Source organism: Pristis pectinata, chromosome 1 (genome assembly GCF_009764475.1).
Source record: "Pristis pectinata isolate sPriPec2 chromosome 1, sPriPec2.1.pri, whole genome shotgun sequence".
Lineage (NCBI taxonomy): Eukaryota > Metazoa > Chordata > Chondrichthyes > Rhinopristiformes > Pristidae > Pristis > Pristis pectinata.
Genome location: NC_067405.1, coordinates 72,579,194 through 73,672,093, shown reverse-complemented (window position 1 = coordinate 73,672,093; position 1,092,900 = coordinate 72,579,194). Strand labels below are relative to the sequence as shown.

Here is a 1,092,900-nt window from a genome sequence, read left to right as displayed (position 1 = left end):
CCCCTCATGGCCTCGATTCATGTGAACAAAGGGATACTTTAAATGAGCAAAGTTTTGGAATCTTTCCTTCCCTGCTCCCAATTCCATGATTGTTTCTGAATCTTAAGTCGAATGTTAATGGCATTTAGGGTGGCCCAGTGGCGCAGCTGGTAGAGCTGCTGCCTCAGAGTGCCAGAGACCCTGGTTCGAATCTGACCTCAGGCCCTGTCTGTGTGGAGTTTGCATGTTCTCCCTGCGACCACGCTGGTTTCCCCCCCCGGTGCTCCGGTTTCTTCCCACATCCCAAAGACGTGAGGGCGGTAGGCTAATTGGTAAATTAAATTGCCCCTAGTGCATAGCTAAGTGGGTGAATCTGGGGGGAATTGATGGGAATGTGGGGATAATGAAATGGGGTTAGTATAAACAGATGCTTGTTGGTCAGTGCGGTCTTGCTGAGCTGAAGGACCTGTTTCTGTGCTGTATGACTCTCTGACTCTGATGAGAAGCTAGCGGAAGGGATGACGGAAATTGCTGGCCTTAAATGGTAGCAAAGATGAGCACAGGGAACATGAATTTGAAATAAGACTCACATGTCCAGCAGCGAGAAGCAGGCTCGGATACCCAGTGGAACCTTCGAGGGACCCACAAAGGAAATCAAAAGGTATCCTTTATCTCATAACAGGAAATCAAAGATTACATGCAGCTTATTAATCTTCATACTGTAATGTGAGTATTTCAAAGAAAGGCTAACTATTAAGTGGCACGGTGAAGCGGCTGGTAGAGCCGCTGCCTCACTGCTCCCGAGATCCTGGTTCGATCCTGACCTCTGGTGCTGTCAGTGTGGAGTTTGCACGTTCTCCCCATAATTGGGTGGGTTTTACCCCCGGTGCTCCGATTTTCTCCCACACCCCAGAGCCATAAGGGTTGATAGGGTAATTGGCAAATTAAATTGCCCCTAGTGTGTGGGTGCGTGGGAGAATCTGGGGGGAATCGTTGAGTGCGTGGATTAGTGTAAATGGGTAGTTAATGGTGGTCGGCATGGACTCAGTGGGCCAAAGGGCCTGTGTCCAAGCTCTATGACTCTAGGACTATCTTGACATTTTTTTGTTTCACTGTAATCTGTTTTTCAAAACCGAGGCTTGGTGAAAGACATGGAGATGCTGCCGTTTCCCAGGTGAAAATTGTTCCTTGTGTTGGCTTGTTCTTCTCAGGAATCATGATGAAGGCTTGTCCCAGTGGACTATTGATAGCGAACAGCTCTATTATAGCAACACGGGCGCAGGACTGGGCTGTAACCAACTCACTGTTAAAGTAGCTGGCAGATGCTGTGACCAGGGTAATGTACCAGCATACTAACTATTCCCATGATCTGCTTGGCATACTAAGTACTATGATTTTTTAATAAAAGAAAACTGCTCCAGTTTTGCTTTGATTGAACCAGAATGTTAAATATCATAGTAACTGCTCCGAATTTTTTTTCTTCCCTTCTGCAGATATAGGTGCCAACATTAAACAGCACCTTTGAAACCTGCAACCTTCATCAGCTCAGCTGAGACAGCAGCCCAACTGTGAGAGGGTGAGCTACCTGCTTCAACCTCCCCAGAGAGTGGAGTCATTGCCAAGGCTGAGAGAGAGAGTCTTTAGCAGAATCGAGGGTTATGGGGACCAGGTAGGCCAGCTGCGGCTGAGGTCAAGGTCACATAAGCCGTGTTGTGGACGAACTCCAGGGACTTTACGGGCAAGTCCTTCTCCTGTTTCTTTTGTTTTATTCCAGTTTGTTTGCTGTACTACACCCATTCCAGGGTGTTGCCTAAAGAGAGTTCCAGGATTTAGATCCAGCAGCATTGAAGGAGCGGCAATGTGCAAGGGCAACCTGGAGTTGGTGGTGTTCCCACACGCCTGACTTCCTCAGCAGTTGACTCATGGTTTTTGGAACATGCTGCAAAGAAGTCTTGTGGGGTGGCACACACTGTGGCGCTGAGGTGGCAGAGGGAGGGAAAGTTTAGAAGGGGCATTGGAGTGGGCTGATTTGTACTTGGGGTCCAACTTCCTGAGTGCAGCTGGAACTGCACACAGACCTGCACTTGGCTTTGAATCCATTAAGGTGTCAGTGGAAAGGAAAATCAGGATGGGTTATGCAGTGGGGATGGGAATCCATTCTGTGCTCATGCCAAAGTTAAATTCAACCCTGCTCCTCTTTGTGCCGTTCACCAAAGGACCAGCTGATGTTAAAATTAAATGGAGTCATAGTGAGATACAGCAGGGAAACAGGCCCTTCGGCCCACTGAGTCCATACTGACTATCACTCACCCACTTACATTCATTCTAGGCTAATCCCACCTTTTATATTCTCATCACAGTCAACTCCTCCCAGATTCTACCACTCACCTATGTTATGTTCAACTGACTTACAGACACCCATACATACAAACCAGCGCCCATAATATTATTAAATACAAAAGTCCGACATATGTACATTCCTATGAATGGCAGAACTAGTTTCCTCTCTCTCCGTTTTTAGTAATTGTTCTTTCTTGTCAGTCTTATGCGTTTTTGATGCCATTCATTAAAATGCTGTGGAGTTATGGTTATATCGAGTGATTTTTGTGCATTTTTCGATTTACGGACCAAATTGTCTGTAAGTATCATCCTAAGTGTGGTGTTGAACAGTGGCTGAATTATTATCATAGAAGCTTATGACAGAGACGGAGTCCTCAAGGTCCATTGGCTCTTTAAATGCACGGTCCAGTTGTCATGTCACAGTGCAGGAGAGAAGACGTGTCACCCATTGGGTTCATGGAGGCTCATTCAGAGAGCAATCCAGAGAGTGCCACACCCACTCTTTCTTTGTATCCCTGCAATCTTTTCTCCTTCAAGTAATGATCCAATTCCATAAGGCAGACTGCTGTTGGACCTGTGTCCACCGTTCTCGAGGCAGATGGAATTAAGTGTGGACTCAGTGGGCCAAAAGACCTGTTTCTCTGTTGTTTGACCAACTCAGCAAGCATAACAACTGGGCTATTTACACAAGCTTCAATTTAACTATGTGCCATCTCCAATCACATTAAATCTCTTGTTAGCAAGGCCTTGGAAATACTTGCTCTACCAAAACATTTCGGTGATCTTAAAGGCTTCCAGAAAATATCCTAGGGATACTTGCGGATCTATGGAGAACAATATCAGCTTCAAAGGTCTATACACGTAACAGTAATTCCTCATCCCTGGAGCCGTTCTCGTGAATCTCCTCTGTACCTTTTGCCAAATTCTTCACATCCTCCCTGTAGTCTGCTGCCTGGAACTAATACTCTATAAAGGTTCAACATTACTTACAGACTTTAAGTCATAGGGTTACACAGCCCAGCTCTTCCATGCTGACCAAGTTGCCTGCCTGAGCCCTTCCTGGACGTCAGGCCTCTTTTTAAAATGTCCAAGAAACCCAAACACTTTACTATCCTGTTCTGCTACCTTCAATGATTTTCATATGCAGCCCACCCTTACGGTCATCTCATTTAGAAGTTATTGTTTCTGCTCTTTCTTCCTGTTGAAATTTGCCACCACATCATTTTTCTGACTGAATTTCATCTGCCAACTGATCACCCAGTCCCTCAGTCATCTATCTGAAAATCTTCCCTTGCTGTGTGAAACATTGCTTTGATTATTTATATGTAATCACACTAAAACTTACCCTCAAGATTATATGGATATTTAACATTTGTGGGGAAAGTTCTTTTAATATCATAATTTGCATATCTGTAAGCAGTGCATTTGCTCAATGTTCTAACGAATATCCACAAAATATATTTAGAAAATTCAGTATGATATTAGATCCATTATACTAGAAATCAAACAATGGAGCCAAGGGTCAGGAAGAAGCCATTCAGCCCACTAGTTGCCATTGCCAATATCTTTACCACTGGGAATTTTCCCACAAGAAACACTATTCTCCCCATTGCCCCAGCTCACACCAGATCCCCCCACTACCCCTTCCCTCAACTCAATGGCTGGACTTGAGAGCTCTGATTGGCTTTATTCTTGATGGGTCTATCACACAACCCCTCACCTTCAACTACCTTCCCAAGCAAACCACTTTCTCCAACCAATGAATTGAAGACTCCCAAATGAAGAAAACAAGATTTTTTCACTCCCTCCATACCTTTTCTTTACAGCAATGTTGAGAAAATTTACCATTGTTTAGCACCTCTAACCCATCCCCCTATCTCTAGCACCCTGCTTCACCTTCTCTACCTACACACACATTTTTAATCCCAGCCTATATTCCTTTCCCCATAATTTTTTTTTGTTAACTTGTCTTTTCGCTTGGATCACTTTTTGTAGTAATACGTTCCACTTCCTAGGAAGCCTGTAGCAACACTTCTAACGTTCCCTTCTGTTGATAGTGTTAATCCTCAAAGAGCACTTCTCCCTTGTTGTGGACTGATTAATGCTTCAAGTTAATATTAGTTAACCCTTCAAGTTCCTTATTAAATTTGCACACTTCCCTGAACATCCCGAGTTTCTCAAGTCTTTTATTGCATCCACCTCCAATATTTTGGGCACATTTCCTATGAATCAAATATTATGGTTCCTGTGACCTCTCTAAAATGAGATGCCCAACATTACTCACAGTCCTCCGAATACAATCCATCAGTTTTCACAGATTCATGTCCTTGCTTTTATAAGCACTGCCCTGAGACATAAACTCCAGAACCCTTTACCACCCGGATTTAAGAATCACTATCTTGCTTTCATGTATCTTCAGCTGCACTCTTCCTGAAACCTTCAAGGCTTTTAACCACAAAAGCCAACAGCCAGAGGAGTGTTTAAGATTAAGAAAAGGTTTGGTAGAAGAGTATGGAACAATCAATGCAAATTTGCTACAGCAACTCATCTGACTAATTGATTGAAAAATACAATGATGCTGGAGGAACTCAGCAGGCCAGGCAGCCACCGTGGAGAAAAGCAGGTGGTCAATGTTTCTGGTCAGGACCCTTCTTCAGGACTGAAGATAGGAAAAGGGGAAGCCCAATATATATAGAAGGGAAAAGCAGAGCAGTGATAGGTGGACAAAAGAGGGGAGGTGAGGTGGGCATAGGGTGGTGATAGGTAGATGCAGGTAAGAAATAGTGATAGGCAGGTGCGGGGAGGAGAGGAGATCAGATAAGATTTCTTTATTAATCACGTGTACATCAAAACACACAGTGAAATGCATCTTTTGTGTAGAGTGTTCTGGGGGCAGCCCGCAAGTGTCACCACGCTTCCAACGACAACATAGCATGCCCACAACTTCCTAACCTGTACGTCTTTGGAATGTGGGAGGAAACCGGAGCACCCCGAGGAAACCCATGCAGACACGGGGAGAACGTACAAACTCCTTACAGACAGCGGTCGGAATTGAACCCGGGTCGCTGGCGCTGTAATAGCGTTACGCTAACTGCTACGGATCCACCGGGGGATGGGTCAAAGATAAGGAGAGAGAGGGAAAAAAGGTAGAAAAAAAGAGGCTAGGAATGGAAAAAAGAGAAGAAGCATGGTGGGGGAGGTGGGAAGGGGTGTGGGGATTACCTAAGTGGGAGAATTCAATATTCATGCCGTTAGGTGTTCTGCGAAACTGTCACCTAGTCTGTGTTTGGTCTCGCCAACGTAGAGAAAGCCACACTTGGAGCACTGAATGCAGTAGATGATATTAAGGGAGGTGCAGGTGAATCTCTCTCTCACCTGAAAGGACTGTTTGGGTCCCTGGATGGAAGTAATGGAGGTGATATAGGGGCAGGTGTTGCACCTATGGCGGGGGCAGTGGAAAGTTCCCGGAGTGGGAGCTAATTGATTATTTATTGATGGAAAAACAGAGAGTGTTGATGAGTGTGATGTGGTTGATGTTGTGTATAGGGACTTCCAGAAGACATTTGCTGATGCTCAACACATTAGGGGTTAGCTAAACTCAAGGTCATGGGAGAAAACGAAAGTGGTTGCAGGGATAGAAAGCAGGCTAGGGAATACAGGCTAGGGGATACAGGCTAGGGGATACAGGCTAGGGAAAACAGGCTAGGGAATAGCAATGGATGAGTATTTGCTTCTCAGACAAGGGAAGTATACAATGGAATTTGATGTATTATTGACCTTGATTTGGGGGCAATGCATGAAATCCTAGTTCACAACTTTTGCAAAACTCAGAGTGAGATAATAACAGGCTTCTTGGAGACATGGAAAAAGACAGGCAGATACATCACAGATGCAGGCCAACGGAGAAGTGTGAGATGATGTATGATGACAGGAAGAAGAAGAGACAATAATTGAACTGTTTGGTGCAATTGTTAAAAGGATGTTGGAGTTACACACACCTTTATCATTGGCAGGGCAAGTTGAGAAGGATGTTGAAGTGGAGGGAATCAGTGACATGTCTCCCAATAGTCTAGGTGGTACTGTGTGAGTGCTGCAGTGTTGGGAGGGCCATCCTTCCGGTGGTGTTAACCTGAGACCTTGTCCGCTCTCTTAGAATCACAGAATGGTTACAACACAGAAGGACTATCACATCCATATTAATCCCTCTCCCCCACTCTCTCTGTAAGCCCCTACAAATTCTTTCCTTTCAGATACATATCCAGCTGCCTTTTGAATGCCCCAGTTGGACCTGCCTCAACTACCACCCACGGCAGTGGATTCTAGACAACTTGCTACATTAAAAAGTGCTTTTCTTCTTGTTAGTTTTGCCAATCGCCTTCATTCTGGCTCCCCGAGTGTTTGACTCCCCTGCCAATGGGAACAGTTTGTCCCCACCTCCTCTCTCAATACCTGTCACAATTTGAAATTTCTTATTCAGATCCCCCTGAAGTATTGTATTTTGAAGAGGTTCACTCCAGATTCTGCAGTCTATAAATGTAACTAAAGCCCCTCGTCTCTGGAATCAATTCAGGCCTTCACATCTGTTGTAGAGTGCAGAGCCCAGTACTGGTCACCAACCACCAGTGGGTAGTGGTATTGGTATTGGTTTATTATTGGTATTGGTATTGGTTTATTATTGTCACTTATACCGAGGTACAGTGAAAAGCTTGTCTTACAAACCGATCGTACAGGTCAATTCATTATACAGTGCAGTTACATTGAGTTAGTACAGAGTGCATTGATGTAGTACAGGTAAAAACAATAACAGTACAGAGTAAAGTGTCACAGCTACAGAGAAAGTGCAGTGCAATAAGGTGCAAGTTCACAACAAGGTAGATTGTGAGGTCAGAGTCCATCTCATTGTATAAGGGAACCGTTCAATAGTCTTATCACAGTGGGGTAGAAGCTGTCCTTAAGTCTGGTGGTCCGTGCCCTCAGGCTCCTGTATCTTCTACCTGATGGAAGAGGAGAGAAGAGAGAATGTCCTGGGTGGGTGGGGGCTTTGATTATGCTGGCTGCGACACCAAGACAACGAGAGGTAAAGACAGAGTCCAAGGAGGGGAGGCTGGTGTACGTGATGTGCTGGGCTGTGTCCACAACTCTCTGCAGCTTCTTGCGGTCTTGGGCAGAGCAGTTGCCGTACCAAGCCGTGATACATCCAGATAGGATGCCTTCTATGGTGCATCAGTAAAATTTGGTGAGAGTCAAAGGGGACAAACCAAATTTCTTTAGCCTCCTGAGGAAGTAAAGGTGCTGGTGAGCTTTCTTGGCCGTGGCATCTACGTGATTTGACCAGGATGGGCTGTTGGTGATGTTCACTCCCAGGAACTTGAAGTTCTCAACCCTCTCGACCTCAGCACCATTGATATAGACAGGTGCATGTACACCGCCCCCTTTCCTGAAGTCACCGACCAGCTCTTTAGTTTTGTTGACATTGAAGGAAAGGTTGTTTTCATGACACCATTCCACCAAGCTCTCTATCTCCTTCCTGTACTCTGACTCATTGCTGTTTGAGATATGGCCTACAGTGGTGGTATCATCTGCAAACTTGTAGATGGAGTTAGAGCAGAATCTGGCTGCACAGTCGTGAGTGTATAGGGAGTAGAGTAGAGGGCTGAGGACCCAGCCTTGTGGGGCGCCAGTGTTGAGAATAATCATGCCAGAGGTATTGCTGCCTATCCTCACTGATTGCGGTCTGTTTGTTAGAAAGTCAAGGATCCAGTTACAGAGGGAGGTGTTGAGTCCTAGGTCTCGTAGTTTGGTGACAAGCTTGCTTGGAATTATTGTATTGAAGGCAGAGCTGTAGTCAATAAACAATAGTCTAACGTAGGTGTCTTTACTGTCCAGATGCTCCAGAGCTGAGTGTAGGGCCAGGGAGATGGCATCTGCTGTAGACCTGTTTCGCCGATAGGTGAATTGCAGTGGGTCCAGGTTGTCTGGTAGGCTGGAGGTGATGCGTACCATGACCAACCTTTCAAAGCACTACGTGATGGTGGATGTCAGAGCCACTGGTCGGTAGTCATTGATCAGGTGCATTGGAGGCTGTCAGGGTGGGTGGTGACATATCAATCCCCTTCTGTTCAAAACGTGTGTAGGATGCGTTAAGCTCATCGGGAAGGGATGCGCTGTGTCAGCGATGCTGCCCGACTTTGTTTTATAGCCCATTATAGCATGTAAGCCCTGCCACAACTGATGGCTGGTCTGGGACTCAATTTTGGACTGGTATTGTCTCTTGGCATCGGGGGAAACCCATGTGGTCACAGGGAGAATGTGTAAACTCCACGCAGACAGCATCAGAGGTCAGAATTGAACCCGGGTCTCGGGCGCTGTGAAGCAGCGGCTCTACCTGCTGCACCACCATTGCTGCCCCAATTCTGTGAACCATACTTAAGAAAGGATGTTAACCTGTGCCAGGAGAATATGTCGTTTACTGGAATGATCCCAGGAATGAAGGATTCAGTAACATGGAGAAACTGGAGTTGTTTTCCTCAGACCATTGAACATTATCAGGTGATTTTACAGAAGTGTTCAAATTCGCTAACAGACCCAAAGCTGGAAGGGTTGGAATCAAAAGACGATTGAGGCAATTGAGTGTCAAGGCAACAGGAAGCACTTGTTTCATGCAGCGAGTTGCGATCTGACTGCAAGGTTGGTGGAAGCAGACTCAGTAATTAGTTTGCATTGAAGAGTACACATAGTAAAATTGTGGTGATAGTTGGTGGGGACATGAAGGGAAGAAGATTCCTCAGGGTTTCCACTGGAATTCCATATTATTGGATAGGATCCATCCTTGAAACTCAACCAGTTAAGAAACAAAAACAAGAAGGTTTTCTGATGGGAAGCGGCTGGTGCGGAAAATTACTGAACTGCCCCCTACCATCTGTGTTTCAATCCAACCCACACCCACGGGACATAGGTTTCTTGTCTCAGTGCCGACACTGACTGTGGAACAATCTCGGTCCAGGTACTTGTGGTGCCGCACACAGCTCGGAGTTTGGCAGTGATTACAGCCAAATTGGTTGCAGTGTTCAGGGAGGCCGCAGGAGCTGGTTGATGTGGGAAAGGGAAATGCAGTGGGGATCCTGCCGGGAAGACTTGTGCACAGCTTGGATACATTGCTGCCCTTGATGGTTTATCCTGTGTTTAACCAATGATGTGTCTGGCCAAGACATGCTGAGCTGAGCTTTGGAATTCAAACCAAAAAGCACTCGTACTGAGAGGGGAGAGCACATACGTGCCCAACCACAGCACAGGCCTGTCAATCATACAGTTCTCCTCCATCTAGCAATGTACTAACATCGAAACAGAGTTGGCACAGTGGTGCAGCTAGTAGAGCCACTGCCTCACGGCACCGAGTCCCCAGTTCAATCTGAGTAGAGTTTGCATGTTCTCCGTGACTGCATGGCTTTTCTCCCAGTGCTCCGGTGTCCTGCCACATCTCAAAGACGTGTGGGTTGGTTGGTTATTTGGCTGCTGTAAATTAACTGGATTGAACCACTTTTCAGACAGAGCCGAGGTTACACATACTTTAAGAAGGAATTTAAAAAAGTTGGATAGAAACGGAATAAAAGTAGTGTATTTAGGGTAGCAGGCAAAGTGGAGAGGATGTGTGGGGGTGAATGGTGGAATCTGGGGGCGAGTTGATGGGAATGTGGGGAGAATAAAATGGGATTAGTGTAAATGGGTGGGTGATGCTGATATGGACTCGATGGGCCAAAGGGCCTGTTTCTGTGCTGTATCTCTGTATTACTCTCTGACTGAGATGGCCACTCAATCCCTCCAGCCTGTGCTGCCTTTCAATCTTGGCCATTATTAGATTGGCGACCTCACCTCCTCCATCCCTCCGCAGCCCATCCCCCACCCCCCCCCCCCAGCCCAGGATCCATGCAATTATCCTGGAAAAATCAAGCTCATTTCTAAGTTATCAGTCGGCCCCTAGCTTTTTTGCAAATGAGTTTTGGGTTTCCACTCCCCTTTACGCAAAGAAGAACTTCTAGATATCACACTGAACAGCCCAGCTCGAGTATTGAATCCTTTGTGCTGGGCTCTTGGTGTCTCTCCATCTACTGCATACCAACCAGGCTCAGCTTCCTCTCCACTTTGCCTGCTACTCTAAATACACTACTTTTATTCTGTTCCTATCCAACTTTTTTTTATTCCTTCTTAAAATACATGTAACCTCAGCTCTGTCTGAAAAGTGGTTCAATCCAGTTGCAGACTTACCTCCAGGTTCTCTGCCAATGTCCACCATTCTGTTTTGGAATCTTATCATCCTTTCCTCCATCATCTCTGGGTCAAAGTGCTGGAACACTGCACCAGGCTGCACCTCCTTCACACAAAATGTTATCAGCTCAAGAAGGCAGCAGTTCACACCCCACCTTCTCAAGGGCCAACAGGTACAGTAAGGCTTATAGCCAAAGGATTTTTGTTTAGGTTTTTAATGGCTGAATTCAACTGTTACTTCATGTACTGTGTCTCTTCTGGAGTTTGCCCTTGAAGTGGGAGACAAGGACTAATGAGTGAAATACCTGGCACAACAGGTGGACTGGCTGACACTTTCCCTCTCTGACGCCCCCCAGTTGACTCAAACCGTTGAGTTAAAACATTGGCATCTTCACAATGACCACGGTGTGTCTTTAATGAGTGTGAAATGGAATAATTCTGAAGCCTGCTCAGTCTGACCACTTGGCTTTGATACATGCATTCAGCTTGTTAATGATCTGGCAAATGACAGCCTTCTGGGACAGTCCTGAATTGATTTCTTCAGTGGTGCAGTGCGGGGGCGTTTCAATTAGACTAAGGACACTGACCTTGTTTATGAATAGAGGGAAGATTGGCTTCGAGATTCATCCCTCCTACACGCTGAATCAAACCTTCCTAATGTATTTTTCCACTACACCTGATTCTGCTCATTTCCAGCCACAAGATTATCTTTATCAGCTTCTTTTGCCTCACTAGACCCTACCCCTCCATACCAGAACATCTTGAGTTGTGACTGCACACAGATCAAGTGTGTTCCTCCCCCTCCAGAATGAGTCACCTTGTCATAACCCATTCCAGGATGGATCACTGCAGGTCTTCCCAAACTCCCTTCCCATTTTGTGAATGCGCTAGCTTTACACTGTTCTCGACAATAACTTGCATTCACTTAGCACCTCTGCATATGGTTAACCATCCTAAGGTGCTTCATGGAAGAAATCTGATCCCGAGCTGCATTAGGATATACTCGGATTAGTGACGTGGGCTTTGGTTGAAAAGGGTGAATTTTAAGGACTATCCTAGAGGGCCAGAGGCAGCGGGGTGTAAGGTAGGAGGGAGGGGAGGGGGAAAGAATTCCAAGTCCATAGCTGCACAGGTTGGTAGGGTGGCAGAGAAGGTGCATGGCATGCTTGCTTTTATTAGTCGAGGTACTGAGTTCAAGTGTCAGGAAGTTTATGTTGCAGCTTCATAAAACTCTGGTTAGACGGCATCTGGAGTATTGCATTCAATTCTGGTCACCCCCATTATAGGAAGGATGTGGAGCTTTGGAGAGGGTGCAGAAGAAGTTTACCAGGATGCTGTCTGGATTAGAGAGCTTATGCTTTGAGGAGAGGTTGGACAAACTTGGGTTGTTTTCTCTGGAGTGACGGAGGCTGAAGGGAGACCTGATAGAAGTTTATAAGATTATGAGGGGCATAGATGGAGTAGACAGCTGGTGTATTTTTTCCGGGGTCGAAATGTCTAATACCAGAGGGCATGCATTTAAGGTGAGGGGAAAAGTTCAAAGGAGATGTATGGGGCAAGTTTTTTTACACAGTAAGTGATGGGTACTGCCAGGGATGGTGGCGGAGGTAAATACAAAGGAGGCGTTTAAGAGGCTCTTGGATAGGCACATGAATGTGCAGAGAATGGAGGGAGATGGACGTTGTGTAGGCAGAAGGGATTAGTTTAAGTAGGCATTTCATCACTAGTTTAATTAGCTTGGCCTGTTTCTGTGCTGTACTGTTCTACGTTCTATGTAGAAGTCGGGGCCTCAGCAGTTGAAGGTACAGTTGCTGTACCGGTGCAAGATACAGGGGGCCAGAATTGGAAGAAAACTTGGTAGAAAGCCAGTCAGTCACCTCTTCCTGGTCTCTGCAGCTTAGTTCTATCTCTTCCACCTTGCTCATCAACGTTCTTGCACTTCCTTTTCTTCCCTCCTGCCCTCCTACCCCACACCCTCTGCCCATTGCCACTTTCAAGGTGGTTGGAGAACTGCTCCTTATCGGGTTTATATCCAGTTCCATATTCTGTTGAGGTGGAGTTTCCAATGGAATGTGGTAAACATGCCAGCCAGATGTGAAATTCAAACTCCCCAAAGCCTCTCCACCATCTACAAGGCCCAAGTCAGGAGAGTGATGGAATACTCTCCACTTGCTTGGATGAGTGCAGCTTCAACAACACTCAGGAAGCTCGACACTATACAGAACATAGCAGCCTGCTTGATAGGCACCCCATCCACAACCATTCACTCCCTCCATTGCACAGTAGAAGCAGTTTGTGCCATCTCCTCTCCTCTCCTCCCCTCCTCCATCCTTTATTCCATGGTCCACTGCCCTCTTCTACCGGATTCCTCCTCCTTCAGCCCTTTGCCTCTTCTACCCATCACCTCTCAGCTTCTTACATCTCCCCCCTCCCCCACCCACCTACCTTCCCCCTCTCACCTGGACTCGCCTATCACCTGAACTCACCTATCACCTACCTGCGTGTGCTCCTCCCCCTCCTCCACCTTCTTATTCTGGCTTCTGCCCTCTTCCTTTCCAGTCCTGTTGAAGGGTCTCGGCCTGAAACGTCGACTGTTTATTTCCCTCCATGGATGCTGCCTGACCTGCTGAGTTCCTCCAGCACTTTTTGTGTGTTACTCCAGATTCCAGCATCTGCAGAATTTCTTGGGTCTCCATCTACAGGATGCACTGCAGTAACTCACCAAGACTCCTTAGGCAGCACCTTCCAAACCCACCACCTCTACCAGCTAGGACAAGGACAGCAAAAGTATGGTGAACACCACCAGCGGGAAGTTGCCCTCCAAGCCTCACTCCATCCTGACTTGGAAATATATCGCTGTTCCTTCACCGTCGCTGGGTCAAAGTCTTGGAAATCCCTCCCTTACAGCATTGTGGGTACACCCGCACCTGAAGGACTGCAGTGGTTCAGGAAGGCAGCTCACCACCACCTTCTCAAGGGCAACTAGGGATGGGCAATTAAATGCTGGCTCAGCCTGCAAAGCCCACATCCTTTAAATGGATTAAAATAAAACTTCCTCAGTGTGATTGAGACCAGATAGTTTGTTTTAGAAATGTTGGTTAATTCAGTAATATACCCCTGGACACCAGGACTAACTCTTCTTGAAAATGGTGGAATGAGAGCAGAAGGCTCCTTTGTTTAATGCCTCCTCAGACAGTCAGTGCCTTCAAAAAGGCAGCACTCCCTCAGTACCACACCTGGCTTGGGTCTGTGTACCAGTCTCCAGCGTGGGGGGCTTGAATCCTCCATTTTTTACTCAGAGTCAAGAGTGGTTCAAGACCGACACTTTGAGTTACACAAAGGCTGACGTGTGTACGTGTAATGGGATGTGAAGACTGGCATTAACCCAAATTACTAATTTTTCATGCAATAACATTCTGGATGTAAAAAAAAACACTTGAATGTGCAAATCTTCTCATTTCTACATCTTTATGATGACTTTTTTTTATTGAGGCATTTATCATATGGAAATATCTCTTCAGTAATGTATTCAGCTTGTGGAGTAGCTGTTCCATTACAATGACTTTATTAAGACAGTATTTCAAATCTACAAGGCAAACAGTCATTTACGTCGTCATGGGAGACTAGGTGACATGAGTACCTCCAGCATTGATCTCCAGTCATCACTGTCCTTCCCCACCAGTCGGCACTGGAACTCAGAGAAGACCAGCTAAATGCAAATCCCTTGCCAAGGTCAAAACTCCTCTCCTGCAGGGTAGGAGCCAGCTGTGATGAGCCACCCAAAAATACAGGCACGAACCCTGATCCCACCCCCACCTCTTTCTGTACACTGTACATTGGACTGCTGGGAAAGCACTAAGTGCCCAGCCATGCGGACCCAAATACGTTACCTCAAACATACCTATGCATGTACGCGCATTCACATACACGCACGAACACACACATGTGCATACTCATACACACACGCAAATATGCACAGACACACACACATACACATGGATGTGTGCGCACACACACACACAGATGTGTGTACACACAGGCACAGGTGTGCACAGACTCACATGTACACATACACACACATATACTTGCACACGCACGCTCACACAGACACGCACACACCTACATGCACGCACACACACAACCACACACTACTGCCAGGCAGCTACGATTTACATGTGGGTGTACAGTCCAGCTTGAATGTAAAATGGCATCATAAAAAATATACACACACAGTGGCACACTAGAAATGGTAGAAATACGTAGCACTTACAGCACAACAACAGTCAATGTGGCCCAACAGGTCTGTGCCATTGTTGATAGTCCAATTGAGCTTCCACCTTATGTCATCTTATCCAATCCACATATCCCTATCCCTTTGTCCCTCATGAACATCTAACATTCCCTAAAAGGCATTTTGGCTCTCCAGTTCACCCATTTGCTGTCGGAGGATTGAGTGAGCACTCAGGACTTCCCGCTTGTTAAGCAACGAGATGCCACGTCGACGACTGCATTTTGCACAGTCGCTCACTCCGATCAGGTTACGTGGAGCAGGCCTCAAGGTTCAGTGAGGTTACATAAATCAAACCCCAGGTGGGAAGGAGCACCATACAGTCTGCACCGCCAGATGTGATGCGGCGGTCATGTTCATGAGTAATGGACAATAGGTATGAAAGCACACTTCAGCTATAAATTGTGCACTGTGGGATTGTCAGGGACATAACACTGTACACGTTCTTATAAATGAGCCTGTGCAAGATGTACACGATATAAAACAAAGTGTATTCCAGAGAAAGCAGTGGTGTACCTCATCCACCTGACCTTGCTTATGATGTCTGTGGACTTTAAAAGGTTTGGCCAAGAATATCCTCAGAGTGGCTTCTCCTCCGACGCTGTAACTTTCTCTGAATCCCCATGTAAGGAGGAGACTGGATCTTTAAATGCACCGTACTGTGGCAATAAACCATTGAATTGGGAGGGGGGAGGTGAGGTCTGGGTGGCCGTTTGTCTCTGAGAATTGTGTTCCAATCTACTTCCCTCTGATGCGAGGAATGGCAACTTTACAAAGGGTTTGGCACTCTACATACATTTCCCAACAGGCTGTTTTTACTCCTTGGCCTGGTACTTACTGTAAAGCTCCCTGGTTGACCACACTGTGCCAGATTGTCCGGAGAGGTGTACTGGGAATATCTCCCCACAACCAGCTAGAATGACAAAGGCACCAGCTTCAAGTTCCTCTCTAGTACATGCATCAGCCTGACTTGGAAATAAATCATTGTTCATTCATCCTCACTGGTCAAAGGTCCCAAACCTTCCGACCTCTCAGCCCAGTGGGAGCACCTCCATAACTTGGGCCCAAAACTGAAGGCAGCTCGTCACCCTCTTGTCAAGGGGAAGTGGGGATGGGCAATAAATGCTGGCCGCATTATCAATGCTCCTATTTCCGGAGTGTGCGTAACAGCATTGAGCTTGGCTTCCATACTCATTGACTGACCTTCTAATGGTTGTCACAGATTAGGGTGGTGCCTTGGCCCCAGGTACCCAAGGAGGATCCAGTGTCTGTGGGCCTTGTTCAGGAGACCAAGGCTAGAGAATAGGGCAAGTGGCAGGTTTCTGATGAACTCAAGTGTGAAGAGATGGCCAGCATTGTACCCAAGTGAAATACAAATAAAACTTTGTAACAACAGGCTGCTGGATCATTTGATGCTATTGCAACCAAAAAACCTTTGCAAGCTCCCATAAGCCTCAATTGAACTACAGCCTTGTAACACTATGCCAGAACCAGTCTTACAGGAGCCAGCAGTTCTTCTCACTTTTCTTTAATTGTCTCACTGGCTATCTGGGTCTGAGGCCATTCTCTGGTAGTGAATGGGGTGACATGGCCCACTTCATGAAGAAGGCCAGTGAATTCTGACATTCAGCTCTGACCAGAGCCTTTCAGAATCTCCAAACTTGCCTCAAAATAAAGCCTCCGTTGTCCAAACCTTTCTTTCCACCACTCATCCATATGAACCAGCCCAAAAAAAGATTTGCACCAACAACTGCCCCCCCCCCCCCAACACAACCCCTACCAACCTCCCCTCCCAAGGCAGACAAAAACCCTGTCTGGAATGTCAATGCACTGTATATTAAATAATAATAGATAAAAACCTCTGACCAGGCACTACATACACCTCAAGGCAGTGCCCAATAAAACACTCTTCTGTCACAGACAGGAGGGATGTCAAAACTATTTTGCCAAAGCTAATAGATCATACTTGTCTAAAGGCACTCTGCATATAGTCCACAATTTCTCTTAAGCTGCTTAAATGGTTGAAGATGCTTCACACCGACGACCCTCAGAGTCGCAGACCCCCAGTGTACATTCTGGCCTGCTGGGCCCCAACGGTAAACCTGAGGTGATGGCCGTCTTGAATTCTCTTCGGGTTAGGACCCTCACCAAGGCGCTGTAGGCATCAGCTGTTGGGTCGGGAACTCTGAAGCACGGAAACTAAACATGAGAAAGCTACATGGCATGGTAGGCCAACCTCGCGGCCAGTGTGAAAGAAATGAGACTTCCCTTTGCAGCACAGAACGGAATTCATCTTGCCATTGTCTCTGCAACAGGTCCACCCTTACATCATCCCAAAGGTCACAGTCAAGGCAGTAACGATGGCTCATATCCGTGGGAAAATAGTCAAGTTAAGGCTCTTTAGTGCTGACCAAGTGGTAATTAAATAGACCCCATATTCGACGGGGAGGGAGGGGGGAATGTAGCTGGTTCTGGGCACATCAGAATGTAAATGGTTACGATTCAAAGGCAGGTCTTTACACACTGCACCCTCTTGTTCGTAGGTTCCAAGTTACTGATAATAAAAAAGGCCTTATGTTACCATGGTGATCAAGCCTCCGAGCAGCACTTCTGCTGGTTCATCTTCACCTTGTGCTTGATCCCGTCATACAGTTCGAAGTTGTAGTTTTCCAGGGTGGTCGAACTCCGGCTGGAAAGACCAGCGTAGGAGCAGGTGCAGTACAGCAAGAGCCCAGCGCAGACCGCCCCCAGGAGGACCCCCACTGAGCTCATGACGATGATGGTGACCAGGATTGGGTCCAGAGAGTAGAGCCAGTTCTTGTCCCTTCCAGATGTTGGGGTGACCGACATCCCATTGGAGGGCAACATCGTACTTGAGTCTCCGACAGGCCCATCTGTAACGCAGCAGAAGTAACCATTATCTTTTTATAGAGAGAATATTAAGAACTAGAGTCATGTAAATTAGGAGCAGGAGTAGTCTATTCTGCTCTTCCAATCCTGGCTGATCATCCAAATTCACCATCCTGTCCTTGCTTTCTTTCCCATCCTTTGATCTCTTTATCCATTAGAACTCCCTTCTGAGGTAGAAAATTCCACTGGTTCACCATTCTGTGGATGAAAGAATTTCTCCTCGTTTCAGTCCCAAACCATCTGCTCCGTATCCTTAGGCTTTGGCGCCTGCCTTTGGACTTTGCCACCATCCCACACCTGGTTTGTCCAGTCCCAATGAGGTCCCCTCTCATTCTTCTAAATTCTAAATATAAACCCATCTCAGTCTCTCTACATACACCATTTTTGCCATCATTCTGGTGAACCTTCACTGCACTCCCTCCATGGCAAGAACATCCTTCCTCAGAAAGGGAGAGCAAAATAGTCAAGGGTGCTGTACGACTGCAGTGAGACATCACTGCTCCAGTGTTCAATTCCTCTTGCTACAAAGGCCAACATATGATTTTCATGTCTTCCCTACCATTCAATAAGATCAGTGCCACTGTACTAACTCCATATCTCTCAATTCCCTTTGTATCTAGAAACCCTCTTCAATATGTCTCCACAGCCATCTCCACCCTGTCTAATATTTGCATTATAGATGCAGCCCAGTGAGCGACCTGCTCCATCACAGCTTCTATTTTTATTCTTTTGAAGGCGCTTGCAAATGGATTGTACGACCACCACTTGGAACAGTTAAAGCAGTGTCTCAAGATGGGTTTACCTTTTCTGTAAATACTGGAGTCAGCTTCCTCACTGGGTTCAAACCGAGTCCCTTCGCCATCCACAGATATCATTTCTTTTGCTGTAACACAAAGAGGGAGGTGGAATATTACATCAGGGTCAGGTTGGGTCATACAAACACCTCCAGGCAGGTAACATCCAGTGTGGCATTTATTTCACATCAATAGGCACAGAAGATTTTTAAAAGCTGTTAAATTTCACTGACCAACATTGTAAAACACAGCTCACTCAAATCAAATGAGAAAACCTGCGTACATTTATTGAGTCAGACTGCGACTTTAATGCAGTCCTTTGCTCAAGTTCATAATCTCCACTCAGACCGTTGAACCTCTCTCACCAACCTAATGGGTTATAGCTTTCATTTCACCTATCCACTTTGTTCACTTTGATTCCACAGATCTCAATAGCCTTCTGACCACAAGAAGGACAATTCATTCCCTTAGAATTCCCAAGGTTAACTCCTGGAATCCTCAGTGTTACTCTTTTCGATCCTAATTGTCCAATATATTAAGATATATTGGAAAAACATTATAGAATTGTAGTTAATGTGCCAGAATAATATACTCCTGTTTACAGGCAAACGTACTTGAGGATAATCACGAGATCGGGGATCGAAATGGGCGATAGTGGCTTCAGATTGACAGAATCTTTCATTGTCCCATCAACATTTCCACACCCTTCCTTATCCATCTTCAGGCTTTGCTAGCGGACCTTTTTTCTCCTCTACCTCCATTAATACATGTTTCTCCATGCATCGCTTCTTAATCCATTTGATTGGTTGGCCCCAATCTCCTGGAGTTAATCTCCACAATTAACATTTGGGCTCATATGTAGTTTGGTTTCACTGGCCAATGGAATAAAGGTCGTTCTCCTCCCACCAACTTACAAACACCTGACTTATCTATAGCCCGTACATACGATCGAGTGTTTGGGGGACCAGCAGGATGGATTTGCCAGCTGCTGTGGGGCTGCAGGCATCTTCTGCCGTGTGGGAACCCTGTCAGCAGCCACTTTTCCGACTTGCAAACTGTTTGGGTTACGAACAGTTCTCGGGAACGGATCCCTGCGCTAACCTGGGAAGGACACATAGGTGTTATTACAAGCTCTTCTCAGAGTGAAAACAGGTCTCTGGATGATCAGTGCTCTACATCTCTTGGTGACTGCCATTAACTGGTTCAGATTTGGGATACTGGGACTTGTGTGTTGACGTTCATTGGAACAGGCAGGTTTAGTGGGGGCTCTTGAGAGGGTGGGCCCAAGTAATCATCAGTTTACAGCACATCAAACAGACTTATACACTCGTACAGGGGAACATAATCCCACCGTGGCCTAGATCAGGTGAGCTTGCATGATTTTTCTCAGCCCATTCACTCCTCCCCAAAAGCTCCAGGGATTGTTTAGCTGCAGGCTCGTTCAATGTGATCTTCTGGTCCGAGGTTCCAATAATACCACTGGAAGGTAAAACTCGTCCGAGAGCTCCCATGGGTAAAGACATTGGAAGGAAATTTTCAGGCTGTGCATCGATGTGGTTTTATGATCATGAATGCCGAGGACACAGGATGCTTCAGGAGGGAAGCAAATGAAAGGAAAGCTGGAATATTTAACTTTGTAAAGCTTCAGATGGGGTACTGAACCCTGGGTGCAACACTTTAGGGAGATGCCAAAGCCTTGGAGGGGGTATGAGGAAGATTCACACAAGGTATCAGGATGCAAGGCTTCTCTCACACGGGGAGACTCAGAGGAATTAGGGTTGTTCTCCTTCAAGCAGGGATGGACAAGGAGAGATTTAATTATAGTGGCCAACCCTGATTGTACAAGGAGGAACTGTTCCCAGTGTAGGTGCCTCAGTAACCAGAGGAAACAGTTCAACCAAGAGAAAGTTCTTTAAAGTCTACCCATATATTTTCTGCTTTAAATAATAAAAGCACAAACACCATCCCTTCGAGATTCTTAATAAGAATGCAAAATAATATGGCTGCTGTGGTTAGTAGAGTCATAATAATTGAAACAAGAGCTCCTCTGAGGCTTAGACACGCCAACTGTGAGTGTGCAGTTCCGGGACTGAGGGACAATGAGGATCCTTGAGTGGATCTGGCAGGAGGCAGGGATGGCTTGGCAGGAACAGGACACTGGGGCTTCCTGTGCCTGAGATGTCACTCCAGGTGGATCCTGTTTCTCTGAGGCTTGACTGCATTGATTGGGGTGAGGAAACATATTTCTGGAAGGACATGACAAAGGGAAGCACATGTGGGTGCATTAAAAAGTGCTTGGTTTACCGAAAGAATCCAGACTGAGGTCAGGATTTCCGTGGGAATGATGCTCGCACACTCTGTACCTGAGCTGGGATTTTGCAAGATGCAAAATGGGAATTGTACATCGGACATATAGATGGGAAATTCCATGTTTAAGTCAAGACTGTGGAACAATGCAACTGATGGAAATCCATAGATGGACGGAATGAACACAATGTTGAGCAGGTCTCACTCACAAGGCAACTGAGTTGGATTGGTGCACCAAAACCTTGCAGCCCATGTTGACCAGTGGGAAAGGGGTGTGGACAAAGTTCATTGCCCAGGCCCGTAACTTTAAAGAGATCTGAGACAGCACATTGTTTGTATAAAAAAATAGCATCTTTATTCCATTCCACAGAGTACATCTCCAGGGCAGCCAACTTACATTCAAAAAACGCAAAAGAACAAGAGCAGACCCGCCCATTGAGTGAGTACATCATGAGGCACAGGCACTGTACACACCATCCCACTGTAACATTCACATTCACAAGCACGGAACAGTCAAACTGCGGGAGCCCAAGGTACCGAAAAGGATGCAGGAGAGGTGGGAAGGCAAGACAGATGCAGCATTGGGGAGGAGTCGGCATGCTGACTGATTGGGAGCGAAGTCAGAATCCCGAATGACCAAGAACCACGTTAAAAGAGGCACAGTGCATCCCAGTTTATATAAGGCTCTCCCACTCTAAGCTCCCCCTTACACGGGACAACACTTTTCCTAACGCAGCTTTGCAAAGTTGTCTCCTTCATGCAGTTAAACAGGCCCACCCGTCAGGCTGTCAGAAAGAAGGGGGTCGGGGCAAGTCCCACTCTTGCAGTACTGAGGGAGCACCATGTTGCTGGAGGTGTTGTCTCTGATGAGAGAAGAGGCCTCCCATTTCTTGGGTTTGAAAGATCCCGTGGTGCTACTTCAGAGCGGAAGGGTTTTGCCCTGTTGCCCCTGATCCACATCCCCCAACCAACAGCCCAGTGCAGCACATCATCTCTCTGCTCTTGGTAACAGTTTGCTTTGTACAAACTGGCTGCTGGGTTCTGATATCATCACTTCAGAGAAGTATTTCACTAGCTAGAAAGTCCTTTGAAACATAGTGGAAGGCACAATATAACTGTGAGCTTTTCTTTTACCTTTAGCCTTTGTGTCATCCCGTTGTTGGGTAGGAAACCACTCGAGCACCCTTGCAACTTCAGTACCCAGAGAGCCATCCTCTCAAAGGAGTTGCACAGGCAAGGAGGTAACGTTCCCCCTGTGTTTCCCACCGCCACCCCGTTATTTGCAAAGTGATCATCAGAGGACAGAGGGGGGAGCAAGACTATTAACCAGGGGTAACTAGCCATGGACAATCTGGGGTAATTGACTGGATGATTGGCAGGTCCAGTGACAAGTCGTTATCTGAAGGTCTCGCATGTAAACTCTTTGCTCATCAGACAACAACATGGTAGAGGGAAATCTCTGATTAAATAACAGGCAAGAAGCTCTTAAATCTTTAAATGTCACCAAAACAAAAACTGTTACTCAATAAAAAAGGTTTCAAGTGACTACTACCAATTTCAAAGGGACACAACCGACATGATGAAAAATATTTTGCACTACAATTTGCAACCAAACGATTATGGTATAACAACTGGACTCACATTATACAGCGTTATATTCTCACAGAGAAAGGCCCACTAGTGGCTGCCAGGAATGATCCAAAACAACACAATGGAACAGGAACAGGCCAGTTAGTCCTGCAGGCCTGTTCTTCCATTTAGTTACACATGACTGACCTCAGTCTGCCTTGGTTGGACGCCCCCTTCATTCAACAAAAATGTACCAATCTCTCTTGTGAAAGCTTCAACTGATCCCAGCCTCAGGAGCTTCAGAGAGAATTAGAAAGATACAGCACAGAAACAGGTCCTGCCGCTGAGTCCATGCCAACCATCAACCACCCACCCACACTAATCCTGCATTATTCCCATTTTTTATTCTCCCCACATTCCCATCAACTCCTCCAGGTTCTCCCACTCACCCACACACTAGGGGCGTTTCACAGCAGCCAATCAACCTACCAACCTGCACATCTTTGGGATGTGGGAGGAAACCCACGTGGTCACAGGAGAGAACGTGCAAACTCCAGACAGGCAGCGCCTGAGGTCAGGATCGAACCCGGGTCTCCGGTGTTGTGAGGCAGCGGTTCTACCAGCTGTACCACTGTGCTGCCACATGGCTCCATAGGGGAGGGAGAGCCAACCTTTCACCTCAGCTGGTGTAAGCTGAGTTTCCTCACATCATCTTTGCGTGATCTAGCTCTAATTTTGAGGCTGTGCCCCTTGTTCTGACATCTCCCCCCTCCACCTCCACCCCCCCCCCCCCCCCCCCCCCCCCCCCCCCCCCCCCCCCCCCCCCCGCCGCCCCAGAGGAAGTAGTTTCTACTTACCATATCAACTCCTTTCAACTACTTAAACACATCAATTAGATCACCTCTTAGTCTCTGGACTCAAGGGAAAATAAGACTGGTCATTGCAATCAGCTCTTGTAATGTCATCCTCCCGGCCTTGAGGGAACAGTCAGTTCAAGGTGAGAATTGAGTGTAAGGTTAAGAGTCTAAAAATTACTGTTTTGACAAAGTGCTTTGCACATTCTTACAACATTCTTCCATCTGCTCCTTTAAGCAGAAGTTAACTAAAGGGCTTAAAAGCCGAGTTTAAAAAAAAGGAGGGATGTCGCATAAATGCATTGAACATCATCCGCAGGGAATGTCAAGAGTAAATTCCAGGCAACTGTAAATGATCGAGCAGCTCTTATGTTGGAATTAGGGGTCACAGAATTAATGAGAGTGTCAGCTCTCCTGTGGTGTTTTAATCAGCTCTCTTTCTCCATCCCAACGTAAGCTGCTTCCAGATCGAATGCTGCAGTCTGACATTTGAATCTAAAGCTTTAATTAACTCTGCTCTGCCATTCTGGCATAAAACCTGCTGTTAAAAAAAAATCACGCTGCATACTTTCATCCCTCTAGCTCCATCTCAGCTGTGGTCCAATTCAGCTGTACATAACAAGCATTTGCCAACTGATTCTCAATCCTGGTTAGGTAGAAGCCTGTAGGGCAAAATGTGCCCATTCTGGAATGTGGAACATGGTCAGTTATGGAGCATTAGTGGTGCTGTCCTTCAGATGATGGTACTGTGGTTAAGGTACTGGACGAGCAGCCAGAGTTCTGGACCAATTATCCAGACACGAGTTCAAATCCCATCACGGTAGCTGTGCACACAAAATAATTAAACCAATCCAGGATTAAAGCGAATCTCCAGAATGCTGACCATGAAACTACTGGATTGTTGCAAAACCCATGCGGTTCACTAATGAGGAAGGTAATCTGCCTCCTTCTGAGATCTGGCCTATGTGGAACTTGAGACCTACCAATGTGGGGGACTCCTAACTGTTTCCTGAGTTCAGGTGCAATTAAACAAGGCCAATAAATGCTGACATTCCCAGCAATGTCCAATCTACTAATCAAATAAATATATAAAATAATGGCTTCCTCTCTCAGCAAGACATGTTAAGAAGACGTGAAGAAGAGCAGCCTGTTCCTCATGCACATTCCTTAGCTAACCCGACATCACCATAGAATGGGCAACCTGATGTTTGTAGCACCCTGACGTGTACAAGTTGGTTGTATGTGTTACAACAATGACCATACTTTTCAAAGCAGATGGGACGTCCTGAGATCACAGAAGGCACCAAATAAATGCAAACTGTTCCCTTCCATCCTCTACCCATCTCACTGGCTTCATGCAACAGACCTGGCCCCACCTCCACTCTGTATACTCATCCAGAGGAATATGTAAGGTCCAAGGTTAGGGACACCTGGGCAGACATCCACTCCATGATGTGTTCTCCTGCACCCCTCAAAGTCCAGCAAAGCAGGGTGGCTTCACGGTCTCTTATCTCCCGTACTCCTCCTGGTGACCCTGCACAGTGGGGTTGTGCCACTGAAAGGGATCTTGTGATCCAGTGTTGAGGTGTGTTCTTCAGGGACTTTTTCCACTAGTCCGTGTTTTCCCACCAACCTTTCATCAACACTATTTACCAAGGAAAAGCATGTCTAGAAAAGGCTCTGAAGAGCATATAAGTGTTCCCTGAAAACTAAGGTGTAATGTTCACTGTTTTTGTTTAATTGCAACAGGTTTCCATATTATGACATAGGTGGCCATTCAGCCCATTGAGTCTATGCCAGCCCACAGGGCAATTCCATTCCCTACTAATTTTCTCTGTAACCTATTCTCTCCACATTCCCATCAACTCTCCCCAGATTCCACCACTCACCTACACACTGGGGGCAACATACAGCGGCCAATTAACCTGCCAACCCACACGTCCTTGGGATGTGGGAAGAAACTGGAGCACCCAAGGGAAACCCATGTGATCACAGCATACAAAGGTCGGGATTGAACCCAGGTCCCTGGTGTTGTGAGGCAGTGGCTTCATTAACTGTGCACCTATGATGTCAATTTGAAATATCAGAAAATAATAATTTTCAGGATTTCTCAAGGCCACAGCTACTGCCTAGAAATGTGTCGAGCCTGACTCCCACAGATGGGATGTGCTTTTGGTTTCAATGGTGGAAAACATCTTGAAGATAGACTTGGGGAGGGAACCGGAAACTCCCAACATGTCTCAGCCCAAATGCTCCATGTAACCCGCCCATTCCCGCACCTCATCTTTCTGCACCACATTCAAAGATGTGGGAAATAACTGGGTGCTTGGACAACACCTGCCCACTCTGACTTGGGAGCCCTAGGATTGGGCCTTGACGTGGAGGATGATTCCATAAGCCAAGTTTGGTGGATAGTTGGCAACTGGTGGTTATGCAAGATATATAAAAGTATACAAAGAAAGGCATTCGGTGTGAACATTATCATATCCCAACAGAATGCAATAAAAGTGATATTTGCAGGGGTTGCGTATCGTATAGTAGAAACTCTTTGGAAAGGCTGCAACAAATTTGAAGTAATTTGTCACTATAAAGCTGCCTTGCTCATTCCAAAAGTATCAAATAACTGAAAATGCTTGCTAGATTAGAGATCGGAAATTGGAGATCTTCATTGCATATTAAAGGGGTCTGTGCATCTGAAGGGATTGGGTTATGCAAGGTGTTCCAACTTGTTGGAATTATTAGAAGCAGAGGACTAAATACGGTCAAACGTTGCTGACTGGCACGTTCCAAGCAACTTAGTACAAAAAGTTTTTGAAACTTAGTACAAAAGCTCCATGGGGGAAGACCGTAGCATAAGGCCCTCCAGCCACTGCACACTGAATGTCTAGAGCCCAATTTAAAGCCTCCTGGACTTACAGCTCATGCAATGTATGTGAAAGATAACTCAATATCATGCTGATGTTGTGTAAGTCTAATTAGCAAATGGAATGCTACCTCAAGAAGACAACATATATCATCAAAGACCCCCGTCATCTGGGCCATACTATCTCCTCGCAGCTGCCATTGGGCAGGAGATACAGAAGCCTGAAGTCCCACACCACCAGGGTCAAGAACAGCTACTTCCCTTCAACCATTCAGTTCTTGAACCAACCTGCACCACCCTAATCACTACCTCAGTATAGCAACGCTGTGACCACTTTGACCAAAATGGACTTTGTTATTTTTTGTTCTAATTGTGTTCTTTGTACAATTTTTGGAGTATTTGTTTAATTTGTTTCTCTTGTGAATGTTGTGTATCTGATGCTGCTGCAAGAGAGCTTTTCATTGCACCTGTGCAGATATGTGTAGAGGACAATAAACTTGACTTTGACTTTGAGGTAGAGTGAATGCCATCCATTGTAAATTTGATGAATAAGGTATAGTTTTGGAGAGCCACAAAGATTGGATGTAGACGACTGGACCTGGAGGGGTGAGGTGGAGGATGGGGCAGTGTAAGTGGTCTAAGATTCCCCTGGATACTCTGGTATAGTGTTGGGTGTAAACCTATCCCCATGCCTTTAACATAATTGGAACATATTGTTGTTATAGAACTGCTGGTCCAAGCTTCATAGAGAGACAGGGGTGGAGCTGGTATTAATCCATTCAAATGCACATTGGATAGACTTGTTCCTGGACACATTATCTGAGATATGATGCTTGGTAAGACTAGCAGGCTCTGAGAGGAGCAGGTGACTTCCACAGAGGCACAGAAAGCTATCATGTTCATTTGGACCTTTGTATTTATGACGGAAAAATTGATCATTCCTATTTCCCAGGACTTGGGACAATTACAGCACATCAAGTGCTGTTCATTGCTTTGAACCATTGATCCCTGAAGGTTTTCCCCCACTCTGGATCTCCTTTGCACTGTAAACTAATTGGTGGAGATGGGTTGCTCTGATTAGTGAATGACTCTTGTCATTGTCACAAACAGCAATCAAAGGTGAAAAGGAAAATGAGGTGGAAGGTTGTATTTTTTCCACCTAGCTTGCGTGTGCAGAAGGTCAATGAGGTACAATTAAGAAGTGATGCCTGGGATTCTCCCAGCTGGAGTGGGAACATTGTTGGATGTAAATCTCTGGCATTTGATGGAACAGATCATTTTGAATAGCTGATCCAGCTGAGAGCCCACCGTTCCTCCAGTGATGTCACTAGAGTGCTCTGGCATTACATGAGCACTATGTCATCTTTGATGTCACAGGATCATTGTGATATCACAGTCACTCATTGTGATATCACAGTACCACTGCAGTGTCACTATGAATGGGGCATTGACACAGAATGGCAGTCTTTTCATGCAGGGTTTTTAAAGGGACACCGTCCTTGTAAAACATGCCTGGGGACACATTACTTCGGGCGATTGTTTAACTCCCAGGAGACTTAATATGCCATGCAACTGCAAGGGCCAGTGCAGGAAAACACAGCAGGTGCCCCTCTCATAAGCAGCAGCATCTGTTAAAACACAGATCAGATTTTAAATCCCTTAAAGGAGAATGAACCACAATAACGATCTCTTAAAGCAAGGATGTCCAAAGCTCACCATAATTTTTGTGACTTCTGAATCGTTGTACACAGCACCAATTTAGTGAATTAAACATGCCTCAAGTCCAGCTTCCAGGCAAATGGTCTCAACAGAAAGTAAAATGGGTCAGGGTGTTAGAAGATGAAAGTACTTGTATTTTGATAGTAGCTGTCTCAACCTCAGAACATCCCAAATCACCTTATAAACAATTAAAACATTTTAAAATATAGTCATGGCCAAAATATAGGACCTCAGTGCACAGCAGGACGCCACGAGCCTCAGTCCACCCTGGTTCGGTGATGTCAGTTGAGGGCTGAATGCTGTTCAGGACATAGATTCATAGTTATATAGCACAGAAGCAGACCCTTCGGCCCAACTCATCCATGCCAACCAAGATGCCTATCTAAGCTAGTCCCATTTGCCTGTATTTGGCCCATATTCCTCCAAACCTTGGGATTTGGGAAGAACTCCAGCAAGATTTTCTGGTGGGAAATCTTTCACACCCACCCAAGACGGCAGACATTATTTTAGTGTTAATATTTCACTCAAAGTGCGTCACTGCCCGGACACCCCTGCACTTCCCCAGCAGAACACCTGGGAGCATCAGACTACGGTTTACTCTGAAGTCTCACAGGGCAAGGATCAAACCCAGAACCTCCTGATTCAGTAAAGAGTGCTGCCACACAGCAACCTCTATCAGGTGGGTTAGGTTGAATTTTGCAGAAATATCTCCCTTATCTAATGCTGATGATTATGTGGCAATCACATGATGAGTTAAAGCGCAGAGAATATGAATAAATGTGACATTTGGATTAAGACTGCTTTAGAAAGCACATTTGAGAGTGAAGGATCATCCACTTACTGTGAGCAGTGATTGATTGCTGTGCAGAATCATTAACGGCCTTTTGTCAATGGATGGCAATGTCACACTGCTCGCTGCAGACTCAAATTACACCCCAAACGAGGAGCTGTAAGCGTTTTAAATTCTTTGCTTTTTCCTCTCCCTTGGAGTATATGATTACCATTAGCACAGAGCAAACTCCTCTTCTGGTTAATCGCTGGCAAAGTCCTGTTTCAATCAAATCTTTCCAAAGACCATCTTCATGTTGACATTTATTTCTTGTCAAAACTGACAATCAGAGTGACATCATCATCTGGTGACAAAAGGTTGGAGGGCTGTATTGCCAAAGCTCTGAATGGGTGCACTTAGCAAGTGGAGAAAAGAACTACCTGAAGTGAATAAGTGAGAGTGTGTGTGTGTGTGTGTGTGTGTGTGTGTGTGTGTGTGTGTGTGTGTGTGTGTGTGTGTGTGTGTGTGTGTGTGGGGATATCCATGTATCTGTGTATCTATGGTATAGTAATTATGTCTGTGTGTATATATCTGTGCATCTGTGTGGGTGTGTGTCAATAGTGTGTCTGTGACATAGTTGTGGTGTGTCTGTATGAGTCTCTGTGTATGTGTGTATCTGTCTATGTAGGGGTACATCCGTGTCTGTGTGTGTCAGTGGTGTGTCTGTGGTATAGAATGTTTCTTTGTGCATGTGTATCTGTTTATGTATGTTTACCTCTGTGTGTCAGTGGTGCCTCTGTGTGTGTGTGTGTGTGTGTGTGTGTGTTTGTGTGTGTGTGTGTCTTTGTTCAGATACATGATTATGTGCCTGCACATATTCATGTATGTGTACACGTGCGCTTGTCTTTCTGTATCATACTGTCTGTCCAGCCTGAATGTTATTGCTGGAGAATGGCAACATCCTACCCCTGGGTCAGCTACAGGCCCTATCAGATTCAGGTTTCCTTTGCTCTGGCCGAAACCTAACTTGCTCAGGAACATAAGAAGAGAGGAGGCCATTCTGCCCCTCCATTCAATAGGTTCCACCAATCTGGGTCTCGACTTCATTGACTCGACACAACCCCACGTTGCTTAATTTCCTCACCCAATAAAAGTCTACATTTTGAAACTTCCAGCTGACACAGCCTGACGAGCTGTGGGGGAAAGGTCCCAGATTTCACTAATCTTTCTGTAAGGAGCGCTCCTGACATCAGCCCTCAATAGCTTGACTCTAATGTTGTCCTTCCCCCCCTCAACCCTTATCCCTGACACCTCCAATACTCCTCGCTTTCTATCCTTCCAACTCTTGGGTTCCTCGATTAGATCACTTCAATACTGCTGGAAATAAAAGGTGATCTACTCAACTGGTCCTTAGAATTTAGTCCTTGTTCGGGCATCAGCCTGATGAACTTTTGCTGCAATCTCTCCAAAGCTATTATACCCTAATTCTAACCCAGAACTGAACCCACGACCTCAGAATAGGTGTTAACCAGAGCTCTTTACTAACATAGCACAACGCCAACCCTTTTGTACCTCCACCTCACCTCCAAATGTGTCGCACTTCCTGCACTGGTGCCTGGCAGGGGGTTTTGAGGGAGAATGTCAGTTTGCCAATTAGCGTACTGTGCTGTGTGCAGCGAGCCCTGCAGAAAATGGCTTGGCCTAAGGCAAGAATAACTCATTCCCCTTTTCAAATACAGTTGGGAGGGGGGCGGGGGGGGGGGTGGGGGGGTTCTGCAGGGAGCTGCCCCTGACCCACCAGCGTGGGTTGGATTCAAACAACCTCTCGCCGGTGTCAAATCCATCTGCTGACCCAACCTGTCCTATTTTTCATGATGCCAAGGAGTTAAATAAATATCTTTCCTCTGTCTGTCAAACTCCAGATTGTTGCAAATCCCCAGTTCCCTTTGCCTGTTAGCTGTGGGACTTTCGGGAAATTTTCTCCCTGAATCTACCCCACTTCTTTGACCAAGATTCTCATCAAACTGTCGAAGCATCTGTCCGTCACAGTTTCTTCAATAATACCCCTGTGAAGCTCTCACATTTTTCCCTGTCAAAGGCACATCATAAGTGCAAGTGTATGTTTATTAACACATGAAGGCAGCACTTAATACCCATTCACTAATGGCCCCTGAGGAAGGTGCTGGTTCTAATAGGAAATCAGGCAAAAACATTCACAGAAGCCTTGAAAGAGACATTGGTTTGTTAATCTGGTTTGTTAGTGGTGTTGGATTGGAGTCCAAACTGGAGCTGTGAGGCAGCAGCCAGCAGAGCCGCCGCCTCACAGCTCCAGAGACCTGGGTTCAATTCTGACCTCGGATGGTGTCTGCGTGGAGTTTGCACCTTCCCCTGTGCCCTGTGTGGGTTTCCTCTGGGTGCTCCAGTTCCCTTCTGCATCCCAAAGACGTGCAGGTTGGTAGGTTAACTGGCTGCTGTGAAGTGTCCCTAGTGTGAAGGTTAGTGGTAGAATCTGGAGGAAGTTGATGGGAATGTGGGGAGAATACAATGGGATTGGTGTAAATGGGTGGTTGCTGGTCAGTACAGACACAGTGGGCAAAGAAATCCAATGGTAGGGCAGGCATGGTCTCTGAGGGAAAGGGCTTGTCTTGTTCCAATGAGAGAAGCCTGTGTTGTCCTTCCAAGTGACTGGGCAAACATATGGCAAATGGAGTTTAATGTGGGGAAGTGTGACGTCATGCACTTCAGTAAGAGGAATCAAAAGGAAGATTATTATATAAATGGACAACAAGTGCAAATGAGTGAAGTCCAGTAAGATCTAGGTCTTCTACTCTCACTGGAATGTAGGCAGTTAATGGGTGACTTGAGAGGTCTACTAAATTATGAGGGGCATGGATAGAATAGATGGTCAGAATCTTTTTTCACAGGGCGGGGGGGTCTAAAACGAAAGTGTATAAGTTTAGGGTGAGAGGGGAAAGATTTAAAGGGGGATCTGAGGGGCTAGTTCTTCACACAGAAAGTGCTGTTATCTGGAATGAGCTGCCAGAGGGGGTGGTGGCAGACACAAATACAATTACAGCTTTTAAAAGACATTTGGACAGGTATTTGGATAGGAAGTATTTAATGGGATTAATGTCGCTTAGCATCATGGTCAGCAAGGACAAGTTGGGTCAAAGGACCTGCTTCCGAGCTATACAGCTCCATGGCTCCATAACTCCTGGGCCACACAATAACTTGTACTTTCCTACATTTGGAACTGGGTTTTTTAATCTGTTGAAAATATACCACATGTGGTTTTCAGTGCCCCCTACAAAAACTAACACAGGAAACTGTCATCCTTCCTGTTTTGAGAATGCCGGGGTACATTAGGCAGATGTGTTCATTTGCCTTCTCAAGGCTACACAAGTCTGCCCAATGGTGTCTTTCAAAGACGCAGTTTTCAAAACAATAAAGCGCATGATAGATCTGTTTTCAAAAGTAAAGTATGCTTTTGCACATTCACAACAATTAAACGTGAATTACTGCCCCCCTCACACAAAATTCAAGTCTATTTGCCATGTTAATCATACTCCCTCAGGCGGAGATAGGAACTTATCCAACACCTGCCAGCCAGGAGCTGGAGGCTTTCTACTTTCCTACAACATAGAAGGTACCATTCAGCCCATCGGGTCTATGCTAGCTTTCCCATCAGTCCCACTACCCTGCTTATTTCCCTGTAAACGAGTCTCTCTCTCATGTCCATCAACTCCCCACTTGATTCTCCCACCACCCACCTAGTCGGGGCATTTTACAGTAGGCAATTAACCTACCAATATATCTTTGAGATGTGGGAGGGAACTATAGCATCCAGGGAATCTCAGGACGTCACAGGGAGAACATGCTAACTCCATACAAACAGCATCAGAGGCAAGAATCATTTTAGTCTTCTGCGTCATCTGTCTGCTGCCCTTCAATTCTTAAACAAACGTTTCACGGATAAGCTGGGATTGTTCTCACTGCAGCGCAGAAGGCTGAGGGGTGATCTTATCGAGGTTTATAAAATTAAGAGAGGCACAGATAGGGTAGATAGTCACAGTCTTTTTCCAAGTGTAGGGGAGTCCAAAACTAGAGGACACAGCTTTAAGGTGAGAGGGGGAAAAAAACTAAAGGGGACCCGAGGGTGGTGGGTATATGGAACGAGCTGCCAGAGGAGGTGGTAGAGGCAGGTACAATCACAAGTGTTTAATAAGCATTGGGAAAGGTACATGGATAAGAAGGGAATAGAGGGATATGGGTCAAATGCAGGAAAATGGAGTTAGCATAAATAGGCACCTCGGCCGGCATGGACGAGTCAGGTCAAAGGGCCTGTTTCTGTGCTGTACGACTTGAATAGCACTGCGTCCCTTTACCAAATTGCAAGGTGGGTTAGGTCAAGTGTTTGAAGACCTGAAATGGCCACCCTGCAATTAACATGTTTGCCTAGCCTGGATTCAACATAAAGCAGCTCAAAACTAGACAATTTTATTCAGTTCCTTCGAACACAAAGACCATCAGAGGTAAAGTTGTGCAGGTATTCAGGGGAGCTGAACAGGTCAAAGGACATTATTTCCACTAGGGAAGAGAGTCTATTCAGAGCATTGTCCTGTTAGAAAGTACTTGGATGCCCAAGTTTGCATTCGACATATTTTTGTTACCTACAGGTATTAAAGGATACGGGGCTTCGATCAGCCATGATCACAGTGAGTGGCAGAATGGGTCTCTTGTTTCCATGTCCCAATCTGCATCGTATCCCTCACTCCCTGTAAAATCGTCGGGAATTGTTCTGGAGTCTAGGTGAAGTCGATCCCACAGATATCATCGGGATGCCTGACTACTTGCCCAGCTATGGGTGGTGTTGGATGAGGGGGTGGAGGGAACCAAGGATCACAACAGATAAAAAGATCTTTCTCAACTCCTAATGTTAGAAAGTTGGAAGAGGTAGTTTATAAAGGCTTGAGAAAAATTAAGACAGCTTGAGATAATGAATATCGACAATCATGGAAGCCAGCATGTATTGCCTAGAATTACCCCGCATTAAAGCAACCACTTTGCTCCATCATCATTAAATTAAATTCCAGTCTGTTCCTAAACAAAAATGACCTCATAGGGAACTGTGATGCACTTCCTTGCTTTCTTAAAAAATACTTTTCATAGATTATGATGGCCGATTTTTTTCCACCCAAGTTAACACAAGGTATCAGCAAGAAAAGTCTTCACAAAGCCATTCCTTCCCAGAGAAACGCAGAAGGGTTGTCCTTACAGTCTGCCTTGTATACTACTGTGTGGAGATCTTGCACAACCAATTCTCTCAGAAGAAGGGGGAAAGGTACACGATATTTGAGATCGTCACTTTCTTTTTTTTCTATTTATAATCCACAGGTGCGATGTTGAGTAGAGAGAGAAAAAAGTAGCAGGCGTTCCCATGGCGATTGCAGTGGAGAGTGCAAGTAGAGCTGGCGATATGATTAACCTTTCTCGGTTTGTTTTGTTTTATTTTATGGGCACTCCTAGCAGTGTGTTCTCTCAGTTTGAACTGTAATCTTCCTTCCCCATTTTTATAGTGAGCCCAGGCTCCACACCAGTAACACAGCCGTTGGGGAAATGGACGTTTACCGAGTGAAGGCTCTTCTTGGCTGCAAATCCGTAGCGTTGGCGATACAGCACCATGCTCAGAGAGACACAGAGCAGCACTATCAGAGCGCCTCCTCCTGCCATAATGTAATACCAGAAATTGGGCATGGGTTGCGCTGACACGGACTCCACTGTGGGTTCACTCCCCGCAGGGCGCTCCCCTGATGGAGAGACACAAAATAGCGCTGGGAACCAATCTCAATGATTGACAAGAGCATGCTCAGCGGGCCCGGTGCATCATGGGAGTATGCCGTCACCATCCACTGGATCCCTGCCACGGGGCAAAGGTAAGGATGGAGATTTGGAAGGAGAGGTCTTCACTCGTTGGTGGCCACCCCACACTGGAAAGCAGCAGGTCACGTCTGCTGGGGTAGCGGACGGCGGCAGGTGCTGCCCAGCTCATCCGAGCATTCAAAATGGCTACCCTTCAGCTGGGCAGCTTTCCGTGGCGATGGGCCTGGGAGTCTCCCAGAATCCACCACAGCCACAGCAGGAAGTGAGGCCAAGCAAGATCCCATGATGCACAATGGCTTTGCTTCTTTTGTAACTGCGCAAAGTGGTCAATGACATTATAAAAGCACATCCTCAATCACAACAGCAAACAATACAGCAATCAGAAGACACTCTTAAAAGAGATTAAGTTAACCCTGATAGGCCAATCGATCAGAGTCTAAAGTACTAAAACTATGTTGTGCCATAGTGAGTGTACAAACACTTGGCGTAGTTTGCTGAATCTCCCCTCTGCTACTTTTCAGAGGGAGATAACCTGTTTAAAATAAATAGATTAACTCCTCTGTAAAAATGGAGGAAGGAGGAAAATTTCAGACAAATTCATCAAGTGCTCATCCCACGGAGTAATTTGAGAGCATTCCTATTTTGTCAGTTCCAGATTACTTTTCACTCTTTCAATATTGTAGCAAGCCTAATCAGGCCCTGTGAGGGCCTTCGGAGATGGAGACATGCCCCTTACATTCACCCATGCACTTCCGTATGGTTAAGTACCTCCAAATGGCCATTTGTCTGATAGTTACTAGCAACCTCAGTAATGGTATAGCACACTCACCTGTTGGTGTCTCACTAGTGTGGATCCCAGGAAAGGCACTGATGGGCTCTGTGAATAAAATATAACAAGAGTTAATCCTCTGGATAGCCAGCAATACTTTTCCAGAGAACTATGAGGACAAATGACCAAGAGTTTGATCACACGGGTAGGAGACAAGTTCATGCGGTTGGGAATAAACTTATGTGGGGTATCATAGTGGCATAGCTGGTTAGAGCCACTGCCTCACAGCACCAGAGACTTGGGTTCAATCCTGACCTTGGAAACTATCTGTGTGGAGTTTGCATATTCTCTCTGTGACCACATGGCATTCCCCTGGGTGTTTCGGTTTCCTCCCAGATCAAAATTGAAGAGAATGTGGGGAAAATAAAATGGGATTAATGTAGAATTAGTGTAAATGGGTGGCTGATGTTCAGTACGGACTCAATGAGCTGACGGTCCTGTTTCCGTGCTGTATCTCTCTATGACATCTGTGTCATCACTATTGTGCTGCCTTTGTGATTATTACAAAAGTGGGAAAAGCCAAGAATAATATTTTGGCTGACACTGCAAGTGGGGTACTGCGGGAGTGCCACACTGTCTTGCCATGGAGACATTAAAACAAAGCACTGTCTGCACTCAGACAAGCATAAAAGATCAGGGGAGTTCTCTGCAATGCTTCACACTAATTTTAGTCTCTCAGCCAACATCATTTAAAAACAGACTATCAGGTCTTAAATTCATGGCCATCCATGTGATCATGACATGTACAAGCAGGTTGCCATGTTTCAGATGTTAACGTGCTCATTAACACTAAAGCTGTTTGAAATCATCTTACGTGAGCTCCCTGCTCTGTCATTCACAAGACAGTTCCCATGACCACCCAAATGTCTTGCTAGTGACATGTCTCTGTACCCTGTCCTCTTCTCCGCAAGCACCACACTCTCCTTATCCTGTGCCAGTGCAGAGTATTATGGCTACAGACTGCAGCCTGCCAGACTTCCTTGGTTACAGCAGTAATGATTTCGCTCATGATCATACTGTGGGGGTGAAGGGAGCTAAGGTAGGCTGCATCACATGAGAACTCAGAAGAGAAGTAGTGATGAGGCTGAGGCAGGGGGTGTGACAGTTGTACAAGTCCTAGTTTATGCATTAATGTGACGAAGATTTTCTGTTTTCTCATATTTCCTTATTATGTAGAAGGAGGCCATTCATTCCATCAAGTGTGGATTCCCATCCATCCCATTTCTCACCCTTTATTCCCCTGTGACCTATTCTCTCTTACATTCCCACCATCTCCATCCACCTATACTGGAGGTAATTTACAGTGGCTAATTAACCTACCAATCAGCCCAGCTTTGGGACGCGGGAGGAAACCAGAGCAACCACGCTGTCACAGGGAGAACTCCATGCAAACAGCACCCGAGGTCAGGATCGAACCCGGGATGCCAGATCTGTGAGGCGACACTACTACCTACTGAGCTGCAGTACTGCCCTTGATGAATCAGCTCACAGAACTTACTAATCCTATCATATTTTCACCGATTCCCCTTGCTCACTCTTTCCCTACCGGCCCAGATAATCTGCAGTTGATGGAGAGGCTCGGGTACTTACGAATGCATTGATCAAGCGATACGTGCGATGCTATGGCAATGTCATCAATGGCCATCTCTCCACTAGCACCTTTGCCAACGATGCCTTCAATGATGACCTGGGAAGAGAAGGGAAGTAAGATAATGGGATATGAAGAACTTCATCAAACTAGAAAAAGGCTGGTAGTGTACTGAAATTGTAACTGAGGTGGCAAGTTACCTGGTAGTCACTGTTATATCCTGGTAGGATGATCCTTCCCTCTTTCCACTTGTCACCCTGATCTCCTCTCAGTGACCAGAGCATCACGTCACCTGTTCTCTTCCTCAGCAGCACCCGGAGCGTACCAACTCTGGTGCCATGCATCTGGTACCAGAACACCATGCAACGGTGGCTGTTAAGGGGTGGCACCATGGGACTAAGTAACCTGGCACGCTGCCCTTCCAGCAACTTAGAGGTTTCTATGTGCAAGTAATTCCACTTATCTGAAAAAGAAGGGAGACATATGAAAGGTTCCACGAGGCAAAGACTTTTTTATAACCAGTTCAAGAGAAATTCGAGATTTAAGGGATGTCAAAGGAAGAGGAATGGAGTGGTTTATGGCAGGTTTGGCCCTAGGATAAAGATCAGTGATGTGCAAGGGCCCAGAACTGAAGTAGTGTAAAGATCCCAGAGGACTGTAGGGTCAGAGGAGGTTACAGAGTAATAGAGGGACAAGGCCATGGAAGGACTTGAATACAGCCTGTGGTCTAAAATTAGGCTCAGGAGGAGGAAATTTAGATCACTTTGTTACCAGTCTCTTTCCAGCCAGGCTGGTGTAAGATGATGGAAGGCAGGACAAGAGTGTGATTGTCTGAGCATCAGTGTATTAATGGCAGAGACGAACACTTCAAGAAGGTATAGGATGAGAGGGTAAAGCACAAACCAGGCTGCTGCCCAACTGCAAATGTAAAACCAGACAACAAGTTAAGATTAAGATATCTTTATTAGACACACATACATCGAAACACACAGTGAAATGCATCTTTTGCGTAGAGTGTTCTGAAGGCAGACCACAAGTGTTGCCACGCTTCCGGCGCCAAAAGTGGGAGATAACGACACTCCCAGTGAAGGTACTCTTGCCTTTAGCTTGACTTACCTGTATTGTGGTTGTGGTTCAGTCCCAGATCTTCTGTCCTCAGACTCCCAGAGTGGACGGCCCACTTGGACAGAGCTGAAGAGTCATGTGACCAGCCACAAAGCTCACTGTCTTGCCAGTCCCCGAAACTACAGTTGAAGCCCTCGATGCTGGAGTTGATCTCTGCAGAGTGGGAAGTCAATTCCTCATCAGGACACGTATTCATTCGCTTTCCTGCTACAATCTACAACTCCCACCCCCCACTGCACCACCGAATGAGGGAAGTTGTACTGTTGGTGATTAAGGTATCAATGCCCCACCACTGCTTCTCAACCATATTAAGCTCCTCTTCCTACCTTCCTAAGGGAACAAGGTAGATTAAACAACAACAGATCTACAGGGAGAGGAGTGTCATAGGTGCAGTGAAGGGTAAGCTGGATGTATTTGTGAGGGAGGAAGGAACTGGGTCAGAGAAATAAGGTGAGGCAATGCTCGGTGGACCATCAACACAATTTCTGTGCTGTTAACTTGTACATAGTTAGAACATAGAACAGTACAGCACAGGAACAGGCCCTTCAGCCCACAGTGTGCCAAACTAATGAAACTAGTACGTAAATGCCTAACTAAACCAATCCCTTCTGCCTACCACCTCCTACATCTACCACCACCCCTGGCAGCACATTCCAGGCACCCATCACTCTCTGTGTAAAAAGACTTGCCCCGCACATCTCCTTTGAATTTACCCCCTCTCACCTTATATGCATGCCCTCCAGTATTGTTCTATGTAGCTGGAACACTTTTCCTACTCTCTCTACACAAAGCACTTGGCAGGTCAGGAGGAAATAAAGCTCCCTCTTCCCTACTCCAATGATGCACAGCAGCCCACCCTCGGAACAGGCAACCTCCCAGCCGGCCTTCCTTATAATCTCATTTTCAGTGTGTATGCCAGCCTTTCCTCAAGGAACTGGCTCAATGAGGCCCCCAGTAAATTAAAACAACACCCTTCCAATTAACAGAGACAGAAAATCCCAAGCAGATCACAAAGCACTAAAGAGGAGCTCATAAACCATCCCATTCATCATTTGTTTTAGCAATCATTGAGAAATAAACGGAAAAAATGAAACCACCACCCTACAAAGAGTTCTGTAGCTCACATCTCTGCTGCTAGGAAAATGCCTTACGGTCAAACCTTTAAGCAGAGAGTTTCCCCTTGAGGACTGTCTAACATGACACCTTGAAAGGGGAACATGATCATTAAGAGTCCTTAATGGTAGGGCTACCTCTTCGACATAGTTCCTCAGGGAGTGTGTCTATGCAGACAACCCCTCTGCTTCTTAATGTGACTTACTTTCTTTGATTGCAAATCCCTTTGCAGCTATCTTTTAAGGTTTGACCTTAAATATGCAGGAAAGTGATCAAGCAATTATTACCAGAAGTCTTGCAAACAGGCCTAACTAAAACAAACGGGGTGCATGCTTATGTGCGTAGATCAATACAATAGTTCTCAGTGGTGAATGAGAGAGAAAAGGTGGGGGGGGGGGGGGTGGTAGTGCAAGGAGATGGACAGAAAGGTGTGAAGTTGAGAGCTGGAGAAGTAATACTCACGGAATGTGTGAGAGAGAGAGAGAGAGCAAGAGAGAGCAACCGTGTCAAAGTTCAAATTCTCCTGCTATCACCATGGAAACAGGGGCAAGGAAGGCAAATGTGGACGAAAAAGGTGCGGAACCTGAGAGATCTTGAGCTGGGGAGTCATCAATGAGAGATGGAGTTAGTACAGTGGGAAATAGGGGAGAGACAAAGCACTGACCTCCCTATCCCACCTTCCAGTGCCTGATGGAGGGACACTGGGTCAGAGGGATGGCCACACCAAGACTTGCCCCAAATGGGGCTGGGCCACCTCACAAGCACAACAGTCCCCATTGTGTGTTTTCCTTTATAACTAAGTCACTTGCCCAGCCTGCCTTCAGCCCTGTGCTGTTTGCCATCACTGACAGAGCCGATTCATTCTTGGTGATGTCCACTCAGGATTCAGAGAGGCACCAGGCAGACAGTGAGGTGGTTTGGCCCAGACACTGATGGGGAGAGAGGAATGGGGAGCTGGAGCATGGATCTGTGCTGGAGAGGGTGTGGGGAAGGAGGGGCCAGGGAGATCCCAGGAATGCAGCGATTACGGTGGACTTGATGATAACAAGGAGGGAAGCCAAGGAGAATTTGCAGGCGGGAAGCTTCAGTGGGGATTCTGAAGATGACAGGTTATTGCTTTTCTGACACTGTTTGTGGTTAGGAGCATCACTGGTGTTACCCCCATCCTCCTCACTCACTCTTGCCATCCAGACCCTCTTCAATCTATGGTCCCTCCTGCCTCCTTTCAGCCACAGGGATTCCCAAGGCCCACGGTTAACACTGAAGCGGACAACCCATTTCCTTCAGCATGTTGGTCTTCCAACCCTTCACCTGCCACAGTTAAGGTCAGAAGTGGCAGGTTAGGATCCTGTACACAACTTTTGCATTGTAATCTCAGACGTGTCCCCAACTCACTCGTTTATAGGGGTTAGATTCAGCCCATTGTGTTGGTGTTTCCCTGACTGACAGAATTATTGGCTAGAGTTTCTCTGAACTTTTTCTCTAGCCTGGTGGATATTGAAGTTGGCTGTGTCTTTGGACCACTGAATATGCTGAATGACTGGCCCAGCATCTGTCTGCAGTTGCTAGGTTCTTGGACCTGCTTTTCTTGGTTTGTTTGGAATACTGGCCTGGGCTCTTAGTTTGTTGTTCCCCTGGGCTATTGCCCAGTGTTACTGTGAATGACTGGCCCAACGCTACTGTGAAGGATTGGCCTTGTTTCTCTGGTTTATGAGTAAACATTTCTCTGGATTATTGGCCTGTGTAGATTATTGGCTCGGTGTTTCTCTAGTATACAGGCCAATATTTTACCAGACTTTAGGCCCTGTGTTTGTCAGGATGCCTGGCTCATTGCTTCTTAAAGACCTGATCTGCTAGTCTCCAGCTGGCACTATATATACAAACCAGAAGGAGCTACTTCATCGTCCCTTTATTTCCTGCCACCTTCTGCAAATAGATGAAACTAATAAATTTGTAGCTAAGGCATCAATGAGTTTTTTTGTTGTGATACTGAAATGTAATATCACTCACCAACAACGTGAGAGCCGATCATACACGCGGGGTCAGCTTCATCCACGCAAGGAGCCTCGGTAGCATTCTCCACACCCCACTGTGTGGACACAACCGTGGCAGCGGACGTGGTGGTTGCTGGAAAGACAGAGCATTCTTGGTGAGCTCGTTGTCAACTTAACATTGTATTTCTTCACAGTACTCAAAACGTTTGCATGTTCTCCCTGCGTTTGCACACAGGTTTCCTCCGGGTGCTCCAGTTTCCTCCCACATCCCAAATATGTGCAGGTTGGGAGGTTAACTGGCTGCTGCAAATTGCCCCCAGTGTGTAGGTGAGGGTTAGAATCTGGGCGGTGTTACGTAGAACACAGAACAGTATAGCACAGGAACAGGCCCTTCAGCCCACCATGTCTGCATTAACCATGATACCAATCCAAACTAATCCCACCTGCCTGCACAATACCTGTATCCCTCTATTCTCTGTCTGTTCATGTATCTGTCTAAGTGCCTCTTAAATGCTGCTATTATATCTGCTTCTATCACCTCTCCTGGCAGCGCATTCCAGGCACCTACCACCCTCTGTATGAAGATCTTGCCCCGCACATCTCCTTTAAAGTTTCCCCCTCTCACCTTAAACCTATGCCCTCTAGTATTTGACACTTCCACCCTGGGAAAAAGACTCTGATTATCTACCCTATCCATGTCTCTCACAATTTTATAGACTTCCTTCAGGTTTCCCCTCAGCCTCCGACACTCCAGAGAAAACAATCCAAGTTTGTCCAGCCTCTCCTTGTAGGTAATACTCTCTAATCCAGGCAACATCCTGGTAAGCCTTTTCTGCACTCTCTCCAAACCCTCCACATCCTTCCAAAGAAAACAATCCAAGTTTAAAGAGAAAGTGGGGAGAATAAAACAAAAGGAATTAATGTAGGATTAATGTAAAAGGGTGCTTAATGCTTGGCATGGACTCAGTGGACCCATGTTGTATCCCTCTATGACCACATGGCTCAGAGATACCTTGTCAAGAGGACGTGCTATGGTAAGTGGAAGGTTCAAAGGTTTCACCACAATGAACACAAGGAGGAGAAGGGAGGAGAGAGGTAGGGAGGTTGAGAGGTTTATGAATTCCAGAGGGTGTGGCCTAAACATGGCAGCCAATGTTGGACAAAAAAAAACTGGGAGATGTTTACACAGCTAGAATTGAAGGAACACAGAGATCCCAGAGGATAGGAGGAGGTTACGTCAATGAAAGAATATGTACTTCAATCCATCATTGTTTGCCAACTCCCAGCATTAGGATTTCTCATTTTGATTAACCTTTCTGAAAAAGCATTTTATATAAACCCAGCTTGGATCTTATACTTAATTATATTATAATAGCACCCCGACAAATTGATAAATGATCGCCACTTTGTAACAGAGTGAAACTCTTGCAAATCTGCTCGACGTGAAGTTGAGTTACATAAATGCAAGTGTTGTTAGGAGACAGTTATTACACACAAAACAAAATCTGTGACTAATTTAAAAAACAATGAACTCTGTAAAACATCTGAATTTATATTTAAGATTATTGTGCCTGGTCTGTGTCTGAACTTCAAGACATGAAGGGTGGAAGGAATTAAAAGATCAGTTAGTTTTCTGGATAATGTTTACTGTTTCACATTAGAACAAGGTTATTATAAATATGAATGAATCTCTTTATTTCAGGGTCCAACTTGGCGTACATTCAAAAATTGTCTGCACCAAATAATTTCTTGATCACAATAGCTTTTTAAAATGCCTCAGTAGCCTTACATTAAATCACTGCTAAAAGCCAACTCCTGCCAGTTTCCCAGAATATCTGATCTGAGTTCAGTAACAGAGGTTACACATCCTCATGAAGCAGTCAAAAAGGAAATACAGAAGACCGTACTGACGGACTAAAGGACCAAAAAGCCCAGGCTGACACTTCAGTGCCAGACTGAGAACTCCATTTTCACAGTTATTGTCTTTTAGATGAAAGATTTTCATATTTTCTTATGACTTAGGAGGAGGCCATTGCGCCCATGAAATCTATGCAATCCCATCCCCCCCACATTTCCCTGTAACCTACTCCCTCTGGCATGCCCTTGAACTCTCCACCCAGCTGTACCAGAGATAATTGACAGTGACCACTGAGCCTGCCACACGTTTTGTGTGTGGACCTCAGCAATATTATCGGACAAGTCCCCAAGCTGTTGTCCATAGAAGGATGGAGGCCTTCCTTTCCAAGGAGCAGCCAGTGAGAAGCAACGGATCGAGCGTTTTACTGGGCAGAGTTGAGAGAAGTCCAGTGGGGCCCAGGCAAGTCCTTCAGCTGGTGGGAATTAGGGTTTGCAGGGCTGGTCAGAGCTTCTGTTGGGAGTGTGGTGTCGGGTGATTTCCACCTCTGTGGAGCATTGGACATTTCAGGATTGCCAGGGAGGGGTGGGATTGGAGCTTGGGAAATGAGGCTGGAGTCTATCAATGGATCCGTAGCTAGGGATAGGTTGTGGGGAGCAATGGGTAAATGTAAATCTTAAGGCAGAGAACCCTTGCGCTGGACACATCATCCACTGCCAGGTAAAGCTGGGTGCTTTCAGCAGCATCTGACCCGTGTGTGTCCATACCTGTGTGTGTGTCCACACCTCTGTGTGTGTCCACACACCTCTGTGAGTGTCCATACCCGTATGTGTGTCCACACCTCCATACACAAATATATCATATGTACAGCAGCCACAGAACAAAGCTTATCACCTTTTTGACCTGCACCCAATAGGTTTAGATTAAATTCCTTTGAATAGGGCACAGATCTCTTATCATAAGTGAATTCCAGAGGGAATTTTTCAGCCATTCAACCCAAGAGGTCTAACCTAAATTTCTGCTTCACACAAACACTTCCTAGCTCTCATTTAACCTCAAAACTGAGACAAATTTGTATCTCTTCCTCCCTCATGGACTTATCTCAACTCCCTAAATGCTATTCCCTTCCACCACTATGGACACCATCGTGTTTCATTTTATCACCACACTCTGAGCTTCTCCTGAAATCCTTGGTGGGTTTATCAGTGACTATCTTATGCTGGTGATTCCTAGTTTGAGCTCTCACCTGCAGATATGCTTATCCCATCAAATTCCTTATAATTGTAAAGATCTTCTCTCAACTTCACTGGGAATTAGTTCGAATCAGCTCAATCTTTGCTGTGTCCTGGAATCATCCTTGTGAATCTGCCTCCTAACTGCTCTGGAGATAATATATGGAGGAGAAGGCGCTGCGAGTTTGGTACAGCCCTCACACTTTGCACTTTAATTGGGTGGTTGGCTGACAGCTCATGGCATTAGCGCAGGGCAGAGACCTTTATAAAGGGCAGCAGGCGGTGCAGCTGCCTCACAGCTCCAGTGACGCGGGTTCAATGCCGACCTCGGGTGCTGTATGTGGGCAGTTGGCATGTTCTCCCTGTGATCTCTTGGATATCCCCGAGATGCTCCAGTTTCCTCTCACATTTCAAAGATGTGGTGGTTGGCAGGTTAATTGGTTACTGCAAATTACCTCTCCTGTAGGTGGGTGGTAGGAGAACCAGGGTGGAGTTGGGGAGACTGCAACTGGGATTGATTATAGAGCTGGGCTGAATTGCCTTGCTCCATGTTGTAAGAAAATATGGGAGACATTCATACTGATGGGGGTCAGAGGGTTGGGAACTGAGGGAAGGGAATGCAAGAAAAATGCAACTCAGGTTGGCCCAGGTCATCGCTTGCTCAACGTTATCCCAGAGCACGGATCCAAAGCAATGTGGATCCATGTTCAGGGTTTTAGCCGGGCTGTGAAGTGATCAGGTCCTGCCCTTTAACCGCAACTGAAAAGAAACAGAATTATTGAGCGGGGGGGAAGGAAGGGGATTCAGAAGCAAGAAGTGGGCGCAGAGGCATAAAAGAGAAGAGGAGGCAACAGAATGTAGACTAATGAGAGAGAATAAAAATAACTAAAGAGAGAGGGAAGAGGATGAGGGTGCGGGTGGGGATTACTCCGGGATCTGAGGAGCTACTATTGAAGTCTCACAATTGAGCACAGTGCTGTTGTCCAGAGTAATCAGCAGCAGATGGCGGGGAGTTATCGCTAAAGGCTAATTGAATGAAACCACAAGGCAGCGCCGCGTTGCGTGTGGTGCTGCTTTCATAACAGAATGCAGGAACAAACAGACTGCCCTCACAGATGCCCCAGCTGCAACCTGTCACAGTTCAATAGCCCACTTGCTGGCTGTGGAAGAAGTGGCCTGAGGGGAGGAGGGAACAGTGACTGGTATATCAGGGGTGACAACAGGGCTGGAGAGCTTGTTCGTGGAGTGCCTAACCACCTCCCTGTGCCTGATTAGGAACAGACCCTTTCTCATGATGACTTCCTGTACTGGGAACCTAGAGCCAAGTATTTGAGATGTAGTTTTCGTAAGTACTTCCCCACACCCAAACATCTGGTGAGCAGCCCTGGGGCTTAAACTTCACTGCCTTTTTTCTTCCAAGAAAAATGTCAATTGCCAATTCATAACTCAGCTCGCTGAACTTCAGAGTAAGTCATCCAGGGTAGAAAGTTGCTTTATTTTGCTTTTGCTAAATGTGCAATGTAGTAGCAGCTGCACATTTTTCTCATTTCCAGTACTCCGTTCCAAAGAAGTCCATGGAACCAAATTTTGGGAGCAAAGCAAAACGCACCCACTACTATTTTGCATGTTTAGCAGAAGCAGCCAAAAACAACTTCTGAGTCCACCTCCACCATTCTTTTTAAACCGTTGGGAGATTCATTTCACACACAATTTCTTTGAAAAGTCTTTGCATTAATCAAAATGTAGAATCACGGAATCAGTGTGGTGTAGGAGGAGGCTCTTCGGCTCATTGAGACCATACGGGTTCTTTTCAGTTCTATTCTCCTGCTCTTTCTACGCGCCCCTATGAATTACTTCCTCTCATTAACCTATTAAATCGTGAAACTCCTGGTTGACTCTGAATTACCACTTATTACCACCAACTCAGCAACTCTGTTTCTAAAGATCATTTTGGAAGTATTTTTCACAAGATTACTTGGAGTGAGAATGCCACATTATTGTGTGTGTGGAGACATAGGAGGCCGCCATAAGTAAACAGTCCACAGCCGATTTTCTCTCTCTCTTTCTCTCTTGCTGTAGTGTGACAAGAAAAATGACGTGTAAGTATAATGAGAGTGACTGTTTAAGTTTATCCAATATACTGAGTCAGATTTATGCTGAGTAAGGTTACGTGTAAGTATGACTTGAGAGTGCGAGTGCTGAAGTGTGTGAGGTGGTGTGTGTTTTGAGTGCATGTGAGAGTTCGGCAGTGAGTATTGTCGGGAGAGAGTACAGCGGGTGAGTTGGGTTTACGATGCAGTGAGATTATTTAAGTGTGTGAAGCGCTGGGAGTGAGATCGTGTCTGAGTACCATGTGTAGGATTGTTTTCAGGTGTGTGTACTACCGTGAGTGACTAGTGTTGTGCACCAAGAAGTGCGAGATTGTATCCCAGGTAATTACATCGCGTTTGACGAAAACTGAGCTGTGTGAGTGATCCTGAGTGTGCAGGAGACTACAAGGAGCTAGAGTACTTGTCGGTGAGATTCTGTAAATATGTGACTGTTATCGATCAAGATTCTCGTCATTTCGCACAGATGGAATATGTCAAAGTTGTAAAATGTTATTTGTGGCTTAACCTGGGGCCACTTGTTAGTGCTACTTTGCCAGGCAGTTGCAACCACCAAGCGCTGTTCCCTGGGTTAAAAACATGTACACATTGTGCATGCATGCTGGCAAGCATACACACACACACACACACACACACACACACACACACACACACACACACACACACACAAGCATGTGCACAAACATGTACACATGTAAACACACATGGGTGAACACACACATATATGTGTGCACAGACACACACACACACACATGTAAATGCAATTGTACACATACACACATTCCAACACGTGCTTATACATACTCATATCAATGCACATCTGCAGAAGCAGGCATATGAACATACACATTACAAACAAGTACAAAAATATGCAATTAAGTGCAAGCAAACACATGCACAAATGTAAATGCACACATGTAAACATGCTTGCATAAACACATGCAAGCACATGTACATGTGCAAGCACACAAACACATACGCACACACTCACACACGTGTTATTCAAACAGCAGTGTTCGCCACATTTCTCAGGACATTTCCCTGATGCACCTACCCAGTAAATCACAGCCCTGCAATTCGAAACGCATCCCAATTCCAGCAGGAGACCACCTCTCCGGATACACTCGGACAAACCGCGCAGGCACAGGATCAAACCGTCGGATCTCGGGAGTGTCGTAGTTCATGTTCCCTTCAAACATCTAAGGAGGAGGAAGAGAAGCAGATTAAGGAAAAGTAACCAAAGCACCACCATGAGACTTTGTGAAATAACTGAATCTCCTGTTGAATGACGCAGTGTAATAGGTAGCACCTGGGCTGTAAAGAAAGACCAGACCTGCTTTTGTACAACACCTTTCATTAGTTCAGGACATCCCAAACACTCTACAACCAATGAAGCAATTTTTTTTGGAACGTAGTCATGGATACAATGGAGGAAGTGGCAACTAATTTAACCAATTTGCAATGGAATAAATGACCAGATAATTAATTGGCTGGGGATGGAGGGGTTGAATATTAGTACCCAGGGCACTAGGTGAACCCTCATCACTTCTGCAAAGAAGGTGGCTGGGTATATTTGGTTTGTGCCGGGGGGGGGCAGAGGAGGTTTGGTTGAACATCTGAAACACCCCCTTGGTGTGGCCCTGGAGTGCCGGCTTGGACCAAGTCCCCAGGGCAGAAAGGTCCCTCCAGTTTTCAGGCTGATGTTTATCCACGGCGAATAGCCAACATCACCGAAGGAGAAAGATCTAGTGATAATCCGATTGCTTTATGTGGAGCCATCGCAGCAGAGACTGCACAATGAAAAGGCTTTCATTGCTTGGAAAGCACTCTGCCGCATCCTGGGGACACAGAGGTCGCCAGAGGCATGCAAGTCTTTCCTTGCTGTCCATCACTGTTCCAGGTGGAGGGTTTGCAAACATTATCAACCGCTCTGGATATTAGACTTGCCACAAGTTGGAAGTTAAATCAATAAGCTGGAGGTTGAATGAAAACAAATTTTATAAATGATTCATTAGCAAAAGCCAGGCAGTCACAAGGTTTATTCCTCTCCTCTGGTAACAAAAAGCCTTTCTTTTTAATTGCGAAGGGCACTTTGCTGCTTCCTATTTGAATTCCTCCTTTCAATTCTCTCAGCGACCATGTCCCCCAGTCAGAATAACACAACGTAGCAGTCCATTCACCCCTTTAGGACTTACTGGAGTCATGAAGGTCTTTTAGGAGAGCGATCCTATTAATCCCACCCCCTTGCATCTTCTCCTGCAAATTTTTCCCCCTAACACTACACTTAATTCCATTTTATGAGTTTTTCTTGATGCTTCTCTTCCACTCTTTAAAGGGCACCTTCTGTTTAATCTCTTTATATCTCACCTGAGGAGAACAACCCCAGTTTCTCCAACCTCTCGACAGAACTGAAATCCCTTAGCCCGGGTTCAGCCCCGGTCAGTCTCCCTTGCACCCTCTCCAAAGTCTTCACCTTGTGCAGGCCAGGTCTCTGCACTTCCCAGCACATTGTGAAAACACACTCCCTCAATTCCCAAAAACAGCTGTATCTGCCCCATATCGTTGCACGTCGATTTTAAAACCCAACATATTATTTTAATTATTATAAAGAGGTAACATCACTCAGGTTAAGATTCCAAGTTGCCTCTTCACTTAATGCTCAAATTACTTGAAATTAATTTAATTATGAAGTGCTTTGATAGAGTAATTAAGGAGAATCTGCTTCCACTTGTAACAGGGTTGGTAACCAGATGACATAGATTTAAGATAATTGGCAGATGAAGCAAAGGAGATTTTTTTTTTGATCTGGAATGTGTTGCCTGAAAGAATGGTGGAAGTGAATTCAATACTCCCGAGGCACCAGAGTCAGATATGGGATCCAGAGACTACCTCTCCACTGGGAACCAGTTAATTCAGCCATGATGAGAGATGGACCATAGCACTGTCCTTGCATTATCCCACTAAGAATCGCCAGTGAGTTGCAGGGAGGTCAGAACTGGCTGCAGTTCATTTTCCAGCAAATGCTGTCTATTTAAACAGAATTGCTATACAATCTACTTGGTGAGCAAGCTAAGTCTATTTTAGAACAGTGAGTTTATTCAAAGAGTTTCTATGAAGGACCACAAATAGAACTAATACTGAATTCACAGCAGAGTCTTCTGATAAACATGGGATCATTTTTTCAGCAAAATGCAGTGAGTGGAAGATAAAGTTTAATAATTCAAATTAAGTCACTCACAGCAGGCCTCCAGATGTGATTGGCAAGACATAGGTCCCAATCATTCCCTCTATAAATTATCATGTCATTGTGTGTCTTTACTGGATGGGCATGCATGCACATGCACATGTATACACACACGCACACAAACACACACACAGGTACACACATAGTCACACAGAAGCACACATATAACCACACGAACATACACATGCATACACATCCACAAGTGCACAGAGACACATGCACATGCATAAACACACAGACATAAATGCACACAAACACACACACACACACACACACACACACACAGAGGCACCACTGACAGACACACAGATGTACACATGTACACATACATAAACAGATACACAAACACGGACACACAAAGAAACACTCTATACCACAGACACACACACAGATGTACCCCTACGTAGACAGATACACACATACACAGACACTCATACAGACACCCCAACTATGTCAAAGACACTACTGACACACGCCCACACAGATGCACAGATATACACACACAGACACATCACTGCTATACCATAGATGCACAGATACATGGATATCCACACACACACACACACACACACACACAGCTGGAAGAGGATGGGGATGTGCTGTACCTTGTGCCTCTGCCCTCCGGATTCCTTGACAAAGGTCCAGTTGACTCCGTTCATGCTGTAAGCCAATTTAAACTTGCGCACAAAAGCCTTGTTCTCCCCGCTCATCCCGCCGTCCACTGACGATGCTCCTCGTGCCCCCTGGATAATGATGGCACTGACCGTCTTTGGGATGGGCAGAGCCACCTGGATCCACTCGGTACCGGGCAAGGGGTGTGGCTGCCGCGGGTACCAGCCAGAGCGGCTGGCAACAAGCCGGGCATTGCCCGACGACCAATGATAGTCCCGTGTGGAGGAGGCGGTGATCTGTGAGTCAAGGATGAGCCCGGAGACCATTCCCAGCATATCGGAGCAAGGTGCATCTGTTAGAAGAGAGGAAATCTGTTGGATCCTGTGGAATTTCTGCAGCCTCCATTGGCACAACCCTCCTCAACCCATTTACATCTCTAAGTCATGGCTAATTATGTCTTCCTTATCTCCATTACCATCTCCGTCCCTGCATTTCTCCAGGAATTCTGCTTCCCTCCAGCTGCAGCGTCTTGTGTATCCCTAATTTTCCTCGGGTCCACCACTGGTTAGCTGAAGTTGCAGCCACAAGGCCACAAAACTTTGTACATTACTCCTTCCCTGAAGCTCTCCGCCTCTCTACATTCCTTAAATTGCGCTGTCAAATCCATCTCGTTACCAGGTTCTTTGGCCACCCCCTTGTGTGACTCTGTTGTCTGATTTACGCTTTCGTGAGGCACCTCAAAATTGTTCACCGTTAAGCGCACTGGAGAAATGCAGTCTTGGTTTAAGTCGGGGCCCTCACTGAGAAGATACGTCTGGGAATCCAAACTGAGCTTAACTTTTGAGCTTTTCGCAGCTCGTGGGCTGCCTAGCCTTAGGCGAGTGACAGCCTCTGGAAGAGATACAATACTGTAACTCTCCCAGAGGGGCTGACAAAATGAGGACAGGAGATCCTGTCCATTCAAGAATCCCCACATCATTTTGTGACGCATTTGCTTTGAGTTAACTCAGAAAGAAAATCTGGAATTTATGATCTTGGGAGATTGCAAAGTGATTTACAGCAAGGAAGTGCCTTCGAAGTTCAATGCTGAAATATCTGCCTTAGTGATGTTGGCTACATGGGATAAACATTGGAGGGAACACCAGTGCTCTCCTGGTTGAAAGATCACTCAGGGTTAGGAGGGTGGGGGGGAGCACTGGGAGCGTGGGGGTACTGGGAGGTGGATAGACAAGCGTCTGGAGGGGGCAACCTACTTGTAATCTGGCAGCCATAGACTTCAAAACGCATGGAGATGCCGTTCGTCCAGACCTGGGGCCTAATGCGAACGAAGCGAGCCACGACGGGCGGCGTCAGTGTGTTCAGCACCACCTCATTACCATCCGTGTTGGCTGCAAATAACTAGGAGAAGAAGTGAATTGCGTTAGTGCATGTTAACGGGTGCAAAGTCCCCTTTTCCTTGACCAGCTCTAAATGCAGTGAGTCACGGAGTCATGCAGCACAGAAACAGGCCCTTCAGCCTACTGAATCCGTGCTGATCCATTTACACCAATCTCATTTTATTCTCCCCACATTCCCATCAACTCCCTCCCAGATTCCACCACTCACCTACACACTAGGGGGCCATTTAACAGCAGCCATTTAACCCACCAACCCACATGTCATTGGGATGTGGGAGGAAACCAGAGCACCCATGGGAAACCCACGAGATCACAGGGAGAAGGTGCAAACTCCACACAGACAGTGCCCAAGGTTGGGATCGAACCCAGGCGAGGTTCCACTGCTGTGCCGCTCTCTGAGAGAAATAAAGATAAAGCTGGACTTTCATCTTAGAAGCAATGCAGTGATGAAAGTCCAGCTGACTTTTCCCACCCTTTCTGAAGAGACATTCCCAAGGAGATAGTCCAGGCAGGGCGTGTTCAATCAAGCGCCAATAACTTGTCGCTTGCAAACTCGGCTCCCTCAGGTCCAGTTTGCTTCTTGTTGAAAAGGTGGAACAAGGAGTCAGGAATAATGGGTGCGTCTCGTGTACAAAGAAAGCTTCAGCAGACGTCATGGCAAGGATTTTGTCTTGACGACAATGGTGAGGCGGCCAGCACTCCCCATTATTATTGGAGTTAAAGAAACAGTGCGCTCCAGAGGACGCACACACAGAGCTCTGGCTGCCCCTCCTAAGGTTGGTGGGTTGGTGGAGATGGGGGTGGGGGTGGGGAGTTTAGGGCAGATGTTAGGAAAGTCGCATGACTGGTGGGAGTGGGATGGTACAGATTGATGGCCTGAGCTGGGGAAATGCAGGAGATATCTTCAAATATTGGTCTTTCTGTGCATCTCCTATTCACTGGTAGTGGATGAGGGTCCCAATCACTTGGGACAGGAGGTTCCCCAATCACTAGAGCACTCCTGATTGTGGAATCCATTGCGTGGAGGAGATCCCTCGATTGTGGTGGAGGGCGGAGGGGGTGGGGAATAAGTGACGGGGAAATGTGACGGGGGGTGTCCAATGGTGGTTGGAGAACTGGCAGTGATTGAGCTGAGTGGGTAGTGGTCAGGACGGATTAGATGGTGTGGGTGGGGGGGAGGGGTCAGGTTATAAAGTGGGGGGGAAGCGGGGGAGGGTTCAGAGGTTCCAGTGGTTAGTGGAGGAAGTGGCGAAGGGTTGGAGGCTAGATGCTAACCAGCTTTTTGGGTCTGGAAAAGTAATCCTTTCCTTCCCCGTCCACTGACCCACCAGCAGAAGAGTAAAACCACCAACAGAGATTGTTGGATTTCTTAATATATAAAGGGAAGGGTTATGGGGATAGATCAGGAAAGCTGAGCTTGGATAGAAGATCGGCCATGATCTTGAGGAATGTGTATAATTTATGCTTAGCTTATGTTTCACTTGTAAATGCTTCAGCCTCCAACCCCTCACCACTTCCTCCACTCACCACCAGAACCTCTGAAGCCCCCTTTATAACCTTCTGAACCCTCCTCCCCAACCACACTATCAAATCCGTCCTGACCCCTACCCACTCAGCTCAATCACCGCCAATTCTCCAATCAACATAGGACACCTCCACTCACTTATTCTGTTCCCCCCCCCCCATATGATGCTTTGTGCATGCGATGCTGCTGCAAGTAAGTTTTTCATTGCATCTGTGCATACATGGACTTGTGCATATGACAATAAACCTGACATTGCCTTTGGCAGAACCAGCTCAAAGGCCCCATATCCTACCCCTGCTCCCATTTCTTATGTTATAAGGTAAGATAGATAAGATTTCTTTATTAGTCACATGTACATCGAAACACACAGTGAAGTGCATCTTTTGCGTAGAGTGTTCTGGGGGCAGCCCGCAAGTGTCGCCACACTTCTAGCGCCATCATAGCGGCGCCAACTTCCTAACCCGTACGTCTTTGGAATGTGGGAGGAAACCAGAGCACCGGGAGGAAACCCACGCAGGCACGGGGAGAACGTACAAACTCTTCACAGACAGTGACCGGAATTGAACCTGGGTCGCTGGCGCTGTAAGAACGTTACGCTGACCGCTACACTACCGCACCTGCCCTACAAAATACAAAACTTGTTATATTCTTAACAGTAAGAATCCTTTCCTCTATCACCAGGGGATGGAAAGTTTCCCAGTTCACGAGAGGTTACCATCCTTAATTTTACTGGGTAGGCACAAGCAATGGGTGACCACAGGAGTGATGGGAGAGTCAGGGCAGCAGAGGGGGGATCAGCGTAAGTTGAAGTGGTTGAAATGGGCTGTCCAGCAGGGAGTTGCAATTTTAACTGTTCACCCACTCTGCCCCGGTTGTAATCCCATCTGCTCCTACCAATTCACCCCCCCGCCTAATAACCCGGCAGTCGCGGCTTGAACAAAACAGGCGAGTTGAAAACCCATCGCTTAATCTTCAAAACACCACCAAATACAAGACGGATTTCCCAACAGAGGATCAGAGCACAAGTGGCTTCCAGAATGCGCGGCACACGTCGTGTTTTGGCTGCTGTCACCGATGATTATGGGGGCGAGTTAAAGAATTACAGCCAGCGGTCCCAGTAAGAGAACGAACCTCGCCTCTGCTTTGAAGGAGCAGTTATTCAGGCTTGGTCCTAGCAGGCAGGGTGAATATAAATGGACTAATTATGCATTTGAATGCTGCTGGAACTGATGAATTTAACTTACAACTCTAACCTTTCCAGCATAGTACCTCTGGGGATGAAAGGAATTCAAGGAAATCTGGTGGAACATTAGTCTTATTCAAGTGAACAGGGCTGAGGTTAGCCAGCAGTGAGATTTACTGACTTTTCCTTTTGTTTAAACTATAACTAGAATGTGGTGCACAGGAATTTTCCATTAGAGGCTGCAGCCCAGCCCCCACTGTACCTGTTCGCCCTGTACTGGGCAATCTTCCTCTGGTTCCATTTTATGTCTTTGGCTGTTGTTTTAACCTCCCTGACACCTAGGATGCATTCGATATTTGCCATGTGTGTGTCGAGTGACTGGTCTCTGGTGTTACGCTGATCTAAGCTTTGGAAGGATCACAGGGCTCGAGTGACGTGCAATCAAATACTCTTCTTCTCCTTCTTAAGCAGTCCCTTCGGATCAAGGATGGCTTGCATCCCCTCTAATTCTGTGGGCTCTGAGGGTGGCTGATGAGGTCAATGTGAGACCACAATAAGGATGGGAATGCTTGACTAGCGGGTGGGCGGTTTGTGAGGTGGCGTGCTCCTTCTGCCACTTATACTGGGCTTTGGTGTTCTTTTGGTGAAAGGACTCGAGATTCTCAATGCTTCTTCTCTGCTTTATGAGTCAAGGGTTCCTCACGATACTGATGCAAGGGATTCCTCATGGAAACAAATGTTCAAATGCAGTAGGGTGGAGGTAGGGGGTCTGTTTAAGAGTAGGGGCTTGCCAATGGCAGCCCTTCCTAGATAACAAGAGGAAACTTTTAAAAAAGGAAGTCTCACCATCAGGACCTCAATTTAAAGAGGTAGTCTTTCTTCCTTGACTACCCATTTAAAGGACTGAGTCCCCTTCCATTTAAAGGGGAGTTCTCCCCTTCCTGACCTCCATTTAAAGGGGTGATCTCTCCTCTCTGACACCCCCTCCATTTAAAGGGGCATTCTCCCCTTCCTGACCCCCATTTAAAGGGGTGATCTCACCACTGTGGCTCAGATTAAATGGGTGATCTCCCCTTCCTGCCCCCCCCCCCCAATTTAAAGGGCTGACCTCACCTTCCAGAATGTAAGAGTTGAAGGCATCACCCGGACCTTGAATTGAAAGGGGTCTTCACCATTCATACACCCATTTAGTGGCAGCCTCCCCAGGCCATTCCCTCAATATAGGCGTTGGTCTGCACATCTGAACTCTAATCAATTGAATTAAACATGACGATATTTTAGTAGCCCATTTTACTGAACAGAGGAGAACGGGGTGGGAATGGGGTTACCTTTTTTTTTGTCTGGATTCCTGAGTATTTACCTTTTCACTTGTTTTCAAGTGATGATTCGGCAATACCTACAATATTTTACAGGGCATGCTCCCAGAACACTTTAGTGGCTCATGTGCTCGTCTAGCCTAAATATAACGCACGTAATTAATTCAGCTCCATGGGATTGGGAGATGGTGTTTTCCACCAGGACCTATTTTTCACAAGCACCTGCTACAGTAAAGGGGTGTCGATGAAAAGTGTGTCCTGAATGAAACCTTGCTGCCTCATGTACAGATGTCCCTCGTGACCCAAGGTATTTCCATAAAACATCACAACATATGCACCAGAAAGCTTTGGCATCTGGCCTGATCCTTCCTTTAGGGTCTTGTTTGAGGTCATGTTTCAATGGTCTGTGCTCTGATTCCACAGCCACCCCCAACCCCACCCTCCCTAACTCACAGATGTCTCAATCCAATTTAGTTCAAATGATTTCCTTCCAAGTCTCTAGGTCTCTCTTCTAATTCCACACCATGTTACAGTCAGGGTTACAGACTACTAAACATAACCTGGCCTCTTTAAATTGGGATTGAGAAATGTTAGCAATTTTGAAAGAAGTGACACCAACCCAAAATTGCAACAGAAACACAAGGAAACAATTTCAATATATATATTTACCATTTTATCAATTCTCTCTTAACTAACTCAAGTCCAGTAAATGTCTTTATGGATGGTTGTTATGTAGGGAAACACGGCAGATAATTTGCAATGGCTCGATATAATTAGTGGGCTACCCTGGAATCTGCAGGACAGTGATGAGAGTAAAGAAGAATAAAGAGAAAAAGAAACTGTCTGCAGCATACTCTCCTGCCTACCCTCACTCCCCTCCTAACCCCTCCCAATGCCCACCAGCATTCTGGGTCCCAGAGCTGCATTTCAAGGTCCCTTAGGTCTCCCCACTGCAAGGGAAAACTTTAAGTAAGGAGCAGCAGAGATGGGAAGGATTCCCAGAGGTTTTCCCAGTGCAATCATCCTTCGAAAGCTGATTACACTTCAGGTCTATCTGTTTCCCCAGAGCATGGAGTTAATCTCCAGGATGTTACTGCAACAAAAACCCAGGAGAAGAAACAAATCCAGGGGAAGAATATTCGGATAATTCTTCGCTTCATTTCCTTGAACCCTTTTATTTGTGATGATTGAGGATCAGGGTGGTTTGAGGAGTTGAACAGGCTGTTTGACTAATAGTCAAAATTACCAGAGTGCCTTGACCCTTTCCTGTTGACTGTCGGTAGGTAGTGCTCCTGAGGACAAGGCAATGGCAAGAACATTGGGTCAAAGTGGGTGACGATGGAATGAAAGATGCCAAACTTGTCTTTGCAGGTTTGCATGGCATTAGCTGCATCAGACTGTCTGACAGGACAGAGCCCTCCCATGGCTGAGACTTAGGTGGCTGGACTGGGCTGTGGGTTCTCACAACCAAACACAATGGGAGTCTTTTAATGAGAATGAGGAAGGGGAGCCACGAAGAACAACCATCAGTTTCAGAAGCCATCGATCCATCATGATTATGAGTGAGTTTAACCAGTGACTGGCTGCAGGGAGCTGGAGCAAGTGATAATGGTTCTTGCATAGCATTCCTCTTCAATGGCATTCCCACTGCCTCCCATCACATGTTAAATTAACTCCCAATGGGTAAAGCGCATTAACACATCCACTTCAATCTTTCCCTTTTTGCACATGAAATGCATCAAAGGCTGTCACACAATGAACCACACTGGCCGATGCCACATTGCAAATGCACTAACAGTCGTTAACAGCGAAGAGGTGAGTGGCCCATCTCTGACCATGGTTGAGAAAGCAGTATCTGAATTCTGCCATTAAGTAGAAAGTAAAAGTTGAATCTCCGTCTTTTCTCTGCCCCCTTCCCCCAGCCCACTCCCCCACACACTGTCAAGGAGCTGTCTCCAACACTCAGTCAGGACATGGAGACACAAGAGATTGCAGATGCTGGGATCTGGAGCATAAAAACAGCCAATCAAACACAGTAAATCAAAGAAGCCAATCAGGACGTGCTGTGAGGGGCTGATTGTGCAAAATTACTTGTTGATTTTACCAGTGATTGGCTGCAAGGAGGTCCCTTGTGTGAGGTGATTGCTCCCCCATCCACTATCGCTGACGGAGATTATCAGGTCATTATCACATTGCTGCTCATGGGAGCTTGCTATGTACAAATTGCACATCTCGTCTCCCTCATCATAACAGGGACTATTCTTCTCCAAGAATCCTAACACCTCGACACATTGTAAAAACTTTCATAGAAATTCAGGATTTATTTTCCCTTCCACCCCTAGTCAGTGATTGATGTTTTGCTCCTCCGAGGTCTCGAAAGTCACCAGGTTGTGGTGCCGCTACCTCAGCTGACAACAACACATTAACAATGAGGCAGGCTTCCCATGGGACCCAATGAGAGTACAGCTCTAAGTAATAGTCCAGCTGCCACCATCTTATCAGGGACCATTATTGCCTCCGTCTCCTCCGCCCTCTCACCCGGCCCCCAAGGCTCACTGAGAACCACAGGTCAACATCTACCCCTCAATAGTCCTGGGCTCTCCGCAATTAATGGCAGCAGAGGCAGGATTAACGCCTTAATTGGGAATGTGAGAGAAACAGCAGGTGACATTCTAAATTTCACATTCCTCAAACTACTTACTGAGCTACATTTCTCAAAGAAATCCACCTTGTCTAGACGAAAGATCAGCAGCGCAAGTTTATAATTCCTGCTGTGTTTTGATGCTCGTAATATTATCTGGGACCTTTCAGATCCAAGGAAAAGTCTCATCATCGTTATATGTCTCAAAAAGCAAACAGCTAGAAGAGAATTCAAACAAACTTCTCACTTCTCATTCCTTATTCCCTCTTAAGTCAAAAAGAATGATTTTTGTTTTGGTGACTGCAGGGATTGATTTATTGTTCTTGAGCTAAGAAAGCGGACTAACATCAGTAGAAAAACAGTCCGTAATTGAGTGCTGCTGGGGAGACAGTGTGCAAGGGAACTAATTTTAGAGAGGTGGAGGGTTGTGGATTGTATTACACCTTTAATGTAAAGCCCATGGAGTCACAGAGTCGTACAACACAGAAACAGTCCCTTCAACCCACCATGTCCATGCTATCCATTGTGGCCATCTGTATTAGTCTTATTTACCTGTATTAGCCTTCTATGCCCTGGTGGTTCAAGTACTTGTCTGGATGCCTCTGAAATGAGAGTTTCTGCCTCCACCACCTCCTCAGGCAGTGCGTTCCAGATTCCAAACACCCTCTGGGTGAAAAAACTCCTCCTCAGATGTCTTCTAAACCTCCGACCTTTCACCTTGTACCAATGCCCTCCTGTTTTGGACACCCCATCAACATTCTGACAATCTACCCTATCTATCCCCCTCATAATTTTGTGCACCTCCATCAGGTTACCCCCCCCCCCCTCAGTCTCCTCCGCTCCATGGAAGAAACGGAGCCTGTCCAGTCCCTCCTCATAACTGAAATGCTCCAATCCAGGCAACATAAGAACACAGGAAACTAGGAGCAGGAGTAGGCCACTTGGCCCCTCAAGCCTGCCCCGCCATTCCGTATGATCAGAGCTGATCTATGCTGGCCTCAACTCCTCTTCTGTGACAGTTCCCATGGCCCTCAATTCCTCGATCTTTCAAATTTATCTATCTCCACCTTAAGGATATCTAATGCTTTGTCCTCCACCATCCTCTGGGACAGAGAATTCCCGAGGTTCACTGCCCTCTGAGGGAAGAAATTTCTACACACCTCGGTTTTAAATGACCGGGCCCTTGTTTTGTGACGACATCCTGGTGAATCTCCTCTGCACCCTCTCCAACGCAATCGCAACCACCCTATAGTGTGGAGACTGCACTAGTGCCGTTGTTCCAATACTGTGCATGGCCCCTGTGCCATAACATTCAGTTACACCAGAGCCCAAGGCTCACAGAGGAAACCATTGATTAGGGGTGAGAGGTGGGATGGGTGAGGGTGGGGGTGGATGGTGGAATGATATCCAGAGGTGTCGGTCAGGGAAGAGAAAGAATCAGGCAGGAGACAAAGTTCTGATTGGGGAGGCCATGGACACAGCAAGGCTGGGATGGCATGTTAAGAGGAAAGGGAGGTGGGGGAGAGAGGGTGTTGGAAGGTGATTGTGGAGGGTGGGCATTGGGGCAACAATCAGGGAGGTGGCAGAGGCTTGGGTAGTTGTTATAGAGTCATTGAGTAATACAGCACAGAAACAGGCCCAAACTCATTCATGCCAACCATTGTGCCCAGCAAGCTGCTCCCATTTGCCTGCATTTGGCCCATATCCCTCTGAACCCCTCCCATCCATGTACTTATCCAAATGTCTTTTGAATGTTGTTGCTGGACCTGACTCAACCACTTTCTCTGGCAGCTCATTCCATACACGTACCACCCTCTGTGTGAAGTAGTTGCCACTCTGGTCCCTTTCACCTCTCACCTTAAACCTATGCCCTCTAGTTTTTAGTTCCCCTTCCCTGGGCAAAAGACTGTGTGCGTTCACCCTATCTCTGCCCCTCATGATTTTATACAGCTCTATAAGGACACCACTCAATCTCCGATGTTCCAATGAATTAAGTCCAAGCTTGCCCAAGCTCTCCCTGTAACTCAGGCCCTCGAGACCTGGCAACATCCTTGTAAATCTACTCTGCACTCTTTCCAGTTTAATGACGTCTTTCTTATAGCAGGGTGACCAAAACTGAACACAATACTCCAAAGTGTGGCCTCACCAACATCTTGTACAACTGCAACATAACATCCCAACTTCTATACTCTGACTGATGGTGAAGATTGCATGAAAGTAGCTCATAATATCCTGCCATGACTCCCTCTCACTATTGCCAGGGCCCCAAAGTTGAATGAAGAAGTTACCCCCGATATTAGCCTTCTGCTGAGATATGAAGGAGCACAGCTTCCACCCTATTTTGAGCATCTTTTTAAAACTGTGGTATGGGTAGGGTGTGGGGGTTGGATTAGGGGATCTTCCATCCCCAAATCAAGAGAGCACGTTCAGGAAAAGGTCCCTGGGCCAACCTGGGGATTACTCCTTCTGCCTGAGAGACCTGAGCAACCCTGATTTCCAAAGCACTTGGGGGAGACTGGTATCAGTGACAGGACACTGGGAAGGGGAGGGGGTTACTGAGTGACAATGTGAGGGAGCTTGAATGTCATCTGCTGCAACATCATTGGGAAAGTCCAGGGAAAAGTACAAAATGTTCCATTCCCCTCTCACCAAGCACCACCACCGCAAGACAAAATGGTGGGGCTGGACAGGTAGGAATAGAAGGGCAGTCACCCCTTCAAGCATCTGCACGTCAACTCCAGGATATCAGATCCCATTACAGCCTTGCCCAACAAACGAGCTGGCCTTACCTTGTGGTTCTTCCCTTGTCGGTAAGTCATCCAGTCCTCGCCGTTGGAGCTCACCTCCAGCTTGTAGCTGCTAACAAAGTACGTCTTGGACGTATCCACTGAGATTGCCCCCTGAGTGGCAATGCCAGTCAGGATCTTCAGAATCCCCAGGTCCACCTGCAGCAAGAAGAAGAACAAAGTCAATGGTGCTAAGGCAGAGAGGGTTGAGAGCTTCAAGCTCCTAGCTGTAAACATCACCAATAGCCTGTCCTGGTCCAACCACGTAGACGCCATGGCCAAGGAAGCTCACCAGCACCTCTACTTCCTCAAAAGGCGAAGGAAATTCAGCATGGCCCCACTGACCCTCACCAATTTTTATAGATGCACCAATAGAAAGCATCCTATCCAGATACATCATGGCTTGGTGTGGTAACTGCTCTGCCTGGGACCGCAAGAAACTGCAGAGAATTGTGGACACAGCCCAGTGTCATGAAAACCAACCTCCCCTTCATGGACTCCGTCTATACTCCTCGTTGCCTCGGGACAGCAGCAGCATAATCAAAGACCCCACCCACCCCAGACATTCTCTCTTCCACCCCACTCCCATTGGGCAGAAGATACAAAAGCTTGAAAACACCCACCACCAAGCTCAAGGACAGCTTCTATCCCACTGTTATAACGTACGTTAAAGATGAACTCCTGACCTCACAATCTACCTCGTCATGGCCCCTGCACCTTATTGTCTGCCTGCACTGCACTTTCTCTGGAACTGTAACACTATATTCTGCATTCTGTTATTGCTTTTCCCTTGTACTACCTCAATGTACTTACGTTTTGAAATGATCTGTATCGATCGATTGCAAAACTAACTTTCCACTGTATCTCAGTACATGTGACAATAATAAACTAATTCCAATTCCAATTCTAAAATCCCACACTACAAACAATAAAAACACATATCCTTCTAAAATTCTGGCAAGTTCTTAGAAAACAGTTAAGAACCCAAGCTGCTATGGCAGAGTTTGGGAGAGGAAGAGGTGTTATTGATCTCCACTAATTTTATCTGAATTTCTTATTCTCCTGTTCCCCTTGATTAAACAAAACAATTGCCACTCAGATCTTCAAAGTAATTTCTTCAAAAGAGAAATCTCAAACTCTCAGGTTTGCCTAATTAATCGGGGGCGAGGTGCCAGAGGCACAAATGGATGCAGTCTGGGTCTCCCCCAGTGCTTAGGGAACCAGGGCTGGTCAGGATTCTCAAAGAGGCAGAAGGAATAATCCCCAGAGTGATTGAGGACCTTGTCCTCAACGTTGTCTCTTGACTTGGGGATGGATGGAAGGTCCCCTAAACCAACCCCCATGCCCTACCCATACCACAGCTTTAAAAAGATGATCAAAATAGATAGAGCCCGTTGGAACTATGCTCCTCCATATCTCAGCCGAAGGCTAACATCAGAGGTACCTTCATCATCCAACTGTGGGGCCTTGGCAATAGTGAAAGGGAGTCTGGGCGGGATGTTGTTAGCTATTTCCGTGCAGTCTTCACCAGCACTGAAGATAGACCTTCCATACCTGACAGTGGGCAGTGAATGAGGTTCAGTGCTGGCTGACAACTGACCTTGGCCACCGGAGGAAGGACGGTAGGAAGTGAGAACATAATGAGTCCATCAGTGGCTAAAATGGTTACACAAACGATCATTAGTGAACTACTTTGGAAGGAACACTTGAGAAAGCCATGACCCGAGGCAGTACCAAAATTGAAACAATTTATCAACAGCTTCTTCTGTGCGACTCAAACATAACTTTGTCTTAAAATGTTGGTGGGTGGGGGGAGGGGTGAGAAGAAGCTGGTCTCCTCACACCTCAATGGGTAGCACAACTGGCAGAGCAGCTGCCTCACAACTCCAGTAACCTGGGTTCAGTCCTGACCTCGGACACTGTCTGGGTATGGAGCTTGCACATTCTTCCTGTGACCGCATGGGTTTCCTCTGAGTGCTCCGGTTTCCTCCCAGAGACATACAAGTCAGTAGGTTCATTGGCCACTAGTTAAAGATAAGTGGTAGAGTAGGTGGGGAGAATAAAATGGGATTCATACAGATGTGTGGTTGATGGTCAGCATGGACTCGATGGGCTGAAGGGCCTGTCTTTGTGTTGCATCTTTCCCTCCCTAAGACTCTCTATGACTCTTTGATAACACAGCTCCTCTCTCTGCTGTCGTTCACCCTCCAGTGACCTATAGTTAACAATGGGGTGTAATCCGTGCAAGATGTGTGTTAAAGAAAGCATTCCCAGGGGGAATCAGTGACCCGCAGTTCCCCGAGCTCTACAACATCGGGAGATGTCTTCACCTCTGGCGTGGGTCTGCTGATGACTAATTGATAAGAGATCAGTTGCTACAACCAGTTGACAACTTCATCACTGGTCTGACCATCAGGGTGGCGAAGAGCGAACCAGAGAGACCCAGTCCTGTTCATTTAGTAACTCTTGCATTGCTATTCATTCCTGACGAGCAGGATAAATCACTCCACTGGAATTGTGGTCAAACAGAGAAAGATTAAGCAGCCTCTGGACGGGATTAACACACAAGAACACAGACCACTTGGTCCAACAAGTCTAAGTTGCAACATGTGCTCCACCCTCGCCTCCTCACTGTGGCTTTTTTCCACCCAGTCAATATGTTCGGTTCCTCCCTCCCTCCCTCATGCATGTATCCAGAATCCTTTCAAAAGCATCTGCCCTGGCTATACTACAGTCTGGAATGAATGTTGTGTCCCTACGTTCTCTGGGTAAAGAAGTGTTTTCTGTATTGCTTTATTATATTTATTTGTCATGATTTATTAGTGACCACTAATCTCTGTACTCTCCTCCAAATGAAAACATCTTTTCCATGTTTACTCTATCAAAATCTTTCATAAGCTTTAAGGCTCTCCCTCAGGTCACCTCTTTTCTCTATTATTTCCAACAATTAAAGCTCCTGAGTACCTTATTCCAAACATGCATTATTAAAGTCAACTCACAGCTTTTTAAACTGTGGGCCAAGAGGTATAGATGTTGCTGGCATTGTCCATACCTCTCTGCCCTTGAGAAAGTGGTGGTGAGCTGTTGCAGAAAATAATGGTTCTGGTGAAAGTGCTGTCGGGGAGAGAGTTTTGGGATTTAGATGCAAAGCTGGTAATGGTTTCCAAATCTCGGCACTGACTAACTTGGAATGGAAGCGGAGGTGAGGCACCTGCTGACTCTGCCCTTCAGAGTGGTGGAGGTTGTGGGTTTGGCAGGAGCTCTCAAAGAAGACTTGCCAAGTCGTGCACTGTGTCCAAAAACTAATCCACACTGCAGGTACAACGCAGAATGGTGGAGGGGAAGGATGTTCAAGGAGAAGTGGCAGCTGATGTTTGAGGTGATGGGGAGCGGGAGGGGTGTTTGAGGTGATGGAGAGGGGTGTTGGAGGTGATGGAGAGGGGTGTTTGAGGTGAGGAGAGGGGTGTTTGAGGTGATGGAGAGGGGTGTTGGAGGTGAGGAGAGGGGTGTTTGAGGTGAGGAGAGGGGTGTTTGAGGTGATGGGGAGGGCTGAGTAAGGTGATGGGAGAGGTGATTGAGGTAATGAGAGGGGTGTTTGAGGTGAGGAGAGGGGTGTTGGAGGTGAGGAGAGGGGTAATTGAGGTGAAGGGAGGGGTGATTGAGGTAATGAGAGAGGTGTTTGAGGTGATGAGAGGGGTGTTTGAGGTGATGAAGTGCTTGAGGTGGCATAGGAAGTGGGTTGGGGGGATGTTCTTTGAGTTTAGAGCGGTGAGGGAGGTGTATTTAAGGACCAAACATATCTCAAGGCTTTGTGGAAGCAGAGATCCCCTGCCACCATTTATATTCTACACACAACCAATCTCATGGGCCATTTCTCATCAACCCTGGGTGCCCCCTGCGGCCAGTTTCAGGTCCTTTGGCACAGGGACACAGAGTAGACCACACCACGACTGTGCCAGGGGCAGTGGGTGGCTGGGTGGAATGGTGAGCAGACATTTCCAACCGGAAATAAGACCGGATGCTTCATCACACAACCTTCTCCCTCCAGCCGCGCCCACATGTCCACCTTCAGCTGCCCAACATGACCATCCTCTCTAAGTACCACCTTCCCGAAGCTGATTGGTGAAAAAGCAGTCTCTTCCTATCCTGATTGGTTGTATCTTGACTGTCATTCAAAGAGACATTTTTCCCCATCTCCTCTATATTTTTAACCAATAAACAACATTATTCAACTACGTTTTTAATCCTGGAGATTAGCCATTAATTCCTGGAGACTCCAGGGTGATCCAGGAGAGTCGGTAACTCTAAATTGGGGGCAGGAATGGAGAGAATTCGGATGTGTTCAGACTACCTGTCGCAATGACTTACACTGCCTGAGAAGGCAGTAAGGACATCAAAATCAATACAAGAGGAGATTCAGCCAAACAAGTCCCTCAGTTTAAAAGCTGCAGTAAAACCATTGCCAGTTAGCACAAAGCCCACAGTCTGGTAGTCCTGAGTATGATTGGCTAATGGTAGTGGATCAATGCTAATTTAGATGCTGTCTAACATTTATAGTCAGAGAGCTATTCAGGGGATCTCTGAGGGAGAGACAGAGAGAAAGACAGAGAAAGAGAGACAGAGAGAGAGGGAGATGGTGTGTGACAGAGAGAGAAAGAGAAAGGGAAAGAGAGAAAAAGCCTTACATAGTAGAAACAAACCTTTCAGCCCACAGAGTTTATACTGACTGTCAAACACCCAGTTAACACCAATCCCATTTTATTCTCCCCACATTCCCATCAACTCCCCCCAGATTCTCCCACTCACCCACACACACGGGGCAATTTACAGTTCACAATTAACCTACCAACCCGCACGTCTCTGGGATGTGGCAGGAAACCGGAGCACCCAGATGAAACCCACACTGTCACAGGGAGAACGTGCAAACTCCACACAGACAGCACCAGAGGTCAGGATTGAACTCAGATCGCTGGAGCTGTGAGACAGCAGCTGTGTATTGTGCCATCCAAATATATGCAATGGGTTAACAAAGCCTTGGAATGGAAGGTTTTGTTGATTGGGTTGGTGGGTGGAGAATCATGTGCAGGAAAACCACTGCATGGACCACTTGCATCAAATGCCTATGTTTGCATTGTGTGTTCTGTATAAGTCCCAGCACTGGAAATGTCAGTATAGTCACTCAGTAATTAAGGTAAAGAGCTTGAGTTAACGAAGTGCCTTCCACAACTGCAGGACATCCCACCTTCACAGCCAATAATGCACAGTCATCCATGAAAGGTGGGAAACATAGCAATGAATTTGTTAGCTGCAAGCTTCCACAAACACCAATAGTGACAAAGGCTGTTGGGTTGAGAAATAATGTTGGCTTGGAATCCAGAAGAACTCTCCAGCTCTTCTTTGAATAGCGTCATGGGATCTTAACCAACATCTGAGAGGACAGGTCTTTCCTGAGAGGACCGAGTCAACATACTTCTTGTGCTCAAGTCACTGGAATGGGACATGAACATTCAGCCTTCTTACTCACTGTTACCAACTGATCCAAATGGCCAATTGTTGCAAGTATACTCAACAATGGCAAACTTTATATGATCTTAATGTGGTGGGAGTTGTTCATCAAGTGGGATTGTAATCTCAGTTGCCTGTTCCTCACTGGGGTCTATAGCACTACAGTTCAACCAGTTGATGGACCCCCGGTGTCCAACACCCAACGTGTTGATCAGATCTCTGTTCAAGGACTATTATCTGCACCACTCCGCCCTCCCCCCCCAATGTGTTTGGAATTCTGCTCTTCAGCCAGCTTCCAGTCCTACCTGGATCCATTCCCTAGTGGTGTCCTCATTGGGCGTCCAACCATTGATGTGGTGATTGAGTCGACCTTGGCTCGCTTCCCAGTTTCCCAAAGAATAGGAGGACGAAGCCGTGATCTGCATGTTGCTGATCTGACCAGATTCCATTCCCAGTGGGCTGTTGCACTGATAGGCTGCAAGTACAATTGAACAGCTGTAGCCTTTGACTAGTGTGTAGCCAAAGTTAAGCCTTTACAAAGCACTCGAGCTTGATTAGCATCCACAGAAGGTATTGGAAAGTTATTGGCACAGCTGGTTAACAGTGGCATGCAAGGAGAGAAGGGGTCAACAAGGACTGATGTACCAGTTTTATTTACATCTATGTAGAATAACAGAGCTTCAAAACAGTTGCCCCATTTGCCCCACACTACCCATCCTCGCAAACTCATGAAGAGGGACCATTGACCAAGTCCCTATTACGTTGAGGTCGATGCTGTGGATCTCTTCCTTGGGAAGGATCTAAGTTATGTTAATTTTGCTAGCTCCCCCAAACACGCCATTTAATGGGGTCAATGCTATACATCCTACTCACAGTCCTGAGTTTCTTTCGTGGTGATGTTGTACTCAGCCGAGAAGCCATCTTTTGCCACGGCCATATCGGTGTGGAATGTCAGCGACATGATTCCTGTATCAGACCGGATCACGGCTGGGATCTTTGAGCCACAATAGCGCCCAATCAGAGGACTCACTGCAGAAGAGGTGAAGAAAACGCAAATGGAGCATGAAGTTGGAGCAGTCTCCAAAAGTCATTTCCTTTCTCTACTTGAAACTTATTCTAAATGCCAAAAATACATAACAGCTTCAACTGAAAAACACATCAGGTGAGATCCTTTGGGGCAGCTCATCCTTTGGCAGGGCAGAGAAGGTAGTAGACAGTCGGTACTTGTTGGAAAGAATTAAAAAGAGCAGTGTTAGCAAGCTGTGTCTCATTGTCTCATTTTTCCCCAACTCGAAGAACAGCCTACTGTACATCCTTTTCCAAAGTAACCAATACAGAGACATTAGATTGCCCCAGCACCATTCACAAAGGGTATCAATGAATTTGCCCCTCTTTTTAAAGAGTTACAACCAATGGACATTACAAAGGAAAGAGGCAAAACTTATCAAACTAGTTAATAGTATTACCCACATTCCCCATATACTGTATCAAAGAGCCATAGATACAGTACTGTAACAGATCTCTCAGCCCACCAACTGTCAAAAACCCATTTACACTAATCCTACGTTAATCCCATTTTCTCTTCCCACATTCTCTCCAACTCTCCCCAGATTCTCCCACTCATCTGCACAATTTACAGTGGCCAATTAACCCACCAACCCGCATGTCTTTGGGATGTGAGAGGAAACCGGTGCACCCAGAAGAAACCCACATGGTCACAGGGAGAATGTGCAAACTCCACGCAGACAGCACCGGAGGTCAGGTTTGAACCCGGGTCTCTGCCTCTGCGAGGCAGCTGCTCTAACCCGCTGAGCATGGGAGGCCTCAAATATCTTCGGACACTGCTTAGTTCTTTGCAGGCGTCACTTAAGCAAGGACAAGAGAGGTCAGTCAACCAAGGTGACCCAACCCCCACTGACCCTTCACCCTTGCACATCCCAGCAGCTGCATGTGATTGGCTTTCCTTGCCTGGAAAGCCTTATCGTTAACCTTTCACCTTACCATACATGGCAGCTGAGACATGAAGCCCACACGAAGGGCCCAACAGCCTCATCCCACCACAGATTCATTTATTTCACCCTCTCCCCTTTCTCTGAAAGCACTGAAGTTGTCGCCCCTCCTGTGTAACACTCCCCTCCCCTGATGTGTTGGGTGGGGTGGAGAACTACATCAGTTCAATCCAGCACCCGACTTTAATCTTAAAAGTGTCCAATCTTAAGGAAGGCGTATAGGGGTGGGGGTAGTAATGGATAAAACCCCAATACTTTGCTCTACTAAAAAAACAAAGTGCAAAATATGTAATCAGAAGCGTAGGTTTTATGTGGACAATGAAACATTTTCTATTTCTTTAGAACAACCAACAGCCTTACCCTCTGGAAAGCCATCCCAAACATCAAGACGGTCGTATCTGCAGTCTGTTGGTCCGATCTGCAAAGGATCATACTCTAGGTCAAAGGTGAGCATGGTGAGGGTCACTTCTGACCTTGGCGGAGCCAGGATGATGTAAGTGCAGTACAGGTTGTGAGGGTACTTGTCAGGGAAACTGGGAGACTCGATCACGCCACTGAGAGCTGTGAAATTCTTGGAGCAATCATCAGACCCTGCAGAAGAAAATAACAATAAGGCATCTAAGTCAGTGGCGTTGTTCCCAATGCAGGTAGAAGCTCTCAAGTCTGGCACCCTTGGGACCTGTCTGGTGGTGGATCATGGAAAATCCAGACCACAGAAGTTGCCCCCGATCATCTTCCTCTGAGCCGAAGAACTGTTCTTTTTTAAGTATAAATACTCCCCGGGTCACCTAAGAGTTCTCAGGACCGTCCGTAACCCAAAGTTTCTCCATGCTGAGATTGCAAAAGTAGCACTAGAAGGTTAATTAGCAACAGATTAGTGCAGATATTAGTTAACTTCAGATTTTAGTTAGATGTAGTTAGAATTAGTGAATTAGTATAGATCTGTACCAGAGATACAAAACATGCTGGACTACAGGAGTTACCAGATCACAGAATGCCAAACCAGAGAGTTTCAGCCTGTATAAACGGGCATTACCTCTGTCAATTCCAGACAGTCTGTGTGTCAATGATTCTCCAAAAGAGTCAGAGTCATACAGAGTCTTACAGGCCCTTCAGCCCACCATGTCCATGCCGACCTTTTTGTCCAACGACACCAATCCCATTTGCCTGCTTTAGTACGGTATCCTTCTGTGCCTCACCTATTCAAGTGCCAGTCTAAATGCCTCTTACATGTAATCATTGTATCTGACTCCACCTCCTTTAGCAGCGTGTTCAAGGTATCAACACCATGGAAGCTCAGGGCACTGAGGCCAATTCACACTATTCAAATAGCCCGTGTAACTTGAAGGTGTCATCTTTCCCACACGGCCTGGTCTAGAGGCAGGCCAACTTCTGTTTGTTCACTCTTGGGCCATGAGCATAGGACTTAGAACAGTACAGCACAGGAACAGGCCCTTCAGCCCACCATGTCTGTGCCGACCATGAAGCCAGTTTTAATTCCACATCTGCCTGCACATGGCCTATATCCCTGCCTGTTCATGTTTCCATCTAAATGCCTCTAAAACATTGTTATCGTATTTCCTTCCACTACTTCCCCTGGCATCGTGTCCCAGGCACCTACCACTCTCTGTCTAAAGAAACTTGCCACGTAAATCACCTCTAAACCTACCCCCTCTCACCTTAAACCTATGCCTTCTAGTATTTGACACTTGGGGAAAAAGACTGACTCTTGACCCGATCTATGCTTCCCATAATTTTATAAACTTCTATCTGGTCTCCCTTCAGCCTCCAACACTCCGGGGTAAACAACCCTAGGAGGCAGCGGTTCTACTAGTTGTGCCACTGTGCTGCCCTTCAAACTGAGGTGACAATGGTATTGAACCATTTTAAAACTGTCTCCTTTCTGGGCTAGAGAGGTTGATTGGCAATGTACAACAACTTACATCAGTTCTTGCACTATTAATTACTAAGCTGGACATTCTCTGGTGAGTTCCATAAGGGGGAGTCTGGGTGAGATGCTTTAGTCACACAAAGATGCAGCATGGAAACAACCGAGTCCTCACTGACCATCAATCACTGATCTTACATTAATCCCTTTCTTTTATCCTCCCCACGTTTGCATCAACTCCTCCCAGATTCTACCCCTCACCTACACACTAGGGGCAACTTACAGTGGCCAATTAGCCTACCAACCCGTATGTCTTTGGGATGTGGGAGGAAACCAGAGCATCCAGGGAAACCCACAGAGTCACAGGGGGAATGTGCAGACTCCACACAGCCGGAACCTGAGGTCAGGATTGAACCCGGGTCTCCACTGCTGTGAGGCAACATCCCTACCTGCTGCGCCACAGTGCCACCCCCTAAGTTGTGTGTGCAAAGCCAGCAATCTATTGATGTAAATCAACCAGCAGGGTCTGGCAATTTGCAACCCGCAACGTGATTCCCTGATGACTGATTTGAACATTAATGACAGCCAGCATCACGAACAAGCTGTTAGTTTGCAGCAAGATACAGTCCATTGACTCTGCAGCCCAACCTCCCACCCCACACACATGTTAAATACAAAATGCATTTGTCTGGCAGCCCAGCAAAGTTGTGTCTCATAGACTGTTAACAACACAGGAGTCTGCCCCATTGTCACACCATATCACCATAATTGCCACTGATCCCTCAGGATGTACAGTTAAGTGTGTTTGAGTTGAACCGTTGCACAACACAAAGGAATTGAACCCTTTATAAATAACACCAGCTGGCTTCGATCATGTGTTACAAGGAGTAATGCAGTCACTGACAGTTCAGATGACTTATAAACCAACTCGAGTTTCAGGCTTTCAGGCCTGGATATCATTCCACTAACGTCTGTTTTTCTTTCGACTGATTTAATTGTTCCAAAATTAACTGCAGGCCTCTCACTCACCTGTATACTTAAAAGCAGATTGTCCACACGGTATGTTTTGACTCTTTTGTTCATTCAAGGATATATTTCCAGTCGAAGTCACTTTATTTACAACAAGCCCTCAGTGTCAGGAGTTACTGCTCTCTGACTCACAGTGTCCAGTGCTAACTTCATGGAAAAATCTGACACGTCAGATGATGTTTTTCCGAGAATCAGGATCATTCTCCAGAAACGGTAGACAGCTGGAGATATATCCGTTGTATATTCATGCCATTTTACCACTGTGTTTCAATGTAAAGTTTATTAGTTGGACATGAGGCTATAAAGGCTGTCCAACTGGCTGTCAAGCGTCGTCTAATTGTCCAAGGACAATCAGCCTGTGTGGTTGGGAGTATCGGTTGACCAATGCGAGGGGGGAGGGGTGCAGTCTGCCCTCGTGTGATGTAAGCAGAACTGGCATCAGTGGTAAGTCACAGAGAAAGCGATCAGACCGGTGACTGCGCTGACTGCCCAGGTTAGCTTGGTGCTGTGAAACGGTGGTTACACTGGTGGGAGCGAGGTTGTGGATTGAGCCTGTCACTGTCACTGCTCCTCACAGCTGTGGTAAGTCGAGGATTTCTGCAAACCTGAATCTGAGCGCTCTTTCAATGTAAAGCCAGTCCTGCTCTGGGATCTTGTACCTGCACCAGTTGTGGCTTTATCAGCAACTCACCTTTGAATGACCACACACACACACACACACACACACACACACACACACCACACACTGACACCAGACACATTCTCTCTCACACACACAACACCACACACTACACACATTCACACACACAAACACAGACATGTATACACACACACACACACACACATGCACACACACACACTGACACCACACACATTCACACACACACACACACACACACACACACACACACATACACACACACACACACACACACACACACACACACACACACACACACACACACACACACACTGACACCACACACCAGACACATTCTCTCACACACACACGACACCACACACAGGCACAATGAGAGCATTTGGTAGTTATTAGCTCACACCATGGCAACATAACAAAGGCAGCCTGACTTCCCGTTGCCGATCAAGCCTATCAATCCAGCCCTCGAGCCTGTTCTGCCCAGGCAGATGGTGGCTGATCTGCATCTTAATCCCACTTGCTTAATGGTGGTGCAGTTGGCATTGGCCAACCCAGGAGAAACAAACACCCGGGTTTACGAGACGTTGGGCAGTTTGGATGGATATTGGGCAATATGGATGGATACGTGGTGGTATGGGTAGATATGGGTAATATTGGTTAGTATGGGTGGATTTGGGCTGAAATTGGAACAAATCATTTGTGATTCCCTGTAAAAATCTTTTTTGTTAATTTACATGGACATTGCTGCTAAACCTGGCATTTATTGTCCACCTCCAATTGCCCCTAAAGTGGGTTAGAGGCTGGGCCAGAATGGGCAGGGACGGCAGATTTCCTTCCTGAAAAACCTTGGGGAACTCGATGGGCTTTTACAACAATCAAGTGGTGTCATTGTCACCAAGGCTGGCTTTTCTTTCCAGATGTATTTAATCGCTTAAATTTTAACAGATTTTAACCTTGCTGTTGTAATGACACTTGAACATGATTCTGGATAGGTAGTCCAGGCCACTGCCTACAGGTTCAGGAGCTGCCTCCCTCTGCCAGCAAGTGAGTAACAACTCTGTCCATGTACCCTGTTTGGCAACCCTGTGTTCTCCCGATCATGTGATTTGCCCTCAAACCACACTACACCCGACCTCCCCTCATTGGTTTATCCTCCACTTACACAGCCAATTGATTCTTTGGATTAACCCCAACTGTCCATCACGTCTCCATCCCTCCCAGCTCCAACACCTCTGCAGCAGCCAAAAATTGAAGCGTTCAAAGTGAAACGAGGGAAAGGGCATATCCTTCTAACAACATCTCTTCAACTTGCGAAGGTACCAAGACTTGCCAGGAAGAAAACTCCAAACTCCAAAGGCAGGAAAGAAATGAAGGACGGGAGAGATGGCTGAGAACGAATAAACAGGGGGGAGGTCACCAACAGAAAGAATACTTGGAAAGCCCGGCATATTGTGCCTTTGTTATGAGAGACGATAACAGAGCAGGGCAGCCAAGAGAGCTGGATTTACACATTTGTCTGTTCAGCAGTTGAAGCTTAAGCCAAGAATGTAGCTTCTGTTTATTTAACTGTGGAGCCACCATCACAGAGGGTGGATAATATGTGACCCATCTCATCTCACGCTTTCTTTTTTGCAGTCTCTTGCACTTCTGGCTTTATGTTCTGCGGCCGGCTGGCAGCCAAGAAATATGATTCGTTGTTTATTTCTAAACATTCCCCCCCCCCCACCCCCGCACAAAAGGCCAAGGCCGTGTGAGCAAAAGAGAGAAAGGTGAACGTCAGACAGTGATGGACGGAGAAGGGAGAGCAACAGAACGGCCGGGAGGAAGCAGAGAGAGCGCAACTTGTGGAGAGACCCATTGGTGCAGGGAAAGTCAGAGAGACAGAGACAGAGAGATAGAGGGAGAGACAGACAGACAGAGAAAGGGACAGACAGACAAAGAGAGAGACAGACAGACAGACAGAAAGAGACGGAGACAGAGAGCAGAGACGGGGAGAGAGAGGATAACAGAGAATGAGTGACAGACAGACAGAGACACAGGGACTGACAGAGATAGAGGGAGAGAGATGGATAGAGAGAGGCAAATGGAGACACAGAGAGGGGTAGAGAGAAAGGTAGAGAGACCGAGACAGAGAGATGGATAGATAGAGAGATAGAGAGATAGAGGGAGAGAGAGAGAGAGAAATAAAAGCAGATATATATATGGAGAGAAAAAGCATAAATACATGGATAGAGAAGAAGGTACAGACTGATTAGGAAAGAAGAGAGAATGGGAAGGGATCACACTTCTATCCTGAGACAAAAGTACTTTGCCACTTTCAAAAATGAATCACACATCAAATTAGGCCTCTTGCCTGTCCCATTTTCAATCTCCCCACCACTGGAAGCCGTGTCGAGCCCCTAAATTTTGGAATTCCCACCAAAATCTCTCTCCTCTTCTCTTTCCACTGTCAGAATGCTGCCTAAAGCCCAGCTCATTGACCAAGCTTTGACCGTCTCTTTGGCCAAGCTTGTCACCTGTCCTGCTGCGAGACCTGATGTTGTATTTTGTCTGATCAATACCCTGTGAGGGATATTGCGCTCGTGAAGACAGAATGAAGAACAGATTGTTGCTGTTGACCATATTCAGGGCCCAGACAAACACACATTTCTCAGCGAAGGTCACCAGGGAAGGATCCACAGCAGGAAGTCAGGCTGTTTTTGTTATGTTGCCATGTGTGTGAGCTAATAACTACCAAATGCTCTCATTGTGCCTCTGTGTGTGTGTGTGTGTGTGTGTGTGTGTGTGTGTGTGTGTGTGTGTGTGTGTGTGTGTGTGTGTGTGTGTGTGTGTGTGTGTGTGCACGCACATACTGTGATGTGTGTGTGCACACGCAGTGTATGTGTGTGCACATGTGATGTCTGCATACTGTATGTGCTCATGCAATGTCTGTATGTGTGTACACACACGATGTCTGTGTGTGTACATGCAATGAGTGTCTGTATGTGTACACACAATGTGTGTGTGTGCACATTCAATGTCTGTTTGTGTGTGCACACACAATGTCTATGTGTGTACTCGCAGTGTGTGTGCACATGTGATGTGTGTGTATACATGCAATGTCTGTATGTGTACATGCAATGTGTATGTGTGTGTGTGGTGTGTGGTCATTCAAAGGTGAGTTGCTGATAAAGCCACAACCGGTGCAGGTACAAGATCCCAGAGCAGGACTGGCTCTACATTGAAAGAGCGCTCAGATTCAGGTTTGCAGAAATCCTTGACTTACCACAGCTGTGAGGAGCAATGACAGTGACAGGCTCAATCCACAACCTCGCTCCCACCAGTGTAACCACCGTTTCACAGCACCAAGCTAACCTGGGCAGTCAGCGCAGTCACCGGTCTGATCGATTTCTCTGTGACTTACCACTGATGCCAGTTCTGCTTACATCACACGAGGGCAGACTGCACCTCTCCCCCCTCGCATTGGTGGACCAATGAGCAGTAGAGGCTACCTTATTAAATATATTTCAGACACAGTTAGATAGATTGTTGCATAGTAGGGGAATTAAGGGTTATGGGGAAAAGGCAAGTAGGTGGATCTGAGTCCACGGCCAGATCAGCCATGATCTTATTGAATGGCGGAGCAGACTCGATGGGCCAGATGGCCTACTCCTGCTCCTAGTTCTTATGTTCTGATATTCTTATTAATACAGCCAACCACACAGGTTGATTGTCCTTAGACAGTTAGAGGACTCCCAACAGCCAGTTAAACAGCCTTTATAGGCTCTTGTCCAACTAATAAACTTTACGATGAAGCGCAATGGTAAAATGACATGTCCTGGCGTATTGAGTGGGGCTCCACTGAGGCGCATACATAACCCACACTACAACATATCCACCCATACTACCACATGTCCATGCAAACTGCCCATACCCACCCATACCACCCAAGATCCACCTGAACTGCCCAATATCCATCCAAACTGCCCAACATCTGATAAACCCAGGTGTTTGTTCCTCCTGGTTGGCCAATGCGAACTCTATCATCACCAAGCAAGTAGGAGTAAGGTGCAGATCAGCCACCATCTGCCTGAGCAGAACAGGCTCAAGGGGCTGAATAGCCTGCGCTTTTTCTGGGGAGGATGGATGTGGGGGTGGTGGGCAGGAACCCTTGGTTGGGTTGAGCTAGTACAGGACAGGAACCTCAGGTTACATTGTCTTTTGGGGCTGTGAGTCCCACGGGCTTGGATTCCCCACCCCTCGTCCTTCATTTGGTAAAGGCGTGAGTGTAGCTGGTACACTGAGCAGGCTATCTCCATGTCACTGCATCTAAATCCTGGGACTCCCTTCCCTAACGGCACTGTGGGGGCATCTTCAATTGAAGGGCTGCAGCACTTCAAGATGGCATCTCATAACATTCTTTAAGACAGAGAAAGAAGCCATTTGGCCCACCAAATCTATGCTGGCTCGCCCAGCAATCCCACTCCCCACTGATTTTCCCTGCAACCTATTCTCCCCACATTCCCATCAACTCCCCCCAGATTCTACCGCTCACCTACACATTGGGGTCATTTAGATTTGTGGCACAGGAGAGGCCATTCAACCTATTGTGTTCATGCTGGCAAAAATGGGGCTATTTAGCTTAATCCTAGTCTCCTGGCCTAAATCTTTGTCCTACCTGAATTATCCCATCCCAACCAGGGAAGTGCAAGGTCCACTACTACTGGAGCTGAGCAATTATACCCATTGACATTGGTCTCTCACCAGCTGGGGGTGAGGGCGAATGCCATCAAATGAATGGCTGATTTCCACTCACTCTCCCACATTGCTTCAGATGCAGGAACCAGCCAGCTGTCTGCCCCTGAGTGCAGTCACTTCACAATCATAAATCTTGAAGAGAGGGGCATAATCTTTAAAATTAGGACTAGGGCATTTTTTTTTATCAGAAGCATTTCTCGCAAGGGTAATCGAGAGTCCCTTACTCCAAAAAACTGTTGAGTTAACTGAGAATGTAACCCGGATTTTTATTAGGTGAAGCTATGCAACGAAGACAGGTAGATAGAGTTCAGATGTAAGTCGATGGTAATCTGATTAAATTAGGAACAGGATGAATGCCCTCCTCCCGTCAGAGGCTAAAAAATTTGGGCCTGTATTCTTTGGAATTTAGACGAATGAGGGGTGATTTTATTGAAACTTAAGATCCTAAGAGGGCGAGACAGGGTAGAAGTTTTCACCAGGGAGAGTCTCAAATGAGGAGACATAGTTTCAAGATAAGGGGCAGGTCATTTAAAACCAAGGTAGGTAGAAATTTCTTCTTTCAGAAGGTAATGAATCTCTGGAATTCTCTGCCCCAGAGAGACGTGGAGGCCCAACCATTAAAAGTACTTAAAGTGGAGGTAGATACCTTCTCGAGAAGTCAGGGGATTGAGGGCTCTGGGGATCGGAGAGAGTTGAGGCCTGGGGTAGATCAACCATGATCATATTGAGTAGTGGGGAAGGCTTGAGGGGCCTGCTCCTATTTTGTTTTGTTTGGAGCCCCAGTGGAAATGTGGGTTAAATTGTGTTCATGAATGAACTTCTTAAGTCCTTAAATTTCCTCCTTTCACTGACTGAAATAAGGCAGGAAAGTTTCTCTGTGTGAGTGATTTTTACTACTTCTCTATAACATGCACTTGGATCCCCTCCTGTCCCATGCCTGACGCACATCTTACATTTGTATGCTGCCTCTCCAAACCTCCCACTTGTTCAAAATCGCGTGAAGTGCCTCCAGGCACTGGTGTGACAATCACAAACCACACAGAATTAGGGTTGGAAACCTTCACCGCGGCCATAACGCACAGATGTGAAGCCAACCTGTCCTGAAGATCTCGTAACGCAGCGAGAATCCTGCCCCTTGGTGTGCGTAGTCTGACACAAACTTGATGTAAAGCGCAGAACCCGAGGAGATGATAGACGTGGGGGCAATGTTCCCGCAGTGCTTTCCCAGCAGGTCCGCACTCTCCCCGTCTCCATCCCGGATTTCAATGTAGTCATACCTAAGGAGGATGGAGATATGAGACGTTAAAAGTGTAGCGGACTCAGTGGTCATCTGCTCTCTTCTTGACCAGGTGACTCTAGGTGACAGCACTGAAGTCAATGGAAAGTGGACTCCCTCAGACTCTTGCTTCCATCAGTGAGAGCCATCAGTGTAGTGTAGAAAGAGCTCTATTGTCTGATGACGCCTTACATTATCCACCAAAGTCACATTCCCTCCCAAGATGCTCAGACCATTGGGTTTACTTCTCCAGATTGAGAATAACATCAGCTAAAGAAATTCCTTCTTGGGCATCACTGGCAAAGCCAGCACTTAACTCCATTCTCAATTACCCTTGAGAAGAGCAGCACAGTGGCACAGCTGGAAGTGCCACTGCCTCGCGGCTCCAGAGACCTGTGTTCACTCCTGACCTTGGGCACTGCCCATGTGGAGTTTGCACGTTCTCACTGTGACTGTGTGGGTGCTCCGGTTTCCTCCCGCATTTGAAGACATGTGGGTTGGTGGGTTAATTGGCCGCTGTAAGTACCCCTAATGTGTAGGTGAGGGGGAGAATCTGAGGGGGGGAGTTGTGGGCAGTAGAGGTTACAGGGATAATTAGTTGGAAGTGGGATTGCTCTGTGAGCCGGCATTGATTCGATGGTTCAGTTGGCTTCCTTCCATGCTGTAAAGAAATACAGAATGCGATGAGCTCCCACCTTGAACCACTGCTGTCCTCCTAATGAAGGCGCTCCCACAGTGTCTTTGGGGAGGGAGTTGCATTATTTAGACCCAGTGACAAAGAAGAACGATGACAGTGTGCGACTTGTAGGGGGAACCTGCAAGTGGTGGCGCTCCTGTGCACTTTTCTGATCTCGTCTCACCTGTGTGAGAGGTTATGGTTCTGGGCAGGACAGGCTACATACTTGCGGAGTTGGTATCAGTTTTGGGCTGCTCAGTGTCAACTTGGGACATTAAATTCAAAGAGTCCCCAGTGTCAGTCTTGAAGCTCTTGCCTCTGAATCAGAAGGCTGTGTTCTCAAGTGCCAGCAAACACTGGAACAAAAACATACAGACTTGACACTTTGAGTGCGGCATCACTGTCTGGGGTGCAGTCTTTCAGATACAACATTAAACGCAGGTCCCATCTGTGGAGGTAAAAGATTCTCTGGTACCACTTTGAGTAACAACCACGATGATATTTATCTAATAACCTGGTTGTCATCAGCATCTTTCCTGCATTACAGCAGTATTTGCATGTTTGGGATGAGTTGTTGGTGTGAGAGCTACCACAGAAACACAGGCTGTTCTTGAGCACAAGCAGCCAACATCAGCCCTACAACCCCGCACAGTAACAGACTGCCATTCACCCACTGGGTAGGTGATGCCTGTTTGTTGTGGCTGATGCCCGATTCTGTTGCCATTGCAATCAAGGTTTAGACCGTGAGCAGCCAATCAGGGTGAACAGAGATAGAGACCATCTCGTTCTCACTCTGACCCAGGGACAGGCACAACGTTCCATCCACTCCAGTCAGCAGATCTCACGAGGTTTATCCCTGATGTTGCAAATCAAAAAACTGCAGATGCTCAAAATCTGAAATAAAAACAGAAAATGCTGGAAACACTCAGCGAGTCAGGCAACATCTGTGGAACGAGAAACAAGAGTTAACATTTGAGGCTGAAGACCCTTCGTCAGAACTGACAAAGGGTTTTTGGACCTGAAATATTAACTCTGTTTCTCTCTCTGCAGATGCCGCCTGACCCACTGACTGCTTCCGGCATTTTCTATGGTGTAGAACTACATCAGATTTGCAGCACAGCACAGAAGTTGGTGATTTGGCCTAACTGGTCACTGCTGGTGCTAATGCTCCACTTAAACTTCCACTCACCATCTAACTCCTATCACCATATCCACCCCCTTCAATACATCGTCACTGTTCATCTTAGCTGAACCTTGTGCGTTCCACACATTCCCACTCAGTGACTCCTCCTGTGCTTTCTACTGGATCTATAACTAACCACCTTACATCTACAGCCCCTGCTTTTAGATTTCCCTTTTTATTTCTCAGTGTGACCGTACTAATGCCCTTCATGATTTAAAATGTCTTGTATGATATTCCTCAGCTATCTCTTTCCTACGTGACTTGACAAAGAAGATAAGGAACTACTTTCCGTTCTTGCGGGAGAGTTCGGAAAGTGAGGAGGTGTAGGACTCATACTAATGCAGGCCAAGGTAAATTGAAGAAAGTCTGCTTTGCATAAAGGGCTGCTCCCCTGGTATATATGTGCAGCTGAAAGGAATATCAATACCTTTCTGCTGAGCTAAGAATATTAAGCATTATGTTGGAATCAGGAAGATAAAGCCTCGATAGCTCGGAAAATGGAACAAGGGAGTGTTGCCCTGTGGCTCTTTCATACGTGATGTTAAACCGAGGCCTTGTCCGCTCCCTCAGGCAGACATAAAGCTTTCACAGCATTATTAGGAAAAGGAGCAAGGGTGTTACCTCCCCCCCCCCCCCCCCACCACACCTTGGACAATATTGAAGCCTCAACAACATTAAAGCTGGTTATCTGCCTGCAAGCACAGTGTGGGAACTGGCCTTGTAAACTGGCACGTCCTACAGCTCAACAGTAATTACACTGCAATACATGTTTGATTAGCTGGGTTGATGTTTGAGACATCCTGACATTGTGGAAGGAGCCACATCAATGCAAATCTCTCTCATTTATACTGAGAAAGCTGAGTGCTAAAGGCACTTAAGACTGTTGCTTGTCCCGGGACTGTGAGGAACCTAAGGTGTAAGCCTCAACTTCTCCAGCAGAGGACAGCAAAACCAACATTGTAGCAGTCAGTGTAATTCAGCTCCTTGTGGCGAGTGTGTGTGTGTGTGTGTGTGTGTGTGTGTGTGTGTGTGTGTCCATACATCTGTGTGTGTGTGCTTGCATGTGTATCCATACATCTGTGTGTGTGTGTGTGAGAGAGAGTCTCTAGATGTGTGCATGTGTCTTTGTGTGCACGTGCACGCATGAGTGTATACGCATGTGTATGTGTACATGTTCACATGGTTATCTCATTCAAACACAGATGGAAAGCCATGCAGTTGTTATTCTAATGGTGTAGTTTCAGGCAATGAAGGAGTTCGGGTGTTTTATCAGCTTCTTGCAAGCCCAGCCTGGGTCTTGTACGTCCATTGGGTGTCGGACAGTTTCAGTGTGCACGTGCAACGGGTTTCACATAGCCAGGCCAGCCTCACCATACCCTGAAGCTTCGCTGAGGCTGTGAAGCTGCTGAATGCAGAGGGATGTCCCAGGCAAGCCTGACCCTGTCCTGTGTGAACATTCTTCTCTCACATCGCTAGCATCACCGGGTAGCAGGTGAAAGCTGGAAGTCTGGCTGATTTTTCCACTCCCTCGACCGGGAGGGGAATGATGCTGGCTGAGGCCAATTCCTGCAGCCATCAGCTCAAGGCCAAGGCCTGACCTGCACTTAATCTTGGCTCTCATTCCAACACAGCAACACCATCTGCTGCTTCCTTGACCCAAGTCTCACTAAACCTCCCTTCCAGGTCCCCTCATTGGTTGATACTGTTCTCCTTTCTCCGGCAGTATCCTCCTCTCCTTCAGATCTCCTGTCCTCAACCTGAGCTGCAAACCATTGCTCTGTCTCCCGCCTCGTTTGTCTCCAGAACTCTGGAAGGTGTTGTTGCCTCAAACTCTTGCTCCCATCATCCCTGGCCTTCTTCATCTGAATCACCCTCCCCAGGGAGGCTTCGACTGTGACACTGCATCCAAGTGCCTCTGACCAAAGCCAGCCACGACATCCTGTGTGGCTGTGACAGTGGTAACTATCATCCCTTTTGTCACTCCCAACCTGTCAGCATCCTTTGCTGGTGATGGAACTCTCCACCTCTGTCTGCTGGCTTGAACCTGGGTCTCTGGCACCATGGGGCAGCATCATTATCTTCTGCAGCACTGTTCCTGACCACCTCGGACTCTACCTGACCGCCTCAGCTCATCGGCCACAGAGGCCTTCACCTGTGCCTTTGTTGGCTCTACACACATCTATCGCTGCCTCTACACGCATCTATTGCTGCCTCTACATGCATCTATTGCTGCCTCTACACGTATTTATCGCTGTCTCTACACACAGCTACTGCTGCCTCTACACACAACTATTGCTACCTTTACACACATCTATTGCTGCCTTTACACACAACTACTGCTGCCTCTACGCACGACTATTGCCCCTTCGGGGCTGCCTTCCCACCTTCCACCTTGCATCCTGTGTCCTAACACAAACCATTTTCATCCCTCACCCCCCTACTCACTCAGCAGCTCTCCTTAACTCCCTCCCTACAAACCATGACTGATAAATCCTCGTGTGTGTGATTAATTATACAGATCCACAGCTGAGCACAACTTAAACGGTAGGTGTTCCCCCAAGGGCCCAGTGGCTGAGCATGATGATCGTAATCAGTACACGTCTAAAGGAGGATACGCCCACAGTGTTCGACTGAAGGAAGTCCACCGAGAGAGCACACTGGCAGCACACTCACACTTCACCCATCTCTCCCCCAAACCTGGCCTCTTCCACATTCCTGCATCCCATCACCAGCATCCCTACATCAGCTGAGCTCTGGAATTTCTTCCCTAAGCCTCTCAGCCTCCCTGCTTCTCTGTCTTCCCTGAAGAAGCTCCTTAGACACTACCTCTTTGATAAGACCTTTAGTCACTTGTCTAGTTCTGAGTGAGAGATGGCATCAAAATCACTTTGGGGACTTTCCACACAGGTGGAGAGAAGTGAACGGGTGTCCTCAGTGTTCTAGTGTATCTTGTCAAAATTATATCGGGGACCATGGTACTTGGGCTGTTTTACTGGGATATAAATTCATGGTCTTGGAAACACTGAAAATAATTTGAACTTTCTTAAGGGTGAAGTGAGATCAAATCCTCTTTCCTTCATAGATAGACTGACTCATCACTATTCATTTGCGATGGCAGTAAGTAACATTATGCTCAGTGTGTGGCCAAGAAGCTGCATTTGGCTCCATAAAGTTTGCTTGAGGGTGTCGGCCCTCAAGAGCAAGACAGCAAAACATTTTTGCTCAGAGAATGTGGAACTGTGTGGAGTAGTTACATACAACTCTCGGAGACTGAGCTCGACTGCTTCATGACCCCATGTTGAGTTTCTCATATTTCCTTATGACATGGAGGCCATTTGGCCCCTTGAGTCCATGCTGGTACGCTGAGCGTTCCCGATTCCCCATTTATTTCCCTGTAACCTATGCCCACCATGAGTTGGGACATCATGTTACAGCTGTACAAGACGTCGGTGAAACCACACCTTGAATGTTGTGTGCAGGGTAGGAAAGTCTAAGGCTAGACAGAAACAGTCAAGCTCAGTCTGAGAGTTGTACATAACCACCTCACACAATTCCACATTCCCTGAGCAAAGATATTTCACTATCTTCCTCTTGTGGCTCTTGTGCCAGGGTGCAGAAAAGATTCACAAGGATGTTGCTAGGACTGGAGGGCTTGAGTTATAAGGAGAGACTGGATAGGCTGGGGCTGTTTTCCCTGCAGCGTAGGAGGCTGAGGGTGACCTTATAGAGGTTTACAAAATCATAAGGGGCAAGGATAAGGTGAATGGTCACGGTCTTTTTCCCGGGCTAGGGGAGTCTAAAACCAGAGGGCATAAGTTTAAGGTGAGAGAGGAAAGATTTAAAGGGGACCCAAGGGGCAAGTTTTTCACACAGAGGGTGGTGCGTATGTGGAACGAGCTGCCAGAGGAAGTGGTAGAAGTTGGTACAATTATGTTTAAAGGACATTAGGCCAGGTTCACGGACAGGAAAGGTTTAAAGGGATATGGGCCAAATGCAGGCAAATGGGACTGGCTCAGAAAGACACCTTGGTCAGCATGGACAAGTTAGGCTGAAAGGCCTGTTTACCTGCTGTATGACTCTATGACAATATGACTCCATCACCTACACTAGGGGTAATGAGTAGGTATGTGGGAGAGACAAATAGAAGGACATATTGATGGGGTGGAATGAGGTAGGGAGGGAGGAAATTTGTGTGGAGTATAAGTACTGGAATGGACCTACTGGGCTGAATTACCTTCTCTGTGCTATAAATTAAGTGCAAGAACAGAAAAGCATTCCAGTGCTCCAACCAATGATTAAACAGATTAGTTGGTGCTCAATACATCGCTGTTTGTAGGAGCTTGCTGTGCACAAATTGGCTGCTGTGTTTCCTACATTGCGACAGAGACTGCCCTTCAAAACAAGAAGTGGCACAGCTGGTAGAGCTGCTGCCTCACAGCTCCAGCAACCCAGCTTCGATCCTAGTTCGATCCTGACCTCAGGAGCTGTCTGTGTGGAGTTTGCATGTAGACCGCGTGGGTTCCCTCTGGATGATCCAGTTTTCTCCCACGTCCCAGAGATGTGTGGGTCAGTAGCTTAGTTGGCCACTGTAAGCCTAGGAACCTGCTGCTGAGCTGGACCTTCCTATGACTCTACTTCATTGGTCTCTAAAGGGATGACTCCTTAAACAGAGGAGACAGAAGTCTGTTTAAAAGTTTAAGGGAGTCTGAGAGTCGAGTAAAGTTACTTCCAGTGGGTGGGGGTGTCAGGAACAAGGGGAGAAAAGTTAGATCCAGTCCTTTCTGATAAGACAGCAGAAGGAGTCGCTGTACGCAAAAGAACCATTGGGGCTGGGGTTAACTGACATGTCAAGGCTCGGAGTGACAGGGTTTTATTGGGCAATGACATTAAGGACGTGGAACCAAATAGAGCTGCAGATCAGTCCTGTTCGATCGAATGGAGAGGGAGCAGAGTCCTGTCTCTCTACGAATCAAGTCCTCACCACCCAGCTGAACTGCAAAGGATGCAACGTGTTCAGGAGGTGCAGCTGGGAGTGAACTCCTCACTCCCAGCCTCACAGTCCCCTGCTTTTCAAACTCAATCCCAGCGTGGGAGGAAGTGGTGAAAATGTTGTCCAGGGTCTGTAATACAAGCAGCATGGCGGAACCCCTCCCCTAATGCCCAGAGGTGTTCACTGTGCAGCCTCCATGGGCTCTACATAGAGAGATACAGCACAGAAACAGGCCCTTCGGCCCATCAAGTCCACGCCAACCATCAAACACTCATTTACAGAAATCTTACACTAATCCCATTTTATCCTTCCCACATCCCCAACAGCTCCCCCCCCCCACCCAAGATTCTACCCCTCACCTACACACTAGGGGCAATTCATAGTGACCAATTAACCTACTGACCCACATGTCTTTGTGATGTGGGAAGAAACCGGAGCACTCGGAGGAAACCCACACAGTCACATGGAGAACGTGCAAACTCCACGCAGACAGCACCCGAGGTCAGGATCAAACTTGGGTCTCTGGCGCTGTGAGGCAGTGGGCCTACCTGCTGTGCCACAGTGCTGCTCATCTGTTTCAATATAAACACTGAGAACTTACTTTGCCATACGTACCAACAGAAATATCTGTAAATAAACACAATGTTCATAGAATATATAGATGTACACTTATATCCAGGGAAAGAGAGAGAGATTTGCATCACATTCATTGCACACTGACATGAATCCACATCAGTTAGCTTTGTTACCTGCAATCATGCTTTTCAAGTTCAAAGTGCGGGTTAAAGTTCAGCAGAATCTTCTGGTGGCTCTCGGGCGCACGGATGACCCATTCACATCTCTGGTGTGGCGTGTAGTCGTGAGGGTATCCTGGTGAGGTGATGTAACCTGCTTCCCTCGCGTCCAAAGTCTCTCCGCAAGGCACATCCCCTTCAAGAGAAACAGGAATTATCATTCTCGCCATCAGGTAGGAGAAATACCTCCGTCTTAAAACCAGGCTCTTTGAATGTCTGTTTTTGCCTGCCAAATCTGACAGTCATCACCTTAACTGAGGAGAAAAAACATCCATGAATGGGACAGCAGGAAGAGGAAGGTTAGACCAACCTCAGTGCGTTTGCTACAGTAACTGAAAATAAAACCAAACACTGCTAAAGCAGACACAAGAGATTGCAGATGCTGGAATATGGAGCAAAAATTAAACTGCTGGAAGAACTCAGCAGGTCAGGCAGCATCTCAGGAGGCAGAGGGATGTCCGACGTTTCAGGATGAGACCTGACATCAGGACTGGGAGTGTAGAGGGGAGATGGCCAGGATAAAGAGGTGAGGGGGAGGGGTGAGACAGGGGCTGCTAGGTGATAGGTGGAACCAGATTGGGGGCTAGGGGGAGGTGAGATGATGGGCAGATCCAACCAGGTGGGGAAGGGGGAGAGTGTGGAGACAGAGGCTGGAAGGTCGAACCAGAAGAGGATAGGGGAGGGGATAGGAAAGGTGAACCAAGGGAGAATAAACTCAGATGGATAGGTATGTGAGGATGGGTAACAAGTCCAGGTGACGAGGGGCGGAAAAGGTGAACAAGAGGAGAGAGAACTCAGGTGAACTGGTGGGAGTGGGAAAGGGAGACGGGGGGGTGGGGGGCGCGGGGAGTGGGTTACCTGAAATTGGAAAATTCAATGTTCATAACATTGGGCTGTAGGCTACCCAAGGGGAATATGAGGGGTTGTTCTAGTTTGCATTTTCCCTCACCATGGCAGTGGAGAAGGCCGATGATAGACAGGTCGGTGGGAGGTGGGAAGAGGAGATGAAACGAGATGCAACCAGAATGAGACAGAAAACCACAGACATCGGAAATCTGAAATAAAAACAGAAAACGCTGGAAAAACTCAGCGGGACAGGCAGCATCTGTCGAAGGAGAAACAGTTAATGGTTCAGGTCTGGGATCTGATGAAAGATTCTGGACCTGAGAGGTTAACTGTTTCTCTTTCCACAGATGCAGCCTGACCTGCTGAGTTTTTCTCCTGCACTTTCTATGTTTGATACAGTAATGGTGCAATGCCATCCAAGTTTTAGCCACTGTTGTAACAGAAGCGCCAGAGGGAGGTACAGTAAGCCCAGTTTTACGGTGGGGTGTTGGAGTGGCATGGGAAGGGGTGGACGGGTGTGGAGAAGAGTTTTACTTCACCAGACTGGGGAGGCTGAAGCCCCTTCCAACAACAGGAGGGATGATTTCAACCGCAGCCTGCCTCAGGCAAGTTGTGGTTTCAAGTTATTCCACTCGTATCAGTACCTGTTATCCCACATCCCATGAGCCAGTTGACAGAGAGCTTAACAGGCAACCCTGAAAGCAGCAAACCTTCCCCACAAGGTGTGTAAGGACCGCAGTCTAAAGTCTTGCCACCGGGAGACACTGAGGGGCCAGATCTTGTGAAGAAGCCTCTCAAACATCCGGAGTGTGTACTGTCCAAAAAGGCCACATGAGCAGCAATGGTGCTTTGCATACTACAAACGTGAACACTATAAATGTATAGACCCAATAATGCTATGAATCACAAGATACAAGATATTTATTTATTAGTCACATGTACATCGAAACACACAGTGAAATGCGTCTTTTGTGTAGAGTGTTCTGGGAGCAGCCCGCAAGTGTTGCCACGCTTCCAGCACCAATATAGCATGCCCACAACTTCCTAACCCGTACATCTTTGGAATGTGGGAGGAAACCGGAGCACCCGGAGGAAACCTACACAGACACTGGGAGAACGTACAAACTCCTTACAGACAGTGGCAAAATTGAACCCAGGTCGCTGGCGCTGTAATAGCATTATGCTAACCGCTACACTACCATGCCTGAAAATAGATAGGGTAGATGGTCAGTCTTTTCTTTGGGGTAGGGGAGTCCAAAACAAGAGGTCATAGGTTTAAGGTGCGAGGAGAAAGATTCAAAGGGGACCTGAGGGGCAGGTCTTCCACACAGAGGGTGGTGGGCGCGCGTTAACAGACTGAACGACACTATGAATGTGAAGAAAACCATGCACTGCTTTTTTGTATTTCTTGTATATATTCTTATGAATAAAGTCTATTTTTTAAATAATAGGTTCCAGTACCAAGGGAACCTTTCCTATATATTACACTACAACGTCTCAAGACTTGGTGTGAAACATCTTAAGGTTATTAAGGGTGCTATGTAAGTCAAAGACTTGTTAAAGAAGAAGTCAATAAGGGTGAAGGCTCAAGGGCAGGAGAACGAGAGGAAGCAGCTTCTGGGAACCACACAATTGTGACTGACAAGTGATGTCCCGTAATGCTGTAGAGTTTGTCTCCACGGAGGGAGTTGGTGAAAGACTAGAGCAGCAGAGGGAACCAACACACAAGTACATCCTCCAGTGATCACACTAAGTAACCGTTGACACAGGGGAATCTGCAGAAGATCTACGAATGCCTATATAGGAGTGAATAGCGTAGAGAGGTCACTCTCTCCTGCAACAAAGGGACACCAAAAGTATACTGGGAATAAAAAACTTCCTGTTCAGTGAAAGGGCAAGACTAAATATTTCCTTGTGGACTTTTCTCAGGAACAAAAGATTTTCTTCTCAGTACAGTCCATGCTGAACGGGCCCCTGTGTTCACCTCTGTAAATGGTAATCCTTTCAGTGTGGGTCTCTGCCTGTGTCAATGTTAACACCTCATTATTCATTAGCAGCCCTGCTGCAGCCTGTGTAAAGGTCACACTCTTGGTGTTCCTTAAAGGGCACAGTTGTCTTGGCAACATTTCCCTTACAAGACACTGCGTCTTGCTTAAATATGGGAGGGTAGCAACAATGTGACATGCTCAACAATATGATGGTGTCACTGTCCAGTCAACTGCTTATCTTCTGTGGTTTTTACGCCTCCCTCGGAACTAATGCTTTGCCTTCATATCTACTTATGTGAAAGCAAAACCAAGAGCGCAGATGCTGGAAACCTGAAATAAAGACAAAGAATGCTGAAAGACTCAGCCAGTCAGGAAGCATCTGTGGAGAAAGGAACTGAGAGTATCTGGTTGATGACCTTTCATCATTCGTCTGAAGCTCCTTGGGTGCTCTACAGACATTAGATCAATGTCAAGAGCAACGCAATATAAGGTAAAGGGGCTGTTCCAACAGGTTTGGCGCTGGGTTGCCTTGGCATCTTGCCAAGTGACCACCACTGATGCTGAAGTCCGTATCAGAGGGCAGCACAGTGGCACAGCTTGTTGAACTGCTGCCTCACAGCTCCAGTGACCCAGGTTCAATCCTGACTTCCAGTGCTGTCTGCATGGAGTTTGCACATTCTCCCAGTGACCGCGTGGATTTTCACCAGGTGCTCCAGTTTCCTCCCACATCCCTAAGCTGTGAAGGTTGGTGAGTTAATTGGCCGCTGTAAATTGCACCTGGTGTGTGTGGGGGGGGGGGGGTGAGGGGTAGAATCTGGGGGGAGTTGATGAGAACATGGGGAGAATAAAAAAGTGGGATTAATGTCAGGTTAGTGCAAATGCGTGGTTGATGGTCAGCATAGACTCAGTGGGCGGAAGGGCCTGTTTCTGTGCTGTATGACTCTGTGTGAGAACTGGAGTCATTGGGGAAGAATCCTTGGTAATCAATGTTAATGGGTTAAGCAACCATGAAAGGGTTGTGGGGACAGGGATGGAGAGTGTCTCCCATGGCTTAGCTCTCATCAGTCATCATCAGGTCCTTCACTTCTGATGTTTGCCTTGGATTGTGTTGGCTCAGCAGATTTCCCAACCAAATTGAAAGGCTGTGGGTTTCAGTTCCACTCCAGAGGCCTGAGGGTATGATCCAAACTGACACTCCAGAGCGTCTTTCAGTTGAAATATTAAACCTATGCCAATTTGTCTTCTAAATTGGACACCAAAGATCCCATTGTACCAGTGTAGGAGAATTTTATCCAGTACCAAATGAGAAAATGCTGGAAATACTCAGCAGGTCAGGCAGCATGTGTGCAGAGAGAAAGAAGTCAATGCTTCAGGTCAACAAACTTTCATTGGATGAATGGTTTCTTTATCCAAATTAATGGTTTCTAGATCCTCTGAGTGTTTCTAGCAGTTTTGATTTTTATTTCAGATTTCCAATATCTGCAGGTTTTGCCTTTTGAGTTCTCTCCTCGATCCTGAGTGTTTATCCCGCGACCAAAATCACCAACAGTAAAGGATTTTCTGATCATTGTCACAATGCAATTGCATAAATCAGATGGATGTCTCCCAACCTCGCAACAATGTCCACAACTCACAGCTGTTTCATTGGCTGTAAAACAATTTGGGGTGTTCCATTATTCCAACGAGTGCAAAGTAAATGTAAGTTTTATTACTTGAATAGAGAAGGGGAGCAAAAACCCCTCATCTGGTCACACTGAGGGCCTAGGAATGACCATTACTACCAATGCTCCTCACTTCCCCAGATGGCAATACAAAAACACACACACACGGACCACCACCATACACATCACTCACACTTGCACACCCACACACACACATGTGTGCACACACTCACTCATGATGTGAACGGAATACATGACTCCGTGACCAGACACCAGGAAAGGATTTGGACAGTAACTCTCACCGGCTGAGTTCCAAATGTGACATTCAGTTGAAAATCAGGAGTAAAAAGGTATATGCAAGAGATTCGTTAACTTATCCTACCTTACTTTTACTTTTGTTTAAAATTTGAAGTCATTCCTTGAAGGTTTTCTTGTCCCCAGTATCCCCTCCTGCCCCTATCTGGACAATGGGAAAGGTACAATGACAGGAATATCTTGACTTTTCTCCTTTCATCCTAGAATATATGGGATTGTCATATCCAAATTATACAACATAATGAATGGGAACATTAAGGGGTAGTACAGTGACCTTACTGAAGAATTCAATCTGCTTTGGTGACATATACAGACCAATCTGTACATCAGACTCCTGCTATAAACAAAGTTTGATTCATATAATCCTCTTACAACAAGAGGACATGCGAAAGTGTTTCACGCCAAGTAAAATAATTTCACTGTTGCAAAATGCAAAGGAGGGTAGCTAATTTCATGGTCATCATATAACCGGGAACACATACCAGAGGTAATCAGTCCAACGTGTCCTCAGCAGAACTTGCACATTGGAAGTTCCTACAAACTTCCTAAGAAGATGAACGATCAGTTTGACTGAGGGATAACCACAAGTAAACAGATCAATCAGTTTGAATGAAGGATAACACAAGGAAACGGACCAATCAGTGTGAACGAAGGATAACCACAAGGAAACTGACCAATCGGTTTGATTGATGGATAGCTACTTTTCCTCATATGCTGATACAAAAACCTTGAATATTTTGCAAGGGGTATTTCAAAAAGTCTACCCTGGAAGGCAGCAATTCTGACACTGCAGCACCCCCTCTGTACTGCACTCACCTCACTCCTGGTTTCATACCTAAGGCTGAAGTGAATAGTTTGAACCCACACATTTCTCTGCAAAAAAGCAAAAGGCGTACCATGCCAAGTGGATAATTTAGTTTATGTTCGAGCAGATTTTTAGCCAGCACCACACACCATTTGGAAGCCTTGGATGCTGGCACTGAGTGTGAAAAATGCAAATTTTCTATCCCTTATCTCAAGAGTGGGAAAAAGCCACCATAAAAGCAAGCCAAAAAGAAGATTTAAAGAAAGACCTATTCAAAGGCGCATTGTTTCCGGAATCTCTTGGATCAATGTGATAGCGTTTTATTTATGATGCTGATAACTGTGCGTATCCTAGCTGAATGCAAACCAGCATATCTCGGCATCAGCTTCATGGATAAGGGAGCCTGGTGATGACAGGAAGCATTTATGTGCTAAACAGCGTCCTTTAAACATAAAAAGGCCTCCTGTCCTTAGTGAGTTTTCCTGATGTAGAGATTAGTTTACTGCAGTCTGCAGAGTGGGCAGAGTTCAGGCAAGAGAGACAGAGAGAGAGAGAAAGAGAGAGAGAGAGAGAGAGACACACACACACCATCAAGTTATTAACACTACTTGAGGTTCACTGAGTCCTGTCTTCTTCAGCATTGACCCACTATTCCCAGGAAACAATATTCAAGTCACCACCCCATGTGATGAGATAGGCAGCGCAGTGGTGCAGCTAGTAGAGCCGCTGCCTCACAGCTCCAGCAACCCAAGTTCGATCCCGAGCTTGGGTGCTGCATGCGTGGAGTTTGCACGTTCTCCCCCGAGAACACAATGGTTTCCCCCGGGGGGGAGGGGGGGTTATAGTTTAATTGGCCCCTGTAAATTGCTCCTAACATGGAGATGAGGGGTGGAATCTGGATGGACTTTATGGGAATGTGGGGAAAATAAAATGGGATTAGTGTAAATGGATGCTTGAAGGTTGGTATGGACTTGGTGGGCCGAAGGGCCTGTTTCCGTACCGCATGACCCTATTGGAGGATTCGACCCCACTCTACCATTGCTTGATTGCCTGGATTGGGACACAATCCCCCTCAACACCCTCCTCGAGGTCAATCCCAAGCTTAGTCTTGCCTCAGACGTTCTTACCCACATTGGCCTCCGAGCCAATCCTCGGACTAGGGAATACTTTCCACTCCTCAGAAGTGACAGGGCAGGATCATAGTAAGTGGAAAGCACCCAGTGGCTCTGACCGCACTACAAATGCATTTCATGAGCTGTGAGCTCTTTAGGATGTCACACGACCAGATAAATACAAGTCCCTCCTTCCTCTGTCTCTCCATTTCTAATTATCCTGCATGAATTCTCACACTTACAACAAAGGGCCGGAGAAGATCTTACTCAGAACTGTGTTCATGGATGAATGATAAAGAAAGATAGCACCACATTAGAAGTGATTTATGATGCTTTATAAATGGATATTGCAAACAAAATCATTGGGCTGGATTTAAGATTCATCAAAATGACAATCATAAATAAGTTTTGTTGAAATATTGCCGAGCCAGCACATTTGCATCATGTGACCACACAGTCACAACATCTGGAAAATCCATCTGTTTGGAAACTCCTCAAAGGAAGCCCGGCCTCTTGTGTTCCACAAGTCAGGTACCAGAGCTACTGCTCATAACTCAGTTGCAGCACAGACTTCAGCAGCCTAGAGCCCTGGGAACTCTGCCGCCTTTCTGCCAGAATGTGGGGGAAGAACCCACTGCCTACGGAGTATCAAGGTCGAGGGGCTCATGACAGAAGGAAGCCACTTGATCCCGTGGCCCTGTGCAGGGTTTCGGAAAGAGCCATCAGATTTGTTGCTGCTCTTTCCCCATCATCCTGTGAATTCCTCCAGTATGAGTGTTCATGCAGACACAAGAGGCTGCAGATGCTGGAAATCTGGAGCAACACACAAAGCGCTGGAGGAACTCAGCAGGTCAGGCAGCATCTATGGACGGTGTTTATGCAATTCTCTTTGGAAAACTACGATTAAATCTCCTTCCACTGCCACTTCAGAGTGCATTCCATGTTGCGATCCCATTCAATGTTGCAATAATCAAAGACCCCACCCACCCGGGTCATTCTCTTTTCTCTCCTCTTCCATCAGGTAGAAGATACAGGAGTCTGAGGGCACGTACCACCAGACTTAAGGACAGCTTCTACCCCACTGTGATAAGACTATTGAACGGTTCCCTTATACAATGAGATGGACTATGAACTCACGATCTACCTTGTTGTGACCTTGCACCTTATTGCACTGCACTTTCTCTGTAGCTGTGACACTTTACTCTGTACAGTTATTGTTTTTACCTGTACTACATCAATGGACTCTGTACTAACTCAATGTAACTGCACTGTGTAATGAATTGACCTGTACGATTGGTATGCAAGACAAGTTTTTCACTGTACCTTGGTACAAGTGACAATAATAAACCAATACCCATACCTCACTGCAAAAGATATTGATATTTCTCTTGGCAACAACCAATAAGCTGGAGGAACTCAGGGGTCAGGCAGCACCTGTGGAGGGAAGTGGACAGTCGACATTTCGGGTCGAAACCCTTCGTCTGGACTTGATTTTTCTCATCTGGCCCTTACCTTAAATCTGTGCCCTCCGATCATTGATGTTCCTCCCAGTCTAATTGCTTCATCCTATGTACTTCGTCAAAAGCTCTCCCAATTCTGAATGCAACCATTAACTCTCAAGTTACCGAGAACGACCTGTGCCACTCTGGTCTCTTCAAAGTACTGACGTTCCAAGACTATGATTGGACCCATCAATGGCGCAGCTAGCAGAGTTGTTGCCTCTCAGCTCCAGTGACCCAGGGTTTGATCCTGACCTCAGGTGCTGTATGTGTGGAGTTTGTACGTTTCTCCCTGTGACTGCCTGGTTTTCCTCTGGGTGCCCTGGTTTCCTCCCTCATCCCAAGGACGTGTGGTTGGTGGTTTAATTGAGCACTATAGTGTCAGGTGAGTGGTAAAATGTGGGGAGAGTTGATGGGAATGTGGGAAGAATAAAAAATGGGATTGGTGTAGGATTGGTGTAAATGGGTGGTTGATGGTCTGTATGGACTCAGTGGGCCGAAGGGCCTGTTTCTCTCTCATGTCTCAGCCTTTGTTCTCCCCAGCTGTTCCATGTGCAGAGCTTAAGATGCCTTTGAGCCATCAAAAGTCGCCTTGGGCATGTTATTCACTCCCTAGGAGGTCACTGTAAAATGTCTGCAAAACATGTCTGCTGCTCAGCTGTTCCAGAACTCAATGATGGAAGATTTGACTGAGATACATAAATGGTTTCAGATGGCTTGTGGAATCCTTGCTTTCTCTCCCACACGAACAAAAGGATATCGTGCACTGTTGTTGAAGGAGCTGACCCTGGGTAATAGTCTTCTCAGAGGAACCCTGTACATTGAACAGTGACGCGTACACAAACCTGTTGACATAGTAAAATGTTTTGTGGTGATTTGCAATTGCACTATGATAATTGACACCGAATTGAAGTTACAGGTGGCCAGAGGCTTGGTGAAAGAGGAGGGTTTAAAGGTGGCAAGTGGAGGTGGTATAGGAGGGGGAGAACTCCAGAACTTAGAGCCGGGATGACTGAAAGACTGGTGCAAGTGTTGGGCAGAAAGTTAAAGACACAGACATTGGCAATTAACAAAGAGAAACAAAGGACTTCAGATGCTGGAATTTAGATGAAAAACACAATGATGCTGGAGGAACTCAGCAGGCCAGGCAGCATCCGTGGAGAAAAGCAGGCGGTCAACATTTCACACTCCTGAACACCCCACAGCACTCCTGAAGAAGTGTCCTGACCCAAAATATTGACCACCTGCTTTTCTCCATGGATGCTGCCTGGCCTGCTGAGTTCCTCCAGCATCATTGTGTTTTTCATTTGGCAGTTAACAAAGCCTAGTTAAAGGGACAAGAGTGTGTCTGGCATCAATTTCTTATTTGTTTTTTAAGAAGTGAAGAGCAATCCTGTCCTGCTGAGTGGCTTGCAGTCATTTATAAACCAACCAAGAAGAACTGGGTAACATTGGCGCCTGTTCAACAACATAGCGATAGGGGTTGATTTCTGGAATGAAGCAAGTAGCGAGGTGGAATGAGGCAGGCAAAGGCAGAAAGACGCTTGCTCAACCAGCAAGATCCTCCCCTGCACTGTTAGATTCATTAACCTCAGGAAAAGACTGTTGCTTTGGGAATGTGAAAACATTTCGGAAAGAATGTACCAAAAAAAAAGCACGTAGAAATTACAATTAAAGAAGTTGGAGCTGAACGAATGTGCGCCAATGTTTTCCAATAAGTCAGAATGAATGACAGGAGATTTGGGAACAATAATCGAGCAGCAGAAGGAAAATTGAATAAAAAGTAGGGAAAGGGAAAAGTAATGGGGTAAGACTGGGAGTGAGACTCATTCAAAGAGCCAGCTTGGCAACAATGCACCGAAAGGCCTCTATGACTTTGATAGTTTATACATACATGAAAATAAGGGGCAGGAGAACACAACCTGGCCCACCTAGGTTCTACCTGGCTCATGCTTCCTGGATCCCATTGGCTAGACTCTTCTCACAACCCAGCTGCCCCAACGCATTGCACTTTCCCCTCATCCTGCAGTCATAACATCCTGGAGAAGTGAAAACAAAACAGGGGAAAACCCTTGGCTTATAAGGTAAAAAAAATACTCCAAAATATTCCTTTCTAGTCAGTCTGAAACAGGAGTGTAAATTTAACCACTGACAACACATTTCAGACTGTAGGGTAATACTGATGAGAATTCCCTGCACTGCTCTCCTTCCGCTCAACATCAGGGAATGTTGGCGGGCTATTCGACCGCACAGGGGGATGGGGGAAGCCAATTCCAAATCCCTTCTCCTCATTCTAGGAAGATGACAGCACCTGCCTCAGTTGAGCGCAACCAATCAGAGGAGATCCCAGCACTGTGTCACATACACAGAGGATCCCAGATGGGAGTGAATGGGCAATCCAAGCTGGCAGTCCACAAGTGAGTGCTTTGAAGCAGTTCCCCCAACCTGAATCTGGACCGAGATCACACAGGCCACAGACAGACTGCAGCAGCTGTTAGAATGAAGAATGCTTTTTTTTCCTCGGTAAGGTAGAACCATTTGATTTCTTGCCAGCTCAAGACTGCCCTCAGCTCTGCAGACTCACACTGGCCTTCCATCAGCAGCCTGGTCTTAGCTCCTTCCGATCCTCTGTCTCGCCCACACTTAGACTCTCACGCACTCTGAGCCATCCCCCCCCCCCCTCCCCTCCCTTCCTCCCTCCCTCCCTCTCCCTCTTTTTCTCTCCCTCTCGCTCTCTCGCAGTACCTCATGTTCTCCTGCCAGAAGTGGGAGGGAAGGGTTCCAAGAAACCGCAGAAGGAAAATAAGCTAGAAAGAAGAGAAGCAGAAATATCTGCATGCCTATAGACAGCAGAACCAATTGCAAAGGCCTGAGAGAGGGATATGACAGTGGTGCAGCAGGTAAATTGACTCTTCGGTAATCTTGAAGTCTGGACAACAATGCAAGGAACTGAGTTCAAATCCCACCACAGAACTTGAATTTAATTAATAATCTGGAATGTTACTGAAACTAGTTACTAGTACCTGATAACTTGAAAACCACTGAATTGTTGTTAAAGACCTGCATAATTTGCTAATATATTTGATCTATCATCCTTCAGCAATCTGGCCTAAAGTTTAAGTCTAGACCCACAATCATGTGGTTGTCTCTGAAATGACGGAGGAGGACATTTAGTTCAAGGGGAATGCAGGGACTGGGCAATAAACGCTGGCCTAGATAGTGATGTCCAGATCCTGTAAAATGAATAAGGTAGAAAGAAAGTCTCAGCCTCCTCAGCTGTGGTTTCGTTTTCAGATTCCGTGGAAAATCCCAGTTTGGGATTTGGAAACACAGACGCTTGTGGGAGAGGCTCCTGATGAATCACTGAGCTGGACCCAAGGAGATTCTCTGCAGTCTTCAGTGGTTTCCAAAGAGAAAGCCTTAGAGGCAGTGTCAGCTGCAGCTCAGTAGCAGCACCCCTGAGTCAGAAAGTTGTGGGTTCAAATCCCATGCTGGAGACTATCCTGGCTGGTACTCACAGTGTGTCACGTGGTGCCACCTTTCAGACAAGATATTAATCACAGCCACTGTCTGCCTTCTAAGCTGGACATAACTGACCTCATAAGGCAACTGGGGAGACCTCCTGGGTATACTGGCCTCTATTTATCCCTCAGCCAAAACCATTAGAGCGGATTATCAGGTCATTGTGGTTTGGGGGTCTTGCTGTGAATTTCAGTTAAGCTTAAGAATTGAAGTTAAGTACCTACTGTTGTGTACCCTATTGTGTATGTAGGGACTGGATGAAATATAAGGTGGGTGTGTCACAGATTGCTTAACTGGATACAACATCTTGCGTTTTATTTGCTGCCATTAAATGATAAAATGTTCCACAGCCCTTGGTGGGAGCTTTAGTACCGAGGCATAAGAAGTTATAATAAAGTCAGTGACCCAATGTTTGGGCGAAAGGGGTAAGGTGGAGCAGAGGGGCTGAGGGGGTGGAATTCCAAGACCTGATGCTGGCAGCTTAAGGCCCAGCTGCAAGCGGAGTGGTGTTGAAAATGGGGCATGCACACGAGAGCATTGCGGAGACCTCGAGGGTGCACATCTCTGGAGGAGGTTGAGGGTTAAGGAGGAATTCATAGTAAAAAAGGATAATGCTGGAAATGTCGGGCAGCATTGGTGTAGAAAGAAGCAGAGTCAATGTTTCAGGGTTTTGGGTTTAGGGTTTTGGGTGCCAAGGATTCTATCTTGGGTCTCAGTGACATGAAAGTGAGGAAAAATTTGGAGGAAATGAGGAAATCCGATCCTGCTCTCTATCGCCACCTGGTGACACCTTCTGGGATGATGGGACCATCCTGGGCTGTCTTTGCTTCACTCTCAGCTTCAGGCACAAGGAGTGGAACTTGATTTGAGTATCAGAGGGTGGCTGTTGGCTTTTGAAGCAAGGGACAATGATGGTCAGCCTCCAATAGGCATTGGATGTCAGGGGTAACTGAACACAAGTTCGAGCATCACCTCAAAATTAAAAGGAAGAAATCTGCTTTACTTTACACAGGACTAAAGAAATCTACACTGACCGCATTTAACTCAGGGCTTGAGGACACAATGACTGTCAGCTTGGCAAGATATCTTTCCTTCCCCTGTGGCTGGAGGTGACCCAAACTCCCCTTTTCAATGGTGACAAGTGCAATGTCAATTGTGATAAGCCAGGCACCTGCCTCGTTCAGCACTGGAGTTGATCTTGGATAACCTTGTGCTCTCCAAATAACATGTCAGGCCTGGAGGGGTCTGCTCCCATAGCTGTACTGTTTATACTCAAACACTTCCCTAATTTATTGCAGTTGGTCGGCAATCACTTACAGCAGTCTCAGTGACCCAGCCTGTTAAACTGGGCAATGACAGAAGTCACTGGAAGGAGCAAGCCATTCAAGTCCTCCACTTTGTTCTGCCATTCAATTAGTTCAAGGCTGATCTGTGTTTCAGCTCCATTTAGCTGACCAGTGTTTCCCTGGTACATTTGCCAAGCAAAGCAGCCACCTCTGTTTTGAAAGTTTCATCTAAGACACGGCCACAATGGTGATTCCGAGGCTCTCTGCCAAGAGCTCCCAATTTTTCCCAACATTGGTGTAAAGTTCCAAGATTTGAGAGGTTTTCAAAGCTTTCAGTTTTCCTTCTGTTTAAAAGCTACAAGGTTGCGTAATCCTTCTGGAGTCACTTATTGTGTCCTCCATTTCATAAGACCCTCCCATCATTGGCTGAGCTTGCATGTAAAGAGAGACTTGCTTTCAGACAGCATCAGTCACAAACCCAGGAGGTCATAACAACTTCACAGTCAGTGCAGTCAGTTGAACGTCAGTGTCATAATGAGGCAAATTTGGCAGCTGATTTGTGCACAGAAAGCTCCCACAAACAGCAACCTGGTAATGATTAGATAATCTGTTTCCATGATTTTGGAGGAGGAGTAATTGAACCATGGAGACATACAGCACAGGAACAGGCCCTTCACCCCACCAAGCCCACACCAACCATCAACCAACCACCATGTACATTAATCCAGTTTTTTCTTCTCCCCACATACCCATCTCCTCCTCCCAGGTTCCACCACTCACCTACACACCAGAGGCAATTTACAGCGGCCAATTAACCTCTTGACCGGCACGTCTTTCGAATGTGGGAGGAAACTGGAGCACCTGGAGAAAACCCACGCAGGTCACAGGGGGAAGGTGCAAGCTCCACACAGACAGCGCCCGAGGTCAGGACTGAACCTGGGTCTCCGGCGCGGCGAGGCAGCTGCTCTACCAGCTGCGCCACTGCGCCACCCTCAAAAGAAAATGAATATCAACCAGGTCACTGGGGAGAATTCATCTGCTATTCTCCAAAATAGTGCTGTTCATCTACTGAGAGGGCAGATTGCACTTCATCCAAAATGCAGTCCTCTGTCAGAAAGTGGCGAATGGAGTCTCTTCACCAGAAACCTGGGCAGAAAATCAAGGCTGGCACTCTATTGGTGCTGCAGAGGAGCATCATCCAATCCACATGAGGCAGGGACACAGGAGTACCTGAAGGGGGAGCTTGCTGCATCCAGTTGTGTGAGGAGGTTGCTGAGCCGGGAGATGTTTGAATGAGATGCTGGCTGGAAAGCTGCTGTGAAATGGCTCTGGCAAGGAGTCCTGTAACTATGGAAGGATTTTCAAATTTCAGACAAGCAGCTTATAGTTTTAAAAAAGAAAACAAGCTTCTGATTTCAATCTCTCCAGTGGCCACACCAGTCCTGCACACCACACTGAATGTCACTGGCTATATAAGATTATCACTGCTCAATTTGTCTATGCATGGGGAGAGGGGAAGAAGAGGAGGAAATGCTATAATTGGAATTAGACCGTGTGTACCATACTGATTACAGCTCATTTGCTCAGGATCTGTTACTAACCAGCTTTCTGAGCCATTTGAATTTAAGACTAGAGGTATCAGAGTCATGGCGATGGTTACCATATTTATACATGTACAGCCCTCATGTGTTGTGCTGTGGGTGCACACTCTTTGAGCAAGTTATTATTATATTTTCTTGAAAATGGGAGTTTGGTGTATTTACTGCAGTGCACCAACAGAAGTTAAAATCTTGCATCATGATGCAATTTTTAAATAATTTCCTTCTAATAAAAGGATTCAGCACCCTTTGTTCAGCCCACATCTCACACCCATTTGTCACATCCCAAGCTTTCCCCTTGGCTTGATGTGTTCAAGTCTTACAAAAATGAAAAAACTCCATGCCACCCATGTTAAAGCCACCCATTTGATCAACAAGCCACCCTCCCAGATGAAGCACCTACTCTTCCCCCCACCACCTCCCCATTACCAACACACTATGGATACAAGTGTGCATCAGCTACGAGATAGACTGCGAACAGCTCGTCAAGACTTCCACAGCAGCATCTCTCAAACTACTGCCTCTGAAACTCAGGAGGCAGGGAGCACTGACTTGTGGAAACACAGCCACTTCCCAGTTCCACACACAACTTGGACGCCTATCGCCATCCCTTCACTGATGTTGTATTAACACCTGGCTAACAGCACACAGATGCACAACACTCTCAGATCAATACCACTGAAAGGAATGGCCCGATTGTTGCTGTTTGTGGGAACTTGCTGTGTGCAAGTTAGCTGCTGCCTTTCCCTCAACCTTAACAGTGGCTCCACTTCTATAGCACTTCATTGACTTTGGGATCATACTGGGTTTCTGAAGTGTGCAATCTAAATGCAGACCTTAATTTCTATGTGTTTATTTTCTGGACAGCTAAAAGTAAGCTTTAATTGGTGCTCAGACGCATCTGAGAGAGCTCGATGCCAACACTGGATGGGATGGAGCCTTATATTGACAGACAAAGGTTGAAATGCACTGAGATTCTGTCATGACTCACTTGTTGAGGCAGAGCTGCCAGCTAATGACTGGTCTCGCACCAAAATATCCCATGCAGCTTCAAACATTCCTTCATAAACTAAACACTGTCCTAAAAAGGTAGGGAAAGATTTCATTGTTGGTGTGGAAATGGCATGAGGGGGAAAAAATTTTATGTTTCACTTGTTTTATTCACAGCTGAAGCACATCAGGAGAAAAATGGGCAGCACTATCCCACTGCAAACAAGGCAATGGCATGCCTCACATATTTCCTAACATAGAAGGAGGCTGTTCAGCCCATCAACTCTATACTGGCCTTCACATCAATCCCAATTGCCCACTTACTTTCTTCAAGCTATTCTCTCTCATATTCCCATGGTAGAGATCCAGTTGTAGCCTGTATGAGAGGGCAAGGTTTAGTTTGAAAAGAGTGAAGATGTGGTGATGTTAGCCCATGAATTTTAAGAGTTGGCAGCTTGTAAGAGCAGAGGCAAGATACAGGGAGCTAAGGAGATGTCCCACTGAAATCCAGGGAAAAAAACTGCTCATACGCCCTGAGCTAACACAGTGTCAATGTGGAGCAGTGAGATGAGAAGAGCTGTGGAGGTTTAGAACAAATAAGGGGGGAGCTGACAGAGATAGAATCACTGGGTGATGCTTAAGTGATTACAAACTTGAAGCAACTCATGCATTAACCAAGAAACAACATCTTAAGAAGCTTAACGGTCACATGGAGTGGGTGAGAGTTGGCTGGATCAGTCTCAGGCACAGACAGTAGACACTCTTCATTTAGGTTTTGGGGTACCTGGAAACTGAGCTCCTTAAAATAGTAAGAAAAGTCTCCAACAGGAATGGAAAACACTATTACTCAAGATGACATCCACAATTTTCATACTGTATCAAGTTTCCAGAGACACAGGAGAGGTTTTTGTTCCATGTTTAACTTTTGCTTAAAAAGCAGGCAACTTGCCATGATACCATACACAATGGTACGAGTCCTCGCACACCATTTCCACTCATGCAACACATGCCCATACAACTATTCTACAGGTTAAGCCACTGAATACCTTAGGCATGTAAATCAAAAGTCATCAAGATTGCTTCTTCGTGTGTGATGTTAAATTGGTCTCAGTCCCTGTAGAGCTAGAATGCTATATTTGGGCGTGCAACAAAGGTACCAGAGTGAGAAAATCATCAGGGATTTCAGCTCCAGTGACTGCAACTACCTTTGATCACCAGTTGAAGCGCTCCCATTAATTAACTAGACTGCATTCACTGTTCCCACCTCTTTCATATATACTGCAGGTCCAGAGACCCAGGTTCAATTCTGACCTCCGGTGCTGTTCACATGGAGTTCCCATGTTCTCCCCGTGACTGCGTGGGTTTCCTCTGGGTGCTCTGGTTTCCTCCCACATCCCGAAGGTTAATTGGCCACTGTAAATTGGTGTCAGGGAGGTGGTAGGAGACCTGGGGCAGAAGGGGTTGATGGGGATATGACAGGGGGCATGAGGTCAGTGTAGGGACAGTGTAGATGGGTGCCTGTGTGTGAATGTATGTGCTGAAGGGCCTGATTCTTTGCTGTATGACTGCATCAATCTCCTCCCAACACACACCTTGTCCTTCCACAGATGTCATCTGACCTGTTGAGTGTTTCCAGAACTTTCTGTTTTTGTTTCAGACGTCCAACATCCTCAGTTTATTTTGATTTTCACACACCTTATCCATCTCCTGCAAGGACTCTGTGTCCCTTACACAACTTCATCCAACAACTCCCCATAAATTGTACCCGTTGTTCCAAGATGGGGAGAACACAGAACATTTCAAAGAGACCAGACTGGGGTCAAAACAACCTGCTACTTTCCTTCCCTGCAGAATACAAAGCAACGGATTGAACTCCCACACCTCAGCGTCGGTTGGCTTTTCCTTATGAATTGCTTTAAAGGGAATTCTCATGCCCACGGTTGGTTTGAACTCACTCTTCAAGTGTCCATACCCGTGCGGCCAGTTTACAGTGGGCTGCCCATGTCCCTCTCTGGGGCCCGAGTTGCTGTAAAAATACTGGACGAGAAGATGGGTAGAAGGAGCTGGGTAACTTCAATCTTGGAAGTGTTTCTGTGTTCAGAGAGCAGCAGCTCAGACATCCGGTGCACAGGCTGCTTGAGGGAAACGAACGTTTGCCCCGTTGCTCTGGTCGGGGAGACCAGGGATTGCCCCTCGTCGTTCCCGGCTCACAGGTTGGGGACTCACCAAGTTCCATATCCCCGGCGCCAGCTGAATTGAGCATGCTGGCAAAACTGCGCCAGGTCTCCACATGCGGGGAAGGGCGGGCGGGTGGGTGGTTGGGACGTGAGCGGATTTTTTTAGTCGCATCAAAACGCAGAACGGGAGGCAGGCGGAGGGCAGTGGGGAGAGCAGTTAGTGCACTGGAGCCCGCGGTGAGCGGTCACTCCCCGTCCGGAGCCCGGGACGAGGGGTCACTCACGTCCGGACCCTGGGGTGTGCGGTCACTCCCGTCCGGAGCCCGGGGCGAGCAGTCACCCCTGTCCGGAGCCGGGGGTGTGCGGTCACTCCCGTCCGGACCCTTGGGTGAGCGGTCACTCCCCGTCCGGAGCCCAGGACGGATGGTCATTCTCCGTCCGGACCCTGGGGCGAGCGGTCACTCCCGTCCAGACCCCGGGACTGGTGGTCATTCCCCCGGCTGGACTGCGGGACGGGCAGTTACTCCCCCGGCCGGAACCCGGGAGGGGCGGTCACTCCCGGCCGGACCCCCGGTGGGGTCTGAGGCGCTGGATCCCGGATCCCGGATCCCGGAGCTGGTCAGTCCCTCGGCCGGTCAGCAGCGGGCTGCTAATTTCGGAAGGGGCGCTGCTGTGTTAGAATTGGGAGCGGGGCCAGACCGAGCAGAGCCGCGGGTGGTGGGACACTATCCCGGCCGCTTGCTGCACCGTTCCCGCCGGCCGAGACGGTTTTCAATCCCGGTACCAAGAGCTGCCGAAGTGTAGACAGAGCCGGAGTGAGCACCATCACCCGGTACACCGGAGTAACAGGTATCTGTGCAGAGATCGCTGTGAAACCAAGCGCCCAGAGTCCCCGGTCCCCGGTCCGGTCCCGGGTGGAGGGGATACCCGCGGACGCGGGCGGAGAGGGAGAACATCTCACAACTTGCCTCGCCACTTGTACGTGAGGGGGGTACAGAGAGGGACCAAGTGAGTGGGTAGGAGAGAGAAGGGACGGAGATAGCCCTCCAAGGCGGGTAGGCAGCGCTACAACAACAGAGGGGCACAGGCAGGGAGCGGCTCCCCATCTCTCCCACCACCACCCCAGATATTCAGTCCCTGTCGGATTAGACCCACCCGCCGGTTTGTACCCGCGCCTCCTTCCCTGTCTCTGTACCTGTGGAAGCCACCGAGGGCCGGCGGCCGCCGTGCAACAGTTACACTCACCGCCTGCTCGGTCCCACTCTACACCAGGCGAGCTTGGGGGTTTGATAAGCCGGGTAACTTCGTCTCTTATTCCCCACCCCTCCCTTTCCTTTTATCTTTTCTCACTCCTTTTTATTTTGAAAAAGGAACCCTTTTATTTAACCCAGATGTCTCCTTAACACCCGCCAGAATCTACATCTGCCACTGGTCTCTCCGGAGGGCGGTGGGCAAGCAGCAGAAATGCGTTCACCGTTAACACAAAAAAATAACGCGGCGATGTAACAAACTCCCCATTAAAACGCCCCGAACGGTGCGATATGCCGATTATGAAATGTTAAATGATATGGAATAATTATGAAAGATTACAATGGCACGGGAGGAAAACTATTAAAAGCATTCGCGGGAGTCCTCGGCCCAAAGACTGAGAAAGTTTTAAGGGAGCCTACTTCTTACCGTTCTGTCCAGCGCCAAGTTTAAGAAAACAACAGCAACTGATCCAAAGGAGCGTCGCCGAAGCCACACTCCCGAACATCTCTCCGCTCCTGTTCCAGTCCCAGAGGGTTCCTTTGGGTTGTTTTTGTAAATTCCACTTCAGATCTCTACTGGCGGAACCGAGTCCCGTTATATTCCGTGCGTTTCCAAGCCGTGTCTTGTCCCACTGTGAGATGTGCGATCCCCCCTCTCTCTCTCTCTCTCTCTCACACACACACACACATACACACACACACACACACACACACAGAGGGTTTTCTCTCGGCTGATATTCCACTCTACAATCTCTCCCTCTCTTCAAAAACAATTACAGAACGTAAAAAAAAGCCCTCTTCTCTTTAAGCATGGGCTGGTGTCACTTCCTCTGTTAGCTGGTTTGAAGGTTTCCTGTCTCTCTCTCCCTCCCGTGTTACATCCTTGGGGATGGTGTAACACCAAACGAGACGCGGTCCGAACAAGAAGAAGCAGATCTCTCGGTAATACAGAGAGAGAGAGATACTAAGAGTAGCGTTAGGTCGGCGATGATACAGAGACTGGTTGCACCTTTGCAACAACGCAGAGTCCTCAAACAAGAACTCGCTCTCCTCCACACAAGCCCTCCATAAAACTTAGCTCAGTGCCAAAATAGATCTAAGTTGAGAGAGAGAGCAGCTCTTCCCTATAAAAGTACGGGGCACCACTTTGGTGTTTCTTGGGATGTATTAAAGAGCTCTGACGCCTTTGAGCTCCCGTTCCTGTCTGCGCTTCTCTCTCTCTCTCGCCTCTTCCCTTCCCTCGGACTGTTCTACACGCATGAGGGCGAAGGCATAAAAAAAACGGAGACTATCGCATTACACACACACACACACACGCCCTCCCAGGGCCACGATTAAAGCGAGCCAGACTTTCAGCGTAAGACGCGCTCCGGGTCACACACACGCACACCCACGGTAAGAGTCATCACTCGTTAGCCTATTTAAAAATCCCTGATCAAAATCTTTAATAAAGGCATTTTTTCTCCCTTTAGCGAAACGATCAGCCGCGGAGACTGATGAGTTTGCGCAACAATTTAATTGCTAGGATGTGTAAGGACGTGTGTTCGCCAGTATTTATGTGCAGTGTTTTTTTATATCACAATAACAGACTCATTATTAATAAAAGGCAAACAACTATTTGATTCACAAGGCGGGAGAGTCACGAAAGGATAATCCCAGGAAGCCGCCACTTTCCTGAGCAATCCTCCTTATGTTCGGGCGCACGTCGCGAATTCTTCAAAGCGAGCCGTGCAGTACAAGGATTTATACCGCTTGATTCTGTTCAAATGAAGCAGTGATTTAGGAGTTGCAAGGGGTTGTGTTACAAATGCAAGTGAACTGTAAACAAAATACGCTTACACATTATACATTAGACAGGCGCCATAGGAAGGGCTGCGATATATTATCTCATGTGCGAATCTTTATACATTCTGTCTCCCCAAGCGTGCATTCTCAATGTGTGCGTGCAGTTTCGCTCACTCTGTATATAGACCCTTCTTCACCACAAATATTTTCCGCTATATACTCCCCGCTCATAATACATATTATCACTCTATATTATCACCCACGAACATTCTCAATATAAATTCTCTCATTAATTATACCTTATCGTTCACTATATACATGCATATGCCAGGTTCTCACTTAATGTATTCCCATCAATGAGCACTTGCTTTTCTCAGTACCCACGTATTTAGCGCTCGCTATATATATTCCCACAATACCTGCAGTGATCACTACCTACATGCCTCACGATCTATGGGCCATATATCACTGTTCGTTATCCACTATATATCCTCGACCACTTAACACATTCTCACACAACATATACATTCCTTCCCATTATGTATATCCGCACGACGCTCTCTCGCCATGCACGAAACCTCATCCATTAGATACACGTTTTATCACTACACATACTCACTAGATAGACAATCCCTCACGATATTCTCGATCATTACATAGTGTCTAGCTCACTTTCTGGTAGATGTCTCACTAGATATGTTTTTGCTCACATTCCCCTTCACTTTATACACCTATCTAACCACACATCCTCAGCCTCAGGTGCAGGCTCACTATCTCACTGTCGTCTCACCTATAAACACCTTTCCTACTGAACTGTACGCTCAGCCACTATACAATCTCCCTGTACATAAATTCCCGCGCACATCCCCTCTCGATATATTCCCCTTACATTCCCCTACCATCTATACATTTTCTAGCTGTGTATACCTTCTCCCGCTTTTTTTATCCTGGCTCGGGATTTATACAATCTCCTATTTGCATTCCCGCTCGCCACACCTGAATCACCTTACCACATATCCTCACTCTACATATATTCTCTAGCTACGTATAGTCCCTCCACCGTATCTACGCTCCCACTATTGAGATCTTTCTGTTTACTATACATTTTCCGCTGTATATACTCTATCGCGTCATATATGCTTCCGCTCAATACAAATCACATCTCCCTGTACATCACACATTCTCTGTCTCTATACAGTACATATATATTCTTTCTCCTTTCTCTTCCTGCCTTTACATATGCCACACACGTACATGTTATATGAGGGCCCTGTGTTACGGTGTTACGGCGCGACTAACACCGGTCGTTCCGCTCTCGTTGAGGAAGGAGCGGCACCGTAGACGCCGGTCAAGGCGGAGAAAACTACCAGCTGGAAACCAAGAAGGGAATCTTTCTCCGTCAGCCAATGCGGATCGATCGGTCCGCATTACTTGAAATGCCCAGCACTTTTTATTTAGATCTTGGGGCGGGGTTGGGTTGAGGAAGGTAAGAGTGAGAGCGGGAGACCGGGCGGTGTGCGGCGTTACCACACAGATTCGCACTGTAAGAACATACAGCGGGACCCCCGGCGTTCAAAGCTTCCTTCTGCCGGGGCCAGATTCTGGCGAGGAATTATCTCGCCCCAGGAATCCAGACAACGGCCGATCTCTCTCTGTCTCTCTTTACCGGACTGCATCAATCGTCCCAAGGCATCGGAATGCGCACACCGACCTGTTTACTGCGGCATCTTAACCCCTACTCCCACCCACTGCTAATTGCTGGGAGCGGCGCATTCTGCCGCTGGAACGGGTTATTTACCCTCTCCGCGGGCCAGCCCTCGGTGCTATCTTTCCAGGTCTGACTCTCAAGCCCAGGGGAAGCTGGCCATGCCCGGGAGCAGCTAACCGCATTCACCTGCCAACGTGGATTCTGAACGGTCCAGCTTCAGAGCTGACCAGGAGATACGAAGATGTCAGCTGTTGAACAACCACCAGTTGGTGCTGCATTTAAGGGGAAATATACGTGCAGCCGGGATCAAAATTATATCTGCCCCCACTGTGATGCACTGAGATACGTTGGGCTGTATCTCACTGTGCTGTAACACCCTGGGATTTCACAAATGGATAAAACTATTTGAAATACTTGGGTATGATATATCAGAATCAGGTTTATTATCATTGACATATGTAGTGAAATTTGTTGTTTCTGTGGCAGCAGTACAGTGCAAGGCTTAAAAATTACAAGTTACAGAAATAAATAAATAGCGCAGGAGAGGAACAACAAGTTAGTGTTCATGGGTTCATGGACCATTCAGAAATCTGATGGCTGAGGGGAAGAAGCTGAAACATTGAGTGTCGGTCTTCTGGCTCCTGTACCTCCTCCCCGATGGTAGTAATGAGAAGAGGGCATGTCCTGGATGGTGAGGGTCCTTAGTGATGGATGCCGCCCTCTTGAGGCACTGCCTCTTGACGATGTCCTCGATGGTAGGGAGACTTGTGCCCGTGATGGAGAGATATAACACTGTGTTATAGCTGGAATTGACACTCCCCTGTTCTTGGGCTACAACACCTTATGATAAGTATAATATTACACCTGTGATCTAATGCACTGATATACCTCAGGTGTAACACCTTGAAATAGCAGGGAAATAACATGCTAATATAGTCATGGTATAATTACCATATACTTGGGTTTAAAACACTTTGATGTAGCTTTAATATAACACCTTGAAATACCTGGGACATAATAATGTGATATATTTACTATATACATTCCTGATATACCTCTATATAAAACAACCTTATATATATTTGAAATATAACATCATGGTGTACCTGGGTATTACACTTTGTAAACCTAGGGGACAACCTTCATATCCCTTTGATATAGTACCTTGATATACCCAGGACAGAACATCTTGAAACACCCATGATATAGCACTATGTTATATCTAGGATATAATACTCTGATATATTGAGATTCCAACCCCTTAAGATATCTGGGAAATAACATTCTGATGTGCCTGAGATGCAACACCTTCATGTAGATATGATATAATATATAATAGTCTGAAATACCAGGGTTAGTACATTGTGATTTCCTTGGGATATAGCACTTTGAAATACCTGGTACATAACTACAATATACCCGGGATATTTTTTATCCTTGGGATATAAAATCCTTACATATATGGAGTATAACCATGATACACCTGGGATACAGCACAATGATATATGTAGGATAAAATACCTTGACGAATTTGTAATGTAACACCCAGATATTTCTAGAATATAAAACTTTAACATAGCTGGAATTTTACACCTTGATAAACCTGGGGATTTAACACTGTGATATCTCTGGGATATAGTCTATATAGATGGACTACAACATCTTGGAGTGCCTGAGATATAACATCATGATGAGATGCAACAATGAAGCTCATAAATAAAATAAAGTGATATACATGAGATATAACATAATGATATACCAAGTTTGTGACACTATCATCCATGCCAAATAACACTGTGATATATCACCTTGATTACAAGAGTGATATTTTAAAATACCCGAGAGGTCCATGATATATCTGAGATATGATGCCAGAATGCAGCTGAGACGTCTGAAATATCCAGTGTCATACTTGGAATATAACTCAATGACAAAGCTAAGATATGGCACAATATTGTACATGGAATATAGACTTTTACCTTCACACACACCAGTGGCCAAAAAGACCTCTTGTTTAGATGGGAAACAAGGATATCCATATTAGATCCTAAAATACCATATCAGGTTGTCTTAAGAGGACAGATCGATTGGTTTCCTTTTCTGTTCTGTTTGCTCTCCTGAAGTAAATGAGTTGCGTTGGGACAGTAAGGAATCCACTCATTTATTACAATGAGGGTCATCATGGTCTGGCCATATCCTGCCCTCACTGTATGTGTACACAGGCATTTCCTGCAGTAGCCACCAGAGAAAGGCAGGGGGAGGCAGAATCCTTCTCCCATTCTTGAGTCCTTCAGGCCATTTACAACTGCTCTACTGATGGTCTTCCTTTATAAATGGAACCATTGTTAAACTCATTGCTTTTTCCGTACATGTGCATGCATTTTGTGAACATATAAACATGTTCTCTCAGCCCACTGTTAAATTTCACCAAGATATAATAGTGTGTGTGTATCATAAACTGATTTATTAATGGCCTGGGTATGTCAATTTTCACAATTATATTACCTCGATACTATGCATACCTACATCCGTATAAATGATTTACATTCCTACCCCAGTTCCCTTCCCAACCCCAACTGGAAAAACACAATGAACATACTGGGAATAGACGATGGATCAAGTACAAACAGTGAATAGATCAGTGGAACTTTGAATGGATCCACCCTTCCCTCAGTGACTGCAAATTTACAACATCAATTGGAACATCAGGATTTACTGCAGATTTTAAAAATTGTTTTCTTTTAGGAATTCATCAATCAACAAGAACAGGGTTGAAGAGTGAATGGTATGGTGCGAGTTAACCAGGATTAACCAGGGTGAGTGGTCAAGGTTAATCAAGATTAGATTGGACAGATGGATGAAGAAAAAGTGATTAATAAAAGAAAAACTTGCATTTATAAAGTAACTTTCATGACCACGGCATGTGCCAAAGTGCTCCGGAGCCCTGGGTTCCTTTGAAGTGTTGACCTTGTCAGGGGCATAAGCAGGAGGGGCGGTGGGGGCAAACACGGGCATAAATCCCCCCCATAATCATCTAAAAGATACATGGTTTTGGATTGTGTGTGTGCTTTAACGCTCAGGGTGCATGTGTGTGCCCTGCCTAAACCCAGCAAGTTTAAGTTTTTGCTTGCATTCTTGGTCGTTGTAATTACGGAAATGTGGCAAGCAACAGTAATGTGATTATGACCAGCTTTATCATATTGGGCAAGGAAATGAAAGCTGGCCTATTCGGGCCCTAAAATTGGCCTCACATGGGATGCTTTAATACAGGAACTCGCTGGTCATGTGGAAGAAGACTTAGAGAGTCACAGAGATAGACTGAATCTTTGCCAACCATCAACTGTCCATTTACACTAATCCCATTTTATTCTCCTCACATTTCCATCAACTCCTCCAACCCCCACATTCTACCCCTCACTGACACACCAGCAGCCAATGGACTCACAAACCTGTCCTGATGAAAGGTCTCCACCTGAAAGGTCGACTGTTATTTCCCTCCATGGGTGCTGCCTGACCTGCTGAGTTCCTCCAGCACCTTTTGTGCCTATTGCTCCAGATTCCAGCATCTGCAGAATCTCTTGTGTCTGCGTGTGTGCTCACGTTTTTGGAATGTGGGAGGAAACTGGAGCACCTGAAGAAAACCCACGCACGCGGTCACAGGGAGAACGTGCAAACTCCACACAGACAGTGACAGAGGTCAGGATTGAACCCAGATCACTGGAGCAGTGAGATTGCAGCTCTGTGAACTGTGCCACTGTGCTGCCCTTGTCATGACATCTGTTTTGCAAAATTTGTGAGTGTCTTGTTTTTGCTCCATTCTCCTTATTCCCTCAGAATCGTATCCAGCTTTCCTTAAATGCCTTAAAGGGTTTGAAAAATAAAAGAAAATGCACATGCAAGCAGAAGATGCTGGAAATACTCAGCCAAAAATATCAGCAAATTGGTTTCTGTTTCCACAGATGATGGCTTTGTTTTTCGAGCATTTCTGTTTTTGTTTAAATAAAAAGAGTTTATGAGCCTTTTGGTGTGAGAATGTTCCTGCTCAGACAGGAGAAAGGCTCCCTTAATTCTGATAATGTATTGGAACTTCAGTAGACAAGTGCGATTAGTTGGGTGGGGTGGGTTTAGTCCTGCTGTTACTAGTCCTTGGGCTCCTTTCATTTACATTAGATATGCTGGACTAACCTAAGGGTTAAAACTCTACACTCAGCCATCAACCCCCTCCACACCTTGTTCCTTTATTTGCAGTAAACACCATCATACTGTAGACCTTATCTCTGACTAGAATGAGGAGAGAGCTTCCAAACAAAAGGAGTGTTGTAAAGGAAATATTTAGACAGCACTGTGGTTCTAATGTGGTGTGAGCACACCATGTCACAATGTACCCTAACCCCCACTGTTATCTCTCACTGCTGACTGGGAGAGAACAAGAGGCCTGCTTTGTTGACCTTATCTCTGGATGATCAGATAAAACACAACTCACCCTTCCTCCCACTAATGGAGAGGCTGCCATTTCTCACCATCTGCACATATCCATGATCCCTTGCTCAATTTGCATCAGATTCAGTAGATTTATTTCCCAGTGCAACCCAAATTCTACCTTGTGTCCCCAGGGAACAAATGGAGAGAATATATCAACAGACTTGATTGGATTATTCCCATGTATTCCTCCTTGGATAGACAATTGCCTTGGATGACCCAGTTCCTAATCTCTTAGAGTACATCCCCTCCAATCCCCCACCTCTGGGTGCAAAGAAATAATAATTGTCTCTGTGCAAAATCACACAATCATGCAATGCAAAATGGACACAGTCAGATTTTTCTTACTGTGACTCTTTCAGGATTTATTCTATTAATTATATTTTGATTTGCAGTATAATATGTATATTTTTTGGCAGTAAAGTAGATGCTAATAAGCAAAATAACATGATTGATAATTTAGGGAAAGGTAATTGAAAAGAGAAATGCTGGAAGCACTCAGCAGGTCAATAAGCATCTGCAGAGAGAGAGACCACCAGAACTAGGAAAAGTTAAACATACAAGAGTAACTGAAAATATAAGTAAAACCTGTAGGTGCTGGAAATCTGAAACTAAAACAGAAAATGCTGGAAAATCTCAGCAAGTCAGGTAGCATCTGTGGAGAGAGAAATAGTCAATGTTTCTGGTCTGTGATCCTTCATCAGAACAGCGAGAGATGCATATAGGTTCTCAGTAGGCGGGAAGATGAGGGAGGGATGTGTAGGGCAAAGGGAGTGTCTGTGGTAGGATGATCCCTCCCCCACCTTCTCTCCTACTGAAAGCTCACTTGCCCAGTCCTGACAAAGGGTCCCATCCTGAAATGTTGGCTGTTTCTCTTTTCACAGATGCCACCCAATCTGCTGAGTTTTTCCAGCATTTTCTGCTTTTATTAAAAATACCGTCATTTTTTTACTCCAGAGGGATGAAGAGAGCAGTGGTTGGGGGATGTCTGTGATCGGGCAAACACCAAGAGACTAAATGTCCACAGTGTTGGTGGTGTTGGCTGAGAAAGAAATGAGCACAGAGGTGGTGAAGGAGGATTTTTGACTTGCTGGGGAGACCACATTCATGATTCTCTGTTTTTTTTTAAAATAGCGAATCTTACATGCATTGGGTCAAAGCAAGGACCATTGGGTCGGTGTCAGCTGAAAAAGATATCACTTTTCACTCTTGTCCTGGTTTATCTCATTCATAGAATCATACATTACAGAAAGAACCACCAAGCCCATTGTGTCTCTATTGATTATTGGTTCTTCAAAAGGGCAATCCAATACGTCTTATTCCCCGGTTTCTCACTCATAGCCTTGCACTATATATATTCAGTTCCTCTTTTGTAAGTTGCTATTGAATTTGCTTCCACCAATCTTTTAGACATTGCATTCATAACATTCATAACATAAGCAAATGCACAATTCCTCTATGTCAAAGTAGAATGTCGTATGACGTGTCTCTTTCCTGCAACCGAGAGGGATTCGCCACCCCAGCCCCAGTTGCAGGTTGGCTGTGTGCTTCACCCAGTTCCTGGCATTCCCTGGCTCCTCCGAGCTATGTTCCCAGTGCCTTCAGGTGATCGGATCTGACGATGGGGGGAAGCAAAGGGCAGTTGGAGCAGATGCTAAAGAACGTGACCTCCACTTTGCTGTGATTAACTCTGGCCACTGTGCCTGACATTGGATCCAAGCAGAAGATAGCAATATCGTTCATGTACAGGGAGGCCTGCTCTGAGTGCCTCCGCTGCCTTCGATGATCACCCCTCCAGATGGATTCAGCGAAAGGCTTGATACAAGGCAAAGTGACAGAGGGCAGCTTTGCCCTAATCCAGATGAAGGGTCTTGACCCGAAACTGTCCGTTTCCCACCATAGTTCCTCCAACGCCTCTGTGTGTTGCTCCAGACTTCCAGCATCTGCAGTCTCTTGTGTGCCCACAGCTTTGCCTTGGCTCTGGATGTGATCGGAAAGCTTTCTGTTTCCAACCCATTGATTAGGACAGTGCTACTGATGTCTCCTAAGTAAAGAATCCTATGGCAGATTCCCCACTCCAAAGCCCACTTTGGTGAGAATGTCCATCATGTACATGTGCGGGATTCTGTCAAAGGCCTTCCCCTGGTTCTGGACAAGTGCTCACTCCTTGTCCCACATGTTGGCATCCATATCGCTAAACAGCACAAGGCAATCAGAGATCTTCGTGCGGGTAAGATAAGACTAAGATATCTTTATTATTCACATGTACATCGAAACACACAGTGAAATGCATCTTTTGTGTAGAATGTTCTGGGGCAGCCCACAAATGTCGCCACGCTTCCGGCGCCAACATAGCATACCCAGAACTTCCTAACCCCTATGTCTTTGGAACATGGGGGGAAACCGGAGCACCCAGAGGAAACCCACGCAGACACGGAGAGAATGTACAAACTCCTTACAGACAGTTGCCGGAATTGAACCTGGGTTGCTGGCGCTGTAATAGCGTTACGCTAACCACTACACTACCGTGCCTGCTCATCTGATCACCGTTCCCAGACCAGACTGGCCGTGACCTTGGACAGAATTTTGTCATCCACATCAAGCAGAGACATGGGTCGTCAATTTCCAATCTCTTCCCTCTCCCATGGGTGACGGCGTTGATGTTCATCCTTGTGGTTTTGGACATGCTGCCAGCTGGAAGCAGAGTGCTATACGTTTCTGTCAGCTCAGGGTCCATCCTGTGCCACGGAGCCAGTTACAACTCAGCCAGAAAGCCGTTACTTCCAAAAGTTTTATTCCTTCAGGGTAAGAAATGGGAGAAGGCAGCCCATTTTGTCTCAGTGCCTTCCTGTAGATTCCACTCTCCTTGTTTGACAAATGAAATAGAGAGAAGAAAAATGAATTGAATTTCTTTAGCACCTTTTACAACTCCAGGAGAATACAGCCAACTAAATATAACTGAGTTGTTGTCAACATTGTAATGTAGGTAGCATGATACGCAGTTTGTGCACAGCAAGATCCAACTGACAGCTTGATAATGACTCAGGAATCCACTTTACTGATGGCAGCTGAGGAATGGGGAAGACTCCTCTGCTCTTCTACAGAACACTGTTGTGGGATAACATATCCACTCAAGAGGGTTGAGGAGGCTTGGGTATAATTTCTCATCAGAAAGAGAGCAAATAATCAGAACATCTTTTGTTCAAAAGTAATGCCCCTTTAAAATATGTTTAAAGGAACTTCACAAACACCGCTTTTCTGAGCACTGCACTCTGACTGCCATGGCCATCTTGAGCTCCCGGTTGCCAGCCATTTTAACTCCCCTCCCCTCTCCCACACCAACCTGCCCTCGGTCTCCTCCATTTGCCAGGGTGACGCCTAACGCGAACGAGAACAGCACCTCATATTCTGCCTGGGTAGTCTACACCCCAATGGCACCCCAACAGCTCTCCAGCTTCAGGTAACCTGCGCCCACTGTCTCCCTTTCTTTCTCCTTCTGATCCACCAAGGTTCTCTCGCACACCCCCTTCTTTCCAAACACCAACCACACCCCCCACCCCAGCTTCTGTTACCCAGTTTCTTTCTCCTCCCCCACATGGTTCCATCAGCTTATCACATACACACTCTACCTACATGGGTACCCTATCCCCTCCCCTACCGTTCCCATCTCCCCACCATCCCTATATTTTCTGGTTCCTCTCCTTACCTTCCTTTCTCATCAGATTCCATCATCTGCAGCCCTTTGTCGCCTCCACCAATCACCTCCCAGTCTCTGTCGCTATCTCCGCCCCCCCCTCACCCACCTGGCTCCATCTGCCCATCAACCCCTCCTCACCTGGGTTTACCTATCACCTGCCCCACCCCTCCCTCTCACCTCTTTATACTGGCAATCTCCTCTTTACACTCTCAGTCCTGATACAGGGTCATCAACCATCCCTCTACCTCCGCAGATGCTGCCTGACTCGCTGAGTCCCTCCAGCAGTTTGTTTTATGCAACTAAGTGTGAAGAGTGGGGGAACTATAAGTGGGTGTAAAAAATACCCAAAGAGAAGTCTTAGGTGGTGAAAGAGCATGGGATTACTTGTGACTTTTCACAAAATCCATCTGCGACCCTCACCCCATTGCCCACGTTACTGCAAAATAAAGTCTTGCTTTAGATAGCATCAACGCATCCTTTCCAGGATCTCACAGAGTACTACACGGCCTTGGGTAATTTTGCAGCGCACTGCTGTTGCAACGCGGGGAATGTGATTCCACAAACAACAACGTGATATTAACCAGATAATCTGTTCTTTGTGATGGAGAATGTCGGAGGCACACAACCAGTCAGGCAGCATCTGCGCACAGAGGAACCAAGTTAGCGTTTGAGGCTGATGGCCTTTCATCGGAAACATTGACCCGTTTGGGAACAATTTCTAGGTGCACAGCTGGTTTAGTTGTCTTCTGCATAATTAGTCCCCCCCAAAATCTAAATCATTTGGTCAATGTGACATTGCTGTTTTTGGGAACTTGCTTTGCAGAACTTAGTTCATAAGAATGCTCCACCTTCCTCGCCTGTCAGATCCCATCGTCTGCAGCCCTTTGATGCCTCCACCTATCACCTTCCAGCCTCTGGCACGATTTCCGCTCTCCCCTCCTCCATCTGCCTATCACCCCTCCTCACCTGGATCCACCTATCGCCTGTCAGCTCTTGTCCCACCCCTCCCCCTCACCTCTTTATACTGGCCATCTCCCCTCTGTCTTTTAGTCCAGATGAAGGGTCTCGACCTGTACAAGAGGGATGGTTTGCACTTGAACCAGAGGGGGACCAATGTCCTTGCAGGGAAGTTTGCTGGTGCTGCTGTACATGAGAGGATTTAAACTAGTTTGGCAGGGGGCTGGGACTCTGAGCAGGAGCAAGTCATGGGCTAAAGCAGTAGCCAGCGAGAGCAAGTTTAGCAATCAGGATAGCCAGGGGCACAGTGAAGGCAGGGAAAGGAAATCCCAGTTAAACTGCATTTATTTTAATGCATGAGGTTTAACGGGTAAAGTGGATGAAATCAGAGCGTGGATTGGCTCTGAGGACTGGGATGTTATAGCCGTAACAGAAATAGCTGAGAGAAGGGCAGGACTGGTAGCTCAATATTCCAATTTACAGATGCTACGGGTGTGGCAGAGGTCCAGTAAACAAGGAGGGAGGGGTGGGGGTTGGCTTTTTGATAAGGGAGGACATAACAGCAGTGCTTAGAAACGACATCCTTGGAGGATCCTCCAGTGAGGCCATAGGGGTAGAACTTGGGAACAACAAGGGGACGGTTACTCCAATGGGGCTGTATTATAGACCCCTAATGGTCAGCAGGAACTTGAGGAGCAGGTATGCAGAGAAATTGCTCATAGCTTTAAGAAAAACAGGGTTATATTAGTGGGAGATTTTAATTTCCCCGGTATTGACTGGGCTACATAGAGTGCTAAGGGCCTGGACGGGGTGGAATGTGTCCAGGAAAGTTTCCTGAGTCAATATGTAGAGGGCCCTCCTCGGGAGGGTGCAATACTGGACCTTCTCTTGGGGACCGGGGTAGAGCAGGTAGCTGAAGTGGCAGTCAGGGAGCACTTTGGCTCCAGTGACCATAATTCTATTAGTTTTAAGATGGTGATGGAAAAGGATAGGACAGGCCCACTGGTTAGGGTCCTAAACTGGAGCAGGGCTAATTTTGGGGGAATTAGGCAGGATCTAGAAGAGGTCGATTGGGTGAGACTGTTTGAAGGGAAAGGAATAAATGGTAAGTGGGATGCTTTTAAGAGTGTGATATCAAGAGTCCAGAGGCAGCATGTTCCTGTTAGGGTGAAGGGTAATCCTGGCAAGTTTAGGGAACCTTGGCTGACGAGGGATATTGAGACTGGCCAAGAAAAAAAAGGAAGCATATATTGGGTTTAGGAGGTTGGGGATGAATGAATCCCTTGATGACTATAAAAAGATTAAGAGTACACCTAAGAGGAAAATCAGGAGGGCAAAGTGAAGGTATGAGACGAATCTGGTAGGTAAAGTTAAGGAAAATCCCAAGAGGTTCTATAGATATATTAAGAGTAAAAGGGTAGCTAGGGAAAGAGTAGGTCTCCTTAGAGATCAGCAGGGCCACCTACATCTTGAGCCGCAGGAGATGGGTGCCATTTTTAACGAATATTTCTCCTTGGTGTTTACTGATGAGAAAATCATGAGTGCTCAAGAGATAAGTGGAGATGTTTTAGACAACATTCACATTACCAGGCAGGAGGTATTTGTAGCATTACAGTGCATTAAGGTGGATAAATCCCCAAGGCCTGACCAAGTACATCCTCGAACTTTGTGGGATGCTAGAGAAGAAATTCTGGAGGCCATTGCAGAGATATTTGCTTCATCATTAGCCACTGGTGAAGTTCCCAAAGACTGGAAGGTGGCTAACATTGTTCTGTTGTGTCAGCCAGACATCAGTAGTGGGGAAGTTACTGGAGGGAATTCCGAGGGACAGGATCTACTAGCATTTGGAGAGACAGAGTCTGATTAGGAGGAGTCAGTGTGGGTTTGTGCATGGAAAGTCATGTTTAATGAATCTGTTAGAGTTCTTTGAAGAGGTAACCAAAAGGGTAGATGAGGGTAGGGCAGAGGATTTGTTTATCTGGACTTCAGCAAGGCCTTCAACAAGGTCCCGCATGGTAGGCTGGTCTGGAAGGTCAGGTCCCATGGAATTCAGGGAGGGCTAGATAGGTGGATTCAAATTTGGCTCGGAGTTAGGAAGCAGAGGGTGGTGGTTGAAGGTTGTTTCTCAGATTGGAGACCAGTGACCAGTGGTGTGCCGCAGGGGTCAGTGTTGGGACGCTTGTTATTCATTATTTATATAAATGATTCGGATGCAAATGCACAAGATGTGATCAGCAAGTTTGTGGATGACATGAAATTAGGAGGTGTTGTTGATGGTGAAGGTTACTGTAGATCACAGGGGGATCTTGATCAGTTAGGGAAGTGGGCCAAGGAGTGGCAAATGGATTTCAATACAGGTAAGTGTGAGGTGTTGCATTTTGGAAAGTCAAACCAGCATAGGACTTGTACTATGAATGGTAGGGCACTTGGGAGTGTAATAAAACAAAGGGACCTAGGAGTACAAGTGCATAGTTCATTGAAAGCGGCGTCACAGGTAGACAGGGTGGTGAAAAAGGCATTTAGCACACTGGCCTTCATCAGTCAGGGCATTGAGTATAGGAGTTGGGAAGCCTTATGTTGCAGTTGTATAAATTCTGTTCTGGTTTCCTCCCACATTGCAAAGACGTACGGGTAGATTAATTTGGGTTTAAAATGGGAGGCGCGGACTCGTTGGGCTGGAAGGGCCTGTTACCACGGTGTAAATAAAATTATTTTAAAAATTAAAAAATTTAAAAGTTGTTGGTGAGGCCGCACTTGGAATACTGTGTACAGGTTTGGTCACCCTGTTATAGGACAGACATGGTTAAACTGGAAAGAGTGCAGAAAAGATTTACGAGGATGTTCCAGGACTAGAGGGCCTGAATTATAGGGAGAGGTTGGCCAAATGAGGACCGACCTTATTGAAATGTTTAAAATTATGAGAAGCATAAATAAGATGGAATATCACAGTCTTTTCCCCAGGGTAGGGGAGTCCAAAACTAGGGGGCATAGGTATAGGGTGAGAGGGGAAAGGTTTAAAAGGGACCTGACGGGCAACTTTTTCACGCAGAGGGTGGTATTTGGAACGAGCTGCCAGAGGAAGTGGTTGAGGCAGATACAATAGTACAATAAACCACATTTAAGAAGCGCTTCCCCTCCACTGTCAGATTTCTGAAGGGTCCATGAACCCATGAACACTACCTCATTATTCATTTTTTTGCACTATTTATTTATTTTTGTAATTTATAGATTTTTATGTCTTTGCACTGTACTGCTGCCACAAAATAACAAATTTCACATCATATGTCAGTGATAGTAAAACTGATCCTGATGGAGGAGACAGGCCTGGAGGGATATGGGCCAAACGCAGAAAATTGGGACTAGCTAGGCGGACAGCATGGTTGGCATGGACTCGTTGGGCCAAAGGGCCTGTTTCTGTGCTGTATTGCTCTATGACTCTATGACCCGAAACGTTGACTGTCCATCTCCCTCCACAGATGCTGCCTGACTCACTGAGTTCCTCCAGCAGTTTGTATTTTTGCTCCGGATTCCAGCATCTGCAGTCTCTTGTGTCTTCATAAGAATGTAATAGCAGCAGGAGCAGGTCACTCGACCCCTCAAGCCTGCCTCCCTGCTCATGTTCGATCTTCCCCAGGCCTTCCTCACACACTCCCTGGTGAACGTGTCACAGCAAGTCTAGACTGGAATAGAGAGCAGGAAATACTTACATCTTATACTGCCTTTGATGACCTTTAATTCCCAAACCAGTGAATTACCTTCATTTTCATTCCCTTCGATGCCATTGTTCACTGAAGGACTGGCTTCACATTACAAACGTAGAATGCCAAAGGATGGATCAGTTAGGTTTATTCTCCTAAAACCTAGGCTGTAGTGTAAAAGCAGCTTAATCTCTGGCTGAAAGCTTACATAGACTGGCATGAAATAGCTGCATAAAACTCCAAATGAAAATCTAAATAAAATACTTCTTATGAATCCGGGACTGCCGCAGATATCTTTGTAAAAGATCCGGTGGGTAAATTATGGGAAAAGTGAGTAAAATACAAAACATGACAGGAATTTCTTCATCCATCTTACAAAAGCGGACATGTCTCCAATACCGTTCTTGTAATATCCCAAAAGTAATTTTAAATTTTGCTTCCCCTGAATATTCTTTAAACGTTCTCTCATGTACTTGTGGAGACACAAGAGACTGCAGATGCTGGAATCTGGAGCAACAAGCAATCTGCTGGAGGAACTCAGCGCGTTGAGCAGCGTCTGTGGGAGGAAAGGAAATGTCGATGTTTAGGGTTGAAACCCTGATGTATGGTTTCGACCTGAAATGTCAGTAAATCCATTCCCCCACCCCCCGCCCCCCCAGATGCTGCTCAAACTGCTGAGTTCCTCCAGCAGATTGTTTGTTACTCTCATGGATTTGTACTCAGTCCACTGTTACGCTGATTCAAGGCACCCAAATCATTTAATTCTTTATAACCTCCAGAGGCTGACAGGCTGAGGAGAAGCTTGGCCTGATTTATAAGGTGCTTTGTTGCTCAGGGGTAGACGCACAGGGAAAGGAGCCATCAAGCTCCTATTCCAGTTTACAACACGTGAGGATTTCATCTCAAGTCCCACTCATCAGTCAGTGTCAGGGTTCCTGGCTTTCATTGGGTCATAGAGCATAGAACAGTACAGCACAGAACAGGCCCTTCGGTCCACAATGTTGTGCCGACATATCTGTTCCCTCCTAACTACAGAATGCCCATATCCCTCTATTTTCCTCCCATTCACGTGCTTATCCAAGCCCCTCTTAAAAGTCCCCAATGAATTTGCCTCCACCATCCTATCAGGCAACGCATTCCAGGCATCCTCCACTCTCTCAGTAAAAAACATATCCCTCATGTCTGTTCTGAACCTACCCCCTCTCACCTTAAATACATGCCCTCTGGTATTGGATTTCTCAATAATAGGGAAAAGATATTGCTTGTCCACCCTATCTATGGTCCTGGTCTGGCTACACCTCAGATTTACTATTTGTGTTTTTGTGTGCAGTCCCCTCCACCCCTACCTACCTCAGTAACCTTCATCAGTATCCTTCAAGACCCTGAGGAGTTCAGGCAATACAGTGGCACAGCTGGTTGAGCTGCTGCCTCACAGCACCAGAGACCCCAGTTCATTCCCGACCTCCAATGGTCAGTAGGTTCACTGGTCACTGTAAATTGCCCCTAGTGTGTGGGTGAGGGGTAGAATCTGGACAGAGTTGATTAGAATATGAGGAGAATAACAAAATTGGGATTGATATAGCATTAGTGAAAATGGATGCGTGTGGTCAGTGCAGACTTAATGGGCTGAGCGGCCTGTCTCTGGCTCCATCTCTCTTCTTATACAGGCCTTCATCTGCATTCTTCTCTTTCTACACATTCCAGATTTCCATTGCTCCACCATGAGTAGCTGACAAAGCCTTGATTCCTACCCCAATTTGCTTTTTGCTTTTCTTCCAACTTTTCCCCTTGGAAAACTGACCTCTTTGACCAGGAAGGTGGTGGAGGTGCCTCAAAGTGCAATGCATGCTGGGCCTGATGTTACCAGATGAATACACACCTAAAACTGAATCTCAAATGTAAATGTAAACTAACCACAAGCTTGTGATGGTGTCCTATCTAAAACCACCAAGTGGTGGTTCTCTGAGGCATTGTGCTGTCTAGGACAGGCTGCTGTAAGCCCCTCCTTCTCATGGACCGTGCTCTTGCCGACATTCTTCCCAAACAGTTGTGCAATGCCGGACTCTTTGATCTATGGGCTATTCCCAAGGATGCATACCAAGACAAACATCGAGAACTGGTGGAAGATCATCAACTCGCTGAAAGATGCGCTTTGGTCTGCCCAAAACCTGTTGGTCTCCCAGTGTAAAGAGAGTTCCACAAACAAGTGCTGCCAACTGGGACATTCCAGGATGCAGGAATACATGCTGAAGGACGCAATGAAGCTTTGTGCAACCACCACAAAGGTTCGCTGTCAAGGCTCCTGTCGCCACTGGTGCCACTGGAACTGAGGGGCCGGGTCCTGTCTCACACGCTCCATGGGTGCAAATGTGTTCAAGGGGGAAACACGAGCGGTGTTGAGGTGCTGTGAGGAAATCAATGGTACAATGAATGCAGAGAAAGATGTGTACCAGTTGTGTTTACTGTATGCATTATGAATAAAATACAGTTTTGAAAGAGTGCCTATCATTTGCATTATCTTTGAGAGACTATGGCTGTTGTTTGAAGATTCACCCAAAACATTCCACAATTAGCTGCTCCACTGTCAGTTAAAAAGGCAGCTCACAGTGAGCACTCTGAACCTTTTAAACCACTCTTGCCTCACCACTACCATTCTCAATACCTAAGTGCTCATAAGTCAACATTGGCATTTAGCAGCCAATTCATTAATGTTTTGTTTTCATACATGGTTAAGTGCAAAGTTGCCTCGGCTCATGGTTTAAACAAAAACAAATAAAATCTCATGAGCAAGTGGTAGGATGGAACAAATCTCCCTCACTGCACCAGCCCCCACTTTCTGAATGATGTGGAGTCCCCAGACATGTGCTCCAGCAGTATGACTTGCATTTACACAGCATCCTTCATGACTCCAGAACATCACAGAACACTTTACAGCCAATCAAGTGCTTTTGCTATTGCAATCTAAGGAAATGCAACAGCCACTTTGTGCACAGCGAGCTCCCTCAAACGATGAGATTGACCACATTTTCTGCTTTTCAGTTGTGTTTGTTGTGGAATAGACTTTTGGATGAGGTTAGGAGGAGAATTGTCCTCCTCAAAGGTTTTCCATGGGATCTCCCTCCAGAAGGGGAAATGGGCCTCAGTGTAATGTGTCAGTGCAAAGGTGGTTGTGGCTTCTGTTCAACATTCTCATTTTATTTCCTGTTGTTCTAATGCTGATTGTCAAAGGGGAGGCATGGTATAGGGCAGTCGCGGTACTGTAGCAGTTAGCATAACGCTATTACAGTGCCAGCGACACGGGTTCAATTCCTGTTGTTGTCTGTAAGGAATTTGTACGTTCTCCCCGTGACTGCGTGGGTTTCCTATGGGTGCTCCGGTTTCCTCCCACATTCCAAAGATGTACAGGCTAGGAAGTTGTGGGCATGCTATGTTGGCGCTGGAAGCGTGGCGACATTTGCAGGCTGCCCCCAGAACACTCTACGCAAAAAGATGCATTTCACTGTGTGTTTCGATGTACATGTGACTAATAAAGAAATCTTAAATAAAAGGGGGTTTGCCTTAAGTAGAGATCCAACAACAGATCAGACCAACAAGGTAGCTGGTAGAGTCATTGCCTCACAGTGCCAGGGACCCAGGTTCAATCCTGACCACAGGTGCTGTTTGTGGGGAGTTTGCTCAAGCATCCTGTACTCTGGGGGCTCCTCCCACATCCCAAAGATGTGTGGGTTGGTAGGATAATTGGCCACTGTAAATTGTCCCTGGTGTATAGGTGAGTGGTAGAATCTGGGGGGAGTTGATGAGCGTGTGGGGAGAATAAAAAATGGGGGTAATGTAGGATTGGTGTAAATGGGTGGTTGATGGTCAGCATAGACTCAATGGGCCAAAGGGCCTGTTTCTGTGCTGAAGGCATGATGTTCTGATGCTGCTTACAAGGATCTGGCCTACATGGTGGTTAACAAATTCACTTAATGTAAGCTTACCTGAAGAATGCATGCAGAGTCAGGTTACAGAATCAGGGACTGACCAAATAGTAATAACGTTGTCTTTGTGGCATAGTGTGGGAAGGAACCGTCCTCCATAAACACACAGGCAATATCCTCTTGGTATCAGCTCTCTTCAAAGAAACATGGAAGAGGAATCTAAAGTCCTCCCCCTCACAAAGAAGTAACATAATGTGCACTTGTGCAGTACCTTCAACGTGCGAAGATTTCCTAAATCCCTTCACCAGAAGTGTTAATGGGGAAAACCTAACCCTCAGCAACAGATGAGGACAGGCCAAATATTTGGTGGTAGTATTATGTCTTAAGGTGTGTCTGAAATGAAAAGGGAGATAGAGAGATGGAGAGGTTTGGGGAGGGAATTTCGGAGGTTTGTCTGGTCAAATCAATAGTTTGAATTAAAATTTTTTTTTATTTACAGCGTGGTAACAGGCCCTTCTGAACCAACGAGTCCACGCCACCCATTTTAAACCCATATTAACCTACCCATACATCTTTGGAATGTGGGAGGAAACCAGAGCACCCGGAGGAAACCCACGCAGACACGGGAGAACGTACAAACTCCTTACAGACGGTGACGGGAATCGAACCCCGATCGCTGGCACTGTAATAGCATTGCACTAACCGCTATGCTACCGTGCCGCCCTAGAATAGTGAAACAAAATAATGTGCGGACGTGCTAGAATTGGAGGAATCAGTCATCTTGGAGAATGCAAGACTGGAAAAGCCTGGAGTGATTTAAATCCACAGAAGGATAAAACCATAAGGATGAGATTCTTAAATATGAGTAGATGAAGCAAGAATAATCCACACTATTCTACCACTTCTTAAAGTATAATCCGTCACTAACGAGAAATGAAAAGCATTTTTGCTTAAATGCTGTTGGTATTGATTCAGTGAGAATAATTGGAAAACCCAACCAATTAGAAGTTCACACAATCCAGTATTTCAATAGCTCTGTTTAGTGTACAGCAACACCTGGGAGAAATTAGTGTGTGAAAATTCCTTGATTTGGATAAACTAAGTTAACAAGTAGGGGAGTCAGTGTGAACAGGGCTGCCCAGGTTTTGACCCTTGGTTTGTCCTGAGTTGGTTAGACTCAGCTGGGAAATTTTACTTGGTCTTTGAACTCATACATTACATAAAATTTACAGCACATGGACTTCCAAAAACCTTTATCCAATAGGCTCTCTGTCTTACAATTTCTGAAGAAGAATGACACAACCTGCTCACTCTCTTTTGTTAGTTATAACCTCTTTGTTCTTGTATTAATCCAGTAAGTTCTTCAGTGGATAGACATCCTTTTGTGATATGGTGGCGAGACCAGTTACAATCCTCTAAGATTTAACGAGGTCATATATAACTTTAACATGACTTGCTGCTTTTTAATTCTATAACCCAAGAAGAAAACCCAGTGAATTGCTTACATTTTGTATCTTGTATCAGTCTGAGTACCCAGATCCCTTTGCTTCCTTATCCCATTCATGCTCTTGTGATCCAAAGCATATGTTGCATCCTTAGTGTAGTGGTTAGCGTAATGCTCTTACAGCACCAGCAACCCGGGTTCAATTCCCGCCGCTGTCTGTTTGTACGTTCTCCCCATGACTGTGTGGGCTTCCTCCGGGTGCTCCGGTTTCCTCCTACATTCCAAAGACGTACGGGTTAGGAAGTTGTGGGCATGCTATGTTGGCGCTGGAAGCGTGACTTGCGGGCTGCCCCCAGAGCACTCTGCACAAAAGGTGCATTTCGCTGTCTGTTTCGATGTACATGTGACTAACAAAGAAATCTTATCTTATCTTTTCTACTGAGTTGCACTGGTTCAACTTTATCCCAATTGCTCAATACATTTATTAATGGCAAACCTGAATCAAAGATATCACTCAATTTGGTGCAAATTTGATTCCCAGTTCCAAATTATTTATGCAAATGGTAACCAATGATGGCATCATCTTCAGCTCCTGCAAATACCATCTCAGCATCATCAGCTGAGTGATGACCCTTTGCCATTACTCTTTCTCTTGTAGTTGGTTTGTTTCTTGCTCCCTGACTCCATGTGTTATGCCCATGGACGTGAGTCTACCATGTGGCGAAGGGTCACTCGGGATGGTATTGGGACCCTCAGAAGCAACGGTGCCCCTGCAGCAGCAGCAGCAGAAGGAGTGCACCACCTCACAAACTACCCACCAGCCCACCCCATAGCCCATGGTTCCCACATTGGGGCCTTCAGTCACCTCAGAGCCCACAAGACCAGTGTGGAAGCAAATCATCCTGAGGGATTGGCTAAGAATAAAAGAAATTTCATCAAAGGCCTTTTGAAAATGGTCTCTTTTCCTCTATTATCTGTTTATACTCTATCTGCCAGAATGCAGCAAGGTTAGTCAAACACACATTCCCTTTTTCAATCTGCTGCCTATTGTTTATTACATTTTCGGCCTCTAGATGTTTGTTGATTTGATCTTTGAGTAAAGATTCCGTTATCTTTCCTAGCAACAACTTTAAGCTAACTGGTCTAATGTTCCCTGGACTTGCTTTATCTCCTTGTTTAAATACAGGAATAAATTTAGCTGTCTGCCAGTCCTCTGGCACTATTCCCTCTTCTAATGAATTTTTATAAATACATAATCGTGCCTCTGCTGCCTTTTCCCTAGCTTCTTTTAGTATGCATAGATGCAATATCACCCCAGCAGTCTTATCCACTCCAAGGTTGATTAGTTTATCAATTACCTCTCACCTTTCCATCTTTAGAATCTTGATATCTTTTTTCGATCTCTTCTTCCAAGATCATGTCGGCATCTTAGTCTCCCTGGTACATGCTGATGCAAAGTAACCATTCATTGTTTCTACCATTTTGTTGTTGCAACCTATGAATATACCTTACCTTTTTTCTCATGACATTTGGCCCATTGAGTCAATTCTGGCTCCCAGAGTAATCCCATTCCCCCAATTATTGCCCAATACCCTATACTCACTAACTTTCCCATCAACTTTCCCCCACCCCAAATCTCCTGCCACCCACCTACACCAGGGGCAGTTTACAGCAATTAACCTACCAGCCCGTCTTTGGGCTGTAGGAGGAAACCGGAAGACCCAGAGGAAAGCCACACAGTCACAGAGAGAACGTGCAAATCCTCCCCCACCTCCCCCACCACCCAAACACACACAGAGCACCTGAGGCCAGGTCAGGATGGAACCTGGGTCACCGGAGCTGTGGGTCAACAGCACCACCTGCTGCACCAATGCGCCACCCTTTACACGTCCATATAATTGGTGTGCCTATCCCAGTGCTGATTTTCCCTTTCGATATTGTTTTTGCAGAACACTGCTTCTTTCCCTCAGTAATTCAATTTTGCAATTCCTCTTTGCTATCCTAATTTTTGTTTTAAAACTTCCTAATCTGCTCCTGTAGCCTTTTGCCATCCTCCCCTTGTGATTAAGGAGAGGAGAGTCAAGCGGGATTCTTACAACATTTGATGACACTTATAAATATTAATTCTTGTCCTCTACCAGAAGAATAATGTTGTAACCACTCCCAGCCACGTCCTCCTTCACCTCCCTCACCAACCACCCCCTCACAATCCCAGCCAGCCAGCACTCAGTCAAATGAAAAGTGCCCCTCTTCTCTAGCCTGGCTAAGAGTTCACACTAGGGAGTAATGAATACTGTACATTACACACACTGAGAACAGTAATCTCTCAAAGTGCAGCAATAAAAGGTCAGATTCTCGGTCTAGGCTAATGGATTTGATTCTGTTAACACCCAGTGGGCTTCGAAAGATGTCCAGCAGTTCCCTCGCATTTCTTCCATTGAGGGCTCGTCAGAAATCCATAGCTCAGAACACTGGCTTCTTTCAGATGTGGCAACTTGTTTGTGTTAATTTTTTTTTGATAAGTGGGCAGAGGGCTTTCATTTTGACGAAGTAACGCTGTTGATCTGCGGGACACTAATTCAGTTCGTAGAAGAGGACATTCAGCTGGGGCTGCCTGTGTTGGTTCTCTGAGGAGCCTTTTAATAGGCCTCACTACCCTGCTCTTTCTCTATAGAGCTTTTCAACTAGTTCACCAATTAATTTGCTTTTGCAAGTTACTATTGAATTTCGTATTACAAATCTCTCAGGCAGCACCTTCCGGATCACAACAACTTGATGCAGAAAAAAAAATCATCTCCACCTCTTATTCTTTTGCTAATAACCTTAAACTGTTCTCCTCTGGTTACTGACCCATCTGCTCTTGGAAGTTGTTCCTCCTTCCCTGCTCTGTCAAACCCTTTAAAACATCAAACACCTTTATTGAATCTCCCATTAACCCTCCTGCTTTAAGGAGAGCAATCTCTGCCTTTAATCTTTTCATTCCTAGTGTCCCCTCCAGTAAATCACTGCTAATGGAAGTCAAAATAACTGCAGATGCTGGAAAACTGAAACACAAAATGCTGGGAAAACATTGCAATTTAGGCAGCAGCTATTGAAAGAGAAATAAAGTTCATCTTTTGGGTCAAAGGTATTTGATCAGACAAAGGACCTTCAACCGGAAGCATTAACTCTATTTCACTTTCTACATTTCACTACTGAAGCAGCTCCAAGGGCTTGATACACAGAACCAAAGATCCTTTGGTGTGTAAAAGTGCAAGTTAAAATATGGGCCACCTTGGGGTAGTATGGGCCACCTGTTCCTCTCTCCACAGATGCTGACTGGCTATTCCTAGCACTTGCTGTTTTTATGCCATACCAGGCCTTTTACGTTATGGATGAACTTTTCTCCATAGTAATCCAGCAGCAATTCCTGATGGGAACTATCACGCCGACTGCTGGGACCACTTTGGGGCCGTTTTGCCCTCTAGTGCCAGGTGCATAATGGGTACAGGCACCACATGACGTTGGCTCCAGTGGAGGTGGGGACTCAGGGCAGAAGTCATAGTGGTCAGGGCACACCCCCAGAAAAACAGGAGAAGAACTTTTCTAGCAGGATGAAGACCATTGGGGAAGAATGAAGTCACACCAGCTTTCCTGGGAATGGCCCAGTTAGGGTTTGACTGTTGTGAAAGGTCCACTCCTACATTCACAAAATGCACTGTTCATGAAGCCTGTACTCGCGGTAGAAAATTGCAATGGTGTTGCAGTACTGCCCATGCCCAGTGGGCTCCCTACGGAAGCACATTTTATGCACAGAATGCACTACTGCTGTTCATTAAAGCACACTGACTTCAGGTGCTGTCTGTGTGGAGTTTGCACGTTCTCCCTGTGACAGGTTTTCTCCAGGCGCTCCGGTTTCCTCCCACATCGCGAAGACTTTGTAGGTTGGTAGGTTAATTGGCCACTATAAATTGCAGCTAATGTGTAGGTGGGTGGTAGGATCTTGGGGGAATTGTTGGGAAGGTGGGGAGAATGAAAGAGGTCAGGGTAGGATCAGACTAAGTGGATAGTTGATGGTCAGCATAGACCAGTTGGGCCAAAGGGCCTGTTTCCGTACTGTATCTCTCTGTGACTCTTCTTCCAACATCACGAAAACAGTTGGAGACACAAGAGACTGCAGATGCTGGAATCTGGAGCAAAAAGTAAACTCATGGCGTCATGCAGCAGGTCAGGAACTGATGCAGGGTCTCAACCTAAAATGCCCACTATCCCTTTGCCTCCACAGATGCTGCCTAACCCACTGAATTCCTCCAATAATTCGTGTTTCACTAAAACAGGTTATCTGATCATTATCAGATTGCTGTTTGTGGGAACTCGCTGCATACTAATTAGCTGCCGAATTAACTACATTGTGACAGTGACTTCACTTCAAATCACCGCACTAACTGTGAAGTTGTTTGGATCTCCTGAGTTTGTGACCAGCACAGACTCAGTGGGCCGAATGGCCTGCTACCAGGACATATCCCTCTATGATGCGCTCCCTCTCAATAAGTGGGGAGAACTTGGTCATCAAGTGTGAGGTGCTCTCAGGGCTGCTATACTTGGCGTAGGTGTGGCCTGTTCCCCGCTCCTCTGGCTTGGGAATCACCTGTGCCATCTTCTGGTTCATCTGGGGATCCAAGAAAGAGCGGGTCCGACGGGTCACCACGTACAAGTCCCTGGACAATGGGGGCAAAAGTGTCCCCAATGTCACCCTGATCCTGATGACCACCTTTGTTTGTGGCTGCATCAGGCTGTGCATGGGACCAAAGTACGTGGGCACCAAGTGTCACGACGTGTCGAGGTTCTACCTGTCCCCGGTGTTGTGAAGGATGGGCCTCGTCCCATTGCTGCGCAATGTCCCAGTCAGCTGGACGTTGCCACACTACCTGTCCTTCATGAAGAAGTTCTTCTAGACCAACACCTTTGACCACATGTCCATCAGGCAGTGGTCGGCATGGGACATCCTGCAGACACTGCAGGAGAAGGACTCGATGGATACTGTGGGGTGGTTCCCTCAACAGACTGTCCAGACCATCTGGCAGAATGCCTCATTGCCAGAACTCACCAACAAGCACCAAGACCTTGCTTGGCTGGTGGTGAGAGGGGCCCTCCCAGTCAGATCCTTCCCGCATGGTCGCAACATTAGTCCCAGTGCCCGCTGCCCCTGGGAGGACTGCACTGGGGACAAAATGGTTGCCCATCTCTTTGCGGGCTGTGGGTTTGTGAGGACGGTGTGGCGAAAGATGCAAGGGTCCTTGTCACGTTTCATCCCCAGCAGCTATGTAACAGAGGATTCTCTGATCTATGGGCTGTTTCCGGGGACACACCCAGAGACAGACATCAACTCCTGCTGGAAGGTCATCAGCTCAGTGAAAGATGCCCTTTTGTCCGCCCGAAACCTGTTGATCTCCCAGCACTGCGAGATGTCCGTAGAGAAATGCTGCTGACTGGCACATTCCAGGCTGCAGGAGTACATGCTGAGGGACACACTGAAGCTGGGTGCAGCCAATGCAAAGACTCGGTGGGGAAGGACTACAGTTTAGGGTTCTTCTGCCACAGGAGAGGGAGTGGCGGGGTCAAGCGAGGAAGCGGCTCATATATAGTAAATTATGGGATTGGGGTAGCACCCCAGAGAGCCACACGAGTGGCATTGGTGCTGTGTTTTTTCATATGTAAAAAGGTAACACTAATGATTGATCCGTAAACGAATGTAAAGGTTTGCACTGTTTTATTATTGTATATAGTTTGTTTTTTATGATGAATAAAGTTTATTTTGGAATAATAGAAAAAAGACTCTACAAGAATCAGACACTTATGTATTCACTTTGCAGGGAAAAAAAACAAATGAGAAGTGGGTAATTGAGAATGAAATTTGTCCAGAAACTTCAGTTAAAAACTTTCCTTTCACTGAAGATCCAAAAGAGGACAGATCACACTTGACCTTCAAAAGCTGATGGATTTACCTTTTAGGAAACCAATGAACTCCTCACAAGAACACAACACAGGAAGACAGGAGCAAGAATAGGTCACTTGTTCCCTCAAGGCCACCCTACCATTCAATGTGATCATGGCTGATCTACCCTCAGGCCTCAATCCCTTCTCTGTGCCAATTCCCAAAGCCCTTAATCCCCCGATCTTTCAAAGTTCTATCTACTTGCACTTTAAACTTTTCCAATGATCCACCCTCCACAACTCTCTGGGGTAGAGAATTCTTAGAGATTCACTACCCTCTGAGAGAAGAAATTTCTATGCACCTTGGTTTTAAATCATTGGCCACTAATCTAGAAACCATGTCCCCTTGTTCATGACTCTCCCACTAGTGGAAACATCTCAACATCTACCCCGTCATGCCACCCTAGGATGTTGTATGTTTGAATAAGATCATCTTCATTCTTCTGAACTCCAAGTAATACAAACCCAACCCGTCCACCCTCACTTGATAGGACAACCCTCTCATCCCAGGAATTAGCCTGCTGGATCTCCGTTGGACTGTCTCCGATGCCTTTCTTAGATAAGGGGAGGGGAAGGGAGTCTTCTTCTTAAAGACTCTGAATTCTGTGGAAGCTACACATTGAAAGGGCAATACCAAGCAGGAACACCCGCCTTTGGTATGTGGAGAAGTTGATGGAATTTGTTGGAACAAAGTGTCTCACAGCTCTCCTGTGTAGTTAGAATTTTACTTCATCATTGAATTCAAATGCTTTTCTACCACAAACTGCTGGTGGGGTTGTCTCACAATAGCATGGTAAGGGCATTTGGAAATCTGAGTGGCACCTCATCTCCTTAACTTTAAGGCTTCAGAGATAAACAGGGGAGCCTGGTGAAATAAAGTGGGTGAATTCAATGTCAGATCAGGTAAGGAAAGAAAAGTAAAGAGAGGGAAAATGTTTGGATTGTGAGAGAAGGGTAAGAAAGAAGAAAAACAGATTTTGGTTGAAAATATGACAATTTTAAAATCTCGGATGACAATTCACTACCTCGAAGAATGTAACTCCAAAATGTTGTTATTCACTTTCTGGACCAGAGAGTCTGTTGTGATCATTAACGATTGTCACATTAAGAAAAGAGGTCTTAACATTAGTAATTACTAGGCTTAACTTACAACTATGAGTTTAATGAGCAATTAATGTGAAAATGCAGCGACATCATGAAATTCATGGGGAGGTTAGGGCGAAATCCAATGGAGAGATGCAAATTGGCGGAGAACTCTCACTCCTGGTGCAAGGAGTTTATTCTCATAGCTTGCAATTTGCATGTTACTAACAGTGAACATTGTTCGCCTAGCTTTATATCTTATTAAATTTTAAATGTTAAATTTTGATCGTGCATTCAACTGTGCCTCAATGGATAACGCTCTCACTTCTGGGTCAGGAGGTTGTGGGTTTAAACCCCACATGTGACAGTTGAACACATCATAACCTTACCATTCTGAGACCATATTTTGAATAACTGTGGAGTTATCCCCAATATTCCATCCAAATAAAATACATCATTCAGGTCATCATTACATTGTTGTTTGTGGGAGCCTGAATACACAAACTAGCTGCAGTACCTCAAAGATGTTTCTCACAGGCTCTTTGGGAGGTCCTGAGACTATATATGTCCAGAAGCTTAACTTTCTTTTCAGTTTGCAGTCATTTAGGGAGGAGGCTAAGGAGAACAGGTGTACAATAAACTGCACATTAATATTCTTTTAATTCAACCATGAGATGCTCAACAACATCTGTTTCATTTAACACACCTGCTCTCATCCTCTTTTCCTGTCACTCAGAACAAGGATAGCGTTCCCCTTAAACTTTGCTTTCTACCTCATGAGTCTCCACTTTCAATGGACCATCCTCCATAATCTCCATTGTCTTCAAGGTGATGCCACCACGTTTATTCCCTTCTCCCCTTCCAGCCTTCTGAAGGGACGGTTCCCTTTGTGACTCCTTGCTTCCCTCTTTCATCTCTGCCAACACACACTGTCCTGCTCACGGTACCCTCCCTTGCAACTACAGGAGATGCAACACCAATGCTTTACTGGATATATTTCTGCAATGCAGTGGCGCTGCTGCCTTACAGCTCGGGGCACTTGGGTTCAATCCCGACCTCGGGTGCTGTCTGCGTGGAGCTTGAACATTCTCCCTGTGTCTGTGCATGTCTTCCAGTTTCTTCCCACATCCCAAAGATGTGCCAGTAGGTTAACTGGCTGCTGTAAACCACCCCTTGGTGTAGGTTAATGGCAAAAAGAATCAAAGAGAAGCTGCTGGGTATGTGTGAGAGAGAGTAAGTTGCAGGACTGCAGGGAAATAAAGAGAGGGGCAATGGGACTGATGCGATTACTCCACCATGAACCAATGGGCCAGCTGGCCTCCTACTGTCTTGTGATTAGTTTAAGATAAAAGCAGCCGACAGCTTTGAATTGAAGGATTTTCAGGAAGGGGAGAAAGATGTTGTTCAGGGATGACAATGAATATTTCTTTGCCAGTATCATTTACAACCTAAGGCCCAATAACCAGATGAAATGCTCCGTTCAGGATTGGAGAATTATAACCAGATTTGAATACTGAGGTCCTCACATACTCGTCGGCACTATCTCTGCCAGTTCATTGGAGGATAGAGTGGAAAGAGTGCCATTGACAATTGGCATTCTTGTAGAACCTTTAACAAAGTAAAGCTTCCTGAGATGCTTTACAGGAGTCCAACAAAGAGCTATTGGGACAGATGATTGAACTCTGAGACATATGGAAGTTCTGAGGAGTCAGAGAGATTTAAGGAAGAAGTCCAGACCCTTAAATCTGGAGAGTTCAAAGTATTCCTGCTAACGGTGGAGCAGATATGGAGTTGGAGGAGAGTGGAGATGTTAGGTTTGTCGGACTGGAGGAGAAGTATGGATTAAAGTCATGGAGGGGAGGATGAGAATTTCAAAACCAAGGCTCGGTAGACAGAGACCCATTCAGGGTCGGTCAGTAGGCACTGGGGGAATTGTGAAGAGCAAGTATACAGCAGAAATATTCTGGATGAGATCACATTTATTCATGGTGGTTGCTTAGAGGCTGACCAGGAAAACAATGGCATTGTCAAGTCCAGAGGTCACAAAGGCATGTATGATGGTTTGAGCAGTGGGTGGGTCAGAGCTGACGATATCATGATGGAGAGGACGTAGAGTGAAAGGAAACTCTTCTCTTTCACTGGTAAAGGAAGATACAATAGAATAGCATGGTCTGTGTAACATGGTCACAACATCAGAAAATCACAGGGACTAAAGGAATTTATTATATAATATTATCCATGTGAGTAATTTACTGCTTACAAGAAATTTCTCATCGCAACTTTTTTCTCCATTATATAAGTAAATGCTGTGACACAAACTTCCAGCCCCAGGAGACACAATCCTGTGTAGCTGCCATCTCCTGCAGACACCTGGTTTTAACCTATAATCCTCCCTCCCAGGTGCGAGCTGCTGCATTTTATTTATTTTCGACACAGAGGCTGAAACTGGATTAAGAAGTCAGCTGTCTAGGCAAGGAAATTCTGATCAGCAACTTGATAAGGGGAATGGGGAACATTTCCAAAGTAATTACTCAGACACCATGTGCTGAAAATGCCTCAAAACTGGTGTCAGCCTTCACTTTCTCTGAGTTATTAAGAAAATACAATTTCTCCTCTGAACATCATGTAGGTATTTGAAGTCTTCTAGTAGTTAGATATTTCAAGCTGTGACTAACAGGTACCTTGGATCTAACTCAATTTTGTTCAGAAGACATAAATGCACTTTGATATAGTACATTGCTGAAAATAAACAGTGACTAAGTGGGTTTGCATATTTTGTCTTGAAGCTACCTTTACCTTGTATTCAGGGATGTTGTTACTGCTGATCTCAGTGAGGACTGTGGGTAGCCCTCTTGCTTCTGTTAGAACCCGATTCGAGTCATACACTGGTGAATTGGAAAGAAAATCCAACTGAAACTCCCCACAGAGTGCCACCCTGTCTGAGATGCCATCTTTCAGTTTGTTAAAGGAAAGCCCTGTCCAGCCACTGATGTGAACATCATTCATATTGATATCTTTTTCATATTTCATGATGGTGTAAAAGGAGGCCATTTGGTCCATCAAGTCCACGTTGGTTCTCCCAATGATCCCATTACATCCCGTTAACTTATTCTGTCTCACATGTCCATTAAAGATTCAACAAGGTGAAGAAGAACAGAGGACCTCTTCGTTTTGTCCTGGGCAATATCTATTTTTCAACAAACACCAGATCAGACCATTTAACTTAGTTGTTATCTGTTGATGAAAATTGAATGTTATGTTTCCTGTATTACAACAGTGAAGGTATTTTCGGAGTAGTTCCTGGGAAGTACTAAACTTATGAGATAATGCAACTCTTTTGACCTTTTGGCAATAATGACAACTTTCCAAAAGCTCTAGCTGTTTACACGTCAGCAGTTTTGAAGTGCGCTCGGTCTTGTGGCTGGTCAAAGGCTGTTCCTTGATCCCCTGCTCTTCAGTCCAGTCCTATGCAATCCCAACTGATTGTATCCCATTTTCTTGTAGCCAATGTAGTCTTGGTGGGTATCGTATGGCAGTACATCCAATTGACTTCTGTGCACTCTTAAACAAATTTGAAGATGGCATTACCAATAATAAACTCTTTCTTGTCAAGCATCAGACTGGAATATTAACTTGGATTCATAATTGTGGATCTAGATTGTCCATACACATGAGGAGCCCGAGAGGGTGGTTTTTGAATCCTCTGTGAATAAATCTTTGCTAGTTTTTGTTTATGTGCTGTCACTGAGTTCACAATGAGGGCACAGTTTGGAATTTACCTCTGCTCCAGACACCAAGAGTCAGCAAATCCTTCCAGTTTAGCAAAGGATAACTGCTTATGAAGTAAAATTCCAACCAAGTAACAGATCGAAAGAGTCAGGCAAATGTCTTTCATTGCACCAAGGGTAATGTTGGAAACAAATTTGCTCAACAGGGATCTATACTGAAATAAAGTCCCCTTGAAATGTTCATCATCCCACCATTCCCTTTGCGAATTCTTCAAGCTCCCATTTCTTGAATGTATGGGTGCTCAACACCTTATCTGTTCAATTCTCCAGTGTTTGAATTTTCATTGAATGATCATATTTATGAAATGCAGCAACATAGATACAGTGTAGAACATAGTGATCATGATAGGTTTATTAGCCTACATTTGTTTTTCCAAAGGAAGGAAAGGCTGGAGGACATGATCATTAAAATGTCACCCAGGGGCTCTAGAAAATGTGGGATACCATGATGACACAGAAGTTACAGAGGCATAAAACGGAAATCTTGTCAGACACCGAGAGCTCAGTACTGCAGAAGTGTGTAGAAAGTGTACAGGTAAAACTAGAAGTGAAATGAGAAAAGCAAAGGACATGAAAAAAATTACTGGCAAATAAAATTAAAGAAAATCTAAAGATGTGTTATTATGGCAAAAGGGTGACTAAGGAATGATTAGAGCTAACAAAGTGTGGCGGTGGAGGGTGTGAGTAAGGCTCTTAATGAATATTTTGCAGCTATCGTTACAAGACAGAGGGTCAATGCTGATGTTCTGGTTAAGGGGAAAGAGTATGAAATATTGGATGAAGTAAGCATAGTTGAAGAGGAAAGGCCTTTACCATCTTTGTCAGTGGATAAATCACCAAACCCTGATCAAGTGTATCCCAGGCAGCTAAAAGCAATAAGGTGGGGGAAATCGTGGGGACTCTGATAACCATTTTTCAATCCTCCCTGGCTACAGAATTGGTGTCAGAAGATTGGAAAACACCAAGCATTGCCGAGTTGTTTGAGTAGAATGTTTGAATTGGGATGTTGGGATAAATTAAGCAACTACAGGAAAATTGTTTTTTCATGGATATTGGACAAATAATTGAAATCTCTTCTGAGGGACATTAAACATTCAGTTAGAAAGGCATAGATCAACTAGGGACAATACTCATGGATTTGTTAAGGAAAGATCATGTGTGACTAACAAGGAGGGTCGATGAGGATGGCACATCTGATGTAGTCTACATGGATATAGGCAAAACCACATGACAGATTGGTGAGAAGTAATAGCCCAGGAGATCCAAAAGAAAGTGGCAAATTGGATCCAGTGACAGGAAGCATATGGGTATTTTCAGAAGGGTCAATACTTGGCCCATATCCATCTGTGATCTTTTGTTCATAGTTTAGACTTAAATGTAGACGACACTGATTGTACAGGATACAATCATTGGCCATGTGTTGACAGGGAGGAGTAAGGTTTTAGACAATGGATGGTCTGGTCAGTTAGGCAGAAGGGGGGCAAAGAGAATTGAGTTGGATAAGTATGAGATAGTACACTTCAGAAGTTATGACAAAGCAAGGGAATACGTGATAAATGGGAGAATATTGTGGCATGAAAGAATAGAGGGTCTTCTAAGTGTGTGCCCACAGATCCTTAAAGGTCAAAGAGCTGGTTAGGAAGGTAAATGGGAAGCTTTCTTTTATTAGCCAAACCATTGAATATAAGACCAGGGATGTTATGCTAGAACAGTAAACAACATTCACTACACCACAGTGCTTGTGTACAGCTTTGGTCACCATATTGCAGGAGATGTGTGATTACACTGCAGACGGTGCAGAGGAGATTTACAAGGATGTTGCTAAGACTGGGAAATTGTGAGGTTGGCTGGGGTTAACCTGGGGTTATCTCCTTTGGAGGGGAGATGAGCAAAAACTGGAAAATTCCTTAGCGGAGGAAATAAAATCAAGGGGATGTAGATTTAAAGAATTTGGTAGAAGGAGATGAAGAAAGATGTTTTTTACACAGAATTTGATGGGTATGTGGTAGCAGAAGTGCTCTGAAAGAGCAGTGACCTGCAGAGCTACATACCCAGAAATAGAAGGTGGGATTAGGCGGGCAACTTTCTCTCATTGGGTATGAATGGCCTCATGTGTCAAAGATTTTCTCTGGTCCTAAGACTACGAATGGTTTTGAGAGGGTAGCGTAGAAGTTTCCACTTACAGGGAAACTAAAACCAGAGATGGTAAGTATACCATAATCACAGTTAAATCCATTAACTGAATCCAATCCGGCCAAGGGTGAGGTGTTGCACTTTGGGAAATCAAATGTAAAGGGATAGTACACAGTTAATCGCTGGACCTTTGACAGTGTTGATGTGCAGAGGGATCTTGGGGTCCAAGTCCATAGCTCTCTGTAAGTTGCTACACAGGTTGATAGGGTGGTAAAGAAGGCTTATGACATGCTTGCCTTTATTAGTCAAGGCATTGAGTTCAAGAATCAGCAAGTTATATTGCAGCTTTATAAAACTCTGATTAGGCTGCATCTGGAGTATTGCATTCAGTTCTGGTTGCCCCATTATAGGAAGGATGTGGAAGCTTTGGAGAGGGTGCAGAAGAGATTTACCAGGATGCCGCCTGGACTAGAGGGCATCTGCTATAAAGAGAGGTTGGACAAAGTTGGGTTGTTTTCTCTGGAGTGGCAGAAGCTGAGGGGAGACCTGATAGGAGTTTAAAAGATTATGAGAAGCATAGGTAGACAGCCGGTATCTTTTTCCCAGGGTCCAAATGTCTAAAACCAGACGGCATGCATTTTAGGTGAGAGGAGTAAATTCAAAGGAGATGTGCAGGGTAAGTTTTGGGTGTTCTTGTGTGCAGAGAGTGGTGGGTGCCTGGAATGCACTGCCAGGGGTGGTGGTGCAGGGAAATACGATAGAGGTGTTCAAGAGGTTCTTAGATAGGCAAATGAATATGCAGAGAATGGATGGATATGGACATTGTGTAGGCAGAAGGGATTAGTTTAGTTTGCATTTAATTACTAATTTAGTTAGTTCGGTGCACTATTGTGGGCCAAAGGCCCTTTTCTAGTGCTGCACTGTTCTATGTTCCATGAAAAAATTCTTTCCTCAGAGAATGGTTGGGCATGAAAACCCACAAGAAGTAGTTGTGAAGATAATTAAGGATGCATTTAAGGGAAGTGAGCTAAGGATTCTGGAGAGAAGGGAATGCAGAGAGGCTGGGACTGTCAGATTTGGTAAAGCTAGTGAGAGGGGGGGAAAGACCCCGGCACAGACCAGTTACCACGAATGCCACGTTACAGTGATGTAAGTTCAGCGTAACTCCAGAGATGTCCAATTCATTGCGGATGAAAGTCAAAAAAAAACTGCAGATGATGGAGGTCTGGAATAAAAGCAGAAGATGCTGGAAATGTTCAACGGGTCAGGCAGCACCTGTGCAGAGAGGAACAGTTAATGTTTCGAGTCCAGGACTCTGTCAAATGACAAAGAGTCAATTCATTGTGGAAGAGGCTATCGTTCCCCACAAAATAACTTATAAAAAATTCTCACCACCGTTAAAAAAGGTCTTTTATGAGTCAACAACCCAGATTATGTGCTTATCTCTTTTGCCATTAGTTCCTGCCTCTCACTAGTTCCTTTCCTAAAGATGTCAGCTTTCAGTTGGGATGCAGTTCTGGAAACAATAACATCTCGCTTAGTCCTTGTGCATGCTGAGACGTCTTGCATTGGATGTCTAGTGAAAGGTATCAGGCATCCCCTCTGAACCCCATCACATTTCCATGGGACCACTGCCCTCTCACTGAAGGCCATTTCACTGTGTTGAGCCATGCCATTTCAATTGTAAATGTATATTTTTCTTTTTTACCGTTAGCGTAATGCTTTACAGCGCCAGCAACCAGCGTTCAAATCCGGCCACTGTCTGTAAGGAGTTTGTACGTTCTCCCGGTGTCTGCGTGGGTTTCCTCCGGGTGCTCCGGTTTCCTCCCACATTCCAAAGACGTACGGGTTAGGAAGCTGTGGGCATGCTATGTTGGCGCCAGAAGCGTGGCGACACTTGCGGGCTGCCCCCGGAACACTCTACGCAAAGATGCATCTCACTCTGTGTTTCAATGTACATGTGACTAATAAAGATATCTTATCTTATCTTATCTTATCTTATCTTATCTTATCTTATCTTAAATTTGATTCAGCTCCTTGTCGCTCTTCCAGCTCAACTCAGAACACACAATAGCTCGGTGTCAGGCTCAACAGTGGGTTTGATTTGAATGGTCCACTTGGCCCATTTTGTTTCCACCAACAAATTGACTCACCTCTTGCTCCGCAACATCAGTTCCACTGACGATTGACTCATAAATGAATGAGTAGCTCAGCATTTATTTGTTTTTTAGCAAATGCACACAGTCTCAGCACAGGCCACGACTTGCTTTGAAGGTTGGTGACTTTGAGGAAATTCCTGCTGGTATTTTCCTCTGTGTCTATACCAGCAGGAAAACCAGTGTCTACAGACTTGGTGACTGATGTTAAGTGCCGGATGAGTGAAAACCAGCTCCCAACTGAATATTAAGAAGACTAAAACCATCATGTTGTTCTCCACCAGGAGCTCTACACCTCTGCCATCAATTGTCATTAATTAGTGTCAGCCACAGCTCAGTTGGTAGCTCTCTCACTGATAAGCCACTCCAGAGATGAGCACAAAATCCTGGTTGACTAATCCTCCAGTGCAGTCCTTGAGGGAGTGCAGTCCAGCTGTCTTTCATATTCACGGAGTCACACAGTATAGAAGCAGTCTCTTCGGCCCACCATGTCCATGCCAGCCATCCCATTTACTGGCACTTGGTCCATAGCCTTCAATGCTTTGGCAATTTAAGTGCTCATCTAGATAATTCTTAAATGTTATGAGAAGTCCTGCCTCTGCCATCTTCTCAGGCAGTGTGTTCCAGATTCCAACTACTCTCTGGGTGAAAAAGTTCTTCCTCAGATCCTAAAATGAGATCCTGTCTGACCTCTTGTAAAAGTCACATAGCGCAGAAGAACATCATTTTATCCCTAATGTGCAGGCATGGTAATGTAGCAGTTAGCACAACACTATTACAGTGCCAGCGACCAGGCTTCAATTCTTGTCACTGTCTGTAAGGAGTTTGTACGTTCACCCCATGTCTGTGTGGCTTTCCTCCGGGTGCTCCGGTTTCCTCCCACATTCCAAAGACGTACAGGTTAGGAAGTTGTGGGCATGCTATGTTGGCGCCGGAAGCGTGGCGACACTTGCGGGCTGCCCCTAAAACACCCTACGTAAAAGATGCATTTCACTCTGTGTTTCAATGTACATGTGGCTAATAAAACAATCTTATCATACCTTAAAACAAAGTTACTACAGCAGGTTATCCAATCTTTTATTTCATTGCATTATGAGGAACCTTGCCCTGACCATATCGCCTACTAGATTTTCTCACACTTCAAAAGAACTTCTGTGATTATAAAATGCACTGGGACATTCCAATGCCTTGAAATAAAATGTTTTTCTTTTTTTTACCTCTAATTCAATTCAGCTCCTTGTCACTCATTCAGCTCAACTCAGACCGCACAAAAGCTCGGTGTCAGGTTCAACAGCGGGGTTTGATTTGAATGCACACAGAATGGTCCACTTGGCCCATTTTGTTTCCACCAGCAAGTTGACTCACTTCCTGCTCTGCAATATCATGCGTTCCACTGATACTTGACTCCGAAAGAATTCCAACTACTCTTACCACTTCTCAGTTCTCACTCCATAAACCCAAGCTCATTCAAAACTCAGCCATGAACATCAATTCCTGGTTCTCCCTCCAAGCAACCTTGGTGAATCAATGTCAGAGGCTTGTTTCCCACAACTTCAAGTTTAACTTTCCACACCATTAAAACCTCCAATTAACCTACATCCAGTCAAATTTTTGTGACCCTCTATTTCCAGAGCCCTATTCATTGGTCTAATCTTTCATAGAGTCAGAAGGAAACATACAGAGGACACATTAGTTGAAATTTTTCAAAACTCCAGGGGGGTACCAGAAAACTGGGAAACAGCCAACGTGACTCTTTTGTTCAAAATGGAAGACAGGAGGTGGGGAATTATAGGCCAATTAGTTTAACATGTTGTCAAGGTTCTAGAGTCAATATTCAAAGATGAAATAACTTATCATTAATGAAAGCTGAATATAATCAAATCTACTCAATATGGTTTTATGAAAGGTAAATCATGTTTGACAAACTTGCTCAAATTCTTTGAGGAGGTAATAAGGAGAGTTGATAGAGGGGAACCTGCAGACATAGTGTATTTAGACTTCCAAAAGGCATTTGACAAGGTGCATAAATTAAGAGCCCAAGGTAGTGGAGGAAGTGAACCAGCATGGACTGAAAACTGACTGCCACATAGGAAACAAACAGTTGCAGTTAATGGTTCCTTTTCAGGCTGGAGGGATGTAACTCGTGGAGTACCCCAGGGATCAGCTCTTGGCCTTCAATTGTTTACTATTTACATTAATGACCTGGAGGAGGGAACAAAATGTAAGGTTTCCAAGTTTGCTGATGAAAATAGGTGGAAGGACATGTGATGAGGACAGTGTGATTCTCAGGTCATGCACTTCTGTACGAGGAATCAAAAGGTGAATTACTAATTAAATTGAAAGGGGCTTGCAAGTGAGTGAAGTTTAGAAGGACCTAGATATTCTGGTGCTTGAATCACAAAAAGTTAGCAGGCAGGTCAAACCAATAGTTAAGAAGACAAAGGGCATTTTGTCCTTTATTGCGAAGGGGTTGGAGTTTAAGAATAGCAAGGTTTTGTTACAGATGTACAGGGTGTTGGTGAGGCCACACGTTGAATACTGTGCACAGGTTTGGTCCCCTAACCTAAAAGAAGGATATAATAGCATTGGAAACAGTCATAAGGAGAGTCACCAGGCTAATTCTTGAAATGAGAGGATTGTCCTAACAAGAGAGGCAAGACAGTTTGTGTTTGTATTCCTCGGAGCTTAGAAGAATGAGAGGTGACCTTATTCAAATATATAAGATGCTAAGGGGGCATGAAAAGGTAAATGTTGAGATGTTTTCACCAACAAGAGAGTCACAAACAGGGGAACATAGCTACAAAATAAGGGGCCAATCTTTTAAAACTGATGTGCGCAGAAATTTCTTCCCTCAGAAGGCAGTGAACCTCTGGAATTCTCTGCCCCTGAGGGTGGTTGACGCCAGATCATTAGATATACATAAGGTGGAGACAGATAAATATTTGAAAGATCAGGGAATTGGGCCATGGGGAACTGGCACAGAAGAGGAGTTGAGACCAGCATAGATCAGCCATGATCACATTGAATGGTGGGGCAGGATTGAGGGGTCTGGTAGGAAGGGTACTCCTGCTCCTATTTTCTTGTGTTTTTGTGAAACAGGCCCTTTGGCCCACTGAGTCCATTAAGCCCCCAGTTAGACTAACCCCATTATTTTTATTAGAGTCAAAGAGATTTAAAATCACAGAGGCATAAGGCACAGAAATAGGTCCTTTAGCCCACCAAGTCCGTGCCAACCATCAACCATCCATTTACACTGATCCTAAACTAATTCCACATTTTATTCTCCCCACATCCCCATCAACTTTCCCCCAGAGTCTACCACTCACCTACACACTAGGGGCGACTAACATTGTCCAATTAACCCACCAATCTATATGTCTTTGGGATGTGGGAGGAAACCAGAGCACTCAGGAGAAACCCATGCGGTCACAGGGAGAATGTGGAAACTCTGCACAGACAGCGCCCGAGGTCAGGATCGAACCGGGGTCTCTGGCGTTGTGAGGCAGCGGATCTACCCGCTGCACCATTGTGCCCCCAAGCAAACTCTACACATATAGCACCAGAGGTCAAGACTGAAAGTTGGAATGAGTACCAGTGAAAGTCAGTAAACACAGCAATGGGTAAATGGGACCATGAACTTAGATGTCATACCACCGGAATATTGGATGGGCACATTTATATAGGGGTGACTTAGATAACTATGTCAGCAGCAGATGAAGAGACAAGAGACTGCAGGTACTCCACCAACTAAGAACGGCCATGCACCACCACCCACAGAATCGAGGAAGAGCTATCAATCTGTCGATCCTTTCAGTGTCCTGGCCGGGTGAGGTTTCCCGTGTTGAGTCAAATTAAGCCGCAGGCTCCACTCCTGGTGGTGCCCTTCAGTCAATTCCTTTAAGTTTCAGCTTTGCAACCATCCTCCCCCCGGAACCCAAAGACTTTGGTTTCCCAGGAGCTCCCCGGTGGGTCATGGGAATTGCACCGTCGGATCGCTAGTCGGCATGGTTTATGGTCAGAACTACGACAGTATCTGATCGTCGAACCTCCACCTTTTGTTCTTGATTAATGAAAACATTCTTGGCAAATGCTTTCGCTTTTGTCCGTCTTGCGCCGGTCCAAGAATTTCACCTCCAGTGGCGCAATACGAATGCCCCCGGCCGTCCCTCTTAATCATCCCATTTTAAACCCCAAGTTAATCTACCCGTACGTCTTTGGAATGTGGGAGGAAACCGGAGCACCCGATGGAAACCCACGCAGACACGGGAGGACGTACAAACTCCTTACAGACAGCAATGGGAATCAAACCCCGATTGCTGGCGCTGTAATAGCGTCGCGTTAACCGCTACACTACGCTTGGGCCAGAAGGGCCCGTTACTACCCTGTAAATAAAAAAAAGATACTGGAATCTGGAGCAACAACTAATCTGCTGAAGGAACACAGTGGGTCGAGCAACATCTGTGGGAGGAAAGAAATTCTCAACATTTCGGGTCGAAACCCTGCATCAGGACCAGATCAGATCAGGACCATCTGAAACCTGAAATGTCGACAATTTCTTTCTTTCCACAGATGCTGCTTGACTCACTGAGTTCCTCCAGCACATTGTTTGTTGCTCTCAGCTGTGGATAAGCTGTGGTGTCAAGTCATCCCATGTTATGGATGTGGCAGTCTGGGTTATGAAATGGAAATGTTGCCAAGACACACATTTGGTGTCAAATTTGACTCCTAAGTTATGGCCAGTCTGTTTTACCCTCAGAGAAAGAGTATGGAAAGTTGCTATACCACTGTACAGATAAATGCATGGATGTCTGAACTCTGCATTGCTAAGTGTGGGTGGGGCACTGCTTTAGAACCACAGAGACCAGCCACAAAGAGACTGAGCATTATTAATATATAATTGATTCAATCTTTTTTTTGTCCTTTTTCACTCGACAACAAAACAGAAAAGATTGCATCTATGCCGCTCTGGAGACAACACAACAAACTAATTAGCTTCTGCATATTTCAGGCTTGCGACAGGCACAGCCCTGCTTACAAAGCACTGAAGCAACTGATGAGCACTTGAGATTCACACTTAATATAATCAACAGGCAGTTCTCTTCCCAACTTTGCTCACCTCCAATTTTCCTTCAAACCAGGAAATCAATATTTGGCTGTTGAAGGAGTGCATTGTAAATTGAATCGATGATGGACTTGCTTTAACACGTGCGAGGAGATGGTTCCTTTATTGGTGTGCTTGGTGACTTGAGGCTGTGCTCGCTACATTTCATTAAAGCGTGCAATGTTTCCTGGCCAGGAGAAAAGATGAATAAAATAGAATCTGAAGAGGTGTCCAGCTCACATAGCTGTCAGTCCCAATTACTGTCCAGCACTGCGCCAGCACTGAGCTAAAGCTCTGCTGTTTGTTCTTGAGGTCTGAGGATTATGCTACGTCCAGCTGAGCCACCAGGGGATGCTGTGCATACCTTCCACAATCCGTTCATAGGGAAAGTTCAACCTGTGTTCGTCTCTCCCCTCCCCCTCCCCCAGCTCCATACACCCCCCCCCCACCTTTAGTTTTCATGTCAAGCTGTGCAATGACGTTCTTTATTTGAAGAGACGGTCTCATTAACCTGGCTCATTTGAAGTGTAAAATATCACACTGTCACAGGAGGGTCTGCATCCTTGTTTAAAGCACTTCAGAGAAGAGCTGTTCTGCACTAACTGTTAACTGAGCTGCTGCTCACTCTTGCTCTCTCTCTCAATGTGACTCCAGAAACTACTTGGGCACAAGTTTATTGCATTTTGTCTGGGCCTGTCCGTTTTCCAACAAGAAATTTCATAAATGTGAAACAATCATAAGCTATTTTTGTTTTGAACAGATGTTCACACTTTGTATTTAATCTTCAGTACCTTGTGATGATGTGGAGATGGCAGTTTTTAAAATTAACTAGCCTTCAGCATCAATAATAAAAATCTTACATTGCCAATCTCTAGCCTATTCAGTATGGATTTTGGCTTAAAGAATGATGAGATCTTTTCTCTATTTTGAACAGTACACTAGATGATCATAGTTTTAAATGTCTCTTTACATCCAGAACTTGGAGTGAACATCACCAACAGCCTGTCCTGGTCAAATCACGTAGATACCACGGCCAAGAAAGCTCACCAGTGCCTCTACTTCCTCAGGAGGCTAAAGAAATTTGGTTTGTCCCCTTTGACTTTCACCAACTTTTACCGATGCACCATAGAAAGCATCCTATCTGGATGTACCACGGCTTGGTATGGCAACTGCTCTGCCCAGGACCGCAAGAAACTGCAGAAAGTTGTGGACACAGCAAGTGCATTACGGACACCAGCCTCCCCTCCTTGGACTCTGTCTTTACCTCTCGTTGTCTTGGTGAAGCAGCCAGCATAATTAAAGGCCCCACCCACCCAGGTCATTCTCCCTTCTCTCCTCTTCCATTGGGTAAAAGATACAGGAGCTTGAGGGCACATACCACCAGACTTATAGACAGCTTCTACCCCACTGTGATAAGACTATTGGACGGTTCCCTTATACAATGAGATGGACTATGACCTCACGATCTACCTTGTTGTGGCCTTGCACCTTATTGCACTGCACTTTCTCTGTAGCTGTGACACTTTACTCTGTACTGTTATTGTTTTTACCTGTACTACATCAATGGACTCTGTACTAACTCAATGTAACTGCACTGTGTAATGAATTGACCTGTACGATCAGTACGCAAGACAAGTTTTTCACTGTACCTCGGTACAAGTGACAATAATAAACCAATACCAATACAGCAATGGGCTGGAAGGGCAGGGCCTCGGTAAGGTGGTGGGCTTAGTTAAAGTGAAACTAAATGGAGCACTTTCCTCTAAAACCATTGGTCAAATGGACTGTCTAATGGTGACAAACTCCTGGGAACATGCTCTTTATCTTCACCCAGTGCTCCTGACTACACAGGCTCATTGTTCAACAACATCTCAAATCTAATATTTCCATCCTCCTATCCAACACTATCTGTAGTGGCACCTGCCTGTCCATAACCCCTTCCAGCCCTGCGTTCTTTCAACTCTAGTCTCACGTACGCCACAACTTACTTGGTCCCAGCCATGCCCAGTTCATTTTACCCTTGCCTCTGAGTGGAGGAGGTTATGGATTCCATTCTCAATCCTGAGACTTGACCACAAAGACAGAAGCTAACAACTCCAAACCAATACTGAGGGAGCGCTGCACTGACTGAGAGGATGTCTCACCAATGAGACAGTAATACAAGGCCTCCTCTACACTCTTAGGAGGTCAGAAAACATCCCATGGAATTAATCCCTGTTTTTTGACAATATTTAACCAGAAATAAACCTAAGCTTTTTTTAGTTGTTGGGTTATTGTCAACTTTCTTTGTGATTGTGCTCTGCCCAAATTACTGATCATGTTTTCATTTTCCTACATAACATGACTAATACTTAAAACATGTAACTGGCTGCAGTTTGGGATCTTCTGGTGTCATGAAAAGTGCTACAGAAATGAAAGACGGCCTGTTTTGTTTCTTTTGCCTTTTTCTGTCTGAGCTCTAGGTTCTGTAACTGGTCCCAATGTACCTCCCTCACCTCTTTTATGATACTCCTTCAATCAAGCTTTTGCTCATCTGTCTTAACAACACCTTAAACAGCTCACTGACAGTCATTAGTATTGGTAGCAATTATGCTACTTACCTGCTCAGGAGAGGCATTAATGTTGTTACATAAGATGGTAGTTGTATCTGTATGCCCCTATTTTCCTCAAGGTTGGCATTTCAGTCCAGTATTGAGAGAATACTACGCTGTTGGTGGTGTTGTCTTATGGATGTGGTAATTTATCTTGCAGCCATCTGTGCCAGAGGTTGAAATAAAATATCCCTTGATATGATTTTGAAGAGATTGTCCCTGATGCCCTGGCCAATTTGTATCTCTCAACTAAATGCAAGTTTACTGTTTGCTATCCTCAAGCTGTCTGTGGAAGCTTGCAGATGCAAAATGGCTTCCATGTTTTCTCTCCTAAAACAGTAACTACATTCCAGAAATATTTCATTAGAATTTTGCGACAAACTGTGATTGCAAAATGTGCTGCATGAATGGAAGTCTGTCGTTTCACTTTTACTGGCCATTAGCAGAAAGTCTCCATGACTTTGCTTTCCATTTTTTGACACCATCGCCATCAAGTATTAGCAGATTTGCAAAAAAAAATCCTATTTTGTGAGTGACTGCACCTTAATTATTGTCTTGGTTAACCCTGTGAGAATACTATCTTTCTTTTCACTTGCTGGAAACCAAACAAGTATCACAGAATGCACGTCTGGTGTACAAAGGTAATTCAACCATAATTTATCACTGGGAAGATTTTAAAATCCGACTTCATTCAGTCAGATAGTGGAGAAGGTTAAAAAACAAGACCTACATTTATTAGCACTATTCATGACCTTAGGGCATTTCAAGTTACTTTTCATCCATTCAAGTGCATTTTAAGTTTAATCACTATTTGTGATTATAGGGCAGCAGAGTGGCACAAGCTAATAGAGCTGCTGCCTCACAGCTCCAGCAACCTGGATTCAATCCTGACCTTGGAGTTTGTGTGGAGATTGCACATTGTCCCTATGACTTTGAGGGTTTCCTCCAGGTGCTCTGGTTTAGAGTCATAGAGCAATACACCACAGATACAGGCCCTTCAGCCCAGCCAGTCCATGCCGACCAACAACACACATCCCAAAAATGTGACAATTGGTAGGTTAATTGATTGCTGTAAATTGCCCCTCATGCATAGCAGCCGAGTGGCAGATTCTGGAGAGAGAACAGGGGGAGAGTTAAAAAAAATGGGAGTGGCATACATGGGTGCATGGACTCAGTGGGCTGAAGGGCCTACTTCTGTGCTGCACAAATCTACGAAACGCAGCAGATAATTTGGGCACAGAAAGCTCCCAAAAGCAACATTACGATAATGCCTAGACCATCTGATTTGTGGTGCCAATGTTTACTGTGGGATAGACATTGGCCAGGAATCGGGGGAACACACTCCTGTTCTTCAAAATAGTGCTATGGGTTCCTTTAGAGCCATTGGAAGAGGTTACCTGTAGGCAGGGTGAAATCATGGATGACTTTCAATGCATGGTTGAGAGATGACAGGCTTTGGTTTGGAGAATAAGACATTCTCACATTTGTTGTCAGCTGCAATCATTCAATTTGCTCACCTATAAGATGAGGCAGAAGGTTTGTCGCAATATAAAAAAAATCCTTCAGCTAGTATATAGAGATTTAAGAAAATACATTACTCTGCCTCCTTCCCTGTTGTTCTCCTAAAATATAAAGTTGCTCCATAAAACATGCAGAGCAACTGGGCCTAGAGGCGCCGAGTCAATCCTGTGTGTCACAGTGGAAAGACTCCTCCTGGGACACAGGGTCAGACCTCCAGAGGTGTGATGGGATGAAGTGTATTACTTACAGCTTGCTCAGCTGTCTGCAGTGATATGGCAGTCCTGCTGGGCTGGCAGGGGGTGAGGCTGCTCGACATTAACGGAACAAAATTTTAGAAAGAAACGATATCTTTTAATTGGCAGACAGTTTGTGGAAAATATGCAGTGTTGGTAATCTTACTTCCTCAAAACTATGGCAATCTTACTTCCTCAAAACTCTGAGGAATGGTGCAGTGTATAGGTACCACTTCTTGACATTAGCCTGCTGGCTGAAGTTAACCAGCAAGTGCCCAGAATGAATCACCATCTGATCTACAGGAAAATAATCTGTCTTTATAGAAAGAGTGTACAAAGTTGGAAATAAAAATAATCGAGCCTGTTAATTAATAATAAACGTTTATAAAAAGAGAGAACAAAAGCACACAAGGAGGTCGGAGAAGAGTTCTCCAAATCCATTAAAATCCATAATCCCATTACATATTTGGCTTTGTTGTTGAAATGGTTCAGTGACTCTCAAGGTTGTTTGTTAACATTTTAATTGTTCCCTGCAAGGACTCGTACAGAATTTCAGTATCTGGACAGTCTGTATTATCTCATGGTACAGTGGTATTCCAACACCCCATTGGAATGGACGCTCAGAAGTCATTTACAAGTGATCAACTGCAGTTATTCTGAATGGCATTCCGGATTCTATGTTTTAAGCCTCATTTAGAAATATTATATTTGCAATTACTTTGGGTTATCCATTATTCTTTAAAATATCAACATTTCAGTTAGATTCTAGGCACTATGAACAGAAAACAGCAACTGAATCATTGGATACAGTTAGAAAAGTCAAGCTGATGTTCTGGGTAGAACCCTTTGTCAAAAACTTCCTCACATTTTCATTAGATTAGAACCAGCAATCACACACAGCTTTCTTCTATGCAGGAGATATTTCAACTCTTAATAAGGGCGATCACAGCCTGTTGCTTGCTCCTGAATCTCCATTATTCTCTACTACAACTGCAGAGTTTCAACTCTCTTGAGAACCGAGCTTTCAAATATCCACCTGAGGATATTCTGAACAAGCAGAGCTTCACAAAGTACTGCAACTGGGCATCCATCACTGTGTCATCACATGGACAAGGAGGGAGGCTTACTGAGCTAAAGCTAAATTTTCCAAAGCTACAGAGCTTCCAGAAATGCAAAGTGGGGACACAGGAAAAAAAGTAGCAAGTCACAGCAGAGGGATCGGCTTGTATCTGGGAAGTGACCTCAGATATTTTTTAAATCTTAGAAGACATACATTTAAAGTGAGAGGGGGAAAGTTTAAAGGAGATGTGCAGGACAAGTTTTTATTTAAAACACAGAGAGTGGTAGGTGTCTGGAACAGGCTGCTGGGGTACTGGTGGAAGCAGAAACGATCGTGGCACTTAGGACACTTTTAGATAGACACATAAATATTCAGGGAATGGAGGGATATGGATAATGTGCAGGCAGAAGAGATTTAGTTTACTTTGGCATTGTGTTCAGCACAGACATTGTGGGCCGAAGGGCCTGTTGCTGTGCTATATTGTTATCTGTTCTATATCAGGGCTCAATCAGTGGTCTGGAGCTCAGACAATCTTGAGCAGAAGGAGACAGAGCTCCGTGATAATGCATGCGCTTCATGTTTAGGAGGAACTGGGTTCAAATCCGTTCACACCCACCCTCCCCCAACCCCCCCCCCCCCCCCCACCCCCCCCCCCACAGCTAATTTTGCAATCGTTAGTGATTGAAATGGGGCAGAGGCCAACATTAGTGGGGGTGAATCCATATTGGACAATGTGGACATGTGGGACAGAGACCACTTCTCATACGATGGATAAAACACCAAAACAGGTTGAAACAATAATTTCGATGTTTTAAATTAATCTAGGTATAGGGCAGGGGTCTGCATAAACAAGGGAATCATATCCTTGAGTATAGAAGAGGTGATGAAGTTTTGTAGATGATTGAAAAAAAGAACTGTTTTTTTTAAAAAAGGTTCAGGATATCGGAGCATAACAAAATTAGAGCATAGTCATTTGGATAGCAAAGAGAGTAGCAGAAATCTGGAACTGCTGCTGTTGACATGACTGGGGTCAATTGAAAATTTAAAAACCAAAGTGATTTTTATTTGATAAGGAAATTCACGGGTTGAGATTCAAGAACGTTAGCTGGAAATCAGATAAAAATTCACTATGATCTAACTGAACAGAAGATCGTGCTTGATGGACTAAATGGCCTATTCCTTTTTCTCTGGGGCTGCACAGTGGCATAGTTAGTAGAGCAGCTGCTTCACAGCTCCAGCGACCCGGGTTCAAGCCTGACCTCTGGTACTGTCTGTATGGAGTTTGCAAGTTCTCACTGTGACCTGCATGTGTTTCCTCTGGGTGCTCCAGTTTCCTCCCACATCCCAAAAACGTGCAGGTTGGTAGGTTAATTGGCCTCTGTATATTGCCCTTAATGAGTGATAGAATCTAGGAGAAGTTGATGGGAATGTGGGGAGAATAAAATAGAATTGGTATAGGTTTAGTGTAAATGGGTGCTTAATGGTTGGCACTGACTCAGTGGGCCGAAGGGCCTGATTCTATGCTGTATGACTCTATGTTCCCAAGTATCTTCAGTTTAAGGAGTCTACTTAATTCTACCTGCAGATTAAGAGAAGTATACGGTCATCAAAGATGCAGATATGATGGAACAAACATGGTGTAACTAGTCTCCTCCTGTTCCCATGATGTCACAAGCTTTTGTGCGATTGCAAGATCCACTCAAGGTGACCACAACTCAATTACAGCCATCTCTCTCTCTCTCTCTATTGCTCTCTCTCATGTCATGATTTCATGGTGGAAAACCACATTAATGAGATTCTGGAATGCTGAAACCACATGTAATGGATTAGTTAATCAGGACTGAATGGGTCATCATAAAAAGATAACCAATCACACACTGAAAGCTTCTCACAAACGTAAATTGTTCCATTGCTGCATCATTCAAAGGCCAATCAAATTGTCATGAAAACCTGTGCAATATCCCAGAGGGAATAGATTTTCAAGTGGATGTTTTTGTCATTTACAGCACAATAATCATTGACTGCATGTAGAGGGGAGAGTGGGGAGAAACAGTGGATAAGATAGCATTTCTTTCCCATCTTCTATGGTGTTCAGTTTCTTGCTACCTCTTCCTCTTGGTAATTTCCACAGGCACCCATAACCTTATCTCAACAGCTAAGCAGTGAGCGACACAGGTATTTTGAACCGGGGAGGTGGTGGCAGGTGTATCTAGGGGGAACGTAAGCCAAATCTGTTCCTCCCACACCCAACATGACCCTGGGGATGAATGAGTGAGAGGTGAAGGTAGCTGGATAACTTAAGAGCAGCAAGCTGACTAGTTTAGTTCCCCCTTCGACATTCAGAGATAAACTACTACCACCCTGGCCAAAATTTGTCACTCAGCACAAATTGGCAATTAGATGTGGGCCCTTGCTCATTTCTATGGCTCACTCACGATGCATACAATTCACGAGTCACAAACACTGAGGAGAGAGTATGGCTGGAGTCCTTTTGTCATCAGATCTTGCATCATGTTGTGCTATTTGATATTACCTGGAGTTACACAGAGACCTGGGAGTTTAATTCTTTGTCTCTATGTATTTCACCATTGCAAAATGCATCTTAAGCCTAAGAAATACAATTTTCTATTTAATTGTAAATGGAAAAACCATTTTTAATTAAACTTAATTACAAAAGCCCTCTGAAACTGACATTTATGGTCGTCCTATATATTTTAAGCCAGCTGTATGACATCATTATGTGGTGACAGGAGGCTGATAATTCCCTGGAACACACTAAAAGGCATCTCTTAGCGAATGGAGAACAGGCTTTGAAACTAGCATTCAGTCTGAAATCACAAATTACATCTTGCTAACTACCAGATATTAAAGAAGTATTTGACATATTAAAAGGGAAATTATTGCCGGTTTGTGGAGAGGTAATAAATTGGATAGCTGGGGATGAATAAGATGGGGATTGACATCATCCAAAGGAGATGTTAGACGACTTTTCAACTCTTGGCATTGCCGATAATGGAGACAGCTTTCTTGGGAGATTATAATACAGGTGGATAACAATAAACATTCACACCAATCATCCAATCACAGAAACTGGTCAAAAACTGTTGCATTCATAATGATTTTTGTTGGTTAATACCTTAAAAAGTAGCAGTAAACAAGCAAAGTTGGTGACATTCTTCTGAAGTCTGTACCACGATGGCCTGGCAAAGTTCCTCTTGACTGAAACTCTGCAGGCCATTTGAGTCTTGACTTGGCACTCATACCAGTAATATCATGTACAATCCTTCACAAAATGGTTGAAGGCTTGCCTGTTTGTGAATGGCAGACCTTCTCGATGTATAATAAATGAATACAAGGAGAATACCTAGGAATGGATGCAATGATTACATTTGGATCAATAGTTCAGATAATGTCTCTTTAAAAACTCATCTGAAGCTTTTGAATAACTTCCTGCCCAATAACATTTCATTAATACATTTATAAGGTATGCTGCTTTTAATTTTATATAGGGGCTCAATTCATTGCAGAATCAGCAACCTAGCTGTGAGGCGATGTTCTCAAACAGGATCAATGACTGCATTTATCAGGTCCCTACTCTGGAAGAAGCACCCCCATTGTAGGGTTGATCCTGGTCAGTTTCCCTCTGTAGCAACATCTGAAATCCTGCTCGGGCTGGATGGCGTTCCATGATTTACTTCCATTCTCGATTAGGGACAGGTAACTATTCATAAAGGGGAGGTAAAATGATCGTTATCTAGCTGTTGAGAGAGGAGCAGTGGAGGACCATGTCTGCTGATGTGTTGCCTTTGTGTAATAAAGCAACTCCTTGGCATCACCTCACCGGTTCCTGGCTAGACAGCTGCTGTCATACCGTTCTTTTGCCTGGGGTCTTGATGCCGGCTCTCCTGGTAGGGGTACCTGTATCGATCCGGGCTGCTCTCCCGGTACTCCACCTTGCCCTGGTCGTGGTAGCGAGGCATCTTAAAAGTCTGCGTTGGGGATGGAGGCACATCATGCCTGTGGGGTCCCTTGTACTGTGCAGGTGGGTTGTACACAGCCTCCCGCAGCCTGGAGCTGCTCAGGTAATCTGGGATCCTGGGATCCAAGCGGGCATCAGCAGCATTCCGTGGATAGTTCCCTCGATGTGGGTATCCTGTGGCGTGGCGTTGGGCACCCAGGTACCTGGGAGGTTCTCGGTCACCATAGGAAGCTCGGAGCTGATATTCCTCTGGGTCTCCAGGAACATGCCTAGAAAAGTCAAAGTCGAGGTTATTGTCAGATGCACAAGTACGTGTATGCACAGGTACAATAAAAAACTTACTTGCAGCGGCATCATAGGCACATAACATCAGATATACAACATTCACAAGAAAAACAAATTAAACATAAATTATACACAATTTTTACAAGAAAGAGCACAGTTTAGAACAAAAACAAACACCAAGTCAATTTTAGTGCAAAGTGGTCATAGTGACGCTAAACTGTAGTGATCAGGGTTCAGATAGGGAGATGGGAGCCAGTTGGCTCAGGAGGAGAGAGAAAAGAAAAATGGGGGAAAAAGGGACAGGGGGGAGTGGTTACTGGAAGTTTGAGAATTCAGTGTTCATGCTGCCAGGTTGGAGACTGCCTAGATGGAATTAGAGGAACAGCACCTGTAGAAATGTTGCACTAACCTGAGTATTTCTCTAATTCAATCTTTCTTCTGATTAAATGTTGGAAAACTATTGTGTGGAAACTGTTAGATGCTTATGGCAAGTACAGGGCCAAGTTGGGAGTTTCTGCACCATCTGTGTAAACTTCAGAGGCAGTATAATTAACACAGGTCTTAAGTGAGAGAGGCTTCTGGAGCTGACGATGTGGGTAGATGATAGGGAAGTGAGGCATTAGATCACATTAGTGATGATTAAATAGAACAAGATGTCTCTGGCATTACTTCTTGTAGCTTGAGGATACACTATTTTATAGCATTGTGTGACAGTGGATGTGTTAATGGAAATGTGACAATCCTGTAAGTGCATAAGACATGCATGATAAAGATCTATATTAATGTCCAAACACTTATGACACATCAGGGCATAGTAGAGCTTAAAAAAGTGTGCTGCTTATTGCAGCAATAATAGAAACCATCATCAATTGCATTAAAGAAGCAGATAGAGTTATTTATATTGTATACTAGTACAGGTTCAAACCCCCTACTTCCTCAGCAGGGTAAAGTAATCTTACATGTCCCAATGTTTATAGATGCACCATAGAAAGCATCCTATCCAGATGCATCATGGCTTGGTATAGCAATTGCTCTGCCTGTGACTGCAAGAAACTGCAGAGAGTTGTGGACACAGCTCAGCACATCATGAAAACCACCCACCCCTCCATGGACTCTGTCTACACTTCTCACTGCCTCGATAAAGCAGTCAATATAATCAAAGACCCCACCCACCCTGGACATTCTCTCTTCTACCCCCTTCCATCAGGCAGAAGATACAGAAGCCTGAAAGCATGTACCACCAGGCTCAAGGACAGCTTCTATCCCACTGTTATAAGACTATTGAATGATCCCCTAGTAGGATAAGATGGACTCTTGACCTCACAATCTACCTCGTCATGGCCTTGCACCTTATTGTCTGTTTGCACTGCATTTTCTCTGTAAATGTAACACTTTATTCTGCATTCTGTCACTGCTTTCCCTTGTATTACCTCAATGCACTGTTGTTATGAAATGATCTGTATGGATGGCATGCAAAACAAAGCTTTTCACCGCATCTCAGTACCTGTGACAATAATAAACCAATTTACCAGTCAGCTCTCAAGGTGCCGGACTAGAATGTTTCAACCTGTATAGAATATAGAATATAAATAGCTATGGAGGTGGATCTACAAGTTCCATGACCGTGGCAGTCACCAGCTTACTTTCCCCTTCTCTATATCCTGGCATGGCAACCTATTATTGTAACGTCTTTGAAGGATATTGTTTACTCATTTCCTTTGGTTACATTTCATGGAACACCTGTGATCCTTTGCAGAGTAAGATCAACGACTGATATATTATTTTGCTTTAAGATTTTATTTTGGCACATACAATTACATTTCCACTTGTGACTGAAGTCACCCGCTTATAGGGGTTCTGAGCTCTCTTCCGGGTGGAACCTCTGGCTGGCTGTTTTGACTGTGGTCCATGCAGGAAATGATTCTTGTATGAACAGCTGGGGCCTCACCCGCATGACACACATCACACCTGCAAGCTCTTTGCTGTGATCCCCTCCCTCTTAGGTAGTATTATCCAGAATGCACAAGACTAAAACAGACTGTCCAGCTCAACTGGTTAGTGTTACAGAAGCACCTTTCCAATTCTCTTCATCTAACCCAGACATCATATCCTCCTATTGCTTTCCACCTCATATGTTAACTTTCTCCCCCTTAAATGCATCTATAACATTTGCTGAGACTATTCTACATAGTAGAAAGTTCCACATTCTAACCATTCCCCTGGTTAAAACATTTCACCTGAATTTCTTATTGGGGTTTAAGAGTAACCATTGTACACTTGTAGGTTTCTGCTTTGTAAATATCTTCTCTGTGTCTACACTATCAAGCCTCTTTGTAATCTTAAGAGTCACTTTCCATGGTGCCCTCGTATGATATGGAGATGAGAACTATGCACAGCACTGGTGGTCTAAACAAGATTCTGTACACGTTTTACAAGACTACTTCTCCTTATAATTCTCTCTTTACAAATGAGCACTAATGCTTTATTTGCATTTCCTGTGGTCCCGCACTAATCAGCACTTTTAGTGATTTTATATCTATCCCACTAGATCCCTTTGCAACCATTTAAGAGTTTTATTTTCTGAGGACAAGGTGACCTCATTAGTCTTTTGTCCAAAAAGCAGTGCTTCACAATTTCAGTTTTAGAATGCGAGTAATTTATGAATAGACACGATGCCAGTATTAATCCTCGTGGAACACTACATCCCACACTATCTCCTCTTTACAAGCTTACACAATGGCTGATTGAGCTTTGTATAGTGGGGGGCTGAGATGTAAAGAACAAGATAGCCCTGAGCTTGGCACCAAACAAGCTAGCTGTGTGCAACTAGATCTGCTGCATGGTTGCAATATATCTTGAGCTGTAATGGCTGCAACACTCAGAATTTAGCCTTAAGAGTGCAACATGCAGACCTGTGCTGTTAAGATTGCAACATTTATACCTTAGAGTTAAGCTTGCAACACTTGACTTGAGCTGTTCTACTTGCAACTCTGAGACCGGATCATTTTAAGTTTGCTACATTTAGACCTGAACAGTTGAGGCTACAATACAGACTACAGTAAAGGCTGTAGCACTTAGTCCTGAGTTGTTAAGGATGCTTCGAGCAGTTATATTCACATCACTTGCTTTTGGACAACTACATTGCATCATTTTTCAACAGCAGTTCAAATTGAATCACCTAGCCCTGAGCAAGTAAGATTGCAACATTTAGACCTGAACAATTAGGGTTGCAACACTTGCTTTGAAGAGTTAAAGATTGAAAAATGACTTTAACAATCAAGAGTAGTGTCAATACCTGGTTTATGTTGTCAGCAACAGCTATTGGTGAAGGTATTAAAGCGCAGCACGGCATTGGAGAGATGCTCAAAAATGCCACTTAAGTCCTCCTTAACATGGCTTAAAAGAGAAACTTATATTTTAAGTAGCATCTTTCACAACCTTCCAATGTCCCGTAATGCTTGCAACCAATTAAATTCTTTTAATGAGCATCTACTTATAATAAGGAAATGTAACACACAATCTGCACCCGGCACTGTCCCTAAAGCAGTTATTTTTTTTATTGGCCAAGGCAAAGGGAAGAACTTTCCTGTTTCTGTTGTAAATGTTCACCTAAGAGGATAGACACAGGCTCTTTTTATTGGGTCATTGTGATGCACTTCATGTTGTATACCACAAGTTGAGTATGCTATAAAATTCAAATTATTTGCCCAAAGTCATCATGAATTTCTGCAATGGTATTTTGACAGATTAGTCAAAGGAAAGGCCTATACTTACATAGCATGATTACATCTGGGCTTCGAGCTCAGTGTGTGATTATGAATTCTAAGGGCAGCACAGTGGTACTGTCTCACAGCTCCAGTGACCTTGGGTTCAGTCCTGATCTTGGGTGCATCTGAACGGAGTTTGCATGTTCTCCCTTTGATTGCGTGAGTTTCCCCTCAGGTTTCCTCCAGTTTTCTTCCACATCCCAGAGACATGCTTGTTATTAGGTTAACTGCCCACTACAAATTGCTCCTGGTGTAGGTGGCTCATGGAAAATTGGGAGGGGATGGTGTTAATGGGTTTGTACAAGGAAATAGTTTGGAGGGAAATGAGTGGGGGAATGCAATTGCTCTGGGAGTCAGCACAGCCTTGATGGGCTGAATAGCCCCCTTCTATGTCATAAAGAAATACAAAACTGCTAGTGTTACGCAGAAAAAGAGGCAAGAATTTTGCATCCTTCAAGATCCATGATGAATGAAGGAAGTGTCAGAGATAGAGAGATACATCATGGAATACTGTGATAAAAGGATGAAAATTCTAAACCTGACTGAGCAGAGTTAACTCTGTCTGAATGGCCAAGGCACAAGGATTCTGTACTGTTGTGTGAGTGCATTGGCAGAGAATAGGAATTGTGCATTACAAGGTGAGAAATTGGCAGTAGCTCGAGACTCTTTCAAAGGAATAGCCAAGATGAATTAGTAATATTCTTCCAATTCATTTAGCCTCAGTCAATGGCTGTGAAATCAGATAATGCTGCAATTTAATCTAATCATCGGCAATCTCGCACATAGAAACCTCTGGACTACCCCTCTTCTGTTAATAGTTGCTCACCGCCTTGTATTTTAAAATTCCTCATTTGCAATCTGTCAGCAATACTAATTCTGTTTTCTTTAAAATATTTATTATGTAATTAAAGTTTAAGTACGACTCACCTGTGACAATGCAAATATAGAGAGTTCAGACCACAAATGCAGTGTTGAGGGGGAGTAACTGGTACAGTGTGTGCAGGCACTATTCAGTGCCAATTTTATCTTATTTTTTCATTATAAAATCCTAGGTTCACCTACATTAGGGGAAAAGGCTATGTAAACATGTCAACCTGCAATTACACACTCCTGCCGGTACAAATGCTCTAACACTCCAACTCTGTGATGTTACAACCTATTGTTTGATTTCTACAGGCAAAATATTTCTGAACCATTCCCTCAGATGGCGTGAGAGAAGACAGCCATTCATAGAGCCAATTTAAGCTGATGCAATTTGCAGCATCATTCTGTATGTTGCAGAGGACTGATAGTGTGCATTGGGTGCCAATGTATGATCACTACATTGCACCTCAGCACTGAATAACCTCCTGAGGGAGTGGAGCCAATAGGGGAACGTTCAATCTACAGCAACAACACTGCAGAACCAAGGTTACCCAAACCTCTTAGCTGAATTGTAGTATGCAGACAACACTCAGGTTCGCATACACTGAAAGGCCAAGACCTAACTCATGTTAAGAGATAATATAGATAAGATATTTATTTATTAGTCACATGTACATCGAAACACACAGTGAAATGCGTCTTTTTGTGTTACTGAGAATGTGCTGGGGGGCAGCCCGCAAGTGTCACCACTCTTCTGGTGCCAACATAGCATGCCCACAGCTCCTAACCCGTACATCTTTGGAATGTGGGAGGAAACCAGAGCACCCGGAGGAAACCCATGCAGACACAGGGAGAACGTACAAACTCCTTACAGGCAGCAGTGGGAATTGAACCCGGGTTGCTGGCGCTGTAATAGTGTTACTCTAAAGGATAGGCCTTACATTTAGCGTCCGCAAGACAAAAACTCCTCCACCACCGTGCGCTTGCTGCACCACACTGCCGTCTGACAATAAAGATTCAGGGTAAGACCCGGGAAAATGTGGATCACATCCTTTAGCTCAGGGGTTACCTCTCGACAAAGGCCAACATCGATGATGAAATTCACCATTGCCTTCAAAGGCCCCACACAGCCTAAGCATGATTCAGGGAAAAGATATTTGGAATGAAGCCTTCATGCCTGGCACAAAACCTCTGGTCTACTGGGCAGCACGGAACCCTTCTGAGACCTGGGCTATCTATAGCTGGTTCCTCAAGGCATGGACAAGATACCATCAACACTGTCTTGGCAATATCTTCTAAGTCCACTGGAAGGAAAGTGAACCAACATCAGTATCCCCTCCAAGGCCAACACCCCCAACATTGAGGTCCTGCTTGCAATCAGTCAGCTATGTTGGGTAGGACATGTCATTTGCATGCCCCACACCAGAACTCCAAACAGAAGCACTATTTCTAACTCTGGTGTGGGAAGAGATTACCAGACAAAGGGAAAGATTCAAAGGAGAAGGAGCAGTCATGAGCCAGAGGTTTCCAGAAGTCAGTGGAAATTGAGAACCCGGAGCCCTACTGCTAAGGTCAAGGATGTCACGGAGTGATTGCATGATGTTCTGGAAGGGGATGCTGTATATGGGCTGTATATGGCCGTGTCTGTGGGCAGTACCAATGACATAAAAAAAAGACGTCCTACAAGCTGAATATAGAGTGTTTGGAGAAAACAAGGACCTCAAAAACTGGTAATCTCTGCATTACTTTCAATGCCATACTCCAGTCAGAACACGATAGGAGGATAGGTGAGATGAATGCACAACTACAAGGATGGTGTACGAGAGTGGGATTTAGATTTTTTAGGCATTGAGACCTGTAGAAGCTGGATGGGTTACACCTAGGCGGGACTAGGACTAATATTCTTGCGGAGCTGTTTGCCAGTACTGTCGAGGAGGGTTTCAACAAGTATGGTGGGGCTGGTAACTGAGCAGTGAGCGAGAAAAGGGAAACGAGGAATGAAATGAAAGATGGAAAAATAGAAAACACAAGAGGAAGGCAGGGGGAGAACGGACTTTGTTAAAATTAAATAAGGGGAATTGCAAATGAATGAAATTATAACTAGCTAAGGTGGACTGGGCAAATAGATTAGCAGGTAAGACAATCAACAAGTTGTAGCAGACATTTAAGGAGATAATCCATGACTTCATGATAATTCATTATCCAGTGATAATATAATATCCAATGAGGGAGAAAGAACCAAAACAGTTGATGTGGCAAAAGTTAGTGGTAGGTAAGAAGATCTTGATAAATTTAGAATCCAGCAAACGAGGACAAAAAAAATCAGAAGAGGCAAATAAACCATAAGGTCAAACTAGTGAGAAGTACAAAATCTGATAATAAGAGCAAGCTCCAAGTGAATATTAGAGAATGAGGCTGGAAGAATAGTTAGTTGGAATGAGGATATGTCAGCAGAGTCGAACAGCTACTTTGCAGCTCATTGTAGAAAATACTGAGAATATCCCATTTGTACTTAAAATAAATTTGGGGAAGGAATTAAATACCATTACCATTAGTAGGTAATTACTGTTAAGCAACTAGGGGCTAAAGGTTGGTAAGTCTCTTGAACCTGATGGTTTGCCTTCTAAAATCCGTAAAGAAATAGCTCCAGAGATGATGGATGCTGGTTAGCCTAACATTAGAACCAATTATTAAGGAGGTTATAGCAATACATTTGGAAAATCACAATCTGGTCCAGCAGAGTCATACTGGCTTCATGAAGAGGAAGTCATGTCTGACAAGTTTATAAGGGGCCTTTGAAGAAATATCAACTGATAGAGAGGCACCAGTAGATACAATATTTTTGAATTTTCAAAAGCCTTTCAACAAAGTGCAACAGAAAAAATTATTTTTGCCGGATTTTGAATTTCTTCTAATCATCATGCCTACCACTAACTTCTGCCACCTTACATGCTTTGTGAATATTCTTCTTGGTTGATTCTTGCCCTCCTGAGAATCTTATCTTGCTAGTTCTCTAGTCTGTCTCAGCTCATGGCAGTGGAGGTAATACATTAGTATGGGTAGGAGGATTGGTTAACTTGCAGGAAGAAGCGAATAGGGACAAAGTGGCCAATTTCAGGCTGACAACCTGTAACCAGTGACATGTTGTGGGATCAGTCCTCAAAAATCAAAGCATATAAGTGCAGCAGGTAATTGGGAAGCAAAAGGAATGCTGAGTTTTATCTTAAGGGGGCTGGAGTATAAAAGTTGGAAAGTCTACCACAAAGCTCTATTGAAGCTACATGTAAAGTAGACTACAGTATACATCTGTGGTCCCTTATTTAGGGAAAGATATATTATCACTGGAAGTATTTTTGAGAAGGTTCATTGGGATGATCCTTGTTTTGGAGTACAGTCTTATGAGGAAAAGTTGAAGAGATTGAGTCTATACTCAGGCAATATCTAGTGTGCAGTTTTGGTCCTCTTATTCAAGAAATAATATACTGGCTTTGGAGGCAGTCCAAAAGACATTCATTCAGCTAATTTGTAGGATTAGAGGGTTCTCACAGAAATGAGATCTATATTTGGAGTTTAGAAGAATGAGAGGTGAAGTTATTGAAACCTATAAGATCCTTCAGGGGGTTGGGCTTGAGAGACTAAATGCTGATAGCTTGTTTCCCCTATATGGAAAGCCCAGACCAGAGGGTAAAGTCTCAGAATAAGTTGGTGTGGGTTTAAAACTGAGATGAGGAAGAATTTCTTCTCACAAAAAGTTTTTGAGAGTCTTTGTAATTCCTTCCTCTGGAAGCCTGTAGAGGTTGAATTCTTGACCGTATTGGGAGCTGGGAGAGATAGGTTTTTAATCAGGTAGGGAATCAAGAGTTATTCGGATAAGGTGGGAGTTGGATCAGCTATGACCTTATTGAATGGTGGAGCAAGCTCAAAAGGGCTGAATGGCCTATTCTGTTCCTTTGGGTCACTGAGGACTTGCCTCAAGTTGCCAAGGGCTGCTGTTGATTCCAATTAACAGAGTAGAACTGAATAAAATAGTGGTATCTGTTGACAACGCTATAACTATCGGCATCAATAATAATGGCAACATGAACATCAAATGGAGAATCAAACTTGCACTGCTCGTGCAGAACTTGGCAACCAAATAAAGCATATTCAATGCCATAAGATAAAAATTGTGTTGTGAATCAGAGCTCATGGGCCCACCTTCAAAGTCAGTCCCTCATACCTAGATCAGTCCTAGCTCCCACTCTGAACATACATATTTTTGTCATTGAATTGAAAGGTTTTGGATTCAAGTCCCACTCCAGTGACATGAGTACATAATCCAGCCAGATACTCCAGTGGAATATTGAGCTTTAACTACTTGTAACACCTTAAAAGATGAGTGTGTGTGAACCCCATTTGTGATTTAATATTACATTGAGGCCCTTTTTGCCTGCTCAGATGTGCATAGGTAATCCCAAGATACCATTTTGAACAATAGATAAACTCTCCTCAGTATCCTGATCAATATTTATCCATCAACCAAATCAGAATATCTGATCATTATCACTTGCTCTTTTAGGACATTGTGAGAGCAAATTAGCTACAGCATTTTCCTATATCACAACAGTGAGTACACTTAAAATGTTATTCATAGGCTGGTAGTAGCTTTGTGATATCCTGAAGTCTGGAAAGGTATTATACAAATTCAAGTTCTATATTCTACTTCCAGCAGAGTTTTCTCATTATAAATACAATTGGTCTAAACAAAAATTCCAACATCCACGTGCAAACATAATGATAACTTCAGCTATTACAACGCACAACACATGAAAACATAAGGGTGCACAGGTAATTCTTCTCTGACTGAGTCTTATAAACTTAGGTACTCGCCAATTACTTGGTTTATGTAATCACAGAACTTTGGGCATAATTTAAGTGTATAATTATAATCTGCCAAGTTTGCTCCATCAATTACTTCTGTTTGCAAAACCTAACTACGGGCCAAGTCTCTGTCACATGAAACGGACTATGCATCTGGCTTTTAAATACAAGTATTCTGCAATTGCTTTGAATTTCAGGGCCTCTCAACCTTGCAATCATGGTTTAAGGTGCAGCAAGAAACAAAGAATTCTCTGCTCTCTCCACCACCCCCCACCCTATTTCCCCTCTTTGAGGCCTGCTCCATAATTTCTGTAAATTGAATGAATTTTCATGGCATTCAAATTAAAAATTCCAAACTGTAGGCTCCTGAACATGCTTCACCTGATGGTTTAGTGAGTTCAAATTTAAAAGACATGTATTGGTGTGCGTTCAGCACTTTGCATGAATTCTTCAGCTGATTTGCACGTGTTTGGATATATTCTATTATAATTGAATATATCCCTGGACTTAACTTGACACCAGCATGGCGGTGTTTTGTGTGTCTTTCAGACCTTTCTCATATTCAGGGCTTCTTTGCATGTTGTGCCCAGAGAGGACATCAGAGTCTCAAGAGTGATCAATGCACAGAGTGGACTTCTGAGTAACGTTGTGGAAGCAAGACCTGCAGATCTTTTAAGAAATAACTGGGTGCCACGATGGGAGCATGGTCACATACGTGAACTGCGCATTCTTTCCTCAAGCTTCAATGGCTTGCCTGCATCTACTCGTAAAAATCAAATAATGCATATGTGGAAGGCTGCTCATTGTGCCGATACCAGTTCTTTGAAAGAGCTCTGCTCTTCAGCTTTTTATCCAGAGCCCTGGAAATTTCTCCTATCCTGGTACATATCCAATTCTCTTTTGAAAGTCAAAAGTGAATCTGACTCCAGCACCTATGCAGCTTCTGCATTGCAGATCAACAACTTGCTGCACCATTTTTCACCCTCTGGATTTGTTTTTTCACCACTTACCTTAAATCCATGCCCTCTGATTAATGACCTTCCTGCCACATGCACATAGTAAATAGAAGCAGGAAAGACAACACATTACACAGATAAAAACACAATATGCTACTCTAACTGCTCCCATCAATCCACTTTTGGTCTCACCTTATCAAAGATGTTATACTTGTTCTACTCATCACTCCCCCACCTTCCCTGCCACTGAAAACTGACTTGTTTTTTTCCTACTTCCCAGTTCTGATGAGATGTTTTGGTCCTGGGACCCATTTCTTTTTCAACAGATGCTGCCTGACCTGTCGAGTGTTTCTGGCATTTTCCGGTTTTAAATGGAAGCAGGAGTGGACCATTCAGCCCCTCATGCTTGCTCTGCCATTCCTTAAAATCTTGATCTTTTATCAAAAAAAAATTCCTGATTTTTTAATAAATTGTTATGTTCAGCAAACTTGCCAGCAAAGGGAAAATTGAAATGAGCATTCTGCAGAGAAAACTTCACATGTTAAAGCTCTTCAATTTATGTTTTGGTGCAGCCGTGCTTTGTCAATATGAAGTTCAGTTATATGGAGAGACTAGACGAGTTGGGATTGTTTTCCTTGGAGCACAGGAGGTTAAGTAGGTTTAACGGTAGTTTTTAAAATCATGAGTGTGTGCAGAAGAATGAATAAGACAATATGATTTCCCTGCCAGAAAGGTCAGGACCAGATTTAAGATACAATAAAATTCTGATGATTGGTATCTGATAATCTGATAGCCGAATATTCAGAGAACCCGAAGATTTGGTATGTGGCTCACTCCAGGACACGATGGGGGATGCAGTTGGACAGAAGTCTGGATCATGGGACCAAGTCGGGGATCAGCAACACTAGGGGTTGGGGAATGTGAGCATGTCTGCGGCTGGAGCCGGGGTCTAGAGTGTTCGTATATTTCTGCTTGTTTTAACAAACTGAAACATACGAACTGAAACTCACTGGGTTCCATTTCCTGCTCCCTTTAAACTCACCAGGACTCAGTTTTCCACTCTCTTTAGGCTCACCGTGTGCTTGCTGAAAGATTTATGATGCTGCGGTGTAACATAAGTGAAAAATAAATGTGTTTGGGTATTAATAGGAGTATAATTAATAATCCAGGAAATCAGGCACCACCAAGTCCTAAGGGTGGCAGATTATCGAGCTTCACTGTAGAACATAACATAGAACAGTATAACACAGGAACAGGCCTTTCAGCCTACCAAGTCTGCACCAACCATAATGCCAATCTAATTAATCCCATCAGCCTGCATATGGCCCGTATCCCTCTACTCCCTGCTTTTTCATGTGTCTGTCTAAGTGCCTCTTAGACGTTGCCTTAGGACCATGCCCTAGGACGGAGATGAAGAGAAACTGCTTTTCCCAGAGAGCAGTGAATCTGTGGAATTCTCTGCCCAGGGACCTAGTAGAGGCTACCTTATTAAATATATTTAAAACACAGTTAGAGAGATTGTTGCACAGTAGGGGAATTAAGGGTTATGGGGAAAAGGCAAGTAGGTGGATCTGAGTTAATGGCCAGATCAGCCATGATCTTATTGAATGGCGGAGCAGGCTTGACGGGCCAGATGGCCTACTCCTGCTCCTATTTCTTATGTTCTTATGCCTTTGTATCTGCTTCCACCACTTTCCCTAGCAGCATGTTTCAGGCACCTGCCACTTTCTGTGGAAAAAACATTCCTTGCATGTATCCTGTAAACTTTCTCCTTCTCACCTTAATTCTTTAACATTTCTACCCTGGAAAAAAGACTGACTGACTACCTCATCTATGCCTCTCATAATTTTATATACTTCTTTCAGGTCTCCCCTCACTCTCCAATATTCCAGAGGAAACAATCAAGTTTGTCCAATCTCTCCTTTCAGCTAATGCATTCCAGTCCAGGCAACGTCCTGGTGAACATCTTTTGCACCCTCTCCAAAGCCTCCACATACTTCCTGTAATGCAGTGACTAGAATGCTCCAAATATGGCTGAGCCAAAGTTTTATAGAGTTGCAACATGACTTGACAACTTTAATACTCAATGCCCTGAGCAATGAAGATAAGAATGCAGTACGCCTTCTTTACCACCCTATCCACTTGTGTTGCTACCTTCAGGGACTATGGACTCTTTCAATCAAATTTGAAAGACAGGACCTCCCCTGCATGAAACCATGCTGGCTCTCCCTAATGAGTCTATGCTTTTCCAAATGCAAGTAAAATCCTGTCCCTAAGAATCTCCTCCAATAATTTTCCTACCACTGATGTAAGACCCACTGGCCTATAAATTCTTGGATTATCCCTGTTGCCCTTCTTAAACAGAGGAACAATATTGGCTATTCTCCAGTCTTCTGTGTCCTCGCCTGTGGCAAACGAGGATATAAAGATCTCCGACAAGGCCTCAGCAATCTCCTCCCTTTCCTCCCTCAGTAACCTGGGATAGATTCCATCAGGCCCTGGGGACATCCACCTTCATGTTTTTCAAGACAGCCAGAAAGGACATAGAAAGTTGCAATGAACTGAAATATACAGCATAAAGCAGTGGTGGAAACAGATTTAATTGCAACTTTCAGAAGGAAAATGAATATACAGTATATGAAAATTAATAATTTGTTGGGTGAAATATTTGCTGTATGCCTAATGAGCTATCCCATGGCATATCACACATCTTTTTAAATCTGTATATGTAAATTAGCATCTGAATGGTTAATACCACCTGCTTTCAGCTTCTTGCTACATCCATATCAAATGTGCCAATTAGAGTACCTCTGCTAAAATAGTTAAATTGCACCATATTAGTGACTTAAAACAGAGATGGGTTTAAAAGCACTTACTTTCTTTTAAAAAAATAAGACCTTTATCACAAAGCATAAAGCCAAATGAAAAAAAACTCATTTTACAAATTAATTAAGACTTCCAATGGCAGCATTAAATGTCAGTTTATTCACACAAAATAATCTCTAGGCACACAAGACCAGATTTTCATGCTTTGCAACAGGGGGAGAAAAAACCCTCAAAATGATGATTAAATGTGTGGGAGTAGGTCAGAGAAAAACAGAGCCTGTGTGGGGTGCTCTCACCATGTACTGAACAGTTTCAATTGCAATGCTTAAAGTGTAACAATCTTTAAAGTGTAGGAAATGAAGCACATATTGCAACTAACGTTCAAGCACTGATAATTTATTAAGGAGTGTCGTTGTCGTGGAAAGTGAATATGAATAACCACCCATTCAGAAACAGAACTAATAGAAAGAATGCTTCGAGGAGGGGTATCAATAGATGAAAACTTAAGGAATATGTCCAATAATAATTGGTTGGATTCCTTCTCTCCTGACCAACCACCACTCCACTCCCTTCACTGTAGTTTGTTGGCCAGAAAGGAGTTAAAATTTGCAAAACAGCTAACCAGAATGAGCCAAGGACAGTGGAAGCAGACAAACCAAAAGTCTTTGTTCTTGCCATGTGGTCGAAGGAATGGGGGCTGCCATTTTGTGAGACTGCTCCTGTGGCCACCATTTTGTGAACTGTTTTGTGAACTAGTCCTTGCTCAGGGATGGTTTGATCAGAGCAACTGAAAGTGGACAAAATGAGGTCCCTGCCGATGATCTGCTAAACCTGAGATAATTTCTAAATAAGAAACTGTTTATTTGGTTTGGTAGAAATGGCAGGTGTGTGGAAAGAATAGCCTGTGACCCGAAGTAACCTGAGCCCGGTGTTTGGCTTACCTGACTAAACTGGTTTGAACTGGTCTGATACAGGGAGAACAAAGAAAGATGCAAGACACAAGTCTGGTGGAAGAGAAATAAAGTAATACTGCTTGTAGCCTTGGGCCAGATCCAATGAGAAGCTGACACAGGCTAGCAGATAAACCTGAGCCAATGAAATCGAAATGCAACAGTTCAATCTGATAAGAAAGAGGCTAAGAATGAAGGATTTTGGGAGCAGAAGGAGCGAAAACTCTGGAGATCAACCATCGCAGAAGTGGATGACCCCATGTCAGAAATGTGGAGATTACGTTGGGATCAAGAGGAATACCTGGCCAGCGTAAACTCCTATTCCCAGGTATTACCTTGTCTATTCTTTGACTTCAGGGAGAGTCAGAGAAACCTAGTGGGTGTGCGCATAGATATTTAGTTTTGTATGACTTGCATCCTTGTTGTTAACTAAACCAATAAAAGGCATTTGTTGGTTATTACAGATTCTCTCTGTGCATAACCAATCATTATTGTTGAGGGTAGTTACAAGCAACAAGTTCCATGTGTATCAATGAACAAAATCTGAAGATAACCTGTTTACCCTTTAGCGGAGGTTAATAGCCAAATGAATCTAAAAAGGGAATATTACAGAGAATAAGAAATGAGGATAGGGGAATGGGTTTAAAAATTGTTCCCCTGGGAGCCTGCATGGACTAGTGGGCCACATAGCCTCCTTCTGTGCCATTATAAAATAATTAAAACTAAAGGGCTAGAACTTGCCCTAAATGACATCAACACCAGGAGAACCTGCTGGATATGATGAGCCACAATTTTACCTTGTTATTTTTCAGCACACTGAGTATACAATCACCTAGCCGATTCTACATGGGCATTACAACTCTGCTTGGATGCATTCCTGAAGGTTTCTTCTCATGACCTGTCTCCAACTACTGGCTGCTTAACAATATTGAATACTCTTCCCCACACCAACTGGAAAGCAAAAGGTCTCTCCATTGCCTAATTGGATGATTCTTCAATGCTACCTCTGATATTTTTATCATCTGTCATTGTTTCATGGGTTGCTTAGAGCAGTACCACTGTGGGTGACAAGTCTATTGTACATGAGGTTCACCTCGATAATGGCAGAACATTGCTTATCTCATGTGTTGGGAAATGAAGTGGAAGTCCGATTATAGAGAATGCAGAATGAGTAATTTTGACGATGAAGAATCTTTAAAATGTGGTCCCCAGCAAGGAATAACAAAGGGTGAGGTTCAGGATATTAAAGTAGGGCAAATGGAATGTGTGTAGTGGGAGAAAAATCCAAATAATAGTGATTATAATTAAATTTAGAACTGTTACAGAAAAAGCCAAAGATAAAAATCAAAGATAAAAATGCTACCTTGGAAGAGAGGCAATTTCATTATTTTGAGAAAGAGCCCAGTTTAAGTGGAATGGAAATAAAGGATGGCCAAGAACACTGTCAATAAACAATGGTTGGCCTTCAAGGAGTTGTGCTTCAGACAAAAACTGAATTCCGATGCGGAATGACTGCAATGCCAGGGCTTCCTGGTTGACGAAGGAACAATGCTTATATTAAGACCGTAAATAGAAGTTTATCAGAAATGCCAAATACAGAATACAAATTCCAGTTAGAATACAGTGCAGGGAGAAACTTAAAAAAAAATAAAAAAGAAGCAAAGAGAACATGAGGAAAAATTAGCAGGCAACACGTGTCGATACCCAACGGTTAGTGACAAGGGAGGAAATTGTGCAGTAGCAAAGGGTATGAATGATGCACTGAATTAGTACTGCATCTGAGCACAAAGGCAATTAGTGTTGCAGGGGGTGTAGACATCAGAAGGAAAGCAAAACTAGAGAGTAAAGCCTAGTTTAGTGTGAATCTTTAATCAGAGGGAATCAAAAATTGTTGTGTTTGAACTGCCATGCATGGCAAGTATTTTGAATTTTTGCTGTTAAAGTAGTCAACTTTTCTTCAACAGTTTGGCTTCGCACTAGGTTAACAAGTCATTTGGACCAGAGGCAATTTATCCTGAGTTGCAGAGAAAAACTTAGATGGATATTAGAAGTTCTAACAATTTTTCAATCTGCTTGGATATGGGAATGGTCCCATTGGACTGGAGCTTTGAAAATGTTACACCTTTATGGAGAAAAGGGAGAAGGTAACCCTGACAACAGGGACAGTTGGTCCAATATCAGTGGTGGGAAACCCACACACCACTGCTGTCAAAGGCAATGTGAATTTTCATTTGGAGAAGCACAAGATATACACCACAGATAAGAACTCGGCTTTTCCTCAAAACAGTGAAATTATCTCTCTTCAAAAGTCTTTGATTTTTATCTTTATCCTTTTGCATAACAATTTAAAATTTAATTATGATTACTATTATCTGGCCAATTTGATTAAATAACAAAGTGTTGATGATGGCAGTGCAGTAAATGGATAGATTAATTCTCAAAAAGCCTTTAATAAAATACTTATAACAGACGTTATTGTAAAATAGCACGTGGCATTAAAGAGACTCTGGTCACTTGGGTACACAAATGACTGAGAAATAGGAGGCAGAGGGAGTGGTTTTTGGATATTTTCCTGACTGGAAGTATTCAGTAGGGTCCCCCATGAGTCATTATTAGGACAAATGTTTTTCTTGTTTTTATAAATGATCAGGATTTGGCAAGGAATAGAAATTCCAAGATTGTGAAGTCTGGCAAAATGGTGATCTGTGAAGACAATAGTAATAACGTAAACAAAAACAGGAAATGCTGAAGGTGCTCAGCAGGTCAAGTAGTGCCTGTGGGGAGAGAAACTGGGTCATTGTTTCTGGCTGATGACCACTAATTCTGCTTCTTTCTGCTTGGATGCCTCCTGACCTGCTGAGTCCTTCCAGCATTTTCTGTCTTTATTTCAGATTTCCAGCATCTTCACTTTTGCTTTTTGATTTCACTGGGACACAGTCTAATGCAAAATGTAGAGAAATGTCAGATACAGTTTATACAGATAGCTAAGGTAGGTGGCATTTTAGGCAGGACATCATTAGAGGTTCTACAATATGGTCATTTTGAGAGTACATGAATAGAGGGACTTTGGGATGCATATTCAATTGTCTTTGAAGGTGAAAGACTAGATGGTTAAGAAAGTTTATGGGATTTGCAAATAGGTGTTTTGAGAGAAAAAAACAATGAAATATCAAATATGTACAAATCACTGCTTTTGGTCTTAGTTTGATATTGTACCAATTGGGCACTTAATTTTAGGAAGCATGTTTGGAGATGGTACAGAGGTTGATTAATAGAATGAAACCAGGGAGTTCAGTTCTGTAACAAGATGGAAGAATTTGGGATAGTTCTTCTGGCAGAAAAGGTGGTTAGGGGAAGACCTAATAGAGGTTTTCAAATTAATTGATAGTTTTTACAGAGCAAGGTGGCAAAAACTATTAGTTCAGGAAAGTAAGTGGTATGCTGTTAACCACAACCATTCATGGAAAATTAAACAACAGAGCAAAAGAGAAAGCTCTGTGATGGCAGAGCTCAATGAGGGCAGAGAAAGACGAGGCTCAAGAATTTCCCATCGTCTTTTGTAAAAATCGAGATAATCTATCTTGGCCTTCTCCCAAGTTCCCATTCAACAAATCTTCAATAATTCAATTCATTACACACGATATCAAGAACTGCGAAGCACATTGGAAACAGCAAAGGTTAAGGTTCTGATAATATCTTGGCTGTCGTGAATACTTGAGATTGAGAACTTGTCCCTCTAGCCAAGCCTCTTCAGTACATCTGTAACAAGGGTATCAGATTGACAATGTGGAAACTGGCCTGATATGCCCTGTCCACAAACAGTATATAAGTGGAATCCTGCCTATTATTGCCCCATTAGCCTACCCTCAATTATAACTACATAATACTATCAATACCACCATCAATTGGTATTTATTTCCCAATATCAGCTTGGCAATGCTCAGTTTGTGTTCCACCAGTACCTATTGGCTCCAGACTTCAATATACCTTTGATCGAAATATGGACAGCAGCTGAGTACCTAAGGGGAGGCGAGAGTGACTGCCCTTGAAATCGAGGCAGTATTTGACAGAATGTGTCATCAAGAACCCCAGTAAAACTGGAATCAAAGGGAACATTCTCCATGGGTGGAATCATAGCGAGCATAAGGAAGATTGTTGTGATTGTTAAACTCAATCAATTCAGCCTCAAGACTGCTTCAAGAGTTACTTAGAGCTGCATCCTAGACTCTGCCATTACCACTGCTTCATCAATGACCTTCCATCAATCCATCATGAGGAGAGAAATGGGGATGCTTGCATATGATTGCACAGTGTCTATTCCCACTCACAACTGACCAGATGGTGAAGTAATGTGTGATTGCATGCAGCAAGAAGAGCCGGACCACATTTAGGCTTGGGCTAATATGGCACACAACATATTTACAGCATAAATGCCAGGCAATAACCATCTCCAGAAAAGTCCAACTCTCCTTGACATTCAACAGCATTTTCATCACCGAATCCCAGAGGTCACCACTGAACAGTAACTTAACTATCCATAAGTATAAATACTTTAGCTACAGCAGCAAGAAAGTATCTTGTTGTGTGTGACTTATACTTCCTGAGTCCACAAAACCTTTCCAGTATCTATAAGCCAGCAATATAATCGAATACTCTTGCCTGGATGCAACAACATTCAAGCAGCTGAACACCATCAAGGGCAAACAGCCTACTTGATTGGGATGCCAATCGTTCACTCCAACACTACTGCACCATGCCCATAGTGCGTAGCATCTGCAAGATCTACTCTAGCAACCTACCAAAACTTTTTCAACAGTATCTCCCAAACTTGAGACCTCTACCACTTAGATGGGCATCAGAGGCAAGAGAACACCAACTCCAAGTTCCACATTTTCATGACTTGAAAATATCACAGATCCTTCATTGTCATTGGATCAATGTTGTGGAACCCCAACTCTGGATGCATACTCAATACATGAATAACTCCCTACAGGACAATAATTGTTAGCCTGGCTAGCAATACCCACATTCCATGGAAAAATAACTAAAGGTCACAGATACAAAATAACTGGTAAGAGATCTATAAGTCAAATAAGGATAATAGTTTTCCCCAAATGGTGTCACCAAGATATGCAACACATGACCTGAAAGTACAAAACCAAATTTCTTTGAAATTGCCGAAGACATGTAGTGATATAGCCCAACAACTCTATGACAATATGCCAGACTACATTGGACAGCTGGCCTAGTCAATGGACCGTATAGTCTCCATTGGTGTTGAATCTATGATATGGCACCTTTTATGACCCCAGATATCCAAAGGCACATTAAAATGTTTATGATAATTTAATAAAAGCCTGCAAATAATAGCTTTCTTGTAAATCACAACTATAATGTGGACCACATGATGAGTCTGGATAAATACATTCCTTCGGTCTACTTCTCTCTAAATAGTGGCCATTCCAATACAGAAAAAGACAGTGTCTGCATCAAAGCTCTGTGGCTGGCCTGAAGCCAGACTACCATTCAGCGATTATCGTCGGATATTGCTGTAGAAGAGGAGGATTGAACTTGATTGTGATGTTTCTCTTTGCCACAGGGACACTTAACTTGATAACATCAATTTTCTTGTCTCAAGGATTAGGCTCTGAAAGCAACCCAGTGAGGGCTGATTGAGTAGCACAGTCATGCAACTAATAGAGCTGAGTTCGATTCTGACCTTTGATGCAGACTGTGTGGAGTTTGCACTTTCTCCCAAAACCTCCCACATTCCAATGATGTGCAGGTTGGTAGGTTATTTGGCCACTTTAAATTGCCTGTAGTCTGTGGGTGAGTGGTAGAATCTGGAGGTAGTTGATGAGAATGTGGGGAGAATAAAATGGGATTATTATAAATGGGTGCTTGATGGTCAATCCAAACTTGGTGGGCCGAAGGACCTGTTTCCATGCTGTATGACTCTATGATTAATATTGTTCAAGGAACCATACTCCAACTGCGCCTTCAGGTGAGAAGCACACATTCATAACAGAAGCAATAACAACTTGCATTTATATAGCACCAGACCAACAACAAGAAATAGGCTTCAAAGAGCATGTTAGAGGAGGAAAGAGAGGTTTAGGAAAGAGAATTCCAGAGTTTAGAGTCTGGGCAGCTGAGGGCACTGTCAGTGGTGCAGTAATTGAAATCTAGGATGAGAAAGAGACCAGAGTTGGAGGAGAGCAGATATCCCTGAGGGTTTCAGGGCTGGCAGTGTTTAGAGATCAGGAGGAGCAAGGCTGTTGAGCCAATTGATACGAAGAATGAGAATTTTAAAACTGGGGTGCTGCTAAATTGGGAGCCAATGTAAATCCTTGTGTAGAAAAGCGATGGGTAAATGGAAAGACACAATAGTGAGCAGAGGCAATAGAATAGCATCTGAAACATTATTTTGAATCACAGGCTGGATAGTGGGAATATTCAATGTGCGGGCAGTAAACTTTTCCAGGATTGGGACACTAAAGGAAGTCGGAAAGAGTGGAGTGTGTAAAAAAAAAACATCTACACTCGCACAAGTGCGCAGACACACACACACACACACACACACACACACACACACACACACACACACACACACACACACACACACACACACACAGAGAGAAAGGCAAACTTGAATTTCTGTAATGCCTTTCATGAACGTTCCAAATGTTTTACAGTCGATGAAGTGAGAAACAGTCATACACACACATATATAATACCAAACTATACCACCATGCCAATATTAGGTGGCAACTGTTTAACTGTGAGAAGGCTTGTAACACTGCCAAACTGTGCAAGAGCAATGAAAATACTTATATGATGTGTTACACTTATTTTCAACTCAAACAGGTTTAGAAAGGCAGACTGGCTGCTGGCCTCTCAAGCTGTGGGTCTACTCTGGGGAAAGGATCTGGGTTCAATGCTGCAGTGATGAAACAGTCCTCATACACGGGCTGAGCTGCGAACCTGTTACTATGGCATCCAACTTCACTGTAGACTGATGGCTGTGGAGCTGCGTTGCTAGGATTTTGCTGCCATCACGACAGGCTGATCTTCGGGGATGTGACAGAACGGTATGGTTGGCAGAGATACTATTTTCAGCTGCCGTCTTTTGTTCTCTGGGGGAAATCAGGGTTCAAAGCTCCAGGCAGAACAAGGACCAAGGCAGACTCCTCTATTCCAACACTGGCTTGAGATGGAGTTTGTCCAGGTTTAATCTTCCCTGTTGTCCAACAAGATTCAAGGACAAGATAAGTTTGAATATTAAAAAGGTAGATGCATTTTGTACTAAAGGATATTTACTGTGGAACCAGATACGATTACAGTCATTATGCCAGCACCATTGCCAAATTCCACAACAACAGGTGCATATATTGCACTGTTAACATCGCAAAACATCCCATGACACTTCACAGGAACATTACTGGATAAAAACGCTTCACTGGATTACTTAAGGTGTTTAGGACAGGTGCACTAAACCCTGTTTTTGTTTGCTTTGAGGAGATCAAAGAGGGAGAAGATTATGATGTGGGGAGAATAATATAGCTGAAGGGCTACATAGCTGAAGGTGCAAGCACCAGCGGTGGGACAAAGGAATTTGGAAATGCCCAAGGCCAGAATGAGATTAGTGCTGAGATCTAGGAGGGTTCTGGCAGTAGGTAATATCGGGGGATTGTCATAAATTCCTGATAATCTAAAGGGGGAAGCAGTGGCATATTTTCCATACTCCCCCCAAGATACATCACAGGTAGCTTCCACAACTAAGGAGGAAATCTTAACTATAGGTGAGTTGGTTGCAGAAATGCTTTGTAAACTCAAGTCTTAGCTCCCTGGTAGCACTTTTACCTCTGAGTACTCAATCCAGATTGGTATGTCAGTGCATTCTCTTTTCTCTCCTCTTCCATTGGGTAGAAGATGCAGGAGCCTGAAGGCACGTACCACCAGACTTAAGGACAGCTTCTACCCCACTGTGATAAGACTATTGAACGGTTCCCTTATACAATGAGATGGACTATGACCTCACGATCTACCTTGTTGTGACCTTGCACCTTATTGCACTGCACTTTCTCTGTAGCTGTGACACTTTACTCTGTACTGTTATTGTTTTTACCTGTACTACATCAATGCACTCTGTACTGACTCAATATAACTGCACTGTGTAATGAATTGACCTGTACGATCGGTTTGTAAGACAAGCTTTTCACTGTATCTCAGTACAAGTGACAATAATAAACCAATATCAAAAAGTAGACTTTCAGATGAGGCCTGGTTAGCTTCCTCCGGTAATATTTTGCTCAACACTATCTTGACGAAAAAGGGGGGTCTTCATTCTGGTTCCTGATCAATATTTATCCCTCAGATAGCATCATAAAAATGTATTATCTCATAATTACCACATGCAGTTGTGGGAACAGTGTACATGCAAATTGGCTGCTGCTTCCCACGACTGGAACAGTGACAATAAATGTACTCATTTGTTTGCAAGGCACTTTAGATGCCCTGTGAAAGACTCCACAAAAATGCAAGTTCTTTCCTCTTCTTTCTCTCCCAGTATGAAAGTAACCATATGTTCTTCTGCAGGACACGGAAGTCTCCATTACTGAGTCTCAGTATAAAGCATCTCATCAAATGGCGTTTGTGTCTCATCTGCTTTCTGAAGAGTTCTTGACCCCTATTATCCTGACAAGGCACCAAATTTTTCAATTAATAAAATTAAGAAGCAAACAAAAATGGAAAAGCAGTGGCATTATTCTCTGACCTATATGCAATCACCATGTGACGTTTCTGCTTGATAATAGATTCCCAATCATGTGAGAAAGACAACAACTCTTTTGTTAAAACAAGATGGACCATTCAGATGCACAGCTTTCTCCTTCATAGTTATCAGCCATCTCCCAATGATCTCATTATTTTAAATCAATTTTGTAAAAGAGAAAAATAAACTGTGTATGTGAGACTGCATCGACCAGCCACTGACTCCTTGACCTTCAAGGACTTGTAAATGGAAAATGATTTTATTTTGTGGTGTTACCCTAAAGTCTATATCAATGTGTTAACTTTCCTAGCAATCTTGTAGTACTAGTCACCATCTATAAATGAAAACATTAAAGATTTAGTATTCAAGGTGGGCAAGCTGCAGACTTTAATGGATAGTCCTCGAAGATGCTCCACGCTGGTCAGTAAGTCAAAATGATCAAGGCAGGTCGTGACCTCTGAGCATCATCAGCATTGGTCAACAATGTACTACACAGAGTACAGGAAGGAGACAGAGAGCCTAGTGACATGATGTCATGACAACAACCTATCCCTCAATGTTAGCAAAACAAAAGAGCTGGTCATTGACTTCAGGAAGGTGGGTGGTGGACACGTTCCTGTTTACATCAACGGTGCTGAGGTCGAGAGGGTTGAGAGCTTCAAGTTCCCGGGAGTGAACATCATCAATAGCTTGTCCTGGTCCAACCACATAGACACCACGGCCAAGAAAGCTCACTAGTGCCTCTACTTCTTCAAGAGGCTAAGGAAATTTGGCATGTCCCCTTTGACCCTCACTGTAGAATGCACCATAGAAAGCATCCTATCCGGATGCATCACGGCTTGGTATGGCAACTACTCTGCCCATGACCACAAGAAACTGCAGAGAGTTGTGGACACAGATTAGCACATCACAGAAACCAGCCTCCCCTCCATGGACTCCATCTACACTTCTCGCTGCCTCCGTAAAGCAACCAACATAATCAAATATCCCACCCACTCCAGACATTCTCTCTTCACCCCCTTCTCATCAAGCAAAAGATACAAAAGCCTGAAAGCATGTACCACCAGGCTCAAGGACAGCTTCTATCCTGCTGTTATAAGACTATTGAATGGTCCCCTGGTATGATAAGGTGGACTCTTGACCTCACAATCTACCTCATTACGGCCTCGCACCTTATTGTCTGCCTGTACTGCACTTTCTTCTTTTTCAATCTTTTTATTAGTTTTCAAATTAATACAGATTGATATACAGCATCAATATTTATACATGTAATACAAAGAGATCAGGATAACAATCATAGCATATATAATCATAAAGAACAATAAAATATAAAAAAAATCTGTAGATCCAACGATCTCTTAGTAAATGAATATAATATAAAAGAAAGGAAAGAAAAAGATTTATTATATAAATTAAAAAAAACCAAATCAATAAAAAAAATTGTAAACAATATAAACTAAACAAAAAAAAACTTTTTAATAAAAATGAACAACAAAAAAAAACTGGGCTAAAATTTCTCAGTAGAAACAGAGCAATATTATGTCGTCAAGTCCGTTCCTCCAAGTTGGAAAGTTATTGAAAGGGGATCTACATCATGTGAAAATATTGAATAAATGGACTCCAAATATCTTCAAATTTAAGCGAAGGATCAACAGTACCACTCCTAATTTTTTCCAAATTTAAACATGATATAGTTTGAGAAAACCATTGAAAAGTAGTAGGGGGTATTGGATCCTTCCATTTAAGGAAAATGGATCGTTTGGCCATTAATGTAACAAAAGCAATCATACGGTTAGCGGAAGGAGATAAATGGCCAGACTCTATCCTTGGTAATCCAAAAATTGCAGTGATAGGGTGAGGTTGTAAATCAATCTTCAATACGTTTGAAATAATGTTAAAAATGTCTTTCTATAGCGACTCACCGTCCGGTCAGGCGAACCGGCTTGGCAGTCGGGTCGTGCAGCGTTGGAGCGACGAGGCCCAAGATGGCGGCGGGCCTCGTCTTTCCCGAGCGACGGGGAGAACCCGCGCACGGGAAAGACTTGATGATGTAGTACTTACGTCATTGCCGGTTGCATTGGGCGGGAACAGTCTCCCTTAAAAGGCCCGTGCAAGGCGGGAAAATAAACCAGTTCTTGTTTGACAATCCTTCAACTAGTGTCTTGTTTTATTTCGCGGTAGCAACCGCTACATTGGTGACCCTGATGGTCCAAACGGATTTTGGACCCGCGCAATGGACGACAACGCAGCAGCCAACGCAGTGGCCCTCAAGCTGCCCACCTTTTGGACACTTCGGCCCAGCGTCTGGTTTGACCAGGCTGAAGCGCAATTCCACCTTCGGCAGATCACCTCCGACTCCACGAAGTACTACCATGTGGTTAGCTCTCTGGACCAAGAGACAGCCGCCCAGGTCGGAGACTTCATCCAGTCGCCTCTGGAGGAAGATAAGTACCTGGCTTTCAAAGACCTTTTGCTTCGGACCTTCGGCCTCTCCCGTTGTGAGCGCGCCGCCTGCCTGCTTCATCTGGACAGCCTGGGGGACAGATCCCCATCCGCACTAATGAATGAGATGCTGGCATTGGCCGAAGGACATAAGCCATGCCTGATGTTCGAACAGGCCTTCCTCGAACAGCTCCCTGATGACATCCACCTGTTGTTAGCTGACGCCGACTTCAGCAACCCCCGTGAGGTAGCCGCCCGGGCATCCTGTGGAAGGCCAAACGCGAGAGCGGTTTGTCCGTCGGCCAAATCACCAGGCCGCAAGCCCAACGCCCGCCTCGCCCAGTCCCAGCAACCGAGCAGCCACACCCCAGGAACACAGACGACGACACGGGTGACCAGCTGTGTTTCTACCATCAGAGGTGGGGTGCGGAGGCCCGTCAATGCCGCCCACTCTGCAAGTTTCAGGGAAACGCCAGGGCCAGCCACTGCTGATGGCTATGGCAGCTGGCCGCCGACAGAGCCTCCTATTCGTTCAGGACAAGAAATCTGGACGGCGTTTCCTCGTTGATACTGGAGCGGAGGTCAGTATTTTGCCCCCGACCGGCCGCGACGCTCGTAACAGGCCACCAGGTCCTGTACTCAATGCCGCCAACGGTACAATGATACGGTCTTTCTGCACCCATACACTTCAATTATAATTCAGCGGCAGCCGTTTTACCTGGACCTTTACCCTTGCCACCGTCGCCCGACCACTTCTAGGAGCTGATTTCCTTCAGGCCCACAACCTGTTAGTCGACCTGCGAGAGAAGTGGTTAGTCCACTCTAGCACTTTCCAGACCTATCCCTGGGAGAAGTCAGCCTACCAGCCCCACACCTGGACTCCATTTCCCTTTCTGGCGACGATTTCACCAAGCTCCTAGCCGAATTCCCATCAATTTTGGCACCTCCATTTACAAATTCTAGGCCCAAACACGGGGTACGACACCACATCGTTACTACAGGGCCACCCCTTCATGCCCGAGCACGACGATTACCTCCAGACAAGCTCCGCCTGGCAAAGGAAGAGTTCCGTCACATGGAGGAGCTGGGGATTGCTCGCAGGTCAGACAGCCCCTGGGCCTCCCCACTGCACATGGTCCCCAAAGCCACCGGAGGGTGGAGGCCCTGCGGCGACTACCGCAGGCTGAATGATGCCACAACCCCGGACCGCTATCCCATCCCTCACATCCAGGACTTCGCAGCGAACTTACACGGGGCCCGCATCTTTTCCAAAGTGGACCTCGTTCGGGGATACCAACAAATCGCGGTTCATCCGGATGACGTCCCCAAAACTGCGATTATCACCCCATTCGGCCTGTTCGAATTCCTTCGAATGCCGTTCGGCCTTAAGAACGCCGCGCAGACCTTCCAGCGGCTGATGGACGCGGTAGGCTGAGACCTGGACTTCGTGTTCATTTATTTAGATGACATACTGATTGCCAGCCGTAACCGCCAAGAACACCTTTCCCACCTCCGCCAGCTGTATTCCCGTCTCCGCGATTTCGGCCTCACGATCAACCCAAGTGCCAATTCGGACTTGACTCTATCGATTTCCTTGGCCACAAAATCACCAGCGACGGGGCAACACCCCTACCCGCCAAGGTAGACGCTATCCGCCATTTTGCCCGCCCCGACACGGTCAAAGGCCTACAGGAATTCCTTGGGATGGTCAACTTTTACCATCGGTTCATCCCTGCAGCAGCCCGTATCGTGCGCCCTCTATTCTCGCTGATGGCTGGTAAGGGCAAGGACATCACCTGGAATGACGAGGCTGCGGCTGCCTTCGTTAAGGCCAAAGACGCCCTGGCAGACGCCACAATGCTTGTATACCCTAGGACAGACGTCCCAACCGCCCTCACGGTGGACGCGTCCAACACCGCGGTGGGTGAGGTACTGGAACAGCTAATCGAAGGCCGTTGGCAACCCTTGGCATTTTTCAGCAAGCACCTTAGACCACCCGAACTGAAATACAGCACTTTTGATCGGGAACTTCTAGCGCTGTATCTGGCGGTCCGGCATTTCCGATACTTTCTAGAAGGCAGGCCTTTCGCCGCTTTCACCGATCATAAGCCTTTATCCTTTGCCTTCTCCAAAGTCTCCGATCCCTGGTCAGCTCGTCAGCAGAGACATTTATCCTACATTTCCGAATTCACAACAGATATCCAACATGTCTCTGGAAAGGATAATGTCGTTGCCGATGCACTTTCCAGACTGACCATCCACAACCTGTCCTTGGGTGTCGACTACACGGCCCTAGCTCACGCACAGCAAGCCGACGACGAGCTGCCCAGCTACAGAACCGCAGTCTCGGGCCTGCAGCTCTGAGATTTCTTGGTTGGTCCAGGTCAGCAGACCCTACTTTGCGACATTGCGACAGGTCAGCCCCGCCCTATAGTCCCTGCAGCCTGGCGGAGACGCGTTTTCGACTCAGTACACGGGTTGGCGCACCTGTCCATCAGATCAACTGTCCTACTGGTCGCCAGTAAGTTTGTCTGGCATGGCCTGCGCAAACAGGTCAGTGAGTGGGCCAGGACTTGTCTGCACTGCCAGACATCGAAAATCCAACGACACACCAAAGTCCCGCCACAGCAGTTCGAGCCTACCCGTAGGAGGTTCGACCACATACACGTCGACCTTGTGGGCCCTCTGCCGGTTTCAAGAGGAGCCCGGTACCTCCTTACCATCGTGGACCGGTTCACGAGGTGGCCAGAGGCAACCCCCCTGACTGACATCACGACTGATTCCTGCGCCCGGGCGCTGCTCACAACTTGGGTCTCACATTTTGGTGTTCCGGCCCACATCACTTCAGACAGAGGCAACCAATTCACTTCCAGTCTCTGGGCTGCATTAGCGAACCTGCTAGGGACGCAGCTGCACACCACCACGGCCTACCATCCTCAATCAAACGGGTTGGTGGAACGTTTTCACCGCCATCTGAAATCAGCCTTGATGGCCTGCCTGAAGGGTCCTAACTAGGTTGACGAGCTGCCTTGGGTCCTGCTCGGCATACGCACTGCCCCCAAAGAAGACCTCCGCGCTTCGTCAGCTGAGCTTGTGTATGGAGCGCCCCTAGTTGTCCCAGGGGATTTCATACCTGCCCTTCGAGACCAAGGGGAACAACCCCCAGCAGTCCTACAAAGACTGCACAAGAAGCTTGGCAACTTGGCCCCGATTCCCACCTCGCGGCACGGTTAAGCCCCATCCTGCCAGCCCAAAGAACTACGAGACTGTAAGTTTGTTTTCGTTCACAGGGGCACACCTCGGGCGCCGTTGCAACGACCATATGAGGGACCGTTCCGAGTCATAAGGAATAATGGATCCACCTTTATTTTGGACGTTGGGGGCAGGGAACAGGTTTTCACGACGGACTGCCTCAAACCAGCCCATTTAGATCTGCAACAACCGGTCGAGGTTTCAACACCGCGACGCAGAGGCCGACCCCCTAAGCGGCGGCTGGCACAGCCCGCGGACCTTGGGGACTGTATTGCCGGTTCTGGGGGGGGGGGTTGTGTAGCGACTTACTGTCTGGTCAGGCAAGCCGGCTCGGCAGTCAGGTCGCGCGGTGTCGGAGCGACAAGGCCCAAGATGGCGGTGGGCCTCGTCTTTCCCGAGTGACGGGGAGAACCCGCGCGCGGGAAAGACTGGATGACGTAGTACTTACGTCATTGCCGGTTGCATTGGGCGGGAACAGTCTCCCTTAAAAGGCCCGCGCAAGCTGGAAAATAAACCAGTTCTTGTTTGACAATCCTTCGACTAGCATCTTGTTTTATTTCATGGTAGCAACCTCTACATTTCCAATATTTTTCCAGAAGAGGACAGGACCAAAACATATGTGTCAAAGAAGCCACATTCGATTTACATCTATCACATATAGGATTTATATGGTTATAAGAATGAGCTAACTTATCTTTGGACATATGGGTCCTGTGGACTACCTTAAACTGTATCAACGAGTGTCTGGCACACATTGAAGATGTATTAACTAAATGAAGAATTTTCTTCCAAGTCTCTATAGGTATACATGTCTGGAATTCACTTTCCCATTCATTCTTAATTTTGTCTGATGATTCTAGACATATTTTCAAGTACTGCACTTTCTGTGTACCTGTAACACTTTATTCTGTACACTATTATTGTTTTATCTTGTAGTACCTCAATGCACTGTTGTAATGAATTGATCTGTATGGATGGTGTGCAAGACAAGTTGTTCACTGTACCTTGGTATATGTGACAGTAGTAAACCAATTTATCAATAGGCAAATGGAAAGTGCTGGTCACCACATGTGTGATCAGTGCTGGCCAATGGAGTGCTGGCCAATGGAGTGCTAAGCTAGAGTGTAGCCAATACTGATCACTATATTTGAGAGTAATCATTGAAGGTCACTTTATTTGAGAGTGAGATAATGTGAACAGCCAAAGCTGGGCACAACATCTGAAAATCTTTGTTATTTATTCATTCATGGGAGCTAAGCATTGCTGGATTGTGCGACAGCACTTACTACCCACGTCTAATTGCCCTCAAGTAGTAGTTGACATTGGTCACTACAGCTGAGAATGCTCAGTGCTGACCATTGAGATGGATTATATCTGATAACAGCAAAACCTGGCTAATACTGGGCATTACATTTGAGAGTGCTCTTTGCCAGTCAAGGATCTGTGCAACCGGTGAGCATAAACCTTTGGGAACCCAATCACACAACACTTTTGCTGTTACTGTGGAAACTGCATTTAAAATGCAGTTAAAGAATATACACTTTGGATTAGTAACTTCCACCACTAAGATCTGTGTTAGAATCCAGCCCAGTCTGATACTCAACTGATGATGCAGTCATTCTCATTTCAAAATCCTTTACATGACTTTAATAGGGATTCATCCCTTTTCTTTGTATTTATATAAAATGGTGGTGAGTGATGTAATGCTACAAAGCTCTCCATCCTTGTACTCAACACAAAAGAAACAGTACAAGCCGAGGTGTATGTAACTATCAGCATGTCCAGGGACGTCAGGGTTACCGGGTGAAGAATATTATGTGTACGTAAAACTGGTCCGCGGTGTATACTCCAGAGAGAGCAGAACACTAATTTATCACATGTATCAGAAAGTGTGCTTAACTCAAGTCCACAGTCCATCCCAGACAGCGTTAGAAAGTGGTTCCTAATGTGCATCTCAGACAGTGCCTGACACCAGCCCATGGCGCATCCCAGGTGGTGCTTGATGCTGGTCCGTGGCGTGACCCCGTCAGCACTCAATTCCATGTCCTGAGCAATGCATGACGCCCGTCCACAGCACATCCCGGCAATGCGTGACGCCGGTCCACAGTACGTCCCACGCACGTCCCACGCTAGTCCAGGCAGCGCTCAACACCACTCCACGGTGTGTCCCAGGCAGTGCTCAATGCCATGTCCTGGGCAACTCATGATGCCAGTCCACATCATGTCACAGACAGAAGCTAGTCCCAGGCAGCACTCCTCAGAAGAATACTTTCCTTGTCTCGCCCATCCCTCTCTTCCTAAAGGTTGTTTATTGCTGCTGTAATTGTTTACCCTTGACAGCCTTTTGACTCAATTCAGATCCAAACCTCCAGTATGTTTGTCTGACAGGAGGCAGTGAAGCAGTGAGCTACAGACCATCAACATCCACCCATCCATTGCCTGTGAAGCACTCTTAGAAGACAGGTTATTGAAATGCTTTTCAATGTTATTTCAGCTGGTTGTGGGAACACTGTGTTTCTCAATCATCCAAACCCACTTGCAACCTGATCAGTAGTTCAGATCTTGGATTACAAAACCACTTCCAAGTGCAATATGAAATATACTTTCACGCCAACATTTATATTTGTAGGAGGGAGAAGGGAATTTTGTCCTTGAAGCAAATCCATTGGGTGATGGGAGCGGTTGTAAATGCCCACTAATTCTCAACTTGTTTCAGAGCAAGAACGTTACTGTCTCAAGGGAAGGAAATGGTCAAGAAGCCTTTTCCTACTCTTGGACTCGAAGGGGCTAAAAAGCTAACTTGGTTCTGTAGGGGCAAAATTAATTTCCTTTATTATATGAATAAAAATTTTATTTTATTAGTGTAATATTAAGCCAGCTCCTCATATAAGGGTAAAATTTCCAAGGTACTAATCCAAAGGACAGTACGCAAGTTCTTCCCAAGTCCTGGTCGATATTTAGTCTTTTGTTAACGATATTGTTTGAAGGATATTTGGCTAGGCCGACAGAGTGGCACAACTGGTAGAGCCGCTGCCTCACAGCTCTAGAAACCTGGGTTCAATCTTGACCTCCGGTACTGCCTGTGTAGAGTTTGCATGTTCTCCCTGTGACCATGTGGGTTTCCTCTCACATCCCAAAGACGTGCGGGCTGGTGGATTAATTGTCCACTGTAAATTTTCCGTAGTGTGTAATTGAGTGGTAGAATGGTGGGGGGGGGGGGGGGGGGGGGGGGCTTGAGAAAATGGGGGAGATAAATGAGAATGTGGGGAGAGTAAAAAATAAGATTAATGTAGGATTGTTATAAATGGGTGATTGATGGTCGGTGTGGACTCGGTGGGCCAAATGGCCTGTTTCTGTGCTGTATGTCTCTATGACCAATATTTTAATTTTAATTTTTGATTTCAGTGTTTAAGTTTTAGGGTATTTTTGTTTTAGAAATATACTATTTGCAGTTTGAATCTTTTTTTTAAACAGCTTTTGGATGTTTTTGACACAGAATCTAAGTCAGAAAGTGAGCGAGACTCATTTTAGACAGATTGGGAGACCTGTGAGGTGATGGCTTCTGGTCACTTTGCCGTCTTGCAGGAGATACACAGTATAATATGAATGAGTAGTGTATCCCGAGGACAAAAATATTTCTTAAATAGATGAAAGCACAACAGAAATAAAATTCTGCACATGCTGCAAGTCTGAAATAAAAACAGAAGATGCAGGAAATGCTCCACTGATCAGGCAGCATCTAGGTTGAAATATTGGTTCTCCAAAGCACAAAAAAAATTTTATCTAGGTTTCATGGTTTCTAAATAGAAACCTGGTTTGGATTTTTCAGTTCCTTGTTTCTTAAAAAAAAGGTCAGGTTCGACTTACACAATGGTTAAATAGAAATTGGATACAGATTTTTCAGTTTCTATGTAAACATTCAGTTTTAGTTTACTGATTTCTTTACAAATAGCCAAGGACGTATCTAGATAATGTTGGTTCTTGTTTAACACGGTATGGAGCTAATTTAGGCAAGTTGAATAGAATTATATGCACAATAAGCAGATATTATAAGCAGAGATTTTAATCAGTTACAAATAACACTGTTCGATTCTGTAGCTCACAAGACTGGGTGGCTCATGAGAAGGTGGCCATTGTGAACATGAAGTAGTTCAGGTACTGCCCTGCAACAGTGTTTTCTCTGAATCCAGGCGCATAACCAGCTGTATTCGCACATTCTAAAACAATCTGGGAACTCACACCAGCACCTGCAAGGTTTCACACACTAAATTCTAATCTGTCCCTGACTCCTCTTCTCAACCTTACAAATGGACATTCAGCAAGTGACCATTCTTCATGGAAAGCACAGTTAAATGGAACAAAGGGATTAGCTCCCAACCTGTGGATCTTTTGCTACTGCAAAGCACAAAACTAATAATTAACGCACACTGTGGCTGTCTGGAACTTGTTAGAGATTTGCTACCTTTCAAATCAATGGTCGACTGTCCAATGCAGCAATGGGGGAGTGGGGTGGGACTTTAAACTGAGGCCCTGCCTAGCCTCCATGGTGGATATAAAAGATCCAGATGGTGTTGTTCTGAAGGACAGAATTACAGTTATCCCAAGTACTTTAATCAATATTCAGCCAATTAAAACAAATTATCTGGTTGTTAGCATGTTACTGGACATAAGTGTATGCCGTGTGTAAATTACCCGATGAACTTCCAATGAAGCTGCAGTCTTCACATTTCAAAAAATACTTTAATTGTTTTTGAACTTTTTTTTATATATACACATGCAAGTCATTTCTAAAAAATAAAATGGAGAGAAAACACAAGCATGCTTCACTTGTAAGGACAAGTGTATGCAAGGTTCTAAGTTTGCAGCGTTACTTGACTCCATTAAGTGGCTTTTATTATAATTGAAACCACTCAGGAAAAAAAAATCCTCAATTGTTAAAATACATTCCTATGTCTAGATTGGATGACGTACTTTAGGTATAAAATTAAATTTTCACAGCTGTAGGTTGTATATATCTTAAAGAAATGATTCTGTAAACACCTCACAAGTCAATGCCAGATTACGGCAGCTGTATTATGTTTGAAATTTTATCTTGGAAGTGTTTTCTAATTAAGGGGGTTTAGGTCAAAGCCTAGCACTGTCAGGTACTGAAAGAGGACACTAGAAACTCCAAATAAATTACTCCCATGGCTGGTCACTGTTTGTTCAAAGGAGATATCACATCGAGCTAGTCTGCTGGTTCCAGGGGCATGAAAGATCCATGGCAGTCTTCAAGAGGACTAGACTGTTCTTCTGGTTTGCTGGACAACATTTATTTCTGACTCAGTGCCATTAAATAAAACATTAATACGAGTCACGCATCTCATTTGAGGGACTAGCTTGTGCAAATTCAGTCGATTTCAAAAGGGTGATCGACTAGTTATGAAGCCTAGCAAAAATGTTCCGTGGGTGTGATTTGAAAGGGAAGTTACAAATAAACCTCCTTCCCTTTTCTTCCCCACAAGGCACAGATCAGTGATTGACCAACAATGATTTAGCTCAAAACCTTATAGAGATTAGAATGCTCTACATTGGGCATGTTTGACTTTAAACATGTTTGCATTAGGAGTCAGCTGTGTCTCTCATTGACTCAGAAAACTTGAGCGCAAAGTCCTGTGCTGGACTGAGAAAGTGTTACACTGCCACAGTTGCCATCTTTTGGGTGGGACATTTAACCAAGGCTAGGTCTGCCCTCTCAGGTAGAGGTCGTACTGTCCTGTTTCGGGAAGACCAGAGTTATCACTGGAGTCGAGGCCAACCAACAAGACTAAAATAGATCATCTGGTCTTTATCATATTGCTACTTATGGGAATTTTCTTTTCAAAAATCATCTGCTGCTCTTGATGCTGCTGCTTCTTCTAAGGAATTCCCTCAGAGTTGAGAATGACTCACAGCTACTCCAGCTTTGTGGGTTCTCTGGTGACTGATGAGGCCAGTGACGAAACTACAGGTTCCTCCACCAGTAGGGCAGGTGGTAGCTGACAAAGTGAATGAGTGGGTATTTTCAGAGATGGTCTGCTCTTTCTACCACTTACACAGGACCACTGTGTGCTCCTGGTGCATGATCTCGAGATCCCAAGTGTTCCCTCTCTACTTCAATGGTCATGGGCCAAGGATTCTGAAGAATCAGTGGGGAATAGTGAATATACTTCAAAAATATTCACCATCTCTGAATTATTATAGGATGCCCAAGGTCCTACAGAGGCTGATGATACCAAGATTTCTATTTCTTTTCCTGTTTTGCACCATGTCCTCCATGTTGTCTTCATTAGATTTCTCCTGAGTAGTCAATGGCAACTTTCAGGATCAATATTGACACAAGCAATAGTGTACCAAATGAATATTTCCCAAATGAATAATGATATACATTCATATTTATCCATACCTACTGTTACCTCAGATAAAGGGCGATAGTTTCTTTTCGCTCAGACTATACAACTACACACTTCAAAATAATCGGTGTTTGCCATCTGTGTCAAAAGTGGCTGATTTTTAAATGTATACTCCTAAATAAAATAATTTTGTACAAAGATGTTATAGGATTGCCAGCCATTGCAAGAGCATAACAAGAAAAACACAAGAACTAGAAGCAGGAATAGGTTATTTGACACTGTGTGTGCCCCACCTGTCAATATGATCATTGCTGATTTTTTGCATCAGTACTACTTGCCTATGCTAATTCCATATCCTTGATTCCCTTAATATTCAAAAATATATTAATCTTTGCCTTCAATATAGTTTAAAAAAACCCACAGAAAATGCTGGAGATATTCAGGAGGTCAGGTGGCATCTGTGGAGAGAGAAACAGAGTTAATGTTTCAGGTCTCCAACATTTTCTGCCTCGAATACACTCAATTACTGAGCTTCTGTGGCCCTCTTGGCTAGAAAATTCAAGATTCACCACTCTTTGGGTGAAGAGATTTCTTCTCCTCTTAGTCCTGAATGGCCAGCCCATGACCCCTGGCCAAGATGATTCTGCCAGCCAGGGGGAAGTATCGCCCCTATTAATTACCCTGTCAAACCCTGGAAGAATTTTGTTAAATATATATTATTATTACCTTTTGTTCCTTATACTCCAGGCATTATAAATCTAATCCACTTAATCTCCTCTCACAGGGCAAGCCCGACCCATCCCAGTAATCCATCTGGTAAACCTTGCTGCACTACCTCTGTTTGTAAGTAGATCTTTCCTTAGATAGAGAGACAAGATCTGTACATGATCTTCTTGGGATGACCTCACCAGAACTGTATATAATTTCAGTGAGACATCTTTATGCTTGTACTCAAAGCCCAACAAACCATTTGCCTTCCTAATTACTTGTACAAATATGTACCTTAAAAGGAGGAGCTGCATACATAGCATCTTCAAAACTTAATGCATTCTCCACGCTTTATCTCACACCATTTAGTCTGAGCAACACAGATGGTAGCATGTGCAAATGTTGTCAGCCAAAAGGCACCCCAAAGACCTGAATTACTATTCAGAGGAATACATTCTTGTTTGTGGGAGCTTGGTGTACATGCCGGCTGCTATCACAAAAGTACTTCATAGGTTTTAAAGTGACTTTGGGTTCTGCAAGTCTTGACAACGCTATACAAGAGCAAAACCTCTGTTTTCTTTGACCTCTGCCAGGGAAATAAATGCAAGAGCAAGAGTGAGAACATGTGCAGCTGTGCACTTTGCTACTTATCATTGTGGAACCGTCAGCCACACTGAGCCAACACGCGTTTGTTTTAAACATCAAAAACATTATTTTATTTGGGGGATACTTGGTGATTGAATCCTCAATATTGTTTACTCTGCCACCAACAGCAAATTAAAGCATACGTTTTTTTTCAATTAAGAATTTGTTTTTAGCCTTTAAAGTTCAGCCACAATTTCCTGAGATAAGCATGCCTCAATAACACGGCTTAACATTACTTCTCCACAAATCCCATAAGCTCAGTAACCCCATGAAAAACAAGCATACTTCCTTTCCCCTACTTGGAGCCCTCTGATTTGCTTTGGTAAGGCTACCCAGTTTGAAACATCTGTTTTCTTGGTTTGTGCGAGAGCAGTGCAACAGATTATAATTCTCTTGGCCGTGCTTAAGGTGAAACTTGCATTACCTTGTTCTGGCAGTTCCTCCCTCCCCCTAGAAACACAGGGTCACAGCATGGAGCTCCCTTAAGACAGTTATTGGAAAAGGCATCCCATGGCAATGTGTAAATGAAGCGCACTTTGTTTTACTTCTGGTTACTGGCTGAATTGGGAATGACAAGAATTAGGAACCGAATATGGCTATTTCCAGATCCTGAGTGTGCACCATGAACAATTTGTAATACCACATGCGTTGATCTCTTCTCATCATCCTGTAGAGCTCCGGGAGGTGGGGACACAGTTAATTGTCTTGCCAAATTTGTGTAATTTGTTCAGCTCTGGGTTTTGTTATTAAAAAGATCCCATGTCTTATCAATTCAGTCTGGGTTGGAGCATTTCAGTTATCAGGAGGTACTGGACTGGCTGGGTTTGTTTTCTCTGGAGTGGAGGAGGCCAAGGTGGCGGGGGCACCTGGGAGAGGTGTATAAAATTAGGAGGGGGATAGATAGGGAAAAATAATAAAAATCTTGCTCCCTGGTGGAGATGTCAAGAGGGGCATAGATATAAGGTGAAATGTGGGAGGTTTAGAGGAGATCAGAGGGGGAATTTTTGTCCTCACATAGAGGTTGGTTGGAGTCTGGAATATGGGCTGCCTGAAGAGATGGTGAAGGCAGAAGAAACATCTGGACAAGCACTTGGATTGCCAAAGGCTATGAACCTAATGGGAGTAAATGGGATTGGTGTAATAGGCACAAATAGGCACTACATGCGTGTTTCTTTGCTGTACAACTATGACTCTATGAGCTGCCCCTAATCAAACCTGAACACTGCTGAAGACTGAGAGCACAAGGGAAGGTCACGATCAGACTTAGTAAAGTTGCTTCCCCCCTCCAGTAGAAAAAGCTGCCTGGCATTCTTTTCCCAACCTTTGGGGCCGAGGGAAAATATTTCCTCTCTGGAGAGTCAAGAACAAGGAGGTATGTAGAGCCTTAAGACTAAAGCTAGGCTATTTAAAAGTTATGTCACTCAAAGGGTTCAGCAAATCTAGGACTCACTCTTCCAAAAAGCGGATGAAGTTGGGGATCAGTCAACTGAAGTTTACAAAGCAGCGATAAATTTCTAATGGGCAAGGAATATAGGACCAAGGTGATTGGATGGAGTTAAGAGGCAGATCAGTCATGCTCTAGTTGAATGGCAGAACACATTTGCGAGGCTAAGTGGTCCACTGTCCTTATGGTCCATGCATATCCAATGCCCACTTATGCATACAGCTCAAAAATTACCAGCATCCTCAAATGTATGCATCAATTCATTTAGCTTAATTGTGGGGTTGGGAGGGAGGGGAGGGGAGGGAAGTGGAAAGAATGCATTAGGGAGGGAAAATAAAACTAGACCAGAAGAGGAGAGGAGATCAGAAAACTGATGATATGTCCATGTGGATGACTAAACATGGAAACAGGAGGCAGGAGGGGAAGTTTTATTATAATTAAACATCCTATAATTAAACATCCAATCATACACACGTCCATCACAGAGCACCAGACAACATTCAGGAGTCGGCCTCTTGATTAAGTCCCCTCACCCCTGTTTTGTTCCATGACAATGAGGCAAGAGTAATGACTACTCAGGAGCCATGGCTTAGTTTATTTTTGTAGTCTTGCCCATTGACTTCATTGGCAGGGGACACGTCATGCGAAGTCACTCATGCAGAAGTCTCATGTACAGTGGTACACTGCATCCGGAAGATACGTCTTGTTAGAAAATACTTCTGCTTTTTTTTAAAGAAAGATTTATTCAATGCACCAAAGCCACATGCTGAAAGCTGGATTATGGAGCTCATCTTTCAAACCTGAGCCCTTAATGCAGTGAACACAGAATTTCTTTTTCAAGTTACAAAATAAACACATCTTTCCTGTCTTATAGTATTTGCTGGAACAAGTTTTTGTGTGTGCATTTGTACTGATCAAGGTGAGAGATTGCTGACAGGGTAATGAAACACATTCTTTCCTGAAGTGTTTGACAGCATCAAGCAATCCCAGGACAGAGATATACAGCTTATGTAAAATTCATCACTCCTCCTTCACTGCCCCTATAATGCACCATTGCCCAACCACAAGGACCATAGTCTGCAGTGTTTTAGTTTAACACTCTCGCATCAGGCAAGTCTTAACAACCTCCCTGAAGGAAGCTGCCCGATTAGCTTCCCACTAGGGTCTGTTTGAGGTTCTACACCGAGATCAATGAGGCATTCAAGTTAACATGGCCTAAGCCCTTGGGAGACAAGAAGCTATCAAAGAAAAGTGGCTCACTGGCTGGTCGGTCTGGGCACAAGCTCATACCAAAGTCCATAAGCAGAAAACAGAAAATTCAAATCCTTTGCATCTCCCAGAGCCCTCTTTCTTTGGAACATTATAAACTAAAAGAAATGTTTTTTTTAATATAGTCACTGCCTGGATTGATAACTACTGAAGTGCTCAATAGGCCTTTTAATTTCTCCTTTATGGTGTGATGTTATGCTGGGTTTCAGCTGTTTGATATTGACCTACTTACAGCCTCGGCTGCTTGCAATCTCACAAAGATAGAAAGGAGGAAAGACAGAAGGAAGGTGGATGATGGAGACATGCTGGAGGTCAGATGTCAGTGCATTTGATAGTTGTCTCCACCCTTGGACTCACCATCGAGTTCAACAGTGGAGTAGTGATGTGTGAAGAGGGGTTCCAGATGTTCTTCACACCCAGCCCTCAGCTTTGTGTCAGAGAGGGTCAGTGTGCAAAAGGGACTCACTTCATCTGAAAAAGGTGTGTGTTCTGGTTATTTTAGTTTTTTAAATGTGTTTTACATTTTATATTTGTAAAAAATACTTAAATCTATTGGAATAGTTTTTAAATGCCTTTGACTATCGGAATTGGGTGTGGCGGTTTAGCTTGTTTGGCTGCTGGCAATCAAAAAAAGTATGGTGGCAAATCCGGGCAGAAACCCTGGTCCAGAACATTCCAAAAACATTTAACGGCCTTTAAGATTGTAAATTGCAGTCATCTCAGTAATGTAGGAAAATAATGTAGGCAATTTATGCACAGCAAGGTCCTATGAACACAAATAGAACAGTCCAGGTAACCTCCATTACTGATGGTTATTAATTAGGACACTAAGGAGAACTCTCCTGTTCTTATTCCAACAGTATGCCTGACACCTTTACACATTTTGTGCCTACATTTATGCTCAAACATCTGGATTTGGACTTGAGCTCACATTGTTCAAACCCTAGAAACAAGGGCGCTACCAATCAAATGACAACAGATTTCTACCAGGGTAAAAAAAATTACCTGTAAAAATCCCTGTCATCCCTCTCATTTGATCAACATCATCCAAAAGAGTTTACGCTGACCAACTTTTTGAATGTAATAGAAAATGTTTAGCTAGATGCTTTTCCAAAAAGAGGTTGTACTGTAATTTACAATGATTAATTTCTCAGTTGTAAAATATTAGTTAACTTTGGTATCATGGTTAATTATGAGATCAGATTTCAGGCTCCAGTGGAACAATGGACAGATGTTTATAAAAGTAGCAATATAATATCATCCAAGTTTCAGGTAAGTTTGGTGATTTGAAGGAATTTTCTCATACACCAGAGCAGTGCAAGGGCAACTAATGGTACCTCAACTAACAGCAGGATGAAACAATGTTTCAGAACTGTCTGAGGACTTTTGTCACGGTTAGCCTAACGCTATTACTATGCCAGCGATCCAGGTTCAATTCCGGCTGCTGCCTGTAAGGAGTTTGTACGTTCTTCCCGTGTCTTCGTGGGTTTCCTCCGGGTTCTCCGGTTTCCTCCCACATTCCAAAGACATACGGGTTAGGAAGTTGTGGGCATGCTATGTTGGCGCCGGAAGCATGGCGTCACTTGCGGGCTGCCCCCAGAACACTATGTAAAAGGTGCATTTCACTGTGTGTTTCGATGTTCATATGACAAATAAAGATGTCTTATAAATACAGAATGAGAAAACTGCCCTGTGTGACAGGGCTCCTTGGAGTAATACACCAAAGAAAGCAACCAAAGGAAAATCAGGTGGAATGAAATGTTACCAGAATTTTGATTGATTTAAATATATAAAAATTCCCTTGTTTAGCAGCTTTAATGTGTTAGATACATAGCAAATGGTGGGATGGTATCTTCTGTGTCCTTTGTAGGCTTAATGGACCAAATGCCTTTTCTCATGCTTTCTTGTGTTATTTACTCTGGACTTGCTCAACAATGCTACTAATAGAGGCTTCCATACCTTGGTAACGTGGAGGAGTACTGGGGTTCCAGCTCTTCAAATCTTGGTCGACCATTTGGTCCTTTAACAGGAACTTGTACCTGTGAACAAATTTAATGAATGTTAATGACATTTCAAGGATGTAGCATGGACATAACCAATGGATGCATCAGGCAAGCCTTAATCGAACATAAAAATCAGGCATAGCATAAATGTACAATAAGTATCCTTTCAAACAAATTAATCAGCTTGCCAATTTAACCAAATTATCTAATCAATTCTATCGACCAATCTAAGCAGCCAAAATATCAGCTTGTTGTATAACTAAATTCAGTTAACCATTTCAACTCACTTAACTTAGCAGTGAGCCCAGTTAGCTCATCAACCAACAGGTAACACAGCCAAGTATATCTTCTGAATAAACCATATCCACATTAATCAGCTATTTGTTGTACAATGTGTACAACTATAGCAAGGTTTCTTCAACAGCACTCCTCAAAGCTGTCACTCCTACCACCAAAAGGACAAAAGCAGAAGATGCATACGAAAAACCATTACCTCCAGAATCTCATCCAACTCAAACATCTTGAATATATATTCCTAGTCTCTACCTAACCGCCACATTAAAACATATTCCACAAATGTACCACATTTCTGACATGTCATTGGCTCACCATATGGAGAGGGTAATTAATAAAAAATCCAACCAGGCCCAACTTAATCACTCAGCCATCCAATCAGACCAGCCCAATCATTCGCTAACAAACTCAATTGTTCAACCAATTCAACTCACTTGAATTCCTGAAACCATCAATCCATAATAAAACATAAGGTTAGGTGTCAATATTGGTACAATAGACAGTGATGGTCATATTGGAGCAATGGCCCACAGTGTGACAGGACACAGCTTTGATTCCAATTTTGAAAATTTACTTAACTATTTATTTATTTAAGAATACTGACACAGAGCATGAATGGCAAATTCATACCAGAGTTATCCACCTCATTTCCATCAGATAAGCACAAAAAGTTTGAACTTGTAGGTCACTGTAAAGAATGAAAAGGCCAAACAGCACAATCATTGTTGGATTAATGCAGTGTAAAAGATTTGAGGCCAAGCAAGGACAGTGGGTTGGATTATGTTAGATTGAGTGATCTTCTTTTCCCAGAGAGTTGGAAGCTGATGGAATACTTTGCCAATTGGTGGATTGTGCGTTGATCCTCTGTACACATTGAAGAAGTTGGGCCAATTCTTGATAGGGGTAGAGGTCACAGTGTATATTAAGCAAGTGATTTTATAGAAAGTACTTGTTCCAGGTGATCGCCAAGGCTAAGTTTCATTATTTGGCTGAGGGCAGAGACATATTTTCCAGAGTATTTTTACCATACAATGGCCTTGGACCCTTCTCGATCTTTTGTTTTTCTCAGGAGACTGTGAGACTAGGGTTAGAAGTGTTTAAATATGATGTACCGTCCATCATGATGTATGCGAGGCTTGATTGAGCAGCCCATTGTATTTGTATGTTTGTATTATATTTGGACCCTGATCTAGGAGGAAAATTTGTGAGTAGATTGCAAATATCCCAATTTACAATATAAATTTCACTGACATTAAGCATGGATTTGAGCTGTTTCCTGGTTTATGTGAAAATTTTAAATAATTGTTTCTGTCCATATCCAATGCAAGGGTTTCAAAGGTTAAAATTCTATCAACCCAAGTGAGTAACTGCTTTGATATACGACATGAGCCTAAAACAAAACATTTTGGTAAAGTTATATCTTTGAAAACAAAAGAGATGTTAAAATTGGTCACAAGTTAAGAAAAAGATACACAGCTTAAAAACAGTACAACTTTAGCTACATTTTAACCATTCAATTGATCCAACAATGATCTACTTGATACGGCACCTATACTCTGCTCTTGTTGGACCAAAGTTAAGTAAATTATGACACAGTTAACCAAATGTAATTGCAGAGGAGGAATGAGAGAACAGAGGAGGCCATTCTGCCCCTAGAACCTATTCCACCATTTGGTTTGAGAGCACAGCCAATGAGCATCTTAATCCACCTTGATCTTGTAAATGTTAACATCATGTCCAACAATAACCTTAGTTTGGAATTTTTCATGTGACCTGGGGCTAACATTTTATTTATTACCACCAATTGATTGAAGGTGTGATAGCTATTTTGTTCCAAAGACTATAAATGAACATCTGGAATCATGATAACCTTATTCTTGCCCTCTGCTTGCCACAAGAATTCCCCAGACCCTGCTGCCAAAAAATATAAAACGAACAACACTTTGAACCATCTGTATAATAGATACCAGCAGGCTCAGCTCAATGATAAAAAAGTGGCCTGCAGAAGTGAGACAGTTGTTTTCCCATTGCTGACTGAAGGCTCCCTTGCACACTCGCTCTAAGTGAAGAGTTAGTAATGAGAAGGAAAGTCCCTTCAGATAACCCACAATCTCTGCTTGAGGCTTGTATTAGCAAGTGTGAGATCAAAAATTCATACTAACGTCAGACCCTGTCAGCATGCACAGTGTTTTTGGGAACATAAAGCAGAGGATTGCTGAAGGTGGGGAAAACATGATTTCTGTGCCAAGCAACTCTAGAGTTAATGTTACAACAAAATTCACCCAAGACATAAGCCTGCAGACAAAATATATTAGAAGAACATATAATCTTCCAAGAAACAAAGTTGAGGCTTTAAACTGAAGGTCCAGATGCATTGATTTGATTATCATATTGACAATTTAACAAGTAGTGGGTTTTAGTTTAGCTTGTTAATTTTAGTACGAAAACTTTAAAAAATTGTTATTATGAATATGTATGAATTATGTACCACTGATTTAATTTTCAATATGAAAGAGATTGATTGTTTTGAATTATCATATAAAGTATCGATTGAATAGATGCATTTTGACTTAGGTGGAAGAAGTGGGTAATGTCTGTTTAAGCAATTACTTAAACAGGCAAAGCATCGAAAGATACGGTCCTAACATGGGCAAATGGGATCAGTGTAGATGGGCAAAATGGTCAGCATGGATGCGGTGGGCTGAAGGGCCTGGTTCTATGCAGTACAACTCTATCATTACATTGTATGCAGTCATCTTTAAAGGTTGGCAGATAAATTAGTCAAGGCTGGGGAATGAAAATTTACTGTACAAATCTGCAAGAGTCAGTCAAGACCATTTCTATTCTGTTTTCATTGACAGGGCGCAATACTTCAAACTTTACTTCAAAATGTTTGAGATTTCCATAACTGTAAATAAAAAAAAAGATTGATTAATAATAGTGGCAGCACTTTACTTTAGGGGCAATTACTCATATCAATCCTATAGTCTCTTAGTCTAATTTGCTTGCACAGGCTGTAATATTTTTGGTTGCTCCTACCCTACAACAACTTGCATTAGTGGTGTGCTATTACATCCAGACAGATCTCCCATAGTTCTTCACAGGTAAGACAACATTGAGTGGACACCAAGCAAGAAGAAGGTAGTAGGAAGGCCAAAAGCAAAGTTACAAAGTAGAGTCTTCAGAAGGCTTTTGAAGGTAGGTGGAGAAGTAGGGAGAAAGGAAGTCTTTTGTGATCTCAAAACACCCCAAAGGGCTTTACAATCATTAAAGTATTCTTGAAGAAGGATAGCAGCCAATTTTCACATGTATGAGTCACACAAACAGCATCATATAATGATCAGTTTTCCATGATATTGACTGAGAGATATATATGTCAGAAACACAGTAGGGAGATTGTTTGTGGGATTGTCTGGGCTTACTTTTGATGGCTGACAGGGCTTTAGTAAAATGCCTAATCTGAGAAATGTCACCTCTGAAATTTATGCAACCATGCATGACAAGGAGAAACAAAATGCCAGGAAAATACATTTCCCTCTTCATGCCATCCGTCACCCACTCAATTGAGTAATTAATTTTCTAAAAGAATCTGTTTCAATTCTTCCACAGATATTTTCAGAATATTATTTTAAGATTCAAATTTGATATGACCTCACTCAGTAGGGCTAGGAGCTTCATGTTTCTTTTTGTTCAGTGTAAGGGGGAAAATTGACAACACAGCTTGAGTGGTACAAAACAATTTGAATTGTTTCGCCATTTCACTGTCAGTCAGGCAATCATGTGTCAGCGCGAAACACAAATATTTGCACTGATAAAGATTTTATATGCCTGGTGGCAAACAAGCAGCCTCCATGCACCTGCAAGTATGCAGTTTCCATGCATGAATGCAAGTATTCCAGTGACTGGATTGGGCACTGAGCCAGAAACAGGTGGGAATTGGTGTAGTGCACAAGTAGTCTTCAGTGAATGCAAGGGCGACATGCAGAGAAACTGGCTTGAGGCAGAAGAAAGTGGCCAGTAATCACCGCCACTTGCTTCAGGTACATGTATACTTGTTGATATACACGTATTTTACCAGTATATAGCAGGCATGTGTTTGGCAAGTTTATATTTGGATCTTATTGTGGCTTTCTTGGTAGCACTTTTGTGGTGCAGGTTATGCGCCCCGCTCCAGAGATTGTGATGGTGAGTATCTGCCTTGTATTGTGGATGGTGAAGTGCTGCCAAATTGCTGTCGTTCAGTTCTATAACCTTGGGTTGATGAAGGAATGATGACACATGTTTAACGAAATGGTGTGTAACTTGGTGGTGTGGTTCCCGTATACCTGATGCTCATGACCTTCTAGGTGGCAGAGATTGTAAGTCTGGGAGGTGGCAATAATACTGTTTCTCTTTCCACAGATGCTGCCTCACTTAGGTTCATACAACACAGAAAAAGGCTCTGCAGCTCACCAAGTCCACACTGACCATCAATTACTCTAATCCCATTTTATTCTCCCCATATTTCCATCCATTTCCCCAAGTTCTACTATTCATCCACACACTGGGAGCAATTTACAGTGGCCCATTAATCTACCAACCTTTGGGACGTGGAAGGAAACTGGAGGACAGGGAGAACGTGCAAACTCCACACAGGCAGCACCAAAGGTCAGGATTGAACCTGGGATGCCGGAGCTGGGAGGCAGCGGCTCTACTGGCTGCGCCACTTTGCCACTAAGGCTTCCCAGCATTTTCTGTTTTGGTTCCATTATGCTTGTGCAAACGGGGGGGGGGGGTGGGGTCGTGGGGGGGGGGAGCATAATGGACATGTCTGTGTGTCAGGTGGAGAAGATGACTGGGAAAGAGCTCCTCAGCACTGGCAGGAGAATTACTGGCAAACAGCAAGAGGTAGAAAGCATGGCAAGAGGGAGACACAGGGAGGAAGGGAAATCAACATTTGAAAAGGGAGAATAAAGTGGTGGGAAAGGTAGATATGAAGAGTGAATCATGAATAAAATTAGGCAAAAGATATGCAAATGATATTTCCTTTTCGTATGACCGTAGGATCAAGAAGAATGTGCTTTTGTCACAAATATTCAAGGAATAAAGATCTTATCCAGGAGTAATCTCTGTAAAAAGATTTAACAGATTCTCTGGGACTTTTATTTATTTGGTAAAAGACTTCAACATCTAGTTTTCTTTAGTCATGTAAATGATTTATAGTTCCTGTCTCAGGTTTGAATATTGGATTCTGAATTGAAGGAGTAAGACACTTAAAAGCAATCTTGATCGAAAGCTATATGTTGTTTAGGTATTTATCATTATATCACCAAGATATTGAATATGACACAAAGATGATTGTGGAGGAGATCGAGCTGAACAGTATTATATTGCTATACTTGGTGTGAAATTGGGCTTGAAAAGTTAGTTTGAGTGAAGATAGCATTAAAATTTATGTTTTAAGAATTTCTGTTTGGGACTGAATGGCTTAGGTGGTTAGGATTCTTAAGCCATTTCAGAATCTGAAGAAATGGAGTGGAAACAAATCTTCCTTGACCCCAACAGATTGCCCAAGCAGAGGTCAGTGCAAGGTTTCTGGCTGCAGACCAACTTGTGCCAGTGGGGTGAAAACCTTCTGATTGCACCACAGTGGGGATGGCCAAATCAGTTTCAAGTCACTGCAAGCCCAGACTATTCAGCTCCACCAAACTGACAGTCGCAGTAGATTGATAAGTGCGGTAAATGGAAAATTCAACATTGTCGTTCAGCTGTTGAGAATAAGTACATTGTTAAAGCAATGCACAGAATATTTACTCTGCAACTCATCTGCAGAGTAACTTTACACCTGAGATGCTGATACAAATACTGTCATAAAAAACACCCCATGACCTACCACTGACAATTTTCACTCAGGAAAAACAGAAATTCTAATTTTATTAAGTATTATTAAAGTGGAAGTTTCCCTTAACTTGCAGTAGAAATACCTGCCTATCTGCACATACCGAGAACAAGATCTAACGCACAAATGTATTACCATGGCTTACTTATATGACCGACATTTAGTCTTGGATGAGCTTCCATTTCCTCCAGCTAAACATTGGGAAGATTAGAGCCATCATGTTCAGTGCTCACCTCAAAGTCCATTCTCCAACACACATTCCACACCCTTCCCCAGCCACTGTCTCAGCTTACACCAGGTTATTTGGGAAACAAAGGACTGCAGATGCTGAAATCTAGATGAAAAACACAATGATGCTGGAGGAACTCAGCAGGCCAGGCGGCATCCATGGAGAAAAGCAGGCAGAAGTAGGAAAACTTTTCCCTCCTATATATTGGTCTTCCCCTTTTCCTATCTTCAGTCCTGAAGAAGGGTCCTGACCCGAATCGTTGACCGCCTGCTTTTCTCCACAGATGCTGCCTGGCCTGCTGAGTTCCTCCACCATCATAGTGTTTTTCACCAGGTTATTTGGGACCTCTCTATGCTCTTCTAGTCTAGCTGAGCTGAGCACCCAATATTTTCTTCATTACAAAGACTGCCTGGCACATTGCATAGGAGACCATTCTGCCCATTATACCTCTGCTGGTTCATTGAAAGAGGTCCTCACATTGTCCTATTCCTCTATTTTGTTCTCCACAACCCATCACTGGCATCCATGCCCTCAGTTTGTCTGGAGCTCCTGTGCTGTGCTTTTTTATTTTCTATGTTCTAATAATGGCACAAAATGGATTCCACCTGGCCCAGCATATCCCTCATCTTACAGTTACACTCAAGCCAAGGCATCAACTCATGAGGAGTACAGAGGCATACAAGCCATTTCCAACAGGTAGGTGCCAACCTAGTAAAGCTACAACACAGGACTGCAAATACTGCAAGCAATAGATAAAGCTAAGCAGTCCCACAGTTCTGCAGCAATACCACAACTAACTGTGAACAGCAGTGGACAATTAAATACCTAGCAGGGGGAGGCAACAACTCTCATGTGAGTGATAAAGACAAGGCAGAAACTAGCCAGGTTCAGCCAGAAGTGTGGAGTAGGTAATCCATCTCGGCTCCCTCCGGAGATCCCCGCCACCACAAAAGCCAGTCTTCAGCCTCTTCCATTCACTCCCTGTGGCCATCAGGAAATGGCTGAGCACACTGGATACAGCAGAGGCTGTGGGACCAGGTAACATCTTGAACATGGTAGTGAAGTACTGATCTCCAGAACCAGCTGTGCCTCTAATCAAGCTGTTCCAATACAGTCACAACACTGGCATCTGCCCAGCAAAGTGGAAAATTGCCTAGCTGTGTTCTGACCACAATAAGCAAGACCAATCCAATCTAGATAATTACTGGATTGATGAGCTGTAAGGAAAGGTTGAACAAACCTGGGTTGTTCTCCCTACAGAGGCTGAGGGGAGACCTGATAAGGTATTTAAAATTATGAGCGGCATAGATAGGGTAGACAGTCAGAATCTTTTCCCCAGCACAGAAAAGTCAAACACCAAAGGACTTGATTTTAGGGTTAGAGGGGGTAAGTTTAAAAGCAATGTGAGGCGCATGTTTTTTTACACAGGGAGTGGTAGGTCCCTGGAATGGGTTACCAGGGGTAGTAGTGGAAGCAGGCTGTTTGGTGGAGTTTAAGAAGTTTTTAGGTAGACACATGAATATGAAGGGAATGGAGGGATATGGATGATACACAGGAAGAGGGCATTTAGTATCAATTGGCATCAAGGTTGGCACAAAATCGTGGGCTGAATGGCCTGTCCAGTGCTGTACAGTTTTATGTATTGCCTAATCATTCTGGTCTCAAGCATTAACAAAGTAATGGAAAGTGTTGCCAACAATGAAATCAAGCAGCGCTTACTCAACAGTTTTGCCAGGACCAAGGCTCCAGACTTCATCGCAGCCTTGGTCCAAACATGGACCGAGGGGATGAATTGCAGACGTGTGGAGAGAGTGAATGTCCTTGACACCGAGGCTGTGTTCATCAAAGAGCAGCATCCAGGAACCCTGGTCAAACTGAAGTCAATGGGCACCAAGGCAAAAACACTCTAGTGGTTGGATTCAAACCCCACTCAAAGGAAGATGGTTGTGGTTGCCAGAGGTCAAGTGGCCCAGTCGCAGACATCAGTGTAGGGGCAGTCTCCTCGACCCAACAGTGGCAATGTTTACTGATGATTGCAAAATGCTAAATTCCGTTCACGACTCCTCAGAAAATACAGTAGTCCATGCTTACAGGCAGCAGAACCAAATCAGACACTCAGATATGGACAGGTAACTGGTAAGTCACACTTGTGCTACAGAAGTGCCAGAAAATGACCATCTCAAACAAAAGAGAATCCAACCACCTACTGTGGACATTCAATGGCATTAGCATCGATGAGATCCCCACCATCAACATTCTGAGGAGTTCCTATTGATAAGTAGATAAAACTGGACCAGTCACAAAGTATGTTTCTACAACAGCAGGTCATTGGCTGGATCTTTGTTTGTGTGTTACTCATTCCCAACCCGTCCGTCATCCACAAGGCACAAGTTAGGGGCGTGGTGGAATTAACTTCACTTACTTGGATGAGTAGAGCCCCAGCAATAGTGGAAAAATCTCAGCACCATTCGGATCAAAGAAGCCTGCTTGACTGGCACTCTATCTATCTGAAATCCTCAATCCCTCCCCCACTGTGACGCAGTGTGTGTCATGCACTGAATAAAATGCACAGCAGTCACTTGCCTAGGTACTCCGACAGCACCTGCCAAACCCAAGGGCAGTACCACCAAGAGGACAAGAGCAACAGGCTCATGAGAATATCACCATCTCCAGGTTTCCCTTCAACATCATCCTGAGTTAGAAGTAAGGAACAACAAACAATCTGCTGGAGGAACTCAGCGGGTTGAGCAGCATCTGTGGGAGGAAAGGAACTGTCGATATTTTGGGTCAAAACCCTGCATCAGGACCGGGTTGAGTTCTTCCAGCAGATTGTTTATGCTTCAGATCCCAACATCTGCAGTCTCTTGTGTCTCCACCCTGGAAATATATTGCTGTCACTTCATCATTGCTGGGTCTAAACCTTGGAAGTCATCAGCCATGTGGGAGCACCTTCACTGAAAAGAGTGGAAGGACAGCTGCTCACCTTCTTAGGGGCAATCAGAAATACGGAATAAATGTTGGCCTTGCCAGCAATGCCCAGATCCTGAAAAATGAATACATTACAAAGGATTTTGGTCATCCCTTGCTTGGGCTAGCATTCACTTTTGTTCATTGCACTGCTGGAGTGTACAGAGGATATGGTATGGTATGGTAGAGCAGACTTAATGGGCTGAATGGCCTACTCCCACTCCTATTTTCTCTTTTTCTCAAGTTACACCAGTTCCTGAATCTGAGGACATTTTTATGCAACAAATTGTTTAAATAACTAAAAATAACTTAAATAACTAAAATACACTGTCTGTGGAAGGAAATTTAGTCACGTTTCCAAAGGGACGAGTACTTGAAAGGAACGATTCCAGGACTATGTTCAGAGGTTCAGCATAGACAATATTGTCTCCTTCAATTCTGAATGATCTTGTGAATTTATGATTCTCGGATTACATTTATGCTTTATGATTACACGTTAAAAGAACTTAAATCTGAGTTATCAGCAACTACAACTTGGAATTATTTTATGATCTACAAGATAACTGTGCTTTCCAATTCTGCTATTGTACATCCCTGAATTATACTGCCCCATCGTTGCTGGACATGTCTTTTGCCTAGATCCTCTGTTGCTGATATTCTCCTGGGTGAGTGTGATTGCAATATCACTTGAGAAACTTAACACCACTGCTTAGAAACTGGTGTAACTTGAGAAACAGAGAACATAGGAGTGGGAGTAGGCCATTCAGCCCATTGTCTGCTCTACCGTTCCATACCATATCATACTCCTGTTGCCCCTTGATGCCTTCACTGTCTATAAATTTAACTGCCTCCTGTTAAATATATTCAGTGAGACCTTGAGGTGCAATAAAAACAGGATTACTGGAAACACTCAGCAGGTCATGCAGCATCTGTGGAAAGAGAAACAAGGTTCACACTTTGGTTCGGAGACCCCTTAGAACTGGAGTGTCTTCAGTTTGAGGGACAGCCACCACTTGTCAGGTAAAGGGTGCTCAAGGAATCAGAACTGGATAGATCTGGAGGATGAATATAATGTTAATTAAAGAAAAGTATTAGTTACACTGTTTCCTCCAAATATTGAAAGCTTGCAAAAATCTGGGGGAACAAATTGTTTATCAAAAACAAAGGATTTTTATTCAAGAATATGTATGCATGCTGTTGCTTTGGATATTTTGGGCCAATTATAATGGGTGGATTAACAAATAAGTGGACCTATTTTTCTTTCATTCTATGTGTCCCTCAAATCATCAGCTCAATCCACAAGAACTAGTTCTGCTTGTTCTCACTTCCTGCTACTTGCTGGGTGGCATGAAGCTTAATCTTATAATTCCATACTGCACTCCCGTTACTAAACTTCCCAGGTTCCACAAATCAGCTCCAGATTTAGCATTTCCTCCCCACTCCTCCACAAATCCTTCCCTCCCATCCTTCTCCCTGCAGTTAAAAAACAAAATCAATTTACTGACATGTGCACAGAAATAAACACTACTACACTGCAAACTACCCCTAAAATTCCGAGGCCAAAGTTCAGCATGGCTTACACAAGAAGCTTTTGTGAATGCTTTCCAATGCAAGCTGCCAGGGTCTGGAACAATGGCTTCTTTCTGTGTGCTCACACATCCTGACCAAAGGCTGTAATGCTTTTCAGTGGAACATTTCAAACCTCTTATCAAAACAAACATAACCACAGGACGCTCCCACTTGGACAGACCGGTTGACTTCAATTCGCACAGGGACTCCTCTTTCAGAGATACAATGCTCAACAAGTGTGGTGGCTGAGCCTGTAAAACCCCTGCTTGACAATGGATTGACTGTGTACAGGGATCATTAGGAAAGCAATGCGCCAATCCAAATTAAACTCCTTGCCGCTGTTGCATACACCCAGCAGGCCTGGCACGCTCCTTACAACCCTCGGTTATGTGCACGTGAAGGGGTTTCTTGTACCTCTCTGACTGCAGCAGCTCCAGTTTGACTAATGACCTCTCTAGATGTTTTAGGTATGTCGGAAACCACCATCAATAGACAAAGAAACCAAAACAGGGCTGTCTGCACAGTGTCAAATCACACATCTAAAACATGTCCACTACTAAAAGGCAGGACCTCCATGCCAATAGTCTCACTGTTTTAAAATGAGCATGTCAGTATTGAAGTCACTCCTCTCTTAAAGAATATCTCTGTGCCAAGGTATGTTCCTTCTGGCTGTGATTCGTAATGGTACAGACAAAATCTTGCCCTCTTACAACTTTCCCAATCTCAAAATATTTCTCAGTGCTTGCTAGACAAACTATCCAGCAAACTATTTTAAGAGACTTAGAATCTCAGTCAAGACTGTAATAAAAACAAGTCCAATTCTTAATATGTCAGTGAATATATTAACAGACTCCATATCCTATGTGACGCTTTTCACACTTCAAGATGTCGAGGACTAAATAAAGATCACAGTGCCGAGTCCAACATCTGGGCCACTTCACCACAGATACCTTCTAATAGTCCTGGATTTTAAAAAGATAAACGTGAGTCTCTTGATGGTTTCTTCATAAGCCAGACTTATTCACAAGCACTCCAGTATCTGGAGGCTCGGTTGCACTTCCCACTTTGCAATAGAAATCTTTTCAAGTGTTAATTGAAGTAGATACTAATGCAGGCAGGAACTACTGCTGCTGATGTTCAGAAAGTTGTATTGTAAGGAAAGACATAAATGGACAAATGCACTGCAGAACCTACATGCCTCACTCTTATATATTCACACTCCCTATAGGACCTGAACATATTGTATGAACATGATACAATACTCCACAGTAACATTTAAGTAACACCTAATCTTGCTGCATTTTAAGGATGTGCTATTTTTGTTCAGGATTATAATCACTATTCAATTCCAGAAACCTGTTGTCTGTCACTGTGCCCCTGACATTGAACCCTGGTGGAAAAGACAGTTTTAATATAAAGATATAAGCTGGAGTGTGCCTCGAGATTGTAATGTATCATGGGGACTGATGCAATTGATAACCCTCCCATGTATTGTTCACATGGTTATTGCCTGGAGCGCAGTGGCCATAATTTGTGCTTGAAATATCTATCCGCATTGTTTGTGTGGAAATTGAACAGCAACGTGACCACAAAAATGAAGTTAAACACAGAGATCAGAACATTGCTCTCTGAGCTGCCCTGTTCCTCTTAAAGCTGCATGACAATGTTATCTTATCAACCACTTACATTAAACAGCATGGTTGCCTTAATTAGCACTGGGTTATGGAGCTAAAATATTCAGTAAAACTTAAGGCTTGTCCACTTTCGAGTAAATACAATTATACCAGCATTTAGTTGCTGTTAAACATTTGCTTTGGCACTTAAAATTGACTTCAAAGATTATGTAGTCTTAGCCCTTCATATATTAATTATTGAAGATCCACAAAAACAAAAAAAGGTTGAAAAAAATAATTTTCAATATTTTCTTGCCTAATTTTTGTGTGCTTTCTCTTAGTCCAACATTACTTATTATTTTACTCTCTGTTCTTGATTTCTCCTTTTTCTAAAATAAGTTTTGCAGGATGTGGCCTTTGCTTTCAGCATTTAATGTCTACCCCAACGTGCCCGTCAGAAGGTAGTGGTGAATGTTTTATTGAACTGCTACAGGTTTTGTAGTGCAGGTGCTCCTAAGAAGTTCCTACGCAAGGACTTCCAGAATTTTGACCCAACAACAATGAAAGAATAATGATCTGTTCTCCAATAGACCGCAATCAGTGAGGATAGGCAGCAACAGCTCTGCTACAATTATCTTCAACACTGGTGCCCTACAAGGCTGCATCCTTAGCCGCCTAACCCTACTCCCTATACACTCATGACTGCATGGCCAGATTCTGTTCTAACTCCATCTACAAGTTTGCAGATGACACCACTATAGTGGGCTGAATCTGAAATAATGATGAGTCAGAGTACAGGAAGGGGATAGTGGCATGACAACAACTTTTTCCTCAATGTCAGCAAAACAAAAGAGCTGGTCATTGACTTCAGGAAAGGAGGGTCAGTGCACATGCTCCTGTTTACATCAACAGTGCTGAGGTCGAGAGGATTGAAAGCTTCAAGTTCCTAGGAGTGAACATCACCAATAGCCTGTTCTGGTTCAACCACAAAGACGCCACAGCCGAAAAAGCTCACCAGCGCCTCTACTTCCTCAAGAGGCTAAAGAAGTTTGGCACGTCCCCCTTGACACTCACCAACTTTTATCGATGCACCATAGAAAGTATCCTATCTGGGTGCATCACGGCTTGGTATGGCAATTGCTCTGCTCGGGACCGCAAGAAAACTGCAGAGAGATGTGGACACAGCTCAGCACATCACGAAAACCAACCTCTCTTCCACGGACTCTGTCTGCACTTCTTGCTGCCTTGGTAAAGCAGCCAACATAATCAAAGACCCCACCCACCCGGACATTCTCTCTTCTTCCCCCTCCCATCAGGTGTAAGATACAAAAGCCTGAAAGCACGTACCACTAGGCTCAAGGACACTTCTATCCCACTGTTATAAAACTATTGAACAGTCCCCTAGTATGATAAGATGGACTCTTGACGTCACAATTTACCTCGTTATGGCCTTGCCCCTTATTGTCTACGTGCATTGCACTTCCTCTGTAACTGTAACACTTTATTCTGCATTCTGTTATTGTTTTCCCTTATACTACCTCAATGCACTGTTGTAATGAAATGATCTGTATGGACAGCTTGCAAAATAAAGTTTTCCACTGTACCTGGGTACATGTGACAATAATAAACCAATTTAGTAAGGATGACGTGAAATTTTGAGCTTGAGAACATGTACTATCAGGCTCAAGGACAGCTTCTATCCTGCTGCCATAAGACTCTTGAATGGACCTCTCATATGCTAAGATGAATACTTGATCTCTCAATCTACCTCGCCATGGCCCTTGCACTTTATTTGTCTACCTGCTTTCTACCACTTGTCTACCACTTTCTCTGTAGTTGCTACACTATAATCTGCATTCTGTTTGTTTTCCTGTTGTGCTACCCTGATGTACATGGAATGATCTGCCTGGATGGCAAGCCAACAAAAGCTTTTCACTGTATCTCGGTACATGTGACAATAATAAACCAATTACCAATTAGGTGGAGGCATTTCTATATTTCTGCTGCCCTACCTAGCTGCTGGGGGTTGAGGATATGAGAGGTATTACTAAAGCAGCAAGGTGAGTTGTTGAAGTGCATTTTGTAGATACAAAATATTGCAACCGCAGTACCTCAGTGGTAGGAGTCAAAATTAGGTTGGTGAATGGGGTGCCAGTCACATGAGTTAGTTTGTCATGGATGATATCAGAGAGTAAGTTGCTTACCAAAGCATAAGCAGCTTCTGATCTGCCCATGTATTCACAGTATTTATGGGGCTGGTTCCGGCTGGAGTTTAGGCCATGGGTACATCCCAGGATGCTGCTAGTTATGTCAGGAACGGTTGATTAGACCCTCCCTTCATGGAGATATTGATTGGCATGAATGTTGCATTTTGCTTAGTAGTCATCCTTGGAAGTTGAATAAGTGTTGTATGAGGACATGAACTGCATCATTTTCTAAGGAGTGGTGAATGGGACTGAAACATGATATCACCTCGAACCCCACTGCTAACTTTATCACAGAGGTGTTCATTGATGAAGGTGGATGGGCCCAAGACACTGCCGTGAGGAACACCTACAGAACTGCTGGAGCTGAGAATACTGGCTTCCAATGAACATCTCATTTTGTGTCAGGTTTGGTGTGGCCAGTGGTGGAGTTTTGCTCTGATTTCCATGAATTTAAATTGTTCTGGAGTCAATCTTTGTCAAATGCTGTCTGGATATCATGGGCTAATGCCTTAGCAATTCAGTTCTTCTGTCCATTTTTAGTTAAAGGCTGTAAGTGAAGCTGTTTTGTGACTTTTTCCAGAGAAGGGTTGGAGGTGCAATATGGAGTGAATAAATAGGAAATGCACATTATACATCCACGATCAAGATCTGAGGCCAAAGTTAGGCCATCCTCTAAGGAAGGGACAGAATAGGCTTAACTAGGAAGGGGATAGAGGGTTATGCTAAATAGGTAGTTTCCAGTCACTGCTTTCAAAGGGGAAAAATTCAAAAAAGATTGCAAAAAGAGAAACAAGAAACATTACAAAGCATGTAAATTAGAATTAGTAAAGACAAATTGAAAAACTATCACAGATGTTTGATTCAGTACACAGTATTTCCGTTAATGATGCAAATTTTTAATTAGCAAGATTTCAGGAGTGCTTAGGAGGCGAGATATCATTTGAATATGATATTTAAATTTTTAACATTTTCGTTTATTGTTGGAATGTAGGCAATGCTGGCAAAGCCACATTTATTGCCCATGCTGAGTTAAGGAGACAGTGACGGGTCATCTCCCAGACATGGTGTGGCAGACCCATGATAGTGTTAGACATGGAATGCTTTTATTATTCAGTTATTTACGGAGTTCTCAGATCTATTCAGTATAAATGTTACTGCACAACAAAATGCTAATGATTTGCATGCATGAAAACAATTGGAAATAGGTTCTGTTTTGCCAACATTGAGGCAAGGAAGAAACCATCACTTTGGGGAACATAGGAACTGTTCTTGGGAACAGCATTTGAACAGCGTGTAAAGACCATTCTGACAATGAAAGGTACCTCATGGTCCAATTCCTGTGGCTTAGCTACATGCATTAGAATCCTCAATAGCATTTGGAGAGGGCACAGATTTAAGGTGAGGAGTAAGTGGGTTAGAGGGGATCTGAGGATATTTTTTTCACCCAGAAGGTAGTTGCAATCTGGAATACACTGTATGAGAGGGTTTTGGAGGCAGGACTCTCACAACACCTAAAAACTATCCAGATAAGCACTTGAATCACCAGGGCACAGAAAGATATAAGCCAAGTGTTGGTTAAATGGGATAGATACAATGGTTGGCATGGGCATAGTGGGCTGAAGGGCCTGTTTCTGTTCTGTATGGCTCTATGGCCTTCTGGTATTTGTACTAACCATCCATTTTCATTTGTGAGATCTTATTATGCAACAACATGGTTGGATTGTTACTGCATATCACTCCACTTCAAGGTAATTGTGTGTGTGAAACCTTAGTGATAATTCATTCATCTGGAAACTATATCGTAATATAAGAGGAAATTTTAAACTTGAAATGTATAACAAACTTCAACAGGATGTAAATGTGGGCAAATTTTTCACCCATATCAGATGTTAGCTCCATACCTGCCCATGTCATGTCTGAGAAGAGGACCGATTTGTATTTTGTAGCACCTTTCATGGCCTCAGAATATCGCATGTGAATTAACAGCCAATTTTCAAGTGTGGTCACTGTTGAAATTTAGGAAATGTGCTAACTAAATTGTGCGCAGCATTTTCCACTAACAGCAATGAGGTAAGTGACCAGATTGTCTATTTTAGGTGTTGATTAGGATTAATGTTGTTCAGGATATTGCGGAGAATTCCCCTCCCATTCTTTCAATGGTTATTTAAGAATTTTTTTGTGTGGCTTACATCTCCTTTTAAAGATGACTCACTGGATGCCACAATGAAGTGTCTCCCTGGATTACCTGATAATGTCTCTGGATCTTGAAAGTATGACCTTTTGGTTCTGAGACAAGATTGTTAAGAAGTGAGCAAAAGCATGAATCAAACAGCAGGAGGTTATCTTTGTGCACTGTCCTGCACTCCACGGGCTTCTATGTTCCAACTACTGCTGTCCTGCAAAGTTACCCCATATTTACTGTTTAATTCCATTTTTCGTTGTGGAAAACTACTGCATTTATTCAACTTATTTATTCAGCATCTTCTTCTTCTTGAGCAGCCCTTCAGGGTCAAGGATGACTTGCTTCCACTCCAGTTCTGTGGGTCTCCCTGGATTATCTGAAAAGGCTGATGAGGCCAACATTGGACAAGCAGACGCTGCCACGGAAAGGGCAGGAGGGATCCTGATGGCCTGGGTGATGCGTTCCTTCTATTGTTTACGCTGGGCTTCTGTGTGCTCCTAACTAAGGACTCTTGGTTCTCAGTGCCATTCCAAATGGTCTGCTTCAATCTTGAAGTGGCCATGACAGGGATTCCCACCTGTCAGTAGGGATGTTACACCCTTTCAAGCTGCCTCTGAGAACGTTCTTGATTCTGCACCTCAACTCAATGGTGAGTTCAGGGGCAGTGTGAGAGGTCAAGGGCGCCAGCCCACAGCCTCCATCGCAATCTGTACTTCTGTGCCCTAATGCACAGATGTAGAAGTTATAAGTGTCCTTACAGGCAGGAAGGATGGAGCTGGCAAGAATGCAAACCAGCATCTAAAGGTAAGTACAGTCCAATCCATTAAGTATTTTATAAATATCAGTCTGCAAATTATTCTACTTGTAATCTCTGTTTTTCTAAAAGATTTCAGCAATCCTGCTCATCAAAGTTCTCCTTAGACTAGAGAAGGTTAAGGACAGATTTAATAGAGACAGACAAAGTTATAAAAGATTTTTACAGAGTAAATAGGGAGAAACTATTTCTACTATCAGATGGTTCAGTAATCAGAGGAATGGTTTTAAGATAATTGGCAAAAGAATTTGAAGGAAGATGACAAATTTTTAAAACTAAGTTATGATCCAGATTGCACAACCTAAAGAGTTGCTGGAAGTTTATTCATAACTTTCAAAATAGAATTGAGTAAAAAAAATGGAATATTAAAACCTGAATGACCTCCACCAGCTCCCAGATATGAGATTCTGTGATGTTATATCTAGGAGCCTGTGGAGGATGATGGTGGACATTTATTGACCAGCTATTTATAATGAGTAACATATCAGATTCAATGCATGGTTTTCATTTCTATGAATACCGACAACTAATGGGATTAATTTGTTGGACTGCATTACATACTATCATTTCCCATCTGAGATCTAGGCTTGCATCCAACTCACAATAATGCATGAAAATCTCTTCTTGCTCACTGTCTTTCTGCTGCTTTTGAAGAATAGATGCAAAATTACTATCAGATGGTCTGAAGGAATGTCATAGCTATTAAATTTAAGTCACTAAAGTGATAATCATAGGGAGAGAGAACTTGAGAATGGTCACAACAACATCGTAGGGTAGCCTACCTGAGGCAGGAGTTAAGGCATTAAGGTAGTGCAGAACAAGCTTTGCTCAACATCAACAACTTTGTGTGTGCAAACTCACAACACCAGATTCTGGTTAAAGGAATGGCTCGGCTTGATGAGACTGAGGTGATCAAGGTGAGAAAACAGAGGTAACACTTCTATTAATATTTTACTGGCTCACCTTGAGTTCTGGTCCTACGATGCCTCGATTTTAAAATTTTCATTCAGATCCCTCCTGGGATCAATCTTCTGGCCATAAACCTCTCCAAAGTCTCTGCCCTCCTCCTCGCTCTGACTGGTAGCCCTGCCTTCAGCTGCCCAGACCACCTACAAACCTCTCTATCTATCTCCCTTTCCTCCTTTAACCCAATCCTTAAAACCTACCTCTCTGAACAAGCTTACCCTGTTCCAATGTCTTATGTGATTCAGTCAAATTCTGCCTAAAATGTTCCTATGAAAACTGTTTACCACATTAAAGGTGATACTTAAATGCACATTGTTATAAATATACAGTAGTTCCACACTCAGACATACAGACACGTGTATGCTAATATTTGATGCTTAGTTTATCATTTACTAATATTCTAATGATCCTTTTTAAATGTAAATGAAAATGAAATAAAGGAACTGTTCTAATTGGGTCAAGATTATTCAGCTTCTCTAAAGCAGGCTGCTTAAATCAGAAGAGATAAAGACCCACATCCCGAGAGGCCATATAGCTAGACTTACTAGAGTAGTTTCACAAAAGAAGTACCGCAGTAGTTTCTGGAGCAATTATAGTGAGCTGCAATCCTTAAAAGGACAACAAGACTCATTAAGCTTTTGGCTCTGGTTTGTGCATGACTGAAAATGTGACATAATAAGGCACAGCCTTCGTTTGTCACACTGTTTTATACACAAGACTCACAATGGAAGAAATGTACATCACTGGTTTATGGTGAACTCACTAGAAACGTGCAATTAAGAGCAGTACTACCAACCCTCCAGGGATAGAAAAATAAGGATTTGCATTTATATAGTGTCTTTTACGTGAGACCAAAGTGCTCTTACGGCCAACAAAATATTCTGAAGTGTAGTCAATGTTAGAATGTAGGAAATGTGCCTGCTAATTTGTACACTTTTAGGTCCCACAGAGCAGTGTGATAACAACTACATAAGCTGTTTTTAGTAATTCTGGGGCAATGATAGATACCAGTCAAAATGATAAGCTTAGCTCCCCTTCTCTTCTTTGAAATATTGCCATTGGATCTTATACAACCAGATGAGAGAGCAGACAGGTTTAGTGCCTCAGTGATACACTAAAGTGACAGCCTGGATTATGACGCTTATCTGGAGTTGGACTTGAATTTGCAACCTTCATACTCAGAGGTGAGAATGTTACCTACTGATCCACAGCTGACAATTAAGAATTAATTTCCATAGCACTGCAGCAAACCAAAATCCAGGAACTAAATCATATAGTGTTAAAAATTATGTGTTTTAAAAATAATTCGTGAATACTGTTGTTCTTTAGTGATCTGGGATAAATTATGAAACATCTGAGTGGTAATCAAGTGTTAGCCAACCACATAACATAGAATCTCCACACTTACCAATTTCTATGGGAAGGCATAAGACTGGATCTACTGGAGGTCAATGGGGAGTGTGAGGACAGGATGATCAGAGGCAGGAGGTTATTTAATTAAATCTCCAGGAATAAGTTCAACCAATTTTGGCAACCCAAATTTAGAATGGTCAACAGTTGACAAAGTGCTTTCTCTTCTTAGTTGGAGAGAGTCAGAGCTGGAGACACAAAGAGATGACTAAGAAGGAGCAAAGAAAGATTGAGGCCATGGATTGGAGAGAAATACAGATAAAATACATTGACCTCTCTTAGCTTTGATACATTTGTATTAATCTTCCCACCTCTCTTGAAGATGCTGACTTTTTGCTGTTTTATACATGGCAAAAGTAATCCAAATAATAATTCTCCACAAGCAGGCCTGGGCAAACTGGTGTATGGCAGTGTATCCCAACTTCATTCAAATTTTCCAGGTGATGTCCACATATTTCTATTTCTCAGAAGCTGGAGCAGGGAGACTGTGGATAACTTTTCTCTCCCTAATGTTAATTTTCATACCTAAGCCAGGACAGAGCAGATGCGAGTCCTATAAGCCTTGGTGACAGAACTACACAGCAACTCTAACAACTGAAGGATGAATTCAAAGCACTTCTACGCCACCCCAGGACGTCCTCGAAGCACTTTACATCCAATGAGACCTGGCGACAGCCACAGTTATAATTTAGGAAGTTAACCACATGGGGTGAATCTGGACAGAGTGGGTAAGGATGGCAGATATCCTCCCCTTAAGAACATAAAAGAAGCAAATGAGTTTTACCAATAGTGTAGTTTTGCAGTCATCATTACTTAAGACTAGTTTTAAGACTAGTTATGGAATTTAAATTCCACAGCTGCTTGGGTGGGATTTGAACTCAGGTCTATAGACTTTTGGTCCAGGTCTCTTAATTGGGAACTTAACCAGTCCACCACCATTGTACCCCACAGATGCCAGGGTATTGAGGATCCTGGGTATTGAGGAATGTCTAAGGTTATTACTCAGCCTCCTCATCGCCCAGCACAATTGATGTACATCAAGATGTGAGAAGGCATCAGGCTTTGGAATTTTGTGGAGAGATACCAGCAATGGCCCAGGTTTGGGGGTGCTGCCAGGAGAGCAGAAGTAAGCCACCATTAACTTGAGGGCTAATAAAGATACCAGGAAGAAATTGAATAGGCTGGGGCTGTTCTCAAGAAGATAAAGAAACTGCCAAAAGACATGTGAAGTTATGATGTTCCTAAATCTGGGAAACCTGCAGATAATTTTGGGAAGAGAAACTGCCTACCCTAGCGAGAATATCAAACTGCAAGTTTGGTGAAAGCAGAACTGGGAGCAAAAGTTGAGTCAAAAGCTACCTCACATGCTAACTGAATTAATTTGAAGCAGGAGTTCTCATAACTAATAACATTTAATCCTTGCTTATGTCATGGACTCAATCATGGTTTTGATTTTAAATGCTGCCCTGAAAACTCTCACTCCCTTCACAAACGAAATTACATTTCTCCAGAAAGTCTTCTCATTAAATTTTCAAGAATTTCTCTGTACAGCTTGTTTTATTGCCTTTGATGAAAAGGGACAGTTAAACTGGCCATTGCTTTGTCTTTACGCAGAACTCTGGCCAACATTAATCCCACAAGCAAAACCTAAAAGCAAACCATCAATGTCTGTGGGAGCTCGCAATGGGCAAATTGGTTGCCCTATTTCCTACATATAACTTCTTCTGCTTCTTCAGCAGTCTCTTGGGATTGAGGTTGACTCGCTTCCACCCCATTTTTGTGGGCTCTGAGGTGGCTAATGAAGCCAATGTGGGAACTGCAAGTTCTTCTACAAATGGGGCAGGTGGTGGCTTACGTGGTGGGCTGGTAAGTAGTTTATGGTCCACTCCTTCTGCCACTTATGTGGGGCCTTTGTGTTCTCTGATGCCAGGACTTGAGGTTCTCAATGCTATCCTGAATGCTCTTTCTCCACTTTGAGTGGTCAAGGGCTAGAGACTCCCAGGAGTTAGTGAAGACGTTGCATTTCTTGAATGAAAGCTCTGAGCACATGCTTGGATCTTCTCCTCTGTCCACCTGATAATATCTTCCTATGACAGAACTTGGAACAGAGAGTCTGTTTCAGGATGGTGTGAGGCATGTGAATGACAGGGCCTGCTCAACACAGCTGACTAAATGCCACTAGAGCCTCAATATTGGGGATGGTGGCACAGGAGAGGACACTAATGTTGGTTTGCTTGTCCTTCCAGTGAATTTGAAGGAACTTGCAGAGACAGTGCTGGTGGTATTTTCCCACTGCCATCAGATGCCTTCTGTAGATAGCCCAGGTTTCAGAAACATATAAATGCTGCCCAGTAGACATGGAGTTTTATGCTATGTCTGAGGTCTTGATCTTCAAGTATCCTCTTCTTCAATCAACCAAAGATTCTGGTGCACTAAAAGCTGTGGTGGATTTCATCACTCATGTCCTCCTTTGCTGAGAGGTTGCTCCCGAAATATGGGGAGTGGTGCACATTCTCCAAGTTCTGGCCATGAACCTTTATTGTCAGAGGGCACTGTGTTGCAACAGAAGCAGGTTGGTATCTTTCCTCTCAGACATTGCATATGAAGCCTGTCTTCTCAAATGTTTCAGTGAAAGCATCAATAATGGTTTGGAGCTTATTCTCCATGCATGAGCAAAGCACTACTTATTAACTTTGTCAGAATAAGACACTTACATATTTCCTTCGATTGGGAAAGGCAAGCCTTCTTTTAATTTCTTTATTACCTGGTTCATTTCAATCACTTTGAATTAATTTGCAAATTTAACCTCAGGGACAATATTTTTTCTTTTGTGTGTACTGTACTCTTTAGTGGATCTCAGGACCAATTTGGGATTAGTATTTTCTTTTCAGAGTTAGCCCATCACCCTCCAACCGACACACTTCATGTGGGTAAGTTATTTTCTATTTGCCATAGAGTCCTGCCAGGTTGATACTGATACTGAGAAAACGTCAACAGTGTATCATTCTGTGATCGTCCTTTAGGACTACCTTGCCTGTGTTGAAAGGAGCAAGAAGTCCAGGAGACCAATTACCCAGTCTTAGAAATTCCCAAGCATGATGGGTCCTTTTGGTCACTTGCTCTAATATTTGCTTATGTAGTTTGCTATTAAGTTATTATGTGTTGTCATTCTTGTTATGGATCCTGATATACTGAAAGAGACAAATAAATGCATTCTGCTTTTCTCTCTCTTTCTCTCCCTCTCTCTGTACTGTCTTCTTAGTTTATATGCAGCGAGTTACACCCAATTTTTTTAAGAATGCAAAAGTTATCCCTTAGCTTGAAGCTAAAATAGGGAGAGGGGCTGAAACAGAAACAAGTCTAACCTAGTTTTTAAATGCTGGAAACACTCAACAGGTCAGGCAGCATTCAAGGGGAGACAAATTTTTCAGCTCAAGGACTCATCATCTGAAATTAATTTTCACACAGGATTCCCATATACTGAAGTTGGCTGCAACAATGCAGCATGGCACTCAGTAACTTGGAAAGCTGTTGTCAATTTGTTTGTACACTTGTGGTGAAGCTCTTTTCATTATTGCACAAGTGAGAAAAAGAAAATGGGAGAGCAGGAGCTTGCACTCCCAGAGACTCTGAGCTGTCAATATCCACACGAAAACACGAGCAGCAACATTAATAAATCAATAAGGGCATTATATATTGAAGATCCTTGGGTGAGAGGTCATTAATCAGATCGATGCAAGAGCATAAAATTCAGTTCCTACGCTCATTCTGGCAAGCCACATTTTCATACCTCTTGGTATTTTTTTTTTAAATTCTTAGTGATTACAGTGGGTAATGGATTTTATTCCCAGTACAGGAGAAAAACAGCAAGCTGACACACTCAATACATTTTAAGATTTTTACAATATAGAAAACATTTGAAATGTGGAGCATGCTTAAAGGGATATATTTACATTTGGCATTTCAGCATTACTCTTTCAGATACGACTTTTACAACTGGGATTGGTCATTCATAATCCTGAAGTTATTTAAAATTTAAAATCATCTTTATTTATAATAATTCAATCATTGCATCCTCAGACCAAGTAAGCACTCACCTGGGGTGGTGGGAGGTTATACATATGTTAGTCACTAATAAAGCCAACAGAAATTTCAGGAGGAACTTCTGTACTCCAAATGTGAGAATGGGAAACTCACTATGTGTCGAGAATAAGACTACGCAGAAGGTATATGGATGGCTTGGATGCACTTAATGGGAAGCTTGTAAGTGGATGAAGGAGAAAGGAATGCAAGGATATGTTTGGACACAACAGCATGGAAAGAATTCAAGTGGAGCATCATGACTGGCAGCAATCAGTTGGGCTGAATGATTTGTTGAGCCAAATGGCCTGCTCCTCTGTTGAAATTCTATGTAGTTCTAGGGTGAATTTTGAACACCTTCTATCAGATCTCTGTTCACAAATTAACACCCTGATGAAAGGAACAGAACAAAGCAAGGTTGCACTGAGGTTCTTACAGCTATTTCATTTTCATCCTTAAAATATTCCCCCATACTTTCTCAGGAAAATAATTTTCTACTTGGAAAAGTCAAAGAAATGTAGGACACATTTAGTTGGCGCCTTTGTCATTAATGTCATGTATAAAACGCACATCCAATAAGTCCCAAAGATCTCCTTCAGGTTATAGTTGGGGGATAAATGCTGATAAAGGACACCAGGAGAATTCCCCTACGTTTTTCCCCAATGGGTATCATAGGGTCTTTATTTCTGGGGGAGGGGCAGACATAGTTTGTTTTAACATCTGCTTAGATATCATTTCCAACACTGCACAATCTACCTTGTCATGGCCCTTGCATATTATTTGTCTACCTGCACTGGACTTTCTCTGTAACTGTAACACTATATTTTGCATTCTGTTATTGTTTTTCCCTTCTCATACCTCGAAGTACTTACGTATTTGTGGATGGCATGCAAAACAAAGTTTTTCACTGTATCTCGGTACATTTGACAATAATAAACCAATTACCAAATACTCCCTCAGCATCACAAAGAAGTGTCATCCACCCTACAAGTTTAAAGTTTCCACAGTGGGCTACAAACACCTGACCTTCTGACTCAAGGTGAGAGTTCCAGAGGGGAAAAAAGACCATGCAGATATATATATCAGGATGTAAATGTTCTTCCTTCACATTTCCCCATGAAGGTCTGCATAAAATATAATTTCTCTGTTGAAGTTTCGATGCTGAGATTGAAGATGTTATTTAGTACATGGATTGTTTTAAATCTTGAAAGTGAATAATCTGGAATAAATGGCTTCTTTTCTCATGTGTTGGGGAAGATGAAGAATGACACAAACAATCTCAAAATATAGATTAAGATGGTGCATCATGTTATGCATATTGATTATACATAGAGTTGCAAGCTTGACTGTGCAATGACCCTTGCAATGCTCATTTGAATGCATAATCCATTTATACATAATGTGAAGGCTATCTAACCCATTTAAACCCACTTAACCGCATACAGGATAATGGGATGGGCAAAACACAGCTGATGCCAGATGCAACAGACTGAGGAATCGTATGATATGCACAGTGTAATCCAAAAGTGATCACCGTTAAGGTAAAAGGGCATTGGAAATTTCAGACCTTTCCATTGCGATTCTGATTGAAAAATACCATTCCATTCAATTATTAATGAATTTACAGAATACATCGAGTCTGAAAACATGGTCACTCATTTCCTGCTCACGACCCCCACTTCCCAACCCTTGGCTTTGTCTTTATCAAATGCAAACGTTTGTGGAAAATTAGCATTTCTCTGCTACATATTCAAACCTTGATTACAAGGCAGTGAGAGAGGCACCCGGGGCCTTGTTGCACCATCTCATTAAAAAAACATAGTTTTTGCACTGCACTCTCCTTCAAATGAGAGCAGTTGCATAGACAGAACAATATATTGTAAAGCAGTTGAGACTGATTTACAAAGGAAACATGTTAAAATTCAAGACTTTCCTTTCAAGTAAGAAGAACTATTAAACTTAATATTTTCATGCAGTTTCACATTGTACTATGGCTATCTGAACTAATAGATGTACTGGCTGTGGCCGAATGGTGGTACACTTCCCAATGAATCAGAATATTATTACTTTTGACTCCAAGTATGGTTATAAAATGCAGGCTGAAACCATACCTTTTCAAGAGATTGGAGAATTTATTGTATACACCGAGAACAATCAGACAGAATATCACTGCATCTGACAGAAATGTTAAGACAGATGCTGCAAGTCTTTAGTTCCTTTAAAGAAACAAGAGACTGCAGATGCTGGAACCTGGAGCAAAAAAATAAACGGCAGGAAGAACTCAGTGGGTCAAGCAGGATCTGTGGAGGCAAGAGGGATGTGTCAATTTTTCAGGTCAAGACCTTGTGAGTACTGATGCAGGGTCTCAACCCGAAATATAGATACATCTCTTTTGCCTCCACAGATGTTGTTTGATCTGCTGAGTTCATCCAGCAGTTTATTATTCAGTTCCTTTAGTTAGTTATAACCTAAGGATGAGGGGTTGGCATTCAGGACTGAGGCAAGAAAAAATTTCTGCAAATGGCTGTTAATGTTGATTACATTCAGTGGAGTGATGATGATAACTTTGGACTATAAGGGAACCAGGGAGGCACAGAAATGCCTATGACCTGAATGAATGGTGCATCAGGTTGGAAGGGCCACGTGGCCTATCCCCGCTTCTAATCCTCGTTGCTACTGAACTCCACTGCAATACTGAAAGAGGTGCAATTCTTCAGATAATTTATTAATCCCATGTTTTGAGTGGACTTCCCTACTGTAGTACGTATCTACCAGCCTTGCCACAGTCATCAACAAGTTTGCCACATCATCACAAATTTCTCAGTGCAGGCAATCTATTCAAATGGATTAAACAGGAGAAGACTAAAGCAATTCCAGCCCCTGATTACAGCTTACATTTAGCTTGTTGGCATTAAATATCATCTCTGCTCAATGTATAACTTTCTAAAACATTCTTCAGTGTGTTTCATCCATATTGTTGAGGAGGAAGTGCAATTATTTCTGCAGAAAATATACAAAGCATTTAAGAGGGGCCAACACATACCATAAGGCTCAAGGACAGCATCTAACCCACTGCCATAAGACTCTTGAACAGATCTCTTATACGGTAAAGATGAACTCTTGATCTCTTTGATGTCAAGGCCCTTTCACTTTACTTGTCTACCTGGACTGCACTCTTGCTGTAACTGCAACACTACATTATGCATCCTGTTACTGTTTTCCTTTTGTACTACCTCGATGTACTTATGTATGGAATGATCTGTCTGGATGGCATGCAAACAAAGCTTTTCACTGCATCTCGGTACATGTAACCATAATAAGCCTATTAACAATTACCAGCAACTTTGAAATTATCTGCAAAGTAATCATGAAGTTTTGACCATTATAAGTCACAGCTAGTCTTACTGTAGATGTCTTAAGTGTGGGACGTTGAGTGTCTACATTACATACATAATTATGTGCTCACACTCCTAACAGAGCACCACATTTGTCATGCAGTGGGCCAGATCCATCTCCATTTTCATGTTTCCCTAAGTTTTATTCTGTGATGCAGAAAGGTCATGTATATTGGTTGCAACATCATTCTCATGACTGGAACAAAGAAGCTTCAATTATTTTCACCACTCTCTTCATTGCTTTTGCTTACTGTTTGCTTATTTTTCAGACACCTCGTATGCAATTTTATTCTGGTTCATGACCAATTGAAGATTACAGCTTGATAATTCAACTTAATTTCTCATTTTGCTGAAACAAGACTGGTTTGGTAAATATCATTTACTTTGAAATGGACAAGTCATTTATTTAGAATGGGAACTTAAAGTTCACCTTCCAAAATTGCTGGCAGGTTAAACAACACTTGAAGTGGTTTATAAAAATCCCATGGAGTTAAGAATTTGGTTGAAGGGGTCTGCATTCTATATGTATCCATTAATTCATGGTAGATCACTTTCTTACACTAAGTGGGTAAACAAAGAGTGCAATGAAAGAGGGAGTGCAAGAAAGGTTTGCCATTGTTCTGATGCTGGGTTTCAACTTGAAAGGTCAACTATTCCTTTCCCCCCCACAGATGCTGCTTGACCCGCTAAGTTCCTCCAGCAGATTGTTTGTTTGCCATTGTAGAATGGGTATCATGATCTCTGGACTCCATAAAGCACTTTACATTAATGACCTCACTTAAAAATATCCTTCATTGGCTGTAATGTAAGAGACATGACAATGCAATTAGTGAAAAGCAAGCTCCCACAAAAACCAACACAATAATGATCAAGTAATTTATTTTCTTGATTCCATTGGTTGAAAGACAGCGATGTGAAGTTCATAGTTCTACAACTGAGCCCCATGGAACCTACAATCAACCTGCTTTAATGACCCTCCTGAAGGATGACCCTCCGACAACGTGACGTCACATTTTGTGCTCAGGTTTCTAGAATGGGACTTCAATGTGCTGCCTTCAGCTTCATAGATGAGAGTGCTTTCAATAAGCCTAAACTAACACTATGTTTAGCCTTGGTTCACTACTGACTGGATTCACTGAAACGCTACTAGGGAAAAGGAACTTCAGTTACAAGAAAACAAATTGAAAAGCTGGAGTCTTATAGCACTGAAAGTAAAGGGGGGTGGGGCGGTGGGAGAGGGTAAAATATAATAGAGATAATGAAAATGATAAAGAATAAATGAGAAACTTTTTCACTGTCAGGACCATTAATTGGGGGGAACCATTTAAGATAATTGGTGAAGAATCAGAGGGCAAATGGTGAGTTTTTTTCATGGTGAGTTGTTAAGTTGTGGACATGGCAGTGGAAGGAAATGCAAAGAAAACTTCAAGAAAAGGAGTTAGTTAATAACTTGAAACATAATATTTGCAGAATATCGGGAAAGAACAGGCATGGGACTGTTTTGACAGCTCTAAATACCAGCAGAGTGCGATGGAACAACTGGTCTCCTCTTGCACTATACGATTCCATGATTTTATGTTTATAGCAAAAGTTGAATTTACAGCTGGGTCCCAAAGGTAAAGATTCACTTTGCACCCAGTTTCCATTACTCTTCAATGATATTCATGATTTGGAAACATTTAGGTCATCACTGTTCCTTGTTCTGGTTCAAACAAAAGGTGGCTTTGACTCCATCTGTAAGAAAATTTAATCACCCAAAATTGAAACATGCCTGTGGTGCTCAACAAATTTAGCAGTGATAATGACAGCCTGTCTCCTCCTTTTCTTGCACCAATAACCATGTTGTCTTTGAATCAATCCTGCATTTTACCCCAGCATAAGCCTTCCTTTCATGCTTTCCTCTGCTCTTACGCCTTCTTTTCCTTTTTTTTGCCCCAGATATTTCATAAATATCTACCAATAACATCACTAACTTCCTCTCTCCATAGATTCTACCTACACTTCCGATTTTCTGTAATCTGAAAACAGCAATGGTTTGGCACAGAAGGTAAAAAAAACAGCTGAGAAGGGACTGCTCAAACTTTCTTTAGCTGCTGACTAGGGTAGAGCCAGCCTGTTTTTAATCACAGGGAGATTAACGTAAAAGCAAGACTTGGCCTGGAAAGCTCTGCAACACTTGCAGGCCACAGAAGGATTTGTAAGTATTTACAAAGCACTTCTTTCTTCTTAACATTCATTATTATTAAGGTACTTGGCCAATCTCACAGCTGGGCCCCAATCATGCATGTGTTTCACCAATGCCCCAATCTTACACCCACTGGGGAACAGCAACCTGGCACAACAGTCTCATCCACTGTTCTATCAGCCCTGAAATCAGCTGTGAAACGTGAGACGAAAACTCTCCTCAATCTCTGTTGGATGCTACACCAGATTAGTTTTGATGGACTTACTTCAGCTCAAAGGACAGAGAGAAAAAAACTTGTTCGTAGCACAAATTGACAACTGGTTAGGGTTTTATTCAAGGAGAATGAAACACTTGCATTTGCATCATGTTATTTGTGACCCAAGGATGTCCCAAAGTGATTTACAGCCAATTAAATGCCTTCTGTAGTTAAACTGCTGTATTAATGTAAGAAATTTGGCAGCTAATTTGTACATTGCATAGTCCCACAAGCCAGATGATAGGCAATAGTGACAAATAATCTGTTGTGGTGATGTTGGGCTAGGGATAAATACTGGTGAGCTCACTGGAGATGATGACTCTGGCATTCCACAGACAGCTCAATAGGATGTTTTACGCTCACCTGAGCTGGCCCTATTTGACCTCTCATCTGAAAGGCGGCACTCACAACAAAGCATCAACTTTTAGATACTGCACTGGGTTGTAAGCACGGGTCACTGGTTCCTAATTTTTAAAGCAAAAAACTGAAAATGCTGTAAATCTGAAATAGAAACAGAAAATACTCAGCAGATCAGACATGTGCTTTCTGCATCTTCTGTTGTTTTCCCCAGATTTACAGCATCAGCAGTTATTTTGGCTTTTCAATCCCTGGCTATTTCTGATGTAAGTCAGCTTTTCTCTCTCCATAGATGCTGCCTGCCCAGCTAGGCTTTCCCAGCACTTCTCCATTTCTGATTTTTGCTATGCTCTATTTCTCACATTTTCAGCACAGTTTTATTTGGATTCCCTCTCTCTCTGCTTGGTCTTTATTTACATCTCCTTCCGACAATTCAACTATCATTAATAAGCCTTCACCACCCCCTCTCAGTCCACACCTATCTATGTCATCCTTTTTCTCATTGTGTGCATTTCTGGTCACCCTGTTACAGGAAGGATGTGGAGGCTTTGGAAAAGGTGCAGAAGAGGTTCACCACGATGCTGCCTGGATTAGAGGGTAGGTACTATGAGGAGAGGTTGGACAAACTAGGGTTGTTTTTTCTGGGGCATTGGAGGCTGAGGGGAGACCTGATAGAGGTTTATAAAATTATAACAGGCATAGATAGGGTAGATAGTCAGAATCTTTTTCCCAGGGTAGAAATGTCATGTGCTAGAGGACATGCATTTAGGGTGCAAGGGGGAAAGTTTAAAGGAGATGGGGGGGGGTGCAAGTTTTTTTACACAGAGAGTGGTAGGTGCCCTGGAATGTGCTGCCAGGGGTGGTGGTGGAAGCAGTTACAATAGTGGCACTTGAGGCTGTTAGACACATGAAAATGCAGGGAATGGAGGGATACGGATCATGTACAGGCAGAAGAGATTTGAGAAGCTGGAGTCTTCTAGCCCTGAAAGTAAAGGGATGCATCATGTTCGTCACAGTCATCATGGGCTGAAGGGCCTGTTCCTGTGCTGTGCTGCTCTATGTTCTCTGTATGTTCTACGTTCCCTGCTTCTTCATCCTATCACAGAACTCCCTTTGTTGCCTCCACACCCCTCCCCCTTCTCTGCCTGAAACGTTAACTCTGTTTCTCTGAGTATATCTAGCACTTTCTGTTTGTGTTCCAAAATGTTACCTCATTATATCTTTCTGATATATTAGCTACCTTCATTACCCAATACAAGCACGTTTAACCTTAAGAGAGCGGCCATTAATAAAGATCTCTGAGCAGCACACACAATATAAAAACTCCTTATCTATAACTTAATTCTTTACTCATGGAATGCAGCGATTTAAGGTGGTGGCATGGCCTTCTCAAAAGTAATTAGCAATGAGCAATAAATGATGGCCTTGGCATTGATGACCAAATGCCAAGGATAAACATGTACATACAAGTTAGAGGTGGGAGTAAGCCACTCGGCCCCACAAGCCTGCTCTGCCATTTAATAAGATCTTGACTGATTTAACTTCAATCTCAATTTCGCATTCTCATCTACCCTGAGCAACCTCCTAATCCCTTGCTTATTAAGAATCCATCTCCCTCTGTCTTAAAAATATTGAATGACACTGCTTCCACCGCCCTTTGCGGAAGAGAGTTCCAAAGACTCACAACCCTTTGAGAGAAGAAATTTTACCCCGTTCCTGTCTGAAATAGTTGATACCCCTTACTCTTAAACAGTGACCTCTATCTAGACTCTCCCACAAAAGGGAACATCTCCTCCACATCCACCCAGTCAGGAGTCCTCATGTTCTCATATTTTTCTATAAAAATAACTTGGTATTTATGCACATTTGAGCATAGATAAATAACATTTAGGGCATTAACGAGTCCATTAACGGCCCAACGAGTCTGCGCTGCCCATTTTAAACCCCCAAATTAACCTATCTGTACGTTTTTAGAATGTGGGAGGAAACCGGAGCACCCGGAGGAAACCCACACAGACACGGGAGAACGCACAAACTCCTTGCAGACAGCGACTGGAATCGAACCCCGATCGCTGGCGCTGTAATAGCGTTGTGCTAACTGCTACGCTACCGTGCATTAGTTAGCAGTTATTTTCTATGCAAAAGCACAGTGAATAATTTCATTCCAGTACGTGATGAAAGCCCACTCTTGCACAGTAGGTTGCAGCCAACCTTGACAGCCCCAACTGCCAAACTGACTATTAACCAGTGATTCAGGCATTGCACTGGCACAGGCAAGACGAATTTCATTGTTTTGCTGACAGTTTGTATGTTTGTCTCAATCACAATACATTTCTCTGGCACCTCTGGTCTCGGTACTGTTTGTCACCGGCAGAGTCATTGCCCACCTTGGTGGCTGGAGCTGCTCCCTGAATCCCAATGTGGATTCAGTCTATCCAGAAGCTTGTGTCAACTCCAGGAGAAATGCAGGGAGCAGCACCACCCACCCTACATGGCCTTTCTCGCCCTCCCAAAAACTACAGACTCTATCAACTTAGGCAGACTGTGAAGCATCCTTCTGAAATTTGATTCCACTTGATCTCTGATGCACAATGACAATCAAATACCTGCACATGCTGAAAATCTGAAATAATAACAAAAAATGCACTCAGCAGGTCAGGCAGCATTTGTGCAAAGAGACTGTTGTTTCAGGTTGAAGACACTTCATCAGAGCTGATGCCTGAAGGCACTGCCTGACCTGCTGAGTGTTTCTAGTATTCTTTTGATTTTACGTTTGCTACATGATGGCATGCAAGCCCTGATCTTAACTAACAGACCCACAATAGATGGAACTTGAGAACAGACCAGAGTCAAGCAAGGCTGCAACATTGCCCCAACACTTTTTGCAATATTTCTCGCTTCAGTTCTGCAGCTCACTTCAATAAGCTTCTTGCTGGGGTGGAGATAATTTACAGGATGAATAGGAAACTGCTCAACCTATGTTTACCATAGAACCATAGAACTGTACAGCACAATACAGGCCCTTCGGCCCACCATGTTGTGCCGAACTTTAAACCACGCCTAAGACTATCTAACCCCTTCCTCCCACATATCCCCCTATTTTAAATTCCTCCATATGCTTATCTAACAATCTCTTGAATTTGACCAACATACCTGCCTCCACCACCACCCCAGGCAGCGCATTCCATGCCCCAACCACTCTCTGGGTAAATAACCTCCCTCTGATATCTCCCTTGAACTTCCCACCCATTACCTTAAAGCCATGCCTCTTGTATTGAGCATTGGTGCCCTGGAAAAGGGGCGCTTGCTGTCTACTCTATCTATTCCTCTTAATATTTTGTATACCTCTATCATGTATCCCCTCATCCTCCTTCTCTCCAAAGAGTAAAGCCCTAGCTCCCTTAGTCTCTCCTCATAATGCATACTCTCCAAACCAGGCAGCATCCTGGTAAATCTCCTCTGCACCCTTTCCAACGCTTCCACATCCTTCCTATAATGAGGTGACCAGAACTCCAAGTGTGGTCTAACCAGAGTTTTGTAGGGCTGCATCATTCCCTCACGACTCTTAAACTCGATCCCACGACTTATGAAAGCTAACATCCCATAAGCTTTCTTAACTACCCTATCCACCTGTGAGGCAACTTTCAGTGATCTGTGGATATGTACCCCCAGATCCCTCTGCTCCTCCACACTACTCAGAATCCTGCCATTAACCTTGTACTCCGCCTTGGAGTTTGCCTTTCCAAAGTGTACCACCTCACACTTCTCTGGATTGAACTCCATCTGCCACTTCTCAGCCCAGCTCTGCATCCTATCAATATCCCTCTGCAATCTTCAACAGTCCTCCACACTATCCACAACACCACCGACCTTTGTGTCGTCTGCATGTCGTTCCAGCTTCAGTCATCGAGCTGCACAACATAGACAATGTCTGCACTTGCACATATTCAGAGACAGAGCTCCAAACCATCATCAGCTTGTTCACTGAAGCATGAGAGAGAACGGGCTTTGTATTTAACACCCATATCACAAAGATGCTCTACCAATTTGTTCCCACTGGACAACACTACTCTTTGTTGTGGTGAGACCCTGGAAAACATGATGTGTTTCTCATATCTCAAGAGCCATCCCTTAACGAAGGCAGACAGAAGGAATTTATCACCACCTCCAGCATAGTCACTGACCATCCAAGGAAAAGAGTGTTTGAAGAGCAAGACTTCAAACTCTGCATGGTTTATTGGACTGCAGTGATCCCTAACCTACCATATGCCTTTCGGACCTGGACTACCTGAGGCAGGCATTTTAAGGCACTGGAAAAATACCACCAGTGTTGTCTCCACATCATCTTCTATGTCCTCTGGAAGGGAAAGCAATCCAGCATGAGCACCCTCTCTTGGGCCAAGATACTTGAGGTCCTAATTACACTCAGTCAGCTATGCTGGGAATGCTAGATTGTTCAAATATCTGGTGTGAGATCCCCAAATCAACACTCTATTCCCAGCTTCCATCATGGTAAGACATTGCCAGCATTTGAAAGAAACCATTCAAGAATGTTATAGAGTCATAGGCTTATACAGCATGGAAACAGGCCCTTCAGCCCAACTTGTCCATGCCGACCAAGGTGCCTTCCTGAGCTAATCCCATCTGCCTGCATTTGGCTCCATATCCCTCAAAGCCTTTCCTATTCATGTACCTGTCTGAATATCTTTTAAATGTTGTCATTGCACCCACCTCTACCACTTCCTCTGGCAACTCGTTCCACATACCCACCTCCCTCTGTGTGGAAAAACTTGCCCCTCAGGTCCACTTTAAGTCGTTCCCCTCTCACTTTAAACCTATACCCTCTAGTTTTAGACTCCCCTACCCTGGGAAAAAGACAGTGACCACCCACTTTATCTATGCCCTTCATGATTTTATAAATCTCTATCAGCCCCCTACACTCCAGGGAAAACAGTCCCAGCCTATTCAGCCTCTCCTTATAACTCAACACCAACCCCTCCCCCCCCAACCCTCCCCATCCCCACCAAGTCCTGGTAACATCCTTGTCAATCTTTTCTGCACCATCTTTATCTTAATCTTGACCAGAACTGCACACAATATTCCAATGTTCTCAAAGCCTCCTTGATAAAATGTATCATCCTCACCGATCCATGTGAAACCCTGGGCCATGACCACTTAAATGGGATGGCACTGAGAACCTCGAGTCTCTTCATTGGGAATCATCCAGCAGCTCAGCAAAGACAGTTGAAGGAGTCTACCACCTCCCAAACTAACCACGTCCATGTCCAATCAAGCACCTCTTGCTCCAGCAGTGGCAGAGACCCGCAGGTCCCACATTGGCTTCATCAGCCACCTCAGAAGCAAGTCATCCTCGATCTGAGATACTGCCTAAGAGAAGAAGCTTTCCACTGGTAATTTCACTTATTATTCTGTCTTCCCCATTTGCAACTCTTCCTCCTCAGTAGTTTGTCCCCTTGCTTCCTTAATTACCTCCCTGTTTCACTTTGCACCATCTTCGGTTTTGTCACTAATCTCTCCTGCCTTCCAGCCAATCACTGATGTTCCTCTGTCTACAGATATTGCTTGACCTATTGAGCATACCTAACACATTCTGTTCTTATTTCAGACTTGAATTTCTTCAGCATTTTGCTTTTGTTTTAACACTATCCGTCTTGAACCATCTGTCCATTTTTACTGGTAGATGTAATTATAGCTTTACGTGAACAACCAAAAGAAAACTCTGCTTAGTTTTGGGTTCAGTTAGACTGGAGAGTTGCCCAGCAACTAAAACAAGCTCTGGTGCACGGTGATTGGTCGTAAGGTATTCTATTGTCTGTGTGCCTATCTTCTCACGGATATAGTTTGAAATAAATTATCTAGTTTATGGAACAAATTGCCACAGGTTTTAAAAAAAATTATGAATTGCTTATCACAAAAGCTGACGAAAAAGTAATTGAGCGAGTGTACCACCTCGTAAACTAACCACAGCAGGCACAGAAAGTAAAGCTGCTCCAGAGACCTGGTTCAATCCTGACCTCGGGTGCTGTCCATGTGGAGTTTGTACGTTTTCCCTGTGACTGCGTGGGTTTCCTTCCACATCTCAAAGATGTGCAGGTCAGTAGATTAATTGGCCACTGTAAATTGCCTCTAGCAAGTAGGTGAATGGTAGAATCTGGGGGGAGTTGAAGAGAAAGTGGGGAGGATAAAAATGGGATTAGTGTAGGATTAGTGGAAATGGGTGTTTGATGATCGGTGCAGACTTGATGGGCTGAAGGGCTGTATCTCTCTACATCTCCATGATTCTATGATAAGACCAATCACTGGACAAATTCTTCCAGGTATTTGCAGATGCGTTGCTTTGGGAAGCCTGGTATAGATTAGGTGATCCTTAGAATGAGATTTGAACCCACTGCCTTCAAGCTCAAGGTGAGTTCTCTCTTCACTGAATGAAGAATTGAAGCAAATAACTGCAAACCAGAACAAAAACAGGAAAAAAATAGAAAACTAAGCAGGTCAGGAGAGAGAAACAGAGTCAAATTTTTGGATGAAAGTTCTGATGAAGGGTCATTGACTGTTTCTCCTGCTACAGATGCTGACTGACCATGTGAATATTTCCTGCATTTTCCCACTGAATGAGGGCTGATGCCTAGGGGAGATTAACAATTGTGGAGCTGTTTATAAGCGCTGTTCAGTTTAATTCTCCCGTCACATCCAGTAGGAGTAATTCATACTGAACTGGTGCCACTGGAGTACTGTTATGAGCCTAAGTGACAAGGGTCAGAGGTGTACTGAATTCTGCAGGGACACACCATGTCTAATTCTTCCTCACTCTACAGAGGCACTGCAGGTAGTGCAGCTGCCGTACAGCTCCAGAGAACCAAGTTTGATTCCATGTATGGAGTTTGCATGTTATCCCTGTGACTCCCTGGTTTCCCTCCAGTTCCAGTTTCCTCCCATGTTGCAAAGACATACAGGTTGGTAGGTTAACTGGTCACTGTAAGTTGCCCATTGTGTAGGTGGGTAGCAGGAAAACCAGGGAGGTGTTAATGGACATGTGGGAGAGAATAGGAGAGTAGGTCTTAAGGAAACAAGTTGGCAGACTCAAGGACATCCTCTAACCCGCTGTTATCAGATTCTTGAACAGACCTCTCAGATACTAAAGATGAATTCTTGATCTCCCAGTCTACCTTGTCGTGGCCCTGGCATTTTATTTGTCTACTGCTCTGTACTTTCTCTGTAACTGCAATATAACATTCTGCATTCTGTTTTCCTTTTTGTATTACCCCGATGTACTTGCATGATCTAGAAGGTATGTAAACAAAGTTTTTCACTGTATCTCAGTACACATGACAATAACATACTAATATCAATATGGAATTGATGAGGTTTTTCTGAGAGCTGGCATAGACTCATAGAACACTACAGCAGAGTACAGGCCCTTCAGCCCACAATGTTGTGCTACATTTTACATTTTATCCTGTTCTAAGATCTATTTAACTCTTCCCTCCCACATAGCTCCCCATTTCTCTATCATTCATGTGTCTATCTAAGAGTCTCTTAAATGTCCCTCATGTATCTGCCCCCACAACCTCTGCAGGGAGTGTGTTCCACGCACTCACCACTCTCTGTGTAAAAATCGTACCCCTGACATCCCCCTTTTACCTTCCTCCAATCACCTTAAAATTATGTCCCCTCGTGTTAGCCATTGTCACTGGGTTGAATAGCCTCCTGAGTCAGGAGGAAATATGAAATTATGAAAAATATACTGGCCCACTTGTCCAGCAGAATCATAAGCAGTGGGGAGTACACAGAGTGGGGAACTGAAGCCCAGCTGATCTCCATTACTCAATCCCACAATGTTCAGACATGAGGACAGAAGTAGGTATTTCAATCCCCCCTCACCTCTTCAGTGTCATTCACTGAAGAAAAACTGATAGATTCTCTTGGGTAAGGAGACCAAGGGAAACCGCACCAAGGTTGCTAGAGCTGAGACACAGATCACTCAAGATCTAACCGAAGTTTGGAACACATAAAGAAGAAACATTCAGCCTCTTTCATGAAGTCATGGATTTTGGATGACCAACTTTTGAAGGACTTTAAGTCTCACGTGAGTATATCCCAGAATAAGTCAGCACACTACAAAAAACAAGGGAAACTAAATCAGTGGCTAATCTGGGAAAAGCAATAACAGAATGTAGAATATAGTGTTACAGTTACAGGGCAAGTGCAGTGCAGCAGTCAGTAAGGTGCAATGGCTACTTGTTTGCTGCAAATAACATTGAGAGCAGTGTATGAAAAGCAAGAAAACTTCAGATGCTGGAAATCTGAAAAGAGAACAGGAAATACTAGAAATATTCGTGGGTCAGGCAGCATAAGATAAGATATCTTTATTAGTCACATGTACATCAAAACACACTTTGAAATACATCTTTTTGCATAGTGTTCTAGGGGCATCCTGCAAGTGCTTCCGGTGCCAATGTAGCATGCCCACAACTTCCTAACCTGTACATCTTTGGAATGTAGAAGGAATCCGGAGCACCCGGAGGAAACCCACACAGACATGGGGAGAACGTACAAACTCCTTACAGACAGTGGCCAGATTTGAACCCGGGTCGCTGGCGCTGTAAAGCGTTACGCTAACCGCTACACTACCGTGTCTGCATATCTGTGGAGAGTGAAACAAAGTTAACGTTTTAGGTCATTGACCTTCATTAGAACAGGAAAAGTGAGAAAGCAAGTGTGCTTTAAGATGCAGACAAGAGGAAGGGGTGGAGCGGACGAAGGGAATGTCTATGATAGGGTGAAGGTCAAGGGGAGAATCCAGGTAATACAATTATTGGTGCTTGCTAAGAGTGGGTACTTATTGCTTCTTAATCATAGCTGATCTGTCTGCAGGAGACGGGAGTAAAAAGAGATCAATAAGGGCAGAAGAACGAAGAAACAAATTCTAAACTTTGAGATGCAGAACACAGTAGTTGTCGGAAATCTGAAATAAAAGAGAAAGCAGGTTAAATGGCATCTGTGTAAAGAACAAAACTGAGTTAATGGGACAGTGGATGTTACATCAGAACTGGCCAGTTCTGACACACAGAGAAAAGGCTGGTCAACTGAAGTTCTGTCCTCATTCATCTCTCCTCCAGAAGATCAGTTGTGATTAATAAATATTTGTCACACTTTTGCAGAAGATATTGACAACATTTGAGTCACCTGGTCTTGATTTCCACCCTATCACAGTCATTTCCCTGGTTCTCTCCAACTCTCCCAGTTTCCCACTTCCGATAAAAGCTGTTCGACCCTAAACATTAATCTATTTCTTTCTCCACAGATGCTGCCTGTCCTACTGAACTTTTCCAGCATTTTCTGTTTTTATTTCAAAACAGCATGTGTCCGGTTTCATTCTTCAATTATCGACAGGAATACAAGATAGATAAGATATCTTTATTGGTCACATGTACATAGAAACACACAGTGAAATACATCTTTTTGCGTAGAGTGTTCTGGGGGCAGCCCACAAGTGTCACCACTCTTCTGGCGCCAACACAGCATGCCCACAACTACTAACCTGTACATCTTTGTAATCGGAGAACCTGAAGGAAACCCATGCAGAAACGGGGAGAATGTACAAACTCCTTAATCTTCTATAACTATACAACATGTTATGGCTGGGGTGTGGGGGTGTAGTGTTTTAGTGAATAAAGGAATTTGCATTTATATAGCACATTTAATGTATAACAACATCCCAAGTTGTTTTATAGTTGATGAAGAATCTTTGAAGTGGGATCATTGTAGTAAAGTAGGAAACCCACTAGCCAATTTGTACACTACAATTTACAGTAATGAAATAAAAGATTAATTATTATGTTTTAATGATGCAACTGAGATCAGAATTGACCAGCACACATGCATCTTCAGAATAGTGGCACTGGATCACATACGTCCACCTGTGTGTACAGGTGAAGCCTTGGTTTAACATTTTAATAAAAGGCACCAGCTCCAATAATGGTGCACTCATTCAATATTCCACCGGGAATGTCAGCAAGAATAACATCCTCAAATCTTTGGAATGAAATTAGATTTGATGTTGATTCCAAAAAAAAAAGTTTATTTGATTTGCTGAGCACAAATCTTGATGATATCATCAGAACATCTGGGCCAAGAAGCTACTGTGTGCAACAGCACAGGGAAGCTTTTAAACTATTTTGGGTCTGGGTCGTTGAACTCGTCCTCAGAATTATCACACAATATCTCCACTGCAAGAACATACTGACGTGTCCCTTCCACCCACTTCCCTTTACACAGATGCAATATATTCCAATATATGTGCATATACTTGAGGACTTCACAAGCTAACCATTGCCTGCCCCCAACACATGGGCATTCCACATGACTCCACTGCAGAAAGGAAAAATACTTGGATGCACAATGAGCATCCATTTTAGTGTGGTCAGCCTCCACATGTGGTACTCAACAGTTAAAGTAATTTGCTCTGTATGTTCTCCCCATTTCTCCCATCCCAGTTAGGCATGCCAACTCTGATTGGACACATTCATCAACTACAGGCCTCTTACATCTAACTGCATGCCACAATCGTGTTATTGGTCACCTTACACGGCCATATAGATTGGAGTGAATGAAAAATCTATTCAATTTCTGACAGGGGCCACAGTTTAGACCAATCAAAAGATGAAATCACTCTTCATTCCGTAATTATATGTTCTTCACGAAGATTCAATAGCCTTTGCTCCCCCATGTATATTAATTTTACTCATTAAATAAAGACATGCAAAGAAAATTAAATCACAAGAGGACAGAATGGTTATAGTAGAAAAGGAGGCCATTCAGCCACCATGTCCATACCAGCTCCATGTAAGAGCAATGGAAGTCATCACACTTCACACCTTTTCCTGACAGACCAGCAAATTCTTTCATTTCAAATATTTATCCAGCTCACTTTTGACCATTACAATTCAATCTACCTTCACTACTCACCCCCAGCAGTGCATTCTAGATCCTAACCACTTGTTCTGCATAAAATAAAAATCCTCATGTCATTTTTCTGATTCTTTTGTTAATAATCTTCATTCTGTGATTTCTTGTTCTTGATCACTCAGTGGGAAAGTCCCACATCCCAAAGTCATCAAGGCTGATAGGTTAATTGGCTGCTGTAAATTGATCCTAGTGTGTAGGTAGTGATATAATGTGGGGGAAGTTGATGAGAATGTGGGGAGAATATAAAAAAAATGGGATAACGTAGGATTAGTACAAATGGGTAGTTGATGATCGGTGTGGACTCAGGGGGCCAAAGGGCCTGTTTCTGTTCTGTATTTCTTTATGACTCTAAAATGTAACACCTTGCAATCTTCAGCAGTAAATTTAATCTGCCTCCCCCCCCATCTGCCCACCCCACCACCCTGTCTTATCGATTACTACCCTGCTCATTGTTCACAAAGCCTTCAAGTTTTGTGTCAACTGCAAGTTTGAAAATTATGCCCTGTACACCCAAATATTTAATGCACATTATGAAAAGCAGTGGTCTTACCCCTGGGAAACTCTACTGAAAACTTCTACTACTACTCTGTTTCCTGTTACATAGCCATTTTTTTTATCCTTGCTGCTACAGTTCTTTTTATTCCATGGCTTTCAATCCTGATGACAAGCCTATTACGTGGCACCTTATCAAATGGCTTTTGGAAGTCCATTTATATCAACAGCCACATTTCCTTCACTAAAACCATTGTCACTTTGTCAAAGAAAACTATCAAGTTAGACACAATTTGCTTTTTAACAAATCTATGCTGGCTTTCCAATCAATTGAAACTTGTCCAAGTGACTGTTGAAATTCTGTCCCTCATTATCATTTCTAGAACATTCCCCCACTGCCAAGGTTAAACTGATTGGTCTGTGGTTACTGGGTTTGTCTTTATATCTTTTTCTGAGTAAGAATGTAACATTTGCAATTTTCCAGTGCTCATGCACTACTCTGAATGTTTAGAGGTTTGGAAGATAACAACCAAGGCTTTTACAATTTCCTGTCTCACTCCCCTCAATAACCTAGGATGCATCCCAGTTGGACCAGATGATTTATACAGTAACTGCAGCTGGTCTTTCCAATACCTCCTCTTGATCAAATTTTAGCCCAAACAGAATCTCAGCTACATCTTCATATGCTTAGGTTCCATCAATAACTCCTTCTTTGGTGAAAAATGATGTAAAAGATCATTTAGTATTTCAGCCATGCCCTCTAAAATGTAACACTTTGCAATCTTCAGCAGTAAATTTAATCTGCCCCCCCCCCCCCCCCTTTGCGGTCTCTTGACTGGTCCCACATTCCTAAAGGATATTTTTGGAATCCTTTTCATGTTTGTTGCCAGTCTTTTCTCATGTTCTCCTTTGTCTCTCTCATTTCCTTCTTTACTTCCCTGTAAAGGGTGAGCAGCTTCAAGCTCCTGGGTGTCAACATCTCGGAGGACCTATCCTGGGCCCAACACATCGATGCAATCACGAAGAAGGCATGCCAGCGGCTCTACTTTGTTAGGAGTTTGAGGAGATTCGGTGTGTCAACAAAGACTCGTACAAGTTTCTATAGATGTACAGTGGAGAGCATTCTGACTGGTTGCATCACAGCCTGGTATGGAAGTTCCAATGCACAGATTCACAAGAGGCTACAGAGGGTTGTAGACTCAGCCAGCTCCATCACAGGCACAACACTCGCCCCCATCGAGGACATCTTCAAGAGGCGATGCCTCAAGAAGGTGGCATCCATCACTAAGGACCCTCACCATCCGGGACCCTCACCGTCTGGGAGGGGGTACAGGAGCTTGAAGACTAACACTCAATGATTCAGAACCAGCTTCATCCCCTCCGCCATCAGGTTTCTGAATGGTCCATGAACACTACCTCATTATTCCATTTTTGCACTATTTATTTATTTTGTAATTTACAGTAATTATATGCCTTTGTACTGCTGCTGCAAAACAACAAATTTCATGTCATATAAGTCAGTGATAATAAATCTGGTTCTGAAGCTTTGTGTAAGCAGTCTGTTTGACACTTGTGTTAACAACTTAATGTCCCCTTGGTTCTTCTTTGCTGTTCGATTTTACTCTCCACCTTTATGATCATCTGGAGAACTCTTGCTTTAATTTCTCCTCCCTTTCACCCTCCACCTTAAAGACATCCCATTGCTCAATTGTACTTTTGCCAGCCAAGCTTTGATATAGATTTACTGAGGCTAGACTTGTTTTCATCCTGTTGAAACTGGTCCTCCAGTTGCCTATTTTTACCATGGGTTGATCTATTGCTATTCTAAACCTTGCAATGTGATTGCTGTTTCCAAGATGTATTTCTTCAAGGATACCTGCCCCACTAGACCATGGTCATTTGTTAGAAACAAGTCCAGCAATGATACCTTCTTTGTTGGACCAAAAAAACACTGATCGAGAAAGTTCTCCTGAAGACAGTTCAGAAACACGTCCCTTCCTTTGCCTCTAACGTTATTGCTATCCCAGTCCTTATTTGGGTAGTCAAAACCCCATTTTCACCACAGCACGGCTTTTGCACACTTTTGCAATTTCCCTGTAAACTTGCTCCTCGGTACCCTTCCCACTTGTTGAAAGACTTTCAAATAGTCCCCTGTGGTGTATCATGTCTTGATCGGGGTTCTTAACTCAAACAAATAGTTTCTCTCCTGAATAATTCCAGGACATTCTCTCTTTCCAGCCCAGCAATATTCATCTTTATCAATGTTGCATGTTGCATTCAGGAATATTTGGAACACATTCCTTCCTGTCTTTCTTTAGCCAGGTCTCCGTGAGTGCAACACTACAGTTATCCCAGATATTTAATTATGCCTACAGCTCACTCAGCCTCACTTAGTAGGCTTCTTGCACTGTAAATCAATGTTAGGTCTACTTGTACTCTCTCAGTCCTATCCTATTTGAAAACTTACTATTTCTTGCTCTGGTGTTATTTATCTCTGCCAATCTGTTTTGCGATTTTCTTTTCTTTTTCAATTTTCTTTTTCATGTGCCCATCTCCTTGCCAAATGAGCTTAAACCTCTTCCCACACACTAATGAAACTCCTTGTGAGGGCTCTGATCCTAACTCTGTCAGGGTGTGAATGCTACAGCCCGTACAAGTCCCACCTCTCCCTAAACTGATCCCAATGACATAGGAATCTACAGCTCTCCCTTATGCACCAACTCTTCAATGACACACTGATCTCTACCATCATCATCGAGTTTCTGCTTCTTAATCATTTTACTAATTCCTTCAAATAAAATACATTTTCTGATTGTTCCTGGCTTTTTGGATCGGGGAAGTATTAGTTGATTCCTGGAGAGTTCGGGTCAAGCTCAGAGAATTGGCACCTTTATTCCCTGTGGAAAAGGTGAAGGCCAGTACTGTGCAAGGGAAAAAGAGAGGATTCATCTGGCAGTCACATCATACTTCACCACTGCTCTCGGGAAGTCCTTAAGTGTTTCATGAATCATTCTGGAGTACAGTAAGTTTGGTCACATTATGTTAGAAAAGATGGTGGTGACTTAGTGCACAGAAAATATTCTGCAGTAAGGTGAATTGCCAGTGATTTTGTTCATCCGAGTTTCAGAATCTATGTGGGACATGGGCAACCTGCAAGTCCAAAATGCAAATATTGAAGAGCATATTTTAAACAGACTGAGGGAGAAAAATTACATGCAAGGAACTGGAGCTTACTGCAAATTGATCAAGGTTTAAGACTCTCTTCCTGACAGCATGGAGAACAAATTAATGGGTGACCAGGCAACTCTTGTTGCAACATACTTCCTGATTGGAAGTCCGAATAAGTAGTTACAATAAATAAATAACAGCTGAGCTTACATTTTCTGAACACATGACAGGAAAGTGTAAGCGTAGCATAATTTTCAAGGGTCCCTCATTCCCTGTGTCTCAAAGAATAACAACCGGTGAAGCTTGTGTAGGGCACTTGTGGAAAGTATCATGAACTTCCACAAGGAACGCTGGAATTTTAGAATGTTCCCAGTTGACATCCTGTGGTCTTAGTAAGCACCAGTTTCTTCAAATGCTATTTGATAATCAGCTTGTAAGTAAACTGCACTAAATGTCAGCTGTCATCACTGGGAGCATGCTAGCTTCTAGGATGGAGGCTTGTGGGCTTCAGGTGCTTGAGCACAAAATACAGCAGTACACAGCAGAGTTGCTGCTGCGTTTTGAGTTAGGTATTACTTAAGATTAAATATACTTACCTCAAGTGGTTGTAATGGATGCCAATGCACAAAGATAAGTGGAGCTCTCTAATCCTAAGTGAGGTTTACAATTGGTTCAGCAAGTGGTTAAGCCACTCGGAGCAGGTGTAGGTCATTTGTTCCTTGGCTTTATTGTAAGTGGGTTTGAATACAGGAGTAATTGTGCTGGACCTTGGTGAGACCACACCTAGAGTACCGTAAACAGCTGTTGTCTCCTTACCTAGGAAACAATGTACTTGCCATACAGGGAGTCCAGCAAAGATTCACTAGACTGGTTCGGGGGGATGGCAGGTTGGTCACATGAGGAGAGAATGAGTAGATTGGGACAGTCTTCTTCAGAGTTTGAAAGAATGAGAGGAGATTTCATCAAAACATACACAATTCTTGAAGGCCTTGACATGCTGGATAAAGGAAGGATATTTCCCCAAGGTGAGGAGTCTAAGACCAGGGGCAGAGTTTCAGAATAAGGTACAGGCCACTTAGAACTGTAGGGAGATATTTCTTCACTCAGAGAGTAAAGAACCTTTGGAATTCTTTAACTGAGAGCTGTGGAGGTTATGTTCATTCAAAGCAGAGATTGAGATTAAGGGAATCAAGGGATAGTGCTGGAAAATGACACGGAGGTAGAAGATCAGTCATGATCTTGGTGAATAGCAGTACAGGCTCCGAGGGACAAATGACCTACACCTGCTCCTATTTCTTATGCCCTTACATCTTTAACCAACATCATTAAAGAATTATTTGATAATTATTACATTGCCACTTGTGGGAGCTTGCTGTGCATAAACCAGTTGCCATGTTTCCCTACAGGACAATGACATCTGTGGTTGAGAAGGTATATAATTGACAGTAAAGCCCTTTGGGAGATTCTGAGTTAATAACCCTGTATTCTGCTCCACAGATTTCCAACATGCTAATCGTCTAGTGAACCACTACTCACACACAGCAAAGTAGATGCTCTGTGTTTCATTCCCTGATGAACGAGAAAGCAGCTGAGCAGGGAGCCCTCATAAAATCCACTTTTACTGACAGCTTGGTTTAAGTGAAATTTTATTGAATTCACAGCCTGTGTGCTCCACTCTACCCTCCTTCCATCTTACATCATCTCATCCTATCAACACAACTTTAATTCCTTTTTCCTTCATCCACTTAGCTGGCTTCCTCTTAAAGGCATTTATATTAATTGCCTCTACTGTTTTATTTTAACCACTCTCTGGCTACAGCAAGTCCTCCTGAATTCACTTCTGGGAATATCAGTGACCAATGTAGATTTATGGCCTGATACTTGGAGATGTAGATTGGGGTTTGGACTAATAAAATCAGCTTTAAACTCTGGAAACGCATTCAAAATTGTGCGCGTAAATGAACTGTCACCTGACCTGGGAACACATGAAATAACGTCAGAAAATAATGAACACTTCATCACGACCCAAAAGTAAAAAAAAACACTTGGATGTTTTAGAAAAAGAACATTTACTACAACTAAGTTTTGAAGAGCTCGCTCCTGATTTTCCTTGCAACACTGCCTACAACTAACAGCAATGATAAAACCGATAAGTTGCTCATAATTATGTTTCCCTTTGTGGAGCTTACTGTACTTAAATAGATTGCTTTGTTTCCTACATTACACCAGTAGCATTTCAAAATTATTGCATTTCATCTATGTCCCACACATCTGCTCCCACCTCCTCTCCATTTGGACATAGCAGGTACATAGTTTCTCTGGTCTCCACCTTCATCGCACCAACCTCTGTATCCATTAGCTCATACTTTACAATTTCTGCCAGCTCCAACAAGAGTCTTCCACCATACATATATTCTCTTCCTATCCCTTTCCCTCCCAGTATTTCAAAGGAATCGCTCCCTTTGCAAGTTGCAGGTCCACAATTCTGTTCCCACCAACCACTCCTGAATAACGGCACTTTCCCTTGCAACTGCAGGAGATACAACACCTGTCCTCTCACCTCTTCCCTTCCCACCATCCAGGGACCTAAACATTCTTTCCAGGTGAAGCAGCGATTCATTTGCACTTCTTCCAATCTTGAGTCCTGCATTCGGTGTTCACAATGCGTCTCCTCTTCATTGGAGAAACTAAATTCAGATTGGGTGATCGCTTAGCGCAGCACCTGCATTCAGTCCAAAGGAGGGTCCCTGAGCTTCTGGTTGCCTGCCACTTAAATTTTCCACCCCACTGCCACTCTAACCTATCTCCGGCACTGTTACAATGAAGCCCATTGCAGACTTGAGAAACAACACCTCATCTTCCATTGGAGCACGTTGCAGCCTTCTGGACTCCAGGTCAAATTTATCAGCTTCAGGTAACTCACTCTTCCTGTCTGTATCAGAACTAGACGTTTTTCCCCATTATCCATCTGCAGTTTTGGATCTCCATTAGTAAAGACTGGCCTACTGGGTACGTCTCACAGCTGATATCAGCAACACCTGCACTTACAAAGACACATAATAGAACACAGAACGGTACAGTTCAGGAACAGGCCCTTTGGTCCACATTGTCTATGCTGAACATTATGCCGAATTAAACTAAATCTCATCTGCCTTTACATGATCCATATCCCTCCATTCCCTGTATATTCACGTGTCTAGCAGCTTCTTAAACACCACTACTATCTCTGCTTCCACCACTACCCCTGCCCCGCACATCTCCTTTAAACTTTCCCCCTTTTACCTTCCTCTAGTACTTGACATTTCTACCCTGGGGAAAAAGATTCTGACTGTCTACCCTATCTATGTCTCTCATAATTTTATAAACTTCTCTCAGATCTCCCTTCAGCCTTGGATGCTCCAGAGAAGACAGCCCAAGTTTGTCCAACCTCTCCTTGTAGCTTTTACCCTCTAATCTAGGCACCATCTTGGTAAACTTCTTCTGCACCCTTTCCAAAGCCTCCACATTAGAACCATAGAACAATACAGCACAATACAGGCCCTTCAGCCCACCATGTTGTGCTGACCTTTAAACCACACCTAAGACTATTTAACCCCTTCCACATTTCCCCCTATTTTAAATTCCTCCATATGCTTATCTAACAATCTCTTGAACTTGACCAATGTACCTGCCTCCACCAGTGCATTCCATGCACCTACCACTCTCTGGGTAAAAAACCTCCCTCTGATATCTCCCTTGAACTTCCCACCTATTACTTTAAAGCCATGTCCTCTTGTATTGAGCATTGGTGTCCTGGGAAAGAGGCGCTGGCTGTCTACTCTATCTGTTTCTCTTAATATTTTGTATACCTCTATCATGTCTCTCTTCATCCTCCTTCTCTCCAAAGAGTAAAGCCCTAGTTCCCTTAGTCTCTCCTCATAATCCATACTCTCCAAACCAGGCAGCATCCTAGTAAATCTCCTCTGTACCCTTTCCAATGCTTCCACATCCTTCCTATAATGAGGCGACCGGAACTAGACACAGTACTCTAAGTGTGGTCTAACTAGAGTTTTGTAGAGCTGCAACATGACTTCCTTAATCTTATACTCAATGTCCTGGATAATAAAGGCAAGCATGCCATACACCTTCTTTCTCACCCTGTCTACTTGTTTGGTCACTTTCAGTGAGCTATGGACTTGGACCCTAAGATCCCACAGTCCATCATTGCTGCTCCTAAGTGTTACACTAACACATTTGGTCTCAGCCCTATCAGAGATATTCCCTTTGTTCGATCCATCCCTCCCACACCTTCTTTGCAACTGATAACCAACTTGTTTTCTCCCTTTCCCAGTTCTGAGGAAGGGTCTCAGACCTGAAACATTAACTTGCTCTCTTTTCACAGATGCTGCCTGACCCAGTGAGTGTTTCCAGCAATTTCTGTTTTTATTTCAGACTTCCAGCATCTGCAATTTTTTTTTGGAATATCAAAAGGATTCTGGGTTGTTTTGATATCATGAAAGGTAACATATAAATGCAAGTTTCTTTGTAGGCAGTAAGACTTCTATTCAAAATATTAACCTGAACTGTTGGTATTCCTGCACTAATGGATCTGCTGTGTACAGCCAGCTGCTTTATGACTTGAATACTTCCTGCAGAATTTCAACATAATCTGTTATCACCTTCACAGGGAATTCTTTATGCACCATTATTTCAGAATCTCTTTGTCCTGGAAGCTCCTATTCAAGTCCAGGTAATTCCGCTGTAACACACGCTTCCATAAAGCCAATTGGTTATAGCGCGATTGATGGATTAGAGAACCCTATTTGCATTACACGGGCTACATTGGTTATAGCGCGATTGTGATCTGGAAAACCTGTTTAAATCTGTGCTTTGAAGACAACTACAGTCTGTTCTGCTTTAACATGATTTTCCATAACGCGAGGTTTGCTGGAACATGACGATTGCATTATATCGTAGAGCTACATCTACAGAGTTGCAGCATCTCCACCACTTTCTCACAGAGAGCCTCACAACCAAGCTGTAAAAACTATGGACTGTGCTGCCTGAAGCTACAGCAGATGGGCTTTTTCTTTTGCTATTGTTCTGCATCTCAAAAAGTTATGAAAGACTGTAAGTTAATGGAATTTGATTACTTGATATTCTCTGTTGTCCTTATCTTCTTTAGTGCCTTTCCATATTCATATTTTTTTCCCAATGACAGACATATTTCAATGCTGACCAGGTGGCAGGGGCAAGATCTTGTACTGTAACAGATACAGTGGCAATTCACAGGTTGCCCCTCTTCATCCACGCATAGGAGCTCCATAGTCACACCGATACTCATGTTGAGCCCAGCATTAAGATCCTTATCTAGTGCCTTTGACATCTCCTTGCAAGCAGTTGGAGGTGTCTGTTGTGGTGGGAAAACCTCTGTGCAACTTCAGGCATTTGGACACTGTGTATGACTATGCAGAGGGCATCTGATATTTCTTGTCAATTCCTCATGATTTGGCTGGCCATGGCTCTCTGGATACCTCGTGGAGCTGTTGCAGTGTGGAGATACAAACTTTTGATGCTGGTTGATCAGAATCAGAATTAGATTTATTATCACTGATTTATTTGATGTGAAATTTGTTGTTTTGCAGCAGCAGTAAGTGCAGGACATTAAAAAAGAAATAATGAGGTAGTGTTCATGGAGTGTCCAGAAATCTGATGGCGGAGGGGAAGAAGCTGCTTCTGAATCGTTGATTCTGAACCATCAGGCTCCTGTATCTCCTCCCTGATAGTAGTAACAAGAAGAGGACATGTCCTGGATGGTGAGGGTCCTTGATGATGGATGCCACCTTCTTGAGGCACCACCTCTTGAAGATGTCCTCAATGGTGGGGAGGGTTGTGTCTATGATTTAAGATAGCCTCAGATTTTAGTTGGGTGAGTTATGTCACTGGGGCATAAACAGAGTTAAACTACAAATCAGCCTTGCTGTAACTTTGAGTGCCTGAATAGGCTCGACAGGCTGAAAGGAGCTGTTCTTGTTCACCTCTGTGAAATCCTAATGAGATATACTATATGAGACATACTATGAAATGAACTTGCAGACATGAGGGTGCCAATTCACTATCACACTGACCTTCATTAGCTGTTCAGCTTAAGCTTGGAGATGCAGGTTCCTGAGTGAGCTGGCTTTGGAATGACAGTGATACGATATGGAAGTATCACTTTTCACTGCACAGATTTATTTTAGTTTGATGCTATTTCACGTGAGCAGACATGCAGATGGGTGGCAGATGTATTAGCCCCGATTAGCTTCCAGACATAAACTACCAAAATTTGAGTACATACACACGGGCACGCGTGCGTGCACGCGTGCACACACACACACACACACACACACACACACACACACACACACACACACACACACACACACACACACACACACACACACACATCATTCCTCTTTGGAACAAAAATACACCAAAGTCAAAGTGCACTCTTTTCCTTAGCCACCTTCATGCTTAAGAGAAACAAACTTCTTCCTCTTCCCCATAGCTCAAAGGTAAAGTCCCAGCTCCAGCAGATAAAAGGAAGAAAGGGGGATGCATTCATATAGCATTATTTATGACCTTGGGATGTTCTAAAATACTTAACAGCCAATGTGGTAGTGCAGAACTACATTCACAATTGTAATTCAATGAACACAGAATCTCATTTGTGCAGAGGAGGCTCCCACAAATAGAAATGGTTGGACTCCGTTGAGGGAAAATCAAATAAAAAGCTGTAGATGCCGGAAGTCTGAAAACAAACAGAAAATGCTGCAAACACTCAGCAGATCAAGCAGCATCTGTGGAAAAAGAAACAGGGTTAATGTTTCAATGCTAAAAGTTGGCTGTGGGATAAATGTTGGCCAGAGCATTTAGAAGGACACACATACTTAATCACCAAGATACAAAAACTCCCCTGGCCTTTTTCAAAATAGGCAAAAGATATTTCATGTTCATCCTAACATCTTGTTTCATGTCAAGTCACTGGAGTCAGATGAATCCACGACCTTAGAATTAATACCTCATTTACAAGCTGGCATCTCCAGTTGAGCTGCACTCCCTCAGCACAACCCTTGGTTGGCAACCTAGGTTTTGTGCTCAAATCATTGGAATGGCCTTTAATTAATAACCACTTGCCTCAGAGTTGAGTATATTGAGTGAGCCTCAGGTAACATCTATCTAAATTAATTGATTGTATTGCTTGTCACTCCCTCATTACAAACTTACCTTTCCGGTTTACCATAATTCTCACTCACAGGCTGACATTATATCCCCAGTTACAATGGGGATGTCCCTCAATAGTTGCAGCTTTTTCGTACAGTGGAATTAATTGCACTGAAAAGGCAAAGTGGGAGGTGGATAACTAAACTGCAGTGTCCAAGAAGCTAAGACATTACTGTGAATGTCAACCACTTAAAGCTGCCAATACAGGTTAGGAAGCCAGAAAAATAATCATTAAATGGCCTATGACAGTGGGACCTTAGCGTTTAATCAGAGCTACCTAGGCGATGGTTCATACTAAGCTACCTAAAAATGCTAATCTACACAACAGATATCACGGTGCTGTTTTAGGCTAATGTCACTAAGATTGAATAAGTGGGTATATTGTTCTGTTAATGCTTTGAAAATATAAAGCGTTTCCCTTGAATGACAATTTGGGCTTTTTGAAAACCATTGGCAAACAGCGCTTATTGAGACAAGGAGAACTTACACACACACACACACACACACACACACACACACACACACACACACACACACACACACACACACACACACACACACACACACACACACACACACACACACACTCCAGATAGACACACTCTGTCCTCTTTCCCACCCTTACCCCCAACCCCAACCATGAAAGGCTTCGAGGGAGGGAGCTAAGAGTAGGATTTTTATGTACTGAGGCCGCACTTGGAGCACTGTGTACAGTTTTGGTCACTCTGTTATAGGAAAGACGTGGTTAAACTGGAAAGAGTGCAGAGAAGAATGGACAAGGATGTTGCCGGGACTAAAGGGTCTGAGTTATAGGGAGAGGTTGGCCAGGCTGGGTCTTTATTCCTTGGAATGTAGGAGAATGAGGGGCGACCTTATAAAAGTGTTTAAAATTATGAGAAGCATAGATAAGGTGGACAGTTACAGTCTTTTCCCCAGGGTAGCGGAGTCCAAAACTAGATTTAGAGTGAGAGGGGGAAGATTTAAAAGGGACCTGAGGGGCAACTTTTTCATGCAGAGGGTGGTGAGTATATGGATTGAGCTGCCAGAGGAAGTGGTTGAGGCAGGTACAATAGAATCATTTAAGAAGCCCTTGGATAGGTACATGGAGGGGTGAAGCTTAGAGGGATATGGGCTGAACTCAGGAAATTGGGACTAGCTGGATGAGCACTGTGGTTGGCATGGACTGATTGGGCCAAAGAGCCTGTATCCATGCTGTATTGCTCTATGACTCTCTACTGATTGATTTACTTTGTTAAAAGAAGGGAGATTAACCAACTTCCTAATTATTTTAACTTTTCATAGAAATAAATTAAGTAAAGGTGGGAAACTTAGGATGGATGTTGAATTTGTCTCAAGGTTTTACAGCTTTTGAGGCGACATCTTAGATTTACTGGGTAGCCCTCTCGCTTTTGAGACCCTGGGCCCACTCCTGACACTTGCTGTCTCAGGGGAATGTGAAAAATCTTATGTATATCTTGAAAGAGGATGGCGGGGGTGGGGTGGAGGGGTGGTGGGGTGTTCCTGCCTCATATTAACACCTCAACCAACATCTTATAGTACCTGGTATGATCATTATCAATTTGATGTTTGTGGACTTGCTGTAAGTAAATTGGTGGCCACGTTAACTTTAACATTATAACGGTCACCACATTTCTAGAATGTTAAATTGGAGTTGGGGTCAAGATGGGTGGCAAGGTAGTAAAGGTATTGTAGAAATTCAAGTCTTTGGGTAGATCTACCCAGAAGTACTGATACAGTCCTGGGGATTCTTTGGAAATACTGATACACTCCTCAGCACTCCCTATGAATTCATTCTATGGGATTTCCTGTCCTCACTCTAGAATGCAGTGTCAGTAACACAATTTGATAATATTCTATTTTAGGATTAATACACACAGAAACAAAAATAATTTGGTCATGCAGAAATAAACATGGAAACATAAGGAATACAGAATTCTCGAGATACCATTTACAACACAGGAAATAACCACTCCACACAAAGAAATAATCGTCTTGCACATATCCTTTGGTCTGTGGAGTGCCGGTTGAAAATTATGGGACAGAAGGATGAAGTCTTGTTATTCACTTGCCCTTGAATGTTAAGAAAAAATGATTACTTCCAACAGTCGGGAACAGGCTTTCATGAGTGGAAGAAAGAATGAATACTCTGTTGAAAAACACTCAATAAATTCCATTTTATACTAATAGTAGTGGACAGTTGTGGATAAAGCTTCAATATTGCACCTTTAGAAATATTTATCGAGAATTTTTCTTTAAGTTCAAGCAAAATTATTTCACTATTTAATTATTCATGATGACTACTTTCCTGTATTACTTTTATGTTAGTTATTATCTTTCCCCCGGGAAGTGTCCATTTTACATTGGCTATGCGACAAACTGGTGACAATGCAACAAATCCCGGTGATCTGCTTTATTCATTCGTTCTAATGGTAACATCATTGACTAAACTACCATTACCAAGAGCATTAATCAGCAATGATACTGATAACAGCGATGACAATGAAGTCCAAAGCCCAGCTTGTCAAGAAAATGCAAACCGTGATATCAATCCCTGGGTTATGATTTAAGACGGAAAATATTCAGATATCACAGAGAGAGGAGCAGAATTAACATTAGGTTGATGACTTTTTAAACAGAACTGGGAAAAGTTAAGAGACAAATAAGTTTTAAGTTGCAGAGAAAGAGGGTAGGGATAGAGAGAACAAAGGGAATGTCTGTGATAGTGTGGAGACTGGGAGTGATTGAATGACAAAGGTGGTAAAGGCAGGCGATTATCAAAAGGTATGTCTTGGGGAAGGTGTAAATAGGAGGTGATGAATGAAATCTGAAATGACAAGAAGAGATAAAAGTACTGAATGCCAGAAATATGAGATACAAGGCTTGAATGGCTGATTACCTGAACCTGTTGAATCCAGTTATGAATTCTGAAGGCTGTAACATGTCTAGCCTGAAGATGAGGTACTGTTCCCTGGGCTTACGTTGAGTTTGTTGGACCAGTGTAGGAAGCATAAGACAGACAGATCAGAGCAGAAGAGGAATGGAAAATTAAAGTGACAAGCAACTGGAAGCTCCTTTAGACTGATGGAAGATGTTGTGCAAAGCAATCACCCAGTCTGGGACCTGGGTTCAAATCCAGCCACTGTCTGTAAGGAGTTTGTACGTTCTCCCCGTGTCTGTGTGGGTTTCCTCTGGGTGCTCCGGTTTCCTCCCACATTCCAAAGACGTACGGGTTAGGAAGTTGTGGGCATGCTATGTTGGCGCCGGAAGTGTGGCGACACTTGCGGGCTGCCCCCCCCCCCAAATCACTATGCAAAAAATGTATTTCACTGTGTGTTTCGATGTACATGTGACTAATAAAGAGATCTTATCTTATCTTAGTTTCCCTAACTGTAGAGGACTCCACATCATGAGCACTGAATGCAGTGTGTTAAATTAGAAGTAGTACATGTAAATCTCTGCAGAGAATTTTCCAACATTTTGTGTTTTATTTCAGATTTCCAACATCTATTTTGCCATCAAAATATGAATATTCAGCTTCTGCTACTCTTTTGGACTATGTAGTCTTATATTTATTATCGGTTATGAGCTCATGAATTAAGTGTAAGGGAATGAGGTTTGTAAACTCCCACTCGCCTGTGAATGATATAACAAATCAGTATATCCATGTGCCATGCCAAAGTAGATGAGATGGGGGGACGGGGGCTCATGGTTTAGCAAAAGGTGCAATCCCCATTAATTCCTGACTTTGACAAAGCAATAAGCAAATGGACTGGAGGCTTGAGTTATAAGGAGAGACAGGTTAGGGTTGGGACTGTTTACCCTGGAATAAAGGAGGCTGAGGGGTGACCTTATAGAAGTTTATAAAGTTATGAGGGGCATAGATGGGGTAGATAGTCACAGTCTTTTTCCCAGGGTAGGGGAGTCTAAAACTAAAATGCATAGTTTTAAGGTGAGAGGGGAAAGAGTTAAAGGGTCAAGTTCTTCATACAGAGGGTGATGGATATGTGGAACGAACTGCCAGAGGAAGTGGTAGAGGCAGATATAATTACAATGTTTAAAAGACATTTGGATAGGTAAAATAAAATAAGATACACAAGTTATCTTTATTAGTCACATGTGCATCAAAACACACAGTGAAATGCATCTTTTGCGTAGAGTGTTCTGGGGGCAGCCCGCAAGTGTTGCCATGCTTCCGGCGCCAACATAGCATGCCCACAACTTCCTAACCCGTACGTCTTTGGAATGTGGGAGGAAACCGGAGCACCCGGAGGAAATCCACGCAGACATGGGAAGAACGCACAGACTCCTTATAGACAGCAGCCGGAACAGAACCCAGCGCTGTATTGGTGTTGCGCTAACCGCTACACTACCATGCCTGCCCACATGGACGTGGACAGGTACATGGACAGAAAAGATTTAGAGGGAAATGGACCAAACGCAGGCAAATGGGACTAGCGCAGATAAGCAACTTGGTCAGCATGGATGAGTTGGGCCAAAGGGCCTGTGTCCATGCTGTATGAATCTATGAATGCACTGTAAGGGGTTCCAAAAGTATAGCATAAAAAACAACAGGCTGTTGTGAAGTACTCTTGGGAATCTCATGATTGATTATAAAGCAACGAATGTTGATGCCTCACTGAATGTCGTTTGCTCCAATCCATGACGTGGAGTAAGAGATCCTACATTATAAAGCATTCTTCATAATAAAGGTAAAACCTTGTATCCAAAAAACCCTATGGATGACTGAAGCTTTTACAATATGGCAGGCTGACCTCTGTCTGGCATCTGATGGGAATAAGGCAAGTTTACTCTTCAGGTTTTACCCATCACTGTCTGTGTCTGTTAACCAACATTGGCTTGCTGCCTATCCAGAAGAGCCTTGATTATAAAAAAGCCATCCAGGAATTTAAATTGCTCCTTGGCTTCATTTCTCCCTACCTCAGTGATTTTCTCCAACTTTACAACCCTCTGAGAATGTGGCTTTGCTCCAACTTTGGCCTCTCATGCATTGCTCATTTAATTTACCATCTCTGACTGTTGTGCCTCCAAGTACCTTGCTCCCATGCTCTGGAATTGCCTCCCTGTACTTCTTTCACCAAGATTTTGTCATTCTGCACTAACATAACCTTTTGTGGCTGGCTGTCAAATTTTGTCTGCCCACATTCCTGTGAACTACATTGAGATACACAATAACTATCACACTGTAAATTAACTGCAAGTTGTTGTTGTCAGATGCAATTGGGAAAATTATGACAAATGTAACAAAATATTCAGAGACAACAGATGGTTCAAGGTCCATCAGAAGACTGTGATGCACTGAGTACAATAGCAGGAAGCAGGCCTGGTCTGAGGAAATCCCTTGGCTGATGTCTCTGAAACAAGCCATCAACATTGTTTTACTGGTGAACTAATAGGACCCCATGGCGGAACCTGCTAAATGAATTTTCTCATCATTAAGAGAATGAATTCTAAAAAACATGAACAGCATTCCACAGCTATTCTTTCACACCTTTGGATCAAATCCACGTACTAGATTTAAACACGTTGGTCTATAGTTCCTGTAATCTTTATCTCTGGTAGTCAAATGGAAAGAAAGACCGAGTCACTTTGTATTGGAGTTGCCAACTCTGGTTTGATGTATTCTTGTAGATTTACTACATGGTCTACCATCTCCAAGCACCACATCCATTCAATCAAGTTCCACCACCAGATACATCTTCTCCTCACTTCTGGGAACCTTGGACGACAAGAGATGTTCCAAATTTAGTCAAAAAGGAAAAGGAAGCATATGTAAGATCTGGGAAGCTGAAATCAGACAGGCCCTCTGAGGAATACAAAGAAGGTAGGAGAGAACTTAAAACAGTGAGTTGGGAGGGCTAAAAGAGGCCATGGAATATCCTTGATGAATAGGATGAAAGAGGATCCCAAGGCATTTTATATGCAAGAACAAAAACAAGAGAGTAACCAGGAGGATCACTCAAGGAGAGAGGGAATTTATGTGTGGAGCTAGGGGAACTGGGCAAGGTACTAAATGAGTACTTTGCATCGGTATTCATCAAGGAGAAGGACATGGAGGATAGCGAGATCAGGGAGCGGAAGCTGATATTCTTGGGCATGTTGATATGAAGGAGGAGGAGATGTTGGGCTCTTGAAGAACTGTAAGGTATATGACACCCCAGAACCTAATGGAATCTATCCCAGGTTATCGAAAAAGGCAAGAGATGAGATTGCTGGGGCCTGGACAGAGACTTTTGTATCCTCTTCAACCACACGCAAGGTCCCAGAGGACTGGAGAATAGCCAATGCTGTTCCTCTGTTTAAGGAGGACAATAGAAATCCTAGGCTAGTGAACCTTACATCAATGGTAGGGAAGTTATTGGAGAAGATTCTTAGGGATAGGACCTACTTGCATCTGGAAAAGCATAGACTTATTAGGGACAACCAGCATGACTTTGTGCAGGGGAGGTCATGTCATACAAACTTAACTGAGTTTTTTGAGGAGGTGTTGAGAGGCAGCTGTGCCACTGTGCTTCAGCAGCCCTAGCCTCATCCTCTCAGAGATATTCACCTTGTCCTATTCTTCCCTTTCCCACCCTTTCTGCATCTTAAAACTAACTTGCTTTCCCACTTTTTCGATCCTGATCAAGGGTCTTCGACTTGAAATGTTAACCTGTTTCTCTCTCCACAGATGCTGCCTGACCTACTGAGTGTTTCCAGCATTTTCAACCACACCCAGTCAATTGATCCTTTTTTCCAGTGCCTGTTATATTAGTATAATTATTAAATGAAAATTTTCAAAGAAAGCACAGCATATAAAATTCTATTACAATGGCCCTATGTCTTTCCATCTTTGTTATTCGCAGCAGTACGAAGGAGATTAATCCTTTCAGGCTGAGGGAAGATGGTATGGGATTGATTAGTAACCTTTTCTCCTGCAAGGAGTTCATCACAGTATCATTTCACAATACCGCAGTCAGTTGTACGGAAACACATTGCTTTTGAAACCACCCAAATGCCTTTTTCTAATGTTACTATGTTGAAGTAATCATGAGAAGCTGAATCAGCTGCTGTTTGTTTTCCTGGCTTAGGAGGACTGCCTGTTTTTGTTTCCCTTCTTAGTAAGTCAAAATAAGCTCATTTGAACTGCCTCCCCTGTACATGGAGAGGCAAATCCTAAAAACATGATGCCCCTTAAGGGATGAACAGAAGAACATTGCTGTAGGAATCATCGAAAAAACAGTGCCTTGATCTGAACTTAATGCACAAAAAAAATCCATGGATAAATAATAAAGAATTCTCAACTGGCTATCAAAATAACCATCCATCTGGGACAAGTCAAGAAACCATATGGTGGCATAAGTAAATATTTATTGCTGCCTACCGCTGGCCAAAATACATTCGACCTGCGTTGTTCAGTTCCATTCCTGCTTGCAGAGCACATACTCCAAGACAGCTGTAATTGAAATCAGTGCAACAGAGATCTGAGCTTAGATCACTGTAGTTTTCTACTTTGGTTTGAATGCCTGTTCAGTTGCACGAGAGACTGGCCCTGTTAGACTGTGTTAGTGCGTGGTGGAGGTCCCTTCACAGAAAACCCATGAGACTTACCCAAGGTGGCTCGTAGTCTCCAGGCCGCCACCTGCCTTCGTGCTCTTCATACGACGGAATGGCACCCTCCCTCCTGGCCTGGTGATACTCCTTCCTCAGCTGGTGGATTCGTTCCATGTTGGTCGGTCTTGAACTGCACAGAATGGGACAAGTTTTAGAAGTCGATCCTGCTCACTCTCCCAGGCACAAACAACTCAAGGGTTCATTATTAAACATCACGGAAGACAGATCAGCAGTTTCTCACAATTTTGAAAATTAGAGTCATAGAAAGATACAGCACAGAAACAGGCCCTTTGGGTGACCAAGTCTGTGCAGACCATCAACCATCCATTTACACCAATCCTACATTAATCCCATTTTTATTCACCTCATTCTCATGAAACCCCCCCTCCCCCACCTCCCAGATTTTATCACTCACTACACACTCGGGGTAAGGTAAAGTGGCTGATTAACCCATCAACCCACAGGTCTTTGGGATGTGGGAGGAAACCAGAGCACCCAGAAGAAATCCATGCAGTCATGCAAACTCCACATAGACAGCACACAAAATCGAGTCAGGTGTTTATCTTGTGTACATTGAATCAGCCCCTTCTTTACTTTCCAGGAATGGGCCTGTTAACCTATTCAATTTTGTCTTAAATCCATTACAGATGCAATGAAGATAATAGCTATCAAAATCAATTTTGCCATCAAAAGCAATATTTGGATTGTGTCTTTATTATCCATTATAATGGTGGATATCAGAATGATGTAATTGTCATTTTTAAAATTTAGCACTAGGAATACAATTCCTCTCAGTTTATTACTTTTCAGGTCATGAAGAGAACTCATCTACTTTTCTTCATATTGTGCCTTTGGAGCCCAAGGTTTTCAAAAGTGATGTCTTTGGGCAGAGATGTTAAGCAGAGGTCCAGTCTGCTCTCCCAGGTAGATCTAAACAATATCACAGAAGTATTTTGAAGAACACTGACTTCCATCCAGTATTTATCCCTCAGTTGCTAAAACTTAATTATTTAGTTGCTAGTACAGTCTTTGATTTCATGTTCGATACTGCATTTCTTACAATACACCAGTAACACTTCAACAGTATACTTAACTGGCTGTAAAATCATGTTAGGCACCAAAAAATGCCAACCCTTATTGCTCACTGAACATTGAATTCTCCTACTTTAAGTAATCCCCACCACCCTTCCCCACAATCCCTGCCCCCCACCATGCTTCTTCTCTTCTTCCCTTTTCTAGCCTATCTGCCTTTTTTTCCTTTCTGTCCTTACCTTCGACCCATCCCCCGGTGGATCTGCTCTCCCCTCCTTCCCTGCACCTGTCTATCACTCTTACCTGCATCTACCTATCACCACCCTGTGCCCACCCCGCCTCTCCTCTTTTGTCCACCTATCACTGCTCTGCTTTTCCCTCCTATATATTGGGCTTCCCCTTTTCCTATCTTCAGTCCTGAAGAAGGGTCCTGACCCAAAACGTCGACCGCCTGCTTTTTTCCACGGATGCTGCCTTCCACGGCTTGCTGAATTCCTTCAGCATCATTGTTTTTCATCTAGATTCCAGCAACTGCAGTCCTTTATTTCTCTTCCTCACTGATCTGCTGATCTTCACAGTTTTGATTTAATTAAGTAAGTATTAAGAATTATAGAACTTCTGACTAATTCTGTATCTAAATACATTGAGAATGATCACAATTTATGTCCAAGTTTAATCAGTAGTGGAGAATACAGGTGCTTATTCCAGAGTTGGACATGGTGACAAAGATGAGCATGAAAATAGCAAGGAGTTAAGGCTTCCAAGAACTACAGAGTCATAAAGCATAGAGAAGGAAGTCCATGTCGACCATCAACCACCCATTTACACTGATCTCATTTATTCTCACAACATTCTCATCAACTCCAGCCAGCTTCTACCACTCACCTACACACTGCGGCAATTTACAGTGGGAAATTAACCATGTGCCAGTGTGCAGTCAGTTCATTACTTCGAACCAGGTGAGATTGGTCAAATTGGCACAAGAGATCCGAGAATGTTAAAAATGCAAAGTAACTTTCTACAACTTTGACACTGTTTAAAAATAATTCCACTCAAACCTGGCGCAAACCATGAAACTGGCCATGCTCCCAGGTCAAAATAATAAGCACTGACAGTTTCTGCTGACTGTGGCCACTGCAGGTAGTTGAGGAGGATCTTCAAATTGGGCTTGAGACACAAAAGACTCCAGATGCTGGAATCTGGAGCAGCAAACAATCTGCTGGAGGAAGTCATCTGGTTGAGCAGCATCTGTGAAGTGGGGGGGGGGGGGGGGGGGGGGGGGGGGGAAGGAATTGTTGACGTTTTGGGGTGAAACCCTGCATCAGGAGTCAAGCAGATTGTTTATTGCTTAAAAATTGGACTGGTTACACAGGCATAAGGAGGTACTCTTTACAGGTTTTTCACATATTTACTCAGAAATTGACTGATTAAACTAGTAAATGATTCAGTAACAAAAAACAGAATGCTGGAAGAACTCATCTGGAAGCGACATCTGTGGAGGCAAATGGTGTATGTTGACACTTCAGGTCAAGACCCTGCATCAGGACGTTTCTGCTTTCACAGAAGCTGCCTGACCTGCTGACGTTCTTCCAGCATCTGTTTTTTGTTCCAAATTCCAGCATCTGCAGTTTCCTTTTTCTTCAAATGATTCAGTATGTTTTTTGTTTGAGAAGTCATTTTCACTACTTTAAAAGTAAATGGATAACACAAAGAGGTGGATAGGTCAATTTTATTGGAAACACTGCTTCTTTTTAGGCAGGCCCTTAGGACAAATGACTTGTTTCCCCTCCAGTTCTTTGGATTCTGAGGTGGCTGAAGAGTCTTATGCGAGATCTGTGGACACTGCCACAGATCGGACAAATGCAAACAGGGTGAGTGGCTAGATTGTTTGGGATGATGTGCATTCCTTCTGCTGTATGTGCACAGCCTCTACATGCTCCTGGTTGTGCAGACCCAACTTCTTCAGTACTTTCCCAGGTGCTGCTCCTCCATTTGGAGTGTTCACAAGCCAGGGGTTCCCATGACTTTTGAAAATGTTTTCATCCATCTTGAAAAATTCCTGCAGTGACATAACTTGGAGTAGAGCATTTGTTTCAGGAGGCTGATGGGTGAGTGGTCAGAGTCTCAGTGTTGGCCTGGAAGAAATCACTGACATTGCTTGCCTCTCCTCTCAATGGATTTGGATGATTTTGAAGACAGCATTGGAACCATTTCTGTTGTGCTGTGAAGTGCCCACTATCGCAGGAATCACTGCTTCTGGGTAGAAAGCGAGCTTGTTGCCAGGCCTGAGGTCTTTGTCTTTAAACAATCTTTCCCTCAGGGAGCTGAAGGCTGTGCTGATGCGAGAGAGTTGGTGAATTTCACCATCACTGTCTATCTTTGTTGATTGGTGGCTTCTGAGATATGGAAAGTTATCCACGTTACACAGACTGGTCATGCATTTTGATTGTTGTGCAGCAGAGCAGATTGGCCAAGGACCCTCATCTTCAGGATGATTTATGGAAGGCCCTTGCTTTCCAATGCTTCACTGAAGAAGTCAACAATGACTTGGAGCCCAGTACAATGAAGAGTATGCAAGCATCATTTCCATACTTCAGTTCATCAATACAGGGTATTAATTAAGATAAACTGTGTTCCATGCATTTTTTCACTGGGAGGACAGAGCTAACTTTTCTTTCTTAACTTCACTACCAATTGTACAACTTGCCAAAGCATAGGCTATGGACAAAAATGCGGGCAAGTGGGATTAATATAGATAGGTGCAATGGTTGGCATGGACATGGTGGACTGAAGGGCCTGTTTCAGTGTTGTCCTACTCCATGACTCAATCATACTCTTCTGGAGGTTTGTGCTCTTGTTGATTTTAGCGCAAAGTCAACAAGGACTATCAGTCTGTCTCTCATTGGGACTTGTGCCAGGGAATGCTCAAAGTTGGAATAGAATTCCTCTATGGCATCATTCGTTGCTTCCAGGTTGATGTGAATGTACTGATGACAGTGGGGTGCTGGTTCCACTGTAGAGTAAGACAATTGCATAATTGTTGTCACCTTCTGCCTGTCAGGTCTCTCTCAGGCTGGTCATATCGTCAATGCTCCAAGCTCCTTGGTCATGATAGCAGGGCAAAGTTGAGCTGCGTCACTGTTGAGGTTGTTCATGAGAGTGCTGATATTCCTGGACCCTTGTTGACTTTATATTTTGCCATAACGACATTTTCAGCTGCATTAATAAAACTGCACCAGGCTACCATGCTTAAATATATCAATCAATGTATTTAATATCAAAGTACAAATAAATAAACAATTACATTTCATCATGATGACTGACAGTGCCGGCACATGGATGATATGATGTTTATAATTATGCAAATTAATTTCTGTGGAAACTTGAACAACAACATAACCATCACAATAGCCCAATTGCTGCCAAATCTGGACTCGCAGGGTCTCCCCATTGGAACCGGGATTCAACATGCGTATTTTTGAAGCCAGTCACAATCACAGCAGGATTCAGGTACGGCAAGATTTTGTTACAGACTCTGCGATTTTCAAATTTTATTGATGTGGTAATTTAAGGCAGTAGTTGTGCCTCATGTCCAATCGTATCACCACAGCCACCAAACCAACTCAACAACAGAAGCCATATTCAGCAGGTATTTCTGAAACAACCTACTCCATCTGAGAGATACAAAACAAGAAATGTATACTACTCAAAGTCCCCAACCGTTTAAAAACATCAGTCGGTGGAAAGATATAGATAAACATAAGCATGTTGTACGGTGCACAGTTTCACCAAAATACCAACAGTCTGAGACCAAGATGTAACCCAGCTTAAAGCACCAGCTCCCTGTCTCAGGGGAATGAGCAGGAAAAGGATGCATGCAGGAGAGAGAGGACGAACATATGAGAGAAAATTTGTGTGTCAAAAAAGACAAAGGAAGTGAGCGAGATGCACAAAAGGAGAGACAGAGAAAGAGAGGGAGGAAACAAATAGTAAAGGAGGGTAAAGCAGAGGCAGGAATAGTTAACATTTTCATTTTGTCAATGTAAGAGATGCCATCAGAAATTCGAGTAGTAAATGGAATCACACAAAACTGTGAGACACTGCACTCTTGCTCTGAGCTTCTGGAGGTAAAGTCATTTGGTAGAAAAAATGATTGTTAAAGCTTCAAACTCAGGGCTTGTCAAATACAGCTTCGAGGCGAATTCAAAAATAAATAAGTGTATGAGCTGCAGCAGTCGACCAGTGAAGATAGCAGACGCAAAGTGAAAATAAGATTCATACCACATAAAACAGACATTACCCTCCACAGCCAATTACATGAATGGTAACCCTGATCACAGCATATTGAAATGTAAAACATCTGTTTTATAGAATTTTAATAAAGCTGCATTCATCACAGTGTACAAGCAATTTTTTTCTTCAAATGTACGGGACAGAAGGCATTTCTGTCATTATTACTTGTAGCTGAACCATGTCACGCATTTTTAATTTAGAATAGATGACCTGCAGCTAGCATGAGGGAGGTTCTTGCAGGCAGCATTCGGTATGTTTATTATGAGAAAGCTATTAGTGATTCTTTGTTTTGTTCAGGAGAACAGACAAGACTGTGAAAAAAGGACCATCTATTTCAAAGTTACAGTCAGTCACAAGTCGCTGGCAAGTAGTTCTAAATAAACCTGCATTTATCTCTTCACAAGGACCTCAGATACTATCTTCTCGCAATAGTGGAGCAGAGGGAAATTGTTCTTGGCAAACAAACAGGAGTGTATCATCCAAAGGGTATTCCTCATGGAAACAGCGGAATGATTAGAGAATGAGTAACTTTTGGAATATTGAATACGGTGGACGGTGTCACTTGGACCACAGGGAGGTGGAGGGAGTAATCTGAACAATAGTAAGAAGGAGGGTAACGACTGAACAACAGGGAGGTGGAGGGTGTCACCTGGACAAAAATAAGGTGGAGGGTGTCACCTGAACAACAATAAGGTGGAGGGTGTCACCTGGACAACAGGGAGGTGGAGGGTGTCACCTGGACAACAGGAAGGTGGAGGGTGTCACCTGAATGACAATAAGGCAGAGGGTGTCACCTGGACAACAGGGAGGTGGAGGGTGTCACCTGGACAACAGGAAGGTGGAGAGTGTCATCTGAACAACAATAAGGTGGAGGGTGTCACCTGGTCAACAGGAAGGTGAAGGGTGTCACCTGAACAACAATAAGATGGAGGATGTCATCTGAACAACAGGATGTTGGAGGGTGTCACCTGAACAACAATAAACTGCAGGGAGTTACTGGATACGTAGGAAGTGGGCCATTTAAATCTGGATATATTAAGAATTCTTCCTCCCTCCTTTTCCACCATAGGCAGAATATTCTGTAGATGCACGAATGTAGTGTGTATTGGGTAGAGGAATGGTTGAACACTGCTAGTGTGGGAGGTAGACACCTGTGGTTTTATGCATAATAGGTGGGATGACGTAACAGATAGGATAATGAAAGTGACAAGGCATAACTGCAGAATAAATTAATTGCTAGATGTGACAGACCATTCCAATTAATTGGGTACATACAGATGGCAGGTACATGATAAAACATGGTCTTTGTGTATTATTAAAATATATATCTTGCAGTTATAGTGGCACCAATGTTTAAAAAATACAGAAACACTTCACAGATGGAAGCAGATCTGGAAAAGAACAGCAAATCATGGATAGAGATCAAATATATTCACCAAGAGCCTGCTTGGAAAGAAGCCTTCGAGAACATTTTTAACATAAATGTGATGTAGTTTGGGAGAGGGTTTCTCTACAGAATGTGAATAAATCCTGGCATGAACGCTGGGGCAAAGAAGAGGATGGGTGTAGGGGGTGTGGGGAGTGAGCGATCACAGATGTGGATACTGACTTGCAATATTTACTGCATCCTTACCTGCTTTACGCTTCAGTCCCACATCCAATGTCCCACAGCACTCTGTAGAAGTGTTATTGCATAGAATTACCATGTCATTGGAATGATGCAGTTATGTGGTGACAGTTGTGATGTTGAAAAGTGCCTACAACTATTTCTGGGTCAACCTGTCACTCCAGCGATTCCTGCCTTGCTACCCTTGCACTCTTGTGTCACATTTGTTCCACGTTCAGCACTCCCTTTGTAGTACTGTGGGAGAAATTGGACCACACAGTCCCAGGATACATATTATGAGGGACTTCCAGGTCAATGCTGTCTTCTCAGTGCAGCTTGCTCGGCATATCTACAAAGCCAAGATCTCCTTGATCTCACTCAACAGCAGATCGCTGATCCCTACAGGCCATCTTGACAGCTGGTCTCCGATCCCCTGACCCATCCTGATTGCTGATCTCCAACACCAATAAGCAGCCTGCAGCTCCCCAACCATTTGCCCACCTGAGTCAGTCACCAGTCTCAACCCACTCCTCTCCGATCCAACCCGACTGTTCATCTCAGATCCAACCCCGCCTCTAATGTCTGATCCCTATATCCGACCCCACCTCCAATCTCTGATCCCTTGATCCAAGCCCACCTCCAATCTCCAATCCCTCGATACAACCCCTCCTCCAATCTCCAATCCCTCGATTGGACCCCATACCAAGCACCAATCCATTGCTTCAACCTTACCGTCAAGGTCCGAACCGTCAATCCGATCCCAATGCCGACCTCTGATCCCTTGCTCCAACCCCACAGCCAATCTCCAATCCCTTGATCCAATTCCACTTCCAATCACCAATACCTTGGTCCCATCCTGCTGTCCATTTCCCATCCCCCAATATAATTCTGCTACCAGTCTCCAGTCCCTCCCTCACCATCAGTGTTTTTGATCCAAAATGGTGCTCATCTCCCACAATCCTGAGGCTGTACTGAGCCTCAAAAAGTGATGATGCAATGTGGCCTCAGGCATAGTCAAAGACAAAGGCTTAAAGGAGAAACATAAAGGAGAGAAAGATGTAGAGGTTTCAGTCGGGGACTTGATACATGAGCTGTTGACGGCACACCCAGCAGAGTCAAAGAAACTTTCAAAGAAGCATGAGGCCAACATCGGCACAACGCAGAGATCTTGGAAATTTATATGGTTGGGGGAGATTTCAGAAAAGGGGAGAAGTTGAGGCCATGGAGGAATTTGAAAAATTGGTTGGGAATTTTAAAGTCAACAGAATCACATATCACAGAGACAGGCCCCTTGGGCCACCAAATCTGCACCGACCATCAACCACCCGTTTATACCAATTCTACATTAATCTCGTTTCTTAAAAATGTTCGGCACGTTCCCATCAACTCCCCTCAGATTCCTCCACTCACCTACAACTAGGAGCAATTTACACTGGCCATTAACATACAAACCACACTTCTTTGGGATGTGGGAGGAAACTGGAGCACCCGAAGGAAACCCATGTGGTCACAGGGAGAACATGCAAACTCCACACAGACAAAACCCAAGGTCAAGATTGAACCTGGGTCGCTGGAGCTGTAAGGCAGCTGTACTATTTGCTGTGGCACTGTGCCATTCAATAGTGGAGCCAGTGTAGGTTAGCAAGTCTGAAGGGGGATGTTTGAACACGTCTTAGACACCAGAGCAAGTTACCTGCCTAAGATTGACTAAACTGGCCACAACTTTAACTTGGTATCAGAATGAGAATTATTACCACTAACTTATATGACGTGAAATTTGTTATTTTGTGTCAGCAGTACAGTGCAAAGACATAAAAATTACTATAAATTACAAAATAAATAAATAGTGCAAAAAAAAAGGAATAATGAGGTAGTGTTCATGAGTTCATGGACCATTCAGAAATCTGATGATGGAGGGGAAGAAGCTGTTTCTGAATTGTTGAGTGTGGGTCTTCAGGCTCCTGTGCCTCCTCCCTGATGGTAGTAACAAGAAGAGGGCATGTCCGGATGAAAAGCTGCAGACTTCCTGTTGGAGTTAGCTACAGTTGTTGGCTACAGTTCACAAGGAGGTAGGCTTTAGTAACCTGCCTACCTGAGGCTTATATATAACACAAACTGCCCAACACAAAATTTGCTCTGAAGCAGCTCCACCACAATCTGTGAAACTATTTGATGCACATTATGCATGGTAAAACACCATCACTAGATCACAATATAAAACTGCACAAAAGTATTGAGACAGACCCCAACCAGACTTTGAAGAACAGCAAACTAAAGTCACTAGAATGCCACAGGGTTAGGTAAGATAAGAAGTTTAATAACTAATTGTAATGAAGGAAATAGAAAAAAAATCAGTAAATAGTGACTCCTGCCTTGAAAGGACAGGTTAGAGTAATATAAAGTTACCAAACTCCAAACACAAGACTGTGAAGACAGGATTATACGAATAACACACGCACTGTGTCACACAAATATCTGAAGCAAAAGAAAATGGGCTGTCATGAATCTTTTAAGTATAATAGAACTCCATTAGCAAAGCTCGGCAGATAATTACGCCTGCCATTTTGATTAAGTAGGCACAAACAGCACTGACTAACAACACTATCAATATTAAATTAGATTTGAGCCAGTGTCTGACTGCTTGAGTGTTCAGTCTCTACTCTGCAGAGTGAAATGAACTGTGCACCGCAATAAATTATCTTTCGCTGTTGTGCTTATTCATTGAATATATTTAAAAGCGGTAAACCAAGAAGATGAAGCATCTCATTCTACCAGCATGCTGCACTGCACAAAGTTTATAGGAGCATTATTTTTCCTGTTTTAAGTTACTTGGCATTTTTCATCTCTCTGTACACCACAGATTCGAAGGTTATCGTACAGTCAGTCAACATAAGGGACAAACGCATGACTCCCTTGGGACTTTTGAGGGCAGTTCCTGTTCTTTCTTGCTGAGAAACTTAGCCTCCTTCTCTGAAGGAAACTTGCATGTGTATCAATGTAGTAAAAATGACAAGGCATCTGACAGGAGCGTTGCCAAACAAAATTTGATGCTGAGCCAAAGAGTGAGGCATTAGAACAAGGAACCAAACAGTTGGTCAGAGGTAGGTTTTAAGAAGCATCAACTTTCTTCCCCTTTCCAGCAGACAACAGATCAGGAAGCCAGTGTCTGCAATCCACAAGCAACCATTCTGATACCCTCCTTCTCAGGGGCTAACTTCATTTTCTTCCCCAACTTTTCATTCCCATACCCACCCCTATCCCATGAGAAGGTGCTGAGTCTTGTTACAGTTGGGTTCCACAACTTCTAGCTGCCTTCCAGGATCTTATCCAATTGGCCAACCTTTGTGGGATGAGTTAAAGAAGTTGTCTGCTCCTTCTTCTCAGGCAGTCCCTCAGGATCAAGGATAACTTACTTCTGCTCTGGTTTTGTGGGTTCTGTGGTGGCAATGGAGAACAATGTGGAAACGCGGACTCTAAATTAAAAAGCAACTACCTTCTTAAGCCACACAACTTTTGATGCCTCAGTCAACGTTCACTTACTTGATTTCAACTGCCAGAGTAATAGGGATGACAGTGGCCTTGTCTAACTTAGGACAGGCAGAGAGGCCTCATCAGTGAGGTTTTCTGCTCCTGTCCACGATCCAAAGATCACTGCTGCAAAATGCTGCTGAGGAATCAATGGATGCTGGCAGGGTTATGCTCAAAAAGAATGCCTCATCTATTCAGCTTGAAGAGTGCACAGGATTGTCCAATTGAGCCAGGAGCAGGAGAGCTATGCCTACAAAATACTTCCACTTCCGTAGAATTGTATAGCAGAAGGAGACTAGACATGAGCTATCCAAATACATCCATGGCCCTGCACTTTGCCCATAGCCCTGAAATCTTACCTTTACAAGTAGAGTAAAACTCCAATAATCTGCATTCCAACAATTCAGAAATCCCAGTGGTTTGGCACCGGGTTCTCCAGGGAATGGTTGCCATGCTCCATTCTGCCTCACTGGGCTCCTGGTTCTTGCATTCCCTTTAAACTTAATGGGTTCACTGGGAAATTTATTATAATACGTGTAACATTTTTAAAATAGTGAGTTAAAATGTGTTGAGTGTTACTATTGAAGTTTCAAGCGTGCCAGATTATCAGAGTTTATTGTATTTATCCAACACCCTTTTCAATGTCATTATTGAATCTACTTCCGAATTCCAGATCAGAACAGCACAGTGTAAAAGTACCCTCCTTATTTGTCACTCACCCCCACCGGCTTCTTTTGGAATAATATCTTTGATCATTGACTAAAAATGTTAATGACAGAGAAAATGTGGTATTCACATTTTAAGCACCAAAGTTTGTGCTGGCAGTTCTTTGGCGTTTCAAAGTATGCCTTTATATTACTCAACCTCTTTTATGCAGTATTGTTACTGGGAATGTACACCTTATGCATTTTGCAGCTCCAATGTAAGTTAAAAAACCACAAAAATTTTGAAAACTGAAATTGCCCTCTCGCGCCTCAAATGTTATAATGATCTTGTGACCTTCTTCGGCGCCCTTGGTTTTGTTTCCAGAAGTCCGCACCTCATATAGGTTTGAGGGACGTTGCGGAGTAATTAAACGCCCTCTGTGGGTTGTGAAATGTGAACAAGGTTTTTAACCACACAATAGTGGGCTGAAATCATCAGTTCCTCCAAGTGTCTCAGCAGATGAAATTAGCCAAACAGATGGGAGCCAGATGAGCCAGCTGATTTCTGCTGGGCTGTTACATGTCATGTTGTTTTATTTTGAGCAAAGGGGTGTGAGAGAAGAGGAAGTACTAACTTGCCTTGAGTTATAGTCATGGGAAAGTATTTGGTCCTGAAAACAGTACGACACAGATGTCATCCTTCTTTGGCCTTTCACAGGGTAGATACAAGGACAAGATCCACAAACGGGACTGTCCTGGTAGCCCCATTGTTTCTGCCTGTTCTTGCCCCACCAAACTTAACTCTTCATATCTCGACTCTATCCTGTCTTCCCTTGTCCTGGTCCTTTCCGCCCACATCCAGGACACCTCGCACGCCCTCCACCATTTGGAAAACTTCTGATTCCCTGGCCCCCAATGCCTCATCTTCACTATGGATGTCCATTCTTTATACACCTCCATCCCCCATCAGACAGGTCTTCAAGCCCTCCGCTTTCTACAACAAAGATCCAACCACTTCCCCTCCATCAACACTCTCATCCGCCTGGCTGAACTTTTTCTTATTCTGAACAACTTCTCTTTTGACTTATCTCACTTGCTACAAATCAAAGGTGTAGCCATGGACACCCGCATGGGCCCAAACTCTGCCTGTCTTTTCGTTGGCTACGTGGAACAGTCCCTGTTCCAAACCTTCTCTGATACCATTCCCCAACTCTTTCTCCGTGACACGGATGACTGTATTGGTGCTGCTTCATGCGCCTGCGCAGAACTCATCAATTTTATCACCTTCGCCACCAACTTCCACCCTGCTCTCAAATTCTCGTGGACCATTTCTGACACTTCTCTCCCTTTCCTACATCTCTCTGTCTCCATCTCAGGAGAGAAAATATCCACTTCTCTTCAAGATATAAAGACATATTTGGCCTAAATTTTATTGAAGGGGCAAAGGAATCAGAGGAAGTGCAAGAGATCACACTAGAAATGAGAGGCTAAAGTTGGTGGGACAGTGAACGGGCTGGGCCTCCTTTCTCCAGAAAGGATAACACATAATTGGCCTAAGAGAGATTGTTAGATTATAATAGGGTTGGATGTGGTAGATGTAAACTTCTTTCTACTAGTGGGTGAGTCAGAAGAAAGGGCTATGTATATTAGATGACCACTTATGAATCAAGTAGAAATTCCAAAGAATCCAGAGGGTGAGATGAAAGCAGAATTCACAATCAGCCAAGATCATATTGAATGGTGCGACAGGCTTGAGGGACTCCTGCTCTTATATTCTTATGTTCTAAGTTAGGAATCAGACAGCAGAGTTTTCCTTGAGCCTCGGTTTACATTAGAAAGTGGAAAACCAGCCAAGTTGGATTGGAACAGCCTCATTGAGAAGTAACAAACAAAGAGGAATTCTGTGGCTGACAGGTACAGGCTGGGCAGACGGAAGATGTAATGGAGGCAGAACAGATGGTCTTAGTCACATTGAAGATAGATACAAAACCTTCTTGAGCAAAGTTTGCTCAGTTGCCAATGGGTGGAATGAAGTCAGTGGCCAGGGAATGGAATTTGCTGTAGGGACTGTGGGCAATGGCCTCTGTCCTCCTGATCTTTATTTGGAGGAATTTTCTGCTCACCCAGGACTTTGTTGGACAAATAATTTGATAATTTAGAGGGGCAGAAAAAGCTGGGGTAAGTGGGTTGCAGTTGGGTGTCATCCAACAATCTAATTTCAGATGATGTTACAAAGAGGCAGTACGTAGATCCCCATGGGACACCAGAGGTAAGGTCACAGGATGTGATTCTCTTATTGCAAGCTGGATGGATAAAAGGTGTTTGATCACACCCAGGGGGTGATGGAGAAATGCTGGAAGCAGACCTTGTAGTCAATACTGCCAAAGACGGCACATATCAAGAAGACGGAGAAAGGATAATTTCCTTCACATAGGAAGCTTTTGTGATGTTGATAAGATCCATTTTGTTCTGTGATAGGGATAGAATATTGATAGCAGGGATTCAAACACAGAGTTCTGAGAAAGGTGTATGTAGATTTGGCTACCAATGGTTACATTCAAGAACTTTAGAGGAAAGGGGGTAAGATTTTTTGAGGAGGATAATGATAGCAGAAAGGAAAGCAGATAAACACACATTGGAGAGCAAATTGAAGGATATACTGTCAGGGTGAGATGAAAGAGAGTGGTAGGAAGATCATGGGGACCATAAACATCAGTGTAGAGGAGTTGGACTGACTGGAAAGTGTGTGTGTTGGACATTGTATGGAATTCTATGAGACTGGGGAAGTAAACATATACTAATGCTCCAACATGGTGGGTTTACATAACTGCTGAAGGAGAGATAATTAATTCAATGGATATGGATGATTCCAGCACTTTCTGTGGAATTTGAGTCTTAAAGAAGTTGGTTGTGTGGTCCATTGGCTACATATGTCAGCCATACTTTATCTACCTTCTAATGTGATGTAAAAAAACCCACAACACTAGTTGTAAAACTTCTCCCAAGTATCAAGCAAAATTTACCTCATTTTGACATGTAATCTCTTGCTCTAAAGCATTCTGGGAAGTCTCAAAAGGGATGTTAAAGGCGCTATACAAAAGCCTTTCTTCCTGACCCTTTGACCAAAATAACTGAAATAACTGACCATTTATCTAATTGACACTTTGAGACCTAGTTGTTCATAAACTGACTGCTGCATTGCCTACGTTACAACAATGTATGCATTTCAAAATTACATCATTCCCTGTAATGTGCTTTAGAATGTCCCAACGCTGCAGAACAGTGTACAGCTTGAGGGAGAAGGAAAGACTTCAAGGGGTTTGGCTGTAAGGAGAGGAAAGTTTTAAGTCTGAAGCAATTATAAAGGGAAAAGCACGAAATGGGGAGCTTAAGGAAGGAGAATACTTTAAAAACAAAATCTGAATAAACTCTTGGGGACCATTCTATTTAATTATTATTCTGTTAGGGGTCCCAACTGGATATGTTTTCCACAAAATGCTAACAACCTGACTGAACTATTCAAGGGAATTAAATTGACGTTATCCCATTGATGAATTCCTTGAATTTCAATCCTTTCCGAAGGGACTGGCCAGTTCCGTTCTGCTAGTTATATAATAGCCCTCGCACTTCTAAAGTAACACTTAAGTTCATAACTCTGGGAAAACTTCCTCCTGGTAATAGGTCAGTGTGACCCTTTGAGCCAAACATCTGGAATGGGCAATCCGGATTGTACAAGATAGTGGGGGTGGGATCCAGCCAATATATTTCAATGGCAGGATTTAATTGAAAACATTCACTGAAATGTCAACTATTCAGCTGGCTTGTATTATGTGTAAGTGTTAGACCGTAGCTCACATAGAGCACCTGGACCACATGGAAGAATGAATGGTCCTGGGGGTGCGGGTGGTGGGGGTGAAGGTGAATGGTAGTGCTAGATGATGTCAGAAAAGCAGAGGGTATTATATATGTCTAAGTGTAGAGACTGCACCATCTCATGGATAGTGCTATACTTTCCAATTAGAAAATTTCAACAGTCATCAACTTATTCAATGAATAGGTGGTCATAGCCCAACTTGGATTGTTTCAGGTCTTTTTCTAATCTGACTTTTGTCAAAGCTCTCCTTGCCACACTCCCACTTTCTATCCTCCATAATCCCGAGTTCTGTTTTTCTGCCCTAAGATTTTTTTATTAGTTATGGTTCCTGGAACCCTAGGGTAGCAGGGGACAAGTCACTAAGCAACTTGAAGCAAACCTGAGATTGTTCTTGCTTGCTGATCATTGTTCTGTCTGTGTTTAAGTTTCCCATTTTAAAAATTGGACTTCGTTCAGGAGGTGTTGTTGAAGCACGATGAATTCCTCGATGGGATAACCAAATCAATGGAAGTTTGAGCCATTTATTGCTCAACAATGCATTTCATGTTTACACCCATTTTTCATGAATTACTTTCACCATACAATGCACTGATTGCTTCTTAATTAAATATTTAACAAATAAGATTGCTCCTGCTCAGTAAATTCTCCCACTTGTGTTATTTAGCTCTCCCTCTGAGCAAACATTGCAATCCTGATTACAGTTCCTTAATACCCTCACAATATCTTCCATTTTGCAAAATTCGAGAGGAATCAGCAATGTCTTTATAAATACAAATGGATATAGAGAATGTGAAGAATTAAGTAATTCCATAAAGGAACACTTTTTGCCATTTATAAATAACCCAAATTTCAATAAATATTCCAAATTTTAATAAATACTCCAGGATCTACACTTATCTGGTTCAGTAGGATTCAAAGAATACAGATTTACACCTCATTTATATTGAAAACAATTTAAAAGAAATGCACTTAGTGAGTGCTTTCAAAGCATTTCATCTCTTCTCTTTAATTATTTCCACCCGATTCATCATTCCTGAGGCAAGTGGACACAAAGCTGCCCTACAGCCAGGTCTCTGCTATTATCTCCCCAGATTCAATAGTCAGGATCCTGAATGAGATCAGGAACAGTTAAGAATTTACAAAAGGGAAGAAAGGATAATGTAATGTGTGTCTTTGATGCCCTCAGTGAATTGATAATGACCAGATAAGCCGTTTTAGTGAAATAAAATGCTGGAAAGAATCAGCAGGTTAGGCTGCTTCTATGGAGAGAGAAACAGAATTGATGATCCAGGCCAATAATATTTCATCTGTTCTGTTCTTTGTATTTTGCTGTAGTACGTTATTTCATTTACTGGTTCTTTCCTTCTGGGAATGTTCACTTTGAAGAGATACACACTGCCTGGTATGGAGGCTCCAATGTGCAGGATCAAAAGAAGCTGCAGAGGGTTGTAGATATAGCCAGCTCCATCATGAGCACAACCCTCCCCACCATCGAGGACATTTTCAAGAGGCAGTGCCTCAGGAAGGTGGCATCCATTATTAAGGACCCTCACCACTTGGGACATGCCCTCTTCACATTACTACCATCAGGGAGGAGGTACAGGAGCCTGAAGACCCAAACTTAATGTTTCAGGAACAGCTTCTTCCCCTCCGCCATCAGATTTCTGAATAGTCCATGAACCCATGAACACTACCTTGTTATTCCTCTTTTGCATTATTTATTTTTGTAATTTATCATAATTTTTATGTCTTTATGTCTTGCACTGTACTGCTGCCGCAAAACAACAAATTTAATGACATATATCAGTGATAATAAACCTGATTTTGAACCTTCTGATTCTGCTTTTCCCTCTAATGGGACATCTGTTTTTCTCTTTTGCCCTCGTTATCTTTCTCTCCTTGCTCTTAATCTAGCAAACTAGCGCCTATAGCCACACCTCCCCGCTCAGTTATTCTTTCTTGCTCTGACATTCCACATAGATCCCAAGTAAAATTCCGTCTTTTGTACTTTGGATCCCCCCGTGATTGCAGATGTCTCCAAAATATTTAGCAAGCCTTGAACTACTGCTCTCACTTCAGTGAGGATAGGCAGCAATACCTCCAGCACGATTATTCTCAACACTGGTGCCCCACAAAGCCATTTCCTTGGCCCCCTACTCCACTCATGACTGTGTGGCCAGATTCTGCTCTAACGCCATCTACAAGTTTGCAGATAATATCACCGTAGTAGGCCATATCTCAAATAACGATGAGTCGGAGTACAGCAAGGAGATAGAGAGAGCTTAGTGACATGGTGTTATGACAACAACCTTTCCCTCAATGGCAGCAAAACAAAAGAGCTGGTCATTGACTTCAGGAAGGGGGACAGTGCACATGCACCTGTCTACATCAATGGTGCTGAGGTCGAGAGCGTTGACAGCTTCAAGTTCCTAGGAATGAACATCATCAATGGCCTGTCCTGGTCCAACCATGTAGACACCATGCCCAAGAAAGCTCACCAGTGCCTCTACTTCCTCAGGAGGCTAAAGAAGTTTGGCATGTTCCCCTTGACACTCACCAACTTCTATTGATGCACCATAGAAAGTATCCTATCTGGGTGCATCATGGCTTGGTATGGCAATTGCTCTGCTTGGGACCGCAAGAAACAGCAGAGAGTTGTCGATACAGCTCAGCACATCATGGAAACCAGCCTCCCCTCCATGGACTCTGCCTATACCTTTCGCTGCCTCAGTAAAGCAGCCAGCATAATCAAAGACCCCACCCACCTAGGACATTCTCTCTTCTCCTCTCTCCCATCAGGCAGAAGATACAAAAGCCTGAAAGCACGTACCACCAGGCTCAAGGACAGCTTCTACCCCACTATTATAAGACTACTGAATGGTTTCCTAGTATGATAAAATGGACTCTTGACCTCACAATCTACCTCGTTATCACCTTGCACCTTATTGTCTACCTGCACTGCACTTTCTCTGTAGCTGTGACACTTTACTCTGCATTCTGTTATTGTTTTACCTTGTACTACCTCAATGTAATGAATTGATCTGTATGAACGGTATGCAAGACAAGTTTTTCACTGTACCTCAGTACAAATGACAATAATAAACCAATTCCAATTCATCCTGATTTCAAATGAAAAATTATTGAACTGGTCTGTAAAAATGTAAACTCAAAGGACTAAACGGCCTAATTCTGCTCCTATGTTTTATGGTCAAACTGCTCCTTTCTCCTCAGATATATCAAACCTGCTGAGCAATTCCAATATTTTCATACTTCCAGCAACTAGAGCATTTCGAAATTTAAAAAACTGCAACTGCTGGAAATCTGAAATAAAAACAGAAAATGCTGGAAACCCTCACTGGGTCAGGTAGCATCTGTGAAAAGAGAAGTAGTTGATGGTTCAGTTCTGGGACCCATCATCAGAACTGGGAAAGAAAAAAACAAGTTAGTTGTAAAGTAAGTAGCAGTAAAGGTAGGGAATGGCTGGATAGAACAAAGGAAATATCTCTGATAGGCCAAAACCAAATGGGTTGATAGGAGGAGCTAAACCAGCCTCCTCTGTCTACACTGCCTTAGAAAAGCAGTCAACATAATCAAAGGTCCGTCCCACCTGGACATTCTCACCTCACCCCCCTTCCATTGGGCAGAAGATACAAAATCTTGAAAACACGCACCACCTGGCTGAGGACAGCTTCTATCCTGCTGTTACAAGAGTCTTAAATGGACTTCTTATATGTTGAAGATGAACTCTTGACCTCACAATCTACCTCGTCATGGCCCTTGCACCTTATTGCTTACCTGCAGTGCAACTTCTCTGTAACTGTAACCATAACAATATATTCTGCATTCCCTTACTGCTTTTCCCTTGTACTAGCTCAAAGAACTTGTGTTTTTGAAATGATCTGTATGGATGGCTTGCAAAACTAAGTTTTTCACTGTATCTTGGTACATGTGACAAAAATAAACCAATACCAATAGCAAACCTGAATTATTTCATTTTGTGTCTGGATTAATAAGGGGGAAAATATTGATAGGGGTGCAGTCCCTAGCTTTGTTACAGTAGGGCCATGGGATTTTTATCCCCATCTTCAAGAGTAGATGGGGCTTTGGTTTCTTGTCCCATGTGTAAGAGAGCACATCCAACAGCACAGAACTGCACTGGATCCCTGGAGGCAAAAGGGTAGGCAGAGCATAAACCAGATAAGGATCTACCCACTCTACTGATGACACGTGCTCACGGGTGGTGACTTTGAGGGATCAGGACTGGACCGAGGACCTATGTCATTGGCAGTGTGCATCCACACAAAATAACAGATTCAAAGTCTTTAAACACTGGGAGCTACCCCATCAATCACTGCATTTCCCCCAAAGCAGAATGAACGTGAACATGGAACTTAGTTGGCTATGGACACAAACAAATTGGTCATGAGTACCAAGTGAGTGCTGCGCTGCTTGAGATGCTGTCTCAAACATGAGACTGAAACCAGTAGAGCTAAAATAAATTATATGGTCATCCTCACATGATGCTCATGGAAAATTGCTGGGTCATTGTTGCATTTCTACATTCTATCTCCTTCAATTGCAGACAAGCATTTTGGGACGTTGAAGACCTGAAAGGTGCTATAGAATCCAAGTTCCTCTTCTTTCTTTCATTCCCATAAGCAGCCTCCACCTCTCACCCAACCCACCCCTTTTATCCCAATGCTTCTTGTGAAAGGATTCACCCATAAAGTGCAGTTTAAAATTTGTTCAGACAAAATAAAGAATGCTGTAATTTTAATTTTAGAGTCATAGAATCATACTGCATGGACACAGGCCCTTTGGCCCAAGCAGTCCATGCCAGCCATGGTGCCCGCTTAGCTAGTCCCAATTTCCTGCATTTGGCCCATATCCTTCTAAGCCCTGCCCCTCCATGTACCTATCCAAGTGCTTCTAAAATGATACTATTGCACCTGCCTCACCCACTTCCTCTGACAGCTCATTCCATATACTCAGCACCCTCTGTGTGAAAAAGTTGCCTCTCAGGTCCCTTTTAAATCTTTCCCCTCTCACCCTAAACCTACACTCCCTAATTTTGCACGCCCCTACCCTGGGAAAAAGACCGTTACCGTCCACCTTATCTATGCCTCTCGTAATTTTAAACATTTCTACAAGATCGCCCCTCATTCTCCTATGTTCCATGGAATAAAGACACAGCCTGGCCAACCTCTCTCTATAACTTAGGCCCTCCAGTCCTGGCAACATCCTTGTAAATCTTTTCTGCACTCTTTTCAGTTTAGCCATGTCTTTTCTATAACAGAGTGACCAAAACTGTACCCACTACTCCAAGTGCGGCCTCACCAATGACTTATACAACTGCAACATAATGTCCCAACTCCTATATTCAGTGCCCTGACTAAATAAGGCCAGCGTGTCAAACACCTTCTTCACTATCCTGTCTAACTGTGATGCCACTTGTACTCCTAGGTCCATCTCTTCCATTACACTCCATAGTGTCCTAGCATTCATAGTACAAGTCCTATGCTGGCTTGACTTTTCAAAATGCATCACCTCACACTTACCTGTATTGAAAGCCATTTGCCACTCCTTGGCCCACTTCCCTAACTGATCGAGATCGCCCTGTAATCTATGATAACCTTCTTCACTATCAACTATATTTTGTAGAATATATTTTGCAAATTCCCTTTTGAAATATTTCTGCAGAATTGATAATGCTTCATACTGAAACATAAAACTTTCAATACGAAGGATTCCAAAGCAGTTCTCACATTTACTTCCCTAAATAATTCTGGAAATGATGTTTCCACTTGCACAACACATGAGTAATTTCCTCCAATCCTACTCATTCCTGGAATAGATGGGCAGACAGTCAGTTAACCAGTGGCACTGTCCCACAAACTGCATCAGTCAATGGAATGAATGCATAGCGAAGCAGATTAAATGTTGGTTGCCCAGTTTATCCAAGTACTAAATTCTAAATAAAGCAAAGTCAACAGTTGCAAAGCTGAATGCAATATTGGATGAGGACAGTGAAGCTGTTTTATCTATCATTTAACCTGCTCTATTCCTCTAGCTTCCTCAGAAAAAGATATGCAGAGGCACTCCCTGTCCCCAAAGATAAATGATCATGGATCTGGCTTGTCTACATAACATTACACCATTATTTATTTTTCATGGATTTCTTGCCTACATTCCAAGGTCCAATAACTCAATGATTATTATATTCCACTTCAATACCAATTTGAAATAACAGAGACTAATGTAGAAAATAAATTTAAGTATAATTTATAGTTTAATGCACCTATAGGATCTTTAGATCTATTACTTGCCCATGTGAGGAAAGCTTCGAAACAGATCCATGCCTGAAACAGTTTGTTTGAGTTATGAAAAACAGCAGTAAACTAAATCACTGAATAATGCATAATCTGGGCTTCAATCTAGTACTGAGAGAACGCTGCTTTGTCTTTTGGCTGAGGTGTTAAATGAAAGGATAACTTTCCTGTTCAAGTGGGTGTAAAAGGTTCCATGTATTTTTAAACAGAGGAAAAGAGATATTCACCTGTGCTCTAAGACAACATTCATTCACCCTCAAGAACCAGCTCCAAATTTGGTAGTTTATATCCTTATTGTTTGACAGATTGTGTGCAAGTATTTGCTGGCTTGTTTGGCTATGAAACAACAGTGACTAGACTTCATATGTCATTAACCTCTTCACAGGCACACAGGGATGCAAAAAATATTAAATTTATAAATGATGCCTCTTCCTATTCTTTAAGGCAGCTTGATACTGCAGCAGGTAGTGTTGCTGCCTCATAGCTCCATGGATCCAAATTTGGTCCTGAGCTTGGGTGCTGACTATGTAGAGTTTGCATGTTCTCCCTATGACCAGATGCCCTGGGTACTCTGGTTTCCTCCCACATCCCAAGGACATGTTGCTAGACTAATTGCCTGCTGTGAACTACTCCAAGCGTAGGTGGGAGAATCAGTTTGGAGTTGAAGGGTATGTGAGAGAAAATAGGTCACAGGCAACTAAGTAGGCTTGGGACTGATGAGACTGATAGAACTGATGGACTGAATGTCCTCCTGACTGTTAGATTTTACTTTGCTGCAAACGTAGCAAATAGCACGGGCAGAGAGATGCAACAAGATACAGATGGTGGAGAGCAAATCAAAAAATTGCAATACACAATAAGTAAGTCAGAGTATCTGGGAAAAGAAAAGTAACATTAAACTTCTTGGGAAAATGACCTTCAGACATCTAGAACTGGAATTTTAACTTATCCATGAGGTTCATCAGTCATTCATTTTAATAAGAATCCATTTAGAAGGAAACCAACCTTCAATGATTGAAAGTAGCAGCAATCCCAAGCAAGATTTGTTTATGCACTTGAGTTATGTAATGTAACCACAGTGGACTTCACCAATCATTAACGTGTTCACAAGTGCTCTGGGATAAGAAAAACACTTAATTTATAAATGCTGCCTCTTCCTATGTAACTTCTTTAAGGCAGCTTGGCTATGCAGCAGGTAGTGCTGCTGCCTCATGGATCCACAGACCCAAACTGGGATTGTCTTCTCTACATCACAGAAGATTAAAAGGAGATTTATTTGAGATATTCAAAATCATATGCACTGATTGAGTTAATAGGGAGAGACTGTTTCCACTGGCGGGAGAATAAAGAAACAACAGACAGATTTTGGATGCATGACAAAAGAACAAGAGGGAAGATGAAGAGAAAGGTGTTTTTCGTGGTGAATTGTCATGATCAGGAATGCAGTGACTGAAAACAGATTTAATGCTCACTTTCCACAGGGAGTGGGATGTGTGCTTGTAAAGGAAAAATACTGCCAGGATATGGGGAAAGAGTCGGACCAAATGGATAGCATTTTCAAAGAAATGGCATAGGTAAGATAGGCTGAATGTTTTCCTTCTGTGATGTGCTATTCAGTAATGCTGAAAGGGATATGAATAAGTGGCACCTCAAGCTTTTACACCATGACTGCATTTTTAGTTCAGGACAGTGAACATGGGAAATCAGAAATCTTTATGCTCAATAGTCCAACAAAATTGTAGACATCAGTATATCATGTTTTATTTAAAAAAAGACATACACAGAAATGGCAGCTATAATAGGTATTAGAGGAGACACTTAAAAAATCCTATTACAAATTTGTCACCAAAACATACTTGTGCTTTCAATTACTGCCTAGCACGCTACAAGAAATATTATATTGTCGTCATGCCTTACTGAAGATATCATCAGATGTTAGGTTAGAGCCTGCATTTAAATCAGCATGTAAGGGAGTAAAATGTTCCAAGGCACTTCGCAGAAAGGTCATCACACTAAAATTTGACTCACAGCCACATACTAGGTACAGGTAACCACTGCGTTACGGGGAGGGGTTTAGAACATAGAACACTACAGCACAGTACAGGCCCTTTGGCCCACAATGTTGTGCCGACATTTTATCCTGCTCTAAGATCTACCTAACCCTTCCCTCCCACATAGCCCTCCATTTTCTTTCTCATTCATGCAGCTATCTAAGAGTCTCTTAAATGCCCCTAATCTACCTGCCCCCACAACCTCTTCTGGCAGTGTGTTCCACACACCCACCACTCTGTGTAAAAAAAACTCACCTCTGACATCTCCATTATACCTTCTTCCAATCACCTTAAAATTATGCCCCCTCATGTTAGTCATTTTTACCCTGGGAAAAAGTCTCTGACTGTCCACTCGATCTAAGTCTCTTATCATCTTGTACACTTCTATCAAGTCACCTCTCATCCTCCTTCTCTCCAAAGAGAAAAGTTATGTTACGATTTTCCATAACGTGAAGCCATGTCATCTGCGCATGCGCCCAGAAACACAAGCTGAAAAAATATAAATTTTGCAAATTTTGTATGGATTTATTTACTTTTCTCCCCCCACATAAACTCAGTGAGAACAAATTTCATTCGGTATCTCAAATCTTTGGGTAGTGATTTGTGAATTCTGTAACTCTGTAAAATAATCCAAACAGCGGTAACACGGTGGGGGGCATAGTGAGGAAAGGTTTTACGGAGAGTGAGGTAAAGCGGGAAAGATTCAGGAAGGAAATTTGAAGTCTTTGAAGGCACAGCCATCGAAGGTGCAGAGTAGGAAACGAGGGGATATATAAAAGGCCTGAATTGACAGAGCACAGAGCTCTTGAAATGTAATAGGGTGAGGGATTTGATAAGGATTGTGCTTAGCACCCTTTCCTATTTGGCAGTCATATTTGTCAAGAATAGTGAGATACACTACCATTTACAACTTGATGACATTGATCCAAGTTAAGGTGAAGAGGGATACAACTTCACATGTGGTCCTACAAATATCGCATGCTTTGAAATCCTAGGCATTCCCATACTAAAATACATTTTTTGAACAGGATTGTCAGAAAGCACTCAGAAGGCTCTTAAAGGCGCAGAAAAGAAATAAGTTTGCACCTGTTTACTAACAAAAGGCAAATGCCCAGTCACACACACACACACACACACACACACACACACACACACACACACACACACACACACACACACACACACACACACACACACACACACACACACACACACACACAATTCTTTAGTGTATTTTGTGTCATGCATATGCAGAGTGTTGCTACTCTCCACAAGGTATTTTTCTGGAGGTTACTGACCAGGACTGTGACAACACCCACTGCAGAAACTAATTAAGTTAATGAGACTAAGCTCACCAGTGAGTCACTGATCTGATACGAATTGTCTGCAACTTAGCAAAACTCCAGAAAATCATTATAGGTTTGGACGATCATTGCTTAGACACATTTCATTTCAATCTGACATAGAAAGCTTCAAATTATGAACTCCCAGAGATTCTATATGGATTGATCATCTTTGGTGAAAAAAGGCCAAAGCAAAATGACTATTTCTCTCTCTGCACTCCCAACCTTCTTCTTTAAAAAGATATTCTTCACAACAAAACCCACAGGAAATATACAGAAGTGAACCAGTTCTTCTCTGTGGACTGACTGAATAGTGGCCTTGCTGGCTCACTCAATTATGTTCCACAACTGGCTGAGAATTAATCATTATGCATGAATTCCAACATGTATAGTTGTACACTGGTACAGTTGGCCAATTCTATCCATGCGAAAGCGTTATTGAGGGACAATCCCCTAAAAAGCATATTTGTTCAAGGACTATTTTCCTTTTTTCAGAGTAGGTAGGGTAAGGTGTGTTGCAACACATTGAAAGCTGTTTACTTTTCTTCAGGGAAGGGACGAAGAATTATCACCTTTGCATTGACTCTTGCGCATCCTAAACACCAGCTGCATAGGGGCAAGAAACAAGCAACTACAACTGAACCATTTCTGAGCACTAATCTTCCCAAGACTGAGTGAACCTTTCAGGTTCTCAATATCTGGCAAGAATCAAAGGTACTTGTATTTGTATAGTGCCTTTTTGAACTTAAAGTGCTCCACAATTCTCTTCAGCAATGAGGTACTTTTGATGAGTGGTTATGTTATAGTGTAGACAACAGCAGTCAATCAATATCTGGCAGGATCGCAGGGTAGCAATGTGGTGATTACCATGTCATTTGTTTTAGTGACATGGTTAAGGATAAATAGTAGTCAGGGCACCAGGGAGAACACCCCCACTCCTCTTCAAGATAAGGAAATGGAATCTTTTACATCCATTTTTATGGCCAGATACGGCCCTGGTAAACACCTGATCCGAAGGACTTGACCATCTCAGTGCTGCATTGGAGCTCCAGCTGACAATTCTGTGCCCCAGGTTTCTGGATTTGGGACACAAATCCACTATTTTCTAAAATGGAGGCAAGAGTACCATTCACAATCATAGTATTATTTAACTCCTCAACAGAAAGGGAGAGGTATTGGCCCTTCAACTTATTGAAAGTATGATGTAACTTCTTTCTATGGACTTGCAAAGGCATTTAGGCCCAGGTCAAGAAACTGGTTTCAGTCTTTTTGCTGTTTTCTTTCAATAAAAATGGAGTCATAGAAATAGAATCATAGAATTTTATGGCACAAAACGAGACCATCTGGCTCATTGTGTCCAATGCAGATTAATCCCATTCCCGAGCTCTTGGTCCACAGCCCAGCAGGTTAAAGGCTCTTCGTAGTTATCCAGGTACTTATTAAATATGGTGATGATGGCTGATGTTGTTTCTTGATGAGGTCCTGGTGTAGGAGGCATTTATTTTCCATGTATGTAGAGCCAAACCTTAAAATATGTGATGGAACTTGAAAACAAAATTTAAAAAACACTTGCATTTGTGTCACATTTTTAACATGGAAAAATAATCCCAAAGTCCTTTGCAGGCAATGATGTGTGCAGTGAGAGATTAGCAGGGTCAATAATTATATGATATCCACAAGCGTCTCATATCTGTGTGTTTAAAGTACCATCCTAATATGGTCAAATTTAAATTCCTGTTCATGCCTCTGCCAAGAGAAATATTACCAGGCATTACTTGACACCAAATGACATGATCAGCCATTTGGAGTCAAGATCAAAACCTTCCCTGATAAGGCAGGCTTTAAGGATGAGGGAGAGGGAATTTAGAGTTTAGGGCATAGCTACATGAAAGGTAATGGTAATTTTGATGATGAATGAAAGGTCTGATCCTTGGCTGGTGAGTTACTGGTGCCGTTGCAATTCTGCAGACTAAGATTAGGTGCAAATTAAACACATTCTACACAGGGCTGTGTAGTCCAAATCAATACTTATTAGAGCTGCATGCAGACCAGAAGTAGCGAGGTGTAAACAAGCTGTCACAGGGAGCTTGGGAGAGCAACATCAGATGAAGGAGCTTATAAACAATAAGGAAATATACTCACTCCAATTGGTATAAGTGCCCATTTTGAAATGAGAACCCTTATTTATGGACCACCATTAACACAGCTGAACAATGGAAGACAGCATTACCATGGAGAGACTCAGGGACTAAGCTGTTGAAAGGCAGGCTGCTTAGCAGTGAACTTGAAATCAAAAATGTGTAAGAGGGCAGAACTACAGGGTTGAAGGAAGTTACAAAGACTTAAGGATGGGTCAGGGAGGGAATTGAATCCAAGAGTGTTAACATTAACCTGAGGCATTGCTGAACCAACAGCCAGAGCAGGTCAATGAGAACATGAGTGATGGGTGAATGGGATGTGGCACGAGCTGCAGAACTTTAAACATGCGCGTTTATCTCGGGTGAAAGATGGGAGGCAGATCAGGAGGACGTTGGAATAGTCAAGTCTAGAGGTTACAAAAGCAAGAACAAGACCGTCAGTAGTAGATAAGCTGTGCTGGTGGTGGCAATGTTATGGAAGTAGAAATCATTGCAGTGACAAAAATCCATGGTCACAAGCTTAACAAAGTTGTGAAAGACCTGGGGTGGCTACAGACATTTTCCAGGGAGAGGAATGGAATTGGTGGGAGGGAATGTAACTTCAGCGGTTCCACATGTTCAGATGGAGAAAATTTCTGCTCATCCAATAATAGACATAAGACAAACAATCTGAGAAAACTACACAAAGAGAAAAGGGGAAGAGATATGGCGGCAAGATGGAAAGAGTATCAGCATCATTCATGTGCAAACAAGGTTGGGCTTTTCACCAATTTTCATCGGGGCTGTAGGAAGATGAGAACATACCGGATCCAGAATCAGAAACTCCAGAGAAGTGGGAAGAGAAGTGATTCTCTAGCTGCAATTTGTGGGATAAAAATGAAACCACACAGGTGCAGTGCTAGGCAAATTGACAGCATGGGACAGGCACTGGAGAACAACTATGTGGTCTACCATTTCTTATCACATCAAAAATCGTGCCAGCAGGTTTAACCTCGTAATTTCATCCTTCCCTGCTCTGTGCCATTAACTCGAGACCCTGACCTTTAATGCAATGGTGCCAAACTTAGAATTCATTATTTCTCCCCACCTCTCCTCCAATTTCGCAATCATCCAGAGTTCCGGAATTCTTCGAGTTCTGGCATTTTGCCCTTCACCAGCTTCCTTTGCACCCATCACTGGCAGCTGTCTCTTCATCTGCCGAGACCCTAAGCTTCAAAAGACCTGACTTAAAACCCTATACTCCTTAAAACCCATGTCTGTCACCAAACTTTCCCACATATCTGACAGTGCCAAATTTGGTTGAAGATGCTCCCGTGAAGGACCATTAAACAATACACATTGGAATTGCATTCTTCAGTGAATTTATATCTAAAGTAATGACCTGTTATCTTGGATATAAATGATCACATGAAACTCACTGATGACTACTACTCTGTAGTGTAATCAACAAAGTGGGTGGGAAGTTACAATCACGTAGTACTTCATTGCACTTTTCAGTAAACTACCAAGCCCTTAATGTACAACAAATGACTTCCTGTTGCAGCTGCTGTTGGTATTAGGAACATGGGAAAGTCTCACAATGGCCTTGCTGGTAAAGAGCAGCCTAGGATCTCAACATCTTCTGCAACATCAACAATAGAAAATGATCTATAGTCTAACTATTAGACTCCAATGGGTCAGTGCATAATGTGAGCAGGACTTCATGGTGTCATCCAGTTCCAAATTATGACAACATAGGGTGACAGGAAGAGATGGTCACATTTAAGTTGATGGAATACTTCTACAAAATAAACCTTCTAAAAACTTTGGGCTACTCTTTAAAGACTATAATAAATATATTTGCACTTTAGGGCTAGATAAATGTTATATGCTACAAAGCTGTGCTAATATGCACAGACAGTAAGTATAATTTTTTTGGGCAGTTCCTCAGGATCGAGGATAACTTGCTTCCACGTTGGTTTTGAGGGTTCTGAGGTGGTTGATGCCAATGTGGGAACTGCAGACTCTTCCACAGATAGAACAGGAGGTGCCTGATAGAGCAGGCAGGGAGTTTATTCCTTCCAATACTTGTATGTACTCCTAGTTCAAGAACTCAAGGTTCTCTATGCCATCTTGAATGCTCTTTCTACATTTTGGTTCCCAAGAGTTAGTGGAGATATTGCATTTTGTCAAGAACCTTTGAGCACATTCTTGAATCTTTTCTTCTGTCCACTTGGACCTCTTTCTGTGACGGAGCTTAGAACAGACTGCCTGTATCAGAAGTCTGGTATCAGACATGGGCAGCCCAACGTAGCTGACTGAGTGTAATGAGGGACTCCGTGCTGGGGATGTTGGCCTGGGACAAATGCTGGTCTAATGACTGTTCTCATGTGATCAAACTCAGTAGATCTTCCTAGCTTAGGTCTGCTAAAGCAGAAGGACATGTGGGCTAGTTGTTGTACTCTTCTCTCTGAATAAGTGCATACTGGGTTCAAGTGCAACTCCAGGAACTTAAGTATAAAATCAAAGCTAACATCCCAGTACATTACTGGCGGTAAGGTTTACACAGACAATTCAGTTACATACACAGACAGACCTCGGTTATGTAAAGGTTCCGTTTCTGTCCTTGAGCTTAAATCAAAAATGCCTATTTTCTATTGTAATCCTTAATATATACACTTGCCATAATTCTTTCTTTTCATCGAATATTCACCCAAACTCTATCCATAATTAAACTAATGGAATGCATACAGTATCCAGTCATTATTGAATAACATGAAACATTTTATTATTATTACTATCTTAAAAAATGCTTTAAAAATGTATTGGAGAATTTGCGAGAGTTGGACTTCCATTAAGTCAGTTCTTCTGTAACCCGGCGAGCCCCTGAATTTAATAAAATCCTTCTCAAAACTCTTAAGAAGAGCCAAGGATTCCTTCCCAGAGGCCCTACCAATAACTATCCTTCAAACAACATCACTAAATCAGACCATCTGCCCATTATCTCACCATTCCGAGGGCACAGCCTCAGAATAAAGGGCCATCCCTTTAAAACTGAGATGAGGAGGAATTTCTTCAGCCAGAGGGTGGTGAATCTGTGGAATTCATTGCCACAGAAGACTGTGGAGGCCAAGTCATTGGGTTTATTTAAGGCCGAGATTGATAGGTTCTTGATTGGTAAGGGGCTTAAGGGTTCCGGGGAGAAGGTGGGAGAATGGGGGTTGAAAAAAAATCAGCCATGATTGAAGGGCAGAGCAGACTCAATGGGCCAAATGGCCTAATTCTGCTCCTATACCTTATGGTCTTATTGTTTCTGGGACCACACTGTGATAAAATTTCTCAACATTACAGCAGTATAGTTCAAAAGTATTTCATTGGTTCAAAAGCACCACATAAGCACAAATTCTTCTTTTGCTCCTTTAGGAAGACACAACAGACACTTCTTCTGCTACCTCAATAAAACAGGACCACAGGATGTATCCTGGATTACTAACCTCAGCCCATCTGAGCCCTGAACCAAAGAATACAAAGGAAAGCATCAAGATGAGCACCTGAGTTTTAGAACATTGGACACAGAACAGTACAAGACAGAAACAGGTCCTTTGGCCCATGGTGTCTGTGTCAACCATGATACCAATCCAAACTAAACTCACCTGCCTGCATATGGTCTATATCCCTCCATTCTCTGTCTGTTCATGTGTCTGTCTAAATGCCTTTTAAACATTTCTATTGTATCTACTTCCACCACTTCTCCTGGCAGTGTGTTCCAGGCACCTACCACTCTCTGAGTAATAAACTTTCCTTGTAAATCTCCTTTAAGCTTCGACCCTCTCACCTTAAAGCTATGCCCTCTCGTTTTTGAGAGATTGACCCTGGGAAAAAGACTCTGGTATTTCACAAAATATTCACTTCCTATTCACAATAATATGCATGTACACATTCGAACCCCAAAAGTCAATTGAAACCAACTGAGAAGGGAAAATAATATACAAACATGGGGAAATTTCATTCCCACATTGGAGCCCAAAGAAAATCAATGTCAAGCATTTCTGCAGATTTGCAGATTTGAACAGTCAGTTATTCTGAGGAGTTGTTTGTCTAAAAGATATATCAGTTTTTGTGCTCATGAAAGGATGGTAAGTAGAATTCAAATCAAATTTATTATCACTGAATTAAACGGCGTGAAATTTGTCGTTTTGCGGCAGCAGTACAGTGCAAAGACATAAAATTACTATAAATTACAATAAAAAATAAATAGTGCAAAAAGAAGGAATAGCGAGGTAGTGTTCATGGGTTCACGGACCGTTCAGAAATTTGATGGCAGACAGGAAGAAGCTGCTTCTGAATCATTGAGTGTGGGTCTTTAGGCTCCTGTACCTCCTCCCCAATGCTAAGAGGGCACGTCTCGGATGGTGGGGGTCCTTAGTGATGATGCCGCCTTCTTGAGGCACTGTCTCTTGAAGATGTCCTTGATGGTGGGGAGTAATGTGTTTATGAAGGGGAAACACAGGAAATGATACAGTCACTGTAAGTGGTATCTTGGGACAGGGGAAGGGGTAAGGAAAGGGTTTGTATAGAGTAAATGAGGATTCTGACTGCCAAACACCAGCTGGAAGTATACATGTATGATTGTCTGGTGATAGCTGGCTCACACTCAGGTCCTTATGCTTCCCGTGGAGTGAATGAAAATTAGTCCAGAAGTTAAAGTATTGTGGGTCTTTCTCTGAACTGGGCTGGAATATGCTCAGAGCCTCAGGAGAGATGCCTTGACCTGGAAAAGGGTACAACACAGATTCACCAGAAAGGTAAAGAGCTTATTAAGGGGTTAAATTACGAGAACAGTTTGCATAAACTGCCATTCTATTCCTCTGAGTTGAGAAGGTTGGAGGCTGATTGAATAGACGTATTTAAATTGTTAAGCAATTTGATGCAGCAGATAGAAACAATTTCCTCTGCTGGGGAGTGCAGAGTAATTGGGCATCATCAAAATTAGAGCCAGGCCTCATAGGAAGGAAACCCACATGTACTTCTTAACACAAGGGGTTGAAGTAGTATGGAATTCACTCCTCTAACAGCAATGTATAATGGCTGAAACTAGATTTTCAAGATGAAAATAGACTAATTTTTCTATGGTAAGGTTCTCAAATGCTACCTTGGGTGCAGCTGTGGCTAAGTTAGAGAGCACTACTACCACTGAGTCAGTAGCTTCTGGGCTCAAGTCACACACTAGATCCTTGAGCACAGGAATCCAGGCTGACACTGCAGCGCAGTACTGAGAGCCAACTTTCTGCTATTTGCTAAACCAAGATCCTACCTGCTCTTGTCCGGATACAAAAGATGCAATGGTACAATTTCAACAAAGAGCTGGGAAATTATCCCTAGTATCCAGGCCAGTATTTATCCCTAATCAAGTGTCACTAAAACAGATTATTCAGTTATTATCTCTTTGCTGTTTGTTGGTGATCACTAGCTGTTGAATTGCCTATATTACAGCACTGATAACATTTCAGAAGTACTCCACTGAATGGCCAGAAAGGGACCATATAAATGCCTTTCTCTTTGTTTCTTTATATGGACCTAAGGCAGGCAAGTGAGGTTGAGGTGTAAATCAGCACGATTTAATTCAGCCTCAGGTTTATGGAGCTGCCTCATGTAAAACTCACTGTTAAAACTCCCAAACAAGAGTAGCTGGGAAGAAACCCCAGCATAAGTCTGCCCTTCAGTACCTGGAATGTAAAGAAACGCAGAAGAAATGACAGCTGCAGGGTAGGAAATGGGTGGACAAATGGATAGTAATTATTATTTGAAAGATTTGCTACAGTGAGCCAATCTAATGCAATCCCTCACTGATTCAGATAACATCCATTTGCAAAAGTAACGAGGGAGGTGGCAGGAAATATTGTACGGCATCACACTGCCATGATTTTATGGCAGCAGCTACTCCATGCAATTGTTACAATTAATCAAATTTATCTGCTACTGAGATTTTAGAAACGGGGAAAAATTGGCCATTGCTAAATTCTTGCTGATGGGTGATATTTTTACGATCCAATGTCAGGCTGAATCTATTACTTTCAAATTCTAGAAGCTTTCCTTGATTTGCCACCCGTGACTAAGACGTGAAATGATATCCAATGTCATTCTTATGTAATGTATGGTTTAATTATCAATACTATAAAGTTCCATGTAGCGGAATGAAAGAATTATGTTGGTAACTTACTGATGAATGGGCTTCATAAAGCAGTAAACTCACCTGATGAGTAATTAAATAATGGAAATAGCGCATATTATCTATCATTTGAAATAATGCACCCACAGCTCAGTTTTGTGTATTAGAATTTATATTCAGAAGTTCTCTAACTATGTAAAAGAATGACCCACATACTCTACGTATCAAGGAAACAGAAGGCTGGGATGGCAAATTTCACCAATTACAACATCACCTTGCAGTTACATGGAGTTTTTAATTAGTTCCAATTTGCAGCACGGGAACGCAATGATACAAAATTGACCATAGAACCTCGTGAAGTGACATTGGTGAAGGCAAATAAAGCTTAGTCAAAGAGCTAGATTTTAAGGAGCACATTTAAAGGACAGAAAAACAAAGATTCGGAGAGGATTAAGGAATAAATGCACATGGTGCAGGAGGTAAGATATTGATGCGGATAGAGGATTGGCTGGCTGACAGGAAAGAGAGAGTAAACATAACTGGACTCTTTTCAGGTTGGCAAGGTGTAATCAGCGATCTGTGCTGGCTCTCAACATTTTACAATTTATATAAATGGGTTGGCAGAGTGGTGCAGCTAGTGGAGTTGCTGCCTCACAGCTCCAGTGACCTGGGACAAAGTCAAAGTCGAGTTTATTGTCATATGCACAATCACACGTACGCACAGGTGCAATCAAAAACTTACTTGCAGCAGCATCACAGGCACATAGCATCAGAGACACAGCATTCACAAGAAAAATATAAATTAAACATAAATCATACAAAATTATACAAGAAAGAACATATACAATTATACAAGAACTCAAAAACAAAATCCATTGTTTGATCCTGATCTCAGGTGCTGTCTGTGTGGAGTATGCATGTTCTCCTTGTGACCACGTGGGTGTCCTCCAGTTGCTCTGGTTTTCTTCCCACATCTCAAAGCTGTGTGGGTTGATGAGTTAATTGGCTGCTGTATATTGCCCCCAACTTGTAGGTTGGTGGTAGAATATGGGGAGAAGGGGAGAGTTGATGGGAATGTGGGAAAAATTTTTAATAAGGCATTAGTGTAGGATTAGCGGAAATGGATGGTTAATGGTTGTCATGAACTTGGTGGGTGAAGGGCCTGTTTATGTGTTGCATGATTCTATGACAAGAGATGTAGAGCTCTGAGATGCAGAGGAATCTGTCCTAGTGCATGACTTGCAAAAGGTTTTAAGAATGCAAGTGCAGAAAGTGATTAGGAAAGCTCTCAGAACATAATTGTTAATTGCTGAGGGAAAGTAAAGCAAAAGTAACAAGTTAAATTTCACTTGCGTAAGGCATTGGCAAGACCACATCTGGAATTGTGTGCATTGTATTGGTCTCCTATTTAAGGAAAGATATTAGTGCATTACTGCAGTTCAGAGGTTGACTAGACTTATATCTGGAATGGGCAGGTTGTCTCATGAGGAAAGGACAGACAGGCTGTATCTCCTAGAGTTTAGAAGAGTGAGAGGGGGTTTGATTGAAGCATACAAAGTCCTAAGGGATCCTAACATTGTAGGTATGGAGAGGATGTTTCCTCTTACAGGAGAGCACAGATCATTGGTTTAAGATAAGACCAAGATGAGTTTATTCTTTCAGAGGATATTGCTACTTTGGAAAGACTGGTGGAAGCAGAATCAGAAAGCAGAAGCAGAAAAGGGCAGGCACAGTAGTGTAGCGATTAGTGTAACGCTATTACAGCGCCAGCAATCCAGGTTCAATTCCGGCCACTGTACGTTCTCCCCGTGTCTACATGGGTTTCCTCTGGGTGCTCTGATTTCCTCCCACATTCCGAAGACATACGGGTTAGGAAGTTGTGGGCATGCTACGTTGGCGCCGGAAGCGTGGCGACACTTGCGGGCTGCCCCCAGAACACTCTATGCAAAAGATGCATTTCACTGTTTCAATATACATGTGACTGATAAAGATATCTTATCTTATCTTTGAGTATTTTTAAGGCAGGAGTGGATAGATTCTTAGCTCCCTGGTCTAAAGAAAAGGGTGAAAGATTACCAAAAGTAAGTGGGAATGCAGAGTTGAGGTTATAGCAGGTTGATCATGGTCTTATTAAATGACAGAAGAGGGCTGAGAGGCCGAGTGGCCTACTCCAGCTCCTAATTCTGATGTTTGTCATAGAGTCGGAAACATACAGCATAGAGACAAGTCATTTTGCTCACCACATCCACACTGACCAATGGACACCCATCCACACTAATCCCCTCTCCCAGCACTTGGCCCATACACTTCTATGCCTAAGCAATTCAAGTGCTCATCTAAAGACTTCTTAAATGTTGTCAGCAAACCCACTTCAACCACTCTCTTGGGCAGTGCATTCCAGGTATTTTCTGGGTGAAGGAGATCTCCTTCATGTCCTCTCTGAATTTCCTCCTCCTTATCCTAAACTTTGACCTCTTGTTTTGTCTACTTGTGATATGTGGAAAAGTTTCCTGTAGTCTATCCTATCTATACCCTTCATAATTTTATATACCTCAATCATGACCTCTGTTCATCTCCTCCACTCCAGGGAGAACAGTCCTTGCTTCTCCAGCCTCTCCTCATAATTGAAATGCTCCATCCCAGGCAACATCCCGGTAAATCTCCTCTGCACCCTCTCCAGTGGTATCACATCCTTCCTGTAGTGTGGCACCCAGAAATACACGCAATATACCAGTTGAGTTTTATAAGGTTGGAGCATAGCCTCCCTACTTTTGTATTCAGTGCCCAGACAAATGAAGGCCAGTATCCCATACACCTTCCTAACCATGTTATCTACTTGCGCTACCACCTTCAAGGATCTCTGGACTTACACCCCAAGGTCCCTCTGTTCATGAATGTTCCCCAAGACCCTACCATTAATCATATCTGTCTTAGCATCATTCGTACTCCCAAAATGCTTCACCACATATTTATCTGGACTGAACTACATCTGCCACTTATCAGCCCATATTTCACCAACACATCGGTATTACTCTGTAGCCTAAGAATACTGTTCACACCATCCACAACTCTGACAATTTTCATGTCATCTGCGAACTTACTGGTCATGCCCCCTACATCCACATCCAAATCATTCATGTATATTACAAACAACAAAGGTCCCAGCACCAATCCCTGTGGAACGACACAAGCAATAGATAAACAATCACTAAAACAACCACCTTTCATCCCCCGTCTCCTATTGCCAAGCCAATTTGTCAAATTGTCCTGGGCTCCCATGGACTCTAACTCTTTGACTCAGTCTCCCACGTGGGACCTGGTCAAAGCCTTACTGAAGTCCATGTAAATCACATTTACTACTCTGCCCCCATCAATACACTTGTTTACCTCTTCAAAAATTCAATCAGATTGGTCAGACAGGATCTGCCCTTGACAAAACCAAGTTGGCCGTCTCTGACGAGACCTTGTTGTTCCAAATGATCATTAATCCTGTCCCTCAGAATTTTCTCCAATAACTTCCTCACTACTGATGTTAGACTCACTGGTCTATAATTACCAGGCTTTTCCATGCTGCCCATCTTGAAAAGGGGGACCACATTTGGAACAGGAACCTCACTTGTGGTCAGCTAGGATTTAAAAATCTCAGTTAAAGCCTGAACAAATACTTCCCTTGCCTCGCACAACAGCCTGCGATAGATCCCACCTGGCCCTGGGGATTTATCTACCTTTAAGCCTGCAAGGGCACTGAGTACTTCCTCTTTATTTATTGAGATATGCACTAGACTTTCACCTTTCCCTACGCTAAGTCCATCAGACACAAAGTCCATTTCCTTAGTGAATACTGATGAAAAGTATTCACTTAGGGCCACTCCTATACCTCCTGGCTCCGCAGACAGAGTTCCCCTGTTGTCCCTACTCTTTCCCTTGTTATTCTTTTGCCATTAGTGTACTTACAGAATGCTATTTGACTAATTTGAATCCTGTATGCTAGTGATATTTTGTGATCCCTCTTTGCTTTCCCAATTTCCTTTTTAAGCATCTCCCTACATTTTTTGTCCTTCTGATAGTGTTCCCTCATCTTTAGTTCACTCTACCTGACATGTTTCCTTTTCTCTCTTTATCCAATCTTCAAAACCTTCGACACTTAGGGTTCTCTGTACTTGTTACCACTGGCTTTTACCCTTTTAAGAACAAGTTACTCCTGAACTCTTGCTATTTCTCCTTTGAATGATTTCCACTGTGGAGATGTAGACTTGCCTGAAAGTAGATGCTCCCAGTCTACCTTACCCAGGTCCTATCTTACTCTAATGAAATTGGCCTTTCCCAATTTAAGACATCTATTTCTGGTCCATTTCTTTTTCCATAATCACTTTGAAATATATGGAGTGATGGTCACTATTCCCAAAACATTCCCCCACTCACACTCCCTCCACTAGCTTCATTTACCAAGATTAGGTCCAGCAGTGCTCCTTTCCTCATTGGTCTACATACTCGTCAAAAAGCTCTCTTGAACACATCTCAACATTTCCACCCTGAGTCCTTAACACTGAGGCAATTCCAGTTAACATTCAGGAAATTAAAATCACCTAGTACTATAACCCCATTTTTATTGCATCTTTCTGATAACTGCCTACATATCTGTTCCTCTTCCTCTTGCTGAACGTTGGGGGATCTGTTATACACCCTCAGCGAAGTGACAACACTTTTTATTCCTAATCTCTACCCATGTGGCCACATTTGAGGAGCCTTCTGGGATATCCTCTCGTTACTGAAGTAATGCAGTTATTGACCAACAGTGCAATGCCACCTCCTCTTTTACTTCCCTGAATATTATAGACTCTGGGATACTGAATTGCCAGTCCTGCCCCTTCTTCAACCAAGTCTGAGTGATGGCAATAATACTGTATTTCCCCATGTATATTACAGCTTTGAGTTCATCCCTGCATTCAAATAGATGCATCTTGGCTTTGAATTCCTCTGATGTGCTCTTACCCACTTGTTCTGCCTACTGGGCTTACTAACTATTTCTCCTCTCGGTGGTCACATGAATGAGGCTTCCAAAGAAACAGTCACCAATGGTGGAATAAAGGGAATCTGGGAACCACAAATGCCAGAATTGGAGGAATGCAGAGCATGACATAACTGGATGTGATAAAACAAGTGGGGAGTTAAAGGCTTAAGGAGTAACAGTCTTCATATATCTTACCTTATCACAGGAAAAGTGATAATAAAATAATAGAAATATTACATCAAGTAAACATGAGGCTCAGGAGTCTTGCCTTCTAGAGTGCAAATCAGGGAGCAGCTTACAAGAGCTATTAATTTTAACCAGACAGATAATCATGGAGTGTGTGAATATGGTTTCCCGATTCAGTGCTCCCATTAGCCACTGTTCTGACATGGGAGTACTCATTTGTAATTGTTTAGCCTTAATGCATTGATTGTACAAATCCTCCCTTTCTGGGAGGTACCTATTATATCCAAGCCCGGTACATCTCCTTTTCTTGTCATCTATAAAGGCAACCATGAGTAGCAGAACTTTTGATGGGAAAGTGCTGCATCCCAGATCATAATCTGCTGAGTAAAAAAAAATCCTCACTTTACCAATTACTTTAAATACTTGGTCATCCACCTTCCTGCCAAGGGGAACGGTTTCTCCCAATTCACTGTCAAATTCATTAGTAACTCTGAAGGCCATTTATTAAATCTTCCCAGTTCCACCTTTTCCAGTCTCATGTGTAGTTGACATCCCCCATCCATGGTATCATTCAAGTAAATCTCCCATGTATTCTTTTCAGTCCTGTAGGAATCCTGGAGTGTCTTCACACTGGATTCTTTTATTGCATAACAAAAACTGATCAACCAACAATATTAAATCAAGAAATCTAAAGAACTTATCCTATAACGTGTGAACAATGATTTTTGGATGTGATTTTCCTTCCAACCCCATCATGACAAACCTTTGGTCTTATGAGGAGAGGTTAAGATGACTGGGCCAATATTCTCTTGAGTTTAGGAGAATGAGAGGTAATCTCATTGAAACATATACAATTCTTAAAGAGCTTTACAGGGTAGATGCAGGGTTGATGTTGGGGTGTCTGGATTTAGGAGTCTCGGTCTCAAAAATAAGGTGTTTTGGCCTTCAATGAAAAGAAATTCTTTACTCAGAGCTTTACATTTCTCTACTCAACAGGGCTGTGGAGGCTCAGTTGCTGATTATGTTCAAGAAAGAGATCAATATTGTGATTCAAAAGATGCGGGATTAGTACAGGATAGTACCACTGATATAAAAGACCAATCATTATCTTGTTGAAGTAGCACAGAGTTTTTCCCTGTTGCCTCATTACTCCAGCAATTTTGGTTCAATCTTGATCTTGGGTGCTGTCTCTGTGGACTTTGGATGCTCTCTCTGGTTTTCTCCAGCTACTCTGATTTCCTGCCACATTGCAAAGGTGTGCCGGTTAAGAGATATCTTTATCTTTATTAGTCACATGTACATCAAAACACACAGTGAAATACGTCTTTTGCGTTGTTCTGGGGGCAGCCCGCAAGTGTCACTACACTTCCGGCGCCAACATAGCATGCCCACAATATCCTAACCTGTACGTCTTTGGATTGTGGGAGGAAACCAGAGCACCCAGAGGAAACCCACGCAGACATGGAGAGAATGTACAAACTCCTTACAGACAGTGGCCGGATTTGAAGCCAGGTGGCTGGCGCTTTAAAGTGTTATGCTAACCGCTACATTACCGTGCCTGGTAGTTAATTGGTGCTTGGTAGGTTAATTGGCCATTATCAATTACCCTTTGAGTGGGTGAGCAGAGGTGATAAGCACGTGAAGGACAACGGGTTACAGGGAAATAAATGGGGGATTAGTCTGAGAGGGGGCATAGATAGGATGGGCTGCATGGCCACCTTCTGAGTCATAATTAAATGTGAGTGAAGACAAAAGAGACTCAGTAGAACTGTCACCTATGGTCTCAGGAAGGATAAAGATCCAAAGGTAGATCCATGATGATATTGGCAGTTGAGAAAATAGGGATCTGGACAGAAAGGGCACTGAACCCTAGTTATGCCTGTCTTTTCGTTGGATACTTGGAGCAATCTTTATTCCAAACCTATTTTGGCAGTACTCCCTAACTCCTTCTCCACTACACTTGGTGCTGCCTCCTGCACCTGTGTGGAACTTGTCAATTTTATCTTCACTATTAACTTCCACCCCACCCTCAAATTCACTTGGACTACTTCCTTCACCTCTCTTCCTTTTCTTGCTCCATCTCAGGAGGCAAATGTTGAAGAATGATGTGCTGGAATCATAAGCTGCTGGGGAGAAAGGTAAGGACCAAGGGAACTCTATCCCTGTCTGACTGGGGAAGGCAAGATGAGAGCAGAAGTGAGGGAAATGAAGGAGATGCGGGTGAGGGCTCCATCAACCATAGTAGAGGTGAGGCCAATTTCCTGAAAATGGACGATATTTGAGATGTCCTGGAACGGAAAGCCTTAAGAACCAATGCTCCATCTCAGGAGGCAAACTATTCACTAACATTTACTACAAACCCACTGACTCCCACAGCTATCTAGACTTCTCCTCCTCCCACCCTATCTCTTCTGAGGACACCATCCCTTTCTCTCAGTTTCTCCGTCTCTGCTGCATCGGTTCTTGAAGCTTTCTGTTCCAGGACATCTCAAATATCGTCCATTTTCAGGAAATTGGCCTCACCTCTACTATGGTTGATGGAGCCCTCACCCGCATCTCCTTCATTTCCCTCACTTCTGCTCTCATCTTGCCTTCCCCAGTCAGACAGGGATAGAGTTCCCTTGGTCCTTACCTTTCTCCCCAGCAGCTTATGATTCCAGCACATCATTCTTCAACATTTCCGTCAGCTACAACATGATCCCATCACCAGTAATGTCTTGCCATCTCCACCACTTTCTGCTTTCCGCAAGGACCACTTCCTCTACAACTCTCTAGTTCACTCATCCCTCCCCCTCCCCAGGTACTTTCCCCTGCAAACGTAGGGGTGCAACACCTGTCCCTACACCTCCACCCAGGGACCTAAACAGCCCTTCCAGGTGAGGCAGACTTTCAAATGCACCTCCTCCAACCTCTTCCATTGCATTTGGTGCTCTTGATGTGGTCACCTCCATATCGGTGAGACCAAGCGCAGACTAGGCGACTGCTTTGCTGAGCACCTGTGCTCTGCCTACCATGGTTATCTGGAGCTCCTGGCTACAAGCCTTTTTAAGCTTCCTCCCCATTCCCACACTGACCTGCCCATCTTCAGTCTGCTCCACTGCCACGGTGAGGCTAAATGTAAACTAGAAGAACAGTACATCATATTTTCTCTGGGTCATCTACAACCCAATGGCAAGAAAGTGAATTCTCCAATTTTAGGTAACTGCTCCCCCTCTAGCTCTTTCTCTCTCCTCCTGATCTACCCAGGTCCTTTCACACACACGCACACCCTTCTTTCCAACCTCCCCTCCTGCACCAGCCCCAAATCACCCAGTTTATTTCTCCTCCCCCACCTACTGCATCTATCACATGATAGGGGTCCCCATGCCCTCCCCCCACTGTCCCCATCTGCCCATCATCCCTCACTTATCTATTCCCACTCCTCACCTTCCTTATCTATCAGATTCCATAACCTGCAGCCCTTTGTTGCCTCCACCAATCACCTCCCAGCCTCTGTCACTATCTCCGCCCCTCTCTCCCCAACCTGACCCCATCTGCCAATCAACCCCTCATCACCTGGATCCTCCTACTGCTTATCAGCTCCTGCTCCATCTCTCCAACCCCCCCCCCCCCCAACACCTCTTTATCCTGGCTATCCCCCCTCTACTCTTTCAGTCCAGATGAAGAGTCTCAAGGGTCTCAATCCAAGATGTCGAGTGTCCTTTCACAGATGCTGCCTGACCCGCTGAGTTCCTTCAGTTGCTCAGTTTTTACTCCAGATTCCAACATCTGCAGTCTTGTGTCTCCTGGGTATTCGGTATCTCTGCAATTGGGCAATTTAACGATGACTGGCCATTGAGACTCCATAAGTCTTGCAATAATGAAGTATAATAAAGGAGTTCCTGCAGCAGTAGAGTGTTCAATTCAAACTGATCAATTATAACTATATAGTAAAATTTATTTTTGTCTTCAGTGCTTTTACTTATGAAGTTCACTGTATAGCTGTTTTTTAAATAGTAGCTTCGGCAGCCAAGAAGGGGAAAAAAGCAAAAGAAGAGGATAAAAGATAGAGATGGATTAAATATGAGAGCAATAACAGCATGTGATCCAAGAGATGGACTTCATTTGTTAATTTTTTTTATCATGTTTATAATGTTGACACAAAATTACATCTTCTGTATTCTGCTCTGGGATCGAAAGCACTGTGTGAAGAGTAGATGCTTGAGGCATGCAGTCAAAGGAACAACATGTTCTCAAGTTTCATGTTTCAAGTCTGAAACTAATTTTTTCTAGACTATGATATTGCTGTGATTCTATGGTTCCAGCTGTCTACCTCAGGAGTAATGGGAGATTAAACCACACCATGAGGGCATTTGGTCCACTGAGTCTGTCATGGATCTTTGCTGAGCAACTCTGTCAGTCCCATTCCCTTGCTCCTATCCTGAACTCTCGGCAATTATTTTCCATCAATGGCCTGTCTAATTCCCTTTAACTGACTATGTTTCTATCATCATGTTAGGCAGCGAGTTCCAGATATACCAAGCCGCTAGAAAAGCATCTCCAGTTCATACTTTATGGTTGAGCAAAGTATGATCAAGCAATACTACAGTACGTATGCACAAGAGGCCAGTGTTTCAACTGTAATCCTTTTAAGATCACTTAAGACCCTGCCAGATGTAATGTTAACCGGATGAGAATCAATTTCCACTCAAGAGATCTCTCTACCATGGATTTCTAACAAGAATTTTACCAGCGCCTCATATTTCTGGGTTAGAAAGTGTGAGCTCAACTAGAAGCACTCAACAATTAGAAATGTACTACTGTAAACAATGCAAGAAAAAAAACTGGTTAACAAGATGACAATAACTTCCGGCTCTCAAATAACAAAACACTCAAAGGCATGTCATAGGAATATTAAAATAAAACATTTCACCTGGCCCAGGAAGGGAGCATTACTGATTTATTTCAGCACAGGAGGAAGCCAATTAGCTTATTGAGCCCATGCTGGATCCTGGCAGATCCCATCCAAACTATTCTCCCAACCTTTTTTCCCTGTAGCTGAGGTGGCCGAAAGATCAGGGGCAGGATTAAAGAAGAATTTTAAAGGAGGGAGTGGGATTTAGGGAACTACAGAACTTAGGGCTTAGACATCAGAAGGCACATGGTTGTGTGAACACTTCTGGAGGAACATGTTAAACACATGTTTGCAAATGTGCACACATCCTTAATGTGCTTAATGATTACTGGGGTTGCCTGTGGTCCTGCTTGTGTCCAGCCTGGATGTATCCTTGATAAGGTATACCATGCAGTGAAGGGGCTATGCAAAAGGTAGGGACCTGTCTTGTAATTTATTGTGATGCTGCTGTGGAAATTGGTCTTGCAAGAGAAAAGGGTAAAAAAAAGTAATTATAGGAAGCAATATAAAGATACACTGACTATTTGGTAACTAAATACATTTTGTTTATGACCTCCAGTGCATTCCCCATTTCATTCACCTCTCATTGCCACTCACACAGTTCAGGAAGGCTCTTAGTTCATTCCCTGATCTGTGCCAACTTGTCTGATCTCCAAAGGAGTAACAGAGGATATACAACTGGCACCTGAATCACTGAGATGGGTTGGGTGGGCAGGAAACAGAACTGGTACTCAATGATGCCCCCACCATCACCCACACCCTCCTGACTGCAAGATAGAGAAGGTGGGGCAAAGATCACTTCTGTAACTCAGTAACTCCTTATCCAGATTTGCAGTATGGGAAGGAATCCAAGGGTAACCAATGCTTCTCAACTCATTGCCCAGAATGATCCACACTGAGGAAAAGGTTGTAGATGCTAAATAAAAGACTGTACTCAAGTAAAACTGTCTTTTGTGGTTATAGCCATATGTAATAACTTGTAATCTGGGGTACAAGACTACATCATGCTTTTATGGTATTTACCATTTAAATATTGAGATTTTATGGTTTCTGAATATTAATGGTTCAATTCTAAAATAAAGCGTGAAGAGCTATCTTTTTTTCTCATATAAAATGGAACACTTCACAAAGTCACCCATCTTCCTTGTGCAAGGGCCACACTAAATCCTCTCCGCACAGCCCCAACACCAGCACGTGCTGCCAAAATCACAGCTACCAAACTAGAGTGCGGGTGACCTGAACAAATCAGGCCTTTGAGCATTACCCAAGGAGTGCATTTAAAGCATTAACATCACTGCACTAATTCCATTATTATAACAGAGACACTGCTTCTTGCAAATGATTTACAGTAATGTGAGTCATAAAATCTTACACTGGAACTAGAGTGTAAATATTTCAACAAAAAAATGAACTATATGGAGATGCACTCTCGAGCTGCTAGATGCCAATATGAATTTCTCATAGACGATGTAATTTTAAGCGTCTTTTTAATATGATCTTTACTCTCAGGACTCTCCTCTAACTCCTTAAAAGATGGCTCTACCCACAGGCCTTCTGCAATTTACAACCACCTGCATTTATCCAGAGTACTTAACATAGTAAACATCCTAGGCTGTTGCATTATCAAATATAAGGCTACAGGGTTCAGGCAGCTTGACTTAAGGTGGCACAAGTGAAATTGGGAGTCAGCGAAGTGGCCACAACTAGGCAGGTGCAGAGATAATAATTGTAGGACTGGAGTTATTTACAGAGAGAGGGAGACAGAGAGAGAACATAGAGGGATGGGCACAACAGTGAGAAATTCAAACCAAGGAGCTGCTGGCCTGGGAGCCAATGTCGCTCAGCAGGTGACAGGTAAACTGGATGGTGTGAGTCCTGAGCACTCTCAGGCAGAGGCACTGCGTATTCATTTAAAGTTTCATTCAATGGGTCGGCACGATAGGAATCAAGGCACATTTGAATCTGGGCAAAAACACAATACAAAGGTGAATAAATACATCACTCCTGCACCGTCTCCCTCAAACCAGCTTTTATGTGCTAATGATGGTTGCTTTCAAATGATTCACTGCAAAGCAAAAAGTGTTTCCAAAGTTCCAGCAGTCTACCAAAGGCTGTTGTGAGGGAATAATTCAGATGTGTAGTCGGTGTAGATGTGATCTGCATGATTTTTTGACTCCAGGAGATAAAGATGTCAAAAAAACTCTTTTGGATTTCTGACAAGTGCTGTTTAGAATTATTGCTCAGTGAATTACTGCAGAAGCTTTCAGACTGGAGGGATCCCTTCCACTGATCTTTGATGACCTCATTCCACTGCAAAAGACAATGTTAAAAGCTTCACTTTAAGGGGCAGGAAGACTACCAATGAGCCAAGATATCAGCATGGCCATTTGGAAGCACTCACGCCTCTAAGCTAGGAATCCCTCCCAGGTGTAAACACACAATCGGCAGCCATATTCCAGACTGCAGGAGTACGTGCTGAGGGATGCACTGAAGCTCGGTGTAGCCAATGCCAAGGCGTTGTGGGGAAGGACAGCAGTCTATGGGTCTTCTGCTACTCGACATAGAGAGTCTAAGTCCGGGGTAGAAGTCCCTCAAATACTTGAAGTTTGTATCACCACAGGAGGCTACATCAGTGGCAATAGTGCTAGGTACACAAAAACGTGTTAACACTACTCATGTATAGAACCAATGACACTGTGAATGTACAGACTGAATGACACTACGAATGTAAAGTCATGCACTGTGTTTTTCTTTTGTACATATTTTATATTTTGAAATAAGTTTATTTTTGAAATAAAAAAGATGTGACATGCAATTCAGGATGACACTCCAGTGCAATGCTGATGCAGTGCAGCACCGCTGGAAGTAATTCCTTTTGCTCAAGACGTTAATCCTTGATTTGCTGTGTAACTTGGATGTAAAAAATTCTGTAATGGTGGGGCAATTGGGGGGGGGGGGGGTGGCTGGATTTTCCCCAAGTGTTCTCGCCAATCTTTGGTCTTTAACAAGCACTGTCAAAAGAAAACTATTAGTCAGTATCAAATTGCTGTGTGTGGGATTGTGCTGTACACAAATTGCCTGCCACATTTCTTACATCATAGCTACATTTCAAATAGTTCTTCATTGGTTGTAAATTGCTGTGAGATGTCCTGTGGTCATGAAAGGCTCTCTATAAATGAGGCTTTCTTCCAAGCCAGGATTTTACTTTATACAACCTCTGCAGGAGTATCGTGTCTTTGTGCAGTCATAGCATAACATTCAGGAAAGTGAAAAACTGCCATTATGCTTTGTGGACAGACAATACTGTAAATAAGTAAAGCATCACTGCTTTGCAAAAAAGATGTGGCAACTATCATTATTCAACTGCACAGCTACACAAAAATAACCTTTCTGCATTAATGCTAATGGTAAGAGGGTAAAACTTCAAAAGAACAATTTGAGAGCCAAACTATACAAGCAGATCCAAATGACGATAATGATACACAATTGAAAGCAAACATCTCACGATCAGAAAATTCACTGTTCAAGAGATCGACTGATTTCCAGCTATGTTACAACAAATTTTTAATGCGTTGATACAACTAGGATTATGCAGTTTTGTAAAAACTCAAAATGTAGATGAGGACACATAAAATTACTTAAGATTGCATCATACGACAGGAATCCATACAATTAAAAGGAGGCTGCGCAACAGATAGATAAAAACATAAATAAGTCAGAGTTTACCAAAGATTCATTGGTTCACTACACTGCTGTTGTGCTGTTAACTCTTGCTGAGTAGAAACCATTCTAATTTGCTATGGTTCACCTATGTCTCACTTCTAAAATTCCCATTTGGGTATTTAAATACTTCCAAGAGCTTGCCCTTCCCTATCTCCGTAATAGCCCTCTGAGAACTCTCCATTCTCCATTGGCTCATCAATTGTGATCGAGTATTTGGGTGGCTAGGTCCTAAGCTTTGGAACTCCCTCCCTGAAGCCCTCTGTGAGGGTTCTCTCCTCTGAGGCGTTGGCCCAGATCATGGTCCTCTTCAGGAAGGAACTGTGTGGGTAATAGCCAGCACTGTGGAGATCAGTGCATCCCTGACCTCAGAGCCTGTGTATTGCAGTGTGGAGGTAAGGAACACATCTGACCTTCCTTCAGCGAGCCCGGGGGCACTGCATAAATATCCAGCGTTGAGGGGCTAGATACAATTTGTATGACTGGATGACTGGTACACATTGTAAGAACCTATTCACGTGAATGGGCTTACCTTTGTGGGTGGAAAGATGAATATTTTTTTAAAAATATTAACAATTTCAATTCATAAATCAGTCAAATGGTATTAAGTTAAAAAAAATAGTTCATTGTATTACTTAAACTTGTTTCAACTTCAGTGTCTGTGGTGACCAGAGACATTTCCAAACAGATATAAAGATCCTTAACTGCACACGCTGACAAAAGGCCGTCAGGATGATTTGGGGAAGGGGGCTCAGGATCCACAGCCAAGGTCTGGTTGGCACTCGTGGACCACTGATTCATGGGATGGCTGTGGCATTGAACCTTGGAGCTCAATTTATCTGTGGGGCTTCAAGAGGCTAATCTGGCTGCAGAGGTTTGATGAGAGGTACAGAGTGGATTGAGAAATTCTTAAGACAATTTTCCTTGTGACTACAAACACAAACAGAAAGTGCTAGAAACACTCAGCAGGTCATGCAGCATCTGTGGAAAGAGAAACAGTTAACATTTCAGGATGAAGATTCTTCAGATCACCAGTCCCTTCTCCTGGACAACCTGCCGAAAAGTTTCCTTTCAAGTTGTTGTTGCAAGTTTCTTAATGTTAGTCAGTGAGTGTGGTAGAAGTTCATTGGTCTGCTGATACAGAGAACGGTGTACCAACATGAAGAATGACTAATTAGTTGTGGTCCTAAAAGATCCCACTGGATACACCTTTGGCACCAGCAGTGAGTGTGAGATAACTAGGGCAGTGACAATAAAATGATCCAAAAGTCAAAGGATACCGATAAAAGGTGCCATAACATAAATAGTTTGTACAAAAAGCCCTTAGAGCTTTTTGTGCAACAGGCTGGCCCAAGCGGAGAGAACTGTATTTTAATTGGCATCACTCCTGCCTCTGAATGAGATGAACGAGGGTTCAAGTGCCACCTAGACTCCCGGACAAAATCAAGGCTGACACATAGAATCATAGAGAAACAAAGGACGGCAGACTACTATGACTCCATGAGAGATACAGCATGAATACAGATCCCTTGGCCCACTGAGTCCATGGTTGAGTGGTGCAGCAATAACAGCCTCATGCTCAACGTCAACAAAACCAAGGAACTAAGTGCTGACTTCAGAACGGGGAAGGCGAGAGACCCCATGCCAGTTCTCATTGCTGGGTCAGAGGTGAAGAGTGTTAGCAGCTTCAAATTCCTGGGCGTAAGCATCTCAGATGACCTGCCCTGGGCCCAGCACGTAGATCCAATCACGAAAATGGCACACTAGTGCCTCTACTTCCTGAGAAGCATAAAGAGATTTGGCATGTCACCAAATACTCTAACAAATTTTAACAGATGCACTGTTGAAAATATCCTGACTGGTTGCATCATGGTCTGCTATGGCAATTCCAATGCACTGGAATACAAGAGGCTGCAGAGTGGACACAGCCTCGTCCATCACAAGCACAGCCCTCCCCACCATTGAAAGCATCTACATGAGGCACTGCCTCAAGAAGGTAACATCCAACATCAAGGATCCTCACCATCCGGGTCATGCCCTCTTCTCACTGCTACTGTCGGGCATGAGGTCCCATACCACCAGGTTCAGGAACAGCTACTTTTTTTTTTACAACCATCAGGTTCTTGCACTACCACGAACTTCTCTCTGACTGTTTTTTTATGCACTAATGTCTTGTTTTGCAGTCTTTTTTTTCTTCACTGTCTTGTATAATTTATGTCCTGTATGTGTTGTCTGAATCTACATGCCCGTGATGCTGTTGCTAGCAAGATTTTCATTGTACCTGTATCTCACCATACTTGTGTATATGACAATAAACTCGACTTGACATGCTGACCATAGAACATCACAGAAACAGGCCTATCGGTACAGATGTTGTGCCAAACTAATTAAATGCCTAAGTAAACTAATCTCTTCTGCCTACACAAAGTCCACATCCCTCCATTCTCTGCATATTCATGTGCCTATCTAAGAGCCTCTTAAACGCCTCTATCGTATTTTTCTCCACTACCACCCCTGGTAGCGCATTCCAGGCACCCACCACTCTGTGCAAAAAAACTTGCCCACTCTCACCTTAAATGCATGCCCTCTAGTATTAGACATTTCGACCCTGGGAAAAAGATACCGGCTGTCAACTCCATCTCTGCCTCTCATACTTTTATAAACCTGTCTCCCCTCAGCCTATGCCACTCCTGAGAAAACAACCCAAGTTTGTTCAACCTCTCCTTATAGCACACACTCTCTGATCCAGGCAGCATCTTGGTAAACCTCTTCTGCACCCTCTCCAAAGCCTCCACATCCTTCCTACATTGGGGTGACCAGAATTGAATGCAATACTCCAGATGTGGTCTAACCAGAGTTTTATAAAGCTACAATATAACTTCCTACTCTTGAACTCAGTGCCTTGACTTATAAAGGCAAGCATGCTGTATGCCTTCATTACCATCCTATCAACTTATGCAGCCACTTTCAGAGAGCTATGAATTTGGATCCCAAGATCCCTCTGTACTTCAATGCTGTTAAGGGTCCTGCCATTAACTGTGTACTGTCCTTTTGTATTTGATCTCCCAAAGTGTAATACCTCATGGTTGGCTGGATTAAACTTTGTTTGCCATTTCTCCGCCCATATATGCAACTGATCGATATCCCGCTGTATTCTTTGGCAATCTTCTACACTATCCAGAACACCACCAATCTATGTATTGTCTGCAAACTTACTAACCCACCTATCCAAGTTTTCATAGACCTCCAACCAGAAATAGTCCCATCGACCACTACCCTCTGTCTTCAATGGGCAAGCCAGACAGCCAAGTCACCGTGGATCCCATGCATTTTAATCTTCTGGTTCAGCCTACAACGAAGGACTTGTCAAATGCCTTACATAGCTCTACCATCAACAATCACCTTTGTCACCTCTTCAAAAAAACTCAATTAAGTTAGTAAGACATGACTTGCCCCACACAAACCAGGCTGCCATGTGAACAACAACCCATTTACAATAATCCTACGTTACTCTCATCTTTTATTCTCCTCGCATTCCCATCAATTCCTCCAGATTCTACCACTCGCCTACACACTGAGAGGCAATTTACAGCGCCCAATTAACCACCAACCCTCACACCTTTGGGATGTGGGAGGAAACCGGAGCACCTGGGGGAAATCCAAGCGGTTACAGGAAGAATGCGCAAACTCCACACAGACAGGATCAAACCTGGGTCTCTGAAGCTGCAAGGCAGTTGGTCTACCAGTTGCGCCACTGTGCTGGCCCTTACTTCACATAGTACTGTGGATGAGATGTAGTGTTGGAGGTGCCGTCCTTTGAATAAGGAATAATCCAGGACACTATTTGAAGATGAACATGGACCTTTGGTGTCCTGGACAATATTTTTTCTTCAATTAGCAACACTAAAATAAACCTAAAAATGGTTCAGTTTTTTGAGGAACATCACCGCACACAATATTGTGGCAGCATTTGCCCTCATAGTGACTGCAAGCCAAGAATAATTTATTGTATGTAATGTGCTTTGGTCTATTTTAATATGCTCAAGTAGCTGTTATGCAAATACAACTTTTCTATTTTCAATTGTTCTTTGTTACTTTTATAGTAATGGTGTGTGGAAATACAGTGGCACTGGATTGGTTAGCCTTAGCAAGAATAACGTGTTCAATTCTGATCAGCACCTCTCAAGGAAGATAGAAGTCTTGGAGAGCTTGCATAGATGCTTCATAGATTTAACACACTGGGACCAGGGACTTCACTTACTCAGAAACTAGAGAATCTAGGATTCTCTGAGAGAACACCAAGCAGAGATATAAGTAGAGGCTTGCTAAGTTATGAGAGGCTTTGATAGTATAGACAGGAAGAAACTGCTTCCACTGTCAGGAATGTCCGTAAATTGGAATAAGGTGGGATAGTGGGAGGAAAGAATTTCCCTTCTCCATCCATTTTCCCTCTTTGGCCCAAATGGTAAACCAGCAGTGATGGTCTAGAGATGCCCCTGGGGAGGAAGGGGGCTTTGTGATGAGTTTCACCCCAGGTTTACTGTTGAAGCCCTTCCCCCCTCCCCCCCCATCCTCTCCCTACTTCTGCCAAGCTATTCTGGATCGCTATCACTGGTGCCTCTGTCACTTTAAACCTTCTTCAAAACCTGCACCTCCAGACCTTTCTGGCTCCCTCTAGGTGTCAGGAATCTTGCCAGGAGCTCACTCCGTGGATTTAATGGGCCAAATGCAGGGGAATGGGAAGGATACAGAGGAGATGGTGGAAATGCTGTCCAGCTGGAAGTCCACCCTAATTGGGGAAACCAACGCCCATTTTCTGTGGTTGTTTCCTCCCTGTGGAAAAGGATTTGGGTTTAGAGTACAAGGAAAGCTGAACTTTAAACAAAATAACTGATTTCTTTGTACTAATAACAAAGTTTTCTTCAACCTAATAACTAATTTTTGAGCTGGCACAGGACTGGATCATATAGTTTATTTAAGGAGATTTGACTGCCAATATGAACACAAGTGGGAAGTCTTAAATCTTTGAGAAATTGATTGCCTATTTTTTAAAAAAAATTTTGAACAAGGTCCACACTGCAGAAGTATCATAGAATATAGCAACTGAGGGGGTATTAATTAAATTCAAGCTTCCTAAGCCTTGGAGGAGTTTAATTTTTGTTAACACTTCATTTGCAGTGCTTTTTTTTGTTAAGATAACCAGATGTGTAATTGCAAATCAGGGCTTGAAAACTTGAATTGTTTAGTCAGCTGCCAGGCAGTGTGTGACACTGTGAACTTTAGCCTTGACCACCGATCAGAATGCTGTTGTGTTGTCGGGTTGCCAGTGATCTAAGACTTTCCTAAGATCTCCAGGAATTAATGATTAAACTCCAGGACACTGATGCAAAGGACACAAGAGAAGAATATACAGTGTCTCATAATTAAATAACGAGCCATTTTGCTTTCTTTCAATGTCTTTCCTTATTGGCTGTAAAAAATTATTGGAGATGGAGTAAAAGAATCTCTAATTTAGTATCTGGTTGATAACCAAGAAATCATCCAGTGAGTTACAAACAGTCAATTCACTTAGTATTTGGAGAACTGTAGTCAAAAACATGGAGGTGACAAGAAAGAGTTGCAGCCCTATAGCATATTACATAGCCTTTGATCGTAATATGCTTTGGAACAACCTAAGTACTTTTGTGAAGAGAATACATTACAATAAACTCCTAGGGAAAACACTTCTTTTTCTTATTATCTCTGTTCCACCTCAGGGATAGTGTAGCTACCAATATCCATTATAAGCTCACCAACTCCTATAGCTACGTATCTTCAGTACACCTCCTTCTATCCTGCTTCCTGTAAGGATACCATTCTATTCTCTCAGTTTCTCCATTATACTTGCTCTAATGATACTTTGCCACACCAGTACCTTTGTCTTTCTTGTTCCTTAACCTTGCCTACCTCGTACCACAATTGACAGGGCTCTCAATCATGTCACCTCTATTTATGGCACTTCTGCTCTCAAGTTCTCTTCTCCCACCCAAAACAAAGGTAGGATTCTCCCTGTCTTCACCTTCCACTCCACTAGCCTCCATATTCAATGGATCATCCTCCATTATTTCCACCATCTTTAATGGGATTCAACCACCAGACACATTTCTTCCTCCCCTTTCAGCATTCCAAAGAACTGCAGGAGATGCAATACCTGCCCATTTACCTCTTCCATTTCCACCATGCAGGAACCAAAATATTCCTTCAAGGTAAAGCACTTGCACATTTTCCAATCCAGTGTATTGCATTTGGTGCTCACAACACAGTCTCCTCTACAGTGGAGAAACTAAGTGTGGATTGGTAACTGCTTTGCAAAATGCCACTACTCTGTCTCCAAGAACCACTCTGACCTTGCCATTGCCTGTCACTTGAATTCCATGTCCCATTCCCATTATGACCATTCTGTCATCTACATTGCTCCAACGATGCTGAACGTAAACTCAAGGCACAGCACTGCATCTTCCATCTGGGCACGTTGTAGCCATTGGGACTCCAGAATGATAATAAGCCACTTTCTTTCTCTATATTCACAGATGTGGCTGTGCCTTTCTGTTTCAATTTATTTCTATTTTTATCTTCTGTCTTGAACTGCATTTCTGAAAGTAATTGTTACCTTGACAACCTTGGTTTGCATCCTATCATAAGCATTCCCTTTGTTCTCTCCACTCCTCCTCCTCTCTGCAACTTAAGAAACTTTCAATTGTAAGATATCTTTATTAGTCACACGTACATCGAAACCCACTGTGAAATGCACCTTTTGCGTAGGGTGTTCTGGGGGCAGCCCGCAAGTGTCGCCACGCTTCTGGCGCCAACATAGCATGCCCACAACTTCCTAACTCATACTTCTTTGGAATGTGGGAGGAAACCGGAGCACCTGGAGGAAACCCAAGCAGACACGGGGAGAACATACAAACTCCTTACAGATAGCGGCAGGAATTGAACCCGAGTCGCTGGCGCTGTAAAGCATTACGCTAACTGCTACACTACCGTGCCTGCCCAGAATGCCATGCCTGCCATGCATCCTATCACACACATTCCCTTTGTTCTCTCTACTCCTCGTCCTCTGTGCAACGTAAGAAACTTTTGATTGTAATAAACATGGCAACCAATTTGCCAACAGCATTGCAACAATGACCAGATAATACTTTTTTTCTTCTGATGTTGACTGAGAAATACATAGTGGTCAAGACACTGGTCAAGAACTTCGCAGCTATTCTTCACAAGAATGCTATGGGATATTTGGTGAGGAAGCAGATAGACCATTGATGTTTGTTTCAAAAGATGACTTCCCTGACTGGTTGCATCATGGTCTGGGTATAGCAATTCAAATGTGCAGGAACATAAAAAGCTGCAAAGAGTAATGGACTCAGCCCGGTACATCATGGAAACATCCCTCCCAACCATCGGTAGTATCTACAGGGGGCGCTGCCTCAAGGCGGCAACTTTTATCATCAAAGAATCCTACCATCCGGGCCATGCCATCTTCTCGCAGTTACCTTTGGGCAGGAGGTACATAAGCCTGAAGTGCCACACCACCAGGTTCAAGAACAGCTACTTCCCTTCAACCATTTGGTTCTTGAACCAACTGGCACAACCGTAATCATTACTTGGAATTGGAACTGGTTTATTATTGTCATTTGTACTGAGGTACAGTGAAAAACTTATCTTGCACACCGTTTATACATATCAATTCATTACACAGTACACTCAGGCAGTACAGGGTAAAAACAATACAGAATGCAGAATAAAGTGTAACAGTGTCAGAGAAAGTGCAGTGCAGGTAGATGATAACATGCAAGGTCATAACAAAATAGATTGTGAGGTCAAGAGTCCATCTTACCATACTAGTGAACCATTCAATAGTCTTATAACAGTGGGATAGAAGCTGTCCTTGAGCTTGGTGTTACGTGCTTTCAGGCTCTTGTACCTTCTACCTGATGGGAGAGGGGAGAAGAGAATGTCCAGGTGGATGGGGTCTTTGATTATACTGGGTGCTTTACCAAGGCAAGAAGTACAGATGGGTACACTACCTTAGTATAGCAACACTATGACCACTTTGCACTACAATGGACTTTGTTTTTTTTTGTTCTAATTGTGTTCTTTCTTGTAAAAATTGTACATAATTTATGTTGAATATATGGTTTTCTTGTGAATGCTGCTTATCTGATGCCATATGCCTGTGATGCTGTTCTAAGTAAGTTTTTCATTGCACCTGTGCATACACGTACTTGTGATTATGACAGTAAACTCGACTTTGACTTTGACTATGCAACACTCCTTCAACGTCAGAGCGTGGCTAAAATCTTCTGACTTGGAGGTGATAGTACTACCCAGTGAGCTTCAGTTGATACCTCAGTGCGATGTTAGGGCTGGAGAGTGAGAAATATGTGTCAAAATGTCCAAGGATGCCAACTCAACCACGTTGGGAAGCTGGAATTGTGTAAGGAATGAGGACCAAGAGGCAAAATATCACGCAGAATCGAGATGGAGGAAGAGGGAAAATTTAAGTTATGATGAACCTCTGACCAAATGAATGCTTTGAAAAAATAAATAGCATTGCTTTACTCCAGAGATTAATTTTGTCAAGTCAAAACCATGAAGTGTTCCCACCTCATTCCTGCAGGTGATGTTTGCACCCAGCTTTTTTGTGGCAAAGGGCCAATTGACCTAAAGAAGAGCAATAATATAAAGAGGAAGAAATCTTCAAGCAATTCTGTTACAGCCTGTCAGCTAACAGTGCAGTCAGTGAACTCTGTACGTCTGCTGTGTAATGAAGTCTTGAATGAAATATTATTCACAAAGAATTAGCTCAATATTATCCAGCTGGTAAAGACTGTATTCCTTGAAGTACAATGTACTGCTACCTCAAATTTAAGGAGCCCCAGTCCTCCCATCAACAGGTAACTACATTTCCCTGCAGAGAGTCAGCAAACAGGCTTTGAGGAGTTTAAAAGGTAATCTCATTCACTAACGAGCTGAAGAGATAAGACAGTAAAAAGGGAATAAGGTGGAATTGATGCTTGATCATGAATGAATAGAAGAGACCATCACTCCATCTCTCCAGTCCATTCAAGGATACTTTTTCCCTTGAGTATTTATCATGCACAAATCATTTAGACAACATATCAAAAAGGTTCGAGTTTCCTGAAATTATCTTTCTTGCAAAATACACCAATAATTATCCAAGTATTCCCTGTCCAATACTTTGCCTTCGCCAAGATGATTTGTTACACTGGAGTTAAATTTCCAAATCTTTTTACCTGGTTGGAGAGGACTTACGTCGCAGAGGACGAAACATGTAGTATTTGTCAAGCCCCATCAACTGAAAGTACTGGGGAACTAATCAAGTTGAAAAACTCACATGGAAGTTGGCATGGAGAATGAATGAGTGCAGGAACTAAAAACACTCACTTTTCTTTATTTCAGGTAATTTTTATGAATTATTATTTGGAATTGGCAGAAACAGTCTATTTGGCACAACTGGTCATTTGTCAGTGTTTATGCTTGACAAGGGACTCCAAATACCCAAGAATCAGAGTCTCCTATTCCGGTCTCCCTTGTGCACAAGATTTGTTTTGGTGGAATGGTACTCCTTCCCTGTATCCTCCTGCAATCCTAACTGAGTGCGAGCTCTTCCCCTTTGAAACACATTTTCTTTCCTTGGGACACACACTGCATGCTTCCTGGCACTGCCACTGGGAGTTGCTCACATTAGGTGTCTTGAACATACTTTTCCTCCTCCCTTGCTAATGGGAGCACTCTTTTCCTGATCACTGGTACCTCTCCATGATCGAATGGCTCAAAATGGCTCGCCTGCCAATTTGGCAACTAGACGTGTTCTGCTCTGCCACTGTTAATTACTTTATTGAACAGCAAGTCTCAAGCAATTAGGAAGCTTTTCAAAATGAACCTGCTAGGGCTTTTAGATTGTTCCTGATCTTTTAGCATATCCATGATATCACTGCCAAAACTTGCTTGGAGAGGTTACAAATGCATGGAAGCTGAACTAATATTGGTAGAGATATTGAGCAATTAATATTGCAAGCTTCAATGGTTCTGTTATTTCAATTGCATTTAGTGGTTCAGCTCCTTCGCACCACTTTAAGGTCACTTATCTTAGGTATCCTTGGAGCCAAGATACATAAAGAACAAACATTTCAAATATTGGAAATAAAATGAGTGCATATTAGATCATGCTTGTCAAATTAACAAAAAAATCTCAAATGTTAACCAGTCATTCTCCCTCTGACTGCTTCATCTGTGGTGCATTTCTCACATTATCTGCATTTACATGTTACAACAACTCATGTTTACAAAACCCTTTTCATGGAAAAAGAAGTTAGAGCGAAATGGAGAAGGTGCTGAGATTCTGGGAGTAGAAGAGAAAATTTAAAATGTAAAAAAAAACTTACATTTATACAGCACTTCTTATTTTCTCAGGTCTCATATCACTTCCAAGTGAATAAAGTAATTTCAAAAGCTAGCCACCGTAATGCACAATTCACACCCAATTTTTGCACAGCAAGATCCCCAAAAAATAAAAGGTGTCATGGTGGCACAGCGGTTGGTGCTGTTTCCTTACAGCTCCAGCAACCCAGGTTCAATCCTAATCTCTGATTCTGATTGCGTGAAGCTTGCATGTTCTCTCTGTGACTGTGTGGATTTCCCGCTGGATGCTCCAGTTTCCTCCCACATTCGTAGATTACTGTAACTCACTCCTTAGTGTAGGTTTACAGTGAAAAGAATCACAGGGGAGTTGATGGGCATGTGTGAGAGGGACTAAGTTGTAGGGTTCAGGTAACTAAGGAGGGAGATAGAATGGACTAGTTGGGCCAAATGGCCTCCTTCTGTGTCATTGTGAGATATGATCAAATAATTTGTGATGTTTGAGGATAAATATTGGTTAGGACACCTATACCTGTGCTTTTTAACAAATCTTTTACAGGATCTCCACTTATGGCCTCATCCAAAAGATGGTACCTCTGATCTATGGTCCTCCCTCAGCAATCCACAGCTGAGATGACACGCTTGTCTCCAGAGTGTGATAATAAAACATCCTCATCTGGGAGATTATTGCCACTAAACAAAGACTGTCATCTTGATAAAGACTTTCTACCTGTGATGTTGCAGTGGCGTGGCAGATGCCTCCCGAAGGTATTTAAGGGTTTCACCTATGGCTGAGGCTATAACTTAAGGTCATCCTACGGAGAAAGAGTGCAGCAAAAGCTCTAGTTGGAAAACTAATGACTTGAGGTGGGTTAAAGGTTGAGTGGGATCATATAAGCCATCATGCAGGCCGACAATTTAAAAGGTATTTTAAAAAATGATACAATATTTATTGATTGTCAGGACACTGGCATTTACACAACTCCAGTTGCCCAGACTATTACGTATGCCTCTGGATTGCAAATTCAGTAAAGCAGTGTCTGTATGACCATTACTTTAACTAATGTGCTCAGTGTGAAAATTCAATGTATAAATAATATTCATACCCATTTATTTCTGTACTGGTGCAATTATGATACCATCTATTATACAGAAATGCATATGCCTAAGAAAATAATGCAAATAAAACCTGAAGGGCTCTGTTGCATCATTCAATCATTCTCTAAGTAAAACATTTATCTTAAGTAGACAGGTTAAGTAAGTGGAGGATAGATGGCAGATGAAGAGACAAAGTGAGGTTACCCATTTTGGTAGGAAGCACAGAAAAGTAAAATATTATTTAAATGGTGTGAGTATGAAATGTTAGCGATCAGAGAGATCTGGGGGTTCTTATAATTTGGCCGTTAAAGCAAGCCAGATAGAGTACTAGAGCAAGGAGTTCTTGCTGCCACAGTATAAGGTTTTGGTGAAATCACCTAGGATAGAGAACACAGCTTTGTTCCCCTTATTTTAGGATATACCTGCCTTGGTAGCATTGCAGGAGATGTTAATTAGATTGATTTCTCAGACGCTGGGGTTGCCCTACAAGGAAGGATTAAGGAGAATGTGCCCATACTCTGTGGAGTTTAAACTCACGGTCTCACTGAAGCATATGATTCCAAGGGGGCTTGACAAGGTAGAAGTTGTGAGCTTGTTTCCCCTGCAGGGATTGGGGGAGAGGGTGGAAGGGGCAGGGGAAGTCAAGAACTACAGGGCACAGAATCAGGAAAAGGGCTTGACCATTTAAGACTGAGCTGGGGACGGAATTCTTCTCTCAATTTTGTAAAGCACCAGAATCCTATGCCCCAAAGAACTGTGGATGCTGCTTCATTAAGGAAATCCAAGGTGAGATGGATTTTTACTGGGGAATCAATGGTATGGGTGCCAGAAAAGAGGGTGTTACATTAATATGATCTTCTTGAATGCTATAACCTTATTGACTGGTGGAACTTGCTCAGGGGACCACATGGTCTGATCATATTTTTAATCTTCTTATGCCCTCATGTTATATTGTCCATTTAGATGGATTTAGAGATCCCATGATAACATTTCAAAGAAAAACAGTAGGATTCTCTGCATTGTTCAGAAACAATATTAATCCTTTAGACAACCTTTCCAAGACAGATTAATTTTTATGTATAAAATTGCTGTTTGTGGGTTCATGCATGCAAATTGGGCAGCATGTTACAACAGCAAAGTGATATCAAAATGCATTTTTTGGCTTAAAGTATCCTGTGATCGGTGAAAATGGTTGTAGAACAGAAAAGTCATTCTTCTTTCTAACACTTCTAGCAGACTGGTCACTACATTTTAAGAAGTAATTAGCTAACTGGTGGTTTTAATGCTTCAATATATTAAAAAATGATTTATTCTGGTTTACTATTCCCAGGGGATGGAACAAGAATCTACCTCACATTGTTAAATCCCAGAATTTTCTGCTGTGAATTTTTATTTTCATGACTAAGCTTGAGGTGTCTCAAGATAAATGGTCTTGACTGCAACTCTGTGAACTTGTATGGAGTAAAAAATTATAATCAGATGCTCTTGTTACAGTAGCTATCTCAAGCAAAGTAATCCATTAAAAAAAGATCTAGCCTTTCCAGCCATTCCTGCTGCTATTCCACCCAATCTTGTGCAAGAAATTAAGAGCAGATTCAAGCTGAAAAGTTTATCCTCAGTGTGCAGTCATTTTAATTTGGCACAGCTCAAAATTTGTGCCAAAGGAAAGACTTTCAGCTAAATTGGTGTCATTGCTGTTTGTGACAAGGTTGGAAAGGAAGCAGAAGGGAATCAGGATGGAGAAAAAGGAAGAGTTAAGAAAGAGGATCTTAACAAGGTTTTGAAAGCCAGGGATCTTTTCCCCTTCTCCTTAAAGTTGGCCCAGGAAGAAAATTCCAAAGGGCAAGGCAAGCCAGCCACCAACTATGGAGAAAGGCTCAAGAAATTGGCAGGTATTAGGAGTTAAGAACAAGGGTGCAGGGTTAAAGGAGACCAATAAAATTAAAGAGCTGAAATTGAGGATTTGAAAGCACAAATGAAGATATTAAAGATTCTCTGGGAATTAGGAAGCACTGCTTGAAACAGCGATTAATGTAGATTCAACTGCTGTTTTCAAATGGAATAAATAGTTGAAGTCAAATATGTGACAGAACGAAGGAACAGGACTTACTGAAATGCTCCATAAAGAGCTGAAACTAACAACTGGCCAGATGGCATTCTGAGCTGCAACAATTTAAGATGTTAGAATGCAAGGAAGCCACTGAAATGCACCAAGGAAAGAGACTGTGGCAATGGAAGCCTCTGAGCAGGCAACAATAAAAAGATGCCACTTTCTCTATGACTTGCAGATTATTGAATGAAGTGACAGCACAGTATAGTTGGAGAAGACTAATCACAAAATTCTAAAAGTGTGGATTAGCTGCAATAATAGAACCACAGGAGCCTGGAGCTTAGAGGGTTCATCATGTCCATACTCAACTTGAAGTTAATCACAGTGCCCAGAACTCTCCATGAAGCACTGCGTCCAGGTCTGAAGGAGAGCGGTGGGTGATAGATTAGATGCTGAAGGAAGATTCACACAATTATGCAGTATTCCAAGATTCTGCATGCATGAGCAAATGGTGACAGAGGTGGGGGGGGGGGGGTGCGCAGGGGGAGATTGAGAAAAATAGAGGCAGTTGAAGCAAGAGATGAAAGAGAGGCGGGAAAGAGGGACAGGGGAAGAGTGGGGTAGAGGGAAATGGGCACACAGGGGGACAGACAGGGGCAAGGACAGAAAGGAGCAGAAACAGAGAGGGGGCAGACACACAGAGGAGAAAGAGAAAGGACAGAGAGAGAGAGAGAGGCAGAGAGAGAGAGAGGCAGAGAGAGAGAGAGGCAGACAGGGAGGCAGAGAGAGAGAGGCAGAGAGGCAGAGAGAGAGAGAGAGGGTAGAAAGAGAGAGAGAGGGCAGGGAGGCAGTGAGTGAGAGGGCAGAGAGGGAAAGAGAGACACACAGATGTGGGAAAAGAAGGGTAGGGGGAAAGAAGGCGGGTATAGAAGAAGCTTAGTTGTGAAGAATACAGGGGGAGCGGGGTGGGGAAGAAAGAACATTGGGGGGGGTGAAGAAGTCACATGGAGGGCGCTGGCAGAGCAAGAGGGAGCTGGGGGGATGGGGGGGGAAGTGGGCGAACGGGATCCGGGGGTGGTGGTGGGGGGGGGAGCAAGAGGGAGCTGGGAGAGTGAGAGAGCAAGAGGAAGATGGAGCAGATTCGGGAGGAGGCAGGCAGGCGAGAGGGAGCAGGGGCACAAAGAAGTTGGGCGAGAACAGTGTGGCCACAGGCAACGGGAGAGCTTGGGGTTGGAGATGGAGGAGTGAGGGAAGGAGCAGGGAACAGAAAACGTGAAGAGAAAGGGAGTGGAATGGCAAGAGGAGCAGAGTGAGGAAAGGAGGAGATTGGGGAGTAGGTGGGCTGGTGGCAGAAATAAAAGGTGGGAAGAGCAATATGGGTATGGAGGATATATGAAGGAAGGGGTTTTTGTTTATACCGTGGTAGATGCCTGGAGCGTGCTGCCAGGGGTGGTGGTGGAAGCAGACACAATAATGGCATTTAAAAGGCATTTAGACAGGCACATGAATATGCAGGGAATGGAGGGATATGGATCATGTGCAGGGAGATAGGTTTAGTTTAATTTGGCATCATGGGCTGAAGGGCCTGTTCCTGTGCTGTACTGTTCCATGTTAATATATCTGAGATTGAAGGGCTGGAATGAAAGTTCACCAGATTAACTCTTGGGGTATCTGGTATAAGGTTCCCAATTTCAAAATAAAGGGCTGGCCACTCAGAACTGAGTTGAGAGTTTTTCTTTCACCGAAGAGTAGTGAATCTTTGGAATTTGCTACCCAGGGGTGTTGTGGAGGCTGAGTTACTGCGGACGTTAAGGACTGTTATTAATAGATTTTTCAGTAGTAAGGGAGTCAAAGGAAATGGGGTAAGCACATGGGAGCAGTACTGAGGTAAAAGGTCAGCCATGATCTTATTGAATGGTAGAGCAGACATAAGGGGCCAAATAGCCCACTCCTGGTTGTACATGTTTCATTCTGGTGTAGAGGTGGGGAACAGGAGTTGGGAAAGAGGGATGTGGGGAGAGGGAGCGAGTCAATGACAGTACTTTTACTCACAAGTTGCAATGCAGATATTACATCAATGAAGGGACATACGTTGAAGTAATATCTGTAGTGCAATTGGTGGGACTGCAACCAGGAGGGAGCGAAACCTCAGAGGGAGATTCAGGAGGAGAGAAGTTTGAGGAAGATGGAAGTAACCACCATTGAAAAAAGCATCAAAGGGGTTGCAGGTGAGAAGCTACACTGCAGACAGAGGATTGAATACTGAGACAAACATCAAATGCCATCAATTTGGTGAAAGACACACTTCGGTCTTCCTGAAAGTTGTTGGTCCTCCGGTGGAATGAGATGACTGTAAGGGAATGCTGCCAGCTGGCAGGTTCTAGGTAGCAGGAGTAGGTGCTGAAGGATGCACTGAAGCTCAGTGCAGCCAATGCAAACACCCTGTGGGAATTGACCTGCCGCCACTGGGCACTGAGTGGCTGGGCCCAGAGTAACAGCCCTGCAAACACTTGGTGTATTGTTCAAAGAGGACATGTAGAACGTAGAACACTACAGCACAGTACAGGTCCTTCAGCCCACAATGTTGTGCCGACATTTTATCCTGCTCTAAGATCTATCTAACCCTTCCCTCCCACATAGTCCTCTATTTTTCTATTATTTATGTGTCTACCTAAGAGCCTCTTAAATGTCCCTAATGTAGCTGCCCCACAAAAGGTAGTATGTTCCATGCACCCACCACTCTCTGTGTAAAATACTTACCCCTGACATCCCCTTTATACCTTCCTCCAATCACTTTAAAATTATGTCCCCTCGTGTTAGCCATTGTGGCCCTGGGAAAAAGTCTCTGACTGTCCACTCGATCTATGCCTCTTATCATCTTGTACACCTCTCGCAAGTCACCTCTTATCCTCCTTCTCTCCAAAGAGAAAAGCCCTAGCTCACTCAACCTATCCTCATAAGACATGCTCTCCAATTCGGGCAACATCCTGGTAAATCTCCTCTGCACCCTCTCTAAAGCTTCCACATCCTTCCTATAACGAGGCGACCAGAACTGAACACAATATTCCAAGTGTGGTCTGACCAGAGTTCTATAGAGCTGCAACATCACTTCATGGCTCTTGAACTTAATACCCCGACTAATGGCCTTACGCCAATTAGTACGCTTCGGTTCTTAATGACCGAATGGCCTTAAGAAGACATACGCCTTCTTAACAACCCTATCCAGCTGCGTGGCAACCTTGAGGGATCTATGTACGTAGCCCCCAAGATCTCTCTGTTCCTCCACACTGCTAAGAGTCCCGCCATTAACCTTGCATTCTGCCTTCAAATTTGATCTTCCGAAGTGTATCACTTCACACTTATCCGGGTTGAACTCCACCTGCCACTTCTCAGCCCAGATCTGCATTCTATCAATATCCTGTTGTAATCTACAGCAACCTTCTACGCTATTCACTACACCACCAACATTTGTATCATCAGCAAACTTACTAACCCACCCTTCCACATCCTCATCCAAGTCATTTATAAAAATCACAAAGAGCAGGGGGTCCCAGAACAGATCCCTGCAGAACACCACTGGTCACCGACCTCCAGGCAGAACACGCTCCATCTACCACCACCCTCTATCTTCTCTGGGTGAGCCAATTCTGAATCCATACAGCCAAGTTTCCCTGGATTCCATGCCACCTGACTTTCTAAATAAGTCTTCCATGAGGAACCTTATCAAATGCCTTACTAAAATCCATGTACACCACATCCACTGCTCTACCTTCATCAATGTGCTTTGTCACATCTCAAAGATTATAATCAGGCTTGTGAGGCATGACCTGCCTCTCACAAAGCCATGCTGACTGCCCCTAATCAGCCTATGCTTCTCTAAATGCCCATAAATCCTGTCTCTAAGAATCTTCTCCAGTAATTTGCCCATCACTGAAGTAAGACTCACTGGTCTGTAATTCCCAAGGTTATCCCTACTCCCTACAAAGGAACAACATTTGCCACCCTCCAATCATCTGGCACTACTCCTGTGGCCAGTGAGGACGCAAAGATCATCGCCAAAGGCACAGCAATCTTTTCCCTCGCTTCCAGTAAAACCTTGGATATATCCCATCCAGCCCCAGTGTCTTATCTATCCTAATGTTTTTCAATAGTTCCAGCACATCCTCTTCCCTCACATCGATATGCCCTAGCATATCAGTCTGTCGTATGCCATCCTCATAAACATCAAGGTCTCTCTCTCTCTCTGGTGAATACTGAAGCAAAGTATTCATTAAGGATCTCCCCTACCTCTTCTGACTCCAGGCACATGTTTCCTCTTTTATCCCTGATTGGTCCTACCCTCACTCTAGTCATCCTCTTATTCTTCACATACATGTAGAATGCCTTGGGATTTTCCTTGATCCTACTCACCAAGGACTTCTCATGCCCCCTTCTAGCTCTCCTAAGTCCTTTCTTAAGCTCCCTCCTGGCTACCTTGTAAGTCTCCAGAGCCCTGTCTGATCCATGCTTTCTAAACCTCAGGTAAGCTTCTTTCTTCCTCTTGACAAGATATTCTACATCTCGTGTCAACCACGGTTCCTTCACTCGACCATCCTAACCCTGCCTCAATGGGACAAACCTATCCAGAGCCCCATGCAAGTATTCCTTAAACAACCTCCACATTTCCACTGTGCACTTCCCCAAGAACATCTGTTCCCAATTTACGCTCCCAAGTTCCTGCCTGATAGCATCATAATTCCCCCTCCCCCAGTTAAATACTTTCCCATATCGTCTGCTCCTATCCCTCTCCAAGGCTATGGTAAAGGTCAAGGAGCTATGGTAAAGGTCAAGGAGTTATGGTCACTATCTCCAAAATGCTCTCCCACCGAGAGATGTGAAACCTGATCAGGCTCATTGCCTAGTACTAGGTTCAGTATGGCCTCTCCTCTAGTTGGCCTGTCCACATACTGTGTCAGGAATCCTTCCTGTACACACCGAACAAACTCTGCCCCATCTATCCCCTTTACACTAAGGAGGTGCTAATCAATATTAGGGAAGTTGAAATCACCCATGACAACAACCCTGTTATTTTTGCACCTCTCCAACATCTGCCTCCCGATCTGCTCCTCAGCATCTCTGCTGCTATTGGGGGGGGTCTGTAGAATACTCCCAATAGAGTGATCGCTCCCTTTCTTTTTCTAACTTCCACCCACACTGACTCAGTGGACGATTCCGCCAGGACATCCTCCCTTTCTACAGCTGTGACACTACCCCTGATCAGCAAAGCCACTCCCCCACCTCTTTTACCTCCGTCCCTGTCCCTTTTGAAACATCTAAACCCCGGAATATCCAGCAGCCATTCCTGCCCTTGCGACAGCCAAGTCTCTGTAATGACCACCATGTCATAGTTCCACGTACTTATCCATGCTCTAAGTTCATCAGCCTTGTTCCTGATACTTCTCGCATTAAAGTAGACACACTTCAGCCCATCCAACTGACTGCAATTTTGCCCTTTCAACCGCCTATTCTTCCTCACAGTCTTTCTACACTTTGCATCTACTTGTACACTAAATGAACCAAGCTCTGACCTCTCACTCTGGTTCCCATCCCCCTGCCAAACTAGTTTAAACCCTCCCCAACAGTTCTAGCAAACCTGCCCGCAAGAATATTGGTCCCTCTCCAGGTCAGGTGTAACCCGTCCCTTTTGTACAGGTCGTAACTTCCCCAGAAGAGATCCCAATGATCAACAAATCTGAAACCCTGCCCCCTGCACCAATTTCTCAGCTACACATTCATCTGCCAACTCATCCTATTCTTACCCTCACTGGCACATGGCACAGGCAGCAATCCAGAGATTACTACCCTTGAGGTCTTGCTTTTCAGCTTCCTACCCAACTCCCTATATTCCCTCTTCAGGACCTCATCTCTTTTCCTACCTATGTCATTGGTACCAATATGTACCACAACCTCTGGCAGTTCACCCTCCCCTTTCAGAATGCTGTGGACCCGATCCGAGACGTCCCTGACCCTGGCACCCGGGAGGCAACACACCATCCGAGAGTCTCTTTCACGTCCACAGAATCTCCTGTCTGCCCCCCTTACCATGGAATCCCCTATCACTACCGCTCTCCTCTTCTCCCCCCTTCCCTTCTGCACCACACGACCAGGCTCAGTGCCAGAGACCTGGTCACTGCGGCTTTCCCCTGGTAGGTCGTCCCCCCCAACAGTATCCAAAGCGGTGTACCTGTTATTGAGGGGAACGGCTGCAGGGGTACTCTGCACTACCTGCCTATTCTCCATCATTCTCCTGACAGTCACCCAGCTACCTGCCTCCTGCAGCTTCGGAGTGACTGAAGTCACATGAGTGGCTTTGGTGCTTTGAACATTGAATGCTCTATCTGGCAACACTACAAATATGTAGTGACTTGACAACACTATGAATGTAAATAAAGCCATGTACTGTTCTGTATTTTTTATATTTTTTTATGAATAACATTTATTTTTGAAATATAAAAAGATTTAATCTTAAATGGGATCAAGTGCCACACTACATCGAAACAGACCCTTCAGCCCACCAAGTCCAGGCTGACCATCAAGCACCCGTTTACGCTAATCCAACACGTCCTTTTTTTTTAATCTGACAGCACAGTTTCAGTCAAATTCATGTTTAGGTGCAGCAGAAGATGAGTGGGTCTGGCAGAAGAGCACTGGAATAGTAATATCCAGAGGTACAAAAAAAGCCAAGATAAGGGTCTCTGTGGCAGATGAAATGATGCAGACCCAGAAATATGGGATGTCACAGAGGTGGAAGGAGGCAGTGCTGGAGATGTTGAAAGGAGACGTTGCAGTGGTTAAGGTAGTTGGTGCAAGTATTAATGCCATTGCAAATTGCTGTTAGCTGAGGTTGACATGTGTGACTGCCTGTGGAAGAAAATGAAGAGTAAAAAGTTGTTAGGAACAGGCCGGGGAACAAGTGGGAAAAAGGAAATGAGGAACTGGACATACAGAGTCTCATCAGTGCGTGACACCTTGGAATTCTGAAAACTACCTCTAATAATAATGACAATGAGCTATGTGCTATGGCTGGGGAAATCAGTGTTATGGCTGGGGAGATCAATGGTATTGGGGGGAAGGAAGCAGACAATGAAACCAAAGATACTGTCAGTAATAGAGGAGCTTGTCATCAGTGAGAGGGGAGAGTCACACTGCAAAAAAAAATGAAGGTGACACAAGAGATTCCGCAGATGCTGGAATCTGGAGCAACACACACAAAATGCTGGAAGAACTCAGCAGGTCAGGCAGCATCTATGGAGGGAAATAAACAGTCAACGTTTGGGGTCGAGACCCTTCATCAGACCCAAAATCTCGACTGTTTATTTCCCTCCATAGATGTTGCCTGACCTGCTTAGTTCCTTCAGCATTTTGTGTGTGTTGAAACAAATGAAGGTGATGTGGATCATTCAGTGAAGGGTTACGGCAGAGAGGGAAGGGAAAGAAATGCTAAATGGGAAACATCTGGGTGGAGGAGAATCTGGAGAAGCTGATGGAATAATTGTCAAGATTAAGATCTCTGTGCTCCTCCCAGTTCTGTTCTCTTGCACATTCCCAATTCCCTGCACCTATTTTCAGCACCCATATCTTTAGTCACCTTGCATTTCCTCTCTAAACCACTCTGCCTTTCTAATCTCCTTGAAATCCACCTTTTAGGCCAAGTTTTTGCTCATCTGTTCTGCTATCACCTTATGTGGGTTACTGGTGAATTTTGCCTGACAGCCCTCCAATGAAGAGATGTTTTACCAAGTCAAAAGCACCATGTAAATGCAAGTTTTTGTTTCTGGTTTGAAGATGAGTGAAACGCTGTAAGCACAATGGATGCATTGAGGATACAATGGAATGTAAAGCCAGCCGGGTGGTCCTGCAAGAAAGGAGGAGTTGTCAGTTGTCTGCTGGTCAGATATTGCTCAGGGATAGTAAATAAGCAACGGGGAGCAATATAGGGGTTGAAAGTGTCTGCAGGGCCATTTGGAGAGTTTGGGGATGGGCTTCAGAAACAACACAGGAGAATAAAGATCTGGCTTCAGGGAATGAAGAGAGAAGCAACAGACCTGTCAATTGAAATCAGTGTGAAAAATGCTAAGGTTGAGGCCAAAGGTCTGTCCGGAGTCTGTGATAGCAAGGGCAGGTCATTCAGTGGGAGGCAGCATGGAGGATCGGCAAGCCTCCAGGGCAAGTAGGCACACAACTTGCAATGGCATTAAAACTTGCACCACTTACTTTAACCACTACATGGTCTCCTTTCAACATCCTCCAGCACTGCCTCCTTCCACCTAATGTTGCATCCCATATTTCTGGGTCTGCCTCATTTCATCTGCCACAGAAACCCTTAGCTTGGCTTTTTTTTTCTTGTGAATGACCCACCAAACTGAAGAACTTGTGAGCGTACATTCAAATTTTGGCAATGAAACTCAAAACAAAATTGCAGATGCTGGAAATCTGAAATAAAAACAGAAATTGCAGGAAGCACACAGCTGGTCTGGCAGCATCTCTGGAAAGAAGGACGGTCAATATTTTGGGTCTGAGACCCTTTGTCAAATTTTGACAACAGTGTAAATAACGCTGCATTGCTTTGGATTGGACACTCGCTGCACAGCTCTCTCAATTTTTGCTTCTCAGTAAAAACTGTTTATACTACTGGGGGGAAGTTAAAATTATTTCCTTTTCTTCTTTAAATACTACATATAAAAATACTGGAGATGGGGGAAACAGGCGAGTTGTCTGGGCAGAGCAACAGGATAACACTTGTGACAAAGTCTCCAGTGATATGTCAAAACACAATGGCAATTGGGCTGTTGGAGAAGGATCTTCCTTTGGGGGCACACTGGGAAATGATACAGAGAATGGAGAGAGAAAACAGCTGGAAGAAGAGCAGTCATTTGCTGTGTGTGGTGAAGGAAGGAGAATATAGATTTTAAGTACTGCTTAAGTATTGTTGTGCTTTTCAACAACGAGGACACTGCAACCAAAAAACATATCAACTATCATTAAAATCCAACTCAAGGAGATTGGGTGGTGACGAGGGATCCTAATTTGAGTTTTCGTCTTTAGCTTAGAGAGTCAAGGCCAACCGCACCCAGTCAACGTAGCATGGAGTTCAACTTGCTTCTTTGTGAGTTTGATGCCTCGGTACATCACTTGGCAGTGACTACAGCCATCCATTCCCTAAAAGGTGGTTATTACATGAATCCTGCTGTACGAGGAGCAGGGTAAAATGAATAGTTTCTATGAAAACATGCTCGAGGCACAATTTTCACTCAGCGATGATTTAATTATGATATTTTTAAAAGAAACAAATCCTTTCCTGAAGTTATTCATTACATTGCTTTATCCCATTTACAATAATTACTGGGAAGATTTTGTAACTATGGTTAGTGTACATTTATTTAGGACCCTTGTCATCTTTGTTCTTCCCTGGCCTGCTACAATTATGGGCAACTGATGTTGCTGTTGTTATGGCAACCCCTCCCCATCTACTCACAACATTGGTTTCATTAATCAGACAACAGAAGCCGGCTTTTATGCCTGATATTGTTGCCAAGAGGGGAGACAAAGCGGGTAGTCCCAGGAGGCTTAAATAAGTGACCACAAATATACTGAGAAAAATCCGAAAGAAACATTGCCGACTGTGAGCAATGATTGCATTTGTGGAAAAAGTAAATATTGCAATAAACAGAATGTATTTCTGGTACAGTTTTTAACTGCTACTGTGCTGAGTAATTTATATTGTTTTAATGGTAAGATAGGAGACTGTGCATTGAGAAATAAATTATTTAGCACCTCATATGGTCACAGGATATCCCAAAGCACTTTATGGCCACTTTTGAAAATTTAGTTAGTGCCATAATGTAGGAAGTATAACATTCAATTTGTATACAGCAAGCTGCAATAAAGAGTTCTGAGGAAAGGTTATTGACCTGCAGTGCTGACTCTGTTTCTCTGTCCACAGATGCTATTCAACCTTCTGAGTATCTCCAGCATTTTCTGGTTTTATTCTAATACTGCTTTAATAAATCGATAAACTATTTTACATGTTGGATGAGAGGTAAAACTGGGACTTGAATGACTGGATTATCCAGGTAACAGGGAGTAACTTTTTAAATCAAACTTTGGACACACTTCTGTGAAACTGCTAATGTAAAAAATGAGACAGGTTCAGAATAGATCCACAAAGTAGTGTACGGCTAGTGCAGTAGCAGAATTATATTCCACTACAATTTTCTAACCTCACAGCCGGCCTGATACATCCCTTACTCTATCATGATCATCACCTACACCAGTTCAATGAGGAGTGTAAAAAGACATGCCAAGATGCAAAATCAAGTGTACCTGTGAGGTGCCAACTTGGTGAAGCTGAACTACAAAAACAGCACGAACAAAGTAATTCCATAAGCAATGGATCAAAGCTCAGAAGTCCTGCCACATCTAGCTATGAATGATGGCAGACAATTAAACAGCTAATGGAAGGAGGAGCTTACATAAACATAACGTGTCAACTGTAATGTTGATTATGAACAATCAGAGGTTTTATACCACTTGAAGAATTGCATCGTGTGACCAAATTGTTCTCACTATTGTGGTTATAATGCCTCTGTAGAAGACAGGAGCAGTAAGAATGCTTTCTGACTATAAGCTTTCTTCTTATGTAACAAAATACTCTTGTTCTTATTGAAATGCCAACTATATTCCAATAGCTTCGAAAATAAAAGAGAAAGATACACTGTGTCAGAAATGATACAAGATGAAGTAATGAACCTCCAACTTGGTGTGCCTGAATTACAATGCTGAATCCTGGGTGTGATCCCTCCCAACAGAGACTGCAGATGAACTTGCGCCAAGAAACAATAAGATGGGAGATTCAATTGAGTTAATACATGAAGGAAATAAAACTCCCTGAGTTGCTGGATTTCCAGGAAAATAACTTGTCTATAGAATGGGGAGAGTGGAAGGAAGGATTTGCATTGGATATTGAGCTGGCTATGGCAAATAAACCAGAGCAGATGAAAATAAAGATGTTATTGTATCTCATTTGTCACAGATGAGAGAACTGTACTATACCATACAGCCACAAAAGAGACCCTGAAGAACATATTAGATACATGACAAACCAATTGCAACCCACCTAGAAACGGACCCAGAAGCAGACAGCATCTGTAGGTACATTTTTTCTATATATTAGGGCTAAGGTTGTTTAGCAGATAATTGCAGTTTAGCAGAGTTGAATTATATGCTTATCAAAAATCAGATTATTTGTGGAATCCAGGAGTGCAGCCTGAAGGAAGGCAAATATAAGGTGCACACAACCATACAAAGCCAGCAAAGAAACATTGGAGCGCTAACTGCAGGAAGTTTAAGCTGACAATAGAATAAGGGGTGTACAGCCAAGGTGGGTTAGATGATGTAAGTACTGTGAACAGCAACATGAGAAAATGCCCAGTGAATGAGAAAAAAAAGTATGTGGGGTGTAGAGTGGGAAATAATTTATACAAGTAGTGCACAATGGAGGGGGCGTCAAAAGTCCATTAAGTGATGACGTAAGCCATGCTATGAGAGATGGGGTCAGAGCAACAACTGAATACAGTGTACCCGGCGTCAAAAGGAAGTCAGTTCTGTGAAAGGTACATTCACAAGACGTACTTATGCCAAGATATTGGTGCGTGGGCGACCTGTGACATTTTCTCCTGACTCAGAAGCAGCAGATAAGAGATTGCAGTTGAAGGCAATGGGTCTTGTGCAGCTTATGTTCAAGACTACATACAAGCTTGCTGTGAGATGTTTCCTGAAGGCAGTGAACCCAAAAGAATCAAGAGTTACGTTGAGGATTTTGTTGTAGGAGGCTAGAAGATGCCACACTTAAATTTGGAAATGGTACAGTGGAGTAGATGGGACTGCTTAAGGTACAGAACAGGCACCATCCTAGGAATACTACTGAAGATGCTTGCTGAACAGAAGCAGATGTGGAGATAGCAGAGGGTGCACCACTAATTTTGAAGAGTAAGAACACAACAGCCTTGGAAGAACAGCATTCAGATAGGACCAAATCTGGAAGACTTTGTGCCAAGATAAACCACATGAAGAATGGACAGGGGATGTTTTGTTTACTTTTGGTCTTTCATTATTGATGGAGAGATGTAATGTGTGTTTTCTTTCTAATATTGGCTATGAACAGATATAATTGTTTTGTACCACTTTAAGAATTGTATCATGCAATCATCTATGCTATGGGAACAAGGTTACATGGAGAAAGCTCCAAAGTCTTTCTGCTTCTGGAAGAAATCCACAATGAATCCTCTCCGTTGCCATTTCGAATTATTGACTGTTTTCCAGTTTTCAAGAGAATGAAATAGAAATTGAGAGATCCTCGACAATACTGGAGCTCAGCATCTGACTGGACAAACCAACCACCTTCAGCCATTCGGGCCAAGTGAATGATTGATCTTGACTATCCTCTGAGGTTCCTGTAATCACGGAAGCCAGTGTTTTACAAGTTCAATGTACTTGCCACTATATCAAGAAATACACGAGCATCCTGAATAGTATAGATGACTGCATGATACAATTCTTAAAGTGGTGTAAAACAGCTGCATTTGTTCCTAACCATTATTACATATAGTACACGTTACATCTCTCATTTAATAATGGTTACACATGCTATGTCTCTTCTTTAGCAATGGCCACAGTAGCTGTCAAGATCCCAGTTTTTGAAATAAGATTGTAATATATGTCATAAGGGGTTAAACCAAACCTAATTGAAGAGATATCTTAAACAGCAGGAGAATGCCAGACAGTTCCTCAGCCTGCACTGTCATTTAATATCACAGGTAATCTTCTATCTCAATTCCATCTTCCTGCACTACCCCCATGTTTCTTGATTTCTTTAATAACCAAAAATCTATGAATATCAGTGTTGAATATAAGCAGCAACTGAATAAAGGAAATATCTTACTTAGTTGTAAGCTTTAATAAGGTTCCTAAGTAATTCATCCTTAGTTAATGCAGCCTTTCATTTCCTGTTACAAGCAGAGCTGTATTCTTTAAATTTAGTGAAGTTTACTTTTGCGTTGATAAGCACGTTGCTAGGCAGCAAAAAAAAATCCAGCGTCTTGAGAAGTTGAGGCGATGCTTTTTTTCCTTCCAGGGAGGCTACTTAATTGCCTTGATGGGAACCAAATGACAAGGTTACTCAGGAGTATAGAAAGCCACTTCAGACACAGAAATGTGGCTCAGTCCGCAGTGTCAGATGAAGGATCACACTCTCCATCTCTCTTAAATTAACCATGATAAATCTGTAAAAGGCACTCCAGACAGAGATGTGCTGCATTTCAGAGTAATTTGTCCACTTCACCATCCTGAATGATTAGTAGCACTCCTTCGACTTTAAGTCCACGCCTAATGCATTACAGAAATGGCTAGTGATTTCAGAAAGAAACGCATTAACCAGCACATGTCTCCCTGCATTATTACCAAAGTGAAAGAGATGCACGCTTACTCAAGATGAAGGTCCCCAAGCCTTAGGTCCTTCAGAGTCTAGTGCTGAAGATTAATCTTCAGGGCACTACTGGGGATAACCCAGGAGAAAACATGTTAGTGCTTTCTAAAAAAAAATCTTCCAACACTTTTGTTAGTTATAGAAACGTTGGAGTTGGGAAAGAAAAACACATCTTCATTGACAGTCAAGAAAGATCCAAATGAAGACGATGAATTGGTTGACTTTCGTATTGGTGTGGAAAGGCAACCAATTAGATGGGCACATTAACTGAGGAATGTGTTTGTGAGGTAACTGAAGGGAGTGTTGAATGTAATAAAACAAAAGAAAAATAAGCTAAAGCAGGCCATTCAGCTCCTCCTGTCCACTCTGCTATTCAATAAGACCATGGCAGACCTTTTACCTCAGTGCCACTTCCTGCATTAACTCTATACCCCTTAGTTGCCTTAACTTCCTGAAAATGGCTGCACAAGCTGATAGGGTGGTAAAGGCAGGGTATGGCATGCTTTCCTTTATTAGTCGAGGCATTGACTTCAGGAGTCAGGAAGTTATGTTGCAGCTTTATAAAACTCTGGTTAGGCTGCATCTGGAGTATTGCATTCATTTCTGGTCACCCCATAATAGGAAGGATGTGGAGGCTTTGGAGAGGGAGCAGAAAAGGCTTTCGTGGATAGTGCCTGGGACATGTGCTATAAGGATTGGATAAACTAGGGTTGTTTTCTCTGGAGCGACAGAGGCTGAGGGGAGACCTGATAGAAATCTATAAAATTAGGGGGGCATAGATAGACAACAGGTATCTTTTTCCCCAGGGTCAAAATGTCTAATACTAGAGGGCATGCATTTAAGGTGAGAGGGGGAAAGTTCAAAGGAGATGTTCGGGGCAAGTATTTTTTACACAGAAAGTGTGGTGGGTGCCTGGAATGCGCTGTCAGGGGTGGTGGTGGAAGCAGATACGATAGAGGTGTTTAAGAGGTTCTTAGGTAGGGACATGAATATACAGAGAATGGAGGGATATGGACCTTGTGCAGGCAGAAGGGATTATTACAATTAGGCATCATTAGCTTAATTAATTCAGCATAACATCTTGGGCCAAAGGGCCTTTTCCTGTGCTGTACTATTCTATGTCCGATGTTCTATCTAAATATCTGTCAATCCCTATGTTGAACATGCTCAGTGACTGAGCCTCCACAGCCTTCTCAGGTGGAGAATTCCAAAGATTCACTAGCCTATAGGTGAAGAAATTTGACTGTGACTCCTGGTTTTCAATGCTCCAGGCAGCAGATACACTATCCCTGCATCTATCCTATAACTAAAGCATCAGAAACACATTCTACCTAAATTGGCAAACATACACTAGCCTAAACATTACTGAAAGAAAAACATCAGGCTTCCTTCTTTTAAAATATAACTCCTGGTCTCAATTTAAATCTTTATTTCCTTAGTTTTAAAAATGATATTGGCATTAGTCATCTTAAATAATGACAATTAATATCTCAAATGGTGTTCCATAAGTTGTCTAACATGGAACTTTGTACCCCAGGAACGGTTAGGCAGTGCAGAAGTGATTTTGTGATTTGGGGCATGAATGATTTGAGCATTTTAACGGCAATCTGTCAGAGATCATAAAACTTTATCTCAAGTTACTTGTTACTTTTCCAATCTTTTTGAATCGCATGATCAATTGTACCACCATTCCCTCACTCCCCCCACCTTCAACCTACTCTTTCACCTTAAAATGCAAATTGAGTTGAAAAAGTACACTGCTGGTGGCTGTGGAATTTAAGACTTATCTTTTGTTTTCTTCTGTGGGTGCCCAGCATGGAGAACTCCCAGACTGTTTATTTCTTAATGTAGCTGCAGTTTAAAGGAGGGATCACATCTCAAAAGCCCAGCCTCCATTGCATCAATTTTCAAGCCAGCTGTTGGTAGTGGATAATGTTCTTAGATCTGACTCAGAAGGTTAAAAGTCTAATTCCTGCTCTAGAGATTCAAGGATGGAATCCATATTTATACCACCAGTGCCCTACTGAAGGTGTGCAGCACTGTCACATGCACTGTCTTTTGATAAAGCACTGAAGACTAAAATTCCATCTGCTCTCTCAAATTAACATAAAAGATGGAACCACTTGAAGAAGAGTGGGGTCACAGTACGTTTGTGGAAATTTGTGCTGTAGAGGTTGGGAGCCATTTCTCCTACATTACACTTCAAAAATGATAAAATAGTTTTAGTATGTTCTTAAGTTGTGAAAGCCGAAATGCAAGTCTCTTGTTCTTTTCTTTCCTTGGCATGTTCCACACAAATTATACATGTAGTCTCCAGATTTCACAAGCTCACAAGATCACAAGGCAAGGGAGCAGAAGTAGGCCATTCAGCCCATCGAGTCTGTTCCAAAGAAAAGGGGAAAAAGAAAAAAAAGGAAAAAGAAAAAAAGTGAGAAATGTGGGGGGGGGGGGGGGGGGAGTCTGCTCCATGAGCAGAAAAAAAATTCTAACTCCAATTTCCGGCCTTATCCCCATATCCCTTGATACCTTGACTAGTTAGATATCTATCTATCTCCTCCTTAAACATCTCCAATGATCTGGCCTCCACTGCTGTACGTGGCAAGGAATTCTATAAATTCACCACCCTCTGGCTAAAGAAATTTCTCCTCATCTCTGTTTTAAACCTGTACCCTCTAATTCTAAGGTTGTGCCCTCTGGTCCTGGACTCATCCACCAAGGGAAACAGCTTGGCCACATCTACTCTGTCCAGTCCTTTCAACATTTTAAATGTTTCTATGAGGTCCCCTCTCATTCTCCTATACTCCAGTGAGTACAGTCCAAGAGCCGACAAACACTCATCATTTGTAAGCCCTTTCATTCCGGGAATCATCCTCGTAAATCTCCTCTGAACCCTCTCCAAAATCAGCACATCCTTCCTAAGATGTGGGGCCCAAAACTGTGCACAGTATTCCAAATGAGGCCTCACTAGTGCCCTGTAGAGCCTCATCAACACTTCCTTACTTTTATACACTATACCTCTCGAAATGAATGCCAACATAGCATTCGCTTTCCTTACCAACGATCCGACCTGGTGGTTAACCTTTAGGGTAGCCTGCACGAGTACCCCCAAGTCCCTTTGTACTTCTGTACTTTGAATTTTCTCCCCTTCTAGATAATAATCTGCCCGTTTATTTCTGTTTCCAAAGTGCACAACTGCACATTTCTCAACATTGAATCTCATCTGCCATTTCCTTGCCCATTCTCCTAAACTATCTAGGTCTCTCTGTAACCTTCCTGTCTCCTCAATACTCCCTACTCCTCCACCTATCTTGGTGTTATCTGCAAACTTAGCCACAAAACCATTTACTCCATCATCCAAATCGTTAATGTACAGAGTAAAAAGAAGCAGCCCCAACACCGACCCCTGCGGAACACCACTAGTCAACCAGAACAGGATCCTTTTATTCCCACCCTTTGCTTTCTGCCAACCAACCAATGCTCCACCCATTCTGTTATCCTACCTGTAATTCCATGACCTCTCATCTTATTAATCAGTCTCCTGTGCAGCACCTTGTTGAAGGCCTTTTGAAAGTCTAAATACACAACATCCACAGCTTCTCCCTCATCCACCCTACCTGAGATTTCCTCAAAAAACTCCAATAGGTTGGTCAGGCAGGATCTTCCCTTCACGAAACCATGTTGGCTTGGACCTATCTTGCCTTGCACCTCTAGGTATTCCATAACCTCATCCTTGAGGATCGATTCTAATAACTTTCCCACCACCAATGTCAAACTAATAGGTCTGTAATTTCCTTTATGCTGCCTCCCACCTTTCTAATACAACAGAACTACATTTGCGACCCTCCAGTCCTCCAGAACCATGCCGGAGTCTATCAATTCCTGGAAAATTATCACCAGTGCCTCTGCGATCTCTAAAGCCACCTCCTTCCGAACCCGGGGATGCACCTCATCTGGTCCGGAAGACTTATCAGTCTTTACTCCATTTAGCTTTCCTAGCACCTTCTCTCTACTAATCTTAACTGAACTCAGTTCCATTCCTTGAGACCCCTGACTATCTGGTATATTGCTGATGTCCTCCACAGTGAAGACCAATGCAAAATACTCATTTAGTTCCTCTGCCATCTCTTTATCATCCATTATAATCTCTCCCGCACCGTTATCAATTGGTCCTATATCAACCCGTGTCTCTCTTTTATTCCTTATATATTTAAAAAAACTCTTAGTATCCTTTTGAATGTTATCTGCCAACTTTCTTTCATAATTCATCCTTTCTTTCCTAATGACCTTCTTAGTTTCTTTCTGCAGGTTTTTAAAAGTTTCCCAGTCTTCTGTTTTCCCACTAATTTTTGCTTCCTTGTATGCCCTCCCTCTTGCTTTTATTTTAGCCTTCACCTCTCTCATTATCCACATTTGTACCCCTTTTCCATTCAAAGCCTTTTTTCTTGGAATATATCTATCCTGCATTTTCCTTATTTCTTGTAGAAATTCCATCCATTTCTGCTCTGCCATCCCTCCAGCTAGCTTACTCTTCTAATCAATTTGGGCCAGCTCCTCTCTCATGCCACTGTAATTTCCTTTGTTCCACTAAAATATCGATACACCAGTTATCAGCTTCTCCTTCTCAAATTTGAAACTGAATTCAATCATATTGTGATCACTAGTTCCTAATGGTTCCTTTACCTTTAGTTCCCTAATCACCTCCGGTTCGTTACACAGCACCCAATCCAAAACAGCTGATCCCCTGGTGGGCTCATCAACAAGTTGCTCCAAAAAGCTGTCCCGTAGACATTCCACAAACTCACTCTCCTGAGATCTACTGCCTTGCTGGATTTCCCAGTCCACCTTCATGTTAAAATCCCCCATAGTTATCTTAACGTTGTCACTCTGACACACTTTTTCTATTTCTAACTGCAACTTATAGTCCACATCCTGACTGCTATTACGGGGCCTATATATAACTGCTACTATTGTCCTTTTACCCTTGCTATTTCTTAGCTCCACCCATAAGGATTCCACCTCTTCTGACCCAATGTCCTTCCTTTCTATTGATGTTATAACATTCCTAACCATAATGGCCACACCACCCCCTCTGCCTACCTGCCTATCCTTCCTATACACTTTGTACCCCTGGACATTTAGTTCCCAATCACATCCATCATAAAGCCATGACTCGGTGTTTGCCACAATGTCGTATTTATTAATCTGTAGTTGTGCCACTAGGTCATCCACTTTATTCCTAATGCTACGTGCATTTAAATATAGCACATTTAGTTCAGTATCTGCTACTGATTTTGTTGTACTTCTATGGTTCAGCAAATTATCCTGACTTTTCACCTGCCTGTCCTTCTTACCATCCTCACTGCACACTGTCTTGGACTTGTTTCTATAAACCTCCTCCCTTACCCTAACATCTTGTATCCTAACATGCTGGTTTCCATCCCCCTGCCAGATTAGTTTAAACCCTCCGCAACAGCTAAAATAAACATTCCTGCCAGGATATTGGACCCTTTGGAGTTTAGGTGTAACCCACTCTTAGTGAATAGGTCATGCCTATTTCCTGTCAATTAAGATACAGTCAGAGTGCAAGGACACAGGCTCATATTTCCATATTTTATATATTCTCTTGTGACAAAGGAGGAGGCCATTCAGCCCATTGGGCCTCATGGAATCCCATTCCCCCCACTTATTTTCCAGGAACAATTTCTTCTTTGGCAATTCCACGGGATCACTTGCTTTCACTCAGCTTTTGTGGGTTCTAGGTTGACTGAAGAACCCAATGTGGGAACCACTGGCTCCTCCACATATGGAGCAGGAGGTGGCTGCCAGCGCAGGAAGATGGGTTGATTTTTTGAGGTGGTCTGCTACTTCCACTGCTTACACAGGGTTTCTGCATTCTTCCAACGCATGGCCTTGAGATTCTCGACAGCATCCCAAATGCTCCTTCTCCACTTTGAGTAGGCATGGGCGAAAGGTTCTCGGGAGACAGTGAGGATGTTGCATGTCTTCAAGAAAGCTTTGAGTATATCCTTGTATCATTTTGTCTTTCCACCTGGTAATCTCCTCCCATGATGGAGCTTGCAATGTGGCGTCTGTTTTGGGAGTCTGGTGTCGGGCATGCAAACAATGCAGCCTGCCCAATGTAGCTGACTAGGAATAACCTAGTCCTCACAACTGAGGATGTTGGCCTGGGAGAAGATGGTGTTGACTTATCCTTCTTGTGAATTTAGATGACTTTTGTGGAGACAGCACTGGTGGTCTTTTTCAGTGTCTTAAGGAGCTGTTGCTATAGGAAGTCTAGGTCTCAGAATCAAATGCAAAGACTGCCTAGTACACCAGGAGTTCTGCGCCAGATCTATGGCCTTGATCTTTAAAGATCCTTTTCTCCAATCATTCAAAGGTTTTCCTGGTGCATTGAAGGAAGTGGTGAATTTCATCATCGACAACTACGTTTGCTGAGGGATGACTCCTAAAATGTGGGAAGTGTTTATGTTACCAGAATCTCATTGTGAACCTTCATTGTCAGAGGGCCATGTGGCGCAAAGCATTGTCAACTCATTCACCAAAGCATGCAGGAGGATTGGGCGTGCATTGACATCCATGGGCACCACAATGCCCTCCGACAATAAAGGTTCACTGCAACATTGTGGAAAACATGAACCACGTCCTATATCCTCTCATACATGCCCTATGATCTGCCTGAGAAAGTGGTGGCAGCAGGTTTTTTAATGACATTTAAGAAGTGTCTGGATGAGCAGTTCAATCACCAATACACGGAAGACTACAGACCAAGTGCTGGTAAATGGGATTGGTATAGATGGGTATTTGATGGTCGGTATGGACAAGGTGGGCCAAAGGCCTGTTACTGTGCTGTATGATTCCTTCCTGATTTTTTTACCAATCACCTACAGTCGGGGTAATCTACAGTGGCTAATTAACCTATTAATCAGCACATCTTTGGAGTATAGGAGGAAACCAAAGCACCTGGGAAAACCCATATAGACATGGGGAGAACATGCAAATTCCACATAGATGGCGGTCAGGATTCAACTTGCGTTGCTGGAGCTGTGAAGCAACAGCGTTATCCTTGCAGGATTCTCCTGAATTCTGTGGAAAATAAAGCAGGAAGTTGCATTCCAGTGCTGTTGGCTTATTCAAATTGCTATACAACTTGATGCCTTTGCAATGCAAAGATTATGAAAGGAAGTTCTTTATTGGAAACAAAGCTTTCATTCCTAAGGTACCTAGAACTTTTCACTTTTCATACAGGACTGTTTTCATTGCTCTATTTCAGAAATGTTGTTTGTTTCAATTGAACTTAGATAACAATTGTTGGATTCTATTACTCCTTGCACGAAAAGGATCTTCCTTAGTCTTAGTATCCTAGTTTACAAATAGGTAGGATCCAGTACGTCAACTGTTCAATGCCATTAGCAGTTTGCCTTAAGTTTGTCTATTCTGTTCATAGTTATAATTCTATCTCAAAATGTCCTCTTTTCAAAATAAGCTAACTTTCTTAAAAAATGTAATATAAAATTCTTGTTCCCAAGTCATTTTAATGGTTGCTTCTAAATCCCTTAAAGAGCAGGAATATTTGTTTCATTTGTTCTTAAGATTTGGGCATTTGCACCAAGATGGTGGGCCACCTTCTTGCTTCAATCAGATGGTTTCTAAAACCAATCTGCTTGCTTTGCATTTTATAAGGCATTACGAGGCCACCATTTGGTAGGGAGTATTTTCACATGTAGGGATGGCAGGTTCCTTGCACTGAAGGATAGTTCATTCCTTCTCCTCGGTCAATCAACTTTCATAGTCATATTTTCTGGTACCAGTTGAGAAATGGCAGAATTATAGGCCTTAATTTCACAACTTGTCATACTGAAATTTGTACTCTCAGTCCAGAACCATCTTTGGTATCATTTAAAAACACAGCTTCCATTTTCAAATATACATAGATGGCATCCAGTTCTATCTCAACACCAGCATAAATACTTGGAAGACTGACACAAACTCCATTCATTGGTCACCGACTCTATCCATTTCCATGACAATTATTTGAAGTGCATTAACCTGAAACTCTAATTCTGCTTCCTCCTCCATGGATGCTGTCTTACCTGCTGACTATTTCCAGTATTTTGTGTTTTGATTTTTATTCACAACATTGCTGTTTTATTTGAATTTCTGACCAAATACCTGCACCAGCACAAAGACCATTATTTCGACCTCAACACTGCCAAATTCCACTACTGCCCCAGCTCATATGCTGCTGGAACCTCCTACATTCTTTTGTTAGCCCTAGATCTGACAATTCAGCACACATAACAGGCTACTCTCTAAGTTTATGGTCACATAAAATCCTCTTCACAGCAAGTTCTGTTTACACATCATCACAGTGCTTGCCGATCTATAATGATACCCAATAAAGCAATGCCAAAATTTAAAAATTCTTACATATAAAATGCTGTAATTTCATTCTTCTCAATATTTGTCATCACTTACAGTCTTCACAATCATTCCAAGATTTTCATGTTTCTCCAGTTCTGACCTCTTGAGTAATACAATTTTAAATGCTGTATTATTGACAAGAAGATCATAAGCTCAGCAATTTCCTCCTCAACCCACCTGCCTTCTTCTCTTTTCTCCTTTATATATGCTCATTAAATCCTAACATTTTGGCCAAGCTTTTACACATCTTGCCTAATGTCTCCTCATGTGGTCCAGTGTCAAGCTCTGATAATGCTTGTGAAGTTCCTTGGAAATATTTTTTCCATGATAAAATCATTACAAATTGCTTTTGCTACTTTCAAGTGGCCAAAAATGAAAATACTCTCCTACATTTGGGGTGAGTTGGGGCAGGAAAGCAGTAGCTTAGAACTGCATTATACAGAATCAATATTTTCTCTCTTTTGATTTATGCTCACTATTTATTGCAAGGTCCATCTGAAAAAGGCATATTTAGCCATTGCTCAGTGCAGCCCCACACCTTATTTGTCTTTTTGCTTTCAATCTGAAATTTTTTTTTACTAAATGTATGTCCTTTCACACTATATTTTTTCTTATATTCATTCAAGGGATGTGGGCTTCACAGGCTGAGTCAGCATTTAATTGCTCATCCCTAGTTGTCCTTGAGAAGGTGGGTTCTTGAGGTGTGGGTATACCCATAATGCTGTTAGGGAGGGAGTTCCAGGATTTTGACCCAGCGACAGTGAAGGCACAGCGATATATGTCCAAGTCAGGATGGTGTGTGGCTTGGAGGAAACTTCCAGGTGGTCGTGTTCCCATGCTTTTGCTGTCCTTGTTCCCACTAACTCTTACGTCCTCTTTCAGTTTTAAAACATACATGCTTTTTGTCTAAAGCTGTGTCCCTGAAACCTATTTAATAATCAAGTTTAATAATCAGACTTCTGGAGTCTCTCACATTTGTCACGTGTCAGTCTCATCAAAGTTAGGTCCCATTTCCACTGAGACATCTGGTGCAGGTTGTTTGGAACTGTTGTCTATTTTAAGAGCATCAAACTCTCTCCAATTATATCCAACTTTCATACTTTGTGGCTATTTCTATGCTAGTTCCTGAGATCTGATATCTAACCCAGGTTAGATCCTCTCCTAGTTCCGGGTTTTTATTACACTTCTTTATCTCTTGATTCCCCACATCAGTTTTCAGTGGTTCAATATTTTCATTCACACCACCTGCCATGTAGGTGGATTTCAAGAAATAAGACTTTTACTTGGGTTACGTAACAACTGTCCAAGGATTGCTTCAACTGTTCCACATTCAGCAATCGCAACTGCCTTTGGCTAAGTTTAAGATCACAGATCAAATGTGATCTATGTGGCTCACTACAACACCAACAGAACTTTTACCAATGCTTTCCATCTGGATCCATCCCTGCCACACCAGTGTTGCAATTAACTGAAGTCTTCAGGCAATAATTCCCCAGAAACAATGTGTTGTCAAACACAAAGTAGAGATTACAAAAATGTCAAGAGTTTGCAATAGAATCAACAACCAAGAGAAAAGCCTTTCGGCCCAACCTTTGCCAGTGTTTATCCCCATGTGGTCTCTTCACACTTGATTAACCCTGTCTAATATGCCTCCCTATCCCTCCATCACCTTCCTCTCCAAAATATAGCAAGCCTTTTTTTTAAGTTATAGGCTCATATAGCATGAAAATAGGCCCTTCAACCCACTGAGTTCATGCCATCAAAGTACTCAGTTACACTAATCCCACTTTGTTTTCCCTACATTCCCATCAACTCCCCCCAGATTCTACCACTCACCTACACACTAGGGGCCAATTAACCTTCCAATCTGCATGCATTTGGGACATAGGAGGAAATTTGCATGCTCAGACACTCAAACACAGGGAGAAAGTGCAGACGGCACACAGACTCTACAAGCCTCACCATTTGCCACCATCATTAATGTGATTGGTATGAAACACATTGCTGGAAAGGATGGTTCAAGATGATGCAACGATAATTTTTGAAAGGTAACTGGATAAGAATTTAGAGGAAAAATTTTCAGGGCTATGGTTAAAGAGGCAGGGAGTGAGATGATTTGGCTAACTTCTTCAAAGGACCGACATAGATATGACAGGGTAAATATCCTGCTCCTGTTCTGTACACTTCTACATCAATCACAATATAACCTAGTATGTTCAAATCTCACAAACCTATTATTCAATCTTCCAAAATTCTTCACTTCTCTCTGGTAGCTCTCTTACATTTATACATCACCGTTTTGCACTCAGCTGCAATTTCTCCAGATCCAGGGTGCTGAATCTCTTTTGAACTATAACAATATGCATGATGAATCTCAACTGAACTGCACAGAGAGCATTAAAACCATGATTTTATTTTGTTTAATCACTCCCACATCTCATCAGACCTCGTGAGAACATCACAGGGGATTTGAGGTGTGCATTGAGGCAATGGGGAGCTGTAAATAGTACCCTGGAGTTTATACATATTCTCAGGTGATTCAAGTCTTTTCAACACAAGAGATCCTGGCCACAGATCAGGATAATGAGTTTTGAACAACTGCACCTTTTAGGTTTGATGGTGATCACTGTGCCCAAAAACACAGGTGCACAAGCATCAGTGTTCACACTAATTCATCAATATTACTTTAGTTAGTAAATTGATCTGGTGAAATAACCATTTAATTGATCTGGTCAACTGACCTGCCCTTGGTACATAAGAGCTGTGACCAGCAGCCAATTGAAGCCACACAGCCAAGTCCTGCTCTGCTGCAGTAATCAGTTAATTGAAGACAGCAATGACCAGCAGTCAATTGAAGCCAATTAAAACATAAGACCAAGAGCATTAAATCAGTCAATTGAAGAATGGCTCATTGCCTGGCAATCCTACTTCTTTTTGTGATGCCGCAGGGTGCCCTGTTCCAGTCACTAATTGATTACAATCAATAATGCTGCTTGATTTTGCTGATTCATCAGAGATTTATTTCATGTTCTGGGTTATAGTAATATCTTTGCACAGAAACTTAGAAAGAACTTCAACTTGGCAAAATGGGTACAGTGGATGCATCTTCCCTAATCACCAGCAGAAACTCTCTGTGACTCCTGGCTCCCAGCCTAAAAACTGCTTGGCTGTCTACAGAGGTTACTCTATCATGGTTCTGCAGATCATTGAAGAAGTAGAACTTTAGATACAGAGCCTTTCACACCTTTTTGGGTCATGGTGAGTATCAACTTGTTCTGCGGGATGGGACCATTTGTATTTCTATGTAGCTGGGGAAGGGTAATTTATGAAGAATTGCGTATGGTTCTTCAGAGAGGCAATTTACTAAACTTCTTCTTTCTAAATTCTCAGCTTTGCTATGTTGAGGCAGCTGACTCCCCCCAGCATGTGGAAAGAAAAACTAGAGTTAAGTCTCCATAAGGACCATGGAGGAAAATAGCTTTCCATCAGTTCCACACTTCCAAGATTGTAGTTCAGGTCCAATGGAAACTGAAATGCACAACATGGGTTACAGTCAAATTATAATATAGGTGGAGTGTCAGAAGTGGCACCTCTCTTTTCTCCCCCCTGCCATTGGGCAGAAGATACAAAGACCTGAAAGCACGTACCACCAGGCACAAGGACAGCTTCTATCCCGCTGTTATAAGGCTTTTGAATGGACTTCTTATACGATAAGATGGACTCTTCACCTCAATCTACCTCATCATGGCCTTGCACCTTATTGTCTGCCTGCACTTTCTCTGTACCTGTAATACTATATTCTGCATTGTTATTGCTTTTCTCCTTGTATTACCTCTATGTACTAATATGATGAAATGATCTGTACGGATGACATACAAGACAAAGCTTTTCACTGTGCCTCAGTACATGTGACAATAATAAACCAATTTATCCTTTATATGTCAATTACAATCCAGATCATGTTGGACCAAGTGCCTTGCCTGGCTGCTTGGCCGGACTTTTCTCATTTGCAGAGGGCCAGAGAAGCTGACCGTCCACATCTGAGAGACATTCAGTGAGCAGAGCGGACTCAAGCGGCAAGTTTGTCACGGGCAGCTTATCCTGAGGATCCATATCCTATTGCCTAACTGCCTTTAACAGCTCACTGCTGTCAAACTCTTTTTAAGTGCATCTGCCAGAGATGTTAAAAATAACTATTCAAATAGATGTAATTAAATAAAAAGTTATTAAAATTAAAGTGAAAAATTATATAAAAACATTAAAACACTAACAAATAATTAAAAAAAAATTAAAATAACTAAAACTCTTACCTGCACTTCTTCCCTGTCTTTTATTGTTTATAACCAGTTCTCCATGGTGTTAAACACTTCTAACTGCATCCTACCCCTTTCCACAGTGTGTCAGTGCTCCAGTGCTGGATTCAATGGATAGTTCATTTGCAGGGCAGGAGGTCAGGTGTGTCCTACATCTGGTCTCCAGCTCATCTCAGACTTCTGCATTTGGTCAAATACATACACAAGCCCAAGGTGGGCTTAGCCAGAACTGGCTGACATCCAGTGATTTCTCACATTTCCTAATGAAAAGTGAGGCCATTCATCCCATCGACTCTATGACAGCTCTCAGAGCAATCCCATCAATTCTATTACCTCACTTATTCCCTGAGGAACTGCAGGCTGTCAGCCAATTTGATTAGGCCCCAGGTTAATATTCTGTCAATGTACTCAGGTGGACATGAAAGGCTCCTTGCCCAGAACAACAAACAGCTCCCCTACTTTCTGTTTCAACCAACTATTATTACTATATATAGTATAACGACAGTACTAGCACAAAGAAAGTGATTAAACATTTCTAAGCCATTCTGCTCAACTAATGAAGTGTTCAAATTCACATTTCTCGTCATAGGCAGCTTGAGACCAACACATACAGACAGTAGAAGCAGAATTAACATTATTTGTCCTCAACAAAAGATAAAAAGATGCATAAATAATAAGGACAAAGTACAAAACACCAACACTAATCTTTGACTCACAGTTCTACTAAATATTAAATAATAAATTTCATTGGAATGATTTGGCTAATACCATTACATTGACAGTATACTTTGTACAGAGACAGGAGTAAATTGTATTATCTGAAGTGATTTTATTTGTCTAGATTTGAAACAGATGTTGCTCATTTTTGGTTGGTTACATGGTCAAAACCCTTTTGGAAAATTAAATGAATCAATTGTATGTAGATTTTCAAAGACCAACAGATTGAACTGACAAAGCAAGAGATAAAACAATACAGTGTAGCGAACAAACGGAAGGGATTAAGTTCAGACTGGAGCTAATTAGATCACATTTGGGAATCAAAAATGCTTCCACCTAAATGTAAACAAAGTGCAGGCCTTCTCCTTGGCTTCCATCAACTCTCCCATACCTCTGACCTCTACTTTTTCATGTTCCTTGTTGCAACCTTCACATTTCCACTTCTCCTTCCTCCCTTAAGGCATTCCTTAAAACCCACACAAATCAATAATCCTTTGGCCATCTGTCCTAATGCATCCTTACATGGTTTGGTGTTGACATTTGTCCAGTAAAGCACCTCTCAAGTGCCATCAGAGATTTTACAATTAAAGGCATGTTGCGCCCTCATCAATCGAGAAGAGGAGCAGACTTGGATGTGATGCCCACCCTGGTGAAATAGTCTTTCGACCCTTTCTCCTTGGGTTAATAAAAGAAGAACATCACTTAGAGGCAGTGATGAGTATTTGGATCAAAGGAGAAGGAAGTGTTTCTGCAGGCCTGAAGGAGTTAAACAAGCTTTGTTACTGTTACCAGTGGAGTTGAGTCTAAACCATATTCCGCAGCTACAAAAAAAGGTTAAATATATCTAACTGATTGATAAATGACCTACCGCAGTGGCACGTAATTGCCCAGATGCTCCAACTGAGTGTCCCGAGGGCTTGGTTAAGTTAATTTTGTGAGACCTAACCCGTTTGCATTTCCTTTTGTCTTATAGTGGTTGAGAGCCAAAGGCAAGGAATGTTTTTGTACTTTGTCAGCTGGTTGTCTGCATGGAGAGGTAATCCATTCATGTGAAGTGACATTCCCATCTGCATTCAAAGGCTATTACTCAATCAGATTCCACCACTGGTCACTATTTCAATCCATCTCAGGAGCAGCACATGAAGTCTGGCAGTGTAGGCAAATGACAAGCAGGGCTCTAATGCAACGTAGGGTTTCCACTTTAAGAAATGACTGAAAAACCAGTCCTGGTTTCAACAATCCACACAATCTAAAATGTGAATTTATGCTACTACTTCTCTCCAGCGCACTCAAATTAATAGCAGGGAAAGAGGGATACATTTCAAAGGCAGTTTGTTCAAACAGTTTAATTGAGCTGTTGCATTTGGGAGGTCAAATGAGGAAAGTACACAATAAATGGCAGGACCCTTAGGAGCATTGATGTACAGAAGGATCTTGAGGTGCAAGTCTATAGCTCCCTGAAAGTGGCAACACTAGTGGATAAGGTGGTAAAGGTGTACAGCATGCTTGCTGCGAGAAATCCACATGGCTGTCACATGACAGTAACAACACTGACCGCCGCTGACCGGAGGACAGCATTGCTCCTCTGATCGGAAGTGATACTACTGTCAATCAAGGTGCGGCTCCACCCACCCCTCAGGTGTGGGAGTACCTTTTGCCTCTGAACTTGCCTGACCAGACCCTTTGTCTCTGAACCTGCCTGACCATTGGCGGTGGCAGGAACCTTTGTCTTTGACTCCCACACCATTGGCTCGTTTAAATCACAACAGTGAGGCTCCACCCAGCCTCCTAGCACCATAAAAAGGGCTGCATCCCCTAGCCCTTCCTCTTTTGATGACCCCAGGAGTAGTGAGACAATGCTGCAGAGATCATTGGATCACCACATGGTTAGGGAGTGTTTCACTCAGACTCGGGGAGCGTTAAGGGCCAATGCTAGTGTGGGACAGGCATTGAAGTGTTATATCCTGAAGTTGTACATTGTTATTGTGTGCTTGTGTGTATCCGTGTGTGGGTATGTGAGTGTATTTTACCTCAGTTGCGATTTCCCTCTCGTGTTCGTGATATCCTGTGTGTGAGTGAGTGTGTGAGTGAGCGTGTGTCTGTTCCCATCCATTCTGTCCCGCATTTGCCTTTGTGATTAAACTATTTTTGGTCTACAAAGCTTGTGTTCAGAGTCCTTGATCCTTAAGACAGTAAAGAACGATTTCACACAACAATTGGTCAGGGCATTAAGTACTAATGTCAAGAAATCACATTGCAACTGCATTACACTTTGGTTGGGCCACATTTGGAGTACTGTGTGTAGTTTTGGTCATCACATGACAGGAAGAATGTGGAGGCTCTAGAGAGGGTGCAGAAGAGATTTACCAGGATGTTGCCTGGAATGGAGAGTATTATCTATAAGGAGAGGTTGGCAGAGTGGTTGGTGGCAATTCCTTTTATTAGAGGACCCCAAATAAAACATGTCTGCTTAGATACTCTGGCCTAGCTCAACACATTTACCTGGATGGACGTATTCCTGGAGCTGTCACCATATATGATCTCCTAGCTCCAAACACCTCCACCCTCCAACCAATGGTCATGTATGATGTTTATCCTTATGGTATATCCCCTTCAATGCCAAGAAATAAGCATATAGATTCTTTATTAACACACTGAGTAACAGTCAAGAATCCAAAGAACAAAAATGTTCATAGTTTAAAAGGAGGCACGTAGATTCACAGAGGACAGAAACAGATCATTTGGCCCACTGTGTCCACACTCACCACTTAAGCACCAAATCTTACACCAATCCCATTTTTCCTCTCACATCTCCATCAATATCCCTCAACTCCACCACCATCTGACTGTCCTGCCACTCAACTATGCACATTGGGGACAATTTACCAGGCCAAATAACCTACCAACCAGCATGGCTTTGGCATATGGGAGGAAATCGGATCACAGGGAAAACATGCAATCTCCACACAGACAGTCCCCATGGTCTGGGTCGCACCCAGGTCTCTGGAGTTGTGAGGGAACAGTGCCAACCTCTGCACCACTGGGCCACACATGTTCCATTGATTTTCCTTCTGGGTTTCTCCCAGGCCTGCAGATTAGATTCCTAGAAATGTCTAATAATGGTAGAAGGTTGGCGATGCCACAGGCTACAGCAACAAGTTTTCCAAAGAACAGTTTTGCTCCCAGCAAGGAAAAACCACCCGTCAGGAGAGCTCTTTATGTGACTGGAAGCATGAGCAATGGCGACTACCTCCATTCACAGACTGAAAGGATGTCTATTCTTACAGCTTGTTACGTGACCATAGAGCAATTAGAAACACTTTACAGTCTATTGAACACTTCTGTAGTTATAGGAAATGTAGCAGCCAACTTGCATACAGCAAGGTCCCCAACAATGCTATAAAGACCAGGTTCACGTTTTAATGAATTTTAAGGGGCAGTATTGGACAAGAGGGAGAAGCCTCCTGCTCTTCAGAATAATGCTGAGGGATTTAAATTTTATTTACAGCGTGGTAACAAGCCCTTCCGGCCTAATGAGTCCGCACCGCCCATTTTAAACCCATATTAACCTACCTGTACGTCTTTGGAATGTGGGAGGAAACTGGAGCACCCGGAGGAAACACACTCAGACGCGGGAGAATGTACAAACTCCTTACAGACAGCGACGGGAATCGAACCCCGATCGCTGGCGCTGTAATAGCGTTGCACTAACCGCTACGCCACCGTGCCACCCTATCATTTCCATCTATTAGCAAACAGCCTTATACTTTACTCCCTCACATACTTATTTAGCTTTTCCTTGAATGCAACTATGCTATTCATCTTAATTGTACCATGTGGTAGTAAATTCCACATTCTCACCAATTTGTCAAACAGTGCCTTATTCAATCCTGCAAATCCCAGTGAGCCAAGCACTCCTCCCTTAACTGTCAATGCACAGAATTTCCATTTCACTAATACTGAAATAAACAGAGTGTAAATTGCTCTCAAATTGCGTCTTTTAATTTTGTATTCACTGTAGTAAGTTAGTTTAGCAGTTTTTAGACATGCACATACCAAATCTTCCTGCTCATTATGAAATAAACAGGAATAGTAATCTGGGGCAAAATATTAAAATCTGACTCAAACACAGCCATTTCAAACCTGACCTGAGCCCAAGGACACAGACTTCTTTTGATACATGACACAAAATCAAAAAAACACTCAAAATGCATTTTTTATGATTTTCAACTATAATAGTGAATATTAAATTTGTTTTAGCAGTACAGCCCATTTACCCACTTGTATATTGTTCAGCAATTTTTTTTAATCTGCAGTCAAAGCCAAAACTAATTCATTCCTGTCCTGTAGGCATTTTGTAGACAAGGAGAAGAAAATATTGGTGTTCCAAGGAACTGTTTTTCTTGTGTGTACCCAAACAGCATCTGTGTGTGTGTGGGGGGGGGGGGGGTGGGTGGTGGAGAGAGGAATTGTCAATGCATCAGGACAGTGCAGGGTTTCGATCTGAAACGTCGACAGTTCCTTTCCCCCCACTGATGCTGCTCGACCCGCCATGCTGCTCGACCCGCCGAGCTCCTCCAGCAGGTTGTTTGTTGCATAAAACTGCAGTTGTTGGAAAGATGAAATAAAAACAGAAAATGCTGGAAACACTCAGCAGGTCGGGCAGCAACTGCAGAAGGAGAAATAGAGTTAATCTTTCAGATCAAAGACCATTTATTAGAGAGGGGAAAGTGAGAAAACAAGTTAGTTTTCAGTTGCACAGGGTGAGGAAGGCTTGGCTAGGACAAAGGGAAGCTGTCAGATAGTGAGAGGCCGGGGCCATCCAAGTTATCTCAATGTTTACGGAGCTGCCTTGGTAAAAAATTAACGAGGGTAGTAAGAGCTAGAGCGAAAAACAAAGGGAGATGTTAAAGCTGTGAAATGCAAGTCAGAGCTGTTGATGGAGGCTGAAACAAAAAAGAGAATGCTGGAAACGCCCAGCAGATCAGACAGTGTGGAGAGAGAAAAATTGTGTGAATATTATGTATGGGTATCCTTACAAGAGGACTGCCCAATTTTGATACAAACAGAGGAAGTCAATTATCTGAAATTGTTTAGTGTGACATTGCCCCGGAAAGACGAAGATGTGCCATTCCTCAAGCTTACACTTGATTGGTGTAGGAGGCCATGGACAGATAGGTCAGAGTGGGATAGGGAATTAATGTGACCTTTCATCAGAAAGTGAGAAACAAATGTGTTTTAAGATGTAGAGAAGTGGAGGGATGGAGAGAACAAAGGGATACCTAGGTTGCACCGGTGACACAGTGCTTCTGAAGCCGCCCAGTTAATAGATGAATAAGGGAAGTTGAGAGAGGAAAATGAGAACAAATAACTGGCTTCCCATTTGGGTCATCCACCTGTAACATTAACTCAGTTTTTCTGTCCCCATGGACACTGCCTGACCTTCTGGCCATTTCCAGCATTCCCTTTTGTTTTACATTTCCAATAACTGACTGTCTGTGCCTTGGCCTATGGCTTACTTCATGTAGGTTGGAGGGCAAATCTGGATTGAGGATGGCAGGAGGTGAAGCCCAAAGAAGAGTAGGGATTGGGTCTGGATGGACAGTGGGATGGCAAGAGAACCTTCTCAAATATCTGATGGTAACAGGTTACAGCTGTTGTTCAAGAACGTGCAAACTCTCCATCTTACTGCAGGACCAAATGCCACAACCCCAATACAGGTAGGTGAATATCCAAATAAAGGACATCAGTTCCATACTACACTTAATCTGTTGAAACTTGTCTGCCAGTTACATTTTTCAAGGCTTAACTGGAGTTAATTGTCTACAGATTCTGCTGCAAGTGACACCAATCAATTCAGTCCTGCAGTCTTGAGAAATTAAAAATTAATCCAGGAGAATAATCATAAAGGTACTAAAAATAATACATTTAATTTTGAATTGGTTTGTTCAAACGTTATAAAATGCTTCGTTTTTTAGGGCAGCACAGCAGCGCAGCTAAAAGAGCTGGTGCCTCACAACTCCAGCGACCTGGGTTCAATCTTGATCTCTGCTGCTGCCTGTGTGGAGTTTGCATGTTCTCCCTGTGACCACGTGGGTGTCCTCCCACGTCCCAAAAAACATGCAGATTGGTATGTTAATTGGACACTCTAAATTGCCCCTACTGTGTAGGCAAAATCTGCAGGAGTTGATAAGAAAATGCGGAGGATAAAATGGTTAAGCTAGGATTAGTGTAAAAATGGATGCCCAATGTTTGGTGCAGACTCGATGGGCCAAAAGGCCTGTTTCTGTGTTGTCTCTCCCTATAACTCTGTAACCCTAAGAGCTGTTTGACATGAGTTTGATAATTGAAAGCAAGGGGACAGCGGTAGATGAAATCTCCAGGAATATGCTATCGGAAGTTTGAAACCTTATCTGATCACTATAATTGGCTGTGCAACTGATATGGAGAGACTGAGCATGTGCAGCCAGCCATGTTCTCCTTAAGACAATGTGCAGGATCTCAAAGGGAGATTGTAAGTACTAAAGTTTGGGACTTTAATTGTGGTTGAAAAGGCTCAGCCACAGGTTTTAGTGCAATATTTCCCGATGAACTAAATACCAGGACATGACTGTGGTAAATCGACGTTTTCTTAATATGACTTAAGGGAAATTTGTGCAAAGAAATGTAGCCAAGCTTCAAACGCCTGGCTTCGAGAAAGCCACAACCAATTGCTTTGGAATAAAATGTATATTTGCATGACTGAAGTTGTGAGGACATTGTTAGGGTAGGGCAGTGCATTCTACTTTGAAGCTACTGGGCTTCAACATCTGGAGCACAGCAAAGAAATGACGAAAATTGTTGCACTTGGGAGCAACTTAGTCAAGGTCATAATGAACAGGAGGAAGAGGAGGCGGAGTGGGGAGTGAATGGAAAATGAGTGAAATAGAAACCTGGGCCAGAACAGAAGCTTCAGAATCAAGATTCCAGCTTTGAAATTGAGCAGAACGAAAAAACCTTTTTTAGATCTAACAGGACTAAGTTTGTTTATGGGCGCCACACCCATAAAAACCACCAGAATATTTTGTAGTCAAACATGAGTCAACCCAAGGCTTATGAGTAATATGTTTATTTCAGCAAAACTTTTAAAGAATATAATTACATCATGCTAAGAACCAGACAAGTTCCTTTAAGTCTCCTGCACCCCTGTCAGCCATGGTTCAGATGGAAGCACTCCCTTCTCTTAATCAGAAGGTGAGTATTCAAGCATGTTTCATAGACTTGAGTAAATAACCTAAACAGGCACATTACAGCAGAACTAAGGTGTTTCACAGTCAGGAGTTTCATCCACCTATTGGACAAGGCTTTAAGCCACGGGTCTGTTCTGCCCTTTCAGATGAACACAAAATTTCCCGAGGCAATATTTGGTACGGCAGGGGAGTTCTCCTTAGTTTCCTGACCAATATTTATACATCAGCCAACATCATTAAAAACAGATGGCCTGGTCATTATTACATGGGACGAACAGCAGCATAATGGTTAAAACACTGGTCTTGTAACCAGAGATTTGGACAAATGATCTGGATACACGAGTTCAAGTCCCAGCTGGGGAATTGAAATTCAAGTCATTAAATTAATCAGTATTAAAGACCGTGAATTAACAAAATTTGCGAAAACCCCAACAGCCATGAATCTCCCTTTGGGAAGGAGAGCCACCATCCTTAACCAATCTGACCTAAATCAGCCTGCACGCCCATCAGTTTGGTTGACCACTGTTTAAAATGCTCTAACAAGGTACTTGATTCAGAGTCTACCAATGATTGTTAATAATCCTTGGCCTAACCAGCAATGCCCTCATCCAAGAACCATGAATAGAAGACTATGGTTTGCGGGATCTCACTTTGCACAAATTGGCTGCCATTTTTCCTATATTGCAATATTGATTATGTTAAATGCACTTCAGCAGCTGTAAAGCACTTTGGGATGTTGTGAAAAACTGCTATATAAATGTAAATCTGCCTTCCTTTAATATTGCCTCTTCTGCTACAGCAAGGCTTGCTTTGCCGTTAGTAGCTGTGGAGGGCTGTCGCTGCATCAGATGCCTCTATCCCCAGTGCCCTCCCCTATCAAATAAATCTGCTTCTCCCAAATTTATTTCAGTCATCTGGAGATAACAGACTTGATGAGAAAGAAAGGAGCAGTTTACACATGGATTAGAAGCAAAAGTTCGCCACCATACCAACTCCACCATTTAGAGTCATACAGTACTTGTCCATGCTGACCAAGATGTCCAGCTGAGCTAGTCCCATTTGTCTGTGTTTGGCCCATGACCCTCTAGGCCTTTGCTATTCATGTACCTGTCCAAATGTCTTTAAAATGTTGTGGGCTGCTTCAATGACTATCACTCACATCTACTGTGATGAAGTGCTCTGAGAGGTTGGTCATGGCTAGAATTAACTCCTGCCTGAGCAAGGACCTGGACCTGCTGCAATTTGCCTACCGCCACAACAGGTCTACAGCAGATGCAATCTCACTGGCTCTCCACTCAGTTTTGGAGCATCTAGACAACAGCAAGGCTGCTATTTATCAACTACAGCTCGGCATTCAACACCATCATCCCCTCAGTACTAATTAACAAGCTTCAAAACCTGAGACTCTGTACCTCCCTCTGCAACTGGATCCATGCAACTGGATAAATCAGGAAGATTTAGCAGACTCTGGAGTGGTGGTGCACTGTTCTACTGTGCAGCGACACCTGCACAAATATGACCTTCATGGAAGAGTCATCAGAAGAAAACCTTTCCTGCATCCTCACCACAAAATTCAGCATCAGAAGTTTGCAAAGGAACATCTAAACAAGCCTGATGCATTGTGGACTGATGAAGTTAAAATAGAATTTTTTGGCCGCAATGAGCAAAGGTATGTTTGGAGAAAAAAGGGTGCAGAATTTCATGAAAAGAACACCTCTCCAACTGTTAAGCACAGGGGTGAATTGATCATGCTTTGGGCTTGTGTTGCAGCCAGTGGCACGGGGAACATTTCACTGGTAGAGGGAAGAATGAATTCAATTAAATACCAGCAAATTCTGGAAGCGAATATCACACCGTCTGTAAAAAAGCTGAAGATGAAAAGACGATGGCTTCTACAACAGGATAACTATCCTAAACACACCCCAAAATCCACAATGGACTACCTCAAGAGGCACAAACTGCAGGTTTTGCTATGGCCCTCACAGTCCCCCTACCGAAACATCATCAAAAATCTGTGGATAGACCTCAAAAGAGCAGTGCATGCAAGACGGCCCAAGAATCTCACAGAACTAGAAGCCTTTTGCAAGGAAGAATGGGCAAAAATTCCCCAAACAAGAATTGAAAGACTCTTAACTGGCTACAGAAAGCGTTTACAAGCTTTGATACTTGCCAAAGGGGGTGTTACTAAGTACTGACCATGCAGGGTGCCCAAACTTTTGCTTCGGGCTCTTCTCCTTTTTTGTTATTTAGAAACCGTAAAAGATGGAAATGAAAAAGTAATCTTGCTTAAATTATTAAAGAAATGTGTCATCTTTAACTTTATGCCTTTTGGAAATCAGGTCATCTTTTACTCGCTTAGCTATTCACAATAACAGAAATTTTGACCAGGGGTGCCCAAACTTTTGCATGCCACTGTATGTCAGTGATAATAAACCTGATTCTGTTTCTAATTGTACCCACCTCTACAGCTTCCTCTGGCAGCTCACTCCATATGAAAATTCCATGTGAAAAAATTGCCCTTTACATCCCTATTAAATCTTTCTCCTCTCATCATAAACCCCATGCCCTCTAGTTTTAGACTCCCCTATCCTGGGAAAAAGACTGCAACCATCTACCTTTTATCTGTGCCCCTCATGATTTTATATTACTTTATAAGGTCACTACTCAACCTCCTATGCTCCGGGGAAAAAAAGTCCCAGCCTCTCCTTGTAACTCAAGCCCTCCAGTCCTGATAACATCCTTGTCAATCTTTTCTGCACCCTTTCCAACTTAATGACATTTCCTACAGGTGGGCAACCAGAACTGCACACAATTCTCCAAGTGTGGCATTGTACATCCCAACTCCTGTACTCAGTGCCCTGACTGACTATTTAATAAGATCATGGGTTGATCTGATTTAATCTTAACTCTGCATTCCCGCCTACCGGTGGTTACCAGCTCATGCCCTTGCTTATCATGTATCTACCTCTGCCTCAAAAATATTCCAAGAATGCTGCTTCCACCACCCTTTGAGGAAGGTTCCAAAACTCATGACCCTCTAAGACAAAAAAAACTGAAGCAGTTAGCGCGACGCTATTACAGCACCAGCGATCGGGGTTCAATTCCCGTCGCTGTCTGTAAGGAGTTTGTACGTTCTCCCGTGTCTGCGTGGGTTTCCTCCGGGTGCTCTGGTTTCCTCCCACATTCTAAAAGACGTACGGGTAGGTTAATTTGGGCTTAAAATGGGCAGCGTGGACTCGTTGGGCCGGAAGGGCCTGTTACCACGCTGTAAATAAAATTCTAAAATTTTAATTTTAAAATTCTGTCTTTAATAGGTGACTCCATATTGTTAAATGGTGATTCCTTGTTCTAGATTCTGCCACAAAAGGAAATATCTTCTCCACCTTGTTAACATCCCTGAAGACTGTTTATGTTTCAATCAAGTCCTCTTTCATTCTTTTGAGCTCTGGTGGATACAAGCCTAGCCTATCCAAGATTTGCTCACATGACAACCTACCCAATGAAAATAAATTTAAACAATAGAAGACCAAAATTACATCCATTCTCGGTCCTTACAATCCTACAAGAAGTTTGATCCCTCATCTCCAGTTGGGATTTTGTTGGCTGCAGAAATATAGTCCCACTGTTATAAGACTCTTCAATGGACCTCTTGTACAATTAAGGCAAACTCTTGGTCTTTCAGTCTACCTCGTCATAGCCCTTGCACCTTTTTGTCTGCCTGCACTACACTTTCTCTGTAACTGTAACAAAATATTCTGCACTCTGTTATTGCTTTTCCCCTTGTACAACCTCAATATACTTATGTTTGGAATCATCTGTCTGGGTGGCAGGCAAAACAGAGCTTTTAATTGTATTTCAGCACATGTGACAATAATAAACCAATTACCAGTTCCAGTGTAAAACCCTCCTGGATGATGTCCACAATAATGCATTGCCCAATTTCTGATTTTCATCCACCTTGGTCTGAAAAATGGCATTCTTGTTTACCCATACAGGAAACAGTTACTAAAAGGTGGTGGTTCTATGAGTAAACAAGAACTGTTATTTTAAAAGGCCAGCACTCAAACTATGTTCTTTGCCAGGCTGCTTTACAGTTCTCTGCAGCCTCATGGTTTATACTGCACACACTTCACAATCAAGACCGAACCTTCCTTCCTTTTACAATGACTTTTCTGCACTCAAAACCGACTTCCACTGAGGACTTGTCCATACCATACCTTGCTGAATAACAAGGAATTGACCATGGATATCATGGGTAGCCAAAGGAACCTTGTGGAAGGGTTCCTGTGGCTGCTTATGACATCTATGAAGGGCTCACTTAAGACCTTATCCACCCAAAATTTACAGGAACACATTGTCAAAGGCTTCCCTGAGCAAAGTTTACATGGACTACATTTCACCTAGACAGTCTTCACTGAGATCTATGTCTTCCCAATATCTCAAATACAGTTCTTATGTGTGCCTGGCCTGTGCTCACAGTCAAAGTCAAGGTCACCTTCTCTCTCTCCTTCTTAGCTTCAGCATCATTCTGGTCCACTGCCATTGATCTCTAGCACATCTCATGGTCTGTTGCTCACTGCAGCTTTAGGGCGGACATCCATGCTCCGTAGTCAAGTCAAGTAGACTTAGTTGACTTTTCCCTCAGCCTACCGCAACAGGCACCAGGATTTGCAAACATTGCAGGCTTCCCCACACTCAGGTATACCACACGCAGTGCTTACAGAGACCTCAGAAGGCCACAAATCTCCCCTACGAAGGAGGACATCCCACCTGCAGGTAACATCCACCAGTCACCTATCCCCCTCTGAGAGCCTGGAAACAGCTCTTCCTCCTTTCACCCATCACTGCAGCAGCCATTCTTAACGAGTCAGCACCCTCCAGTAGTTGAGAGTGCTGCTTGTGTTTTGCATGTAGGCTTTTAAGTGCTGGCTCCTGAGGCTGCAGCTGTGTGGCTGCATGCCAGCAGCCACACAATATTGCAACAGATGATTTGAATGACACATGTTGAAGCCGAAACAGCACTTGTTACAGAAGGCATTTTGACAATGTTGTTTTGCAAATCAGATGATGGAAAATCATAATTTTCAAGGCAACTTTTAAAAACTACCATGCTGTTTTAGCACACGTGAACAGGGTTCATAAGCCAATATATTCAGGTATGGCTCGTCCCTGGTTGCTCCTCTTCTAAACATCCACTTTTCAATGTCAGGTCTTGGTCATGGGTGTTACAGACCGGTCAAAATGGTGTAGTTACATTGGTGCACATTTCCAATCTTTGAACAGCACTCAGTACCAGAGCCTAATCCAAGTTTTCTTCTCTTCAAGTCCGGGGATGATAAAGCATTAAGTAAAATCCCCACCATCTGCGATCAGTTAGGTCAACACAAGTAAACATTTAAAAGTAGGATATTTATTGTTAGGAAACAAGGATTCAAACGAATGTGAAGATCAGACGTGACTGTCAATTTCTAACATATTAAATTTCACGGCTCTTGTCAATTCTTTAAAGGGACATGAGAGAAATTGGTTTGGTTTACAAAGTTCCAGGTGGACCTCCAACAACTGAAAGTTAAGCAAAGTGTGAAGCATGTACATTGAGAGAATATGGCTAATACGAATACCTCAATTACCTGTCAGGAGCAGGAGGTCGCTGCTTGTTGATCTTGGCGTACAGTCCATCCAGGTTCTCCTGCTCTGGACTCAAATCCCGAGGTGGGTTTATTGGGTGCAGCTGTGGGGAAGGGGGCTTGAATCCGCCATGGGATACTGGTGGTTCCCGAAAGTGATTCACCCGGGCATAGTTCGGGTCCATGTCATCATCTTCAATGTCAGGCACTGAGAGACTAGTGGGAGACAGCTGATCATACCGTTCTCGTGCCTGCTTCTCTCTGAGCTCTTGATGTTTGGCTTCAATCCTGGAAGGACAGGAAGGACAGGTGAACATGTCATCAAAATCAAGAGGTTATAAACTATGTCTGATGATGATATTCCCTTCAGAATTTCTCCAAACAAAATTGATTTGATGTGAATTTCTGGCAAATCGCATCAAAACCAGACCCAATTTCCCCACTTAAATGTCTCCTCATGTCACCCTGGCTCTTTTTGCATTCTCTTGTTGTTGACTGTTTGGGCATGGGAATATTTTCCTTTATTTACCCTATTTAAAGCTTCTGTGATTTTAAACTGTCAAATCTTCTTCTGGTATTTCCTACTCTCTGGAGTACAACAATGCTTCTCTACACTCTCCACATAACTCTAATCCCTCATTTCCAGAATATTCATAGTAATTGTTTCCTATACTTTCTCCAAAGCCTTCATGTACGTCTAGAATGTAGTGCTCAGAATTGAAGTTGAGTAGATCTTTGTTAGATATTAATGAATATGAAGGTAAAAGGAGTTAAGTGACAGATCACCATGTTCTAACTGAATGGTAGAACAAACTCAAGCAGGTGAATAGCCTGCCTCCTCCTGTACCTATCAATCAAGAACTGATGCTACTATTACTTTTGAAAAACATTTTTAGAGCCATATAACCCACTTACAGATGACTACCTTTGCACAAGTCAATTAGCACCTCTGTGGTCCAGGGACCAGATTACTGTAGGTGTCTATTGGCGAGGTTTTCCTAAAGATGTCTTGGAACCACCTTGGTGTTCATATCTATCTTTCAGACAGATTACACATTGTGAATAAATCCCAGTATGGATTACTCAGAATTAGATATTTTCTCAACTGTTCCTGTGAAACAGATGGGAGGTTTTTAGCTCCACTGCCTACCTTTTCATTGCACATCATTCAAAAGATCATAAGGCAAAGAAAAAACGTCTCCACAGATTCCACTCACTTGACTTTCGGTACATTTAGGTACATTAGGTACATTTGGCTACAAATGTATGGGCAACTCTTCACTTAGTGCACCTATCCAAAATGCCCAACTCCTGTTGGAACATGGTTCCCTAGGGAATCATCAGGTGATCACCTGCATTTGACTGTCAATGGAAAAATTGCTATAAGGCTACTTGACTTAGGGATTGGCCCTGTTCTTACCCTAGGTCTGTGCAAAACTATCACCAGCACTGCTGGGAGATATGAGGGAACAGTAACTTGTGCAAGAAAATTGATAAAAAAATGTAGCAGTTACATATAATCTTTTTGATCATTCCATATCCCACATCATTTTACAGTCAATGAAGTATTTTGAAGCTGTTGTGATGGAGGTGATGGCATCCAAATGTGATAATGCCCAAATAGTTTGTTTTTGCAATGGTAATTGAGGAATAAATAATGTCTAGGACACCTTCAAAATACATTTTGGGATGTTTTTAATCTTTACCTGGGAACTGTGCTAAATTTAAATTTGATTTGAAAGACATCTCCTCCAATTATGCACTCTGTACTGCACTGGTAAATTGGTAAATTGGTTTATTATTGTCACATGTACTGAGGTACAGTGTAAAACTTTGTTTTGCATGCCATCTGTACAGATCATTTCATCCATACAGGTAATGACAGGATTCAGAATAAAGTGTAATAGTTGAGGAACACCAGCCTAGATACTATGCTGGTCCTTGGAGTGGAACTTTAACTTACAACCTTCTGTCTCAGAAGAATGCAAACTGATGAGCCAAGGCAATCGTAAGTCAGTTGTGGCTCCCCTAGTGTTGTCTTGGGGTAAATAGAATGCAACTTTTCATTCAGGATCAGTTCCTGGCAACACCCGCTTTATGTTTTCAAAATATTTTGTCATTAAAGCCTTTTCTTTTAATAGCAGTTGAGACACTGCTTTATATAATTTGAGATACATCTCCCTAAAAGTTAAAAGATTCCTCTCATGTTTCCAGTTTCATTATGTAAAACTTTGTAGAGATAATGAGGTTCCAAGTTAAGATGATAAGATTTTTGTATTACTGCAGTCAAGTCAATTAAGACTACACACTCTTTGAAAATGTTCTCTTTGGGGCTCTCCCATTAAGCTTGAAAGATTTGAAGCATTTAACCCACAAATGAGAGATGAGAAAGTTTCATCAATTGATGAATAATTCAGGGACAGGTGAAAGCTGAACAAAGGTAAGGGTAATGGTGAAAAGAAAAAAAAATTGTGAGAGACTAATTCTGTAAGTAGAGATGAAGCAATTGAGGTGATAAGGGATTGATAGGAATGCTACAGAGCCTATACCAGCCAGTCAGGGAAAATAAACCCTGAAATTATTCTTTATAAAAATACCCATTCTATTCCATTGCAAATTATTCAGTACAAGGGAATCTGGATATGACCAACAAGATTCTCCGTCTGTTTTCACAGATTGAAGTATGAGTGATGCTGGAAGGAACGTGATGAATTTGCTTTCACAACATACCATTCTAGGGTACTCAATGCCCAAGTTTACAGGTGGTTTCACTGAACTCTTGGACAGAGTAAGTGAAGATTACAAATTCGAGGACAGCACAATTTATTCATGACTCATTTTGTCCATGGCCGGAAACTATAGGGGTGGATAAACAAAGCAAGTTTGAGAATCTTTCGAACAGTGTCCAATGAATATTTCTGAGATATCCAATCAGGGAAAAGTTCACTTTGATGGAGTTCAAACTATTGCCTCACAGCTCCAGTGACCCAGGTTCAATCCTGACCCTGGCTGCTGTCTGTATGGCGTTTGCACATTCTCCCTGTGACAGCATGCGTTCCCTGGATGCTCTGGTCCCTCCCACATCCCAAGGATATGTTGGTGGATTAATTGACTGCTATAAGTTATCTTTAGTGTAGATGAATGGTAAAAGAATAAAAGGGAAGTTTGTGGCAATATGTGAGTGAGAATAAAATAGCAGGTCCACATGGGAATAAGGGGACGGGGACAGGACTGATGGGATTGTTCTGATGGGAGCTGGCAGTGGATCCAAAGGGCCAAATGATCTCCTCCTATGTTGTAGTAAGTAAGTAAAAGCACCCATTGCCACTAATGTTTATTCTTCATGAATTTCTTTCATCATTCAGTGGGGCTTTTCTGGAAGATATCATTTTTTTAAGTTATTGTATTATTTAGAAAACCAACATATTAAATATTTGGAGTTAGCCAAGCTGCAGTGGCACTCTTGCCTCCAAACAGAAGGTTGCAAGTTCAAGACCCAGTCAGTACCTATCAAAGCTGACAGTGTGCCACTGAGGGAGTGCTGCATTGTTACAGATGTGTTTCTCAGCCTTCCTTGTCTTCCAGTTTCAGTTTTAGTGTATGCTGCTCTCTTTACTCCATGCCCTATTGCAGAGTCCTCGTCCATACTCTAAAACTTCTGTTCACATAAGCATTTGTGCCTCTCCACTACAATTCCACCTCAAGATACATTTGCCAGATGTCAGCTTTGGTTCAAGGGTTGCACTCCTGCCTCAGAATCAGAAGAATCCAGGTTCAAGTCCCACATTAAATCCAAGTACATAGGGGAACACTGTCAAACTTGATTGGTGCTGAGTTGGTCTTGAACTTGCAACCTTCTGATCAGAGGCAAGAGTGCCACTGCACAGGTGCTTTTGTCCAATGAGGTGTTACTTCTGCAGATGGAAAAGATCTCATCTCACTACTTCAAAGAGCACATGATTCCTGGTTAATAATTATCTTTGAAAGACCACCACTAAAAATAATTATTTGGGTTATTACCACATTGCTGTTTGTGGGATCTTGCTCTGTAAACTAGACACAATATTTTCTGCTTCACAAAATTTCTACATTTTGACGGTTACGTGAATGCTCTTCCTCCTCCAGCCAGAGACCTAGTTCTCCTTACTCCAAAGGTCCCAGCCATAATATCCTTCAACTGAGACATGCTCTTACAACCCAGGAGACACAAGAGACTGCAGATGCTGGAATCTGGAGCAACACACAAAACATTGCAGGAGCTCAGTGGGTCAGGCAGCATTTACGGAGGGAAATGGACAGTCAATGTTACAGATGAAGGGTCTCGACTCAAAATGATGATTGTCCATTTCCCTCCATAGATGCTTCTTGACCTGCTGAGATCCATCAGCACTTTGTGTGTTGCTCTTAGAACCCAGCCTGACTTTACTCTAGTGATGGACTTAACAACTTCCATCTGCCAACCACAGCAGCCACTGAATCTACAGTTATCTCAGCACCACACTATAAAAGTACATGAACACTTTGGAGAAGGTGTAGGAAAATATTTACTAGAAAAACTCTGGAAATGAGGGATTACGGTTCAATCAGTGATGACTGCGCTCCACAGTCTCCCTCCATCCCAACACACAAATTCAATAACAGCCCCTAGCCCTCTCAAACTCCGTTCAGAAATTGACACCAGCCTGAACCAAGACACTGGCGCCATCTATTCCAATCTGGGACAGCCGTCAGACATTTGATCCCCTATCTACTTCAGTCAGATCGTACAGCTCTACAAAAGAACAAAGCGGGGAGGAAAAAATTGCCAGTTTCTTTAACGTGAGATTTCCAGAAGGAGAGATTAACCTTGTGAACAGGAGAGAATTCTTCTCCCAAAAACTGGAGGGAAGGATGACTGGAGAAAATTTCACAAAGTTTTTGTTTAAAAAGAGATATACAGCACAGAGACAGGCCTGTCAGCCCACCAGGTTCACACCAGCTATCAAGCACCCCCTTTTAAATCAACACTACCCGAACTCTCCACATTCCCATCAACATCCCCCTCCCCCTCCGCAAATTTTACTACTCACCTACACACTAAGGTCAATTTATAGTGGCCAATTAACCCAATCAACTTGCACATTTTTGCGATAGGGGAGGAAACCAGGGCACCCCAGGGAGAAACTCACACGGTCACAGAGGGAACATGCAGACTCCACATCAACGCCACAACAGGTTTACAGCAGATGCAATCTCACTGGCTCTCCACTCTGCTTTGGAGCACCTAGACAACTGCAAGACATACGACAGGCTACTGTTTATCGATTACAGCTTGGCATTCAACACCATCATCCCCTCAGTACTAATCACCAAGCTCCAAAACCTGGGCCTTTGTACCTCCCTCTGCATCTGGATCCTTATTATCGGGAGACCACAGTCAGTGCGGATCGGTAGTAACATCTCCTCCTTGCTGACAATCAGCACAGGCGTACCTCAAGGATGCGTGCTTAGTCCACTGCTCTACTGTCTCTAACTCATGACTGTGTGGCTAAGCACAGCTCAATAAATTCGCCAATGACACCACTGTTGTTGGTAGATGGCGACGAGGAGGCGTACAGGAGTGAGACAGATTGGCTGGTTGAGTGGTGTCGTAATAACAACCTCACACTCAACATCAGCAAGACCAAGGAATTGATTGTGGACTTCAGGAAGGGGAAGTCGGGAGAACACACACCAGTGTTCACTGAGGGCTCAGTGGTGGAAAAGGTGATCAGCTTCAAGTTCCTGGGCGTCAACATCTCGGAGGATCTACTCTGGGCCTAAACACATTGATGCAATCACGAAGAAGTCATGCCAGCAGCTCTACTTCATTAGGAGTTTAAGGAGATTTGGTATGCCACCAAAGACTCCTATAAATTTCTACAGACGTATGGTGGAGAGCATTCGGACTGGTTACATTACAGCCTGCTATGGAGGCTCTGCTGCACAGGATCAAAAAAGGCTGCAGAGGGTTGTAGACTGAACCAGCTCCATCACGTGCACAACCCCACCATCGAGGACATCTTCAAGAGGCGATGCCTCAAGAAGGTGGCATCCGTCACTAAGGTCCCTCACCATCCGGGACATGCCCCCTTCTCATTACTTCCATCAGGGAGGAGGTACAGGAGCCTGAAGACCCACACAATGATTCAGAAACAGCTTCTTCCCCGCCACTATCACATTTCTGAACGATCCATGAAGCTATGAACACTACCTCGTTATTCCTCCTTTTTTGCACTATTTATTTTTGTAATTTATAGTAATTTTATGTCTTTCCACTGTACTGCCACCGTAAAACAACAAATTTCACGTCATCTAAGTCAGTGAAAATAAATCTGATTGTGATTCTGATTCCATCTGCATCCAACGTCAGGATTGAACTTGGGTTGCTGGAGCTGTGAGGCAGCTGCTCAACTCTCAGTTGCCAAGTAGGAGACATATGGAGGTTCAACATCTGCTTCAATAGCAGATTCTACCTAGACCAAATAAAGAACTCAACTCCGCCTCCCCATGTATTCTCTGCCTCCCCTTCCTTCCACTTCACTTCAACAACCCAGAGTTCCCAACCATAACACATTTATGTTTTGTGTGTCCGATCATCTGCGTCAAACAATAGCCCTTTGATGTCCAAATCAAGCAAAGCTCCGCACTGAAAAAAAGAGATTTTACTGCAAATGGCGGCATTAGTAGAACCACAACACCACGAAACAAGTGACTACAATGATTGGAAACATTCCGAAATATGAACATGAGAAAATGGAACGCAACATGATACATGTATAAATTAGAAGAGTGACTTCTGAGTTGCTGTAGTTCATCACCAAACAGACACATTACAAATGCAAGACGGGACGCATTCCATTCCCTGGGATAGTCATCTGTTAATAATCACCACTGCACAGGATTGCAGAGCACATTAACTTTTAGTTAGTCATTGTTTGAATTCTTATGCCTGGGATGAGAGAGTTATTTTTATAGTTGCAGCAACAGTTTAACATGAAGCACATGTCAACTGTCAGGAAAGGAAATACTGATACAAGTGTGCTAACCAAAATATCAAAATACCTCCTGCTCCCACATTACAAAATCTTCTGCTTGCTATTTTTTCTGGACTTTGAGGAGAGAAGTTGCTGAAATTAGTTAAAAAATAAAAAGCAGGGGTAGTGTTTAAGCATTGGGGTATCAATCTTATCTCTGTCAGTTTGACTCGCACCAGAAGCAGTACAAACAAGCCAACTTTCAGATGGAACCAAATTTCAAGATCAAAAGGGAATAAAAACATGAAGTTTAGTCACTGGCAAATGAATTGTAAAATCTACGGATAACTTTTATGAGCACCACAAACTCATTTCTTTCCTCTCCGATAAGATTTCATGTTTCACTTCTATTTCTCATACTTGGAATGTTTCTTTTTTTGAAGTATGGAATCATGATTTTGTATGAACTATAATAACCACCTTTACTAGTGATCAGTAAATATATCACCTTAGGTTTCACGTCATAGGAGAAAAGTTTCTATCCCAGCCACATGTTACCCGTTCACCCACAACATGAAATCTTAGGTGGCTCTCTCAACATATCCATCTGGAGTTAATGATGATGAAAAAAAAACAGCAATTAGGCCACAGTTAGAGTATTGTGTATAGCTCTGGTCCCCGCACTACAGGAAGGATGCAATAGCAATGGAGAGGGTGCAATGGAGATTTATGAAGGTGTCTCCGGGGCTGAAGAATTAAAGTCATGTTGAGAACTGTTTTAGGCTAGTGTTGTTTCCTTTAGGGAAAAAAAGGGAAGGGACAATTAATTCAGGTGTATAAAATTATGAAGGGATTGAACAGGTATTTTGCAGATAGAAAGAACCTATTTCCCCTAGCAAAGAGGTTAGTAACAAGAGAACATGGATTTACATTAATCGTTAGAATGATTAAAGGCTCATCAAGAAAAATGAATACTTCACTTAACCTGTGGAGGGGTGGTGGTCAGAAACACTGCCTGAGGGAGTGGTAATGGAGGCAGAAACCCTCACCTCATTTAAGAAGCTTCCAGGTGAGCACTTGATTAGCTGGGAACTGAAAGGCTATGGATCAAGAGCTGGGAACTGGACTGATTTTGTCCATCTTTGGACAGCACAGATCCAATGGAGTGAAGGATCTCCTTCTGTGCAATAGGTTTCTATGATTCTATGAAAATCAATGTGATTCATAGCAACTAAAAACATCAAGTTCTGTTTTTCTCTATCCATTCATTCATGGAAGATGGACATGGCTGGCAAGGCCAGCATAATTTGGGCCCCAGTTGCCTTTAAAATGGTGGTATGTTGCCTTCTCGAACAATGGAGTTTGTGTTGTGAGGGCTGTCCCAAAGTGGATTTTTAGGAAATCTTAGGATTCTGAATCTGTGACAAAGAAGGACTGCCAGCGCCTTTCCATATTCGATTGGTGCACAACAAAGTGGAACTTGCAGATGACATTTTCTTGCTGCCCTAAGGTTATGGGGTTTGGGAGAAGCTGGCAAGTTGTTCCATGGCATCTTATAGATGGAGCACACTAGAGGCATAATGTACTAGTGGCAGTGAATGGAATGAATGCTTAAGATGCTGGATGAAGTATCAATCAAGCAGGTTACTTGGTCCTGATTGTGTTGAGATACCCACATGTTGTTATAAGAGCTGCATCCACTCCACCACATGCCTGATTTGTACTTTCAAAGTGGTGGAAGGACTTTCAAAAGTCAGGATGTGAATCACTCGTCACAGAATACCTAGCCTCCAAGCTGCTCTTGTAGCACTCAGGATATCAACGATGATGATTTCATGGCAATACATTTGATGATGATTTCATGGCAGTACACTATTACAGTGGCAGAAAGGGTGGATAATGTAGAAGGATCCTCTCTAGAGTCAATATGGGTGGAAGTTAGGAACAAGAAAGGAGTAGTTACTCTACTGGGAGTGTTCTACAGGCCCCCTGGTAGCAGTAGGGATATTGAGGAGCAGATTGGGAGGCAGATTTTGGAAAGATGCAAAAATAACAGGGTTGTTATAGTGGGAGACTTCAGCTTCCCAAATATTGATTGGCACCTGCTTAGTGCCAAAGGTTTAGATGGGGTGGAGTTTGTTAAGTGTGTGCAGGATGGATTCCTGTCATAGTATGTTGACAGGCTGACTAGAGGGAATGCCATATTAGATCTAGTTTTAGGTAATGAACCGGGTCAGGTGACATCTATCCGTGGGTGAGCATTTGGGGGACAGCGACCACTGTTCCATAACCTTTAGAATTGTCATGGACAGGGATAGGAGCAAAGAGGACGGGAAGATATTTAATTGGGGAAAGGTGAATTATAGGGCTATAGGACGAGAACTAGAGGGTGTAAATTGGGGTGACATTTTTGAGGGGAAATGTACTCTAGAGATGTGGTCGATTTTCAGGGATCTCTTGCAGGATGTTAGGGATAAATTTGTCCCGGTGAGGCAGAGAAGGAATGGCAGGGTGAAGGAACCATGGGTGACAAGGGAGGTGGAACAACTAGTTAGGAAGAAGAAGGCAGCATATGTAAGGTGTAAGCAGCAAGGATCAGACAGGGCTCGTGAGGAATATAGAGTAGCAAGGAGGGAACTTAAGAAAGGGCTGAGGAGAGCGAGAAGGGGACATGAAAAGGCTTTGGCAAGTAGGGTTAAGGAGAATCCCAAGGCTTTTTACTCGTACATGAAGGGCAGAAGGATGGCTAGAGTAAAGGTAGGTCCGATTAAAGACAAAGGTGGGAAGATGTGCCTGGAAGCTGTGGAAGTGGGTGAGGTTCTCAATGAATACTTCTCTTCAGTATTCACCAAGGAGAGGATTCTTGATGATGCTGACGACAGTGTTGGTAAGGATAATGTTCTAGAGTATGTAGATATCAAGAGAGAGGATGTGTTGGAGCTGTTAGAAAATATTAGGACAGATAAGTCCCCAGGGCCTGACGGAATATTCCCCAGGCTGCTTCGTGAGGCGAGGAAGGAGATTGCTGAACTGTTGGCTAGGATCTTTGAGTCCTCGTTGTCCACGGGGATGGTACCGTTGGATTGGAGGGTGGCGAATGTTGTCCCCTTGTTCAAAAAAGGTAGTAGGGATAGTCCAGGGAATTACAGACCAGTGAGCCTTACGTCTGTGGTGGGCAAGCTGTTGGAAAGGATTCTTAGAGATAGGATCCATGAGGATTTAGAGAATCATGGACTGATTAGGGACACCAGCATGGATTTGGGAAGGGAAGATCTTGCCTCACTAGCCTGATAGGGTTCTTTGAGGAGGCGACCAGGAAGATTGATAAGGGTAGTGCAGTAGATGTGGTCTACATAGATTTTCGTAAGGCGTTTCACAAGGTTCCGCATGGTAGGCTTCTTCAGAAGGTCAAAGGCCAAGGGATCCAGGGAGGCTTGGCCGTGTGGATTCAGAATTGCTTGCCGGTAGAAAGCAGAGGGTTGTGGTGGAGGGAGTGCATTCGGATTGGAGGGCTGTGACTAGTGGTGTCCCACAGGGATTGGTTCTGGGACCTCTACTTTTTGTGATATTTATTAATGACTTGGATGAGGGTGTGGAAGGGTGGGTTAGCAAGTTTGCGGATGACACAAAGATCGGTGGTGCTGTGGATAGTGTGGAGGGCTGTTGAAGCTTACAGAGGGATATTGATAGGATGCAGAGCTGGGCTGACAAGTGGCAGATGGAATTCAATCCGGAGAAGTGCGAGGTGGTACACTTTGGAAGGACAAACTCCAAGGCGGAGTACAAGGTAAATGGCAGGTTTCTGGGCAGTGTAGAGGAGTAGAGGGATCTGGGGGGTTCATATCCACAGATCACTGAAAGTTTTCACACAGGTGGATAGGGTAGTTAAGAAAGATTATGGTACGTTAGCTTTCATAAATCGTGGGATCGAGTTTAAGAGCCGCGAAGTAATGATGCAGCTTTACAAAACTCTGGTTAGACCACACTTAAGAGTACTGTGTCCAGTTCTGGTCGCCTCATTATAGGAAGGATGTGGAGGCGTTGGAAAGGGTGCAGAGGAGACTTACCAGGATGCTGCCTGGATTAAAGAGTATGGATTATGGCGAGAGACTAAGGGAGCTAGGGCTTTACTCATTGGAGAGAAGGAGGATGAGGGGAGACATGATAGAGGTATACAAAATATTAAGAGGAACAGATAGAGTGGACAGCCAGTGCCTCTTTCCCAGGGTACCAATGCTCAATACAAGAGGGCATGGCTTTAAGGTAATGGGTGGAAAGTTCAAGGGAGACGTCAGAGGGAGGTTTTGCACCTAGAGAGTGGTTGGAGCATGGAATGTGCTGCTGGGGGTGGTGGTGGAGGCTGATACGTTGGGCAAGTTCAAGAGATTGTTAGATAAGCATATGGAGGAATTTAAGATAGAGGGATATATGGGAAGAAGGGGTTAGATAGTCTTAGGAGTGGTTTGAAGGTCAGCACAACATGGTGGGCCGAAGGGCCTGTATTGTGCTGTATTGTTCTATGGTTCTATGAATACCAAGGGAAAGTGGATACACTGTTTTGTTGTAAATGGTCACAGGCTGGCACATACCTGGGATGTTTGTTATCTGCCATTTGTCAGTCCATTTCCAAATATCTTTCAAATTTTGCTGCATGCTTTATAATCTAAGGAGTTGCAAATGGAACTGATGCAGTTATCAGCAAGCATTCCCACTTTGACTTTATGACGGACAGAAGACCATTAATGAGGCTGTTGAAGATAGTTGGACCTAGGGCACAGCCTGACAAATTCCTGCTGTGACATCCGGGGATTAAAAATCATTCCTTTGAATGAGGTATAAGTTCCAGCCTGTGGAGATTTTACCCTTTGACTCTGGCCCCTTGATGTCTTGGTGAGTCAAATGCTGCCTTGATGTCAAGTGTAATCACTCTGTAATTCACCCTCAAGTCCATGATTAGACCAGGCAGCAATGAGGTCTGGAGCTGACTGGTCCCAGTGAAGCCAAAATGAACACTGGTGAGGAGGTTACCAAGTTGATTCTGATCATTGACCTGAAAATAAAATACTTTGTTTCCCTCAATACAAATGCTCCCTAACCTGCTGAGTATTTTCAGAATTTACTGATTGATTTCATATTTCCAGTGTTTACAGTACGTTTCTTCATCATTTCTAATGTTTGTTAATACCATCAACCCCTTCCATCTTTGTGTAGATGATTAGAAGAAGCTGGATGGGATTCATCTGTACAGCTGAGCATGTAATGGATAAGGTTGAATTGACGTGCAGTTAGTTCTGGAGCATGGGTCTTCAGCATCATAACCAAGATGTTGTCAAGGCTCATTGCCTTTAAATGTAATTAATGCCCTCTGCCATTTTTGACTTTATATTGAGTGAATTGAATTAGCTAAAGAATGGCTTCTGTGATAGTGAGGTAGAGATTGATATCACAAGGCTCTGTTTCTCTTAATTCTATTCCTTCTATAACCCACAATGACAAAACTGATGTCATGTTAGTATAAATTTTGGCGTATTTTGTTTTTAATCTCAGTCATTTGGAAAGGAATTCAACAGGTAGCAAGTCTCAGGCATGTGTACCAGGTTTATCTAAGCTACTAAACAGGGTTTGCTGCTCAGTTACCCGAGTATGCAAATTAATCCCAATGCAAGGGATCTATGAGGGTATATAGAGTTGAGACTTTCTAAAGCTGCATTTATATTGAGCCTTTTAGAATCTCAGAGTGTTCCAAGATACTTTAGAGGTATTGCAATATGTCCATTTGCTCCTTGCTCTGCTGAAACTGAAGTCTGACTTCGAAGATGGTAGCAGGCCTTAGAAAGAGACAGAGAAGGATCATATTATGCATTTCATATTTCCTTACAACACAAAAGGAAGCCGTTTGGCCCACTGGGTCTATGCTGGCACTCAGAGTAATCCCATCAATTCTATTTTGTCATTTACTTCCCTGTAACCTATTCTCACACAACCCACTGATTCTCCCATCTTTGGGATGTGGGAGGAAATTGGAGCACCGGGGAGAAACCAACAAGGTCTTAGGGAGAACATGTGAACTCCATGCAGACAGCACCAGAGATTAGGATTGAAGCGGGGTCACTGGATCTGTGAGGCAGCGGCTCTAACCACATCAAAATTAATTTTTCCATGGATAGTATCTCAGAAGCATTCACTGGACTCTGAAAGATGCTCAGATTTGCATTGTTTATACACTACCCGCAGCACCACTGTTTCACCCTGATGAGTGTAGTTTCTAATTTGAGGCATTCTGAAATATTGCCAGTGTTTAGGCGAATGCTTTCTCCACTGCAGTCTAGTATTGGACCTGAAAACAATACATTCATGAAGGGTGCATTTGTCTACATTTCCAAACCATCTATTTTACATCATTAGTTGAGATTCTACTGCTATCTAACCTCCATTAACACAAGTCATCTAACTTAATTAGAATTACTGAAGGATCAATGTTATTTTTCCAGTTTGCTCCTTTCTCCAGAAGATACATGTGTTCATAAGCCACTATTCCACCTGCACCAGCTGCACTCCACCATGTTCCTCAAATAACCAGGTGTGTGTGGCTCATCAAGTTTGAAGGAGTGGTGGAATTAACACCCATGCATGAAAAGCAATCTTACGAGGAACCACTACATTTCAATGAGAAACAGATATTCAAGCTGCTTTTACTATTTGCTGGCAAGGTGTGCTGTAGATATTCCAACATTGTTAGTGTTACTTTAGGACTGATTAATATCAGAGAGTAGACCTTAAAGTATGACCTCTGTGAAGTGTGCAGTTCAAACAAGGCAATGCAGTTCTCAATACATAATTACCCACCAAACAAGGGATGACCTGGAATCATAATGGGTGATTTAAATCTACTCAGACACATTGGGAGCTTGAATAACATTCTGTGAGTAAACTGCAGTTGCTTAATATTGAGTGAATGGTGGGGGAAGGGATATTAATTCAGGTGGGAACAGATTAACATTTATAGTGGGGCAGAGAGTGTGGGTCAGAAGGGAATAAAAATGGGGTTCCAAAAGTAGACCAAAAAAAAGGGAGGAAATTGATTCCTAATAATCCCATTCAATGTGATTGGCAGTACCTAATTAGCTACTGGGGCAATACATTAATTCAGAAAAACTGATCAATGAAGCAGCACCCGTGAGGTGATTAAAAAATAGCTTCTGTAGCTTGATTAACATGAAAACTGCTTTGCGAGGAGGGTAAATAAACATTTAAGTATTCTTGGACAGTGCCTTCAAAACCAAGGTAAAATTTATTTTTCATTTGTACAAAAAGAAAGGACAAAGGAAGGCAGGCAAATCGAAGCAAAGCAGCATTCTCCACTCTGAAGCTGAGTCTTGGTTACAAACAGAAGGACTAAGTTTCACATTCTTTGCACTGATACATGTGCTGCTACTAAGATAAAATTGACATTATATCTTTCAACCATCCTAGGTGTTGTACAGGATGCAAGAAAAAACAAAATGTAATGGAAACATTTATAGCTAAAATAAATCTAGACAATGCTCTTTACTTGTACCCAAACCATTCGTCCTCTGCCTTAGAGCACTTGATGCTCATACAGAAAGCAATGAAAGGAAAAAGTTACATGGTTTTCCACTAGCATCTATCATCTTGAACTGCATTAAATATTCAGCAACTAAAAATGTTTTGCAGATCTAAACTAGAACAAATTACTTTGGGAGCCAATAATAAATGTGGTCAGACTTTTGACAGCAATATTGAAAATAGCTGCTGGTATTTAAATAAAATAATGGGATTCCTAAATACTGACCTTGCAGAATTTATAATGAACATTGAAATAATAGCACACTTCTCAAAATGACTGGAACATTTTATAGAAAATGCACTGTGCAGATTTGATGAAGAACAGCACTGCAGTAGGGTGGCTAAAGAAAAACAAATCTTCAACGCCCACAGAAAGAAAAACGAAATGGGTTTCAAAAAGCAGCTTGAGCTTTCTTTGATCATACTCTGGCACGGTTTCACAGCAGCAGTGACTAACTGGTAGGCTGAACCAATTTGAGCTCCTTTCCTAACTGACAATTGAGCTAACATGCACTTCTGTCTGTTTCTATAAATTAAGAAGTGCTGACTCTTGCACTGGTGTCAATGACTCATTTGGATAATCTATACACACTTGATTCCCTTTTGATCACTTTACTCCCTGTGTGCATGCGTGAAAAAGGATTTAGTGTGGGGGGTTGAGATGACCAAGTGTTTACCCTGGGTTTTAAATGGTGAAATGTCGGCATCAAGCCGTTGCTATCTACATAAAGCATGCTGCATGAGAACCATGCCAATTCCAGCTTGTTCTCAATGTTTGGCCTGGGGCAGAAGATTGATTGGTGAATTCAAGGCTTGTTCAATAACCTCTTTGTGCTTTAATGCAGGAGCCAAGTGGCAGGTATCTGAAGTATAATGGTTGTAACAGATGATATTCTGAATTTTACATGCCATTGCTATTTCCATTATTGTTACAGAATGACATGAAGCATAGATTGTCACTATACTTAGCAGGCAATCTGCAGTCAAGAGTTTCCACATCTTTACAGAATATTCTCTCCATAATCTTTGCTATTAAGGAAAGGTATAAAAATTCATGGATTTTCCACCATACAGTAAAAGACGATGTGGGATTTGGATAGTCAATCTCAACTCTGGCTGACATATGTAAGATATTTTCCCCTCCTATGGTCTACTCATCTTCAAAGCTGACTCCTGCTGGCGCGTACCTCATGGTATCTCACATCTAGATTGATGCACATCTTCTGCACTACTATTACCATAAAGTGGTCGAACTTAAACAGAATCCTATTTCCAACCATTTATATTTAACTTGCATTCACTTAACCTGGACACTTGACAAGGGAAAAATTAGATGGTAAGTAATACAAACGGAAGAGAGGTCAAAAGTATGGTAAATATGAATGGTGCTGAGGAAATTTTGTGTGCTTGGAACAAGAAACAACGAGATGGAAGGGGTTCAGGGACACATTTCCGTGTATTGTTTCCAGGTGATAGAAGGCCCTTTTGCTGATCTAAAGGATAGACCTTCATTTCCATTGCATATTTTACAGGCTGTTGCAAAGGGCTTTCCAAGTAATGAAGTACTTCTGAATTATTGTCAATGTTGTCAGAAGTTCAACTGCCTGTTTGTGCACTGTGAAACTGCACAAGCAAACATTTGATAAAGACTGTTTCAGTAATGTTGATTGAGGGATAAATATCAGTTTAAACACCAGAGAGAGCAACCCTGCTCTTCTTTGAATCAAGCTACATCATCAATTATATCTACCTGAGAGGACAAGCACAGTATGGTTTAAGATTGCAACTAAAAGAATTGCACCTCTAACGGTACAGCACTCACTTTCCATCACATTATGAGTGGCAAAGTGGATCTTCTACTCAAGTATCTGGAATATGACAACGCACAGCCTTCTGACCCAAAGTCAAAATGTGTTATTGAACCACAGCTAACAACCGGAGTCTGGAAGTGGTGAACACAGGCCCAGATGATATCCACTAAAAGTTGGATAAAAGGCTTGAGAAAGTCCTGGAGTCAGATAAGAATGAGGAACTGGATGCATTTGTAAACAAGGATGAATTTTCAATTTGAAGTACAAGGAGGGACTTTGGGACCTGATGTGGCACAATATCCAGATAAGAGAATCTAAATAAGCTGCAGTTTCTATCATGTGCAGGATGGAAAACTGGTGAGGAAATCATTGGAGATGTTAAACCTCAAAGTAAGGAACAGAAATTTACCGTTTGTAAGGCACCTTTGAAGAAGTAAAACATCCCAAATGACTTGAATGTAGTGCGATTAGAAAAAAAACTGAGGATGACCCACACGTGTTAGGGGTCATAAAGGCATATTTTAAGCAGCATCTTAAAGGAGAGAGAAGGACAGAGTGACTGAGATTAGCAAGGGAGTTTCAAAGTTTTGGGGCTAAACAGCACAAGTTGGTTAAGGGTTTTAACAATGGTGAAGATGAAGTAAACAGGGTTGTTTTCTCTGGAGTGATGGGGGCTGAGGGGAGACCTGCCAGAAGTTTATGAGACTATCAGAGGCATAGATAGAGTAGACAGCAGGTATCTTTTTCCCAGGTTGAAATTCTAATACCAGAGGGCATGCACTTAAGGTGAGAGGGGGTACATTCGAAGGAGATGTGCAGGGCAAGTTTTTTTTAAACAGAGAGAGTGGTGGGTGCCTGGAATACGCTGCCAGGGGTGGTAGTGGAAGCAAATATGGTAGAGGTGTTTAAGAGGCTCTCAGGCACGTGAATATGCAGTGAATGGAGAAATATAGACCTTGTGTAGGCAGAAGGGATTAGTTTAGTTAGGCATTTAATTACTAGTTTAATTAGTTCAGCACACCACCATGGGCCAATGGGCCTGTTCCCATGCTGTACTGTTCTATGTTCTATTACGTTATGGAGGAAAATCTCTCTCTTTCTTATGTCCTATGCACACCCACCAATCCCATGTCAGCCGAATGTAGCATGGGGATCTTCAGTAATCTCATGGTATCAATTGCTGGTTTGATGCATTGTGCATTATTGATGCACATTGTTATACCCCATCACTTTCATCATATATTTGATACTACAGTGTCTGTGCCACAATAATATGTACAAAAATAGTGCATAACAATCATTTAAAAATAACACACTCCCTACAGCTTAAATAGAACTGAAAAAATGAAATGAATTCAATTTCTTAGCAAAATTATTCAACCCATTTAAATTTACAGTTCAGAAAGGTACACACCAAGGAAATTGTGGTGCACCTAACTAGAGCCCTCTAAGGTCCTTGACCAGTAGTTATGGTTGTTGGTCTGTCAGTGGTAACTTTAGTATTACCCTAGGCCTTGGGCATTACTGATGAGTGTTGTAGTTTGCGAGGAAAACATGTGCCACCTAAGCCAAAGCCCAGTGGGGAGAGCACCTGCAAACATACATCCGATCAGTTGGGGAGTGGGAGAAGAGTTCTCCATTGTAACCACTGGCTGATCTGGAGGATGGGGATCCAGGAGAGGGGCTGGGGAATCCATGGATCGGGGGCATGGGGAAGATGAGTGGTGAATTGCAGTAGAGGGCCTGAAGGATAATAGTTAGTATGTGATTTACCTTGGTGGGGAAACCCAGCACCATGAAGAACTAGTGAATCTCGAGAGTAACTGAAGACAACATGAATTAATTTTCTCCAGAATGCTCCAAAAGGTGCATTGCAAAGAGAAACCTGCAATTTAAATGCACATTTCACATCAAGGAAAGCCAGTCAAATTTCTGAATTGGTGCAATACAACTAGAAGAAGGTCCTAATAGCATTTCATGCTGCAGCAAATGCATGGTACTGGAATAAACAGCACTCCGAGATCTAATTCCCACCCATAGGAATTTATTTGTTTTACTTGCCCATTGCACTGCACATCACTAAATCCAAGGCTGTACGCACAGAAGTATCTATCTAATGCATTGATTTCACTTCTGCCTGAACAGGTAAATGATCTGTGGGACATCAGTAACCAGTACATCTCAAGCTTGATTCTAGGTCCATTCTAAGGTGGCTCACCTCAATTGTGACAGTACATAGTAATTGAACATTTGAGGACAACAACAATTAAAACACAAAATCATTAATACCGTGAAGTTTCACCCATTTTGAGCTCTGACCTATTTGGACTGCAAGTTATTTTCTTGGACTCTATTTGCATATAACCTGAATGTCATTTTCTTGAGCTTACTCTGTGAGATTGCAATGGGAATAAAATTGCAAACCACAATTTCATTACGAGCTGTAACACTTCTGCATTATGCAACTATATTCCTGGGAGTTATGAATTAAAGAAGACACCTCTTACTGTAATTAATGTTAATACTGAAGAGCAATGTAACTCAAGGGACATGTACAGTGAGCATTAAAAACATCTAAGAGCTGTGAATAATAATTACTTATCCAGGTTTTCCCCCATATTCAACCCAAACATACAAAATGGATCTGAAAGTGACAGTATCAACCACGTAAGTCCTTCATTTGTCAAATGAGAATCAGTGGAATACAGTCATTAACCTTGAGCAATTAGGCAAATGTGAATTAATAAGAACTTCTGATGCAAACCCAGTGTGGGTCACATGTACCTTCACTGATGTTAATTCAATTCCCTTATGCCATTTGCGTCCCCTCAGCCAGTTCCACTTTAAAGGCTTTATCTTCACCGATATTAAGCCATCTTCCTCATATTGTCAGACTCCTTCTAGCCATCCCTATGTTAATAGCTTCATCTCTATTGATATTAATCCATCACCCTTACCCTGCTGCAACTAGATAATTCCTCCTCACCAGCAACATGTATTAACAAATACAACTTCACTGTCAAGATACTTTTATCTTGCAACTCTGTAGTTCCTTCAAAATCAGCAAGCCATCATATAAGTAAACATATTTTTAGAAAGATAAAAGGAAGTTCAGAAGTAGTAGTAGCAGGTAAGTGAGATGGATCGCATGGCTCAAGGCTGCTGGCAAGAATCTCCAACTGTCCATATGGGTGTATCTGACGGCCTACCTCACTGCTGTCTTGAGTCAGGCAATGAGGCCACAATGGCAACTAGGCCATGGGCAGTGTGGTGCAGAGTCCTCACTTACTACCCCACAACCTCATCCCAATGCAAAGCTGAGGATGGAAGTTTAACTTCTGTCAAAGCATTTTTAGATATAACCATTTAAAAATATCTCCAACACTGAGATATTTAGAGACTATTAAATGTGAAGCAGACAACAAAAATATTAAAAAGTTAACTAAAGAACTAGAAAATAAAAATAAATTAAATCATTTAAAAATACTTACCTTCTCTTTGTAATTTGTAGGCCTAGAATCCCCATTGAAACTTATGAGGTTTCAGGGTTTAAACTGACAGAGAATTCAAGATAGGATTCCACAGCATAATGCTAATCCTTATACTGCTGAAATTGGATATTTCTTACTCACTCAGTCTCCTAAATTTCGCACTATGTCTGGGACATCCTTCTCTTTGAACTGCTGAACATCGTCGTTCCACATGAAACCACTAACCACAACCACCAAGATTCAGCTCATTGTTAATATGATTTTTGAAACTGTTCAAATTTCTACAAAGTGGTCCTTTTGAATGATATCCTCTTTAATTTAGTTCATAGGTCTTAGTTTACAATCCAATATAATACTACCTTTAAATCTGAATGGCCACTCCAGAACTTTGAGTTTCTTAAAAATGTCCTTACATGAACAAAATGATGGATGGAGAGAACACTCCATAGTTTACTCTGGCATTTTGCAGCATCTAGATAAGGTCTTTCATGAATTATATCCTTTCATTTAAATGTGTGGACTGATCTGCAAATTAGGGATCTGTCCACAAATCTGAAGGATGACATGATCCTTTCCAGCAAGCAGGAAGCCCAGACACAAATACAGTTCATATCTTCACTCGCACACTCTGCTAAATAAACAATTCCACACAGCTACATAATAACCCCTAACCTGCTGAGCAAACAGCAACTCTGCACAGTTATACTAATCCTTACCCTCCCACAAAGCAACAACTGTGTAAATTCAACCTCATCTTTCTCAACAGCAGCAGTGTACAGTTAAATACAGTATAATTCATGCCCTGGTAAAAACAATTATAACAACATCTTCAATTTGTGAAGCCAATAAATAATTAAATGTACAAGTGAATTGTCCAGCAATTGAAGAATGAGGGGCAGAGACCAGAAAAAAAGATTTTGTTTGGGAGGGAATCATCATAGAGTCTCCTGGAGACTTAGAGAGGCAGTTACAAAGGATTAGCGATAGATGAGGGAAAGCTAAAGCAAGGGCTTGCAGAGTAGTTAGGGAAGAGGAATGGACTTAGAATTGGAGAACATTGCTGGGAGAGATCAGGTGAGGGAGGGTGGGCCAAGAATGCGTTTGAAGATGAAGACAACAGAGTTGAATGTAGCAGAGCGACAACGGGGCAGAGGAGCTTACAGTGTGATATTATTGAGGCTGCCTCTCAGATGGACGCACACATTTGGAGAAAAGCATAGGAATTCTCCCTCATGTTCTGGCCAATATTTATCCCTCAAGCATCGTCAATGACGATCTCATCATTTATTACACTATGGATTGTAGGAGCTTGCAGTATATGAACTAGGTGCTGGTTTCCATTTGTGTCAACAGTGACTAAACTTCTAAAAGTACTTTGGAATAACCAGTGGTCATGAAAGGGACTAAATAAATGAAAGGCTTTCATTCCTTAGCCAATAAACCTCACCTTCAATTGTTCACTCTTTGTTTTTTGGAATCGGGATAGGTCATCCAGATGCTGCATGATTTGTACCATTCCATGACCCTTCTAGAAAATAAAATTCCCTTGTGGAGCTAATGCCATAGCAACTTCCTTGTGTAGTTCAATAAGCTTCTCAGACTTGCTTAAAGTGTGATCAAACTCGATCACTATTCACTGAAAAATTCTGAGTATATCTATCCATAAGAACATCTGATTAAAGTTGCCCAGTGTCTTGACTCTCTAACTGCTATGGTGTTAGCAGTGGGCAATTTAGTGTAACTCTATATCACTTCAATCAGCTATTTACTAAATATAGATGACGTATTCATTTTCAAACCTTCAGCAACCACCGACTCACCCATCAAAGACCCTCCATAAACTCCACCTCATCCAAACTTGACGTCTACTCACCTTCACCACTGCCTCACTACACTGTGGGGCTCCTTGACTTACAATGCCTTGATTTATAAGTTCTCACCTTTATTTTCAAATCTCTCCAAGCCCTTGGCCTTAACTGCCTCTATAACCTCTTCCAGCCCAGTAACTCTCCAAGATACCTTTGTTCCTCCACATCAGGCCACATGTACATTGGAAACCATGCATTGAATTGTTTGGCCCCAAGCTCTGGAATTACCTCCCTAAATCTCTCCCATCCAATAAACTTCTCAAGATCTACTTTTCTGATCAAAGTACTTCTTTGGACACTTGTCACAATATTTTACATGTAGTTTATTGTCAGATTGTTTGATAATCTTCCTGTGAATTGCCTTGGGACGTCTTGCTATGTTAAAAGCACAACAGAAGTGTAAGTTGTTTTTAAATGTAATCTCATACACTTCAGTCTGCACCTCTTTTTAATTAGAAAATCAACCTTGGATTCATACCTCTTCAAAATCTTAGGAGAAAGATGGATTAAGTATTCACTGTGTGATGGAGAAATCCCAGTAGTTGGGCACAGACATGGTATGCGTTAAAAACAATATTCCCAAATATCAAGTTTCACTGCTTATATCTTAAATGAGTAGATTGTTTTTAAAAGGGAAGAAATACAATGGCATGTCAAACATCATAGACATGACTCTCCACCATAATATTGGGTCTATTTAAGCTTTAAAGAAGTGGCTTTAGAGAGATCTGCAGCCCTCTGTTGCCTCCAACTATCACCTCCTAACCTCTGTTGCTAGTTGCACGCTTTCTCCTCCATCTGCCTATCACCCCTCCTCAGGTGGATCCACTTATCATTTGCCAGCTCTTGCCCCACCCCTTCCCCTCTTTACTGGCTACCTCCCCTCTACTCTTTCAGTCCAGATGAAGGGTCTTGACGCAAAACATTGACTGTCCCTTTCCCTCCACAGATGCTGCCTGACTCACCAAGTTCCTCCAGCAGCTTGCTTTTTGCTGGCTTTAGAGATAGTTGATGCTCTGATTGTCATCTTCCAAGGTTCTGTCATTTCTGGCATTGTTTCTGTGGATAGAAGGCTAGCAAACGTGACCCTACCATTAAGACAAAAGAGAGAGAAAGAAAACAAGGAACTACCAACCTGTTAACCTAACACAAGTGGTAGGGAAAATACTGGAATCTATAAAGATGTAATAACAAAACATTTCATAAAGAATAACAGGATTGAGCAGGGGCAACATGGATTTACAAAGGAAAATCATGTTTGACTAATTCACTGGAGTTCTTTGAGAATGTGACCAGCAGAATGGTTAAATGGGAACCAATGGATGTGGCATTTTTAGATTTTAGAAGGCGTTCGATTTGGTTCCACCCAGGAAATTGATTAACAAGGTTAGAGCACATGGAATTGGTAGTAATACACTAACATGGATTGAGATTTGGTTGACAGAAAGCAAACAGTAGGAACAAACAGATTAGAGTCACAGAGCACTACAGCACAGAAACAGGCCCTTTGGCCCATCTAGTCCATGCTGACCTGATCTTCTGCCTAGTCCCATCTGCCTGCACCCGGACCATATGCCTCCAAACCCCTCCCATCCATGCACCTATCCAAACCTCTCTTAAATGTTACAATTGAAATCGCACCTATCACTTCTGCTGGCAGCTTGTTCCACACTCGCACCACCCTCTGAATGAAGAATATCCCCCCCTTAGATTTCCCTTACGTATTTCACCTTTCACCCTAAACCTATGTCCTCCAGTTCAGGTCTCACCCAACCTTAGGGGAAAAAGCCTGTATGCATTCACTCTATCTATACCCCTCATTATTTTGTATACCTCTGTAAGATCTCCCTTCATTCTCCTGTGCTCCAGGAAATAAAGTCCTAACCTATTCAACCTTTCCCTCTAACTCAGGTCCTCAAGTCCCAGCAACATCCATGTACATTTTCTCTGTACTCTCTCAAGCTTATTGATATCTTTCCTGTAGTTAGGTGACCAGAACTGCACACAATACTCCAAATTCGGCCTCACTGATGTCTTGTACAACTTCAATTTAGCATCCCAACTCCTGTACTCAATGCCTTGATTTATGAAGGCCAACGTGTCAAAAGCTCTCTTTATGACCTTATCTACCTGTGATGCCACTTTCAAGGAACTATGGATCTGTATTCCCAAGTCCCTTTGTTCTACCTCACACCTCAGAGCCCTACCATTCACTGTGTAGATAAATAGTAAGAGGTTAGGTAGTATTAACATTCAAAGGAACTTAACTGTGCTTGTACACAAGTCATTGAAGGTCAACATGCAGGTGTAGCAAGCAATTATGAGGGCAAGTTGTTTTTTAGCCTTTATCATGAGAAGATTTGAGCACAGGAGTAACGAAGTCCTTTTGCAATTATGTAGGACCAATGTGAGACCGCATCTGGAGTATTGTGTACAGTTTTGGTCTTCTTACCAAAGAAAGAATGTACTTGTCACAGAGGGAGTACAATGAATATTCCCTAGCCTGGTTCCTGAGATGGTGGGTTTGGCACATGAGGAGAGATTGAATAGACTTGGACTGTAGTCTCTAGAATTTGGAAGTATTAAAGGAGATTTCATTTCATTGAAACATACAAAATTTTTAAAGGCATTGACAAGCTAGATGTAGGGATAATGTTTCACCTCACTGAGGAGTCTAGAAATGGGGGTTACTGTATCAGAATAAGGGTAGGACTGAGATGAAGAGAAATTTCTTTTTCAGAGAACTTTGGAATTCTCTACCCCAAGGAGCTGTGGAGGCTCGGTGGTTCTGTTCATTCAAAACTGAAATTGATAGGTTTCTGGACATTTCGAGAACAATGGACATGTGGAAAGTGCTGGAAATTGGAACTGAGATAGAAGATGAGCCACGATCTAAATGAATGGCAGAGTAGGCTTGAATGACCTGATGGCCTATCCCTGCACCTATTTCTTCAGCTCTTAAATTTTTGCATAATAACTGCAAAAACCACCCGTGAAAATGGCATGTATAGTCGTTCAATCTTTTCTCCTCATGAGTTTCTACAGCCCCTCTGCTAAGGTTACTGAAACCACGTGGAAATTAACCCATAATTCAATGCCTTTCTTGCTAGGTGTCTATGTGGCCTTTTAAGGCTCAAGAAAATTTAATTACTCTTAAATAAATACACTGAGTTCATAGAAGTGCAAAGTTAAGAAGCTGCATGTTCCTGGATTCGCTACATGCATTTCTGGAGAGGTAATTTATTCTTTTATACCAATTTTAAAATTAACATAAATTTTAGTGTGTCACAAGTGATAAGGAGGCTTGTGGGACAGTTGGCATACATTTCTGTAATATCCTGTAATTTATGCAATAATAGATTCTCTACCCCATTAGTAATCAACTATTGCTGATATTTAAGATTATACTGTTGTTAACTTTTATTCTCAGCATCTGAAAAGAGCTTTTACAGGCATGGTGGTAGTCCAGATGCACATTAACTAATTGAACCAGATAATTCGTGGATCAGGCCAGCATTATTGGTCAGTGGAAGGTCATGTCCGACTTTTAGAAAATTACCTAATTTACGGCACAGAAACAGATCATTTGGCCTCTGCTAGTGTCAATGCTTCACGCCAGTTTGCTTCTGTGTTACAACAGCCAACTGGCACAACACTGCAGTGCTGCTGATTCTTCTGGAAGTTAACTCAAGAAAAAAATGCAGTGCCTCCAGGTGAAGAGGAAAAATGAAGGGTAAAGATTCCTTTGAATATGTAGCAGACGTAGCTTTTTCCAGCCTTCCACTTCTGCCTCACACATTCTCTGCATGAATCATTGAGCTGATCGCATACATTTTAAACCATGGAATGGATGTGTATAAACACTCTCCTCCATCGTGTACTCATGGAGCATAGAGCAGGAGGCATCATCCGTGCAATGCTGTGGGCCCTTTGTAAACAATGCTGATTACTAAAATGAACAATGGGGCACTATATTTTTCTTGGATTTAGTGCAGCTGAAAACAGTGACTATATTTCTAATACACAGCTATATGGTTAATGTAAATTTAGTGGGTCTTTTTTTGAAGTCTTGGACATACCTTTTGACTGCAGTGCTGTTTTTATATAAATCTGTCCCTTATGCACAGAGCAGGTCTCCTTAGGGAGTGCATTTTCACCATAAAATTCTTTAATTTAGAAGTATGCCATTACTCATATCATTCACAGAAATCTTTCATTTAACAAAAAAAACAGTACAAGCCATTTCAGAGTGCCTTGAATGTGTGCCATGTAATCACTTACTGAAGTTGGCTGCTATTGCATTTTTTTACCAATTAAATAAAAGCTTCAATAAATAATGTGAAAGGTAATAAAGTCCAATAGCCTCTTCAGTCTCTTAGGATATAGATTCAATGGATTTTATTTCACTTTCATTCAAGTCTGTGGGAAAAAGAAAGACATTTTTATCCCCCCAAGTAACATACTCAATGAACAAAAACATAGATTTCTCTTAACTCTCAACTAGCCTTATAAAAGACAAAATCCTTTTTCAACCTTGAGCAGAGGAAGCAACTTGCTTCAGGTTAACCCCTGGCCTTGTATGGACACAAGTCTACATTTTTTCCCAAATAAACCACACAATGGCTAGGAGGGAGTTAAGAATCTATGTGTGAAAGAGAGAGATGGGGAGGCAGAGAGGGAGAGGGAGAGGGAGAGGGGGAGGGAGGGGGAGGGGGAGTGAGAGACAGAGACAGAGAGATCAGGCTGGTCAGCATATTAAAATCAGCATTAATTTTACATTAACCATTGTAACACTGCCATAAAATGACAAGACACACAATGATTTCCTTTTATTCCTACACAGGACGTTGGCATCGCCAGCAGGCCAGCATTTAACTGCTGATCTCTACTTGCCCTTGAGAAGGTGATAGTGGAACCAGGCAGACCGTGTGGTAAGGGTACTCTTGTGCAAGTTACTTTTGACCCAGTGATGAGTCCAAGTCTGGCAAGAATCTGGGACTCAACAGTTTGTGAAAACCTAGTAAACACCATTCAGAATGCTTTGGACTGGAGCATAGCAAGTAATGATTTGATTGTCACTATACAAAAAAACTTCATTCTAGTCCTGCTTGTGCTACTTAAGGGCACATGAGAGTGAGTAATGGCTCAAGATACCTCTTGCTCACCAGTACGCACTATGAGACAGCTTCTGGGTTCAATCCTGACATCAGGTGCTGCCTGTGTGGACTTTGCATGTTCTTCCTGTGACCATGTGGGTTTCCTATGGGTGTTGTGGTTTCCTCCCACCATCCCAAAGACATGCAGGTTGTTAGGTTAATTGTTCATGGTAAGTTACTGGAAATAGGGCAAGGAGGAATGAGACTGATCGGATTGCTCTACCGAGAGCTGGCATGGACCTCTTTCTGTGCTGTAATAAATAGGAACGAGCAGCACAAGGCCAAATCATCTCTCTGAACTTTTGGTTGTATGTATGTCTTTTGTTGAGGATGGTGGGGAGTGTTTTCAAGTCTAGGAAAGATGATTATGCTTAGAGGGAAACTGGTCTTCTCAGTCCCTGAACGTCATTGCAGGGATCCCTCAAAGGAATGTACTTCATCTGCTTAGCTACTCCATTTATTAAGTTCGCTCTATTAAATGGCCAAGTGAGAGGCTGTTATCTAATTATTCCACAGTGTTCAGATCCATTCACAACACCTCAGTTAAAGAAAATGCCATGTATCAACCAAGAGCAGGACTGATTACTACCCAGACTTGCTAATAATGGGGAAGCAACTGTTTAGCCATGTTAAGCACGAGATAATGACCATCTCAAACAAAAGAAAGTCCAGACACTTTCCCCATGATCTTCAATGATCTTACATTGCAGAGTCTGCCAGTATCAATAACCTAGGAGGTCACTTCTGGCTTGGAACTGAACTCAACCAGCGACATCAATATCATGGGAACAGATATGGACAAAGACTGGTAATTCAATAAATGGCTCACCCCTGACATCACAAACATGCTCCAGCATCTATAATGCTCAGAACGGTACAACGTAATGCTCACTTATCTTCTACGTAAACAGTCACATGAAGAATATGGCACCATCCACAATGACGCAGTTTACTTGAATGATGCCCTTAAATAAATATCCACAATTTCTAGTACTACAGCTCCTTAAATTACTCACCATCTGAATATGAACAAACACTGATTTTTATTTTGGATCAGAATCCATGAAATACCTACATAACACAATGATGGAAGCAATATCATCATTGAAAGTACACTAGTTCAAGGTCCAATATCACCATCCCAGGCTACGTAGGAATGGGCAACAAATTTGGCATTGATACAACTTCTGCTGCCCAACAAAAAATATTTGAATTATGGCCATGATTAGATGAGCTTCATCAAAAAGGACTTGGAATTGGGAATAATTGTGGAATTTATAATCACATGGACCTTACAATGTAGAAAAATGTTATAACAATGATCATGTTCCATACAAGGACACGCACACTCCATTTTTCTTCAGCATGTCACTCAATTTCTTTTTTCTTCCTGTACTTAAATAGCTCTCCCTTAACTACATCTTGGCCATTTACAAACTCCATATAACAAATTACATAATGAAAACCTAAACTGTAATTCTGGATGTTTTCAGAAATGAAATTTAATTTCAAATTTGTCAGATAAATTCATAAACTACAGGTATTTGACCATGTGAAGCTGGCATCAGAGGTCAATCCTGGATGTGACATGATAACAAATGCAATTAATGGTCAAGGTATCTCGATTTTTAAAAAACTATTGACTATTCCCAGAAATTTTATATATCTTGCCATAATAAATCTGGACATTTAGATGAAAAATGTTTTTAACAGCTTTTGATCTAACCCTGAACAATTCTACTGTACTTTTGCTTATTTTAAAAGCTTCTACTGACCTTTTAGAAGAAAAGAGTTCTGAAATATCAATCCATCATTAGCTGCATATTAAGGGAATACCACTGGGAACCTTGCATAAGGTTGGGTACAACAATTATTCATAACCAGTAACGACCAACAAAAGATGAATTCAGTAGCAAATGAAAGCTGTGCTTTTAGATTTTAAACAAAGTTTGATTCATTGAAACCAGAACTGAACCAATGTTTTCTAATGGGGGAAAAAAAAACTCATGCAAAGATCCAGGTTAATCTGAAAGTGCTTCAAATTATTATGGATGGATTTGTTAGGATTTAAGATGAAGAATGCTGTCAGCTGAAGAAGGTTCAGTAGTCTTTCTTGGGTTGAGGAGATTCATTTTGCCACGTCCTGGACAGACTGTACTGTGTGACAGAACTGAAAGTTTATTTCAGAATTCTTTCAATGTTCCCTAATCCACAAACATGGAACTGTTAAAAATCTAGTTCACTACAGGTGAAAAAAATTCAATTGCAGTTGATTTTGTATTCAATGCCCCTGCAAAGTGAACTGAAACATCTAATGCCCACACGCTCACCCATCCAGAAACTTCAACAGAAAGGTTTCTGAGAATCTTATGCAGTCAACTTTTTGGACCCAGTATTTAAACATGCACGTCTGTGGACTGAGGCAAAGTGAGCAAGTATCCTGTGACTGTGGTAAATTACTTGTTGAGCTGCCATACTCAATCCATTCAGCATTCCAGTATCTTTGCTCTTCAACTTTCCTCCTGTCTTCATCTCACCATGCAAAAGTTCAGGCACCCCTGGTCAAAATTCCTGTTACTGTGAATAGCTAAGCGAGTAAAAGATGACCTGATTTCCAAAAGGCATAAAGTTAAAGATGACACATTTCTTTAATATTTTAAGCAAGATTATTTTTTTATTTGCATCTTTTACAGTTTCTAAATAACAAAAAAGGAAAAGGGCCCGAAGCAAAAGTTTGGGCACCCTGCATGGTCAGTACTTAGTAACATCCCCTTTGGCAAGTATCACAGTTTGTAAACACTTTCTGTAGCCAGCTAAGAGTCTTTCAATTCTGGTTTGGGGGATTTTCCCCCATTCTTCCTTGCAAAAGACTTCTAGTTCTGTGAGATTCTTGGGCCATCTTGCACGCATTGCTCTTTTGAGGTCTATCCACAGATTTTTGATGACGTTTTGGTCAGGAACTTTGAGGTCCATGGCAAAATCTTCAGCTTGTGCCTCTTGAGGTTGTCCATCGTGGATTTTGAGGTGTGTTTAGCACCGTTATCCTGTTGTAGAAGCCATCCTTTTTTCATCTTCAGCTTTTTTACAGACGGTGTGATGTTTGCTTCCAGAATTTGCTGGTATTTAATTGAATTCATTCTTCCCTCTACCAGTGAAATGTTCCCCATGCCACTGGCTGCAACACTAGCCCAAAGCATGATCGATCCACCCCCGAGCTTAGCAGTTGGAAAGGTGTTCTTTTCATGAAATTCTGCACCCTTTTTTCTCCAAACTTTTCTGCGTCCTCACCAGCATCAGAAGTTTGCAAAGGAACATGTAAACAAGCCTGATGCATTTTGGAAACAAGTCCTGTGGACTGATGAAGTTAAAATAGAACTTTTTGGCTGCAATGAGCAAATGTATGTGAGCAGGTAGTTTATGAGAATGATACTGGGTATAAGGGACTTCAGTTCTATGGAGAGATGAGAGAAGTTATGATTGTTTGAAAAGGTTAATAAATAGTTAATTGGCAAAAGACCTAGATGAAGTATAGAGGCACTTATTATTCTGCGAGTGGTTGCAGCTTGAAGCAGATTGAACCATAACTTTCAACAGGGAATTTGTTAGATATTTGCTAAGAAAAGTGTGCAGACCTATAGGAAAGAGCAGGGAATGGTAACAGATTTGACTTTCAAAGAAACAGCACATTTATGAAAGGCTGAATGGTCTCTCTGTATAATAAAACCTAACAAGACAAACAAGGAAAAGACAGGTTCAGAGGTGAAAAGATACATAATAAGTGTGTGGGAGTGGGGAGAAACAAAAAGATGATTTAATTGGTTAATTTTTGAGAACATGTATGGGGATGAAGGAATGGAATTAAACTGTGTTCTAGTGAAGATAGCCTGTTAATTTGCAATGACTGCATGTATTAGCTGGGGAGCCCAATATTAAGAGTGCTTATCTCTAGTTAGAGGCAACTTGCAGTTCTTAATGCAGAGGTGCATTGCGGCTTTGGGAAATGGTGGAAGTCCTTTGAAAGTGAACCACTGCTGTGATAAGGAGAAAACTGGTCAATGTACAAAGCTCAGATTTCCTAAAGGCATGGGATAAGGTTCTACCTCAAAGGTATTGCAGAAAGTAAAAGATCATGGTAAAGGAAGTAACATATTGATGCGGACAGAAGTGTAGCTGACCAACAGGGATTGGTGCTGGGTCGCAACCTTTTACAATTTATATAAGTGACTTGGATGAAGGCACCAAAGGCACGGTTGCTAAATTTGCCGATGATAGGAAGGTAAGTTATGAAGAGGGCACATGGAGACTACTAAGGGATATGGATAGGTTAGAATAATGAACGAAAGTATGGCAAATGGAGTATAATGTGGGAAAATGTAAAACTGTCCGTTTTGGCAAGAAAATTAAAAGAAGAATATTATCTAAATGATGAAAGATTGCAGAGTCCTGAGGTGCAAAGGCATCTGTGTCTACTGCAAGATCTTCAAAAGGTTGGTATGCAGGTGCAGAAAGTGATTAGGAAATCTAACAGAATGGTGTTGTTTACTGTTGTGGAAGAAGGTTATACTTCAGTTACATTGGGCATTGGTGATACCACATCTGGACTATTGTATGTCGTATTGTTCTCCTTATTTTAGGAAAGATGTTAATGCATTGGAAGCAGATCAGAGTTTTATTAGACCAATAGCAAGAATGGACGGATTGTCCAAAGTGGAAAGGTTGGGCAATCTAGGCTTGTATCCACTGGAGTTTGGAAGAATGAGAGGAGACCTGATTGAAACATGCAAGATGCTGAGGGTTATTGACAGGGTGGATGTGGAGAGGATGTTTCCTCTTGTGGGAGAATCGAGAACAAGGGGGTCACTGTTTAAAAATAAGACAGAGATGGAAATTTTCTTCCCCATTCAGAGGACTGAGAGTCTTTGGAACTCTGTTCCTCAAAGTGGGTAGAAGCAACATTGAATATTTTCAAAGCAGAGGTAAATAGACTCTTGATAAGCAAGGTTCTGAAAAGATACTGGGGTACATGGGATCTGAAGTTATATTCCAATCAACTATGACCTTATTGAATGACGAAGTTGGCTCAAGGGTTCTAAGTGGCCTACTGCTCTGAATTCGCCTGTTCGTATGTATATTTTGGGGAGTGGCTGATAAAGCGAGATGATATGCCACAGTGAAAGTTTTCGCCAAAGAAGTGGAAGAGAGGAGATTCATCCTGGAAGAGGTCCTTCAGATATGCACAGTAGGAAAGAGGAGCAGTAAAACACAAAACTAACAGTGTAACTCCAAGAACATATAAAATTATGAGAGACACAGGTAGGGCTAGATGGTCTTTTTCCCAGGATGGAAATGTCAAATACTAGATGGCATAGATTTAAGGTGAGAGGGGAAAAGTTTAAAGGAGATGTGCAAGGCAAGCTTTTATTTTAAACAGAGGGTGGTAGGTTCCTGGAACGAGCTGACAAGAGAAGTGGTAGAAGCAGATACAATAGCAATGTTTAAGAAGCATCTAGACAGACACATGGACAAACAGGAAATGGAGGGACATAGACTTCGTGCAGGCAGATGGGATTAGATTAGATTTTTACATGATGGTTGGCGCAGACACTGTGGGCCGAAGGGTGTGTTCCTGTGCTGTTCTACATTTAACATGGATGTAATGCAGAAACAAATTTAATGATCTTACATGGGTGTTCAAGGTGAGCAAATTCTATTTTTAATTGGCACATCCAAATAACCACTAACCTCATCCACTGCACCCCCATCCTGTAAGATCAATAATCTGTGCCAATCAGCGGTCAATATTTCAGTCCATGTACTTTAGTTTACTCCAACACACCGTTGTAAACCCTGCACCCACAGTCGGAAACAGTGTCAACTATTCAACCATGATAGTTTAAGCAACTAAATGTAAAACCTGCACCCTCACTCTCACCCCTAATGAACTGCAGAAGGTAGCACATAACGGGAAGTAGCTGGAAAAGACTCAGGAGAACATGCATAGCTGCATGAACTGCTCATAGTCCCTGTAAATTATGCTGGAGATGGTGCAGGGTTGGAGGAAGCGGGGAGCTGAATCTTTTGCTCTATTTGATGACGTGTTGAGTTGTGTAAGGTTCCTATGAAGAGCTGGATGGAATGTGGAGTTCAAAAGATGTAATGCTGGTGTCAGATCAATTTTGTACACCTATTGATATCAAAATTTCACTGTTTTACAATATGCCCATGGTGGATTAGCCCAGTGCATTTACCAATGACATCCTATGCCTTTCATGTTGGAAGTGAGTGTACATCTCAGTTCCCTAAAATATTGGCCCAACGTGGTAAAAATTAACTGTCAACACAGCTTGTAGTTCACTATGAGCTTCTGTGCCAGGACATCTGATCAATACACAAGTAGTTAACTATAAATAAACAAATAAATTGTAGTTTTAAGAGTTCTTAGAGGTACAATACAGTACTTTACTAAGCAAAAAGCCATATGAGAACAATTCAGAATTTACTCAGAGTTAAATCTATTCCACACTTGAAAGCCCTTTGTGCAAGAGAAACATGTAGTCTGTAACTGCTGATTCTGAAGAATAATCTGTATCTGACCTCGCTGATCGTGAAAGACTGTTAACTACCTCTGGACAGTCCAACAAAGATGTAAAAGCAAATAACTGTTTTCTTATAAATTTTGCTTATCCTCTATTTTCACTTCGCCACTGTTGGCGGAATTTCATTGGTGGTCCATCCCTGCTACAAACTTTGTCCCTTGAATACTCTTTCTCTCTTCTCTGTTACAATTTTCCTTAAAACCCACCCCTTTGACCAAGCTTTTATTTACTCATTGTAAAATCTATTTATTTGCCTGTGTGTCAAATTTTGCTTCTGTGAATCTCTTTGAGATGTTATACGATGTTACCAATGCAACATAAATGGAACTTGCTGATAAATCAAATATAGATGCGCTGGTAAAAACAACATTCAGTTGTTTTGTATGAAACTAAAACCATGTTCTTGGCATCTGTGACAGTGCAGCTCTCCTTGTACTTGGAAATAATATTAACATCTACTCTTGCAATAACCAGTTAATTATTTTCTTCAATTACAAAATGGCTCTGATTTCAGACAGGCCATGCAAACAATTAAGGGCTTTTAGAGCACAATTGTTTGTGACAAAAAGCACTTAAACATTAATTCCCAGACCATTTGTGTGATATGTTTGTATAGATGATTAAATATTAGGAAGATTTGTTAGGTGCCATGGACATTAGTGCTTTGAAATTTGTAGGGCAGTATGTCTGAGCTTTCCACTGCAGTTCCTACTGTGACTCCTTTCCTAGATCCGATCATTCTCTTCTTTTCAGAAGACAGACACTTCAAGAGAAGTGAATAGTATTATAGCAACGTACATCCTGTCTCTGAATCAGTAGAATACAAATTCAATTTCAACTTTAATTCCAGAGAGTGGTGCACAAAATCTAGACTGACATTCCAGTGCACTACTAAAAGAGGGCTGAGCAATCACAGATGCCATTCTTTAGATGAGACATGAAACAGGGCATTTCTGCCTTTTAAGGTGGACAAAAAAAATCCCACAGCACTATTTTAAAGGAGAACAGAGGAATGATCTCTGGAGTCCAGGCCAATATTTATTCAGGCTCCCTCATTAGACTCCATGAAAAGTCCCATGTCAGAGCACTGTAAGAATTAAAGAGGCTATTTCCACTTGCTCTTCTTGCTGTGAGCAAATTGGCTGACATATTTACAACATTACAGCAATGACCACACTTCACAAGTATTTCATTAGCTCTCAACCTCTTTGGGACATCTTGAAATTGCGGAGGAACTAAATAAATCTATTTTTGCATGTACTTCATTTGCAATTCAGACATGCCAGAACTGTTGAGGCTATGAAAGAAAAATGCAAATGTTCTAATCACGAGAGAAATCATTCATGCAGACAAGCTACGTCACACGTTTATCCCACAGCCTCAGATTCAACCAAAAATAAGCAACATCACTGTAATAAGATAGACTGAGATTTCAGTGATATATAAAAACACATAATTTTAAAGTATATGTAATTACTTCAGCACTGACCGAAACTTAGATTGCAAGTTAAGTTCCAAAAATATGCTATGCTCTTCCTCTTTAAGGTATTTTAAATTATTTATCAAATCATGGGCCTGCAGTTGACTCTGACTTCCAAAACAAAGATTATACTTATATGAAGTAGCCTGGACAAGCTGTAGTGGAGAGCTAGCTGGATTCTTTGTAGCAAGGCCTTGTACAACAAAAGGGGCTTCTACATTGCAGTGGGAGACCCAAAGCAAGCTCTGCCCGCAGTGAAAAGTGAAATAAAACTCTGACAACCAGCTGAGCCACACCCCTCACCCAGATGGAACAGTCAAAGTTGTCAAAGTAAAAAAAATATTCTGAATATTTCTGGATTTCTCTGACTGTTAAAACAACCAAAAAGTATTAAATCATTAAAAAGTTAATATAATAAAAACATTAAACATCCCTGCAATTAAAAAAAACAAAATGAGCTAATACTTGCAGTCACTCGCAGCCCTTCCTCCCCACTGAAACTAATGAGCTCTCCCAGTAACAGGATGTTTGCTCCCCCCCACAAATGTGTGCGTGTATGCGTGTGCATGCGTGTGCATGCGCATGCACGGGTGGGATTTACTATTGTACCTTCAGGCTCCCTTGTTAGACTCCATGAGGAGTCCAGAGCTCCATAAGAATCACAGAGACAAATCATTAACTGCGACTTTAGGACTTGCGCTTTCCTGTTACGGGGAAAATGCCTACAATACCCTGCAACATGTGGATCATTATTGAATTTCATATGGAGCAATTGGATAAGATTAATCTCTTTCTCAGATTCGTCCCCTTTTATGTTAAATTTATTTAAACAAAAGCTATGACCATTACTGTATATGCATGACCTTCCAGCCTGATTGACCGGAGTGGGTAATTATGTTGTCTGAGTGGTTTTATTCCAAAGAGCACAGTGGGGCATGAGAAACTTCAGGAAGGCTAAAGAGTGAATCTGGGCAACTGGCTCCTAAGAAACCATTGCACAGGTGGGGGACTAAAAAAAATAAATTTTCAGTAAGTTCATCACTTTCTCCTCAAAACAGGAGATGGGATTCTGAATAAAATGTACTTCAATTTGGTACATCTTCCTATCATATGGCACCTTGGGGACAAAGCCCTCCTCCATCTGCCTATCACTCCTCCTCATTTGGATCCACCTTATCACCTGCCAACTCTTTCTCCACACCCCTTCCTCTCACCTCTTCATACTGGCTACCTCCCCTCTATCTTTCAGTCCAGATGAAGGATCCTGAATGGAAACATCGACTCCCCATTTCCCTTCACAGATGTTGCCTGACCCGCTGAGTTCCTCCAGCATTTTGTTTGTTACTTCAAAGAACATGTTTTCCAACTTGTGCTCCCCCCTGTTCTTTTCTCTTGTAATATCTGTAACTTATGTTGACTGCTGTTCCATTAGCAGGACTTCTCTGAGCAAATTCCAACATTGTTGGATACATGCCACATGTCATGGCTATACTGAAGTGGATGGCAAAAGGCCCAATTAGTGCCAGAGAAGTTTCTGTGCCACATTAGGAACGTTGTCAGCCTTTGCTGTACTGAGTGCCCTCAGCTGTTTCTTGATATCACAGACATTAATCTAATTATTTGAGTTCTGGCTTCATAGATGGTAAGAACCTGAGAAAGAAACAGAGAAAAACTAGCACTTTTGACTGCGAATAGCTGCAAATGCCTTGTCTTTGGTATTCACATGCTAGTCTCTGCTAACATTGATGTTCCTTCTCCCATCATGATGGGATATGACAGTCTTGTGAACTCCGATCAGTTCACAAGATCACAAGACAAAGGAGCAGAAGTAGGCCATTTGGCCCATCAAGTCTGCTCCATTACCTCACCATGAGCTAAACTATTCCCATCTAGCCCCAATTTCTGGCCTTTTCCCCATATCCATTGATACCTTGCCTAATTAGATACCTATCAATCTCCTCCTTAAACACCCCCAATGATCAGGCCTCCACAGCTGTATGTGGCAACGAATTCCACAATTCCACAACACTCTGGCTAAAGAAATTTCTTCTCATTTCTATTCTAAATGGGTACCCTCTAATTCTAAGACTGTGCCCTCTAATTCTGGACTCACCCACCAAGGGAAACAGCTTAGCCACATCTACTCTGTCTGGTCCTTTCAACATTCAAAATGTTTCTATGAGGTCCCCTCTCATTCTTCTGTACTCCAGTGAGTACAGTCCAAGAGCTGACAAACGCTCATTGTATGTAAGCCCTTTCATTCCGGGAATCATCCTCGTAAATCTTCTCTGAACCCTCTCCAACATCAGTACATCCTTCCTAAGATAGGGGGCCCAAAACTGCACACAGTATTCCAAATGAGGTCTCACCAGTGCCCCATAAAGCCTCATCAACACTTCCTTACTTTTATATGTTATACCTCTCGAAATGAATGCCAACATAGCATTCGCTTTTCTTACCGCTGATCCAACCTGGTGGTTAACCTTTAGGGTATCCTGCACTAGGACCCCCAAGACCCTTTGCACTTCTGTACTTGAATTTTCTCTCCATCTAAATAATAATCTGCCCGCTTACTTCTTCTTCCAAAGTGTACAACTGCACATTTCTCAACAATGAATCTCATCTGCCATTTCTTTGCCATGCCCCTAAACTATCTAAGTCTCTCTGCAACCTTTCTGTTTCTTTAATACTCCCTACTCCTCCACCTAGCTTGGTGTCGTCTACAAACTTAGCCACAAAACCATTTAATCCATAATCAAAATCATCGATATACAGTGTAAAAAGAAGCGGCCCCAACACCAACCCCTGCGGAACACCACTGGTAACCAGCAGCCAACCAGAACAGTATCCCTTTATTCCCACCCTTTGCTTTTTGCCTATCAGCCAATGCTCCACCCATTCTAATATCCTTCCTGTAATTCCATGAGCTCTCATCTTATTTAGCAGCCTCTTGTGCAGCACCAGTTGTTTGCCAGATCTCTCTTCTTCTGTTACAGGCAGAATGAAGGAGCTGAACCGCCAATTTAGATATAATTTATCCTCAACCACTTCAATTATTAAATAATTTTAACAGTCATGGGTGTAAATCAGTGTACAATGCCCATTTCTGACTATGGCATTGAAAGCAGTATAAAAATCATTGGAACATCTCATTGCTTGGTTGCTCATTCCAGATGAACCAAGTTTTCCCTATCCCTTAGTGGCTCACACCAATTCAAACAGAATGCACAAACATACTTGTTTCTGTCCTTCAGACAAAACATATTTTCACATCATTTTCCTAACTGCTATTTATGGAACCATGAATTGGATGCAGTATTTCCCTACATAGCTGAATATGCTTTAAAAATACTTTGTTGACTGTGAAGTGCTTTGGGACTTCCTGAGGACATGAAAGGTGCTATACAAATGCAAATCAGTCCTGAATGTGCAAATTGAGTCCATCATGTAGATGACAATCTGTTCATTATGTAAATTCCAAGAGTTGATCCTTAAAAATATCCAAGCTGTGAATCTACAACCTACTTCACGTTTCCTTCACAAGACTGGTTTCAGAATCAAGGAGGCGCAAGCCTGCTCCAATCTGCACATGTGAAGTTTGGCATGCTATGACTCAGACACAGACTATCAACTGTAATGATTTACTCACCATGAAACAATTTAAAAACTTCAGCAGGTAAACTTCAAACTTTATATGTTCTAAAATGTCTTGGATGCTTTAGGACACTGAAGGACCATAATGGTTGAGGTAAAATACATGCATCTATTAATATTTGATCAACTATCACTGAATTATCACAAGGTATATGTATAATTTATGTATAATTTATATTCTGTGTGTTTTCTGTATCTACATGCCTGTGATGCTGCTGCATCAAGTCTTTACATTGTACCTGTATCTCACTGTACTCGCGCACATGACAAGAAACTCCACTTGAAACTTGACTTGTAACAAGGTAACTGAACTGAGTGAGGCTGGTTAGTCTCTAAACAGGAATTAAGTTATTTTGTTTTAAAATCTGATAATTGACGTAGACATTTTTTATACTAAATAACCCACATTGCAAAGACGTACAGGTAGGTTAATTTGGGTTTAAAATGGGCGGCGCAGACTCGTTGGGCCGGAAGGGCCTGTTACCACGCTGTAAATAAAATGTAAAAAATTCAAGACTGAATTGTTGCTAGCCATTGGCCAACAATTTTCTGCTTCTTTTATGTATCCTTGCATAGATAGCATACCTGTCACGTTCTTCTTTCATTCTCTCCAGCTCTTCTTCATTCAGGGCATCATTTTTTTGCTTGGTCTTTTGTTCCTTCCCTTTGTCTTCCTTTTTCTTACCAAACCTTTTCAAAAGAAAGATAAAAGAAAAAAAAGTAGCTTTAAAAAGTCGTGGGCACAGAGATATTTGAGTTTGTATTTGCAGTTCCTAGATTGGTGGATGACACACAATATTTTTAGCTTTGCCATTTACTAACTCCACATATTGTCCTCTCCAGGTAGCAACCCATACCATACCCCTCCCTTACAACCACAACTGTATGCCTCTAAGATAGCTTGCAAGATAGAAATCAGGTACAGGAATTAATCCATAACTTGGGAACTCAGAAGCAAATGCTAGCATCCATACCACTGTCTCAACTGAAGCTTTCCAATTTAGTGCAGAACATATTTTGGAAATTGAACAGTCAAGCTGTTCCTTCAGCCTACTCTACCATTTAATATATAATGGGTGATCCCAAAGTTTGTCCTCTTTCCTGTCTGATCCCCAAAACATTTCATTGTGAAACAAAAATTAAAAATGGGTCACCTTAACCAACATGAGTATTTCAGCCAAACTCTGATTCTAGGAAGTATTTGAACCCATTTATTCATTTGGGTGTCAAATATGAATGCCATTTCCATCTGGGTCTGACATGCATACAATCTTAAATTGGTAAATCAAATTCATAAATTGGTTTATTATTGTCACGTGTACCGAGGTACAGCGAAAAAACACTTTGTTTTGCATGCCATTCATAGAGATCATTTCATCACATCAGTGCATTGAGGTAGTAAGAGGAAAACACTTACAGAATGCAAAATAAAGTGTTACAGTTACAGAGAAAGTGCAGTGCAGGCAGACAATAAGGCCATAATGAGGTAGATTGTGAGGTCAAGAATCCACCTTATTGTACAAGAGGTTCATTCAACAGTCCTATAACAGTGGGGAAGAAGCTGTCCTTGAGCCTGGTGGTATGTGCTTTCAGGCTCTTGTATCACCTGCATGATGGGAGGGGTCTTTAATTATGCTGGTTGCTTTACTGAGGCAGCAGGAAGTATAGACAGAGTCCATAGAGGGGAGGCTGGTTTCTGTGCTGTGTCCACAACTCTCTGCAGTCTCTTGCAGTCTTGAGCAGAGCAGTTGCCATACCAAGCTGTGATGCATCCAGACAGGATGCTTTCTATGGTGCATCTATAAAAAGTGGTGAGGGTCAAAGGGGACATGTCAAATTTCTTTAGCCTCCTGAAAATTATCTTTTAGTCTAGACTCAGTGGACATCAACTAGTTCAGGGAACCCTCGTGCTATGGCTCTTTTGTCCAGAAACAAAAGGCCATTGATATTGTTGCCACCATCAGCCATGACTGAAACCAACTAACTCAGCACTTCTCTTGAAATGATCTGGAAATGCTTCCAATTTTCTGGTCTGTGCCATAATGCACAGATCATTTAACTGGTGAGCCCAGGGATCATTAATTATTTGACCTTGGGAGAGGATTTTTTTGCATAAAGTTATAATACATTCTTAAGAGTTATAACACAGCTTTCATGTAAATTTTGGTTTAGGATTGTTAAGCTTATTATGTTGCAATGTCCTTACCGTCACCTTGACAGAGGAAGGCAGACCAAGGACCATTGGGACATTTAGTGGATCAGTATATTAATTAACTCTATTATAAACTTCTAATGAGTCCACCATTGAAACTGCTACTCTTGACAATTTGTGACCGTGAAATTTAATGCTGAGAAATGTGAAGTGTTATGTTTTGGTAGGCAGAATGAGAAAGAGCAGTATGAACTTGAGGGCACAATTCCTAAAGGGATATGAGAACACAGAGATTAGGGGACATATGTGCAGAGTTCATTGACAGTAATAAGGTAAGCTGAAAAAATGTTTTTTAAAGCATACAGGATACTGGCTTGATAAACAGAGTCTTGAAATACAAGAGCAAAGAAGTCATGAGGACTCTTACAAAACACTGGTTCAGCCACACTGGAGTACAGGTAGTTCTGCTATAAAGCAATAGTCAAGTTCCTAAGAAACCTCGCATTGTAGAAAGATACATTATCTCAGAACAGGGCATAGAATGCACTATAACCAATGCAGCCTGCTTAATGCAACTCGTGTTCCCTAATCCATCAATTGCGTCATAACCAATTTGCATTATGGAAACACATGTTACAACAGAACTACCTGTATTGCATCCAGTTCTGGCTGCATTACTTTAGGCAAGATGTAAAGGTCTTAAAGCTGATACAAAAGAGATTTACTAAAATGCTTCCAGAGATGAGGGACTTTCGTTCAGTGGATCGACTAATGAAGCTGAGGTTCTCTTCAGAATAGAGAGGACTGAAGGGGATATGATGGAGATTTAAAATCATGAAGGGTATAGACATAGAGAAACTGTTCCCTTTGGCTGAGGGGACATAGAATGAAAGTGATTGGCAAAAGATCAAAAGTGATGGAAGGAAATCTTGCAGACACCACAGGTGGTTAACTTCTGGAACATCAGGGGATGTGGGTAGATGCAGTCACAGTGTTCAAAAGGGAGTTGCATGAATTTTTGAAAGAGAAGAACCTGCAGAGTTATGGGGGAACGGCGTGGTTTTGGGACAAGTTGATTGCTCTTGCAGAGCCGGTACGGATTCAACAGGTTGAATGACCTCATTCTGTGCTGCAAACATTCTGTGATTCTGCAATACATTCTGCAATAATTCCGAAAGAATTGCATTGGTGAAGACTCTGACTGTCATTCTACTGAAGCCCATTAAAAACTGAATCCTGGACAGGGAGTGAAGCAAAGATCTGTCTAGTTACCAGAAATAATTCTGTATTATATATCGCATCTTAATGCAGGCACATGAACCATAGTATTTCACAGAGACACAATCAGGAGAAGTGCTTAATGATAAGGAACAGCTTGTCCTGTGCTTTGCTTCGAACAACACAATGGAAAATCTGTTAGAATCATTCAATCTGCAGCATAACAATTGTAAATGGGATATTCAATTGCTATCTGCATGTTACCTTCAGCATTCTTGCACTGAGTTTTAATAAAATTACCCATGTGGGAGATGATGTGGATTAGGTAAAAGACAATCGCACTGCTCTGTTTAAAATGAACACCATCTTTCACGCTACATTGTGACAAACATGGAACATAGTTGGAAGTGTCGGTGGATGACTCACATTACAGATCTGAAGGATTATCAACAACCTCAGTGGCAGGATTGGCTAATTGAATACAGTGCATATGCTCAAGCAGATGATATCGTGAAGCCCAAAATCTCTCAACTTCACACAGTTGCTGTATATTACATTGGCCATTAACAAAATTCATTTCAGCAGATCTGTCAACGTCTGTGCAATTTTCAGTGAGGTAAAAGGTAGCCAAAAATCTCTCCAGCCAGACCTCCATTTGCAATGTTTGCAAACACAGCAATATGTGATGGATGACAATAATAAGATCAACAACTGTGAAATCTCAATATTTTTGTTGTAACATGTTATATAATCTCTCTCCCCTCTTAGACACAGGGGAGACCCTTTGAAAATGGGGGTGATTGGGGTATTAGGACCCTGATACTCATAGTGTGCAGGCCAATTTTAGATATGTTCCTATAAGTATCATGGAGTTATGTTGCATAGGAGTTTGTCAAATGATGAAATATGCTTTTGAAAGAGCCACCTCATCCCTTATTCTTTCCCCTGACCCTGGAGTAGTTTTCCCCCTTTTCAAGTACACATCCAATTCCTTCTTAATAGTTATTGCAGAATCGACCTCCACAACCTTCTAGGATTGTCATTCACGTGTTACAATTTGAAGGAAAAGCTCCTCAATTCTCCATTGCTTCTTTTTGCCAGTTACCTTAAAATAATGTACTTTGTGAACCTAACACTTCAATTGTATCTCTCTTAACCTTCTCTGCTCTGACGAGAGCAACCCCAACTTTTCTGGTCACTACTGTTTACCCCATATTGACCCTGGACCACCTAACAGTTGAATATGGTGTTTGACTTCACATTCTACATGCAGGAACAGAGAGCCTTCATGCAGGCATGAGGGCAGAGGGTAATAATTTATTTATAATGTCCCCTTTTTAAACAGATGAACAACATTAGAGCCACAAAGAGAAACAACATCTTGTTGGCAAAGCTCCATGCAGTCTCAAGCAGTATTTCATTTCCCATCACTAAACTCGAATGGGACACCCACTAAATATAAAAAAAACACACATACATATATGGCATTATATTTATACTCTTCCCACGATGCAAATATATCACACTTTCCCATCTGCTTTCTGTAACAAATTCAACACAGCTCAGAACTACAACCAAAGCTGAATTAATTGAATGAGCAGACGTAAAACAAGGAACATTTCTTAAAAGTTTTGTTTATAAGAACTGGCATTTCTCATTGGTGAACAAAATTAATGCGCATTTTCAATTCCTCTTAAGGCAGGGCAACTTAAATATTCAAAGCGAAAGCTAATCAGCAGTTTCAGTGATCACAATTTAACTGGCCAACAAAAATGTCATTTTCACACAAGAAAGTGCTGTAAAGAAACATGCCTGATGCGTTATATTAACGCTATGGTTAGTGAAAATAGAAATTTAATATGAGATTCAAATAGTAAAAGCTGATTGAACTGTTTATTCAAAATGGCCAATATTGATCCCACAGCTGTGAAGCTTCACAGATTGTTTTTCTACGAACATGAATGCATAGATCACTTAATTCTGAGCAATAGTGCAAGTGATGTAACATTCTCTCCAGTAACAGTGAAAAGAGCTGCAGATTCCAAAAATCTTGACCTTCCTTCCATTGAAGGTGGCTTTGAGAAGAACGTAATCACAGAAGCCAATTCCGTTGACCCTTTTGCAGCACATAACACTGTCAATCATCAAATTTTGCTTTGGATCAAGTTAAACCAATGCTGAACAAATCACAGGTCAGCCTATTCTGCACTGGTGGCAATAATAAATAACCAAACATCAATTGATACACTGCCCTTCCTTCTCATTCACTGCACAAATCCAGACCACCAGTGGATTTAATCATGAACTGCATCAAGTCTTACAAGAGCAAAAATAAGATGAGATGTTAGCCCAGTGCCCCAAAAGTGAGCAAGTTCAAATTGGGAGGCACACTAATCCATGATTAGAACTTCCTCACTTGTCCTGTGTTACTCTAGTGTGTGCTTGCTCATTATGGGAAAGCTCTGCCCATGCAAATCTGTGCCCACTTCAACCTCTGTTTTGGTTTCCAGCACTGCATGATAATGAAATGACTCTGATCAAGTCATGAATGACATATCACCACTGTCCTTCTTGGGCTGTCCATGGCACAGCTGATTAACCCATCTTTCTCCAATGTCGTCCTTGATTGTCCTGGTGGGTGGGACTGTTTCTGTTTCTTATATAGCTAGAATCACCAGTAATGGTTTATGATCCCACACCCGCATCGTTACCTCTGACGTCTCCTCAAGGAACTATCCCCGAATGCTTAATATTATTTACATTCAGCCCCTATACAACATAATCCATAAACACGCTGTCACTTATCGCATGTAAGCTAATGGCAACCAGCTGTATCTCCTCACCATCTCTTCTAACATCACCATAATTCCCTTTAACCTTTCCTTTATCTCTAAATTGTATGTCAGACTGTTGTTCGACATACAGTGTAAAATGAAGAGAAATTTTCTCTGGATAAATATTCAGAAGATTGAAGCTTGGGAACAGACTTTGTTGGTTGGAGTTGGTGGTTTTCGTAAGTCTCAGAGTTACACCCGTGAACTGTTGAATGTGGAAGTCTGAGACTTACTGTGCAACAGATGCCACCAGAGTTGTCACAATGCCCCAGTGCTGGATACAATCACGATGGGGAACTACATCTCCAATCCAGTCGCTGCCCAGAACCAACACTGAATTAGAAACCTGACTGACTTCAGTGGGGGTATTCTTGGCCTGCAAATCAGGAGCAAAGGGGAAGGCTGGTAATTTTCTAAAAATTATTTTATTTTAGTTTAATGTTACTAATTATCTCTGTTTTAGTGTTCTAATTTCTGCTATACTTTTGAAATTTAAGTAAATGATTTCTTAAAAAAATCAAACAGTTTACAGTGTTTCGAAAGGATTTGGTGCAATGCTCCACCCCCACCTTTGTCTTTTTTTTGCGGGGGGGGGGAAGGCGGAGCATTGCTTCCTATTGAAAGCAAGGGTAGTGATCTGAGCACAACACTGCCTCAGGCACAGATCTCACTGCTTGAATCCAGGGTGAACAGGGATAGCAAGGTTAGTCATCACTATCTGGTCCAGGTGAGTGTTTGTGTGTAGGGGCTGGAGTCCAGCAAGATTCATGTCTGTTCAGTGTCTGTCATCTCCATCACAAATTTTGTTCCCTGGCCTTCAAATCCATCCTGCCCCGGCAATTGTCCAGAACTGAATCAGATGGCCTGTCACGTATGATTCCCCCAAGTTGAATTTTGGACTCAATACAACCTCCTCCCTCCAACTCCACAAAAACCTCCAATTCTGACCCACCTCAGCAGATTTGCTGCTGAAACTCTGTTAGGCTTTTCCAGCCTCCAGATTTGACTATACTGATCAGTCCCTCTTTTCAAACTTAACGACATCCATAACTCCACTATCCTTGTCTGTACAAAATATGCACTGCAGTTAGCAAAGAACCATGGAGACTTAAAGCACACGTGGAGGTCATAAGAATCTATCCCACTTTATTCCACCTGCAGACTTGTTGATACAGTGATTAGGAGTTCTGCCTTGACCATCCCACCAGCTCTCAACCTATTGTTCTGCCAATTACATTTAAGTCTGTGTCCCTTTGTTACCAGCATCTCTGCTAAAGGAAGTGAGATTTCCCTTTCCATTCTATCTTGGTCCTCATTATCTTAAGCTCCAACATATTTTCACAACCCCAGCCTGTCCAATCATCCTTCACAGCTAAAATCTTCCAGTCATGTTAATATCCTTGCAAATTGCCTTATTCCCACTCAAGTTTCCACATCTCTTACATTTGGAAATAAAAACAGAAGAAATGAAGGCAGGAATTGGCCTTCTAGCCCTTCAAACCTGCTCCACCACTCATTAGGATCAATGGCTGATCTTCTGCCTCAGCGCCATTTCCCAGGTCCCTTGATTTGGAAATCTATCAATCTCTGCTTTGATTAAACACAATGACTAAGCCTCCACAGCCCTCAGGATAGAGAATTCCAGAGATTCATCACCCTCTCAATTAAGACATTTCTCATCTTAGCCCCAAATATCACACACCTTATTCTCATACGTTCTCCCCTAGTTCTTGACTCCACAACCTAGGGAAACATCCTCCCTGGATCCATCCCATCAAGCCCTTCAAGAATTGTGTATGTTTTGATAAAATCTCTCATCCTATAAATTCCGCAGAATACAGTCCTAGTCAACTCAATCTTTCCTTAAATGCAACCTCACCATCCCTGAAACCTTCCTCTATATGAGAACAGCATTTCTTACGTAAGACCAAAACCGTACACAATATTCCAAGTGCCATTTCACCAAGGCCCCATACAATTGCAAAAAGACTTCCTTACTCTTGCATTCAAATCATCTAAAGGCTAACATGCCATTTCCCTTTTAATCACTTGTTGCATCTACATTTTTGCCTTCAGCAACTTGTGTACAAGCACACATTGATCATTAACACCATCTAATTTCCCACTATTTAAAAATCTCTCACTATTTAACAGATTTACAAGAGTGTTGCCAGAACTCGAGGGCCTGAGTTATATGAGAGGTTGGACAGGCTAGAGTTTTATTCCTTGGAACGCAAGAGAATGAGGGGTGACCTCATTGACGTGTATAAAATCATGAGGGGCATAGATAGGGTGAATGGACACAGGCTTTTTCCAAAGGAAAGGGAATCAAAAATTAGAGGGCTTAGGTTTAAGGTGAGAGGGGAAAGATTTAAAAGAGAGCTGAGGGGCAACTTCTTCATGCTGAAGATGGTGCATATATGGAACGACCTGCCAGAGGAAGTGGTTAAGGCAGGTACAACTTGGACAGGTACATGGATAGAAAAGGTTTAGAGGGATATGGGCCAAACGTGGTCAAATGGGACTAGCTTAGATGAGCATCTTGGTTGGCATGGATGAGTTGCGCCGAAGGGTCTGTTTCTATGCTGTATAACTCTAAATATTCTGCCTTACTGTTTAGCACACCAAAGTGAATGACATCACATTTTTCCACATTCTGGCCCACTCACTCAGCTTGTCTATATCCCCTTGAAATCTCTTTACATGCAGGTACGGTAGTGTAGCAGTTAGCGTAACGCTATTACAGCGCCAGCAACCCAGGTTCAATTCCGGCCGCTTCTGTAAGGAGTTTGTACGTTCTCCATGTCTGTGTGGGTTTCCTCCGGGTGCTCCGGTTTCCTCCTACATTCCAAAGACGTATGGGTTAGTAAGTTGTGGGCATGCTATGTTGGCGCCGAAAGCGTGGAGACACTTGCGGGCTGCCCCCAGAACACTCTACGCAAAAGATGCATTTCACTGTGTGTTTCGATGTACACGTGACTAATAAAGAGACCTTATCTTATTATTATCTTACTTACAATCCTGCCTCGTCAAGTAGCATCTATAAACTTGGAACCATGAGATTTGGTCCCCTCAGCCAAATTGTGGGCATAGTTTGTGAAAAGCTGAGGTCTAGCACCGATCCCTACACTACCCCACCAGTCACATACTACCAACTTGAGAGCAATTTGTTTACTCCCATTCTTTGCTATCTAATAAAAATTTTTAATCCATGTCAGTATATTACCCTAAATCCCACATGCTCTAACCTTGCTGATCAATCCTCTGTGCATGGCTCTATCGAATAAAGTTCCAGCACTATCTCCCTGTCCTCATACTCAGTGCCTCAGCTCATGCCATCTCAACCATGTTATCTACCTTTTCTGCTGCCATCAGTGATCTGTGGGCCTGCACTTCAAAGCCCTTTGTTTCTCTGTACATGTCAGTTCCTTATTGGGATTTCCTCCTCTTCTCTGCCATCCTCAAATGCATTCTCTCTCACTTCTCTGGACTGAATGCTGTTTGCCACTTTTTCTATCCACCCAGTCCACCGATACATTATTACAACCTTCAGCTTTCATCCTCACCAGCTGCACAGCTGATTTTTGCATTATCTTTAAACTTTTCATGCCCAGTTCAAATTACCAAGAAAGACCATAAAAATCAGTGAAACTAGCACCGCAGCCTGCGGAAGCCGACTGCATACAGCCCATCCAGTTTCTAAAACTTGTGTGCACCTGTATCCTTTACTTCCTGGAGCAGAGCCAATAGTGGATCCAACTTGCTACTTCCCTTTGGCTATGGAAGATTTTTATTTTACTGATCAGCTTGTCATGTGGAACCTCATCAAAGCGCTTGCTAAAACACAATTATAGAAAAACTCCGATAATCTGGTATCCAACCATTTGGAAATCTTGATGGTTCAGCATTTGGCTCAGCAGGTAATACTATATTTCCTGCACTCCCATTCAACTCAATGTGGCTCCTATTCCTGCACTCTCTTTAAATTGATCAGCGTCCCATTTCCCGCACTGTCTTTAAACTTACAGGTTCACTGGGAGAACTATAATAATTCTGTGTAACAAATTTTAAAATGTTGAATTAAAAATGTGTTGCAGTATTAATACTTGAACAACATCCAATAGTCCAGAAAATCTGTTAAGCTGGCACCTTCAAGGTCCCAAGAATGCTAATTATTGGTGTTTTACTGTTGTCTACTTCAGATTCGCAACCCTCATCGAGCCTCCTTATTACTTCTTTAAAAATTTGAGTTAAGTTAGCCCCTCATAACCTTCCCTTAATAGAGCAGTACCAACTGTCCTCAATTAAGCTGTGTTTTGTGAAATGATGATTCATTAGCCCCTCAAAATTTTTTCCAACATTTTATTCACCACTAAATAGTTAGGATGACTGGTTTCTTTAAACGACAAAACAATATTACCAGTCCTTTGGTACCACACCTAAAGCTTTGGAAAATGATGGTCAGGGTCTCTGTTATTTATTCCCATTCTTCTCACAACTGGCCATGATAAGTTTCAAATAGGTTTAGTGATTTATCTACAGCTAGTAGATAGTATTTTAGTATTTTTGCTATCTGCCATTAGTATTTTCTCCTTCTGTTTAACCCACTCAATATTTCACACTATAACTGCAATGTGTGCGTTATTCTGCCTTTAGAATCATTTAGAAGATACCCATCTCTCCTGCCTACATGTACAGGTTCTCTTTTTGGTCATGAACAGGTCCTACACTTTTCCTAATTATAAAATGCATCTTTAGGTTTATCTTGATTTTATTTATCATCATTTTTCTCATCCCCTCTTCTTTCTACCTTTCCATTTTCAACCCTGCTTTTTCTATATTTCTCTGGGCAGTAATGCTCTCCTTTCTTGTTTTAACCTACAACACATACTTCTTGATACCCAAGGGGCTGGAGATTTGGTAATCAAAGTCCCTGCCTTTGGGGAACATATGTTTTCTGAACCCTCATCTTCTCATGCCTGAATGCTTGCCACTGTTCTAACATTGATTAACTTTCAAGTATCTGTTCCCAGTCCACTTTCCAAAGTCATTTCACTGCTTTTGGCCTTTTCTCATTTGGGAACTTTTACTGCACAGTGGTACATCTAGTAGAGCTACTGCCTCACAGCTCCAGAGACCCCAGTGCAATTCTGATCTTGGGTCCAGTTTGCATGGAGTTTGCAGGTTCTCCCTACGACTGTATGGGTTTCCTCTGCATCCTCTGGTTTCCTCCCACATCACAAAGGCATGCGGGTTGGTAGGCTAATTGGTCCTTTTTGTGTGGGTGAGTGGTAGGATCTGGGGGAGGTTGATGAGAATTGTGGGGAAAATAAAATGGGATTAGTGTATGATTGGTGATAGTGGGTACTTGATGGTCAACACAGGTTCAGTGGGCCGAAGAGCCTGTTCCCATGCTGTGACTCTCTGACTCCGGGTCTACCTTTACCCAAAGCCAACTAAGCCAAATGTAACTTCTATGATCATGGCCAAGAATGCTCTCACCTTCTACCTGTCTTGCTTTATTCCTTAACATCCAACAGATTTCTGTATTCTCTCAAACCTTTACACCAATTTCTGCAACCTCTCTAACTTTCACACTTCACTAAGAAACTTAAAAATATAGCGTGTCTAATTCTTGTTAAAGAGTCACATTTGACAGGACGCAGCATGGATCAAAAATGGTTTTAACTGTCTCTGGCTGTCACTCACCCGGGGTGATAATGCAGCTGTTAGAGACACAGTGACAGGAAAAGTAATTTTTAGTAGTTGAGAACTGATATATTAGGAAAGAAAGCAGGACTAACAATCCCAACATTAGCTAAGTTCTGGCTTTTATTTTCAGGAACTGTTTACACAATAGTAACCCCTATAGCTGGAAGAGGCTGATTCAACATTAGTGTCAAGGATGCAAGATGGATTGTGTTGCAAGTCTGTTTATTACCTCATGGCCAGAAGGAGTCTCCTCTTAAAAGAAAAGTACAGTAACCAACTGTCAGTTTGGAGTTGTAATACGATTAATATGTGAACCAGACTTTTTAAGAAATAGAAGTATAAATCAATTTAGGTAGTAATGAATGACGTATACCACATAAAAGACATAAGGAGGATGCTTGTCATCTAGGCAGTAATTAATAAGAGCTGGGTGCTTTTTAGTGACAGGAGTTCCAGAGCCTGGGGACTGTGTAGTCCCAAGGCAACAAGTAGCAAACTCAGAGTTAAGGGATGGAAACCAGAGATTTCTGTGCATGAGTGAAAAGCAGGTGACATGAAAAGGCAGCATCTGAATTTTGAACATTACGTGCATACAAAACTCCAGCAGATTAATTTGCTTTCCAGGCAAATGAAAAATTTGCATGTGTGTGGTACCTTTCACATCTTCTGGATGTACCAAAGTGCTTTATAGCCAATTAAGTACTTTAGAGGTGCTGCGGAGAAAGTTCTACTATGTCAAAGCTATAAAGGTTTGACTTGATAGCACCTGACCTGTGCCAAAGCTGTCCTGGAGGTTGTGACTGCATTGTGATTAATTTGCAAGAACTGGTAACCCAGAGGCCAGGACTATTAATCCAGGGGGATGAGCTCAATTCCTACCATGGCAACTGTGGTATTTAAATTCAGTAAATTAAATAAATCTGGAATTTAAAAAAATACGGTACAAGTAACGCTGACCAGATTGTTGTAAAAAAAAATCCATCTATAAGGGTGGCCAGATAGTTTCAGAAATCCATTTGGTTCACTGGTGTCCTTCAGAAATCTGCCATCCTCACCTGGTCTGAGATATATGTAACTCCAGACCCACAACAATGAGTTTGACTCTGAAATCCATCTTAAGTGACCTAGTTTGCTACTCACACTAGGACAATTATGCAAGGCCAATAAATACAGGCTTGCAAGAAAGCCAGCAATTAATAAGAAAAAATGCTGAAAATGGCTAGGAATTGCTGATATTCAGCAGTGATTCACTTGTACTTCATTCAATTTAGAGTAAAGCATTTGGTGCACCTGATGTGATCTCCTCTACATTGGGCAATGACTTTGCAAAACGTGACTTGGAGCTTCCAATTGCCTCCCACTTTAATTTTCCATACCACCCCCACATAGATCTGTCCATCTTCAAACTCTTATACTCTTCCAACAAAGCTCAACGTAGGCTTGAGGCACAGTACCTCATATTCCAACACAAATCATTTTAGCTTTTAGCACTTGGCACTGAATTCAACAATTTCAGATAATCAGCCCTTCAAGCCTTGTAGCTCAGAAGTCAGCATTCACAGACTTCTTCCCCTCCCTTCCAATAATGTCAGACATCATTCATTTCCTCCTACTTACAATCCCCACACGTCCCTTTCGTTATCCACTAGCCTTAGCCACCTTCTTTCAGCTACCACCACTTTTGTGATTCAATCTCTCCATTCTATCACAGACCTTCTGATGAAGGGTCCCAGACTGAGCCCACTCACTGTTTCTCTTTCCACTGCCTGACCTGCTGAGTGTTTCCAGCATTCTCTGCTTTCACTGCAGATTTCCAGCAACGGCAGTTATTTGATTTTCTTTCACACAGCTTTCCTTTGTTCTCTGTGCGCCTCTGCACTTATTCTGCAACTTAAAAATCATTTTTAATCTCTAACTTCTCCTTTTTCTGAAAAAAATGGTCATTGACCTAAAACGATAACCCTTCTTCCCTCTTCAAGGATGGTGCTTGATTTGCTGAGTACTTGCAACATTTTGTGTTTTATTTTGCCTAATTTTTATATCTTTTGATAGTCCTTTTGTAAAAAGGGAAATAAGTCATTTTCATTTTACAGTGGCAGACACCACTTACTTCTGTGGGACACGATGATATAATATATCAAGAAACTACCATTTTCAACAAAATTCTAAAAGGTTTAAGTGCTGGACAGTTTAAAGAAACATCAGCACGTTATTATCACTTTGCAATTGTGCCATCAAACCATACTCATGTACTTTGCCTGAAGTCACTGACCTCAGCGACGAAAGACCACTGAGAGGGGCATATTCAATACATGTATTGTACAAAAGTTCACCAGTACAAATTTCTATCGCACATGAATCCCAAGATGTTACCTGCAACTGGATGCCCTTGTTTGCTATTAGAGTCATAGAGTTGTACAGCTTGGAAACGGGTCCTTCGGCCCACCATGTCTATGCTGACCATCATGCCTGTCTGTGCTAATCTCATTTGCCCTGCGTTAATTCCATATCCCTCTATGCCTTGCTCTTTCAAGGACCTGCTAAGATGCCTCTTAAATGTTGTTACTGTTCCTGCCTCCACCACCATCTCTAACAGCTCATTCCAGATATCAAGTTACCAACTAAATTGGTAAATTGGTTTTTCCTTGGAGCGATGGAGAATGAGAGGTGACTTGATAGAGGTGTATAAGATGATAAGAGGCATTGATCGTGTGGATAGTCAGAGGCTATTACCCAGGGCTGAAATAGTTGCCACAAGAAGACACAGGTTTAAGGTGCTGGGGAGTAGGTACAGAGGAGATGTCGGGGTAAGTTTTTTACTCAGAGAGTGGTGAGTGCGTGGAATGGGCTGCCGGCAACAGTGGTGGAGGCGGATATGATAGGGTCTTTTAAGAGACTTTTGGATAGGTACATGGAGCTTAGAAAAATAAGAGGGCTATAGGTAAGCCTAGTAACTTCTAAGGTAGGGACATGTTCGGCACAACTTCGTGGGCCGAAGGGCCTGTATTGTGTTGTAGTTGTTCTATGTTTCTATTATTGTCACATGTACCGAGATACTCTCTGTGTGAAACATTTGACCCTCAGATCTCCTTTAAATCTTTTCTCCCTTTCCCCTTAAACTAATGCCCTCTAGTTTTAGATACCCCTATGAGAAACAGACATTGGTTACTTACTCTATGTTTCCTATAATTTTATATACCTCTATTGTGTCACCTCTCAACCTCCTTCATTTCAGGGAAAACAGATCCAGCCTATCCAATCTCTACTGATAACTCAAGCCCTCTAGTCTAGGAAACAAACTTGAGGATCATTTCTGCACTTTTTCTAGCCTAATCACCTCCTTCCTATAACGTGGTGTCTAGAACTGCATGTAATACTCCAAATGCAGCCTAACCAACATTTTGTATAGCTGTAACATGATGTCCCAATTCTCTACCATTTCACATGTAGATACTCTTATAGTTTCTTCTCATGTCTTGATGATTTACTCTCATATTCTATCTTTTGACTCACAGATCACTTTTGGATTACTATTTGCTAGTCACTCTTAAATTTGATGTAAAATTCTATCAATTTATGACCACTCTTATTATAACTACTCTTATTATGAAATTAATTTGTAATCTTGTCTCATAACTTCATACAATCAGGTTGGTTCCAACATGTACAACTAGGAAACTGACTGAAATACATGCCATGAGTTCATCCGCCTCTGCTTGCTCCCAACAGCAGAACTCAGAAATGCTGTGGGTCACAGTAAAGCAAGACCTGGGGAGGGTGGTGGAGATCCTGAAAGTCCATTTGGGTGCTCAGAAATAGAGGTGTTGTAGGACAGTGGTGTTGGGCTTGCAATTGGCAAAGGATTCACATGGGGTTGTCAGTACGAGTAGATGTTCTATGAAAGAGTCACAGCAATGAGCGAGTTGATCATTTAAATGGGACCCAAATGTAGGTGGTTCTGAACACTGAACTGCATGGCCTTAGACCAAGTGTTCTTTAGGTCCTGTTCACACTCGTCATGGAGGCCTGGTTGTGCACGGGTGGTTCAGATCATCTTCAGGCTGTGCATAAGTGAATGGGTTTAGGAAAAATAATGCCAATCCTGTGTTATTTGCCACTAGATTCCACTGTGCAAGACCATGCAGTATTGTGTGAAAGCTGCACCTTACATGCAGAGGACTTGCGATCAATTGCTGTCATAAATCAAAAACCCAGTAGATTCCCAGTAGGATTGAATCATAAAATCAATCACATTTTGCACAAATATAGCAACACACAACAGAATTTCTCAGCCACCAACACTATATTCAACATTACAATGAAACACATTCTAAGAATGGGCATTCACCATGAAACAACTGTTAAATACTGTAAATAACTAGGCTTATGCTAAGAATTGGTGGTTGAGAATATGATAAGGACATGAAGTGAGCAGTGATCCACAAAGCCATACAGAACAGATAACAAGAGTTACAAAGCAGTTATTCAAACATGTATTTCTGATAGTTAACATATAGAAGAGACAGTGACGAGTGATTACAAGTCTTCTATCTAATCAAAGAGCTCAAAAAACAATCTAAACTGGGAGGAGGACGCTATGCTTGTGAATCATTTCAGCTCTGTGATTAAATGATGGACTTACATGGCACTTATCTGCTACATAATAATGAACAGAAACTATGGAATTCCCTACAGTTGTGCCAGAAATGCTATAATAACAAAAAGTAGAGAAAAGCGGCACAAATTCTACTATTTATCCAGACAGTTTGTAGTATCTTATCTGGCTGTGACTCATCAACAGACTTGTGTTATGCGATTACAGTTTCTGCTATCATGCAACCAATCTATGGATTAACGACTTGCAACATACTGCACAATGTGCATTAATGTATATATAATCCATTTGAACTTCCCAAAGAGATTTTAAGCAGAAAATTCCATCCTGGATTTCCATTATTTTCTACCCTTTAAGTAGATTCAGCAACTGTTGGGAATATATAAAATCATCTTAGCCAATGTCATGACCAATTCTCTTACATTTTTAAGATTCCAAACACCTTGGCTGCAACTCAGTCACGTATCCATTAAATAATCTATACAAACGACATTAGCTTGCTGATTAGATTTGACTGATTTGTCCATTCTTGTATATCTAAACCTTCCGGTTCCTCTGAATTAGATTCCAATCTGTATCGCACCAACAAGCATTTGTTATTCTACATATTAACTATCTTGACCCTCTTGATTGCACCCAACTTCTAGTTATCCATGAAGTTCCACCAACTTGGGATCATGTTTACAATTCTGCAAAACTAAATTGAAATTTCAACATCTTTTAGACCAGTTGTTAATTATAGAAAAATTGAAAAATCATCAACACCACTCACTTACAAAGTATATTTCCAGAGAGCATCAAATCTGAATAGCATTTTCCAGGGGAGTTAAGAGAATTTCTTCAAAGCCTTGATAGTCACAGCACAGATCAAATGTGCTGAAGAATATAAACAGTTTGATGCATTTATGTTGAGACATTCGCCTCCTTCATACATTTCAAGAAAATATTTAGCCAATAAAATAGTTTGAGGTGTAATCATTGGTGTGGGAATGCTGATGCTGTTACAAAAATCCTTTAGAACCGTTATGGGGGGGGGGGGGGAAATCACCTGTCGCTTTTGCTAAATTGTAGCTTCAATTGTTTACCTTAAAGACTTTGTTTGAATTAAACACAAGATGGATCCTTACACAAATCCTGATGCTGCAAATTATTTTCTTCTACTTGCTGTCTTTTGTTTCCTGAGGAGCATATTCCATCCAGAGTGAGGGAACAGTAAACATGATCTCAAACTTGCATTCCATCCAACTGTAACAAGCGTGAAGCAGAGGAACTGCAGACCTGTGGCACAAGTTACCAGCTCAAGCAGTGGTGATAATTTGCTGAATTTATTCAAGCGAGAGTTTCAACTGCTGAGGATGTGATGGGAATCCATATATTGTGATGCCTTTGTGAGGGACACTGGATTGACCAGAGGATCCTTACATGTCCATCACTGTTTACACAATAAGACTTTCTTTTGCTTGCTTGCTTTGCTGAGATACTTGGCCTTCACTTATAACAACAGCATGGATGGTGGCGGGAATGTACTCTCAGGTCAGGGAGTTGTTTTTTCACCTTGCCAATTCCACATGTTCTAATCACCCCACTCTCTCTCTCTCTCTCTCTCTCTCTCTCACACACACACACACACACACACTCCTTATCAAAGGCTATTTCCTGCTTTTTACCTTTTTTCTCCCCCCAGAAATGTAGCCAAGCACCCATTATTCTAGTGCCAACTCTACATATTGAACACGCTGAGGAATTCTAACCACCAAAGCCCTCAAACCTAATACCCATGCACTGCAGAGTACACATTGTTAGGTATTTATCTGCTTCAAGAGCATTGGCTGATTGTTTTTCTTTCCCTTACAAAAGGGTGCTAAGGCTTAATATGGAGTACAATGTCCAGGCTCATATTTTAGTGCAGTAGCAGGGGTAGTGCTGCTCAGTCTGAGGTGGTGTCGATTCGATAAGACATGAAACCATTGCCTTGCCTGCCAGCCCAGGTGGATGTACATGGTCACCTGGCACTATGCAAAGCAGAACAAGGAGTCCTGTTCAATCCTTTTCTCCCTCATCTGACATCGCAAAAACAGATTGTATTATTTCCTTCAACACAGTCATAGCCACATTTATTTTAAAAAAGTACTTCATTAATGGTACTGGACTTTGGGACACCCCAGGGTTATCAACATATGATTTAGGATTAGGAGGCCACTCAACCTTTCATGCCCGCTCCCTTTTCAATGAGGTCTTGGCTGATCTAATCGTAACCACGACTCCACATTCCCATTTACCTGTGGTAACCTTTCAGCCCCTTTGCTCATCAAAAATCTATCTGCCTCTGCTTTAAAAATATTCAAAGACTCTGCTTCTGCTGTTCTTTGAAGAGAATTTCAATGTCTGTCAGAGAGAAAAAAATTCACCTCTTCTCAAGTGGATGACCCCTTGTTTTTCCTGGTTCTTCACAAGAGGAAACATCCTTTGTATGTCCACTTTGTTAAGCCCCTCAAAGTTGTTAAAGGTGCTACAGAAATGCAATTTTTTATTACCCTGGCTGAGACCAGATGGAGGGTGGGTTAGGCCCTACATGCAGACATGGGCAGGGAATGGTTCAAGTTTCTAATATCCTTTTTTTTTGGTATCTAAGGGTGCATTGTGATTTTTCCAAATGTTGATCAGTCCCATAGTTGGAAATGGGCATCATGCCAGTTGCTGACAGTAATTCTGGAGAGAACTCTAGGTTATACAGTGCAGTTACCCTATTGCTCTGGCCCATGATCACTCAAAGGAGCATTTGGGATGGTGCTGAAACCTTTGAGTCCATGCATTGGGAGCGCACAGAGCCCTAGCATAATCAGCAGAAGGACTGGACATCCTCACATACTATCCTCCCACCCAACACTCCTACAGCTACCACCTCCCTCATCCATGGAAGAGTCTGCAATTCTCACATTGGCCTTACCAACCACAAAATTGGAGTGGAAGTAATTCATCCTGTATCCCAAGGCACTGCCTTATAGGACAACTGTCAGGAAAGCTCCAGATCTGATGCACAACCTATACTGAGTTAGCTGATGTCATTGAAAGCACTGACGTGAGTGCCAGCATTTATCTTAGTGTAGTGGTTAGTGTAACGCTATTACAGCGCCAGTGACCTGGGTTCAAATCTGGCCACTGTCTGTAAGGAGTTTGTATGTTCTCCCCGTGAATACGTGGGTTTCCTCTGGGTGCTCCGGTTTCCTCCCACATTCCAAAGGTGTATGAGTTAGGAAGTTGTGGGCATGCTATGTTGGCGCCGGAAGTGTGGCGACACTTGCGGGCTGCCCCCAGAATGCTCTACGCAAAAGATTCATTTCACAGTGTGTTTCGATGTACATGTGACTAATAAAGATATCTTATCTTATGTTGGTGCCTCAGTGCAGGACATAGAAGATGCTACCTGTCAGCCCAAGCTATGTTAGGAACAGTCTTAAATGCAAGACCCTAACCATGTATAAAGAATGACCCTCAAGCAAAATGAGAAAGAGGGAGGGAATACCCAGTATGAATAGAAACATTCAACATTCCACCATAATCTGACCGCATATGGTGGTACAGAAAGAAGATAGAACTTGCATTTACATCACATTTTTCACGGGCTCAGGATTTCCCACACTGCTTCAGTCATTTAATTACTTTTTGAAGTGTCATCACCATAGAAATGTAACAACTAACACTGAGTGACAGGACCAATGAATGACTGCTACAATGTGCATTGTATGGTTTGAGCAAATGAAAGTTGAATTAATTTTATTGACAGTAAACAACTGGGTCCATATTTTGCTCTGGCTGAAAAGTCGAATAAAATAGCTTTTCTGTAATGTTTATACACTGAACAAATATTCCCAGTGCTTTTAAAGAAAATAAGGAACAGAACAACAGGTATGAATCTGAGGATACAATACTCCAGTAATGTGAGTGTCATGGTTCATTGTTCTTTCCCATAACCAGGCTTTCTCGTTTGCATCAAATGTCAAGTTGCACTGCAGGTGGGTTTTTATTTTTGCTCTGAAGTGTCCTAGATGCCAGCTTCCTGACACGGACCTGGAAACAACATGCTGCAGCAAGCTGAGGGGAAAAACACTTATCAGGGAGTCCGGCTCCATGTGGCTCAGACAAGATAAATGACACACTCCAGAAAAGCTCAGGCATGTTCACAAGTTTCTCATTTGTGGGGACATGGGAGAAAATAAACAATACATTTCAGCTGATTATCTGGCTGTTCTCCCTTTTCATCCTTCACCTCTTTGCACCAAATATCCCCTCAATCACATCCCAGGACCTCTGCTGAAGAACAAGAAATTAATCAGAAGGCATCCACCTGCAGATGAAAAATCAGGAACTCCATATGTTTTTCTGAACCCTCAGAAGTCAGGGAACATTCATCCCTTGAAGAGAAATGCCAGTAGTGTTCACACTCAGACCACTGTGTGTTCCATTGCCATGGCAACACTCAGAATTCAAAGTTGAATTCAAGGCCCTTAGAAATAATAGTAATTTTAATTACAAAATTTACTCTCAATGCTTATTTACCGAATTAATTAATTTTGAATTAAATACTGAGATAATGACCTCAGCATCGCAGTGAGTATCACAGTGTTGCAATGCCATTAAATGTAGTAATTGTTCTCCCTAACTCCTTCACCTCTTGCAATGATTGTAATGGTATTATTTACACCTTTCAAGTTTGCAGCAAATGCTACAGGTCTGTAGAGAAACTGCTTAATCCTTCAGGTATATGCAATAATTTTTTACCAAAATTTCTTACTCTGTAGGCACGTAATGATTGTAATAGTTCAGTTAAGGTACTCCTTACCGCTGTAGGCACTTGCAATGACTGTGATGGTTCTATAATAGTACTCCTTACTCCTGTGGGCACTTGCTATGATTGTAATGGTATTCCTTACACCTATGGGCATTTGCAATGACTGTCATGGTTCTGTAATGGTACTCCTTATCACAGTAGAAGCTTGCAATGATTGTAATGGTTCTGCAGTAGTACTCCTTACCCCTGTAGGCACTTGCAATGATTGCATTGGTACTCTTTACTCATGCAGACACTTGCAATGATTATGATGGTTCTGTAATGGTTCTCCTTACCCCTGTTATCGCAAGAATTGAAATGGCATTACAATGGCACAATGCTGTAATGATGCTTCAATCCCCCAAACGTTAAACAGAAATATAAAGACACGAGAGATTCTGCAGATGCTGGAATCTGGACCAACACACACAAAATGCTGGAGGAACTCAGCAGGTCAGGCAGTATCTATGGAAGGAAATGAACAGTCGATGCTTCAGGTTGAGACCCTTCATCAGGGCGCTTCATCAGTCCTGATGAAGGGTCTCGAACAGAAATATAAAGAAGTGTTCTGCTACTACTCAAAGTCAGATCCCAGTACATGCGGAAAAAGATGAGGCTGGCAGCATGTTACCTGGGTGTTCAGGAAGAGTCAGAAACTGTCAAGTCCGAGTTGTCAGATTCAGTTATGAGCCACAATCTTGAGCTACTCACTGTCGTTAAAGAAAAGGCCAATCTGCACGTCATCTCTCCTGTTACAAACAACCAAGTGAGCTGATATGTTATTAATTCTTTCTTTTAAAGAAATCGTCTCTCTTTTGTTCCCCTTCTTTCTGTACATTTCCTCCATTTTGCCTGACTGCTCGCATTATTTTTTTCCTCAATGCTTACCCCTTGGGTATTATCATCTGTGTCTGAGGTTCCCAACTACAAAATAGAGTTGGTAAGCCTGTGTTGCAGATATACTTTAATTTTCTGTTTGTAAATCTCAGACAATTCATTAACACAAATCCAGAATATGCATACAGACTGTCACATCTTAATGTTCAGCCATCATTACAACATTCAACTTAAGAACATAAGAAATAGGAGCAGGAATAGGCATTTGGCCCCGTGTGCCTGCTTTGACATTCAACAAATCCATGGTCGATCCTTTACCTCAGCCCCACCTTCCTGCATTAACCTCTCTTGATTTCCTTAATATCTAAAAATTTATTGATTACTGCCTTGCGTATATTCAGTGACTGAGCCTCCACAGGGCTTTTGGGTAGAGAGCTCTGGGTTCATTACCTTCTGTGTGAAGAAGTTTCATGTCATCTCAGTCATGAATGACCAGACTATGACTTTCAATTCCAGACAACCTGGCCAGCAGAATGTGATTCCGACATCTGCAAGTCCCATACAAATTGTGTATGCTTTGCTGATATCACCTCTTCTCCTAAACTCGAGACAGTTTAGACCCAATCTGTTTAATTATTCCTGAGAGGACAATCCCCTCAGTGCAGGAATCAATTTGATGAACTTTCAATACACTGCCTCAATCACAAGTATCTCCTTCCACAGATAGGAAGACCAGACCTGTACAGAGACAGTCTCATCAAGGTCATCTATAATTTCAGTAAGACATCTTGACACTTGTACTCTTGCAAAGAAGGGCAGTAGAATGTTTGCCTTCCAGAATGCTTGTGTCCATTCACGTTGACTCTCGATGATTCTTATACAAGGACATCCACCTGTGAATGCCAACATCATTCAATTGCTGACCATTTAAAAATACTTCCTTTATTGTCTTTTCTCTCACACTTTCCACATAATGCTCTCCATCTGCCATGTCCTAGCCTAATCACATAACCAGTCCATACCTCCTTGCAGCTTTCATGCTCACGACTCACACCGTGAATAGACTGTGGGAGGATCCAACTAGAAAAATCACAGTAGTTTAAATCTTTTGTGCAGCTTCTCTGGTTCCTGTTGTAACGGATGACCAGACATTCCAACTTTATCATGCCAAGGGTGAAGCCATCAATCCTCACCACACCAATTCCTAGCTACAACCATAACATCACTTGACACCAATCCACCCTCAACTCATTTGCTGCTGAAACTTAATTTCACTTTTCCATTGCATTCTTGGATCCTCTCCCCTCTTCCACTGCAACCACCCCCACCTTCCCACACATACACAGCAGAGCTAAACCAAAACTCATTGCGAATTAATATATAGACAGCCACGATAAGTTGCGCTTGTGGTTGTTGACTGGGGTATCTCCAAGCTAATCAGATCAAATTCTCAACATTGACTTCAGATCTGTCTAATCTTGTGATTCCCTATTCCACAGCTGCCAAGGCCCTCACCTCTGTATTTCCTTCCCTAAAACTCTCCACCTTACTTTCTCCGTAAACCTAACTCCTTAACCCGGATCTGAGTTACCTGGGGTGGAAGGGCCAAAGGGGTAGTGGGTTTAAGAAAACAGCGTGCATTAAATTTTCGGATGGCTTATGTGATAAGTAGGGATGAATTTTAACACCCAAAAATCAGTCAGATAAGATGCTAAAAGCTTTAAGAAATTCAAACCCAAAATGAAACCCACTGTCTTCTAATTTTAATGGAGGTGAGACAAGAGACAGATAACCAACCCACTCATAGAAAGAGTGGTGGTCATTCACACATCTTAACAAGGTGAACAACCCAAGACTTAATTCTAGTTTAAAGGTATAATCCTGGTCAGGCAGATCACAGACCCATGAAGTCATACAGTATAGAAACTGGCTCTTCAGCCCATCGAGTCTGTGCTGACCATCAAGCACCCAATTATACTAATTCTACATAAATCCCTTTTTATTCTCCCCACCTCCCCCAGATTCTTCCATTCACCCACACACTGGGGGGAAATTTACAATGGCCAACTAGCCTATCAACCCATGCTTCTTAGGGCTTAGGGAGGAAGCTGGAGCAGCCGGAGAAAACCCACGTGGTCACAGGGAGAACATTCAAACTCCGCACAAACAGCATCAAAGGTCAGAACTGAACCTTGGTCACTAGGGGTTGTGAGGCAGCAGGTCCAATATCTGCGCCAAGCCATGGAAAACCCAGTAGCTGAAGAGGATAACTTCAAGGAATGGGTATGCTCCTAACACCACTGATGTGTAGGCCATTTTTAGCAGGGATGTGCTCCTCGCACCTCCACCAACCCCAGTCATAGTCTTGTTTTGCTTGGATCGGATCTCACACATCCCTCATCAAAATACTATCACTCCAATAAGGTATGAGCACAACTTACAATGGCTGGAGCTTGAGCCTTCCACAATGTTCCTGAGAGCACTTTCAGGCCCCTGACCTGGGGCTGCAGGCTACACTGGAAACCAAAGGTACTAACTAGATCAACATCTGGGCGGAGAAAGAAAAGCAAGCTAATGAGTTAAAGTTCTGGAGCTTGAGGGGACACTTGGATTTTTGGTTTCTTGAACGAGTTCCTGGCCACACCGTCGCATCCAACCTGCTACTCACAACATCAGGACTAGAGTTGTTCCCTGGGATCGTACTACTTTTCACTGTTTCTTTTTATGATGTGGATGAAGAAGAGAGCTCCATGTACCAGCGTGGAGATAGTGCCAAGTCAGAAAGCACCAAACAATGCTGACAGATGTAAAAACAGAAAATGCTGGGGATATTTCTGATTTCCAGTATCTGCTGTTATTTTTTTAATTTTTCAACACTGATAGAGAAACTGGGCAAGGAAAAACAAGGTGGATGTAGTTTAATGTGGGAAAATGTGTGTTATCCATCTTGAACCCATGAAAAACAAAATCAGAACCTTTCCTTAACAAGATGCTATGTGTTTCACAGGCAGTCTGGAACATTCCTAATCCATCACATTCGCTTCTCACACTTCAATGAAGTGCGAGCACAATTATGCACAAATCGAGAAGGAAGCATCTGGAATAGCATTTGGAATCAAGAAATTCCAACAGTTTTCACCAGGTAAATCTTTTATCCAAGTAACAGTTTATAAGTCAATAATTAGAAATATTAGATTCCAAATCAATGATATCTTCTATTAAGGTTGCAAGGATAGGCAATCATAGTGGCAGTACTATATAAGTGACTGGAAGTTCCACGAGGAAAGCCATTGCAGATCTCAGTTGTGGCTACACTGTGAAAAGTCTGAAGCTGGAAATGAAAATGTGATCTATACAATAAATGCAGTCAATGAGGATTTTCCAGTGATTGTATCCAAAATTAGAGAGCTTGGGAGATCTTTGGGGGCTCTAGCAGAGATATTTGTATCTTCATTAGCCGCAGGTGAGGTACCAGAAGACTGGAGGATAGCCAATGTTGTGCCTTGATTTAAAAAGGGCAGCAGGGATAAACTAGGTAACTACAGGTCAGTGAGTCTTATGTCAGTGGTGGGAAAGTTATTGGAAGGAATTCTGAGTAACAAGATTTATTTGCATTTGGAAAGGCAAGGGCTGATTAGGGATAGTTAGGATGGCACTGTGCATGGGAAATCATGTCTCACGAATCTGAATTTTCTTTTGGAGGTAACCAAGATGATTGACAAGGACAGGCCAGTAGACATTGTGTACGTGGACCTTAGAAAGGCCTTTGACAAGGTTTCACATGGTAGGCTCGTTTGGAAGGTCAGAACACACGGTATCCAGGGTGAGCTAGCGAATTGGATACAAAATTGGCTTGGTGGAAGGAGACATAGGGTAGTAGTGGAGGGTTGTTTTTCAGATTAGAGGCCTGTGACCAATGGCATGCTGCAGGGATCGGTCTGGGTCCTCTGTTGTTTGTCATATATATTAATGTTTTGGATGAGAATGTAGGTTGCATGATTAGTAAGTCTGCAGATGACACCAAAAATTGGTGGTATAGTGCACAGTGAAGGTTGTCAAATGTTACATCAGGAAGTGTTTTCACTCTCCCTCCCTCCCCTTTTAAATTGTGAGGTTACATTTGCCACCCTCCAATCTGCAGCAACCATTCTGTAACCTATAGCATTTTGGAAGATGACAACCAATGCATTCACTATTTCCATGGCTACCTCTTTCAGTGCTCTGGGCATTCATGAGAACAGATGAGAAACAGAAAAAACAGCCCTTCAGCCCACCACATCCATGCTGACCTTCTTACCCAACTACATTAATCCCATTTGTCCGCATTAGGACCATATCCTTCTATACCTTGCCTATTTAAGTGCCTGTCTAAATGTCTATTAAAAGTAGTAATTGTATCTGATTCCATCACCTCCTCTGGTAGCGCCCACACTCTGTGAAAAACTTTCTCCTCAGATCCCTTTTAAACTACTTACACTCACCTCAAATGTATGCCCTCTTGTTTTCAATACTCCTGCCAAGGGAGGCTAATCAAACTTCTGTGCTTATCTACTTTTTAATGAACTTACAATACAACTTCAATGTGAAGTACTCTTCACTTGATGCTAAACTGTGCAAATGTAAAGATCGTGTGACCCGACTCTGAAGCGAATCTCACATCACATTTGAGAGATACAAAACACTGCCATCATTGCACTACAATTACAGAACCACACTTCAGCTATGGTAGTGTTTTGTATCTCACAGCAGCACCATTGTTTGTGCTGCTTTGTTCTCATTCACATCTTCTCTACACAGATCAGCTCCAGCTAACAAGCCTTCTCCATATTCTCTCAGCTAGCACCACCACTTGTACTCTCCCCCCATTTATGCATAATTTATATTCCACATGCCTGTGACACTGCTGCAAGCAAGTTTGTTATTGCACCTGTACCTCACCGTACTTGTGCACATGACAATAAACTCGACTAGACATCAAAGATATTCCCTTACACCAACCTCCAATTCTCAACAACTTAAAAGGTGTTTGATTTCCATCTTCAAGTTCTGATAAAAGGTTATCAAGCTGAAACTTCAACTCTGCTTCTCTCCACCGATGCTGCCAGACCTGTTGAGCATTTTCTCTTCTTTATCCAACTAATTACTTCCATAGCCTCCATTGTATTTATGAATGGCAAGCTCTGGCAAACAGCAATAATGAAGGCAGTCACATTTATTAGTGGTGTCGCTGCATGGATAAGTATTGACCAGGACACTAGGAAAAATACTACCTGTACTTAACACAAGATTTTTAAAGTGCATCTGAGGAACCAGTTGTCTCCTTTGAAAGGCCACACCTCTGTTGATGAAGCATGCCCTCATTATTGGCTCTGAACTTGAAATAGATTTTATGCTGGGTTTTTTAGTGCTTTTGGAATGTGTAGAATCATAATCTAGTTCTCCATTAACATGCATAAAGAATGCAAGTTCATCTTCAACTTTATGTTTTGCAATTTGCCCTGTTCATTAGTGCAAAGCGCTTATCAAGTAAATTTTCCAATAGCCTAAATGATAAATAGCGAATGATGCATCATCACCTTACTTTAATAACATGAACAGATCGAGCTGCAGAAAACTCTGAAACCAGTGTAGCTTATCAAATTTGCTTTTCACTTTACTACTGCACTGTGCTTTACAGATCATTTGATGCCAAGGCATGTGATACAAGGGAAAACCAGCCCAATATGTGAAAGCTCAATGTGATTAGTGATGGTGGATGGGTTATCATCTTATTAAAAGACACATGCTGAAGTATTGCTAGATTGTTGGAGCTGCCATCTTTTGGATAAGATGTTAACCGTCCACACTCTCAGGTGGATATTTCAAAGAACATCCTCTCCTGTGACTTAGCTAACATTCACCTCTCAGTGCTAACCACAAAATGAGAATATCTGATCATTTGTCACATTGTCGTTTCTGTGAGTTTACCTGAGTAAATTGGTGATCATTTTGCTTGCATTATGGCAGCGACTACACTTGAAAACTTTGCCTAATATGCCCTTGGTTGTCGTAAGGCAATGAAAAGTATTACATAAGAGTGTTTCTTTCTAGAAAGTTCTATTTACAACTTAAAAGAAACACACTGCAGGGCAAGACTCTCTGTCTGTCCCTTCTGCCAGTATACATGGTGGTGGACGGAGGGGGACCAGGTCAGGCCTTCTGCTTGCACTTAACAGTTGATTGATGTATTTTTCAAAATTAAATTGGAAAGCAGGGAAGTGAAAAGGGGAGAAGAAAAATGGTGAAATATATAGTAGACTAAATCCAGTTAAAAAACAAGGAGTTCTACAAAATGAAACTTCTATTAAATCATAACATGTAAAATCACACCAACATAAAATATTCCCCTTAGAGTACAGGAACATCTGTCACAAGGTGCAAGATGAACAGTGTGACCTATGATGAAGGATAATGACATGGCGAGTTGCATCCAATTACGCATTAAAAGTTTAGCTTGACCTCAGAATTAATGAAAGGTGATACAAGGCACAGGACATCACTTCATAATACAAGCCTTTAAACGCACTGGTTCTAATGGATTCTTTTGTAATAATAACATTAATCACCAATAATCTCTATGACCACAAATGTTCACAGTTGCCCTGACAGTGTATAAGTGGCCACAGATCTGCCCTTAAGTACAAATAATCACGTAGGTTAAAAACTTTTCTGAATACGAATTATGGACAACATTATTGTGCGAGACCATGTGAAAGTAGAAAGAGTGACAGATGGGAAGCTAGATTCAGAGAGAAAATGGCAAAACAGAAGGTTGAAGATTAACTTGCAGCCTACGCGTGTGTCAATAGGACCAGCCACATAAATACTGTGGTTGTAAGAGTAGGTCAGAAGCTGAGCATGCTGCAGCAAGTGAATTACCTCCCAATACCAAAAGCCTTTTATCATCTGGAAGGCACAAGTCAGGAGCATGATGAAACCCTTTCCACTTGCTTGGATGGGTACACCTACAATTATACTAAAGCATCCAGGACACAGCAGTGCACTTGACTGGCACCCCATCCACCAGCCGAAGCATTCTCTCCCTTTACCACATGCACACCATGGCCATCTACAAAATGCAGTTCACTTACTTGCCAAAGCAATTCTGACAGCCCCTCCCAAAACCATGGTCTCTACTGCCAAGAAGGACAAGGGGAGCAGACACATGAAAACACAACTGCCTGCAGGTTCCCCTTCAAGTCACATTGGGTCTAAATCCTGGAACTGCCTCTCCAACAGCACTGTGGGAGTACCTCCACTCAAAGGACTCAGTGGTTCAGAAGGTGGCTTATAACCACCTCCTCAAAGCAATTAGAGAAGGGCAATAAATAGTGGCCTTGCCAGCAACTTGCACATCCAGAACAATGAATACATATTTAGATTTTGTCAATTGAAAGAGATATTTAAATTCCATCTACATGTTTAACAACTTTTTTTAATTTGGCTTATTCACTGTATATATTTCAGAATAATTACTGCTCAACAATTTTACCTTATTTAAAACATCTGAATTACATGAGCTCTACAATGGGTTTTATTTGCTCAATTACAAATGAGCAAATCTATGCCAATGTGTTGCCAGAATACAAGGGAGCCATCAGCCATGCTAGTGACTGTTTTTACATCCAAGTTCAACCACCCCTTGGATGACTCCAAATTATACACAAAATAGCACTGGGAAGATTTAGGAAACCATCTCCTAGCCAAGCAATCCTCATCAATGGTAAACACTTTAGTCATTTCCATTATATGCTACTTAACACACATCAAAAGCCTGAATTGGCTGCATCAGGTGCACTGCTCTCTCTCTGCCTTTACTTAGAAGACTACTCATTATTGGATAATTACCATTATTTTTCACCTTCCAGTTAACTTTGTGGGAATTTTTTTAAAATCAAGAAATATAACTCTACTAACACTAGTAAGAAAGATATACCTGCAGTAATTGCACTAAATTTTGGTAGATGTTAGTAATGCAATTGAAAACAAGTTAACACATCTGTATTCTTGTACCCACTACAATAGCAAACATTCAAAATCGTGAATTAGACATTTCATGACTTCTGGACAGTGGGCATTAATGGAAAGTTCATCGCCAACTATCAGTTGCACAACAGAATGCTCAGAATTTAAGGAAAAAAACACAATTTATAGCAAAGGATCATGGCATACAGCCCAACCATTTTAATGTTGATGCTTATACTTCACACCTTTCTCCATCTAGCTCAGGAGAGTATCTGCAAATTTCACATGGTTACTGATCTCTGAAATCCTTATTGAATTTATTGAATTTATTACCGACTGTCCTTTAATTATGATGACCACATTTAGACTCTATCTACTTTATGAATAATTAGAAAGTTCTCTTTTCAATCATGTCTGCTTGAAGCCTGCTTGATTTAAGATAACAATGCAATTAACAGGCTCAATGCCCACCCAAGCACCAGAGGTAAAAGAGCGGAATATTTGCTACAAGACCACCTACGCTGTCAGTCTTAATAGTGTTAGAATCCATCCAGGAAGCAAAGATCCCATAATGATTCTCACATTGCTACGCCTTTCACTCAAATACTATGCTTTAGCAGCTGGAGAAATAAATGTGTGTGGTTAGCAGGAAAACAACATCAAAATAAAATTCCAAACATAGAGAAATCAAATAAGGGTATTCAAATGACAGTCAATAACTTGTCTTTGCCATCATGTGTATCAGTGCTGTTTAGAAAGTACAGTACACCATGTTCACTAATGAGATTCTTTATAGTCTCTAAACTATGCAGCAAGTAAATAGATAAAAATTCTATCATGTACCTCTTAAAAACACATATAAAAACTTAAAGTTTGAATTTGATGTTTAATATGATTCATTAAGTATGATTTTATAATGTTTCAAATCATCTTTTCATTCTAGATAATTCCAATAGATCTAATCCTTTTCCATTTGCTACTGATTAATAAAACTACACATGATTCAGGGAGCCAGACTCACTCAGTATACAGGATTACTGATCCAAATGCAGTAGATGCAAATGCAAAATATTACAGTAGTTTAACGCTAAGTGCATTAAACACAGCAAATCCTGTGCCAAGTTCCAGGGCATACTCAGAATGTTTAATCTCTTACGTAAAATATTCTTTGTTAAGTGCTTTTCATTATTTTTGTTGCTGAATAAGTAATTAAATGTGGCCAAAAGTAATCCTTCGTTCTTAGATCCTGCTCCAAGCATAAAATATCTTGGCAAACTATTTATGTTGTTATGTCAGAACCTGATTGCATTAGCAAATTCCTCACTTAAGCAAGTGGTTACCCTGGGCTCAGATTTATTCCCAACATCAGAGTTGGTTCTGTCATCATAATTCACTGGATTTTGGCATTAAAAATCCCCTCTCCCCACCTTTTCTGACCTATTGCATAAAAGAATTCTCAGTCAATACAGTCGACCTATTGAATAAGCCAAAATCTCCATTTAGATACTGAATAAAATACAGAAGGTACAGCCAACAAAATCTGGAATTTCCTTCCTAAATATCTACCCCTGTATATTTCTTCAACCTATAATGCACTCTTTAAAACCTACCTCTGACCAAGCTTCTTATCACTTGTTCCATTATCTCCTCATGTGGCTTAGTGTCAAATTATACCTGATTATGGCCAGTGAAGCTTTTTACTACTTAAGAGCTACATAAATACAGCAAAGCTCCGATAACCCAGCACCCTCGAGACATTGTTTGTGCTGGATGGACAGATTATTTGGACTGGAGACGCAGGGGATTACAGATGCTGGGATCTGGAGCAACACACAAAGTGCTGGAAGAACTCAGCGGGTCAGGCAGCATCTATGGAGGGAAACGGACAGTTGACAATTTGGGTTGAGATCTTTCATCTGGACTCAATAATCTGGAGATTATCCAGACTATTGAATATTACTCCTAAAATTATCCCAACACACTTTTAATTCATATTTTGTGATGTTACACAGAACATAGTACAGGCAATCTCCAGGTTTCATAAGGGTTCCATTCCTGAGAACAGTCCATAAGCCTATTTTTCTGTAGATCGGAACTGTCCATTTTCTACAGCTACCCATATCCTATCATTATGAATAAATTTATTATAATTCTTTCACCTCAGCAAATATTTACACTAACACTACCCATAATTAAACAAATGGAATATACACAGTATCTAGTTGTCCATGAATGCCACAAAATATTTTATTATTTTTACTATCTTGAACATTTCTTTAAATAACAATGGAAGAATTTGCATAAAGTTGGATTTCTGTAAACCAGGTCTTCTGTAAACTGGGGAGCCCCTGTATAATAACCTTTGCAGTGAATCCAGTGAGTCTAGAGGGAGTGTGAGAGAGTGCAGAAAGAGGGCCTTGGTATGTTTAGACTGAGTGTGGTAAACAGAACCCCAGTGAGGCAAATGTCTGCAGATTACTGGAGTTTTACTGTACAAGGAGACATTAGGAGTCTACACATTTGTTTCCCTCCTGTGAAATAATCTGCAGACTAAATCAGGTGGTATACTTTCCCCAATGCAGTTTACTTCTTTTCGTGAGATAGCCATGCATCTAAACCAGCACCTCAAAAATTGATTTCAACATTTTAGTCATTGATTCAAAACAGAAATTGATAGATATTTGGATATTAAGGGAATCGAGGAAACAGTGCAGGAAAATAATGCTAGCCGTAAATCAACCACATGATCAGCCATGATCTTGATGAATGGTGCAGCAGACTCAAAGGACTGAATGGCCTATTCCTTATGTGCTTAGAACCATAAGATCCAAGACAAAGCCTCACAAGGATCACACCAAGGTCCTCTGCTCCAGTGATAATTAGGCCAATGAAAATAGATGCAGTGGTCACTATTTTAACACAAGGAAACAGAGATTCAGCAAAAAAATTTTGGTAATATTCACTTTGAACTTTCTAGCATGTTTCACTTTATCCCATATGCAAGTGTTTGCATTGTCTCTGTCCAATGAAGTTATAGCACATAAGTTACATTATATGTTATGCAATGCAGTTATGTGAATGGTTCAAAAGAAGTAAAACATCAAGGTACGTGAATCATCAGATTCTTTTCACATTGCCTCTCAAATAGTGCAGTGTGAGTTAAGGGTCACTCTTACATTAGTATTAACAAGGTGTATTGTTCCACCCAAGTATGCAATGAAACAGGATCCAAAATCAGATTAGGCAATACTTTAAGTCAACCTGCAAATAGGTTAAGGACTTCAATCAATCAAACCAGACAATGTGCAAAAAATTAATGAGCAAGGCAAATAGAACAATATTGACAGCCACTGATCTTCTTGATGAAACAATGTGATGAGATAATAGGAACTTTGTAAGTGAATGGAACAATACATGCAACTATGTGATCAGATAACTCGAGCCTGGTGGGCATCTTAGAAATTATAATAGTATAACCACTTTTTGATTAGTTGCATTGTTCAAAGGAAGCACACCCTTTGGTCATCCCTGTGAGACAGTAAGCTTAACTATAAATTCCACATAGATATAAAAGACTCACAAGAAAGCTGGAGGAGAATGCAGAAAGGGGATCCATGTATCTGTTGCTTACCCTTTCTTGGTCAAAAGATGGAAGATGCCCATTACAATCCATTTGCTAAAGAGGAATATAAATTACTCTTTTGAAATTCGCTTACACTTAACAATTTGTAAAGTATGATGTTACATTACATTTCTGCACTCCTCGAGCATACCTACTTCACCTCAAGCCCTTGAACTCTGGAATAGTCTTAGTTCTATGAATCTGCAATCAATCATTGCCCTTTATCTAATTGACTTCAAGCTATTTTATCAGTGATTTAAAACACTCCTTGTAACCTGAAATGAAATTTCCATGTTATGTTATGCATCCCAACTTATGTTGTTTTTTGTGGTCCAAATTATTTGCCTTGTTCTACAAAACACATTCCAGCTATGCAATTCTCATTCCTATTTTGATGCCCTCCAGTTCAGAGTCCCATCTATTTCTTAACCTCTGTGTAATAATTTCCTCGCTATCCATAAACTTCTATATGAAACCTCATTCACGATATGGTACCCACTCTATGAGGCATGGTTACAATCAACTACTACATCCTAATTCCCCAACCAAGCTTTCATGCTCAAATTTGTGGTTTATGATCTGTAGCTTGACTTCTGAAACACATGATATAGTGTGAATACCTGATAAAAGAAAGACCAACATTTATATAGGGTCTATCATGACAGGATACCCAAAGCATTTTAGAACCAATTAGGTACTTTGCGAAGCTAAGCTACTGCTGTACTGCACATAACATGGTAGCAAGTTTCCATAAACAGCACTGTGGTAATGGCCAGATAATCTGCTTGAATGATGTTGGGTTAGGGAATAAATATTCATTGGAACACTTGTTCTTCTGCATGGTAGTATGGTGGGATCTTTTAATTTCACCTCAGTCAGACATTCGTAACACGAGAACAAGTCAGGCGTTCGTAACCCAGGGAGGACCTGTACAAGTCAGGTGTTCGTAACCCAGGGAGGACCTGCACAAGTCAGGCATTCGTAACCCAGGGAAGACCTGCATAAGTCAGGCATTCGTAACCCAGGCGGGACCTGCACAAGGTTCCAGTCAAGTGGCTGGAAAGGTCCTTTAATGATGCCTGACTCTATAAACCAGCAGTAAACATTGCATTGACAAATTACACAGTCAAAAAAGAAGCAAATTTGTATTTCCTTCAGAATTATACAGAAGCATGAATAAGCAATTTTAAAAAAAAACTATGCGATTCTTTATCCTTCTGCTTACTTCAGAAATCTCTTTGGTCTAACTGTGGCGACCCACCTTCGATGCAAGCGAACCGGCTCCGAAGTCGGCGCGCTCGTCGGCAGACAGGCCAGCCACAAAATGGTGCCGGGCCTTCTTCTTCAACAGCGAGGGGAGAAAGCCCTCGCGCGGGAAGAGGTTCAGTTGGTGCACCTCTGATGTCATCGCCGCGCGTTGAGTGCGGGAACTTAACTGCTTAAAAGCCAGCGTGGCAAGATTCGAATAAACCAGGCTTGAGTTCAACCCGCCAACTACGTGTCATTATTCCTAGCTCAGTGCGTAGCCCATCGCTACATTGGTGACCCCGACGGTCCAAACGGGATTTGGACCGAAGATGATCGACTCTTCATCCGTTCACACAGTTTCTGGACGCTGCGACCATGCCTGTGGTTTGACCAAGCAGAGGCCCAGTTCCAGATTCGGCAGATATCTTCTGATTCCACGCGTTACTATTATGTGGTGAGCTCCCTTGACCAGGAGACAGCCGCCCAGGTTGAGGATTTCATACAGTCGCCCCTGGAGAAAGGCAAGTATGCAGCATTCAAAACGCTGCTCATACGGACCTTCAGCCTCTCACGACGGGAGCGCGGTGCTCGCTTGCTGCACCTGGACAATTTGGGGGACCGGCCGCCGTCAGCATTAATGAACGAGATGCTGGCCCTGGCTGACGGACACAAGCCCTGTCTCATGTTCGAGCAGGCGTTCCTAGAGCAACTGCTCGAGGACATACATCTGCTACTGGCCAATGCAGATTTCAGTGACCCCGGAAGGTAGCGGCCCAGGCAGACATGCTGTGGAAGGCCAAGAGGGAAAGCGGGGCGTCCGTCGGCCAGATTACCAAGCCACGTGCCCAATGCCAGGACAGACCAGGCCCGGCAACAGAGCGCACACAACCCAGAGGCAGGAGGAGGCCACTGTACAGTGATGTTTCTACCACCAGTGGTGGGGTGCAGAAGCCTGCCGGTGTTGCCCGCCCTGCGAATTCTCGGGAAATGCCAAGGCCAGCCGCCGCTAATGGCTACAGCGGCTGGCCACCAGGACAGCCTCTTGTACGTCTGGGACAAACAGTCGGGACACTGCTTCTTGGTTGACACCGGAGCAGAAATCAGCGGCTTACCCCTGACGGGGTACGACACCCACAACAGGGAGCCAGGACCCACCCTGAGGGCCGCAAACAGCAGCACGATATGCACCTACAGCACCCGCACAGTGCAACTGAAGTTTGGCGCCAGCCGGTTCACGTGGGACTTCACACTGGCCGCCGTGGCCCAACCAATCCTGGGGGCGGATTTCTTGCGAGCTCACAGCCTACTGGTTGACTTGCAAGGGAGAAGGCTGGTCCATGCCAAGACTTTCCAGACATTCTCTTTGGGCGAAGCCAAGTTGCCGACTCCACACCTGGACTCCGTCACGCTGTCACACAACAAATTCACCAGAATCCTGGCAGACTTCCTATTGGTTCTGGCACCGCAGTTCATGGCAGCCATCCCCAGACACGGAGTACAGCACCACATTCCGACCAAGGGACCATCCCTCCACGCCCATGCACGACGGCTTCCCCTGGACAAGCTCCACCTGGCGAAAGAGGAGTTCAAGAGGATGGAGAAATTGGGGATCGTACGGAGGTCAGACAGCCCATGGGCTTCTCCCCTACACATGGTGCCCAAAGCAGCTGGGAGCTGGAGACTATGCAGCGACTACCGTCGACTGAACGAGGCTACAACCCCAGACCGCTACCCTGTGCCGCACATACATGACTTTGCAGCAAACCTGCACGGGGCAAGCGTCTTTTCCAAGGTGGACCTCGTCCGGGGATGCCATCAAATCCTGGTACACCCTGAAGACATCCCCAAGACAGCACTCATTACCCCATTCGGCCTGTTCGAGTTCCTCCGAATGCCATTCGGCCTGAAGAATGCCGCACAGACATTCCAGTGGCTAATGGATGCGGTGGGACGTGACCTGGACTTCGCGTTCATCTACTTGGATGACATCCTCATAGCCAGCAGAAATCATCAGGAGCATCCGTCTCACCTCCGCCAGCTCTACTCCTGCCTGAGTGATTTTGGCCTCACGATTAACCCGGCCAAATGCCAGTTCGGACGCGACACCATCGACTTCCTGGGCCACAGGATTACCAAAGACAGGGCGACGCCCCTTCCCGCCAAGGTAGACGCGATCCGCCACTTCGCCCGGCCCAACACAGTCAAAGGCTTGCAGGAGTTTGTGGGTACGGTAAACTTCTACCGCCATTTCCTCCCCTCAGCAGCCCATGTCATGCGCCCTTTGTTCACTCTGATGTCGGGTAAAGGCAAGGACACTACTTGGGACGAAGAGGCCGCAGCCGCTTTCGTCAAAGCGAAGGAAGCCTTGGCAGATGCCACGATGCTGGTGCACCCCGGAATGGATGTTCCAACCGCCCTCACAGTGGACGCATCCAACACGGCAGTCAGTGGGGTGCTGGAGCAACTCATCGAGGGGCGCTGGCAACCCCTGGCGTTCTTCAGCAGGAACCTGCGGCAACCCGAACTCAAGTACAGTGTTTTTGACTGGGAGCTGTTAGCACTATATCTGGCCATCCGACATTTCAGGTATTTCTTAGAGGGCAGGCCGTTCACCACGTTCACGGACCACAAACCATTGACCTTCGCGTTCATGAAGGTGTCCAATCCCTGGTCGGCCCGCCAGCAGCGACATCTGTCCTACATCTCCGAGTATACGACAGACATCCAGCATGTCTCGGGAAAGGACAACGTCGTAGCAGATGCACTCTCCAGACCAGCTATCCAGGCCCTGTCCCAGGGGTAGACTATGCAGCGCTAGCGGAGGCGCAACAGGCAGATGATGAGTTGCCCAGCTACAGGACCGCAGTCTCAGGTTTGCAGCTGCAGGACTTCCTAGTAGGCCCAGGTGGGAGGACCCTCCTGTGTGACGTGGCTACCAGCCAACCTCGCCCCGTCGTCCCAGCAGTCTGGTGGCAGCGAGTTTTCGACTCCTTGCACGGTTTGGCGCACCCATCTGTCAGGACAACCATCCGGATGGTCTCCAGCAGGTCTGTGTGGCACGGCCTTCGCAGACAGGTCAGTGAATGGGCCAAAACGTACGTGCAGTGTCAAGCAGCCAAGGTGCAGTGGCACACCAAAGCCCCGCCGCAGCAGTTCGAACCCACCCACCGGAGGTTTGACCACATTCATGTGGATATCGTGGGGCCCCTGCCAGTGTCAAGAGGAGCGCAGTACCTCCTAACTATGGTAGACCGGTTCACGAGATGGCCAGAGGCAGCCCCGCTCACTGACACCTCCACCGATTCCTGCTCCCGAGCACTGATCGCAACCTGGGTAGCACGCTTCGGGGTACCGGCCCACATTACCTCCGACAGTTCAGCTCCAGCCTGTGGTCGACCGCAGCCAGCCTGTTGGGAGCACGGTTACACCACACTACTGCCTACCACCCACAGTCGAATGGACTAGTGGAACGTTTCCACCATCACTTGAAATTGGCTCTCATGGCCCGCCTGAAAGGGCCTAACTGGGTGGACGAGCTCCCCTGGGTTCTGCTTGGAATCCGCACAGCACCCAAAGAGGACCTGCACACTTCGTCGGCCGAGCTGATGTATGGCGCATCCCTGGTCATCCCAGGGGAGTTCCTACCAGCCCCAAGGGGGCAAGGGGAAGAAGCCACGGCAGTCCTGGACAGACTACGCGAGAGGCTTGGCAACCTGGCCCCCGTACCGACTTCACGGCATGGACAGATCCCCACCTGCATACCCAAAGACCTGCAAGACTGTAAGTTTGTATTTGTATGGAGGGGTGCACACCGGACACCGCTACAGCGGCCATACAAGGGGCCTTTCAAGGTACTCAGGAACAACGGGTCCACACACGTTCTAGACATTGGGGGGAAGAAGAGGTTTTCATGGTGGACCGGCTCAAACTGGCCCATGTGGACTTGGCGCAGCCGGTCGAGGTTCAGGCTCCGCGGCGCAGAGGCAGACCACCCAAACAGTGACTGATCCAGGCTGTAGACTTTGGGGGTTTATCGCCAGTTCTGGGGAGGGGTGTTATGTGGTGACCCACCTTCGACACAAGTGAACCAGCTCCGAAGTCGGCGCGCGCGTTGGCAGACAGGCCAGCCACAAAATTGCGCTGGGTCTTCTTCAACAGCGAGGGGAGAAAGCCCTCGCGCGGGAAGAAGTTTGGCTGGCGCACCTCTGACGTCATCGCTGCGCGTCAACTTAAATGCTTAAAAGCCAGCGTGGCAAGATTCGAATAAACCAGTCTTGACTTCAACCCACCGACTATGTGTCATTATTCCTAGCTCAGTGCATAGCCCATCGCTACATAACCATAATAACTGAAGATTTTTAAGGGTGCTTTTAACCCAAGTGCACTCAAGGAAGTCTGCCTCATCACATCAACTTATACATGTGATGGAAGTGCATGGACTAATCTAATCCTCGGCAGCTGCCTCAGTTATTTCCAGCTTTCTCCACCCTCGGAGACAGAAATGTCCATCAAAAGTCAGGCGACATCCAGACGCACAATGGCAGAAGTTAGATGCATGCCATTTGCTTTAATCGGATTGGTTCTGATAAACATGCAATCATCAGCTTTGCAAATGCAAAGCTCACATTTTAAATAGTTTCAGCATTGGAGATGCAGATGGCATTTCTCACTCCATGGCAATCTTATATATAACATGTCACTCAGCATGCTAATATGAATGTTATGAGGGACAATCGGTAGACAAATATGTAAAGCAGCGGCAGAACCTTCTATTCTTTGATGTCAAAAGCAGCCTGTTTATTATGTTCCCTCCTTCAAAGCTATACAACATCCACCAGAAGACAGTCACAGAGCTGCTCGAATTCTTACAGGGATGCCTGTAAGTTCTCATGGGAAACAGAGAATTGTATAAATTGAAACACCCCTTAGTCAACTTATACTCTCCAGACATCATTGCCCTCCCTTGTAGCTCCCTTGTGAACTGCCTCTTAATGTTGCACATCTTCAGGTGATCTGCTTCCCTCTGTGCATCATACTGCTGAGCTTTGTATTTCCCTGTACGTATCTGTCTATTTTGAAGGGTTTGTATGAGATCATAAGGGGAAGTTAAGTTGAATAAGATTGAACAATATCTGAACGTTGAGATTGTGTTTTAATAGTGAAAATTCCCAAATATTTCTTTTGTTATTATATACCATTTAAATTTATCTTCTCATTCAAGCTCCATTCTGAGTGAATCCAAACATTACTGATTGTAACCATAATAGATGATATGTTTTGGTTTGCTCTTGACCACTGCGGTTGCTACTATTACTTACTCCTGCAACAACAACAACTTCTGTTGGCTCTAATATGGCAATAATATCCCCAGGCATTTGACAGCAGCATTATGAACTAAATTACTGATGGGGAGTCAGGCAAGCAGACATTAGTTTAGATGACCAAAGGCTTGGTTAAACAGGGAGATCTTAGAGAATTTTAAAGGCAGAAAAACCGGTAGGCAGACGAGGTTCAAGGAAAGAATTCCAGAACTCAGGGCCTTGGCACATGAAGGCAAAACTGCCAGTGGCAGAGAAATTAAATTTGGGGATGCTGATATCTTGGTGGTTTATGGGTCTTGAGGAATTTTAAAAGAAGGGGAGGGGAAAGACCAGAGATGGTTCTGAAAAAAAAAGGAACATTTGAAAATTGAGATGTTACTTATCTGAGGGTCAGTGTAGAAGAGGGATAAACAGGGAGGGCCCAGTGTGAGTTAGGCTGCAGGTAGCACAATTTTGGATGGTAAGTGACCAGAAAGAAGGCGGTCAGCCAGGTATTTGTTCAAACAGTGAAATCAATAGATAGCAAAGTTTGAGTGAGTTTCCTGCTGCAGATAATCTAAGGTGGGCAGCATTGGGCAATATTATGGAACTAAGTTAAGAACAAAGTCACATAGGAACCAATAAAAAGGCCATTACAACAACCTGACATGTTTCAATATCCTGCGGTTGCATCAGGATCATGACCTGATTATTTTCCATTCACCCTGTCAATCAAGACTTTACTGCACAAAGTACATGCTGGCTGCATGTTAATGACCCTTAGTGATCTGATTCCTTAAAGTAAATTTTGCCAAGGGTCTCTTTAGATTTTTTTAATCTCCTTCAGATCTGGACTGGTTTCAGCACAAATGATTGCACCATAAATGTTACATTTTAGTCATCTTAAAGTAAGTGTTCACAATAGCACAATGTGACAGAATTTTGTATTCAGTATGAGACAGATCAGCTGGAAATGAGAGACTTGAATTTAAATAAAGCCAATTATGTAGGTATGAGGAGTGAATTGGCTAAGGTGGATTGGAAAATTTGATTGACAAGTTTGCCTACAGACAAACAGCAAACGTTTAAAGAAATTCTCAATGATTTTCATATACCTCACTTACATATTAGAAAATACAAGTGGAGGCCTCTTGGCCCATCAAGTCATGCCAGCTCCCAACAGAGCATCCTATCAGTCCAGTTCCCTTTTGTCTTATTCCCCCAGAGCCCTGCATCTTATTCTCCCTCACACACGCCCACTAACTTCCCTTTCTGATTCTTTTGCCACTTACCTACACTAAGGAGTAACTTACAGAGGCCAATTTGAGATATGGAAGGAAACCGGAACACTAAGGGGAAAGCCACGCGGTCATAGGGAGAAGATGCAAACTCCACAAAGACAGCACCGGATATCTGGACCAAACCTGGGTCCCTGGAGCTGTGAGGTAGCGGCACTACCTGCTGCACTACTGTGCCACCCTGCATTCCAAAGAGAAAAAATAACTCCACAGGACAAGTGATCCTTCCACAGCTAGTAGTATTAGATTAAAAAGGGAGAGCATTACAAGCCTTGGGGAAATGAATGGGGTAGTAGTTAAGGAACTGGGGTTTAAGGAAATGGGGTCATGCACAGGTTGGTAAATGTTGCTAGATCAGTATACCATACAGATCAGTACTGAGCTCTCAGCCATTTACAATCCATCCTGATGACACAAGACAAAAAGATACAGAACATGATAGATGGAACACAGTTTAGGAAAATGTGAGGTTATTCATTCATATAAAAAGAGCAGAAAAACAGAATACATTTTAACCAGTGAAAAGATATTAAAATTTGATGTACCCAGGGAACTTGCTGTGCTGCATTGCTGCACAGCTTTTTCTGGCGAAAGGCTCAGACTGAAAATCTAAATCTCTTCTGAATCATGCACTCATAGACAGATACAGCATGGAAATAGGCCCTTTGGCTCACCAAGTCTGTGCTGGCCATCGACCACCCATTTACACTAATCCTATTTTATTCTCACTATCAACTCCCCCCAGGTTCTACTGCCCAGGGAAATTTACAGTGTCCAATTCACCTATGAACCGACACATTCTTGGAATGTGGGAGGAAACCCAGGAAGAAATCCACGCGGTCACAGGGAGAACATGCAAATTCCACACAGACAGCACCGGAGGTCAGCATTGAACCTGGGACACTGGAGCTGTTCATGTTAACGGGTTTCATGTTAACGGGTTTGTTCCACCCCATGAACTCCTTCCATTGTTGCTATCATTGCTGTTGGAATAGAACTAAGGAGTATCAGCTTCCTCAGTCATGCTGGGAAGCCTGCCTGCTGAACCAGCACAGGTTAAAGCAGGCATGGGTGCAGTGATCTCATTCGTTTCAATGGCTGCAGAGCACACAGGCAAATTTCAGGCAATTTACCTTTTTAAATTGTTGAGTATTTAATTGCTAATTTAAATATAAAATATTACCGGTCACTTTTGCTTTGTGACCGATAACATTCAAACTGTTCAAATGGAAGTCAATCCCATACTTTTGCATATGCATCGCGTATTCTGGATTTTGCATATGCATCGCGTACCCAGGATTTACTGACAGGATTGGAGGACTGAATCTATCAGCTGACACAGCCCTGGACTTCACAGTGCAGGGTTCAATCTTCCTGGGATTTCTCAACATTACACTCAGTTTGTGCACCTGGACATACTGACACAGGATCCAAGGCACCACTGATTTCAGTGGTGAATATAAAAGAGGTTTAGGAGGCTAAAAGCGACAAGTTTCACAGCCACAAAGGTCACTGGGGGCTTTTCAAGAGCAGAGCATCTGTACTACGCATCTAAGGGTCCCACCACTGCCTGGAATAGGCTGTTCAACTTGTCCTCCACATGAAGCCCAGGCAAATGCAAGTACGGCCAGATTGCAAGGAGCCTGGGGCATCACAATCCCATCCTAAGCATTTTATTTTTATGATTTTATGATACTTTTGAAACACCCAGTGATTTTTTGTTTTAAATTCCAATGGTATGATTAGTTTTTAATACTTTTCAATTTCAATACACTTTTAAAACATCCAATCCCTTTGAAGGCCATCAGCCCAAAATTCAGCGTCATACAGCATGGAAGCAAGCCCTAGGACCCAACTCATCCATGCTGACCACCTAAGCCAGTCCCATTTGTCCGCCCATGTCCCTCTAAATCTCTAAACCCACATCTCCGGATGACCCTGTAATTTCAGTCTCTGACGCTGACATCCAGGCATCCTTCAAGAGGGTTAATCCATGAAAAGTGTCTGGTCCAGGCGGTGTACCTGGCTGAGTACTAAAGATCTGTGCAGACCAACTGGCTGGAGTATTTACGGACATATTCAACCTCTCGCTTCTGCGGCCTGAGGTTCCCACCTACTTCAAAAAGGCATCTATTGTACTGGTGCCCAAGAAGAGTGTGGTGACCTGCCTCAATGACTACTGTCCGGTAGCGCTTATGTCAACCGTAATGAAGGGCTTTGAGAGGTTGGTTATGGCGCAAATCAACTCCTGCCTCAGAGATGATCTGGATCTGCTCCAATTTGCCTACCGCCACAACAGGTCAACAGCAGATGCGATTTCTCTGGCTCTTCACTCTGCTCCATCTGGACAATAGGAACTCATATGTCAGGCTGCTGTTCATCGACTACAGCTCGGTGTTCAACACAATCATCCCCTCCAAACTCATCATCAAGCTTCAAGACATGGGCCTCTGTACCTCCCTCCACAACTGGATACTTGACTTCCTCATTGGCAGACTTCAATCAGTGAGGACTGGTCACAACACCTCCTCCTCACTGATCATCAACACAGGTGCACCTCAAGGCTGCATACTTAGCCCCCTGCTCTACTCTCTGTACACACATGACTGTGTGGCTAAGCACAGCTCCAATGCCATCTTCAAATCCCCCCACAACACTACTATTGTTGGACGGATCACAGATGATGAGTCAGCGTACCGGAGCGAGATAACACCTGGTGGAGTGGTGCTGCAACAACAACCTCTCACTCAACGTCAACCAAACTAAAGAGCTGATTGTTGACTTCAGGAAGGGGAAGGCAGGCGAACATGCACCAGTCTACAATGGGGGATTGGTGGTGAAGAGAGTCAGCAGCTTTAAATTCCTGGACGTTAACATATTGGATGACCTGAGCTGGCCCCAATACATAGATGCAATCATAAGGAAAGTGCACCAGTGTCTTTACTTTCTTAGGAGGTTAAGGAAGTTCGGCTTGTCACCGAACACTCTAACAAACTTCTGCAGATGTACTGTTGAAAGTATCTTGACTGATTACATCATGATCTGGTACAGCAATTTAAATGTGCAAGAATCATAAGAAGCTGCAGAGAGTAGTGGACTCTGCCCAATACATCAGGGACACATCTCTCGCCACCATCGGTAGTGTCTATAGGAGGCACTGCCTCAAGAAGGCAACATCTGTCATCAAAGATCCCCACCATCCGGGCCACACAATCTTTTTGCAGCTACCGTTGGGCAAGAGGTACAGAAGCCTGAAGTCCCACACCACCAGGTTCAAGAACAGCTATCTCCCTTCAACCATTCAGTTCTTGAACCAACTGGCAAAACTTTAATCACCACTATGACCACATTGATCATTTTGCACTACAATGGACTTTGTTTTTTGTTCTAGTTGTGTATTTTTTCTTATAAAAATTGTGTATAATTTATGTTTAGTTAATGCTTTTCTTGTGAGTGCTGCTTATATGCTGCTATATGCCTGTGATGCTGCTGCAAATTAGTTTTTCATTGCACTTGTGCATATGACAATAAACTTGACTTTGACCCTTTCTATTCATGTACCTATCTAAATATCTTTTAAATGTGTAACTGTACCCACTTCTACCACCTCCTCTGGCAGCCCATTCCATATACACGCCACCCTCGGTGTGGAAAACTTGCTCCCTCAGATTCCTTTTAAATCTTTTTCCTCTCATCTTAAACCTACGCCCTCAAGTAGGTTGTTGGCTTAACCAGCAGTCAAAGCATTTCCTATTTCTGGAGGGAGGGAGGGAGGGCCTGTTATCAACAGCAGGAAGGCCCTGCACTGAATGGGGTTCATAATCAGGAGCTGGCTTCAGCCACGTGACCCAGGTAAGTACCTGCAGGGGAGCAACCATTGCAGACAGTTTGCAGCTGAGGAGGACCAGAAAACAGGTCATTTGTTATCCACTGCTAGCATGCTTAGAACATAAGAAACAGAAGGAGGGTCATGCCATTCAGCCCCTCATGTTGTTTCTATCATTCAATAAGATCACAGCTGATCTTTTACCCCAGTGCTATTAATATCCCTCGATTCCCTTAATATCCCAAATCAATCAATCTCTGTCTTGAAGGGTGGCATGGTGGCACAGCTGATAGAGCTGGTAGATCCTCCACCTCAAAGCACCGGAGACCTAGATTCAATCCTGACCTCAAGTGCTGAGTTTGCACGTTCTCCCTGAGACCATGTGGGTTTCTCCCGAGTGCTCCAGCTTCCTCCCACATCTGGGTTGGTAGGTTAATTGGCCGCTGTGAATTGCTCCTAGTGTAGGTGAGGGGCAGAATCTGGGGGTGGGGGTAGTTGCTGAGAATAAGAATTTCTTCTCATCTCTGCCTGCATGCTTGACTTTTATTCTGAGACTGTCACCCCTGTGCCAGACATTCAGGCCAGGGGAAATATCACACCTGCATCTACTGTGTCAAGATTCTGAATAATTTTGTATCTTTCAATGTGCTGCTGCAAGAGATGCAGAACATAAACATAAAATAAAACAGTCATAGGAAGGCAATTAGATTTGGCTTTTACAGTCAGGAGTACAAAAGAGTAGCCAACTTTTGGGAATGGCTTTTCATTTGGAAAACCTAAGTGTTACTTCGGTTCCCCTTCTTAAAGTAGGAGGCACTTGCCTTGGGGATTCTGTACGTTAACGAGAAACTGAGTACAGCACTGTATTTGCTTAATTGGTGATGTAGTTAAAAAGCACGTACTCACACCACCGCCACACATCTGTATTTGCCATGATATTCAGGGACCACATAGAACTTGAAAATATCGTCATGGTTCGAACACTTGAGCCTGGAAGCCTGATTTTTTTTGTGTGGTTTGCAGTTATTTGTAACAGTACAGAAGGAACTCTATGTAAACTAGTAGTGTAGCAAATAGGAAAAGAGCAATAACCCACTGACCACAATAATGATAATAACTGAGCTCAGACAGGGTGTGTGGATCACTCAACAGACCTCAACATGAGAGAACCTGGTCTGCTACACAGCAGAGTAATGCTGTCATTGTGGAAGAGTGAGTAGAAAAATAGAGATGAATGCAGGAGGGGAGAGGGGAGGGGAGAGGGGAAAAGGGAAGGAGAGGGGAGAGGGGAGTGAAGTGGCAGGAGGGGGGAGGAGAAGGGGCAGGAGGGGGGAGATGTGGCAGGAGGGGGGAGGAGAAGGGGCTGGATGGGGGAGAAAAGGCAGGAGGCGAAGAGAAGGGATGGGGAGAAGGGAAGGGAGGAAGAAGGGGCAGGAGGAGTGGGTTAGGGGAGGGACAGGAAGGGAGGGGAGAGGGAGCAAAGGGAGGAGGAAAGGTGAAATCATGAATGAACTTGGATTTGTGTAGTATCACATAACAGAGCTGTAAGCACCCCACACAGATTAAAAAAAAGTTAGAGATGCAAATGCATACAAATCAACAGAGCCACTAAGCAAATATACAAAAATACCCAAGCCACAAAGGGGGATTGAGAAGAGAGAGAGAAAGAAAGAGAACACACTGATCACAAGAGGTTTCAAGAAACAGAAAATAGTTCCTATCTCCTGATAATAGAGGGCACATCAAAATAGGATGAAGACACATTCAGACAAAGCCCACCTTTTCAGATTAAGTAAGTGAAATAGCAGGCACTGTTTGAAAAAAAGTACTCACAGCTTCAATACATTGGGGAAGCTATTCTACACATAGAGCTCAAACAACAAACATATTTGCTGGGTCATTTCTGACCCAAGACCTTGAAATTACTTCTCAAGTAGAGCTACACATCAGAGATCCCCTGCAGGAAAAATAACAAATAAATACATCACACAAAATGATCCCAGTCCGTCAACCTCTCTTCTCATCTGCTGTCTGATGTGCTCATTAAAGGGTGCAGAGCACATCACAGCTGTAGCTATTTAACTGCAAGAAATGCAACCAAAGGGAATGATGGTAGTTCAGAGAGTTAGCAAAATGTAAAAAGATCACAGAATTTTGAATTCTCTTTGTCTGCGGCTGGGTACTAATTCTTGTACTGCACCAAGGTTTTTATCTTTCCAAGAATCCATGTGTTTATTTGCAACAAAAGAGAGTCCCAAGGGAGCATGCTAACGGTCAGACCTGTTAATTAGCCACGGTATGTCCCCCTCCCGGGACCGAAAAAATGAACAGGAAATGTTCACAAGGCAAAATGGTCATAAATACTTTTGCCACAGGCAACCACACCTCCTCACTACAAACACCATCGCCTCCTGACTTTGCCTGGCACTATAATAATAAAATCATGAGATTCATGGTCAGGAAAGCCATATGCACTTAACACCTTAGATTTTGTGTATGCTTATATTCATCAAGCTGATGGAGGAAAACAGATTGAGCTATAACGTCCATTACTGAATCACGGCCATTACAACTCAAGCAACACACCATTAAGATGCAGATCTCTCAACCATGTTTCATTTACATTTTTCAGTCTAATGGACCAGAACCCTACAAGCAAGTCTGGAGAGGAACTCACTACCATAATCTAAGGGTGCCTTTTACCTTTCAAGGATTTTAAATTAACTGGGAACCTGAGTTATGTTGACATCCCCCATCTCAGCACATGTCATTTGGGATTCTTGAAGCCACTGGGAGAGAAAGCCATTGACAATGTAGTCTCAGCTGGCTGCAAATGATTCACACCTGCTGTGGAGGTTTAAGGTCTTTGTGCTTCCTACCTCAGATACATGGTTAGTACTTTTCATTTGAAAATACACTGATATTTTGTACTGTATCTATTTCTTACCAGCCAAAATGGATTAATTGTGCTCCACCGACGGTCTTTACAGAGCAAACACGCAATTCACATTCATGATATAGATCAGATCCCAGTAAATTTAATATCATAGAATCAGATAAAATTGGAGGCTGCATTTGGGTCCATCATACCTGTTGGGCTTTCAGAAAAACCTTTTCCACTTACCCTGCTCCTCAGCTCTTTTCCTCACAGGACTGAATTTTTTCCTCGTTCAAATAAGCATCCAATTCCCTTTTGAAAGTTACTATTGAATCTGTATTCATGAACCTTTTGGGCAACTTACAGTTACACAGAATGTGCAATGTAGAATAGATTGTTCATTCCAGCAGGGCCATAATAGTATCTTAGCCCCTCATGAGCCTCTTCCAGTCAAAGCTCATCAATATAACCTTCCACTTTTTTCTCCCTTGTAAGTTTACCTTGGTTCCTCTCAAATATATCAATGGTAGTTGCTTCAACTGCAACTTCTGGTCCTTACTCCTCTCTAGGTAAAGAGGTTGATCTTGAATTGCATGAAACGTTGATTACACTGAGGCCTTTGATAGACTGTACACAGCATATTTTTTTCAGGCCAAAGTGTGCTGATTGGTCCTTCTCTCCTGAAGCATGGGCCCAATTGAGGAGTGGGAGCACCAGCATTTAAGTGGGGGTGGGGGGGAGGAGATAAAGCCAGATGCCAGATAAATTGTTTGGGGGCATCAGGGGGAAAGAAGGAATACTTAGCATGCAGATTGCTTTGTCTTTGAGGTTGCTGGTTGCTGTCAGTGGATATTCAGAAGCCAGGGCACTGTTACTGGTGGAGTGGATGGTTTGGGCTTTGGAAATGGATGAATGTCTTCAGATTGTTGTGATGGGTGAGGAAGACTGTCTGAAAGTAGAAGTGGGGAAAGAGGAGTGGTCACCAGATTGGTGGTAATTTACAGGGCCCAGAGACTGCAGATCACAAGACTGGGGAGCCCACCTGGGGAAGAGGAATTTTGGAGATAAAAGCCAGAAATGCTGTAAACACTCAGCAGGTCGGGTCGCAACTGTGGAGAGAGAAACTGAATTAACTTTTCAGATCAACGATTTCCATCAGCAACTTCAAATCACTCTAGGGTCAACTCTGTTTCTTCCTCCACAGATGCTGCCTGACCCACTGAGTATTCCAGCCTTTTCTGCTTTTTATTTTAGATTTCCAATAACTGCAGCTATTTTTTTGAATTGTTTTAGTGCAAGGTGTTGTTGGGGGAAGCAAAAATATAGATGGACATCTTACTTAACTTACTGGTCACCCAGATTGGTCCTGCAATGGCAGATACATCCAGGCAACCAGGTCTTAATTCCCCAGCTAGTCTCCAACCAGAGCACTGCACATGAAGAACATCCCCCTGGGTCTGACACAGAAGTCCCATTAGAATCACAAGGGTGACTCATGACAAGAAGTTTCCATGCGAATTTTCAGCGTGACATGAAACAAATGACAAATACTGGAACCGAGTGGGGTTATGCAAATTGAATAGAGAAGAATATGTTTATTACATGAGCAGTGTACTTCCCTTCTCTAGGAATTCAGTGAGGTCAGTTTGTTATGACCTTCCCTTTCAAAATTGATTTTTCTTTTTATAACTCTAAATATTTTTTTATATTACAACTCCATGAGCTAAATAAAAATTCTCTTATTCCCTCCCCGGGTACTTTGGCCAATTATCATAAATCTGTGCCCTGAACTTAAAGGTGCTCCTGCTGATGATAACAGTTTCTTCTTATTTAATCAATTGAAACCCTACATAATTCTAAATTACTCTATTAAAACTCAGCTTCTCCACTCTGAGGAAAACAACCTTAGCTTCTCCAATCTCTCTACATAACTCATTACAGGTTATCATTCTGCTAAATACCCAACTTTCAACAAACAATAATTTGGTTTCAATCTCCCGGGGATTTCACAGAATGGCTGTTTACATCAGGAAACTATATTAGGAGTGGGTTTGAATACTCAATATTCAAATTAATTAGCATTGTTTGAGTGTAAATTTAGCACTTGAGTTCTCTAAAATTGTACATTTTTTCACTTGATGAAAGAAAATTCATTGTAGAATATGTCCTTAAATATGATAGGAAGGTTTCAGCCAAGCAGTAGAATGATTGAAAGTGGGCTTGTTTTAATCACAGGTGTCACTGGTGACAGCAGCACACATTCCAGTAATATTGTCCAGCATTAGGATCTAGCTCTTGAGTTGTGGAACATTTTAACCTCACAGTACTGGAGTGTTAAATTAATCAAATCTGCTCTCCCTAAACAATAATATGCCTTGTTTAAACTGAAGTGAATTGCATTCCAACTACTCCTTCTCACTCCATATCTATACAGTCACGTAAATAGCCAGCAGAGTTTCAGAATGGTTTAATGGGAAGCATAGTTGTTATCGAGGCATTGTCTATGATCTTGCTCATGTGCTTTCAGGTGGCAGGGGACTTCAAGTCAACAAATGGATGTCAATAATTTGGGATCCACTTTTCAAGAACTGAACATAAAAAGTCAAGGCCTGTTCTTGCAAAGGGCCCAGGTTCGAACCTTTCAAAACTAAGTACTCCGGGCAAGTAAAGGGCAGACTAGTTAGACACACACAACATTCAAAGCCCATACATCATTGTGCTATCACAGACTTCTCTCTGCACTTCCTACTAGTTTCTAACTTTTACCAACTACAAATTTGTTTTCATAACCTCCCAGTAAGAAAAATCAAATCCAGTCAAACAACTCCACTACTCTGAAGTGCTAATATCACTTCTCCTCACTCAGCCATAATGGCAGGCAGCGGCCCCAAAGTTGACATGTATTCCAGATGAATAGCAGAAGGGGATATGGATAAGATGGAAGAAAAGAATAGGGGAAAAATACATAAAAGATTCCTGCTGCTATGTTCACTGGTGGAAGGTTCAAACATCAGATGGGACAGTGTTGGGATCCATTCTTTTTACATCTGTGACAAAACAGCCAACCAACATCTGTAACACCTTTCACGTCTTTAAGACCCGCCAAAGTGCTTCACAGCCAAGTATTTTTATTTTGAAATGTGCTCACATTGTAATGTAGCAACAACAGCAAATTTAAGCAGAGTTCTGATGAATGGCCAATGACCTGAAACGTGAGAAACAAAGGACTGCAGATGCTGGAATCTAAAACATGATGATGCCAGAAGAACTCAGGCAGCACCTGTGGGGAAAAGCAAGCGGTCAACATTTGGGGTCAGGACCCTTCTTCAGGACTCTGAAACGTGAACTCTGTTTCTCTCTCCTTGCATGCTGCCTGACTCGCTGAGGTTTCCAGCATTTTCCATTTCTCCATAAGCAGAGCAATGTCCACGGAAGCTGTCGTGTAGAAGTAAGTCTATTTTGTTAAGTGCTAGTTGAAAGATAAACATTGGCCTGCATTCCCCTGTTCTTCAAAAGAGTACCTTGGGATATTTTAGGTCCACCTGAGGGGGAAGATAGGGCTTCATGCGGAAGGCAGAAATTCAAACTGTGCTGCACTCAGGTAAGAGCCTAGAATATATACAGTTAAATCGCTGGATTGGAATTTGGATTCCTGACTCAGAGGCATGAATGCTACCCATTGAGGCACAGTGAAGTAATACACTATCCTCAGCTTGGCAGAACAGATTGTTTGTAGACAGGATGAGTTAGTAATTGGTATTTTTTTGGCCCTACCATCTTTTCAGTTAAAATGTGTTTTTTCAATTGAATTTTGGTATTTAATTTCAATTAAATTTTCAGATTGCGTGAGGTTTTTCTCAAATGTCTTTACAGCAAAGCAGAGTTCCATTCAGCCCATTGTGTCTAGGCTAGTTCTCAGAGCAATCCCATCAATCTCATTCCCCCATTTTCCCATAACCTCTTGTCTCCCACATGGTTTTTAAATTGGTCTGCATTAGAGTGGCAGAGCAGTGTAGCCAGTAGAGCTGCAGCCTCATAGCTCCAGCGACCCACATTCGATCCTGACCTCTTATGCTGTCTGTGTGGATTTTGCACGTTTTCTGTGACTGCATGGGTTTCCTCCGGTTGCTCTGGTTTTCTCCCACATCCCAAAAACCTGCAGGTTGGTTGGTTAATTGAACACTGTAATTGTCCCTCAAATGTAGTAGAGAATCTGAAGAGAGTCAATGGGCAGGTTGGGGAATAAGGTGGGATTAGTGTAGGGTTAGTATAAATGGTGCTTGATTGTTGGTGTGGACTCGGTGGCCTGAAAGGCCTGTTTCTATGCTGTATGACTCTATAAGTCCTTCAGGTTGCTACTCAGGGCATCCCCCAAGTACTTACACTGGACATTCTGTGTTACTTCTCAAAATGTCCAGCATCTACTACCTGCTTTATCTGCAAGGGAGCAACATTACTCTTGCTAAAGCCAAAAAGCTGGAAATCTGAAATAAGAACAGAAAATGCAGGAATACTCAGCAGGTAGGCAGCATCTGTGGAGAGAGAAACAGGATTTAACTTTGCAGGTCAATGACTTTTCATTAGAACTGGGAAAAGTGAAACAAATAATTGTGTTAAAGTTGCAGAGATGGGGAGGGGTGGGGAGAATGAAGGCAATGACTGGGATAGAATGAAGATTGAATGACAAGAGGTGTTAGTGCCAGCAAAGAGAGGGTGGTAAAGGCTTTTTAATTGCAGATGATCTGCCTGGAGAAGATGTAAATAGAAGGAGATGAATGAGAAAAAGGAGAGAAAACAAAATGCTGGAACTGTGAGATAAAACAGTGCAGTTGGTTGATTCTGAAATGCTGGTCGAGCAACATTTGTGGAGAGAGAAAAATGCAGTTAATGTTACAGTTTGACGACCTTTCATCAGAACTGGCCATTCTGATAAAAAGTGGAGAGGCTGACTATCTGAAATTGTTGAATTCAGTCTGTGACTCTAAGGGCTACAATGTGCCTAGATGAGGTGGTATTCACCAGGCTTCAGTCGGGCTTCTTCCAACTTTGTAAGGGGCCGAAGTCAGAGAGGTCAGGGTGGTAGTGGGAAGGAGAATTAAAGTGACAAGCAACTGGGCCATCTTTGTGGGTTGAACAGCAGTGTTCTGCAAAGTGGTCACCCAATCTGCATTTGATTTCTCCAACAAAGACCAGAAGGTGAGCATCAAATGCAGTACTCCAAACTGGAAGTAGTACAATTGAATTGCTATGTCACCTGGAAGAAGGGTTTAGGTTTCTGGACAGTGGGAAGGGAGGAGGTGAAAGAGCATCTCCCGTGGTTACATGGAAGAGCATTGTGAAAAGGGGAACAGTAGTTGGTGGAGATTTCAGGTGAACCAGGGAGTCATAGAGGGAATGGCTCCTTTGGAATGCTGATAGGGGAGGGAGGGGAAGATCTCCTGGTGGTGGCATCATATTACTGGGGGTGGAAATTATGGAGGATGATCCATTGACCATGGATGCTGGAAGGCAGAGGACAAGGGGAATGCTATCCTTACCCTTGTAGGAGGAGCGAGGGGAGAGCAGAAATGGAATGAGCCCTGTTGAGAATCCTGTCAATCATGGAGGGGACACCATGATCAAGGAAATCACTGATAATGGAAGGTGCCATCATCCGAACAGAAACAATGGAGCCAGAGGAACTGGGACTGAGTCCTTGCAAGTAGCAGAATGGGAGGACCTGTCATCAAGATAGCTGTGGGAGTCTATGGGCCTGCAAATGATATTGGTCATAAACTTATCCCCCTAGCTGGAGGAAGAGAAGTCAAGAAAGGGAAGAGAAGGGTCAGAGAATGGACCATGTGAGAGTGAGAGCAGGGTGGAAATTTACAGCAAGGGTAATGAAACCATTCAGAGCTGTATGGGATAAAGAAGCAGCACTAATATAGTCATCAATGAAATGAGGGAGGGACCCAGATAAGGACTGAAACAAGGACTTTTTTTTCAAGGCATAGCTACAACTTTCATTTGGAGCAACTGAGTAGCATTAGAGTTTTGTTCAATGTGAGAATGAATTCAGCCAGGGAGAGAAGGTATTGGAGGGGATTAGTTAGGTCTCTATTAAAGGATGAAGCAAAGGGCCCTCAGGCCATCATTGAGCAGGGGTGGACATGTCAATGGATTGGATGTCCAGTCTGAAGATGAGCTGGTTGGTACTGATGTTGAGTCAATATGCTGTCACATGCAATGGGTAAAGGATACAGTCCACAACTCTCTTCTCAAGGTAAGTAGAGTTGACTAATAAACATTGGACTTGCTGGTTCAGCCCCGTCCCAAAAATGTTCTTCTAAAAACAGCGTATTGAAGAGCCTTGATATATTTTTCCTTGCTGCGTGAATATTAGATGCTGCTGTTATCTTTGAGTAAGCCACCAATACATGAGGAAGGGGAAAAATCTGTAATCACAATTCATTTCAAAGAAAATACACCACAGACTGAATTAGCATAGTAAGTAAGGTCAAAAGAGACCTTCTTGGAAATGACACAAGTGCAAGCAAGAGAAACAGTTCAGCAAGCTCAAGGTGATTATTATGATGCAGATAATGTGCTAATGCATCTGGAAGAATCAGTTATTGATATAATAATGGGTACTTTCCCCTGCTTTGAACTGGAAGATAATGAATGCAAATAACCTTTTCTTATTGGTGACAAGATTTCAATATGACCACATTATTAAGAGGTGGCAAAATTCTTCAATAATTGAAGTTATTTATTTTTAGTGAGGCTTTTTTTTAAGGATGAGACTAACTGAATTCACTAATTAGAAAGAGGCTCCCATGAACTTCTTTGAAGATATGCAAAATATAGTGGATTAATAATTGTGTGACAAATCCTGAAAAAATCATCCTTCCCTTCAAATCATTAACAATCAGTTGTTCAACTTACAGATTTAATCAATTTGTTACCCTCCTGTATTTCACTAAAATAAATAATAATGTATACTTTATGTCCCTCTACACATCACTTCCCTCACCATGTGCATGCTGCTGACTCGGTCACTATCAGAGTCTAATAGTTTGATCAAAATGGGGTCGCAAGATGGTGGAGACATAGTTCTCAGCAACAGACCCTTAATGAATTGGCTCCATGCTTTTCTTTCCAAACACATTTTAAAAATGAAAGTACAAACCTTTGGGATTGTGTGGAAATTATTCCCCTGTTTAGCTTTTCAGAAGATCTGAGCTTGTGAGTTTATCGTTTACTCTGAGTGCAGTATATTACTTACATGTAGTCTTAATTAGCTTTAATGCACAATAAACAGATACTGTCCTTTATAAAATTAAGATAAAGACAAGAATTGATCACATCCTGGGAAATGAAGCACTAAAAGGAAATTGATTTAAACTTTTAACAACCATCACACAACCACCCCCTACCCTCCAAGCAAAAAAAATAACAATTTTAATGGAAGATATTTTTGATGTCCATGGCCTTAAAGTGGGTTCTGGCATTTGATCAATCATGCTCACATCCATTTCATCCAGTTGCTGTGAGGAATAGCACAAAATGCACTTTAGGAAACTCAGCATCTTCCATAAGAGCAACAGTATCACAGGGTAGTTATGCAACAGTAAAACTGTCAAGAAAGGAAGGAGGCACAGGAGCAACACTGAAAAGGCCAGAGTCAAAGCACTGAGTGAGAGCAGCTATGCAAAAGGTTGATGAAGATTGCAGGCATATGGTGAATCAATGCCACCTTATGGTTTGAGTTGAGGATGAGGTTTTTTTATGAAGGAACACACACAAAATGCTGGAGGAACTCAGCAGGTCAGGCTGAGTTCCTCCAGCATTTTGTGTGAATTTTCTCTATGGAGAGAAATAAACAGTCAACGGTTCAGGTCGAGACCCTTCACCAGGACTGGGAAGGAAGAGGGCAGAAGCCAGAATAAGAAGGTTGAGGGAGGGGGAGGAACACGCGCAGGCAGATGATAGGTGAGTTCAGGTGAGAGGGGGACGTAGGAGTGTGGGGGTGGGGGAGAGACGTAAGAAGCTGGGGGGGTGATAGGTAGAAGAGGCAAAGGGCTGAAGGAGGAGGAATCTGGTAGAAGAGGGCAGTGGACCATGGAATAAAGGGAAGGAGGTGGGGAATAGATAGACAAGTCATGAGGGTGGGGGAAGGGATGGGCAGGTCGTGAGGGCAGGTCATGAGGGTGGGGGAAGGGGAAAGAGGGTGGAGGGAGGGCCACAGGAAGGAGGGAAGACAAAGGAGAAAAAAAGGTGGGGGGGAAGAAGAGGAGAGGGGTTACCAGAAGTTAGAGAAATCAATGTTGAGGCCGTTAGGTTGGAGACTACCAAGGCAATATATGAGGTGTTGTTCCTCCAACCTATGTCTGGCCTCAACGTGGCAGCAGAGGAGGCCATGGACAGACATTTCAGTATGGGAGTGGGAGGTAGAATTGAAGTGGATGGCCGCCGGGAGATCCTTGCTTTTGTGGCAGATGGAGCCAAAGTGCTCGACAAAGACAACACATCATTCTCCGCAACTTCTTCCACCTCCAACAGGATCTCACCACTAGACAAATCTTCCCCTTCCCCCCTCTCTCCGCTTTCCGGAGGGATCACTCTCTCCGTGACTCCCTTGTCCACTCGTCCCTCCCCAAAGATGACCCTCCCGGCACTTATTCCTGCAACTGCACTAAGTGCTACACCTGCCCCTACACCTCCTCCCTCATCACCACTCAAGGCCCTAGACAGTCCTTCCAGGTGAGGCAGCGCTTCACCTGTGAATCTGAGGGGGTCATTTATTGCATCCGGTGCTCCCGGTGCGGCCTCCTCTATATCAGTGAAACCTGACGCAGGTTGGGTCACTGCTTCATCGAGCACTTTCGCTCCATCCGCCACAGAAGTCAGGATCTCCCGGTGGCCATCCACTTCAATTCCACCTCCCACTCCCATACTGACATGTCTATCCACGGCCTCCTCGACTGCCACATTGAGGCAAGACATAGGTTGGAGGAACAAACACCTCATATTTTGCCTTGGTAGTCTCCAACCTGACGGTCTCAACATCAATTTCTCTAACTTCTGGTAACCCTCCCTCTTCTCGCCCCACCCTTTTCTTTCTCCTTTGTCTTCCCTCATTCCTGTGGCCCCCTCCCCCTCCTCTTTCCTCTTCCCCCATGAGCTGCTCATCCCTTCCCCCACCCTCATGACCTGCCTATCTATTTCCCACCTCCTTCCCTTTATTCCATGGTCCACTGCCCTCTCCTACCGGATTCATTCTTCTTCAGCCCATTGCCTCTACTATGTATCACCTCCCAGCTTCTTACATCTACCCCCTCCCCCACCCTACCTTCCCCCTCTTTCCTAGACTCACCTATCACCTGAACTCACCTATCCTCTGCCTGTGTGTGCTCCTCCCCCTCCCCAGACCTTCTTATTCTGGCTCTGCCCTCTTCCTTTCCAGTCCTGACGAAGGGTCTCGACCCAAAACGTCGACTGTTTATTTCTCTCCATAGATGCTGCCCGACCTGCTGAGTTCCTCCAGCATTTTGTGTGCTTTGCTCAAGATTCAAGCATCTGTAGAATCTCTCGTGTCTCTTTTTTTTGGAGCATACTTGGTCAGAGGCAATAGACCAGTGCACCAGAGGAAAGGATCAGGCAATAAACAGAAATGCTGAACTTAGTGAAGGATAGGAAGCAAGCTGCTGCTTTCTGAAGCCTCTCGGGTATGGAGAATGGAAGGCTAGCAATGATCCAGAGGTGAGAAAAGCACGGATGAGATTTTCAGTGGTGGAGAGGCTGAAGACATGGACATTGTCTTGCATGAGCTCTTTTCCCAACTTGAAACCTATTTCACTGCTTGCAAAAATACATAGCTGACAAGACCTGCATGGCTATGATAGATTACTGTATGATAAACTCTGTCTCATCACCACATGATCTCAGCTTTTCATTATACCATCATGCATAGTGTGTTGGCCAACAACAAAAAAAAATGCAACAAACACACTGAGGCTCATTTCTAAAGAAATATAACTGGAAAGCACGAAGTAATTCCCTGTTGTACAAAAGACATGGTTAAACTGGAAAGAGTGCAGAGAAGATTTACGAGGATGTTGCCAGGACTGGAGGGCTTGAGTTATAGGGAGAGGTTGGCCAGACTAGATCTTTATTCCTTAGAACGTAAAAGAATGAGGGGCAATCTTATAAAAATGTTTAAAATTATGAAAGGCATAGATAAGGTGGATGGTAACAGTCTTTTCCCCAGGGTAGGGGAGTCCTAAACTTGGGGGCATAGCTTTAGAGTGAGAGATTCTAAGCTCTCACTCTAAACTTTTTTACCCCCTGTGTGAAAAAGTTGCCCCTTGGATTTAAAAGGGACCCGAGGGGCAACTTTTTCATGCAGAGGGTGGTGAGTATGTGGAATGAGCTGCCAGAGGAAGTGGTTGAGGCAGGTACAATAGTATCACTTAAGAAGCACTTGGATAGGTACATGGAGGGGTGGGACTTAGAGGGATATGGGCCGAACAAAGGAAATTGGGACTAACTGGTTGGAGAACATGGTCGGCATGGACTCATTGAGCCGAAGGGACTGTATCCATGCTGTATTACTCTATGACTCGAGGGCTAATTGTAAACTTGTTTGAAAGATTAGACCACACCAACTGATATTAGTTCTAATTTCTATTTAGGGGCACTGGAGAAGATGCAAAATTGATTTCCAGGGATGATACAAAAATTGAGAAGTTACAAATAGCAGGAAAGTTTGAACAGTCTGCTGCTCTTTTCCCTAAAATAACCTGACAGAGGTCTTCATGATATGAAAGTATATTTTTTAATTCAAAAATAAACATTCATAATAAAATATATATACAAAAAGAAAAATGCAGTACAAGAACATTTTAGATTCTTAGTGTCATTTGGTCAATATATTCAGTAGTGTAAACAGATTTTTTAAAAACATAACATCATTGCCACCCATGTGACCCTCCGGGGTGATACAACCTTTCAATGTTTGAGGGGCTTCCCCACCTGACTCAGCCCCTCCATGTGCGGTAGCGGAAGAAGCCTAGACTGTGGTCTTTCCCCATAGAGCCTTTGCATTGGTTTCACTGAGCTTTAGGGCATCCCTCAGCACATACTCCTGTCAGCCACAGTCCTTTACGGACATCTCGCTTTGCTGGAAGACCAACAAGTTTTGGGCAGACCAAAGAGCGTCTTTCACCGAGTTGATGATCTTCAAGCAGCACTTGGTGTCTGTCTCAGTGAGAGACCCTGGGATCATGATATGAAAGTATTTGATAAGGTAGACGTGGAGGAGCACTTTCCACTTGTGCAAGAGACTAAAATGAGGGGCCATAAATATAAGATGCTCACCAATGAAATTATTGGAGAGTTCAAGAGAAACTTCGTTAACCAGAGGGTAGCATCAATGGAACAAACAGGTCAATTGTATTAAAAAGAAAGTTAAAAAAGGGAGAAAGGAATAAAAAGTTCTTCTGAAAGGATAAGATAAAGCATCACACATCTGTCATAGAATTTATGTAGCTGGACCAGCTGAGTTTCTGGTTAATGGCCAGGGCAGGAAGGAGACCTTTGGGAGGCAGAAATATCGACACAATCTAGATGGACAGAATGGCCTGTTCCTGTCCTTTAAGTTTCAATTATGAACACCTCTGTATGTACCTTCACTTTCTCCAATTTATTCACATTTTCATCACAGTAACACTTAACAGAAGATATAAGGCCACCCATTCAAGTATTGCCATTTTGAGTTGCAGCTTGCCGACAGCTGTTAATTAAAGGCAAGTATTTGGTAATGAGACAACTTAAGAAAAAAGTCTAAGCTGTTAATAGACAAACTGAAGAATTGAAACTATTTCTCTTAGAATTCAACAGCAAAGAACAGTTAATTAATTCCATGTAACCATCATCATTGACGGTTAACAAACTGATCAGCATTCATTTGACTTATCCCCCACTTATCACAAGCCTCATGAACTTTTTATTCCACCCAATTAGATACAATCATTATCACCCTCATCTATTCAGTAGACGCCCCACAGCTTAAATAATACGGGTCTGAGATTCCACATAGCCAGTGCAAAGTAGTGAGGCACAAGAGCCTGCAAACCTTTTTGGATAATTAGTGCATGTCCTTATCACAGTTACATAACCCAATGAACAGGAAGGTTGAATGCCAGTTAGATGTAATTTTATTAAATGGATACTTAGTTGATTGATCACTGATGGAAGGTGGAAAGTGAAAGTCAATCAAAAAGATTTCTTAGTTGCTTCTTTTCCTTGTACACTCCACACGTTCTTCTGCTGTGCCCATTCCTTTCTCTATCTGACTCTACCTGGTGTAACCTGCATATAACACGGTATTCTTATTACAGTAGTTTACTGGGAGACATGAATTGTGTTGCCCCAGTGTGGGCATTTTCTGGGAGGTTTCATCACATGGTTCTGTATCCACCTGCAGCTAACACACTCACCGTCCTGGTTCTTACCTCCCCAGTAAGCAAGAAAGCAAATCCACACCCTGAGCATCACCTTTGACCAGAAACTCAATGCTACAGCAACAAAAATATCATGGCTATGAGAACCAGTGACTTACTTTCCTGACACATCAAACTCTGACTAAAATCAATAAGGAATGTGATGTAATACTCTCCATGTGCCTGGATGAGTACAAATGCAACAAGACTCGAGCTGTTTGACACCATCCAGGACAAAGTAGCCTTCTTGATTGACATCCAATCACCATTCTAAACCACTCTACCACAGCTGTACCGTGGCTGCAGTGTTTGCTGCATTATCCGATAAGATCATAAGTTCATCAGATAGAGGAGCAGAATTAGGTCGTTCAACCCAGAGTCTGCTCTACCATTCAATCATAGCTGATTTTCTTTTTCTCAATCCCATTCTCCCACTTTTTCCTCGTAACCCTTAACCCCCTTACCAATCAAGAACCAATTAATATCTGCCTTAAATACACCCAATGACTTGGTCTCTACAGCCTTCTGTGACAATGAATTCCACAGATTCACCACCCCCTGGCTGAAGAAATTCCTCCTCATCTCAGTCCTAGAGTTTCATCAGTAACTTATTGAGACTCCAGGGAAATATGAAGGAGTGACAATTCAAAGTTGGCTGCACTGACTTGTCATTCCATGTGATAAGCCACAGACTGAGCACTTTTCTCATCCATCTCTTGTAGCAACTCTTTAGCACGTCATTACAACTCCACAACCATGTATCAATAGGTCAGATAGTTAGGGATTCTACTGGGTTCAAGAAACTCTTGCAATGGTGTTTCATTCAATTATACAACAGAGGAAAGTAGGCATTGAAAAAAAAATTACCTTCTAATTTCATCTCTCCCTCACTGCTGGGACAACTACCCAGTGTTTCATCTTGCACCCTTTGAATACAGGAACATCCAAAACTCTGCTGTTCTAACTCACACCAAGCCTCATTCAATCATTATCTTGGAAAGTCTAGAGATTCCAAGGGTTGAAGGGCTGGACGATGTTACAGACATTGAGAGAGGGGAAAACTACGAAGGGATCTGATTACCCTCCAATCTTGATCTTCATCCTCCCCTTCCCCCACCTGCTCCATCTGTTTTTCTTGTCCTTGCCTCCTTTCACCTGTCACCCACCTCTGCCATTGTCTCCCAACTCTACCCCTTTCCCTCCCCCTCGCCCCATCAACCCATCATCCTTCACCCTCCTTGGTCCACCTATCACCTACAGACCCACCTCACATCTCCTCTTTATACTGGCTATCTTTGCTCTCCGCTCTTAGTCCTGATGCAGGGTCTCAATCTGAAACATCAACAATTCCTTCCCCCACTGATGCTGCTCAACCCGCTGAGTTCCTCCAGCAGTTTGTTTTTTGCTCCAGATTGCAACACCTGCAGCTCCTTGGGTCTCCTGAGCACAAAGATACTGACAGGCTTGGGAGCCAACAAAGGTTATTAAACAGGGTATGGTGGATGAATGGTGTGAATTAGGACAACAAACCTCAAATGAGTTCAAGTCTAGAAAGAGTGAAAGATGCACCAGGAAAGCATTGGAATAGTCAAGGACAGGTGGTTTTCAAGCATCATTTCAATGACAATGACCAAAAATATTGCAGATGAAAGACAAAATACCAGAAGACTGGGCATTACAGGCATGGAATTGCCACTGTCCTGGGCATTCCAATACACTTGGCTATCATAGAGTTAGGCATGAAGTGCACCATAATGTTCATGGAGTGAGCTTTAGCCCAGATCAACTGCAGACAAGCCCACAGGTGAAGAATCAGGGGACATGTCACTTTCAACGAGGCCTCACTGGGATAGGAAAGGGAATGGCATGTGGCACAGAGGGACCTAAAACAGGCAACAATAAAACAAATTGCATCAAGAGGTGCAAGTAAAAATCACATGCTTGAAAAGTTCACTTTTTAAAGCACCTTGTCTGAATATGGAGTTTCGGCCCATTTACTCCAATCTTCTTCTTCCTTATTGCTTACAATAATTCATGAAAATATACCTAAGCATTTCCACTTATTATGCACAGGTGCATGGATCTTTCCTGAACAATTCTTCATCTTAAAACAAAAACACAGGCAACAAGTGAGGAAACAACCTCCAAAGGGGATTGTATAATGCAGAGATCAGATTTAGTACATTAACAATGTAAAACTCGCACACTGGGGAGTCATACACTTCAAGCATGAAAAAAAACAGGAAAGCTATAAAAACCAAGCACCAACACAGGAACAGACAGCAATGCCAATGCAATACATCAACATCAGCTTGGGAAACAAAATGACTTGATCATTGTAGGAATAAGTTGTCAACAAAACCAAGTGATGCAGAGGAACCAAACAATATCTTTCACTAGGTAACTCATTTTATTATTTTCTCATTCAGTTTTTGCAATAAGGGACGAGTGTGTGGAATAAAATCCCCATCCATGGAGGTAGCACCTTTTATCACGTTGCAACATCTTTAATGCCTCTTGTGCATTTTTTTGATATAGTAGTGACTGTTAGATTAGCAAAACCAACCATTCTTCTGCCCTAATGTTGCACCAACAACAGAGTGATGTGGAATGCAGACCAGCTTTATGAGAGCACTGCGCTTTTGTTACCACCCAACTGGATTATTCCAATGCTCTCTTGGTTGTCCTCCCATCTTCCATCCTCTGTCAACTAAAACTCACTCAAAGCTCTGCTTCCTACAGCCTAACTCGCATCAAGTCCGTTTCACCATACCCTTGTGCTCACTGGCTAAATTTGACACCCAGTCTGTGACAAGACAAACTTAAGGTCATAATTTTTGTGTTAAATGCCATGGTCTTGCCCTTCCTCAACCTTCAAATATGCTCCAGTACTACAGTGGCAGAGCTTCAAGCTCCTCCATTTCTGATCTCTTGTGTATCTCTGATTTCCTTCATCCAATCATTTGGGGACATGGGTTCAGCTGGTTACATCTTAGAAAATATGGGTATAAGGTAGGTGACTGAGCACTCAAGCTCATCTCCCTGCTTATTATATCATGAAGGTTCTGCACATTAGTTGCTCTGAATCCATTACTTAACAAGTACCTAATGATTCCAGGGATAGCACAGTGGCAGTGCAGTTAGTGTTGCCTCCTCACAGCTCTAGAGACTCCAGTTCAATCCTGACCTCTGGTGCTGTGTGTGTGATGTTTGCACATTCTCCCTCTAAGCACATGGTTTACTCCGGGTGCTCCAGTTTCCTCCCATATCCCAGTTTAAATTAATTGATACAAGACCAGCTGGTACATTAATTGGTCACTGTAAATTAGCCCTTGAGTGTAGTGAATTGGATCGGGTGGGGGTGAGGGGCAGGGGGAAGAGTTGATGAGCATGTGAGAGAGAAAAGATTAAAGGGAAATAAGTGGGTGAATGGGATTGTTGGCAATTGCTATGAAAACCAGCATAGACCTGATGGGATGAATGGCCTTGTGTCATAAGAAAAGATGAGAATTATGAGGTAACTTATGTTCAAACATTCACAGCCTTCCAGACTTCCAGTATCCTTTGTGTGTAGACTCGTTTCTTGATGCTGCTGCAGAGAGGCCCTACACTTATTTTAAGGTTGTTGTTTTCGAAAATCACCAGAAAGAAATTAATTTTTCTTTAGCTGTATTATCAAATCCCTTGATCCTTTATAACACCTCCATCAAATTACCTTTCAACCTCCATTGCACAATGTTATAAAGTCAGGTTTATTACAACCAACTATCATAATTTAACCCTGTAAGATACAATATCATCCTGATGAACTTGCATTAATGATGCAATTTGTTACCCCAAACTAAACCAGTACTCAAGCTTGGGATCTAACAAACGAACTCTTTTGAATTCCACTCCCCAATCTTCTGCTTCCTAATTCAATGAAGGAGCCTAGCCAAGCTGCAACAACCTTTCAGAGATCAGCCAACTCAACAGAAATCAAACTGCTTTCACTGAGTCTGACAGTACTGAAGGAAGCCAATCGTCCATCATGCTTGTGCTCGCTCTTTGAAAGTGTTGTTTAATTTGTCTGAATAACTTTATTCCTTTCTACATAAATATGCAAACTTTTCTTTTGCAAGTATTTATTCAATTCACATTTAAAAATTACAACTGAATCTGCTCCTTTCGCTCTTTCAGGCAATAAATTCCAAGTTGTAACAACTGAATAAGTAAACATGGTAAATCTGGCTACTGACCCTCCTCCCACTGGAAACAGCTTCTCCTTTTTTATTCTAACAAAACCCTTTGTGGAATTTTTGACACCACCATAAAATTATCTCTGCTTTCAAGGTTGACAACTACAGCTTCTCTCATCTCTCTTTATAATTAAAGTCCCTCATTCCTGCTATCAAACTCCTCTTTAACATAAATGTTAACATCCTCCCTGAATGGTGGTGTCTTAAAAGGAGAAACTACACTCCGTTTGAGGACTGAGCAGTGATTTGCCAAGGTTTAGCACAACCAAGGTCTTTGCCTGTATATCTGCGCTGGCTGTCAGGTAAATTGTTAAACTATTGAGGGAGTACTTATGTATGCACCTTAAAAACTGAAAACATGCTCCCAGGCTTAGAGGATATTTATAAAACATTAAAATTCAACAGGCATGATTTATACCATCACACCATGGAAATATTAGCACCTGGCAATACATTCACAGCCACTTACTTCATAATTTGTATACAAAGTAATATTTCAACAGAATTTCCATCTTTTTCCCCCCTTTTCTTTATGAAAACTCAGAGGAGAAACCAAGCATCATCATATTTTAAGAGGTAATTTATTGTCATCTGCGCACCACATTTGCCTTAGGATTCCTGAGAATCCTGATGACATCATTATTCAAACAAGAGCAGAAATGAAGAAAACAACAACACATTAAATGAAAAGGGAATAAACTAAGTCTGTTGAAGTGTCGCTTCGCCACCCCCCACCCCCACTCCCACTATCAAGCTTTCTCTCTTGAAGGACCTAGATCCTGCTGCTTTCATAGGGCAGCTCTGTCACAAAATTCATTTGTGTGTGAGAGCTCACAAGTTGAGTGGCAGAAACCAGCAGACCAGAAGAGCATGGGGAGAGGGGATACAATAGGAGTTTAGTGCAATCCCAGATTTCCCACCTTATGCCCAAGGCTGTGCAAAATGGGTCAGAAGGGGGTCGGGTTCAGGGACAGTAACCCACTACTGTCTATACCGAGATTGGCCAATACCACAGACATTCTTCTTGGTCTGCATGACTCAGTGCTATGTCCTGTGATGGACTTATCCATTGACCAATGGAGGGATAGAAAGACTTGCATTTCATTGCTTACTTCAAAACTCAAGAATGTCCCAAAGTGTTTTAAAAACAGTGAAGTAAGTCAGTAGTGTGGTCACCGCTGTAATGTAGAAAATGTACAAGCCAATTATGACTCAAAAAACAACAATGTGATAATGATAAAAATGTTTGTTAGTCATGTTGGTTGGGGGAATAAATGTTGGCCAGAACATCAAGGAGAACTGCTCTTTCTCAAAGTAACACCAGAATATTTTTTTTACATCTAATTCAGAGGGCATACGGGTCTCTGGCTGACATCTCATCTAAAGATAGATCCTACCAACAGCATACCATAACCATATTGCTGCATATAGGTGTCAAGTCTCTGGAATGTCCCTTCAGAGCATCTAGCAGCATAACTATAGCTGGATTTTAAATGCAATACAAAATGATAGAAACCAGAAGATCCCATGTTCAATGCATAGCCTGTGATGATTCAGTTAACTACAGGCAGGCTAGATGATGGGTGAAGATATTTGACTACTGTAAGGACGAAACATTTTACTGGCATTCTAGCACTGTTGAAATGGAAACAGAGTGGATGCTATGAAGAACAGGAATGGCCTTGCTTGTGAAGTGAATCACATTCAAATTGTATACCTAACCGACAATCGTTGCCTTCATGAGATGTGTAGATGAACCAAGAACTAAGATATATGTCCAAGTCCACAGCTCCCTGAAAGTGGCTGCACAGGTTGATAGGGTGGGAAAGAAGGCAAATGACATGCTTGCCTTTATTAGTCGAGGCATTAACTTCAAGAGTCAGGAGGTTATGTTGCAGCTTTATAAAACTCTAGTTAGGCCGCATCTGAAGTCTTGCATTCAGTTCTGGTCGCCCAATTATAGGAAGGATATGGAGACTATGGAGAGGGTGCAGAAGAGGTTTACCAGAATGCTGCCTGGATTAGAGGGTCAAAATGTCTAATATTAGAGGGCATGCATTTCAGGTGAGAGGGGGACAGTTCAAAGGAGATGTGCGGAGCAAGTTTTTTTTCCACAAAGAGAGTGGTGGGTACCTGGAACGCGCTGCCAGGGGTGGTGGTGGAGGCAAATAAGATAGAGGCATTTAAGAGGTTCTCGGATAGGCACGTGAATGTGCAGGGAATGGAGGGAGATGAACATTGTGTAGGCAGAAGGAATTAGTTTAGTTAGGCATCTAATTACTAGTTTAATTGGTTCGGCACAACATTGTGGGCTGAAGGGCCTGTTCCTGTGCTGTACTGTTCTATGTTCTAAGTGTTCCAGTTGTAGGGCTGTGTGTAGCTCGGTAACATGCTATAAGTTTGTTAATATTTGAAATTATAACCAAACAATGCCTTGCACATTTGCTGCTTGGTTCAGTCTAAAGCTTGATCATGTATCAGTCCATGCATTTGATGACATACATTAGTTCTTGGTCTGGAAGAACCTGGACTTCAATATTTTCATTCTATTATACAAATCAGCAGCTTCCATTTCTACAGCACGTTCAGTGTAGCAAAAGTATCCCAAGTTGCTTAAATCTCTCTGTGGCACTGCCAGCCTCTGAAACCACCTCTAGCCCTACAATGTCTATATACTCCTCCATTTCTGGTCTCCTGTGCATCTTCAATTTTCATCACTCCATGATTGGTTGCATGCACTCTTTTGCCTCTATCCTAAGGTGTGGAAAATCCTCTGTCTCCTTTAAAGTCTTCCTCAAAACCTAACCCTTAGACCATGTATTTGGTCAACATTTTCTTGATTGCCACAATGTAAAATTTCAAATTTTGTTTAATAATGCTCAATAGAAGTGCTGTGAGCCATTTTCTTGCATTACAGTTGCTCTATAAATGCAGATTGTTGTTGTGTTTAGTCATGTGTAGCGTAGAGGTGAGATGTTTACCCAGTGACAGCAGCAGAGACCAAGGAACAAGTGGCTTACACGCCATCTAACCTGCTCCTGATAAACGTTGCATGACTTTACAATTAGAGGAACATTTAAAGAATTCTACTTGTGAAGTTCTACATTTATAAAATTAGTTGACCCACGGAAGGGGCTCCTTGATCCTCTAAAGATCAAGTTCTTTTGAAAACCACAATAAAAGGGATTGTGTTGCTCATTTACTACAACATACCCAGAGAATACTTCATCACACAGCTGCAGAAATGTTCCATGGTTCTGCAATACTTTACTCTTAGTTTACTCGATCAAAGATGACAACTTCAGACTGGTGGTTTGTTCATTTTACACAGTGGTTTTTTTGACCCCCAATTATTCACTCTTTGTGCTTACTAATCCCCATCTACCCTCTTACCTCCATGACATGGATAAGATATATTTGTTCTTACCACTGTGGCTGGAGCTCTACTGCAACGTCTGCTTGCAAAGAGCAATATTCTCTAACAATTTTTCTTTGAAAGTGAGATAAATGGCAAAATTTAGCAGGAATTTCATTATTAAGTTACTAATAAATTAGACAGCACTGGATCTACTCCGGACCATCAGTTTCAGCAATGCACCCAATTATAATAACAACATAGCATTTTTGTAGGAAATTCAACCTAACACCAAAAGTACACAATCTAACCCTACAATTGTTGCATCAGACTGTATCTAAATTGGTTGCCACTTTTCCTACATTATATCAATAACTGCATTTCTAAAATAAGTTCATTGTCTATGAACTACTTTGGGATACCTGAGGTTGTGGAAAACACTGTACAAATGTATTTCTTACACTGGGTGAACTTTGACTTGCTATGCAGCAAGGTGGAATATCCTCCTTTCCCATATGAACAATAGCATAGTGTGCTAACTTGTTGCTCTGTTATGTTCTCTAGTGTCACTTGGAAATAACTTTTAATGAATCAGTCACAATCATCTCTCCATTAAAATATATCAACTTCATCCATAACACCCCCAACCCTCACTCCCCCACACATGCCTTATCCTGCCAGCAAGCCAAGTTAATCCAATCTAAAGGCAAACTCCTCAGCCATTAATTTAAAAGATAAGTAATCACATTTCAATGTGGTTTAGGCTTTACCAGATTTTGTACAGTCAGATTAAATCTTATTTAGGATACAAGTGGAGCTAGGAAGGGAGCAAAAGATGTATGAGAGTACACAGAGTTCGTCAGTTTATTTTATTTCACTGTCACAGTAAATCATCTGAATGAAGCTGATGAACAGCATCTTGGAGATCAGTGTTTCCTAACTTAGATGCTTCCTGCTTGTTGCTTCCTGCTGCTCCCTCGACTTTTCAAAAGAGCTACACATTGCCAAACTATTCGATAAAAGCCCATATCGTCACAATTATTCTGGGAGAACCTTTCACTTGTCATTAATCAAAGGATTATCTGGCTGGACCATTTTACTTTGCAGCAGGATGTGGAGTGATTGGATATTACCACAGACAACTCAATGAATTGATAAAAAACTTCAATACAATCTAAAATTGGAAAATGTCAAAACACAGCTTCTCAAAAATATTACCCCTGAAGGCTGCTAATATCAGTCACAAACAAACATTGCCTGGAATCCAAGTTAGATGCAGATCAGCAAAGACTCCAAAGGGAATGGGACAGTGATAGAGGAGGTAGTGCTGCTATCTCGCAGTACTAGGGACTTGATTGGATCCTGATCTCAGATGTTGTCTTTGTGGAGTTTGCATGTTCTCTCTGACCATGTGCCTTTTCTCTGGGTGCTCCTGTTTCCTCCCACATCCCAATGACTTGTATGTTGGTAGGTTAATTGGCCACTGTAAATTACCCCTGGTGGCAGGAGAATCAAGTGCAAGACAGAGTCACAGAGTCCTACAGCACAGAAACAGGCTGTACAGCCCACCATGTCCATGCCGACCATCAATTACCCATCTACTCTAAACCCATTTACCAACATTTGGTCTGCAGCCTTCTATGCCTTGGCACTTCAAGTGCCCATCTAGATACTCTTTAAATGTTATGAGAGTGTCCAATTCCACCACCACCCAGTCAGACACTCAGACTTGATGGGCACGTGGGACAGAATGAGTTACTGTGAAATAAGAGGGGAAATGGGATTGATGGAATTGCTCTGGGAGCTGGCATGCACTGAATGGCTCTGATATCTATGAGATCCATCTCAGAAAATGTTTCTTCCTTTTACCACTCTCCATCCCGTACAGACAAGTACATGAACATCATTGTGGTTACATAAATGGACCAGCAATCCAGTAGGCTCAACTGCAGTCCTGGTCAAATTCCACAATGACAGGTGGGGAATTTAAATTCTGTGGGTTAATTTACTTTGGAATAAAAAGCTTGGATCTGTGTCCATGTGACAGCAGGGCTGTTGCAAAACCCATCAGGTTTCATAATGTCCTCTGGAAAGGAAATCTTCTAACCTTCTTTAAAGACCTACATATAACTTTATTCTCGCTTTTAACATATTAACAAGTTCAAGGGCAATTAGGGATGAGCAGTAAATGTTCATCAGTACTTTACACCTTGCCAGTGACATTCACACCTTATGAATGAATAGAAAAAATCTATACCTGCTCTGTCCCAATCTGTGAGGGAAATCCTTGTGATTGGTTCAGTGTTGTTATATTTACAATTCAGGCCTCTAGTGTTATTTCTGAATAGTTTAGTCATAAAAACAAATGCACAAATCACATCCTATCAAATTTCTGTGGAATAATAACTGTCAGAAAGCATCAATAGTACATGTTTTCAGAATCAATATCAACAGAAGGGCTATTCTCCATGCAACTAATCTAAAGAAGCACAAACAAAAAACAGGGAGAGTTGCTTCCAGGGCTGTTGTTACACTGCCAGTAATAAAGCACCGACTGAAGCCAGGTTGGCAGCCTGAGTGCAGCTGGTGTGGTGGGACTACATGGCACAACAGGCAAAAATAATAGGTCAGCTTTAAAGGTGGTTTGCAATATTCATACTCAAGCTTGTGCAAAGTGACCAATGGTATGCCTGCCCGAAACTAAATTAAAACGTGTGCTTTTTGTTTAAGGAATTAAAAAAAAATCTACCTCAGCTTTTCAATGCAGTTTTGCCCTTCACAGCAGTATTTTTCACCTTCGTGTCTGATATTATTTCTGAAGCATTGTTATTTCTTTACTGTTGCCACAGTGCAGTGTTTCCAGTAATGCAGGTATTTCTTATGAGCAACTTGTGTTACTTCATTTGGCACCTTCGCCCTCAATAACTCAACAGTTTCATTTAATTTTATGAGAAGACTTGTATAAGTATGCCAGACCAAAGCACTCAAGTGTTTCAAGTTGGAAAATCAGCATGGAATAACCCAAATTATTCTTACATGGCCACGCAAACTGGGACATCAAAACTGCTCCCAATTAAGGGAACACTTTCATGTGTTTATTGAAAATAGGTTTATGATGTGCGGCTGGCAGGATGAAAGGTTGCCTGCACATTTAACATGTGGTTTCTGCAGGGACACAATTAGCATCATGTGAGATGGACCAGGAGTGAGTGACCTGGGAGTGATTGATGCAGCAGGGAAAAAAGGAGCTCTACTCTGCATCTAACAAATGGTGCAAATGGCCTGCAAGTGATTGATGAGAAGAGAACAGGAGAACTTTAGACTGCATATAACCTTGCTGGAGCTGACCTGGAGTCATTAATGGAATGGAAGGCAGAGCCAATTCATGAGCAACATATGATTGACTGAGTACAACAGAGAACTAGAGTTTAAATGCAATGAATGGTATAGGTAAAAACTTTGCTCATTCTAGCACTGGTGCCTTCAGCTATCTAGGCCCTAAACCTCTCCACAATTCTACTACTGTTTCTCCTCTCTTATGATGCTCTTTAAAACATCTTCTTTGATCCAGGTCTTACTTACCTGTCTTAACACCTACTTGCACTGCTCCTTGGTAAATTCTGTCTGGTAGTCCAATTATACTCCTCTAGACATCTCTTGTTATATTTAAAACACTGTCTAAATGCCTTATATTGGTGTTAGTCATTCTATGTCATGCCATAACTGGCTAAGAGTAAAATGGTTTCTTGCTTGCTTCTGTGAAATACCTGAGGATATTTTACATTAATGGCATAAGTAAGTACATTGTGGGAGGAATACTCTCCATTTAATCTTGGACTTGGAGGAAAAAAGAAAGAAAAGTTAAATGAGTATTATCCTACTTCTTGCCGATCTGTATTGATTGACATGGTATTGCAACAAGTACTTAACTCTGTTAAACTAATTCTTGCTTGTAGTAATGAGTGAGTAACTGATGCTCAGTGCAGGGGGAAGTTTTATACCCACATGTGATTATCTTACTCTAATGAATGATTTTCTCATTTCATGAAGATAAAACCATATCAGTTTCTAGATATTGGTATAATTTTTTCTTTGAACAGTCCTCTTGATTAGAAATGTTCTAAACAAACATTTTAAAATACACACCATATAATAGCCTAATTAGCACACTCAATGCCTTGTTCTGTACTCAAGCGAGATCTCAAAGGAATAAAATGTACCATTCTATGCATTTGATTAGTTTCTTTACCCAATTAATTTTAGCCAGGTCTTTACCACATTATTTAAATATAAGGTATAAGCACAATGCATTACATAATGATAGGAGGGATATGATATATATCCCATTAGCAGTGCAGACCGTAACTCACAAGCAAGTTACCAGATACCCTCCAACTATTCAGCATACAAATCATACTATACTTGATATGGGAGTGCTCAGTCCTGAAAAAAAATGGGAAGAGGTTCGATTCCCAACTGAGAGGTTGCTTTCATGTGTTTAATGAAAATGGGTTTAATCTGTGAGCGGGCAGGATGAAAGGTTGCCTACATGTTTAACATGCAATATCTGCGGGGACTCAATTAGCATCAAGTGCAAGACTGAACCAGAAAGAGGATTGAACAAAATTGAACAAAAAAAGTGAGAAAAAACATTGCTTAAAATTTCTTAATATGCTTCAGTCTGTTCTGAGCTAGCCTGTGACCATCCACATAAATTAATCCTTCTGCTGATGTCCAGGGAATAATAAATTCTGTTTCTGTCTTCAGAGAATTGGTGAAAGACACTGCTGAGCCAACTGACATTAACTTTGATTGGGATGGGGAGGTGGGGATGAAGGGAGCTTAATGAAAGGCTCACATCTCCAGGGAAGTTCCACCTTCAATTGGACAGAGATCCTCTTTGATCTCAGTCCCTGTCCTCATAAAATCATGTAGCATATTTGATCCATTGTGCCTGATCCAGTTCTTTGAGAGATCTCTGCACTTATTCTCACACTCTCTGTCAAAGCCCTGTATTTTTCACCTTTCAAATATATATTCAATTCACTTTATAAAATTACCACTCACTCTGCTGCCACAACACTTATTTCCCCCCCGATTGTAACTTAGTTTGCCATGTAAAAAAAACCTACCTTCTCCTCTCCAGACACTTTGTTAAATCATCATCCATATTTTGGATAATCCTCCAATTGGCCAAGTAACCTACCCATGAGATGGTAATGCAATAATTTAATTAAAGCGGTTGCAGCAATGGTGCATCAATATTACAAATATTGACCTGGAAGTTGTTATATGGCCAAAAATATATTAGTACAAAAATAATGAGCAGGAAAACACTGGCTGGTCCATCAGACATTCCCCATTCTCTTGTGGCTGGAGAGAAATGACTAAACACTTCCTACACATGGAATTGCGTGGAAATAGCAAAATAAAGATTCCTCCCACCACCCTTGCACTCCACACATGAACAGACATGTGTGCGCACACACATCACTAACCTTGGCTGAAGCTTTAGCGGGAATACTGAGCTGGTGTCAGAGGTTACATCTTTCAGGTGAGACCTTGAGGTTTCCCACATGCCCTCTTAGGTGAAAGTAACTATCTAGAAGGAAGGAGTGGAATTCTCCCAGGTACCCTGGCCAATGTTCTTTCTTCAATCAACATTATTAGAACAGATAATCTGATCACTATCTCACTGACATTTGCTTACAAATTAATGGCTGTGCTTCCTGCAGTACAACAGTGACCGCACTTCAAATCATTGATATTTTTGAAGTTGTGGCAGGTAGGAAATGAACATTTTTTCCTTTTTTTCCAGTACACCATTGTTTTAATCTATAAATTTCAAAGGTTTCTTATCACCTACTTTTGTGCTGGCCCCATGCTCCTCGTCTCTCCCTGCATATCTCAAATTCCAAGCACCATTCTTGGGTTTCAATAAAAATGATTTTTCTTTACTGTAATTACTTTTAGAACAGAGTAAAAGCTATAAAATTCATTACTGCACGACTGTAATTAGCATAACAATCAGCAGTTATTGCCTCGACCTGTCACAACCTGGCGCAATCATTTATCGGTACGACCAGATAGATTATGGCCTCATTAGGGTCAACGTGTATTGACTCTTAACATGAGCAAAAGTTGATCTCAAAATCCTGTGAACAACGACTTACCCTCTAGCATTTAAATTGCCTAATTTAGGGTGAAAAAAAATCTACATATTTTCCTCACGAAAATGCCACTTGATAAATTTCAGCATCTTCGCCGAACACATGTGATAGGCGTGGTTCAATGGATAGCAATTCCTGCCTCTGAGTCAGGAGGTTCTGGCTTGAACTCCTAATCCTGAGGCAAGTGTATCAAATCCAGGCTGTTGCTGCAAAATCACTGGACATCCTAAAACGGTTCATGGCCAAAAGGTATTTGAAATAGAGTTATTGCTAAAAACATGACAGCTAGTTTGTGCACAGCAAGATTCCACAAGCAGCAGTGGGACCAAGGCCAAGTAATCAATTTGGAGAACACTGGTTGATGGGTCGCTTTCTCATTTGCGGGCATCACTGGCCAGGCCAACATTCAACGTCCATCCCTAATTGCCCTTGAGAGGTGGTGGTGAACCACCTTCCTGAACTGCTGCAGTCTTCATGGTGAAGATCTCCAGTAGTTTTATTAGTAGGAGGTGCCAGGATTGAGATCCAGAAATAATGAAGGAAGGGTGATGTGTCCAAATCACAATGCTGTATGACTTTGAGAGTAAAGTGCAAGTGGTGTTAAACCCCTATGATTCAGGCCTCTGTCCTTCCTGGTAGCAGATGTCTTGAGTTTAGGAAATACTGGACTTGAGAGGTACTGTTGGAGTTGCCTTGGTGATTACACGTAGTGCATTTTGTCCATGCACAGTGGTCCACTGGAGGAGAAAGGTAAGTGTTTAGGGTAGTGCACTGAATAGCAATCATATACACTGCTCTGAACTGGATTGTTCCAAGCCTCCTGATTGTTGTTGGTGCTGCACTCGTCTGGGCAACTAGACAACATTCCAACATGCTATTGATTTGTGTAACAGAGATGGCAGAAAGGCTTTGCGGTGTCAGGAGGTGAGCCATTTGATTAAGGCTACCCAGTCACATCTGCTCTTCTAGCCATAGAATTTATATGGCTGGTCCAGTAAGTTTCTGGTCAATGTTGACCTGGAGTGATGTTGATTTTGTGGGACTTGGTGATGGCGATGCTGTTGAATCATAGAAAACTTACAGCCCATCATGTCCATGCCAGTCAAAAAAAGGCAACTGGCCTAATTCCACCTTCGAATGAAGGTCCAGGATGGATGGTGAGACAATCTCCTGTGGGAGGTCAGCATTGCCTGATACCTACATGGCACTAATGTTACTTGGCACTTAGCAGCCCATGCCTGAATGTTGTCTAGGTCTTGCAACATGCTGCTATATTTCAGAGGATTTGCAGATACAGTTGAATAGCATGCAGTCATTATGGAACATTCCCACTTCCAGCCTTATTAAGGACAGAAGGTCATTGATGAAGCATCTGAAGATGCTTGGACCCAACTCATTGAACTGAGGAACTCCTGCCACTATGGCTCCAACTGAGATGATTGACCTCCAACTATCACAACCATCATCCTTTGTGTGAGGGATGACTCCAGCCAGGGGGAGTTTGCCTCTTGATTGCCATTGAGTTCGGTTTTACAATAGCTCCTTTACAACACACTCACTGAAATGTTGCTGATATCAAGGGTTGAAGTTGGCCAGGATAGTGGGGCAACATTCATTCAAGACAGTTACCATGAGATCTTTCCTACACAGCTGAGAAGGTGGATGAAGCCTAGATTTAAAGAATCAACCAAGAGAATAGCCTTCCCTTGGTACTCTATGGGATCTAAATCATTACACGCTATTCAGAAATGATTTAGTTTAAAATGCATGCCTTCATCTTTGTATAGGCAAATTTGCAAACTTTGATTTATAGAATACAGGCAACACTGCTACTCAGCTAACATCTGGTTTGATTATTGAGTTATCAAGCTTTAACACCAACCAATCAACAAAGCAGAAGTGTATACTTTCATTGGTGAGCAATGTAACTTTGGTCAGCAAGTTCTGGAACCCAGTGTCTCAATGTCCAAATTATTCATTCCAGTTTGTAAGAAAGGATAGTGGACTCGGATTCTATAGTGCTCAAACTTTTATTGATCACAGCCTTGAACATGCTCAACAACTGAGCATCTGGAGCCCTCTCAAGTAGAGAATGCCAAAGACTGTAAAGAAACCTCTCCTCATTCTCAGTCCTAAAGTGCCATCAGCTTGTTCTACACCCTCACATTAAAGAAAAACACCTTAACTTCAACGCTGTCATTCCCTATTAGAAACCAGAGATCTACTCTCAATATTCTGAGTAGAAGCCAATCTTACTCAATCTCTATTTTCTCAAGAAGCAATCTGGTATCTCCTTTGTACTAACGCTGAGGCAAGTACATCCTTGCCTGCACAATATTCTAGACATGATCCAACAATGCCTTAAATAACTGCGGCTAGACCTTTGCTCTCCAACCCACTTGTAATAAAGGCCGACATATTGTTGCCTTGCTAATTGCTTGCTTCACCCACGTGTTACCTTGCTGCATGAATAGACTGCTTGAACAAAACAAATTTTACCTCTTCCAGCATCTCTGCTCCTTCGGGTGTCTGACTGGAAATAATTTGACATTTCAGACAGGCAGTCATATTCCCCTAAAGGGCAGGTTTTGGTTGTTCAGGGAGAGGTAGTAATTTCTTAAAAATTTTGGTACTTCCCATTTGGAGTGAGGGGGTGGAAAAGGAGGTGGTGGGGTCATTTATGGAATTCACAGGACGAAGAACACGTTAAAAAGCCTTTGCCCAATTCTAAACTATTTAGAGAACTTAATTAAAAAAACATTTTTTTCCATTCATAAAACAGACAGATCCACAGGTATTGCCATGAGAAAATTGTCCCTCAGGCATTGGACTCCAAGTTATTATTACTTCAGTGTGCTGACTCACTCACACAGCTCAGTTGGAATGAAGCTGGTGACATTTCAGTTGTTTTTAAAGGTAACACTTTGGTGAACTTTTCAGGCACACCAATAACAACAATTTGCACTTACCTGGCGTTCTTCCTGTGTGGCGAAATATCACAAGCACTTCACAGTAGAGAAGTGAAAGACAGCAAGAGAGAAAGAAGAGGCAGCCTGGATGCCAGGGGGCATGAGCAATTGAGCAACATATTTCCTCTTTGTGTGGAAAAAGTGCTTCTCAGCATCACTTCTAAATGGATAAATCAGAACATAATAATGTACAAAATTAAATCAATTCACGCAATGAAAATCTGAAGAAATACCTAAGCATAGCTCCAAATCCCTTCTTCTTGGCTTTCTTTTCTTGAGTCTCACTTTCCTTCTTTTTGTCTTTTTCCTTTGCTTTTGTTTTCACCTTTTTTTTCTTGTCTTTCTTCTTCTTCCCTTTCTTTGTCTTACTGTCAGAGCTCTCTGCGTCTTCGAGCTCAGCGGTCCCCTGTAATGCGGACTCACTGCCCGGGGTCTCATGGCCTGATTGGGAGCTGTCTTCAGAATCTGCTGCATGTAGGTGAAAAAATATAAGTGTGTCAAAAATAACTCGCTTGCACAAACCCATCCTTCTTTAAGATTGCATTTTGGGACTGGTTTATTATTGTCATTTGTACCGAGGTAGAGTGAAAAACTTGTCTTGCGTACCATTCATACAGATCAATTCATTACATTGAGGTAGTACAAGGTAAAACAATAACAGAATGCAGAGTAAAGTGTCACAGCTACAGAGAAAGTGCAGTGCAGGTAGACAATAAGGTGCAAGGTCACAACGAGATAGATTTTGAGGTCAAGAGTCCATTTTGCGTTTCTTTGTGGCTTTTCCACCATTTTTCTTTCCAATGTATACCCAAATATAACTCCAATTAAGTTTCTTGCATTAAAGTTTTAAGACCAATTATTAAGAATGAGTAGTGGAGGGTACTAAATGGGACTTCAGTTTCAATAATTATAACTTAGAAGACTGTGGATTTGAAATCCATTCCTAAGACTTTGGCACAGTAAGTTTACAGTCCCATTGTTCAATGGTTGAAAAACTGTATTTTCTTGGGTAAGACATTAGAATGGGAATGATAGTGAGAGTGGGATCCTTATTTACCCTCTCAAGTGGATGCAAAAGGTCTTCTGGCATATCTGATGTAGAGCAAAATCACTCTTCCTGGAGTTCTGGTCAAATATTCGCCAAACATCACTAAGAAAAACCCATCAAAACATCTGAACCTTCACCTAGTCTGCTGATATCCCCTAGAAACCACAATGGTAAGTCAGAATTGCATTGGTGATTGTGGGGCCTGCTTTGTTCTAATAGGCCTCCACGTTTCCCACATAAGAGTAAGTGCAAATTGGCATGGAGTCAATAAGATCAGAAAGTTGAATGCATACTCAGAGATCAGTGTGGGAAAATGGGTTTCAATTCTTGGGTTATTGGAGAATGAGGGAGCAAAGGAGCTGTTCTGCTGGTGTGGACTTCATTTGAATTGGGCTGGGACCAGTGAATTAAATAATTTGGGCTGAAGATAGGTCTCCAAACTAAAAAGTGAGGACAAGGGATCTGGTGAGGGAAAATTTAGAAATGTAAAGAGAAATTGACAAGGGTACAGGGTAGCGAAGTGGGTATTAATAACCAGGGAGAGAGCTGAGTACATCTCCAATTAATAATAGGGTCTTTAATCAACATGTAAACTAGGCAAACCAAACGAGCAGTAATAGTGTGGAGGACAAGTTCATGGAGGGTATGAGACATGGTTTTCTCCATCAGTATATTGAGGAACCAACAAGCAAACTGACCTTTTTTTATATATCAAGTATGACTAATTTTATGTTATAAGAGAGTGTTAATTAATTAATGCCAGTATTTTCTGTGTTTCCTTTCAGATTTTTTTAATTTTTAAATTAACCCTGGTAGTTGAGTGGTCTTTACGGAAAAGTAAACATAAAATGTTAGAGACAAATTTAATTAGTTCAATCTGAAATCAGGGTCTTAAAATCTAAACAAAGCAGAATAAAGGTATGAGACATGAATTGTCTACAGTAGACTGGGACATTACATTGAAAACTAAACAAGCAATTATTAACGTTTAAAAAGAAAACAAGGCATAGTTAGCAATAAATATCCTTTTAAGCCACAAAAACCCAATGGGAAAAACAAAAAGATTAGCAAAAGTTAATGTGGGTTCCTTATAGAAAGAGACAGGAGAAATTATATTAGGATATAAGGAAATGGAAGAGAAATTTAAACAAATAAGGACATAGAAACGCTCCCAGAAGTAGTAAACAACAGGCCCAGAGTGAACGAGTAGCTGAAAGAAACTAGTCTTCATAAAAACACAGCAATTCTCTGCCCAAGACGGCTGTGGAGACTCGGTTGCTGATGTAAGGTTAGTGCAGGGAAGTGAGGCTGAGGTAAAAGATCATCTGTGATCGTACTGAATGACAGAGCAGATACATAGGGCTAAATGTTCAACTCCTGTTTCTATTTCTTATGAATCAAAAAGTAATATATTAGTGTAAAGCATACTGGGACTTCCTGAGGTAACAAAGTTTGGAAGAGAAAATCTTTGTATTTGCCCAAGAGGTGATAACTGGCCTTCACTTTGAGCCTTTCCACAGCAGTAAAACAGTGACAAGAACTCAGATGAAGAAGGTGGCAGCAAAATGCACAGAGCCTCAGGTTTCATCATTTATCAAAGCTATAAAGTGCACTTATCCACAACTTCACCAACATCAAAAAAAATGACCAATGTTTTATGAACAATTCTCTGCAGTCTTATAGTTTTTCACTCCTTTGACGTTCTTTATGTTCAGATATTCATAATATTTCAGATTTTTAATATTTTCTTCAATGGTCTCAGTAAGAAAGCTGAAATTATCAGTACAGTACACCCCTGCATTAAGGGGAGGTTGCATTCCCAGAAAACCGTCCATTTTGCAATTTTCCATAACATCCACAATTGACAAAAATTGACAATATTTGTTGTTTCTTTTGCATTTTGCATTTATTTTGTTTTTTTTCTCGGATAAATTCTGTATGACATTTTTACTCTATCTCAAAATTTTTGGGAGTGACTTGTGAATTCTGTAAGAGTGAATTTCCATTACCCGAACTGCTGTAATGCAGAGATACACTGTACTCACAATGAAAGCATACGCACAAGCATCTCAAAATTTGTGCACTCAGTCCTGGTACTGGATCTGGAGGAAGGATCAGTAGAAAGCAAAATCTGCAGCCTAATGCAGTCTGAGATGCAATTTAATAGAAGAGAGTTGCCTTAGAAATGATGCGTATCTGAATCTTTTTGTGGGCACTTAAATTACAAAATCCTGTTTATTGGCCAAAGAAAGGAGGATCACAGCACGTGGCTAGTGCTGCAATGTATCTGACATCATCATTATTTGGATGCCATGAACAATTAAAAAGTGGTTATGGATAAGGGGAGTCCAGAATCCCCTTTCAAACTAAATTACAACAGCAGTCAAAGCAGATGGAAGCTTCAAACAGTAATCTAAAAAAAATCCTTAACTATGTTGAGGGAATTCTGAACACAAGGAATCATTTATAGAATGGCTTTCTTCAACTGGCAATGGAAATATAAAGTGAAAAACAATCAGATGGTATGATGGTGGATCATAGGTATAGATTAGCTGAACAGTCTTCTCTGTTCCATCTAGGTGAGGCTTGGTTGTAAAGCTTTCTGTTGTTGAGCAGCTAGATGACCATCAAAGACTGGATGTAAAACATGGAAACTATCCCCCTGTAGCAGCCAGCATAATCAAAGCCCCCACCCACCCGGGACATTCTCTCTTCTCTACTCTTCCATCGGGTAGAAGATACAGGTGCCTGAGGGCACATACCAGCAGACTTAAGGACAGCTTCTACCCCACTGTGATAAGACTATTAAACGGTTCCCTTATACAATGAGATGGACTATAACCTCACGATCTACCTTGCTGTGACCTTGCACCTTATTGCACTGCACTTTCTCTGTAGCTGTGACACTTTACTCTGTACTGTTACTGTTTTTACCTGTACTACATCAATGCACTTTGTACTAACTCAATGTAACTGCACTGTGTAATGAATTGGCCTGTACGATCGGTTTGTAAGACAAGCTTTTCACTGTACCTCAGTACAAGTGACAATAATGAACCAATACCAATAATAAACCAATACCAATGTACTGAAATATGCAAACAAGTCCCAACTTCATTGGCTTTTCCGGGGAGGAAATTCAGATTTCCACAGTCTTCTCAGTGAAGCACTTTGCTACATTATCCTGAAACACCAAACTCTAATATGCCCCTTAATCAGGACTGCCAATAGCTACCATATTTAAGTTTGATTAACAATGACTCTGGTTGGAAATTCTGGTGCACCAAAATGATTTGTGTAGCAGTGCACTAATTGCCATTTTGATTAGAGACTTCTTGCTGCAAATTTAAGTAATGCCAAGACTCAAGGTCACATATATCACTGCAAGAAAGTTGCAAACATTCTCTATTAAAAATGTGTCATCTGTGACCATGTCTGGGTCCTGGGATTGGGCTGGGTTGATGGTGGATGGGGTAAAGGGATATAAAGCTGAAATCTACAGAATAATTGAGATCTGAAAACAATGAGCAAGATAAAATGGCTAAGCATGGTGGGATTGTCTACCAGAATACAATAACATTCGTGGCCTGCTCCACAAGCAGTTAACCAACCTCAGTGGCAAGTTAATGAACTGCACGTTTTTGGGACATGGGAGGAAACAGGAGTACTCTGGGGAAATGTATGCGATCACAGGGAGAACGTGCAAACTCCACACAGACAGCACCCGAGGTAAGGATTGAGCACGGGTCTCCAGCGCTGTGAGGCAGCTCTACAAGCTGCACTACTGTGCCATTCAAAGTCAATGTTGCATTGGTGAGGAAACAAACTTGGACCTCCAAGAATTTTCTCAATGAACCACCAATGCATCATGCTATAATGAATAGATGCACACATGCATGCAGAAATTTGAACTTAACCATCTTAGGATGAGCATATTAAACTCGTACATGATATGTGGATTTGTGAACTTCCTTGTTGTGCTTCGTGATTACTGGGGGGTTTCCGTGCCTCTTCTGGTCCCACCCTCTGTATCTGGTCCCGGTCAGATTATATGTTTTGGATCATTGGTTTATTATTGTCACATGTCAAGGTCAAAGTCAAATGCGAGTTTATTGTCATATGCAATGAAAAACTTACTTGCAGCAGCATCACAGGCACAGAGCATCGTATAAGCAGCGTTCACAAGAAAAACATAATTAAATGTGAATTATTCAGTTTTTACAAGAACACAATTAGAACAAAAGAAGTCCAATTTAGTGCACAGTCTACCACTATACAGTGAAAAGCTTTTGTGTGTTTGCCATCCAGACAGATCATGCAAAACATAATTACGTCAAGGTAGTAAAAAGAAAACAGAATACAGAATATGGTGTTGCAGTTACAGAGAAAGTGCAGTGCAGGTAGATAAATAAAGTGCAAGGGCCACGATGAGGTAGATTGGGAGATCAAGAGTTCAAGAGCAATAAACAATGTGCTAGAAGAACTCAGTGGGTTGAGCAGCATCTGTGGGAGGAAAGGAATTGTTGTTTCAGGTCAAAACCCTGCATCAGGACTGAGAGTAGAAAGGTGAGATGGGCAGTACAAAGAGGAGAAGGGGAGTGAAGAGGAAGGTGTCTGAGGTAATTGGTGGACTGAGGAGGGGTGTACTAGAGGCAGGTTGTGCCAGGTAGAGGAGGGAAGAAAATATTTCTAGCATCTGCAATCTCTTGTGTCTCCAAGAGTTCATCTTTTAGCGTACAAGAGGTCCATTCAAGTGTCTGAAAACAGTGGGATAGAAGCTGTCCTTGAGCCTGGTGGTATGTGCTCTCAGGCTTTTCTATCTTTTGCCCGATGGGAAAGGGGAGAAGAGAGAATAACTGGGACGGGAGGGGTCCTTGATTATGTTGGCTGCTTTTCCTGCTTTCCCAAGGCAGTGGGAAGTGTAGATGAAGTCAGTGAAGGGGAGGTTAGTTTGCGTAATGGACTGGGCTGCATTCAAAACTCTCTGCAATTTCTCATGGCTTTGGGCAGAGCAGTTGCCATACCAAGCTGTGATGCATCTGGATAGGATGCTGGTGATCTGCTGAAGGATGAATATTGGAAAGGACAGCAGTCTCCAGCCCCTCTTTGAAGGACTCTCAGTACTAAACCAGATTGTCAGTCCCTGCCCTGTGTTCAATTCGGTGTGATGGCTCTGGTGTTTCAGAGGTAAAGGGGCTTCATTCAGTTCTTGTCACAAAGGCACAGGGGAAACATACAGGCATTAACACCAGTGCAGGGAGGTTTCATTGTGGCCTGTAATATATGGGGATTGTGGTGGGTAACCACAGTGAGTTTTTGATTGAAGATCTATTAGCATGACATGTGTCAGTACTCCGCCTGCCAAGCTACATATCTAACTATGAGTGAAAGATTGATGTTTGACACAGTGCAGCGTATGACAAGCAGATCACCTCAAGGAAAGAAACAGTGTGCAGCCTTCAGTTGTTTCTCTTTCCCAATGTAAATCAGGTATAGAGCTACATGCTTAATACCCATAATCAATTTATATGCAGTGGGTGGGGTGTCAGTTCTGGCTCAGTACTGGCATACTCACTTCCAAGTCAGGAGGTTGTGGGTTCAAGTTGCACACCAGTGACTTGAACTCAAAAATCTAGGCTGAAGCTGAGAACATGAAATGTTGTAGTGAACCCCATCTGCATTCACAGGGAACATCAACGATCTCATGGTACAACTTGAAGAAGAGCAGGAGAATTCACCACATTGTCCTGGACAGTACCTCCCCTTAACAAACAATACACAACTGATCTGGTCACTATCTTGTGACTATTTGCAGGTGCTCACTGTGCACAGATTAACTGCTGTGTTTCTTATGTTACAGCAGTGACTGCATTCCAAAAAGTGTTTCACTGATGTCCAATTTTGTTAAAGGTGCTTTATAAATGCAAGTCTTCCTTTTTACTGTCAGACTCTAATTATCGCTAAGAAAACATCGGTAATTTTGGGAACGAGGTTTAATCACATATTTGGGCAGGAAAATCATTTAGTTTTAAAATTCACCACCCAAAGAAAAAGAATTACATTTTAACCATCTCTAAATATCATTCATAATGCACTTGCATTTGCGACCTCTCCCTTCAATACTCATTATTTTGTTGTGATGGTATTGTCCAAACAGTCCATAAATAATTTAAGGATTTGTAATGGAAGGGCATTGACATGGGATTTATATTTCCACAATAGCTTTTACTTGGCCTCACAAGTGGGAATAACAATCCTATTTCCTTCTCATCCAGAATGTTTTCTGATTATAATAACTGTCGGAGCTTTATAAATAAGTAATTGGGTTTGTTTATATTTTATTTTAGAGGTGCATTACAAACTCAGAGGGACATTTAATATTCTCATTTAGATCATGCGAACCCCCAGTCACATCTTTTCAGAGGAAACTACCAACGTATTTTTTAAGTGGCTTTAGTGCAGGTATTACCTACTACCTGCAAAGGGCTTTCTCATCCACAGACACAATTTCTGCCATCCACAGGCCAAAAAGCTAAATATGAGCTTGTATCTCTGCAACCTGAACATGCATCAGAAATTCCAATGGCTTTTGCTTTTATATTATTAACAGGTCGCCACAAAGCCACTGATTCAATCCCTCAGCCATAACCAAGTTGGAACACACAGAGGGTTGCACTCATGACCAAGAAGCCAAAGTCTTTACATCAGTGCATCAGTGGTCTTTGCAGGAGAAATAAGCGGACAGTACAGAGACAATTTAAAAGGCTAATGGAACGTTCGTCTTCATCTCAAGGGGCTGAAATTCAAAGTGGTGGAAGTTATGCATGAGTTGTATAAAGCTCTGTTTAATTATATCTGGAGTGCTGCATCTAGTTTTGTAATATTTATTCATTTACATGGGCGTCAATGCAAGGCAAGTAATCATTTCCATTCCTAATTGCTCCTGAACCAAATGAAATCTTAGGCAATTTCAGGGGCGGTTAGGTCAACTACATAATTGTGGATCTGAAGTCACATACAGGCCAAACTGGGTGGGGATGGCCTTTTTTATTCTCTGAAGAACATCAACGAACCAGAGGTATTTTTACAGTACCCTGGTTTCATGGTCACTATTACTAAAACCAGCTTTTTACCATTCTAGGATTTTCTTTGGGTGCCATAGCTGAGTAAAGATATATTGGGCTTGGAGGGAATGCAGCATGAATTCACGTGAGAGATACCACGACAAGATCACATATTCCCTAAAATGCAGACACAAGACTGCAGATGCTGGAATCTGGAGCAACAAGCAATCTGCTGGAGGAATTCTGCGGGTCAAGCAGTATCTATGGAGGGAAATGGACAGTTGACGTTTCAGGTTGAGATCAGGACTGGGAAGAAAGAGCCAGTACAAAATGATGGGGGGGGAAGGGGTGGAGCAAAAGCTGGCGATAGGTGGATCCAGGTGAGAGGGGTAATAGGCAGATTAAGGGGGAGAAGAGTCGCAATGACGTAAGAGGCTGGGAGGTGAGAGGTGGAAGTGACAAAGGGCTGAAGATGATGGAATCTGATAGAAGAGGACAGTGGACCATGGAATAAAGAGAAGGAGGTGGGGAGGGGAACCAGTGGGAGGAATGTGTGGGTGATGGGCAGTTGGAGAGGGTGGGGAAGGGGAATGAGGTAAGGTGATGGGGGCTGGTGGGAAAAGAGAAAAAAAAGGAAGGGACAGAGGGGAGTAATTACTGGAAATTATAGAAATCAATGTTAATGCCATCAGGTTGGAGACTACCAAGGCGGAATATGAAGTGCTGTTCCTCTAATCTGCACCTAGCCTTGGCAGTCAAGGAGATCGTGTACAGACATGTCAGAGTGGGAATGGGAAGTGGAATTAAAATGGCTGGCCACCGGGAGATTCCAGGTGGCACGGCAGACGGAGCGACAAAGCAATCCGCCAATATGAGTCAGGACTCACCGATGTAGAGGAGGCCGCATCGGGAGCACCAGCTGCAATAAATAACACTGATGGATTCACATGCGACTGACTGCCTCACCTGGAAGGACTGTTTAGGGCCCTGAATGGTGCTGAGGGAGGAGGGTAGGGGCAGGTGCCCTAAAATGCAATTACGCTGGTTAAAGCCATTAAAGGTTAGTCGTAGGATAGATGCAGGGAAACTCAGGATAGGGAGGAAGCTGGAACAAAAATTTGAGTGAAGGTCAAGGTTGATTAAGCAGAAATTTGGAATTCCCTCTGCAAATAAAACTGTGGAGGTCAGAAATCAATGAAAAATTTCAAAACTTAGATTGATAATTTCTGTAGTTGTAAGGGTATGAAACCAAGGGGGCAAATTGAACTGAGGCAGAGATCAGCCATGACTAGCAGGTTGAAGGGGCTGAGTGGTTTCCTCCTGCTCTTCTACATCTGTCCTTTTAACTTGCCACCAATCTGCAGTAATAGGTGGCAAGTTAAAAGGACAGAATCACTTCTGTTTTCCAAAAAAAAAGAGCCAAAGTACACATAGAATGAGGAAGGAATTCAGCAAAATCATAAAGCACACAAAAAAATCACTTATGTTAACTCTGCTACAAAAAATTAATTTGCTGTGACCTTGTCTATAGATATAAAAAAATTAATAATAGCAATGTGCAGCTGAAGTCATCGTGTCTGTCATATAAACAAATGTTGGCTATTACACCACAAGCGGTTTATTATTGGAATGATTTTCATGAATATTGAAAACCTACAACTCAAAAGAAATGAAACTGCTCATGAGATACCAGTTCCTTCTCATGCGTGAAATAAGCCAGTAATCAACTGCTAGCGATATGAGGAGGAAAGGAATGGTAAGATAAACCATGTCTATAGCCCTGTCTTCACTGAGCCAAAGTGCCTTTGTGATATATCACTTGCCATCTCAATAGCATAAAGATTTGGCTCTGCAACTGAAAAATAGTTTACATGTTAAAATATATCCAACGATTCACAGGAAAATTAATTATGAATAAAACACGATTTGCAAACCATTCCTGATAAACCTTGAGCCTGACCCTACTGTGACCTTTAACCATTGTTACAAACCCTTTCTCCAGAAGCTATCCTAGCCCTAAACTGCAAACTATTACTGGTATTTGAGTGTAGCTGGAGAAATTCACCCTCAGATGCGAAGTGCTGAATCTGCAATACAGTAACATCTGTGAGCAATACCTCACCTCCAAAATTCAGATCTACTAGCTTCATTGGAGCTAAATTTCAGTGGAGAAGGACAGTGTGCAGATTTTTGTGTTTAGTGCTACTAATCAGAGGACAAATTTCTAAGTAACAGCATTTTATTGTACTGAAATGTTTTAAAGCACATTACACAGTGAATTATTTTATGACTGCAATGACTACCATTATATAAATAAATGAGGCAGGCAAGTTGGCTTCGCTAATGTCCCATAAATAACAAGATGGAATGGCCAGATAATTACCACACTCCCCTATGGAAAGGTTTTTGCAAGGCAGCGGGAGAATCATACTCAGGAAAGGAGGTCCCTTGGCCAACAGCATTGGTGGCAGCTCACTGGAGAAGCTGACAGCTGGTTCCACTGGCTGCTCTTTTCCCATCAACTTGAAAATGCATTCTCTTATTTATCATACTGAAGTTGCTTCCACTCCACTTTCAGGTGTGTTCCAAATCATAGTAATTTTCTGCCTCTGTTGAGAAGAATTCTTTTCAACACTCCCTGGCACATTTTGTCAATAATTTTAAAATCAGTGACCTGACCCATTTGCCTATTTTTCTATTCACCCTTTCAAAATCCCTCGTAATTTTGAATATTAAACCTCGCTATAACCTTGCCTGTTGCAAGGATTTTACCTCAACTTCTCTAATCGCTTCATAAATTGAAATTCCCCCATGCTACCATTCTGCTGGATCACCTCTGAACCCTCTCCAAGGACTTGATATCCCAAAATGGGCACAATTTACTCAATGTGGCATTATCGTTGACTTATAATGGTTTACCACAGGTCCCTTGCCTTTGTACTCTATGACTCTAATAACAAGCACAGGGGACTTGCATGTTTTATTAATAAACTTAGTGACGTCCTTCAGAAATTCGTGTTTGTGAAACCTCAAGTCTCCCAGCTCCTTTGCCACTTTGAACATTTCACCATTTAGTTTATACTGCTTTGCCTCATTTTCACTCTGAAGTGAATCAGCACACTCCTTTCTCTTACTGGGGCACTGACACTGCATCTTTCAGAATTCACCAGAACAGACGAATAGGACAATGGCTTATAGTTATAAAAAGGGCACAGATGCACTACAGAGAGTGCAAAAAGCATTTACAATGATGACACTAGATCTGCATTATTATATCTATCAGGCAAAGATGAATAAATTAGCAATCTTTACTCTTGAAGAGCAAAGATGTCATTGAGATCTGTGAAATTATGAAAGACGTTGAAAGAGGAGACATAAGTAGAGCATTTCCACTCAAAGGGAAAGATGAAACTAAAGATTAACAATATGGACCATTATCAAGAAATCAAAATAGGTCATTCAGAAGAAAATTTGATACCCAAGGGTTGGTGAGAATGTAGAACAAGCTGCCATCGGATGCAGTTAAGATGAACAGTGTGGGTGCACATAAGGGTGGCCAATAAAAGATATGGGGGAGAAGGGAATAGTGGAACACACTTATTGAATTAGACAAGGAAGGATGAACAATGACTCCAGCAGAGTACAAATGACAATATGGACTACTTGGCTTCTGTGATTGTGTTGTCCATTTTGTGCAATTCTGTTTAATGTCTCATTTGAAGGACTACAGCCTCCCTCCCCACCCTTTCTTCTTGCTTCAATTTCACCTCAGTTTAAGTTGATTAATTAAATCATGAATATCAAAAAAGAACTGCAGATGCCAGCAATCAAAGAAAGGGTCCAAAACATGAAATGTTAACTCTGTTTCTTGAATCAACAGATGCTGCCAGGCCTGTTGTGTGTTTCCAGCATATTCTGTTTTAATTAAATCACAATATTGTTGAATTACAAACATGGTTTCCGCATCTGCTCTTAATTCAAAGCATCATTAAAAGTGGCAACTTTGAAGAAAAATGGCGAACAACACCATAAGAAGTTTGACGCAAGGTGGAGAAATGCTAAATACTAAGTCTTAATAGGGACATCTTATACTGCAATTCTGCAATCAATTCCAATGTACTCTGATTGCACATAAGTTTTAAAATCCTTCATCACTATAGAAAAAACATAATGAGATAGGTTTGAGAAGTCAGGAGCATCAGATGAAAGAAAATCAAATGTTAGGTTGTCAGGAAGATTTAAAAGGATAAGAGGGCAGAAGTATCTAGAAAAATACTTTCCCAAAAGCCAAGGTTATGGGTCAACTGAAAACTTTAGAGCTGAGATTGATAGATTTCGTTGGGTAGGGGAATTAAAGAGTACGGGACAAAGGCACGCAAATGGATTTGAGATGCAGTTTAGCCATGACCTAACTAAAAGAACAGGAGTTGAACACAGCACCCCAAACCTTCTCTGCTATTCAATGGTTGATCCAACTAAAATTTCAATTCCACATTCCTGTCTACCCCCGCTAACCTTTAACCACACCCCCTCACTATCAATAATCTATTAACCTGCTTTAATAATATTCAAAGGCTCTACTTCCACCTGCTTTCAAAGAAGAGTTTCTCAAACTCACACTCCTTAGAGAGAAAACAAAATCATCGGTCTTGAATGAGTGACTCCTTATTTTTAAACATTGACCCCTACTTCTAGATTCTTTCCACATCCACCCTGTCAATGGCTTTCCATGTTTCAGGTTGTAAGAATAAAGAGTCTTCTCCGGTTCCTGTTCAACTGAAGTCTAAATATCAGAAACTATGCATAGAGACATGTATTCTGGTTCCTCAATAACTCCAAAACCAATTAGCATTCAATGCTTAGAAAGTATTCTGTGAAAGAGAATTTATTGGCACAGCACATCCTTTTCCATATATTAGATTTCTACTTTTCACCCAAAAAAATCATTCCAAATTCAGAACAATCACGTTTGATGTTGAAGTCTAGGAGGTAGTAAAACGGTTTGCTGCTTTACCATCAATTCAGTAACTAATTCTATGAAACTCAGCTGGCATTGTGGACCATGAAGAGGGCAAGAGAAAGGATGCAGGAATAAAGCTCCCCAGATAGTTTTCCCAAGAGGTAAAGCCAACCCCGAATGAAAGGTCAAACTGTCAACAAAAGATTGCGCATTGCAGAGTACTTACCATCATCTGGAATTTCTGGTCCATCATAAGACTTGTCAATTGCAGCCCTGAAGCTCTCGTTGCAGCCTCGGCCACGGACCATGTGAGGTCGGGGTCTGTGGAAGGGGAGTTCATTCTTCCTGACCTCTGCAACGGCTGTCTGCAAACTCTCAAGTGAGCTAGACTTCTTCAAACCTAGCATAGGACCCACATCTTTCCCTATGGAATCTGGTGAGGGAAACAAAAACAACATTGCAAATGTTACAACCTAAAATCGGTAGGGTAGAACCTAGAGCAGGGCTCTCAACAAACGAAGTTGATTTAAAAAGCACAGTACAGCAAACAGGCTTCAGAATGCAATTAAAAAGGGTCATACAATCTGCAGCAAATGGACCTCATGACGGAAACTACAGCAACATCTCACAATGAAAGCAGGATTATTTTTCCTGCAAAATGGAATGAGTTGAAGATAGTTACTGAATGCATATTGATCAATTCACTGACAAAATACTGTAATTGGAAGATAATTACTACAAATCATCAATAGAGCTTCAATCCCTGAACTATACAAAAGAGTGAATTTCAGCTACAATCAGTAGGAAGAACTACTTCCTCCATTCTGACCAGGAATAGAGGAGTCACTCATGGTAGAGCTCCCTAAGGTGTGCTATTTTCTCCCATGAATAAAAAATAGCAGCTTCTATTTGATTTTGTTAACCATTACAAAACTAGTTGCACTTTGAGAGTTGGGATGTTTAAGGGAATTCAGCAGAGAGAGCAGTGACCCAACAACATGTCAGCATGGTTCAGTGTGTGCACTCATACCTCAGAGCAGAAAGTTGCAGGGTTAGGCCCCACTTTAGATGCTTATGCTCAAAAATCAAAGTTGACACTCCAATGCAGTACTGAGGAAGTGTTGCACTATCACACGGACTGCTGGATACTTAACCTCTTGAGCCCATTCCACTGTTCTAATGTCTGATCTGATATCCTAGACTGGACTTTCCTCATGGCCCCTAATTCTTAGGTTGGCAAAAATTTATTAACCTCAGATGTAAAATTATGGAAAAGAGTTTCAAAGTTCTATCACCCTTTGCATGTAGAAGTGTTGCCCAACTTCGCTCCTGAATGGCCTGGGCCCAACTTTTAAGTTTTGTTTTGCAGTCCTCCACCCTCAACATGGCAATAGTTCCGTTATGTACCTCATCAGTTCCCCTTAATATCTTGAAAAAATTAATCAAATCATCCCTTAATCTTTCCAAATATGAAAGAATGCAATTCCAGTTGTGCATCCTCTTCTTGAAATGTAATCTTCTGAATCCAGGTATCATTTTTCTAAATTTCCTTTACAAGGCCAATAAATTGTATTAATTGTGGTGCCCAAAAACAAATGGGTGACACGGTGGCACAGCAGGTAGTGCTGCTACGTCACGGCACCAGTGATCTGGATTCCACCCTGACCTCAGTGCTGTCTGTATGAAGTTCTCCCTGGGTGGTCTAGTTTCTTCTCACATCCCATAGATGTGCTGGCTGGTAGGTTAATTGGCCACTGTAAAATGCCCCTAATGTTGGTGGGAGAACTGGGTTGTAGAAGAGAGAATAGGTTGTAGGGAAATAGCTAGAGGAATGGGAATGATAGGATTTCTCTGAAGGCCAGCACAGACCTGATAGTTCAAATGGCCTTCTTCTATGTTGTGAGAAAATACAATACACAAAGTTTGATACTGCTGGAACACAACCACAGCTTGCTTACCTTCTAGGCTTTTAGATAAAAAGCCAGTATTCTATTAACCTTTTGGATTATATGTTTGTACCTATTTGGGTCACTTTAATGATCAATGTATGTGGAACAATACTGTTTAGGGCTCATTCTTTTTAGTCTTTTACCCTTTACAAATTGCTTTGATCCATCAGATAACGGATAAGAAGTTAAATTGCAGCCCAATCAAGTAGAATTTTAAAGATAACAATCCACCACTTGGAAAAGCAGGGGAGTTCTTCCTATAATCTTCTAGTCAATCTTCGTCCTTCAATCAATTTCACAGCCATAGATGATTATCATATTGTTGACTGCAGGAGCTTGCTGCATCCAAATTGGCTCACTGGGAACCTCTTAAAAAAAGATTACTTTTTATTCTCTGTTGTATTCTACTGGCATAACAGGTAGGGCAGAAATAAAAGTCAGCAAATATGTTAAATATGACAGATTATATCTGCAGGATTTGTTACTAGACTATTGATTCCAATGGTAGGAAGCTTCAATGGACAACCCTAAGCGAAATCAAATGGGTGGCAAATTAAATTATCTAATTATTCTATGTTTTTCTGAGATTAGTCGATCATATGTTTACCCCATTCTACAAATTATTATAATGGTCAGTAACTACCGGATACAGACTGACAGCACCTCAGTTGTTTGCTACAAGCCAGGAATAATGCTCATCACCGTTACAGAAGCCCACACAGACTAATTACATAATGGTTTAGTGTTTCCTATTTTTCTGAATTATTCCTACTCCTTTCTCTCTTTCTTGTCAATACCACTCATTACATAGGGGCAGGGTGCAGAAAAGTCAAGGGCTTGTTTTTCCTTTCCCCCATCAAAAGCACTCCCAACTTGAAAAAAAGGAAGAGTTGGCTGCTTCAGATGGCTTCCTTATGAAATGGGATGGGGAAAAACCACATTGGGATTTGAAAGCAAAGCAATCATTTGTCAGCAAAGGGCTGCAATATTAGCAGCCAGTGGACCATGAAGAGGTTGGAGTCTATAAGTGATAAACTAGGTCAAATCATATTGAATGAGAGTGCTTTACATACAGTACTTAGGCAAAAAAAAAGGCTAGTTCTAAGAGCACGTCAGAACACAAGGTTCGAAGTGGAAAAGGTACAGGTTCTCCCCAAACACCTGTCATATGGACAGCCCATACATATGAATGAGTGTTCGAGCATTTTGGAGACATACAGGAGGTATGGGAATGGATATGCCGCCAGCTGCAGGCAACTGGTGAACAACTGACTGGAGTGTTCAAGGACATCTTCAATCTCTCACTGCTGCAGTCAGAGGTTCCCACCTACATCAAAAGGGCATTAATTGTACCGGTGCCCCAGAAGAGCAGGATGAGCTGCCTCAATGACTATCGCCCAGTAGCACTTGCATCTACTGTGAAGTGCTTTGAGTGGTTGGCCATGGCTAGAATTAACTCCTGCCTGAGCAAGGACCTGGACCTGCTGCTATTTGCCTACCGCCACAACAGGTCTACAGCAGACGCAATCTTACTGGCTCTCTACTCAGCTTTGAAGCATCTAGACAACAGCAAAACAGACAGCAGGCTGCAGTTTATTGATTACAGCTCGGCGTTCAACACCATCATCCCCTCAGCACTAATCAACAAGCTCCAAAACCTGGACCTCTGTACCTCCCTCTGCAACTGGATCCTTGACTTCTTATCAGGAGACCACAGTCAGTGCAGATCAGTAGTAACATCTTCTCCTCGCTGACAATCAACATAGGCGCACCTCAAGGATGCGTGCTTAGCCCACTGCACCACTCTTTCTACACTCATGACTGTGTGGCTAGGCACATATCAAATGCCATCTATAAATAAAAGGGTCAGCTGTGGAAAGGGTGAGCAGCTTCAAGTTCCTGGGTGTCAATATCTCAAAGGATCTATCTTGGGCGCCACACATTGATGCAATCACAAAGAAGGCACGCCAGCAGCTCTACTTCATTAGGAGTTTGAGGAGATTTGGCATGTCACCAAAGACTCTTGCAAATTTCTACACATGTACGGTGGAGAGCATTCTCACTGGTTGCATCACTGCCTTGTATGGAGGCTCTAATGTGCAGGACTGAAAGAGGCTGCAGAGGGCTCCATTATGGGTACAACTCTCCCTGCCATCGAGGACATCTTCAAGAGGCGGTGCCTCAAGAAGGCGGCATCCATCATTAAGGACACTCACCACCCAGGACATGCCCTTTTCATGTTACTACCATTGGGGAGGACGTACAGGAGCCTGAAGACCCACACTCAATGTTTCAGGAACAGCTTCTTCCCCTCTGCCATCAGATTTCTGAATGGTCCATGAACCCATGAACACTCCCTCATTATTCCTCTTTTGCAAGATTTATTTATTTTTGTAACTTATAGTAATTTTTATGTCTTGCACTGTAATGATGCCACAAAACAACAAATTTCATGACATATATCAGTGATAATAAACCTGATTCTGATTCTGCCAGGTGCGAATAGGGTACTTCCACATGGCTTTTCTCCCCACCTCACTCCCCAACACCCACCATCCCAGGGCCACAACAATCAGGACTGGGCTGAGCCAAGCAGAGCTGGGAGCACTGAACAGACTCACTCATTCATTCACTGATTCAATGAGGCCAGTTGGCAGCCATTCTTCCTGTGCCTGTTTGCTCTCCCATCACAGCGGTTTCTGTGATCCTCTCCCACACACAGTTTTCAACTTATGAACAGTTCAGGTTATGAACAGATCTCAGGAATGGAACCCTATTGTTACCTGGAGACTGCCTGTATATACTAGGTTTACAACGGCTAAAGGGATACTGAATGAGGAGTCCATCTGACTCAAACACTTAGGAAGCTTCTAGTTGATTTTATCTTAAGACAAAAGTTGTTGACTTTTTTCCCTTTTTAAATTTCAACACTTCAACTATTTGCTTTTGTTCCCATTTTAGGGTTTCATTTCCTATCCACCCTGAAATTCCAAGCTCCGACACCAACTCAAGATTCAAAGTTCTGGGAGAAGGGTGGAAGGTGAGTCCCAACCTCCTGGCAAAGGTGATTAGTGCAGGAGAACATTGTTGGAACTACTGCAAGATGGAATGTTGACTTCCATTTTTTTTTCATTAACCAGTGAACTTTGAGTTCATCGTGCTTTATATGAAAAAAAATTGAGAGCATATGATTAAGTGAAATAATCAGTGTTAATGAGATAGTGATTTCTCACTCTCCTCCCCCACATCCAACTCATCATCCATTAAGCAACAGTAGTTCATCATACATACTACTCTGATTCCTTGCATTTGATCGAATGAGAAACTTGTAGTGGTCAGTGTTGTTTGCATACTATGGCCACATCACAGAACACCCACAATTGAGTTGCAAATAATTTAAATCTGAAAATGACTAACATCCTTCACAGAGGAATTTCACAATTGAAGACACTTTAAAACTAAAGAAAGGGAAGTGTTGTGCAATTATAACATTCCTGTAGGAATCATAGATAATCAGACTCAATGCACAATTCTATCAAAATGTAACAATGGGATGGTCGCATTTTCCCCTCTTCTCTGTCATACCAAAGAATATCAATAGCCAGGATATTCTGTCCAGTCCTTGTGCAATGGCTTTCTCATTCAAGTTTAAACAATCATTGAAACTTTGTGAATTTAATCTGTAATTTATCACTGACGAATAACAACAGCAAGTATATCAAATGCTGATAATAACTTTTCCAAATAACATAATATAACTTTCCAATAAAGTCTTGTAATATTTCACCATCTCCTTTCTCTAAGGTTCATTTAATATAATCGAAGTTTCACACAGAAATTGAGAAGATGGAGATAAAAATGTCATTCGAATAAATGCCAATTACTTTCTTTTACAGTCATCCCCAAGCAGTTAATACTCTCTTATCTAAATCGACATTCCCTCATGCACAATGCTCTGATATTCATACACACAGGAAAAACTGCAAGTTATTTTACCTTTCTCTGAAACTTTCTGATTGATTCACTTAGCTGGTTTATTTTTACAAAATTCTTGGATACAGCGTATGGCTGAGTAGAAGGGGCAGATGAAAAGGAGCAGGAATATGAGGAACATGGAGCAAGTGAAGTGGGAAAAACATAAGGCACACATAAAGAGAGACAATAGGACAAGAAAGAGAGGTGAGGGAGAAGGGCATGTAATGGGGACAGTGGCAAGGTAGGCGTGCAAGAGAAGTATATGTGAGCATGAGAAATGCGGAAGAGGAGGGGAGATCTATAAAAATATAGACACCCCAAAGCTTCATCTAAGTTTGCTTTGCAGCCAATATTCACTTATGCAATTGCTTGAAGGTTCAAATGTAATAAATTTATTAGGAACTAATGCATCTGCTATGAATTAGGTGGAAAAACGATCAGTTCGATGGTGATGACAAGAAAGCACTGTTGCTTTTTCTTTTATCTCAGGCCACAGCAGTGATGGTAATGAATCAAGTGTAGAAACTGTTGTCTTGGATAATGCACCACTGTAAAGTAAAGGAACTTCAAATGAAAGATACATTTATCTTCAAGGATCATGATTTTGGTCATCACTGGGTCAAAATTTTGTAACCCTTCTAATCTAAAAGCACAACTCCTTCACGTGGAACTAAAGTGGTTCAAGATGGTGGCTCACTATCATCACTTCTCAAGGGCAATTAGAGATGGGCAATAAAAGAAGGGCACACCTGCTTTTTTATATTACCTGTTGGAAACTTGGGGTATTCTAAGGCACCCTGCAGGCAATTACATACTGTTGAAGTGCAGTCATTGCTATAATGCAGGAAACATTGATGCAGGAGATATGGCACTTGCATATCGGAGAACATATATAAAAAAGCCAATCAATGAAATAAGCTTCTTACTGCAGAGCCAAATTTGGGCCAAACTCACATTCCTCTCCTATTTAATTCTTCTTTCATTGGCAAACAGAGAATTTATGGAATATATGAGTACCACTATTAGTGCAAAGGATGAACTGAGGTTTGACACCGAGGCACTGAGGGATGAATTCTCTGGGCCATTAAATAGGATGGACCACCCACAGGAATGGAGAGAAAAATAAATCCAACAATGAATGTGAAAAACTCTCAAGTGGTTATGGAGTTTAAGCAAAACTGGTACCTGCTTAAGCTATGGACTATACTGCTGGTAATTTCAGGGGAAGAGGGTGGAATAGGGAATTAAGCCCTCAGCGAGGGACAATGAAAAAGCAGAACAAGTCAGATGATTTACATTCCAGCCACAGAATGAAACCCAAAATCATGTCTTATTTAGCACCAACATTTCTTGGAACCATATCTCTCTTTGAGCTGGGACTGAACTTGGCGACATTTCAAAACCCAATGAAAATAAAATCTGAACAACAATAACTCAGAACATATGTTGGCGTGGAACAGATGTCTGCCTTAACAAGTTCCACAGTCGCTTCATGTACCACAAAACCTACGAGGAATGCTAGCAGGCACAGATGTTTGAAGGTTTAGATTGCTTTTGTTATTCTCATCACAGCACTTGCTTTAAGTTAATTGCAAAACTGTTTGTGATTGCACGTGCGCCAGTGATTGTGGTGCAGTGCACAATGTTGTGAAATAATAGTGACCTCTGGGCTGGTGCCTCAATTCCTCACAGCTGAGTTTCCAAGCCCACAAAAGGGGGTTTGGTCAAGGCTGCAGTGCAAAAGCAGGAAAGAATATAACAGCAGCTCCTTCTCTACAGTGTGCACCATGGCTCAGAAGGCAACAGCCTCACTTCAGAGTCAGAAGATCTCAGTCCAGAAATCTGAACACTATGTTTAGGCTGCCACTGAGCGATTGCTGTACTCTTGGAGCCCTGCCTTTGAAATAAGACCATGAATCAATTGTACATAGCAGGAGATAATCCTTAAACACCTATCCATTATTAATCCCTTGACCAACACCCAAAATTAAATTATCAGTTTAATGTCACTTAGATGTCTGTGACACTTTGTTCTGATCCATCTGTCTTTCCTAGATTATGACAATAACCTCACTGGTCCCGAAAATGCTTTATAAATGCAAGGTTTCCTTTCTTACTTTTTACAAGGATGCAGTTCACTGGTGTGCCCTGGTCACTTTCCAAAGGTCATTTTCCAAAGGTCATTATTCATTTGTGTAATTCTAGATGATTACTGCTCAAGTTCAAATGATCTTAGGACCGGAGTGTGGCGGTGGGGGTTTGCAGATTGATTGTGGGGGTGGAGGGTGGGGGGTGTGGGGGAGGGGGGTGTGTGGGGAAGTGGTGTCTTGTCACTTTGCTGACCAGCATGGTGTGAGGAAGGCATAGTGGATCAGCAACTCTTTTCCTGCCTGTGAAATCACACAAACATAACATTGTGTTTTCTAGTGCCAAAGAGAAAAGAAGCTATGACATTTATTGAGCCTTCCACTAGTTTGCCAAAATACAAACAAACTCTGAAAATCCAGATTTACTATCCAAAAGCATAATTTATTTAAGGGAGGGCTTTCACCATCAGGAAATTATTTAAAAATCAAACAGCTTATTAATAATTAATAAGATCTACATCCCTTTGTTTTGTTCCATTCAATTATGAATAATTTCTGCAAAGGCAATAATGCAGATGATATCAGGGCACTGGCTTGAAGGGCTCACTGAGTCTATTGGTGTAAAGGAACTGGATTATCATCAGCCGGGGAGTCATTACCTCAGCATTGATGATGTGTGTTAATTCATCTTCCTTACAATTTAGACTCAATAGCCCAGAAAATGTCATCAACCCTTGCTCTTTAAATAACAATGAACCAAAATGGACTAAACAAAAGGATGCTAGAGATGATTATAATTTGTGCTAAATATTTGAGTTTTCAAAAGAATTTTTATGACAAGGATTCTTTTTTCATTCCCAACTCCTCTTCAATGGCTTTCTCATCATTGCCATAGATGTTTTTTTTAAGATAACCTAAGTAGCAAATATATTCATGCCTACTATTAAATAAATTAATGAATGAGCTGGTCTAGTTTAATTCTTCAGCCTCCTGATATTGATTTTATATCACCCTACAGCTGGCAGCTCCAGTTGTATCTCGTCCTGGAGGATGCAACACACAATCCTCCCTCCAACTGCCCTTCCCCATCTTCCCACCATATACCAATCAATACTCCAATGTCATTCATTGTCACAACCTTTGCACACCAAATAGAAAGTAAATTTTCTGCTCTTTATCCCTCAGTTATTATTAACCAGACAGGCTTTTTCACCCAGGTCCAATATTTTCATAACAAAATTGAAGCTTTCAAAGAAAATGCTGAAAAGAAAAAAATTCTTCATAAATCAAGACCATTGTAGATGTCAGCCATAGCTCAGTGCGTAACATGCCCAACTCTCAAAGTCATTGTGCATTCATTCACCAATCCAGAAGCTTGTGCAGCAAATTTAGGCTGACACGTCCAGTACATTTCATTAGGGAGTGCTGGTTTATCAGAATATTGTCTTTCAGATGTGAGGTTACAAGGTCCCTTCTGTCCTTTCATGCTGACACAAAAGATCCCATTACAATTGAAAGAAGAGAATAGGGATTCTCCAGAGTAACATGGTACCTATTTATCCCTCAACTAACATCAAAACGCAGTTAACAGAGCCTCGCCCTGAGAAAATAGACTATTTTGTTGTGTGGCTACACTTATTTTCTAAACATGTTCATTTAAAGGAGGTGGTCATCATTAGAAAAGGCAGCAATTTTTGACCAACCCTAATCACCTTTGAGACGTGGTGACCCATGTATTGAAAAGCTGCAGTTCACATGGGAGGGTACTTCCATAGTGCTGTTAAGTAGGAAGTCCTCAGATCCTTCTGTGCATCCACTAGACATATCAGCAATATGGTAGAATGTTCTCCCCTCCCCCCCCCCAACACTTGAACAAAGTTCCAGTCACTAGTTTAAGCATCAAATTCTTCCAGTACTGAAACAACATAGCTAAAGTATGCAACATCTACAAAACTTATTTTAGCATCTTACCGAAACCTTCTTTGTACCAGCGATGGTAAAGGAACAGTGATACACTTCCAAGTCAGGATGTATGTGACCTGGTTGGGGCAGTGGGGTGGGGGGTGGTATTTGTGGTGTTCTTCCCTTCAGCCTCTATCCTGGTCCTTCCATTTGGTAGATATCACAGGTTTGGGAAATGCTATTGGAGAACATTTGGTAAGAAGCTGCAATCAAATGTGGATGACACACTCTTCAGTCATATTGTGCAAGAGTTCAAAGAATGTTTAAGCTGGTTGATTGGACATCATTCACTGTTGCTCTACCTGGTGTGGCATGGAGAACATTCTATCACAGTCCTGAAGAGTTATCTGAATAAAGAAGAGGCTTGAGGATTTTGGAGGCAAGACAGTCCATGCAGAATACCCAGCTTCTGTACCTCATCTGATTAACTTTCAACAGTGGCCCCCAGGTGGGGGAATTTGATGACAGCAATGATATCTATGTGAAAAGGATGCACTTAGTTGCATGGTGATTGGAGTCAGTCATTGCCTGGTATTTTACAATACCAAATTAATTCTCACTTCTCTGCCCCAGTCTGGATATCATCCAGCTCTTACTGTGTGAGGGCATTTAACACCCTGTAACCAAGAAAATAAAGGTACAATATAATGCAAGTTCCTTCCTTTTCTTCATTCACTAAAACTTAGGTCGAAACATTGTACATTATAAAGAATAACAAAGTGGAAATAAGTAGGAAGCACCACATCCAATCTTTCTTGAGAGTTACTGATGTGCCTTCCTAGCCCTGGAGTTAGCAAGAAAATGCATGGATGATCATGTTACTGGAAATGCCTTTCCTAAGTAAATCAATAAGGCATCACAGGGTTGCTCCAGAGTCAAATGAAATTCAAGAAAATGAGCTTCCTTTAAGGGGGCTTTACTGAAAGGAGCCAAACTCATAAAACTGAATAAACTTGTAAACTTTAGTAATAATATTGTTGCTGGTATCCACTGCACACCACACTTCCCGCAGTGTCCAGCAGTCTTGGTACCAGTGGACAACACATGCTTCTTCTCCAGGACCACCCAGCACGGAATAGACTATGAAAAATAAGCAAATGGCTAGAATGACCGTCCTCAACTCTTCCAACCTGCATCTGTGAATGGTGACCTCTGCCTGGCCTAGAAATAAAAATGTTACTGGCAATAAGGCTGACTAATTCTGAGCTTCTAAATAATGCAGCAATGAACTTTCATTGTAGTGGGAAGCTATTCGGGTCAGCTTAGAGCCACCTCACCAAATGCCATTAACGAATATGAATTATTTTGCTGTCAGTTGTTTCAATGGGAGCAGGAGTTGCAGTCTCTCCCTGTTTATGAAGCTGGCATTTTTAATGTGCTATTTAAGAACTGCAACATTCTCCTGAATGTGGTTGCGACTGCTAAAATGAAGAAACACAAAGACATGCTGCTATTTTCTTTTTGAAATGGTAGATCTTCCCACTTGACCGCTTCACGCAGCTCATTATTTTAACAAGTGCCTTGGAAAATAAATACAATAAGGGGTCAAGGAAGGTCGAGCAGTTATATAATTGTACCCTACTGCTGATTCTTTTTCAGTGTGCAGTTGCAGAGATGTGTCAAAGTTGAGAAGGAGAAAAAAAATATTCTTTTCATCAGAAGTTTACAATCACAGACAAAGACAACCTGCAGAGGCAGAGGTCACACTGCCAAGTTGTACTAGTTTGGCTTGTTGCAATTACATCAAACTTAGCATTAGATAATCTTAAGTCAAGATTCAATGTGCAGGAAAACATAACACCTTGCAAAGAGGATGTAATGTAGAGGTTTTAGAATTTATGATCTATTTTATCATTAAAATGTGCATTGCAACATCAAGCTTGGAACACACACAAACCAGTAACTAAAGGGTTTCTGATTAAAATCTGATATTCTCTTATCCTTACATAGTTCCAGTAATGTAATATTGGATATGTTCATATAATATACAAAGTAGCTTCCAACAAAATATGAATCCCATACCAACTCGTGCAAAAGAAGTATTCAGCACTTCTGTCCCTTTCCACCTCCGAAATGTCATCCATCCCTACAACCCTTCAAGATCTCTACATTCCTCCAATTCTGGCATTTTGCACATCCGTAATTTTCATTAGTCCACAATTGGCTGCTATGGTTTCAGTTGCCTGAGCCCTTAAGCTCTGGAATTCCTTCCTAAATTTCTCAGCCTCTTGGCACTCCTTTAAGATATTATTTAAAAATCTACCTCTGTCCTTGGGCAGTCTGGTGTCAAATTTTCCCAAAGAGTTTATCTGCCTTAAAGAAGCATTATAAATGTAAGTTACTGGTGTTTTATTAAAAAATAAATGACTTTTATTAACTGTTCGTCCTGTAAAAAAGACAATTTGTATAATGCTTTATTGTATCACTCTGAGTATCTCACAGGACTTCATTTATATTTATATGATGCATTTAGCATAGTCAGATGTTCCAGTGCACTACATCCAATGAATTACTTTTGAGGTTTGTTTCACTTGTTATGCAGATAAATACAGTGGCAATTTTGCAGAACCCAAAAATCTCACAAGCAGCAGTATGATAAATGGCTGGTTAATGTCCTGTCTCATGGTGCTCAGGACATAAGGATAATTCCCCACTCTTTTTCACATCCACCTAAACTATATGGATGGGCTTCCTTAGCATCTGAAAGACGATGCCTGACACAACGCAGCACTGTCAATTGAACTAAAATGCCAGCTGGATTGCATGCCGTTGATGCAAAAACAGAACTGACCATACAACTTCTGATTCAAGAGGTAGTCTGAACAGAAAAGCATACAATTCCAAAGACTGGAATTATATCTACATTGCTCTACCTTGGGTAGATAAGCAGTGTTAACCTTATCCGGCTAAGTAAATAGGACATCCATTGCAGAGCAAGTAATCCTTCATCTGTTGAACCCTCACCCCACTGAATGATGAGAAAATACACAGGCACAAAGGCTGAGACTATTGCTTTGCTGAATAAACAATTTTAATCATTCATTTATACAATGAGGCAACCTTATTCTGTTAAATTAGAGCAACAATTTCGTTTATACATTGCTTAAAACATAAGAAAAGATACCTAGTTGCTTTCCAGAAGGAAATAAAATATGTGTTGAACAGGTGACAAAAACTTCAAAGTGCAATGTTTATAAGATGGCCTTTGAGGAGAAGAAGTGGGAATAGAACGAGGTTGAGGGAGAGAAATCTCAAACAGGATCTAGATCTATTTACTCACTGGGTGTGCAGGGCAATGGGAATGACAGATGCACTCGAGAGGAGAAATGGTGGAACAATTGTACCGGAGGGGCAAGGTCATGGAGCAATTGAGCACAAGGTTGAGAATTTTAAAGTCAAGGCTCCATTGCATGGAAGACAATGTGAAGAGGACAATGTAAATTAGGCAGCAGATACTTGGACGATTTTACAGAGGGTCTAAAGTGAGTGAATCATTAAAAGAGCTTTGAAATAGGTAAGTCTGAAGGTAACAAAAACACAGATGGGAATCTCAGCAGCTTGACATGCTGAAGTGGGGGCAAAGATGGAGGTCCCTGTGATGTGGAAAAATTAAGATTGCCACAGCTATTTAGCAAGTGAACCATACTCCATTAAATGAACAGCAATTCCATAGTTGCCTCTAACCAGATGAATAAAGAAAGTGTGCATAGCTGCACCTTAAAGAGAAAGCACCCCAATAAAACAGATAACCATGCTGACAGAATAAGAAATATTTGTCCTGATGTTTCCTCAGGAACTTACAACTACGCCATGCATGTCTACTTGAAAAACTGAAAATAGCCTTCACCTTTGATATTCTTGTCTTGTGGTAGGTTTTCTTTAAATATTTCAAATTCACATCTTTACCAGTGAAAAAGTGCACCTTTACTTAAAGGCAAAACTTCCAAGATTGCTCTCCATATGACACCACTGTTGTAAGGTGCAAAAATTTGATGCACATTGAACCCACAGACCGAGTGTAAATAAGAGCCCACTGCTGTGTTCAACACTGACAGGAAGAAAAGGGAGAAGGCAACCATCTAGTTCTCAATAATTTGACATTTATGTTCCGAAGCACTCATTATTTTGGGTTTAAACAAAGGGTCCCTGGCTCACATGATTAAATTTATTCCTTCACAACAATAATCATTTATTATGATCTGATTTAATCACAGGACTGGCACAGAGCTCCAATTTGATTGGCTTGCAAGGGTCTATTTATTTTTTTGGTCCAGTCAACATCAAGAAAATTGAATACAGAGCTCAGAGCCCAAAGCATCAACTCGATTTTACAACAGAGATTAAAAAAACCCCAGGCAATTTTATTATGTCAATAAAATACAAGAAAATGAATAATTAGCAATAATGTAGCTGGCTTATATTGCAATGTTGACTCTGACAACTATATTACTTGAGCCTTTAATATTGAAACTACACCATGAATACACCAAGGGATATTCCATCTCCACAGTAGCAAGTAGGATTTTTTATGTTTTTAAAGTGAACTTTACAGACTCATTCTGCTTTATTTAAGAAAGCTACAAACAAATTGGGCTGAAAATAGGAGGCTTTGTCATCAGAATTTATTAAACTAAAATAAAAGCCCCTTCACTTTTTAAAGTGAGTAATTTCTATCAGTAAAATATATTGCTGATTTTTATAAAATTCAGAATCAGAATCAGGTTTATTATCACTGGCATATGTCGTGAAATTTGTTGCTTTGTGGCAGCAGTAGAGTGCAAGACATAAAAATTATTACAAATTACAAAATAAATAAATAGTGCAAAAGAGGACTAACTAGTTAGTGTTCATGGGTTCATGGACCAGTCAGAAATCTGATGGCAGAGGGGAAAAAGCTGTTCCTGAAATGTTGAATGTAGGTCTTCAGGCTCCTGTACCTCCTCCCTGATGGTAGTAACGAGAAGAGGGCATGTCCTGGATGGTGAGGGTCCTTAATAATAGATGCCACTTTCTTGAGGCACTGCCTGTTGAAGATGTCCTTGATGGACGAGAGGGTTGTGCCAGTGATGGAGCTGGCTCCATTATCTCCATTATGATGGCACTAGCAGACTCAAGACCCACAGTGAGCCAAGAAGGGGTCTACTGAAACTGGAAATCTCCCACGATTCTTCAACATTAGTAACATCGGCTCATGATTCAATAGTTATTTGCACCATGAACAGGGCAGAGTTGAGAAGTTGAATTCTGGACACAACACATGCCAGGAATAGCTCTGTTAAGTGGCATCAACAAAGGACTTGGCACTGTTTGCCTTCATCCACTTGAGAGGATAGCCAGTTAGCATCAGCAACCCATCCAAATTTAAAGGGGGTGGGGGTAGGGAATGGTGCAAAGGGTGGCCAAGCAGGGTGAGAACAAATGGTGCAGGAGGTAAGATTTTGGAATACATCCAGCTGCAGACACAATGCACTATTTGCATTGGGCAAGTGACACTCTTGTCATGTGGTCCACCATAGGGATGGTATGCAGACAAACATTGTTAACTGTATTAAAAGAGTGATTTTAAATATACTGCCTCTCCTGACCACCTCAACTACCTCCCTGTGGCTCCATTTTCTTTTAGTTATCTGAGTAAAGAGGTTTTGCCCAGATTCACAAATAAAATGCCACGTTCTGGGCAGAGTGAGGCATGCAACAGCTCAAAAATGCTGTAATGGCCATACTGTTGTGATTGGACTCGGTGACTGGAAGCAAGCTGCTTCACCAGAAGGATATCCAGCTGAGATTGTTTGGACTTGGAAGAGGGTGAAGGGGGGCTTCATAACAACATGTAAAACAACATCTTACTCAGAACCTGGGACAGGAAGACAGATTTTGAATTACATGAACAGTAATCAAAATCAGAACTGTGAGGTTGAAAGTAAGTAATAAATTTTAAATGTGAAAATATTCTGATACAAATTGTGTTCCCTGACACTGATGTGGAAGTCTAATCCACCAGATCCATAATTTAACTAACAAAACCACCACGGGAGGACAGGTGAGGAAAGATTTGCTGTTAAACAAGCAAGCTGTTATCATTTGGACTGTATTGGTTCATTGGTTGGAATCTACTGCAGTTTAAACTGCTACATTGGATTTGTACAGCTCAGACCTTCTGCAGCGTAGAATGGAACCTGACCATAGAGCAGTTGAGTTCTTTTTCAGAGGTTCTCCAAATCATCCACCAGGCTTCCACCTGCCACACTTCTTGTCAAATGGACATGGGAAGGCCTGTGCACAGCCACTCTCCACCAATGGGGATCTCATGATAACCCAAACATAATCCATGCCACATATTAACCATTTTACTAAGTTTAGCGCTGGACTACAAATAGCACCTGGCTACAAAGGACAATGTTGCATGCACAGCAAACGTACACATTTGACTGACCGAAAGATTGGTGGAGGCAGATTCAATAGCGACTTTCAAAAACAAATTATATACAAACTTGAAAAGAAAACGTTTTAGGGCTGTGGGAACTGGACCTAGCTGGCAACTATTTCAAAGAGCCTGCACATTCACAATGGACTGAATAGTGTATTTCTGCATTGTACGGTTATTGCCAATATATGAAGAAGGTGATTCCACAGAGATATTATCAACATGCATAATACAATCAGAGTGGTTGATACTGTAGAGTAACAATGAACTTCATGATCATAGGGAGTCTTATCATTAACATATATACACACTTCTTATTTATTTTGAGAAGATGAATTTAAATCAAAAGAAACTAAGTATGCACAAATGAGTGAGGCTTGATGGATCTAAAGAAAGACTTTCACAACCTTAGGATGTTCCAATTGCTTTACAGCCAAATTATTACATCTGAAGTGTATTCACTACTGTACCATAAGGAAAGCAGCAACTCATCTATATACAATAAGATCCGGCAAACAGCAAAGAAATAAATAAACAAATAAATCTGTTTTAAGTGTTGAGGAATAAATATTTGCAAAAGACCAGAATGAACTACATAGGTTTAAATTTAGTATTTCATTTCCAAGGTCTGAAAGCTTCAAACATGCCATCGCAACAAAAACACACTATATAACATATTTAATGGACTTAAATGTCCCAGGAGCAGTATCAGACAATATCAGACACCAAGCCATAAAGACATACAATAACATATGCCTCTATACTTGGGCAAAGAGGTAGGTTTTAATGAGCTTCTTGAAGGAGGAAAGGGACTGAGAGGTAGAGGTTTAAGAGAAGGAATTCCCGAACTAAAGAACAGATTGCTCAAGGTATGGCTGCCAACAGGGTACAGATGACTTCTATTCATTTGAAGTTTGTTTTAATTGAAATGATCTAATGATTTAAATCTGCTATATTACTGTGGCAGTTAAGTTACTAGACTACCAGTCAGAGTTCTGGACCTTTGATCCAAGACATGAGTATGAACCTGACTATGGCAGCTGGAGGACTTAAATTCAAGTAATTAAACAAATCTGGAGTTTTAAAAAAAGCCATAAGTGGTTGTTTTAAAAAAAAATCTGGTTCACTAACATCCGTCAGGGAAAGAAATTTACAATCCTTACTTGGTGTGCCCTACAAGTACTCGCCTTCCACCAAAGTGGTTGGATTTTATCTGGTTCCTCAGTTTGGGGGCAATGAGAGATGAACAATAAACTCCAGCATTGCCAGCAATGTCCACATCCCATGAACAAATAGGTAAATTAATTGATTAAGCTGCTTCATTTGAATTATCAAATAATTAAATCTGCTAGCACACTGTCCTACACCTCAAAAAAAAAAGCCCTGAACCATCAGGAACAGCATGTGCACATTTTTAGCACAATTTACTTGTACAGCACTATTCTGGGCACACAGCAATCATTTTTGGCATTATGTAAGTGCATATTTGTTCTTTTCTCTTTCTTTGTAGTTTATTTGTTTAAGTATATAGTTGGTAGTGCAATGTTATTACAGTAATAAAGTTTCTTTGGCATCTGACTTGGGCTCCCGCTCAAGAAAGGGAGTATTTTTCTAATATCACATTGTTTCAAACCAAATTCTTCAGAACAAAAAATGGCTGATCAGGGAATATAGATTTCCCTGGAGTTGCCAGCAGTCTAGAGGTTAAAAGCAAATGCCTAAAAACAGCTAACCAAACGTTATAACAGATTAACCCAGCAGCTAATGTGTCACTTTTTTGGCAAGTAACTCTCTTCCTTTCCCAAATTGTATACTCAGGGCCCCTAGCTTTTGGCAACTCCAAAGGGCACATTATTGGGAACAGCAGCTTGAAAAATGTAAACCCTCATCAGACCATTTGCCAAGTCCAAAGAAACCAGTTACTGGATATGTTTCGCATAAAGTAACTGGATCATTATTAATAGTGGTAGCATGAATTCATATTAAAGTAGGGTTTTGTTTGTTGCTTATGCTGGAAACTCTTGCATGCAACGGGGAAATAGATTGCATCTTGCCTTTCTTTGGCATTGTCAAATTTAAGCCATTACTTAAGAGGTACCACTGGTACTACTTCATATGCTGAAACCCTCTGAGAAAGGTCCAATCGACTCATGTATTTGAAAGAAGTATTAATTTTTAATCTTCCTATTAGTTAAATAAACTGACATTACATTAGTTGTTGGCCGACATCAGCTGCAGAATGAAGGGATGTACTTCCAAACTCTCTTGAAAAAAGACAAAGGAAAATTTAACTTCTTCAGCAGTAAAAATGCTTCAAAACAGCTTGAAATCCGAGGAAAGTTTCTCTCCATCCATCAGTTTCTCTTTCTCTCTCCCCCTCCCTCTCTCATTATTTCAGATAATTATGAAGGGAACCATTTTGGAACTTATTAATTTATCAATGAACCTAAAAATTTTCAGGGACAAGCTCCAGAACTTTAAGGATACATCTGTGGCTGAAGTAGGTGATGTTTAAGATTCTGGGCTCACTCCCTTACAGTTCATACTTCTCATCCAATCGCCCCTGCTTTGTATCAATAAGAAGGTGGGGCTTTTATGGACCCTGAAAAACTTCATCACCCCAAGAATGAATATCACATGTTTAACAGAATGCTCTTTATGCAGAGTGGTAAAGAAAACTATATTCCCTTTATGAAGTTTTCCCTTGGAAATGAAATGTGGAAAAGTGGAATTCTAAACGCACTGATCTCAGGTGCTGACATTTGTTTATCCTTCAGCATTTCACAGCTTTAATAGAGTACCTGTTTATTTATCACATTGCTATTTCTGGGAGCTTGCTTTACACAAAATGGATAGTGCTTTTTCTATAGCAGAAATATTGACTGCATTTCAAACAGTACTTGTTTTTCTTAATCATTCATTTACAAGATGTGGTGAGGCTAACATTTACCACCCATTCCCAAATGCCCTTGACAACGTGGTGGTGAGCTGCCTTCTTGAGTGTGGTGAAGACATACCTAGACTACTTTAAGGGCACTTAGAGACTGAAACAACGAAGGAACATCAATATTGTTTTAAGCATGGGTGGTTTTGAAGCAAAGGAGAACTTGCAAGAGGGGCTTCCTATGCACCCACCACTCTTGCCCTTTTATGTGGCAAAATTCGTTGATATAGGAGTTGCTGTCTAACTCTTGGCTCATTGTTACCGTGCAACTTGCAGATAGACACTGCAGGTGGAGTAAATTTGTGATGGAATGAATGGTTATGGTGGTGGATTTGGTGTCAATCAAGCTGTACTCATCATCCAATTAAATAGAGAGTACTCTGCCATTTTGCATACCTCATACTTCCTTACAACACAGGAGGAGGCCATTCACCCTACAGAGCCCATGCTGGCTCTCAAAGTAATCCCATTCCGTCACTAATTTCCCTGTAACTTATTTTCTCACACATATCCGTGGGACCAAACACAGGAGAAATTTCCCATGATTCTCACTGACTAGAGTCAGTGAGAATCATGGGAATGATGGTAATGGTGGATATTTTGGGGAAAAAAAACCTATAAGCAAGGTTTGGAGATCAGCATTTGTGTGGCTGGTTCAAAGACGACCACTATGATATTGATGATGGGGACTTGAGAATGTCAATTGGAGTTATTATCAATAGAAGATATTCTTGTGGAAGACAGTTATTGCCTGGCACTTGTGTGTTGTGTATAGTACTTGCCATTTTTCAGACAGAGCCAAGATATTATTCCAGTCTTGATAGACTGCAACATCATTTGAGGAGTTGCAAACAGAACTGTGCACTGTGCAGTTTTCATTGGCAATAAAGTACTTTGCAGCAACCAGAGTTATGAAATACATTGTATGAAAAGATAGCTGTACAAGGTTTTTTTTGTGTTGTAAATACCACAGAGTGACTGACTGTGACGTGGGGCCCTATCAAAAGGCAGCAAAAGTATTCCTGACCAACTTTCCCATCCAGGTCACAGAATGCTCCAGTTGAGCATTCTGCTACAATCAATGTCACCAGTTATAAATGGCCAAGGACAGGTTATAATTACAGACATTAGGTGAGGTTGGAACCTGACTCCTTGCGTTTGAACTACAGGTTCAAAGCCAAAACAATAAAATCACCAGTATGTCTGGTTTGTTCCCTTGTTTTCTGTTCTAATTTGAAAGGGGTCTTAAGATCACTGAATTGGGGAACTTTCAAACCAGACTTGGTCTCTGGAAGAGCTTGTTCTAAAAAAATACAAATAAAACACTTTGTCAAGTCAGCTGCCAGACTAAATCAACAACACATTTCAACAGCATTGGTATCCCTTTAAGGGAGCCAAAACAACTGAAAATAAATTGGCAGATTTGTCACGGTTCGATATCTGAAAAAAATGTACAGCGGCTAGAAGAAAGGCTGGGTGCCCTAACGAAGTGCAGTTTTCTGTTAATAAAAAATGTGCGATGGTTAATCTGGAAGTGAAGAATAAATGACTGACTTTTTCCTTACTGGAAAGTCAAAGTGTAGAAGCACGCTTAAAAAAAACAGCTGGAATTGCTGAACATGAGGCTGTTGCCGTCTCCTGAGCGACTGCATTCCGCATGCACGCTGCCAAACATTAAGGTCTAATCTATCACAGCGAAACTGGAGGAATCACCAGCATTAATAACACCACTCCTCGCTTGCAGGGATGGATTGGGTAACTGAATCCAGCTGCTGCTCACATACTGATCTAATTCTAATTCTTTTAGGTTTCTCTAACAAGACATATTTCTAGAAAATACAGAATGGATGGTAGCAGAGAGTGAATTACAAGCCTGTAATCTAATTGAAGTAGGTTCAGATAGCATTGTAATCTACAGGAATAAAGCTTCAGTCTGGGTAATGAACCTCACCTGAACACACAATTAAATTGCAACCTAGATTTTCAGCCTAGCTCTTGGTTTTACACAACATATATATAAAAAATACACTGGATAATGGAAAACAACAATTACATTTCTAATACTTATGCTGTCCAGCTGTATCATTCTTAATTTTTATAACACTTCCTGAAAATTGCTCACAATGAGTCTTACTGAAGGCCTCTACAGGTCAGTTCAATCAAATGAAAGTGACGTTATCAAATGCTTGGCAGACAGAGATCCCATTGCTGGATATATGAATGAACTAAACACACTGTCAGCAATGCTACTGAACAGATGCTCTGCAAGGGGATCCTTCCTCTGCCCCTCCCCTCCGCCCCCTCAACAGTTACACCTCTTGGCTGGTGTCATCCTGGCACATTCTTGAGATCGCAGTATTTTCACACTGTGATAGATGAAGGACAAGTTTCAGAAAAAATGTGTTTTGAAGAATAAAACTGGAAGCCTAATAATAAATAAAAATAATAATAAAAAATAAATATTTTCCATTCACATGGAAGTAAACACCATAAGAACAAGTTTATGCCCCATTGGCCTGGGCCATATTGTTGTTCCACACATCTCTACTCCCACCTAACTCATCCAAACCAGTTGAGATGGACCAGCTTCCCTTGAAATATATTTGTACTATTCAACTCAACAACTACTTGTGATTTTGAGTTGCACATTCCAGCAGTCTCTGAATGAGGAAGTTCCTCTTGAATTTTGTATTAAATATACAAGTGACTATCTTATATTTAGATTGTATTTGACAGCCAGGAATTGTTAGATTTATCATTATGAAATAAATATGTATATATACATAACCGAGTTCCATTACATGAAATCACTCAAGACAGAAGAAAATAAAATGTTCTTTACAAACAATCCTGAATACAATACAAAGAGTGAAATTAAAATGGATTATTCATTGATTGTTCAGATCCAACATATTACTCAGGCTCAATGTTCAGTGGCTGAATAAAATTGGATTAAATGGAAGAAATTTTCTCCTGTGTCTACACTAGGCAGCTGACTCGCTGTACTGAAATGATTCCACTTTTAAATTTTCATCCTTCCTTACAAATTCTTCCATGGCCACAACCCTCCAATGTCTTTGGGCTTTGCCAATTCTGACAGCCCATGTCCACCTATTTTGATTTCCCCCACCATCGCTGGTTGTCCCCTGTCCAAATTACTTCACTGCCGCTCAGCAAGTGAACATCAGAAATGCTCATTAAGATTCCAGTCATAGGCTCGAGGAAAAGAATTGCTCCAGGTATTCTACTTCCATCCCTGGATTTAACAAACCAGTAACCTCCTGGATAGGTCTCCTATCCTGCATTTTGCAAAGTTTTTTTAACAGGTGCTGTGTGCTAACTCACACAAAGTTCTATTGACCATTACCTTGGCTCACTGATCTACAGTGGGGCTTAGTACAGCAGTGATTTGATCTTAAAACTTTTGCATCTTTGCTTAGAAACCTTTCTGTGGCCTCACCCATACACTGCTACCTTCTGAAATGCTTCTTGATCATATCTGAATTGATCTACCAATGACAGACAAGGCTTCAAAGCTCTGGAATTCCCTCTCCACACCTCTCTGCCATCCTTTTCTTCTTTAAAATGCTCAAGCTCTACCTCTTTAAGCAAACTTTTGGTCATCTTATCCAGTGGAATTACAATTTGTTTTGATAATGCTCCTGTGAAGCACCTAGAGGCTATTTGCTATGATAAAGGCACTATATAAATACAAATTGGAGCAAAACACAAACTGCTGGAGGAATTTAAGTGGCTCAAGCAGTATCTGTGGGGGAGAGAAACTGCCAACATTTCAGACTGAGACCCTGCATCAGGCCATCTTCCCTCTCTACTCTCAGTTCTGATGCAGGGTCTCAGACCAAAATGTCAACAATTCCTCTCCCCCCTACAGATGCTGCTTGACCCATTGAGTTCCTCCAGCAGTTTTTTTACTCCTGATTCCAGAATCTGTAGTCTCTTGTTTTTTCCTACATTGACAACAACTTTCTCTGGTTACTGTTTCTCACGTACATACTTTCAAATCCACATTCAATGGACAAGTTAAAGCACTGGACAGACCTTTCCCAAACATGTTCTATAATTGTCCACACTTCAAGAAGTCTCACTTCATGGCCTGATATCTCGGTGCATTACCCACAGTGGTCACATGTCATGTCGTGATAATTGCACCTGACCCTGGCCCAAGATTATATTACTGGCACAAACAAATCATTAGTCAGAAATAAATGAGGACGAGGTTAAAGATTCCTTCCTTCTGAGGCTTTTACTTATATTAGACTTGAACATCCGAGTGCTTATGGAAGAGATTAAGATTTGTCACGCACAGCAGTCAGGCATGTTGGGTGTGAACTTGCTGGAAAAGTAAGGACACATGCCGTTATTAGTGTTTAAATTGGCCAAACTCAGGGGATTAAGAGATATGCTGTAAATTAAGAATCCCAAGAACTCATTGGTCAATTTCACGCTGCCCTGCTGTTTGCTTTGCACAAATGGCATCTCACCCTTAACATCTCTGTTATTTTTATGAACTTGCTCAAATTTCACATACAAAATCCATACAACCCCCACAGCACATCAAGTCCGATAAGTAACATCCTACATATTCTTTTATTAATGTGATAATTATTAAAGTGACACCAGAAAGTGAACAATTTAAGCAGTGGAGCCTCAGTCAGTAAATGGCTCTAAGAGATTTCAAAAATTAAATTTAAAGAAAATCTTCCTTACTATTTCTCCCAGACTGTGTTTCTCTCACTAGCCTGCACTTCCTTCCCTCTCTATATTTGATTTCTCACTAATTCATCTTATTTCTCTCTCCATCTTCTGGTTTCTTTCTCGAACATTAACTTTTGTTGACTAAAGGAGTTATTGGTTCCCTCGTTCATGGCTTGATACCATTGATATATTGTCATCAGCTCACACTTCCAGAAAATTATGGCACGAAATAATTACGAATTGAAGGGTGCAGAAAGTCCAATTTGTGAGGTATACTGCTCCAGCAATGTCAACTCTAGTTGTGATTTTAAATCTGCAAACATTACAAGAAATTGATATGAAGTATGCCATCCAAAACAAAACTATTTGGCAAAGGAAAATATTTTATTTACAAATTAGGGTAGTTTTAGATGAGGGCAAGACTCAGATCAAGAGTTAATAATTACAAAAGCATCAACGCCCCTTTGGGTAAGGAATTTTAATTACTTGGTTCTGAAAGTCGAGGATCATTTTGCCATCACCCATAAGCAACACAACACGATGTGCGCTTATAAACAGATTAAAAAATAAAAAGAGCTTTCCTAACAAAGTTAAAGGGACAGTGATATCCTTTTGATAGATTATGCTGTGTACTGATGAGAATGGGGAATATGTATCGCAACATGACATGCTATTAAATGGATATTACTGCCTCAATGGGGAGTTTGCAGCAGGATCACTTCTTAAAACAGCCTGCTAAAAATCCTCAGTTGCTTCATCCCCATGTTGATCACCACGGGACATTTGTTCTGATGCACAGATTTTGTTTTTTGCTAACGATTTTTATATTTCCTAGAGGAATGTAGTGGGGAGAGGAACAATCCAGAATGAAATTAATCATATCGTTCACAGCAGGTGTCATAAAATACAAGTTACATCATTCGATTATCCTCTAACATATTAATCTGCGTCTTACTCTTATTTACAAACAAGACAGATATGGAGTGGGTGCAGATCTTGACACTTAAAAAGAGCCACTGAACAGGTGATCAAACAAAGCATAACACAATTAGCAATCATACCACAATGAGGCACAGCACTCAGGTAATGGTGCAGAATTCTGCAGAAGAAACACTTATGTATCATGACATTTGAAATAAATGACGCTTCTTGTTTTTATACTTGGGTTGTCCGCCCAATAAAACACAAAACATTAAGTTATCAGCGTACATGTGCACAAATCTTGGAAGGTGGGTGGACAAGCTGACGGGATTGTGGGCACAGATAAAGATAGATGGCACAACATACAAATGGGTGAAATAAAGAGAATGTTTTGCACAATGATCTGGAACAGACTGATCTGATGTGTAGTGGAAGCAGATTCAACAGTAACTTCCAACAGGGAATTGGATAGAAATTAAAAAAAAATAATGCAGGACTATGGAAAAAGCCCAGGGGACAGGATTAATTACATAATTTTTCAGCGAGCTTGCACATGGTAATAGTCTGAATGGCCAACTTCTGTGTTAGAAGATCTTACGTCATAATGTTAAGCATTAAAAGCTCACTGGAGGTTAAACTTACATACCAGATACTAAGGGAAACTGAAAAACATATCTTTTTTTAAAATTGAACTAGGACAGAAATCAATGATTTTGTATGAATGAAGGGCAAACCAAACACTGAACGTATTACAAGAAAAATATCTTACCATATTGGTACACTGCCAGGGATCCAACATTACTCTCATCTGCCACTGGAAAACATAAAGAAAATCATTTTTACAATTCCTTTAGAAAACTTGTTAATTTTCCATCCAGCTGCAAGTCTGAGAACTGAGTCTCACTCCAGAGACTTTAATACAAAACCTAGGCCAATGTTCAGGAGTGCTGCACCGAGATGAGATGCTAAACTGCAGCATGCCTATATTTTCAGATGACACTACTTCAAAGAAGCGCAGAGAGTTCTTCCAAGTGTCTTGGTCAATACTTATCAATCAGAATGAGTTAAATATAAAATTAACTGATCATTATCTCATTGCTGTCTATGACCTCTTGCAAGATCTTTCAATCACATTTCCAACTGCTCAATAATACGCAAAGCATCTGAGATGCCCCAAGGTCATGAATGTAGTAAAGCAAATGCACTTGTTTCTTCTTCCCTTTACATCCTGCAATTGCCCTTTATTTCTAATGGGTTCCTCTACCTCACATGCCTGTTTCCATTACACCATGTCTCCAAACTCCTGTGTGCACCATGTGTCATCATCTCTAATTCACTATTAACTCTAATCATCATCTTCGTCTCCTCCATGCTCTTAACAATTTGCCCGTGTTGGGCAACCTACCTCCATGGTCAGGATTTATACTGGAAAGTAGCCTGCTGATGTTTCAATCGCATTCATCAACCAATTAGCATAATAATCGACTGACCACTTTCCTAAGCACAGGAATAGGAAGTGGAGTAGGGCATGTGACCCTTTGAACCTGCTCCACTATTCAATAAAATCATGATCTTTGGCCTCAGTTTTAACTCCAGCCCAATCCCTATAAGTCTTAATTCCCCAGAAGCACAAAAATCTATATCAGCCATGAATGTACGCAATAACTTAGTATCCATCACCCTCTGGGGCACCAGCCCCAATATACTACTCTGAGCTCAGTGTGTCTTTTATGCCTTTTGGAAATCTAAATGCATGATATACACTGACTACACTTCATCTATAATGCTGGTTACATCATCAAAGAACCCTAATAAATTTGTTAAACATGATTTCCCTTCATGTTGATACTGCCTAATCATGTTACGTTTTGCTGATTGCTTTATTTTCACTTCCTTAATAATAGATTCCAGCATTTTCCCAACTACTGATGTCAAGCTAACCTGCATGGAATTCCCCGTGTCCCCCACCCTCCTTTCATGAACAGCAGTGCTACATACACTGCTTTTGATTAAGTCGGACCATCTCGAAACCTAGGGAATTTTGGAAGTTGCCAACAATTTCACTCACAATCTCAGCAGTCACCTCTTTCAGAGTCCTTAAGATATATGCCATTGGGTCCGGGGTCTGTCTGCCTTATTCTCATTAATTTGCCTAGTACTTTTTGGTCTAATGAAATCTTTGTGTTAATTTTCAGCCTCTTTCATCTGTTAGTCACCTACTATTTTTGTTTTGTTTTCAGTGTCTTCTACTGTGAAGGCAGATACAAAATTCTCTTCCCTGGGAAGTAAACAAATCAGGAGGGTTCTTTCCAGAAAGGTTGCAGCTGACCCCTGACACAAATTGAGTACACCCAATGAGTCTTTTTGGTAATCGAGATGTGTACAGCACACACTCTTAAATATTAATGAAAACAAACAACTTTGCCAATTTATGTTAATCAGAGCAAGTAACAGGTAACTTCATGAATCATTCAGTGTCCGCAGATTATATTTTCACTTTGCTGCTGCGTTATTTAACACTGTTAAATAAGAAACTGTTTTGCAATTCCAGCACAGCACCCAGGGAACTGCTGTCAGGGGAGATCACGAAGGTTTAGAACTCTACACTATTTGTGTAAACGACAGCAGACTCCCAAGTTAACTTTATTTTGGTCTTCTTCCCCTTTCACAGAATCGCATAGAATTAACAGCAAACAGACTACAGTAGAATCATGCAGCACAGAAACAGGCCCTTCGGCTCAATTCATCCATGTTGACCAAGATGCTCATCTAAGCTAGTCCCATGTGCTTACATTTGGCTAGTATTTCTCTAAACCTTTCCTATCCATGTACCTGTCTCATTGTCTTTTAAATGTTGTTACTGTACCTGCCTCAACCACTTCCTCTGGCAGCTCATTCCATAGCATTCCACTCTCTGTGTGAAGAAGTTGCCCCTCAGGTTCCTAATAAATCCCTCCTCTCTTTAAACCTATACCCTCTAGTTTTTGATTCCCCAACCCTGGGAAAAAGATGTGTGCATTTCCCCCTATCTATGCCCCTCATGATTTTATACACCTCTATAAGGTGACCCTTCATTCTCCTACACTCCAGGAAACAAAGTCCCAGCCTGGCCAAACTCTCCTTAATACCCAGTCTTTTGAGTCCAGGCAATATCCTCGTAAAACGTTTCTGTACTCTTTCCAGCTTAATGGCATATTTCCTATAGCAAGGTGACCAAAACGGAACACAATACTCCAAGTGTGGCCTCACCATCTCGTACAACTGCAGTATAACATCCCAACTCCTATACTCAATGGCCTAACTGATGGCCAACGTGCCAAATGCTAACTCTAATAATCAGAAATCCTGATGTCTTAGCATCTGGCTCACTGAGTAATATTTGCCACACTCCCTTGTGACTCACCGGGACCCAAGTTCCCACACTCCCTTTTGATTCACTGGGGCCCCTGTTCCCACACTCTCTTTAAACTGACCAGGATCCTGTCTTCCTGTGCTCCCTTTAAGCTTACTGGGTTCACTTGAGTATTTATTATAATATTGTGTAACGTCCAAAAAAAAGTGAATTAAAATTGTGCTGAGTTATTAATTGGATTTACATCTAATAGTCTGGAAAATCTGCTTGCCACTAAAGGCCCAAGAGTGCCGGATTTTCAGAGTTTTATTTGTCCCATCTGGTCTATGTCAGCATTTACGTTTCATCCAAGCCTCCTTCCAACTATTTCATCCAATCATTTTAACATATCCTTCTATACTTTTCCCTGATACATATACAGTGGCATGCAAAAGTTTGGGCACCCCTGGTCAAAATTTCTGTTACTGTGAATAGCAAAGCGAGTAAAAGATGATCTGATTTCCAAAAGGCATAAAGTTAAAGATGACACATTTCTTTAATATTTTAAGCAAGATTACTTTTTTATTTCCATCTTTTATAGCTTCAAACTAACAAAAAAGGAAAAGGGCCCGAAGCAAAAGTTTGGGCACCCTGCATGGTCAGTACTTAGTAACACCCCCTTTGGCAAGTATCACAGCTTATAAGCGCTTTCTGTAGCCAGCTAAGAGCCTTTCAATTCTTGTCGGGGGGATTTTCGCCCATTCTTCCTTGCAAAAGGCTTCTAGTTCTTTGAGATTTTTGGGCCTTTTTTCTCCAAATTTTCCTGCATCCTCACCACAAAATTCAGCATCAGAAGTTTGCAAAGGAACATCTAAATGATCCTGATGCATTTTGGAAACGTGTCCTGTGGACTGATGAAGTTAAAATAGAATTTTTTTGGCCGCAATGAGCAAAGGTATGTTTGGAGAAAAAAGGGTGCAGAATTTCATGAAAAGAACACCTCTCCAACTGTTAAGCACAGGGGTGGATCGATCATGCTTTGGGCTTGTGTTGCAGCCAGTAGCATGGGGAACATTTCACTGGTAGAGGGAAGAATGAATTCAATTAAATACCAGCACACTCTGGAAGCAAACATCACACCATCTGTAAAAAAGCTGAAGATGAAAAGAGAATGGCTTCTACAACAGGATAATGATCCTAAACACACCACAAAATCCACAATGGACAACCTCAAGAGGCACAAGCTGAAGGTTCTGCCATGGCCCTCACAGTCCCCCGACCTAAACATCATTGAAAATCTGTGGATAGACCTCAAAAGAGCAGTGCATGCAAGACGGCCCAAGAATCTCACAGAACCAGAAGTCTTTTGCAAGGAAGAATGGGCGAAAATCCCCCAAACAAGAATTGAAAGACTCTTAGCTGGCTACAGAAAGCATTTACAAGCTGTGATACTTGCCAAAGGGGGTGTTACTAAGTACTGACCATGCAGGGTGCCCAAACTTTTGCTTCGGGCCCTTTTCCTTTTTTCTTATTTTGAAACTGTAAAAGATGGAAATAAAAAAAAGTAATCTTGCTTAAAATATTAAAGAAATGTGTCATCTTTATGCCTTTTGGAAATCAGATCATCTTTTACTCGCTTTGCTATTCACAGTAACAGAAATTTTGACCAGGGGTGCCCAAACTTGTGCATGCCACTGTATATTCAGATTCCCCTTAAAAATAGTCTATGCCAGTCGTCTCAACAGCTCCTTATGATAATAGTTTTGACATTCTTACCATTCTGTGAGGAAAAGAGTTCTTCCTGAATTCTTGCCAATTGTATTTATGAACCTAGTGTTGGACCTCCCCAGCTGCAAACATCTATAGCTTCATCCTATAAATCTCTTCAAAAATTTTATAGTTTACAATTATGTCGTTCCTTAGTCTTCTCCAGAGCTTCAGCCCATTTATTCAGTTCAGTTCAAGTCTGACATCGCCTTCATTTTATGGTAACGAGGTGAACTTAGGGATGGTTTTTGAAAAGAGATCAGAAACAAGAGCCAATTCTGATTTTTTTTTTGCTAATGGCTCTCTGGGATACATCAACTCAATTGACTAGATCAACAGTACCTAAAACAATCCTGATCAGTAAATTATGACAATTTTGAAGCATTCAATTTCATTCATTAGTTCACCTCCTAAACTCATGGCTTCTACCACCTGCAGATACATGGCAGCATCACCACCTGCAGGTTCCCCTTCAGGCCACACACCATCCTGACACGGAAATATACTGCTGATTCCTTCATCACTGCTGGGTCTAAAACCAGGGAAATGCTCCCCAACAGCATTGTGGGAGCACCTTCACCAGAGGAACTACAAAAATTCAAGGAAATGGTCACCACCACCTTCTCAAGGGCAATAATGGATGCAAAAAATACTGGTTAGCAATGCCTAGATCTCAGAAAATAAATATAGCAAATTGACTGAAAGGATTTAATCTCACATTGTTTGCATGTATACTGCATATAGCTATTGGAAAGGGAATTGTTAACAGCAGAAGCTTCTGTTCATACATCTTTACAGTCCATGAGATTAAGTTAGTTAATTAGCATCTTCATAAATTCAGTCAGTTAACAACAGAGTAACAGCGCCTCCACACATTCTTTTGCTTTTGAAAGGATGAATGAAGATTAAAAGGTGGAGGTGTGTAAGAAGCGGAGAAGCAGGATCGAGGCAGTCCCAAGCAAAAAGGGAGATTGGAAATTTAAACTGTGTCACAGACAAACTACTCTCTCACACAAACCTCTCACTGGAAAGACAATGCAGAAACTTTGAGACTCGATCATGAAGTTGAACAACTTTTTTTTTGGGCAAGGCTCAGCACTAACCATTAAAAGTGCAGAATAGTCAGGAACTAAAAGTAATTTATAACTGCAGGTAATTTTAACCTGAACCAACTATTAGGAAATTCTTGTAAATGCTGCTTACATGATACTATGTGCCTGTGATGCTGCTGCAGACAAGTTTTTCATTGTACCTGTGCATACATGTACTTGTGCATATGACAATAATCAATTTTGACTTTCACACGATGAGGATACATCTAACTTTACATCCTCCCCCATCTTCTCCACTTAAATCAATGTAGAGTAATTTCAGGTGGGGTGCAAACCAAAATTCCACTAGGGAGTAATTTAGGTGACGCATTCAACAGATTCCATGAGTTTCCCACCCACTGATAAAAAAATAAACTCCCTGAGACAGATACATGTAACTTGCACATTCAACCTGAACAACCATATTTAACTGTTATAATAAAAATCGTGGATGCTGGAAATACTCAGCAGGTCAGGCAGCATCCAGAGAAAAGCACAGTAATTGGTTCAGGTTGATGACCTTTCCTCAGATTTGCAGCATCTGCAGATTTTTTTTGGCTTTTTGATGTTGACCTATTAGTTCTACTGGGTTCACACTAATCAAGAGGCTGGCTGCCTGTCACCTAATACTTACTGCTATTAATTGCTTATATTAAAATTTGTAGATTTAAAATGGGAATTTACAAGAGTACTCCTACCACTGGCAATTCTGAACATCTAGGAGTCAATTTAAATTTTAAGTGTTGGTGAGGAAGAAAATCCCATGGCAAATATCCTGAATTTAGCAGCCATGAAAGCATTTCTGTGTCATATTAGACATGGAGTATCAAATGAATTGCTTCTTCATGTTTTGAGCAGGGGAACATTTCTTTTTCTGAATCTCCACTGGACATGCACTTGAAAGAAATGATTAAGAAAATGTACCAGGTCATAAATCAATGCCCAACTGCAAGAGTTCAACTGGATAGTGCTGCCCTATTGACTTACAACCATTATCCAAACTCCAGGCTCACAGTATCTGACCAGACACTTTGATATACAAAAGAATTCCCTGAACTACTGGATTTAACCTTTCTAAGGGGAAAAATCAAAACAGAAAGAATTTGTGCATTTTATTGAAAAAATGCTCCAGATATATTAACAAGGTCAAAAGCCAGTCATGTTCTATTTAAGAAAAATACACGCTAAAAAACAAATGCATTTCTGTATCTCTGCTGCACTTGCATTCAAGTATTTTTATATCAAACAAAATTTAGTATTTCAATAAATTCCCTCTGTTGACCTGCCCAAGCAGGGCCAACCTTTTCATTTTCTAAAATTGGTGCTTTGTCCAGAGTTAGGAACATATAAATGGCCAATCAAACTAGGGGCGGCACAGAGGCGCAACTAATACAGCTGTTGCTTCACAGCTCCAGCAACTCAGGTTCAATCCTGACCTCTTGTACTCTCTGTGTGGAGTTCACATGTTCTCCCTGTGATCCTGTGGGTTTCCCCTAGATGCTCCAGTTTCCTCCCACATCCTGAAGACGTGCCAGCTGGGAGGGGAATAGTCCACTATAAATTGCCCCTAGTGTGTAGATGAGTGGTAGAATCTGGAAGGGGAGGGGGTAACAATAGGAATGAGGGGAGAATACAAATATAAAAACAGAAAACACTGGGAAGAGTCAGCATTCAGCCTGATCTGCTGAGGATTTCCAGCATTTTCTACATTTATTTTAGTTTTCCACCATCTACATTTTTTTGATTTTGAACAAGAATACAAACATGATTAGTTTATGTGGGTGCAGGATGTCAGTGCATACTTGTTTCCATGATGTATGATCCATTATGAACATGCTCAATGGAAGCAAGGTTCTGCAAATTTACAGGATTATTACAGGAATCAGGTTTGCAGATTCTATGTATCATGAAGAGAAGCTAACAATCTGGGAATCAAAGTTAGATGGCAGTATGTTATGCTGAATGGGAGTGTAGATCACAAATAATACCAATTCTACATTAATGCAAAGACTTCTCAATGTCTTCCTCTGCTTCTCAGTCTTTATAAGGTTGCAAGACTAATGCATTTAGCTTTTTTCTCCAAAGGGTGTCTACTGACAATAGTCAGCCAGTGAGTTGGAGGCTGGGCAGAACGTACATCTGAACTTGCACCAAGCAATTGATTGTAAAGCAAACAAAGCCAATTTACTCAGAGAACAGAGCATGTTTTAAGAGATGAATAAAACAGAATTTATGACAGTAACTGCACCATCATCTCTTAATAAAATCAGAAAAAAATAACTATTGAAAAACAATAGTGTGGAGTATAGTTACTGACAAATTAGTGGTCCCACCTGGTGGCACGGTAGCGTAGCGGTTAGTGCAACGCTATTACAGTGCCAGCGATTGGGGTTCGATTCCCGTCGCTGTCTGTAAGGAGTTTGTACGTTCTCCCGTGTCTGCGTGGGTTTCCTCCGGGTGCTCCGGTTTCCTCCCACATTGCAAAGACGTACGGGTAGATTAATTTGGGTTTAAAATGGGTGGCGTGGACTCGTTGGGCCAGAAGGGCCTGTTACCATGCTGTAAATAAAATTTTTTAAAAAAATTTAACGACAGGGTTAGCTTCAGACAGACAAAGCTGTGCAAATTTTTATTTTATTTTACGGAAAGGATGTAGGCATTAATGGTAAGACATGCATTAAGTGCCCATCAGTAATTGCCCTTGAGCAAGAGGTGGTGAGCTGGTTTCTTGAACCACTGAAGTCTATCTGGTAAAGGTACTCCCGAGGGAGTTCCAGGCTTTAAACCTCATGGCAATGATGAAACGACAGTATATTTCCATATAGGGCTGCTGTGTGACTTGGAGCGAACTTGCACGTGGTGAAGTTTCTATGTGCCTGTAGCCCTTGCCCTTCTGGATGGTAGAGGTTGTGAGTTTGGAATGTGCTGTTGAAACTTTTCTAGAAATCCCTCCCTAATTCTCTACCTTTGAGATGCTCTTTAAAACCAAGCATTTAGTCATTTATCATAATACCTCCTTACCTGACAGTGTCAAATTTTAACTGATAATTTCTCCTGTAAGCCCCTTGGGAGACCTTACTAAGCTGAAGGAGCAATATAAATCCTGGTTGTTGTTGACTGGTACATACAGTTGTACATTAGTTACTTTAAAGAGGACATTCAGCACTGAGTCAAATGGTAATAAAAGTAAGCAGGAAGCAGTGTGGGATCTAGCCAGGCAGGTGTGGTTAAACCTCCAACGTATGGAACTCCTTCATCATCACCCAGTTTTATTCCCCTGTGGATTGTGCAATGCAGCCTCTCACCATCTTCAATCAATGTCACTTCAGTGTTATTTTTAACCCTCATTAACACTACTTTCATCTTACTAAGACCAAAGCATAGACTTCAAAAAAGCTGCAGATGGCAGGGAGATCACAAGGATCTAATCCTGGGCGAGAGAGGGGAGGTAGGTAGGGGTCTGCAGTCCACTCAGTTTGACAAGTTAAATGACAATAGGGTGCAAATCGCTTTCAATTTATCTTCTCTCTATTTTATTTATTTTAGTTTGTTTTGTGAATGACAGGCTGGATACAGCTCTCACCCAAATCCATGCTCTTGGAGCCACTGATTTTTCCGGGAGACTGCCTCTTGGCAACGACACCAGACTGACTTTCTAAAGCTCCATCCGGAGGTCTCTGCTGCTGCAGTTGGGAAGAGGAATTGAGCTCTAAGCTGTGGAAAGGGTGAGAGAAAATTCAGGCAGATCCAAGCAATATATTTAAAGAAACAATTTCTGTAGCAAACCTTTCAGCAGATCGCTGCATTGTGCCAGCTCCACACAAAAAACATGGGCTACAGCACAAGACCTCCATTGTTGGAATTGCCCTGTTTGTTGTAACTCAATGAGCAGGACTCTTAATCCTCAGGCAGAAGGTTGGTGATTCAAGTCCCATTCCAGAGACTTGAGCACAAGCAGCAAACCAGAGGGAGAAAATAAATGAAAGAAATGCCTGGCATGTGTGCTATTATCCAATAATAACCACTTCAAATGGTACCCAGTAGGGCTATGGTCTGAAATGTTTCTGGCATTCTGTCAAAGCTGCATTTCTAAGGAAGACCAAAGCCAATCCCACAGCATAAATTATCAACACACCAAGTGTACCAATGATAATATTGCAGAAACACAACTGCGTTACTGGTCACGTTGCTGAAGTTTGAGTGCCCCAGCTCATAACAGGGAAGTATACGTAATATGAGCATCTTTCATTCATGTTCTCCTCCCTCAGTGTTATTCTATTAAACGGGTAAATGTTGGCTTCAAAAGCAAATAATCACTAATTAACTGCCTCGTTGCAAGAATTTGGGCCCAAACTTATTTTCTTAATCAATGGCACTACAAGTTATCATCAGGTCATTCTCCCTTCTGGCGCCATACAGTGCATAAATTAAAAGCATTTACTATTGTAATGTTTCCTACATTACAACAGTAAATATGCCCCAAAAGTATGCTACTCTTTTTAATGTACTTTGAAGATGTTTTGAGGTCATGAAAGGTGCATTAGTACAAGTCTTTCTTGTAGTCTGAAGAGCTAAATTAACAGCAATCAAGAATCAACCAGCACTTCCAGCATCTTTTGACAATGAATAATGCCTAGTAAGGGCTAATTTTTGGTTACGAACCTCTTATCTTCATGAAACAACCGCATTTTGTGCACACCCATGGCTTCCTCTTCTGGATGTGGTGGAATGGGAGGTGGAACTTCAACTTCTCCCTCATCATATACTGTCAATGTTAACGAACAAGACTGTAAAGTGGTAACTTGAAAACAAAGATCTCGGAACAATTTTCCCAATAGAATTTTAAATGCTAGGAGTTATGATACAAGGACACTCTCAGCAGGAGACCCAAGGTTACACTTGTCAGGTTCTGGACAGTCAGTGCATGTACAGATCCCACTACATAATCCAGTAACCTAGGAGAACACTTACTTTGAAAATCTTGGTCCCCAAGATATTACTATGGATCGCTACAGAGCAACCAAATTCCCCCAATCTTGGAAGACTCCAACTCAGTCAAAAGCCGTCTCTGCGCAACACATTGTGAACAGTTTTGGGCCCCGTATCTAAGGAAGGATGTGCTGCCTCTAGAGAGAGCCCAGAGGAGGTTCACAAGAATGATCTCAGGAAAGGCTTAATATATGAGGAGCATTTGATGTTTCTGGGCCTGTATTCCATGGTGTTCAGAAGGATGAGGGGGGATCTCATTGAAACCTACTGGATACTGAAAGGCCTGGATAGAGTGGACGTGGAAAGGATGTTTCCATTAATAGGAGAGTCTAGGATCTGAGGGCACAGCCTCAGGTTAAGGGGACATTCCTTTGAAATTGAAATGAGGAGGAATTTCTTCAGGCAGAGGGTGATGAATCTGTAGAATTCATTGCCACAGAGGGCTAGGGAGGCCAAGTCATTGGATGTATTTAAGACAGGGGTTAAGGGTTAGAGTGAGAAGGCGGGAGAATGGGGTTGAAGAAAATCAGCCACGATTGAATGGCCGAGCAGACTCGATAGACCCAATGGCCTGATTCTGCTTCTATATCTTATGGTCTTATACCAATGTGCTGAAGCCAGCATCAGCAGAGACTAATGACAACATGGCCAAGCAGAGAAATAAACACAGACATCATTAAAGGAGATCGCAGGCAAACCCCTAAATCTGGCTTCCAAAACAATTCAAGTGACAGCATCAGGTGTAAATTATACATTACAATTTATGATAAAGATGTTGGCTAGGTACATAAACTTGGTAAAGAAAAGTGTTTTGGTGGAGTTCCCCATACAAAGATTGCCTGCATAAAAGCAGAAACCCGATATCAAAAGAATAACCAATTGATTGCAAAGCTTGCAGAGTATTTAAAGCAGGCCAACAGTGGATGTATGTGTGAGAGGAGCACAGGTCTCAGGATAAATGAAAAGGAGGAGCCTAACAGTCTCAGAAAAAATGCACTTATGGTGCTTGTTACTTCTTTCAATTTCCCATCATGTATATCATACCCACCCTCTCAATGAATAGTGCTCTGGATGCAGGGTGGTGAGGGGCAGGGTGAGGAGGATATGTGGGATAGACAGTAGCACCAGATGTAAGGGAAACAGATGTAAAATGATATAAAGCCCTGGTGTGACACTTAAGAGTATGGCTAGCAGTTTTGGGCACCGTGCCATGGGAAGAATATGCAGGCCTTGGAGGGAGTGCAGTGTAAATTTACCAGAATGATATATGGATTCACAAGGCTTAAGTTACAAGAGAAGGTCGCAAAAGCTAAGGTTGCATTCCATGCAACTGAGGTCAAAGGGCAATTTGATCAAATTTTTCAATATAGGAACTGAAAAGCTGAAGAGAGAAATGCAAACTATTTACACTGAATGAGGAGTCTCTGACTCAGGGTCATAGACAGGTCTTTCAGGGCAAAGACAGGAAATATTCTACATGCAAATACTGGCAGCATTCAGAACTTTCTTCAGCAAATGGCTCCAGATACCAGGTTAACTATTAAATTAAACTAAAATAATGAAAATTTTGCTTAGGAACATAGCACAAATGTGCATATATAGAGTTAGACAATAGATCAACCATGATGTCAACGAATAACAGAACAGGCTCCAGGAGTTAAATGGCCTTCTAATGCAATGAGGTAACGTTAGTTTGGTTAATAATGGGATGCCATGTAGCAATGCTGTCTATTTCAATGATCCGCTAAAAGTGAAACAGTGCAGGTTCATTCTGCTCCAGAAGTTTTCCGATTTCATTTCCTTTCACCTCCTCTAAAAAGCACAAAGATTCTGTGAAACATGGAAGAGGTTGAAGCTACATGACCCATCAAGCTTACCCATTCCACATGCTCGCACAATCCATCCAACTTGTGACCCTACCCGACAAATTCTAGGCTCAAAGACAGTTCCTGGCAAGAATTTCCCTTTCATCCTCTGGAGTCCAGAAATATATCTAACCCTGCAAGTTACATCATTTATGATTCTCTGACTGGTTTACTTAGCAGATAAGTTCTGTTCTCTCAGCAACACAGAAATTAAGTTTTGATCTGGTGCAGAAATCACACAGTGAACAGAATTATAGGTAATACAAAGCAGAAAATGCTGGTAACACCTGTTGAGTGTTTCCAGCATTTTCTGTTTCATTTCAGATTTCCAGCATTCAATCAGATTTTTATTTGATTTTCATCAACAGCGATGTGGACTGCAGTTTGTACTGCAATTCTGTTAACTTGCAACATCCACATGTATACATGTTTATAAAAGGTGACACAATTCAGGCATTAACTATTGAAACTTGCTATATGGAAGTAAAAGAAAAATTACAGGAGCAGACTGCTTCATCCTGTTACGTCACATGGCTGGATCACATTTAATCCCCATCTTAACTGTATCACTCTGCAACCCTTGATACCTAACAGAGAATGATACATCTCATTTTAGAACCCCCACCTCCTTCACCTCAACAGCTTTTTGGGCAAGAGTGTTCCAGATTTCCATTATCCTTTTTGTGAAGGAGGGATTCCTAAAATCACCTCGAATATTAAGGTTATAAGAACACAAATAACAGGAAAGGAGGTGGTCCTCTGACCACTTGAGCTGCTCTGCCATACATCAAGACCATTGATGATCTTTTACCTCAGTACCATTTTGCTGCACTATTTCAATAATCTGCTGGAAGTGAAACAGTTCGGGTTCATTTTGCTCCAGAAGTTTTCCAATTCCATTTTCTTTCATCCTCAACTTCCTTAATATCCAGAAATTTAAAGATGTCTGTTTTGAATGAACGCGAGTAACTGAGCTTTCACAGAACTCTGTGGTAGAAAACTCCAGTGATTCACGACCCTTTGAGTGATGACATTTCTCCTCATCTTAAACAACCTTCTGTTTAATCTGACATTGTGAACCCTGGTTCTGGACTCCTTAGCCGGGGGAAACCACCCTAACTGAACCCAGCAGTCAAGCCCTGCAAGAACTTTAGAAATTTCAATTATATTTCCTCTAATTTCTTTTTAAACTCTAGAGAATGCATGCCTAGTGTTCCCAATCTCTGGCAAACCTGCCATCCTTGGAACCAATCTAGCGAATCTTCACTGCCCTCCCTCTATGACAAGCACATCCTTTCCAAGTGTGGTCTCGCCAAAATCCTACACAACTGCAGTAAGACTTCCTTACTCCTGATTTGAAATCCTATTGTAAGAAAGACCATGACATCCCCTCATCCACACCACCAACTGGAAAAAAAGGGTTTCTCTTCCTCCATTTAATTAAATCCTTTAATCGTCTTGGGCAGCCGGTAGCATTGTGGTTAAATTACTAGACTAGTTTCCACAAGCCTGGATGACTGATTTGGAGACATGAGTTTGAATCCCATCATGGGGATTCCCCAAATCTGGAATAAAGGGCTAGGATCAACAATGGTGACCAGGAAAACATATTGCTACAAAATCTCATCTGGTTCACCAATGCCCTTCAGAGGAGGAAATCTGCCCTGGGCTATGTGTGACTTCGAAAACACCAATGAGGATAACTCTTCCCTCTGAGATGATCGAGCGTGTTACTCAGGTCTGGGAGTAAATAAGGATGGACAATAGACACTGGCCCTGCCAACAACATCCACAACCCCTGACTGAATAAATAAAGCTTCAATAAGATCAGCCCTTAATCTTCAAAACTTATTGTAACACAAACCCAGTCTGTGCAACCTGCAAACATGGGTGCTGTAACTTGTAGGCTTAGACAAGGTTCTGGACTCTGGAGGAAGACAGTGAGCTTCTTGCCAGGACCTTTCCTTGAAACTAAAAAAACATGGGGTGAAACAATTTATATCCACAGTACCAGGTCTTACCTAATGAGTCCCTCTCTCGAGGATCAGGTGACTGAGTATGCATTTGTCTTGGACTGTTACTGCTGTGGGAATTGTGGACCTGCATAACACCAATCTCCAGACGATCCTGAGAACACAACGTACATTTTTCAGACCTTAATCAAATTGCATTCAGGCACGTAATTTTCAACAAAGCTACCTTTCCGACTAAATCATTTTTGTATCCAATGCTCACAATTTGGCAACTGATAAAGTAACACAGCACATGGGCAAATTATCATTCTTCAAAGTCGACAAAATGCCCTCAAAGGCTGAGACACCTGGAGCTGACTTTGTCCAGCAGCTACCACTGTTTCCATAGCAACTTTTTAAGATCAGATTGGCAAGCATTGGATTCAAGAGCTCCAAATAATTTTAGATATTTCTCATCAAGAACGTTATTCAATGCATTGTTGAAACATCATCTCTTATCCCACAGTCCACAAACGCTAATATTTCCCAATAGTGCTTTGTATCATCTTAAATTAGTATCAACAGGGAGACAGACACATATTATGAACAATGACAAAGGAGTCCGATTTAATTTTGTTAATTTCATCCATGTGGTTCCTGAAGATTTACATACTTTTAACGGTCAAAAAAATCTGAGGATCCAGGTTCATAATTAATGCGTGGGAACTGCCAGTAGTTACAACACCAATGGTTTTTACTCAAATAATCTCCAGCTGAGAACAATCGATATGAAAGTGAAGGGAACATTGAGAAAGACATAAAAGAAAAAAATTAAGAGACACCATGAAAGGGAAGTGCCAGATGGGTATTGTAGGGGGGTGCAGACAGAGGGGGCTACAGGAGATGGAAGGAGGTGGGCAGAAAGGAAGGGGAAATGCTGGGGGAAGAGTGGAAAAGGAAAGGGAGGGTGGGAGAGAAAAGGAGGGAGAACGGTGGGGAAAGGAGGGAGGGGGTAGGAAAGGGGAGGGGGTTAAGCAGCGAGAGTGGGCATAGTGGGGGGAAGGAGGGAGAATGGGGGGAAAGAGGGAGAATGGGGTGTAGGAGAGCAGGGGAAGGAGGGAGATCAGGGAGGGACAGCGGGGAAGGAGGGAGAGCAGGGAGGGAGAGCGGGGAAGGAGGGAGAGCGAGGAGGGAGAGCGGGGAAGGAGGGAGAGTGGGGGGAAGGAAGGAGAGTGGGGGAGGAAGAGTAGGGGAAGGAGGGAGAGCGGGGGGAAGGAGAGCACGTAAAGGAGGGAGAGCGGGGGAAGGAGGGAGAGTTGGGGGAGAGTGGGGAAGGAGAGCAGGGGAAGGAAGGAGAGTGGGGGAAGGAGGGAGAGTGGAGGGGAGGAGGAGGGAGAGCGGGGGAAGGAGGGAGTGTTGGGGGAGGGAGAGTGAGAGGAAGGAGAGACTACAGGAAATGGGGAAAGGGGTGTTGGGGTGATAAAAGTGTGGAGACGGGGCGGATAATGCAGGATAGGAGGGGGGCAGGAGGGAAAGGGACTAGTATGCGAGGGGGACTGGAGGGAATGGGGTACTGGAGTGGAAGGGGAGAAAGGGAGAGGTAGAAAAAAGAGAGTTGTGGAAGAGTAGATAGTGAGAGTAATAACGTGGGAGGGATACAGAGAGAAGTTTAGGGGAGGTGGAAAAGTATGAGACAAATTGAAGTAAATACATCCCGGGGAAGGATGTTGGCTAATTAAAACTTGTCTGTTTTGCTGGGCAGTTTCATATGAATCATGAACAGAATTCCAAGACTGCCCCATTCAGCTTGATCCTGGCAAAACAGTGGAACAAGAGAATGCATACCCCGGAAATACTGAGAACAAGAAGTTGCATCAAGATGATTAATGATAAGAGCACACAGTAGTGATTGTTAAAATGTAATTTATGAAAAGAAACCTGGGCAAGATGCTTGTATCAGATACGACTCATGGCCAGACAAAAGAGAATAGAAATAGCTTTTTTCTTGCTTTCATTTTTAAAAATCAAACAGCCAAGTTTGAACCATTGTAATATCCTTATGAATTTCCAAAGAAAGACAACATTCCCACAGTTCTCACTACCCAAATGTTCTTCCATTGGTCAGAAAATATACAGCTTGGTCACATTAGTAATCTTCATATGAACACTAAAAAGGTCAGGTACAGATATAGTGATTATTCATGGCATTGTTGCTGGATTTCTGGGAATATAAGGTTAGGAAAGATGGTGAAAACAGGATTGAGTCACAGTTTAGTAGGATGCCACTCCTCCCACTGTGTCAGCTACCAGTTTCTCTCACATCTCTGCTCTCAGAGCAATATTTAGCCCAACACTTCAGTGCGGTAGAGAGAGAGAGATCTGTACCATCAAAGATGTCATCTTTCAACCAACCCTGTCTCTGGTAATAGTTTCTACATCACACTTGAATCCAGGATGACCTTCCCAATTGGCGCTCAGTTAAGCAATGGATTAACTTCAAAATTCTCATTCTAAATACCTCCAAGGCAGCATCCCTTAGCCTTATCTCTCTGTAAACTATTCCAGCCATATCATCCTCCAGATTATTTGTGCTCCTCCAACTCTGCCCTCTTACACACCTGCTATTAAATGCTTTAGCATTTGGCAACCACGCCTTCAATTCTCATGACCACTAACTCTTAAATTCCCACCCTAAATCTATCTGCTTCATGATTTCTTTTTCCCTCTGTAATTCACTCATTAAATCCTATCTTTATCACCAACTTTTGGTCACCTGCCTAACATTTTGTGCAGCTCTGTATCAATTTCTTTTCTTAATAACCATTCGGTGAAACACCTTGAGACATTTAACTGCATTAATAAAGGGGTAAAGTAATTACAAGTTATCATGGCTTCCTCATAACACTGCAAATGTTTCTTTTTATTTAATTCTTTCTTGAAAGCTATGACCAAAACTGCTTCTACCACATTTCAGACAGTACATTTCACATCAAAACTTTGTGTAAAAACAAACATTCTCATCTCCCCTCTGGTTCCTTTGCCAATTATCTTAAATCTGTGTACTCTGGTTATACAAAAATTTAAATGAACAAAAAACATCTCATTGAAAGTTAAGAGGCATTATGCAACTTTACTCTCCTAAATCAGTCTCACTGGGAATTTTCCAGTAGAAAGCTTACTGGAATATTTTCATAATATTGGAGCATGGAACAACACTGATTGCAGTTTTCTTCATGCAACTCAAGAATCTTTGCCCTGTCTACTTTGAACGCTGTTAGGCAAGTTGCAATTGGATAAGGTTGACAGGCATTGGAGGACAGTATTACATGTTTAAACACCAGCCTTGACAGTAAAATACAGACTGCTGCTGGAGGAACTCCATCACAGGCACAACCCTCCCCATCATTGAGGACATCTTCAAGAGGCGGCATCCATCACTAAGGACCCTCACCATCCAGGACATGCCCTCTTCTTGTTATTACCATTGAGGAGAAGACCCACACTCAATGATTCAGAAACAGTTTCTTCCCCTCCACCATCACATTTCTGAACGGTCCATGAACCCAACCTCATTATTCCTTTTTTTTTGCACTATTTACTTATTTTTGTAATTTATGGTAATTTTTATGTCTGCACTGCACTGCTGCCACAAAACAACACATTTCGCGTCAAATAAGTCAGTGATAATAAATCTGATTCTGATTCTAACTCAATAGATAGAGCAGCATTTGAAGGAGGAAAGGAATTGTTGATGTTTCAGGTCAACACCCTGCATTGTAGACAGTAACTCTGGCTGAACTTTGCATCTACGAAGCCCGGAGGCATCCAGTAGCAGCCCTCGTGACACCATAGCTGAGCTCAATTACTTGGCATATCTATGAACTGAACTGCGATTTTCCCCGTCTGTATCCTTGTGCTGTTATCCCAAGGCAGTTCCTTTAGGCGTCAGAGAGAGGAATTCACCAAATGATAATATGGCAATTGCAGTGGCGTCAAATCCTTACACACTTTACTTGCAGTATGTTGCATGAAAATCAGTTTGCCTTTGAACACTGCATGTCAAATGCTTGGCATTCCTTCAGCGTAATAGATGGTGCCAATTATTACATAGAATCGGACAGCAAAAAGGAGGCCATTCAGCATTTGAGGCCTATTTCAGCTTGATAAAAACTGACCAAATTAGTTCCACTTGTCTGCTCTTTCCAATAATTTCCTGTTGAGATATCTAACCAATTCTCTTAAAATGGAGTTTATTCCCACAAACTTTTAAGGTAAAGTATATCAGATCACAACAACCCACAGCATAAACTAAAAGATTCCTTATCCTCCCTCTGACTCTATTGTTATTACCTTAATTCTATGTCATTAAGGAACGATACCCAGACAACACGTGAACTGTAGAAGACTGAAACAACTCACTACATTGGGAGTATAAGGCAAAAGAAATGCACTTTGAGGGCAATTAGTTTTTGCCAGCGCAATCTATAACTAGCCTGCTGCTCACTGTGGATCGCACCTTATCCCTGAGGCAGAGGTTATGAGTGCAGGATCAACTCCATGCACTTGTACACATATATTTCGGCTGGCATTCCAGTATAGCACAAGGTTATGCTGCGTTGTTAGATGAGTCTTCTTTCTCTCGGAACTCTCAGGTGGATATAAATTACACCATAAAGAATAATATTCGAGAAGCAGCAGGGTCATCCTGCTCCTGGCCAATATTTATAACACAGCCAGTACTTAAGAGAGATTATTTTATTATAATCCCATAGCTTTAATATGAAACCTTGCTGAACATAAATTGGTTGCTTAAAGTGCTATCACTGTGGTTAAGTGTTTTGGGTCATTTTGAAGACATGAATGGTACTATAGAAATGCATATTTAAAAACCAAAACAGGAACAAAAATTGTCTAATTTCATTTTTATTTCAAGGGAACAAAATCAGTTTTTGAGATTTCCTTCCGCAGATCCGTAAATTTAGAATTAGGACTATTAGTCTCTGGTGACCGATGCCTAGTCAAAGTTTGTTTTCATTATATAATTCTCTGTAACTTTGCCCACTGCTCCCAGTTTTTTGGGATTTAAGTTTCACTATTCCACCCATTATCCCACCATTGTTTTGGGCCTTGCATTCTAGAATCTCCTATCTTTCTCAGCACCAGTTTATTTTGAACTAACACCACTTTTGTATAAGGATTAACAGCTGCGAAAATGAAATACAGCAGGATTAATAAGTAATAGTCTGCAGCTGTTTATGACCAGGGTGGAGGCGGTGTAGATATTATTTGCACTGTGCAATATTCTCAACACTTTTTTGTCTGATTTATTGTTGACATCAATTTTTTTTGGTGGCGAATGGTGAAATTTATGGGTCCCTTCAGTGAAAGTAAAGCAGATTTTACACTGGCATTATTTTAATTTATTCCCTAGGAAACCAACGTCTATTATTTGCACTGCTTCCATCTCCCAGCAACAGATTCGTAGAGCCACATGAATTGAAATGACACCAACAGAAAAGCAGCTCAAGGTTGCATGTCATAAAGACTTACTGCACTTCACGATGATAGTTAATTCCAGTGAATCATTAGGCGTTGCTTATTACCTCATTTGGTGGCTACTTTAGCTAGATCTGGGCTGGAAATGAAAGTATCCCATTTTTCACTTTATTCCAGAGAACCTGGTGCATTGCATGCTTTTGCCTCTACTTCATAACATTCATGGTTTAAACTTGACAACTCTTCTTCCTTTATGGAGAAGTCAAGGACATACTTTTTCAAAGTCGAGGAGGAAATCCAGCTCTGGGAATGTTTCAGTTGTTTAATCACCAAAACAGCACAGGGATTTTGCAGCACAGATTTGACAGAAGCAGGCAGATGTCAAAACAATAGAAATCAGAAGGGAAAATAAGAGAAAATAATCCAATATAAATAAGAAAAAGATGGCATTCCAAGTTTCAAATTTTCCCAAGGAAATGGCTTATGGTTTCAAGGCTAAAGACTAAAATGCCAGTGTCAACAAGTTAAATGTTTTGTTGCTATTTTGATGCACTGCTACCTGAGATACGTAGGCACTATGCTCTAGAAATCTCTCCTGAAGTCTCTAAGAAGCACCTTAAAATTTGTCCTGCTAATCACCCATCATACTCTTTCTTACATAGCTCAATCTAATCAGTCTCCGATCAAGTGCTTCAGGAAGTTTTACAGTAAAGGTACCAAATATATGACCTTTTGTAATGAAAGAACTGGGTTTACTAATTTGAAAAACCCAAAATCCAACAATTTCCTCTTCACTGTTTTCCATAATATTTGTTAATTTCTTTAATTACTGTTCAAAAACTTCTTTTACTGTATTGCTTTCTGTTGGCTTCATTTATGACATGCAGACTGTCCAAACTGTGAAGGTTCATTCTGTAAAAGCAAATTAATGCAAGGAGCAACCTTGTGCTTGGAATTTCTTTTTATATGCTCACACCAGCAAAGTGGGAATACATTGTATTTTTAAAATAATAACTACTTACATTCCTTCAAAATAAAGAAAATAAACACATGCAGGTGGATGCAACAAAAAATTTGGCAAAGCAAAGGGTCTTGGACAGGTATTCTTTTTTAAGAGGAGGAAAGAGATGAAGTTTAAAAATGAGCAAACAGGACAGTGCAAGGCAGGTTAAATATAATGTATTTCAGAGGGTATAGAGATTACCAAGTGGGAGGTATCATAGGAAGAAAAGCAACCAGCTCAGCATTCACAAGCTCAAGCATCTTAAAGTGCTTACAACCAAAAGATATTTTTGAGGCGTAGTCACTGTTATAAGAAAAGTTACAGTTCATTTGTACAATTATCTAGGTGATAGTGACCAGTTAATCTATTTTTGGAACATTGGCTGAGAGTGAATCATTGGCCAGGACACCAGGGAAATTTCCCTTGCTCTTCTTTTAACAGTGACAAAGGATCTTTTAGTCCATCTGAGAGAGCAGATGGGGTCTTGTTTTCATGCACCACCTCTGGCACTTGGAAACATCTTAAACTTATGAAAGGAACTATATAAATGCAAGTTTGTTTTTCTTTCCACCACTAGCACTGTCAAATTAAAACATTACTCCTTTAATGGTATTCAGATACTTCCAAGCAATTTGGACAATAAGCATTTTGTATCACCAATTTGTAATTCCCTGTTTGCTGAGAGACAGAAGGTTCATTATATTAAGAGGAATGGAAAAAAGTGAAATTTGTGTACTAAATAAGAAGACTGAACAAGTTAAAGCATCTTTTCCAAAGGCTTTTATTCCATTAAGGCAAACTATTACTAAATTAAAATGCTGCCCAATGGGAGAATAGAAATGTGCAGAGCCAAGCAAGAGCACACACACTTAAAAATTCCTCATCATTCTCTGATAAATTACACGAATCAATACGATAGCGGCAAATCGGTACTCGCCCTAATTAAAGTATCTGGCTTGTAGAACAGATCAGTCACTGCCCTGTGCATTACTGTCCAAACCAATAAAACCATAAAAGATTGTTTAATGGTGTAAGCATTACAGACGGTGGTTGTGACGCAACTGCAAAAGGTCACAGCCTGCTTCCCCTAATGGGACCGCCATCTGACTAAATTACCATTGAGCGCAAAAATACATGACTGAGTGTAAAAAAAATAACTTTTTACATACACTCCTTCATGTGGAAAATTCAATTATTGAAGGCAATTAACTAGAGACCACAGACAAACATGTCCTAGACTTTAAATACAATTAAAATAAAACTTTAAAAAAATGGATTAAATTTTTGCTTCAAGTTTCCATTTAAAGAATTTGGAACTGAGGAGTTATCAATTAAGAAAACACTGCTCACACCAGAAAAAAAAGTAAATAAAACAACACAATGTTAAAATGATAATATACTACAGTACCTACACTGAGGCATCAGGTAATCCTAAGCAAAAATCTGTTTATTCTATTGAGCTTGGCGTGAGCACCAGCTATAAAATAAATAATAACTTTCTAAACCATGAAGTAAATATTATTTTGTAAGAAGGAAGAAAAGATTCACAAGTAGCATTTCTTCTTAGCCCTCTCAAGCTTTTCTGCCAATCAATTTTTATTAATGCCAACTGAACCAGGCCAATTCTCATGACTTCTCTGGGAATGTACTGTGGTCTTCTCCTGGTCACAAGACAACCAGGTCCTGCAAGTCTATGTTAAAATTGAGATCTGTTCTTCACTATCAGGTGATTTTAAAGATCTCAGGGTAATGTTTTAGAATTTTCCTGTGCTATGATCAATAATTACCCCCTACCCCCATTAATATATTACTAAAACAAATCTTATTATCTCATAGCTGTTTGTGGGATCTCACTGTATTCAAATTGGCAATTTGACTGTTAGGTCAAAATCCTTAAACACCCTTCATGTGCACTGTGGGGGCACATTCAAGACACAGACTGCAATGGTTCAAGTCGGTAGATATTCACTGCTTTCTCAAGAGCAATAAGCAACAGGCAATCAAGTTTGGCTATTCCAGTTATACAAGCATTATATGAAAGCATGAAAAAGACTATGCATCAAGCTAAAGGAGGAGATTTTAGGATAGGTGACTTATAACTTCACAAACATTGGTTTTAATAAGGGGCATCTTTAAAGAGAAAGAACTGAAGTGGCCAAGAGGTTTAGGGATGGGCCTTGCAGACTAGATGGCTGAAAGTCTTGCTGTCACAGGTGGGATAAAGGAAGTCAAGGCTACGCAAAAGTCCTAAGCTGGATGGTGTTAAGAACTATCAGAGGTAACAAGGATAGAGAATTGCACGTTACAAATATGAGGAAGAGAAGTTCAAAGTTGAAGCACTTATATTGAAGGAAGATGAATAAATTTGATTATGCAAATTGGGATATAGGCAGTTTAACTCTGGGTCAAGAAGGACAGCAAGACTGCTGAAAATGAAGGTTTTTTAAAACAAAAATGGGAGGATCCGTTAGGTCATCTCAGGTAAGAAGTCTGACAACACAAGGGCAGTGACAATGCATTATTGTGACAGTGACAATAGGTTGTGAGAGATATCACATTAGTTTAAAAATAGAAAGGGGGCAAAGAAGGGTACTTGGCAGGCACTCTCATGGTTTTAGAGCTGTAAGAGAAGCCATTTTAGGAACTTCCCCGACTATGACTGTTTTGGAAAGAGTGGAAGAAGGTGATGCAATTTCACTCAGTTGGATAATGGAGAAGTGTTGGAAGCTGATGGTGTGGTCAATCATTTTTAAGTTGCTGAAAGGCTAAGAATGATGAAAATGAATAGAATACGCTATGGTCACAAAAGTAATTTCAGAGTAGTGGACTCTGCCCAATACATCATGGGCACATCTCTCCCCGCCATCAGGAATGTCTACAGGAGGCGCTGCCTCAAGAAGGCAACAGCTATTAAAGATCCCCGCCGTCCATGCCATCTTCTCACAGCTACCATTGGGCAGGAGCCTGAAGTCCCACACCACCAGATTCAAGAACAGCTATTTCCCTTCAACCATCCAGCTCTTGAACCAACCGGCACAACCCTAATCACTAGAGTTTAACAACACTATGACCACTTTGATCACTTTGCACTAAAATGGACTTTGCTTTTTTTGTTCTAATTGTGATCTTTCATGTAAAAATTGTGTTTAATATTTTTCTTGCGAATGCTGCTTATATGATGCTATGTACCTGTGATGCTGCTGCAAGTAAGTTTTTCATTGCACCTGTACGTACATATATTCTTGTGCATATGACAATAAACTCAACTTTGACTTTTGACTTTGACTCATGGGATATCATTTTCATTTTAATTAGATTTGCTTCCACACCGTGCAAACAAAAACACAAATGAAGTCCAAACAGGAAACTTGCAGGAACCTTTGTGCCATCATTTGACAATCTTGTGATAGAACAGAGCTAAGATGACTACATGTTCTTTCTTTCAAAAAGGAAGTTTCTTCTGTATAATTAGTTGAACTGGTCTCTGAGCCATCAAACTGTGCCCAGAAACACCTGGAATGAGACCCTAATTACACTCAAGAACATCCAAGATGAGAGAACATATCACCACCTTGCCCCTGTTTTACCTCAAGACTCACAGATAAAAGCACAATGTTATTTGACTAGATTGTTTTCACCTGAGAGTAAATGTCACCAAGGTCATCACTTCCTATCAGAAAGGAAACGTAGTTTTTACATTCAAGTCCACAGCTTACCTCTTGGGGATTCTCCATCCTCCTGGCCACCATCACCTTGATCATTCCTCGGATGTTCCCCTCCATGGACATGGATCGTCGCAATGTTTCCAAGGCCTCGTGGTTAGATTTATCCAGCAGTTGTTCACTGTTCACTGCAATCAGCTGATCATTGATACGCAGGCGCCCGTCCTACATGATACAGAAGGAAATGACACCAAATCCCCATGCTTTTCCTGAATTTCCATCTTGATAAAGCAACTTGAGCATATAGAGCATTTTTTGGGAAACATAGTAAGTGTCAAACTGGTCACATGTTATTAGAACAGGTGACGAAAACCTTAGTTTTATGACACGTTTCAAAAAAGAAAAAGATGGAGAGATTTAGGAAGAGAACTGTGGATGGAAAAATGAAAATAGTGAACAATCAAGGATATTGGCAGCAGATATTTGGATGAGATTGTACCTTGCCTTCATCTGTCAGGACATTGAGTACAAGTGTTGGGACATCATATTACAACTGTATAAGATGTCGGTAAGACCTCACTTGGGAGTATTCTGTGCAGTTCTGGTCACCTGGCTATAGGAAGAATGTCATAAAGCTGGATCAGATGCAGGAGAGAGTCACAAGGATGTTACTGGGACTGGGTGGCTTGAGTTATAAGGAAAGGCTTTGAGTGTAGAAGGCCGTGGGGTGATCTTACAGAGTTATATAAAATCATTAGGGGCATAGTTGAGATGAATGGTCAAGAGTCTTTTTCCCAGGGTTGGGGAATCCTAAAACTTGAGGGCATAGTTTTAAGGTGAAGAGGGAAAATGTTAAAGGGGACCTCGGCGGCAATTTTTCCACACAGAGTATGGTGGGTATGTGAAACAAGTTGCCAGAGTGAGTGGTAGAAGAAGGTATAATTACAATGCTTAAAAGTCATTTGGACAGGTACATGGATAGGAAAGGTTTAGAGGGATAGGGACCAAATGCAGCCAAATGGGACTAGCTCAACATGGTCGGCATGGATGAGTTGGGCCGAAGGGCCTGATTCTGTGCTTTATGACTCTATATTGAGACAGCTGTTGAAAAGCTTGATCAGAAGAATAGGCTTTAAGATTGCTTACTATCTGGCCAATAACTCCTGCAGTCCCACCTTACAGTGTGTTAGCCCTTAAAATCCTTGCCTGTCAACCACAGTGAAATTAGTGAGGGGTTGCACCCTCAAAAGAGTTCCCGTGGTCAGTCAAAGGCAAACAAACTTTAAATGGTGGACCACAATTCTATGTAACACCATTAATATCTTAAGCACATAATTTAGTAGTGACACGTGGGACCCACATGTCAGCTGCCTGAAGTGAACACAAGAGGGGGAGAAAAAAAACAACAGAAACTCTCAGCGGTCAGCTGAAGCAATCAGTGAACAGGTCAGTTGCCAATCCCTTGACCTGGAAAGTCAGCACTTCAAAAACTGCAAACAAATTTTGCCAATGAAGTAAAAAAAATAAAAATCAACTTCATATATTTAGTTTACATTAATTAACACAATGAATACATTCAGTCAACTTTAGTTTGATCTTCATTACTGAAGGCCGTTATGATATTCATAAAAGATGTGCTGGCTTCAAGGGAAGCTTTGTTACAGACTACAAAAAAAACCCAAACACTGAACATCAGACCAAACAGAGAAGCTTTAGCAAAGAACACACATCAAAAGCTTTAACTCATCTGATCCCTCCACAGTTGTAGCCTGAGTGACACAACTTTTCCAGAAGTTTTTCTGGTTCAGATGGAGAAAATTGGAACTGGCTTTATGAGTAGGAGCTACATTAACCAAGAAAGATCCAAGTGGATGGCACCACAAGGACAGGAATAAAGAACAAAGTTACGAAAAATAAAAGCACTGTGGCTATATTCCTCACCACTTGCCAGAAACAGAAAGTAGCAGAACATTGGAGTAAACTCTCTGGTCTTCCTGTAATGCCCACTATAGTTATTTATTCTACCAATACCACTAACTGCTTAGATGACATTTACTTAATTTTGAAGCATTGCTCAACTATTTATTCTTTCCATAGATCATGTATAATCTACCATTTAATGGCTCCTGTCTCTGCTTTTCAGGCAACAAGGAAAAGTTCCATAAAAAAGAGTTTTTTAATCTTCAAACGTCATCAAGAATATTTGTGGAATATCCATTCATAGCTACGTTTCAACCTTGACCAACATGGTTACCTTGAAAGCTGCCCCTCCGTGAAGAATAGCCTTAATGAATATGCCAAGGTCAGCTCCAGTCTCTTTTGATTTGTTTCCTTTAAGGCTGATGCCCAGTCCAGCAGAACCAGAGTCATTGAGTGGGATCTCAAACGTCAGGTGCTCCTTTCTATCATCTGCTGGAAGGTTACAGTTCTGTTCCCCCTTCTGAAACAAAACAAAGGCATTGGATGTCAGAAGAATTAACAACCAGCCCATAAAATTTCCTAACGCTTTCAAGGACAGACAACCACTTCATTGGCTTTAATTAAGCATATGTGGAAAGCATAATTTGGGTTTCATTTCCCCACCGCTCCCTCCAGTGCTCAAAGCCTACTCCAGAGCCCTAAATTCTTCACCCGAGTTGACAAGTCAACACAATACCAAATGTACTATTCAAGGGGCCACATGGATAAGATGATAAACTAAGGCCATGTATGCTCTTTCAGGTGAACAGAAGAATCCTTTTGCAAAATTCAGAGGATTTCCAGGCCTGACATGACTGAAAACTAAAAGTGAGATTCTAGTTCTGACAGCATTCCTGATCCTGGGAACTTAATATGTACAAACTGGCTACTACATTTCCTACAGTATAACACTGACTTGACTTCATAGACTCGTCATGTCACTGAAGGAAGCCATTCAGCCCAGCACATGTATGCTGGCCCCTAGGTTATCCCAAGTTAAGAAGGATGCTACACAAAAAAAACTTTCAAATGATTTTTATTTAAATAATTTATCTAAAGATGAGAACACTCCTGTTTCTAATGTAATAAATTGAAGTTACATGGACTGATTTTATTACTGCAACAATAGAATAATATAGACTTTAAGAAATGGTATTCACTATGTTTAGGAAAGATCACATTTAGGATAATAAACAGATCTGTGTGCTCACATGAACTTTCAAGTCAATGTACAACAGGATTCCTATCTTCTTTGTGCACTTTCAATATAGACACTCTTATGCCATTTGTACAAGCCCCACTGATACCCTAATTGAAGTAATTTACAGATAGCCACTCGGTAAAACAACAGAGTATTCATTCACTGCGTCATCAGTTCATCATTTTCAACAGATATATCTACCAGCCAAGTCGACAATAGCAAAGGAAACAATTGATTGCACAAATGTTCAACACCCTCTCAGATGGGTCACAGTGAGGCTTTTTACACTGAAGCATGGTATATAAGTCAGAGAAACAAGAAGACTATCTTCAGCTCACAAAGAAAAAAGATAATTCAGGCAAAAGTCACTGCATCACCAGAACAATAATAAGACTGTTCCTTTAGTGCTTCCCGCCAATTGTAGGCACAGAAGCGCTATTCAAAGCGCAGGAGTTTATTGGGAGTTACTGACGGTTTCATTGGACTAATACAAAGGCTGCATGGCATCAGGAACAAAAATAGTGAATTCAAACTTTCCTGGCTGGAAAAGAGCCAAGCTTGATTTACAGATACTAATTGCAATGATAACATTTTGAACACAGGTCTACTCAAAGTAGTGCTTGTGCATTTAGAAAGTGAAAGACATCCAAGTTAAAACAGACTCATGACTGCATTCCAATATTAAAATGCTGTGCACCCACTCCTCACATATAACTGTTAGAGTGCAAATCAAATTGTAATGAACTCTTCCACAAGCTCCAAGTATGAATCCCACAACAGCCAGCAGCAACCTTAGGGCTATCTTTTTGAATGCATGACAGGTGGAATGAGCATTGTCACCACCGTGTCAACAACAACCATTTAAATAGCACCTTTAATGTAACCAATCATCCCTAGACGCTTCAGAGCAGCATCCTTAAATAAAATTTCCAAGGCTTTTGCATTTCTCAAAGCCTTACCTCTCACATATCCTGATTTCAGTACAGGTCACCCCAGATTACGAATGCTTGACTTAAAGACACTCCCTACATATAAATGAGCTCCCCATAATATTAATAAATTCAAAGGCCCTATTAATTCCTACAAATGGCAGAACTAGTTTCCCCTCTCTCTCTACTTTTAGCAATTGTACTTTCTTATCAGTCTTATGTGTTTTTGATGCCATCAGTACTGTGGAGATACAGTTACAGATCGAATGCTTTTTATTTATTTTCCGACTTATGGACAAAATCGACTTGAGGGCATCAGTAAAAGTGAAACCCTTTCATTACCCGGGGACTTCCCATAGCTACAACCAACTGGAATTTTAAGATCCAAAGTTCCCTAACTGAACGTCTGTGCACCTCTGCCTTAATTTTCCTTTGACACCTCTCACAATCTACCTCTTTAACTAAACTTTGGATCAACTGCCCTTATATATCTTTATGCAGCAATGTTAAATTCTGTCTGATAATATTCCAGTGAGGTGTCGTGAGATAAATCAGAATCAGTAAGGGAATTAAGGGTCCTAGGAAGCAGGCAAGAAAGTGGACTTGAGGAATGATAGACCAGCCATAATCTTATTGAAAGGCAAAGCAGGCACGGGGAGCTGAATGGCTTGCTCCTATTTCTTATGAGATATTTTCTTGTGTTAAAGTGGGTATATAAATGCATATTGTTGGTGCTGTGACTGAATACTAGCCAGGCATGATTAGAAATCGTGAAGATTTTCTGGGTTTAAGTCCTGCCTCACCTTCAAGGGAGGAAATGTTCATTAAACAGCAGAGAACTATGAACTTGAGCAGCCAAGCATTGAACTGCTTAAGCTCTCAGATGAGACGTCCACTGCTCACCTCTCACTGTCTACCGAACAAGTGAAGCGCTGCAGAGAGACATCGAAGTGCTTTCTTCAAGATGATGAGCATGGGAGAACTCAGGTTGATTAATGGACACCAAGAATCTGAGAAAAGGCTAAGAAGCTGAATCTGTTCCTGTCTGAAAAAATGTTTCACAGTGACCTACTCAACATTTTCAGATTATGAAGGGAAAAAGTCATGACTGATGCAGGGTACAGTTTGCTAATACAAAGTCATAAGTTACAAACTGAGAGAAAGCAAGAAAGTTAAGTGACTTTATCAGATTTTGGGAAGGTCAAAGCAAAGAGTGTAAATTGGCACCAAGGACACAATATATTTCTGCAGAAAGGAGCAACAGGAGATGTAGTTGAGGCTTTATAGTTTCCTCACAGCTCAATTCTGTGCGTGGAGTGCGAAAAAGAGAAATTTGTGTATTCTTGCAGGAAGCTGTTTTAAGGTACATTGGCACAGTTTAGTAATACAACATATATGACAAAGAAGACGGCCATGTGGCCCATCAAGTCTATGCCGGCTCTCAGAGTATTCCCATCAATCCCATTCCTCCACTTATTCTTGGTAATCTATTCTCTCTCACATGCCCATCAACTCCTCTAATTTTCCTGCCACCCACATACAATTGGCGCCAACTTCTACAGAAGCCAATTACACTACTATGACATCACTTGAGCATATAAAACAACACAAAATAAACCGATTATCTACTGAGAAGCTTTTCACTGCAATACTTTCAATAGATACCTCTAAGATAACAATACTAAAGAAAGGTAATGCGTTTGTACCAACTTTAAACATACAGTTAGATAAATCGTTACAAGACTTTTCAGAGAAATTGTGCAGGGCAGAGGGAGACAGAGGGAGAGGAGAGGAAGAGGAAAAGAGGGGAAGGGGAGAGGGAGACAGGCAGAGAGAAGGGAAGAGGGAGAGGCAAAGAGAAAGGGAGAGGGAGACAGAGCAGAGGGAGAGGGAGAAGACAGGAGCGGGAGAAAGTGGGAGCAGGAGAAAGAGAGGGAAAGGGAGGAGAGAGAGAGGGACAGACAAAGAGAGGGAAATGGAAAAAGCTTTTTTCTAAAAAAATTATGATTAATAATTATGATTAATAACATCACTACAAGAAACCATTCAAAAGTTGTGGTCATACAATGTTTTGCCAGTGAACCTTGAACTTCGAAGGTCACTTATAAATGTCAGTGCTATCATTCCATTCTTCTTTTCTACATTCCTTTTTAGGTTAGGGCTGTTGCTATCCCATCCTTAATAGCCCTTCAAGGTGTTATGATGCACCACCTTCTTGAACCACTGCAGGCAGTCCTGGTGGTGGAGATAACCCAGGCTTTAGATTGAGCAACGAAAGAATGTCACTACAAATCCAACAGATGATGTGAGATTTGTAGAGAACCAGCAGATGGTTGTATTCCCAAGCACCTGCTGCCCTGTTCTTGCTGGCTGAGGCTACAGGTTTAGGAGATGCTGTCAAGGTAACCTTTTTGATTAACTGCATTTTGTACATATATACTTTTCAGCCACAGTATGCTAGCAATGGAGGGATTGAATGTCCAGGGTTGTGGCTGGAATTAAATCATACAGGGCCTAGAACTCCCAGAACATTGTCATAAAGAAATACAGCAGGGAAATAGGCCCTTCGGCCCACCAAGCCCATGCTGACCATCAACCACCCATTTACACATCCTATATTGATGCCTTTTTTTAATTTTCCCCATATTCTCATCAACTTCAGTGGCCAATTAACCTTCTAACCTGCATGTCTTTGGGGTGTGGGAAGAAACAGGAGAACCTGGAGGAAAGCCATGTGGTCACAGGGAGAACGTGCAAACTCCACACACACAACACCGAGGTCAGGATTAAACCTGGGTTTCTGGTGCTACAAGGCAGCAACTCTACCAGCAGTGCCACTGTGCCGCCCAAAAAGAGAAAGGTTGTTGGGGTTGCAGTCATCCAGGCAAGCATTGAATGTTGTGTCACACTCCTGACTTGAGTCTGGTAGATGGTGGAAAGCCTTTCAAGTGTCAGGACATGTCCTGATGTCTTTCTTCATCTAATAGTGCAGACAAGTCAATAACTCGTCAGTTGAAAGGGAATGCCAACTGTAATCCTTCCTCTCAACACACGGGTCAAGTTACTGTTAGCTACTGGTCTAGTTATTGACAGCATGAAACATTCAGCCAGTTGGCATGGCTTCAGTTCCTATCCAATTAGGGAATTCTGCTCAATCATCTGTCTCTGTGAAATTTTATTATTTCTTAAGTATGATAAAAAAGATTCCTGTATCCTGTTTTGGCAGTCCATCTCACTATAAAAAAATAAATCAGAGTTTCATCCAACACCCCTTCCTTGTTCTCCCGTTGTCTCACAAACTGCCCGGAAATTGTTACAAATAGAACTAATTCTGAATCAGTGACCAAAAAAACTGCAGATTTTTTTTTAAGGATTATGTACTAAAAAGGACAATTTTAACAGCTTGCTTAAAAGTTTTTGTTTGAAGTAAAATCAGTTTGTTGTTTGGTCCAAATACTCAAGGGAGAGAAAGAAAAGTTCCAGACACCTGATCTCCAGAAAATCACAAGATTCAGTTCGAATGAAAGAAAACACAATTTTGTTCACACAAGACGTTATTTATAAGAGGATATACAAAGTCCATGTCAAACAATAACCATCTTATTGTGAAAAATAAAGAAAATAAAAACTGTACATGCTGGAAAATTAGAAATGAAGAACAAAAATGCTGGGCATAGTCAGTAGTTCAGGCAGCATCTGTGGAAAGAGAAGTAGTTAACGTTTCAAGCTCTCGAACCTTCAGTCTAGAAGGTTCTTCAGTTGACGTCTAGGACCTGAGACGTTAACTATTTCTCTTTCCATAGGTGCTGCTTGATTTGCTGAGTATTTCCAGCAATTCCTGATATTATTTTGTCCTCTTTCCTTTGCTAAACAATGGTGTTATGGCCAAAATGTAAATATTCTCAACTAGCAAAGCTTATAAAATGTTACAAGTGTGGCGACTCACCGTCTAGTCGGGCGAACCGGCTCGGCAGTCGGGTCGCGCGGTGTCGGAGCGACGAGGCCCAAGATGGCGGCGGGCCTCGTCTTTCCGAGCGACGGGGAGAACCCGCGCGCGGGAAAGTCCTGATGACGTAGGACTTACGTCATTGCCGGTTTTTTTGGGCGGGAGTTTTTCTCCCTTAAAGGGCCCGCACAAGGCGGGAAAATAAACCAGTTCTGTTTGGCAATCCTCCGAGTAGAGTCTTGTTTTATTCCGCGGTAGCAACCGCTACATTGGTGACCCCGACGGTCCAAACGGCTTTTGGACCCGCGAAATGGACGACAGCGCAGCAGCCAACGCAGTGGCCCTCAAGCTGCCCACCTTTTGGACACTTCGGCCCAGCGTCTGGTTTGACCAGGCTGAAGCGCAATTCCACCTTCGGCAGATCACCTCCGACTCCACGAAGTACTACCATGTGGTTAGCTCTCTGGACCAGGAGACAGCCGCCCAGGTTGGAGACTTCATCCAGTCGCCTCCGGAGGAAGATAAGTACCCGGCTTTCAAAGATCTTTTGATCCGGACCTTCGGCCTCTCCCGTCGTGAGCGCGCCGCCCGCCTGCTTCATCTGGATGGCCTGGGGGACAGATCCCCATTCGGCCTGTTCGAATTCCTTCGGATGCCGTTCGGCCTTAAGAACGCCGCGCAGACCTTCCAGCGGCTGATGGACGCGGTAGGCCGAGACCTGGACTTCGTGTTCATTTACTTGGACGACATACTGATCGCCAGCCGTAACCGCCAGGAACACCTTTCCCACCTCCGCCAGCTGTATTCCCGTCTCCGCGATTTCGGCCTCACGATTAACCCGTCCAAGTGCCAATTCGGACTTGACTCTATCGATTTCCTCGGCCACAAAATCACCAGCGACGGGGCAACACCCCTACCCGCCAAGGTGGATGCTATCCGCCATTTTGCCCGCCCCGACACAGTCAAAGGCCTACAGGAATTCCTTGGGATGGTCAACTTTTACCATCGTTTCATCCCTGCAGCAGCCCGTATCATGCGCCCTCTGTTCTCGCTGCTGGCTGGTAAGGGCAAGGACATCACCTGGACTGACGAGGCTGCGGCTGCTTTCGTTAAGGCCAAAGACGCCCTGGCAGATGCCACGATGCTGGTACACCCTAGGACTGACGTCCCGACTGCCCTCACGGTAGACGCGTCCAACACCGCGGTGGGTGGGGTACTGGAACAGCTACTCGAAGGCCGCTGGCAACCCTTGGCATTTTTCAGCAAACACCTTAGACCGCCCGAACTGAAGTACAGCGCTTTTGATCGGGAACTTCTAGCACTGTATCTGGCGGTCCGGCATTTCCGATACTTTCTAGAAGGCAGGCCTTTCACCGCTTTCACCGATCATAAGCCTCTGTCCTTTGCCTTCTCCAAAGTCTCCGATCCCTGGTCAGCTCGTCAGCAGAGACATTTATCCTACATTTCCGAGTTCACAACTGACATCCAACATGTCTCCGGAAAGGATAATGTCGTTGCTGATGCACTTTCCAGACCAACCATCCACAACCTATCCTTGGGTGTCGACTACACGGCCCTGGCTGACGCACAGCAAGCCGACGACGAACTGCCCAGCTACAGAACCGCAGTCTCGGGTCTGCAGCTCCGAGATTTCTTGGTTGGTCCAGGTCAGCGGACCCTACTTTGCGACGTTGCGACTGGTCAGCCCCGCCCTATTGTCCCTGCAGCCTGGCGGAGACGCGTTTTTGACTCGGTACATGGGTTGGCGCACCCATCCATCAGATCTACTGTCCGACTGGTCGCCAGCAAGTTTGTCTGGCATGGCCTGCGCAAACAGGTCAGTGAGTGGGCCAGGACTTGTCTGCACTGCCAGACGTCAAAAATCCAGCGACACACCAAGGTCCCACCACAGCAGTTCGAGCCTACCCGTAGGAGGTTCGACCACATACACGTCGACCTCGTGGGCCCTCTGCCGGTTTCAAGAGGAGCCCGGTACCTCCTTACCATCGTGGACCGGTTCACGAGGTGGCCTGAGGCAACCCCCCTGACTGACATCACAACTGATTCCTGCGCCCGAGCGCTGCTCACAACTTGGGTCTCACGTTTTGGCGTTCCGGCCCACATCACTTCAGACAGAGGCACCCAATTCACTTCCAGTCTCTGGGCTGCATTAGCGAACCTGCTAGGGACGCAGCTGCACACCACCACGGCCTACCATCCTCAATCAAACGGGTTGGTGGAACGTTTTCACCGCCATCTAAAATCGGCCTTGATGGCCCGCCTGAAGGGTCCTAACTGGGTTGACGAGCTGCCTTGGGTCCTGCTCGGCATACGCACTGCCCCCAAAGAAGACCTCCGCACTTGGTCAGCTGAGCTTGTATACGGGGCGCCACTAGTTGTCCCCAGGGATTTCATACCTGCCCTTCAGGACCAAGGGGAACAACCCCCAGCAGTTCTACAAAGACTGCGCGAGAAGCTCGGCGCCTTGGCCCCGATTCCCACCTCATGGCACGGTCAAGCCCCATCCTGCCAGCCCAAGGAACTACGGGACTGTAAGTTTGTTTTCGTTCGCAGGGGCACACCTCGGGCGCCATTGCAACGACCATATGAGGGACCGTTCCGAGTCATACGGAATAACGGATCCACTTTTATTTTGGACATTGGAGGCAGGGAACAGGTTTTCACGGCGGACCGCCTCAAACCGGCCCATTTGGATCTGCAACAGCCTGTCGAGGTTGCCACGCCACGACGCAGAGGCCGCCCCCCTAAGCGGCAGCTGGCACAGCCCACGGACCTTGGGGACTGTCTCGCCGGTTCTGGGGGGGTTGTGTGGCGACTCATCGTCTAGTCGGGCGAACCGGCTCGGCAGTCGGGTCGCGCGGCGTCGGAGCGACGAGGCCCAAGATGGCGGCGGGCCTCGTCTTTCCGAGCGACGGGGAGAACCCGCGCGCGGGAAAGTCCTGATGACGTAGGACTTACGTCATTGCCGGTTTTTTTGGGCGGGAGTTTTTCTCCCTTAAAGGGCCCGCACAAGGCGGGAAAATAAACCAGTTCTGTTTGGCAATCCTCCGAGTAGAGTCTTGTTTTATTCCGCGGTAGCAACCGCTACACAAGTGAAATAAAACTAGTACACAGTCACTTGGGATAGCAACTCTTGCTAATGTACTGAAAATCGCTAGCGAAGATTCAAATGTTTTTAGCTGACAAATATTTCAACAGGTTTTCAGCTCAAAATTTTAAACATGTGCACAGGGTAAAGAATATTTATTTACAATGCATCAGTTATTTAAATAAACAGAAATAAAACTTCAAGTGGTTTGTTTAAACTCATCTTTAATGCTTCCCCAGTGGCAAAAGGATTTACTTAGAAGTTAGGCTTCCTCGTGCAATGCTCATCAATCATCAACTAAGCTCAAGAAAGAAGCAAGGCTGTTGTCAAGTTTTACCAAGGCCCATGATTTGGGCAGACAGAGAAGGGCTAGGCTTTAGAGGAAAGGTACAGTGATTCTCCATTGTTTCCTTGTCAGGTGTTAGATGAAGTCAGAGTTATCTCACAGTGGCCAATACTTGACCACAACTTTGGAAAAATTAAAATCTCACCCCAAAGACGTGAGCATGTTATCTCACATGATGTTCCACTGGTGTATGGAGGAAGTGTGGCTCTATATGCGGTTGCATCTTTCAGAAGAGATGTTAAATCAAAGTTCTATCAACCATCTCAGGTGGATATTTTATCTCCACTATTCCAGGAAGAGCAGCAAAATTCTCCCCAGCATCTGGCAATAATCATTCCTCTACCCAACAGAACGAAAAATCTCATCAATAACTCATCGAAGAAAAAAAACACTGCAGATACTGTGAAATTGAACATAGAACAATACAGCACAGGAACAGGTCCTTTGGCTCATAATGTCTGTGCTGACCATGAAGCCAAATGAAACAAATCTCGTCTACCTCCACATGGTCTATATCCCTCCATTCCCTGCATGTTTACGTGCCTGTCTAAAGGCCACTTTTCTGTCTGCTTCCACCACAAACCTTGGCAATGTGTTCCAGATACCTGCAAGTCTCTTTATAAAAAATTTGGCTTGCACATCTTCTTTAAGCTTTCCCCCTTTCACTCTAAACCTATGCCTTCTAGTATTTGACATTTCTACCATGGGAAAGAGATTCTATCTACCCTGTCTATGCCTGTCATAATTTTAGAAACCTCTATAGAGTTTTCCCTCTGCCTCTGATGCTCCAGGGAAAACAATACAAGTTTGTCCAACCTCTCCTTATAGCTGGTACTCTCACATCCAGGTTGCATCCTGGTGAACCACTTCTGCACCATCCCAGAGCCTCCACAACCTTCCTGTAATGGCTGACCAGAACTGCACACAATACTCCAAATGCAGCCTAACCAAATTTTATACAGCTGTAACATGACTTCCTAACTCTTATACTCAATACCCTTACCGATGAAAGCAAGCATACCATTCACCTTCTTTACCACCCGATCTACTTGTATTGCCACTTTCAGGAAGCTTGTTGCCACTTTAGGGGAGCTGTTGAAAGTACTCACCAGATCAGGCAACATCTATGGAGCAAGGAGCAGAATTAATGTTTCAAGTGAACGACGTTTCATCTGAACTGGAAAAAAAGTAGGAATCAGACATTTTTAAATTGCAGGGAATGGGTAAAATGAAGGGATCCAAGGGAAGGTCTGTGATTGAGTGAGACAAAGAAAGGTGAATGATGATTGGTGGTGGTGGTGCTGCTGCTGGCTGAGACAGGACAGTGAGGGCTTGTTAATCACAGCTGATCTGTCTGGAGGAGACGTAAATAGGAGGTGAATGAGGAGAGAGGGGAAGGAAATGAAACAATGCTGGAAATCTGGAATAAAAGACTGGAAACACTCAGCGGAGCTGGGACCGTCTGTGGAGAGAGAGAAACTGAGTGAACATTGCAATTTAAAGGCAGGTTAATTGTTGAATTTGATGTTGAGTCCTGAGGTCTGTAATGTTTCTAGCTGGAAAGTAAGGTGCAGTTCCTCAAGCTTATGTTAGGTTTCACTGGAAGTGCAAGTGGCCATCAACAGAGGTCAGAGTAGAGTGCAATGAAGAATTAAAATCGCGGGCAATTGGAGGCACAGGGTTACCCCCATGGACCCTGCTGTGGGCAGTTGTCCCTCTTGTTTTGTGCATTACAAAACAGGATCCATTTCAAATGTACATCATTGGTTCAAAAGTGCTTTGGGACGTCACAAGATCATGAATGCTGCTACCTGAATGCCATTACTTCAATCTTTTTTGATAGGTTCTATGCCCAATTAATGCACCTTTGCCTGTGCTGCGTCACAAGAAAACATCGTCACAATTAGTGAGAAGATGCAGGCAGAATCTACAACTCACATCCAAACTCACACGAGTCCACTAAAATGCTTCATAACCTTGTAAGCACTTTGTTTTCAAAATGTGAGAGCTATTATTTTCTTGCTTTACCCTTTAAGGGACAGAGTAATAAAAATCATCAGACTACTTGATGTAATTTTTAATATCCATATAAAGTCATGCTTTTGCTTTAAGACCTAAACGAAGCACAATTTGTTAAAGTTGTTTAGACTTTATGCATCAATTTAAATAGATCTGTTTACTTTAAATTTGTACTCCAAAAGGCACTGTAATGTTATTTGTAAGATTTACAAGGATTTGAGACAGCTGATGCTGACGAACAGATTGTTTTCGTCATTCACAGTTGTCTGAACTAGTTGAAAGGTATCCGGCGTTAAAAGAATTTTTTTTTAAAAATGCTGTCAGTCTCCTTGGGGAGCAGGGCAGGAAGCTGCGTTTGTGTAACACATCGGGACCTTTTGGTACCTGCACATTGCCCTTGACTGCATCCCTGTCAAAATATCTTGAGAGCTGCCTGGCCCTGTCTGACTGTTGCTAGCTGATAAGAAACCAGAAGTCCCCAGAGTCCCATTTCCAGCCAGGAATTGGAAGCAGTCTCCCAGAGATCAAGAATTCAGCAAAGGAAATCAGTCAATTATATTCTGCTTCCATTACTTCTGGCATACCACACAGGGGTTACGCACCACTAGGTGACTGTTGGAGACATGCCATGGCCTCTGTTGTCTACCAGCAAGAGGGGTGGAGTCACAGTTCAAGGGTCACCTCTCAACCTTCCTTGCACAGCAGGGCCAACCCATTGGCAACTTTTCAATGGCTATTTTTGTCTCTGTCTCAACTTCAAACGGCTCAACTGTGACTTTATGTCTTCACACACTGTGAAGTTCTTTCAGGATCAGAGAGAACCATTGCCTCATTATCACAAGGGGATAACAGTTTCCCTCAGAGCCATTAAGAATAGGCACATTTGGTCTACAAATGATCCATGTGGGGTGGGGGGGGAGGGGAGGAGACTTCTTCCATCAAACCACAGAATGGAAGGAGTCAACAAAATAAAAAGATAAAACTTCACACCTCTTTACCTCAGAAAGTGAACACAGCTATCCAGTTACACAGAATACCAGTGAGAATGACATCAAATAGTACTCCGATCAACAGTTTCAGAGTAAATTCTAAACTGTACTCGGTCAACCTGAACCAAGAGCTATCATGAGGTTACGAACTTAAGAATTCAATCCAATAAAGTTCTAATTTTAGAGTCATAGATAGAGTCATAGAGTTAAATTGCACGGAAACAGGCCCTTTGTCCCAACTCACCCATGCTGACCAAGTTGCCTACCTGAGCTGGTCCTGTTTAGCTGCATTTGGCCAATATCCCTCTGAACTTTTCCTATCCATGTGTTTTAAACATAATTGTTCCTTCCTCTGCCACCTCCTTTGTCAGCTGGTTTCACAAACCCACCACCCTCTGTATGAAAGCGTTCCCCCTCTGGTCCCCTTTAAATCCTTCCCCTCTCAACTTAAATCTATGCCCTCTAGTTTTAGACTCCACTTAGTTTTGGATTGGTATTTTCTCTGCCATTCAAAATGATAGCTGCAATACATAATGCAAACCCGAGCTCATCCAAAACTCTGCTGACCCTAAAATCATTCCCTTGCCCATCTGTTTCCTCATTGATCTGCTTTGATTTTGTCTGTTATGGTAATTTGAATGCACGGGAACATAAGAAGCTGCAGACAGTAGTGGACTCAGCCCAATACATCACTAGCACAATCCCTTCCCACCATCAAAAGTATCTACACGAGGCACTGCCTCAGGACGACAATATCCATCATCAAAGATCTCCACCATCTAGGCCAGGCCATCTTCTCATAGCTACCATTGGGCAGGAGGTACAGAAGCCTGAAGTGCCACACCATCAGTTTCAAAAACAACTACTTCCTTTCAATCATTCTGTTCTTGAACCAACCTGCACAACTCTAATCACTACCTCAGTGATAGCAACACTAATAATAGTTTTAGGAAGAATGGGAAATAATTATTTCAAGGCTGGTGAATAATGTAGGCTAAGTGTGGTTATTGTCATGACTTTATAAAGAAATCACACAGAAATAAATGAGTGAAAATGTAACAGAGTTACACATGCTAATGATCATTTCTTACTTACAGGTAATTACCTTAGTTAACAAGTTGCAATACATTACTGCATTGACTTGTCCCTATCACCAAGGGAATAATTTTAACCTAAACAGGACTTGAGCTGACAAGAAGTATCTTAGGGATTCCAGAACTATTGTTAGCAAGTTTAGAGAAAAATTGAGATGTTTAAACAATATTGCAACACTTTTCATTTTTGCATAATATTGGTTATTAGTGATAAATGTTATCTGAGTGGGCAATGGGAAACTGCAGATTAAGGATCTATGATAATCAAAAATGACCATTCTAAGTTAGCGATCCTGATCCTAACTTCTCCAATGGGAACTGGATAGATTTGGATTCTCCACCTGAATCTCTGCAACTATCATCTTATTTACAAACATCCCTGTAATTCTCCATTGTACATTTCTAATCAATCATGACAGAAAGAGAAATATAAAATAAACAATGACCCTTCAAAACCTACATGTGAATAATCTCTAAGCAGCATGTTTTATTACAGACTCTCCAATTTAATTTCCTGAGCAATTGCTAGACTAATCACCACCTGTTTAGAATAGTTTTCAGAGCACAGTTCTAACCTCTCACTTTATACTGCATGTATGAACACAGGACTCAAATTGACCACTGCAAATGACTTTGGCTACCAAATATTTACTTAGTATAAGAATAGTCCATATAGAGCTTTGTACCTATTCTATCATTAAATTATATCATGGCAGTTCCAATTAAGTTTCTTGAATTTCATGACTTAAGTTACTTCCACGGTCCTGGGGATAATTATGTTGAGTCCGTAGTTAATGTTAGCTATGGTAATATCAGCATTTTAGCCTGAACCCTGCGTTTCAAAAATTTGTGCACGAGACTAGTCCTGAGGCATTCCTCAGCATGGAAACAGGCCTTCACTCAACAAGTTTGCACTGCTCATCAAACACCCATTTGCACTAATCCTACACCAATCCCAGTTTTACTCCCCATACTCGCATTATCTCCCCCTTGATTCTACCACTCACCTATATATTAGCAGTCAATTTACAGCAATCAATTAACCTACCAAGCCCACAGGTCTTTGGGTTGTGGGAAGAAACTAGAGCACCCACGCAGGGAAAACATGCAAACTCCATACAGATAGCACCCGAGGTCAGGATTGAACCTGGATCACTGAGCTGTGAGGAAAAGGCTCCACTTGGTAGGTCACTTACTGATACTTCTCCCTCAGCCATCATCATCATCATCAGAATATCGAATTATCTAGTTATTATCACAGTTTTTTTTGTGGGGATTTTTGCAATGTAGAAAATTTGGCTGCAGTACTTCCTGTATTACAAGGGGGACAACAATTCAAGGACACTCCAGTGGCTGTAAAGCTTTTGGAAATATCTCCAGTTTGTGAGAAGTGCCACATAAAGACAAGCCTTTCTAACAATCTTTTTTCCCCACAATGAATTTAATCTCAATGCATTTATTCTTATAATCTTCAAGCCCTCTTTAAAGTAGACAGTCATCCAGTTCCTTTTTAAAAAGTGTTGAGTGACCTAGCATTAACTGGTTTAATCAGCAGCCTATCCAATCTCCCTATTACTTATGCAGTGAAAATAAAATTACTTCTAAATCCAGATTCAAAGCTTGGGAATAAGAGTTCAAATGCAAGGAGGATTCATACCCCAAAAGGATTCTGTTATTACAACAATTGTTAGCATATTTGAATCTAAAGCTCTGAAGACAAAATTTGCTTATCTGTCCCTGACATCACACAGTGCTGTCTGGCTTGCATTCCTTCAGGATAATTCAGCAATACATTTTCTCAATAAATTTCAAGTTATGCAAACAATGGTGAATTAAGTCAGTTAATTCAAACCTCAGAAACAATTTCATGCCTTATTCCAAAGTGTTAAACGAGAGGAAAAGCAACAAAATTGGGTTAACACATTCCCATTTGGGCTTTAATTTACACAAGTGTTGCCCCTTAAGTAAAAGGTTGCAGATACTGGAAATATGGAACCAAGAACAAAAGAAAATGATGGCAACACAGAACAATTCGGTTTAGTAACCGGAGAAAGCAGGAGTTACCATTCAGATGTAGCCCTTCTCCAGACTGGAAATAAGAGGATGTCGTAGAGAAGGAGTAATGTAGGTGTACAGAAGTAACTCCAGTGACCAGGATGGGGAGAGATGCAAAATGATAAAGATAAAGGAAGGCAGAAGGGGACAGATACAAGGGTGGAATGATGTACTTGACTCAGTCAAGTAAAAGTCAGAAGCATAAGGCCATTAAAGAAACACAAGGGCATAATTAGTTATGGAAGTAAGAATCCTGTTGAGGTTGAAGAAATAGCTTGGGAGCCCCAAGGAACAGGGACAAAAGCTGAATGATACAGCCAAGGTTAGAAATTAGTAACAACATTGCTCAAATCGGAGGGTTTCAGATTGCCAAGGAGAAAGACAATTTATTATTCCTGAAGCTGGCACTTAACTTCAGTGGTACAAAGTACTAAGCCAATAACAAACAATAAAAGTGGCAATGGAAGGAGGACATAAAGTGGCGAGACACAAGTAACTAAGGAACAGACAGACAGAGAACAAAACAGACGTTCTCTAATGTATACCTTCTGCTAATGTAGCAGACTGCCCTGCAACCAAACAGTTTATTTAGAATTCTCTGAAATCAAGAGTCCTAGCATTGACACTTCAGTGTAGTGTGAACCAATTGTTAACTGTGTTTCAACCTGTATCCCCAAAGGTCACATTTCCCAATTGCTTCAATAGCATTTTAGAAACTCAGGGCTCAGCACCTATACGTGCAGTTCAAAGAAACTTTTAGGAAATATCTATAATGTGTTTGCACATACACAGAATTCCCTCCAGCATTTACCAGCTCCCTATCTGCATCATCCAGGCTCTGCTGAATATACATGAAGTGCAGCCAGACAGGAAACAGGAAGGATTACTTCAACTGTAACCTTTTTTTCTTCCTCGACCTGTTAGCCATTGTGTAAACAAGAGTTTCATCAAGTCAGAGATCTGCTTCCAATGCCAGTGTGTGGCACAATCTGTACTTCAGAAATACACATAATGGGGGGAAGCAAGGCATGAAACAGTGGAGGCTTGTGGTCAGACTACACACAGATCTTTTCATTTATTATTCCAAAATGTCAAATAATAATAAAGACATCTATATATCCTCTGGTGGGGAAACACACAAATGACTCGTAGCTGCTGCTGTTTTAATGCTGACAGAACCTGCAGAGAGTGGTAAACACAGCCCAGTCCATCACAGGCTCGTCAACTCCTTCCATCCAGTCCATTTTCACAGTGCATTGCTTCAGGAAGGCTAGTAGTATTATCAAGCATGGCTGCCACCCTGGCCATTCCCTTTTCCCTCTTCTTCCTTCTGGGAGAAGATACAGAAGCTTGAAAGCCTGGATGTTCAGACTTAAGAACAGCTTCTTCCTCACTGCTATCAGACTCCTGAAACAATCACCTCTTTCACATCCACTTCTCAGTAGTGTTGCCACGTTCTCGTCCCCTTAATACTACCATTCTCAGCTATTCCATTATTGACACTTCAGCATTTCTTTTTGCACTACAATCTTTGCACCATTCTGCTGTTTATGCTCGTCATGAATTTATTGTTGTATTTGGATTTATTATTACCGTGTATACTGATTACTCTGTGAGCTTCATGCGAACAAGGAATTTCATTGCACTCTGGTGTATATGATGATAAACTAATCTAACCTGGTTGATTGAAAAGATCTCATTCTTTGTTATGTCTACGTATTTTCTCCCAAGAAGTTTTAGAGTTTGAGGTACCGTATGCTAAGCTATTAAAAGATAGATCCTGATGTGACTGAAAGCATTGTCAGAAAGATGAATAAGGGAGAGAAGTGGAGTGATGAAGTTTAAGAAGGAATCCTAAGGGGTTGGTGGAAAGGCAGCAGAAGTCTCTTCTCAAGGATAAAGTGATGCACAAAGCAAAATAAAAGACTTGCACTTACATAGCATCTTCCACATTCTCATGATGTCCCAAATGCTTGACAACAGAGAGGGTTAAGGGATATTGTCAGGAGATAGAACTGGGAGCTGTTGATATAATTTCAGAGGCTGGTTTTATGGAATAAAAAACAGAACTCTGGAAGAACTCAGTGGGTCAAGCAGCATCTGTAGAGGCAAAAGGTGCAAGTTGACCTTTCAGATCAAGACCCTGCATCAGGACCTGCAGTCCAGATCTGCAGTCTCTTGTCTACAAGGCTGCTTTTAGACCTGAGATGGTGTCGTCAAGCAGCAGCTCAGGTCCAACGACCCAGAAATTTGACTGCAGAGCTTTTATCAGTGCCGGGCATATGCAAACCAGCTTTTTCTGCAGTGTAATATAATGATGGTTTCCAAATACAATAGCGCCAATCCAGAAATTCAGCCAGGCACATCTGGTCATGAACCAAGTTTGAGCCAATGACATCCTCTCTCTTTTGGATATGTGCACATTGTCATTCCCCTTAGTTCAAAAGTTGCTACGTGAAATTTCTGCACATCGTTCCAAGTGAGTCAGCTGTTGGACACTTTCAGCTGAGTTATAGAAGGCCTTGATGAAAAGGTCCCAGCCCGTCACTGGGGACCCAATTTAGTTAGGTTCCCTTTAAGTCATTAACAACTGCTCCACTTTACGTCCCCGGCTTTTGCCCCCTCCCCCCACCCACTCACCCTCCATACTGTTGATCCCTATTTCCTCACCAGCAATACCCCACCACACACCTTGCCACTACACACCCACTGACTTTCTATTACAATCAATGATAAGGCCTGAGTCAGCAACATAACAAACCTCACCTTCTACAGTCAATATTGCTTCTAGTGACTGAAGGGTTGGCTGGGAACAAGAAACAGACTTAAGGTGGTTGGCAAAGGACCCAAGGAAGACATGAGAAAAATACACCTTACACAGTGATCCGCATTGAAATGCACCGACTGAGTGGTTAGTTGAAACATATGCAATAGGAGCTTTCATAAAAGAATTCAAACAATATTTGAAGGGAAATGGCAGTGGAACCAATTATATCAGTCTATCAAAGATCTGGCACTGTCATGAATTGCCTTCTATGCTCTAACATCCCATGGTTTCAAGAAGTACTTCAATGTCTATAAAGAGTTTTGAGACACCTTGAGGTTGTGAATCCTTTTAACCTCCTGAGGGAAAGTTTCTCACAGTCTCTAACTCACTAAATATTTTATCAAACATAATTCTGGAATACCTATCAAATCCTCCATTAAACATCCTTGATAAATTGGCTTTGTGGCATCACATTTTAGAACTTCCACCAATTTAGGAACCATCATGTTCCACACAGAATTTAATTATCTCTGTTTGTACTGGCTCTTAAAACCATCAATCACATCCTTAAACAGTACACACCACTTAATCTGGGTGTCTATCTGTATGTTCGCTTATTGATGAAATACTCCAATTTAGGATACAGAAACAATGCCACACTTCACAGGGATATAAACCCAAGATCAATATTCATCACTTCCATTCTCTTTTCACCATGTACCTTAATGTTGCTACCATTGAAAACAAACCAATATTTACATCTCTATACAGCAACTCACATGCGACAAAATTAAGTGCTTTATTAAAAGGGAAAGGAAGAGATAGAGGGAAGGGAGAGTAGTTGGGTGGTGATCAAAGAGGCATGATTTTAAAGAGGCTTTTTGTATCATGAAGACAAGGTAATTTTGGGAAGGAACTCCACAGAGCAGGACACATTTTACAAACCTAGCCAACCATGATAAGGTAGGGAATTAAAAACCATACGCCTTGTCTGAATGTAGGGTCATAACTGAGTTGGCAACAACAATAAATAATGTAAAAGGAATGAAAGAACGTTAAAATCACTGGGCCGTGATGACTAACAGAGAGCAGTGGTGATTGTGCAGAATTACGTTTTTACATGAGCCCAGGAAAACGAGTCCTAGAATAAACGTTCTTCTTTCTGGCATCCCACCATACACCCTCTGTACAGCTGAGGTCTTCCTAAACTCTGCTGCTCGTTCCCAAACACACAAGTCCCATTCATCCAGAACTAATTGTACCTGTGGCCTATAACAGCAGCAGGACCTTGACTTTGAAATCCTTATCCCTATTTACAAATCCCTCGCCAACCTCCCCCCTCCCTGTATCTGCAATGCTCTAAGCTGCTCATGCTGCTGTAGCTTTGACCCATTTGCACATCCCTGATTTTCACTGCCCTATTACTGGAGGCACACCAGCAATACAGGGGCAGTGAAATTCATGTGATATAACCTCTCCACCCAGCTACCTTTCTCACATATTCCTTAAAATCTCCCCTTATGACTAAACCTTGGGTCACAAGTCCAAACCCAACGTCAAATTTTGATGACAACTCTTCCCTTCAGTGCTCTAGGATGTTTTACAACGTTAAAGGTGCTATACAAATATAGCATGCCTTAACGCCATCGCGGAAAGCAAGGCTACACAGCTGTAGAATGATGTAGTTGCACACTAGAGGATCAAAATGCAAGACGACTTCCTGCAAGAAAACAATATAGTGGTCAGCGCGTGCAGACGTCTGTCATGTTGAGACGGCAGAAGCAGCTCCGGTGAGGGGGGGTGGGGGGCTGGTGGGAGAACGACGGAAAGAGGAGGCTGCCTCTGCTGTCTTCCCTTTCATTAAAGAGGTGCTGTTCTTTGGTGACAAGAGGGCTATTCAATGAAAGGCTTTTGTTTTACAGCTGTCACTGATAATTCCACAGACCAGGAAGGTGGTAATTAATTATTCTTTAAAGGCCCACCCCATACAATGTGTTTGAGAAAGCAAAGTATTTTTTTCAAAAAAGCCCTTGTGTGTCCTCAGAATCCTTTTAACATCAGTTACAAAGAATTGGGATTAACTTAATATCCTCTTCTTTGTTTTGATCTGTTTCCATAGACTTAATTTTCTTTCGGCTCATCTCACTATTTAAATAGCAGCCTTCAAGAAGATAAACAAGAATGGTGAAAGGAATGGAGTGCCTGGCATTGTGAGGAAGACTGATTTAACACGCATACAAAGAATTGAAATAGCACGAGTGCAAAAGGTACTGCGTTATTCATCTGCAAACGTACAGATGATGAAGCTGAATTGTCAGTTAGTTTATTCCTCAACATTTCATTTTTAAGAACACAATGATTAATCATTGATGGAAAAAAATCTTTCAAGCGAATACCCAGAAATAATAGATCAACACACATTACAACTGTTTTACCTAGAAGTGACAAAACTTTAATAAAGCACTGCCAATTATGCAATAAAGACAGACACCAAGTTGACATCCAAGTACTTACTATTTAATAGTGAAGGATTAAAATAAACCTACACATGGTCATCAATTAATGTTTTAATTGCATCAAGAAATGATGTGCATGAACAATGATGAAAAACTTAATGCAGTATGTGTGTCTGATGGCTTGAAGTTGAGGAAGCCAAATATATAACTGGTAGGTGTGAGACTATATAATGCAACAATATTGTTGAATTTATATAACATCTTTCACGTGGAAAACATTCTAAGACACTTCAGAGGAGATTTACCCAACAAAATCCAATAAAAGCCACAAAATGAATTTTAGACCTATTCACCAAATGCTTGCTCAAAGTGCTAGGCTTTAAGGTGTGTGTTGAATGAGGAGAATTAAAGATGAGGAGAAGCCAAGATGAGGTTTTTGGAAGGCTTTAGGCAGCTGTAAACATGACCATCAACAGTGAAGCAATAAAAATCACTATGTGTAGGAACTGCAGATGACACTAAGTAGCCAAGTCACGTTCCAAATGCAAAAGTGGAAATATATACCGTAGCTGCCCCCATCCCTCCCCCCGCCCCAATAAGTTTGCCCCGAGTTTCAGTCCCATATTTAAACATGTACTATGGAATACACTTCTCATCAGCTAACCCTAACCTTCCCACAAGCTTTGACATAAAGTATTTCATAGGTAATGAATTCCTTGTTGAAAGGAAGCCACTATTGTTACAAGAACAAAAGTAGATCACTTAGCCACACAAGCTTATCCCTCTACTCCAATAGATCAAGGGTGGTCTACATTGCAACTCTATTTACCCACTTTGGTTACATAGCCCTCAGTGGTCCTGTCCGACAGAAGTCCATCTCAGTTTTGAAGAAGATTCTAATACAGGAGGAGACTATTTAGCCCATTGAACCCTGGCCTGGTCTCCATTCAATTAGTCCCATTCCCCTCCTCTTTCCCCACCACCCATGCCTTCAATTTGTGACTACTGACCTTAATGGTCAAAATAAAGACCATAAAAGGACTTCCACCTCCATGCTGCCTCATGCACCATTCCGAAGTCTGTTTTTCACAAAGAAGCTTATTCACAATCACAAATAAATGTGAGGAAGCAAATTAACAAAAATAATTGAAAGATGTGCACCTAGATCTTAGTCTAATGCCACACTTTACTCAGTGAGAACAAACACAACATCAGCTCAGCTGAAGTGACTTGTTGCAGCAGGTAAAACCAGCATTCATCTGGGAGGAACAATAACTGTCACCATCTTTCATGCTTCTAACTCGCTTTACCTTTGCACTATTGAACACAGCTGCACTAAACTTTGCCTCACTATTCTGAAAACAACCCAAATGGCTCTGCAGCTAGTAATAGTATCCGGCTACAAGAGCGTTCACAATATATTGTTTTTTTTCCCAATCGTATTTAGATAAGAGCTTAACAAAATAAATGGCATTCAACCTCGGTAAGTGTGTGGCCAGGAAAAGTGATTCCTCTGCAATAAATTTTAAGGAGGGGAGAGCAAACAATGAGGAGGATGGGAAGAGACAGTGAGATTTCAAAAATGCTCTCTGCAGGAGATAATAAAAAAAATTAAACAGAAGTCGGAAATCCTTCGTTTCCTTCCTTGCTCAGGAATTAGTGCAGGGTAAAATCACCTGCATCTGCTGCTCAAACAAATCAAACCGAGAAACAGAACAGGAGGAATCTGTGCGTGCGAGTGTGGGTGGTGGGGAGAGGGTCAGGGAGGGAGTCAGAGAGTAGGTAAGTGGGCAAGAAGAGTGAAATGCATACGAGAACAAAGATATAAGAATCAATAAACACACATGTGGATTGATAGTGAGGGCTCTGATGGGTTGCTTCACAGTTTAGACACATTAGGGTAATGTTTAGCATGATAAAGGAACAATAAAAAGACCATAGATGAAAGAAAGAGAAGGAAAGAAAAAAGGAAAGACTACCTCAACGGTGTATTTAGATGTACCTTGTTTTCATCAATAGCTTATCTTTAGCTCTTCATCTGAATCGAGTTATAAGACAATTCCTAAAAATGTACTGAATAATGAACTTATTAGAAAATGCACATCTAACTGTGAAATAAGCAAAAGGTAATATAATGCCTAGTAATAAGCTTCGAACCAGCAATTCGATCAGCAGATCAGATGAGTCATAAATTGCAAGAGCAAAGCTCAAGTCATTTAAAAATTTCTTCAGAAGCCAGAGATTGAATTATTTTTTGAAACTGCACCATCAAATGTTTGGAATTCTTCACATTATATAGTAATTTTATCCATTATGGACAAGCTGAGTACAGTATAAACTATTAGGTCAAAATGAAACACTCATTGAGATAACGGTAATGGCAGTGCTGAGGGGAAAGGCGTATGGTAAGTGCTGCATACAAAATGATTCCAGGTCACAATATGATGCTACCTGTGGTTTCTAGCCACACACTGCTGAGAAACATCCCACACCACTGTAAACCACACCATCTCACAGGCATGGTTATCACAGGATGATGGAAACAGATTCATCCACAAGAACAGGACCTCTTCCAGCCTGTTCCAATTAGATTGTAGCTGATCTGCATTTTACCCACCTTAGTACTGTATCACTCATACCTTTGCCTCACAAAAAGCTCATCATCTCGCAGTTTTGAATTATCAACCATAGCCAGAATCAGCAATCTGTTGGGAGAAATGAGTCCCAGATTTCCACCAATCTTTGTGAGAAAAGGTGCTTCCTGACATCACCACTAAATGCCCTCACCCTAATGTTAAGGTTATGTCCCCACTATTTTGGACTCCAAGCACCAGATGAAACAGGCTCTAGCTGACACACCAATCCTTTAATCATTTTAAAAGATCTAAACAGCTTTTGGGAGAAGAGAGTTCTAGATTTCTGCTGACCCTTAAGTGAAGCACTCCTTAAAATAAGAAGTAAATATACGTTACCAATTCTCGGGGTATGAAGACATCTTCTTGACGTGCAACCACAAGTGAAACAGTCTCTCCATGTTTAGTACCACGCAGCATTCCAACCAGTTCCTCCTGAGTCTTCCCCACGATATCAATGCCATTCACCTATTGAATAATTAAAATTTAACTTACAAGTGCAGAGATAACCACAGGAAAATTGCATCGTAAAGAAAGTGAAGCTAATACAGCTTTGCCATATAAGCAAAAATAAAATGAACTGAATAAAAATTTGCATTTCTGGTTCACTCTCCATGACTTTGGACTTCCCAAGGTGCTGCACAACCAATGAAGTAGTTTCTGAAGTACAGTTGTGAGCTTTTTGTAAATGATGCTGGCCCATGGATGCATATCAGGCAAAAGCTGAAGGACAACTTTTTTTTCATTAAAAGAGAGAGAGGTGGTGAGGAAAGAATTCTAGAGTTATACAAGAAGTTAAATTCTATTGAGAGGGTGGTAGGGAGAATCACAGATTTGTGTGGGAAGGTGAAAAGAAGGTGTTAGTAGCCAGGCTCATCATATCCATCGTTGTTATTTTCAATAATTAAGCCACTTAAGAAACACAGAAATAATTTGCAACACCAACACATTGTCTTTGGTACCCATTTAGAACTCTGTTCCCTTGATTGCAACTTCATCCTTCTCTTAGTAAGTGCCTGAAAGTGAATCAGACTGTTTGCCACCACGGAGTCAAATCTGATCCAGAAATGAGATTCAGATCTCTAGTGTAACCCATTTCTACCTCCATAATATTGCTCAAATCCATCCCTAATGAAAACCCCATCTATTGCCGAAACTCTTATTGGTGCCTTTGTTGTCTCTAAATTTGACTATTCCAATGCAGTCCCAGCTAACTTCCTTCATTTGGCCATTTATAAATTTGTGTTCCTTCACACATCTGTAGCCATGTCTCAAATTGCACCAAGGCTCCTATTCACCCATCAGCCCTGTGCATGCTGACCTCCGTTGCCTGCCAGTCAAGTAACACCTCAGTTTTAAAATTCTAACCTCTACTTTCAAATCCCTCTGTGGGCTTGCCCCTCTCTAACTTGAAAATCAGTTCTAGCCCTAAAACCCTGAGACACGTGTCTTCAGTCCCAACTTTGAATGTTGTTATTCTTCCATTGGCAACCTTGCTTTCATCTATGATTAGGAATTGTAATTCCATCTTAAATTTCACCTCTCTCTCTCTCTTTCCTTTTTGATGAAGTTCCTCACAATCTAGTCCCAGAACAAAATCATCCATTCAAATAGGTCTTTATGTGGTTGTGTAGGATTTATTTATAATGCCTATAACGTACCTCCAGATACTCTGCTACAGTCCTAAATGGTCAACCACTTATTCTTAGACAATGCTCTCTAGTTCTAAATTCTACAGTGGGGAAAACATCCTCCTGGCATCTTCCTCCAAATCTTGTTTAATGTGGGGAAGTTGAATGTAGGAAAGTGTGAGGTCATGCATTCAGTACGAGGAATCAAAAGGCAGATTATTATCTAAATGGAGAGAGACTACAAATATGCGGTTCAGAGGGATGTAAGTGTTCCAGTGCACGAACTAGAAAATGTTAGTAGGCAAGTCCAACAAGTAGTTAAGGAGACAAATGGCCTGTTTGCTTTCATAGCAAAAGGGGTTGGAGTTTAAGAAAAAGGTTTTATTCCAGGTGTACAGGATGTTGGTGATGCTACAGCTGGAATACTGTGCACAGTTTTGGTCCCCTAACCTATATAGGATATATAGGTTATATATCGTAGTATTGGAGACAGACCAAAGGCTAATTTTTGGGATGAGAGTACTGTACAATCAAGAGAGGCTGGACAGTTTGGGTTTGTATTACTTGGCATTTAGAAGAACGAGGGGTGAACTTATTCAAACATACAAGATCGTAAGGGGGCATGAAAATGTAGATGTTGAGATGTTTTCCCCAGTGAGAGAGTCACGAACAGGGGAACATAGCTACAAAATAAGGGGCCGATCATTTAAAATTGAGATGTGTAGAAATTTCTTCCCTCAGAGAGTTGTGAACCTCTGGAATTCTCTGCCCCTGAGGCTGGTGGTGCCAGATCATTAGATGTACTTAAGGTAGAGAGAGATAAATATTTGAAATATCAAGGAATAGAAGGCCAAGGGGAACTGACACAAAAGAGGAGATGAGGCCAGCACAGATCAACCATGATCATATTGAATGGCGGGGCAGGTTTGAGAGGTCTGGTGAGCTACTCCTGCTCCTATCTTCTTGTCTTTTCTTGTGTTTTAAGAAATCACATCTTGCTCATGTCAATTTCAGTGGGTTTAGCCTATTCTTTTATCACTGACTTACAAAGAAAGTTGCTTGTGAATTTACACTGCACAGACTCCAAAGGAAGTATATCCTCCTTTGATTACAGAGACCAAACTTGCACATGGTATTCTAAATCATGTCTTGTCTAAGACCAACAGAATCTTACTGAGACTTCTTTCTGTATTCCAGGTCCCAAGTGATAAAAGCCACATACTATTTACATACACAACAGTTTGCAGCACCTGCCAATTTCTTTCCTGCCTCTCATAAATAAGCACATCAGCATGCATCCGTATGTCAACATTTCTAAGTTTCTCGACATTTAGGAAATACTCTGTTATTCCATTCTTCCTATCACAGTGCCTAACCTTACTCATTTACCTTCTTGTCCACTAACTTAACCTGTTTCTATCCCCTTGCAGATTCCGTGCTTTCTCCTCACAGCTCACCTTCCCTCACATCGTTTGATCAGTACTCTTGAATATGTTACACAGACTTCTCATCATACATAATGAATAGCTGAGGGTTTAGGTCTGATCTGCATGGAACCCAAATAATAGCTGTCTGCCAACCTGAAAATGACCCAGTGATTCAGACTCTGTCTTCTGTCATTTAACCAGTTCTCTCTCCAACCCCATAAGTTTTATGTCACAATTTTTGTGTGGTACCTTATCAAATCCAGATATACTGCATCCACTAGTTCCCTCAATCTAATCGATTATTTATATCCTTAAAATCATCTTAGTTTGGCAAACGCAATTTCCTTTTATAAAATCATATTGATTCTGCCTCTTTATGATTTTCTAAATGCTTTGTTACATCCTAAATGATGGATTCCAACATTTATTGACAGCGGATATCAGGCTAACCTGTCTATGATACACTGCTTTTTCTCTCTACCATTTCATGAATAGTGGCATTCCATTTGCTGCCTTCCAATCTGCTAGAAATACTTCAGAAAATTATCACTAATGCATCCTCTATCTCTGCAGTCCTGGGATGCAAGCTATCAAGGTCCAGGGGTTTTGTCTGGTTTCAGTCCCCTCATTTTGGGCAATACATGTTCCTTTTTAGAGCCTCACTTGAACTTCCATCATAGCCTGGATTAAATTGCAGGTCACACCTTTCTAATAGACTGAACTTTAACTCTGTTACAAATGGAGCATTTTACTTCCAGTGATGACAGTCATAAACACAGTGAGCCTGCTCTGGATGACATAAGATGACAACATGATGACAAGGACAGCAAGGCGAACAATTCAATCTATATTTTACCCTTTTCATCAACACCGTCCTTGCATTTCCCATCAACTTCCCAATGTCACGGTCTCAAACTTCTCCTCACAAAAATTCACAACAGATTCAAAACAAAACATTTCAAAATTCTTTCTACAATAAGAATGAACATTGACTGCATGTATGCCATGAAAGGGCTGCAGAAAATAGCAGGACAATAGGCTGTCAGACGATGCCACCAGACCTATTGAATAAACAGTTGAATGATTCTTCAGTTCAGCCCAGACTTGTGGCTCTATTATTAAGACCTCAAGCTTTGCCTTTGTATTTTCGATTCAGTGTCATGAGGCTTAAAGCAGGAGTTGGGGAGAACAGCTCCATCATCTCTGCTATGTGCCACACTTGATGGAAATTGCTATCTGAGATTGAGTACTGGCCTGTGGTGGTAACGGTGGCAACTGAAAAAAAGCGGCACGATTTCCAGTCCTGCTCAGTGGCACTCACTGGAACAGTAACTTAAAGACGGGGTTCAAGGTGAACCCAAATTCCACACTTCCTCCTTCACCCAATGTCCTGTCTCTTAATTTGCCAACATTCAACATCCAGGCTTAGAATTACTTTAAAAAATAATGCTGAGAAAGAAAGTAGTGCAGCAATTATATCATAACCTTCATTACTTTGGAAAGCTTCAAAATTGTTTCATAGGGAATAAAGTAAATGTCATCACTATTGCAATATGGAAATAAGGCAGCCAATGACAACAACTTTTACAGTGATGAGACTTTTACTCTCGCTGCCTTGGTGAAGCAGCCAGCATAATCAAAGACCCCACCCACCCAGGTCATTCTCTCTTATATCCTCTCCCATCAGGCAGAAGGTACAGCAGCCTGAGGGCACATTCCACCAGGCTCAAGGACAGCTTCCATCCCACTGTGATAAGACTATTGAACGGTTCCCTCATACGATGAGATGGACTCTTGACCTCACAATCTAGCTTCTTGTGACCTTGCACCTTATTGTCTACCTGCACTGCACTTTCTCTGTAGCTGTGACACTTTACTCTGTATTCTGATATTGTTTTTACCCTGTACTACCTGAATACACTCTGTACTAACTCAATGTAACTGCACTGTGTAATGAATTAACCTGTACAATCGGTATGCAAGACAAGTTTTTCACTGTACCTCAGGACATGTGACAATAATAAACCAATTTACCAAATCTGTTTTATTGCCCTTAGATAAGGTTTAAATGTTGACCAAGACACAGGGCAGGGTTCTCCTGCTCTTCAATATTGTACTGAGAGATCTTTTATATCCAGCTTAAGGAGAAAACTGGGCCTTGGTTTAATATCATACCCAAAAGATAACCCCAAATGCTTAACACCACCCCACCGGAATGCCATCCTAGATTCTGTGCTTATCCATGGAGAGAGCCCTTAATATATAACCTTCTGTCTCAGAGGCAAAAGTGTTTTTCACTGAGCAACCACAACATAAGTGCATACATCAAATTATCTCAATTGTTCCATAAAAATCTACAATGCCACCATTCATGGCACTGAACTGCCTCCACTATCAGAGAATTTGTCTAACTAGTCATCCCTTACATGAGGTAGTGCTGCCTGACATCAGTATTGAACTTGTCTTGCATTGATTAGACCTGTTTGCTCATCTCCTGTAGTGCTCAGTATTACTTTTTTGCTGAAGATCATCAACTCAGTACATGCTGAGGGACACACTGAAGCTCGGTGCAGCCAATGCAATGGCTCTGTGGGGAAGGACAACAGTGTAAGGCTCCTTCTGCTACCGCACATGGAGGGGCTGAGTCAGGTGGGGAAGCCCCTCAAACAATGAAAGGGTGTATCACCCCAAGGGGCCAGATTAGTGGTAATGGTGCTATGGTTTTAAAAAAAATCAAGTTAACACTACCGATTATAATAAGCATGAACGTTTAACTTTTGCCTTGTTTCTTCTTTTGTATATATCTTTTGTTATGAATAAAGTGTGCACCTCAAATAGATGCCTTCTTTCTCACCCACATAAAACCCTTTGACTGTGCCTCCCAACGTAATTATTCCACCCATCTTTCAAACACAGCCAAAGGGCAGCCCTTCTAATAGCTCAATGGTCACCACTTACAATAAACAAATTATAATTTCAGCTTTTCAATGGAGATATTTAGATATGCACATCTGAAAATTCTACTCAACTCTTTCATAAGTTTTGATCCTTTGTTTACAATGCAGTGTATGATAAGATTGTTGATTATTTAACTAACTGGGATATTGTAGTGTGAAAGGTCATGACTGTCATGTGACCATGACAACACTGACCCCTCTGGCTGGGATGACACCATTGAGCACATGGCCGAAAGCGACACCACTGTCAATCAAGGTCTGGCTCCACCCAGCCATTAGTACACACCTTGACCATTGGGCCTATGTAAATACCTGTTGTACCTGGCCATGGCCCATTGGACATTTTTGAATCACCTAGGCTGGCTCCACCCAGCTCTCCGGCATTACAAAAAGTGCTGCATGTGCTGGTTCGTTCTTTCTCTCTCTCTCCGAGGATGTGCACTACTTCAGGGTAAGATAGTTAAAGATCCCAGGGAGCATTAGAGCCAATGTTTGTCCAGATTCAAGGTGTTCAGATATTGTATTGTTTATTTCCTTGATCATTTGTAACCAGTTCATTGTGTGTGCATATCTCACCCGTTGCGCTTTCCCCCATGTCTCGCGATCACCCATGTGTGTGCGAGTGTGCATCTGTTCCCATCCATTCTGTCCCCACATTTGTCTTTGTAAATAAACAGTCCCTTTTTAAAATACAAAGACTTGCGTCTGAACCCCTCTGCCTTTAAGACCCGAAAGAACCTTTTCTCACAACCGATAGAAGTAGGAAGAAAAAGGGCAAGGTGTTGTAGACAGCTCGAGTACTTTATCCGCAGACCATAAAAGGAGTGGCACCGAAGTTATCATGTGCAATGCAGGAAGATTCAAGATTCTGTCAGTCCTTAGCAAGGCTTTCAGAATTGGTACAGGTTATGCTATGCACAGGGGCAGGTAGACAAAATCAGAACAATGGCAATTACAAATATAGAAGTGCTGAAATAAAAGTTTTTTTTGCTGTTATTCCTGCTCCATAAAATTTGGATCATGCCAGGAGATGCTGGTGGCTTTCTGCAAGTTTGGTAACAATGAGCTACCTTTGCTTCTAAGTGATCACGTAAACAAGCAATTATCTTGTTAACAGCTGAACTGATGTCAGCTTGATTTCCCTACTTAGTAATGTTGTCCTAAGCTTTGTCTTCACAATTATACATGCACAGATTTCAAATTCATAAATATTAAATGCATATTACCAGGTAAGGTGAACCTCGTCACCTAAAAAATACGATTTTCCTCCACCTCCTCCAGTCCCCAACACATTGACTTTGCTGGGCAATGATTTCACAAACAGCAAGCAAGTACTTCCAAGAAACTGGTCAATCTTCTCACACCAGTCTGAAGGCCATTGGTGGACCTTCCAGCACACCAGCAGCATCATGTTTGTAATGAGGATGCTGTGGATGCAAGCAACAAGCCAGAAACTTTAGCACTATTGATGCTCCTATGCAATACAGATTGGGTGCTACACTGCTCAGATGGGTTGTCAACCAAAGCCCCGGTTCCTATTTTTCGGACCTAAATGTACACAAATTGGCTACTAGGTTTTCTATACTCTAAAAAGTACTTTATAGGCCCTAACATAATTGAGGCATGTTGAGGTTTTTAAAAATAGCATATGTATGCAACTCCATCACTCCAGATCTACACTTTCAGTAGAGGTTTCTGAGACAGCAATTGGGAATTGGGATCCTGTTTAAGTGCGGCATCTTTCAACATTGCCTGCGTTGCAACAATTAGCACAGACCAGGGATTAAGTTTAGCCCTTCCAGATCCATGTGACTCAGCATTATTCCAACTGATAATGAAGACTCTTTTAAGAGTAGGAGGAAGTTTTCCTTTGGAATCATTCTAGAATATTTCTTTATGAATGCAATTCTGCAGTGAAAATCCCATAGTCCTTTTTAGTGGCTTCTCCAAACTCCTCAAAGAAATTGGAAACATTCTGAAGAGGTCCAAACATACGTAGATATTGTATAACCTGTGTAAAAAGTAGATGTAAAATATACACACTTGCAGCTCAACATTCTCTCCAACACCCAAAAATAAAGCATTTCAGGGTTTAAATTGGTAAATTGTATTATTATGATCACATGTACCAAGGTACAGTGAAAATCTTGTCTTGCATATCATTCATACAAAATAATTCATTACACAGTGCATTGAGGTAGTACAAAGTAAATCAACAAAAAATCAGAATAAAGTGTTACAGAGAAAGTGCAGTGCAGGCAGACAATAAGGTGCAATATCATAACGAGGTAGATTGTGAGGTCAAGAGTCCATTTTATCGTACTAACGAACCGTTCAATAGTCTTACAACAGCAGAATAGAAGCTGTCCTTGAGCCTGGTGGTACATGCTTTCAGGCTTTTGTATCTTCTGCCCGATGGGAGGGGGCAGAAGAGAGAATGTCCGGGATGAGTGGGGTCCTTGATTATTCTGGCTGCTTTACCAAGGCAGTGAGAAGTATAGACAGAGTCCATGGAGGGGAGGTTAGTTTCTGTAATATGCTGAAATTGTGTCCACAACTCTCTGCAATTTCTTGTGGTCTCAGGCAGAGCAGTTACCATACCAAGCCGTGAACCTGGATAGAATGCTTTCTATGGTGCATCAATAAAAATTGGATCAAAGAAGACATGCCAAATTTCTTTAGTATTCCATAAATACAGCAAGTAAACAGTGAACACATCGGAAAATTTAAATAGGGTAAAGATTTAAAATTTCTTGCATCAGACTTTCACGAAACTAAAGCTAAATTTTATGTCAGTCTCCATCCAAGTGGGAACTTATGCAAGTATAATTCTCAGGAAATGTAGTCATATGTCAGAATGTATATTCAGTGTGTAATGAACGGAAATCAGTGTAGCAATTGGAGAAAGAGGAAAGATCTGAGCAAGTGCCATTTTCCTTCCCTTTTTTTATTGACATTCAGAAAATTAAAAATTTAAAACCTTCAAACCCTCACTTAAATGTGCTATGCTTATTTATATGCTTAAGAAAATTAAAGTGTCAAAACTTTTCTCTTTCTAATGTTATAGATTCTAAGGACAGAAAACAGCCTTCAAAACTATTATAGAAAAGTCGCAACATGGAAAGAAACAACCACTGGAAATAATAACTTTGAGTGTCGATTTACAGAAAATGAGACTGCTGAAAATGCAGGAAACTCACATTCTTTGGTCTTTTGCACTGGGTACAGAAATATGTTAATGAACTAAGTGTGGTTTTGGTACAAACAACTGAGAAAATCCATTTTCGGCAATGTTTCAGTATAAAACTATGATTCACAGATTTCCTTAGGAAATGACAGCCCAACTTTGCATTGTAATCCAACTTTTTAGTAAGTTCTGGGCGAATGTAGCATGATGTGGAGCTAGGGCAGGATTATGTTTATTCATGACATACAGAGTGCCTTCCTGTGCTGAGATTTTCATAATTCAAGACACTGACTGTGTATCTGGTTGGAATTACATTCTGTGCATTCCAAAAATCTAGCTGTGCTAGCTTTAGACAAATGCTCAAGGTCATAAGGCTAGGATACCATCTTGAAGGATTTGGGTTGACAGCAACAAAAGTCTGGAGTTTCGGGATGGGGGAGTGAGATGGTGGAAGGAAAGAAGAAATTGTCATGTGTGCACTGAAGAGGGGAAATCGTGGTAAACTGGTGGGAATAGGTAAAATGAATCTTAATTTGAAACAGGATATAAATAGTCTTCCTTTCAGTATATGTCCTCTTCTGTATGTCATTGGCCTGATCAAGCACTGGCTACGTTACCACATGGGATAAGCCTTTTAGGCACATTGCAAGTGGAAGACAATCAATTCACCACCTTTATTTACACTGCCAATGAATGAGGTTGTATTTCACCTGTGTCTCGTGCACTTTCCTTTATCCCTATTTAACATCATTCATGTCTGACTATTGAAGTATGCCTGCAAGGGTTGCCTCTAGCACTATACTACACACCCTCAGGGACTGATTACCTCAAGTCTTCCAGACGAATGACTGGCATAACGAGCAGTACTCATTCCTTAAATCCCAAAGCATGTGTGTATTTCACATGGTTCACTTTTGTCAGGAGGAATATCTTGTACAAGCAAAATTACACTCTACAGTCCTTCTCTTGATCAGGTTGCACAATCTCCCACTAAGACACATTAGACTTCTGAAGCAGGTAGAATGGCACAATGTATCCTCCTCTAAGCGACGACTATAAAGTCTAGTCTGCTCGAACAACAACTTACACTACTTAACATGTTTAAGGCAGCAAAATATGCCCCCTGGTTCCTCACAGTAACGATCAGACAAAAAGTGACTGGGCTAAAACAGGAGATATCAGATGAGTAAGTGGTTGATCAAATGGCAGTCAGACTCATCTGTGCATTCATCCTATCAGTTAGTGCTTCCCATTGTCCTGTCACACAAAAAATAATGTACCATTCCAAAAAAAACGAAGCATGCATATCACTCAAGTATCTGACAGCAAAATGAGTTTCTTTTTTAAAAAAGTAGTTCCTTTTAAGTAGTTTTAAGGGACAACAGAGACGAGGATACAGAGAGCATCAGTAAGAATTCATATGAGCAAGTTAAACTAGATAAATTAATTTCATATTCTGGATCCAAATCAGAATCTTGGAGTTAACATGACACTAAAAGTCAGCAGATCTGTTAAATGAAAACAATTCCAAAATAAATTATTTGACTATGCTTTTTTTTAATTTCTACAGATAATGGAGTAATTTTCAATTAAACAATGGGTAGCACTCATTTTTCTAGGACGAGAAGGGGGATTCAGAGAAGTTGGTGATGTGGAAAGGACAGAAAAAATGGTATTGGAGAAGCTGCAACCACGGTAAAGGGAAACCAAAACAACTAGACAGTTATAATTACACACTGAACCACGATAGGTTAATAGCTATATCTGTTAAAGCTGTTAATTCAGCTCCTTTTCACTATTATACTTAACTCCTTCAAAATAAGGATCTTGAAGCATTTCAGTTGTCAGAGATAATCTATTATAAAGAGGATAAGAGGTGGAGATCTTGGCTGACAGGCAGGAGGAAGAGGCAATTGTGTTATTTCAATGGTTTGGGGGCAGTGGGGTTATCCTAAATCCTCAGATGACATAAAAAGAGACATTAATGAGTTAATGCAGACACCACCACTGTCTCAAAATGTGTGAAACTCTCATGTGCCTCTCTTTCTAACTCATCCTTACCTTCCATGAAACCTTTGCATCAGAACTAAACTTTGAATTATTATCTGTCAGTCTCCATAAATCCCAACATATTCCATGTAGCCATCTATACCAAATAAAAAAAATTCCTCTTCACAATTCACCTTCAGCCGTTCCAAGTCCTCCTAAGCATTCAACTTGGAAAGAAAAGCTATCGGATGCTGTAACAAATCAATTTAAAATACTCAGACCCAGCTTAAAATATTTCCCCACATAACTCTGCAACCTTGCAATACTCCAAAATGCTTTGTTCCTTGCTCTCCAGACTCTTGAGCATCCAGTTTGACTGTGAGGCCAATCACCATCTCAGTCCTGCTTACTACAGACTAGATTGTCCAAGTACTTACCATTGGTTCAAGACAAGGGGTCAGTCATTTAAAGCAAAGGAACATAGAAATTTCTTCCTGCATGAAGTGTTGAACCTTTGGAATTCTCTGCCCCAGAGAGTTGTGGAGACAAGCTCATTAGAAGTATTTAAAAGTGGCGGTATGGGGATATGGCAAAGAGGAAGAGTTGAGGCCTGGGGTAGATCAACCATGATCATATTGAACAGTGAAGCAGGCTTTGAGGAACCCGGTGGCCTACTCCTGCTCCTATTTTCTTGTGTGTTCTTACTTGCTACTCTCCTCTCATCTTTAAAAACATGTCAAAACTCATCCTTTCATGTAAACGTCCGGTCTCCTCTTCTACCTCTGCTTCTTGATTTCTTTTCAGTATCTCATGTTGTCTCCTGTAAATTGTACTGCATCTTTAGTTTACAATAAAACCATATATAAATGCAAATTACTGTTCTAAGAAAAAGGTTGGCATTGATTTATCTTAATTTCTTTCATTTCTGGTTGAAAACCATTTTCTTGAGTTTCTGTTTGAAGATTCAAAAAGTCTTGTTTACCAGAGATTTGAAATGATTCATCTGAAATCTTTAGTTTAGCACTGCTGTCCAAGTTATCAACTTCTCAAGGTGTTGTTGAGGAATTTGGTTGTGATTATTAAAGAAATGGGCCTCAGCAACTGTAAGATAACTTGATTGATAGTTGAGTCGAAATGAAAACTTGGACAATTATTCTCCCTTCAGGTCAAGTAAAAGCTTCACCTGAGTTTCACCTTGCAGAGTCGGGAGCTGGAGCGAGATTTAAAACAGGAGCTTTGAAAAGAGGTGAGTCTCTATGCCTGAGCGTGTGAGTTACACCTTGCAACAGTCTAAAAGAGGCACATTTGCAAATTGTTAATAGTTGATTGGCTAATTAACAGCAGCGAATAAAAGGAAGGTAGATATAAGCAGAGCAGCCATTGTGTGAGTGGACCATTTGAGGCTTTGGTAAGAGGAGTTGGAGGCTAAGGTAAGTCTCTAGTAAATTTCTTTCTGTCTTTGATTTTTCCTTTAGTGCAAGGCTAGAGTTGTTAAAATAGCTCCAGAGTCAGTGGTGTGTTCATCTTGTGAGATGTAGGGGTTCTGGGAGACTTCCAGTCTCCCTGATAGCTATATCTGCATGATGTGTGTCCAACTGCAGCTCCTTACAGACCCTGTTAGGGAACTGGCGATGCAGCTGGATGACCTTTGGCTCTTATGGGAGAATGAGGAGATCATAGATAAGAGCTACAGGGAGGCAGTCACTCCTAAGCTGCAGGAAGCAGGTAGCTGAGTCTCTGCCAGGAGAAGGAAGGAGAATAGACAGGTAGTGCAGAGTACCCCTGTGGCTGTTCTCCTCAATAACAGGTACACTGCTTTGGATACTGTTGGGGGGATGACCTACCAGGGGAAAGCTGCAGTGACCAGGTCTCTGGCACTGAGCCTGGTTCTGTGGTGCAGAAGGGAAGGGGGGAGAAGAGGAGAGCGGTAGTGATAGGGGATTCCATAGTAAGGGGGGCAGACAGGAGATTCTGTGGATGTGAAAGAGACTCCTGGATGGTATGTTGCCTCCTGGGTGCCAGGGTCAGGGATATCTCAGATTGGGCCCACAGCATTCTGAAGGGGGAGGGTGGACAGCCAGAGGTTGTGGTACATATTGGTACCAATGACATAGGTAGGAAAAGAGCTGAGGTCCTGAAGAGGGAATATAGGAAGCTAGGTTGGAAGCTGAACAGCAGGACCTCAAGGGCAGTAACCTTTGGATTGCTGCCTGTGCCACGTGCCAGTTAGGATAAAAATAGGTTGATTTGGTAGATGAATGCATAGCTGAGGAGTTGGTGCAGGGAGCAGGGTTTCAGATTTGTGGATCATTGTGATCTCTTCTGGGGAAGGTATGACCTGTACAAAAGGGATGGGTTACATCTGAACTGGAGGGGGACCAATATTCTTGTGGACAGGTTTGCTAGAACTGTTGGGGAGGGTTTAAACTAGTTTGGCAGGGGGATGGGAACAAGAGTTAGTGGTCAGAGGTTGGTGCATTTAGTGTACAAGTAAATGCAGCATGTAGAAAGACTGTGAGGAAGGATAGGGAATTGAAAGGGCAAAATTGCAGTCAGTTGGATGGGCTGAAGTGTCCACTTTAATGTGAGAAGTATCAGGAATGAGGGTGATGAACTTGGGTAAGTACATGGAACTATGACATGGTGGCCTTACAGAGACTTGGCTGTCACAAGGGCAGGAATGGCTGCTGGATATTCCGGGGTTTAGATGTTTCAAAAGGGACAGGGACGGAGGTAAAAGAGGTGGGGGAGTGGCTTTGCTGATCAGGGACAGCATCACGGCTGTAGAAAGGGAGGACGTCCTGGAGGGATAGTCTAGGTGGAAGTCAGAAACAGGAAGGGAGCGATCACTTTATTGGGAGTATTCTACAGACCCCTCCAATAGCAGCAGAGACACTGAGGAACAGATCGGGAGGTAGATCTTGGAGAGGTGCAAAAATAACAGGGTTGTTGTCATGGGTGATTTCAACTTCCCTAATACTGATTGGCATCTCCTTAGTGTAAAGGGGATAGATGGGGCCACATACTATGTCCAGGAAGGATTCCTGACATAGTATGTGGACAGGCCAACTAGAGGAGAGGCCATTCTGGACCTGGTACTAGGCAAGGAGCCTGATCAGGTTTCAGGTCTCTCAGTGGGAGAGCATTTTGGAGATAGTGACCATAACTCCTTGACCTTTACCATAGCCTTGGAGAGGGATAAGAGCAGATGATATGGGAAAGTATTTAACTGGAGGAGGGGGAATTATGATGCTATTAGGCAGGAACTTGGGAGCTTAAACTGGGAACAGATGTTCTTGGGAAAGTGCACCACAGAAATGTGGAGATTGTTAAGGGTATTTGCATGGGGTTCTGAATAGCCTTATCCCATTGAGGCAGGGTAAGGATGGTAGAGTGTAGGAACCAGGGTTGACAAGAGACATAGAATATCTTTTCAAGAGAAAGAAAAGTTTACCTAAGGCTTAGAAAACAAGGATCGACAGGGCTCTTGAGAGTTACAAGGTAGCCAGGAGGGAGCTTAAAAATGGACTTAGGAGAGCTAGAAGGGGGCATGAGAAGACCTTGGCAAGCAGGATTAAGGAAAACCCCAAGGCGTTCTACATGCATGTGAAGAATAGGAGATTGACTAGAGTGAGAGTAGGACCGATCAGGGATAAGAGGAAATGTGCCTTGAGTTGGAAGAGGTAAGGGAAGTCCTTAATGAATATTTTGCTTCAGTATTCACCAAAGAGAGACCTTGACGTTTGAGGATGGCGTACAACAGGCTGATATGCTGGGGCATGTCGACATGAGGAAAGAGGATGTGCTGGAACTTTTGAAAAACATTAGGCTAGATAAGTCACAGGGCCGGATGGGATATATCCAAGGTTTTACAGGAAGAGAGGGAAGAGATTGCTGTGCCATCGGCATGATCTTTGTGTCCTCACTAGCCACAGGAGTAGTACCAGATGATTGGAGGGTGGCAAATGTTGTTCCTTTGTTTAAGAAAGGGAGTAGGGAGAACGCTGGGAATTACAGACCAGTGAGTCTTACTTCAGTGGTGGGCAAATTACTGGAGAAGATGCTTAGAGATGGGATTTATGGGCATTTGAAGAAGCATAGGCTGATTAGCGACAGTTAGCATAGCTTTGAGGGGCAGGTTGTGCCTCACGAGCCTGATTGAATTCTTTGAGGATGGGACAAAGCATATTGATGAAGGTAGAGCAGTGAATGTGGTGTACATGGATTTTAGTAAGGTGTTTGATAAGGTTCCTCATGGAAGGCTCATTTAGAAAGTCAGGAGGCATGGAATCCAGGGAAACCTGGTGCTGTGGATTCAGAATTGGTTTGCTCATATAAGACAGGGTGGCGGTAGATGAAGCGTATTCTGCCTGGAGGTCAGTGACCAGTGCTGTTCCACAGGGATGTGTTCTGGGACTCCTGCTCTGTGATTTTTTTTTAATATATATATATAAAAATGACCTGGATGAGGATGTGGAAGGGTGGGTTAGTAAGTTTGCAGATGACATGAAAGTTGGTGGTGTTGTGGATAGTGCAGAAGATTGCTGTAGGTTACAACAGGACACTGATTGGATGCAGAGCTGGGCTGAGAAGTGGCAAATGGAGTTCAATCCAGAAAAATGTGAAGGGATACACTTTGGAAGATTGAATTTGAAGGCAGAATACAAGGTTAATGGCAGGACTCCTAGCAGTGGGGAGGAACAGAGGGATCTTGGGGTCTACATCAATAGATCCCTCAAGGTTGCCACACAGGTTGATAGGGTTAAGAAGGCATATGGTGTGTTGGCCTTCATTAGTCAGGAGACTGAGTTCAAGAGCTGCCAGGTAATGTTGCAGCTCTATAAAACTCTGGTTAGACTACACGGAGTATTGTGTTTGGTTCTGGTTGCCTCATTATAGGAAGGATGTGGAAGCTTTAGAGAGGGTGCAGAGGAGATTTACCAGGATGCTGCCTGGATTGGAGAGCATGTCCTATGAGGATAGGTTGAGCAAGCAAGGGCTTTTCTCTCTAGAGCGAAGGAGGATGAGAGGTGACCTGATAAAGGTGTACAAGGTAATAAGAGGCATAGATCGAGTGGACAGTCAGACTTTTCCCAGGACAAAAATGGCTAACATGAGGGGACATAATTTTAAGTGATTGTTGAAAGGTATACGGGGGATGTCAGAAGTTTTTTTACTGGTGGGTGCATGGATGGTGCTGCCAGGGGTGCTGGTAGAGGCAGATACATTAGGGACACTTAAGAGACTCTTAGATATTCACATGAATGATAGAAAAATGGGGGTCTATGTGGGAGGGAAGGGTTAGATAGATCTTACAGCAGGATAAAATATTGGCACGACATTATGGACCAAAGGGCCTGTATTGTGCTGTAATGTTCCATGTTCTAATTGGATAAGATGATGTTCAAGGACCACATTCTAACATAGCCAATGTAAAAAGATGAAATATCTACCTTGTTATGGCCTTGCACTTTATTGCCTGCCTGCACTGCACTCTCTGTAACTGTAACACTTTATTCTGCATTCAGTTATTGTTTTCCCTTGTACTACCTCAATACACTGTGATGAAATGATCCACATGGCATGCAAAACAGTTTTTCACTGTACCTTGGTACATGTGACAATAGTAACCAATTTACCAATTTAAATGTATCAATTTTAAAAGGAACAGTGCTTCGTTAGATACTCCAGAATTCGGAGCTTAGCCAAGCATTGACTTCCCATTCAAGAATGATGCCAGCTTGTAAACTGAGTAATTTCCACACATGATGGACATCATTGTATTTTGAATCCCTCAGAAAACCAATAAATGCCTTTTCACCAGAATTGCATCTAAATTTATCAATGTACATCCTTTTATAAAACTGTGATACTTAAAGTTAACTTGCAGGTTCAGTTTGTTGAGCAATGGATTGGGAACCAAAAGATTTGAGGGCATGCTCCCTGCAGAATTAACAGACTTTCATTTTTCCAAGATGGAAGATCTGAGCAGCATGTTTTAGCATGCGTAAGTAATCATCTTCAGATGGTGCCAAGCTGCTAGGATGGAAATGGGAATCAGCAGTGCACCCATTGGCCTGACTTCCTAACAAAGAATAAACTCTGAAGTGAATGCTTTACTCTTCTTGCCACATGCAACACTCAAACCCCTTCTGCACAAGCACATGCATTTCCTAATGAAGTCTGAACTCACTGAGGTGCAGTCAGTGAAAGAGTGTCTTCTCCTTTCATTTCACTCTAGCAACACCAAAACTGCAAGCAAAATAGTTCCATTTTGCTTCAATCTACCTGAGGCAGCCATGCCTTTAGCTGCACATGTTCTTAGCTTTAGGTTTGTCTCATTAAACTTCTGTTTCTCTTCCATTCTCCCTAAAGATAGACTTAAAAACCAAATTTTTGACCAAGTGTTTGGTCACTTGTCCTAATATGACCTGGTAGAATTTTGTTTGCCCAAAAATGCTCATTTGGAGCACTTAGTATGTTAAAGGCTTTAAATACAAGGAAGAGTTATTGGGTGTAGAGTAGGAAATCTGATCAGAAGGGTTGAAATAGTTAGGGACTGGAAGTAGATATGGGTGACAGAAGAGACACTGGAGTTACAATCACTATGGAGAAATGGGACTGGAGAAGAACAATGAGATTGACTGTGTCAAAGACTGAAGGGACATTGAGAAGGATTTCCCATCTTCACGTGACAATGATTTAGGTCTGTGTTATTGTGGTACAAACACTACTGTGGGAATTCAAACATTCAGCTGAGGAAAACCTACCCATTAATTTGATGGGATACAGTTCAAGGTCTTGAAGGAAGATATTCCATTTGTCCTTGCAAACACATGGTGGATTTTATGAAGAGGCTAATAAAGATGGTTTGGAAAGTTAGAGCACTGGAAAAGAGGGAATAAATTACATAACGGGAACAAGGAAGAAGGTTTTCCAATGACCAGTTCTTTAGGAAGGGGGTGAATGAAGTGGGAAATAAGCCTGTTGGATGTGGTGAGTCTGGAGAACAGGAAAGACAGGTGAAACAGATCAGGGGAGGAAATGAAATGGGTGAGAAGATGAGTATATAAGTAAATGCACAGCATCAGGCTTGGCAATAGGTCCTTGACTTCTTGGCTCTCATTAGAAGTGAAGAGAGCAAAGGGAAGGGTTATAGGAAGAGGAGAGCAGAATCCTACAGCCGCCTTGATGTGATCCACTAGAACTGGTGATGGAGGGCTAAATATTTGGTAGTACATTTTCAACTTTCCACACCAATCACATCTACTGAATGAAACTGTCAATTAACATTGAATTGGGCAAAGTTTAAAGCCTCATTCTCATGTGCCAAGTACAATACATTAATCTGAGGATTACTACAAACAAAAATAAAGGGTTTTCTAAATACCCAACTGTTACATGAAATGCTCATGTTACAAACTGAGCCACTGTATTTAACAAAGACTAACTATGCATTATGGAAAGCTGCATCTCCCCATCCTTTCTCTCACTAGAGATTCAACCCTTCAGGTTTGAAGGAAGGCTGAGAGTGAATGGAAGAGCAAAACATGGGAGTGGGGAGGGAAGGAAAGATGGGGGTGTAGGAAAGGAGAATGAGATGAAACAGTAGGTGTGATGGGGTGAAAAGTGACACGAGTGAGACAAGGAGTGAAATGTAGAGTGCACAGATGTGAGAGTGTGAGTTTGTAAGAGCATGAATGTGTGAGAGAATGCAAGACCATGTGCACAAGCTCATAACAGTAAATGAGCAAGTGTACACAAAAGCAAGCAAGCAAAAGAGCATGAGTGCACAAGAGTGAGCAAGTGTGCAGAAGAAAGCGAACAAATGGACCAAAAAGGGAGGGAGTGCACCAGAGAGCACAAGAACATGCCAGAGAGAAAGTGAGAGAGCAAGCACGCGAGGCAATTAGTGGGCGAGAGTGAACACATGAGTGTGTGGGCATGCACAAACAAGAGCACAATGGAGGGAGAGAATGCAGGAGAAAGGGCCTGCACGTGCCAATGAGAGAGTGGGTGCAGGTGAGAAATTGCAAAAGCAAAAGAGAAAGGGCACATGCAACAGAAACAACTGGTACAGCTGCTGCCTCACAGCTCCATCCATCTGGGCTTGATCCTGACCTCAGGTGTTGTCTCTGGAGTTTGCATGTTCTCCTTGTGACAGTCAGGGTCCACACAGGTGCTCCAGTTTCCTGCAGATTAGTAGGTTAACTGGCCACTGTAAAGTGCCTCAATGTGTTGTGAGGCATTGCATATAGGGGGAGCTAATGGTAAAATGGGGAGAATAGTTTACAGGGAAAATTAACGAGGAAGTGATGGTGCTGAGCCATCTTGATGGATGAACTAATATTTTCTTGCCCATTACTTTTGCATGTTTGTATAAATATGCAGATTAGTGTTAAAATTTCCACCAATACTTTTAACAGGAGATTGTTCCAAGATTTCTGGGCACTGATGTAAACACTTTCTTCCAAGGCTTTGGCCAATCCCCAATGGCTATGGCAAGCCACTGGGAGATATTATACACTGATCTATTACTTCCTGTCTTGGTTGAATTTGATCTTTGGATCAGAATGCAGTGTTTGGTTTTAACTTTAACAATCTGATGTCACTTCAGCCAGACACCAGGACTAATAATTAAGATGTACTATTGGTATTGGTTTATTATTGTCACTTGTACTGAGGTATAGTGAAAAGCTTGTCTTACAAACTGATCGTACAGGTCAATTCATTGCACAGTGCAGTTACATTGAGTTAATACAAAGTGCATTGATGTAATACAGATAAAAACAGTAACAGTACGAAGTGTCACAGCTACAGAGAAACTGCAGTGCAATAAGGTGCAAGGTCACAACAAGGTAGATCGTGAGGTCATAGTCCATCTCATTGTATAAGGAACCGTTCAATCGTCTTATTACAGTGGGGTAGAAGCTGTCCTCGCGTCTGGTGGTATGTGCCCTCAGGCTCCTGTATCTTCTACCCAATGGAAGAGGAGAGAATGTCCCAGGTGGGTGGGGTCTTTGATTATGCTGGCTGCTACACCAAGACAATAAGACTTCAAAAATACTTCATTTGAGGAGCAACAATTTCACACTTTCTGAATGCCTGTTCTTTCTTTCTTTACACTTGTAATTGAAATGTTACTCCAGCTGTTTCTAAAATCTTTTGTCATTTCTCCAACTTGAGTAACAAAACTCCAATCCAATCGAGATGAAAATATATAAATCCAGAGCAAGAGATTCAACTTGGGTGGCCTGTCAGTATGGGAACACATTAACATTAATGAAACAATTCAATTATCTTGAGTTTGCTAATACTGGTTGGACAAATTCTGGGCTGTTCCATCACATGATCATATGAACCCACCCCCCCACACTCCCACTATTGGTCATTCAACACATCCATCCACTCGGCACCTTGCCTGCCATGCCAAATGGAAAATGACAGGGCTGTTCATTTCCAACTCATCTCCAATGATTTTGTAATTAAGTAGTTAAATAAAATCCAATTGTAAAGAAACTGTTGTTATATGATTTTTTTTTCCCCCCTTGCTTTAGCCCAGACATTATTCCAGAAGGTGTTTCCTCCCACATTTCAAAGATGTGCTGCTTGGTAGGCACTAAGTTGCCCCTAGTGTGTAGGTGAGTGGTAGAATTTGGGAGAGTTGATGAGAACGTGGGGAGAATATAAAATGGAATTAATGTAGGATTGGTAGTAGGCACAGACTTGAAGAGCAAATGGGCCTGTTTTTGTGCTGTGTATCTCCTCGACTCTAAGGTGACAACCCAATATTGGTCATGAGCAGAAGTTTGAGCACACCTCGGGAAGTAAACTAGCCACAAATATCACACTCAGGAGTACATGCTGAGGGATGCACTGAAGCTTGGTGCAGCAAATGCTCTGTGGGGAAGGACCACAGTCTAGGGTCCTTCTGCTACCGCACATGGAGGGGCTGAGTTGGGTGGGGAAGCTCCTCAAACAATGAAAGGGTGTATCACCCCAGGGGGCCACATAGTAGTAATGGTGCTATGTTTTTTCTTTCAAACAGTTTACACTACTGAATGTAATGACCATGAATGTAAAGGTTTTGCACTGTTTCTGCCTTTGTATATTTTTTATTATGAATAAGTCTATTTTTGAAATATAGAAGTTTAAAGACAGTAGCATATAAGCTCTCCCAAGAGGGAAGCATTCACAGGGAATAGATTCCTAAGGAAGTGAAGGGTTAAAAAAGAAATGTAATAGAATTCAAATAATCTACACGAAACTCAAAGGAACTAGCAGTATCTGTGTGTGACAATCCAGCACAACAATGGCAGAGAATTTAATATTGGTAAAGTGCAGTATAAAATGACAGGCATCTTTTGTCAAATGATTCTCGGTGATCATGAATTCTGCATTAAGAAGGGACTAATCAATATATCTGTGTAGCTTGCTAGCAAAACACAGATTTTGTCGTCTAGACCTTGCTTTCATTATGTAGACACAGAAGAACTCCTTACCTCTAAGATCCTGTCTCCAGACTGCAGTCTCCCATCTTTAACTGCTGCTCCTCTCGGAAGAATATTTTTGACCAAAATGGGACCAGGTCCATGTACAGTTGACTCTCTGGTGACCACTGTGAACCCAAGACCTTCTGAACCTGCATGTGGGAAGAAAAGGGAAAATTGCTGGATTTAACCATTTAATGAAAAGGACAAGCATTTAAATTCTTCTACAAACTTGGAATCTATTGATATAATTAATATTTGTAAACATTCAACAATATTGAGGAATATACTTTATAGATCCTAATATTAAAAAATCCAAAATAAAAATAAAACATGGTATGCTATACATCAGACACTATACTCTTCATAAACCCAGAGTATTCAGAAATCCTGATGATTCAGCATCTTGTTCACTAGGTGATATTTCCCCACACTCCCTTGAAACTCACCAAACCCCATTTTACATGCTCCCTTTAAGCTCACCAGGACCCCATTTCCTGCACTCCCATTAAATGCACTGGGGCGCTGTTTCCCACGCACCCATTAAACTCAGCAGGACCCTATTTCCCTCCCTCCCTTTAAATTCACTAGGATTCTGTTTCTTCCAATACTTTTAAACTCATCACCACCCTGTTTCCCACCCTCCCGTGAAATTCAATAGGATCACTAGAAAGTTTAGTATACTAAGGAGCAACATTTAAAAAAAAGTGAATTAAAAATGTGTTAGTTTATTAATAGGAGTAATATCCAATAACCCAGAAAATCTGCCAGTCTGGCACCAAAGTCCTGAGAATGCAGGATGAAATGAATTTTACTGTACCTTTCTTTCCTCCTTTAAAACACTCATTAAAACATGTCTCTTTGTTCTGCCCATACGTTATGGTATGATTGTTATGGTATGGTTTCAGGATGACAGGACCAGGAACTCAAAATTCCAGGTTAGTCAAGATTCCAAAAGGATAGGCAATAAGAGAAAGGAGATGGGATAGGTTTGTTAATCAAGGGAGGAATCAGCATGTTGCTCAGTCATAATATAGATAGCGATGTGGAATCAGTTTGGGTTAGTTTAATCTGCATGTTGATTGGACTAATCAAACTGGCAAGGGTACCGTGAAAGAGGAATTTGGAGTATATCAGTGATTGATTCTTAGAGCATTATGTAACAGAACCTACCCAGGAACAGCCTGTTTTAGATTTGGTCATGTGTAATGAGGTAGATTAATAAAAGATGTTGTGGTTAAGGATCCCCCACGGAAGGAGTGATCACAACATGGTAGAATTCCAGAAACAATGTGAGGGCAAACACTTGGGGTCCCATAACCAATGTCCTCAACTTAAATAAGGCCAATTACAAAGCTATGAATGTACAGTTGCCTCGAATGGAGTGGGTAAATAGGGTAAGGAAGAGGCTTGTGCATGAGCAGTGGCAGCTATTTAAACAGCTAACTTATAATGCTCAGCAGAAATTTATCCCAATTAGAAAGAGGAATCCCAGGAGAAAGATGAACCATCCATGGTTAACAAAGGAGGTCAAGGAGAATATTAAATCAAAGATTAGACTATATAAAGTGGCAAGGGCTACTGGTAGAATAGAGGACTGAGAATCTTACAAGGACCAGCAGCAAGAGGCTAAAAACTTAGAGAGAAAACTGACTTTGAGAGAAAACTGGCAAGTAATATAGAAACAAACTGCAAGCGTTTTTATAGATATCTGAAAAGGAAGGGTAGCTAGGGTAAGTGTGGGACCCTTGGAGAGCGAGACTGGGGAATTAATAATGGGGAAACAAGGAAATGGCAGATAAGTTAAATCAATGCTTTGCATCAGTCTTTTCTAATGGGCTAGTTTCAAATACTATGCAAGAATTTGTAAAACAGTCAATATTGTAAGGAACAAGATGTCAGAAAAACTAATGAGACTAAAGGCAGACAAGTCATCAGATCCCAATGGCCTGCACTTGGGAGTTTTAAATGAAGTTGCTGCAGAGATATTGGAGCCATTGGTTGAGGTATCTCAAACTCACCGAGTTCTGGGAAGGTACCAATGGACTGGAAAACCACAAATATAACTCCATTGTTCAAGAAGGCAGGAAAACTAAAAGCAGATAACTATACGTAAGCTGTTCACTTAACATCTGTTGTTGGCAAGATGGCAGAGTCTTGCCAGTTAGAGAAGTTTAATGTAATGAAACCTAGTCAACATGGTTTAACAAAAGATAAATCCCATTTAACAAGTTTGCTAGAGTTCTTTGAGGATGTAACAAGCAGATCTGATAGAGTGGATCCTCTAAATGTAGCCCTTTTAGATTTTCAGAAGGCATTTGACAAGTTGCCACATAAAAGGCTGGTACACAAGGTAAGAGCTCATGCTGTTAGGGGAAATGCACTAGTGTGGTTTGAAGGTTGGTTAGCCAATAAAAGACAGTCAGAATAAACATGCTGGTAGAAAGTAACTAGTGGAATGCCCCAATGTTCAGCTCTTGGCCCTCAATTATTTATGTTTTATATTAATGATCTGGAGAACTGTAAGGTATCCAAGTTTGCCAATAACACATTGCAGCTGGACATGGATAGGTTGAGGAGTGGGCAAAAACTTGGCACATGGAACTTAATGTGGGAAAATGTTGAGGTTATGAACTCGAGTAAGAGGAATCTTATGATAGACTATTATCTAAATGGAGAAAGATTGCAGATGAGTGGAGTACAGAGGGATCTTGGTGTTCTTGGGCACAAATCACAAATAGCAGGAAGGTACAGAAAGTAGTTAAAAAGGCCTATGGCATATTGTACAGGGTAATAGTGAGGCCACACCTGGAGTACTGTACAGTTTTGGTTCCTTCATTTATGAAAGGATTGGTTGCATAGGAGGCAGTCCAAATGAGATTCACTGGGGTAATTCCTTGCATAAAAGGGCTGCCCTATTATGAGTACTAAAAAAAAACTAGATTTTTTATTTAAAACAGTTCCGTAGAAGGATGATCTAAGCAAAACATAAGATTCTTAGGGGACATGACAGGATAGATGTTGAGAACTTTTTCATTATTGGGAGAATCTCGAATGAGGGGACACAGTTACAAGATCAGAGGGATGGTCACTTAAGCCTGAGATGCTCATCGTCTTGCAAAGGAGGGTGAATCTCTGGAATTCTGTATCCCAGAGAGTTGTGGAGGCTGGATCACTGGATGTAATTATAGAAGAAACACATATATTTCTGGAAGATCAGGGAATTGAGGGCAATGAAGAACTGGCACATAAGAGAAGATGTGGGGCAGATATACCATGATCATATTGAAGGACGGGGCAGGCTTGAGGGACCAAGAGGCCCTATCCTGCTCCTATGTTCTTATGAACTCCCCCATCTCTGGAAAATAACTTGTTTTCTGTCATTACCTGTTCTGACAAAGGGTCTTGCACCCCAAATGCTATCTGTTTCTAGTTCCACAGATTCCCTTTGTCTGATCTGCTGAGTGCATCCAGCATCTTCTGTTTTTATTTCAGACTTCCAGCATGTGCAGTTTTTCTTGATTTCCATTCACCAGACTCCACCGTTCTGAACCTGCCCCATTTGTGTTCGAATCTGCTGTTCTCACAATGGCCTCATTAACTACTTCAGAATGCACAAAAGTGGGGTGGTGAAGAGAGGAGGGGTGGTGAAGAGAGGAGGAGGAGAAAGGAAGGGGGGGGAGAGGAGGAGAAAGGAAGGGGGGAGGAGAGTGGGGGGAAGGTGGAGGAAGAAGCAGCAGGAGGAACATTGAGAGGCCTTCAAGAAAGAAACAAATGTTCATGGATCTGCATCTTTCAGTTGCACATAAAATGCAATGGATGAAGCCTGTTCCATCATTCAGACTTTTGCTGCAGCTCCCAAACTTATGATTTCCACCACTGAGAAGAACAAGGCAACTGAAGCTTGAAAACACCATCTCCAAGTTACACACCATCTCAACAAAGACCTGTGCCACCATTCCTTCATCATTGCTAAGTCAAAATCCTAAATTAACAGAACAGTGGGAGCTCCACCACCCACAGCCTGCAATGACAAGATACCCAACCACCTTCTCAAGGGCAAACCAGGAATGGGCAATAAATACCTGCCTTTCTAACCACACCCATATTCTGAAAATGGCTTTAAAAAATTGCAGCATCCTTGATTGTTAAAAACCTTCAATGCAAATATTATCCCAAACATTTTTCCAGAGAAACAGCAGTTCCGGATTTACCTTGTGAGGAAGTGTACAAATGTGCACACACTCATAAATCCCAAACTTCTGCACAGCTGTTTGTGATTTCACTCATGGAGTCCAGGAGTTAAGTGCAAATTTTCTCAGTTCCCCAGCACTTAAGCTGGGAAATCTGCCTGCTGAACCTGTGCCAGGTCAGACCTGGCGTAGGAACAGTGAGGCCATTCACTTGAGCACAGAGAAATGGCTATGAGGGCGAAGAGGAAGTACAAGGTAATTTACTTTAACTTTTATTAAGTTGTGTTGAAAATAATATAAAATTTGTAAATTAAGTGCTCTCTAGTGTTAAATTTTAATTTAATTTAATAAACTGTTACAAGTGTAAGAGAAATTAATGATGTTTAATTTTTGAATGTTTGCAAAGATTCATGTTGTATCACAACCATTATGGCTGGGTACGTGACTCAGTTGGCTGTCGATGCAGTTCTGTGGCCATGCCTGCCTTTTAGGATTACAGAGAGTCCCCAGATTATGATAGGGTTCTATTCCTGAGAACTGTTCATAACCTGAACTGTTTGTAAGTCAGAAATAAACAATGGTGTGTGGGAGAGGATCACCAAAACCACTGTGATGGGAGAGGAAGAGTGTCTGCCGGTGAGTCTGCTCAGCGCTCCCAGCTCTGCTCAGCCTGACCCAGCCCCCGATTGTTGCAGCTCGGCGGAGGGAGAGAAGGCACACGGAAATGCCCCGTTCCCGCCCGGCAGAAGATGCCAGCAGCAGCCACCAAATCCATCCCCATTCATCTCTCTGGTCTCCAAAACACTCGATCATATGTAAATATGTGCATAAGTCGGGTGTTTGTAACCCAGGGAGGTCCTGTATGCCCTTGCTGAACAGGTTGGAGCCAGCTTCACTAAAGGTGGTATCACCAGCAGATCCACTGAAGGTAAGAGTGGGTTTAGCTGACAAAGTAACCAGTAAGCCCAGGCAGCAGCAGGTACCAGATGATTTTGACATGCACGTTCCACCAGAGCAGCAAAGCACGTTGTGGAAGAACTGTGTTAAGGCCTGTTTTCCTCAGTCATTCCATGTATACTTGGGTTCCAGTTATAGCAGAAACATCAACTGGAAACAGACTTACAGATGTTGAGCATTTAAGCAGAAAGAACTTGGTTAAAGGAATCTATTCTGCCACACCATTTACACAGCAGCAGTTCAACTGGTACTGAGCTATTTAGCAACTGAATGGACCTATTGCCCCATTTCTCTTCAAAAACAAAATAGGATCCTAATTGTTGGACATAATTTCCAAGGAGATTATGTATGGTAGAATCACATCTACCCTTGGAAATTAAGCAGCATCCCAGTAATAAGAGAAATAAACTCCTGAGAAAGGAATTTCAATATTCCTCATTAGAAAGTGGTCTCAATGGCAATACACCATGCCTCCATGTAGTTTGTTGGGGTGAGGTAAAAATAAATTGAATAATGCATGCATTGCATGTATTTGGAAATGATTTGATGCTTTGAAATGTTATGTTTAACAAATCTATTACAACACAGAGTGGGAATAATGAGCAACATTCACTATATACATGTAACAACATACAGAAAAAAGTGCTGATCCCAGGCTCTGACTAAAGTGACAGCTGAAAAATAGTTAATGAGAATGTTCATTTCCAAAGGGGAAATTTTCTCAGGCCCCAATTGATTTCCAATGCACAGTACACTCCAGTTAATGGGCACCTAGATAATGGGAAATGTTCATTTAAAGAAAACATTTGTTCCAGTTGCAGTTCACTGTTTATTCCCCATATATTATCAGCATTTGCATCATAAAAACAGAAAAAATAACTAACTTCTTTGCCAAAGGCTCTTGTGCAATGAAGTTTTGTTCTGAAGAGAGAATTTACCCGTCCTAATTGCCACAAAAGATAAATTTGGAATGCTAAGTATCATAAAAATGGTTATCAGTAAATTTGCCTTTGACTCTTGGGGGATGGTTTCTTCATTTTATATACATCTGCAGAGCATAGTAAAAATCCTAATAGATATGCCTGCTATTGCCTTTATAACATTCTATGGTAACCGGAGGTAATATGCCCAAATAAAGAGAGTGGTTTATATTTTGTTTTCATAAGCACAAGACATCCCAAAGCACCTTACAGCCAATGAATTACTAGAGAAGTCTCGGTAGTTGAGAAGTCTCGTCCTTTTACTCGCATGCACAAAACGGTGGTGGGTTTCTCCTGCCCTCACTTTGCACCTGACCAGCCTGCACATCCTATTACCCTCTGCTGGTTACAGCACCTCTAGCAATTATAACTTCTCGTCCTTTCCAGCATTCCACTGCTACGACCTCCTCCAGCCCTCAAATCACTGTCAGTGCTTCCTCCTTGCCTGTGGCATCCTCCCAAAAAGTGCAACCATGACCTTCTTCCCTTCCCACTGTAAACAGTTCCCAAGTGAGAGAATGATTTATCATCAATTTAGTTGAGTCATACAGCACAAAAACCGATCCTGCAACCCACCAAGTCTTCTCCCATCATCATGCACACTTCCCATTTTAATCTTCCCACATTCCCATCAACTCCCCCAAGATTCTAACACTCACACACACTAAAAGCAACTTATGTCAGCCAGTTCAATGTTCCCTGCTCATAACATGTTTATTATGATGCAGTCTCTCTTAAACTGAGATCATATGTGGATTGACAGACAGACTGAAATGCAATCTAATCTCAAAGAACAGCAACCAGGTTTAATATAATCTGCTGAACTCTACATTGTATTCATCAATTTTGTACAATGATTCTTATTTTTCCCATCTACAGCTTATTCTGACCTACCTATTGTTTCTCTCCTTGCCTCATTGTTATCTCCATTTGACAAATATCATCACCACTTTGATTCTGCAACCTTTCCTGCCTTCAGGTCTATTACAGACCTTCCTGCTGTTTTTACCTCCCCTTCCTCCTTTACCTGCATCTTAAGTCTCATTTTATCTCATGTTAAATAAAAGCAGAAAATGCTGGAAATACTTGGCAAGTCTGGCAGCATCCAAGGAGAGAGAAAAACAGTTAATGTTTCAGGTCAATGACCTTTTATCAGAACTGATGTTCTGAAGCACAAATTCTATTTCTCTCTCCACAGATGTTGCCTGGTCCTCTGTATGTTTCCAGCATTTTCTGCCTTTATTTCAGATTTCTAGCAGCTGCAGTGTTTTTCCCCATCTAATAAAATGTCATTGACTTGAAATGTTGATGCAACTTCTCCCTCCATGTCATTTATTCCACTGAATATTTCCAGCATTTTCTCCTTTTAGTTTAGAAATGTAGACACTGCCTTAATTAAAAAAAAGCAACCAATTTGTGCACAGTAAGTTCCACAAACAGCAATGTGTTAATGACCAGAGTACAGTTGGTTGACTGATACCAAGGACATAGAAATAATATGGAAATTTTCACAACTACCCAGTAGCCCAGATAAGGCCTCACTTTAATATCTTACCTGAAAGAGAGCATCAGCCTATTTCCATCTTCCAGCTTAGAAAGAGAAGCAGATTTCCAAGGGTAGTCTTTATTATGAATCTGATCCAAGTCTCAGTGTAGCCTTGTCTGCATTTATTTTTATGTTTGTATGGATTAGGAGCATGAGTCGGCCACTCAAGACTGCTCTGCCATTTCATAAGATCATGGCTTATCTGATTGTAACCTCAACTTTACACTCCCATCGGACCACAGGTTATTGATCACCCCATGTAAGTTTTAGAATCGACAAATGATGATGAGAATAGGAAGACACTGTCTCCAGAACAGAGAAAAAAATTAACACATGGGAGGTAAGAACGAAAAGCAGCCATTGAATTAGGCTAGGAATTGCTAGGAGAGCAGGCTGCAATGAGCTAGGTGATGGACAGACAGGAAATAGGAGTCACAAGATGTGAAATAGAGAAGGGAGAAAAGGACCAACGAAAATAGCTTGGAGTGTTCCAAGTAACAATGGCATAGTCAGCACATGGAGTCAACGTGGTATTAGTGATGAGATGATGTTATACAAGTCACAAGTGGACAGGAATAAACACCTTTCCAAGGCACCTTAGCATTGTTATGGTGATCCAAGTGTAATGCATTGGAAGTTAGTTATCCACCTTTATGTAAAGACTTGCTCAAGGGGTACAAAACTACATGTTATTTTTATGTACCAACTGCCTTGTCAAGTTAAATTAGAAATACTCTTGTTAATGTAAAACAGAGTTTACACCTCACAAAGAGCAATGGTATAGGAAATGTGCTTTATTATTTGGGGCATTTTATGGTGATAATACCTTCATTGATCAAACTTGGAAACCATGCTGCAATTAATTAAGTTTATGTAAGCAATCTGTATATGCAGCTATCCTCCTCTCTGTTTTTTACTGCACAAATAATGCTATCATACACAAATTCACATCATTAGAGGTTTATAATGTATGCTTGCAGTTTAGGAATAATTTACAAATTAAGCATAAATTCCAAGAAACAAAAGGAAATATTAGAATTGCTGTAGTATTGAGCTACCTTCCTTTGGATTTACTGAGGTGGCACTGAGATTATTCTGAAATGCAGCAAAATAAACAAAACAGCATCTTCCCACTTTTTGCCAAGGCTTTCTGCTGTTAGTCAAAGGGTTGTTCAACTCTGGAAACTTGTGCATGAAATTAAGTCTAATGTCCCAGTGCAAAAGAAAGGGAGTGCCAAACTGTGGAAGGTTTAGTCTTTTGCTTAAGATATTGAACCAAGATATTTCTTGTGCTCTCAAAGCAAAAGAGATCAAGGCCAATATTTAACCCTCAGCCAACACCAATAGAGATTATATGGTCATTAACACACTGTTGTTTATGGGACTCCAATATAGTGACTATAATTCAAAATATTCAATTTTCTTCAAGATTGCAACTCAAAAATACCTTTTTTTAAATCAATTTTGATCTTTTTTCCTTGTTTCTTGGTCCCAAGTCCCCCGAGTGATGTTGGGGAGGATGCTTTCCTGGAATACGTGAAGTGGTTATTGCTCCTCAACTGTTTTGGGCTACTGAGCTTCTTTGAAATCGACGGTGAGCTATTCTCAGCATTATTGGGATAAACCAGATCTGTTGGTTTGCCCGCTGGCTTGGAACGCATTGAAGAAGGAACTTTAATTTTTGAATCATCCTCACGAACGTGGCTCAGAATAGACCCAATTGCAAATTTTTCATATTGTTCCCTGTTATAACTTGGAACTATTTGGAGTTCAACAGCAGGAAATTGTAATGCATTTCGAAAGACCTCTTGTGCTCTGCAAATCAAAAATAAAAGAGCTTCAGGATAAAATTAAGAAAGTTTCCAACTAATTGCTTTCCACATTTATGCAATGTTTTGATTTTTTCCCTCAAATTGATTTTTTCCCTCACCCCAACAAACAGAAAATATCTTTGGAATGTCTAAGTTTAGGCATTCTCAATCCAGTGAATCCAATGTTAGGAGGTGCACAAGAGCAGCATTCATCACAGTGATTTGTCCTAATAGTTTTCTGTGCATTCCTGGTAAGAAGCATAAGATTTTCACCTTGGTACCTCTACCATTCAGAGAGCTGAAATTTGGAAATCAATGGCCAGAGACTCCAAATCAGACATCTCAAAGTGCAGGAGTCATCCTAACTTCTGACACAATACAAGTTATAAAAACCACTAACATGGATCTGGCTAGTATTTCCTTGAGTAAAGAAGGTTATGAGATTGTTCCATTTAAGTGTGCAAAATGATTAAAGGCTAGGTAGGGATAAACAGTTTTCATTCTTGGCAAGTCTGGAAGTAGAAGTTAAGTCTTAAAATGACCACAGAGGGATAAAATCAGGATACACTTTACCATATAATGGGAAATCTGGAGCTCTGAAAGTCAACTGAATATTTCAAGGCTGAGATGTGTAATTTCTTATGGAGTATAGATTTTTTTTTAAAAAAAAGCAGACTAGCTTTTAAAAGTTGACCACACTCAAGGGAGTGTATGTGTCGCATCAGTTCTCATACTCATATTAACTATACAGCATTTTGTAATACCTGGGGTCCTACACAAAGATAAAGAGTCTTCATGTCAAATACTTTAAGATAGTGAGATTAGTAATTCAATAATAATTGGTTTATAATTGTCATATGTACTGAGATAGAGTGAAAAGCTTTTGTTTGCATGCCATCCAAACAGATCATTCCACACACAGGTACATTGATGGAGTTTCTGACACAAGAAACTGTTGTAATAAAATGTTACAAAAGACAGCATGATGCATTTAAGGGGTGACTTAAAGCACGTGAGACAGAAGGGAACAAATACATTTTGGGGCAGGGTAGAGAGTTAATTAGCTTTGGAGTAAAAATGTGGCAAATACCAGCTGGGCAAAATAGAATGCAGTGTAACATCTACAAAATGCACTGCATTACTCACCCCAGCTACTCTGACAGCATCTCTCAAACCTGTGACTTCTACCACCAAAAAAGACAAAGGCAGCAGGTGCATGGGAACACACAACTTGCAGGTGCATGCCACCGACTTGGAAACATATCAGCGGTCTTTCATCATCACAGCGTTTAGTTCCTGAAATCCCACACCCTACAACACTGGGATAAGGACTCAGCAGTTCAAGATGTTGGCTCGCCACAACCTTCGCAAAGGAAATTGGGGATAGCAGTAAATGCTGGCTTTTTCAGTGAAGCCCAGATTCCAAAAGTGAATAAGAAAACATAGACTATGTAAATCAAAAAGCAAATAAACTGCAGACACTGAAAATCTGAAAATGAAAACAGAAAATGCTGGAAGTACTCAAGCTGGTCAGACACCATCTGTGGAGAATGACTCAGAGGGTGCTCTGGTCTCCTCCCACATTCCAAAGCCGTACAGATTAGGAAATTGTGGGCATGCTCTGTTGGCGCTGGAAGCACAGCGACACTTGCAGGCTGCCCCCAGAACATTCTACGCAAAAGATGCATTTCACTGTGTGTTTCGATGTACATGTGACTAATAAAGAAATCTTAAATCTTATCTAACGTTTGAGGTCAATGAACCTTCATCGGAAATGATATTCTGAAACATTAATCCTGTTTCTCTCTCCGTGGACACTGCCTGACCTGCTGTATATTTCCAGCATTTTCTGTTTTTATACCAGGGTACGTAAATTTTGTGATCCTTTCTTCATCAACTGAAAACTATCAAAAATAAACAATCATCCAAAAAGAAGTCCATCATCATAACAGTTTGTTTTGTTTAGTAAAGTAGATCTTTCAGGGAAATATAGAGTCACAGGGGGTGAGAAATGGTCACACTTACTGAACGAAGGTCTTGTCTGTTAAATCACTGTCATTTATTTTGATGATATACTCATTCTCTTGGAGCAGATTCTCTTTTCTTGAACGGCTGTTCTCTTCAATACCACGAATACTCAGGCCAAGGAATCTGGAGAACAAACAGGCAAAAGGCAAAGCATGTCACAGATTCAGAAAAGAAAGGGGCAAGGAAACTGCCCTTGTGTTAGTGAATCCACCATCCTTTCAACTACCCATTGTAATATTGATAACCACAATATTTTTCAATTGCTTCCAAGGCAATCGCACTATTGCAACACATTGCTTTGAAAGATAATGTTGCATCATGCGTCATACTTTTCGAATTAGAACTGCAAAAAATGTTTGTCACAGTTAAGATCAATATACAATCAACTCCCTATCTCTGATCTAACCACTGCAGCAAAACCCTTTCTATCACTTCCATTATTTACAACATCAATAGATTCAAATCTCTTCCCTGCATATAAATTTACAACTAATTCCCATTCACTCCCATTTTATAATGATTGCAAATTTCACTATAGAGTATGTTTTATACCTAGGCATAAACACCCTTTAATTATCTCCATTGTTGCATAAATATTGTCAACTTCTCAACCAAATCTAATCTAGAGTCAGTAGGTCATTCTATAGAAGCAATCAGTTTGTGTAAAATACGCTTCGGTTAAGTGTTTTGGTTGCTTTTTGTTTAGATTGAATTGCTGTAACAAAAATGATTTAATGTGCTGAGGTACTAAGATTACAAACTGGCTGCACTGCATAAGTACTTCATAGAAACCCTGACACAAACATAAAACAGAAGACTTGCCATGCATTTTCAACTTTCAAATTTACATCTAAAATTCCTGAAACTAGCTGCAAATCATTCAAAATCTGAGTTAATGGTCATTTTAAGAAAAAGACCATTAACTACTACTGATTTCTACTGCTCCCACACACCACCCCACCCACAGAATCGTCAATTCATCAAAATCTCTTGTTCCCGTAAGACAAGTGACTACAGCAATGTATCGTTTTCATGGATGTTGAACTCCCTCCACAAGCTCATTCAAGTTGTCATTCTTCAAACAGTAAACTCCCAATTTTTTCCTCAACTTCACAAAACTTTGCAGCCGACTGCAGGTTCACACTAAATTCCAGTAGACTTGCACACAAAACCAATGCCATCTTCACCAAAATACCACCTGACCATTTTCCAATAGGCATCTTTGGACACTGATCATGGGGCAGTACCCTTTTTTCGCCTATTTTTCACTGGCTTAGGAACCAATTACTATCTGCCACGTTAGACAAGATCAGCTAACACAACTAACACCAAGGTAAACCTGGCACTCGCTTATTACAATCGACATTTCAACAAGGTACTTAATGCATATGTCAACTAAGCCAACACTGGTACAATAGAGTTTTGTTTTGAATCATTTGTACAGTGCATCATTTGGTCATTCAGAATAGTAAATTTCAAGGATTATTACTGCCTTTGAAAAATATTTTGTTTTCTTTGGGGGATGGAAAAATCAATGGCGTGCTGAGTAGTGTGCCAAACCAGACCATGATTTGTATACATTGGCCTGGCTCCGGCGCTCAGCTCCATGCTAAATGCTAACATAATTCAACTAACTATAAAGACAGCACACCTTTCAGGCAGCATTTTTTTAAAATCCCTTTTTAAACCTACAGTCAAACAACCTATTTTAAGATCTGAAAAGGTTAATTCAATTATCCAGTATAATCTAACAAAGTTTTATGCTTCACAAACTAATGCAACACACTCTAATGAAAAGAAGCATGTCATAATTCAAATAGGTGAACAGAAGACACCTGGTGACAATTTAATGCATTATTGTTGGAAGATCTTTTAGATATTTCGAACTGTCCTGAACACCTCAGTCATAGCAAAGAGTGTCTAGCTTCTTCTGCCTGTAACCACTGCACTAGAAACGAAAGAGTAAAAACAGTGCAACAGAGACAAGGCATTTCTAGCACATCTGAAAGATCCAATAATAAAGCAACATCAGTTACTCTATGCACACTGCTGTTAATCTCTTCTTCAATGGTGTAGATTTTCTTTAACAAGAACCACCAAAGGGGCTGGAGACAGCACGCAAAAGCAGAATGAAGGGAGAGAACCCGACGGGGAGAGAGGTAAGCAGTGGGGAAATGAAAGCTGGGAGCATAGAGAAAAGGGAGTATGTTGGTAAATGGGAGACAGAGATGTCAGTGGACAAAAAGGAAAATAAAAATAAAAATAAATGGAAGGCCAGGAAACATGGTGAGAGGAGTGAAATGCAGAGGCAGAAGGGATTTTGGCAAACAAGGAAAAATTGAGATAAGAGGAAAGGAAATGAAAAACAAGAGGAAGGGAGCTGGAAAAATAGAAAGGAAATAATAATTCAAAGCAAGCCAAGAGAAAGGGAAACTGGGGGGGGGGGGGAATAGAGGGGGGCGAGATGAGAGAAACAGAAGGGGGGGGTGAGGGAGACAGAAGAGGGTGAGAGACGGGGTGAGTCGAGGGGGTGAGTCAGGGAGGTGAGACGGGGCTGGGGGGGGCTGAGACAGAGGGGGGTGAGACAGAGGGGGGGCTGAGACAGGGGGGGGCTGAGGGAGGCTGAGACGGGGGGCTAAGACTGGGGTGAGACAGGAGGAGGTGAGAGACAGAGGGGGGTGAGAGACAGAGGATGGGAGAGAAAGATAGAGGGGGAGAGAAAGGTAGAGAGGAGGGAGAGAGAGAAATAGAGGGGTGAAGAGAGAGAGAGAAATAAAGGTGGGGAGAGAAAGATGGAGAGAGGGAGCGGGTGGGGGAGAAGGGCCAAAATACTAAGAGGTGATGAGCGTTAAAAGCTTGGGCTTTAGATGAGACAGCCAAAAACTGTTTAATGCTAGTCATTTTCCAAGGTCCGTCAAGCAATCTGATCATTGATGAAGCACTGAGTGGAAAGCAGAGCAACAAAGTGAACCAAACCCACATCCTTCGCGTTACCAAAGTACTTAAAAGATTCTGGATTTGCTCATTCATTTATTTCTTCAAATAGGAGCCAATTTCTTGTCAGTCTTAAAAAGTCAGAGATATCCATATGTTTACAGTTCAGTAACATGAGCATATGCATTTTAAACCATCTTTCCACTTTTCTTCTCAATGAACAATGTCATTTTTTCAATCCTGACTAAAAAGGAGTTTTATTCCTGAAATCTTGCCCAACAAAAGCCTTTTCACTGAAAGAGAGAAAAATAACACTGGAATGCTTAAACCCATTACTTTCTCCAGCTATATGATCCACATTTTCCAGTCATTTTATTCTTCCTTCTTTTCCACTCCTGTCACTGATGCTGACTCAAGCTATGTCGCATTGGATAGCCATCCTTCACTTTACCTGGTCAGAGTAATCATGCAAAATGGCGCCAATGGCACTCCATATGACTTTTTCTGAGAATGAGAGAATTAAAAAAATTGTAAATTGTCTTAAGTACAAAATGTGTGATCTGATCAGTGCCACTGTTCAACCCTCTTGGTTGCCTTCTGGATCACAAGAGGTGCTGCAACAGGTCACAACTGCCTGGCTGCTGCTTCCCTGAAGACCGCTAGCAGATGCAAGGTAATAGGTTGCCCACCATGCCCTATTTACTTGTGCTCCTTAAGGCAGAGGAGAAAACTGGTGGGGAGAAGCAGCAAGGAAAAAATCCCATTTTTGTTTTAAAACATCAGAACAGGATGATCTTAATGAGCTCACTTTACATCGACTTTCTTCTCAGAGTGCAACTCACTTCCTTGACCATCTACTGCTAACATTGGTATTCAATGAAGGGAGTTTCAGCTACGATCTACTCTTGCCAACCTTTCGAACAAGTGAAATGGAAATTTTAAATCAGTGGGTCATTAAATATAGCATAAGGAGCTATTCAAAATACGAAGCCAAATTAATTCTTTAATTCCTTTTTCCACGTTACTACTGGATCAGTTTTCACTATCCTATTAGGCAGTGCATTCCTAATAACAACTCTCTGAGCAAAATACTATCACACAAGTTTCTCCCATTTGCTGTTAGCTTAAATCTGGTGCCTTCAGGCTACTGGAAACACTTTCTCTCTGTGCATTCATAATTTTAAAAAGCTCTTGTTAAACCTTTGCTTTAAGGTGGACAATTCAGTTTCTCTATTCTCTCCACCCCTCCAAAATCCTTCTTCCCTGGTACTTCTCAAGCAAATCTTCATGACACCCTCTTCAAAGTCTCATTAGCCTGCCTCAAATGAAGCTCACAGAAATGGATGCAATAATCCACCTGTATTTAACTGAAGTTTCAAAGAAATTTATCATAACTACTGTACTTGAGTCTCAAAAGCCGGCACAAATTTTTAAAAATATGAATTGGAATTGGTTGGAATTGGTTTATTATTGTCACATGTACAGAGGTACTGTGAAAAACTTGTCATGAAGCATTATTATTGAATTTATTCTCCTGAGAACCTTGGAAGCTTACGTTTTCATTTTTACTGGGGCTATAGGATAGTAAATGCTCCCATTAAAAGTATATCTGCACGTTCAATGCAGAAGGCAGCACACCAACAACAGAAAAAGAATGAGAGGTTCAGATACCATTGAAAGAACCACATGTTTAAGAGGTGGTTTCACCTACTTGTGCAGAGATTTCCAAAAACAACTATTGTTATTGTACGAAGGCACAGGAGACTGCAGGTGTTAGAACCTGGAGCAACACACAAAGCACTGGAGGAACTGGAGGTCCAGATGAAGGTCTCAACCTGAAATGTTGACTGTCCATTTCCCTCCATAGATGCTGCCTGACCAGCTGAGTTCCTCCAGTGTTTTGTGTGTTGCTATTGTTATCGTATGTTTAATGTTAATGCAAACATAACAATTTAGTATTGTCACACAACACATTGGCCAATAAAGGAAATTTAGACTGAGATGAGACAATGCATGAAAGCAAAAAGTAAACATGTGAGCAAGTGTTAAATGGAGCATATTGGTTCATAATAACTAACCTGAATTCTTGGCAAAAGCCTGGTTTCCAAAAACAATTTAGGTTCAATTCACTAATTGCATTAATGAATGTTCAAGCACAATGTGGATTTGATTATAGTCTTTTAAATGATTCTTAGGTTCCCACATCCCAGGCTGAAACCCAATGTACCATTACCGTAATCTTTTTGGGCTGCATAATTATTGTTTGTTCACACTTAATTCAAAAGTAAAAATGCAAACAGAGAGATAGATTTTTAGAACACTAAGTGCCAGGAGGAAAATAAAACACATCAGTAGGCTGGAAAAATAGCTTGTAGCAACCATATTTTACAAACTTTGAAACTCCCAAATCTGTGAAAGGTTAGCTGACCCCATGCGCTGAAGAGAGGTGCCATGCAGTGCAATGTGCTGCACTGTGCATATGTTGGTGTGTGCTTGGAATGTGGAAGGAAGTGAATAAGTTTTGAGTGTAGGGACAAGGGTGTATGGGAAAAGAGAGTACTTCTGGGCCCAATTGCTCTCTGAAGAATATGTTGGAAAACATGTTAACATGAATCAGGATATCTTTGACGCTTCAAGTTCACCAGCCTGCAGTTGCTCACAATTAATTTGTAATTCCAAGACAGTTACATTTTTCTTCTGCAAAAAAAATCCACCATTGGATTCAGGTGGCACAGATAGTAAAGCTGCTGCCTCACAGTTCCAGTGACCCGGTTATAATCCTGGACCTTTGGTGCTTTATGTGTGGAGTTTGCATGTGGGTTTCCGCCAGGTGGTCTGGTTTCCTTCCACAAACCCAAAGGTATGCTGGTTGGTAGGTTAACTGGCCACTGTAAGTTGCCCCAGTGTGTAAGTACGTGGTAGAATCGGGTGGGAGTTGATGGGAACGTGGGAATTAGTGTAGGATTAGGGTAAATGGGTGCTTAACAGTGGGTGTGGACTCAGTGGACCGACAGGCCTGTTTCCATGCTGTACAAATCTCTGGCTATTGCATCAGTTTAGTATACTATTAAATTATGAGATTTAAAAACTCTGAGATTTCCTACCATGGCCTTCAGCTGCAGAAATTCTTGGCAGAGATTTCAGGCAATTAAAAAAATAATTAAAAACTTTCAATTAAATGGCACCTTTAGCATGGTTCAATCTCCCAAAATGCTTCACAAAATAGAATTTGATCCCAAATCACATCAGAATATTCAAGGACAGGTGATCAACAGCTTGCTCAAGTGGGTAACTTTAATGAATGACATTGAGAACTAAGAAATGCAGAAAAAGAGGTTTGCGGAGGATATTCCAGCTTTTAGGCCATGCAAAGCTAAAGGTGCAGGCACCAAAATCTTGGGAAATAAAAGTAGGAGGATGCACCACACCCGGGGTATGTGTTCTCAGGATGGGTTGGAGGCTCTTTTCTGAAATGCACACCCTGCTTTGAATAACCCATTGGTGATCAGGCTTAGAGCAGCAACTGGATCAGTTAGACGCAAATAGAGTCCTGGGTCCCGTATTTCTTTGCTATAGAAAGCTAGTGCAATAGGACTGTGTGTCATGGGGCTAACTAGTCACTTTGTTTCTTTTGAAGTGAAAAGGAAGTGGCCGAGACATTTTCTCCCATAGTGCGACTATGTGTATTCCGTGACTGAATTTCCATAGAAACAAAACTTCTGTTGAAGAAAACTGGGGATGTACTGCATGGATTGCAAAATCCACTATTTTCCTTCCAAGTCCTCCATATGGCATGCGCCTCAATGAAACTTTCATGATTTTCATTGCAAAATTTGTAGCCTCTGGACTACCCTTACAGTAACAACATGATAAACCTGCTGTCTCTAAAGTTAGAGAGAACCTCTTTAGCACCTTACTTTTCTAATCCATGACCAAATCCCACAGTCCACCTATTCTTTCTTGCATGCTGCACGATTCAAGGATCTTTGTGCTCATTGCATAGGAGACCAAGGTCTCACATGCAACAGAAGTTTGCCGCACATGAACACAGAATAGGCACAGGAACAGGCCCTTCATCAGGACCTCATCTCAACCTGAAATGCCAACTGTTTATTTCCCTCCATAGATGCTGCCTGACCTGCTGATTTCCTCCAGCATTTTGTGTGTATTGCTCCAGATTCCAGCATCTGCAGAACCACTTGCGTCTGCTAAAGGAAGGGTCAAATCATTTGGTATGATAGCATGGCACACAGTTAAAAACAGTCAGGCACAATATTCCCAGCTGTGGGAGTGGCTGTATTACATCTCAGGAACTGAAGGACTTGCATGAAACTACAAAGAATTTAACATGCAAAATAAAAGCAATTCAGCCCAACTGATCTCTGCTCAATACAAGCCTCCTCCCAAACTAAATCATCTGACTACTTCAGTGTTTCCTTTTTCCCTCATGTACTTACCTAGTTTTCCATTAAATGCCTTCAGTATTCCCTATGGTACTGAGTTTCAAACTCATCATTCCCTGGGGAAAAAAAAGTTTCTCTTGAATTCACTCAGTAGCCTCCAAAGGCAATTGTATCAATACCAATCACACTTGTGGCCAAACTGTAATGGACTGCAAACCTGTAACATTCTGTAAACACAAATATTGACAGAGAAACAATGCTTTGTCAATAAGACCTGCATCAAAGCCCACTTTATTGAACCAGTGCTCAGCTGCAGCATTGCTCATGTTGGGAATAGTATATCCACAGGCACCATATGGCATCTGATCCCATGGGATGCAATCTCTCAGCAGTTTTAAGTACAGATGTACTTTTAGATACTTTACCTTCCACTCAGCGTAGAGTTAAAGGGCACCACATGGATTCCCAGGGGGCCGCCGTCTCCAGAAAACTCTACCTTCTTTGTCAAATCACTGCCAGAAAAAAAGATGGATGAGGTTACACCCAAGAACAGCTGGGACTCTACAAAACATAGCTTTTTAACCCATTAGCCCAAATAAGTAAATAGAATAGGGTGACTGGATTACAATGAATTCTGTCAGGATATTTAAGAAAAAAGATGCGAACAAGCCAAATGTAATTAAGCAAAACAATGATTCTTCTTGCTGTAACTGGGTATATACAGTGAAAATAGCTACAGGCCATCTCTGGTAATGAACAGGTTCCATTTTTAGATATCCACAAGTGGATTTTGTCCACAAGCCTGAAACTACATAAAAATCACTGGACAGGGTAACCATATCTCTACTGTATCGTAATGAATTACATCAAAAGCACATAAGACTAATAAGAAAGAACAATGACTAAAGTGGAGGGAGAGGGAGAGGGGGCAGAGGGAGAGAGAGCGCGAGAGAAAGTGAGAGAGAACAAGGAAACTAGATCTGCCGTTCGTAGGAATAAACATATGTACATACATCAGACCTTTGAAATTAATACTATGGGAGATCATTCATATGTAGGGGGGTCCATAAGTCAGGCATTCTTAACCAACAGACAGCCTGCACAATTATTACACTATGGTCTTCAGAACATGTGCCGATACAAGGGAATAAAATTTTCTTGTAATGCAGCACCAAACCAGAAATTCACTGCTTATGCAGTGTGTGTGGATGGGTGTGTGAGGGGGAGAAAAAGAGAGTGCAATCAGGTTAAGTACACGACTTTTAGCATTATCAGCAAAAAGCATAACCATCAATGCAAAGCAATAAACCGTTGCAAGCTACGAAGAAGGACCTGACGTGAAAAAGTTACATCCTTGGGTACATTATTTCCCACACAGCTCCCTAACTAACTCTTCAACTGAGAAACGCATCACAGTCCCCCAATCTTGCCCTCTGGTCGATATGCACATCCTCAAAGGCACCTGTTTACACTTGTACAAAATCAAAATAATTTAAGATGCCGGAAAATATGTTTTCATTAGCATGCATGTTTCCTAGCCTCACAACAGAAAAAGTCTATTGAGATTGTCTGGTCTTCACTCCAAACATCTTGACCCACCAAGCATTTCAGAGAATTTCCAAGACAGATAAGACTTAGTGGAATTGGACATCCCTAACCATGATCCACAGATGAATAGACTATTTGGAAAATCAAAGGGTGTAAATGACATGTTGAATGAATTATTTGACAGAAAAGTATCAACCAATAGGTCACAAGCTCAATCACTGAAATCGCCACTCAGCCCAGATGTTATTGGGATATTAAAATCAGTGCCTTTGCACCAAAGAACAAACAAGTTAGGGTTTCTAATTCTGCCTATACCCTGCTGGAAATTTCTGCACATGTGGGTGTCAGATGGGAAGATGAACACAAGAAAAGCCCCTGCTGCCTGCTCATTGCTGATCAAGTCCACTTTCCTGCCTTCGATTCCCTTACTGATTAGAAATCTTTATATCTCAGCACTAAGTATACACAAGGACTCTGCCACACAGCTCACTGTGACAAGGAGATCCAAAGATTCATAACCCACCAGGAGAATAAATCTCCCTCATCTAAGTCAAAAATGGGCATCCCCTCATTCAAGACCATGTCCTCTGGTTCTGGACACTTCCATGAGAGGAAACATCCTATGAGCATTTAACTTGTCTAGTCTCCTAAGAAACTTATATGTTTGAATTAGATCACCTTTCAATCTAAAGTGAATATCAATCCTTTTAACGTTTCCTCATAGGCCAACATCTTCACGTCCAGGGTCATTGCAGTGAACCTTTGCTGAATAGGCCCCAATAAAGTAATTTATTTCCTTAAATAGGGGCACCAAAACTATTTGTAGTACTCTAAACATGGTCTCACTAGTACTTTTTACAGAAGCTGTAAGACTTCCCTATTCTTATACTCCAACCCAATGAAATAAGGGCCAACGTTCTACTATCCTTCTCTGTTTTCTGGTGATAAATAAGGCTGGGTTCATCAACAAACAAGCAGGCTCCACGTACAGAGAATGGGAACTTGAAGTTAAACACCTTCAACATTGTTGACTGCCCAAGAAATAATTTGATACAAAGCTCACATGGAGAGTTACTGTAAGTGTGAACAAAGAAATAAGTCTTAAGAAACACGAAAAAGAAGGTAGGTAAGTAAGCTTTAGGGAAAGAATTCCAGAACTTCCAGGCAACTGAAGGTATTGCTACCAATGGTGAATTGACTTAAATGAAGTACGTATATCCAAGAGACCAAAACTGGAGGAACACAATAGTTTCCACATGGTTTTAGGACTCGAGGAGGATAGAGGTAGAAGGTGCGAAGCTATGTAGCAATTTGAACATCAATGTGAGAACTTTTAAATAATACATCACAAACATTCACAAGGTGATTGATGAGCTGGATTTTATGAGTAGGAGCAATACATTCATGAGTAGGAATGTGGGTTAGCACATTGGAGAAAGTTATGCTTGTGGAAAGTAAAAAAAAATGGGAACTTGGCCAAAACAGCACAAGAATTGTCATGTCTGGAGATAATAAGGCACAGATGAGGGTGTCCGTGGAAGAAGAGCTGAGGAAACAACTTAGAACCTTCTCTCATTCATGGTTATTCAGAGGGGTAGGTGGTGTCACACAAAGTTAAACCCCAAAAGGAGTTTTCAAGTTTATGAGGTGAAAAGGACTGGATGCAGAGAAAATTTGATTTTGAACTGCCTTCCCCATAAACTGCAATCTATACAAGTGACTTCCTTTTTGCCTGTCAATAGCTCGATATGACACCAATTTAATGCACTGGAATGTCAGCCTGGATACTCTGAAATAGAAACTAAACCCACAATTATCTGTCTCAAAGACATGGTGCACCACTACTGGGTCACGATGGTACCTTTATGTCCTTGAATGACTAGCAATTCAATTACTAGATTTATCACAAGCAAGTCTGATCCAGACCTCAGCCAATGTTCAAACATGCACACACATGGCCCTACACTTGCCAATTAACATTATGAAGCAAGATCTCAAGTTCATATTTTCTTTTCCCCAGCCCTAAAAAATTATAGCCAATTCCTGTTTTCATTTTATTGCAAGCACCATGAAGAGCAAAACTATCCAACTTTTAACGGCAGAGAACAGCATGCAGATATTTTGTTTATCTCAGATGCCGAAAGACACAAGTACAAGTTTCTCATGTGACATGCGAGAAATCCAAGGAATCAGAGGGGAGAGTGGGGAGTTATTTTTCACACAGCATGCTGCTGTGATTTGGAATGTGTTGCATGAAAGGGTGTCAAAATTAAGTCCAACACCAACTTTCAAAAGGAAATTGGATAGGTACTTAAAAAGGAAAAAATTGCAGAACTATGGGAAATCAGATGGAGAATGTGACTAATTGGATTGCTCTTTGAAGGAGAAGACATAGACATGTGGGTTAAATGGCTATCTACAATTCTGAGAGATGCTCACAGCCACATTATCTGGGGTTTGCAGAGAGGAGGGCTACCAAAGATAACATAGCTTGAGACACTTATCACAGTTTCACAGCATGAATGCTTAAAAAAATCAACAAGGACAAAATTGCCTTCTATTTGCAACCTTTTTCCTTCTCTTCCTCTGCCTGAAAATGACAACTGTTTACATCTGCACTAAGAAATAAAAGCAGAAAATTCTGGAAGCACTCAGCAGGCCAGGCAGCATTTGTGGGAAGAGAAACAATGCTTCAGGTCTGAGAAAGAAGAAAAGTTGGACAAGCAAATGTTTGGCCACTGCAACTGCAGTTTTGGAACCCTCTAAAACTGAAACTCTGTAACTCTTCCCCTCAATCTGTCCACCTTTAAGAAAATCCTTAAACTTGCACCTTTTGTCTTTTATCCTGGTGTCATGTGGTTCAGTGTCAAATTTTATTTGATAATTCTCCTGTGAAGAAATTTTAGATTTTTTTAAAACCGCATTAAAAGTTGCTGTATAATTGCAAGCTGTGGTACAATGATGTTCTCTACTCTTCACCCTCCAACCCCTTGCCCTCTCCCTCCCTCACAATAGGCTGATACAGAAAGGGATGCAAGAAAATGGGAAGAATAGATTACCCAAGGACAAACTTGGATAAGCTTCACAGCCTTACAGACATGTAACAGTGGCAAAACAGAAACAGAAAAAAAAGATCAGAAAGATTTATGAACCAGCGGAGTCACAGGCACAAAGGCAGACAGCAAAGGGCTTTGGTGAAGGAGCAACTGATAGCTCACTTGCTAGCAGGAAATGTAAATTTATCAGTTTATTTTCCTCACAAGGAAATGAAAGAAGATAAGGAAACGTGCCACACTTCTCCACAAGATAAAAGCTCCCATTTCCAAGGCTGCAGTGGTGGGTGGTGGTAGAGGTGGGTGGGGAAGATTGTTACATAAATACAATTGTCTGAGCCAGCATGTTCTAGGGTATAAGGGTCACACCTCCTCAGCTAAATTAATGAGCATCATTTCATGATGGTTTAGGTGATGGTTTCCATTTTGTGATGGGAATAAAGTAGACAAAAAGCCTTGTTTTTGTTCTTTATTTTCACACCACGTTATCCTTTAGATTTCTGTGGATTGGTAGAATGCACTGATTCACTGGAGGAAAGAACAGTCAGTCTTCCATTTCACAATACATCTAAAATCCCTTTCAGGACATCCCTGTGGGGGGTTAGGGTGACTTCTCTGGGATGCAGGAGAGGCTTGGGGTTTATAAATCTTGGAATACGTAAATGTAACTACAACCCTTCAGAAAGATAACAGGCAGGAGCACTGGACACTATACAGAGAAAAAAATTATAGCACACAAAAATAGAAAGAAATAGTACAAGGTTCTCTTCGAGTCATAACTTATCATTGACATCTATTGACTGCCATACCTTAAAGTGCTTTTTGAATGCTTGTCTGGTGGTCCTGAAGGGTCTGTTCTTACATCATCTGTGGGTGCCCAGTTCACTCCCTAGAAAATTAGAAGGGACAAATGATTAATCAAAAATTCCTTCAGATCATCATTAGCCATGCTGCATTAACCCAGCTGATGTCGTTCAACTTTTACCAGTTCTCCAGGTGTACATTGCTCACTGGAGTTTTCCTCTGAAATACATCTCTACAACTTACCTGCTTAAGGGAATATAAAAATCATTTGCTGGATTCAATAAATTTAAAAACAAGGATCTTAGAATCACAATCTGCAAGTATTTCAATGGATTAGTAAACTCAGGCCAATAATTACCATTAGTTTGACACAACATTTAGCAAATTCATTACCAGAACTGGATTCTGATTGCCAACCATTAAAATATATTATAATATTTATCCTCCCGCTCTTCACAAAAGCAATGATATAAAATAAAGTCTGAAAAAGTAATTAAGCATCTACTATTGTGTCTTTTTCTATACTAAGCTTTATAATAAGGTTTGAAATTCATGCAATGATCAAGCCTCATACAGAGACGAGAGCATAAAGCCAATCCAACATGCCTATTTCAACAAGATGAAGTAGAGCCAATTTACCTGTAGCTGAAAACAGGATAAATACAAGGAGAAATTATTGGGAAGTCAATGATTTTAAAAACAAGCTTACAAGCAGCTTTTGTTCAGTACTCTTGATAGCTTCTATTGACCCATTGCAAATGTTAATTAGTTAACTGTTTCTCAGGAAGGGATCTTAATCTAATTAGCAGAAAAGGTTTTGTATGTATGAGGTCGCACAACACCTATGAAGACAAACTAGGATGCATCCAGTGAAATTAAAAGCACTGAACAGAATAAGCAGAAAATGACTTGGATGTTTTGTGCAATCTACCAAAGGCAAACACATACCATTGTGAAGAAATCCAAAACTCTGCTCCCAAGTCCCATTCTCCTGGTTTCAGATACGTAAATTGACTCCACTTCATTTTGTTGAAATAGGCAGGTTGGATTAGCTTTATGCTCTGGTGTCTGCACAAGGCTTAACCATTGCATGAAATTCAAAGCATTATAGAAAAATACACAACAATAGATGCTCAATTACAGTTAAGTCCCATTCACCCATCAACCAGAGACTCGCTAACCTACATTAGCCCCCAACCAACAACGCCTTGATTCTCATCCTTGTTTTCAAATTCTCCATATCCCCACTCTGGCCATGTTTGCAACCTTCTCCAGCTCAATGGCCATTTGAAATTCTAGTCACTTCAACATTCCCAAATTTAATCATTCCAGCTCAAGCAGCCCTTCATTCAACTTCCTTAGACCAAAGCTCTGGAATTTTTTTTCACCAAGCCAAAGCCACACCTCTGTTTAAAACACTTCTCAAAGCCTCACTCTTAGACAAGGGTGTATATTTTTGCCCAAATTTCTCCTTATGTGGTTGTGTCAATTTTTGTACAATAAAGCACAGTAGGATGTTTTGAGGATGCTACAGAAACACAAGTTGTCATTACAGTCAAGCAAGTGACTGGCAATTTTATTTAAGTTTTGACATAGCAGCAATTTGTATCTTAATAGCACATTTAATGTAGCAAAATCTCCCAAATATACTTCACAGGAGTGTTATCAAACAATATTTGGTCATAGAGATATATTTAAAGGAGAGTCTTAATGGAAGAGAGTGAGGTGGAGAGATGTGGAAGGAGAATACCAGAGCTTAGAAACCTTTCAGCCTAAAGCAAAGCTATCACTCTTTGGGAGATATAAAATCAAGGATGCACAAGAGACCAGAGACCAGAGACAGAGGAGCTTCCATATCACAGCCTGATGAAGTCTTAACAATGGTCAAGTAGAATCTGGCATAGTACAGGCTGTCTCCAGGTTAAGAACAACTAACTTACAGACACCCAACTTACAGACATCCCTACATACAAACAAGCTCCCATAATATTATTAAGTTTAACAGTTCGATGCATGTATCTACAAACGACAGAACTAGTTTCCTCTCTCTTCCACATTTAGTGTTGTTCTGTCTTATCAGTCTTATGTACTTTTGATGTGATTCATTACAATACTGTGGAGGCATGGTTACCATATTGAAAAATGTTTGTGTATTTTCTGACTTTTGGACAAAATAGACTTTGTTAAGCAGGGATGGCCCGTACAAGCTATCCTGATGGGCAGTTAAGCGCAGGATCACTCGATGGCTATAACATTTGTGGAATATTAATAATGCCAACAATGACATGTACAATACATTGTTGCATCAGTAACGCTGCTGTGTCACAGGTCTAGCAACACAGGTTCAGTCCTGACCCCCAGTGCTGTCTATGTGGAGTTTGCACAATCTTCCATTTATCACAGATGTCTCCCCTGAGTGTTCTGGTTATCTCCCACAACCCAAAGGCAGTGCAAATTATGCCTATTGTAGGGTGGATGGGAGGAGAATCAGGGTGGAATTGATTGGCATGTGAGAGAGATTAAGATACAAGGAAAAAGAGGAGATTGATGGGAATGGTCTGGGAGCCAGCATAGACTCGACAGGCCTTATGGCCTTCTGTATCATTAGAAATATGAGAAGTAGAGAAGAACTTTCAAGGAAGTTGCCAAAGATCAACCAGTTTTTGCAGCTACTGTTTGCCCCAATAATGAATCAAAGTAATTCCAAAGTCAAGCCAGTAACAAAATCATAATGAATTTTTTTATAAACATAATAAGCCAGATAATAAGCCGATGTGAATGTGCAATTACTTGTATGTTATATAAAACCGATCATTGCTGGTTATGATCTGCTGAGTCTGATTGCTTGAAGCCTACATTATTTTACTCATGAATGAGATTCTAGTTTGTGGTAATGGATTCCAGTTTGAAGCAATGAATTCCAGCTCAGTCAGTAGCACTCTCATTCTGATTCAAAAGGTCACGAGTTCAAGCTTCACATTAGAGATTTGGGCTCCATGGGGTGATACTTCAGTGCAGTACTGAAGGAGTGCTCCACGGTCAGAGTTGTTGGTTTTCAAGTGAGGATAAACAGAGGCCCTGTCTGTCTTTCTGATTAAAGGGACAATAGCAGTCTATGGAAGAGGTCTCCCGTCTTCATAGCAATTGTTTATCCCTCAAGAAACATTACTAACACAAATTATTTGATCATTATTTCATTGCTGTTTGCTTTGCACAAATTGTCTGCCTTGCTTCTTAAATTACATGGTGTCTACACTTCAAAAAGTAATTAAATGTTAGTGAAGTACTTTAAGATGCCTGGAGGTTGTGAAAAGCACTATGCAAACATGTCTTCTTTGTTGAAACACTTATGCACATATTTTCATTTTTAGAATTTCTTCATAAACAAAAGAATGTTTGATCACGTTCTAAGCCTTGGTCAGATATAACAAGTGCTATTATGTCAAATTAATAAACTTAGGAAGCTTATTAGCTTGCATGTAAATAGCATCTTTGTGTAGTTGGGCTGAGGACATAACAAAGTGTTTCACAGGAGTGAAATTAAATAAAGTATGATAAGAAGCCACAGAAGGAGATGACTAAAAACCTGGACAAATGTTAGGATGCAAGGATGAAGAACAGGTAACTAAGGTGGAGATTTAAGAAGGGAATACCAGAGCTCAAGGCCTCAGCAATGAAGAAGCAGCTGCCAATATATATAGCAATTAAAGTGGTGCAGCTAAACAGAACTGGAGAAATGCAGATATCTCAAAAGTTGTAGACGAGAGGAAGTTACAGAGATTGGGAGGGTCAGGCATGGAAAGCTTTGTAAATAAGGATATAAAGTTACAATCAAGGATAAGATAAGATCTTTATTAGTCACATGTACATCGAAACACACAGTGAAATACATCTTTTGCGTAGTGATTTTAGGGGGCAGCCCGCAAGTGTCGCCACGCTTCCAGCGCCAACATAACATGCCCATAACTTCCTAACCTGTACGTCTTTGGAATGTGGGAGGAAACCAGAGCACCCAGAGGAAACCCACACAGACACGGGGAGAACGTACAAACTCCTTACAGACAGTGGCCGGATTTGAACCTGGATCTCTGACGCTGTGAAGCATTATGCTAACCACTATGCTACCGTGCCTGCCAGGTGACTCTTTAAGCTGGTGATTCTTTAACCAGGATCAAACTTAAACCAGATCAATGTTAAGATTGTTAAAGGCAAAATCAGGTGGATAAAACCATTAACAGCTATACAGATTGGTACAATATAGTAATAGTGTTTCTTTTTGATTTGCTTCATAGCTAATCTAACAGTGACAAGTAAAGTCACCAGTTAGAGAACAGTGCAGCTGGGGTGCAGGCAACTGAAGTTGATGATCTTTGGTTGAAAACTGAAGTCAGTACAAAGCAGAGCACTCTTCTTTTGAAAAACATTGCTGTTAAAAGGGTCTCAAAGATACTTTGTTGAAAATATTGACCATGGGAACCTGCCAGACCAGGCTATATTAGCCAACTCTGTCACTATGAAGTTACCAAAACAGATCAAAGCCAATCACAGACCTAGCGTTGCTTGCAGAAAGTACTTCAGTGTTATCGGAAGTAGCAACATAAGAAAGAAACAACAGGCCGACCATAGATGTTCTTTTAGTGCAAATGTAATACATATGCGCAAGGTTTTGCCAAAATTCACAACTGCCAAAGTCTGAGACTAGATTCCAAACTGGCACTTCAGAATGTTTGCAATACCCATTTCTTTCAGGAAATGTTGCATAGAATAGTGATGTTTTGTCCTCAACTCAACTATGACTGCACTCCAAATAGATTACTTCAGACCTAATAATTTGTTTAGAACATGCATGGCCTCAGTGATGCCTACAGTAATAGGAATCAGTTTTCCTGATGCTAAAAGCAGCCACTGTATTTTTTTAAATTGTAGGGATTAGCAGAAAAACAAGTTGCAAGACGTATGCAAGGTGCATTGTTCCTCCAAATGCCATTAACATAAGAGATAGTTGGCTCACCTACAATTTGACAATTGATAGTCACCACAGAAAGTCATTTCAGTTACAGGTAAACACATATCAGGATTTAACAACCTTCAGGTTGGGCAATTCTGTGTCTCCATTAAACGAGACCGCAGATGCTGGAAATCTGGAGCAACACAAAATGCTGGAGGAATTCAGCGGGTCAGGCAGCATCTATGGAGGCAAATGAACAGTCGACTAAGACCCTTCAGCAGGACTGTAAAGAACGAGGACAGAGGCCAGAATAAAAGGATGGGGGGAGGGGGAGGAGCACGAGCTGGCGGGTGATAGTGAATCCAGGTGAGAGGGGGAAGGTCAATGGGTGGGGGAAAGTGGGAATGATGAGAGAAGCTGGGAGGTGATAGTTGGAAGAGGCAAAGGGCTGAAGAAGATGGAATCTGATAGGAGAGGTCAGTGAACCATGAAATAAAGGGAAGGAGGTGGGGAACCAGAGGGAGGAAGACGTGAGTGATGGGCAGGTTGTGAAGGCAGGGGAGGGGAAAGAGAAGAGGTAAAGGGACCAGAGGGGTAAGGGATCCTTCATCTGTACAACAGTGAGTAGACCAACATTTATCTGATGGTGACACAGATGAGCAGATAGAGTCATAGAGTCATACAGCACAGAAGGAGGCCCTTTGGCTCACCAACTCCACACTGACCATCAAACGCCCATTTACACTAATCCCACTTTATCACCCATACCTTCTCCTCAACTCCCCCCAGATTCTACCACTCACCTACACTGGAGCAATTTGCAGTGGCCGATAAACCTACCAACCTGCATGCCTTTGGGAGGTGAGAGAAAATTGGAGCACCTGGGGGAAACCCACACAGTCACAGGGAGAACACACAAACTCCACACATTAAGCAACAGAGGTCAGAATCCAACCGGGTCTCTGGAGCTTTGAGGCAGCAGCTCCACCAGCTGCAACACTGTGGGCAGTACTATATTTTGATTTTTTAAAAATCTTACACTATGGAAAACTTAATGCAAAAAAATCTTTCAGTATCACTACCAGTCATTGACAAGTCACTGGTCTGTTTTTTAATTGACTGGCTAAAATTGGCAATGTAGAAGAAATTCTAACACCTTTATGTTTGCATTCCGGATAGCTCTCCAGCATAAACATTGTGGTGCTAAAATAACAAAAAGTACTTCATTAAAAAGTGTATTGATGTGCCTTAAAGCAGTTCTAATTACTCCTTGAGGGAGAAGAGGGAATTCACGGCCATCAGCAACAATCTACCCAAAGGATGGAAGGCAGATCTGTTTGGCCTTGTATAATCCAGCTGTTGGTTCAAAAGAATGCTCACAGGAACATCACCTTGTGGCCTCTAAATATTTGAGCTGTAGCCAATCTTCCACAGCCTCAACATTTCACTTCCCAATCATAATTACAAGCAGAACAAGCAAGCAGTGAGTTACAGTGTAGTCCTTTAACCCTCTCTAATGGGGGAAAGAGAGAAAGATGGATAAAGGGAGGGTGGATAGGCAGGGAGCAAGTAGGTAAGTAGAGAGACAGAAGAAACAGCATAAAGAGTAACAAAGGAAATACAAAGAGAAATAAAACTAAGCACAAATAATAAACTCTAAAGAATGGGCCTTAAGATGTGGAAGGCAAGAGAATGGCGAGGCACACTGAGACGTACAGTAAGATTGTGCTTGGCAAGCAGAGATTTTGGGAGGCTAAGTAGTCAAGAACCGGATATTGTTCGAGAAATATTGAGATGAAGTCTTGGAGGTGTTTACGCAAAAATGTAAATATTAAATTTGGGGATTCTGGGCACAAATCGCTTGAGAACATTGGAGCAGACAAGTCTGGAGATATTCAAAGCAGATTTCAGGTCTCTGAGGCAGATGTAGAAGAGCCCATGGCAGTGAGAGGAGCAGGAATCTTTTCACCCGTGCTCTGGACAATAATACTCCATGAAGCAACATCACCAAAATGGAGTACCTGGTCATAATCTCACTGTTGCTTATGGAAACCTTCTGTATACAAATTGCAACCAAGACTATCTAATTTACTGTAAGACCCCTTTTTAGAGTTTATATTTAATGCTTCAGCCAAAACTTGCCACTTCCAACAGTGCAGCGCTCTCTCAGAGCTGCACAATTATGAATCCTGATTTTGTACTCAAATCTCTAGATAGGTTCTGAATCCAGTCTTTTGACTCAGAAGTCAGACTTTATCCAACGAAATACAGCACAGACATAATAACACTGAGTGTGCACCTGAAGCCAAAATGTATGTGTGAATGTACATGGATGGAATTCAATGTGCATTGAGACAACAGGGATTAGCAGAAACTTGCCCTGACTCTAAAGAGAGGACAGAGTGGAAATAATACCAGAGTCCAAAATGAAAGTCTTGAGACTCTATATTGGGCATTGGACAGAGAACAGATTGAAGCAACTCAGATGTTGTTCAGCAGGAAAGACAAGCAGATTCCCTGGCAAGATAAATGTCAGCAGGAATCAAACAGAGTAACCTAGAAAAAGAATTAAAAGTTACAATGGACAAACAGAAAACTGTGCTTGCCGGAAGTGGACCAGTTATATCAAGGGCTGCAGTCCAGCAAATAGCAGAGTATTCATAGGAAATGGCAAGGCAAGATGAAAGTCCAGGAGCCAATTGCAGAAATGAAATCTGGTTCAGGATAAAATGAAAGAGTTGCTTGTGAATGGACATGGAGCAAAAGAGAACGAACACACATCACAGAATGGTAACTACACAAAGGAGAGCATTTGGCCCTCCAAGTCCATGCTGGATCTCTGCATGAGCAATGCATTTCGTCTCTCTTCCTCCTCTACTCCAACAATCACACAATTTGGTTCCTTTCAAGTACCAATGAAATTTTAAAATTGCATTGGAGCTGGTTCCACCAATATGTCACTCAATATATATCGGATGCTAATCACTCACCACATAACAAAAGATTTTCTCGTGTCGCCTTTGATTTTTTTAAAATTAGTCATCCTATGCCTGTCCCTTCTGGTTTTAGACTCTTGTACCATTACAGAAAGCTTCTATCTATTCTGCCTTTTTGAAAATTCACAGTGAACCCACTTCCACTACCTTTTCAGGCAGTGCTGAGTTTATAAAGTATCACCTTTCTCTCTCTTCTCTGGGCCTTTTGCCCAATTTAGATGAAATCTGGATTTCCAGAGCCCTGACTGATCCAACCACCCAAAAGTTGACCGGCAAAAGAACATGCACAGAGATAGAAAGAAGTCTCTGAGCAAGCCAGTGCAGATTTAAAGGAGATTTAAAGTTTAATTCATTTGCAAATTCATAACAAAAACAAATCACTGGAAGCACTCAGCAGGTCAGGCAGCGTCCATGGGGGGAGAAATAGCCAGTATTTTACACCAAGAACCCTTCAAACGTTGACTCTTCTTCTCTCTCACTGATGCTGCCTGACCTGATGAGTGCTTCCAGCATTCCTGCTTTTGCTTTGGATTTCCAGCACCTGCAGCTTTCTTTTGCTCCTGGATTGGCATCATAGTCAGCACAGATATCGTGGGCCAAAGGGTCTGTTCCTGCACTGTTCTAACCTTGTTTTCACTCATTTCTAGTGCATTCTATTTTTTTCCCCAATCATCTTGCTGTTTGAGTGTCCCCTTGCTGTCCTGTACCTTTCCAGTGCCTTAAACCTGCTAGAAAAGGCAAAACTAAAGCACATGGGATTGGGGGCAATGAACTGACACAGAAAGAGAACTGGTTGACTGACAGGAGACCAAGAATAGGAATAAATGGCTTTTTGGCCTCTTTATCTGAGGAAAGATATTCTTGCTATGGAAGGAATGCAGAGAACATTCACCAGACAGACTCCTGGGATAGCAGGACTGACATTTGAAGAGAGATTTGGGTAAATTAGTCTTATGTTCACTAGAACTTAGAGAAATGGGAGGAGATGAATAGAAATCTACAAAACTCTGGATAGATTAGATGCAGGAAGAATGTTCCAGATGGTGAGAAAAATCCAGGACCGGGAGCGACAGTCAGAAGATGAAGGGCAAGTCACTTAACACTGAGATGAGGAGATATTTCTTCAACCAGAAAGCAATGAACTTCTATAATTCCCAGCCACAGAAAATAATTGAAGGCAAATCATTAAATCTATTCAATAAAAAGTTAGATAGCATTCTTAGGGCTAGAGGTACAAGGGACTTTAAAAGATAAGGGAAGAAAACAGAAACTGGTTAATAAGTCACAATCACATTGAATGCAGAGTAGGCTTGAAGGGCCCAATAGCCTACTACTGCTCCTACTTATTACGTTTCTTGGATACAGGAAGGATTTGATTGCACTGGAGAGGGTGCAGAGGAGATTCACCAGGATGTTGCCTGGATTAGAGGACTTCAGTTATGGGGAGATTGGATAGGATATGCTTGTTTTCCCTGGATCAAAGGAGGCTGAGGGGTGACCAGATAGAAGTACATAAGATTATGACAAGCACAGATAGGGTAGATAGTCAGAATCGCTTTCCCATGGCAGGGGTATAAAAAACAAGGGAGCATCAATTTAAAGTAAGAGGATGGAGTTTTAAAGGGAATATGAGGGATATGACTCCATGATATTTGGGACCACCTAATCTCCACTATTAACATCCATAAACTCTCTGGCATCTTCAGGCTGACTACTGAAACTAATGCACTTTCACTGCTTCATCCATTGTTTTAACACATAAATTGCAGCAGTCTCCATGTCTGGCCACTCAATCATGCTATGCATTGCACACTGGCAGATCAGGACATGTTGACAGAGAGACAACTCAGTGCACTGACACGTTATTTTCCACTTTGATATTTTCTTTCTCAGCATGAACTTTGAAGTCTTTCTAGCAACTGAACCTATACATATTATACCAGTATGATTCACATACTGTAAATATTTACATAAAATTCATGTATTGGATATAATGCACAGAAACAGGCCATTCAGCCCATTAATCCATGCCAGCATCTCTCCTCATCTTTGCTCATCTAAATATATTGGTATAATCTCTCTACTCCATTCTCCATTATCTGCTTGTCAGTATCCTCTTCAATCCAGTTACAGCATTCTTCAACCAGTCCCTGTGGTAGCACGTTCCACATTCTCCCTTATTTGCAAGTGTATATTTCAGAGTATCCTACTAAAATTAGGCGTCTTTTACGGAGAGAACCCTGGATACTGGGAATCCAGTCAGATTACCCATTTCATTCAGTGTATAGGAGAAATGAGTGGAGGAAGTGGGAGAGGCAGGTACAGTTACATTGTTTAAAAGATATTTGGACAAGTACATGGATAGGAAAGGTTCAGAGAGATATTGGCCAAATGCAGGCAAATGGGATGAGGTCAGGAAGACACCTTAGTCGGCATGGACTGTCTCAGATGGGCTGAGGGCCCTGTTCCCATGCTGTATAACTCTATGGCTCTATGATATGAGTCAAGAGGAATAATGTTAGAAACTCCTTCTTAGGAACCCAAATGCATTTACAATGGAACCACAGGATGTATAAAAATGATTCACAGCACTGAAATAACTAAGATATATTTGAGAAGCAGATTCCTAGTACAGCACCATCTGGTGTACACAATGAATAGTTCTCTCTCTTAGTTATGTTGGTTAAGGGCATCGGGCCTTAATCAACGATTTCTAAGACCTTCCTATGCTGCTGTATGCCTTCCAAGGTGAGGATTAAAGCAAATACTTTGTATATACAGACAGTGCATAGAGTAAAAATAAATATGCAGAGGTGCAAATCTGAAGAAAGCGGACCTGAATGTTATAGAGTGATGAAACTATTTCGGATTTTCAAAAGTCACTGCTCTACTATATTGTCCTTTGCAGATTTCACGGGTATTGCGATTTGTAAGATATCAGTTGAAAGCTTAAGACATGTCTTTCTAAGAACGAGGACGGACAACAGGAAAAGAATATTCTTCCACGCAGGTTTAGGAGAGAATGCTCCATCACAAATGATCAGAGGGATGGAACAACATTATCTTCCAACAGAGCTAGGGAAGGGAAAGAGGATTGGAATGGATTCAGGCAATCAATGAATAACATTGAGGAGCACATGGCCATGGAAGATTTATCAAACTGGTCTTACCCCCTCTCTTTGCCCCCAGCTCCCCTACCCCACCCCCTGCTACTTTTCCCCATAGCCCTGCAACCTTTTTCTTTTCAAGTATATATCCAATGAGATTGTTATAATTATGATTTAATCTGCTTCCACTATACTTTGTGACATCCACTCCAGGTCACAATTATCTTAAATCTATGTCTGGTTATCTACCCTCCTGCTAGTGGAAACAGTTCCTCCATATCCATATAAAAGCCCTTCATGACACTGAATACCTCTATTAAATCTCCCTTTACTCTTCTCCACTCCAAGGAGAATACCCCAGCTTCACTAAACTCTCCCCATAACTGGAAACCCCTAATCTTTGGTATCATTCTAAAAAACACTGCATACATACTATTAATGTCCTTTGTGAAGAGTTGGTGACCCTAAATGGACAAAACACCAGCTGAGGCCAAACCAGTAACTTACATTGGTTTAGCATAATTTCTTTCTCCCTGTAGTTGAAGAGTTAGCACCAGCACATCAATTTTGTTTGTTTTATTTTCTTTAACACCGAGTTTACTGAAAATCTCAGAGTAACACAGGACGGGTGTTTTATTTTGCTGTCTACTCGCCTCTCTGATCAGAAAGGTTTACATATCATTGAATTGCCCAAGAGGAACTAACTATGTTGATGGCTGTTAACTTAAAGGGCATGCTTTTCTTTAAAAAAAACATAATGAAATTTGAGATTAAATTATGAATGTGTTGCAAAGCTTGTCAATTTTATATTTGTTCAGGTCAACCCTTTCCCAACACCAATATTGTCTGCATTCACTGATAAATTACTTTTTATTTTACAGAGGAAAAAAGCAAGTATTTCATTGCCTGAGTAGGTATTTGTTTGTGTACGAACACTGATGATTGTAATGCACATCTCCTTTGGTGTAATTTCTTCTTCTCAGGCAGTCCCTTGGGATCGAAGGTGTCTAGGTTAGTACTCCAGTCGCACCTTCACATCTGTTTTCATGTTCTATAGCCAGAGTCTGCCTCGTTATATTGGTGGTAATCTCCAAAGAACAAATGGTTGAACCCCATGCCAGGACATTAGCTCTTCATCTAGGGTCTCCCTCCAGTGCAAGACTAAGTGAACAGAGTAACCGCTTGGGGAAGATATTAAACCAGGTTCCCATTTACGACATCATGGTTTGAACTAAGTGTGAAAGATCCCAAGATGCAATTCAAAAATAATCAAGAAGACCACCACTGTCAAATTACTTGGTCATGCACCTTAACGTTGGCTGCAGAATCCAACTATGAAAACTCTGTGTCTGTCATGACTGCTTTGCAAATAAATGAATCCTATGAATTGCTTTGATACAATGATGAGAAATTTAACAAGGTCCTAAATAAATGCAAACATCTGGTTCCACAGAACAATTTTTACTTTATTGCTGATGTGATTATTTTAAAAATTATACAATGTGGATGCGATATGGCAGACACGTGTGCTGTTCCGTTTGCAGTTTTTGTATCTTGTCTTCTTCCTGGGTGGTCAGGATGACTTAATTCCACTTCAGTTCTGTGGGGTCTGAGATTGCTAATGAGTAAAATGTGGGACTCACAGACTGCTAAACATGGGGCAGTAGATACGCGATGGGTTGGGGGGAGTTGGGTGGGTGGGGGTATGATTGGTGGTATCTTCCTTCCAATGCTTCCAACAAAGGTTTAAAGATGCATATGCCATTGTGAATTTGTGAAAATTTTGTCCTGCAGTTGGGTTTTGGAGAATCATGTAGTTGAAATCTTTAACCAAGCATACAAATCAAACAAGAATAAGATTTAATTCCAGTGCACTGCACTGCAGCTGCATTGCTCAGGCAATCTGAAAGTCTGCTTCTTATTCCAACTGTTGCTAAATGTAAACACTCTTCTCTTCCTCCTCCTCCCTTGAAACCTCTGCTAATTGCTTTGGGAATATTAATAACATGTTTTCTTTCCTCTAAAAATATATCTGTATGGATTTATAAACAGGTCTTACAAGCTTTTTGTAATGCTGCTTGTTTTGTAAACTGCTGTTTTGGACGTGCAACACTTCTGCTCTCGAAACAGATACACTAAATAGCATTGGCATAACTCAGTGGCCTGCTGGATACATGTCGGTTTTTTCTTAAACTATTAATGATATTGTCAGGAGAAGCAATTCAGCAAAATATTCTCATTGTTGCTTAATTTCTGAGTGCAGCCTTAACCTTATTGTTTTAAGGAAGCTGTATGTGTGGCACACATTTGCACAACCCAAATAGTTTTGCAACCATTACATTGCTGCTTCGTCAGAATCCTGGGGCTCCCTCTAAACAGCACCATTGGTATTGGTATTAGTTTATTATTGTCACTTGTACCAAGGTACAGTGAAAAACTTGTCTTGAGTTCGTACAGATCAATTCATTATACAGTGCACTGAGGTAGTACAGGGTAAAAACAATAACAGAATACAGAGTAAAGTGTCACAGCTAGAGGGAAATGCACTGCAGATAGGCAATAAGGTGTAAGGTCATAACAAGGTAGATTGTGGGGTCAAGAGTCCATCTCGTTGTATAAGGTTGATGCCGTTCAATGGTCCCCTAACAGTGGGATAGAAGCTATCCTTGAGCCTGGTGGTATGTGCCCTCAGGCTCCCGTATCTTCTGCCTGACGGGATAGGGGAGAAGAGAGAATGACCCGGGTGGGCGGGGTCTTTGATTATGCTGGCTGCTTCACTGAGGCAGCGAGAAGTATAGACAGAGTCCATGGAGGGGTGCATCGAGTTGGTGAGTGTCAAAGGGGACATGCCAAATTTCTTTAGCCTCCTGAGGAAGTAGAGGCGCTGGTGAGCTTTCTTGGAAATATTTGGAGAATATATTTCATTGGAAATATATTCTCCACCTGGACCAAAGCAGTTCGAAAAAGTGGCTCAATGTCACTCTTTCAAGGGAAATTAAGTGATGGGTCTGCAAATCCCACAACCCATTAATGTACTTCCTTTTCACATGAATGCAAACAATGGTGCATTTTGAAGTACAGCTTTGAAATGTGGAAGAGGTATCATCTACATCAACACTTATCAGAGCATAACAGCAAAAAGATACAGCTCAATCAGGCAACATGGATGAATCACACAATGCTCAAGTCCATTCCAAATCAACTGAGGTCAACTTTTTCTCTCCAGTCATATCAAATATTCAAGACCTCCTCCTAATTTAGTGAAAGATAGAAACATTAACAGGCTCTATTTCCACATGACATAAAATAAGGCTATTTCAGCCCATCATGACTATGCCAACTCATGGAACAATCCCATTCCCTCACTAATTTTCCTATGTCCATTCTCCACACATTCTCGTCAACTCCATTCAGATTCTACCACTGACCCCTACAGTCAATTCACAGTGGACAACTTCTTTAGGATGTGGGAGGAAACGGAGCATTCAGAAGAAACTCCAAACAGACAGCACTGGAGATCAGAGTTAAACCTAGGTGACTAGAGCTGTGGAGCAGCATATGTACAAACCAATGGTGCTGCCCCAATGGTTTCTAACAGTGTACCATATTGGATATCATTCTGTTTGAAGTCAAGGTATTTGTAGGGGCTGAATAATTATCATGGAGCTATGATTTACTTGGCTCAGGAATACTTGTTATTACAACGTAATCCAAAAATAGGGAAAATGTGCTTTTCTTGAGTAATGATAATATTCAATTCAATCAACACAAAAAGTATAAAGGAATTGACTTTCAAGGTATAAACATCACCAGTAACTTGTCATGGTCCAGCCACACAGACGCCATGGCCAGGAGAGTGCACCAGTGCTTCTACTTCCTCAGGAGGCTAAGGAAATTCGGCATGCTCCCATTGACCTTCATAAATTTTATAGATGCACTATAGAAAGCATCCTATCCAGATGCATCATGGCTTGGTATGGCAACTGCTCTGCCCAAGACCACAAGAAACCGCAGAGGGTTGTGGGCACAGCTCAGCACACCACAAAAAAAAAGCATCATGCTCTTGACCTCACAATCTACCTTATCATGGCCTTGCACCTTATTGTCTGCCTGCACTGCATTTTTTCTGTAACTGTACCTATATTCTGCATTCAGTTATTGCATTTTCCTTGTACTACCTCGATGTACTGATGTGATGAAATGATCTGTATGGATAGCATGCAAAACATAGTTTTTCACTGTACCTCAGTATATGCGACAATAGTAAACCAATTATAATTACAAGATATTTATAAAGCAGCCATTATGATCTCAGGAAATTCAAAAATACTGAAAGCAATGAGGTTTTTGAAGCGTGATCACTCTTGTAAGGTCAAAAGTATAGCAAACTAATTTTGCGCAACAGGACACTGCATAAACTAAGGTGGAAGTGACCAGATAATCTGTTTGTGTGGTGTTGGCCAGCACATCAAGAACTTTCCCACTTTTGAATTCCTTCCATCACAAGTGATATCTTTTTGCTGGATGATTGCACAAGGCTCGATTCCAAAATGAAGATGCCCAAGTCTGCAAGCAGCAAGACCTGGACCACATTAAAGCAAGAGGTGATTAAGTGACAGAACACTGCCACTGTACAAGAGCCAGGCAGGGAACATCTCCAACACAAAGTTTAAAACACCTATGCCTGCAGAGGCTCCTGTTTGAGCTGGGATCCGGTTCATTTGCAATAAATCTGTCCCAGCTGGTAACTCTCTCACGTCCTTACGTGTGAAGGTGCAGGCTTGATCTGCACTTCACAAGTTGAGCAAGTTAACTGAGTGATATTTCACTGCTGTGCTCAAGGAGACATCTACTTCTTAGAATGAGGTGTTGATTTGAAGCCCTGCATTAGGTAAAGATAAATAACTCCATGACACCAGCTGAAAAGAAGTAGCAAGTTTTGCTGAATTTTCAGTGGCAACATTCTTCTGGGCCACCATCAGAAACTGAACAGCCAGTCATTATTTTGGCATTGGGGATCTTGCTATGCACACTTTGGCTGCCACTGGGGTTTAATGAACAGAGGCAGCACTGACAAAGTATCCATTGACAGTGAATACAAAAAATTTTTTAATGTATGACAAAATGGGGAGTTTTCTGGTTTTAATCATAGAGTCATGGAACAATACAGCAAAGACACAGGCCATTCGGCCCATCCAGTCCATGCCAACTATGGTGCTCACCCAGCTAGTCCCAATTTTCTGTGTTCATCTCATATCCCTCCAAACCCTGCCCCTCCATGTACCTATCCAAGTGCTTCTTAAAATGATACTACTGTACCTGCCTTAAGCTCTTCATCTGGCAGCTCATACTCACCACCCTCTGCATGAAAATGTTACCCCTCATGTCCCTTTTACAGCTTTCCCCTCTCACCCTAAATGGATACCCCCTAGTTTTGGACTTTGCTACCCATCACAACTGCACCAGCTTATTGGTTCTGTTTCTCTTTCTGATGCGGAGAAAGAATCAGTTCCTTTCTACACATTGGAAGAAATCTGCTGAAAAGGTTTACAGGAAACCCTTGTAATGGTATCACTATTGGCCTCAAATAGCATTCAGCAAAGATAACCCTGAATATTAGTCTGGAGACGAGCTACAGTGCAGAATATCACAAGGTTTGGAGATCTTCAAATAGATGTCACAGGTAATATATATCACAAAGCAGTTGAAAAGTGATGTGACAGTCACTGGGGTGGAGAAAGGGGAGAAGTTGTGGGGAGTTGGTGGCGCTGGGGTTGGAAGATAATAATAATCCACCAAGAGGCAAAAAGTAAAGTGTAGCCATGAAACTGAAGTCAGATGTTGAACTGCATAAACCTTCCACAAATTATCATGTGATTGGCCACTAGTGGATTAACAATAGGCTAAGAACTCCGGAGGCACTGCAACAGGAATAATTTCACAGTTTACCAGTTTCACTCCAAGTTATTGGATGACTAATTTTCTTTCTGTGAGGATAGGGTTTAAGGGAGAAGGGGAAAATGCAAATACAGTTGTCACCTGCTAAGAACACTGTTGATTTTACTAGCTTACAGAATATACGCACCAAACTGGCAGGTGTAACATTGCCTCTTTAGGGATCAGAATTAGAACCAGGTTTATTATCACTAACTTACATGTTGTGAAATTTGTTGTTTTGGGGCAGCAGTACAGCACAGACCTGAAATCATTAATAAACTACAAAATAAATAAATATATAGTGCAAAAAGAAAAAGGAATAATGAAGTAGTGTTCATGGACCACTCAGAAATCTGATGACAGAGGGGAAGAAGCTGTTCCTAAATCACTGAGTGTGGGGCAATGATCTGAGGCAAGGTGATGTCAAAGATGGTGTAGCTGACTGTCAGTGTGCACAGTACTATGCACAACTGAGTTCAGCAGACAGTTCTTGGTTCAAGTCCTTTTCTAGAGGGAGTGTGTTCCTAACCTAGTTAGAACATAGAATGTGAAACAGTACAGCATAGGAACAGACCCTTCAGACCACTATCTCTGCACCAACCACAATGCCAATCTAACTAATCCCATCCGCCTGCTCATAGTCTATATCCTTCTATTCCTTGCCTATTCATGTATCTGTCTAAATGCCCCTTAAATGTTGCTGTTGTATCTGTTTCCACCATCTCCCCTCCAGGCACCTACTGCTCTCTGTGTAAAAAAAAAACCTGCCTTGTACATCTCCTTTAAATTTTCCCCTCTCATCATAAACCTTTGCCTTCTAGTATCTGGCATTTCCACCTTGGGAAAAATACTCTATCTATCCTATCTATGCCTCCTCAGGTCACCCCTCAGTCTCTGATGCTCCAGAGAAAACAATTCAAGCTTGTCCAACCTCTTCTTACAGCTAATACTCTTTAATCCAGATGAACCCCTTCTGCATCTTCTCCAAAACCTCCACATCCTTCCAATTGTGTGGTGACCAGAGCTGCACACAATACTCTAATTGTGGCCTAACCAAAGTTTTATACAGCTACAACATGCCTTGTCAACTTTTATACTCAATGGCCTAACTGATGCTGTATGCTTTCTTTATCACCCTACCCACTTGTGTTGCTACTTTCAGGGAGCTATTGACTTGCATGCCACGATCCCTCTGTACATCAATGTTCCAAAAGATCCAGCCATTTACTGTATACTTTTCTTGCGCATCTGACCTCCCAAAATGCACTACCCAACACTCGTCCAGATTAAACTCCATCTGCCATTTCTCCGCACTTATTTCCAACTGTTCTTTGTCCTGCTGTGCCTTTTTACAATGTTCCTCAACAACAGACATCCCAGCACTGATCCTTGCAGAATACCACTGCTGCTCCCAGATCTCCAGTCAGAAAAACACCTGTCCACCACTACAGTGTCTTTTGTCAGCGAGCCAATTTTGTATCCACTTACCAATTCGCCGTGGATCCCATGCAATTTAATCTTCTGGACACAGCCTACCGAGACAGACCTTGTCAAATGCTTTACTAATGTCCAGGTCAACAACATCTACCAACCTACCCTCATCTTGGTCACCTCCTGAAAAAACTCAATCAAGTTATAAGACATGACCTTCCCTGCTCAAAGCCTTGTTGACTATCCTTAATAAGTCCATGTTTTTTTTTCAAATGCAAGTAAATCCATCCCTCAGAATCTTCCTCCGATAATTTCCTTACCACTGATGTCCACTTACTCCTATGCAGAGCCAAGAAGGAATGCTACATTTAGGATGGTATTGAGCCCCTCAAGGCCAGGAGCACACATTGGCCCTGTTAAAACAGTGGAAGGAGCAGACCACCTCACAAATTACCCACTCACCCACCACTACGGCCATTGCCTGCCTCTTCTCTGGAAGCATCTGCAGTTCCCACATTGACCTCATTAGCCACCTCAGAAACTCAAAAAACCAGTGGAAGCATCCTTGATGCTGAGGGGCAGGCTAAGAAGGATGAAGGAATTCAGCAGATGGTGGGAGATTATCATTCTGGCGTTTCAAACTGACTGCATCCAATTTAGCTGCTGTACTTTCTGCATTAGAATTGCAACTATACTTCAAATACTTTATTGTTTTGTGATATTCTGAGGTCACACATGGCGCTCTATAATACCTAGCGATAGGCATTAAATTCTGGCCTTGTCAGCACTTATCCATATCCATTGAGTAGGGAAAAAAGACAGTTTTTTCTTCAAAATCTGAACAAAAGGAGAAGTTTATCACATTTTCCCCCCTTCCTCTTTCCCACCTACCTAAACTCAGCATAGTGGTGCAGCTAGTAGAGCTACTGCCTCACAGCTCCAGCAACTGGTTCAAACCTGATTTCTGGTGCTGCCTATGTGCAGTTTGTGCTGATGGGCGGGTTAAATGGTCATTTGTAAATTGCCCCTAGTGATAGAATTTGATGGGGACGGGGGAATTGATGGGAATGTGGGAAAAATAAAATGGGTTGGGATAAAGTTAGTGCAAAAATGAGTGCTTGATGGCAAGTGAGGACTCCGTGGGCCAAAGGGCCTGATTCTGAGCTATATCTACATGTAACTCTGTGATTAAGCACAAATAATCTTAAATCATTCCTCTAGACTGGAAACGGTGCAGGCTTGTTGCAAGCATCCAATTACATTTTACCCATAGTTGGGAAGGAAAGCGATCAATGCAGTTCAGTAGATATCCTTCAACTTTATAATCATACCCTCAAAACTGTTTTGACCTATGATGATTTGTGAATTAGAATATAGGGCAAGGGATGTAGAACTGCTGATAAAAATAGGCACACAGAAGAATCATGGAATAACAGAGCACAAGGGTCTCTATTCGGCTTCATCAAGTCTGCCAGTTCTTTGAGAGAGCTCAGCAATTAGTCCCATTCATCCCCTGCTCTTTCCCCCCCACCAAAGCCCTGCAACCTTTTTTTTCTTTTCAACTAAATATCCAAAATCACTTTTGAAAGTTGTTATTGACTATGCTTCCCTTATGCTTTCAGGCGATACATCCCATAACACAGTAGTATGCAGTGTTTTAAAAAATGCTCCTCATTTGATCTCTGGGATTCTTAGTGCCAGTTAAAAGACAAAACAAAAGAAGAACTCAATGTGATGGTGATAAAAGCAAAGTGTGGCAACGTCATTTTCTAAAAAAGACATTTTAAGGCTTTCAAACAAATACAGAATAATGGCACTTTCACTTCTCTCAAAAAGCTTTGTTTTCTTTGCTAAAGTCCAATCCAGGCATTTCTAAAGGACACAGTGTAAAATATGGTTGAGGATTTACGTTGGGAGACTTAATCCTGTGTAAATCGCACTGAAGTGAAACTCTTCAGGTCATCTAAACATGACTTAAGATTCCATTCGCCGACAACAAGACTCCGAACAGATCAAGTTAAAAGGCTGCCAGTTTTATGGATGGATGAGGAGAATGGGGCTGGCTTTGATGGTCTTGAAATCCTTGGTCTTGGAGAATTTAACATTTATAGATTTATTGAAATGAGGGGAAAATGAGAGTGAAAGATGCTTTAGAAATGCTGTAAATCCTTCTCTACCATGCTACTGTGCTGAGAGTCTCTTAAATTTTTAATTGACAAAAACAGCAAGCACAATGTAATTATTAAATAGTTATCCTTAAATTTTGTTAAATGCTTATCTCCTCCAGAATTTTCATCCAGTATGACAAGCAAAAAGTTACCAGCAATATAATGCGAGGAATGAGAAAAGAGCAATCAATTCATCAAACAGTAAACTGCTGGAGGAATTCAGCAGGTCAAGCAGCATCTGTGGAGGCAAAGGGATGGTGGTTTATTTTTTTGCTCCTGATTCCAGTATCTGCAGTGTCGTGTCTCCAATCAATTCATCAAAGACAGTTATTCATAAGAGAAAACTTATCTTGTATAATTTTACTCCTTGAGTATTTTAATCCTTCGGGAGAAGTTAACAATCACAAATCAGCGGTGAGAGGAAATCAATTTTTCTGTGGCCATCTCCACCAAAAACCACTTCCCTAAAGCAACCTATCACACAGAAGAGTTGAGCCACGCAGCCAGTAAAAGTTTGTGAGAGACAACTGATACAAATGTACAGTGAAAAAAACTTGAGGCACAACCTACAAATGGTGGGTCTAGAAAACTCCAGCGCAGAAAGAGAATTACATTAACTGTGTGTCACAGACTATCAGACTTTAGTTTTACTTGATGACCATAGCAAGTGCAACTGGTGAAATGGCCCAGATACAATACCAGTGTTTTGTCAAAAAACACAAGTTATGCATTTTGAAAAAAATACTGTAATGAATGCTCTCAGTTCATCATGCCTATCCCATACCTACCCAACACCCCACACCCAACCACTCCTCACCCCCCCCCCCCTTCTCTCTGCTCATCGTTAATATGTCACTTCCCTAGAGTCCTAGGGCAAGCTCTGTGCAGATGTTGTCCTTCTAGCCTGGAGGCAGTTCATTTCAATCTCTCTCTGTTTGCCCTCATTATCTCCACTGCTCTCTGATAAGCGCATCTAAAAGCAGTTTAAATTTAACCATGACAGCATTCCACTGCCCGCGACATTGGCGTGACTGCATGCTCGCTCAGGATAAAGATATCAAATGTGACTCATTCTTCTTTTGTTTCACCATTGCCAAGGAAAGAAAAATCCAGACGATCTGTAAGAGACGGCAAATGGTTGAGACTGTGTTGGAAAATTGATTTCACCAGTGTGCTTTCTAATGCATGCAGCAGTTAGAAAGAAATGGGTGAAAAGGTAACAAGAGAAAATACTCAACAACTGATGGTACTTCTGCTGGAATTATGACTTCTCTTTGACTTCTTCCCGATTTGCGGTGGAATTTATTGTCTTTATGTGCTGATTTATGATATGTTGTGCTTTCAATTGACAACTCCATAATGACTGTGTGCAGACTGACATCTGTGCACTTTCCAATCAGAATAAACTTATGGGAGTGCATATAAGGTAAACACTGCACCCATCAGAAGGATGTGTGGAAGGTAACTTGTTTCAAGTGGGAGCACTGGATCCAAAGATCTCAAGATCTAAAGGGTCTCAAGATGACGAAAAGTTCCAGAAAATATAAACAATGCAAGTATCATTGTTGAAATAGCAATAAGACAACTCTGATGTTAAATGTGGCTGGGCGTGAATTGCAAGGATAAGGCTAACTTAGGGTGTAACATGCTTCTTGAATAAACCAATAACTTAACTGCAGGACATCCATTAATTTCTTCATCAACCTGACAGCTAATTAGATGGACAAGCTGGTTGAAATCAGCCAGGAAGGCAGTCAGGGAGCGAATGCCAGATAGGTCAACCACTGCAGGCTGTTCACAACACTTAGCTGATCACAGCAACCCAATCTCTTGACGGGTAGCTGACTGGGTAGGTACGGTTGGTAAGGGTGTAGAGGAAGGGATTGGGGGAGTGTGGTGGGTGCTTCTTCCTGACCCACAAACTGTAAAAATAAACTGCATTTATTCTTTCAAATCCTTTCTGACTTCCTTTTAAATACCAACATTTTTGAGACACAGGAATCGCAGCCTTCATATGTTAAAGGTATCACCAAAATTAAAATGGAGTCACGCAGCCCTAATGAAAGATATTAATGACTAACCCACCTTTGAGAGCAATCTGTGATCCAACTTGGATCCACTTCTACTAAAACAGGAAAGATGAGGGTGCTGGTCACATCCTTGGAATTATATCTCTACATCCTGCTCACCAAAACTTCAGAATTATTACATGTAGAATACAAGAAAAGTTGGTGGAAAGTCACTTCCACACTGTGTTATCAGGACACAAAATGGCTATTGAATAGAAATTGCACAATTCATCGGTGCTGAAAGGGAAGAATTTAAAAGAACTAGAAGGGCAATCAAATCTAAATAAAAAAGTAGCACCATTTAAAAGGCTAGCACTCATAAAAGATGCAAAAGCCAAATGACCACTTCCTCAGAAAGAATGGCTCTGATTCAGAATATAATGACATAAATTCTATATGTCAACCTAAAAGCAGAAAAAGCTAACAATTCCAAAAGAAATCTACAAAAGCTGAGAAACAGTCTTGTTAAGATATTTCAAATCCCTCAAAAGCCTTCTCTATCTCAGTCAACTCCTCCTTCCCTATAATTAACTCTTAAGTTCATTCAACATTGACCATTTGTACATACCCCATTTTCCCTCACCCTAGCATTTACAGACACACTTTAAGCTGTCTCAAAGTTTGGTTAAAACTTCTCTCTTTGGTCACCTGCGCTAATGTCCCCATCCTTGTTCAGGATCAAGTTGTATTTGTTACACTCTCGTAAAATACCATAATAAGCTGTACTACTTTAAATGTGCTAAAATAAATTCAACTCATGTTATCTGACATGAAATACATAGATTTCTCAACATATTGTTGTTCATGTTGGTATTCTAAGCAAAATAATTTTTGAAGAAGCTGCCACACAAACCTCAATGCAACTCTGCAGAGTCTGGTTCCTTCTTTTTGAACTTACTCCCACATCAGCGCTGGTAATCAACCCTTAATTGGTTCCTGAATGAATGAATCACCTTGTCAAAGTTGGTCCAAGTCCCTCTTAATTCATCTCAACAAATGAATGAAAAATAATTCCACTAAACTTGATTCTTTTTGGCAACCAAGTACAAAGAAACTACCATGGATTCCTTACACAACAGTTGATTTTAAGGGGCGTTTGAACTCTGCTTGACTGGACTTGCAACCCACCCTGTAGCAGAACTCAGGCTCTGTTGTTAATGGCTGACTTAAGAGCATTCAGGTTACATGAGCATTATGGAGCAAAGTCAATACAAGTCAAAGGCACTTTTAAGGGATGGATGCAAGGTTGACAACTTCAAGAGCAATTCCGGAATTTGTAAGGAAAATACAACCCATGCCAAAAAGGAAACGTGGCAGAAAATTTTTCCTTGTGGAAAATTCTCATACAATTTAGTTACCGTTGATCAAATTTTACCATTTTGCATGGTCTTGTTTTGTTAACCTCTTTTTTTAACCTCATATAATTTCATCCCATTCAGAACTATTTTAAAATTAGATATATCTTCAAACTCTTTTCTTCATTTCTTCCCTATCCACCTTTTAATATCCATTTTGGGCATTGGAAAAACAAAGTGATTTAATCAGCTTGAAACAGGTTTTCATTACAGACTTTTCTTTCTGTCTGCCAATCAAAACTCCAGGCGTTGGGAGGAAGGGAGGCAAGTTCACAAATTAGGTGCAACTAGAACAACATTTGATATTTTATAAGCAATCAGGCATGATGAAGCTCCTCTTTGAGCAATTAGCCATCCATATTTCTAGAACTTTATGCCAAAGGGAAGGGCTTCTTTAAAAAGAAAATGAAACTCATGAGAGCATTCAGTTGAATTACATGGAATTTTACAGCACACAAGCAGACCATTTGGTCCACATGTTCAATGCCAATGTTTATGCTCCACACCAGCCTCCTCCTAATCTAATGCATCCAATTTTATCAATATCTCCCATTCCTTTTTCATGAAAGTATTATTTAGCTTTTACTTAAATGTATCTATACTATTTACCTCGATTCGGGAACAGTTTCTTCCCCTCTGCCATCAAATTTCTGAACGATCCCATGAACACTTCCTCGCTATTTTTTTTGCACTATTTATTTGCTTTCGTAATTTTTTAAAGATATCTTTATTAGTCACATGTACATCAAAACACACAGTGAAATGCATCTTTTGCTTTGAGTGTTCTGGGGGCAGCCCGCAAGTGTTGTCACACTTCCAGTGCCAACATGGCACGCCCACAACTTCCTAACCTGTACGTCTTTGATACATGGGAAGAAACCGGAGCACTTGGAGGAAACCCACACAGACATGGGGAGAACATATAAACCCCTTACAGACAGTGGCCGGAATTGAACCCAAGTCGCTGGCGCTGTAATAGCGTCACACTAACCGCTACATTTTACAGTAATCTTATGTCTTTGCAAAGCACTGCTGCCACAAAACAACAAATTCCATGTCATATAAGTCAGTGATAATAAATCTGATTCTGAACCAATCCCATGCCATTGAGTTCCACATTGTCATTATTGGGAGTAGGATTCATTCCTGATTCTACAGAGCTCAAATGATGATCTCAGCTGGTGTGTGAAACTCCACCACAGGGAAGATAGTTATATCTTGCAGCAGAGCAAGCTCACTCACAGGTAGTGCACTGGACAAACCTACTTTCACTTGTTAGTCAGTCACTAAGTAGACATTTATCAGCACAAGACATTTATCAGCACAACCACCTCAATATAACCAAAAATTTAGACTAATATTTAGCATTGACACACAGTGCCTGCAATGCATACCATCTACAGGATGCACTGTAGCTCCTTGCCAAGGTTTCTTCAATAGCACCTCTCATACAAAAGATCAAAGGCAGAAGTTGCAGGGAAATATTATCCCTCCCAAGTTACCTTCGAAACAGCTTACCTTGCTCACTTGGACTTAAGTTCCTTTACAGCTGCCAGGTCAAATTCCTGGAACTCCCGACTCAACAAAATTGCAGTCACTTCACCACCCTGACTACTGTGGGTCAAGATGAAAGCCCACCATCACCTTCTCAAGGGCAACCAGGAATGAGCAATACATATTAGCTTTGCTAGAAACTTTGACCTCCCAAGAGTGAACTGAAGAAAAAAATCTTTTCTATGGCAGCTTACCTAAAGACCATCCCAAAGCACATCAGAAGATGACATATGGAAAACAGCTGTCAACCCATCAAGATAGCAAGATAAACAGCTGGTTCAGGGAGATGGCATTTCAGGTGGGTTATTTTAAAATGAGAAGAGGTGGAGAGGGAATTCTAAGCAGTAATTCCAAACAGCTGAAGGTACTGCCACCAATGGTGAATCCAAACAAGCAGGGAGGTGCAGAAAGAGCCAGAATCAGAAATGGGAAGTGGTCTAGTAAGTGGGCTGCATGACGGCAGATAAATACAGGATGAGAAAAAGCCATGACAAGAGGCCACGGGCTTGAAGACAACTCATGCAGTCCACGTTTTTGACTCTGTTTTACCGTAGTACAACAACCAATTTTGCCAAAGTAAGTTCTCAGAAACAACTATGTAATACATGATTAGATTATCTGCTTTAGTGGTGTTGGTTGGTTAAATATTGCCCAAGATGCCAGAGAGAAATACCTTGCTCTTCTTCAATACATTCCTCCCCAAGAATTGATGGGTGCATAGCTCATCCTTTCATCAGAAAGACAGCACCTCCAACAATGCAGCTCACTCTCAGACTAGAGCATCAACCTAGATTATTTATACAAGTCTTCAGACTGAAATTACAACCTTTTGGCTCAGAGGTGAGAAGGCTACAACTGAGCCATGGCTGACACCCACAGTAGGAACACAGATTAGGAAAAACTGCACAAATGGAATGGAGTCACTGTCTCAGAGGATATAGATCCCCAAAATAGAGAGGGAAGTTGACAGTGATGTCAAAAGAATGAAGGCAGAGGTTTGGAGAAATTTTATTAACACGTGGAATGCGCCACCAGAAATGGTGGTAGCAGTAGAATTGGCCGCAGCTTTTAATGAAGAAATTAATAAATATATAAAAAAGTGAATAAATTAAAATAGTTTTGAGTTTAGGGCAGAGGAAAAGAGCTCATTCAGACTTCCACCACGTATCATTTTACACAGAGAATTTACATTGTAAGACATGGTTTGCTGACCATGACACATATTGTGTGCTGAGACACTTGATTAAAGAGGCACAATTTCAGGTTTGCAGACCTATTCAGCATTCAAAATAGAACTGCTACAAAATTGAAGTTTCAAGATATCACACACAGCTCTGAAGGTTACTTGCCAGTAACTGATGACGAGCACAGACCTATGAACAATAAAATAACACCTTTAACCATCTGGGTATAAAATGTGATTTTTAAAAATTATACCTGAGCTAAGGAAAAACTTTGGGATAAACAACCAAAACCTTGGAAAACCTAACAAAATTTAGATTTAAAGGAGATTTTTGGAAAAGAGGGAATGGAATGGAGGTTTCAAAAGGGAATTCTGGAATTGAGATAAAAATTGGTTTGAAGTACAAATACCAATGGTGGGACAAAGGAAAGTGTAATTAGAAAGGGAGAGTTGGAAGAATGTGGGAAGTTTTAAGGCGGGAGATGCTTGCAGTGATAGAGAGGAGCAAGGCAATGAAGGAACTTAAACATGAGAATGAGAATATAAAGATCAAGAGATAGTGTTCACAATTTCTGCTTCAGGATAAGTGATTTTAGAAGTTTAATGATGATAAAGTGGAGCTACCAGTGCACTTTCTACAGATCTGTACAAGAAAGGAGCTCAAGCTCTCTAGCCCCAACATTAAGATCTACCTGCAACACTTTCATTCATCTTAAGGTCATGATTTCAAAAGGGAAAAACTAAATGCTTCCATACTTCTGTTATTAATGAATCAAAATTACATTTGTTTGGGTTGCACTTACTTTTTGAAACTGACATATTAATATCTGACGTTTGCCAGATTCAAACAGACAACAAACAGCCGCAGTAATAACACAGAACAAAGCTTATCTGCTCTAAATATATTTTCCCCTTAACCTACACCTATAAACTTAACTTCAAACATCTTCTCTGCACCCCCAAATTCCCATTCCAGGTGTCTGTTCAAAATTCCTTTTCAAATTGTGAGAAGGATCACAAAGAAAAGAAATTGAGCTAATTTAATAATAAAATGATGAACAAACCTTCATTTAAAACAAGCCGCAGGCTCCAAATCTAAATTGCAATTCTTTTTACTCCTTTCTGTTTTTAATCTGAAGGCTTTAGCTCATTCAAAATGGATGCTCCTGAATTTTTATTATAAAACCTGCCAATTTCTGCTAAATAAGTAATAGTCTCCACTGATTGAGAATACGAAATATTGCTTTTAAACATAGACATTGAAATTGCCTCAGGCTTTTGTTGAACTTGATGCATTGACTTCTGATCCCAATGCAGAATGAAATCTCCAACCACACAGAATATGCACCATTTGGCCCTACTTCAAAAAAAAACCTCAAATCAAGATGCAGCTTCAGGAGTAACAATTGCTCCATGCAATACCACTTAAATGGGCATCTTCATGCGTACATCTTATCAGTGAAAGATCAGCAAGCCAATCTTCTTACCACTCCTGCAGGAAACTTTTCCCCCTGTCAGAGGTAAATAAAACTAAAGACAAAGATTGTGGGTAAAGAGTAAGAGATCTAGAGGGGATCTGAAGAGGACCTTTTTCACCCAGAGAGTGGCGAGTATGTGGAATACACTGCCTGAGAGAGAGGTTGTAGCAGAGTCAATGATGGCATTTAAGAAGTGTCTAGACCAGCACTTGAATTGCCTCAGCATAGAAGGATATGGGCCAAGTACTGGAAAATGGGATTAAGACAGATGGGTGCTCACTGGTCAGCATGGATGTGGTGGGCTGAATGGCCTGTTTCTGTGCTATGTGATTCTATGACTGACTCCTCCAAAACTCCCATCTAAATTGCCTATTCTCTTTCCTGGAGGAAGGGGGAGGGGAGGGGAGGGGAGGGTAGGGGAGGGGGTTGGTCGTCATAATCCTCAGAATCAGCACCTGCTGATTCTCTCATAACCACCCCTCCTCCTACTCACCCCGGCTCACAAACAACAGGTCAGGGATTGATCCTGGCTCTTCCGTGGTACAGAACCACATCAATAAATCACTGGGAAGTTTTCAGCTACATTATTTAAAACTGGTTTGAAGATAGAGAAAGCAAATGTTTTTAAAATTAAAATGTTAAACAAGTGATTTGAAAGACACATTACTTGCCCATTTTCTTGTCTTGGGAAATGCATTATAGCAACATTTGGTTTATAAGTATGCAAAGGGCAATGAATTCCTGTGACAGTGTTTTGTATTGAAAAGTAATTGGATATGAGTATATATATGCCCGTGGTCTGAGCATTGGGCATATAAACAAAGAAAAAAAAGAATTTGAAAACTTGCATTTGTACAATGTATTTTATGACCTTAGGACATCCCAAAATGATTCTCAGGTGACAAATTACCTTTGTAGAGTAACCACTGATGTAATTAATGGAAATATATCAGGTATCATGGCAATCCATGTGTACAGGTCTAGAGCATTTCAAAAAACCCTTAAGCAGATTTGCTTATCTGAATGTCTAGCTTTTAAGCACACTCAGTCTCAAGGCTGCCTCAAGGTCTTTTACAAAACACAAGCAACACCCTTGATAATAGATGTGTGTAGGACTAGCATGCAAATATACCAATTGTCATAGCTGCTGGATGTGTTCAGATCTAATACACAAACAAATCCAGTATATTTTGCCATAGGCAATGGATAGATCTCACAAAAGCATTCCACTCCACTGTCCCCAATCCCTCTCAATATGATTAACTGTGCATAGATCAAATAAACCAATGCATCAAAAGCATTCCTTAAGTACCCACAGGCTTCCAAAATTCCTCTGCATAACGGATCCTTCCATGCTCTGCATTTACAGATGGTTTTCCAATTAAATTTTTTTTGAGAGGAGGTGGTTGGCAAACTTGAAGGAGCAATGGATCAAAACAGTAACAGTAAATCATGGAAGGAGGTAGCAACCTTGCTGTAGATCTTTGGAAAGGAGAGAAGCGAGGAGTTCTCAGAAAGGAAATTGGTTGCAGACTCAGGAAAGTAGCATAGCTGTAATAGAATGTGTGCTGGTGGTCCATATCAAGCAGCTGCTATTTTCAGGCAAATGCGTGTGGCTGAGGGCAGAGAAAAGGTTGATTTCTGATCATTTTGGAAATGAAAGCATTTTGCGTCAAAGATAAGGGCCTCCTTTATTATACAGTATTCATTTCACTTGCACTAGCCTCATCCTGGTACCGTTTATTCAATGCCACTCAACTTACAATGGAACGGGGATCAGTTCAACAGGAAAGAAATGAGAGTACTTTACAAGGAATCCTTGACGAGACTTGAGCAGAGGAATGCGTAAACCACTTTTAAGTTCTCTGTGGAAATGATAGGTCAGAAATTCTGCAGCTGGAGATAAACAGACACTTATCAATGTGGCACTGGCCTGCAGTGACACAAAACATGTTTATTTTAAGCCCACATTCACTGAAATCTTATCAAAATCCTTTAATCAAACAGTGCCCATGTATGTGAGACAAAAAGTTCTCTCAAAGAAAACAAAAAACAAGAACACCCAGAAACATCCTCTTTTTTTTAAATCAAACAGAGTGTTTTCATGGAGGATTATTTTTGTGTTACACCAAATGAAATTGAAGAGTGCTGATACCTTTTAAACGTATGTTTAAGCGTGAAATCCTTTGTGACACATCTTCTGGAGGCTTCAAATATCAGCCTCTTCAGTCAGCAAGGAGAAAATCATCAGTTCTCTAAGCAACCCTGAAGCTGCAATCCAATGGAGTTAGTATATTTGAGGTGCTGCATAATTAACCCTTGGAATAATGAGCATCTCATTCACGTTTCCCAAAATGTGGCTGATAGTAATAACAGGAAAACACGTGGGCGATGCAATGTGCAAGGCTTTGTGTCAAGATAGCAACTTTTTCCCAATACTAATTATTTGTTCTCACTGCTGAAGACAGCTTCCACAGGCAGGCCTTTGATCAAATGAGACTAAATCAAGCTTTCTGTGAGCAGCTGATGTGGCTGGGTTAGTTGTGGCTCAGTGGGGAACAAACTTCATCTTCAATTGAGAGGATCGAGAGTTCAACTCAAACCCAGAAAACTAGTGCAACATCTAAACTGCCACTCCAGTTTAGTAGCAAGGGAGTAACATATCGTCACAGGTGCCATGTTTCGAATGAGATGATAAGTGAAGTCCAGTTTGCTTCACCTGTGGATGCAAAACGTCCCTTGACAACCACTTCCAAAAGGAGCAGGGTAGTTCTGCCTGGTATGCTAACTGATATTTATACTTTTACCAACATCACTGAAACACATTATCTGTTCTTTACTACACTGTCATTCTGGTTAAAAAACAGAAAAGCTGGAAGAACTCAACCATCAAGTAGCATCTGTGGAAAGAGAAACCATTTAATGTATCAGGCTTGCTGAGTTCTTCCAGCATCTGCAGTTTTATTTATTTTGCATTGGTATTGGTTTATTATTGTCACTTGTACCGAGGTACAGTGAAAAACTTGTCTTACAAACCGATCTTACAGGTCAATTCATTACACAGTGCAGTTACATTGAGTTAGTACAGAGTGCATTGATGTAGTACAGGTAAAAAAAATAACAGTACAGAGTAAAGCGTCACAGCTACAGAGAAAGTGCAGTGCAATAAGGTGCAAGGTCACAAGGTAGATCGTGAGGTCATGAGGTCATAGGTCATAGTCCATCTCATTATATAAGGGAACTGTTCAATAGTCTTATCACAGTGGGGTAGAAGCTGTCCTTAAGTCTGGTGGGACGTGCCCTCAGGCACCTGTATCTTCTACCCGATGGAAGAGTAGAGAAGAGAGAATGTCCTGGGTGGGTGGGGTCTTTGATTATGCTAGCTGCTTCACCAAGACAACAAGAGGTAAAGACAGAGTCCTGAGCTTTGAATGAATACTTGGCTGCTTCATCTCCTCTAAGGTGTGAGATTGTAAAAGAGTCTCTCCAAATGCAAGCATTTTGACCTTTTAGTGAGGGAAACAAAGTGCCTCAATAGGGTTAACAATCTCCATTTTCCCCCTTGTGGTACTACTTGCATATGGAATGCCCACCAACTATGCCTAATCTCCATGAAATGGGCAGCAATGGCAAGTAAAATGGCAATGGTTGTCAACCTTCTCTAGCATTGTAAACTAGAGAACAAAATAGGAAAATATTTCAAAACTCTTAAAAAGTAGCCTTTTGGACATTATAAATATATGCTTTAGAAATAAGTCAAGTGAAAATTTCTGACCACAGAGCTTCATCCTGTCACTGTGACTGTTGAGAAGTTTCAGTCGCCACCATTGCCAGAAATGGATTTCGCATCTTCAGATCTAAGGTGTTATTTTCTCCTCAATAAATGTTTGCTTGAAGATATCCTCATCCTTTTAGTCATAGAGAGATACAACATGGAAACAGGCCCTTCGACCCACTGGGTCCATGGCAACCTTCAAACACCTATTTACACTAATCAAACATCAATCCCCTTTTTTATCTTCCCACATACTCATGAACTCCCCCCAGATTCTACCTACACTCTAGGAGCAAGTTACAGCATTCAATTAACCTGCCAACCTACACACCTTTGGGATATGGGAGGAAACTGGAGCACCCAGAGGAAACCTACATGGATACAGGGAGAACATGCAGATAGCACCCAAGGTCAGGATTGAACCAGGGTCTCTGGCAACCTGAAGCAGCAGCTCTACTAGCTGTGCCACCATGCTGCTTTTCTCAATGAGCAGGGTTTGAACAATCGTTCAGATTTCCCTGAGATGTTTTAGCAGTATACTCAACTATTTTTAACGTGCTTTCTGTTGTTATAATTATTAATTTTTTTTGTAATTAATTTAACAAAAATAATAGATTGATTATTTTTGATTTTTGAATCCTTGCTAATGTCAGAGACATCTACAAATGACAGCAGGTCAAGCTAGGAGAAAGGCATAGTTGGCTTTTAAAGCATGTAGTTGTGCAGAGCACATCATTTGCAGCTGGACAGCTATATGCACCATGGGAGCTCACCAATCAGGTTGGAATTGGCTTCATGTATCATTGCACTCCGGGTGAATTCACACTTGACTAGTGAAATGGAGCATGATTGAAGTTCACCACTCCCAAGTAATTCTGGGCCATTAATCATTTCTCAGTCAGCTGGATGGGAATTGCATTCAACTGGTTGTGTACTAGGGTTATTGTACATCATAGAGAGATGAGACAAAATGGAATTATTGAGGGAAGATTTAATAGAAACATCCAAGATGTTTTGAGAAAGAGAAAACATCTTCCCCTATCTACTTGCAGGAGGATTGATACGCAAGTAATACAGATTTAAGATAACTGGCAAAGGAGACAAGCAAGAGATGAAGTTCTTGTTTCTTTAAAGCACAGTGACCTGTGATGGTATGTAATGCACCATCCAAAAGGGTGCTGGCAGGAAATTCAATGCTTATTTATGGAATTGAACGAATGCTTTAACAGGACACATTTGCAGGGAAATTGGGAAAGAATCCAGGGAATAGAACTAATTGGAATAGAATTAATTTCGAAAAATAACACAGGTTTGAAAGGCTGAGTGGCTTCCCATTTGTAGGATTCTAAAATAGACTCATGACATGGTTTATGTTTGAGCAAGCATCCTTGCTTACAAAACAATAAGAGGCAGGCAGGCAGCCAGCATGTAAAATCAAATATCACAAAGGCTAAAGAAAATGTCTGAGGCATTACATCTAATGCCCAAGACAAACGTGTAGACTAAATGTACAGTGGAAGTAATCATCAGCTGTACCCTCTGTAGAACTAACGCAGGATACAACAGAGAGATTACTCAATCTGTCATGTCTGAGCTAATTCCTCCCTCGTCATCTGGGGATGCAAGCCCTGAATGGGCAGTTTCTTGAAGGTTTCAACACAAGGTCCTGCCTCTAGCCACCCTTCCCTACCATACACCCCAGCCGCCCACTAACCCAACATCACCCGCTTGAATTATTTGGCACATCACTCTCAGGACAAGATGATCATCCACAACAACGGGAAAATGATCATAAATTTCCCATTTGGGCTATTCTTTGCCTGTCAGTCAAAAAGACTCTCCTCCCACTTCCAACATTTTTAAGCTAATAATTAAAAGGGCACAATAAAAGCAGATTAAAACAAATGCTTTTTTTTTAATCACTTCTACAATTTGCTCCCAAGGTGCACTCAGCAATGTCTGGAAGGTTGATCTTTTATAACTAGCGACTCTGATTGAGTTCTAAAACATTCCTAATCCTCTAGTAACTAAACATAATCCTCCCTCTCTTTCCCTAACAACTTTTTTTAATCACATTCATGTAATTCACTGATTCTTCAAGTAATACAGCCCTTCAATACTCACACTTTCCACATAGCTTTAAAACCTATGTACCTTTCTTTAGCTCTCGTGCTTAATCTTTTCTTAAATATGAGCCACGATTTCATCCAAAAAATGAGACATGCAAAGAACACTTCTTGTTCTATGTTTCAAAAGATAGTTCACTATCCCTGCCTTAATCATGGTGAACCTACCAAATATGTTCACCACGGTTCTGCTGTCCCCATTACTTCAGAGACTGTGTATATCATGATGAATGGCTCACCACATTACTCTCCCTAAGACAGCCAACAATCAGGAAAGGCCAAGGCAGAATGCATTCTTTTATCTTAGATGGGTGAGCCTGCTATCATATCCCAGTAGCTCAAGACCATCCAGCCCTTGGACAGCAGAATATCTACCACCTTGAACATCTTCTCCTACACCTAATTGCATGCATCAGTGCATCTCAGAGAGCATCCACTGCAACACATGACCAAAGTTTCTTTGGTAGCACCTCCACCAGCAAGGTGCAGCCAGCTCTAATCACCAGTCCAAGTCACACACATCTTGAATACACATACAGCTCTTCCCACAAAATTCTGCAACTCCTTTCGAGATTACGTGATTGGAGCTTCGTCATCACTTGATCTACCACTCTTCAAGGCAGTTTTCAAAGGCCATCAACAGAAACAAGGGACATTAGCAGCACCAATATCCCAAAGAATGAAACTTAACAAATATCCAGTTTATTAATCAAACCTTAGAGTACCAGATTTAAAATCTGTAATTAGTGATACATCAAATGAAAAGAAAAGCTGTTTCTATCAACATCATTCTCAGAGGCAAGGGCCTCAATTTAATGATCCCTCTAAAAGCCAACTACTCCCACAATATGGGATTTACTCAGTCCCAGTATTAACATGAAAGCAACATCAAGAAATGCCATATATAGATCCAAAGAGGATTTATTTCTAAGGTCTTAGTCTCAAACTACTTATATATTGAGAAGTTGGAGTGAAGTTCTAGACTGTGATGTTGTTATAAAGCAGGCTCAAACACACACACACACACACAGATCATGTATATGCTTAAAGATACACTATAATGATCAAGTCTCTGGAGTAAGGCTTGAACCCATAGTTATGAAACATAAGTGCTACAAATGCAGTTACGGCTGACATCTGAAATAGTAGATTTAAATGAGACTGCGAAAAGAATTCAATTGGGTTTAAGGACCTTCCACATCCAGACATGTATTCTAGCCTTCTCGTCTTATGAGATGTGATGAATATTGTCTTCAATTCTCATTCCTGCTGTCAAAGATGATGCTCCTTCAAATCATCCAAGACAAAGAATGGAATGTGCGAAAAAGGTCTGGGAATCCTTTATATACTGACAATCTCCTCTACAAAGATGTTATAACAACAGTGGCAGCTAATCTTTCCCCATGATAGCATGTTCAATCTGTTGCCAACGCTTTGTTCGATCCTGTGCCAGATAAACTGTCACAAGCACTTTAAAATGTCATGCAGAAGTCATTTTAAAAATTCATGCAAATGGGATCCAACATCGAAGAGAGGTTCAGCAGGTTAATTAAAAAAAAGATAAAAACAGAAAAGGAAGTCGGCAAAGGATGTTAGAAAACAATGAAGATTCACCATGTTGGCATCCATCCAGTTTGATTAATTTTATAGGAAGCATCTTCCATTCTCTATGGAACAGTTTTATTTGTGAACTCTCAAATTTTGACAGGATCTCCTGTCCAGTGTCCACCTGCATCCCTACATGATATAGCATGGCTCCTGTTATTTGTGCAGTGGAACAGAGGGAGGCAAACAGCTGAAATGAGAAGAATGACTGGTCATTTACAGATCAATGCCATAACCAGCCTATCTTCCCTGCCCAGTGCTGCGTAAGCTTAACATGGTACTGGTACTTTTCAGATGTGCTACAATGGATCCAGGGGAATGAAGAATTCATCCAAATTCCCGAAATAAATCAAATCTCTGAAGGAGATTTCTAAGAGGCACTTTGTGCATTGAATTGGTCAGCTTATGAGCAAACACAATGTTTTTTCTTCTTGGTGTTTTCCTGCATTATTTTTATGGCTGTCGATATTCAGTTTGGTCGGAAATCAGAACAACAGTTTGGGGAAAAAAAAATCAAATGCATTGATATGATTGGTGAAAATTGCAACCCTTTCAAGTGGTTCGGTTTCAATGGAACACTTGCTGGTTTGCATTTCGGTCAATCAGTTAGCTTAAGTTGGCTTAAGTCTCGTACCTTTGAGAAAAGGTATGAGACTCATTTTTTTTCCTGCTGTGAGCAGATTTAGTACAAGAATCACATAGTTATGGAAGATGGTATATGGAAGAGTTTGCTTGCACAAAAAAGTGTCCTAAGTATGACAAATGGAAACATTTTCCCAGTTATTCCCGTCACTGAGTGTGCAATGACATCATCAGGATAATTGGGTTATCTCTTTGAATATAGATAGCAAAATTTTGAAAATTCATTTTAAACATACAATTTTCAATGTGACCACAGTGAGAGAATTTTCACATATATTGACACAAGAAGAAGAATAAATAAAGTAAGAACTTAAACAGTATCATAGATTTCAAGGAAAAAAGAGCTTGTGGTTTGTGATTAATTGAACATGAGATGCAAATATTACCTTAAATTCACTGCCAATTACAACAATATTTGCAAACTAATTTCCTGAAAAATTGGCAATTTAAGCTATTCCCTGGAGTGGGAGGACACTTCTTTGATTATGTTTGCTGTTCAACTTGAGATGCAAGCCAAGCTATCGGGCAAGGCTTAATTATCATCTATGAGGGGGAGGCAAGTGGAGATAAATTAGCAAGGCTGGAATTACTGCTTGTACCTCCTAACATCCCAGCAAGAAGGACATCATTGAATAGCTGGGAAAAGGATACCAACCAATTTAATAACATGGATGCACATCTGTGGGAGACTTGTAAACTTTTGTTTGGAAGACCAATTGCCCCTGACCAGGAAATGATGACATATCGACAGAGCACCATTATCAGAGGTCATTAAAACCAGGAATTACCCAAGGAGGCAGTATTGGGGAAGAACTAAGATGTAATGTGTTTTGTGGGATAAAAGGAGATCACAAAAATATGGAGGGAACAATGAAAATTTTAACAAACACATCCTCCTCCAGGACACACCTTGGCTGAGTTACGTACCATTTATGAAATGTACCTTGGCAGTATGTGAGGTTTCTTTGATGACACCTCCCAGACATGTGAAGTCCACCACCACCACAAAGACATGGGTAGAGGACACATTGAAATTGCCATCACGTTCAACTCACATACAACACTGACTGATACATACAGCAAAATTCCCTGATAGTTTCTGTGTCAAGATCCTAAGACTTTCAACACATTTGTAATAAAAAATGTTATTTATTTCCCAGTCAGGATTGCGTGTGGCAGAGGGAGACCTCAGGTAGAATTGTTCCCATGCTCCTGTTGCCCTTCCCTGTCTTGGTGGTAGAGGCTGCAGGCTTGGGAGAAGTTCAGAATGGGCTTGACAAGTAGCTGTCATTTTTGGTACACTTTTGGTACATTTTTGGTGAAAGAGGTGCTATTAACTCGTCACTTTTCAGTCAATGCCTGAATGCTACCAAGGTCTTGCTGCATGCAGAAAGGGCTACATCGTGTCTGAGGAGTTCTGAATGGAATTGAACCATGCAATCATGATCAAGTGTCCCCACTTCTAACCTTACAATAGAAGTAAGTTAATTGAAGCAGCAGTGATAGAACAAGCTTTGTCGTAGATTGTGTTGACTCTAAGTGTAGAACTATAGAAAGGGGGGATTATTCCACTGTACACCCCAGATGCATCTTGATTGTGGTAGAAAGACTCTGGATATGCTGACCATATAAGGATCCATTGCCTTTCAGTGATGTCACTTGCAATGAAGTTTTGTCCTATCAGCAATAATTTTACTATGAGTCTGCTCATCAGATGGCATCAACTCAGTTTTAATCTACTGGCTTGTTAAATCCATTGACCTAGTTTTACTGTATCAGTTTGTTTGTGTCATAGTATACAACAGGGACATAACAGATTTAATGGAGGCAATTCCAATCTACCTCACCAGACAAGAGTTCCACAGGACTGAGTGGAACACCAGACTCAAGCCCTGGCTAAGATTGCTCCCTGGTGAGTTCAATGGAGACTAAAACTTGATTTTGTCATGTTTCTGATGGGTGTGTTGGATTAAAATTGCCGCCAACACTTCTCATCAGGCTCATCCTTGTTTTGAAAAGTCTGAACTGAATCAAATTTTATTGAAATCACTGCAGACAGACCATCCGTATCATCACCTCCTACCTCTGATCTGCTAAAGGTCATTCAGAGAAAGCAGGTTCTGTGAAGTTAAGAGAAGACCTTGGGGTCTCATCCCAAATTACCTTGCAATGGTCCTACAGATAAGTGTGAGAGAGTAGCGCACAAAGCCAACCACCATTAAATCTGATAAAGCCACAATTAGTTTAAAGCCATTATATTTGTAGTGTAAATAAGTTTAAAAGAATTGCTTTTATTTTGAGGTCCATAATAAATAGACAAGAACTCAAAATTCTTTTCAGCTTTTAGAATACTCTTACATTAGCACAGAATATTTGAATATCAGTTTGTGGTAGCAAAGAAAGAAGTGTAAAACTTTGAACTTTCTTCAGTTCAAGCTCTTCTATAAGCAAACAAGGTAACTTTGAACTGAGTTACATTTCTATGAAAAAATGATCCTGCTGTGCCCAAGAAGGTTGCAATCATCAGTCTCATTAACGTTCTCCATGGTGTCTATTAACTCCCAAGTGCTAAAGGTTAACTGAATCCTTAGGTGCTTAACATCAATATATGAATCTTCACACTCACACACACCTCCCCCATTCCCCCAACATCCACGCTTGCTCTTCAAGCCATGGCTTACTGTTATGATTGGCTTCACAAGCAGGTTCCTGTTAGTGGGATCATCAGGTTGAGATGCACCTTGCTGGAACTGAGCAGGTGGTACAAGAGCTGGGTCACTGCTTCGCCGTACTAGAAGTGGCGTGCCTGTGGAGAACAGATTTAGATCAGCAGGGAATCTTGAAAAGCACAACAATAACCCATCTAATTAAGACTAATGAATGTCACTTTTCCCCTAAAAAAAATCACTCTTCACTTTTATTCTTTAAATATTCAAAGCAGTTACGTTTCCTTTTGCTTAATCGCAGTGCGTTAGCTAATTTGGCTTTATCATGCACAGATAAATCAAAATGAACTGCAATATTACACAACTAAGGTGTAAATCTTAACTCCCAACATGCAAGAATGGTATAAAATTTCATTTAACTCAAGGGATCCCTTCCTGGATTTGATAAATAAATGTATCATCTGGTTTAGTTCTGAGCCATAAAGATAGCAAACTAAGTTTATCCATCATGATCCAGTGCAGAATGATGGGTCAGGGGTCATTGAAATTGGCTTCAGTGGCTTCGTCACACACCCCAACCCACTCCCAAAAATAAATTGGTCAACATAGTTCTTGCATACAGTTGTTTGGTCAACAATTGCTGAATCTGACTGAATCATATTAAATTACATGGAGATTTTCTTCCTGTTATCCTGATCATTAACCCTCATGATCCTCACGCTCACTCCCATGAACCAAGGAGTAGAGTGCATCTGGCAGAGAACTGATTTAAGTAATCTACAAAACAACAGACCTAGATGCCTACTTCTTCAAGATGATGGAGATCAAAGATATACCATGAATTCTATCCATCAGCAATGATTGCCTTGAATCCATCTCCGTTCTCTGTTCCCTTCCAACAAGCGCAAAGCACTCATCTTCCTTCCAAGTCCAACAGTAACCTAATTATACTCCTCCTCTCCACAAACTTCCGTCCTCGTGGAGTACCTCAACTCACTCTAGTTCTTCTTCCACCTTCTGTTCTGTCCTCAAATTGGCAATGACACCCACTTCCTGATCCATTCACTCCCACTGAAATGCTCATCATCCAAATTCACTTTGTATTCCCCATTCCAGCCATGCTAGTGGTCACAGAAAATGGTTTTGCATCCTTAGGTAAATCATATTCTTCTTCAAAACTATTACCACTACCAGTGCAACATCAGTGCAAGTCAGATTGGGTGGGTGGTAAACCTTTCATAGTTTATAAATTACAAGCAAGAGTGATGCAAAGGCACAACCACTGGGCTGCACATGCTGAACCATGTGGGATGTCACGGATGCTTCCAAACAACCACATGTGCAGGAAGTGTCTCCAGCTTGAGCAGCTTAAGCACAGCTAATAGGCCGGATAAGGAGGTGATCTTCCAGTGTAAGGGTATGTCCACAAGAGAATGCTGACAACTAGGGCATCCCAAGGTGCAGGAGTACATACTAGGGGACACACTGAAGCTCAGTGCAGCCTCAGTAAAGGGTCTGTAGGGAAAGAAGTTAAGGATCCTGCCACCACTGGACAATGAGGGGCTGGGTCCTGCATTTTGGAGATGAAGTGGTGTCTGGAGCCACTGTGATGCATCCAAGAGGCTGAGAACTTTATGGATAACATGTTTAGTTAGGTGATCACACTGCAGCTTTAGTGTGAGTGGCAGAGAGGGTATGGGTGACCTTTAGATAGATTAGAAGGAGCCGGCAGGTAGTGTGGGTGGCCTCGGAATCAATGTCACTCTCAAACAGATTTACCTTTCTGGACACTGCAAGAGGCGATGGTTCTTCAGAGCACTACATTGTGGCCCTGAGAGTGGCTTAACTGCACAGAAGGGGAGGTAGAAGAGTGAGAGAGCAATAAAGATAGGGTATTCAATAGTTAGGTGAACATACAAATGTTTCTGTGACTATAGGTGCGATGGATTGTTGCCTTCCTGGTGCCAGGGTCAAGGATATACCTTGACAGAGGAAGGTGAAAAGCTGGAAGTTGAGATCCATGTTGGTATCAATGGCATGGATAGAAAAATGGATGAGGTACTGCAGGCAGAGTTTAGGGAGCAAGGAAAGAGGTTAAGAAGTAGGATTACTCCTGGTACCACATGCTAATAAGAACAGAGTTAGGAGGATAGTACAGATGAATATATGGGAGAGATAGTGCAGGAGAAAAGTGTTTATATTTCTGATACATTGGAACCATTTCCAGGCTAAACAGAAATGAGAAATCAGCAAAGTAGTAAATGATATAAAGAGACAGCAAAAACAAAGAGAGTTAAAGCATTGAAAAGTGTTAAAATGACCACTTTAGAGGTGCTGTAATAGAATGCTTGCAACATTTGCAACAAGGTAAACGGGTTAGTGGTACAAATAGAAGTTAATGGGTATGATCTGAGTGCCATGGTACTAATGCAGCTGCAGGGTGACCAAAGCTGGGAATTAACTATTGGATATTTAGGAAAGACAGGCAAAAAGGAAAAGAGGGGTACCATAAAGGGAGAAGATTAGTGAAGTGGTGGGAAATGACCTTGGTTTGATGGATCATGATGTCAAACTACAATCAATTTGGATCAAGCTTAACAAATAGCAACGAGCAGAAAACACTGATAAGAGTTATTCAACAAATAGTTCTGATAAAGGGTCTTTGACCTGAAATGTTAACTCTGTTTCTCTTCCCACAGATGCGGCCTGATCTGCTGAATATTTCCAGCATTTTCTGTCTTTATATTGTTGCAGAAGAATTTGTAATGGCAAATTAGGAAATGTCAGAGAAATTGAATAATTACTTTGCGTCCGTCTTCATGGAAGATACACAAAACCTGCGGGACATATGAGGGAATCAAGGGTCTAACAAGAATGAGGAACTGAAGGAACCAAGTATTAATCAAAAATAGCACTAAAAAAACTCGGTGAACTTGAAAGTTGATCGATCCCAAGGACTCGATGATTTACACCACAGAATTTTTAAGGAGGTGACTGTAGAGAAAATGGATGCAATGGTTCACATATTCCAAAATTCTACAGATTCTGATATTCTTCCTGTGAGCTGGACAGTAGCAAATGTTTCAGAATTTCAGAAAAGAGAGGGCGAGTACGCAGGGAAGTACCAACCCATTAACCTAATGTCAGTAGCCATGAAAATGCTGGTATCTATAAAAAAGGATGTAATAACTGAACACATTAAAAAGAATAATGGGATTGCGCAAAGTCAACATGGATTCATAAAAGGAAAACTGCTGGAGTTCTTCAAGGATGTCACTAATTGAATAGATAAAGAGGGAAACCAGGAGATCTGGTGCATTTGGGTTTTCAGAAGACATTTGATAAGGTCCCATACAGGAGGTTGATCAACACGGTTAGAGGAGGTGGAATTGGGAGTTATGTGGTGACACAGCTGAAGAACTGGCTATTAGACATAAAGCAAAGAGTGGGAATAAATGTATTCTTCTCAGGTTGGCAGGCTACAACCAGGAGGGTATGGTGGCAATTGGTGCTTGGGCCCTAGCTTTTCAGAATCTATTCTGACAATCCGCTGAGGGGTTCAAATGTCATATTGCCAAGATTGCTGCTAATATTAGGCTAGGTGGGACTGTGAGTAATGAGGAGGATGGAAAGGGGTTTCAAGGACATGGGGACAAGCTGAGTGAGTGGGCCAGAACATGGCAGGTGGAATACATGTGGGAAAATGTGAGATTATCCACTTTTCTGAACATAACAGAAAGGCAGTATTTGTTAAATGTTGAGATTATGTTGATTTTCTAAACAAGCTGGGTGTGTTTGTACTCAAGTCACTGGAGGCCAACACGTAGGTATCCCAAGCAATTAAGAGGGCAAATGGTACACCAGTCTTTGTTAAGAAAGAATTTGAAGGCAGGAGTGAGAATGTCTAACTGTAGTTGTATGAAGCCTTGGTGAGACCACATCTGGAGAACTGTGTACAGTTTTCATTATCTAAGAAAGAATGTACTTTTCAAAGAAGAACAGCAAATATTCATTGGTCTGATTCTAGGGATGACAGTTTGTTGTATGAGGTATGATTGAGTAGATTGGGATTATATTCTCAAGAGTTTAGAAGAATGAGAAGAGATCTCATCGAAATATATAAAATTCCAACAGAGCTTGACAAGCTAGGTGCAGAGGGCATTTTTCCTCTGGCTAAGGAGTCAAGGATCAAGGGGCACAATTTCCAAATAAGGGATAAAGAACCACCCTAGATCTCTCTGTTCCTGAAAACTACCACTCCATACCCACTCTCCCTTTCTCTAAACCTTAGAAGTGTTTCGATCTCCATATCAGAACTCTTTTCTCTTGCAGCTTGTTGAATCCTGTTTGATTTCTTGTGTTTATCCAATTCACCCATCACCCCAGTAAACTAAAAATCCCATTTCAAAATATCTTTCCTCAATTTGAAAGCTTTTAGCAGGTTTGTTGCACCTCATGCCTTAATGCTATGACTCATTCCCATCTCGACAATCAATTTTTAGTCTTTTCGGCACTCCTGTTCATCATTGAAGAGAGCACCTTCATGCTGTCTGGACCCCACTCTATGAAATTCCTTCTCTTAATACTCTCCTTAAAATCCATCTCAGTGATGGACCCTTTGCCATCACTCATATCCTTTTAATTTGTCAGCACCCATTTCTGTCTGACTACCATTCTAAGAAATACTCTGGAATAGACTTCTATTTCCATACTGCATAAACAAATTTTGCTGTAGCTTCCATCACTGAATGCTCAATGGAATACATTTATGGACTTCAGATCAGAGGAAGCATCAAAGGGAATCAAATGTCCAGATGCAGGAATGAAGGACAGCTACTAATGTGAAGTTCTGTCCATAGTCTTGAAGTAAAATAAATCAGGGAAAGGGAGTGAGAATTTTGATGTCATTTGGGATAACACCTGCAGATAAAAATGGTCAATTTAATGGTGATTTGTTTTTCGCTCTCTTGAAAAAGCCTAGACTCCAAGGAAAGCATAATGCTAACAATTTGCATCCACTATAAGTCACCAATCTTAAAGCTTAACCAGATAAACAATCACATCTTCTTCCTACATTACACAATATATTCAAGAACGTCAATGTCTAGTTATTCAAGTCATGAAAAATTGTGTTGTTTGGCTGATCTTCTGCTGAAGTAATGCAGTTGTAGCAGTTTGCTAATCAAACACTGCACTTCTTCGCTTTAATGCTCTCCAAAGACACTAACAAATGTGCTATGCACTGCATGAGAACATTGCTAGTCAATCTGCACATCTCTTCCATAAGTGCAAAACTGAGGACAAGCACAGTGCAATTTTGACATGCAAAGCAAACTATCCCCCCTTATAGTTGCTTACTATATGGACTGTAGCCCAGACTGCATGGCCATGACTGCCCTGTGGCTTGTCCTTAATTTTGCATTTATACACTTCTACCAATGATGCTCTGATCCAATTGAGAGCAGGTGTGTGAGGAATGTTAAAGCCTGGAGGTATAATGAATGAGTCATGAATCAAGTAGCAAAATAAATGATGCTAACTATTACAAATTTGATTAACAATCACTTCAAGGGCAATCGAAAGCAAATTTACATTGATCCCACAAATTCAGGAAATTCTGAAGCACTTTACGTCCAATGAAATAACTCCTTACAGTCTCAAGGTTCTTGTACCATTCACTGAGATCATGGCTGACTGGTGTCTTGACTCCTTTATATGCTTTGAATCATATTCTTCACCCAATAAATATATATATAAAATCTAATTTACCCCCGAGTCTCACGTCCTTCTTAGGGAAGCGATTTCCCAATTTCAGAACAAGTCCATGCCATTCAGTTTTACACACCAATGACAGGGAGCAGGTGTTCTACCAGAATCCTTCCAATAAGCAAGACAAATATTTACAACAGGGAATCTCATGGGTTAAAGGACAAACCAAGTTATTTTGATAAATCCAACCGTTGAGATTTATGATCAAGACATAGAAAGCAAATTGCTTCTTTTATTAACAAAATAACAGACTGGGTTTATTATTCTGGGAAGCAAAGTAACATAGGCTTTTTGAACCAAGATGAGGGGGCCTCATTCTGGATTGGATGGGTCAGATACTGAATGCTTTACTGAACAGATGTACAGAAACAGAAGTCCAAAGGCAAACAAATCTCATCATAACTATCTTATCCTCTGAGTTAAAATTGGAAAATGTGATTGCAGATTTAATTGGCCTTCTTTGGGAGAGATAAATGTCATCAACTGCATTGCCAAGGTAAAATAGCTGCTAACTTCCTAATCAATTAGCCACATCACAGTAAGATTGTTATCCACAATTTTGTCAGGCTAAGCAGCAGTAACAGAGAAGCACCTCTGATAGCCAGTAATCTGATTGAACCATACTTAAGAAGGAACAGGAATGGAAAATATACATATCAGACAGGTTCCAAGAGGAAAAAAAATCTGCTTTTGATTGCTCCACCATCACGCCTATTAAAAACAGATTTTCAGTCAAAGGATGCTCTCCAAACGAAAAGTCCGTCAATCAAGTTGAAGGATGGTTTTGTGGGACCTTGTCAACTAAGCCATGGTTTAGTGGTTAGCGTTTTCATATCCTGTCAGAGGACATGGCATCAGTTCCCACTCCAGAGTGCCAAAGAAATAAGGTAGTCTGATAGACAAGAGCCATTACTGAAAGAGTGCTGCACAGTTGGAGGTGTCACAGACAAAATGTTAAATTGCCTTCTTACGGGTAAAAGATCCTATTCCACTAACAAAAAGGGAGTAAGGCAGCTCTACCCAACACTCTGGCCAATATTTAACCAGTTATGAATCTGTAGTCTATGCCACTTTGCTGTGCACATATATATTGGTAAATTGGTTTATTGTTGTCACATGTACCGAGATACAGTGAAAAACTTTGTTTTGCATGCCATCCATACATATCATTTCATCAGCAACAGACTCAGCAGGTCAGGCAGCATCCATGGAGGAAAATAAACAGTCAACATTTCAGGTCGAGACCCTTCAGATCATTTCATCACATCAGTATATCAGGATAGTACAAGGAAAAAGCAATAACAGAATGCAGAATATAGTGTTACAGTTACAGAGAAAATGTAGTGCAGGCAGGCAATAAGGTGCAAGGCCATAACGAGGTAGATTGTGAGATCAAGAGTCTATCTTATTGTACAAGGGGTCCGTTCAATAGTCATAACGGCAGGATAGAAGCTGTCTTTGAGCCTGGTGGTACGTGCTGATGGGGGCAGGGGAAAGAAGGGAGAATGTCTGGGGTGGGTGGGGTCTTAGATTATGCTGGCTGCTTTACTGAGACAGCAAGAAGTGCAGACAAGAGTCCATGGAGGGAAGGCTGGTTTTCATGATGTGCTGAGCTGTGTCCATGACACTCTGCAGTTTCTTGTGGTCTAGAGCAGAGCAGTTGCCATACCAAGCCATGCATGATGCCTCCAGATAGGATGCTTTCTACAGTGCATCTATACAAATTAGCGAGAGTCAATGGGGTCATGCCAAATTTCTTTAGCCTCCTGAGGAACTAAGGGTGCTGGTGTGCTTTCTTGGCCATGGCGTCTATATGGTTGGACCAGGACAGGCAATTGGTGATGCTTACTCTTAGGGATTTGAAGTTCTCAACCCTCTCAACTCAGCACCATTGATGTAAACAGGAGCATGTGCACCACCCCCCTTCCCGAAGTTTTATTTCTCTGATTACAACAGTAATGATTCATCCACAATGTCCAATTCCCTGTGATGTTCTTCAGTGAGGTGGCGAAGGTTGCAATGTAAATTCAAGATCTTTTTATACAAGGACAGTGGATTATTTCTTTGGATCAAGCAGAAACCAGCATCCTCACATATCCAATCATCAGTGGTGTTCTGAAACCAAGGAAAAGGTTGTAATTTTCATATCTGCTGAAGTCTGGCTCGACTTGGCTGTTTCAAAGCAGAGACATGCTAATAGAATAGTAGACATAAAAGTTTATCTCTTCTGGGTTTAGGAAACATTTTTATATCTCTCAATATATACTGCCAGTCGAATCTGAAATGAGACTGTCAGATAGTTGTTCCAACAAAAAAGAAAATGCAAGCTAGTAATAATAAAGTATTTCTTTATTAGTCATTCACAGAATATGGGCAGCACTTGCATGGCCTGCATTTATTGCCCATTCCCAACTATTAAGAAGGTGGTGGTGGTGAGCTGCCTTCTCAAGCCACTGCAGACTGTTTGGTGAAGAGTCTCAAACAAAGTTGTTGGGTAGGTTCCAGGATGTAGACCAGAATTTGAAAAGAAGCAAGGCTCTGCCATTCATGTTGCTGTCTAATGATGCTGACACTTTATTTGAGATCAGAACAGCAAGTAGTTGCAGGAGAGTGGGATCAGTGTTTTATCTTCCTTGATAATTATGGCCAGATTCAGAATCAGATTTATATCACTGACTTACATGAAGTGAAATTTATTGTTTTGCAGCAGCAGTACAGTGCAAGGATATTAAAATTACTATAAGTAACAAAATTAAATAAATAGTGCAATGGAATAATGACATAGTGTTCATGGACCATTCAGAAATCCGATGGCAGAGGGGAAGAAGCTGCTTCTGAACCGTTAACTGTGGGTCTTCAGGCTCCTGTACCTCCTCCCTGACAGTAGTAATGAGAAACAGTTATGTCCTGGGTGATGAGGGTCCCTAATGATGGATGCAGCCTTCTTGAGGTACCACCTCTTGAAGATGTCCTCGATGGTGGGGAGTGTTGTGCCTGTGATGAAGCTGGCTGAGTCTACAACCCTCAGCAGCCTCTTGCGATCCTGTGTATTGGAGGCTCCATACCAGGCTGTGATGCAACCAGTCGGAATGCTCTCTACTGTACATCTATGGAAATTTGTAAGGGTCTTTGGCGACATACCAAATCTCCTCAAACTCCTAATTTAAGCAGAATTTATTGGTTTAAATGTAGACCATAACAAGCTGTAGCAGATGGAAGAAGAGTGAAGAGTGAAATATGTTGAATGGTTTACAACAATGAATGGAATTTTACTAGCAGATAACCAGAGATAAATCTTTCTAAAATGGTCTCGCTGACCTATTTAGAATAACAACTTGTAATTATATTTTCTTTCAAACAAAATGCAATATGGTATAATTGCACATGGTCTGCACAGATACAAAAATTTAATCTGTGTCACATTAGCCTCATTTCAACAAAGGTTTCTCCATTGATCTCAACAACCCATGGAAAAATAATGAACGGAGAGTAGGCAAAAGGGATGGACAAAAAGATTAGCCTACTTTTCATTTCTGGACACCTCCTATGCTGATAATTACAAGCACATGAAAAGGATTGGGTTCAGCTGTGATCCCTCTGTAACAAAATAGTACCTTGGTGAAAAGGTGAAGAATGAGTGGTTAATTGGGATATGACTGAACAGACAAAAGTGCAGAGGAAGACCAGAACAATAGGATCAAAATGGTGAGAGTGCCTCAGGTTTAAACTGACAAGGCTTAAAACTGTTTCACATCATCCAATTCCCTCAAGTGCAATTTACAACTCTGCTGCAGCTTGTTACACTTAAAACAAGAATTTGAATCTGGCCATAATGACCAAGAAAGATCTACTTCTGATCCCACACTTGGGCAATTAATTGCTGTTCCGATCCCAAACGTACTCTCAGAAGGTACATTATTAGTCTGTAACAGGAAATGAAGAGCCTTGTTTCTTCTGTCAAAGTCATTTTCTCCTCCAATTTTTCTTTTCCAGGTGTGGTTTAGTGATAGCACTTGTACCTCTGAGTCGGAAGGCTCGCTCCCTGACAAGCCTAAAATCCAGGCTGGTACTCCAGAGTAGTGCTCTGAGGAAAGGTCACCAAACAGAAACGTTAATACTGTTTCCCTCTCCCCAGATGATGCCCAACTTTCTGAGTATTTCCAGCATTTTCTTTTTGTGTTTTAGCTCCAAGGGGGTGTGGTATTGTTGGATGTGTGAGATGTCATATCAAGAAACACATCTGCTTACTTGGATCATTGTAAGATATCCTATGGTGCTAATTCAGGTGAGTTCCTTCCAGTATTTTGGCTAATAGGACTGCAAAGTTTGGTCTACAAGAGCTAGAAGAGACCCAATGGACTGAATGGGCTCCCTCTGTGTCATAACATTTTTGCTTTTCTATTCATTTTGCAGGATGCGGATGTCACTGCCAAGGCCAGCATTTATTGCCCATCACTAATTGCCCTCAAGAAGGTGGCCATGAGTCTTTGAACCACTGCAGAAGGCACACAGGATATAGACAACAATGATGAAGGAACAGCACTATATTATCAAGTCACTTTGCTGTATTACTTGGAAGGAAACCTGTTAGTGGTAGTATTCCCATATGTCTCCTGCCCTTGTCCCTCTTGGTGGTGGACATTCCAGGATTTGGAGGTGCTGATGGAGAGCCTGAGAGCATCTACAGTAATTTTTGCACATAGTGAGCCAGAAATGGAGGAAATAAATGTTAAAGGTAGTAAATGGAGTGCCAACCCCTTGAGGGTTGCTGAAACTGCACTCATCCAGGTAAGGAGAGGGTACTCCATTGCTCTTTTGACTTGCACTTTGTAGATGGTGGAAAGGCTTTGGGACATCAGAAAGTGAGTCACTTGCTACAGGATATCCAGTGTCAGACCTGCTTCTGTGTGGTTGGCCCTGTTGAGTTTTTGGTCAAGGATGGCCCTTGAGATGTTGATGATAGGGAAGTCAGCGACTATAATGCTACTGAATGTCAAGGGTGCATGATCAGACTCTCCCCTTGTTGAACATGTTCTTTGCTTGGCACATGTGTGGCACAAATCCAATTATGTACCTCTAATTATGGGTTCCAAACATAAATGTCCATAATCTCCAATAGTGCTGGGTTAAAATGACATTGTAACCTCTTTTAACACATCTATCCTACAAAGTCCAAGTTTGGCAACATCATGTAAGTACCTGGACTTATTTTTACTAATACAATTCATTACTTGCATTTGGAGAAGGTTTAATTCCAAGCACCTTTGTCCTCTATTTCAATAAATGTCACTCACCTGAGAAAACATATCCATCCAGAATCAGATTTATTCATTATCACTGACCTCTCAATTACAAAAATAAATAAATAGTGCAAACATAAGGAATAACGAGGTAGTGTTCATGGACCATTCAGAAATATGATGGCAGAGGGGAAGAAGCTGTTTCTAAATTGTTGAGTGTGGGTCTTCAGACTCTGTACCACTTCCCCGTTGGTAGTAACGAGAGAGGGCATGTCCTGGTTGTGAGTGTCCTTAGTGACGAATGTCACCCTCTTGAGGCACTGTCTCCTGATGATGCCCTCGACAACGGGGAGAGTTGTGCCTGTGAAAGAGCTGGCTGAGTCTACAAACCCCTGCAGCCTCTTGTGATTGTGCAATGGAGCCTCCATACCAGGCTTTGATGCAACCAGTCAGAATGCTCTCCACTGTACATCTATAGAAACTCGTAAGAGTCTTTGGTGACAAACCAAATCTCCTCAAACTCCTAATGAAGTCAAGCCACTGGTGTGCTTTCTTTGTGATGGCATCAATGTGTTGGGCACAGGATAGATCCTCCGAGATGTTGACACCCAGGAACTTGAAGCTGCTCACCCTTTACACTGCTGACCCTTCAATGAGGACTGGTGTTCTCCTGACTTCCCCTTCTTGAAATCCACAATTAATTCCTTGGTTTGCTGACGTCGAGTGTGAGGTGGTTGTTGTGACACCACTCAACCAGCTGACCATCTCACTCCTGCACGCCTCCTCAACGCCATCTGAGATTCTGTCAACAACAGTGGCGTCATCGGCGAATTTATAGATGGTACTTGAGCTGTGCTCAGTCATGGGTGCAAAGAGATTAGAACAGTGGGCTAAGCACACATCCTTGGGATGTGCCTATACTGATTGTCAGCAAGGAGGAGATGTTATTACCAATCCACACTGACTGTGGTCTCCCAATAAGGAAGTTGAGGATCTAGTGGCAGAGGAGGTACAGAAGCCCAGGTTTTGAAGCTTGATGATTAGTACTGAAGGGATGATGGTGTTGAACGTCAAGCTGTAATCAATAAACAGCGGCCTGATGTATGTTTTGCAGTTGTCTAGGCGCTCCGAAGTAGAATGGAGAGCCAGTGAGATTGCGTCTGCTGTAGACCTGTTGTAGCAGTAGGCCTTTCAATGTACAAAATGAGGGGGCTCCTTTGCCTTGCCATAAATACTGATGGTTCTGATGCAACTGGTCTGTGACTGGCCTGTCATTTTGTATTGTCTATTACTGCCATAAGTACCAGCCTCAACTTCTCATTCACACTCAATTTTACGTGTACTACTTTTTTTGAGACTGCTTTTTAGCCTAGCCACAGTTAATCTTGAGGTACATAGGCACAATCCTTAAAGGGGCAGCAGCCTTGAATTAAAGTAACCAATAGTATATAAACAACATACTCTATGGGATAAGATAAAGAAATGAAGCCCGTTGGAAAAAGGTAAACTAGGAGCAAGACCTAGGCAGAACAAAGACACCTTTAAGATCAGACCAGATGACCAGGGTTATTACTGTAGCTGCAGCATACAGGCACCAATTTACTCTGAGGTCCAAGGCAGAGCCATAATGTGGCAACTATAAATGGATGCATTCTTTCAACTCTGTTGACGCTACACTGGCAGTGAAATCAGACTATAACGATAAAATGTTACTGGAAGAAAATCAGTCTTTCTGAAGAGGATTCTAATGCATCGTTTAGAAAATTAGACTGATTACAGGACAATTGCTTTCAGTGCTGTGGTTGACTAAAGTTATAGGACTTAAATACCTTTCATTATTCTCATCAAGTCACACTGGAAAGAACCAGACAGATTCATAGCCTGTCATTACCTGCTGATGCTCACAATTACAATTATCCTCATGCCTTCACACTTATTAGAGCCCTAAAAAGGGTTTCAAAACTTCCAGGATCACCCCGGAGTCTACAGGAATTAAAAATGATCTGCAAGATATTTCTGCAAGAAACTCAAGGGAGAAATAAGACCAATGAAACAACTTCTCAAACTTTTTACAAGAACATAAAAATAGAAACAGAACATGCCAACTGGCCCCAGAACATAAACTTAATGTATTCCATCACTCTATTTTTTTCTTTCACCAGTACACAATGGGCACCACAGGGTTGTGCAGCCAATGTGGCTGAGAATGCAGGTGAACTGCTCCTGTGGGACAGCAGCTGCCACTTTTCAACAGGCTATTAGGAGACAAGAAACAAATCCCAGTTTGATTCCATTTCCGGTGTAGAGGGAAGCTGGTCTCTGCATAGGATCTCTTTAGAGCAACTGTGCTGAAATTAGGAATCCAGTCAAGTAAAGGTAGCAAATCTGATTTATTCTCTCTCCTTATTCCTCCTGACATCTACTTATTATAAGTACTTTTTATTTCAAAAATAGACTTTATTCTTAAAACTAAGAGTTCAGTAAAGTACAATACAATCAGAATATGTCTTCCTTTACTTCATTCTGCCATCAAACTAATACAATTTATTTACAAAGCATCAATGCTACTCATGTTCCCTCTTTAAACAATGGATCCATGAAGTGCTTAGGAAGCTGTTACTCGGGGCCCACCATCAGCAGGACCTTAGACTGTGGACCTCCCCCACAGGGATTTTGCTGTGGCTTCACTGAGCTTCAGTGCATCCCTCAGCACATACTCCTACACTCTATAATGTCTCAGTCAGCAGACATTTCCTTACGCTGGAAGGTCAACAAGTTATGGACAGACCAAAAATGTAGAATTTCACTCAAACTAATCAAAAGATATGGAGCCAAGCAAAGAATGAACTTGGGTTTGTATAGTGCCTTTCAAAACCTTAAGTTGTTCAGAATTGTGTTACAGCCATTGAAGTACCTTTGAAGAGCAGTCACTGTTGTGGGAAAATCATTACCCAATTGTGTATAGCAAGCTCCCACAAATTCTGGAATGAAAATAGAATTTGTTGCTTTGGTAAATGAGCTAATGCTGGGAGATTGACAGACTGGAGATGTTTTACTTGCAGCTGACCAGATTGCATTACATCTTACCCAAGAGCATTTGCTATTGAAATAGGAAATCTAAAGATGGAAAAAACTTGCTTAATTCCATCATGCCAATATCCTTCATTATACTGAGCACACGTTCGTGGGCAATAAACTAAATAATAATTATGAATAAGATGGAATCATCTCAGTGTTTATTTCAAAGCAAACACAATCTTGTTCCAATTTTTTTTTTTTAAGTTTTTTTTTTTTTTTTCTTTTTTTTTTTTTTCTGACAGTTCCAGAATCTGGCATGTAATAATTACCTACTGTGAAATTTATTTGATTTAAGCGCTGCAAACGATCAGTGAATGCTTCAGAATTTACAAATGCATAAATAAGTTTGTGATTTAAAACTTAATGCATAAGTGGATGAGCTGCATAAGCATGGAAAGGGAGGGAAAGAAAGAGTCAGGAGCTCTTCTCCACAGTTCTCCCATAGTGAATCAGTCAATATCTCAATCAAAGTCGGATGACTGGAGCAGTTGCAAGCAGAGGTGAGAGAAAAAACTGCAGGGTATGTCAACACTATCACTCCTAAAAGGACAGCCTATACAACCACAGCAGTCGTGAACAAATCATCTGGAGACATGAGCATCATCTAATAATGCAAAAATATGAAAGAGAGAGAAAAAAACTACAAAATCGTTCAAAGCATCAGCAAGAACCCTGTAGAAAAACTCTGAAAAGCGGCAACATTTTGTCACAAACAACATTACGTCTTTTGAAAAATCCAGCATATCTCCCCATCTCTCTTTTCTACTAAAAGCACAAAAATGTATTATAAGTCAGTGATATGGTGCAACTTTTTTTTCTCTGTGTGAACATCCAGTCACTCCATGACTTGCAAGGTTCAAACAGTGCATGACATTAGGTGGATATCTGCTGCATGTAGGCGTAAAGTATTTAATTTAAAGCAATGGCAGGCACTTTATTTTTGCAAGTAAGTTATTGGTTCTGATATACTGCAGCGACTTTCTAGAGTACAAGGGTACAAGCCAACTTTACCTTTTTTTAACATTTTAACTACTTGAGGATTAAGAACAATCCTGCAACCAAACTAATATATTTCCCCAATGTCACAATTGGGAGCACTCTTGCGTCAGAAGTTGCGGATTCAAATCCCACTCCAGAGACAAAGTCTAGGCAAACTCTTCAGTACAACGTGATCAAGATGTCTTTTGAGGGAGATGGTAAATCCAAGCCTTGTCTCCAATCCTGGATCGGCATATAAAAAAATCTCATGGCACTTTTTCAAAGAACAGCAGGCAAATTCGTAGCACTCAGGGCCAATATATTTCCTAGCCAATAATACCATTAATCAGATTGCGAGACACCTCTTCTACGCTGTTTTTGGGACCTTTCTGAACATGTATTTGCAGAGGGCTGGGATAGAGGGGTGCAGGACTGGCAAGTAGTAGGGGAAGGGGAGAAGAGAGATGAGGGTGGGAAGGTGGAGAATGAGGATGGGGAAGAGGGAAGAGGACGGGTTTAGGAGTGAAGAGGATGGGGTGGGGGAGAGAAGAGGATGAGAAACAGGGGGAGAGAAGAGGACAGGAGGCAGGGGAAAGAGGGCAGGAGGCAGAGTAAGTGAAGATGAGAGATGGGGGATGTAAGGAGGGCAAGAGATGGGGGAACGTGAGGAGGCAAGGAGAGGAAAATGAGGAAGGCAGGAGGGTGGGAGAGAGGAGAAGAGGATAGTGGAAGAGTAAAGGATAGCGGTTAGGGGCAGAGAAGAGGATAAGAGCATCAGGGGAAAGAAGAGGATGGGGTACATAAGGTAACAAAGAAGAATATTCTATGAAGTCCGTAAAAGTGCCTTTAACATTTTAACTTCATAATGCAAAGAAACAATATAAAAATAAATCCTTTGGCATTTCAACAGTTTGATTACATCAGATTTTGTCAATAAGCCAATAGAAAACTCATTAAACCTCTCAAATCTGTGATTTCCCTGGACATTGAGGGTTCAAATACATAATATAGCAACAATGTAGAAGTACATAAAAAGTGCAAAATTAGTACTTTGGTGTCCTTTTCAATACACTCAGTCAAATACCGAGCATTAACTGGGAACTAACTTCAAGGTGAGTGTAATGGGCTATATTAATGCACTAAGAAACGCACACACAAAAACAAAACATATTAATAGGCTCCTAACTTGTTTGCAAACCATCTGCATACATTAAAACTCAAACCAGCCAAAACTCGCATCAACATTGCCTCGTATTTGTAGTTCGGTGATGTTATAAAAAGGTACTGTATAAATGCAAGGCTTTTGCTTAGTGCTGCTGTCAAGATAACTGGCAACCCCTTCAGAATACACCCAAGTGTCTTAAAGCTGACAAAATGCTATCAAGATTAAGTCATTGTTGTAATGTTGGAAATACAGCCGGCAATTTGCCCCTGAACAGCCATGTAATAATGATTGCATAATCTGTTTATTATCTATATCTAATTAAGGGATAACTGTTGACCAGAGATCTTTTATGCCACTTGAGTGCATAGAATTAGCCTTGATTTACATCTCATCCAAAAGATGGCACCTCCCACAGTGCAGTGTTCCCCCTATACTACACAGGAGTGTCATCCTGGATTATTCTCAATGGAGGGGGACTTGAATACTGAACCTTCAGACTTGGAGATGAGAATGCTACCAGCAGCTTTAGTTGGCACTCAAGCAATCGAGTGGCACAAGTTCCACGATGTGTCTTCACTGCTGGGATATGATGCAGAATGTGCTGGGATAGTTCAGGGATCAAAGGCAGCTTGCATTTAATTTGACAAAATACTCAAACACATTTCACAGGAACGCTATCAACAAAATTTGACACCAAGCAGGTAACAAAATCTTGGATGAAGCAGTAGGGTTTAGTTTGTGTCTTAAACAAACCTGGGAAATCTATGGATTTGACTCAGAGTCTCAGGTAATTTATAAAATTTCCTAGGTCACTCTGTGCTGGTACATCAAGCTTCTTTGGGTCTAATTGGTGCTCGCGCATCTGGCATTGGGGTTTCGGCATATGCAAGTTGGATTCCACAAGAGTACAGTCTCACTTACTGCAAAAGTTCTAATGTGCAGCAGAGAGAGAGTGAAAGAGCAAGACAGAGCCACCATGTCCACGGCGACCTTTAGGCCCATGTGTACTAATCCCACTTGCCTGCACAGGACCTCGCCAGTTTACGAATGCCTGACTTGTATACAGACCATCCATACAAATGAGCATTTGGGAGACCAGTGGGATGGAATTGCTGGTTGCTGCGGGGCTGCAGGCATCTTCTGCCATGTGGGAACTTGGTTTGCGGCCGCATTTATGACTTGCTAACAGTTCGATTTATGAACATTTCTCAGGAACAGAACCCTGCTGTAACCAGGAGAGGACTTCTATGAAGACCTCATGCTCCTGAGAGTGAGAAAGAGAGCAAGAGAGATGGAGATAGAGTAAGAGAGTTAGGAGAGATTTTGGGAGAGAATTCCAGAGTTTGGAGCATAGCCAGCTGAATACAATGAAAACTGGCTAGAACAAGAGGAATGCAGGGAATTTGGAGGTTTGTAAGGTTAGGAGATTACAGACATAGGAAGGGGTGAGGCTTGAGGGATTTAAAACCAAGGAGTCTTTCCAATGTAAAGTTATCTGAAATTTGTTAAAATATTCAACAAAAATAAATTTTGCCTCTTGCTTTTTTAAAGAAAAGTAAATAAGTGCAGAATATTACCCTGAAATATTAAAGTAAAAATAAATTAATAGTGGAGAGGAACATGTGAAGAGACTAAAAAGAGTGAGATTGTTTTACCTTCGGGCAGAGATTAAGGAGAGGTGTTCAAGATTATGTTTTTGCATAATATAAGAGTAGAACCTGTTTCGACTGGCAAGGGGTCAGTAAGCAGAAGAGACAAATTTAATTAATTGAACAGCTTTTTCAATAGACATCATGGGTCCTTATGTCTAAAATAATTTAGGATTTTAGATTCAAGGTTTGCAGATTTTAAGTTTCAATATGCACAAGCTGAGTAAGTTGTGCCTGAGAGGGATAACATCATTTCTCACTACAAGGATGTTTGGCTGACATGATGCTCTGTGTTCAGGAAATTTAATTTGTTCACTATCTATAGGTGGTAAGAATGAGATGCAATCCCAAATCTGTAAAGATGCATGCTGATCACTGGGTCCTTTTGCCATTCAAGATTTAGACAAGTTTTTCCCATTGCCACATTTTCCACTAATGGAGATAATGTGTTTTTTTCCACTGACAGCAAGAACAGCTTCAAACATTTAGCTATTTCACTAATTGATTTTTCTTAAAAAGCCCACAATTGGCTGCCTCTGTCTGTCCTTCCTCCTGGTTGTTTACAGAGATCGAAACAGATAAAGGCCTTCAGTAAGGGTCAAGGGGCATACCAACCTTCTGACCTTTCATCAATGGGTCAGGACAAGAGGTCCCCACAACATAAGAATGCACTGTTGTACAATGACACTATAAACACCAGCAGATGTCAAAAGGCTGTAAAGCATTGTAATTATTTATCAGTGTTGCAACCCCTGACATACAGAAACTGATGAACTCTGACTGAAGTGCAGATAAGTTCCATGAAATTAGTTTCTCTCAAGGCAGAATTGTCCCTTCTCTGACTCAAGGCTGAGCTCGGACTCCAAGTGACACAGATTTAATTAACTTATGCACTCTCCCTTTCCCTCCTGAGGTAAATAGATCACACTTGGATATGGCTCCAGAGAATCATGAAACTCTCAGTTACCTCGTATAGGTCACCTTCATTTGCACAAGTCTCAGTGGATATTGACCGTCATGAAAGGCACTAGGTAAATGCAAGTTTGCCTTGAGGCACTTTAATGAAAAATGCTCAGAGATTGTATTGTTGATTCTGGACAGTTGATTTTGTAACCACTTATTCATATACCTAACCTCAGTCTGGTGAATCTACACATCCTGTGGCTTGAGTAAAGAGAAACGATGCTCTCTGTCTGTGTCATAACCTTTCTGTGATTCAGACTTGCATTTATACAGTTCTTTTTATGAGCTAGGACTGTCCAAAAGCTAAAGAAGTAACTTTTTGAAACATGATCTATACAGCAACCGATTTTTGCACAGCAAGTTCCCACAACCAGTCAGATGATAACAATGATGCACTGCATTTATAATTACACGAATCTGGAATAAACATTGGTCAAGGCACCAGAAAGAATTCCCCTGCTTTTCTTCTAAAAAGTGACACCAGATTTTGTGGGATTTGACAGGGAAGCTGAGGCCTTGGTTTAACAATTCATCTGAAAGTCAGCTCCTAAAACAATGCTGCATTTCCTCAGTGTTGTACTGAATTGGCATCCTGCACCAGAACCTGCAACCTTCCAACACCACGATAAGATTGTAACCACAAAATCATTACTGTGATGCCTGAAGAAGCCATACAATTGTAAAATATTCAGTTTCCTTCATCAGGAATGACGCAATTTGGAAACAGGAATAATGGATCAACCTCACTTTCGATAGTCACAAATATGAGCCTATTACATTGCTGTACCAGCAGGCTGACTAATGCAACTGAGCTGGGGAATTGAATTGGGATAGTATTGTCGAATCAGTCAACAACAGATTCAGCAGAAGAATGAGAGTGTTCGGGAAAAATGCACAGGCACTAGATAAACGCCTCCAAGGGTGACGGCAGACAGAAAATCTAAACCATGGATTTTCCACAGCACTTTTACATTAACAACCTTGAAGTAGCACAGCCTTGGGAAGAAGTACTTCATCTGCAGAGTAGAAAAACACCAGGTAACATAAAATTGACAAGGTATTCTTAGTACTTTATCACTGGAAAAATAACAAGAAGAGCAGACTAAACCCATACCCCACTCCCTGCATGGGACACGAGCATTATCCTGTGACAGAGTCTGGGTCATTTCAACCTCCATCTCTTTTGGAGGCCAAATGGGTGGTAGCTAGGTAGGGGAGAGAAAATAATTTGACTGATTTGGAACTTTAGTTCAGCTATGTGTTGGAATACTGCAGCCAATCAACAGAGTTAGGCTGACATGACCTTTTTAAAAAATGTCACAAGTCACAGGATTTGGTGTCAACATTACACTGCAGTGTTTATTTTCTTTTTAATTGTGCACACATAGCAGATCCAATGAAGGTGGACCAATAAAACCACAGATGGTGCCCAGCAGGTACCAGCTTTAGCTCTAAGCAACCACAATCACTTCAGCATGTTTACTATTTCCCCAAAGACATGACCCACCTCTTCACTGCAGTGACCAGAACCAGACCTCTGATTACACCCACTTCATTGCTTCCCTTCTTTCACCTTGGAATGCCATCCCTCCAGGATTGTCCTGGAATCTCGAGGAATTAAAGATCAATTTCCTGAAGAGCCCCAGGAGAAGAATAACAGGTGTTTAAAAAACACTTTAGGAAAGTTTTCTCCAAACACGTTTGGAAATGTTATAAAAATATACTAAAGGAGGGAAAGGTGGTAGGACATGTTGACTGGGAGGGCAGTTGGAAGTGGGAAGAGGGGTCATCTGATGATAACTCCAGGGACATGCCCAACAAGAGGTGGGAATCATATTTACACCCCCAAAGAAATATCTATAGCCTTAAAAATAAAATTAGCTGGAGTAACTCAGCATAATTCAGTGTAACTATTACAGGTCTCACATTAGCACCTGAGTCAAGACCTAGTTAATGGAGTCATCTTTATTGTTTTGCTTTGGACCCCCATCATTTCAGATTTGGTCTCTGTCATCTAGAGTGAAGGAAATCAACAGAGGCAGGTGGCATTCAACATACTGGAAATAATAAAGCACAGTGTTTAAGAATGAGGGAATGTGAAAAAGGCCTTCCCACATAACATTTCCACCCAAAGGAAGATTTGTATTTCTGCTATTATTGTTCATTGCAATTTACAAATTATACAAATTTTAAGCATCCTATGCATAATAAACTAGCCAGCACAATGGTCCAAATAATGCACTGGAATTCTCAGAGCCATCCCTACCATTTTCTCTTCTTTGTTGTTGAAAGTGAAAATTGAAAGGCAATCATCTGAAAAGAAACACACACCCTTTATCTCTGACCCTAGTTGCCAGAAGGTAGTCTAACATACAGCATTATTAAAATGAACATACTTAATTTTAACCTCACTTCTAGTGGTCAGGAAATTCAAGTGCAAAATGGTTCATAATTTAGCACCAAATCGGCATTTTAGTTCAGAGGACACCAGGCTGATTGGTGAGAGAAATGAAAATATCCCACAAATTGAGAAATATTTAGAAAAAGAAACTGCCTCTGTTTGTAAGAGGGAAGAAAACCAGGGGACACAGATTTCAGATAATTGTCAAAAAAAAAGTCAGAGATGAGGATCTTTTTAAAAGAAAGATAACGGAAAGTCATGTAGATCTGGAATACACTGCCTGAAATGGTAGAGAAAGTAGATTCAGAAAATGAACTGGATGTGTACTTGGAAAGAAGAAATCTGCTGGGATAAGTGAGACTATTTGGATCGCTCTTTCAATGAGCAACCACATACAAAATGAGCAAAACAGCCACTTACTGGGCTGAATGATTATTTTTTTTAGGAAGTTCTTCTGAACCCAACAAGCTTCTGGAAAAAAAACTCACAATGAAAATGATTCATGTTTAGAAATTGCTGCAATGTTCGCTGCCAACAGTTAGAGTTGCCCAATTGGAAGAGCTTGCTTCACTTTTCTTCTTGAGCACCAGCCAGAGCAAGATGTTGATGGTGCTATTTAGTTAAGTGCTTTGTATCTGTCATGATTGAGGGCCTTTTCTTTATCTATTTACTTATATTTTTCTCATTGTGATTCTTGGCATGATTGCAATCACATATTTGGAAATTCCTCATAGATCCAAGTACTCACAAACTGGCATGGCTCCAGTCCACTGTGTGGTCAGCATTTTGCAGCTTCCATGGAAATCACAACACAGTCAACAACCCGAGTATCTGCATATGGTCAGAAGCTGTCAATGCAACAGGGACTGTATTCCAATGGATTGCTCAGATGGGCTAAGAGGAATTATGCAGTATTTTTACAATGTGGTCTATGGCTTTTACCATAATATAAAGACAGATGCATCCATTTAGTGACTTTCATTACCACAGGGCATCACAAAGTGTCTTGCAGTCAACAAAGCATCACTTCTGAAGTGTTTTCACTGCTTTAGTAGAGCAAATACAACAGCCAACTTGCACACAGCAAGGTCCAAGAAACAGTAAACGGCCAGATGTTGGTCACAATGGTCAAGGGATAAATATTTGCTCATACATGAGGGGAACTACCCTGCACTTCAAGAGTAGGTGGACCTCATCTCATCCAAGATGGAAATACCTACAATGCAGCATTCCCTCAGTACTGCCTTGGAGCATTATCCCACAATCTGTGATCAAATTCTTGGAGTGGGCCATATGGCAAAGATTAGCCTTGAACATGCTACCACCATATCAGAATTCTCAGAGTGAAGCTAGGTTAATTAGGAATGTGCAAAATTAAGTTTGTTAGTACTGTGAAAGGTATTGTTCATTTTCTTCACAATTTACATAATTATACCTCACACTGCTTCTTATTCAGAAACATTTAATAGAAGTGCTCATAGCAACCTTTAATCTTGCTCACAGTATTAGAAGGATGATTCATCTAAATACTGTTCCCAGGCCCCAGGGTTCATTCTTCAATGGACAGCAGAAGCTATATCGCAAAACAATGTAATATTAATGTCACGAATGCAGCTCCAGAAACCAAAGGTGACATTCGTGCACGTCAACGGTAAAGTAGGCTTGTTAGTGAACGAGAATGCAGATGTGACTCCAGAAACAACTCAGACAGTTCAGAGCTTTTGAAGTAAGAACCTGATGTGATATGATAAAATAACGATTGAGGAATGGTCTTCTTCTCAAACAGACTTTCGGGATTGAGGATGACTTGCTTCCACACTTATTTTGTGGGTTCTGAGGTGGCTAGTAAGGTCAATATGGGAACCTCAGACTCTTCCACAGATGGGGCAGGAGGAAGCTGATGGGATGGGTGGGTGGATAGCTTGCGAGGAGATATGGTCCTTACACAGACCTTTGGAGTGCTCCCAATGCATGAACTCTAAGTTCTCGATACCATGCCAAACACCCCTTCACCACTTTGAATGGTCATAAGCCAGGAGTTTCAAGAAAACAGTGAGTACATTACACTTCTTCAAGGAAGCTTTGAGCAAGTCCTTGAAGTTTCTCTCTGTCTATCTGGTATTCTCCTCTGACAGCAGAGATCAGAATAGTGCCTGTCTTGGTAATCTGCTGTAAATTGTAATCTACCAGAGCTCTGGCACATTTATCTTTGGATGGCATTGCCAAAGAAAAGAGCACCACAGTGTTGGAGGTGCAGTCTTTTACAGAATATAATCTGGACCCATTTCCCCACTTAGCCTGAACTTGAAAGATTTGTGGCATGATCTCTTCCATGTTCTGATCAGTATTTCTAAATATCTAAAGGCAAGTTGTCTAGTCAATATCACAGTCATTGCCAAACATTGCTGTGTGAATGTTAGCTGCATGTTTCCTGCACTTCAAAAAGTAAAACATTTAATGATATCCTCAGATCCTGTTAGGCACAAAATAAATGTACAAGTTGTTTTTGTTTCAAATCACTTTCGGTTTGAGACAGGCTTACAAGATGAGTGGGGAGAGGAGATTTTTTTTTAACTAGGCCACTTGTAGAGATCCACTACCTTTTGATCAAAGAAACAAAGGACTGTGATGCATTGCCACTCTAGAAGCCAGTGTCACACACATCCCAGGAAAGACCAGTGAAAGGACTGCAAAAGAAAACAAATTCAGCCTTTCACTGGCTGAACCTTTATCTTAGCAAAGAAGCTAAAATGACAACATCTTCAATATCCAGCCCAGTGCTTTAATTGTAAAACAACACTAAAGAGTACAGGAGACACAATGAAGGGTCTCAGCCCGAAACATCGACTGTTCATTTCCCTCTATCGATGCTGTCTGACCTGCTGAGTTCCTCCAGCATTTTTTTTGTGTTGCTACTGAGTACAGACTTCCTTCATGAGAAGCAAATGTTTTCCAATGAGTTTCTCTTTTCTCCAAAGCTTATCATCATATATGGCTTCCAGTTCCTATTTTTCTTCTCCCACTCAAACCTATCAAGCTTGAATTCATGTAATATAATTAATGCTCTCCCTCCCCTAATATATTCCTTGTTATTTTACATCAATTAAAATATCATTTGTGATTTTACTGTAATGCCACTCCAATTTTCCTGGAATTATCATTTATTTTCCACTGCAGTCGTCTGCAGCATACGCCTAATAACATGATTGATCCATCACTTTTACTCAGTTCAATTAAATGGGTTCAGTTTAGACATGCCCAGCTTCATCAGGTTACTCCCTCTGCTGGTGAAACAAGAACCTATGTCTTTGGTTGGTAAATCAAGATTTAACATCTCAAATGTCTTCCTTGCCTAGACATTGAGGAATTTTTTCCCACTCACCAAACATCCTCTACCACAGTGCAAATTCACTGGGAATTCAATAGGTGGGATTCTCTCACTCATCCTAGGTTCTCTCCCACACCTTTACTATTTTAAACACACTCACTCCAAATCTCACTCTCTGACCCTACTATATCTTTGTTTATTTTCACTGACCTTAGACTTCAAATCAATGACTTTAAAATACCTCCCACTGTTTAAAATTTCTACAGCACTGCAGATATTTCTACTGTTCCCAAATTACACCAGCAATTACAGTCCTGGAGTAGTTAATTAACTGCACAGCAGTAAGGTCACGGGGTCTCACTTTTTCAGGTGAAACTGCACATAAGATATAAGATATAAGATATCTTTTATTAGTCACACGTACATCGAAACATACAGTGAAATGCGTCTTTTTGCGTAGAGTATTCTGGGGGCAGCAATGCGGAAGTGGAAAGTCATAACAAACTACTATTGAATGTGCAGAAAAAGTCCTAATATTGCTCAAAAACTCTGTATTTACTATATCAAGTCAATGCAATGCAGCAACACATTTCCAAGTGGGATTCAATGTAGTGTTAAAACATGGCACTGAAATTGATTCTAGAATAGGCTCGGTATTCTTTCTCTCACACAACTACTGAAGCAGTGGTGAATTTACACAGAGACAGAGGCTGCTGTCCTGTATGTTGTGCAGGTAAGAATTCACTATTATCCAACATACTGACCAATTACAAGTTCAATCCCAACATATATTGCTGAAACTGCAGCAAGTTCTCAGCCCTACCTTCCCTAACTCTGTTACCTCACCCACCCAACCAACCTACTACTCACCCTTCACCCTGACACCTGTGTAAACCTCCAAATCTTCCCTTTTGCACATCACTTTTTGATCCAATATTGGCAGCTTGCCTTCAGCTATGTAAACCCTCTGGTAATCCCACTGTACAGAATTCTGGTTTCCTTCCTTCTTAAAATGCTGCTTAAAACTCGACCTTTTGATCAAGTATTTAGGCATCCAACATTCCCTCGGGAGGTAGTGTCAAGTTTTATCTGATCAGGCTCCTGCAAGACACTTCATGATGTTTTACTATGTTAAAGGTACCACATAAATGTATGTTATTATTGTTATTGGACGCAGGTCAAGGGTTGATGAAATCAAAACACAGCTCTGGTCAGACCACACAATATTAACTTTGGTTACCAAAACACAAGGGAAATATTTCAATCCTCCTGAGAGAGCACACATGAGCCACAAAGTTGACTGCCACCCTCAGAACCAAGTTTCAAGAAAATTTTGGGAAAAATAAAACTTGTGCACTTCTTTCCACAAAAGGAGGCTGCTGAAAGGGAATGTCATTGAGGTACACACGATACTGAATGTATGACAATGTTGGGTGTAGAAAAGGTAAATCCAGAACACCAATTCAAGTTAAATTACAACAGGAGGGCTGGAGTTCAAACTGACGAAAACCAGATTTGGGACTGATGCCAGCATGTAATCAATACTTGAAATGGATTTCCATTTGAATGGGTGGAAGTCCAAACTGTAGAATTATTTAAAACACTTCACTGCTGTGATTGGTGCTGGGTGGGGTGTTGGAGTTGGGTAGTTAGTGTCTTGTGGTGGTGATGGTAATAAAGAACAAGTCCACCTTTGATCATTCTAAACCATTCTAAATCATTTTAAATCTTCGATCATTACAACTAGTACATGCACAATGGACTGAAAGTCCTTCTATGGTGCATCTTTCTATAACATACTACCTCAATGGACTGTGTTACTACCTCAATGCACTGTGTAATGAATTGATCTGTATAAACGGTATGCAAAGCAAGTTTTTCACTTTACCTTGGTACAAGTGACAATGATAAACCAATTCCAATACCAATACATACTTCTTGAAAATGGGATGACTACTTAAACAGTCACCATGTTGCAGGTGACATAATATTTCAAGTGGTCATAACAGAGAAGTGCTAAAAGCAAGCAGACCCCCATTGAGGATGAACTCTCACTGTGGGGCCCTCCCCCCCCCTTCAGGAAGTGGTCACATTTGAAACCTCTATTCAAAGGAATTACTCACTATTGTAATATAGAAAACATTTAACAAAGGAGAGAGAAAAAATAACAATTTTTCTTGCCTTCCTCAAACATATTTGTTTTGTGATATTAAGTAGGAGTCCCCATGATGATACACCTTTTTGGTAAGTGTCCCCATAGTGATGCATTTATTGAACAAGGGTTGCCATAGTAATATTCCTCTGAATACAGGCTTCAAATATGATGCACTTCCTGAAGGGGGGTCCCCACAATGAGAGTTCATCCTCTACAGGGATTTGTTTGTTTTTGGCACCTCTGTGTTGGAGGCCCTGGTGGAGACAACCATGTGAAATATTATGTACCCCACAACATGGTGACTGCTTAAATGGAGTCATCCCAGGAGAACACTAAACAGCATAACACAAGAGCAGAGCTGCTGACATAGCTTTACAGATCACATCATCTTTTCATATTATTCTTCAGGTTTGAAAGCTATATCTGCATCTAATGCACAGATATTATTCCCTGGAGGAACTTTTATTTAAAATCCCGTTACAGTCACAGCATTTGGCACAATTTTTTTTCATATTTCAATATCCCGTCTTTAACAATGCTTTGCTTCTCTCATTCAACTCTGAAATTTTTTTTACAGGTCAGGGTTGACTGAAATAGGGCAGGGTCATCATACAGATTGCAATGTATGAGCATAAGCACACATTACTTGGTCAAACTATGGATACAGCTAACAATATTACAGTTGCTGTCTGTAAGGAGTTTGTACTTTCTCCCCGTGTCTGCGTGGGTTTCCTCCAGGTGCTCCGGTTTCCTCCCACATTCCAAAGATGTACAGGTTAGGAGCTGTGGGCATGCTATGTTGGCGCCAGAAGTGTGACGACACTTGCAGGTTGCCCCCAGAACATTCTATGCAAAGATGCATTTCACTGTGTGTTTCAATGTACATGTGACTAATAAAGATATCTTATCTTATATTTAAAATTATGAAGAGGCAGAGTTAGTAGAATTCTGCCCCTTGCTTATATAACTATGTATGTACTTATACATCACACACACACTGATTTCCCCTCTTTGAAAATGATTGATGCATTGACATTCTTTACAAATATATTGTTTCCTAAATCTCTTTGATCTTTTCAAAAAAAAAATTACTGTCAACAACATTGCATCCATGTCTTTACTTGAGGAAGGTGTCACTTCTCAGTTTAATTCAGTAGAATTTTGTGTTACTATTTCCACTGGATCAACCAACTCTATCATATTTTCTACATATTTTGCTAGAGTTACATGATTTAATCTACTTTTCTGATTTTTTCTCTTTGTACAGCATACTCCAACTATCACTCTAACATCCTATTTCTGAGGATCAGATTTGTGAAGTGATGTTAACATACAAACTCGATCATGAACCCAATTCAATTTCACTTCTGTCTTAGCTGCTTCTCATCCATTCTCCCCTCAAGATTTGGCTGAGCTAAGTACAAACGCATTCTCAAATTTTTCTTACACACCTGTAAATCAGGAGATATATACTGTAACTTGTGGAACGTGGCACCATCCTGTAGTTTAGCAAAACGCTTGCTACTGCTTCTAGAGGTCATTATAACATTATGTGTACAGAGAGATGCATTGCTAAAGTGATGGGGTATCGGGAACTTGGTGCAAGCCCTTGCCCTCCCCCAAGCTGCACTGGGAGCCTGATCTGCCCCTACCCTGGCACAAGTTCAGCAATGATTTGCCCAGAGCTCAGTGCAGAGAGGCTGCCTGTGAAGCTGGCATTGGGTGGGCCAGAGTGAGCAGTGCAGCTGCTCAACACCAAGATGTGGGCCATTGCTGGCAGCAGCTATTCCATGTGTTGACAGACCACCCAGATCCTCCGGTTGTCCACATCACCCCCTCCCTCTTGCACCATTCCTGACATAACACCACTCTAGCAATACATCCGTCTGCATATGTGACGCTATAACGTTGGAAGCTGCTGTCTCCCGCTCTCATTGGCTGTTTCTCTATAGTGACACACCCAAAGGCCGCCACTTATTAATGAGCTTGACACCACAGGGAAATCTCCAGGCTGGGAACAGCACTGCAGCCAAACAATGTGAAGGGGAAACAGCAGTGTTTGTTACATTCAACATAAGATGAGGGAGACCATGCAGCAGGTGCCACTAGTCCCCAGTAATGGAATGGCACAGACTGACTATGCCAGCCGCAGTGTAGCCCTGATCCCCAAATACTACCCCTCTTGTCCCAGCCCATCAACACCAGCCCTCTCCGGCAGCCTCCCCACACCAAGCCACAGGACATTTCATTGTGCAAGATGGCCTGTGGAGGGCAGGGATTTGCTCCAGGTTTCTGGCACAACAGCACACAGCCTAAGCAGATGTCACTCTTAAGAAACAGGGTTTATGTAGCTGAGTGTGGACTGATCAGTGCTCTGGGGCTCGTGCTAATTATGGTACGACCTTACTCAGCAGGTCAGTTAACCTTTAGGGTCAATAACCTATCGTCAGAACGGACCTGGGATGTTAAGTTTACTTCTCACTTCATAGCTTCACATTTTATTGCAGAGTTTCCAGCACCTTTGTAAATGGGAACCAGAACTGTATACTGAGTGTGGTGTAACTAAGTGAAGTTTAACATACCTTGGCATAAGCACAGCATAGTACTTCTTCACCAGTCCCCAGCAATAAAGAATAATTCCATTTAGTAGCTGAACAGAAAGCTGTAGCAGTATACAATACAACATATTGTAATTAGCAGCCTGAATGTCAGCCATTGTTCAGGGTTGTTCACCCCTTGGCCACAGGAGTACATTTGCAACATCCTGACCCCTTTGGAACAACTCGCGCCTAAACTTGTAGAACATTTTAAAATTGGCAAAGGAAATGGAAATCTGTAGAATGACCCAGATATATACACAAGGAAATTGTACATATTTATACAGCATCTTTCATAACCTCAGGATATCCCAAAGCGCCTTATAACCAATGAAATAATTTTTGCAGTCTAATAAAAAATATAAACCACACATACTAAAACCAAAATGCTGAGTCTATATGATTAAAAGTCATCAGCATTCCTCCCCCACCACCACCCAAATTCATAAAGGGATTAACGTATTGGGTCATTAAAATACAGTTTCACAAAATGAGTTTCAGCATGGTCCTCCGGTGTAGGAAGTCAAAGCCTTATAATTTCTGCACATAACTAGCCCTGTTCTGTAATGAAATCATTCTGAAAAATAATTGAGATCTGCAGTGTTATTTTCTCTGACTGATTCCTCTGTTCTTTTGCCTCTGGCTGCAAATATTTTCACTCTTGTTCATGACTGCTCCTTGCATAAAGTATTGCCAAAGATGCTCATAGCTTCATGAAAGCATTTTAAGAAGATGGGCACATTCCTTCCTTCCCCACCTTCCAGATCTTTTTGTTTTTGCTTTGCTCACTGTAGTCATTCCATTACATTTGGTTAGATAACCTGATCAGTAACTGGCATCTTGTACCAATTAAATAATTACCATTCTGATCAAATGGAACAATGTTGTAAACATAAGGTGGCAATTTTAAAACCATGCAAGCTCTGTGGAAGTGGAGAAGAGATCACAGATTTTCTTTTAAAGATCAGTCCCATCTTGCAATAGGAATATAGAGGGAATATAGTGAGAATTAAGGAATATATAAAAAAAAGACACATTCAGGACAATTAAGTGCTTGCAAAGTGTTGTGCAGCAGCCAATTTGCTTATAGCAAATTCCCACAAACTAATGTGAATTAGTCAGAAGGATCTTTGATTCAGCAATTCATCTGAAAGATGGCATTTCCTGCAGATGAAACTGTACTACAGTGTCAGGTTTCTGGCAGTGAGGCCCAAAACTTCTGTCACATAAGTAAATGTGCTACCAAATGAGTTGCTCATCTCAATCGCCAATTTGGAGATTTCCAACGTATGCCCACAGTTAAAAACCTACTTTTTTCCTCCACCCATTTCAAACAATGGGATGGATTCTCCTATGTATACAAAATTTAGCCAGATAGCTGGAAGGAAATCACAAATCAACTTTCATAGCATATGGTCTGCTTAACCATTGACCTAACGAGGCCTTCACAGTAACTCTACTATTCATGTCCTTTCTTTTTTAAAAGGAAGGAAGGAAACTTGTGTATCTTAACTGAGGGACTCTCAAGCCAGATCAAACAAGCTTTCATTCTGCAGCAAAACTCTGCATTAAGTGGGAAACTCAGCTACTGCATTTAAGTTTCATCTATTTGTCAATTGATCCCATATGAAGGAGACTGTGAAATACCAATGTGAGATCTCATTAAACTGCTGGTATGGGTTAGTTGCAGTTCATTCTGTAACTCTAAGTTCACTTAACCACTGTATTTTTACTACATTTAATCGTTTACAGGATGCAGACACTCCTGGCAATGTTGGCATTTATTAATCATACCAACTGCTCCTGAGCTGAAGAGGCAGTTAAGAGTCTACTACTTTGGTGTGTCTGGAGTCACATACTGGCCTCCTACCCTGAAGGGCATCAGTGAACCAAATGGGGTTTTAAAGCTATCTAGAAGCTTCATGGTTATTGTTAATGAAACTGGCATTTAAAAAAAAACGTACTTTAAGTTAAATTCCCCTAATAGAATTTAAATTTGTGTCTATGCATCGAAGATCCAGAACCGTAACTTAAGTAATACAGGCACAAAACTACCACACCACCCATAATTATTGCGTAAACAGAGGTATAAGTGGAATGGCCTGGGTGGGTATAACCATCAGGAAATACAAATTACAGTATTTGTCCTTTTGCCGGGGAGGGGAGGGGGGGCGGTGGGGGAGGCAAGGAAAGTTCACGTTTATACTGCATCTTACCACATCTCCCAGAAAGACTCAAACACGTTTATATATAATGAGTCATTTCAAAACCTAATTACATTTATGTGATTCTTCTCACAGTAAGTATTCTGGAGATCCTTATCACTCCATCAATAATTCATATATAAACACCGAAAGATATCCACATCATACAAAGGAGGAGCTGGGGCATGGAGTAGGGTGGGAGAGAAGAAGGAATGGTCTGCCTAACACTGCAATATTGCCTCTGAGTCAGAAAGCCATGGGTTCAAGTTTCACACCAGAACCTTGAGTACAAAAGTTAGGCTAAAATTTCAGTGCAGTGCTTAGGGTAAGGTTGCCAACTATGCTTTGATGTAATTTGGGAATTTATAATATGACATTTGATATTTAGTCACATGACAAGTCTCCTTTGACGCTTCATCACATAACATCCTCATACGAGATTGGCCCATTATTGCAATTTTTGATCAATAGTTTCCTTTGCTTTGGGAAAGACATGCAAACTAGCTGCACACAATAGGGCAGTGCATGGTTTCAATGGGTCATGCACTCGATATGCACAACGAAATTTAGATAGGTAGATCACAGGTTGTGGGTCAGTCCAATGAAGAAAGGGTCAGGAGAAAAGGATGGGGGGGGGGGGAATAGGGCAGGTGGGTGGGTGGTGTGGGGGCCAAGATTGCTTTGTGCTGGTGGGTTGAGCGGATGGAGTTTGTGTTGGCTGTGGGTCAGAGATGGGAGACCCCAGGATTTTCTCTGAGGTTACCTAACTGCAACAGGTAGCCAGTTCTAAGCACAGGACTCTACAGCCTGGGACTGATGTATACCAGTTGCCTTCATGTCTTGCCAAAGCAGGCCTGACATATATTTAGAAAAAAGGGTCATTTGGAAGAAAAGCCAATGCCTGTCTGAGGGATCTGCACCATCCACAGGTTACACACACTCAACTGAATTTCCCACAGGTTGTGTCCAAACATACATTGAACACCACTGCGTATGCATGGGTTTCTAGATGTTAGCACAATATACACATGAAGAACCAGAAAGCAATCTCAAAGACATAGTAAATTCCCAATCTCATTCACTGATTGATATGCTTATAAAACTCTATTGCACAGTGTGCATAAGAGTTAGAAGTAGCAATAGTCACTTGATCCTTTGTGTTTGCTCCATCACTCAATAATACCATGACCTTTTGCCTCAGCATCGCATTCCTGTACTAACATCCTTTAATTCACTTAATATCCAAAACTCTGTTGATCTCCAACTTCAACACACTCAGCAACAAAACCTCCATAGCCCCCTTGAGTACAAAATTCCAAATATTCACTATCCTCCGGGTGAAGAAATTTCTTTTCATCTCAGTCTCAACCCCTTATGAGACTGTAACCTTGTTCCCAGGCACCCTGTTGAGGGGGAAAATATCAATCCACATCTGTCCTGTGAAAAACACTAATAATTTGGTACATTTCAACGCATTCACTTATCCTTCTAAACTTTACACAGTAACTTCCTAAATTGCAAGTATGTCCATCCTTAGGATAAAGGCTGCACAAAGCAATTCTGAACCACTGTATTTACTTGGTGACCTCTGCCTAAAGGACCTCAAATGTCTTTTTCTTTCTACTTTGGAAATTCAGACAAGGAGCATATCTTCTTGTTGTTCCCCTTCCCCACAAAGGGGAACATCAAGTAAATATTTTTTGATTCAACAAGGTTATTGACATACATAACAAACTAACACTTTTGAATAATTTTGTAATATTTCATCGTACACAGCAAGTCATAAAAGTAACAAAGCAAAATCTAATTCACTGACACCTAGTTACAGCAGACTTCCTCCTTCCATATTGATGTTTCTAACTCCTCTTCCCTCACCAGTTTGAGTCTCTCCCCCTTCTCCTTTCCACCCATTTATGTTCCTTTTCTCTTCCCCAGTTGCTCTGAGGGTGTGGGGAGCGTAAAGATGAGTGGCCATAGAGTGTACCAGCACATTTTTGATTGCTACCATGACATCGGGAATCCACGAACTGCATGCAAGACCGCTGCCTCCAAGTTGCCTGCAGCAGTAACCCAGGAGTTCAAATTTTGTCAGCTTCCTGCCCAAAGGAAGAGGGTTGAACAATGCTACATTGTCAAAAGTACACTTTCATCTTCACTAAGGTGACATCTTCTCTCTGGAATTGTTATATCAGATCCAATGGCACTGTTTCAAAAGAGATGGAAGTTCCTGGTGATGTGTTGACAAGTATTCAGTCCACAACCAAATGACCTAATTAACAGGTTAATTTTAGATTTCTGTTTGTGGGGACAATGGTGTATTGAAATTAATTGCTGCACAATAACAAATGTAAATTCAGTTCAGATATTACTTTGTTGTCTGTACTTTAGAACTTCCTGAGAATATGAAAAGTGCTATGTAATTGCAAGTCTTCTTCAGGATTATAGATACAGTCTAGACTGAAAGAAACACGTAAAGCAAATTACAGGAAACCATGTCCAATTCAGTTCTCTTCATCTCTATATTGCAAAACCAATGGAGACAGCAGTCTTAATTTCTGTAGATTTGCACTTTTACAAAAAATACTCCCGAAAGCAAAGAAAGGATTTGGGGGTCATCAGTAAGCACATAGAAACTTTGAAGATTATATTTTTGTTCAGGAAAATTAACTTTCCTCCCCTCCACCCCCTTCAATTTTGATCAGATAGTGTAAAACTTCCTTTGTTGTGCTGTAGCAAGCTGCCTCAACTTTAAAGAGTAACCTTATTCCAGATAGAACCTTTATCTTGTTATCTTGTTTCAGAGCCAAAATAAGCATAGCTTTTAACATCTGCTCTTATCAGTTGGAAGCTGGAAAGTGATTGCACATCACTTCAAGCTGGCAAGATACTGAGGTAACTGTTGTGTCATCGGACTGGACCGGCTCCAACCAGGTCCCCAAGGATAAAAAGGCAAATCCTTGTGTCAGAATAATTTTTATTTTTATAATGTCACACATTTCCGACTTGCAAAGTCAGCGACAAAATTAGATACCCAAAACAGGCAGGAATGGTATCACAAATCACTAAACCATTTTGCATGCCTAACATTGAGAGCTGCTGCTTGCAAACCATGAAGAAACTGAACAAAAGTGAATAAAACTCAGAATCATGCCTTTTAATGTGAATGGCAAACAAAAGGATGGAGAGATATTCAAACCTTTTCTGTGGAGGATAATGGAAGTTTTCCTATCCAGCACCAGTCTTGTGACTGGTAGTGACACCCAAATCCTCGATTAAATTACTACCTTATAATTACTCCACTGGGTCCATTATTCTCTTAACTATGTTTAGCTGTGTTGCCTCCAAATGCTACAGGTCAGATAGCAGCGTGTGGCACAGTAAATACTTGTCTATTCTTGAAAAAGACCAGAGCTCAACTTATCTAGACGTTTATCATCTGTCACTACTGCCTATGCCAAACTCTTGGTAAAATAAAAGGGTGGCTACAAAAAAAGGAGCCAAACAGAAATGAAAAAATCATTTATTTAAGAGGGCCTATTAGTCAAATGCCACGTCTTCCCTTCCCACTTGCCCTTATCTGACCAAGTTGGTGAAACTAACTTAAAGGGTAGAAGGTTTTTTTTTAAAATAAGACTAGACCATACACCTGAAAAGACCTAACATTTTCAGAGCAGGTGAATGTCTCAAACAATACTAGGCACACAGCTAATGCAAAGGTCTTAATCAGTGGATTCAGATGGGCACCCAGGAGCAAAAAGGTTATCAATTCCCACAAAGTCAGTATAGACAGACATTCAATAACATTGATAGCCAACCTCTTCTCACAGATCCCATCAGACTAGAAACAGTTCCCACAGATTTACTGATCAAGTATTCTCCCCAAATTTTATTGTTATGTTCTCTCCCAAGTTACTGTCACTACAGTCAAAAGCAATGTGTTTGTTTTCCACAGGCAGTTTAGTACCACAAAACACCGACAAGTACCTGCTCTATATGTCTTCATGTGTGAAGGGTGGCAAATCCCTGAAGGACTATTCAACAGCAGGTGTTGGTGTTTTCAATTTTCACCCAAAGTCTGCTCCTTCACACTGCGGGGGGTGTGAGGGGAAGAGAAAGTGCTCAATAATAAATCAGAAATCTGAACCCAAAATAGGACAAAAGACTTTTTAAATGTAGAAATCTATTCATAATGGCAAATACACTTTAAAACGAAACCTTAACATACATTTCATTTGCCATCCCTAAACCCAGTTGCATTTCTCATGCAATTGCACACTTCTTTTTCTTCTCACTATATTTAATTGTGGAACATGTTTCACACTTTAAACAGATTATTTATTTCCCAATCCTTGTACTGATTCTCTTGCAACAAACATTGTTTAAACCCTAGGCAACCTTTACAAGATCCTTTTCTGTGTGGAATAGAAGATTGCACGTGTGTTTTGGCTGATGAACGAGAATGCTAATTTAAACAATCTGGAGGGCTGGCTTCAATGAAGACTGCATAAAGTGGATTGATGCCACTCACATGCCATCCACATTTAATTTCACCCAAAGAAGTTGCGACTTGTAGGGACCAGGAGGTGTGGGCGCAGGAAGCATTTCCAACAGAGACTTCAACATTTCAGGCTCAAGAGTTATGAACTTACTTACATTTGTTTTGTGAACCAAAATTGGAGGTAAAAAGGAAGGCCTTCTAAAAATGGAAGCTTACTTGCTCAGGAAGATTCAGTGCCACCAAAGGAAGGACAAGAAAGTCACTAAGTACACAGACATGCCAATGCAATGGAAAGCCTTAGAGTCCCAGTATTAAACTATGTTACTTATGTAATAACAGCAAAGTTTTGATTATGTAACAGACTAATTTTCCCACCTGAGACATGCACTCTCCTTAACAGCCAAGGTACTGAAGCTGCAGTGGGTACTGTACTACCTGAAGAGGTGCATTGCAGCAGCTCATCAAGTCTTCTTTAATAGTACCTTTCAAACTTGTGGTCTCTATTGTCAGAAAGATACAGGTAGCAGGTTCATGTAAACATCGATAACTGCCATCATAAACTCCACGTTATACAGCATCCTGACTTCGAAATATATCACTGCCGTTCCTTCTTTACTGCTGAGATAAAACCATGGAATTCCTGTCTAATAGTATATGAGTATGGCTTCATCACACCAACTGAAGAAATTCAAGGTGACAACCTACCACCACCTACAAAGGAAATATAGTCATCAGTATACCCTTCCAGGTGCTTTTTGCAGTTAATAGTCTCCAACATACAAGTACGTGAAACAACCAGTGTATCTCAAATAACACGACTCCAGTCCACTGCTTGATATCTTCTAACCAGGTCTTTTGTTTCCCTCTCGTTTTTCCCTTTGTCCCTGAAAGCACTGTTTGAGAGATGACAGCTCCTCAAGACATGGTCCAAACACTGCAGTTTCCCTTTTGTTTTGAAGGTGTTAGATTCTCTGTTTCCAGCTACAGATTTAGCTGAATATTGTACAAGATTCATTTGATTATTTCTCTGGATCCAAAATCATCATGACCTTATGATAATTAATTTCAAATCCTTGCCAATGCTGATTAAGCTACTTCCAAACCATAAACATCCTTTGTGGTCCAGAAAATAACTCCATCTCAAAAGAACTCTGATAAGTCCAACAGTAGTAATGCAATTAACAACAACAAAAAAGATAAAGAATTAGAAAAACTCTTTATACATTGAAACTGGGCTCAGCTCTAAATCTTCACTACTTGCCCCAGGTTTACAAAATTAGGTACATGAGAATATGAGGGAGCCAGTCACTTCCATCTTTGCCACTAATCAATTAGAAAACAGCTTCTCTTAAGCTCTTCTTCCCAGCCTCAATTCTGTTTACCTAAAAATTCTTCCCAACAGAAATTCATTAACCTTTATTTTGACCCTTAGCCTCAATACCATGTGTAGGGAATGAAGAGTTACGTGGGTTGAGGTTTGGGAAGGAGGGTAATAGCATGGTAGGACAGAGTTCCAGGTATCCAATAATTTTTATATGAGATGACATCACTGCTGAAGAGCCTAGCTCTAATCTTAGCCATCTGCCCAGTAGAACTGGATTCCTCTTACCCATAGAAATAGTGCCTATTGATTTACATCCTCTCGTCATTTAACCCCCATAATTAGATCAGCCCTTAGTCTATCCTCAACAAAATGTATGCCCATTTTAAGCAACCCATAATTTAACTCTTTTTGCACTAGCTCTTGCTGATAATTTTAGCCCAGGCTCAAAGATTGTCAATTTATGAAGGCATAGGAAGATAGCCGGAAAACTGCCCACTGCCAAAAGATTCCTTCAGAAGAGGCAAAGTGGATGGGGTGATTAATATGCAGGAAGAAGTTAGAGTTAAAAAAGTTAAACAGAAGAAAATAATTGCAGTAAATGCAGCAAATCAAAAAACATAGGTCACCCTATTACTTTTGTGCAACAGTGCCAAGTACTGTACTTGTAAAACATGGCTTAGGGTTGAGTCTTTCATCATCGGCACATTTCACAGGCTGTAATTATTTTGAAGGGAGGTATTTTTATGCTACGTGTCCATAAATATTTATTGGAAGTGTTCCTTGCTGAGTTAGTTATGCTCTGTTTCTTAACTGACATCATCATCTTTTTCTTTTAACCAAAATGCTCTAAGCATGACAGCAGGCTTGTGAAACCTGGCTACATGGTGCAGGCAGGTTAAGAGTGTTCCTGAAAAAGTAATGTTCACACTGTACTGGTGGGCACAGTAACAATATGAAAATAAAATCATTCCTTTAAACCAGCAGGGTATCAAAGGATATGCGTTGGTGAACTGCCATAGCACACTGCATGATGGATCCATATCTGCTTCTTTCTCTATCTTAACTGATGAAACCATGTCTGAAACTGTGTGCAAGCAAACCTAATTCTCCACATTTAGAGTTCTTCTTCCACCTTCCCAAAATGAGTAAAAAGAAAACATCTTCAGAATGTGACCATGATTTTCAAATCCAAGTAAAACTTGTCCCGATTTCTTTACTGTGGAATGGGACTTGAACACATAACCTTCTGAATCGGAAGCAAGTGTGCTGCCTAATGAGCTACTGCTGACGCCTGTACCAGAAGCCTGTTGTGAAGTGATGGCTTGCCACCTCACACCACCAGACTATTGCTGCGAGAAGTTTCCATCTGGTTACTGTGACAACTGCTCTTACAGTCAGTCAGTGCTCTACCCTGCTCTTAAGCACTTCCATTGAAATTTTAAACATCAGGCCAGGCATCAACTAGAGCAACAGTTCTACTAGTAGGCAGCTTGGATGTTTAATATGTAGAAAGATATTGGGGCAGAGAATTTTAGTGTTTACAAACATAATCCTTGACACCTGTCCTATGAACTCACAGAACAGAAGGAAGCCATTGAGCCCATCATCCTTGTGTGCATCTTTAATGGAGCTAATCCAATTAATTCCATTCCACAGCATTTTCTCCAAAACTCTACCTCTTTCTCATGTACAGTATATATCAAATTTCCTCTCTTAAAGTTATCATTGCTTCTGCTTCCACCACTGCTTCAAAGAGCAGACTCAAGATTACAGTAGCTCGTTGTATATAAAAGAACTCATTACCCGTCTGGTTTGTTCTTCAATTACCTTAAATCACAATTCTCGATTAACGATCCTTTGGCTGGTTGAAACATTTTCTCCATATTTACTTGATCAAATCGCTTCATATTTTGCATCAAAACATTTCTATTACACATACAGCTCATTACTTGTGATACACATTTTAAGCAGGCTCTTCTTGGATAGCTAAGCGTTGATATTAATATATGTAATAAATCTGACATCCAATTGTTAATGTTCATTTCCTGACATCAGCCCCCTTCCCTTGAAATGCAAAAAACTGCAGATGCTGGAAATCTGAAATAAAGACAGAAAATGGTGGAAACCCTCTTTCTGACAAAGATCTTTGATCTGAAACATTAACTCCATGTCACTAACCACAAATATTGCCTGGTCTGCTAAACATTTCTCACCCTCCTCCTTTGTTTCCTTTTGTGATGTAGGCACTTTTGTCTGTTGTTAACATTGTCGGATCAGTTTATGAGGTGGAGAGTTCTACCACTGCCCCTGCTAATGTTAGCCCACCCATTCCCACGCCCGCCCCCACACCAAACCCCAAAAAAGACATTTTTAATAAACAAAAGAGACCGAAAAACTGCCCATCCAACAAAGCCATGCACAACTGCAAGCCCTCTCAAAGTAATTTATTTCCAAAATAGTCAGAAGATAAAACCGGAATTATTACATTTTTATGAATATACAGGCTAATGGGATTAAGCATTAGTAAACGTTCCCAATGTAAATTCTGGAATCTCTCAACTCTTCCCCCAACTGAAAATAAAACAAAATATCAGGACATCAATATAAAATTACACACCAATTTTTCTGCAATGTATGATGGCATTCCATTGATGACATTTTTATGATCCCCAACAGGATTCGAATTACAGTTTTGCAGAGAATGGTTTTAATCATGTCTATATTTATATATCCAAAATAACCTTCCAAGCATGTTCTTAATCAGATATCAGATGCAGATGCATCTCTCCTTTTAATTAAAGGAATTAATCGGCATAGCAACAACTACTTTTGGTAAGATGAACTCATCTTTCCCCCCAGTCACACAGAGGTTGGAAGAATATGTTGAAATATGCTACATGAAATGGGGTTCAGAAACTACAGCATCATAATGCACGACCAGACAGGAAAACAGTTAGAAAGGACAAACTCCAGACAATTAATACACCTGACATATCATCAACAGAAAAAAACAAAACAAATCACGGCCACATACCTTAATATTGCATGGTTCAGATTTTAAAATAGTTTCTGATCTCATTTCACACAAACTAATAAATTTAGGTACAACATATCTAACATTTCAGTAGAAAAACAGCTGGGCTTATTTTTCTTGTGATAAAGACTCTTATTTACTATTTCCTTATGAATATATTCAAATCTTATAATAATGAAATCCAGCTTTACCCCTCCACTGTGCATTGTGACTGCTTAACTGATGAGCAAGAAATTGCTTTGACTCTCCATCAGTATAAAAGCTTGGTGCAAGCTGAATTTTAAACATTTGGTGCCTGATACCTCCTCTGCCCCGAGCAGCACCTTTTGGAAGTTGATGGGCTACAATACTGGTGTCATTTTTGACTTCAGCCCAATTTCAAATCTGATGATTTAACCAATACTTTCAGAACATCATCATCATTAGCTCTAAGAAAACCGTGGGTTTGAGTCCCACCCAGGAGATTTGACCATCAAGTTTAAGCTGGCACACCTGCTAATGAGGATGTAGTCCTCTGCTACCTTTCAGATGAGTTGTTAAATCAAGGTTCCACCTGCCCTCTTTAGGTGGAGGAGAAGCTCCCATGGCTGATAATTATTTTTCAATCAATCCCAGTAAAAAGATTATCTGGTCATTAGCACTTTGCTGTTTGTGTTACTGCACAGGCTGCAAATTACTTCAAAAGTACTTCACTGTGCTGATGAAGTGCTTGGGCCTATAGCATAGAATTGTAATGGCACAGACAGAGGCTATTCAGCCCACTGATTCTATGCCAGGTCCCAATAATCTTTTTTACTCACTGATTTCCCTTGGTCTTTATTCTTCTGCAAGTTATTTTCTGTCAAGTGTTTAAACAATTCCTTTCTGGCAATAATTGATTCTGCTTTCACCACTCCCACAGGTAGTGAATTCCAGATCGTATCTACTCTGAGTAAAAAGAAGTCCTTCCTCACGTCACCACTGCATCCTTCATCCAAAATTTAAAATTCTTGTCCCTTGGTCACTGAACCAACCACTAATAGGAACACCTTTCCTTTATTACCTAACCTAAATCATTATTTTACATAATTTCCCCACAGGCAGTCAGTAAGTACCCATATCTTCTGTCGCCTTAGTCTTAATTCTCCAAGGCTCGACTTGTCAGTTGGCTATTTATTAATTGCTTGTCTTAAAATTTTCCCAGTTATCCGGTAACAACTCCCCTTCACTCTTACACCCACTAACCTTTCCTGTCTCTGTAATCCCTTGTACATCTATTTCAAAATCCTTTCCCTTTAAACTTACAACTCCTTCAAGCAACCAAATTCATGCTACTTTGACAGGCTTCATTCCAGCCCTAAGCCCTTTCATGTCTTCCTCTCCCCTCCTAGCTCTGGTCTCCTTTACATCCATCTTTTGGTCTCAGTTGTTGAGCCTACAGACATTATGAACAAACCTTGTGGAACAATCTACCTCAATTTTATGTGGAGAGCTTGATTAAAATTGGTCTACAATAACTTGCCTACCTGTTTGCTCTTTCTATCTCACCCTAATCGCATCACGGTTTGGTACGGCAACTGCTCTTCCCAGGACTGCAAGAAACTGCAGAGAGTTGTGGACACAGCCCAGTGCATCACGGAAACCAGCCTCCCCTCCTTGGGCTCTGTCTTTACCTCTCGTTGCCTTGGTGAAGCAGCCAGCATAATCAAAGACCTCACCCACCCGGGTCATTCTCTCTTCTCTCCTCTTCATCGGGCAGAAGGTACAGGAGCCCGAGGGTACATACCACCAGGCTTAAGGACAGCTTCTATCCCACTGTGATAAGACTATTGGTTCCCTTATACAATGAGATGGACTATGACCTCATGATTTACCTTGTTGTGACCTTGCACCTTATTGCACTGCACTTTCTCTGTAGCTGTGACACTTTACTCTGTACTGTTATTGTTTTTACCTGTCCTACATCAATGCACTCTGTACTAACTCAATGTAACTGCAGTGTAATGAATTGACCTGTATGACCAGTATGTAAGACAAGTTTTTCACTGTACCTTGGTGCAAGTGACAATAATAAACCAATACCAATACTCCCAGCAATGTGATTGTCCTTTTTTGTTTGTTCCTCAGATCAACCCATGAAATCTCATTTGTTGCCCTTTCTCGCATGTGGTTTCTCCCCCCCCCGTAATTAATTCATTAAGAAATATTGCTACACCTATTCTATTCTTCTCCCCAGAACCTACCCCCAACCACCCTTCAAAAATCCACTCCCTTGTCTGAAAGCCCTGAAACCAGAGAAGCCCCTCTTGCTCATTGTTAAGCCAATTCCAGTAATGGCCATGACATCATGCTTCTCCACATTTCATCACCTCAAAATTCATCACCCTCAATTCATCACCCTCAAAATTTTGAGGGATACCACAAATCTGCATTTAGAGAGGCACAAGTCAATCAAGGACAATCAACGTGGATTTGGTTAGCACATATACCTAACTAATTAACTGAACACATCTGAACTGGTAACAAAGAGATTCAATGAGAGAAATTTATTAGATGTAGCCCATGCGCGTTAGCAAGACGTTTGGTAGAGTCCCGCAAGGCAGATTGATCAGGAAAGTAAAAGCCCATGAGATCCAAGGCAGAATGGTGTGTTGGAATAAACATTGGCTTAGTGAGAGAAAGAAAAGGATAATGTTCAGCCAGAGTTTTAGAGGCTCCAGGGCTCCGTTGCATTTCACGGCATATGGTAATGATTTGGACAATTGTGAGGACCACAGTTATAAAGTTTGTTGATGATACCAAAATTGATGGTGTGCTTGTGAGAAAGGTAATTCTAGGCTGCAGGAAGTTGTCAATTGGACTGGTTGAGTGGCACAGAAGTGACAAATGAAATCTGATCCAGAAAAAAGTGTGAGGTAATGAATTTAGGATGGATAAACAAGGCAAAGGAATCTTTTTTTTCGGTTCTCCACCATACATTCTGCTGAAGTAAAATTAGTATACAACTTCAGTGTGTCCAACTCCATGTTCTGTTAATTCACTAGCAAAGCTGCCATTAGTTAACTAATGCTAATGTGCTAAAATAATGGCACTTTCCAAATCAAAACAAACACATGACATCTATTTTCAACATTACCAAAAAAATGTTCAAGCCAACTGTAAACTATAGATGCCTGTGCCTTGAAGATGCAACGTCAAACCCACAGTGGTCAACTGAAGCTGGGGCTGAAACTGGATGTTTTTAAAGCAATGTACAATATACAGCTATTAAAACAAACACTGATAAAAAGAGGGAAAACCACACAAAACGGTCAACATTTAATTTTTCACAAATCAGCACTGGAAATCTCCACTGGCCCTCATGGGCAGTCAAAGGTCAGTTCTCACTCCCATGGAAAACAATGTGAGCTTTAACCTGCTGTTTCCTCTGCATTCATCACTCGACCCGTGTTTTCTTTACATAGATAAACCAAGGGCATGTGGAGATTGCAAAAGGTTAATGTGACCCAGATGCTCCTTTTCTTCCCTCCTTAGTATCCAACAGTGAGAACACGACTGCAAGTTACCAGGGAATATATGCTAAAAACGTTCATTTTACAAAAGGGGAGTAAATGTCAGCATAATTAGAATCTAACAGGTGATTAATAAATTGCACCCAACTATCATTTATTTTATTTGCCACTTTCCATTCTTCCTCTGGGTTAAGTGGCTAACCTTAACACAGTATGACCAAAAAGGAACCAACATCTCTGCAAGAGTGCACACATTGCCAATGTTCAAGATTGGGTATAAGAGCATCAGAATATTCAGTTGCAGTATCACTAAACACAACCCCAACATATGTTTTCCAACAGCAGTTATGCTGAACCATTGGAAAGAGGAACTCAACTAACTCCCTTCTCAACTGCTGAGACATAAAATAGATGCTGATGTGAATTATAATACGCCAGCATTGCTCTGGCTAAGAGCAGTTCAAATTGGTTCATGTCCAGAAACATCTTTGTTGCCTCTAAGTAATCTTCAAGCCTTCATCACATTTATCCAGTGAGCGAGAAGGTTGCCTTGCTGATGTGTGAGCTACTACTCCAAGGATGCGGTGCAAAACAAAACTATTCACAAATAAAGTAAGATAGGCAGAAAACATACGAAGATCATTACACATTCAGATACTGAGACTGAGGGAATGGACTACAGCAATGCCTGAACATATAAACCAGTTTCCCAGGTTCAACAGATTGAACTAATGCATGTTAAAGTGGTTGGAGGTTGTTGAGGTTGTTCTTCAACTGACCTTAATGAGGCTTCAAATTCACTAGGATCCCAGAAACCACTGACAGTATGGCCAGCTACCACATGAAGCTCTGGTATAAAGGCTCAACATGTATTGTGGGAGCAGAGTTCAAGTACAGAGGAATGGAAGCAGTGTCTACTTACTGGCTTTCAGTGCTGAGGGGGTAACTTCGATTTCTCCTGTAATGGGCTGAAAAGCCGCAAGCTGTGCTGCAAGCTCACTCTCAAACGTATCTGGACTATGTCTGTCACTCGCACTGCCATCAGCGACTTCATCTGCACGCTGCGCCTCTTGTTCTTCATACACGGCAACAAGCTTCAACACAACAGACAGAAAGTTAGAGAACATACACCAGAATTATTTACTTTGCAACTTGTGTTTTCACAGCACCATCAACAAAGCAATCTTTACGTTCACCTTGCTGCATTTCATTAACATGCTTGATAACCAATTCCGCAGACACTAAATTAACCCATGGAGTTTGAGATTACTGCTGGTGACAATTTTACTGGTTAAACATGAAACTCCACAGTGACATAAACATCCATAGACCATTACCCTTTGCTTCCTGCTGTTAGACCAATTTTAGATCCAATTTGCCACTTTTCTTTGGATCTTGTGGGCTTTTACCTTTTTTTGACCAGGTTGCCAAATGGGACCTTGTCAACAGACTTGCTAAAAACCATGCTGACTACACACCAGCCTCATCAACCCTCTGATTAAAGGAACAAGCAAAAAATATAAACATGCCATGATTAAATAGAGCTATGTATTGCAGTCCCTTTCGCTTCAAAAGTAAGAATAAAAAAATGCTGGAAACATTCAGCAGGTCAGGCAGCAATTGTGAAGAGAGACAGAGTCAACATTTCAGTCCAAGTCTCTTCATCAGTTCTAAAGAGGGGTCTCTGACCTGAAACATTAACTCTGTTCTTCTTTCTGCAAGATCCCCATGCTGAATGTTTCCAGCATTTTCTGTGTTTATTTCAGGTTTCCAGTATGTACATTTCTTTTTGATGTTCAGTCGCATTTTATCCATCCCATTCTCCTTCGGGTGCAGATGTTACGGATTAGGTTAATTTACTCTGATAATCTGCTATCCGATTATCTGGCAATTCTAATGGTTTGGCATCTGGCACTCTGGGTCATATTTCTCACACTACCCTGAATCTCTGAGGCCCTGTTTCTTGAACTCCTTTGAAACTCCCCGGGGTCCCTTTTCCAAAGCTCCCTTGAAACTCAAGGGGTTCACTGGAAAGTTTATTACACTTGCGTTACATTGAAAAAAATAATTAAAATTGTGTTGGGGTATAATAAGAATAACATCCAACAGTCTGCCAAAATCTGCCATCCAGCACCACAAAGTCTGAGTGTTCCTGATCAATGGAGTCGTACTGTATACAGCACTAGTTAGGGCCCTGATTGAACACAGTAAATATAGAGGGTGTTTCTACATCAGGATGAACAAATTCCATTCATAAAGCTGCAGAATTGAGATAGAAAAATATATTTCAAGTATAATGAATCACAGAGCTGTGTTCACACACAGCAATTTATCTGAGTGTTGTTTCTAGATGAACCCCTGAAACGTACAGCAAGTTTCAGCCATTTTGTTCACCAGCCTTTTAAGACTTGACAAATCATAAATCAATTCTCAGTTTGGATTTGATAGGAGAATCTGTTGAGGAGGCTGCTCAAGAGAAGATCCATTGTCAACCCTTCCCTGGTTTTTCATTTCTTATAAGTAAGTGTCTCTTTTCATGTACATTTCAAAACAATTTAAAATGTAATCCTCTCAAAGTCACAAATTTCTTTCTTACAGAAGTCCAATTTTGACATGAAAATCGGTACAGTTGTGAATAGCGAGGAAAGTTGTCCACAGAATATACATCAGTTGGAAATCTGGGCAGAGAAATGGCAGATGAAATTTAATCCACATAAGTGTGATGCGTTGCATTTTGGAGGGTCAAATGGCAGGATCCTGAAGAACATTGATATACAGAGGGATCTTGGGGTGCAAGTCTATAGCTCTCTGAAAGTAGCAACACAAGTGGATAGGGTAGTAAAGAAGGTGTATGACATGTTTGCCTTCGTCGGTAAGGGCATTGAGTATAAAAGTTGACAAGCCACATTGCAACTGTATAAAACTTTAGTTAGGCCATATTTGTAGTAGTGTGTGCAGTTCTGGTCACCACACTATTTGAAAGATGCGGCAGCTTTAGAGAAGGCACAGAAGAGTTTCACCAGCATGTTGCCTGGACTGGAGTATATTAGCTATTAAGGAGAGGTTGGACAAATTTGGATTGTTTTCTCTGGAGCATCGGAGGCTGAGGGGCAATCTGATAGAAGTATATAAAATTATAAGAGGCACAGATAGGATAGATAGACAGAGTCTTTTGCCCAGGTGGAAATGTCAAATACTAGAGGGCATAGCTTTAAGATGAGAAGGGGGAAGTTTAAAGGAGATTTGGGAGGCAAATTATTTTTAAAACAGAGCATGGTAGGTGCCTTGAACTGGCAAGGAAAGTGGTAGAATCAGACAGATAGCAATGTTTCAGGGGCATTTAGGCAGGCACATGAACAGGCAGGGAATAGAGAGATAAGGACCATGTGCAGTTAGATGGGTTAATTTAATTTGGCATCATGGTCAGTGCAGACATGATGGGTTGAAGGGCCTCTGTGCTCTACTTTTCTATGTTCTGTGGTCTATGATCTAATTTTCCTCGGTTACTAACTCTACTCAAGTGTCAAGTCCCATTGAAATGATGGTCACATATAATATAGTTGATGCAGGCTAACCAATTTCCCAGGGCTCCAGACTCTTGAGGACTTGCTGGCACATCAATGCAAGACCAAAAGTAACAGGACAAATCAATGAGACAAAATAGCATGGATGCACATGATGATGTGGACAGTGGCAAACCAGACTACACGGGATGAAGGTTGAGCTATTGCTGTAGGATCCAAAACTGACTGTGAATGAAGTGAAGCATGAACTATTCCCAAAATCATTGCCATTTACATCCCACTGCTCAAACAGTAAGCTGTGAAGCTGCAGGTCCTCTGTCGAATAATTTTTAAAGGAAATCCTGTTAACAACAGCTGCAGCTCGAAGAATCATTTGGCCACCTCATCACAACATTTTGCATTTATATTGCACTTTTAATGTTCTAAAATGTCTCAGGAAGCTTCCCTGGAGCATCATCGAACAAAATTTGACCAAGCTAAATAAGGAGCTATTGGAAGTGGTAAAAAAAAAATGAGGCAGGTCTTGCAGGAGAAAAGAGACAGAGAAATGGAGAGGTTTAGGAAGGATATTCCAAGCTTGGGAACAAGGCATATTTTGGAAATTCAAATCTGCCAATGGTGAAGCAACAAATTCAGGAAGAGGCAAAGACCCTGAAGAATTATAGGGATGGCAGAAAGTTCAGAGGTGGGAAGTGGGTTAAGCATGATCTTAAAATAAGGAACCGGCCAATAAGGAATGATATCAAGAAGTACCTCTTCACAAAGAGTGATGAAAATCAGGAACTAGCTCTCCATGAAAGCCAGTGAGGTTGAGTTAATTGCAAGTTTCAAAAATGATTTGTTTTGGTTGGGGAATTAGGTTGGTAAATGGAATTGATATAAATCAGCTAATTGAATGGCCCAAAGTAGATTAGGGTGACAATTCCAGCACACTCTCAGCTTCACAGGGGATAATAACAAGCTGTAGTTTAGACAACCAAAGCCATGTGGCATCCACAAAAGAGAGAGAGTAAGTCAGTCTGGAGTCATTTACATCATCTAGACAGATTAAAACGTCACCAATAGGAAAAAGATCACTACCTTCCTGGCTTATGAAATAATGCACACTAACTTGATTGGGTTGATGGGTGTGCATCATTGCTCACTGAAAGAAAAATTAGATCTTTTTACTTATGAGGTTGTTCAAGTTCATTGTTGCCATAGGCATACATACACAGGGAATGAAAATGAACTTTTTGCAGCAGCTGCATAGTACATTAAGACAAGGACAAACATAAGTTAACATAAACTTAAATTAACATAAATTATACAAAAATTACACATGTGCAAAATAAACAACAAAAATAAACATATCGACACTTGTGCAAGATTGAAAGAGAGGAAAAAAACTACATTCTGAGTTGGTGTTAGGGTTCTTCAGGTGGGTTCAAGAACCTGATGGCATTGGGGAAGCTGCTGCTGTTGAACCTGGTGGTGTGGGTCTTCAGGTTCTTATACCTCCTGCCTGATGGCAGCATCGAAAAGAGGGCGTGGATGATGGATGTCACCCTCCTGAGACACCACTTCTTGTAGATGTCCTCGAGGGTGGGGAGAGCTGTACCCTTGATGGAACTGGCTGAGTCCACCATTCTCTGTAGCCTCTTGCATTCCTGTGCATTGGAGTTTCCATACCAGTCAGAATGCTTTCCACTGTACATCTGTAGAAGTTTGTCAGAGTCTTCGATGACAAGCCGAATTTCCTTAAACTTCTAATAAAGTAGAGATGCTGGCGCGCCTTCTTCATGGTTGCATCTATGTGCTGGACCCAGGATAGGTCCTCTGAGGTGTTGACACCCAAGAACTTGAAGCTGCTCACCCTTTCACTGCAGACCCTTCAATGAGAACTGGCCTGTGTTCACCTGACTTCCCCTTCCTAAAGTCAACAATCAGTTCCTTGGTCTTGTTTACATTGAATGCAAGCTTGTTGTTACGACACCACTCAACCAGCTGACTTACCTCACTCCTGTACCTAGTCACCATCTGTGATTCCGCAAACAACAGTGGTGTCATCAGCAAATCTACAGATGGTGTTGGAGCTATGCTTAGCCACACGGTTGTAGGTTTAAAGAGAGTAAAGCAGAGGGCTAAGCATGCAGTCCGAAGGTGTGCCTGTGTTGATGGTCAGTGAGGAGATGATGTTTCTGATCTGCACTGATTGTGGTCTCCCAGTGAGGAAGTTGAGGATCCAATTGGAGAGGGAGGTACAGAGGCCCAGGTTTTGGAGCTTGATGATATATTTTGAGGGCATGATGGTGTTGAATGCCAAGCTGTAGCCAATGAACAACAGCCTGACGTATGTATTCTAGTTGTCCAGGTGGTCCAGAGCAGAGTGGAGAGTCAGAGAGATAGTGTCTGCGGTAGACCTTTAGTGGCGATAGGCAAATTGAAGCGGGTTATGGATGGCTATCTAGTTTTACAAGGGGAGCATAAGCATAAGTTATCAAAAACTATAAAAAATAGTGTACTACAAATATCTTCTTTGTAGAGTGTGACCAGACAGGTTAAAACATTGTTAGTTTAGTTTGCAGGAGCTTTGGTTCCTTGAATGCTGGAGAAATTGTACAACTCTCTCTGTTTTAACGGTTCACTTAAGGGTATTTTCCTCAATCGAATGATTCAAAGTACAGAAAATCCATGATAATGCACATGTATTGGGTTAAGAGGAAACAGCATGCACAAATTGGTTCCTATTCCATGTTTTGCGTCTCTTGCAGCTTTTCTCTCCTGTGGTATTCCCAGCTTTGCAGACAGGCTAATGGCCATCTCTCAGATACACTGAAATTCCCTCAAAAACAATTCCCAAAGGAACAATGAAAACCAAAATTTAAATTCTGCTTTTTTCCTATAGGCAAGCTACAAAGCATTAACTCTGTAGCATTGACAGAGACAATGTTCACAGGAATATCAGAAAATTTATTCAACTGACGTCATGTATGATGTGCAGCCACATTGAGCTCACTGTACATTTGGGAAGTTTGGAGAAACCACACTGAAAAATCATTACGTTTAAGAGGGCAGGTTAAGGCTGGGCTTTCAACAGCTTGTCACATATGCTTCCTTTTAGAGTATTTAACTTTAAGTGCTGCTACTCTAGATATCCTACAGGAACAGATTTCTTTTAAAGACAAATAATTCCATGCAGCGCCCATCTAAAATAAGGCAGTTGTGCAGTACGAGTGCAGAGCTTGACCTCTTATTCTTCTCTGGTGCTTTTAGAAATACTACATAGGCAAACAATATAAAACATTAAAACTCACTGTATGACTACTTTCACTTCTGCTCTCCCATCCCCAGACAAGCAAGGGTGATTAACAGCACAAATTACCCAACTATTCATAGCCCATCCATCGAGGCACAGAATCATGCAGTCATTCATCCAGCCCCATCGTGCATCACTGCTACATAAAAACAGAATGCATAACCTCATCACTTTGCAAAAAACAAATGATTAAGCCACATAATGAGTCCTGTATCAAAGGCAGCCAAAGAAAATAAAGGGGGAGAGAAAAAAAGGACATGGTAGATTTGAAATCGAGTCAATGGTGTAATATAGGAAACATGGCAGCCAAGATGTACACAACAAAATCCCACAAGCACCAATGAGGTAAATAACTAATTAAATACATTTTGAGATTGGGAGATGACCAGGAGGAGTCCCCTGCTTTTCTTCAAAAAGTGTCCTGCGGTATACTTAATGTGTCCATCTTAGATGGCACCTCAAGCAATGCACCACTCCCTCACCATTGCAGTTGAGTGTAAGCACGGCTAATAGGCCAGATAAAGTGGTGATCTTCCAGTGTAAGGAGATGTCCACAAGAGAATGCTGCCGACTGGGACATCCCAAGGTGCAGGAGTATGTGCAAAGAGATGCACTGAAGTGCAGCCACAGTAAAGTGTCAGCAGGGAAAGACCACAGACGAGGGTTCTGCTGCCACTGGACAATGAGGGACCGGACCTGTGTAATAGACTCTCAAATGCTTCAAGGTGCATTGCTTAAGGATGAAAGATGAGTAGTGTTGATGAAGGAGTGTATGGAACTGATAGTACAATGAACATAGAGAAAGATGTGACCCAATTTAATGTAACATATTATGAATAAAGTATATTTTTAAAATGTAAAACTACCTCTTGTTGACGATGGTTCAATAGAGAACCATCAGCTACATCCCGTTTGTGGGTTAGCTTGTCTCTGAGTACAGCAAGCACACATTGCAATGCAAAAGCCAGAACCCAGGAACCTGATAAGACAGTACTATGCCCATCATTCTTCCACTCACGTATCTATACAATCTAGCATTAGAGCTTTAATGTGCTGCAAAGGAGGCACATAAACAAATGTGTACCATGGCCCATCTCCTCCTCAGTATGATGGCTCCAACAGCGATGAGAAAGAATTTGTTTCACCAAGGACATGCAAATATTTTTAAATATTGACACCTGGAAGTCACTCTCTGAGCTTAATAGAGTGCCTGACATTTCCCTTGGCAAGAGTATCATTCCATCACAGCCAGCACAAAGGCAAGTTTGAAAAAAAAACTTGAAAATCAACTCTGAGCCCAGGGAAAGTGCTTCCACCATTCCCAGGGCAAATTCCATAGCCATCCACTGACACCAGTACTGACCTGGCTTCTGTAAACTGGTGCTTCTGGGCCCTTTCAATCACGTGTGTGGGCAGGCCTTCCTGAACTTCAATGGATTCATTCCCCATAAGAACAAAAGATGAGGTGCAGCTACAGGAAACACGGAGAGAGCAGACTGGTTCAAGCACAATCTGGCCCTGCCTTTTCAAAATCACTTGTTCTACATACAGCCTTCCACAATCCTTAATCATATGAAGTACATTTTGAGTGAAGTCACTGTTAGTTATGTGATATACAGTAGCCAAACTGCACACAGTAAGCCAAATGAATATGGCCTGAAATAAGAAAGTTTCACCTCCCAGAACTGATGATTCCCACTTTTTTGAGCATTAACAAGTTTTAAATAATAGATTCCAAACGTTCTCCATAAAGCAGCCTTTACACACATACAGCATCTTTTAACGCTTTTGCCCACAACTCCCGTGACTCTATAGGTTTAACCAATTTAAAAGGCACTAGGGTAGAGGTCATGGAGTAAAAGTTATACAGCATGGAAACAGGCCCTTTGGCCCAATTCGTCCATCCAGTCAAGTTGTTTACCTAATCCCATTTGCCTGCTTTTGGCCCTTATACATTTAAACCTTTCCTATCCATGTACCTGGATGTCTTTTAAACATTGTAATTATACCCACCTCTACAGATTCCTCTGGCAGTTCGTCCCATATACCCATTGGCTTCTGTGTGAAAAACTTGCCCTTCAATTCCCTTCTAAGTCTTTCCCCTTCTGCCTTAAACCTATGCCCTCTAGTTCAGAAGTGTGGGGGTAGAACAGTGGGGTGTGGTGGAGAAGGAAATCTAGTGTTGTCTCCATTCAGCTATAACCAGCTACACAAAGAATATCAGAACAACAGACCAGGGTAGCTTTCTTCCTCGGGAGAATCAGATAGCCCCTTAATACCCCTTTTCTCTTTAAGGAGCTCGTGTATATAAGGTGCTACCCCAACACATGTTGTTGCTGTTATCCAATCAGTGAAGAATTGGTACAAACAGATAACACACAAGTACAGGCACAAATTTATATGATTTAGAGATTCCTTTACACTATTGGTCCTATCTAGCTCAGCACTACCAATATTCACAAAAGTAATAATATTCAAAGAATAATTCAAATTACAGGCCACCTTTAGGTAATGAACTGGTTCTGTTTTCACAGACGTCCATAAGTTGATTTTGTCCACAAATCAGAAAATAGACAAAAATCACTTGCCATGGTAACCATACCTCCACAGTATTGTAATGAATGGCATCAAAAACACATAAGACAAATAAGAACAATTACTAAAAGTGGAGAGAGGGAGGAAACTAGTCCTGCCGTTCGTAGGAATGAACATATGTATGTACGTCAGACTCCTGAATTTAATAATATTATGGGAACTCACTCATATCGACAGGTGTCCATAAGTCGGGCATGCGAGACCCAGGGACAGCCTGTATGTTCAGCAACACTCACTACATCAAACTTGTCTGACTTCATTTCAAGTTTGTGCTCAAAAGTTCAGCTGCACTGCTATTGCAAAAGGTAGAAACAAGTAGTTTGGATTCCATTACTCTTCTGAAGCAAGACAAGAAAAACAGAATATTTCCCAAAAGAAAGTAAATAATTTAAAATGGAAGTTTGATATAAATTCCCAAACCAGAAAAAATCTTCACACCCTGATACATTTTTGTAGCAGACAAGGCCAATAACTGGCATTTATATTGCACTTCTAACATAAGGCAGTTCACAGGGACATGTTTAGGCCAATGAATCAAATGATCATAGACTGGATGTAACTTAGAAAGGAAAGCGAAGGTTAGATATAGAGATGTTGGAGAGGATTAGGGCCTAGATGGCCAAAGCAATTATAACTGGGGCACAGAATGAGAGGAACAAAGACATCTCAGACCATGTACAAATGGAGGAGGTTATGGTGAGAGGGTGGAGCGAGTCCATGAATGGATTTTAAAAATAACGGAGTCAATTTTAAAATTGAAACATTACCAGATCAACAGCCAATGTAGGTCAGTGAGCTTTGGTGGGAGGGTTTAATAAGAGATTACAGCAAAAGCACAGGAAAGCTATAATGAATAGTGAGGCTACTACCTTGCACATCAAGTTGCTATACAGCACATCCAATGGGCCTAACATTTTTCACTCATTCAGAGACTGAGACGCATAATCCACAGACCTCTTGCTGCCAGGCTATCCAGCAATTTAACCGTATTTCCAAGCTCTTCACCATGGCCCTAGTCACACAGCTACTGACTCTGCACTAAATTCAGTCATAAGACTGCAGCTTCGAAGCTACTGTGCATGTCCAGAGGCTGCTGACTCACAACAGCAGTTCACATGGTGCTCTTTCTAACTCTCAGTAATGTTGCTGATTTAGCAGAGGTACTGTCCTCACATTTTACTTTATTCCACCAGACAATTAATAATTATCTAATAAAAGGCATTGCAAAACTTTCACAGAAGGTCATTGCAGGGCACATGAATTAAAACAAATAGGCCTTGGGACATTTTACTAAGTTCCTTTTAAAATCTCAATATTGTCGGGCTGACTAAACTATACATAAGCTCAGTATAAACTAAATTCTCTGTCACCAGATCACCCAATCTTGCTATGTTAAAGCTAGACAACTGCACAAGGCTTCAAAGAAAAAAAAGAGATGCATTTGTGTAGTATCTCTCAGAGCATATTCCAACACTCTTGACATTTAATGATGAAGTACTTCTGAATGTTGTAGAAGGAGAAGATTAGCAATCAATTTATGCAAAGCAAGGTCCTACAAACAGCAATCAGATAAGGCACTCTGGTTGAGGGATAAATATCTATCAAGAGACCAAGAAGAACACCTAACCTTCTTCAAATAATGCAAAGGATCCATAAACATCAGTTTGAAAAGTGAGAGGGGGACCTTGAATTGTTTCATTCTCAGTACTACACTAGACTGTCAGCCGGGATCATATACAATAAAACTCCGGCAATCTGTTGTCTGACTATTTGGAAATCCTAAAGGTTTGGCATCTGGCTCACCAGGTGATGTTTCCTGCGCTACCCTGAACTCAAGGGGGCCTTGATTCCCACATTGCTTCACTGGGGCACCGATTCCTGCACTCCCCAAATCTCACCAGGGCTCCAGTTCCTGCACACTCTAGAAACTTACCAGCTTCACAGGAGAAATTTACAATATTGGCTAACACCACTGGTCACAGATTTCCAATGACAAAAGTAGTTAAAAACAAATTAAAAGATTATTGAATTACATCCGATAATCTGGAAAATCTGCCAATCCAGCACGACCAAAATTCCTGAGTTTTAATGTAATCTTGACTCTGGATGGGACATGACTGTGCAACTGTCCGATTCAGGGAACAGTACAGCAAGCTGAGCCATGGCTAACATCAAGAGGCTCAGAATGCACCGCCACCTATTTTTCCCCCACACACTGTGTAGCAAAAGTGCTGATAATATCCATTTTAATTCTACACTGCAATGGAGTTGGAAAATTCATCCGAAGAAACAGGAGTTTTAAAGTGTGAAAAATGTGCCAGTTTCAACTAGACAATTCCCAAATAAACAATCTCATAGTTCTATGTTCTTTAATTTCAGCTTTTGTACCAGTTAAACCATTTCTGTGACAAATGCATTGATTAAAGAAATTCATTTTATCAGAAAACTATGTAATTTAGTAGGCTCACTACCATATTATTACTACAGAAATCTATTGATTATCTACACTGTGACTTTCTCCCTGGTTGCACTTGTAGAGCTACAGATTTGATGATCATACCTGTCATTCAATCAGATTTAAAGATGGAAAAGAAAGAAAGCCAACTAAGAGAGGACATAGAAATAACTTCTTTTTCCTTCTAGATATTCCCTTGGAAATATATGAAGTATATATTCCTGATTAATTTGCACATCAAAATAGAGTAACATTGTGGGGGAGAAAGGAAATGATAGAAGTACATCCTCATCTCACTTTTAACACAATGCTGTGCAATTCCTTCCAAATCAACACAGGGGTGTATTGGTCATTTCAGTCAACACACTACATTCGCAGAGCCTCTGACCACATTCTTTTATTTAATTTTCATGGGAGTTTGGCATCATAAGCAAGGCCAACATTTATCAATTTACTGTTGAGATGGTGATGGACCGCCTTCTTGCACCAGATGCCGGACATAAGCTCACAGTGCCGCTAGATAAGAAGTTCCCAAGAATTTGACCCAATGTCCATGTAGAACCAAATTGGGATGACATGGTTTATGAAGGGGAACCTGCAAGTGATGACACTTACCTGTACCCACTGCCCTTGCCCTCTTAAGTGGTGGAAGTAATGTTTTTGAATGATTTTTTTTGTTTGGTTCCCCCATAGTTCAAGCATGCTTTACAGGCACAAAGGCTAATTGTAATTAAAAAAAAAGAGGTGCCTTTTCCACCCATATTGGAGAAGGGCTTAAACAAAATTGCTTGAACTTCTAAGTGTTTCATGCTCCTGGTCAGAATCCTGTGATGACAAAGGCATTGCTGAATACTGAGCAAAAGCAAGCTCAGGCTCCACTGTGATGCTGTCAATTCGCATGCTGTAAATTGTTGTTAATGGGCTAACTTGCTAAATGAAGCTTAGGCAAGTCAGCCACCAGCACCCCAAATTGAGTAGCACCCCAAATCTAAATCAAGCCCTCAGGGAAGATGGGACATTAAAAAGTTCGCAGAATTTTACAATGCTATCCAAGAGTTAAATTGAGCAGCTTGGAATATGAAAATCTGTTGTCCCTTAGCAAAAGATAAATCAACATGACACTATTAATCTTCTAATGTTTTGATCTAGGAAAATTAAGAAATAATTACAGAATTTATTTTTTCCCTGCTTGTGAAAATCAGCACACCACAGGTTTACATTAACAGCAGGACGTGCAACTTAAGTCTACATTAATTACTTGCCATTACTTAATATGTAAAATGGCACTAAAACTGCTGTTAGTAAATTTTCCCCAATGGGCTTATTACAAAAAAATTGTTCCAATTCTTTCTGTTAACATAAAGGCTGATCACAATGGTAAATGATGGAAAACCAGGAAATCTTTCCAGCACTTCTTCACAATGTACGATGGAATAAAATTGTTTCCCACCTCCTTATAAATGAACAAGAGAACATAAATGTGATTCTAAATGGTGACATTTTCCTCCATTTCATTCTCTAGCAGTCTGATAGCAATTGCAAATGTATGACCATACAGTCTTGAGTTTCATGGTCTTTTAGGAACCAATCCATTTGTAGCAATGATAGGAGAAACACAGCACAGCTGAAGGGATTATTCTTCCAAGATCATGGAAGATGAAGGGTACACATAGCTCATAATTGTAGATACCTTGATAATTAGGGAGAAGGATTGATAACCAATGGTCACAAATTCAAAACCAAATTTTTATAATCAATAATTTGCAAAACTGTGAGGGGAAAAAGTAGCAGACTGAGGCTTAACTGGTGATCTTTCAGAGAGCAAGCACAGGCACAATGGGCCAAATGGACTCTGCCTACGTTCGAAGGAACCAGTATCTGGATTTTTGTTTAATATGGGTTACATTGGCAGGGGAAGGAGTGGCAGGATTCCACAGTAAACACAGAAGTGTAAAGAGCTCCCAATAGAGAGCAAGTGTTCTTCCCTTTCCCCCTGTAGCCTTGAGGTTATTCTCTCACACGCGCCTATCAACTCCCCCTTTGATTCTATTTGCCATTAACCCAAAGTAGGAGTAATTTACAGCAGCCAAATCTACCAGCACATCTCTGCCAAGCCACCATGCCATCCACGTGTGCCAGTATTTTTCTTTTGCTGTGCTCTGTTTATATCTTTTGACCATGCAAAACCTTCTGGCCAGGTATCCAGCTCTGCCTACAAAGGTTTTTCCAAATTGCTGCAATAAATTCGACTGGGTGACAATGCTCCTTCTTTCAATCTCTCTTCCCATCCTTCCCTTAATATGTGGTCTAACTGTGGAGCACACAAAGGAACTCACTGAAAGAAGGGATCAGATTCAACACCTCAGACAGAAACCCTGGTCCAGAAATTGAAAATGTAAACTGTTACATCCCATTCCTACAAGTAGTAAATTTAAGATGTTTATAAATTTCAAATGCAATTTTCTTGTAATTTTCCTTTCTCTTTTTTATGTTTCATCTCTCTTCAATCCAATCTTTCTTAACCCTTTCTTCCTCCATTTGTTTTGACTAATTATACCCAATTCCTTCTCTGTAATATCCTGTTTCCATCCCAGCATTTAAATCTCACTGGTTAAGCAGCTAGTATTGGACACCCAGGTTCAAGATGCTCTGTTTCCTGCAATACATCAGTTCACACCAAGCAATTTACAAGGAAAATAATGTAGGAGTAAGATTAACTAACAAGTAAACTAACAGATGACATGTTCTAGAAGATTCTGGGCCGAAGAGGGACAGATTAATTCACATCCTACTGCTCTGATAAGAGGTCAGGTGCAATGCCACAAAAGTAGCTTTATAACATGATTTCTGCACAAAATTGTTGTCAATGCTTTTTTTTTTGCAAGTTTCTTGTCAAACTAGGAAAGAGGAGGAAAAAAAAACTCATCTGTGCCTTTAATGAATAATCTGGAGAGATGCCCTACAGAAAAGGAAGACCAGAGCTCATGTCTCCTACCTGCCTGAAACGATTTATAGCTACCACAAACAGGTGGACTGCTGAGAGAGGATGGTGGGGGAGGCATGGGAATCTCTCACACACTCGCGCAAGGATTGTGGCACAAAATAAGGGAATCTGATTAGCTGTAAATTGTATCTGACAAGGGAATCAAAATGCTGTCAAATGCAATGACACGGCTAAGGCATCCGTTTGCAAAGAGCTTACCCCACTGGCAAGGTGACAAGCAGATGTATAATGCCGTCCGCATGGTAAATTAATTCATTTACTTATGATAAAAAAAATCAAAGCCTTCCACACCACAATTCACATTTAAAACCTTGTCAATCTCCCAGCAAATCAAGTCAGAATACAACATGGCTGATGCCGGGGATTGGAGACACTTTAAATCACCTGTATTATTTTATTTAATTTAATGTACACCATGTTCAGTTTGCTGTGCTACTAGGTGCTACTATACCGACTCAATGATTAATTGTGACTGATTAGTGTCATAAATAGACAGTGCTAACCCAGAAAAAAAAATCCACCTATTTTGACTCATCTCTGGTTAATTATTGAAAAATGTTCTTCTAATTCTTCTTGAGGTGCTCCACAAACTGTTCTGCTTTGCCCTTTGCCCTCTATGATAGGCTTTAACCTTTCTATTCAATTTTAAAGCTCCAATGCAGTCACCTCTAGGCTGAAGAGAAGCCAATTTGTTGCCACTGTTGGCTTAGCCATTAGTTATCACTGAGAGTAGCCCCTTCTGTATAACACTGCTACCTTCTGATCAATGTGAGTTTCCATCTCCACATCTCTCCATTCCATGTCAGTACCTATTTTCCTTCCACCCCCCACCCCAAGTAAGACTCATCATGAATTGGGTAAACAGAAGACTAAAAATTTTGCATTGGAATCCAAAACTGTCTATTGTGTCAGCACAGCCATCCAACCCACACATGCAAACTACTGTTCCCTTTAAATATCAAGTGTTATCAACAGATAAGCCCACACTCTCACAAGCTGTACAACTTGTTCCTAAAAATCAATTTATTTACTCTGATTGAGACACAATTTAAAATATGACATCATTGAAAATATATTTTCCAATTACATTACAGTGACTTGTGTTTTTGCAGTCCCAAATGTGTTCAATCATAAAGTTATCTACACACTTACTAATTTCCCACAACATACAGCATTCCTTATTGTGGTTGGTCTCGCCAGGTTTTTGACAATTCTGCATCAATAAGTACGAAGGACTTACTTCCCAGGTTTTTGGTTGTTGGTAGTTAGGGTGACTCTCTTCTGTTAGGAGTCTACCAGTGTACAATTCTACAGGGTATCAACTATTCAGAGGCACACAAAAATCACCACAAATTGGCTTCTCTTCAACCCAGAGGTGACTTCAAGGAGCATTAAAAGTAAATAGAAAGATTAAAGTCTATCATAGAGGGCAAAACAGAACAGATATTGGAGCACCTCAAGAAGAATTATACAAACATTTTTCAATAATTAACCAGAGATGAGTCAAAATAGGTTACTACAAACTCTGATATACAAGTTGTGCTTGGATCAGAAATAGATGGTGTACCACGAATGGCCAAGATCTTACAAACTGTCTAAAAGTAAAGATGAATGTACAAATGATTACTTGAGACAAAACAAGTTGCCCAAATAATTAACATGGAAAAAACTGTTTAGTTTGTTGTGGCTGAACTGCATAGAGGAGTAAAATTACATTTCTAATGGTTAATATACCCTGATATCCTTGCTGTGAGACATCAATGCAATTTGCATTCATATCATCTCCATACTAATAGGATCGATTATGACTGATGTATTGCCCTGTCACCAACTTTAAGCTAATCAAATTAAATGGAAGCACACAGATGGAGTAAGCCCATTAAAGTGTATTGTTTTAATATAAACAGGCGTGCAAAAGCACATCACTGGGATTGAAATAGCTAAAAGCCTGTCACAGTCAGGTACCATGGCCAGCAAAAAAAACTGACAGCCTGCAGGACACAACTAACAATCAAGAAAATACAATTCCTTCTGATCGCTGTTTCACTGAACGTCAAATGCAATTTATCCCTTAAGCCCATGAACAGATCTCTTGGTTGGCTTGAAGTGGAATCCTGTTATAAGCAATAGATCAGGATGGACAAAAGAAGCTTCTGATGAGAGGGCAACTGTACCATTGGGTAGTTACACATAAAGCACAAGTAGGGCTTTGCAGTAAATGTTCACGTTGCATAATTGCTGGAAATCTTGCAGTAGTATTAGGACTGTGTTGCTTGTGAATCCTGGTCTATTTATTTAACTGGTTTATTTATTTAGCTACATTTTACTCCAAAAATCCTTTGCTGTTGTGCATGGTTCAGTAAACACAGCATTTTGTTCTGAATACATATTTGGTTTAAGTATAAAATTCAACAACTTAGTTAAGGCTCATTTCCAGCAGCTAAACAAAGTAACAAGGCCACATCACTGAATCCATATCAAACCAATTAGTCCAAATTTTCTAATAACCAAACTAACTTTATTAGAAGTTAGGATTTTAGATTTGCACAGTGCTGCAGCAGTTAGTACTGCTGCCTCAAAGCTACAGGAACCCAGCTTCAATCCTAAATTTGACTGCTGTTTATCTGGAGTTTGTACACATGCTCCATGACCACATAGGTTTCCTCCCGTAACCCAAAAATATGATGGTAGGTTAATTAACTACTGTAAATTACCCCTTAGTATAGGTAGGTGGCAAAAAGATTCAAAGGGAAGTTGATGAGATCCAAGGGACGATAAGTTGCGGGGTACAAGGAAATACGGAGAGGGGGCATGGGAATAATGGGATTACTCTCCTGAGAGCTGGCATGTTCTATGTACCAGAGTGGTCAAATGCCATCCATATAGGGCAAGGTTTCTCTTCTTCCCTTCCATGTACCTTTTCAGACTTTTGTTGCAGATTTGGGGCAGCACAGTGACACAGCTAGTCAAGTTGCTGCTCACAGCTGCAGAGACCAGGGTTCAGTCCTGACCTCGGGTGCTGACTGTGTGGAGTTTGACTGTTCCCCCTGTGACAGCATAGGTTTCCTCCCAATTAAGGTTAATCGCCAGCTGTAAATTGCCCCTGGTGTGCAGGTAAATCATAGAATATGAGAGGGGAGTTGATGGGAATGTGGGGAGAATAGATGGGGATTAGCATAGGGGGATTAACATAGGATTAGTGTAAATAGGTGTTTGTTCACAGGGACTCAATGGGCCGAAGGACCTGTTTCATGTTGTATCCCTTTATGACTCTATTAGCAGTAAGCACTAATTCCCCCACAGTGACCAAAGCTGATTAAAGTACAGAGGCATTAGACTGTGGCTTTTCAAAGTGGGTCAAATGACTTTGTGAAGATACAGTATGGCTGGGAGGCCATAATATATCATCATGGGCAGGCCTCTGAGAGTTAAAAGAGCTCATTGCTTTAAGACATTTCTTGGTATCGACCAGCCCAAAGTACCCTTGAGGTGTAGTCACTGATGTCAAAATGTTCTACCGTTTTCCGAGCTCTGACAGGTAAAGAGATTATCAGGTGGACAAAGGAAAAGATACAAAGATGTTCTCACAATCTCCTTGAAAAATGCAACATCCGCGTTGATTCCTGGGAATTCCTAGCCCATGACCATTCAAAATGGGGAAAGAGCTTTTGGGATGGCTCCAAGGACCTTAATTCCATACATCAAAAAGGCACAAAAAGCCCAATGTAAATGTGGAAGGGTCACATCACTTCACAAACTATCCACTTGCCACCCACAGTCCCTTCCCAAGCACCTCCTGTCACCCCGATAAAGTCTGCAGATCCCACATTGTTTTTTTTACCATCACGTGAGAACTAGGATAGAAACAAGTCATCCTCAACCCCAAGGGAAAATGAAAATCAAAACAATAGCTGCTCCATAATAGCCACATTAGGTAATCTGGTCTCACCTTATCAGAAATATTCACTTTATTATACGCATCCCCCCTCCTCCCACTTCTCTGTTACGCAAAGCTAACTTGTCTTTTCTTTCCCCTCTTTCCAGTTCTAATGAAGACTCCTGGACCTGAAATGTTATCTGACCTGCTGAGTGCTTCCAATATTTTCTGTTTTTACCTCAATTCCAAGGGACTGCCTAAGAGTCAATTTGCACTTAGTAAGATCCCACAAATAACAATGAGATAATAATCTCTTTTTTATGATTTTGATTGAGGGATTAATACTGGTATATTGTAGCTGCTGCTACCACGATGCAAAAGTAAGACACCAGTCGATGAGCTGCAGAACAAAACTGATTTATTTTCCTGCCTTGCGCGGGCCTTTTAAAAGGAACGGTTCCCGCCCACCGAAAACAGAAATGACGTATGCGCTACGTCATCAAACTTTTCCCACGCACAGGTCTCCCCGTTGCTCGGGGAAGACGAAGGCCCAGCGCCATCTTGGGCCTTGCGCTCCGACGACACGCGACCCAACCGCCGAGCCGGTTCGCTTGCTCGGACGGTGAGCCACTACAATATCTTGGTGTTCCTCATCAAAATAATGCCATGAAATTGCACATGCCTTCCAGAGGGAGAATACAGGAGCTCTGCTTAATATGTCAACTAAAAGAAGACACCTCCATACTTCATCAGTCAGTCTACCTCTCGAGTGGGATTTGAATCACCTACCTTTGACCCAGAAGCAATAATGCTACCTAGTGAACCACAGATAACATACAGGGTGTGCCAATCTGTCATAATTGTGGCTGAAATTCTTCTCGTACCCCAGCTGAAGTTCAAATTATTCAACACTGGGTCATTAAAGGAGGATTGAGAGAGTTTGTGGCATGATTACAACAGCATTGAGTTGGGGGTGCGGGGTGCGGTGGAGGATGTGAGGTGCTTTCAGAGGTTTGGAACATCTGATCCCAACAATCATTCTGGACTGTCAGCAATGGGTAGAATGCATGGATCACTCTCCATATCTCAGGAACCACCTCTCAGCAAAGGCCGACATCAATGATGAAATTCACCTCCTCCTTCAATGTTTTATGTTCTATTTTAGACAAACACATGAATAGGCAGGGAATAGAGGAACACGGGCCATGTGCAGGCAGATGGGACTAGTTTAGATTGATACCATGATCAGCCCTGACATGGTGGGCTGAAAGGGCTGTTCCTGTGTTGTATTGTTCTATGTTCTATGACAGTATGGCCTTTGGTCAATTGAGGCAAAGGATATTTGAAGAACAATCTCACACTGGGCACAAAGCTCATGTTCTACTAGGCAAGAACACAAAAAGACAAGAAAATAGGAGCAGGAGTAGGCCACCTCACCCCTCAAGCCCACCTGCCATTCAAAATGATCGTGGATGATCTACAGTGGCCTCAGCTCCTCCTTTGTGCCAGTTCACCAAAACCTCAATTCCCCAATCTTTCAAAGATTCATCTACCTTTATTTTAAATACTTTTAATGATCTAGACTTCACAACCCTGAGGTACAGAATTCCAGAGATTCACCTCCTTGTGTAAAGAAATTTCTACACATCTCAGGTTTTTAATGATCAGCCCCTTATCTTGTCATCATGTCCCCTTATTCAAGACTCTTGAACTAGAGAAAACATCTCGGCATCAACCCTATCAAGCCCGCTCAGGACCTTGTATGTCTCAATAAGGCCAGACCTCATTCTTCTATACTCCAAAGGATACAAACCAATCTGTCTAGCTCTCTTGATAGGACATCCTCTCATCCTAGGAATTAGCCTGCTGAATCTCCTTTTCACAGCCTCCAATGCTACTGTATCCTTTTTTCAGATAAGGAGACCAAAACTGCATACAGTACTCCAGGTGTGGCCTCACCAATACCTGTAAAACTGCAGCAAAAAAGGATTCCTACCTTCCTATGTACTTCTGAGAGCTGGACTACCTAAAACAGGCAACTCAAGGCACTAGGAAAATAGCACCAAGACCATCTCTGTAAAATCTTCCACAATCACTGTAAGGATAAGTGAACCAATGTCATTGTCCTCTCCCAAGCCAACATCCCTGACATTGAGGCCCTAATTACACTCAGTCAGCTAAGTTTATCAGGCCATATAGTTTGTAGGCCCAACACTAGACTCCCAAAAGAGACGCTCTATTAGAAACTCTGTCATGGAAAGAGATTATCAGATGGAGAGGAAAAGATTCAAGGATATACTCAAAGCCTACCTGAAGAAGTGCAACATCCCCACCAACTTCCAGGAATCTCTGGTCTCAACATAGAGAATGAGCATTTGGGATTGTACTGAGAACCTCAAATGCATCAGGATCACAAGAAGCCCTGAGTATGTGGTGGAAGGATTGGACCACCTCACAATCTAACTACCCACTCGTCCCACTGGCCGTTACTTGACCCACCTGTAGAAGAGTCTGCAGTTCCCACAATTATGTCATTCAGAACCCTCAAAACTAGAGTGGTATTAAGTCATCCTTGATTCTGAAGGATTACACAACATAACAACCAGATGACTTTGAAACAACTTAAATAGACTAATGCTACAGCTTTACGAAGAGAATGAAGCGACTCTGAAAGAGGCCATGAGCTTAATAGCTTCCACCTTGAGCTGAAATTTCAATGATTGAACACAAAATGTAATGGGACTGAGAAGGTTCATTGTATACAAATATTTTTTTTACTACTAATGTTCCCACCTCCACAGCCCCACATTAGAGTACTTTATGTTCTCTGTAAAGCAAACTGGCAAGTCCAATATTTACACTTCTATCATCAACTTTCTTGATTTGGTGCAGAGAAAACAATAAGCATGTCCCATCTTCAGAATCGTCCTGATATCACCAGGAATTCAAGGTTAATCTTCTGGGCATATCAAATAGAAGGAGAAGCTCTAGGTTTACATGGAAGAATGGTGTGATTACTAAATTTCTTTGATTACTTCTGCTCATTGAAAATATTGAGGAATATATATTTATACTAGTTAGAGAGATTGGAGGTGGATTTTGTATGATAAAACCTCCAGGAAGACATAAAAGGCATGTTGTTAACATTTACCTACATTAAAATGGCACCAGTGAAATAAAAGGGGAATTGGAAACATACATGCTGGATCAAAAATAATGAAGCTTCTTCCACTGCCAACTGCCACAATTGTAATGTGAATCTGCAACGTACTCTTGTGCAGCATTAGCACAAAAAGGGTGTATTAGAAACAGCTGTAACAATGACTCCCAAGCATCAAGCTACATGTTAAAATCTCTCAGCTCTCTGCTAGGTGACTGAATGGGACCTTCTAACCCCTCTGGGAGGAGTATCTTCCAACCAACAGCCATTTAATCCATTGTTTCTTAACCCACCGCAAATCAATTAAACAGGAGACAAAGCACAGCTAAGGGTGCTTTTGTTGTGCCAGATCCAAGATAAATGCTCAATTTTGTGTCCATTAAACTGCAGCTGATGTTTTTATAATTTATGTATTTCCATTACACAGTAGCTAAGATAAACAGGCCATTCATCGTGTGGGTAGGGCTCAGCCAAGAATCTACAGTCACGAGCATATAGTTTGAGAATTGCACAGTGATACCTCAGGAGGTTAATGATGTCGACCCACAAAGAATTAATATTGTGATTAAATTTAAAAGGACCTGCGCAGCAGGACAGCACGTTGGAAGTGGAGTGCAAAGAGTGAAACATGTTGCAGGATAGATTTGTAGAGTTCTCGTCACTGACTAACTGTCCAACTGTGGTCAGGTGGAGGAGAAGTGCTACTGTCATGAATAGTATTATCATATCAACTACCGGGACTAAATATAGACGAAGGAAGGGCTGAGAAGGAAACAATAAAATTGGGGGAAGGCTCAAGATGATTTTGAAAGAACTGAGGGGTAGAGAAATAGGGACGTTTTAAGGAGCAGGGGGCCTTCAAATCAAAAAAAATACAAGGCACAGGGCAAGTAATGGTGACTGTGGGGCAAAAAAAAGTTTCAAAAAAAGCTCAGAAAAATGAAACAATCCTCTGCAGAGAATGGAAAATAAAGGCAAAGATGGCAGTACATTGCAAATGGAGGAAATACCACAAGAGACCTCTTTGTCCAACCACAACTCTTCTCAAGTAGCTGGCATCTCATCCATAATATGAGATGGATTTTATCACTCTTATTTTTAAACATGTGTTTCTTCTTGTTTAATCAATGAAGGTATTTAAAAATTAATAATGAGAATTAAAATTATACAAAAATTGATAGTTACCTGCACAATAAATGTGGGTAATGCACTCATTTCTGTGTCACAAGTTTATAGATGGCTATTGATTCCACTCCAGAATTTTTAGTGTCTCACCCATGCTGACACTCCAGTTGAATACTGGGAGAGTGGTGCATTGTCAGAGATACAACTTTCCAGATGAGGAATTAAGTCAAAGTACTTAATATATTGTAATAGTGTTTTGAGATCTAATTATGTCAGAGTTGTACAGACCTCCCTTGGTTTCTCACCCAAGATTTATCCCTCAACTGACCATTTGAAAAAATACTGATCATCTGTGGAATATGACTGGTATAAAATTATCAGGTTGCTGCACTGGGACATTGATTACACTTCAAACCATACTTCATTGGTTGTAAAACAACATGGAAGATCATAAGGTCATGAAAGATGTAACTGTAATGTGAATTCTTGCCTGTTCCATGTCAACAGTACATCTATGTTAGAAGCAATCTGATAGCCATCTGGGACAGGCCCATCAAAGGGACAGAAAGAAGAAAAAAAATGAAAAAAACATTATGACTTTGCTCAGGATCTGGTTTCTTGCACTGGGGAGATTAGGTAACCGCCGTTCAGGTCTCACAAGCATCATCCTAACAAGCATCCGCCTGTTACTTCAATTGTCCCACCCTCTCTCCCTCTTATACCTTAGTCATTGGTCTCCTCTGAAGCTCCAGGGAAACTTGGCATATGTTAGAAGGGTAATGTCTCATCTTTCGATTAAGCATTTTACAGCTTTTCTGACTTAACACTGACTTCAATAGTTTCATATAATAATCTTTTATTCCCAGATACACCACCTCTAGATGCGGAGATGCGTTAATTTTCATTATGCCCCTTAATCACCCTTTCTACCTTGCACTATTATTCTTTTTGTCTCTTACTCTCTCGTGCTTTCCACCCTATCACAAAGCTTCTCCTTTTGTTACTTCCTCCTCTCCCCTTCACTCTGCATGTTAAATATTGGTTTTATCTCTGACCTTTTCCAATTCTGATTAAAGTCCATCAAACAGAAAAGATGAATTCTTTATCCCTATGCAAACGCTGCCTGCCCTAAGTATTTACACCATTTTCTATTTATAAATTTCAGATTTCCAACATCTGCAATATTTTGCTTATCCAATTCCTTTTGTACAATTGCCCCTCATGAACATACACTTATAAAGAGATTCAAAGATATCAGTACTTTCCAAAAGCAAGTCAGAACAGTCAGTCTCCAGGTTACACAAGGATTCTGTTCCTAATTTCTCCGTAAGTCAGAAATGTCTGTTTTCTATGGCTACCCATATCCTATCGCTCAGCATACACTTCCTTTAATTCTTTCATTTCATTGAATACTCACCCTAACGCAATCCATAATTAAACTAATGGAATATATCCAGCAGTTAATGAATACCACATTACATTATTACTATCTTGAAAATTTCTTCAAATATTCATGGGAGAATTTGAGAAAAGTCAGAGTTCCGTAAGTCAGGTCTTCCATAACCTGGGGAGCCCCTGTGCTTCCTTTCTCCTCTAACAGGAGCACTGGATAGAAGACACTTCAATGAATGTTCTCTGATCAATATTAACCTTTCCTCCCTCCATACCAACCTCAGGCCAGATGTCTGGTAATGGTATTTGGAGTTAAATCACAATCACCTAGCACATTGAGAATTAGAAACCATACAACATCAAATGTGTGAGTGAGTCACCAAACGCTCAGTGACTCCAGGACTCTCTGGCAGATTGTGTAAAACAAAATCTGTTTAAAATCAGGGCGACAGTGATAGATGTAACCAATGTAACAATGAAAATGTAATTAAAATATAAAACCATCCCAGAATGAGACTGGGAGCTCATCACATTAGGAAATCATGGGGGAGAGCTGCAGTTTACCAATATGAGACACAGTTGGGTTCCTACATCAGCAGACTTGTGTCACCACACTATCATGCAAATTTTTTTTTAACTTCAGGGGCACTCATTAAAATAATGAGCTCTTGAAATAATTTATTTTAAATGAGTCACTTTAATTTTGAAGATGTATGATTTTAAAAATTAAAAGAAAACATAATTGTGTTTGATTTATGAATCCAATGATCCAATCTTTCTGGAGCATATGCAACAGCTTAACTTAGCATTGAGTACTTAGGAGAAAAGAGAAATGTAACCAAAGGGGACAAGAGCTTCTCTTCATCTTTAAGGAATATATGTGAGCTCACTCTGACTATAGAAAATTACACTGCAAGAGAAAACAAAACAAAATTGACAAGCAGAAGAGCACCCAAAATTAGGAACTTTATTTTGACTAACTTTTCACAAGGACAAATAATCACTGGAAGAGAAATGCTTATCAAAATGCAGAGGCAGGGAGAGGGAGGGGGATGAAAGGGGAAAGCGACAGAAGGGAAGAAAGGACATAGGCTCTGCCAAAATAAAGGTGGTAAGGAGTTGAGACCACGCATGATTAAAAAAAATGTACTTGGCTGCATTGTATATTGCCGCAAAATGCAACAAAGAGTTTTATTGAGTTGCCATTTACCTAAGCTAGGGAATGAGAAGTTGTATGGAGAGATCTTGGAGGTGAAAGAAGAGAGAAGAATAAAGCAATATTTTAAGTCATCCTTCAGGTAAAACTTTTGACAAAGTAAAATCAAAATCACTATATGAAGTCCATACGAAGCAAACCAACTTTGTTCTGTTCAATGAAGAGCTAGGCCAAATTGATAACTACTGTAATGTGTGCGGTTCAAGTAGATTTGTGTGTTCCATATGGTGTCCATCTCTGCAAGGCAATGACGCTGCTCGGTACATTTATTTTATAATTATATTACATTATCTACCGACAAGCTGCAGGATTAAGGTCAGTTAGAAAAGCTCACCATTAGTATCAATACTTTTAACCCCTTTTTCAGTTCACATTTTAACACAATTTTTCATTTGAACCATTCTTTCTGTTGCTGTGGAGGATGCACTTCCAGGATTGCACATCTTTATTTTTCTGACATGCCCTTTGTGGGGAGCACAGATTTTACCAGTCACAAGGAGCTGAAGCTTTGGAACAGGATTAAATTACCTTTTCTTCAAAATAAAAGGGCACAAGTTCTTGTCCCCAAGGTTTATCAGTGTGAGATCAGTGTGAGTTAGCCAATATCCATCTGTTTCTTCTTAATGGGAGGTTTTTTGTTCACTCTCATATCCTTCTCTGTTTCTCACGCCGCATACAATTTTCTCCACCTTCTTCACCACCCTAACTAATAGCAAGTAAGCAACCTGATCCCAGCCAAGTCTCCTCAAAACTGTAGCCATATATCAAGAGACGCAGTGACCAGAGTGGCCCTGGTTGATTTACTGCCTTTACAAATAATACACTGAAATTTTGTCTCATGCAACTTGAGAATCTCTACAAACTTTCGCAGCTCACCCTTATAAAATGTGAAAAAAAACACTTTAGTGTGTGATGCCTATTTCTATAAGGTTCCTTAGCAGAAGAGAACATTAGATCTGATTGTGCTTTTTATGTTCTCGGGTCATCGTAGAGCACTCTACAGACATGCTGAACAGTGCTGCTGAAGTGTAGATACCAGTGTAGCTCAAGATGCATCACAAGCCACTTTCACACAGCAAGATCCCAAGGTAAATAATTAGGTAATCTGCTTTTAACTAATATTGATCAAAGATGAACTAGGATTCGGGACAGCCCTGCTGCTTTTAGAGTTGGAGTTGTATCACCACACCAACTATACTAATCCCACTTGCCTGCACTAATTCCATATCCCTCTTTGCCCTGCTCATTCAAGTAACTTTCAAGATGCCTCTTAAATGTTATTACTGTTTCTTCCTCCGCCCCCTCCTCTAGCAGCTCATTCTACGTACTAACCACTTTTTGTATGAAAAATTTACCCCTCACATCCCATTTGAATTAGCTTCCTCACCTTAAACCCCTGCTCTCTAGTTTTAGACTCCCCTACCCAGGGAAACAGACACTGGCTCTATGTCCTTTCTGAGTCTCTCATAATTTTCTATACTCCTATCATGCGACCTCTCAAGCTCCTTTGCTCCAGGGGAAACAGACCTAGCCTATCCAGTCTCCTGATAACCCGAGCCCACCATTCCCAGCAACGTCCTCGTGAATCTTTTTCACATCATCTCTAGCTCAATCACATTTCTTCCTAATAGTGTTGTGACCAGAACTGCACACAATACACACAATATAGCCTAAACAATGTTTTCTACAACCGTAACATGACGTCCCAACTCAATGCCTCAGCCGATAAAGGTAAGCATACTATGCACCTTCCTCACCACCTTGTCTACTTGTAGTCCCTACTTCCCTATCCACTATAGCAGCAATCTTGATGTTATCTACAAACTTACCAATCATGTCACCTACATTCTCATCCAAATCATTAATAGGTATGGCAAACAACATCAATCCCTGTGGCACACCACTGGTCATAGACCTCCAATCTGAAAAACAACCCTCCACTACCACCCTCTGCCTCCCACCAATTTTGTATCCAATTTACTAACTCACCCTGGATCCCATGTGTTCTAATTTCTAGACCAGCTTACCACGTGGGATCTTGTCAAAGGCCTTACTAAAGTCCATGTAGACAATGTCGACCAGTTTGCCTTCGTCAATGCTCTTTGTCATCTCTTCAAAAAACACAATCAAATTCAAGAGACATGATTTCCCATACACAAAACCATGCTGACTTTCCCTAATTAGTTTTTACCTTTCCAAATGCAAATAAATCCTGTCCCTCAGAATCTCTTCCAATAACTTTCTACTACTGATGTAAGTTTCACTAGCCTGCAGTTCCCTGGTTTATCCCCATTGCCCTCTTTCAACATTAAGCTATTCTCCGGTTTCCCGGTACCTCGAACAGAGATACAAAAATCCCTGCGAAGGCCCCACTATCTTTTCTCTTGCATCCCATAACACACTATTTCAAATAGTGCCATGGGATATTTTAATGTCTGTTTGAGAGAGTAGACATGGACTTGACAGTCTCATCTACATGAAGGCACCACCAACCGTACTGTTCTAGATTGCACAGGAAAATGCTATACATCTTCAAACTTGGCCAAAGTGTAATCAAAACAATGGACTTGGATTGGGAGTCAATTTGGTTAAAGCCACTTTCTTACCTGCAGAACTTGGTGTTCAAATGGAATCCAGAATAATATGAACAAAAGTCTGGTTGCAAAGGTTCTACATAAAATAATTTCAAGAGTTAGCCGCCTTCTACTGAATATGACCATGATGGTTGCAAAATGGCCTGGTACGACAATTCTAATGCGCAGGAATGTGAGAAACTGCAAAGAGTAGTGGACTTAGCCCAATAAATCACAAGCACGTCCCTCCCCACCACCAGAAGTATCTACATGAGGCACTGCTTCAAGAAGGCAACATCTATCATCAAAGATCTCCACCATCTGGGCCATGCCATCTTCTCGCAGCTACCATAGGGCAGGAGGTACAGAAGCCTTTAGTCCCACATCACCAGGTTAAAGAACAGCTACTTCCCTTCAACTATTTGTTCTTGAAACAACCTGCACAACCTTAATTACTACCTCAGAATAGCAACACTATGGCCATTTTGCACTAGAATCAGAATCAGGTTTATCACCACTGACATATGTCGTAAAGTTTGTTGTTTTGCGGCAGCAGTACAGTGTAAGACATAAAAATTACTATAAGTTACCAAAAAATAAATAAAATAGTGCAAAAGAGGAATAATGAGGTAGAGTTCAGAGACCGTTCAGAAATCTGATGGCAGAGGGGAAAAAACTGTTCCTGAAACATTGAGTGTTGGTCTTCAGGCTCCTGTACCTCCTCCCCGATGGGAGTAATGAGATGAGGGCATGCGCCGGATGGGGAGGGTCCTTAATGATGGATGTCGCCTTCTTGAGGCACCGCCTCTTGAAGATGTCCTCGATAGTGGGGAAGGTTGTGCCCATGATGGAGCTGGCTAAGTCTACAACCCTCTGCAGCCTCTTTTGATCCTGCACATTGGTGCCTCTGTACCGGGTGGTGATGCAACCAGTCAGAATGCTCTCTACCGTATATCTATAGAAATTTGCAAGAGTCTTTGGTGACATGCTAAATCTCCTAAAACTATTAATGAAGTAGAGCCACAGGCATGCCTTCTTCATGATTGCATCAACTGCAATGGACTTTGTGGGTTTTTTTGTTCTAATTGTGGTCTTTCTTGTATAATTTTGCAAAATTTGTGTTTTTCTTGTAAATGTTCTGTCTCTAATGCTATGTGCCTGTGATGCTGCTGCTGCAAGCAAGCTTTTCATTGCACCTGTGCATATGTGTACTTGTGCATATGACAATAAACATGAGTTTGACTTTGGCTTGTAGTTGTCAACTCAGTAACAATGGCAGTCTTAAAAGGTTAAATGCACAATCAATGCAAGGGAAGAGAGCACTGCACAGACCTCAACATAAGATTGACAAATGAGGTGCAACTTGAGGAAGTAGTTGTATTCTGTAGCCATCTGTGCTCATACCAGACTGGAGAGATGGTGTGGATGTTGGACACATACGAGTGAAGAACTGGCCCATCCCACCCACCAGGCATCCACATATGCATGGTGAACACAGGGAAAAGAAAACCACCAAAATTGAAAATAAAAACCATACAATTTCAATGCCATTAAAAAGATGTTACATGCACTTCTGTATAAAGGCAATGTGAATGCATGCTGTGCATGTGTGTATACATCACCATGGCAACCGTTTCTCACATTCGAGTCCTTTTGTTTCAAAGGAATTAAATGTCACGGTTTTAAGCCCCTTCTAACACCATCATTCTGCACTGCATTACTTTCCAACTTTGATATTTAAATGTGTCACTGATCTCCTGCAGGCTGGTTAAGAGCACAATGGCTTAAGCACCTGTGCAATGCATCCCTTTCCTGAGTGGTATGTCACAGAGTTTTACATCGTGTAGCCCATGTCCTTTATATCAACGCGCATCTTTCCTAACTCCTCCAGCAACATGAAGCAGTACAGGCACTTGAGGTTACTGAATATTTTGGCATCAAAATCTTTATCTTATCCTTATCTCTGTTTAAGACTATTTTGCAATATTAATTTAATCCAGACACTCACAAGTAAGGCCCTAATATGGAGAATGCAACAGAGATCCTCACATTTCCAAACTGGCGATTCAATTTTACAGTGAAACGCAAGCACCACAATGTACCTGTGCACTGTCAGAAGTGCCAGTATTTGGATGAAATGTTATACTGAGGAGTTGTCTGCTAAACCAGGCAGAAGAGCAGAGGAGACACAAGAGACTGCAGGTGCTGGAACCTGGAGAAAATATGAGCTGCTTGAGGAATTCAATGGGTCAGACAGCATCGGTAGAGAGAAATGACAGTCGACATTTTGGGTCAAGACCCTTCATCTGGACTTCTGAATAGTAGGGGAGTTTTCCCTGGTAGCCTAGTCAATAGTTATCCTTAAACTAGCATCATTAAATGGAATGTATGATCATCACTGCTTTACAATTTGTGGTATCTTTTGATGTGAGCAAATGAGTTGCTGCTCTCTCTACACAACAGGGATTATTCTTCAAAAGCAATTCATTGATTCAACTTTGAGATATCCTAAGGTCAAGGAAGATGACAAATAAATGCAAGTTATTTCTTTCACTCATCTCCGACAAACTGGCCACAGGAAGATGAATAAAAGGTGCAATTCTAAAAATAGGACCACGAGACCAAAGAGAAAGTGAGACTGCTTTATTGGGGAACTTCATCTGTTCACACTGAGAAAAGATGCTGACAGCAGCCAACGGCAAGGCATGCAAGCTAAAACAACAACCATAAGTCACCAACATTTATATAGCAAGTTAGTAAGTTTGCAGATGTCATCAAAAGCTTCCTGAAAGTGGCGACGAGGTAGACAGAGTGGTGAAGGCGGCACTGGTATACTTGCCTTTGTCGGCCAAGACATTGAGTCTAGGAGCTGGGATATCATGTTACAGTTGCACAAATCTTTGATTAGGCAGCAGTTGGAGTATTGCATGTAGTTCTGGTCACCACACTATAGAAGGGATGCGATTAAACTGGAGAGGGTGTAGAAATAATTCACAGGATTGTTTCCTGGTCTCGAGGGTTTTGAAGTCAAAGTCGAGTTAATTGTCATACACACAAGTACATGTGTGCACAGGCGTAATGAAAAACTTACTTGCAGCAGCATCACAGGCACATAGCATCAGATACACAACGTTCACAAGAAAAACATAAATTAAACATAAATTATACAATAAAGAATACAAATAGAACAAAAAATAACTAAGTCCATTGTAGTGCAAAGTGTTTTGAGTTAGGAGAGACAGGATAGACTGGCACTGTTTTCCCTGGACTGAAGGAGACTGAGGGGTGACCTTGTAGAGGTTTATAAATTTGTGAGAGGCATAGATAGGGTAGATATTCACGGGGTTTTTTTTTACACACAGTAGGAGAGTCTAAAGCTAGAGGGGATAGGTTTAAGGTGAGAGAGGAAAGATTTAAACTGGATCTGAGGGGCAAATTTCTCACACAAAGTGTGGTGGGTATATGGAATGAGCTACCAGAGGAAGGCGTAAAGGTGAGTACAATTACAACATTTAAAAGACACTTGGACAGATAATGGATGGGAAAGGTTTAGAACGATATGGGCCAAATACAGACAAATGGGATAAGTGCAAAGTGCAGCATGGACAAGTGGGCCGAAGGGCCTGTTTCCAACCTGTATAACTCATGGAATTGAAGCATCTCTGGTGAGTAAAACATTCCAGGTACCAGCAGTCAAAATTTGACAGCCTGCCTACAAGGAGATAATATAACAGGTAACCAATTGCTTGAATAGAGAGTTAAGAGAGTTGCAGCTTTTTCTTCCATGGAATGTGGGGTTGGAATTCGAGAGTTTGTGGCCAAGACACCTGAAGGGATGGCGACCAAGCACAGGGCAAAGTAAACTGGGGATACACAAGAGACCAAAACAAAGGAAGTAATATTTCTCAGAGGGATTGGGTGATGAAGTGGGGTACAGACAGAGGAAGGGGCAAAGCCATGGCAGAATCCAAGGAATAGAATTTTAAGTCTGAAGTGGTGCGTAAGTGGATATTTTATTTATTACACAGAAGAGAGGAAACACAAGGACAGGAGGAAGCTATTCTACCCCTTGAGATATTTGACATAGTTGACCTGTACCTCAACTCTGTTTACCCAACTTAAGTCCATTCCCTTGGTGCTCTTTCACAAAAATCTATAGATTACCCCAGGGAATAAAATATTTTAGACCAGGGTGTTCCAGATTTGCATTGTATGTCCTGATTTCAGCACTACAGTGCCGAGGATAAATTTTATTATTTGCTTTTGTTCTGGATTCTCTCCAGATACCCAACTGAATGCCTGTGACGTTTTAATGGTTTGATGGCAGTATTCAAAGAGGGATGGAGGTGTATTTCGTGAAGATTGATCAGCTCCTGAAGGATTAATTCTTCTGTTCTTCCTGCAGCCACTGACTGATATTGTTGTGGTTTTCTGGCATTTTCTATCTGGAGTTTAATATTTCCAACATTTTCCGTGACTCTTTTGCTTATTATTACATTCTTTATATGTGTTGCTGCCAGAGGAATGAGGTTACGACTAAACACATCCGTTTAGCAGCAGAATGTTGACCAACGTGAAGTGGCAAGAAAATCAACTGTAGCCAGTTTGGACCAGTACCAAAACTTACCAGTAACCGTGGGTAACATCCTAATCACTCGTTATTCTGACAGTCCAGCTTGCAGACTTGCACACATTTATAACAGATGTTCCAATCTTTAGGCTCTTTTTTTTTGCTAAACATATGAGAAGTTAATTTTTTTTCCTGCCAATTCTAATTAGCAAACATTTCCTTACATTAGTGGTTTCCAGGTCTACAGTGCTTCCTGTTGAAGGATGACCCAGCCTCACTGTGTGAAGTCGCACATTGTTTCAGCAGTACATAAAGGCCTCCTGATGGGATGTTGAGCCTCTCTCTGCTGCTACAGGGGTCAGGGACAAGGACCTCAATCAGTAGCAGAGTTTGATCTGAAAACCTTCATGATTATCCCCACAAAACCTCTGCTTTTACAGGACATTATATACACAGATACACACTTCCACACAGTAGATGTTATGATTAAATTGCGATTCACCACTATTCAAATGAAGCATGCCATTAAATGGAAATCATATTTATCACCAGCTATTGCACGTTAGCTCAAGATGTTGTAGGGAAAGGGAGTTCACAGTAAAATAGTAAAGGCAATTTAGAACGCATATCAGAACAAATTTCTAAGGAAATGATTGATGGGCATTCAAATTGGGTTTTTAAATTAGTGGATATGAAAACCACAAACTCATTCATGTTAGGTATAAGTAATCCAAAATGATAGCATGGTTGGAGCAGCCAGACAGATACAGAATATATTTCTGTTTTGAGTCCTGACACACATACCAGCATGTATCCAAATAAAGCTTCTGACTTGGTGCCTTTAGTTCACTCTCTTTTTTGAGGACAGGAGGAGTGACAACAGGTAGAGAAGAAACAACCCAACAGTGAAAATAAAAGTGGACAACCAAAGGGGCATAGGACCTGTACGATCAGTATGCAAGACAATTTTTCATTGTACCTCGGTACAAGTGACAATAATAAACCAATACCAATACCTTGGAAAATCCTCACCGATAACACCAATGCCGTCAATTCATCTCAGGTATTGCTAAAAGGTACAATGTGCTTTTTTGCACCCTGCGTTCATAGTTCCTAAATCCCCAGCACAGTCAATTGTTAACAGTTCAATGTTAATTTCCAGGTATTTCATGTGAATCTACAAGTCACTGTGGCAGGAAACCCATATTTTTGGAAGATACTGAAGAGATGGAAATAAAGATCATTTGGCAGGGTTGGATGGTTGGAGGTGGGAGGTTTGGACATTAAATATCCAGGAATGTACTTAACCAAAACTGACAAAACTATTGGGATGATCATTTCTACTTGCATCTATTTGCATCTTAGTAAAGTGCCAGCAAACAGTTCTGTGTTAGTTTAAGATTGTTACAGGGCATTGAGAACATCTCCATACATAACTAACAGGTATTAGTCCTTTCATGTGATCAGGAAACAAGAGAAGAGCAGAGCACTTGGTCTTCATCTGCACAACTGCATAGTCTTCTAAGCAGCATCCTTTGTTTTCAAATTCAAAAGAATCTCAAATCAAAAGTATGGACAATGGCATCATTTGGGAGGGAAAGGGAGTGAATTAAAAACACATGGCACAAACTTTACTTGTGAGAGGTCGCAGGTAATTTATTACAGCTTGCAAGTGGTCGGCAGCTGAAACAGATCCAAACATTTCTATCGTGTCAAATGGAATCAATTCCGAACCCTTCCTGTGGCCGTTATGCTTTGATGTGCCAAACAGAATCAGTTTTCCTGTATAGACTCGCAAAGAAACAGCTGATTAAGAAGCCCGTAAATCTGACAAATCAAAAAAAATCACACATTAGCTTTAAGCACAATGCCAGATGTTTGCAATAATTGCTGTTGTACATCTGGCAGCAAACCCCTGATTGATATCGGGATTGTGCAGCCGCTTACTACCCCAGGAAAACAGGTACCACACTTCCTGTATTGGGGACAGGAAGAGAAAGATATTAAGTACACGTGCCTCTCTCTTTAATCTACCCCCTGCTAAACAACATCAACCCCCATTCTCTTTGAAGAGGAATTGTTGCCACATTTTGGGAGCTTTCACCTAGCATTAGGTTGCTGAGTGAAACCTTAGAGAAGGTTTGTACAGGAGCAACCAGTCATGGTCGGTGCCGAATCAATTTAACCTTCCACTGCACAACCCCCAATGCATTTCAAGGGCTCAGCAACTAGAAAGGACTTGACTACGAATGTCAATCCTCAGGATTGCCTTTGAACCCACAGGAATTAAGGAGTAATTTCCCAAATACTGCTACAAGCAACCCTGGAATTAAACCGTAAGTGCATTTGAAAATAACTGTGTGTTCTTTTACTTTAATGATTACAATGATGTTGCTATGAAATAAAAGACTTTAGACCAGGGAAAACTGTTGCCATACAATTGAACTTCCTAGAACAGCAGTCAACCAGAGATGTAAACACAGATTGGCAATCTGAAGGTGAAGTTAACAGCCAATACCTGTACTTCAGACTGCAACAGTTGCAGAGAATATTGCCATTGTGAAAATAGCCTCTTTTATTAAACATCTCCCTCAACAATTAATTATGGTACAATTTTTCCACTTCAAGCAAGCTTTGTAAGATCCAACAACAGCATCTCTCATTATCAGGTCACAAATTTGGGGAAAAAAATAATCATGAGTGACAGTGACTTAATAATGCAGATGTCATTTCTCCATATGGGGCTACTATAAGAAAATTAAAAATATTTTTATGGTGTCAAATGGAATCAATTCAGATCCATATGGCTCTTCTGCTTTGAAGTGCCAAAGAAGTTTCCTATTGACTTGCATAGCAACAGCAGATTAAGGAGCCTATAAATCAGATAAATCAAGGTGGCTGCAATTTGGCCTTCATTTCTGTAAAAATGCCAAACCAGCTGTTTAGTGTCGATAGACCCTTTAGAGCTGCATCTTGCATAAGGAAATAACAGGTAAATTGGTATCGGTACATTATTGTCACTTGTACTGAGATACAGTGAAAAATTTGTCTTGCATACCATTCGTATAGATCAATTCATTACCCTGTATTACCTCAATGCACTGTGTAAAAACAATAACAGAATACAGAGTAAAGTGTCACAGCTACAGAGGAAGTGCAGTGCAGGTAGACAATAAGGTGCAAGGTCATAACAAGGTAGACTGTGAGGTCAAGAATCCATCTCATCACATAAGGGAACCATTCAATAGTCTTATAACAGTGGGATAGAAGCTGTCCTTAACCCTGGTGGTATGTGATGTCAGGCTCCTGTATCTTCTGCCTGATGGGAGAGCAGAGAAGAGAGGATGTCCCAGGTGGATGGGGTCTTTGATTATGCTGGCTGCTTCACCAAGGCTGCGAGAGGTATAGACAGAGTCCATGGAGGGGAGGCTGGTTTCTGTAATGTGCTGAGCTGTGTCCACAACTCTCTGCTGTTTCTTGTGGTCCTGGGTAGAGCAGTTGCCATACCAAGCCAAGATGCATCCAAATAGGATGCTTTCAACGGTGCATCAATAAAAATTGGTGAGTGTCAAAGGGGACATGCCAAATTTCTTTAGCCTCCTGAGGAAGTAGAGGAGCTGGTGAGCTTTCTTGGCCGTGGCATCTACATTGTTGGACCAGGACAGGCTATTGGTGATGTTCACTCCTAGGAACTTGAAGCTCTCAACCCTCTTGATCTCAGCACCATTGATGTAGACAGGTGCATGTACACCGCCCCTTTCCTTAAGTCAATGACCAGCTCTTTTGTTTTGTTGACATTGAGGGAAAGGTTGTTGTCATGACACCATGTCACAAAGCTTTCCGTCACCTTCCTGTACTCTGACTCATCGTTATTTGAGATATGGCCCACTACAGTGGTGTTATCTGCAAACTTGAAGATGGAGTTGGAGCATAATCTGGCCACGCAGTCGTGAGTAGAAGAGGGCTGAGAACACAGCCTTGTGGGGCACCAGTGTTGAGAATAATCGTGCCGGAGGTGTTGCTGCCTATCCTCACTGATTGCCGTCTGTTGGTCATCAATTGAAAATCTTACACCTGCCATTGACATTCCATTATCACAGCCAAACTCACAACCTTAATCAGCTGTTACTTTGCGAGTCAAAACAGGAAAACTGATTGGCACATCAAAGCATATCAGCCATAAAAAAGGATCAGAATCAATTCCATTTGATACAATCAAAATGTTTGGATTGGTTTGAGCTGCAGGGCACTGACCAAAAGGTCCAGCTGAGTCTTTGGTAGTCATTGACCAAAAACTCAACTGGACCAGGCACATAAATACCGTGACCACAAGATGGACATAGGTTGGTCACCCTGCAGTGAGTGACTTATCTCTCAACAACACACAGCCTTTCCATCATAAGAGTGGTGGAGTACTCTTTGTTCAGTGCCAACAATTCTCAAGAATTAACATCATCTAGGACAACGTAGCCTGTTCTCTTCTCCCACCCTCAGTCCTGAAAGGTCAACAATTCCGCACCCCCCCCTCCAACCCACCCCCCTACCCCCCCCTCCACACACACACACACACACACACACACACACACACACACACACAAATGCTGCTCGACCTGCTGAGTTCCTCCAACAGATGGTTTATTGCTCAGGATTCCAGCATCTGCAGTCTCTTGTGTTTCCAAAGTAGCCTACTTGATTGAAACCTGATCAGCTGCATAAAACATTCATTCCATTACCAGTGCACACTGGCAGCCAGGTGTACCATCTACAAAATGCACTGCAGTTATTCAACCAGACTACCTTGACTGTACCTGAATGTACCTCTGAAACCCGCCACCTATACCTCCAAGAAGGACAAGGGCAGCAGGTGCATGACAACACTACTTGCAAGCTTCTTTCTAAGTCACACACCATCCAGACCCGTAAATATATCGCCTGTTCTTCATTTTCGCTGGGTCCAAATCAGGAACTCCCTCCCGAATTGTGGGTGCACCTGTGCCAGAAGGACTGCAGCTCACCACCACCACCCTCTCAGGAGCCATCAGGGATGGAAAATAAATGCTGCCCTTAAGGTAATGCTATATTAAGGTGATTTCATGCAGTACATTCAGTGCCTCAAGGTACCCTTATATTACACTGCTGTTTCTTTAAATTTTGGTGGATCACCTTGCTTATAGATTGCCTACTCACCCACTTAGCTTTGACTCTGCTGAGTCTCCTGATCCAGTGGTTGCAATGTCGAAGCTATTGCTTAAGTTAAATCCATGCACATTTTGTTCCTCATGTTCTATTATCAGCAGCCATGGTGTCACGTGCATGTATTAATTGATTTACATGAACCTATCACTAATCTTTACCAGTGGTTCCTAATTCCCAGCATTTCTGCAATCTCTCCATGGCTCTACCTTGACAATACTCCATGACTGGCTGGTTGGAGCACTCTCATGGTATCTCCCACTCGAAACCATCTCTCCCAACCTTGTGACTTCCTCCACCTTCTCTTCTAACTTAGACCACATCTGGCTCAGCTGTGTCTGCAAAGGTCAATCAAACAGCAAGGAAGAAAATGCTGTAGGATGATGTAATTAAGATTCTAAAAATTGATCAAGAGAAGAAACTAGAAAGGTTAACTAAACTTGGTGGATAAATACCTGGGTCCATACACGATGCATCCTAGGTTGCCAAAGGAAGTTAGGAAAGAAATTGTCATTATTCTTCCAAAAATTTATAGATTCTCTGGTGCTTCAGGGAATGAAAATTGCAAATACTACATTCTTCTTCAAAAAGACAAAACCAGAGATGGTAAATAGTGCCCCAAAACTGAGCTGTCAGCAAGATTGAAAGCAATGGAATAAATGGGGCTGTGGCAGCATGGGTAGAAAAACGGTGACAGTTGGTTTTCTGGATATAAGGAGTACCCCATGAGTCATACAAAAGCCACTGCTTCTTCCCAAATGCATTATTACCTTAAACTTGAGTTTACAACGCACAACTTCCAAATACATAGGAGGCATAGCAAAGTCTGAGCAGGACTGCAATGGACTTCAAGGAGATATAGAGGATCTTGTGGAATGAGTGGATGTGTAGCAGATGAAATTGCATTTGCATTATCTTTTGGTAGGAAGAATAAAGAGAGCCAATAGAAACTACAAGACAAATTCCTAAAGGGATACAAGAGCATGAGATCTGGGACTAGATGTGGTAGTTTGTTTAAATTGGCAGAGTAGGTTGAGAAAGCAGATAGAATCATAGAACACAAAACCAATGAAGTTGTGGTGTACCTAATTAATAAAATACTGGTTTGGCCACAGCAGGTATATTGTGTCCAGTTATTGGTGCCGCACTTAGCAATGATGTGAAGGCTTTAGAGGGGATGAAGAAAAGACTTACTGAAATGATTCCTGGGGTGAAGGGCTTTAGTTGTGTGGACAGAGTGCAGAAGATGGAATTGTTCTCCTTGGAACAGCACAGGCCGCAGGGAAATTGATGGGGAATGTAGTCAGATTAGATAGAGGAGTAGAGAGGTGAACGGGTCAAGGACTAAGGAGCATAGAATGAAGATCATCAGCAAAATAAACAAAACTAATATGGAGAAATGCAGTGAGTGGAAAGGCCTGGAATCCACTGTCAGGTGTAATAGTGCAGGTAGGTTCAATTGAGTATTTGAAAGGGAGTGAGATAAGCCTCTGCAAAAAACAAACTTCAGGGCTGAAGGGAGTGCGCAGGTTTGGGATTAGCTGGATTGTTTTTGCACAAAACCAGTGAAGACACAATAGCGCAAAATGCCTCCTTCCATGTTGTAAACATCCTGCTAATATGTGACCCAACAGCTTCTCATCTGGGGATTGCCCTGTGATTGTGTAATAAGATAGTCCTACAGAAGCAGAAGCAATGCAAGTTGATGACTCACAGGCCACTGTGACCTCTCGTTCAATAACTATCACCTTATTTTTTTCCTTCACTGTGTTGAAAAGCCAAGTAGCCTTCCCATGATCAATGAATGGTATGGCTATTTAATCTACACGGAATATGACAAACTCTGCCAACTTGAACCATGCACTGTTGTCAGAACCAGTTCCTCAACAGGCTTTTGATTGCAAAAGCTCACTCTGGAGCCTCTATGGTCTTGCTCTGTTTGGGTGCACAGCCTAAACACCAACACTTCCAGCCTTTTTGAGTGGCTACCAATCAGCAGGAGAAAATGCCCTGTCCCAACAGGAAAAAATCTACAGTGTATCCTCTGGGATGAGCCAGTCACCTCGATGCCTGCAAGGAAGCTGTGGGCAGCTCCAGTGTAATCCCAGGCCAATGTCTCTGACCATCCCCTTTACATGGACAATTCCCACGTGCTGAGCATGGGCATTCATGAGCATACACACCTGTGGTACCTTCAGAATCACTGCTCTCTGGTGCCATGTCAAGCAAGTCCAACTTGCAACAGTACACATCAGCCTCCTCCAGAAAGGTCTGATCTTCTCTGCTGGGAGTATCACCTGATATACATCTGCCTCAAAGGAACATCTTTATGGATAAGCCCTAGCAATCTACTTGGTTGTTACCAAAGATAAATCAACAACAACTTAAATTTGAAAAACACTCTATTCAAGTTAGTCACAGCCTCCACATTACACAGACATGAGTGCACCTTCAGCAGCATTCTCCTTTGATGTGCAGGACTCAGTAATCAAACAATGGCATATTTGCCAACATTACATAGCTGCCACTATCAGAATGGCCAATTTTGGTCCAAGGGTTGCCACAAGTGGTTTATAGACTGTGACCAAAGTGAAATACCTACAAACCAGCAATTTATGAAATGGAATAATTGCAGAAGCTCTGATTGGGAGTTGTTTTACAAAATGCGCTTTCTTTCCACTGCAGATGACGATAGCGCACACAATCATCAGCTCGTGGCCTGACTCCTTTACTTGGGTAATCACTGGACCCCACTGCACGATGGAAGCACCACATGACAGTTTCCGTAAGTCAAAACAGATAAAGTACAATTCACTACAAGGTTCTGTTCTGCTGAGCTTAAGTTCCCTCCATTGCTCTTCACCTCACAACTAGAGTTCCCTGTGGAGGACTCACAATATGACAACCAACCTTAGAGGAAACTTCGAGTAATACTGAAGCAACCAGAGGAAGAAGTTAAGCTAAGTAACCTTAGTCGGCTCTCTGGCTTCCAACAGAGCTGCCACTTTCCCCAAGATGGGTCTCTGCCCCTCCTGCTGATCCTGAGCTGCAGACAGACAGCTTCAGGCCATATAAGTGTACAACTGCTGTGATCTAACCAGACATTGCAGTTCTGCAACCTGCTCAGTCCTCGCCAACGCCTCCCGACGCCCTCCCACCTCTCCAAAACACCTTCATGTGCTCCAATTCAGTCTCTGTGCTAATGAAAATATCACCTTGATTATATCCACACCTCGTGATCCCCTGCAACACTTTATTTATCACTGACTGAAAAATCTTCAGGACTTGCATAACACCATATGGCAGCTTTGTGTAGGCATACAACCTCTTTTGCATATTAGAAGTCAGATACCCGAGACCTCCCCCCTCACCCCCAAGACCACATTTAACTGCACAAAGGGACAGGTCAAGCTTGCTAAATTATCAAGAGCCATCAATTTTTCCAAATAGGTTCTGTGCACTGGGCTGCGAAAACTGCTCTGCATCCACCGATCTGTTTAGAGTTGAAAAGCGCCACATAATCTCACAATAACCATAAACAGGGATGCTCTTTCACTGTGTCAACCTTCACCAACACCCTATTCTGTGGGTGTTTGTTGCTGTGTGCATAACCAAGTCCATCCACAGAACATCCCTTGGTGAAGGCCCTAACTGTCAACTAGAAAGCACCGTCTAGCACAACAATCAACCAAGATCATACCAGTTCTTAAAAGGTACCCTTACACTTGCATTTGTTAGTGAAGAACAAAGAACATTATTCTGCTCCAACCCAATGAATTCAGGAAAAAGCAGTTGCAGTTAGGTATCCTTTAAGCCCAGTAGCCAACTGAGATTAACTAGTACCTTAATACTAGGGATGTTGGCCATACTCTGTTTGTATACCCAACATCAAACTCCAAAAATCTGAGATTGGTCATGGAAAACCATTACAAGGCAGATTCAAGACTTCCTCAAGGCTCCCTTGAAGAAATGCATGATTCTCAATGATTCCTGGGAACCTCTGGCTTATGACCACTCAAAGCAGAGAGTACTTAGCATGATATTGAGATCATTGAGGCCATGCATTGGGAGCACACAGAAGCCCTGCGTAAGTGATGGAAGGAGTCACCCACCACCTCAAAATAACAACCCATCTGCCCCACCATCAGTAGGCAAAACTGTGGTTACCAAACGGGACTCATTAGCCACTTCAGAACCCACAAAACCAGAGTGGGGTACATCATTCTCGATTGCAAGGAAGAAACTCAGTGAAGTTTCTCAAGACTCTCTGCAACGAAGGCACAAGGAATGTAAAGCTTTGATCAAAAGTAGGTGTTCATGGCAGTCTTTAAACAAAAGAAAGTATAGAAATGAAATTACTGAGCTTAGATCCAAGGCATCCGAAGGTGTAGCCAATGATGACAATCTGATGAAAATGAGGAATGTGCAAGAGCCCAGGTTGAGGAGCACCTCTAGTTCCATAAACCGTGGAGGAGGTTAGGGACGTGAGAAGACATTGGTAAAAAGGGAGCAAGGGCAGGTCAATGGCATTGATCACAAAGGCACCCGGAAGAGCTGATTCCTGTGCACTTAATACACTTTGCAGATGTGATATTGTTAATTAAACAATTATAGTTTATTATAGTGGCCGGGCATACGTAATATTTTGTAACAACTGATTGATTATAAAGTTTACATGACACATCAAATGCAGTTTAGTCTGTTTATTTGGCTACTTTTTATAATCATGTGGTGGGGAAGCTATATGATTTAGTAACAGAAAATGACAGTGATCAAATAGTTGAGGTTCTAAATTGGGGGAAGACCAATTTTCCTGGGCTGCAAAGTGATTTAGCAACGGCTGGAAACAGCCACTAGATTACGATTATATGGGTAGTACATTGCTACAGGAAGGGTTCTTGCCTCACAGCTCTGTCGATCTGGGTTCAATCCTGACCTTTGCTGCTGTCTGTGTGGAGTTTGCACTTTTTCCCCACCCGTGGCACAAGTTTCCACCATTTACCCCTCATGTAGATAGGAGGCAAGAGAACCAGGGTGAAGTTCATGGGCATGTGAAAGATAATGGGTCATAGAGAAATAAGAGACTTAGATGGAAACGTTTTGGAGAGCTTGCATAAGCTTTGTAGGCAAAATGACCTTTCTTTTGTTGTAATGAAAATCAGAGTCAAAACAAAAGGAGTTTTGAAATTTTTGGCAATTCATAGCTGACCAGCTTGATATTAATTCTATACAGATTGAGACCGCTTTCAGGGAGAAATCTGCTAATAGATTGTTTTAGTTTGCAATTTCACTAAATTGCTTTATTTTCAAATGTGAATTATCAGGCTGCAAGGAAGAGATTAAATGGATTCAGGGTAACAGTTCCCACCAATATAAAGAGTAGGACTGTCATATCAAGAGCCCCCAAGATCATAAGATGCAAAGGGCAAAATAAGGCAAATAAAATATTGCTTCTATCAGAGATCAAGAGTTCAATAATGCAGAAAGCCTAGAAAATGCTGAGGTGAAATTTGAGGTAAAGTAAGAAAGCAAGACAGGCCTCAGAAACAAAATACCAGCAAGTAAAATCAAGGAAAATTCAAGAATATTTTATAAATACATAGAGAACAAGAAGAGCAAGGCCTAACAGAAACCAAAAAGATAGTTCGTGTATGGAGGCAGAGGATGTTAGTAAGGTGTTAAATGAATGCTTGGGAGCAATCTTCACAAAAGAGGGGGATAATGCTGACATTGCAGTTAAGGAGAATAAGTGTGAAATATTGGATGAGATAAAGATAGTAAAAGAGAAAGTAAGAAGAGAAAGTAAGAAGGGAAAGCGGATAAAATCACCAGGCCTGAATGAAATTTATCTAAGGCTGTCAGAAGCAGCAAGGGAGGAATTGAAAAGGTTCTATCATTTTTCAAATATCCCTGGCTTTGGGACTGGTGCTTAAGATTGGAGAGCTGCTAATACTCCAAAGTTCTTTGCACAGATAGATGAGCTGAATGATCACAGGGCAGCTAGTTTAACTTTGGAAGTGGACATATTGTTGGAATCAATTCCTAGGGATCGTATAAACATTAATTTAGAAAAGCACAGATCCATCAAGATAATCAGCATATATTTGTTAAGAGGATATCATGTTTGATGAATGCTTGAATTTTTTGTGGCAGTAAGAAAGAGGATCAAAGAGGACTGTTCATCTGATGTTAGCTACAGAGATTTTAGACATGTTTTTGACCATGTCTGACAGGTCAATAAATGAAAAGACAACAGGATCCAAGGAAGAGTGGCAAATTTGATCCAAAACTGGTCCAGTAGCAAGAAGTGAAGGGTAATGGTACACAGGTGGTTTTGCAATTGGAAGACTGTTACCAGTAGGTTTCCATAGGACTTGTAATCTCATATACAGAGTTCCCCTGGTCCTTAGCTTCCATCCCATCAGCCTCCACATTCAACAGATCATTCTCCGTGATTTCTGCCACCTTCAAAATGATTCCATCACCAGACACATCTTCTCCTTCTTCTCCCCTTTGTTTTGCAGGGACTGTTTTCTTTGCAACTTACTGGTCCACTCTGCTATTCCCACCAACTACCCCCTTTCTTACGGCACTTTCCCTCGCAACCGCAGGCAGTACAACACTTGTCTTTTCCCCTCTTCCTACCACCCAAAGACCCAGACAGTCTTTCCAGGTGAAGCAGCAATTCACTTGTACTTCTTCCGATCTAGTGTACAGCATTTGGTGTTCACAATGTGGTCTCCCCTACACTGGGCAAACCAAATGCACATTAGGTGCTTTGCTGACTATCTGCACTCAGTCTGCAGGGGCGACCTAAGCTTCCTGTTGCCTGCCCATTTAATTCCCTATCCCACTCCCACTTTGACTTATTGACCTGTGGTCTCCTGTCCTGTCACAGTGAGGTATAACACAAGCCTGAGGAAGAGCACATCATCTTCCGTCTGGGCACGTTACTGCCTCTGGACTCAATATTAGATTCTACAGCTTCAGGTAACATTTCTCTGCCTGTATCAGTCGTCCATCTACAACATTGGATCATCTTGTTTGTTTTTTTCCCTCCTTCTTTTTCCCCTCTGGAAGGTGAGGACATACCCGGACTGACTGGCCAGACTTATCTGCCTGCTCTACCGTTTGCAACTCCTACATTCATTAACCTATGTTCTCACTCTCTAACTGCTCCCATTCACTCATTGACTAGATAACCTTCTTTACAGCTTATCCCGATTTAACCCTATCAGAGACATCCCCTCCTCTCCCCTACCCTCCCTGCAGCTTAACGAGCTCCTTTTGGCTCCTTCCCAGTTCTGACGAAGGGCCTTCAACCTGAAACGTTGACTCACAGATGTGGCCTGACATGCTGAGTATTTCTAGCATTTTCAGTTTTTATTTCAGTGTTTTGTTTCTTGCTTTGTGTCGTTTATGTTACGGAGTTAGACTTGAATGCAGCAGACATGATAAAAGAAGTTTGCATTTGATGCAAAAATAGTTCTTTTCGTTGACAACGAGGAGGAAATCTTCAAACTGCTGGAAGATATAGATCGCTAATCAGTTGGGTAGGCAAGTGGCAAATGGAATTGAATCTGGAGAAATGTGAGGTGCAATAAGGGAAGAGAATATACAACAAATGGGAGGATATGGAGAGATGTGGAGAAAGAGAGAGACCTCAGAGCTTACACCCACAGATGCTTATAGGGAGCAGGACAGGAGAATAAGCTGGTTCAAAAGGCTTATGAGGTACTTTCCTTTATTAACCAAAGTATAGATCATAAGAGCAGGATGTTATGCTAGAATTGAATACAACACTAATTAGACCACAGCTTAAGAAATCCATACAATTCTGGTCATCACATTATGGGAATGATGTGATTGCACTGGAACGGTTGCAGAGGAGATTTAACAAAGATGTTTCAGGACAGGAAATTTGTAACTATGAGGAAAGATCAGAGAAGCTAGGATTGTCTCCTATGGAACAGAGGCTGAGAGAAGACTTATTTGAGGTGCATAATTTAATGTGGAGATTGAGATACAGTAAATAGGAAGGATCTATTTCCTTTCAGAGAAATGAAAAATCAGGGGGCGGGCAGCGGGGGGAGGGTGCAGAAGTTTAAAGTTACGGGTGGAAATTTTACAGGGAAGAGGAGGAAAATAATTTTCACCCAGAAAGTGGCAAGGATTCCGAACTCACTGCTTATAAGGGTGGCAGAGGCAAAAGCTCTCATCACCTTTAGAAAGCATTGCACATGTACCTGAAGGGCCTTGACCTGCAGGGCTACAGAGCTAATTAAGTGGGACAGGGTAATCCCTTTTCAATCAGCACAGGCAAGATGGCCAAATGTACTTGAAATATTGGATGATTCTATGATTCAAATGAAATACAGAGAAATCCAAATCTGTATTTAAGCACTTATTTGTTTCAGTGGATTCACAGGACATATTTGGTCAAATGGAGCCCTTCCTACATTGACCCAAAAGCATTAAAATTGCAGCTGCTGGAAGTCTGAAATAAAATTGAAAATGCTGGAACTATTCAGCTGGTCAGGCAGTATCATTTTGATGAAAGGTCATCAACCTCAACTCTCTTTCTCTCTCCGCAGATGCTGTCTGACAAACTGATTATTTCTAACATTCAGTGTTTGTATTTTAGCTTGTAAAGTACCTTGGTGTATCCTCTATGGTGGTACAAATAAAACCTAAGAACCAATTTGTGCATAGCAAGTTCCAACAAACAGAAGAGGTAAATGACACAATCATCTATCTCGCAGTGGCTGAAGGAGAACTATTGCTCAAGAACATGGGAAAACTCTGCTCCTCTTTGCACTATGCCATGGGATCATTAATACTTACCCAAGTGGATATATTAGACCTTGGTTTATTTTCCCATCCAAAAGACAATGCCTGTGACAATGCAGTACCCTTGCAATACTGCATTATGTGAACTAAAGGTGGGTTTAAATCCTTGTTACTGTGACTTAGAAGCAGGAGTGCTACAGCTAAGTCAAGGCTAATATACAACAAGTCAGGTGAAATGAAGTAATCATGTTAAACTCGCCAGGTTTAACCTTCCCTCCTACACCACTCACAGTCTTGGTAATGTCATTCAAGCTTTCTCCTAGACTTTGCAATTATTCTACCATCACATCATCAGTCACCCTTGCTGTGAATGCTCAGATTTCTTCCATTAAAGGGATGGAAGCGACTGGTATCACGTGCCAGCTACACATACAAACACATAAACCTACACTGAAAAATAAATCTGTTTACTGCAGCTTAAAAATCCACAGGAAAAGTAACAAAATGGATTTAACTCAATTTTCTCGCTGGAGGTACCAGAAACCCATATATCAAATTAGTACATTAAACTAATCATTGCACACTTCAAAATTCATACAGTGACTCTTCCTAACCACATTTCTCATTGTTTCAGTTGTAAACCGAAGTAAAGATTAGTTATGGCCTTCTAAAATTTTTAAGATTAAAGGAATAGAGGTAACCACAATTTCAGAAATCATTCAACCCAAAAATAAGACCTTAGGAATGGAAGTTTTCATGATCGTAGAATTTATGATCTTCAACACAATTCATCACCATGTGGGTTAATGTAAAGTCAGCATCCTCAATTTAATTTATATAAAGGTAGTTCCCAGATTTAACATACAATGAAATTCTGCAAAGATCATCATCTCAATAATTTATAGAGGAATGAAAAATAGTAGAAATCACTCACAGCAGTCATCAAATAACTCACAACTCACCTGCATCCAAAAAGAGACAATTCAAAGAGTAATAAACAAAATAAGGATAAAAACTGTAAATTGTTTTTTTTATTTATTATTCACTGGAAGTGGACATGATTAGAAATACTGACAGTTATTGTACATATGGAACTACTCCTGAACCGAGGTAAGTTAAGAGCCAACCATATTTGTGGGTCTAGAATCTATAAGAGACAGGCGAGGTAAGGACATAGGGAGCCACATGGTGAATCACAATCCAGCAGTTTAATGAGATCAGTTTTATTTTTTAAAAATCCTTTTTTAAAAAGGTACTTGAATTTAAATGTTGCAGCTGGCATGGAGGGATTTATATTCATGTTTCTAGTTCAACGATCCAGAACTTGGGCTGATAGTCCAGCAACCTGACACTACACTATCATACCTGGGGGGAGGTGGTGTGGGGGGGGGGGGGGGGTGGTGGTAGTGGTGCTGGTTGGAAGGGGGTACAGTACTGTAGCGGTTGGCATAATGCTTTACAGCACTAGTGACCCGGGTTCAATTCCTGCCACTGTCTGTAAGGAGTTTGTACGTTGTCCCCATGTCTGCGTGGGTTTCCTCTGAGTACTCCGGTTTCCTCCCACATTCTAAAGACGTACGGGTTAGGAAGTTGTGCGCATGCTATGTTGGCGCTGGAAGTGTGGCAACACTTGCGGGCTGCCCCCAGAACACTCTACGCAAAAGATTTATTTCACTGTGTGTTTCGATGTACATGTGACTAATAAATAAATAAATATCTAATATCTATTTCATAAACTTTACATCACAGAAGAAAAAAAAACAGTATTCTGGCCTTGTAAAATTTGATGCAGTACTGAAGGAGTCCTGCAACATCAGAGGTGACTTCTTTCAAAGGACCAAAGCCCCATCTGCCCCTTCAGGTGGGCAGAAAGGCCCCAACACATTATTTTGATGAACGGGAGAGTTCTTCTCTGTATCCTGGCCAATATTTTTTCCCTCATCCATAATCACAAAAACTAAATCTGCTTATTGTCTCACTGGCTATTTGTAGGACTTTGCTGTATGGAACTTTATTGCTGCGTTTCTTACTTTTAAGTAGAAACTACACCTCAGAAGTAATTAATTAACGTGAAGCACTTTAAGACGTCCTACTCACGTTTCTCTTCTTCAAAATAAAAGCTACTGAACATGTCAACTGCAAGCAAGTAGAATGCAGCCAATGTTCTAACACTGAATATACCACAATGGTATACAGGGCGTTCACAAAAGCAATTGCCCATTGACCAGAAGGCAAACATGACGATCACCAGACCCCATCTGCTGTCAGCCTTTGCAGATTGTCAATGATGCAAAGATCATTTTACAGTCGGTACCTTCAATGAAACAAGTGATTAGACTTACTTCAGATGGAAATTTGAAGTTATTTCCTGTCATTTGATCCATTCAGATCAATGCTAAATATAAATAAATGGAGTAATTTCAAGCCTCGCATTGATGACTTAGTTCTGGATCACACACAGCGTTTATGTTGTAGGCATGATTGCACTAATGTAGAGTTAAAAGATGAGAGGTATATTGTGAACAGAAAACACTTTGCCAGTCTTCCTCCCTTCCTCAAACAAACCACACCTAAAAGCAACAGATGTTATGCTTTCTCTGCTGGCAAGAGAACTCCACTAAGTGTGTATTTAATCAGAAACAGGAGAGTGAGAGAACCAGGCAGCAAAGATAAAATGAGCAAAGGAGATTATCCAGAGAGAAGAGAAAAAGGGAAAATAGAGAACGAGTTGAATGGAAACTGCAGAACAGTTAATTCTTATCATTTTAAATGAAGATTCCAATTAAAAATCAGATAATTTTCAACTATTCCCAGCAACATTACTTTCATTCGACAGTGCATGGACTTTCTGCCTGGCCTCTACCCTCCCTACTCCACTCCCAGATCTTTGAGGATCAAGACAAGGGATTATCTTCTACATTCCCTTTCTTTTTAAAGAAAAATTGAACCATAACCTATCAACCATAATTACCTATAATCCGCCTGGATGGCTGTAGGGAATTCTATCAGCATTGAGTCATTGCTGCGTCTCATTAAAGTGATACTGCTAGTGAAGTACTCCGAGTCCAATGTCGTTTCAGTAGCAGAGAGGTCAGTGACCCCCATCCCACAGCACAATAAAGTATATGGTTCATATATCTGGAAAGCCTATTCATCTCGTCAAAATATTTGTAAATTCCATTATTCCCCAAACTGCACAAGGAAAGTGGATTGGCGTCACATGACAGTGGGCTGCAGCGTACATTATACTGTCTAGTTTATGACACATTAATACTGACAATCCATCAAACTGTATAGATTAGCTGGCTCTAAACAAATACTGTGATATGTACAGAGACACAACTCATTGACTGCCAAAAAGATTTGTGGAAGGGGCGAGGTGCAGCAAAGAGGAGGTCACTGAATACGGAACCGATGGTGACATGACCCAGGGCACAGACCTCAGTGAAACCCTATAACCCACTATATTTATAAATCCTTTTACCTCCTCTCACCCTACCCTTGTACAGATGGTGCATCACTTCAGTGATCTTTGTAATTTCTTTTACATTTCACTCACAAGTTTAATTATAGTCTATACGTTTAAGCATCCTAATGCTTGCTGGTCTTTGAAGATCAATTGACTGGGAGTATAAGAAAGGGACTTGTTATTAGTAAGTGCTCGCAAGTAATAGAAATATGCAGTACTTCCTGATGAGGATAAGATAGTATTTCTTTAGCTTCAAGCTAGAGGTCTCCTACCTCCTTGAAGATGGAACACCCACAGAAGTATGGATTTGTAGATTCTTTCACTTTCAACTGACTACCCCTGCAGGTTCCTCACCAAAGGAGAGAACACACAACATAAGATAATAAGATAAGATATCTTTATCAGTTACACGTACATCGAAACACACAGTGAAATGCATCTTTGTGTAGAATGTTCTGGGGGCAGCCTGCAAGTGTCGCCAGGCTTCCGGCGCCAACATAGCATGCCCACAACTTCTTAAACCATATGTCTGTTTTGAAATGTGGGAGAAAACTGGAGCACCCAGAGGAAACCTATGCAGTCACGGGGAGAACGTACTAACTCCTTTCAGACTGCAGCTGGAATTGAACCTGGGTCACTGGCACTGTAATAGCATTACGCTAACCGCTACACTACTGTGGTAGAGAAACGACTTCTATTTATATAGTGCATTTCATAGATGTAAAGTGCTAAAAGACTTAAGTGCAGTGGGGAAGTGTAGTATGAACTTCCAGAGATAGCAATGTGGTATTAACCAGTCCATCTATTTCCAGTGAAGTTGCTTGAAGGATAAGCATTGGCCAGGATGTCCTAAGATATTTTTTCCAAAGTAGTGTGGTGGAACTCTGTCTACAAGAGGGGACGGGTAGAAGGCACTGCCAACAATGCAGCACTCACTCAGAACTGCACTCGAGAGTCAGCCTGGAGTCTCCGGAATGGGACTTGAGGCAGGATTTGTGCCTTTCCTAAAAATTTCTGCTCTATCCCTACACAAAATATGACTAGAATCAACCCACCCGCATCATCAGAACTTCACGTCAACCATGCCCATAAACAAAGTCACTAACACCAATTTTTCACTTTAATATGTAAACATGCTGCAAGAAACAGTACAGTAATGTTTACCTAGAAGAAAGACACTTTCACCCCACACAGACCCTGCCTGCCTATTTACACATTTATTGCCTATCCCTACCTACCATGATGAACCTACTCCGTTAAGCTGTGGCTCCTCATCCTTCCACAATGGTTTCAGATGAGAAATTTTCATTATCCTTTTCTCTTTGCTCTTCAACTTTGCGGTGGTATTGTTTATGTTTTTAAGACAGAGACTTGTAGGCCACCTTAGAGGGCACAAGAGTTGGCCATGTTTTAAAACAATGGAGTTGTGTGTAGACCAGACTGGGTTGCTCAATAAGGTCCCTTCCTTGCAGAACATTAGTGAGCCTATTAAAGATCATATGGCTCAACCTATAAACTACAATTTACCAAGTGACTAAATTAATGTACAAGAGAAAGGATGCACAGAATTTGGATAGTCGATGTAGTATTTCATTTTTAGCCTGCAAATCAAATACACTGTGTTACCCTCTAACATAATGGAAGCACAATCCAAGCTATGCACATTATCACCACAAACTTGATCCCTGTTCATTTCCCCTTGCCTCCTCCAAACCCTTAACTTTATTCATCCCCCCCCAGAACAGTTCACTCACCTGCCAATGCACCTCACCATAGAATCTCTATTATCTGGCTTATCTCACACTACAGCAAGAATGGAACTGAAGAATAGGTGTTGTCAGTACCAGCTATGCCCATCTTCCCTTTGATTCAGGTTGGAATGAAGATAGACATCAAAATTGCACATAATTAAATCAATTCTGCCAATCAAAGTCACTAGAAAAAATGGTCAGTGAGCAAAATCAAATTGTTTTATTAGCTGGGTGGGATTAACGTCATCATCTCACACTTGCTCAGCAGTAGAAATAGCTTGGTCTGAAATGACCGTGTATGTCTGCAATAAATCAGCAGACGCCAATTCTGACACGATCTGGCTGACAGATGAGAAACATATTTTGAGAGGCAGTAGAGATAACTAAAGCTTCTCCTCTCATTGTGACAACCTTGCACGTTCCCTTGATAATTCAATGTCTTTTTCTGCATTAAACAAAATTAAAATGTTCTATAATTTGAATTAAGAGACTTTGATTACACTGCATTGTTGGTGTTCAGCACTTAAAAAAAAAATCACATTACCCAAATTATGATACTCTGAATTCAGGATGAACCTCTTACTGTTCAGACCAAAAATCTAAACCTCTCTCTCTCTTTTTTCACATGGCTATCTGCTATAACTGTAGACAACAGCTATACTTTTAGATGCTGAAGCCAAATAATTGGATCCCAGGAAGCAATACTATCTGTGCTACCTCCTTTATGTTTATGGATTACAGATTGGGTTGCTAGGAGCTCCACAGTTTGTTCCTGATTGGCACTATCACATATTACAGTTCTTAATTTCTATTTGCACATTTATTGCCTTCATTCATCATGATTTGTGCATGTACAATTTAGAGATGCCCATGACCTAAACAGGAGATCAAGGCCTGGGACCCTCTGCCTCATGTCTTTCACAAGGTGCCTATTTGCTATCTCTTGTGCATTCCTTTAAAGCTGGAGAAACTACTTTTGCCAGCACAGGCAGGCAGGGTGTAGGACTGGACAAGTGTTCCAGAGATGCACCACATCACAGTATTTAGTGGGACATTAGCAAGGTCACCGTGGCAATATCCACAATAAATGATGCAGGTAACACAGAGAATGCACGGGCCATCACTAACATCCACAATATGGATGCAAATACTCCCCAACATGTGCTTCCTGGTTTCTAGATCAGGTTAGCCCTCAGCTTTTTGTTGGCTACCCCTTTAGTTGGTTTTTGAAGGTTAGATTATGGTCCAGCATCACTCTGAGATAAATTGGGCTTGAGTCAGGCTTCATGTTGGTGCCACAGAAGGCTGCATTCAACATAAGCATTACCAAAAGAGAAGCAGGACTGGGCTATTCAGCCCCTCATGCCTGATCCATCATTCAATAAAATCAAGGCTGACCTTTTACCTCTGCACCACTTTCCTGCACCAACCCCATATACTCAATTCCCTAAATATCTACGGTCCATCAATCTCTGCACTTGGATATACTCATCACTCAGCCTCCACCCTGTTCTGGGGAGAGAATTCCAAAGATTCATTATTCTCTGGGTGAGGAAATTTCCTCCCAGGGTTCTGTATATTTTAATAAGATCATTTCTTATTCTTCTAAACACGTGCAAGAATTTGTTTAATCATTAAAGAGAAACTCACTATCCCAGGAGTCAATCTGGTGAACCTCTCTGCATGTTCTCTACCACTAGTATCACTAGTAGGGGCAGGCACGGTAGTGTAGCGGTTAGCATAACGCTATTACAGCACCAGCAACCCAGGTTCAATTCCGGCCATTATCTGCAAAGGGTTTGTATGTTCTCCCCATGTCTGTGTGGGTTTCCTCTGGGTGCTCCGGTTTCCTCCCACATTCCAAAGATGTACAGGTTAGGAAGTTGTGGGCATGCTATGTTGGTGCTGGAAGAGTGACGACACTTGTGGCTGCCCCCCAAACACTCTATGCAAAAGATGCATTTCGCTGTGTGTTTCAGTGTACATGTGACTAATAAAGATATCTTATTCTTCCTTAGGTAGGAAGGCCAGACTTATAAACAATATCCCTTTGCAAATGAAAATTTTTAAAAAACTGTCGATGCTAGAAATATTGAACAAAAACAGAAATTGCTGGAAACACTCAGCAGGTCAGGCAGCATCTGTAGAAAGAGAAACAGTTACTGTTTTAGGTTCAAGACCCTTCACGACAATATTCCAGATGCTATTTGTCCTAGGCTCTGTATGATTAGAGCAACACATCTCTACTCTTGTACTCAAATGTTCTTGCAATAAAAAGAAAGCTGATCCACCTCCACTGACTCATGAACAAAGGCACCCAGGTTCCTCTAAACATTAACAACTTTCAATCTTTCACCATTTAAAAAAATACTCCACCCTTTCATCCTTTTCTACCAAAGTGGATGACCTCACATTTTTCCACATTATATTCCATTTGCCATGTCCCTGACCATTCACTTGACTGGTCAATTTCTCCCCCCAAAGCCCCTTGGCATCCTCCTCACAGCCCATGCTGCCACCTAGTTTTGTATCATCAGCACCAACTGCACTTCTCCAATCAAGCAATGACTGGTGTTTTCCGGGGATTTAAACTCAAGAGATTCCAACTCTGATATTATTCTTCTACAGCCTTCAAGCCACTCTGAACAAGGATATAACTTCACTAATGGCAGCTGCTTGTATAGCACAGATGCAACCTGATAATTCATGTTTGAAAATAAAACAATTTAATAAAATTGCAAAAGCAATCTATTGGTAGATTCCTCTCTGAAAGCAGTCTCAATATTTATAAAATCAATATCAAGCTGGCCACTATGAATTACCAAAAAATAACACTTTACCAACTCGCAACAGATGCATCACACTGACTAGGCTAGGGTTTATTACCTCTTCTTAGTCCATGTGATGCAGACATTTTCAAATGCTCTTGGGTATGGAGTTCAGGGTTTTGACACCATGAAATGATGAAAGGATAGTAATGCGTGTCTAATTCAGAATGATGTACAACTTGGTGAGCAAGTTGGAGGTACTGGGTGTTCCCATGTGCTCAACGACTTCTTCCGGGTGGAGAATAATCAAGAGTTTGTACGGTGCTTTCAAAAGTGCCTTTGTGAGTTGCTGCAGCTATTAGAATTGCTGTGTTGTCAGAGGTGCACAATACAGGCAAGTGGAAAATATCCCATCACAATCTAACTTGCTCATTTCAGCTGGTGGAAAAGCTTTGAATCTGGAGATGATTGCAAAAATTCATACCTATGAATGTGGCAGAGTTTTAATTGAGAGCTGGACTGGGCAATCTCTAAGCATATGGAACCAAGTAACTCAAAGAGTTTGATTTTGACTTTGTTTCAACCTAAATATGGAAACATAGCAGAAGTTTCAACAAGATTAAGAGAATTTGTATTTGGTCCAAAGAAACAAAACCTGGGATGGTGGAAGACTATTATATTTTTATTAAGACAAGCAATACGAAATACAAAAAACATTCAGGTAACGTTATCCTCTTTGTTCTCCAAAGTAAATTCAATCAGCTCATAGTTTATACTTGGCCTAGCCTCAGAGCATTCATCAACCCATTCTTCATAAAGTAAGAGAAATGCACATTTTTTGGCAAGCGTATGATCTGAATATTCACTACAAACAAAAGGTTTCATGATGTTCTTTCTGGCTGTAACTATATGACAAGATACTGGGCAGTACATGGTAAATTCCTCGGCAAAGGGAATGAGAAACTGGTAACTTAATAGGAAAAAAAATTCATTTACGCAGAGACTTTCATCGCCTCAGGATATTCCCTCGTGCTTCACTGTCAATGTAGTACTTTGAAAGTGTCATTAGCCATGCAATTTAGGAAACGCAACAGCCAATTTGAGCACAGCAAACTTTCACATCAGCGAATAGGATAATGAGCAGCTATTCAGTTTCCATAGTGTTAGTTCAGGAATAAATATTGACCCGGAATATTGCGGAAAACTTCCTTGTTCTTCTTCAAATGGTTCCGTGGGACCTCCTTTATATCTAATTAACAGAGTAGATGAGACCTTGGTTCAGTGTCTCATTCTAATCATGGCACCCCCACGGCCAATCTCCTATGTGAAAATCCAAGCAAATGTGAAGAGGGTTCTATCCAACTTTTGCTGACTGCAGACCAACATTACTCATGGCACAGAAAGTGAGCTGTAATGACTTAGATGTAATGGAAAGGAGGGTTACAGCAGACCAGTCTGGGAACATGATATTCAGTTAAATTTATTGATGCAGGTATATACACGAGTTAAATTTACTTTTAACTTGCAAGTGGCTCAAGTTATTAATTGGAAACTAAAATGTAAGCTATTAACCTGATGGATGGGAAGCCCTGTAAAAATATTCAAATTGAATAATTTATCTTAATATTCTAGAACAAACTCTTAATTTTCACAGTCTCCCAACTCAATTAAAGTGTCTCCTGGTTATCTACATAATTATAAAGAAACAGGATAACTTCCCAAATGGTCTATGCCGATATTTATCCTCCCCCACTCTAACCCAACCCATCAACATAACCTATTCTTTTCTCCTTCATGTAGGTATCCAGCTTTCCTTTTCAATGCATCAAATGAGATTAGCACTGCAATGCAGCTGGTGATAATGCCAAGTAATCACATTTATCAGAGAAATGGATCAGAGCAAGATGATCACCACCCTCATTCACCCACTTCATCTCCTTTCCTCCAACCCAACCCCATCATATTGATGCAAGTTCAAATAGTGCATTTTTAAAAAATGTAATCTCAATGAATGTCTGTCAAAATTAACAGATCTGATTGAATCAATGTCAAGAAATCACAGGGAACAGACAGGATTTTGTTTATTATTAGTTAAAATTATACCAAAAGGAATCAAACCAAATCTTTCATTGTCAACCCTCCATTAGACCAACAGCAATCACTTAACTTGAAATTCTGATTTTGAGACTCTGATTGCAACACTGATGGCATTGTCTGACAGGCTCATTACCACAGTGACCAAGTGACCCCCAGTCAAAAACTGTCGAACAATTTCAGTCTCTTGGTCCTTTTGCATAGCATCGCTATGGTTACAGAGGGCTAGCCATGATGCAGTTGGAATACACCTTCCTCAAGAAAATCCATGGGTGTACCTGCACTTTGAATGTGCACCTATTATTCTGCAAATTATATACTTGACATCAGATCTATGAGAATTTAATGTACTTTATTTTGAAAATGAACACTATATTCTTCTTTATTAATATATTCAGCAGTTTAGTTTAAATCAAACTAGGATTCCTAGTTTTCTGAAAGAAAAGTTATCATAATCAGTGTGGATAATTGGCCCTCTAGGAATCGATTCGCAAAATTTCAATGGAATCCAACAAAACCAACTTCAGCTACTCTTAGAATTTGAAAGAAACAACTGCTTCGTAACATTTACATTTTTATCGGTTTCAAATATGCTGGATTATGATTTTATTTAAGGGAAGTATCCTCACTTTAAGATTCAGTGACAGCCGAACTTTAAAACAACCATATTTTTCCTAAAGAGAAAAAAATTGCAGTCCAGCATATTTGAAAGTCAGAGATATAAATGTGATATTGAAAGGACTTATATCAGCAATGAAAGGTTCCACTGTCTCTACTGTTCCATTCGCTTTAAAAAAAAGCCGAGACAGTAACTATAGATCTATTTTCTGCTACCTGTGCTATGCATATAAATGTATTATTTAACACTAATAATATTCAGCTGCAATTCATAACCACCTTGCCATGCAAACAAAGGAATGGTCCATTAACCATTTTTATTCTTTTTTTCTCCCTCTAATAACATCATTTCTCATTTGGTTTAGTAATAGAATTGACCTGCAGCTACTCTCAACATGTGCGTTGTAGTATTTAACTCCTTACTTGACCTACTGCACTGTTAACCAAAAAGACTTTGTGCTGTGATTTTTGTTTTTGATTTAACAGTATTTAACAGAAAAGCTTTACAATTACCCCTATGGCTTGACTCTCACATCCTAGTTTTTTTCCCTCCTTTGACAGAGAACATTTGACTTCCAAGCCAAAGCATTCTGGTAGTGGAGAGAATGTTTAGGATGGAAAGCTGAGTGCAGATCAAGCTGCTTACTGTGGATGGTGTCGAAGCTGCATTCATCCGGCTAAGCAGAGGGTGTTTCATCACCATTCTCATTTCCGCCCAGTGGATCATTGAAAGGCTTTAGGGAGCCAGGTGGGAGTCTCTTGCCACAGCAAATCTGGCCTCTGATCTGTTCCTGTAGCCAGACCATTTGTGACTTGGGCAACACAATGGCACCGCTGGTAATGCTGCTGCCTAACAACACCAGGGACCTGGGTTCAATCCTGCCCTCGTGCTGTCTGCATGGAGTTTGCACATTCTCCCTTTGACCAAGTGGGTTTCCTCCGGGTGCTCAGTTTCCTGATGGTGGATAGGTTAATCGGCCACTGTTATCTGCCCAAAGTGTGTACATGATTGGTAGAATCTGTGGGGAGTTGATGAGAAGGTTGGGAGAATAAAAGTGGCATTAATGTAGGAGCAGTGCAAGTGGGTGGTTGATGATCAGCACAGATTCAGTGGACCAAAGGGCCTGTTTCTGTACTGTCCCTCCCTTTCTCTATGACAATGCAGCTAAACCCACCCATCTGAAGTCAAGAGTGTTATGGTGGAAGCTAGGGCCGCTCTCAGTCAAAATTAGCTTGCTGCCATCATGCTTTTAGACTTCAATGATCAAAGAGTTCTGTAGACCATTGAAATCAGCCCTCCAACAGAGTATTTGGAATGCTGAAGTACTGCTCAAGGGCAGAGGCACAGGCACATGAAACAAGAGTATTCTTTCTTTTTACAATAAAGGTATTCATGACCACAGGCCCATTCCATTCATGCCCTTGCTGCAGACCACCATTCAGCTTCTCCCGACTGCTGCAGCCCATGCAATAATGGTGCAGTGTGAATCTGGGTCTTTTTGGCACATCAAGGACAACTGACAAGGACATATGAAATTCATCAGCCATGGGGTAGCACTGTATACGAGAACAAGAAAATGCATATGGAAGTTTGTCATCTGGGTGTGATTTGTGGCCATTGACTGAAAGCATCTAGTCATTGGAAAGCTGTCATCATCCAGAAATTAGTTAATGAGACATAAATGCATTTTGTTATTAGATTAACTTAACAGTGTATAATTCACTTGATAAGCCATATTTGGAATGTTGTATCATTATAAGGATTTTGCAGTCAATGGAGATAAAGGTTCAGAGAAGATATCATAATAATTCTTCAATTTAAGCCTACAATTTATAGAGAGCATCAGGAAACTAACCCAGTTTACATCTAAGGAGGGAAGTCTGAGAGCAGGCAAAAGCTGAGGATTTTATTTTAGCTTCTCAGCATTTTTAATGTAGATATAACCAAATTATTTAACTTCGACTCTGAACACAGATCTATAACCTACAAGAACAAAACTGGCAAGATACAAGATCAGAGCACCCTTTGGCCCTCCCACAAGAGCAAAAGATGTGAAATAGATGCCCATTAAATATAGTTGATGTCATGTCAATTGGCTTGTTTAAAGTACAACTCAATAACCTTCTTTAAGGATGGGATTAAAAGGTACTAATGATAAGTGCAGACAGAATGAAGTTCAGGAAGATTGATTTGTTTGTTTTGCTGGGGTACCTATTTAAGAGTTTATCAGTAAGCAATTGCAATGTTAATTATTTATACAACAAGCAATTTTTCTTTCCGTCAGCTCTGTATACATCCATGGCCTCGCTTCTCCCCACTCTGCAACTTTCTCCAGCCAAAAAAATCTGAGGTTCTTCCAATTCTGGCAATTTGTGTACTCATCACTTGAGAGTCTTCCCTCCAATGTCTAGGTCCTAAATTCCACACCTCTTTCCCTTAAATTAACTTCTTTGACCAAACTTTTGGATCCTGTGCTATTATTTGCTAATGTGGTTCAGTGCCAATTTATATTTAATCTTCCCTTTTTTAAACAGACCCTAGGCATCAAGTCTCAACCTGAAATGGTTCATTTCCCTCAATCCATTTATAGACTATCCACTTCCCTCTATAGATGCTGCCTGACCCACTGAGTTCCTCCAGCACTTTGTGTGTTGCTTCCACTACAGTTCTGTGGGTTCTGAGCTAACTAATTAGTCCAATGTAAGATCTACAAATTCTGTGACAGTTGGGGTTGGACAGGAATGGGGAAGATGGGGTGGGGGAAGGGCGAACTGATTGGAATGAGCGCATAATAATCCAGTGTCCACATTGGGCCTTCATACATTCCTGACAGAGAAACTTTGTTCTCCTGGAGATTGTTTTCTGTAATGGAGCTTGCAGTAGTGCACATTTTGTTACTTTTGAACAGAACCTCAATACTTTGGTTGGTCTGGGAGAGAACACTGACATTGACTCACCTATCCTGCGATGGATTTGGAGGATTTTGCAGAGGCAGGAATGATGGTCTCTCTCCAGTGCCCTTTGGTCTGTGCTTTAAGTACTCCACGTAATTGGTAAATTATTGTTGCATGTACCAAAATACAGTGAAAAGATTTGTTTGCATGTCATCCAGACAGATCATTCTGTAAGTACACTGAGGTAGTACAAAAGCAAAAAAAGAAAATCAATAAAATAATGCAGAATATAGTGTTACAGTTACAGAGAAAGTGCAGTGCAGGTAGTCAAATAAGGTGCAAGGGCCATGACGAGATAGGTTGAGAGATCAGGAGTTCTTTTAACATATAAGAGGTCCATTCAAGAGTCTTATAATAGTTTGAAAGCTGTCCTTGAGCCTGGTGGTATGTGTTCTCAAGCTTTTGCATCTCCTGCACAATGGAAGGGGGAAGAAGAGAGAATGACCAGGGTAGGAGTGGTCCTTGATTATGTTGGCTACTTTCCCAAGGCAGCAGGAAGTGTAGACAGAGTCAATGGAGGGGAGACTGAAGAATAAGGGAAGGGTGGGGATCACTACAAATTGGAAAAACGCAAGCTGGGTTTTCAGTCTTGGATCATTCCTTTTCACAGGAGGCTGTGGTGGAGTTTGTCATTGATGAACAGTTGTCTGCCTTTGCTGAGAAGTGGCTCCCAAGATATGCAATTCATTTTAACTTGGGTGTCTTCATGGATCTTTGATTAACAGAGGGCAGGAGATTAACAGAGGTGGCTGGTTGGTGAGATACCTTTGTCTTACGTTTACTCTAACCCATTCCTTTAGTGAACGAGGTTTAGAATGAGGCCTCAAGTATGCACATACACATGCACCATAATCAAAGTTGGTGTAATCTTAGTTCTGTGGTGGGGGGTTGTGCAATGGGCAGAGATGAAGGAAACCAGCAATTGGAAAGATGTCCTGAATAGTGCAATGCCAGCACTTGTGGAGACAGTCTCATTCTGGGAGGACAAAGGAACAAGTAGCTTGAGAATAGGGAGAACTGAGGGAGGAGGTTTGAGTGAAGCTGGGCAGAGAGGAATGGGCATCTGACAGAAAAATAGGGAAAGGAGTGAAGGAAAGAGCGTTGGCGAGATCCTGTGAGTTTGCACCCACCTATATGTGTACATGAATAGTGTGTGTGTGGTTAGAATAAGGAAGCACGCATGCACATCCTGCAATATATGTTTACATGTATGCAAGCACACATGTGCCAAGTTAATGCGTCAAGACCTGGTCTCAAATTGTCTTGGACTTCCTTGCCATTGCTCTATCAAGTTCACGTGGAAACTGGAATGCAATGGCCACCCATGTTACCAGAAATCACACAGAAGTATTTTCATCTCTTCAAAATGAAGGCTGGGACCTAAAATGTCAGGAACTTCATGGATAACCAAAACAATTGATCTGAAGCTATCATAGCTGGGGGAACTAAGATGCCTCAAAACTAATTTTACTGGCATGAGTGAGACACAACAAGTAGGAGAAGGCCAGCTCAGAGAACAAATTGATGGGTACACCTTCTTCAATATCTAATGCTGCTCCTATTGTTACATTATAAATGGTATTATATGCAAGTTTCTTTCATATCTCACTGATAATCCCCTTGAAAGAGAACATTCTGCAAAAGTGTAAGTGTTATTAAAAGAACCTTTTGCAAAGAACTGGCAACCCCATTCTTCAATGAATATTGCAAACATGCAGGTAGGTATTCCCAAATTATTAACATCTACATTTTCTAACTACTAATAAGATTCTGGGGAAATCAAATCCCCGTATGATTACTTGAAATGTTTTTAAAGTTGACTATTTCACCAATAAAAGTTTCACGCAAGAAACCATTCTCATTGGTTTACACACATGAATGATCACTTGTCTCAACGTTCAGTGTATTCTATGGAGAACAGTAGTATAGTAGCTGAGTTACAGAACAAGTGTAGACTACAGAACAAACTTCATGAGTTCAAATCCCACCATGGCAGCTGGGGAATTTAAATTAAAATTGTCAAATAATGCTGGAATATTAAAAAAAAGTTAGTCTCAGTAATGGTAGGCACAAGTCCATAGGATTGTTGTAAAAATGCAACTGGTTCATTAAGATAGTTCAGGGAAGAAAACCTTCACCTTTGCCCAGTCTGGTCATAATGCAACTCTTTTAACCGTTTCCTCTGTCAGAGACAATCAGGATAGAGAATAAATGCTGGCAATGTAGGCATTGTCCATATCCCAATAACCGATATCAATAAAACACATTGCAAGTGAAGAACTCCGTGGTATATATCCAAGGTCAATTACTTCAGACAAAAAGAAACCCCAAAAGGAGAACCAAGATTATGATGCATACAGCAAAAGCAGAAACGCTGTAATGAGAGCAGAGAACGAGCTGGTTCACACTGATTTTCACCTATTAATGCAAAGGGTGATCTGCAGCGAATGTGCTATTGGCATGCATGCAAATCAGAGGCTTGCGCTTGCCAATCTGTCAAGGGAAATGGCAATTGCCATTGAGCTCTGTCGTTTGGAGAGACACACAATCAGCAATAGAATGTAACTTACAAGAGAGGGAGTGGGGTCAAGTTTCCCATTCAGTGTAAAATTAAGTAATTAAGAATGAATTAAATAATCAATCTAGAAATATATTTTAAGGGCAGTCTGACAGATTATTCTTGAATGTCTGACTATATCACACACACATAGCAGCATTTATTAGAAAATTTAAAATCAGATCGACTTTGATTAAATCTAAATTTTGGCAGAAACTATATCTTCCCCTCTACAACCCCCATTTCTCAGGTGACAAACCTGGATTTTGAAAGGGGCATGCATGGCCAGCACAGACAGACAGTCAAACCTGTTATTACTAATGCATTTTACCAGCAGCTGCATTAACCAGCTTTCCCTCTGTCCCTTGAGCAAAAACTGCCAATCTTTAAAATGTTTTTGTTTTAATCACCTCTCTGTCAATTGATATTCAGAATGCAGACATTTTCTATTCGTGTATATTATCTGAAGCAAACATGCAATTCCTCCAAGGAAAGAACGCACACAAGCCAGACAGCAAAAGACCAGAAGGGACTAAGGAATTATCTGTTGCAAGTCAGCACTATGTTGAGGAGCTCTTATGAAAATGCTGCTCTTAATACAGCAGCAACTCTATTGATGAACATTAATAGATCACCACTTTGGGCTATTTTTCTTATAAATAGTCTTCCTTTAAAAAAAATCTATTTACATGAGCAGTTAGCGTAACACTATTGCAGCACCAGCGACCCCGGTTCAATTCTGGCCACTGTCTATAAGGAGTTTGTACGTTCTCTCCATGTCTGTGTGGGTTTCCTCCGGGTGCTCCGGTTTCCTCCCACATTCCAAAGAGGTACGAGTTAGGAAGTTGTGGGCATGCTATGTTGGCGCCAGAAGCGTGGCGACACTGCGGGCTGCCCCAGAGCACTCTACACAAAAGATGTATGGCACTGTGTGTTTCAACGTACATGTGACTAATAAAGATGTCTTATCTTATAAAAAATACAGAATAAATAATCAAGCCAGCAAAAAGTGTGTCCATCCTTGAAGATGTCAACTTGAGGGCTTGGGTGTCAGCAGTAGCTCAGCTAATTGTATACTTGCCGTTGAGTTAGTAGACTGTGCCATTGAATTTCAGTTCAAGCAACAACAGTCTAATGCAGTACAGAGAGGCTACATTGTCAGACACGCCAGTTTCCACAGGTGACACTAAACCAAGACCCTGTTGCCTCTCTTTGGTGAATGAATGAGGTTCCCATGGAACAATATATAGAAGAGCAGTGAAGTTCTATGAAATTCACAGCACAGAAGGCAGCCATTTGGCCTATTAAATCCCTGCCAGTTTCATACTATCCAGGCCAATAGTTTTCCTTGACCAATATCACTAAAAGACATTATCAAATTATTACTATTACTGTTTGTAGACCCCCAACCTCCAGCTTAGGGGCTAGCGCTAGGTCTGCAGCCCCGTAGATCATGGCTGTTCAAGTAGACATTCAAATACTTTCTAAATGTGATCATGATTTCTGTTTCTGCCACCCTTTTTAGTCACTAAATTCCAGACCCTGATCTTATTTTCCTCATCTACACTCTAATCCTCTCATAAAGTACTTTATCTCTTTCCTCCTGTTTCTTAACTCTTGTTTTAAGAAAAATAGTTCCTTCCTTTTTGCTCTATCTAGACTCCTGATATAATTTAATACATCTCAGTTAAGACTCCCATCACCATCCCAAAGAACTCTAGCTTATCTAATCTTTCTTCATAGCTATGATTTTCCACTCCTAGGAACAATCTCCTGTGCACCCTCTTCAGTGCAATTACATCTTCCCTGTAAAGTGATGACCGGAACTACACTCAAGGTTTGGCTTAACTAGTGTTGCACAGAGTTCCACCATTTCCTCCCTGCTCTTGTACTCTATGTCAGGCTAATAAAGGAATGTATCCTGCAGGCATCTTTAATTGTCCTATTGACCTATCCAGCTACTTTCTTGAAATTGCAGATATAGAATTCAAGACCGTTTTTTAATACATTCCCATTTGTTTATTCCCTTGCCTTGTACCTCCCCAAATACATTACATCACATTTCTCTCTAGATTAAATTCCATTTGTTATACTTCTGCCTAACTGACCAGACCACCTTATCTTCCAGTAGTCCAAATCTTTATTCTTTCAATCACATGCCAATTTTTGTAACATTGGCAAAATTCTTTATTGTGGAAACACAAGAGAATGCAAATGCTGGAATGTAGACAAAAAAACAAACTGCTGGGAGAACTCAACAGCATCTGTGGAGACAAAAGGGATGGTTGACGTTTGGGTCGTGACCCTGCATCAGGACTATGCTCCAGGTTCACAACCCAAAACCTTGATTAAGTACTTTATTGTGCCTGCTACATTTGAGTCAAAATCATTACACATTCATAAATCAGGGATTAGTAGCCCAAAGAGTCAATGGTATTTTAATGAAAATTCTTAAACAAATAGGCTAAGCAAAATGCACTAATGGATACGTTTTATGGTCTTAGGTCAAGAAATACCTCTAAAATAGATTACAATTGTCGAGGAATAATTATAATATATATCAAAGAAGCAGGAGACCAAGTAATGAGCCATGTTGAACCCCTTGTACAATAAGTTGGATACTTGACCTCACATTCTAACCCATCATGGTCTTGCACTTTTTATTGTCTGCCTGCACTGCACTCTGTAACTGTAAAACTTTATTCTGCATTCTATTATTGCTTTTCCCTTGTACTACCTCAATGAACTGATGTCATGAAATGATCTGAATGGATGGCATGCAAAACAAAGTTTTTCACTGTACCTCAGTACATGTGACAATGATAAACCAATTTACCAATTTAGTTTACCAATTTATCCTTCTACTTACAAGAATACCATTAACCTTTGCTTCTTGTCAGGTGAGCTAATTTTGAATTCACTTTCCCTTCCCTTGGACCCCATGGACTTTTGATAAGGCTGACATGTGGAAGTTTGTGAAAAGACTTGCATATTCCATCAACCACACTGCCCTCTTTGTGCCTCTTTATTGCCTCACAAAGTTGAACACCTTAATAAATCCATGCTGATTCCCCTGATTAATCCATGCCTTTCTAAATGAAAGTTTACACCTTTAGTTTCATGAAAGACACTACACATATTTCCCCTTTTATTTACTGCATATCTACTTTGACAACAGCCAAATCTCTCCTAAGATTTGTATGAAAATGGAGAAGCTGCTAAGTTGCTTTCTCTCATGAAATTGACGTCAGAGATTCAGTTCCACACCATATTAACAAGAGTGAGAACCTAGGATTAAAAAAATAAGAAAGACTTGCATTTTTTAAAAAGACCTTTTCATACCGCAAAGCACCTTTCTGGCAAATGAGTACTTTCCAACCACCGTCACTAAAGTAAGGTAAAAATTGCAGCAGCAAGCACCAAATACTGCAATGTGTTAATGACAAGAAATATGCTTCAAAAATAATGATTGAGGAATAAATATTGGTCAGAACATCAGGGATAACACCCCTGCTCCTGTTTAAGTGGCACAGAAGCTTCTTTATCTTATCAAAAAACATACACAACCTTCTCAGGAAGTACTCCTGGAAAGATATAGGCACTTTAATACTGGAAATACTTCTGATATTAAGTGTAGGAGGTCCCTGCTTAATCATCATTTAAGCCACCAAAATAACATTTCAGTTCAAAATGTATGGCAGAAATAATTTACAATCCGTTTCCAAATGAACAGGGCAGTGTGTATAGACGTATTGAGGAGGGGACAATAAAATGGATATTCATCATATATGTTAGAATGTCATATATGTAATGATACCTTGTAATAGCATATGTTACTAACACATTAATACTATGTTATTACAAGGTTTTGCACAGCTAGGATACAAGAAGGCACTGTGCTATTTTTCATCATCCATGTGGTTGAGAAAATGATGGCTGAAAGACAGATGCTAGTTTGGAGACCAGGCAGATTTCCTTTCCCTTCTTCAAAATTTGTACTGAGATCTATCACGTTGTCTTGAGAACGCAAGGGATCTTGGGTTTTAAAATCTCCTCTCAAAGACTGCCCTTCCAGCATTGTAACATTCCACCATTACTAAATTGGGGTCTGAATCCTCAAGTCTCTGGGGTGGTCTGAACCCTTCACTTTCTGTCAGGACGTGAAACTGCTAGCAAGGCTGATACTGAAAAACAACACATTTTAGTTTGGAAAAGAAGAAATTTCTAAAGTTTGTATTAAAAAGTATTTCACTGAAATGATGATATAGACTTCAAGTCAATAATGGTTTGCAAATATTGAAGTCTAGGAACTTATTTATAAATCTAAACTGGTTTTGATTTACATAATGGTCACATGGTTTCAAAAGCTCTTGCACAAATAGGTTGATTAAAAAAAATTTAAAAGACCATCAAAACTATCTAATTCCCTGGTATGAAAAATCTGACAAAATAACGCAACAACGACCACAAAAGATCACAGCTGTAGCTAAAATAAAAACAGAAGATGTTGAGAAATACTTGGCAGTTCAGGCAGCATCTGTGGAGAAGGAAGTAGAATCGTTGCTTCCAGAACAACCCAAAACATTAATTCAGTTTCTCTCCTCACAGTTGCTGCTGAGCATTTCTAGCGTTTTTCTATTCTAATTTCAGATTTCCAGTTTTGTTTTGCTTTCTGACATAGCATTAGTTTCTCAGCTGGAAGTGGTGGGAGAAATACCATAGCTTTACACCCTATCAGGCAATGCATGCTGAAAATAGTGATCACTATGAATCTTGTATTTTGGCAAAGCAATGAGATGCTGCTGGTGCCAGTGCAACAGAACAGCAAGAATTCATGCCTCAAATAAAACAAAACTTATACAACACCTTTCAAATCCTCAGGATGTCCCAAAGCACTTTCCCCACAGAGCAATTTGGAATATTGTTACTATTATAAATGTAAGAAACTGGCAGCAAATTTGTATACAACAGGATCCCACAGGCAGGATTGTGCTAATAACCAGATAAGCTATTTTAATCATATTTGTTGAAGGACAGTTATTGGCTACTTCAGAGAACCCCCCTACTCTTTTTCTTGACATAGTACCATAAGATGTTTCACTTCCCTTGACAAGTCAGATAAAACTTCAGTTTATCATCTCGTTCAAAAGATAGCCCCTCTGATGATGCACAGCTCCTTCGGAATTGCACTGGGAAGGTCAGCCCAGGTTATGCATTCAAGTCTCTGGGGTGGCTGAGGAGCAAAAGTGCTAACACAGCTGATGAAGAGGATGTGAGTGACAGGTGGGAGTGGGGAATGGAAAGAGGAGGGAGAAAGTCAAGGAGCGAAGTGAGAATAATCATTCTTTTTATGAGGGAAATATCAAGACCCTGATGAGTGATTGATCTTTATTTTAATTAGCACATCACTAGCATAACCACAAACCACTTTCAAACGTTCAGTGCTGTGCAGACTTTAAAAATCCCTCTTTCCTACAGTCCAGGTCGATGTTTCCAGAAAACCTCTTTAGCATTCATCCTTGGACAAAGCTAATGCTTGCCACATTCTGTAATTGTTGATAAGTGGTTTAGTTTCCCCATTAGAGAACTAAATCGTTTGGTTTGTGATTAAATTTTAATTTACTCTATCCAAGGAGCACTTTGGGATTCCTCTCCCAGCTCTGCCATCTAATCATGCAGCCTATACTTACAGTATGGCTGAGGTCTCTTTATGCAGGAGAAATGGGGCATCACACACTAAACTGCAGTGTCAGCAAGTGCATTTAATTCACTACTGGCAATAAAACTGTTTCAATCGCACAAGGAAAGGTGGCAGTGGCTATACATCAAAGCTAAAGACGGGACAGTCTGGGGCTCTTTTCTCAGGAAAAATAGACAAGGCTGAGTAGCAACCTAACAAAGGTCTTTAAAACTTATGATGGGATAGACATAGAGAAAACGTTCCCACACATGATGGACTCTGAAACTGAGGGGCACAAATACAAAATGAACACTAATAAACCCAACAGGGAATTCACGAGAGATTTCATTACTCAAAGAGTAGTTTGAACATTACAATGAAGGTGAGTAGCACCAAGGTAGTGAAGGGAAACCAACATGCAGGAGAATGGTACAGAAGGATATGCTGGCATGTTCCACTGTAGGATGGACGGAAACTTGTGTGGAGCATAAATATTGGCCTGGGCTGGCTTGCTGAACGGTCTACAAATGAGCTATAGAATTTTTTGTATTCCTAACAGATAAAATTCCACAGTACATGAAGCAGAGAACGGATGCTTAATGTCCTTAATTGTTCATGAAAAGCCCAACGTGCTTGTGTCCATCGCAACACACCAATCACTGAAGGCTGAAAAATCGCTCATCTGTAACCTCTGGAGACTATAGGAAGCAGCTGAGCCTGTGTATGATTGACAGAATGCAGTGTGATCTGATTGACAATGAAGACTTCTCTCTGCACATCATTTCATGCAACCCCTTTGCTTGACAAAGTTCTGTGACCTGGCTGTAGCCCTGGGCGTGCGCAGCATTACATAGCGCAGTTCAGTCCTGAGTTTTAATGCAGAAGAACTTTGTAGCATTTTGCCATCACTGTACTAATAGGGTAAGTGACTTGTCTTTTGTATCTGTCATACTGTTGCCTCAAAGACTATAATATCATACCTGCAGCCAAACTGACAGCCTTTTTAAGCAGAGAAACCAATGCAATGTCTACACTTGACATTTCCAACAGCAGAACAAGTTGATTTCAAACAGCTTGACAATTTATTTGCTGTGCCTGGGGAAAACAAAATGGAGGAGGAAAACTGTGAATCACTACAGGCAAAACCAAAGCTTCCAAAATACAAGCGTGGGTGAACACTGCACCTACCACATAAGCCACAGCAGAAGTGAGCAAGTGACACCAGCATGCTGTTCCTTGTCTCCATATATCCAAGTGTGACTCCTCATTATGTTTTATTTCCAAGATATCTGCCTTCACAGTGGGATATACAGGTGTTTTCTTTGGCTTCCCACTTGAAGGAAATCACAGAACACAACAGGGGCACAGTCTCCCTAGTATTGACGATGATGTTAAGGCTCCACTGTTTCATTGGGTTTATCATTTTAATAGTGAACCTTTGCCATAAGTATTATGGGGATAGCCCCAATTTCACAGTAATCTTCTGGATGCAATGATTTGCAAAGGAAGACTTGCACTTGCTCAATACCTTTCATAACCTAAGGACTTAAAGCATTTTATCACCGACTGTACTGTTTATAAAGGGTAGTCACTGCTTCATGGGGCAATCTACAAGCATATAATATACACTCACAAAAAGCCAAGATAACCGGTTTTAGTTATGTTGGTTGAGAGATAAATATTTGCCAAGACACAGAGGCTTAAAGGCAGCACTGAAGTGCAGAAGTCACTCAGTATTTCTGGTCAGGTCTGGCGAGTTGAATCCACAACCTTCTCAGTCAGCAGCAAGTGCCAGCATTTGGCCACAGCATAAGGCTGCAAAGAGTTTTGATGAACCAAACCATCAATCCATCATTGCTCCTACACTGAATGAGAAAACAAAATGATGATTAGAGTGCACAGCGTTTGACAACCAGAAAGCATCAAATATTAAGCAACTCACTCCACATAAGGAGGGCACTGCATTGGGAGTGTCTGCCTGGAGACGGAAATTCTGAAGCTGGACTTGAGCAGACAACCTTCTGACATGGAGCTGAGTTGACTCAAGAAAACTCGAGTGCTATTCCAGGAATTATTAGCACATTTCCTGACCACGGGTAACAGAAAGGCACCATGCTTTCAAGTCTAGGAGCAAAATTCAAATCAACCTACAGGATGAAAGAAATTAATTTAGACAGGTGCAATCTACCATGGGTTTGAACCCAACAGACAGATTTCTTCCTGCTGGCTACCTCACTCCAAAAGCACATTGTTGTGAGAGATGAACAAGTGCCACGCTGGTACCATAGGTAACTGAGATGAAAGCACATTTCTGAGGCACAGCAAGATGGCTTAACTGAGTTGGGCGGTCCTGTCACATGACGGCAAATGGAAAAAGCTGATCTTCTGATCCAAATGCTCTTCATTCTACAGTGCCCTCTCAAAAAAAGATTGAGCAAAAGGAAAAGAAATGCATTAAAAATGAAAAAAAAAGTCAGATCTGCCTTTTTCCAGAGCTTCTGAATATTAAATCAAATGACCAGGGTCACTATGCTCCGGATACAAAATGACATGAATGGTAGAGACAAAGCCTGTAAGTGAATCCATCAATAGCCCTTACCTTTGCATCTGTTCAATCAAACAAGATTCAGATAATTAGGGCATAACATTTCATCAATGACCTTGCCAAAATATCTGTTACAAATTTTTATTTGATCGCACTCGTGAAGCAACACTATTACATTAAAGGTGACTGTATAAATTTAATACATTTACAGCTGCTTGCTCCTTAGGCAGTTTTCCAATCAACCATCGCTCTGTTTTATGCCATTTCATCTGATGCTAAACCTGGGTACAACTTTCAAGTGCAAAACTAAGGGAGTGCTGCTGTGCGGGAGAACTCACCTTTGGGATGAGTTCCTAAACTGAGCACTTGCACCCCAACCCCCATGTTCTTGCCAATAATTTTATATCAACCAACAAAGCAAAAGCAAATCATTGGATCGTTATCTTACTGTCATTTGCAAGGGCATATGATCTGGAAGTACTAGTTCAAATCTAGCTTGGGACGTTCCACATGAATGTAATTCAAACAAAGTAGAAAATGGACCAGCATGTGACAAGAGCCAAGTTCACTTGAGGAGATGGCAAGATCACTCTGCAGTTGATTTTTCACGATGTTTTAATAGAATATACTTGCAATCAACTGAGAATTCAAAAGTTATTGTAATCAGAAAAGCTCAGCCATCAGTGTGTTCATTATCTTGGAGTAGTACACTACTAACTACAATCAGAACAGACCTAAAATAATTAACACCTTGTGGTGACTGCAGTGACAAATAGTTGTATTTGTATAGCATCTCTGGCAAATTTAAATGCCATACTGCCTCAAAGGACCAACTACCAAACTACTTTGGACAGCAAGCAACAAAAGGAGATATTGGCAGTTGATCAATAGCTTGACCCAAGGACTTAAAGTGAGTCAGATAAAACTGAGGTTCAGAATTCAGGCATGATCAGCATAGCTACAAAGTTTGGAAAATCAGTGATCCCTAACATCAGAAAGTCACCACTCTCAATGGGTTCAAAGGATTCCAATAAACAATTACCATAGCAATCTTGAAAGCTCAAAGAGTTCTTCCAGGACAATATGACTCAAAAAAAACTTGGAATAGGTTAAGAATTTGAAAAGTTAAATATAGATTTGAAAGATTTCTAAATTACACCATCATTCATTTTGCAGAACTCTGCTGATTTAATTCTGCATTTCTTGTGGATGATATTTAAAACCAGGCAACAAAATTCCTTTCACCTAGGTCATTTATTTCTGGTGAAGAATTGGCCAAAGTGACACAGGTCAGTTATGTGGAATGAAGCATTTTTTCCCCCTCTTGGTCACTAACATGATCACACACATGGAGTTTTTAAGATGGGAGGCCTGGAAGTAAGAATGTGAGATTCAAGGAGCCATTCAATATGATCATGTCCAATCTGATCTTTGGCCTTGACACTATTTTCAACCCAATCCCTATAATCCTCAAATCCACTGCAGTCGATCTCAGCTTTAAATACATGTAATGACCCAGCATCTCTACCCTCTTGAGGCACAGTCTTTGGAAGCTTTACAGACCTCTGTAAAACACAGTTTTAAAGGGCTCATCCTTATCCTGGAACCATGCTCCTTATGCAGCTCTTTTATTAGAGCTGAAAAAAGTCAATTAAATCATCACATCAAAGAGGTTCTTGCTTTTGCTTCTTTAAACAAACCTTGTGAGGAAGTTACTCCTATTGTCTTATTCAGTACTAAAAGCAAAGTTATCCTTTGAATGGTTGGTACTACCTTCAGGAATCGAGGACCCCTGGGTGTATTATTCATTTTTCAGTGGGCTCCACACACTGGATACAATTGACACACTAAATCTGGTTAGGAAAAAAACACAAAGTACCCTAAATCACCAATCTTCGTCAAGCACCGCCTCTACACAAATATGACTTTCAGTAAAATTAAAGCATTCTACAGCACTATTGCAAAAAAGAACATGGGACTTCCCAACACTGTGTTGGGAAATGTATTATTACTGCAACATACAGTATCATGAAAACTTACCTGATCATTATTTCATTGGTACCTGAGTGACAATACTGTGTGCAAATCACCTTCTCTATTTCCTGCAATACAACGATGATCACCGTAGCCATATGTCTGACAGCTAAACCTTTGAGCATGATTGGAAAAAAAAGTCAACTTTACATGAATTTTGAGAATAGAAGTCAACTTTAATGAACTCTCTAGCCTGGTACAAAGAGAAAATGGGACAAGAGAACCACAATGTCACTCAACCTCAGTGAAGACCCAGGTCACTAAATTAAGGATGGAAAGAGGAACAATGGAACAGATGTGTTATGTTTATCTGACCCCGAGATGAATAATCTCAGAGTCATGAGGGTCCTGGGCAGGGGTATGTCAACCAACCTTCTAGAAGATCAGAAGAAACTGTATAAAAGAGGGGCCACTAAGGACATTGGTAGCAGTAACCCAAGAACAACCATTGTAGAAGGAAAACCCTGATTTTGAAACTCAGAGAAGACTACACCCCCATCAAGTGAACTTGGCCAGTTCAACTCGCTGGAGTGGTATTCAAGTCCAAGCTATGATTTGGTCTCTCTCTGGTTCTCTCTCCACAGATGCTGCTTGAATTGCTATTTCCAGCAGTTTTGCTTTTATTTCATGAAACAGATTAGCTTAGTAAACATTTTCATTTTCTCCACTTATTACTCCCTCTTATCATTTAATAATTGACAAAAATGGTTTCTGTGCCTTTTTCTTCTGGATGAACCAAGCCAAATTTATTGTTTCAAGTGGGCATGATGTGTTTAGTCAAAGAATAGGAGGGCAATTATCTGGCCAATATTTATCCACTAAATAGAATCTTTAACTAAGGTCATACTGGTGTTTTTGGAGTCCACCATGTACAAATTGGCAACTGTGCTTCCTGCATTACAACAGTGACTCTAAAAGTATTTCTTAGAAAGTATTTCTTTGCCTGTAAAGTTTTAAAATTAACATAAGCAAGTATTAATACATCCACACAAACTGACTGGGAAATAGATGGAGGGAAAGAAAGAGCAGGAAAACATAAAAATGCAAGTGACGTAAAAGCAGCTTGGCGAGATTCTCTCATCATTCCATCTGCATGAGCAAAGGAAATTGTGAGACTCTTCATTTTACCTTATTATAGAATGAAGCAAGAAATAATTACCCAGCATTTCTACACTTGGGATCTCTCAAAGCATTTTATGACTGTTAATTACTTCTCATGTTTAGTACAAGACTCACAGCGGTCAATTTACACATAGCAAGGTCACACAAACAGCATTGTTGTATCTTTAACAACCCAGGGAAATGCCTGTACTTCTTACAAATGATATCATGGATATCTGACAAAAACTTTTGATCCCTGCGCTCTGCGCCTTTTATATTTAACTTTCATAATTCTTTACTGCACGAACCCATCAAGTCTGTGCTGCCTCTCAGAGCAATCCCATCACGCAACCTACTCTCTCTCACATGCACATTAATCTCCACCATATTTCTCCTGCCATCCACCTACACTAGAGGTAACATAGAGTAGCCAATTAACCTACCCACCAGTACCAGCACTTCTTTGAATCTGTGGTTTTTCCCTGGGTTCTCTGGTTTCTTCTCAAAGGAAGAATGTGCAAACTCCATACAAACAGCACTGGAGGACAGGATCGAATCCAGGTCACTGATGTTATGAGGGACTTCTGACATTTCAGTACAGCAGTGGAGGCAACAACCTAGAATTCGTGTTCAAAACCTAAGCAAATTATCCCAGACAGTGTTTCCAAAAAGCATAGAAAATCTTTCATACTATTCCTCAAAATAGGTGACTTGGTAATTACTACTTTGCCATTAGCTGGATCTTGCAATATAGAAACCAACTGTTTAATTTTCTACGTTATGCCATTGATGTCACTTGAAAAGTACTGGAAATTTTTTTTAAGAACTGCAGATGCTGGAAATCTGAAATAAAAACAGAAAATACTGGGGACACTCAGCAGGTCAGCCAAGATCTACGGAGAGAGAATCAGAGTAAAGGTTACAGATTGAAAGCCCTTTGCCGGGATTGAGAAGAGCACTGGGGAAAGGGGTTCTTTCCAAGTTCCGAAGAAGGGTCGTTGAACTGAAACGTGAACTCTGTTTCTTTTTCCAGAGATGCTGACTGACCTCCTGAGCATTTCCAGCATAACTTAAAAAGTACTAACTGGTTGCAAAATTGAGTGTGGGAAAGATGCGATATAAATGCAAATAAAGCCCCCTTAATCCATGCTTTACTGCAGCCTTCCCACACAGCTGTGAATGCGACCCTCTAAAACTGTCATGGAATGCAACTAGAAGAGCAGAGGAGCATTAACATTGACACGTGAAGACACTCGGTAAGTGTAGGGTAAAAATTAGCTGTGATGACGTTCTGTGGTTTAACTGCCTGCCAACATTCTTTACAAAGATTATGGAGAAAGAAATTACCACCAGACCACGAGGTTTTGGAACACTGCCAGATTCAGATCTATCCTTGGTCCCAAGACTACATTTCAGTCAACAACCTAGTTATCGATTTATGCATCTGGTGTTTGATGGGTCTTTCCATTTCAGGAGTCTCAGAATGATAAACTGCATCACTGCACACATTAAAAAATACAATTTGAATCCTGAACATTAGGAGTCAGCACAAAACTTTTTTTGCAAGTTTTATCATCCTTTTTTGGCTTCAGCTCAAGAGGACATCTGCTATAAAGACTGATGAGATTTCAGAATTACCACCAACTTGAAAGCACGGGAGGAGAGCACTATAGATCCCATAAATCTTTTCTTTTCTATCTGCATACATGATCAATTATTCTGTAATTATGCTATTACTATGATACAATAGATCAACCTAAACAACAAAAAGAAACATCTTTTAAAGCCAAGGAAGCAACCGTGTTACACAAAGGGAACACTACATACTGAGTTTCACATAAGGATAAAGAGCAATATAAATCTTCTAAATGTAGGAGCTTTTGAAATCATTACAAGTTAATTAATCTGCAAGTAGCCAATTTTTTTTTGGGGGGGGGGTTATAATCTGATTCCCTCCTAAACTGCAAAGGGAAACATTCCAAACTTTCCCATCATTTCCTCACATTGACACATTTAATGTGTCTCAGGGCACTTTCTAATGGGACGAATACAGAAAAGCTGTAAGTACTCAGTAGTTTAAGCAGCATCAGCAGGGAGGGAAGCAGACTTAAAAGATTCGGGACTCCTCCACCAGATGCTTGAGTTGCTGAGCGCCTCCAGCCATCTTTCTTTATTTCAGATTTCCAGCATCTGCAGTTTTGTTTTGCTCCAAGGTTTATTGAAGAGCTTGATCAGAAATATCAGCAACATTAACATAATGGATACACCACACAACTTTAATGAACTATTCACAGCATGGTGTAAAATTAAGTTTTTAGCATCAAGTAATTTCACATTTCAGTTGGATTCAGATTTGCCAACTCTGGCAATACATATCCCCAAAGGATTCGTCCCATAACCTTCAATCAACAACTGCCCAGTCAAACTGCTTTTTCCATAGCTTTGAAATGTTTCCAACTCAAACACAAAAAAAGTATATTTTTCATAACCTAATAGTAATTTTTGCTCCAAGTTGGTTGCAACAGTGTGCAGAACAACCACTGAAACACCAGACAGATTTCTACCCTTCACGATACATTGCTGATGACGTGCCACAATTTTTAAGCAGTCAACACCTTGTAGTCTGCAACCCATTCACAAAATCAATGATTGGATTTTCTTGCAGAGGTCGGCAGTATTTTAATGAGCGTTAAGACTTGCACTACCTTTGGAATGGTCATTCAGACCCATAGAAATGTTTTCTATCAACAGTGAAAATGATTGCTGGCAGATTTTTAAACTTAACTCTGCCTGGTAAGTCTCCTGCTCAGTTTCTTTTGTTGAGATTAATGTTAAAAGCTGGAGCACTCTTTGTTGTTTTTTTAACCAAATTTACTCCTCAAATTTTTGCTTATCCATTTCTCCAAACTTTGATGTTAAAAATAAAACAGTTTCAGTATTTTAAGATACCTAAACAAAATGAATTTTAGAGCAGACCACATCAATGTCTATATTGGAATGAGAGCCATAAACATCACACCAGCAATATAAACAAGAGGCATGTTATACTCAGCCTATTTATATTAGCATGAAAATATTAGGTCTGTGCAAAGAACTAAGGTCTTGAAATTATGATGCGAGAATGTTGGCACTTTGCAGTGGCATTAAATTTCTTCATCTGTTCTTGTAGTAGAAGCTTGAAATCATTAACTTCACAAAATAAATTGGGCTGCTGTGAAAATAACAAGTGAGTTTTAAGTTGGTGTACTAACATCCACCACGCAATATGAATGCCTGAATTCTTTGTTAACCTAATTCTGGAAGTATAAAAAATTGCTTTAGGTTGCTAACTCTCAATCATATTGCTAGCCCACAGATTGGAGAAACACAGAGAATGCTGGAAAGTCAATATTTATGACACTGGACCAGCAAACTGAAGGATGGGATTTACATTCAATGCCCTCCTGCTTCTAACTATCTCCAAGGCAGGAGAATAGATGGAGATATTCAATGGTGATGCTTGGACTGGAGAAGAACAGAAGTTACAGACTACACTGATCTGCTTTTGAACTCAATATACATATGGATATGGGTACAGTCAATGCAAATTAAGCTGCCAATTACAGCTGGAACTATTTTTGGAAGTTTCATTGTGATTGGGATATTAAGGGAATCAAGGGACATGGGGATAAAGCAGGAAAGTGGGACTGAGATAGAAGGTCAGTCATGACTCACTACATGGTGAAGCAGGCATGGGGGCCAAAGTGGCCTACTCCTGCTTCCATTTCTTTTGTATCTTCCATCTCACAACCCTCCTGACTTGTTACAAGCCTTTCCCCACTACTAATTTTTTTTAACATTAATTTGTTCGTTTTTAAAGAGAATGCTGCCTGACCCATTGAGTTCCTCCAGTAGTTTGTTTTTTTGCTCTAGATTAAAGCATCTGCAGTCTCTTATGTCTCAAGAATGAAAAGCTCATTTAATATGCATACTTTTTTAAATATGCATAATTCTCTTCTTTAGTTATTTCCAGCAGCCTGCAGATCTTTAATTTCTGGAGACTCCACATTAATCTGGGGAAACAACAAAATCAAGGTAGGAGAGTGTGCACTTAGAGGATGCGCATGAACAAAGAAATGTGTGGGTTGAAATACACATTGTCCTTCACGTACAGGTGAAGATAGAGCCATTTAAACAAAGAGTTTAGATTTATAAGCATTCACTTAACATTTAAGAGCAAAAGGGGTAATTTATGAAAAAAAACATTAGTTAGACCATGGAAAGTGCAGTGTGTACATTTTTTGAAGTTCCATTATAAAACAAAGCTAAATCCAGAGAGACTACAGAGTTTAAGATTCACCAGAATGAAGCTGAAGATGGGAAGCTATAATTATGAAAGGACTTCAGATACATGGGCTATTTCCGCTGCAGAAGAAAAGGGCGAGAAGATTTAATAGGAGTATTTAAGATTAAAGAGTTTTTTTAATGGAATGAATTTGTCAGAGGTCAAATGGAGCAAGGAATACTTTGTCAAAGAAAGTAGTTGATGCAGAGACAATTCCACATTTTAAAGGAAAATTGGGAACATATTTAAAGCAGTGGAAAATACAGGACTGTGTGGAGGATGTCAGGCAGTGAGATAGTTTTGATTGGTCTTGGGATCTAAGCAGACAAAGTGGTGGCCCAAACAATCTTGGACAAGGTGATGATGAAGGCATACAGGACAGTTGCCTTCATTATCCAGGGCACAGAACACAAGAGCAAGGAGGTTATGGTACAGCTTTACAAAATATTGGTTTGGCCACAACTGGAGTATTATGTGCAGTTTTGGTCGCCATGCTTTAGGAAGGACGAGATTGCACTGGAGAGAGCACAGATGAGATTCTCCAAACTACTGCCTTCTATGGAATGGACAGTGCAGTGCTGAGGGGGGAACCTGATTCAGGAATACAAAATTATGAGGGGCATAGATAAGGTAGATAGTAGGTAACTTATCCCCATGGCAGAGGTGTCTGAAACTTGAGGGCATCGATTTAAGGTAAAAGGTAGATTTACAGGGGATGAGAACATTTTTTTAATCCTGAGGGATCTTGAAATCTGGAAAGCACTGCCTGAGGGGTTCGTGGAGGCAGATACTCTCACAAAATTTAATAAGTATTTAAAAACAACAAGATGCCGTTGGAACTCAGCAGGCCAGGCAGCATCCGTGGAGAAAAACAGACGGTCAACGTTTTGGGTCAGGACCCTTCTTCAGGACTGAAGATAGGAAAAGGGGGAAGCCCAATATATAGGGGGAGAAACAGAGCAGTGATAGGTGGACAAAAGAGGGGAGGCAGGGTGGGCATAAGGTGGTGATAGGTAGACGCAGATAAGAGATAGTGATGGGCAGATGACAGGGAGGAGGGGAGAGCAGATCCACCAGGGGAGGGGTCGAAGGTATGGAGGAGGCGCCCCATGGGGGTGGGGGGGGGGGAGGAGATGAAAAAAAATGAAATAGGTGAGGAGAAAAAAAATGACAGATAGGTTAGGAAAGGGAAGAAAAGAAGAGGCATGGTGGGGGGTGGTTTGGTTTATTTAAAGTGGGAGAGTTCGGTCTTCATGCTGTTAGGCTGTAAGGACAGAAAATGAGATGCTGTCCTGCAGTTTGCATTTGGATTTCTCCTGGCAATGGAGGAGGGCGAGGACTAACATATCAGTGATGGAGTGGGAGGGGGAGTTAAAGTGACTGGCAACAGGGAGATACAGATCGTGGTTATGATCTTATTTTACGATTTTTTTTCCTCTCCTCCTCTCACCCCATGGGGCACCTGCCTCCATACCTTTGACCCATCCCTGGTGGAACTGTTCTCCTCTCCTGCCCTGCACCTGCCTATCACTAACTCTTACCTGCATCTACCTATCACCACCCTGTGCCCACCCCACCTCCCCTCTTTTGTCCACCTATCATTGCTCTGTTTTCCCTCCTATATATTGGGCTTTCCCTTTTCCTATCTTCAGTCCTGAAGAAGGCTCCTGACCCAAAACGTTGACTATCTGTTTATCTCTTTGGATGCTGCCTGGCCTGCTGAGTTCCTCTGGCATCTTGTTGTTTTTTTCATCTAGATTCCTGCATCTGCAGTCCTTTGTTTCTTTAATAAGTATTTAGATGAGCTCTTGAATCGTCATGGCATAGAAAGCAATGGGCCAAGATATAGAGAAATAGGAGCAGTATAAATTGGTACAGCATGGACATGGTGGGCTGAATGGCCTATTTCCATGCTGTAAGACTACTTTATTCTCCCCCTTCCTCTATATTATTAGCTGTTCTGAAGATATTAAATTCACTTTGCTTAGGAAAGAAGGCAGCTCACACCGTTCTTTTCGAAGCTGGTTAGCTAATCAGACCAAAATGATACAGCAAGATCTCAGCTTGCCTCCTTGCTATATGCAATGGAGCTAAAATCATATACGTCTTGCTCTGATGCTCAGTTGTACAAGCAGAAATCCTCTTGTCCATCAGCATCCCTCGAACTTTTTCATGAATTGGAGTGGCTGTGAAGTATGCTAATCAAATCTTCCAGACCTACCCCCAAAGTCTCCAGAAATTAAAGATTCATCTGCAAAAGACCACTGAAAGTAACACCAGTGAAGAATCATTAGTTATAACATTATTAGAGAAAATGGCTCAAAGAGCAGTGGATAAAGCTGTTGGCCAAGATAAATCTGTTTGCGCTCTAAGTGGAGAGCATGGGTATACTGGGGGATCAACAGCAGCTATGTGAAGACAGGTGGTTATCGATGGGAGGACATGACAAAGGCAAGGTTGGCAATGTTACAAATAAACAAAATAGTTGTTCAGGTTACTCAGCAATAATCAAGGAGATGTTACTGTGTGTAGCACTTGAACACAAGTTTCTAAAACCATCTCTTGCTTTATTTTCTGCGCTGAGATGTCCAGAAAGAGGAAGAAAATTAGGTTTTTTTCCCCACACTAAGGCTCTTTGGGATGAATTCTGTAACCTTAATTCCTTAGATTTTGAACCTGCAACAAGTTTGTTTACTCCACACTCCCCCATTCTCATTTTAAGAACATGGAATTAGTTTCTTAGAGATGCTCCAAACCTACGTTTTCTATCATACTTGAGACTGTTATAGAAGTAGATTACCATCAATCCCTTCTTTGCATACACAGTTTCTCAGCAGTTGAGAGAAGAGGGGACACCTGAGTGACAAGGATATTCAGAAACATCCGACTGTACAACATGGTGGACCAAAATCTACTGAGAAACACTGGCAGTTCCACACAGAACCAGTGGAAATTCTCGGCATAACTTCGGGTACTTTTGGGATATATACGCAAGCATCAGAATTGCTGACTGAAATCTCCCACTGGACCCTGTTCAATCGTTTCAATGGAGATTTCAATGGCTGCCAGGAAAAAGGAGTAACACAAGGTACATTTTTAAAAAATTATTTGTGCCTGCTGCAATGTTTTTAATTAATGTGTTTTTAGGTGATTCTTTTTCTTAAGTGTTTGATTGTCTATTTGATTTTTAACAGTTTCTGAAATTTTCTGAATATCAGGATGCCTTTGACATTCAGCAAAGGTGTGAACGTCATTGTGCCATCTGCTAAATATATCCTCAGCAGAACGCGAGTGGCATTGTTTTGGCCTGTTCATGTAATTGGTCCCTGGTGCTGTGTCAGCCCTTTTTGGATGGCTTTTGAATTCTCCCTATCAGCAAATTTATCCCTGACAATGGGAACACGGGAAAACTGCATATGATTGCATGGGGAATGGAACCTTGCACAATGTAGTCACCTTCTTATTGACCACTCCCTTGAGATCGGGGATGACTTGCTTCCATACCAATTTCACTAATTCTGGGTGACTAATGAGGACAACATGGACAGGAGGTACCCAATGGGGCAATCAGGTGGGTAGTTTGTGAGGCGATGCACTCCTTCTGCTGCTTAAGCAGAGTTACCCTAAGTCCTGATGCATGGCCTTGAGGTTCTCAATAATATCCCCGAATGGTCTTTCACCACTGTAAGCGGTCATGGGCTAGAGATTCCCATCTAATCTGTGGGAATCATGCATTCCTTCAAGGAGGCTTTGAGGACATCCTTGAACCTTTTCCTCCATCTGTCTGGTAATCTCTTCCTATGATAGAGCTCAAAATAGTGTGTCTGTTTCCGGTGTCAGGCATGCAAGAGACCTGGTCTACCCAAGAGAACCTACTGGGTGTAACTATGTCCTCCATGTTGCAGATATTGGTCTGGAACAGGGCACTGACATCGGTTCACCTATCCATCCAGTGAATATTGAGAATTTTGCAGAGATGGCACTTGTGGTATGTTTCCAGTGTCTGCAAAGGGACCTGATCCAAGTCCTTAAAATCATGATGAGAGCAGGTGGAGTGCACTTGAGATAAATATTTCTGTTGGAGAATCAATAGGTGTGAAAATGTTCAGCCAAAAGAATTTTCTTGGTTCCTATTTCCAACCCTGACAGCCTTTGTAAATGCCAACTAATTCCCTAAATTCCAGTGTCTGAGCACTACTGCACCTTAATGTAAAAGCAATATCCTGGAACTTGCTAAGTGCAGCTCTTCTCACCTTCCAAACCCCAGTTCCCATTCAGATGCTGCTAAGATGCACAGATTTCCTGCATTTCTTTTATCCACAATCAAAAGGATGAACTTGCTGGTTGGCAACATTTTCATCCCAACTGACAAGGCTCTCTGGGAGGCCAGGACCTTGCACACCCTCTCCTCCTTCTTAAGCAGTCCCTTGGGACTTGCTCCACTCTGGCTTTCTGGGTTCTGAAGAGGCCAGTGTGGGATCTATGGGTTCTTCCACAGATGGGGCAGGAAGGTGCATAGTCTGTGAGGTGGTGTGCCCCTTCTGGTATTGGTATTCGTTTATTGTTGTCACTTGTACTGAGGTACAGTGAAAAACTTGTCTTGCATACCGATCGTACAGGTCAATTCATTACACAGTGCAGTTACATTGAATTAGTACAGAGTGCATTGAGGTAGTACAGGTAAAAACAATAACAGTACAGAATAGAGTGTCACAGCTACAGAGAAACTGTAGTGCAGGTAGACAATAAGGTGCAAGGTCACAAGGTAGATCGTGAGGTCAGAGTCCATCTCATTGTATAAGGGAACTGTTCAATAGTCTTATCACAGTGGCATAGAAGCTGTCCTTAAGCCTGGTGGTATGTGCCCTCAGGCTCCTGTATCTTCTACCTGATGGAAAAGGAGAAAAGAGAGAATGACCCGGGTGGGTGGGGTCTTTGAATTATGCTGGCTGCTACACCAAGGCAGCGAGAGATAAAGACAGAGTCCAAGGAGGGGAGGTTCATTTCCGTGACGCACTGGGCTGTGTCCACAACTCTCTGTAGTTTCTTGCGGTCCTGGGCAGAGCAGTTGGCATACTAAGCTTTGATGCATTCAGATAGGATGTTTTCTATGGTGCATCAATAAAGGTTGGTGAGTGTCAAATTTCTTTAGCCTCCTGAGGAAGTAGAGGTGCTGGTGAGCTTTCTTGGCCATGACATCTACGTGATTTGACCAGGACAGGCTATTGGTGATGTTCACGCCTAGGAACTTGAAGCTCTCAACCCTCTTGACCTCAGCACCATTGATATAGACAGGTACATGTGCACGGCCCCCTTTCCTGAAGTCAATGACAAGCTGCCATTTATGCTGGTTTTCTGTGTATCGTCAATGTACAGACATGAAGTTCTCAATACCGTCCTGAATGCTACTTCTCTATTTTGAGTGGTCACAGACCAAGGATACCCAAGAATTAATGGGGGTGTTGCATTTTTTCCCCAAGGAGGCTATAGGGATGATCGGACGGATAGTGAATGCTCTTGACCAGCTAAATCATGCTTACAGATATGGACATGGGAAACATAGAAAACTGTGCATCTTTGCAGTGAGTGTATGGGGAGTGGGAATTGGAGAGAGGAAGAGGAGAGCTGCACTTGGCAAGTACCAGGCTATTGCTTTTACACTGAAATTCAGTGGTAATCAGGGATTGAAAGGTGGAGAATTACTTGATGATTACAAAGGCTCTCTCGGGTGGAGATGGAAACCAACAAAATTCTTTTGGCAGAACATTTTCACACCTATTGATTCTCCAACAAAAATATTTATTCTAAGTGCACTTCACCCGTTTTCATCATGACTTTAAGAACTTGGACCAGGTCCTTTTGCCACCCCCAAATCTTTTCTGATAAGTACTTTAATTCTTCACTTCAAGTTACAGCAGATATTCATGACCAGGAAGATTTTCAATTCCTTATTGTAACACATAGCTGCCCATGTGGACGACTTCTCCCACAATCTCTCTGAAGGCTCGGACTTTTCCAACCAGATTTATTTTTAAAAAAAGAAAACAAAGAAAACCAAACCACCTCGTGCCCACAGAACAATGTTTTGATCCAGTGTCATTTGAGCATTCCATGGAAACACAGATTATGCAGGCTCTCTCCACGGTAAACTGGTTAGATAAATATTCATTCAAACTCAAATCAACTGGCATTCCAATTAGATTTACCCACGTAGATATGACAGTAAACTATTATCAACATCAATTACAAACAGCCTCACACGTACACACACCTTATAGTACATAAACCTGTAGATAAAAAGTGATTCCCCCCTACCACCAAAAAATTGTATTAACCTTACATCAATCCAGCAAGTCAGGGAGCATGTGTGTTTTTATGACATCCATGATGAATCAGACAAATACAGCATCTATGATTCATTTCTGCACAGGAGAAAGCCCTACAGCCAAATTCTAATTGAGCTAAAGCAGTCTGCAGCAGCTAACTAGAAGTCAGGGTTGGAGGTGGGGTGTAAAATGAATGACTGGAAGTAAACGGTATACTGGCTCAAGCATCAACATGGACCCCACCAGTAATTCATCCAAGATACAGCAACTAAAATGTATACAGTATGTTTAATGTCTAAGGTACATTGCTGAAGGTTAATTAAGAATTCACTAGAAAATAATCACAGAATGGTAGCAGTTTAAGGGTGAGAAACTTGGGTCTGAAAATAATGCCCCAAACTTAAATAAAGGCAATTGCTATAGTAAGAGGATAGATTTGGCTAAAATGGATGGAACATGGATTAAAAGCCAAGATGAAATCAGCAGTGATGGAGAGGCGAGGCTGCTGAAGAATGAACAAGAGAACTTTAAAATTAAGTTCTTGCTGGTTTGAAAGGCAATTAATATCATTGACCACAGAGAAGGAAGATGATGCAAGTTAGATGGTCAACAAAATTCCAGGCAAGCAACTTATGAAGAGGAGAAGACAGGAGGCCAACCAAAACAGCATTGGAATAGTTGTATCTGAAGGTAACAAGAACTTCAATAGCCTATGGGCTGAGGAGTTGGCAAGAGTGGGACAACATTACAAACATGCAACCGGGGTGTCTCAATAGAGTGAATGATTATATAAGAAAAAAAATAGGCTATAAAAGACCCTTCGAACCTGCTCTACCATTCAGAAAGATCATTCTACCTGCCTCAATTCCTGCCAGATCATATCTCCTGATCCCCTATACCCCCCCCCCCAAAATTGTCAGTCTCTGCCTTGAAGATAAAATACCTTTATTAGTCACATGTACATCAAAACACACAGTGAAATACATCTTTTTGCATAGTGTTCTGGGGACAGCCCGCAAGTGTCGCCACGCTTCCGGCACCAACATAGCATGCCCACAACTTCCTAACCTTTACATCTTTGGAATGTGGGAGGAAACCGGAGCACCTGGAGGAAACCCATGCAGACACAGGGAGAACATACAAACTCCTTACAGACAGTGGCCAGATTTGAACCCGGGTCACTGGCGCTGTAAAGTGTTACGCTAACCATGACACTACCATACCTGCCCGGTACTCAATGACTGAGTACCATTTCTTGAGATGGAATTCCAAAGATGTCAGAAGCCCCCACATACACAAATTGTTCGTCATCTTAATCCAAAGTGCTTTATCTTTGCTGTAACCAGAATCTACGCCCGTAATCCTGGACTCTCCAACAAGAAGAAACAGAGTTTTATCAGTCCCTCTCGGAATTGTGCATAGTCACCTCTCATTCTCATAAACTCCAGAATCCCAGATGCAATCATGAGATCAATTTGGTGTCACATGCAAGTTTGCAAATGTTGAGGACCAGTTGGATGAGAGAGGGGTGGAATCAGTGGCTAGGGATCAGAGTCTGTGTCAAGGAGCTAACACAATGGCCTGAAACAATCTCACTTTTTACTGATCGTTTAGAGCAGAACTATTGCAAGGATCTCCTTGCCAGTTACCACATTCATGGATTTTGAGACTGTGCATTGCAAAACAGAAGCAAGGAATGTACTGGAGATCAGGGTAGGCACAGTAGTGTAGCGGTTAGTGTAACGCTATTACAGCACCAGTGACCCAGGTTCAATTCCGGCCACTGTCTGTAAGAAGTTTGTACGTTCTCCCCAGGTCTGCGTGGATTTCCTCTGGGTGCTCCAGTTTCCTCCCACATTCCAAAGACGTACGGGGTTAGGAAGTTGTGGACATGCTATGTTGGCGCAAGAAGCATGGTGACACTTGCGGGCTGCCCCCCGAACACTCTACGCAAAAGAAGCATTTCATTGTGTGTTTTGATGTACATGTGACCAATAAAGATTTCTTATCTTATTTTTACACATTTCACCTTTCAATCTGTCCTTGGATTTATGAGGACCAGTTCATTTGAATGGTGTTGCTGAATTGCACAGGAAAAGTGAACTGGGTTGGTTATTTTTTTTTAATTGATTAATGCTTTCCATTAATTTAAATGAAATAATGGTGTTTTAAAATATTTTCTACTTTCCATTAAATAACGTTTACGTTCTTTAATTATTTAAATATAGTTCAACTGAATTTTTGTTAGATATATCCAATCATCACAGATATTTAGAAACTGCTGTAAAGGTCTTTGACAAAATAAGCTGTCAAAAGGCCATTAGTGCATTTTGGAGGAGATGAGGTCTCAGGTTCTGCCTCCTGAAATCCAGTCACCACCAGCAAAGCACTGGACAAGCAAGGGAATAAACTCGAGGTGGGAGTGTTGCTGTGTCAAGTACAACCTGACTTAATGGCTGTGTCAAGTACAACCTGACTTAATGGCTGTGTCAAGTACAACCTGACTTAATGGCTGTGTCAAGTACAACCTGACTTAATGGCTGTGTCAAGTACAACCTGACTCTGTCTCTCACTTCTGTGCCTACTTGGAGTGCGTTTCAACTCATCTAGGCTGAATGATAAACTGGCAAGTGAGAGAGAGTTAAAGGGTCAAAAGAAGTGGTGATGAATGAGAGCTGGATACATAGGATATATATCTTGTGCAAACATCTTTGAAGGACATTCCAAGCAGAAGTTGTAAATAAAACATAGAAACCCAAGCTTAGCTGCTGTCCCTCAGCTCCACTGACCCGGATCCAATCCTGACCTTGGGTACTGTCTGTGTGGAGTTTGCACATTCTCCCTGTGACCGTGTGGGTTTCTCCAGGTATCCAATTTCCTCCCACATTCCCAAAGGTGTGCGGGTTGAGAGGTCAACTGGTCACTGTATGTTGCCCCTCATGTGTAGTGAGCAGAAGAATCTGGGAGCAGCTGACAAGAACACGGGGGGATAAAAAGGGAGTAGCATAAATGGGTGCTTGATGGTTGATGCGGAATTGGTAGGACAGAAGGCCTGTTTCCATGCTGTAAGAAGCCATGAACCAGAGTTATCCCTGCAGGATTTGGAAAGAGAAGCAATTCATGGAGCTTCTAAGAAATGTAATTGAATAAATAACAATGGATCCAGGCTAGGGCAGGTCTGCACAAGTGGGCAACAGAGGGGAGTGCCATTGTCAAATGAAACAAATGCAGGCAGACCAACATGATGAAGCAAGAGTACACAATGGCTACAATCTCATTACTTATACCCAATTCAGTCAGCTTTAGTGATGAGAGAGGCACAAATCTAATGGGAAAGAAAGAAAGTGGCCACAGATCTGGGAGGCAGAAACACATTCAAGGATTTTGCTCAGGAAAGGAAGTTTGGAAGTGAGGATTTGGAGAGGGAAGACGGGGGTCAAGAGTGATTTATTTTTAGAGAGGGAGAATTTTGACCGATTTTCGAGACAGGCAACAGCATCTAGTTTTCAATATCAACCTCTACAGTCAAACAGATTCATGGGAGCAAAAGTGGGTCTCATGGACAAGGCACGCTCAGAGAAGTCAAGAGGGGAGACAGGAAAGAAAGATACAAATTCAGAGCTAGGGCAGGGGCAACCCAAGCAGACTTTAGATTGATAGGCTAGGGAAAGAGAGAAGCAACAAAGGCAGTTGAAAAGTAAGTGTCAATTTGATTACAAAATCTATTTCTGTACTATGGTACATACTACTTCATTATGATCCACAAAAAATGTGAACCTACAGGTTGTAATATGGGAAGGTACACAATGGAAAAACATCCCAATGAACTAAAAATACATTGCCAATTCCAATAACTTGTTGCATTCCTTCAGATGGGAAAAGTAGTCAGGCACTGGATACTGGCAGTGATGGATGCTGTATATACAGGTGCAAGTTCTGCAGGTTCCTTTATCTTGCTCCTCAGGCACACTCTCTCCAGTACAGCAAACCATTCTGTAATAAATTTACAGCTAATGATGTTGATATGGAACCACTCCCCTCCAACTTAATAGAGGGACAGTCAAAAGTTTAAGATGGTAGGGTTCTTTGTTATTTATGTTCCTATACATCAAAGGCTGTATTTTCATAATACGCACACAGTCACATCAAAACACTACCAAGTGGTATCTGTCCAAAAGCCTTTTAGTGCAACACTGATCACAAAACACATCTAAGGCAAAATTCAAATTAAACCTCAATACTTGGTTTTCTACATTGGCCTTTGAGGCTATAACCTAGTTACACAGCTTCCTTTCAGCCATGTTTTCACATCCCCTTTGTTTCACTCATCCATCCCCTTCCCAATCACTTTTCCATCCAATTTTTATCAGCCCAGACTTTGATCCACATTAAAACCCTGTGCAAATTACCAATGCAGTTTTCAAATCAAAAATTACAATTTTTTTGTTACTATGTCTAGTGCTGTAATTTAAAACTTAAGATGCAATGTAATTGAAAATGCCTAGAGCTGAGGACATTAGCTTCTGCTTGCAAACTGTCACTCTTGAAATGTGAAAGATGAAAGAGTGTGTCCAAAACTCAGCAGAAAGTAAGCTGTACATTTTCATTCCATCAACATATTTGTTTGACTAGCAACTATGAAGTCAAAAATCAGATTGTTTACAAATGGAATGGTTTGGACTCTACAAAGAAAATATTTCAGGACCAACATACAATATAACTTACCCAAGCAAATGTATTAACCATGAATCGAAAAGCAATGCATAAAACATGACAGTGATCTGAGAACAGTACAGTTATTAAGGCAGCCTCTGATACCATACATATTGCTTACTGACAAACCAATCCTTAGTGAAATTGAGTGTTTAGATGGTAGATAGGAGTGATATGAATTATTTTGCTTGATGTCACAGTCAAATAACGTATTTCGTGCCTATTAAGCAAGAATGTAAGAAAGTTCAGATAGCCTCTGGTCTGGTACACACATAGAATTACATTTCAGTTTGAAACAATAGTGAATTGAATAAAAATTCTCATTTTTGTAGGACAAGGGAATGGTGGGACTATTTTTAGATTCTTAAAAAGTGTCCCATTTTGATTTGGAGCAATGAAAGTCCAGTGTGTCTGATGGGGCATTTTGCAGAATAGCTCAGAAAATATCTACAAGTCAAGATGACTGTTCCTTCACAAACTTGTTGAAACTGTTATTTTCATCTGCACCAGAGTCCATAGTTCCCTGAAAGTGAACAATAAGGTGGTGAAGAAGTCATATGGCATGCTTGCCTTCATAGGTCAGTACATAGAATTGGGATTATATGTTGCAACTTTGCAAAACACTGGTTAGGCCACATTTAGAGTATTGTGTTTGTGCATTTCTGGTCACCACACTATAGAAAAGGAATTGACTGCACTGGAGAGAATGCAGAGGAGATTCACCAGGATATTTGTCTGGATTGGAGGACTTTAGTTATGTGGAGAGATTGGATAGGCTGGGTTTGTTTTCCCTGAAATAAAGGAGGCCAAGGGGTGATCTGAAAGAAGCATACAAGATTATGAGAGGCATAGATAAGTTATATAGTCAAAATCTTTTTTTGATTTTGACTATAGAACTCAGGGGGATCCGAGGGGAAAATCTTTTTTCCCCCATGGTAGGGATATCTAAAACAAGAAGGGCATAGGTTTAGGATGAGAAGAAGTAGTTTTAAGGGGGATCTGAGGGGCAAGTGTTGCTTACACAGAGAGTGGTTGATATCTGGAATGTGCTGCTAGTGGAGGTGGTGGAATCAGATACAATCACTACATTTCAGCAGACACTTAAAAAGGCAAGGTATAGGAGGATAGGGTCCTAATCCGGGCAAATGGGATTAGTATAAATGGGCAAAAAGGTCGGCAAGGGCCCATTTCCATGCCATATGACTCTATGATTTTGAGGCCTTGAAGAGGATGCAGAGGAGATTTAAGAGAACAAGCACCAGGGAAGGGGAACTTCTCTGAGGAGACTAGAAAATCAATGGCTGAACCCCCATGGTGATGAATGAAACAGAGAGATAATAGAGGCACTCAAAATTATGAATGGTTTTCATAAAGAGGAAGAAACTGTATCTTGTGACCGAAGGCTCAATGGCCAGAGTTCATGGACTTAAATAATTGGCACAAGGAGTGTCAGAAAGAGATTTAAGTTGTTATATGACCTACCTGAAAGGGTAGTGCAAGTGATTCAATGGAAATTGAGTAGATACTACAAAAGGAAAAAAAATGCAGGGTGCGGTTAAAGAGCAGGGGAATGGGACCAATTAGATAGTGCTTTTCAAAGACCTGGCACAGGCACAATGGGTCAAATACCTTCATTGTAGTCAATGTAGTGTGAGAACACAACACGCTACATTTTACCTGGGTCATGGAATTAAAGAAAAAGTCAAACAAAGGTTCTGACATCTCCAGAAAAGGCTGCTGGGAATAGCAGCCACTTATTCACATCAGGCAAGAGGACTGGACAAGGCTGAACATTAACCCTCTTTTTTCAAACAGATAATTTAAAATCCAGGTTTGAGCTGCACCTCAGTGGAAGAATGTGCATGTGTGTTTGCTTTTCTTGGGGTAACTCCATTACAAATACAATATAGAAAATGGAAAGTATTTGCTTTTTTTTGAGTATGCCAGCACTGATATATCTGATGGGTTGTGGTTGATTGACAAGAGTTCCATTACCTCAAGGGGGAAGCTGGGGAAAAAAATAGATATTTCACACTTCTGCTAAAACATACATTTGCTCACAAAATTAAATAATCAAGATCAGGGAAAATACTCAATACAATGAGAGCAGTTGTCTGCTTTGCAAATGAATTCCCTTCAACTAGCAAGTGACATCTGCAACAGCAAAAATAACAAAAGTATTTGAATTACATTGCCACTATTGACTTCAACAAAACAGTATAAATAAGGTGGCACAAGGATCTTTTATCAGCTGTTAACCCAACCCCCATTTGCTCTCCCAGGTGAACATGAAGAATCATGGCACAAATTGAAGAACAAAAGGAGTGTTCTTCCAAAGCTTTGGCCAAAACTTGTCCATCAGCAATTATTACTAAGGCAGTCTTCTTACTGTTAATGCTTTGATAGGTCAGCAGCACCAGTGGCCAGCTGGCAGTTCCATGGAGAGCCGATGATCAGCTGCAACATGCACATGGTTTCATTAAAGCATCTGCATTAGTATGGAACTTGTTGGAGATCAGATGCAAGTACAATTGACCTCTTTCTCTGTTCTTGGACTTATCACCGACTCCAATGGCGTTCTAAGCTGATGGAGCAGACACACATCGTTTCTGGCCTCTCAGCTTGACCCTAGCCACAGCTGAATGATATTGCCAACTTTTGCTAAAAAGAGGTTAAGTGGTTTAATGCCTTTTTATTTAATGTTCATGTTTTAAATAAGTTTACATTGGTTATGTCTTTTAAGATTATGTATGCTGCTAAGTTAATCTTTAAATTTGTTTTCAACCATTTCTGTCTCTGACTTGGAAACGGTGGAAGTTCATGCTGTTGAAAAGCCATGAGACCACCTGCGGGCAAGGACTCAGCATGCTCTGTCTATGGCTGATTCACCACTCATGGTCCAGTGCACTGCCATGCACATCTGGTGTTACAACAGCGGCTTGACTTTAACTAAATATTGGTACTTGGCTGCAAATAATTTGAGGATGTCTCAAGATTGTGAAAGTGATATACAAGTGTAACCTTTGCTTTTCAATTTCTATATCAATTGTTATTTTTCATAAGTCTCATGACATAGAGGAAGACCATTCAGCTCTGAGTCTTTGCCAGCTCTCTGAGCCTCTCCATTGGTACCATTCACTATAACTGATTTTCTCTCATTTGCTCATCAAGTCCCATCATTCCCTGCACTCTCCATTCTCTTGCCACTCTAGATCAGGCAATAGACAATTAACCAACCGATCAGCATGTTTTTGCAGTATGGAAGGCAACTGGAGCAACCAGGGGGCACTCGTGCGGTCATGGGGAGGATGTGCAAACTCTACACACACAACACCAGAGGCCAGGATAGAACCTGGGTCGCTGGCACTGTGTGGCAACAGCATTTTTTGCTGCAATAATGTGCTACCCACCAATTGAAACAGGATAAATTGTTCCAAATACATTTTCTCAAGAGACTAGAGAACCAGCTGTTGAAAGTAAAACAGCAGGGAACACCAGTTGCAATCCATTGGCCAAGCCCTGGTAGCCTGCAATGAACTTTAGATCCCATTGCACCAATGTTGAGGTGGTACATGAGCAGAATCTCATAGTGACCGTGCACGTGTTAAAATGGTACATTCACATCATATCCAAGCCCATGTGTCCAGTTACTCCAGTGACAGTCAATCTTCCCTATTGTACAAGTCAGACAAATGAGGAACAATGCTCCATCTGTATCTTTCAACCAGCACTTGTAAATTATATTTTGCAACAGGCAGAATGGCAGGTATAAAACTGTCACAGCATCAAAGCAAACACAAAGTAGAAGAGAAAATTTCACAGACTGGTTTATTTGAACATAAAATAATTCTTTTGAGAAAAAAGGTGAAGGTTATTTTCACGAAATTACATTACCGTGCAAATCGAGTGACAGATAAACTAATTACTTTGACCTAGAATATAATAATTCCATGGGATGCACATTAGTTACTTCATTGTGGTGCCTACCTAAAATATACAGTTAAAGCTCCTAAATACGATATAACACTGCCCCCTACAGCACATGAATTTGCAATGGGGAAAGCAGACCAGCAACACAACAGCATTAAAAGCAGCCTTTAAGAAAGACATTTTGCATTATATGGCATCTATTACATATCAAAACAACCCAAGGTGCTTCACAGGACCATTAACCAATAAAACCTGATGCAGAACCACATAAAGAGATATTAGAACAGATAACAAGAAGCTTGGTCAAAAATGTAGGATACAAAGCATATTCAATGGAGGAAGAGGTTTAGGAACTGAACTTACAGAACTGGGTTTCATTAACATACTTAAGAAAATTTACAACTGATTACTGAATGATGGTGCCAAGGGACAGTAGATGGATGAGAGAAAGAGGTTACTTGTGATAAATCCTTGGAGCAAACCAGACATAATGGTATCGGTCTGTTCAGAGGTGAACCTTCACTTGACTGGTTCCATTCTTAACCAGTTTTAGTTGAAGTCACACCCAGCTGGAATTCTCAGGTCAACGATTAGAGCTTGCACTCCCCCTCAAGAGAGTATACAAATCCTTTGGCATGACTCTGAAGAGCAGGGAGATTTTCCTAGCACCCTGAATGATATTTGTATCTGAATGATCATCACCAACAAACTGAAATCTATTATCCCAATCCCAATAATGAGGTCTTACTGTGCACAAAATGCCTATCCATGTTTCATTCATTACAACAGTGACTACACTTCAGAAAATAATGTATTGACAACAAAGTGTTTTGCCAATGTCTTGAGATTTGACATGTAAGTCTTTCAGTTCTGCAAAGCTCAAATCTCTGGGTATGACAAGTAAGCAATTTGTTTTAACACAACAGCCTGTGCCAAATCTTTCAGAACTTCTGCAGTGACCTCACTCAGTTGTTGAGCAACACACAATTCGCAATATAATATCCTGAAGGCAACAGAATTAAGAGCTGCACTTTTAACGAGTGCATTTTTAGCTAGACCTGCAGTCAATCACACATTAAGAGGACAAACAAATGCCCACAAGCTTGACGCCAAGAGATTTAAGTAATAAATACTTAACATCAAGACATCCAAAGGAAAATAAGCATAAATATTACACTTGTAATATAGTCTCAAGCCTCAGCCTCTATCCGGCGTGGAATTCACTTTAAGTACATGATACCAATTAGAAAAAGGCTGCAAAATAAATTCACTTGCAGATCATCACATCAGACAGTAGGTCACTGCAAAGAAGTTGCAATGGTATCAGTTAGATATCTAACGAATACCATCATTTAACCCCCACAAATAAATAGATGCAGGCATGCAAAGTGGCAGTTTTTTTCTTATTTTACTGCTGATGTGCATTGCCTCAAGTCTATGTAACAATCATCAGCTCACAAAAATACAGTGGAACCTCACAAGAGTTTCTGCTGGCATTCCCTGCCAAAGAATATTTCACCACTTTTCTGCTGGGATCACATGAGCTCATTCTCCACCACTCCACTGGACAATGGAGATAAACCAGTGATAAGCCTGCTGTATGGGACAGCAAAATCCCACCTTATCTTTCACTTTCATTGCACCCTGGGGTTTAATGACATCCTTTGATTCATGTATGTTGGAACAGATGCAGGCAGCAATGTGTTCAGCATGAATATTATAACATCATTAGTAATCTGAAAAATAACTCAAAATACTGGCATCATGAGATTGCCTACTACCTAAACCCACAAATCACTTAAAGTTTAATTCCATCTTGTACAGTCATATCACCCTTACTACCCTCAGCGTGATGTTCAATAACAATAAGAAAATAAAACAATCCCACATATAACAAGGAACAAACATCTGTCAACACATTTAAGACAGTAATTCAATCTCAGTTTATAAATTGCTCCCAGGGTTTGCTTGGTCATCAGAACCATCCAAATCTCATTTTGCAACCCTCTCTGTCATCCATCAGAGTAGATGCAGACCCATGAACATATGGTTCATATTAGTTAAATCAAGTATTTTTTTTAAAAAAAGAGAAATGTATTTACATTTACACAGGCATGCATTTATAAATTTGGTAACCAGCATCAACATTGCTTTGGCGTTGATTTTAGATAGGAGAAAAGAAATACAGCAGGTTTGCTCTGTTGATTGTCAGGGAAACGCAATAGACCCAATAATCAAAAGAACAGCCACAGCCATCTCACAACAATAAACAGATTTGGTGAGTCTCGAGACAGTATGCGTCTTCATCAGGAAGAGTGTATATAAAAAAAAGGATTCAAGAGACTTGCTGACAAGTTCTTTATTGCCAAGCATCCCCTTTCAGTAGTCTGATGTCAATTTTGTAGTAGAGCACCTTGCAGTGCAAATGCTCTAACCTAGTAATAAACTTTAAAGTAAATTTAAAAGGGGGGAGAAAAGTCAGCTTGTTTATCAGTGGCCTGGGTTTGCTCTCGGAGACGGCAACTGTTATTTATTGCCACAGTGGTGATTAAATTCCTGTGTGGATACAATTGCCCAGGTTACCCACTAATTCAATATCTAGCAGTTAATTTATTGCAACAGCTACTCTCTGTAGAATCCTACATCTCTTTGCTCTAAACTCGCTTTGCTTCTCTGCTATGTTTTCACAATGGGTGCGCAGACTGAACTTTGAGTTATTATAATGAAGCAATGGTTTCTGCCTCATTAGGTTGGTTGGGCTTGCTCAGGCTGGAATGACATTTTATTAGAGTTAAGTATGGGCCTTGATGTACAGCCGCAACTTTACACGTAAAATGTTACTTCACTTGGGAGCTGGAGAAAGTAAACCAGGAGGGAGTTAAAATAAACAGGTGTCCAAAAATATGACAGGAAGAAATTGAATAACAACTGTTTTTTTATTATGTAGTAGAAAATAGAAATTAGTTCTGGCATATTGGAGGGGTTCAATTGATATCATGCAATATTCACAAAAATACTCATGATTACCAAAAAAGTCACTTCCAGAGATTACAATAGATTGTTGCGTCAAACATCATCGTCTTTGTAACCATTCATTTACTCTTCAAAAGAATATGCACAATCCACACTGAATGAAAAAGAGAACAGAAAACTATTAGTGAATAGGTAAGTAGTCGCTGAGTTGTCACCACAAACAATGCCTGGATTCGTTAAAAGTTCTGAAACTTCATTGCTTTAAAGCTTCTTTTGAATATTAATTCCAAATTTGTGAATTTGATAGGAGGAAAGAATGGGAGAAAGAAGTTTGAGCAGCAAGGACAGAGACATGAAGATGCATGATATGAAACATTGAAACTGAGATCAGTATCAAGCCCTTTCAAATCTCCAAACTCTGCATTATAATCCTAGCCAGGACATATACAACCACATTAGTGAGCACTGCCCAATCTCCTTTGTTCTATAGGTTATTTTCTCTTCTATTTTTCATTCTGACATACCATCATCTTGCAGAGAATTAACAACACATTGTACAGAGTGTAAGCTAGCCAGAAGAAAAACTCTGAAGAAAGGTGTTCATAACTTAGCAACTTGTGGTTTAAGTGCTCTTGCTTTACTGTTGGTTCTTTGACCCCTCAAGATGGAACTACATATTAATTATGCCTTACAAAATTTATAACTGGCCTTTTACCACATCAGTCCCAACATATCAAGAATTCTTAAATTGGTTGGTAAATGCTTTAATACAGCAAGGTCACAAAAGGTGCTATCTAAATGCAGATTAGGCCTCTGCACATGTTCTAGTTTGATTAGTATTTGGGAACTAAAGCACTTTACTTTCCTATTTTCAGCAAAAGCAATATCTGACCGGCAGGCGATTAACTAATTCAAACTTTGGAAGACTAACCTGATGAGTAAATTCCTGAGAAACTAGTTGCACTGAAACTGCTCTCCTGGCTCCTTTCTAATGTGGATTTTTCCCACAGCCATTTACAAGGGCAAGTCAATGTGTGATAATGCCATAACGTTTAATCATCCAGCCTGTGCTTCTCCTACTGGAGTTTCTCCCCAGAGCCCTGTCAATTCATATCCACAACCTGAGTTGGAATCATTTCAGCTACATCCAACGCTGGGGGAGGGAGGGGAGCTAAATATGCAGGTGAAGTAGTAATGCAAAATGGGCTATTCTAAATGGTTGTATTAGCCTCATAGAGTTCCACTAAATTCATAAGAAATGAATATTGCGGGGTATACAACTGACAACCAATGAGATGGTGGCCAAGATAAATTCTTACTCCATTACACATTTTGGATGTTGGTACTGAACTCATTTTAAACAAAGTCAGTAGTACTTAAGTGTCTGTTGTTCTGTGAGGCATGCTCTGGAGAAGAAATCACATGAGAATTTAACAACTTTCAGCCAGTAAAAAAAAAGCCAAACTGCACACAATGGCTAGAGTTGGCTGGAGGCAATCCAAACTGGTACTATAATCATGATAGCTTACCCTGCCTTCAATCATTAGTAACAGGTCACCAAAGGCCAACTAGCAATAGTGAATAACTAACATTTTGGGTTAATCTGAAACTGTCCCCCAGCTCACAACCAACCCGAATGAAATCTGATTTAGTCCCCACATAGTAATGGTGGCATTCATCCATTAATCTAGATAAGCATTTGATGTACAACTGTTTGTATCAAAGCCAGATCTAAATCAGATTTAGGAGATCTTTGTGAGGATCTATAATTACATCTTGCACTTTTCTATGGTAAAAGAACATTCACATTTATCAGACAAATCTGATATCAAACCACAAAGACGTACGTTTTAAGCATCTTAGAGGAGGAAAGGTAGAGGAGCAGACAGAAAGGTATGATAAGAGAATTACCCAGCATAGAGCTTGGACAACTGACAGCATTAGAACAATGAGCAGCACAATGGTGCAGCTAGTGGAGCTGCTGCCTCACAGCTCCAGTGACCAGGACTTGATCCAGACTCTCTTGTTCTGTCTGTGTGGAGTATGCGTGTCCTCGCTGTGCAGGACGTGCTACTATAAATTATCCCCGGTGTGTAGATGAGGCATAGAATCTTGGGGGGGGGGGGGGGAAGGGGGGGAGTTAATGGAATGCAGGGAGAATAAAATGGGATTCATGTAGTATTAGTGTAAGTGGATATTTAATGGTTGGTATGGATTTTGTGGGCTGAAGGGCCTGTTTATGTGATGCATATTTCTATGAAAATAGTGGAGTGATGAAAATTGGAGATGTGCAAAAGACCCAAATTAGGTAGCTCAGAGATCATGAGGAGATGTAGGGCTGAAAGAAATTATGAAGATAAGTAACAGTGAGTACATGGACAAACTGAAACATGTTATGGTAGCAATTTCTCGCACTACATTGTACTTACTTCTCCTTGGAAATTTATAATATGCACTTAATTCTTGATTTAAATATAGACGGCTTGGCAACGGTACATAGTAAAATTATCAAAGAACTCAAAAGAAGAGCAGTGCAATTAAATATATTGTGTGAATAAAATTAAAATAAGACCAGTCTCATACTTGAACTACACTGGTTGTAGAGGATCAAGCCAAGTATTTCAGTAGTTTAAAAATATCCTCTGCTAAGTTGAAGTTTCCATAGCTACCAAGCAAATTAACCGTTGGGCCTGCAACCAGCTCCTAATACAGAAAAAAAGCCACAACCTTTTCACACTGGCATCACTAAATGAATTTTTATGTTACAAATCCATTTTTAAAAAAATCTTTAAAATAATTATTTTAAATCTTTTTCCATTATACTATCCCACAATCAAAACATGAAACTGCATTTTGGTTTTAAGATTCAATCCAATTCTCATCCCAATATTAGCAATTATTAGGATTCATGAGTTTCATTTTCCATACAAATCAGTTCAATGCAAACATCCACATTCTTGTGGGATGAAGTATTGGCAAAATGGAGAATCAAAAGCATACATGAGGTTCAGTGTAGGCTTAAAGATGCAAGCTGCTGTTATTCTGCACAAGCAACTGTGGGCAAAATCTACTAACCCATGATACAAACTGGTATGAGGTTTATGTAAGTGGGAGGGATCAAACAAAAGCAGAAGAGCAAAGATTATATTTCTATCCATTATAAGCATGCCACGGAACTAACCAGGCAGCTTCTCTGAGATCTGTTCTTTCCCTAACTACAAACAGTTTCGCATGGCATCATTTGCAATTGCTCCAAGGACGAGATGCACTGAACAAGTGTATGCTGAGGGAATAAGAGACCAGCTGGTCCACAGGCTTGCCCACACTACAAGGCTGGAGGATCATGAGCAGTTTGCTGAGCCAACAGCAAATCCAAGCCCACAAATGCCTTATCTAAAAAGAGGGGGAGACGAAAGTGTTTGAGAACATCACCATCTCCAAATTCCTCTCCAGGTATCACACCATCCTGATGGGGCTACATCCCTTCGTTTATCATCACTGGTTCAAAATTCAGGAATTCCCTGCCCAGCAGCATTGTGCGGAAGCACTTACGTCACATAGACAGCGGAGCTCAGGCTCCAGTTCTCAAGAGAAACTAGGGATATGCAATAATCACTCGGTTTGCTAGTGACACCCACAAACCACAGGTTGATATGGGTCAAGGAGGCATTTGGTGCAGAGGAGGTCCATCAGCAGAATTTTTAATAACAATTCAAAGAATACTTCACTCCTGTATCAAACAGAAATGTTTTGCAAGCCAGAAACAAAATCGAGAACAATGTGAATACCAGGCAAACTAAGTTAGGAGCGGTTACTAAGCTACTATGGGCTGAGCTGCCATCAGTGGCAACAGCCTGGGCATCATCATTTTCAAACTAAAGTCAATGCAGCTCCTTCAGATTATCGAGCTCTGCAGTTCCCTCCAGCCAACCTGCAATGATCTCATTAGCTTTCAATCTAATTTATAAGTGCAAGAGAAACAATTTAAAAAGAATGTTAATTCAATTATAATTCTTCAGAACAAATACATTTTTATTAACAAATGGCAAGGCCCCTTCCTTAAATAAAGGACAGTGCTGCTGAAAGAGTTAACCCAGCTAACGTGAAATCTTCTTTAAATAAATGTGAAAGTTATCTTGCAACAAGCTGCAATTATGCCATACTTATGTTGCATGGCACAGAACCCCGTGATTATAGCCTTGAGCTGCATTTCCTGGTACCCAAGTCAATATACCCTGCCATACCTATTCACAGCTGACTTCCACTGAGCAGAGTCTTTACAAAGGTTCTAAATTGGAGCCCCAGTGGCAAAAGGGAACAGGAAGCGGCGACAAAGAGCAAAAGCTCATTTCCAAAAATTGCACCACAAATTGCTCTAATTATTTTAATGGCCACACACAAAGGATCTATTGACAAGCTCTCCCTCCCTCCCCTCCAAAATTCCCAATGTTATATAGAACCATCAATTGATCAAGCTAATAATCTTCAATTTTTAATCTACCTTCCCTCTCCCCTTCAAGCACAGGCTGGTTGCAACACAAATAAAAGTTTGATTGATACATTTTAAAATCCATTTTTTAAACTGTCACAGCTTTCACAGACTCAAATGATGCAGACAGACTTTTAAAGAACATGCTTAATTCTTTCAAGCACAATCTCTACATAAAGCAATGACTATGTTTCAAAAATACTTCGATGGATGCAAAATATTTTGGGTACAAATGCGAGTTTATTGGTTCTGATTTTGAGAACAAATTGTGCCAAGAAGATTAATCAGTGGACAATTACTGAACTAGGATGGAAATGGTATTCAAAGGTACATATCTGTCAATCACAGTTTTGATCAATTCATCTACAACCTTCTGAGGAAGGAATTCCTTATTTACACATCATTGCATGTGAAATCCTATAAGTACTGGCTCTAAATTTTTTGAGATTGAGCTCTCTCAAACTGGACCTCCTGGCAGACAAATAATTTATCTGCTCCTATGGTACCAAATATCTTTATCATTTTGAAAAGTCTCAAAGAAACAGTTCCCTTTGTGTCAAAGGCTCATTAGTCTTGGGAGCTATACTTCTACCAAAGACATGCAAGTTGCTGGGTTAATTGAACACTCTGTCCCTACTGTATGGTTGAGTGGTAGAATCTGGGGGAAGTTGATGGGAATGTTGAGAGAACAGCTTACAGGGAAAATTAGTAGGGGAATTAGTCAGGATAAACTTGATGGGCAAAATGGCCTCCTACATCACAAGGAAAATATGGAAAAATATGTAAACTTCTTTGTCTGCTATTTCATTTGTTTTCATTAGGCCTCTGTTCATGGGAGATCATCTGGCAGAGTGTGGATCAGGAATGGAGCAATACTTAACATCAAGGATCCTCCAAGCTCACCTGGCTTTTTCAACATAACTGGTGATACCTTGTGCAACACATTATACAGACTGCAACAAAAACTGTGTGATCATCTGGAAGAGGCAAAAATCTACTCTAAATAAGGCAGGCCATTGGAGATCAGCGAGTACTGGAAATTCATCTTCCATTACATGGGTCATCCCAATCAGTTTAAGGCAACTCACTAGCGCTAAACAACACTAAATGGTAGCTATGTTTCATCTGGATAAGGTGGCCATAAACAGATCACGACAGGGGAGAAGGAACTGTGTGTATGCTTTTGCTCTGAGTTATTGGCATCAAATATGAGTAAATACACAATTTGTCTTTTTACAACTTTTACTTATGCGGATGCATGTTCGTTCGGCAAACTACAAAAGCTATACTTTGAAGGATGCAATGGGGAATAAATGTGTTGTCAAATTTTTCTTTTGATGGGTGATTGATAAAGTTTGAATTGGGGGGTGGATCAAAAATCTAACAAAGCAACAGGTAAAGCCAATCACAAATTAAATTCCAAATACTGAAGTTGTATTGCCTCAGTCTCAATTATTATGATTTCAAAGGGCTAACAATCTTAGAGTAGGGCATGTGAGTAAGGAATTAAGATCATTTTGAATGCAACTGAACTTTTAGTTTCATAATCCAACATCTGGGCAGTCAACAAGACTTTCAATTAAGTTCCCAGCCAACACAGAGAGAGTTCAACCAAGTGAATGTCTGGTTAAATCCAAGCTGGAACATTTCGGCCTGTCCAGTGTCAGCAACATTTTTCCACATGGCAGTTTTCAGGATGAAAGGCGGCTACCATTCATAGCTTCATAAAGTTGTTACCCACCCACTGCAAAACCAACAAGGCCCCTCCCCACAAGTGTCTTCTTTGCCTTAGATTCATCAATACCAGAACAACTCCAACATTTGAAACATGCTTGATATTCTGCCATGCCTTCAAGGGCTCCATCAAAATGAAGAACTCCTCCCTCTCATGTTTTGTCAGATTTTTAAACAGTGAAGCCACCAAGTAGATATTTTACTTTAATTTTCATGAATCGCTCATGTAAGGATGCTGCTTCAATATTCTTGCCAAACCCATAATTTCTTTCTTCTCTCTGCTGTAACACTCCTTCCCACCAATTAAAATACAGCTAACTGCACAGTAGGACAAGGATTAACTGCAAACAAGCCCATGATGAATTCCTGAAGCCTATCAATGGAATGGAATGACTGATAGATTTGTGTTTTTCCAGTTTGCTGACCCCCCAACCACCAGACTGCATCACATCACCATTTCCTCTACTCCCCCAGTACCCTAGTCATCTGCTTATCTGCTTTGCTTAATGCAAAATAGCAGCCATCAAAGTAGACATTGAACAGACCAATACAAAATATTTGCAATTAGCTTCTTAAACTACACAGTAACAATGCCAAATGCTATCTGTGAGCACGAACAGTGATGTCTGCTGAGAAGCAAACAGGAATGGGAGTTCAGCAATCAGAAAAATTGAAGAATGAAGCCAACAAAGAACTGAAGCAGAACCAACACTTCGCTCTAAGGTCACACTAGGATTTAGGCTGATGTTGTGAGTGAATTAGTTATTGAAAGACAGCTTGGTAAATATAATCATGCAGCATAATAAAACATGGTGAATTCATGTATCACCTCTGTGTATTAAAACTCCAAAGGGGCATCACAAGAAGATCATCAAAAATTAATACAATTTGGCAAAGATTTTAAGGACATCACAAAAACCTTGGCCAAAAGGGAAGTTTTATAAGGAGAGGTAGAGAGGTCCAGGGAAGGAATTCAAGACCTAACACCTAGGCAGCTTAAGGCCAGTGATAGGGAGAAGGAAATTATGGAATACACAGAAAGCCAGAATTGGAGGAGTACAGAGAGCTTTGAGGTCTGTGGGACTGAAGGATGTTGTAAAAATAGGGGAAAATATGTCACCGAGGGACTTTAAAATCAGTCTGATAATTTTAAAAGCAAGGATTTTCCAGGCTCAGAGTCTACGTAGGTCTGTGACTGAGGAAGAGGTAGACAAGGAGAAATTGGGAAAAGATACGGAGAGTTCCAGATCAGCATGAGATTTTGAAATGGAGGAGATGTAGAATGGCAAAAGGCTTTGCTTCCCCTCCCTCCATATTCCCCTAAAACAAGTGGGCTGAGAGGTATTATTTTTCTCATCCAATCAATCTTAGCTCAGTTGCTCTCACCTCTTATCAGAAATTCGTGGGTTCAAGCCCAACACCAGAATACTGAGCATATTCTTCAGACAGTGCATAGTATTAAGGAATCACTACACTATGGCATGTGTCATTTTTCAGAAAAAAACATTCAAATATTAAATGTGTTGTTATGCATGTGTTGTTGCCTCTGTGCATGTCAAAAACACAAAGAGGAGGAACTTGAGGCATAAAGAAAATTATTCATTTAATCATAAGCTAATTTTTGGAGATCACAAAACTTATTCCCTTCATAGTGACACAAAGTAACTATTTAATCCTTAACGGAAGATATACGAGAATCAGAGAGCTAGAGGATATACATTAATTGAAGGTGCTCTCTTATTAAATGCCTGGACATCTCCTTGACAGATGGTTGTGTTAAGGCATAGAAGGAAGGCGCCATGCTCAGTGATTTCATGGCCTTTGTGTACACTTCTAAAGTGTCCAGCAATGGAGCAGCCCTGGCAATAACAACTACATCTTCCACAAGCTGACTGAACAGAAAGATTACTTGGTGGCTACAGGAGGCCATTCAGCCCACTAAAGTGCTCACTCTTAGAAAGAACTACTTAATTTGTCCCACTCTCTTGCCCTTTCCCCACAACCCAGCAAAGAATTCTCCTTTCAAGTAGTTACCCAATTCCATTTTGCGAGTTACAAATAAATTGTTTTTCACCAGCCTGTACATCAGTACCTCTCAGACCAAACAACTGGTTGCACTTAAGTATTTCTCATCTCCCCTTTGGTTCTTTTGCCAATTACTTAAAATCTGTCTCCTGAGGAAAGAGTTTCACATTGTGGAAAATTAAGATACCATTTATTTCAACAGACAACCTACAAATGAATCCATTTCATTCTACTATTGAGTCACATGTGTGCCAGCCGTGGAGGTTCTTCTCTTGGTTGATCTAAACTTGGTGGAATGACAGGGACCTGCTGAATGTTTAGATTGTATGTCACACTATACCCAGAGTTTGTGGAGAGCTAAGTAGTTTGTGCTCTACTTGCAAAGAATAACATAGGTAAAAGTGTCCAGACAAATTTTGTCCCTCAGGCTTTAGCTGACATTTATGACAGCTAAAAGCAAATTGCATTACTGCTTTGTATTGCATTCCAGTACTCACTTTACAAACATTTTACTGCATCGATGAAGTAATTTTATACGATGCCCTATGAGCTCACTTTCAGGAAATGCATTTTATTTCACAATGATGATGATGAAAGATACAAGTCAAGACAGAGCTAGCCATGAAAAGATGATGTAAACTATTCAGTTACCAGTCTATAATCTCAAACATTTATTTGGAACATAATACGTTGTTCAGAACTGGACAGAGAAATCAAAATAAAGTACATATCAAATTAATAAATCTATTTCTCATTTTTAATTCCAACTATTCTAGCTGACCTCTCTCACCTTCTTAAACTTCCATTCTTCCAAAATTTTGCTGGCTGTATCCTCCCAATACAGAATTGCAATTCTTCCAATTCTATCCTCCTATCCATTCCCAGTCACCTTCATTCCACCATTGGTAGGTGGTCCTAAATTTGTCTAAGCCCCAAACTTGGGAATTCTCCTCTGCAAAATTTTTCAACTTCTCTTCCTTTCAACCTCTCAACCTAATTTTGTGGCCAAGCTTTTAGATATCTGTCTCAGTATCTTCATGTCATATTTTGTTTGTTAATGGTGAAATGCCAGTGGACATTAAGGTGCCATACAAATGCAAGTTGTCGCCACTATAATGCTGCCCACCAGATTTTTAAATTTTCATGTAAATTTGTCACTTTTTTTTCCCAATCTTAATTTTGAGAAAGAGTTGGTTTGCAGCAATACCATGTCCCAGTAAACGTGATGAAGGGAACATCGGAATTTGGCAAGATGCAGGAGAAGATCCATACTCTTTACCAGCAGTGTGGGGCTGGGGCACTTCACCTGCAGAAGCTGATCTGCGGTAAAAATGTCTATCCTCCAAGAGAAAGAGGAAGTATAACTGGACTGCACAGGTCAAAAGGGGAAACACTACTAGTGCAGATTGTATGAGGCACCTTAAGTTGGTACATTGCTGTGAATTCCGCAAAGGGACCACTCATAGTCCAGATATGCCATAGTAGTCTCTTCCAGCACTGCATAAACTGTAAGTAAACAATATAACAAAGCTCTGGTTTGGAAAGTTAAAAAAAAACATCATTTTTGTTGGACCTGTAACTCTGACGTGACGAGTGCAAGACTTGAAATCCAAACTGCTCAATTATTTGTTCTATCTAATCCTTACAACATTATGCTCTGTCACCTACTGGAATTAAAGTAATTTCAATCGTGCAAGTTTTTTCTTTGTATTTCCAAGCTGCGGAATTACATTATCGGAAGATACAGTAGAGAAGTAGTTCATTCCGTCATTATAGCTGTGCCAGATCCTGGATAGAGCCATCCAATTAGTCCTACTATGCTACTCTTTGCCCAAAGCCATGGAAATTTCTCCTTTTCAACTGTATATCTAACTCCCTTTGGAAAATTGCTATTTAATCTACTTTCACCACCCTTTCAGGCAGTACATTTCAGATAACCAGCATACTGCATACAATAAGTTCCAACTAGATATTTTGCCACTTATCTGAAGTGTGTTTTTTGTTTACTAAACAATCTGCCACAAGAAACCGTTTCTCCAGAGTGTGAGGGCCCATACGCGCACAATAAAAAAAATTTGTTCATGTGTTTTAATTGCCAAGTACAAATTTATGACTGATTTTTAGTTAATAAGGGTGGTTCCTCGTTCTCGTAGAAACTACTACTTAATGCTTAACTGTGTTAGGTTTGTTGCTATCCATCTGAGAGAGAAAGAATGGTGCTCCACTACACCAGTGAATCTGCAGTGACCCACCCCCCTCCCCCACTACACCCTCTCCCTCCCTCCCCCCCCCGCCCCCCCCCCCCCCCCCCCCGCCCCCATGCCTTGCCTCCTGCTTAGAATTCCATTCTGTTTCTCTCCAATCAACAGCCTGAATCTCATCAAACCACAAGTAACAGAAAAGGCTGCAAGCAGTGCCTGCAGAACCCCTGCTGGGCCACTTTAACCATCTGCAGCGCCTGCTGACTCTATTGCTGCCAACGTTGCTAACTCAGAATGCTTGGTTCTGTGCCATCTTGAGCATTAAAAAAAATCAATTTAAAATATACAATAGGACTCCCAAAACTTAAAAGAGAAACTGGGTTCAGAAGAGATCAAAACAGATACAAATAGATAAAGATTGTGCACAGTGCTCTTGATAACTTCTCCACTTTCCACCAGAGGGCATGTGTTTTTAGGTAGACATTGCACCACCCTCAAACAAAATAGCCAGATACAGTGACCCTCAAGTTGCTGCCTGAAAGGAAATGAATGGGTAATTTTCCCATTAATCATACCCTGAGCTTGCTCTGCTGCAAGTGTCTAGGATTGATTTTAAGCACAATGTTTAAAATGCAACTATCTTCCATTCATACTGCAGCTTCAGCCCTGAGTACTGTTTGCCTACAGACACTGGGAAGACCTTAAGTAGATTCATCTGCTCAGAAACAGTGTTGGTTTACTGTCAGATAGGCTGCAGCGAGACTTGCTTTGCCTTCAATTAATTGACTGGCAAAGTAATGTCAATAAGTGCTCCAATCAAAATACCAAGTTCAGATTTCAACAATGACAACAAGTTGCACTAATGTAATATCTCTCATGCAGTGAAATATCGCAAGGTGAATTACTTAAATGTTATCCAACAAAATATGTCATTTCAGACCAGGTGTGACACACACATCTACAACGTGGAAATTTGTTCATGTATGTCTTGCTCATAAAATGCAGGAACATCTAATCCATTCAATCCATCTAATCAGTCTAATCTGAAACAGCAGCAAAGTGGTGGAAGCTGTCACTGACAGTGCTACCAAAGGCACTTATTAACCACTAATCTGCACAAAGTTCAACTTCATTCTCATCTCCTCAGCAAATAAAGCAATATACATCTTCATACAGCAAGACCTAGACAACATCTAGGTATGGGTTTATTGTGGCAAGTAACATTTGCATCACAAAAGTATTAGACAATGGCCATCTCCTACAAGAGAACCTCGAGATTCAATAGTACTAACCTCACCAAGTCCCCAGCCATAGATATCTGGGGGTTAGCCCTGACTAGAAATTCAATAGAACCAGCCACAAATACTATAGGTACAATATCAGGTCAGAGGCAGGACATCCTGTGGTCGGTGACTCCCTTCCTTGCAACCCAAAGCCTTTCCACAATGTACAAAGCACAAGTCAGGAGTGTGATGAGGTACTCTGGTAGACTGCAGCTCCAACAATTTTCAAGAACATATGAACGCATGAATTAAGAGCAGGGATAGTCACTCAGCCCTTCAAGCCTGCTTCACCATTTATTCACAGCTGACCTGATTGTGTCCTCAGCTTAGCATTTCCTACAGTAACCTTTCTTTCCTTTGCTTGTCACGTATCTGTTTTTAAAAAATGCTAAGATTCTGCTTCCACCACCCTTTGAGGAAGAATGCTCCAAAAGATTCATAGCACTGAGAAAAGATTTCAGCTCGTCACTCTCTTAAATGGGCAAGCCCTTAATTTAAAAGAGTAACCCCCTGTTCTTGATTCTCCCACAAGAGGAAACAACATCTTCATATTTCTGTAAAGTCCCCTCTTACTGCTCTAAACTCCATCAGATACAAGCCTACCCTGTCCAGCCTTTCCTCATTAGACAGCACATCCATTCCAGAAATCAGTCTAATGAACCTTGTCTGAGCTGCTTCCACTTGTAGGAGTACCTTCAATAGAAGGACTGCATTAGTTCAAGGTAGCTCACTGTTGTCTTCCAAAGGGCATTTATGGATTGGCAACAAATATTGACCTTTTCAGTGATGCCCAGACCCCAAAATACATATAAATTCTGAAAAACTATTAGAACTACTTAAAATAAAGGAGGTTTCCACACAATACAGGCACCTGAAAGTATAGCCATCATGGCTTCAACGCAGGCATGAGAAAAGATTCAGGGTTGCACAATCCAGAAACAGAGTAGTATCTCAAGAGATTGCATAAACTGAAGGAGATCACCGAGACGGGGAGTGCCGATGCCATGAAGGAATGTGAATTTCAAAACTGAGGCATTATTGGACTGAGAGGAAATCTATGTCTGTGACCACAAGAAAGAAGAACAAGCAGGAGTTCTCAGAAACAGCCTCTCCATACACACCAGCCCCTAGCATAAAGGGCCAAATGCAAACTCAGTTATTTATTCCAAAGATAAATCGCCATCTGCTCAGTTAACCAAGTATAAAACTTATCAAGTGCTTTTCTGGATTGGCAGCAGCCCCACTTAATAAACAGAGTGTTTAGAGCAAGACATTATCCCTTGTATTTTTTGCTACACCATGAGATGAAATGAAAATGGATTTGATCAACAGCACATGGCAACCTTCCCAAATAGCCCTTCTATTCTATTTTATAATGTCAGACATTTATTCAACTGATGCATCAAACGAGCTTATGTATTTCCAACAATACAACGATGACTACACTTCAAGATTACTTAACTAGCTGTGTAACACTGAGGTGTTCTCAGGTTGTGAAAGACACTACCACAAAGCCATGGAATCATCAGATCACAACTATTGTCCAAGAGACTTGACCAGAATATCCCAAATCATCATTTAACTTCTTCTCTTCCCTTTCTCACATTATAATCTTTACCCTTGGGCCCACTATTAACCACCCATATACTGCATCTCAGTGAAGCTGCCAACAGTCCTGCTTTGAAGGAGAATTTAAAAGGAAATTTCATTTAAAAGAAAAATTGGCTGAAAGGTAGCAGGTTCCCTGTTTCCTTTATGATTTTCCCAAACTTCCGAGGCTGAAAAGCCAGAAAAGACATAATAGCCATAATTTTTTTGTGTTCAACTCCAAGCACCAAGTGTTCACGACTACCTTTTATTTTCCCAATTTACAATTCATTTTTAGGTACCGACTCCAATCATTCCCTGGGCAAACACCGGAGATCTAGCCAGACCATTCATGTCCCAGTCATACTGTATCTTATGAAGGTGAGCTTTATCACAAATAATGCTAACTAGCGCTTTTATAACATTACCCAACCCCATTCCACCTTCAGGTTACACGTGATATAACCTTCAGCAAAACTTGGGTATCTCCAGAATTCACTATTCCAATGCCCTTCAGGCTCCCTTTCATCTTCCAAAACTAGAGCTAATCTGAAACTTGTTGTGATAGCCAAATATGTAACATCCTGTTCACACACCAACTATGCTGGCCTGCATCGGCTCTTGTTCAAAAGCTTTTTCCATCCCAGCGATATTACAAGAAAGCAGGATTGTGTTTGCTGGAAATTTGTATGGTTAAGAGATGCTTTGAAATTTGCAAAGGCAATCACTTTGGGAAATTGATAGGATCAATAGAAAGTAACTATTTCCATTGGTTGGTACCCATTCAGGGGACAACCCCAACAGTTAAATCAGCCCTTTAAGGAATGAACACATCTACATAGAACATGGAAGAAATTTGGAACTCTTTTACAAACAATAATTGATGCCAGATTAATTGTTAATTTCAAATGTGCTTCATTAACCAAAGGTGCAAAAGAATGGAGAAAAAAAAGATGAAAAAACTAGGTTATTTATCAGCTGTTATTTTATTCAATGGTGGCAGAGACATGAGGGGATAAATGGCCTATTCCTATTCCTCTTCCCAAGATCTATGTTGTTTTTAAATCACTTCATGGCCCCATCTCTCTTTTCTCTGCAATCTTCTCCCTTTCAATATCTCTCCATTTTCTAATTCTGGCCTTTTGCTTCAACAATGATGGCCCACAGTTGCCTAGGACTCATCCTCAGAAATCTTCACTCTAAACTTCTCCATAGCTCCTTAAAATCCATGGCCTTGACCAAACTTTTGACCATACTTCATGAGATCTGGTGTCAATTTTGTTTGGATAATGCTCTTGGTATGTTTTGCTGCATTAGCATACGAAAAGGTAAAAGGATTGTCAAAGGACTGTCGAGACCAATAAGAACCAAACAGGGAGATTTTGGTGGAGGTTATAGGCAAGTTAACAAAGGCCTATCAATGCTCATTAAGGAAAAGAGCTTTTCCAAAGCTGTGGGTATAAACAAAAATAGGATTAAACCTGACAATTACAAACCAGTCATTTCATCCACTGGTGAAGTTCGGAGCAGCTTGTATAACTAATAATCCATGAGAAAGTTAGTAATCAATGACAGCTATATTCATCAAGGAGAACCAGCATAGATTTGTGTGTTTAACTGACAAGATGGGAAGTTTCCTGATGTGGTAACAGAGAACATTCATTGATGGCGTTGTTGTTCTGTTGTATATCTGGACTTTCAATACATGTTTATTAAATAGCACAACTGAAGCACATGGTATAGAAGTGTAGTAATACCATGGAATTAGAAACAGAGTTTTGCTTGTTGGCTGTTTAAATCACACTGGAGGGAGCTTCACGGTGATATAAAATGCCTGACTTATGAGCAGCACTGAATAAAATGAGCTCCCATAATATTATTAAATTCAAAAGTTCAATGTACGTATATGCGTTCAATCTAGCAAACGGCTAAACTAGTTTTCTCTCTCTCTCTCTCTCTCTCCACTTTTAGTAATTGTTCTTTATCATCAGTCTCATACTTTTGATGCCATTCATTACAGTACTGTGGAGGTATGGTTACCATATAGAGTGATTTTTGCTTATTTTGCAACTTATTGACAAAAATCAACATGGATGAAGTTTAAAACAAAACCCAGAGATGGCCTGTATTCTAGACTAGGACCACCAGTGTTGTTGATAAACATTAATAACTTGGAGGTTGTGGACATAATTTTGAAATCTGCACGCAGCATAAACATTGGAAGTGGAGCAAACCGTAAGTCTCTAATAGTCTGATGGAATGGTCGGGCACATATCAGATGGAATTCACAAAGCTGAAAGATGTGAGGTCAGCATCTTGATTGAAGAATGGAAACATTTTAAAATGAATGAAAAAATGCTGGGGATGTCTGTGCACAAATCTCAGAAAATGGCAAGACAGGCTAACAAAGCAGCGAATAAAATGTATGAAGTCTCGTGCTTCATGAACAGAATACAGGAAGTCAGAAGGTTATGTCACTCAATGTATTAATTTCTTGTCTTTGTATTAATTTGGAAGCGTGTCCAAATCTCTCTCTGAAATGATCTCCAAGTTTACATTTCACACCACTGACTTTTTCGATCTTGATCTTCAGCTGTGACTCAAACTTTCCACAGACAAAGCCAACTGTCTCAGTTGGAATTGCCTGCATTTACCTCCAACACCGTGTGCGAGTTTAGGACTTCTGTCATTGTGCACAAGCACAGAAGTCCCAAAGTTCCTCGGTGTTGATCAACATTATCATTTTCACTGTGCTCAAATGTTCGATTCCTCATGGAATCCAACAGTTTTATTTTACTTCAAAAATATGCTATATTCAAAACATTATATACAGGAAATAGAATCAGTATTTGTCTTTCTCTACATTCATTGTGCTATCACACCAGTACATACTCTTACAATGGATCAATGCCACCCATGTTTCCTCTAGAAGAACACAAACATCCTGTGACTCCTCAGCAGTTAAGCTATGATATCTCACCACTGAACCTGTGCCAGGTAGGACCAGGAAAGAGTTAACGGTTCATTTCAAGGTGAGGGAGGGAGACAAGTTGCAGGTTCTTTTTTACATCTGATTTAGTTAACTTAATTGAATTTGATCTTTGGAACTCTCTTCCTCAAAGGATGGTGAAAGAGGAGTCTGAACATTTTTAAGGAAGAGGTGGATTGATTCTTGATAAGCATGCGGGTGAAAAATTACTGCTGATTGCAGAGTGAGGTTATGGATAGGGAATGATCTTAGAGTCATAGAGTTGATCTTGTCATAGATCTTGTTCTATGTCAGAGCAGGCTCGAGGGGCCAAGTGGCCCTCTCCCCCAAATTTATATGTTCACATTTTTAAGATAAGATTTCTTTATTAGTCACATGTATATCGAAACACACAGTGAAATGCATCTTTTGCATAGAGTGTTCTTGGGGCAACCTGCAAGTGTCACCATGCTTCCGGCGCCAATATAGCATGCCCACAACTTCCTAACCCGTATGTCTTTGGAACGTGGGAGGAAACTGGAGCACCAAGAGGAAACCCACGCAGATACTGGGAGAACGTACATACTCCTTACAGACAGAGGGCGGATTTGAACCCGGGTCGCTGGCGCTGTAATAGCATTTCGCTAACCGCTACACTACCATGCCTGCCATTTGATTGTTTTTAAAAGGTTATTTCTTGTGTTTTTCAGTATTTTAATAGTCTGCTTATTTTTTTTTAGAATTTTTGAATGTTTTTAAATGTTGCCATGGACATTCAAGTTGTTATTGTCAAAACATTTCTCTGGAATCTACAATGGTGCAGGGTGTTACCAAATCAGCATCAGGGCTCCAGTTGTCACTGGAAGGTGTGCTCAAGCTGGAAGCAGGTGACGACTATGATTAGCTCCAAGAAAATTCTGGACTATTATGTCGAACAGTAGGCCAAAAGCAATGACCTAGAAATTGGGTATTGATTCCATACCTTGTTTGAATGTTATGGCCCAAGTTTTGGAAGCATTGTTGTCAGTTATGTGATTCATTTGGCTATGTAACACACAACTCAATGGTACAACAAAAAATTTGGGACAAACCCATCACTTGTACATGCAAAAATCACAGCATGCATTCTACTGCAAGACATCTGTCAAAAAGTGGAGCAACTTTATCATTTTATTTAAAATCACACAAAATCAGGTGAGGTCCTAGATCTTCGAAACATATATTGAGCCAGAAATTATTTATGCAGTATATTTTTCTGCATTAACATAAGAAACTTGATCTAGAACTTTAGCAATCAGGTCCTGTATGTTTTGAAACTGCTCCATGAAAGACGCCAGGCATGTACGATGACGTCAAGTAGCATGCAATGCACATTTTGATGTCCTTTGTTCTACAGTCATTTATGTCTCCTCAGCCTAGGAACAATGCAGGACTTACACAGTGAAGTGATCCTCGGCTGAACTGTTAAGACCTGCTTTGCTGTTAGAGAAAACCAGCCTCACCTTGTCCGTTGCCAGGGTGTCAGAGTCAAAGAGCAATTCAGCGCAGATACAGGCCTTTCAGCCTAACGAATCCATGCCAACCACAGTGCCCACCCAGCAAGTCACAATTTCCTGCATTCAGCCCATATCCCTCTCCACCCCTCCATGTACCTATCCAATGCTTCTTTAATGATACTATTGTAACCTGCCTCAACCACTTCCTCTGGCAGCTCATTCCATATACTCACTACCCTCTGCATGGAAATGTTGCCCCTCAGGTCTCTTTTAAATCTTTCCCCTCCCACCTGACACCTATGCCCCCTAGTTTTGGACTCCCCTACCCTGGGGAAAAGACTTTTACCGTCCACCTTATCGATGCCTCTCAGAATTTTAAACATTTCTGTAAGGTCACCCCTCATTCTCCTACGTTCCAAGGAATAAAGACCTAGCCTGGCCAACGTCTCCCTATAACTCAGGCCCTCTAGTTGTGGCAACATCCTCGTAAATCTTTTCTACACTCTTTCCATTAACCATGTCTTTTCTATAACAGGATGACCAAAACTGTAACCAGTACTCCAAATGCGGCCTCACCAACAACTTATATAACTGCAACATAATGTCTCAGCTCCTATACTCAATGCCTTAACTGAAGGCCAGCATGCCAAATGCCTTTTTCTCCACCATGTCTACCTGTGATGCTGCTTTCAACGAACTATGCACTTGTACTCCTAGGTCCCTCTGTTCCATTACACTCCCTAGTGCCCTACCATTCACAGTACCAGTCCTACGCTGGTTTGTCTTTCCAAAATGCATCACCTCACACTTATCTGTATTGAAATCCATTTCCCACTCCTCAGCCCACTTCTTTAACTGATCAAGATCCCTCTGTAATCTACGATAACCTTCTTCACTATCAACAACACCTCCTAATTTTGTGTCATCTGCAAACTTACTGACCAAGCCCTGTTATTCATTATTTATATAAATGATTTGGATGCAAATGTACAAGGGTCCCAACACCAACCCCTGCGACACACCACTTGTCACCGGCCTCCATTCCAGTGCCAATGGTATTGAGCTTCTGGCAGCCAAGTCTTTAAGAAGTTTACTGATGTATGCTCCTACCAAATCCCGGCTCTAAGCACACTGCCAATGTTATACGGCTACCTCATTCTATCTCTAATCCACACGATCACCACCCACCTCCCCCTGCTCCCCCCCTCCCTGGATTCCAACCCAGCACTATTTCCAACTCCATTGCCCATTTCCCTCAATGCTGCCCCCTTTCCTTCATGCACCAGCACTCCCATCCTCCTGAACTCCTATCCAATAGCCTAATCCTTCCACATTACACTCACCACAACTACAATCTTCCCCGTTCACCCAAACTGCAGCCTGTGACCACCAGATTTCCTCTGCTCTCTTCTCAACAGAGGAGAAGTGTTTGTAAGTGCTGTAATGAACAAAGCCTGTTCTATTGCATACATTTTTCTGGACTAATGCAGCCAAGAATTCAGGTACTGAGGGGCTTATTGTAAAGCTGGCACCTGTTCCCCACTGCCGCGCAGAATTGGTGCGATATCCCTTTTATTTGGGCACCAATGAAATTCTGACCCCTTACATCGTAAAGGAGTCTTAGGAGACTTAATGGAAATGTGGGGAGAACTGCTTACAGTAAAAATTAACGTGGAATGGGATTGGCCTGTGAGCCAGCATAGACTAGATGAACTAAATGGACACCTTATATATTGTAAGGAAATATGGAATCCATTTTACACTGAAAATAGCTAATTTTCAGCTTGTAACTACTAAACAAAGTTGCCTAAACACGAGGTAAGGTTACCCACCCTGATAAATAAAATAATTGGTTCACATTTCCGACAAAAAATTTAAATTTATGTAGCTCCTTTCGCAAACTCAGTGTATCCTCTGCACTGCAGAGTCAGTGACTATGGTCACTGCAGTATTGTATTAAATGCAGCAGCTAATTTTAGCACAGCATTGTCCCACAAACAACAATAATAGTCAACATGTTTCAACTATATTGGTTTAAGGATAAATAAGCATCAGAACAATGGGGCAAGGCTGCTGTTCTTCAAAGTGGTGTCATGGTATTCTTTAACAAAGGGCAGACAGGACCTCAGCTCATTCTCTCATCTGAAAGATCACACCCCTGATAGTTTTTCCCCACTAGTGCAAAACCCGACTGGGTTCAGCTCAAATTGTGTTCTCTAGTCTCTAGAGTGTGTCTGAACACAACTTTCTGATCGAGTACAGTGGTGCACTGTGACTGAGATGTTGGACTAACAACACAGAGATCTGGACCAAGAATTCAAAGATTATTGTTGAGTTAATTTAAAACAGCCAAGTACAATATGGAATTCTAAAAAAAAAGTAATCGTTTAGCACAGAAACAGGCCTTTCAGTCACCCTGTACATGCTAACCATCTGTTACCTATCTGCACTAATCCCACTTACCACATTTGTTCCTTTGCTTTCTGTTCCTTGCCAATTCAAGTGCTCATCTGGACTCTAAGCAATCTCAAAGCCAATGAAGTAGATCAAAGCTTTGTAAAGCTGTGATTATCTAGTTGTGAAAGATGGTACTCAGTTAAGCAATGATCGGGAGTAGGAGGCTCTAAGAACATCTCCATTCTCAATGTTCACCAGGACCAGTGGGTAAGTGCTAAAGACAAAACTGAAACATTCCTGACCAAGCTCAGGCAGAAAGGTTGATTGATTGGATGAAACATGATTGGATGACCTGAGATCCCCACCATCACCAAACCCAGTCTTCAGCCAGTTTGATTCACTCTACACAAGACAACTGATTACAGTAGAGATCAAACAATATCCCAGCTATAGTACTAAACACATGCTCCAGAACTCACCAGGCCACTGGTCAAGCTATTTCATTACAGTTGCAACACTAGCATCTACCGGACAATGTGGGAAAAATGCTTAATGCACAAAAAAGTTACTGGAATCTATCCTCAAGGATGGGGTTACGGAATACCTAGAGGCGCAAGGCAAGATAGGTCCTAGCCAACATGGTTTTGTGAAGGGAAGATCCTGCCTGACCAACCTATTGGAGTTTTTTGAAGAAATCACAGGTAGGGTGGATAAGGGAGAGGCGGTAGATGTTGTGTATTTAGACTTTCAAAAGGCCTTCAATAAGGTGCCTCACAAGAGACTGATTAATAAGATGAGAGGTCATGGAATTACGGGTAGGATAACAGAATGGGTGGAGCATTGGCTGGTTGGCAGGAAGCAAAGAGTGGAAATAAAAGGATCTAGTTCTGGTTGGCTACCAGTTACTAGTGGTGTGCCGCAGGGGTCGGTGTTGGGGCCGCTCCTTTTTACCTTGTACATTAACGATTTGGATGATGGAATAAATGGTTTCGTGGCTAAGTTTGCGGATGACACCAAGATAGGTGGAGGAGTAGGGAGTATTGAGGAGATAGGAAGGTTGCAGAGAGACCTAGACAGTTTAGGAGAATGGGCAAGGAAATGGCAGATGAGATTCAATGTTGAGAAATGTGCTGTTGTACACTTTGGAAGCAGAAATAAGCGGGCAGATTATTATCTAGAAGGAGAGAAAATTCAAAGTACGGAAGTACAAAGGGACTTGGGGGTACTCGTGCAGGATACCTTAAAGGTTAACCACCAGGTCAGATCGGTGGTAAAGAAAGCGAATGCAATGTTGGCATTCATTTCGAGAGGTATCGTGTATAACAGCAAGGAAGTGTTGATGAGGTCTACGGGGCACTAGTGAGGCCTCATTTGGAATATTGTGCGCAGTTTTGGGCCCCACATCTTAGGAAGGATGTGCTGATGTTGGAGAGGGTTCAGAGGAGATTTACGAGGATGATTCCTGGAATGAAAGGGCTTACGTATGATGAGCGTTTGTCGGCTCTTGGACTGTACTCACTGGAGTACAGAAGAATGAGAGGGGACCTCATAGCAACATTTAAAATGTTGATAGGAAAGGACAGAGTAGATGTGGCTAGGCTGTTTCCCTTGGTGGGTGAGTCCAGGACCAGAGGGCACAATCTTAGAATTAGAGGGTACAGTTTCAAAACAGAGATGAGGAGAAATTTCTTTAGCCAGAGGGTGGTGAATTTGTGGAACTCCTTGCCACGTACAGCAGTGGAGGCCAGATCAGTGGGGGCGTTCAAGGAGGAGATAGATAGATATCTAAATAGTCAGGGTATCAAGGGATATGGGGATAAGGCCGGAAATTGGGATTAGAATAGGTTTTTTTTTGTTCCCCCCTCCCCACCCCGCACTTCCCATTTCTCATTTCTTTTTTTCCCTTTTCCTTGGAGCAGACTCGATGGGCCAAATGGCCTGCTTCTGCTCCCTTGTCTTATGATCTTGTGAAAAAAAGCAGGACAAATCCAAGCTGACTAAATCCAATCCCATCAGTCTACTATGAATCAGCAGCAAACTGACTCTCCAATAGTCTGCTTACTGATGTCCAGTTTCAGTAACACCTGAACTTCAGCTTCAGATTTCCTCACAGCTTTGGTCCAAACATAGACCAAACAGCTGAATTCTAAAAGTGAGATGAGAGTGACTGCCCTTGTCAAGATGACACTTGGCAGAATGTGGTATCAAAGAGCCTTGGTAAATTAGATGTCAATGGGTATCAAGGGGAAAACACTCCAATGGTTGGAGTTATACCTTGTACAAAATAAGATGGTTGTGATTGTTGGTGTTAATCTTCTCAGCCACATGACGTGGCAACAGGAATTACTCAAGGCAGTGTCCAAGCAGCCGTCTCAATAGCCTTCCTTTCCTTCACAACATCAGAAGTTGCAATATTCAGTGATGACTGCACGATATTCATTTCCATTCGGAACTCCTCAGCAACTGAAGCAGTGCAGCAATACCAAGACAACATTCAGCATGAGTTGATGAGTAGCAAGTAGCATTCATGTTGCAAAGGTGCCAGACATCAATTGTCTAAGAGAGAGTCTAACCATCTGCCCTTGACATTATAGAGTCATGGGGTAAACAGAACAGAAACATCCCCGTCTGTCCAACTGATCCATGCCGACCAAGTTGTCTACTTATGGCTCGTCCCATTTCCCCCTATTTGGCCCATATCCCTCCACACCTTCCAAATTCACATATCTGTCTAAATGTCTTTTAAACATTATAAATGTAACTGCCATAATGCTATTCAATGGTATTATCATTGCTCAGTCCCCTACCATCAGTATCCTGAACGTAACTACTGACCAGAAATTTAACTGGACCAGTTCCATAACTATTGTAGCTACCTTAGCTGCTCAGAACCCGGATACCCCAGTTGCCAGCGACTCACCACCTGACATCCCAAAACCTTTTTCACCGCTTACAAGGTACAAGGCACACATCAGGAGCACGATGGAATACTCCCAACTTACAGCTTCAACAACTCTTAAGAAGCTCGACACCATCCAGAACAAAGCAACAGGCTTGTGTGGCAGCCCAACAAACACCCTAAACGTTTATTCTCTCCACCACCAGTGCAGTGTGGCTGCATTGTAAACTGGCTACCAGATTCACTGCAGTTACTTTCCATGGCTCCTGCAACAGCACCTCTTAAACCTGTTATCTCTACCACCAAGGACAAGGGGCAGTGGGCTCATGGAAACACCACTGCCTGCAAGTTCCCCTCCAAGTCACGAACCATGCTGACCAGGAAATATATCACCAGTTCTTCATGATCACTGGGTCTAATATCACCCACACCAGAAGAACAGAAGCAGTTCAAGAAAAAAGCTCACACCACCTTCAAGGGCTAATTAAGAAATGGGCAATAAATCCCAGCCTTACCAATGATACAACATCCCAAAAATAAATACAATTAGAAACAAACCTGCCAGCATTAAACATAGCACTCTTCCATATTAAAATCTCAATTTTCTTTTAATTCATAGGCCAAACTTCATCAGCAACTTTCCACAAGTGTTAATAACATGAATGCTCTGTTAATCTATAATTTAGCTCTGAAATTAGCTGGGGGAATCCTGCCAGGTCACCAGGAGAACAGTCCAATTATCCCCAATTGCTATCATGAGATTTTTAAGGCAAATGGAATTTTAATTTCATACTCAAAAAATAAAACACACCTGAGTTCTGCATGGTGCTACACTGAGGATACATTCTTCCCTTGTGTCAACCCTAACAATAGGTTCAGAAGTCCTAAAGTCACAAGAAAAGCAGAATAGGAGAGTTCACTAATGAACTATCACACATAAATGTATTCTATTCTTACGGGTAGTACTAGAGAGCCCCCAAGTCATGTTTGATGAAACACGTAGTCTGCAGATGAGCAACAGCAACTGGCAACTGATTACAAGGTCACAAAGTAATAAGTGGGTTCCCAGCACTCATCTAATAAAAATAGAGCAGAAAATGCTAGAAATACTCAGCAAGTCACCCAAATCTGTGAAGAATGAAGCATTTGTGTTTTAGGTCAACCTTAAAAGTTTACTGTTTCTCTCTGCAAAAATACTGCCTTACCTGCTGAATATTTCTAGCATCCTTTTCTTTCTATTTCAGATTTCAAGCATCTGCTTCTGAAATAATAAAGGGCATCTGTACAACTTTGGGGGGGGGGGGGGGGGGTTACTTCGCTTTGGCTAACTGATAGAATTCCAGATGTCACTCAGTACAATGAAGCCAGAGAACTGTTTCCCTCAGTATTTTTCTATAATGTGACTGTTGTTTCCTATTCTCCTGGAGGGAATAAATAGTGAGAAGAGTGGTAAGAGGCTCAACAGGAGGTCACAAATTGATTTGCCTTTTTACATAAAGAATAGTGTACACTGGCTCATTTTAAAACTGTTTCTTTACTTCACTCCTGAGATTTTTAAATCTAAATCAATTGGAGCTATTATTAGAGTTCAAATTCCATTGAGGAAAATAAACAGAAGCAGGATTTGGGCATTCAGTCCTTTTTTGTTGATCTTTTACCTCCTTATCACTTTTCTGCATTAAATCCAGATCCCTTGATTCTCTTCATATCTAAAAATCCATTGATCTGTTTTCAAGAGTGCAACTAGATTGTCACTTCTCCAAAGGTTTGCCATGTTCATCTCACGAACCACTCACTGCCTCTCATCCACCAATTGAACAAACATGGTTCTCCCTCTAACATAAACTTGGCATAAGGTGAAATAAGCTCAAGGAACAGCCTAAAATATAAAACAGAAAATATTGGTGAGACTCAGCAATTCAGGCAGCATCTGTGGAAAAAGAGTTACTTTTGCTACTTTTACAGGTCCAAAAGATTAAAGCCCAAAGGATCCAAACCATAATGACAAATTTGATCCAAAACTGGCTTGGTAATAGGAGACAGAGGGTGGGTTGGTTTTATGATTGGAATCCTGCGACTATTGGTGTACCTCAGGAATTAGTTCTAGGATTCTTACTGTTATGTACATTAACGATTTGGACATGAATGTAGGAAGTATGATTAGCAAGTTCGCAGATGACATAAAAATTGGTGGTATTGCTGATAGTAAGAAGGATAGTCATAGGCTACAGAATGATATTGATCAGTTCCTAAAATGACAAGAGGAATGGCAGATAGAATTTAATCATGATAAGTGTAAGGTGATGCATTTTGGGACTTTGGGGGGACTAATTAAGGGAGGATGTATACAATGAATGGTACGACCCTGGGGATAATCAAGGAACAGAGGGGTATTGACGTAAAAAAAATCCCTGTAGGTGGTAGCGCAGATAGCCAAGGTAGATAAGGCATATGGGATTCTTGAGCAACACACAAGTGCTGGAGGAACTCAGCGGGTCAGGTAGCATCAACTGAGGGAAATGGTCAGTCAGCGTTTCAGGTCAAGACCCTTCACCTGGACTGAAAGAAGGAGGGGAGATGGCCAGTATATAAAGGAAGGAAGAAAGGAATGGTGCGAGAGCTGGCAGGTGATAGGTGGATCCAGGTGAGAGGTGTGATAGGCAGATGAGAGAGGGAGGAGAGTGGGAATGATGTCAGAAGCTGGGAGGTGATAGGTGGAAATGGCAAAGGGCTGAAGATGATGGAATCTGACAGGAGAGAAAGGTGGAGCAAGGAATAAAGGGAAGGAGGTGGAATGAAGAAACGTCGACCCCACCTCTATTCCATGCCCCACCTGGGAAGGACGTAATTGCACTGGAGAGGGTGCAGAGGAGATTCACCGGGGCCTTGCTTGGGACACAGCATTTCAGTTATGAGGAGAGACTGGATAGGCTGGGTTTGTTTTCCTTGGAGCAGAGGAATCTGAGAGGAGACCTTCTGGAGGCATACAAAATTATAAGGGGCATAGGTAATGTAGATAGTAAGTAAGTTCTCACCATAGTAGAGGTGTCAAAAACTTGAGGACATCGATTTAGGATAAGGGGCAAGAGTTTTAGAGAGGGTCCAAAGTAGAATTTTTTCACCCAGAGAGTGGTTTGAGTCTCAAATGCCCTGCCTAAAGGGATGATGCAGGCAGATACTCTCACAACATTTGATAACTAACTGGATGAGCACTTGAATCGTCAAGGCATAGAAAGGCTATGGACAAAGTGCTGGTAGATTAGTATAGATGGGTGCTTGATGGTCAGCACAGACATCATTAAATCTTTAAATTCTTCCACCTTACCACAGATGTACCCTTTTATTCTCTCCTTCTCTTTCCTCACATCCCCTTTCCCCTTCACCTTAAAACTTGTTTCCTTTCTAACTTTTCCCAGTTCTGATGACAGGTCATCAACTTGAAATGCCGTTTCCCACACAGGCACCGTCTGACCTGCAGAATAATTCTGTTAAAAAAAACATTTTCTGTTTTCTTTCTAATTTCTCCTCTACTCATTTTCAATGGAACGTTATAAGAAAACCAGTACTATGCTTAAATGTGTGTTATAAAATTAACCTAATTTTGCATTTTCGCTTCACAACTTAATATTCTTTTTAACCCACTTTCCCAAACTCCTGCGCTACCCCAAGGGTTCCTACATTCTGCTGCACCTATAGCTGTGTACAGATCCCATTTTACATTAATTTTAATTGCATAATTATTAATTAATTTGCCTGCTTTATTTTTTCCAAAGCTTACATTCAGCTTTCAAGCTTAACATTATAGCACTGAAAGCTTACTCTACTTGCTCCCACACCAGACTTTCATCAATATGTCTTTCAGTGTCTTTAGCCCTTCCTTTATTCCTTTGATGTTTGCCTTCTGCTATTTTTAAAATAGTATTAGACCAGCAGTGAAAAGACATATTTCTAAAGCATCTCCACTACCTCTCAATTTATAAAGCACCTTAGAACCAGAAATATTTTTGAAGTATAGTCCCCATTTTAATCTGGAAAATGCATGGCCACTTTGTGCACAGCAAGGTAAAGAAAAATAGCTTTGAGGAAAGTGATCAGATTTCATAGCTTAGCTTTATTGGTTGAAAGATTCCTTTTGGCCAAGACACCACCTTCTCTTCGAGATAATGCTATATGATTATTTCCATCTACCTGAGAGGGCAGATGTAGTATCGGTTTAATATCACATCCAAAAGAACAAGTTGAAAGCAGAGTGCAGAACCTCAGTACTGCATTAGGGAATTCCATCTGGATTATTAGTCCATACCTCTGGAGTGGGACACAAAACCATGATCTCTAAGTCAGGTGAAAATGCTACCCACCAAGTTTCCCTCAGCACATAGTGGAAAGACACAGTTGGGAATGAGCTATCAAGCTGTATGTGTAATGCACCATATTACATAAATGTACGACCATAATCTTAGAAACAAAAAGTTGCACATGTAGAAATCACAGTTAGTCTTTTGCAGTCTCCCAAGATGACATCTCAGAATACAAGTTGGAGAACAAATGTAAGCAGGCAACCTCTGCTAGCTGCACATTCCCATTAATTACATCTGCCAGTAGGTACGAGGTGCAAATGTCTTATCCTTTGTCTCTTTGAAGAGTGACATCTCTTTTCATCTTTCTGAAGACTAATTTATTTACTTCCTGTTACTGGTGTAGTGCATCTGTGACTAAATGGATCTTTTCTTAATCTCTTTTTCTGTGAATTAGCTCGATCAGCAGATACCTATAATTACAAGTCACATGCTGCCTTGGAAACAAGCAAAAGAAGGATCCAAGTTGAGCATCGGAGCAAATGTGCAGCTGTATTCTTGTGCAGCCAATTCCAGTTTTAAATGATGAATCTGACATAATGGCAGATAGCAACATTTTATTATGTATGTAAAACAATATATACACACATATGTAAAGAAATATGTTTTCAAAGCTATATATAGCTGCAGTACAAGAAAACCAGACACCCAGCTGTACAGAAAGGATCAATTTGAAACGCACCTGCATTTTACCAGCAGGACACTACATAAAACAGTCAGTAGAACAAGAGGCTGTCACATAGGAATGAACACTTCACGGCTTGTGCCACATGGAGGACTAATCCATTTGCAGCTCTTTTGAAACTTACAAATAATAGGGTTGGCAAAGTACCCTGCAGTTACTAAGGGGAGAGGTGGCAGGGAAAGACCAGAGGCAACAGAACATGTAATGGAAATACTTGCATTTATGTAGCCCCTTTTGTAACCTTGGGACATTCACAGCACATCATGGCTAATGAAGCATGTTTTTTTTGTGAAGCAGAAATGTGTATAATGTTCAACTGACTTTTGATAGAAGCATTTGCATGGCAGAACTTGTTATTTAAAAACTCTGCAGTTATATGGATTCTTTCCTTTAAACAATGAATAATGTTTATCTAGTTAAAACAGGAAATGAAGAGCAACATGATAAATTTATATCCACAATTTAAAATATATGGAACATTAAGAGGCATGTAATTAAGTACACATCAATATTACCACAAAGAAGCCTGCAACTTTGCTCTACTGCAAGGTTTTAACCTATCTTGCATCAAATCCATCAGAAAAATTTATTAAGAGCCTATGACAATGCAAATTATCCATTAGAGAGATTAGTGCTTGATGAGGTAAACGGCCTTTCCCTAATCTACAGTCTCACTGCACAAGCTGCTTTTGTTAAGCAAAGATTGTTCTTTGGTACTATGGAAGAGTATTTCAGAGAGGTGGGATATTGTGGAGGATATTTCAGAAGACAACAGGGAGCAACTCATTCACCCACTTTCCAATGTCACATACAGGCTCTCCCTGGGCAACGATTGGTTCCGTTTCTACAGACATCCATAAGTCGATTTTGTCCATATGTCATAAAATACACAAAATCACTTGCTATGGTAACCATACCTCCACAGTATTGTAATGAATAGCATCAAAAACACACAAGACTGATAGGACAGAACAATTACTAAACGCAGAGAGAAAGAGAGGAAACTAACTCTGCCGTTCATAGGAATAAACATATATATGTTAGACTTTTGAATTTAATAACATCATGGAAGCTCATTTGTATATATGGGTGTCCATAAGTCGGCATTCGTAACCCGGGGACAGTCTGTACATCACTTTCCAACATATATTCACAAACAAAAAATATGGTTTGTTCCTATCACCAGTCAACTGAACATTACATCCATCTGCAGCTGGCAGGTCTATGTTTTTCTCAAGCTTCTGAATACCCTCTTCGTCTAACCCCTGGAGGTTAACCTATCTGCTTCTTCCTAATGTGTTTATCCAGCTTCCTCCTAAATGTGTTGTTATTATCCACTTGTGATCATAGAGGAAGCTAGATGAGCAACATTACACAAGGCCAGGTGGACACTTCTTCAGAATGTCCTGATTCCAAAGAAATTTCCATACACAAAGAAAAGATTCTGCTAAAATTGACTCAGGATCTTTGCTCCCTGCCTAGTCACAATCATACCTGTCTCAATGAAACTGAAGGCAATGGAATTGCAAACAGCTTGAAATATATAGTACGTGCTTATTATTTTTAAAAGTCTATAAATTAGAAGTACAGTAAAAAAAAATACAAAATAGGGACAATTTGTTCAGCAAAATGGCAACTGGAGTGGAGGTGCTTATTAACTACTTTTAAATTTAGGATGAAGTTTTAAAGCAACTGGAGGACTTATCGCTTGCTGGGTATCGTTGATTTGCGCAAGTTCTGTCAACTAGGAACTCTACTGAAGCAACACAGATTGGCTACTTTTTCACTGGTGGGTGAGCCAGTTGTGACTCAGCACTTACTCACAACTCTGGAGGCTGTCTGTTTAATTGCCATTCCGGAAATCCATGCATATTCTTCCACTGCAATACTGAGGGAGTGCTGCACTGACAGAGGTGCTGACCTTTGGCTGAGCTTTTAATTTATGTGCCTCTGTCAGATAAACGTCAAAGATTGCGGCAAACTATTTTCATGAAGAGTTTTCCCCATATAAACAACATTTATCCCTCAACCAACATCACTAAAGCCGATTGCCCAGTAATTATCATTGCAGTTTGTTGCAACTGGCTGTGCACAAATTTCTCTTGCATTTTCCACATTATACAGATGCTGTATTAATGCAGTATTAAACTTAAATATTATGCACAGTAGCAGCAGTTTGTACCACCTACAGAAAGCAATGCCACAACTCACCAAGACTCCTTAGACAACATCTTTCAGACCCGTGACCTCTACCAACTAGGGCAGCAAAAGCATCGGAACACCACTGTCTGGAAGTTGCCCTCCAAGCCACAGACCATTCTGACTTGGAGATATATCGCCATTCCTTCACCGTCACTGGGTCAAATTTGTGGAACTCCCTCCCTAACAGCATTGAGGGTCTATCTATACCTCAAGGACTACAGTGGTTCGAGAAGGCAGCTCTCCACCACCCTCTCAAGGCCAACTAGGGATAGGCAATTAAATGCTGGCTCAGCCTGCAAAGCCCACATCCCTTGAATGAATATTAAAAAAAATACAAAAATTTTGATGATACATGAAAATATGTGTACCATCCTCCCACTCCAGCATTATGAAGCTCAGGACTACCATCCATCTTTCTTGATATATTTCCTGTAAAGGCCCCTGGTATTATTGGTTTCATTTTTCAAGGCCCCTGTGATGAATATCCTAATGGAGCAAACAGTCCACAATAAAAGGTAGATCACTCACGAGACACTGGTTCATTACAACAGAGTGGGGTTGACTGCAAGCCTGAGACTGGGGCTCTCAGTGGTTCTTCTGGGGAATGGATAAACAGTTCCACTCTCTCGTTCATTCATCTCAGCCACCTAATCCCAAGCCATGAACTCTATGTAGGAAAAACAGCTTGATCTTGCATTTAAAAATGCAGAGGTTACTGTTGAAAACAGATTTTTATCTGGTGTGCTTTTTAAAAAACACTCATTTTCACAAGTTAGTGCCAACTCAGTGCTTTAGGAAATCCTCAAGTGTTTTTGTTTTCTTAGGATACTAGTTCACACTGGTTCATAACAAGATGTTTCATGGTCTGATGAGAACGCTTCAAAAATATTCAAAAAGCGGTAAGAATTGTCTCTAGTTAATACATTAAATATACAGCATAAGGTGCCAATTACTTTGCCTTTGGCATCAGTTCCATTTTTTTGATGCACGTTACGAGGAGATTTAATAGCAATGTTCCAAATTGTAGATTGGGGAAAACTATTTCCAATCGCAGGAGAGTCAGAGGATGGAGATCGAGATAATTTGCTCAAGAACCAGAAGGACTTCCAACCACTGAGCATCGGAGAGAGAAGGGCTTCTACACACCACGGTTCCCGACAGAGGAAATGTGCATGGCAGAAGCCCACGTAGTAACCAATCCTTTTGTGGAAAGAGAGATCCTCCCTGCCCCACATGGGATCCATGGAGTCTTGGTAGATTGGATTAAAAATTAACTTGGCTGCAGAAGTCAGAGGGTACAAGTGGAGGGGTGTTATTCTGACTGGAGGTTTGTGACCAGTGGTGTTCCACAAGGATCAGTGCTGAGATCTCTGTTGTTTATGATATAGATACATGATTTGGATGAAAATGTGGGTGGGCTGATTAGCAGGTTTGCAGATAACATGAAAATTGACAGAGTTGTGCATTGTGAGGCAGGCTGTCAAAGGGTACAATGGGATATAAACTTAAGGAAGTAACAGGCAGGATAGACAAAGGAGAGTCAGTGGATGTTGTTTACTTGGATTTTCAGAAGGCCTTTGACAAGGTGCCGTACATGATAGGAGCCCATAGTATTAAAGGAAAGGTACTAGCATGGATGGAAGATTGACTGATTGGCAGAAGGAAAAGAGTGGGAATAAAGGGGATCTTTTCTGGTTGGCTGCCGGTGACTAGTGGTTTTCCGCAGGGGTCAGTGTTGGGTCCACTACTTTTCATGTAATATGTTAATGATCCGGATGATGGAATTGAGGGCTTTGTGACCAAGTTTACAGATGATACAAAGACAGGTGGAGGGGCAGGTAGTGTTGAGGAAGCAGGGAGTCTGCAGAAGGACTTGGACAGGTTGGGAGAATAGGCAAAGAAGTGGCAGATGGAATGCAGCGTAGGGAAGTGTACGGTCATGCACTTTGGTAGAAGGAATAAAGGCGCAGACTATTTTCTAAACAGGGAGCGAATTCAGTAATTGGAGGTGCAAAGGGATTTGGGAGTCCTAGTGCAGGATTCCCTAAAGGTTAACTTGCAGGTTGAGTCGGTAGTAATGAAGGCAAATGCAATATAAAAGAATATATAGAATATAAAAGCAATGATGTAATGCTGAGGCTTTATAAGGTGTTGGTCAGACCACATTTGGAGTATTGTGAATAGTTTTGGGCCCCATATCCAAGGAAGGATGTGCTGGCATTGGAGAGGGTCCACAGGAGGTTTACAAGAATGATCCCAGGAATGAAAGGGTTAACAATAAGAAGTGTCTAATGGCTCTAGGCCTGTACTCACTGGAGTCTAGAAGGATGAGAGGGGATCTCATTGAAACTGACCGAATATTGGAAGGCCTGGATAGAGTGGATGTGGAGAGGATGTTTACCAGTAGTGGGAGAGTCTAGGACCAGAGGCCACAGCCTCAGAATAGAAGTATGTTCCTTTAGAACAAAGATAAGGAAGAATTTCTTAAGCCAGAGGGTGCTGAATCTGTGGAATTCATTGCCACAGAAGGCTGTGGAGGCCAAATCATTGGGTGTTTCTAAAGTGGAGATTGATAGGTTCTTGATTAGTAAGGGTGTCAAAGGTTATGGGGAGAAAGCAGGAGAATGGGGTTAAGAGGGAAAAATAAATCAGCCATGATCAAATGGCAGATCAGACTCGAAGGGGCGAATGGCCTAATTCTGCTTCTAGTCTTATGGTCTTAACCAGCTGGAAACGTGGGCAGAGAAATGGGAGATGGAGTTTCACCCAGACAAGTGTGAGGTGTTGCACTTCAAGAGGTCAAATGTAAGAGGAAAGTATATGATAATTGGCAGGACCCTTAGGAGCATTAATATACCGTGGGATCTTGGGGTGCACATCCATAGTTCCCTGAAAGTGGAACACAAGTAGATAGAGTGATAAAGAAGATGTACAGTATAGCTGCCTTCGTTAGTCAGGGCACTGAGTCTAAAAGTTGGGAAGTCATGTTGCAGCTGTACAAAACTGGTTAGGCTAGATTTGGAGCACTGTGTGCAGTTCTGATTTCTGCATTACAGAAAGGATGTGGAGGCGTTGGAGAGTATGCACAGCAGGCTCAACAGATGTTACCTGGATTAGAGAATATTAGTTATAAGGAACTTGGATTGTTTTCTCTGGAGTGTCTGAGGCTGAGGGGCAACTTGTTAAAAGAATATAAAATTATGAGGCATAGGCAGGGTAAATAGTCAGGGTCTTTTTCCCCAGAATGGAAGTATCAAAAACAAGAGGGCATAGATTTAATGTGAGAGGGGGAAAGTTTAAAGGATATTTGCAGGGCAATTTTTTTTTTTTAAACACAGAGAGTGCTAGGTGCCTGGAACATGCTGCCAGAGGAGGTGGTGGAAGCAGATATGATAACAACATTTAAGAGGTATTTAGACAGGCACATGAACAGGCAGGGGAATGGAGAGATATGGACCACATGCAGACAGATAGGATTAGTTTAAATAGACATCATGATCAGCACAGACATTGTCGGCCAAACAGCCTGCTCCTGTGCTATGCCGTTCTATATTAACCAGAGATGTTGAGGAAAAAATAGGCAGGAAATTATCATCTTGAACACACTGCCTGAAAGGACAACAAATGCAGACTCACTAATAATTTTCAAAAAGGAACCAGAGAAATAAAAAAAAGGAAAAAAAATGCAGGGTTATGAGACAAGTGTAAATAGAGAGAATCTATCATCCTTGAAAGAACTGGCCAAATGTCCTGGTGGGCCAAATGTCCTGCGTGATTATCAATGTACCATTAGGTCATGCAGCAAAAATTGTGCATTACTGCCTAATGAAACTTAACTCAAACTCCCACTTGCCTTTTCTCAATATGCATAGAATTGCATGTTGGAAATGTTTATCTTCCAATTTAACAATGAAAGTTGGATCTTATTACTATAATAAACACAAAGTAACAAGAACCTGCCAGATTACCCACAAAACATTAGAGTAAATTCAGCGATCCCAGCAGGAAAACCAAGCTCAAAGGAAACATGGGTCAAAGATGTTGCAATTCCAACCCACACTCCATTCGCACACTGAATAAATCTATTCATACAATCATCACACATGTTCACATACATAGACGTGCACACACAGCCACCAAATATCATAAAGCTGTGCTACTGGAATCACCCTTCACCACTGGGAGCCCCTTACAATATCAAACTGTTTGAAGGAATAACACACTTATTTAGTTCTGTCAATCTTGCCTATTTTCAGAGTGTGGCAAATCTTGACAGAACAAGTTACCAAAAAGGAGCTTTTTAGCTGGCTGAAGAAAATTGCTGAGTTACTTCAAATTCACGGATCCAAATGTGTGCAATTTAGCTGCCTGTACTGCTGCCTCTGACAGACTTCCAAACAATTTGCCCTACTGAGGTCATCAATATAGTTCAAAGCAAAAGCGCCACAGAGAACAGCTAACAGTGGAATAAAACAAGACAAAACATTCCAAAGAAAGCTGATTGTGGATCAAGTAATATTTTACATCAATGCTTTTAAATCATAGCAATTAAATCTTCCTCTATATGAAATGAGTCCCAACACAAGACAAATACATTTCTTAAACATAGCTGACTGCAAGAACAGCTCTAATTTCCACCCAACATCTTGTAACAAAGAGATGTCATGGCAAAAATTCCTCACAGCTGACAAGCACCAAAAGCAAGTTGCCTCAAAAACTTAACTTGGTTAAAGTGAGATGAAGCAAGGAGGAGGAGCAATGTGATGAGTGGGCCAGGCTGGGGCCCCAAATGGAATAAAGTGGAAAATCATTTGGTAATTGAAGCAATCCCAAAGCTGAAACTAGAAACGAACATTGTAAAAGTTTATGAATGAGACAGGCAGCTAGCCAAACTACTTGTTTGTGTGCTATTTAGTATTTCCCAACATTAGGTTGCAAACATAAACATCCAGATTCCAGCAAGATATCAAACAGAAATGATAGTTTGGTAGCGTTAGCTTGCACAACCAGAGTAGAATATCTTGTCAGTAACTAATCCTACTTCAGGGCTGGGGAATTTAAATTCAAGTGATTCAACAAAATTAGAAGAATGTCTTTCTAATGGTGACTACAAGATCGTTGTTAAAAGTCATTTGATTTAATAACGTCCTTCAGGAAAGGAAATCTGCCCTCATTACATGTCCTGGCTTAAATGTGACTCCAGGCCCACTAATGAGTTGACTTTGAAATGGGCTTGCTATTCAGGAGCCAATTAGAGTTGGACAATGAATCCCACCCAGTCTTCCAGTTGGGCAGTACAGTGGCACAGCTAATAGCACTGCCACCTCAAAGCACCAGTGACCCGGGTTTAATCCTGACCTCCAGTACATTGCACATTCTCACTGTGATCGTGTGGGTCTCCCCCGGGTGCTCCAGTTTCCTCCTACATCCCAAAGCTAACTGACCACCATGAATTACCCCTAGCGTGTAGGTGAGTGGTAGAATTAGGGATGTGGGCAGAATAGGTGACAGGGAAAGTTAGTGCAAACTGGCAGAGACTCGTTAGGCTAAATTGCTTCCTTCCTTCTATGCAGTAAAGAAATATGGTAATTAACTGTAAGAATGGAGCAGTGGTAGGGGAGATAGGAGGTGGGGAATGGGTGAGTTCGGGTTGTACATAGGAGGAATAGAACTTGTGCATCCAGCCCGTTTTGTTTTTGAAATCAAGAACGTTTTGTTATCTCAGCAGAAAAGAAACAAACTGCAGACTTCAGGAGCTGCCAAAACTGCTCGGCACAGGCCCAAGGGTAGAACTCAGCCAGGAAAAAACGAACTGGCATTTGCTAATTAGTTGAGTATTATCTTCCAGCAGAGTACCTCAAGTCAATTTAAGATTTTAATGGATAGAATCCATAAGTAGTGTCTCAAGTTCATTTAATATTTTAATAGGCAAAGACCAGAATCATGAGATTGGTAAGCAACTGCACCTCCAGTCAGGGTTTCAACTAAAAAAAAATTAAAACTATATTTATACAAAAACACAACCCTGTGGATAAGTAACTGTGTTAACCCAGGTACAGAACCCGTACCAGTGTGAACTTTGCCCAGTATGAGAATATTTCATTTCCACTTCCTTAGCATAAGTTCCTTGGTGAAGTAATTCTATGCTCATCATCAACAAATAATGCTAGCCACACAAGAGAAGCTCTGACCTCTCTGTACTATTTTGTTTCAGTGGTAGCACAGGCTGAGAGCAGGAAGTAGACTCCTGCAACTCCATCAAGCAATCTGAACTTAAGTGTATTGCTTCATGCATGCAGATCTAAAACACAACAATAATAAAACTGAAGCAGGGAAAGAAAAAAAGTAATGCTGGCCTCCTTCCTTCTCCACCACCCCCACCCATCCCCCAACTCCCCTCCTCTCTTCAAACACTACCCCTCATACACAATTACAGACTTTTCTCAAGTGGGATCATATAAATAATACTATGTTGAATATTTTTTCAAGATATATTGTATCAACAGTTAAACTCCCCCATCAAGTGCTAGAGATATGCCAGATCATTGCTCCATGGATGCAGTAGTGTCTGCCCCCTATTGGTTTGTTTCATACACTTAATACTGATATCTTAGTGCAACAAACAATCTGCTGGAGGAACTCAGCAGGTCGAGCAGCATCTGTCGGGGGGAAGGAATCGTCAGCATTTCTGGTCAAAACCCTGCATCATCAACAATTCCTTTTCCTCCCAGCAGATGCTGCTTGACCCGCTGAGTTCCTACAGCACATTATTTGTTGCTGCAGATTCGAGCATCTGCAGCCCCTTGTGTGTCCACTGATATACTAGTGCCAGTTCTGAGGAAGTTTACAACCATCTGCAGTTCCATCTTTCAGATGAGAACGGAAACCTCTCAAGACATGCCTGATAGATCCCATCAGCTATTTTGAACAGAGTTGTGGCATTCATCCCCAGCATTTATTCCTAAAACTAGAAACATCAGAGGGTCTATTGTGTTCTCGGGACCTTGCCAGGTAAAATTGCTTGTTATATTTCCTGCAATACCATGGTGGTTACAGTACCACATTACTTTATTGGCAATAAACCTACTCTAGGTTGTCTCAAGACCATAAAGTTATTTGTTATTTTCCAAAAACATTAACTGGTTTTTATTCCTACCTGCCTCCCACCAACACCACCCACCCCCCCCCCAGCCCAAATCCCATTTCTCTCTTATACACCAACCTGCCACTACTTCATTTAAAGTGTTCAGCCAATTGTTCAAATCTACTTTTTTCCCTTTAATTAGCCAATCCATTTAGCATAAAAGTCCAAACCGATAGTATTGATGATCGAGAAGATCATTCTGTAGTCCAGTAGCAAATTTAAACTTTTAAAAATAGATTTTATGATGCTATTCCAACATAAACAATAATTAAGTTTAAAGTAGCTGTTCGGTGGAGAATTGCAAATTTCATTTCATCTCCCATTATTTATTTACACGTGGCACAAACTACGAAGACTCCTCTACAGCAGGCTACAGACTAAAAGGAACGTTTTGCTGAGAGAAGATAATTCTGACATAGTACATGGTATGCGTGTGGAGTATGGATTAAAGCCACTTGCTGGTGTACACATGCATTAGTCAACATGGTAAACATACCCAGAGATCAATCCTTGCATTAGTAGAAAGATGTGTAGCCAACAGGGAATAGCCACAAGATGTCTCATAAACCAATATATTAGCAGGAGAACTCTTGAATAGAAATGGATTAAGATGGAGATAATTCAGTGAAGAATGATAAAGAGAATTTGTTTCTTCCTCTTCAAAATCAAGACATTATGAAAAGGGAGTAAGAAAAAATATACAGGAGTTGATGGAAGGAAGGAAAAAGCAAGGAGTTACACACTCCCAGCTGACCTGTCCGGTTATATTTTAACCATTCATTCTCTACCTAGCTAGAAGAAGCCAAACATTTCTTTCAAAAATATCAAAAAAGGTAAATTACCAACCAATAATTTAAGAAATCCGAGGAACAAGCGGCAACTTTAATGAGATTGAAAGCAGCATTCTTCCTCCAGGTGATACACAAAAAAAAGTACTCCAGAAACAATTTACAAACATTTAAACTAAGCTTTAACTACTTCAAAGTTTCATGCAATGTCCAATATTTTTAAACATCCCTGTCATATTGATTTTCATCATTCTTTGTGTTATAATTAGATTTGGAAATGCAATTCCAGGAATGTACACAATGTAATATGCAAAGAGAACCAGCTACTCTGATGTAATGTATCATTGGAGGGAAGGAGCAACTTCACAGAGTCTACAGAAGCAATAGCAGTATTGTTATAGAGTGTCCCTAGCAGAGTGGATCATGCAAAAACTAGGTTTCACAGGCTTAATGGCCATTTTCGCATTCTTCCTTAAACATCCGTGGCATGAAAGAAAAATGAAAATAAAACTGTAAAAATTTTTTCAGGATGGAATAAAATGGCAAAATATTTAATGACTCCAGAGTTCCAGGCAGAAATAATCCCTTGTTTCATTGTTGCCTCAGCGGTATTTACAATATCTGAACTGTATAGATTTTTTTTTAAAAGTTCCCAGTTGAATGTATCATACAAGATTTGGTTATGCTGCAGTTATGACGCCACCTGTGATCTGACTGTTATGGAGGGGGAGAATAGAGGGGCAGGGTTCAGCATCTGGTTTCATGGAAAATGGGAAAACATTTCATGTTGACTGGCAAAGAATTGTCTCACAGACTGTTGCACGACTATAAGTTTAGAGTAAACAATGAGTGAGGATAATATTGCATTATCTTGAGGATACGCCTGTAATCAAAAATTCATCTGCACACATTATGCCATTTGATTCATCAGGATGCAGACTTGACTAGATTCATTGGTAACACAGAACTAAATTTCACTCAATAGATTTATGTGGAAAGAATCTATGGGTGTCAGTATCATTGGCCATCTCTGCTGTCTTGAGAACACACTAAGTCATCTTGAGATACTGCTGTGTACTAGCTTTTTACAACCAAAGGTCTTCCAAGATGACTTTAGAGGACAGCTAAGAGACAACCATACATAAGCCAGATTGGATAAGGACAGCAGGTCAACCAGCCAGTCTGTTAGCATTACTCTTACTCATACCAATGTCCATTTGCGTTTATGCTTTGTTTTCCCCCCAGATATACCATTCAAAGCCTTTCTTCTGAAAGCACAAAGACGTTTTCATAAAAATTGCACAAGTGTTGCAGCAGTGTTGAAAGGGAACGTGCCATGAATGTGTCAAGAAAAGGCTTGGGCCCAGTGGGCCAATTGGCCTCGTTCTGTATCTGAACTATTTGACAAACAAATCAAATTCCACAATGTTTAAGATATAAAACAAAGCACCTTGGATGTTGCTATTTGGAGAGAAGTTATTTCTGGCACCACCAGTAGTCCCTGAAGGGTTAAACAGACTCTAGCACAAATGTAAGAGCAGCTCATGTACACAATGTTCAATCCAACTAACTAAAATAAATGTAAACCCAGCGAGACGCATTGTTTAACAATGGATGCCAAGTAAAGCATGTCATAAAATTTCATAATGTCTGGAATGCATTGTCAATACTACAATTATACCATCTGACTTAAAACAAAAAAAGCTGTCTCAAAGCAACCTTTTGAGAGAGTGTTTGGAGACCATCAATAATCCAGTGTTATCAATATAGAACTAAACTGCACAGTGAAGAATTAATAGATTGCGCTATTTTTGCTAATGATAACCAGCTTCTTGTTAGCTTTTCTGGAAACAAGCTATAAAATGTGGCATGTAAATTGCCTCCCCACTATGTTAACTGGCTTCAGCTGTAAGCAAATCCTCATCCTGATGCTCCTTTTTAATGTACTGGAACACCAATGCACTCCATCCATCATGGGAAACCTGCAGGACAGTGGGAGAGTTTGATCATGTGATGAACAAAACCCACACAGATTGATGACCTAAAGAGTTGCCAGAATATTCAATGACTTCTGCAATTTATTGTCATGGGTAGAAGAGGGGATGATAAAGGGAGCATTTTTTCAGAGTATGGTATAGTAAAGAGAACAGAACTGATCTTGAATTGCCCATTGACATTTCTAGTAAATGATCATTCATGAAGAATGTCCAATAATACTCTCAAACCAGCCAACATGAAAAACAGCAGTTAAAAGGAAAAGCTTAACACGTTTAAAATAAAGACAAGGAGGAGTGTGCAACTAATTATATACTCAAACAGCACATTATAAAAATTGTTGCTACATAACATACTGGTTTATCCTAAGTCATCTTTCTCCAAGTCTAGAAACCTATTTGAAATACTTTAAATCATCTTGTTTTCACTTCCTCACTGAACTTTGTGGGTGTTGTCTTAATCTATGCGCAGCCCACTGATAACAAGGTTAGTTTTGATGCCATTCTGTTTTACCCCTTGCTAGGAGGACCATAAAGCATCCAACAGTGCCTCCTGCGGTTATATTCAAAGGACGCTACTCCAAACCAATTATAAAATGACTGTTAAGCACAAAAGAGGGAGAGGGAATGGGAAAGAAAGCAGTAGCAAGACATACAATAGCTTTCAAGATATCCAGTGCAGTCTGGCACACAGCCTAGAAAAATCTAACATACATTTGATTTGGGAGACAAGTAGTCAAAAATGTCTTATGCAAAGTTATGTTGGAAAAGATTTAAGGTCTAAAGACCAAAAAACATCTGTACAACAAAGACTGCATAGAAATTTAATACATTTGACTGTGTCATTACTTTTCAGTGGAATTGTACTACAAGCAAAAAGAGCTCCAAAATAAATCAGCTGGAATACCAGACCATATAAGGTAACAAATCTTTTCAACCGTTATTCACAAATTCTAGCAGCTGGAACATAGTCATTCTGCTGCGGAAAAACAAAATTGGAATTGAAGAGTAATTGAAAACACATCACTTTGAACAGCCTTGTTCCAAATCCACACTGGGGCTGTGCACTCAGTCATGTTCAGGACCTTTGCCTTCATCCTAAGCTACAGTGAATGCTTGCCTAGTGTTAGAACACTCAACCCACACTTAGAAAATAGATCCAATGCTGAATCACCACTGATTACTTGGGACTACATGTTGTTAACAGGTTGTCCTCACCAGAATGGCACTGCCAACCATCTGGAGATCCATGGTCAGAAGTGGTAGGCAGGGGATATCAGATACACTGTTAAATGGTAAATTTAGCCAGATTACTAAATGCTTGAATTTGCAACTAAGCTTGCTCAGTACAACCGAGTCAGAGGCAGGCATAATCTGAAGGCCTCGGAGCCGGAATTAACATGAGCATTGGAAGTAATTTACTCATCCCTGGAGGGGCAGAGAAGGGATGGACAACCTGGCTGGCAACAAACTGCCTCTGCACCCAATACAGCAGATCAAAGGCCAACATAAAGTCATAGAGTCAGAGTATTACTGCATGGAAATGGGCCCCTAGTACAATAAGATGGACTCTTGACCTCACAATCTACCTCGTTATGACCTTGCACCTTATTGTCTCCCTGCACTGCACTTTCTCTGTAGCTGTTACACTTTATTCTGCATTCTGTTATTGTTTTACCTTGTACTACCTCAATGCACTGTGTAATGAATTGATCTGTATGAATGGTACGATATGCAAGCCAATTCCAATTCTAATTCCCTTCAGTCCAATTTATCCGTGCCAACCAAGATGCCCATCTAAGCTAGTCCCATTTGTCCATATTTGACCCATATCCCTCTAAGCCTTTCCTATCCATGTACCTGTCCATGTACATGGTGAGACGGGGAGACTCCACCAGACACAAGACCTGTGACTAGGATAAAAAGACAATCCACACCACGCCTTTCCATCCACCCATTGCTCAAGTACGGATCTTGCAAGCAGACAGATTTTGCTGACGTCAGTTTGAGAGCTCTGAAATTTGCTCATCGATTGAAAGAAATTTGACTTTGCTAGGTGGACGTGAGAGAAGAATCAATTTGTGAAAGTTTGGTATCAATCGCTACATGGCTGATCTGTGATTTAATTCCCTGCACTTGCTGTTTCTCCTTAGGCCTTCAGATCTAAAATTAAGTATCAGCTTAGCAACAATTTTCATTTGTTGAAGAGTATAACAAACCTCCACCATTCTCCACATATAGAAATGTTTCCTAACTTCACTCCTGTAAGACCAGCTTTGAGTTGAGGTAGGCCATCAACACTTATTCCAGCAACTGCAGTGTTTTATATTTCACAGTTCCGGCATTTATTTGTCTCCTCTCTCCCCCCAGTTTTCAATCACCTCCCTCTGTTTGCAACTCCTTCAAAACTGATCAGCTGTGATAACAAGCCTTCACCATCCTCTCTCAGCCAGAGCCACCACCATCTGTGAAATTCAATCTCTCTTCATTCCCTGTGCTCTCTCCACCCCTCCTCCTCCACGGCAACGTAAAATATGGTCAACTTCTGATGAAAGATCATTCGCCAGAAATACTAACTCTGTTTCTCTCTCCACAGATGCTGCCTAACCTGCTAAGTATTATCATCATTTTCAATTTTAAAGTCACAATCTGCGAGATTTATCCCCTATAGAGGACTTTTTATACAAATGTATTGTGATGGTGCTACATTACTCACTTGGACATTTAGGAGGTTCAGCAAATGTTATTGTATTGCTGCATTGGAATAGGGTGTGGCTGTTAGGATTAGTTTCTGTTCTACCACCAACTTTGAAGGTCCCTTCAGCAACCAAGAGGATTAGAACAATTTAAAGAACTTGAAAAAAAAATCCATGTTTTCTTTATGATCAAAACGAAGATCCAGAGGTGGAAGTTGTAAGAGTGTTGTGGTTATCCCATAATATAAGGGGTAGTTGCCACTACACCTGAAATTATCTCAAATTGAAAACTATATATGTCCACTTTTAAGTGACCAACAGGACCAATTTGGAAAGGGGACAATAGAAGCATTCAGCAACTAGACTCTAACTTGAATCTGATCAAGACAGTGCCCCTGATAGCCAGAACAGTGCAAACCAGCAGTTAGACATTGTCTGTGAACTTAAGCAATAAAAAGAAGCTACTGAAGTACATGCAACAACTTGTCAATGCTGAGCTGACAGGACTGTTGAAGATTCCTATTCAACTGCAGGCAATGAACATCAGTCTGCACCTTACCCAACCGAGTCTACAGTAAAATGAAGCTGACAACAGCCAGGTAATTGAAATCTTCCTGGAGGACGATTTTTAGTTTGGTTCCCAAATACCCCTACAAGGACCAGGAGGAGTTGCCTGTTAGTATCAAAAGAGAAAAGGCTCTTTATATTTAAAGTTCACCATATCACAAAGTATCCCAGAATAAATTTTGCTGCAGAAACTGTCCCCAAAGGCCTTCAGATCATCTACAAGCCTGTAGCATCACCAAAGGATTACAAATGAGAGACAGCACGAGAAATGACTTATAATCCACTGGCATTCACTTTCAGGAACTGGATGCAGAAAATTTGTGGCACCTAACAATCTGAGGGCTTGAACTTGTTATCAGTAACTTCTGCATAGATTAAAGGGACACTGACAAAATTCAATGGAGAAGTTAAAACAACCTGGTTTTAATACTTATTTTCTGTGCAGCAGAGAGCCATGGACAAGTTTCACATCTTACTGAGAATCCAGGCATAATTTAAGAATTTGAATCCACGTGAGATAAATAAACAAGAATGGACTTTGAAAACCAACAGTTTGCAAGCACAGAACAGAGCTCAGTCTATCAAGGATGATCTGGAATCACACAAGTCAACCTGCTCTTCATGCCCTTGAAAGGGTAGAGTGATCACCAACTCAGCTGCACCAATATAACTTCCGTAATCATAAAAGCCATTGTTGAGGCACATTGCCCAAAGCTGGAGATCAAACCTCAGAGGTCAGAGCTCTGCAGCTTCAGATGCAGACCATCACGCATGACAATGACAGAGATCTAGAAACCTTTACAGCCCTCCCCAACCAGTACCTGTCAGCTGCTGTAAGGTAGTCTCCTCTCATTCCCCACACCTCTGATCGAGTCCACTAGCACTTTCGAGAGGTTAGTAACAAAGATGACCAAACTGGCTGTTGCTACATTAAAGCAACTGATTGGATGTTTGAACAAACCCATGCTACTAAGTGAAAGGAGCCAGTGGTGCAGAAGGAAGATTGGCTCGGCTTCCCGCCCGGGGTGGCCGAGCGGCTGGCTCTGAGGGGCTTTAAGAAGTTTGACAGACGATTAAAAGGGGTCAACCAATGGATAAAAGGGGTCAATCAGTAACAAGGAAAAAAGGGACCAAAGACTGTCAGGAGATATGATAAAAGAAGCTAGTGGCTGATGGAGAGAGTTTTCATCCTCTGGCGATGACATGTACTTTGTATGAGATGACCTTGGAGCTAAAATCTGCAGAGGCTGTAAAAAGTGCATTCTGACTTTCTTCCGACTCTACTAATTCTTCTGGAATGCTGTATCCATGCCAATTTGCCATCTGACTTCTTTTTCCTGCTGCTAATCAAGGCAGACAGCTTTCCAATCTTCAACATCAGTGTTCAAAAGCCAAATTCTTTGCATGTCCTCAGTGCAAACCCTGAGGGTTATGTTGAAATGAGACAATGCACAATGAAGTGATTGTTAGTCATATCCAGGGGAAGGGAGACGGGGATCTGATGTTGGACCCATACACCTACCACAACAGAAATGCTCTCCTTACTTATATAATGAGCAGTAGTTGATTGCATTATAGTGGATTTTGCAACTGTCATAAAAACTCTGCTGAGGAGACATAGACATTATATCTGCCTTCTTTGGTCAGCTTTTATACCATTCATTCATCCATTCTGCACAGATCCCTAGCATCCTGATGAATAGTTTGCTCACCTATCTTCTACATCCAATTCTGGCTGTTACGATACCCTGTGCTGGAGGCTGGGCAGTAGTCCGGTTGGAGTACCATGACTGACGAACAGATACTCTGTAGATGTGTAGACTGAAATGAGCGAAGTACAGTATACAAAGAAATATCATGCAGAGAATTTCATGATAAGCATCAATGGTGATGGACTCCTATAGTGACAAAGCAAAAGGAATTTGACATTTCTTTGAGGCTAAATATGCTCAATTTTTTTTTCTGCAGCATTTATAATTTTTAGAAATTTGGCCAAAGGTGCACAAGAATGTTTGAGAGCTGTTTTTAAGGAAAAGATCCATCTGAACTTCGTCTGTTGCTGCACCTGGGGAAGCTGAGTGGGGAAGTCCTTAGGACGTGACTTTTAACATTTGATTACCCTATACATATGCTTATCACAAATTTGTACAATAATACAGAAGCATTCATGGGAATGACAGAATCTTTAAACATACTTTCATGTAGCTCAAAGATTTTATCAAAATGGTTGACTCATACTGAGAGTACTGCATGTCCTTCCAACAAGTGGGATCCTCTTTCCAAGGAAATACAGTCTTATCAGAAATCTTTTTCTCAGAAACCTCTTCAAAGACCTTGGATAGGAAAACTCCACCATTTAACTATCCATGGCTGGTGATCCAACTCCCATTCTCTTCAGCTTGCTTTGCATTGTGTCAAGGGAGAGTTTCTTGTTATGTGTCAACTTAAGTCTTTTTTTAAAATGAAATACATATTAATCTGTTGTGATTTATGCATTTTCCAGAGGATAAATTCAATACTACAAATGTGAAGGGCAGGATTCCTTGCTTTTGATGCAATTCAGTCTCATTTCTTTATTATGGTCAAGCTCTCATGTGGAGTCAAAGGTGAGGCACTGGGAGAACAACATACTGTAATCTGCAAAGTAAAAGGAAAGGTCCCAAAACTGAGAAGACCCTTTATGCAAGTGCATGCTGCAATGAGTGGGAATAAGCTTCATTACAGGAAACTAAATAGCTGTGAGCTAGACAGTAAAGCAGGTGGTGGTGACAAACCTTTCACACTCCTGTTTTCACTTCCACAATAATCTTCAAGAGTGAATACACTACAAGTCAGCCATAATTGGCAACATTAATTTCAACCTAACAGTGGAATTGCTTGCCTGTTGTCAGCCACATACGAGGAAAAAGTCATTCCCACCTGCTCCCCGTCATATTAGGTTACTCTCTTCTAGTGTCAGAAAATGGCTCTCAATTGAAGTCAAGGAAATTTATTGAAGTGACTTTGAGGAAGGAGCAATCACAGTGCTGGGAAGATAGCTGGCAGAAAGAGTAGGGCATTGCTGTTATCCTCTCCCTTAAATTCATGCAGCTACATTACAGGGTCAGCCAAGACTAGGCTCTCGTCCCTGAAAGTATGATGAACTGTTAAGCCCATATGTCCCTGCCTCAATCATCCTGTCTGTGACCACACACCAAAGTCCAGTCAAAAGGGAACGCAACCAACTGGATATGGTCAGGTTTGAGATAGTTCGTCCCACAGCCAAATCTTGGAAGGTAACAGATCCTTGGATATCTATACCTTTGCTCATATCCAGCTCAGCATTGGACACATGGATCACTTATGGAGAATGTTTTCATAAATGAATCCAACTCCCTTAAGCATATCAAGCCTATCTTCCCTACTCTTTCAGCTGAAATTCAACACTGGACAGATGACACTTTGATCTTCTATCCTCCAGGGAGCACCAGGCTGCAATATTTCATTATTTAACCCCTTTAGCTCCAGCATCTTTTGGCTGAATCTGTGCTGCATCCCCACCCCCTACAAAGCCAATACATCCCTCCTGAAGCATAATCAATCTGAAACATCAATAATGCTTCTCTTTCCACAGTTGCTGTCTGACCCACTGAGTGTTTTGTTTCATATATGCACTATCTACAAATTTTTACTTTACAAAGCTGTAATTTCCATTTATCCTCTAATGTAATTTCCATACATTTATCCTCCACTTCAGATCATCCAATTATATCCCTCTGCTTCACATGATTATCCAATTACCATTCACTGTTTCATACTTTTATCCATTTATCTACCTCTGCTTCATTTCTTTACCTAGTTATTTTCTTCCTCTGCTTCATTTGCAGGCACGGTAGTGTAGTGGTTAGCATAACACTATTACAGCGCCAGCAACCCAGGTTCAATTCCGGCCGCTGTATGCAAGGAATTTGTACGTTCTCCGTGTCTGCGTGGGTTTCCTCTGGGTGCTTTGGTTTCCTCCCACATTCCAAAGACGTACGGGTTAGGAAGTTGTGGGCATGCTACGTTGACGCTGGAAGCGTGCCGACACTTGCGGGCTGCCCCCAGAACACTATACGCAAAAAATGCATTTCACCGTATGTTTCGACGTACGTGACTAATAAAGATATCTTATCTCATTAACCAATTACCTTCCACTATTCCATTTCTTTATCCATTTAACTTTCTCTACTTTGTATCTTTGAATAATTTAAAAGATGTGGTAGTCTCTGCGTAACTGCACCAGTGTTGAAAGCATCCCATAAACAAAATGTCAAGGCTGATCACTCATGAGGTAAAGAAATAGAGCTTGTGGTAGACAAGCAGAAATCTGGACACTCAGTTGCATTACAAAAGCTGCTCAACAGTAGTCTTGGCAGTAGAAGCATTTCTTAAAAATGCTAATTCTCAGTTTCTGGTGATAGGACATCTGCCATTGTAGGTCTGACCAGCAGTACACATGGATTCTTTCCAGGAGTCATGATCCACATGAAGAGGGATCTCTCTTGTCACCCAGTTGCCAAAGTGTAATCTCATAGCTAGGTTGGAATACATGTGGTACAGAGAACTGGCACAAGATGAAAGAATCATGACAGCACTCAGAACAGTAGGCACAGACCTGCAGGATCTACTGCCTGTGATCACAACTCCTCTAAGAGTAAAACTTTATGGCTGATAAAGATGCCAGGCTGTTGAAAGGCAGCACTTAAGGCAGTACAAAAACAATGAATGGCACCTTGCACATTGTTCCAAGGTCAAAGTGTCCTTCTGGAAACTCTCAGAATACTTCATGTGTAGTCAAACCAGATCTTTGTACAGTCACAGCATAATTCCCATTTGCTTGTACACCAGTCTCTAGATACAAGACCAGCATTTCAATGACCTTATTGATTATTTTCTAAACCTGTTCATGACATTTTAATGATCTACGTACATGTGCCACAAGGTCTTTTTGGAGCTCTCGCAGTTTTAGATTTGCATCATTTATAAACTACTCTGTCCTCTCATTTTTAAGTCCAAAGTGGATGACCTCACATTTATCTGTCTTAAATCTATTACCCTCCGTTGCTCATTTTCTTAATCTATTAATATCTCTTTGCCATTTAATGTTTCCAGTCACAGCACTTTGAATTATTTTTTAAACACCCCCCCAACCCACAAGATGAGGACATTGCTGACAAGGCCAGCATTTGCCACCCTTCCCTATCTGCCCTCAAGTGGCCAGGGGTGAGCTACCTATTACAATCCTTCTGTTGCTGGTATCCCCATGGGCTTGTTGAGTAGGGAAACACCAGAACTAAAGCCAAGCAACCTCTAGTGATGTCCAGATGTTTTTGAGTCTGTACCAGTTACTTATGCTCACTTGCTCTTTCTTGTTATTCACCTAATGTCTTAGATCAATAATGTGACTGGAACAAAAAACTGCAGAAGCTGGAAATTTAAAAACAAAAATCGGTAATTGCTGGAAGGACTCAGGAGGTCAAGCAACATTGGTGGGGCAAGAAACAGTCATATTTCAGGTCAGGGACCCTTTCTCAGAACTGGAAAAGCATTTTAAGTTGCAAGGGGGGAGAAGGGGTGGAGAGAAGGAAGGGAATGTATGTGATAAGGTGCAGACTAAAGTTGTCATGGTCACAATTACTTTAAAACAGAACAGCATTTAGAGACAGAGAGAAAACATAAGCAGCATATCTCATCAGTGAAGAGAAGAAAAGGTGGTTAACTGATATTGTTTTCCCATCTTTGAGTTTTAACTTTATCTAAAAATCACTTCAAAGGGTTATCATCAAATATCTGGAAGTCCATATAAATAATGTAGAGCCTTCGAAAGGGCACACTTGAAGTATTTTCTAACTCTTGGTCTCATTACCCAAGTAAGTGTGTATTTGCTATAGAGGGAATGGAGTGAAGATTCACTAGACTGGTCCTGGGGATGGAGGGTTTTCTGTATCAGAAGCGACTGAATAGACTGAGACTTTATTCTCTGGAGGTTAGAAGAATGAGAAGAGATCTTCCCAAAAAAATGCAACATTCTTAAAAGGCTTAACAAGCTTGATGGAGAGATGCTTCCCCTAGCTGAGGAGTAGAAGACGACCAGCGCACAGTTTGAAAATAAGGGATAGGTCATTTAGGATTGAAATAAGGAAAAATGTCTTCACACAGGGGGTGGTGAACTTTTAGAATTCTCTAACCCAAAGGCTCAGTTGTTTTCATTCAAAATACAGATCGATATATCTCCGGACATTAAGGGAATCATCAAGGGAAACGAGGATAGTGCTGGAAAACACCACTGAGGAGGTCAGTCATAATCTTAAATGAATCAGCAGAGCAGACTTGAAGGGCCAGATGACCTACTCCTGCTCCTATTTCTTATCATCACCCTTTACCTGTCCATGATGGATCTATCTGATCAGTTTAACATCTCTGAGACATTCTATCACTCAGCCTTTAATGAGAGGCGAGTAATTTCCCGTCAACAAAAGTCAGGCTGGTTGGTGTCTATGTTTGTGTTTTTTGAAAACTGAGAGAATTGTGGCAAATTGCTAGGGCATCTGCAATATTCCATTATTTTGTTAAAACTCCATGGATTTATCACTTTTTAATTCCATTTGGTCTTCATCATTATTAGTTTACTATGCTAATTTTGGCAGGTTCCTGGATTTGATACCAGATTCCTCAGCATGTACAGTATGCTATGCTCTTTCTCCATTGTAAATATTGCTGCAAAATAATCCTTCCACACATCTTCCTTTTGAACTCCCTTTGTTTAATTTTACTAGTTTTGTCACTTTCCCCCTTTTCCTCTCCAAGATGTCTAGATTAGTTTCATTTTTCCCCTTTTATATTCTTTTCTTTGTAGTTTTATGTTGTCCCTCATCTGTTAAATTTTCATGGTATTTCTTTCTTGTGTAAGTATACTGGTTATATATTATATCAAACTATTTCCTCAAATCACCCCCTCTCCTCTGCTATTTCTACCAGTTAAAAGATTTACCAATTTACCACTTGCAGTATCTGTCTCATCACTTTAAAGCCAACATCACCCAAATCTAGAATCTTTGCAGTTAATTCACTTTTCTCTTTTTGAAACACTACTTTGAACTCAACTGTATGATTGCTGTAAGAAAATTGTTCTGCATAATGTTATTAACTAAATCTAGCTCATTATTTATTATTAAATCTAAAGTGCCACAACCCTCCATAGATTCAGTTGCAAAAAAATTGTTCTGTTCACTTTCAGACAGGAGCTAGTTTGTTTCTCTCAATCTATATGAAAGTTAAAATCCCCTATTAAAACCACCCTGCTTTTATTAAATGTCTTGTCAAGTTCTGCCTTTATGCATTCTGCCACTTCAAAGCTGTTACATAACACTACTGTTCCATTTCTTAAGTCTACTCATGAACTCTCCACTGGATACTAGTCTGGGTCAATGATGCAATTTCATTATTTATTAAGTCTTCTTTTCCCTCCCTCCACCACCACCCCCCCCCCCACCCATCCCATCCCCACTCCAAGTCTACCATTTTCCTGTAGACTTTATAACCTAATATGTTTTGTTTCCCATTTGGACTCTCCTGCATTCATGTGGCATTAATAGCTAGCACATCAAACTTGCTAATCTGGATTTACATCTGGATTTTGTTCAACTTGTTCCTGATTTGTATATTTGTACAAAGAATGCATATTTTGGCCACAAATTTTAGCATTAATCTCCTCCTCTTAACATTTTATTCACAGATTACCTATGTCTTTCTCCTAGTTAATTCATTCACATCCTTTAGTTTTCCATCTTTACAAAAACTATAAATGATCTTTCTCAAGTAAATGGGGTGGAATGAATGTTTTCCACTGTTTTAAGATGGTAGGATTTAAGACAATTGCCACAAAAGGAGAAATGAATACATTTTTCTTTCCATGCATCAGATTGGAATGCACTATCTAAAAGAGCGGTAGACGTAGATTCAGAAGAATTTTTCAAAAGAAAATTAGATATACTTGAAAATCTTGCAGGGCTGTGTGGAAGGGGAAAAAAGGAATGGAAGATAAAAGATTTTTCTTGCCCACTCAGATAAGCTGAATGAATTGAATAATGAAATATCTGAATGCAAGTGGCAAACTAAATCTGTCAACTGAATTGGAGTCTTACAATGCCCAGCCAGCATTCACTGTCTTCTGTAGTTTATACAACTTGCTTCACATCACAAATGCAAGAAACACCACAATAACTAAAATAAACTAGACCTTTTTTTTGCATCTGTATTCTTTAACCTTTCCTGACCTTTTCAGATTGATTTTCTATTCCAGTTGTCTTGTTGAATAGGCCATTGCCTGAAATCAGTATGCACAGCACCTAATCAAGCTTATGCAGCAATGTACACGCCATGCGAATTACTCCCCTGGTCACCCTTATGTGCCTGTAAGTCAAGGCATCGCACTCTAATGAATCTTCAATGTTTCTAAAATGTGTAACAGCAGAAAAAGTAAAAGAAAAGCAGTTTGATGAGATGGCCCAGGTGATCATGGAAAATGTGAAAGGTGGAGGGAAGAAGAATAGATATGATATGTTAAAAGTACAGAAATGACCATAGGACAACTACATCAAAGTTCACTTACAACCTGGTTGAAACTGTCCATTAAATCTGCATCGGCAAACTTACTCCCAGTTATTCCACATGTAAGACTCCTGAACCTCAGTTAAGTTATGCATGCTGCCCACCCCAGCTAATCACTGCTCTCTTGTCTGTTTGCCACAACCCTAAGCCAAATTCTTGGCAAGATAAAAAATACTCTGTAACGATATGAAATAGCTAGTCTCAACTTCTGTCCCATCTATAAATGAGTAATATATCCATCAACATACGATTTTCTGTATTTATTCATTTCTCAATATGTGGGCCACACTGGAAAGTCCAACACATTTGCCCCACCCTTGGGTGCCCTACTTGGCCATTTAAGAGGATATTTACATAAAAGTTCAACTGAATAAAACTAACAGACCTCCTTCCCTAAAGAACATTAGTGAACCAGATGGGTTTTTTACAATATTCTGGCAATTTCATAGTCATCATTACTAAAACTAGATGAGATTCTTTTTAATTCCCCAATTATCAATCTGAATATAAATTTCACATCTGCCATAGTGGAATTTTAAATTGGGTCTCTGGACTGTTAGTCCAGTAACATAAGCATTAAGTTGTAACCTAAATGTCACAATATGTTGGGAACAGTTGTGTTAAATTAAAAGTTACTGAAATAAATGCAATATTTAGTGTTGAGTGGCACCTCTGACTATAACAGTACCATTCTTCCGCTGTAGTACAATCAGGAACAGCTGATTACCTTCAAGGACCACCTTCAACAATCCCGCTATAAATCTACAAAGAGTATTTTGAAACAGACCTAGTTTACATAATTGGTTGATGTTCATTCAAATGTCTGCAAGATCCCAGCCGGAGCAGCAGACTCTAATTCAGACTCCACAGGATCCAGATCAGATTGTCCATCATGGTGAACTTCTGCCATATTTTACAGAAACAATACCAGGTAGCATCACATTAATCAACAGCTTCTCCTCAATGACAAAGAGAAATATAGATTTATTCAGCAGTCAGAGGAAGGGTGAGGTGAAAGGGGCAGGGAGATCGGTGGAAAATTATCTGCCAAAATAACAGCATTGGTCTGTTGTGAAGCCAACAGACATGTTTTATTTCATGCCAATTCAGCTTCAATCCAAATACAGCGAGCCCAGCCAAACAAATTCTCCCCAAACTCCGTCATCACAGGAAGAATTATAAATAGCATATAATGTATACATCTATTCATCTTCAAATTGTATCTTAAGCCAATATTTTTTGTTTCCATCACCTTCTCCAATTGGACACCATTTACAAATTAAAGCGGTCCTGTGCTAACAAAAATAAAACACACAGGTGGAAGAAATAATGTTGCAAGAGATTTAGGACTCAATTTACAACAATTCATCACTGTTCTGGATGCAGGAAAGAAGAGTGTCAAAGTCAGTCATGAATAAACATAAAATCCCACTAAGCTGAAGAATTCTCCAGAGATGCCCGGGGTTAGATGTGGTCAGAAAGTCCAGCAAACGAGTCCATAATATGCAGATAACAAAGTACAAATGATTGTATTCCTCCAATCACATCTTTATCACGCTTGGATTTTGTTGACTACATTGTTTAGTAATTCAAGGAATACAGCAATTTACAGAAACGTAGAAAATCAATTTGTTGGGAGGGGGTTTATGGAGTGGGAAGGAACTACGAGCGGAAGAGCGATGCACATGACCGTGAGAGGAAGGGCACAAGCAGCAGAGGAACAGACGGGGGGGGGAGTGGGTACAAGGCGGAGAGAGGGGGAGGCAGGCTTGCATGGCACAGGGGAGGGGCGTCGGCACAGAGCGAGAAATAAGAGTGCGTACTGGGTTTAGAAGTGTGTTATTCCATGGTCAGGTTATTTAATAATGTATTCCTGGAAGTTCTCTTCTAAAATCATTGCTGCATCAGAAACCTGGCAACAGGGTAATAGGAAAACACTTAACCTTGATCTCGTTATGCACTTGACACATCTATGAAAGCTCTATGACATCAACTGAGCAAAACTGGAGGCAGAATTAAATTTCTAAATCATTTAGATCAATCAAAAAGTATTACCTGGCTGCCTGTGTTATACACCGTGTCAGGCTGTTCACAGTGCCATTTAGCAATTGTGGCCATCACCGGCCCACAGATTACCTTTGTCAATTCCTTGAAAGAGCTATCTAATCAGTCCCACATCCTTGCTCTTTCTTCACAGCCCAACAAAGCACTACAAAATTCACTATCAAATGATTCACCAAGTTTAAAAAACTTTAGGCAAGCCCTCAAAACAATTCTGGCATAAATCTGACAGGAAGTTGGTTTAGAGAGGATGCATACATTTGGACAATTGTATCATGTGCTGCAGGGAACTAAAAAAGTTTAAGATTTAGCATTCATGGAACAAAACATGATTGATCTCAATTAAATCAGGTTGGTTCGATGTTAACATATAAATCTTGCAACCAATTATAAAGCATGATTGAAAATAAGTTTAACTGATAATTTGTGACACCAATCTCTCCATCTCTTGCTTCAAAAAAAAATTTTTTTAAAAATAAGAATAACTTGATGACCCAGGTCAATTCCGGCCACTGTCTGTAAACAGTTTATACGTTCTCCCCATGTCTACCTGGGTTTCCTCCGGGTGCTCTGGTCTCCTCCCACATTCTAAAGATGTACAGGTTAGGAAGTCGTGGGCATGCTATGTTGGCGCCGGAAGCGTGGCGACACTTGCGGGCTGCCCCCAGAGCACTCTACGCAAAAGATGTATTTCACTGTGTGTTTCGATGTACATGTGACTAATAAAGATATCTTACAAAGAAAAGACCACTTGGATCAATGGCCCATTGTTTTGTCCTCTGCAAGCTGGAAGACCATGCCTACTGATAGATTTGAGGAATGTACCAAACAGATGCAGATGCAGGCTCTATATGCCAGTCTACCATATGCTAACTTCTCGATACTCAACTGGAGGTGGTAAGTAGAGATCAAAGCATTCCCTACAGGGGAGTGGAGTGGAGTGGAGGACAGAAAGGGAAAATGCCATGTAATTAATCTCGAGGAACTCTGATGTTGTTTAGAATCACACTGGCAGTGACTGACGATCAGAGTATCTGTCCAGTGCCTGGTTAGTATCAGGGACTTGCAGGCATAATGGAGCCTAAAGATAGCAAACAGTAAAATGCTTTCAACTGAATGAAATAAGAAGAAAAATAATCAAGCATATTAACCGAACAATTCCAAAGAGATATTTTAGGTTTAACGAACAAAAGGATAGAAATATATTTTTCACCAAGAAACATTGGCTGTGACTGCAACAAACCATGGTAGACAGGGTTAATAAAGTAGCACCTGCTATCCTGCACACATTGCAGATTGAATATCACACTTTAAGCCTTCTGCCATCCAGCTGCAATCTCACAGAAGCTTTCAGCACAGCATGGGAGTGCTTGTTTAAGCTACTTAGGAATGTTGCTTTTGTTTTGGTTCATTATCAGTTATTATGTTAACAAATTTGATGTTAAAAAGAAAATGTCCAGCCTGAATGAATTGTGGCCGTTACCACTACAGTGTGTTCCCAGAACAATGGTGCAGGTGGGAGACTTTGAAGACTGGTCAAAAGGGAAAAAGAAAGTTGGCAGGTGCAGCCCAGCTATACTCTGAAACTGGCTTGTTTAAAATTGAAACACAGGATTGAGTGATTGCATCAAGAAAGCATCCTTGACTCAAAAAAAGTGAATTCTCCATTTCTAACTCTTACTGTGGCTGAGACTAGAAATTTATATGGCCATTAGTTGTTAAGACAAGTTCTGCAATGCCATTAGTAAGGCATGTTGAAGTCCCTAAATTTTCTTGTGTAACAAGTTGCTTAAGTTGTGAGCTGATAACCTTGCAACATATATATACATATATATATATATATATATATATTAGGAAAACAGACATCTGATATGCAAGTGAAGGCGGCAAGGAAATTAAATGGCATGCAGCATTCAGATTGGCTGACTGTGAAATTAACAGCACAGGAATGGAGGAGAGAGTGAATTCGAGTGGATGAACATAATACTAAGCCAAGAATATAATGAGAAATTGAGGTGGGCGGGAAGGAAGAAAAAGGAAAAAAAAGGAATTTTTTAAACAAAAACATTAAATTTTAACATTTTTAAAAATCTCCAATAATTAAAAGAAACGAGACCCCAAAATTATTTGTATTGCAGTACCGATGAGATTTACACACCTCGGTATTGAAAAGACGTTCAGACTGAGATGGACTGGGGTTAATTTAGCGGCAAGCTTTACTTGGTAACTATTGCATAAATGCAGCTTCTTTTTCAAAGAACATAGAACATTACAGCACAGTGCAGGCCCTTTGGCCCACGATGTTGTGCCGATATTTTATCCTGCTCTAAGATCTATCTAACCCTTCCCTCCCACATAGCCCTCCAGTTTTCTATCATTCATGTGCCTATCTAAGAGTCTCTTAAATGTCCCTAATGTAACTGCCTCCAGCACCTCTGCCAGCAGTGTGTTCCACAGACCCACCATTCTCTGTGTAAAAAAACTTACCTCTGATATCCCCCCTCTCTCTTCCTCCAATCACCTTAAAATTATGCCCCCTCATGTTAGCCATTATCACCCTGGGAATAACTCTGACTATCCATTCGATCTATGCCTCTTCTCATTTTGTACACCTCTACCAACTCACCTCTCATCCCCCTTCACTCCAAAGAGAAAAGCCCTAGCTCGCTGAACCTATCCTCATAAGACGTGCTCTCCAATCCGGGCAACATCCTGGTAAATCTCCTCTGCACCCTCTCTAAACCTTCCACATCCTTCCTATAATGAGGCTAACAGAACTGAACACAATACTCCAAGTGTGCTCTAACCAGAGTTTTATAGAGCTGCAACATTACCTCGTGGCTTTTGAACTCAATACCTTGACTGATGAAGGCCAACACACCATACGTCTTCTTAACAACCCTATCACCCTGCGCGGCAACCTTGAGGAATCTATGGATGTGGACCCCAAGATCCCTTTGTTCCTCCACACTGCTAAGAGTCCTGCCATTAACCTTGTATTCTGCCATCAAATTTGATCTTCCAAAGTGTATCACTTCACACTTTTCCGGGTTGAACTCCATCTGCCACTTCACAGCCCAGCTCTGCATCCTATCAATGTCCTGCAACCTTCTACACTATCCACAACACCACCAACCTTTGTGTCATCTGCAAACTTACTAACCCACCCTTCCACATCCTCATCCAAGTCATTTATAAAAATCACAAAGAGCAGGGGTCCCAGAACAGATCTCTGCAGAGCAGCACTGGTCACCGACCTCTAGGCAGAACACGCTCCATCTACAACCACCCTCTGTCTTCTATGGGTGAGCCAATTCTGAATCCACACAGCCAAGTTTCTCTGGATCCCATGCCTCCTGACTTTCTGAATGAGCCTTCCATGAGGAACCTTATCAAACACCTTACTAAAATCCATGTACACCACATCCACTACTCTACCTCCATCAATGTGCTTTGTCACATGCTCAAAGAATTCAAATCAGGTTCATGAGGCACAACCTGCCCCTCACAAAGCCATTTTGACTGTCCCTAATCAGCCTATGCTTCTCTAAATGCCCATAAATCCTGTGTTTAAGAATCTTCTCCAGCAATTTGTCCACCACTGAAGTAAGACTCACTGGCTTGTAATTCTCAGGGTTCTCCCTACTCCCTTTCTTGAACAAAGGAACAACATTTGCCACTCTCCAATCATCCAGCACTAGTCCTATGGTGAGTGAGGACCCACAGATCATCGCTAAAGGCACAGCAATCTCTTCACTTGCTTCCTGTACTAACCGTGGATATATCCCGTCCGGCCCCAGTGAATTATCTATCCTAATGTTTTTCAAAAGTTCCAGCATATCCTATTTCCTCACATCAATGTGCCCTAGCATATCAGCCTGTTGTACACCATCCTCACAAACATCAAGGTCTCTCTCTCTGGCAAATACTGAAGCAAAGTATTCATTAAGGATCTCCCCTACCTCTTCTGACTCCAGGCAAGTTTCCTCTTTTATCCCTGATTGGTCCTACCCTCACTCTAGTCATCCTCCTATTCTTCACATACGTGTAGAATGCCTTGGGGTTTTCGCAAAGGACTTCTCATGCCCCCTTCTAGCTCACCTAAGTCCATTCTTAAGCTCCCTCCTGGCTACCTTGCACATTTCCAGAGCCCTGTCTGATTCTTGCTTTCTAAACCTTAGGTAAGCTTCTTTCTTTCTTTCTCTTGACACGATATTCTACGTCTCTTGACAACCACGGTTCCTTCACTCTACCATCCTTACCCTGCCTCAATGGGACAAACCTATCCAGATCCCCATGCAAGTACTCCCTAAACAACCTCCATGTTCCCCAAGAACATCTGTTCCCAATTTACACTCCCAAGTTCCTGCCTAATAGCATCATAATTCCCCCTCCCCCAATTAAATACTTTCCCATATCGTCTGCTCCCATCCCCTTCCAGGGCTAGGGTAAAGGTCAAGAAGGGTTCATGTACCACACTTGTGTGGAATGCGAGAGGCTGCAGCCCCTCTGAGGATTTGCAAGAAATGCTCCTCAAATTCAGGTAGTGCTGCAGCCCCATGCTCTCGATCTTTGGGCACTCAGTACAGAAGACAGAGGGAGAGGGGGAGTTGAGGTGCGAGTGGGTTGGAGGGCCTACTCGTCGGTCTGCTCCTGGGAATGGCCAAGGTGGCCATTCACAGGTCCAAGTATTGGACCATTCAAGAAATCCCTCCAAGCAGATTGCCTGCTCCTCCGCCAGGTCACATCCATGTCCGGGTGTACCTAGACAGGGACCAGAAGGCATCTGTTGGCTTGCTGGAGGCCTGCTGGGACTAGTAGGCACTGCAGGGGCTGGAGTGCATCCTGGACCCAGATGACAATATTTTGATTTGAGTACTTTTGCTGTTATAACATTACTTCAGCATGCAAACTTAGCTCACAAGCAAAAGCAGCAGTTGTGTGCAGTTCAAAACATTTCAAATGACAAAGCAGACACTAAGAGGTCTTTCTCATGGAGCAAATAGTGGAGCAGTACAACCTGGAAAGAAACCATAGGATATACAAGATAACCCTGCAACTGCCCCTTGCTTAAAGTTGCCGCAGCACTTCTGCATAAATATCAGTTTTTGACAACAAATTCTGATTCATTGCCACTTTTGCACCTTCAATGTTATAAGATAAGATTTCTTTACTAGTCACATGTACATGGAAACACACAGTGAAATGCATCTTTGCATAGAGTGTTCTGGGGGCAGCCCGCAAGTGTCACCATGCTTCCGGCGCCAACATAGCATGCCCAACAACTTCCTAACCCGTACGTCTGTGGAATGTGGGAGGAAACCGGAGCGCCCGGAGGAAACCCACGCAGACACGGGGAGAACGTACAAACTCCTTACAGACAGCGGCTGGAACTGAACCCAAGTCGCTAGCACTGTAATAGTGTTACGCTAACCGCTACACTACCATGCCTGTCTCTCATCAAAAAAATGACTTAAACAAGAGTGAAGTTTGTCAGTCAACTTCCCCCCTGCCCCCCACCCCTTTTTTGGTAATAAAGGATGAAATACTGAAACTTCATTCAATTACGACCTGAATATGTCCAAAAACAACCAATCAAACACTTCCAAAAAGCAGTCGCATTTGTAATGCAGGAAATAGAGCACCCATTTTACAAACAGCAAGGTTCCTAAAATAGTCGGCAAAAAATATTGTGCCCCTTTAAATTCGTGAACCAATCCATTGACCACAAGTATCCGGAAAAGGAAGTTTCCACATTACTTTTGTTACCATAGCAGATGTCATTTATTTCTGTTGGATATGGTCGCATTACTCTGAGAAGCCTATGGAGGGTAGCAGAGTGCACCAGGTTGCACTGCAACCCTGCTGAGAATTTAAACCTATAAAACAGAAGATGCAACACTGGAATGGAAAACTGGTAAGTTCTACTGTAATTTTTTTTAATAAATAAACAAGTACCTCACCTGCAAGTTGATGACCACAGTGACCCATTTAACCAAATATTCTAAAACTAAAAGAACACCTCTATGGTTGGAGGGTCCTTCCATTCAGGAGACTCCAACCTGAGATTTCATGGAAATATTGAGGAAGGACAGTGACACTGAAGACCAATCTATCAATTCTGGTAGACAGAGGAGATTCCACAGCTTCCAACATTAGAAGTATTGAAAATTATTTGATCATTTTCACATTGCTGTTTGCATATTATCTTGCACTTCCCATTAAAATTGGAGTTCAAAACACCTGATTTAAACCCAACATAAAACTAATGACCTAAAATGTCAACACTATTTCTGCCTTCACAGACCCTGGATAACCTGTTGAATACTTAGAGCATTTTCTGTTTTTACTTTAAAATGTAGATTATTCTTAAAGCACATTCGAGGTATTCTGAGGCTGTGATTCTCCAACTCACTTCCAGTGTGTGTCCCCTCTTCCATGCTTGCAGTTCCAGCTCTTGAGACACGCTAGCCTTCCTTAGGAGGAGAACTATCAGTTGTCTCAGGTTTTTTTTTGGCCATCCCATCTCGTAGCCCTCTGCCTGACAGTCAATCCAAATCTTTCAAAAGGTGTTCAAAACTTATCAAAAATGCTTTCTTACATTCCTCCTTCTTACTAATGTCTGGCATCTATTTTCTCTCAAGAAGTTATGTGTGATGTTTTACTATGTTAGGGATACTGAGGAAAACAGATGGCAATATTCTTTAACAACAAGTGTCCCTTTATCTACCCATTTTGAACAACTTTCCATCCTCTGTCCATATCTGACAACAAAATCTACAGAAGGGGCAGAGGATTGTAATATTTCTAATTGAAAATATAAAATTGGAGAGCGATTTTGATAGGTGAAGGGAGGAAATCTTTCCAATGGCAGAAGGATTGCTAACCAGATTCAAGGTAATTGGCAAAAATGCCAAGGGAAATGAGATGCAATTTACTTTTATGGAGCAAGTTATTACAATCTGGAATGCATGGCCTGAAATAGTGGTGAAAGCAGATTCAACGTCAAAATACATTTTAAGAAAAGTTGGATAAAAGGAAACATTTGCAGAGCTATAACAAAAGATCACAGGTGTGGAACTAATTGGATTTCTCTTTCAAAGAGAAAATTGGATAGCTTTTAAAAGACAGAATGGCCCCATACATTCTATGCCCTGTGCATCAATAACTTCCTTGGAATACCACAAATCAGGAGTCTAAACAATAAATAAAGCAAGTCCACTAAATCATCATTCATTTTACAGTCACAAAAAATCACCAGAGTAACTTCACACACAGTGAAACTCGGCAACAATTGGACCCCAGACTCTATGCCTTGACCTTTTGTCGAATTCTCCAGTTAAAATTCAGATATGAACTTAATGCTAAATGGCAATACTGTCCATTGCCTTGCTCGACGTTGCCGAAGGGTTCCTGCTATTATCTTCCTTAGCAATGTCACTCCCATGGTATTACCTGGTATACTGTTAACAGAGCATCCAATATATAATTAGTTTAGTTTCCCCTTCTTATGACTCTTGCTTTCATCATTTTCCCACTAGCGTGATTGCTCATTGATTGTTCCTTTTCTCCTGACTCTGAATGGATTTGTGCCCAGGTACAATGCACCATGGGATTTCTCCCAAGTCCTTAAAATGAAGAGTCTGGTGCTTTGGAGATTAGTGTAGTGATGCAGCCCAAACTGTCATGGCTGTACAAAATGTGAAACTGTCATCCGTTATCTCCCAACATCTGGAAGGTTCATATGTTCAATGGAATGTTAACATTGTTAAATTTAACTATAATTCAAAACACCTGATTTAAACCCAACATAAAACTAATGACCTAAAATGTTAACACTATTTCTGCCCTCACAGACCCTGGCTAACCTGGAGCTAGTCTGGAAGTGAACTTAAATTTAAATTTAAATTTAACAATGTTAAATTTTAACATTGGCTATGATCAATGTTAAAATTTAATTGCTTAATTAGTAGTTTGCCCGAGTCCACAGCACAAAGTGTCTCACAGTTCAGGATCAATAGGCAGCAGTGCTTAGAAAGGCAACAAAGGGGAGATGGCAAGAGATAGAAATATTGCAGCAACATAGCTCTGCTGAAATTCCTGCTGATGAACATTCATTGTGAAAAATAAAGGGACATCTCACATCCAACCCTCAAAGGGTCCATTCTTTAACACTGTGTCCTCTTCATGATAATAATTTCAAATCCATCCCAAAAAATCAAATCAGAATCAAAATCTGCAGATGCTGGAAATCTGAAATAAAAACAGAAAATGCTATGCTCTGACAATGGATCTTCAACCTGAAACGTTAACCTTGTTTCTCTTTCCACAGATGCTGCCTAACCCACTGAGTGCTTCAAGCATTTTCTGTTTTAATTTCAAAAAGCATATGATTTACTTCAATAAATTATAACTGTGCCCATCATTATTCATTTCTCCATTGAAAACATGAAGCTTACAGAAACATACACATACCTAGATTCCAACTTGGAATCATGTTGGTCTTCCGCATCCCTGATTTCCTCCACTCAACAACCAACAGCAGTGGCTTCAGCTGCTTCAGGCACAAGTTCTGCAATATACTCCCCAAACTTCTGCGTCTCCATCTCTGCTCCATTAATAAGATCTCTGGTCAAGGCTTTGCCCACCTACTTTAATATGTCTAGCTCACTGTCAAATTTGGATTAAAATGCAGCACCATGAGAGTTTTTACAATGTGCCAAGAAGTGTTGCAGAAATACAGTTGGTTTTAATAGTTAAGACTCAATAGTAGATTTTTTAAAAAAAGCATCCACGAAAATGTTTTCCAATTGGCATTCTTGAGATTAAATCAGAAGTTGGCATCTGGTAGATAGCTCCTCAAAGAGAATTGGCACATGCAATCTATTGCTCCACAATTACCCTACAGAAAATAATGGCACTGCTGTGTCCTCAGGAATAGAGTAAATTAATTGATATGAAAACAAAACAAACTACAGTTTGTTTTCTTTGGCTGAGAAGCCAAAATAAATCTCTCAGCAAACATTTCCATCTAAAGCAGTCCATTTTGGGCACTCCCTCATCTTTGCAAAGGACAGGTTAAAGTTATGAGCATCATTGGGGATACTTAATAAAAATCTTACATTACGTTTTAAAGAAATTCTTTCCACCCGATTCCAGCAAAGTGATTTTAAATGTAATTTGTAGCACAGAAATAATCCAGTTTGCACTCCACATGAGCCTCCCCTTACCTTACTTCTTTTCAATCTTAACCATATAAACTTTCATTCCTCTTTCTTCATGTGCTCATTTAGTTTTCCCCTAAAATACATCTATGCCATTCAACTTCTCCCTGTGATAGTGAAACTCACATGATAACTACCACTAGTCAACAGATTTTTCTTTAATATCACATTGGATTTATTAAACAAAACTGCTCAATATCATCCAGATGCAGTTATCGCACCCACCTCCCCACCACTACTCACTGAGAAAACATTTTAATTTCTTAGGGATCAATCTTGCTCCATACAACTTGGAAGATGTACTTCCTGGCTACTTACATTTTTTTTGTAATTGGGGGGCATCTAAAAATGGTGTTATTCCCCATTTAAAATTTTTCTGGTGACAAACTTCAGATCTTTGGTCTGAAAGAATTCAAAAAGATAAAGATATACAAGTATATAATAGAAATGTATTAAATTGTGAGAGGCGTAGATAGGTTAAATAGTATTTTTTCCCCAGATCAAACACAAGAGGTGTGTGGAATGTGTATGGGTGTGTGTGTGTGGGGTGGTATTTAAAGGAGATTTGCGAGGTAAGTTTTGTTTTTACACAGAGAATGGTAGGTGCCTGGAACATGCTGCCTGGGTAGGTTGTGGAAGCAGATACAATTGCAATGTTTAAGAGGTATATAGACAAGCATATGAATTAGCAGGGAATGGAGCGTTATCAACCACGTGCAGGCAGATGGGACTAGTTTAAATTGGAATCATGGTCAGCACAGATATGGTGGATTGAAGGGCCTGTTCCCATGCTGTACTGTTCTAAGTTCATAATTCTGAAAGTTATTTTGCAGGTGACTGTAAAAGTCAACTGGCCAACAGCAGGTTTCAACAAACAGCAAGCTGAATGACCAGTTAAAACAAATAAAACTGCAAGATGCTGGAATCCGAAACAAAAGGAGTGCTGAAAGAACTCAGCCACTCAAGCAGCATCTGTGAAAAGAGATGCCAGTTAATGTTTCAGGTCAGGGACAGTTCTGAGCAGGGGTCTCTGACCCAAAACATTAACTGGTATCTCTCCACAGATGCCTAACCAGTGAAGTTCTTTCAGCATTTTCTGTTTTGACCAGCTACACTAATTTTGGAGAAAGAAGAATGCTGGCCAAGAACTAGACCTTGGTTTGACATTTCATCCAAAAGGAAACCATCTCCAATCAGTACCACGCTGAACATATGCTCAAGTCCTGAAGTGGAATTTAACCTATTAAATAACTCAAAGTAACAATTAAGTCTGACGAAAGAGAAACTCCGTTAACAGAAGATCCTTTCTCAGTTTCCCTCTCCACAGATTCTGCCTGACCTGTCAAGTGCTTCCAACTTTTTCTATTTTCCAGCATCTGCAGTTTTTTTTGATTTGGCAAATAAGTTTGAAGTTTCCTTACTGAAAAATCATACACACCCAAGGGAAAGAGCGCTTTCTTAAAATTTTAGCTGCTCAGACATTCTGCCATCTTTTTTCAAATGGGAACTTCATGCTGAGAAAGAGGTTAAAGGCCAAGAACCCCAATTACTGCAGTGTTTGCAATATGCAAGTGCTGTAAAGAAAGTAGTGGCAAAATATTAAGTCAGAGGGCACAATACAATTTAAGCTCTATCTTGTTCTTACTCAACATCTCAACCTGTGTACTTTGCACCTTCTAACAGGAAGCATATAAACCAGAGAGAATGCAGGGGGTAGTCTACAGACAAGAGGAATTAAATATCCAGCTCCTAAATGAGATCCCATTTCATTGTTAACACTCAGGCTTACTATCCCTGTCATTAAATCACACCTGCTTCATTATGCAATTAAAATAACAAATTCCTCTGTATGATACTGCTTCTGTGCTTTACTTAGTATTCTGATAATAAAACAATTTTTTCAATTGCCCTCTGATCAACATCAATTTCCTCAATGTTGCATCGTCAGAAGAAATTAGTCATTTAATTGCTGTGCAACAATCCATATATTATATTTGAAGTCTGTTCTAATTTCATTTACAGTTCTGAATGAGTTCCATTGGTAACTTCGTCATCAATTCATACTTCTGTTGGACGTAGCCCACTTTCCCTCTAGGTCTTTTTTTAAATTGACCAACTATCAGTTGGATATGAGCTTGGTGAAGGGAGTCAGCATTGGTGAAAGAGGAGGGAAAGAGGAAAATCAATGATACTTGTGAAAAAAAATGTTGAACCTATGCTAAATAGATCCAGGGGAGTGATTGCATAGCTGATGTTCAAGCCTATTTAGACTGAATGTACCTTAGTACCCAGTTCCAATAAAATAATGTCAGATACACAACTCTTTCAACTAAAGTCTCAAAAACATATCCAATAATTCATCAGCAGTCTAACTAAACAATGACTTTTGTGAATGTAATAGTCTTTATATATTGAAATGTAAACCAATCCATTTATAATTGTCATACTCCCCTCTTGCACTTCCAAACAGACATAGCAATTACGACAAGTGAACAAGCTCGTTCTAAGTACCAAGCACTTAAGATTTTTTAAAAAATATCAGAAGAAATGAAGTGGATTTATATAGCACCTTTGTTATCCTTAGCACACTCTACAGACAATAAAATATTTTCCAGAAGCAGCCACTCACAGAATGCTTGCAGTACAAGGAGGACATTTGGACTGCTGTGTCCAAAATAATTCCATCTAAGAACAATCTGGGTAGTCCCATTCCAATAACTTCTCCCCACAACAATGCAACTTATTTCCTTTCAGATATTTATCCAGCTCCTTTCTGAACAGTGCAACTTAATCTGCTTCCACTGCAACCCCTGACCCTAACCACATATTGTATTAAAACAAGTTTTTCTTCATTATAATTTTAGTCCTTCTAAAATTACCTTCATTCTGTGCACCTTGGTTCTTTACCTGTCTGCCAATCTATACGGTTTCTCTCTATCTAATCTTTTGTCTCCTTCAAGCCAAGACTCACTGCTCTGTTTTCTATGCTGCAACTAACCAAGTAAATCCTCCCTACAATTTTAATCTTATCGTCATCAATGTGGTTCTAATGCAGCTGTTTGGTCAATTTGGACACAGCAAAGTCCCACAAACAACAAGTTAATGGTCATTAGTGTTGGAACTCATGTTGGTTGATGCATAAATATTTGAACAGGACATCAAGCAAATTCAACTTCTTTTCCAATACTATGATGGACTTACTTAAACAACAACTATGGGGACAAAACGGGCTCTACATCAATGCTTCATTTGAAACCCCTGATACTGCAGCACTGCATCAACAATGAAACTAAATTGTGGGCCCTGATTACAGGCTCAAGCTTCTGCAGCAAGAACCATTAATCTTAATGCTTGGAAGTGAGAATGTTGCTCTGGAGCCAAGGAAGAGAAGAGCACAGAGAGAAGCAGCTCAGTTTAAGGATATCAGTTTCGGGAAGACTATGCGAGGCATGCCCAAGGACTTTTAAAAAAAGTGCAAGTTAAAAATTGTTTGGTTTATTGGAAGATAAGTACATTTTTAGTTCATTTTCCCTAAAACTAACCACTGGCTCTAAATGATGTAACTTAGTTTGGTACTATACACTAAGTGCAATAAAAGTAATTAGTTCAATTACTGAATGGAAACTGAACTGTTTGATTGGTTCATTTTATAATATTATCCTACTATTCACTAGCAGCATTTTGGTGTATACTGAAAGTCATTTTTCTATCTGTGTTATCATCATGAAGGAAAACCATGTTCTCACTGGTAATCAATGGCTTCTCACTGGGATCTGAACCCTTTCAAAAGCTCTTCATTTGTGCAGTGGAAACTGTAGGTGCTTTTACATTTGGATTAGTGCTGTTCTGCTGACAGATTCTGCTGCTTTCAACAACAACATGATAATACTCCGCCAAAGGTAATAGAAAGCTCCTTGTTTCTGGAAAGGTCCAACTGTCAAAAGGAATTGTTTCAGATAAAATCAGCTTTAAGTTATTGTCTGGAGAGAAGATTTTCAGCTATCTAACTAACATAAGTACTCACTAAAATTGATAAGGTACAAGCAAGTGATAAATTAAGTGCACTTCACAAAATAGTTTACCAGTTTTGTGCAGTTTTATTTACATGGTTCATGGGCATACTTGCACTAATTAAGCCAACTGACAGACAATGCAGTCATCTCTGCCTCCACATTCATTCAATCTTTATTCCCAGTAATTAATGCTAAAAGGAGTGAGCTCACATAACAGGAAGCACTCACTATTGGTACAAGCTTTCCCTGCCCCAAGCTGCTTACTTTCTTCTAATCATTCTCTGTTATCATTTGAGACTTGCCAATTTCAACCTCATGTCTGGTGATAATCACTTCTATATCTTCATTATCCAGCCTTTCATATTAAACTATGTTCAGCATTTCCAGTCTCCTACAGGTGTATGCACAATCATGTTAGCTTATCATTATAATACTTGAGTCTAAGAATCAGTCCAAAGCACCATCTCTGAAGCACACCCATTGTATCAGGATACTTTTCACCCCAACATTGCACGATGGCAGTATTCCTAATAAATGAATTAGCAAAGGTTTCCTCTCATCTTCTCCCTTTGCTGTCATCACTAAAAAGTGCCAATTTTATCCTGGCACCTAGACCAAGCTGCCTATCACCTAACGTGGCCATTCACCGCATGCAAATTTGGTACAGCCACCACAAAGGCTGCTGTTGAAGACCTTGCCGCCATTGCATATTGAGGAGCTGGAAGCTATATAAAAACCCCTTGGACTGTTTCCTCGATGAATGTCCATAAAGAGATTAATGTCAAGCTGAAGTAATGCAAATGAAATGTTATACCTTGACCTGAGAATGATGGCATATGACTATATTATATAACTACAAATTTTTTAAATAAACTTTTGAAAAAGCAAAAAAACATGGAGGGCATCACTACTCCACTCCAGTGCTTTCTTCACCCTTTACACAATCACAGCCAAGGTCACTGGAAAAGGTCGCCAACATTGGATGGGGGTAATCCTACCATTTTATCATGCCTTGGCTTCTCTATGCATCTAAAAATCCAACTTCCAATCTTCAGTACTTTTATAATTCTGTTTTATCTTTCCGTCATTTGTTTTGTTTATGATGTGCAGCTAAACACAGGAGATTGATTTTTAATTCTTAGAATCTCCAGACTAGATAACCTTTTCTTCAGTTCAGAGGTAAATGCAACACCTTTATTCTCAGCTAGGAAAAGTTTGACATTTTGTCATGTGGGTTTATGATACTAACAATAGAAGACCTGAAGGAATGGCAGTAGTAATGAGACAACTAAAATGAAACCTTACCTTATCTTTGTCTTCTACTACATCAATCAGAACGTCATCTGGATCTAGTATCCCTCCATCTGTATATTCCAAATGGTGAATCTTAATCGAATATCCGGCATCCTTTACAAAGAAAGAGAGCACAATTTTGATTATAAAGATTAACAGTGGAAGTTGCAGAATGCCAAGAGGATATCACTGTTCCTTCATTAATGCTGGATCAAAATCCTGGAACTCCCTCCTAATAGCACTGTGATTGCACTTTTACCACATGGAATGCAACAACTCAAGGTGCCTTACCAACTGTCATCTTCTCGAGGTGGGCAGTCTCGCTGGTGACGCACATATCCCAAGAATGAATTTTAAAATATAAAATTGAGACCTGCTTTATGAAAGAACTTTGTGCTATTGGATGTTTCATAGTTTTTGTACATAACTTCACAATTGACATGTTAGCAATATGTTTCTCAACAATGTGAAGAATTTGAATAAACACACTTTTCTATTTACAAAGCATAATTAATCGATTTCTTTGTGAAAGAATCTATATGGATCAAATGGAGGCATTCTTTTTGCCACATCTCTTCAAAAAAAGTGTAGACTTCTCAAACGACTGCTCTACAAAAATACTCATATCACTGCAACCACTGAAGACCAAGGCGTCCAAATCACTTCAGGTGCCACACAAGCAAACTTCTGTGTCACACATAAAGAAAATTCAAAGTACAGCCAATTAAATCCAATGTGGAAGTAAAATAAACCACACCAGACAAAATTACCTTCAAAATACGTGCTTGAATTAAGTGTTTAAAGTGTTACACTGATCTATAACTAATGTTGAATCTTCCCAAGATTAACAAGCCCAACTTCAGAAAGATAGTCATTATCCTTAGTAGCCTTGAAATGACACAGTTGCAAATACACTATAAATCAGTGGCAATGTCATTTTTTTCTCTATTAGTACACATTGGGGGCAATTTGCTACATTAAAATGCGATTGAAATGCAAATTGTTGGTGTTGAGGTCAGCTTGTAGAACAGATTTCTCTTCACGGGTTAATTAAAAGAATTGATTTGGTACAGATTGAGAGACCCATCCTATTTTCTTGCCTCAAAAGTATATTTCATAAAATTTGTAAATATACAATACAGTACATTTATACATCACCATTCACAGCATAATACTTATTAACAGGCAGAACAGTGGCACAGCCAGTAGAGCAGCTGCTTCACCGCTGAAGCTATCCAGGCTCGATCCTGACCTCGGGTGCTGTCTGTGTGGAGTTTGCATATTCTTCCTGTTTCCTGTGTGATCTGGTTTCCTCCCACATCCCAAAGACATGTGGGTTGGTACATTAACTAGCCCCTGTGAATTGCCCCTAGTGTGTAGGTGAGCGGTAGAATCTGGGGGAGGGGATGGGAATGGGAATGTGGGGAGAATAGGTTTCAGGAAAATTAGTGGCCAATGGGATTGATCTGTGAACGAACATAGACTTGATAGACCAAATGTAAGCTGTAAGGAACAATGGTCTAACAACGTTTACATTACGCCAGCAAGACATCAAATCTGTCTTTCACATCCATTCCATGAGCAATAAGTCCAAGAGGTTTTCACATAAGTTCTATCCAGAAAGTCTTAGATTTTGACCCTTCCAGAAAGCCTTCGTGATGACTGCACCAAAGCTTCAGCCCATCCCTTAGTCCTGTACCTTGGACTGTGTCAGTCTGCAACATTCAGTCATAGACAGCTTGTTGCAATGGAAGATCAGCACGTTTCAAGCAAGCCAAAGGTCGTGTTCCACTGAGTTGATAATCTTCCAGCAGCAGCTGAGGTTTATCACAGTATCTGCCCTTTGAAAAGCCCGTAGAGATTAGAGTTCTGCGTAATGCACCAACATGGGATACACCTCAAAGACGACATCCCTTTCCAGGCCTTCTTGGCAACCGCACATTTCAGTAGTAGACGGATGGATGATGATCTCATCTGCAAGCACCTTGTGGATAGCGTACACTGATGCTGAAACTCTGACTGTGTCTTGCAGATCTGACAGGGAGGAATCTCCTCACTATCAACCTAGCACGATCTTAATGCTGGTGAAGAGATTTTAGAGTCATAGTTTCATTTTGCATGGAAAGCAACCTTATGGCCCATTGTTCAGGTTGACTATCAACCATCCATTCATGCTAATCCTCTACTAATTCCATTTTATTATCTCACCGACCCCCATCCAGCTAAAGACTAGGGGCAATTTACAGTGGCTAATTAACCTACCAGCCAGAAGAATGTCTTTGGAATTTTGGAGGAAACTGGAGCACCTGGAAGAAATGCATGCAGGCATGGGGAGAACATGCAAATAAACACATGCCAATAAACTAAACTCGACTTGACTTGATAACCTCAGCAGCTATCTCAAGCTTTGGGTGGACCATGTACACAAACACCAAGTGTCACTATATACAGAGCTTGTATCCACCCCCAAAAGCAGAGCACCCACTGCTACTCAAAAACACATTGCTGGGCAAGCCCCAAAGTGGACATTTGCACCCTTGCTATCAGGAACTGCAGGTTTCCTGTTGTACTGCAAAAATACCTGGAGCTACCTTGAAGTAACAGAAGAGCCAGTCCATTTTTGCAAAGTCCCATGAACAACAATCTGATAAGGATAAGATTTAGTGGTTTTGACCAAGCTAATATTAGTTGTCACAATTTCCCCACTCAATTTATGATGTCTCAAATGCCATCTACAAATTCACCAATGATACCACTGTTATTGGTAGAATCTCAGATGGCGATGAGGAGGCTTACAGGAGTGAGATAGATCGGCTGGTTGAGTGGTGCCACGACAACAACCTTGAACTTAACGTCAGCAAGACCAAAGAACTGATTGTAGACTTCAGGAAGGGGAAGTTGGGAGAACACAAACCAGTCTTCATCGAGGGGTCAGCGGTGGAAAGGGTTCTTCAAGTTCCTGTGCATCAACATCTCAGAGGATCTATCCTGGGCCCAATACATTGATGCAATCACAAAGAAGGCATGCCAGCAGCTCCACTTCGTTAGGAGTTTGAGGAGATTTGGTATGTCACCAAAGACTCTTAAAAATTTCTACAGATGTACAATAGAGAGCAATCTGACTGGTTGCATCACAGCCTAGTATGGAGGCTCCAATGCACAGGATTGCAAGTGGCTGCAGAGGGTTGTAGATTTAGCCAGCTGCATCATGGGTACAACCCTCCCTAAGTACCTCCCCTCCCAGTGCCTCAAGAAGGCAGCATCATCATTAGGGACCCTCACCATCCGGGATATGCAGGCACGGTAGTGTAGCGGTTAGCATAATGCTTTACAGTGCCAGCAACCCGGGTTCAAACCTGGCCACTGTCTGTAAGGAGTTTGTATGTTCTCCCTGTGTCTGTGTGGGTTTCCTCCAGGTGCTCCGGTTTCCTCCCACATTCCAAAGACGTACGAGTTAGGAAGTTGTGGGCATGCCATGTTGGCGCCGGAAGCGTGGTGACACTTGCAGGCTGCCCCCAGAACACTGCACAAAAAGATGTATTTCACTGTGTGTTTCGATCTTAATCTCTTCTCATTACCACCATCAGGGAGGAGGTACAGGAGCCTGAAGACCTATACTCAATGATTCAGGAACAGCTTCTTCCCCTCTGCCATCAGATTTCTGAACGATCCATGAACACTACCTCGTTATCCCTTTTTTTTCTTGCACTATTTATTTTTGTAATTTATAGATTTTTATGTCTTTGCACTGTAGTGCTGCCACAAAACAACAAATTTCATGTCATACGTCAGTGATAATAAATCTGATTCTGATCTTTTATATCTGACTGGGAGCCCAAGCTGTGTCTCAATTCAATATGCCAAGCAATGCCATTTCCAACACACAGCACTCTTTCTAAAACTCTTCTGTGCTCCAACTTTCCTCCTACTTAGACGTTTGTAAATGTGAAAGTTCTCCCAGTGATGAGCACAAGAGAAGGGGTGAACGGCAAGTAGAACACACACCTCAGCAGGATTCTGAATACAACTACAATTGGAATATCTGAGAGAAAAAAAATCAGCTGAAGCAGCTGGAGAACAACCAGTTTATTTTTCTTCTCCCCTCAGCAGGGATTGCTCAGAACAGACCACATTGGTAAGAGAAAGTGTTTTGTTTTTAAAACTGTCACCATGGCAACATATTGCTTAGCACACTGGTTCACAATCCCACACAAACTAATTAGTAACCGTCTAGCCTTGACTCAGCTTCCATTTTGGTTACTAATGGGTCTATGCTTCCAAATTACAGTAATTACCGAAAAAAGGTCCTTACCAATTGACACAGTTTTGTGACAATTCACAACATTGTTCAGCTGCAATTGTTTGTGCACGCTTGCACGTGCATTGTGTGAGAACTTAATTTATTTTCCTGGTCACTAAATTTAAGCAGATCTTTCAATGAATATTCCAGAGGAAGAGAATTAGAAGTTAGGTCAAAATTGTTCAGAACCTTTATCAGACTATGGTTACCGTGTGGAACTCCAGGCTCCAAAACCAAATTTGAAAGAAAGGATATAGAAGCACTTGCAAAGGTTAAGAGAAAAGATTTACTCAGACGACATCAGAACAAGGAGATTATGCCTAATCAGAAAAATCTGAACAAGCTGGAGCTCCTTTCCTTAAAGAAAGATTGTGAAGTTTCCAAATTGTGAAAGAAGAAATTTCCAAAAAAGTAAAAGGTACTTCTCATATTTTGCTTCTTATATTTCCTTATGGCAGAGGAGGCCATTCAGTCCAGAGTCCATGTTGGCACTCAGAGTATTCCCATCAGTCCCACATTAAATATTGAGACAATTTTTTTCTGATTATCAAAGTACAGAAATAAAAGTACTTGAAATTTATAAGGCACATTTGGCATATCTTTCAGAATGTTCACTTTACAGTCACTGAAGTAGTCATTGACAAAATATAGGAAATGTGGCAGCCAATGCCCTCACAACGATGCGATTAACCCCAGATTATCTGCTTTTAGACAACAAAAACAGAAAATGCTGGAGACACTCAGCAGGTCAGGCAGCATCTGTGGAAGAAGAAACTGTTGGCGTTTCAGATCAGGGACCCTTAGTCTGATTTTCTTCAATCTTTAGAAAATATTGGTTGAGGGATAAATATTCATGAGGACACTGCACGCAAGATGCAGGAAGGAAGAGTCCATAAAGCCTCCTTCCAGTTTGATTACCGCTGAAAGGGTAGTTGGTCTCAAATTTCCTGCCCAATCCCATATCTCTCCAATTCCTTTATACTCCAAAGTTCTTTCTCAGGCTTGCATACACTTGCATCCAAAGCTGTCAGAAGCTCAAAATTCCAAATATTGACTATCTCCTCATCTCAGCCTTATCGTGACAGTATGCCCAGAGTTCTCAGCTACCCACCAGGGGAAACATTCTCACACCATCACCGCTGTCAAGCCACCTCATTATCTTATCGCTAAGGATAACGTACCTGCTCATCTAGAAAAACAAAAGAGCAGTGAGATCTTTTACATCCGGTATACATTGGGAATGGGCTTCAAGTAATTGCTGGAGTAAATTGTGTTTCAAGTCAGAGAGAAGTGCATGCGAGTGACTCTCAATTACAGTCGAGTTAAAACTGTGTAAGGTACAGGGTACAGAAGTCACATTAGTGTACAATAGTTGGAGTTATTTTACATCATGCAGTATAATCTTAAGTAATTTCATGTATCATCATTATTTATGACTTTTGTCAGCATTAATCAACTTTTCACCATATTCCAGGTTGTGCTGCTCCATGAATCTTGACTAGCTTTATGCCACCCGGATGAGCTCAGACCACCCTGGAGGTCAACTGTAAGAGAAACCTACTTACAAGACTCTCATGAAAGTTTAACGCTACCCTTAGACCAGTTAAACAGAGATCAATTCCAGTGTGTACTTTCTGTGCAATAGTAAAAACTAATGATTGATGCAGTCAAATTCTGGAATTTGCACAACCTCCCTGTGACCACGTGGGTTTCTCCTGCGTGCTTTGGTTTCTTGCCATATGCCAAAAACGTGTGGGTTGGTAGTTAATTGGCCCCTGTAAGTTTCCCCTAGTGTGTAGGTGAGTGGTAGAATCTGGGAGGAATTGATGAGAATGTGGGGAGAATAAAAATTGGATTAATGTACGAATAGTATAAATTGCAGTTGATGACCGTAAGAAGTAGGAGCAGGAGTAGGCCATCTGGCCCATCAGGTCTGCTCCGCCATTTAATAGGATCATGGCTGACCTGGCCGTGGACTCAAATCTACCGACCTACCTTTTCCCCATAACCCTTAATTCCCCTACTATGCAAAAATCTATCTAACTGTGTCTTAAATATATTTAATGAGGTAGCCTCTACTGCTTCCTTGGGCAGAAAATTCCAGATTCACTATTCTCTGGGTAAAGCAGTTTCTCCTCATCTCCATCCTAAATCTATTCCCCCGAATCTTGAGGCTATGTCCCCTCGTTCTAGTCTTGCCTACCAGTGGAAACAACCTTCCTGCCTCTATCTTATCGATTCCTTTCACAATTTTATGTTTCTACAAGATCCCCTCTCATTCTTCTGAATTCCAGTGAGTATGGTCCCAAGCGACTCAATCTTTCCTCAAAGGCTAACCCCCTCATCCCTGGAATCAACCTGGTGAACCTCCTCTGCACCGCCTCCAAAGCCAGTATATCTTTTCTCAAGTAAGGGGACCAGAACTGCATGCAGTACTCCAAGTGCGGCCTCACCAGAACCCTGTACAGTTGCAGCATAACTTGCTTGCTCTTAAATTCAATCTGTCCAGCAATGAAGGCCAACATTCCATTTGCCTTCTTGATAAACTGTTGTGCCTGCAAACCAACCTTTTGTGATTCATGCACAAGCACTCCCAAGTCCCTCTGCCCAACAGCGTGCTGCAATCTTTCACTATTTAAGTAATAATCTGATCCTCTATTTTTCCTTCCAAAGTGGACGACCTCACATTTACCAAGATTGTACTCCATCTGCCAGACCCTTGCCCACTCACTTAACTTATCTATATCTCTCTGCAAGCTCTCTGCATCCTCTGAACAATTTGCTCTTCCACTCAATTTAGTGTCATCAGCAAACTTAGATACGCTACACTTGGTCCCTTCTTCCAAATCATTAATGTATATCGTGAATAGTTGTGGGCCCAGCACCAACCTCTGCGGCACGCAACTCCCCACTGTTTGCCAACCATGGAAACAACCATTTATCCCAACTCTCTGCCTTCTATTGGTTAACCAATCCCCTATCCATGGAAATACATTACCCCCAACTCCACACATCCTTATCTTATGGATAAGTCTTATGTGGCACGTCATCGAACGCCTTCTGGAAATCCAAGTATAAAACATCCACCTGTTCCCCTGTCCACTGCGCTCACTATATCCTCAAAGAACTCCAAACAGGACCTGTCCTTCCTGAATCCATGCTGTGTCTGCCTGATGGAACCACTTCTATTCAGATGTCTCACTGTTTCTTCCTTAATGATAGCTTCAAGCATTTTCCTGACTACAGACGTTAAGCTAACTGGCCTACAGTTACCTGCCTTTTGCCTACATCCTTTTTCAAATAGTGGCATGACATTCGCTGTCTTCCAATCTGCCAGGACCTGCCCAGTGTCCAGAGAATTTTGGTAAATTATCACAAACACCCCTACTATAACTTCCATCATTTCTTTCAGTACCCTGGGATGCATTCCATCAGGACCAGGGGGACTTGTCTACCTTTAAGCCCACTAGTTTGCTCATCTCTACCTCTTTAGTGATAGCAATTATATCGAGGTCCTCAACTCCCACCACATCTATAACATCTCCCTTTGGCATGTTAGACGTGTCCTCCACCATGAAGACCGACACATAATAGTCATTCAAGGCCTCAGCCATTTCCACATTACCCAATATTAATTCCCCCTTATCATCTTCCAAGGGACCTACATTCACTTTAGTCACCCTTTTCTGCTTTATATAATAATAAAATCTTTTACTGTTTTTATATTTTGTGCAAGTTTACTTTCATAATCTATCCTCCCTTTCCTTATTGTTTGCTTAGTAGTTCCTTGTTGCTTTTTAAAGTTTTCTCAATCTTCCAGTTTCCCACTATTCTTGGCGACTTTGTATACATGAGCTTTAAGCTTGATGCCTTCTTTTATTTCCTTAGTTATCCAAGGCTGGTTCTCCCTACCCTTAATGTCCTTGCTTTTAACTGGAATATACTTTTGTTGAGCACCGTGAAAAATCTCTTTGAAAGTCTTCCACTGTTCCTCAACTGTCCCACCATATAACCTGTGTTCCCAGTCTATGATAGCCAGCTCCTCCCTCATCCCATTGTAGTCTCCCTTACCTCAACATAATACACTGGTTTTAGATCGAATTATTGCACTCTCCATTTGTATGAGAAATTCTATGATCACTCTTTCCAAGAGGATCCCTAACTACAAGATTGTTAATTTTACCTGTCTCATTGCACAGGACCAGATCTAAGATAGCATTTTACCTTGCAGGTTCATAGCTTCAGAGAAAGCTAAATGGATGCATTCTATGAAGTCTTCCTCAAGACTGCATCGACCAACCTGATTCGTCCAATCTACATGGAAGTTAAAGTCCCCCATGACAACTGCTGTTCCATTCTTAAGTGCATCAGATATTTCTTGGCTTATTGCTTGTGCCACTGTAATGTTATTATTCGGTGGCCTATAGACAACTCCCACTGGTGATTTTTTTCTCTTTACTATTCCTAATCTCCACCTAGATGGACTCAACATTCTGCTCCTTAGATCTTATATCATCTCTCACTATTGCCCTGATCTCATTCTTAATTAAGAGTGCTACCCCACCTCCTTTACCTTCTTGCCTATCCTTCTGTATTACCTGATACCTTTGGATATTTAATTCCCAATCACCTGCACCCTGCAACCACGTTTCTGTAATGGCCACTAAATCATACCCCTTTGTACTGATTTGTGCCACAGGTTCACTGACCTTATTTCGAATACTATGGGCATTCAGATAAAGTGCCCTTACACTCATTGTCCTTTTAGAATCTAGTAACCTTTGTGTCCTTTGCATTTGACTTTTCTGTACTCCCCTCTTACTTTTCTCTTTTCTAACTTTTGCTCTAGTCTTTGCCTTGCTTCCTTCTGTCTTTCTGCATGGACTCCCATCCCCCTGCCACATTAATTTAAACCCGCCCCAACAGCACTAGCAAACAATCCTCCTAGGACATTGATCCCAGTCCTGGCCAGGTGTAGACTGTTCAGTTTGTACTGGTCCCACCTCCCCAGAACTGGTTCCAATGCCCCAGGAATCTAAAACCCTCCCTCCTGCACCACTGCTCAAGCCACATATTCATCTTAACTATGCTGCTATTCCTACTCTGACTAGCATGTGGCACAGGTGGTAATCCTGAGATTATTACCTTTGAGGTCCTACGTTTTAATCTATCTCCTAGCTCCCTAAATTCGGCTTGTAGGACCTCATCCCACTTTTTTCCTATGTCATTGGTACCTACATGCACCACAACAACTGGCTGTTCACCCTCCCCTTCCAAAATGCGCTGCAGCCACTCTGAGACATCCCTGACCCTTGCACCTGGGAGGCAACACACCAACCAGAAGTCCCTTTTGCAGCCAGTGTGGGGCAAAGGACCCATTTCAGTGCTGTACATCTGTGACTCTATGATGTTTGATCACCACCTTCAGGCAAAGCAAGGTTCAGAAACTCCAAAGATAATAAAGGATAATCAGGTGTTGATTTGTATATAATTATATTTAAAACAGGAAAGAGATTGAATTTTTTAAAACCAAGATTTAGTGAGATCATTCCGCAACCTGTGGCAACTCTGTTAATGGAAGCTAATTCTATTCTTGCTCACAAGCATTTCCTAGCAAAGAGCATTCAGGCAGCAACCAGGTGCAGAAATTCTGACAAACTTTCGGCATAGCATACAACTTGTTCAAAACCTGGCAGGATGTTTATGTACCCAAACTTACGTGCACACGGCCTGATCCTTTTATAACAGAGTGACCAGAAAAATCAGGGCATTTGAGGGGATCCAAAGCAATATAGAGAGAAAAGCCAAAGGGTGGTAATTTTCCAATTCCATCCATTCACTGTGGTCCTAAATCCATGTAACCTGTGTCCATCAAAAATCTATTCATCTCAGTTTTGGGATGTTCTATTGATCCCAATCTCAGCAGCTTTTCCAGGAGGACAGAGTTGCAGATTTACAATACCCTTTTATGTGTAAAAAAAAATGCTTCACAACAATTTCTTCAACAGCCCTGCTCCAACTTTAAGGTGAGGCTGCTTGTTCTACACTCCCAACCAGAGAAAAATGTTCTGTTGACTGTGTCAACTCTTTTAATCATCTTAAACATCTCATTTAAAAGCACTCCTTAATCCTCAATACTCAGGAGAATGCAAACCTAATCCTCACTGTCCTAATTTAACCTCTTCAGCCCTGGCACCATGCTGGTGTACATGCAATACTAGGTATGGTGCCTAGAATACAGAACTCTAAATGGTGTTTAACCTCAGCTCTGTACAGCTGCAATTCAACTTCCATCCATTAGCAATGGGCCCCCTTGAGAGTAAGGCCGGCATTCTATTCACTTCCTTGATTACTTTAGAGATTACATTTCAGAGATTCTGCAGAGATTTTCCCAACAAGAATACTTTTGTTGCGGAGACCAGACAGGCTGAATGCCGCAGCTTCATGTCATGTCAGTTTTAAAGCAATGGCTTGTCAAAAGATTCAAGCTATTAAATGATGAGAGCCACTGGGGTCATCATAGTCCTCTTCACAGTTAATAAAACTGGATGTTCCATTCTGCTAACAGAAGTACATGCTTTTGTAAGCTGCTATTCAACCAATGTAATTCTAAGAGATAGTCATCTTGCCTTTGGTTTTAATACAAATCAAAGGAGTTTGAAAGAAGGCCTAGAAATTCATTTACACAACTCCTTGAAAAATAGCGACCTGCTGTCAAAAATTTGTTTGACCCTCACCTCATCTAGTACAGCAATTTTCCACATCCTCAAGGTGCCTTATCACAATCAGGAAGATCCTAATTTCTTGGTGGAATTTTTGCGCTCTATTGTAAAACTCACCCTAAAATTAGCATAACAGGCAAAATTAATCTGTAGCGAGCACTTTAACCAGAACAGCCAGGTTTGGCTAACCCCACTTCCCCTCAAACCATGCTAGTTAAAGGGTCAACACTCAATCTGCTTTCTTTGTCCTCTTTTTAAGATCTATGACTTCCTACAACATCAAATATAGGCTCCGTGCATCTTGATTGCTTTGTCCAGTCAGAGTCAAGGTCATAGTTGCTCTCAGCTTCCTCACCTCAGGATCATTCCAGCCTGCTGCAGTTGATCTCTGGTGCATCTCAGGGTGCGCCCTCACCACGGCTTTAGGGAGGTCATTCAGACCTCACATTCAAGGAGAGAAGATAATGTCTGCCCTTCCCTCAGCCCACAGGAGTAAGCAGAGTAGGCACAGACTTGCACAGCAGGCTTCCTCAAACTGCAAGCATTTAGGGATGCGCTCAGATCCTGAGAGAGAGACCTCTTGGCTACCTCCTACCAGGAGTGCCTGGCTATAGACACGAAGAACTTACATGGCCTCATTGCACAGTGAACACGCCTCCTGCCATCAGTCTTCACGAGCCTGTGCATGTCCCTCTGACCTCTTGGAAGCACACTTCTTCCACATATGCTCATTGCAACTTCCATTCATTCAGCTGTAAATACTGCACTGGAGTTGGAAGAGACATAATTGTATGTCCCTTTTGAGAGCTGGCCACAAGACTACATCTGCTGGGCTACAATGCTGACAACCACAAGAACTTGTGACAGGTCAATAGAAGATGTCTCAATGAGACTGACAATAAAACTTTACTTTGGTGTTACATAGGGAAACCTGACAACACTCATCCATACACCTCACAATTAAGATTCTTGTTCTTTACATGACTTTCAAAGACATTAGAGTGATCCTCAATGCTGTTTTTATAGCAAAACATTTCAAGGCCCTCCTGGAAAGAGCGGTTTGAAGTCAATAACAAAGAGATATACTGATCAGCACGAATTGATAGAGCTGAGAGTTTGGGTTTTGAAGTCAGTGGCTAAAGATGATTTAGTTTGAGTCCACATTATTTTATGCTTCAAGGAAAGTGGAGAAACTTAAGTCTTTTACAGCAGTCTGATGTAATATAAAATGACTTGCTGCCAGTCTAATGAAAGCAGAGTCTGGTCAGTTTCTGATATAAGAGCATCCCCACCTCATACAGTTCAAGTAGTTCAGTTGTTATGTTCAAAGTAAGGAACCTTTTTAAGATCCTTCGATCTCCTTGCTTCAATATCCAGTGAATGAAGGATAAAACGCATATTAGATTATTGGAAAATCAAAGTTTTCCATTGGAATACCACTGTCCAACGACTTGTCTAGTGCAGAAACTCCCAAAAGTATGATTGTTTCTAAATCACCACTGCTATCCATGTAATAACAGTAACAACAGGATAAATGCAATATGCCATTTTAATACCAAATGATTGGGAGCCAGCCTTGAATAAAATCCTTCATGTCAACCATTGCTCAATGGTTAGTACACTTGCTTCTATACTGAAAGCAAATCAAGTTCCCGAAAATCAACACAAATGCAGGCTGATAATTCAATTAGTCTATGTGCTTTCTTTAGCAAGATATGCCTAACCAATACCCATTCTGCTTTGTCAAATAGATTTAATAGATTTCACAGCACTAATATCAAAGAAGAGCAGCACATTAAGGTATATTCTGGTCTCATCATGACCATTTGTGGAATTATGCTCTGCACAAATTGGCCACTGCATTTTCTGAAAAGGACATAATAGACTGGAATTCACTGGGATTTGGAAGATTCTGAAAGGGGAAATGGAAGAGTTTCTACATAGGATGTCTCTCTTTCCTTTTTAAAATGTTCTGGCATGTTTGAGGGTGCCAGTTTCTGAGTGAATCAGAGCAATAACAAAACAAATTATGCCCCCTAGTTACAGTACTGCTCTTAAGCATCACCATGGGAAAATTCTCTTGCACCGGGAGGATGCTGTATCAGTGTGCCACAAAACAATGAGCCAAAGTTTAACAGGAGGGACAAGCCTCACTGGCTTGGATGAAATTTGTAAAGAGGGGAAGAGAGAAGTGGTGGAGTATAATCCTATTCCACCACAAGCATGCTGAGAAAACTTCCATTATAAAGAAATCTCACATGTAGTTCAGGAGCAATAACACCCCTTTGAAGTCCATTAATACTTAAACCATCTTCAACCCTTCAGAATATTCATACAGTATTCGCAGGTCAAAGCTTTCTTTATTCAAGGCTGAAACTCTCCTTCAAACACAGCCAGATTTAAACCTTTCTGAAAATGTTCTTCAAAGAACATCACTTCATGGTTTATGACTTCAATACATATTCTCCACATTGGTATCCATGGGATATATAGTGCTAGAAATAGCTTGCCACTTTGAATTGCCAGCTGCAATCTCTGCAAGCAGACACCTAATTGCATGGGATACTGAGGCCCTCTGCCCACTCAGACAGGGCGATGAAGTCCAGATATTAACTAGGACTCAGGCCAGGTCATAAGGAAGCCACGTTCCCAGATGGCAAGGCAGGGGGCTGGTCTGTGCCTTCAGTCAAAGCTGAAACTGAATGTAATACCTTCTGAATATCTTTGATGGTGAAGGAGGGTGGAGAGGGGCGAGGGAATTGGAGTAACAGGAAGAGTATCTATGCTATGGGAGTCCTGAGAGGTAAGGGATAGAGAAGGGTGGGTACTGGAGTGCGAAGGGGTAGCGCTGGAGAACCAGGAGGCAAATCAGACTTGCCCATCTGGTGCCATCCTGCTCTCATATTATACTTTATATATCCTTACAACAGAGGAGGCTATTCAGCCCACAGAGTTCATGTCAACTCAAAGCAATCCCATCAGTGCCATTCCTCCGCATGCTCTCACACTGCCCATTGATACCCACCAAATTCCTCCACCACCTACCTACAATTGGGGCAATTTGAAAGGACCAATTCATCTAACAACCACCCTCCCATTGCACACGAGTCTCCTGGGTGCATCCACTCTGGCTGCTTCGATAGTGAAGGCCTGTGGTCACTGGGCAATCTATTTTCCACTCCTGCAATCTGGAGAACAGGCTTTCCCATAACTGTGGGCTGTCTGCCAAGTGAGTAGCTCTTGGTCATGGGGACAGAGAACAGTTCGTGAAATGATGCTGGTGATCTTCGAAGAAATTTGTTTCCCTAAAACTGAAGTTCTTAATAAAGGACGACAGATACATATACTGGAATTTGGGCAAAAAGAAAAAGAAACATTACTTGGTAAGTTACAAAATAAGACAGCTAATTAAAGGTCTGATGGATAAGTCTTAGAAAGAGTTAAATTAAAGCAAGATAATTTAGAAAAATAACCCTTATCCTCCTGATCTCTAGGCAAGAATCCCTTGAAAATTAACGAGCTTTCAAATTCTATGGTTGGTCTGACTAGAGGTAGGACCTGAGTGGCGATTGTAGAATCTCAGCAAGTACTGGGTCCCACTGTTGGACTCTACGGAACCACCATGGTGAGGACAGTAACAGATCCAACCTGTTGGCCACTGCCAGTAAGATTTAGCTCAATACATCCATACGAAGATAACAGCCCCAATAAAAGAACAGTTCCATTGCTGGACGTAATCTGTGCAGCTATGATACAATGCTCTTTAGATTCCAGAAATGACTTGTGGAAGACTCCTCTTAACCCTGTCAGCCATCCCAGACACACAGTAGGTCGTTACTATGTTGATTCAATTCCCCTGCAGTCAACAACAATGCCTCTACCCAGGAGAACAAATAAAACTTGAGCAAAATTTAAGAAAAAGAGGAAAAATAATATAACACAAAACAATTAGATCAGAAATTATAACTGCAGGTGTCCTTTGTATACAGTTGAAATCAATTGTTTACACAATTTGATTGCCATGAAGGATTTAATTGCCATTAAGCTGTTAATTCAAGCAATTATTTTCCCATTATTTCTGTTGGAACAGTGTAAGTGAGTAGGTTCCAGAGTTCCACATCTTTAGGTGACAAATTTAAACAGCTTTCTGCGCTACCGATTACTGCAGAGGAAATGGGTGGCATCCGTTTAATATGGTACAACAGGCCATGTGATTTGCACAGGTAGATTCAGACCACTGGTTACAGTTGGATGTCCTACTAAGTCCACTGACAGATACAGGTGAGTGCACACAAACACACATGCACACAAATCTTTTAGAAAGCTTTCAGTGACTTTGCTGAGTCTGGAAGACAAGGATTTAAAGGAGCTGTAATTGAAAGTACTGCCTGGGCTTCCAAATGGGTTTTGAAGGGAGAAGAGGGTGGAGTGATTTTAAAAGTATAATCCAGTGAGAAGGGACAATGTGACCAAAAGTCTATTTGTACTGGTAGAAAGTTGGGGGGGGGGGGGGGGGCGGGGCGGCGGTAGGCTAGTGATGATAAGCAGTAATCTGGAGTCTGACAATCAATGTGCAATTTATGCAAAATGTTCCAATGAAATGGAGGAGGATACTGAAGTCAGTGGGCCAGATGACAAGCCAAAAATAATCAACAAGGATACAAAGGAATGAGTGAGTTGATTCTGGGGAATTCTCAAATCCTTGGCACAAATGGGGCAAAAAATCTAGTCTGGACAAGTTTGGCTGAATGGCCTTTCATGGTCCTGCATATTTTACGTAAATGGAGTTTGTTGGGGAAAGACAAATCTAAAATGGAATTCAGCAACCTGCAACTGCAGGAGATAGGCAAGGTCTTCAATGAACATTTCTCCTGATTTTACCGTGGAGAAAGACATGAAGACTTCGGAACTTGATCGTTGATAGCGATGTCTTGGGGATAGAAGCATTACAGCAGAGGAGGTGCCAGACATCTTAAAATGTATGAAGGTAGACAAGTCTCCAGGGCCTAATCAAGTATATCCAAAAACAATGTGGGAAGCTAGAGAAGAAATTGCAGGAGGCCTGGCTGAGATATACACATCATCATTAGCCATAGGTGAGGTGCAGAGGACAGGAGGGCAGCTAATGTAGTGCCTTTATTTAAGAAGACCTGCAACTGAACCCGTCGTCACTATCGAGGACGCAAGATCAGTTGTCCAGAGAGTGAACACGAGGAAAGCATCTGGCCCAGATGGTGTCTCTGGTCGTGTGCTCAGATCTTGTGCTGATCAGCTGGTGGAAGTATTTGCAGACATATTTAAACTCTCCCTGCTTCACTCTCAGGTTCCCACCTGTTTTAAGAAGACCACTATCATCCTGGTACTGAAGAAAAGCAAGGTAACATGCCTTAACAACGACCGACCAGTGGCTCTGACATCCACCATCGTGAAGTGCTTTGAGAGGATGGTCATGGCACGCATCAATTCCAGCCTCCCAGACAATCTCAACCCACTGCAATTCACCTACCACCGGAACAGGTCTATGGCAGATGCCATCTCACTGGCCCTACACTCAGCACCTGGACAGCAAAGGCACCCATGTAAGACTATTGTTTATTGACTACAGCTCTGCCTTCAATACTACAATCCCAAGCAAACTCATCACCAAACTCAAAGACCTAGGACTCAACACCTCCCTCTGTAACTGGATCCTTGACTTTCTGACCAACAGACTACAATCAGTGAGGATATGCAGCAATACCTCCAAGCATGATTATTCTCAACACTGGTGCCCCACAAGGCTGCATCCTCAGCCCTCTACTCTACTCCCTATATACTCATGACTGTGTGGCCAGATTCTGCTCTAACTCCATCCACAAGTTTGCAGATGATACCACTGTCATAGGCCGTATCTCAAACAACGATGAGACAGGGTACAGGAAGGAGATAGAGAGCTTAGTGGCATGGTATCATGACAACAACTTTTCCCTCAATGTCAACAAAACAAAAGAGCCAGTCATTGACTTCAGGAAAGGGGGCAGTGTACATGCGTCTGTCTATATCAACGGTGCTGAGGTCGAGAGGGTTGAGAGCTTCAAGTTCCTGGGAGTGAACATCACCAATAGCCTATCCTGGTCAAATCACTAGACGCCACGGCCAAGAAACCTCACCAGCGCCTCTACTTCCTCAGGAGGCTAAAGAAATTTGGTATGTCCCCTTTGACACTCACTAACTTTTATCGATGCACTATAGAAAGCATCCTATCTGAATGCATCATGGCTTGGTACGTCTACTCTTCTGCCCAGGACTGCAAGAAACTGCAGAGAATTGTGGACACAGCCCAGCGCATCACGGAAACCATCCTCCCCTCCTTGGGCTGTCTGCCTTGGTGAGGCAGCCTGCATAATCAAAGGCCTCACCCACCCGGGTCATTCTCCCTTCTCTCCTCTTCATCAGGCAGAAGGTACAGGAGCCTGAGGGTACATACCACCAGGCTTAAGGACAGCTTCTATCCCACTGTGATAAGACTATTGGTTCCCTTATACAATGAGATGGACTCTGACCTCACGATCCACCTTGTTGTGACCTTGCACCTTATTGCACTGCACTTACTCTGTAGCTGTGACACTTTACTCTGTACTGTTATTGTTTTTAACCTGTACTACCTCAACCCACTCTGTACTAACTCAATGTAACTGGACTGTGTAATGAATTGACCTGTACGATCGGTATGCAAGACAAGTTTTTCACTGTACTTTGGTACAAGTGACAATAATAAACCAATACCAAGAAGAATCTGGAAACTATAGACCAGTAAGCCTAACATCTGTGATAGGTAAGTTACTGGAGGGGATTCTGATGGAAAGACAGGGGGCTGATTAGTGATAGTCAGCAGATCTGTGCAGGGGAGATCACGTCTTGTGAATTTGATTGAGTTTTTTGAAGAAGTAACCAAGAAGGTCGATGAAAGCAGGGCAGTAGACATAATTACATGGACTTCAGCAAGGCCTTTGATAAGGCTCCGCATGGTAGGCTGCTGTGGAAAGTTAGATCGCATGGGAACTAGGGAAAGCTGGCTAATTGGATAAACAATTGGCTTGATAGGAAGCAGAGGGTGATATGAAAGGTTGTTTCTCGGACTGGAGGCTTGTGACTAGTGGTGTGCCTCAGGGGTCGGTGTTAGGCCCATTGTTATTTGTCACCTGTCTCAACAATTTGGATTCAAGTGTACAAGGCGTGGTTAGTAAGTATGCAGAAGACACTAAAATGGGTGGTGTCATAGACAGTGAAGATAGCTATCAAGAATTACAGAGGGATCTTGATCAGCTGGGTAAATTGGCCTAGGAGTGGCAAATGGAGTTTAATTCAGATAAGTGTGAACTATTGCATTTTGGGAAGACATATCAGGGGAAGACCTTCATGGTGAATGGTAGGGCCTTGGGGGAGTGTTATAGAACAAAGGGACCTGGGAGTACAAGTAGATGGTTCCCTGAAAGAGGCATCACAGTACGCAAGGTGGTGAAGAAGGTTTTTAGCACACTGGCCTTCGTCAGTCAGGGCATTAAGTATAGAAGCTGGTATGTTGCAGTTGTACAAGATGTTGGTGAGGCCACATTAAGAATATTGTGTTCAATTTTGGTCACCCCGCTATAGGAAAGACGCCATTAAGCTGAAAAGAGTACAGAAAAGATTTATGAGGATATTGCCAGAACTCCAGGGACTGAGTTACAGAGAGAGATTGAGCAGGCTAGGATTTTATTCATTGGCGCTTAGGAGGATGAGGGCTGATCTTCTCCATAGGTGTATAAAATCATCAGGTGCATAGATGGAGTGAATGCACACACTTTTTTCCAGGGTTGGGGAATCAAGAAAGAGAGGGCATAGATTTAAGGTGAGAGGGGAGAGATTTAATAGGAACCCAAGGAGCAACTTTTTCACCCACAGGGTGGTCAGTATGTGGAATGAGCTGCCAGAGGAAGTGGTTGAGGCAGGTACATTAACAACACTTAAAAGACATTTGGACAGACACACAGATAAGAAAGGTTTAGAGGGATATGGGCTCTATCATGATGGTGCTGTGGCTGATGGTGCTGTGGCCGATCAATTACTCATACTTAGACCCTCAGGAACAAGAATTTGTACTTGTACAGCATCTTTCATAACTATTGAGAATGTTTGAAGTGCGCCTTAAATCTCAATGTAAATATTCATGTAGTGCAGGATTTCATGTTAACCTAGAAGGTGAATATCAGCAGGGTACTCAGCAGGGTACTCAGTAAGGACTGTTGGTCAAAGGCAAAGGCAGTCGTGTTCACATCTCAGGTCCTTGCTGAGAAAAGACCCCCAGAATACTGTATGCTGGTCTGCACTCAGTATTAATGGTACACAGCGGTATACAATTGTAAGAAAAGCTGAAGAATATAACAGAAAAGACTTTGAGGAAAAAAATTGCTGGAGGAATTCAGGTCTGGCAGCAACTATGGAGGCAAAGGGATGGTCAATGTTTCAGGTGGAGAACCTGTATCAGGAACCTTGAGTCATCAGATTACATCAGAGTCCTGATGCTGGGTCATGACCCGAAACGTCAACTATCCCTTTGCCTCTACAGATGCTGCTTGACCTGTTGAGTTCCTCCAGCAGTTTGTTTTATGTTCCAGATTACAGCATCTGCAGTCTCGTGTCTTTGACTTGCAGGAAAGTTAAGTTAGAGCAAGGACCCAACAGACATCATAAGAAATAGACCTTTCAAAAAGATTATAGCTATTTGTTTGCCTCAGCACCACTTTCATGTACTGACCCCACATCCCTCAATTTCCTTAACATCTAACATCTATAAGAAGATAGGAAACCTTTGAAAGTCTGACAGATTTGATAAGGTGGACATGAAGCAGGTGTTTCCAGTCTGGGAAGATCAGAGCTAGGGAATCACAAAAATACAGTCACCAAAAAAAAGACAATTGGGGAAAAATATCTTCTCTTGGCAGAACTCCTCAAAAGCTGCAGGAAAAGGTAGTAATTAGAATGTATAACTTTACCATAAGAACTACACAAGGACACAGGTACATTAAAGGAAAATCTGACAGATTCATTCAATGATGCAAGGTTACATTGATAGGATTAAAAGAAATAGGATGGGAGGCAGCTTGAATGGATCCTAAATGCCAGCAAAGACTAACTGGACCATATGCTATTTATCTGTGCAGTAGACTCTGTCATTCTAATTAAGACCATGGACTCTTGCAATGTGGGGGGTGCAACTGAGCAGCAGTAAAGAACAAATTTCCTGCCAATTCTGCACTCCCACCTTCCTCTCCACCCTTTCCTAGTTCTGACTGGAGTCAAACAAATTAGCCTCAAAAATGTGACTCATTGTTTCATCAAACTTTTACAGCACCAATTCGAGTCGGTCAACTGGGAACATACTCTCTTCTTCCATGATAACGAGAGGGTATGAGAAATGATTACAGGAGTTAAACCAAACAATTTGGAGTTGCTTCCACTTTGCAATTAGTAGTGGAGAAGAAGCCGGGGTTGTTTTTTGCTCTGCATTTACTAAGCACAATCTTGTTTCTTTACTGAAGTTCGTTTGAAAATTAGAATTTATATATATGCACACATCATGTCATCTTGCAGGTTCTCAATGACCAGAAACTGAGCAGAACAAGTCGTATAAATAATGTGCCTTAAAAGGAGATCAGATGTTGGTGTTTTTCAGCAAGTTATTCACATCCTGACTCCCCCCCCCACCCCCAGAGCCTTCCCTTCAAATATCACACGTTAGGAGAGCAATGGAACATTTCATGTTTTTGTGGTTTAGTGCCGCTCCAACAACATAAAGAAGGCTCAACACCATCCAGAACTAAGCAGTTACTTAAGTAGGTGCCCAATCTACCACTCTAGACAATCAATCCATCCTCCTCCAGCATATTGTGGCTGCAATTTGTTCCATCTACAAAGGGTACTGCAACAACTCACCAGGGCTTCTCTTGGAAGAACCTCTCAAAGGTTCATGGAACACTACCTCTCCAGGTCAAAGAACACCCAGACTTGGAAATCCTTTCTTCACTGAAAACTACATCTAAACACTGGACCTGTCTATCCAGGAGGAGGAGTACACTCACTGTAAGGACTGCATTTCAAAAGCAGCTACTGTCGTCTCCTCAAGGGGCATTAAGGGTGGGCAATAACCGCTGGCCTTGACAGCATGCCCACATCCAAAATATGCTACAAATCAGCAGTAAAAATGGGCACAAAATAGTCACTTAGTAGATGAATTAAACACTTTGAAAAGAACTGAAACCATCTGGACTTATTGGTATTAGGTGCAAGGCTGATTGATATGAATGCCAAATAGTTTACTTCCTTGGAATGATCTGGCAAAGTTGCCACTTTTTGATCAACTGTGAAGAATAAGAAGGACTTGTCCTCATGGAAATTTGAATATTCAGAACATAAAGTAAAATAATAAACGTCACCCAAGCACCACTCAAAAATCTGGTAGAAAGTGGTAGGAAATGTTCAACTGGTTTACATTAGCTTTGTAAGCAGCTCTTCCCACTTGCCACACTTTCTCTACTTGGCAGTATTTCTTTACTCCATCATTTTCACAGTCCATGCAAGAGCTGAATGAATGAATAAGGGGGAAAGTAATGCTGTCCCTTTTAAATTCATTAAAGTGATGCCACTCAAACTTTGATAGCGCTTCCAGTGACACCAATTTCTATCCTTCCTGGTGTGAATTTTTGTTCATCGCCTCCCCAGTTCCTATTCTAGCTTACCCTACTACACAAAGTCGAGCAGAAATCCTGAACATTTTTCTTTAAATTCCTTCATAGGATTTAGCCATCGTTGGCAATGCTACCACAGATTGCCCCTAAATTGAGTGACCATTAAGGGTTCACCACAGTGATGTGACTGGAGTCACATTTTTACCAGACTGGGTAAGGACAGCAGATATGATTCCCTGAAGACCACTCATGAACCAGACAGGTTTCCACGACAACCCAGCAATAGTTTCATGGTTCCTGTTACTGGGCTGTGTATTGTGGACCACTGATCCAAAATGTTAGCATGGTTTCTCTCTCCACAGACATCAATCCTGTTAAGTGTGTCCAGCATTTTTGTTTTGAATTTGGGTTGAGGTATTTGACAGTAATCCAGTGAACACAAGTTCAAATCCTACCTGGGCAGTATGAAATCTTAAAATTGGTTTAAGAGGAAATCTAGAAATAAAAATTGCAAGTGATCATGCGATTGTCAAAAGAAAATTTACAACTGATTCATTATCTTCGTTTAGTGAAGAATTCTGATTCCTGACAGGCTCAGACCAGCTGCAAGCCAAGTTCCACACGTCAAAATGGACGATTCTGAATTCTTGTCCCAAAGTGACCAAGCAAGCCATTTAGATCTATTGAACTGTTTGCATTGTTGAAGAAAATGACACACAGGACACTGGCAATGGGCAATAAAGATCAGCCTTGTATTCAGTTCCCACATAAAGAAAAAATATTTATCACACAGTTGCATTGCCCAGATTATTTGGTCTTTTTTTAAAAACAGAAAAGGAATCCATACCAAACTAACACTGATTTGCATTCAGAGAATATCATCAACAGGTTTAGGGGATGACAAATTAAAACTGGACGGAATCCAGTGCATTCTTGGAATTCTTCTGAAGGAGCTGCAATTTACAAAGTATTGCTACACCCACAGAACAATAACTTGTTCTTCCTCTTAGAAGATTTCTCTCAGCTTTCACGGCAGGTTATTTACTGCAAAACACAATGAACAGAAACAAGTGGCACTAAATTAGCATTCTCTATTTTGTTGGTGTTGCAACATAACTATAGTCTTCAATTGTTGCACAACTTGGATTGCACTGTTCAACAAAAGTAAGCACGCCCTGTCCCCCAGCTCATCTGCATTCTGAGAGCTGGAACAATGATATGCCATTTCAGTCACTGATCCTGTCCTGCCTGTCAATTAGCAGTCCATTCATAGCCTTTATTCCATACTCTTTACTACTCTTATATAACTATCAATACGAGTTCTGACATGACCATCAAGCCAAATATAAAATAAGTACATACCCCATTCCCCAACTGGGTGACTCTTGGCATTCAGTCAAACAACCTTTGCACCTACATTCATTGTTTTTACAACTACTTAGCAGAAGTACTAGGGGAAAAAAATTAAAAAGCTTGCATTAACAGCCCCTTGATTTTCCTCCTAGTTTTTTCCCCCCACTGTGACCTGGAGATTTTAAACAACTGTTAGGCATAGTATAATCCTGAAGGCTGTCCATCCTAACTGCACTTCACACCAATGTTCAACTGGACCTGCAAGCTTCATAGCAACTTCCATGCCTTTGCATTATTGTTCCTAGGACATGGGCAAGGTGGGTGGCAGGGGGGGAGGGGTGGGCAGGAAAGATGGGGGCAACACTTAGTCATTCTTGCTTCTGTTCTTTAACCTACATAAAATAAAAGCTGTATTTCTATTCTCCATACATGAAGTAACAGGTGAGTTTTCTGTGGAAGACATAATGTGAATGAAAATTAATTCAAGACATGACAGATCGCTGGGAGGGCAGGGTGCACAGGAGGATGTCACAGGTGTACAGGTCAGAAAATTTCAAGTATTCAAAGTCAAACTGAATTAAATTGCTAGAATTACAGGACAGAGTAGGCCATTCGGCTGATGTAGTCTGTGTTCATCTAGCTTCCCCTTATGTTATTGGCTTTAATTACATGGGGTAATGAAAACCACATTCTGACCACTTTTTGGAATCCTTTTTGTACTTTCTCTCTTATCACTACGAAAAAGCTACAGTGTTCTGGGTATTCTAACACCTCAATGACGCCAAGCACTTTGCATCAAGCCTGTGTGGTATAATTTTAGCAATGCCTGAACAACATTCAGCCATCATTAGGCTATTTCAGAATATCAATCCAAGACTGCATGCACAAATGTAACTCCTTCTCATCCTGCTGATAGCCTGCAGCCGTTATTCACTCCTCCAGAAGGCACCAATTGAAGGATGACATTGATCAGCTCTCTTTGGATTAAGATAAGGGTGGCAACTTTCAAGGAATTTCCAAAAAGGGAATCAATCCATCATTGTTTTGAATCCATGGGAGATTTAACTATAGTGAATAATGAGCGTTAAATTCACTCTGCAATCCTGGTTTTACTTACTTTGAGGGTTCTCAGCAAAGATGAATGCATTGAGTTTCATATTTGTACAAAAGAAATATTAATACATTTGAGATACTAATGTTGAAATGCTTTCAGCTTAAAATAATTTTTACCTTCAATTCTTCAAATTATACTTTAAATGCTTGGCATTGAAATGAAAACATTTCACAAGTTAAAAAGTTCCAGTCATAACAAAAATGAGGTGGAATTGTATATTGTCGTTACTTTGCAACAGACTTTTATGGACAGCTTGCTAAACTGAGGCTGTGTTTGTCCTCTTAGGAGAGGATGTGCAAGAGCCTTTGGTATAAATGTGAATGTAAGAAGGGTTATTCATGCCAACTTCTAAAGTCATACAGAGATAAGCATAAAAACAGGCTGTTCATTTCACTGAATCAGCACCAACCATCAACTAATCCCAATTTTCCTCTCAGATTCTACCACTCATTTACACTCAATGAGCAATTTACAGTAGCCAATTAGCCTACTAATCTGCACAATTTTGGGATATGGGAGGAAACCGAATCACCTGGAGGAAACACATGTGGTCACAGAGAGAATGTGTAAACTCCATACAGAGACCACACAAGGTCAGGATTGAACCTAGGACTCTGGTGCTAGGAGGTAGTAGATCTACTAGCTGCACCGTGTAGTTTGAAATGCCTCCCAAAAATGTCAAACACGTCAACCATTGTTATTTTGGGACCTCGTATGCAAGTTAGATGTCACATCTCCCACATCATAAGTGACTGCACTTCATGTTTCATTGAACAGCAGTCAATATTTATGTAATCTCACTGCTACACATCTCTGGCATCATGACTGCTAAATGAACAGTTGTAATGACCATATCAGTTCTTCTGCCTAAAAAGTAGCTTTCAATAATTGCTGATCTAATGATACCTTAAATATAACCTAGTTGTTTGGTTACATAGAAAATTATTTCTAAGTTTGAAAATTATAGGCTACCCACAAGTAGTTCAAACTTGTATAAAATGCTTTTGCTTTAACGGTTCACCTTAAGAACCACAACCTGAAAGACCAGAAGAACTAGAATGTTACGTTTGTGTTACTCACTTCCCATGATAAATTCAATTGAAACACGGCAAGACTAAATTGGAAAGCTCCTAAAATAGGTGGAGATTGTGATGTATAATTAACCTGTATCTGTTTAGCTGACTGCAGGAAGCATGCTAACTTTGTGCTGCCTATTCACTTCCAAGAATGTAATGCTGATCCAGTGCTCACATAGCTGTTGCCTGGCTGGGTGCATATACCAGCACCATTGTTAGTTACCCTGTTAAAACCAGCCTCAATATTTTAGGAAGGGAGGACATTTTGATTAGGGTCAATACTGTCAGCTATTCCATAACTAAATCTGAGTTGGTAAATGCAGTAAGTCGCAAGGACGCCACTTCCACAGCATACTGTTTTACTAGTGTACCAGACTCAGAACATTGATGAATAAGAGAATTTGGTGCAGCAAGGGGAAGAGGTGCGGTTCTGGTACTTTACTTCTATCAAGTTATTTAATCTAATAAATGAAGTTATGGCAGGACATTGAGTCCCATTTATATACATTTTGCGCTATGTGGGAACTTCACATCAACCATAGGTGCAGCTGGAAGAACCTGAACTCCATCCTTTGGAGCTTCATTAAAAGCTGACATCACTGTGGTCTATCTACAAAGCTGAGTGTTTGGTATATAGCACATTTCAGGTGGCTCAAGGGAGTGTAGGCAGAGAGGGGGTGGATAGCCACAAACAATCAAAAAGTGGGCTGGTGGTGGGAGTAAGTCACCTTACTCTCCTGGTTCTGAAATTGAGTGGAGAGGGTGTTCCTGAGGAATGCAGCCATAGCCAAAATCATAGCATCAAGGGTGGTCCAGCCATGTACGGAGGGAGCAGAAGAGTTAATATAGCAATAGTTATAGGGATTCTATAGTTAGGGTGCATGCCTGATTTTCTGTGGTCAGAGATGCAATTCCAGGTTAAGATGTTGTCTCCTGGTGCCAGGGTCAAGGATATCAAGTGATTGGAGGTGGAGGGTGAACAACCAAGAGGTCATGGTCCATTTCAATATTAATGACACAGGCAGAAAAAGGGACAGGGTCCTTCAGAGAGTTTTTAAGGAGTCAGGAAGCAGATTCAGAAGCAGGAGCTCATGGATGGCAATCTCTGCCATACACCTGTGAGCAGAGAGAAAGGAAAACAGTGCAGGCAAGCCACTGCAGTGATGGTATTGAAAGAAGGCTTGAGATTATTTGGCAGTATTGAGACCAGCTCTGGGGGATAAGGAAACTTGACACGCCACAAGGATTGCAATTCAACAGGACTGGGACCAATAGCCTCACTAGAAGGGAGAAAAGGAGAAATGAACAAAAAAGGCCAAAAAATTAGAGTTTGGCAGAGCAAACCAAGGTTAGAGAATGGGCAAAGGAGTCTGGTTGTGCTTGATGGTACATATCTAAATAAGGAGAGCTTAGTGAACAAGGCAGATCAGCTCAAAGTCCTAACGAAGGGTCTCGACCTGAAAGATCGACAGTCCATTTCCCTCCATAAATGTTGCCTGACCCACCGAATTCCTCCAGCTTTTTGTTTGTTACTCCAGATTGTTGCTCTTGTGTCTCCATGACTTAAGATTGGCAGTTTAATGTCCCTGGGTACAGGCTTTACATTCAAGATAAAGAAGTCAAACCAAAGGAAATGGGTGAGATTTTTAATGAATATTTCTCTTCAGTTTTTACTGTGGAGAAAACGATGGAACTTAAGGAAATGGAGGAAATGAGCGTTGTCATCTTGGACCACATACGAATTAGCAGGGAGGAAGTATTGGAGGCCATAAAGTGCATTAAGGTAGAAAATCCCCAAGGGCTGACCTGGTGCATTCTCGGACCTTCTGGGAAGCCAAAGAAGAAACTGCAGAAGCCCTTGCAGAGACTTTTGCTTCATCTCTGGCCACAGGTGAGGTTCCAGAGGATTAGTGAGTGACTAATGTGGTATCGTTGTTTAAAAAAGGTAGCAAAAACAAGCCAGCAGACTACAGGCCAGTGAGTCTGACATTGGTGGTGAGTAAATTGCCAGAGGGGATTCTAAGGGACAGGATCTACTAATATTTGGAGAGACAAGGTCTGATTCTGGACAGTCAGCATAACTTTGTGCGTGGGAAGTCATGTCTGACAAATCTCTTGGAGTTCTTTGAGGAGGTAACCAAGAGGGTAGATGAGGGTAGGGCAGTGAATGTAGTCTATGTGGACTTTAGCAAAGTCTTTGACAAGGTCCCTCGTGGCAGGCTAGTCTGGAAGGTGAGATTGCATGGGATCCAGGGGCAGATACCGGATTGGATTCATAATTAGTTCAGTGGTAAGAAGCAGAGAGTGATGTTCAATGGTTGTTTCCCAGACTAGAGGCCTGTGTCTAGTGGTCTGCCACAGGGGTCAGTGCTGGGACCTTCCTTGTTGTAATTTATATAAATAATTGGGATGTGAATGTACAAGGCATGGTTAGTAAGATTGCAGATGATACTAAAATAGGTGATGTAGATAGTGTAGAAGGTTATGAAAAATTACAGGGGGATCTTGATCAGCTCGGTATGTGGGCTGAGGATTGGCAAATGGCTTTCAATCCAGATAAATGTGAAGGATTGCATTTTGGGAGATCAAATCAGGGTAGGACTTGTACAGTGAATGGTAGGGCCCTGGAGAATGTTACGGAACAGAGGGACCAAGGAGTGCAAGTACATAGTTTGCTGAAAGCCTTGTCACAGGTAGTTTGGCACACTGGCCTTCATAAATAAGCGTGTTGACTATAGGAGTTGGGAAGTTATAATATTGTTATATAAGATGTTGGTGAGGCTGAACATGGAGTATTGTGTACAGTTTTGGTCACCCTACTGTCTTTTTCCCAGAGAGGGGGTGCTAAAAACAAGAGGGCATTGGTTTAAAATCAGAGGCGAGAGATTTGAAAGGGACATCAGGGGCAGCTTCTTCATGCAGAGGGTGATGTCTGTTTGGAATGAGCTGCCAGAAATAGTGGTTGAGGTGGGCACATTAGGAACATTTAAAAGCCATCTAGACAAGTGCATGGATAGGAGGGGCTTAGAGAGCTATGGGCCATACACGGGCAGATTGGACTAGCTCACTGGGCAACATAGTCGGCATGGACAAGTTGGGTCAAAGGGCCTGTTTCCATGCTGTATGACTCTATGAGTCCAAGAAAAGAAAAAAAATGAGGGGTACCAATATTGGTCAAAAAAGCAGTCACACCTATAAAAGGGATCATCAAATGAGAGTATATGGACCATGTTACTCATGACTGGAACATCCATCAATAAAGCTTAACTGCCAATGATAACAATAACTTCTTACCTAATCCTCCTCCTCCACAAAACCAACTTCTTTACAGGTGATGGCCATTTGGCCCATTGAGTCCATGCCACCTCCCAACAGAGCAGTCCCATGAGTCCCATTACCCTTCTTATTTCCCTGTAGCCATGCAAATTTGTTTTAGCCCCTTCTGGTTTACAAGCCGCAGAAGATGTAATCTTACTACTGGATTTGTGCACATGTTAGAAATTAATTGAAAATATACACACTACGGTCTAATTAAGTTGAGTAGGCTAAAACTTACCCTATTTAAGTACAGATAACAATAGGAAGTTTCTGATAGAAATTTTGACATAGAACCATTTTTAAAAAATATTGGCCCTCTCTCTGATAAAGTTGGAGGAGAGTTTTTTTTTAAAAACAAATTCCTTTCCCAAACTAATCTACAAACTAAACTGCAAGTGCCAGTACATCATTATTGCAAAGACAGTATTACAGGCACAATAATATCAAGACCTCTCACTATTATTCTTTATATGCATATTCTCTCTCTCACACACGTGAATTTATGCACAGACGTCCTTGCCCACCATCTCCCTTGTCGCATCTCACTCCCTGTCATTCACCTGCAATCCCAACTAAACTCTGCTCTCCAATTCCCGATCCTAGTCATACGCACGCCCAACACTCCTGCCACTGGCTTCAGCCACACACCTGACCCACAATCCCAATCCTGGCTCTGGCCGCATTTCCACCTCACCATTGCCGTTAACAGAAAACCTGAAGTGGAGATGCAATGGATCAGAACATCAAATCACTGGAAGCTCTTAGATTTCACTTGGCTCAGAGATCTGACTCACCCCTGTCATTTTTCCTTTCTTTTCTCAAAAATGTATATATTTTCATTGACTTCTTAATATAATCTCACATGGATCAGTAAAGACAGTACTGCAAGCACCAGTCCATGTACCAGTTGTTCAGAAGCTGATCTAGACCATTTAACATTCCATCTGAAAGTTGGTGAGAACACAAACTCCAGTTTCTCAATACTACAATGAAAACATGCACAAAATGTGGGATGGGAGGTTAAACCAGAAGATTTAGTCAAAAAAGACCACCAAGTTAGCTCAGTAATCATCATTGGCCTGCGATGCCATGGCATTAACTATGGGTATCAGATCTGTAGACTGTGATAAAGCAGTGTGGCAAAAATCAAATAGGTCAGCACGAAAGATCATTTGGCTGACTTATCAGATAGGGCTATTCATTAGACTGGCACTGCAAAGCCTTGCTTAGCACCATTGTGTATTTGAAGTTAGTGTTTGTCAAACATGACAGAATAAGTCACAATGACTCAACAAACAAATTAGTGTCTAATTATTCTTTTGCCCTAGAGTCCAAGAAATTGGTTTAAACAAATGGCTTCATTGCAAATAAGGAAATGCAATCTGTATTGAGCCTGTTTTTTTTAAATTTTATTTACAGCATGGTAACAGGTCCTTCCGGCCCAACAAGTCCGCGCCACCCATTTTAAACCCAAATTAACCTACCCGTACGTTTTTGCAATGTGGGAGGAAACCCGAGCACCCAGAGGAAACCCACGCAGACACGGGAAAACGTACAAACTCCTTACAGACAGCGATGGGATTCGAACCCCGATCGCTGGCGCTGTAATAGTGTCGCGCTAACTGCTACTGTGCCGATCAGAGTGCTGAACTTAGAAAAACAAGCAGGACTGTATTTGCAATGAAGTACTGCACTACACGGTGACAGAGACAGATCTGGACATTGACAGCTTCTTGCGCATGAATCATGTACAAACCTACAGCAGATACATTTGGATGTACAATGACTAACTAATAAGAAAGATATGACAGAGGGTAACTGGTACAAATTGTGCAAGGATACCAGAAACAATCAGTTCTTCATATCTCATTGTCATATCATAAAAATGAAATCCTAGCTGCAGCAGTGACTTCAGAAGTGTAATGAATGCTGAAAATGTGAAGAGGATCTGCACCAGTACTGAGAGCAATCTCCAATGGAAGGAAACTATTCGCTACTTCCACTGCTGGGAAAAGATAATCGGGAAAAAATATATATATACTAGTAAATCAAAATATCCTGATAGCAGCAAGAAAATATTCCACTATATCCGGTGCATATGGTACATGTGAAGTCTATCATATTATTTCCTAAATGTATGTTTGTAAACTCTGTTGCTGTTCCAATTTGTCCATTACTTGCTGGTCAAAAGTGGCACCCAGTTAAACAACACTTAATTGTAAGTTCCTCAAAGGATCCTCAATCCTCCCAAGTTTCAACTCTCCCTCTCTCTCTCTCTCTTTAATCAATTTCAGCCAAGTAACCCTCTGACTCATCTGAGCTCCACCAATTTTGTCCCCAAATTTGATCCTTCCCCCTTTAGCAGCCATCCCATCAGTTGCCAAAGTACTGAGATTTTCTCCCACAGCCCTCTTGCCCTACTCTTTTCTCCCTTAAAACTCATTACTTTTGGTCACCCACATAATATCTCCTAATGTGGTTCAGCACTACCTTTTGTTTTACAATTACGTCTCTGATGTGTCTTGGGATACCTTTTTTATGTTAAGTGCACTTTCTGTAGATAGGTGGTTGTGGCAGTCTTAAAGCTTAAATTAATTTTCAATGTGCTTATGTAGTTCTGAGACTTTTCATATGTCAATTTCAAAGTGTATTTGAAAAAAACAGCACGACAATCTATCATTCAAGAGTCACCATCATGATTCTCTAAGGACTGAGGATATCTGGCAATGCTTTGAATTAAAATGTCCGGTTTTGTTCCCGAGTTAAATATACTCATGCACAATTTCTTTATGATATCCATGTTTCTTAGATGTTTCAAATTGTGAAGAACATCTTAAGTACTTTTGAATTGTAGTTGCTGTTGTTAATGTTGGAAAATAGCAGTCAATTTGTGGACAACAATCTCCCATAAACAGTAATATGATAAAGATCAGACAGCTTGTTCTTGTTCTGTTGATTGAAGGAGAAGAATTGGCCAGAACATCAGCAAAAAATCTCTTGCTCTTTGTAATAATGCCATAGGATCTTTTACATCCACCCAGGAGGTCAGATGTAATTTTGATCCCATCAGAAGTACGGCATGTCTGACAATACAGTACCTCCCTCTGCACTTGAGTGCCAACAAGACTTTTATATGCAAGAATCTATAATAAAATCAGGGGTAGTGAATACTCCTCCATTCTCCAGTTGAAGTAGGTCTGGAGTTAAAAAATTAGATTTTCTACTAAGAACATAGAAGTTTGTAATCAATATTTTTAAGTCAGGGACAGGAAACCAACTTCAGGTATCAAGTCACTTGGTCAATATTCTGGTAGTAGAACCAATATTCTCTGCTGAACCAATATTATCACAGCTGGATAAATAGTTAATTTTCCAAATAAGCTGTATATTGTGCTTGTGTTTTTTTGATGAGACATGCGAAGTATAACTGGGGGGGAAGGTGGGGGAACCCTTGTGTCTTTCATGTCCATTTCAGGATATCCCAATGCGCTCTATGCCCAATGAAGCATTTTGAAATGTAGTCCAAGTTATAATAAGTGGCAAGTAGTGCAATGATAAGTATTGCTGCATCACAGCTTCAGCGAGGCAGATTCAATCCTTTCCTCTGGTGCTGCAGTTTGCATGTTCTCCACTTGGATTTCCTCTGGATGCTTCAGTTTCCTCCCACATCCCAAAGGTGTGCTGGTATGTTAATCAATTCCTATAAATGACCCCAAATGTAGATGAGTGGTAGGAGAATTAGGGTGGAGTTGATGGGCACGAGGGAGAATAGGTTTCAGTGTCATAAGATAGAGAGAGGGATTGCCCTAAGAACCAGCACAGACCTGATGGGCTGAATGGCATAAGAAAATGTGAGAAATATTAGTCAGGAAGAACATGGAAAATGGGAATTATATCTAAGAGCTCAAAGAATTAAACTTGATTAGGTATTTGTATGTACTATATTTGTGTATATTGCTGTTCTTGGTATTGTCAATGTATTCAGCTCGCGTTTAATGCATTATTTTTAATTGACCAACATGAATTTACAGGGCAATTCACTTTTTTTTCCCAAATGCTTTTCTAATTACTCATCTCAGTCAATGGCTGAGTATTTATCTGGAGTTATTGACAGTGATTCTAAATAGAATTACAATTATAATTTTTGTTGATGCATAATATAATGAATTGAAAAGATGACCAAGTATTGGTAATACAAAGTATGATGGGCTAAAATGACACTGTTTGTACATTGACACAAGTGCATGAAAGCATTAATACTACCTACTGAGTTCCTCCAGCGATTTGTGTTACTGCATTAATACTATATTTTCATTCTTTTAAATCCAGCAATTATTTATATAACTGTTAAAAGATCGTTGAGAAATCAGTGCTGGTTTAAAGCAGCTATTTCTCCCAGTTCTGGAGCTAATCGGAGATAAAGCATTTGAAGTTGACAAAAATCAGAAAGTTTTTGAAGTGGACCACTAGGCCACAACATCTGTGGCAATTCACTTCACAATTCACATGTACATTTCTTTTCAAAAAGGCATTATAGGTTTTTCTTCCACAGATAGATTATTACAACCCCTAACAATGCCAAAATAAATGAGTACTTCACTTCACTCTTTTGGTAACGATTTTAAACTCATGTTCAAGTCTTACCAGTTTACTGACAGATGCAAGTTATTTCCCCCCCCCCCCCCCCCCCCCCAAGATCAAAGCACCTACCTCGAACACATGGCTGAACCAAGTTTTAAATGAAAAGAACCTTCTTAGTGTTTTGGCATAACTGAAGCAAATGATTCTTATCAATCACCTTCATTAATCTCTTCTGTACCCTTTCTAAATATGTCTGACATTCTTTCTAAAGTGTCCAAACAATCCACAATGGCTTAGCCAAAGATCTGAATGTATTTGAATTTAGCAGTTCATGGTTTGCTTGGTTTTTGACCCACATGTCCATTTGTTCAAAGTTTATCCTATTGGAGCCTCATAGCTCCAGGGATCCAGGTTCAATTCTGGCATTGGGTCTTGTCTGTGGAGAATATGCACGTTCTCCTTGCCACTGCTTGGGTTTCCCCCAGCTCTGGAAGGTTAATTGGCAACTGTAAATTATCCTGTAGTGTAGGTTAATAGGAAAATAAATCAAAGGTGAGGTGATGGGCACTTGAGAGGGGGAATGAACGCAAGGTACAAGAAATTAAGGAGAGAGGGAATAGGACAAATAGGATCACTCCTCTGGAAATCCGAATGGCCCTGATGAGCTGAATGAGCTTCTTAAAAATACAAGATAAACTTTATCAATACAAACTCCTTGGTCTTTATCCCCATAGTGATTATTGAGTGTATTTGACTATGGCAGTTGTTCTTAACAAATGAGATATTTTGGGTAGCGAGCAGTTGAATCATAGGAAGGATATGATCTATTCAATGTTGCAGTTGCTTTCAGTACTCCATCTGTTATTTTCTATATGTTTTTGTCATATCTTCTTAAGAATAGAAAGTGACCATTTAACCACTGTGCCGTTTCTGGTACCTCATCAGATTCTCTAATTGCAACTTTAATTTTCTTACCTTTAACCTGTATTTTTTAATACTATTCTTCAAGTGTCAGTCAAATTTCCTCTTTAATCTTGATTGACTAGGCTTCAGCACACCTGCAGTAAGTCATTCTACTTTCCTACTTTCTTGCAACATTTTTCGTGGAATAACAATCTATATTAAGGGTTTTTGTTAAAAATATTTGAGGAAACAATTGCACAAGATATCCCTTTAATCCTCTTGAATATTTTAACTCTTTCAATATAACTTTATTCTCCATTAATACGGCATTTTTCCCATGGCTTCAATATCCAGCTTTGTGCAAAAGTGCAGAGTACCACAGATGCAGTCAGTTTCTACAGATTCATAATAACCTCCTTGTTTTTACAGATGTGCAAGGGCCACAAAATTATTTTTACCGTTTTGTGACCAAGAATCCAACTTACAATTATCTACACTACTAGAATTGTCTTCTTTCACTCCATTTGTTGTTCATGCTTCCATTCTCATTTTCCCTGAAATTTTAATTCAGCTGAATTACAGGAGGCAGTTGCCACTATCTCTACCTGCACTGAGCTGCCTCTCGACCCTCGGGAGGCAAGGTGTAGAGAGATGTCATTGGCTGAGACCTTCCTTTGGGACACCATGACAGCCTTTGACAGGAATAAATACCTTTCTTCCTCATCTGAAATGAAAATGGATTCCTATCCTAAACATAGGATTAGGATTGGCATAGGGTTAGTGGGGCAGATTCCCCAGACTGCACATTTGGGCTGTACTGTTGGAATTCAGTATCCAATGCAGCGGTTCCCTTCAGAGTTACCAGCCACTGCCAGCATGAGTTGATCAGATATTTGGTATTCGTACTTCATTTGTCACATATTTTGATCTCTCTTCTAACCTGTACATCGTCAGTCTTTCTCCACTGCTCCCAAATTCAAAATTGACTGTTCCACTTGGCCAATATATTACTCAATGCACCCATGGTCTTTCATAGGAGCATAACACAAGGACAGAATATCAATCCAACACAGAAAACTTTAGGACTAGAGACTTGACAAAGACATGGGTGTTACAGACCCTATTGTAGGCTAAAAGATTTAGGAAAGAATCTCCAGACCTTGAAGCCTAGACTACCTTGTTTTATTACCATAATTTTTAATCAATAATTTTATGTTACTCTTTACAAATACACTTTTACTGAAAGTTAATAGTCATCTCTGACGGTGTTATTATATATTGTCTATCACTGTTGGTGATGAAATGTCATCACTCTATCTTCCTACTTTCCAGCAGTTCAGTCCATTCTATGTGATACTCACTCCCGACAAATTCTTTTTCAATATGTCGCTAATTGCCAGTAGACTTCTTAGTTTTAATTTGGATCTTCTTCCTCATCTCATGTTACTGATCTTAAATCCGACATCTACTCCAGCAGTCCTGCAACCATCAATTATAGTTCCTGCTCCACTGAATTGTGAGCATTTTTGACCACTGTCCTTCATCCCTCTCCTCCTCTCCTGTGTCTTACATAGCATGCAAGTGACCAGCTTGCAAGAACCAACACCCTCAACCGCCATCCTCCAAGCTCCTCCACAGATGTGATCTGCTACCCATCTTGCGCCTGTAGTCTTCTGAATGCCCTTTCCCTATGATTTTTGATAAACTAGTGCCTTGGTTTTTATAACAAAGATTATAGAGAATCTAAACTGTTTCTTTGACATTTTTGTGGTGAGATATTTGGCTTTCAATTTTTTTTGCCCATCCCTCTTTCTATTGAAGCAATTTTTACATCCTATTGATGCAATTTCAACCTGTCTTGCATCAAACTCCATGTTTTTCTTTCAGCTGCTGATTTGTTATGCCTGTGTCAATCTGTTTGGAGTAATAGTACACTTATAAATTTCTACATTTCTGTGAATGATGTCTCTATGTTGAGCAACTTTTTATATAACTGATATTTGTAGCACAGATTTGCCGGTGCTCACTTTGCATCAGAAAACTTGGATGCTTTATGTCCTTGACTGTACATATAATCATTTTTTTTCCTATAACTTTGAAATAGTTTTCAGTATGTATTGGATGAGTAGTCTTGCCCTGATTTTGTCTCTTTGTAAAGTACTTGTTTCTGCTTTGATGTGGATTTCCTACTTCATAAAAAACATTGATCTGTTTTAAAAAAAAATCGATTGATAGAAAGGAGAAACTACAAAAGAAAGGCACTTTAACAGTAACTGAATTAGTGGATGGAGAGAAATATGAAGGCTGTGAATACCCACAGGGGCATAAAATGAAATGAAAGAAAAGAATAATAATATTTGGAGACCTAAGTGGCTAATGTTGACTAATTGCAATAGGGATGCAGGATAAGAACAAGGCAGAAAAGAACTTAAAATTGAGCATAATAAGTGGAAATAATAAGTGGAGTGGCCACAGGAGAATGGCGGAAATAGCTAAGCAGGAGGTCAAGAAGCTTAAAAATTAAGCAACACAGAGAAACAAGTTTGGGAAGGGTGGGTGATGGAAGCAGAGCTGCTGAGAGATCAGAACAGTGCTGGAAATCCTGTGGCTACACTGGAAAATTCAGTGTTTATATTTGGACTGTCCACAGTCAATCCAGTTGGATTATAAAGTTTGTCATAAAACCATGACCAAAAAAAAAAATTGACGACAAAAGGGGTACTTAATTTATATTGCAAAGAAAATGCTCATGGGATCCATCTGAAATAGACTACATTTTCAAGGTATCACTAAAGCAAATTCAACAGTAATTTCCTCCTCAGAGACTCCTGCTTCAAGTGGAACAGCACAAATATCATTAGAATGCCATCAGTTCCAAGATTCTCAACATCCTAAAAAAACTAGTATACTGTTACTGATTTATTGTTTGGTTGGTTTCTTCAAATTCCTTGCCTGATGCTCCTATGAAAGCAAAAAGAACAGTGGCAACAAGACCCACCAGCTCAGAGTTACAGGGGATGGCAGGAAATGTAGAACTGCCAGAATTGCCAAGTGAAAAGAGATGGCACAGAGAAAGATGACACTCAAGAGTTTACACTGTAGATGGGGGAACCTTGACTACTGGCAAAGGAATGGATGTAGAATGGATCCTGATGCAGGGTTTTGACCCGAAATGTCAACAATTCCTTTCCTCCCATGGATGCTACTCGACCCACTGAGTTCGTCCAGCGGATTATTTGTTGTAGTAGATGCAGAATCATTGGTGGAAATGCCTGAAATAGGCATTGCTGGAAAGCAAGTTCTCCACCAGTAGACAACTTGGGAGATGAGATTCTTGAGTAAATGAATAGTTCAGCCTTATGCTGGTGAGGGAAGTATTAATAGTGTGCTGAGTCCAACTGGGGCAGTGATTTAATGAGCTCTGAGATTCATGATGGCTTGTGTGTCTTCAATGCCATTTCACCTTCTGTTCCATGGGCCTTAAAAAAAAGTCTGCGGCCATTTGTTTGATTCTTCCATTAAATGCTCGTTGACAGTCCAAACACACTCCAGTCTGTTCATTCACTTTGTAAATTTCTCAAAAGAATTTAATTAAATTAGTCAAGCATGACCTGCCTGCTGTAAATCTGCGTTGACTGTCTCTGATTAACTATTACCTTTTTGAAGGTTCATGTCACTCATTTGATCTCTTTCGTAATTTTCCTACTGCCACCATATACCTCACTGGTTCTTAATTACTTGACCAATTATTATCCTTGAACCAAGGTTCATGAATCACTACCCTGCACTCTTGTTGGAGAAATTGATGATTAATGTCTCCTGCTCGTTCTACTTAGCAATCTGAACTGGAGACTCCATCCAATTTCAGCGACCCATCGTCCCAAGTTTCATTAACCTTTTAATACATTTCTCTTTCTAGAAGAATGCAACTAGACCTAGACATTAGAAAGCAGAGTTATAATATTTATTAGGGGGACTTCCATGCCATGCTTTGGCACAGTTAAAGACCTGGTTCCTGTAAAACGTATTGCCATTCCTTTTATTTTTGTTGAATAATCACCTTTTTTGATTATCCCTGTTTTTTTTCCCAGTATATATTTGATGTACATACCTTTAAGAGCTACGTGTACAATGTTGTATCAATCGCTGCAGTCAGCAGAGTGCAAGCTGTCTTCAATAAAGGATTTTAATTTAGAAGCTCTATCTTTGCCACTTGCCTTACTGAACAATATATAACCACCAATAGATGTTATGTTGGCAAAGAGTTTAAAAATTTGCTGCTGAGAAAGGAGCAAGACACTAATCAAGTGCAAGGTAAAAATCAAAGTCAACGGGGTTCTTTAGATACAGCAGTATTAAAGGCAGACAGGGAATACGGCTCCTATGTTCAGCTGAAAAGGTATGAGGTCGTAACCATTTACTCCGTACATAGAATGGGTAAAAGTGTTCTTGAGAGCAAATGATATCATTGAGATCTGGGGAACAAGGCACAAGAGAGCAACATTGCCATATGTGAAAAGAAGGAAGCAATATCATTACCAACAGGAGGACTGGAAGCATACAAAACACTGCTGAGTTTTTTTGCATTATAGACCATAGATGAGGTGCCTTGCAAGGACTTTGTTCAAAAAAAACTTTGAATCAACATTTTAATCCAGTACCTTTATCAGTTTTTGCAAGTTACACTTCTGATATGTGCAACCAAGGACTAAATGAGATGATGGGTGAATATTGTCATCAAATTAAAATGGTACTGCCTGAGAGATATAGTTTTCAGATTTTTTTTGGGTAGATGGTGAGGAATCATTTGTCTAAAAGTTGGCAAGCAAGACAATTGAGCAAAGCCATTTAATGCAGTAGATTTGTCATTTGATGGAGCATGCAGAATAGCCATTATTTGTGGAAAGGGCACTGTAAAAACATTGAACAGTTTCACTCAGGTCCCCGAGATGTGGGGAGAGATGGTCGTGGTGACCTGGTTGTCTTCTTAGTGGCAATGTCATGTTGATGCTTCAATTGCCTTTAATAGGAAATCATTTTGTCAAATGCGTACCACAGATAGGAAGGTTATGGATCATGAGGATGGAAAAGAAGGAAGATCTTGCTGTGGATTTTATGGAAGCCACCTGGCCTTGCAATGGCCATTTCTATATTTCAGTTGCCACTGGCTAAGCATACATTTATTCATGTCACTGAAGAAGGCAACTATTGAGAACAGCAATTCCCATATGCCTTGATGCAAGAGGCTGAAGTTGCAGAGCTGTCCCTTTTGTGGTGCTATCCATGCTCCAGAGTTTTAAAGAGGTGGAGCAGGGTTTGGCAAACGCATTTACTGTACACTTGCTGAGGTGATTATCAACATAAGAGGCTTCTTTATCAATTGAATACACGGAATGTACATTTGTACCATGCCAAACTTGTCCATTATAGATCAAGATGTGTTTCGAAAGTACTTTGCACATTTTTGATTGAGGCAAAGTAAACCTGGTGTGAGGCACTTATGTAAGAGGAAACGTGAAGGTTAGGGGGGTGATAGACAATTTGGTTGCTAGTCTGATGTATTCCATTTGCCCATTATGATAGGCTAGGGCCATGTACCACAGTCATAGGCATTGTTTGGGTCAAATCATTGGAGGTGAGGGGCTTATTTATCAATGAATCACAGTGTTAGACGGGTCGAGATCACCAAGGCTGTGGGATGTACTGACACCACCAAAGATGCCAAGGTGCCTAGAATGCACAGTTGCAGTCACAGTAATACTAGCAACTGCAGTCCTAATGAATAATCATACAAAAAAAAGTGGTGATGTCACTGCATCACTACCCAGGCTTCAATCCAAAGAATGATGATGATCTGGAAGGGAAAGTATTGGTATTGGTTTAGTATTGTCACTTGTCTTGTATACTATTTGTACAGATCAATTCATTACACAGTACATTGAGGTAGTACAGAGTGCATTGAGGCAGTACGGAGTAAAAATAATAACAGAATACAGAGAAAAGTGTCAAAGCTACAGAAAAGTGCATTGCAGGTAGGCAATAAGGTGCAAGGTCAAACAAGGTCAAGAGTCCATCTCATCGTATAAGGGAACCATTCAATAGTCTTATTACAGTGGGATAGAAATTGTCCTTGAGCCTGGTGGTATGTGCCCTCAGGCTCCTGTATCTTCTGCCTGATGGGAGAGGAGAGAAGAGAGAATGACCTGGGTGGGTGGGGTCTTTGATTATGCTGGCAGTTTCACCAAGGCAGCAAGAAGTATAAACAATGTCCATGGAGGGGAGGCTGGTTTCCATGATGTGCTGGGCTGTGTCCACAACTCTGCAGTTTCTTGTGGTCCTGGGCAGAGCAGTTGCCATACCAAGCCGTGATGAATCCAGATAGGATGTTTTCTATGGTGCATCAATAAAAGTTGTTGAGTGTCAAAGGGGACATGCCAAATTTCTTTAACCTCCTGAGGAAGTAGACACGCTGGTGAGCTTTCTTGACCATGGCATCTACATGGTTGGACCAGACAGGCTATTGGTGATGTTCACTCCTAGGAACTTGAAGTCTCAACCCTCTCGACCTCAGCACCATTGATGTAGACAGGTGCATGTACACCAACCCCTTTCCTGAAGTCAATGACCAGCTCTTTTGTTTTGCTGACATTGAGGAAAAGGTTGCTGTCATGACACCATGTCACTAAGCTCTCTATCTCCTTCCTGTACTCCGATTCATCCTTATTTGAGATAGGGCCTACTACGCTGGTATTATTGGCAAACTTGTAGATGCCTTTAGAGCAGAATCTGCCCATGCAGTCATGAGTATATAGGGAGTAGAGTAGAGGGCTGAGGACGCAGCCTTGTGGGGCACCAGTGTTGAGAATAATCATGCTGGAGGTGTTCCAGCCTATCCTCACTGATTGTGGTCTGTTGGTCAGACAGTCAAGGCTCCAGTTGCAGAGGGAGGTGTTGAGTCCCAGGTCTTGGAGTTTGATGATGAGTTTGCTTGAAATCACAGTATTGAAGGTGGAGCTGTAGTCAATAAACAATAGACTAACATAAGTGTCTTTACTGTCCAGATGCTCCAGAGATGAGTGTAGGGCCAGAGAGATGGCATCCACTGTAGACCTGTTTTGGCTGTAGGTGAATTGGCAGTGGGTCGAGGTTGTCTGGGAGGCTAGAGTTAATGTGTGCCATGACCAGCCTCTCGAAGCACTTCATGATGGTGGATGTCAGAGCCACTGGTTGGTAGTCATTAAGGCATGATACCTTGTTTTTCTTCAGTACGGGGATGATAGTGGTCTTCTTAAAACAGGTGGGAACCTTGGATTGAAGCAGGGAGAGGCGAAGTATGTCTACAAATACCCCGCTAGCAGATCAGCACAAGATCTGAGCACACAGCTAGGGACACCATCCGGGCCAGATGCTTTCCTCAGGTTCACTCCCCGGAAGACTGATCTTACGTCTTCGAAGGCGACCACAGGTTCAGTTGCATTGGAGGCTGTCAGGGTGGGTGGTTTCAATCCACTCCCTTTCTGTTCAAAACATGCATAGAATGCATTAAGCTCATCAGGAAGGGATGTGCTGTTGTTAACTATGCTGCCCGACTTCATTTTGTAGCCCATTGTAGCATGTAAGCCCTGCCACAACTGACGGCTGGTCTGGGACTCTATTTTGAACTGGTTTTGTCTCTTGGCATTCCTGATAGCTTTCTGGAGGTCATATCTTGATTTCTTGTAAAGGTCAGGGTCACCTGATTTGAAATCAGCAGTCCTCGACTTCAGTAAGGAGCGGATCTCCCAGTTCATCCATGGTTTCCAGTTTGGGAACACCCGTTTTGTCCTCTTTGGTATAAGTGAACATATACCTGGGGAAACAAGTTTGGAAAAACAGGCAACTTTGTGGAAGTAAGCATGGTGATCAAGGTGTGGGTAATGATGCAGATGGAGTACACAGAGAACCCATATCCAAGGAGGAGGAGGAGTGAGGCTTGGGGATCATGAAGTGACAGAAATGAACCAATGCAAGTTTTTCCTCGGGAGGCAGTAAGTCATAAGTGGGCTCAACACAAGGAAATGTTGTATGAGCTAGTAATGGGTAAAAGATCTGAAGGAGGGAAAGCCAAGAGCTGGAGTGGAACTGCACAATAATACTTGGAAAGGTGAAACTCCCAGATGTGAAACTGTGGTCAAAGATGCAAATATCAATGAAGTACATACCTTCCAGGATATACTAGAATTGAAAGTATGTTTTCAAATTCCAGAAGCATTGGCTGTTTTAGTATCAACTATTAAGAGCTACAAACACTTACTTCATTGCAGGCTGTAAAACAAATTCTGCATTGCAATGCCAGTAAGATATTTGGGTAAAAGGAGTTCATTGTGAAAGCCTTCCCAGATGCTACCAGAAGGTGGAAAGCCAGTTATGGGGTACTGCATCAAAAGAAAGTGGTTTGAACTATGGTGTGACACCCCATTGCCTGGTTTTAGTGGCAGTGGATAGCAAATTTTTGTTCCATTTGAGAGATGAAAACATTGATCCAGGTTCAAATCCGGCCGAGAGATGAAAACATTGATCCAGGTTCAAATCCGGCCACTGTCTGTAAGGAGTTTGTACGTTCTCTCCCTGTGTCTGTGTGGGTTACCTCTGGGTGCTCGGGTTTCCTCCCACATTCCAAAGACATACGAGTTAGGAAGTTGTGGGCATGCTATGTGTGCCGGAAGCGTGGCAACACTTGCAGGCTGCCCCAGAATACTCTACACAAAAGATGCATTTCACTGTGTGTTTTGATGTACATGTGACTAATAAAGATATCTTATCTTATCAGTAGTGAGCAGTTTCTAAGAGGACGGTGTGCTTTACCAAGACAAGACAAAGTAGTGGATAGGAACTTTAGGACATTGGCTATACCATTGCTGGAATCTACTTGCGGGGGGGGGGGGGTGGGGATGGAGAACAATAGCATCCCAAGTTGAGCTTGTCATGAGGCTTCCAATAAGGAGGGTGCTGCTGCTTTGGTGGACAAGAGTACACAGGTCTCAGAAAAGGCTATGATAAAGAAACTTCTGTTCATGGAGCTCTATGAAACCTACCACTTTCAGAATGAGCTGGAAACCTCGATAGAGGATTCTGCTGCTCTGCGGAGGTGACTTAAAGAGTCTGAAGATCCCATAAATAAGGTGACATCAAGCCGGAACGTAATTACATCAGCTCAATATACCAATGCCAGTGTCTATCAAGAGAGATTGAGAACCAAGGAGGCTGAATTACGAGCACTCATTCCTGTCCACAGAGGGGAGGTCAGAGGCAATGGCTTGCTAGCTTTAAAAAGGTCAGCAAAGAAAAGGGAAGACCCAGAGTAAAGAGGGGAGTTGTAGCATGATTAGTGATGCAATATAGAGTGCATGTGAAAGCAAGAAGAGAGGAGATGAAGAGAGATGAAGTTGGAAACTGTTTTATTAAATTTGGGAATATTTTGGAAATGGCATACAAGTGGAATTACTTTCGCAACTAATGGGAGTATTGGTCTCTGTTTCACTTTGGTTGTTACAATTAATGTTTACAGATGTGTGATATACTCTGTTACCTTGAATATGCACGTCTGTGAATAATTAGTGGAATATGTGAGTGAAGTGTCTTGAGGAACTCTGTAGGAGTTATCTGTAATAGGTATATATACACCATAGAGTTGTTTTGCTTATATGTTGAGGTTATAAAGTAATATAGCACATATCAGGCCTTTCAGCCCAATTCGTTCATACTGACCAAGTTGTCTTCCTGAACTAGTCCCATCTGCCTGCATTTGGTCCATTATCCCTATAAACCATTCCTATTCATGTACCTGTCTAAATGTATTTTAAACATTGCAATTGTACCCACCTCTAAAGTTTCCTGTGGTGTTGTTGACTTAAGTACACTCCAGTCAAGATGGTTGTTTGGATGAATAAGAGTTTATTATTACCACCATTTAAATCAAGTGGGAACCAATCTTCTTTTTTCGCAAATTGTTAAATATATTCCAATGAGTCAAACCCATTATAACATGTCAAGATAAAATCAAATTATTGTAATTATGGAATTTTCCCCCACTCAATCTGTCAATTTCCACCCAAATTTTAAAAATCTGATGAAAAGAAACAAAAGGGTTCTTCGCGCAAGGAACACATAATAGACTGCAGTGTTGTACTCAAAGGACTAGAATCCGAGTAGCTTTGTTTAATCAAGTTCATAATGCAAATTACGTTTGTGTTTCTGTCAATAGTTACCCATGTAATTTCACAATGTATTTAGTTAATGGAGTAACTTCATATATATAGTTATTGTTGATATGGGTTAGTACTGTTCATAAGAAAAATAGTACAGCATATATTACGCCTTTTAAGAACTGTGTATATTATACAGCATGACTTCTAATGCATTGTTGTTAGTTTGAGTGTTATTCACCTTCAATAAAGGACATTTACTTAGAAGCTCTATTCTTGTATGTTGCCTTAATGAACAGCAATATAGAAGAGCACAAGGTTGACAGATTTTTACTTATCCTTTATTTTGTATTTCCTTTGTCCTTTTTTGTTTTGCTCTTTGCTTGGTCTATTTAACTCTCAACCTCTTTCACAGACTATTTTTGGCCATACAAAACCTATTGCTATTGATATTGAGTGGTGGACTTGGTCTGCATGGGAATCTTAACTCTTTATTCACGTATTAAGTAATTTATAGCTGTACTTTATTCCTCCCCCCGCCTCCCCCCCCCCCGCAAGCTCAAAACTTTCTTCCTTGCCATGATAAGGTATTTAATAGGCAGTTAGTCTTGCATTGAACCCAATTTCTGTTAGCTTAGCTTCTACTTCAAAATTCTACATTCCTTGTTGTTAGTAAGTAAATCCACCTTTCATTCTCTGCTTCCTCCATTGCTTTCCAGCAAATTTGCCCCTTTCCTTCTTCCAGGGTAATAATGGGGATACCAATAATTCAGGATATACCATTACCCAATGTTGGCACAGGTGTTGGTTCAAGTTATTCTCTTGAGAATTAATCATCAGTTGAAAATTTCCCTCAGTTCCCACTGCACATTCCTAATGAAGATAACATAATAGTGATAATAATGCTCCTTTGTCCAAAAAAGCTGCCACAATTATCTGCACTACTAAGAGAACCTGAGTGGTTTTTCTTTAATTGTTACAAAGTAATTAAGGATATCTTGTGACTATGAAAAGGATTGTACCAACACAAATCCTTTCTCCCCCAACCCGCACAACTTTTTGTGAAGAGTCACCCTCAACATACCAATCTCTGCACATCACCTTTAACCTTGGAAAATACCAAAATCCAGCTCTGTGATCAACTTAGAATCATGTTCCAAACCTCCGTCTCTGGCTCAGAAGGCTGCCTAATAAATTTCAACTGGTTGTGTTTCAAACTTTACCATTATCAGGACAATTTTGCTAGGAGTTTCATTTGAAGGGGGTAAAACAGTTTCACTGAAAAGACTAGACTGATTGCCTTCACACATATTAAATAAAATGTTAGTAAGAGACTCTAGTAAACCCCAGTATACTTGAATGTAGGTAGAATGGCATTGTTTTGTGCTCGACAACCAACACCTTAAGCTTAGATCTGGCTGTATTATAAGGAAACATGACAGTTGTATTGCACATAGGTCTGTCCCATTAATAGGAAAATCAGTTTTAGCGATGTTAGTTGAAGGATAATTATTGTGCAGGACACAAGGAAGAATCCCCTTGCTCTTCCTCAGAGTAGCACAACTGAATATTTTATATTATATCCACCTGAAGTCATATACAACGTTAAGTAACTTTTTTGCAGAAAGAAAAATATCAATTTGTTTGCCAGACATAGAATGAAACTAAAGGCATCTGTCAGGATAATCAAATTCAGGGCAAAAATAAGCCAGCTCCATTCTGAGGCAAGACAAGAAAACAAGGCATTTCCTTATAAAATGACATCAATGCAAACGTGCCCAAATAAACTTCCAGATTGCAAGCACAAATCAAAAGCCAGAGAAAAGGGTTTTTAGAGAACCTGTTTGACTGGATTCTGAAATCTTATAACCACCACATCATGCTTCTTATGGAATCTCTGTGTTACAAACACAACACATTTGGTAGGCAAGACACTCATTAGCAAAAGCTTCTGTCATTATTTTTTGTTTTTGCATCCACTTTGTCCAACCAACAAGCTTCAAACTATATTTTCCCCCATTTTGCAATAACATCTGCTCACTCATTTAGACAGATGGTGAGATTGTTAGAGTATCAATTTGTCATCAGAGGACAGACTATCCTTTGTGCCAAGTTAATTCCACAAGCTAATGTACATGAGTTAAGTAATATTTTCATGTGTTCACTTTTCTATTGATGGGTTTTTAATGTCAGAGCAGCAAATGCTCTGCTTTTCCTACTATTATAAAGCAAGGCAGCAATGGAAAAATAGCTATTGTGAATACTGTAAGCAAATTTCCCAGCCTCCCTTGAGCTTATAACCAAATAGAATTGTTCACCTAATACCAAGTTATATTGACATCAGGAACATCCCTGCTTCACACTCATGGTGATAGACTTAAATGGTAACGTATTAGTGGGGTCTTGAGAAGATGGCAGTATCATTGTTTTTGATTGTTTTGTGTCAATTACTTTTAGAGCAGAATCAGGCTCAGCTGCAACAGGAAATCGAATCATTGCCAGGTGAATATTAATGGAGATCACCAAACGAAAGGCCACTTTGGCAAGGCTGACCATCAAATCAAGGCTAATTTCTAACCAAGGGCCCTTCATTGGAATTGAAAAATTGTGAGTGATGCAGTTTCAATCCCGAATTCTTGTGCTTTCTTCACGGAATTTGCAAATTCTCCTGTGGCTATATGGATTTCTTCCGGGTGTTCCAGTTTCCTCCCACATTCTAAAGATGTACTGGTTCATAGGTAATTGACTGCTATAAATTGCCAGAGCATAGATGGGTGGTTAGATAATCAGGGTGGAGTTGATGTGAGAGAAAAGGTTACACGAAAATAAGTGGGGGAATGGGATTGATGGGATTACTCCAAGATAGGCTCAGTAGGCTAAATAGCTTCCTTCTAAGTCATCACAAAATATAAATGTAAAAGCTAGTTGAAGAGAAAGGTAACATTACCTCTCTGCCAACTCAAAAAGAAAACGAAAGTCAGTTTAAAACATCAAAAGAAATATTCAGTCAACCTCCAATATCAACACAGTGCCTTAAGTCATGGCTGAAGATTGGTCAGATTTTATAATTGTAATTACAGCGAAAATATCTACATTAGTTGTCATTACACTACAAAATTAATGGCAACTTCTAAAATATTAAAATGTGCAGTTTATTCCAGAAATCCCCAAGTTCCTGATAGTGATTACCTGCATCCCCAAGGAGCATACTGTTTTGCAATCTTTTTCAAACCATCATTTAGCGATGTGAGATGGCAGAGAACTTAGGTACCTGTACATTGATCTTCCTTTAAAAACATGAAAGTCACATGGCATAAAAGAGACATTGATAGCATGGATAAAAAGTTGGCTTTTAAGTAACAGTGATAGAGGGTTGTGGTGAACAGCTGTTTCTCAGATTTGAGGAAGCCAAATACAGGCATTCCCCAGTGATAGGTGATTAAATGATCTATATTAATGACATAGACTTGAGGGTGTCAGACGCAATTTCTAAATTTGTGGCTGACATAAAACTTAGCATATTGTGAATGGTGAAGAGGATTGTGATAAATTGTAGGATAAAAAGATTGGTAAGATAGGCAAGCATATGTTAAACGAAGTTTCAGGCAGAGAAATGCGAGGCAATGCATTTTAATAGGAAGAATGAAGAGAGACAATATAAAGGAAATCATTCTAAAAGTGGTATAGAAGCAAAGGGACCTGGGAATGTGAATGTGCAAGTCACTGAAAGTGGCAGGGCAGTTGAGAAAGCAATTTATAAGGCTTAGACAATTATGGGTTTTATCAACACAGGCATCAAGCATAAAAATGGAAAAGTCATGCTGAACTTTTATAAAACAATGATCTGGCCTCAGCTGAAGTATTATTCTCAATTCTGGTTGACTTATTCCAGAAAGAATGTGGAAGCATTGAAGAGGGTCAAGAGGAGATTTATGAGAATGGTTCTTGGGCTGAGGGACTACAAATTCAAGGATAAACTGAAGAGGCCAAGACTATTTTCTTTGGAGAAGAGGTGATGAGGAGATCTCATAGAAGCATATAAAATAATGCGGGGTCTGGACAGAGTGGATGGTGGAAGGCTGTTCCTGTTGGTGGAGAGGTTGAGGACTAGAAGAAGTAACAAATAAACAGCAGAAAAGAATTGATAGTGATGTTTTCTTTGCACACACAGCTGAGCAGCTGTGGTTGAAGCAGGTTTGAATGGGGCCTTCATGAAGGAATTGGATAAATATTTATTACGAGAAAACATTTGCAAGGCTATGGAGAAGAGGCCTAGGAAGAGCAGGTGAAACTAGTAAGTTGCTCTGGTAGAAAAACAGTGCTGATACAATGGGCCAAATGGTCTCCTTCTGTGCTATGAGGTATCCTGTATGAAGTGACCACAGATGACCCCCACATTACAGCCATACAGGTAATGGAAATTCACCCTAACGGAATTCACAGATCACTACCCAAAAATCTGAGATACGGAATAAACTTCACTCTCAAGAATTTGTGTCAATTTTTGTTTTATTTTTAGGTCATATTCCTTAGTGCATATGCAGATGATGGGGCTCGGTGCTTTGGAAAATCATGATGCAGGTGATTTTCTGGGAACGCAAACCCCCACTCCAGTAATGCAGGGATAACTTGTATTAAATTTTCAATAGACATACCAATCCACGATAACAAGCTTGTCAACCTTGCTGGCCACAAACCAAAACTTAATTTTTATATATGGATTGCAATTGTCTTATGTACATTTCAAAATAAGATAATACTTGTCACAGCTTTTTAAAAAAGTATATTTGCTATTTCAGCTTCAATCTTAATTTTGGGGATGACTCAAAAATTACAGACTGTAAAAATTTACTATTGAGCAGTATGCTTGTTCCTTATTGGTTTTCTGTCAATGAGAATTTTTCAATGTATTTAGTTTGCTGAAAACATTGCTGCAACATACCAGGAATTCCTTAAAACAGACACTTCACAGCAGTCAGCAGTGGGAAGAAGTCTAAGCCACAGAGATCATTAGAACATTGTCCATAGCAAAGTGCAAAACAGCAGCAGTCTGTCATCATTGTTGTTCTTCTTCCTCTCCCATCTAAAGCAATTAAATACAAACCAGACCTCTTTGGCTCTGCAATTTAACCAGATGCGCCTTTTAGAACATAACATGTAATACCTAGTTAAAGTAGGTTTCTTGTATTCAATGTTGTTGACTTGTTGAAGTGGTACAGCCACTGCAGTAATACTCACTCTGGGAAGGAATCACCTTCAAAATTTCAACAGGATTTGGAAAGTACCTTTGCAGGTAAATTCATTTACTTTTGTCTTACCCAGTTCCAATCTCCAACTGGTGGCTAAAACTGTGACAAATACACACTTGCAGCAAATCAATTCCTCTGTGACCAAATGAATTCCATGAACATAGCATAAAAATGCAAATTCCATTCCCAACACCCCAATTAAAAAAGGCAGCTGATCACTATTTGCATTCAACATAGACCAGGTGAGGTAGGTAAATAACTGAGATTAGCCAGTTCCACTTACCTGGTAATCAGTTTATTTCAAATCAATACAGAGTCTTTAATCCCTGCACTATTACAAAACTGAAAAAACTGAAGTCGTCTCAGTATCGAAGGAGTGGGAATCAGATTGGAAGTACATTCCATCAAATTAAACCCAGGTCCCACTTGCGCGTTAATTTATTCTTATCAGCATCAATGATCATTCAAAGCTTGGAGTGTTCCCAGTGACCTTCCATCAATCTACAGCACCAAAAGTAAACAAAAATGAATTGCCCATTCAACTCCTTTATTGTGCACCAGCCCACTTGCACAACAGCTACCAATGTAACAATTATTCATTAACCTTTACCATTTCCTTTCAGCCAGCACTACTGGTCTCATCAATCTCTAGGTCTCCACACTATCCTTCCCTGTTGTTCTCCCTGCCCCCTTTCTCTGCAATTTAAGATTATTTCCATATTTAACTTTTCCCAGTCCTGATAAAAGGACATTGATACTAAATGTTAACTTTTTCATCACAGTCGCTGGCTGACCGGCTGAGTATTTCCAGCAATATTCCTCGCACACATTTTCAGTATCTGCAGTATCTTGTTCTTGAATAACAGAAGTGGTTTATTAAATACTCTACCACAAGGGATATGTGAAGCGAATAGCATTCAAATGGGAAGCTTAAGAACCACAGATGAGAAAGGAATAGAAGGAGATGCAAATGGGTTTAACTAGAAAAGGGTGTATGCAATAGGCCTGAGTAGTAGGGTGATATTGCCTACTTTTGTAAAACTCTAAGCAGTTTACTATATCATTCATTGATGTGCTTCAAGGTGAAAAGGCAAAAGACAAATGCAACTATTTCCTCTTCACTACTACAGGACACATAGCTGCACCACTTATGAAAACAATGCAATTGCAACAATTTCCTTGAACAAAAAACACTCCCACTGATTGAGATTTTTATGAGCTGCACAAACTCCACCCTGGAAAATGAAAGAAAAACAGTACATGTAATCTTGGAGTAATTTCAATAATTAACTGCATCCCATCAAATTGACAGATAGCATCCTGGAACAACAAACTACAGCCTCCTCCTGCAGCTCACACAGCACATTACAAACCACACTTCCAGCAGCTGTGCCTTGTCCATGAGGGACAAGCATGCATGATTATGAAACTGCATCATGAAACATTCATACCACCATCACAAAGCATTTCAGTGTCAGGAGAACTTCTTATTTTGGGAGCATCTATACAAATGGAAGAGTTTTTGAAACTTCTTCATTCCTGGGTTATCAATTCAGTTTGGTATCCTTGCCCCAAGAGCAGTACATTCAATGCCAAAGTATTATTTACTCTCATAATGTGCTAGATTGACCAGCTCTTTCCTCCAAAGAAATTACATAGATCTGAAATTCACAGGTAGTGTGTTAGCCTGGAGATGATACACAATCAAATAGACAACTACTTAGAGATCCTAAATGGGCATACTATCACAAGCTGTCACTGAATGGAGCTTATAGCCAGCTCAAGAGAGACCACTGACAGGAGACCTTCAAGAAAACCAGGTGGCACTTTAGACATAAATACATAGAAGACAACAATTTCAGCCCCTACTTTTTCTGGCAATTGCATGTACCAGAGATAGGTACATATATAAAGTAGGCAGGAGAATGAAAAGGGTATAATTAAAGTGCCTATGTCCAAGAACATTACTACAACCCTTGCTCACACTGTGCAGTATACAAAAAATGTAAAGGAAAACATTATCAATCATAGCATTTATAAAGCACACAAAATACTTAAAGATCATACAGGATTTTTTGAAGTGCAGTCACTACTGTAACATTGGAAAGATGTTTGCCAATATACATGCAACTAGATTCCTGAAAGTGTCAATAATAGTAATGTGTGTGTCTTGTTTTAAGAAATTTTGGTTGACCGATAAGTATTGGTCAGACTACTAGAGGGAACTCCCCTGCTTGAAATAATGCCATGGGATCTTCTATAACCACTTGAGACTGCAGAATCAATCTGTTTAAATTTCTCACCTGAAAGACAGCCAATGGTGTAAGCATGATAATGGGCTAACTTTACCCTTGGCATGAGTGAATGTTGCTGGAGTAAGGAGTTTCTGTTGATACCCCAGATTTCATGTGGTTTTGTTAGATATTAGCGAGAAGTGGATGCACTTCAGATCATAAGGGATGACCAGTGCACTTAAGGGATTGACTGATAATACAGACACCCTATTGAGTTCATGCATGAAGACTTAAAATACGACACTTGGACACATAATTGCATCAAATCACATTGTCCAAAGCCTCTCAAATCAGGAAAATTGGACTTGATCATTATTTTGAATTGTTAGCCATTTGCAGTGTGGATGTCCTACTTGACCCAAGCTTTCTTCCAATTCCCCCAGATCTCTTCATCACCCATCTCCATCCCCCTCACCCTTCAAGTTGCTGACAATCTTCAGCACATTTATCAACCCACCCCATCTCAATTGTTTCAATACCTTCCTGACCATTATTCTCCTTCATGCTTTTCAAGTTTCAGACCTTCCAAATCGCCACTGCTCACTTATCTTAATAAATCTTGCTCACCCATCACCACCTGCTGACCAACAATAGCCTCCATTTTCCCCAAAGTCTGAAGTTGCAAATTCTCATGCTCAAATACTTTTAACACCTTGAAAAATCAAAAAAATTGCAGATACTGGAAATCTGAAGTAAAAACAGAAAACGCTTGAAACATGCATCAGGTCAGGCAGCATCTTTGGAAAGAGAAGCAGACTTAACATTTCAAGTTAAAAGACCCTTGACCACCATGTCCCATCTAACCTATTTAATCTCTGCTTTTTCCTTTAATTCCCCCTAGGAATAGCCATTCCTCAATCTCTTATCCCTCTGAGCAAGCCACACTTTTGTTCTATCATTAGCTCCTTCCCCTCAGTCTCTTCATTCTTTCCTGATGACTATAACCTCAGTTATGGCGTTATCGTCATGCTCTCTTCAGTGTCTGCATATATCTTTCTTATAATACAAAGATCACAACTGTACACATTAGACGTGCTCCAAATAGCAACATAAAAGTTTAACAGAGCTTCCAATTCCCCCTCCCACCCCCCCCCCAAAAATCCCATTGAAGAGCAGAGAGCCCCACCATCTTACATGGCTACTTCTAATAATTTGTCAGAAGTGTACCCAAGTTCCCTTTACTCCACTGTTCAACCACACTCTAAACTACATATGCCCAAGGATAATCACCACCTTTACTAAATTGTTTGTAAATACTGTATGAAATGGCCACATCACTTGACAGATACCCAACCCTCATGAATAAACATGATGGCAACCATGGCAACATACGAACTTATCTGTGTACAATGGACTGAGCTTTTATGTTCCATCAAAAATGTATTTGAAAATTTTAAAAATTCAGTACTCTTACATCACACAGGCATGCTTAGAGGCAGGTTGCAAAAGGGAACAAAGCTGTGCATTGTTGCCTGACCAGTGAACTGGCAACAAAGTTCATTCTTCCATTTCAGTTACTTTACCTTGAGAGATAAAGGCATGGCTGGTATTCCACTTCCCTATCCAGCCACAATGCCATGGAATGAGGAGAGGGAGAGGGGAAATAAAAGGAGACATCTGGTTTGCAATTTTCGCACTCCAGGGGGTTTAATAGAAGAACCAAAAAAAAGTAAATAGATGGAAAAGTGATTTCTTAACAACAAACTCTTTAGCAACCTTAGCCCTAGAAGAAGCAAATAGAGATCAGAATCACAATCTCCCATAAGAGGTTAAAATTTGCAAATTAGGAAGCACCTTACCAAGAAAGGAAGGGGAATCCGAGACACACAGAATCCACTCTTCAAGGCCTGAGATAGAAAACATAAGTAGTCCAAAAGCAAAATACTGTACATGCTGGTAATCTGAAGTAAAAGAAATGAATGCTGGGAACATTCATAGAGTCATAGAGCTATACAGCACGGAAACAGGCCCTTCAGTTCAACTTGTCCGTGACAACCTCATCTGGCCAACTGAATACCTGTTACCATGCTGTATAAATAAAGTTTTAAAGTTTTAATATCTAGCCTTGACCATTTAAAATGAAGGCTATTGGAGGTAGTACTGAGATCTTCAGGACCATAAATTGGGTGCACAAGTGGCCCTGCACAAGCAGCAAAAGGAATGGAACTCCTCACAAACCAGCAGTACACCCATCAGTCACCACCCATCCCATATGTGGAAGAGTCTGCGGTTCCCACAATAGCTTCATTAGCCACCTCTGTCCTCAAAGCTGGAGTGGAAGGGAATGCCTAAGAAGAAACTGAAAGAAGTACAGGCATATTATTATGTCGCAAATGCACATTTGGGGTCTCTAGACTATGAGAAATTAAGAGAGCAGGTATTGCATCTCCTGTTGTTGCATGGGAAGACAACACGAAAGGATGCAAGTATTAACAGATGCAGAAGAGCATCAGCGAGGTAAAGATCTGTTCAGAATGCTGGGAAGGGCAGGTGTGTTGAAAATTATGAAAGATGATCTCTTGAATGTGGAGGCTGGTTAGGGTTATGTTCTATTTCAGAACTGATATGGGATCTTTCACCCCAGCTCCAGGTACAGATAGAGCTTGTTTTAAATGTTCGTCCAAGGACAGCAACTCCAAAAGTGCAGCAATATATCAGTACTACTACGCCAGTCTAGGGCACATGCTCAAGTCTCAGGAGCAGGAATTGATCCTTAAAGTCTTCTGATCTCACAAATCTGTTTGGCAAATCCCTATTTGCCTTTCTGCAATGAAGTAAAATGTATTAATAGGCACAGATCACCAACTGCAATGTTATTTCTAAAAAGATTTTTTTTTAAATTATGACAGTTTCTATAATAAAACCAGTATTTTCAGATGTTCCAAACTAGGATTCATTCAAAAGCTAAACACTGGCTTGGCTATAAAAATGAACCATCAATCGCAACTTAAATTAGCATGGGTCAAAAAGCATCTTAGTATCAAATCATAGGTATCAAAACAAAAGGAAAGGATTTTCCCGTCATGAAAGATGGAGAGGAATTGAGATGTGAAGTCAGTTTGATCATCAACACCAGATCAGAAAAGCAGTGTAGCATTTCTAAGTCAATAATTCTACACTGACTAGAATGTTAACTAGTTAAACAATAGAACAGAATAGAACCACTAAAAGTTGTATGTGTTATCAAGGAAAAATCTCCAAAACTACAAGGCAAGTTAGTTGGGCCTAGACATTAGAAGTTGAAACACTGCAGTACATGTGGGATTTTGAAGCTGATTCTTTTATAAGAAAAAATAAAGAAACAGACAAAGGCAGACACTGTGTGCGCTACACAGCGCTGACTGATTGGAAATTTGGAATGGTGCCCAGAGTCAGTCATTCTCGGGATGGGTTCTCAACCTTCTCCGCTGCAGGATTTGGCAAAGAAAAGCCAGGTAATTCCCCAGGAACGGAGAAAGAAAATTAAAGATAAAATGCCAGGTAACACAAAAGCTGCCAACTTCTGCATGTCTGAGTCAGAATATAACAACACTGTACAGAAACAGGCCATTTGACCTTCCTGCTCCATCTACTCTTGTTTACATTTTATCATACCCCATCAAAAAATTCTTCATGTAACACATTTATCTTTGAGCTTCTAAATCTGTAAAACCTACAAACAAAGGTGTGACCTTAGGGACAGAATAATTTGAGAAATTGGACTGCAGGATGAAGATTAAAATTGCATATTGATTAAGATGCAAATTAATACAAATTAGCATTCCATGTTCAACTGTCTGCCGGACCACATCTGCAAGTCACATTGATTAAATAAAATGAAGTACAAAATTCAATGCATTTTCCCATTTAATGACAGTAAAACTTCACAAAATTATGGTTGTTTTCAATATTAAAATCTGTTTTGGCTCAACCTCAATGACAAAACATTTATATGCAAAATTCAATATTCACAGGAGTATTTCAATTGATTCGCTGACCAACAAAGCAAAAATTCATCCAAAGAACATTTTAAAGGAAGGCTACAATTATACCTCCTCTTCACTTTTAACTCTGAGCTGAGACAAAGAAAAAAATAACAAAATTAAGTACCCCTCCCATTTAAAAGGTGTTCACACAAAAAAGGTGTTCAAGACATAAAAACAAATTTCCTTTAATTTCCATTAATCAAACCAACTCTGATGGATAAACCAACAATGGCAATGAGACACCATTCCCAGAGACACATCGTTAATAAAATTAAAATCTATAGACTGACATAAACAATCAATAACCCAGAGATCAATAATAATATTTCTTAATACTTGGTTGTCTGGTGAGTCCAACTAAAAAGATAACTCATCAATGAAGTGCAACTATGCAGAAATGACAGAACATACATAAGCCACAGGATTTTCCACATCTAATACAAAACCTGACTGCCTTGTATGATTTTGATACATAACAAAGATTAGACAGGAGAGCCAGAAATGATTTGAGTGGAGTGTTACAGCAAACCAGAGATAGAAGGACTTACATTTTTTTTTATTAAGACCATATCTAACTTGGGTGTGTGTTTCCTTGACTAAAATCTTGTAACCTTAATTCTCCTTGTTACAATACTCCTGCTCACATGAACAAATTTATTCCCACCCTCTGACATTGGGGGATTTAGTCCTGGAGTAACAGGACCTCACTCACTATCCTGTCCAGAGCTGAGAGGCAGGTAAGAGACTGGATTGAGAGAGAGCTGGGGAGGCTACAACTTTGCTTGCACCTCAAAGTCACAAATATGTCTGCCACCATTTAATAAATCAGGTACACCAGCACAGTCAGTGGCATTTGGATGCCCAGCAGCTTGGAACATCTACCAATGCAAGAGAGAGGAGATACAACTGTTCACTACAGGCTTTGCTAACACTACATCTCAGAGTCTCAGGATACAATATTGGCAATCCTAGAGCTATTCCCATCTTAAAAAGAGACTATACTGCAAATAGATTGACACATTAATTTACCACTATAAATTGCGTAGGCGTGTAGTAGAATCTGGGTGGAGATGATGAGAATGCAACGAGAATTTAAAAAAGCATGTAGACTTAGTGTAAATGAGTGCTTGATGTTATTATGGACTCAGTCAGCCAAAAGGCCTGATTCTGTGCTGAATGACTGACTCTGATTTCCCACTAAGTGATTACCAGACCCATGTTGGATCTTGAGCACAAGAGTAGGCGGACACCCCAGCAAATGTTGAATAAATGTCCCCATTACTTAAATCATAGATTAAAGCAAGGCTGTTCTGCTGCTTCAGACAAAAATAAAAAGGTACACCAATGGAACAAATACAAACAGTTTGTCATCCATCTTGGACAACATTCTTTCCTCAAACAACACTACCATAAACAGATTAATTCATCGTTTATCTCCATAACTAGCACTTATAATATGCCACACTGTTGTAAGATATCTAAATTCACAGCCAACATAAAATTAGCCAAATGTTCACACCAAACCATGAAATACAGCAACATTTCTAAAAGCCTGATTAGAGGGAGGTTTGAAAGAGCATATTAAAAGGAGAGTTGGCCAGGAAGATAGAAGTTCACAAAGGAAATTTCAGAAATAGGGGCCCTAGACAATGGAGAGAAGCTGGGAATCCAAGGTGAACAGGCGCCAAAATTGCTGAGAGTCAAGTAACAATGTCTACAACACCTCAAATAAATTTATTGCAAGGGAACCATTGTGGAACAGATGCATGATAAGGCTCAACAAGATTATTTCCTGCATGCCCGGCTGACGGTAACAAACCACTCCAGCTTCATTCTTTAAAAAGTTGTTCAGGTTACCCGAACCACTGGAATGTATATCTGCAAGTCATCTATTATTCTGCACTTACAAAATGGGGTAAAGTGGCCCACACTGGGGAAGAACAAATTTGCTGGGCATGCACTGTTTCTATATTGTAACACTGCTTATCATCCTGTTCATGCACCCTAGTAAAGACTTTTGTAACTGCACAACATATTCATTTTGAAACAGCTGCAGTTATGATTAAGCAGTTCAGAAACCACATTAGATTTGAATGATTGTGAACTCAAGCACAAAATTGAAGCCATCTTTCTCAATGCAGTACTAAGAGAATGCTGCATTGTCAGAGATCCCATTATATCCAAACTCTGCTTGCCTTCTCAAGTTTGCATAGAAATACCTTGGCACGATTTGAACTGGAGGCAAGTTCTCCTAATGCCCTGGACAATATTAATCCTTCAAATAACTTTGTAATAAATAGTCATTAGCTCAACAACACCCCTGAAATTGTGGTACAGGCAAAATGATATTTGTATTTTCTACATTACACTAGCAGTTACACCTCATATGTACTTTGTCTGCAGAAAAAAGTATTCTGGGATGTCCTAAGCATTGAAATAACTAAATGTAGCTTTTCAGTTTTCTCTTGATAAGTGTATTAGTCTTTGTCATCCAACATAGCATGAAGAAAAAAGTCCTGTAAACACATGTGGAAAGAGGAACAGAGTTACCCAGCAAGATCTTGCAGGGAAGTAAAGATAGTTCCCTACAAAAGCGTGATCAGGTTAGGGATTCTCATGTAAGCATGCAGCAACATAGAAGTCTCAAACTTGCTGCCCATTTATCCCCCTAGTCTCATCCCCAACAGTATCCAATGTTGGATTCCTCATGGAATCTGGCAGAGGAATGTGAAATTGTAGCAATTCCCCAGAAATTATCAGGGAATCCTCTACTAGAACATGGATCCTCCATTCATTTGAATGGTTGCCTCTGAATATTTGTATTAGATAATAATTTGGGGAATTTCTTGAATTTGGTTAATAATCTAAATCACTTTAATTGTTTGATTTTTAATAGTTGAATGTCTTTGATTGTCAGAGTCATACAAAAACACTTGATATTTTTGATACTTCTTACAGCTGGCTAAGCCACCACCATCACCACTATGCTCCTCACTCTCTAGTTTTTGACAGTTACTTTGAGGGGATGATCTATTCTGCACCCACCCCATCACAATCTGCAACCACCCCTACCCCACAATTTGTAACATATTTATGCATGCAAGGTCCTCAGCTCCATAGGCCCTTGACAAGGAGGATCCAGCTAGCACTTTCCTGCAGGTTAACGTGACATAGGTCAGCCGCAGGTTCATTAGAAACCACCAGCTGAAACCAGGCAGTTATGATTATACAAACTGAAGTGATGAAAGAAAATGGAAGTATTGTAATAATAGATTTTTAAAACCAGAACAGAATTGCCAGGAACAAAGAAAGTGGAAACCAATTTAGACCAATGAAATGACTAGAAGCTTCCAGTTACACTCTTTCTCACCGAGTTGGAGATGAGCAGGTGGTGAAAACAAAGAGCAGAGAGTTATGTCCACCTCCTTCCAGATAGCATCTGGAAACTGTCAATGTGCAAATCTAAGATTAGATCAGAGAACATCTATAAAAGAATAAACTGAAGACTGGGATTGTTCACCTTTGAGCAAAGATTGAGAGGAGATATAATAGAGGCATACAATTTCACAACAGCTTCCCTCCATTGACTGTGATTGGGTCAAAGACCAGGAGGTACAAACTTAAAACTTTAGCCAAAACATACAAGGACAAAGTCAGGAAAAACTTTAAACTCACAGTAGGTGCAACCTGGAATCCAATGTCAGTTGGCAAGATGAAATAAAGGGAACTCAGTCAGAGAAATATAGCTCAGAAACCACCCCTCGCCAACCCTCAACCTCTTGTTTACATCAATCCTTTTTGTTAAATTATTCTTGCCACATTCTTATGAACTCCCCCAATTCCACCATTCACCTACACACGAGGGACAATTTACAATGGCCAATTAACCTACCAACCCACACATCTTTAGGATGCGGGAGGAAACCAGAGCACCTGGGGGAAACCCACGCGGTCACAGAGAGGAAGTGCAAATACCGCACAGACAGCACTCGAGTTCAGGATTGAACCCAGGTCGCTGACGCTGTAAGGCAGCAAATCTACTACCTGCATCACTGTACCACACACTGGATCAACATTTGAGAGAGAATAGTCTGCATGGTTTTGGTAAGAGCACGCATCCAGGAGCTAACATTGACTCAAGGGCTGAATGGCTTCTTTCTGTGTCATAGCAATTCTATGATCTTGCAGTTCAAACACACATGGTTTCTCAATTTTTAGGATATACTCTTTGGGATTCTCAATGATTCTGGGCACCAGATGTTCTTGTCATTAGAGGTTCCCAATACTTCCAAAAGGTCTCAAGAAAGGCAACTATTAGTGCTACTTCCTGAGCATTATTGAACTTATTCTGTTTCATATGTTGATCCCAGCAACAGCAATCACCCCTTTGTACTTTAAAAACAACACGCTGATTCAAACGCAAGTGTTGGCCGGAGGAGTTTGTGAGAAAGACAGATAAACTTGCATTTACAGTGGGCACTTCACAACATTGCAAAACATCTCACACTCAAATGAACAGTTTTGAAGTGTAATTATTTTTGTAATACGGGATACATGGCAGTCAATGTAGGCACAGCAAGATCCCAGCCAAAAGACAAAGCCAAAGGAACAGCACAGCGGAACAAGTGGAGCTGTGGCCTCACAGCTCCCACAACCCAGGTTCAATGCAGACCCCTTGAGCTGTCTGTGTGGAGTTTGTACGTTCCTCCTGTGAATCCTCCGGGTGCTCCAGTATCTTCCCACATCACAAAGGCGTGGGGTTGGTAAGTTAATTGGCTGCTGTAAATTGTTCCTGGTGAGCGGTATGATCTAGGGGTATAGTTGATGGGAATGTGGGAGAATAAAAAAAGTGGGATTAATGTGGGTGGGTGCTTGGTGGTCAGCACGGACTCAGCGAGCTGAAGACCCCATTTCACATCACATTATACCACTCTATTACATCTCAAAACAGCAGTGAGCAACAATCTGGCTTTTATGCTCAGTTCTCTGGAGGGAGCCAGATGCTACAACCTCCTAATTCAAACACAAAGACTGCTACCTAAAGAGACAACCAAAATTTTCAGTTAGAGCTTCTCCGTACTTGCAACGCAACCCATGGTATCTCAGAAGAGTAAAGCAACACACTGGGGTCAGAACAGATTTGCAGTTTCTATGGAAACAAGTTACAAAAGGAATTTTTACATGCTTAATCAACAATGTGCCAATTTTCAGGTGTCTACAAAAACTGCTCTGGGGCTGATCACTAGCTAAGTCCAAATGGCAACCTTCGTTTACTCTCCTCATAAGAGATATGCACTTCCAATTTGTAATATTATAAGTGCATACCTTAAAACTGTGTACACGATATACTGCTATGACTTCGGTACACTGTTCAACAACCACTGCTGTAACTTGTTCAGTCAGCCATCAACAAAAGATGCTTTGGTGGATGCTGTGTTTATCAAGTCAGAGCACAGAAACAGGCCCTTTGACCCACCATGCCCATGCTGATCATCAAGTATCCATCTACACTAATACCATTTACCAGCACTTGGTCCATAGCCTATTAGGTCTTGGTGATTTAAATGTTCATCCACATGCTTCGTAAGTGTCGTGAGAGTACTTGCCTCCACTATCTTCTCAAGCAGCACTTTCCAGATTGGAACCACCCTCTCTGTGAAAAAAAATCTTTTCTCACCTCCCTTCTAAACCTCTTGTTCCTCATCTTAAACCTTGCCTCACCAAGCAGCTTCCAAAGACAGATACTACATTGGGACTAATTTGGGATTTCACTGCTGAAGAGGTTGCAAGGTAGTAGCCCTGAGAAAAAGGAAAGGCAGCTTTTCAGATGGGATAGGAATAAGGCAAGAGGAGGATATAGCAGGTATGTGGGCACACTGAAAAAGTTTGAAAGGTTGCAACCTTTTGCTCCTTATGCAGAACAGGTGAAGATGTTCCCCAGAGCAAGTTATACCATCAAGGTCGCAGGACAGGGCACAGAACAGAGAAACATGGTTATGTGACAGGGAAGATACAATTACCAGAAGCCCGAGCGGAGACAGTAGCAAGTTTATTTCTGCCATGAACCTTGGATGAGGTCTCCTAGGAGGATGTTGTGAGGAATTTGATAGGATATTCCTATCTAGCATCTAAAGAGATTTTTGCCAGTAACACACTTAGTAGGTGCAAACAGGTCCAGATGAGAAAATGGATGAATATTTTGTTTATGTTGAAGGCACTAGCTAAAATACATAGCATTCAGGCTTCTTTTTTTGTTTAAGATCAGATGCTGCAGGATTATTGGTGTACAGGCAATTCAAGAAAAGCATTGGAGGAAGCGTGCAGGATAGCCAAGGGTATGGAATAAGCACTGATGAACACTCCAGAGTTTCAATCAGGATCCAGCACCAATATGCAGACAGGGAACAAGCCTACTGAGATAGTAATGACGGAGAGCCTTCTCCTTCAAGGTCGAATCAGGTAGATACTACAGGTACCTTCAACAGGAAGGTAAGTCACCATAAGTGGCAGAAATATGGGTAGGCCAAGAGTCATATTGAGGGATTTGGGGAAAGGCAAAAAGTCTTACTATGCCTGTTATAGAAGCCACCTGGCCTCAGAATGCCAGTTTCAGAACGCACAATGGTTTGATCGCCACTGGATAAGTAACTAGGTAAGCACGGCACTAGATAAGTATACAGGTCCCTCAAGAAGATGACTGCTGGTATGAACAATTGCCCTTGGTCAACGGGTGCAAGAGGGTAGAAGAGTGCAACAGTCCTAATGGAATACCATCCATGTACTGGAATCAGAGAATCAAAAGAGTTGGTGTCGGGTATGTTAAATGGAATTTACTGTGCACCTGTGTAGAAGGTTATCAAACGTTATATGCTCATTATCAGCTGAAGACATCCTGATCAGCATGGGCATTTGACCCTGCTGCAAGCCCGTTAGTTATGGGGCGAGATGTGTACCAAGAATATACAAAGCACTCTCTGTTAAGGCAGAGTAACTGTGTTAAGCACAAATACAGAAGAAACTCCCCAATTTATGGATTTCCCCAGCTTATGGAAAGACAGACTGTTGAGTTGCTAATGGAGACTGATGGGTCCAGTTACTTATTGAAGCTATTAACCAGAGCTGTGTACTTTCAACTATGGGTATTGAGTCACTCAAGTTGAAACACTGTTCCAAAGAACTAGCAGCAAAATGTGCATACATGCGGGACAGCAAGTAGTGCAAATACCATAATATAATGCAGTGAGATAATAGAGCAGAAGGTGTCCATGATGGAAATGTCTGCAGAGGCAATCACTGGGCAGAAACGATATGTTCAGGGCCACAGCACAAGTAAAGCCAAAAATTCATGCCAGGGTAAAATATAGTCCTTTATGAGCAGTTCAAGTCTGGAATTCAGAGAAAGTGATATTGCTTTCCTAAGTGATGGGAGTATTTGCAGTCTTCATTAGAAACTAGCTCGAAAGTAGGTTTATAGTTAGCTAAATTTATAGTTGTTGACAGTGTATGTATTTTGAAAATACTTAGTTACATGTATAACCCTGTATTCTATCAAAATATTGATAAAAATAATGTAGATTATCATGGGTTTGTTACTTTTTGCAAAAAGGGGAAAATTAATGTAATAAATATTGCATGGGAACACCTTGAAGAACAGTATAAATCACGTGTCATGCATGACTTTTGATACATTGTTGTAATCAGCCTTGGCTGTTAAGATGTTGTAGGATGCTTTCCAAGATATATCCTTAGAATGGAAAATGTGTAGCATCCAAAAGTTCTTGATATTGTTGATTGGTCAAACTACACATTTTCCATTTCAAGGACACATGTGGAGAATTAGGAGGAAGAAAGATCACTGACACAAATCTATATCACGTTAAGTACATTTGGATCATAAATTTACACACTGAAAAACAGCCACTTAAAAATAATGGACAGAGATCATTCGATCCATCATGATACGACAAATGTTGAGAAACTGGAACCTTCCATTTATAAAATGCTCTTTCACATATTTCACTATCCCTCAAGTTTACCAATTTGCATGAGAAAGAAAATAAAAGAATGTATTTTTAAAATATAATCTACGCATCCTAAGTGAATCATTACCTCAAATAATTTTTGAATTTAGAATTCACGCCACGAAGGTCAGATGTTTCACCACCAATTTTCCAATGATTACTTTGCATATTTCCCTCACCTCAAGGTCCATTAACACAACAATCTCCTCACTGAGGGAGCAGACAAGAAACTGATCCTAGACCTTGAAAGATTTCTAAACTGAAAGTCAACGTCTTTGAAATTGGTCTAACTAACTGGTTAATGACGCCAAAATCCCTGAAATGCAGTTTCTTCAGCTCCTCCAAAATTTATAAAAGGCCTCGTCAGTCATTACAGTCTGGATGATCATGTTGCAGGAGTTGTTTTGACCAGTCATCACCCACCATTCTGCCCTTGACCCTAAAACTAAGTGGCAGTTTACTTTGCATGAAAATATACGAATTATAAATATTAATAATGTTGTACTTAATTAAGCTCTGTTATAGAAACACACACTTTGCTGCTACACACATTACTCAGATTAGTCAACTTTGCAGAGACTACCAAAGAAAAACTGTTCATTAACCATTTCCATTTTATGCAAGCAGAATCTCACAGATGGTCAGTCATCAGTAAACACTTTTTTTTCCTTTAACTCACACAGGAAGGATGCTTAAAAGCTGAAAAATGGAAAAAAAATAAATGTTTCCATGTGTTCATCATCATAGTGCTTTAACAACAGGAAAAAAATGTATTAAAAACTCCCACTGCTGCAAACTCTCAATATTCCACCTACATGGATGAGCCAGATGACTATGCTGAAACTGGAATATGCTAAATGAAAATACATAGCAAAAATACTGCAATTCAAATGAAAGATTATTAATCAAGACAAATTTGTTGTTGGGAAAGCCAGCTTCACCAAATCAAATTAAAATGTCACAATGGAGAACTGACAGACAATCAAAACAAGCATGCCTCGTTTACAGAAACAAGGAGGTAATTTACAAGACAGCATTCAAATGAATCTCTCACATCACACAAGAATGGCAAAGGTACAGAAGTATATTCTGGACCAATTCAAATAATAAGAGGAGACTCAAAGGTTTATATAAATAATGTACACTGGAATTAGGAATCAATTGGCTTTCACATCAAGGACATATAGCAAACAAACTGGATTACAGGACTATAGTCTGGAGATCTGCCCATTAGAGTATAACATAATTACTTTCACCAATTAAATATGATCCAATTTTGAAAACTATGTTTTATCTTTCCCTTTCACATGAACAAATACCTCTCTATTACCCAAGCATTGCTAAAACAAAGTTAAACATCTTAAACACTGGACTTTAATAAGGGAACCTTTAAACAAAGCGATTTCAAAAATGATGAAGTTACAAAGGCACTTCCTATTTAAGGAATAGATTGCAGGCTACTTTCAGTATATCATGGCAATCTGATTATCTATTGGATAAGCATAAAAACTCAACTGATCATCTCTTCAGGAAGTTATCCACCCTCCTTATCCATTGTGGTCCATGTGTGACCCAAGTCCCTGCAACAATGGGGTTGACAGTTAGTTATGCTCTGTAGTGGTCTAGCAAATTACCCACGTGGCAAACAGGGATGAGCAATCTCAGCCTTACCAGTGACAGCCATTTCCTTATGAATGGAAAAGATACCAGTGTCACGTGAACCAGGTCTTAAATTGATACTACCAATTGGGAGATGCAAGCTGATCAGGTTTCTTCCAAATACTGCCACCCAGCCATAGCACCACAGTTGCATGGCACTTGCAGCACAGAAACAATCCATTGAGCCCAAATGCCATATATGCTGGTGCTTACATTCCGCAAGGGCTTCTTCCCACACATTATATCCTGAACGTTTCTCCCTCGCATACTTATTCACCTTCCCAACTACTCCATAACTGCATCAATGCTAGTTGTCTTCTCCACATGATGTCAAATTTCCACGCAGTAACCATTCTGTGTGAAGAACTTTCTTCTTCCAAACTTTTTGTATCTTTAAGTCACTTTATTACTGTTATATCCTTTTTAAGACATCAATGCAAGTTCAAATTTACATGTTTCAAGAATACATCAATCTACCTTGAAGCAGATTTGCAACCTTGGAATGCAATCAAACTAGCCAATTAATCTCAAAACTTATAACTATTCATTAGCTACCACTGTCATTTTCTGCCCAACCTTCTTTGCCTTTCAGATACTCATTAAAACCTACTTCTCTGAACAAGATTTAGTCACATGTTCTCAGTACTTAAGACAGAGCCACAAGCAGTTATGTTTTGTAATGCTTTTGTGAAGATCCCCTGTTTCCACCCCCCCCCCCCCCCCCAATGTTTCAGGTACTTTAGCAATGGAAGTAGCATATCTTAAAAACCGCGAGTCTCACTTTCTGATAGGGATGGTTAAAAAAGCTTGATGAAGTTCGACATTATTGAGCCATAGAAGGAACAGAGAGATGTAGAGACAAGGCTTCAGGAGGACCTAATCTATCCCTGCAGCTGCTCAGGCTCATTTTCCATCTTGCTCCAAAACATCTATAGAATAGAACATTTCCCTACTGCGCAATTAGCAAGAGATCCTCATGCAGTGCCAATATGTCCCTTATTGCATTAGTAACTGCACTTCCAAAAATGTAATTGGTTGCAAGTTAATTTGAAAGTTTAGAGGAGCTGATGGGGACTACATGCATTCAAGTTCTTTCTTTTTCCGCTGTCTGCAAGGAGTTTGTATGTTCTCCCAGTGTCTGCGTGGGTTTCCTCCGGGTGCTCCGGTTTCCTCCCATGTTCCAAAGACGTACAGGTTAGGAAGTTGTGGGCATGCTATGTTGGCACCGGAAACATGGCAACACTTGCGGGCTGCCCCCAGAACACTCTATGCAAAGATGCATTTCACTGTGTGTTTCGATGTACACGTGACTAATAAAGATATCTCATCTTAAAAACAATAAAGCCTTATAAGTTACAAATGAAGTATTACATCCATTACACAGGACTTCAGAGAGAGTACCACACCAGGGATAAGAGACCTCAGTTATATGGAAAGACAAATACAACGGGATTTTCTTGCCTCTCAGGTGTGCCTTATACTGTAAATAAATGCAGAACTTTAAGAAATCCTCCAAACACAACTCTTGAATTAACTATATACTAATGTGATTTGACAGAGGACCTTTAATGTGAGAATATTTCATCACCTCGCAGGTGGTTTTGAAGATACACTCATCATCCAAGGTTTCTATACAGTAGGCAAGAAACCACTACATCTGAAAAACTAAAGATTGATTTTATGTAGCATCTTTCATGGACTTTCGGATACTCTAATGAAGTCACAGCAGTCCTTTGTAGCTGTGGCTGTAATGTTAGAAATCTGACAAGCAATTCAGCCACAAAAAATATGACATAACAGAGCATAGGAACAATGTCTGTGCCAACCATTATGTCAAATTAAACTACACCTATCTGCATGTATATGATCCATATCCCTCCATTCCCTGCAAGTTCACATACCTGCTGAATACCTCTTAAACACTTATCATGCCTGCTTCTACCACCACCCTTGGCAGCACATTCCAAGCACCTATCACCCTGTTAAAAAAAACTGCACAGCTCCTTTAAACTTTGATTCCTTTAACCTTAAAGTTATGTTCTCTAGTATTTGACATTTCCACCCTGGGGAAAAGAAGATTCTGACCATCTACCCCATCTATACCTCTCAATTTTGTAAACCTCTATCAAGTCTCCCCTTGGCCTAAGATGTTCCAGAGAAAACAATCCAAATTTGTCCAACATCTTCTTATGGCTAATACTCTCTAATCCAGGCAGCATCCTGGTGAACCTCTTCTGCATCCTCTCCAAAGCCTTGACTTTCTTCCTGTAATGGCTCAACCAGAATAGCAAACAATACCCCAAATGTAGCCTAACCAAAGTATTATACAGCTGCAACACAGCTTCCTGACTCTTATACTCAGTGTGCCCACCAATGAAGGCAAGCATGCATTCGCCTTCTTTATCACACTTTGCCACTTTCAGGGAACTATGGACTTGGACCCCAAGATCTCTCTGTACGTCCATGCTCCTAAGGGTCCTGTCGTTTACTGTATACTCTCCCCTTACACCCAACCTCACAAAGTGCAACACCTCACACTTGCCTCTGATTAAAATTCATCTGCCACTTCTCGACAAATATCTGTATCTGAACTATATCCTGCTGTATCCTTTGACAACCTTCTTCACTATCCACAAATATATATGCACATCACAAAAAGGTCCCCAGCACTGATCCCTGCGAAACGCCACTGGTCACAGACTTCCAGTCAGAATAACACCCCTCCACCACCACCAAGCCAATTTTAAATCCAATCTACCAAGTCGCCATGGATCCCCTGCACCTTAATCTTCTGGATCAGCCCATTATGAGATATCTTGTCAAATGCCTTAAAGTCCATGTAGACAAGATCCACTGCCCTACCCTCATCAATCATCTTTGTCACCTCAAAAAAACTCAATCAAATTTGCAGGACATGACCTGCCCCACACAAAGCCATACTGACTATCCCTAATCAGCCCATCATTTACCAAATGCAAGTAAATCCTATTTCTAAGAATCCTCTCCAATAGCTTCCCTACCACCAACACGAGGCTCACCAGCCTATCATTTTCTGGATTATCACTATTGTGCTTCTTAAACAAAAGAACAAAATTGGCTACTCTCCAATCCTCTGAGATCTCGCCTGTGGCTAAAGTGCATACAAAAATTTTTGTCAAGGCCCCATCAATTTCCCCTCTTGCCTCTCTCAATAACCTGGGATACATCCCATCAGGCCCTGAGGACTTATCCAATTAAATGTTCTTCGATAGATCCAACATCATCTCCTCCTTGATCTCAACATTCCCTAGATTATTAGCATACCCCAAACTGACTTCACTATCCTCCGTGTCCTTCTCCTTGGTGAATACTGATAGGAAGTACTTGTTTAGTATCTCTCCCACATCCTCAGACTCTAGGCATAAATTCCTTCCTTTATCCTCGAGTGGTTCTGCTCTCTCCCTAGCTACCCTCTTGTTTTTTTATGGGTAAAAAAGGTCTTTGGATTTTTCTTAATCCCACTCACCAAGGACATTTTATTTACCCTCTTGGCCCTCCTAATTCCATGCTTTCTTTACATTACTTGAGGGCCCTGTCCTGCTTCCTAAACCTAATATATGCCAGAAAATCTGCTTTAGGATGTATGTTGAGCAACATGAATTGCTCAAGATATGTCTGGGCTTCTTCAAAATAACACCATTGCAATCTTTTACATCCACCTGAAAGGGCATGAGAGATTTGCCTTAATGGTTCTGTGACTAAAAACTGCATTCCCCCCAACATGCCGCATACCCTCATCACTGAAATAACATAAAAAGACATTCATCAGCTCAGGCAGCATCTGTGGAGAAAGAAACTCAATTAATTTTTCAGGGGTTGATGACTGAACTGGAAAAGCGAGAAAACAAAAGTGCTTTGAGTTGCACACAAGTATAGTGCTGTTCCTCGAGCTTGCAGTGGGCTTTGTCGGAGCAGTACAGGAAACCAAAGGCTTATTCACCTGAGTGGGGAATAGGCACACCGCAGGCCTCGGAACTCAATATTGTCTTCATCAGGCTCTCAGTAGCCGACGTAAACAGTGCTAAGGTCAAGGGGGTTGAAAGTTTCACGCTCCTAGGACTGAATATCACCAATAGCCTGCCCTGGTCCAACCACATAGACACCATGGCCGAGAAAGCTCACCAGTGCCTTTACTTCCTCAGGATGCCAAAGAAATTTGACATATCCCCATCGACCCTCACCAATTTTTATTGATGCACCATAGAAAGCATCCCATCTGGATGCATCATGGCTTGGTATGGTAACTGCTCTGCCAGAGACTGTAAGAAACTGAAGAGAGCTGTGGACACAGATCAGCAGATCACAGAAACCAGCCTCCCCTCCATGGAATCTGGCTACACTTCTCACTGACTCAGTAAAGCAGTCAGCATAATCAAAGACCCCACCCACTCTGGACATTCTCTCTTCTCCCCTCTCTCATCAGGCAGAAGATACAAAAGCACGTCCCACCAGGCTCAAGGGCAGCTTCTATCCCGCTGTTATACGACTTTTGAACGGTTCCCTAGTACAATAAGATGGACTCTTGACCTCATAAATCTACACCTTTATGACCTTGCACCTTAGTGCAGTGCAGGTAGACAATTTCTCTGTAGCTGTGACATTTTACTCTGCATTGTTATTATTTTACCTTGTATTTACCTCAATGCACTGTGTAATGAATTGATCTGTATGAACAGTATGTAAGACAAGTTTTTCACTGTACCTCAGTACATGTGACAATAATAAATCAATTGCAATTGTGTGTGTCAGAATTAGCCAGTACCATGAACTTAGTTTTTCTCTCTCCATACAATTCTGCACCTGCTGAGTATTCCCAGCATCATCTTTTATTTCACATTTCCAGGAATTGCTGAGCTCTGTTGTTTTTTTCCAGAATTCTTTTCTGTCTTTATTCATCTCACTCTGTTTACACCTCCTCAGACACATCAGCCATGATTAATGAGCATTCACCGCCCACTCTAAGACAGCACCAACAGCATGTGTCATCTGCATTCTCTTGGTCTTAACCTTCCCTCTCTCCATCTTCCCCTGCAGATTTCTCCATTTTTTCCAGTTCCGACGAAAAGCCAGCAAACTGAAATGTTATCATTGTTTCCTTCTCCACTGGTGCTGCCCAACCTGCTGATTATTTCCAACAATTTGTGTTTCAATTTCAGAATTCCGGTATCTGCAATTTTTACTTTGAGATTAACTTCCGTATAGCACTGGAATGTCAGCCTTAGTTTCTTTTTGTTTGCAAGCCTCTATATGAGAACTTGAACCCATGAACTTTATTTGTTGAATATAGCTCCACCTTCAACACCATAACTCCAAACAAACTCATTTCCAAGCTCCTGGACCTAGGACTCTGCACCTCCCTCTGTAACTGGATCCTTGACTTCCTGACCAACAGGTTGCAATCAGTAAGGAGAGGCAACAACACCTCCTCCACGATTATCCTCAACACCAGTGCCCTACAAGGCTGCATTCACAGCCCCTTACTATACTCCCTATATACTCACAAACTGTGTGGCCAAATTCCACTCTTACTCCATTTATAATTTTGCAGATGATACCACCATAGCAGGCTGGATCTCAAACAACTGCGAGATGGAGTACAGGAAGGAGATAGAGTCCAGTGGCATGGTGACAGGACAACCTTTCCCTCAATGTCAGCAAAACAAAAGAGCTGGTCATTGACTTCAGGAAGTGGAGTGGAGTACACACCCGTCTGTATCAATGCTGCCAAGGTGGAGATGGTTGAGAGCTTCATGTTCCTAGGTGTAAATAGCACCAATTTGTTCTAGTCCAGTCACGTGGATGCTATGACCAAGAAAGCACACCAATGCCTCCATTTCCTCAGAAAGCTCAGGAAATTCAGCATGTCCCCAATGATTCTTACCAATTTTTACAGATGCACCACAGAAAGCATCTTATCCATTTGCATCAAGGCAAGTTAATTTGAAAATGCAAGCCACAGAAGTCATTATTTTCTTTGGAACAGGTGACATATATATGCAGTTTGATGGTAGCAATTCGAAGAAAAGGGTAATCAATGCCTACAAGCAATATAGATTATTAGCAAAAGAAAATCACCTGGAATACGTTGATTGAAAGCATGGACACATGCATCAAAAAAAAAATTGCAGGGATACAAGAGCAAACAATTGGAATTAATTAGTTGTTTTTTCTCCCCCCACCCCCCCCCCCCAAAGAGACAACAGAGTCACATTGGGACATATTGCCTCTTTCTATGCTGTATGAATGTGATCAATAACTGCAATCAGCAAAATACATTTTGTTGCTACTGCACAGTTAGATAAGGCAAAGAAATTCTGAAACAAACACAGGGCTCAACTGATTAATTGAAGAATTTTTCCCCTTTTAACTGATTTAACAACAGTAACTTTCAAACAGTACCTCTACAATAACTTTTCTGAAAAATACAATAGTATATGAACTTAATCCCATAAATCATGGCCTAGCAATCATTAGTAAAATCCATAAAAGCACCTTGTGTGCAAATATAAGTGAAAAGCCATAGCAAAGCTATGATTACAAATCTGAAAAAGATTATATATGACCAGGACCTAGAAAATACATCTGTTTCGCAGTCAATTCTATACCATTCCAACACCTGAATAACTTTATTTCTATTTATTCTGACTTTGGCCTGGGGCAACTGTATAAAGATATTCACGAATTTCGAAAAGGAAGACATTTTCTTCTCTACTTGCAACAAATGTGCAGCTAAGTTTCATCATTCTGAAAATAGTTATTTACAAATAAACAATTTTCTCATATTTCCCCAGAAAAAGTCAGATGTTTCTAGCCACTCCCCCAAAGAATACTGCTTGGTCACAGGAAAGAGGGTTCCAGTCACAAAACTCAAGGCATCACAATAGTGAAGCAGGTTTGATGGCCTTTTCCAGACTATCATTTCATCTTTTCAACACAATGGCCCACAATTTCCTGACATACTAATGAGCAACTGCCACAGACTACTATGAATATGCAAACATCCAGCATCTTATGACAAGAAAGTACATCACTGAACAACCATCAAGGCCCAAAGCACTGGAATTCCCTCCTTAAACCTTTCTGCCTCCTTCAAGATGCTTCTTATGACTTACCTTGTCTAGATGTTTGTTCGATCATTTACTCCCACATAGCTCCTTAGAACATTACATGTAAGGGTACTATGCAAGTCTTATTCTTGGTAAGGTCCATATTTATTACCCACCACATCTTTTGGTATTTCCTATAAGTGCTGCACCTTCTTGAAACTATTATAGTCACCTTGATGAAGATGCCTCGGCAATGTTGTTAGACTGGGAAATCAAAATTTTGACCTGATGACCACTTCTCCCACCCTCCCTCCCCCATCCCTCAATTATGTTCCTGCAGAGCACCTTGGGATGTTTACCCACATTAAAAATAAATTATCATACGTTGAAACTTCTTGTTTTTAATCAGAATGCAGAGGTAAAGAATTGTTTTGCTTATGTTACCACATGGCTGCTTTCAGAATTGTTGAGCAGAGTCCGACGTTGCGCAGTACATGTAGGTGAATATTAAACATATTGCGAGACTGATAATGGCTTTATGCCATGTGACCAGTAAGAGTGATAAAACAGGGATAAGGATTTGCTGAGCACTCTTCCCTCAGAAGTACCTGCACCTAGTATACGCAAATCACAATGTTTATCAGAGGCAAGGCCAGGGAGTGGCAGAAAGTACTTCACTCCCTAGAGTTTCATATTTTCTTTTCTAGAATTGGTTCCCGATGAGAAAGGAAGCTGACTCCATTGCATTTATTGCATTTGGATGGTATACCTTGCATTTATGCAACAGGAGAGCCCAGTTCACTTAATTAAGAATGCATTCTACTCAAAGCATATATTGTCTGTTCCTATAATTAGGAGTAGTTTAGGCAGATTAAAAGAAAAGGGAAATTGAGTAGTGTGAGAGTTTCATGATATAAATCAGAGGAATGGCAAACACCAACATTGATACGTTAAACTGAATGGTCTACTTTCATACTACAATTTCTAGGTACAGGCCATCTCTGGGTTACAAATGTCCAAGGTAACCATGTTTTTAATTTCAATTTACAGACAGCAATGTATTGCAATGTCTGAACTATAACTCAATCTAGTCACGCACCAATAATCATTAAAGCCCAAACCTGGCTTTTTGTATCTGTCAAACCAGTGCACTAATTTGCAAAAGAATTGCTTGCATTATTAGGCCATTGAATGCCTCAAATGGAAAATGGACAAAGACAACAGCGAAGGAAATGTTGCCACATGCAGCACATTGGTGGGAATCTGCTGCGAATGAGGGGAAAGCGAGCAAGTTACGGAATTACAAAGTATAAATACAGTTCTGCTCTCATAGCTCTAAAATTACATGAATAAACCAATGATGATGACACAAAAAAAGTGGAGATAACATGAACAGGATCAATAACATTATATGCAGGAAAAAGTAATTTTAAATTATGGTATTACTCAACCAGATGCAAATACATAAATGTGTACAAAGGGGAGATGAGTGAATGTGATTCAAGGCAGCAGAGCTTACATCAATTAATTTGATATTACTGGCAAGGCCAGCCAGGGCAGCTTTAAGTTTATCACCTGAGATGTTTACTGGAATCCAGGGAAGTACACCTATTCCACATGTAAATCAGCTCCTATATATATTTGAATATGCTCTGACTGAAGTTATTTTCTCCTACAGTTATCAGAGATCAATAGGTACCCATATTTTAGTAGAAACTGAACCTGGACCATGAGATAAAAGATTTATCAGCCTGGTAATCAAAGAGAAAAAGACATAATAGCACTTCCAGGAGCAACACACAAAATACTGGAGGAGCTCAGCAGGTCAGGCAGCATCTATGAAGGGAATGAACAGCTGACGTTTTGGGCTGAGACCCTTCATCAGGACTGGAAAGAAAGAGCAGAAGCTAGAATGAGATTTCTCCAGATTTCCAGCATCCAGATTTCCAGCATCTGCAGTCTCCATACAGCACGTCCACATCACTTTTAGGATGCCATGGCACACTTTTGTGTAAACAAAGTTTTCTGAATCATAAAACCAGAACATTTACAATGAAGGAGACACCCATTCAGTCCACTGAGACCATGCCAGTCAAAAAAGAGCAACCCAACCTCATCCCACCTCCCAGCACTTGGTCTGTTGCCTTGTGGTCATAGCTCTTCATATCATAATAAGTATAATGAAGCTTTCTGCCCCTATCACCATCTCACTCTCTTCAAATGTTCATCACCTCTGGGTGAAAATTTCCTTCCATGTCTCCTCTGCAATTCTTCCACCAATTACTTTAAATATATGGCCTCTGGTTTTCAGTCCCTCTGTAAGGAGACACTGATCCTTGCTATTTTCTATAATCAGACCTCTCAGTCTCCTCCACTGCAAACAACTCAAGCCAATCCAATTTTACAGTTGTGGCAGCTTCTTCATAAGCTCCTTCCAATGCAATCATAGCTTTCCTGTAATGTGGTGACCAGAACTATACTCCCCGCTCTTACATTCAGTGCCTTGGCTAATAAAGAAAAGCATCCTACATGCCACTTGAACCACTTCTGCTTTCGATAAAGATCCATGGATGATCTCTCAAGCTCTCTCCAACTCTCCGCATTCCTCAGTAACCTCCAATTTATTACATATAGCCTTGCCTTGCTTGCTGCTCTTACCAAAATCCTTTACCTCACACTTGTCTGGACCAAATTCCATGTCAATTCTCAACCCAACTTTCCAGACCATCTAGATCTTCTTGCAGTCTCAAGCTTTCCTCATTAACCACATGGCAATTTTTTTGTATCTTGTGCAAATTTCTTTATCGGCCCCCTACAGTTAGACCCAACCCATTACAACATTACAAAGAGCAAGGAATCAACCTCTTGAGCCCAATGGAAGACTTCCAGTCACCAAAACATCCATCAACCATTAATCTTGATTTCCTGCAACTGAGCAAGTTTTTTTTAAACCAATTTGCTATTCTCTCTTTAATCCCAAGGGCTTTTTTTTCCATCAGCCAACCACATGGGATCCTGACAAACAAACTACATCAAATATATCACCCTCATCAACCTTCCTTGTTGCCTTCTCAAAAATATCCAATTAGTTTCATCAGATAAGACCTTCCCTTTAACCAATGTTGAATGTCCCCGATTAACCTTTGCCTTTCTAAACTGGGTGTCATGATTGTAAAGTAGGAAACCCAGCAGCCAATTTGCATATCTCATTAAGATGTACAAAATTCTAATGGGCTTTGACAGAGTAGATGTGCTGTTAATGTTTTCCCCAGCTGGGGTGACTAGAAGCAGGGATCATCGTTTCAAAATAAGAGGCTAGATATTCAAGACTGAGATGAGAAAAAAAACTCTTCACCCAGAGCTTGGTCAATCCTTGAAATTCTCTAGACATCTGTGGAGGCTCAGTATATTCTCGACAAAGAAAGGACAACTCTTAGGTACAAGAGGAATCAAAGAATATGGGGACAGAAGTGGAAAGTGGTGCTGAGGTAAAAAATCAGTCATGATCTTATTGAATAGCAGAGCAGGCGTGAGGTGCCTGCTTCCATTTCTCTCACTGACTTTAACTGAATGACCTGAGAAGCAGTAGGAATTACTTCTTGAATTATTATTGCGAGCATCTATTTGAATTAATATTTGAGGTATAAGTACTGCCGATTACAATGAGAAGAGATTCTCTGTTCTTCTTTGAAATAGCCTTGGATTTTTTTTTAACAACTACCACTGCAAGTAGACAGGGCCTCAAATTAACTCTCATTCAAAAGATGGCTATGCCTCCCAAGAGTACAGCACCGGAGAGACAGCCTTGATTTTTTGATCAAGTCCATGGAAGTGTACAGGAGCCTAGAACCTTTCATCTAAGTGGCAAAAATACTGCAGGTTGGTCAGGTTCAGGTACAAGCTATCCCCAGGTGGAACCAGATCCACAGAGACCAGGTGGTCCCATGTGCACTTGCATTTGGGGTGCAAACAGCAGAGGCAGCCCCAACTGATTTGTCACTCCCAAGGCCAATAACACCAGAGCAAGAGAGAGCGAGAGAAATCACTGTCCCTTCTGGTCATTATCTCATCAATACTTATCAAATAAGTTGCAGCATTTCCTGTAATTCAGCACCACCAATGGTTGTCAAACACATTATGACATTGAAGGCATAAAAATTGCTGTATAAATACAGGTCTTTCTTTTGACCTATTTTGCAAAGGTTACATTCATCGTGATACAGACATGCTGACCTTAATCACTTTCACATGGTGGCAAGCAGGTAAATTCTCCAGTTGATGCGTATAATTCCACATGATATGTCAAGTACCACATCAAATCTCAATACCTTGAGGCTTGGGAAGAAGGCCAACAAAACAAACAGCAATGGTTTCCATTCCTGACTATGATTTTTAGTCATCCATTTACTTAGGGTGAGCAATACAAGTCATAAAACTTAGCAAAGGTTTCCAAGGTTTCATTTGTACCTCAAGGTTCATGATCCTACCTTTATCTTTTTTGTTACTGTGAAACTGGTATCGAACTATAACATTATTAAAAGCACACTATAAATATACCGTATTTCCCAAGGAACGATAATGATACTAAGATCCAGAAGGAAATATCTTAACAAGTGGTCAGGGCTAGATGTTGAAGGTAGCTTTGGGTGGGAATTCCAGAGCTTATTTCTTGTGAACAATGAAGCACGGTAGTGTTACAGTTAGCGTGACGCTATTACAGTGCCAGTGACCCAGGTTCAATTCCCGCTGCTGCCTGTAAAGAGTTTGTACATTCTCCCAGTGTCTGTGTGGGTATCCTCTGGGTGCCCTGGTTTCCTCCCACATTCCAAAAATGTACAGGTTAGGAGCTGTGGGCATGCTATGTTGGCGCCAGAAGAGTGGCGACACTTACGGGCTGCCCCCAGCACATTCTCAGTAATGTAAAAAGATGCATTTCACTGTGTGTTTCGATGTATATGTGACTAATAAATAAATATCTTAAATAAATATCTTATAAAACTCCAATAATCTGGCATGCTTGGGACTCTGGAGGTGCTGGACTGGCAGATTTTCTGCACTCTGGAATATTATTTCTATTAATACCACAACACACCTTTAATTCACTTTTTTAGATGTTACATAGCGTTGTAATAAATTTCCCAGTGAACCAAGCAAGTGAAAAGGGAACATGGGAACCAGGGCCCTGGTAAGTGTAAAGGGAGTGGGACAAACATCACATAGTGAGCCAGGTGCTTTACCATCAGGATTTCTTAAATAGTTGGATAGCAGATTATTGGAGTTTTACCGTATGCAGCACTGGTGCTTCACAAGAGACTTGTAATAAAAACATTTCTTACTGAGTTACAGAAAATGATGTCAAGATAGAACCAAAGGCTTGCTCAAATTTAAAATTTAAAGGAACATCACAAAAGGAGTACATCAACAGATGGATTAGGAAGAGGCAATTTCAGAGTTTAGTTGCCCAGGCAACTGAAAGCACAGCCAACAAAGCCAGAATAAATCAGGGATGCATAAAAAGGTAGAATCATTAGCGCACTGAAATCTTGCTTGTTGAACTGGAGGAAATAAAGAGAAAAGGAGGGATGTAGTCATCTAGGAATTTGGTGAGAACTTTAAAGCAGTGGTGATGTCAGACCTGGAGCCACCATAGGTCAACAGGGCTTATTGCAAGGAAAAATCCAGGAGACAAAGTTGTACACAAAGTGAAAGACTGGTCAGCAAGGAGAGCAATGAAATAGTCACGTTTAGGGATAACGAAGGCATAGAAGAGGGTTCCAACAGCAGATGAAAAACACGATGATGCCAGAGGAACTCAGCAGGCCAGGCAGCATCCGTGGAGAAAAGCAGACGGTCAATGGTTTCAGGTCAGGAACCTTCTTCAGGACTGAAGATAGGAAAAGGGGAAGCCCAATATATAGGAGGGAAAAGCAGAGCAGTGATAGGTGGACAAAAGAGGCATGGTGGAGTGGGCACAAGGTGGTGACAGGTAGATGCAGGTAAGAGATAGTGATGGGCAGCTGCAGGGGAGGTGGGGAGAGTCCACTGGGGGATGGATCAAAGGTAAGGAGAGAGAGAAAAAGGGGGCTAGAAAAAAGACATAGGGAAGAAAAGCATGGTTGGGGGGGGGGGTATGGGGAAGGGGTGTTGGGATTACTTATAGTGGGGGAATTCAATGTTCATGCCATTAGGCTGCAAAGTTCCAAAACAGAAAATGAGCTGCTGTTCCTCCAGTTTGCACTTGGAATTCTCCTGGCAGTGGAGGAGGCCGAGGACTGACGTATCTGTGATAGTTTGAGAGGGGGAGTTGAAGTGACTGGCAACGGGGACATGCTGATCGTGGTTACAGACAGAGCGCAGGTGTTCTGCGAAACAGTTACCTAGTCTGCATTGGTCTCACCAATGTAGAGGAGGCCACACTTGGAGCACCGAATGCAGTAGATGATATTAAGGGAGCTGCAGGTGAATCTCTGTCTCACTAGAAAGGACCATTTGGGTCCCTGGATGGAGGTGGTGTTGGGGCAGGTATTGCACCTAAGACGAGGGCAGTGGAAAGTTCCCAGCATGGGAGCAGGGATAGGTGAGGGTGGGGGTGGGGAAAGAGAGGAGTATCACCATTTCGCAGAACACCTATGCTCTGTCCGTAACTGCGATCTGCATCATCCCGTTGCCAGTCACTTCAACTCCCCCTCCCACACAATCACAAATACAGGGGCATGCAAAAGTTTGGGCATCCCTGGTCAAAATTTCTGTTATTGTGAATAACATACCTTTGCTCATTGCAGCCAAAAAGTTCTATTTTAACTTCATCAGTCCAAAATGCATCAGGCTTGTTTAGATGTTCCTTTGCAAACTTCTGACACTGAATTTTGTGGTGAGGATGCAGGAAAGTTTGAAGAAAAAAGGGTGCAGAATTTCATGAAAAGAACACCTCTCCAACTGTTAAGCACGGGGGTGAATCGATCATGCTTTGGGCTTGTGTTGCAACCAGTGGCATGGGGAACATTTCACTGGTAGAGGGAAGAATGAATTCAATTAAATACCAGCAAATTCTGGAAGCAAACATCACACCATCTGTAAAAAAAAAGCTGAAGATGAAAAGAGGATGGCTTCTACAACAGGATAACGATCCTAAACACACCTCAAAATCCACAATGGACTACCTCAAGAGGCACAAGCTGAAGGTTTTGCCACAGCCCTCACAGTCCCTCCACCCAAACATCATCGAAAATCTGTGGATAGACCTCAAAAGAGCAGTGCATGCAAGACTGCTCAAGAATCTCACAGAACTAGAAGCCTTTTGCAAGGAAGAATGGGCGAAAATCCCCCAAACAAGAATTGAAAGACTCTTAGCTGGCTGCAGAAAGCGTTTACAAGCTGTGATACTTGCCAAAGGGGGTGTTACTAAGTACTGACCATGCAGGGTGCCCGAACTTTTGCTTCGGGCCCCTTTCCTTTTTTGTTATTTTGAAACTGTAAAAGATGGAAATAAAAAAGTAATCTTGCTTAAAATATTAAAGAAATGTGTCATCTTTAACTTTATGCCTTTTGGAAATCAGGTCATCTTTTACTCGCTCAGCTATTCACAGTAACAAAAATTTTGACCAGGGGTGCCCAAACTTTTGCAATGCCACTGTATGTCAGTCTTCAGCCTCCTCCACTGCCAGGAGAATTCCAAGTGCAAACTGGAGGAACAGCATCTTGTTTTCCATCTTGGAATCTTGCAGCCTAACAGGATGAACACTGAATTCTCCCACTTTAAGTAATCCCCACACCCCTTCCCCACACACACCCCAACCATGCTTCTCCTCTTCTTCCCTTTCCTAGCCCTTTTTCTCCTCTCTCTTCTTACCTTTTACCCTTCCCCCAGTGGATCTACTCTCCCCTCCTGTCCCGCACCTGCCTATCACTATCTCTTACCTGCATCTACCTATCACCACCCTGTGCCCACCCTGCCCCCCCTCTTTTGTCCACCTATCACTGCTCTGTTTTCCCTCCTATATATTGGGCTTTCCCTTTTCCTATATTCAGTCCTGAAGGGTCCTGACCCCAAAACACTGACCACCTGCTTTTCTCCACGGATGCTGCCTGGCCTGCTGAGTTCCTCCAGCATCATCATGTTTTTCATCTAGATTCCAGCATCTGCAGTCCTTTGTTTCTCTTCCAACAGCAGACGATGAAAGGGAGGGTTGATAATGAATGACATCACAGAGCAGAAGTAAACATTCTTGATGACGAATCAAATAATTCTCTCTCATTTATTCATTTTTCAGATCTGGGCGATGCTGGTATGGCAAGAATTTACTGCCCATCCCTACTTGCTCTCCAACCTAGTGGCTTGCTGAGCAATTTCAAAACAGCATTCAACCACATTGCTGGGTCCAGAGATACACTTAGCCCAGACTGGGCAAGGAAGATAAATTTCCTCCCGTGAAGGACATTAGTGAATGAGATGAGTTTTTGCAACAAATTTGGTGATTATTAATGGTGGCTTGTTTTCTTTAATTCCAGATTATTAGCTGAATTTAAATTCCAAAGCTGCCACAGTAGGATTCGAACACCTGTCTCTGGACTTTTCATCCAGGCCTCTATATTATCCTGGCCTCACCCTGTCAGAGATGTACAATCTTCCCAATCCATCTCTCCCCCACTTAAAAGTAACTCATTTCTCATGATACCCTTTTTAATGAAGGGTCTTCAATCTGACATGTTTATCCAGTTTCTCTTTCCAGAGCTGTTGCCTGAACTGTTTAGTGTTTCCAGCAATTTCTGTTTCTAACCTCTAGGTAACGGATCCAGGCACTTAACCATCATGCCACCACTGCACCTACATCAAATTGCAGATATTATGCACCAGCTTCTGACAGTTGCCATATATGAAAAATGTGGCCAGGGGATGATGCCTGTGGCAGATCAAAAACAATGGTTTCCCAGCAAATGGTTGGAGGGATTTTCAGCTCAAGCAGCATTGATACACCACAACAAAAATGGCAAAACAGAGACAGTGGTGGGGTCAGAAGAGATAACAATAAGATAGAGTCAAGTACCACTGTACATGTGGAACCTGATGTTTTGATTTTGGACGATAAAGCCAAAAGGACAGTAGATAAGAAATAAATGGGACAAGGAAGGTCGCAGGGAACTCAGCCAATGAAATGTTAGTGAAAGGGGAAGCTGCAGAAAGTGATTCTCTGTCCAAAATTCAACATACAAGAATAAAAACTGTGAGGGCTTTTTCACTTAGCTAAATCATAGAAGGGAAACTTCAAAAGATGGTTGTATGGTCAAAGCATCAAAGCCTTAGGAAAAGCTGAGGATGGATCGTTCAACATTGTCACACAAAATATCATTAGTTGTAGGCCACCAAAGACAGAGCAGAGAAATTGAGGATTCTCAAGAGACCGGAATTACATCTGGTTAATCTTTGGTGGGGTATAAGCAGGGATGAGGATAAGCTTTCCAAACACTGATTTAAAGTTTCTACTGCACTTTAAAAAGACAGTTACACCTAATAAACAAGTCCAAAACAAAAGCTTACTTTTTGCTTTAAGCTCTGGTTAAAAAAAAGTGTTCTCAAAGCAGAGCACACCAATGTCAATCAAAAGCTCATGTTAAAGATTTGTATTTATGTAAATCCTTAGCACATTACAGGCAAAGTATCTTCAAACTGCAGTTATTCTTATAAAGAAATGTGCCAGTCATTCTATGCACAGTAAAGTCCCACAAATAGCATCCAAATATTGATCAGGTAACCTGTTTCAGGTTTTTATTCGAGGCTAAACACTGGACAAAACACCAGGAACAACTCCCCTGCTCTTCTTCAAAATAAGGGGGATCATGGGATAGCTTTAAAGTCCCTTAAAAAGGCAAACAAGATTCTCAAAGTGTTGAGATGGCATAGCATCTTATTTACACTGGACCGCAGTGACAAACTAAGTTTCAAGCCAAATCTCTGATTGAAGGCTTGAGTAAGACTGCACCTACTGTCCCTAGTTTCGTATATATTTACAAGTTCACCTTTTGTAAAGTTCAAAATCATGAGGAAAAGGACTGCCTTGTAACACATAGTTGGACAACATATCAAAGCCTGTCAGCAATCACTGAACAAGATGGGATTACATTTTCACTGATGAAATTCATTTTTAATCCTCACATGATGCAAAAGTGGAATCAAATCTATTTTAAAACAAAACCTTTGCTGACCTCAGTTAACATTTAGACACTTTGGACAGAGTAAATCTAAAGCTTGAAGAAGATTCTGAAAATGGAAAGGAATGTTAATATGCATTGTTTTAAGAAGTCCAAATATAAATATTTAAATAGAGTAATTTTTTTGTGTAATTTTTAAATTAATGCCAAGAAGCAGATTTGCAATTGTTACAAAGAACTGACCAGATTTTTAGGATGTAAAAATATGACCTATACATACATCTTAAAAATAACATACAAGGATTTACAGTCTCTGCATGAAGTTATGGAATACCATCAATGCATACAAGGGGAGAGGGTGTCAGCATACATGAAGAGATAGGAATGAAGTTGAATGCTGATGGAATTAGATGAACAGGTAATGAGGAAGTTACAGTGGATTGAAGTTGCAAGTTGTAAAGAAGCTTGAAGTTCCTGACCTGAAACAGTAATTGAGGCTGGATTTTTTTTAAAAAATCAGACATTTACTTCTTTTTATTAACCAAAAGGTGTTAAAAGACAACAGGCAAAAACATATGTTGAGTTACGTCAGAGCTCAATCATGATTTTATTGAAAGCTAGAATTGGCTTAATTGGATAATTGACCTATTCTTGTTGGTGTCTCTTGACGGGAAATATTAACAGCGTACAACTGGGCCGAATGAGTTGTGGTAGTCCTGTAACGGCATTTACTCTCCCTACTCACGGTTGACACTTTCAGAGTCACCATGTTAGCTGGCAACCTGCCCACAGATAAACATTTACACCGTGGAGCTAACTTCGGTTTTTGAAGTCGCGTCTGCTCAGCTTTCTTACCTTGGCAGTATTCTTGCAGTATCTCTGGACGGCCTGGTGAATGAGTTGTTGGACGCTGAGGGTCCCATCCCCACAAGGCACGACAATCGCCGTGCGGCCGAACTGCACCGTCACCTTCATTCTGACGGCTTGCGGCGGAACCGAGGGAAGCACAGGTGAGTGACTGATTACCTGCACACCTGAGCGTGAGGGGCTGCTCGCCAAGGCGGTCCGGCTCGGGCCAGACAAGGCAAGACGCTGACAATCCTTCTCCCAACTCCAATTAAAGGCTCTTCATCCTCGGACAATGCAAATACAGGTGTAAGTAGCTCAGGTGAAACAATTTTTTTGTAGCAATGATTTGAATAAATACAAAATATTTAAGCCCTCCCCCTTCTCCAATTTCCGTTTAGATCGTCTGTGAAGAAAATGGTTGCACTGTGTATATGGGGAGTACAGATTTCCAGTCAAGGTCGAAATGAAACTTCCTGGGAGTCAATGTAGGATTTGTACTGTTGTTGTGTTATCACTGTTTCTAGTATTGCTTCTCTACCCCCATGTACAATGCAGGTGCTTGCAATAGGAAGTCTGGTGCCCGGCTCCCTAGTCCACCCATACGGCCGGAAGAAGCTGACTTCCTCTCCCAGGTGAAACAAGGCGGGAGAGTGGGAACGGGATCCGGGCAGGAATAGTGGGGGAAACTTTCTCCGGCTGCCGTCAAATCCCAAGCAAGGTCCAACACAAATCGATGTCCCCACTCCACCTCTGGCTTATATGCACAGAGGGTCAGGTAGAAAGGGCTGACCAGTCCTCTCTGGTACCGAAACCATTCCTTGTGGGGGCTTTTTGCTGGTGCCTCCTCTTCCTACTTTCCCATGCTCTTTTCTTCCTTACAAGTTTTCGAGTTCCTTGAGAGACCGTTGAACCAGATCTTCTGTTAGTGTAGTCCTTCACCTCGGGAAGGTTCGACTGAAGCTTTTTTTTCTTCCGCCAAAATACTTTTCACCAAACTTTTCCCTCTCGTGGCCGCAGCGGTAGCATACACGCCAGGCCCCAATCTCTCTTTCTCTCTCTCTGCACTCAGTCAGAAGTTAACCCTCTGCTCGCCAGAGCTCTCTGAAACTGCAGCTTTGGTAAGGCAATGCATTATCGCTTCTAAAAGAGTCGCCATGGGAATAACACGAAAAGCAGAAACGGCAATATAAAATGCAGGGATTTTTAAGGGTTTTTTTTAAAAGGGCAAATTGGTACTTCAAGCATTCTTAGTAATCTGGTTAAGAAGACGGGATAGTCAATAGCTACTAACGAATTAGATTATTGGCAAAATTATCAATGGGGAGATGATGATTTAAGGGAATTTTTGAGAATTGGGTTGTATTCCGTGATGGTTGATAGAAATAAAAGTCAAAAGCTGGAGAAAGGCCAGGGTGAAGAACGCAAGGCTCTGTGGAAAGAACATTGGAGAGGATACTCCCTTTACAGTCGTTTACAGATGTGATGGGTCAAATAGTCACTCATCCCCCTCAATTATTTGAAATGCAGTAGCTTAACGCCTGAGAATGATTATAAAGCAGTAATCTGATCAAAAAGTTTAGATGATATAAACCAAAAGGGCACAATATTTAAAATGTTAGATTATTCTCTAAAACATTGAGGAATATTTCTCTTCAAAGTAAGTGTTGGTTCCCTGTAATCCACTGCAGACTGAATTCCTGTAATACTACAGTGAATATGCCACAAATAATGCACTTTCAAGTCATTGGATGGATGAGAGCAATGCAAAAGAACATTTATTTTAGGATTGAATTGTCAATAAGGTTTACAAACCACCTTTCAGCTATTTATGTGTGACTACTCAAGTTTTGAAAAAATTGTACTAATTCCTACTATCCACTTCTGTTTTTTAATATTTGTGCCTTTTTTCCCATCCAGATTCTATCCTCTTGCACCACAGAAGATTTGCATTTCTACGCCATCACTTTGACTCAAGTACTTTATAAGCAAAATAAAACCTTGCAGAAACATGGCAATCATCTTGCATGCCACAAGATTTTACAAACTGCAATATGATAATAAACACAATCTGTTTGAATGATGTTGGTTGAACATTAATATTGGCAAGATCAAGGAAAGCATAACTGCTATTTCTAGTCATATTGGTCCTGAGTTACGTTATAGTACAGCTCCTTGGACAAAGGTGGGCAGCTATCTCTTGTTTTTACCAAGCTAATGAGTTCAGAAGGCTAATCAACCACTTTAGCATCACAGGTTTTTAAAACACATGCAACAATGCCCTGGATATCTGATTTTTTTCTTTTTTCAACAGCTGTCAAGAAATGGGGTTCAGCAACAGAAACGGTGGTCTAGGCAATGTTCACCTGATGGCAATATGACTGCACCTCAAACAGTAAGTCATCATGAAGTGGAAGCAGAAGACTGCTGTCAAGCTGTAGTGCAGGTAGATTGCCCTTGGACAGTGAGATTACAAAAATGCTTGAATGGTCTTAATCTGTGCCAGAGACTCAAGTGCAGAATCCAAACTGCAGTACTGAAGGAATGCTGCATTGTTGAGTGAGCTGTCTTTTTTAAAAAAGACATTGGACATGGGGTTCCTCTAGCTCTCTGTGGAGACGAGCATAAAAGATCTGTTGAATTTACTTAGGAGAAAAAAATAACTTCTCTACATTGTTCTAGATGGTATGCTTTAAGCAATGTCAGGAATTACATTACTAATTTCTGGAATCTTTTGTGCATAATTTGGTTGCTGGATTTCCCATGTTATACAAGTACTGCAGGACAAAAGTACTTCATTGGCTATAAAACTCAGGCATTCTGAAATGCTGCTTACAAATGAGTTCTTCCTTTTTTCCCCAATTACAAGTCAGTCCACTGAGAGACTTTATTTGTAATGGGATAGATACCAGCTTTCTGTACAGTGGCCAAACAAAATTGCCTTAATGCAGTACTGGCACAACAATCATGATGATCAAGATTGTCTAATGATTTCTTGGATTTTAAATTTGATGTTGCACCCTATGGACAGACAACTTGCTGATGATTTCTTGTAATCTCATAATTTTTGTATCTCAGGAGATCTATCTCTGGACACCTAATTTTATCTGTATCAAGAGATAACACTATCGATTAGATCAAAGCTTTCAATTGCTTGCTGTTAATATCTTCAGCCGAAACAAAATAATTTGTGATTTTTTTTTTGTAAAAGTTACATGCCTGAATGCATGGTGGAGGCAGGTACTCTCACAATTAAGTGTATGAATGAGTATTTAAATCACCATGAAGTTTATGGAACAACTATTGGAAAACGGGATTTGTATAGACCTCATGGTGGAGCAAAGGGTCTGTTTCTATGAACCTATAACCAGTGAGAGAGTTGTAAGTGCACACATTTAACACAGACTCTCATCTCCATAACAAATTTTACCCACATTTCTTACCAATTACAAACATCAGATTCTCTTTGTTCCACAATGAATTAAAACTTTTCAATTAAAGATCCTGGAAATGAAAAACTATGAAATTCTTAACACAACCAATCACTTGAATTTAGTTTGTATAAATTCTGTTTAATCTGGTGTGGAGAAGGGACAATAAAACAAAACAAAGAAAAATATTTTGCAGGAAGTTCCAAAGAGCTTTACAGTCAATAAAACATTTTCAAAGAATTGTCACTGTTGTAACACATAATGCATTTGCACAGAGCAAGGTCCCATAAATAGCAATGAGGATAGAAAATGTTGCTTGAGGTATAAGCACTCTCCTCTTGTTTAAATTGCTGCATGGAGTTTCATGTCACCTCTCCTGATGCAACAATCAGTGTTGTATTAAATTGGCCTGCTGCAAATATTGTAAGCTCTAATCTTTTGGACATATGAACCCAAAACCTGCTGATCCAAACGCACCACTTCAAATCCAAATACAAAATTGTACTTAATTTACCATTCAATATTTAATTTTATGTTAACTTGAATAATAGCTTTGGGTGCAAAGGGGAATATACTGTATGTCTTTGACCTGCCCATCACCATCAATAAACAATTCCACTTTATTCTGTTTTTTTTCCTCTTTGCTTTTGGGGTAAAATTCAAATTCAAAAATTCATTGACTTCATTTGAACATAATCCTACCAGATCCATTTTCTCCCAATCCCCCATTTCCCGACCTTTCTGAATGAATTCATGGTTAGGTTTCCACATTTCTAATGTCATTCAGAACTGTTAGCTTTCCACTCTTCTGAAGGTAAGGATACAGGCAGGCAAGTTTAAGATGAGCTGAAATTCACTAAGGGTCCTTCTAACAAAACACAATGTCAACATAAACCACAGGCTAGGAAGTGAAAAATTCTGCTAGGATACCTGTTCCTAATCAGCATCAGGCAACCAGATGGAAATGGAAGCATTTGGACACTAGTGAGGCCAACTAGGCTGAGACAATGTGGCTGAATGGCTTCTCAAAATTCAAGGCACAAATGAGAATGGACACTTAAGTGAATGCTGCATGCTGAAGAGGCAACAAGACCAACAGTGGAAAATTGGTGGGAGGGAAAACTATAATCAATAATTCTTTAACAAGGTCCCGATGCCAAACTCCATTATGAAGATTTTGATATCACAGATGTCCCCTGTGGTTTAGTTAATAGCACTACCACCCAAGTCAGTTGATTGCGCACAACTTACTTTTGAAATAATCCCATGCAAAGTGCTACATCCAGCTGACAAGGGTTCTTTACGGAGATGTGATTACAAAGTGACCAGGCTTGGGAAACAATAATATTCCAGGACAATTAACATCAAGGATACAGGCAAAATGGAAAGTAAGGTGGGTCAACCTGGATATTAAACTATATTGTAAAGGCAACAAGGAGAACGACGTTGGCTCAGAAAATCAAGAATTGCAATCAGTTTGGTTGGAGCTAAAAAAAAGCAATAGGCAAAAAAACATTGGTAGGAGTTATTTGTTGGCCTCTGCACAGTCGGGCTTGGTATATATCAGGAATTTAGAGGTGCAGTTAATGTAGACTTTAATCCACATAGAGACCATGCGAACCAAACTTGCAGTAATAGTGTGGAGGATGAATTCACAAAGTGTATAATCAATGGTTTTCCAGATCAGTGTGGGGGAAAAAACCAATAAGGGAACTTTTTTAGTTATAGTATTGTGCAACGAGAAAGGAATAATTGATGTTCTGGTAGTTAAGGGGACTCTGGGCATAGTATAATAGGATTTGGATAAAGATTGAAAGTACAATCTGAATAAGGCAAACTACAAAGACATGGGGCACGCGTTGGCTACGGAGAATCAGTACAGGCTACGTGAATGGAAAAAGTCATGGCTTGTGGAATATAATATGGAAAAATATGAGGTCATCGATTTTGGTGGAAAAAATAAGAAGGCAGAATATATTTTAGTTGGTGGGAGACATATTATTCAGAGGGACCTGGGTGTCCTTGTACATGAATCATTGGAAATTAATATATAGGTTCAGCGAGCAATTGGAAAGGCAAATAGTACGTTTACCCTTATTGCCGGAAAATTTGAGTACAAAACTGAGATGCCTTGTCCTAATGATATACAGCCCTGGTGAGACTGCATTTGGAATATTGTGTATAACTCTGGTCTCTCGATGTAAGGAAGGATGTGTAAAATGAGGGGAGTGTAGTGAGGATTCACTAGATTGATTCCTGAGATGGCAGGTTTGTTGTATGAGTGATTAAGCAAATTGAGCTTGTACACTTGAGTTTATAAATTCTTAAGAGACTCAACAGTGTACTACAGAGTCAATATTTCCCTGGATGAGGTGTCTGGATCCAGGGTTCATAATCTCAAAATAAAGGCTCAGCCATTCATGACACAGATAAGAGTTTTCTTCACCCAAAGGAATTTTCTATGCAAGAGGGCTGTAGAGGTTCATTTGTTTTGTATATTCAAGGTAGAGATTACTAACCTTTGGATATTATGGGAATTGAGAGGTATGGGGTTAGTGCTGGAATGTGGTGCTGAGGTAAAAGATCAGCCATGATCGTAATGAATGGATTGCTCCTATTTATGTTCTTATGTATGTATTTTATCTGAAAGGCATCACTTCTAAAAGTGCAGCATTTCCTCAGTACTGGACTGAAGTGTTGGCCTTTATTAATTAAGTTTATGGAGTTGAATGTGAACTCATAACCTTCTGACTCAAGCAAGACTGCTATACCATGCCACACTTGAACAATAGCCTGAACTATTCTAGATCCTTCATTTCTTGCACTGTGACTTCTGAAATGTTCAGCAACTTTGTTAGTATAGCGAAGGTAAGTATTTTTTGTTTTAGAGAATACGTCTTATGAAGCTTTAGATTGTTCTCAATACATTTGTGGATTTAGCAATTTCCCAATTGATCACTGGCGGTTTTTGTACTTGGTGAGATTGCAACTGAATGAAGTTGATTGAATCCAGGCCGACTGCCAAGTTTGAATTAAGAATCCCAATCAATAAAATATGTCAGCTGTTATGGGCCACAGAAATTGTGCAATTACCAAATTATTTCTCACAATTATGTTGTTTTGCTCACTCTAAGGAGCAACAGATCCTGCATTTCTAACTGAGAGCAACATTAAATTCAGTTTCACCTGTTTCCTCCCCTGCCTCAATCCATCTGCTGCAGAAATGCTCTACTATTCTTCTGCTGGCACCATTCTTGACTATTCCTGTGTCTTCCTTGTCCACCGCCATCATCCACCTCCGACAGTGGAATTAGGAGTGCAGCAGGTGTTGCAGCCCTAGCATTGAGGCCCTAATTACACTCATCCGGCTCCAATGGGAAACCATGTTCATATGCCTGACACCAAAGTCCCAAAGCAGACATGGAAGTTGATGCTCTTTGGGCCTGCTTCTATGCAGTATGTCTCTGCAACACTATGAGACACTCAATTCCAAGCTCTGTTACAGGGAAAGATGACCAGGTGGAGAAAGAAAAAGGTTCTAGGATGTTCTCAAAGCCTCCTTGGGGAAAAAAAATGCAACATTCACACTGATTTAGGAATCCCTGGCCCATGTCCACACAATGAGGAAAAGAGACGTTCCATTAAAGAGGGATTCCATCTAGGAGAGCACTGAGAACCTCAGGTCCATGCATCAGGAGCGCACAGAAGGAGCACCACCTCTCAAGCTACTCACCCACCCATCCCCTCAGTCACCTTGTGCCTCATCTGTGAAAGAGTCTGTAGGGCCCAAATTGGCCTTATCAGCCACAACTCACAGAACAGAGCGGAAGCAAATCATCTCAAGGGGCTGCCAAGGAAGAGCAGTGGCAGGTATGAAACAATTGCTGGTCCCAAACAAAAAATAGCATTATGATAAAGGGTTTTCAGCATGGCCACAATAAAGTGGTTCCAGCAATCCTGATCCTCAATAAACTTGAGCTCATCCAAATCTTTGTCCCAACTTGTGCTGAGTCCAACCAGCCATCACCCATGTGCTCAGTGACCACAATGGCTCTCGGTCCAGTTTTAAAATTTATCACCCATGTTCAAATCCCTACATGGTCTTGTCTGTTATTAAGTATGTAACTTTTTCTTGTCTTATAACCCTCTACTTATTTATGTTCTATTTCTTTACTGTATTCCCGTCAAATATGTCTTCAACTCTCAAATTCTCAAGGCTCAACTCAGGAATTTTCTCCTTGAATCTTTCCACATTCCCACGTCTTTCTTTTTTCCTTGGACCCCCATGAAAACTGAACACTTCACCTGGCTCTTTGTCATCTATCTTAATATTACCCTGTGGGCCTCAGCATTAATTTTGTGCCTTAGAACATTTTTCTGCGTTGAAGTTGCTATGTAAGTGATTGTTGAAGTGCAAATGCAATGCTGGATGGCAATGTATGCTCCAGCACCAACCTCTGCTTTTCTCTTTGGGGATAGGGGTATGGTTAGAATTTGCATAACCTGAAATTTTACAATAGCAATCTATTCCTACACCTTTAATAATGCAATGTGAACAATCACAAGAATGCATGTAAGAGTACTTGTCTTTGGATAATTATCATCCCAGGTTGCACCTTTCTCTATTCCTGTAGAAGATAAGATATCTTTATTAGTCACATGTACATCAAAACACACAGTAAAATGCATCTTTTACATTGAGTGTTCTGGGGGCAGCCCGCAAATGTCGCCATGTTTCCGGTGCCAACATAGCATGCCCACAACTTCCTAACCCATACGTCTTTGGAATGTGGGACGAAACTGGAGCACCCGGAAGAAACCCACGCAGACACAGGGAGAACATATAAACTCCTTACAGACAGTAGAAGGCATATTTGCTGCTTGCTGCCTTCTAACATTGGAACTGAAGTAAGAACATTGTCAGGAAATAAGCTGTTGGAGATAACCGATATTCCATCTCTCAACGCCTGAATTAAATGCTTTCAAGATTAGATCCATAACAACTGGACATTAACTTATTTGCAAGGATTGAAAATGTTTTGGGAGAGATTAAGGAATGCTCACTGGGAGCATTTGTCTAAAACTTTGAAGATTTCCTATCTTATAAATGGGATGATTTTTAAATGATTAAATGAGCGAGACATCTTGTGTCCACTCAAATCTGAAAGGCTGCAGAAATTGATTTCACAAAGTTAAATGGGAATTGTTCAAATACTTGGGATGAGGAATGTGGAGGCAAAGAAAGGGTTGCAGTAGTAAGCATAACAAAGAGTCAGCACACTTAAAATGAGTCATTCAGCTTCCTTCTGTGTAGTAAGTTTGTATGATTCTGTTGAAAATGTAGAAAGTTTCACGAACACAAATTCCAGATCAAATCTTTGGATTCTTCTGAGGATTGATGTGAACTTGAATGCTTTGAGTAGGAAGTTTACCTTTAAGTGAAGATCAAAAACAAAACTGCAGGTGCTGGAAATGTAAAAAAGATACAATGTTGGAACCACTCAGCAGGTCAGGCAGCATCTGTGGACAAGGGAACAGTTAACGGTTCGGGTCCAGGACCCTTCATCAGAACACACAATGCTGCCTGACCTGTTGAGTGTTTATAGCATTTTCTGCTTTTATTTCAGATTTCCAGCATCTGCATTTTTTTTTATTTTCAGAGGGATGCTGATGCTGATCTGAGATGCTCTTTCAGTTAAAAACATTAAACTGAGTCTGCTCTCTTGGGGACCAAGTAATAGATACATTAACAAGCTTCAAAGAAAAGCAAGGGAATTGCCCTTGGTGACCTAACTGGATGTTATTTCACTGGAGTTTGTGGGACTTTGCTGTGGTCAAGTAGCCTTCTATGTTTCCTATATTATAATAGTGATCACTCATCAAAAACACTCAATAGTCTGCAGGGTGCATTGTGATGTGCTAAGATTGCTGAAGGTTCCATGTACTGTAGATCTTTCTTTGTATCAATGTGTTTGCTCTTCAACAATGTGACATGTTTTACATGGCCTTGGAATTGCTCCACGTCAACAATTCCTGCCAGGACCTTACTGCACAGTCAGCAGAGTTTATACCACTTCATCATAGCTGAAAGGTGAGAATATTATGACCCATTCCTTTCAAACAACAGCATGGTAAATTACACAGGTGTACAGTGGCATTTTGTAGTTACTGGGCTAGTAATGACAACGCAGAAACTCATCAACCAAAGACGTATGTTCAAATCCCACTTTGACTGCTAATTATGGTAACAATAACCATGAAGCTACCTGACTGGTGTAAAAACTGGTTCAGTAATGCTCTTTAGGGAAGGAACTTTGCCATCCCAGATCCAACCTTGTCTATATACAAGTCAGACATGTATCTTGATAATTAATACATAACTACCTAGCAAGTCTCTACTGGGACAGCCATGCCAGAGGAATTCCCTTAGCTCTGGAAAGCAGGTCCACTCCCAAAAAACCGTAAGGAGCTTTGAAGGCATCAATCAAGTCCTGAAGTTGAAAGAGCAAGATTCTATCCTTCAGGACGAAAATACACCCAGAACCTCCAGCCATTCCTGTCCAATGATTGTACAGATGTGAGAGGTTGGGCAGTACCTGGCTCTGTTTGCTGCATTTATAGAGTTGCTGATAATGAAGTGTGATCTCCGTAACCTCCTCCTACCCTAAAGCTGCAGAAAAATTGCATCCTCCAATTCTGGCCTCTTGCATATCCCCATTTTCTTCCAGTTGATCCTTGCTGCCTGTGACTTTGACTTTCTGGACCTTAGCTCTGGAAATTCCTCCCTAACCCTTTTTGACTCTCGCCTTCTTTTCCCTCCAATTGCCTCTTCTACCTCCTTGTGAATGGTAAAGTCTCCAGTTCTTGTCAACCAAGTGTCCAACACCATAACAAGAGTCAATTTGTGCACAATAAATACATTAACTAGTGTAAGAACCATGTACCTTTCTAGTCTGGCAACCCCTTAGTAAAAGTGTGTATATCTTATTCCTGTTCTTCCTCCTTCAGCATCCCCAGTGGTATACACAAGGGACTGCAGACCATTCCTTTGTCTCTACAGATGCTACTTGACATGCTGAGTTTTTACAGCAGTTTGTTTTTGGCCCAAGTGGTATACATATGGAAATGCCTCACTGCTGTATATATTTGATGTTCTTGAGATTGAACCAGCACTGACAAAATATTTGTACTTGTATTGTGCCATTAGCATAACATAAGGTCCCCAAGCATCATACAATCTGTAACTTCATGGGCTAGCATAACCCTCCTTTTGCCAGTACTATCAAGCCAGGGCTCCAACCCTGGTTCAATGCCAGATGCAGAACATCATACTGAAATATGAAGTGTCAGCTCAGTAAATCAACAACACAGGACTGCATGTGTGCTAAACAGCAGATTAAATGTGCACAGAACTAAATTACCTCACAACTAATGGAGTGGATCAAAGCTCTGCAATCCTGCCACATCCAGTTATGAATCATAGCAGACAACAAACAGCTAACAGAAGGACAAGATTCTACAAACATCCCCTTATGCAAATATGCTGGAAGTCAGTAGAGGGGCACCAGAAATAAAGGCTTGTGTTTCATCTAGATATGTAGATGATTTGCCTCTTCATTTTCTAAGGCTCCTACCATACAGACACTGATATTTAGCCAGTTCTATTCACTTCATGCACTGTCAAGAACCAGTTGAGAATAATAGATGCACCAAAGGCTTTGGGCCTCCAGTAATGTCATGGCTGAAATGCTAGATTTGTCCTCGAGAACTAGATGTACCATTTCCCAGTACAGCTACAACTCTGGCATTTATCAGAGAATTTGAAAAAGTGTTCAGTTCCATGAACACTCAAGAAGCGAGATGAGACATCCTTACTGTACCTAATACACCATTGTAAACATTGATTCCTTCAACCACAGTTTCACTGTAGCTGCAGTATTTATCATCTACAAAATACACTGCAGTTATTCACTTAGGCTGCCCTGACAACCTCTAACCCACAACCTCTAATACCAATGGTACTCATTTCATTTGCAGCTCCTCAGATAATGAAGCAGCCTAAGTATACAGCAAAATCCTTCAGGCAAGGGCTGAGAACTAGCAACTAACATACATGCAATACAAATGCCAGGCAATGACCATCTTCAAAAAGAATCTAACTGTCTTCCCTTATTAATTAAAGTATGATTGTTGCCATTCCTCACACCATCAATACCATAGCATCACATTGGCCAAATTCTTCATTGAACTGACCATATAATGTGACTATAAGAACAGGTTATAGATATCTTATGCCAAGGGACAAAATTCCTGACTCAATCATGTATTTTCACTATCTACAGGGCACCAGTTAGGAAGGTGATAGAATATTGTTCACTTGTCTGGATGAGTGCAGTTCCAACAACATTCAAAACAGTTGATGATATCCAGGGCAAAGTAGCCTGTGGAAGCTAATGTTCCAACCTAGTGTTCACCCTAACCAATGAACTCTGGCAGCCTGTTACATTGAAAAATGCACCGCCACGACTAGCCAAGGCTCTCTGACTGTATTTGGAAAACACACAACCTTTACTACATAGCAGAACGTGGGAACACCATCACCTGCAAGTTTGCCTCCAGGCTGCAAACCATCCTGACTTGGAAATATATTGACACATTTTCCTTGTGAATGGTTAAGTATGCTGGAACCCTAGCAAACAACACTATGGAGTACTTTCTCCTTAATTGCTTTGACAGGTCAAGAATATCTCTCAACCACCTCCTGGGGCAATTTGTGGCGATGCCATTAAATTCTGACCTGCCAGTGATGCCTACATCCCATATATGAATAAAAGAAATATTCTTCTAATCTTACTCTCTTTTTGTTGTTGATCATCCCAGCCCCTGCTTGACCATAATTCCTGAATATAAGACCTAACCATAATCATTTTATGTATATAAGCCATACAGTTATCAATGGACCACCCCATGCATATGTTTGATGCCTGTTGTTTTTAATGTATCTCTCTATTTTACTGTCCCAGTGTTGCTTTCCTCCAGTGAATCCAGCCAAACTGGTGAAAGACTGATAATTCCATATGCCTTTACCTGTCTGCATGCCTCTGCACAGTGCTACCCTTGTGGCTGTAGCTTGGCAGGTGTAAGACTCTTGAATTTCAGTGGCAGATACTGCAAAAGCCTTGATGGAAAACCTCCATTAAGCAGCTTTAGGCCCAGAAAATCAGCTTAGTGATGTAGCTTGCGAGCATAAGTTTGACACCAGTCCGGGCTGGCTGGTTCACGTTGCTGGGGCATTCAAAAAATGTCAAATGCTGCCATCCCATGAGAGAACAACTGATGTGGCGGTGCTGTGGAGCCACTGCCATTCACCTGGTATAGTCCTCACCAATCCTTGTAAGCTGTTGCATTGAGCATTGGTACTCAGAACCATGATGGTGGGAGTCTGTCTGTAGCACTCATATTTGGATGTTTCTGCAAAAATGGAAGCTAATGGTTGGAGTTAAGTGATGGTTAAGTCTGAAAATATTTATATGGAACTGGACACCACTTTCATAGGGAGGATAGGCTCCAGGCTCTGCTCAAAAGCACATGTAAAGTTGGAGAGCCTCTTACCATTTGCCACTTTGCACCTGTTTTTAGTCAGCCTGCCAATGGCCTAAGCATTTCCTTGTGTGTATACCTTTTAGCCATTATCTATAAACTTTTCTACATATGAGCTCTTGTAACAAAAGTTGTGTGATTTCACCCTCCATGGAGCTGGTATCCAAGCTACCCTTCCACATTACTCTATCTGCAGGCCATTCTCATTCCCAATCACCCATGATGTGCCGATCCCACATTTAGTCACCCTTTATAACACACAAAAAGTCATACTGATTGGTGTCTCCAAATGTCAGACTGATAAGATATGGCTTTCTCTGCTGTTCTGTTGCTCAATAGCAAGTGCCTGACTGGGTGAGAGTTGTTAGTTATCTGAAAAGAAGAAAGACACAAGGCTTGGGTCATTGTGGGCAGAGGGCTTCAAGTAAGAGGTTTATGCTTATGCGTTCTTGTTTTATAAATCAAAAGGAATTGTTGGATGAGGGGAAATTGAGAGGTAAGAAGAAGGATTGGGTATAAGTTTACTGTCCCTAATCTTCAATGATGAATGATTGGACACATACTTGTCTCACCATTTTATTGCAGCTTGCATTGACTGTGTGACATCTGCTTCTCCAGTGGAGCAGAAAGTATGCAAGTGTCCACGCTGAAATGAGCCAGTGTGATATGGTTGCTGGTGAATGGAGGGTCTGAATTGTGGATGTGCTCACAGTTGGAGATTGTTGTTACGTGAGTGATGGAGCGTATTACATGGAGGAGTGAATGGGAAAAGTGGCATAGTTATCGAGATGTTATTCATTTTCACTCCTTAACCATGCCTGTGAGGGCATCAAAATTTTTCCAGCATTCACTATGAATGCAGCCTCCTCCCTTCTGATTTGATGGCTTCCTAGGCCCCTGAGATTTAGAGACCCCTCTGCTCTCCACCCTGCCAACCAAGATATCTAGAGCAGTACTGAAAAACAGGGGTACCCTCTCACCCCATGCTCTGTCACATCTTCCATCAAACTTCCCAAACCTTTGCAATGTAACTGTAGCCAATGGGCATCTCCCTTTTAGAAGATGCAGACATGACATCAATTAGCAATGAACTGATGCCAGAACTCTCAAAATTGGACCTCATATTAATAAGTGGCACAGTTAATGCTGGCTAGGGGCTACAATAATGGTAATAACATGGGAACACAACGTTTTTCGTGTAACTTGCACAGGGTCAAACAGACCTGGCTTAATCACTCATCCTAATTCAATCACATGTTTTCCAGTGTTATCCAACTCTGCCCCTTTAATTGCTATTTATTAATGACAGAATATGTTTCATGCTGATAGTGGACCTCAAATGACGTCTATTCTTCCAGTTTTTTTTACATTCATCAGCTTTTTATTCCAAGTCCGTGACTGCTGCTTGACATATATACAAACACTTTTTTTCCCCTGTGCTTGCCTGGAGGTTGAGTGTTGCAATATAGGAAGCACTCTGCAGCTCTGGTCTGATCATTGAGTCATCTCAGCCTTTCTCCACTATTTTCACACTGATTCTTTCCAAAGTCCCATTTTGATGGAGAATGAAGCTGTTTTGCTAATCCTTTTCTAATCCCTTTTCTATCTGAGATAGAGCTTTGTGCATTATCATCCCTTTTCAAACCTTCTCAACTCTCAAAATAATCAATTCCCAAAATATCAAATGCATTAAATACTTCATTCTAATATTATTTTCCAAGGTTGCCTCACAGCCTTTGCATATTCTCTCAGTCCTATTTTTGTTCTATAGAGACTTTCCTATCTTTTTTTCAGTTTCAGTCAGGGTCAATTAGCTGAAAGGTTAACTGGTATTTTTTGTTATTCAGTTGTTCACATGGTATGATCTAGAAATCAATTGGATGGGACCACATTTTTGTGCACTATGTGATCCAATTGATGTGGCATTGTAAGATTACCTCCAGAAAACTGACTACAAAATTGAGATTGATACTCCTCATAAAATATGAAGTGCTCTACTGTCTGAAATGTTGTCCTAGAAATTGTAGTATTATGTTTGTTGGCACTACATGATTGAATGTCAATTTTTTTGGGTGTAAATCATGGAAATTCATTATTCTGCACAGATTGTACGGTTCCAGAAATTCAACTCAACATTTGCCAGTTCTCTGACTTTCATCTCTGTGGTTTTGTTTGTCTTCTTCACATACATACTAACATGTATAAGATATTTGGTTCATAGTACACATGCAAAGTAGTGTCATCCACAGTGCAATGCTCATTTCAAGTCTTTGTAGCTGAAAGAGGATTGTATTTTTCGGCTTCAGCTTTCTGTTTTCATAGCACTCCATTCACTACAGATGTGGTTTTAAAGGGCTACTCAGTCACTTGACATTTCAACTGATTCTCCAGTAAATTTTGGCTGCCAAGGGACACCGGAGGCTATTTTAAATTAACAGAGTGGGATCCACTGTCATCTCTCTAGTTGTTACCTCTTTGCCATTGGTTCTACTGTGGTGGCCCATGAGCTGGAGCTACAGTAACGCACTGGAGGTCAGGAATATGTACTCAGGATCCCAATGGAGGTCTGAAAGAAGGGTTCATGCTTCATAGACGCTACCCCAATAATCCACAGGATTCCACACTCCCATCTCCAGTCACCTGAAAAGCATTGGAATTGGAAGCTAAGATTTTCAATGACGATGGTGTCCAAACTCTGTGAACTTTTGTGGGCAAGGTTCTGAGATTGCTGTCTCCAGATCATTCAATATGGCAGCAACTGATCAAAGCTATTTCCAGTTTGCTGGGCACCACAATATTAGAGAAGTCACTGATGCCCTCTGCTCAAGGGAAAAGTACTTTGTCTCAATTTATGAACCTGGAACTTTACATGAGCCATAAAGGCTAACGCTTCCTGTAAGTACAGCTAGCATGTGACCAGGAGAAAAGAAATCTTGGTGTTAATATTCTTGGACTTGGTAGAGAATACAGTGCATTAACACCTGATTATTGTTAGACAGTCCATGATGCTTATCATATCTCAGCCATTACATTTCCCAGAAGGCTGAATTTTGGGGGATTAACATGCACCCCATGTTCATATTCCTGGCCCACTCTTGCTAGAGTAGCAGAGTGCCTTAACAATGATAACAAAGGGATTACCAAGAAGCTGCAGCAGAGATCCAGTGGGATCCTCAAGATGAGATACTGGTCAATGAAGCACTCCTTGGACACACAGCCCTCCAGCTGTCATCTGCTGCATCCTCAACCTCACATTTGCCTGATGAGCCTCCAATATCAGAAGGAGGACAATAAAGTGGAGGGGAATGCTGTCGATTGGCAATGAAGGTCAGACATGCTGTCAGAATGAATCTTATTGCTCAGAAGTACTCTTGAAGACCCGACTCCACAGGCTTGGTGCCCAGGCAGGGATGTCCTGATGCAGGATCTGACCTGAAACATCGACAATTCCTTTGCCTCCACAGGTGCTCCTTGACCCACTGAGTTCCTCCAGCAGTTTGTTTGTTGCAGGAAGATAATAAGTGGAGGAATGAAAGTTCACCTTCTCACATCCTGCCTCTGGGATTCAATGCCAAGGTCCCTTGGCAAAAGGCTACAGTGTGACTTGGACAATCCATTTTAGCAGCAGTAGGCACCATCTACAGCCATTTCTGCAAGCATCAGCAAAGGTCTACACTCAGTTCTGCAATCAATTTGCACTAAGCTGATCATGGTGGGTCAATAGGTTTCTTTGAAGGCAGACTATTCCTCCAGCAGATCTAGAGTAATGACAAAGCTTCAGAAAAGGAATCAGGTTTCTCTGCCTTAAGCAGCCTAACAGAGGTGATGGTTCTGATTTTATGAAAGGCAACACAAATAGAGCTTAATCATTAGTGGTGTGCTCATGAAGTTTTCTCATACAAGATGAATCATTAAGTTTAATCAGATGGTTTAATTAAAAATCCTCAGAAAGAAATGCTATGACTAAAGTACAACACCTACTACTGCTCTACCACCTTGACTGCCTCAGTATTGTTCAGACTTTAATTCTGTAACTTTCTCAACTTAATCACGACAGTCTGTGGTGCCATGCTATTTACTATGTTATAGAGGTGCAGCTTTAAGCTCAGAGGAATCTCTCAGTGGAGGGACTAGCAAAGCACACTGTTTAGTGTCAATCCTTGACCTTGGTGAATCGACATTGCCACATTGAGAACTATGCCCAAACATTGACCTTCACCAGTGCAAGGAATGAGATAATAAGGACTGCCAGCCAGTGGACACCTCGGGAATCTTTGTCTAAATCTAATCTCAGTCTAATTTCTGAGTGCAGATCAGTTTGCAAGACATGTCTGTGGTTGCATCATTTAATATTGAAGATCCAAAGATATAACCAATGAAGAAACCTAACTATTCCACTGAAATATTTCAACTCCCAATTGACGGATCATTTACAGCTATTATTACATCTACATAACTAAACTGAACAGTTTCCCTTTAATTGGGAAAACATTGTACGGATCTGTGTTTAGCATAAAGCCAGCAAGTACATTAGCAAATCCATCCAATAGCTTTGACTTTCTGTATTAATTATGGCTGATTTTCATCATGAACTCCATTCCATTATTGTCCACAACCGATTTTCCAAGAAGGTCTCACTGACAATGCAGGTGTGAGTATAAACTTCCTCTGCTGGATATTAACGAGTGTGCTCTTAAAATAATAAAGGGCAGGAAGAAAATCCGGTGACTCAGACAGCGACATGATGTAAGTTACTGGAAATGTTAAACCTCACTTTACATCCTTCTCCCAGAAAATTCAATTCAACCTTGCACCTGGTTATTGCTTCATGGAAGGGGAATGCCAGGGACTTTGAGGCATTTGCACACATTGAACAGCATAATCACCTTCAAGATCTTTTCTCTCATGCACAGCAAATAAGTCAGAGATAACAGCTACACACATAAATTCTGCTGCACCATGCCATGCCCCTTCTTTCCAAAGCCTTCCTTATCAGCACACAGAGTCAAAGAAAATCTACCTCACGCAAAGAGGCTGTTCAGCCCATGGTGTTTGTACTGGTTGAAAGTGAAATACCCAATCTTCCAGCACTCAATTCATATCCCTGCAGGTTGGAGATCTTCAGATGTACATCCATGCACTTTAAAATATGGTGAGGGTTTCTGCCTCTTCTAGCCTTTCAGGCAGTTGATTTCCAGACCCCTCCCAGATCCTCATTTCTTGCTTCCTGACTGCACAGCTAAGCAGCCTATTTGCTCTGTCTAGGCCCCTCATAATTTTATACATTTTATTTATCCATACAATTCTAGAGCAATAAACAATCTGCTGGAGGAACTCAGCGGGTTGAGCAGCATCTGTGGGAGGAAAGAAATTGTTAACATTTCGGGTTGAAACCCTGCATCAGGATTGAGAGTGGAGAGGCAAGATGGTCAGCACAGAGAGGAGAAGGGGAGTGGCAAGAAAGGATTCCACGGCGATTGGTAGACTAGGAGGGGTGTAAGATGATAAGTAAGTAAAGCAGGTAGTGTCAGGTAGGGGAGGTGAGCGGGAGTGGAGTTGGAGCTTCTGTTTCACTGACGCTGCTTGACTTCTTGGTGTTCCCAGCATTTTATGTTTTTTTTGCTTCAGAATTCCACTATCCACAGTATTCCATGTTTGTACATCTAAAAGATCACACTGCATATATAAAAGTGCAGGAAGATTCTCTCTTGTGGACAGGATTTATTTCTCAACCAGTTTAATTAAAATGGACGATATTTGCTATCTGCAAATTGGCTGCTGTTTCCTACATTACACTACATTAATGATTACACTGCCAAGGCTTCCTAGGATATTCTGAGGATGTGAAAGGCGTTACACAAATACAAGTTTTATTTCATTTATCTACCTGTTTTTCTGCTAAATTATGCTAAATATAGAACATAGAATAGTACAACACAGGAACAGGACCAGGCCCTTCAACCCACAAAGTCTACACCAAACACAATGCTGAATTAAACTAAATCTCTTCTGCCTGGACATGATCCATATCTCTCCATTCACTGCACATTCATGTGTCTATCTAACAGCCTCTTAAACACCACTATCATATCTGCTTCCACCACTACCCTGGCAGCCTATTCCAGGCACCCATCACTCTCAGTGTAAAAAAATTTGCCCTGCACATCTCTGTTAAACTTTCCCCCCTTACCTTAAATGCATGTCCTCTAGTACTTGACATTTCTACTCTGGGGAAAAAAGATTCTGACTGTCCACCCCATCTATGCCAAATATAATAAATGACACTCCAGATTAAATATTTCAAACAATCATTTTTTTGAATGCAATGTTGCACTTCTGAAGATATGAGATTATATTGCTGGGAACATAAGAACAGGGAGCAGGAGGAAGCCATTCAGCCCCTCATACCTGCTCCACCATTAAGTAAGACCATGGCTGATCTCTTACCTCAGTGCACTAACTTTCCTGCACTAACCCCTTATTAATTGATCACCTTAATTTCTAAAAATCTATTAAACTAGTTCATGAATGTACTCAGTAACTAAGCCTCCACTTCTCCTTGGGCAGTAAATTCGAAAGATCCACCATTCCCAGGTGAAGAACTTTCTTCTTATTCATGCCCTCAGTGACCGTCCTCTCTTTCTTTGAGATTGTAACCCTTGCTTCCAGGCATCCAAGCCACGGGAAACATCATCCCTGTATCTACCCCATCATTTCAATGAGATCAATTCTCAATCCGTGTAGAAGCCATGGCCAAGAAAGCTCACCAGCTCCTCTACTTCCTCAAGAGCCTAAAGAAACTTGGCATGTCCCCACCAACCCTTACCAATTTTTATCAATGCACCATAGAAAGCATCCTATCTGGATGCATCACGGCTTAGTATAGCATCTGCTCTGCCCGTGACCACAAGAAACTGCAGAGAGTTGTGGACACAGCTCAGCACATCATGGACAACCAGCCTCCCCTGCATGGACTTTGTCTATACTTCTCTGTCTTAATGAAGGTAGAGCAGTGGATATGATGTACATGAATTTTAGTAAGGCATTTGATAAGGTTTCTCATAGAAGGCTCATTCAGAAAGTCAGGAGGCATGGGATCCAGGGAAACTTGGCTGTGTGGATTCAGAATTGGCTTGCTCATAGAAGATTGGGTGGTGGTAGATGGAGCGTATTCTGCCTGGAGGTCGGTAACCAATGGTGTTCCGTAGGGATCTGTTCTGGGACCCCTGCTCTTTGTGATTTTTATAAATGACTTGGATGAGGATGTGGAAGGGTGGGTTAGTAAGTTTGCTGATGATACAAAGGTTGGTGGTGTTGTGGATAGTGTAGAAGGTTGCTGTAGATTACAACAGGATATTGATAGAATACAGACCTGGGCTGAGAAGTGGCAGATGGAGTTCAACCCAGAAAAGTGTGAAGTGATACACTTTGGGAGATCGAATTTTGAAGGCAGAATACAAGGTTAATGGCAGGACTCTTAGCAGTGTGGAGAAACAGAAAGATCTTGGGGTCCACATCCATAGATCCCTCAAGGTTGCCACACAGGTCAATAGGGTTGTTAAGAAGGCGTATGTTGTGTGGCCTTCATTAGTCGGGGTATTGAGTTCAAGAGCCGCGAGGTAATGTTGCAGCTCAATAGAACTCTGGTTAGACCACACTTGGAGTATTGTGTTCAGTTCTGGTCGCCTCATTATAGGAAGGATGTGGAAGCCTTAGAGAGGGTGCAGATGAGATTTACCAGGATGCTACCTGGATTGGAGAGCATGTCTTATGAGGATAGGTTGAGTGAGCTAGGGCTTTTCTCTTTGGAGAGAAGGAGGATGAGAGGTGACTTGATAGAGGTGTACAAGATGATAAGAGGCATAGATTGAGTGGACAGTCAGAGACTTTTTCCCAGTGCGACAATGGCTAACACGAGGGGGCATAATTTTAAGGTGATTGGAGGAAGATATAAGGGGGATGTCAAGGGTAAGTTTTTTTACACAGAGAGTGGTGGGTGTGTGGAATGCGCTGCCAGCAGAGTTGGTGGAGGCAGATACATTAGGGACATTTAAGAGACTCTTAGATAGATACTTGAATGATAGAGAAATGGGGGTCTATGTGGGAGGGAAGGGTTAGATAGATCTTAGAGCAGGATAAAATGTCAGCACAACATTGTGAGCCAAAGAGCCTGTACTGTGCTGTAATGTAATGTTCTATGTTCTCTCTGCCTCAGTAAAGCAGCCAGCATAATCAAAGACCCCACCCACCCTGGACATTCTCTCTTCTCCCCTCTCCCATTGGGCAGAAGATGCAAAAGCCAGAAAGGACATACTACCAGCTTCTATCCCACTGCTATAGGACTACTGAATAGTTCCCTAGTATGATAAGCTGGACTCTTGACCTCACAATCTACCCTGTTATGACCTTGCACCATATTGCCTACCAGCACTGCACTTTCTCTGTAGCTGTTATGCTTTATTCTGCATTTTGTTATTGTTTTACCTTGTACTGCCTCAATACACTGTGTAATGAATTGACCTGTATGAACAGTATGCAAGACAAGCTTTTCACTGTACCTCGGTACATGTGACAAAAATAACCAATTCCATTTCCATTCTAAGCCCAAGAGAGTATAGACCCAGTCTGCTCTCAGCATTTAAAAATACACTGCATTTCTCTTTTTGCCACCAGTTATTTCCATTTGCCACGTCCTTGCCCATTCACTTAACCTATCTACATCTCCGTGAAGCCTCTATGTTTCTTTCTCACATTGCTACCCAGCTTTGGGAAATGAAATACTTTCTTGGACTCAGCACTACCTTGCTGAGTCTAAGAAAGCTTTCAAAGTTAAGTACAGGCAGTCCCTGGGTAACGAATGAGTTTCATCTTCACAGATGTCCATAAGTCGGAAAATACACAAAAATAACTTGATATGGACAGTACCACAATAAATGGCATCAAAAACACATAAGGCTGATAAGAAAAAACAATTACTAGAAGTGGAGAGAGAGAGGAAACCAGTTTTGCCATTTGTAGAAAGGAATGTAGGTACGTACATTGGATTATTGAATTTAATAATATTATGGGAGCTCAATCTTATGTAGGGGCTGTCCACAAGTCAGATGTTCTTAACCTGGGGATGGCCTGTACAGCATGCATGAATGTAAAATAAAGTTTCCACCAACCTGCATCACCAGCATGTCCTAACTCTACCCTCAAAAGACCATGAATGGAAAGAAGAAAGACTTACCTTTCATTCGCACCTTTCACGATGTCGGGATATTCCAAAGCATTTTACAGCCAATTAATTACACTGAAGAGCAGTCACTGTTTTTTTACGAGTAAACACATCTGCCAATATTTGCACAGCAGGGACTTGCAAACACAGTGAGATAAATGACTCGATAATCTGTTTTTGATGGTGTTGTTTGGGGTAGGAATATATGTATTTAGGAATATAAGAATAGGAGTAAGCCAGTCAGCTTTATTGAGCCTGTTCTGGCATTCAGTTATAAGCTGATCCATATCTCAGTTCTATTCACTGATTTTTGCTCCATGTACCTTGGCACCATTGTCTAATATAAGTTACCACTCACATAATAATAAGACATAATTATCATAACAATTTCAATTTATCCCTACATCCCTAACCTCACTATCCTTTCTCCCAAAGAACTGCAGATTTCCACCACTATAGGTGTGAGAGAGTTCTTCTTGGTTAGACTCATAAATGGACCAACCTCAACTTTGTGCCTCCTGGTTCAGATTTTTTCCACCAAAGAAGATCTCTGAATTTCCTGGCAGCGGCAAGCCCTTTATGTTCGCTGCTCCTCTGTACACTAAGTCTGCATTTACCTTGAATGGATCTTCAAGTAGCAACTTTCTGAATGAAACCAACTCCAATGAGGTCAACAAGGCCTGTTGTAATAAATGAGGTCTAATGGCAGTGCCTGCACGTGCCCTACTCACGGCTATGCTTTGATAGCCAGTTATCCAACGCACAGCTTTAGCTGGCTGTCAAATACACATTGAAAACCTTTTAAAAGTTCATCACACTAATTAAAATAATTTAAAATATTTTAAGTAAAATTGAAGTACTTAAAAACAATTAAATGCATTTAGGTTAGCTTGTTAATTCAAAATTGCAAATAGCCTGCAATTTACCCTCTCCTCTCCAGCTGTTCCTCTGCAAAGCACTGAATGTGGGGCAGGTTCAGAGGCAGATCTCCTGGCATTTGTGGATCTGCACAAAGTTGGTGCTCCATTGCTAAAGTGTGATCTGGAAACTGTTGGCGAGTATCTCTCAGTAGTTCTGGTCATGTTCGTGCAAATTTATGTTCCTGTTATTTATGGAGGGAACTGCCACAATTTCTCAGGAAAATGGGTCCAATTTCTCAACTAGCTACACCATAAAAACCTCTATCGTTCAATAAAAGTGCAATTTGATTATCCATTAACCTATAAAAATTCAACTTTGTGTGATCTATCCTCAACTTAATCTTTCTGGATAAATCTATACTCTTTCCATTCCAAGGCCCATAAAACACCTGAGGTGTGGTGTCTGGAACTCCATGCAGAACTTCAGATGGTTTCTGACTGGGGTTCTGTACAACTGAAGCATCACTTCCTCAAATGTTTTCCAGCCCCCTTGTGCACGATTAGGAGTTGTTTTGTGTTCACATGACGCAACAGATGGGATCTCAGTTTAACACTTTCTCCTCATATGTAAAAGTATCAGCAAACATCCTGTGTTCAGGTTTTAGACTTGAACTTGAAAATATAACTTTCTGACACAGAGAGTGCTATTTAGAGCCACAGGCCTCTAAAAGTAGTGAGCCATAATCATTCTTACTATCTGAGAATTGTATTAAAAAGTTCATGTCAATTTGACTGCAAAAAGTTGATCTTGAAACACATCACCAGGAATGTTAACCTGTCTTCCTTTCACTGTCGATGCTAACTCACCTATTTCTTCATTTTATCTGGGGACTATAAATAAAAGATTGAATGGTTCAGTCTAATTTCAGTCTAATTCCTTCGGAGGAGACGATCATCCTACTGATGTCAGCTGGACCCAAACCCAGGTCCCAAACGGGATTATCAAACACACTGTGGATTAGCTGGATACACTCTCATCTACGAGTCACATGGTTGTTGGATTGAGTTTTATTGCAGAGACTTGAACACAAAAGGCATGCTGCACTATCAGCCACTGCTCCCTCAGCTGGATGCAAAAGTATCTCTGGGAAGGGATTTCTTGTCCAATACACCCCTGCCACAATATTAAAAAAGATGATGTGCTCATTGCTGATTGTAGAACCTTGTTACACACCTTAGTGGCGTTTGCAATGGTGACCTCAAGATACAGCATAAAGCTCATGGTCTACCAAGCAGCACTGATCCCTGCCCTCCAATATGCTTTCGAGACCAGGACTGCCCATAGCTGGCATCTCGAAGCACTGAAAAAATTCCACCTACGATGTCTCTGCAAAAACCTCCAAATACACGGGAAGGATAAGAGAAACAACATCAGACTCCTCTCCCAGACCAACATCCCCCTGCAATGAGGCTCTTATTACTCTCAGTCAGCTGACCGGGTCACATGCCCTCCATAAGAACGCACTTTAAGGAGATTACCAGATGAACAGTGAAAAGGATTCAAGGATGTGCTCAAAGTTTCCTTGAAGGAGTGCAACATCCCCTGTTGACTCCCTGGAATCTCTGGCCCTTGACCACTGAAAGGGAAGAAGGAACATTTGGGGTGGTATTGAGAACCTTGAGGCTACACATTGGAAGCACACAGAAGTCTGCTGTAAGTGGTGCCAGAAATAGAGCACCTCAGAAGACTACCCATCTGTCTAGCCCATCAGCTAATAACTGCCCGAAGAGTCTGCAGTTCCCATATTGGCCTCATTAGCTGCGTCAGAGAGTGGAAACAAGCTGTCCTCAATCCAAAGGACTCCTTATGGAAAAGAAGACAAAATATTTCATTGTCTCTAAGAATATCCTGAAGTTATGCAAGTTTCTATAGAAATGCAAATTCTTTCCTTTCACTGAGCTTCCCATCCCCAGTAACCTGACAAGTTTTTGAAGCTTTATTACAGAAAATTAGGGCTTATGCATACTTGTGATGTCATTCCTTTAGTTATTATTACCGTTGTAAATTTATTGATTTTGGTCTATCAAATAAAAGGCTCCACTGTAGCGGCTACTACCGCGATGCGAAAGTAAGACACTAGTTGATGAGCTGCAGAACAAACCTGAATTTTTTTTCCGCCTTGCATGGGCCTTTTAAGAGGAACGGTTCCCGCTCACCGAAAACGGAAATGATGTATGCACTACGTCACCAAACTTTTCCCACCTGCGGGTTCTCCCCGTCGCTTGGCGAAGACGAAGGCCCAGTGCCATCTTGGGCCTCACTGCTCCGACAACACACGACCCGACTGCCGAGCTGGTTCGCTTGCTCGGACAGTGAGTCGCTACACAACCCCCCCCCCCCCCCCCAAAGAACCGGCGATACAGTCCCCAAGGTTCGCGGGCTGTGCTAGCCATTGCTTAGGAGGTCAGCCTCTGTGTCGCAGTGTTGGGACCTCGACCGGTTGTTGTAGATCTAAATGGGCCAGTTTGGGGCGGTCCGTCATGAAGACCTCTTCCTTCCCCCAATGTCCAAAATAAAGGTGGACCCATTATTCCTGACGACCCGGAATGGCCCCTCGTATGGTTGTTGCAACGGTGCCCGGGGTGTGCCCCGTGAATGAAAGCAAACTTACAGTCTCGTAGTTCCTTGGGCTCACAGGATGGGGCTTGACCATGCCGCGAAGTGGGAATTGGTGCCAAGCTGCCGAGCCTCTCGTGCAGTCTTTCCAGGACTTCCGTGGGTTGTTCCTCTTGGCCCCGAAGGGCGGGTATGAAATCCCCTGGGACGACCAGGGGCGCACCATACACAAGTTCCGCTGACAAAGCGTGGAGATCTTCCTTGGGGGCAGTGTGTATGCTGAGCAGGACCCAAGGCAGTTCATCGACCCGGTTAGGACCTTTCAGGCGGGCCATCAGGGCTGATTTCAGATGGCGGTGGAAACGTTCCACCAACCCGTTTGATTGAGGGTGGTAGGCCATGGTGATGTGCAGCTGCATCCCTAGCATGTTCGCTAATGCAAACCAGAGGCTGGAGGTAAACTGGGTGCCCCTGTCTGAAGTGATGTGGGCCGGAACACCAAAACGCGAGATCCAAGATGTGAGCAGCGCCCGGGCACAGGAATCAGTCGTGATGTCAGATAGAGGGGTTGCCTCTGGCCACCTCGTGAACCGGTCCACGACGGTAAGGAGGTACCGGGCTCCTCTTGAAACTGGCAAAGGACCAACAAGGTCGACGTGGATGTGGTCGAACCTTCTACGGGTAGGCTCGAACTGCTGTGGTGGGACCTTGGTGTGTCGTTGGATTTTTGATGTCTGGCAGTGCAGACAAGTCCTGGCCCACTCACTGACCTGTTTGCGCAGGCCACGCCAGACGAACTTGCTGGCGACCAGTCGGACAGTTGATCTGATGGACGGGTGTGCCAACCCGTGTACCGAGTCGAAAATGCGTTTCCGCCAGGCTGCAGGAACTATAGGGCGGGGTTGACCTGTTGCGATGTCGCAAAGGAGGGTCCGCTGACCCAGACCGACTAAGAAATCTTGGAGCTGCAGGCCTGAGACTGCGGTTCTGTAGCTGGGCAGCTCATCGTCGGCTTGCTGTGCGTCAGCCAGGGCCGTGTAGTCTACACCCAGGGACAGGCTGTGGATGGTCAGTCTGGAAAGCGCGTCAGCAACGACATTGTCCTTTCCGGAGACCTGTTGGATATCTGTTGTGAATTCAGAAATGTAGGACAAATGTCGCTGCTGACAAGCTGACCAGGGATCAGAGACCTTGGAGAAGGCGAAGGACAAAGGCTTATGGTCAGTGAAAGCGGTGAAAGGCCTGCCTTCTAAAAAGTACCAGAAATGCCGGACCGCCAGGTACAGCACTAGAAGTTCCCGATCAAAAGCGCTGTATTTCAGTTCAGGTGGTCTAAGGTGCCTGCTGAAAAATGCCAAGGGTTGCCAACAGCCTTTGATTAGTTGTTCCAGTACCCCACCAACCGTGGTGTTGGATGCGTCCACCGTGAGGGCGGTTGGGACATCTGTCCTTAGGTGTACCAGCATCGCGGCGTCTGCCAGGGTATCCTTGGCCTTAATGAAGGTAGCCACGGCCTCATTGTTCCAGGCAATGTCCTTGCCTTTGCCAGACATCAGCGAGAGCAAAAGGCACAAGATACAGGCTGCTGCAGGGATGAACCGATGGTAAAAGTTGACCATCCCCAGGAATTCTTGCAGGCCTTTGACTGTGTTGGGATGGACAAAATGGCAGATAGCATCTACCTTGGTGGGTCGGGGTGTTGCTCCTTCGCTGGTGATTCTGTGGCCGAGGAAATCGATAGAGTCGAGTCCAAATTGGCACTTGGCCGGGTTGATAGTGAGGCCGAAATCACGGAGACGGGAGTACAGTTGGCGGAGGTGGGAAAGGTGTTCTTGGCGGTCACGGCTGGCGATTAGTATGTCATCTAAGTAAATGAACACGAAGTCCAGGTCGCGGCCTACCGCATCCATCAACTGCTGGAAAGTCTGCGAGGCGTTCTTAAGGCCGAACAGCATTCAAAGGAATTTGAAGAGGCCGAATGGAGTGATAGGTGCAGTTTTGGGGATATCGTCAAGGTGGACCGGGATTTGGTGGTATCCCCGGATGAGGTCCACCTTGGAGAAGATGTGGGCCCTGTGTAGGTTCGCCGCGAAGTCCTGGATGTGAGGGACGGGGTAGCGGTTCGGGGTGGTGCCTGCAGTAGTCGCCGCAGGGCTTCCACCCGCCGGTGGCTTTGGGGACCATGTGGAGGGGAGAGGCCCAGGGGCTGTCTGACCTGCAAATGATCCCCAGCTCCTCCATGCGGCGGAACTCTTCCTTTGCCAGGTGGAGCTTGTCTGGAGGTAGCCATCATGCTTGGGCATGAAGGGGTGGCCCTGTGGTAATGATGTGATGCCGCACCCCGTGTTTGGGCATCGAATTTGTAAACTGAGGTGCCAAAACCAATGGGAACTTGGCTAGGAGCTTGGTGAACTCATTGCCAGACAGGGAAGCGGAGTCCAGGGGAGGGGCTGGTAGGCTGGCTTCTCCCAGGGGGTAGGTTTGGAAAGTTCTGGAGTGCACTAGCCGCTTCCCTCGCAGGTTGACTAACAGGCTGTGGGCCCGAAGGAAATTGGCTCCCAGGAGTGGCTGGGTGACAGCGGCAAGGGTATAGTTCCAGGTAAAATGGCTGTCGCTGAATTGTAATTGAACTGTACAGGTACCGAAAGTCCGTATCGTTGTGCCATTTGTGGCTTTGAGTGTGGGACCCTGTTGCCTGCTACGAGTGTCGCAGCCGGTCGGGGGCAAAACACTGACCTCTGCTCCAGTATCGATGAGGAAACGACACCCAGACTGCTTGTCCCAAATGAATAGGAGGCTGTGTTGGTGGCCAGCTGCCGTAGCCATCAGCGGCAGCTGGCCCTGGCGTTTCCCTGAAACTTGCAGGGTGGGCGGCATCGACGGGCCTCCGCGCCCCACCTCTGATGGTAGGAACACAGCTGGTTGCTAGTGTCGTTGTCTGTGTTTCTGGGGTGTGGTCGCTTGGTTGCTGGGACTGGTTTAGGTAGGCGTTGGGCCCGCAGTCTGGCTATTTGGCCGACGGACGACCCGCTCTCGCGTTTGGCCTTCCTCAGGACATCTGCCCGGGTGGCTACCTCACGTGGGTTCCTGAAACCGGCGTCGGCCAACAGCAGGTGAATGTTGTCAGGTAGTTGTTCAAGGAAGGCCTGTTCGAACATCAGGCAGGGCTTGTGTCCTTCAGCCAAGGCCAGCATCTCGTTCATCAGGGCTGATGGGGATCTGTCCCCCAGGCTGTCGAGATGAAGCAGACGGGCAGCGTGCTCACGACGGGAGAGACCAAAGGTCAGAATAAGAAGGTCTTTGAAAGCCAGGTATTTGCCTTCCTCTGGAGGAGACTGAATGAAGTCTCCAACCTGGCGGCTGTCTTCTGGTCCAGAGAGCTGACCACATGGTAGTACTTTATGGAGTCGAAGGTGATCTGCCGAAGTTGGAAATGTGCTTCAGCCTGGTCAAACCAGACGCGGGGCCGAAGCGTCCAAAAGGTGGGCAGCTTGAGTGCCACTGCGTTGGCTGCTGCGTTGTCGTCCATTGTGTGGGTCCAAAATCCGTTTGGACGGTCGGGGTCACCAATGTAGCGGCTGCTACTGCGATGCGAAAGTAAGACACTAGTCGATGAGCTGCAGAACAAAACTGATTTTTTTTCCGCCTTGCGCGGGCCTTCTAAGAGGAACGGTTCCCGCCCACCAAAAACGGAAATGACGTATGCGTTACGTCATCAAACTTTTCCCACGCGCGGGTTCTCCCCGTCGCTCGGGGAAGACGAAGGCCCCGCACCATCTTGGGCCTCACCGCTCTGACGATGTGCGACCCGACCGCCGAGCCGGTTCGCTTGCTCAGACGGTGAGTCGCTACACCACCAGGAATTAATTGCCAGGAAGGAGCAACAGCAACACCAACAGTCATCCCTGCCTGTCACCTTCATGTCAGAGCCCTGAGCAGTCACTTTTGTGCCTGTTTTTGGCTCCAGTCATTCAAAGAAAATATTGTAACTATTTAGAATTAGCAAAAAAGATTACCAAAGCAACAAATGTGTTGTTGGTACAATGTGGTCAAGTTATTGTCTATAACAACCAGAATTTGAAGGCTGAGGTTTTCTTTAAGATGATAGGGCTTTCAAGTTGTTCTGCACTTCCTGAAACGTGTCTTATCATTACAATAAATATTATTTTTTCTATATATTCTTACCCTAGTTTCCATAATGGTACTTACCCTTCTTCTGACTAAAGAAGCACTTCATGGAAAATAGCAAATGAGTGCAAAGTATTGTTGCCTTACAGGAACAGGAGGAAGCTATTTTGGCAACTCAAACATCATTGCTGATCTACACCTCAATTCTATTTCAACCCACCTTGGTTCAATATGGACTTCGACTCTTACCTAGCAAAGTTCTGACAATCACAGTTTTGAAATTGACTCATAACACCTTTTTACAGGAGAGAGCTCCAGATTTCCACTACACACTATATGAAGAATTGCTACCTGCCATTACCCTGGAAAAGGGGAGCTCTAATTTTAAGGTTGCACCCCATCTCTGTCATTCTCATTCCAGAGGAAATAGCTTCTATCAATTCCATTAACACCTTGAACCATTGTCTGAGTGTTTTCAACAGTTTCAGATTTCCAGCATCTGCATTTTTTAAATATTTTCATATTCTTCCAGAAATCTAGTTGCCAGAAAGGAATGCACTACTCTAGATGGGGTCTAACCAGAGCTTTGCACAGTGCAGCTTTATCATAACTTCCACTCCTTTGTATTCTAGCCCTTTGAGAAGATACCAGTAGCTTTTTTGATTGTGTTTTAGTTAGGGTAGTTAACCATTCAACTGCTGAATTATTTATCTGCTTCTGCACAAAGAAGGGACATGCAAAGTTACATGGTAATATGTGTGTTTTTGTTAACTGTACAAGAATGAATCTACCTCAGAAATTCCTCTGAAAGAAAGCCCTAAAACATGGGAGTATTGTTAGGGAAAATAAAACAAAGAAACTTGATCCTGTCTTACCCAATGTGCACATTGTGCACTCTCTTGTAGGTCAAATCCAAGACAAATAAGTATTGACGAATAATTCTGGATAACATCATTAATATCCCACAGCAGGGAATCTACACCAGTGTATTGACTACTACATTATTCAATCACCCAAGTAATGTGCTCTCTTAAAATAAAGCTAAATAGGCTCAAGCTCCAAATTGATATTGTATTACCAGAAGAACAAGGTGGATTCAGATATGGAAGAAACACAGTGGAACATATCTTCATCTTCAGAATCATGTAAAGAAAAGAAAGAACTCAAAAAAAAAGAACTCCACTATAACTCCAAAGACTTTTAGAAAGTTTTGGATTTGAATCTGGCACAAAAGCACCTTAGCTGACAATGAACAGCGTAAGTTCAGTCCCACATTGATATAAGAAAACCCTACAAGAATACAAATAGTAGAGACTGACTTGATGATATTCTGGAGTGGCATTCATCACTGGTAGAACAACGTCAAGGCAGTCTTCCCTCACCATGCATATTTCATTCACGCCTGGAAGAAATTACATCAAGTGTCTTAGGATCTAACTATTCCAACCTTTTCCACCAGTCGGTAAGAGCTACTTTTTACCTCAGTGCCATTTTACACCACTCTCCCCATATCCTTTGATTCCCTTAGTCCAGAAATCTATCAATCTCTGTTTTGAATGAATCATAGGATCAAGGTTTTCGACCTGAAACATTGATTCTTTTTCTCTCTCTCCCCCCACAGAAGCTGCCTGACCTACTGAGTGTTCCCGGCATTTTCTGATCTTATCTCAGAGCTCCAGCTTCTGCAGCTTTTTTGCTGTTCACAAATTACCCTCCCACCTGCCCCACTGAGTATTATCTGCCCCATCAGTGGAAGGGTCTGCAGTTCCCACACTGGCCTCATCAACCACCTCAGAACCCACAGAACCAGAGTGGAAGCAAGTCATCCTCAATCCCAAGGGACTGCTTAGAAGAAGATAGGAAAATGGACAGACAGGGTTACTAAATTAATGTGTCAAATATATTTTACTTTTGTTAATGAATTCTCTCTTCCACTTCACACACTTATTCCTCCACCAGCCCTGCAGCACAAAGAGAATCGCGTTGCAGAGTGAGGTTGCTAGGCAACTTATTCACCAGGCCTTAGTGAATAACTAAGCAACTTGAGCAACAACGAGGTTGTGCAGGGTTGACCTCAGTTGACCTCTTCTTCTGTTTATCCATTCCTTTCTCACACTGGCAGCCACTCGTCTCTCTGCACTGGACATCTTGGGTTCATGTCCCAATCCAAGATGCTACAGTCAGTTTTCAGTCTGTTACATTAAACCATGGCCCTGTCTGTCTTCTCAGATATAGTAGCTGTATAAGATCTCGTGGAACTATTTTGAGGAACAGCAAGGGTATTTCCCCAATATTGTGGTCACATTTTATACCCAGCCAACTTCATATTTAAAGAAGTAGACAAATTTTTGAAAGGTCAGGGAGTTGAGGGTTATGGGGATCTGTCACAGAAAAAGAGATAAGGCCTGGGGTAGATCAGCCGTCGTCATATTGAATGGTGAGGCAGGCTCGAGGGGCCAAGTGGCCCACTCCTGCATCCATTGTGGAGTTATAGATTCATCCTGAGGTTATATATAAATATAAAGGCACATTTCATTGTTTGGTCTTCTCCAGAACAGCTCAAAGGTTTTGATCTAACTCATCATACAACACCTGCGTAAAGAGAATCCAGCATTGTTTTTCAAGGAATATTGAATTTAGGTGAAGAAAAGAGCACTTGCAGAATTCTGGGAGAGTATGGGGGAATGGGACTAAGTTGCAGTACATTCAGAAAGATGTGGCAGGCTCCCCTCTGTGTGCTAAAATGATATGATAGCTGGTGCAGACAAGGATTCAACCATTAAGTCACAATTTGTTGGAATGTCCTCCCTACTGTGCCCACCATTATAAGCTACAGTATATGAAAGGTTTTATCACACACCTGATAACATACAACAGATGTGAATAGACATCTCACACTTTGTTATAGATGCAAAATAATGTTTTGAGAGGGAAAGCTCATCCGGATCTACTAACACCAGGACTTGCTCATCTGAAGCATTATTTTTCAATCTACAAGCCACATCTGTAATCAAACTGAGCATGTGTTTCAACAGTCTTTGGACATTCCAAAGCACTTTACAGTTCGTTAAACACTTTTGAGTTACAGTCACTGTTATAAATGAGGAAAGACAACTGTCAATTTATGCTCAGCAATACAATAATGGCCAAATTATCTGTCCTGGTAATTTTGGATGGTTGAATGATAAATATTGGCCATAGCAGCCTGCGATAAGCTCTGTGATGGGAAGAGAGTCTTGAGCAAACAGAGGAAAAGGTTCAAAAATCAAAGCCTCCTTGAAAAAAAATGCAATATTCCCGCTGACTTCTTGAAATCTCTGGCCCATGACTGCTCAAAGTGGAGAAAGAGCACTTGAGCAGGGTTGTCCTGATGCAGGGTTTCAACCTAAAATGTTGCCAATTCCTTTGCTCCCCACGGATGCTGCTCAACCTGCTGAGTTCCTCCAGCAGATTGTTTGTTGCATTTGTGTGGATATTGAGAATCTTGGGTGGAAGCACCAAGAACACAGGAAAGCCCAAGAGACATAGTGGGAAATGCCAATCATCTTCCAAACTACCCATCCACCCAGGCAGTTGGGCACCTTCCACCCCATCTGTGAAACAGTCTGGGGGGGGGGGGACCCAGAATGGCCTCATCATTCACCTGAGAACCAACAACACTAGAGTGGAAGCAAGAACAACAAACAGTCTGCTGGAAGAACTCAGCGGGTCAAACAGCATCTGTGGGAGGAAAGGAATTGTCGGCGTTTTGGGTCAAAACCCTGCAACAGTTCCTCCAGCAGACTGTTTGTTGCTCCGGATTCCAGCATCTGCAGTCTCTTGTGTCCCTTTAGAATGGAAGCAAGACTTCTTCAATCCCAAGGGACCTCCTAGGAGGAAGTAAGAAGGCTTGTGTTCAAACTACCATTTGATATTCCACAAACAGCCAAGAAAGTTAAATGCCTCAGATGAAAGAGACATCTCTGAAAGAGCAGTGTTCCCTCAATTCTGTACTGAAGTGTTCTGCAATCCAGAATGGGGCTTGAATGGACAACATTGGAAATGAAGTGAGTGTGGCAGCAAATAAGCCATAGGCTTCACATATTGGATTAGTGACACCCTTAAGCAATACTATTGGAGATCCAGTTGTTCCTTTTTTAATACAGGGATAATGGGGCTGAAATTCATCTGTAGCTGTGGGGAAAAGTGAAGGTGGCAACTGGCAGTCCAATTGAAATGTTCAGGGAATGGAAAAGAAAATCAGGTAGCAACAATTTGCATTTCTGTCATATAGTTAACATAGTAAAATGTCACAATCCATTTCATGGGATGCTTTCAGGCAACATTTTACACTGAGCCACATGAGTTTAAAGCAGGTGATTGAAAAGTTGGGTCGAAGAGATTGATTTTAAGGAGCATTGTAAAGGAGAGACAGATGGAAAGGTTTAGCAGGAAATTCCAAAGCTTTGTACCTAGGTAACCGAAAACACAGCTGTCAATGGTGGGGCAAGGTAAATGGGAGGCATGGAGGAGGTCAGAGCTGGACAAACACAAAGATCTCAGAGGGTGGTAGGACTAGAGCGGTAACAGAGATAGGGAAGAGCAAGGGCAGGGAGTGGTTTGAACAGGAGCATGAGAACTTTAAATTCAACACATACAAAGATGGTAAGTCATCAAATGTTTTACAGGCTGCTGATTCACTACTGCTGGAATTTTCATTCCCATTATTGCAGACTTCAAATGTATCTGTGTTTTTAATGCTGAGCACATCAGGTGCAGTCAATAATCTGACAGCCTTCAAATATTGATGGCAATGCCACTGAGAAGAACAATCCATTCTGTGTAAAATATAATCTTTCTTCAGGGCTTTCCGTTGTCTTTGATTAGACTGAGCTGCTGGATGGGTGATTAAATGAGCCATGGTACAAAGAATTTGCAAATTGGCAGTTTTAATCCCTAGTTTATGGAAATTATGATTTGAACGTAACATTTCCCAATAAATGAGTTATGGATTTATCTCAGGACGGCTGCTTTAGGACATCAGACGCTGCGCATTTAGAATCTAATTTGAAATAAATCGGGAGAAGTTTTCTCATCTCCTCAGTGTGTTGTGATATAGTTCGAATCCTGTCTCTGCATTCTGCTCTCCTCACCAGTAAGAATATGCTGTTCAGAGCTGGTTAAGGAAGAACATACTTAGGCCTAAAAACCAGGGAAGTATTGATTTCGATCACTGCCCTCTGCTTAGTTAAATATTGAACATAGAACAGTACAGCAAAGGAACAGATCCTTCAGCCCACAATGTTTGTGCCAACCAAGATGCTAATTTAATTAATCCCATCTGCCTGCACATGGTCTGTATCCATCCATTCCCTGCATATTCGCGTGCTGTCTAAATGCCTCTTAAACATTGCTATCACATGTGCTTCTAGTAATTTCCCTGAAAGTGCATTCCAGGCACCTGCCATTCTTTGTTAAGCATTTTTGCCCCATTTTTGCCTCAGCAAGAGATAACTTATATTTCTATAGCACTTGTCACAACCTTACGATATCATAAATTTAGCTACTGAAAAACTTCTAAAATGTACTCATTGTTGCAATGTGGACATTATGCAATCAAAAACTGTACAAAGACCACATGATCCAGATTAGGTATTAGTTTAGAAGTAAATATTTGACTATGAACACAAGACCTTCCTTCAAATGATTGCCATGAGATCTGTTACTTCCAGCTGAAACAACAAACAAGAAACTCAGTTTGATCTTACTTAAAAATCACCTATTGCAACACTGCAGCACTCAATCAGTTCGGGCCAGCTCAAATCATGTGCACGGATAGTGACTTGAAACCAAGACTTACTTAATAAGACACAGAAGGGTCCATACAGACACATACCATCTCCCAGCAGATCAATCCCATCAGTTCTATGCCCCTCCATTTCCTTATAACCCTACAATTTATCCTCTCTTACATGTCCATCAACACCCTTTTTTGCCACCCACCTACTCTTAAGGGATCATTTACAGCAGCCAGTTAATCTACCAGCACATTTTTGGGATGGGAGGAGTTGCAGAAACAACACAGCATGGAAAAATGCCCTTCGGCCCACCAAGGCTAGGCTGACCATCAACCAGCTGTTAATCCTATTTTGTTCTCCCCGCACTCCCATCAACTCCCTCCAGATTCTACCACCCACCTACACACTTTAATCCTACATTAATCCTATTTTGTTCTCCCTGCACTCCCTTCATCTCCCTCCAGATTCTGCCACCCACTTACACACTTACAGTGACCAATTAACCTCCCAACCCGCACGTCTTTGGGATGTGGGAAGACCCAGAGAAAACCCACATGGCCACATGGAGTCTGTGCAAACTCCATACCAACTGCACCCAAGGTCAGGATTGAACTTGAGTCATTTGCAGCCACGAGGCAGCAGCTCTACCAACTGCACCACTGCACTGTCGTTTTCAACAGTTGATGGTGCTGCCCACTATGCCTGGAAATGCAGAGAGCAGGATTTTGGGGTCAGCAGTGAGCACAGCAGACTTGATTTGCAATGGTCCTCCCAGTGGGAACTTCCAGGAAGCTGGGTGGAATCCTTCTCAACAAGAAGCCCCACATCAACTTTGACAGCAGGTAAGCCCTGTCTCCAAAAGAGTCATAATCTGCTGGAGGAACTCAGCAGGTTGAGCAGCAACTGTGGGGGTAAAGGAATTGTTGATATTTCGAATTGTCGGGTTTCCACCTGATGCAGGATTTCTACCCAAAACATTGACAATTGCTTTCCCTCCACAGATGCTGCTCGACCTGCTGAGTTCCTCCAGCAGATTGTGTGTTGCTCCAGATTCCAGTATCTGTAGTCTCTTGTGTCTCCAACATAGGTAGCTGTCTGCTGCTTCTGGAGGGCGGAGGATAGGAGGGAAGAATGATGGGAGATGAGAAAGAGCCATGGAAGGAGAGAAGTAGGAATGGAAAAGGAGGTGAATAGGAGAGGCAGGTGAGAGAGAAGTGCAAGAGAGAGAAATGGGGGTGAGGAGTAAGGAAGAGGGAATGAGTATGGATGAGGATAGCAAGTGGACCGTGGGAAAGAGTGAGGGAAGGAGGAAGGGGTTGTGCTTGGTGGGGTTTCAATGGTAGGGAAAACTGAGAGAAGCAAGGAAGAGGGATGGGGAGGGGAGAGGAGGAAGGGAGGGGCAGTTGGGTGTAAGTGGATGGAGGGAGAGGTAGGGAGAGATGGGGTGGGGACGAGGAGAAAAGAAGTGGAGGAAGAGCAAGGAAAAGTAAGAAATTGTTTCTCTTGCACAATATCAAGATGGATGCCCATTTTGCAAAATAATTTTTTGACCCAGACACCCAAAGTGGCCGTGGCACAGGATCAGCCATGTTGTAATGGAATGGCAGACCAGGCTCAAGGGATCAGACCATCTTATCCTGCTTCTGTTTCTTACGTTCTTCAGTTTTTGGACTAGACTGGGCTACAAACAATGCCTTCCAATTAGTCCAAGAGCCTGTACTAATAAATCAGGAATGGTCTTGAAGTGCTGGATGATGCTGTGTATCTCATCCTTACAGGGAGGCAAACAAACAGGAGAAAATTTCTTTTTTGTTCCAGTTTTCTGCCTCCTGTCAGCCTGTGAAATGCTGCCTCCCGCAGCCCATTTTCAGGCACTGCACACAGAGGTTGGGAAGTTCAGCCTGAACATCAGTCCTATTTTCTTGGGCATCTGACTAATTAAATTGTTGAATATTTAGCAGGTCAGCTCAACTTGTTAGTCGTAAATAACATGCACTTAGTGGGAGGGCAACGCTGTTTAATAAAGTGATAGACAGGACCCTGGAGATTTCAAATACTTAAACATACCATAAAATATGTTAGTCAAATACAGCAATAAAATGTTTAATTATTTAACTGTCTATGCTGTTCCTGCCAATGATAAAACGGATTCGAAAATAAACTTGATTAGGTAGAGAAACGGAGGTGGAAATTCCCTGTAGTTCAGAGCAAGTGGATAAACTAACAAAGTTTAAGGGTCAAATGTCCCCAAGTGACTTTTCAAAAACCCTCCTTGTAATTGGTCAGTCAGTTTTCCATTCACTTTAGAAGTCTTCTTGAGGAGTTACAAAACAAAGAAATGGAGGAAAAATAAATGGCTGAAAGTGGAAAAAAGGAAGTATGAGACATTAACCAGAACACACACAAAGAGTGTTTGTGAAACTCAGACAGAATAAATGTTTTTTTTAGATATTCTTTCCATCTAATCACGATCATGATCCCTAACAGCAGCTTTTTGCAACAAAGCTTTTATAAGAAGCTTACAGCTTTTTTGAAGCATTCCAAAAATATATCAACGGTTGCAGACTTTGAGTCCGTTTCATCAGCTGAATCTCTCCACTGTGGTTATGTGGAACTGTCTGTCCTTGTTTTCCAAACTGTGCATGTTTAACTCTACCTGGTTTCTTCTGTGAATGCCTGGATACTATTTTCAAACTTGGCTGTAGTTATATATTTTTTAAACATTGTACTTATATGGGACTTTTCATTGTGTCTCAAAATGTTTTACAACTCACGGAGTACTTCTGAAAAGTAGCCATTTTATAAATAGTAAACATTGCAGTCAATTTGGACAAAGCAGCTCAACAATTTATTCAAGCAGATGGCAGTGAACTTTGGAATTCACTATCCCACAACGTTGTGGCAGTTTGGTCATTGAGTTCATTCCAAACAAAGATCAATAGATTATTGGAATTTCAGGGAGTCAAGGAAAATGGCAATGAGTAGATCAGCCATGATCTTGATAAAATGTTGGAGTGGTATTGAAGGGCCAAATGGCCTACTTCTGCTCCTAATTTTAATGTTTTTATGTTAACAACTAGTTACGAGACATTGGCTAGAAAATCTTACTTTGGTGATATTGGTTGAGGGATACACGAAGAACTCCCCAGCATTTCTTTAGGATAATTGCTTGGAGTTAATTCTCTAGGACCTCTGCTTATCATCTCTTCTAAAAGACGGATCTTCTGATAGTGGCCTTCTCGCCAAGGGTGGTGAATCTCTGGAATTCTCTGCCCTAGAAGACGAGGGGGTGCTTGATCACTTGGGGGGGGGGGGTTGTAATTAAAGTGGAAATAGATAAATATCTGAAAGATCAGGGAGTTGAGGGCTATGGAGAACTGGCACAGAACAGATAAGGCCTGGGTAGTTCAACCATGATCAGGTTGAATGCGGAGCAGGCTTGAGGGCTTGAGGGGCTGAGTGGCCTACTCCTATTTTCTGAGCTTCTTATAGTGTAATACTCCCTCAACGCAAAAGAGGAGCGTCAGCCTACATTTTATACCCAAATTTCTGAAATTGGGCTGACTCAAAGCTACCAATTGAGTTCCTGCTGATAAATAATTATCCTTCACTGCCCGTCTGGAACATATAATGGTTTAAGACATGAGTCACCTAAAATGGACAGGAACTAGCAACAGCACACTGCTTCCACAAAAGTGTTCCTTTCCCTTTATTCTTCGGTGAGTTTGAGTGGACAAAAATATTTTGCGCCATGAGAGAATTTCTGGCCTTGCTTTTCTGGTTATCTCGTGAAGCTCAGCAGTTCCATTCTTCTGGTAGAATAAACTGCTGAGAGTTGTTACCAAGACTCGTATGTGAGAGGGCCATTTGGACTGTGTAAGGAGGCCAGTTGGGCAAGGTCTTGGGATCAATTGAGCAAGGTCAGAGGTCACTTTGGAAGGATCATGAGCACACTTGGGCAAGGGCATGGGGACACGTGGGCAAGGTCATGGAGCCACTTGGGAAATGACATAACCCAGCAAGGAGTTAGCCTGTTAAGAAAATGTTATGAGTGTTGGGGGGAGGAGGCCTGTGGGGTGGTTGGTGGTGGGAAACTGTAGGAAATTAAAAACATCTGGCTGAAAGCAAGGTTATATTTCATTATTGGACGAGTCAGCATCAATTTCTGTTATTTCTTATGGAATTTGATAATGACCCTCACATTCCTCGCCTGTTACAAATCCGTCAGATCCTATTGCTTCAGTGAGTCAAGTAAACCAAAATTGTGTCTGAGTGCGAACTTGCTGGGCTTCAAGCTCCATACAGCTTCTAATGTCTTGTTATTGTTTGTAGGGAGTTCCAGAATAAAATAGATACTTTAATGCACTGTTTGGACAAACTGAACACTACAGAAATTATGAGAAAAAGATGACAAATAGTTTTTAGGGAAAGGGAAAAGGAAGAGGCCATTCAACCTGTCAAGACGGTTCTATCACTCACTTAGATCAGGGCAGATCTGCATCTTAACTTCTTCTACCCTTGGTTACATATCCCTTCATAATTTTGCCAAACAATAATCTATCAATGTCACTTTTGAAATTTACAAGCGACTCCCAGCAAAAGCTTTTTCCAGGAGGGAGAGATCCAGATTTTCACCACCCTTTGTGTACAGCACTGCTGCCCAACATAATTCCTAATTGGCCTAATTATTTCTCTTCTTCTGGACTTCCCCACCAAAGGAAGTCGTTCCCTTCTATCAACCCTATCAACTCCCTTAATCGTCTTAAGTACTTAATTAGATCACCTTGCAACACTTCCATCTGAACAGTGTTAGATGCAAACCTAGCACACAGAAAAGTACAGCACAGGAACAGGCCCTTCAGCCCACAATGTCTGTGCCAATCATAATGCCAATTTAAACTGCATGGTGGCCTGCACATGGTCTATATTCCTCCATTTCATGTCTGTTCATGTGTCTGTCTGAATACCCCTTAAATGTTGCTATCATAGCTGCTTCCACCACTCCCCTTGGCAGCATGTTCCAGGTACCTACCACTCTTTGTGTTAAAAACTTGCCCCACACATCTCCTTCAAACCTCCACCACCCCCCCCCCTCCCTCCCCTTAAATGCATGTCATCTAGTACTTGACATTCCTACCCTGGGAAACAGATTCTGTCTGTCCTTTCTCATAATTTTATATACTTCAATCGGGTCGCCCCTCAGCCTCTGACACTTCAGAGAAAACAATCCAAGTTTGTCCAACCTCTCCCTAAAGCTAATACTCTCTAATCCATTGAACATCCTGGTGAACCTCTTCTGCACCCTCCAAAGCCCCCACATCCTTCCTTTACTGCGGCAACCTGAACTGCACACAATATTCCAAATGTAGCCTAACCAAAATTTTATACAAGCTGCAATATGACCTCCCAACGGTTAGACTCAAATCCCCGACTGATAAAGGAAAGCATGCCGTCTGCAAATAAGTGAAGGTTCTCACGCAGAAAAAAGTCAGAGACCAGAGGAATCACTAGTCACCATTTTGGAAAGGAAGTCAAAAAGGAGGGTGGGTGAAATTATGGCGAGTTCCTTGGACTGAACAAGGTATAAAGTCAAAGACACAACTGGAAATAACAAAGTAATTTGCAATCACTAATGCCGCTCACTTCTGCAATCAGTATTGGGTACATTTTCTCTTTGTTTCCTAAGGAGATAAATAATCCTATTAAGTCTGTTGAACTTTCACTTACATATTTGCTTACTTAACAGTGGTCAATGTGTTACATTTCACGGTGTACTTCATTTAAAAATGCCTCATTTGTGTGAAAAGGAATTGTAACAATGTGGAACTCCTTGAAGTTGCCTTTTCCAAACTCTTTTTGTGAGAGCAGCACTTGCATACCACGACAAGGCCTTTACTAATTCAGAGCCCTGGTGCCTACTTTATTCAATGTAATTTATGAAAATAAAATCTCCTTTATGTCCAAATCCTTTCTGAACATGTTAAACCAAGAACAGAAATTGCCAGAGACAGAGCACTTCAGTGAAGACCACAGAGTGGTTGAAAAGTTACATGAAATTTAGCTTTTCTCTACGTAGAAGCTCCCTGACCTGAATAGGGAAAAGAAAATATTACGTTTAGAACCATAGAACAGTACAACACAATACAGGCCCTTCAGCCCACCATGTTGTGCCGACCTTTAAACCACACCTATGACTATCTAACCCCTTCCTCCCACATATCCCCCTATTTTAAATTCCTCCATATGCTTATCTAACAAACTCTTGAATTTAACCAACGTACCTGCCTCCATCACTACCCCTGGCAGCGCATTTCATGCACCAACCACTCTCTGGGTAAAAAACTTCCCTCTGATATCTCCCTTGAACTTCCCACCCATTACTTTAAAGCCATGCCCTCTTGTATTGAGCATTGGTGCCCTGGGAAAGAGGCACTGGCTGTCTATCTATTCCTCTTAATATTTTGTATACCTCTATCATGTCTCCCCTCATCCCCCTTCTCTCCAAAGGGTAAAGCCCTAGCTCCCTTAGTCTCTCCTCATAATACATACTCTCCAAACCAGGCAGCATCCTGGTAAATCTCCTCTGCACCCTTTCCAATGCTTCCACATCCTTCCTATAATGAGGCGAACAGTGGACACTGGACCACACAGGACAAAGTGTGGTCTAACCAGCGTTTTGTAGAGCTGCATCATTACCTTGCGGCTCTTAAACTCGATCCCACGACTTATGAAAGCTAACATCCCATAAGCTTTCTTAACTACCCTATCCATCTGTGAGGCAACTTTCAGTGATCTGGAGATATGAACCCCCAGATCCCTCTGCTCCTCCACACTACCCAGAATCCTGCCGTTAACCTTGTACTCTGCCTTGGAGTTTGTCCTTCCAAAGTGCACCACCTCACACTTCTCCGGATTGAACTCCATCTGCCACCTCTCAGTCCAGCTCTGCATCCTATCAATGTCCCTCTGCAATCTTTGACAGTCCTCCACACTATCCACAACACCACTAACCTTTGTGTCGTCTGCAAACTTGCTAACCCACCCTTCTACCCCTTCATCCAAGTCATTAATAAAAATCATGAAAAGTAGAGGTCCCAGAACCGATCCTTGTGGGACACTGCTAGTCACAGCCCTCCAATCTGAATGCACTCTCTCCGCCACAACCCTCTGCTTTCTACATGCAAGCCAATTTTGAATCCACACGGCCAAGCCTCCCTGGATCCCATGCCCTCTGACTTTCTGAAGAAGCCTTTATATAACAGCTTTTATGGCAACAACTGTACCAAAGCACTTCACAGCCTGTAACAGAATATTCCAAGACGAATATTTTACACTGAGTCTCATACTAAAATGTTATGAGAGACAAGTTTCATGGATTGTCTTAAAGATGTGAATAATAGATACATGGAGAAGTTTAGGGAATGATACCTAGAGGTACAGCAACCAATACCAGAACAAAGGAAATCGGGAATGCACAATTGACGAGAATTGGAGGAACAAAGGTATGTGGAGAGTTGTGCAGTAGGAGGAGGCTACAGAGAGCTGAGTCTGTGGAGGAATTTGAACACAAGGATGTGAATATTATTTGCCAGATTGGGAGACAATATGAACTAATGAAAACATGGATGACGAAATTTGGCGAGAGTTCAGGTCAAGAGAGTTTTGAATTAACTGAAGCTTATGAAAAGACAAAAACAGAAGAAAATACAATCCATATTTAAGTTATATTTCCTTGCAGAAAATGCAAGTTTTGGTTAAAGTAACCCAAATGTTTGTGCAGGTTAGCTAATTGTTTTCAGAAGATTGGCAACGTTAATAGTTTTGCTCCAAAAACCCCTATCTTGGAGTGGCACTGTTTACTGATGGATAATCACTGAATAGTATGGACAACACCATTTGAATATACTTTTCCCACCTCCAACCATCCCACCTCATCAAACGACATCCTCTGATGTATTTTTATAAAGAATAATTTCCTTACCCAAAGATTAGTGAGAATGTGAAACTTGCTAGCAAAAGAAGTGGCTTACACAAATAGCATAAATATGCTTAAGGAAAGATGGGTAAATGTGACAAGTGAAGGAATAGAATATAGTGAAAGGGTAAGATGACAAAAGATAGATGACATGTGCAGCATAAACACTAGTTGGGCCAAATCGTCTGTTTTTATGCAGAGAAACTCGAAACAGTGTTTAAAGAAAATGAAAACTGCATATTTTTAATACCCCTATGATTTTCCTCACTAGGTTTTGCTTGCTTCAATATCCAGAATATTCCTGGATGCCAGAATAATCTAGGAAGCTTGAAAACTCAGTCATCTGCTTAAGTAAGTAATCAGATCAAGGGTGAAAAGAACAGGAAAGTGGTGGACCAACTTTGCCAGGATGTCCTGACCCTGGACATGGGCCATTCTGTTTACAACTGAATATTGTTGGGATATTCTGATTGTTGAAATGGTCAAACCTGTCCACTGAACTGCTGACTTCCAGGCTCCACTTCCTATCTTGAAAGTATAAATCACTGGGTGGTGTAAAAGGGGGCTTGATGGTCAGTGTGGACGGACTGCTTCCACGCTGCAAGACTATGATGATGACAGTGCCATTTACTGTGTGCAGAATTGGTTTAGTGCATTTCCTGAATTACAACAATGACAATAAGAAGTATTCAATTAGCTGTAAAAATCTTCGGGGCATCCTGAAAACACGAAAGCTGTGTAGAAATGCAGGTTTTTCATTTCTTATGGGGCAAGCAGGATTTTAGTAAAACTTCCTCAGTACCAGCAAGAAATCCACCCTTGCCTCTCCTGTAGCTTCGGGCTGGATCTGTTAGGAAGAATAAAAGGTGGGGGAAAGTGAGAGACGGGAGAAAGCCTGGAGTAAAAGTCAACAAAAGAGAAGAAGAGACTGTTTAAGAAAAACAATGCAGGGAATTTTCTCAAGTGAACACTGCCTATTTCAGTTGTGAACTGATCCAAATCATGGTGCCTGATGCATTGCCCTGGAGTCAGGCGGGTACTGTACCTGCTGTGATATGGAATTCCTTGAAAGCTTCCCGACTGTGTGCTGATTGTTGTGCTGGTGGGAGACTGACTGGTTCCACTTTCTTCAGTGTGCCATAACCTGTCCTAATAAATACAAAGCTGTTTTTCTTTCATATCTAGAATGACAACTTTAACCACTGCACATGTCTGACGTAGCTGCAAACGGGAACTCAGTCTCTTGGAAGTAAATAGTTATCAAAGCAGCAACTGTGGGCTGTAGGAAGTAAGACTCCAGTTTCCCACACAGTGAGAGACATTCTCACATCAGTGGTCCAAAATCTCAACCATAATAATATTTCAAAGCAACATGACCTGTCATATTTTTAAGACAAGTTTTCAATGTAACAGATAAGCATTTTAGATTAAATTATTGTGGAAAAATACTTCAATTTTAAAAATGAAGCCTTAACTCAATTTATCCTTTGATGGAGATATTTAATGAGAGGTCAACAGAGAGAAAATAGAAACACAACATTGCGGGAGAGCCAAAAGTCCAGAATGAGGTCTTGTCCACTGAAACTGAATGTAAAACAGAAATGCAGAAGGAAACCATTTCACACATAAGGTGGAAAGGCAGTTGAATGCTCAATTGGAATTAGTAATTGAAGCAGAGACAATGTCAACACTTAATAATAGGTCTGAAAAGTATTTGAAGGAAATAGGAAATATGAGAAACAGAATAGCCACCACACCTTGTGTTAAAAATTAACATGGGCATAGACTGCCAGTGCTGAATGTTCCATTTTCATGTTGAAATAATGCCAGGTATTCTCACTTCTCTTGACCTTTACTTCACCCTGCAGTCTTAAAACCTTTCTACTGTCTGCTGTAGCTCAGTGGTAGAACTCTTGCCTCAGGGTAAACAGATTCTGGCCCACTCCAGAGAACAGTAACGTAGCGGTTAGTGCGACACTATTACAGCACCAACGATCGGGGTTCGATTCCTGTCGCTGTCTGTAAGGAGTTTGTACGTTCTCCCGTGTCTGCGTGGGTTTCCTCCGGGTGCTCCGGTTTCCTCCCACATTGCAAAGACGTACGGGCAGGTTAATTTGGGTTTAAAATGGGCGGCGCGGACTCATTGGGCCGGAAGGGCCTGTTACCACACTGTAAATAAAATCTAATCTAAATCTAAACAAGATCTGTTGTAGGTTGACTCCTCAGTGCAGTAGAACTGTTTGAAGTGGAATCTTTTGGCTGTGCTTCTTCAGCCTGCGTACAGTCAGGGGCTGAAGAGCCCTCCACTGGTGAAGAGGACGATGAAGAGCTGGATGGCAGAAGCAGAGGAGCGAATTCGGGATTGCTTTGAGTTGGTGGACTGGACCACGTTCAAGGATTCATCAGCAGACCTAAATGAATATGCTACATTCGTCACCAACCTCATAAGGGCATGCGTGGACGAGTGTGTACCCACAAAAACATTCCAAGTCCTCCCCAATCAGAAGACCTGGATGAACCAGGAGATTTGTAATCTGCTGACAGCTAGATCTGTGGCGTTTAGGGCTGGTGACCCAGAGTCATATAAGAAGTCCAGGTACAACCTCCGGAAGGCCATTGCAAGCACAAAGAGGCAATTTTGGACTAAGCTGGAAAATCAGATGGACGCTTGACAGCCGTGGCAAGGCTTGCACAATATAACTTCCTACAAGGCGAGATCAAGTAGCATAAGTGGCAATGACCCATCACTCCCAGATGAGGTCAATGCCTTTTATGCACGCTTTGATAGGGAGAACTATGACACACCCACACGAGCCCCCACATCTCCAGATGACCCTGTAATTTTAGTCTCCGAGGCCAACATCCGGGCGTCCTTCAAGAGGGTGAATTCACGGAAGACATCCGGTCCAGATGGCATACCTGGCCGAGTACTAAAGATCTGTGCAGACCAACTGGTTGGAGTACTTACAGACATATTCAACCTCTCACTTCTGCGGCCTGAGGTTCCCACCTGCTTCAAAAAGGCATCTATTGTACCAGTGCCCAAGAAGTGCGTGGTGACCTGCCTCAATGACCACCATCCGGTAGCACTTACGTCAACCATAATGAAGTGCTTCAAGAGGTTGGTTATGGCACGAATCAACTCCTGCCTCAGAGATGACCTGAATCTGCTCCAATTTGCCTACCGCCACAACAGGTCAACAGCAGCTGCGATTTCTCTGACTCCTCACTCTGCTCTGGATCATCTGGACAACAGGAACTCATACGTCAGGCTGTGGTTCATCGACTACAGCTCGGCATTCAACACAATCATCCCATCAAAGCTCATCATCAAGCTTCAAGACCCGGGCCTCTGCACCTCCTTCTGACTTCCTCCTCGGCAGACCTCAATCAGTGAGGATTAGTAGGAACATCTCCTCCTGGCTGATCAACACTTGCGCTTAGCCCCCTGCTCTGGACCAATCACAGGTGATGATGAGTCAGCCGACCGGAGCGAGATAGGGCACCTGGTTGAGTGGTGCCGCAACAACAACCTCTTGCTCAATGTCAGCAAAACTAAAGAGCTGATTGTTGACTTCAGGAAGGGGAAGGAGGATGAACATGTGCCAGTTTACACTCAGGGATCGGCAGTGAAGAGAGTCAGCAGTTTTAAATTCCTGGGCGTTAACATATCAGGTGACCTGTCCTGGGCCCAACACACAGATGCAATCATAAGGAAAGTTCACCAACGTCTTTACTTCCTTAGGAGGTTAAGGAGGTTCAGCTTGTTACTGAACACTCTAACAAAGTTCTACAGATGTACTGTTGAAAGTACCCTGACTGGTTGCGTCATGGTCTGGTACAGTAATTCAAATATGCAGGAACATAAGAAGCTGCAGAGAGTAGTGGACTCTGCCCAATACATCACGGGCACATCCCTCCCCACCACTGGTAGTATCTACAGGAGGCGCTACCTCAAGAAGGCAACATCCATCATCAAAGTTCCCCACCATCCGGGCCATGCCATCTTTTCGCAGCTACCATCGGGCAGGAGGTACAGAAGCCTGAAGTCCCACACCACCAGGTTCAAGAACAGCTACTTCCCTTCAACCATTCGGTTCTTGAATCAACCAGCAAAACTGTAATCACCACTACAGTTTAGCAACACTATGACCACTCTGATCACTTTGACTAAAATGGACTTTGTTTTTTTTTGTTCTAATTGTGTTTTTTTCTTGTAAAAATTGTGTATAATTTATGTTTAATTTCATCATAGTAATCATAGAAAGTACAGCACAATAAAAGCCATTTGGCCCACAATGTTGTGCCAACCTTTAAACTTCACCTAAAAACTATCTAAACCCTTCCCCCCACGTATCCCTCTATTTTAACTTCCTCCATATGCTTATCTAGCAATCTCTTGAATTTGACCAATGTACCTGCCTCCACCACTACCCCAGGCAGCGCATTTCATGCACCAACCACTCTCTGGGTAAAAAAAAACCTTCCTCTGATATCTCCCTTGAACTTCCCACCCATTACTTTAAAGCCATGCCCTCTTGTATTGAGCATTGGTGCCCTGAGAAAGAGGCGCTGACTGTCTACTTTATCTATTCCTCTTAATATTTTGTATACCTCTATCATGTCTCCCCTCATCCTCCTTCTCTCCAAAGAGTAAAGCCCTAGCTCCCTTAGTCTCTCCTCATAATGCATACTCTCTAAACCAGGCAGCATCCTGGTAAATCTCCTCTGCACCCTTTCCAATGCTTCCACATCCTTCCTATAATGAGGCGACCAGAACTGGACACAGTATTCTAAGTGTGGTCGAACCAGCGTTTTGTAGAGCTGCATCATTATCTCGTGGCTCTTAAACCCGATCCCATGACTTATGAATGCTAACATCCCATAAGCTTTCTTAACTACCCTCTCCACCTGTGAGGCAACTTTCAGGGATCTGTGGATATGAACCCCCAGATCTCTCTGCTCCTCCACACTACCCAGAATCCTGCCATTAACTTTGTACTCCGCCTTGGAGTTTGTCCTTCCAAAGTGTACCACCTCACACTTCTCCGGATTGAACTCCATCTGCCACCTCTCAGCCCAGCTCTGCATCCTATCAATGTCCCTCTGCAATCTTCGACAGTCCTCCACACTGTCCACAACACCACCAACCTTTGTGTCATCTGCAGACTTGCCAACCCACCCTTCTACCCCCTCATCCAGGTCATTAATAAAAACCACAAAAAGTAGAGGTCCCAGAACTGATCCTTGTGGGACACCGCTAGTCACAGCCCTCCAATCTGAATGCACTCCCTCCACCACAACCCTCTACTTTCTACAGGCAAGCCGACTCTGAATCCACACGGCCAAGCTTCCCTGGATCCCATGCCCTCTGACCTTCTGAAGAAGCCTACCATGTGGAACCTTGTCAAATGCCTTACTAAAATCCATGTAGACCACATCTACTACACTACCCTCATCAATTTTCCTGGTCACCTCCTCAAAGAACCCTATCAGGCTTGTGAGGCATGATCTGGCCTTCACAAAGCCATGCTGGCTGTCCCTGATCAGATCATGATTCTCTAAATGCCCATAGTTCCTATCTCTAAGAATCTTTTCCAACAGCTTTCCCACCATAGACGTAAGGCTCACTGGTCTATAATTCCCTGGACTATCCCTACTTCCTTTTTTGAACAAGGGGACAACATTTGCCACCCTCCAATCCTCTGGTACCACTCCTGTGGACAACAAGGACTCAAAGATCCTAGCCAATGGTTCAGCAACCTCCTCCCTTGCCTTGCGGAGCAGCCTGGGGAATATTCCATCAGACCCCAGGGACTTAGCTGTCCTAATATTTTCTAACAGCTCCAACACATCCTCCCTCTTGATATCTACATGTTCCAGAACATTAACCTTACCAACACTGTCCTCAGCGTCATCAAGGCCCCTCTCCTTGGTGAATACTGAAGAGAAGTATTCATTAAGGATCTCACCCACTTCCACAGCTTCCAGGCACATCTTCCCACCTTTGTCTCTAATCGGTGCTACCTTCACTCTCATCATCCTTCTGCTCTTCACATAAGTGAAAAAAGCCTTGGGATTCTCCTTAACCCTACTCGCCAAGGCCTTTTCATGTCCCCTTCTTGCATTCCTCAGCCTCTTCTTAAGTTGCTTCCTTGCTACCCTATATTCATCAAGAGACCTATCTGATCCTTCCTTCCTAAACCTTACATATGCTGCCTTCTTCTTCCTAACTAGTTGTTCCACCTCTCCTGTCACCCATGGTTCCTTCATCCTGCCATTCCTTCTCTGCCTCACCGGGACAAATTTATCCCTAACCTCCAGCAAAAGATCCCTGAACGACGACTACATCTCCATAGTACATTTCCCTTCAAAAATGTCATCCCAATTCACACTCGCAAGTTCTAGCCGTATAGCCTCATAATTTGCCCTTCCCCAATTAAATATCTTCCTGTCCTCTCTGTTCTTATCCTTGTCCATGACAATGCTAAAGGTTATGGAGCAGTGGTCACTGCCCCCCAAATGCTCACCCACTGAGAGGTCTGTCACCTGACCTGGTTCATTACCTAATACTAGATCTAATATGGCATTCCCTCTAGTCGGCCTGTCAACATACTGTGACAGGAGTCTGTCCTGGACACACTTAACAAACTCTGCCCCATCCAAACCTTTGGTACTAAGCAGGTGCCAATCAATATTTGGGAAGTTGACGTCTGTTATTCTTGCACCTTTCCAAAAATCTGCCTCCCAACCTGCTTCTCAGTATCTTTGCTTCTACCTGGGAGCCTATAGAATACTTCCAGTAGAGTAACTGCTACTTTCTTGTTCCTAACTTCCACCCATACTGACTCTAGAGAGGATCCCCCTACATTATCCACCCTTTCTGCAGCTGTAATGGTATCTCTGACCAGTAACACCACCCCTCCTCGTCTTCTCGCCTCCCCCCCATCCCTTTTAAAACACTGAAATCCAGGAATATTCAGTATCCATTCCTGCCCTGCTGACAGCCAAGTCTCTGCGAGAGCCACAAATTTATGTTTTTAACATTAGACCATAAGACATAGGAGCAGAATTTGGCCATTCATCCCATCGCGTGTGCTCCGCCATTTGATCATGGCTGATTTATTATTCCCTCTCAACCCCATTTTCCTGCCTTCTTCCTGTAACCTTTGATGCCCTTAGTAATCAAGAACCTTTCAACCTCTGCTTTAAATATACCCAATGACATGGCCTCCACAGCCATCTGTGGCAATGAATTCCACAGATTCACCACCCTCTGGCTGAAGAAATTCCTCCTCGTCTCTGTTCTAAAGGCATGTCCTTCTATTCTGAGGCTGTGGCCTCTGGTCCTAGACTCTCCGACTACTGGAAACATCCTCTCCACTTCCACGCTATCCAGGCCTTGCAATATTAAGTAGGTTTCAATGAGATCCCCACTTCATCCTTCTAAACTCCAGCGAGTACAAGCCCAGAGCCATCAAATGCTTCTCACATTAGCCCTTTCATCCCTGGGATCATTCTCATAACCCTCTTCTGGACCCTCTCCAATGCCAGCACATCCTTCCTTAGATATGGGGCCAAAACTGCTCACAATACTCCAAATGTGGTCTGATCAATGCCTTACAAAGCCTCAGCATTACATCCTTGCTTTTATGTTCTAGTCCTCTCAAAATAAGTACTAGCGTTGCATTTGCCTTCCTTACTACTGACTCAACCTGCAATTTAACCTTTAGGGAATCCTGCACTAGGATTCCCAAGTCCCTTTGCACCCCATTTGGAAAATAGTCTACGCCTTTATTCCTTCTACCAAAGTGCATGGCCATACATTTCCCTACACTGTATTCCATCTGCCACTTCTTTGCCCATTCTCCCAACCTGTCCAAGTCCTTCTGCAGACTCCCTGCTTCCTCAACACTACCCGCCCCTTCACCTATCTTTGTATCATCCGCAACCTTGGCCACAAAACCATCAAATATCGTGAATGCTGCTTATATAATGCTATGTGCCTGTGATGCTGCTGCAAGTAAGTTTTTCATTGCATCTGTGCATACACGTACTTGTGCATATGACAATAAACTCCACTTTGGCTTTGACTTAATACATTAAACTAAGTTCCCCACTACTCTTTGAATGGACTTAAGCTGTTTTGAAGAACAGGAGAATCTTTCCTTGTGTCCTTGGCAACGTTTATCTGTTAATCACCCTCTCTTAAAGAGAATATTTGGTCATTTGTATATTGCTTTTCATGAGATTATTCTGTGCAGAATTTGGTTGTCAAATTTCGTATATTGCTTCTGATACCTGGCATCATCATCTACCTCAGAATCCACAAAACCAGAGTAGAAATAAGTTGAACTGGAGGGTCTGCCAAAAAAATAGAAAAAGCAGAGAAGTGTAACAGTGACCACACTTCAAAATCACTACAGGACATAACAGAAGTGATAATAGGTGCAACAAAATGCAGTTTGTTTACCGCTCTGATCCATGTGCAAACAAGTTCTTAATTATCCATTTATTTTTCAGAGCAAATGAAAGGATTCAAAGAACCCAAAAAATCCCATGTGATTTTATTTCAATAACCCTGTGATTTTTCTCCTGAGTGTTTGCAATAGTGTCCCGGAGATTTGTCTTTAATTGCTGAAGTCTCAATTGGAATTGTAGAGAGTTGGGGCCCCTAACCGCTTTGCATTTGCTGCACCATATCTGGGCCACATTGTCCAGTTTTATTTCAAAGGTCGTGAAAAACAAAATGTGCCTTTTTCTCTCTCATTCCAACACACTGAGGCCCAATTTTTACTCCAGGTTATTGAGAAAACATTAAGGGTAATCAAATGTTCATTGCTGTGCACAGGTGCCCCATGTGCAGCCTAGAATTTCTATGGTGCATTTTTGTAATCCAATAGGCTTATTACACTCATGTCTCCCCTTCCTGTCTGGAACCCCGTGACAGGTCAATACCCTTATGTTACAGAATTATAGCATGGTGGAACAAGGCCTGATCGGGCTACACAAACAGTCAGTCACAGGTTCCTTGATTTGCGTGCCTGGTTGTGCTAAGCTTTACAGTGCTTTGCCTCATTAATCAAAAGGTATTATGGAAGGTCAGAGGGAACCGACTTCCCAAAATTTCTGATTAACGGCAGGCACGGGAGTTTAGGATTAATTTTTTTGCTCAATCTTTCTTTCAAATCGTGTGGAAAACATTCCTCGCTGCCAGCTCTCCTCGTCTTTACAGTTTTGTGGACGGGGGAAATAATTGTTCTGGCTCCAGTTCTCCTGCATTCTCCTCTCGTAAAGGTGAAGACTCCGTCAGAGAACAAGCAGTTCCCAGTATCACAGCTATTAAAAACTGACTCTAAAACAATGAGAGAGCTTAGGGTAGGTCCTCCCTTCTACGCACATGTAGTTCCCTGTAAGGATCATTTAAATAGTGCTCAGAAGTAATCAAAGCTGAGTTTAGTTTTACGCCATCATAACCACATACCATAACACTTGTACCTCTCAGGAGGGTTTGGATTTTGGTTTGGGGCGCCTTCCTGAACTTGAGCACAAATCTAGGCTGCCACTCAGACCGCAGTGCCAAAGGACTGTCACATTTGAGAAGCTGTTGTCTTTCAAAGGCCTATCTGTCCTCTTAGGTGTATGCAAAGATGCATGGCACCATGAGCAGTGCTGTTCCCCCCAGTGCCCTGGTGAATCTTTACCTCTCAGTTTGCCACTGAAATATATTTGATTGGTATTTCATCACAGTTTCTGAGTCCTGGATGAGGACAAAATAGCTGCTGTGTTTTACAGGCAGCTAAATACTTTTCAAGGTGGTGTTATGTTATATCAGTGATCACACATGGAAAGGTATTTAAACTTTTTTGGGGCATCCTAAGGAAGTGAAAAGGGCTATATAAATGCAACTTTTTCTCCCAGGTCCAGTCACACGTGAAGCCTGGGATATTCTAGTCGGCATGGCAATAATGGGAAGAGAGTCCATCAGTTTGCATGCTGGACAGAAGAGAAACAGCAGTTTTATTCCAGAGATGTTGAAACTATTATGATCCTTACATTGTTCACAGTTGAATTAATACAATTGACATTTATCTGTCATCCTCATTTGTAATGTGACAGTTCCGCTGGCTTCTCCCCACTTCATGCTGAGTGTGTTGCCGCAGAAAGTTTAAATCCCCTTCCCCACCTCCCACTGCCTCAGGTTGTGTCAAGCAGATTGAATTGCAAATCACTGTTTATTTTAGCAATTCTGATCTATGCCTTTTTCTCTGTTGCCAGGCTTGTTGAAACTCCATTGCTCCATCAGTAATCTCAATTTAAAGGGGAATATGTTATACAACAAGCAATTGAGTTTTGTCAATTTACAAAAATCCACTAGGTACTGATATCCCAATCCAGTGACATCCCAGGGAATTATGAATTGTGAGTAACATGATCTCCACAGAAGAAGAAAGACTTGTATTCATAAAGCACTTTTCACAACTCAGAAATCCTCGAAACACACTAGAGTCAATGAAGCACTTTTGAAACATAGATGAAGGAAACAAGGTACAAGTCCTCCCCAGTTTACGAATACCCCACTTCTGTACAGCCCAGATATATGAACGAGATTTAGGGAGACTGGCGGGATGGATTTGTTGGCTGCTGCAGAGCTGCAGGCATCTTCTACCGTGTGGGAACTCGGTTCCCGGCCATATTTCCGACATGTGAACTATTCCGGTTACGAACAGTTCTCAGGAACGGAACCCTGTCGTATCCTGGGGAAGACCTGTAGTCAATTTGTGTACAGCAAGGTCTTAGAAACAACAATGAGAAATATGACCAGAAAATCTGTTTTCATCACTACGATTGTGGATGACATTTGGTCAGAACACCAGGGAGATTTTCACTGCTCTTTAAAATGGAGCCACTTGCACCCACTTAAGAGAATAGACAAGGTTTGGTTTGACATTTCCTTTGATAGGTGGCACCTTTGGAACTGGGATCATCAACCTGGATTTTGTTTTTAAGTCTTAGGAGAGGAACTTGACCAGCAACTTTCTGACTCGGATGTGAATGTGCTACCTGTGGTTACACAAAGGGGCAACTCCCACCCGACACTTACCCACAGATCATAATTTTTAAACAAAGATGATGATAGATTTTACTTCCTCTTTAAGTTCTCAGAGATGACTTACTGATTCTACACAGTGGTTTTATCAACAGGCAGCTTCCTTTTGTACCTCAGCAGTTCCGTGCTGGGATGCCTTAAGCAGAGTAACTTATGGAATATATTCAGCATTCATTACAATCTGTGATTTTATGGTGTGTTTGTATTTATGAAAGCTGGTGCAAATCAATTTCTATTTTCCAAACTTGTTCCCTGCTTTAAAATCTGCAAGTTTATGGTTAGCTCTGTGGGTGTCAATTTTTTAAAGTGCCTGCTGACATATGTGATCTTTCACACGTATGTAGGGCAGATGGTGTTTGCATATGTTAGATGCTGCATGCATGCACATATTCTGTCACTCTTCCATTTATTATGTGCGATGGGTGAAAGATTGGGATCCAAGGCAGCTGTGAATCCAACTTTTTGTTCCTGGACCTGACTCAGAGACAGAATTTGCTGATTTCGCACTGGGGTTTAAGGGGTTGGATTGAGACAGATGCTGAGTTTGGTTCTACATCCAATTGTCAGAGTAAACAGAGCATTAAGAGATTAGAGTCTTTGTAAAAAGGTGTTTTCATCTTTTTTAGAATCTTTTTATACTAATGGCTCAGTAGCTCAACTTATTGTCCATTTTGGTCCTGATCATGCATATTAGGAAGGTCTTAAGCTCCTCTCAGTCCTTTATCCATTTTAGCTCGTCAGTCTCTGCAACAAGACTGTCACAATTAGCAAATGCAAAATAAAAAGGAAATGACTAGCTGTAGGACTAGGAAAAGGACTAACTGTATCAATGTCAGCTGGGTTAAATAGTATCCAACGGGAGTATTAGAACATAGAACAGTACAGCACAGGAACAGGCCCTTCAGCCCACAACGTCTGTGCCAAACACAATGCCGAAGTAAACTAAATCTCTTCTACCTCTACATGATCCATATCCCTCCATTCCCTGTATATCCATGTGTCTAACAACCTCTTAAATTCCATTATCGTATCTGCTTCCACCGCTCCCCCCAACAGCCCGTTCTTGGCACCGACCACTCTCTGTGTAAAAACCTTTTCCTGCACATCTCCTTTAAACTTTCCTCCTCTCACCTTAAATGCATGTCCTCTTGTACTTGACATTCCTACACAGGGAAAAAGACTCTGACTGTCTACCCTATCTATGCCTCTCATAATCATATAAACTTCTATCAGGTCTCCCCTTAGCCTTCATCACACCAGTGAAAACAACCCAAATTTGTCCAACCTCTCCTTATAGCTCATTGTCTCTAATCCAGGCAACATCCTGGTAAGTACCTTCTGCACCCTTTCCAAAGCCTCCACATCCTTTCTGTAATGGGATGACCAGAACTACACACAATACTCCAAGTGCAGCCTAACCAAAGTTTTATACAGCTGCAACATGACTTCCTGACTCTTATACTCAATGCCCTGACCAATGAAGGCAAGCATGCTATACGTCTTCCTTACCACCCTATCAACTTGTGCGGCCACTTTCAGGGAGCTATGGACTTGGACCACAAGATCCCTCTGTACATCAATGCTGTTAAGGGTCCTGCCATTAACAAGATACTTTCCTCTTACATTAGATCCCTCAAAGTATAACACCTCACACTTGCTTGGATTAAACGCCATCTGTCATTTCGCCACCATATCTGCAACTGATCTATATTCTGCTGTATCCATTAACAACCCTCTACACTGTCCACAACTCCACCAATCTTTGTGTTATCTGCAAACTTACAAACCCACCCATCTACATTTTCATCTAAGTCATATATATATATATATATATATATAGACATCACAAACAACAGAGGCCCAGCACCAGTCCCTGTGGAACACCACTGATCACAGACCTCCAGCCAGAATAACAGCCTTCCACCACTACCCTCTGTCTTCTATGGGCAAGCTACCAAGTCACCGGGGATCCCATGCATCTTAATCTTCTGGATCAGCCTACCATGAGGGACCTTGTCAAGTATTCTTGCACTTAGAGTTGTAGGATCATACAACATAGAAGCAGGCCCTTCGGCCCATCATGCCAATGCCACTCTATCTACACTAATCCCATTTACCAATTTTAGGTCTGAATTTTTGAGTCAGGAGATAAGGAGTCCAAATCCCATTCCAGAGATTCCAACACAAAACCTAGGCTAACACCCAGTGCAGTGATGCACCATCAGAGATGCCATCTTTCTGATGAGATCTTTAACCAAAGTCACAGGTGAGCTTCCAGTAAGAGAAAGGGAATTATCCAAGTGTCTAAGGCAATTTCTTTTAATCCCACAAATAACACCAGTAGAGTAGATTTTCTAGTTATTATCCCACCTTGTTTGTGGGACCATGTTGTGCGCAAGTTGGTTGAAGTGTTTGTTCCATTATAACAGTGACTCTACAGTGCTCGGAATAATCTAAAGTAGTAAAAGAAGCTATACAAATGCAAGTCCTTCTTTCTATTGCTAAGTAAGTGATAAACTGCTCAATGCCTCATCCTCTGAAGTATGTTTGTACCTTTTTCGACTGGTTTGATTGAGCATTCAGTTCTGAGAGGAGACACTGGGATTTCTCATTGTAAGAGCCTATTAATCTGATTTTTGTCAGTTTTGAACCAGAAGGACAGAATTAGGGAGTGAGACAATGAGCCACTAAGCTCAATTTTGGTGCGTATTCAAGCTGATGAACCGTAACATTAATTCTTAACCTTATTGATACTATCCTGGTGGGGCTAAGATGGAAAACAAACCTCCTACCAGAATCAAGGGAGAGCACTTTTGCAATATTAAAATGGCTTCATAATACCTATTGTCTTTTGAAGAAGACATAACCCTGCTTGTACTCTGATGGCGCTACTTAAAGGAGAGCAGAAGAGTTCTCACTAGTATCCCAGCTAATACGTATCATTCATCCAACATCATTCGACAGATTATCTGATTGTTATCACATTGCTGTATGTGGGATGTTACTAAATCCAAACTGGCTGCCACATTTCCTAAATACAACACTGGCATCACTTCAACAAGTAACTCATTGGTTGGAAAGCCATTTGATTCACCATGATGTTGTCAAAGTCAATAAATAATTACAAGTATCTTTGCCTTTGTCTCTTTTCAATCTTTATATAGATAAGGACTCAGCTTGTCAATGTTTTAGATATCTTGGTTTTAAACTGGACATCACATGCTAAGTTCTACCAGGGAGGAAAGTTAAAAGAACACAGCTTCTGATTGTATTTGATTTTGCCTTTTATGGTGATCAGTTCTGAATTAAAATTTTTTCAGAATTCTAAGTTATGGACAACTTCTTTGTTAAAATGACTGCAACCCATGGTATGGCATTACCTATGTGTATTATTCATTTGCTTTTCTTGGCAGCAAGAAACATTAAAGGGGAAGAGAAAAAATGCTGCAGAAAACAGATTACTTTATTGCAGGAGGTTGTGTACACATTGCATATATCAAGAAAACTACTATCTGAACTTGACAGAAGAACAACACATCTGAAAGCCTAGATCCCACTGGATAATGCAACTTCAAGATGATCTATAATTAAATCTTGAGTTTACTAGACCTGCAATTAAACTCCAGGATAGGTAGGATCCCACTAGTTGTTAAGCCATTTTAGCTCCAAACTGAATTGTTCTGTTTAGTAATCAGCTGTGGCTCTGTATCAGAGTCATACAGCATGGAAGTAGGTCCTTCAGCCCGCTGAGTCCGCACTAATCAACAAGCACCCAGCTACACTAGTCCTACACCAAGCCCATATTTTTCTCCCCACAATTCCCTTAAATCTACGCAGATTTTACACTAATCTACACACTAGGGGCAATTTACAGTGGCCAATTAACCTACCAACCCATACATCTTTGAGATGTGGGAGGAAACCAGACCACCCCTTGGGAATCCCACGCTGTCAGAGGGAGAACGTGCAGACTCTACACCAGAGGAAAGGATTGAATCCAGGTCGCTGGAGCTGTGAGGCAGCAACTCTACTAGCTGTTCCTCTAAGCCACCCAGTGATAGAACACTCACCAATATAAAATACTCTGGGATGTCCTGGGATCAAAAAAGGTGCTATTTTCTTATTGACCTTCATAAATTGCTTCCAAAATGGAAGGTCTGCTGAACAATTTCATTGGGCTGCTAAGATTTGATCACTTAAAGCCAGGACCAATTAAGGATGATAGATTTTCTTCCCTGAAGAATCACTTGGGTTTTAACAACAATCTGGAAGTCATCTTTACTGACTTCTTCTATTTAAAATTTATTTAATTTCCTGAATTTAAATTCCCCAGCCTCTGTATTGCGATTCAAACTGCAGATCAGTAGTCGAGTCTAACAGGTACTAGTCCAGTAGATTAACCATTATGTCACCATACCTTTATAAATTGTATCTAAATTAAAATTATCATTCCAGACTTTTTAAACTCAACTTCAATTAAAAAGGAAAATGACCCTGAAGTTATTAGATTCTTGAAAAACCCAAATGGTTCACTAATATCCCTTTCAGGCAGAAAATGTGATGTTCTTACCCTGATTGACTATGTACCTTCATTCGCGTAGCAAGGTGGTTTGTTCCTAGATTTACTCTGAGGTAGCTGAGCAAACCCTTCAGTTTTCTAAAACCTTTTTAGGATTACTAGGGATGGGCAATAAACAGGGGATTTCCTTCACCCAGGGAGTGGTAGGTACCTGGAATACACTGCCTGAGAGAGTAGTTGAAGCTGGGTCGCTTAGGCATAGAAGTGTACAGACTGGGAAATGGGATTACTAAAGAAGGATGCCCACTGGTCAGCATGGACAAGTTGGGTCGAATGGCCTGTTTCTCTACTCTATGATTCTGTGACTCTATCTGCCTTAACATTGGCATCACATTGATTGAATAATGTTTTGATGCTGTGTTTAGCCAGGATTGCTATGATCTTGTATTTTGGGAGAGAGAATGTGAAAAATGCAAAACGGTGGAAGATTATGGCCAATCAATTAGAAAAAGAAATTGTGCTTTCAAATGAGCTGTGCCAAGTTTTGAGCACCTTCATCTTTTGACATTGAAGAGTTAAGACACTTAGCAGATAGCGTTGTCATAGCTCACAGATTCTTATTGTGAAATCCTTGTGGTAAATTGGATGTCAGTGGATTACCTTCCTAGTAATTAGTGGATTAACTTCCTTTGAAATGGGAATCTATCTGAAAAAGAGCAAAGTAGGCAGCCAAAAGTCAGCAATCCTTATTTTGTCTAGTCTTTATGCAATGGAACTGCACAACCCGCTTTCTCTCAATTTTGCTTATCAGTACTATTCCTTAAAAAGTGACTGCGTTGAATTTGCCTTTGGCTAAAAAGAGTACAATCGCCCTTGATATAACTGTCAGGCACTATGACTACTTGCCAACTGTCTCATGTTTCAGCTTTGCTGATTTTAATTTTTTTTTCTCGATTGCTTTATCTCACAAACAATTGGCCGTCTCTGGTGCGTCTGGTCTGCACATGTTTCAAGGGCTGATGCAAACCCTCAGCAATGTCGCTTTTTGCCAAGTCTAAAACTGGAAGGAGCAAAGTGGGCAGTGGGTTGGGATTTTTGGCTTGGTTAGCCTGGCTGGTTGGACAAAAAAAGAATCTTAAGTCATGAATCAAATCACAAGACACTGGCAGGTGAGGGAAAATGAGTTCAAGAAACAATTTTTTTAAAATGAAAGACATTGTTCTCATTAACTGACTTACCAGTTCTGGATGAACTGAACCAAGCACCGGTTGAATGGGTGGGTGCTGTATTCAATGTTTACCCTACTCCTGTCCACTCAGAGCAGTGGGAACAACCAAATGGAACTGCTAAAGACTTTCGGGTTTAAAAAAAATCTTGCATTTGAATGGTTTCCCTGAAGTTCCTTGCAGCCAGTAAAATAATTTGAAGTGTAGTCAATGTTACAACATAGGACATAGGACAACAGCCTTGTGCTTAATACTGGGTCTTGCAAACAGGGATGAAACAATGACCAGGTAACTTGCTTTCATGTTGCTCACTGAGGGGTACATAATCCCAACAGAGCACCATGTGAAATTGCTGTAAAATCCAGGTAAAATCCCAGTGTCTCTGGCGAGAGAAAAACAGTTTTCTTTCCCTTTGGGATCAGAAATTCATATTGGTTTTCGATATCCACCTTGCTATGTTTGAATTAAGGGAAGTGGTGTAGGCAGGATTTCTGTCATGATGACGGGATACTGTAATGTGTTTGCCTGTGCCATCTGTTCTGGAGCATTGTACAATGCTAAGCCTATAATCCTCCCCTTCCACATCCTTCCCCATTGATCCAGTTGAAAAAGTCTTCACAGACTGTAAGAAGTCACACATATAGGATCATCAACATTTTAAAATATCTCAATGTTCTTCCCCACAGTGCTACCAAGAACAAATCTGACACCAAGCCGATTAAGATATAAGGGAGGATGAATAAGATATTGGACAGGGAGGTAAGCTTTAAAGAGGAAGGAGAGGTATTGCTGTCGAGGTGGTTAGGGAACACATTTCAGAATGTAGGCATGGACATTATGGAGGAGTGCTGAAACTCAGAGATGCATAAGAGGTTAGAAAACAGAGAAATTCAGATGTGTAGAACATTGTAGGGCTGGAGGAGGTTACATTGAAAGAACAAAGTTCTCCAGGGCACCAGAAGAATTCTGCTGCTCTTCTTTGCTATTCTAACATGGACTCTTTTGCCTTCACCTGAGAGAGCAGGGGTCAGAGGGGTCTTAGTTTAATGTTTCGTCTGAAAGATATCACCTCCAAACATGCAGCCCTCCCTTGGTAATGTGCTGGGAATTACAGCCTGGGTTTTGGGCTGGAACGGGATGTGAATTCATACCCTCCCAATTCAGAGACAAGCACCCTACCCACTGGGCCATGGCTGATACCTACAAACACATAACTTGGTGCCAACCAGTGCCTTCATAGAAGGAAGATGAAACATGAGGTGAAGTGCATAGGGTTCAGCTTGCTTATATGGTAAGATGAGGGGAGAATGTGAGTAAAAAAAATTGTTTTCCCCCTATACATTTGGCAATAGGGCTCCTTACACTTCATCTAAAGTGCCCTTTGTGCAGCAATACTCAGGACACTGAGCTCAGCTGGAGAATGGGGGCCTAGTCAGAATAATGACATGTAAACATCAATTAAAAATTTATTGTGAGAAGTAACTGTACTGGCATGGTTGGTACACATTAACAAAACAAGGCTAGACAGCAGGAGAATGTAGAGGCCTGGACTGCCAGACTGGCAGCCAGATGGACTCACAATATTGTCAACATGCGGTCCATTAAAAGAATTAAAAATTTATGAAGATCATCTGCCCAAGTTCCAGTTTAGTTCCCATAATTATGCAAAACATTTGAGTCCTTTTAACCCATCCATATAATCTTGGATCCCGTCATAATCTCACTTCAGGCTTCACATAACTTTTGTTTAACAAAGTCCCTTAATTCCTGGCACAGGTTCATTTTGATCCAATTGCTTACAACATATGTGAAATCAAGCATGAACAGCAACTTGCATTAGCCATCGCAGCAAAATACTGCAGATGGTGGAAATCTGAAACAAAATAGACAGAAAATGCTGGAATTACTCTGCAGGCCTGCCATTATCTAGGGAGAGAGAAAAAGTTAGTGTTTCTGGTCAAAGATCTCTCTTCAGAAATGGAAAACATTAAAGAAATTTTTTAGCAAATATAGAGGCAGGGAAGTTGTCTTGGCAGTATGGAGGATAGTACAAAAGGGAAGTTTTGTCATCAGGCAGAAGGCAAGAGTGATTCAGTAGTAAAAGAGTTGGAAGGTTAAGGGCAGAAAGTGGGTGCGTAATGGAAGAAATTAAAATAAACTTTGGGGAGCTGAAAACTGCAACTGCAAAATTAGAAGCCTCGACATCCTTCCTATAATGGGGCGACCAGAACTGAGTGGGCCTAACTAGAGTTTTATAAAGCTGCAGCATAACTTCCTGACTCTTGAACGCAATGCCTCGACTAATGAAGGCAAGCCTGCCATATGCCTTCTTTACCACCCTATCAACCTGTGTAGCCACTTTCAGGAAGCTATGGACTTTAACCCCCCCCCCCCCCCCCCCCCCGCCCAAAATCCCTCTGCTCATCAACACTGTTAAGGGTTTTACGCTGGTGATTGCCTGACAGAATATTCAGAGTGATACAAAACAACCCAGAAATGATTGTCATCCTGTTTCATTCCAGGATAATTGTACTTTTAGTCACATTGCACTCAGATAAAAAGCTCCATGCAATTGAATTTATTGTGTATGGTAAACTTTTGTGTGGGGTCCCCTCATGATTCGCCGAAGAGAATTGATGTGGAAATTAGTGACCACGGGACCACCAGTTTTCCACCTTGCTACTGCATTGGAAGCACACATGATAAACCCACACCAACACCTGCTTCTGAAGGCTATCAATAGACATTAACCTAATTTATGGTCTGGCGAGCTTTCCAAGCATGTCACAATTTGCATAATTCCCTTGTAGTTAGAATGCACAATGCTTAAAAAGTAGAAAGACCAGGTTGTAAGCAGGTGATTGTATGCAGTCTTTCAAAACCTCTTAATGGAGGGAGCAAAGCAGCTTTTAGAGACCCAGGTGTTGTTGACTGAAGAAGTTGACGAGTCAGCACTGATGCTGCACTAACCGCACCTCAGTGGATAGCAGTCTTTAAGAAAAGTATTTGTGGGTTCACATCCCGTTCCAGAATCAATGGCCACTAAATCTGCTTTTGTGAAGCTGGCTGAGGCATAAATATCGACTCGGACACAAGGCAGAATTTCCGTCATCTTCTTCACGCTTGTGCCATGTGATCTCTCACTTCCATCTGCAAATTTAGTTTCATCCCAGAAACTAAAGCTCAAAACACAGACTAATAATGACAGAGCTGTAATGAGGGAATGGTGTAGGTTTTCCTTGGCTTACAAGCTTAGAACCCAACCCAAAGCCAACATCCTCAGCCAGTCTTAAACTGACCCAAAATCAAGGGCTGTTAATATTTTTCGATACCCAACCCCACCCAAACCCAAAATGTTTAGCTGGGTCAGGTAGCCAGGCTCTGCAGTGAGAAATAGGAATCACTTCCTGTGCTCTTAGCACTGTCCAGGCTATAACCAGGCAGTCATGTCCCAAAGTACTGAGCCTCAGTGCATTTAACTATAATGAGCTAGTCCAGCCCAATCTGACCAAAGCCTGAGGATTTATAATTTTTTTTTGATACCCAATCCAACCCAAATCCAAACTAAATAGTCAAGTCCCATGGGTCTCGGGTCAGGTAGCCAGGCCCCAGAGCGCTACACATTTGAACTCCAGACCCTTTTAGATGAAACTCTAAACCAAACCCTTATGTGCCCTCTCACATCCTTACGAAAGATTCTCTGGTACAATTTTGAACATGAGAGTCTTTCCTGTGTCTTGCCCGATGTATACTCCCTCACCAGTAATGAAGATTATCTGCCCATTCGTATTTATGAGATTTTTGTGTGAAAGCATTGTCTGCTGTGTGTCCTTCATGATAATACTGACCAACTTTCAACTTCATTGGCTTTGAATTGAATTTCATTGAATTGCTTTGAGAGCTCATTAAAGCCTTTTAGATGTTTTTTTCTTTCTTTGCTACCCAAAACCAGAGTGAGCCAAGTGAAGCCTCGGATGAAGGTACATTTTGCCTGGGAAGCATTGAGGTAGAGTTATCTTTCCACAGATAAGGTGACTGAGTAAGTATTCCTGCATGCTTCTGCCCCTCTCCCCCAAGAGTGCAAGTAGACTCTATCTGTTCAGAGAACTGTGAGCTCATGGGAGTTCCAAACTCTTTCAGTGTAAATACTGTTGACAGCCAGTGTCTCTAGCTAGGTGGTCTCCCTTTTCAGGTCTTTAAGAGACTTAGTTGTATTATTATCCACTAGTTTATCAGCTTAGTGTTGCTATGGGGAATATTGCTTTCCCTAGAATACTACATTCCATTTAACACAAATGAATTTGTTTTTAATTCCCTCACTTTATTTGTGAATTGTTGAGGGTGAAGTTTAGTTTTAATGTTCCTTCCTGCATTTTCTGTCAAGCTTTCTTCCCCCCTCCCCCTTCCAAAATCAAAACAGCGGTTGACATCAATTTGCATTGATATAGTGTCACTACTACAGAAGAACATCCCTACGTACTTCAGGAGCATTATGAAACTAACTTTAACTGAGTAACTAAGGTGCTTTTTGGCTTGGTCAATGAGTTAGGTTTTATGTAAGATACAATGATTGCTGGTTTAAGAATTTTGTCAGATGGTTTTCAGCATCCTTTGGTAAACATGGTTCTAGTTCCCCAAAGAACATTTTAAAGGCAGAGAGGCTGAGAAGCTTCAGGAGGAAATTTCAGAGGTGAATTGCTTCAATTCAAGGTCAAGGCTTCATGGTAAGCAGGAGGAAATCAGGGAGTTAGAAGACATAAATACAGGAGATAAACATGCACAATCAGGTAACCTAATTCAATTAAACAGGATGCTGAGCCAAAAGAAAATACTAGGTCACCTGATCAAAATCTTGGCAAAGGAAATGAGCTTCAAGGATTGGGCTAAAAAGAGGGTGGGAAGGAAATTCTGTAGAGAGGCAATTGAAGACATGGCCTCAGATGGTGAGGTGAAGGAAGGGGCAAGGCAGAGGAAGGCAGTCAGAGAAAGGGATGGTTTGGATGACAGGGATGAGTTGTAGAGCTGGAGGAAGTTATGGAAATAGTGAGGGATGAGGGATTTATATGTGAATATTTCAGATCTGGGAACTAATGTGGGTCAGCAAAGATGAGTGTTATGGGCGAGTAGGATTACACTGCAATACAGTTTGATGTGTTCTAATCAGACTCCAGACATTTTCCAAGGATTACCCTGGAAGTAATTGTTGACAAGCTCTATGTCTGAAGCAGCATCACAGCCAACCCCTAATTTCTGCTATGATGAAGAATGTTGGAAATATTGGTCAGGCAGCATACGTGACAGGAGAAACGGTTAACATTTCAGTTCAATGGCCTTTCATCAGAACACTCAACTCACCCAGCTTCTCCATGCTTCCCAAGCATTTTGCAGCATTCTTCAGGAATCTGCAATTGGGAATGGGGATTCCAGCCATTATGTCCACACCATTGCTCTAGTGTGGACAAAAGAAAGACATATAGTCACTTTCATGCCTCAAAGCGAATGTTAGCCAATTAAACACTTCTGAATTGCAGCTACAGAAAAATTGTGGTAAGAGTGGGCCATTTGACACTTCCAGCCTGGTCCGCCATTCAATATGAGGGCTTGAGTTATGAGAGGCTGGATAGGCTGGGAATGTTTTCCCTGCAGCAAAGGAGGTTGAGGGGTGACTTTATAGAGGTTTATAAAATCATGAGGGGTACAGATAGGGTAAATAGTCACAGTCTTAGAGTAGGGAAGTTAAAACTAGAGGACATAGATTTAAGATGAAAGGGGAAAGATTTAAGGGGGACATGAGGGGCAACTTTTTCCACACAGAGGGTGGTGGGTATGTGGAATGAACTATCAGAGGAGGTGGTAGAAGCAGGTGCAATTACAAGGTTTAAAAGACATTTAGACAGGTACATGGATAGGAAAGGTTTAGAGGGATATGGGCCAAACACGGGCAAATGGAACTAGCTCAGGTTGACACCATGGTTGGCATGATCGAGTTGGGCCAAAGGGCCTGTTTCCGTGCTGTACAACTCTATGATGATCATGTTATCTGAAATAGCATATTTCTGGTCTCCACCACACTTCTGGATGCCTTCTATATCTAAAAATCTATCTATCCTTCTTAAATACAGTCAGCAAATTGGTCTCTGCAGTCTTTAGTGATAGAAATTCCATAGGTTCAGAAGAAATCTCTGTCCTATTCATCTTGCCCCATATCCTGAGACTGTTCTGGATCTGCTAGCCAGGGGAAACATCCTCCCTGCATTCAGTCTGTTTAGCCCTGTCAGAATGTTGTACGTTTCAATGAGATCTCTTCTAATTCTTGTGAACTCTAATGAAAGCAGGCTTTGTTGACCCAGTCTTTCCACACACGACAGCCATCCAGGAATCAATCTGGTGAACTATTCTTGCATTTCCTCTATGATGTGAATATCTTTTCTTTGGCAAGGAGACCAAAACTGCACACTTTACTCCAGGAGTGGTCTCACTAAGATCCTGTAAAATTATAGTAAAACATCCTGCTCCTATACTCAAAACCTCTTGCAATGAAGACCAACATGTCATTTGCCCTATTAACTGCTTGCTTCATGTTTGCTTTCAGTGACTGATGCACAATGACATTAAGATTCTTCTTACGTCCACATTTCCCAATCTGTCATCATTTAAATAATATTTCACGTTTCTGTTTTTCCTACCAAAATGCTAACATTGCATTTATCCACCTGCCATACATTTGTCCATTCTAAAACTTGTCTCCTTGTATCCTCCTCACAACTCACAGTGCAATCTAGTTTTGTGTTGTCAGCAAATTTAGAAATATTATAATTTATCCATACACTCATCCAAATCATTGATGTATATTTCTGGCTCAAGCACTGATCCCTGTAGTACCCACCTGGTCACTCTGTCTCCCACCCTGAGAAAGATATTTCTTCCTACTTTCTATTTCCTGTCTGTCAATCAAGTTTCCATTTGTGCCAGTCCTGTGTGGCTTAATTTTGTGTGGGACTTTATGAAAGGCCAGCTGAAAATCCACCAAACACGTAGATGCCACGGCCAAGAAAGATCACCAGCGCCTCTTCTTCCTCAGGAGGCTAAAGAAATTTGGCATGTCCCCTTTGACACTCACCAACTTTTACCGATGCACCATAGAAAGCATCCTATCTGGATGCATCACGACTTGGTATGGCAAATGCTCTGCCTAAGACTGCGAGAAACTGCAGAGAGTTGTGGACACAGCCCAGCGCATCACGGAAACCAGCCTACCCTCCATGGACTCTGTCTATACCTCTTGCTGCCTTGGTGAAGCAGCCAGCATAATCAAAGACCCCGCCCACCCGGGTGATTCTCTCTTCTCCCCCCTCCCATCAGGCAGAAGATACAGGAGCCTGAGGGCACATACCACCAGGCTCAAGGACAGCTTCTATTCCACTGTTATAAGACCATTGAATGGTTCCCTTATACGATGAGATGGACTCTTGACCTCACAATCTACCTTGTTATGACCTTGCACCTTATTGTCTCCCTGAACTGCACTTCCTCTGTAGCTGTGACACTTTACTCTGTATTCTGTTATTGTTTTTACCCTGTCATACCTCAATGCACCGTGTAATGAATTGATCTGTACGAACGATATGCAAGACAAGTTTTTCCACTGTACCTCGGTACAAGTGACAATAATATACCAATACCAATACCAATACCAAATACACCACGTCCACTTGTTCTCCATTATCTATTCTTCCTGATACATCCTCAAAGAACTCCAGTAAGTATGTCAAATGTAGAGTCATTGTCATACAGCACAGAAATGGGCCCTTCAGCCCACCACATCCATGCCAGCCTTTTGCCCATCTACACTGATCCCATTTGTCAGCATTATGCTTTGTTTATTTAAGTGTCTGTCCAAATGCCCGTTAAATGTAGTAAATGTGGCTGATTCCGCCATCTCTTCTGCAAGCATGTTCCAGATATCAACCACTCTCTGTGTAAAAACCCCACAGATCTCCTTTAAAGCTGCTAGCTCTCATCTTAAACCCATACCCTCTTGTTTTTTCATACCCCTACCACGGGAAAAAAGATTTTGACTATCTACCCTATCTATGCCTCTCATAATCTTATACACCTCCATCAGGTCACCCCTCAGCCTCCTTCCTTCCAGAGAAAACAAGCTCAGCCTGTCCAATCTCTCCCTCTAACTAAAGTCTTCCAATCCAGCCAACATCCTGGTGAATCTCCTCTGCACTCTCTCCGGTACAATCACATCCTTCCTACAGTATGTTTATGTTCCACATGATTTCCTTTCATTAACCTATTTTGATTTTGTTGAATCCCACTGACATTGCTGTTGTGCAGAGATGAATAAGGGATTGACTGCAGACAAGGGCATCAAAGAAGGACGTGAATGTACGATTGAGCAGATCACTGGATAGACCATGATTTCACCTTCTGTAGGGGTATCCAGAAGAACTGTACATCATTAAGATGCAAATCAGGTACTTGAGCAGCCATGTTGTGCAGAGGCTGGAGAGCGCTGACGGAGTCAGACATCATGGGAGGAAGTTGTTTGTCAGACCAGAGAAAAAATATTGTGATGAGGGATGAAGTTGGTGAAGAGAAGAAGACTTCAGGGGAAAGCTGGATATTACGTTGTTGGGCACGGGGTGGGGGTGGGGGTGGGGGTGGGGGTGGGGGAAACAGGCATTAGGCTAGTTGGGCATTGTGGGAAATCAGACAACTGGAGGGGGGCAATTGGACACTAGAGAAAAGTTGGACACCTGGGAAGTTGAGCATTTGGAGAAAGTTGCACATTAGTAAGAGATTCAGAGATTGTTGGGGTACTTGAGAGAGAATTGAACATCAAGGTTGGAAAAGGATGGATGTCAGAGATCAAAGTTGATAGACGATAAAGATGTCCAATTGCAAAGGGTTTTATCATGGCATCTGCTCATGGGGATGGCAGCAAGTAAGCTTGGTGGGGTAAGAGCAATTGCTCTTCTCGTTCTTGTTCCACAAGATATGCTGGAAAGGGACTTACCCACTCCATCCAACTGTTCTAGTTTTCCTTCACCTGATGGGTTTCCCAAGGCCCAGAAAAGCTGGCCAAATAGTGTTAAATCCAGAACAGGGATAAAATCCTCGGCATGAGTCTTCGGCAGCCCATCACAGAGCAGGTTGATCACCATCTTCACCACCTACGTTTCAAACCAGAAGTGGGTGCATTGGAGGCAGATTTCCCATTTTAAAATGTTTAACCCCATTTATCCCCTCCTGTTGATCTTTAGGGTGAAGGTTGCCTTCGGAGAATGAAACAGAAAGAGGCTATTTGGCTCTTTGAAAAAGCTATCCAATTAGTCTTGCTCCTCTACCTTTTCCCTATACTGAAAAAAGTATACACCTATTTCGTAAGTTACTGATAAACCTGCTTCCACCATCCTTTCAAGCTGTGTGTTCCTGATTACAACAATTCACTACATATATAAAAAAATCTCTGATGTCCTCAAGTCATCATGGATTTCTTTCAGTTAGTGCATTCTTCTTCCTTTTTAATACTTTGACATCAAACCAGATTCTGCTGAAGTTCTTAACCACTGTGTCACGGGTTGCAATATTACTTGGGTAATGAGGGGGTGGGGTAGAGAGAGGAGATGCTGAATTTCTAAATATTTCTTACAGGCTTTAAGAGATGAAAGCTGGAAGTATTAAGCGATCAGGGTTTTGAGTGATTAAGACATTAGTACCATGGCTGTGTAAAAGTCCCAGGTGCCTTTGATGTAAAGCCCTTGGAAGGAATATCATTTGCTGATTTTCTAATCTCCTTTATGGCTTTGTTTATCCACAGCCACAGCAGTTAATGCAGTAAAGGGGACAGAGGCCGGATTAAGTCTTATAAGAACTTCCATTAAAGACACACATCATCTTGTCGCAGATGATAAACCTTAATAAATTAACCAATAGGTCCTACCTGGGGTTCTGTGTTCAATTCTGGACATTACATGAGTAAAGATGTCGTAAAAGAGAGACTTGTATTCTTTTTGGAATCTCTGGATATTCCAAAAGGCCTTATGGCCAATGAAGAACTTATTGAAGTCTAGTCACTTGTGTTATGTGGGAAATTGGCATGGAGAGGATGCAAAGGGCATTGGCTGCTTGGAGAGATTGGAGAAGCCACAATTATTCTGTTTGGAACAAAGGTTAAAGGGAGAAATTATCAAAATTATGAGGACTTTGCTAGGAAGTCCAGTGGCTAGAGGGATGTTACTATTTTAACATAATTGACAAAAAAAAGTCAGGAGGAGATAAGGAGAAAATATCTTACTCCACAAATCGTTATAACCTGGAACTCACTAGTTGATAAGCTGGTAGTTAAAGGTTGGATAAAAATTCCCATGAAGGAATTAAATATACTTATGAAGAAAAATTTTGCAAGGTTATGAGGAACTGGCTGGGAGTAGTTTTAATTGGAATGCTCTTTCAGCATCATGGGAAAGAATAACCTCTTCCTGCACTCTATGATGCTGTGCCTCAAAGCCTGTGATTCTGGCTAATAAGGGTCTAAGCTGTTGCTAGTAGCAACACTTGTTTTCTTGTATCTAATCTGGCATTGGACCATGTATAATATTTATTCCTCAAAACCTTGATGCTTTCTTGCCCCTTCTACCCTGAAGGTGATGACTCATTCTAGGGTATGATTCTATTTTTTTCAGGCAGCTGGCACCTTTGTCAGCCCACAACAAATACTTGCATTTATATAGCACCTTGAACACAATGTTACATCTCAAAGGTCCTTTCTTAACCAAACTACAAGTTAGCATGGTCAAAGACATAAGTTTTAAGGAGGGTCTTAAAGAAGGATGGAACGGTAGGCAGTTCCATAACTGAGAGTACATGCATCTGAAGGCATGGATGAAAAACGAAGAGAGGGAAGTGGCCAAAACCGGAGGAGCGCAGAAATCTCTGAGGGTCCTAGGTCTGAGAAACTTTACATAGGTGGAGGGAGGTGAGGTCATGAAAGAATGTTTTATATTAATTTTTCACAGTCTAGGTATAGCTTGCAAGCCCATCCCTAATTGCCCCAGAGAAGGTGGTGGTGAGCCACCTTCTTGAAAGGCTGCAGTCCTTCAGATAAACAAAAATGAGCATGCAAATCCAGATTGGGGTTTGATGTCGGTCAAGTGAGCACAGATTTTGGAACAATCTTATTTATCGATTTTGATGGTGCATCACAAAACTATATCACCACCAAGTACAGACCCTCATTAGCACTAAAAATACAAGTATGTGACTTTCCACCAGGAGCCACTGACAGATGGCCAAAAACCAGATCACTGACTAGATTCTTTCCCCAATTTAATCCATTGCAACTCACTATAGTTTACTCCCCATTACCTTAAACTTTCTTTGCCAGTGTGATCCACTGCCAAAGCATACATTTAGGAAAATTTGAAACAGTAGTGGGCTTTAAGGCCAACTGATCTTAACACCACACCAATTAACTACTTTTGTTCCATATCCTTTTATAGCTTTATCTAATAAAAATCAATAATTCTTGGTCTTGGAGGCTCCAATTAATCCAGCAGCCAAGCTTCTTGAGGCATAAGCTGCCCTTTAAATGCAGAAATGCTTTATGATTTCCCTCCTAAATGGCCACGTTCTAATTTTAAGACTATGAATCTTTTATTCTGAATTCTCCAGCAGAGAAAATCATTTTCTCTACAGCTACTTTCTCAAATCCCTTAATCATTTTGACTACATTGATTAGATTGTCCTCCAACCTTCCAGACACATGGGAATGGAAGCCAAGTTCATGCACCCAGTCCTCATATGTTAACCCTTCCAATCCTAACTTTCATTCTGAGCCAGCCAAAGATCTCATGTAACCACTCCAAATGAAAGAACACAACCGGAACCATAAATACCTCTTCCATCTATTTCCCATTAGTATATTAAGGTTGATCCCAGAAAAAAGAAGCTGATGGACTTGACTTGGGACTATTTAGGACATTTGGAGCATTTTGTTAATGGCCCCAGGTCCAGTTACTTGACTTTAACAACTATCCTGTACACATGGTTACCAAATGCTTCCACCCATCCAATTACATCAACATATAACTTCTTCTCTGTACTGCCTACAATTTCCTTTTCTGCTGCCTGCAGTCTCCCTCAATCAACTGCCTACAACCTCTCTCTCTGGACTGCCTACAGCCTCCCTCTCTGTACATATAGTCTGCTTCTCTGAACTGCCTACAGTCTCTCTCCCTGTGCTGCCTAATGTCTCTCTCTCTCCCTTTCTCTGTGCTGTCTAGTTTCCCTCTGTGAACTGCCTACAGTCTCCCTCTCTGTACTGCCTACACCCTCTCTCTCTGTATTCCCTACAGTCTGCCCCTCCGTACTTCCTACAGTCTCCCTCTCTGTACTACCTATAGTCTCCCTCTCAGCAGACCTACAACCTCCTCCCTCTCTGTGCTCTCTGCAACTTCCCTCACTACGCTCTCTGTAACCTCCCACTCTGCATTGCCTCTAATCTACTTCTGAATGCTACCTCCAATCTGTCTCAGTACAGACTTCTGTCCCACTCTCTAAGGTGCTTCCAGTTTCCCTTTCTGCACAGTGTACAAGCTCCCTCACCACCAGTGCTATGCTCTAACTGGAACAAGCAACTCAGCTTTTGTTCATTTGCTTTGAATCTGAACTTTCCCAGGGATGTTGACCATTAGCTGTTATTTTCTGATGCACGGCATTGGACTGCAAATAAATGGACATCAAATCAAACCACTGTAAGCCCAATGTTTTTTGAGTCCAAAGCCTTCCCATTCCAACGCTCTATGTAGCTTTGCTTCTTTCCCGTGTTGGGGGTGCTGTTTATACTCAGGGTGACATTAGAGTGGGCATTAGAGTAGATGCAGCTCTATAAAACTCTGGTTAGACCACGCTTGGAGTACTGTGTCCAGTTCTGGTCACCTCATTATAGGAAGGATGTGGAAGAGTTGGAAAGGGTGCAGAGGAGATCTACCAGGATGCTGCCTGATTTAGAGAGTATGGATTATGAGGAGAGATTAAGGGAGCTAGGGCTTTACTCTTTGGAGAGAAGGAGGATGAGGGGAGACATGATAGAGGTATACAAAATATTAAGAGGAATAGATAGAGTGGACAGCCAGTGCCTCTTTCCCAGGGCACCAATGCTCAATACAAGAGGGCATGGCTTTAAGGTAATGGGTGGGAGGTTCAAGGGAGATATCAGAGGAAGGTTTTTTACCCAGAGAGTGGTTGGGGCACGGAATGCACTGCCTTGGGCAGTGGTGGAGGCAGGTACATTGGTCAAATTCAAGAGATTACTACATAGGCATATAGAGGAATTTAAAATAGAGGGATATGTGGGAGGAAGGGGTTAGATGGTCTTAGGTGAGGTTTAAAGGTTGGCACAACATTGTGGGCTGAAGGGCCTGTATTGTGCTGTACTGTTCTATGTTCATACTGTTAAAATCCTCTCAGCATGCCTCAACAATAACTCATGTTTTTAATTCAGTAAAAGCTTGCAGCTGGTATTGATGATACATGGTGCAGGCAAAACCCAATGAGGAAAGTGAGAGTTTCATTTTTAAACTGGGTATTATTTTATTAAGAAACTCGACTGGAGAATGAGTTGTAATAAAAAGTGTTAAATATACAGTCTCCCTGGATAAAAGCACATCAGGAATTAATTACATTTTGTTATAATGCATGGGCCTTGTGATGAAGATCCACATGATATGCAACTGATTAAAGATCTTCCACCTCCGCCATCTCATTGCATTAAAGCAACTGCAGCACTAATTGGACTGTTTGAGGGAAGGCAGTGGTGATCCAATAAAAAAAAGACTCTCTTATTACCTCTATTGAACAGTTAATCACATGGGGAGTGCGATTTCCTGATTACTCCATTTGTCCTAAACAATTGCATTGTCACTCAGATCAAAACCTACAAAATTAGACACTAATGAAAAAGATATAGTCTCCCAGAACTAGTCTTTATATTGCTTTTCAAGCCCGGCTGCACACTGAGTAAGAGCTGAAATCTAAATGATTTCATCCTTCCTTTTTCTGCTGATTTTGCTTTCCTCATCTCCCCATAAGTTGCTGACTTCTTGCTGGGGCTCAGCTCCATATGGACTCCCTGGTGTTCTACCCAAATGTCCATTACTTGACCGTATGAGTGAGTGTTATCCAGTCACTTGATTGGGAAGGGACATCGCAGGTGAGCTAGATCCTATTGTGAAGTGATGTACATGCAATTCCAGAAGAAACCTCTAGACATCAATTAAAAGCAGAAGCCTTGGGCAACTTTACCTTTCCAGATTGCTGAGGGCACCTGCAGCACTCTCCCTTCCATTCCAGGCATCGCACAGCCCTGAAGCCAAACCTGGGCTCTTGTTATCCTCTATGACTTAGCCACTCACTTTCCCACTGAATCACAACAGAATTCTTTCTCTGTTAACAGAGTTAATTCCACCTTTATATATTGTACATTCTCCAATTTCTCCTACCACCCTCTAATCACCTCTTACCACAAATTATTCAACACATATTAGAGAACTGGTTTCAAATAACCACAAGATATTGAGCAAGGTAACTGAGAGTGGATTACACTGAAACAGCGGGTGATAGACAACTGCTGGCAACTTAAGAGTATTTTGAATAGTTGCTGATAAGTACTTTAGAAAACTGATTGAATATGATCTTCTGTATTGTGATACTGAGGTACCCAATTGTGAGATGATGCAGAGAATAAAGAATACCCAGGAGGCAATTAGAGGCAGGAGTATTTTTGAGGAAATCAGAATTGGATAATAGGGAGAATAATGAAAACCCAGAGTTCAGCTGGAATCTAACCAATGAATTCTGATAATTTATATTTCAAACAATGGTTATCCAAAGTTACTGGCTGGAATCTCTTGGTGAGGTGCAAGTGCTTGATATACAGAATAATAGATACCTACCCTAAGATTGAGTTGCAAAAATGACTTCACTGGATGGTTCAGATGACATGAGGTCTGGTGGAAGCTCTTCTAAACCTGCATATAACATTTTCTTTGCAAACACTTCCAGTCCACCATATTGCTACCCAAAGGAATAGGCTGCCCTGCCTTTGAAGGGTTTTTTGCAGCACTGACTGTTGCAATGTTTACCAATTGCTGGGAAACTCTTCTGCTGACTTTTGATGATGTTTTCATCAGCAGATTAAAACTGATATCATAACCACCCCTAAATTACTGGAGTTTAATGAGTTCCCAAGCCCAGATATCAGGGTTCATTTCCACTCAGAGTAAAACCGGCAATGCTTGTGCATTTGAAACTGAAATAGAAAGAAGATTCACCAGACCTCCAAAGGGATTGATGAACTTCATTCATGTGTGCCCTTCCTGTTTGTTCCCTTTGGAGATGAGACAATTGCATTTTATTATTAATTCCTTGGTCTCTTTTTGCAACAAGATAATAAAAGGTGAAATGTGAGAAAGGCACTTCAGCTTCTTGTAATTAAAAAAAAGATGGTGCTTGTTTCTATAACTAAGGAGAGCACTAGTTTAAATCCGTGAAAATAGGGAAAAAAGGTGTTTTTCCCTGTCACCTTCTAATATGCTTCAAATACAACAGCCAACAAAGCACTTTGGAAATAAAACATAGAATGTAAAACTGTACAGCATAGGAACAGGCCCTTGGGCCCACCATGTCTGTGCTGAACATGATGTCAAATTAAACTAATCCCTTCTGCCTGTACATGATCCAAATCCCTCCATTCCCTTCATGTTCATGTGTCTATCTAAAAGCCTCTTAAATACCACTATTGTATCTGCTTCCACCACCACCCCAGGAAGTGCATCCCAGGTACCTACCACTCTCTGTGTAAAAAACTCACCCTGCACATCTCCTTTAAACCTTCCCATTCTCACCTTAAAGCTATAAACGTGGCCACTATTGCAAATCTGGAAGTCAATTTACACAGAAACAGTAATCAAATACCAACCATATAATCTGCTGAGAGATAAATGTTGGCCAGGTCCCCAGGGAGGGCTCCTTGCTCTTCTGTAGGATTGTGTCTTGATCCTTTATCCCCGCCTGAGAGGACAGAGAGAGTTTTGCATTTCACATTTTATTGATGATATCTTTGACAGTTCAGTAACTCACTCAGTGTTGCACTGGAAGCACCAATGTGGATTTTATGTTGAACTAGGTGGAGCAGGAATATATCAACCACTTTCTGATTCAGAGACAAGAATGCTACAGCTGACATATCATGTTTCCCATGCAATACATTTTGTCACCTTCCAAAACTGCTGCCACAAACTCACCATTCTTTTTTTCCACTCGTCTATTCTTAGCTCTGAACACATCAACAAATCCTGGGGTCCTTCCAGCTGTGAGGTACCTCATACTTTCCATGTCTGAAGACAAAAATAGAATTGTAGATGCTGGAACTCTGAAATAAAAAACAGAAAATGTTGGAAATACTCAGCAAGTCAGGCGGCATCTTACAAAAGATCTAGGACCAGTAACATTAACTGTTTTCTCTTGCCATATTTGATCCTGGACAGCAAGCTATTCAATAACACAGCCAAGATAGCTTCTGTATAGTGGCACGTTCCTACAGAGATCACTGTGTAAGGACGTGAACCTGCAATAACGGTTAGTTTACAACCCCCTGAGCTTAGGGCATAGGGAGCAATTGGATGACACCTTGAACCAGCACTGGGGTTTATGTTGGAGACACATCGACACATTCCATGGTTTTGCTCATGTTAGAAAGGTTAAAGTTGTGAACATAAGCAATGCCTTGCCAAAGTACTTCAACAGTCAAGATACATACCAGAAAATATTTTATTTCATTTGGGTCACTCTCCAGAGGACATAGATTTAAGATAATTGCCAAAAGAACCAGAGGGTAGAAGAGTATATTTTCTTTTAACATATCAAGTTGTTCTGATCTGGAATTCACTGCTTGAAAGACTGCTGAAAGCAGATTTAATAGCAGTTTTTTTTAATGATAATTGAATAAATACTGGGGGAAAAATGCAGGGATCTGGGGAAAGATCTCCCCCAGGGCTGTAGGAGTCTATTAACAGTTCTGTGCAATGTTGTTAATTGTCAAAAGTCCTGCCCTTTGGAGAAAGTCTTAAATTGAAGCCCTGTGCGCTTGTTCTATTGGATATTAAACATTCCATAGCACTGTTGTAAGAAGAATAGGGAGTCCTTCCAGTATCCTGGCCAATGTTGCTCCCTCAGCCAACATCATGGAAAACAAATTGTCTGGTTATTCACTTGTTCTATTTTTGTGAGACATTCTTGGATCCAAACTGGCTGGCTCCTTTGCATTCATGAGAAAAAATGTTTAAACTTCAAAATGAATTCCTTGACTTTTAGCACTACAAGATGTCCTCAAGATACACTACATAAATAGAAATTCTTTCTTCCTCAAGGTCTGATGTGAGATGAACCTGAGAGATGGTGGGTGACAACTGTTTTCACTCAGTAAGTTGTTACAATCTGGAATATACTACCTGAAAGGGTGGTAAAAGCAGGTTCAATGACAGTTTCCAAAAGGGAATTGGGTAATTACTTGAAAAAGGAATAATTTGTAGGGCTATGAGGCAAAGGAAGCAGAATTAGAAAGCTCATTCAAAGAGATGGCACAGGCACATTGGGATGGATGTCCTGATCCCATGTTGTATCTTTTAATGAGTTTGTTGGTCTCATTCCTATTCCTTCCAGCCGTTGGCATAAAGAATAAAACCGTCCTTCATTTGGTCTTAAACTGGCAATCACAGTCAGAGTATGAGTATACTGGCTGCTAAGAAAAGGAGGCAAGAAATCATGCAAATAGGGTGTTCTTTCAAGGGAGGGGTTGTGTGTGAGCCCTGGTTGTGAATGTCTAATGCTTGTTCTGTCCAAAAACATTAAAAGTTCTATTTCCCAGTACCTATCTTGAAGAGCAAAAACAAAGTGCTATCATATAGCACTTTCAAAAACAGCCTCGGCTTTTAATTTCCATCCATTACAGCCAGCTGCTATTACCTTGCACCTTAATGTCTGTCCTGAAGACTCATCTCACCTCACAGGGGTGTTATCAGACATTGAGCTGTATGAATCATCAGGGCAGATAACAAAAATCTTAATCAAAAGTAGGGCTTATCGAGGGAAGGGAGGTGGCAAGGCAGAAAGATTTATGGATGGAACTCCAGAGCTTAGGACCACTATAGATGTAAATACAGTGGTAGAGCAAAAGGAGTGGGAGATACATGAGTGGCCATAACTGTACTGTTATTGTTTTTACCTGTACCACATCAATGCACTCTGTACTAACTCAATGTAACTGCACTGTGTAATGAATTGACCTGTACAATCGGTTTGTACCTCGGTACAAGTGACAATAATAAACCAATACCAATACCAATAAAATCTCAGAGGCTTATTCTCAAAATCTCCTTGAAAAAAAATGTAATATCGTCGCCAACTCGTGGGAATCCCTGGACCATGACTATTCAACCTGATGGACAAGCATCCAATAAGGCACCAAGCATTTTGAGCCTCTCCAACAGAAGGTGGAGACTAGGTGCAAAACAGCCTAGGGAGGATATATTAATCCAAACAACCCATCGCCTGCCTTCAGCAATACCTGACACACCTATGAAAGAGTCTGCAGATCCTGTATTTGATTCAATGGTTGCTACGATGCCAGAAGAACTGTAGAGGAAGTAAGTCATTGTTCATATGGAGGAACTATGAAGAAGATAGCTAGAGGAGTACTGAATGTTCAGTCAATTGTTTTCTGTTATTAAACACATCACTGTTAGCTCTTGATTGTCAGTGAGAAGATGTACAAGTGTGCATTTGCAAATGCAAGGGAGTAAAAGAAGCAGCAATGATCAATGCTTCATGCCTCCACCATCAGGAAGCACCGATGATTTCAAGCCAATCACCGAAGTGCACAGACATTACAAACTGTTTGCTTTCTTTACCCTCCTGGGTTCCAGTATATCTTAAATATATGGTACTTTGCACTGGTTGGAAGAGTGGGTTGTTAAAATCAGATATCCCAGACTAACAGCACTGGCATAATCCAGACTTTCCAATTGGCTCATGGCATATCACAATTCTGACTAGGAATGAAATGTTGCAGAGGCACAAATAAAATCCTGAAATCTGGCCGCTGTGTTCAGAAAAGCAATAAAAAAACAAACATTCTCTGGCTGGGCTTCAGAAATACTTTGGATTGCAGAGGGAAAGCAATGAGACCACAGTGTGTGCAGGAATTCACTCCCACTGAGCAGAAATTCAAGAAAGTTAAACCTCAGTCTCACTGTCTATGACATCTATTGATATATCACATTCCTTCAACACACTCCAAACATGCATCATTCAATACCCTTCATGTGTGATTGCTTAATATTCAGGCAGCTCCTACAGTGAGAAAGAAGACACAAGGAGAAAGAAAGGGAGGGACAATGGAAGAAAACCTTTCCAAGGCAGTTCACAGGTGCATTATCAAAATAAATTAATGTTGAGCTTCAGAAAAAAATTAGGACAGGTAATTGGGCAATTTGTTAAAAAGGAAGGTTTTACTCAGTATCTTGGAGATGCCAAGATGGATTGAAGGTTTAGGATGGAATTCCAGAGCCTAGAGCCTTGGGAGCCAAAAGCACAGCAGCCAATGATAGAGCATTAGAAACTGAGGATGCTCAAGAGCCTATAACTTGCAGAGCTCAGAGGCGAGTTATAGAGAGGGGCTACGCCAAGGATTTGAAAATGAGTTTGAGGATACTATACAGAGTTTGCCAGCTTTATTGCCAACTCTATACCTGATTTCCCTCATGACAATGGACAGGATTATATTGGGCAAGATGTAAAACCAGAGTTCCTTCCAATCCTGTGGGGTTCCCTCATGATAAATTGGGTTACAATTGAACCTGTATGTATTTGGATTGAAATATGTTCATCAAATCTTCTGAACTGTAATAGGATCATCATCCTGGATATAAGCCCAGCTAACCGGTCAGCTTCCATGAAGTCATCCTCATTCACTTTAGAGAAATGAACTGGAGGAACAGCACCTCATTTTCCATCTTGGAACCTTGCAGCCTAATGGCACGAATATTGAATTCTCCCATTTTAGGTAATCCCCACCCCCTTCCCCACAAACCCCTCCACCCCCCCCCCACCATGCTTCTTCTCTTCTTCCCTTTCCTAGCCCTTTCTTTCCTCTTTCTTCTTACCTTTGACCCATCCCCCGGTGGATCTGCTCTCCCCTCCACACCTGCCTATCACTATCTCTTACCTGCATCTGCCTATCACCTCCCTGTGCCCACCCTGCCTCCCCCCTTTTGTCCAGCTATCACTGCTCTGCTTTTCCCTCCTATATATTGGGCTTCCCCTTTTCCTACCTTCAGTCCTGAAGAAGGGTCCTGACCTGAAACATTGACCTCCAGCTTTTCTCCATGGATGCTGCCTGGCCTGCTGAGTTCCTCCAGCATCATCGTGTTTTTCATCATGTCCAACTTTACTGACCTTCTCTTACCGCATCTATTCAACATGGCTTCCAACTTCCCTAAGTTCTTGCACCATGGATCAGCAGCGTAAAGCAAAATTTGCAGATGCCAGAAGTCTGAACTTAAAATAAAAAGTACTGGAAATAGTCAGGCAGCATCTGTGGAGAGGGAATCAGAGCCAATCTTTCAGGTTTGATGATGACCTGAAGGGTTTGAAAGGTCTTTACCGTACCTAAATTATTGGCTCCGTTTTTCTCTCCTTGGATGCCGCATGGACTGTTGAGTATTTCTAGCATTTCCAGCTTTTAATTTACAGCTCAGCATCTGGTTCTTTGCTGCACCCCCACCCCATCTGAAACACCTCCAGGTGTTTTCTGCTCTGATGCTGCCATGTAATGCAATTACTGCAGTTGTGATTTGAAATGATCAAATTCCCCCTCAAGATAAAACCCATGAAAAGGTGATTTAGAATCAGTACTTTCCATTTTCTTGAGACATTAGCACTTGGAGCCTAAGTGATTTCCTTCTATTATTGAGGATTATCAATTTATAGCTATTAATGTCACTATTGTTTAGCATTATAATCCAGCCCTGGGCCAAACAGCCTTTAGAAGTTGAAAGTGATAATTATGTGTCTGGAGTGTAACAGTATTCAATGCTACAGTTTTACAGTTACATTAATGAATTGTCATTCTGTACAGTATTACATGTTAGTGCCAGAATATACTCTCAAAATTGGTAAGGGAAATGATACTCACAGTTATTAATGGGTAAATTGTACAGTGACTTCAGGGGCGGGGCAGATACATGATTAACTTCTAAATATATTGGGTCTTTCCATCATTAGGTTCGCAAAAATCTTGCTGTTAGTCTCCCTGTGTTTTGAGCAACATGCTGTATTTGCTTGGTTAACATTCATTCACGAGGCTACAGAAAGTTTTGTCATTACAAACAGACCCCTTTACCAATTGCTAAGTACTGCCAAACAATCTCGCAGCCATTGAAAGCTATCTGTTAGAATTTTGATTCCTTCAAGTTTTGGATTTTTTTAGGTTCCAATCTCATAATAACTATTCCTTATCTTACTCTTCATCTTTTACTCCTGCATTTATTTTTTCCGCTCCCATTTTCCTCCCTGTCTTTGATTTGGCACTGAGTTCAAACCCTTTGATTCCTCCTCCTTCTAATCTATCTTTACCTCCAAATTCTTAAATCTCATTCATTAAGAGGATACCTCATTGATAGCTTTATGCTTGTGTCTGAGATTCTATGTGGAATCTGGTGTGCTGTTACCTGCTCACATTTCCAGCAACTATGGGCAAAAATGTTTTGATATGAAGACTTCAGGGTGAATGTCATTAAGTGAATCACTGCAGCAATGTCTGCCTCTCTGCATTCAATTTAATAGCCATTTCATTGTAAGAAAGATATCTAATGATACTCAGACCTACTGCAGAGTTTCTGCAGAGATATTTCAGATGATTAAAGGATTAATAGGATAGATAGAGAGAGCTATATCCCCCAGTTCCTCCTCCACAGCATAACCTTTAAATTAGAGGTAGACCTTTCAAAGGATGAAGCATTTCTTCACACAAAGGATACCAGAAATCTGGAACTCTCTCTCCTCTCACTTGTTGTTCCAACTGAGACTGCATTTTGATTAGATATGTGAGCACACCGCTTCCTGAAATAGCAGCAAGTAGTGATCAGTAGATAGAATATGTGCCCCTGAGTTGGTTGTGGGTTCAAGACCCAATCAGAGTTCACGTTCTAGTCTGACACTTCAGAAAGGGAATACTGCACTATTAAAGTTGTTGATTTTGGAGGAAACATTACACAGAGATTCAATCTGTCTTCTCAGGATAGAAAAGATTTGATAGCACAATTTTGAAGAAGACCACTAAAATGGAGAGCTTGGTCATTATCACATGGATATTTGTCGGAAGTTGCTGGTAATAAATTGCTCGCTGCATTTCCTGCTATACTACAGTGATAAAACATAACAAGTACTGCAGTGGCTGTAAAGCACTGTGATTTGTGCCGAGATCATGAGAACCTCATCACATTTGGCAAAATCAGGCTCCACTCTTTAAAAAACTGGGCAGACACCCTTGCAAACAGACAGTAAACATTTACCAAGACCTTATAATTGCAGACAACCTGGTAGCCTAGCAGCAAGTTGCATGTTTAATTTTGCTTTGTTTCTCTTAGGTCCCAATTGGCAGGTGCCACTTTCTTCCGTAGTTTGGAGTTAATGGAATTCTGTCATAATTCAGGATGAAAAATAGCTGACAGCTCAATTAGCACTAACCCCCATGTATGTGTAACAGGCAGACTGACCCCATCATTATCTTCTTTATGGAGACACCACAGGGGCCTAAATGATATAAATTAACCAAAGCAACGATTAGTTCAATCTGCAATATATTAGCTCAGTTTTAGCCTAATGTATTCAAATTACACATTTTAATTGTTCTTCCTGAATTGATCCATTACTCTGACAAGTTGCCCTGCACTTTGCAAGCATGGCCTTGTCTTTGTAAAACAAGCACCTTCTTAAAGGAGCATTAAAGTTAGAAATAACAACAGCAAAGTTCCACATGTGCAATTTTAAAACAACAGAGCAAACAGCATTTTCTGGTAAATTCGCACATCAGCTATGTATCAGCAGTGTCTGGGTGGTAGTATCATAACCTTGGAATTAGAAGATTGTGGCTTCAAGTCCAACACCAGAGACTTCTGCATTAAATATCGACTGTCCCGCCAGAGCCTCACTGAGAGACTAATGCACTGCTGGTAATGTTGCATTTCAGTTGAGAAATTAAACTAAAGCTCTATCTGAAGCAACAAACAATCTGCTGGAGGAACTCAGCAGGTGGAGCAGCACCTGCAGGAGGAAAGAAATTGTCAACATTTCAGGTCGAAAACCTGCATCAGAACTGCATCAGATTCCAGCATCTACAGTCTCTTGTGTCTCCAAGGCTTTATCTGCTTTCCCAAGTGGACGTAAAAGGTCCCAGGGGTCTAATTTCAAAGGACAACAGATGAGATCTTCCTAATACTTACCAATATTTATCCAATATCATTAAAATAGATTGTCAGGAATTTATGTGTGCAATTTGGTCATGGTTTTACCTAGATTATAACAAGATGTGCTTCACTGGGTACCATATGTTTGGGACATCCTGAAATCATGAAAGGTGCTATGCAAATGAAAACCTTCTTCCCTTTCAAAGATAATCCAAATCAAAATTTGACGCAAATTTAAAAATCACCAGTATTGAAAGCAGCAAGTGTTTGTTTCCCACAGAAGGCATGATGAAAATGTCACTTAGATCCTGAATGAAGATCAGACATTGGAAGAATCATTATGAAGATTGAGACATTCCCAGAAATGACCAGGATTTTGCTCAAACTCAAGCTAACACTGTTACAATAGTCACCATTGAGAAGCACAGGTCCTAAATCCCCCAACACCACTAACTTCATGTTTGCTGCCATTTAGAAGTGAATGCACAGCTTGGTGTTGTACTCGGGGGCTTAAAGAGTCGACGGCCCAGATTCATTCCCTATTGTTTGCTGAATTAGCACATTCTGGTTTGGTTGCTAACAACTGGCTTCAGTGTCTCTTAGGGCAAAGAAGGGGAAGCCGGGAACAAAATCAAACCCATTTTTTGATCCCATTTGCACAACTGAGAAGTGAACAGGGTTGACAGCACTAGCTGGGCAAAGTTCGAGAGGTTTCATCACATGACCTCCTGCCACCTCTGCCCCACTTCACCATTGGTCACCCAACACATCAATCCCTGCAGCTTTCCACAACCAATCAAAAATCAGACTCTTTATTACTCAACTGCATGGTTCATGGCATCCATCAGACCACCTTTTCCCCCACCTCCATTTGTTTTTGTATGATGAACAAGAAAAAAATGTTCAAATGCACAAGTGCTCAGTATTTTTAACATCCCAGTGATTTTTATCCTGTGTTTTTGCTGTCATTCTGGAGGTCAACATTCAACTCATGTAAACTCCAGGATAATTGGGTGAGCTGAAAAACCAAGGAGCAAACTGGGCTTGGGCCTGATACCCTGCAGATCCAATTGTCTCTCAACACGGGCCTTTGCAACATAAATATGATCTTCTGTGCAGGATGCTTCAGGCAAACAGGGCCATTTAACTTTGCTGAGCAACATAACATGACTTTGTGTATGTGGTGCTTGTGGATATGAATTTGTCCCACAGAAGGCTGTGAGGATCTTGATGCAACTGGTGTACAATGAATGGGGAAAATACACACAGGTTGTATAACAGGAAGCTCAGTTTTCATATTTCCTTTTGATAGAGAAGGAGGCCATTGGCCAATTCAGTCTTTGCCAGCCCTTAGAGGAGTCCTATCAATCCCATTTCCCTGCTTATTTCCCTGTAACCTATTTCCTCTAATGTGACTATCACCTCGCCCCTGATCTTCTTGTCACCCACTTACACCAGGGGCAATTTACATAACCAATTAATCTCCTAGCCAGCATGACTGTAGGAGGAAACCAGAGCTCCCGGGAGGGAACTCATATAGTCACAAGGAGAATGTGCAAACTCCATACAGACTGGACGTCAGGATCAAAACAGGGTTCCTGGTGCTATGAGGCAGCAGTATTACCTGCCGCACCATTATACTGCCTTCATTGCTGTGCTAGTGTCCATCTATATGAAGCCTAGCCCTGTTCATGCTTATTAAATAAACTTACAGTAGAAAATGCGCAGGTTCAACACTTTCATACCAATAAAGCACATCTGAATTTTATCTGAAATGTATATCTTGAGTCAGGCTATTTTATCAATGATTAAATTTTCAATCCAAGCTGTTTCAATCTGGACAGGGTTAAGGTTGTCACAGTGAAAAACCCTGAAGTGGCTTCCTACTAACCACACAGCCCCAGAACAGATCCCCAGCAAAACAGAGACACACACATACAGCAGCAATCAATTTCTCCAGTCCTCTTTAGAAGATAAATGATAATTGTCAATGATTTTAAGTGCATCTTTGAAGCATCCATCTTCATTGACACTTTAAAAATTCATGCTCCCTGACGATATTGTTTAAAATTGCTATTTTCTCTCTTATATCCTTTCAGACTCCCTGCAGCTAGAGCCAGTCATAAATATGCATGGTACAAGTTTGACACCTAGTGGCAGGGTGTTACACAGCAGCTACTAAAATAAAGGCAAAATATTGTGGTTGCTGTAAAATAAAACCAAAAAATGCTAAAAAAAAATGCTAAGCAGAGAGAGAAGTAGAATTAACATTTCAGGTTTACGACCTTTCATTTGAAGCCCATTTCACTGACTTTCATTGTTTCCTTTGCATCTTTGATCATGTATCTACTAAAACTCACTTTCACAGTCACATCTCTTTCCTCAGCAACTGTCTCCAGCTCCTGCTCATTTCACATTGATTCCAATTGAAATTCCACCTTTTAGTTCTGAAATTAACTCTGTTGTTCGCTCACAGGTGCTGGAAGGCCCAGTGAATGTTTCTGCCAATTTCTACTTTCCTGTATTAACTTGTGAGAAATATTCAAATTTACTTTGACAGACCCTGCAATCTGCAGAGTCCACAAACAGATATGAAGTCTTGTCACAAATTGGGTCACTCCATGACTGAAGAATATTTCCTCCAGACTGCCAAGATATTTAAACCTATCCTCAATGCATAAACCTTTCACCCCAATGCTTACTGATTTACATTGGCTCTCGGTCCACCAACATTTTGGTTTTAAAATTACTATCCTTGTTTTCAGTCTCTCCATGAACTCAGCCTTCCTCAGCTGTGCAAACTCCTCCATCTGTACAATTCTTCAAGATAAAGTTATGTTACATAGAGCCTTACAGAAACACAGGAAAATACCACAGAATCATGTCTACTTGTCATCCACATCGGCCATCAAGCACCCATCTACACTAACCCCATTTCTTCTCTCTCATCCCCATCAACTACTCCTCTGAAATCTCCCGCCACCCACCAACATCAGGGGTAATTTACAGCGGCCGATTAACCCACCAACCAGTATATTTTTGGCATAAGGGAAGAAATCAGAACACCCAAGAAAATCTCACATGGACATGGAGAATGTACAAACTCCACACAGACAGCACCTGAGATCAGAATCGAACCCAGGTCTTTGGAGCTGTGAGGCAGTGTTTCTGACCACTACTCCACTGTATTATCCCAATACTTCTCCAATTCAGACCCCTTGCACACTCCCAGTTTTAACTTCTACTTTTATCTGCCATGCTATCATCAATCTTGGTTCTAAAATCTTAAATGCCCTCCTCTTCTATCTCTGTCTCTCCTTTAGAATACACCTTGACATCTACCTCTTTGACAAATCTTCTGCTCACCTCTTCTCATTAGGAGCAGTGCCAAATTTTAGATGCAAAAGACATCAAGTGGTATGGGAAGAGAGTAGGAATGTGGTATTGAGAAATGATTCTAATGAACGGCAAAGCAGGTTTGAAGGGCCGAATGGCCTACTTCTGCTTCCATTAACAGTGTTTTATCTGAATGCACTCCGGTGAAGCACCATGGGACACTTTACTCCATTAAAAACACTATATAAATGCAAGTTTTTTTCTGTAACGCTTTGTTAGCATCTTTACTGAGGTGTGAGGAATCACGGACAGACACCACAGGCCTCCCTGGACAATACATTACTACTACTTGCTGACCTGGTGTGAAGGTGAGAGCAGGACTTTACAATAAGAGAAAGAGATTGAAGTGAATGGGGCAAGCAGAAGCAGATGGTTTTCAACATCCAAAATTCTAGGAAGAAATATTAAAATACTTCCCTTATGGTGATGGAAGCAAAGAGATTTGGAGGTTATGAATCACTGAATGGTAACAGGGATTATTTAATACAATTGCATGGATTAGCTTGTATTCCCTTGATTATAGAAGACTCTCTTTAAAATGATGAAGGTACTTAAGATAGTAGACAAAATGAAACTATGAAACTATTTTTTTCCTGGTGTAGCAGTCTAAAACATGACAATGTACCCAGAACCAGGCCATTTAGGAATGAAATCAGAAAGCATCTGTTGTACTTCAAGGGTTTCTGGAAATCTGGAACTGTCTCCAAATGAAGCTATGGAGGCTGAGAGACAGTCAACTGAAAATATCAAGACAAGAAATTATTGGGCTACTATTGGATAAGGATATTAAGGAATGGAAGCATAGATGGGTAAATAGATCAGGTAGGATCAAACAGAATGGCAGGTCAAGCTTAATGGGCTGACTGGAGTATTGCTGTTCTAATGTTGTCCAAAGCAAAATGGTCCATGCCAATGCAAAATGAAGAACGACCAGCCCACCACTTCTTAGAATGTGCATAATCTGTGTTGATTTTAGCAAAGCACATTTAATCTAGTTCATAGAAGTTCCCGTCTTTCTTGTTCCTTTCTGGAACAAGAAGGAAATTGAGAAAAACACCTAATGAAAGAAGAAATAATTCATTTGCATTTATTTAGCATCTTTCATAACCTCAGGTCCAAAGCAAATTAGTCACCAATATGATGTGGGAAATGCAGGAGCCAAAATGCACACAACAAGGCCCTACAAACAGTGAAACAATCATAGGATTATTTGATTCTTTTATATGCTGTAGATTGATTAGGACAATAGGGAAAACTCCTGTTTTTCACAAAAATGTGATAAGACTTCTATTGCCCCGAATGGGCCAACAGAACATCGGTTTAACATCTAACCTTGAAAGAGAGCATCTCCCCATATACCTCTTATCTTTCCACCTTTGACTGGTTACACTCACAGAACAAACTCCACTTCTTTTCCTAAGAGCAAGACTGGAATCACCTTTATTATTTCACCATTCCATGTGTGATTTTGGTTTTCGACCAGGCATCACTCATTCTATTCTGTTCAAGACTAAATTCAGTCACAGTTGTTTTAATAAGTTTACCTGTGACATTTATTTTTGATGAAATTTACGTGTCAGGGGAATACAACACTTTCTATTTCAAACCCCGGCATCAGAATCAAGGACTTCCAAATTAGTCATGGCGCAAAGCTGAGATACAGAATAAAGCAGGAGTGATTGATTGTCAGATTAAGTCGTAGGCAAAAGCCTTTGGTATGTCCTGAGAAATTACTCAGGTAAGTGCAAGTTCTTTCCCTTCTATGATCCAACAAGGTTCATGAATCCAAAGTTCCTCTTACTGTCCCACTGCATTTACCATATCAACAAGCCCTATGGTACTGTTTTGATCCAGGCCAGTAGCACTGTGACTGGTGCAAAAGGCTATGCAAAAGTATTCTCCTGCCCAACAAGAGCAATGTACATCTTTACAATAAAAACAGAAGATGCTGGAAGCACTCAGCAAATCAAGTAGTGTCCGTGGAAAGAGAAACAATTAACATTTCAGCTCCAGGACCTTTCATCAGAATTGGGAAAAAGACAAAAGCAAGTTAGTTATCAGTAGGAAAGAAGGTAGGGGAAGGATGAGTAGAACAGAAGGAATATTAAGTCTTTAACATAGTAAAATATCCCAAGGCGCTTCATGACATCATTACCAGGCAAAGAAGTAAGCATTTACTAACAGGACAAAATGTTGGTCAAAGAGATTGATTTTAAGGAAGGTGGTGGGAGAGCAACGAAGAGGTCTAGCAAGGAATTCCAAAGCTTAGGGAATGGACAACTGAAGACACAGCAACCACTGCAGAAGCAAAGAAAACAAAGAATGCAGAGGAGGCTAGAACTGGAGGTGCCTTGAGATGTTGGGGCACGTAGGAGCTTACAGAAATGGAGTGGGTAGTGGCCAGTCAAGCCATGGAGGGCTCTGAATAGAGGAATAAGAATTTTGAAACTGAACTGGAGAACTGCTAAATGCACACCCAAAGAATAGAGTTCAGCAATGCACCTTTTATCCCAGCCCCTGGGTATCTTAGATGAGACATTGTGATCATTAGACCTGACACCACAGACCGGAGAAAAAAATCTGATAACAGATGAGTTTGCACGTTTTTCATTATTTACCTTGCAATTTCCTAACACGCAGGCAAATTATTTTTCAAAGGCAAAAATATTTGTCAAGCCCAAAGTAGGACTGAATTATTAACAAGGATTGATCATTACACTGTCACATTGTAATACCGGGGAGAGCTTTGCCTTGAATGGCTCCTAGAACAACACAGCTCTGGAATGCACATTAACACCCGGCTACAACCAATGGCCAGTGGGAATTGGGCCAATTATCCTCACAGTTATGTATCCCCAGGGTGTACAGACTTTGAGTCTCAGAGCCCTTTCACATGTAAATATACAAAGTGAACATGCAGGCGGTGAGGGTTTGTGGTTTCAATTACTGATCATGAATTACAACAAACAGGGTCTCCAAACTTAGGATCAAAATCCTCACAATCATTTCACCAGCAAGGTGAAGTGACTGGAGGGTGTTATAAAGCTCCAATTTCATTCCTCAGACCAATACCAGTCAATTGTGGCAGTGGCATCTCCGGGTGTAAATTGATAGGGGAACTACCCAGTCATCTCTATTCTGTCAGTGACATATGCTGATGTTATATGCAGTGGTGAATATCAGGCAACAGAGAACCCTTTGAGCAATGGGATAACCAATTTAATGGAGAAAGACCTCGTCTTTTGGAAGATTTGCCAGTGACTAAGTAAGCTGAAGCAATCACAAACATGGCCATAAACCAGTGAGCACATACTTGCTCCTTTAAGGATTCTTAAAAGGAGAGAATTGATAAGCAGTGTTGTGATGTGAGATCAATTCTTTAATTTTTAAAAAATTGATTAATCCATTATGAAATATACTTGCTCTGTTGTTTTGCAATAATTAACTGTCTCATGTAATGCAATCAGTTCAAAATTATTGACTGGCAATTATTAATCTTTCTGTATTGACTTCATTATGCTTCAGCAACTGCAACACAATTTCACATCTCCCACACAGACTGCTACAATGGTCCGTCATAACATGGAAACAGAAGTACACTCAGTTCCTCAGGCCCATTGCTCCATTCAGTTGGTTCATGGCTGATCTGTAACTCAAAGATATTAATACCCACAAAAAGCTATAATGGCCCAAAACTTCCTCGCAGTGTCTTGCCACTCTTGCTTGCCGGTCACCTGCTTATAAAATTTTCTCCTTCCTTGAGCAGGTATGGGTGGCATAAATCCCACTGAAATGCTTTAAGAGCCAGCTAAACCCGTGGAACTGGCTTTCAAAGATGTCAACAGACTTAAAAATCACTGACTTTCACAAACGTATTCAAAAACGATTTTTAAAAATTAATCCATTTTGAAATTCAATTATGTTTTAAAACACCACAAAATACATAAAACACCAGAAAACAAGTACAAATGTGAAAATTAGTTCAAATAAAAAAATAACTTAAACTTATCTTTCTCCCTCACAGCTACTCTGCTCCACTGAAATTAATACAGTCATTGAACCTACTTCAGCTCTAACTTGGCTGAAGTTCAGCAGGCAGATCCCCCAAGATAATTGCTGGGAAACTGCGGAAGGTCACTCTCCTCAGCTGAACTCCATTAAGAATCCAATGGCATGGGCAATACCTATGAATGTGCACTTTTGCAGGCCCAAACTCCAAAGCAATGAGAGGATAGGCCTTGCACTAAACATTCAAGAAACAGTGGCGCAGCTACTGGAGATGCAACCTCACAGTTCCAGAGACCCGGGTCCTATCCTGTCCTTGGGCGCTGTCTATGTGGAGTGTCACGTTCTCCCTATGACCATGTGAGTTTCTTCCAGGTGCTCCAATTTTATCCCATACCCCAAAAATGTGCTAGGCTAATTGGTCACTGTAATTTGCTCCTAGTGTAGTTAGGTGGTAGAACCTTGGGAGAATTGATGAGAATGTGGGGAGAATAAAAATTGGGATTAATGTAGGATTGGTGTAAATGGGTGGTTAATGGTCAGTATAGACTCAGTGGGCCGAAGGGCCTGTTTCTGTGCTGTATCTCTCTGTCTCTATGCCTACTTTCTTTTTAAATTCCAGAATAAACTTTATTCATCATAAAAAACAAACTATATACAACAATAAAACAGTGCAAACCTTTACATTCGTGTACGGATCAATCATTAGTGTTACCTTTTTATGTAAAAAAAACAGCAACGATGCCACTCGTGTGGCTCCCTGGGGTGCTACCCCAATCCCATATTTACAATATTTAAGGGGCTTCCTCGCCTGACCCCGCCCCTCCATCTCCTGTGGCAGAAGAACCTTAAACTGTAGTCCTTCCCCACTGAGTCCTTGCGTTGGCTGCACCCAGCTTCAGTGCGTCCCTCAGCACGTATTCCTGCAGCCTGGAATGTGCCAGTCGGCAGCATTCCCCTACGGACATCTCGCAGTGCTGGGAGACCAACAAGTTTCGGGCAGACCAAAGGGCGTCTTTCACCAAGTTGATGACCTTCCAGCAGCAGTTGATGTCCGTCTCTGTGTGTGTCCCTGAGAACAGCCTGTAGATCAGAGAATCCTCTGTTACACAGCTGCTGGGGATGAAACGTGACAAGGACCCTTGGTTCTTTCGCCACACCCTCTTCGCAAACCCACAGCCCGCAAAGAGGCGGGCGACTGTCTCATCCCCAGTGCAGTCCTCCCAGGGGCAGCGCACGCTGGGTCTGATGTTTCGACCATGCAGGAAGGATCTGACTGGGAGGGCCCCTCTTACCGCCAGCCAAGCGAGGTCTTGGTGCTTGTTGGTGAGTTCTGGTGATGAGGCATTCTGCCAGATGGTCTGGACAGTCTGTTCAGGGAACCACCCTACAGTATCCATTGAGTCCTTCTCCTGCAGTGTCTGCAGGATGTTCCATGCCGACCACTGCCTGATGGACTTGTGGTCAAAGGTGTTGGTCTGGAAGAACTTTTTCACGAAGGACAGGTAGTACCTCTGCACGTCGTGACACTTGGTGCCCACGTACCTTGGTTCCACGCACAGCCTGATGCAGCCACAGACAAAGGTGGTCATCAGGATGAGGGCGACATTGGGGACACTTTTACCCCCATTGTCCAGAGACTTGTGCATGGCGACCCATCAGACCCACTCCATCTTAGATCGCCAGATGAACCGGAAGACGGCACAGGTGATTCCCAAGTCAGAGAAGTGAGGAACAGGCCACACCTGCGCCAGGTATAGCAGCCCTGAGAGCACCTCACACCTGATGACCAAGTTCTTCCCAGTTATTGAGAAGGAGCGCTGTTCCCACAGACTCAGTTCCTGCTTCACCTTCCCAATTCGCACCCGCCAATTTTTGTTGCACGCCCCAGCCCCTCCGAACCAGATCCCCAGCACCTTCAGGTAGTCAGGCCTGACGGTGAAGGGGACATTGGATCGGTCAGGCCAGTTGCTAAAGAGTATGGCCTTGCTCTTCATGTGGTTAACCTTGGCCTCTGATGCCAACTCAGACTTGTCGCAGATGCTGGTCAATCTGCGAACTGACCTTGGGTCCGAGCAGAAGACAGCGATGTTGTCCATGTACAGGGAGGTTTTCACCTGGGTGCCCCCGTGCCTGGCAATGTCACCCTTCTGATGCTCTCGTCCTTCCTGATGGATTTGGCAAAGGATTCTATACAGCACATGAACAAGACAGGGGAGAGAGGGCAGCCCTGCCTGACTCCAGACCTGTCTCTATGCCTACATTTTTTTAATCCAAAATAAACTTTATTCATAATAAAAGACAAACTACGTACAATAATAAAACAGTGCAAACCTTTACATTCGTGTACAGATCAATTATTAGTGTTACTTTTTACACAAACCACAGCACCAATGCCACTCATGTGGCTCCCTTGGGTGCTACTCCAATCCCATATTTACAATCTTTAAGGGGCTTCCTCGCCTGACCCCGCCCCTCCCTCTCCTGTGGCAGAAGAACCCTAAACTGTCGTCCTTCCCCACCGAGCCCTTGCATTGGCTGCACCCAGCTTCAGTGCGTCCTCTCTACGCCTACGCCATTTAATACCTCACCCCAACAGTCAAAATCCAGGATGAGACCCAGGTCAATGTGGATCACTTCCCATATATTGGGAGTCACCTCTTAGTGAGGGCAGCCACTGATGGTAAAATTCATCACATCTTCAATGTGCCAACACAGCCTACATTAACCTGAAGAAGTGTTTAAAGACTTCAGACATGGCACCAACCCCACAGTCTACTGAACAACAGTGATTCCCCACCTCTTAGATGAACAAATGTCAGTGTTTTCATCCAGGACAACCTCTCCAGCTTTGGGACTGTAGTGAAGTTCAACCAGCTCTAGTGGGCAAATTACATCATCCACATGCTTAACACCAGGTTCCTGAAACAAATACTCTATCCCGAGCTCCATCGCAGCAAGAGATTTCAAGGAGGATGGGGTAAATACTTTCATTCTCAAAGAATTTCATTCCGCATTCTCAAAGCCTCCTTCAGAAGTGGATCAACACTGTCAACTCATCGAACATAGAACAGTACAGCCCATGAATACGCCATTCAGCCCACAATGTCTGTGCCGAACATGATGCCAATCCAAACTAATCCCACCTGCCTGCACATGGTCTATATCCCTCCATTCCCTGCCCGTTCATGTGCTTCCCTAAATGCCTCTTAAATGTTGCAATCATATTTGCTTCCACCACTACCCCTGGCAATGCGTTCCAGGCGCCTACCATTCTTCTGTGTAAAAAACTTGCCTTCTAAATCTCCTTTAAACTTTCCCTCTCTCACCTTAAAGCTACACCTTCTAGTATTTGACATTTCTATGCTGGGAAAAAGACTCTGACTATCAACCCTATCTACACCTCTCATAATTTTCTATACTTCCATTAGGTTACACCTCAGCCTCCGAAGCCCATGGGTATCTCTCATCCATTGCCACTCAAACAGGCGGAAGAGCATCCAGACAGGCACCCAGTGCTTTGATAATGACATATTACCATAAATACAGATCTGTTGAAAGGTCATTGACTAAAATGTTTTCTCTGTATGTTGTCCGACTTACCGAATATTTCCAGCAGCTTCTGTTCTTGCTTTAAAAATATTGTATTTTGATGCATTATTGGATACCTGGAATGGAACTACAACTTCCATTTCAGTTGTTTCTCCACCTTTGTGGCTTTGCCCTCATTCTGTCTTACATTCTGACTTCCAGTCCGACTGCCTGTAGACGCCGGACGTTTTCTCATTCCTCCTGCATCTGTAGAAGTAGCAAAGGCATCTCATCCGAGTTCCCATTTCTAACTTTCCAGAGTTCCCAAATCCTGCCATGATTGCTTTCAAGTCTCCTGCCATATTGGACTGACATCAAAATATCCATAGCACTGTGGTCTTTAGAATTTTTAAACTGCCTTCAATCACAACTTTTCAACATCCTCTTCATATCCTCTCGTTGCTCTTTCTTCCTTAGGAAGGAGCAGCTGTGACTTTATATAGATGCCACCACAGTACCACTTCCAAGATGGGAGAAAACTCTCGAGTTATTTTAAAAGTTGGAAGAGCAGAAAGAACTCAGACCATGTCTGACAGTACTTAATAAAAACACGGGTTGACGTGTGGCATTTTGCTACATAATGGTACTTCAACCACGTAATACCCATTCTCTGGGGTCTCAGCTATAAATTTGTGTCTGCAATAAAGTTCCAAGACTTTTCATCATCACACTCAAACCCGCCTACTCTTGTCATGTGCATTGTGAAGGGTCATGGCTGTCACATGACACCATTGACCACCTGGTCAAAAGTCACATTACTGTCAATCAAGGTCTGGCTCCACACACCCATTAGCGCACACACTTGACCATTGGCCTCTGTAAACACCTTTGTACCTGGCCCTGAGCCATTGGCTTGTTTGAATTACCTAGGCTGGACCACCCAGCCCTCCAGCACCATAAAGAGTGCCGCACATGCGTGGTTCGCCCTCTTTTGATTGCTCCAGGAATCATGAAACAATGCTGAAGAGACCATTGGTAAGAGTGTACACTTCCACAAGGTAAGAGCATCCTAAGTAGATTCCCTGTAGCAGAGAGCCGATGCTTGCACTGAGTCAAGGGGTGGCAGGCACCATACTGTTTCTTCCTTGATTTGTTTGTGCCCAGTTTGTTGTGTGTGTGTGTGTGTGTGTGAGTGTGAGTGTGTGTGTGTGTGTGTGTGTGTGAGTGTGTGTGTGTGTGTGTGTGTGTGTGTGTGTGAGTGTGTGTGTGTGTGTGAGTGTGTGTGTGTGTGTGAGTGTGTGTGTGTGTGTGCTTGTGCATCTCACCCTTGTTGCAATCTCCCCCACATTCGCGATCACCCGTGTGCGTGTGTGTATGAGCGCGTACGTTCCCGTTCATCCTGTCCCGCGTTTGTCTTTGCGAATAAATCATTTAAACTCCAAAGACTGTGTCCAGAGTCCTTGCCCTTATGAGACCTTATGAACTTGTCTTACAACACCATGTAACCCCAGTTTCAATTCAGGGAGGGAAAATGAGTGACAGCACTAACTTTTGAGCACTTATTCCCAGAAAAGGAAATTACCTGATAGAAGTTTCAAATTTATGAGCGAGTTGAATGGAAAAGATGATTCCTCTTGAGGATGAGCCTGATCACAAATAAATCCAGTACGGAAAGCAGAAGGAATGTTGTCACCCAGAGAGTGGCGAGAAGATGGAATTGTAACTGCAAGGTGCCATTGAAACAAATACATTTAAAGGGGGAGTCCTGGCATGTACATATTGTAATATTTAAAAGATGAAGCTGGGTGGGGTGTACATGGTGCAGCAGAATACCGAATCAAATGGTGGGGTGACGTTCATCAAACTTTCGCTGGGTCCATTATGCTCCTGATAACCATTTCCAGTCAACCACCAGCAGTACAAATACCTGGAAGTCTATAAAACGAGTTCAGCTTCAATAAAGACCTTCTTGAATTTCATTTCTTCACTTTGCAACTCCACAGCAGCAGAAAGGGCACTTTTGACAGGCATTTTGACATTAAAACCAGGCTGTTGCTTTTTATTAAAATAAAGCAAAATGATTTCTCTTTTCTTTTTCTCTCTCAGAACAACTTGTCAGAAATGGTTGCTATGAGAATCAGGACCTGCTGCTGCCCCTATAGTGTTAATGGGCCTGGTGACACATGAAAAAGGGAACGAGGGAGGAGAGAGAAAGGCTGCTTGCCCCTGAGGTGAACAGCTGCTTATGGTTTGACAAGACTGGTGATTATCCACTCTCTCAGCCACTGTCTCCTCGGTCTCCTGAATGCTCCACTTAATTTCTAAAATGTCACTGAAGCCACCCGCTACCCACATCTCAATCCCCTTCTCACAGGTTATCCAGCTCCAGCACAATGGTGTGATTAGTACAACAGAGCAGGAAGGATGTGACAATGCTAAGGGTGATCGCAAGCAAGTGCATTCAGCCGCAGGCTAAATCCTGGCCTTCCGCACGGCTGGGGAATGGTGCCTGATTCTAATCTTTCGGCACCTGCATGGCCAGAGATAGAGAACAGACTATGTCTTGAAAGTAGGTGGTCGCTTCTGTCAACACCTCTGAGGCAACATATTCAGGTTTCAAACCACTGCTGCTTTGAAGGGCTGCGTTCCTTCAATACTACTCATCCCCAAGGACCAGAACTGTTACTTGATTCTTTGGTAATGTGTAGCTGTGATATTTTTTCTGAAAATGTGAAAGGAGGTTTTATAATGGGCTGTTGCTGTTTTGCTCAGTAGGTAGCACTCACACCTCTGAGTCAGAAGGTTGCAGGTTCAAGTCCCACTCCAGAGACTTGAGCAGTACTGAAGGAGAACTGCACTGTCGGAAGAGCTGTAGTTTGGAGATGTTAATCCAAGACCCCCTGTTGTTCTAGCCAACAATTATCCCTCAGCCAACAACATCTAGAAACAGATGATCTTTTCATTAACAAGTGGAGCTTGCTGTGCAGAAAATAGCTGCTGTGTTCATGCGATGCATCAGTGACTGCATTTTGAGATTACTTCAATTGCTGTAAGCTGCACTTTGAGATATTCCAAAGTTATTAAAGGCACTATCGAAATTGCATGCCTAGAAATACAATTGTACAATGCTGTATTTTTTTGAAGGCTTTCTTTGAGTTTGTTTCACCTCACTTGGAAAATCTAAGCAGGCTCTTCAGAGAGTGAGTCACCCTAGTGCTTTGGGTGTGATTTCTGCATCTAGGCATGTGAGATGAGATCACTCCTGTGCAGCAATCCTTTCAAACTGTCACAGGGGAACTTGAAGTATGTGGTCAGGTGCACAAGTCATTGGACGCGCCCGGGGTTGTGGTCTTCACGCCACATTGCCGAACTCCAAAGTAATTTACTTACATCTATCTCTGGGCCCACCTTACCACCACCGCAATACACACCCCAACACCACTAATTGCAAGCTTACTATCTGAACCTCCACCCTCTTATCTGCAGCCTTTCCAGTCTGTGAGCTCCCACTTCCATTTCCTGCCAGTCCCAACATTCTCCCAAACTCTGCCAGCATCTCATTCCTAACAGTCTGCTAGTCATCGCCCCCAACACCACCTACCTCCCCATTCCCACACTGATTACCCAACACTGACTACCTGCCCATTCCCACAATGATTCCCCCAACATGGCCTATGCCCCTATTCCCACACTGATTCTCCCAACACTGCCTCCAAACCACTTCTCTCCAAACATTCCTAACTAATGGACTCTAAAGCAGCCCTCTTCACCTCACAGCTTCCTTGGCTAAAGTCTCAATAGGACTCCTGGCTTAAAGAGCTCCCAAGCCTGGCATTAAGAGAACAGGGCCAAGCCACACATTTTCAGGATCTGAGGTTTTATGTGGTGGGTCAACAACCGTTCCAATAGGTGCACTAAAACTTACAGGCAGCAGTATTTCTTTCCTAAAATTAGCAGAAAATAGTAAATTGGGCAAACTTTGACCCAATTAATTGCAACAGAATAGAACTTGAAATCAACAATAATAGCACTTTTTGTGATGGCTGTGGGTTTTTATGTAGCACATTCATGCACACCAAATATCTTTTTTTACTATCAAATTGATGCACATGCATCTATTAGTCTTAGGTTGGTAATAATTTCAAAAATCATATTTCTATAAGTCTGAATTGAGAGCAATTCACCTCAGAAGCGACAATCTGAAGTAATGGTGATGGACTAATGTTGTCTGTTGACAATGGCATGAACAGCATTTTTGGGCCAATAGAGAAGAGGGTTTGACCAGTCAGGTGTTTGGTTTGGCTGCTATGTTATGTGTAAATTATTGGTTACCTATCATACTAATCTGCCCTGTGGGTAATAAAGCACTATGTAAACTAGACGAGGGCATATGAGTTGCAAGGTGGCAGCTTTCAATGTAAAAGGGGCATTCATTACTCCCTTTTATCTCATAACAAAGAAAATTAAGCCCGCATATGAATGATGAGGCTGACCTAGACTGCCCATTAAGGTGTCAGTTGTGGCTTAATCAGCATTACTCTAGAGTCAAGCCTCACTCCAGATTTCGGTTTACACTCCACCGCAATTCTGATGGAGAACTGTTCGTTGTTCAGATGAAAAATTAAACCAAGACCTTGGTGGCCTCCCCAGGTTACCACCATGTTCAAGAACATTCAAGATGTTCCACCTATTTTTCTCTCCATCAACAGATCAGGCAGTATTTGTGGAAAGAGAAACAGGGTTAATCTTTCAGATTGAAAACCTTTCATCAAAACCAACAAACTATCATAGAAAGTGAAGGGTCTTCAACTTTCACATTAATTCTGTTTCTCTTTCACGGATACCTGACATGTATTTCCATTGTTATCTGTTTTTATTTCAGATTTCCAGTATCTGCATTTTATTGATTTCTCTCCATCAACATCAACAATGCATAGTATGGATATTATCCCATACCCTTTGTGGGACTTCCTTATGTTTCCTACGTTACCACAGAGGCCACACTTTAAAACTGCTTCAAAAGCAGGAAAATGCTTTAGAACAATCTACTGTGGTCTAATGCCAGATAATGGCAAGCCTTTGTTTCATTTATATTCCAAAGCAAAAAAGAAATTACAGGAAGTCTGTGTGGCATTTGAGATTAAGAATTAGTCACCCACCAAACAGGGGCCTGGAGCGAGAAAGGGACATGGAAGTTGATCCCCTCATCATCCTCCCTTAGCAAAAGGCAAAAGGCACTGCAGAGAATCCAACACCTTTCCCTTCAAGGTTTAGAAAGATTCTTGCAAGAAATGTAAGAAAACAATGTTTTAAGCAGTGAGCTAATATAATCTGCAATTGGATAAATACAGAAGAGGTACAATTTTACAGTGTTGTAGAGAAGCAATAGGAGAGTGGGGCTAATGGGATAACTCTTCCAAAATTCATATAGGAGCATGTGGGCAAATGGCCTTCTTCTGTGCTAACTGAATCTACAATTCCATACGTGCCATGTATCTTTGCACACATAATGAAGGCACTTCCGGACCAAGGTTCCAAATCTGCACTCACCATCATATCCTCCTGTTGAGGACTCTTCAGTTTCCATATTTCCCTATGACATGGAAGGAGACCACTTGGCTCATCAAATCAATGCCAGTTTTTAAAGAAATCCTACTCTTCCACTAAATTTCCCTTTAACCTATTCTCCCCACATTCCTATCAACTCCGCCCGGATTCTACCGCTCACCTACACACTACGAGCAATTAAAGTGACCAATTAACCTACCAACCCACATGTCTTTGGGATGTGGGAGGAGACTGGAGCCCATGGAGGAAACCCACGCAGTCAAAGGGAGAACGTGCAAGCTCCACACAGTCAGCACCAGATGCCAGGATCAAACCTGGGTCACTGGAGCCGAGGGGCAGCACCTATACTAGGTGTGTCACTGTACCGGTTACAGGGATCCCAAAGGACCTGAACAGGAGAAGAAAGAGGGTGCAAGAATTTTAGAGTGCTAACTTTCAAGACATCCAATCATTCAATAAAGCTGATTCAATTTTCTTTTAAATAGGCTTTGCAAAGAGCAATTCTACATCTAATATTCGATATATTTCAAGCTGATTTGATTCAGAATCAGGCCAAGTTGGCCAGTTGCATCACTAGGCTTGTCTACAGCTGCTTTATTTTCTGGATCATTCAATGGTTGGGTTTGGAGAAAACATTATTTAGTGGTAATTATTTGTGAATGCCTGGTGTGTACATCCATAGCGACCATCTGTTAGTGAAGCAGAACATCTTGGATTGTGTGCCAAGAGTGATAGCGGCCAGGGAAACAACGCCAGGCAGTGACAAAGGCCACAGAAAGGATGCCAAAGAGTGACAAGGCCTAGGGAAATGATGCCAGGCAGTGACAAAGGCCAGGGAAAGAGTGCCAATGACAATTAGCGCTTAAAAATCTTAATGGAAGGCAGCAGTTGACTTGTGGTGAGCTACAGGGGCTGAGTCAGCTGCAGGGTGCCTCATTAATCTTCCTATACCAGAAAAGAAATCTCAACCACTGGTCTGCAGTCTCCGCCTGGACCTTGACAAGAATTCCATAAATGCCCTGAAGCTGAATGCTGATTAGTTATTCAGCAACTAGTTCATCACCTAAACTCCATCCACCCTGGCTTATTTTCCAGGGTGTTAACCAATTATAATACCTTTAAAATGAAAGAACCTACATTTAAGTGGTGCCTTTCACATTCTCAGGGCCTCCCAGAGTGTTCTTATCCCAAGTATGTTTGATGTGGTCACTGTTGTAACATAGGATGCACAGCAACTAATTTACACACAGCAAGCTCCCGCAACCAAGGATGTCATAATGACCAGACCATGTTTTATTTATCTATGTTGCCTATGGATAAATGTTGGCCAGGACACCCAGTTCTTCATCAAAATAGTGCCATGGACTCAGGATGCCCTAAATTGCCTTCGTGCCAATGAAGCACTGTTGAGAGGGTGGAGAATTTAACATCTTGTTCAAAATGCATGCCTTCCAACAAATGCAGTACTCCTTCAGCAATGCACTTGGATGTCAGCCTGGATTTTAGTGCTCATTTCTGGAACTGATTCATGAACATGTCTTTGCTGCTTATTGATAAGCTATCTGGGATGTCCACAGTGAATACTAATGTTCAACAGTGTTTACAATGTAGGGCTGATGATTGGGAATATGATTACCAACAACTTTATTGAGAAATCAGTAGCAGCTGATTAGCACAAAGAAATCTCTCTTCTTAATCTAATAAAATATTTGTGTCTCAGCAGAAGGTGGCGAATGAATCATAAATAATTTACGATGCTCACACTGCATATGTCATTGACAATAACTGATCAAATGGCAATATTAAATCTTGCAAAACAGTAAAGCTTTTGCATGGAGTCTTGTATCTGTGGTTTATTACATTATAGAAATAAAGTACAATAGAAGGGAAGCAGTGTCATCAAACATCTGCCTCAGGCACAGCATCGCATAATCTCACACTCTGCCTCATCAGTGGAAAGGGCGATCCGCTCATTAACTGATGCTAGAATCAGCTCGCTCCAGTATCTGCAAACTGCCATGAAATTGGATTAACCTTACTCATAATGCTATTAATAATCTATTACTGGAGCTGTGGCTGATTGATTTGCACTCCCACTGTCACTAGGCAAGACTCTGTAGAGATCGATTTCTGGAGGGGATTTTCTCCCCCTACCATGAGTTATCATCAAATGTTACAAGGCTACATATTATAACCACAAGAGTATGTTTTGTGAATTTTACCCCCTGCCTTTCTGTAGGTTCATTTTTCATCTTAGTGGGTCATACAGCTGAGCACACCACGCTTTGTGCTGGCTCCTAACTCTGGATTGTGTAAACTGGGAAATGCTTCCCTTCTGAAAGCATCGGCTGTGTTTGGGAAAGTGAGATAAAGGAACAGAGAGAGAAAGAAGGATATATAGGCTAAAAAGCAGAGGAAGAAGGAGAGAAATATTTATAAAATGCCTTTCACAGTCTTTAAGATGTCCTAAAGTCCCTTACAACCAATGAAGTACATCTCTGAAGCCCCAACTCTTTTACTGTGAAACACAACAACCAACATGGACAAAATAAGATTCCAGAAATAAACAATTTTTTAAAAATCTCAGTTGAGGAAGGAAAATTGGCCACAGCCCCTCAATAACAAGTATATCGTTTTGGATACTGTTTGGGGAGGGGGATCGACCTACCAGGGGAAAGCCACAGCGGCCATGTCTCTGGCACTGAGTCTGCCTCTGTGGCTCAGAAGGGAAGTGGGGGGAGGGGGGGGAGAGGAGTGCAGTAGTGATAGGGGATTCACTGGTTAGGGGAACAGGTAGGAGATTTTGTTGACGAGAACAAGACTCCCAGATGGTATGTTGCCTCCCAGGTGCCCAGGTCAGAGATGTCTCAGATCAAGTCCATAGCATTCTTAAGGGAATAGGTGAGCAGCCAGAAGCCATGGTACACGTTGGTACCAACGATATAGATAGGAAAAGGGATGAGGTCCTGAACAGGGAATATAGAGAGTTAAGAAGGAAGCTAAAAAGCAGGACCTCAAGGGTGGTAATCTCTGGATTGCTGCCTGTGCCACGCACCAGTGAGGGTAAGAATAGGAAGATATGGCAGACAAATGCTTGGCTGAAAATTTGGTGCAGGGGGCACGGTTTCAGATTTGTGGATCACTGGGATCTCTTCTGGGTAAGGTATGACCTGAACAAAAGGGACAGGTTACACCTGAACTCGAGAGGGACTAATGTCCTTGCGGGCAGGTTTGCAAGAGCTGTTGGGGAGGGTTTAAGCTAGGTTGGCAGGGGGATGGGAACCAGAGTGTTAGTTCAGATGATGGAGCAGTTGGTGTAAAGGTAGATCTGATGTGCAGAGAGACTGTGAGGAAGGTTAAGCAGTGGATAAGGCATAAATGCAGCCAGTTGGATGGGTTGAAATATGTTTACTTTAATGCGAAAAGTGTTAAGAATAAGGGTGATAAACTTAGAGCATGGATCAGTACATGGAATTACGATGTTGTGGCCATTACAGAGACTTGGCTGTCACAAGGGCAGAATTGGTTGCTTGATGTTTCAGGGTTTAGATGCTTGAAAAGGGACAGGGAGGGATGTAAAAGAGGCGGGGGGGGGGTGGCTTTGCTGATCAGGGATAGTATCACAGCTGCAGAAAGGGAAGATATCATGGAGGGATGGTCTACTGCGTCAGTGTGGGTGGAAGTCAGAAACAGAAAGGGAGCAATCACTCTACTAGGAGTATTCTATAGCCACCGGGACTAATGGGGGCTACAGAAGTCGCCGATCAGTAGGCTTGGGTGACTTCAACTTCCCTAATATTGATTGGCACCTCCTTCGTGCAAAAGGTTTAGATGAGGCAGATTTTGTTAGGTGTGTCCAGGAAGGATTCCTGACACAGTATGAGGCCATACTGGATCTAATACTAGGCAATGAACCTGGTTAGGTGATAGACTTCTCAGTGGGTGAGCATTTCGGAGACAGTGACCACAACTCCCTGACCTTTAGCATAGCTGTGGATAAGGATTGGAGCAGACAATATGGGAAACTTTTTAATTGGAGAAGGGCTAATTATGCTGGTATTTGGCAGGAACTTGGGAGCATAAATTGGGAACAAATGCTCTCAGAGAAATGCACAGCAAAAATATGGAGGCTGCTTAGGGAACACTTGCATGGGATTCTGGATAGGTTTGTCCCACTGAGACAGGAAAAAGATGGTAGGATAAAGAAACCATGGTTGACAAGAAAGGTGAAACACTTAGTCAGGAGGAAGAAGGCAGCATACTTAAGGTTGGGAAGCAAAAATCAGGCAAAGCTCTTGAGCATTGTAAGGTAGCCAGGAAGGAGCTTAAGAACGGACTTAGGAGAGCTAGAAGGGCACAGGAGAAGGTCTTGGCAAGTAGAATTAAGGAAAACCCCAAGGCATTCTACGCGTACATGAAGAACAGGAGGATGACTAGAGTGAGGGTAGGACCACTCAGGTATAAAGGGGGAAACATGTGCCTGGAGATGGCGGAGGTAGGGGACATCCTTGAAGAATATTTTGCTTCAGTGTTCACTAGGGAGAGGGACTTTGATGAATGTGAGGTCAGTGTAGAACAGGCAAATGTGCTGGAGAATGTTGAGGTTAAGAAGGAGGGAGTGTTGGAGCTTCTGAAAAACATTAGGATAGATAAGTCCCTGGGGCCGGGAGGGATATACCCCAGGTCACTATGGGAAGCAAGGGAAGAGATTGCTGGGCCATTGATAATTACATTTGTGTCCTCCTTGGCCACAGGAGTGGTGCTGGAGGATGGCAAATGTTGTTCCCTTGTTCAAGAAAGGTAATAGGGATAATCCTGGGAATTATAGACCAGTGAGTCTTATGTCAGTGGTAGGTAAGCTATTGGAGAGGATTCTTAGGGACAGGACTTACAAGCATTTGGAGAAGTATAGTCTTATGAGGGATAGTTAGCATGGCTTTGTGAGGGGCAGGTCATGCCTCCTGAGACTAATTGAGTTTCTCGAGGAGGTAACAAAGCAAACTGATGAAGATAGAGCAGTGGATGTGGTGTTTATGGACTTCATTAAGGCGTTTGACGAGGTTCCCCATGGTAGGCTCATCCAGAAAGTCGTGAGGCATGGGATCCATGGAGACTTGGCTGTGTGGATTTGGAATTGGCTTGGCCACAGAAAGCAGAGGGTGGTAATAGATGGAGGGTATTCTGCCTGGAGGTCGGTAACCAGTGGTGTTCTGCAGGGATATGTTCCGGGACCCCTACTCTTTGTGATTTTTATAAATGACTTGAATGAGGAAGTAGAGGGATGGGTTAATAAGTTTGCAGATGATACGAAGGTTGGAGGTGTTGTGGATAGTGTAGAAGGTTGTCATAAGTTACAACGGGATATAGACATGCTTGTTCTCTCTGCCATACTTGGTTGCATGTCTGCAAATGACCCATATTCAGGAGCAACTGGTTTGTGCAGAAGCATTAAAGTCAACATTCTTCAGCACCTGACACACCATTGTCTACAGACTTTGAAAACTTTAAGGAACAACAGATAGAATCATTCGAACAACTTGCAGAAACTGAACAGCAATTATGAGATGTACAAGATGGTAAGAGGCATACTGTAGATCGAGTGGACAGTCAGACACTTTTTCCCAGGGCGAAAATGGCTAACACTAGGGGGCATAATTTTAAGGTGATTAGAGGAAGGTATGGGGGGACGTCAGAGGCAAGTTTTTTATACAGAGAGTGGTGGGTGTGTCAGCAGAGGTTGTGGGGGCAGATACATTAGGGACATTTAAGAGACTCTTAGATAGGCACATGAATGATAGAAAAATGGAGGGCTATGTGGGAAGGAAGGGTTAGAGCAGGATAAAATGTCAGCACAACATCGTGGGCCGAAGGGCTTGTACTGTGCTGTAATATTCTATGTTCTATATTGAAAATAGTTGAAGATCCTTCTACATTTTTCAAGGGTCTTTCCTGCTGTTGTGTGTTGTTCAGATATGCAATGATAAGAAGGGGTGCTGGCTGGAGTTTTGAGGTCCTCTTTGGCGGTACTGACACATTATGATCTGCTACTATCCATACTCTTGACAGGTGTTAATATTACACACACTCACACCTTGGCAAATGTGGCAGTGGCATGACTTGTACAGCAAGCCTGCGTGCCAATATCAGAGAGAACGATGGAATCAACCTGAGTTCCAAACAAGAAACAGCAAGGATCTGAACTTTTGACCCATATGTTGTCTACTGCATTGATTTTCATTGTCTACCAGCATAACATATTATCTATTACTCCATCTACAAACCTGTCTCATTTTTTTATTTTCCTCAAACAGTTCAAACCATTTTAAAGCAAGTGATCTGGTCTTCAAAATGAGTTCTGAGCAACATCTTTTCAACATCTTTTTATTGCGACATACAAGTTGGAGTCTTCTACTTTCTTTGTATAAGCTGTGATTAACAAACTGCTCCTTATATTCTCCTGAATGCCCCTTTCTTACTGAATATCTGTTTAACACAAATGCAGCTCTGCTGCTCAGAACCCTGACCTCAGATTATTAACAGTACTTCACAGGGAGACGATCAGAGTATAAATGTGATTCAGTGGCTGGTTTTACTTAATGCTCTATTACTGCAAACCTAGAGCAGAAGGAGAGTAATGAACATATGGGATTGAAAGACAATGAGAGAAATAGTTATGTCAGACTATTTTATTTACAGGATGAGGGTGTTGCTGTAATTATTTATTCATCATCCCCATTTGCCCTTGAGTTGAGTTGGTTGCTGGATCATTTCAAAGAGCTAAGGTCTGGAGTCACAATAAGCCAGACCAGGCAGATTTCCTTCCTTAACGTACATTATTGAACCTATCAGCATTCTTACCACAACTTCATTTTAAGAATTACTGATTCTAGTTCATTTACACCAGATTTTGTTCAATTAATTGAATCTAAATTTCCCAGCTGTCATTTGAATTTATGTCTCTGGATCATTTGACCAGATTTATGGATTACTTATCTAGTAATGTAAGTACTGTGTCATTGTACTCCTCCTAAAGTGATGAAATATGACAGAGGCCTGTCAAGCTGGGCACTTTTGAGTGAGATCCCAAACTCACCATGGGAGTAGGGTTCCCATGTCTGGTTGGATGCATTCCTGGAGGGCCCCCCACTGCAAACTACCATGAAACCCCACACTTCCTCCATTGGTCCAACCTCCAGAGTCACCACCTTCACACTGTCTTACTGGACTAATCTTGACTGTTAGTATGCAGCTTATCATTTCCCCATTTCCAGTATCTATATAACTAATCAGTGAAGATGTTGAAATAAAGTAAAGCATAGTTTTGTTGGATGACTTTTCTCCCGAGTTGCACCTTATGCCCTCAGAATCAGAATCAGAATTAGAATCAGGTTTATTATCACTGTCTTATATGACGTGAAATTTGTTGTTTTACAGCAGTGGTACAGTGCAAGGACATAAAAAAACTATAAATTACAAAATAAATAAAAAGTGCAAAAAAAAGGAACAATGAGGTAGTGTTCATGGGTTCATGGACCCTTCAGAAGTCTGATGGCGGAGGGGAAGAAGCTGTTCCTGAATTGTTGAGTGTGGGTCTTCTGGCTCCTATACCTCCTCCCTGATGGTAGTAATGCAAAGAGAGCATGTCCCGGATGGTGAGGGTCCTTAATGATGGATGCCACCTTCTTGAGGCACCACCTCTTGAAGATGTTCTTGATGACGGGGAGGGTTGTGCCCGTGATGGAGCTGGCTGAGTCTACTACCCTCTGCAGCCTCTTACGATCCTGTGCATTGGAGGCTCCATACTAGGCTGTGATGCAACCAGTCAGAATGCTCTCTACTTTACATGTATAGAAATTTGTAAGAGTCTTTGGTGACATACCAAATCTCCTCAAACTCCGAATGAAGTAGAGCTGCTGCTGTGCCTTTGTGATTGCATCAATGTGTTGGAGATCCTTGGAGATGTTGACACCCAGGAATTTAAAGCTGCTCAGGTCTGGTGTGTGTTCTCTTGACTTCCTCTTCCTGAATTCCACACTCAATTCCTTGGTTTTGCTGATGTTGAGTGTGACTTTGTTGTCGCAACACCACGAGACCAGTTGATCTATCTCAGTCCTGGAGACTTAGCAAATTCCTGAAGGGTTGGCAGTCCTGAGCGCAGTTTTGAGCATGTTTTAAGATTACAGAAGAAGCTTTTCCTCAAGTTACGAAGGTTACTTTGCAAGCTGAATACACTAAATAATCCTGCTGCACGATGGAAGCAATTGAGCAAATAGTGAAAGAGAAAGTGATGGAATCAGGTTAGTGGTGTTAAAATAGGGAGACACTAGTAATTTTGCATTACATTTCTCCATTATAAATCAATCACGCAGAAGGAATTTGTATGTTTTCCCCGTGTCTGCATGGGTTTTCTCCCACACTCCAAAGACGTACGGGTTAGAAAGTTGTGCGCATGCTATGTTGGTCAGAAGCATGGCAACACTTGCGGGCTGCCCCCAGCACACTCTATGCAAAAGATGCATTTCACTGTGTGTTTCAATGTACATGTGACTAATAAAGATATTTTATCTGACCTTATCTTAATTGCCCTCTTAGTTCCAAATGTTATATGCTATTTGTATGAAAGAAACCCTGGAGATGAGGCCTAAATTGACATTAACTCCATTGCAAGCAGAAAAATTCTAATGTTCGCAGACTTACCTCAGCATTCAGATTTGGTCTGCGGCTCTTCACTGTCCCCTGTTCCAGAATGGCTCCATGCCTCTGGGTAACCAGACATGGATGCAACAATTAAGCTGCTGTCTGACTACTATTCCATCATTTTAGCTGCCTTCTATAAATTCCCCATTTCCTTTCCTCATCATTGGCTACCAGACAGATTATGGAGACACAAGAGACTACACATGCAGGAATCTGGAGCAACAAACAATCTGGGGGAGGAACTCAGCAGGTCGAGCAGCATCTGTGGGGGGGGGGGGGGGGAGGTGGGTAAAGGAACTGTTGACATTTTGGATAGAAACCATGCATTCAGAACTGCTCATGAACTCCATCTCCACTCTTCCACTCTTTAAAACTTCCCTCTTCAAACAGTCTTTTCATGACCTGACTTAACACATTTTTGTCTTTGCCTTAGTGTCAATCTTTCCTGATTGTGTTTTTTGTACAGTATTTTGGGTTCTATGTAGTTGGCTTTTCTGATTGCTGCTCACCATTGGTTAACTGTATTAAACCTCATATTCTATTGTTTTTTCTGGTAATGTACCTTCTACAAATCATTCTCTTGTTCATGAAATGGCTTTTTGGATTCTGTCGCTATTTGTAGTTTGGCATCAAATCTGAACAATTTGAATTGACTTTGTGAATTTTCACTGGAGCATCGGAGGCTGAGGGGCAACCTGACAGAAATATATAAAATTATGAGATACATAGCCAGGGTAGGTAGCCAGAGTCTTTTTCTCAAGGTGGAAAGGTCAAATACTAGAAGGCATGAGCGTAAGGTGACAGAGGGCAAGTTGAAAGGAGATGTGTGAGGCAAGTTTTTTCCACATGCTGCCAAAGGAGGTGGTAGAAGCAGATACGATAGTGGCGCTTAAGAAGGATTTAGACAGACACACAAACAGGCAGGGAATAGAGGGATATGGGCCATGTGCAGGCAGGTGGGATTAGTTTAGATTGGCATCATGGTTGGCGCAGACATGGTGGGCCGCAGGGCCTGTTCCTGTGCTGTTCTGTTCTATGTTCTATGGTCAAGTGCACACGTGTCCCAGTTACCATTTTCTTCTTAGTGGAGTATTCACGGAGTCTTATGACACAATCAAGGGAGCACTGATTGTGGAGCTGCTGGCTCAACTTAAGTAATGGCATTTTGATGAAATTGTATCTTGTCATCTGTTTTATATTAAAAACTATCTGTTCACACTCTGCACCACTCTCATGCTTAAGGAGATTGTGCAAACGCAAGCCGGAACAAGTGTTTTCATCAAAGGTTCAAACTAGAGGGCACAGGTTTAAAACAGAGTTGAGGAGAAATTTCTTTAGCCAAAGGGTAGTGAATTTATGGAATTCTTTGCCACGTACAGCAGTGGGGGCCCAATCATTGGAGGCGTTTAAGGCGGAGATAGATAGTTATCTAATTAGTCAAGGTATAAAGGGATATGGGGATAAGGCCGGAAATTGGGGCTAGAAGGGAATAGTTTTTTTTTGCTCATAGAGCCTTTTTTTTGTTCATGGACATTCCCCCATTTCTCATTTCTCTTTTTCTTTTTCTCTTTCTTTTCTTTGGGGCAGACTCGATGGGCCGAATGGCCTACTTCTGCTCCCTTGTCTTGTGACCTTGTGACCACAACTAAAATTGTTCACATCCTCTCCCATTAACAGGACAGCAATGGTTCTTGAAAAGCTATTCTACTTCAGTGTGAGGTCTGTTGGTTTCCAAAAGCTACTGGTTTCATCTTTCTTGATGAACTGTTTATTGATTTTTCTTTTACAGAACACCCTGGAGAGCCACAAAGTTGGAATATAGCACTCGACACTCTTACTAAAAACATTTCTCCAAGACTAAAGTCCTGAAATTTGCTGGTCTAAGGATGCACGGGTCACCCAGGCTAATGTCCAGTCTCCACAGAAATCATCACAGCTTCATTGCACAGATTCTTATATTCAAAGTTAGGTGTTGTTTACATTCATTAGCAAAACTAGGTTGAACTGCTAAGAATTTGCAGATGTTAACATAATGGTCCTTCACAAATTGGTAAAATGCCATTTTCAAAAAGAATTTGTATTTTGTTATGTAATATAAAGGCAGAAGTGGTTTCACGGAAGTTATGTATTAAGATTAATAGTGCCTCATGGACTATGAATTGACCTAAAGCTACAGTGCTATTGTGTTCCATTTTTGTTTTGTAATGCATATTAACTTTCCTTTACAGAGAACTCAAAAATTGGGTGCATATGTGAAATCTTTTGTTGTTGTAGCCCAAAGAACTGTGATATCAAGAGGTTGCTGGACCTGTTCCTTCTCTTTCTCCTTAGGCAAAGAAGCGGAGAAGGAGAGGTCGAGTGTGAGACAGGATGACTTGCTTCAGCTCCATTTCTGTGAACTCTGAGAGGTGGGACAGGTGGGTACTTTGGGAGGTGATACATTCTTTCCACAGTTTATGCTTGAACTCAATTCTCACTGGGGCAAAGATAGTACCATCTAGAAGGAATTTATATTGTGAACCATCCCTAGACTTGAGGTTCAGAGATGAATTTCCCTGAATTTATTCCATAAAATAGTTATAGAGTCATAGAGAGATACAGCAAGGAAACAGGCCCTTTAGTCCACTGAGTCCTTGCCGACCATCAATCACCAGCAGACTCATTTTATTCCCTCCACGTTCTCATCAACTCCTCCCCAGATTCTCACCTATACACTAGGGGCAATTTGCTGTGGCTAGTTAACGACGCATTGCAAACCCACACATCTTTGGGATGTGGGAGGAAACCAGAACACCTGGAGGAAACCCACATGGTCACAGGGAGAACTTTCAAACTCCACACAGGCAGCATGGGGGTGGGATCAGAATCAAACCGGGGTCTCTGGCACTGTGAGGCAGTGGCTCTGATAGCCAGGGTTATTCTTGTGTTTTATGCCTGTCTTGGGAGATTAATCAATATGACCGGGGTTGAGGGGAATTTGTGAGAGAGAAGGAAAGGTGTGGGACAGCCACAATTCCATGACTAAGTATGAGGCTCCAGCTGTGAATATACTGGGAACACTTTGACTCCGACCCAGAGACTCTGCTACTTATGAATCTCTGGGAATTTCTTGGTGAACCCAGGGTCACTGCAGACCAAAGGTGCCTCCCACCAATCACAGCAGAGGCATGATGTCAAGACCGTGTGTGCATCAGGCTGGACATTCTATTTACTGTGGTCCAGTATTTAGGAATCAACCTGGGGCAAGTGCAAGCTTTGGATAATGAGGGTAGGTGAAAGCTGGAGGTCTAACATCAGTGATTCTTGTTGCTGGATACATGTGAACAAATTGTCCAAAAATTAAATGTATGGGAGAGGAATTTGATCCACACCCCACACTGACATCAACAAGTTAATGATGATATCGTTCTGATCCAGCAAAACCCTTCATCTCTCAAAGCTGCTATCTTTACAATCATTTGAAATTGTGATAGATATTGTAATCAATTGGAGGCTTTCCTCTTTTGACTGAAAAAGAAATGATCCTTGACTCGACCATGAATATCTCCCGTCTCCTGCATAAATCAGTGCTCACACAGGCTGCAGCTGATGCAGTGCAGGCTACACTGATGTCTCCGATTTCCTCTCCACAGTCCTTTCAGACAACAGGTGGTGAAAGCCAGAACAAAGAGCTCAATCAGGGTGGGGTGGGGGGGAGAGAAAGAGAAAGAGGTTGGGAGAGAGGTTAAAAAAAAGAGAGGGAGGAGGGGAGAGAAAGAAGAAGGGGAGGGAGAGAGAGAGAGGTGATAGAAAGAGAGTGTGGGAGGGAGAGAGGGAGAGAAAGAGAGTGAGGAGGGAGAGGAAAAGAAAGAGGGAGAGAGAGCAATAGAAAGAGAGGGAGTGGGAGGGAGACAGAGGGAGAGAGAAATGGAGAGGGAGAAAGAGAAAGTGAGAGGGAGAGGAAGAGGGGCAGAGAAAAACAAATAGTGCAAAGAGAGGGAGTGGGAGGAGGGACTGAGAAAGAAGGGGAGTGACAGAGAGAGGGGAAGAGAGGGAGATAGGGAGAGAGAGGGTAAGAAGAAGAGGGAGTAGCGAGTTAAAAGTAAAATGAAGCCATGCACACCAGATGAAGGAATTGCACACTGTGAGAGAACACATGAGCCACTTGTGTGGTCTACACATGTGGTCTTCAAGGAGTAATGAGGCCAGAGGGAAGCTATTTTAAAGTTACAAGAGACAAGTAAATGGAACTGATGGAGAAGCTCTCTTTAAGGGGGGAAATGAGGTTGGAAAATGAAGCACTTCCCCAGTACTGTACTGGATTGTTCGTCTAGATTTCCATGTTCAAGTTTCTGGAGTAAGAACTTGAACCCATGTTTTGGGTCCAGAGGTATGAGTGTAACCCACAGCTAATGTTGATGGTGGCTTGTGTGTCACTGCATTGGAGTGTGAGCCACAACATGTTGTACATCCCATTAATCACTGGTCTGAGCTGAGCCATTGAAGTTCTTGCCAAGTTACCAACTGAGCAACTTGGCAATTGACAGGAGTGGAGCAGCTTTTCTTCATAACCTTCTATCATTGCCCTGGGATAAAACCATAAAATTTTGGGGACTCCCAGAAGGTCAGGCAGCATCTGTGCAGAGAGAGAAAGAATTAACATTTAAGGATAATAATCCTTTATCAGATTGGGTTTAAGTGAAGGGTTCTTGATCTGAAACATTAACTTTGTTTTTCTTCCCACCTGACCTGCTGATTGTTCCCAGCAATGTCTGATTTTCTTTCAGATTTCCAGCATCTGCGGAATTTGTTTTTGGCTTCTCACGGTCATGGGATTGGAATTACCCAACTTAAAGCAGGACTGAAAGGAACATCTGGTGATTTATGAAAATTACCAGGATTTCCTGGACTGGAATCAACCCTGAGTCATTGCAGCCCAAGAGCCCGAGCTTTTGAACAACTGTTCCAGTATCTTCTTATTGTCAGCATCAAATTTTGTTTGACTACACATCTGTAAAACCTTACAATTGGTATTGGTATTGGTATTGGTTTATTATTGTCACTTGTATCGAGGTACAGTGAAAAACTTGTCTTGCATACCGATCGTAGAGGTCAATTCATTACACTGTGCAGTTACATTGGGTTAGCACAGAGTGCATTGATGTAATACAGGTAAAAACAATAACAGTACAGAGTAAAATGTCACAGCTACAGAGAAAGTACAGTGCAATAAGGTGCAAAGTCACAAGGTAGATCGTGAGGTCATAGTCCATCTCATCGTATAAGTGAAATGCTGAAGGTGCAATGTAAATGCAAGCTCATGTTATTTTGATGAGGATGCGGATGGCACAGTGGCACAGTAGGTAGTGCCGCTCCCTCACAGATCCAATAGCCTAGGTTTAATCCTGACCTCCAGTGCTGCCTGTGTGGAGTTTGCGTGTTCGCCTGGTGACAATATGGGTTCCCTCCGGGTGCTCTGGTTTCCTCCTACATCCCATAGACCTGCTGGTTGGGAGGTTAACTTGCTGCTGTAAAATTACCATTGATGTAAGTGGGTGGCAGGAGAATCAGGGAGAATTGATGGATATGTAAGAAAGAATAGGTCAAAGGGAAGTAAGAGAGGGATTGGCAGGAGTATCCTGAGAAATGGCATAGACTCGAGGGGCTGAATGAACTCCTTCCATGTTGTAAGCAAATAAGATAAGTGAAAAAAATTCAATTTTCTGATGCTAAAGACACAGTTTATAGGAACTGCCCTTGCAGATATGGGCAGTAAGAGGCAACCTGGCCCATTTCATCTATCCACTGAACATGGGCACTAGCAGGTGCACATGTCATCCTCATCCCATTAACCACCCCCCCCCCCATATACTGATAATTATTAATCTCTTTAATAAGGCACACGTGCATCCGTGTTCAATATACACCTATTTAATGTGTCCCAAAAGCAAATAGATTTAAGTTTCTGCACAGACCCCTGTGTCTTTTCTTACACTGCTCATGTGCATTATTAACCTAACCACCTGATTATGTTATTTATTGGGAGAGGCACAAAGAAACTTTGTGGCTCTCCCTAGAAATAACATAATCAGAATTTTTATAAAATTCATTCTTGGGCTCTGGGTGTTGCTGGCAAGGCTGAGATTTATTGCTCATCCCCAGGTTTCTTTGGTGTTGGGCTGCCATCTTAAACTGCTAGAGTCTGGTTGCTGAACAGAGCACTGACGTCAGGATTCCCTAGAACTTAACACAAAGATGAAGAGGGAAGGTGTGTGAACCTGGAGGGCAGCTTGGAGGTGATCATGGCCCTTGCTCACTTCCTACCAGCTGGCAATGGTTACAAGCTTGGAAGTCATGCCTGAAGACACTTTGGTAAGTTGCCATTGTGTGTTCTGCAGATAATACACACTACAGTCAAGGTCCACTGGTTATGGAGGGGCTGGACTTCCAAAACTGTGGTGGAATCAAGTAGACAGCTTTGTAGTGGATGGTGTTGCAGTTGTAAATGTGTTTTCATGTGTAAAAATTAATCTGCACAGTCATTGATGAAAAATAACTCATTTTTAAAATTGGCCGAGAACCTTGGCCCCATTTGCTGTCCTTAAAATATCTATCAAACAGCTTTTGAGTATTTCTTTCCAAGATTTGATGGGTACCTGCAGATTATATAAATTACACATGTTTGGGGATGTGGATGTAGTAATCAGCTACCTGACTTATAAATATTAACTGATGATAAACGTTGCTGCAGCTGGAGCCTACCCTGCAGCTAATCTGCATTAGACTTGACATGAAAGTGCATAAAGAGTGCCAAGGATGAAGAAATGCTCGATGTCCCAGTACTGACATTCCTTGACACCCATTTGAAAAATCTTTTGTTAAGAAAAGATTAAGAGTATCCATCTATGCATAGCTGCCTCCCCGGTGCCAGAAGGGAAGTTATAACATGACTCTCTACCTGTCTTGTTGCTATAGTTTTACTTACTGTCCTACAGTATACAGAGACCTAGCCATCTGGAAACGGTCATATCTGTCTTTCATTAATGATGCCTCCAGGGATTCAGTCCAAAAAGGTTGCATCAGACATTTTCGCAACATATGTAGCTATGATCACTAACAAGTTTCACTTGGTCCGGTGATTATTCATTTGAGGCAGCATGATGTCAAAATATGACCTGCATAAGACTTATAACAGTGTAAGAGACAAATAGCTCCTTAAAGCTATACTCCAAACATTATTCAAACACAAGAAAATATTTGCTTACATGATGCTGTTAAAGTAAGTGAAAGATATTCAGCTGTCATCCATGACTTAACCTCCTGTATCAGAAATGGATTTAGATCACACTCTAGCATCTGAGCACAGAACCTCAGTTCTGAGAGAGTGCTGCATTGTCAGAGGTACAGTGAGGCTCCATCTGCCCTTTCAGATGGACTTCACTTAAGTGGCCATCATTTGTCTCCCTACCAACATCACTAGTGCAGATCATCTGTTAATTATAGCTGATTTTGCTATGTCAAGTTGACTTCCACATTTCCCACAATACAACCACACACTTCAAAAATACTTCACTGGCTGCAAAACACTCTGTGTGCCCTATGGTCATGCAAAGAACTACTTAAATGCAAGTCTTTCTACCAAGGGCTGCAGGGATCCACTACAGACAGAATTCAGAGCATCACTTTTAACCTAACATACAATGGAGCATTATACTGAGCAGGGCGTAACATCTGAACAGAGTTCTTCATAGTAGGTTTAAATATATGGGTGGTGTACAGTGTTACAGCAGATTAATAGGTGAATCAACTTATAATATCTGTACTGGTATTTTCCATCTCATGAGTTTTCTTGTGTGGTCCAATCTGCATACTAAATTCCCACCAGCACAAAACATCCTTCTCTCTTTCAAAGAACTATACCATTTTCTGAACGTCATCTGGACTCATTTGCTGTCATAAAATATATAACCCTGGCCAGACCTCTCACTGAAGCGAAAGCATAAATTGTGTCAGAGCTTGAGAAACTGGAGAGTCAGTGCTTGGATGAAGATCTCCTCCACCTCTGTAATGGAACGGTTCCAGCCAAGCTTCAGCCCCGCTCCAATGAGTGTGTGTCCGTGGCACAAAACAACCTAGTACTCTGGACGAGGCAACTGCCTGTTGGTAGTGCCACTCAAAGAGATTCAATGGGACATGCCAAAGTATACATGACTATAGTCATCTAATTTTGGCTTGTGGAACACTCTGCAGTCTGGGAGTTTTATATTCGTAATGCTTGTGTTTGATGCTTGTTGTTGTGTAGCTTAAGGAAAAAAAACTTCCATTTTGACTGTGTCTCACAACACCACATGGTCTCCCAAAATGCCTTACAGCTAAAGAAGTACTTTTGTAATGGAGGCACAAGAGACTGGAATCTGGAGCAACAAACAATCTGCTGGAGGAACTCAGTGAGTCGAGCAGCATCTGTGGGGGGAAAGGAATTGTCGACATTTTAGGTTGAAATCCTGCATCAGTGTTTTGTAATATAGTCACTGCCATAGAAAACATGCCAGGCAGTTTGTGCACAGCAAGCTCCCACAAACAGAATGTGAATTTTCAAGGAATAAATATTGACCAAACCTCAGGGAAGAAACCCTGCTCTTCTGCAGATTAGTGCAGGGGGATCTTTCTCATCCACCTGATAAAGCACTCCATTCTCAGGTCTGACATCTCATTCGAAACATCTCACTTTCAACAATGCAGCACTTTCTTTGTATTCCACTGGCTTGTTAGCCTGGATTCTTGTGTTCAAACCTCTGGAGTGAGATTTGCACCATGACCTTCTAACTCAGAGGAGAGAATGCTATGCAATGGGAATAAAAGTGATCCTTTCCCATCACTATTGTGTCTTGCTTTGTTATGCACAAAAATGAAATACCATTCTTTTCTCAAAATAACGTAATTGAAAAGATCCAAAAGCCTTATACAAAGCATGTCCAATGCCTGAAGGAGATGTAGGTCAATTTCTCTTGAAAGTTGTTTCTCACTCTTTTTGATAGAACTAAAATCCAGTGTAGAATGGTCATCCAATCAGTACCCTCCTTCTGTAAATTACAAAGCCTTTTTGCACTCAAGGGAGTAGTTTCCAACCATTGTTTATTTTCTGCCTTTAAAAACATTGTATTGATTTTGCTTTTCCATTAACTTTTAACAAATGCAGTCAAGAAAATTTAGCCAGGCGTTAAATTCAAGAGCTTTCTGATCGAGTGCTAATGAGCTGGCGGTCATCATACTCTGCAGTTTTTTTGGCAATGCTGAAACAACTTAATAACTTGTTGCTCTGATTTAATCCCACAAATCAAGGTCAAGACAGGCAATTTCTCTGCTAACTCAAGCCTACCCACTCTAGCCCACAAGCTCTCATTGTTATATATTTCCTATTTTATCCTTAATAGATTTAAAATCATCAATGTATTGCTGTTTTTGGGTTCTTGCTTTGAGTAAATTGGCTGCTATTTCCTCCCTCATATTAGTGATTTCACTTCAACATTTCACACAGTTGTAAATCATTTTGGGATTTCTTGAGATTGCAAAAGATGCTGCATAAATAAATCGTGTCCTAAACTCAGTTCTTCTTATCTAGTTAGGAATGAAAAGTGATCCAACCTCTTCACGAATCAGCTACTTGAGTTTATGAACAGAAACATATTGAAAAATTCCAATAAGTCGCCAGTGCAGGGACATTCATCTCTTCTACCTTGTGTGCAAACTCATATTTAAAAAAGCGGTATCACAGTAGTTGGCATTCAACTTTCTACTTAGTTTTGTTGGCTGCCTCTCTATGTCGGTCATTGGTTGACTGCTTTATGCCATTGCAGCCTTCATGTCATTTCCAGCTGTATCCATGTTTTTGTAATCCCTTGCAAATAGCGATGACCCAGCATCTGCCAATGGGATCATTGGTGTCCATCAGAGAGGGCAGGCAGGGCCTTTATTTAACAACTTACTCTTTTGCATTATTTATTTATTTTTGTAACTTATAGTAATTTTTATGTACTGTTCTGCTGCCACAAAACAACAAATTTCATGACATATATCAGTGATAATAAACTCGATTCTCATTCTTCTGATTCTGATTCTGAACAACTCATGCAAAAGATGTGTCCTACAGTAGCAACACCTTTATTTGGGCCATGAGTTTTTTTTTTCCCTCAGCTATTTCAACACCATGCATAAAGCACTGGGGTAATTTATTTTTCTTTCCAATTGGTAAGTGTCAGTCTTGGTTCAGTGGATATTACTCTCACCTCTGAATCTAGCCATCTAACTAGAGGAATACTACACAAGCACTATGCTGGAGGAGACGCCTACATGATGAGATGTTAAATAAGGGCCCTTCCTGCCTTCTCTGATGGATGTCAATGATCCATGGCAGACACTAAGTCCTCTAAGTCCTCACTATTTGCAAGAGAAAGGGGCACAGACTTCCCAAGGACAACAAAAGAAATGGATACCATGGATACCACCAACGCCACTGGAAATGACACAAAGGCTGCAATGACACCCAGAGGTCAATCCCTCTGTGGATATAACAACTGCTATGTAAGGTTCAGGTATACTTCCGCTTGTCAGAATAAAACTGCCCATATCCCTGACCTTTGTTGTTCCCAACCCTAGCCCGAAACTTAGTTCTGGCACCATACCAGCTACTGATATTTCACAACTTGTAGCACAAGACATCAAATGCAATCCATCTCATGGCAAACCCCATTCACCAGTTACCACAGGGGAAGGTTCTGGAGGAACACACTATATATACCAACACTCCCAGTAATAGATGGCCAACTTCACAAGGATGCCGATGTGCAAATAACAAATTATTGAATAACAAGGACACAATGTACCTTGAAGAATCGTGGAGCTTTCCCTGAAGCGCTGGGCTTTGTTTTTTCCATTATCAACATCACTAACACATATTTCCCTTGAAATTCTATGGTGTACCACAGTATTTAAGTGCACTATGTGATAGAATTTAATTAGAAAACTGATCATTATAAGCAAACAGATTTTCACAATCCCTTTCATGTACTACATTCGGTTTTCTGTGCATAAGACAAGTTCAGTTATTTTCTCATTATAGCTCCCTTTTTTGTCATATAAAAACCACCCTTCAAGTTTGTGTTCCTTCCTTCCATTTGTCTGTCCTTTCTTGTTTGTTATCACCTACATATTTAATCATTGTGCAGTGTTGGTCCCTGCACTGCCTAAAGCACCCACTCAATTGTTCCCTTCAGTTCTGTTCAAAAGTGCTCTTAACTCGTACTTACTGTAGTAAATACTGACATTTGACTCTAAATTGGGAGATTTGTAAAAGGACTGTCAGTTCAATACTTGCAATTTTACACTGTGTTGAACCTTACCTTGGTCAACTAACTTAGGTTAGGTAAATGAAAACACAAATCCTAATTAATTCAAACGAGCAATTTTACCGTATCATCTTTATTATATCAAATGCAAGAAGGATCAATCAATCCACTGGGTCAACAATTTGTGAATTCTATTGTTCTTTTTGGACCAGTACTCACCCAAACTACTTCTCTCACAACACCGAAATAGAGGATCTCCCATTGGCCGAATGATTAATCCTTCTTCTCCCTGCCCCCGGCATGGGGATCTTCCTTGCAATAATTGGTCTCCCCAGAGTTCTCGCTCATTAGTTGCCTGAGTTCTCGCTGCTCTACCTCTGAAAACCTTCATTATTATTCTTTTCCATTATCAGTTCTTTTAGGCAGCAACACCTCCAGCACAATTATTCTCAGTACTTATGCCCCACAAGGCTGCATCCTCAGCTCCCTACTCTACTCCCTTTACACTCATGACTGCGTGGCCAGACTCTGCTCTAACTCCATCTACATACCTCAAATAATGATGAGTCAGAGTACAGGAAAGAGATAGCGAGCTTAGTAACATGGTGCCATGACAACAACCTTTCCCTCAATGTCATCAAAACAAAAGAGCTGGTCATTGACTTTGGGGGGGGCGGGGGTGGGGGGCAGTGCACATGCACCTGTCTATGTCAAAGGTGCTGAGGTCGAGAGGGTTGAGAGCTTCAAGTTCCTAGGAGTGAATATCACCAAAAGCCTGCCTTGGTCTAACTACGTAGATGCCAAGGCCAAGAAAGCTCACCAGTGCCTCTACTTCCTCAGGAGGCTGAAGAAATTTGGCATGTCCCCTCTGATACCCATCAACTTTTATCGATCCTATCTGGATGCATCACAGCTTGGTATGGCAACTGCTCTGCCCATGACTGCAAGAAACTGCAGAGAGTTGTGGACGCAGCTCAGCACATCACGGAAATAAGCTTCCTGTCTATGGACTCTGTCTATACTTCTCGGCCTCGGTAAAGCAGCCAGCATAATCAAACACCCCACCCACCCTGGACATTCTCTCTTCCCCCTTCTCCTTTCTCCCATCGGGCAGGAGATACAAAAGCCTGAAAGCACGTACCACCAGGCTCAAGGACAGTTTCTATCCCGCTGTTATAAGACTACTGAATGGTTCCCTAGTACGATAAGGTGGACTCTTAACCTCACAATCTACCTCGTTATGACCTTGCACCTTATTGTCTACCTGCACTGCACTTTCTCTGTAGCTGTTACACCTTATTCTGCATTCTGTTATTGCTTTACCTTATATCACCTCAATGCACTGTGTAATGAATTGATCTGTACGAACGATATGCAAGACAAGTCTTTCACTGTACCTCAGTACAAGTGACAATAATAAACCAATACCAATTCTGCACCATGATACTTCAATTCTATTGGCTCTGATTCATCAGGCCATCCTGTGTCCACCCCTCACTGGCTCTGGCCCACTGGCCCAAGGCTATAGGTGGCACCACCTCACTGCTCTTTTCCCAAGCAATGATACGCCTCCAATGTAATTTTTTTGCTTTTTGCTGAATCAGGCCATTTCACACCAGTTATAGCCAGTTCAAGCCAGACACCGGGCTCAGGCCACTCCACTTCATGGACACAGACTACTCCTCTTGTAAGCCCGTGTTGATTTTTCTGCCTCATCAAAGAGCATCCCACAAATAACTTCTTATTTGGAAATGATCTCAGATTAGCAGATTATCGGTAGAACCTTCGTTATGTCCACTTTCAATTACTTCAATCCAGAAAGAGTTAATTCAGGAAACGACAGCCTCCACTTCTTCCACCACCTGGTGAGAACTAACAACATTTGTTTTGTCTACTTGTCCGCTATCCTTGACTTGTTCCAGCTAGCTCTTCTGCAGATTTTTAATTTCTTCAGGCCAACAACTGATGCATAAAGTGAAAGTCTACCTCATTTTCAGTCTCATATGCTTTAGTGACCTTGATTGAATGACAGATCTTGACTTACATTGCTTTGCTGCTGTTTGAAAGACTGCAGGTGGTGATGACGGTACAACCTCTTTGAATTTACTGGCTGGGTGTGTCTAATAATCTCCCTGTGGTTAAGGTGAGGATCATACAACACTGAATGAGGCCCAAATGTAGAATGACCTTACCAGCATCCTGGGAATCACCAATGACAAGAAATTGAGCTAGGCTAGGCATCCAATTGCAATAGTTGCAATATCAGAATGGGCATTGTGCAGTGAAGGACTCATCTCCTCACCTTATAAAGACTTCATCATCTACGAGGTACAAATCAGAATGGTGAGAGAAATTCTCCACAATTCTAAAGAATAACTTGCCAATCACCCCTCCTCACCTGGATCCACCAATCACTTGTCAGCTCTTGCTCCACACCGCTTCCCTTCACATCTATATACTGGCTGGCTCCCCTCTACTCTTTCGGTCCAAATGAAAGGTCCCAACTGGGAATGTCGACTGTCTATTTCCCTCTATAGATGCTGCCTGACCCACTGACTTCCTCCAGAGGTTTTGTTTTCTCACCCCGGATTCCAGTGCCTGCAGTCTCATGTCTGTCCTTTCTACACCCATGATCTTCTCCACCATCCCTCCACTTCTAATAGCCCTTTCAGTAGCTTGGTTTCAATTTATGTCTGATAACATTCTTTGAAGCATTGTGTGATTTTACACTGTTAAAAAATGTTGTATAAATGCAGATTGCTGTCATTTGATGTAATTTTCTGGATTTGCTTTTCCAAATGATTTACTTTCTTTTGTTGGTAAAGATTATCATAAATATTGAAAGAATAACTTGCATTTATAATGCCTCTCACAACCTCAGGATGCCCCAAAGCACTCGAATGCCAGGAAAGTAATTTTGAAACTTAGTCACAGTTATAATGTATACAACACAGCAGGTAGGTTATGCACAGCGAGGTCCAACAAACAGCAATGTGACAGCAATCAGATAATTTATTTTTAATTGCCTTGATGGAGAGATAAATATCAGCCAGGTTACTGGGGATTAGTCCCCTGATTTTCTTCCAAGTTTTCCAATGGCATCTTTTAAGTCTGCCTGAGAGGGCAAGTTTAACAGCTCGTCTGAAAAAACCTTCAAAAATGCAGTCTAGATGGAATCATGGAGTCATAGAGCACTACAGCACAGAAACAGGCCCTTCGGCCCATCTAGTCCATGCCAACCTGATCTTCTGCCTCGTCCCATCTATCTGCACCTGGACTATATCCCTCCAAACTCCCCCAATCCATGTACCTATCCAACCTTCTCTTAAATGTTACAATTGAACCCGCATCCACCACTTCTGCTGGCAGCTCGTTCCACACTCGCACCACCCTCTGAGTGAAGAGGTTTTCCTCAGATTCCCCTTAAATATTTCACCTTTCACCCTAAACCTATGCCTCTAGTTCTGGTCTCACACAACCTGAGGAGAAAAAGCTGGCATGCATTCACCCTATCCATACCCCTCATAATTTTGTATGCCTCTATAAGATCTCCCTTCATTCTCCTGCGCTCCAGGAAATAAAGTCTTAACCTATTCAACCTTTCCCCATAACTCAAGTCCTCAAGTCCAGGCAACATCCTTGTAAATATTCTCTGTACTCTTTCAAGCTTATTGATATAATTCCTGTAGATAGGTGACCAGAACTGCACACAATACTCCAAATTCATCCTCACCAACATCTCGTACAATTTCAACATAACATCCCAACTCCTGTACTCAGTGTCCTGATTTATGAAGGCCAAAGTGTCAAAAGCTCTCCTTACGACCCAATCTACCTGTGATGACACTTTCAAGGAATTATCATTCCGTATTCTCAGATCTCTTTGTTCTACCGGACACTCAGTGCCCTACTATTCACTGTGTAAGTCTTACCTTGGTTTGTCCTCCCAAAGTGCAACATCTCACACTTGTCTGCATTACATTCCACCTGCCACGTTTGTGAATAAGTTTCAGGAATGAAAGAGATCCTATGACTTTTGTGGTGACTTTCATCCCAGCATTGGTGATGCACCCTGTCCACAGTGCTGGCATTCTAACCATGCTTTTCATTAATTATAGGTCATTCTGCCAATCATTTCAGAATCTTATGACTGTTAAACTGAGGAATGTTAAAATCTTTCAAGGAACAATTTCAGATAAAGGCTATTTGCATCTTCCCAGCTCACGTTAGAGAAAGGAATGGTGATTTCTGAATTTTGATACCTCATATTACACTTTCTGGAGACCCCAAAGGATCTATCTCTATTCCTACTATTTATTGGTTTCCTCTCCGACTCCCACAGGGAATCCGAAAACACATATAAGCTCATGACACCCAGTTCTACCTACCACTCTTTACTATTCAGCTGCTAGTAAATTGTCACACTGTATTGGATAAGGAGAAATTTCTTGCAATTAAATGTAGGGAATGCCAAATTATTCAATTGCAACAACACCATTCCCTAGTTATTGTCCCCATTTATTTCCATGGCCACTATCTGAAGCTGAACCAGGCTGTTCGAAAACAGTGGCATTGAATCTGAGATTGAGTTGAGCTTCTGACACCATATCCTTCAATCCAAAACTATTTTTGTCTCTGTGATTTCATAGCTGTGCTCTTCCTCTCAACCCATCTGCGATTTGAACTCCTAGTCATTCATTTGTTACCTCTCAACTATGGCAATACTCTTGTGGTTGACCTGCCACTTTGCATCCTCCATAGAATAGCCTATCTGAAGTCCCATTTTGCCCATATCCAAGCAAATCAAGTTAGCCCATGTTTGCTGGACTCCATTGGCTTCTGGGACACCAATCCCTCAAATTATAAATACTCACCTTATTTCAATTTCTGCCACCATTTCCTCCTTCCCGAGATTTATAATCTCCTTCAGCTTTTGAGAGCTTGGAACCTTCGACTTTTCTCCAATTCTGACCCCCTGCACCTTCCCAATTTCCTTTCCTCTACCAGGTCTCTAAATTTCAGAAATGTAAACTTGAAACTGCACTACCTACTTTACCCTTTAACAGCCCACTCCTTATAACCCCAACCCTTCAATTAAGTTTCTGGTTCCTGTCCTAATATAGTCTGAATTGGCAAGGATATCAAATTCTGTTTGATAAAGCTTGTGTGAAGTGTATTGGCATGTCTTGCAACATTAAAGGCAATAAAGAAATAAAAACTGTTGTTGTATAAATGCACATCTTTCTGATGAAATCATTTAAGTCTACAGAGATTGGAGATGTGGGGACAATCCTGCTTTGAATTGTTCAGTAAATTACTGGATAAAGTTGCTGAGCTGTTGAGGAGAGATAAGGGTTCAGAATTTCATTTGCCATCCTCTCTATCAAAACTCAACATGCATAAATCTTTCTTTTTATTAAGAATCCAAAATACCAAGAGCTCAGATCTCTTTTGGTGTGCTATTGATGCAGTTGGCTGGTGTTTGAGGAAATGTAATACTTTTCAGTTGAGTATCTCACCCATAAAATGAAGAGTTTTTGCTCAGCCTGATTTATCGCCGGGTCAATGACTCACTGAGGACACAGCATTAAATCATGGCTCTTCTCTGTCAGCTCAGTGCTGTCATCTGTCATAATAACAACAGATAAAAAAAATGCTATAAATTACTTCCAAACTCTGAGCCTTTTGCTACAAGCAATTGGCCTGTCCTTAAACTGAACTAACGAATTATGGGAATAGTTTTTATTTGATCAATTCCCTTTGGCAAGTAAATACATGACAGGTCCTTTCGCCTTTCACAGACAATAAAAATGATCAAGGGGAGGTGTGCAAATGGGAATTGATCATAAAGAATAAGCACTGGCTGCCAAGTTGAATGCCAGATACTGTATAATATCAATGCTGCTTAGTCGCTATGCAGAGATGGAATATTACTGCACATTAGGAGGCCACTGGATCCAATGTGCCTGTGACACTCAATTAGTCCCAGTTCCATGCTCCATCCCTACAGCCAGAGAAATATTTTACTTTTCAGGCATTTATCTGTATCCCTTCTGAAAGCTACTGAATCTGATTCCACCATCCTTTCAGGCAGCACATTCTAGCTAACAACCTACTGTTCAGATAAAGATTCCTCAAATCCCCCCAGGCTCCTTCTCTTTACTTAAATCTGTGTCCAGTTATGTATCCTACTGCAAGTGGAAACAGTTACTCACTATTTACTCTATCAAAAACCTCCATTATTTTGTGTCCCTCTATAAAATTAATCTTCTCGACTCCAAAGAAAACAGCTTTAGCTTCTCAGGCCCCTCCTCGTTAACAGTGCTGAAATCTCAAGTTTTCACTTGTGTTCTGCACAATTTCACTTAATAAGCAGCAACCAAAGAAATGAAGTAGATGCAATGATTAAAGGCCCCTTGCATTCTCTGCTTTCTGTATTACCATTTTACCATAAATGTACAAGAAGGTTAAAGTCCACATGCTTACTCCATGTGAATATGTGTATTGGAACTACATCCCCAACGATGCTCTCTTTATTACTCAGCTTTTACTTACTTGTCAAAAATACAATTAACCACATCTGTACCTTCAATTAGCCACGTGGTTAGTCTATTAGACAACACTGAACTAATCCATCTTATTAAACAGAATCAGGTCAACTAAAAGACTTAACTGAAGGAAATGAACCACTTGACCTTTGATAAAGTAACCATAAATTATTTCCACTTTGGGGTGCTAAAGTTCAAGTTGTGGTAGGGCAAAGGTTGCGGTCACAGTGAGTTTCAAGATTAGTTTTGCTGAGATTGCATCAAATCCCTTAATAACTTTGATAGCTCTGGAAAAAAAGAACAAATTGACACGGACAAATAATTGTATGTTGAACAAATCCAATTTATCAAACAAACCTCTGGATAACCCGCCAAAAATCTCCAGCATCTGGTCTAAAACTGGATGAAATGGAGTCTTACTTCTGCTGGTGGAAGCAGAGACAAAATTCCAGTCCATAGACTGCACCAAGGATTAAATCACATATTTCATTAAGGTACTGTGGTGAAAGGATTATCCTTGGCAGCATGAAAAGTGGCCAAAAGTGCACAAATTGTGCTAAAAATAAAAGAAAGCATGTTATCCAAATAATTGAGAGATTGCAGAATTCCAAGGTGCAGAGAGATCTCGGTGTCCTAGTTTATGAGTCACAAAAAGCTAACATGCACCTACAGCAAATAATCAGGAAAGCCAACAGAATGTTGTCATTTATTGCCAGGGAAACTAAATACACAAATAATGGGGTTGTGATAAAAACAGAAAATGCTCAAAATACTCAGCAGGTCAGGCTGCATCCGTGGAAAGAGAAACAGTTAACTTTTCAGGTCAAAAACACTTTGTCAGAAATGGGAAGGTTATGATTCAGTGATGAAAGGCATTGGTGAGACCACATTTGGAGTGCCGTGTACAGCATCATCCTCCTTATTTAAGAAAAGATGTTAACGCTTTGGCATCAGTTCAGAGAGGGTTTACCAGACTAATACCTGGATGTCTTATGAGGAAAGGTCAGACAGGGTAGCCTTGTATCTGCCTGAGTTTAGAAGAATGAGAAGAGAATTAGTTGAAACATATAAAATCCTGAAGGGTCTTGACAGGGTGAATTAATAGAGAATTATTTCCTCTTGTGTGAAAATCTAGAACCAGGGGTGATTGTTTAAACCTAAGGCATCAGGGGTCATGAGCCTTTGGAACTCTCTTCCTCAAAGAATGGTGGAAGCCAAGTCTTTCAGTATTTTTAAGGCAGAGATAGAAAGATTCTTGATAAGCAAAGCAATTTGGTATTGATTTGTTATTGTCACATGTACCAAGATACAGTGAAAACTTTTGTTTGCATGCTATCCAGACAGATCACCCCGTACATAAGTATGTTGAGGTAATAAAAAGAAAAACAGAATGCAGAATATAGTGTTGCAGTTACAAAGAAAGTACAGTGCAGCTAATCAAATAAAATGCAAGGGCCACGACAAGGTAGATTGGGAGATCAAGGGTTCATCTTTACTGATGAGACGTCCGTTCAGGAGTCTGATAACAGCAGGAATAGAAGCTGTCCTTGAGTCTGATGGTATGTGCTTTCAAGCTTTTGTATCTTCTGCCTGACAGAAGAGGGGAGAAGAGAGGATGACAGGGGTGGGAGGAGTCCTTGTCTATGTTGGTTGCTTTCCCGAAACAGCGGGAAGTGTAGAGTATTTCAGAAGAGACGTTATGTTCTCAGGAGTACATAAAATGTCAAAGGAGTCAAAGGAGGGGAGGCTAGTTTGCATGATGGACTGGGCTGTGTTCACAACTCTGCAATTTCTTGTGGTTTTGGGCAGAACAGCTGCTGTACCAAGCTGTGATGCATCCGGATAGGATGCTTTCTATGGGTGAAAGGTGCAGGTGGGAAGGAATGCGGAACTGCGGTTACAATCATAGAACATTTAGAACATAGAACAGTACACTACAGGAACAAGCCCTTCAGCCCACAATGTCTGTGCCAACCAAGTTACCAATCTAAACTAATCTCATCTGCCTGCATATTGTCTATATCCCTCCAACCCCTGCCTGTCTAAATGCCTCTTAAATGCTGCTATCATGTCTGCTTCCACCATCTCCCCTGGCAGCATGTTCCAGACATCTACCGCTCTCTGTGTAAAAAAATTGCCTTGCAAATCCCTTTGAACTTTCCCCTCGCTCACTAGATTTATGGCCTCTAGTGTTTGTCATTTCCAACCGAGGAAAAAGATTCTGACTATCTACCCTATCTATGCCTGTCATAATTTTATATACGTCTAACATGTTGCTCCTCAGCCTCCAATGCTCCAGAGAAAACAATCCAAGTTTGTCCAAACTTTTCTTATAGTGAAATACTCTCTGACCCAGGCAACATCCTGATGAAACTCTTCTACACCCTCTCAAGGCCTCAATATCCTTCCTGTTATGCGGCAACCAGAACTGCACACAATACTCCAAATCTGGCTTAATCAAAGTCTTACATAACTGCTACATGACTTCCTGACTTTTATACTCAATGCCTTGACCAATAAAGGCAATTATACCACAGACTTTCTTTACAATCCTATCTACTTGTGTTGTCACTTTTAGGGAGCTATGGACTTGCACCAAGAGATCCCTCTGTACATCTTAGCTCCCAAAGTGCAACACCTCACACTTGAATAGTTTAAACACCACCTGCCATTTCTCCACCCATGTTTACAGCTTGTCTTTATCCTGCTGTATCCTTTGACAACCTTCCTCACTATCCACAATTCTGCCAATTTTCATGCTGTCTGCAAACTTACTAATCACCCCACCTACACTTAAATGGATCAGCTAGATCAGCCACTTATTAAATGGTGGACCAGGCTTGATGGGCTAAGTGGCTTGCTTCTGCTCCTAATTTACATGTACAGCTCAGATAACTAAGCTCCTATCTTACACATCAGTGTTGAAAAATAAGCTATCAGTTCATCCCACATGGATTGCATAAACAAATTTAACTGTAAACTAATACTGACCAATGTTTACTCAATCCAACCACACATTCCTGTGTAAACCAGCAAGATCACTAACGACTCTCGTATAATTAGAACCTTATGAAGTCTCTTTAGGGTACAATAATTCTTTGACCCTGCTGGCCAATTATTCTACAGATTACAATGGCCACTCATTAAATTTACTTGATGCTTTGGATTTTCTTGACCACTCCTTGTGGAATTGATGGTGGTTACTTTCTTTTAATATGTGCATGGAGATCAATTCTCTCTGTGACTGCATGAGTTTTCCCCAGCTGCTCCACTTTCCTTTCACATTCCAACAACATAGGTTAATTGGCTACTATAAATATCCCCTGGTGTAGGAGGAAGAAACAGGGGATCAGGTGGACACGTGAGAGAGAATAAGTTACAAGCAAATAAGTAGAGGAATTGGGTTTCTCTGCAAACTGGCATAGACTTGATGGGCTGAATAGCCTCCTATTTCATGAGGAGATATGGTTCTACTTCTGTGGTTTTTAACTTCACTTTGATCTGATATTTTCAGAATCCTTGCAAAGTACCTCAGTGGCGGTTTCCCTACACGTATCATTTACAGCTGTAGTTTTGCTTGTGCCTCTTTGGGCCAATGTCAGGAATTTAGCCCAGATTTTCCATTCTTTATTAATTAGCAAACAACTTCACCATTTGTAATGAGCAGAAGACCAGTGTATTCGAAATTATTGGTGAACAAAACCAGAGATTCTTTTGGCAAATGAACCACGAGAAACAGGATTCTTGTTTGCATGGTGAGTTGTTGCTTTACCCGAAATGGCAGTGGAAGTAGATTCAACTGCAATTTTCAGAATGGAACTGGTTGAAGAAGGGAAAAAAGACACTGTTTTTTTTCATAAACAGAGCAGTGGGACTAATTTGATAGCCATTTCAAAGATCTGGGACAGACATGGTGCACCATGTTCACCTTCTGTGCAGTATGATTCAATAACTGAGTTTTGCAAAATCTCTGAAACCTCTTCTCATAACTATAATTCTTTAGCCCTTCCTAATGCTTTGTTCTAGTAGTGCTGTATGCTTCCCCACAAGTTCGACTCATGGGGAGTGGGCAACAGGTCAAGTAAGGGACAGCTTGACAGGATGAAGGATAGTAGGGCTTCCTCAGCCTTAAAGTAACTGCAAAGGCTTGTCATGAATCTTAACACACGTTGGTAAACACAGCCCCATTGAATATAAAGGTCTCAGTGGTGGATCAAGCAGAAGAGGATCTTCAGATCTAAACATCTGGGTTAAGAAAAAAGTAATGCGCCAATTCGAATATCTGCCGTTGCCTCGGATATTCCCAATGACTGGACTCCAGATATCCTGTTATCAAGTTCATACCTATATGCACCAGCTTTCTGATGATTGAATATAATAAGGTTTCTGTATGAGGGATAACATCCTCCAAACTTTCCAAGTTATACGGCAATTAATGACAATGGAGCCACAACAAATGTGTCAACCAGAACTTTACATAGTACTCCATCTGTGTCCTAATTCATCCAGACTATCTTATGCACATTGTATTTTTTGGTAGTGGTTTGATACCTTTCCACAACAATGCAGATGACTCTTAACTGCTGGCTTGTTAAAAGCCTAGTCAAGCCAGCTGTTGTGGAAAGGTCTTTCAACTCATACCAGGACCATGACAGTAATAATTTAATCTAATTGCTATCCAGCCTCCAGCTTCACAATATCCTTCAATCTCCTCTCTCCCAGACATCAATTTGGTTGTTTCTTGAGTCCTTTTATATTACCTGTTGCAATGATGTTCCCTGGAAAATTGTTCCATGTCCATGTGAGCAAAAACATCCCAGGATACATCTTTCATTGTTTTATTCAGTTACTAGATGTGGGTATTGCTGGCAAGGGCAGTGTTTATTACCCATCATGAAGAACCCTTGAGAAGGTATGGTGAGCTGCCTTGTTAAACCACAACAGTTTGTATGGTAAATATTGTTGAGTAGATAATCCCAGTATTTTGATCCTGAGACAACATATTTCCAAGTCAAGATTGTGCAGTGAATCAGAGAAAACCTGCTATCAGCAGTGTCCCCATATGCTGACTTGCTCTTGCTCTTCTTGGTGATGGAGGCCATGGGTTTAATGAGAACTTCTCACTATTTTGATTATAAAGCATTCTCATAAAAGGCCGTGATCTATAAATGCAGTTTTCAATAATCTCATTCCGCCTTAAAGTATGTTAATCTTTTCAAAATCTGCTTTATCTTTCTCAAAGCACTGTTAGTACGTAGTGTAAAAATTCCCTTCACCTTATGGTTGGGATTGACCTGTGAATAACTTGTTCTGACTTGGAAAGTGAAACAGGTCCAGAGAGAAATCAGACATTTTTCGATTGCTTTTGCTTATTTATTTTTAATTTGAATAAAGCTGTGACCAATCAAAATGGGAATCTTAAACTACCGCCAACTGAAATATCAGCTGCAGCAGAACCGGACAGTTCCATTCTTTGAGATGGACATTTACAAAATATAAACGGACACAGGCACGTAAATTCAGAAAACACAGGGAGGGGCCATTCATGCCTAAAAGTACATGGACCCAAAATGCTCCTTCACTTATTCTAAGAAATGTGGCACTTCGACTGCACTGTCTCAGGACGTCCCAAGCACTTGACAGCCAATTAAAAGCTTCTGAAAGCAAAAAAAACTGTGCTGGTAACCTGCAAGAGAAACAGAACATTCTGCTGATATTCAGCAAGTCAGATAGCATCTGTGGGGAGAAAAACTGAACTAACATTTCAGGTCAAAGATTCTTCATCTGAACTCTAAATGTGCAATTGGCAAGCTTTGCCTGCTTACTGCAGCTTGAATAGTGATTTTGGAGTGACCTTGGTTGTGGAGTGGTGGTGATATTGATTGAACCTGTCAATTAGCTCTACTCCAACAGGGAGTTTGTTGGTGTAGCATCATGGGGAAAAACATTAAGAGAAGTGTTGGATGAAATATAGAACCTTACTTGACTTGAGTCTTCATTGGAATTGGGTCTGTGGTGTCTGTTCAAGTCATGGATTACATGCCACCATGTAACAAAAATATAATGGAAACAAGTTTCTGCAGGCAGCCAGATTTGAGAAGGATTCTCCACAGTCACTCTCGACTAACAGTCAAAGGCTCTTGTGAAGTTTTAAAAGGACATACTTGGTGATTGTTGCTGATCCTGCACTGATCAACACTGTGTGTTGATGCACAGTGGCACCCACATCCACTGTTTCTCGAGGTGAATGGAACTCACACTGCGATTTGGTGAGCAGAAGGCTAGGAGAAAATGGTTGAGGAAGGTAGCACGGCAATCCCTCTGTACTTACTGCAATTGGATTTGTCTTCTTTCTCGAAGAGGATCACAGTGATGGTGTCCCCTGGCATGTATTCCTAGTTTCAGCGAGAAATATGTACCAGTTCATTGGGGAGATCTTCCCTATGTTGCATACAAAAGTGCCAATGCATCTCTTATATCATGCACCCTGAGTCTCCAGTCCTATGCAAATGGCATCACCTCCAACAGTGTAATGCTTCCTCAGAAGGAAGTCTATATTACTGTATTCAGTGACAGTAATGTGGGTGGTCAAGGATGGCACTCATATCTTGAGTGAGAAGGTGACCCCAGACCTGAGCTCACCATCTCTGACTCAATGGTGAGAATGTCAGCTGACCATCAAAAGCAGATTGATCTCCAGTGCTCAGAAGACACAGTGTGAGGAGATTCCTAAGTCAAATTACTATTGACTGAAACACACAGGGTAAGAAGACATATTCCATTGTTCAATGCATTCAGTGTAATCTGTCCATAGTTGAATATTTTTTGAAGACTGTACAACGTATTAGAAATCTAATCGCTTTGCCGTAACATTTTTTGTTTGTATGAAAGCAAATGGCTAAAGTGAGCTATTGCCGAGGGATTTACAGAATAGCTTTATTAATCGGCATTTTGAAAGCATTCTGATCAAAGCAGTGACCCTGATTCATGCATAACTTTTCTTGGCAAACTAGTTACACATTCACTAAAATTTGACTCTAATAGCCTAATATTATCAAATTACAAGGTGACAAAAAGGTTTCTGTGACTCCTTTAATTTATATCAACATACACTGGATGGAAACAATTAATGGTAATTTATAGCACAACACTGGGTTTGCCAACTCTGGAAGTTTTGTCACATGACCTTCCTTCTTCAAACACCCTGCCTTGTCAAATAATGCACTTTCTCATCTCCAAATTTTCAATCACTAATAAACAAAAATTCTTCAAAGAATGAAAATTTGTACTTTTGTTTTCCATGACCCTGTGATATTTTCCCCAGGTTGCTTGCAGCAAGCTCCAAAGATTAACCTTTTAATGCCTGGAGACTCCAAGACTTTTTGAAGGTTCAAGAACCCAATGAAATATGGAAACAAGGATCTTACTTTTTGATATTTAGAATGAGAATCTTAGGTGACCTTTCTGCCGCATAACCCAGAAACATAGGAATAATGTACCAGCTGGCCTGAATGAATGCTACAAATCTGGGACATTTCAGGTCTATGTGTACAGTACCACATTGACTAGCTAGGATTGCACAGTTTTCTTTCTTTCTTTGTGGTCTAATTCCTGGCAATAAAGACCTTCGTCTGTCGAATCTGTAAAATTGACAAACACTTGTCAAATCCTCAAAGCATTCTAGTAAAGTTGAAATGGGAGAGATACAGCAGTCAGGTTCCACATAGATGTCCCCATAAACAGCAAATTGAAAGTGCCTAAAATAACCTGTTATCTAGTGATGTTGGTTGAGTAATAAATATTAGCTAGGACATTGGCGAAAACACTGCTAGTCTTTTTGGCCTGAGTGGACCTTGCTTTATCTTCCCAATTGAAAGATGGCATCTCTAAAAGTGTAGCACTCTCTTAGTACTGTCCTGGTGGTGTCAAACTGGATTTTGCCGTTATGCCTCTGGATTGGGGTTTCAACCCATAAACTTACTGTGCACTGACCCCATTATTGAGGGTTGTCCATTCTTCATAAAAATTTTGGCCAGGGTACTTCTGTGGTTATATAAGGAGGAGAGCAAGAACCTGTATTACTTACAGGACATCTGGAAATCCAAATATATTACTGTTACTTTCAGGTACTTAAATATATGAATACAGCAGCCAAGTTGCCAAGATCCTGATGACCAGTTAATCTGTGTTTGGCCTTCTTGATTAAGTAAATGAATGTTGACGAGAGGGGCAAGAGAACATAGTGATGTTCTTCAAATAGCACCATTCCTTGATTGAATATTTGATTGAATATTTCATCTTGTGAATGAAATGCCGTACTTCCACATTTAGATAAGATAGCAAACTCAAGGCCCACAATATAAAAAATGCACTGGCACTTTTGGACAGAGTGTATGGAAGGTATGCCCAATGAACTGGTCAATATTTCTCTCTGAAAATGGGAATATATTATGTGCCCAAGTCCTGACTGGACACACTATAGAGTCAGTGCAATGAGTACACTGAAAGCCAGCATTTTTGTGTGCATTAATTGCACCTCTGTAAATGTTAGGAGGTACGGGACTCCTGTGCAAACTCATGTTGGGATTGCCAGATGTTGCTTCACTGCTAGACTCTTCAAGGAACCCAGCAACGGACCATGAACTTTCTTCAGCTACCCTGCAGTTATATTGGGAAAATTGGTCGCTGAGTCAGTCAGGTTAGGCCTGTTGCAAGTTCACCAACACCATTAATTTTAATGGAAAGGAAATGACAGAAAGAAGACATTCCATGGTAACTTACATGTCTGAATTTTTAATTTAAATGTTCTTAATCATTTTAAATAGTTTCTGTTGTTTTTAGGCATTTCAATTTTCTAAAAAATCATTATTAGATTGAGTTAAATTGAAATTCTACTTGCACTTGCATGCTCAACACCAGACTCCTTGAACAGACACTCTATTCTGAGCTCTGTCACGTCAAGAGATTACCAAGTGAACAGAGGAAAGATTCAAGGACATTCTCAAAGCCTCCTTGAGTAACATTCCCATTGACTCATGGGAATCCCTGCCCCATAAGCACCCAAAATGGAGGAAAAGCATTTAGGATGGCATCGAGAACCTCAAATCGATATGTCAGTGGCACAGAGAAGCCCAGCATAAACACTACATCATCTCCCAAACATCTTACCATCTGCCATTGTCAAGCACCTGCTGCCTAACTGTGGCAGTGTTTATGGGTCCCACATTAATCTCATCAGCCACCTCAGAACTAACTAAGCAGGGGTGGCTACAAGACATCCTTGAACGTGAGGAACTGCCTCAGAAGACTTGAATACAATTAGACAGGTCTTACAAGAAAAATTTGAAAGATTACCTCTTCCATTGTATGTTTTTGTAAACTTTGACATCAATGTTTTGCGGTTTGGTTCCATGGTTACATATCCTTCCTCACCCACTTCACGCCTGCAGCTAGACTTCCTTTGTGTTGCAGCCAATGATCTCAGCCCCACTCAGTTGTGCTGATTCACTAGACATGCAACCATACTTGAAGGCCTTGATCTCCTCAGCTGTCAAGGGAAGAGCCAGGATGAGGAGAAAGCTGCAAGTTAACCTTTGGCCTAACGACCAGAGGAAAACCATCGAAGGGACAATGAAAGGGAGCAGTGAGGAAATGCTGATCTCTGAAGACATTAAACATTCAGACACCAGATTATCCAGCCCTCATTAACATAATGACAGAGGTCGACAAAACTGCAAAACCGACGACTCTGAATAAACAGTGGGCCTTTGGGCTTTGCAGAAGGAAAACACTTATTTAGATGACACAGTTGGAGGTATTGTCTGCTCTTCAGAATCTTTATAAAAGGAAGAAATTCTAATAGATTTATAGACTTTAGGTTAATCTCCTTAGAGCAGTGAAGGATAAGGGCAGATTTATTAGGGTTCGTTACTTAGAATGAATAAGAGTTTTGAAAGCATAGATAAGATTGAATTATTTCCATTGGCAGGACAGCTGTTTACCAGAAGAGATGGATTAAAGATAATTGATTTTTAAAAAAGGCAACAAAACATCAGAAGAACTACTTGTATGCAGGAAAATGTTATTATCTGGCAAGTATTGCCTGAAATGGTAGTGGAAGATAGGATCGCAGGAAAAAGAGAAGGCCATTTAACCCCTCAAGGATATTCTTCCATTCACTCTGCTGATCTGTGACCTAACTCAAAATATCCGTCTTCTCTATAATCCCGTAATACCTTAGTTTACTAAAAATCTATTTGAGATTTAAAATGATCTGGCATCAACAATTTTGCAGAAATGGGTTTCAAACTTCTGCCACCCTTTGTAGAAATTATACTCATGAAAATGCTGGCTCTGCTGTATATTTGAGTCCATGTCCCCAAGCGTTAGACTCTTCAGTTAGCAGAAATAATTCTTCTTATTGATCTATCAATGTTCTCCTAATATAGTCAATCAAATCGCCTTTGAACCTTCTAACTTCCAGGGAATATCACCTTAGTTTTTGTGATTCCTTATACTAATTTATTCCATGGAGTTCTGGTAAAGTCTACATTGCACTCCCTCTTGGGCCAATATATCCTTTCTCAGGTACAGTGTCCAAAACTGCCCAGAATAATCCATGTGTGATTCAACAAGAGCACTTTATGGCTACAGTAAAACTTCTACTCGCTACACTGTAGTGGTCTAAGTATAAAAGCCAATGCCTCAGAAGAAGGTCCTGACCTGAAACATTGACCGTCCATTTCCCTCCATAGATGCTGCTTGACCCAATGAGTTCCCCCAGCATTTTGTGATCACCTACACATTCCTCCTTCTGGTTCCCCTCCTCACCTCCTTCCTTTTATTCCATGATCCACTGTCCTCTCCTATCAGATTCTATCTTCTTCAGCCCTTTGCCTCTTCCACCTATCACCTCCCAGTTTCCTACTTCATTCCCACTCCCCCGTCCCCCACCTGCATATCTTACCCCTCACCAGATCCACCTATCACCCACCAGCTCTCTTCACTTCCTCCCCCACCCTTTTACACTGGCTATCTCCCCTCTTTCTTTCCAGTCCTGAAGAAGGGTCTCAACTCGAAATGTCAACTGATCATTTCCTATAGATGCTGCTTGACTGGCTGAGATCCTCCAGCATTTTGTGTGTCACTCCATTAGTTGTTTGCCTTCTATTCTGCAATTGTCCATGATATTTTAGTGTAACTAAAATGGCACATCACTTTGAATCCCCACTGCTTCCATCTTTCGTCATTCAAAAGGTATTCTGTTTCTTTTTTAGGTCCAAAGAAAATGGCCTCACATGGCCTTCATGGAAATCCATTTGCTGCAGTCTTGCTATTCATTCAATATGTATTGTAATTTAATGTTCTGTCTGCATGACTTTCACTGCCACGTACCTTTGCCGTATTTGCAAATCTGGATACTTTGCTTTCTAGTCATCACCTGAGTTGTGGTGAATAGTTGCAGGACTAACAACACCTCTGTGGGAAATTATTAATCACATGCTGCCTATTTATCAACTAAACCCACGTTGTACCTCCTGCTGCTCAGACAATTTCCTGGCCAGGGTAATAATTTGACTTCATTTTCAACTTTAGCTGACAGTCTCAGAGGGACTTTATCAAATGCCTTCTGAAAGTCCATATAATTAACATCCAAAGACACTTTTCTTTTCAAACACACATTCAGAACATGAAGCATGGCCTACACCTTATAACTTTACCATGGTCTTCCCTGAGCAACTGATCATTTTTAAAGTGTTTAGCTGCTCTGAAGAAAATACCAAACTTCAAAAGGGAATTTGTTGAAAAGAAAACATTTGCAGACCCAGGAGGAGAAAGCGGGGGTGTGGGGCTAATTGGACCCACCACTAATTTCACCAACCCTCCAGAGTCATAATGGACTGTGATGGAGAATGTACTGAGCTGAAAATTAACATCTAGGAACAATTGAGAGGGTGGGGGTGGAGGTAGAAGTGGGGGCACAGCAACAGTAGAAAATAGGAAAAAGAAGCATTTCAATCCACAAACCTCTTGTCATTTAGGCTGATTGCAGAGCCAAGCAGACAAGGCTCATTAAAAGCATTCGTGCTCTGCCAAGATTCATCTAGAGTTTGCAGCATAATTCAAGAGGATAATCATTTCTGTGTGAAGCGTTAAGTTTTTTTTGTTTGGTATTTTGTGCTGGTTTTAATTTTGATTGGACTCCTGATTAAGTGATTACGCAGGCTGCTCTGGTGCAAAGATCCACAAATTGGCTGTTTTTGTATGAAGTCTTACAGATTCTGTTCCAAGTGCAGTCCTAATCCAAGTGTGAGAAAAGTGTTGGCAAAGTAGTTCATCATTTATCAGTAGTCAGTTGCAGGTTTTTTTCAGCTTATGTTTTAAAGATGTAAAAATCTAGTAGCCTCTGGGAGAGTGTAGGGGGATGGGAAGTTTGGGAACAGGAGCTTTAACTCAGTGCCAGTGCTGACAGGGTTTAAAATAATATAGGAAATGAACAATAGAAAAACTAATGCTTAAAAAGAAAAAGAGAACTCCCTTGAATTCTCATCAGTTGTTTCTTTTAAATCCGTTGTTATTTTTGCTTATATTAACTTTAATGTATTGAAATCATCAAAGGTGACATCTGTGGTTTAGCTGGTGCTGCTCTCAAATATGTTTCAAGTCCCACTCTGGTGCACAGAATTTTTGGTGCCATATTGATGTCGTACTATATTGTCACTGGGGCAGTATTTCAATTGAGAAGTTGAACTGAGGTTGTCTCCACTCTCTCTCCAGGAGACATGTCAGATCCCATAGCAGTATTCAGAAAAGAGTTTTACCTGACCTTCTGGCCAATATTGATTCCCCAGCCCACATACTCAAACAGATAACCTGGTCCTTATCACATTGCTGTTTACAGGAGCTTGGTGAGCACAGGTTAACCCCCTGCAATGACACATCAATTCTCCAAGGAAGTGAAAAGCACTACATAATTGCACATTTAATATATTTGCTCATGTAGTGTCAATGCTTGGCCAAGTTATGTTTGGTTGATATTTAGAAAGCATAGCATGATCGTCATCATTGTTGTCACTATTGCTGGGAGTGCCTCTGATTGTTTTCTGCATGTGAATCCTGGTGTTCAAGAATGTCAATTGTCACTCCTTCATCAGACTGTACTTACCTCAACTGCATCACATTAATTTTGTATGCTAGCTCACACCAAGTCCTGTTGACCATCTGCTCACTGCTATAGAATGGTTCCCAGTTAAATAATGCCTCTATTTTAAAGAGCTTACCTTTGTTTTTTGTTTTTAAGTTCTTTTTGGATTTTCCCTTCCCTACCTCAGTCTCGCAACCCTCCATGATATCTGTGCTTCTTTAGTCTAGCTCATCCACAACTTTAATCACTGCTCGATTGGCTGTAGACCATCAACTGCCAAAACATTTAGCTGTATAAGTCTCTTCCAGAACCTTTCTGGTTCTCTTCCCTCTTTCAATATTGGAATTGGAATTGGTTTATTATTGTCACTTGTACTGAGGCACAGTGAAAGACTTGTCTTGCACACCGTTCATACAAATCAATTCATTACATAGTGCATTGAGGTAGCGCAAGGTAAAATACAGAATGCAGAGTAAAATGTCACAGCTGCAGAAAAAGTGTAGTGCAGGTAAACAATAAGGTGCAAGGTCACAATGATGTAGATTGTGAGGTCAAGAGTCTATCTTATCATACTAGGGAACTATTCAGTAGTCTTATAACAGTGGGTTAGAAGCTGTCCTTGAGCCTGGTGGTATATGCTTTCAGGCTTTTGTATCTTCTGCCTGATGGAAGAGGAGAGAAGAGAGAATGACCCGGGTAGGTGGGGTCTTTGATTATGCCTGCTGCTTTACCAAGGCAACGAGAAGTATAGGTAGAATCCTTGGAGGGGAGGCTGGTTTCCGTGATGTGCTGAGCTGTGTCCACAACTCTCTTCAGTTTCTTGCGGTCACGGTCAGAGCAGTTGCTATACCAAGCTGTGATGCATCCAGATAGGATCGATAAAAATTGATGAGTATCAAAGGGGACATGCCAAATTTCTTCAGCTTCCTGAGGAAGTAGAGGCATGGGTGAGCTTTCTTGGCTGTGGTATCTACGTAGTTAGACCAAGACAGGCTTTTGGTGATATTCACTCCTAGGAACTTGAAGCTCTCAAACTTCTCAACCTCAGCACCGTTGATGTAGACAGAAGCATGTGTACTGCCTCCCTTCCTGAAGTCGATGACCAGCTCTTTTGTTTTGCTGACATTGAGGGAAAGGTTGTTGTCACTAAGCTCTCTATCTCCTTCCTGTACTACAACTCATCATTATTTAAGATACAGCCCACTATGATGGTATCATCTGCAAACTTGTAGATGGAGTTAGAGCAGAATCTGGCCACACAGTCATGAGTGTATAGGGAGTAGAGTAGGGGGCTGAGGATGCAGCTTTGTGGGGCACCCGTGTTGAGAATAATCGTGCTGGAGGTGTTGCTGCCTATCCTCACTGATTGCGGTCTGTTGGTCTGAAAGTCAAGGATCCATTTGTAATGGGAGGTGTTGAGTCCCAGATCTTGGAGTTTGGTGATGAGTTTGCTTGGAATTATAGTACTTAAGGTGGAGCTGTAGTCAATAAGCAATAGTCTAACATAGGTATCTTTACTGTCCAGATGCTCCAGAGATGAGTGTAGGGCCAGGGAGATGGCGTCCACCATAGACCTGTTGCAGTGGTAGGCAAACTGCAAAGGGTCGAGGTTTTCTGGGAGGCTGGAGTTAATGCATGCCATGACCAGCCTCTCAAAGCACTTCATGATGGTGAGCCACCGGGTGGTAGTCATTAAGGCATGTTACCTTTCCTTTCTTAGGTACCAGAATGTTAGTGGTCTTCTTAAACCAGGTGGGAACCTCAGATGGAAGCAGGGAGAGGTTAAAAATGTCTGCAAATACCCCCGCCACCTGACTTGCACAGGATCTGAGGACACGGTCAGGGACACCATCTGAGCCAGATGCTTTAAATGGGTTCTTTCTCCGGAAGACTGGTCTTACATCCTCAACGGTGATCATGGGTTCAGATGCATTGGAGGCTGTCAGGGTGGGTGGTGACATACCAATATGCTCCTTAAAACCCACCTGTTCAAGAAAGCTTTCAGTCACTTTTTTTAACATGTGGCTTGTTGTTAGACTTTATCTGTTAATGTCTTGATTTGTTTCACTATATTGCAGCTGTTGTAAAAATGCAAGTTGCATTGCAGAAACTGTTGCCTCTTAGAAGGATGAGCTCATCTGCTTTTTAATGTCATTTCTTTCATAGAGGTTCTCAATGATATCCCCCTTGGGGACCATCCATCCAACGCCACGTTCAGGAGGTGACAGGTAACTTAGCCACACTCTGCATTTGTGTGGACCTGTGGGGCAGAGCGTGAAACCCATGACCACATTGAGCTATGCAATATTTCTCTCCAGCCCACCTCAGTAGTTCTATGTGGTCCTACTGCTCGTCAATAATGGGTCTGAATAAAGGGTTATAACTGAATGATGCAGACAAAGCAAGCGACAAGCATTAGAGCCTTGTGAGACCATCAAAGCAGGCCATAGTCTTTTGCACCCTTGCTTTACAGCACTTAAGCCTCCTTCCAAATGTACCATTCAAATAAAAGCTCTTTCTCTTGAGCGATCAGAAGGTGCTTTAAGAAGAACACTGGAGACATTGAGTTTTTTGGCAAGGTAAGCAGGAGTCCTGGAGAAACTGAGGAGTGAAGGTACAACAAGGAAGTACCACGGCCAGTGGAGAAGCAGCAGGGACAGTGAGGGAGGAAGGGTGGAGAGGAGAAAGTGACACAGGAGATGGCAAGGCCTGTGAGAACAAAGGGAGCATGGGAGAGGAAGTTATGTCAGAGTAAAAAATGTGGAATTACTAGTGAGAATTGAAAGTTCAGGAGCTTGGACAGGAAAATACTGAACTGTGAAAAATGTAAAATAAAACATATTTCACATAAGTGGCCCTTGGAAGTGTTTCAAAGGTGCAGTCACTTACTTCTGTGTGGGGAGAAAAAAAATGTCTCTCTCAAACTTGGCCTTTCCTTTAGGCAATAGATTTAACACTTGTGAGATGTTCTTGCCCTTAAAAGTCATAAATATCCTAGTCCCTGTTTTCTGATAGATCAAAACCCATAACATTGACTGCCCAGAAACTCCCAGGCAGCAGATTCATGTGAACCATCACCTCCAAAATCCTTTTAAGTCAGACACCATCTTGACTTGTACATTTAATCGCAATTCCTGTATTATTGCAGGGTCAAATTCCCTGAGGTTCATGTCATAGTGTAGGACCACAAGACTGTTTTCATTTACAATGTGGATGCAGCGGTTCAAGAAGGCAGCTCACCACTAATGCATCAAGGACAACTAGAAATAGGGTGGGCTAGTTGGTTCCACACATTTTGGAGGATTTATGTGTTTTAAGTGAAGATATTTCTCTCTCTTTCTCTCTATCTCTCTCTGTCTCTCTCTATCTCTGTCTATCTCTCTCTCTCTTGTCTCCCTCTCTCTCTCTAGACAGAGAGGCACTCATTATTCCACCAAAACTGCAAATGATTTGCAAAACCGCAGAACTCCAATGACTTAGCAAGACTTGACTGTGGGCATTCAAACAAACAGGATGCCACTGCCAACCCCAATCTGGCCCTCAACCAGCATATGTAATTACAAAAACAATATAAGCAGGAACATGATCAACATTTTTGTGGCTTCTATCACTCAAATGCAATGAATTACACCTCTTGTCAATCAGTAGCATGAAACCTGGGACATTAGGATCTACATAGATAGTACCACATGGTCCAATGTGTTAAGTCACCCATCCATAGAGAGACATTTAACTACAACCGAGGCAAACAGATGGCAGTGGGCACAATAGCATGGATGGAGGATCAAATTCGTTCCACACATCAAAAGCACTATCAAGAGCTCCCCAGTCAGCCAGAGCATGAATTAAACATGAGGAATTGACTAAATATTCTTGTCACTCCTTCAAGCATTACCAAAAATGATAGGCAGCAATGATTCCCGCACGTATGTATCTACTGTGACCATTTAGATATTTCAATCAAATGTTGAAATTTTCTATTTATTTTGAGAAATAGTTTCCTATTGCTCCCTCATTGTCATGGTTCCAGTGGCTATCCATCCAATCCAAGATAGCAGATGCTCCACCTGAAAGTGGTTTTATAACTATATTCTGCATGATATCATACCTTTAACATAGTTAAAAAAACCCTGGTGCTCTATGACACAAATTGGAGTCTGAGGCCAAAGAGGACTTACATCAGACGAGGGTTTTAAGGCACATTAAAGGAAAAAAAGTAAAAATCAAGTTTAAGGAGGGAATTCCAGAGCTTAGGGTCATGATATCTGAAGACGTTGCCACCAATTATAGAATAAAGGAAATCAGGGATGGATGAGTCTTAGTTTGGAGAGTCACAAAGATCTAAGTATAAAGAGTGTAAAACTTCAAATGTCAAGAAACAGTACACTGTTAATGGCAAGACCCTAAACAGTGTTGATGATAAGAGGGATCTTGGGGTCCAAGTACATAGCTCCCTGAAAGTGGCTACACAGGTTGATAGGGTGGTAAAGGCGGTGTATGGCAGGCTTGTCTTTATTAGTCGAAGCATTGAGTTCAAGAGTCAGGAAGTTATGCTGCAGCTTTATAAAGTCTGGTTAGGCCACATCTAGAGTATTGCATTCAGTTCTGGTTGCCCCATTATAGGAAGGATGTCAAGGCTTTGGAGAGAGTGGAGAAGAGGTTTGTCAGGATGCTGCCTGGATTGGAGGGCATGTGCTATAAGGGGAGGTTGGACAAACTTGGGTTGCACTCTCTGGAGTGGCAGAGGCTGAGAGGAGACCTGATAGATATTTATAAGATTATGAGAGGCATAGATAGAGTAGGCAGCCAGAATCTTCTTCCCAGGGTTGAAATGTCTAATGCCAAAGGGCATGCATTTAAGGTGAGAGGGGGTAAATTCAAAGGAGATATGCAGGGCAAGTTTTTTTACACAGAGAGTGGTGGGTGCCTGGAAGGCACTGCCTGGGGTGGTGGTGGAGGGAAATGTGATAAAGGCATTCAAGAGGCTCTTGGATGGGCACATGAATGTGCAGGAAATTGAATGATATGGACATTGTGTAAGCAGAAGGGATTAGTTTAGTTGGGCATTTGATTACTAATGTAATTAGTTTGGCACGACATTGTGTGCTGTACTGTTCTATATTCTATGTTCTTAGGGTGTTGTGAGACAGGAGATTGTTGCAGAGATATAGAGACGTAAACACAAGGATGGGAACTGTCGAACACAAAGAGCCACTGTAGGTCTGCAAACCCAGGAGTGATGAGTGAATAGAACTTGCTGCAAGTTAAGAGGAAGGAAGGAGGGTTTTGAACCAGCTTGAGTTGGTGAAGAGCACAAGATGGGAAGCTGATCATGCAACCATTGGAAAAGTCAAGACTAGAATTAACAAAAGGTTTCAATGAGGGATTCAGCAGCAAATGAGTTGAGGCAGAGGTAAAGACTAAATGTTATGAAGTGGTCTTAGTCATGGAGAGGAGCTGGATATGGAAGCTCAGCTCAGGGTTGCCCTTGGGATTATCCTCAGGTTTGCACCCTCCTGGTCCTGTGAAAACTTTTCACCATCGTTGGTAGTCAGTAATTTGCCAGGCTTTGGATCCCAGCTAAGTGATCAAATGGTTACCAAAACAGTGACTGCAACAGCACAATTCAACTCCCCTAATTGGTTACGAATTTCAATTCTCACTTCTGGTTCTCTCTGCACCCATCTCCCTCCATGCCCCATCTGCTGCTTCCACAAGGAGCAAAATGAGTTTCAAGATGTAAATGCCGCTGTCTGGCAGGCAGCCTGATTGGACAGTGGCCAGACTTTCTGATTTATCATAAAGAAGTCAGTGAGAGATGTCACTGACCTGTGGGGCATATAAAGCAGTTCGCAAAATGTATTAAATAAAGACAAGGCACTCAATAAATAGGAGACCGCCGAAGTCAGCATATTCCAACACTGTGGAAGCCACAGCTTGCTATGTGCAGTCACGTTATTTACAGGGCTGAGTAGAATCCTATGGGAATGAATGGGAAGTACAGGATTCTGGTCCATAGGAATTTTATTCATTAAAGAAACACTTGCATTTGTGCAGTCCTTTTGATGACCTTGGAACATTGCAAAATGCTTTACAGCCAATCAATTACTTTTTTTTTGAAGTGTAATCACCACTATAAGGCAGGAAATGTGGGAGCCAACAAATGATCACAGAGGAATACCAAGAGTAAATGGGACCGAAACTCAGGCCATTTCCACCACCAGTCCACACTGGCATTGATCCTCTACTTGAGCTTACACCCCATCCTTCCTCAGCTCAGCGAAACCCTTTATTCCCTTCTCACTCATTTGCTAGTCCAGTCTCCAGTAAATATGTGTATAGTTTTCACTTCAGCCATATCCTCTTTTAGAGCGTAATGTTCTCGCTGTTCTTTGTGTAAAGAAGTTTCCCATTGCACAATTAGATGTTAGGAACATCAACATGATTTTATTGCTAACACTCTCATCTCTATGTCAAATGGTTACAGAGTTAAGACCAGCACAAAATTCTTACCATGTAATCCAGCCAGACACTCCAGTGCAAGGTTGAGGAACTATAACTACAGTAAATGAGCTATAAAGCTGTAGTACTAACTACCGCACAACTGTATTCCCAAGCTGCAAACATAATATTGTTTCTTGACAATCACTCATGCTGATTCACACAGCCAAGGAACCAAGCTTCACTTTTATTACCTGGGACATGTCATTCTCTTATTCGCTCCTTTATTCCCATCAAACAAGAAATCTGAAGCCTTGCCAATAATAAACAGAGATACTACTAATCTTGTAATTAAATGGTGACTGAAAAACATTTGCATTCTGATTTTATTCTATGGGACTCCAGGATTGTTTGTATCTTTCCAGTCATCACATTGAATACAGAAACTCTGTATTTATATACTACCTTTAACCCAGTAAGACATTTGGAGGGGGTTGGAAAAACATCCATACAATTCTGAAATAGAGGCTGCCATGCTGTTGAAAATGAGCTTAACCCATAGTAGAGCAATTTTATGCACATTTTTGGGTGTCTTTGCCCCCATTCAGAATCTCCCTTCATTTTTCAATGGGATTTCAGTTCTCCCTCGCACTTCTTTCCTGGTGTAAAACCCATTCAAATGACATCCACGGAAGTACAATGGGTAAAATTCACCAGTGGTAAGATTGTCATCCTCACTGCTCTAAAAAGTATTTGTTCTTATTTACCAACAGAACAGTCAGGTTTTGCTGCTCCAGTTTCCCCTGAAACCATGCTACTTAAAGGGCCAATAGTTAAACCATACTCTTTGTTCTCACATAGACTGACGACTTCTTGCAATCTTCAAATCACATTGACTATCCTCTTTGAGGTCAGGGATGGGGTCAGTCTCACTATCCTAGCTTCAGAGTCATTCCAGATCCTGCTGATCTCTGCCACATCCCACAAACTCCATGCTAAAGGAGAGAAGGTTTTGTCCACTTTTCCCTCAGCCACAGGAGCAGGCCGAGTAGGCTAAGGTATCTGCCAGAGTTCACCAAAGTGCAGACATTCATGTCCTTACAGGAGCCTTGCTAGCTCCCTGATAAGAACATGTATCCTGCAGCCACTATTCTTCAGCAGCCTCTAAGCTCCTTGTGAACATTCTCCCAATGCCCTCTCATTACTTCAGCATCCATCCATTTAGATGTAATACTCTCGACTGTAGGTGGTAGAATCAGTGTGGTCGGGGTCAGTATTGCAGCGGAAGGCATCACTTATCATGCAAGTGGAATTTCAGAGCTTTAGACTGAGGTTGCTATGGCAACTGGTGCAGTAATGAAAATTGAGGATGTGCAAGTGTTCAGAACTGAACAAGTGTAGAATCTTAGGGGGCTGTAGAGGGTCACAGAAATATGGCGGGGTGGGGGGGGGGGAAAACAAGACCACAGAGGGATTAATTCCACAGGATGGGAATTTTGCAATCAGTGCATGACTAAACTGGGTGCCAAAGTAGGTCAGCAAGCACAGAAGTAATGAGAGAGCAGGACTTGGAATGAACTGGGATTTATGTAGTGGGGTTTTGGATTAGCTTATGTTTGCAAAAGTGGTGGGTGGGATGTCTGTCAGAAGACCATTCCGCAAACCTACCAGTGAATAACACAGCATTGCAACCCATCACTACAACACATAAACAGATGGGTTCTGAAACATAAACTACTGCCAGTGTCACCCAGTGATTTACATGGCCCAGCACCACGCAACAGTTCATTCCTAGTCCACTAATCCATCAATCCCCAGCTCTGTTCTATTTATACAAGTCACTGAATCACAAGTTTGCTTATGCAAGCTGTCGCCATTTTGATTTAAGTCCAATTGTCACCCAGTTCCAACCAAAGAAAATAGGGTCACAGGGAGATTTCAAATTCCTTTTTCCCAAACTGATGCCTGATTGAGAACACTGGAACGAAATGAACAAGTGTGACCAAGAGCCCCACTGATCAAATGCAAGGTTTTGTTGCCATCATGTGGTGAAAAGGTAGAATAGCAAGAGCATCAAACGCAACATTTATTCAATTAGCAGATTATAGCACTTCTCTCTTGGGTGGTCTTTTTGAATTTTACATTGCACTTGAGTTTCAGAGGAGAAAAAATATTGATCATCCGATGCAATAAGCCATTCAAGGATTATGCCTGCATCAGCATAGAGACCTCTGCAAGACGTAGGTGGTTCCTCAAATTGCAAAGAATAAAGTTGAAACTTCATTACAAACAGAACATTGGATTGTCAAAAGGAGGGAAGACCTTTACTTGTATTGCAGGTGTTGTAATTTCAGAATGTCCCAATCTGCTTTACAGCCAATTGAATACTTCTGAAGAATGGTCATTGTGGCAATACAGGAATTTACACAATCCCATTAACAGATTTTTTTAAAATGTTGGCTGTGTGATAAATATTTTCCAGGACACTGGGAGGAAAAATTTACAATGCCAAAAGCACTGACATTCTTTCCCTAATTTCACCAGAATCTAAAGTATGCTGTGGATTCCATTTATCGAGAGAACTTGCTCAGATTACTCTGGGCAGTTCACCCACAGATATAAGTGTCTGCATAGGGTAGACTCCCGCTGAATTCTTGACAGCAAAATGTACCCTGTGATCCATTGCTCACTGTTTTGGCAAGAGAGGTGGCAGACATTACACTGTAGTTTAAGTAAGGGTGAATTGATTAACCAATAATTTCCTGGAAATGTTACACTGTAATATCCAAGAAATCCATTTTTAAATGAGCTTAAGTAGAGTAATTGTGAACTAAACATTATTTTCAGATTAGCTGCATCTTTTGAAGTGTTCTTTAGTGCTTTGTCAGAAGGTTACTTGACATCGGGACCAAAGCCATAGCAACTTCTGAACTCAAGATAGTCAAATTATTGATCCTTCAAAAGATAACAATTATTTTAGTTATAGATCATAATCAGATATAGAAAAAAGTTACCGTTATGGTTGAGAGTCAAAAGTAAATGAATTACCAGATGACTCAGAGATTAGCCTCTGCCTTTTCCAAACTTAAGTGTGAGAAACAATTTATGTGGAAACTGTCAGTATTTTCAAAGAATCAATTTACTTTTCAAATGAACTTTGGGTGTCAGTTCTGGCTCAGTGCACTAATCTTTTAGTCTGAAGTTATGGGCTCAAATCCTACTTCAGAGGCTCATGCACAAAAGCAAGGCTGAGACTCATTATTAAAGTACAGCTTGTACAGAGCTCATGGTCAAACAGGATGCAGTGATCCCTGCTCAAGCGTACACTTCTGAGACAGTCAACCTCAGCCAGGCACCTCAAAGCACTGGAGAAATGCCACCAAACTTGCATAAAATCCTCCAAATCGACTGGAAGGGTAAACAAAACAACATCAGCGACTTCTCCCAGACAAATATCTCCAGCACTGAGCCCCTAATTACTCTCAGTCTGCTCCAAAGGGCAGGCCATCTCACTCACATGCCCAACATCAGACTCTTAAAACAGGTGCTCCCATACCGAGCTCTGCTACAAAAAGAGATTACCAGGTGGACAGAGGAAAAGATTCAATGAGTTTTCTCAAAGCTTTCTTGAAAAATCCATACCAACTCATGGGAATCCCTGCCCCACGATCACTCAAAATGGAGGATGAGCAGCCAGGATGACACTAGGAACCTTGAGTCCATGCATCAAGAACACACAGAAGCCCAGCATAAATGGTGGAAGGAACATAGCACCTCCCAAGCTACACGCCTCCTCATCCCTGCCCTCAAGTACCTCCTACTTACATGTGGCAGAGTCTGTGGATATTACATTCGCCTTATCAGCCACCTCAGAGTGGAGTGAAAATAAGCCATCCTCAGTCCTGAGGGACTGCCAAAGAAGAAGGAAAAGTCTGCTGGAGGACCAGGGGTATGGAGGTGGGAGGAGGGTTTGCTGGGGATGTGAGGATGTTGGCCAGGGTGTTGCTTGGAATGAAGGGCTGTAGCTATAAGGAGAGACTGGACAGGCTGTGTTTATTCTCACTAGAGTGAAGGAGGCTGAGGGGTGACTTTATAGAGAATAATAAAATCATGAGGGGCATAGATAAGGTGGATGGTCACAGATTTTCCCCCCAGGGTAGGGGAGTCTAAAACTAGAAGGCATAGGTTTAAGGTGAGGAGGAAAGGTGACACTTTACTCTGTATTCTGTTACTGTTTTTACCCTGTACTACCTCAATGCACTCTGTACTACCTCAATGCACTGTGTAATGAATTGATCTGTATGAACGGGATGCAAGACAAGTTTTTCACTGTACCTCAGTACAAGTGACAATAATAAACCAATACCAATATTATCAAGCACCAGGAGGCCAAAGCCTTTTCATGACCTGCTATTGGCTAGCATAGTCTGCTTCATTAGTAGAAATGTGAATGAACCTCAACAGCACCAATGAGCAACATGCAATTATTAGGCCATTAATGCAGTAAAATATCCCACGGTTATTCATAGAAGTTAACCAGACAAAAAAATAGTTCTCAGCCAAAGTAGGACTTATTAGGACCAGTGACTAAGAATTTGGTCAAACAAATGGACTTTGAGGAGAGTCCTAAAGGAAAAGAGGGAGATGCCATGACTATAACTAATGTGAAAGGAGAGGGTCACTGATGCTTAAGTTATCAAGTTATAGATTAATACAGCACAGGAATGTGCCATGTGACCATCCCCCCCCCCCCCCCCCCCGAGTCCACACTAACCAACAGCACCCACTTACAACAATCCAGTTTTGTTCTCTGCACTTTCTGAAGGGATAGAGAACACTACAGAAGGGCAACCAAGTTGGTGAGAGTTTTAAATCTGAGGCATTGTGGAAACGGGATCCAATGTATCATCAAGTGCAGGGCTGATGGAATGATTTGGCGTTGGATACATCACGGGCAGCAGTGATTTGGAAATGCTGAAATCTATGGAGGATGGAGAATAGGAGGTGGGCAGTAGAGCACCAGAACAACTGCATCAAGAGATGATGAAGACATGGGAGTAGTGAGGATTTCAATACTAAATAGGATGAGGAAGCTGGGAATATTATAGAGGTAGACATAATCATAAGAATTTGAAGCAAAATTTGAACGGTGAATCAAATGGATCCCAGGCTGCAAACACTCAGGTTCAGCCTGAGACAGTGGCTAGGGAGAGTCGCGCTGGCCCGAAGGTCATGGTTTTAATCTTCCCAACAATTAACAGGGAGGAAACTATGGATTTCCAGGACTTGATATTATGCAAGGGGTCTGACAATGCCAATGGAGTGGTGACTTCAAAAGGCTCGATAGAGAAGTAGAGCCAAACATTGCAGCACATATTTGAAAGCTGAGAGCACTGCCAGGACATTCACCCTCAAACAGTAGCGCCAAACATACTGTACTCTACAGTGCACTGTTCCCTGCCTGTGGAACTGAATTTCAGAGGTCCAACACAGTGCGTGGCACTATTATTTAGCGTATTTAGCACCACCAATTGGGAATGAGTCTTTGGATCGTGCCACCAAAGATCAACATGGAGATGAGAAAGAGGAGAGGAGCCAATTACAGGTTCTTGAAAGATTCCAGAGGTAACCAGGTAGTAGGTAGGTTTTGTTGACCACACTGACAATTACATTTGGGTCAAGAAGAAGAGGGTTGGTCCAATCTAGTCACAGTCACATAAGAGACCATTTGTAACTTTACTCAGGGATATCTCAGTTCTATGGTAACATGAAGTTACAGGATTAGTGGGTATGGATTTGGGAGGCATCAAAATGACCAATCATTATGGAGGAAAGGGAAGTTGGCAAAAGCAGAA

At 41.9% G+C, this 1,092,900-nt stretch overlaps 2 protein-coding genes and 1 long non-coding RNA gene across 5 annotated transcripts; 1 reads left to right on the top strand and 2 right to left on the bottom strand.

Moving 5' to 3' along the window:
- Positions 1–16,677: 16,677 nt before the first annotated feature.
- On the bottom strand, positions 16,678–106,121 carry nrp2a (neuropilin 2a). Of its 2 annotated transcripts, XM_052028750.1 has the most exons (17): positions 105,304–106,121; positions 85,783–85,963; positions 78,004–78,185; positions 68,957–69,187; positions 67,461–67,616; positions 66,893–67,062; positions 61,086–61,241; positions 51,488–51,632; positions 50,228–50,586; positions 47,433–47,577; positions 41,200–41,316; positions 38,068–38,229; positions 37,152–37,414; positions 36,954–37,050; positions 35,364–35,411; positions 18,582–18,662; positions 16,678–17,763 (listed from the first exon to the last, which is right to left on the bottom strand). In XM_052028750.1, exons 1-17 carry the CDS (start codon positions 105,380–105,382, stop codon positions 17,459–17,461), a joined length of 2,877 nt encoding a protein of 958 aa, XP_051884710.1. In that variant the 5' UTR covers positions 105,383–106,121; the 3' UTR covers positions 16,678–17,458. The 2 variants fall into 2 exon arrangements, with proteins under 2 accessions (XP_051884710.1, XP_051884713.1); XM_052028753.1 differs by lacking the exons at positions 16,678–17,763; positions 18,582–18,662 and adding an exon at positions 33,665–34,461.
- A 46,750-nt stretch (positions 106,122–152,871) lies between these two features.
- LOC127577496 (partitioning defective 3 homolog B-like) lies at positions 152,872–940,539 on the bottom strand. Of its 2 annotated transcripts, none has more exons than XM_052028727.1 (23): positions 940,401–940,539; positions 856,882–856,983; positions 692,450–692,621; positions 647,669–647,793; positions 608,619–608,698; positions 603,634–603,720; positions 595,869–595,994; positions 593,480–593,847; positions 584,369–584,508; positions 563,015–563,143; positions 539,427–539,612; positions 537,227–537,397; positions 527,081–527,186; positions 522,868–522,970; positions 521,789–521,919; positions 512,786–512,830; positions 487,265–487,471; positions 474,200–474,434; positions 396,966–397,070; positions 357,746–358,030; positions 257,523–257,655; positions 197,554–197,633; positions 152,872–156,451 (listed from the first exon to the last, which is right to left on the bottom strand). In XM_052028727.1, the coding sequence occupies exons 1-23, from the start codon at positions 940,518–940,520 to the stop codon at positions 156,055–156,057; spliced, it is 3,633 nt and encodes a 1,210-aa protein (XP_051884687.1). In that variant the 5' UTR covers positions 940,521–940,539; the 3' UTR covers positions 152,872–156,054. The 2 variants fall into 2 exon arrangements, with proteins under 2 accessions (XP_051884687.1, XP_051884696.1); XM_052028736.1 differs by lacking the exon at positions 152,872–156,451 and adding an exon at positions 191,410–191,986.
- LOC127577643 (uncharacterized) lies at positions 940,248–944,668 on the top strand. The gene is made up of 4 exons (XR_007957407.1): positions 940,248–940,700; positions 940,793–940,879; positions 942,312–942,576; positions 942,706–944,668. It is a non-coding gene; the product is annotated as an uncharacterized LOC127577643 (long non-coding RNA).
- Positions 944,669–1,092,900: the final 148,232 nt, after the last annotated feature.

Bases quoted from the DNA above. Each gene is read 5' to 3' on its own strand.
- LOC127577496 (XM_052028727.1), bottom strand. From the start codon at position 940,520: ATGAAGGTGACGGTGCAGTTCGGCCGCACGGCGATTGTCGTGCCTTGT. The intron at 539,613-563,014 runs GTAACGTATATT...GTTTTGTTTCAG, and splicing joins TCTTCATACCCCGAGAATTG to AAGGGGGAACAGAACTGTAA. The intron at 397,071-474,199 runs GTATTTCTTCAG...TCTTTTGAAAAG, and splicing joins GGATTTGGAGCTATGCTTAG to GTTTGGTAAGAAAAAGGAAG.
- nrp2a (XM_052028750.1), bottom strand. From the start codon at position 105,382: ATGTTCGGGAGTGTGGCTTCGGCGACGCTCCTTTGGATCAGTTGCTGT. The intron at 51,633-61,085 runs GTAAGGCCAGCT...TTCTTCTCCTAG, and splicing joins GACAAGGGAAGAACCACAAG to TTATTTGCAGCCAACACGGA. The intron at 18,663-35,363 runs GTGAGTGTGCTA...TTTGTGTTACAG, and splicing joins CACTAGTGAGACACCAACAG to CAAAAGAAATGATATCTGTG.